A 1,153,433-nucleotide genomic window follows, 5' to 3' on the forward strand; every position below is an offset into this window, starting at 1 on the left:
TGAAACTGTACCTGCTCCATCAAAAAACCTCACTAGTTGCTATCATGTTTAAACACAGTCAGTAAAGTCCTTAAAGGGAAATTGAAATTATTCTGATCATATAGAAATAATTTTGATTTCCAAGGATCTAGCTCAACTATTTAACATTTTGCTTTCTATGTTATCACTCAAGAGAAAATGACCATTATTCAAAAAACCACAGTAGATTGATGACAAATTGTTACCTGTTAATAACATTGTCATTGACAAAATGAAGTATTTAGCAGTATAAGTAGGAAATCATTTTTCCCTTTTCATATTCATCACCTATACTGTACCTCTATTTTTGGAACATGCTGATAAGAGTGGCATTCAGTTTTACTATGAGCAAATTTACAGTCATGTTGTGTACATACATTTTTATTTAAGCTATATTTTGTTGTGCATGTACAAATGTTAAATTATTGTACCAGTTCTTTAACAGCTTAATGGCATAAAAACAGAAGCAATGAATTGACTTTTTACTTCTGAGCCATGTTCATCAATGTGTCAGTGAAATTTGCACAAATATGTGGTTTGATGTAAAATCCTACATCAAAAGCTATCCTCCAAGGATGAATGTACGTCAGATGTCTTCCTTGTTTCATATTGCATTTATCAGATATAGTATTTTATCTGATGGTAGAAAAGAGTAAAATGGTGTAATGTATTTTTGTTAGTCACAAAAAATAAAGCATCAGTTTGTTTCTTAAATTTTATAACTGTGTCAACTATATTAAGACCCAAATCCCATGAAAGTACAACATTTTACATTTAATTATTGCATCATACTTAGTTAGTAATCATCACTTTATTTGAAAAAAAAAGAGTAATGAAATAACAAAATAACTGAGGCATTAAACAGAGATTTTTTTATGTGGAATATATAAATAATCATGAAATACATCATGCCTCAGTAATAATGAACCAAGCAGCCAGTTCTTTCTTATCAAAATATATATTTAACAGCTTTACAGCCAGAAAACACACATATAACATCAAAATCCCCCTTAATATATTGAAAGGAATATATTGAAAGAAATATATTGACAATAAATTGCACTGATGCTGTGAAACTGAAAAAGGAAGTGATTCATCTTTTTATACCTTTCAGTTACCACAGAGCAGCTAGGATGAAGTCCTCACTTACTGCTATAAAATGTTTAAGCAGAGTAAACTAATTCTTTAGTATGCACAGCCACCCACTGTTAAATTCTCACATGCCTGCTACAGTATTAATGTGCAGCTTTTGTATAAAAGGCATCACAAGATTGAAATTCAATAAGTTTTACTTGTTAGACTTTTCTATTTTCTGCTATCGGCTTCCATAAAGTAAGGAAAAACCACAAAACAAAGCAAATGTTGTGTAAAGTAAGAATTTTTCACAAACATTCTTTCATTCTGTATTAGGATCTGTGCTGTTTTGAAACTGGAAGATCAAAAGTCAATCTCAGAAGCTTGGCTTTTATAGGCAATTCTCTTACTAATCTGTGTGATCCAGGTATGACTCACAACCTGGCATCGCAGTTTCCGTCATCACTACCCAGAGAGAGAGAGAGAGAGAGAGAGAGAGAGAGAGAGAGAGAGAGAGAGAGAGGAGGGGGGGGTGGACAAAAGTATGAAAACACCAAAAGCAACACATTACCACACCCAGTACAGTGTAGGAAACCGATTGGCGCTCAAAACAGTTTAAAGTCATCTCAGAATGGATAAATGCAGCTCAAGGGAATCTTACACCATTCTTCCAGCAAAATGACACATAATACATGTAGCAATAATGGAGGCAGATAGCAATCACAAACTCTTATTCAAAGTATATCACAGTGGGTCCATAGTATTAAGATTTGGTGACTATGGTGGACAGGGGACACGAGACACATCATTCTTGTGCCCATGGAACAAGTTCTGGATGTTAACAAGCTGTTTGAACGGGGGGCCCTGTCATCTTGGAACACAGCATCACCACTTGAGAAAAAATACTGTACCACAGGATGGAACTGATTAGCCAAAATGGTCGCAAAATTCTCGGCTGTAATGCTACTTTTCAGAGTATGCGTGGGGCCCGTGGAATACTACAATATAGTTGCCAAAATCATCACCAAACCCCTGTTGCTCTTGGAATGTAAAATCAGGCAGAAGTTGGAAAAAGTGTCAAATATGACTTATCTGACCAAATTGCATTCTTCCATTGCTCCATAGCACAGGTTTTGTGACCTCAGCATCACGTTTTTCTGTTATGAACATTAGCATCACCGATAAGTGGTTCTGGTATTCCAGCTCGCTGTGCAGTTCCAAGCTTAGAGCTCCATTCAGTTCTGAATCTGTCATTTCCTTATTTTTCCTTGCACTCCGTTCAGTGACCACCTGTCAATCATTCAACACACACTTTCATCTGCATTCTGATTTAGCCAATGATGTTTTTCTGCTTTCCCTGTATGTGGTACAAACCTTTGTATGGTGGTTCAAGAGGCAACATATCAGTTAGGCTATCTTGATTATGGAAACATGTACCGTATGAGCACCGACAATTTACCCATGTAAGAATGCACATAGCAACCACCTAATGCACTCCCAACTACGCAGAACACTTGCAATGTACTGACATCATTGCACAGATTCTGCTTGCAGTCAAATACAACAATCAAACATGCAGGCTTGGCTAGAATTTGCATTTATGTTCATGGTATTTTCATAGTTTTGGCCAACACCCATAATTCTGATTCCAAGCCCTGGTCAGGCTCAGGCTTTTAAACTATCAGCTAATGTCAAAACAGCACACACTGTTCCAAAATGAAGCATTAATTCTACAAACAATCTTTAGGTTTGGTTACACCACTTCCCTGCAATATTCTTTTCCCAGAGGTGCTTGTGCAGTTAGGTGTGCAGGACAGTTCTGTGAAGGTTAAATAGTATGAGATCTGTTTAGGATGTCGATCAGGAAACAGCACACATTTCATACATGAGAGTGGGATGGTAGAGAAAACAGTGGGATAACCAATTTTATTGAATGCCTCTTAAGGTGTAATTTACCAGATGAATCCCAATGGAAGATCATTGGCAAAAATTTATGGAAATACAATGTTTTTTTTTTACTTTGACAATTTCTAACTATAATTTCAGTAAGCAGAAACTCCAATTATGCACATCACTCAATGACATTTGTTGTTCAAGTGTTTAGGCATCAGAGTGGTAACCACATCATCTCTTTACTGAAATAACAGGTAGGCACTTATTGTTGACTGTTGCACACAGAATTCATGAAAGCTGCACTATATGAGTGAGGTGACCAGCAATGGATTGCAGATCTTCAAGTGAGTAGTAGTCCAGCTTGGAAAGTCACAATGTCACCACATGAGCTGCTATTTCATGTTTCAGAGAATCACTCCACCTCCCCCTCACAATACCCCACACATACATAGAAATTACTTGTGGCTGTAATAGCTGTGGCTTGTGGCTGTTTCATACAACAGTTTCAGTCAGGTGAGATGATCTTGAGGACCTAGCGATGTTTCGGAGTGTGGCAATCTTGCATACAGACGTAAGACACAAGTGACACCCACATGACCTGACCATGTTCAAAGTCCTTGAGTTCAGTGGAGTACCCCATTCTGCTCTCTCACAATGTCTAATGACTACTGGGGTCGCTGACATGGAGTACCTGGCAGCACAGTGCACCTAATATAAAAATGTATGTTTTGGGGGGCATCCGGATACTTTTGATCAGATAGTGTAGATCCTGTAGAAATATGTTTTCCATTTACTTGAAAGTTGCATCAGTTCTGACAGAAGCCAACCAGTGGATCACTTTCTTTATTAAGAAACAAATTCCAGCACTAACTTAAATGAGACTCACTATGAGCCAATATCAAATTCAATGTTCTGGGCACATTGTTGTACTTTATATGGACATAACTTAGAGGTTTTTATATTTCTCACTGACTATATGCTGCACCAAGACTCAAACCAGGAGCTATTCCTTCAGATGCTATCCTTTCCCCTAGGGGTGGAACACAAAATGTCTATATATAAAGTCCAGCATACATTTTTAATCTGTTAAGAAGTTTTGTAACAGCATACACATTGCTGCTCACTGTTTTAACCTGATCCTCACTAAAGAAATACTTATTTACTAAAATCACCTTTATTATTTACATCACATAACATACTTATATTTTGAAAGTTTGTATTTCTACTCTCTCTAAGTATCAGATTTCACTCACAGCAGAAATACTAATTCTAGCACTACTCATACTTCAAAAACCAGAAAAATTACATGATGTAGTCAGAAACACTTATTGGAAGACACATATAGACTCACATGTTAAATCAGTCCAAATAAAGGTCAGCTGACTCGCTTTAAATGGTAGCATAGGGTCTAAAGTCCATAATGAAAGCCCTGCACTATTCACATCACCTACAATTCTGGCTCCTGGCAATTTCTGTCGATAATCTTCACAACTACTAAATACGAATACAGCTCAAAATCAATATGGAAAGACTGCCGCATGAACACCACATTCAAATGTCTGCAGAAATTGAATTTTTTGGCTTCAATTAAAATTTGCCAAATCCACCACTTTTATCAAACACCACCTCAAGCTGGCTAAGGATTCAAAGCCTCTTCATACCCAAACAGTCCATGCTCCCTAAAATACAACACTTGTTGAGATAAAGTGGAAAATGCCTTAGCAGAATTCCAAACACACAAACAGGAACAATTTTGAATGTTTGGTAGACTTTCCACACTGGTAATCAACTTGGGTGATCACAAGGTTCACTTCCTCCCCACTTGAAAAATACACTACGAAAATGCTATCTACGTTCCCAGAGGGGACACAACTACTGCACCCCACAATGGCTCCTAGCCAACTCCCCAGTTTCATGAGATCAATATCACTCCACAAAATTATATAACATTTAGGCCTTCCAGTCAACAATCGATTTTTGACAATAAAATTGGATAGATAAAAATCTACACACCAAGCAGCCCCAGGACAATACACACATAAAAAAAGGTTTTTTCCTTATGCCAGCTTTTGAAGCCAGTGGCTCCTTTTTCCAGCTGAAGGGTTGAAGGGGAAGGAAGAGGGGTGAAGGGAAAGGAACTGGATGAGACGAGAAGGAAAGACATCCAGTCTGGTAAGTCTCCCCTGACTTGGGGTTCTGGGAGACTTCTCTGAACTCTACCCTTTTCCCTAAACATATCCAGTTCCTTTCCCTTCACCCCTCTTCCTTTCCCTTCCACCATTCTCCCAGAAGAACAAGCCAGTGACTCTGAAAGTTTGCAAACTTTAACACCTTTATATGCATGTTCACCTGTCGTGGCTAGGTGAGTAGATATTTTATCTACCCAATTACATTATGTTTTCAAAAATTGATTATTGTTAAAAACAATAATGCATTCATCAACAAAAATTCTTATTGACTGTGATGTACTACAAGGATCAATAAATTATCCAACACATATAATCTCAGTGATGACGGTCATGCCAAACAGAAAGCTGATTTTTAATTTGGCAGAATAGTACTTCGGCCATCACCTGTGGCTTTGTTACTATACAGATTGAAAGCTCTTTCCACATAAAACTCACAAAGCTAATCTGACTTATTTGCCTTTATGAAGTCCTTGTATAGACATTGCCCCCACTATTCTAACTATTCTACCCTCTTTAATGCACCAATGGGCAATTTTCATACAACATTTAAACTACACAAGTGGCATTAAATCCAAATACACCAAAATTAGCATGGTGATGTGTCAATGAAAATGCTACAAATAATTTCTTATTATAGCAGGTATACCAGTAGATGTTGAAAGTTCCTCCTTAGCTTGATTTTAACAAGCTGATCCACTGACACCTTAGTGGTCACTGTAACAGACTTTATTAAATACCAGGTGATCAAAAAGTCAGTATAAATTTGAAAACTGAATAAATCACGGAATAATGTAGATAGAGAGGTACAAATTGACAAACATGCTTAGAATGACATGGGGTTGTATTATAACCAAAAATATTACAAACATTCAAAAAATGTCCGACAGATAGTGCTTCATCTGATCAGAATAGCAATAATTTGCATAACAAAGTAAGACAAAGCAAAGATGATGTTCTTTTCAGGAAATGCTCAATATGTCCACCATCATTCGTCAACAATAGCTGTAGTCATGGAATAATGTTGTGAACAGCACTGTAAAGCATGTCCGGTGTTACGGTGAGGCATTGGCATCGGATGTTGTCTTTCAGCATCCCTAGAGATGTCAGTCGATCACGATACACTTGCGACTTCGGGTAACCCCAAAGCCAATAATCACACGGACTGAGGTCTGGTGACCTGGGAGGCCGAGCATGATGAAAGTGGCAGCTGAGCACACGATCACCACCAAATGACGCGCACAAGAGATCTTTCACGCGTCTAGCAATATGGGGTGGTTCTAATAAAACCCCATGTCATTCCAAGCATGTGTGTCAATTTTTACCCCTCATCTACATTATTCCGTGGTTTATTAAATTTTCAAATTTATACTGACTTTTTGATCACCCGGTAGATACTAATCTAGCATATCACAAGTCTGTGTCACAAAAAAATGTGAAGTACCCAGAAGACACAGTCAGATGTCAACATAACTTCGTACATGTACACACCATTGGCGGGTTTGTAAACGACTAGACTCGTCTAGAGCATAAAGGATATGGACAGCATCAGCTGTTGAGTGACTACTGTAAACAACATGGAGAAGCCTTGTACCGTATTTACTCGAATCTAAGCCGCACTTTTTTTCCAGTTTTTGTAATCCAAAAACCCGCCTGCGGCTTAGAATCGAGTGCAAAGCAAGCGAAGTTCTGAAAAATATTGGTAGGTGCCGCCACAACTAACTTCTGCCATCGAATATATGTAGCACTACACAGGCATGCTTTGTAGGCACAAAGATAAATACTGGCGCCAAAACCTTTTTTTTTTCTCCGCCCCGAGTTTCGACCACTGCATTTTCATACATTGTCCAACAAAGTAAATACAAATTCCATATTGTTCATCTTCGAATGTAGCAGCATTTCAATGTACTACGAAAATCCGACTGGCGAGACTGTTGGGATGTTTGTCAATATGGCCAACTCTACATTCTGAATTTTTCCCTACCTGTGAGAAGAGATGGTTGCTAATAGGAACCTGATGAAATGTGAATCACATGCAGTATTCTCTTCACCATAAGAATAATACGAATATCAACATTTTGCCATGTATTCTTTCGTGTTTGCTGCTATCTCATTTAAATCCTGTCCGCCTAATAAACTACGAAACTAGAGTGAGACAACAGCAAACGCGGAAGAATATACATATCATGTCATGTTTATATTCGTATTATTCTTATGCCTAATAGTGATACAGTCATAAATGAAGCACGGCAACTGACTAAATTTTTAAATCTAAGATGATTCTAATTTCTGTACAGAATTTGATGTACTAAAGAAGCGGCCGCAAAGATTTTCAAACGGAGAAAAATTTTCGCCTAACTCTCGTTCAGAACATGTTCTGTCATACGCAGTCTATTATTTGGTTCTTGGTGATCATTATCAAAGAAAGCAGCAGTGTAAGTAACAACAAATAGCAGTCTCTTGCCATTGTTTCGCTAATGAGACGATTCCTCTTTTTTTTTAAATTGTAAGCGGCGGTAGCGCGCACAAAAGCAATCCATGCCACGAGCGGCAACAGGTCGTAAACACGCACTATCAGAATGCGACAAACAATGCATGACACAGTACAGTAATGCATTTTCAGCTTAGAGTGACGTAAACATCTATAACAAAGAAAACGGCACTTATCAGATCAAAGCAAAATAAGCAATTGATTCAAACCAGACGAAGCACGTGAAAAAGGAAGGGTACCCGTATAAATACGGACGGAGCGCCTGATCCATGGCAATGGCTACCTGGTAAAGCTTAACTGCTAAGCTTACGACTCGAACCAAACTACTATAGCTGTATCGTCTTTCATTCGACCTAAATTGTGTCTCATATTACAATGGACCAACTTTGTTTCGATTTGGAGGTGCGGCCTAAAACTTTTCTCTCCCCTTGAATTTCGAGTCTCAAATTTCACGTGCGGCTTAGATTCGGAAATCTTTTTTTTTTTTCCTTTATTTTGAGTCTCATTTTTCAGGTGCGGCTTAGAATCGAGTGCGGCTTAGATTCGAGTAAATACGGTATTCCTATGAGAGAGCATTGGAAAGGAATCACACTGCAGGTCTCCAATTGACCGACTGGTCAAATCGTACATTATCCTGAAATGTGGGGCATTCAGATGTGAGATTGGCCTGATGTTGGACTACATGGGAACATGAGCGCAGGCACACTCACTGTCAGGATTCCAGTCGGCCATGTCTGACCACCACAAGGGAGGACCACTGTATTGTGCACTAGGCACATCGTAACCCACTCACACCTGTCTCTTCTATCTAGGAACAACTCATGGACTGCCTGCAACATTCTGTCATCTCAACCACTGATCAGGGACAAGCAGAGAATTTCTGTCCCAACCACAAGCTATGATTAACACCACTGCATTTGGAGTAGTGCCGTGCTAGGAAGCATGGCCTGCTGACGAATAGTGTCACATTGTATTTAGTAACGAATAACAATTCTACACTATGTCGGATGACCATAATCGTCAAGTACAGCAACGAGGTGACTTTCTTCCAAAGTTTTGGACAAACACAGCAATGATACTCCTGACATCTTCAGAGTGTGAAGCCATCAGGTATGTCTTCAGGTCTCAGCTGGTACTGACAGAGAGAAGTGTGGCTGCACAATGGTACAACACCAACATCCTGCATCCTGCATCCTCATGTGCGACAGTATTAGAGTGCCATTTTTTCAACAGCACAACGTTTGTCCACATGTGGCACACATCTATATGAACACACTGCTGATGTTGATGTGTTCTTGTGGCCAGCAGAATTCCAGATCTGTTCCCAACAAAGTGCGTCAGACTAGCTCTCGTGTCTATTCGCCCAACTGCCAGCATCCAGAACCACCTTGCCTCGGAAGAGGATACAGTGACTCTGACACTGTTCTCAACTGAATCAGTGCACGTATCCAGGCCAGAGCAGGTCCAACATCATATTGATAAGGGGGCTCACACTGGCAAGTTCCTCATAAATTTGTGTCTATTGTAATCACTGAAATAACATCAAATATCCTCTCAACCCATGAAATTAATTTGCATTTCATTTCGTCCTGCCATTCCATGTGCTTCACTTTTTGTCAGGCTGTGAATTTTACAGCCAGAATGGCTACTAAAGTTTTCATCTAATTGCTTAGCTCTTTATACCAGAAACTCTTGTTTGAAATCATACATACTCCGCAATCCACCATACAGTGCGTGGCGGAGGGTACCTCATACCACAACTAGCATCTTCTCTCCCTGTCCCACTCCCAAACAGAAAAATGACTGCCTATATGCCTCTGTACGAGCCCTAAACTCTCTTATCTTATCTTTGTGGTCTTTCCGCGAAATGTAAGTTGGCGGCAGTAAAACTGTACTGCAGTCAGCCTCAAATGCTGGTTCTCTAACATTCCTCAGTAGCGATTCACAAAAAAAAAATGCCTCCTTCCTCTAGAGCCTCCCACCCGAGTTCCGTAACACTCTCGTGATGATCAAACCTACCAGCAACAAATCTAGCAGCCCGCCTCTAAATTGCTTCTATGTCCTCCCTCAATCCAACCTGATAGGGATCCCAAACGTTCCAGCAGTACTCAAGAATAGGTCGTATTAGTGTTTTATAAGCGGTCTCCTTTACAGATAAACCATTTCTTCGCAAAATTCTACCAATGAACTGAAGACGACTATCTACCTTCCCCACAACTGCCATTACATGCTTGTCCCACTTCATATCGCTCTGCAATGTTACGCCCAAATATTTAATCCATGTGACTGTGTCGAGCGCTACACTACTAATGGAGTATTCAAACATTATAGGATTCTTTTTCCTATTCATCTGTATTAGTTTACATTTATCTATATTTAGAGTTAGCTGCCATTCTTTACACCAATCACAAATCCTGTCCAAGTCATCTTGTATCCTCCTACAGTCACTCAACAACGACACCTTGCCGTACACCACAGCATCGTCAGCAAACAGTCGCACATTGCTATCCACCCTATCCAAAAGATCATTTATGTAGATAGAAAACAACAGCGGACCTACCACACTTCCCTGGGGCACTCCAGATGATACCCCCACCTCCGATAAACACTCACCATCGAGGACAACGTACTTTCCAATGGTGTACATGGCTTTATTGCAGCTCATTTAGTACTGGTAGTGATTATTCATACAAATGACAGCCGAGACACTGCAAGGTCACTGGTTACTTTCTGATGAGAAAACCAACTGTGTGTTCACAGAGGCCCTATACGCAGCAATCTGTAATGACTGGGCAAGCACACAACCTACAATAATTCTGCCTTGACTTCATCTTCAAGTCAGTTACGTATTGCTGCCTTTTGGCCCAAATAATTAAGCACATATGTGGCTTACCATAACAGTGAAATTGTAGAGAATTAAGAAATTTTTCAAGTATATGAAATCAGAATTTTTAACAAATAAAATGGGGTACAGTATCCTGAAGGACAATGATGTATCCTAGCAAGTTGGTTTAAATTCAACTTGTAAATTTACTTAGAAGCAAAGAATCAAACAAAGAAAACATTTACAAATGGCAGCCAAACATTTATAAATAAGCTTGCAGAAAGATACTTAAATGGATCAGTCTACAGAGGACAGAAAAGCAAGCATGGCATCAGTTAAAAAGTTCTGAACACTAATGAATCTCAGAGTTATTAGCACATGTAACTTAGTTTCAACACTTTGCATTGTTTTCACAGTTCCACTAAAACTCATTAAAAATCAAATTAACTCTGACACTGTTATCAGTCCTGCTACTCACTTTTTAATACTTTCATGTCCCAATGCAGTCAACTATAATCACAAGTAGTCTGTAAAACCACTGTCCTGAACCACTTTATCAAAAGCAGCTCGTCGACTGCCCAATCTTACCGAAAAAGATTCTTCTCTACCAATGAGAATGACCAAAAGATCATCTTCATTTCACCAATGACAGTGGCATAAGACCACAAGGCTCTTCTGCTACACATGAGCGCCTACAGCACTCAAATCTGTTACTTTCCCTGCGCAACCTTCCCATACACTGTTTCGTATACCTTATGAAACTTCAATGAATACATTCTTAAATCTACATATATTTACATCTTATTCCACAACTAAATGTCTATGCTTCATCCTTTTATTTATTTATTTATTTTTGTTCAGAAAATAAATCACAGAAGCTAGTCATCAAATACATGTCTGCATTCTATGAGTCATTGCAGCAGTATGAGATTCAAGCCATATTTCTTAACTTTTTATGAACAGAACAAATCATATTTAAGTAAATTATTACATCACAGTCCCTACTGCAATGTGAACATGTCAAAGCTAAATAACAGTGTCCATGTGCAGAATTATCTGTTGCATCACACTTTAATTAAAAATTATAAATACTTTGTTCTTTGTTAAACAATTTGTTTCATGCATACTGCACAACAGGTTTGCTCATCATAAAACTTAGGTCATGACCTAATCATTAGTGTGTCCTACATGTTAATAACATTTCTGCTGATAGTTATTATGTGTTATAAATAAATAAACATTTAAACTTTAGTGACTTCAAAATAAGATGAATGTAACTATGGTAATAATTGTATTCTATGGCTTCTGCTGATTCCAAAAATTTTCTTATATTTTCTATAGCTCAACTGTAGGCAGTTTTGGCTACTTCGGTAAACACAAAATACTTTTAACGTAACACATTCAGTTGTCAGGCCATCTTGGTGTTCATCTCCTCTGTCGCCAGATGCGTTGGCCTTAGCCTTTCCACAGTGCCGTGCCTTGCTCTGTATGCAGACAAACCATGCTTCACTCATGCTGTGCCTTTGTCTAACTTTTCTGATTCACCTAGGCTGGCCATACACAACAACAAACTTGCTCTCTATTGCTCGCCTCTGCACAGTGCTCAACAGATCAGCCAAGCCGACTAGTTGATGACTAGTTTACAACTAGTTACATGGTTCAAATGGCTCTAAGCACTATGGGACTTAACATCTGAGGTCATCAGTCCCCTAGACTTAAAGCTACTTAAACCTAACTAACCTAAGAACATCACACACATCCATGCCCGAGGCAGGATTTGAACCTCCAACCGTAGCAGCCGGGCGGTTCCGGACTGAAGCGCCTAGAACCGCTCGGCCGCAGCGACAGGCAGTTACATGCGCCATGCTGTGTTTGACATGGCATACCATGTCATATGCTAAGTAATATCAAATGGAACATTCATGTACAAGTTCTTACAGCTAACTTGTAAACTATGTATCTGCTATATGCTACGTGTATTGGACACAGTACTGTAAGTACATCATGCATATGCAACTGAAGGTTGAAAAGGTGATTCTCTACTTTATCTACCCCCCTACATCACAAGAAACAACCACAGGCTATTTCACAATGTTAACAGGCCCTCTACACAGTGCCTGATGAATGACAGGTAACACAGTGTGCACATGTGCCATGGGTGTGTTATTTTGCGCAAAATGCATTAACGCAACATGAAGTGCAGATATGAATTACTAATAAAAGTAACTCAGGTAACCATGTGGACAGAATCTACATATGTGTCTGCACACTGTTCTATACTGCTAGATGAGAAATTGATCCTTAGTCATCCTGTGTGACAGCTTCTGGGAAAGGCAAATTCCCCAGCATGAGCACTGCTCACTTTTCAGTTTACAGATGCGCTATACCTTCCCAGAAATTCCTTTCCAGATCTTTTATGCATGTAGACAAACTATCTTCACTGAGCTCATGTTTATAAAGTGATGTTATTTTCAGTTCACTGAATACTTATTTGCAGTTGTTAGTGAACTACTATGTCTGGCACCATGTACAGAAAAAATTTTCTGGCATAATGCCCCTTGAAGCCAAACTGTGTTCAAAATAAAATAAAAAAAAAAAAACACTAGCATTATCTGCAACACAGAGGGACAAAAGCCACGTCAGTCTTTAATTGTTTCATTAAAAATCCTAAAACTACTGTACTTATAAATATACAAATGGGCAATTTATGTAACATGATAACATGGAACCTCCCACATTTGTCCATGAAACAGCTCTGAGCACAGCTCTTCATCAGTCAAGAAGTAAAAATCTTGGGGCACCTGGCACATGGTGATGAAGTTCATCCTGGTTCGAGGAAAATAAGAGCAGACACAGATTTTCTGACTCCTCTGCAACCTTATGATGTGAAAAGTTTTCTCAGAATGTGCTTCTACTACCAATGATTCATAAAGGATCTCTGTACCAATGCACGTCCCTTGCAAGAACTACTGCAGGAATACACCAGATTTTCCTTGAATGACACATACAAAAGATATTTCCTTGTTCTTAAAGAGGCACTAACATCTTAGCATATTCTCCTGTCCTAACAATGTACAATGAGAATGCCAAGATAGAACTTCACAGTCATGTTAGCCATTTTGGGATACAGACAGTTATAGTACAAATTCAGAAAGGTGGTATAAAAGTGATAGCTTATGCTTTGAGAGTACTATCCAAGTGCGAGGCGAACTGCTCTACAATTGAGAAAGAGTGCCTTGCAGTTGTTTTGAATGTCAACAAGTTCCAGCCACATTTGTTTGGCAAACCAATCACCACTGCCCAGGCTGGCTGACTAGCCTGATGCATCCATCTGGTCAGCTGGTGAGTGGGGCACTGAGGCTTCAGGAGTATGATGTCAAGATGGTATACAAAATCGGATACAAACACAGGGGCGTTGATTGCAGTTCAAGGAATCCTTCGGTGTAACGCAACAGTGTGGACAAAATATTAGTCATGGCTGCATTAAATGATACTGCTGCTGAACAGAGGGAAGATCTAGTATAGCTGAAAACTATGGAAGTCTTGAAGAATGAGGAACTGACCAAAGGAAGGTTCCAGATAATAAACAGAACAATATATAAGAGAAACTACAGTCCAATGGGGCAGAAATGGTTGCTCGTCATCCCAATTCATAAGTAGCCAGTAATCCTGAAATATTTCTACAACACTCCAGTATCTGATCTTGTTGCATTTGTGAAGACTAGACTAGGGGTTGTCAAAGCTTATGAGCCACCACACCTTTTCTAAATGCTACAATGAGCTACCAAAAGAAAATAGGACAGAAATAATAACTTTTTTAAAAAAATTTACAGTTGTTTGTTGCCTATAAACTTACTTTTATAGTAAATATGACATGAATTTTCATTAATTTGATAATGAATCTGTAGCTTCTAAAAATGCAATTTTGATTAATTCACTGTCTTCATTTGGTTTGTTATTATGAACAATAATTTGTGAAACTCTGAACGAAATCTCAGCTGCTCCTTTATTCTTTTTTCGTGGTATTAAAAAAGCTGATTGTTGATCATTAAGTTTGGATTTTAGCTGCCTTGCCTCTTGTTTCCTTAGAGCACAATCTAGTGGGAAATTCTTTTCAATACCCGAGTGAACAATTCTGAAGTAACTTTCAACATTCCCTTTCTCCTTAACTGATAAGCCTGCATAGCACAGTAAACACATACATTTTTCTTTTATCTGTGTAAGGAAGTAATCAGTTTCCGAATAAAGGTAGTAAGTTTTTTTTGCTTCATATCAACACGCAAATCAAACTATTGATGTTAGCAAATGTCTGACATACACGCGAAAGACGTAACATGTGCAACCTCACACGTATACAATCAACTACAAGGTGGATAATGTAGTTTTCTTGACTAACAATGGCATCTGCTCAGGAGAAAGAAAAGCAGTTGTTTCTGTGGGCACAGCCTGAGCTCAGTGGAGCAATCCATTTTGACAAACATGAGCATTACCATGATCTACAGAAAGTGTCCCCATGAGCTACTAGTAGCTCACAATTGACAGTTTGCCAATCTCTGATCTAGATCAATCAATATAGGTCTCTACAGATCTGTTACGACACTATGTGAGCCCTGTAGGAAATGCAGGCAATGGAAGCACATGTCGCAATTACCTCCAGACCATCTGGCATCAATCCCACCTGCAGCAGCACCATCCACCAAACTGGAATAAATTTCTTGGGGAGACCATCAAAATCAACAAATGGGAATTGATGGATAAAGCTGTTCTGACTGTTGAAGCTCTAGATATTGCAAATTTCCTCATAAAAGATGTCACTCTGAAGCATGGAGCACCCAGTGTGATAATCAAAAGTTTTGTGGTCAGGAGTAGTACCAGGATAATTCCACATTGCAGTATCACACACAGGCTGACTGTCTAGCAACCACAGTAGAGTAACCTCAGAGGATGCTTTAATAAGATGTTGGCAGATATGCTCTCAGTCCACATTTATGTCTAACAAGGAGAGCGGGATAGAATACAAGACGTAATATTTGCATACAACACAATGAAGCAAGACATTAAATGTTTCACTCCATTCTTCTTGCTGCGCTGCCACAAGACTGAAATGACAATGGACACACTATTCCCATTTCAACCAGGTGATACTCAGCTTGACTATTTGAAACACCTCATCACCAGGACCAGGGAAACAAGGCAGCTGGCTCACACCCTGGACCCTGGGCACCCACGGGAAAGACCAGGAGCACTGTAAAAGCAAACACCAGTCAGTGAGATACAGTCTAGGAGTCTAAGTAGGGAATTTTATGCCTGTGCAGAAAGTGGGGCTATCCAAAAAGTTACTAACACACTACTCTGAGCCATGTTGTATCTTTTGTCACTTGTCAGATGTTGCACAAGAAGACAAAAGTGTGGACACATTGTCCATGTCTTCCACATGAAGCCCTCCTACAGTCATGAGGTGCAAATCAATAATGAAGCTCAGACAGGAAGGGCTACTTCTGATTCTCATCATAGTGACGAGGCTGTAACAACATGACCAGAACACGAGGAGCGTTCGCATCACCGTACAGAGGATCATTGACGAGTCCTAAATCCAGGGTGCTGTAGTCAGCTCTAATGATAAATTCGGAAACAGAAGGTCACTTTTTTTTTTAAGGAGAGAGAGCAATGCCACGAGCTGCAGTGTAGTGTTGGTGGCTGGTGTGCTGGTCAACAGTTCAAACCTGACCACCAGCAACTATTTGTTACTTAGTATCTACCATTTCTGGAAGGTTCTTGAAATATCTTGTGTGTGTAAAGTCTGTATATTCCACAATATTTGATGTGTGTGTAAGTAGCAACATTCTACAATATTCAATGTTTCACAAATAGCAGCATTCTCTTTTCAGGAGTTAATATAGTTTAGTTCTGGCTGTACGTTGGCATCTGCAATAAATGTGCCTTCAGTTCTGCATGTTGTAATTCATTGACAACCCTGCTTTCAGATTTGGACTTGAGTTTGATTACAATGTGACAATATGAGTCACAAACATGAGAACTTAAATGGAAAGATGAAAACCCATGAATGTGGCACAGAGATGAAAATATACATTCCATAATATTTTTAAACTCCACAATCTACACCCTGATCACAGGCATTTTATGGGTAATATTCATAAACATAACAGCTACCTCCAAATGATACTGCTGCAGATCACTCAGTTGGTGCGAAGCTATTACAACTCAAACATATTGCTCAATTTCTGCAAATATATGTCACTGGTGAGAATGAAAGAGAAGCAAATTTCAGAAAATACAACTTAACATATATGAAACCACATTTAGCCAAATGAGTATAAAAAATTTTACACAACATTAGTCCCTACACAGAGAGCTTGAGGAGTATCATTCCCACAGTGACTGGGGTAGCCCACTTAACGAAGACAAAAAGACAGTCGCTTGGGGGAAAAATAGTGTAGTTGTAAATTTTTGCGCAGTGCTAGGAGGGAGTGTCCTGAAAACATACCAAAAATCCTGACCAGTGGGGTTCAAACATCACTTTTTATGTTTTTCTCAAATCACTCTAAAACCACGAGCACTAGTGAAGTAGTATGATTGATCTACTTTAAATTTCCTACAAAAAAGGTTCTATTCATTTTTTTCTCTAGGACTAATAGCTGCATTCAGACGATGGAAAAATTGCAGAATGTTAGAAATATTTTTCTAACAGTATAAAATTAGAGTTTATCTTTAAATGAAGTTGATTAAAACCAAATATCAAATGTATGTTCTGGGGGTGTAACATTGTGGAGAGAGGAGATGTATGGGGTAAGCGCAAGGGTAGGTACATCCCCAGATGGTATTCATACACTTCCCTTCTTCATAGCTCTGCAAACTGAAGGTCGAAAAGGTGATTCTCTACTTTATCTACCTCCCTACATCACAAGAAACAACTACACGCTATTTCACAATGTTATCGGACCCTCCACACCGTGCCTGATGAATGACAGGCAACAGTGTGCATATATGCCGCCGGTGTGTTACTTTGTGCAAAATGCATTAACGCAACATGAAATGCAGATATGAATTACTAATAAAAGTAACACAGGTAACACATGTGGACAGAATCTACATGTGTCTCTGCACACTATTCTATACTGCTAGATGAGAAATTGATCCTTAGTTATCCTGTACGACAGCTTCTGGGAAAGGCAAATTCCCCCAGCATGAGTACTGCTCACTTTTCAGTTTACAGACGCGCTATACCTTCCCAGAAATTCCTTTCCAGATCTTTTACAGATGTAGACAAACTATCTTCACGTTTATAAAGTGATGTTATTTTCAGTTCACTTAGTACTTATTTGCAGTTGTTAGTGAACTACTATGTAAAATACATTCCTGTGAGTTCGATTTGTAAGTGTGATGTTGTCAGTGACCTGTGTAGTATTGGTGGTCAAGGAGGACAACTGATTCCCTGCGAGAGGACCGCATTCATACTCTCCTTAATGACACACAGTTTGTTGTGTGTACTGTTATGCAATTTCTTCTCCCAAAGCTGAAAAACCCTGTGACGTAAGACAGAATGCAAGTCAGTTTCGGAGATGCCCATCTGCAGAAGCAGTTTCCGCTTAGCCTGTTTGGCCAGCTTGTCGGGAAATTCATTGCCTGGGATTCCGACATGTCCTGGGGTCCACACAAACACCACTGAACAATGTGACCATTCCAGGGCATAGATGGACTCCTGAATGGACACTACCAAAGAATGGTGAGGGTAGCACTGGTTGATAGCTTGTAGGCTGCTCAAGGAGTCGGTACACAGGAGAAATGACTCGTCAGAGCATGAGCGGATGTACTCAAGAGAACGAGATATGGCTGCGAGCTCTGCAGTGGAAACACTGCAGCCATCTGGCAAGGAATGCTGTTCAATATGTCCTCCATGAACATACGCAAAGCCTATGTGACCATCAGCCATCAAGCCGTCGGTGTAAACCACTTCATGGCCTCGGTTCATGTCGAGAATTGAGAGGAACTGATAGCAGAGAGCCCCAGGGTTAACAGAGTCCTAAGGTCTAGAAGAATCTGCGGCCTAGGAGTACACCACGGAGGTGTACGTGAATGGACCTCGAGGACAGGTGGTAATGGAAAGGACTGCAGTTCAGACAGAAGGGACCGGTCAAAAACTGCAATCGTAAGCCCCGACCCGAGCCACCGATGCGGGAGATGAACCGTCGTGGTTGGGAAAAAGAGAATGTAATTCGGATGTGCAGGAGAACTTGGAATGTGTGCAATGTAACTGGTGAGCAGTTGTGAATGCCTAACCTTCAATGGTGGGACTCCAGTCTCCACAAGGACACTGATCATCGAACTCATTCTAAAAGCTCCCGTCACTTGGCGAATGCCACAGTGGTGCACTGTGTTGAGTAAATGCAACGCTGAGGGCGTTGCCGAACCATAAACCAGGCTCCCATAGTCATGGCGGGATTGAACAAGGGCTCTGTAGAACTGCAGCAGCATAGAGTGATCTGCACCCCAGTTGGTGTTGCTGAGGCAGCGGAGGGCTGGAACTGGCCTTGGCTTATAGCAACACAGTCAATGTTGCTAAATACTGGACACAACTAGTGTAAATGTGTTTATTATGTAAAAACTGATTCCTTACTCCTGTGTGTATTATGTAAAAATTGATTTCTTACTCCTGTGTTTATTATGTAAGTATTGATTTCTTACTCTTTTTTCCCTGTGTGTTTATTTTATTACGTTTATATGTCTCTGAATTACTCATGTATACAAATACGTATATTTTTAAATCAGCACAATCTGTGTCCTGGTACTTCTGACACAAATAAATAAATAGCAGATGGCATTGAGGTGCTGCCAGAGCTTCTGCTTAAGCTGATGAAGGTGAGGTATGCAAGTGAACCGGGCATTGAAAACCAGTCCTAAGAATCGATAAATCTCCACTACAGTGAGTGGATCGTCATTAAGGTAAAATTCTGGTTCTGGATGAACGGTGCCGACAGAAATGCATGACACAGGACTTTGTGGCTGAAAACAGGAAGCCGTGGGCTAGTGGAGCCAATGACTGTGCCTTCCGAATGGCTCCCTGCGGGCGCCACTCAACAACACCAGTATTGGAGGAGCAGTACAAAATGTAGAAGTCATCCACATACAGAGAATGTGTAACCGACAGCCCTACGGCCATTGCTAGACTGTTAATAGCCAATAGAGAGACACTTAATACAGAGCCCTGTGGAAGGCCATTCTCCTGAATATGGGGGAACTATGGGAGGCACCCCCATAGTGGATAAAAATCGGGAGCAGGCCCCAGAGATGCCACTCATAGAGTGTGGCAAGGATATGATGTTGTCAGGTTGTGTTGTATGCTTTACTTAAGTCAAAAAAGATGGCAACCAGATGTTGGCATCTGGAAAAGGCTGTTCGGATGGCAGACTCGAGGGACACAAGATCATCAGTGGTAGAGCAATCCTGGTGGAAGCTGCCCTGACATGGAGCCATTAGGCCACGTGACTCCAGGACCCAACCCAACTGCTGACACACCATATGTTCCAGCAGCTTATAAAGAAAGTTGGTGAGGCTGATGGGCCAGTAACTATCCACATCAAGCAGGGTTTGACCGAGTTTGAGCACCGGAATGATGGTGCTCTCCCACCATTGCGATGGAAAGACGCCATCGCACCAGGTCCGGTTGAAGATGACAAGGAGATGTCACTTTAGTCAGACAAGAGTCGTTTAATCATCTGACCATGGATCCAGTCCAGCCCAGGACCTGTGTCGGGGCAGTGTGCAAGGGCGCTAAGGAGCTCCCACTCTGTAAATGGAGTATTATAGGGTTCACTGTGGTGTGTAGTGAATGAGTCGACTTTCCTTTCCGTCTTCCGTTTGAGGGTGCAAAAGGCTGGGGGGTAGTTCTCCAACACAGAGGCTCGAGCATAGTGCTCAGCAAAGTGCCATGCAATCAAGTTTCCGTTGGTAGATAACGCGTCATTGAAGTTAATGCCTGGGACTCCTGTTGGGGTCTGGTACCGAAAAAGATGCCTGATCTTCGTCCAAAATTGGGAAGGTGATGTATAGCACCCAATGGTCGTTTTATAAGCTGGCAAACACGGGCACAGAGGCACTTAAAGGCTATTAGGTGCTATAGGGAAGGGTGCCGCTTATGTTGCAGAGCTCACCGACGCTCTTTAATTGTCTCAGCGACTTGCGGTGACCACCAAGGGACTTTCTTTCACCGGGGTCATCCTAAAGAACGAGGGATCGCACTTTCTGCTGCAGAAACAATCATTGTAGTGACCTGCTCAACAACATCATCCATGACACCATGTGGGGGAGATACAATGGTGACAGCAGAGGTGAAGGCTTCCCAGTCTGCCTTGTTTAAAGCCCACCTGGGTAGGTATCCATGGGCATGATGCCAGGGGAGTGACAGGAAGATGGGGAAGTGGTCACTACCACATAGGTCGTCATCGCTCTCCAGTGAATAGATGGGAGAAGGCCAGGACTGCAAACCGACAGATCAATGGCCAAATATGTGCAATGTGCCACAGTGAAATGTTTTGGGGCACCTGTATTTAAGAAGCACAAGTCGAGTTGTGAAAGTAAATTTTCAACCTCCCTACCTCGGCCAGTAAACATGGTGTCACCCCACAAGAGGTTATGTGCATTAAACTGTTCCAAAAGTAGGAAAGGTTTAGGGAGTTGATCAATCAGTGCACTCAATATATGCACCATCTGGAGGAAGATATACATTGCAGACAGTTATTTCCTGCATCTTCCTTATCCTGATGGCCACAGCTTCAAGACGGGTTTGAAGGCGCGCAGGTTCACTGCATACTGAGTTCACGACATAGACACAAACTCCACCTGACACTCGATTACAGTCGCTACGGTTCCCGTAATATATCACCTACGGCAGCAAAGGGCAGGGGTCCACATTGCCGGGAACCAGGTTTCCTGGAGGGCAATGCAAAATGCAGGTTCATAGCTTAATAGTTGCCGTAACTCAGCCAGGTGGTGGAAAAAACCACCACAATTCCACTGGAGGATTACGTGATTGTGAGACTGGGAAGGCACAAAACACTCAATGAGTCAGTTTACGCCTCAGGGTCACCTGCTGCCACCAGATGAGTACCTGTGCAATTGATACCCATTGTGTCCGAGGGCCCAGCAAGATCTAGGTCCTCAACGGACACCAGAATCTCCAGCTCATCCTCAGACACAGAGCTTGTAGACAGTGGTGGTGTGGGTGCCACCACAGTGCCTTGGTTCTTGGAGGTCTTTTTCTTTTTAGGTTTCTCTCTCTGCTCCTCAGCTACCTGTGGTTGCTTCAGCCACTGGCAGGTGTCAGCTTTGCCACTGGTAGCAACCTGGGAAGGGAGTGACCCAAGGGATCCCTTCCTGGCGAGAGGATCTGAAGAAGACTTACACTTCTCCAGCTGTGAAGTGGGGACTGACATCCCCGATGGTTGGGGGTGTGTGACTCTTGAAGTAGGCTGTGCAGGAGCAACAGGGAGGGAAGTGCCCCCCACCATCAAGGGGGCAGGTGGAGTCTGACGGCTCTGTAAGTGGTGGTACGGAACAACTGTTGTCATAGTGGCAGTGTAGGTTGACATCATATGCAGAGCATGTAGCCTCTCATATTTTCTCTTAGCCTCTGTGTAGTTCAGTCGGCCCAGGGTCTCGTATTACATTATTTTTCTTTCTTTCTGGAGAATCCTGCAGTCTGGCGAGCAAGGGGAATGGTGCTCTCCGCAGTTGAAACAGATGGGAGGCAGGGCACAGGAAGTATTAGGATGTATAGGACATCCACAATCCCGACAGGTGACGCTGGAAGTACAGCGGGAAGACGTATGGCCGAACTTCCGGCACCACATTGGGGGAAGGATATAGGGCTTTATGTCACAGCGGTGGACCATCACTTTGACCTTCTCGGGTAATGTGTCACCCTCAACGGCCGAGATGAAGGCATCGGTGACAACCTGATTATCCGTTGGACCTCGGTGGACACACCGGACAAAATGGTCACTTTGCCACTCTAAATTAACGCACGGCTCATTATCAAACTGCAAAAAAGGGTCCGTGTGAAATATGATACCGTGGACCATATTTAAGTTCTTATGGGGCATGATGGAAACAGAAACATCCCCCAGCTTGTCACAGCCAAGTAGTGCCCCTGACTGAGCAGAGGATGCTGTTTTGATCAAGACCGACCCTGACCGCATTTTGGACAAGCACTCCAACTCCCCAAACTTGTCCTCTAAATGCTCCACAAGCTGGAATTCTGTACAAATGCATTACCTGTGTTAGTGTTATCAGTAACTCATATCTGCATTCCAGGTGGTATTAATGCATTTTGTGCAAAATAAGCTCTCCCTGATCATGTATGTGCATTATGTTGCAAGTGACTCATAAGTCACACTGTGGAGGGTCCGTATAACTCTGTGAAACATCTTGTAGTCTCTTCTTGTGACTTAGAGGGGTGGACTGGGGACCTGTCTTCACTCGTGCTTCTGCCCCACACATGTCCCTGTTACAACATTGGAACACAATTTATCCCTTAACACCCTGCACTTAAATTTGGTACACACATTTAATATTTGTTTTTAATCCACTTCACTGAAAGATAAAGATTAGTTTTACGCCATTAGAGCAATATTTTTAATAATCTGTGAAGTTTCCATCCCTAAAAATGAAAACTATTAGCCATAGAGAAAAAATGAGGTCCCTATTTGTAGGAAGTTTAATGTAGTTTAATATTGTACTGAGAAACATTTTCACTAGAAGCCACAGTTTTCAAGTTATTCATGAAAAACACAAAAAGTGACCTTTAAACCCAACGCTACACCCCACCAGTCCAGAGTTGTATGCAGTTCATGGCGGACCGTCCTAGCACTGTGCAAAAATATGAGATTCATATGACATCCCCCATTTTTGTTCATTGACTAAACTAGAAGTGAAGACTGTACAAACAAGTCACAGGAGTGACAACATGCATAGGGCACTCTTCAAATTCCAGGTGAAGTATGAATATTCAGTAAGCCATCTCAAAAATATTAACAAAATAATATACAGAAGAAATGAAAGACAACTGGAGACAAAGGTCAATTTGGCTACAAGGTAGGCAAAGCTAGCAGGAAAGTGTTTCTGACTGTTCTGTTCATAATGGGAGGAGTAAATAAAAGGATATCTTCACATCCTTTGTAGATACAGGGAAAAGATTTGACAAAGTAAAGTGGAACAAGATGTACAACATTCTGAGACAAATGAGAATACTGTATATTAATCTACAGTATACGCATACAACAAGTAATGAAAATGTACAATCAAGACATAAAGGTTCATGTTAAATGCTGTGAATGAATTTTGTTTGAGATTTATATAAAAAAAAATAAACAAGGAAGAAAAAGGGGACCAGGTAAGTCTGTGATGTTGACAGATGATGTATGCATGTTGGATCAGAGAAAACTAAGGACAGTATATTAATAATTTTTACTTATGGACCGTCTGACAGCAACTGAATAAAACACAATTTTAGTGCCATACGCGTTTCGCCTTAATATACCGTAATATTACACGCAACTAAGGAAGACAGGACTATAAAAGTTGAAGATGTCAAAACTAAGGACGTTTGAATGGAATAGACAGGCAACAGAATTCAGTGACATGAGAGAAAGCAAGTGATTATTTCCTAATGTTCATCCTCTTCCTGTTCTATCAACAGCTGTTACTGGAAAATTCATAGTATCTTTGTCAGTAACACACCACAAAAAGGAATAAACAAAATGACTGCAGCCTCCTGAGGTTCCTCTCCTGTTTCTGTCGGTTATACACTGTGTGTAGGGCATAGCGCTCTTCGAATTTGCCTTGTAGCCATTCTTCCAGAACGACCTATCGTCCTCGGATATTATTTTTCTTGGATGACAGTTCCATTCAGAGAAGGTGTGAGCCACATGTACCAATGTTTTGAGCACCCCATTCCTCTGTGCTGGTCGGTGGTACCTGCCTGCGTGTAGATACGGCTCAGTGTGCGTCATCTTCTGGAAGATCCTGCAGCACAACGCGCTCTTCTTTCCTCTAGGACTTCCAGAAAGGGGAGCACTCTATCCTCTTCAACTTCCTTGGTAAAACTGATATTCTGTTGTATGGAACTGAGCTGTATGAGGAAGTCATCTGCTTCTTTTGCATGTGGCCATATGATGAAGTGTTGTCTATATACCCAAGAAAACAGGTAGGTTTCCACTGGGTTGATTCCAGGGTTCCTACTCAAAATGTTCCATATACATGTCAGTGAAGAAGAAAATATATCAACATCAAGATATGCCTGAACAGGGTGGTCATCTCTATGTCAAATTTCTGGCCAGTAAGTTCTAAGGATTTCCATAAAGGTATTCCGATAAAAAGAGAGAACTTCAGAGCTGACAAGGATGTCAGTATCCTAAGGCTTAAAGTCATTATGGTATCCAACAAAATCCATGAAGTTGTGATGTGATGTGAACACTTCCTGATGTTAGGGTTTAGTAAATTCATTGGGTATTTAGTGAGTGAGCACACAGAGTCACCTGTGTTGCAAACAATAGGACATAAATGCAAGCTATCTTCGTGAACTTCTGGCAGTCCATTAAGTCTCAGTGGAACCAGTGCTATATGTCATAGCTTTGTAACAACTTTGACTGGCAAATCAGAGAAGCACCATAGTCCTCCTTTCCAGCCTCTTGGTACAATCAGTCTCAGTTTTCCAGTATGCACTTTCTTCAGTTGGCCCCACATTTTCAATATGTTCCTGGTGAGATAGGACAACAGCTGCAACGTCGGCTGGTGTGATCACAGTATCTGGATCTTCTCTCAGTTCACGAATGGCTGCCCTCTCCTTGCTAGAGATGTTTGGTGTCAAAGGTCTCGTTCGCACGAGAGCACGACAGGTTTCACAACGTACTTCTTCAGCTGCTTCAGGAGGAAGTCGTACAGCTGTTCTAATAAACTTATGATATCCGTGACAGGTGTGGATTTAGGAGTGGGCACAAAACTGAGTCCTTACTTAAGACATGAAAGTGCATCCTCATCCAGCTGCGTTCTCATCTAGCTGCACACCGTAAGATTGATGATAGTCTTGCAGGGAGCATCAGACTGTTATCACTTGTGCCATCTCCTGGCATATTTCTCCCTGTGAATATACTTGAAAAAAAAACTTAATTTTTTCTATAATACGTGAAAAACTTTTACAGTTTTTAATGTGAAGTGCATCAAGTGAAAATGGATAAAGACAATAATGTACGATTTATTATCTGTGTAGACAAATGATTAAAGAAGGCAATATATACTCTGTTAATTTTAATTTGTCTGATAAAAGAGAAGACATCTTACCTTTCCGAGTAGTACCACTGACCTAGCACAACACACTCTTCTTACGGTCCATGTTAATAGATATGTAATAAGAGTAATAACTGTTAAGTTATCTAAATCATTTTTAGAATACAAAATGTTATTTATTACCATTGAAACTGTCTTATTTATAGAAGAATTGTGTCCTTTCCTGCAGTTATTAGAAGTTTTATTAGTTATGATCTTACCCTATTGTTGTCCAGCATTACAGTCAGTACAACTATTTTTGGTAATTATGCCTCCTATAGCCCCGATATTATTGAGATTACTTTTTCAGTTTATGCATTTATGGAGGTCTTAAAGTATCTCAGTCATTACTTTCATTTTCTGAAGGGAATTTTGCTGTACTGGGCCACTAATGTCGAGTACATTATTTTTTCACTTAGGCGCCATTGCAGACAAAGCTACAGCTAAACATGCTTCACACAATTAAAATTAACAAACCAGTAATATTAATAAACCATTAACAAATAAATAAACATACATAAGCACCCTAAACTTTCAACCCACGAGACCAAAAGAGGTCATGTTCATATATTGTTTTTGCTTTGGTGTGCAATAATGTATCTGCATGATAACATAAGTTCAATAAAAGGAAATAATTATAATCAATTATTTAGCACACCTAAGTGTTGGGTGTAACAAAGTCTGTGTTAACATTTTTACAGTTTGAAAGATTGTAATATCTGTAAATAATTTACCATTATCTGTTTAAAAGACAATTTCACACAACATGTTCATAGCTAGGACACGTTTCTCGATTCCTCTAGCTGTCATTGAGTTGATATGAGGCATTACCTTGGCAGAGTTTACCATTACACATTCTTCACAGAATCTCATATGGAATGCAAATGGACTCAGAAAAATCTCTTCCAGCAGCCCAGCATGTCACGTCTTTTCATGTTGTTACACATACATCTGAAGAATCACATCACATAAAGCTACAGGAAAGATGTGACCACTGGATTTATTCCTTTTTGTGGTGCATTATCCAGAAAGACATGACAAATTTTCCATAAACACCAACAGCAGACAGTCTTCCACTCACCTGCTAAAATATGAGTCCTGCTTGATAGCGTCAAAGACGACCTCGGTCTATGTAAATCTGGGGTTGATCAAGTACACTGTCTATGTAGCAAGGCACAGATAGCTCAGATGGCGTGCACTGTCCAAGATCGTTGCCAAGAACACCAATGCCACATCAGATTCCAGCAGCCTAATAAATCGCCAGTTACAGAACATTGCCTATTGGAATTACATGGGATCGATTAAGACCATACTAAGGTTCTGACACATACATCTAACACCTGAGACTGCATTAAATAGTCTACCACAATTCAAATAAAGAAACTGCTGACTGGGAGGGGACTTTGAAATCTTCAGTGGGAACCCCCTTATTATTATTGCACGTTGCGTTTTGTCTGAAGCATGCTTTTCATTTCACCGCAGATGGTGCTGTAATTGGAGGAAAAGAAATGGTCACTCAATTGTAATTTACAACATGCTACTAAATGGCCCATTAATTTCCAATGGTGCGAGGGACCCCACCTCCATGCTGTGAGAGTAGGACCATACACAGGACAGAAGCATATCTGCGGGAATATGAACACAGGCATTTCTAATGCGGTCGACCATGTATTCACAGCTTGATGGCTTTGCTATACACCTTATCCTTTGAATACCCTCACAGAAAGAAATCCAGCAAAGTCAAATCTGGCAACCTAGCAGACCAATTAATAGGGCCACCTCTGCTGATCCACCGAGCAGTGCAAACACAGTCTAATAACTCTTGTGCTTCAACTGCTTAATGTGCTGGGCAACTGTCTTGCTTGAACTACATACATTGTCAAACATTCAGAGCAACAACCTGCAGTAGTATCAGTAGTTCCTGTTCCAAAAATGTTCGATATTTGTGTCCATCCAATGTGCTTTCCATAAAATATGGACCAATTAGTTTGTTTCCCATGATGCTACACCATATGTTAACCAACCAAGTATGTTGATGTCAACACGCCACAATCATTGAAGATTGTCTGCACTCCAGTAATATATGTTGTGCCAGTTAATGCCTACATGTGAATGTAGGTAGGCTCATCTGAAATAGTACCTCGGCACAAAACATGGGGGTCTTCTGTGTTTCTGGACATGCCCATTCACCCATTCACAAAACACTACCAGGTTATGGAAATCAGTGCCATAAAGTTCTTGATGCAGTGACACATGGTAGGGATGATACTTATGATGATGCAGTATTGTGACAATACTACCTACAGACGCTATAACGATATGTTTACGTAATGTGTATACATAAACATACAGTTATAAATGTCCACGTTCGTAGTCTCTAATTATAACAATATGTTACTTTTGTGCTGTAACATATAGCTATAATCAGCGGTGGAAACATATTTGCGAACGCCGACCGTGTGCGGCTGTTTCTTGTTGGATCGTCTGATCAGTCGGAAGTTGCATTGCAGAGGAGAGTAAATGCCTATTCAAAATATAATTATTTTGGATAGCTCAACATGAATTTCCTAAGGGACCATAGTTTATCATGCATTTACCAGTAGAATATGGCGCGGAGAAAATATTTCGCCGCATGCAACTTCCGTCCGAACTCGACGAAAGAATTCGTGACTGTGAACTCTCTATTTGGCAGAAACATATAGAAAATTAAATAATTTCATGAAGAAGTGCGACATAGATTCTATAGTAAATGAATAGTCCATACACCAGTTCCATTTAACTCTGAATTTATGGCAAGTAATAGACAAACTTACACTGCAATGACGGATTTAACATGGATGCCGTTTTGACTGGCACTTCTCTTAATGAAAACAATTCCTCTGACGTTTTCACATACACGTCGCACAATAAATCTACTGCTAGGCACTTTTAGTATTACACATTTACTTTACACTAGAACAATGTTAATTTTAACAATAATAATACGGCGGCAAGACATGCGCGTCCGACACAAGTTACAGGAGACAAGAGAAGAATGAGTAACTGTTCATCGAGAATATCTCGTACCTCCAAAAAAAAAAAAATGTGTAAAAGTGTTCTTCTTCTGTCCATTTTTCGCGCCGCAGTTTTCAAAGTCAATAACTCACTGCATCTCTGATGGCGCTTCGACAATAAACAAGTTACGTCACAGGTCGTTCACCTTTTACATTCTCGCAACATTATTTGCTAACTATAGCTGTTGCCGAGCGACTGCTCGATTAGTGAATGATTTAAAATGATAAGACAATCACATAATGTTACATTGCCTTCCATGGGAATCTTGGAAATCAAGGAGATTACCAAGATTCACATGTCGCCGTTAACATTATGGGATTGAGTACTTTACAGATTTACATTGATCAAACACAGTATTCCTGTCATTTGATTATTAGGATTACACAAATATGGTGATCTCTCATTCATAGACAAAGACAGTTCTTAAGGTAAAGATACACAAAAAAAATTTAAAAACTAAGACAGTAAATCTACGAAGTTTACAATGGACATTATACATTATACTCATTACAGTCTTTTTTTTTTTTACAGAGTTCATACCGACCATCTTTGTGGCCTCAAGTTATTGTCCAGAGCTCATAGGCTCTTTGCTCCTGAAAGAAAACACATAGGATTCATCTTTTTATACGCACATAATTCTCACACATGGAATTTCTCACACGTGTCCATTTTTATACACATATAATTCTCACACATGGAATTTCTCACACGTGTCCATTTTTCATTGCTCACTAGTTGTCATGATTTTTACACTTTCACTGTTTGTGTATTGACAGGTAAGTTAAAATTTGATTCTTCTCCAGGTGAAGCTTATGCCTTGAGAAGTTGGATCGCTACTTTGCGGTCTCCGAGTAGAAAACTTTTCATCAGCTCTGGCGGGCGAGTCTCACTCGCACGTTACGTACACACGTTACATGTAACAAAAGAAATATAAATACACATTAGTCTAAAAACTAAGCTTAAATCTATTTTAGGACTTGGGATTCATAGGAATTTGACTTTGTCACTATTCGCGTGTGGTTTGGCTGTTCACATTTCATCCACGCGATATAACATTAGCATAGTATGTGATATGTTGTGAACTCATATAAAAGTCTTTTATTTTGGGAGCGGCTTTCATGGAAAGTCCGTTTCGTCGAACTGCAGCAGGAGTGCTGTGCTAGTACATCACTTTAAATTTAACGCGTTTGTTGCGTCGATGTGCGTTGACACAGGCTGATTGTTAGAGCTGAATCGCAACTCGAGGCGCTCACTAGCCTCCACGCGGTACTTCAGCTTTTCCGCGCACGGTTCAGTGAACACGTTGCGTCGATGGTGTTGTGGTATTTTGTGGTTTGCTGAGGCTGGTGAGGAGGGACGAGGATTACCAGGGACAGAGGCTCCATTGAAACCATCCCTGTCTCCACCTTTTCCAGCCGATTTGGAAGATTTTAAGGTAGGCTAGTGCTCGCACTTTGCAAAGCAGCTAACACACTTGGTTTCCGATGCACTGCACGTAATCACATCACCGCCTTCGGTTACACAACCGGACTATCATTGTCCGTCGGCCTATCTGCACGTTTAACACTTTTTTCTTCATCGTGTCTGTGGCAGACTTCCACACCATTTTAAGCCTTCACTTATAACACACCAGAATCACGGTGTACTTCCTGGGTGCTTATCCATGGGTTGTGATGCACTGCGGCTATATAGCTGTTTCATTGGCTTTTCCTGTAACATGTTTGCTTCGTCTCCTTTTGCCGGTCTGTACACTGTCATCAGACATATGGTGTTCAAAGCCACATAAAAATACAAACAAGAGTGAGCTTCCTCTGGAAAATGCTCAGCATACAAGACAACAGCAGCCTCCATATTTCTCCTATGTTCTCCATAAAACAGGATAATTTAAATTTTTTGCTTCTGTGGTTGCAACATTCATCGCCCACTTCCACGACTGTTCTCCAAATGATAGGCAGGTGCACAGGCAATAAACACTGCACAAGTATTGTAATGTTTGAAGCCGCTATCTGTTCTCATGTGCACAATATATGAGCTCTGGTCGCAGTGTGCTGCCTGTTATGGTATGTCATAGTTCGCTACATAGCCATGGTGACCCATCAAGTAGTGCCTGTTCATTATGTCAGAGGGATACAATGTTGTGAATGGGGTTTCCAATTACCAGTTACAAAATACTGGCCTGTCCTACACTCCAGCATAGAGGTGGGGTCCCCACGTGCCGTGGGATATTCACGGGCCATTGAGTAGCATGACACAAATTACGGTTGTGTACCCATTCCTATCCCTTTAATTACAGGGCCATCTGTAGTGAAACAAAGAAAATGCTTAAGACAAAATGTATGTAGATTTTGTTGTAGAATTGTAATCTACTATAAAAAATGGGGGTTCCGATTAAACATTTCAAAGTTGCCACGCATGGGATGGGGTGGCGAGTCACATGTGGTATCGTTGGATGTCCCATCTGAGACAAACAATTTGGAATTATAACTTTTTTTGGTCCAATGTAGAGTTTTCAAATATTTCAATGTCTTCAGTTAAAATGAACACCTGGTACATACCAAGTACAATGTACTTTGCTTTTTGCTCTTATTGACTCTTGCACAATGTTTTGTCAGTAATCTCTGTCTTGTTTATCACTGTATCTTCCACCTTTAAGTTCTCGGGTTTTCAAATATCATCCAGTGCAGATACCAATTATAGTCCTTCCTCCTCATCCTATCCAGTAAGTTCTGGGCAAATTTTCCGTAGCTGCATCCAGTTCGTAACCCTCACCATCCATTTCTTCTACACCTCTTCCTTTCTCTTACACCCTTCTGCCAGAAAAAGGATCCACTGGCTCTGAGAGCTTGTGCATTTCCAAATCTTTTATATATGTTTTCTCCTGCCACAATTTGGTGTACAGATTTTTTATCTGTCCAATCTATAACACTATAATACAGAAAACAATGAAAATAATCAATAATTAATAATATAGTGTAATGAGTCTTTCCTTCTCATCCCGTCTGGTAAGTCTCCCCTGACCAGGGGTTCTGCGTAATTTTCCTGAACTGTACCCCTTTCCGTAAACCAATCCAGTCCTTTTCCTTCACCCCTCTTCCTTCCCTGTCAACTTTGCTATCAGAAGAAAGAGCTACTGGCTCAGAAAGCTTGTAAAACTTAAATCCTTTTGTGTATATGTGTTACACTGTTGCCACTTTGTGAGTAGATTTTTTTTATCTATCCATTTATATTATTAATGATATGGTTATAATAGAAGGAAACATTCCACGAAGGAAAAATATACCTAAAAACAAAGATGATGTGACTTACCAAATGAAAGTGCTGGCAGGTCGACAGACACACAAACGAACACAAACATACACACAAAATTCAAGCTTTCGCAACAAACTGTTGCCTCATCAGGAAAGAGGGAAGGAGAGGGAAAGACGAAAGGATGTGGGTTTTACGGGAGAGGGTAAGGAGTCATTCCAGTCCCGGGAGCAGAAAGACTTACCTTAGGGGGAAAAAAGGACGGGTATACACTCGCACACACACACATATCCATCCACACATATACAGACACTGCTCGTAAGGTAAGTCTTTCTGCTCCCGGGACTGGAATGACTCCTTACCCTCTCCCGTAAAACCCACATCCTTTCGTCTTTCCCTCTCCTTCCCTCTTTCCTGATGAGGCAACAGTTTGTTGCGAAAGCTTGAATTTTGTGTGTATGTTTGTGTTCATTTGTGTGTCTGTCGACCTGCCAGCACTTTCATTTGGTAAGTCACATCATCTTTGTTTTTAGGTACATTTATATTATTATAAAGACAAGATGTTTTTCAACATTGTTGTCAAAATTCTCGAAATGATCTACACCAATTTAACTCAAATTTTCACACAATACTTCAATAAACATTTGGACAGACATAGGCTATATATTTTTAATACATAAATATATGTAATATACAAAATGGAAATGTTTCCAAAAATCTAAAACATTTCTTGACCAACTGACTTAAAAATTTTACAGTGAACACATGGTGTGTCGTGGGGCGATCACTCTGTTTTTAAAATAATTGAAAATCCACGATCGCTTCAGTTGTTTATTAGATGACCAGTTTCAGGACTCTGAAGGTGCCATCATCAGATCTGTGAAGGTATAACAGATGGTCTGCCTCATATGCCATGATGCCCATATGGTTTTATAAATGTCAATCCACATTTCAGGTATGTGGTTCCGTAATAATTGTAATGTATAAAGTTAACTCATGTAAGCATTCCCTCAAACCTGTTATGTTATACCTTCCAGATCTGATGATGGCAACTTCAGAGAGCTGAAACCGGTCATCTAATAAACAACTGAAGCGATCGTGGCTTTTCAATTATTTTAAAAATTTTACTTGTTACTCTAACAACAACAACCCCCCCCCCCCCCCCCCCCCGAACCATGGACCTTGCCGTTGGTGGGGAGGCCTTCGTGTCTCAGCGATACAGATAGCCGTACCGTAGGTGCAACCACAACGGAGGGGTATCTGTTGAGAGGCCAGACAAGCACGTGGTTCCTGAAGAGGGGCAGCAGCCTTTTCAGTAGTTGCACGGCCAACAGTCTGGATGATTGACTGATCTGGCCTTGTAACACTAACCAAAACGGCCTTGCTGTGCTGATACTGCGATTGGCTGAAAGCAAGGGGAAACTACAGCTGTAATTTTTCCCGAGGGCATGCAGCTTTACTGTATGGTAAAATGATGATGGCGTCCTCTTGGGTAAAATATTCCGGAGGTAAAATAGTCCCCTATTCGGATCTCCGGGCGGGGACTACTCAAGAGGACGTCGTTATCAGGAGAAAGAAAACTGGCGCTCTACGGATCGGAGCGTGGAATGTCAGATCACTTAATCGGGCACGTAGGTTAGAGAATTTCAAAAGGGAAATGAATAGGTTAAAGTTAGATATAGTGGGAATTAGTGAAGTTTGGTGGCAGGAGGAACAAGACTTTTGGTTAGGCGAATACAGGATCATAAATACAAAATCAAATAGGGGTAATGCAGGAGTAGCTTTAATAATGAATAGGAAAATAGGAGTGCGGGTAAGCTGCTACAAACAGCATACTGAACACATTATTGTGGCCAAGATAGACACGAAGCCCACGTCTACTACAGTAGTACAAGTTTATATGCCAACTAGCTCTGCAGATGACGAAGAAATTGAAGAAATGTACGATGAGATAAAAGAAATTATTCAGATAGTGAAGGGAGACGAAAATTTAATAGTCAGGGGTGACTGGAATTCGGTAGTAGGAAACGGGGGAGAAGAAATCGTAGTAGGTGAATATGGATTGGGGCTAAGAAATGAAAGAGGAAGTTGCTTGGTAGAATTTTGCACAGAGCACAACTTAATCATAGCTAACACTTGGTTCAAGAATCATGAAAGAAGGTTGTATACATGGAAGAACCCTGGAGATACTGACAGGTTTCAGATATATTATATAATGGTAAGATAGAGATTTAGGAACCAGATTTTAAATTGTAAGACATTTCCACGGGCAGATGTGGACTATGACCACAATCTATTGGTTATGAACTGTAGATTAAAACTGAAGAAACTGCAAAAAGGTGGGAATTTTAGGAGATGGTGTAGGGAAGCAGCCTACTCACGCTGTAGTAAATTCACATCAGCTTCCATTGTGTGCCAGCCAGTCTGCTGTAACTAGCTCTGACGTCATAAATGTTGCGCAATACCTTAAAAATCAAGCAAATGACCTAAAACTTTTCTAGCATGTCAGGAATAATACTAAATTAATGTGTGTTAAATATCAGTTCGATAACTTCAGCCATTTTCGAAATTTGGACATTTTTCTAAAAAAATCATTGGCGCAACAGAAAAGAGCTAGAGACTTCAAAATTTATATTTAGATTCATCTTTCATAATGATTTAATAAAAACAGTATTTTGGATTTCACAAATTAAGACTTTAGTGGAAATTCATGATTTTCTGGTTTTCATCTCAAAACTGAAGGAAGCAAGATAGATTAAGTAGGCTAATAAATAAGGCTAGGATGTTTAGATTTAAATAGGTTGGAGGTCCGCTATGACTGTGAAAATGTGAAAAGTTTCTTTTGAATACCTATAAAATTATAGCGATAGCGGATCTCAAAAGGGCCAGTTCAGAGCTCATCTACTGCGTGCAGTGTAATTTAATACATTCTCTCGCCCAAAATATTTAACTTAGCCACGTCAAAATTTTATTATCAATACTTATCTGCGTGCTGAATGCACGTTTAAATTAAGAGCTTCATCGGCCATCAGCAAAAGAAGCTATAAATTATTATGTAACTTGAAGTGGTGCGTTACTAGCCCAGCGGCTAGTCGGGAGAGCCGATTTGATCAGGCGTTCCCTTAGCCGTCCGCACCGCGGCTATATATATAAGAACGCTGCGTGAGGAAGGAAGGTACCGACCCATCAGTCTGCTGTGCTCGCTCAGCAAGATTGTCGAGAAGGTAATACTAAAACGTATCACTAGCACTGCATCGCCAACGACACCCTAAGACCGGAGCAATTCGGCTTTAAGAATCACCACTCGACAACACAACAACTCCTCCGCGTAGTCGAACATATAACACACGGCTACAACATGAACAAAGCCACAGGGGCCGTGTTCCTAGACATCGAAAAGGCTTTCGGTCGTCTCTGGCACAACGGACTCATACGCAAACTAAGCGAAGCTGGTTTCTCAGACGGACTCGTACGTCTCATACACTCATATCTCACGAACAGATGTTTCAACACTAACGTGCAGGATAAACAATCAACACAACACGGTATCCAATCTGGAGTACCCCAAGGAAGCATCCTGGGGCCCATCTTGTTTAACCTGTACATTAATGACTTCCCAGCGACACGAAACACGACGTGAGCCATCTACGCGGATGACACAGCCATCCTCGCGCAAGACTGGAAACCGTCGAACATCAACTCACGAATACAGACAGCACTCAGAACAGCTGAGCCTTGGCTGGAGCGATGGCGTATTAAAGTAAACGTCGACAAGTGCGAAGCAGTTCTGTTCACACGCAGACCGAAACTACTGCGCATACACCAACACTGTAAACCGATAACACTACATACACGCCCAATACGTTTCCGAGAGAAAGTCAGATACCTACGTGTCTGGCTGGACCGGAAACTTACATGGGGGGACCACATCGAATACGTTGCCAACCGAGCGCACGCGAGGCTCAAACAGCTCTACCCAATGCTCAACAGGGAAAGCACACTGAATAGGAGGGTGTTGAGGTCCTTATACATGACACTGATTAGACCTCTGATGACGTACGCAGCTCCCATCTGGGGATATGCAGCTCCCACACGACTGCGCCGCCTGCAGATCATACAGAACAAAGTGCTACGAATCATTAGCAATGCTCCACGCTACACACGCACCGTGGATCTTCACCATGAATACCGCCTTGATACCCTCAAGGAAGTATTCAAGAAACACGCCACACGACTATACAGAAACTCGAGAAACTCGAACAATCCTTTCATCCTCACTCTGGGAAACTACGATCACAACCACAGGTGGAAACACAAGCGACCAAAGACACTGCTATCTAGGGCATAACCACCTATGGTAAACTAACATACGCAAACAGCGACAAACGTCGGTAAGCCCCTGCATATCAGCAACACTGACTGGCAACTACCAGCTGCTATTAGAGCCGACCAACAGGCCACAGCAGGGACACCGACGAGCTCGCCCACAGATGCACGAACAATCTCCCAACACTCCCTCACACTGTGCATCCGGTATATGACCTACCGGACACAAGACCGATAACAAACATAACTGTTGCAGGTTGCAGGACGCTGAACGAGGACTCTGTACCAGCACCCAGCGCCAGCCGCCGAGCAGCACAAACGCACAACGTCAAGGTATCGACATGCATGATACCCACTACTAACAAAGCCCATCCTTGCACAACCTATCGCAGGCAGCAAGACAACCGCTACTGCTCTTGCCGCCCGACCTAACTTTCGCAGAGGTTTTTTTCCCTTGGCTCTTGCCTTGGCACTTTTTTCCCTCTGCCCTTCAAACCGCTACCCTTCGTCAGATTTCGACCAATCTATCTCCAGATGAGCGCGTATTAATGGTTAATCCTAACCAGACGTACGCAAACATCGCAGTACCCACGTCCTGCGACACCTCACTTTAGTGAATACTAACCCTTATGCAGAGATGGCAGTAGACCTTTTGTGTTGGCCATCATGCCGGTGTGGGCATGGAGGGGCTCCACCTCTATTTAAAAAAAAAAAAAGGAAGGAAGGCCCCAGTTCTCTCCAGACACTGAATAGCACGTCAGCTGTGTCGGGAGTCGCATCGCTTTGGTAGCACTGCTACAAACAGCCTCGGGTGCCGTATTAAGTTACTAGAGATATGCGGAACCGTGAAAGCATTTCAAGTGAAGGGTTAATTCTGGGATGATTTTCATTATCTAGCTTCAGTTTGCGTATTGTCGTATTTTCACGTGCCGTCGCGGGACAGACATTCTACCAATTATTTTAGCTTTGATGAAATATTCTCATCAAATTTTGGCGAGCATTCTTTTTAACATTTAATTCGGACATTTATAGTTGCATCAGCACATTAGACTCTGAACTGCTCTGTTAGTTAGGTTGTAGGGATACTTGTGTTTTTTATCAGTGAATTTCAGAATATACTCAACTATCTTGGAAAATCGTTTTTGATTAAAAATCCCGGACAATCTCCTAATTCCTCAGAGCTATAAGCTGCAGCTATAATGGTATTCTCAGATGAAGTGGGCACTAGGATCTCTAATTACCGGTTTCACGTTTGGTTAAATCACTTTCTGGGAGCTAAAAAAAGTAAATAGAGAGCCAGTGTTGAGAACGGCGAAAGACAGCATTAACAACATTCTAAAAGCCTGAAACTGATTCAACATTCAAACATTTTGAATTGCAAACATTTATACAGCAATTATTTTAATTTTCATGAGTTACTCGCCGCCCCACATATGGTGCATCGGCCCGGGAAACTCAACTAAGTGAAAGTGATTTTTAACTATTCGGATTCGCGAGTGGAATGCGACACGCAGCTGAGTAATAGAACAGTGAAAGTGTTACGTGGGCATGTGGACAACGCAGTTGGATTAACAACGCATCTGGATTGACGGAGCTGGCACTGAGTCTAGCGGTGCTGCCGGCATCGCGAAAAGCCAGTTTCGCCATACCGCAGTCGTCCGCCGCAGCAGCCGGAGCCGCGCCTGCAGTTACGGGCCACGCAAACACACAACAGCCGTCGGAGTGCCGTCTGCAGTTCAACGTGCCACGTCGCATCAGTAATCCTGGTACGCCGCACCGACAACGTCTTGCAGAAGGAAATAAGTTAAGTGAAAAACTGTTAAAAATTTTACTAACCTGCACTAAAAGACTGTCTGCGATGGAACCGCCAAAAGAAACTGAGGTTAAACTTAAATCAGAACCTATGTCTGTTGAAGGAACTGTAAATCCAGACAGCGGTTCAAGTGTAAATATGCATGAAAGTAGTGATGTTAAAGTGAAAAATGAAGTATTGTCTCCTGACAGTAGTGTGGGAAGGGGTAATGATTCAATAGTAGAGACCCCTGTAGTAAAGCAGAAAGTAGAAATTGTAAATTTATTGGATGATAGTTTCTCTGATGAATTAAAAATGAAACAGTCTTCAGAGATGGTAGAGTTTAAGAAGGAGAAGTTAAATATGACTAATCAATCAGAAGTGTCATTTAGTTTTAATGATGCTGGCGTTGGAGCTAGTTTTTCGTCACCAGAGTGTGATAAAAAGCCAGCTAGTGAGCAACCCAAGGATACTGGGGCTATTGATTTAAATGTTATATTACAAGCAATAGCTGCCGGTAATGCAAAAATAGCTGCCAGTAATGCTGAATTAAAATCTGATATAATTGAGGTAAATAACAGGATTGTGGCCAGTCAAACTAATTTTAATAAACGATTGGAGGTAATGGACGATTCCTTCAAGGCTGGTTGCAATAAGTTGAAAGAGGATCTAGACAGTTTGAATTATAAAATTGACTACAACCATGAGTATATTAAGAAAAAGGTTGCTCAACAGTTTTCTGAAATGTATAAAACAGTTAAATCCGAAGTTGCTGAGGTTCGCAAAGACTTCCAAATGGAAGATGCGAAGCTGGAGCACAAGTTAACAGAAAAGATCGAGGCGGAATCTGAACTGTGCTCAGATAGATTTAAAGATGTTAATATTAAAGTAAACATATGTCAAGCAGACGTAGATGCAATTAAAACTGATACTACTCATATTGTACAAAGAGTAGATAATGTTGAAATTAAAGTAGAAAATATCAGTACTAACATTGCTAACATTGAAAGTAAAGTAGCTTCAGTAACTTCTGGTAATGGTAATATACAACAAGTTGTAGCTGCAAACGCCGCTTTTATCGGGTGTCGGCAGTTCTTGCGGTTCGATCCAGATAAAAATATCCACCCGTTAGATTTCTGGAACGATTTTGAAGATGTGATTCCACCAACTTGGTCTGAACGAGAGAAAATCTCATTTATTAGAAGCCATTTAGCAGGTGACACCATGCGTTGGTCAGCTGATGTTATGTTAAAGTGTAAAACATTAGCGGAGTTTAAAACAGCTTTCATTAATGAGTATTGGTCTAGCAATAAGCAAAATGAAGTGTTGAGAGAATTTTGGAGTGGAAAACGCTTCAATGCAGGCAAGGAATCAATTAAAGAGTTTGCTAGGTCATGGATCTCACGTTTGTCACATTTGGCGGAAAAGCTAAAGCCAGAAATGATTATACTAGGTCTTGAAGCCAAACTGCCATGGTATTGGCAAACTAGAATTATATCTGCCCCTAGAGACAATCTTGATCGTTTTATTGAATATTTGGAACGTGTTGCTGCCAATGAGGAGCAGGCACGAAATAACAGAAATGCTAATAATAATAGTAGTAATTTTAGGAACGAGCAAAATGGCAATGTAAACATCAGAACAGTAGGTGTTCGCCATCCTAAAAGAGGTAGGAATTGGGGAAATAATTATCAGAACCAACAATGGCATCCAAATGACAGTAATGTTGTTCCAAACAGAATTATGCAGGTAAACAACCGCGCGGAAAGCAATGCTATGCCAGCTAACTATAATGAAACTAAAGGAAACAGTAGTAGGCCGAGGCAGGAAAACTTGTTCCCGTCTATGAGGACACTGGCGCTCACCAGGCGGTTACTTTTCCTAAGCCAGTAGTTAAGGAAATTGGTAAGACAGATCAGAATACTCAGACTGAACATGTGGATGAAGAGTCGGTAGCATCTAAGGATACAACAGAAATATTAGATCACTCACAGTATTTGATAGATACCGTGTTAGAGACGCTTTCTAAGTGGGAAGAGAAAGAGAAGGCGCAGCGGTGTAACGATAGGGAAGAGCTACAAAATACTGAATTGACAGGTGAAGAAGCAGAAGAAATTCATGCTTATATTTACGATGAAGATGATGTGCTCTTATCTAAAGTGCCTGTGCAGGATGTTGATAATGTACTAATAGATTTAGGACAGGAGATAAGTGAGAATGTAGAGGGTAGGCTGTTGAGGGTCGATGAACCCAGTGGCTGTGACCAGTTGTCACTTGAAAAGGAAACCGACGATAATGGTAAAAGTGGTTTAGCTGTAACTAGTGTTATGCCCGGTCTGGAGACGCAGAATCGCTCAGACTACAGTAATTTGGGTTATGTTCAGCAAACTAAATGTAATGAAGTCATGCGGTGTTTCGATTTAAAATTAATAGACCGACTGGAAAAGGCAGCTGAAAATGTAATTCAGGAAACCCCTACACACTGTGACCTAAATGTAATGAAGACAGATGTCGATCACTTTAGTTGGAGACAAATCCAAAAGGAACTACTAGATGAATTTGAGGAACCACCTGTACAACCTAGAATAAGCCACCCTATAATAATAGTGAATATGTTGGGTATCAATGTACGTTGTCTCTTAGACAGTGGAAGTGAGGTGAGTGCAATATCTCAGTCCTTCTTTGATGCATTACCTGGTAAAGACAAGCTTACAGTAATGAGGGTATCAGGACTAAGAATAATTGGTGCTACTGGCAAGGTTTCAAAAACTGTAAAGCAAGAAGCTTTACTACCCTTTAACATTAATGGTAATTTAATTGATCATCCATGTTTAATTGTAAACAATCTCAGTATTGAGGTTTTAATTGGCATAGATTTCTTGTCAAAATATCAGAGTGTTGTTGACTTTGAAAGAAGCCAGTTAAAAATGGTCTTGCCAATAACCAGAGTAATTAGAGTACCTTTTAGTGATAAACATGTAGTAACTGATCATGAAACTTGGGAGCTGCCTATACGAGTTCTGAAAAATAGGAGGTATTGGGACGAAGGTGTTAATCTTAGTAACAGTAAGCTGAACACAGAGAAAGAAGAAGAAGCAATTATTGTGGACAAAACAGAAGCTAAATTGCAGGAAATCGATAAGATTTCAGACAATCAAAAGGAAGAACTGAGACAGGTTCTAAAAAGGCATCATAAGGTATTTTCAGATCGACGTGGCGTGGTCAAAGGCCATGAATGAATGCTGTAGGGAGGAGGTTGTTCTGTAACCTCTACACAGTGTGGCAGCTGTGCAGTCCCAGCTGTGTGAGATCTTCTTTCCCTTTCAGGTCTCACTCATTCTTCATCTTTCCTATCCACAAAAATTTCGACCTTTTCCTTCCAAATACTAAAATTTTCCGTCACGTCTATCAAGACAGCATTAAGCCAATGAATGCTGTAGGGAGGAGGTTGTTCTGTAACCTCTACACAGGTTGGCAGCTGTGCAGTCCCAGCTGTGTGAGATCTTCTTTCCCTTTCAGGTCTCACTCATTCTTCCTCTTTCCTGTCCTCAAAAATTTCGACCTCTTCTTTCCAGACATAAAATTTTTCTGTCATGTCTATCAAGCCATGAGTTCTGTAACCATTCTATCCACTGATTAGTGAAGAAAAATACCTAATGTGACAAACCTAATAGTGACAAACAATAGAGAAGTATGATGTAATTAAGATACAATGTATTTGAGTAACAAGTATGTATAGAACCCTGGTAATATGGTAAGTACAAAGTGTTGTTTTATTGGAAATGGTCCACCAACAGTAATTTAAAAAAGATGTACAAATTCGTGTTCAAGCAGGATCTGAAGTGGTAGTGAAACCTAGTGTATGCATTAGAGCTAACTAAGGAATAGTAAAAGAGATTGCTTAGTGTTAGAAAAAAATATGCAGATAAGTTGTAAGATTATACTCACCTGGTGTAGCAAGGAAAGGCAGAGTAATAGAATTGAGCAGTGTTTGTGGTTGAGACGTGAAGGACATGTCCCTGAAGTATTTATAAGGTTGGAGCTGGCCATTATTTTAGTGTAGTGTGTGACAGGATACACCTACACGTATTGAGGTTATGAGTTGGAGGCGTGAATGCGACCATAGGTACCCTTATGTTAGATAAGACAGAGCAGCTCATGGTGTCCTATAGGTTTAAGGAATTTAGCATTACGCTCGTCCATAATTACTTGATGCATTTTAGTGGTAGGTCTGATAGAGACTACCTGAGGTTTCAGCGTCCGATCGAGTGGAAATGGATTGCCACGTGAGCAAACTAATCAGCTGCAATACACTATGAATATGAAATAAATGTGCTATCCTATGCTTTAAATATTAATAGAGTGAGTGTTAAATAAGTACACACACTAGCAAAATAAATAACATAATGGCAGACGTGAAACATTAATTTTAGCTCAGCATAAATACACTTCAAAGTAAGTAAGTACCTAATTGCAGATGTGGAACTAACACAACAGCAGAGGACCAATAAGTGGATTTTGTAGTCAACTAAACGTAGTGTGTTTTGAACACTCAGAACTGTACTATTACCAAAAGTTACTCACATGTACAAAGAAGCTGAGAAAACAACCACTAATCAAATATACTCATACTATCTCTAAGAATAAGGTAATCAAAGATGAGTCAGTTAAGTAAATAAAACGCATTTTTGTCAGGAATGTACCGAGCATTGGTTCAGTGTTCCGGCCCAGAAATAATAAATTGAAATTAAATAGGATTCATGACTGTATGCCTTGAGCATAAATTTTCTCTAGTAAGTGACTAACGGCGTTCTGAGCCATTTGTTTACCGATTTTGTGAAATTTAAGTAACCGCGAGAGTAATGTTGAAAAAGTTCTGTTAACTTTGTTCCAGCAATATATTGAAGGATAAAATGTATATATACCCATTTCATTGTGACCCACCCTTAGATATTAAGTGAACAGAGTCTGAGGCACTCTTTTTGTTTGTTCTACAGGACAAACCAGATAATGGCAGCCCGGTAGCTGTGTGAAAGCGTGGAGTGACTTGGACACAACTCACAGTGACCCCTCCCCTTTCCCCCATGTAATTTAGAGAGAACGTGAAGGACGCACACCATAGCAACTTCCCCTCCTCTACCCTTGTGAATGGAAGTGTAGGACACCAGCCAAAGCGGCTACAACCACGTGTGTAAAAATTATTTGTGAACTTTTCTTTCAGGTTTAGAAAAGACTGCTAAGAGATAACCATCTGTTTATGTATCATGTTATTTTCTTTGAATTTGTATATGTAAAAATGTATTTAATGGATCTAAGATTTTCATAATTTTTCAATTCGTATGTGTTTGTTTGTCTAAGGCAATATGTATGCCAAAATATTTCATTGACTTGGCTTAAAATTTTGAGTAATGACATTGTTTAAAAGGCAGTGAACATGCCCACAATTTAAATAATTAATGTAGGTAATCAGTTTTCTTTAATGTTTCTACATGTTTATATTTCAATTTTGATTTTTTATAGGGAGTTAAACTGTACTCTTGCTTCCCTTTTTGTAATTAAATTTTTTTTATTCATTAACATTCATAAACAAAAAATTTAAGTAGAGGGTGATGTAGGGAAGCAGCCTACTCACGCTGTAGTAAATTCACATCAGTTTCCATTGTGTGCCAGCCAGTCTGCTGTAACTAGCTCTGACGTCATAAATGTTGCGCAATACCTTAAAAATCAAGCAAATGACCTAAAACTTTTCTAGCATGTCAGGAATAATACTAAATTAATGTGTGTTAAATATCAGTTCGATAACTTCAGCCATTTTCGAAATTTGGACATTTTTCTAAAAAAATCATTGGCGCAACAGAAAAGAGCTAGAGACTTCAAAATTTATATTTAGATTCATCTTTCATAATGATTTAATAAAAACAGTATTTTGGATTTCACAAATTAAGACTTTAGTGGAAATTCATGATTTTCTGGTTTTCATCTCAAAACTGAAGGAAGCAAGATAGATTAAGTAGGCTAATAAATAAGGCTAGGATGTTTAGATTTAAATAGGTTGGAGGTCCGCTATGACTGTGAAAATGTGAAAAGTTTCTTTTGAATACCTATAAAATTATAGCGATAGCGGATCTCAAAAGGGCCAGTTCAGAGCTCATCTACTGCGTGCTGTGTAATTTAATACATTCTCTCGCCCAAAATATTTAACTTAGCCACGTCAAAATTTTATTATCAATACTTATCTGCGTGCTGAATGCACGTTTAAATTAAGAGCTTCATCGGCCATCAGCAAAAGAAGCTATAAATTATTATGTAACTTGAAGTGGTGCGTTACTAGCCCAGCGGCTAGTCGGGAGAGCCGATTTGATCAGGCGTTCCCTTAGCCGTCCGCACCGCGGCTATATATATAAGAACGCTGTGCGAGGAAGGAAGGCCCCAGTTCTCTCCAGACGCTGAATAGCACGTCAGCTGTGTCGGGAGTCGCGTCGCTTCGGTAGCACTGCTACAAACAGCCTCGGGTGCCGTATTAAGTTACTAGAGATACGCGGAACCGTGAAAGCATTTCAAGTGAAGGGTTAATTCTGGGATGATTTTCATTATCTAGCTTCAGTTTGCGTATTGTCGTATTTTCACGTGCCGTCGCGGGACAGACATTCTACCAATTATTTTAGCTTTGATGAAATATTCTCATCAAATTTTGGCGAGCATTCTTTTTAACATTTAATTCGGACATTTATAGTTGCATCAGCGCATTAGACTCTGAACTGCTCTGTTAGTTAGGTTGTAGGGATACTTGTGTTTTTTATCAGTGAATTTCAGAATATACTCAACTATCTTGGAAAATCGTTTTTGATTAAAAATCCCGGACAATCTCCTAATTCCTCAGAGCTATAAGCTGCAGCTATAATGGTATTCTCAGATGAAGTGGGCACTAGGATCTCTAATTACCGGTTTCACGTTTGGTTAAATCACTTTCTGGGAGCTAAAAAAAGTAAATAGAGAGCCAGTGTTGAGAACGGCGAAAGACAGCATTAACAACATTCTAAAAGCCTGAAACTGATTCAACATTCAAACATTTTGAATTGCAAACATTTATACAGCAATTGTTTTAATTTTCATGAGTTACTCGCCGCCCCACAATGGGTCCTGGATAAACTGACTAAACCAGAGGTTAGACAGAGTTTCAGGGAGAGCATAACGGAACAATTGACAGGAATGGGGGAAAGAAATACAGTAGAAGAAGAATGGGTAGCTTTGAGGGATGAAGTAGTGAAGGCAGCAGAGGATCAAGTAGGTAAAAAGACAAGGGCTAGTAGAACCAGAAGAAATATTGAATTTAATTGATGAAAGGAGAAAATGTAAAAATGCAGTAAATGAAACAGGCAAAAAGGAATACAAACGTCTCAAAAATGAGATCGACAGGAAGTGCAAAATGGCTAAGCAGGGATGGCTAGAGGGCAAATGTAAGGATGTAGAGGCTTATCTCACTAGGGGTAAGATAGATACTGCCTACAGGAAAATTACAGAGACCTTTGGAGAAAAGAGAACCACTTGTATGAATATCAACAGCTCAGATGGAAACCCAGTTCTAAGCAAAGAAGGGAAAGCAGAAAGGTGGAAGGAGTATATAGAGGGCCTATACAAGGGCAATGTACTTGAGGACAATATTATGGAAATGGAAGAGGATGTAGATGGAGATGAAATGGGAGATATGATACTGCGTGAAGAGTTTGACAGAGCACTGAAAGATCTGAGTTGAAACAAGGCCCCGGGAGTAGACAACATTCCATTTGAACTACTGACAGCCTTGGGAGAGCCAGTCCTGACAATACTCTACCATCTGGTGAGCAAGACGTATGAGACAGACAAAATACCCTCAGACTTCAAGAAGAATATAATAATTCCAATCCCAAAGAAAGCAGGTGTTGAAAGGTGTGAAAATTACCGAACAATCAGTTTAATAAGCCACAGCTGCAAAACCCTAACGCAAATTCTTTACAGACGAATGGAAAAACTAGTAGAAGCCGACCTCGGCGAAGATCAGTTTGGATTCTGTAGAAATATTGGAACACGTGAGGCAATACTGACCCTATGACTTATCTTAGAAGCTAGATTAAGGAAAGGCAAACCTACGTTTCTAGCATTTGTAGACGTAGAGAAGGCGTTTGACAATGTTGACTGGAATACTCTCTTTCAAATTCTGAAGCTGGCAGGGGTAAAATACAGGGAGCGAAAGGCTATATACAATTTGTACAGAAACCAGATGGCCGTTACAAGAGTCGAGGGACATGAAAGGGAAGCAGTGGTTGGGAAGGGAGTGAGACAGGGTTGTAGCCTATCCCCGATGTTATTCAATCTTTATATTGAGCAAGCAGTGAAGGAAACAAAAGAAAAATTCGGAGTAGGTATTAAAATCCATGGAGAAGAAATAAAAACTTTGAAGTTTGCCGATGACATTGTAATTCTGTCAGAGACAGCAAAGGACTTGGTAGAGCAGTTGAACGGAATGGACAGTGTCATGAAAGGAGGGTATAAGATGAACATCAACAAAAGCAAAACGAGGATAATGGAATGTAGTCGGATTAAGTCGGGTGATGCTGAGGGAATTAGATTAGGAAATGAGACACCTAAAGTAGTAAAGGAGTTTTGCTATTTGGGGAGCAAAATAACTGATGATGGTCAAAGTAGAGAGAATATAAAATGTAGACTGGCAATGGCAAGGAAAGTGTTTCTGAAAAAGAGAAATTTGTTAACATCGGATATAGATTTAAGTGTCAGGAAGTCATATCTGAAAGTATTTGTATGGAGTGTGGCCATGTATGGAAGTGAAACATGGATGATAAATAGTTTGGACAAGAAGAGAATAGAAGCTTTCGAAATGTGGTGCTACAGAAGAATGCTGAAGATTAGATGGGTAGATCACATAACTAATGAGGAAGTATTGAACAGGATTGGGGAGAAGAGAAGTTTGTGGCACAACCTGACTAGAAGAAGGGATCGGTTGGTAGGACATGTTCTGAGGCATCAAGGGATCACCAATTTAGTATTGGAGGGCAGCGTGGAGGGTAAAAATCGTAGAGGGAGACCAAGAGATGAATACACTAAGCAGATTCAAAAGGATGTAGGTTGCAGTAGGTACTGGGAGATGATAAAGTTTGCACAGGATAGAGTAGCATGGAGAGCTGCATCAAACCAGTCTCAGGACTGAAGACCACAACAACAACTCTAACAAACATTTCAACAGACATAGGCTATATTTTTCTTGAGCAACAATGTACAAGTTTTCCATTGAAACTGACTGAGGGAAAGAAAATGCTGTGTATGCTGTGCTGTGAAACTGTGCAGTTTTGTTTTCTTTTTCGGCATCAGTTTTAACTACAATCACAGGGTATTTAAACATTACACAAATTGTTTCTCACATATATATTCTTTATGTATACATATAATTTTAAACAATTATTGTCCACACAAAAATTTGGTATTTTGTTTTCTTTCTCAGCCGCAGTGTCAAAAGAACACAGGAAATTTTGACATTTGGTTTATCGCCTTATGATTAGAATCCAAATACAGAATCTTAATATCTGCAACTCTATAATCCTCACCTCCCACCTCTGCAGATTAAAATTATGCGAAATACTGTCACTGAAGCTCCTATCCTCACAGAACCAGCAGTTGGAGAGGTCTCTCCATACCTTGCATACCAATGATCTCAAAACATTCACTGATTCATTTTAAATGACTTTAATTCTAGATGAAGATTTTCTCTGCATTAACAAGAACAAAAGCTTAAAATGGGAGAGAGGGGGGAAGAGGTAACGGTCGGGGGTGGGGGGGGAGGTAATGACAGAGGAAGGGGGAAGGAGGAGATGGACAGAGAGAGAGGGGGAAAGAGGAAATGGACAGAGAGACAGGGGGAAGGACGAGATGGGCAGAGAGAGGGGAAAGGACAAGATGGACAGAGAGAGGGGAAAGGACGAGATGGAGAGAGAGAGAGAGAGAGAAGGAGAGGAGGTTGTAATACTGCCTGCCAGGCACTATTACAAAATTCCGACAACCATGGGAGTAGCAAATGCTACTTACAGTATATTTTCAAACACTGATTATTTTTGTTGTCTTCAGTTATTTTAAAATGTCTCTATTCTTTATATATTTGTCCTCCTCCTCTGCAAATAAAAATAGGTTTTTCCATTTACACTGAGTAGTCACCTTACTCCCCACTCTCTCAGACTATCACAAAAGGGTGAAAAGCTGCTCCCTTGTCAAACACACTCTTCCAACTGGATGAGGATCAGGAAGAATGTACTGTAGCACTGACGTTCCTACTATGTGCCTTGAACAATTTAGGACAACGGAAATAAACACCAAACTACATGGTAAATAAAATGTATATCACTGAAACATGTTCTGATTAAAAATTTGTTACCAACTACTTGATAGGGCATACTATAGGTAGAATTATTCTCAATCCACACTTCAAGAGAAAGAATCTAAATATTTGGAGTTACAAACTGTTATCTGTTCCTCAGTTCTCTGTTTTTATTTGCCATTTCAGTGTCAGTGATCTCATCTGTAAGATACAATCTTTCTGGTTACTCACCAATTTTTTTCCTTGACTTACTCTGCATTAATTTCTTGAAGCAGCAGAAATTTAACACATTCAATAGAAACTGAAATCTTTATTTCAGTTACTGTTGCTAAATTCTGTTAAACAAAATAATTCATTCATACAGAACACCTAAAAATACAAAAACGGACGGAAGATTAGCATTTCACTGTCACGTAAATGACAATGTCATTACACACAAGCTCATTCTGAGAAAAGGCAGAGATGAGAAAGAACATTAGCTGCATTCTTTTTAAAAAGAGTCATTCTGGAATTCACCATAACCAATTCAGGACAAGAACAAGAAACCTAAATCTGCGTGCCTGGACAGGGATTTGAACACTTCATTAACCAGCATGTCATTTTGCTCAGGGCAAATAATATGGTATACAACTTGCCACAGGGACAAACTACTTCAATTGTAAGGAAAAAGCCTAAATACCTCATTACATAGCCACAGATAAAGAGGTTTAACTATCTTCCAATTTTTTTATTGTGTTAAGCAATGAAACAGAATAGTAATGAAATTTTATCTTTGGTTACAATGTGTAATAAAACAAAATGTAGAGCAAAGAAGGTAGATTCAATATTGTTGCTTTGTTGATCTACTACAAACTGTAATGTCACAAAAAACAGGCATAGCATATAATATTCAAAATAGTAAGAGCAGCACTCTGAGAATAAGCAATAAAACAGCAAAAATTTGGACCACTGTAACTTTACTCCCATCTAACATTGTTTCTTAAATATAATGGTAGAGTGCTCTATTTACTAGTCATATGTCAACATACTGTACACACACATGATGATGTTTATTGGTGTCATGTGATCGTTAAAATGATTCGGTCCCTTTCTTCACAAACCATGTTGACCTTAAAATTTTCAGACTAATACAGATATTTTACATTGATGGACAGATTTTACAGCAGAGCAAATAAGAATATCTAGCATAATGACTATTACAGAAGTCTTACAGACAAAGTACAAATATAAATTATTTACCTATTGTATAAAGTATTGCTGCATCCATAAAATTGGATATAGACTTAAATATACTTTACAAAAATGCCAGTTGCATTTTCTGCCCTATTTAGAATAAATATAACTTAAGTTCACCAGACAAAGGTTAGTCATCATGTGTATCAAACTTAACAATTCTGTCAAGGAACTGCTCATAGCATGGTGTGTAGGGTAAACTACTGGCGAATGTGGCTAGTGTTTACTGTGTGTATGAAGCAGTCCACTGAATTATTTCTGTCATTAGTCAGATATAACAAAGAGGTGCAAGACACAATGTGATGGAGAGTAAAAACTGTGAGACAGCCTTTAGGTGTACCAAAAGTCATGCTGTGAAAGATGTGGTGGATTACACTGACTATGTCTCAGCAGATAGCACTGTTTGGATTCACCGAGTCAGAATTGTGACCAAATGCTGATCAACACAGACTGAGACTGATAGCATGACTCTCAGCTCATAGCTAATGACAACTTCATTCCTGCATGTCTCAAAATGAATACTGCCAGGAATTCAGTCACCTGTAAATTTATAACACAGGTGCATGCAAGAAACACACACTTGTGCTCACAGAACTGCCTGCATACAGTAGGTTGAAAGATTTGGATGCAGTAGAGCACAGTAAACATGTTCTTCAGTCAAACTAACCCCCTTTCAATCTTTGTAAATCATATGTAGCCTCATGTTCATTGGGCAGCACAGAAAGTCTTCTGGGACAATGGCCTGAAAGAGAGTTGTGCAGGCTAGGGATGGATATCTGTTGTTCTGTTTTAATTTTAAGGAAACAGATCATTCACTTCAGTTGACAGGTACTGTGAAGAGCAACAGCGACAACATGCATGACAACCATGTTTTGTCATTCACCTGTCTGAAATTGCAGCTTAAGCAGCACTGTCTTCAAAGGTTGCACTGTAAAATGAATGTCCAGAGCCAATTATGCATCTGGGAAAGATTGAAAAGTCCCCTAATAGAGACCACATTAAATATATCTATTGCTATTTGGAACAGTGCTTAAAGTATTAGGGATAAAAGTTTTTTAATCTGACTGCCATGTGGTGTTTAATGGGTGTAGTGATTGGACAATGGTGTTACCTACATCCACAGCCTTGTCCAATCAACATCACAGCAAACTGCACTTGTTACAAAGGAACAGGAACATGGCATATCCTAACTCGATGAAAGAGACTAATATGTTTGACCAGTGAAGTTATCTTATCTGCTAGATTTTGATATCAAGACTAGAGTTGTTTCAAAATGACAATTCAGGTGCAATGCACTCTAAAACAATAAAAAGCAGTGAATATAGGTAGTAACATGTTAAATTTTCTCTGTTTAAATTTCAGTTACAGTAGAATTTAAATACTGAATTAACTGAGCTCTTTAATGAAGCAAGAATTATTAAACGAATTTAATTGTGTTACAACTCAAAAATAGGGAATTCATTTGTCAGAGAAAAAAAGAGGGCTAATGACATGTTTAAAATATCACAGCTGCTATGTGAAATACACTTTCTAAACAAACAAATAGTAACAGAAACACTTACTTCTGTAATGAACCACACAAAAAGGATCTGAGTAAAATCAAGGTACGACAAAAAGCAACGACTGCAAACTTTTTTAGACTACACTACAGCACAGTCCATTCAAACATTTCAAATACTGTTTTAGGGGCTCACATTGTAAAAATATTTTCAAGCAATGTCTTTACCAGAATATGGGCACATTTAACATTTTACAAAACCCAATTAGATTTCAGTCAATTTCTTAATGACTCATCCATCCAAAAACTAATATTTTTCATTATATTCTTCTCACAATAATAAGGGGTTCACTTACATAAAAAGACACTTAAGTAATACACTCAAAAAGAAAATATTCATCTTTGGTATTTATATAATATGTGTAGTTCACTTTGTGATTATCCAATTCCACATCAAATACTTTCCACTTAAGAAACTATGGACAAAGCACAGTACACATATTGCTTAGGAATGTTCAGTACCAAACATCAGGATCTCAAGCATATGCATCACAAGCATCATTGTGAATAAAATATACCATCCATTCAGCAGCATCTCTCATAGGTATAACTTCTGTTGATGGCAGAAATGTTCTGCAAGCACAACAACTGGAAGAAATAAAAACAATGAAAGTGGAAGTTTAATTATTTCAATTACATCACATAAACAGAACAGTAAAATGTCAGAGAAAACCAAACCTGTAGACACTATCTTGGCATTTCTTTACCTGCTAATAACTGTCTTCAGAAGTGGTACAGCATAATTTTAGTCTGCATAACAGACAGGGATCTCATTTATATAACATTGTTGCAAAGAAGTTAATTATATCTACACTCTGTACATGAATACTAATTTGGTTATAAATAAGGCGGATCACATAAAACTTGCACTACAAATATTGCAGAAATGTAGAGTGCTACTGGTGTGCGGTTTTCACAGAATGCTACTGGTGTCCAGTTTTCACAGAATGATTTGGTAGTCAGGGACTCATATTGAAGCCCATCAACACATTGTAGTAATACTTAGAAAGTGTATTTTATGAGCAAACTTACACTTTTTAAGTGGAACAATGCCTATTGATATTAACAAAGTAAAAGTAGAGTAAATTAAAATGTCAGTTGCGTTTGTTGGAGGATTCTAGTGTGACTTATTTACGAGATATTGTGTTGTGCAACATCTCCACGGGTGATATGATTTACCAGCGCACAAAAAGCTGACATGCTCATGGCATATGGAGAGTGCAGGAAGAATGCAGTTCGTTCTTGTATGATGTACGAGGCAAGATATCCCAACAGACATCAAACATCTTGGCAATTATTTATCAACCTCTTCAACCAGTCACGTGAAAGTGGTAGTGTAACACCTAGACAATGTAACAGAAGGAAATAAGTGACCACAGAAGAGGGGGAAATAAAATGTCCTTTCTGCTGGGCACGGTAGCTCGTGCACAATCACACAAGGAAGTGGCATGGGTCAGGCAAGTATCTTTCACGTTCTCCAGTGACATAGGTTCCATCCCTATCACACCTCTCTCCATCAACAGCAGCATGGAAACAATTACAACAATTGTGTTAAATTGTGTACATGAGCTTTAAGACATGATACTTATGTATCATCTACTTGTTTAATGATGAAGCCACATTTACCAATCATGGCCAGATAAACAGCCGATACACGCACTATTGGTCTGTTGACAATCCCTGTTGGCTTTGTCACATGGAATGTCAGCATCCATGGAGTGTACACATTTGGTGTGGAATACTGAACCATCAGTTCATAGGCTCATTTTTCATAGACACAACACTGAACACGAACAAGCATCGCAGCCTTCTAACAGACCATCTTCCACGGATGCCAGTAAATGTTTTTCTGAAGACTAGGAGCAGCCTCTGGTACCAAAATTATAGCTGTCCAGCCCATAGTGGACAAATCTTCACGAATTGTTCCCAAATCATTTGACTCGACACAAGGGACCTATATCTTGGCTGGCCCCTTCCCAGGATTTGATGCATGCACACTTTTTTCTGTGGAGAAAGCCAAAAGACACTGTTTACAAGGACATACCAACTGCATTCGATGATATGAACAATGTATTACCGCAGCCTGCTCAAACATCTCTGCTGAAATGCTAGCACATGTGCAGCTGATGTTCCATACCAGACAAAATCATGTATTGCTGATACCGGTGATCATTTTCAACACAACCTGTGATGGTCAGTTGTCTTGTCACTGGTCAGAACCCACATGACCCATGTATGCAGTTGTGTTGTTCTTTAGTGTGTGCTACCACAGCTATTGTACAAGTGTCGCTGTGGGGTCTCTTCAAAATACAATATCTCGGAAATGACTCGCACCAGAATCCTACAACAAACACCACTGACATTCTAATTTACCCTACTTTTAACAGTGGAAAATCCAGGATGGACTGTAACAATATTATGAAAAGAATAGTTGCTACTCACCATATAGCAGAGATGCTGAGTGGCAGATAGGGACAATGAAAAGGGCTGTCGGAAAGTGAGCTTTCAGCAACAAGGCCTTTGTTGAACATCGACAAAACACACACACACACACACACACACACACACACACACACACACACACACGTAAACGCAATTCACACACACTTGACCACAGTCTCTGGCAGCTGGAGCCACAGTTTGTGTGTGTGTGTGTGTGTGTGTGTGTGTGTGTGTGTGTGTGTGTGTGAGTGCGAGCGAGCGCGCATGTTGGATAAAAGCCTTTTCGGCTGATCGCTCACTTTCCGACAGTCTTTTTGTTGTGCCTATCTGCGACACAGCATCCCTGCTATACAGTGAATAGAACTATCATTTTCATAATATTGTTAATTCCATCCTAATCCTTGATTTTCCATTGTTTGCTTACCGCTACAAAGTTTGCTTTGAATAAATGGTACAACATTTTAGGCACCTTAATAGATTAAACACAGAATGCACCAAAATTATTCCATAAAATTTTATTCCTGTTACCACCACATCATAGAAGTCACACACTAAAATACTGCAAAGGTTACATGAAAACACTTCACACAGCATTTGAGAACCCTGACAACAGCATTATTATATTAGTTTCTATACTGGAATGTACTGGGATGACTTTAAGAACTGACTTCTGCACACCACTTCAATAAATTAAGCGCACTGTTTCGCCCCTCAGCAGCATTTCAGCTTATGTAGATGATACGGCAGCAGTGGCGCAGGAATTTATTCACGCTGTTGCAGACACCACAAAAACTCACCTTTACTAACAAATTAATTATAGCATCAAATTAATGATATGGATATAATAGAGGGAAACATTCCACGTTGGGAAAAATATATCTAAAAACAAAGATGATATGACTTATCAAACGAAAGCGCTGGCAGGTCGATAGACACACAAACATACACACAAAATTCAAGCTTTCGCATCCAATGGTTGCTTCATCAGGAAAGAGGGAAGGAGAGGGAAAGATGAAAGGATGTGGGTTTTAAGGGAGAGGGTAAGGAGTCATTCCAATCCCGGGAGCGGAAAGACTTACCTTAGGGAGAAAAAAGGACAGGTATACACTCGCACACACACCCATATCCAACCACACATACACAGACACAAGCAGACATTTCAAATGTCTGCTTGTGTCTGTGTATGTGTGGTTAAAACAGGAGGTTAAAACAAAATGATGAAATTTCCACAGAGATTAAAACTGTATGTTAATCCCTTGTCCTTTACTGGCTGTGGTCGTACCAGATATATCAGACAACTCACACGAAAGCCTGAATATACTAATGTTCTTTTCTACTTTCAAAATTCCACAGAGGTTTTCATTAATCCATTGCTGAAGTAGTACTCAATGAAAAGAGAAACTGAGAGGAATAATTAACCACAGCATATATCTTCCTCTTCACAGTGAAATGTACACTGTTATGAAACTTGCTGACAGATTAAAACTGTATAATCAACCCAGACTCCAAACTTGGACACTTGTCTTTCACACACAGCACTCTTTCCAAAACAGCTTTCCAGAAAGGAGGGCAGGTGTACTGACAGAATGATGGAGTGAACTAGGTCTTGCACTATGCTCAGATACTTCAGTAACAGTCTGTAAAGCCCAAAGGGTCTAGTCAGTCTGAGACATAGTTTGATAATCAGGCTGTTAACAAGTTGTAAAAATAATTCCTCACCTTCATTCTTACGGAACATATTTGGCAAGAAACTCAAACACTCTGACAGTACACAGAATGTGCAACATTTCCTGTGGCCATGCAATTCCCAATAAAAAGACAAATTACATTTTCCAACCTCCTATATCTAACAAAACACTTTCTTGCCAGTTTTTGTACATCTATACCACGTACACAAATGGGTAAAATGGTAATACATAAAATCACACAACATAATAATGCATCCCCCCCCCCCCCTCAAACACTGCCTTCACTATGTGTCCTCTTTAGAAGCTCCTTATATTACACATTGCACTACACTTCAGAGTTAACTCAGTCTAAATCTTGTTCAGTGTCATGAATGAACAGAAAATTGATTAAGAAAATGGTTTCCTGAAATTAATACTTACCATATTAGTGAGTACACAGTGGGGTTTGAAGAAACATCACTCACAGGACATGGCACCAGTCACTGGCAGCGGTCATTTTTAATGGCAGGACTGAGATCACTGAAGTAAAGATGCGCCATTGCATCATCAGCTGCCATCCGCAGTGCTGGATTGCACACCAGAAGACGCTGTAAAGAAGCAGAAAAATAGGATACTCAGATGCTGAGGAGAAAGAATGGATAAGTTGTGGAGTTATGTTGATATTACAACAAAGTGTAGGAAAATGCATGGACATTGGATTTACCATCAGATTAACTGAGCAAACCCCACAATATTTTATTGAGACAGTTACTCAACTTACACACTGTAAACTGTTGGCAAATCTAGAGACTAAATCTGTGAGAAGACACAGGAGGAGAAAAAAAAGGTGTATGCTACGCTTAGTCTAAATCTATCAGAAGACACAGGAGGGGGAAAAAAGTTGTTTGCTATGCTAAGTCAAGCTATATGTGATGTCTTAACAAGATCAATACTACCTCCTACTAAGCAATTTTTTCTTTAAATTTGGTTTAGTGGCCATAAATGCCATGGTACAGAGCTGTTACGTTTGGTAAACAGATGATTGATGTCATATTTTTGTTATTATTAAAGTAGAACTGGCATTTATTGAGGATGATCTTGCTCCCTTCTTCGATAGTAAGCTCAACTAATTGCTCTGTGTTTTGGAGATATGATTTTATCCATTCATAGTCCGGGCCCCTAATACCTACACATTCAAGTTTCTGAAGCAAGATGTTGTGATTGCTGACATCAAATGCTTTAGAGAGGTCTACAAATATGGCTGAGATATGTTCTTTATTGTCTATTGCATTTAAGGCTTCATTTAGGAATGCAAATATAGCTGTCTCAGTAGATTTAGATTTTCGGAATCCATGTTGAGTATTTGAGAAATAATAATTTTTTTCTATTAGTGAATTAGTGATTAGTCTTTTATAATAGATTTTTTCAACTATTTTGGAAAAACCAGATAAGAGTGAGATAGGCCTGTAGTTTGATACTTCTTTTTTTATCCCTTTCTTGAACAGGGGTTTCACTCTCGCTATCTTCAATTTTTCTGGGAACACCCCTTCTGATAGAGAGCAGTTACAGATGTTGACAAGTGGCCTGGCTATGAGGGGAGCACATTTCTTCAAGATATAGTCAGGGATACTGTCCGTACCAACAGAGAATTTGGGCTTCAGTTCTTTGATTATATTAAGTATTTCCTTTTCATTGGTGGGGTATAGAAAAATAGATTTGTTATTTATAGTACATCTGGATTGATCTATAGGAGTACAGTGTAAATTTTGATTTATAAGATTTTCGGCTATCTGCGTAAAGTAGGAATTAAATTTATTTGCAGTTTTTGTGGGTTCAGTTATCACAATTGAGTTCTCCATTAGGCAATTAATGTTATGGAAGTCTATCTGTTCTGCTGCAGTTTCTTTCCTGGCAATATTCCATATGGCTTTCATCTTATTGGTGGAATTTTTTTATGTATGTGTCATTTGCCATTATTTTTGCTTGTTTGACTACATTTTTGAATATCTTTTTTAGGTTTTGTAATAAAAGTCAAATTCTGGTGATGTGAGTTGTTTGGACAATCTGTGCAGTAATCTTTTTTTGTTTGAAGATACTAGAATCCCAGGAGTAATCCATTTATTTTTTGTTTTCCTTGTGTATGTTTTCCTCTGGGTTGAAGGGAAGCACAGTTCAAAATAGTAGGAAAAATTGTTAATAAAGTTATTATATTTTCCATCTGTGTGTTCACAGTTATAAATCTCTTCCCAGCTTTCTTTCCTCAAGTAATGGAGAAAATGATTTATATTTTCATTACTGTAGTTTCTACTGGTGGTTGTTATGCAGTGTTTAAGCTGTAGCTCAGTTTCTATACTCAGTTTTTGAGCTGTGTGATCCTCAAAGCCTGTGTTTAGGGTTTCTATTGTATAGTTCACCTGAAGCTATTAATAGGGATGATTGTGATAAAGGCAAATTCTTAGACTTTTACAATGCTTTTGACACTGTTGGCTATAAAATAGTATTGAGCAAGCTAGAAGTGCTAGGTATAAGAGTAACACTGAATGAGTGGTTTCAGTCTTACTTAAAAAACAGGGTGCAAAAGGCGGAGATCTTTCACAAGTCTGCTGATGATAAATTTTTAGCAAAGCAATTGTCAGACAAGAAATATATAAACACAGTTGGTCCTCAGGATATTGTACTGGGTCTAATTTTGTTCTTAATATAGATCAATGACTTTTCAGACAGTGTAAGACAGGGACAAAAAGTTCTCTTTGCCTATTACAGCAACATCATAGCTACAGGTAAAACATCAGAACTCCTAAAAGGGAAAGCAAATGAAACCCTCAAGGATGTTCCCAATTGGACAGTATGCAATAAATTAAAGTTGAACATTAAGAAAACTAACAGTATGCACTTTAAGCATAGATGATAAATCCATAGATTGTCTAGAAAACACAAAGTTTTTAGGGCTGAACACTGATTGTCATTTAATGTGGAGTGAACATACAAAGGTACTGGCAAAAAGAATGTCACCAGCATGCTATGATCGTAGGGTGTTAGCCTCAGTGCGTAACAGTCAATGTCTTGTGGTGTCATACTAAACCTATGTACACTAAATTCTTAGGTATGGGATTCTTTTCTGGGGACTGAAGGCACTAAACATGTACAAAGTTTTTAAACTGTAGAAAAGGATCATAAGGATAATAACTGGAAGTAGTAACCAGGCTCATTTTAAAGGGTTGTTTAAAAATAAAAAAAGGGAATCTTTACTGTACCAAGTGACCACATTACCAATATACGGGGCACACGAGGGAAAATATTAATAAATACTCCACTAATAATTCTGTACATAATCATTAAACAAGAGCCAGTTTGGAGTTACATTCAGCCAGGAAAACAAACGAAAGAACTCAAAACAGTACGAGGTGCATTCAAGTTCTAAGGCCTCCGATTTTTTTTCTCCGGACTGGAAAGAGATAGAAACATGCGCATTGTTTTAAAATGAGGCCGCGTTCATTGTCAATACGTCCCAGAGATGGCAGCACCGTACAGCAGATGGAATCTTGCCGCCAGCGGCGAGAATGAGAACTGTTTTAAATACTTAAAATGGCGACGTTTTCCTTACTTGAACAGCGTGCAATCATACGTTTTCTGAATTTGCGTGGTGTGAAACCAATTGAAATTCATCGACAGTTGAAGGATGAAGCACACATGTGGTGATGGAGTTATGGATGTGTCAAAAGTGCGTTCGTGGGTGTGACAGTTTAATGAAGGCAGAACATCGTGTGACAACAAACCGAAACAACCTCGGGCTCGCACAAGCTGGTCTGACGACACGATCGAGAAAGTGGAGAGAATTGTTTTGGGGGATCGCCGAATGACTGTTGAACAGATTGCTTCCAGAGTTGGCATTTCTGTGGGTTGTGTGCACACAGTCCTGCATGACGACCTGAAAATGCGAAAAGTGTCATCCAGGTGGGTGCCACGAATGCTGACGGACGACCACATGGCTGCCCGTATGGCATGTTGCCAAGCAATGTTGACGCGCAACGACAGCATGAATGGGACTTTCTTTTCGTCGGTTGTGACCATGGATGAGATGTGGATGCCATTTTTCAATCCAGAAACAAAGCGCCAGTCAGCTCAATGGAAGCACACAGATTCACCGCCATTTCGGGTAACCGCCAGTGCTGAAAAAATGATGGTGTCCATGTTCTGGGACAGCGAGGGCGTAATCCTTACCCATTGCATTCCAAAGGGCACTACAGTAACAGGTGCATCCTACGAAAATGTTTTGAAGAACAAATTCCTTCCTGCACTGCAACAAAAACGTCTGGGAAGGGCTGCGCGTGTGCTGTTTCACCAAGACAACGCACCCGCACATCGAGCTAATGTTACGCAACAGTTTCTTAATGATAACAACTTTGAAGTGATTCCTCATGCTCCCTACTCACCTGACCTGGCTCCTAGTGACTTTTGGCTTTTTCCAACAATGAAAGACACTCTCCGTGGCCGCACATTCACCAGCCGTGCTGCTATTGCCTCAACGATTTTCCAGTGGTCAAAACAGACTCCTAAAGAAGCCTTCGCCGCTGCCATGAAATCATGGCATCAGCGTTGTGAAAAATGTGTACGTCTGCAGGGCGATTACGTCGAGAAGTAACGCCAGTTTCATCGATTTCGGGTGAGTAGTTAATTACAAAAAAAATCGGAGGCCTTAGAAATTGAATGCACCTCGTATTTTATATTACGGGATAAAACTGTGTAATAAAGCGCGAAAGGAAGAGAAGACGATTACTGAAACACATTTGTTTAAAAAAGCCAGCTAAAATGTACTTCAGAAATAATGCATATCACACAATTAAAGATTACTTCAAGGAACAAGAGTAGCATATAGTAATCATGGTTTATTGTTTTCACAAGGATCATGCGTCGGGACGTATAATGCACAATAGTACAGTACACAGAGTTAGTTTTTCAAGTAGACAGTAGCAAAGGGACACATCTGCATCTTCTCAGTCAATGTGTCATCTGTAGGTGGCTTAGTGTAAGCAAAAGTGAAGAGTACAACTATGTTTTACATAGCAAGTGACCGGAAACGTCCAGGAGTTATCACCACATGTCTTCAGTGCATGGACAGTGAAGAAGAAATTAAGTTTTATATCACAAGTTACCCGAAACAATCTGTGGTAAATGAAGATACATTAGTCAGTAGAGAACTACTGTGTGAAACAGTGCAGCTGTTAGAACACTGACATTGTAATCAGGAGGATGGAGCTGCTCTGTCCAGTCATCCTGATTTTGGTCTTCCGTGGTTTTTCTGGAATGTTACGGCAAAAGCCAGAATGGTTCCTTAATGAAGGCCACAGCCAACCAACTGTTCTATCCCTGTAGAATACCTGTCCTATTCTCTTAAAGCGTGTTATTTATGCTGTGTTATATTTTGGCCCATTCACTGGAATTTTATTACCTTGACATATCCTGTATCACTGCAAAATGATCCCTGGATGAATAAATAAATAATAAATAAATGTCTGGGATATAAATGGTCTGCAACTTTTTCGTCGTAGTTTCCCAGCATCAACTGTTAATGGCTTGTGGTTTCCCATATAACCTGTGTGTCAGGAATGCCAAGGAGACAATGTGATGGTGGGAGGGAGGGGGGGGGAGGGAAGAGAGAGAGGAGAGAGAGAGGGGGGGGGGAGGATTCCCAAAAGTATATTCACGCATTATATGATTTCATGTTACTATGTTTAGGGGCTCCAAATGTGATATGTGAGGGTTTTATACTATACTGAATTCTCAAAGTTGGACATAATGTACAGATCTGCACTTCTAATGGTCTATATATTGGCACATTCCAAATCTGTGGAATAAAGATCATTTGAGTTGTATGTACATTTCTTCATATTCCAATGTTCAAAAACATTTGTGTATTTTATTTTTCAACTTCCAATCCTCCTCGTATTTTTTCAATGCTCATGTGAGCCATTATGGACTAACCTTACACACTTCTCAAAAATTTATTTTCTGCATTTTATATTTCCCTTAATATTATTTCATTAGCAACCAGCTTTTTCAATAAACCAAAAGTATTGGAAGAGCCAGTGTACATGATGAAACACATCACACAGTAATAATATAGGCAAGGGAAAAAGGCACTAGTTACTAAAACTGAATTCTCCCCCCCCCCCCCCCCCCCCCGTTCTCATTTGGCATTAAGGGAATTATCTGAAGAAAGAATAAAGGTTCCAGAAATTACTGTTATTATTTTCAGAATAGTGAAGTCATAATTTGGTAAACTGAAAGGGTATAACATTACTTTAGAAAAAGATTAACTATTTTATGCTTCCAGAATGAGATTTTCACTCTGCAGCGGAGTGTGCGCTGATACGAAACTTCCGGGCAGATTAAAACTGTGTGCCCGACCGAGACTCGAACTCGGCACCTTTGCCTTTCACAGGCAAGTGCTCTACCATCTGAGCTACCGAAGCACAACTCACGCCCGGTACTCACAGCTTTACTTCTGCCAGTTATTATGCTTATTTTAAATAAAACATGGATTTTTCCTTTGTTTGAAAAACTACTACACTATTTCCTGACTAGGGCAAAATTAGTACTACATTATATGAATGATCACATGCTGAAGTGAAATCTGATAACTGCTTACCTGTAAAAGGTCCCGACCTTTGGCGTTTAGCTTCGGCACTACTTGACTAAATGCCATGCTTGGATGATAAATTGGAAATGGTTTATAATCTGGTAGTTGTGTCAGACCACTCCATGTCTCTTCAGTTGGAGTACCTAACAACTTAAAGATTCGTTTCAACTGATCTTCGACATCTGAACCAGGAAAGAGTGGTCTCCCTGCATTCGCCAACTCTGGAAAACACATTGGTGTATCAACAAATAACGTTAAAAAATTCTGCTGAGCTGCAAAATGTGCACTGAATAAAATTAGTGCAGATAAAATCAAAGTGTCTGTAGCAATGCGCAGAAAAAAATATTTCATCATTCAGTTTCACCTTAGACCGTTACAAAGATGACTCCAGGAGCTAACAAATTCAAAAATCCAACAAACATATTAAAAAATGACACTGAAATGCTCGTTTCTAAATGAGATTAACAGTAGGCCACCGAAATTCATGTGGACTTTTACAGAAATTATTTCCTATCATGCTAAGCAAACTACATAAAATCTAGATAATTATGGGTTTCTCATGGTTTTCTTAAATTGAGTATCCTTCAAAAAAGAAAAAGAGTGATTTCCCTCGCCATCTTTGCTTGATCCAAACTTTTGCTCCACCTCTAACAACCTCTCTGTTGATGGGGCGTCACAGCCCAGACCCTTCGTCCTCTATCAAAGCAACAAATACAGCAGTTCAGAATATGATTTGCATGTGCACAAATTTTGTTATCTGAGATATTCCCAATATCACCAAAACAAGAACAGTTTTTATTGATCATGTACACAATTGTCAAGATTCCTTGTGTCCTACTAATGTAATTTGGCTAGAAACCACAATAAAAAATAATAATAATTTGATGTTAAATTTAAGTGATGGTCATTTCTGTAACACACAAAATACACTAGCAGGCAGCAAATTTTTGGTCATGTTGATGGTTGCACAAGACAATAAGCCATAGATCACATATGACTGAACAGGAGAGAGAAATAAATAAATATATAAGAAACTGCACAGAACCACTCCTTGGGCCTGAAATTTCGTGAAAGAGAAGAGGAAGAAGAAGATTTCTTGAAAGAGAAGAAGAAGATGAAAAAGATGTTGCAGTCAAATCTATTCCAGCTCAGTCTCCTATTTCAGATTTTCTAAGTTTTCTTCAGACAATATGTGAGTAGTAAAATTTCATTCATGCTGCCACAGCATTAACTGCTTCCCCATTATAGGTTCACACCTTAAAATTCTCCACTTCTATTGAACCTGCTATTGACAAAACTTGGAAACCAATTACAAAACAAGGGAGTAATGAAGAAAGATTAGGGTTTAATATTCTGTGGACAAAGAAGTGATTAGAGGTAGAGCACAAACTCAAAAACTGAACAAGAGCTGAGAAAGAAACTGAGTGTCTTTTTCAAAGGAAACATCCAAGTATTCACCGTAACTGATTCACGGCGGGACTAAGTCTAGATGGTCAGACAAGATTTTGGAACACTGCACCTTCTGAAAGCAAATCCAGTATGCCAGATGTTGAACCATCTTGTTCGGTAGAGGTAAAATGGGTAGATTTACATTATCTTTGCTCTGACCATGAAGGTCAAATGTTAACAATAAAAAACATGCTGTCCAGTTAGCTTTAGGCAATAAAGCTAACAGAAAAAATTACTGCATCACAGAATAATCTACAATGACTCAATCATAATGTTTAGAAAGAAATTACAGAAAGAATCCTGGGAAAAATTTATACAGCAGACAGTGTAGATCAAAAGTTTAAGTATTTCTTAAATAGATTCCTACATCATTTCTTGCTATCTTGTTTTCCACAGAAATAAATTTGTGTAAAACTTAACAAAAGCAAGCCAGGTTAATGCAGCAGACAAATGCACTCTGTTCAAAACATAAAACATTCTAAGAATAGAGAAGACATTAGCAAACAAGAAACAAACAAAAACTGTGCTACAAATGAAACCAAGACCCACACAGGAGCTACGGCAGAAACAATGATACTTTCAAATCCTTGGCCACTAAATTCAATAATTTCTTCCTCACAGTGACAGAAAATGTCACTGTGCATCGACTAATAAACAACTGCTTACAGATGCATTAGATGTACAGGGCTATTACAAATGATTGAAGCGATTTCATAAATTCACTGTAGCTCCATTCATTGACATATGGTTATGACACACTACAGATACGTAGAAAAACTCATAAAGTTTTGTTCGGCTGAAGCCGCACTTCAGGTTTCTGCCGCCAGAGCGATCGAGAGCGCAGTGAGACAAAATGGCGACAGGAGCCGAGAAAGCGTATGTCGTGCTTGAAATGCACTCACATCAGTCAGTCATAACAGTGCAACGACACTTCAGGACGAAGTTCAACTAAGATCCACCAACTACTAACTCCATTCGGCGATGGTATGCGCAGTTTAAAGCTTCTGGATGCCTCTGTAAGGGGAAATCAATGGGTCGGCCTGCAGTGAGCGAGGAAACGGTTGAACGCGTGCGGGCAAGTTTCACGCGTGTATCTGGACATGCTGGAAAATTGGCTCATGCCACAACTGGAGACCGACAGCGCCGACTTCATCTTTCAACAGGATGGTGCTCCACCGCACTTCCATCATGACGTTCGGCATTTCTTAAACAGGAGATTGGAAAACCGATGGATCGGTCGTGGTGGAGATCATGATCAGCAATTCATGTCATGGCCTCCACGCTCTCCCAACTTAACCCCATGCGATTTCTTTCTGTGGGGTTATGTGAAAGATTCAGTGTTTAAACTTCCTCTACCAAGAAACGTGCCAGAACTGCGAGCTCGCATCAACGATGCTTTTGAACTCATTGATGGGGACATGCTGCGCCGAGTGTGGGAGGAACTTGATTATCGGCTTGATGTCTGCCGAATCACTAAAGGGGCACATATCGAACATTTGTGAATGCCTAAAAAACCTTTTTGAGTTTTTGTATGTGTGTGCAAAGCATTGTGAAAATATCTCAAATAATAAAGTTATTGTGGAGCTGTGAAATCGCTTCAATCATTTGTAATAACCCTGTATATGTGAAGACACTGCATGTACCATCAGCTGACAGTAATTTCGAAAACACAATTCCTTAGGAGATAACAGGATTCACCAGGTCACTAAAAAGTAGCAATTCTGCTGTCTATGATTGTTTTCTTGCAGAGTATTAAAATCTTGAGCCCACCTGAAGGGACTATTTTTATGCTGTCTTTGTAATCATTACATATACTATGAATGCAAAAGTTCTGTATATGTTTGTTACTCCTCTATGCTGAAATGGCAGGACAGATTTGGAAGAAATTTGGAATGAATTTAGCTTATAGCACGAATTAGCACAATGCTACTTTTAAATGTGTTTAGTGCAAGATATTTATTGATTTGAAGCATTCAATGTGAAATTTAGAACAATAATTACTCTTACAAAGGCTATTTACTTTTTGTCCTTTGAACTGTATCATATATGGGAAAATACCTTTATTGTTTAATATGTCATACGTAATATGATTCAATGTAATGAATATAATAGAGGGAAACATTCCACGTGGGAAAAATATATCTAAAAACAAAGATGATGAGACTTACCAAACAAAAGCGCTGGCAGGTCAATAGACACACAAACAAACACAAACATACACACAAAATTCAAGCTTTCGCAACAAACGGTTGCTTCATCAGGAAAGAGGGAAGGAGAGGGAAAGACGAAAGGATGTGGGTTTTAAGGGAGAGGGTAAGGAGTCATTCCAATCCCGGGAGTGGAAAGACTTACCTTAGGGGGAAAAAAGGACAGGTATACACTCGCACACACACACATATCCATTCGTGCCTGTGTATGTGCGGATGGATATGTGTGTGTGTGTGTGTGTGTGCGCGCGCGAGTGTATACCTGTCCTTTTTTCCCCCTAAGGTAAGTCTTTCCGCTCCCGGGATTGGAATGACTCCTTACCCTCTCCCTTAAAACCCACATCCTTTCGTCTTTCCCTCTCCTTCCCTCTTTCCTGATGAAGCAACCGTTTGTTGCGAAAGTTTGAATTTTGTGTCAATGTTTGTGTTTGTTTGTGTGTCTATCGACCTGCCAGCGCTTTTGTTTGGTATGTCTCATCATCTTTGTTTTTAGATATATGATTCAATGTAATGAATACAATGCTTAAACAACCCTCAAAGTGTTTAATCCATACTTTCATATAATCCTATTGCATTTTAGCCACTGAGCATCAGGCTATCTTATAGTTTCTAGACACTTGAAGTCTCATGACCATGGTGTCATTTAAATGCTGTATGACAGATGATGTGCCTTTACATCTAGAATGTGGTAGACTTTTAGTTAGGCAGGATTTGATTGTGATATGCAAGCCTATCCACTGGTAACAGGCACACACATGAGGGCATATGACATTGTTACACAAACAAATATAAAATTTGTGCTGCATCAAACTATAAATTGCTTATTTTCTTTCTTCGACGAGTTAGTATGTTTGTTCCTCATTTATGGTGAAATGTCTGAATGGATTTGGATATACTTTGGAATGGAAATAGTCTATGCCCTGAATTAACACATATGTCATCTTTTATTCCAGAAAGAGTCACTGTACCCCTAGGATGGTCAACATGACTACTGTTCCCATGGAATGGGTAACATAACTAAAAGTCTTCCATGAAAGTTAACTATCAAATGAATGCATTAAGTTTAGTGTACAGATAACAGCACCCAAAGAACGAATCAATGGGAAACACCAATAAAAAATTACTGATCATATATTTGGTGGGGTTACAACCTGCCTGTCAATGGATACAGTTATGAAAACAGACAACACTACTACAGACCCTGTAGAGTTTCTAAATTCATTAGAGCTGTCGGGGACGCCATCGCACTAGTTGGAGCTGAAGGTGTGTGTGCCTGTCACACTGATGCATAACCTGGATCCACCAAGACTGTGCAATGGCACCAGGTTACTATCATGGAGCTGAGAAGGTATATCGTGCAGGCCACCATAATCACTGGCAGAGCCACAGGAAAGACAGTACTGATACCATGAATTCCTATCAAGCCATCAAACTTGCCTTTCCAGTTCAAATGCTTACAGATCCCTTTGAAAGTGGCCTTCTTGATCATTATAAATATGAGTCTAGGAAAAACATTAAAAGTGTCAGGTATTCATCCGGGCACATCACGTTTTTCACATTGACAACTCTACACTGGCTGCTCACATGTATCAAGAGCCAGAAATCTATACATATTCACAGAGAACAAGAAGTCTTGGAATGTTGTTTACAGAGACATATTACAGTATTTTTCTGGCTCTCCATAAACACCAATACAATTATGTTTTCCATGCTAGGCATCTCGCAAACAATCTTGAAATTATTTACTCTCTTTCCTGGTACATTTTGTAATTCACTACTTGAACACGTAAAAATTTTTACCTTAAGTAAACATGAGTAATGCATACTCTGCCAGCTCATCTCATTGTCTCACAATTTGCCACCCCCCTCTCCCCCTTATGATGCCACACTTTGCTGGGCTGCAAGTGGATAACTGTTGTGATAGTGCATACATGTGAATTGTGAGTTTCAGCATTAACATTTCTTTATAAATAATTGTTTAACTGCAGGTAACACCATGGGGTGCAACTAATCAGTCCTGACAGACTTAAATGTGCTGCAGTAGCACCCAGCTATAAAACTGGAGATAAGCAAACCACTTCTAATTACAGACTCAGTTCACCTCTTTAGATATCATCATCATCATCATCATCATCATCATCATCATCATTTAAGACTGATTATGCCTTTCAGCGTTCAGTCTGGAGCATAGCCCCCCTTATACAGTTCCTCCATGATCCCCTATTCAGTGCTAACATTGGTGCCTCTTCTGATGTTAAACCTATTACTTCAAAATCATTCTTAACCAAATCCAGGTACCTTCTCCTCGGTCTGCCCCGACTCCTCCTACCCTCTACTGCTGAATCCATGAGTCTCTTGGGTAACCTTGCTTCTCCCATGCGTGTAACATGACCCCACCATCTGAGCCTGTTCGCCCTGACTGCTACATCTATAGAGTTCATTCCCAGTTTTTCTTTGATTTCCTCATTGTGGACACCCTCCTGCCATTGTTCCCATCTACTAGTACCTGCAATCATCCTAGCTACTTTCATATCCATAACCTCAACCTTGTTGATAAGGTAGCCTGAATCCACCCAGCTTTCGCTCCCATACAACAAAGTTGGTCGAAAGATTGAACGGTGCACAGATAACTTAGTCTTGGTACTGACTTCCTTCTTGCAGAAGAGAGTAGATCGTAGCTGAGCGCTCACTGCATTAGCTTTGCTACACCTCACTTCCAGTTCTTTCACTATGTTGCCATCCTGTGAGAATATGCATCCTAAGTACTTGAAACCGTCCACCTGTTCTAACTTTGTTCCTCCTATTTGGCACTCAATCCGTTTATATTTCTTTCCCACTGACATTACTTTCGTTTTGGAGATGCTAATCTTCATACCATAGTCCTTACATTTCTGATCTAGCTCTGAAATATTACTTTGCAAACTTTCAATCGAATCTGCCATCACAACTAAGTCATCTGAATATGCAAGACTTCTTATTTTGTGTTCACATATCTTAATCTCACCCAGCCAGTCTATTGTTTTCAACATATGATCCATAAATAATATGAACAACAGTGGAGACAGGTTGCAGCCTTGTCTTACCCCTGAAACTACTCTGAACCATGAACTCAATTTACTGTCAACTCTAACTGCTGCCTGACTATCCATGTAAAGACCTTTAATTGCTTGCAAAAGTTTGCCTCCTATTCCATAATCTTGTAGAACAGACAATAACTTCCTCCTAGGGACCCGGTCATATGCCTTTTCTAGATCTATAAAGCATAGACCTAAAAACAAAGATGATGTGACTTACCAAATGAAAGTGCTGGCAGGTCGACAGACACACAAACGAACACAAACATACACACAAAATTCAAGCTTTCGCAACAAACTGTTGCCTCATCAGGAAAGAGGCAACAGTTTGTTGCGAAAGCTTGAATTTTGTGTGTATGTTTGTGTTCGTTTGTGTGTCTGTCGACCTGCCAGCACTTTCATTTGGTAAGTCACATCATCTTTGTTTTTAGGTATATTTTTCCTTCATGGAATGTTTCCTTCTATTATATCTATAAAGCATAGATACAATTCCCTGTTCCACTCATAACACTTCTCCATTATTTGCCGTAAGCTAAAGATCTGGTCCTGACAACCTCTAAGAGGCCTAAACCCACACTGATTTTCATCCAATTGGTCCTCAACTAATACTCGCACTTTCCTTTCAACAATACCTGAGAAGATTTTACCCACAACGCTGATTAAAGAGATACCTCTGTAGTTGTTACAATCTTTTCTGTTTCCATGTTTAAAGATTGGTGTGATTACTGCTTTTGTCCAGTCTGATGGAACCTGTGCCGACTCCCAGGCCATTTCAATTATCCTGTGTAGCCATTTAAGACTTGACTTTCCACTGTATTTGATGAGTTCCGACTTAATTTCATCCACCCCAGCCGCTTTATTGCACTGCAATCTGTTGACCATTTTTTCCACTTCCTCAAATGTGATCCTATTTCCATCATCATTCCTATCCCATTCTACCTCAAAATCTGAAACATTACTGATCGCATTTTCACGTACATTGAGCAACTCTTCAAAATATTCCCTCCATCTGCCCAAGGCATCCACAGGATTCACCAGCAGTTTTCCTGACCTGTCCAAAATACTTGTCATTTCCTTCTTACCTCCCTTTCGAAGACTGCTAATTACACTCCAGAATGGTTTTCCAGCAGCTTGACCCATAGTCTCCAACCTGTTTCCAAAGTCTTCCCACGATTTCTTCTTGGATGCTGCAATTATCTGTTTGGCTTTGTTTCTTTCTTCAACATAACTTTCTCTGTCTACCTGGGTTCTGGTATGTAGCCATTTTTGATACGCCTTCTTTTTCCTTTTACAGGCTGCCTTGACTGTATCATTCCACCAAGCTGTTTGCTTCATCCTACTTTTACACACTACTGTTCCAAGACATTCTTTAGCCACTTCTAGTACTGTGTCCCTGTACCTTGTCCATTCCTTTTCCAATGACTGTAATTGACTACATTCAACTAACTGGTACCTTTCTGAGATCGCTGTTATGTACTTGTGCCTGATTTCCTTATCCTGAAGTTTCTCCACTCTTCTCCTCCTACATATGGACCTGACCTCCTGCACTTTCGGCCTCACAACTCCAATTTCACTGCAGATTAAGTGATGATCAGTGTCATCAAAGAATCCCCTGAATACACGTGTGTCCCTCACGGCCTTCCTGAATTCCTGATCTGTTATTATATAGTCAATGACAGATCTGGTTCCCCTGCCTTCCCAAGTATACCGGTGAATGTTCTTATGTTTAAAAAAGGAGTTTGTGATTACTAATCCCATACTGGCACAGAAATCCAAGAGTTGTTTCCCGTTCCTGTTGGCCTCCATATCCTCTCCAAATTTACCCATAACCTTTTCATACCCTTCTGTTCGATTTCCAATCCTGGCGTTAAAATCACCCATGAGCAGAACACTGTCCTTGTCCTTTACTCTAACAACTACATCACAGAGTGCCTCATAAAAACTATCCATCTTATCTTGATCTGTCCCTTCACAATGCGAATATACTGACACAATCCTAATTTTCTTGCTAGACACTGTCAAATCTATCCACATCAGTCGTTCGTTTACATACCTTATTGCAACTACGCTGGGTTCCATTTCTTTCCTGATGTAAAGCCCTACACCCCATTGTGCTATTCCTGCTTTGACTCCTGACAGGTAGACCTTGTATTCTCCCACTTCCTCTTCTTTCTCACCCCTTACCCGAATGTCACTAACAGCTAAAACGTCCAGCCCCATCTTACTTGCAGCCTCTGCCAGCTCTACCTTCTTCCCAGAGTAGCCCCCATTGATATTAATAGCTCCCCATCTCATTACCATTTGTTTGCCAAGTCGTATCTTAGGAGTCCCTGGTTTGTCAGTTAGAGGTGGGACTCCGTCACCTCCAAAGGTCCAGGCATTTTGCTCTGATTGTTGCCAGCATCATATTTAAAGTACCAGGGAAGCAGGTTGCTAGCCTTACTTGCCCCGAGTCCCATTGGGTTTTACCCCTAACGGCTGAGGGACTAACCGGTGGATTTGGTAGTCTTTGCCGTATGAGCACAAAGGTGACCACGACTCAGAATATGTCCGAGATGCCCAGCCTTATTTCGAAGTAACTGGTATCCCGACTGTCGGGACCACTTACTTGGCCACTCATACGTTCCCCTTGGTTCATGAACTAGGACATGACTACAGGAACCCACACCATGAACCACCTCTTTAGATATTTTAAAACATTTTTTGTAAAGTGGCAGAAAACTGACATATTTCTGAGTAGAACTTTTTAAGTACTATAAGTTCGGGATTTGTCAAGGATTCTTCACAGAGACCATGATACAAGACAAAAAAATGAAGACCTAGCAGACCAAAACAAGAAAATTTATCCTATTGGTATATTCTGTGATCTTGCCAATGTCTTCTATTGTGTGAACCAGTTACAAAACAATATTTTAAATTGTTGTGAACGATGAAAAACAAATGCCATACGAGCAAATTTTAAGATGTAAAAATCAATTAAAGACACCATAGTCAATCATAAAATATATATTTTGGAACTTCCAGAAATTCAGCTCGAAAAGGACACCATTGTAATTCCTGCATGAATATCAGAGTGTTCCAATGAATTTATCACAAATATAGTGACATCAGATGTCATATAGCAGGCTACCAGAAAAAAAATAAACTACTTTAAGTTTGAGCATCTCAAAATTCTGAAATGTTTTAATAATGGACACAGACGTTATTATTTTATCATTAAAAAACAAAATTCTACCAGTTGGAATAGGATATATTAAAGTGTGTAAAATAATATGTCCACACCAGCTGTATTAATAAATCAGTCTTTTGAACAAGGTTGTATTCCAGCTGCGTTCAAAGTCTCTCCTCTCTTCTTCAGATTTTATCAACAGAGTCTGAGAAAGTAGCTACAATTGAGATACAAAATTTTACTAGAAAACATTATATTTTTAAAAAAATGCATATGGCTTCCATTAAGCAGAAAATACTGTAGACACCAAATAAAGCATTTCCAAGATTAGCAATTCACTGGACAAAAGTAATAAACTGGTAGGAAATTTCAGAGACGTTCAATAGGCCTTCAACTCACTAAACCACACACTGCAAGCACACAAACTAGATGAGCATTAGACTGTGAGAGTGCAGAACAGTTGTCCAAGTCATATCCATGTGAAACTAAAGTGTAACTGTCTGCTCAACTACAGAAAATTAGAATTCAAATGGAGAACAGTGACAAGATGTCCCTTAAGGCTATTCTCTTCTGCTCTGTGTTGACTTACCCACAAATGCTAATCATTTCTGTTAGCAAATGATACAGCTGTTTTAACAGAAAATCATTAAGTGAAAAATGTTCCTGATTATGTCATTAATATACTTGAGGGCTCAGATGCAAAGATCCAACTGAATGTTTTGACTCAGGACTTCTCAAAAATGCATATGGCATAAATCAAAACCTGACACTTAACCTGTTAGGAAATTAAAATAACCCTTAAAAATAGGGGCATTGGGTCAGGCGGGAAATTGGAAACAATTTTGAGAAGTTTTGACTTTGATTTCAAGTAATTAGTAGCTTGCCAACCTTCTTAGGAGACACCGCCCTATAGTAGGCACCTTCAGTGGCGGGTGGGAGGGTTTGCGAGTTGTGCCGGCGGTAGCATAGCTACTAGCAGAGTCACCCAAGCCAGATTGGTCATGACTGAGGAGTGTGAAGCCAGCTTCCCTAGTGGAGTAAACCTAATACAAATTCTGGTCCTCCAGGTTGGGGATTGGGTGTGGGGCTAATAACCCCATACTGTAAAAAAAAAGAATATTACAGAAATTCAACAAAGGATATAATTAAAGAACAGTTCTACAAAGACTTGGCAAAAGTATGCTGTGCAGTACCTAAATATGACCTGACGCTAGCAGTAGGAGATTTTAATGCAAAAATAGGGAGGAATGAACAACCATATAACCATATGGAGTTTCTGTAGAACATTCACTACACGAAGAATACGACAAGAATGGATACTTACTATGTCAATTCAAAGCAAGAAATAATATGATTATTAAAAGTACCTGCTTCCCACACAAAAGGATCCATCTGGGTACTTGGAAGTCTGTAGTCAACGAAGTAGCCAATCAGATTGATCATATTTTAGTGACTGACATGTCAGTTATGGGTGTACAGAGCTGCAGAGGAGCAAACTGTGACTCAGACCACTCTGTGATAAAATCAGTCTTGAGAGAGAAACTGTCACTAACAAATGGCAACGACAACAGAATAGGCAAAAATGATGAAATGGGTTACTGACAAACTGAAAATCCCTGATGAAGTAAAAAAATACCAAGTAACACTAAGCAGAAAGTTGAGCAATGAAGAGACCACAGCAGGAATAGACGAAAGCTGGAACAGGATTGAAAAACCCATTAAACATGCTGCAGAAGAAATAATAGGCATAAGAAGGAACAGAAGAACCCAGGAATAGTTTGACAAAGATTGCACGTCATCAATAGAGAAAAAGAACAGAGCAAGAACAAAAGTGCTACAGAGAGAAACCAGGAACAATGTGGAACAATACAGGGTGGACAAAAATTGTGTCACGAAATTTTAACCCTGGATATTCGATACCAGTAGGAACTGAAATTACTAATGTTATATATGTCGACAATGCACAATTTTTAAACTACGGAAACTTGGCACTATGCACTCCGATTGGCTGTGGGATTGCCCTGTTGCCAGGTGCTCTGGACAATGTATGACCGCAAATGCTTTGCCTGTTGGAGATTGCAATGTATATGTGAACCGACAACAACGCTACCCGTCAACCGACAAATGGCAACAAGACAATCCCACGGCCAATCGGAGCATGTGGCGGTAAGTCAGATTAAAGGAAGACACCAAAGCAATTCAAAAGCGGGCTGCTAGTTTTGTTATCAGTAGGTTCGATTAACATGTAAGTATTATGGAGATGCTTTGGGGACTCAAATGGGAATCTCTGGAGGGTAGGTGATGTTCTTTTCGAGGAACACTACTGAGAAAATTTAGAGAACCGATATTTGAAATTGACTGCAGAAGGGCCCCACTGCTGCCATCGTACATTTCGCATAAGGAGCACAGATATAAGATAAGAGAAATTAGGGCTCATATGGAGGCATACAGTCATTTTTCCCTCGCTTTATTTGTGAGCAGAACACAAAGATAAATGATTAGCAATGGTACAATGTACCCTTAGCAATGCACTGTACAGTGGCTTGTAAAGTATGTATGTATTTAGATTTGGATCAATGGCGGCAAGCAAGTGTCATCTGCAGCAACTCAGGCCAAAGCAGTTGTCTACTCCCTACCTGACCCAGTAGAGACCCTAGTTGGGTCACTATCAAACACAGACATCACAATTGTAGACAAAGTATAATTTATCATCATCTTTCAGCCGACATACTTAATACAAATTATTTAGTCCATTGTAGAAGGTATAAACTACAAATAGACCTCCAGCACTCTTTTTGGACTTCTGAAGGTGCTCAGGTTTCTACAAAGAAAAACAGGAACTGTTTTTCATAATGACCTGATACCAATCCTAACGAGTCTAACAAGCTGCGACATGGTCGCGAATAAAACAGTGACCCAAATATGGAACATATTTCCTTTACAGCTGCTGACAAGATGACTCTTGCATACGCTGTTATTTGTATATATTTGACAATGCTGGTGTTAATGTTGTGTTTAACATTTGACGATGCCACTATGGCTGCAGTACATTAGGACATGTTCTTATAGAACAGATCTGAAGATGATCATACAGACTGAAACCAGTAGTCTGATGACGAAAAAAATTTGTGATCATAGATGTAACATAAAGGGAATTAAATCCTCACGAGGATGACCATCCTCAAGTGGAGTTTTCAATGAATTCTGCTTAACATACTGCAGTACCAATAACTTAAGTTCCTATCTGTCACATGGATACTCCGTTTCTGTATGAGCAATTAAACAACGGGCCACTGCAGTTTCAATACATGGAGTAAGAGCTTGCAGATGCCCAAGGCCTAATTTATCCAATGATACCCTCCAACCAAAGAAGAAATTAGAATAAAATTATGCAAATCCCGTATCAAGGCTCAGATTTAATTTCTTCTTTTTATTCCATAGTTCCAGACTCTCAGAAAAATACAATTTCCACCCTTTAATTTGGTGGTGTATGACTGATTTTAGCACACCATCAGCTGCTTCTGGTTCCCTAAGTATTTTAAGTTTTTTTATGCACAACTCTTGAAACATCATTTACAGCATAACTGCAATCTGGAAACTTTGCAATGTAGGTTGTTGACATTTTTTCAAAACCTGATATGGAATAATATCGTACTGTTTTGCAATCTCCACTCAGTATCTGTATCCAGTTACCCTGCTTTGTAATTTTCTTTAGGGTAAATGTAAACATATAATGGTTCTTATTCGACATGAAAGTAAGTAATTTCATTGTTATAGCCTCGTTTGGAAATGATAAAATAACTTAATAAACCATATATGTGTTTAACTTACCAATTGATAAAAGGAAAAAAAAAACACAATTTTCCCTCTTCCAAAATATGGAGCTAACAAACATCAACATAAAAGATCAACAATTAATAAAGTTCAACAATAGAAAACAGAGGGAAGCAATGTCACAATATGAAACAATGGCTGAAAACAATACTGCCTCCAACTACAGCAAATGTCTCTCCAGCAAAATTTGATACCTGCTGTTTCCCATTGCCTTTAGCTGACAAACAGTCCTCCCGATCCTAGTAGAATTGACCCTGTCAAAGTTTTGGGCCCAAATCTAGATAAGAATTTAAACTTAGATGTGCATATTGGATATTTGCAAGTACATCATGTATCTTTGCATTTACTATGCATATATTATCCAGTGCCTCTGACATGGACACACATAAAATTGCATACCACAGTTATTTTGGATCTGTTATAAGGTATAATATTGCTTTTTAAGGAAGTTTTCGTAATATAACACATATACTGAAGCTCGATAAAAAAAGTTATCACAAAATGTATGTTGCCCACCCAAGTTAATCATGTCATCCTTTATTTAAAGCCTGCACCCTCTAAGGTGATATAATCATCTTTTTATACAGTGAAGCCGAATTATTCGTGGAAAATCATTCAATCAATTGTATAGTACAAAAAATAAGTTAGTTTCACAATTCCTGTCCACTGATACAAATTATTTTCTGAGAATCCTCAACATATGGGAGTGAAACTCTTGAACAGACAAAGACAAGAATGTTATTAACGTGAACCTCTACTGAAAAAGAAGCTACACGATACTCCACTACAGAAATCTTATCACTCGGTGAATTAGTTTATGAAGGATGGATCGATAATTTAAGCAGGATGTCACTGATACTTAACATCTTATTATGGAAATACAACTCCTCATTCCCAGGATAAAATCTTAATTTTAGAATGCTGTTCTGCCTCACTTTATACAAATCAATTATATTATCAATTTTTGGTGTCTCCTGTACCCTAACAAGATGTTTAATAAGCATCTATTATGTGATGCATAAACAGTTACTCACAATTCAAATGATTGTATGTGGTAAACGAAAATCTTACGGCATTAATAACATTCCTCTTGGATGGATGTAGCCTTACTTTCCTAATGGAAAGCAGAGGGTCACAGACTCTTGCACAGGAATAAGGCTGACCTCAGAATAAGGGACCATAATATAAGTAGTCCCCCAAGGATCAATACTGGGTCTGGTCTTATTCTTAAACTACAGAAATGATCTTCCAATGACTTTAAAAAGCAGATCAAAAATGTCGTGACTGCTAATGACACGGCCATACTAACATAGGTTTAAACTCAGTTTCACCAGACAGTCCTAAGGTTATCCAAGCAGGCTACATTTTTTATGGAGATTTTGCCTTCTTTTACAAGTTTCAGAGTGGAATCGTGTATCTTGTGCAAACATATTCAATAAGCTCCCCTTTCACACAAAGCATTAAATTGGGAATTTCAAATTATTCTGAGTAAAGTGCTTACCAGCAAAGATGCAGCCTGCAGACCACATGTCAATAGATGTAGTGTAAAGTTTGGCACCAAACAGGACATCAGGAGGTCTATACCACAATGTCACAACCTCTGCTGAGTAGCATTTGACAGGGATACCAAAAGCTCGAGCAAGACCAAAATCTGCCAACTTTAATTCACCATTCTGGGGAAGGAATACAAGACAGTAAAACATTCTTGCACAGTTAATTCAAAACATTTGAATTACATCACATCACATATTTTACCAATGGCATATGGAACAAATCATTCCTTTATCAATTCTCACCTTACATAAAATTCTAGCCTTGTGTGGCAGGATACAGACCACATTTGCCTAATGCATGCCCTAAATTAACTGAACATTAGTGAACAGCCAAAAAATCAGTAAGGCAGATCAAATTGAATGTTCCCTTCAGCATTTTGTCTCCTACACCCTGACTGACTGCAAAAATAAATCCAACATGATTTACGTCCAGTGAAAGACCGTAATCAGAAAGCTAGCAGGAACACAAGGGTAATGAATGCTGATGTAGTACAAGGTTTGAAATTTCTTAAAATTTTGGAGCTCTTTCTTTGTCTTTGCATTATGTAGGCCACAGGTTGTTCCAAGTATCTTTACCTGTTTAAATATGCAAGTCACTTGTTAATCTAACAGAACATGAAGAATGACTATGTATTACACACTTCTTAAGTCAAATTCCGTAACTGATGCTACACAAATTATACAACATAATGAAATGTATCACAATTTTAGTTACTTAACATTAAAGTGACAACAAGCCAAAAGCAGATAAGTTACCAGTCTTGTTGATTAGTTGTTACATACTCCCAGTTTCAATACTGACCCAGTATTTCTCCATATTGCATTTCAGAGTATCCTTTTACCTTTTATGTTGTAATCTGTGCTTATGGTGTCCAGCCATAAGTACAGCAGGCATGATTTACAGAATGAGATTTTCACTCTGCAGCGGAGTGTGCGCTGACATGAAACTTCCTGGCAGATTAAAACTGTGTGCCCGACCGAGACTCGAACTCGGGACCTTTGCCTTTCGCGGGCAAGTGCTCTACCAACTGAGCTACCGATACGCGACTCACGCCCGGTACTCACAGCTTTACCTCTGCCAGTACCTCGTCTCCTACCTTCCAAACTTTACAGAAGCTCTCCTGCGAACCTTGCAGAACTAGCACTCCTGAAAGAAAGGATATTGCGGAGACATGGCTTAGCCACAGCCTGGGGGATGTTTCCAGAATGAGATTTTCACTCTGCAGCGGAGTGTGCGCTGACATGAAACTTCCTGGCAGATTAAAACTGTGTGCCTGACCGAGACTCGAACTCGGGACCTTTGCCTTTCGCGGGCAAGTGCTCTACCAACTGAGCTACCGAAGCACGACTCACGCCCGGTACTCACAGCTTTACCTCTGCCAGTACCTCGTCTCCTACCTTCCAAACTTTACAGAAGCTCTCCTGCGAACCTTGCAGAACTAGCACTCCTGAAAGAAAGGATATTGCGGAGACATGGCTTAGCCACAGCCTGGGGGATGTTTCCAGAATGAGATTTTCACTCTGCAGCGGAGTGTGCGCTGACATGAAACTTCCTGGCAGATTAAAACTGTGTGCCCGACCGAGACTCGAACTCGGGACCTTTGCCTTTCGCGGGCAAGTGCTCTACCAACTGAGCTACCATAAAGTTTGGAAGGTAGGAGACGAGGTACTGGCAGAGGTAAAGCTGTGAGTACCGGGCGTGAGTCGTGCTTCGGTAGCTCAGTTGGTAGAGCACTTGCCCGCGAAAGGCAAAGGTCCCGAGTTCGAGTCTCGGTCGGGCACACAGTTTTAATCTGCCAGGAAGTTTCATGTCAGCGCACACTCCGCTGCAGAGTGAAAATCTCATTCTGGAAACATCCCCCAGGCTGTGGCTAAGCCATGTCTCCGCAATATCCTTTCTTTCAGGAGTGCTAGTTCTGCAAGGTTCGCAGGAGAGCTTCTGTAAAGTTTGGAAGGTAGGAGACGAGGTACTGGCAGAGGTAAAGCTGTGAGTACCGGGCGTGAGTCGTGCTTCGGTAGCTCAGTTGGTAGAGCACTTGCCCGCGAAAGGCAAAGGTCCCGAGTTCGAGTCTCGGTCGGGCACACAGTTTTAATCTGCCAGGAAGTATCAGGCATGATTTACTTGGGAAGATGTTACTTCATCAAAACTGATATTCAATTATTGTCACCTCAAATCCTGTAGCATTGGCTTCTTCAAGGGCACTGGTTTGGGCAAGCCAGTATTGTCATTTTATTCTCAGGTTTCTGCTCAGACAGCTATTTCTCGAAGCTAATTACATGCATCCAGTCACCCAAGTTTTACAGATATAAGTTAAAGTTCATATTAACACAGACTGTTACACATTCAGAGTGCTGATGTTACAATTACTAAAAACCCTTTGCTGTAAGTGAGCGAAGGTTGTGAAAGTATACATATGGCAATGGACTTCCGTATCACTTTGCACTTGTCCACATGTGAATGGCGATATAGGTAAAATGTTTTATGTCCTGCAGAAAACTGCCACTGTTTGTTCGAAATAATAAACTGATTAGACAGTATACAAATGTTGATACAGTACGTGTGTCTGTATGCTGTTGAAATAAAGTTCAATGGTTTTATAAGCTCTGTCATGAGGAGTGGGAGGTCTGCTTATCAAATACCAAGCAAGTGAAAATGATACCGTCTTTGCTTACAGGAGCTGTACAATGATTGTCAAAGATACGGTTTTCCTTGCCCTTAATCTTTTGAGGTTTAAGTAACCCTCCATCTGTCCTGTGCTCCATTTCTTACTCCAAGTGGCTATTCTGCTTTGAGCAGATTAATGGCTGCAGGCAATTACATATCCATGTGTAACTCCTGTAACTATTCCAAATTGTTCTACTTGTCCGCTACTAGAGCTAATAGGGAGAATAATGCCTTCCTTGTCGGCAAGCAGCAATTAAAAGTCTCTTGACATATTTTTTTCTATGGACAGTATCTTCCTAAACTGAGTCAAAGGCCTTGACCAGATCTATAAAAGGCCACGTGCAATGGGCAGTTTTATTCTCTGGACTTCTCTTGCAACTGAGAGCAGAAAAATTTCAAAATACTACCTACAATCAGGGCCTATTTTCCTTTTTGAAGATGATGCTTACTGTATCTTTGAAGTTCTGATGCTCATACCTTAGTAGTGAGCAAATCTGTATGCACACACAAGGTGGGTGCACTTTTTAAAAAAATATCTGTTGTTGTTCTTGTTGTGGTCTTCAGTCCAGAAACTGGTTTTATGCAACCCTCCATGCTACTCTATCCTGCGCAAGCTTCTACTGCAACCTACATCCTTCTGAATCTGCTTAGTGTATTAATCTCTTGGTCTCCCTCTACAATTTTTATCCTCCACGCTTCCCTCCAATACTAAATTGGTGATCCCTTGATGCCTCAGAACATGTCCTACCAACCGATTCCTTCTTCTAGTCAAGTTGTGCAACAAATTTCTCTTCTCTCCAATTCTATTCTATACCTCCTCATTAGTTATGTGATCTGCCCACCTAATCTTCAGCATTCTTCTGTAGCACCACATTTCAAAAGCTTCTATTCTCTTCTTGTCTAAACTATTTATCGTCCATGTTTCACTTCCATACACGGCTACACTTCATACAAATACTTACTGAAAAGACTTCCTGACACTTAAATCTATACTCGATGTTAGCAAATTTGTCTTCTTCAGAAACGCTTTCCTTGTCATTGCCAGTCTAAATTTTATATCCTCTCTACTTTGACCATCATCAGTTATTTTGTTCCTCAAATAGCAAAATTCATTTACTACTTTAAGTGTCTCATTTCCTAATCTAATTCCCTCAGCGTCACCCGACTTAATTCGACTACATTCCATTATCCTCGTTTTGCTTTTGTTGATGTTCATCTTACGCCCTCCTTTCAAGACACTGTCCATTCCGTTCAACTGCTCTTCCAGGTCCTTTGCTGTCACTGACAGAATTACAATGTCATCAGTGAACATCAGAGTTTTTATTTCTTCTCCATGGATTTTAATTTCTACTCCGAATTTTTCTTTTGTTTCCTTTACTGTTTGCTCAATATACGGATTGAATAACATCGAGGATAGGCTACAACCCTGTTTCAGTCCCTCCCCAACCATAGCTTCCATTTCACAACCCTCGATTGTTATAACTGCCATCTGGTTTCTGTACAAATTGTAAATAGCCTTTTGCTCCTTGTATTTTACCCATGCCACCTTTAGAATTTGAAAGAGAGTATTCCAGTCAACATTGTCAAAAGCTTTCTCTAAGTCTACAAATGCTAGAAATGTAGGTTTGCTTTCCTTAATCTATCTCCTAAGATAAGTCGTAGGGTCAGTATTGCCTCACGTGTTCCAACATTTCTATGGGATCCAAACCGATCTTCCACTTCCCCGAGATTAGCTTCTACCAGTTTTTTCATTCGTCTATGAAGAATTCGTGTTAGAATTTTGCAGCCGTGACTTATTGAACTGACAGTTCAGTAATTTTCACATCTGTCAACACCTGCTTTCTTTGGGATTGGAATTATTAGTTTCTTTTTGAAGTCTGAGGGTATTTCGCCTGTCTCATACATCTTCTCACCAGATGGTAGAGTTTTGTCATGGCTGGCTTTCCCAAGGCTATCATTAGTTCTAATGGAATGTTGTCTACTACTGGGGCCTTGTTTCGACTTAGGTCTTTCAGTGCTCTGTCAAAATCTTCAAGCAGTATCATATCTCCCATTTCATCTTCATCCTCTTCCATTTTAATTATATTGTCCTCAAGCACATCGCCCTTGTATAGACCCTCTATATACTCCTTCCACCTTTCTGCTTTCCCTTCTATCCTTAGAACTGGGTTTCCAGCTGAGCTCTTGATTTCATACAAGTGGTTCTCTCTTCTCCAAAGGTCTCTCTTAATTTTCCTGTAGGCAGTATTTACCTTACCCCCTAGTGATACATGCCTCTACATCCTTACATTTGTCCTCTAGCCATCCCTGCTTAGCCATTTTGCACTTCCTGTCGATCTCATTTTTGAGACATTTATATTCCTTTTTGCCTTCTTCATTTATTTCATTTTTATATTTTCTCCTTTCATCAATTAAATTCAATGTCTCTTCTGTTACCCAAAGATTTCGACTAGCCCTTGTCTTTTTACCTACTTGATCCTCTGCTGCCTTCACTATTTCGTATCTAAAAGCTACCCATTCTTTTACTGTATTTCTTTCCCCTGTATTTGTCAAACAATCTCTAATGCTCTCTCTAAAACTCTCTACAGCCTCTGGTTCTTTCAGTTCATCCACGTCCCATCTCCTTAAATTACTATGTTTTTACAGTTTCTTCAGTTTCAGTCTACAGTTCATAGCCAATAAATTGTGGTCAGAGTCCACATCTGCCTCTGGAAATGTCTTACAATTTAAAACCATTATATAATCTATCTGGAACCTTCCAGACTCTCCAGGCCACTTCCATGTATACAACCTTCTTTCATGATTCTTAAACTGAGTGTTAGCTCCGATTAAGTTATGCTCTGTGCAAAATTCTACCAGACAGGTTCCTCTTTCATTCCTTACCCCCAGTCTATATTCACCTAATACTTTTCCTTCTCTTCCTTTCCCTACTATTGAATCCATGTCCCCATGACTTAAATTTTTGTCTCCTTTAACTATTTGAATAATTTCTTTTATCGCATCATACATTTCTTCAATCTCTTCATCATCTGCGAAGCTATTTGACATATAAACTTGTACTACTGTGGTAGACGGGGGCTTTGCGTCTATCTTGGCTAGAATAATGCATTCACTATGTTGTTTGTATTAGCTTATCCATGCTCCGATTTTCTTTATTCATTATTAAAGCTACTCTTGCATTATTCCTATTTGATTTTGAATTTATAACCCTGTATTCACCTTGCGAGAAGTCTTGTTCCTCCTGCCACCGAACTTCACTAATTCCCACTATATCTAACTTTAACCTATCCATTTCCCTTTTGAAATTCTCTAACCTACGTGCCCGATTAAGTGATCTGACATTCCACGCTCAGATCCGTAGAGCGCCAGTTTTCTTTCTCCTGATAACGACATCCTCTTGAGTAGTCCCCGCCCGGAGATCCGAATGGGGGACTATTTTACCTCCGGAATATTTTACCCTAGAGGACGCCATCATCATTTAAGCATACAGTAAAGCTGCATGCCCTTGGGAAAAATTACGGCTGTGGTTTCCCCTTGATTTCAGCCGTTTGCAGTACCAGCACAGCAAGGCCATTTTGGTTAGTGTTACAAGGCCAGATCAGTCAATCATCCAGACTGTTGCCCCTGCAACTACTGAAAAGGCTGCTGACCTCTTCAGGAACCACACATTTGTCTGGCCTGTCTAAAGATACCCCTCCGTTGTGGTTGCACCTACGATACTGCTATCTGTATCACTGAGGCACGCAAGCCTCCCTACCAATGGCGAGGTCAATGGTTCATGGGGAGGGGGGGGGGAGGGGAGGGGGGAGGAAGATATCTGTAGGAATTCCATTCTTGGAAATGTTTCTTCCAATCACCTTTTACAGAACAGCTGCCTTTCAGAAAAGTACCACCGTCCATAGATCTTATGGGGTTGAGGCTTGTGAGTACATGAGCTGTACTCTGTCTTGGTAGCACCGAAGGAAGTTTGTATGGTTTTGGTTTTTCAACCGGATGTTCCTTTTCTCAGGATTTAAGCACCCATCAGTGACTCTTCAGTTCTGAAGTTCACCTGTGTTCTGATACGGTTTCCTGATAATGTAGTTCCTTGGAAGCAGACTATGGTTGTTTTGCCACACAGCAAATGCTGCCCTCTCACTGTCCATGAGACTCAAAATTTCATGGCCATTTTCACTGAATTAATCAGGTATGATTATTCTTCACGTATGTGTAACGCAATCTATATGAATGCTTTAGCCTCAATTTCAGTGCTGGATACCAATTAATAAGGCAGTATACAAGGAAAGAGGGAAAAGCAATCACTCTTCTTAGCAGTTTAAAATGGTATTAATCTGAGGTTAAAACTGAAGTACAACTCAGTAGAAACTGCTAGTCACAGTTTCCTTTTTTTTTCAGGAATGCAATACGAGGTCTGTCTATAAAGAATCCGACTTTTGATTTTTCCATGCAAAATAGAGACGACAGCACAGCACCATTGTACACAGGTAAAGGAAGAGACCTATATGCGCACGCGTGAATTTTGTCCCTGCCTTCCAGTGTGTCAGTCGCTGCCCGTCAGTCACTGAGTGAGGTGCTAAGAGATGATAGAACGGCACCATTGTACACAGTAAAGGAAGAGACCTATATGCGCACGCATGAATTTTGCCCCTGCCTTCCAGTGTGTCAGTCGCTGCCCTTCGGTCACTGAGTGAGGTGGTACACAACGTGTTCACAAGATGACTAAATGTGTTGAGCAAAGATACTGCATCAAATTTTGTCAAAAGCTTGGTGATTCTCGAAACGAAACATTTCATAAGATACAGCAGGTGTTTGGAGAAGATGCGACAGGTGTAACACAAATGAAGGAGTGGTTCAACAGATTCAAAAAAGGCCGCACGTCAGCAGAGAGTGACCAGCGTTCTGACAGGCTCCAAACAGCTCGGAGAGCAACTGTTGTTGAGAGGGTGCAAAATTTGGTGATGGCAGATCATTGTTTGACCGTGCAGGAGATTGCCCAAGAAGGTGGAGTGAGTAAAGATTCCGCACATGCAATTTTGAACATGCACAAAGTGGCTGCGAAATTCATGCCCAAGTTGGTGTCGCGAGATCAAAAAGGCCTCCGTCTTGAAGTTGCACAGGACCTTCTGGTCACCACCAACACTGATCCTCGGTGTCTGAACACCGTGATAAAAGGAGCTGAGTCATGGGTGTATGTGTACGGCCCAGAAACAAAAAGACACTCATCGCAATGGAAGCATCCCGAGCCTCAAAGGCTGAAGAAAGTGTGGCAGGTGCAAAGCAAAATCAAGGTGATGCTGACTGTCTCCTCTGATGTCCGTGGAATTGTGCATCATGAATACACACTGATACACACTGTAAGGGCAAAGAGTGACAAGATGATCTCCGGAAACTCCGTGACGCAGTTCGGCACAAAAGACCAGACATGTGGACAGCAAAAAACTGGCAACTGAATCACAAGAATGCCCCCGCACATTCACCCCACTTGATCCAAAATTTCTTGGCCAAACATGGAATTACAGCCGTTCCCCAACCTCCCTACTCTCCAGAGATGGCTCCTTGCACCACCTGGTTGTTTCTGAAATTGAAAATGCCACTGAAAGGATCCCGTTTTGAGAGTAGAGAAGAGATCATGCAGAACACGACGACATAGCTGAACACCATTTCAAAAACAGACTTCCAGATGTGTTACTGGCAGTGGAAGGATCAGTCGGCTAAGTGTGTGCAAGTACAAGGAGCCTACTTTGAAGGGGATTAGCGTCACAAGCCAAAGTTCGGATACTTTTAAGACAGGCTTCGTACATTCATTGCACCACAGCACATACTGTGCCTTCTTGTTGGTCTAAAGCTGCGAGCTGCATCAAATGTTGAGCAGTTTGCCCCCTAAAACTGTGAAAGCAGTGTTCTACCACTGCGACAAATCTAACCTTTTTAAAAAAAAAAAAAAAAAAAAAAAAAAAAAAAAAAAAAAAAAAAAAAAAAAAACCAGATTTACAAACATTCACAGCCACTGTACAGTGCATGGCATCACACATTATATTATATTACATCTCTCAGCACAGAAATATGAAGGATGATTTCTGTACAGAAGTATCTAGCAATAGTATTGCACATATTATTTCCAGTATATACTGTGTTAAATTATTTCTGTGTTTCTTTTTTATTCTTACTATCTTCTTTTTTAATTTTTAAAATTTCTTCCAGTCCTCTGAATTATGTAGGGTCTCATCTTACAATCAAATAGCTTTGCTCACACAGTTATGATGATCAATTGAACTGAACATAAGTTAAGCTCAACAATTAGAAGCATTCAAAACTACCTTTCTGAACAAAAGTTTGATGTAACATGTTTGTGATTATGGTTACATGCAACAATCATAGTGTTAAAATTAATTTAAGGCAAAAGTTTTCAACGTTGATTCACCAATTTCCTGATCTGCCATAATAAAACAGACTTGAACAAACTTTATTAGTGAAACATTCCTAGTAATTTAGGATTGTGCCACGTGGGTGCCAATTGCTGTACTTCAGATTTGTTTCTACGTGATGCCTTCAAAGGAGAAGTAATTGTGAGTGAGGATACAATTAGTCATGGCGACCAGGAAGGAGGTTATACACCTGGAGTCAGTCAGGTATTATAATGACGGGCAGAGTGCCGTGTTGTACAGGAACAGGAACTCTTTTCTGTAGGGGGTAAGTCTAGCCTCCTCTGCAGCCAGAGATAGTGGTCTTCCGTATGTGGGGGAGGGAGGGGGGGGGGTTTCTACTTCAGAAGAAGGTGTTTTGGCCAAAAGCTTAAATATATAGTAATCTTTTTGTTGAGCTTGTCTTTGACTCAGTGACTCCTCTATATGGTTAGAAGCAATCTATCCTTTTCATAATACTGTCATTATTCCATCCTGGATTTTCCATTATTTAGCTTATAGAATCAGTACACAACATTGCTATCCTGAGTGAAAGTGAAGAAGAATTACATGATCTGCTGAATGAGATGAACAGTCTAATGAGTACAGAATATGGATTGAGAGTAAATCAAAGAAAGACAAAAGTAATGAGAAGTAGCCGAAATGAGAACAGCGAGAATCTTAACATCTGGATCGATGGTCACGAAGTAGATTAAGTTAAGGAATTCTGCTACCTAGGCAGCAAAATAACCAATGACTGACAGAGCAAGGAGAATGTCAAAGGCAGACTAGCACTGCCACAAGGGGCATTCCTGACCAAGAGAAGTCTACTAGTATCAAACGCGGGCCTTAATTTGAGGAAGACATTCCTGAAAATGTATGTTTGGAGCAACTCATTGTATGGTAGCTCAACGTGGACTGTCGGAAAACTGGAACAAAAGAGAATCGAAGCATTTGATATGTGGTGCTACAGACAAATGTTGAAAATTAGGTGGACTGATAAGGTAAGTAATGAGGTGGTTCTGTGCAGAAACGGAGAGGAAAGGAATATGTGGAAAAGGCTGACAAGGAGAAGGGACAGGATGACAGGACATCTGTTAAGACATCACGGAGTAACTTCCATGGTACTAGAGGGAGCTGTAGAGGGTAAAAACTGAACAGGAAGTCAGAGATTTGAATACATCCAGCAAATAATTGAGGATGTATGTTGCAAGTGCTACTCTGCTCTGAGACGAAGAGTTTGGCACAGGTGAGGAATTCATGGCAGGCTGTATCAAACCATCATGTTAAAAATGAGTGGTAAGGAGAGTACAAAATAATTACAAGCATTTTAACCCAGTTGCTGCAAGAATTAATCAGGCATGTTAAGAACATCTGAAACACAATTTCTATGAAAAACATCTCCATGTGTAACCAAAGTTACTATTTATTATCTGGCTAACTCATTCCACACATGGCTTGCACTTCTGTCATCACGTCTTTATTATACAGTATTATATAATCAATATGAATCAATATCTTATATTCATCTAAAGTTTTACTTAAAAAAAGCCTTCTGTAACCATTATCATCTACAATATTAAGTAAATACACTACATTGATGAAGTTGAGTCATTCACACAAAGCATGTGCTATTTCACAAGAGTTGGTTTTTTTGGGGGAAGAGATCAAACAGCGAGGTCATCAGTCTCATCGGATTAGGGAGGGATGGGGAAGGAAGTCGGCCATGCCCTTTCAAAGGAGTCATCCCAGCATTTGAACGCATCATGAGGAAATTGAAACAAGAGTCACAAAAATTTACTATAATGAAACTATTCCATAATATGAGGTTAGTGGAGCAGCAAGCAAAATATGACAGGACACATCAAACCCATATAACATTGCAACATACATTATTTTCATTTTTTCAGACAAGTGTAAACTGTTTGATGTTGGAATTGAATTAAAACCTCATTTTCATGACATGAATGCTTCACATTGATAAGTATTCAACAGTGCTTGCGACAAAAACTATACGAACCTTGTTAATAAGTAAATTTTGTGGCTTGAGATCTCTGTGGAGAACGTTATGGCTGTGACAAAAGGCGAGGCCTCGCAGCAGTTGATACCTACATAAGAAAATTAAAATGTTGTTACATTTAGTCAAAAGCCACAGTCATTTACTGGCACAATATAAACCATGATTTACTGGTATTATATAGCCTCACAAAATGTAGAGGTCATTTATCAACAGTTAGGTAAAGCCATAAGGCGCAAATCTCATAAATCTTTGTAAGTGAAGCAATTGCGTGTACTTACATGAAAGATTTCACTACATCTGGATCTATTTCCCCATTTAAGCTATCAAAATATTTCTTTAAATCTTGATCACAATGTTCAAACACCAACGTTAGTTTTTTATCGCTGTGGAGCACATCATACAACCGTACAATATTCTTGTGTTTTAGTTCTTTTAAGAGGCATATCTCACGTAACGCCGATGACGGTACACCCTAATCAATGACAACAACATTAATATTCATAACTGCATAGCACTATACTGGCTTGATACAGTTCCGACGTTCTCTCAGCAGAAAACAATTCAACAAAATACTTGCCTCATCATCATCGTCTAAACGCACTCTCTTTAAAGCGACAATTTCATGCGTTTCGCGATTTTTTGCTTTAAATACAGTTCCGTAAGTACCTGTAACAAAAGATTAAATCTCAAGAGTGTAAACAAAAACACTGTATGACGATGTCAATGCCGATAATCACGTTTTTCGACAAGGAGGTTTTCCAGTTTAACAGAATCTCCCGAACACTATCTACTAGAAAAAATTATGCTCTTGCCTTCGCCAATTTTCTCTAATTTCTCATATTTTTGCATATTCAACACTGACAGCTATCAACACCTCACAGTGCTACCAACCTTCTTGTACATAAACAAAACAAACCTTGAGTTTAACAACGCCATCTGCTCAGATATTACCAACCACTGAAACAAAATCAAGAGCTGAACTGCCAGTCAAAGTGTGTTTCGTTTCGATAAGTATAAAATTGTGCAGATAATATTTTTCCTGATCGCAGATCATATTACAGTTAGAAGGAACTACTGTAAAGTGTACAAGCAGATTTAAGAATTGATGGAAAGTAATTTCTTCTGAAGCCAAGATCATAAATATAGCTTATTTTACGACGATCCTTTTGAACAGGAGCTTGGTATCATCACTTCATGTACGAGCGTAACGGAGTATAAACGACATTACTATTAGATTTCAAACCTTCGGAAACTTAAAGTGCAAAGATATCAATCACATTGCGGGAACATAATCTACTCGTAATACAGCGTAAGAACATTTGTTTATCAATGACAAAAGATGAAAATATAACATACACATAATGCCAAATGTGCTCCCTGAAATGAAATGGCAAGCCGTAAAATGTAACGACGGAAACATCAAGGTACAAATTGAACAGACATGCAGTTCAGGATAGAGCGTGCACTCGGAAAAACTGTCAACAAGTGCCCTCTTATATCAATACATCGTTTAATTTACACACAACAAATTAACACATAACATATTCTGCGAATCGTGAATTCACAGAAGGAATTTTTGTGTCACAATAAGAATTTTACAGGCATCAGCATGGAATACTATCGACAGCAACTGCAGTATCGGTTGTATGGTACTTTGAAACAAAACAATGTTATTAACGAACATGGCAGATGCTCTATCCGATTTTTCCTTTTTTTTGTTCGTTGAATTTGCTCAGGGCGGACGTTCGATGACACCCATTCAGGTTGTTCGTTGTTCCGTTCACTCAGTTTTTTACTACAGAGGGTAGCTAGCCCTCTGGCCGAACACACTGAACTGCCGTGCCGGATGACTAAGCCAACGAGGACACAGAAGATAATGCGACTAAGAGACTTATCTCCGGCATGCTCCCTGTGAGACCCACATTTCCAACTTGCTTTTTTTTTGTCTTTATTGTAATTTCATTCCCCTGCCCCACACGGGCAGGGGAGGACTGACAGTGGCACAGTCCACTGCTCTTCAGCCAAACGGCTTTATAAAATACAGAAAGGGGGGTTCTTACACAAAAAGGGGGGCATAAAAAAACACTGGAAATGGAGATGAAGAGGGTTAAAATACACACTAATATTTGGACATGCACTGGGGGACAGTTAAAAGTCGGCATAAAGTTAAAAGAACACAGCTGGTAATTTGAAGTGCACTTAAAAAAAACACTCAAGGCAAAAACAATGTAAAAGGCGGCCACAGTATAACAAGCACACAAACAATAATGGACTATATACAGGTCGAGCATACAATTAAAACCACATCACTAGATGACACTGAATAACAGCACAGAACATAACACTAACGCAGCACACTTGATAATGAATAAAAACCTAGGAGGATCTGCTGGAGGGGGGGGGGGGGCAGGGAAGAAGAGAAAAGGAGACGAGAAGGAGGGGAGAGAAAGGGGGGCGGCGCGCTGAAGGAGGGCTGGGGAAGGAAGGGACGGGAAACAGCCAAGGAGGGGGTACAGGGACTCAGGGAGGGAAGGAGGAAAATCCGTTCTGGGAGGAGGGGAGAGGGAAAAGGGGGCCCTGCCGGGGGGGGGGGGGGATAAGGCCAGGTTACAGTTGGAAGGAAGGGTAGATGTCGTGGCGAAGTTCAGCATCTGGGAGGGGTAGGTGCTGGGAATTGCCCTGATGAAGGAGATGGAAGCTGTGGAGGTTGAAAGAGGGAGGGATACAGCGATAGAAGCGCGGCAGCAGGCGGGGGTGGACAGGAATGAGGAAACCAGAGGATGGGGGAGATCAAACCTGCAGACAGTGTAAAGAATGCAGAGATGTTGGAGGAAAAGTAGGAGGTGGAGGAAGGGGATGAGGTCATACTGGAGTTGTGTGGGGGAAGGAAAGCAGCTACTGAAAGCAAGGCATGAGGATTTGGAGGGCCTTGTAAAAGCTGGGGGGGGGGGGGCAGATATCCAGGCAACACTGGCATAACAGAGGAATCCAACTTGCTGTCTACACACTTCATTTGTAGTGCCATTGCCCATTATACTCATTACTTGCGGCAGTCAATCTACTGATTCCTGTAAGAGTTTGAGCTATGTGAGTACATCGGCACTGAAGAAGATCATTGGCCAATAAGCGTTACCTATATGAAGATAGTATCTGTTCTTTCAGACCTGTCCGAAAGAACAGATACCGTCTTCATATATCTTAGCATAATGTCCTAACTACACTGATTTATTGGTATACCACCACCACCTGTTGATAGTTATTGCAAGAGTATGCTCTGCTGTGGTCTGCTAGTCCGTTTAGTTCCTACCTTGATTTTGTCGGTTTACGACATTACATTTCACTTCAATGAACACATTTGGACCTATATACGATCATACATTAGCCCGAAACTACATCACACTGGCGGCAGTTGAACTGACGTATATTTCTTGCCAAAGGAATCAGAGTCAAGGTGTGCTGGACATGCCCTCATCAAGGGCATAACGCTGAACCCTGAGGCTCTAAATGATCTGCACTCCAATTACACACATGTTATACTTCACATGAAAGAAGCAATGCAGAACAATGAACCAAGCAGAATGCTGAACTATAGGGGCGCGAATTGGGCTTTGTTCAAGGAAAAGCTTGATGGTTTTTTCCTTAAATGCACGACATTAGGCAACCAGAATAAACTGATGAAGCGGTTGAAGCTCTCATCACTGCAGTCCAGATAGCAATGATTGACGCCATTCCACTTAATTCACCACAACACCACTCAGCGGCTCTGTGTCATCTCAAGAGATACTGGCGGAATACCAGGCGCCCGCTGTATAAACTGCACATTAACAAGCTCCAGGGCGTCACACGGAACAAAATACGAACATTTAAAACCACACAATGGGACCAAAAACTCGCTGGGCTGGATACCACGCATCCTGGAGTGTGGCATCTATCCTGACACTTCACCAAGGAAAAACGCTACGCATCAATTCTACAGGGTCTGGACGGCCCAGCATACCAGATTGAGGAGAAAACAGAACTTATGGCCAGCACACCAGAAGCATCTTTCACATTTCACAACGAATCTGGTACCTTCTGACACAGCGTTTGCGCTTGAAACTGACCGAGCGGTTACACGTCTTGTAGCCCAGGCAGTGTGCACTAAAACCAGACACACGAGTACATATGAAATCACCTGGACAACTGAGCATTCCCCACCTAGGAAATCCCCTGGTCATGATGGCATTCAGAACTGCGTCCTCCAGGAGTTCAAAGCTAAAGTTATCGAAAACTTTACACACATCACGAATGCCACCCTACAACAACAACACTTCCCTGCCTATTAGAAGGCAGCCACAGTACTGAAATTCAGATATCCAGGGAAAGACCACTCCCTTCCACAAGATTACCTCCCTTTCAGCCAGTTGAGCACGTGCAGAAAGGTTGTTGAGAAGGTAATACTAAAACGCTTCACTCGGTATTTTATCGACAATAGCACCCTGTGTGCGGAGCAGTTCAGCTTCAAGAATCACCCCTCCGCAACACAACAATTCCTAAGAGTGGTAGAGTACATAACGCATGGCCACAACATGAACATAGCAACTGGGGCTGTGTTTCTGGACATCAAAAAAGTCTTTGATCCTCTCTGGCACTGTGGTATTATATGCACACTCATAGATGCTGGGTTCCCTAATGGGCTCGTTTGTCTTGCAACTCATACATCACAAACAGATGTTTCAACATGGACATTCAGGGAAAACAATCAGTACAACACGTAATCCAAGCAGTGGTATCCTAATGTAGTATCCTTAGCCCCATCTTGTTTAACCTCTACATCAATGATATCCCAATGACACACAACACAATGGTAGCCATCTACATGGATGACTTCACCATCCTTGCACAAGACTCGAACAGACACCACTCAGAACTATTGAGTCTTGGCTGAAGCGATGGCATATTCAAATAAACGTTGACAAATGTGAGTCACTTCTGTTTACTCGCAGACAAAAACTGTTGCACAAATACCAAGACTATAGACAGATAATACCACATAAATGCCCAATAAGCTGCTTCTTTAAAGTCAGGTACTTTGGCATCTGGTTGCACCGGATCTTACCTGGGATGGGGGGATCACATACAACACGTGACCAACAGAGCTAATGCAAGGCTCAAACAACTATACCCAATGCTCAACAGGAATAGTACAATGTGTAGGTGGGTGTCTAGGTCCGTATAGGCAACACTGATTGCACCATTGATGATGTATGCTGCTCCTGTCTGGGGATAAGCAGCAGCTAAATACCTTAACTTCCTTCAGGAAATACAGAACAAGGCTCTATGCGTCATAAACAGTACTCCAAGATATACTCATACAGCGGATCTTCAAAACAAATACCGCCTGGAATCTCTACCAGAGGTATTCAAAAACCATACCACATGGCTAAACAGAAAATCTAGTCTCTCGATCAATCCTCACATACCACATCTGGAGAAGCGCAATATATGGAAACATAAGACCCAAAGACATTGTTCCTTAGGGACTAACCATCTATGGTATTTATACAATAATGCAAACAACACAATAAGACAAGACCCTGCATATCAGATACTGACTAGCACTGCTAGCTGAGCCTCAGACAAAAGAATGGCCAGTTGCAGGGAAGTCGAACACAATACGCAAATCAACTCCCAATACCATCTACACCTGTCAGTTCTTTCAAGGACCATCGAATTGACTGACATTTGACGACACTGCTATGTTACAGGAACAGCTGAAGCAGCTGGCCTAGGAGACATTGTCGGTGACCAGCAGCAGTGGCGTCTCCCTCCTTGACAGGTCTGATGCACTATATGACAAACGTAGCTATGACATATGGTACTGACACGTGATACCCAACCACTGATACAACCTGTCCCTTGCGTGATCTGTCACAGATAGCAAGAGAGTGCTACTGCCCTTACTCCCTAACCTGACTCTCACAAAGGTTTTTTTTTCCATTGTCACTTGCCTTGGGACTTTTTCCCTGTGCCCCTCCAAAGCACTACTCTTTGTTTACTTTTGACCAACTCTATCTCCCCATGGGTCCATATTAATGAGTAATCCTACCTAGATGTACGAATAATATCACAGACCGCATCCTGTAAACTCCTCGATTTAACACTAACAAACGCAGAGGTGACAGTAGAACATTGGTGATGGTCGCCCTGCCAACCGCGCCAGTGCAAGTGTGAAGGGACTCCACACCCATTGCAAAAAAGAAGAAAGTTTCTAATTTGCACCCGCATCCCCTACCAACTAAAACTCCCCAGCCTACTCTTTCATCTTGGACACCGCCGAATATCTTTCATTACCCATAAACTCAACACTACCCACCTCCTAGCTTCCTCCATGCTCACTGATCATTCTACTCTGTCGTGCCTCTACCACCACATTCCCTCAACATCACACATCTACATTCTCTCCTGATGAAGCTTTAATTACCTTCCCTTATCAGACTACAAAATCCACCATGATATATACCCTCCTACCGGATCTAGGAGATCCCTACCGCACTCCTCTTGTCAGGACTCCTTCACACTGCAGTCCTTTCCAACCACTTTCTAAGTCTTGGTTTGGAACTGCATTCCTCTCCACTATTCCCTCATACACCCTCCAAACATCCAACCTCCAAACATCCATCCACACAAACGCCATCCTACGCAATACCTTTAAAAGCTACATTCCAATGATACCCTTATCCCAGGCAGTTTACATCCACTCATCTCTTCACTCATGTGTATATCTATTTTAATCAGTCAGCAAATCAGCCTTTCTACTTCATCTTATGCAAGTATCTGTCTTTTTCTATATATTTGTGTGTGAGGCTCATTCTCCAGTCATCCATTTTATATTTTAATTTATCACCACATCAACTTCTTATATTTTGACTTATGCAACTGACGATCTGTCCTTTTATTGCATAAAACGTTCATTTTTCCAACTGCCATCTCCAGTTTTTGTACAAGGTGAATCACCTAAAACATGCATCGCAAATATTGCGGAAAGGGAAAGTGCTATTGGTGTGCAGCTTACACATACTAGGTTAGGAGTCAGGGGTTCGTATTGTTAGCCACTCAACAGATTGCAATGATACTTAGAAAGTGTATTTTTTACGCAAACATACACTTTTTTAAATGGAGCAATGCCTATCGATATTAACAAACCAAAAGTAGGATAAATTAGAATGTTAGTGGCGTTTATTGTGGGATTCTAGTGCTAGTCGTTTACAATACATCGTTTTCTGAAAAGCTTCCACATTGGAACTTCTCTGTGTCATTCAATCTGCATGCCACGCATTCACATAATTGAAATGCCTAGCTGGGCAATTAATCCGCCTTCTTCAGTGCATATGCACAAATACACTCCTGGAAATTGAAATAAGAACACCGTGAATTCATTGTCCCAGGAATGACACATTCCTGGGGTCAGATACATCACATGATCACACTGACAGAACCACAGGCACATAGACACAGCCAACAGAGCATGCACAATGTCGGCACTAGTACAGTGTATATCCACCTTTCGCAGCAATGCAGGCTGCTATTCTCCCATGGAGACGATCGTAGAGATGCTGGATGTAGTCCTGTGGAACGGCTTGCCATGCCATTTCCACCTGGCGCCTCAGTTGGACCAGCGTTCGTGCTGGACGTGCAGACCGCGTGAGACGACGCTTCATCCAGTCCCAAACATGCTCAATGGGGGACAGATCCGGAGATCTTGCTGGCCAGGGTAGTTGACTTACACCTTCTAGAGCACGTTGGGTGGCACGGGATACATGCGGACGTGCATTGTCCTGTTGGAACAGCAAGTTCCCTTGCCGGTCTAGGAATGGTAGAACGATGGGTTCGATGACGGTTTGGATGTACCGTGCACTATTCAGTGTCCCCTCGACGACCACCAGTGGTGTACGGCCAGTGTAGGAGATCGCTCCCCACACCATGATGCCGGGTGTTGGCCCTGTGTGCCTCGGTCGTATGCAGTCCTGATTGTGGCGCTCACCTGCACGGCGCCAAACACGCATACGACCATCATTGGCACCAAGGCAGAAGCGACTCTCATGGCTGAAGACGACACGTCTCCATTCGTCCCTCCATTCACGCCTGTCGCGACACCACTGGAGGCGGGCTGCACGATGTTGGGGCGTGAGCGGAAGACGGCCTAACGGTGTGCGGGACCGTAGCCCAGCTTCATGGAGACGGTTGCGAATGGTCCTCGCCGATACCCCAGGAGCAACAGTGTCCCTAATTTGCTGGGAAGTGGCGGTGCGGTCCCCTACGGCACTGCGTAGGATCCTACGGTCTTGGCGTGCATCCGTGCGTCGCTGCGGTCCGGTCCCAGGTCGACGGGCACGTGCACCTTCCGCCGACCACTGGCGACAACATCGATGTACTGTGGAGACCTCACGCCCCACGTGTTGAGCAATTCGGCGGTACGTCCACCCGGCCTCCCGCATGCCCACTATACGCCCTCGCTCAAAGTCCGTCAACTGCACATACGGTTCACGTCCACGCTGTCGCGGCATGCTACCAGTGTTAAAGACTGCGATGGAGCTCCGTATGCCACGGCAAACTGGCTGACACTGACGGCGGCGGTGCACAAATGCTGCGCAGCTAGCGCCATTCGACGGCCAACACCGCGGTTCCTGGTGTGTCTGCTGTGCCGTGCGTGTGATCATTGCTTGTACAGCCCTCTCGCAGTGTCTGGAGCAAGTATGGTGGGTCTGACACACCGGTGTCAATGTGTTCTTTTTTCCATTTCCTGGAGTGTATGTCTGACCTCCTGTGGGAATCTCAGAGTAGCAAATATGGTGGAAATGGACAGGGACTACAGATAGGTGGCACTTGATGGGAATGTGGATCAGTCTTGAGGCATGGCGAGACAGTCCACGCATTTTCGATAATGTTGTGTCCCGGTTGGCGCAGTGGTTAACGCACCTTCCTACTAAGCAGGAGATGCCGGGTTCGAATCCCGATCTGGTACACATTTTCGCTGGTCGCTTCTGATTCCTCGTAATGTCCCAATGCAGCAGGCAGCAGTGATCCCCTCCCTTTCCTTTCATTTCTCCCCCTCTCCACCTTCAGTTTAAGCATAATCAACCTAGGTTCAATGTTATGTTTGCTTATAGTGGGCTTGTATGTTCCTTAAGTACAATGCGAGTTGCTAGTCAGTTAGTGTGTGGCAGTCCAAGCGTTAGTTCGTGAGTGGATAATGTGATTTACCAATGCACAAAAAGCCGTCATGCTCATGGTGTATGGAGAGTGCAGGAAGAATGCAGTTTGTTCTTGTGCAAGAATGCAGGAAGATATTGCGATTGACGTCAGCCATCTCGGCAGTAATTTATCACCCTCTTCAAGCAGTTATATGAAAGTGCTAGTGTAACACCTAGACAGTGTAACAGAAGGAAACAAGTGACGACAGAAGATGGAGAAACTGATGTTCTTGATGCCGTTGCAGTTGATCTGCACATTAGATCCCACACAATCGCACAAGGAAATGGCATAAGACAGGCAAGTGTTCTGTGCATTCTCCATCAACATAGGTTCCAACCCTGTCACATCTCTTTCCATCAAGAGCTTCATGGAAACGATTATGAGAATGAAGTTAACTTCTGTACATGGGCATCAATACAGGACACTCCAGATGTGTCATGTATGTATCATGTATCTTCTTTAGTGCTTCGTTTGGCGCTGGCCACACTGTACACGGTTGGTAGAGCTACGAGATGTTCGCTTTTCCACCGAGTTTTCAAAACAGCAGACAGCATTTCTACTAGAAGGCATAATGCTATCAGCAACTCGTGTGTGCCTGTAGACTCAAGACCATTTTTTATGCAGGGTGACGGTAACATTGTCGCTACGATAAATGTTTTTAATAGTGCGGTCCTTACGTGAAACGTATGGTGTGGGCTGTAGAATTTCTCTGCGGTCAGCATCAAATGTCGGTTCTCCGTAGTGTTCCTCGAAAAGAAAATTGTTTTCCCTCCACAGATTCCCATTTGGCCTACCTGGTGACTGTAATCCGACTACTGAAAAAAAAAATTTCTCGCCATGCAAACTGACTCTCACGATCAATTTAATTTCTTAGCCAATGAAACTGATATCAAATACGTGCCTTGTTGGTGGAGGAGATGGCTAGGACAGCATGGAATGATTCTTGACAGGTGTTTCTTTTTTCTTTTTTTCGTTTCGGCGATATCTCTTAAGGACATTTCAACCTCCCACATACACAGGGCGAGACAGGCTCTCACAATTTGTTTCGTAAAAGCTAGTATGATATAGCATCACATTTATAAAACAGGACCTGCCACAGTGTGTAAAACAGCTACGTCCTCTTGAATTATAGCTTGTTGTTGTCGAAAGTAAATTGAATGTGCTTTTTCTGACATGTAAGCCAATAGCGTTAAAGATTGTATTCTCTAATGTTATTTCACGTGACTGAAATGTTTGCAATACACACATTCATTACAGTTTATTTACAGACGCTGCACGCGAGAGGCCTCTCAGGTCATCTAATTTGTCCATTAAGCTGAAAGAAATTGCTGAATATACAGGGTGGTCCATTGATCGTAACCGGGCCAAATATCTCACGAAATAAGCGTCAAATAAAAAAAACTACAAAGAACGAAACTTGTCTAGCTTGAAGGGGGAAACCAGATGGCGCTATGGTTGGGCCGCTAGATGGCGCTGCCATAGGTCAAACGGATATCAACTACGTTTTTTTTTTAAATAGGGACCCCCATTTTTTATTACATTATCGTGTAGTAAGTAAAGAAATATGAATGTTTTAGTTGGACCACTTTTTTCGCTTTGTGATAGATGGCGCTGTAATAGTCACAAACACGTGGCTCACAATTTTAGACGAACAGTTGGTAGCAGGTAGGTTCTTTAAAATACAGAACGTAAGTACGTTTGAACATTTTATTTCGATTGTTCCAATGTGATACATGTACCTTTGTGAACTTATCATTTCTGAGAACGCATGCTGTTACAGCGCGATTACCTGTAAATACCACACTAATGCAATAAATGCTCAAAATGATGTCCGTCAACCCCAATGCATTTGGCAATACGTGTAACGACATTCCTCTCAACAGCGAGTAGTTCGCCTTCCGTAATGTTCGCACAAGCATTGACAATGCGCTGACGCATGTTGTCAGGCGTTGTCGGTGGATCACGGTAGCAAATATCCTTCAACTTTCCCCATAGAAAGAAATCCGGGGACGTCAGATCCGGTGAACGTGCGGGCCATGGTATGGTGCTTCGAAGACCAATCCAACTGTCATGAAATATCCTATTCAATACCGCTTCAACAGCACACGAGATATGTGCTGGACATCCATCTTGTTGGAAGTACATCGCCATTCTGTCATGCAGTGAAACATCTTGTAGTGACATCGGTAGAAGAGTACGTAGGAAATCAGCATACATTGCACCATTAAGATTGCCAGCGATAAAATGGGGGCCAATTATCCTTCCTCCCATAATACCGCACCATACATTAACCGGCCAAGAGAGCTGATGTTCCACTTGTCGCAGCCATCGTGGATTTTCCGTTGCCCAATAGTGCATATTATGCAGGTTTACGTTACCACTGTTGGTGAATGACGCTTCATCGCTAAATAGAACGCGTGCAAAAAACTTGTCATCGTACCGTAATTTCTCTTGTGCCCAGTGACAGAACTGTACACGACGTTCAAAGTCGTCGTCATGCAATTCCCGGTGCATAGAAATATGGTACGGGTGCAACCGATGTTGATGTAGCATTCTCAACACCGACGTTTTGAGACTCCCGATTCTCGCGCAATTTGTCTGCTACTGACTTGCGGATTAGCCGCGACAGCAGTTATAACACCTACTTGGGCATCATCATTTGTTGCAGGTCGTGGTTGACGTTTCACATGTGGCTGAACACTTCCAGTTTCCTTAAATAACGTAACTATCCGGCGAACAGTCCGGATACTTGGATGATGTCGTCCAGGATACCGAGCAGCATACATAGCACACGCCCGTTGGGCATTTTGATCACAATAGCCATACATCAACACGATATCGACCTTTTCCGCAATTGGTAAATGGTCCATTTTAACACGGGTAATGTATCACGAAGCAAATACCGTCCGCACTGGCGGAATGTTACGTGATACCACGTACTTATACGTTTGTGACTATTACAGCGCCATCTATCACAAAGCGATAAAAGTGGTCCAACTAAAACAGTAATATTTCTTTACGTACTACACGAACATGTAATAAAAAATGGGGGTTCCTATTTTTAAAAAACGCAGTTGATATCCGTTTGAACTATGGCAGCGCCATCTAGCGGGCCAACCATAGCTCCATCTGGTTTCCCCCTTCAAGCTAGATAAGTTTCGTTCTTTGTAGTTTTTTCGTTTGAAGCTTATTTCGTGAGATATTTTTCTTTGGAGTTTAAATTCTCGCTTTTTCTTTAATCCGATGATGGTTTCGAGATAAAGAGGACATTCTGCGGGGATCGGTAATTTTTGCAGCAAAATAGTCCTGATTTTACGCAGAGTGGACATGTCTTTGCTGATCATTTGTGATGACACTGTACCAAACAAGTGGTTCGTAGTGAAATTGCGTGTTTATCGAATATCGTCTGGATTTGTGATTTCCTGTCAGAGAAATCATAGTAATTGACGGAAAGTCATCGAGTAAAACAGAAGTGATTTCTGGCGTTCCCCAAGGTAGTGTTATAGGCCCTTTGCTGTTCCTTATCTATATAAACGATTTGGGAGACGATCTGAGCAGTCGTCTTGGGTTGTTTGCAGATGACGCTGTCGTTTATCGACTAATGAAGTCGTCAGAAGACCAAAACAAACTGCAAAACGATTTAGAAGAACTATCTGAATGGTGCGAAAAGTGGCAGTTGACCCTAAAAACCGAAAAGTGTGAGGTCATCCACATGAGTGCTGAACGGAACTCGATAAACTTCGGTTACACGATAAATGAGTCTAATCTAAAAGCTGTAAATTTAAGTAAATACCTAGGTATTACAATTACGAACAACTTAAATTGGAAGGAACACACAGAAAATGTTGTGGGGAAGGCTAACCAAAGACTGCGTTTTACTGGCAGGACCCTTAGAAAATGTAATAGACCTACAAAGGAGACTGCCTACATTACGCTTGTCTGTCCTCTTTTAGAATACTGCTGCGCGGTGTGGGATCCTTACCAGATAGGACTGACGGAGTACATCGAAAAAGTTCAAAGAAAGGCAGCACGTTTTGTATTATCGCAAAATATGGGAGAGTGTGTCACGGAAATGATACAGGATTTGGGCAGGCGTTTTTCGTTGCGACGGAATCTTATCACGAAATTCCGATCACCAACTTTCTCCTCCGAATGAGAAAATATTTTGGTAACACCGACCTACATAAGGCGGAACAATCACCACGATAAAATAAGGCAAATCAGAGCTCGTACCGAAAGATATAGGTGTTCATTCTTTCCGCGCGCTATACGAGATTGGAATAAAAAAGTGAAGGTGGTTCGATGAACCCCCTGCCAGGCATTTAGCCGGCCAGTGTGGCTGAACGGTTCTCGGCGCTTCAGTGTGGAACCGCGCGACTGCTACGGTGGCAGGTTCGAATCCTGCCTCGGGCATGGATGTGTGTGATATCCTTAGGTTAGTTAGGTTTAAGTAGTTCTAGGGGACTGATGACCTCAGATGTTAAGTCCCATAGTGCTTAGAGCCATTTGAACAATTTGCCAGGCATTTAAATGTGATTTGCAGAGTATCCATGTAGATGTATATGTAGGGGCGGTGCACTTCGTTGGACGTCACAAAGTAATGAGATGCGAATTGTATCCTGCAGTCGAACGTAAAAAACTATACCGATTTTGCTGATAAAACTGAAAGAAAATGGACTGAACCTGTTTTTGTGAAAAGAGGACATTTATTATTGTAGCAATTGTGTTCTCCTTTTTAAATAGATGCTCGACTGTAAGAGATGCGTTGATGTTAAGTACAGTTGTTCTCCATCTGAGAATGGCGGGTGCGGGCGGGCCAGCCTATTGCGAGTGGTCGCCGGACACAGCCGCACTCCGACTAGGGGCGTGGCGGTGCCGCTAAACTTCCCCTTTGGGTTGGCGAATGGCCGTCGCCTGAAGGCAGGTCATATACCGCGAGGGGCCGCAGATGGTAGCGGAAGTCCTGGTGAGACCACTGACCACAGAGGGGTGGCAGTGAGCCGCAGGGAAAGCTCTCGGCGGAGCAGCTAGCCGTTTGAAAAGCGATCTGGAGAGTTCACGACCGGGCGAGGTGGCGCAGTGGTTAGCACACTGGACTCACATTCGGAAGAAAGACGGTTCAATCCCGCGTCCGGCCATCCTGTTTGAGGTTTTCCGTGATTTCCCTAAATCGCTCCAGGCAAATGCCGGGATGGTTCCCTCGAAAGGGCGCGGCCGACTTCCTTCCCCGTCCTTCCCTAATCCGCTGAGACCAATGACCTCGCATTTTGGTCTCTTTCCCCCAAACAACTCAACCCCCCCAACCCCTGGAGTGTTCTCCTGAATTCCGTTGTTGTTCCAGAGGGGTACAGTCTTTCCGAGAAATATGTTTAACAGACTGCGAGAAAGGGTTGCGTTGACAATAAATACGATTGTTCTGCACCGAAGAACAGCGGGCTGCTGTGGGTGGTCGCCAGACACAGCCGCGGAATGTGGTGGCAGTGTCACTATATTCATGTATTATTATTATTTAGTTGTATATATGGTTCTCGCGCGAGACGTCAGACGTCATAGTGAAAACTCCACAATATTTCATCAGCGCATCTGGCCGACATCTTCAGGTGCGACGAACACACTGCTAAGGGACTTTTTTTTTTTTTTTTAAGTAGAGATGGGGCCGCTCCACGCCCGCACCAACGTGGTGACCAAACCAAAAGTTCTACTGTCACCTCCGTCAACATGTTAGTTATCTAGTAAGTGGATCACAAGATGCTGGGCTGCGATGTTACCCGTGCGTCTGGGTAAGACAATGCAGCATTAACACGGTCCATCAGGTGATAGATAGTGGACGAAACGCGAGTCAGGGTAGCGATTTGAAGAGCAGAGGGAAAAAAGTGCCAAGGCTCGTGCTGTGGGAAAAAACCTCTGCGACAGTGGGATGGGTAGTAAGAGCAGTAGTGGCTTACTAGCTGCGATAGTTCATGCAAGGTTGGATTTGTTAGTATGGGTGTCATGCATCATTACCGTGGCAAGCGATGGCGATGTATCCCAGTTGCTGCAGCCGCTACCTTCCTGGAACAATCAAGATCGTTATACACTAGTTGGAGATCGGTCATAGATCATTTCACTGTGTGGGGGATGCGTGGAGCTTGTCTGCATGCAGTGTACGGTACGGCTTCCCTGCGTGGTGCCAGCTATTTGGCAGTGTATTCCAGTTGGATATCCAGTCATGGCGTCTGATTAACAGGGGCTCGCCTGTCCCGTTATGTTTGCGTATGCTTGGCCATAGATGTTAGGTCCTTACAAGTATGTCTTTTGGTCTTTTATGTTTCCATCTATGGTTGTGGTCGTAGTTCCCCAGATTCAGAATAAACGGGTTCTGCGAATGTCTGAAGTTTCTGTATAGTCTTGTGGTGAGTTTGTGGATTACCTCCGTGACAGTCTCAAGTCGGTATTCCCGGTGAAGGTCCGCGATGCGTGTGTATCGTGGAGCATTGCTTATGATTTTGAGTACTTTGTTTTGTATGAGCTGCAGACGGCGCAGGCGTGTAGGCGCAGCGTATCCCCAGACAGGAGCTGCGTACGTCATCAGGGGTCGGATAAGTGTCATGTACATGGACCTCGACACCCTTCTGTTCAGTGTGCTACCCCTGTTGAGCATAGGACAGAGCTGTTTGAGCCTCGCGCTAGCTCGGTTGGTCATGTGTTGAATGTGGTCCCCCCAGAGTAATTTCCGGTCCAGCCAAACACCGAGGTATTTGACTTTCTCACGGAAACGTATTGGGCGTGCATGTAGAGTTATCGGTCTACAGTAGCGGTGTTTGCGCAGTTGCTTCGGTCTTATATTGAACAGAACGGCTTCGCACTTGTCGACGTTTACTCTAACACGCCATTTCTCCAACCGAGGCTCAGCCACTCTGAGTGCAGTCTGTAGGCGTGACGTAATGTTTGATGGTTTCCAATCTTGCACAAGGATGGCTGTGTCATCCGCGTAGATTGCCATCGTTGTATTGTGTGTGGTTGCGAGATCGTTCATGTAGAGGTTAAACAGTAGGGGCCCTAGGATGCTTCCCTGGGGTACTCCCGCGTGTATACCGTGTCGTGTTGATTGTTTTCCCTGCACGTCAGTGTTGAAACTCCTGTCTGTGAGGTATGAGTGTATTAGATGCACCAGCCCGTCGGGGAATCCCGCGTCGCTGAGTTTGCGGATGAGGCCGTTGTGCCATAGACGGTCGAAATCCTTTTCGATGTCCAGGAACACCGCCCCTGTAGCTTTGTTTATGTTGAAGCCATATTTTATATGTTCAACCACCCGTAGGAGTTGTTGTGTTGTGGAGTGGTGATTCCTGAAGCCGAATTGCTCCGGTCTCAGGATGTCATTTGTTATGCAGTGCCTAGTGATGCGTTTGAGAATCCCCTTCTCAACAATCTTACTGAGCGAGCGCAGAAGGCTGATGGGTCGGTAATTTTGTGGGAGGCTGTGGTCTTTCCCCGGCTTCCTGAACATCAGGACCTTGGCCGTCTTCCAAAAGGCGGGGAAGTGTTGGTGTTTTAGTATGGCATTCGTTATGTGTGTTAGGTACTCAGTTGCTTTATCCGTGAACTCCTGGAAGACACGGTTTTGAATGCCATCATGACCAGGGGCTTTCCTAGCAGCGGAATGCATTATAGCCCAGGAGACTTCGGCTGTGCTAGCATGTCTAATGTCGTCCCGCGATGGTTGGGCAAAAATGCGTGTAACCTCCTGGTCAGTAGCCAGTGTGCATACAGGATCTGATGGTACCAGGTCCGGTGTGAATGACGCTGCGAGTGTGCGGGCCATTAGTTCTGCTTTCTCTTCTGCTGAGTATGCAGGTCCGTCAGGCCCTTAAAGTGTTGGGGTGTATATTTTCTCCCTGGTGATGTGTCGGGCTAGTTGCCACACGCCAGGTCGTGCGGTGTCCAGCCCTTCGAGTTTTTGGTTCCACTGTTGTGTTCTATGTGTTTGTATTTTATCGTGTATGATGCCCTGTAGCCTGTTAATGTGCCGTTTGAAGTACGGACGCCTGGTGCGATGCCATTGTCTCCTGAGGCGATTCCTCATTGAGATTAGGCCCAGGATTTCCTGGGGCAGGGCCGCTCTGTGTTGTTGTGAGGTGCGATCAGGTATGGTGCCTGCCATTGCGTCCTGGACGGCGTTAGTGAGGGTTTCTACTGCCTCGTCAATTTGTGCGGTTTCATTAATTTCGTGTATGGGTGGGATGTGGCTATCGAGCGTTTGCTTGAACAATGTCCAATTCGCACGTCCGTAGTCCAACATCTTGCGTTGTTCCATGTGCTGCAGTGTTTCCTCAGTGTATAGTATTACAGATGAGATTCCTTGGACCATATGTGGCGCTGGTGGAAAACTGAGGGTCTTCTCATGTGGCCCAGCTGACTGGGCCCCACATGACATTATGAACGGATGCTGGATCGTTTCTGACATGGATGGACTGTAAAATCACGTGTGCTGTTGTCATGCAGACATGAATTAGGTGGCGGAATATCGTCCTTTTGGCGTGAGAGAAGATGGGCCTCTTCACCACAGTCGCCAAGGAGGTGGAAAGGCATTACACAATGTTTGTGCTCACGTTCGCCATTGTTGTTGCCAATGGTATTTCGCATAAATCGTAAACTGATCAGGGTGGAAGGAAACATTATGTCCAGATTATTCGAAAAGACGACAGTCGTCCAACGACTCCACTGTCAAATCCGAAAGAAGTCTGATAAAATACATGTGTTACGTTGAAACAGACGCTGCTATTCGTTGCGAAGTCACCACTGTAGTGATTCCTGTGGGAAATGGTCGCAGAATGCTAGATGAGCCCAAGAGAGCTCTGAGTTTTGCCGACGGACGAAGGACACATTTACTTTATGTCGCTTCAATAATCTTCCTATTTTTGAGGAGACACCGCCGATGTATAGCAAGATGACCATTCCCCTATGTTCTTCGCCTTCTTCCACTTCCTCACGTTGGGTAACCCGCTTCGGGTGTAAGGCACGGCGAATCTACAGTTCGGAGTTTCCATTTTGTTGGAAAGTGGTACGCAGGTGGAGAAGCTCACTGGATAAGCTGTCTGAGTCTGATATGGCTCGTGCTCTGTGAACCAACGTCCTAAGTGCGCCACTTCGTTGCGAAGGATGGTGACAGCTGGTGGATTGCAAGTATAAGTCCGTGTGTGTTGGTTTACGGTACACTGCGTGACCTAATGTGCCATCTTTTTTCTCCGTACCAACACGTCCAGGAATGGAAGTTCGCCGTTCCATCTCCATAGTGAACTTGATGTTGGGATGAAGCGAGTTAAGATGCTCAAGAAATACATTCAGCGATGCAGTGCCGTGAGGCCAGATAACAAAGGTGTCGTCCACATATCGCCAAAACACGTAAGTTTCAAATCCGACGACTGGAGTGCTCTCTCCTCCAAGTTGACTATACATGCTATTATGTTGGCGAAGGAACATCGCCTCAAGGCGGTTAGCGACCACGCAAAGCACGGCGGAGCAGCTGGCCGTTTGAAAAACCCTATGTCCTTCCCGTAGGTGGACGGGTGGAGGGAGGGAAGGTAAGAGGACCTCGATTTTAGGCAGTTTGTGAGCACCTGTCGATGAGAACGCACATTCAACTACCGCCCCCCTCTGCACTCTTTTAACGGCGATTTTCCCTAGTACATGTGATGCATTATGACCTGTTCATTACGAGTGCTGTTTTTTTTCTTTCAGGACAATTTCGAAGTGTAAATAGAACTGTGATGCATTTTTCTGTCAGTAGTGGTAGCATGTATTGGCTTCGGTTACCTGGGCTGCACGGTGGTTTTTGAGCAGGCGTCTGTAGCGAAATCTGACGTCAAACAACGATAGACACTGTATGCTTGCAGGTAATACACTTTTTAAATTCCTCTCTGCCCAACACCAGCATCTTATCACTTGACTATATTTCCAGCCAAAAAGAATAAAGATAGTGCCTTACACCCCTGCCTTTTTCCCACCAGCTTGTGGATGAAGGGTAGAGTTTGAGTGTGTCTGTCACTAGTTTGGAGTCATATTGTGAAATTTTTTCCCAGCAGGATAACACCAGTTGTATGGTATCGTCAGCTTTTGAGTTGTATTGTGAATTTAGGTCGTCCTTGTGTAGTGCTACACATATAGTTGTGTAATTAAGCCAAATCTTTATGATTAAATACATAATTAGGACCTATCTTTACTTCATTTCCCCAACCAAAATAAATAAAGTACACTGACCTAACCTTCCTCTCCTGCATCTGGGCAGTTTCCATGTGTTGGAGGGTGCACTTGAGTTTTCTGTCCAGAAGGACCAGGGTAGAGTCCTGGAAAGGGTACCGTTATTTTTAATTTCCCACCAATTCCTGGGTGGGGGGTGGGGTGGGACGTCAGCACAGCAAAGAAATTCCCTCCTAAATTCGAAACTCTCGCCGAAATTCGAAATTCCCACCAAAATTCGAAATTCTAGACAATAGGGTACATGGGGAGGGGAGAGGGAGGGTGTTAGGGGACCACGTGCAGTCTTAGAAAAAGACTTGACGTCATCTTGGGGGTGGAAGTGGGCGAGGTGAGGGGTGGGGGTGCGCATGGTCGGGGGGAATTAATTGATCAATTTCGTTAATTTGCGTATCAATTTGATATCAAAATTGGAGTGATGCTCCCCATTACCCTACTACCGAAGTCTGAATCTGAGATAGTATGGGAACTCTAGACAAAAACTTCTACGTGACTTAAAACGTTGCTTCAGGAGTAACCATAAAACATTCAACTAGTTTTTGGAAGAAGTAGAGAATGAAGATCATTGGCACGAAACTCACGAATTACGGAATTTTAGACAGGTGAATGTGTCGATAGCGGTGTGTGGAATGGACCACAAATTACACTCCTGGAAATGGAAAAAAGAACACATTGACACCGGTGTGTCAGACCCACCATACTTGCTCCGGACACTGCGAGAGGGCTGTACAAGCAATGATCACACGCACGGCACAGCGGACACACCAGGAACCGCGGTGTTGGCCGTCGAATGGCGCTAGCTGCGCAGCATTTGTGCACCGCCGCCGTCAGTGTCAGCCAGTTTGCCGTGGCATACGGAGCTCCATCGCAGTCTTTAACACATATCATTGCGCTCTCTTCGAGTCGGTACTATGTTTTGCTGCCAGCACGTGGGCCCATAGACTCAGCCTATCCACTAACAGAACCGCCGTACGGCGGGGGCAAAGAAGCATTCTGCTTCGACTAACAGGGGCCTTCAACACAACCTCAGTCGACGCACTTTGCGTCGTGATGGGAATCTTCCCAATAGACGTAACCATAAGATACCGTGCGGCAAGGTACTGGCTAAAGATGGGGAAACTAGACCAGGTTCGGCAGATCACTGGTGTACCATATGCTACATCACGTCAACTCAAATCATGGCGAGTGGATACCTGGCAGAGCGAGTGGGCTAACAGCGATAAGGGCCGACGAGTCTATAGCTTTTTCCCTGACATCAAAGAACGATTAAGACTGAAGCATATCGATCCTAGCCGCGGTATGGTACATTTTCTGACAGGCCACGGCCCTTATCCCACGCACCTGAGCCGCATGAGTCTGCAGCAGACTACCAGATGCACATGTGGGGAAGAAGGCTCCCCAGAACACACTTTCCTATTCTGCGGGCAACGCACAAACATTAGACACACACTACACATTACCCGGCAGAACACCCAAGATGAAATATACACCATTCTACGAAACCCAGACCTATGTGACAAACTTAATACACTAACTGACGAAATATCCAGGTCCCTGTATACCGAATATCTAAACAATAGACCATTCAGAAGGCAAGGCCGGGGACGCAGACCACAGAGTGCCCATGAGATGGATAGCAGTACAAACACCTCGGGCGAAGACACAGATGTTGAGATAAGCCATGTCGACGACCCATTGTGGCAACCTGCGTATGAGTAGTCTAGGTACCTGAACAACATCCAACACTAAAGAACACACACATGCACACAAAATCACAAATGAGTAATAGTCAAAAGCCAGGCACTTACCCCAGGGACCTACGCATCCTGGCGAGAAGCAACACCCAGCCTGGATGGAAGGATCTTAATTGTGGTTCCCCTTAGCTGGGCCCAACCCGACGGATACTTAACGTAGATCGGGGAAAACCACCGTCCAGGCTGAGTTGCTGCGTAACCAGGAGGCGGGAACTGGTCTTACATGCACATGTACACGCATACACACACACGCACATAGCACATACATACAAGAACACACACAAGAGGATATGCAGTCAAAGGTGACATGACACCTGTAAACAAGGGTTAACTCCAAGATAGGCACCTACCATACGAACCTACGCCTCCCGACGAGAGGCAACGCTGGGCCTGGATGGAAGGATCTTAATTGTGGTTCCCCTTAGCTGGGCCCAACCCGACGGATACACAATGTAGATCGGGGAAAACCACCGTCCAGGCTGAGTTGCCATATAGCCGGGAGGTGCCAATCATTCATCAAGCGAGAACTTGTCTGACAAGCACACATACACACCCACAACCACACATAATGACACACACACAGACCTAAACAAATTCAATAAAATCACTCGATCACATCTAGACTAGTTAATATTTAATTTTGCACTATGTAAGTAGTAATAAGCTAATTAAGTATACAAGTACATATGTGAACTGTGAGTGGCGGCCAGCGTCTTGAAGGTCATTCCAAGACCCTGACCGCAACACACACATAGGTGGTGGTAATCTCTCTATCCTTTTCTTTCCTATCTTTCTGTTTACTCCTTCTTAAATTCAAAATGAAATTGTTTTCCATTTCCGTATTATTTATATTATTTGTAATGTATCTAAAAGCTGCACAACGAACAAAAACGAACAAATAACGTAAAAGCCCGCCTCCACGAGGCAAGACTTGGGCAACAGTGTGAGTGGGATCGGGAACAGGGGAGGTAACTCACATAACCACTCCTGGGCCCGAGCCCAGTCACAGTGGCTAAGAGGCTTAATACGACCCACCATAAGCAATTAGAAGGTGGGTCAATAAATAAAGAGCAGCAAGTGAAAAAAAAAGTCTTTAACACTAGTAGCATGCCGCGACAGCGTGGACGTGAACTGTATGTGCAGTTGACGGACTTTGAGCGAGGGCGTATAGTGGGCATGCGGGAGGCCAGGTGGACGTACCGCCGAATTGCTCAACACGTGGGGCGTGAGGTCTCCACAGTACATCGATGTTGTCGCCAGTGGTCGGCGGAAGGTGCACGTGCCCGTCGACCTGGGACCGGACCGCAGCGACGCACGGATGCACGCCAAGACCGTAGGATCCTACGCAGTGCCGTAGGGGACCGCACCGCCACTTCCCAGCAAATTAGGGACACTGTTGCTCCTGGGGTATCGGCGAGGACCATTCGCAACCGTCTCCATGCAGCTGGGCTACGGTCCCGCACACCGTTAGGCCGTCTTCCGCTCACGCCCCAACATCGTGCAGCCCGCCTCCAGTGGTGTCGCGACAGGCGTGAATGGAGGGACGAATGGAGACGTGTCGTCTTCAGCGATGAGAGTCGCTTCTGCCTTGGTGCCAATGATGGTCGTATGCGTGTTTGGCGCCGTGCAGGTGAGCGCCACAATCAGGACTGCATACGACCGAGGCACACAGGGCCAACACCCGGCATCATGGTGTGGGGAGCGATCTCCTACACTGGCCGTACACCACTGGTGATCGTCGAGGGGACACTGAATAGTGCACGGTACATCCAAACCGTCATCGAACCCATCGTTCTACCATTCCTAGACCGGCAAGGGAACTTGCTGTTCCAACAGGACAATGCACGTCCGCATGTATCCCGTGCCACCCAACGTGCTCTAGAAGGTGTAAGTCAACTACCCTGGCCAGCAAGATCTCCGGATCTGTCCCCCATTGAGCATGTTTGGGACTGGATGAAGCGTCGTCTCACGCGGTCTGCACGTCCAGCACGAACGCTGGTCCAACTGAGGCGCCAGGTGGAAATGGCATGGCAAGCCGTTCCACAGGACTACATCCAGCATCTCTACGATCGTCTCCATGGGAGAATAGCAGCCTGCATTGCTGCGAAAGGTGGATATACACTGTACTAGTGCCGACATTGTGCATGCTCTGTTGCCTGTGTCTATGTGCCTGTGGTTCTGTCAGTGTGATCATGTGATGTATCTGACCCCAGGAATGTGTCAATAAAGTTTCCCCTTCCTGGGACAATGAATTCACGGTGTTCTTATTTCAATTTCCAGGAGTGTAATATGATGACAGGACGTGTCGGAGGCACTTTGCCAATCAGTGTAGGAGTAACTTCCATTATAACAGAACACACGATGATGAGGAAAACTAGTTTCTGCACACAGTTTGAAGGACTGGTGTCTGCAGATGAAAGTGCTTGGCCCAAAGACAACAGAAAACATAAGTGTGTCCGATATGAGGTTAGGGGGAGGAGGAAAAGCGTTGTCATAATGTAAAATGGTTTCAAAAGAGGACCTATAATCAGAATACAATAGAAGTGCAAACATGGGTGTAAACACAGAACTGGAAGAACAAGGACCAGTTCAGTGAAAGAGCTATCACTTGGAACTTGAGGCAAATGGCGATAAGCGAATTGAAGTAAGGGATCTGTGTGAGGGTTAGTTGGAAGCACCAAGAGAAAGGCAGTCTGTCGTTTTGCATGACAACTGTACACAATTGGTTGAGGTATAAGGAGAGGAGGTATTTGTGAAGAAACTCATTCAAATGTACAGGATGTTTCAAGATAAGAAAATGAAGGAAGTAGTGACCCGAAGGAGGTTCTACCAACATTGAAGGAAATTCGGGAAGAAAAGGGGCATAACACAAACATGTTTACCAAAGACATTGTAGATGAAGTAACCCCATTCGCAGATTATGTGGAAAGACTCAATTCATATAAAACGATAACTTTCGAAGCAGATGAACACATTTTAAACAATTATTAGTGGAAATCCATGGTGATTAAGATGTTTATGAAGCAAAGGTAGAATTTTATGTTAATGAGGAAGATCCACTTGGTAGCAGTGATGACAAATTTGCATTCCTTCAGCAATATAGGTCTATTGAATCTGACAACAGCAAAAGCGATTCAGAGGGTAGCGAAAGTGAAGAATACGAAGTACTTGTCGATGGAATAAGGATTTTGCCTCAGCATAGGTATGTGGATGTTAACGAGATACAGGAAGATATATTAACCATGTGTGTGGATGGCAGTGAAGTAGTTTGCTATTCTGATGGTTTCGTAATAGAAGAGAGTGAGTTTGAGAAAGAGGTGTATAGAATCACAGGAGATCTAGTGTTACCACACTGAAATACTAATAAGGAAGCCAACTTTAATGAGGCTTGTGAAGATGAAGGGGAAACATGCTTAATAAAAAGCAATTTTAGAGAGGTAAAAGAGTTACCATTGCTCATGAAGAGCTAGTAGTAATAAATGACGAAACTGAAAATTAGGAAGAGACAATGTTCAACACACGGTAAGGTAATGACAGATGTAAACGAGAGGAGGAGGGAGGAGAAACCTCTGGACAAACGTCAAACCGTGAAAGTCAGATGGATTTCATGGAAAGACCTTGCAGTAAAAAAGGATTTCTTGTGAGATAATCGACAGTAATGGCGTGACTTAGGAAGGCTATATTGCAGATATCGTCACAACAATTACCAATAATGGGGAAAATATGAATTGGAATTTGAAAAGATTATGAATGCTTTGAAAAGAGAGAGAACAGGATTCTTTCCTGAAGAGATGTTGCAAAAAAGAAAATCCAGATATTTAGTAGGGGAGTTAAAAAAATTCCATCCATGTGCTGCTGAGATAAAAATGTCTTTTTTTATATACAGAAGTGTCTCATTAAGAGATCATTTTAAGCTGAATTCTTGAAAAGCGTATAAAGAATGGTCCTAAAATTGTGGCTATTCCTAGATCTGAATTTGTCTCGAAACCAGTATATAAATACTAATGCTTTATTCACTATCGAACAAATTTGTATGCAGTTGCAGTCGTCAAAAGTTTACAAGTCTCTAGGTTGCATTTAGATCACTTTACAGAGAAGTGAATAAAATGTACATTGGCAAACGCGCATTGACAAAAAATGCGCAGGGGATTCACTAGTGCACACCATCCTTGACTTGCAACGTGAATAAGCATTTACGCTGGAGCTAAGGTAAGAGGATGCGAGGGATCAAACAGCAAAGCATACACTGTGAATTGGTTTATTGCACTAAAATCGTTGCTGTAAAGTTGTTTAACATATATTCTGTACAGTGCATTATAGTCTCAATGAAGAACAGAAACATAGAACTTGGTGAAGGAAAGGAAGAACTTAGATTTCTCAATTTGCACTAAACGTGAGGTGCGTGGAGGCAGCGCAATTAAATTGTAACTCCAGATATTCTGGTGTCCTTTCACGGGATGTGAAAATGTAATGGACGTGGAGCCTGTGACGTCACAGTGTGAAATTCCACTTCCCCTACACTGCAAAAAGTGAAAGGAAGAACTTGCCACATCTGTTTTTTGCTTCGTGGAGAGTAGCCAATAAAGTGCAGCATCGGTTCTACATCACAAGCAGAATTTAGGAGACGCCATATTCTAATACGTCAAATGGATTTGAACTCTTTATACGGTGGTTTTTATATTGTAGTGTGCGAGGTATGCTGCCTCAGAGCGCCAGCAGATTGAGGAGCTCTCGAAAACTCAATGTTTTTGGTACGATGTTTTATATAAAATGATGGGCAATTGCATATCAGTAGTTGAAGGCTCCTAGTATTTGATGCTTTCTGTATCATAACTTGCATGCTATGACAGTACGCCATTTCCGTGCTATGGTACATTAATGATTTAGCAGAAGCACATTGTTCTTGGTGCAGTATTTGGTACAATAACTGGGGGGATCTCACAGTCGACGACAAAGAAATTATACACAAACAAGACTCTTTGGTTGCGATTAAAGTTCAGCCCTTTCACGCTCTAGCCTGCTCAGTTCGCTGTGCACGTACATTGTGCTGTACGTCCGTTGAGAGTAATAAAGTGTGTATTAACTGCATTTGCTAGCATTCTGCGACCATTTCCCACAGGAATCACTACAGTGGTGACTTCGCAACGAACAGCAGTGTCTATTTCAACGTAACACATGTATTTTATCAGACTTCTTTCGGATTTGACAGTGGAGTCGTTGGACGACTGTCGTCTTTTCGAATAATCTGGACATAATGTTTTCTTCCACCCTGATCAGTTTACGATTTATGCGAAATACCATTGGCAACAACAATGGCGAACGTGAGCACAAACATTGTGTAATGCCTTTCCACCTCCTTGGCGACTGTGGTGAAGAGGCCCATCTTCTCTCACGCCAAAAGGACGATATTCCGCCACCTAATTCATGTCTGCATGACAACAGCACGCGTGATTTTACAGTCCATCCATGTCAGAAACGATCCAGCATCCGTTCATAATGTCATGTGGGGCCCAGTCAGCTGGGCCACATGAGAAGACCCTCAGTTTTCCACCAGCGCCACATATGGTCCAAGGAATCTCATCTGCCATCATCCTCAGACCACATGTTCAAGCACATCAACAAGAGGACTTCTGTAGAGCACATATATGACCGACTTTCCACCCTAAACTGCCAACCTTTCAACCAGAACACGGTTCATAATCATTGAATTCATACTATACAGTTACAGCATCTTCGATGATATTTCCGAGTACGTGGGCCTACTAAGCAACATAGGGAAACACACACACATCATTAGTGATATCATACAATCACCTTGGGCGAAGGCCAAGTCGACTCTGCAAAGCCTGCATTTGCCCCACTGACTTGCCAAGAAACCATGTAATATTCTTCCTTATTTTGACTTGCGTGCGTTATTTACTATCCTAATATGTAAAACCAGATGTTATACTTGCGTGTATTTTGTATTCTCTGAATTGGTTTACAGAACATACTGTCATGCAAAGCCAACTGTAATATTCTTATACTATACTGTTAATAATAAGTAATGTAACAAACAAAAATACAGTTACCTATACGGACAGCAAAACCACAAAAACAAGTGTAACAACCGTGTGTGTTAACCTAAGGAATAATTATCAGACTTTAACTCGTTTCTTCAAATAAGTCATTAGTTCAGAGGTATGGCAAATAACAGTAGTTAGACTACTATTCTGCATCGATAACAATATATGTTGTTGGTGGTACACTATTATTCGCTAATCTAATTAGGTACACGTAGTGAAGCTGAGTAGGACAGCAGAAAAGACTGCAACTCCCTACTTACCTAACAGACTTCACTTTACATTTAGATTAAAGATGGCTCAGCAATACAAGAAAAGTTTAGCCGCTCGAAACAAAACTACAGCACCCAATTGCTTAATCAAACAGACTGATTTCATGTAAACTAAAGTGATTCTGGACAGGGGGGGGGGGGTTTCTACATCAACATTTTTGGTACACAACATTTCATTGATTCACTATAAACTATTTAACGTTACTATTTATCACCATTAATCATCAACTTAGAATTTCCTTTCATTAATACATAATGTGAAAGCAGCAAACAATTTATCTAATGTGGTCTCTGAATCTGGCAATATCTTATGTAATCATTTTAACACAGAAAATAATAGCAATGTTAATTATGAAATTCTCTATTATACTTTCCATCAATTGTTTCACTGATTAATCACTGATTTGTCAAAAATATATTAAAGATTTCACAGTCTTGGCTGAATACACGTCACTCGGAATTTTCATTTACCAGGTAAGGATCCTGCTTGGTTTATGAGCGGGATAAATTACCAGGTGGATACAATTGTTAATTTGGATGATGGTTATTATTCTTAAAGCACATTTCAACTTCCTGGCACACACTATAATACAAGCTAAAATATCGTACCCTGTATGCTGTGATCAGCGACGGTGGCGTTGGTGGCAACAACTGCATTAATATCAGAACGGCCAAGAGCAGTTATCCACATCGGACTTATTTCCTCTTCATAGCGATGATCCAAAAAAAAAAAAAGGTTCAAATGGCTCTGAGCACTATGGGAATTAACTTCTGAGGTCATCAGTCCCCTAGAACTTAGAACTACTCAAACTTAACTAACCTAAGGACATCACACACATCCATGCCCGAGGCAGGATTCGAACCTGCGACCGTATCGGTCACGCGGTTCCAGACTGTAGCGCCTAGAACCGCTCGTCCACCAAGGCCGGCATAGCGATGATCCATCTTATAATCAACAGCCCGTTTTTCTCCCCAACCAGGCCGTAATAAACTGCAGATTCCAACCGAGGCAAGGTGCAACAATACGGCGCACTCCGCACTATGCTGGCGCTGTACGTGCTGCCTCTACGATCACTGGCCACCGACTGACTGTTCGCGCCCGCCAAAGCGCGCCAAACGTTTCCGCTCCCACCTTTTCCTACGCTTACACAGCTTTCCGTTCCTGCCGGAACTACTCCATCTTTAATACTACACATATCTCATACAGCCCTAAGTGAGTGCCAGTAGCTATTACATTATAGCACCTTTTTACATTTAATAATTATAACAAATAGATATCTTTACAATATTTAAAAGTAAATATTACACCCTTTTTCTTAATATGTACATTCATTTTAATCTTATCAAAGACTTTCAGTATCAATTTCGCTTCAAACAAGATTTCTCTACTTCTGCTTTAACAGTTTCAATAATTTTTTTTTAATATGAACAATAATGTGACAACCAGAGCAACAGCTGCAACAAGTAATTTACAGCCGGCCAGAGTGGCCGTGCGGTTCTGGGCGCTACAGTCTGGAGCCGAGCGACCGCTACGACCGCAGGTTCGAATCCTGCCTCGGGCATGGATGTGTGTGATGTCCTTAGGTTAGTTAGGTTTAATTAGTTCTAAGTTCTAGGCGATTAATGACCTCAAAAGTTAAGTCGCATAGTGCTCAGAGCCATTTGAACCATTTGAAAGTAATTACAAGGAAAAATTGGGCAGCAGGAACCCTTCTCAGCTTTGGAGATATATCTGTGCTTCTATCAACCTGACTCTCATGCCAGACGGCGCACTCTGGATTCTCCGATTAATTAAATTAGAGTCTCAGACATAATAGCCGATGATTTCGCACGGAAACGACACGAGGGAACTCAAATTATTCCTGGCTCACAGACCTTTTGCAATCTGTAAGACACCTTTTCTATAAATTTTTGTGTAAAATTTTGATACATCGATTGAGGATCAAAGAGCCCATCTGGCAATATTTATACTGTCTGTACAAGTAAACTTGGGCACAACCTTAAATTTTTTCTTCGAGGGTAGCTAGGAGATGTCTGGCTGTTTGCTTTTGTCTTTTACCATCCTGATCTTGTCATTTAAGCATCACTGTCTGCAGCTCTAAATAATTTCTAATATAATAAGCGGCTATTGAGAATGTGTTCGAATACCAGTCCACATATTTACGTTAATAATCTACATCTTCATCTTCATCTACACGGATATTCTGCAAATCACACTTAAGTGCCTGGCAGAGGGTTCATCGAATCACCTTCATGCTAATTCTCTACTGCTCCATTCCCGAAGACTGCGCGGAAAAACGAATATCTATATCTTTCCGTGCGAGCTCTGATTTCCCTTATTTTATTGTGATGACTTTTCTCCCTATGTAGGTCGGCGTCAACAAAATATTATCGCATTCGGAGGAAAAAGATGCTAACTGAAATTTCGTGAGAAGATTCTGCCGCAACCAAAAACCCCTTTGTTTTAATGTTGTCCATCCCAAATCCTGTATCATTTCCGTGACACTCTCTCCCCTATTTCGGGTTTAATAAAAAAAGTGCTGCTCTTCTTTGAACTTTCTCGATGTAAACTGTTAATCCTATCCGGTAGGGATCCCAAACTGCGCAGCAGTACTCCAAAAGAAGACAGACAAGTGTAGTGTAGGCAGTCTCCTTAGTAGATCTGTTACATTTTCTAAGTGTTCAGCCAATAAAACTCAGTCATTGGTTTGCCTTCCTCACAACATTTTCTACGTGTTCTTTTCAATTTAAGATGTTCGTAATTGTAATTCCTTGTTATTTAGTTGAAGTTGCGGCTGACTGATTTATCGTGTAACAGAGGTTTAACGGATTCTTTTTAGCACTCATGTGGATCCATGTGCTACTCTTGCGATTTTTCAGCCTTTTTGTGGGAGAAACGTAGCACTTCGCCGTGGTACAGGACCGTCTTTGACATGGCTTTGTTACTAATTTTCAGTTTCTTTTTCTCTTACCGTATAACCTGAAATTGCAGTCATGCGAAGAAGAAGTCCGACAATTTTCACTCATCACACAACATAGAACGGTTATCCGATCGCGTTAAGAAATTTGCAATTTCAAAAATTCCGTCGGTCCACATCTTTAGTTGCATTGCTCCCAACACCAATCTGGGACAATTAAAATCTGCATTATTAAGCTGCTTCGGAATTCATTTAGCGAGCGGAGGTGGAAGGTAACTCAGAAATCCTACAGGAATGACAGTACTCATTTGTGATCGACAACAGTGACCGCCAGCAGCACATTCCTGACACGACACATCATTCACAGGACGAGACCTGAGTAATTACATACCCTCTCGAGAGTGAAGTCACTAGACCCCACTGCGAGGACAGTGACCTTCACCCAGTCGTGACTGACAAACCCGCAGCCAACAACAACATTCCTCGCAGCAGCGAGGGGTGTAGCTACTGTTGTGTTGGTTTGACGCCTGCTTTTGCTATGTAGTACACAACCGCTCCATGCCCTGCAACCACCCAAATACACTCCTGGAAATGGAAAAAAGAACACATTGACACCGGTGTGTCAGACCCACCATACTTGCTCCGGACACTGCGAGAGGGCTGTACAAGCAATGATCACACGCACGGCACAGCGGACACACCAGGAACCGCGGTGTTGGCCGTCGAATGGCGCTAGCTGCGCAGCATTTGTGCACCGCCGCCGTCAGTGTCAGCCAGTTTGCCGTGGCATACGGAGCTCCATCGCAGTCTTTAACACTGGTAGCATGCCGCGACAGCGTGGACGTGAACCGTATGTGCAGTTGACGGACTTTGAGCGAGAGCGTATAGTGGGCATGCGGGAGGCCGGGTGGACGTACCGCCGAATTGCTCAACACGTGGGGCGTGAGGTCTCCACAGTACATCGATGTTGTCGCCAGTGGTCGGCGGAAGGTGCACATGCCCGTCGACCTGGGACCGGACCGCAGCGACGCACGGATGCACGCCAGGACCGTAGGATCCTACGCAGTGCCGTAGGGGACCGCACCGCCACTTCCCAGCAAATTAGGGACACTGTTGCTCCTGGGGTATCGGCGAGGACCATTCGCAACCGTCTCCATGAAGCTGGGCTACGGTCCCGCACACCGTTAGGCCGTCTTCCGCTCACGCCCCAACATCGTGCAGCCCGCCTCCAGTGGTGTCGCGACAGGCGTGAATGGAGGGACGAATGGAGACGTGTCGTCTTCAGCGATGAGAGTCGCTTCTGCATTGGTGCCAATGATAGTCGTATGCGTGTTTGGCGCCGTGCAGGTGAGCGCCACAATCAGGACTGCATACGACCGAGGCACACAGGGCCAACACCCGGCATCATGGTGTGGGGAGCGATCTCCTACACTGGCCGTACACCACTGGTGATCGTCGAGGGGACACTGAATAGTGCACGGTACATCCAAACCGTCATCGAACCCATCGTTCTACCATTCCTAGACCGGCAAGGGAACTTGCTGTTCCAACAGGACAATGCACGTCCGCATGTATCCCGTGCCACCCAACGTGCTCTAGAAGGTGTAAGTCAACTACCCTGGCCAGCAAGATCTCCGGATCTGTCCCCCATTGAGCATGTTTGGGACTGGATGAAGCGTCGTCTCACGCGGTCTGCACGTCCAGCACGAACGCTGGTCCAACTGAGGCGCCAGGTGGAAATGGCATGGCAAGCCGTTCTACAGGACTACATCCAGCATCTCTACGATCGTCTCCATGGGAGAATAGCAGCCTGCATTGCTGCGAAAGGTGGATATACACTGTACTAGTGCCGACATTGTGCATGCTCTGTTGCCTGTGTCTATGTGCCTGTGGTTCTGTCAGTGTGATCATGTGATGTATCTGACCCCAGGAATGTGTCAATAAAGTTTCCCCTTCCTGGGACAATGAATTCACGGTGTTCTTATTTCAATTTCCAGGAGTGTACAAGACGTGCTCAGCAGTAGGCACTGAGGATCGCTACACTCAACAAAGGCACCTACTACTAAAGTACATGAGCCATCAGGTTTTGCCCCGTTTACAAGCGACAATAGTAGACTCCACGTTAGAGATCTCTAAAAATCAATACTTCCATATCGACACTGGGTCTGGAGCGAGCACCGTTCTTGGAGAACAACCGCAACTGGAACTTACAATGTCAGTAGTCCGACTGCATGCCACATACGATACTCACATCAGGCTATCTGGAACCACCATGCACAAAATGAACCTCAAGTTGGACGATAAATTTCCATTGCAGTTTATGGTTGCAGATGCTCATGAATTTATATTGGGCACAGATTTTCTCCACCAATTTCATCTCTCTCTGACCTAACAACAGTCATCCTCCGACAAACCAGTAGTGGAGAGTCCGTATGCAGTATCAGTGGCAGTCTGTCAGCGCATTGACATGCAACCTTGGAAGGGACCAGTCTGGTACAACGCCCTTCAGTCTCCATATATATCATCTGCCTCCAATTACTTAATGACCATTGGACTTTAGCATCTGAGCATCTGAATTACAAATTGTGATGATGAGCTTAAAGAAATAAGAAAGGAGAGGCTCAGGCTACACAACGAGAATTTAGAATTGAAAACTCGAGTTCTTTCGTTAGGAAGGGGACTGGTTGCCATGCAACCTCACCTATGGCAGTTACAGCGAGAAATGCACCACTGTCTGCAAATATCCTGCTTGAATGAGACAGCGCCTGGTGCAATGTCGATGGATGACACACATGGACAGTCGGGGCTTACTGCACTGCATAACTCACCACAGATATATGTCAGTAATATAAATTTTTCTAATAGTGTGCGTGCATCCCCTACGTGTGTCCCTGTGTTCTCTATGCGACTTCGGCGACATATAAACGTAGAGGCATTAATTGCAACACTGTGCACAAAATGAACAACACACCAGGTCCACCAGTCTATCAAAAAGTATGCATACTGTCAACTGACAGAATATGAGCAGCTAAAACTGCTGTCGACGAATTACTGCAAACAGGCACAGTCAGGCCATAGAACCCATGGGGTTCGCCCATAGACTTGGTTCCTAAGAAAGATGGAATTTACAGATTACATGGTGATTATTGGGCCCTGAACAGCCACACATTACCCGACCGTTACCCAATGCTGAACATACAACGTAGCAGGTGCTTCTGTGCTTAGTTTCTAGATGGTAAAAAAGCTTACCTGCAAATTCCCATGGTTACCGTTGACATACCAAAAACTGTGATGGTAACACCATTTGGGATCTACACATTCTTGTTCATGCCTCACGATTTGAGAAAAGCAGCCCAAATGTGGTAACGCGTCACCAATAAAATTACTTCCCAAGTTCCATTCTGTTTCTCGTACTTAGATGGTCGTTAAGTTTTGTGCATCACTACAAGACAATGAGTACCAACTTATACTTATTTTTGAGAGCCTTGAACATTTCAGGGTAGTGACGAATGACAGCAAGTACCAACTTTGGCAATCTGAAGTAACATTGCTAGGACACTTTGTCAGGTGAGTTGGAGTTTAACCTTACGATCCAACATACAGAGCTTGTCTGTCATCTTGCATGGTCCAAAAGCTATCAGGAGTTATAGCGATTTCTCAGCATAATTAAATTCTACAGACATGACATGACATGCCACATGAAGCAGCCATACAGGCACCATTGACGGCTGCATTGGCTGGAAAAAAAATACATTCGTCAGCAGGCTCTCACTTGGACTCCAAAAATGCAACAGGCCCACAACTGTTTTAAGCTCAGCTTGCTACGTGCTACAACATTAGCTCATCTGGTAGAAAAATCTCCCAGGTCAATTACCTCTGATGTGAACGAAATTGCAATCAGTGCAGTTCTTCAGCAGACTGTTACAGGCGAGCAACAACTGTTACATGTCTTCTCACAGAAGCTAGCCGGGTCTCATTGTAAGTGGTCAGCTTAAGACTGAGAACTGCTAGCCATGTACCTGGCAGTGCGACACTTGCAGGATGATATTGAGGGTACATGACTCACAACTTACACAGACCACTAACTGCTATCAGACTCCCTCTACTGTCTGGAAAGTACAGTTATCCACGATGTTACCGTGAGCTCGAGTAGACTGCGCAATTCACCACAGACGTTCAGCACCTGAAATGCACAGACATCATCGTGGTGGATTACCTACCTTGAATAAATGCACTGACAGTTGACATGAGCTAAGATAACCTTGGCAAGGCTCAACAAAAGAATCGGTTAATCTGCAATCTTCTACAAGATATTACAACCGATTTTAATCAAGAATATTATCCCACCCTTGATTCGCCCACACAGATATGGTGTGATGTATTACACCACCATTTCCACCCACTTGTCCACGAAATATGAGGAAGACTATCTTTCATAACGTGCACCGATTGCCACATCCGGCGTATGCCCTACTACTAAGCTTATTACAGATCTGTTTGTCTGGCCTGATGTGAGGTGAGATTGCAGTCTAAGGACTTAAACCTATATGGCTTACTAGCACTGTAAGATTGGTCGACGAGCACATCCAGGGCGCAAGCAATACAAAATATCTAAAGACCAGTTACAACATGCTGACCTTTATCTGGTCAGTACCCTACCACAATGAGAAAGTTGCAGGTATAATCTTTCTGCAATTGATCACGTCACTTGCTGGATTGAGGTGACACCCTCGCTGGATATATTGATGGAAATGAGGCCTAGGGCGTTTCTAAAATTGTAGGTATCACGTTTCGGCTTCCCAGCATCCATCACTACTGACCAGGGCTGCCAATCTGAGTTTGTACTGTTCTCCAATCTCCATAACATTACTGGTATTCAGTGTTACTGCACCACAGCCTACCATCCACAAAGCAATGGACTGGTGGAACAGTGGCATTGAATACTCAAGGCAGCTCCAATGTGTCATGAGGGCCAGTGGGTAGAGTTCTTACCGTTCGGTCATACTGGGCGTTCATTTCAAATTCAAACAAGACCTCTGAGCCTCTTTGGCAGGAATTTTATATGGTGAGCTGCTCAACTGACCAGCAGATTTCACTTCCCCAGTACAACCACAAGTCACTGTGGAGTTACCAGCCCTAGTCCAGAAAGTGAAAGAACAAATTACATGAATAGGAATGCCACTGCTCCAGTCCCATGGCTACGCAAAATCTTTGTCAGGATGTATACGTGGATGAGGAAAAAAAATTCCCGGATTTTTCCCGGACTTCCCGGTTAAAAATACACTTTCTCCCGGATGAAAATACACTTTCCGTGTTAAGTAACAGTATACTTTTCCTCGGAACTGTAAAACTTATCGCTGGCCGCGGTGGTCTAGCAGTTCTAGGCGCGCAGTCCGGAACCGCGCATCTGCTACAGTCGCAGGTTTGAATCCTGCCTCGGGCATGGATGTGTGTGATGTCCTTAGGTTAGTTAGGTTTAAGTAGTTCTAAGTTCTAGTGGACTGATGACCACAGATGTTAAGTCCCATAGTGCTCAGAGCCATTTGAGCCATTTGTAAAACTTATCAATCCTTTCAATGGTTGTGATTTTATACACCGGCGTAGAATTTCCTGGCACTTTCGAAAACGAAACTCAGGAGAAAAAACACGTTTTGTAAAGATGTCTGATGTGCAGCAACATGTACACTGAATATCTTCGTATTACGAAAGTATAAATTCGAAATCCACCAAACACCGCATGTTACTTTCATTGTTACTTTCTGAAGGATTGAAATCGAGATTGCAATGCGCTTTTGTACGCCAATCGCAATTCATGTCAAGTGATCTCGCCAGCCGATGACAGCGGATATTCAGAGCATAGGACACGTGATGTAGTCAGCCAAAAGCAACATCACTGTTAAGTAGCGCGAATAAATAAATAGGAAAAGGTAGCGGTTTAAATTAATATACATAGTGTTGCTACAAGAAAAGAAAAGCTTTCACGTATAATGTTGGTCTCTAAGATTAATAAGCTGTAAGAGAAGCTAAGCTTTCACACATAACGTTGATCTTTTTTGCGCGTGTTACGCTTTAAAATACATCACACAAATGTGCCAGTAAAATTTTTAACAACAACGTTAATGTCTGATCGTTTGGGCTCGAAAATATTCTAACTGGTCGTTCTCAAAGATTTGATTTTTGAATGAGAGTCAGACGCTTTGTAATTTAAGTAATTCATCGGATATTCGCGCACAGAGTTTATCTTGCGTAAAAGGAAATTTACTTTGAAAGTAACGCTTTTCAGGCAATCATTCGGAATATTTTCCCGCGATTCATTTCAGCAGTTGCAGAGAGCGCCAGATAAACAGGCGTCGCCGCGCTTGCGCAGCTACGACAGTGCAGGAAGCCCGTATGTTCGTACATGTAAAAAATTAGAAGATCTAATGTCATAAAAGAAACAAGACATTAGAGGATTCCAAGGGCATGGGAATTTTGTGGACCATACTAAAATGCATAATTCGGCTTAAAGTGCACATTCGTATGTCCAGATTCAGATGTACATTTTCTTGGAGTACCAGTACTGTATTATCTCATGTTTGGTTCTTTATTACGGCATAATTCCATACTTGCTAGAAGATGAAAACGTGAACTTGAAATACAGCGAACAGTTGAAACTAGCCAACAGTGTGGAATTAAACACTTCGTTTCAAATAAACTGACTGCCTCAGTAGAAAAGATTAATGAAAGTCAAATTTCTTTAAAAACACTGACAAAAATAACTTCATTGTTCTGCAAGGCGATTAACGCTTGACTGTCAGAAAGGTGGAAGCAAAATAAAATCTGAAACTAATAGCGTATTTTGATGATGATGAGGTCCCATACTCCGAGAAGCGTAGGGGCCGATGTGGGAGACCATTCCATAATTATGCGAATGTATTTTAATTCACTTGATACCTCCCGGCCACAGAAATCCGTTATGTTTTCATTTGACGTCAGAGCAACAAATGCAGAGGAAACACCAAAATCACTTAACGTAGACACGGGTCACGTGGAGGCTACTACCTCCCCACAACAACTCAGACTGCTCTGTGCATCAGGTCCGGGTCTACAAAATTTCCGAACCGCGGCAATATTAGATAATGGCGCTCCCCCTCCCTCGAGAATTTGAGGTAGGACGCCAAAAATTTAAAAAAATAGACATTTCAAAAATATCTTCATTTTGTAGCGCATATCTTTCTGAAGAGTCTGATACACAAAACATATATGTTCGAGGAAACGTAAGACATGTTATTTGCTCTTAAGTGTGGCGAAGTCCAGTGCCACGCGTCCTTTGCAACTTAAGTTTTATTTTCGTTTTTTTTTTCTCTCGTTCGTGTTTTATTGCTGCAGTATTATTCTGCAGTAGCGAGATATAGTAATATTCTTTGTTAGAGTATTGGTTCTTACCAGTCAAAGTTACAAAAATTTAACTGAAAACTAAAACAATGAAAAATTCCCCGGTTTTTCACGGTTTTCTCCAGGATGAAAAAATTTCCGGGTTTTTCCCGGATCTCCCGGTTGTCCCGGGTCGTATACACCCTGTTTGTGCACGAGGATCTAGCAGACTGCGAGTATGTCATGTAACAGGATGATACAATCAGACCAGCATTGCAGCCAGCATATTCTGGACCACATCGGGTACTCAGACTGGAAGACAATACATTCGACAAACCACTATGGGAAAGCTGGTTACCGCCTACATGCATCACCTCAAACCCTCCTGGATTTTGCGACATACAGCCAGCACAGGCGAAGCATGGGCTGCTCACTTAGAAGACAACACTCATGGTGGAACATCAAACATTTGGAATACTAACAATGATTTCAAGGTGAGCCTTGATGTGCGACAATTCCAGCCAAATTAAGTAAGTGTAAAACTGTTGGACGATTTTATTGCTGAAGGACAGCGTGAGGAATGACAGGCTGAGAACGGTTTTATTTCCAGACAGTTCACTTGTTGCTACATGCTAACCAATAGTGATGTACCAGAGGCGATATGATCATGCCTTTCAGCTGACGATTTCCTAACCATCACAGCTGCTAGGAAACAATTACCTCCAGCAAGCACACATGAAGAGAAGGACATCACTGTACCACGTCTTTCGCCTCCTTAATCAAAGGTCAGCAATACCACAATGGCGATACTCAACAACTTCCCTCATACTTCAGCCATTGACATCTGTAGTGAAGAAAGGAGGCACCATCACTGCACTTCTTGTCGAGAAACGGTCCAGTCGTGTCCTGTCTCGCAGTCGCAAATGTGCGAAGAACATGCCAGCAGCTGGAACCTTCACCAACTTCCTTCTGCCAGTGGTATGCACTGCGGGTTTGGGGAGGGGGGCTCTGTAAGGGAACCTCATTTCGATTACATAAAATATTACTTAAATAAATCTGTGGCAGTGATGTGAATTCAGCCCTTCACTGGGAGGAAAACCATTGCCACTCTAGCCTGCTGCGTACACTATGAACAATTGTACTGTGCGCACGCGTTTCTAGTGTACGTCCGTTAGCGGTAATACAGTCTGTTAACTTCTTTTACTAGTATTCTGCAAGTATACCCCTCCGGAATCACCATGTATCAAAAATTGACAACTTTGGTTGCAGCCCTTAGACATTTGTAAAAATTGTATACCGTATAACACAGACGATACTATCATCATCACGCCGTAGTGCAACAGATGGCGTCATGAACTTTGAAGGGAGCTGTATCAGATTCGCATCTGCCTACCAGCAAACATTTTCCCCTTCTGTTTTCGGAAAAACTCGTTATAAATAATATATTTGCTGCAATTACTGTTGCATAGGCCTACAACTGGAACGTTTCTTCAGCAGCCAGAAATCTTAACGTGTATGCCAATCTATATCAGAAATGAAAAACGAATTACACATTTAAAAATTTTATTTTTGTGGGGATCCAAAGCCTTAACGAGTTTTGTGACTGAAAGTATGATCCAAGTAGGTTGTATTCTTTTTATTATCCGTGCATTTGGCCAGTTTCAACCGTGGATCATTTTTAGCCACTTATTTTAAGCTTCCACTCTCATTGCACATTGTAATACATCGCTCGTACATGCGGACAGGTATACATTGTATTTCAGTGCATGTGAGACACAAAAGCAATACAACATTGTGCATGATTACGACCATTAGTCGACACAAACAGAAAACTGCTATATTACAGTATAGACACAGCTGTGCCTATAGTACGATAGGGCAGCTTTATCCAGATGCACCAATTGCAGCTGGAGGGCGCTACAGTGGCAAATCATAATAAAGAGCTCGTTCTGTGGGTGAAACCTGAAATTGATGGCAGTAGGATTTTTGGGGAAAATATAAGTGTATATCGAAATTACAGGCAAATGAGAAATGTACATGTTGTATTTGTCACAGTAGACAAGAAACTCAAATCCACTGAGACAGAAATTGAAGCTTCTTGTGAGATTCTTTGGGCAAGGCTCAGTATCAGGGGTGGACAGAAAATAATTATTGGATCCTTCTATCACCCACCAAAATCATCTTCTGATGTAACTGAAAACTGTAGAGAAAATCTCAGTTCACTTGTACTTAAGCTCCCCAATCATACTGTAATCATCAGTGGATCATTCAACAGTCAATTACGAAAATTACAGTTTTGTTAGTGGTGGATGTGATAAAACATCCTGAAACATTCATAAATGCCCTGTCTGAAAGCTACGTAGAACAGATAGTTTGGAACCCCATTCATATGGAAATATGTTCGATCTATTGGCAACAAACAGACCTAACCTCTTTGAGAATGTCCACATCAAAACTGGTTTTAGTGACCATCACATGGTTGTGGCGACAATGATTACCAATGCACAAAGGACACCTAAAACAAACACAAAGAATATATGTTCAATAAACTGTATAAAAAATCTTGAGTGTCATATCTCAATGAAGAACATGAAACTTGAAGCACAGGGTGGACGAACTATCGCTGAAGATTAAAAGAATAATTGATCACACACTGGACGGATAGGTACTCAGCAGAACACTTCATAATGGTAGGGTCCCCCCATTGTATGCAGTCACTGTAAAGGAATTTCTAAAGAAACAGAGATTATTGCATAATATGTGTAAACCAAAGCATAGGACTATAGACAGAGGTGATGAATGAAGTGCAGTTGGCTGTCAAGAGAGCAATGCATGAAGCCTTCAAAGACTGCCACAGCAGAATGTTATCAAATGATCTTCCACAAAACCCAAAGAAATTCTGGTGATATGTAAAGGCTGTTAGTAGCACTAGTGTCCAGTCCCCACCGAATTAGACAAGAACAAAACTGAAGGTAGCAAAGCAAAAGCTGAAATGCCGAATTCCAACCCAAAGAAATTCTGGTCTTAGGTAAAGGCTATTAGTGGCACTAAAATTAGTGTCTCGTTCCTAGAGAATGAGAGAAGAATTGAAATTAAGGGTAGCAAAGCAAAAGCTGAAGCGCCTGACTTCATTTTAAAAATGTTCCTTTACAAAGGGAAACCAAGGAGAACTAACCCAATTTAATTCTTGTACCACTGGAAAGATGAGCGAAATAAGTATTAGTGTTAGTGTTGTTGAGAAATAGCTGAAATCGTTAAAATTTAACAACGGTCAAGAGCCTGATGGAATCCATATCATATTCTGTACAGAATTTGGGGCTGAGTTAGGTCCTTTCCCAACTACAATCTATCGCACATCTGTCGAACATAACTTGGAAAAAGGACAAGTCACATCTGTCTACAAGAAGAGTAGTTGAAGTGATCCAGAAAACTAAGCGTCCAATATCTTTGACATCGATTTATTGTAGAATCTTATAACATATTCTGTGATCAAACATAATGCGTTATCTCGAACAGAATGACATCCTCTATGGCGACCAGCAAGGATTCTGAAAACATCGACTGTATAAAAGCCAACTTGCAGTTTTGTCATATGACATGCTGAAAGGTTTGGATCAAGGCACTCAGATAGATGCAGCATTTCTCGATTTCTGAAAAGCACATCTCAGTAACACACCTATGCTTGTTGTCAAGAGTATGATTGTACGGGGTGTCAGTGAAATTTGTGACTGGACTGAGCTCTTTTTGGCTGGGAGTACACTGTACATTATCTTGAATGGAGAGTCGTCGTCAGATGTAGAAGCAACTTCAGGTGTGCCCCAGAGAAATGTATTGAGACCATTGCTGTTCATGTCATATATTAATGACCTTACTAGTAAAATCAGGCTTTTGCAGATGAAGCAGTTATCTGTAATGAAGTATTATCTGAAAGAAGCTGCATAAATATTCAGTCAGAGCTTGATAAGATTTCAAAGTGATGCAAAGATTGGGAACTTGCGTTAAATGTTCAAAAATGTAAAATTGTGCACTTCAAAATACGAAAAAACATAATGTTTTATGACTATAATATCAACATTTCACTGATGGAATTGGCCAACTCAAACAAACCCCTGGGGTGCAACACTTCTTAGGGATATGAAATGGAATGTTCAAATAGGGTCAGTCGCAGGTAAAGCAGGTGATACACTCCAGTTTATTGGTAGAATACTGGGGAAGTGTAATCAGTCTACAAAGGAGATTGCTTACAAATCACTCGTGTGACCAGTTCTAGAACATTGCTTAAGTGTATGGGACCAATACCAAATAGGACTAATAGGGGATATTTAACGTACACAGGGAAGGGCAGTAGGACTGGTCAGAAGTTTGTTTGTTCTGTGGGAGAGTGTTACAAAGATAGACGTAAACTATTCCGAGAAAATCTACTAACAAAGTTTCAAGAACTGGCTTTAAATTATGTCTCTAGGTATATACTACAAGAGTCTACGTATTGGTCATATAGGGATCGTGATGATAACATTAGAATAATTACAAAACGCACAGAGGCGTTTAAACAATCATTCTTCTCGCGTTCCGCACATGAATGGAACAGGGAGAAACGCTAATAACTGGTACAATGTGACGTACCCTCTGCCATGCACTTCACGGTGGTTTGCAGAGTATAGAGGAAGATGCAGATATATAGATGTAGCAGCTCGTTTCGGAGCGTGCAGCAACCATCACGGATAGCATGTTTGGCGCGCTACGCCATGGGAAACGTCACGTGTGGGGGACGGCTTAGTCCGAAACTTTGCACATATTGTATATCGGTTAACGCTTCTCGCTGGCTTCGCGCATTTCAGTTAACTGTTTTATACAAGATTTACGATGTTTGCAGTGACATATGCGAAGCAATGCAAGACTATGGAAGATAATGTCAAAAAATGGCTCTGAGCACTATGGGACTTAACTTCTGAGGTCATCAGTCCCCTAGAACTTAGAACCCCTAGGACGCCCAAGCCATTTTTTCTAACTTAGATGCCTAAGGGGAGGGGGGGGGGGGAGGGTTCGGCGAGCCCACAGCTAAAAATAAGTTTACTGGCGCATAATTACAACTTTCAAAATGGTTTATGTATTTTAACTAAGGCATCGGTTTATAAATGTTGTTAATTGTTATAAATATTGGATTGAGTCAATAAAAAATTGACATATTACAATACAAAATTTAGATGTGTTCATATACAATAGACTACTCTGAGTCCTCAACTTCAAGGCAAGAGACACACTTCACAATTTTTTCTGAATGTGTGTTACACACATGTTTATGACACTGTCCACAATACTGTTTTGGTTTACTTAGATTGTTGTACTTCTGCTTCTTTGTTTTAGCTTTTCTTACACAAACATGGCACCGACCTTTCCCTGCAGGAGGCTGCCGTGCTTCTGTTGTCACCTCTTTGATTTTCTTTTGTAGAATAGTCTCCATTGATTGAACAATTTGGTTAGATAACCCTCTTGCATTGGCACTTCTTTCTTCTACCTGCAATTTCACTAGTTCTATCCCAGCTTGCAGAAGATAAAGTTTCCGTTTGTTGTGTTTCTCTTCATTCCATTTTGGATGTTGCTGGATGATTATGGTGGTTGCATTGATAGCACAAATGTCGATGAGAGAGTAAAATACAGATATAGGCCATTTCTTTGTTCCCCTCTTGCAGGTGTACATAAGCGCCATTTGATCAATGGTATCAATTCCACCTTTAGTGGAAATGCATTCATCTCGGTTTTATTCTTCTCTCCTCCAACAGTGCCTTTATCTTGGTGCATTGTTGACAACATCAGTAAGTTCTTACTTGGTTTCGTTTTTGCTGTGTAGGACACCAAAGTTACTGGAGGCCTACGTGTTCAGAACTGCACTAACTCACTGCAAATTTACAAGATAAATAACAGCTGACTGACATCAACAATCACTTCCTCTGAAAGTAAACCGATTGTTGTGAATATCAAGAATACCAACCAACAAGAAACTAACTTGCATTGTTGTGAAGATGAGAAATATGAAATCCTACTAAGGGAAATTTTCTATAGCATGGAAGCCTAAGGGGGGGGGGGGGTTGTTGGACCCATAATAAGTTTATTTATTTTTTCTTTCAAAGGAGGAATTTTCTATAAAATATATTGATACTAATGTTTCATAAAATAGCCAACAAACAATAACTCAAAGGGAATATGAAGTATGAACGTTACTTGGGCAAAAGCAGGGGACATAAAAAAATTGAGGGTTCAACGAACCCCCCCCCAGCCGTCCTAGGGTTAAACCTAACAAACCTAAGGACATCACACACATCCCTGCCCAAGGCAGGATTCGAACCTGCGACCGTAGCGGTCTCGCGGTTCCAGACTGTAGCGCCTAGAACCGCGCGGCCGCCCCAGCTGGCAAGATAATGTCAGTAAAATATGATTAATAAAGTGTATACACGATTTGTCACTCAGGCTACTTGATAAAATCAGCTATACAATTTGTTATAGTATACGAGTTGCATTCAAGTTCTAAGGCCTCCGATTTTTTTTTCTAATTACCTACTCACCCGAAATCGATGAAACTGGCGTTACTTCTCGACGTAATCGCCCTGCAGACGTACACATTTTTCACAACGCTGACGCCATGATTCCATAGGAGTCTGTTTTGACCACTGGAAAATCGCTGAGGCAATAGCAGCACGGCTGGTGAATGTGCGGCCACGGAGAGTGTCTTTCATTGTTGGAAAAAGCCAAAAGTCACTAGGAGCCAGGTCAGGTGAGTAGGGAGCATGAGGAATCTCTTCAAAGTTGTTATCACGAAGAAACTGTTGCGTTACGTTAGCCAGGTGTGCGGGTGCGTTGTCTTGGTGAAACAGCTCACGTGCAGCCCTTCCTGGACGTTTTCGTTGCAGTGCAGGAAGGAATTTGTTCTTCAAAACATTTTCGTAGGATGCACCTGTTACCGTAGTGCCCTTTGGAACGCAATGGGTAAGGATTACGCCCTCGCTGTCCCAGAACATGGACACCATAATTTTTTCAGCACTGGCGGTTACCCGAAATTTTTTTGGTGGCGGTGAATCTGTGTGCTTCCATTGAGCTGACTGGCGCTTTGTTTCTGGATTGAAAAATGGCATCCACGTCTCATCCATGGTCACAACCGAGGAAAGAAAGTCCCATTCATGCTGTCGTTGCGCGTCAACATTGCTTGGGAGCATGCCATACGGGCAGCCATGTGGTCGTCCGTCAGCATTCGTGGCACCCACCTGGATGACACTTTTCGCATTTTCAGGTCGTCATGCAGGATTGTGTGCACAGAACCCACAGAAATGCCAACTCTGGAGGCAATCTGTTCAACAGTCATTCGGCGATCCCCCAAAACAATTCTCTCCACTTTCTCGATCATGTCGTCAGACCGGCTTGTGCGAGCCTGAGGTTGTTTCGGTTTGTTGTCACATGATGTTCTGCCTTCATTAAACTATCACACCCACGAACGCACTTTCGACACATCCATAACTCCATCACCACATGTCTCCTTCAACTGTCAATGAATTTCAATTGGTTTCACGCCACGCAAATTCAGAAAACGAATGATTGCACGCTGTTCAAGTAAAGAAAACGTCGCCATTTTAAGTATTTAAAACAGTTCTCATTCTCGCCGCTGGCGGTAAAATTCCATCTGCCGTACGGTGCTGCCATCTCTGGGACGTATTGACAATGAACGCGGCCTAATTTTAAAACAATGCGCATGTTTCTATCTCTTTCCAGTCCGGAGAAAAAAAATTGGAGGCCTTAGAACTTGAATGCACCTCATAGATACCGTGATCCTGGTTAAACCATTTTATTTATCATCAAAAATCTGTGTGATATATCAGCCATATAATTACAGATATACTACCATGAATGTAAGCAAAAGAATGATCAGACCTCTCACATATTTTAAATTTTAATTGGCATAAGAGTTAGATATTTGCACTTGCTTACTTTCAAAGTAATTTATCATACTTGTCCTTTATAATAAAAGGAATTACGAAGCTTGTGCTTATTCACTCCATTCCCGTCTGACACAAGCATCTAATAAATTTGTGAGTTTTAAGTGGCGTTGAACTGTAATAACACACTTTTAGGATCGAAACGACATTTATTTCGTCATTGAATAGAGCGAATACGGAAAGATGGAAGTCGAACATAGTTCTAGAACACAGAGACAAGAAGACAAAACCAAAGAGCATAGTCAAAGAACTGTCTCCTCGCGTCAGAGACGCCACAGAGCGCTCCCCACCCCCCCTCACCCCACCACCGCCTCGACAGTGTGGAGCACGGTTGGGCGCAGGTAAGGCCAGTATTACACTATCAAATTTCTTTGTCAAAAATCTTTGTCAAAGATATTTGATGGTGTAATAGGGAACTTTTTCAAATGTCGTCCAATATTTGATCAAATCTGGGGCCTCGCTGTAGATTTGATCAAAGAAGTCGCTTGTCGCAATGTGAATGTTACCACATGTAGCGCTAACCTAACCTAACCTAACCTAACCTAACCCAACCCAACCCTCTCCTGTAGCAAGGAATCGGTGTGTTACAGTGAGCTTGTCTTCTGCAGATGTAGCAGTTCTTAAGTGAATATTATGCTTTGTGATATGAGGATACACTCCACTGATCACATACAGAAATGTATGCTCATCTATTCTTAAGTAATTGATGTCGACTTGATGTCCTCCACTATAAGCTCACGTAACACGTTTTGTCGAATGCTTTTATCGTGTCGTCATAAAACCCACGACTTCACCCAGGTACGTTTCCTTTTTTTCCCCCACTTCTCTTCCGCATGTGCACACACTGCAATTGTGGTACATGCAACTGCTGCGGTTAATAACAAGTTGTTGTTGTCAGCCATCTTGAACGTTGAAGAGAAATATGACGACAGTGTAATACCCCTTCTAGCGCTATGTCAAAGATCTTTGTCAAATATATTTGACGGAATATCTGATCACATCTTTGATCAAATATTTGACAAAGAAATTTGATAGTGTAATACCAGCCTAACACATGTCCACAAAAAAAACTTCGTGCCAGCGTGGCGGGAGGAGGCGGCGTCCGGCGAGTGAAGTATGCGGCTCGGGCGCGTCTTCGTCAGGGTCCCGCACCTCAGACAACTGTGCAGGCAGTGGAGGGTCGAAGGGGACCGTGGCGGCGACGGCGAGGCGTCGGCAAAGGCGGGTCGGCAGGGAGTGGCGAGGACTGCCTCCGGGAGGGACCACTCAGGCCTTAAAAGGTGTACCGAAACTGTTAATCGGGTGGCCATTGAGCAGAATCACGAATGTATTGACCCCGTGGCGTAATACACGGTGTGGACCGGAGTACAGAGGTTGCAAAGCTGTACAAACAGAGTCATCTCGTAACATGATGAAATCGCGTGATTTCAAGTCGTTATGAACAAACACCTGTGGCATGGTGTAAGCGCAAGGTAGAGGCAGGCGAAGGCGGGCCACACGAGCACGCACCCATTCGACAAGGGCCAACAGGTCGGTACCGTCTGTCGGAGAATTGTCCTCGAAGAATTCAGCAGGCAGGACCTCTGCCAATGAAGCATTGAGGTCCTCCTCGTGCGCAGAGCGAATTCCCAGCAATACCCACGGCAGAGCCCAGACCAAAGGTCGCCGTGGCACATGAATGCGACTTTTAGCATTCTGTGTCATTACTGCATTAGTCCATTGGCCTGCAGATGATATGCGGTGGTGTGAAATTTCGTCACCCCACGCAACTCACACAGGCGAACGAAAAGCGACGACTCGGCAACTAAATCTACATCTACATTTATACTCCGCAAGCCACCCAACGGTGTGTGTCGGAGGGCACTTTACGTGCCGCTGTCATTACCTCCCTTTCCTGTTCCAGTCGCATATTGTTCACGGGAAGAACGACTGCTGGAAAGCCTCCGTGCACGCTCGAATCTCTCTAATTTTACATTCGTGATCTCCTTGGGAGGTATAAGTGGGGGGAAGCAATATATTCGATACCTCATCCAGAAACGCACCCTCTCGAAACCTGGACAGCAAGCTACACCGCGATGCAGAACACCTCTCTTGCAGAGTCTGTCACTTGAGTTTGCTAAACATCTCCGTAACGCTATCATGCATACCAAATAACCCTGTCACGAAACGCGCTGCTCTTCTTTGGATCTTCTCTATCTCCTCTGTCAACTTGACCTGGTACGGATCCCACAATACTCAAGTATAGGTCGAACGAGTGTTTTGTAAGCCACCTCCTTTATTGATGGACTACATTTTCTAAGGACTCTCCCAATGAATCTCAACCTGGCACCCGCCCTATCAACAATTATTTTTATATGATCATTCCACTTCAGATTGTTCCGTACGCATACTCCCAGATATTTTACAGAAGTAACTGCTACCAGTGCTTGTTCCGCTATCATATAATCATACAATAAAGGATCCTTCTTTCTATGTATTCGCAATACATTACATTTGTCTATGTTAAGGGTCAGTTGCCACTCCCTGCACCAAGTGCCTATCTGCTGCAGATCTTCCTGCATTTCGCTACAATTTTCTAATGCTGCAACTTCTCTGTATACTACAGCATAATCTGCGAAAAGCCGCATGGAACTTCCGACACTATCTCAGTTGTAATGTACCCCCCTCAGCCCAACGGGTGATGCGGTCGATTATGGAAAGGATGTATTTGTATCCCTCGGATAGGGTAAGAGGACCAACTACATGAATGTGCACATGGTGCAGGTGTCACCTGGGGATGTCGAACTGTCCTACAGGCGGTTGTGCGTGTCTGCTCATCTTGCTTTGTTGAGAAGGAATGCACGCGTGTGAGCATGAGCAGCAATCGTGCCACACGCCCGGCCAGACGAAATGTTCAGTTATGAGTCATGTTGTTGCCCACGTTCCAGGGTGGGTAAGATTATGTAATGCATCGAAACTCCCGCGCCAAAGGGGGGGAGGCACCAAGGGGCGGTGGCAAACCAGTAGAAAAGTCACAGATGATAGGAGTTGATGACCCATGCAGGGAAATAGGTCTGATGACGAGCGAAGATCCGTCGTCCGAGAGCAAATGTTGTGTGTCTGCATCTTCAGCTTGAAGCCATGCCAGTTCCTCTAAGATCAATGGGGCGGAGAATGTCGAAATGCAGGAGAGGTAGTTGGCAACTACGTTTTCCACACTGCAGATGTAATAAGTGTCCAAAGAATGTTGGCAAAAAAGTCCATGTGCCGGAAGCGGCGCAGTGGGAGATCTTTCGCCGGGTTGCGTCAACAAGAGGTTTATGGTCCAAATAGATGGTGAAAGCGCTTCCTTCGACATCATTCCTGAAATGTTTGACTGCCTCATAAACCATGAGGAGTTCGCACTTGAAGGCCGACCATTTACACTGACTCCTTGTTAGCTTTTTTGAGAAGAAACAGAACGGCTGCGTTGAGTCTGCAGTGTGCTCTTGGAGTACAGCACCTACCGCCGACTCGCTAGCGTCGGTAGTGATAGAAAACTGCGCCTCGGGGTCGAGGTGCATGGCCGATTTCAAATTGTCGAAAGTGTCCAGCATGGGCCTAGTCCAGTCTAGTTTACACTTTCCCGTTGTATTTTTAACATAGAGGGCGTTGGTTAGAGCCAACTAGACAGAGGCAGCCTGAAGTATATGTTGCTGATAAAAGTTCACCATCCCAAGGAAAAGGCGCAGTTGTCCGTAATCCTCAGGGAGAGGCAGAGCGAGAATGTTCGCGATTTAGCTGAGACCGAATGGCCAAGGAAAGTAACAGATATGGAACAGAGTTGTGAACAGTCTAAGACTTCAAGCGATACAGTAGCTGCGTGAAATCCTGGATATGAGGAATTGGATAGCTGCGTATAATAGTCCTAGTATTAAGGGACCCTTAGTCGCTGCACATGTGGAGCAAAGCGCCTTTCTTAGGCACTAGGTGGATGGGAGAGGACCAGTTGCTGTCCAATGGTCGGAGCACGCCCGAAGCCAGTAAATCCTGAACTACCTCTTCCGCTCGCAACAATTTCGAAGCATTAAGACATCGAGATTTGTGACGTACAGGAGGGCCACCCGTGGTGCAGATTCGGTGGCAGGTGACATTGCTGATAGCCGAGACCCACAAATGGAGGCACGTGTGGTGGGACGAGAGGGGGGGGGCATGAGCGATGGTGGTTGACTGACCTTGCTGTGCCGGGATGGCATGTATTAGGCGTCGGCAGTAGGCGACGGCTGAGCACGTGGCGCAGTAGCCATGGAAAGCGAGTGATCCCACGAAGTGGGAACACGAGCATCCAAGATGGGCCCGAGTGAGGTGGGCGTGGCCTCATCAGGAGACAACGATGATGGGTATGGCGCAACAGCCATACAATGTGAAGGATCCCACGAAGCGGGGACAGGAGCGTCCTGCAGGTCCAACTGCATCCCTGTGGAACCGGCAGCAGGAAAGGTGCAGCTCGACACAGGAAGGAAACAGAGTGAAGACACAGTAGGAGAGGGAGGTTGCGTTGACAAGACTGGCTCTTCAGAGAGGCAGCATAAGGTAACTCGAGCCTGAGCCAATACAGCGGAGGTGGTAGCAATGTGGGAGTGTAACTCCGCATTATGAGTGCGTAGTCCGTCGATCTGCTTGCAGACATCTGAGAAATCAGAGACGTGAGCTGTAATATCTTCAAGCAGAGAAGCACATGTGGAAAGTGTGGCCAAGGACGTGGAAACATGCTGCACTCATTCGAGCATGGAACAGTAGGACGAGATGCGTGGTGGAGCGTAGCAGCCTGTAGGTCCAGCGAAAGCTTGTAATGGTGTAGAAAGTCCAACCCAATCACAGGTTCGACCACATCGCCGACATGGAAGGTCCGAGGAAGTGTCGTGCCAAGAGACAGACGAAGCAACTTCTTGATGGAGCTGAGGACCGCGATATCAGAGTGATTCATGGTGATCAGTGTGAGGTTAGCAGGAGAAAGTGTGTTTACCACGTGCCTGGCTGGGATAATACTGACATCGGTGCTGGTATCATAGAGAATGCACCTGCTGAACGACAAGTCCATGATATAGAGGCATCGCGGCGTAGGTGCAAATAATGTGGCATCGGAATGTAGGCATCGTGCGGGACATGGCGCCTAAACGTGCCCGTCGAAGTTGTTTGGGTACTCACAAGGCTCGCAGCATCCCCGTAGGCTGCATGGTATCATCGAAGCAGGTAAGCTTGGAGGTGGGGGATGCAGCTGGCTGCATTGTAGCTCGAGAACGCTTGGGCTGCTGCTCGGGCGAGGTTGGCTGCTGTCGGGAGGGTGCAGGTAGTACCTCATGTAGGCTGCCAGGAGGCAGCTCCTGGCTGGTCACTGGGCTGCTGAGCCACACGCGCTGGCCTCTACTGGTGGCACGTGGAACCGGCAAAGCAGGTGTGCCAACTGAAGGCAAAGGTGATGTCATCAGTAACTGGCGGTGTCAATGACGAATGACTGCATAGGCACGATCAGCCATGTGTAGGCAGACCTCAAGAGGGTCGGCAATGTGCGATAGCAGGTGAAACTGCATGTCGGACAGAGTCCACATCGCGCTGGGTAGTGCTTCATCATCAGTCAATGTACGAAGGTGCCGCCAGAGCTGCGAAGGTGTGCGGTCGTTGAGGTGCTCGTCATGGATGATATGACGGATGGCCTCAGCCGGAGGTTGAGAAAGGCATTCGATAATCAAAGTTTTTGCCATCACATACTTGGGCGAAGTGGGCAGCGAGAGTAGGAGATCACTGATTTGGTCAGGATGGTCGTGGAGGTGGCTCACCAAGCAGATGAAATGTGCATAACCATCTGAGATCCCGTGGATATCCAGTAGATGGTCCACCAGGGCGAACCAAGTCTTAGGGTTGTCCTTTTGCAATGCAGGCAGCTTAGGAAATTTGCTAGGAAACACGTGTTGACATAGCACAGGCAGCTGGAGATCCATGCCGCTGGTTGAGGGAGCCCCCAACGCCGGGAGTGCAGTAGTGGTGGGCGCTGCGTCACCCGAGGTCTGAGAGGGGGGGGGGCGGGGGGCGGCCACAAGCAGTACATGAAAAGGAGGGCTGTTGCAACTGATGGCACAATGTGTCCCAGCTGCAGGCCTGGAGGCAGACACGGTACAGGTGTAATTGACAGTGCCATTGTAACAGTGGGTGGAAGGCAGTCACGATACAGCCAAGGGGGCTGATCACGAAACCAGTGTAGAAGAAACGGTTGGTGCCGTTACAGGAGTGAGCAGAAAGCGATATTGATGTGATCATGAAGCGATGGTCGCAGCAACCGGTGTGGCTGAGGCGACCAGTGTCACCAAGACTGCGTGTGGGGGGGGGGGGGGGGGGTGAGGTGTGGGGCAATGACATCAGGCAAGTAAGAATGTGCGACCCCAGATGTGTGAGCGTTCAGAGTACAGTTCTCGAACTGCATCTGCACATCGAACCAACTGAAAGGCAACTGCTTAACCGGAAGGTGAAACAAAACGTCCTTCACACACTTATCATTCACAGTGTCGGTGAGTTGTATGCACTGTCTAGGCAGGAGGCCTTGCTGCGTAGTAGCATTTGATGGTGGCCATGTTGGGCCGGCAATGGTTAAGTAACCGCTGACGTGACAGGGGCCAGTTAATTCTTCACTTTTAACCAACTGTACATTAGAAACACTATTAAAAACGCAAGCACAATTGCTAGGGTGTGAAGCACTTGCACATAACGACACTGGTAGAGCCATTGTTCTGAAGACAATGTGGACTGGCAGACGGAGTCCGTTACTGGTGAAAATATGCACAAAATAATACACGAATGCACAATGTTGAAGTCGGGGTCATCACTGTGGCTTTTACGTGGCGCAGAACCATAATAACACACTTTTAGGATCGAAACCACATTTATTTCGTCACTTAATAGATAGAATACAGAAAGATGGCTGTCGAACATAGCGCTAGAATACAGACAAGAAGACAAAACCAAAGATCCTAGTCAAAGAACTGTCGCTTCGCGTCAGAGACGCCACGAATTTATAGTCTTGTCACGTACCAATGCTTTGGCAATTTTCCACCAGTCATATTTCTTTCCGTTCGACATTTGTGATGTGGATTGCTTTAACCTCAGAAACACATTTGATATCTACATTCTCTTTGTACCACTCCATAGCTCACACAACTCATATCAAAATGTCAACCAGAACGAAGCATAGCATACGAAATCTTTGCTGTAATGCTAGCGCCAAAGCAGAGAGAACGCGAACTTTCTTTAATTGTGCGCTGAAAAACCGACAACCAGCGAAACACAAAAGAATAACTGCAAATGCGAACCGCGCATTACCGAATGCCGTTTGCGCCCATCAAGTAGAAATATGTCTGATGTGAGCATTCGGATGTGTAGAACAGATTTTATGTTGTCAACATGCATAGCCACTCTGATCACGTGATCTCGGGACGCCATAGGTTTGTGCGTAAAGCGTCTTGTACATTTGGAATGTCAATACACCGCTAGTACAAACATATTCTCTTCGTAGATGCCGTGGATTTGGTATATACACTTCGTAAACATCGTAACAAATTACATTTGCTACCTGGAATAAACCGGAAATGTGTGACAGCCACCATTGTCTTTTGGTTATTGCGAAACTTTATTGTATTTCCGACTGTGTTGTGGTAAAATTTTGCTATCACAAGTATTTTAAAACGGTTTAATAAGCAAGCGAGTGTCTTTAAAAGTGCCCCAAAAAATACTGAGTTTGCCGCACATTAGATTATACCATCTGGTTCTTCGTCGATTCTCTGTAGTTCCTGTATATTTATTTTCCTCTTCTGTGTAGGCTGGAGCACGATTTTGCTGAATGGTAACACTTTGATATATTTATTTAGTGCATTTAATGTACATACTTCCACTATATTACAGACTAAATAGAAAGGAAAAAAATCCAGTCGCTTGTTAACTGCACTACAAAGGCAAAATGTATCCCCAATATTTAAAAAAATATATATGATATATTTCGCTGTCATCTCGGCGAACCCCCCACCCCCAACACACTGAACATTGCAGAACTTACAATACTAGTAGTCTCCTCGACATTAATTTTAGCTCTTCAGTTGTCATCTGTTGAGCCATACACCATGTAACAGCATGAACGGGAATGAACAATGATACACATGAACGAGTTTTGTGGCATTATTTTATGCCTGTTAATCAAATGTTAAAGACAATAACCGGAAGGTAATTTCAAAAAGGCAGCTGAATTTTTACTTTGATTACAGTGTGTGTGTGTGTGTGAGAGAGAGAGAGAAGAGAGAGAGAGAGAGAAAGGTTTGTTCCCCAGTACTACGTTCACATTCAGTCTGCAAAGTAGAATATACGGCCCAGATGTGTGGACGCCAGTGTTGTGATAAAGATAAATAAAGGAAGTGTTCTGTACGAGATTTTTTGCAGAAAATGTGTTTAGATAAATGCTGAAATTTCACTCAGTACAGCATGTCATATTTTCCTGTTTTCAGGTACTTCGCAGATCTTCTTTTCACATTGCTATTAGTATATATCGAACTTCCTTTTTACTTTTTATTCTCGGTCTCTCTGTTCACACACACACACACACACTCACTGCCAATTCTGCGAAATACACTATCCAACAAAGAGTGGAATATTTCACTAACATTTTGACTTTGAATAACGCACGAAACTGTTTTTTCATGTTACGTTGTACCATATTGGAAGAATATTTCAGTTTAAAACAAACGAACTGACCATAAATTACGCAGGTATCAGAAAAGTATGAAAAGGGAAAAAGTCTTCATTAACCACACTGCTGCGGTTTACAAAACGCTTTTCTCAAAACAATCCTACACATTTTGCACACATAATAATAGATTTAAAACATTTATTTAAAATGCAGCCAAAACAGCATGGTACGATATCGGGTACATCAAGTATTCATACAATATCAACTTTTTCTCCTTTCGCGCATTTCTCTTTGCACCTGTAGCAATTACAGTAATTCTTCATTGCTGTTACGAATAAATAAACGATGAAAAAGCAACACATACGTGTAATAGTAGATGTTTCAAACTTCGTCGCAGACACAAAGAGCGTCGTCCTGAGCTCGCATGTCATTCGTTGTTTAATGTGACGATACTTGCGGAACGCAGACTCACTCCACAGACTTTTTTTAGTCTGTGCGAGCGCCCAGCAGATTCCCGAGAGAGAATTCTCATTCGATGTTGCACCTTCGTGTGTGTTCGCTTCGGTGTAAACAGAACTTAATCACAGTCTATTGCATAGTCAGGACTGAGGACACATTCTGGTGCGAAAGTTGTTCCCTTTGACAGCCAGCTGCAGCGACACTAGCGGTGAGTTGTCAGAGAGCAGACGTTGACATGCCTCGCAGGGATATTGTTTACTATTAATTATTTTCTACTTAATAAACGAAATAGGTGCTGTAAATTATCCAAATGCGTATATTATCGTGAAATACGTGCAAAAACAGCCGAATCACTCTGATTCAATGACGTGAGGTACAGCTTATTCATGAAGAAATACTTTCGAATATTTGCAACTTATTCCGCTGAAAGCAGAAGGAGATAAGACACATATTTGATGCATGAGAAGCATATATTTCTATTGTCTCTTATTATCATAGACTCTTTCTTTGACAATTAAAATATTTTTAAGGAGTCTAATGATTCGCCAATTCTTACGCTTAACTCACCTTTCTAATATAGGAATATTTTTGTAAATGTAATTAATTTTGCATCAAAAGGGAATACGTCGAAGATTATTGCCATTTGTGGCTCGAGATTTAGCAACAATTGTGGAATTGTTGGGAAAGTTTTACTGATTTTGACGATTTACTAGGATGTCTGTGTGGTTTTCCATTAAGCTATGATTGTGGTGTCTTATTTGGTGCGTTAAATAATGCAAATATAACATCCCATGCTGGTTTCTTCCGTTCCACATTCATTGATTTGGCAGAAAGTGTAGCGAAAAACTGCGCTCTGTTGGGTAGATATACAACGTCTTTCAGCCAAACGTCACATCTTATAGTGTTTACCAGCAAGTTTTTGTTCATGAAGAAAAACAACGTTATTCAGTAAATGTCTGTGCGTTACAAGGGAATGGCAAATAAACGGTACTATAACGTACCGTTCCGTACCTGCCAGGGTCTTTAGGAGACTAATGACAAACATGGTGTCATTTTTTTTATTTATTGTCGATTTTTATGGCACTGTATACCCTTCCTATCTTAAAAACCATGTTACAAACCAATATAAACTTAGTATTCGCACTCATCGTTTTCAGAAGTGTAGCCTGCTGGCCGCTGCTATCGTTGCGGTTAACAATGAGTTGGAGTGACGCGACTGTTCTGTTAAGACTGTGGCATGACATCATGGAGCAGGAGAATGAACCAGCTTTCTCTTTGAGTATGCGCATACTCTTTAAGAAAAGGCTACTTTGCAGTAGAAACACTATGAAAGAAACAAGTGTACCGTAATGGTCATATTTTGCCGTGAAAGTATATTGCTTTCAATATTTGTCACTTAAGCGCCATTCAAAAACAAGATTGGTGCTGTTCTGCACTACTGCTACATAGCTCAATGCGATTTCTGCAGTTAGTTCTACGAAATTGGGCTACTTTCTTTTTTTTCTTGTTCTGTTCTTTTTAGTACCGGTAAATGACGGCATGAAGTATGGGAGGCAGTGCTTATTTCTCCGCAGTGCTAATTTTTCCATTGAAATTTTACCACTGAAGTCCCACGAAATATCTGATTCTATCAAACAAAAAGGTTGTATCTAAATTTAATAAGAATAATAAATTAAATAAGAAGTTGGTATTCTAACCAAAATCTCAAAAAGTTCAAAATAACTGTCAAAATTAACATAGCGATGCATTTCGCGCTGGTAAAGCCGTTGCTATGTATACAAACTGTAAACAAATGAGTCACAGCATATTTTTTTGCTAGACAGAAGGAACCATGTGACAAACAGCCAAAATATTCAATGACTTGATAAACAAATATACCCCTCCAGAAAATGTTATCCACCGTTTCACCTTTCTGGAATATTGTGTTAATAATGCTTAATGGAATTGTGTTTTGGACTGTGGTAAGTCCCGGAATGTTTGCAATTATATATGCATGCGTTCTGTTATTGAAGCACCTGCATTATAATTGTTTACATTGCAGCTCTGTTTGGTTCTTAAAGAAAGATGGACTTTGATTGCAAGTATACGACACCTGCGAAGAGCAGTGAGTAATTATGTAATACCAAACTTTATCATTACAGTTTCTTTGTATATACCCACACGATATTGTTGAACATTGAAAGCTTAAACAAATTTTCCTCGTTTCAGATCTTCCGCGTGAAATCGTTGATGGAGAGAATGGAAGATGAACTAGATGACTGCATTGAAGAGGTTGGCAACTAAGTTTATCTATAAATTAGATGAGACGTGGAGAAAATGTTATGTTCTTGTTGTATTTGACAATCGAGCAGAAAGTGAGAATGCATATGTTCTGCACCATTGGGTTCCTTAATTGGACAAAAACGGAAATAGTCGATGAAATGCCTTATGCAATTGAGACAGCAGCACTATATTTTACACGTCCTGTGGTAACGTCTGATTTACACTTGTGACGTGATGAAGCATCGTGCCTATATCGCCCAACCTGGAGGAGGAATATTCGATGCCAATCGTTGTTTTCGATCAGTGACGTACATTGCAAATAACTTGGTGACTAAAACGTGATACCTGTGGCGATTTTTTCATTCAGACCATGCAATTTTTGGTAAAAGTTATTTTTTGGACCCTCCTTGCATTTTTCAGTATGGCCCCACTACTGGTCAGTTTGTTGCCACAGTCAGATTTTCTGCTTTAACATCTGTAGGCATCACCAACTCACAACCATGTTGTCACCTTTCGACTTAAGCTAGACGTTGAGCTGCTGTCAGCACAACCAAGACGGGGGTATCCAGTAACATGCATTTTGCATTCATGAGCATTGGCTTTGTCAACAATCAGCGGAATAGTCATCTTCCAAGTCAAGTTAAGACTTTAGGCTAAGCTACAGCTCAGTGTCACCGCAGCCTGGTGTTTTACTTACACATTTGTCGGTTTCACCAAATAACAGCTAAACTGTGAAAACATGTGCCGAAAGGTGACATCACAGTAACCAATAACATTATGTCACAGTTCAGAGCCAATAACTAGTATTGAATATCCCTGAACCCCCAATCTATTTGAAAACCATGCTGCTGCCATGCTTTGTTATTCTGTTTAAGTTGCCATCTGCTAGGCTTCTCCTTTTATTGTCGTTAATGAGGTAAATTAATGTACAGGGGCTGTCTGATTTTTGCCCTTTAATGTTAGGATGTTTTCTCTCACTGTCTCCAAAGTGAGTGTCGGATGTAAGCAGCAATAATGAATTAAACAAATGAATTAAAGGTAGCAGCCTTATTGCTGCTTTGAAATAAAAGTAGAGGGAGGACTTTGACAGATCATGTGCACCTGCGTGTGTAACTGCAGCACTGTGATGCGGATTTATACATTTGCCAAAACTAAACACCACATCATCATCACAGTCCTACATTAAATGTAACATGCGGTGTACCAAATGAACTTTGAATACGATGGTGGTGCTCGATGTCACCTGACTAGGTTTCAGTGTCAAATGTTTTCTGCTAGAAGCAGCAATTCTAATAGTAACTACTTGGAGACAACTGTATAAATTGATAGATTGCTATGCCAGTGGCATTGAGAAAAGCTGAAATTACTAAAACTGATGCTGCCTTGGTAGGGAAGAAGTGGCATATAATCTTGGACAGAGAGTCATTGACAGATGAAGAACAAACCTCAGGCATGCTTCAGGGAAGCATACAGGCAACATTGCTGTTAATGTTGTATATTTCTGATCTGATGGACAATATTAACTCAGACTTTTTAATATGATTCATTTATGAAGTATTTTCTAAAAACAATGCTGCACAAATATTCACATAAATCTTGATAATATTTTAATGTGGTGCAGACATTGAAACTTACTTTAAATGTTAAGAAATTAAAAATTTTGCACTTCACAGACTGCAAAAACATAATATCTTACGACTGCAGTATCAGTGGGTCCCAGCTGGTATAAATCAACCTGTACAATTATCAGGATGTAATAATCTTTAGGGATTTGAAATGGAATGGTTAAATAGGCCCAACTGCAAGTAAGGGCGGTGATTGACTTCGATTCAGTAGGAAGATGCTTGAAAAATGCAATGAGTCCGCATAGGAGATTACTTAAATACATGTGTGTGGTCCTTTCTAATGTATTGCTCCAGTTTGCAGGACCAATGCCAAACAGGACTAACCGGGTACATTGAATGCATACAGAGAACAGTAGAATAAATGGTCACAGCTTTTTTAACTCACAGGAGGGTGTCAACAGAGACACTAATGAACTTGAATTGGCAGACACTAAAGAGGGTCACCTATTATCCCATGAAAGCCTACTTACAGAGTTTAAAGAACCAGTAGTAAGTGAGAAATCTAAGGTGTGTATACTGCAACCTCTCACCTACCATTCGTGTAGGGACTGTGAAAATGGGATTAGACTAATTACAGCATAAACACAGGCATTTAATGTACTATTCTACATATGCTCCACATACAAATGTAAGGGAAAGAAATCTTAATATATGGTACAATGGGAAGCACTGCCTGCCACACACTTGCAGTAGTTTGCGGAGTGCTGATCTCTCAATTTAGGTTGATACCTGAATAGTCATTGTTTTGAGATTTTTATAAACAACTTCCTTGTGAAAAGACATTCTGCAGCTGCTTACATACTACTTACTAGGTATAATTGTGCCAAATGAAAATTCACTTGAGAGAATTGTTGCCTAGCATAAAAGATTAATTAAAGTGTGTACCGAGATGTGTAAGGCTCCACTTCTGTGAGTCAGTGTATATTTATGGTTTGAAAGGAATATTTGATAGTATTAAGAGAGTAAAAGTTGTGATATGGTATCCTCATCTTTATGAGATGTAGGGTGCATGTGCAGTTTAAGCAACAAATATGCAGTCACTCATTCCCAGTTTTTACGAGTATCCTTTACTGCTGGCTGGTTAAGAAATTACTGAATCCTGCATAAAAAATAATAATCATTGTTGACCAAAAATGATCATGTATTTAAGGCGTGCTGCTGTGAAAGACGGAGGACACATGATCATGAAGTAATTTTACTGGTCGTCTTGTATCGTTTTCAAACAAGGTGTAGTTGGACGCGGAACAAGTCATTTGTGAAATGATATTGTGGCTATTTTACACCTGCATAATACACAACAGTTTCCATTTTCTGCAAACCACTACGAAGTACATTGCAGAGCGTACATCCCAATGTACCAGTTTTTAAGGTTTCGGTAAAATTTTACTTATGGCAGCAGCGCACAGTATGCAGATGTTGACAACAACCAGCCATGAGGTAAATAATTAATGCTATTCCTGCTCTATGGTTGTCAAGTTCTTGAATGTACCCTTATTCACACAGTAAATCAATTATCTTTGTTGCTGTTGTTGTTGTTGTTGTTGTTGTCTTCAGTCCTGAGACTGGTTTGATGCAACTCTCCATGCTACTCTATTCTGCTGCAACATACATCCTTCTGAATCTGCTTAGTGTATCCATCTCTTGGTCTCCCTCTATGATTTTTACCCTCCACGCTGCCTTCCAATACTGAATTGGTGATCCGTTGATGCCTCAGAACATGTCCTGATCCGTTGATGCCTCAGAACATGTCCTACCAACTGATCCCTTCTTCTAGTCAAGTTATGCCACAAACATCTCTTCTCCCCAACCCAGTTCAATACCTCCTCACTAGTTACATGATCTACCCATCTAATCTTCAGCATTCTTCTGTAGCACCACATTTCGAAAGCTTCTATTCGCTTCTTGTCCAAACTAGTTATCATCCACATTTCACTTCCATACATGGCTACGCTCCATACAAATACTTTCAGAAACAACTTCCTGACACTTAAATCTATAGTCGATGTTAACAAATTTCTCTTCTTCAGAAACGCTTTCCTTGCCATTGCCAGTCTACATTTTATATCCTCTCTACTTTGACCATCATCAGTTATTTTGCTACCCCAAATAGCAGAACTCCTTTACTACTTTAAGTGTCTCATTTCCTAATCTAATTCCCTCAGCATCACCTGACTTAATTCGACTACATTCCATTATCCTCGTTTTGCTTTTGTTGATGTTCATCTTATATTCTCCTTTCAAGACAGTGTCCATTCCGTTCAACTGCTATTCCAGGTCCTTTGCTGTCACTGACAGAATTACAATGTCATCGGCGAACCTCAAAGTTTTTATTTCTTCTCCATGGATTTTAATACCTACTCCAAAATTTTCTTTTGTTTCCTTTATTGCTTGCTCAATATACAGATTGAATAACATCGGGGATAGGCTACAACCCTGTCTCACTCCCTTCCCAACTACTGCTTTCCTTTCATACCCCTCGACTCGTATGACTGCCATCTGCTTTCTGTACAAATTGTAAATAGCCTTTCACTCCCTGTATTTTACCCCTGCCACCTGAAGAATTTGAAACAGAGTATTCCAATGAACATTGTCAAAAGCTTTCTCTAAGTCTACAAATGCTAGAAACATAGGTTTGCCTTTCCTTAATCTTTCTTCTAAGATAGGTCGTAGGGTCAGTATTGCCTCACATGTTCCAACAATTCTACGGAATCAAAACTGATCGTCCCCAAGGTCGGCTTCTATCAGTTTTTCCATTCGTCTGTAAAGAATTCGTGTTAGAATTTTGCAGCTGTGACTTATTACACTGATAGTTCGGTAATTTTCACATCTGTCAACCCCTGCTTTCTTTGGGATTGGAATTATTATATTCTTCTTGAAGTCTGAGGGTATTTCGCTTGTCTCACACATCTTGCTCACCAGATGGTAGAGTTTTGTCAGGACTGGCTCTCCCAAGGCTGTCAGTAGTTCTAATGGAATGTTGTCTACTCTGGGGGCCTTGTTTCGACTCAGGTCTTTCAGTGCTCTGTCAAACTCTTCATGCAGTATCATATCTCCCATTTCATCTTCATCTACATCCTCTTCCATTTCCATAATATTGTCCTCAAATACATCACCCTTGTATAGACCCTTTATATACTCCTTCCACCTTTCTGCTTTCCCTTCTTTGATTAGAACTAGGTTTCCATCAAAGCTCTTGATATTCATGCAAGTGGTTCTCCTTTCTCCAAAGGTCTCTTTAATTTTCCTGTAGGCAGTATTTATCTTACCCCTAGTGAGATAAGCCTCTACATCCTTACATTTGTCCTCTAGCCATCCCTGCTTAGCCATTTTGCATTTCCTGTCAATCTCATTTTTGAGACGTTTGTATTCCTTTTTGCCTGCTTCATTGACTGCATTTTTATATTTTCTCCTTTCATCAATTAAATTAAATATTTCTTCTGTTACCCAAGGGTTTCTGCTAGCCCTCGTCTTTTTATCTCCTCGATCCTCTGCTGCCTTCACTATTTCATCTCTCAAAGCTACCTACTCTTCTTCTACTGTATTTGTTTCCCCCATTCTTGTTAATCATTACCTAATACTCTCTCTGAAACTCTCTACAACCTCTGGTTCTTTCAGTTTATCCAAGTCCCATCATCTTAAATTTCCACCTTTCTGCAGTTTCTTCGGTTTTAATCTACAGTTCGTAACCAATAGATTATGGTCAGAGTCCACATCTGCCCCTGGAAATGTCTTAAAATTTGAAACCATGGTTCCTAAATCTCTGTCTTACCATTATATAATCTACCTTGAATCTTCCGGTGTCTCCAGGCCTCTTCCATGTATACAACCTTCTTTCATGATTCTTGAACCAAGTGTTAGCTATGATTAAGTTATGCTCTGTACAAATTTCTACCAGGCGGCATCCTCTTTCATTTCTTAGCCTCAATCCATATTCACCTACTATGTTTCCTTCTCTCCCTTTTCCTACACTCGAATTCCAGTCACTCATGACTATTAAATTTTCGTCTCCCTTCACTACCTGAATAATTTCTTTTATCTCATCATACATTTTTTCAATTTCTTGGTCACCTGCAGAGCTAGTTGGCATATAAACTTGTACTACTGTAGTAGGCGTGGGCTTCATGTCTATCTTGGCCACAATAATGCATTCACTATGCTGTTTGTAGTAGCTTACAAATACTCCTATTTTTTTTTTTATTCATTATGAAACCTACTCCTGCATTACCTCTATTTGATTTTGTATTTATAATCCTGTATTGACCTGACCAGAAGTCTTGTTCCTCCTGCCAGCGAACTTCACTAATTCCCACTATATCTAACTTTAACCTATCCATTTCCCTTTTTAAATTTTCTAACCTACCTGCCCGATTGAGGAATCTGGCATTTCACGCTCCGATCCGTAGAACGCCAGTTTTCTTTCTCCTGATAACGACGTCCTCTTGAGTGGTCCCTGCCCAGAGATCCGAATGGGGGACTATTTTACCTCCAGAATATTTTACCCAAGAGGACGCCATCATCATTTAATCATACAGTAAAGCTGCATGCCCTCGGGAAAAATTACGGCTGTAGTTTCCCCTTGCTTTCAGCTGTTCGCAGTACCAGAACAGCAAGGCCATTTTGGTTAGTGTTACAAGGCCAGATCAGTCAATCATCCAGACTGTTGCCCCTGCAACTACTGAAAAGGCTACTACCCCTATTCAGGAACCACACGTTTGTCTGGCCCCTCAACAGATACCCCTCCGTTGTGGTTGCATCTACGTACCGGCCATCTGGATCATTGAGGCACGCAAGCCTCCCCACCAACGGCAAGGTCCATGGTTCATGGGGAGCATTATCTTCCTAAAGCGAACATTTTGTAATAAAACGTTTGTGATAGTATGAATGTCACGTAATTCTGAGTATTCAACCATCATTGCCAGGACACTATGCCACCTCTGCTGCCATAAGTAAAATTTAGTTCTAGAGTTTCTTCCCATTCCGTTCACATAGGGAGCACAGGAACAATGTCTGTTTGAATGTTTCTGTGCATGCTGTAAGTATTCCAATCTTATCCTCACAGTCCCTATGTTTATATTCCTAGAGTCATCATTTAATGCTGGTTCTCGAAATTTTTTGAAGAGACTTTCTCAGGATAGTTTACATGTAGCTTCAAGAGTGTTCCTGTTCAGTTCCTTCAGTATCTCTGTGAGACTCTCCCACAGATGAAACAAACCTGTGACCGTTCACACTGTCCTTCTCTGTATATGTTTAGTATCCCCCGTTAGCCCTGTTTGGTACAGGTTCCACGCACTCGAGCAATATTCTTTAATCAGTTGCACGAGTGATTTGTAGGCAATCTCCTTTGTAGACTGATTACATTTCCTCAGTATTCTATCAATAAACTGAAGTACAGGTCAGACAATTGGCTTTAAGTTTTTATGTACACACAAGTTCTTATCCACATTTGTTTATTTTAATAAGTGTCAGGGCACCGATAACCTCGCTGTTGGGTGCCCCATTAAATCCCAAAACGCACACACACACACACACACACACACACACAAAGTTCCCAAGGGATTAGTAGCTCCTTTAACAATAAATAATTTATTTAGTATTGTCTTAATTTCATAGTTATTGCATAGCTTGTGTCTGGAACATTCTTAAGGTTACAGAGAATATTATGCAGTTTATAGAGTCCTTTTCTATCTGTAAGTGTTGCTTGCTGAGGATTTTCTGTATACTGTAGAAGCTGTAGTCAGTAAATGTTTTCAATCTGACTTTGAAAGTTGGCAAAGAATTTAAATGTTATTGTAAATTATTTTTCCATAATGCAACATTTCTTTCTGACAGAGGCTAGAATTTACTTGTTAAGTGTGAAAATGTGTTTTTTTTGTGTTTGTTATGATAATGGAAGTCTTCGTATCAGAGGAACCGACACAGATTTTAGTGGCATATTTCTTAATGAATGTAACTGCCTCAAATATATATGCATTGCATCCAAAAAAGCATCACCCTAGATGTTGTATTGCCTCAAAACGTAACACCATCTACAGTTTTACAGGACTCGCATTAGGTAATAAGTAAAGCTTAATTTCTTTTAGGCATCTACACTGTGTGTCTCCCACCTACAATTATCCTGTAGCCAGATTCCTAGACTTTTGTGTTATTTATGAATTGAATAGCTCTGTCATATTGCTGTGTATTAATATCTCGTTCATCCACATTTGTTAAATTGTGGAAGTGTAGTGCTACTGTTTTGTTTTCATTAATGATCAGTTTATTTTTGTTGAACCATTTTCAGATACTGGTTAAAGTTTCTGTTATATACCTCTCAAGTCAACACTCTTTCCAAGTCACTTGTGTCACTTGCAATAATATTTATTTGATTTCAGATCAGTTATATGCATCAAGAATAAAAATATACAATAGGAAAAACAGGTGTGACATGATCCTTTTGTTGGGTGTCCTTCTGATGCCTATTATTGTGAAGCTTGTAAATTAATTTGTTGCAGTCAGTCATATAAAAGCTGTGTCAAGTGAAGGCAAATACCGGTGATATGTCCCTCATTGCCTAACCTGTTGAGCACTAAACTTAAAATTTCAAAAACAGCTTTGTCAGTTGATCGGCTTTTCCTGAAACTTTGTTGTTCTGTGGAAGGGATTCGATGTTTATACTGGAAATCTGAAAGGTCCTTCCAGAAAACTTTTTGTGAAGCCATATAATAGTGCCACTGGCCTATAATTTGGTACATCTTCTTTCTTTCCTTTCTTGCAGAGTGATTTGAACTTTACTGTCTTTAATCAGCTAGGGAATGTTCCAGTTGATAGAGAATGGTTTTGTAATTAAGGTCACCACAGTTCTTGATAGTATAGTTTGGCATACCATCTACGATGTAGAAAATTTGAACTTTAAAGTTTTAATTGTTGTTAAGATCTCTTCCTCATTTCTTGGAAGAAGAGAGAAGCGGGGTGATTGTCTGAGGTTTCTTGCACTATATCCTGTTAGTCCTGTAATTTGAGTCCACTGACCAGCTTTTCACTTATGTTTGAGAAGTGTTTGTTGAATGTGTCCACAATTTCCTCTGGGTTAGTTATTTTTTACACTGTTTGATCTATTGAAAATTGTGATTTTATGGGCTGTCACTGTCTTTGTGCTGTTTTACTAGTTTTCACGTAGTTTTCATCATCTTTTTAGTGGTTCTGATGTAATTATCATTTGGCATTTTCTTTGTGTCTTTTATAACTTTCTTAAACAACGTTTTGAACTTTTCAGCATAAGGGTGGAATTCATCATTTACATTACGAGTTTTTGAGATTTCATAATCTTTGTTTTCCTTTACAATATTTCTTAATGCCAGTGGCGAGCCACAAGAGAATTCTGGCTTGACTGCTAAGTTTTTGTTTCTTGATTAGGACTGATATGGGAATTTGACTATACTGTACTTAACTGATTGAACGTTTCATTGTTCCTGATTTATTCTGAGCATGGCTAATATACACTACCAGCTAAAAAAGTGAAGCACACAGAAGACAAAGTCAGATGTCACTGTAACTTTGTAAAAGTACTCACCATCAGCAGATGTGTAAATGATTAGAATTGAAATTCTCTGTGACAGGTAGAATTGCTACCAGAGTGCATTAGTGTTGTATGTGTTTAGTAGGCCTAGTAGAGTACATAGGGACATGAACAATGCCAGACGTTGAGTGAATTTGAAGAACATGCAGATACTGCATACTGGTGTCAGACAGAGTTATCAGCTTTTGGCTGAGTTTGAAATGAGCCTCATTGTGTGTGTACATTTGGTCAGCTGATTGAATTGTGCAATATATAGATTTGTGTGGCATTTGGATGCGCCAGTGGCCCGATGTTGGTTGCCCATCATAAAGGACGATTGCCGTGTTGTGCACGAAACACATCATAACTCCTCCACATGTCATTCACCATCTGAGAATAAATAATGTACTCACTTTAACATCCTTTGTCATCCTGCACCATTGGACAGAGACTAGCAGTAACTGAACTTGGATATTATCATCATATGCTGCTGCTAACACAGATGGCTGCATTCAGAGTGGTGTTATGACTGTGAAGCATGGAGTGCTGGCACTAATGTTGCACATTCTGTTCAGCTATAAATTACGGTTGTGTGCTTCCCCAAGAAGTATTGCGGGGACCTCAGGAGAGGTCCCGTACTTCCAATGTCTTGGAGAGAGACAGCAGTGTTACTCTTGGTGTCACAGTGTGGGGAGCCATTGGGTATGACTTCAGGTCATGGCTGGTAGTGATTGAGGGAATTCTGATAAAGCAGAATATTATGGACACCCTGCATCCTCATGTGTTACCTTGTGTGCCACAGGACTGTGACGCCATTTTTCAACACGACAGTGCCTGTCCACCCATGAGACTCGTCTCTATGAAGTGTCTGCTTAATGTTGAGGTACCCTCGTTGCCAGCAAGATCCCCAGACCTGCCCCTGATGTGGGACCAGCTCAGACTCTACTCTGTCCCAGTGCCGGTGTTCAGTAAATCGAGGACCTGTTACAACATATGTGGGCTAACTCTCCTCTGGAGAGGATAAAATTGCTTCATGAAACGCTTCCCAAATGAAGCAGTGCTTGCATTCAGACCAGAGGGGATGTAGTGTTATACTGATAAGTGGGCCCATGATGGTTCTTTCTAAATTTTATTCTGTTTTGTAATCACTGAATTAATGTCAGATACAGAGGCGCCGACTTGAAAATATTTTTGGGGGGGCAAGAATAATTTTATTAGGTACTACATTTGACAGATAACTTTGCGTTTCCATCTTCATGTTCGACACTCCAAACCAGTCCTATTTGCAGATGACACCAGTGTATTGATTGAAGGTGGAAATAGAAAGGCTCTTAGGCTGTATGCTGAAGTCATAAATGAAAAGATTTCAGAGTGGTTTGTGAGGAATAAGCTACTGATTAACTCTTTTTTTTTTAATAATAAAAAAAAAAGAAAAGAAAAGAAAAAAAAACGCCACTATACAATTCCACACATAGCAAAATTAAAAATCCATTAAAACCAAATATTTCTTTGGAAAACCAAAATATTAAGTGGCACTGAAACAAAATTGCTTTGTTTACTTACCAAGACAATCTGAAATGGAATTCCCACATCACATTCTTAAATTCTAAGCTATCTAAAATGACCTATGCAATGAGAATTATATGGAACAACACAAGTGCTGAAGAAGAGAGGTGTATTATGCACGCATGCTTTCCCTTTTGAGTTATGACATCATATTCTTGGGAAATTCCCCTCACAGCATAACAACTTTCAAGAAACATAAAAAGATTGTGAGGATAATGAAAAATGCAAACAGCTGAAAATCATGCAAACTATGATTGGCTGGCAACTAGCCTCTACCCCTCGACTCGCTGAACCATCAGTCGCAACGTCATTTCGGTTGAAGTATAGGTCAGTAGTGGTACAAAACAAATACATAAATAAAGTTGAAGAAACATACCTTAATTTTTGATGGCAAATGTACTCCTCCTCAGATCATTCCTGCATATTAACTCGTCACATATGGCATCAAGGTCGAGTTTCATCGATTCATCTCTATGGGCGTTGAGAAGGGTGACGGCATTAAGACGATCCTGCCTCATTATAGAACGAAGATACGTTTTCACCCTCTGCAGAGAAGAAAACGATCACTCAGCGGTGCAGGACGTTACCGGAATCGTCAGCACTACACGTATGAATTTCATTAGTTCAGGCAGTAGGTCAAACAGGTGGCTTTCCAACGAACTAATATTCGCAGAATCACTGCTTTGGATAATCTCGTGAAACATGCTTCGGTGGAGAAGTAATCGTTCTTTGTCTGTATCTGATTCGTAGAAAGATAAAATATCGAATGAGTGTTTGTTATCACCAAGAAGAAATTGTTCAATTGGATTTACAAACATGAATTATTGAGTTTTGAACCGTGATTCCAAGAAGGTGATGGATGTATACATCGTTTCATAATACAATCTTCTATGTTTGTCACATACTTCAGTGAATGTTTCTATAGATGAATTGCTGGAGTCATCATATTTCTTAGGGACTTTTCTTCTACGGGGTAATTTTGGGGAATCAACATCTGTATCTTGACATTTTGAAGTTATTTCACCCCAGAATGATTCAAAATTGTTTCTCATACATTTAATAGAAGTTACAAGAGTGGAAATCAAGTTATTGACCTCCTCTAAGTGTAGGGATTTCCTCTGTAGTGCTGTGTTTATGGTATCAATGTGACCAAACAGTTTTACCAAAACTGAAAAGAAATCATATGTCTGCATATGAATGAAAAAGCTGTTTGCTTTGGCCCCAGTGTCTGAATTGTTATTTCTTGAAACATTTAGAAAAAATTCCTAAAGTTCTGTATAGTTGGAGAAAACTGAAGACATGCCAAGCATCTTACGGCCCACCTTGTAGAACAGAGTCGTTTCAAATTTGTAGAGACATCTGCCTTCAGGTGAGCAAAAAGATCTAATCTTTTAGGTGAATCTCCCACAAAATGTATTAAGTCCTTCATAACATTTCGACATTCTGGAACTGCTTTCACAGTGTCTTGTAGATTTAAACAGTGTGCAAGGCAGTGCACAAACATAGCTCTCTTATCCATTTCCATAATCTTTGCCTGGACACCATTATATAATCCGGCCATGTTAGCTGAACCGTCAGAGCATTGGCCCCTACAATTAGATGTAGGCAATTCAAATCGTCTTAAAATGTCGATAATAATATCAAACAAAGCCTTAGCTGTGGTACTTTGTATTGAGTATAGCCCATAAAAATATTCTTCTATCTCTAGCGAAGCATCAACAAATCTTATATAGATACTAAATTGCTCGTTGGCCGTTGTTTTGTCTGCTATTATTGCAAAATACTCTGTACTCTTGATATCCTCCAATAATCTTCTAAGAAGCGTATGACTTAAAATGGCCAAAATTGCGTTTTGCACATCATGGGATGTCCATTTGTAAGTTTCGTGCTGTTGTCATATTAAAAGTAGTTGGTTATCTTCACATCGAAGGGGTAATAAGTTGTCAAAGTTTTTTGTTTCATCAGTATGCCCACGTATTGCAAGCCCCTGCACTGCTAAATAATGGAGGGAAGATATGATTTTTAGTAAACAAGCTCGGTTTTCCTTCATTTGTGTCAGTTTTTCTTTGGAAATCTGGCTAAATACATTGACATTCAATATTAAGGATTTGAATTTCAGTACAGCTTGTCTGTGGCAGCCTGATGCTTCATGCGCTTTCAACTTCTCTACTCCTTTCTTGCAGTTCGAAAAACCAGTTTCCATGAAAGTTTTTTTTTCCATTTTGTGAGAAAACTGAAAACGATTTTCTTCAAACATGTGTCTGCAAATTTTGCAAAAAATAACATATTTTACCTTATTGTACCCCCCATGAACCATGGACCTTGCCGTTGGTGGGGAGGCTTGCGTGCCTCAGCGATACAGATGGCCGTACCGTAGGTACAACCACAACGGAGGGGTATCTGTTGAGAGGCCAGACAAACGTGTGGTTCCTGAAGAGGGGCAGCAGCCTTTTCAGTAGTTGCAAGGGCAACAGTCTGGATGATTGACTGGTCTGGCCTTGTAACAATAACCAAAACGGCATTGCTGTGCTGGTACTGCGAACAGCTGAAAGCAAGGGGAAACTACAGCCGTAATTTTTCCCGAGGGCATGCAGCTTTACTGTATGATTAAATGATGATGGCGTCCTCTTGGGTAAAATATTCCGGAGGTAAAATAGTCCCCCATTCGGATCTCCGGGCGGGGACTACTCAAGAGGATGTCGTTATCAGGAGAAAGAAAACTGGCGTCCTACGGATCGGAGCGTGGAATGTCAGATCCCTTAATCGGGCAGGTAGGTTAGAAAATTTAAAAAGGGAAATGGATAGGTTAAAGTTAGATATAGTGGGAATTAGTGAAGTTCGGTGGCAGGAGGAACAAGACTTCTGGTCAGGTGACTACAGGGTTATAAACACAAAGTCAAATAGGGGCAATGCAGGAGTAGGTTTAATAATGAATAGGAAAATAGGAATGCGGATAAGCTACTACAAACAGCATAGTGAACGCATTATTGTGGCGAAGATAGACACGAAGCCCACGCCTACTACAGTAGTACAAGTTTATATGCCAACTAGTTCTGCAGATGACGAAGAAATTGAAGAAATGTATGATGATATAAAAGAAATTATTCAGATAGTGAAGGGAGACGAAAATTTAATAGTCATGGGTGACTGGAATTCGAGTGTAGGGAAAGGGAGAGAAGGAAACATAGTAGGTGAATATGGATTGGGGCTAAGAAATGAAAGAGGAAGCCGCCTGGTAGAATTTTGCACAGAGCACAACTTAATTATAGCTAACACTTGGTTTAAGACTCATGATAGAGGGTTGTATACATGGAAGAACCCTGGAGATACTAAAAGGTATCAGATAGATTATATAATGGTAAGACAGAGATTTAGGAACCAGGTTTTAAATTGTAAGACATTTCCAGGGGCAGATGTGGACTCTGACCACAATCTATTGGTTATGGCCTGTAGATTAAAACTGAAGAAACTGCAAAAAGGTGGGAATTTAAGGAGATGGGACCTGGATAAACTGAAAGAACCAGAGGTTGTACAGAGTTTTAGGGAGAGCATAAGGGAACAATTGACAGGAATGGGGGAAAGAAATACAGTAGAAGAAGAATGGGTAGCTTTGAGGGATGAAGAAGTGAAGGCAGCAGAGGATCAAGTAGGTAAAAAGACCAGGGCTCTTAGAAATCCTTGGGTAACAGAAGAAATATTGAATTTAATTGATGAAAGGAGAAAATATAAAAATGCAGTTAATGAAGCAGGCAAAAAGGAATACAAATGTCTCAAAAATGAGATTGACAGGAAGTGCAAAATGGCTAAGCAGGGATGGCTAGAGGACAAATGTAAGGATGTAGAGGCTTATTTCACTAGTGGTAAGATAGATACTGCCTACAGGAAAATTAAAGAGACCTTTGGAGATAAGAGAATCACTTGTATGAACATCAAGAGCTCAGATGGAAACCCAGTTCTAAGCAAAGAAGGGAAAGCAGAAAGGTGGAAGGAGTATATAGAGGGTCTATACAAGGGCAATGTACTTGAGGACAATATTATGGAAATGGAAGAATGGAAGAGGATGTAGATGAAGATGAAATGGGAGATACGATACTGCGTGAAGAGTTTGACAGAGCACTGAAAGACCTGAGTCGAAACAAGGCCCCCGGAGTAGACAACATTCCATTGGAACTACTGACAGCCTTGGGAGAGCCAGTCCTGACAAAACTCTACCATCTGGTGAGCAATATGTATGAAACAGGCGAAATACCCTCAGACTTCAAGAAGAATATAATAATTCCAATCCCAAAGAAAGCAGGTGTTGACAGATGTGAAAATTACCGAACAATCAGTTTAATAAGTCACAGCTGCAAAATACTAACACGAATTCTTTACAGACGAATGGAAAAATTAGTAGAAGCCGACCTCGGGGAAGATCAGTTTGGATTCCGTAGAAATACTGGAACACGTGAGGCAATACTGACCTTACGACTTATCTTAGAAGAAAGATTAAGGAAAGGCAAACCTACATTTCTAGCATTTGTAGACTTAGAGAAAGCTTTTGACAATGTTGACTGGAATACTCTCTTTCAAATTCTAAAGGTGGCAGGGGTAAAATACAGGGAGCGAAAGGCTATTTACAATTTGTACAGAAACCAGATGGCAGTTATAAGAGTCGAGGGACATGAAAGGGAAGCAGTGGTTGGGAAGGGAGTAAGACAGGGTTGTAGCCTCTCCCCGATGTTATTCAATCTGTATATCGAGCAAGCAGTAAAGGAAACAAAAGAAAAATTCGGAGTAGGTATAAAAACCTTGAGGATTGCCGATGACATTGTAATTCTGTCAGAGACAGCAAAGGACCTGGAAGTGCAGTTGAACGGAATGGACAGTGTCTTGAAAGAAGGATATAAGATGAACATCAACAAAAGCAAAACGAGGATAATGGAATGTAGTCGAATTAAGTCGGGTGATGCTGAGGGAATTAGATTAGGAAATGAGACACTTAAAGTAGTAAAGGAGTTTTGCTATTTGGGGAGCAAAATAACTGATGATGGTCGAAGTAGAGAGGATATAAAATGTAGACTGGCAATGGCAAGGAAAGCGTTTCTGAAGAAGAGAAATTTGTTAACATCGAGTATAGATTTAAATGTCAGGAAGTCGTTTCTGAAAGTATTTGTATGGAGCGTAGCCATGTATGGAAGTGAAACGTGGACGATAACTAGTTTGGACAAGAAGCGAATAGAAGCTTTCGAAATGTGGTGCTACAGAAGAATGCTGAAGATTAGATGGATAGATCACATAACTAATGAGGAAGTATTGAATAGGATTGGGGAGAAGAGAAGTTTGTGGCACAACTTGACCAGAAGAAGGGATCGGTTAGTAGGACATGTTCTGAGGCATCAAGGGATCACCAATTTAGTATTGGAGGGCAGCGTGGAGGGTAAAAATCGTAGGGGGAGACCAAGAGATGAATACACTAAGCAGATTCAGAAGGATGTAGGTTGCAGTAGGTACTGGGAGATGAAAAAGCTTGCACAGGATAGAGTAGCATGGAGAGCTGCATCAAACCAGTCTCAGGACTGAAGACCACAACAACAACACCTTATTGTAGTCGATCCATGCAAATTGCTGTTTCCAAGAGGGCTGATAAGAGTGTTGTTTTTTTCTGGGAACAGTGTTTTTTGTCACTGCCACAGTTCCGTCACTATCTGTGTCTTTGTTGTCACACACAGCACCACTAACACTGGGTCTAGCTTCACCATAGCTAACACTTGCCACATTGTCACATTTCTTCCTAATTATAAACTTGTCCATTTTAAACTGGACAGTAAGAGACGAAACATTAACAACTGAACCGAGTCACAGTAAGACTAACTGACCACTGGCGATGCCCAGCTCCAGAATACTTACGTTCGCTGCCAACATTAGCTGCGGCCTGTGCGGCCTGCGTATCAGTACTGTGCGCCTAACAAGAAGTATCCATGTAACAATAGTGTTGATTGATGTCAGGGCCGGCTCTAGGGTGGGAGAGAGGTGGGGGGGGGGAGGGGGGGGCGAACCGTGCCATCACCCAGGGCGGCAGATTTTTGGGGGTGGCAAATCTATCTTGCGTAAATGAAGGAATGTGAGAATAAATTGGAAATACAAATTATTCATAAAATCAAGGATCTTATTGAGAATTATCTATGGTACAGAAACAGTGTGCTCCGATTTACGAAAGAAATGTTTCCTCCAACAAAAATGGCTTATAATGTATTGCACTGTAAACATATCACTGACTGCTGCTTTGATCTTAAAGACATATTCACAACAAAGAGACGAATGAGTGTGATCTGTGAAAATAAGATGTCATGTATGAAATATATTGTGGGAAAAGTTGAATATGTCAAAAAAGGGGGGGTTGCGGGAGGCGTTTGACATGTTCGCGCGGGGCAGCAAAATCCCTGGAGCCGGTGCTGATTTGTGTGGTGTTGTACCTAGTGATTGTCAATAGAATTTACAAAAATGAATGAATAGTCTTTAATGTTACCTAGTCCTTCTAGCAATCGCCATCAAATTCAGTGTCACTATTGCTCATTAGTTTATTTTACAAGCTGCAGCAGGCTGCTGTGGGAGGAAGTGGAGCTTGTCCTAGCAGCCAAAGCGCTGCGAGCTCATGGTGAGCTTTCGTTCTCCGCATACCTCCGTACAGTAAAAGTGTGCGAATAGTACAGATGCAGGGGACAAACCCTGTCACGACAGTTCGTCATATGCAGAGGTTGGAGGAGTAGCAGAAAGGAATACGCAATAGCTTGTAAAATTGGTATTTTTTTCCTACATAATCATTACACACCATTATGCAAAAATGTATGTGCAAGTTTTAACAAATTTCCCAGTAAAGGATGGGGAAAGGGGGGGGGGGGGGGCGCAAAGTACCTTGGCCCCCCTAAGTCGGCCACTGGCCATATACCCTTTCAAACTTTGAAGTTTCGTTCCATTTCATTTCCTTACCCTCTTTCCTGGTGCTTAATGTTTTTATTGTTTACTGAATGAGCCCCACACATGTTCAGCAGGGCCACATGCAGAATGAATTGGAAGACCAAGGGAGGAACAGCAAATCTCATGCAGATAAGAAGCCTTGGGTACTTCTTATAACATTGACAGAATAAGCAAGGAAATCACTGAATGGACATTGTCACTTCATTCTCAATAATCTGCCATAACTGTCATTGTTGAAAAGATTCAGGACATGAAGCAACCAGGATTGTTCATGATATCCTAGACCAGAGCTGGCCAGAAAGTCTGCACACTTGTGGAGCTGCTGCCTGTGTGCAATTTCCTGGTCACAGTGTACACACTTACCAGGCACACAAACCGGGAACGGAACAGTCTCTATGCACAGATGTCATCCACTTTGCTTAACTCACCAAATGGGATAAATTGTACCTAGAGCACTCTTGTGCTCTTCTCACATTGTGCAATGGGATCATGGGAAGGTACATCTTATTCCATCCCCCTATCAAGAAACATCACGGTTCTAAAACAAAACATAAAAACAAATGGTGTGTAATATGCTGGATTGGTTTTATGCCCATGGTACCTAAATACTCTACGAAGTACAGTACTCAGGATAGTATTAAGTGTAACAACAACTAACAGGTTGTACAAATATTTTACTGTCCTACAAGGTACAAAGCATGTTGTCACAAACATCAATCTGAGTGAACTAACTGCAGATCCAGAGAGGTTAGTTGAGTGGCTCAGGGCAGCAATATTGTTTCAGGCGACTCCACATAGTTATATCCCCATAGAGGACCTCCGCCCCTCCCTTGTAATGTGAAGCATATGGGAGAAAGCTGTGTGCACTGGTGGGATGTTGGTGCGGTGGCATGTTAATCGCTGAAATATCGTAATTGCTGAGTCGCACCAGCGTGTACAGTGTGCAGCCCGTCGTCACTGATGGAGTAGGGGCAGCATCCCCAGCGTGTTGATTAGAGGCTGGTGAGGCAGCTGTAGAGGCAGCGTCATCCCCAGCATTGGCAGTGGGAGTGGCATATACAGGGGCAGTGATGATGGGAGCTGTATTGTTCGTGAAGCAAGGTGTTAAACCTGCTGTATCAACAAAGGAGGGCAGGGAGACTACACTGGGGCCTGCCTATTTGCAAAACTGGTGGAGATGACTAACAGTGAGTCATGTAGGGTGACATCAATATCGTCCAGCAGTAAGTGACTCACATTGAGTTGTACTTTGAAATGAGTGTTTGTTGGTTGCGGAGGCACTGATGCAGGGCATGCCACCAGGGTGTCGGCGTAAGTCCGTGCAGGCTTCAGTCTGTTTAAGGACACAGTAGTGGTCTTTCCTGACATGATAATGTCAAATGTACTGGTGTACCACTTGACTATGTGGTATGGGCCGCTGTTGGGGAAGGGGGGGGGGGGGTTCAAAGCGGGCTGGACAGGATCTGTGTGCAGCATGACGTGGGAACAGGTGAAAAAATATTGTAAGCTATGTGTGATGGGTAGTTGGTGGCAACGGATGTTGCATATATGCTCATGCACTCGCTGCACTGTTTCGGGCAGGTAATGGTCCAGTGTAGCTAAGCCGTGGCAGCTTTAATTTTGGTAAGCATGGCGCTCTGCTGGTGCCACTAACTACGTGGGCTGTCGCTATCGATCCCGCTTATGTGTCAGGAGATAGGGTCTTTGGTCGCGGCGTATGTTATTGGTTTTGGTGGGCCCTGGTACTGACAGTTAGCTGGAGGGCACGTGGCAGGTAAGTTGCTGCTTTTGGGGGACTCCTGCTGTCCAGTATGGGCCTCGAGAAGCCGTGAGTGATTAAATCAGCTGAATTACGGATTGATAGCAGCGAGTTGTGGGAAGAGCAGTGGATGCCTCGTGCAACCTGGTCAGCAAGTTCTAGGCCAACTCTGCAAGCTTAAATTTTACAACACCTTGAGGGCCACTTTTACTCATTGGAGGCAATAATACACCTGCTTGGAATCCTGGAAGTCACAGCTCCTTCACATTTAGGGTGGAGTTAAGTGTTGTTTTTTATCAGTTCTTGTTATCATAAGGCCACGTGTGTGTTAATGTGGAATTGAACCAGTCACATTAACTGGTGATGATTTGTTGTTCCAGGCCATATTCCATGCAAGTGTACGAGCATTCTCTGTTAAAAGAGAAGTTGATGAAATTGAAAGTGTAACATAGCCTGTCTCGAAGGCAAGATACCCTTTTAGAGATGAGTATACCCTAGTAATTGGATTTGCAAACACTGATATTTCACTTTGTTAATTTTCAAGTAATTTAAGGAGTGTTAAGCTTGTAACTTGTATGTTTAGTCACTTCCGGAATAAGTCACTATTGCGTACATCCTAGACATTCTCATCTGTGGCCTTATTTGGACAGATTACTGTTCCCTTCTGATGTGTGTTGGTGGGGTAGTTTCAGCAGCGGATGATTCATTTTAGTTTCCTGGGCCTGGAGCAAAGACGTGCGTTCTTTCTGTTGCGGTGACACTTCCGTCATCGCACAACATCTAGGTTGGCCTGCAATTTGGCACCTGTACCAGCCGCCTTACATTGGCCTGAGTTAAGTAAATTTGATTGCTGGATAACACGGCAGAGCATCACCAATTAATTAGGAACTCTGGATCTATTCAAATGTTTGCTACTTATATAAACACTATTTTACACTCATTGTACATATCATATAGTATTGATGATACATATTAAAACAAAATGACAGTCAGACTATAATGTATATAAGCAACGATAATGGCATGTCAGCAAATGAATAGAATAAGTTTATTTTTGTAGTTGTATTTTTATTTTATTATTTTATTTTATTAATTTATTTTTTGTTATGTGTGCAAAGGACACTACAGAAATTTTGTGTAATGCAACGGTATAAAAGGCACTCAAAAACATACGAAACCTGCCTGCGTGTGAGATGTGTGTGTGATGATGATGTTTGGTTTGTTTTGTGGGGCGCTCAATGGCGTGGTTATCAGCGCCCGTACAATTACCCAATCTTTGCTCAGTCCAATTTCGCCACTTTCCTGGATGATGATGAAATGATGAGGACAACACAAACACCCAGTCATCTCGAGGCAGGTGAAAATCCCTGACCCCGCCGGGAATCGAACCCGGGACCCCGTGCTTGGGAAGCGAGAACGCTACCGCGAGACCACGAGCGGCGGACAAGAGAGATGTGTGTGTGTGCGCATGATGAACTAAAGATGACAATACTTCGTGTAACAAAATTTTCTGTGCTTGACAATGTCGTAGAAGCGGCTAAAAACTTACCTTGTCGGTGGATGTCGGATGTACGGTTGGTGTCCCCACTGAATAAGTATGAGCGACGAGGTGAAATACATTCCTCGGGTTGCTGATATGGAAACCAGTTGTCATCGCATTGAAGATCTCACAAAGGATCACGCCGCTGAACATGAGCTTCATGAATTTGTGCAGTGAAGGCTATGTGAACGCACTACACGGGCGCTCTGACTTTGTATTAAACATGTGAAAGTGAGCTGGGACGGTAACGGTCATTGAGCTGCGTGTACATGCTTCGCAAGCTATGTATGTGTTAAGGGAAGCTGACATGCCTATATAAATTGATAACCATATAGGATAAAAAAATAAGCTCAGACACTGTGCACCTCCATATGATGTCAGTGCACAGTGGGGAGCAATTGTAAAGAATAATTTTTTTCTCCTCTTGTTCTTTTCTGTATATAAAATAATAATTTTGTACTGTAGACAATATTGGCATACAAACAAAGCAAGGGAGAGGTATGCTCTTCAATTTATTAATCTTCATCTGTTTGTCTCTATAAGTGATAGAAGGCAGACTTATTACATTAAGGAAGTGGTACAGAAAGTTTTTACATTCATATTCTATTCATCATTTCGCCCATACCGAGAATCCTGCATCAATAGGATCGAAACAAACAAGAAGAATTTGTGCGAGAAGAGGATGGGCGATCCAGAACCAGTATTATTATACCAATCTCCATGCACAGTAGCAGTAACAAGTAAAGGATGTATGTAAATTTACAAAGGTTAATCTAATAATGTATTGAATATTGAAGCTCTGTTAATATTAATGCCAGCTAAAGTTCACTCAGAATATGAGTCCTTTCCGATTTCTTTCAATTATTTTTTCAAAATTTCGTTTTTAATTATTTAAGCAGCAATTTTTGATAAGTTTCCATTATATATCGTATTTTATGCATGCCCCCCTAAACTCCCTCAGCAACTATTCACTTGTCGACAAGGAACGCAAACCCTGGTCCATGCATGCAATCACATTTGACGTTGAGCCTCATGAAGCATTGTGTGTCTAATTTGAGTGAGATGTACGCCAAGATGTGCAAGTTTGTGCAGCAAGTCAAACACTGTCTTACTATAGGATCGTGGGATGACTGGTTGTATCCTCTCGTGCAGCACATCACACCATCACACTCATGGTAGTGTGCGCTGTTGTAGTTGTAGCTCAGTGTCTTGTCTAGTGAGTAGTAGTTGTCGGTCAGGATCTGTGGCCTGTGCGTCAGTGCACATATCCAAGTCTAGTTGAGTATACGTGGGCACTAAGTGAGACAAGTAGTCTATGAGTATTTTCTGCATCTCGACATGTCCGACGTTGGAAAATTGTGAGACCATGTCGAGGTGGGAAAAGCGCCTTGGCTTAGTATTACACAGGGGGGGGGGGGGGGGACTCTGAGCAGTATGCGACTTAACTTCTGAGGTCATCAGTCGCCTAGAACTTAGAACTACTTAAACCTAACTAACCTAACGACATCACACACATCCATGCCTGAGGCAGGATTCGAACCTGCGACCGTAGCGGACGCTCGGCTCCAGACTGTAGCGCCTAGAACCGCATGGCCACTCCGGCTGGCTATTAACACAAGCATTTTTATTATGCAAAAGGTTTGTGGTCAGTGTAAATTGTTAAAAAGCATCCTTCACGTCATCCTGGAAATAACGGACCACAAAAGATGGCCAAGAGCTCTTTATTAAAGGCTGACCACTTCTTCTGAGTAGTATCAGTCAATTTTTGAGAGAAGAAACACAGCTGTGTTAAGCCGCTGATCTCTTGTTGCAGTACCGCGTCATTCATGTGGTCGCTGGTGTGTGGAGTGATTATGAGGTGTGCATCCAGTGATGAAAGGGCAAGGGCGACAGCCTGTGTGACGTTGGATTTAATCTTACCAAAGGCCATTTGCATTTCAAGCGTTGTATGCCAGTGGTGTTCTTGCCACAAGGCACCTCAGTCAGAGGCAAGAGTGTTTCACCAGCATGAGGGAGATGGTGCCTGTAAAAATTGACGACTTCGAGGAAACATAGTTCTTTATAGTCCCAAGGGGGGAGGGAGGAGGCAAATTTGTTCCCTTTTCTCCCGCGTGGGGCATATCCTCAAAGCATCAACCAGATGTCCAATGAAGGTGACACACAACTGCCATAGTTGGCATTTATCATTATCAGTTATGATGCTGTGTGTCACTGACTTGTTCAACGTGGTGTGTAAATGAATCTCATGTTCATCGGGAGACTGCAAGAAAATTATCACATCATCTAGGTAAGCATAGCAGAAGGACATGTTAAATAGGAGGCCGTCACTAAATATCTGCCAGGTCTGTGCCATGTTTTTTAATCTGTATGGCATAAATAAAAACTCGAGCAGACCAAATGGCGTGATGCAGTTTTTGGTATATCCTCATCAGCCATAGGTATCTGTACATAGGCTCTTTTACAGTCAACAACCGTGAATGTAGTGGCACCAGCAAGTTCATGTGTGGAGTCTTGTAAGTTTGGTACGAAGTAGCTGTCTATTGTAGTCTGGGTGTTGAGGTACTGATAATCACCATACAACCACCAAGTATTATTCTTTTTGAGGACGAGCTTGGTAGGAAGCGCAGGCACTGATGGACGGCTGTACAATACCAGCACTCAAGGGTTCGTCCATAGCATCCACTTTGAGTTTCTGGCAGGTAGGCGATGGGGGTGACGGCAGACCAGTGGGTTGGAAGTGGTGTTGATGCAATTGACTTTCCCATCACGGATGGTACAAATCATCTGTGGCTGGATGGGCTGGTGTGAAGTGGGGGCCCAAGTGCATAGTGGTAGGTGTTATTGTAAAGTATTGTCAACGGACAACCCGGTCGAGGAGGCACTGTCACGAACACTGGGTGTAGTCGGGTGAGCACAGTTAGGATATAGCACTTGACTGATTTTTTGTGAAGTTGACAGTGTGTTAATCATTGGGTAGTGGGTGTAAATGTTGCAGAATGGTGAGTTGCTATTGAGCCGCGTGAAGCTCACTAGACGTCTCGGCGATGCTTGAGGGAAGAAGGTTGTTGGTTGCTTGCATATCCAAGTTGGAATGCCAGAGTTTGAAGTGCACAGCTGATATCATGCTGAGCTCATCCAGAAACATTAGATATTTCAAGATATGATCGAGAGGCATCTCTGACTGCAAAATAGGAGACAGCGGCGTAATCATTGACAGTCACTGATCTTGCTGCCGATTGGTTGTTGGTCATTGTGGTGCAGGAGCAGAGCACGGCATTAGGTCTTGCAGTAAACGGTAATGCCTGAGGGAAGTCGGCTCCTAAGACGGATTCCACCATTTCAGCCACCAAGTACATCCAGAGCATAGGTGCATGGTTGCTAAGATAAAGAGTGACGGAGGCGGTGCCAACCACTGGTATCATGCAATTGCATGGGCAGAGGTGAAAGTGTAGCTGGAGTGAGAGACAGTGGAATAGTGTTGACATCTGCTCCGATGTTGACTAGAAAGTGAGAATCCATTTTGTGCATCGTAAATGAAGAGGTGAGAGCCATTTATTCGTAGTTGAGACCTGCGGACAATATCATGAAGTAGTGATTTGAAGTGACTTGAAGAGAACAAGCAACATGATGTGCCAGTTATCAGGCCATGACATCAGTTTGGCTATGAGCAAGGCTGTCTTCAGTGTAGTGGGTTGGCGCGAAAGTGAGTGTGGAACCAGCAGAGGCAGTGTGCTCCAGCAGGTGTAGTGCCCGAATGGCTCACTTTGTTTTGTGTGCCAGGCACACGTCGGTGACCGGGTGGAGGGGCACCAGTGGTGTTATGCACTGTAGGCATTTTGTTTATGTTCAGCACCCAAGAGACCACATGGAGCAGTAGTGGGTGCCGGATCAGCAAGGTTTGGCAAGTCCCTGAAGACTTCGTGAGGCTGCCATGTGCACATTACAAGGTGTGCAGTAGTGGCCAGGAGTGCAAGTGAGGCATTGGCTAGCCTTGGCCATGGTTTTATGTTGTCGGCGCTGTAAGTGGGGACGCTGACAGTCATAGCATGGTCACAATGAGAATTAATCAACGAGCCGTGTTGTGCGAGCAGTAGCATTCTGTGAGACAGGCATAGCTTGAAATCTAGTGCAGCATCCTCGTGTGTAAGCATTGCTGTTTGACTACTGTGCGGCAGTTTTAATACCCACAAAGTCTGCAGGAGTAGACTTGTATCGATTTGCAGGTGAAGCTTGCACCACAGTGCGGAAGGCGTACGGTGACTGAGTGAGGTTTCACTTATCACTAGATGAAGTTGTTGCTCTTGTGAGCAAGATAGGCATTGAAGCAGAAGTGCTTTGACAGTCTCTTACTAATTTGTTTGTGTGTGCACATCAAGCCGAAAGTTACTAATGAGATCGGCATTATCACCAAGGTTATTGAGAAGTACTGCAAATTTGTCATTGACCTCAGTGATGCCTGTGGACTGCATTATGCACTCCCTAAGTGTGAACCATATTGTAGGCGAGTCCACAATCAGTGGAGGGAGTCTTGGCTGAAGACCTGGGGAATGATAAGGGCCATGGTTATGTGAGGCTGACACCATCATGGAGGAGTTGCAGTGTGTGTGCATTGTGCGTAGTGGTGGCAACAGCAAGTGAACACGGAGCGGGTGGCAGAAATATGATGCCACTCAGGTGACGTGGTGGCAGTCGCAATGCGGACGACATGGACAGATGCTGCTTGATGACATAGTATGTGTTGGGTAGTTCGCTTTTATGTCCAGGAAGATCACTTGAACCCATGTTAATTTGTCCAGGAAGTGGTAAATAATTGGAAATGGTTGAGGGGCTATTGTTGGCCAACTATTGTGGCACTCTGGTGGGTGTCTGTATAGTTTTGCAAAACACTGGAAATTTTAATGCACATAGATTCACTGGCGCTAAAGGAGTGTCCATGGGAATAAGTGTCATTATTTCCCATGTGGAAGCTCAGAGCACTATGTGCACTGACGAATGAGGCAGCAGGAAGCCATTGTTTGCCCATAATCACATCTATTGTCGTAGCAGAATTGCTAGGCAAATAGTCACCTGGCATCATTAGAATGCTGTCACTGGTAAGGTCACACTGAGAAGTCAACACACATTGTTGGCAAGTTTGGTGTGAAATGGCATGAGTCTGGTATAGTAGATGAGGAAACAATGGAAGCATTGTTGTCGGTTCACTACTCACTGCCGAATCAGTGCCTTTTACCGGGTTTTGGCAAAATTGTACCAAACTGAGGCATGGAAAGTTTATGGAATTCACAGGCATTGGCAAAGAAGTGAGTTTGACGTCCCTCGATGCCAGGAAACAGTTGAGCTGTCGATAGCTGCAACATTGTAGGAGAATGGCCCGGCATGGGAGATTATGCATTTTAAATGTGGTGAAGTTGAAATTTCGCGGTCACCACTGCAGGAAGTACAGTACCCAGGATAGTAGGTTGGTTGATTTGGAAGAGGGGATGAAGTCACCAGTCCCATTGGATTAGGGAAGGATGGGGAAGGAAGCCAGCCATGCCCTTTCAAAGGAACCATCTAGGCATTTGCCTGAAGGGATGTAGGAAAATCACAGAAAACCTAAATCACTATGGCCGCATGTGAGTTGGACTGTCATCCTCCAAAATGTGAGACCAGTGTGCTAACTAATGCACTGCATTGCTTGGTTCAGGGTAGTAGTTACATATAACAATAACTTAACAAGTTGTACGATTCCATACAAATATATTTTATTGTCCTACAAGGTCCCAAGTATGTTGTCACAAACATATATCTGAGTGAACTAACTGCAGGTCCAGAGAGATTAGTTGAGCTACCTCAGGGCAGCTTATTGTTGCAGGCTACTCCACAGAGCTACATCCGTACAACACCCTTCACGGCAAGGGTATCAATCATGTCTCTGTAATTAAAGGATAATTTTTAAGTGTCCTGTTTAATACCAAATTTTTCAGATAACAATGTTCGCCTGTGTAACATGGAGCAGGATGAGGCAGTTAGTAAACAACAATACTAAATTATAAAAAGAAAGAAATCTGAAACATGTTTATCATTGGTTATGAGAAACAAAGTTAATGTCAGATCAGAATCTTGATTTATTAATTTTCGTTACAGAAAAAAACCTTTCATACATATAAATAGATCTGAACATGGGCGTAACTCTCGCAGCTTTATGATGCAGGTGTGGAAATTCTTGCTGTGGAAAGCTTTTGTAGAATTCTTTTGTACTTTGTACTGCAAAGAACTTGTTCTTCGGCCATGTATTGCAAAGCAGTGAATGATATGAGACACACTCGTAATATCTACAAATAGTGCTCGAAATTGCTCATTGGTTTTTTACAGTTACTGACATGCATTCTAGAAATCTAGCACTTATTTGGACCAAACCATGGGTAGAGAAATGTGCAGTGTTTTCAGACAATATTTGGCTCTTCCCATATGTCAGAAGTTTAATTATTTTCACCTTGCAAACTGATGTTCAGGATGTTCATGCAAGATGTAGAGCCCGAGAAAAACACAAGGTCTGCTATCCAGCAAGGGTCTTCTAATTTCTGCCCACTCTTTCCCTTCCTGCGTAAGAAATGTACCAGAGTCAAACATAAGTCAAATAATCTTTTCGGCATTTTATACCTTGACTGAGTCATCATACTTCTGTAAAGTACTCCCCATACTCCTCTCCTGATTCCTCCAAGAACTGCTGAAACTGGTGTTTCGTAAGCCCATGTGTTTTCAGATGGTTTACAGTACACACAACAATTTGCATGACATTTTCTAATGTTACCGATTTTTCACAAAGTGCATCTCAATGTGGAATGCAGTGAATTTCATACAATGTCTCTTCTGTGCATCAGCGCTATGATTTCTCACTGATGGCCTCGTATTGGTAGTGCTCCATCTGTGGTCACTGAGAGTAACAAATTCTAGTCCATGCCGACACCATCAATCGTTTGTTCAACAGCTTGGAGTAAGTCTACACCTGTTGTAGTTCCTTTCAGAAAAGTTCAAAACGTCCTCTGTTACATGCAGACTGTTATCGACACCGCTTATGTATCCAGAATGAGATTTTCACTCTGCAGCGGAGTGTGCAGCTGATATTAAACTTCCCAGCTGATTAAAACTGTGTGCTGGACCAAGACTCGAACTCGGGACCTTTGCCTTTCGCGGGCAAGTGCTCTACCATCTGAGCTACCCAAGCATGACTCACGACCCATCCTGACAGCTTCACTTCTGCCAGTACGTTGTCTCCTACAATCCAAACTTCACAGAAGCTGTCCTGTGAACCTTGTAGAACTGGCACATCCGGAAGAAAGAATATTGCGGAGACATGACTTTGCCACAGCCTGAGGGATGTTTCCAGAATTAGAATCTTCACTCTGCAGCGGAGTGTGCGCTGATATGAAACTTCCTGGCAGATTAAAACTGTGTGCCAGACAGGGACTCGAACTCGGGACCTTTGCCTTTCGCGGGCAAGTGCTCTATCAGCTGAGCTGCAAGGTTTGCAGGAGAGCTTCTGTGAAGGAGACAGTCTTTTACAAACTAATCTTTGGGAAATGGTTTCCCCTATTTTAATGCAGTTTTGAAACTTGCTTTGAGTGCAGAGATACCATAATTGTAATTCTGGAAAACTGAAAACGCACATTGTAGAGTAAAATGGATACAAATGTAACTCAAGAAATGAAGAGTTCAAGAGGTGCAAATTATTATGATTTACATTAAAAACCTGTTGATGTTACTCATCCTTTTTTCTTAAGTCTACTTAATTTGTCTTGCCATTCATCATTGTTCAGTACACAACACTTGTCTTTATGAAATGACTTGTAATATCTTTCAATCATGAACTTGCACTGGCTCCTTATTATTCAGAGCACAGGAAACACTGAGTTTTCACCTACTGCTGTAGATAAGATTTGCAGTTCCCAGTAGTATTTAAATAACTGTGAACACAGATCTCCCTGTTCTTTGCTTGTTTGCAATACTTGTATTTCACAGTTTGTCTCGCATAAGGCTCCAGTTGTCAGAGGGAGGCAAGGCTGGGTGTGCTTCGGTGCTCCTAGTGTCACATAAACAAGGAAGCGGAACCATCGCTGCTCATTTGGTATGCGTATCTAGTCACAGATGCTGCCGTTCTACTTCACCCGCTGGCTGAGATATGAGCACGTGTGCTACACTTCTACATTTTTACACAGTGTGCAGCATTTGGCTGGCCTTGTCGTAGACCATCGCATTAAGCATTCATTTGGTATGATGATGGAATATGTACTCAGAGAGATGGAATTCACTGGTATAGCACTTCATGCAAGGGAGGTTCCAGGGTGGAATCAAGGGAAGGCAACAGCTGCCACCCACCCCCCTTCGCTCCCGTGAAAAAATCTTCCAGAAATCAAGCTCAAATCCTGCCCCACCAAACAGACTGACATATGAATTCAGTACGACTTTGAAAACAACTAGAACATAAACTGGATACAACTTAGTAGTAAGTGTACCCAGAGGCATTTGTCATCTAAAAACCATTCCATCAGTCACAGCAAAAATAACGTGCATTGCCTTGCCTCCTCCCCCCCCCCCTTCTAACTCAGATCCTGGGCACATTCTAGGGCTCATGCATATTTAATTGAGACTATTGGAAAGATTCACCACAAAATTCTGTGAAGAGTCCAATTATTTGTGATTTGAGGCTTTCCAAATGTACAAAAATAAATAAAAAATTGATTTTTTTCCAGTGTTCTGTCATATGTAAATATAAAATTCTTACAATGTTTTGAAACTGTCAACACCACTATCGTTAGTTGTAAATGACCCACTGAACATGAAATCCACAAGATATCTCCCCCACCTTTCTCCTCTAATGTAACTGAGGATACGGCACTGTCAAGGAAAGTGCGAGACTCAATAATTTTTCCATAGTTCAGGGCCAAGCAGCCACAGTGCAGTTACTGCCAAATTGTCATTCACCATTTTCATTCAATAAATTATCTATGTACAGAGGCAACATTTGAAAACACGTAACTGAAAAAGACAATTGAAACAACTAAGCAAATTATCTTTTGCCTGGGATGAATATATGCAAGCTTCAAGTTCCTGGGATATTGTTATTAAGGAATATATCAAATTTAGAAAGTCACAGAACCTTACAAAGAAGAACAGATCAAGACCACATTTCTAGCATTTTTTAAATTATGATGTGTAAGAAATGTTTCTTTCATGGAACTGTGGCACTGGAGCAGGAAACAAATGCATATCAAAAAAATGCACACTAACTGGCACCGGAAGTCGAACTGTGCTGTTAGTCATCAAAATGTTTGCAAAATGGAACTATCAACTGAGCTAGACACAGAAACATAATATCTGTCTCTACAGAACTGGTTGCCTCCGATTCTCTATTGTTGTGATCTCAGGAGATATCAACTGTGTGAGTAGCTTTCCGCAGTGCTGATCTACTTATATATTCACACTGTTGAACCTTTGGGGTTGTAAAAACATATTGAGGCACTGCTGTTATCAGAAAATTGTTTAGCCCCCCCCCCCCCCCCCCCCACACACACACACACACCTAACTAAACTGGGAACAACCAGACCTACTTCAACCAGAATGGCATAGTGATTACTGCTGCATATGGTGCTCTAAAGTAGAGTCTTCACTAGGGATAATGAGGTTTGAATAGTTTTGATAGAATCCCAACATTACTGCCTGCAGCCGGAAATAGGAAAATGAGTTTACCCAATAAATACATCACAGAACAAACACTCTACAAAAATTGCTGAGATACAAAATGATGGGATCAACAACATGTCTGCCATACCTGCAGATTTATTAGGTCTCATGTCTCAAATTGGACCATTTAATTTTGACATGATCATACAAAATTACTTAACACATATATCCCCTTTTCGCCACAAAATGTTTGTAGTTCATCATAATTGTCTCACTTTTTACATTAAATTTTTATCCACGACTTAAGTATATGGTTGTCTTTTATCCCCTAAGACTAAAACTTATTCTTTCTCCACTTGTAAGTTCCCCCTTTTCAAGCTAATGTAAAAAGGCCTTCAATTGTAAGTTTACATAGTTTGAGCAGAGCATAGCCAGTAATTTTTAAATGCCCAAACCATACGAACCAAATTTATTAGAATCCTCTCTAACTGAAAATTTAAAGAACAGCGGGCACATTTTTCCTATATAGTATATTGGCTCACAAAAACTAATCTAGAATTGCATTATGTTTTTTGAGATATTTTATGTATGATCTTGATAATATGCTTATATTTTGACAGTCTGCTGTTTTTTACAGATTAAGACAAATGCAGTTGAAAGGAGTGAGAAGGTAGGAGAGAAGGTAAGAAATTTCTGACATATGAACTAAGTAAACAAATTGCACTACCTTTGATTGAAAAACTTAAAATACATAAAATGTTGAAGGTTCAGATTGAAAACAAGGAAACTTAATTATCACAGAGGCCTTTACAGGCGGAACATTAGTGCATATTGACACGAACAGAAAGAAAAAAAAAAATATATGCAGCCATATTGAAGAAACCATCTGAACATTCATCTCATATTATTTAAGAAACAATGAAAAACCTTAGTCAGCAACCTATTTATTTAAGTTATTTTCACAATTATGGGGAGTTATTTTGACAGCCAAAATAGGTCGTATAACTCCACACATTTTTGGGTAAAAATTATGTGTATAATAATTGTTACTATTTGTATCAGATCATAAAAACAAAAATTACGATTATCACAAGTCTACAATTGACCGATCACTCAATTACTGTGGTACTAGTATATCTACTAATCTATATCTACATCCATATTCCGCAAGCCCCTTGACAGTATGTGGCAGAGGGTACCTTGAGTACCTCTATCGGTTCTCGCTTCCATTCCAGTCAGTCTTGTATTGTTCGTGGAAAGAAGGATTGTCGGTATGCCTCTGTGTGGGCTCTAATCTCTCTGATTTTATCTTCATGGTCTCTTCGCGAGATATAAGTAGGAGGGAGCAATATACTGCTTGACTCCTCGGTGAAGGTATGTTCTCAAAACTTCAACAAAAGCCTGTACTGAGCATCTCTCTTGCAGACTCTTCCACTAGAGTTTATCTATCTTCTCCGTAACGCTTTCGTGATTACTAAATGATCCTGTAATGAAGTGTGCTGCTCTCCGTTGGATCTTCTCTATCTCTTCTATCAACCCTATCTGGTACGGATCCCACACCGGTGAGCGCTATTCAAGTAGTGGGCGAACAAGTATACTGTAACCTACTTCATTTGTTTTCGGACAGCATTTCCTTAGGATTCTTCCAATGAATCTCAGTCTGGCATCTGCTTTACCAACGATTAATTTTATATGGTCATTCCATTTTAAGTCACTCCTAATGCCTACTCTCAGATAATTTATGGAATTAACTGCTTCCAGTTGCTGACCAGCTATATTGCAGCTAAATGATAAAGGATTTTTCTTTCTATGTATTTGCAGCACATTACACTTGTCTACATTGAGATTCAGTTGCCATTCCCTGCACCTTGCATCAATTCGTTGCAGACTCTCCTGCATTTCAGTACAATTTTCTATTGTTACCTCTCGATATACTACAGCATCACCCCAAAAAGCCTCAGTTAACTTCCGATGTTATACACAAGGTCATTTATATATATTGTGAATAGCAACGGTCCTACGACACTCCCCTGCGGCACACCTGAAATCACTCTTACTTCGGAAGACTTCTCTCCATTGAGAATGACATGCTGCATTCTGTTATCTAGGAACTCTTCAATCCAATCACACAATTGGTCTGATAGTCCATATGCTCTTACTTTGTTCATTAAACGACTGTGGGGAACTGTATCGAACGCCTTGCGGAAGTCAAGAAACACGGCATCTACCTGTGAACCCGTGTCTATGGCCCTCTGAGTCTCGTGGACAAATGGCCTGAGCTGGGTTTCACATGATCTTCCTTTTCGAAACCCATGCTGATTCCTACAGAGTAGATTTCTAGTCTCCAGAAAAGTCATTATACTCGAACATAATGCGTGTTCCAAAATTCTACAACTGATCGACGTTAGAGATATAGGTCTATAGTTCTGCACATCTGTTAGACTTCCCTTCTTGAAAACGGGAATGACCTGTGCCCTTTTCCAATCTTTTGGAATGCTACACACTTCTAGAGACCTACAGTACACTGCTGCAAGAAGGGGGGCAAGTTCCATCATGTACTCTGTGTAAAATCGAACTGGTATTTCCTTTTTTGAGTGATTTTAATTGTTTTTCTGTCCCTCTGTCATCTATTTCGATATCTACCATTTTGTTATCTGTGCAACAATCTAGAGAAGGAACTACAGTGCAGTCCTCCTTTGTGAAGCAGCTTTGGAAAAAGACATTTAGTATTTCGACCTTTAGTCTGTCATCCTCTTGTTCAAGTACCATTTTGGTCACAGAGTGTCTGAACATTTTGTTTTGATCCACCTACCGCTTTGACATAAGACCAAAATTTCTTAGGATTTTCTGCCAAGTCAGTACACAGAACTTTACTTTTGAATTCGTTGAATGCCTCTCACATAGTTCGTTGAACGCCTCTCGCATAGCCCTCCTCACACTACATTTCTTTTCGTGTAATTTTTGTTTGTCTGCAAGGCTTTGGCTATGTTTATCTTTGCTGTGAAGTTCCCTTTGCTTCCGTAGCAGTTTTCTAACTCGGTTGTTGTACCACGGTGGCTCTTTTCCATCTCTTACAATCTTGCTTGGCACATACTCATCTAATGCATATTGTACGATGCTTTTGAACTTTGTCCGCTGATCCTCAACACTATCTGTACTTGAGATGAAACTTTTGTGTTGAGTTGTCAACTACTATGAAATCAGCTAAACAGAAAAATCTTCTTACCTTTTTTAATATTTCTACTTACGGCTGAAATCACCAATGCTGTAACAGTCTGCCTGCCATGCTCGAGCCTATTCTACAGACCACAACATCTGCTGTTGCTGCTACACACCTGACAATCCTGTCCCATGCCTTCACCAGATCTCAGCCACTGCCAGTACGTGAGCTGCTCCCTGGGCTTCACCATAGTGGCCACAATAACACATTGTTACAGAAGGACATTTAAGTTGTATTCATGTGTGGACCTCCATCCTCTAGAGCTGTACAGAGTTTAGTTTATGGTGAATAAAAAATAGTTGTTATTTTAGTGTGTGCATATCGATGAAACTTTGGCACACCAGTCAGTCAGCGATACTTCAGGATCCTCCAACCTATTGTTTAGCCCTATAGTCAACATTTTGGCGATAGGTTCATTTTGAAAGATGATTCTGTATAAGTGCACCACAGCCACATCACGAACACCTTCCTCCAGGCTGGCTGTGGCTGCGGGCCGTAGGCTCCTGGCAGAAGGTGCAAGTGGCATCAGGTGCAGCCACGGGAGGGCAGCTGCTGGGTAAGCAGGGAGGCAGATGAGGTGAGGACTAGACTAGGAAAAATGAGTCATGCAGGGCTGTCATCAAGAAAGGACAACCAGGATGGTGAGACCAGGTGCAGACAGGTCTTGTGACGAAACTGCCAAGATTGTGCATAGGTGGTGCAGGGAAGTCTGTGAGGCTGCATGAGATGACTGCAATGAAAGACATCTGGGGGTGGTGACTAGGACAGGATGAAGTTGGGTAGCATTCCACAAGAGGCCAAATGCTTGTCATGAAAGTTCCTGTCGGAGAAGAAGGAAAGACCACGAGAAGGGAGGAGACCCGGGAATCGACCAGGCTGGCTGCGGAGAGGCCGATTATGCTGGAGATGGCAGTGCCGGAGCTGGAGCAGGAGCAGGAGGTGCCGGAATTAGAGGCACCAGAGATGGCACAGCATGTGGCGCTGAAGCTGACTGGGCCCATAGTGCAAGACTCTGCAGCACTGGGACAGGGTCAGGGAATGCAGCACTGGAGGCGAGTGGGTGAGAGGCAGAGGTGTCGGGGACTGGGACCAGAGGTAGCCAGGAGGGAAACATCAGGAAGAGTAGAAACGTGAAGGAGGCAGCCAAGGCATTTTCGAACTCTTGACACGAGTCCTCGGCAGGGGGGGCGTCTGAGGTGCAGTCAAAGAAGCTCAGTGGTGCACAGGAATTTCTGTGCATGACGCAAAATCTGTGCTGTCCTGTCCTTAGCACATGGTGGAGTTGCCACTGAACGTTACGGAGTCAAGCGAGCAGTGTTCTGGGTCCAACACAGCAACTGCTTATACCGTTACTGGGAAAACTGCAGCAGTGATAATTCTGGCATGGAAAGAACTATGGTAAATGGGCAAGCGAGACCAATGATGAACACATGAAAAATGACCCAAGATTGACAGCTAGAAATGCAGATGGGCACAAGCAAAAATGCTGCAGTGAGGAATGAGGGTTCACCAGCACGAGACAGAAGCAAGGCAAAACTAGGAGGAAGAATGCAAAGAATAACGGAACATGAGAGAGCAGAAAACAGGGTGTACACAGAGCAGAAAGGGTGCCACGTAAACATACAACAGCTGGTGGAAACAGAGTGAGAGGTAGAACCATGAAAATGCCATGTGGATATGTGGATAGTACACGAATGCAGAGAGTAAACTACCTGGTGGAACACAAAACATTGGGGATAATATGCCAGAACCAAACCAGTCATCATCAAGATGAGTGTGGTACAGAAGAAAGAAACATTTACCGTGTCACCAACTGAAGTACCCTTGACCAAGTGGTGTGCCAAGGTTGTGATTGATATGCACGCATTGAAATAAAAACTATTTGTTAATGCATCATGAGCCCACCCAGTTAGCCATGCGATCTAACGCACTGCTTTCCAGGGGGGAAGGTGTGCCGGTCCCCAGTAAGAATACATCCGGCGGATTAGTGTCGAGGTCCGGTGTGCCGGCCAGTCTGGATTGTTTTTAAGGTGGCTTTCCATCTGCCTCGGCGAATACAGGCTGGTTCCCCTTATTCCGCCTCACTATGTCGGCGATTGCTGCACAAATGGCTCTGAGCACTATGGGACTCAACTGCTGTGGTCATAAGTCCTCTAGAACTTAGAACTACTTAAACCTAACTAACCTAAGGACAGCACACAACACCCAGCCATCACGAGGCAGAGAAAATCCCTGACCCCGCCGGGAATCGAACCCGGGAACCCGGGCGTGGGAAGCGAGAACGCTACCGCACGGCCACGAGATGCGGGCGCACAAACACTGTCTCCATGTACACATACACCATAATTACTATACCATGCAAACATTTGTGGTTACACTTGTCTGGTGTGAGACATTCCTGGGGGGAGGGGGGGGGGGGGCGTCCACTGGGGGCCGAACCGAACCACACAATAACCCTGGGTTCGGAGTTGGGTGAATGGACTGCTGTAGCCTGTTGTTGGGTTCTGAACCACGGGGGGGACAAAGCCTCTCCATCATTTCTAGGTCCCCATTTCAATACAATACAATGCACCATGAACTAAACTCAGCACTTGTTTAGAAGATGAAGGTCCACACATCACTGCAGCTTAAATGTTCTCCTATAATGATGCTTAGTGGTGGCCATTATGATGAAGCCCATGATTGTCAGTAGTGGCGATGAGCTGAGCCAAATGGGGCCTTCTGGAGTGGCTGACATACTGACAATGGCTGCGACCTCGGTGAAGGCATGGCACAGCACTGTCAGATGAGTGGCAGCAGTGGCAGATGTCTTGGTCCTTACCGTAGGTTGAGTGCTGTAGGTGATGTCTAGTGCCCAGAGCTGAGCTTGCTGTCGAGGTGGTGAGTGGCGACTTAATTATACATCTGTAGTGTAATACCAGCACAGTGCCGTTTACCACGACCTGTATGCCACATATTGGCATGGCTCGTGGCCCTGGACAGTGTTGCAGCTGCAGGAGGCTTGGCAGTAAATAACTCAGTGACTCTTCTATTAACAGACAACTTGCAAGACACTGTGCCTGGCTCACAAAGCGTATCTGCGAGTGTGGTGACAAATACACAGGTGACCAGCTCTGCGTGTACTATAGATCATATCTCAACTGTGAAGATGTCTTAAAATACCCATGACAGTGAAGGGAGATGTCCAATATCTTTACATGATACTGACCCAAAACATGAGTGACCTACCTCCTTGCTGAAGACAAGCTTGACATATACACTGGTATCTGGCCACCTCCAAACTTTGTACTACTGTTATTACGTGTTGGCCAAATATAGCACTTGGTGGTGAAGAGAACCTGGTGCTTATGAGCTGTACTCTCTGGGTGAATTTTTGTGCTCCATACCCCACAATAGACATTAACGTGTTGACTGCCACACAAATAGTGATGGATGTTTCACTGCCAGGTCACACTGAGGGAAGTGAGGCTCTGCTTTGGGTGCCAATGGTTACACGGCGTCTGCTGTGGCTTCTGGCAGCCTACTGGCAATCAATGTTTTAAAATAGGTTGGTGGTACGTTCCGATTCTTTTTGAGTAGAGCCAAAATTTTCTGTTTGGAGTGTTGATAATTTTGTGCATTATTACACTTCTTGTAACTGTTACATCATTTAATTACATTTCAAGATTTGTTGTTTTTCAGCAAGGGTGCACAGGATTTATCAAGTACAACTGTCAGTGTCACTACTTTGATATCATCTTTGTGGTCATCAAGAAAAGCATTAAATCTCATAAAGTTCTCGAGTTAACAATTACAGTGAATTCCATGTATTTGCAAATGGCACAACTCCATTTACATTACCATTATAGTGTAACTTCTGTGGTTATAAACACTCTAGAGCACTCGTAGACTGATGGAAAAGAGCCTTTCAAGATTACATCTGCTACTTCCCATCCTGGACATATCAGTGATACTTTTCTATCATAGCAGAAGTCTCTTAGATAGTTAGGAAATGTATTCACAAATTGTGAATACGATAGCACAACATCTATACAGTTTACTTGAAACGTGAAGATTTGTGCCAGGACTCAAGCCTGCATTTCCAGCTGGTAACAAGCAGTCACCTTAACCACCTACGCTATCTGAGCATGCTTCCAGGACCGACCTAAATTGCCATGTGTGCCAGTGTTTGATGCCCATAATGCTTGCACAGTGAGTGATTTCTGCACAGGGACAGACTTCTTATTTTTCTCGTCAGGTTGTCTTGGCTTTGGCATCAAATATGTTATTCAATGCAATGTTCCTTCAGAACAGACTCTGCACTGCACTGATGTCTTACAAGGAATCCCTTGAGCGCTAGGGTCACAAATTCAGTCTATAGGCAGGCTCATTCGAAAGTATTCAATTATGACAGGCAATTGTTAGCTGCCCTTAGATGACCCAAGGATGTCACTTGTGAAGAGCGAAATGAGAGGTCAGGATGACAGTAGATTTGTTTAATTAACTTCTTTATTCTGGCCTTTAATTGCAGTACATCAGGACAACTTGGTGGTGGTGTCCAGTTGCCTCTCATGTGAAACAATAGATTCTGGCATTGCTAATGGCAGAGAGCGGGACCGAGCATGACAGCACTCGAATGCCACTGTCAGTGACATCTCTGGCTGAGACTGTGATGACAGCACGGCAGTGCAGCTGGCAATACCATGGAGCTAAGCGGGCGGGCAGCTCTCTGCTCCACTGGCGGCTGCTCTTGTGACTCGGGGCAGGCAGCCCCGTCCTATGGTCGAACAGCTGCCCCGTTCTGCATTCTGGGATGTCGCTCTGGGTGTCACAGTCTTGTGGTGCAAGCTGTGATATTGAGAGAGAAATATTTTAGTACACAAATGGCTGAGTACTTATATGCTCCAGACTATGTTCATTTAGGCTTTAGGCACATACTCTGAACACTTCCTCGATGGCAAGTGAGAAAAGGCTTCTGTCCTTCCACTAGCGTATCGCAGCGTCAGCTGTTGCTGGACCGTGCCAGATGGCTCTGCTTCGTAATGCTGCCAGCCGTGTTTTGCTTCGCAACACATTGACACTAAGCAACGCATAACACTCTTGCCTGCTTGCAGCTGACTCTGTTGCAACTCACTTCTGCTCTGGCATACTTCTTGACCGAATACGGATGATACACTACATTGGTAATGAGTCACCATGAGCGTCAGGTGGGCGACAGAAAGTGAGTGTTAGGGAGGTGTAGAGATCAACCTTCTATGAGCTGTAAGTATTACACTTCACAGTATGGATATGATTGACATTTGAGAAATATTCAAAACAAAGCATTAACTTGCACAATAAACACCGAATGAAAAATGGCGCACTACAGCGATCATAGAGTTTCGCACCATCAAGATCGAAGGCGAACTGCTCGGGTGTTACAAACCATGTAGGACTTTCAGTTAGCTAGATATTGTTTAAAAATGCGTATAGAATGGTATTGGTGTAATGGAGTGATGAGAACTGATGGGATGTGACGGCATGCAAGTAAAAATGAAACAGTCTGTCATGGAGCTTATTGTGAAACTGGCTATCCTGTAAGGCATAGCTGCAGATAGTGCAGCTATGTGTTTTATAGGCACATAAAAAACGAACGTTCAGAGGCTGAATTTGTCCAGTGGTTCCAGGTGGTATGAACTGATATCGCACAGTTTTCAGGGAGGATAGTTAACTCTAAAGGAGTATGATTTTTATACACAGACCAGGAATCAAGCAAAAGCAAGTTATTTTGACAAGCTTTTGGCCAAAAGCAGTGCTCATATCATGGTTGTAGTCCTCTTACACCCATTTTCCAATTCTTGCTTGCTGTAACGGGGACGACAACAATGCAATCACAAAGTACAAGCATTTAATTGCCCCACTGTTGACAACAGGTTGCAAGATGGAACTGATACACATGTCAGTCTTGTTATTCAGGTAGTATTAGACAATGTTACATGCAAGATAATTACATTATTTTGTGAAATATTAGACAACTGTCATTTTGGAGAGTACCGTGATTGCTGTAATAATTCTTTTTTGTTTTATTTTATCATATAAGAGTCACAGGTTTTATACCTACAAGTACTGGTTTCATTTGCAATTGTCTTCAGATCCAGTACTGCAGCATAAATTAAAGCTGAGACTGGTAATTGCGTGAGTAAAAACCTGTGATTCTTACCTGGTTAAATAATATAAAAGAAGAATTACGTTTCCCAATCTCACCACCAACTCTCATTTTGGTTCCTTGTGTAGAACTTATCATTATTTTCAAAGTCCTGTTATCTGTCCAAATGTATTTTACATGTTTTGAAACCACCAACATCTATTTATGAAATTAAACTTATTATTTTTTAACTGTTTTCCAGATTGACGAGTTAAATGCAGAGATGACTCAGTTGGTACAAAGATTTTTTTGTTTAGAGTCCTCAATTGATGAGGTAAGAAAGATAGCTAAAGTGTTCATTTGGTGTGTGTGTGTGTGTGTGTGTGTGTGTGTGTGTACAGGATTAACAGCAACCTTAGACTTTTCACAGATGGACAAAGTACTGTCTCAAAATGGCTGCACAAGTATTCAGTCAAATCATGATACAATTTTCATGTGGCACAAAGACTGGCAACTTGCTTTTAATGTTGATAAATGTAAAATTGTGCACTTCACAGCCCGCAGCCCATTGTCTTGCAGTAGCGTTCTCGCTTCCTGCACACGGGGTCCCGGGTTCGATTCCCGGCAGGGTCAGGGATTTTCTCTGCCTCATGATGACTGGGTGTTGTGTGTTCATCATCATTTCATCTTCATTGACTCGCAAGTCGCCAAAGTGGCGTCAACTAAAAAGGACTTGCAATACGGCGGCCGAACTTCCCCGCATGGGGCCTCCCGGCCAACAATGCCATACTATCATTTCATTTTTGTGCACTTCACAGAATAAAACTTAATATGTTGCATCTTATGACAACAATATCAGTGAGTCACAACTGGAATCTGTAACTCATGCAAATAAGTGGATTAACTCTTTGTAGGAATATGAAATGTAATGTTCATTTCCACGAAACCTTCTTTAAAAAATTCTAGAATCAGCTTTAAATGATGGATCTTGATGGGTCTAGCAGTAAATACAACTTCTGATCTGTCACTCCTGTGGGAATCATGAAGACAAGGTTACACTAGTTACAGCATGCACAGAGGCATGTAAGTTACCATTCTTCCTGCACTCCATATATGAGTGGAACAGAATGAAGTGCTAAACTGGTACACTGGGAAGTATCCTCTGCCATGCATTTCACATTGGTTTGCAGAGTATAGATGTAGACTTCACCAAACTCACAATCATATAATTTGTCACCAAAGTCATCTGAATCATGCTCATTCTTACTAGTGATGAGTGTGATCATTCTGTGTGTTGCCACAATACCAGGAATTTCATTAGTAGCACACCATGTTACAACTGCTCCAGTGAAATATTCCTATTAAAAGTGTGCAATCTTCTTCCAGCTCCAGTATATGTAAGGAATATTCAAAAAGTTATCTCCACCATTTTAAATTTATCGTTTACTTCAACACGTCTATGCTGAAACCCATAAGTTCTCCTTTTGCTTTGCCACGGTAGGCATCATGTCGACAACAACAGAATGGTTGTGTTATCGAGAACAATTGTTGACGATGCAGGTAATTAATAGGCAACAGTTTCTCTTGACTGACCTCGTAAGGCAATCCCCTAGCCAAGGGTGTGACGTTGAACATTTCCACCGTATAACATTTAATGAACTTGCTTCAACATTGTACAGTATCAAATAGCAAATAATAGTAAAAACAAATAACATTAACTCTGCAACTATAACTAATGAAAACAAAATCTCAGTGCGTAAACTGCAACATAGTGCCAGTGGCTGTGTGTTACAGAGGTGAGGTATGGGTAGGCGAAGCTCTAGCTACCACAGGTGGGTGCTGTGGCCACAGGTCTAATAGGATTGGCTGAATGTGGCTGCGCCTCCCGCATAAGCCTGACTCCACTGCTTCCTTCGTAGTTATCAATCTTAAAGTAATTTTGAACAGATTATCATTTACCCTTGATACTATGAAGATAGTAAGACCGAGCTTTTGGATGAGATGAGTATATAGAGGAGAATTATTATTATTATTTTATTATTATTATTATTATTATTATTATTATGGTCTCCATTGTTACTCTTCATCTTACATTACAGCCCTAACAAGTTTTCGAAACTTTGTTATATTATTAAAGTTTATGATAGTGGATGAATATAAAACATATGTTGACAATTAGAACAAGTAAAACGAGATGAAATATTATTGTACGAGAAGGTGGGTGTTCTGTATTTCACCAGCTTATACTCATGTACAACTCATTGTCTTCCTAGTGAAGTTGCGGATAAGATGTGAGTGTGGACACTAGTCTTCTCCGCTATTGGGACTGGGACCAATCGTTGTGGAAGGTCTAGATTCACAGAGGGAAGAATTGCCAATGAATGTGAGTTCCTTCAGTAAAATAATAATCAAGCAGAAACAAAGTCCATCACTCATATAGCATGTTTTTGTGGCAGGGAGAGGGGGGGGATAGCTCATAAGATAAAGAAACAGCTCTGACAGCATCTTTGGTATTGTTTTCGTCTTTTCAGCTCTGGTATCAGCCTAATTCAAAATTCTTTAATGTTGTAGGTATCTTTATTTAACTTGCTTACTCGAAATTATAGAAATGTGATCAGTGTAAATGCTACAAAAAATCTGTTACTTTCCTTATGATTTGGAGCACAAGAACACAGTACTGCAAGTTGTTCATTATTCACATGAGCCACAGAATAAGGGAACATTTGCATGTGTGAATCCTAATTGCTACTCTTTTTTCTGTTTAGGTACATGGCATAAAAAAAGATGAACTGCAAACAACAGAAAATGAGGAAAGTGAAGAGCCTTTAGTAGGAGAAACTACAGAGCCAAAAGGCATAAAAGTGTTGTGAAGTGAGAATGTATGTTAAATAAAAACATGTCTGTGTGTTGTCAAACAAAATTTGTGAAAGAGAGTGGTAATAAAAATCAATATTAAGCATATTGCATAATACTAATGCACATATTGCAGGGAAAGCTAACTACTTGGTTGTGAAAACTTCAGAGTTCTGCCGAAGTTTGGAGGAGGAGGAGGAGGGGGGGGGGGGGGGGGGGATTTTGCTTTAAAAGAAGACTGAAGCACACATCCAGCATTATATATTTTGCGGATTGCCTATCAATGTTGAATACGCTGCTTCACTTTCACTAATGCCCAACGAAATTACAGTAGTATGTCTTGTTTTTCTTCATTTTTAATTTTCTTATGATTTTAATGTAAAACTGCCTTAAATGATGAAAAACTAGTTTGGGTCAGATTGGTCTAATTAGTCCAAAGAAATCATTTTAAGCATTCACTGAATTTAATGTAGATGGAAGAAGGTTAAAGTAGAAAAAGCCAGCAAGTAAATAACTTATTACAAAAACAATAGCTTGAAACCAATAAAATTAATTTGAGAAACTATTTTTTTTTCTAGTCATCACCTATGTTTAAACACTTCACATTCTGTGTGTCTCCTGCTGAGTCCATTGACAGCTTCTTTCATTTCCCATTAGACTGCTCATAAGAATTACTGGAAATTAGTAAAAAGGATTCTCTCCCTTAAGTGATTTTCCTATGTTCCAATTTCCCTTTTTCCATGATAAAAATTATTTTTAAAGTTCCAAAACCTAGAAGTTATTGTATTTTTTAATTTGTTTGTGTGCATCTGAAGTCTGTTTTAGTTACTCTTTCTATTAATTGAGAATTACTGTTTCCTCTTTTTTTCTCCGATTTCATTGAAGTTTACGAGGAATAAAACAAAATGTCATTTAGTCACTGCCACAAATTTTTTTTGTTTCAGTAGACACTTTGAACTTCATACTTAACAAAGAAAGGTGCCAGTGCTTTCTCATTGCTTGAGACACTGAGCTGATGGGAGATCAACAGGGTGACATAAGTAGTGAGTCATATAATGTCTCATTTCGGTGTCTATAAAAATTTTCCGTGTTGAATCTTTCCATGCCCTGACTTTGGACCTGATACATACCAGAGAATGGAACACTCTCCAAAGGCATAAAATCCTGCACTCGCCTTTGGAATATCAGCTATAGCTATAGCTGTTTACCATAGGCAATGTTGTTTCAGTTTTCAGAACTGGTAACCTGATACACCGTGGAACTGAAGCTAAAATGCAAATGTAACATTAATACATTGAAGGTAAGAGAGTGGAAAAATTATGCTGCTGATATACATGAAAATCACGGGTAAAAAAGTGTTCATTTGTGAGTTAGCAAAAATTTCTAAATGCTTTAATGATGCAAGATGAGCAAGAAGATTTTGATAGCCTCTGCGACTAAGGTACATCACAGGACACTCCATGACATCTTACAAAAAGACAAAGGAAAATGACTAATGCTCTGGATGCCAGTAGTATTAATAATGGATCACAGTGTTTCAGTGAGTATGATAAGATCTTTGACAGATGACATGTTAGCAATGTTACTTTACTTGAAGCTTTTATGTATAGGGAAGGACGATAGGTTTTTATGATGTATCGTTCAGGAATATCTCTTCACCCGTCCACACTTTACTTTTTCATGTCTGGAAAACATCTTTTAAAGTATTTTAGCCCAATATCGAGTCACATCCAGTGCTTCTTTCTCATCATGCCATAGATCAAGGGTATCTCTTGTGGGGCTGGTGGGACATTGTCAATGTTCCATGTCCTGGACTTAACATTTGCTGTTTGCTTCATCTTTAAAGCCCCATTTAATTACTTTTATTATGACTGGTGCTATACCTGTTCTGATGTGATTCAGTATTTTCTAACAGATCTAGCAGCTTGATGGAATGCCACTTGGACATCTTTTGTGAGGCAGTGTAGTTCTTTGGGGGCTCATTTAGCACAGTAGTAGTGAATCTTTTATCAGAGTTAAGTCTCCCACATCCGCATGAAGCACCATGCAGAGGGTGGCTTTCATCAAAGACATTTTTAAACATTTCTGTGTATGCTTACATGCAATTCTTTGGGATTCAGGACATGAGAATCTGGCCACTTTATACAGCTGCCCAAATGACATCGGTTTTGTGCATACTGTTGTTAGGCTGAATGTGTCATTTAAGCTTTTTTTTTTTTTTTTTTTAAGGGGGTACAGATCTGAACCATAGGGGCACACATACTCTGCTGGAGAAAAGCAAAGTGCTTGGGCAGTTGTTCTTAATAAATTTGGTCTGGATCTTCATTTACTATTCACTGGTTTCCTCAGTACGATGTTCCTGGTGGGAGTCTTTTGGTGGGTCTTCTTGCAGTGACATTTGTATGTTGCTAATCTGTCCAGCACGACACCCAGATCTGTTGGTTTGTCTGTGTGTTTCAGGTTGCTGCCATTTCAGGTGATGTTCAGCTTCCTGTTTGCCGATTTTCAGTGCAGGTGGGAAGTGCCAACTTTTGTCTTTGTGGAGTGTTTGGTGTGAGGAAGTTCTGTTGGTAATATTCAGATATTATGTTTAACAAGTTTTCCAGTTTCCCTTCTACTTCCTCAAAGGTTTTTCCTTGTGCAGTAACAGCTAGATCATCAGCACATAAGAAAGGGATACTATGATCTGTTGTTAGTTGATCATTTGTTTATGGGTTAGATGGGGGGGGGGGGGGGGGGGGTCAGGACACTGCCCTGAGCGAGACCTTTCTTTTGTCGACACCCTCAACTTTTCTTACCCTCCAGCATTACATAAAACTGTATTTCTTGTAATTATGGGTTCACAGCTTCAGAAAATTTTTAAAATGAATCTTTCTCTCAGCTGTTAGTGTTTTATTTTATGATTGCAACTTCAGTTTTATTGATTTATAGGTATATGTAAAAATCTTATGCTTGTAAACTGCACAAAGCCAAAATAGCAGTCGTAAAATAAAACACTAAGATGACTTCATTTAAAGAAGAAAACTGTCTGTTTTGTAATAAAGATTCAGTAACTTTCGTTAGCTGATGGTCCTGATATTTTGTAGTTTTTTCATAAAGACTCTATGGCTGACAGTGTCATATGCAGAACATAGGTCTATCAGAGCTACACCTGTTTGTTTGTTTTCAAACCCATCCTCCATGTGTTCTGTGTGGGGCAGGATTTGATTAGTACACCTGCCTGTTCGGGAATGAGCATCTGGTTTGCAATATTTGCTATGTGGTTTAAGATCATTCATTTGTACAACTCAATAAAGATGGCATAGGAGCACTATAGGATGGTAGTTCTTTGGTTGGCCTGCAAGTTACACTGAATTAGATTTGGTATGGTGTGAACACCAATAAGATAAAACTTCCAGAACCCTTAAGATGTTCACACCATGTATACTTTCTTAAAACAAAATAAAATGGACAATATGATGACTACCCAGCATTTACTGATGATTTTATCATATTAACCTGCAGCATCTCAGCACACAACGTGAACATGACTTAGAGAAAGGTAGGGACTGAGACAAAAACATAAACAGCAAAGGGCCCGAATGTATAGCACATGACAGGAAGACAGAAGAGGCCATACAGTGTGACTAACATGCCCAAAAATGGATATCAAAATGAAAATAATGACAATGGCAGTTCGCATTGTAGTGCAACTGAGCAATAAACCTCCACCAAAATATTCACATTTGAGAAAATTCCACAATGCCATAACATTTTGGAATTAAACTCAAGTATTCACCTGCCTCTTTAACATATAATTATGTAGTAGTTTATTTTAAGTGCCCTGCCAGTGTCCATAGTCATGACTGAAACTAATACACGACTTAAACTGTGTGTGAAATCTGGTTGTGAACCCTTGAAATACCTTGTTTCAGCTGCTGAGTTTGGTTACCCGGGGGGTGGAGGCAGCGTAAAGTGGAGCAGGATAGGATACTCCTATTCTGAGCATTGGAGCTAAGCTCCAGCGTGTCTCTTCCAAAGCAACTACTTCCCTCCTGCTGTTGATCCTCACTCTTCTTCACGACACATAAAGAGAAACTAATTAATATTTACACTATTCCATAACCTGTACAATATCTACAATTTCAATGGTCCCGGCATGTAATTATACTTCTGAAAATGAAACAGCAACAGAGCCTAGTTAGCAGTTCTGTGCAGAAGTTCTCTCTCATTTGCAATTGAGTTATCAATACTGTAACTAGCTTTCACTGTATGGTGCACAGAAAGATTCAGTCTGCAGTTCTGAGTGTGAAGATACGAGTTCTTAGTTGTGCACTGTCTTGAGAAACTAATTTCTGTTCTCTGTTGCTTGAAGATAAGCATCGAGGACATATGGAGACTGATACCAGAAACTAAATTTCTTAAGAAAACTAAAAATGAAAACAAAGACATTTTAAGAACATTTAGGCCAGAAATTTATGAGAAAATAAACTAAACATGTAGTTGTGATACTACACACAAATTGTACTGTACTGTTCTTCATGTTTTTTGTTTGCAAAAGAGTGCTTTGGGACATTAATATGTGTTGCCTATCTTGAACTCTTCATCACAAATGATTAAGGAATGTGAGTGGTCCATATCGCCTACTACCGCATAGCTAGAGCGCAATGTTCTGAAAAACACAATATGACAACTGGATAGGGCCCATAAACAGGCAATTAAAAGACGTAGTGATCAGGTTCACAAAAATTACAGAATCATGCTTTAAAAATCTGAACTGTTTACTTTTTTTATTTTTTTAAGAATTACATATTTTAACACATCAAGATGCTTTTTAATTTATTTTTTTACCTTCAATTGTACAACCAGTTTGGGTAGGTACAATTTCCCAGTACAAATTCTTGTTAATAGCAGCACAGGGAAGGAAATACAGTACTAACCTGACTACAACAGATGTTGAAAGTGAGCACCATTCATCTCTTGGCACTTTCGGGCCCCTGGTCAGCAAGTTGCTGAAGGCGGATCAAAGATGGACTGCTGGAATTGCTGCAGTCTCATCCGAAATGTTCTGCTGCTATTCTTGAAGACTATGAGAGTAGTTGTGATACACCTTAGACTTGAGGGCTCCCACACAAAATAATTGCACACTGGCAGATCAAGTGACCTAGGCTGCCAGCTAGGGCCACAACCAAACTGACCTCTGCTAACAACTCTGTCAGGTGTGGAGAGTGTGTAAAGTGGTCCAAGTTTCAGTCGGCTGTTTGGTCAGTTGCTCCATCCTGTTAGAAGTAACTGGAGGTCTTTTCCTTCTCCATTATTGCTACCACAAATGGTTTCAAAATGTTGGCAATATAAAGCGTCAAAGTCAGCATCTCATGAAAAGAAGATGGGACCAATAATGCGGTGTGCAGACACTGCACACCAAACTCCAGCCTTCTGATCATGTAGTGGTGTTTCGCGGAAGTTACGCCGCTGCCAAGAACCTGCATATCTGTGAGCTGACATAACCATTCAGGTGAACCCAGGCTTCATGAGACAGAGAACAGGTCCATGTCCGAGCCATTCTTGTTATGTTAGTGAACAGGCGCCCACAAAACTGGAGGTGCTGAGGAGCATCTGCTGGTTTTAATGCATGAACCAAAGACATTTGGCTTGGATGTATGTGCAGGTACAGGTACAGGTGGAGTGTTCGTCCACAGGATCGACGTGATATGGCAGTGTCTTGCAATGGGTATCGGGTTAATTTGGACTGAGGAATTTTCTGGTGAACAAGCTACAGTTTCTGCTGTGTGGGCAGGTTTCAAAATGTTTTTTTTATTTGTTCAGAACTGGTCCTGTTTGATGCCATTTTTGGACTAAGTGTTGCATGGCACTCTTTGCTGGCACCTTGACACCCTTAAACTTCTCAATAAACAACTTACCTGACCGCTTCTATGACTTTGTTGTCACATAAATTTCCACACTGATACAGCCCACACTATTTTTTGAACCTGTGTGGATCACACAGTAGGCATACACATGGTGTGTGCATCATGGGGTGTTGTTATATGCATATATTCACATCCATTCATATCCAATCTGGGCCACTTTGATTTGCCCCACCTGTATATTTCTTACCTTGTAGCTGTTATCAATACTGAGAGAACTGACATTTCCATATAATGTCCCTGTATGTTATGTTTAATGAATATGTTATGTTTACTGTTTATTATAAATAGGCCTGTAGGAAGGTCCTGAGGTTTCATCACTCCATGGTGCGAAAATTTAAGCAGAATTACTTAAACAAACTGTTGTCTATAACCCAGATAAAAGTTATTTCTGAGATCTAAAGTGGCATTGCACCTATCATGAGTGGTCGTGATTCAGGTGTACGTGTAAGAAAACAGCAGGGAGTCACTTGTATAGAATGGTTAGAGAAAATTGAGCTGACATCTCCACACATCGCTGGAGGGGTCGAAACAAAATGGCACTGCCAGTTGATAAAGCAGAGTGCCATGTGGTGATATGCTGAGACGGTGAAGTTACGACAACAACAACACACTGTCACACTATACTGTGGTTATGTGGCACACACTCTTCCAGTGTGGTCAAACAGGTCCAAATGACGAAGAACACAGTGGCAGACCATCTCTCAGTGAGGAACTGGGAATTGAAAGAGATGTGGAGGTGCTAGTGCTCGAAGACCAGTGTATCACAATCAAGGTGAAAGTTAAAAAAAAAGTGTAAATCAGTCACGGACCAGTTTCGAACGTCCTTCACGACATTTTGAACACAACAAATGTCAACACCTGCTGGGACCCGCAACTGCTCACACCCATTTAAAAAGTGGAAATGTTTCAGCTGTGTCAGATCAGTGTGCATTACTTCTTTAGCTGATAGGTTTATCATTATATCCCCAAGATGAAGTAGCAAAGCAAGCAATGGAAGCATGGTTTCACCACAACCATAAAAGGCAAAAGACTGAACCATTGAACCACAAGGTGATTAAACAGTTTTTTGGCATTATCATGGTGTAGTGCTCACATATTATGATATAAGGGGCAACATGTAACCCCTGTTCTCATGACGGGAGGCTGTTAAGACAGTCTCATAAGAAGCTTTCCAAGGGAGTGTTTTTGTAGCACGACAATGCTCCAACTCATTCGGCACAGGGCAGCCACATTTCCTAATATGGCGTTCAGTGATGTATTACACTTTTCTAGGAATAAGAAACCACTGTGTCGCAGTCTTCACCAAGTCTTCCAGTGCTAAGAGAAATGCAGCACATTAAAGGATGAACATGATGAGGAGAACTAACACCATGGTTGCAGCTTGATTATTTTCCTGGGCTGATAATTAAGACTTTATGACTAGTACTGTCAGTCACAAAATTGAGTGGTTGCCCCACTGACAGTACAGCAGAGGGTACAACATTTCAAAGGTGCTGCATAAGGAATCCATGATAGCATCACAAACACAATTTGCAAGTGCAGCATGCTGTTGCATGGAGTGTAAAGACGGGAAAATGAAATTCCAGACTCTGTTACTGCATAAGGAGTGTGCGACACAATTATAACTCCGTTGCAAGTCAGATCCTTCACACATTGCTGCAGATGTCTTACAAAATATATCTTTTGAATGCAGTAGTCCAACAGCAGAGCTCCAGATAATCTACATAAGGAAAGAGTTTGAAATTCTCACAAGTGTTATTTCATTTATGGAATTCGTGATCAAAAAAAATTTGTCAGAGTCTGTTAGTAAAACAAACTTCTGAAAGTGGTAGTTATTATAAAAGTAGTAATGTTTCATGTGGAGTCTTCTCTCTCAACCCAACAAAGTGCTATGAGCCAAGAGTGAATATTAGAACAACCAGTGCTCTGCATCAAGAAAAACTTTTATTACCATCATGTTGTTGTCTTCAGTCCTGAGACTGGTTTGATGCAGCTCTCCATGCTACTGATCCTGTGCAAGCTTCTTCATCTCCCAGTACTTACTTCAACCTACATCCTTCTGAATCTGCTTAATGTATTCATCTCTTGGTCTCCCTCTATGATATTTACCCTCCACGCTGCCCTCCAATGCTAAATTTGTGATCCCTTGATGCCTCAGAACATGTCCTACCAACCGATCGCTTCTTCTAGTCAAGTTGTGCCACAAACTTCTCCCCAATCCTATTCAATACCTCCTCATTAGTTATGTGATCTACCCATCTAATCTTCAGCATTCTTCTGTCGCACCACATTTCAAAACTATTCGCTTCTTGTCCATTCTTCTGTAGCACCACATTTCAAAACTATTCACTTCTTGTCCAAACTGTTTATCGTCCATGTTTCACTTCCATACATGGCTACACTCCATACAAATACTTTCGGAAACGACTTCCTGACACTTAAATCTATACTCGATGTTAACAAATTTCTCTTCTTCAGAAACGCTTTCCTTGCCATTGCCAGTCTACATTTTATATCCTCTCTACTTTCACCATCATGTTATTTTGCTCCCCAAATAGCCAAACTCCTTTACTACTTTAAGCATCTCATTTCCTAATCTAATTCCCTCAGCATCACCCGACTTAATTCGACTACATTTCATTATCCTCATTTTGCTTTTGTTGATGTTCATCTTATATCCTCCTTTCAAGACACTGTCCATTCCGTTCAACTGCTCTTCTAAGTACTTTGCTGTCTCTGACAGAATTACAATATCATCGGCGAACCTCAAAGTTTTTATTTCTTCTCCATGGATTTCAATACCTACTCTTAATATTTTTTTTTTTTCCTTCACTGCTTGCTCAATATACATATTGAATAACATCGGCGAGAGGCTACAACCCTGTCTCACTCCCTTCCCAATCACTGCTTCCCTTTCATGCCCTTCGACTCTTATAATTGCCACCTGGTTTCTGTACAAATTGTAAATAGCCTTTCGCTCCCTGTATTTTACCCCTGCCTCCTTCAGAATTTGAAAAAGAGTGTTCCAGTCAACATTGTCGAAAGCTTTCTCTAAGTCTACAAATGCTAGAAACATAGGTTTGCCTTTTCTTAATCTAGCTTCTAAGGTAAGTCGTAGGGTCAGTATTGCCTCACGTGTTCCAACATTTCTACGAAATCCAAACTGATCTTCCCCGAGGAAGGCTTCTAGCAGTTTTTCCATTTGTCTGTAAAGAATTCGCATTAGTATTTTGCAGTTGTGACTTATTAAACTGATAGTTCGGTAATTTTCACATCTGTCAACACCTGCTTTCTTTGGGATTGGAAAAATTATATTCTTCTGGAAGTCTGAGGGTATTTCGCCTGTCTCATACATCTTGCTCACGAGATGGTAGAGTTTTGTCAGGACTGGCTCTCCCAAGGCCGTCAGTAGTTCTAATGGAATGTTGTCTACTCCTGGGGCCTTGTTTCGACTCAGGTCTTTCAGTGCTCTGTCAAACTCTTCACGCAGTATCATATCTCCCATTTCATCTTCATCTACATCCTCGTCCATTTCCATAATACTGTCCTGAAGTATAGACCCTCTATATGCTCCTTCCACCTTTCTGCTTTCCCTTCTTTGCTTAGAACTAGGTGTCCATCTGAGCTCTTGATATTCACACAAGTGGTTCTCTTTTCTCTAAAGGTCTCTTTAATTTTCCTGTAGGCTGTATCTATCTTACCCCTAGTGAGATAAGCCTCTACATCCTTACATTTGTCCTCTAACCATGTTGCACTTCCTGTCAATCTCATTTTTAAGACGTTTGTATTCCTTTTTGCCTGCTTCATTTACTGCATTTTTATATTTTCTCCTTTCATCAGTTAAATTCGATATTTCTTCTGTTACCCAAGGATTTCTACTAGCCCTTGTCTTTTTACCTACTTGATCCTCTGCTGCCTTCACTACTTCATCCCTCAGAGCTACCCATTCTTCTTCTTCTGTATTTCTTTCCCCCATTTGTGTCAATTGTTCCCTTATGCTCTCCCTGAAACTCTGTACAACCTCTGGTTTAGTCAGTTGATCCATGTCCCATCTCCTAAAATGTCCACCTTTTTGCAGTTTCTTCAGTTTTAATCTACAGTTCATAACCAATAGATTGTGGTCAGAGTACACATCTGCCCCTGGAAATGTCTTAAAATTTAAAACCTGGTTCCTAAATCTCTGTCTTACCATTATATAATCTATCTGGAAACTTCCAGTGTCTCCAAGCTTCTTCCATGTATACAACCTTCTTTCATAATTCTTAAACCAAGTGTTAGCTATGATTAAGGTATGCCTGTGCAAAATTCTACCAGGCGGCTTCCTCTTTCATTTCTTTCCCTACTATCAAATTCCAGTCCCCCATGACTGTTAATTTTTTGTCTCCCTTAACTATCGGAATAATTTTTCTTTTATCATAACAGATTTCTTCAATCTCTTCATCATCTGCAGAGCTAGTTGGCATATAAACTGGTACTACTGTGGTAGGCGTGGGCTTCGTGTTTTTTTTGGCCACAATAATGCGTCCACTATGCTGTTTGTAACAACTGACCCGCCCTCCTATTTTTTATTCATTATTAAACCTATTCCTGAATTACCCCTATGACTGTCATCATTTGAATTCAATAAATGCATTGCTGATAGGTGCTTCGCTCTTGATGAGAAGTGGGTGGTTGTTTAGTACTAGCATTCAGGATAAGGTAAATGTATTTCCAAATAGCATTCATTACTAATGAAATCTTCTCAGGTTATCAGCAGAGTTAAGATGATGTGTTCACACACCATTCCGATAAATTTCCTACTACTCAGAAGGTTTTGACAACACGATGCCACGACTCTGCCTATAACCCAAGAAGATATAATGAATGAAATTAACAGAGAAAGCCTGCTTTCCCATATAGCATGCATTACTTGCCCATCTTTAGCCATTTTATGCAAGGTGAGTTACTTGCAACTTTGTAGTCTAGCTTCCAGCGAATTCCGTATAAAAAAAAACTGTTTGTATCGCCATTGGTGGCGAGTAGATAGGAAGAGGAAAGGAATATTGGGTTTAACTTACCATCAATGCCATGGTAATTAGGGACAAAACACAACTGCAGATAGGGCAAGAGTGCAGAAGGGAATTGCCCAAAATTTGCCTTAAGATATTTAGGGAAACAAAAGAAAACCGAAATCTGAACGAGTGATTGATAACTGAATCCAGTTCCCTTTTATGCAAGACCAGTGCTCTAACCACTGTATTACCTCGTTCAGCTTAATGCAGTTTATAAGAAACATTCTCATAGACAAATGTGACTAAAGGGAAATAACACCATTGTGTTTCATCTACGGCTACAATGTAGCATGTAATATATAAGTGACAATTTCATCACACAATAGAATTGATATGCATTTATCACAAATTTTTCATGTTTAATGAGAACTATTCTTTTGTTTTTGACAAAGAATGATTCAGTGCTTGCATAGAACTATTGTCAATTTCGATAGAGATATGGCCTTACAACCTCCCTTGTGGTTATTTGGGCTACATGAATTTTCTGAGTAGTAAGGACCAACCACAGAAACAAAATATATAAATAAAAATGAAATAGTGAATATGAAGGTGGTTTCATGAACAGTTGCCCAACAGCTGAACAGATCCAAAACTCAAAGAGAGTCTTGAGCTATGCTTAGGTCTAAAAGGTACATGTCATTTTGGTACATTTTAAGAAATTGTACGACTTGATAGACCATGAGGTCTTGTTGACCCACGAGCGGGCATGCTGTTTTTCATAACACGAGGTGGCACATGGCGCACTTTGTAAATGTGTAAAGAATAGCTCTCTCTTAGTTACCCAGATAAAATGTATGAGCAAAATCACAGTCTAATTATAGTTTAACTCAGTAACGATAAAATAAAATTACTTTATATAAGCTAAAGCACTGTTTAACCAAATAAGCTGATGCAATAATGAAGGGATAGGTATCGGCTCAAAAACTGTGAAACATCAATGGTACAGTACAAGACAATGTTATATGTGGTTGGTGCATTTTATACATAGGTGCGCCAGCTCGAGGGTTTAACATCTTGACGAATTTGTGGATTACCTGAAACTGATATCCATAATTAGAGTAATATCCATAATTAGAGCGATCCTTACAATCACAAAATATAAGGTAAACTTGTATGGCATGTCTTGCATTCCTTTAACATCAAAACAAGAGTGCAACAAGGCAATGTTTTTTTCTGTCAATTACTTTTCAACTACATCTCTAAAAGATCATACCAAGCTTGTGGGGAAAAAAGGCTTACGTTCCATTGAGAATGGGATCCAAATGTAAAGGGATCATAGTAAACAATGTAGCTTTAGCCGATGACTTCACCATCCTCCATCCTGTCAAACAACATGGAAATCACTCCGATCCATTATTAATCTACTAATGGAAGTCCCCAATCAAACTGGCAGGAAGACATCCTTCAAGAAAACAGATGTATGGACCAACTTCAAAGACGTCCTACCAAACCTACCACAGATGACCAAAAACCCACTCTTCAGGCAACACAAAAAACATTCCAGGCCTTAATATTACACTGAAGTTCCATTTTTCATCTCATTTTTCATTAAAATGAATGCAGAGGGAAGAATGCCAATGCACTGTCAAAAATCTTGATGTTAAAGTTAAAATTTCCTTAGTGAACATGTGGGTTTTCTCAATAGTTTGTAATGATTAACCATAAATCATCACTTAACTCAAACTTCACTGCTGGATAAAAGCAAAAAACAAAAAATATGTATGTTTTCCATTCTCTTTGGCGTTATACTCCACACACAGTTCATTACACAGTGGAAAATCCAGGGTGAAATAACAAAAATATTATGAAAGGCATGTAGAGAGGTTGAGTTGTAGCACACACACACACACACACACACACACACACACACACAGTCTGTGGCCACCAAGTCGACTGTGAGGAGGAATCGCACCTGATGGGAGAAGCCATCTGGGTGGTGGGGCAAGGAGACTGGGGCAGGGAGGGGTGGTGGAAGGGTGTAGCATCGATCATGAGAGAATGCAGGGACATGGTGAGGATAGCGTTCAGCTGCTAGGTGCAGTTGGAATGTTGCGGAGGGCGGGGGTGTAGTGGAGGGGAAAAAAGGAGAGAGTTGGCAGAATAGAAGGTTGCACAGTGCTGAAGTCGAACACAGTGCTGAAGTCGAGCACAGTGCTGAAGTCGAGCACAGTGCTAAAGTGGAAGCAGTGAAAGGGATAAGTGAGTGAAGGACAGGGTCTAGCAAAGGTTCTGGCCAGGGGTGGTAAGGGAATGTAGGATATACCGCAGGGATAATTCCCATCTGTGCAGTTCAGGAAAGCTGGTGTTGGAAGACAGGATCCAGATGGCATTGGGTGTAAAGCAGTCATTCAAGTGAAGCATGTTGTGTCAGCCAGCATGTTCAGCCACTGGATATTCCAGATGTCTCTTGGCCACAGTTTTTCAGTGGCAATTCATGCGGACAGACAGCTTGTTGGTTGTCATGCCCATGCAGGATGCTGCACAGTGGTTGCAGCTTAGTTCGTAGATCACTTGACTGCTTTCAGAGATAGCCCTCCCTTTGATGGGCTAAATAACGCTTGTGGCCTAACTCTAATAGGTGGTGGTGAGAGGATGTATGGGACAGAACTTGCATGCAGGCCTTATTACAGGGATATGAGCCATGAGGCAAGGGGTTGGGAGTAGGGATAGACAAAGATAATGTATAGTTTCAGTGAGCAGTGGAATACCACTGTGGGAGAGGTGGGAAGGATAGGGGGTACGATATTTCTCATTCCAGAACATGACGAGAGGTAGTTGCAACCCTGATGGAGACTGTGATGCAGTTGCTTCAGTCCTGGGTGGTGCTTTCTGGCTGGATGGTGCAAATGTGGTAGGCAGTAGGTGACTGGAGAGACAAAGCATGTAATATCTGTTTCTGTACTAGCATGAGAGGGTAATTTTGGTCTGTGAAAGCCTCAGCGAGACCCCTGGTATATTTTGAGAGGGACTACTTGTCACTACAGACACTGGCCATTGGTGATTAGGCTGTACGGAAGCGACTTCCCGGTATGTAATGGGTCACAGCTGTCGAAGCTGGTGGTTGGTAGGTTTGATGTGGACGGAGGAATTAATGGAGCCATCTTTGAGGTGGAAGTCAGAAACTAGGAGGGTGGCTTGTTGGGCTGAGGATGACCAAAGCAACAAACACCGCTTATTTTATAGTTACATGATTTTGTTAAGCCTAACTTATAGTGCTATGTGGAATTACAGCTGGATCAGCCAGCTGCAATGAGTGCTGTTCTGCTCCATCAACGAATGGCCCAACTTTAACACCACAAAGACTTTCATGTGAATAGCAGAACTGATGTATTGTAAGTGTCGTTTGTTGTTTCTTTGTTTAGCCTTTCCCGTAGTTCCAATGGAAATGGCATTCTTTTGGTAGAACTTTGGCCGCCGTACCTCAAAATTTAGCACCTCATGCATTTTTGGCATTTTCACTTCAAAATTAATCTTTGTGTTGGCCTCTCATTGATTATGTATATTCTTTCAGCAAATATATCTTATCCACCCTTCTAATATTCCTTTTTACCATGCTGAAATCTCTATCACAGAGTAACACGTGATGAACTGAAAACTTTCCTGTGCCATAAGCATAAAACAAAATCACACAATTGCATGGTTTTTATTTTGCCTTTCACAAGAGTCAGAGAACAAGTTTAACATGTTTCCCAACATTTTCATTTGTATAATCAAAAAGAAATGAACAGATTTCATTAGGGCTTTTTTGTGATATTCCCTCATTCCTGGGTTTTCTGCCCCATAATTCAGGCACATTGAAAACATTGGCTGAAAACTGATGCAAATAAAATGTGTCTTGTATTGGTATATGATAGCAAGTTCGGCATAAAATGAAATGAGAAGCCTGCAATGCTAGAATCTGTTTCTGTGTTTTCTTTAACTACATGTGATTTCTTGAAGAATTTATCAGCACCCTTCTTGTGCACTATTGACTTAGCTGTTGCTGCCATTTAAGCAGCATCATTCAAAGGTGGACTTCTCATGTTTACATCAAGCTCTTCACATGTGTAACACTTGTCCACTTGCGGCTGCCTAGATTTTAAATTAAGATCGGCACAGAAAATTTTCAAATAAAATTGATAATCAAATTGAATAGTGGGTTACATGTTTTTGAACATCTGACACAATCTTCACGTTAAGTTCAGGATCGAGATAATTCCATTCTTTGTTGATATAATGTGCTTTCTTGACTGGAAATGAGTTGATGTGATTTTTTATTTCCACTGTTAAATCCACTAGCTTGCATTTCCAGGAGGGCATTTTCCCCTCTATCTTGTGGAGATTTTCCTTCTTTCAACAAATTGCACAGGCACCTTATTCACTTACTGCTCGACGGCAGTTTTACGAATCTATATCGTACAGCCAGACGCTAATCACTAATAAACATATGACAGTCCTTTTGGTTTCTTCCTCCCAACCTCCTTATCGATACTCAATGTCTGTCTTGCTAATGTTTTACTTCTATGAGGCTTTGATCCTGTTCATTTTTTGTTTGAAAGTCAATAAATTTAGTGTATTAATTCTACCTTGCTGCCCTCCATTATCTTAGTTGCCATGTATTTCACCCAGCAACTGGAAATAGAATTATACATTCAATTGACTAGGTTCACTTTGATACAATAGAACCTAATTACTCCATCCCCTAGAGCGCTGAGAGCATGGTCAGAATGCAAAAAAGGTTAGATTATCAGAAGAACACTTTCATTGATCCATACCATAAAAAGACAGTATCTTGTGACTGTCATTGGCATTACTACAGAGAGCAACAGTTATGCTATCTTTGGCATGTTTTGTACCTGATACAGACTTATTTTATGCTGCAAAAGTTCTTGTAAGGAGCATTTTGTAGTTTAAGCCTCACTCACAAATGTTATACACTTTTCAAGAGTCAGATTAAGCTCTTTTAACTAGTTTTCCAAATTCTGGAACAAATTCATTGATAGCTGTTTCATCAGCAGACATCTCACTGGAAATAACTACATTGTGATTGCTGTAGACTTTTCATTTTCATTGTTTCCATCTGATTTTGCCAGTGCCTTTTTTATCATCAGACAACATTTCCAGACAACAGATTTCCATTTCTTCTTTCCTGCTCAAATCACATCCATTGAGAATTGTCTAGAATTTCACTTTTAGGTCTGTTAAAAATCTTGTGCACCTTTCTCATCATGAATTGTCGTTGTATGACTTTTAAAAGTTTTCCATTTTTTCTCCAGATTTTAACAGTTGTTATGCCAACACCTACCTCACTTGGAATGTTTTGAAGGGACTCACCTTTATCTAATCTTTCAAGCATTTTCAGTTTCTCCTTTAAAAAGAGTGTCATATGTTCAGTTTATGTGATCCCGTAATTTATTTTTACACACTTAAATATGAAAGAACATTTGTCACTAATTTATAAAACAAATTCATGTACAATAACATTTGCTGATCACATTAGAAATGAGCTGTTTCATAATAAAACTGAATGAACTATCCCATCTATCAATGGTCAACTGTCCACTGATCCATTTTGGAGACCAGACACCGGAAATGGAATAGTCGGACTAAGCGGGGACTAAGAACATCAGACGTCAGATTAGCGAGGTTCTACTGTAATTAACTCTCAGTTTTGAAGCAACACTTAAGTTTCAGGTCGGAACTCACCTGCAGACATAACGATGATGTTTTGGTTCATCTCTAGCCCCTTTCCAATTTATATATGCTTCTTTCTTCACCCTTTCTCATTTTATGGCTGTATGTTTCGGAAACTCCACTGCATTCTTCCTTCTTTCTTCATTATTTCCAGACATTTGTCACTAGCATCACCACCGTCTAATTTTTCAGCACAAATAACAAAATAAATCAATTAAAGCAAAGAGTAAGAGACAATATCATTTATTCTCTCTGTTTATAACAGTGCTGAAAATTTAAAATTTCATCATCATCATCATTTAAGACTGATTATGCCTTTCAGCGTTCAGTCTGGAGCATAGTCCCCCTTATACAGGTTCTCCATGATCCTCTATTCAGTGCTAACATTGGTGCCTCTTCTGATGTTAAACCTATTACTTCAAAATCATTCTTAACTGAATCCAGGCACCTTCTCCTCGGTCTGCCCCGACTCCTCCTACCCTCTACTGCTGAATTCATGAGTCTCTTGGGTAACCTTGCTTCTCCCATGTGTGTAACATGACCCCACCATCTAAGCCTGTTCGCCCTGACTGCTACATCTATAGAGTTCATTCCCAGTTTTTCTTTGATTTCCTCATTGTGGACACCCTCCTGCCATTGTTCCCATCTACTAGTACCTGCAATCATCCTAGCTACTTTCATATCCGTAACCTCAACCTTCTTGATAAGGTAACCTGAATCCACCCAGCTTTCGCTCCCATACAACAAAGTTGGTCGAAAGATTGAATGGTGCACAGATAACTTAAGTCTTGGTACTGACTTCCTTCTTGCAGAAGAGAGTAGATCGTAGCTGAGCGCTCACTGCATTAGCTTTGCTACACCTCGCTTCCAGTTCTTTCACTATGTTGCCATCCTGTGAGAATATGTATCCTAAGTACTTGAAACCGTCCACCTGTTCTAACTTTGTTCCTCCTATTTGGCACTCAATCCGTTTATATTTCTTTCCCACTGACATTACTTTCGTTTTGGAGATGCTAATCTTCATACCATAGTCCTTACATTTCTGATCTAGCTCTGAAATATTACTTTGCAAACTTTCAATCGAATCTGCCATCACAACTAAGTCATCCGCATATGCAAGACTGCTTATTTTGTGTTCACATATCTTAATCTCACCCAGCCAGTCTATTGTTTTCAACATATGGTCCATAAATAATATGAACAACAGTGGAGACAGGTTGCAGCCTTGTCTTACCCCTGAACCATGAACTCAATTTACCGTCAACTCTAACTGCTGCCTGACTATCCATGTAAAGACCTTTAATTGCTTGCAAAAGTTTGCCTCCTATTCCATAATCTTGTAGAACAGACAATAACTTCCTCCTAGGAACCCGGTCATATGCCTTTTCTAGATCTATAAAGCATAGATACAATTCCCTGTTCCACTCATAACACTTCTCCATTATTTGCCGTAAGCTAAAGATCTGGTCCTGACAACCTCTAAGAGGCCTAAACACACACTGATTTTCATCCAATTGGTCCTCAACTAATACTCGCACTTTCCTTTCAACAATACCTGAGAAGATTTTACCCACAACGCTGATTAAAGAGATACCTCTGTAGTTGTTACAATCTTTTCTGTTTCCATGTTTAAATATTGGTGTGATTACTGCTTTTGTCCAGTCTGATGGAACCTGTCCCAACTCCCAGGCCATTTCAATTATCCTGTGTAGCCATTTAAGACTTGACATTCCACTGTATTTGATGATTTCCGACTTAATTTCATCCACCCCAGCCGCTTTATTGCACTGCAATCTATTGACCATTTTTTCCACTTCCTCAAATGTGATCCTATTTCCATCATCATTCCTATCCCATTCTACCTCGAAATATGAAACATTACTGATCGCATTTTCACCTACATTGAGCAACTCTTCAAGAAGTTCAAATCTTTCATAAGTGTAGGGTTTCTCTTCAGTGAAGGTGATACAATGGCTGCATAACAATGCAAAAAATGCTAGAATGTGTGTGACTTCTCTATATCATGATTGGCCTATGCGTTTAAAGCACAAACTCAAAAGAACAGTCCTGTCACAAAATGGACATTTGGAGTTTCTTGGTATTCCCATTCAATAAGGAGGTATGAATGAAGTAGAAATACCTAGGCAAGATCACCATGAATAAAAGTTTGGACAAAGAACGACTTCCAGAAAGACTACAGAACCTTGAACAATCTACTAAAACATTCCTTTTTCAGAACATCAGCATATGTTATTTTACAACAGCTCCAAAACCAGTAGTTTGCTATGCATCTGAACCCTGTTTGTTCCTGAGTGATGGTTATTCAAACAAATGGATGAAAAAAGTTTGAGTAAGAATATATTTGGTTTTTTCAACACGAAATCCTAAACCGCAATGACCTGGCTTACGAGCACAAGGAAACGAGCTTCAAACATCAGAAATTACGTGTAAAGATAAACTGAGATGAACTACCAAGACAAAAAAGCTGCATTCCCTCAATAGGAGAGTGCAGACATACACACTCAAAATGAAAGATGGGAATTTCAAGTACAGGCGAAAGCAAAGCTCGCTGCCAAATGCAAGAAACTGACATCAACAAATAATCAGTTTGCATGGACGATACATAGCAGGTCAAGGTACCAGAAAGAGCTTCTCTTTCTTCCTCCTTACAGGTCAGTACGGGCTAAGTAGGAACTATCAGACTACAAAGAGAAGGCATTATATTACATTGTGAGCCTAAAGGCATTATATTACATTGTGAGCCTAACAGTATAGAATTCTGCATCACATTCCTTCTACTTCATAGAAGGATTTCTGAATGTGTAACAGTGTGTGTGTGTGTGTGTGTGTGTGTGTGTGTGTGTGTGTGTGTTTTCAGGTATGGACATTTTTCCTTCTGTAATATTAGAAATTTATTTTGGGTCTCTCAGATGTGAGCACCAAATAAAATTACACAGTTATTGTAACTAAACAATTAGGAAGGTAGTGTGAGTTTCTTAGCAGATAATAATTACAGACAACATTAAAAATGTTAAATTTTTATTGTGTAACAAACTGTAATTTATGCAATGAGGAATCTCAGTGATGTAACAGTTTTATGTCAAATAATACATTTTGTTTCTGGATTGTTCACTGAAAAAGTCTATTAAACAAAAAGGTATGCAGAAATATACAATGAACTGCCAACATTATTTTTTTGTTTCAAAACATGAGATTAAATAAGAGTCATCTCGAGATGATAGTTCATTTAAATTTTAAATACTGCAATAACTTACATCTTAGTCTTAAATCTAGTAACTTTGGATAAATGCTTTAAAATAGATTTTAAAAAAATTAATTATAATACACTGTGTACATGGAAAATGTAATAAGTGATTTTATCAACATCTCACTTTCATATACAGATATTTAATTGGCTTCAGTTAACCAGTTTTGGTAACACTTTTCAAGTTCCTTGTTAACTCTGTAACACTTCATCATGTTTGTCATTTTGTGCAGTACTTCTATTGTGCAACAAAAATACAGAAGAAAGCATTAAGATCTGAGGGAGTAGTATTCACAAAGTAAAGAATCAAATCAAGTTTGATAATATTAAGACATTCACAGAAAAGCAATTATGTGAAAATACTTCATAATATGTTTTGTAGCCGATAGCTACGTTAATGTTTACTGCAGAGATTGTACCAAATGTAACTGTGAACTTTTAACTAAAGCCGTACGAATGAAATAATGCTTTTCATCTAAAAAAATCATTTTCAATCAACTTTGTACTTTCTTTATTATAGGTACATATCAGAAGAAGAAGAAACTTTAGAGGCTCGACAGAAAATAGTTTGTGCATATACATTCAGTGTGCCGCCATGTATGATTCTGACAAGAAATGTGCAGTAACAGATAAATATTAGAAAAACATGAAAAGGTTTAGATGATGGTATGAAGGCAGAATGAGAACAAACTGTCTATGTATAGGTGTTGCCTAATGTTTTTCAGTTCAAGTGGATCTCATGCCTCTACCACAAAACCAAACTTCCATTAGCAATTCATAATTATACGTGCCTCAAAAAGCAGAGTAATTCTGAAGGGGCAGTGTACACATCAGCTGTCACTGAAGATGAGCTTTTATTATCACAGATGGTAAATAAAACAGAATTTTTAAGCTACACAATACGATGAAATTTTCATCTGCACCGTCACTGTGTACACCCACTATTTACCAGTGAAGTACACATCGGAAAGTGTTTTACAGAACCTAATCAAAGTGACACCCTTGGAAATGTGGTATATAAACATTTCTAAATAACAAGTTTACTAATTAATAATTTGGTGAAGGAAAGACAGACGAGGAACTACCCTCCCGCTTTTGCAACCTCCTCCACGCATGTATTCAGTCTTAAGATTAAAGCAAAATTCTGTAGCATCATGACAAACAAAGGAAAAAGGGGGAACATGTACAAGAGTGATCATGAGAGCCAGCAGTAGCTCAGGAGCCACTTTGTAGCATTAATTTGGCCCACAAGTAAGCAAGTTTCTGAAAACTATAACTGACAACAATTCAAACATCTCAGTCATATACAATAACCTAGAAATGTTAGCGTTCTTTGAAACTGTTGAGCAGTCCAGTATAAAAACCACAAAAGGCAGCGAATAAGAGATCTTTATCCATTATATGGGAAGGGAGGGAGGATTGTGGTCCACTGCATTACACTGAACTGCCATCTACACAAATAAGGAACCAAATGACTTTAAGCACTGAACGTTTTTCTAATTCAGTTCAACAGTGACTTACATGTCATCAAAAACATTTATCAGCAGATACTGCTGGATAAGTAATAACATTCCTGCTATCTATTTACATATGTGCAACATCAAAAGTATTACACATATCATCACAAATGCACAGCAAAAGCGTAAACCATTACCTCTGTTCTGACACCAGAGCATCTTCATAATTAATGTCAGTTCTCAGAGAGAGAAATTTCACTTTTATTTTTTACAGGTACCCAGAATTAGTAAGGACAACCGAAGTTCTTAAGTATAACAAAAACATCTCAGTTGGCTTTCGCTATAATTAACATGACCAGGTGGAGGCCTGAACCCAAGGGGGCATGACAGCTCTTACACCTCAATTCTTAAGAAGACAACCAGGTCGTAAGAGCCCTCTGGTCCTGCCATTCATATACTTACATACCAGCAAAGGTATGTGATAAACATGCTCAAATTCACATAACATGAAACTTCTCAGTGTACTGTCACAGTTTCATTTCCCAGATTACAATATGTGCATCATTACTGTTTGGTTCTGGACCTCCTTTGCCCTGTTGCCTCCAGTTGACATAGCCACGCCCACCCATCAGTGTGACGACTGTGCGCCGAGGAACGGCACCTGGATCGTGGGGCGGTGGAGGCTGGCGTGGTTCGGGATCGGGTGGCAATGGAATTGGAGTTGGAGGACACTGAACGAGATTGTCAACTGGTCGGCTGGCATCTTCAGATCCCGACGATGTCGACGCTCGTGAGTCAACAGACCACGAGGACAAGTCCAAAGATCTGGGTCGACCTGCTGCCAAAAGAAGCCTGCGATCTAGAGTGCTCACACGACCTGGCACGGCTGCCAACTCAGGGTCGCTGCGCCGGAGTGAACCGTAACCGGCATCTGTTGCCGTACCACCTACGCCACCATCTGTAACACCTCCTGTGCCAGCTCGTCCTTCACCCTCATAGTCCCGCACATACATCAGTTCTCCATACAGTCCGTACACATCACATCCATCGCCAGAAGCAGATGACGCAGCTGAGCCACCTCCTAGTCCCCGAGGAAGTGTCTTCGAACCACGAGCGAGTGGGTCGATATCCCTTGGTCTTCGACGCCTTAGTACCACAGGGCTCCCGAGATGCACATCATTTCGTAATGCAGATGATGACGATGATGTCTCTGATGATAAGTCACCTCCACCTGTGGGATAATATGCACAACTTTAATTTTTGTGACATTAGTTCTAATTGTTATGAAAGAAGAGGAAGAGGAGGAAGAAGAAGAAGAAGAAGAAGAAGGAGAAGAAAGAAACACATTTTGGAAAGACCTTTTATATGCAACAACATGTACGCTGCATATTTTTGTATTAAAGCTAATTTCACCAAACACAACATGTTAATTTCCGAAGCACTGAAATACGAATTCCAATGTACTTTTGTAAGCCAATCACAGCTCGTCACATGATCTCGCCAGCCAATGTCATCAGATATTCAGAGCATAGGACACGTGATGTAGTCAGCCAATAGTAATATCACTGCTAAGCAGTGTAAACACACAAATAGGAAAAGTTAATCATTTAAATTACTGTACATAGTGTAGCTACATGAAAAGCTAAGCTTTCACATACATTACTGGTCTTTCTTAGGATATGTTAAGCGTATGTTACACTAAAATACATCACACAAATGTGCCAGTAAAATTTTAAACAATGACAATACGTCTGGTCTTCTGGGCTCGAAATTATTCCAAGTGGTTGGTACTTTCAAAGAATCATTTGCAATATTTTCCCCGGACCTCTTCAACGTGGGTTCATTTCAGCAGGTGCATGGGCAGCTACGATGACATAGGAACCCCGTATGTTCCTATACATACAGCATTAAGAGTTCTTACATGTCATCATAAAAGAAATGGGACATCAGGGGACACTCCAAGATCATAGGAATTTCGTAAACCATACTAAAATGCACAATTCGGCTTAAAGGACACATTCATACGTCCAGATTTACAATTAAATAGGCCCCAAGCTGATATTAGGCATTTCAGTGCACTTTTCAGTATGCAGATTTTCTTGGATTACCAGTACTGTATTGTCTCCCATGTCTGGTTCTTTATTATGGTATAATGCAGTACATGCCAGAAGATGAAAATGTGCACTTGAAATTCAGCGAGCAGTTGAAACTAGCCAATGAAACATTTCGTTTCTTATAAATTGATTGCATCTGCAGAAAAGATTAATAAAAGGCTGTTTATTTAGCAAACCAACAAAAATAACTTCATTGATGCGCAAGGCGATTAATGCTAGGCTGCCAAAAATGAAACTACTAAAAAACTGAAACTACTAACAATTTTAGCCTTCCATAAATATGTGAATGTATTTTAATTCACTTGATAGCTGCCAGCCACAGAAATCAGTTTTATTTTCATTTGATGTGTGAACTGCGAACAAAGAGAAAGCAGCAAAATCATCAAACATAAACATGGGTCACTATCCCCCTCCCCACTACAACCCAGACTGCTCTGCACATGTACAAATCTGGCAGCTTAGATGCGCCATAAAAAAATTTCTGGGTAGCATGACTGCTTCTTGATACTGCTACAGCCACACTTCAAGTAGCCAGAAGCGGAACTTACTGTTCATACGCAACTCAATTGTGCATGCGCAGGAACCCACTGGCAACTGCTCAAAACAAACTTAATGTAAACAGTTATGACGTCACACTCATCGGAAGTAGTTTGCTATTATAAAATATTCCATTATCTTTGTCCTAAAAACTTTTACAAATTTTGCTTTAGGCAGGCACTTGTATGTGCATTGTATGTTGTTGTAAATGGTCCTTTGAAACTTAAATTTTATTATGGTTTTATTCTGTCGTTTACATTTTATTGCTGCAGTATTATTCTACAGCAGCGGGATACAGTAAAATTCTTTGTTAGACTATCACTTCTTACCAGTCAAAATTAAAAAAAAAATTAACTCAAGACTAAAACAACGAAAAATTCCCAGAATTCTAAAAGATTCACATCTGCAGATGTACGTGCTAGTTGCGTTTGCGTGAGTGTGTGTGTGCGTGGTGTATGTGTGTCTACTGCTGACAACAAAGGCCTTATTGGCCAAACGCTATATTTGTGTGAATCTTTTTATTGTGCCTATTGTGGCTCAGTATCTCTGTTATATGGTGAGTAGCAACTTTCCTTCTCTCGTATTGTTACATTCCATCCTGAATTTTCCATTGTTTGTCACTTGAAATGTGAGCAAATGTCCAACTGTTGATAAGCTTCAGTGTGGTGCTTGTTATCACAGTCATTACACCTTTCAGTTTCCTTTATTTGACTTATCAAAAACAGCTTTCCATTTTGGATGCTATCAATCCGATCTGAACTACTGTACCACCTTTTTAATTTTAATGTAACCTGTAGTCCTCACTTTTATAATATAATAGGGAAAGGAATGACCAGAATCTTTTATTGTCTCAATGGTATCTTCTAAACAATAGGCACCAATTTAATCAATTGAACCAAAATATTCTACTGCCATCAATTACCATTAGCCTCAGATTTTAGTCATATTGCATATGTATCATAACATCAAAAATTTTCTTACCAACAGAAGCAGGTGACTGCTGATTCTGGGGCTCTTGATGTGTAAATTCTTTGTTGCTGCGAGGCTGCAGTGCCAGTAGGAATGAAATAGGACCAAAATGGGCATGATATGAAATGTTAACACGCCCCGAGATGATGGGTACACCTTCAAGTCGAGGCAGAGGCACTGTCAGACAGACACCAGCATCTGTGCCAACCCAAAGTAAACCTTTGCAAGCCATAAGGGCTGTTACCGTTACAGGTCCTCCATTCCCACTGCCTCGAGGGAGGCATGCAATATTTGAAGCAATGTTGATGTCCTGAAATCAAATGTATCTATTGTATTATGATACTAAGGATTTATACGCACAAACAGACAGATCTGGTAGATCAGTAACTGATTGAAAATATAAAATGTAAATTCTAAGTGTAAAACATAGAAACTAATAACAACAATGTAAGCATATACAGGAGATCCACGACAAGCCCAACTTACTGAAAATTAGTATCTTCTTTTTGAACTGATAGCCCCCTTCTTAGGGGAACACGCAAGCTATACAAAAAGAAGCATCAACTTTCTTCTGTATATCTTTCACATTCCAACAGAAGGCAGAGATCAGGTAGTATAACTTATGTTTCAGATATGCTACATGTGTTCTTGGCTTCATGACTAGTAGGTAGACACTCCTGCACTGCCATATTATTGTTTTAACTATTGCAAATATCTTGCGTACCTGGAGATGCTTGAAGGTCTCTGTGTGGTACAGGCATATCGTGCTGGAATTTTTTAAAGATATCCACAATCCAATACCAGAATGTGCCATCAGATTCACACTGCCAACATGTTCGTGTTGCACACTGAAGTTTTTCTGTACAGATGAAAGATTTTGAAGATGTTAAAATGAGTGTAACATACACATTATCGTTAAATATAAATCACATACATCTCTAAAGACTTTCTTTTGTTTCACAATGTCTAAGCATTTTCTCAAGTCTTGTTCTTTTGTATTTGCCCTATGAAATCTATACAACACACTAAGATATTGAGTTAATAAATTTAATACATCAGTTGCAGGGGAAAAGAAATATGAATGGCCTAGAACTTCACTACACAGTTTGATATTATGTCACCTTTTTAATCTTTTCAAAGCCCATTTGCAAAATGTATGAATTTACTAATAGAATACAATGCTGACGTGTATTTGTAACAGTTGTGTCATATATGCTGCAATAGGAAATTAAATGCTCACAAATAGTGAAATAAGATAACTCATCCAATTTCACGAGTGTGTTTGTGACCTATATAGAGAGAAGTGTCATTAGCCTTTAAATAACCAACAGAATTTCTATGAGTATTGCTGATATACATCACTCACAAATGTAGAAAAGGAGGGGATTTCTATAAAACTCAACAAAATGCATTTTTTCAAATATAGCAGTCACTGTGAATCATATCAAAGCAAAATTTAAATGCAACTCGAGTCCTTAAAATATATTTGAAATGTAAGATTTCACATGGTAGCTCAGTACAGCACATACTCTGCTCTACGAAACTCAAGGATGAGAGAGATAAATTACTGTAACATATTAACTGCTTGGTGGATAGGATATGCAGGAGCATTTTGCCAAAGGTATCCCCATCATGCACACAAAGTTGGACGTCAAATCGCATGTGATCAGTGTGACAATGGTGCCACAAGATGAGACTATTTTAGGAGTGGGGAAAGGCAGTGCATCTGTCAAGCAGCAAGCGGTGATGTTCTTCAATACAACATTGTCCAAACACAGCGACTTCACGTGGGGAACGGTCATCAGGAAGCTGTGAAGACGACAAAGTGTGATACGTCTAATCCAGCAGTTTGGTACTGTTCACAGCATTGTTTCACCTGAATGGGAAGCATTCCAAACCACTGGCACTGCTGCTTGAAAGGTAGGTGGTGGCCAACCATGGTCAATTAGAGCTGCAGGACCACTACATTGTGCAATAGGCAAGAGGGTGATCTCTTTGCCTGACGACCAGTGAGTTGTGTTCTGTTGACACATTGGCAGCACCATTTGCTGTGGTGTCAAGAGCACAGGGATTGGTCCAGTGAGGAATGGGACCGTGCTCTTCTCGGGTGAGAGCAGATTCAGTCTGAGTAGCAATAATGGACTTACCCTCATATGGGAAGAGGTGGAAGATGTAATGCACGCAGGAACATTGTCAAACATGATTGTTTTGGTGGTCCTGGTGTTATTGTGTGGGGGAGGCATAATGTTGCATGGGCTTACTAATCTACAAGTCTTTGAATCCTGTACACTCACTGGTCAATGCTATTGTGACACGGTACTCCTTACACACATACATCTTCTCAGGGGTGCATTTGGCCATGACTCCATTTTTTATGATGACAGTGCATGACAACATTGAACAGTGCAGCTGGAGCAGCCCTTGGAATAAGAGGATATTTGGCAAATGGACTGGCTTGGCTGATCCTGATTTAAATCCCAAAAAATGGTTCAAATGGCTCTGAGTACTATGGGACTTAACTTCTGAGGTCATCAGTCCCCTAGAGCTTAGAACTACTTAAACCTAACTAACCTACAGACATCACACATATCCACACCCGAGGCGGGATTCGAACCTGCGACCGTAGTGATCGCGCGGTTCCAGACTGTAGCGCGTAGAAGCGCTCGGCCACCCCGGCCGGCATTTAAATCCCACCGAGCACACGTGGAATGCACTGGGGAGACATACTGCAGCATGTACACATGCACCAACAGTCATTTGGTGTTAGTCAACCGTGGTTGTGAAGTAATGGAATGCCTTACCACAAGAACTTGTTATCAACCTTGTGGGCAGCACAGAAGTACATTGCAGAATACAGAACATACAGTGATATTCGCAGTGATCACACACCCTATCAAAAATCATGAACTGGTATCACTGTGACTCCAGAGTAAGTATTGTACTTAATTAAAGTGTCATTTCTGTTCGTCTCATTGTGTATTTCTTTCAGTTACCTACTGTACTATACTGTAGCAGTTATTTCTATGTTTGCTCCAACTTTCATCGAGCTATTATACCTGTCAGTAACACATCATGCTAAAGTTACTTTCATTCTTAAGTTTTGCACACCAGTTTATACTGACAGTTTTATATAACCTGAGGAAACAAAATCATCATTGTCCAGTGAGAATGAACTGCTGCTCCAGCCCGTTACGGATTCTGCAGTGGAAGTGCAAGCACTGGAGAAATATTCACTGACTAGCTCACAAATATACACCATTGTCACTGTCTGAAGTTCTCAGGCAGTATCCAGACGTGTCTGTGATGCTGAGTGTCACAGACTATACAAGCCCTTAACTTCGCCCCATTAGCTGTTAGTGTCTGCTCAAGTTGGACTTTGTATGGAGACAACTCAACATCGTCGCACCACTCACTCGCCTACTAGGCGGCTTTCCTCCTGTTGACGACTACCTCCCCGGTGGGTCACGTGTCGAGCCTGGGCTAGGGCTTGCCCACCTACACTGTTGCTGTTTACAGGTCCTTCTGGGCTCTCGTTACTGCATATCACCATCCAGTGTGGGCATACGGCTTTGTCTTAGAACATGCTGGGTACTGGAGTTTAACACTGTCTGTTTCACTATGTTGTCACTGTGATCACTGTCTTCCCTTACCAATGGGATGACACTTGCAACAGCATTTCATTTAAGTGTGGACATCAGCAGCTGTGGCTTCCCACACGTTGACACCAATATCATGCACACTCGCGACCCCGTGCCTCCCTTAAGCCAATAACCTACCCGCTGGCTACAACTCTGTCCTTGTAATTGGCACGAGCAAACCAGTATTTAATCAGGGTTGTTTTAGTGACAGTTCACTATTAGAGTACAGTTACCATTGCACCTATAGCCCACATTCAGGCGAGAAGACGGCGCTTCATTCTGGACTGCCATCAGCCGTTCCACATGTCACCTTACAGGTCACGACCCAATCCATACAGACCCTCATTAATTTTATTATTTCTTTGGGACTCCATTTTGCTCATTAAAGCTGACATCACCAATCTTTCTATGTTCACCACTGCATCACACTTTATTCTTGAAATAATCATCATTAACATCCCGAAAGCAACTATGCATAAAGTAACAGCTCATAAGCCAACAATTTTCATAGTTTCTGACTTTATGTCCCATTTATTGAAACACCAAGTAATCTAAAAAACAAGCAACTGACAGTTTCGTGTTGTAAAAATTAGAAGACCTCAAAACCTGAATAGTTTCACCAACAATTTTTTGCCATAGTACATCATGCAATGCAGATGCTGGCAGCATAATTTTAAAACTTAGTTTCGCAGTGTTGTGCACAAGTGTAAATTAGCCCTCAGATTTCCACACTGATCTCCATTCTTCCCACTTGTCTACTTTGTACCCATATTCTTCAGTCTTCTGAACAGCTGATACTTCACTTTTATCCTATATCATCCTTCTCAGAAACTTCTTTCTCCTTTTTATCCCTCTTTCAGGTATTACTGCTACATACCCAGTTTCAACAAAAATGATCAGTTCCCATTCTCCTTATCCCTCTTCAATCCCCTTCAACCCTTCTGCCAGAAAAAAGAGCCACTGGCTCTGAAAGTTTGCATACGTAATGCTTTTTATATGTGTATATTCAGTTTTAAGTTCTTCTCACTGCTGTAGCCAATTTTAATCTATCTCAACAATATTAGTTTTGACTTTATAATCTATCATAATCCTTTCCAAAAAGACGTCATAGAAACTGACAAACTGTCACATAAAGTAATGACTGAGATCTGTTAAATGCAAATACATAAAACTTTTGCAATATTACATATGAACGCACATCAAAATTACTTAACACTGTATCAATAGAAAATATATTCTTCAATAATAATAATTATTATAATAATATTGTCTACTGACTGGCACTCACCTGCACATCACCTGATGGACCCAGAACCCAGACTTTCTTCCCACATGCAGCATATAGACAAGAATTTATGGGTAAAAGACTTGACACAGGATCCATTCCTAACGAAAGTGTTTGCGGTTCACGAAGCAGCCAGGTGTCATCTGAAGCCTTGCGGAACCTCTGTAAGCTTCCATCTGCCAGTGCCACAAACACTGACTCTCCATGTGCTCTGATCTGAACTACTACTGCTGGTACTACCACACTTCCAACTTCCTCCTGACGTTCTGGTTCTGAGGCTTTGTACAACACCAACCTGTTTTCGTGGAAAACATCAGGAACAACTGCATGATTAATAATTTTAAAACTGAATATCTACTAGCACTAGTCGACTAATTATTATATGACTGCTTTCAAATTATTTTTCTCTTTTCAGAAATAATTTATCACCACAGAGATTTGGTTCGAGTATAGGAAAATATGAAACTGAAATGTGGTTGTGACAGATGTCTCAGGATAATATTATATAGGAGGAGGAGGAGGAAAGAGCAGTCTTATAGAAATACATCATAATAATAATATTGTGCACTCCAGTAAAAATATTGTTTCCAAATAGACACTTTATGTGTATAATTTTCTGATTATCATATTCCGATCATGTAGCAGTAGTGTAGATAGAAAAGGGAAGAAAAATCAAATGAAGAACATAACTGCAACATCGCTGGAAGAGGTTGGCAAAATCTCAAGATATTCTGCAGAACAGTAGAACAGTTGGTTTCATTTTATTTATATAGGGTGCGGCAGAACCAATTCAGCTGCTTTGAAGAGAAATCGTGGTATATAGATAAAAAATGTTCTTATTTTCAAAGCTAGAATTTAATACCATTTTATATTGATTCAGTGCCGAAAATAGTGTCCTGAAGGCAGCAGCTGTTAGCAGCAATACTCTTTTGGGGAAGATCTCTGAAGTTCTGAACAGCTCAATTACACATATTGTGGAGTACGGCATTCACTTCTTCGGTAATCCACTCCCTTAGCTCTGGTGAGTGCGAGGGCAATCTTTTCCTTACGATATCCTCAAAGAAAGAAGTCACAAATGCTCAAATCTGGTGACCACACAGGCCACCCCATATCATCCCTCTCAAGGAGACCCAATGTCGCAAAAACATGTCTCTCAAAGCATTAAATGAATTTCGGGCTGTGTGAGCTGTAGCCCATCCTGTTGGCACCACAAGTCCCTGATCCTCCTCCTGCAACAATCTCTTTCCATTTTGGGCTGCAGAAAATTTTACAACACTGAAACATAACCTCCTGAATTCATGGCTGGACCTTCCTCCTCAAGTTACATGCAAACCTATCACGCTAAATTGTTAAACAGAACACCTAACTGCTAGTTCATGGAAATTTAGTGTCTCTTTTCTCTCTCTCTCTTTCTTTTTTCTTTTTTCTTTTTTGCAAATGATCTCAGCCCAGTACCAAAAATTTTGTTTACTCACAACCCACTGTAGTGAAAATGTGCCTTGCTGCTACTGAAGTGAATGCCTCCAGAGGGATCTCTGCAACCATCTGCTCCACAAATTTCGACAGTTGGCGTGGTCTGCTGGGTTCAGTTCTTGAACCGTCATTATTTTGAAGGGATGGAAATTCAAATCAAAAGACAGAAAACTCATCAAACTGCACTCTGAAAGCTCCAGTCAAACAACATGCCTTTGAGCAGAACATCTTGATGTTGCTCAACTGCTGTTCTCTTCAGCTGCACATTTTCTTGTTTGTGACGGACGTGTGTCGGCCATGTGCATCTCTGTGGTATCAAATTCCTCCGATTGCCAATCGTCGACTGTGTCGGGTTAGCATTAGAAATGGCACTGTTTCAAGGAATGTTGAATCTTTGCCAAAAGCCAAAAGCTCTGTCGCGGTCATGCAACTGCTGTTTTCAAAGTGTGTACACACACAAACGCACGCACACACACGGCAAACTGCAAACTTCTGATGTGCTCTAGTCCAAACCATGCTGGCTACCGAAATGGGGTCATCGACGAAACAAAGGGCGACCACACGTAACTGCCTCCTTCCATCACTGCTTGAGCAGTTATCCCTCGTGAGGCGTAGCGCCGTATACCAATCCTGCCTCGGAGGCGGTTAAGTGGGAGATGTGTCTCAGAGCTGGATAGTGACAGATGGTGACGCGACACTGGACGCACACGTAGTTTATGTATCAGCCGATAGAGGACAATATTGGATAGGGGGACTGTGATTTTAGTTTCGATTGTGCCCACTAGAGTGCACTAAAGTAATAGAATGTTTGCACAAACTGTTCTAGTATTTTCATAAAGTGTTATTATGTCTTTTTATATATATAAAACGTTATAAATGTGTGTTAGCAGTATGAATGATGCGTGAGTGTGGTTTAAGGTTAATATGAAGGTAATTGTTTAATGAGTTATGTAGTGGGATTTAGTGTGGGAACATTTCGAAGAAGTATGGATATGGACAAAGGGGATTTTAGTAGAATAGATTTGTAAAGTAAGTTTACGATAAAGGGAATATTGATTCAGGTATAAATAACAATAGTAAATAACTTTATGCATAACCAAAACTTAAACATATTAGATAATAATATCAGTAAAAAGTGCAGTCATTAGGTTTACTATTTTGCGATTGGTTATTGATGATAAGTGCGGATTAACGCAGGAGAATGTTGTTTTGCTATTGGCTGTTGAATAAACTGACCAATGGTAAAGCAATATTCTTCGCGTGCCTTTCTCTGCTGGTAAAGAAGACTTAAGAGTATTCTAGAGAGGAGTCGGAGCCTAGCCATGAAACAGTTCGGACGTGTGTAGTAGTAGTAGTAGTAGTGCCAATGGAAATAATAAGTTGGCCGATCTAGCAGTGTTTCGTACAAAAAAGTGTGGTAAAGTGACGGCATAATTATTCCGGTGGGCGTGTAGAACTTAAGAAATTTTTAAGTGAATTTTGTGACGAGAAAAGACATATATTCCGCATGGCGTATTGAGCAGGTTGGTGGCTAAAAACTGTGACTGCATTAGGTACCGACAGACTTAATATTTGGTGAGCATTATCAATCAAAAACAATCAGTATTTTTGTAGCTATTATGTTTTCAGGAAATGCAACACCATAAACTTGCTAACGTGAGGGGAAGGGATTGTAAGTGACTGTGTTAAGACTAGCATGGGCTTGGCAGTGATACTTGTTCACCTAAGCTTCAGAATATATTAATTGAGGACAAAATTTCCAACCTTTCATTTGAGTGAAAACTTTCTCCCGAAACGTAAATTAGTGACTTAAATTGCAGCCTGGTTAACGTTGAAGTACAGTAAGTTTCACTCGGCTTTCCTACTGATGATCTGTTGAGACAATGTTGACAGGTAGATGCAGGTTCATCGCAAAAGGGACGGAAGGAACCGCGCCGCCACCCTTGAAACAGTTTAGCGAGTTCTGCTGAACCCTGTACTAACTCTCAGGAGCTACAGGAAAAACTTAGATCCCTTCAATACAGACAGTATCTTCAAAGGTGTGCATCTGGCATGGAGATACATAGCCAATTGTCATAAAATGAACTAAATAAAGACAATTTTAACACTCTTTTATAGTCTTACCTCCTGCTGTCTGTTCCCATCCAAACAGCATCTGGGGAACCACGAACAAATTCAACTGCTGTAACCCTCGTTTCAACCAAGTCGAAGGCAGTCACTTCACGCAGCTGTGCTGCTTGTTGTTGTGGCTGTGCCAGTACAGCTACATGACTGCTAGCACCGTCTGTGGTGCACACCCACAAGTACGACGCAGGCCGCCTCCCTCTCCTACTACTCCTATGGTCCCGTGTTGCAGCCAAGGACCCAGCCGAGTAGAAACAACCGCAGCGCACCTGCGTAATGCAATTTGTAGGAATGTGAATGAAGTGAATTAAATAATTAGGTAAGAAAACTAGAACTAAAGGACAATTCTATTTTTAAAAACTTGTACTCTCAATGTTGTTTTGTTGTGGTCTTCAGTCCTGAGACTGGTTTGATGCAGCTCTCCATGCTAATCTATCCTGTGCAAGCTTCTTCATCTCCCAGTACCTACTGCAACCTACATCCTTCTGAATCTGCTTAGTGTATTCATCTCTTGGTCTCCCTCTACGATTTTTACCCTCCACGCTGCCCTCCAATGCTAAATTTGTGATCCCTTGATGCCTCATGACACGTCCTACCAACCAATCCCTTCTTCTAGTCAAGTTGTGCCACAAACTTATCTTCTCCCCAATCCTATTCAATATCTCCTCATTAGTTACGTGATCTACCCATCTAATCTTCAACATTCTTCTGTAGAACCACATTTCGAAAGCTTCTATTCTCTTCTTGTCTAAACTATTTGCCGTCCATGTTTCACTTCCATACATGGCTACACACCATACAAATACTTTCAGAAACTACTTCCTGACACTTCAATCTATACTCAATGTTAACAAATTTCTCTTCTTCAGAAAGGCTTTCCTTGCCATTGCCAGTCTACATTTTCTATCCCCTCTACTTCAACCATCATCATCAGTTATTTTGCTCCCCAAATAGCAAAACTCCTTTACTACTTTAAGTGTCTCATTTCCTAATCTAATACCCTCAGCATCACCAGACTTAATTCAACTACATTCCATTATCCTCGTTTTGCTTTTGTTGATGTTCATCTTATATCCTCCTTTCAAGACACCATCCATTCCGTTCACCTGCTCTTCCAAGTCCTTTGCTGTCTCTGACAGAATTACAATTTCATCGGCGAACCTCAAAGTTTTTATGTCTTCTCCCTGGATTTTAATACCTACTCCAAATTTTTCTTTTGTTTCCGTTACTGCTTGCTCAATATAAAGATTGAATAACAACGGGGATAGGCTACAACCCTGTCTTACTCCCTTCCCAACCACTGCTTCCCTTTCATGTCCCTCGACTCTTATAACTGCCATCTGGTTTCTGTACAAATTGTAAATAGCATTTCGCTCCCTGTATTTTACCCCTGCCAGCCACAGAATTTGAAAGAGAGTATTCCACTCAACATTGTCAAACGCCTTCTCTAAGGCTACAAATGCTAGAAACGTAGGTTTGCCTTTCCTTAATCTACCTTCTAAGATAAGTCGTAGGGTCAGTATTGCCTCACGTGTTCCAATATTTCTACGAAATCCAAACTGATCTTCCCCGAGGTCGGCTTCTACCAGTGTTTCCATTTGTCTGTAAATAATTCGTATTAGTATTTTGCAGCTGTGACTTATTAAACTGATAGTTCGGTAGTTTTCACATCTGTCAACACCTGCTTTCTTTAGAATTGGAATTATTATATTCTTCTTGAAGTCTGAGGGTATTTCACCTGTCTTGTACATCTTGCTCACCAGATAGTAGAGTTTTGTCAGGACTGGCTCTCCCAAGGCCGTCAGTAGTTCTAATGGAATGTTGTCTACTCTGGGGGCCTTGTTTCGACTCAGGTCTTTCAGTGCTCTGTCAAACTCTTCACGCAGTATCGGATCTCCCATTTCATCTTCATCTACATCCTCTTCCATTTCCATAATATTGTCCTCAAGTACATCGCCCTTGTATAGACCCTCTATATACTTCTTCCACCTTTCTGCTTTCCCTTCTTTGCTTAGAACTGAGTTTCCATCTGAGCTGTTGATATTCATACAAGTGGTTCTCTTTTCTTCAAAGGTCTCTTTAATTTTCCTGTAGGCTGTATCTATCTTACCCCTAGTGAGATAAGTCTCTACATCCTTACATTTGTCCTCTAGCCATGCCTGTTTAGCCATTTTACACTTCCTGTCGATCTCATTTTTGAGATGTTTGTATTCCTTTTTGTCTGCTTCATTGACTGCATTTTTTATATTTTCTCCTTTCATCAATTAAATTCAATATTTCTTCTGTTACCCAAGGATTTCTACTAGCCCTCATCTTTTTACCTACTTGATCCTCTGCTGCCTTCACTACTTCATCCCTCAGAGCTACCCATTCGTCTTCTACTGTATTTCTTTCCCCCATTCCTGTCAATTGTTCCCTTATGCTGTCCCCGAAACTCTGTACAACCTCTGGTTTAGTCAGTTTATCCAGGTCCCATCTCCTTAAATTCCCACCTATTTGCAGTTTCTTCAGTTTTAATCTACAGTTCATAACCAATAGATTGTGGTCTGAGTCCACATCTGCCCCTGGAAATGTCCTACAATTTAAAACCTGGTTCCTAAATCTCTGTCTTACCATTATATAATCTATCTGATACCTTTTAGTATCTCCAGGATTCTTCCATGTATACAACCTTCTTTTATGATTCTAGAACCAAGTGTTAGCTATGATTAAGTTATGCTCTGTGCAAAATTCTAACAGACAGCTTCCTCTTTCATTTCTTAGCCCCAATCCATATTCACCTACTATGTTTCCTTCTCTCCCTTTTCCTACTACCGAATTCCAGTCACCCATGACTATTAAATTTTCGTCTCCCTTCACTACCTGAATAATTTCTTTTATCTCATCATACATTTCTTCAATTTCTTCATCATCTGCAGAGCTTGTTGGCATATAAACTTGTACTACTGTAGTAGGCATGGGCTTAGTGTCTATCTTGGCCAATATAATGACACAATTAATAGTTTTCAGACAAACAAACTTACATAAACTAAGTTAACATTTCCATGCTACATTCAATACACATGATACATTACTGCACCTCTGTTTCATGCTGCGATCTGTATACTGGCTGGGCACGTACAAATAGTGGCATTTTTGTCGAAGGTCGTCTTTCTTGCTCTGGCACTTCCCATGCAGGCGAGTTGTTTGGATCCAATGCCAACTGAGCGAGTCTTAGTTCTGCAGAAAGGAAAATGAAAGCGTTGTCTCAGTCAGATGTATATCCCACATGATTTCATTTTACAAATGACTGATAGTATTCACCCTGACATCTCATAAAAATAATACCCCCTCTACGGGGAAAAATTACTGATTGCAGAAAGAACTGAGGCAATAGTTTAAACTGACCTGTTATCCATTCTTTCTTAACAGATGGATTATCAGTCTGAAAGGTAAAAGTCTCTTCCTTTCCTTTAGTTTTCACAGCCAGCTGCAAACAGCAGGAATCAACCCAAGCCATTTCTTCATCCTTCTGCTGAATTGATCCTTGTATTTCGGAAAGAATACGTCTTATTCCTGGCACATTCAAATCCTGCAGCAGAAAGTATGTATAGTTGCTTAGATTATTCCATGTGTTAAGATAGTATTGTAATGTATGGAAGCCACATTACAATTGCTTTGTATAAAAGCTGCATTTTTGGAGTAAATATATCTTTAAAGTAAAATAAAATACAAAAACAATATTACAACTATTTTACTTTTACAAGGAAGCCTGGACTTTGGTCTACTTTCCAACATAATTTCCATAGTATTATGGCACTAGCACTATGTGATCAAAAGTATCCGGACACCTGGCTGAAAATGACATACAAATTCTTGGCACCCTCCATTGGTAATGCTATAATTCAAAATGGTGTTGGCCCACCCTTAGCCTTGATGACAACTTCCACTCTCACAGGCACACTTTCATTCAGAAGCTGGAAGGTTTCTTTTGGAATGTCTGCCCATTCTTCACTCAGTGCAGCACTGAGGAGAGGTATCGATGTCGGTCGGTGAGACCTGGCACGCAGTCGGCATTCCGAAACATCCCAAAGGTGTTCTATAGGATTCAGGTCAGGACTCTGTGCATGCCAGTCCATTACAGGGATGTTATTGTCGTGTAACCACTTCGGCACAGGGCGTGCATTATGAACAGGTGCTCGATCGTGTTGAAAAATACAATCACCATCCCTGAATTGCTCTTCAACAGTGGGAAACAAGAAGATGCTTAAAACATCAATGTAGGACTGTGCTCTGATAGTGCCATGCAAAACAACAAGGGGTGTAAGCCCCCACCATGAAAAACACGACCGCACCGTAACACAACTGCCTCCAAATTTTAATGTTGGCACTCCACACACTGGCAGATGATGTTCACCAATCATTCGCCATACCCACACCCAGCCATCAGATCACCACATTGTGTACTGTGATTCGTCACTCCACACAACACTTTTCCACTGTTTAATAGTCCAATGTTTACATTCCTTAAACCAAGCGAGGCGTCATCTGGCATTTACTGGCGTGATGTGTGGCTTATGAACAGCGGCTCGGCCATGAAATCCAAGTTTTCTCATCTCTCACCTAACTGTCATAGTATTTGCAGTGGATCCTGATGCAGTTTGGAATTCCTGTGTGACGGTCTGGGTAGATGTCTGCCTGTTATACAATTACAACCCTCTTCATCTGTAGGCGGTGTTTGTCAGTCAACAGACAGCGTCAGCCTGTACGCTTTTGTGCTGTAAGTGTCCTTTCACGTTTCCACTTCACTATCACATCAGAAACAGTGGACCTAGGGATGTTTAGGAGTGTGGAAATCTCATGTACAGACGTATGACACAAGTTACACCAAATCACCTGACCACTTTCAAAGTCTGTGAGTTCCGCGGAGCACCCCATTCTGCTCTCTCACTATGTCTAATGACTACTGAGGTCACTGATATGGAGTACCTGGCAGTAGCTGCCAGCACAATGCACCTAATATGAAAAACATATTTTTTTGTGGGTGTCCGAATACTTGTGTTCATGTAGTGTATAACATACAACCAGCTTCTGAAATCCATTTTCAAAAAAACATGTCACCTGATTTTGCAACCAGTCTTGTACTGATGTTCTGACATTGTCATCTTCTTCATAGCAGTGACAGGCGAGGCGCTTCATTAAATTCAAGAACAAATTATAGTAACTCTGTGCTTGGTCACAGCTATATGGAGGTAACCATTTAGTTCCCAACCAAATGATGTGATCAGCCTGCTAAAAGTTTTGTTCAGGATTGCAGATCTCACAATAGATGTCTGCAATGACTATGCTACCCCAAGGCGAAAAGCAGACAAGCTAAACATGCTACCCATCCCAAAAGCATAGAGTACATTTTTTTTGTTTTGGGCTGAAATTGTTTGCTGCAACTTCAGGTTCTTGGGAGAAATTACGTGCCACCGTTCCACGAACTGTCATTTTGATTCTGGGGCTATGTGGGCAACCGACGTTTCATCAACCCTGACAATTTGTTTTAAAAATGTATTCCATTTGGCACCAAAGTCTGAAGGAAAGTTACAGGACTGGCTAAGCAATTCATTTTGTGGAACTCAGTGTTTTTGAAATCCAGCATGCACCTACTTCTGACACTGTAACTGTTCTGTCACAGTTTCGCATGGAACACTTCTCAAAACATGAGGAAAGGCATAAAATAGTGATGAGCATGTAGCATCAGTCATCTCAAATCTTTTTATCTACTTTCTGCACTAGGTCATCAGTAATGACATACGGTTGTCCTGTTTTTCATTGTCCGCATTTTGAGTGGCCATCTAACCATTCCTGCACTCTTAGCACTTTTTACTTAAAGTTAGCTAATCTGATGATGAAGTTACTTAAAGTTAGCTAATCTGATGATGAAGTCCAGGATAGCTTCCAAATCTCTTGCATTTCACAAATGAGTAACAGCATAGATTTCACAGCAGGCAGCATTTTCAGTCAGTTGTGCCAGTTTGAAAGTATATAAACAAACACTGATTCAAGCAAAAGCTACCTTAACAGTGTTTGTAGTTAGCCAGCTGATGAAGGTACTTAGTGAGCATGTACAGTACAGTGACCCCAAAGCTCCAATACCGTATTTACTCGAATCTAAGCCGCACTCGAATCTAAGCCGCACCTGAAAAATGGGACTCGAAATAAGGGGAAAAAAAATTTCCCGAATCTAAGCCGCACCTGAAATTTGAGACTCGAAATTCAAGGGGAGAGAAAAGTTTTAGGCCGCACCTCCAAATCGAAACAAAGTTGGTCCATTGTAATATGAGACACAATTTAGGTAGAATGAATGACGATACTGCTACAGTAGTTTGGTTCGAGTCGTAAGCTTAGCAGTTAAGCTTTACTACGTAGCCATTGCTATGCGTCAGGCGCTCCGTCCGTATTTATACGGGTGCCCTTCCTTTTTCACGTGCTTCGTCTGGTTTGAATCGATTGCTTATTTTGCTTTGAGCTGACAAGTGCCGCTTCCTTTGTTATAGGTGTTTGCGTCACTCTTAAGCTGAAAATGCATTACTGCACTGTGTCGTGCATTGTTTGTCGCATTCTGATAGTGCGTGTTTATGGCCTGTCGCGGCTCACAGCTTTTGTGCGCGCTACCGCCGCGTACAATTAAAAAAAAAGTGAGGAATCGTCTCATTAGCGAAACAATGGCAAGAGACTGCTATTTGTTGTTACTTACACTGCTGCTTTCTTTGATAATGATCAACAAGAATCAAATAATAGACTGCGTATGATAGAACATGTTCTGAACGAGAGTTAGGCGAAAATTTTTCTCCGTTTGAAAATCTTTGCGGCCGCTTCTTTATTACATCAAATTCTGCACAGAAATTAGAGTCATCTTAGATTTAAAAATCTAGTCACTTGCCATGCTTCATTTCTGACTGTATCGCTGTTAGGCATAAGAATAATACGAATATAAACATGACACGATACGTATATTCTTCCGCGTTTGCTGTTGTCTCACTCTAGTTTCGTAGTTTATTAGGCAGACAGGATTTAAATGAGAGAGCAGCAAACACGAAAGAATACATGGCAAAATGTTTATATCCGTATTATTCTTATGGTGAAGAGAATACTGTATGTGATTCAAATTTCATCAGGTTCCTATTAGCAACCATCTCTTCTCACAGATAGGAAAAAATTCTGAGAACGTAGAGTTGGCCATATTGACAAACATCCCAAACAGTCTTGCCAGTCAGATTTTCGTAGTACACTGAAATTGTGCTACATTCGAAGATGAACAATACGGAATTTGTATTTACTTCGTTGGATAATGTATGAAAATGCAGTGGTCGAAACTCGCGGCGGAGAAAAAAAAACTCGTCTTCCACTTTTTTTTTAAATTTATTTACTGACGCAGAGGTTTTGGCGCCAGTATTTATCGTTGTGTCTACAGAGCATGCGTGCGTAGCGCTACATATATTCGACGGCAGAAGTTAGTTGTGGCGGCACGTACCAACATTTTTCATAACTTCCGCTTGCTTTGCACTCGATTCTAAGCCGCAGGCGGTTTTTTGGATTACGAAAACCGGAAAAAAAGTGCGGCTTAGATTCGAGTAAATACGGTAGTCATAATTTTAAAACAGTACTTACTTTAAGAACATATCTCCTAAATCATCTTCCTCCATACATCCAAGAAACAAAAATAACTGTCTTTGCTGACAATACAAGTTGTTATAATCTAGCCTAAAGGGGTAACTTCCAACACTTGAAAATGTAAATATATTTTCTCGAAAATTAACAACTGGTTCTCTGCAAATGGAGTGTCACTGAATTTAGATAAAAGCAATACATGCAATTCAGTACTGCACAAAGCCTGACACACCATTAGAAATATTGCACAAGGCAAATCAATGAGTGAAACACAATGTTATCAATTCTTTGGTTTTCTCACCTTATAGTTGCCTTTCAAAGTTGAAACAAGATCAGCTATTCGACTTACGACCTCATAATCGTGCATGAGGTCATTCATCTCTGCACACAGATTATCTGCAGCTCCACTGCCACTCATATTTGAATCGAGTGATGTGGAACTGCGGTCTGACTTAAGACTTCCACCACGATTTAAGCCAGCTGCCAGCAAACGACTCAAAGTAGGTGATGTACTTGTATCCACAACCTATTGAAAAAAAAAGTAGTTTTAGTAGGGCTTAAAATCTATACTTGTGGCCACACTAATGATTTTCAATTCCTCGCCTCACACATATACACAAAATAACAGAACTAACTTGACACTAAACAACTGCACTGTTTTGAATTTGCATTGACTCAACAAAGATCATGAAATTTTTCACAAACGAAAGATGAAAGAAGACAGCATGCCTTAGTGAGCATTGTGTTTTATCTACATGAGGAAAGTCAGTGCAGCTGTATCTATAACACAATAACCAATAATAATGATCTCCAGCACAATAAAAATTTTCCTCATGAGATGGTATATTCATCTAGAAAAATCCTGGGGCATTAGACGTGCTGGTAGAGATAAATTCACTAATTCTACATGATTTTATGGCACCAACACTATCATTAGCAATATCAAGACATTAGGAAAAGGATGGACTGCTGCTTACGGTAAGAGGACACGCCGAGTTGCAGACAGGCACAACAAAAAGAATGTTAGACATATAGCTTTCAGCCAAAACCTTCTTCAGAAAAGAAGACACACACACACACACACACACACACACACACACACACACACACACAAACAAACAAACAAACAAAAATCAAGCACACCTCATGCACACGACTGCCATCTCTGGCAGCTCAGACTGGAGCATTCCTAAATATTCCAGCAAGCTGCCAGAGATGGCAGTCATGTGTGCATGAAGTGTGCTTGCTTAAGTCCATACTGTTTGCTTAACAGCCAGTTTTGACCCACATACCATCGTCAGTTTCATAAAATCATTCACAACATATTAGGCGATATAAAATCAATAGTGTCAGATAATAAAATCCATGTATTCATCACTGCTGTCACAAAGTAATATAAATTACAGTCTGGCATAGTTTATGATTCATGGATTTTGTTATCTGATGCCAATGATTTTATATTACCTAATATGCACAGGCAGCAGGCCACATGTGGCCCGCCCCTCACTATTTGTTCTTTTTCCTTTTCCTTTTTCATTCCCTCTCAAAAAAGGGAGAGTGTGGGTTCTTGCATAACTTAGAACTTTCGAGCCGAGTCCTGCTGGCATTGGGGCAGGGGGAATCCCCATTTGGAATAACAACTCACCTCATGGCACATTGATTTCAAACTTATGGCCCTTATGTACCCATGATTGGGGGGAGGGGGGGGGGGGGGGTGCAGCCCACAGTACTGTACATCCCTTTTGTAAATAAATTTATGAACATGACTATAGTCTGTGGATTAAAACTTGATAGTTAAATTAAGAAATTTTATCAGCAGCTCTTGGTAGTACTCATGACTTTCGTCAGTTTTCATTAACTCCTCAGTGTATGAAAAACAGTGATTCTGTAACGAAGGAAAGTAAGTTAATTTAGGGCTTAATGTCCTGTTGACAACGATGCCATTAGAGATGGAGAAAAAGGCCGAACTGAAAAACAATGAAAGGAAATTATACATACCTCAAAGACACCATCCCAACAATCACATAATTAATTTAGAAATGCAATGGAAAAATTAAAATCTGGACAAAGAGATAGGAAATTTAACTTCTGTTCTGTCGCATGTGAGTACAATGCAACTTCGCTCAGTGATATAGTGATAAAATAAATCACTATATGTCAATGGATACATGAAGCAGCCAATTCAAAAAATTGTATCACTACCTACACAGTTCCACACAATTTTACCACTGCTATGCTAAAAACAAAGTGCAAGCTACATCTCAGGAATCAAACTGCAGCAACAGTTTTGTGATCAACTCCAACAGATAATGGATACGACTTAGTGAACACCTTTTTCAGAAAAAATCTTTATCTGATAATGGAATTCAGAATGTTTTTGTTTTATTCTGACTGGCCTTCACAAATATTTACTTTACGACAATACAGCCTACAGGTTCAAGGATGGATGGTTAGCGATAGTGCTCAATGAGTGATTTAACTGACTGTCAAAGTTCAGGTAACAATTCACTCAAGGAATAAGAAAATAAAGTTAATGTGTTGCTTATGCAACATACCTCAATGTCCGTTACAGGATACGACCATTTGAGACTCAGTCTCTCACTGCCGCTGAAGTCATCTGTTGTTTTTGGTGTCACCGACACACACACCACCATATCATTAAGCAAAAGCAGCCTTCGACTCTTTGACTTTGTAATCATTCCAGCTTGGTTAAACTCCTGTAAAAAGAAAAATAAAACCCACTTTTAGTTAGGTGCACCATTCACATGAGTATTTCTTAATTTCAAGTCTTTCAATAAAAGTAAGTACTATAAAAAGCAAATGTCTGGAAAAAAAAGCAGTCTTATCTTGACAGATTAAGGAAAACATTGTCTTTTAGTTGTTACAAAATACTGAAATTTCACATAAAAAACCACATATTAAAACTTGGAATAGGCTACAAAGGAAATGAAAATATAAAATCACCAATATGAGGACAAATACAAGACTCATAAAATATGTAATTTAAAACTAAAAATATTTTAATAATTCTGACAGGAACCAACCAATTGTGTGACATTATCCTCACGTAGCAAGTACCGATGACCATCAGGCCTAGAGCGAGCTGCAAATCTTCCGCTAATGTGACGCATCATTTCTTTAAAGGCCTGGAACTGTTCGGCTTCACGTTTCCGCTCATTGAGCATTTCTGCCAATGATTCAAGCTGTGTTAGAGCCAGCTGCAGTGACATGCGATCATGGTGGCCCTGAGGTGTATGCTTCAGCAGGTCCTGTGTTGACAGAAAAACAAATGTGGATATTAACTATAGTTATTGTTTGCTTTACCAGTGGATGACTGTGATGCACTATACACTCCTGGAAATTGAAATAAGAACACCGTGAATTCATTGTCCCAGGAAGGGGAAACTTTATTGACACATTCCTGGGGTCAGATACATCACATGATCACACTGACAGAACCACAGGCAACAGAGCATGCACAATGTCGGCACTAGTACAGTGTATATCCACCTTTCGCAGCAATGCAGGCTGCTATTCTCCCATGGAGACGATCGTAGAGATGCTGGATGTAGTCCTGTGGAACGGCCTGCCATGCCATTTCCACCTGGCGCCTCAGTTGGACCAGCGTTCGTGCTGGACGTGCAGACCGCGTGAGACGACGCTTCATCCAGTCCCAAACATGCTCAATGGGGGACAGATCCGGAGATCTTGCTGGCCAGGGTAGTTGACTTACACCTTCTAGAGCACGTTGGGTGGCACGGGATACATGCGGACGTGCATTGTCCTGTGGGAACAGCAAGTTCCCTTGCCGGTCTAGGAATGGTAGAACGATGGGTTCGATGACGGTTTGGATGTACCGTGCACTATTCAGTGTCCCCTCGACATTCACCAGTGGTGTACGGCCAGTGTAGGAGATCGCTCTCCACACCATGATGCCGGGTGTTTGCCCTGCGTGCCTCGGTCGTATGCAGTCCTGATTGTGGCGCTCACCTGCACGGCGCCAAACACGCATACGACCATCATTGGCACCAAGGCAGAAGCGACTCTCATCGCTGAAGACGACACGTCTCCATTCGTCCCTCCATTCACGCCTGTCGCGACACCACTGGAGGCGGGCTGCACATGTTGGGGCGTGAGCGGAAGACGGCCTAACGGTGTGCGGGACCGTAGCCCAGCTTCATGGAGACGGTTGCGAATGGTCCTCGCCGATACCCTAGGAGCAACAGTGTCCCTAATTTGCTGGGAAGTGGCGGTGCGGTCCCCTACGGCACTGCGTAGGATCCTACGGTCTTGGCGTGCATCCGTGCGGCGCTGCGGTCCGGTCCCAGGTCGACGGGCACGTGCACCTTCCGCCGACCACTGGCGACAACATCGATGTACTGTGGAGACCTCACGCCCCACGTGTTGAGCAATTCGACGGTACATCCACCCGGCCTCCCGCATGCCCACTATACGCCCTCGCTCAAAGTCCGTCAACTGCACATACGGTTCACGTCCACGCTGTCGCGGTATGCTACCAGTGTTAAAGACTGCGATGGAGCTCCGTATGCCACGGCAAACTGGCTGACACTGACGGCGGCGGTGCACAAATGCTGCGCAGCTAGCACCATTCGACGGCCAACACCGCGGTTCCTGGTGTGTCCGCTGTGCCGTGCGTGTGATCATTGCTTGTACAGCCCTCTCGCAGTGTCCAGAGCAAGTATGGTGGGTCTGACACACCGGTGTCCATTTCCAGGAGTGTATTTAAGTAATGAATGTGAATTTTACTAAATGCTTTCAAATTTGATTCCACATACACTGAAGGTAGTGCAATTCAAAATGAAAATTGCAGCTACAAACAGCAATACCGATTCCAGAATGAGATTTTCACTCTGCAGCGGAGTGTGCACTGATATGAAACTTCCTGGCAGATTAAAACTGTGTGCCCGACCGAGACTCGAACTCAGGACCTTTGCCTTTCGTGGGCAAGTGCTCTACCATCTGAGCTACCGAAGCACGACTCACGCCCGTTATTTACAGCTTTACTTCTGCCAGTATCTCGTTTCCTACCTTCCAAATTTTACAGAAGCTCTCCTGCGAACCTAGCAGAACTAGCACTCCTGAAAGATAGGATACTGCGGAGACATGGCTTAGCCACAGCCTGGGGGATGTTTCAGAATGAGATTTTCACTCTGCAGTGGAGTGTGCACTGTGGCTAAGCCATGTCTCCGCAGTATCCTTTCTTTCAGGAGTGCTAGTTCTGCTAGGTTCGCAGGAGAGCTTCTGTAAAGTTTGGAAGGTAGGAGACGAGATACTGGCAGAAGTAAAGCTGTGAGTACTGGGCGTGAGAAGTGCTTCGGTAGCTCACATTGCAGAGCACTTGCCCGCGAAAGGCAAAGGTCCGGAGTTCGAGTATCGGTCGAGCACACAGTTTTAATCTGCCAGGAAGTTTCAGCAATACTGATTTATTGCACTACGATACATTGACAAGAATTACCATGAATGGGGAGGGGGATGTAGAAATGTATTTTATAGTTCTAACTGACTCCCTTTGGTTATACAGATAACATATCAGCAATAATTCATTTCTTGCTCTACATTATGAAAAACCCCCAGAGGCACTGAAACGAGTGCATTTTAAATGCACCTTTTGAGTTGTGGAACTGTTTTCATCAAAGGAAGTCTGTGCAAAAGGTCCTTCACATAACCTCACAACAAAATAAATAAATATCCACAGGTGTCATGTCTGGTGATCTAGGCAGCCAAAGCAGAACACAGCATCCCCATATCCTGTATGACCAATCTCACTGTTCAGATGATGTCAATTTAAAAATGTGCGAACCTCCACACCAGGTACAAATTCACTGCACTTGTGTAGTGATTACTTTTTTTACATTCTGTGTAGTATTTATTGGTGTTTTGCTGTGCATTAAATAGTTATAACTGTGCCTGTAACTACTATATTCATTTTGAATTCCCTTTCCACAAAAGTCAATAAAATTAAAATTCAGAATCCATGTGTCCTCCATTTTATACAGTTCATGTATTTTATCAACACACACAATTGGTTTCACGCATGCAACTGCATTAAAGTTCTACAGCTAGGACATCACAGGCATCACTTCCACATTTATAACAATCTTCTTCTTCATTGAAATTAGTTAAAAGTACCAAGATGCTCCTTGATGATGTGTGATATGTATCTGAAGCGACATATGCCTATTGCCTGAATTCCTGAAAATGTTATCTGCTTTCAACTTGAAAGTGTTAATACGCGTTTTTTAACATTACTCCAAGTAACCAATTATGAAATATCTCGATTCACAGGAGGGGATTAGGGTGTAATGTCCCGTCGACAATTAGGTCATTAGAGACAGAGCACAAGCCCAGAATGTTTCACTGACGGGGAAGGAAATTTAGCAACTTCTGGAAGCACTTGCTCAGGCGTCTACATTACAACAAAAAATTGTCAAGTTTACTTCTGGAAATCACTTTGACAAGAACTTGCTGCAAGTACTTAGAAGTATTTTCACTGGAGTCACATCTTGAGATCAGCAAGTGGAAGTTAACAGTGTCATGCTTCAAAACCAGAGCAGCTCCCACCAATTATTATTATTATTATTATTATTATTATTGAAGAAAAATTGTACCAAAAAACAAAGTTAAGAAAAAAACTGTTTGTCCGAAAAAATGGATGCAGAGGTGTACATATTTATATTTGTCTGAAGAAATGGATGCAGTGGTGTACATATTTATATTATCAAGATACACAACTGAGTGAACTAAAATCAGAGGACTTTGCTCAGATTAAAAACTTCCTGAGAAAATCTTGTGTAGTTTTCTGAAGTCGCTTTTTTTTTTTGTTTTACACTAAACTATTTGAAATCAGGGCACAAAAATACCACAAGCTGTATCACTAAGACATCATTTTTTAATTACTCTTCAATTTTTGCAAACAGTGTTTACTACAAATGTAATTCACTTATGCTTATGCTAAGATTTAAAAAAATCAGGTAAAATTTAAAGATGTGTCTGCTGCCATTACACACACACACACACACACACACACACACACACACACACACACACACACACACACACGCGCGCGCGCGCACACACACACATTCTACGAGAGAGAGAGAGAGAGAGAGAGAGAGAGAGAGAGAGAGAGAGAGAGAGTGAAATTTTCAACAAACTTGGCAAAAACCTTGCTTAGGATGATGAACTGCAAGCAGTGCTACAAGTGGTTTAAGCCTTTTCAACAGGGCAGAATGTCAGTTGGTGACGATTCCAAGCATGGATAACCTTCCCCATCTACAGATTATAACCATGTCGACCTTGGATGTTGCATCGTGACAATGTGCCAGCTCACATGTCACTCCTCCTCCACAGCTACCTAGCAAAATATCACATTCGCATTATGTCCCGCCCACCATATTCTCCACACCTAGCCCCAATACACTTTTTCCTGTTTCCCAAACTTAAATCTACCTTGAAAGGGCATCGTTTCCAAACTGCAGAGGAGATCAGAACAACGCAACAAGAGACCTGCATGTCGTCCCAGAAAATGCATTTCAGGAGGCTTCCCAAAAGTGGAAAAAATTATGGGTGTGGTGTATTGCCAGTAGAAGGGACTATCTGAATTGGTACAATGCTCAAAATGCTGTACAGTAAGCGGTGCTTCGCTTATTTTTTCAGGCAGTGTATGTACATTGTACCCTATTATCTGCTATTCTACAGTAGCCTAGATTTTCTGTCTATAATTATATTTCTACTCTGACGTCAAGAAAAATAATTTTGAATAATTTTGACTCCACGATTAAAAATATTGGCAAAATTATTATTACACTTACTATCAACATACTACTCCTAATACTACCACCGTCACCACAGGTCTCACATCAAAATTTTGATATCTTTTCGAACACACCTCGTACAGAGATATCGGTTCCAATAATGCTAGCAGAAAACCTTTAAGTGTGCTAACTTCGTCTGCTGTTGTGCTTTGGACACACTATATTTTGGTGTAAACAGCCAATTGTATGAATTTTTATATTATTAGATAGCATATTTTCATTGGAATGTATAATATTTAGAATCGATTGCTTCCTTCCCTCAGCATTAAAAGTAGTAATATGATGACAAATATTTGAAGTCAGTCTTACGAAAGCGCTCTGACTAATCTTAGTTGCTGAAAGTATGGTCCTCTTTCAGCACCTCCAATCCTATTCTGTGTCCACAAAGTTTTTATGAGTACACAGTTAAACATTAATGCAACAACAAAGCTCTCACCTGCAGAAACAATATGAACTGGGGAAACCTCTGGACAGGTTTTACCATCAGACCGAAGAATGAAAGCCGGTCGTGTGCACTGATCTGCTTCACCTGAAACACATTCCAGAAATGTGGATCTTAACAATGTATAACAGTGCTCTGCTTACATTTGTGGAAGAGTATTTCAGAATTTTTACGTATTTCACAAAATTCAGAGTAATTACGATACCTTAAAGAAATCCGCAAGTGCTGACTTCCTCTTGGCCTCCATTTTTGCTAAATCCATGGCAGATGAAAAGTTGTTGATGAAATCACTATATATTTCAAGCACCACAGCCTTGGAAAAAGATGCAACAAACACATCACCAATACGTTCATCCCTATCCCAGCTACGAACGCACTCCGCCAGAGCTATGCGAAATAAAGTGTGACACTGCAGTATCTCTGGCAGGCGCAGGAACAACGTCTGTATTTTTGCTGGACTGAGAATTGGTGGCGTGCTCTCTTCCAGAGGTTTCTTATAATCCTGAAGAAAAAAAAAAAAAAATCCAAGATGTCACTTAAAACAGATATTTCACAAAATGGTTCAAATGGCTCTGAGCACTGTGGGACTTAACATTTGAGGTCATCAGTCCCCTAGACTTAGAATTACTTAAACCTAACTAACCTAAGGACATCACACACATCCATGCCCAAGGCAGGATTCGAACCTGCGCCCGTAGCAGCAGCGCGGTTCCGGGCTGAGGTGCCTAGAACCGCTCGGCCACAACGGCCAGCAATTTTTTACATTAAGTCTTGCTATGAGCTGTTATTCTTAACAAGTACAATAATTTGTTTAACTTGCTTAATATTTAATTTCACTATTGTACATATAAAGTACAGTTGACTTTGTACCCATCCACACAACGACAGTTTTATTTCCATAGTTTCTGAATAGCTTTTAGAACATGTAAGTAGAGAGGAGAGACAGATGGAGAGAGAGAGAGAGACAGACAGAGGGGGGAGGGAGATGGAGCAAGAGGAATGGACTGTAAAATCTGGTTATTAAACACAAACATTTGTAAGTATTCTTCAATCACAAGGTAACAAACACAAAATCAGAGGATCTGTGTTTTATTTGGTTATTACCAACTTACATTGACTAGCCTATGCAATGTGGCGACATAGGAGTTCTCACTATGTACAATAGCAGCAACAATGTGTCGCCTTTTCAGCTGCTCTGGAGTGAGTCCGTGAGGAGGTGGCGGTAATGTGGGAGGCATCTGGCGCCGCCCAAATGCAGCAAAGGTAGTGCCGTTTTCCTCTTCCACCTGAAAAATTGTTCCCGTAACAGGAGAAGATATAATACACTGACCTGTAAACAATTTTCCTATGCCTACCATAACAACTGCTTTCTTAGAATTCTTTGAAATGTTCACTCGGTTTACATTACACATCATTTCTTTCAAATCTCAGTTCATAACAGAAATCTATAATTCCATTCAAAGCAGTACTATCAAACAGAAACTCAAGATCACCTCTGGCAGAAGAGGCATTTTGTTGGGTGTCGGCACGCGGTCACAGCTGCCACCGCCACCCCCTCCAGTGTCGACATCGTACTGGTGGGTCGAGCCGCGCCGGATGGAGAACCAGCGCGACAGGCGGCCTCCGGGCACCGCCACCGCCTCCGGTGCTGCCTCTGACACGAGTGGTCCAGAGCTCCCTCCTGCTGCCGGCAGAGTGGCACTCGGCCGCCCTCGCCACTTGTCGCACAGTGTTCGTGCCTTGCTACCCAGAGTCGCCCTCGCTTGACCGTTACTTCTGCAGACATTTTTGTAGATTAGAACTCTCTTATTGCAAGCCACCTCATTGCAATGTACTTACGAGTATTCAAGATTGTCCTTAGAAGATAGTAAAAATATTTATTGAAATTTCAAAAAGGTGTGTTAACAATTTGTGTGCAAGAAGGTGGGAAATGAGTGATGCCAATCTGTTGAAATGTTCAAACGTGAACGTGTTAATGTATATCTTGAATATTGTTTCAAGAAGCAGAACAGTGAACAGTTTTCAGCATTTATGATACTTCAGCCTGTAGATATTTGTCTCAGTATTTTGAATTATCCCGTATTTCGAATTACCCCAACACATAATGTCTAGATATCACGAAGGATATCCTCAACAAGGGATTTCCTAGACATAACAACTTTTTTGATAGCAAGTCAAAATTGTGTTACAATGAAAAACTTTTAAATTTACACTCATAATCAGTCCACAATCTTGAAATGATTTTTCTCTAAGAGTTTTTCCTTAAGTCTCTGTCCTACCATAGGAAATTCAAAAGCATAACAATGTCTTATTTTTGTTGAAATGTCATTGGTTTTTCATGATCATTTTATTTCCATCACAATTTAAACATTATGTATGCTTATTTCGGTAATTAGAAGTGGCATGTAAGCTAGATGCCAAAAAAAATTCTGGTGTAAATTTACACAAATATTTAGTGTTTTTAAAAGTAAAATAATACAAATGCTGCAATACTTCTTTTGCTAACTTAGAAAAATGACTGACTATGAAATGTGACAGCAAATAACAAATGTGATGTTTTGAATAAAAAGGTAGGGCAATTATATGTCAATCAAATCTGCCCTCTTAGTTATGAAATGATACTGATGAATGGAGAGGCTATAATGTTCTGAGATAATTGATATCCATATATACATCCGAAAACAATTAGAAAGGAAAACATGCGCACTGAATTTTTTTTACTATATAAACACTGTAAGTTAGTTATGGGTAAGGCTGAATAAATCATCATCTTCTTCTCTTATTCTTTATCTTACTCTATCAGTGAAGTTGAACACTATGGCAAACATTCGTGCTACTTCCTTGAAGAGGCAGAAATTTTATCCAGATCACCTTAGTATCAATGTATATATCAGATATAATTCTCCAGTTCCACTTACTTACTGGTCTGAATACACACTGCTGGGGAAAGAAAAATTGGTACACCCTTTCAGTGGTTCCTAATTCACTATAAGATTTACTGTAGCAACAGTGCATATAGGATAGATGAAATGATTACATTTACAGATCATTAGCACGAATGGTTAGGGGCACCAGGTATCAATCCATGCCGAAACTCTCACATTAGTATGGCGATCATATAGATGGCAAATACTGCCCTGGAATATGTCATGCCATGCCCTCTTGACCTGCTCATGTAGTTGGTTGCAGTCGCACAAGTCACTTCTCAACCCATCATATCCCACACATGCTCAACCAGTCACTTCTCAACCCATCATATCCTACACATGCTCGACCACGTGCTGACGAGGATGTTGCTCCATGTCTTGCAGCGCACACCGAGTTTCATGGGCAGTTTGTGGGTAAGCAATATCCTGTTGCAAGAACAGCAAAAGAATAGGTCTAACACATTCTGCACTTATCAAGTGATGGGTAGTGTCACCTCCAGAAACAACAAAGGTGAACGACAGTTGTAGCTTATCGCACCCCAGACTGGAAGACCTGGGGTGGGGCCAGTATGTCTCGGACGAATGTACTTTACAAGACAGCGCTCACCATGTCTACCTCGTAAGCGCAAACGACCATCGGTTGCATGCAGGCAGTATCTGCTTTCATCGCTGAAGACCACAGTGCACCATTCCATCTTCCAAGTGATCCTTTGACGGCACTAGTCGAGCCGTACACATCCTTGCTCCGGCGAGAGTGGAAGAGAAGCCAGAGGTGTGCGTGCCCATAGTCCTCACTTCTTATGACCAGTTTGGAACAGTTTGTGTTGACACACCTAGATCCACAGACCCTCTTATCTGTGCTGTGGTAGCTGTATATCTGCCACTGCTGCCCTTACAATACAAAAATCATGGTGTCTTGAGCTTTGTGGTGTGCAGAACCTCACTTACGGATGTGAGAATGTCCACATGACCACTGGTACCAGCATCATTGCACAACTGATACGGTACATCAAACTTGTATGGCAATTCTCCATAAGAACTATCCTGCCATTCAGAAGGCCACAATAGTAGCTCAGGTGGCTGTAGGAAGGAAGAGTGCGTCTCTATGGCATGGCTGCCTACTTGCTTCACATTTTAGCACCACACTGAGGCTTCTGGCTGTGAGGATACCCTGCTGAAGCATAGACAAAGATGATATTTTGGTAACTATGCCACTATGGTATCAGTTGTTGGACAGCACTGAAACCATTACAGTGCATCTACTATCTCCCGAAGTGGCACATGATCAATGTCAACTTTCGATGTGTACAATTCACCCACCCTCCCTCCCAGCAGTGTATCTGTTATCGATGACTTGGCTGTTTACTTCACTCTGATGGCCTGAAATCTAACTGGATTCATCCTAAAACCTGCCCACCACCTTTCATGTAGCCCCTCTATGCAGGACACTGGTCTCCTCTTCCATGCCACACATTTGTTTTTGTGACACATTGTGTAACTGGAGATTATATATATATATATATATATATATATATATATATATATATATATATTTAAAAAGAAAGATGATGAGACTTACCCAACAAAAGCGCTGGCAGGTCGATAGACACACAAATAAACACAAACATACACACAAAACTCAAGCTTTCGCAACAAACTGTTGCCTCATCAGGAAAGAGGGAAGGAGAGGGAAAGACGAAAGGATATATATATAAAATAGAGGGAAACATTCCACATGGAAAAAAATTTATCTAAAAAGAAAGATGATGAGACTTACCAAACAAAAGCGCTGGCAGGTCGATAGACACACAAACAAACACACACATACACACAAAATTCAAGCTTTTGCAACAAACGGTTGCTTCGTCAGGAAAGAGGGAAGGAGAGGGAAAGACGAAAGGATGTGGGTTTTAAGGGAGAGGGTAAGGAGTCATTCCAATCCCGGGAGCGGAAAGACTTACCTTAGGGGGAAAAAAGTACAGGTGTACACACACGCACACACATCCATCCGCATATACACAGACACAAGCAGATATATATATATATGCCATGTGCAAACAATGTGTGCCATACAACAGAACCTGCTGCGATCAGACCTACTGTGATCTACTGAAACTAAGCCTCTACTTTCACACATCGCATATGTAGTTCATACTCAATCCAACATTGGACTAATGTTTTACTCCACTTCTTTTGACCTGAATTTACTTTGTTATCTATCTGTAGTCCCCCCAACAGCCAAGACACACTGATAGCCCACATCAACAGGTCAACTTTTTTGGGACACCATTTCTTTTACTTAATTCGCGTTCATTCATTCCGAGTACCTTTGTAGTTGCATCCTTTTCATTTCACTTCTAGTAATATTTTGTATGTGAGGAAAATGAGTCACATCATCATTTTCAGTACGAATTGCATCTCGCATTATATTACTTCTAACAGTACAAGTCTCAATAAAATATCGTTGTACACAGTCCACTATTTCAACAGCTCAGTGGTTCATTTGAAAAATAAATCAATTCAAATACATACTCAGGTCCTGGCTTCCAAGCGAAATAAAAGAAAATTATACATTTCTTATGTAACATTTGTGCTGCCTGGTAGCGTAGCAGGCACGTGACGGGATGAGCAGAGACCAACAAAAAATCTTTCTGTGACAGTACGGGTCGCAAATGGGGAAATCTACTGATGCAAGACACTTTGACAATGGGCAGACTGTTATTGCCCAGCTGGGAAACAAGCAGCTTGTAAATGTTTAGCTTGTCAGCTATTCATTGCTACTGTTGTGAGTGTTTATGACAAGTGGTTGAAGGATGGTTTAATTAGATCACAGGACAAGTTGTTAAGACTTCCACGTGTCATCACAGAATGTTGATGGTGGAGACTTGTCCACTATGAAAAGCAAGATAAGCAGCAACCTATGGCAGACATCGGGACTCAGTACAATGCTGGTGTCAAGTACAAGCCTTTCGGTGAACACTGTTCAATGCACAATGTTCAACACAGGGTCCACGAAAGACAAACACTGCGTGTTCCCATTCATGTGGGCTTCCAAGGACCCTGTGGTACTACTCAAAGGCTCTATTAACAGCTGTAGATTACGTGAACATTGTTGCAAACCTCCAGCATCACTACACGCTTGATGCTGCTATATCCTGTGACCATACCTACCCACAATATAGCGTCAACTGGCAGGTTGTCATACTATAGGCTGACCACTGGCTGCGGAACATTGGCACACAGGTACCCCCACTCTGTTTATAAGCGATCTTACGGTGTAGTCCTGGGAACCTGTGGCATCACAATCTGCAGCACTCGTATTACCACAGGAAGTGCTACATCTGTGGAACTACCACAGCTATGCAGGTCACGTCCCCACCAATTGCTGGACCATTACCTATCCTCCGAGACTGTACGTAAATGGTCACCCGATACCAGAACGGCCACTTCCAGTTGCAACACTCATCCCAGAGAATGAACTCTGGAGCACTGCGAATGAGCAACCCAGCAGTGGTCAGTAGCTACCACTCAGTCAGACATTCATGGACATACACTGGCAGTTGAATTTAGAATCACTGCTATTGGACAGCCGTTAATGGCTGTAACTAATGTCCTGTGGTACTTTGAATATTTTTATATTGCTCATCCTGGAAGCGAACTGCTTTACCGTTGACTAACTTTCCTTGTCAAAACTATTTTCAGTTCTTTGATTTGCACATCACTCAAACTACATGGACTTAAGTCGTCCTGTGGGCAATTACAATTCTTTTCTCGTTGGTGCTGTGTTTGAATAAGTACTGTAATACCTGGAAATCATTTAATGGATGTGCACGGTTTTTTTTATCAACACAAATGTCATTCTCCGACATCGCAGTCACAGTGGTTTGAGAACCATGACAGTGAACTCACATTGACATATCAGCTACCAAATTCGCCCAGTCTGAATCCAGTAGACAAATCTGGCATGCTGTTGGGGTGCCAGCATTGTGCCCACAAAGCACCAGCCAGTAATTTGAGAGAACTGAAAGACCTGTGCATAGATGTCTAGTGCCATATATCTCCAGAAACCTATCGAGCACTGGTCAAATCCAGGCTATTCAGAATTACTGATGTATTGTGCTCGGAAGGTGGACAAACATGGTATTAAGCAGATGGCCAATGAGTGTGTGCTGACATTCGAAGGTGGATTTAGGTCCAAAAGTAATTATGAAAAAATAAATAATTGATTTAAAGGAAAATGCGTCAGGCTGCAGTTCTTTTTTACCTGTTGTAAACGGAAGTGTGTCTTGCAGTGTAGTGTTGTGTCTACATCTGCTTTATTGACGATTAATTTTACATGGTCATTCCATTTTAAATCACTCCTAATGTCTACTCCCACATAATTTATGGAATTAACTGCTTCCAGTCGCTGACCTGATGTACTGTAGCTATATGATAAAGGATCTTTCTTTCTATGTATTCGCAGCACATTACACTTGTCTACATTGAGATTAAATTGCCACTCCCTCCACCATGCATCAATACGTTGCAGATCCTCTTGCATTTCAGTACAATTTTCCATTGTCTCTAACGTTATGGATGAGCAAGGAAGTAAAATAACCTGTTGTAGACACAAACCTATTTCCTTGTAACTGAAGCAACTTTATCAGTAAGTTTGATATCCTTATCCAGACGTACGGATTACCATCGACACTATCACATTAAAACGGCAGATACACCCTAGTGACAAGTAAATGCAGATAAGCGTGTTTCTTTCTTTAGCCAGCCAAACTTTTAGGTTATTAGAGGAATGTTGTATGCAGAAAAGAGAAGCTGCGGTACTGACTTGTTGCTGCTGCGCTCGCTCTCGTCGCCGGACGAGAGGTCCCCGTCGGAGGCGGAGAGCCAGCAGGAATCGTCGGGGCGCGGAACTGGCCCCGACCCGGGCGCCGCCCGCTCCTCCCACGAGCCCGAACCCACGCGGGGCTCGTCTGCAACACACACACCACACCTCCTCGTAAACCCTCTCCAGCGAACTACTGGCGTACAGGCTGCGACAGGAGGAGAGCTCGCTATTCAGGGACACGACAGGAACGACCATTCGAAGCAAAAAAGTCTAGCCCCTTAAAAAGATTTTTTCTTTCAAGTTATGTTCCACAAAGTAATACTTTGTTATTAATTAAAAATCCCATAATGAATGACATTACGTACAGAAATAGAGAGACAGGTTTTAAAGCTCAAAACAATGAGTTACAACATTCTGAAGAGCACCAGAAACACAATCCTAAGTACATTCGTCCACAATATAAGAGACAGGTTTTAAAGCTCAAAACAATGAGTTACAACATTCTGAAGAGCACCAGAAACACAATCCCAAGTACATTCGTCCACAATATATATATTCACTTATAAAATTTGTTATTAACAATCCGAACGAATTCAAAAGTAATAGCAGTGTACATGGCTACAACACTAGGAGAAATGATGATCTTCACTACTCAAGGTTGGCTCAGAAGGGAGTAAATTATGCTGCCACAAAAGTCTTTGGTCACTTACCTAACAGCACCAAAAGTCTGACAAATAGCCATAATAGCATTTAAAAGGAAATTAAAAGAATATCTTAATGGCAACTCCTTCTACTAATTAGATGATTTTTTGGATATAGTAAGTGGGTAATTTCCCCAACCCCCACAAAAAATATATAAAAATAAAAATATTAAGGGTCATGTAATATTTTGTGTAATGTAATATCTTGTATAGACACATTTTATTAACCTGACACGTTCCACATCATTACGAAGTGTCGTATTCATGATCTATGGAACAAGTACTAATCTAATCGAATTTGGACTTTGACTAAAATACCTGAAACTTCAAGCCATCTAACTATGTATTTCACGATGATTTCCTGTGAACATAAATCTTTGAGGGGCTTCCTGGAACACAGTAGATGTGTTTATCTCGTATCGCTGACGAGCACTTGTTACTCAATTGACTAACTGTCGCCACTTTCAGTCTTCAGTGTGTGTGTGTGTGTGTGTGTGTGTGAACAGTTTTGGATACTCGACAGCAAAACGCGAGTTTTCAAGACTCTCTCTTCTGTATTGTTGTTATCGGCGCCCCCCCCCCCCCCTCCCACACAGCGTTGCTTGTAACTTGCCCATAACAACAAAACAGGAGAGATACTCTGAAAGCTCGGGTTTTGATGTCGAGTAGCCAAAACTGCACGCAATAATGACGATATCTAGTGGCAACCACCTCAACCAAAGCACGACGGCGAGGCTACAAATGTTATATGGGCTCTAAAATACTATGAACACTTCATTTTTGATACTTCGAAATAAATCTCTTATACTGCAAGCTCTTTGCTATCTATATTTTGGGAGGGTACAGTATGGACTAAAAACAACAAAAAATTGTCTAACATGGGCTCTAAAAACACATACTTTACGAGCTAGAGATGTGTTTCACAATAGCGAAGATGAACAACGTGCTCATGCTCTTAATGTATGCACTTCAGAGTGCATGTTTACTGGACTTTTTTGCTTCGAATTATCGTTCCTGTTATATCCATCAATACTTAGCATTCCTCCAGGACATCCGCATATGAGCACGGGCGTCCGCAGAAATTCTTACAAGAGACGAAAAACTCACATTGCCATTTTTTGTTTATGTACGTGGTTCGGTGAGTTTGCAAACGTGTTTTGCGACAGGAACTAAAACTGACAAAAAACACACAAAACTTATTGCACCTCAGAGTTGTTAAATAAAACAGTTTTCAAAAATAAATTACTCTGGCATCTTAATGACAAACAATCAATTAATTATACATGCAAAGTACATCTTTTACGTTAGTAACATAAATATGAATGCCACCTTTTTGATTCAACGACCTAAAATCTTCATAAATTAAATATAGAGTTTCCAATGAGTTATGAAATGAAGCTTGAAAAAGTGTGCAAAATATTCATTTATAACTCCATAATGTGGTATGAAATGAAATTAACAAACCGAAGTCAGAACGATTGAGAAAAACCTGTTAAACGTCAACAAAAATAACCAACTTTAATACTCCTGGAAATGGAGGAACAGGCTATAAACTTTGCGAAAATGCTTATTATATTTGATGTCATCTACAGCATTGCATTAGCTTACAAAACACGTTATCATGTTCACTGATTTTATCTGAGCACTTTCATGCTTTGCATTATTTTCGTTATTCACTGGCATGACTAAAACTGAACAAAACGTGTTTTGAAAACTAAATTTTTCCTTGGTGACGTAAAATGTAGTCTAAGGTCTATACCGCACTAGATGAACGCGAGAAATTTTCGAACACAATCTTCAAATTGGCCAGGAGAATCGACTTTTAACAGCGTAGGTTAGAACCGATGCAGTCCTCGTCTCTCAAGGTTGCCACAGTACTGTGCTATCAGACAAACTGGAGAGTCAAATTCGTAGCTCTATGGTAGCATTCCGCACCGAGTTACACTCCCACAGATTTCAGATGGTTCCCATTCCTGGTGGGGATATCCTATCAATCTTGAAATTGTCCACTTTTTCCCTCTCTCTTTTAGAGCATACTATGGGATTTCCGTTTCTTTTGAAGGAGGACATTATTCCACTAGGCTATGTTTAAAATATTTTACTTGCACTACTAGTTTCGGACACGGCCAATTGTAAAGTGCGTCAATAGTAACGGATGTGTTACATCATTATCGTTTCGTTTATGCATATTTGTGCCAAGCACGGTCGCCAACGGTCATTATCTAAAATGTATGGTGCGTGACATGAAAGTATTTTCGAGGACAATATCATTAATACGTTATGCACTGTAGATGCCACGAGAACGCACAGTGCCCGAGACTAGTAGTGCAAATAAAATATTTTAAAGACAGCCTGGTGGAATATAGTCCTGCTCCTTCAGATTGTTGAGGCTGTGGGGCTCACCCAGAAGAAAATTTGCTGTTTCGACTCAAGCAGCTGCACTCATAGATTTAGTACAGGCTGCTGCGTTCTTCAGAGTCTACTGTACCTGCTGTGTCGTGTAAAGCTGAACGCAAAATTTGCATGTCATCACGGATCGTATGCTGTCAGGCAGTGTGGGATAGGGGGCGGTTTTGAGGAAGTTAAAGACGTATGACAGGCACGCATACAACTACCATGCTTATGTTATGTTATATGGAATTAGCGCTCCAGGGAATTACATGGATGTCTTTCTGCAGTTCTAAGAGAACTGCACCAGCAAGAGACAGAGAAAAGATTGGTGATACTATTACAGCACTGTTCTGTAAAGGTTCGTATCCATTCTGACTGCAGAATAGCGCCGAAACTTCCAGCGCGCCAAGGAATTAGCACAATTTCTCGTGACTAGCGTGAAGAGAATAATAATAATAATAATAATAATAATAATAAACACGACAGGTAGTAATTACTTCCCGTCGCGCCAGGCAACGGTAATCTGCTGTTCAAATGCGTCACAGGCAATCACGGCTAGAAATTCGAGAGAATTCTGTAATGATTAAAGAATTTTTAGTGAGATTTCAGGAAAGGGCAGTGCCCGCTCTTGCGGACGCCAATGTGAATGAGTAACACATAAAAGCTGCAAATTTTAGGCATCTGTATCTGAGTATATAACCTGCTCCACTCCGTCTGCAGAAGGCCCAAAAGCGGTTGCTGTGTGATTTGAGTCCCACTTTGGGGTGAAGTATAGGTCTCAAATGTGCTGTTGCTGAGTTATCATCTAATGTGGCAAAAAATAATTTCTGAAAGTATCCTAGATGCCGATGCGTCACAAAAATCTAAGAAACAAGTAAATACAACAAATGGGAAATTGTGATCGAACATTTGACGCTATGACCCTGTCGTCATCTGATAGTTTGTGTAGTGTACATTATGAAATAATGCTTGTAAAGCGTGTGCGGCGATTGGAAGTGGAAGTTGAATGTACAGTGTCAGATTAACGTCTTACATTATTAAGTACCTTCTTTGCAAAATAATATTGTACCCTGGGATAAACCGAATGAGGTAGCACTGTTTTAAACAGATTGGCCTTGTATTGGGGAGGATGGAGGTTCTACGCTTCATCTGGCCACCCAGATTTAGATTTTCCGTGGTTTATCTAAATTACTTCAGGTAAATGCTAGGATGTTTCCTTCTATGAGACCACGGCCGACTACGTGTTCCATCTTTGTCGCACTAGACCTGTATGTAAATGGGTGTTTGTTTGAACTTGAGACGAATACAGTCTCGAAAACAAAGCATTGCACGAAAAAAAAAAGTTACCTGCGTCAAAAGTTAATAATGGAATCCGTCTCTGCTACAACTGGCAGCCTTCTAACCATCTCCTCCGTGGGCGGAGTCAACTTTGAATTTTCAAATGGAATCCCCCGCCTCCCATTTTTATTGCATACTCGGATTCTAAGCCAAAAAATACGTACTATTTACTAAAGCCATTGTTTTCTACTCGTGGTAGATGACGCTGTAATCGACAAATATCAAATGTGGCTGTTTCAGCAGTTAAGAAATGACGCATTAATTCCACATCCAATATATGTTGTAAATGTAAACCTTTGTGCTACAAAGGTTGATATTTTTGTTAGTGTTGCAAATTTGATTATACAGTACAACATGGGTGGCCATCAAAATGTCTGGTTAGAAACTACATGTGCATGATACAGGAACAACGACGTGGATGTTATATTATTTTCTGCTCCCATTGGGGTGCTTGACAGCGGCTAGTACCCTACTTCACACCTTCGGCATGCTTGATTTCGGTGAGTACCCACTGCAGGTGCGCCTGGCACTACGCTTCATGCCCTTTTACTTTCAAAAAATGATTGTGATTTCTATTCTGCTGGTTGCCGCGTAGCGGCCAGCGCTGGAGTTAGGCGGCTGGACGGAAACACACCCTGATGGCGGGGTTCGAGGACGACCACCGTAATCAAACATTCGGATGGTTTGGGGGGGCATCACAATCAACCCCATAGCGAACACGAAACTACGTTACCACACAAGTAGCTTACTTGCCAGAAATGTCAATGTCTAGTCACATTATTTGTACTGTACAGTCACATTTGCAACCCTAAACTGAATTTCGAACATAAATATCAACCTTTAGAAGACAATGGTTTCAATTTACATCGTGAATGAAATGTAGAATCAAATGTGTCGTTTCTCAATTGCAAAAAACAGGTACACTTGATATTTGTCGATTACAGTGCCATCCACCACGAATGCCAGGTAAAATAAATGCATAAATAAATAAATAAATAAATAATGAGAAACAATGTCTTGAGTGCGTGTTTTTTGGCGAACAATCGGGATATACAATAAAAATGGTGGTTTCCATTTTAAAATACAAAGCTGACTCCAATCACGCATTAAGGGTCGTTAGAAAGTGGACGGTTGTAGCACACACAGATGTTCCCTTTAACAATACTAACTTTTCACATGGAACTTTTTTTCGTACGCTGCGTCGTTTTGTAGATTTTAATTGTCTCAAGTGAAAATAAACACCACTTGTGTTACTTGTACCATAACGTGCCCAAAATTCTTGTAAAAGTGATCTACAGATGAGTACTATCACTACTACTAATGTAGGTGATGAATACACGGGGCGTCCCCACACATCCCCATATACCTCTTGACTTTGTACAAATGGGGGGGGGGGGGGGAATAAATAATTGTTTTATTGGTATCCCAGATTTGTAACTGACTAAAAGCATTGTTGTCACATTGTATGAAAGTGTTTTGATAGATTTTTGTGAATGAATTATCAGATAATTACTTGGAGCAGCTACCTGCAGCACGCTGTCTTTTGTTGTCGCTATTTCTAAATACCACGTCCCCATTATGTGCACGGGCTGGAAAAGAACACGCCTCATGTTACGATATGAGCAGTGATGTCATCAAGGTACCTCTTAGGACGTTTTTTTTCTTTTATTTTTTCTACACGAATGGAAATTTTTATTTCGACAAACGTGTGTCCTTAAATCAAGGGCGAGCTCCAAAAACTGTATTATATGTTAACCGGAGGCCTTGAAACGACGGAGAGGCTCCGTCCCTGCCGCAGCCGCAGTGGCCCACAACCCCACGATGGCTACCGCAGTCCACTTCACTCCTCCGCCGCCCAACACCGATACACTCTTTCAGGTTCGGCCCCGGGTGCCCCCCCTCCCCTCCCCTCTGCACCACCAAGGGAAAGTCTCACACCAGACGAGTGTAAGCCCTACGTTTGGGTGCTAGAGTAACGGTGGTGAACGCGTACGTGGAGAACTTGTTTGCACAGCAATCGCCGACATAGTGTAGCTGAGGCCGAATAAGGGGAACCAGCCCGCATTCGCCGAGGCAGATGGAAAACCGCCTTAAAAGCATCCACAGACCGGCCGGCACACCGGACCTCGACACAAATCCGCCGGGCGGATTCGTGGCGGGGACCAGGCGCTCCTTCCCACTCCGGAAAGCCGTGCGTTAGACCGATCGGCTAACCGGGCGGGCTCTGCAGATACTTACTTCATCGATGATCAATTTAGAGACCACTGGGTTGAGCATACTTTAATAAAATCTGCCCCCCCCCCCCATTGGAACGGCCACGATGAAGCCCAGACCTTACCAAAACAGACAACTAATTATGGGGAAAAATCGAACCCCTTGTGGGTCAGGTCCATGCAAGATCAATGAAGAATGGCGCAAAGATGTTGCGGAAGCCTTTCGAAGCCATTATACGATGTTAAGCTGTCAAACAGGACCTGGAGACAAACAGATATCTGTGTAAGGTACGATTGTGCAAAAGCAAATTCGCTGGATGTATAGTTTTTATATGTAAGTACTCCAATTCACAACATAATGTTTTGACATAAGAGTACAGAGACTTTCCGGGCAAATACATATGAAATGGCAGGAATAGCAGAAACTGATGACTTGGCTGTACGGCAGCGTAGTCACATGGCAATAATAATAATAATAATAATAACAAATAAAGTATGCAGGTGAACTTCTTAAATACGAAGCGTATTTGGAAGTAAGAGTCGTTCGGTCATAAAAACAAAATATACGATAGCAATATTTTATTAGAAAAAGGTTATATGGGCGGTTTTAGTTTTTCTCATGCACCAACTTCACTTTTCCAGTTAAACGTTGTTCACTTCCAAATCTTTTTCGTAACTTAGCACTAATTACTACAACTCCCCTCCATAGAAATTTTTCGCCTGGGAACTGAACCACCTGATAAGTCGGTTTCGAGTTGCTCTCCATCCTCAAGCCACTGTCCATCGTGCCGTTCTTTCAAGTGCTGGAGGCAGTTACAGGTGGCGGATGCAAAGCTGTGACTATAGCGTGGCTGTTCGCGAAGTTCGCAAAGGGAAACGCTGAATCTTATGCTTGGTGCGGGCAGCAGCACTTGGACGCTCGTTGTCGTTGAAGACTATCCCAAGCAACTGTCATCCATTTTGGATCGCACGTCTCAATTACGTGATTGTTCATAGACCAAGTCAGACGAAATCGTTGAGCCAAGTTATGAAATCCCAAAACAGCGCCCCTTTCCTACCGGAAATCGGTAGCCAACTTTTTTCGATTCGAGTAAGGAGACTGAATTGTGGCTTTGACGAAGTTAATGGCGTCATTGCGTTCACTGCTCTCTTTTATATTGAATTGATGTAGGATTTCCACGTTTGCTCCCCCTAATAATGTGAGAAAACAAATCGTCTTCATTTCGTTGGTAGTGGTTCAAAACCATCATCGTGCACACATTTGCGATATCCTAGTTTCTCCGTGGGAAATCGTGTAAATACTAGTGCGACCGATACGACGAAATTCATCAGCCGTGCGCCAGTTGTCAATATTGTCGACCAGATCTTGGTGTGGTCTCCTTCACCCATGTACTCCGCAAGCCACCCAACGGTGTGTGGCGGAGGGCACTTTACGTGCCACTAACATTACCACTCTTTCCTGTTCCAGTCGCGTATGGTTCGCGGGAAGAACGACTGCCGGAAAACCTCCGTGTGCCCTCGAATCTCTCTGATTTTACATTCGTGATCTCCTCGGGAGGTATAAGTAGGGGGTAGCAATGTATTCGATACCTCATCCAGAAACGCAACCTCTCGGAACCTGGACAGCAAGCTACACCGCGATGCAGAGCGCCTCTCTTGCAGAGTCTGCCACTTGAGTTTGCTAAACATCTCCGTAACGCTATCACGGTTACCAAATAACCCTGTGACGAAACGCGCCGCCCTTCTTTGGATCTTCTCTATCTCCTCTGTCAACCCGACCTGGTACGGATCCCACACTGATGAGCAATACTCAAGTATAGGCCGAACGAGTGTTTTGTAAGCCACCTCCTTTGTTGATGGACTACATTTTCTAAGGACTTTACCAATTAATCTCAACCTGGTACCCGCCTTACCAACAATTAATTTTTTATGATCACTCCACTTTAAATCGTTCCGCACTCATACTCTCAGATATTTTACAGAAGTAACTGCTACCAGTATTTGTTCCGCTATCATATAATCATACAATAAAGGATCCTTCTATGTATTCGCGATAAATTACATTTGTCTATGTTAAGGGTCAGTTGCCACTCCCTGCACCAAGTGCCTATCCGCTGCAGATCTTCCTGCATTTCGCTCCAATTTTCTAATGCTGCAACGTCCGCCCCAGTAGCTGAGTGGTCAGCGTGACGGATTGCCGTCCTCCGGGCCCGGGTTCGATTCCCGGCTGGGTCGGACATTTTCTCCGCTCAGGGACTGGGTGTTGTGTTGTGTTCATCATCATTTCATCCCCATCCGGCGTGCAGGTCGCCCAATGTGGCGCCGAATGTAATAAGACCTGCGCCAAGGCGGCCGGACCTGCCCCGCGAGGGGCCTCCCGGCCAATGACGCCAAACGCTCATCATCATCATCAATGCTGCAACTTCTCTGTATACTACAGCATCATCCGCGAAAAGCCGCATGGAACTTCCGACACTATCTACCAGGTCATTTATATATATTGTGAAATGCAATGGTCCCCTAACACTCCCCTGTGGCACGCCAGAGGTTACTTTAACGTCTGTAGACGTCTCTCCATTGAGAACAACATGCTGTTTTCCGTTTGCTAAAAACTCTTCAATCCAGCCACACAGGTGGTCTGACATCCCGTAGGCTCTTACTCTGTTTATCAGGCGCCAGTGCGGAACTGTATCGAGCGCCTTCCGGAAGTCAAGGAAAATGGCATCTACCTGGGAGCCTGTATCTAATATTTTCTGGGTCTCATGAACAAATAATGCGAGTTGGGTTTCACACGATCGCTGTTTCCGGAATCCGTGTTGATTCCTAGAGAGTAGATTCTGGGTTTCCAGAAATGACATGATACGCGAGCAAAAAACATGTTCTAAAATTCTACAACAGATAGATGTCAGAGATATAGGCCTATAGTTTTGCGCTCGACTCGACGACCCTTCTTGAAGACGGAGGAGTACCTGTGCTCTTTTCCCATCATTTGGAACCTTCCGTTGCTCTATAGATACTTGCAGTACACGGCCCATACTGGTAGGCCCACAAACTAGGCACTATTTTTATGAATATGAGCAGGTGTAGGTCCTTTTGCACATAAAAGTCGAGTAACAGCAGCAGTTTTCGAAACCACTGATGTGTGGTTTTACTCACTACTAAAAACAACAGCTTCTGTGACTTTTTAAAACTCGCACGCAACTGCAATGACGAACAACCGTGTACTCTTACCGCCTATAGTGGATACTCGTCTGTAGTCGGACACAATACAAAACCAGCTTCGCTGCTACTTTTCAATAAATAAATGAATAATAGAAAAAAAATAGCGCTGCACTGGCAGACAGGGAAGCACGACACCTGGAGCAGTGAAGTGGTAGTTGTCGGGGATGAATTATGCAAAGAGGCGAGGAAGCCGGACAAGTGCGCCCGTGTTTACGTAAGACGCAGCGAGGTGCGGCGGCGGCGGCTGGACTTGGGAACCAGGCGGCGTCGACGCGGCGTGTTTCGACATCTGACTGGCTACTCTTTTCTCGCGCAAGACGCTCCTAAGCGCCGAGGTCGGGCCGCTCCTAGGCGAGGAGCATCCTTCAGCGAGAGGGATACGACAACCTGCTTGCCGATGTAATGACTGCTATCTACAGCGGATCTCACGTGGATTCCATACTTCTAGATTTCCAGAAGGCTTATGACACCGTTCCTCGACTGGTTTCTAATTAGATTTCTTGCCTATTGAGTAATTCTCAGTTGCGCGATTGGAATGGTGATTTCCTATCAGAGAGTTGTTCTTAATCTATTTAACCCATAATTTACGAGGTGACTTTTCTGTAACATATACAACGAGGTGGGGTCGCCGGATCGAATCCGCCCGGCGGATTAACGACGAGAGCCGGTGTGCCGGCCAGCCTGGATGTGGTTTTTAGGCGGTTTTCCACATCCCCTAGGTGAATACTGGGCTGGTCCCGACGTCCCGCCTCAGTTACACGGCTCGCAGACATCTGAACACTTTCGCACTACTCCATGGATTCCACTAGTCGCAGACAGTTGGGGTACACTTCTTCCGTCCTGGGGGGTACGGGGTGGCGGCAGGAAGGGTATCCGGCCACCCCTTCAACTAACATTGCCACATCCGATTAACCATGCCGATCCTGCGTATCCGCGGGAAAAAATGCACGAGCAAATAAGAAAGAAGTGGGGTCCCTGGGATTCCTAAGTTTAAACTGAGATTTAAGGCCGAAATCATTTCAAAATTTAAATCTAAATGATATAACACATTTTTTAAGTTATTTAAGTGCTGAGTAAATACTCCTTGTCGATTTTCATAAATGAACTCTGCAGTACTTTATCTCACAAAAGCACATACTTTTGTGCAATTATTTAAGCAGTTCTGTTACAAAACTGAATTTTACATTCTGAAAAATTACAGTATCTCTGCAGCAAGGCCATTTTCACACAAAACTAAATTCCAGGGTTTAAACTAGCACATACAAATTGCAGTCCATAGGTGCGAAAAGGAAGTTTGTAATATTGACATTCAATGCTGGGATCTACATTTCTCTTTACCAACACTCAGAACACATTTAATTTGTAACTAATGCTCCGTTGGAGAAATAGGAAGGTGCCGATCACCTCTGTCCTGAAGTTCTTTCCGTGAATGATCATCTTGTTTGATAGCAGAATTGTGCTCACTAGCTACTGCAAAATCGTCGTCTTTTTCTTAATCTTTATCTATGACATCTTCCTCCATCCACCGACTAAAAATTTCTTCAAACTTATGATCCTTAAAAATGACACAGTCCTGCGAACACATTTTCTCTTATACTGACGAAAACAGGTACGTAGTTCACGAGGAGTTGTCTACAAAACCACAGTGCATGTGAACAAACAAAGAGGGCGATAATGCAGTCGACAGTAAAATACTGATGTGTTGGCGATTTTAGGAGCCTAAGCGCGTATTGAAGCATTCCGCCAGAACTGACCTTGGAAAGTGAGTTCGTAAATCCTTGCACCGTCTGAGAGACCACTTCCGGTGAGCTAATGGTTAAACGATTTAGGTGACTAACTGCTTGAAGATGATGCTGTCGTTTACCGTGTAGTTCAAATGGCTCTGAGCACTATGGGGCTTCACTTCTGAGGTCATCAGTCCCCTAGAACTTAGAACTACTTAAACCTAACTAACCTAAGGACACCACACACGTCCATGCCCGAGGCAGGATTCGAACCTGCGACCGCAGCGGTCTCGCGGTTCCAGACTGTAGCGCCTAGAACCACATGGCCATTCCGGCCGGCGTTTACCGTGTAGAAAAGCCATCAGAGGAGTAAAAACAATCGCAAAGTGATTTACGCAAAATATCTGTACTACGCAAAACGTGGCAACTGACCAGAAACAATAGGCGAGTACTAAAAAAAAATTCCGTTAAATTTCTGTAGCACGATAAATTACACAAACTTAAAGGTAGCTGAATACTGGTATTAAACTTACTTTAACCGCGCAGTGGTCACGTGGATTACATATGCAATCCACTAGCGGAAATAAATCTAGTCTGATAGCGACAATGCTTCGAGCCTCATCATACTTAAAGGCGGATTATCGGTGGACCATCTCAGTTTTGTGTGATTGCCGGTCAAATGTGGATGTGTCACAGGAATCCGCAAAGTCTGCAATCTGCGATTGTAATCGACGAGACCTGTTACGCAAGTATTTTGGAAACAGTATTTTTTTAACTGATTTCTTTATTATTTATGAACGGATTAACATGTGAACAATCGTGCAATTCCATTAAATTTTTGAGACGATAATCATAGATAAGAGGCAAGAAGCTCGAATTTTAGCGTCGCTGGATGAGGTATTCCGAGTGCAAAGTCAGCCATCAATCTTGGGAATGACACAGAGGAGTTCTGAGGGTCGCCGCCATGACTGTAGAACAACATAAAATGTAAGTACTCGAAAACTGTTTAGTGTGTATCAAACCCATTTGAACACACATTCTGAGATCTCTCTGTATTGTTCCGAAAATCTTGAATAGAATTTCCTTCAATATTTAATTTTATAAGCTCGATGCAAGCCAACGTCATTTTAGTTGAAATTGTGACTTATTATTAAAATGTTGTTTTTTGCAATGAGGAAAACTTGTTTAATTTTTTATGTTAACTTTTAATAAACATTACTATGAGCAACACAACGAACACTCAAATTCTGTTTTTCCAAATTCAATGGCATACACAGATAATCCATGCGACCACTTACGTTTATTTTTAGTGTGCGGCGACTGCCGGGTTAGCCAAATACTTACAATTACAAACAATTGAACTGGAATCATCACACACGAAATGGCATGCGGCTCGCGAACCAAAGACTGTATTTTACTGACATAATTCTTAAGGCCCGTCCACACGCAACGATCTGTCTGCGCACATCACATCTGCGCAGACAGATCGTTGCGTGTGGACAGAAGATTTGTACCAACCTGAGGTGTGTGCAAACCTGGATGTTGGAGTTGGAGGTTTGAGCGAAACCTCTCAAATCTGTGGGTTCAAACCACATCTGCGCAGACAAGTTGGAACGTGTGGACAGCAGATCGCCGCAAATCTGGCGCGAAACAGCTGTTTGCTCAGTCTAGTGTTTGTATTTGTGCGCACAGGACATTAAAATGGCTGATACTCGTCAGTGTTCTCGAGAGTTTGTTAGTGAATGCATTGAAATATATAGAAAACACCATGTTTGTGGAAGATTAAAAGTAAAGAATATAGTGACTGAGACAACAAGACAGCACCATACAATGCTCTAATTGAAAAATTGCGGGCAGTTGACGCCTCGGCAAACAGAGAAACTAATAAATAAAAAAATTCGTTGCGAACTGTTTACCGAAAAGAGTTATCCAAAGTTCAGTAATCTAGAAGATCTGGTATAGGAGTGGATCAAGTATACCAGCCAACATTATGGTATTTTGTTCTGCTTGACTTTCTTAAGGTTCGCCCCGGAAATCTCGCAGTAAATTTATGTGAGAAAACTGCTTTCGCCTTAGCAGCCACTGTCTACACCATTTTGACCGCTTTCTCTGTTTCCTGCGGTTGGTCTGCATGTTTTTTGCAACACAAGAGAACTTCATCCATTTCTATATTTCAAAATAACTGAATTAAATTTTTGACGTTTACGGGGAGCGTAGTCGCTTGCCACTGATACTTCTTTTCTACACCGACAGATGGCGGGCGAGTAGTAGATTGGGGTTTGTGTCGTGTGAACACACCACATTTGCAGCGATCTTTTGCATGTACAGACATCTGCGCCGATGTATGCGCACACAGATCGTTGCGTGTGGACCGGGCTTTAGAAGATGCAATAAATCTACTAAAGTGACTGCCTTCAGCACTCTTGCCGTCCTATTCCATAGCTCTCCTGCAGGGTGTGTGTGTTTGTGTGTGTGTGTGTGTGTCTTACGGATATATCACAAGCAAGTTGGGGCTGTAATCATTAAAACAAATGCGTTTTTAACTGCGGCGAGATCTTTACATGGAATTTCAACCACCACTTCCTCCTCCGAATGCCAAAATATTTTGTCTCCCACTTTCATACAGAGAAATGACCACCGTAATAAAACAGAGATAGCAGGATACGTTTTGGTATTCAAGAGTGGAACAGTCGAAAAACAGACTTAAAGCACCTAAGTGTGAACTGCAGAGTTATCATGCAGATGTAGGTGAACAAGCGTTCATCATGGTACTGTTATTTCAAGGTGGTGTCAAATGACGTTCTCTGTAAATAGTAACCGTTGTTTCAGTACCTCGGAGGAGAAACAACAGTACTTACTTCGTCTCTTAGTTCTCGTCTTTGTTAATGTAAAAAAATACCGAGTTTCAGCATGGTTCAAAAAACTGTGCCTAGTAAAGTACAATGGTGTTCAAATCAACCTTTGGGTTGATGAAAGTCATACATACGAGGACGCAATTACCTTTGTTTCATGATCACGGGTAGAGCTTGTGGAAGATAATAAAGCAGGAAACGTGGCGCCTCATGGAAACAATACCGAAATCTCCAAGATTTACAGGGTATATTCGCCAAATTTAAAGTGCATCTCATATTAGACGAAAATAAGGAAATCTATAATTAGCGCTGAAACATTTTTAAAATCTGTCGGCCATTGTCAGCAAGCTGCCGCATTTTAGTGACCATATGAAACAACACACAGAGGCTCACGAGCACGCGAAATTTATTGCATGTTTATAGGATAAGGTTTAAGAGAATATGATATTTTTTTAAGTAATAAATAAGTCGTCAATAAGAAATTCGCGCACCAAATGCGTTCGGAATGACCATCTTAGAAAAAGACTAACTCAGTGTACCTAGAATGCTGTATTAAAATCTGAGCTACATGTTAATGGTGCCTTTAGTTTAATGAGAGCAGTATTGACATTTTCAATTAGAATAAATGGGAGATGTTACAGGCTTCCAGTTTCAGGGAAAATACTCCTCTTCATATCCCAGAAAAGTCTATGTTACTATTCCTAGGTATAATGCCTAAGAGCATCGATGATATCGGAGCAACGACAGAAACGTTAAAGTAGAATCTTACCGGTGAGTAAGTGCGGGTGATACAGGAAAAGGTTCAAATGATATGGCGAGCAGTAATACTCGCTGTGAAACAGTGTGGCTTGCGGAGTGTAAACAGAGAGGGCTACCCACATCTTGCACGCCAGACAGTTGCCGTAAAAAGCACTATAATAGTCGGCAATGAGCGCAGTATAATGAGGAAGAGAGACAAACGCAATGGTGGGCGAAATGCGTGGAGGAGGAACAGGCAATCGACTAGAAGGAAACGTGGGACGTGAGATAGCAGCGGCAGGAAATAAGAGGTTATAGTGAAATGGAAACGATAAAGGAACAAGTGGAGAAGCGAGGAGGAGGTCGAAACAGAGACGCGCCTTCGTCTTTTCTTGAGTGTACACTGTCGCTGCACTGGAAACTGAGAAATGGCAAATAAAAGGTGAAGAAATCGTCAGCCTACTCGGGAGCAGAAGCAATGTTTGCTAGGACCATTTGGAATGATTACAAGAACGTATGAGAAAGTGCCGCTGTGGTTTAAGATGGTCAACGATCGTATTTACAGCGTTGTCTCTCTTCGTCACTATACTGCGCTCATTGCCGACTATTATAGTGCTGTTTACGGTAACTGTCTGGTGTGCAAGATGTGGGTAGCCCTCTCTGTTCTAAAGTGGGGCAATTGTCAATACCTGCGATTTTTCATAACATTTCCTCTTTCTTAGTTAAATCATTTATGAGTTGTGACAAAAAATTGTCCTGGAAATTCCGAGCAACCATATTCTGATCAGCGCATAAACGAAGGGATAGACGAGCGACAGGAGGCGCACAAGATAATATATTTCACCCAGCACGTCTACAAAAATGGAAAATTAAAATTATTCAGGTACGTCTTTTCTGTGTTCACTGCTATACATACCCACATAGGGCGTCACATAGCAGGCACTCTCCAGCATAGCGACACATAGTTATGATCAGTCGCAACATAGATGTCGCACCTAACAGAAAGGACAATATGCTTCCGCAACACGACTTACAGATAGACGGACCCATTCATAGACAGTTAGAAGACGTTTATACCAGGACTACTTTATCTGCCAAATGCACTGAGGTAACAGAAGTCATGGGATTACTCCTAACATCGTGTCGGACCTCCTTTCGCCTGGTGTAGCACAACAACCTGACGTGACATGGACACAACAAGTAGACATATTAAGCCATGCCGCCTTTATAGCCGTCTATAATACCCCGATGTTATTCAATCTGTATACTGAGCAAGCAGTAAAGGAAACAAAAGAAAAGTTCAGAGTAGGTATCAAAATCCATGGAGAAGAAATAAAAACTTTGAGGTTCGCCGATGACATTGTAATTCTGTCAGAGACAGCAAAGGACTTGGAAGAGCAGTTGAACGCAATGGACAGTGTCTGAAAGGAGGATATAAGATGAACATCAACAAAAGCAAAACGAGGATAATGAAATGTAGTCGAATTAAGTCGGGTGATGCTGAGGGAATTAGATTAGGAAATGAGACGCTTAAAGTAGTAAAGGAGTTTTGCTATTTGGGGAGGAAAATAACTGATGATGGTCGAAGTAGAGAGGATATAAAATGTAGACTGGCAATGGCAAGGAAAGCGTTTCTGAAGAAGAGAAATTTGTGAACATCGAGTATAGATTTAAGTGTCAGGAAGTCGTTTCTGAAAGTATTTGTATGGAGTGTAGCCACGTATGGAATTGAAACATGGACGATAAACAGTTTAGACAAGAAGAGAATAGAAGCTTTCGAAATGTGGTGCTACAGAGGAATGTTGAAGATCAGATGGGTAGATCACATAACTAATAAGGAGGTATTGAATATAATTGGGGAGAAGAGGAGTTTGTGGCACAACTTGACAAGTAGAAGGGACCGGTTGGTAGGACATGTTCTGAGGCATGAAGGGATCACAAATTTAGCATTGGAGGGCAGTGTGGAGGGTAAAAATCGTAGAGGGAGACCAAGAGATGAATACACTAAACTGATTCAGAAGGATGTAGGTTGCAGTAGGTACTGGGAGATGAAGAAGCTTGCACAGGATAGAGTAGCATGGAGAGCTGCATCAAACCAGTCTCAGGACTAAAGACCACAACAACAACAAACAATAATTGCGAAAGTGTTGTCGATGCAGAATTTTGTGTACGAACTGACCTCTCCACTACGTCCCATGTAGGAGGACTGGCTGGCCAAATCATTCGCGCGAACTGTCCATATTGTTTTTTAAATCAATCACGAAAAACTGTGGCCCCAATCGTGAACATGGCTCGATGACATGGCATATTGTCGTCCATAAAAATTCCATCGTTGTTTAGTAACATGAAATTCATCAACGGCTGCAAAATGGTCTCCCGAGTAGCCGAACAAAAACATTTCCAGTCAATAATCGGTTCAGTTGGACCAGAGGGCCCTGTCCCTTCCATGTAAAAACATCCCACACCGTTATGGAGCCGCCACCAGTTTGCACAGTGCTTTGTTGCCAACTTGGGTCCACGGCTTTGTGGGCTTGCGCCAGACTTGAACCCTACCATCAGCTGAAATAAGGGACTTACCTGATCACGCCACGGTTTCCCAGTCGTGTCCATCCGATACGGTCACGAGCCCAGGAGAGGCTACGCCGTGCTGTTAGTAAAGGCACTAGAGTCGGTCGTCTGCTGACAGAGCCCATTAATCCCAAATTTCGCCGCACTGCCCTAACGGATACGTTTGTCGGATGTCCCACACAGATTTCTGCGGTTATTTCACGTAGTGTAGCTTGTCTGTTAGCACTGACAACTCCACGCAAACGCCATTGCTCACGCTCGTTAAGTGACGGCGCCGGCCGGTGTGGCCGAGCGGTTCTAGGCGCTTCAGTCTGGAACCGCGTGACCGCTACGATCGCAGGTTCGAATCTCGCCTCGGGCATGGATGTGTGTGATGTCCTTAGGTTAGTTAGGTTTAATGATGTCCTTAGGTTAGTTAGGTTTAAGTAGTTCTTAGTTCCAGGGGACTGATGACCACAGATGTTAAGTCCCATAGTGCTCAGAGCCATTTGAACCATTTTAAGTGACGGCCGTCGGCCACTGCCTTGAGAGAAGTAATACTTGAAGTTTGGTGCCCTCGGCACACTCTTTACATTGTGGATCTCGGAATTTTCCATGCGTCTAATTCCGCGTTCAATGTCCGTTAATTCCGGTCGTGCGGCCATAATCACGGCGGAAGCCGTTTCACATGAATCATCTGAGTACAAATGATAGCTCCGCCAATGCACTGTATAGTGTCCCTTTCCATGTATTTGACATGAACAATATAAATGACAAAAGAACTATACATGCGTAATGTTGTGTGAACTTTAATGCCTAATTGTGATACGGACAAAGTGACGAAATAACTTTTAAAGACGATTTATCGATTCTGATAATAGAAAAAAAGACATTATTCTCCGTGATATAAGATCATATGTGTAAACTAAAGAATTGAACACTATAACCTTTGTTATATTATAAAAGGCCTGGAAGACAATGAACTTAGTCGTCTTCTGATGTTTTCTTGTGTCTTAGCTATTGTTTGAGTGCAGAAGGTACGATTGTATTGCGATAGCTTTTGTCTTGCTCTCGTTCAATTGCTAGAACATAATAGATGTGTAAAAAATTAAGAAAATATAATAAGCTAATCTGGAGTGCAGAGTAATCATTTAAGGAATCCACGCCACATTTGTTATAACGCAAGAGTTTGTGTAGCATTTTTTGCAGCTGCTGCGGGGCTAGCTGCGATCATCTTTGACTGAGAAAGTTGGCCGCCATTACGCGGCGCATTTAAACTTTTTATTTACACAGGAAATATGCCGAAGCCGGAGCAGAAGAGCTCATTTAAAAATACTATCAAAATTAATTAGCATCAAATCACAAGATTTATTTTATCATAAAGTGACTATTTTCAGTGATACAATTCATCATAGGTCAGGTGCTTCTTTGCATAAAATAATATTACGCTAACGCATCTGATATTATTTGTAGGGAGCCTGGCGCTCGTTTTCAATCACTATTTAAAGTTTAATTTGGCAATCTGCAAATATAATATTGCTTATTTGTATTTGTTTCTTACAAGGTTTTATGAAAGATAGCTTTACGAAATTTAACTTCACGAACTTAACAGAATCCTCATATAACTTATAGCAGAAAAAGACATTACAACTGCCCTTTTATGCTTTGTGTACGCGATGCTACTGCCATCTGTACATCTTTTGTCACCACAGTGTACACAGGAACACGTTATGAATGATCGTTGACAGAAGTCAAAGAAATTTATCCTATCAGATTAGTTATCGTTGACAGAGTTAGGTTACACTTATGTTCAGAACTTTTACTTCTGTGCCACGCCTTATCGTCACAATAAAAGATGAGTATTTATTACGTACATTCGGTTAATAAATGATTGTTAATTGTTTCTCACTGTGTTGCCAACGTTGTATTTGTTGGAGTTATACTTTGTCTTGCGATAAGGCAATTGAGCGTGCAAGCACGCCACCTGAACTCATTTCTGTGGTAGGCGGTTCACTCCTGGTGAATACAACACTCTTGGAAGGCTGAAGTTGAATTGTTTCTCACACGGAACTGGAAATCCTTATTTTCAAATACGTGCAATGCGCCAACCGAGTTTTTGTCCCACGTGACTTTTTTTAAAGACTGCCATTTCCATACAACTGACCGCTAGTCTCGTATCCTGTATCTCGGACACCAGTAAGTTTCAGCTGGTTGTGTTCACCCTCAGTACAGAACGCTTGGCTATACTTAGAGAGTAGCGGCTGAGCTTTGCTCTGCAATTAGGGGGTCCGCCGTATGCAGCGTCCTCCATCAGGCGAGTGTTAACACAATTGGAGGCGGCCTAACCGTTTAAAGAGGCCACATCCGTCCATCCAAAGAGCCCACGCCCGCAGCGCCCTCTCTCCAGCGCAGCAACGCCGGCCATCACCGCCGCCGCCGAGTATAGCTTACGTGGCATTGACGCGTACCGCTACATAAGCCGTCCAAACAGAACATTAGCGCCCCCTCCCGAGACATTCGTCGGTTTGCAGCGCTGTAGAACTGGTAACGGAATCACGTCATCTTCCACGACTGACGTGTCATGACCGGCTGGAGAGGTGTGCATGCGCCAGTCGGTTTGTATGGAACAAACGCAATAAGATGGGTGACCTGCAGACGTGACAATGTCAGAAAGGAGCTACCGTGTTTCGATGTGCCCGTGACCACATCGTGAGCGAAGTTCTCTCATCGGACTGTCTAAAGTGTCTCCAAGGAATGGAGTACCACTCGCAGCCATGCAGGACAGCGTGGGAACATTGGTGCTAATAAGATCCTAATCGGCGGGGGTCTGTCGCAGAACAAGTGACAGGAATTATTTCTGTTGTAGATCCATCTGAATCAGTTTACGGGCGAACACTGTATGCAGTGGACATTTGGAGATGGGTACGTCGCGAAACGCCGGTACTCGTAAGCCTGCTCGTCTTCAGTGGACAAAAAACTGGGAAGTGGCGGACTGACGGCCTGTGGAGTGCTCCGTCAAGTATCCCGATGGCCTAATGAGGAGTTTAGCCTGTGATGTGTGGAGGGTGTAGTTCAGGCCGGACGTGGCTCATTTATATTTTCGGGGTGTTTTTGTACTATGGCATGGGTCCGCCCATTCACGTTAATCTGAACACGAAATAGGATGTTCGTTTCCATATTCTCAGTAATCCTTTCTTCTACATCTTCATGACGAGTATGATATGCACACTCTGTCATCTTGAATGACAACAGATATGTTCATAGACCCGTATCCCTGTATTCCTGGTTTGACAAGCATTCCGGCATTCGATTTGCCGACAAAGAAAACCGATCTTAATCCCACTGAAAATGTCTGCGGCTGTTTGGGACGGGACGTGAAACTTAGTAACGAACATCCTCACAGTCTGGCATCTCTATGGGACAGAACAATCCGTGAGTGGCTTCAAATGGATTATGGCATACCTGAAAAAGCTTGTTGACTTTCTTCCTTGTCGTATTTAGTCCTTTATCAAGGCTAGAGGCGGTCTTACCCGGTCTTAGCGTTATGTCTCCCAGTGGTGACTGTATTTTTGCCCAGTGTGATTAAGCACTGTGAAACCTGTGTGCATTTCAACCCATCGCTATTACTTACACCTCTCACGGTTACTGCACATTTCCGAGAACACACACCGCCACCGCAAATAACAGCCACCACCAACACCACCACCACCTTTCGGATCACATCGTCTCTGTGTTTCCCTCTGCCACATTACTCAGGTATAAATTCTGCTATTTGCTGGCATACTTTTTCAGAAGTTGGGAAACTGTACAGAATAGTGTTAATGGTAGAGAAGAACGCATACAAAGTTGAACTGACAAGTATTTTCTGATAACGAAGTCTGTCATCCTAGAGACGACCAACGCATCAACAAAAGTGAAGATGTTTCCCGTATTCGTTTAGAGTTAATACTGACACTTTTTCCAAAACGATGGATCAAATGGGAGACCGAAGACACCAACATTTTTGCGGAACACGTTTCTTACATGTATCCAAGGCAGGTATTAATGAAACATGGAAGCGAAAGAAGTAAGATATAGTGTTCCACATCCAGTCGACAACGAGGTCATTAGTGACGCAACACAAACTCGGACTGAGGAAGGAAATCTGTCGTACCCTTTTCAAAGGACATGTGTCTTAAACGATGTAGGGAAATCACGGAAACCTTAGATCTGGACAGCAGGACCGGGATTTGTACCGTCGACCTCCCAAATGCGAGTCCAAACTACATGGGGTGGAGAAAAATATGGAAACACCAAAACAAAACACACTACCATGCCTAATACGGTGTAGGAAAACCGTTGGCATTCAAAACACATTCCAACAGTCACAGAATGCATAAATATAGGTCCTGTGTGATTTTCAAAGGAATCTTATTCCATCATTCCCGAAAATAGTGGTAAATTTAGGTATCGATGATGGAGAGCGATCACGCACCCTTCTCTTCAAAGTAGGTTACGAAAGCTCAATAGTATTGAGATCTGATGACTGTGGTGCCCAGGGAAGATGAGACAATTTATCCTCGTACTCACAAAACCAGTTCTGGACGACGGAAGCTGTACGAACAGGGGTCCTGTGGTCTTGGAACACAGCATCAACTTTGGGGAACAAATTTGTACCATTGGATAAATCTGACCAGCCAAAATCCTTGCCAATAACGCCACTTGCAGAGTAACCATTGGGCCCATGGAATACCACGATATGGATGCCCAAATAATCACCGAACATCCGTCCTGTTTCATTCTCGGGGCATAAGCTCGGCCAGAAGCTGGAAACCGTGTGAAACAAAGACTTTCATCCGACCTAATGAAATCACTGGATTGTTCCATAGTTCATGTTTCATGGCTCCGGTTGGTTGGTTGGTTTAAAAAAATGGAGGGGGGGGGGGGGATCAAACTGCTAGGTTATCGGTTCCTCATGGCTCCGGCACCACGTTTTCCTTTCACGGGCATTTGCATCATTAATGAGTGGTTTTGGAATACCAGCTCGTCCCTAAATTCCCAGCTTGTCGAACTCCCTACGTTTTGTTTTGAATTCTGACAGGGTTCGCAAGTGCGTCGTCCAGTTCTGCAGTGATTTTTGCAGTTGTCGACGTCTTATTTTTCGTCGCAATGCTCTTAAATGTCCGTCTGCAGCGATCACGTGTGAATTAGCGTTGAGATTTAGCAGATGACGGTTTTTTCGCTTTCCCCGTATACGAAATACGTCTTCGATACGGTGCCTCTTGATACACCGAACACTACCGCTACGTTTGTTCCGGAAGCACCCACACACGTGCAAAAACAATTTGTCCGTGTCAGAAAGCACTGAGCTCCGACATGATGCACTCAGAACTACAAGACCACTCTTCTGACCACGACTGACTCTTGCGATGTTTTGAGGGCATTACACGGATGCCGTTCGTGGTCAAATACAACTGCGCCCTCTGCAAGCATGCATTTCTCGTGATGTTTCCATATTTGTGTCCAACCCTTACATCTCGGTCGGTGAATACGGAAGAACAAAGACATACATTTATAGCGAAGAATATCGGTTCACTGTTGTGGTCAATACGTTCTATCTTCACAACTGCCTGAGGGACGGTTGTCGGACCGCATGAAGGTTGGAAAGGAAAGAAGTTGAGTGTTTAATGCCCCGTTGACGATGAGGTTACCAGCGACACAGCACAAACTCTGACAGGGGAAGAAAACTGATTCAAAAGAACCATACCGGTGTCCGTCGTAAGCGATTTAGGGCAACCAAGAAAAAATAAATACAGAAATCGGGACTAGGATTTGAAATGCCACTCTCTCAAATACACGTCCAGTGTCTTAACACTGCGCCACCTCGCTCGTTGAGGGTTTGGACATGAAATTTGGAAAAGGAAATATGACGACATTTAGAAAGACCTTGGGTGCTTAAACTTTACGACAGTAATTTATAACGAAACATTACACATTCTGCGGAGAAAAAAGTATAAGAATATTACAAATGCATAGGAATAGGATCAGTTCGCTTTAAGGTTGTTATTCTAGCTTTGAATATCTGTGGTTGGTCATTGTCAGCTGTTAATTTATACAGGGACGTTCCGATGAACTAATGCTGCAAAATGGAAAAAAATGACTAATCACTGGAGAGAGCACAAGCTCCCAATAGTTGTGAATAGCAGAAGACATTCAGCCGTTTCGTCCACTCAAAGGAACAATCACGGCGTTCGCCTTGAGCTATATACAGGAGAGTCGCGAAAGGGCTAAGTCTGAATATCCAGATGGAGGTGTGAACCACGTATCTACCGAATACACCGTCAGCGTGTTAACCATAGCGTCACGTCGTTTGGAAAGATTTGAGTTTGAATGTTTCTCCACGTCGAACGGAGATCCGTCAGAGATCCGTGAGTTATTAGCACATGTTTTGACGGTTATTTTTCCATTCTTTTACAAAAAAATCGTTTTCGAGCTAAGTTAGGTCAAAATATCAGTGGCTTCGAGAAAGCAGCTTAACTGCAATAATTTACCCTCGAACAACACGTGACTGATGCTATTCTGACAGTTTTAAGTGTCTCCTCAAGGTGGATGTGGTTACTATTATACAGGGCGTTTGAAAAAGATTTATCAGATTTCACAAGACTTTCTTCTACACGAAGGAAGACAGAATCTTGGGGTAAATTTCGGCTTACGCAGGTAATAGCGGCGTTTTTTAATATTTTTTTTTTTCAAAAGAACGACCCGATTTTACAACAGAATAACTTCTACTTAGATGTACGTGCAATACCGTGGTAACCCATGACCCATCGCGCTCTACACGGTGCTGTTTATCACCGTCGTGAAGCGTACGTAGAAACTGAATCCTGTATGGATGACTAATTCTCGGCTGGCGTGGACTACGTGCAAAGCTGTGTGGAGTGCGCTGTACGTCTTCAGCGAGCTCGCAAGGGAATCTGTGGATTTCTCCTTACATGAACAACCTGCGTCTTGAAACAGCTGATGCCATCGACGAAAGCTGTAAGAGATGCGATGGCGTACTTTCGATTAAAATAATGTCGCACAGGTGTAAATGAACTGCATTAAAATTACGTCGCACAGTTGTGAACGAACTGCGACTATTGTAAAGGAGAACGTAAAGTTTTTGTTGCTGTAATACCGCACTCTCGACGCAATGCACGTTGGCTAGAAGAAGATCCCATATAATTTGCCAAACTTTACAAGGTTTGCCAAATATCGTACCATGTTAGGTGCTGTGTGACATTTGTCAAACGTAGAGCGTGTTTGAGACAAATTTGGCAGAATATTTGACAAGATGGCGGACGATTTTTGTGTTGATGTCTCGCCTCATGTGTTTAGCGAGAAAGGGTTTTGTCTCAGTTTACCACACAACATCCTCAGTTTCCACAACGATGGAAACGCCCATCAAGGATAAAAACAAAACAGCACTGGCATTTACCAAACTGGTAGAGATGTCACCTCTCCCAGCCATTCGTTACGCAGAAGAGGTTAAAAATTGAAGCTCAGTTCTAACACGACATAGCAGATGGAGTGAAATGAAATAAAAAAGCACTAAGTTCTCCGGTTCTTCCACGGACAATGCAGAGGTAGACCATTATCTTCCCGCGTTGTGCAATTTTAATGAACTATCATTAGAGGACTAAGTAAAAGGGAACGAATTTTCGCACTTGGGTCTTCTTTTTCAATGCCAGTGTAAAGTAACTGTTAACAAGTTATTAAAAGTTTCACTGTCTGTTCGAGTAAGTTGATGTATCATCAGGTTTCGAGAGTAATACTTCCTGTAACAGGTTTTCATATTTGTCTCTCTCCCATTTTAAACCGTTTCCTGGACCAGTGTGTTGTTTTCTTCTACATAAGACTCTGTGTCAGAGTCAAGGTTAGAAATGCTTTATCTGCCAAAATACAGCACACACGAGCAGCGTCTACTTCAAAAGTGAGGTTAAACTGACGAACTTGGTGGCTCATGTTCGGATTTGTCTGACAAATCCCTGAATAGGTAAGAGCGAATTTCATAAATAAGTCTGATCGTGTACGGTGGCCTTAGCTGTACCAAGGAGAAACCTGCCGGCAATTTCATGGACGGGCGTCAAGATAAACTTTTAGTGGCGATGCAGAAGTTAAAATTTACCTAATGTTTATTTATGTAGAACATATAGTCTTGAGAAATCATACGAACCTTTTGAAAATCTTGTATTATCGATAAACTGGATTCAGACAACGTTTGTGTATTGACTTGTGTCGTCCATTCTCTGTTTTATACGTTATGTAGACTGGTACGGAACGGCTTGTACGTATCCGCACAGATACTGTAATCGAAAAACTTATTGTGCCTGACGATGATTAGTAAAAATCGAAACCGCTAGCAATAATAAAGGTTCTCATAGCACATGACAGTGGCAGAGTATTAGTTTCGATAAATATCAGCAACCGGCGAAGCAGCATCTACTTAAAGTATTTCATAATATTTTATTTTAAATAACATTTCAAAACAGTTATCGTGGACTATTTGGTCAATAACCCCCTCCCATCTGTAACGTCCCCTGGCAAAATACGTATTACATGTGGTAAAAAAAAGAACAGAATAATTGAACTGGATGATTGTAATTGCGTGGACAATGACTGTGTGAAATTTATGTAATAAAGAGAAACCATTGTGTGTCATGTTTTATACTTGTATAGAATTATGTACCGATTTTTTTTAAAAAAGATAATATCTGTGGCGGTGAGTACTGAAACCACCACAGGCGATACTTATTAAATATCACACAAAGATGAGAATATGTCACAACGAGTATAAATAGTAGTGACCGAGCATTAAGGTCTCTGTCGTCTTCTTGGAGTTACGTGAGTAGGAAGAGCCTGTGACGCTATATTGTGTGCTTGTGTAGCATTAATTTGTCAAGATTGAGAAAAGGACGCCATTAGGTACTGATTTGTAAAGGTGTGTTATAATTTAATCTGTCTAAACGTTTTGAATAGAGTTACTTAGTGAAAACTTGCATTATGATTTGTAATAAGCTTGCCTGGTATTTTATCCCACCCTTTTAAGACATTTTGAGCTATTTAAATATTATTCGTGGTGCATAGCTGCGCTACGAACGAACGAGCCGCTGCCGCGGCGCATTCAAACTGCATTAAATGAAACCAATCATACCGCAAAGAAGCGGACAGGCAATAGTGAACTAAAATTATTTCTTTCAGCTTTCGGGATTGTAGGGCAGAGCAGCAGATTTTATGATGTGTTTTACAGGTGGACGCGGGCTGCGTATGATATATTATTAACCGTGCAAAAAGATAATTTACCTTCATGACTGCCGGCCGCGGTGGTCTAGCGGTTCTGGCGCTGCAGTCCGGAACCGCGGGACTGCTACGGTCGCAGGTTCGAATCCTGCCTCGGGCATGGATGTGTGTGATGTCCTTAGGTTAGTTAGGTTTAAGTAGTTCTAAGTTCTAGGGGACTTATGACCTAAGATGTTGAGTCCCATAGTGCTCAGAGCCATTTGAATCTTCATGACATAAAACAAATCTTGCTGTGCGTAGTTCTGGTCTGGCAAACATTATAGTAAAAACATCCTTTTCTCTGACGATAGTCTCATGTTCTCGCGTTAATCGGTAACATCAGTATTGATAACGAAATAATTTTCAGTGACCTTTTCAATAACAGTAAAGTAAGGAAGATACGTTGAACTTTATAGCGAGTTACAGTAACGAAACAATGTTCCTTTAATAGAAAGCCAGATCCAGAATAATAAGAACATAAAATATTTTGTTTTGTTGAAAATTAATGATCCAAAGAAAGTCACAGCACAGCATCCCCAAAAAGTATTTCAGGGCTCTTTTCGTGGCAACATATTTTATCTCATATATTAGTTGTTACGCGAGCAATAACAAAGCAGAGCGCCAGCGAAACAACAATAAACAGCGCGCTTTCAACTTTATTCAGGCGTCAAGATACCGATTTTGTTGAAAATAATTACATAGAGAAAACACCCATACAATTATGGCCAAACCAAGAAGAACAACGAAGGTCAGATTAACACAAACTATGCTACGGTGACGAAAATCATGGAATAGCGATTCGAACGTATACAAATGGCGGTAATATCACGTACACAAAGTATAAAAGGGCAGTACTCAGGATGTGCGGGTGCTTTTGGTCACATAGTGTATGTATCTACTGCACAATTTCGGTCTTAACTTCATTTTGAAGTACCATTTGTTGGATGTTTGGCCATCAGATTTGTATGATAAGTACTGCCATAATGGTCCGTTGTACGTGTTGTAAATGCAGCACGGCTCTTAGCCTAGTACTTAGAAGTGCAAGTATAATATGTGCGATTAAAACACTCTAGATAGAGGCTAGCTTATGCGTCGAATGTGACTGTATTTAGCATTATATGTGATTTAACCTAGTGCTATACCGACAGTGCTCATTGGGCACATGATGTTTGCACCAGAAGTACTAGACTAAGTGACGTGATTGAGTACACCACATACAACAGACCGGAATGGCAATATTTGCCATCTCAGAGTTTTCATGGCAAAAAAAAAAAAAAAAAAAAAAAAAAAAAAAAAAAAAAAAAAAAAAAAACCGACGAGTAGTACTTGAAAATGCTCTAAGGCCGAAATTAAATAGTGCTTAGAGGATCTTAGTCAACATTTATAGGCAGCGTGGAGTACTCAGGTGATTCATTTGAAGAGCTGTCCGGCGTGATTATGGCCGCACGACGGGGATAAACAAATTTTGAACGCGGAATGAGAGCTGGAGCTAGACGCATCTGACATTCCATTTCGGAAATCATTAGGGAATTCAATAGTATTCAATAGTATTCTAGTATTACAGGTGATTCAAAAATATTTCTGTTTGCTGATGACACCAGCTTGATAGTGAAGGATCTTGTGTGTAATATTGAAACAGTATCAAATAACGTAGTTCATGAAATAAGTTCGTGGCTTGTGGAAAATAATTTGATGCTAAATCACAGTAAGACTCAGTTTTTACAGATTCTAACACACAATTCAACAAGAACCGATATTTTGATCAGGCAGAATGGGCATATTATAAGCGAGACGGAACAGCTCAAGTTCCTAGGAGTTCGGATAGATAGTAAGCTGTTGTGGAAAGCCCATGTTCAGGATCTTGTTCAGAAACTAAATGCTGCTTTATTTACCATTAGAGCAGTATCTGAAATAAGTGACACTTCAACACGAAAAGTAGTCTACTTCGCATATTTCCATACGCTTATGTGGTCTGGTATTATTTTTTGGGGTAATTCTTCTGATTCAAAAGGGTATTTTTGGCTCAAAAACGGGCTGTTCGAGCTATATGTGGTGTAAGTTCGAGAACCTCTTGTCGACCCCTATTCAATAGTCTGGGAATTCTGACATTGCCCTCACAGTATATATTTTCTTTAATGTCGTTTGTTGTTAGCAATATTAGCCTATTCCCAAGAGTTAGCAGCTTTCACTCAGTTAATACTAGGCAGAAACGCAATCTGCATGTGGAATGCACTTCCTTGACTCTTGTGCAGAAAGGAGTGCAGTATTCTGCTGCATCCATTTTCAATAAGCTACCACAAGAACTCAAAAATCTTAGCAGTACCCCAAACACTTAAGTCTAAACTGAAGAGTTTCCTCATGGCTCACTCCTTCTATTCTGTCGAGGAGCTCCTGGAAGAGCTAAAAAATTAAGCAAATTCCAGTGTTACATTGTTGATTTTCTTTATTTAAATTTACGACTTGTCACCTGAATATGTTTTTTTTTTATATTTCGTTTTATCTGTTTCTAATATCGTGTTATAATTTCATGTATTGACTCGATCCATGACCATGGAGACTTCTCCTTAATTTGGTCCCACGGAACAATAAATAAATAAATAAATAAATAAATAGTCCGAGATCCACGGTGTCAAGAGTATGCCGAAAATACCCAATTTCTGGCGTTGCCTGTCATGTCGGGCAACCCTCGGCGTTATTGCGACATGGCAGCAAACGACAGACGCGAGTGCGTTTGTTAACAGCACGACACTGCTTACAGCGCCTCTCCTGGGCTCGTGACCATATTAGTTGGAGTCTAGACGACTGAAAACCACGGCGGGGTCAGATGGTAAGAGCTAATGGTAGGGTTCGCGTGTGGCGCAGATCCAACGTATCCATAGATCCAAGATGTCAACAAGGTACTGAGCAAGTTGGTGGTGGCTCCATAATGGTGTGGGCTGCGTTTCCTTGGAAGGGGCTGGGTCCTCTGGTCCAACTGAACCGATCATTGACTGCATTGGTCATGTTCAGCTACTTGGAGACCATTTGCAGCCATTCATGGAATTTATTATTCCAAACAACGATGGCATTTTTATGGATGATTGTGCTCCATACCACCGGGCCATAATTGTTCGCCGTTGGTTTGAAGAACACACTGCTGCACAATTTCAGGAAATGATTTGACCACCCAGATCGTCCGCCATGAATCCCACCGAACGTTTACGGAGTTGCTATACGGTATTAGGAGTTATCCCATGACTTTTGTCGCCTCAGTGTAATTGTGTTGCTCCGCAAGTGATGGACAAGTTACTGTCAACTCTCCGGATTCGGGTACAGTTCTCCGTTTCCTGGCGGGAACCAACAAATGTTCAAATGTGTGTGAAATCTTATGGGACTTAACTGCTAAGGTCATCAGTCCCTAAGCTTACACACTACTTAACCTAAGTTATCCTAAGCACAAACACACACACACACACACACACACACACACACACCCATGCCCGGGGGAGGACTCGAACCTCCCCCGGGACCAGCCGCACAGTCCATTACTGCAGCGCCTCAGACCGCTCGGCTAATCCCGCGCGGCCGGGAACCAACAGACGCTGTTTTATGAACGCATAAACAGGCGCAATCAGCGACTGCATCGAGGCGATGTTCCAGAAGCAGTGACAAAACTTTGGTCGAGAAGGAAGATCTTGGTGCATCCACAAAAGCACAGCTGGAACACACAACACCTACTCAGCAAATGTCGTGTATCGCACAGCCGGCGGTGTGGAACACAACTCTCCGTCATCTTCTACGCCACCCACTTCACGAGAACAATACGCACGCACATTATAGCATTCCGACGGAATCAGTGCGTGCACGTATTTCAGGAGCTGTGGAGTGTAACAACAAACGTTTCACAGTCTCGCTCCACAGAGGAGGAAATTTCAATTCGGGTTGCAAATTCAGCTAGCGAGCACACCTTCTTTTCCAACAACACTTCCGTTATCTGCTGAAAGAAGCTTCACAAATGTCCTATGGTTACATTTTATGAGTTCTAAATTGAACTATAGTTTTAACAGGCTGTGGGTATCATTTAACTAGAAAGCTACACATCACTTTGCACTGAAAGAAGTGTCTAACTTCACCTTCCAAATATCTGTTTTTCAATTAACCATAAATCGTCCACTTCCTCTATATTCGGCGAGGTATGAAGCACATAACATGCCGTAACTAGTTAGTGTAGCCTTTTAATAATTTGCAGACCGTACACCGACAACTGACAAGATATTACGATATACAAAGAAGCCATAAATCGAAGGTTGCTTTCAGCAATCCAGCGACTTCCTCGCTATGTTTTCTGTCGAAGCTGACCTTTTCCGTTATCCAACCCGAGTACAGGTCACTCAGTCCCAGCCAGAGAATCCTGTGTAAATGCGAGGCCGTACATACATAACGAGGGGCAACTGTCGAAACCCCTACTCCCTTTTTTCCTCCAAGAAAAAAATATTACATTAAAAAAGGAACTAGCTTCCTGCTTCGCACGCACACAAACGCGTAACACTTCGGTATCAGTTTCAAGAAAGCAAGAACGCGTAATGGGTAATGACTAGTAGTACTGAACTTTGAATTCGCGATCTTTTTCTACCCGCTAATTTTACTATGAATACTGAATGTATTCACATGTATCTTAACTGTCTGTAAAGTTCTCATACGAACTGCAGTCTCTGCGTTAAAATACATTATAGGTAGTAGAGACCTGTCAAAGAGGTAGGATTAGTATATTTGCTTATAAATAAACACAGTTTTCTCAGCAGGTAGTTCTCGAGCTCTACTTTGTACGAAATTGTGCTTCCTTTCTTCCACCATTTACCACAAACTTATCTGAGTTGCCCTTCACCCCAACCCGGCTCACATCCGGGGTACGCTTTTGTGCACACGTTAGCCGTTAAAACTGCACCGATTACCGAGCTACATGACAGCGAAAGTATCTGTCACTTTCACACAAACAATCCGTGACTAACCACAGTACGATGAGCTAAACGCGTACCTTTTCTCTATAAACCATATTTGTTGCAGCGTTTTGGACACAACGGTAACGGTTGTCTCGTAGCTACGATAGCACTAAGTTTTGCGTTGAACTAGCGAACGCTGCAGTTCCATAAACGACGCCATGCTGCCTGTAAATGTTGACTAAGATTCTCTACGCACTATTTAATTTCGGCCTTAAATCATTTTCAAGTACTACTCTCCAACAACTTTCGGCGTAAATTTCGCAGCGAGTACGCTAAAGAATCTCCAAGCAGGCCTACAATTTACTCTTGTATCAAGAACTTTGTTGAGATGGGTTGTTAGTGGCCTGCGTGTTGATGATTATGTCCAACTGGTTACTGGTATTGTGGATTGGATATGCTCGAAAACTTTTTAATTCGACAGATCGATGAAGATATCCGAGATGGGATGGTTTACTACCAGCAAGGCGGTGAACCACCTCATTTCCTCTCGGAAGTTCTTGGTTTCCTCAGTAATAGTTTCCCAGGAAGATGGATTGGCCGTGAAGCGCCAATGGAAAGACCACTTCGCTCCCCAGACTTGACACCGCTGAATTTCTTTCTCTGGCGTTTCATTAAAGACTGCGTGTGTGTTCCTCACCTACCACACAATTTAGCCGACCTGAAAAATCGAATCTATGCTGCAGTTGCACAAGTTAGGCCTACTTTCACGCAACGAGTGTAGGAAAAAACTGATTACCGGTCGCATGTTTGCCGCATCACAAATGGTAGTCACACAGAACCGAAGTGACACTTGACACTTACGTGAAACATGAGGCTGTTTGCTACAAATGGCAAATCTACGATTCTGCAAGTTGTCCCAATAAATTTTTTATATCATTCCAAAGTTGCTAAGTCCTTTTTGACTCACCCTGTAGTCTCTGGCAATCCAATGGATGGGTTTCAGTTTGGTGAATGCCTGGAGAACGTTACCTACCATCATGGGTAGTGCCAACTGTGAAGTATAGATGAGGTTGTGTTACGATATGGGGGTGCTTTTCATGATTACAGGGTGGTCCCCTCAGTGCGTTAAGAAAACGCTGATTGTGGGACAATACGATCACATCTTACAGCATTGTAAACCGCCTACTGTAGAGGAACAGTTAGTACACGATGACGGTAATCGCATGAAATGCACTCTGTCATGAAGCATCATCTGCCAGCCAATAATATTTCTGAAATGGACTTGTCTGCCCAAAGTTCCAACCTGAAGCCAATGGAACACCTTTGGGATGAGTTAGGACGTCGACTTCGCTCCATATCCCGGTATCAGGTGTTCTCTGGTTTCGGCTCTTGAACAAGAACCGGCTGCCATTCCTCCACCTTGTTAAAAGTGTTCCTAATAGATTTCAAGCTGTCTTCAAGGCTAAGTTGGACATACTCATTTACGATAATATTTGTCCGGACACTTTTGATCACATGGTGTACAGACTCAAAGTAAACGTCACCATCATGCAGTCATCCTTTGCCACACAGCGACATTCCGATGCGGTATGGGGCAGCGTGGGGTTAGTATACCGATCTTCCACCTGTTGTCCGCTATCAAATGGTTCAAATGGCTCTGAGCACTATGGGACTCAATATCTGTGGTCATCATTCCCCTAGAACTTAGAACTACTTAAACCTAAGTACATCACAACCATCAATGCCCAAGGCAGGATTCGAACCTGCGACCGTAGTGGTAGCGCGGTTCCGGACTCAAGCGCCTAGAACCGCTCGGCCACAACAGCTGGCCTGTACGCTTTTCAGACGTCAGAGTCGCTACTTTTCATTGAAGTAGCTGCCAAAATGACATCAGTTCATTCAAGTAGCTGTTGAAATGGCATCAATACGCCGAGTGTTTGGATCCTGTTCCAGTCCTCCCACCACGGATGGGTCCTTGGCAGCACCGGGAACCGAACACGCTGACGAGCGCTATAGTCCATATATAAACTAAACAGTTGAAGGACACGTGGAGTCATTTAACTCAAGGCAGCCGGCCTTTGTGGCCGAGCGGTTCTAGGCGCTTCAGTGCGGAACCGCGAGACCGCTACGGTCGCAGGTTCGAATCCTGCCTCGGGCATAGATGTGTGTGATGTTCTTAGGTTAGTTAGGTTTAAGTAGTTCTAAGTTCTAGGGGACTGATGACCCCAGATGGTAAGTCCCATAGTGCTTAGAGCGATTTAAGTCACGGCAACTGTGAGCCGTAAACTTTTATATATTTGCCATGTACGAGTCAACATTGTCTAATTGAAATTTGAAACTGTACCAATAATTCATAAAAACGTCACGATGATAAGCGGACCAAAGTGCTTGTTATTTCGCGTCAGAGAGAGAGAGAGAGAGAGAGAGAGAGAGAGAGAGAGAGAGAGGGAGGGAGGGAGGGAGGAGGGGGGAGCGCACTAAAATAGAAGTACTTACCAAGACTTGACAATGATCTATGGCGTAGCAGGCCGCGGCCTTGAGAGAAGAACCATCCCGGCATTTCTCAGCCGAGATTTAGTGGGGGAAAAGATGGTAAATTAAAATCAAGACACCATCAAATGTACTCCTCCAGGTAATGACATCACTTCTGTAACTGCTACACACAAACTGCCATTGCGTTGTGAAGTATTTATGATCCACAGTAAAAACAAGCAAAAAAACACCAATCAACTGCGATGGTGCAGTTCTTTTTCACAAGGCTATTGTCAGGTCACACTTTTCACTGCACTCGGAAAGACGTAATCATTTCTCTCGGAGCGATTCATCCTCGATTCTCACATATCGGAAGCTTACTACGAAGCTTTGTTGCGGGAAAACCTAATCAGAAAGCCAGATTTGGCACAAAAACGAATATTTCACTCGCTGTCGCTTTTCCAACAGCACGCAAAAAGAGCAATCACTGTTCGCGGAGCACCGACGTAGTGAGACGTACTGCTGGGGAGCAGTGGGGCACGCTCACGTACGTACTATTCGCACGCGACTCAGTTCCAGGACAGCAGGCGGTTTCGAAACGGCAGCAGCTGAGAGACAGGTGAATCACACGAAACTGCGGCGAATGGTTCGCGGCGGCAGCGCGAGACGCGAAGAAGGGTCTGCTGTGGCGGCTCGCAGGCGTGGCGACGTACTGGTGTGGTGTGTGGGGACCGTGCCGTGTGTAGCTGCCTCTGCCGCACCGCCAGCCACGGGCGGATGTGCTAAGCGGAGACTCACAACGCGGTACAGTCGCGGCGCCTACGCACTGGGCTCCGCCAAACAACCTGCTGCGCGCACCCTCCCCGCGTCACGAGTATTTCGCTGAGACCGTCTCTAATGAGATAACTACCAACAATGGTTGATGTGTGCGGTATGGCAGTAATAATTCCAATCCCAAAGAAAGCAGGTGTTGACAGATGTGAAAATTACCGAACTATCAGTTTAATAAGTCACAGCTGCAAAATACTGACGCGAATTCTTTACAGACGAATGGAAAAACCGGTAGAAGCCGACCTCGGGGAAGATCAGTTTGGATTCCGTAGAAATGTTCGAACTCGTGAGGCAATACTGACCTTACGACTTATCTTAGAAGAAAGATTAAGGAAAGGCAAACCTACGTTTCTAGCATTTGTAGACTTAGAGAAAGCTTTTGACAATGTTGACTGGAATACTCGATTTCAAATTCTAAAGGTGGCAGGGGTAAAATACAGGGAGCGAAAGGCTATTTACAATTTGTACAGAAACCAGATGGCAGTTATAAGAGTCGAGGGACATGAAAGGGAAGCAGTGGTTGGGAAAGGAGTAAGACAGGGTTGTAGCCTCTCCCCGATGTTATTCAATCTGTATATTGAGCAAGCAGTAAAGGAAACAAAAGAAAAATTTCGAGTAGGTATTAAAATCCAGGGAGAAGAAATAAAAACTTTGAGGTTCGCCGATGACATTGTAATTCTGTCAGACAGCAAAGAACCTGGAAGAGCAATTGAACGGAATGGACAGTGTCTTGAAAGGAGGATATAAGATGAACATCAACAAGAGAAAAACGAGGATAATGGAATGTAGTCGGGTGATGCTGAGGGTATTAGATTAGGAAATGAGACACTTAAAGAAGTAAAGGAGTTTTGCTATTTGGGGAGCAAAATAACCGATGATGGTCGAAGTAGAGAGGATATAAAATGTAGACTGGCAATGGCAAGGAAAGCGCTTCTGAAGAAGAGAAATTTGTTAACATCGAGTCTACAGTTAAGTGTCAGGAAGTCGTTTCTGAAAGTATTCGTATGGAGTGTAGCCATGTATGGAAGTGAAACGTGGACGATAAATAGTTTGGACAACAAGAGAATAGAAGCTTTCGAAATGTGGCGCTACAGAAGAATGCTGAAGAGTAGATGGGTAGATCACATAACTAATGAGGAGTTACTCAATAGGATTGGGGAGAAGAGAAGTTTGTGGCACAACTTGACTAGAAGAAGGGATCGGTTAATAGGAAATGTCCTGAGGCATCAAGGGATCACAAATTTAGCATTGGAGGGCAGTGTGGAGGGTAAAAATCGTAGGGGGAGACCAAGAGATGAATACACTAAGCAGATTCAGAAGGATGTAGGTTGCAGTAGGTACTGGGAGATGAAGGAGCTTGCACAGGATGGATTAGCATCAAGAGCTGCATCAAACCAGTCTCAGGACTGAAGACCACAACAACAACAACAACAAAAACAACAACACCAAAAACAACAATAACAACAGTGAGACGGGACTGCCAAGGGCGCTTCACACAAATGATTCTACTGCTGAAACTTCCTGGCAGAATTGAAACTATGTGCCGGACCGAGACTCGAACTCAGGACCTTTGCCTTTCGCGGGCAAGTGCTCTACCATCTGAGCTACCCAGGCACGACTCACGCCCCTTCCGCACAGCTTTAATTCCGCCAGTATCTCGTCTCCTACTTTCCAAACATCACAGAAACTCTTCTGCGAAACCTTGCAGAACTAGCACTCCTGAAAGAAAGGATATTGCGGAGACATGGCTTAGCCACAGCCTGGGGGATGTTTCCAGAATGAGATTTTCACTCTGCAGCGGAGTGTGCGCTGATATGAAACTTCCTGGCAGATTAAAACTGTGTGCCCGACCGAGACTCGAACTCGGGACCTTTGCCTTTCGCGGGCAAGTGCTCTACCATCTCAGCTACCGAAGCACGACGCACGCCCGGTAGTCACAGCTTTACTTCTGCCAGTACCTCGTCTCCTACCTTCCAAACTTTACAGAAGCTCTCCTGCGAACCTTGCAGAACTAGCACTCCTGAAAGAAAGGATATTGCGGAGACATGGCTTAGCCACAGCCTGGGGGATGTTTCCAGAATGAGATTTTCACTTTGCAGCGGAGTGTGCGGTGATATGAAACACCATGGCAAAGCTGTGAGGAAGGGGGCGTGAGTCGTGCCTGGGTAGCTCAGACGGTAGAGCACTTGCCCGCGAAAGGCAAAGGTCCCGAGTTCGAGTCTCGGTCCGGCACGCAGTTTTAATCTGCCAGGAAGTTTCGTTATCAGCGCACACTCCGCTGCAGAGTGAAAATTTCATTCTAGATTCTACTGCTGTTCTTATAGGATGACAAGTATTGAACTAAACGTAAATTAGTTACAAACTACGGCGTGCACGCACTTTATTCAACCTGTAAACGTCACTACAGATATTCGGATTTAGGTTACGACATTTTCGATATGTCTGCCATCATTGTCGATGATGCGGCGCAGACGAATAGCGAAATTCTGTGTGAGTCCCTTAAGTGTCAGAACATCGATCCTGTAGGTAACTTCCTAAATGGCTGTTTTCAGCTCAGCATTGGTTTTGGGATTATTGCTGTACACCTTGTCTTTAATGCAGCCCTACAAAAAGGAGTCGCGTGTTTTCAGACCCGGAGAATTTTGAGTCCAATAGAGATCCATGCTAGCGGACTCTGGGCACCCCACCAGCCAGAATGCAGTCTCCAGAATGCTCCTCCAGGACACCAAAAACTCTCCTGCTTCCAGGGGCTTGAGCTCCGTCTTGCATGAACCACGTCGAAATCAGGGTCACTTTGGATAATGGGGATAAAATTACCTTCCAGAACCTTCACGTACCGTTCGGTAGTCACCGTGCCATCAAGGAATTTCGCACCGATTATTCCGTGACAGGACGTTCCACACCACACAGTCACCCGTTGAGGGTGAAGAGCCTTCTAGGTCGGAAAATGCGGACTCTCAGTCCCCCAAATGCGCTAATTTTGCTTATTGACGAACCTATGAAAATCAAAGTGGGCTTCGTCGCTAAACCAAACCATACTAATTTCCATCATACCCCACGGCCAACCGTGCAGTGTGACCGTCCTAAAGCAAACCGTTCAGAAGTTAGGACGATTTTATTTCTTATACGAGGGTAAGTCAACTATTATCCGCAAAGTAGTTACAAAATTTTATTGCAATAAAATAGGAAACTTACAAGGACATCATTTTTCGACTAGTCTCCTTACGCTTCAACGCACTTGGTCCATCGTTGTACAAGCTTCCTGATGGCCTCATAAAAGAAGGTTCTCGGTTGAGCTGCGAGCCAGGAGTGCACCGCTTCTTTCACTGTTTCGTCCGAGGCAAATCGACGGGCCCTTAATGCCTGTCTGAGTGGCCCAATCAAGAGATAGTCATAAGGGGCAAGATCAGGACTACATGGAGGATGATACAGTACTTCAAATTTGAGTGTTTCTGGAGTGTTTCAGCAGTGTGGGCAGCAGTATGCGGACGGGCATAGTCGTGCAACAACACAACATCTTTCGACAGCAGTCCTCGGCGTTTGCTTCGAATTGCAAGCTTTAGCCTGGCCGGAAGCATCTCACTGTAACGTACACTGTTTATTGTTGTGCCCCTTTCCCCATAATGGTCCAGTACTGGACCTTGTGCGTCCGAAACAACCGTAAGCATCAGTTTTCCTGCGAACGGTTGGGTCTTTAACTCTTTTTTTGCACGGCGAATTTCGATGTTTCCATTCCATACTCTGCCGTTTACTCTCCGGCTCGTAATTATGGATCCATGTTTCGTCACCAGTAATGATCCTGTCTAATAAGTTGTCCTCTTCGTTACCATAGTGATCCAAACGTTTTTTGCAGATGTCCAAGCGCGTTTTTTTATGCAAACGTATGAGTTGTTTTGGGACCCATCTTGCACAAACTTTATGAAATCCAAGTCTGTTGTGGATGATATCGTAGGCAGAGCCGTGACTAATTTGCAGACGATGTGCCACTTCGTCTATAGTTAATCGTCTGTCTAAGAGAATCATTTCACGTGAACTCTCAGTGGTTTCTTCATTTGTGGCGGTAAATGGTCGTCCGGCTCCTTCATCGCGCGTAACACTTGTGCGGCCATTTCGTAATTTTTCAATCCATTCGTAGACACTCCGTTGTGGCAGAAAACTGTTCTTCGATGAATTTCGGCGCCTGATACGCCTTCCGACCACAAAAAACAGATCACTGAACGTTGCTCTTTGTTGCAAATAGACAGCGGAGCAGCCATGATTAACAACACGGCAGCGATAAAGAAACTAACCTAGCAGCTTGAAAATTGCAAAGATATAACAACAAATAAACAAAGCCTGCATCAGCCGGCCGGAGTGTCCGTGCGGTTCTAGGCGCTACAGTCTGGAACCGAGCGACCGCTACGGTCGCAGGTTCGAATCCTGCCTCGGGCATGGATGTGTGTGATGTCCTTAGATTAGTTAGGTTTAAGTTGTTCTAAGTTCTAGGGGACTGATGACCTCAGATGTTAAGTCCCATAGTGCTCAGAGCCATTTGAACCATTTTTTGAGACGTGTGTGCATGTGCGTGTGAGGTATGTTAAATTCGTATGAAATATTTGACACGTGCATAAGCCGAACGAAGACACGGGTAAAAAGCTCATCCTAAACCCCTGGAACAATTCCAACCAAATCTAGTACACACATTAGTAACGATCTGGCAAGAAATACTGACGGGGAAAGGAACACCACCCTCCCATTGGAGTGAGAGCGAGAGAGTGGACAAAGAAAGGGGGACGAGGAGATGAACGGAGAGAGTGGGAAGAAGAAATGGATAGAGAAAGGGAAGAGGATGAGATGGGCAGAGAGAGCGGGTGGAGAAGATGGACAGAGAGCGGGTGAAGGAGATGGCCAAAGAGGGGGTGAAATAAGAGAGAGACGGAGAGAGGAGGAAAGAGGACATGGACTCATAGAAGATTGGAATATATGTGTTACCAATCATCTTACTTTTACCGTAACATATACATACCTAGCGAAAGCCAGATACTAGGCTAGTAGAAAATAAAGTGACCAGTCGGAGTTTTTCAGTTATTTGAAGCAACAAACACTGCGCAACACCTACGCTCCATTTTTTGTTCTCTGTTGAGTGATGTGTGTCCCAAACACAAAAAAAAAACCATATGTGTCAATGAGAAGGGAACAAGTGTGCTGGTCACGAGAAGAGCTTAGCTGGAAGATGGGCGAGAGGCTTCGAAGCTCGATGTGATAGATTTTTTTAAAAAAGGTGAAATACTGTGGCTGATAAAAGTTCCTTCCCTCTCTTCGTTATCAGCCTTCTATAGCCACTTATATAACAGTGAGCTACGATCAGGAAAATAAACTCCAGCCAGACTCAGCTTGAGACAATGGAAGAGAGCAACTGCTGACGTTTATTGTCAGTGGCTGTATGAACTTAGCTGTAATTACTGGAGGGAAAGTGAAGAAAGAAGAATTTAGAGGCGGTGTTCAAATGTTCACAGCCAGGAGATAAGCGACATACTTAGCGTTTGCGCCAACGCGCTGAGCAGCTAAGAACGAAAGTATAATACGACAGCTGCTGTTCAATTCACAATCCTTCGACATCAGTTACAAAAATTTCATAGTCAACATTGTTCGTATTTCTTAAGAACTTGGTGTGGTCGCAAATCGTGGGCGCGATCGTTATACAAAATTGACACGTAAGACACTAGGACCAGAGGCCGATATATGCACACCTTTTACACATCCGCTAACATTAACATGGTGGTTTCTCACGGTGGTGATTAATCCAAATACGAATCCATGCAGAATTTATTGTTTCGGCGGAATTACGCAAATGAAGATCATCTATCACCGACTTTACACAATTCCAACCTGGAGCTGACGTCAAGACCTAATTCTGTACAATCTAGATATTTCAAACATTTTCACTACGCCGCCGCGACCGAACCCAGTTCCCTCTGAGCAGCCATAGCGTACGGATCTCCGTGCCGGCACGTTCACAGGAGCTCAGTCCGTCAGTTCACCTGATGATGGCGCCATGTATGATCGCCGAAATATTGTGCCCGTTGGACACTATAGACCGGCAGCACACCCGTGGATATTTTGATTATCAAATACGCCGGGAGAAACTCAAGAATCACACCGCTAATCTTTGTTTGTCAAAGTACGACTTCCATACCGACAGATCAAGCGAACAACAAAGACGCATACTAAGTTTTTAGTTAGCTTTCTTTCAAGCAACTATTATCAGCATCGATATACTTGGAAAAATGACTGATGAACACAGTGCTATCTTGTTAAGTTATTTATTCACTAACAGTTTCGGTAATAGTCCACAATGTTGTACATACGAACGAAACATGGCTTAGGGCTGCAACTCAGACGAATTTTGGAGATACACTGACTTCGGCTGCAAAAAGCCACGAACCAACAGACAGACACTCGGTTCCTAAATGGACTTAGTTAAATACCAGTTCGTATGTATAAAGGCACCAAAATGTACGAAATCATTCGGATACGAATCTCAGCTCGTTCCATTCTTTCCATACAGTCCGTAACGCAGCGTTACACCGAGTTTTGTATTCCGTTGCATAAAACGTCTGCAGAATAACTGTACAGAACTATTCTCCAGAAAATAATTGAGAAATGGAACAGACACTTTCGTAGGAACACATTCTGGAAGAACGTAGCTCCACGGTTGTGGGAAAATCGCATACTGAGCGCTTTCGTCAACTTGCGTTCTGATTAATGAGAGACGAGCTGGAACCGTGAAAGTCTCCAGTCTTGTTTGTGTGTTTTCTCAGCCGCGAATGATGGAGTTCAGAGGTATTTTACGCGATCTGTTCCAAATTCCACGCTGCGTAATCAACTGTCCAGCTATAGATTTGTGACGCGTGTGTAGCACACCAGCGTAATCCATGTATATTTAGATATTACAACACGGTACGCGGAAAGGTCAGTCCACTTCTGGTGTTTTCACTGGGCAGCTGCGACGTAAGCGTCAGCTGCTTAAACAGAGCAGTCACGCAGCGTCCATTTTCGACTGTACATAATAACAGAGTACATCTGTTATGCAAGAAAGTCATCGTGACATCCACGTGTTTGGTGCCCTGATTAGAGCAAAGCCAATGTATTATGTCTTCGCACTACGTCTCGAGTTAATTATTGTGTTTAATATTCTCGTTGTTCAATTGTAATAGTCTCAAAAGTTATTTGACAATAAAAATGAAGTACAAAAATAGTGACTAAGTGCGAGGCTGTTAATCCAATCGTCTGGCGTTTAATCCCTGGTCGGTTTAAATAGTTTTTTTGGTCCCTAATCCCTCCTTTCAGCTCTGGCAGTGATTTGTTAATGTGAAAATTATCAAGTTGCAACGTATCTCAGATTCTGTCAAACTTAATATCGCGCTTTCTCAGTTCAAAGGTCGGAGGAAGCTGAGAACACACCACCCAAATTGGATCATACCTAGTGAACCACTGCGATGTTGAAAACAACCTTCGCGTTGTGATCCGTTTTTTTTCCCTTTCCTTTTAACAAAATTGTATGTAAGCATTTTCCTTAATCTACCGGGTGATCAAAAGGTCAGTATAAATTTGAAAACTTAAGAAACCATGGAATAATGTAGATAGAGAGGTAAAAATTGACACACATGCTTGGAATGACATGGGATTTTATTAGAACCAGGCCCTCCACCACATATTGCTAGACGCGTGAAAGATCTCTTGCGCGCGTCGTTTGGTGATGATCGTGTGCTCAGCCGCCACTTTCGTCATGCTTGGCCTCCCAGGTCCCCAGACCTCAGTCCGTGCGATTATTGGCTTTGGGGTTACCTGAAGTCGCAAGTGTATCGTGATTGACCGACATCTCTACGGATGCTGAAAGACACCATCCGACGCCCATGCCTCACCGTAACTCCGGACATGCTTTACATGCTGATCACAACATTATTCCTCGACTACAGCTATTGTTGAGGAATGATGGTTGACATATTGAGCATTTCCTGTAAAGAACATGATCTTTGCTTTGTCTTACTTTGTTATTCTAATTATTGCTATTCTGATCAGATGAAGCGCTATCTGTCGGACATTTTTTGAACTTTTGTATTTTTTTGGTTCTAATAAAACCCCATGTCATTCCAAGCATGTGTGTCAATTTGTACCTCTCTATCTACATTATTCCGTGATTTATTCAGTTTTCAAATTTATACTGACTTTTTCATCACCCGGTACTCTGCAATTCACACTTACGTGCCTGGCAAATGGTTTATCTAATCACGTTCAGAACGTTTCTGTACTGTTACAGTGTCGAACAGCGCGCGAGGAAACAGTTCTTTCCGTGCAAGCTCATATTTCTCTCGTTTTATTGCGATGGTCATATTTCTCCCTATCTAGAATTATCTAAATTTATTCATAACATTGCTCCACTGCGATATTTGTTTAGGTCGAAATATAAGAAGTCTAGTTGGGCTGGAAGACAAGTAAACCCAAGTATCTCCGACGACGTCCTATTCCTCTGTTGTTGGCTCTTTAGTAAATTTTAATTTTATCCATATTTTGCAGCCTCGAACGTGACTGTATTCAACACACTGGGAGAGTGTGGCTTTATGAGAATTTTTTTTTTAAAAAAAAACGCCTTCAGTCACAAATTTTCGTGTTTTATTAAATACACGAAGCATTTAGGACCATGTGGCTCCATCGTCAGGTGTAACTTGTCTTAATACATGATTTATTTTTGCTCTTGAATGAGGCGAATTGCATATTCCACGTAATCCAATAACTTTTTAACACCATCACACATTCTTTTCTCCATCCTATTCATGCATATCACTCCACTCAAGAAGCATATTTGCATGCACATGTTTGTAAACACTTCACAAAGCAAAAATAAATCATGTATTAAGAGAAGTTACACCTGATGATGGACCCATAGGGTCCTAAATGCATCATGTATTTAATAAATCGAAAATTTGTGACTACTGGCTTTTTTTTTAATTCATACCCTCAGTGTCTTTAGTACATGCCTACACTCGAGTTTAATTTATTCCCTCTTGAGTTTCCTCTCCCTCCCCTTCACCCCGATAAGGAGCTACTGTACGTAAACACAGCCGTGAATACCCAAGTATCCCAAATGTACACGACAGAAAATATTAAGCGAAAAGGCATGTTGGCAAGAGAGCGAATCTAGCACAAGTTGCGAACGGGCTGTAAGCTGATAGAGCATTCCACTGCTGTGCTAACACAATGCCATTCGTTACGGCCATGAGACTGCGAGGTCGCCTACGTGAGCGACCATCAGCTGCACACTGACCCCACGTGCGCATCACAGGACGCACCTCACGCTTGACGAGCTATATCTGAACGTAGGCTAACCAGCTACTGACAGGTCAACAGTCTCTAAAGGCTTTCGGCTACCGGTAGGTTCACTAATAGCCTGTTACGAGGTAGGTTGCGACGTAGGGCGCACTTTTAGAATCTGAGATTTTGCCCCCGTTACTCGTTTCCCCTCGTACATATCTATTTACGACGCATTTTTATTTGAACATTCATAATATTATGAATGTTGACGTCAGACTGTCAAATTCCGCGGCTACGCATATACTGCCACGGTTGAGAGCAGTCATACCTTGGGAACTACACAGTCTAGAAGGCTTCAATTGCTTCGTTTTGTGCCTACTGCCACGTCTCAGAACTTGGCATTACGAATAAACAAATCAGTCCTATGTTTCTGATACTAGTTTTCGTTGAAAGTAGTGTGATTATCGGCTATTTTTGTAGGTAGCTAACTTCTATTGCTTTTTTATACGTAAATAAAATGAATAAGCGTAAAAGTAACTTCAAGCAACGCAAATTTGCGAGTAACAGATACGTGAGACTTGCATTTTCGTCTTAAGTGCTTTCTTTCATCGAATATCAACCGATGATAATCCATGTCACGCTTTGTGTCCACCTCCACCAAACACTTGGTGTAAATATAGGCAAGCTGGATTTTCTGGAACCCTGCATGAATCTACACACAAACATTCTCTTCCTTTGGCAGTAATGGAGGCAATCAAACCTATTTACAGAGATTTGGTAAACCCTGAGCTACTAAAGAACTGTTTACATGGGAAGACCCAGAATGTGGAGGAGTCCTTCAATAATGTTGTGTGGTGCCGTGTGGCTAAAAATGTATTTTTTGGCCTTATGACTGTAAAGTTAGCAGTGTATGATGCTGTAATAACTTTTAATGGTGGGAACTATGAAAGACTTAAGGTTCTGGAGAAGTTAGAGGTAAGATTTGGACAGAACACGGCTAAAGGACTGCGGGAACTGGATGAGCTTGGTGTACGTGAAGCAGAGTTAGCTGCTCAGCAAATGAAAAAAGACGCACGAAAGAAAAGTAGGAGGCAAACACTGGGCTGTTGTGACACTGAAGAAGACACAGACCATGGGCCAGGGCAAGACTAGTGCATAAAAGACGCAGAAATGTAAGCCCGTACAAGCAAAAACAGACCTCATGGGATACCGCAATCACTGGTTATACAATGTTACTTATAATCCGTCTTGATTGCAAAAATGTTTATTCAGATGACCGTTTAGGATTCCTCTAGAACCGTCTTCAGATCTGAAACGATAATGATACTAATTTACTATTTCACAAATGTGAAGAAAAGTTTTGCATATGTGAAATAGTAAGTTACTATGATTATCGTTTCAGATCTCAAGATGGTTCTAGAGGAACCGAAACCGGTCATGTTAATAAACATTTTTGCAATCAACACGGATTATAAGTAACATTGTAAGTCTGCATAAGAATTTGTAATAAAAAAAGTTTAAACCTCACTATCTCTGAACTGCATTTTTTGCAATAAATGACCCGTTTTCTAAAAAGAGTACCTGTGGTAGAGACAGGAAATTTTCACGGCATGCCAAGTGTGAGATCCTACACATATGAAAGTAAAATAAAATATCCTGTGTTGTTGTTTTGTTTTTATGTTCATTTGTTTACAAAATTCTGTCAAAAAATTGAGTGTTTGAAAACAAAAAAGATAACATGCCCCACAATATAATTTTAGTAATAATTCTAGTTCAGTGTATCTAGAAAGCTGCAGTCAATAATTATGGAAAATTGTAAGTTGGTGTCTTAAAAAGGTTCCAAGATAATGGGTCACAAAATTCGATAATTTAACACTGGCGGCACAGGACATACAATGTCCCCTTAACTTCTGCAAAAGTTTTTTATGTGTGGTCTAAGTTTCGTCTAAATATGTTACTTGGCAGCGACACGTCGCCTGAAAGCTACTTTCGTCCTTCAGTTTTTCCCCACCAGTGTACAATAACCTCTGCACTTAGACATTTCAAAGTTGTGCTAGCGAGTAACAGCATTAATTTCATTGATCATAAACGATGTTTTTCGACAGCCTGCAGCTTTGACAATACTGATTTAAATAAGAAAATGCTGCACTTCTTAAGCTTTTTCATACACAATACAATGAATTTCGGAAATGTATTCTCATTTTCAACCGCACCAGTTGGAAATGCGAATAAATTACTGAAATGAGTTCGTGCTGTGCATGAAAATAAGTAACTGGTGCAGTAGTTTATTATTTAAATCTCAATTAACAGAATTTCTCAGCAAATACTGCACAGTCTCCTTTATTCATTAAATTTCACAAAAGCCGTAATTTTAAATGCTGTATTAACCGTAGATTCTCATTTTTTGTTGCCGAGAAACTGCGACCATTGTCTGCAAACGTGTGTTGCCTGTGTGTGCTGTTGCCGTTGTTCGTGGAAACGACTGGGGAATGGACTCTAAACCATTTAGTTGCAGCTGGCAGCTCCAGTGCGCTGTACTGTACTGATGTCATTGCTTCTGAGGATTGGCACATTACGCGGCGGCGATTGGCTGTCAGCAGTGGAGCTGGCGCGGCGCCAAGATCGCAGGTCATGACTAAGGTCCGACTCCACTCACTGCCAGCTCTAGTGATGCCTTCTAACTGTACGAAACTGCACACCTGATTCCGATGTGGAGTTTCATCAATTGGGCACCTATCGACGTTATGGGCTACCGTTTCACACGAATACTGGACCAGTTTCTTCCAGTTTCACTAACAAGTGCCACAAGCTTTGAGACTAAAATAACAAAAGGAGTACTTCATTCTAATCACGATTTCATATAGCATTCCGTGTAGTATTAAACTTCAGAAGATTGTGGAACTGTTTATTTGTGATCCTGTAGTGTGTGAAGTTTCGTTCACACAACTTCTGTTACAATTAACTCTAACAGATAGTTTCGACGACATTGCAATGACATCTACCGTCACTTCTGTCTTGCTTTTAGGGAAAGCGAATGGAGGGTGGTCCACTGATAGTGACCGGGCCAAATATCTCACAAAGTAAGAGTCAAACGAAAAAACTACTAAGAACGAAACTTGTCTAGCTTGAAGGGGGAAACCAGATGGCGCTATGGTTGGCCCGCTAGATGGCGCTGCCATAGGTCAGACGGATATCAACTGCGTTTTTTAAATAGGAACCCCCATTTTTTATTACATATTCGTATGGTACGTAAAGAAATATGAATGTTTTAGTGGGACCACTTTTTTCGCTTTGTGACAGATGGCGCTGTAATAGTCACAAACATATGGCTCACAATTTTGGACGAACACTTGGTAACAGGTACGTTTTTTAAATTAAAATACAGAACGTAGGTACGTTTGAACATTTTATTTCGGTTGTTCCACTGGGATACATGTACCTTTGTGAACTTATTTCTGAGAACGCATGCTGTTACAGCGTGATTACCTATAAATACCACATTAATGCGGTAGATGTTCAAAATGATGTGCGTCAACCTCAATGCATTTGGCAATACGTGTAACGACATTCCTCTCAACAGCGAGTAGTTCGCCTTCCGTAATGTTCGCACATGCATTGACAATGCGCTGACGCATGTTGTCGGGCGTTGTCGGTGGATCACGATAGTAAATATCCTTCAACTTTCCCCAGATAAAGAAATCCGGGCACGTCAGATCCGGTGAACGTGCGGGCCATGGTATGGTGCTTCGACGACTAATCCATCTGTCATGAAACATGCTATTCAATACCGCTCCAACCGCAAGCGAGCTATGTGCCGGACATCCATCATGATGGAAGTACATCGCAATTCTGTCATGCAGTGAAACATCTTGTAGTAAAATCGGTAGAACAGTACGTAGGAAATCAGCATACATTGCACCATTTAGATTGCCATCGATAAAATGGGGGCCAATTATCCTTCCTCCCATATTGCCGCACCATACATTAACCCGCCAAGGTCGCTGATGTTCCACTTGTCGCAGCCATCGTGGATTTTCCGTTGCCCAATAGTGCATAGTATGCCGGTTTACGTTACCGCTGTTGCTGAATGACGCTTCGTCGCTAAACAGAACGCGTGCAAAAAATGTGTCATCGTCCCGGAATTTCTCTTGTGCCCAGTGGCAGAACTGTACACGCCGTTCAAAGTCGTCGCCATGCAATTCCTGGTGCATAGAAATATGGTACGGGTGCAATCTATGTTGATGTAGCACTCTCAACAGCGACGTTTTTGAGATTCCCGATTCTCGCGCAATTTGTCTGCTACTGATGTGCGAATTATCCGCGACAGCAGCTAAAACACCTACCTGGGCATCATCATTTGTTGCAGGTCGTGGTTGACGTTTCACATGTGGCTGAACACTTCCTGTTTCCTTAAATAACATAACTATCCGGCGGACGGTCCGGGCACTTGTATGATGTCGTCCAGGATACTGAGCAGCATACATACCACACGCCCGTTGGGCATTTTGATCACAATAGCCATACATCAACACGATATCGACCTTTTCCGCAATTGGTAAACGGTCCATTTTAACACTGGTGATGTATCACGAAGCAAATACCGTCCGCACAGGCGGAATGTTACGTGATACGACGTACTTTTACGTTTGTGACTATTACAGCGCCATCTATCACAAAGCGAAAAAAGTGGTCCAACTAAAACATTCATATTTCTTTACGTACTATACGAATATGTATTAACAAAATGGGGGTTCCTATTTAAAAAAAAAAAAAAACGCAGTTGATATCCGTTTGACCTATGGCAGCACCATCTAGCGGGCCAACCATAGCGCCATCTGCTTTCGCCCTTCAAGCTAGACGATTTTCGTTCTTTGTAGTTTTTTCGTTATTTCGAGAGATATTTGGCCCGGTCACTATCAATGGACCACCCTGTATATTACTTTGCGTAATGACAGATTTAAGTATTTATTGACACTGAATGATCGACAGGAGGCCTTTTCAGTTATTAGAAGTATGTACTCGTGTTTAAGAGTTATGACGAACTTTACATCTCGACACACACTGCCCAGTCAAATTAATGTGACCACCTGTCAAAAGCCTGAAGAATCAACTTTTCAGCGCGAACCGTTGCGAGATGTGCAGGAAGAGTGTCAATAAGGTACAGACATGCATGTGGAGCCATGATAACTCCAGTGTTTTGCCCAGTTGCGCTAAGTTTCGGTTGAGGATCCATAGTGCTAACTGCCCGATAGCGCCGATCCCACATATTCTCGATTAGCTTTAAATCCGGGAGTAGTTTGGTGGCCGGGGAAATACGGTATACTCATGCTGGTGCTCTTCGAACCACGCACGTTCACTGCGAGCTGTGTGGCATGATACATTGTAGGCCTATTGTTGGTACATGCCATCATGCCGACGAAAAACAAACTGCATGTAGTGGTGGATATGCTACCCAAGGACAGATAGATACTTGTGTTGATTCACTGTGGTTTTCTACAATGACGGGATCACTCAGGGAATACCAACAAAACATTCCCCAGACCATAATGATCCCTCCTCCGAGCTGGACCCTTCCGTTGCAGGGTACTTTGCGCCTTACATGCCAACGGCCATCTGCCCGATGGAGCATAAAACGTGATCCATCTGGAAAAGCCACCAGTCGCCACCCAGCGAACGTCCATTTCCGGTACTGAAGTGCAAATTGCAGCCTTCGACGCCGCAGAACGGCAGTCAGCATGGGTGCGTGAACCAGGCGCCTACTGCTGGGGTCCATACGCTGCAAAGTTCGCTGAACGGTCGCTGACGAGAGAACGCCCCTTGGTTCATGTGCGCCGTCAGTTGCTCAACAGTTGCAGGTCTACTCGCCCGTACACATTGTAACGCCGGAAATGCATATCCTCCTATTTCCACCTATTGTGCTATTATTTTCTTTCCTTGCTTTGTTACCTCAAGATATGACATTTCTGTCTCTTTGTATATTGTAATTGTTTTACTATTTGTATAGTTATGCATTTATGTCGATGTATAATTGGTTTGTTTCGTAAATATTATTTGTATTTTTACGCTGGGTCTTGCCTAGGGAAAACTGCTATCGAACGATTACGTCGATAGGTCGTGTGAAGAATCAAAGTGTGTAGGATCTTTGGTAGTGTTAACTCTGCCGCGTGGAGCGCGGGCTGAGCAGAAGGAGTGTGGCGGGAGTAGCGAGTGGAGCAGGTGTGTTGTGTGACGCTCCCGCGAGTTGCCGCGCTTTCGGGGTTTGGCAGCATGTAATTGCGCTCGACTTGCGATGATAGTTTCTGACATGGTGTCGCGGACGGGAAACATTAACTAGCGCACATCAAGAGCCCGTTTCGTCTGGTGACCGTGTCGAGAAGAAGGCGCGCCTACATCCAGCTTCTGCAACAGCGACGGCCGACAATGAGTGACTGTCGCCACCTCCTCGACCGACGGCTTCAAACCTTCAATCAACCGACAAGGAAGACTGGACGCAAGTAAAGTTTTAGAACTGTATGGCAGACCTCAGCTTTTCAAACTGTTCCATTTTCGTCACTATAATTACAGCAACTTAGCATGAACGTTTGTTGCTCATTGTCCCAATTGCATTACCAAGCAGAGTCCCTTCCTTTTCCGAAATGAACCCGAGTGTCGTTGAAATTCAAACGCCAGCATTAAAGTAATATAGCTAACTCGTTTTCACTGCTTTAATTTCAAAATTCGGTTAAAGTATTTATAGCTGGCTACTAGATTACCCAAGCACAAATTAAGAGTGCGAGTTTTGTTACCATATTTTAGCTTACCTGTGACTGCAGCTCAGCTTGGTACGTACTAAATTTTACTATTGTTAATTGTTCGGAATCATTTAATTCAAGTTCAAAGTTAAATCTCTTATTTTTAAATTGCGTAGATTCAAGTAGCTTTTGAAATGATTGTTGAGGTAGTCCAAGACTAACCGTATTTTACTGAATTTCGATGTGCTTGAGAAAGAAAGCTCACTATTAACTTCAGTCACTAAATTAACTTTCGATTTTCCGGTTTTATTAATTCTTTTGCTAAATTAAGTCAGGGTGTAGCGAAATTTATTACTGCTGACAAACTTTCAGTTTTCACACTACACGTGTCAACCTTCAGTTGCCACGCTTCTAGTGCTAATTATATGTGTAATAACCTTTCTTTTTCAGTTACTATAGTAATTGTCCTTAGGACTGGCGACCGTGATTTCCCCCAAATCTCAAATATCTAATTACCGCTAGTTAATTGTTAACGTAACGGCTGCACATTTACTTTCTTTATTAACTTTACCCCTTTTCAAAATTAATTTCCACCAGTTTCATTAGCAGATTTCCTTTCATTTTGATGTAGCCCTTTCCTCCCTCCTTACCGACAGGATAACTTCGGTGACGATTGCTTTTTCCAAAACTCCCATTAGGTACACGCGGTTTCATTTTTCACTGTCATTAAGGTCGGTAAGTGAGGGGGAGGTTACAACATCTCTACAGCCGTCGTCCATCCCTCTCACTTATGACCAGTGGTGCACCACAGTTCCCCATGCGCCGTTATTGGATAGCGCCATTTTGGCATGCGCGGTATACTTCAACCACAGGGGAAATGGAAATGAGCGTTTGGCGTCATTGGCCGGGAGGCCCCTCAGGCGGCAGGTTCGGCCGCCTTGGTGCAGGTCTTATTGCATTCGACGCCACATTGGGCGACCTGCGCGCCGGATGGGGATGAAATGACAACACAACACCCAGTCCCCGAGCGGAGAAAATCCCCGACCCAGCCGGCAAGCGAACCCGGGCCCCTCAGGACGGCAGTCCGTCACGCTGATCATTCAGCTATGGGGGCGGACGCATTAACCACAGTGACAAGCGAACTGTTACGAACTTTGCCGTTCCTGAAATGCTTCCACCTTCGGCCCGACAGCCGATGATCATGCCCCTTTTGGAGGTCTGATAAATCGTTCCGTTTCCGCATTACGACAACAACGGCAGCCATGCTTTCCGCGTCCCCCCTCCCCCTTTACACGCGTCTGTTAGTCCTTATCGCATGACGTCTAACACAGACAGTCGTCACACTGATGTGACTGGACCGTGTAGGTAAAATCTTAACCATGACGCCACGTCGTGCGTCGATCTTTGGACTTATCGACAAAGGAATATGTGGCACTGTAGTAGGGACATCGCTGCTTAACATGTCATTGATGTGTGAGGATTAACGGAAACAAACAGCACGTTAGGTTACAGGGTTACGCACCAACGGTACCTCAAGAATTGCAATGGATAACACCTGGCAAGTTCACGTAATAGTTGCGAAAGGAATATCATCTCAATTCAAGCCAGTTACAACCGAAGACATCTGTGCGTACCGGCCCGAGGACGGCCAGGAAGCATAGAACGAAGTTGCAAATTGAAAAATGTTTAACATGCCACTGAGAATGAGGTCATTAAAGAGGGAGCTAAGAATCAGATTTTGTTAGTACCTGGTAACAAAACTGAAGAAATTCTCGTTCCCTCCCATTGCCAAACACACGGCGGGCGTTCCCCGTAAGACGGGGATAAGGAAGCGGAAAGAAAGGACGGAGAGACGGAGGGAGGGAGGGAGACGTGGACAGAGAGAGGGATCGCACGTTCTGCTTGAGGACATTCGTCTTGTTGAATTTTGAAGCTCTTTATCTCGTTATTTCTTGACTGCATAATAAATATCGCTTCTGTAACACCGTCTTATACAAAAGATCGATATGTATGATTGTATTCTGTTATTGTTTCAGATCTAAAACACGTAGTTAGTAGTACTTGCACCTATTTTTAACGAGACTAACTCCGAAGTGCGTCGTCTATGATTTGCGTGTAACAAGATAGCGTGTTTATTATGGTCCCACAGCATTTAAATTCGTCGTTACTAATTAACTATATGTGATTACAGTGCAGTGCTCATATATGTAGTTCTAACTAGTTACATCAAACAAAACAGCAGAAAATCACAATATAAAAGAGGAAAAAAATCGAATTTTCAATATATCCATTTCTACAAATACCGGAAATAATCTCTGCAATACTCCTAATAACCCATCTATACCACTTTGTATATTACTCCTCTTACTCAAATGGCCCATTTTTTCCTTTACTTCAGTTACTGTAGTTTTACTTGCCCTGTTAAAATATTAGTCTTTATAATTACTGTTGTTTCATTTGCATGTTTGGTCTCACTTGTTATAGTGTATCAGATTGTAATATTGAAATTCTTAAGAACAAGAATAAGTTGTTCAATCACCCAACTGAAACACTTCACCAAATTTTACTATATATGTAGTGTTCAACTCATTTTGCCTTTCAGAACAAATATTGTAGTTGGTCGTGTAGGTCATTTAAAATATGCCACATATTTCATCTAATCTAAATAATTTTACACGGCGTTTTTACTTGCATAATCCGACTTGTTTTAGTCTTAAATTAATAACAAGCATAATCTTTGGAAACCACCAGAGATACTCTGTAGTTGCACTACTTTTAAATCTTTGAACCAACAGTTTTACAACCACACATATTTCTCTCTGCACCCGACGGTGATGTAACGGTCAAAAACCGCCAGAATATTACACTTGTGCCGCCTGTTTTTTTTACTCGTAACTCACAATTTGTTAGAATTATTCATCGTGTCTGCTGTTGGTTTGTATGAAATTGATGTTGGCTTTCATTATCACCGCCTGCGAGAAAATAGCCGTTAATTTCAGGACGATTCTGAAACAGTTGCTGCTTTCAGATTTACGTCACTTCAGCGCTAGTAGTTGGAATTTTTCAGAGCTGGCAAATTCCTTAAAGCTAAGTTAACAAGGGCTGAATAAAAAGCATAATTATGCGTCTTCGTCACAGAAATGGGCGGTCGCACACAATCCCCCTCCCCACTCAAAACCGCACACTCACACAGTAGGGCCACAGTTAAACTGACACAGACCGGCAGAGTCGGGCGCTATCAGCAGATCTTCGACGCGTGCCTGCACTTGGTCTGCTCTGCTAATGGGCAGTCCTTTAACAGCAGGCGCGACTGGTGGCGTCATCTTTACTGGGAGAATTGTGTTTACGGCCACAATATCGCGAAGCAACCGCGTCCACCCTGTTTGACACACTTTCTTAGAAAACTAAGGCGGAGACGGGTGAGTGCGGGGGGGGGGGGGGGAGGATAGGGGTGGGGGGTTTCAACACGGCTGTCGCATTGCATAACAGTAGGCACTGGGACACCAACTTCCAAAATGTATAACAGTAGTACAATATCGCTGTGACGAACAAATGTTTTGTGATCTTTTCCATTACTTGGGGAGGAGTATTTTACTGGTGGGTCAGTGGCTGATAAAAGTACTTCTTTTTATTTTATTTATTTCTGTTTCGCTCCTTGCGACTAGTTCCATGGCCGCAGAACCACACTCAAGCCAAATTCCTGCTATCAGGCAGCAACCCGGCATTGCCACTAGTCATAGCCTAACTGGGAAACCGGCATGGCACGATACGCTGTCGAAAGTCCGTTTTCCAATGGCCAACCGATCTGACTTTGCGCCCGAGAGATATTCAACCAGCATATCCGCCGCGAAAGCCTACGAACCCACATCCGTCCATTTGAACCAGATTACTGTATTCAAGCCTTGGTCACCCGTTCTGTAACCCCCCCCCCCCCACCCGGCCATTAACCTCCCTCAATTACCAAAATTACTATTCATTGATACCTCCCCTTCCCCCAAGTATAAACCTATCCCCCTTCTTTAAGGTAGTCTGTGCCATACAGCTCTGTTCTCCCCTTCTCGGACCTACATCTGCATTATTGCCCCTTTCTGAAGAAACATAGTTCGATGCAGTGGTACACGTGTGTGGTATATGATTTACTGAAAAAGAAAGAAATAACGTGGCTGCAACACAGTGCGGACATACTTCTATAGCAGATGTGTCCAGTCTTTGAGCTTTCTTAGAGTACATTGCAAGAAAGACTCAGTCTGTGTCGCCTGGCCACCAAGAGCTGTTTCAGGACGATTTGATTCACGGATCCAGTTACATGGCTCCTTCCGTATAGCGTAGCGATTGTACGACTATGACGAGTGGGGCCTAAAGATGGCATCAATGTAATGCCGAAACTGGTAGCAGCACATAAACTTCTACAAATCATACGGCTGTTGGTAAATTATTGCATCAAGAAGTTCATGCCAGCCGTCGTCCCACGATCCATAATGGATCAACGAAGACTACTGTAGTCATCTTCACACCAATGAGTAAGAACCACCTCCTGCTGGAGAATCACTGCGAGTAGTGATTCTCCAGCAGAAGGAGGTTCTTACTCATTGCTCTGAAAATGACCACAGTAGTGGTCGAAACCGGTCACCGTACTAAATAAATTGTGATCAAGACTGTTTTCGATAGTAAATATTTGTAACACATGGATCACTGTTCTCCCATAATGTATTCAAAAGTAATGCTAGTATTTACTTCTTCCCATTCGCCCCGTTTTCATTTGACTAGCCCTTATATATTCGACGTCAACAAATTCCTCTTTTTCAGAAACGCTTTGTTCGCTACTGCCAGTCTGTATTTTATATCCCTCTACTTCGGCCATCAATCAGTTATTTCCCTGCCCACGTATCAAAACTCAACCACTAACTTTAGTGTCTTATTTTCTAATTTTTCAGTACCGCCTGATTTAATCCAACTCCATTCTGCCACCCTTGTCTCATTTTCGTTGATATTCATCTTATGTTTTTTCAACCACTAGCCATTCCACATTCCAGAATGAGATTTTCACTCTGCAGCAGAGTGTGCGCTGATATGAAACTTCCTGGCAGAATAAAACTGTGTGCCGGACCGAGACTCGAATTCGAGACCTTTGCCTTTCGCGGGCAAGTGCTCTACCAACTTTACCAAGTAACCACGACTCACGCCCCCGTAGAGCACTTGCCCGCGACAGGCAAATGTCTCGAGTTCGAGTCTCGGTCCGGCACACAGTTTTAATCTGCCCGAAAGTTTCACTACCCATTCCGTTCAACTGATCTTTCAAGTCCTTTGCTGTCTCTGACACACCTTCTTAAAGCTTTCAACTTCTTCCTTGGTTTTTATTACTGATTACTCTATGTACAGACTGAAGAACATCGGGGATTCGCTACAGCCCTGCGTCACTCCCTTCTCAATCACCGCTTGTGCGAAACACCGTTTGGGTGGGTGTATGCTTCCCTTGTCGGTGTCAGTACGGATATCCCACCCTTCCCGGCAGTGGGCGACATTTTGCAGTGACTTCTTTTTTCTTTGTTTCTTTCAGCAGTCGTCCCGTCCACGTGGAGGTGCAGAAGCGCGCACAGCCGTGCAGTCCCACGGGAATGGCGTCGGCTTCGCCAGCACCGGGGTCATGTAGCCGCCGTTCCGATAAGCGCAGCTGCGCCCCCCCCCCCCCCGCCACACACACACACACACACACACACACACACACACACACACACACACAGAGTGTCGTCCGCACACCGCGCCACGGCAGCCTCACGTTGCGCGGGTCACACTTCACACTCTGAAGGACACTGCACGGTGTTTCGGGGATGTTACATTCTACCATCACTAGCCTTCATTGCTCCAATCGCAAAACGGAGCGAGGGAAAAAGTTACTGTCCTCTACCATTCCTGATCTCCTTTATTTTACCGTACGTCGACTCAAACCTAGCGAGAGCTTTCCATGCTAGGGCTCAGTCACTGGGGATAACACAGTAGTCTGACCGAATCACCAGATGGAAGTGTAAGCTGCGGCCAGATGTCTCTGCAAAGCAAGATCTAGTCCTAGGAAACGCTCTGGCGCACGCTCTCTGGAGATCACTCAACCGTCTGAGGTTGGGCGTCCCCCACTGCAAGACCAATGCACAAAACCGTGGCATCCTTCCAGCTGACAGACGTGTCCAGCTAGTCCAGAGCGACACAACATCCGCCCCTCCACTGGAACAACACTGCGCAACACTTGATCGCAAATAAAAAGGTCATTGGAGTTGCTGCGTTCTGGAAATGTTGACAGGTTACGGGATTGATTAAATGATTAGCGAATACTATCATCAACCGAAACACTATAACCACCTCCTTAACAGCTGGAACTAGCAGGCATTTGGAGTTAAGAAGTAAACTTTACCGAGAATGAGTGCTTATCAAGTTCCAAGAACCAGCATTAAATTATAAATCTAGAAACATAGTGCAATTTGCTATATATCGCTGTCATACAGATCGCGAGGACAAAATGGAACTAATACTACTACCTTTTTTCTTGTGAATTTGTCCTGCATCTGCGCAGGGTTGGCATGGCTATTAATGGATGTGCCATAGCTAATTTATTGGGTTGCCAGATGCCCTTATTGTCACTACCATGTTACCCTCCGGTTCAAATGGCTCTGAGCACTATGGGAGGTCATCAGTCCCCTAGAACTTAGAACTACTTAAACCTAACTAACCTAAGGACATCACACAGATGCATGTCCGAGGCAGGATTCGAACCTGCGACCGTAGCAGCAGCGCTGTTCCGGACGGAAGCGCCTAGAACCGCTCTGCCACAACGGCCGGCTTACCCTCCGGTACGGAATGTTTGTAAACTGTCTGCAGATAGTGTTATTCATGTGAAAGTAAGCGGAAGTTTTCAAAACGTATGCGAATCGAGCACGACTTGGGTACAAGCCTGCTATTAACCTAGTGGGGTGTGGGAAACAGTCTAGAAGCCGCGTCCACGCTGACCGTTACACCGACTGTCGTCTTAATCCGCCAGGCGGATTAGATCCGGGGTTGGCGCATCCCCATCCCGGAAGTGTCGCTTTAATAAGCACCCGTGTCTGGCCGGGTAAGTAAAAAATTGGGCTAATTAAGTAAAAAGCCCTTATGATTTGAACAAAGGGAGTACCCTCTGCCATGCAAGTCACCGTGATTTGCCGAGTATGGATGTAGATGGAGACTCGAGCAGCACGAAGACTCGTCAGCACTCCATAGAACGCACATTAAAAACAAGAGACCGTATACAACGACGAACAGTCAACAGCGAGTCACGAAGCCCCGCTGAATTCGCGAATTGTATTCTACAAGACATCTTCTAGGAGCAAACGGAATAACGTCACCAAAGTTAGGGGTAGTAGCAATGGGATAGGGTCGGTCGTCTTGATCTTTTGAGCCAGGGATGGTTGTGTCGTCTCGTCCCTTACGTGCAGGCCGGCCGCTGTGGTCGAACGGTTCTAGGTGCTTCAGTCTGGAACCACGCGGCTGCTACGGTCGCAGGTTCGAATCCTGCCTCGGGCATGGATGTGTGTGATGTCCTTAGGTTAGTTAGGTTTACGTAGTTATAAGTCTAGGGGACTGACGACCTCAGATGTTAAGTCCCATAGTGCTAAGAGCCATTTAGCCTTACGTACAGTATTTGTCCAGCCCATGCCACAATAAGACGTAATTCTTACCTAGACTACGATTCAGTGTTTTGTTATATTATTAATAACTTTAGTATTTTGTAATCCTGTTTGATAATAAAGCCATATGTTGATATAACCAGGTGTTACCATGACTGAATGTGAGTAGGGGTCGCAGTGGATGAGTTTTGACTGACGAGGACAATGTCAATAGTACCCCGTCTACCTCGCGGATATTGTGGACGAGTTGCCCGAATCTTGCAGCGTAAGCTTAAAGCAAACATGAACAAGCACGAAGGCGTGTCCAGACTGTATTTGCTCCCTCGACACGGAGCACGTTCGCGGCTGGCATCACGACCACCGAGCTTCTCGGGAGGAACGCAGTCTAGGTCGTGTTGCTTAGCGCTCTGGAGGGTATAGGCTACGCGTAGCAAAACTGAAACACGAAGTAGTACTTCGATTAAAAATGTCGGTGACTCTAGAAAAAGTCTAATTTACAAAAATGGCAGCTCTATCTAGATGTAGATAAATGTAAGGTAATGGTTATAAGAAACAGAAGGACTCCGACGGTGTAGACCATTACGATATTGCAGGGCCTGTGTATTCTGATTACGCCGCAAAGTTCCTTTGGACATACGTGCACGATGGTAGTCCTTACCCGCAACCGCGAATTCATTCGATGTCTTTAGAACATTAGTGCCCAACATCTTGAGCGCTTCACATCTCACAAGCGTGTAGTGGCGGTAAGGAACTATATGAGATGGGACGATCACGTAGTGAAATCTGTGTTAGGGAAACTGACTGGAGGACTCAGATTTGTTGGAAAGGCTCTGGGAAAATACAATCTATCTATAAAGGAAATGGCATACGAAACAGTAGTGTGAGAAATATGGAGTTCTGTTCCACTGTTTGGAGTCCTTACCAAGAGGGAACTTAAACGGTAATTATAAGGGCAAAGGCACTTTAGTTCTCGCGAAATCCTGTTGGGTAAATTTAGATAAATTATTAGAAGAAGTCTCTGCGACTACTATGCTTACAATGTCATACGGGGTGATTCCGTAACGATGTTACAAACTTTCAGAGACGATGCAGAATGGTAAACGTGTCAATTTGAGGTAAGAGACCCTGGCCTGGAAACGACTCAGTCTTTGATACCTCTGACTGCACCTCTTCTACCGTAATCTCTCTGCTTTCCATATATGGTAGGACGTAGTATGGATTCTGATTATCAAGTAAGCATGGGCTCTAAAATATATACCTCATGAGCTGTGAACGTAGTTCTTAAGGTATACACTTTAGAGCCCATTTTTACTGAACATATTTATCTAGTTTTGGTCCAGAGGAACACCCCACAAAGTATGGAAAGCAAAGAGTTTTACATAGAAAAGGTCCACTGTCAGAGATGTCACAACAATTTTCGGCTCTAACTTTCGACTCTCGACGTTTCCGGACCAGGGTTCTTTGCCTCAATTATTCGTTGAGTCGGTGTTTTAAAGGTTTTACATCGGCTATTTCGTATACGGCGTTGTTTGGCGAGAACATGTTAAATTTTGTAGCCACTCTTATGATTCTTTTTTCTGTGCTGCATAAAGTTTTCATTTGGTTTTGGTTAGCCATCCAGATAGGCGCAGCGTATTCGGAAACCTTTTAAAAAAAAAAAACGTTCGTTTGAACAGGAAAGAAGACGGCACAATATACTCAAGAGAGACGAGTTGGACAGAAAGGGAAGTAATTAGAGAGGCAGAAATAAGTAATGAATTCAATGAGTACGCTCTTAACGAGAACACTCATGGTATTTTTAGGCATAAGTTTAGCTTTATGCGTCCAATAATTACTTCTGAGAGTTCAATTCGTCGTCTTACTTTTGCTATGATGTTGTCTACGTGAGGCTTCCACAGTAATTCAGTATCTCCAGTCAGTTAGGGATCACTAGCTTTAGTTTTTGACGTTATTTCCGAGCCCCATAACTTTAATTTTACGTCTGCTGGTGTTCAGCATTTAATTCGTGTAAAGTTTTTTTTATCTATGGACGTCAGCACTATGTGGACGACAGCATTCTGCAGCGAGAGAGGCGCATTTCGCCGTAGATCTACATTTTCCCACTAGCTGTGCACTAGGTAAAGACTGCGTGGGTTGATAATTTTCAGTGACTAGACACTCGATATGGATTCTAAGGGTGATACCATCAAGAGAGTCGGAGAACGACGATGACAAGCTATGTTTTTCGGGCATTAAGTTCTGTGAGCCACATACTGTGCCATTTTTCTAGTTTGCTGATGTACTGAATCTTCATTAGTTGTCGTCCTTCTGCTCTGTCGTGGCCCTAATATACAGTGTCGTCCGCGTACAAAAGCTAAGCCATCGTTCCTGGGAGTTAGGCGAGGTATACCGGCAGTGTATAACCTACCCAAGAAAATCCTTACTCATAATGGTAAGAAAGAAGACTATGGTCGTAAAAATCGTAAGGGCAGAACAGGCAGATGCCTAAAGCCGTCGGCACACTGGGCCGTGCTGTCGAACGTTAACGCTGAGCGTGCCAAGTTCAACGTGCTGCTGAACGCTCAGGAACGACGCGACTTGTGCATACGGTACGTGGGCCCCAACGCGGTACACGTGATCGCAACGCAATCGAGCGGCAGTTGTGGGATGTTTCTAGTTCGTAAATCACACTGCTTACTCAACGGGCGCGCGTAAAATTCCCACGTTAGCTCTATTAAAACGCATATTTCCTCCATAGCCCACGAAAAGGAAAGTACTATGTCCAATCAATAAGAACACAGATTTTGTAAAAGTTCCATTACAAACAGTGCGGTACAAATTTGGAATACTTCTCCGCATATTTCACCATTCCCACATTTTGGTAAAAGCCCAAGGTCAGTCTTACTAGATCACTGTTCCTATCCAGTAGCAGAATCTTTGCAACATATTAATTACGTAGCGTAAAAGAAAAAGGAGCAAAATATCTTTATACGAGTACCGCAAGCTATCGTGTAGATTAATCCAATCCAACAAAGTCACCGCTCAAAAACAGGTGAACTTATGTAAATATAACATCAAATATTATAGCATACACTTATATTAAACTAATAATAAAGTAACAAAACCTAATAAAACGCGAATGTTACGAAAAAAGAAATTGGAAGTGTTAAGAGCGATCCACCGCCCCAACAAAAACTCATTATCGGACAGACTCTACTTTTTTTCTGCAATTTATTAGGCATAACATTTCACAGTAGTACATAATTTTCTACTGACATCTAAAAGTAGTAAAACAAACTAAAATTAATTACAGGTTCCTTGGCATTTTAGAAAAAATCCAAGTCTAAACTCATTACGCTAATCCAACAAGACACCACTTATACTTCATCATATTGCACTACTTTTGCTTAAAAACGTTAATCGTACATAATTATGTTACTAATTGAAATTTAATTATAACAAATTGTACCTAGAGGAATGCGTTTTGGGTGGATCTTCAGTGTGTTGCTGCCTTCAGCCTACTCTCATAATACGCAACTTACAATAATTCTTTTGCGACGAATATTATGTTTCTCAGTATTTTATTGGAACGAATCACGCAACAAACAACGGGTTTTCCAGTGATTCTCAATTTTCTGGTGCTCAGAAACGGCATATATACGTACAGGCTTGAAATGAATGCCAATATGGCGCCTGACAACTCTGTACTGAAGGGGGACGGCGTGCGTGTGACGTAGATGGCGTTGTGCCATCTCATTGGTCAACGATCAGACGCACGCTCAGGATATCTGACAAGCCAGATACTGCTCTGCACGTTCGGAAAGACTCCCGAACGTGCTATTCCACACTATGACGTCAGAAACTCGGCACGCTCAAAGTTCGGATGCACGGCCCGTGTGCCGACGGCTTAATTCTTGTAAACGTAAGACTAAGAGTCGAACTCAAAGTTGTTGGTAGCAACTGGACGGGTTATGTCCTTCGAACACACTACCTGCCCTTCTCATTTCCTAACCCGATACAGGGTTTCCCGACTTTGTCCTGATTCGTTTGCGAGTAAGAAGTTACAAAAGTTACGGCGGAGAGCGGATCGAACCGCAAAAGGAAACTTCCCGCAAATCCACTTTCACTCATAATGTACTGACGTGTAAATTTCTTATGAGGTGTGTGTGTGTGTGTGTGTGTGTGTGTGTGTGTGTGTGTGTGAGAGAGAGAGAGAGAGAGAGAGAGAGAGAGAGAGAGAGATAGATATTACGCACTCCCGCGGCTGATTGCGACAGATGTAGCGAATGGAGTGGACACAGCCATTGGAGGGGCGCCGTCGAGGTGCACATGATGCCTGCCTGGGCTAAGAGAACGGCGGGCACAGTACGTGGTATGACATAAGCGGGCCTGACACACCGCTCGCATCGCGATTTTCTCGGGGCCGGTCGCAGGAAGGGGCGCGGGCAGACGGAGAGACTACGAGGAACTGCCGAGGGAAGTGACTCATCCATACGCCGGCCGAGCGACGCAAGAGCTGTCCGCGGGGTCTTCATCCTTCCTCCACAGTCCCATTATACATCAGTTCCGTTTTTGCTTCAGGAAGTACTGGCTCCACTTTTGCGCAAGGCTACTACGTGACGCACTGTGACAGGCATATCACGCATAGAGGTAATTTCGCTGTTGTTGTTGTTGTTGTTGTTGTCGTCGTCGTCTTATCTCTGCAAGTAACTATTGCAACCTACGCCATTTCAACTCTCCTTCTGTAGTCAATCTGTGGTATCTCCTTACACAATTTTTTAACCCCCTGCCCCCCCCCCCTCCGCACCACACACACACACACACACACACACACACACACACACACTCTCTTCCCTCCAGTACTAAATTAATGATTCCTTTATGTCTCCTATCAACCCATACATCATTTTAGTCAAGTTGTGTCGCACATTTCTTTTTTCACCGATTCCAGTCAGTACCTCCACATCAGTTACGCGATCTACCCATCTAATCTGCTTCATTTTTCTGCAGCACTATACTCAAAAAGCTTATGTTTACTTCTTGAGAGAATTGTTTACTACCGAAGAGTCGCCACTTTCCAAGGCTACATGCCAGACAATATCGTCAGAAAAGATTTCCTAACTTTTAAATACATTCGTTGTTTACAAATTTCTCGTTTCCTTGTTGTCGGGAGTCTGCATTAAACCTCTCCATTTCAACTTCTTCGTTGCCAGTTCCCCTGCTCTATTGGGTAGACTTTGTTATACGGGTTTTGGAAATGTTAGCGAAGGCTGGTGACCGGATGCCCCCAGCAGACATCACCACGTCCCCCCCCCCCCCCCCCCGAAACTGTTATCCTGTCTGTCAGCGTTAAGGGGAGACGGAAGGCAAGTGGGCTTAAAAAATTCCATTTTTAGATTTTAGCATATCTGAAATGCCTGGTCTTTCCTGTGTGAAACAGCTTTTATTTTATATAAATACGACAATTTTTCCGTGAGATATGACGGTTTTCCTGACGCTCTGTGAAATCAGGGGGCAGTTCAGAATGGTTCAAATGGCTCTGAGCACTATGGGACTTCACATCTGAGATCATCAGTCCCCTAGAACTTAGAACTACTTAAACCTAACTAACCTAAGGACATCACACACATCCATGCCCGAGGCAGGATTCGAACCTGCGACCGTATCAGTCGGACGGTTCCGGACTGAAGTGCCTAGAACCGCTCGGCCACACCGGCCGGCTCAAATTTCGTGTTTATGATGTATTTTATGCTTCACTGACGGTGAAAATAGGAAACTGGATGTTTTGGAATTATTGGGCATAAAATCTAGTGGAAAAACTGCAAAATTCTTGGTGCAAATAGATAAAGAGAGAATCCGCAGAGCAGATATTGCTAATTTATAATGCACAAAAGAAGCCAACATTAAAGAAGAGGGACCAAGAGAAGAAAGGAATATCAATATGATTAAGATGATGCTCACTATGGTGCAGGAAAATATTAGTGGTAAGTAATTCTCATCAATAACTACACTATAATTGCAATATTGAACTTTAAATGGATTTTTCTCAAAACTACATTTTTTTTTTTACTTTCAGGTACCATTATTTGATAAACTAATGGGGTTAGAAACATTTGTACTGCAAATGGTAATAAACTATTACAAGTAAACTAAGAACCACCAAACAACCAGAAACTGTTTTATAATAATTAATGTACAAAAAAGTTCAATTTTGCTAGTGAAGGAATACGTTTTTTTCTTCAAAACCATAAGAGGTATAATGTTCATTTTACTTGTAAATAGAGGCATATATGTCATATATATGCTGCAAACATTTCATTGCTTTATCACTTACAGTTCTTTTGAAAAGTGTACCTATTCAAAGGGTAAAATAGCACTGGCAGAATAGGGATAAAAATTGCCTTCCTTCTCCCCTTTAAGAGTAAATCTCATATCCAAGTGTGAGAACACGTTCTAAATGTTCGCGTAGCAACTACCTGAGGCGGCATGCGAGTCCAAGCTCTGTTCTCGTCTAGTTGGATGTGGGAAACCACCTGAACACCACGTCCGGGCTGCCTGGCTCACCACCCCTCGTGGTTAATCCGCGAGGCGGATTTGTCCCGCGTCAGGATCGCCTTCCGAATCCCGGTAGCGGCACGTTAAAGCGCTCGGTTATCTGAACGGCTGTTCCCTCTACGAGGTGCATTCAAGTTCTAAGGCCTCCTATTTTTTTTCTCCGGACTGGAAAGAGATAGAAACATGCGCATTGTTTTAAAATGAGGCCGCGTTCGTTGTCAATACGTCCCAGAGATGGCAGCACCGTACGGCAGATGGAATTTTACCGCCAGCGGCGAGAATGAGAACTGTTTTAAATGCTTAATATGGCGACGTTTTCCTTACTTGAACTGCGTGCAGTCATTCGTTTTCTGAATTTGCGTGGTGTGAAACCAATTGAAATTCATCGACAGTTGAAGGAGACATGTGGTGATGGAGTTATGGATGTGTAGAAAGTGCGTTCGTGGGTGCGACAGTTTAATGAAGGCAGAACATTGTGTGACAACAAACCGAAACAACCTCGAGCTCGCACAAGCCGGTATGACGACACGATCGAGAAAGTGGAGAGAATTGTTTTGGGGGATCGCCGAATGACTGTTGAACAGATCGCCTCCAGAGTTGGCATTTCTGTGGGTTCTGTGCACACAATCCTGCATGACGACCTGAAAATGCGAAAAGTGTCATCCAGGTGGGTGCCACGAATGCTGACGGACGACCACCCAGCTGCCCGTGTGGCATGTTGCCGAGCAATGTTGACGCGCAACAACAGCATGAATGGGACTTTCTTTTCGTCGGTTGTGACAATGGATGAGACGTGGATGCCATTTTTCAATCCAGAAACAAAGCGCCAGTCAGCTCAATGGAAGCACACAGATTCACCGCCACCAAAAAAATTTCGGGTAACCGCCAGTGCTGAAAAAATGATGGTGTCCATGTTCTGGGACAGCGAGGGCGTAATCGTTACCCTATTGCGTTCCAAAGGGCACTACGGTAACAGGTGCATCCTACGAAAATGTTTTGAACAACAAATTCCTTCCTGCACTGCAACAAAAACGTCCGGGAAGGGCTGCGCGTGTGCTGTTTCACCAAGACAACGCACCCGCATCCGCACATCGAGCTAACGTTACGCAACAGTTTCTTCGTGATAACAACTTTGTAGTGATTCCTCATGCTCCCTACTCACCTGACCTGGCTCCTAGTGACTTTTGGCTTTTTCCAACAATGAAAGACACTCGTGGCCGCACATCCACCAGCCGTACTGCTACTGCCTCAGCTATTTTCCAGTGGTCAAAACAGACTCCTAAAGAAGCCTTCGCCGCTGCCATGGAATCATGGCGTCAGCGTTGTGAAAAATGTGTACGTCTGCAGGGCAATTACGTCGAGAAGTAACGCCAGTTTCATCGATTTCGGGTGAGTAGTTAATTAGAAAAAAAAAAGTCGGAGGCCTCAGAACTTGACTGCACCTCGTACTTCGACTATCGAGATTTATTTAGTTGCCCAAGCGGAAAAAACTCGTAGCGAAAGTGGCCTTTAGCATCTTATTTTCTAATCTAATTCCCTCACCATCGCCTGAGTTAATTCGACTACGTTTCATTACTCTTGCTTTACTTGTGTTGATATTGATTTTATAGCCTCTTTTAAAGACATTAACCATTCATTTCAACCGACCTTCCACGTCCCTTCCGGTCTCTGGCAGAATTACAATTTCATCGACAAACCGAAAAGTTTCCAATTCCAATCTTATCAACTGATGCGGCTGCACTGATGGTACGGCTACATACTATCTCGGACATCGCAAATCGTCTGCAATAGTCTTCCTGCACGACAACATGCGACCATATACTGTTGCCCGTAGCAAGGATATGATTCAGAATTGCCGCTGGGGACTTTTCCATCACCCAGCGTACAGTCCCGATCTCACACACAGGGACTTGCACTTTAAAAATGATTTAGAAGAGAACGGTTGGAAGACGGCGAAAAAAATCAATCCGCCGTTATCAGTCATTTCAAAAATGGTTCAAATGGCTCTGAGCACTATGGGACTCAACTGCTGAGGTCATTAGTCCCCTAGAACTTAGAACTACTTAAACCTAACTAACCTAAGGACATCACAAACATCCATGCCCGAGGCAGGATTCGAACCTGCGACCGTAGCGGTCTTGCGGTTCCAGACTGCAGCGCCTTTAACCGCACGGCCACTTCGGCCGGCTCAGTCATTTCAGATTCCAGGCGTATACCTGCTGTGCATAAGGGTTGTAGACGCTAATACAAAATTACGAAATAACGGTCATTACGGGAAAAAGTGAAGCAGGGTTGTAGGAAACTTAACGTCTGCAATAAAAGCTTTTTCTAACGAAATTTCTCTGGTTTTTTTAATGATCGAAAGGCCCTTACTTTTCGGACACGCTTCGTGTATCTCATGTTAAGGCAAGGAGCGGAAAAATTCTGACGTATTCAGAGTGGCAACGAAAAATCTTTCTTCAAGTTCAGCATCCACGAAGGCATTAGGAAGGAGGGGGGGGGGATTACACTACTGGCCATTAAAATTGTTACACCAAGAAGAAATGCAAATGATAAACGGGTATTCATTGGACAAATATATTATACTAGAACTGACATGTGATTACATTTTCACGCATTTTGGGTGCATAGATCCTGAGAAATCAGTATCCAAAACAACCAACTCTGGCAGTAATAACGGCCTTGATACGCATGGCCATTGAGTCAAACAGAGCTTGGATGGCGTGTATAGGTACAGCTACAAACGCAGCTTCAACACGATACCACAGTTCATCAAGAGTAGTGACTGGCGTATTGTGACGAGCCAGTTGCTCGGCCACCACTGACCAGACGTTTTCAATTGGTGAGAGATCTGGAGAATGTGCTGGCCAGGGCAGCAGTCGAACATTTTCTGTATCCAGAAAGGCCCGTACAGGACCTGCAACATGCGGTCGTTCATTATCCTGCTGAAACGTACGGTTTCGCAGGAATCGAATGAACGGTAGAGCCACGGGTCGTAACACATCTCAAATGTAACATCCACTGGTCAAAGTGCCGTAAATGCGGACAAGAGGTGACCGAGACGTGTAACCATACCATCACGCCGGGTGATACGCTTCCAATGTCCGTTCACCGCGATGTCGGCCATCATGATGCTGTAAACAGACCTGGATTCGTCGCAAACAATGACGTTTTTCCATTCGTGCACCCAGGTTCGTCGTTGAGTACACCATCGCAGGCGCTCCTGTCTGTGATGCAGCGTCAAGGGTAACCGCAGCCACGGTCTCCGAGCTGACAGTCCGTGCTGCTGCAAACGTCGTCCAACTGTTCGTGCAGATGGTTGTTGTCTTGCAGACGTCCCCATCTGTCGACTCAGGGATTGATACGTGGCTGCACGATCCGTTACAGCCACGGAGATAAGATGCTTGTCATCTCGAGTGCTAGTGATACGAGGCCATTGGGATCCAGCACGGCGTTCTGTATTACCCTCCTGAACCCACCGACTCCATATTCTGCTAACAGTCATCGGATCTCGACCAACGCGAGCAGCAATGTCGCGATACGATAAACCGCAATCGCGATAGGCAACAATCCGACATTTATCAAAGTCGGAAACGTGATGGTACGTATTTCTCCTCCTTACACGAGACATCACAACAACGTTTCACCAGGCAACGCCGGTCAACTGCTGTTTGTGTATGAGAAATCGGTTGGAAACTTTCCTCATGTCAGCACGTTGTAGGTGTTGCCACCGGCGCCAACCTTGTGTGAATGCTCTGAAAAGCTGATCATTTGCATATCAGAGCATCTTCTTCCTGTCTGTTAAATTTCGCGTCTCTAGCACGTCATATTCGTGGTGAAGCAATTTTAATGGCCAGTAGTGTATTCTGGTATTTCATGAAACCTCTCGGCGCACATCTTAGCATGTGGAGCAAGTTTTTCCCATACTGCACAACCTACTATTAATCAAAACAACACAAATAATTTGTGATCCTCTATTTAGTTTCCGAAGTAACATTTCATACGACTTTTCAGAAGAGTTTTGTGTCCTGTTGGTTCCATCCCAACTTAATCGCGCCTTCAGAGCCACACACAGAACTCGTGCCCTGTTACGCAAGTCGTAGTGCGGAATGTACAATCCACTTCTCGCCACTGCATATAACGTTTCACGACTCGCCACCTGGGCTTCCCTCTCGAATGACGCCCTCCTTAGCCCTTCCCGAGAGGATCGCAAAGTCACACTAGTGGCACCCATCGATTATGCTCCCCCTACCCTTCATCTTACACACACACACACACACACACACACACACACACACACACACACACACACACACACACCGCTCGGGACGTTATGAATCCGATATCCGATTACCTCACTACGAGGTGCATTCAAGTTGTAAGGCCTCCGATTTTTTTTCTAATTAACTACTCAACCGAAATCGATGAAACTGGCGTTACTTCACGACGTAATCGCCCTGCAGACGTACACACTTTTCACAACGCTGTCGCCATGATTCCATGGCAGCGGCGAAGGCTTCTTTAGGAATCTGTTTTGACCACTGGAAAATTGCTGAGGCAATAGCAGCACGGCTGGTGAATGTGCGGCCACGGAGAGTGTCTTTCATTGTTGGAAAAAGCCAAAAGTCACTAGGAGCCAGGTCAGGTGAGTAGGGAGCATGAGGAATCACTTCAAAGTTGCTATCACGAAGAAACTGTTGCGTAACGTTAGCTCGATGTGCGGATGCGGGTGCGTTGTCTTGGTGAAACAGCACACGCGCAGCCCTTCCCGGACGTTTTTGTTGCAGTGCAGGAAGGAATTTGTTGTTCAAAACATTTTCGTAGGATGCACCTGTTACCGTAGTGCCCTTTGGAACGCAATAGGGTAACGATTACGCCCTCGCTGTCCGAGAACATGGACACCATCATTTTTTCAGCACTGGCGGTTACCCGAAATTTTTTTGGTGGCGGTGAATCTGTGTGCTTCCATTGAGCTGACTGGCGCTTTGTTTCTGGATTGAAAAATGGCATCCACGTCTCATCCATTGTCACAACCGACGAAAAGAAAGTCCCATTCGTGCTGTGGTTACGCGTCAACATTGCTCGGCAACATGCCACACGGGCAGCCGGGTGGTCGTCCGTCAGCATTCGTGGCACCCACCTGGATGACACTTTTCGCATTTTCAGGTCGTCATGCAGGATTGTGTGCACAGAACCCACATAAATGCCAACTCTGGAGGCGATCTGTTCAACAGTCATTCGGCGATCCCCCAAAACATTTCTCTCCACTTTCCCGATCGTGTCGTCAGACCAGCTTGTGCGAGCCCGAGGTTGTTTCGGTTTGTTGTCACACGATGTTCTGCCTTCATTAAACTGTCGCACCCACGAACGCACTTTCGATACATCCATAGCTCCATCACCACATGTCTCCTTCAACTGTCGATGAATTTCAATTGGTTTCACACCACGCAAATTCAGAAAACGAATGATTGCACGCTGTTCGAGTAAGGAAAACGTCGCCATTTTAAGTATTTAAAACAGTTCACATTCTCGCCGCTGGCGGTAAAATTCCATCTGCCGTACAGTGCTGCCATCTCTGGGACTATTGACAATGAACGCGGCCTCATTTTAAAACAATGCGCATGTTTCTATCTCTTTCCAGTCCGGAGAAAAAAAAATATCGGAGGCCTTAGAACTCGAATGCACCTCGTACAATGGAATCATAGTAACTTCCGTACTCTCTACGTAAACAGTTTACAAGCCATGGAGGGCGCAGAAATGTATGTCGTAAACATTTCAAATTTACTTGCAAATAAGTCGTCAGTACATCCAGGTACAAAAAAATCAAATGGCTCTGAGCACTATGGGACTTAACATCTTAGGTCGTCAGTCCCCTAGACTTAGAACTACTTAAACCTAACTAACCTAAGGACATTACACACATGAATGTCTGAGGCAAGGTTCGAACCCGCGACCTTAGCAGCAGCGCGGTTCCGGATTGAAGCGCCTAGAACCGCTCGGCCACAGCGGCCGGCGCATCCAGGTACATCATGCATAGTAAATTCATAGGGTCTCCACAGGCAATGAGACAGCCATCGACACAGCGTGATGATTTTGAAACAAGCAGGAAAAAGTGACTAGCGGTATTACTAGACTATTCAAACACGTCTGCAAAATCGTGATGGGTCGGAGTGGGGAGAGAAGAGTCAGTTTCATTGAAAATAGATCGTCTCAGTCATCATACTGTCAAGCGCAGTGAAACAGTTAAGGACAACCGGAGGTTGTTGCAGCTGCCCCGTATGGTCACGCGATGTCATGAGGCGGCACTCGTGCAATAAGAACACGACACGACATCCACAGCAGCTGTGGAGTACTACACACCGAAGAACGACCAGCCAGTACATCGCCCTTTCACTGCGCTGACACGTTACCGCGGTCTCTTGCCGTGAAAATACGGAGGAGGTGGCACAATGGTAATGCACTGGACGCGGATTCGGCAGGACGGCGGTTCAGATCCCCGTCCGGCCATCCACATTTACATTTTCGGTGGTTTCCCTAGAGCTGTTAAGGCGAATGTCCACACAGTTCCTCTGAAATGGCACCGCCAGTTTTACTTCCCCAATCTGATCCTCTGCTCTACATCTACATCTACATGGATACTCTGCAAATGACATTTAAGTGCCTGGTAGAGGGTTTATCGAACCACCTTCACAATTCTCTATTATTCCAATCTCGTATAGCGTGCGGAAAGAATGAACAACTACATCTTTCCGTACCAGCTCTGATTTGCCTTAGTTTACCGTGGTGATCGTTCCTCCGTAAGTAAGTCGGTGTCAACAAAATATTTTCGCATTCGCAGGAGAAAGTTGGTGATTGCAATTTCGTAAGAAGATTCCATCGCAATGAAAAACGCCTTCCTTATAATGATTTCCATCCCAAATCCTGTATCATTTCTGTGACACTCTCTCCCATATTTCGCGATAATACAAAACGTGCTGCCTTTCTTTGAACTTTTTCGATGTACGCCGTCAGTCCTATCTGGTAAGGATCCCACACCGCGCAACAGTATTCCAAAAGAGGACGGACAAGCGTAGTGTAGGCAGTCTCCTTAGTAGGTCTGTTACATTTTCTAAGTGTCCTGCCAATAAAACGCAGTCTTTGGTTAGCCTTCCCCACAACATTTTATGTGTGTTCCTTCCAATTTAAGTTGTTCGTAATTGTAATACCTAGGTATTTAGTTGAATTTACGGCTTTTCGGTTGGACTGATTTATCGTGTAATCGAAGTTCAACGAGTTCCTTTTAGCACTCATGTGGGTGACCTCACACTTTTCGTTATTTAGGGTCAAACTGCCACTTTTCGCACCATTCAGTTATTTTTTCTAAATCGTTTTGCAGTCTGTTTTGATCTTCTGATGACTTTAGTAGTCGATAAATGACAGCATCATCTGCAAAAAACCGAAGACGGCTGCTCAGATTGTTTCCCAAAACGTGTCTCTAATGATCGCGACGTCGGCAGTGCGTTAAACATAATCTTCCTTCCTTCCCGTCGAAAATGACAAGCGGTTAATGTGAAATAATTGTTACCTATAGAAAGGAGGGGAAAAGGATACCGTATGGAAGTATTATGATTCTTCCAACTTTTAAAAGCAAGTAAGGATGCGTTTACGCTGGGCATACTTTTTTTTCCCATAAGCGCAATCCCATCCTGAATTTACGTGCACTGGTATAGCACCGACTATATTTCATAAAATCTTTCCAAAGTAAACAGTTACTATACTAACAACTAGAGAGATTTTCTACCTTGTTACGCAGTCGTCACCCGTCTTCGAGGACAATGTTAGCGAAACATTTGCGTCGACTTCACTGGCGTATACTAAGACAATGACTATATTATGCGAGCAATTAGCGAAAATGACACGAGCAATTAAGGTAGAACCCACGCCTCTTTAACATAGTACTAGCAGTAATCTACACTAAACCAAGGAGTACAAAATAGAGGAGATCCGAGGTACGAATCTAGTTCTCGAACAGAGAGTTCTAACACAAACACTATCATAAGCAAACGGTAGCCGCAAATGAAGAAAATAAAAGTTTATAAACGTGCGTACACATTTATATGCAATAAGAACAGAGACATTGCAGAACGAGCGCTCCTGTCACTACCAAGATACAACAGTTCGGCGTATTATGTGGCTGGGATCTCAACTAAACTTGTAATGGCATCTGACGTGACAGTCGCGCGCCAAGATGTGCAATAGCAGCGTTTTTCATAGCAGCAAACTCATCGTTAACCATCGTGCCAGGTATTGATACCGCGATTCAATGGAAACCGCCACTGCCAGAATCAGGAGCCAACTGTCACAATGTGTCGATTTTACTGTATCAAACTAGACGTCAAGTCAACGCTAAATGGCTTCGCTGGTGAATAGCCGTACCACCCATAAACTAAAGCCACAGCACGTTACAGGGCACACGGATTATCATGGGCTTAGGAATGCCGACTCTGAACGTTCCAATCACGTAAAAATATAGTCTGGTCTTGTAAGTCGCGGTACCAAGGTAGGGCGAGGCAAGAGCAAATCGAAAACCACGTGAGGCTATCATCCCAGTCGTCAATACGGCACAATTTGTAACAACAACGACGTTGTACTATTGTACATATAAATAATTTTTTTTTCCCACCTGATTTTTCGTTAAACTTGAGTATTGATGTTCTGATTTCATTTGTTTTCTTGTTTCATGCCATTGTGTTAAGAAACCTGTAAACAATTTTCAATGTGAATATTAATGTTTATGTCAAATGTCAAACAATATTGTAACAGAATTGAAATGTAAGAAACGTTGAAACTGTTGTAAGATGTTTAAAATTGTAACTGTGCGTCTGGTCCATACGTAAGCAATGTATTAGGATATGTAGAATGCAAAACCCCGGGTGAATACCCTGTCTGTCAGGGAGCGGTAGAAGGTGGATGGCAGGCGAGCGCGGGAAAATGCACACGGGCGCTGCACGGCACAACGGGCTCAGCAGTAGTAGTTGGAGTTTGGCACTGGTCTGAGCAACACGTCCTGGAGCGAGGAGGCTCTCCTCGAAGACGTAGTTTCACTGAGCCTCGGGTATGCCGTTCCAACGTCTATACAGCATGGCAAAATTCCACAGGCACTAAATGGAAAAGCATTGCGACGCTAAGAAGAAGTAAAGTGCCGATACATCAAGAGCCATAGCTGTGGTTGTATGTGTGCTCTGTGCTTTGCCATCTCGCGGCCCGCCAACCGCCGCATCGATACAAACAGGTTGAAACTTTTAGTACTGTATTCGTATGGACCAGTGTTACTTTTGTTCCATACTGTTCATTAACAACTTAAATTTTACCAGAACTGTCCTATCATTTAATTATCCTCACAACTAACCTAGATAGGGTCCTTTCCAAATGTTGTGCAATCCGAGTGTCCCGAAACGAAAAATTAAATTTTGTGTTAATAATAATTACTTGCAGACCTATGTAAGAATGGTGTTTAAAGAACTGTTTTGTTAATGAACCAGTAAATGAATAACGAAGGTCTGACAAAGTTGGAAGATAACTTTGATATTGATTTAGTAATTAAGTTTAATTATTTCGAGACAGATATAAAGGTATTTAAATGAGTAGGAAATAAGATAAAGAGAGTAGTAACTCATATATTGGAAATCTTGAACGCATAATGGTGTCAGTAATTAATTTTTTTTTAACACAGTGATCATAACAGTTTCAGGCCCCCCCCCCTTTTTTTTATTCATTTGAATTCTGAAGTGTTCTAAACTGATTTGACCAGCAAAGTTAAAGTAAATATAAAAGCAAAAATTTATCAGTGTTTTATCTTTATTAAAATTGACATTTTGTTTGTGGCTCGAAATTGCTATTTCTATGGTAACCTATGCCCGATTTTAATCAGATCAATAGACAGTACGAAATTTTGTAGTAAACATTATAGTGTAGTGCAAGGTATATGTGGATTATCCATATAAGTACGGAAAGTGAAATTATCAGTTCAATAGATTTTCTGGTTCTAAAATTCCGTATATTATGCAGTGTTACTACGTGTTGTTTTGCATGAATGTACATCAACTTGTACAGGAAAGAAACTCAGTTAATGCCTAATTAGGCTGGTCCGGCACACAGTTTTAATCTGCCAGGAAGTTTCATATCAGCGCACACTCCGCTGCAGAGTGAAAATCTCATTCTTATTCAGGGTTGTTTTCTTAGTATTTTGCTGTAAGGGACAAGAGGGTCTCCGGTTCTTCGTAAAGAAGTAATAATATAACCATGATTGTTCCGGGAGGGGGGAGGGGGTGGTTGGTGTCGCTGTCTTCGGTGCGGAAGGATATGGATGTTCAACTGCCGGTAACAGTTTAGATTTTTATCTGAGATAGATCGATCTCGAAAATGGTCCATTCACCCTACTCAGGCCAGATTAGGAGGTGCTTGAGTAAAGATCAGCGGCATTAGGAGTATTCATCTCCAGGCAATAACGACTAGAGGGACTTGCATCATTGTCGTACGATCATAGACGCTCCTCGACTGTCTTTTTGTCAACAGTCGACCAGTCTGAACACACCTGACTCCTGAGTGGTGTCTACGTTGGCTTTACCCCAATTATCTTAGCTTCGATGATAATTTATACCTTCATAACAGTGAAAAAGCCTGCAATACTTGTTTCCGGTCGCTGTGGGAACAACGCACCGTGGCGTCGTCGAGGCGCCCTTCCGTTACATTCAGTCACGCGAAACACGAGGTAGATATCGGCAAACTCTTCATGTGTAAACCTATCCATGATGCCACGAATCTCTGGTAACGTACAACTAACATTGCCGGAAAAAAACGAGCCCGAGACGGAGCCGGGCAGTACTGAATGCAAGTTTGACGGTGAAGAGTGAAGTTGGCACTACTACTGTCAACGGCAAGTACCATGAGTGAATCCAACAGGGGTGTTACCAAACCTGTAAATGCAAATGAGCGTATGGCGTCAGTGGGCGGGAGTGCCCAGTCGGGAAATTCGGCCGCCAAGTGCAAGTATTAATGAGTGCGACGCCACATTAGGCGACTTGCGCGTCGACAATGGGGATGAAATGAGAACAGGACAACACCCAGTCCCTGAGGGGAGAAAATCTCCCTGCCCAACCGGGAATCGAACCCGGGCCCCCGTGCGTGGTAATCGAGCGCGTTGACCATTCAGCTAATGGGGCGGACGTTACCAAACAAATACACACAGGTATTTTCAGTGCAGTTCATATACAAAGGTAAATGGGTGTAAGAAATTCACTTACTGTGTCACTAGTTACCAGATACCAAGGGATCCATGCCACGACAGTGCTGCCGGCCGGTGTGACCGAGCGGTTCTAGGCGCTTCCGTCTGGAACCGCGCGACCGCTTCGGTCGCAGGTTCGAATCCTGCCTAGGTTAGTTAGGTTTAATTAGTTCTAAGTTCTAGGGGACTGATGACCTCAGATATTAAGTCCCATAGTGCTCGGAGCCATTTGAACGACAGTTCTCCCTCGCCTTCAGGTCGAAAGGGGAGAAATACAAGCTAAATTGTATGTGTACAATTCTGTTTCTCATGAGTACATAGTGATCAAACAGAGCAACACGACAATCCCAGAAGTGGACAAATAGCGGCGACCGTTTGTACAGAAAAAAGCACTGGACTTGCATACGTCATCAGAGAGAAATAGATCAACAGTCTTGTCCCCCACTAAGAGATATCTGTGTGACAGATGAGAGCGGAGTTCAATAGTGAAGATTGCGAATGTATTCGGGGACGCCCCATTCACCGGATCTCTGCTACAAAAGCGGCCTTGTAACGAAAGAACAACAAGTGTGCAGTTAGTGATCCGACGGAACGGTCAGATACAAACTGCAGTGATACGGAAACGTCAGGACCAGACGACAGCACAGCGCAAACGAAAACGAAAACTGCGTGGTGAGATGAATCACGCTTCCCGTTACATCACGTCGATGTTTGTGTCACGATACGCTGACTTCCGGAGAGGCGCCTGTTCTGCGCTCGTGCCGCTGTGGTGGCAATGACCTGGGCCTCGCACTACCTGTGGTTTCGACAGAAGGCACCGTGGTTATGTCACTACAACTGATGACCATTTCATACCCCTCGAGGTCCCCAACAGACACACAGTTTTCAGCAGAACAATCGATCACGTCCAAAGGCCAAGAACGGTGTTGCAGCGGCTTGGAGAGTAGCATAATGAACCGAAGCTGATGCTCCTGCACCGTAATCCGATGTATACGAGGCCTGTCTAAAAAGTATCCGACCTTTGGCCACAAAAAAATATTTCGAATATCAGACGGGGTTGGGACCCTAATCCCCTTCAAAGCAGGCCCCTTATGCTTGCACACACTTAGCCCACCGATCCTTCCACTGCTGGAAACACCTCTGGAAGTCTTCTTGTGGTCTTCAGCTCCGTCGTCCTGTTCCGCATTCTCTCTTCTCCACTCTCACAACGGGACTCTTTCAGTGGCGTCTTCAATTTTGGAAACAACCAGAAGTCGCAAGGAGCCATGTGTGGAGATTTGGGACGTTGGCGAATAGCTTTAATTCCATGTTTGGCCAAGAAATTTTGGATCAAGTGGGATGAATGCGCGGGGGCGTTGCCGCGATGCAGTTGCCAGTTTTTCACCATCCACATGTCCGGTCTTTTGCGCCGAAGTGCGTCAGAGTCGCCGGAGAAAATGTTGATAGTACTCCTTAGTCACTGTTTGTCCTTCCGGAGCGTATTCGTGATGCACAGTTCCATGGACATCAAAAAAGACAGTCAGCATCACCTTGATTTTGTTTCGCATCTGCCGCACTTTCTTCAGCCTTGGAGACTCAGGATGCTTCCATTGCGAGTGTCTTTTTGTTTCTGGGTCGTACTCATACAACCACGTCTCATCTCCAGTTACGAAGATGTTCAGAAACCCAGGATCAGTGTTGGTGGTGTCCAGACGGTCCTGTGCAAAGTCAAAACGGAGGTCTTTTTGTTCCGGCGACAACAACGTGGACACGGACTTCGCAGCCACTCGGTGCATGTTCAAATCATCACGCAAAATTTGCATGTGTAGAATCTTTACTCACTCCAACCTCTTGGGCAATCTCCCGCACGGTCAAACGACGATCTGCCACCACCAAATTTTGCACCCACTCAACAACAGATGCACTCCGAGCAGTTTGGGGCCTGTCAGACCGCTGGTCACTCTCCGCTGATGTGTGATCATTTTTGAATCGGTTGAACCACTCCTTAATCTGTGTTACACCCATCGCATCTTCTCCAAACACCTGCTGAATCTTACGAATTGTTTCGTTTTGAGAATCACCAAGCTTTTGACAAAATTTGATGCAGTATCTTTGCTCAACACGTTCAGCCATCTTGAGAGAATCGGTAATCCGACGAACACGTCGTGTAGCATCTCACTCAGCGGCCGACAGGCAATGACTGATGTGCTGGACGGCGGGGACAAAATTCACGTATACGCGTAAAGATCTCTTCCTTTACTGTGTACAGTGACGCCGCACTATTGCGTCTATTTTGCGCGGGAAAATCGAAGGTCGGATAACTTTTTACCCTATCCATCACTTAAGGGCCCTTTACACGCTAAGATTTGAGCAGAACAGGTTCAATACGACCGTCCGTACATCTGGTCTGTAGTATTCAATTCGCATCTACACCATCCAACCACAATGCAGCTTTCGCACAGTCCTGAATCTGTTAAATGAGAGTGCAGGGTATTTTCTGACCATGGCCAAATTAAGTGAATTTGCTTACAGTACAATTATTCTGTCTGGTATTATTTCGCAAGTTATGAACAGAGAAATATCAGAACGGAGAAGATGGAAAAACAGTGGTATCTTAAACTTTTAACACTCTCACATGTTAATCTTCTGAAAGAGCTAAAAGTTGAAAAAGAATACGACTCAGTAACTACCTAGAACGAAGAGAGATCCTTTGAGTTATTGCAATACTTAACATCGTATACAAAATCTGTACAAAAAATTCCGGAGCGTTGCCCACAAATTTTTTTCTGCACTTACCCCTTTTACTTATTGTGCGTGGTCTCCTTCGAAATACTCTCCTCCACAACTGATACACCGCTCCTAATGCCGTATTCACTTCCGGAAGCAGTCTTGGTACTCCTCCTACTGGATCACCTGAAGCGCCGTCAGGAACAACAAGGTACAAATCCAAGGAGGGATTCGATGTTTTGAAGTGCCCAGGGTGCGGTGAAACCTAGAAGGAGCCTATCGCGCAAGATTCTATTGTGTGTGATAGTGGCTCCCTATGGAGGAGTGAAGAATGCACAGGTTTTCTGAAGGACGTGATGAATTTTTTCCAGATTTATGTTCGTGCGTACTCTTCGACTACATGTCGCTTAGTACTGCCGGACATGCGTCTAAGCATCGTCTCACATATCTTGACAATTAAGTTTTGTGCTCCAAAATGGGCAGCTGTAACTGACATATGTTGTTCCTAAATAAACCAGCAATGATATACGAGAGTGAGTCAAATGAAAACCTTAAATTTGTCATAACAAATCGAAATTTCGCGCCGTTATCCTGTAAGCTGGTAAGCGCGCTACAAACAGCGTGCAGAATGGCCTGTAGGTGGCAGCATAGTGCAGATGCACACATGCCGTCGCAGTATCAGTATAAAGATGGCCGCCCCACTTGCGACTTGCACCAGGGATGAAAAGCGCTCTGTCATTCGGTTTTTGCGTAGTGGAGGTGTGAAACCTATTGAAATTCGTCAACGAATGAAGGTTCAGTACGATGATGCATGTTTGTCACAGCAGCAAGTCTACGAATGTAGTAGGAAGTTCGCAAATAGTGTGACTTCAGTGGAAGATGCTCCTCGTCCAGGTCAGGCACAACGAGTTGTGACTCCACAGAACATTGCACCAGTTGAACCCATAGTGAAGGAAAACCACTGAATGGCACTGCAGCATGTTTACAGATTAGTCATGGGTCAGCACACCACATTGTGCACGATGTGCTCCAGTTTCACGAAGTGTCTGCAAGATGGGTGCCACGGCAGCTGACTCCTGAAATGAAAGAACGACGTGTTGATGCTTCTAAAAGAACTTCTTCGGCGCTTTGAACGAGAAGGTGATGGCTTCCTTGCAAGAACAGTTACTGGGGACGAAACCTGGGTTCACTTCCACCAACCAGAAACGAAGAGAGCGAGCAAGGAATGGCGCCGTTTCTGATCACCAAAACCAAAGAAGTTTCGAACAGAACCATCAGCAGGGAAGGTTATGCTGCCACTGTTTTGGGTCGAAAAAGGCGTCATTTTGGAGCATTACATTCCTATAGGGACCACTGTCACCAGTACATCATACACAGATTTCCTAAAAAATCATCTGCGGCCTGCAATCAAATCAAAGCGACGTGGATTGCTGTCAGCAGGTGGCCTTTTGCAACATGACAATGCAAGGCCCCACACTGCCCGTACAACAGTTGCAACAATTTAGAGTGTCTTCCTCATCCACCATACTCGCCAGACCTTGCCCCAAGTGATTTCCATATGTTTGGACCACTCAAAGACGCAATGGGAGGAAAGAAGTTCCGTTCTAATGAAGAGATACGCCACGCGGTGCATGAGTGGTTGCGTGGACTACCAAAAGAATTTTTTTCTAAAGGAATTTATGCACTTTGTAAGCGCTGGAGGACTTGCATCGAGTGTGGGCGGGATTATGTTGAAAAGTGATACACCTTTGTACCACTTCTGCACAATAAATAATATTTAAAAAATATTCAAGGTTTTCATTTGACTCACCATCGTACTATACGATATGTTTGTTTTTACCTTCTCATCTACTAGTTATGAGCGGTTAAATACTAAATGCGTACTCTTTCCCATCAGTAAAAATCGACATCAATCAATCGGCTCTAAATAGTTTACTCCTAACACAAAAAACCGGTCTTGCGATAGATATACCAAACGTACATTGCTGACAATGAGAAATCTCAGAAACTATAAAAATCAAAGTACCGAGGCCACTGACGACGACAAATCTAATGAAACGTAGAAACACATTTTAAGATAATTTCGCATTGGGTCTTTACAGTATTTCTGTTAATGTTTCGCTGTAACCACAGTCAGTAGACCGACGAAATACTACGAAACGCGCTGGAACTTATGAGGAAACTAGAGTGCTGAACTACGGCTTGCTGCGAGGTGATAAATAATTCTGTACTGCGTTGACCACATCGCTCGTAACTCCCGCCAATTGTGCTGTATCCAGTGACCACACCAACGTTGGAACGTTAAATGTGGGGCCAAGATGACAGATTTCACGAGCAGCTGCCGGTGGTAATTTCTGCTTCGGTAGCGTGTGTGTACCCACAACGGTTAGCTGTGTTGGCGGCTAAGTTACGGCACTGCACGACGAAAGGCGCTATCCGCTCCCTCTCCGCCCTATTCACGAACAGAAAGACGGAAGGACGCCCAAAGATTATACTCTATATGCCTTTTTCGACGTCTTAATGTCCTGTGACGCACTTGTATGTCCAGCTCTCTCTCAACAAAAGTAGAAGTAAGTACAAACGGACGATACTAACGTCGAACCCGCAGCTTTCGGAATCGCTACACTGACTAGTAACAGTCCAAGGGTAGGTGGTGGCGAACGAAAGAATGGCACGTATTGCGTAACTCTGGGATGCTTGCGGCAAATGCAGCCAAACTTGGTAAACATCTGATCATGTAAGAAACTGTACACTGCACTTATACTTGTAATAACTGAAAGCAAACTACGTTTATCTTTACCCTACAAAGAGATTTCGTTCCTTTTCCTGTGAAGGGTAATTTTGGGAAATATTAATAACCAGGCAATGCTAGGCAATGAGCCAGTACGAAATATACGTCCGAGGCAGAAAAATGTCTGAAAGCTGTTCCCCTGCGTTCGCGACAAATACGTATTTTTAATAGTTCGCTACTTTCGTAACGAAGCGTACAAAAATGACGCGTTTTGAAGAGATCTTGAGGTGTATAACTGAAACTGCATATTTCCGTAATGCGCCAAATACAAATACTAACAATCAAATACAGCATGTCAGCTTCGCATAACACTGAAATCAACATGGTGGCTCCTATATTTGCTTCTGGCAGCAAGTCACAGCATAGGACACGGTATCTCGTCAGCCAATCACAGCACAGGACACGTGACCGAAGCTGTGGTTAGGTAAGGACCTAATAGCACAGCTTAAACTGCTGGGAGTGAAACTAGGTTGGTTCAAATGGCTCTGAGCACTATGGGACTTAACTTCTGAGGTCATCCGTCCCCTAGAACTTAGAATTACTTAAACCTAACTAACATAAGGACATCACACACATCCATGCCCGAGGCAGGATTCGAACCTGCGACCGTAGCGGTCGCGCGGTTCCAGACTGTAGCGCGTAGAACCGCTCCGCCACACGGCCGGCAGTGAAACTAGGCCCATTCGTTGCGTTTACGCTAGTGTTTCTTGTGAATCAGATATTTGCAATGTTTTTCCTTCTGCTACGAATATTTCGATTCTCGAAAGCATAGTACATGGGCACACAGTTCTATGTAGCTGAAAAAATCAGCTTCTCTTCTTCCTCCACTTCGTAGCTTAATGTTTTGTGACTTCTGTTTTGACGAATTCTACCTTCATTCAGATCGCCGAAGATCCTCTTCAAGTGATTTACAATCCGACGCTAATTCGGAAACACTCGTCTTATGCAGGAGTTGAAAACAGTTGTTGCGTTCTCTTAACCTCTCTTAGACTGCCTCCATCAGAGGTCTGAAGCTGTTTTATTCATCGGAATTCATTTCTTTAATGAATCGGGGAAGGGTGTTTACTGGTACTCCTAAGCACAGGAAGAGAAAAAACTTTTGTCTTCAAGATCGAGCTGCAAAACGGATACTGAAATGAAATACAAAACAAGCAGAAAAACTAAAGCCAACGAACATGGGTGGAAAGTATTTTTACGGTATAGTATTTCGCTGTGTTGCGCATTATTGGTTGAATCATGGAAGTATGACACGTGCCTTTAGCATACATTGTAGTGGAACATCCTTCACACACAGTGGATCTTTCTTTTTTAAAGCTTAGTTCATCTCGATGCCCAAAAACAATGTTTTCGTATGATAACATTTACGGCCCTTCTTCGCGCGAGATAAAAAAGTAAGGCACGACTTTCTGGCTGCAACAGAACTCCACAGATAACATTGTGTGTATCTCTCTGAAACGCTGCTTCGGATGTAGAGCAACTGAACCTGTACACCTGAATCACTTTCACATTAAACAGCTGACCGGAAAGGATTAATAGGTTCAACTGGAAGAACAGATTTTTGTTTAGGAACGCCATCAATTATATCTTGCTTGCAGAAAACGTATGCAGTGTCATACGGTCGCCTGTGTTAATGTAAACGCGCGTGTCGATTTGGAAGCTAATATGTACTAACTGTATTTAGTGAAGTGTTATCAGTTGGCTGAAAGCTAAAAAACGTAAAAGTTTATGAAACTGCAACTAACAAGTTAAGAGCAGATGATACGACTCAACAAATCTTGTTATTTCATTCACAGCTGCACTTTTCATTCATCAGCGCTCCGTACAAATAGATCACCCTTTTAAAACATACATAACGAAAAAACCTGAAGTTAGAGAGAAGCATCGTGCGATATCTGAATACGCCACAGACGCGGGCAGGAAGATTAAGGTGTACTCGTTGCAGGAGAGTGCTGTCTAGCTTTCCACAAATGCCTTAGCATTCCAATCAACGGCGCGGAATGCTGCATGCCTAATGAATGCTCTTCTGTAAACACGCCGAGTGCAACCTTGACACCGACGTTAGCACATGTGCGCCTCTGCGTCACCAGGAAACGGCACCATCAGAGAACTTTTTATTGCTTTCACCAAAGTGAGCTGTAAATACTTAAAAATCTACGACCTGACGAGATACTTCCGATCAATTCGCTTTCACATTTTCCTGGTCAATTCGTCTGGACGTTGCAACAACTGTTTACGTTATGCTGTACTGGCAGTTATCGGTACCGATACGCAAAAAGTAATTACTTATTTTTATTTTAGCCGCACCCTTCCCATGAATAATCCAATTAGGTCTAAATACGTATATAGATAAAATAACAAGTAAGTGGCTCGCGCCGGCCGGAGTGGCTGTGCGGTTCTAGGGCGCTACCGTCTGGAGCCGAGCGACCGCTACGGTCGCAGGTTCGAATCCTGCCTCGGGCATGGATGTGTGTGGTGTCCTTAGGTTAGTTAGCTTTAATTAGTTCTAAGTTCTAGGCGACTGATGACCTCAGAAGTTAAGTCGCATAGTGCTCAGAGCCATTTTGTAAGTGTCTCGCATGAAACAGTAATGTTTTCCTTAAACCAAAAATAGCTACAAGACTTCTATGAAAATTGTGCGTGAGCCCTGACTCTTACACGCATCCTGTTTACGAAAATAACAAAACTTGAAAGGAACAACCAACTTTACCCTATACATAAAAACCAAATGCCCAGGAACAGTTTAGCATGATTTTTTAAAAAAAAAGCATTTGCGTGTAAGAGAACGGAAAAACATTATAAAAGAATTACGGCAAAAATGAAAGTTTTACAGATTCTTAAATTAGAATTATAATAATCAGCTCTGTACTTCTTTTTTGATGCGGTGACAAGTGTTGTTTGGCACGTCAGTTTTCTAGCACCCGGACAATAGTACAGACTAAAACAAAAATGGACATCAAAACTGACGACGAAGCAGTGAACCCTAATTCTGCAATTTTATGTTGTCTTTCACTGTTATCTTTACACACCACAATATAGTTAACTGATCAGTTGTGACGCTCAGCTTATTTCCCGCAAACTACCAGGCCGAATTGTTTCACAAAATTAAAAAAAGTTGCACCTATTGAATCGCTTTAGTGAAACGATTCCATCTTTGGCCAAGATCCTTTAAATGTTAATGACAGCACTCAAAAACGAAAGTTGTTTGAGTTGTTCTTAAACGCCCCCGACGACGGCGACGAAATTTCTGTCTCAGTTCACAAAAATGCAACAATATACGATTTACACGGAGGTGGGCACGGGTGTGCAGTGGACCGGAAGCTGTAAAGTGTGCTCTGCAGTCACGCACGGTAACTTCCAACACTGGGCTGCTTGCCCTGTCTTAACGCGCGCGCGAAAACAAACCAGAGGCGCAGGACCGCACCCACCGGGTTGCGTCTCTTCCGAGATGTGTCTCCCAGCAGGAAGACGCCGCGGCTGCCTCCTGCTGATGCTGACTGACCGTGTCTTACCTGTCGGCAACGGCGTGTATGGCCAGAACCGAGCGTCAAACCGAAACGAAAGGCGCGCCGCACACACGCACGACTTCCACCGCTAGCGTCGAGATCACGACTGCTCTCACCCGCGCTCCACGACCGTAGTTCAGCCTGCGCGCCGCGGGAGGGCAGCACCGCTCGTGACGTCAGGCTACGACAGTCGTCGTCAAGGCAACCGGCTTCGCTGGACCGCGCGTCATCCTCGAACAACGTTTCATGCTGAAAACTCTCTTTTTAAATCCTAGAGTGATGGAGGGGTAGCTATGCAGTCCCTTCTCACGTAGTCTGCTCAAAATACACCGACAAGGGGATGGGAAGAAATGACATTCAAAGATTAATGCCTCTTAGATGTGAACATCAGCTACGTCAGAGCTCTGGTCCAAGTGGAGAAGAATGGGGGGAAGGGACTATCCTAGGGTTTGCCTGAAGTAAATTTTGGAAAGCACGAAAAACTTCTCTCAGAATGCGAAGTGTCAATTCGAACCACCACCTTTCCGCATATCCACAGGTTTGGTTTGGTAAAAGGATTCTACACAAAAATTTTATGGGCGTCAATTAGCTTAAACATACTCCGAACGACGCAAGGACAGTAAAAACAGAAAAGTAGACAATTTTAAACGAAATATTGCTTCAAAACTTAAAATTATTTGTGTAAATGTACTGGTAATCTGTATGGAAATGGGAACATGTGTATATTGTGCCTTACAATCAGTCGAATCCGTTCTCTACGTACATTTATTCGAAAACGTCCTGCCAGTTGCTAGAATAACTTGCTCACAATATCATCTACTTACTTAGTTTTGATAATTTCTTTACCACAATTTGCCTGTTTATGTTGTACATTTTATATTACTAACAGTAGCTCAGCAGCTAGATGAGTAACCGCTGATAACGATGCGAGCTATTTTTAGAGTCTTACAATGTTGTCTGCGCAATGTGCGCAAGTCGAGAGAGAGAGAGAGAGAGAGAGAGAGAGAGAGAGAGAGAGAGAGAGAGAGAGAGAGAGATTGGGGGGGGGGGATGGATGGAGGTTGCAGAGAGTAAGGATCGCTCTAGTGTTCACTATCACAGTGATGTTAAGCTAATTAAAATCGATACAGGGTATTAATTAATCCAAGTATGGCTCGAGGCATTGTTTTGATGAAAGATGGATTTTTATTGAAGGTCGCCGCCCATTACATCGTCACGCCTAAACTACAACTGTTTTCACCATTCAAGTAGCAAGAACCAAGCGGTAATAGTAATCATTATGTTCTTTAAGCTTCAATTAACATTGGTCAGAATGGCCAGTATTAAAAAGGAAAGAAAGAAAGCTATACAATGGTGTAAACATGTAAGGAACGTACAAAAGTTTAGAAGGGGTTCGAGATCAGTTTTTCGGTACATTTAAAACCCTCAAATGATATTCACCTACGCAGTATGCAGTCATCTACAAATTAACATAAATAAGTCAGCAGTAATCAATCAAAAATGGCTCTGAGCACTATGGGACTTAACATCTATGGTCATCAGTCCCCAAGAACTTAAAACTACTTAAACCTAACTAACCTAAGGGCATCACACAACACCCGGTCATCACGAGGCAGAGAAAATCCCTGACCCCGCCGGGAATCGAACCCGGGAACCCGGGCGCGGGAAGCGAGAACGCTACCGCACGACCACGAGCTGCGGACGAGTAAGCAATCGCTAAGTTGGTGGTGCTTTATTAGAAAAATTCTGTTACGTATTCTTGCTTAGCCCACCCAGCTAATTAGTTACACGGGAACACACAGTCTAGTGTGGAATCCAAATATGTCTGCAAGCGGAATTTTTCGCATATACAAAGCACTGCCAGACAGGAAAGTCATTTACGCTGCCTGAAAAGTTCTTGGGCCAAATATAGACGAAACTACGGAACTTTCAACTTGTATTTGCCAACCACACACGTTAATGGGAACTTGGATGTCTTCAGCGCAACAGATATGAGAAGATCGACAGTGAACTCCCGGGTATCTACCCTTGACTCTCCGTGGGGCTACGAAAGTCTATGAACGTAGGGAAGCACAAAATATGGCTAGTTTCGTGCAACCTAAACTGCCCTAAACTACTAAAGAAAAGCCAGTGTTCACAGCAGAGGCAGCTACGGTATGCTAGTGCAGTTGACGTTCTAATCTGAGATACCTAGTTCGAATCGTGTTGGTGGAAGAAAACTTGGAGCTGCCGGCGTTAAGTTTTTATCACCAGACTTGACGCTAATGTCTCGGATTACATTCGAAATCTCTACGCAGTGTGTCTTGAAGTGAGAACACCCCACCAAAGCTGATTGTGATCCATACGACTAATAGGAACAACCCTTGGTGTTTTACGAGAGAATTGGGCTGTGAGTCAAGCACTGAGTTTAAACATCTTCCCTTTTCTTCCTCACCACCCACGACGACGACGACGACGACGACGACGACGACGACGACCAACAACAACAACAACAACAACAACTGGTTCAAATGACTCTGAGCACTATGGAACTTTAACATCTGAGGTCAGATGTGTGCACTTAGAAGACATTACACACATCCATACCCGAGGCAGGATTCGAACCTGCAACTTTAGCGGTCGCGTGGTTCCAGACTGAAGCGCCTAGAACTGCTCGGCCACAACAACAACAACAACAACAACACGGCACAACAAACGTACTCTTCAGCCACCTATACTGAAGGGTGAACTCCAGATGCTACAGACAAGCGGTGGGTTTCCGATGTGTATTAAAAACAAAATCTTTCCAACTAAGCCTGAGGCCATTATCATTGAGTGCAATCTGATATTACCTAATATCCCACTCTACTCCCCTTGCCATCAACATTATATGAGTAAACTTTAGAATGATCAAGAATTTTCTTTGAACGCCGTTATTTTTAAAACGACGAAAGATGGATGATTTTTGGTTTTTGGAGGTGTTTTACTGAACCACGAACTAATGAGCCAGTGAGACAATTGGTACTGATTATTTCTATCAACCTTTCTTTTCGCGTAATGATGAAGCCATTCTCAGTGCAATGCTAACGTCAGTTACAATTCCGCCTTAGAAAAGAAAGCTAACCTTCCATACTAAAGGCAGACACGTGATAGAAAAACAAGTTTCCTCTGCACCAATCCTTTTCCTAGCAATATCTGCTTCGCCCACACTCGGCGCCCAAATTTAAAATTATCCAAGTTACCATGTGTGCACTACTTAGTTTTTATAAATCACTTGACTGTTGGACTCATTACTTCTCGACTGGCATAAAGTAAGGTGCCGGTGTTTTGTGCCTCACCACTGCCACAAATAAAAATGATGATAATGCGTAGACCCTACAGCAACTTATTAGCCATGACATAGTGTTGTATTGTGTTGCCAAGTAGTTGGTTTATTTGTTAGGTGAACAATGAAGCGTTATCTACTCCATTGCGCTGACTATCAACAATTCAGAGAAAAAACATTTTAATAAGATATTGGAGCATAGGAATATCTCAGTTTAACTCTCACAGAAGCATGGTTCAAAGTATGTGTGTAATGGGTGGACTCTGTGAGGAAGATTTTCGAGGGAAAAAAAGGAAAAAGGAGAGAAAAAAGAAGAGTTCGCTTCACAAGCTATAACCTCCATTACATCGTGTTACGTGTTAATGCTAGTATTTGGAAAGACAGGTATTGTTATCAATATTGCGATGATAGTAAATAGTGATAGTCTTTTAAAAAGTAATTTAATTTCTTGACAAACACAATCCATCCCTTTTGTTTTTACCCTTTACAAAATACCGTTTTACTCAACAACAAAAATGTTCAAATGTGTGTGAAATCTTATGGGACTTAATTGCTAAGGTCATCAGTCCCTAAGCTTACACACTACTTGACCTAAATTATCCTAAGGACAAACACACACACCCATGTCCGAGGGAGGACTCGAACCTCCGCCGGCATCAGCCGCACAGTCCATGACTGCAGCGCCTGAGACCGCGCGGCTAATACCGCGAGGCCCGTTTTACTCCTCACGCAGTAAATACCCCAGATTTATAACCACTGTCCGAAGTCTATGGGGTAGCTCCAACAACAATGTCATGCGACATGAACGTTGAATGTAGCACTGGATGTTTGTTGTCAACACTTCGGCGCCCGCACGTCTCGTACAAACTGATTCGCTTGGCGCCGTCAGCGCTAACTTGGATTACTTGGCTTGTCGCCGGTCGTTCTTGACATTATCGGGAGATTGTAAATTGTTAAGTTTTACTAATCTCATCGTTATTTCTCATAAGTTTTCAACCCTGTTCATCTACTTTCATGAAATTTCTAAGATATTCATACATAAATACAAAATAAATCTTTCAAATATTTGTTTATTTAAACGTTTTGGAAAAACAATAAATTACTAATTGCACTTTGGAAAGCCGGTCGGCATTATCCGGTTTATTGTTGCTGTCGGAAAAATGTAAAAATGACAATATTTGTCTGAATCGGTTGCGGAACATCGTTTTGCGAAATATCCGTGTGTGTATCAACGGATTCGTTGACCAATAACCATCGATCCTTGCTTTTTTTTTTATTCCCGTAAGGATAGCAAGCCCAAACCTTTTTTCTACGTTCGGCTCCAGTAACGTCGATAAATGTGACATTTTTTTAATCCAGTTTACTTCTATTTCAATTTTGACTGTAGTACTTGTTGGTTTCGTTGCTAATATACTCAAATATATCGTTCCCAATATATAATTCTACGATATCCTCGACGCTCCGTGTTTCTTTGGGAAATATGTTTGGACCCGGAGATTCTTCAAATTTATTACTGGTCCTCGGTAAATCAAAGTATGACCACTGTGCAACGTCGTCTTCGTTTGATTCATCCGAATCAGTTGGCAACCGTAGCGTTCGCCGGATTCTTCTTGGACGTATTTCACTACCTTCAGACGACTCTGCTTCACTTTCATTTTTTTATATCCAATGTCTTCTTCCAAATCGGCCAAGTCGTCCGCAACGTCAGACAAGACGTCCGCGCATTCATCGTAAATAATCGTATCGTCTATTTCGTCTGCCATGATGAAAAGGCACAAGTAATTATAAAAACAAAAAACTTGACGTGTGTAACTTACTGTTACCTAAACAAAACAACAAAGTGCAAAAGATACTAAAGTGCTGTCGCCGGCCGTTGACCGCTATTTCGTGCACGACACCACTGTGGTGTCGCCGGACGGCAGAATGCTAATTTTAATGAATCAAAAAACATTCGTATTACGCAACAGTATAATAGTAATGAGTTCCACATTTTTACGTCGAGAAAAATTACTAGCAACCTGAAACATCAGCTGCAAATTAACCACTTCGCTTCGCTTAAAAGCAGCGCAACGTACACATGATTATATCGAAGGTATTATTCGTCACATAGGCCTTTGGTATTTCCCATCTATCATACAAAGAAAATAAATTCACTCCTATCGCCAACACACACACACACACACACACACACACACACACACACACAGAGAGAGAGAGAGAGAGAGAGAGAGAGAGAGAGAGAGAGAGAGAGAAGTACGAGGAGAAGAAGAATAGCTTCCACAACGGAGGATCACGTTCTACACCTCTGACTGCAGCTATAAACAAAACCCGACGCCCAGAGAGCGTTGGTTTCCAGCCGGTTATTTGTGCTGTCATGTTTGACATCTAGTAGTTACGTCGCGAGTTTCTGCAGCCTTGAACACAACTCTTCGAGGCAGCGCATGCAGCGTCGGCTATCAAAGCGTCAAGGGCATCATTATGGTGCCGAAGCACATTGAATTACCTCGGTGACTACTATCCCGCCAATGTCGCAATGCCATGGTGCAATTTTCTTCAGGTGTTTCGTGCATGTACGTTTCTTACACATCTCGTAGGATGCACTACACTTTCTGTCAAACTTTCTTGGACACAGCTGACACCGGCTGCTTTTTAAAGGTGTACGGGTGCAGGAGGTTCACTATCCTCTAGTCCCTTAGGCCCTGTTTACGTAACAAGGTTTTTCATCGCAGTTATCATCTTCGTAAGACCTATGGGTCTCTCAAGCTATCGTTGGACTTGCGGTATAATTCACTCCTTGCCAATATCCAGCAGAAAATTTCTGCTCCCAATTGTAGAACTACATGGAAGATGCTGATTTTTTTTTTGTGTTGCATTAACATATAAGCATTCAAACACCTTACGTCGGCGAAGTTGTGGAATAGGGCCTACGGCCATCATCTTGTGGTTGTTTTCACAGAATATTCTTTGACCATTTTTATCTGCACCCCCTTTAGCTGTGCAGCTTTCAGTATGACTACCTACATTCATGTCAGGATGCTCGGTGCTGAGCAAAATCAGAGCACTATTGTTCTTCGGGACATAGTGTACCAAGCAAACTTCGTTATCAAAAACGAAGACAGATGACATTAGCTTCTTTGTAGGGTTAGGCAACAAAGCGTTAGGTATTTCTTGCTTTTCTTCCTCACTGTTCCACAAAGGGTCACATTTCTCTTGCATAGTTCAGTTGCAAGTGGAAGAGAAGTAAAAGAAATTATCAGTGGCGATGCCACAACCTCCACTAAGATAGTTCGACCCAACACTACTCTTCCTGCTCTTTTTTCTAGAGCATTTCTTTCTTTTCCAGTAAATACTTTTAACTTCAGTGCATAATTTGATTCGGCATCAACCAAAGCCTATACTTTAACCCCATACTTAGCAGGTTGTGACATCATAAACAACAAGGGACAACTACTTCGGAAAGAAACAAGTTTTCATATACTGTGAGATGTGAATGAAGACCGCAATTACACCTGCATTGGTTGACAATGTGAAGACATCTCTGATGAATATAGGTAACTGCTGAAAACCACTTCGAAACACTGAAGCTAGGACAACGCCTATATGAGACGAGTGTCTGGCGCAGTTGTTGCAGTGGTCACTGTTGCTACAATTGCAGGTTATCAAGATTTAATTGAGTTTGAACTTGGTGTGATAGTCGGCGCACGAGCGATGGTACACAGCATCTCCGAGGTAGCGATGAAGTGGGGATTTTCCCGTACGACCATTTCACGAGTGTACCGTGAATATCACGAATGAGGTTAAATATCAACTCTCGGAAATAGCTGCGGCCGGAAAAACATCCTGCAGGAACGGGACCAACGACGATAGGAGAGAATCGTTCAGAGTGGCTGAAGTGCATCCCTCCTGCAAATTGTTGCAGATTTCAGTGCTGGGCCATCAACAAGTGTCAGCATGCGAATCATTCAACGAAACGTCATCGATATGGGCTTTCGGAGCCTAAGGTCCACTCGTGCATCCTTGATGAAGGCACGACACAAAGCTTTACGCCTTGCCTGGGCCCGTTATCACCGACATTTGACTGTTGATGACTGGAAACATGTTGCCTAGTCGGATGAGTCTTGTTTCAAATTGTATCGAGCGGATGGACGTGTACGGGAATGGAGACAACCTCATGAATCCATTGACCCTGCATATCAGCAGGGGACTGTTGAAGCTAGTGGAGGCTTTGTAATGGTGTGGAGCGTGTGCAGTTGGAGCGATATGGAACCCCTGATACGTATACATACGACTCTGACAGGTGACACGTACGTAAGCATCCTGTTTGATCACTGCGTCTGTTCATGTCCATTGGCATTTCGACGGACTTGAACAATTCCAGAGGTACAATGCGACACCCCACACAACCAGAATTGCTACAGAGTGGCTCCAGTAACACTCTCCTGAGTTTGGCCATCAAACTCTCCAGACATGAACATTAGTGAGACTTGCAGCGTGCTGTTCAGAAAAGATCTCCACCGCCTCGTACTCTTACGATTTATGGACAGCCCTGCAGGTTTCATCGTCTCAGCACTACGCCGGACATTAGTCGAGTCAATGCCACGTCGTATTGTGGCACTTCTGCGTGCTCGCGGGGACCCTTCACGATAATAGACAGGAGTACCAGTTTCTTTGGCTCTTCAGTGTACATCTACATCTACATCTATACTCCGCGAGCCACCTTACGGTGTGTGGCGGAGGGTACTTATTGTACCACTATCTGATCCCCCCTTCCCTGTTCCATTCACGAATTGTGCGTGGGAAGAACGACTGCTTGTAAGTCTCCGTATTTGCTCTAATTTCTCGGATCTTTTCGTTGTGATCATTACGCGAGATATATGTGGGCGGTAGTAATATGTTGCCCATCTCTTCCCGGAATGTGCTCTCTCGTAATTTCGATAATAAACCTCTCCGTATTGCGTAACGCCTTTCTTGAAGTGTCCGCCACTGGAGCTTGTTCAGCATCTCCGTAACGCTCTCGCGCTGACTAAATGTCCCCATGACGAATCGCGCTGCTTTTCGCTGGATCATGTCTATCTCTTCTATTAATCCAACTTGGTAAGGGTCCCATACTGATGAGCAATACTCAAGAATCGGACGAACAAGCGTTTTGTAAGCTACTTCTTTCGTCGATGAGTCACATTTTCTTAGAATTCTTCCTATGAATCTCAACCTGGCGCCTGCTTTTCCCACTATTTGTTTTATGTGATCATTCCACTTCAGATCGCTCCGGATAGTAACTCCTAAGTATTTTACGGTCGTTACCGCTTCCAATGATTTACCACCTATGGCATAATCGTACTGGAATGGATTTCTGCCCCTATGTATGCGCATTATATTACATTTATCTACGTTTAGGGAAAGCTGCCAGCTGTCGCACCATGCATTAATCCTCTGCAGGTCTTCCTGGAGTACGTACGAGTCTTCTGATGTTGCTACTTTCTTGTAGACAACCGTGTCATCTGCAAATAGCCTCACGGAGCTACCGATGTTGTCAACTAAGTCATTTATGTATATTGTAAACAATAAAGGTCCTATCACGCTTCCTTGCGGTACTCCCGAAATTACCTCTACATCTGCAGATTTTGAACCGTTAAGAATGACATGTTGTGTTCTTTCTTCTAGGAAATCCTGAATCCAATCACAAACCTGGTCCGATATTCCGTAAGCTCGTATTTTTTTCACTAAACGTAAGTGCGGAACCGTATCAAATGCCTTCCTGAAGTCCAGGAATACGGCATCAATCTGCTCGCCAGTGTCTACGGCACTGTGAATTTCTTGGGCAAATAGGGCGAGCTGAGTTTCACATGATCTCTGTTTGCGGAATCCATGTTGGTTATGATGAAGGAGATTTGTATTATCTAAGAACGTCATAATACGAGAACACAAAACATGTTCCATTATTCTACAACAGATTGACGTAAGCGAAATAGGCCTATAATTATTCGCATCTGATTTATGACCCTTCTTGAAAATGGGAACGACCTGCGCTTTCTTCCAGTCGCTAGGTACTTTACGTTCTTCCAGCGATCTACGATAAATTGCTGATAGAAAGGGGGCAAGTTCTTTAGCATAATCACTGTAGAATCTTAAGGGTATCTCGTCTGGTCCGGATGCTTTTCCGCTACTAAGTGATAGCAGTTGTTTTTCAATTCCGATATCGTTTATTTCAATATTTTCCATTTTGGCGTCCGTGCGACGGCTGAAGTCAGGGACCGTGTTACGATTTTCCGCAGTGAAACAGTTTCGGAACACTGAATTCAGTATTTCTGCCTTTCTTCGGTCGTCCTCTGTTTCGGTGCCATCGTGGTCAACGAGTGACTGAATAGGGGATTTAGATCCGCTTACCGATTTTACATATGACCAAAACTTTTTAGGGTTCTTGTTTAGATTGTTTGCCAATGTTTTATGTTCGAATTCGTTGAATGCTTCTCTCATTGCTCTCTTTACGCTCTTTTTCGCTTCGTTCAGCTTTTCCTTATCAGCTATGATTCGACTACTCTTAAACCTATGATGAAGCTTTCTTTGTTTCCGTAGTACCTTTCGTACATGATTGTTATACCACGGTGGATCTTTCCCCTCGCTTTGGACCTTAGTCGGTACGAACTTATCTAAGGCGTACTGGACGATGTTTCTGAATTTTTTCCATTTTTGTTCCACATCCTCTTCCTCAGAAATGAACGTTTGATGGTGGTCACTCAGATATTCTGCGATTTGTGCCCTATCACTCTTGTTAAGCAAATATATTTTCCTTCCTTTCTTGGCATTTCTTATTACACTTGTAGTCATTGATGCAACCACTGACTTATGATCACTGATACCCTCTTCTACATTCACGGAGTCGAAAAGTTCCGGTCTATTTGTTGCTATGAGGTCTAAAACGTTAGCTTCACGAGTTGGTTCTCTAACTATCTGCTCGAAGTAATTCTCGGATAAGGCAGTCAGGATAATGTCACAAGAGTCTCTGTCCCTGGCTCCAGTTCTGATTGTGTGACTATCCCATTCTATACCTGGTAGATTGAAGTCTCCCCCTATTACAATAGTATGATCACGAAACTTCTTCACGACGTTCTGCAGGTTCTCTCTGAGGCGCTCAACTACTACGGTTGCTGATGCAGGTGGTCTATAGAAGCATCCGACTATCATATCTGACCCACCCTTGATACTTAGCTTAACCCAGATTATTTCACATTCGCATTCGCTAATAACTTCACTGGATATTATTGAATTCTTTACTGCTATAAATACTCCTCCACCATTGGCGTTTATCCTATCCTTGCGGTATATATTCCATTCTGTGTCTAGGATTTCGTTACTGTTCACTTCCGGTTTTAACCAACTTTCCGTTCCTAATACTATATGCGCACTATTTCCTTCAATAAGAGATACTAATTCAGGAACCTTGCCCTGGATACTCCTGCAGTTTACCAACATTACGTTAACTTTTCCTGTTTTTGGTCTCTGAGGACGGACGTTCTTTATCAACGATGATAATGTCCTCTCTGGTAAGCCGTCAGGTATTTTATCGTTTCGCCCAAGGGGGGGTCCCTCTAACCTAAAAAACCCCCGTGTGCACGCCACACGTACTCTGCTACCCTAGTAGCTGCTTCCGGTGTGTAGTGCACGCCTGACCTGTCTAGGGGGGCCCTACAGTTCTCCACCCAATAACGGAGGTCGATGAATTTGCAACCATTATAGTCGCAGAGTCGTCTGAGCCTCTGGTTTAGACCCTCCACACGGCTCCAAACCAGAGGACCGCGATCGACTCTGGGCACTATGCTGCAGATATTAAGCTCAGCTTGCACTCCGCGTGCGATGCTGGTTGTCTTCACCAAATCAGCCAGCCGCCGGAAGGAACCAAGGATGGCCTCAGAACCCAAGCGGCAGGCGTCATTCGTTCCGACATGTGCTACTATCTGCAGCCGGTCACACCCAGTGCGTTCAATAGCTGCCGGAAGGGCCTCCTCCACATTACGGACGAGACCCCCCGGCAAGCACACCGAGTGCACACTGGCATTCTTCCCCGACCTACCCGCTATTTTCCTGAGGGGCTCCATAACCCGCCTAACGTTGGAGCTCCCTATAACTAATAGGCCCGCCCTCTGTGACTGTCGGGACCTTGCCGGAGAATCGGCCACTGGCATCAACACTATTTCCTGTTTCAGATGCTATTTCTTCTTCTACCTCTAAAAGATTATCATTTTATGATTATTGTGATTCATTGTCACTATTTAGTTCTTTACTATCATTATCATTCCATATCATGCAAATTACTTCACGAACATGCTCCAGGTTATTTAGTTCACAAGTGTCATTTCTGACATTTTTATTGCACTACCACAAACAGCATTTGTAACCCCTCACATCAGCGTCAAACAATGAACTAAACGAAGTCAGACCAAACAACTATTAATGTTCATGCTCCCAACAATGAAAATTCTTAAATATTTGTTAGCGGCATCATTATTTCCAACATAACGAAAGAGAAATCATGTCTTAAAAAAGATATTTTTGTATAACGCCGACTACCAAGTGGGATCAAAAGACACGTCACTCCACAAAAATAGGTACTAATTTCATCTTATTCACTTAGTTATGCAACCAACACCAGAGAAATGATGTAACGAGCGTATCTGACAATGGCAAAGTGTCATTAAATACAACCGCCGTTTTCACTTTAAAATAAGAAACAATATGGCTTTGCATCTCGGCTGACAAAGATTGGTAGTCTGAAAAGTCTGACTTTGTCGTCACTGTTGGGCTCAGGTTTGGATATTAGGGCTGTTTTGACAAAAATGATAAAACTGCGTTCTAGATCTAGCACCCTCATCTTCAGGTAAATCACTGCATTACGTTACATAAACTGCTTTGTGGATATGACCAATTTGTTTTGTGTTGTATTCCACGACAAATAAGATATTTCGCATTTTGTGTGCGATCTGAAGACGAAAACGTGTATTTATGACGCCCCTTACGGTTCTTTCTGCTGGACCATCTTGTAAGAACCTTTCTCATCGTTATAAATTTTTAATTCCAGTGCTACTATATTACATCAACAAGTGACAGTTATACCTCATCCGTAATGAAATGAAACGTGTACTGGTTACACCCATCAACTAATACTGTAACGCAATCGAGCGATGCACCTGAAGATGAGGGTGTAAGGCCTCGAAACGAATCGTGGGATATAATAAAAGTGATTGACATCGATAACTGTTTTTACGTCTCTTCGGTGTACATAAACGTGAGTTTTGTTTACTGCAAACGGTCATCCAACTCGTACGCAGCACGGCGGGTGGCACTCCACCGCAGACAAAGGGAACAGTTACAGCGTTAAGATTCGCGGCGACGTTTACGGCTTTCATTTGTCTGGGCTTCGCGCGTGACGGTTCGGTTTACGCCAGACGCGCGGCGCGCTTCCACAAAAACGACAATGCGGCGCCATGCTGTGCGGCGTTGCGTCACGCATGGCCACAGCTGCTCCTCCTTCCGGCGGCTGGAGAAGCCTGCCCTTGCGAGACACTCTCCAGGGACCGAGGAAGAGACTGTAAAGTACCCACACAACAGGCGTCGAGGAGGTGGTCCGTGGTCTGCACTTCTCTCCTGTTACTGGCGCTATATCCAAATCTACACGGTTACTCTGGAATTCACACTTAAGTGCCTGGCAGAGGGTTCATCGAACCATCTTTAAACTACTTCTCTCCCATTCCACTCTCAAATGGCGCTTGGGAAAAAGGAACCTAAATCTTTCCGTTCGAGCTCTGAATTCACTTATTTTATTATGATCATTTCTCCCTAGGTAGGTGGGAGTCAACAAAATATTTACGCATTCGGAAGAGAAAGTTAGTGATTGAAATTTCGTAAATAGATCTCTCTGCAAAGAAAACCGTTTTAAATTGTAAGACATTTCCAGGGGCAGATGTGGACTCTATCCACAATCTACTGGTTATGAACTGTAGATTGAAACTGAAAAAACTGCAACAAGGTGAGAATTTAAGGAGATGGGACCTGGATAAACTGACTAAACAAGAGGTTGTTTCAGGGAGAGCATAAGGGAATAATTGACACGAATGCGGGAAAGAAATACAGTAGAAGAAGAATGGGTAGCCCTGAGAGATGAAGTAGTGAAGGCAGCAGAGGATCAACTAGGTAAAAAGACGAGGGCTAGTAGAAATCCTTGGGTAACAGAAGAGATATTGAATTTAATTGATGAAATGAGGAAATACAATAATGCAGTAAATAAAGCAGGCAAAAAGGAATACAAACGTCTCAAAAATGAGATCGACAGGAAGTGCAAAATGGCTAAGCAGGCATGGCTAGAGGACAAATGTAAGGATGTAGAGGCTTATCTCACTAGGGGTAAGATAGATACTGCCTACAGGAAAATTACAGAGACCTTTGGAGAAAAGAGAACCACTTGCATGAATGTCAACAGCTCAGATGGAAACCCAGTTTTAAGAAAAGAAGGGAAAGCAGAACGGTGGAAGGAGTATATAGAGGGCCTATACAAGGGCCATGTACTTGAGGACAATATTATGGAAATGGAAGAGGATGTAGATGAAGATGAAATGGGAGATCCGATACTGCGTGAAGAGTTTGACAGAGCACTGAAAGATCTGAGTTGAAACAAGGCCCCGGGAGTAGATAACATTCCATTAGAACTACTGACGGCCTTGGGAGAGCCAGTCCTGACAATACTCTACCATCTGGTGAGCAAGATGTATGAGACAGACGAAATACCCTCAGACTTCAAGAAGAATATAATAATTCCAATCCCAAAGAAAGCAGGTGTTGACAGATGTGACAATTACCGAACTCTCAGTTTAGTAAGTCACGACTGCAAAATACTAATACGAATTATTTACAGACGAATGGAAAAACTGGTAGAGGCCGACCTCGGGGAAGATCAGTTTGGATTCCGTAGAAATGTTGGAACACGTGAGGCAATACTGACCTTACGACATATCTTAGAAGAAAGATTAAGGAAAGGCAAACCTACGTTTCTAGAATTTGTAGACTTAGAGAAAGCTTTTGACAATGTTGACTGGAATACTGTCTTTCAAATTCTGAAGGTGGCAGGGGTAAAATACAGGGACCGAAAGGCTATTTACAATTTATACAGAAACCACATGGCAGTTATAAGAGTCGAGGGCCACGAAAGGGAAGCAGTGGTTGGGAAGGGAGTGAGACAGGGTAAAAGCCTCTCCCCAATGTTCTTCAATCTGTATATTGAGCAAGCAGTAAAGGAAACAAAAGAAAAGTTCGGAGTAGGTATTAAAATCCATGGAGAAGAAACAAAAACTTTGAGGTTCGCCGATGACATTGTAATTCTGTCAGAGACAGCAAAGGACTTGGAAGAGCAGTTGAACGGAATGGACAGTGTCTTGAAAGGAGGATATAAGATGAACATCAACAAAAGCAAAACGAGGATAATGGAATGTAGTCGAATTAAGTCGGGTGATGTTGAGGGTATTAGATTAGGAAATGAGACACTTAAATTAGTAAAGGAGTTTTGCTATTTGGGGAGCAAAATAACTGATGATGGTCGAAGTAGAGAGGATATAAAATGTAGACTGGCAATGGCAAGGAAAGCGTTTCTCAAGAAGAGAAATTTGCTAACATCGAGTATAGATTTAAGTGTCAAGAAGTCGTTTCTGAGAGTATGTATAGAGTGTAGTGATGTATGGAAGTGAAACATTGACGATAAATAGTTTGGACAACAAGAGAATAGAAGCTTTCGAAACGTGGTGCTACAGAAGAATGCTGAAGATTAGGTGGGTATATCACATAAGTAATGAGAAGGTATTGAACAGAATTGGGGAGAAGAGGATTTGTGGCACGACTTGACTAGAGGAAGGGATCGGTTGGTAGAAGATGTTCTGAGGCATCAAGAGATCACCAATTTAGTATTGGAGGGCAGCGAGGAGGGTAAAAACCGCAGAGGGAGACCAAGAGATGAATACACCAAGCAGATTCAGAAGGATGTAGATTGCAGTAGGTACTGGGAGATGAAGTAGCTTGCACAGGATAGAGTAGCATGGAGAGCTGCATCAAACCAGTCTCAAGACTGAAAACAACAACAGCATTTTATGTTCCATGATTTTGACAATATTTCACCATCATGCTCGGACATGCGCTTAGGTGTCCCTTTACTTCATCATCTGATCGCGATATCACGGCGAATCGTACTGTAATATTTTTGGATAGGTCATCGCCAGGTTCAGAAATTTATTTCGTAACTCTCATGTACTCGACCATTCTTGAAGGTATTATACGCATTACTTTTCAGTTGCTAGCAGTGCTCTAAAGTCGGAACGTTCAGAGTCCCGCTTGAGGTTTACGTGACGCCGCTCATGACACCCCCTGCCGGCCGCGGTGGCCGAGCGGTTCTAGGCGCTTCGGTCCGGAACCGCGCTGCTGCTGCTGTGGTCGCAGGTTCGAATCGTGCTTCGGGCATAGATGTGTGTGATGTCCTTAGGTTAGTTAGGCTGAAGTAGTTCTAAATCCAGGGGACTGATGATCTCAGATGTTAAGTCTCATAGTGATCAGAGCCATTTGAACCATTTTTCATCCACCATAGTCACCAGACCTTTTTTCTTAACTTTATTTCCATATCATATTAATTATACAGTGTAGCCCACTGCCTTATTTAATTAGTGGGCCAGAGATCTCATACATTTATACAAGTGCAGCTTTTCTAAATTTAAGTTAGTAACTAGTTAGTAAGTAGCAAAGTACATGAAAACTACAATGGGCAATTAGTATGTTGATTAAAACTAAGTGGTGACCTAACTAACTATATACTAGTCACTAAGCCTGCAGCGTTACAAGGGTGTCAGCTACTAATATAAACCTACTATTAGGCCCTGCTCATTGAGCTAACCCCAATGAGCGTGCCCCTGACACTGGGCAGGCCATGGAGTTGGTCGCTGCAGGTTCCTAAAAGAAGTATCTATGTCTAGGTCCTACAACTAAACTTAACCTAATGTCACAATCGGGTGCATTGTCTAGATAGGTGGGGTTGCACCCCACTCCCCCTAATCCCGGGGCTCGGCGGATTCTAGACTGAAGAGTCGACCTTTCCGTACCCGGGCGGATTGGGAATAGGGTGCTGTCTTTATCAGTGTTTTAATAGGTCTCTAACCGTGAGCTAATTTGGTTCATTCAGGTAGTCCCTTAAGACTTTCTGTGATACCGCGTTAGCCAGTTTGTTAATGATCTGAAAGGTGTCTTGATGTCTTAGCAGTCTATATATATTGTGATGAGGTAGTTGTTCGCGTAACTCTGAGGCCACATCATTGAAGAGTGGGCACTCGTAGACCACATGGTCAGGAGTGCCTTCCGGAGCACCACAGTCACACGCAGGTGTTCCTTTTTCCCAAATCGACAGAGATATGTCGAATAGGGTCCATGTCCAGTGAGAAAATGGATGAGTCCCCTGGTTGGTTCGAAATATGTCATTTTTATTCTTTCCTTAACATCTGGTAGTAAGTCAAAAGTCCTGCGCCCTGTTTCTTCATTTCCCATGAAAGTTGCCATAGCTGTTCCCCTCTTAACCTGATCTCTACTTTGTTTTCAGTCCTACTCCCTAGAATTTCCTCTATTTTATCCAAGTTCCCCTTTTTTGCCCAATACCAGGCGGCCTGCTCCCGAATTTTGATATCCAGTGGGCAGAGTCCCATTATGACTAACAGGGCTCCTCCCGGTGTGGTCCTGTAAGCCCCCATTGATCTCATAATCATATTCCTCTGCACTCTTCTCACTGTCATGGCGGGCACCACCCTCGTGAGCCTGTGTGCCCAGACTCCTGAACCGTAACCCACTATGGAGGTGAGTATGCTGTTATGATGTAATTTGATAAGATGTGGTGGGAGGTGGAAGCGTTTGTGTCCAATGGAGATGAGGTTGTTGAGTACTTGTAAAGCTCTTTGTGTTACGGTTTCAATGTGTCTGCCAAATGACCACCTCTCATCAATGATGATGCCCAGGTATCGAGTCTCATGTCGCCTAAGAACAGGTGAGCCCTCTATCCTGACTGTTGGATTTCTGACTAGTTGTCCCTTTAGAAGGAGGTATGTTGATTTAGTTGGTGAAATTGTCATCTTAGTATTCCGGCACCAAAGTTGTAGTGTATCTATTGCTCGTTCTATTTTGGGCTCTATGTCTTCTCGGCTTCGGCCGCCAACCAGTAGAAGGAGGTCATCTGCGTAGGCTATCACCTCTAGCACTTCATCAGTTTGCTGTAATTTATCTAGTAAAGGTTCCATGTGGATGTCCCAGAATAGGGGACCTAGTACGGAGCCCTGGGGACATCCCTTGGTAATTATTTTTGTTACCCTTTTGCTAGGGGATGATAGCCAGACCTCCCGATCCTCACAATAGCTCCTCAGACACCCATATAGCAGCCCTGGACACTCCTTCTCCCGTAAGCAGGAGAAGAGCGAAGGCCACCACAGGTTGTCGAAGGCGCCACTTATGTCCACCATGATGCCGACAACATACTTGTACGGGGTAGAGCCACAGACCTCAGCCGCCAGGGCGATTGCATCAGATGCCGAACGCCCCGGCCTAAAGCCGAATTGCCTGCTGCTCATCCCGCACAGCACTCGGTGCGCCGCCAGTCTGTCAGCCAGCAGTCTCTCCAGAACCTTCCCAAGCAGATCAAGCAGGCAGATTGGCCGGTAAGATTTTGTTTCTGCTGGGCCTTTGTCAGCTCCTTTTTTGATGATAACTACATTTGCCCTCTTCCAAATTTGGGGGAACTTTTGCTGCCTCAGACATTCGTTATATAGTTGAGTTAGGGGAGCGACTATCTGGGGAGCCAGGAATTGCACCACCTCCGCCACAATGCCATCCGGCCCGGGAGCTTTCCCTATCTCCAGGGTTTTTGTGTGGGCAGCTACCTCCTCTTCAGAGAATGGGTAGACTGCCGTATCATTTCCGTATACATTGCTTCTGTAGTGCTCTCGCAGCTGCCGTTGTTCATTTGTCTCTCCATCCGCTGTATCATCAGGCAGCAGGGACTGGAGAAGAACCTCGGCAGTTTCCTGCCAGGACTCTGTCATCCCGTCCCCCCGCCTGACAGTTGAGAGCTCCATCGGAGAGCGGATTTTTTCCCGGACAAGCTTATAGGGAATTCCCCAAGGATCGAGAGCAAGTTGGTTTAGAACAAAGTGCTCCCAACTTTTGGATCGTACTTCACGTAAGTGTTCGTGGAAATTTTCTTTCGCTTCCCGGTACAATTGCAGCCATCTTTGTCTCTCATGCCAGACGACACTGCGCTGGTAGTGCCTCCTGAGCCTTCTGACAGACCGACGCATCTCCTCCAGTTCAGCTGACCATGGTGACGGAGAGGCCGCTATGGCCTTCCTCCTAGTAGGTACGGCAGCCTTCACCGCTCGAGTTATTGCCGTAGTCAGTTCTTCAGCTCTTTTGTCAATGTCGATGTCCAAAAGTCCGTCACCTTCTGGTAGTGCAGGAATGTCGCCAGACCTTGTCCCGAAGTGATTTCCATACGTTTGGACCACTCAAAGACGCAAAGGGAAGAAAGAAGTTCCGTTCTGATGAAGAGGTACGCCACGCGGTGTATGAATGGTTGCGCGGTCTACCAAAAGAATTTTATGCACTTTGTAAGCGCTGGAGGACTTGCACTGAGCGTGGGGGATATGATGTTGAAATGTTATACAGCTTTGTACTACTTCTGCACAATAAATATTTAAAAAATATTTTAGGTATTCATTTGACTCACCCTCGTATTATACGGTACCGATTACTTTTCAGTTGCTAGCAGTGCTCTATAGTCGGAACATTCGGAGTCCCGCTTGAGGCTTACGTGGCTCCACTCACAACACCCCCCAAAATCGGCCGTGACAATCGCGGTGTCTGGCATCGCTGGTCACTACGCCAACTGCTGCCGTTTCCGCGAAAGTGCCCCGCGGCGCCGCCGAAACGCGTAACCGCCGAGCGCTGGTGCGGCCTGCCCGCTCCGGCGCACATCTCCTCCACGGCTGACCGACCCCCGGAGCTTCGCTTCGCTTTCGCTGGCGGCGTTGCGTCACACACCTGACTCCTGACCCACTGCCTCATCGCAGCTCGTAGTTGCCGCACCGGCCCGCAGATGGCGCGATGGCCGCGTTCCGCGCACCTGAAGCCGGCATCGGAAGGTGGGGGACGTCCGACGGACGTGCCGACAGGATCCGGCCGAGCAACAAACAGCGCGCAGGGCTATCGTATACCGGTTACGGAGCGGTCACGGCGATTGCACTGCAACGCGACAGCAGTCCACGATGATGTTTAACACTTTCGCTGCGGCTGACGCTTGTAAGCGTCACAACAAGCCACGAGTCAGTGCGGCTGACGCATATAAGCGTCCGCGCTCACTATCGGATTACTCAGTCTAGTTGCAGCGTCTAAGCTAGCATCAAAGCGAGTAAAACTTTTGTTTCGTGTGGTCAGTTATCGAACGTATATTATTCGTAACGGCGGCTAATGTACCGATGCCTGGACCTTCCAATGTGAAAGAGAGCAGGAAAAGTTCAAAATGGTTCAAATGGCTCTGAGCACTACAGAACTCAACTGCTGTGGTCATCAGTCCCCTAGAACTTAGAACTACTTAAACCTAACTAACCTAAGGACATCACACACACCCATGTCCGAGGCAGGATTCGAACCTGCGACCGTAGCAGCAGCGCGGCTCCGGACTGGAGCGCCTAGAACCGCACGGCCACCGCGGCCGGCAGCGGGAAAAGTGTCAAACTGACAGAGGAAAAGTTACTTAGTGTACTAGACGATAGTGATTTTCCGTGTAGTGAGGACGAGGCATACCACGGAGACTGTCATTTAGAGGGCAGAGTGATGACAGCGTGGAAGCACAGCTTTAGAATCTGTTTCGTGACAGTTCCGAATCTGACGATACGGATCACGACGGTTGTGTGGAAATCGACGACGAAAAAGAGCCCGACCTGTCACACGGAGATAATCCAGGTGAGACCTGGCATAAAGAACCACATAATATGCAGTATCACCCATTTACCAAGGAAGAAGTTTTGCAAATTCATCCTGCTGGCAATTCTCCTATAGATTTCTTCAGATTATTGGTAACAGACGAAGTGCTCAACTTGTAGTTCACGAAACGAACAATAACACAGTCAACATATTTGCTGAGACAAAAAAAAAGAGGGATCTAGGATCTGTAAATGGAAACCTCGAAGTATAGGCGAATTACTAGTTTTCCTGGGTGTTTCGTTACATATGGGTAACGTTAAATATTCGCGATTACAAGACTACTCGACGAAAGAACCACTGTTTGAGCATATAGGAATAGCGATTAGTATAAGCCGAGACCGATATCTGATCATATTACGCTCTCTGCATTTTGCAAAAAATCCACTTCCAGGAAACCCGAAACCAGACGACCGTTTATATAAGGTACGTTTTAACACGAGAATATCTCAAGTGTATTACCCGGGAAGAGATTTATCGATAGATGAATCGATGATTCTTTGGAGGGGAAGATTGCCATTTAGACGATACATAAAAAGCAAACGTAATAAATATGGCATTAAGATATACATCGAATCCAAATGTTTCCTGAATGCAGTGGATTTGTTGCTGTTTGAATTGTATTTTTTGTCACATTATGAACAAATCACGAACATTTGAATGATGCCTGTGACCCCTATAGATGTCAGACAGTAAACAGACTTCAAAACATGCCCACAATCCAGTCGAAGCGTATTTGAAGTAATGCGTCTACGGTGTCATCATTAAGTCAGTATAGAACGTGATCCTACTGATCTTAAGAGGTCTTGACGTCAGCCTGTAGCTCAGGTGTGCTTAGGAGCGTCGGCTCCGAGCGGTGCCTGCCGTTTCGGAGTGTTACAGACGGGCCCGCACTCGCACGTTACCGGGCCGCACTGGAGAGTTGTGCGCCTGCACCGATACTGCAGCGAAAGTGTTAATCTGTGACGTACGAGGTGCATTCAAGTTCTAAGGCCTCTGATTTTTTTTTCTCCGGACTGGAAAGAGATAGAAACATGCGCATTGTTTTAAAATGAGGCCGCGTTCATTGTCAATAGTTCCAGAGATGGCAGCGCCGTACGGCAGATGGAATTTTACCGCCAGCGGCGAGAATGAGAACTGTTCTAAATACTTAAAATGGCGACGTTTTCCTTACTCGAACAGCGTGCAATCATTCGTTTTCTGAATTTGTTCGTGGGTGCGACAGTTTAATGAAGGCAGAACATCGTGTGACAACAAACCGAAACAACCTCGGGCTCGCACAAGCCGGTCTGACGACACGATCGAGAAAGTGGAGAGAATTGTTTTGGGGGATCGCCGAATGACTGTTGAACAGATCGCCTCCAGAGTTGGCATTCCTGTGGGTTCTGTGCACACAATCCTGCATGACGACCTGAAAATGCTAAAAGTGTCATCCAGGTGGGTGCCACGAATGCTGACGGACGACCACACGGCTGCCCGTGTGGCATGTTGCCGAGCAATGTTGACGCGTAACGACAGCACGAATGGGACTTTCTTTTCGTCGGTTGTGACAATGGATGAGACGTGGATGCCATTTTTCAATCCAGAAACAAAGCGCCAGTCAGCTCAATGGAAGCACACAGATTCACCGCCACCAAACAAATTTCGGGTAACCGCCAGTGCTGAAAAAATGATGGTGTCCATGTTCTGGGACATGGGACAGCGAGGGCGTAATCCTTACCCACTGCGTTCCAAAGGGCACTACGGTAACAGGTGCATCCTACGAAAATGTTTTGAACAACAAATTCCTTCCTGCACTGCAACAAAAACGTCCGGGAAGGGCTGCGCGTGTGCTGTTTCACCAAGACAACGCACCCGCACATCGAGCTAACGTTACGCAACAGTTTCTTTGTGATAACAACTTTGAAGTGATTCCTCATGCTCCCTCCTCACCTGACATGGCTCCTAGTGACTTTTGGCTTTTTCCAACAATGAAAGACACTCTCCGTGGCCGCACATTCACCAACCGTTCTGCTATTGCCTCAGCGATTTTCCAGTGGTCAAAACAGACTCCTAAAGAAGCCTTCGCCGCTGCCATGGATTCATGGCGTCAGCGTTGTGAAAAATGTGTACGTCTGCAGGGCGATTACGTCGAGAAGTAACGCCAGTTTCATCGATTTCGGGTGAGTAGTTAATTAGAAAAAAAATCGGAGGCCTTAGAACTTAAATGCACCTCGTACTACTGACTTGGTAACCGTGTCCGGTTTGTTGTCACGTGAAGGGCGCCTTCACTTCGCTGGAATGGTCTCTGCAGCCGGTCAAGCACAGGATCGTCCACGTACGCTAGCAACTCGAAAGTATCCTGCGTTCAACATACCCTGCAATTGTCTGTAATCTTCGCCATTTTAGAGACACGCTACTGCATTAGAGTTATGCTACTGTATTGAAAATGGATATGTGCAAAAATATAAACACTTTTAGTAACATGTTGTCTGGGAAGACAATATAATATAACTTGGCCCTTTTACGGGGGGGACTGGAACATGTTGGGAGCGTAAGCACGCTATCGCCTCCTAGCTTGTGGGCAGCTGCTCTGTGTGTGTGTGTGTGTGAGAGAGAGAGAGAGAGAGAGAGAGAGAGAGAGAGAGAGAGAGAGAGGGGGGGGGGGGGGAGAGAGAGAATTTATAGTGAAGACAAACGAGAATAATTATGGTAATTATGCAAGACAGCATATTACTTAGCTGTGCTTTGTGCATCAGCGACCTAAGCTTTACCAGAAGTAATCTTAGTAGAAGTTGGATATCGGTATTTGTTACACAAGATTTGGTAGCTGCTGCAATACAGTTACACAGTAATATAGGTAACAGTAGCTGTAGCTGTTGCTGTTGTTAATGGTTTTAACAGCAGCAGGTAACGAACACAATAGCAAAATTAGTTAAAACGGACTCAACATAACGAAAACATGTGGCTCTTGTTCTGTGACAAGAAAGATAAACTGATTTGCGAATAGAAAAATACAGCATAGGAAAATTACATGTACAGTAGCGTATAGGTGATAATCAAAACCAAAAATCCAGAGTGAGATTTTCACTCTGCAGCGGAGTGTGCGCTGATATGAAACTTCCTGGCAGATTAAAACTGTGTGCCCGACCGAGACTCGAACTTGCCTTTCGCGGGAAAGTGCTCTGCCGACTGAGCACGACTCACGACCCATCCTCACACGTCCCGCGTTCGAGTCTCGGTCCGGCACACAGTTTTAACCTGCCAGGGAGTTTCAAGACCAGAAATAAAAAAAGATTAACACTGTTAAACTCAGTTTAAGATTCAGTATTGGCAGGAAACCACTTTAAAATGATGTCATAAATATTTAGATAGTCTAATTTGATAAGCAATATTCAAATGTTGTCAAGCACTTGCACTAGTGTAACTAAATACATAAACAATACAATTCTTACGGCCAGATACGATTCCTGACAACTGAAGTGGGCATGGAGATGCTGCTCCGTACGTCAGCCACGTTAATTTGTTTACTTCTGTGTGTCGCCGCGTTTGTAGGCGTCTTTGGGTTCAGTCAGTACTGACGGCAGCATTTGAACTTCGCTGCTGAAAGCTGGTATGGCTTTTCTCTTGCCGAACTTTTCCCGAAAGTGGCTAGCTCACTGTCACTCAACTTTCTTCTGTCCAGGACTAACCTAAGTTCGGCTTAGCCTTTTCTGTAATAACAACAATTAAATAAAATTGCTCATAAACCGTCTAGGCCACAGTAGTCTGGTTAATTAAACCCTGCAGCGCAGTGACCTGACGACCTACAAGCATTCAGTTGTTGAGGGGGAGGGGGAGGGGGGAAGTGGGGTGGAGCGTGCGTAACCGGGAAGACTGCTCCGGCCCCGCCTCGGCCAGAGTTCACCTGCAGATCGTTAGGGTGGCTGCAGGACGCACGCCGTGACGTCCGCCGGCGGTGCCGGCTGCTGGTTGCCTGGCAACCGACCACGCCTCCGAGCGCGCCGCGGCGGCCCTACCCCAGGGGTGCAGGATCGATGCCGCGCCAAGACGTTGGGGCAATCACGTCTCGTCCCGTTACGGACATAAACGTTTATCAATGTCTAGAACAGTACATCTTATAGCAACAACACCCCTTTTAGTGCCAGTGATTCTAGATGGCTACGATATATCGGAAATACGGATCTTTGGACAAGAAAAACGATATATCTACACTACTGGCGATTAAAATTGCTACACCAAGAAGAAATGCAGACGATAAACGGGTATTCATTGGACAAATATATTATACTAGAACTAACATGTCATTACATTTTCACGCAATTTGGGTGCGTAGATCCTGAGAAATCAGTACCCAGAACAACCAACTCTAGACGTAATAACGGCCTTTATACACCAGAGCATTGAGTCAAACAGAGCTTGGATGGCGTGTACAGGTACAGCTGCCTATGCAGCTTCAACACCATACCACAGTTCATCAACAGTAGTGACTGGCGTATTATGACGAGCCAGTTGCTCGGCCACCATTAACCAGGCGTTTGCAGTTGGTGAGAAATTTGGAGAATGTGCTGACCAGGGCAGTAGTCGAACATTTTCTGTGTCCAGAAAGGCCCGTACAGGACCTGCAACATGCGGTCGTGCATTATCCTGCTGAAATGTAGCGTTTCGCAGGGATCGAATGAAGGCTAGGGCCACGGGTCGTAACACATCTGAAACGTAACGTCCACCGTTCAAAGTGCCGTCAATGCGAACAAGAGGTGACCGAGACGTGTAACCAATGGCACCCCATACCATCACGCAGGGCGATAAGCCAGTATGACGATGACGAATACACGCTTCCAATGTGCGTTCACTGCGATGTCGCCGAACACGGATGCGACCATCATGATGCTGTAAACAGAACCTGGATTCATCCGAAAAAATGACGTTTTGCCATTCGTGCACCCAGGTTTGTCGTTGAGTACACCATCGCAGGCGCTCCTGTCTTGTGATGCAGCGTCAAGGGTAACAGCAGCCACGGTCTCCCAGCTGATAGTCCATGCTGCTGCAAACGTCGTCGAACTTTCCGTGCAGGATAGTCCATGCTGCTGCAAACGTCGTCGAACTTTTCGTGCAGATGGTTGTTGTCTTGCAAACGTTCCTATGTGTTGACTCAGGGATCGAGACGTGGCTGCACGATCCGTTACAGCCATGCGGATAAGATGCCTGTCATCTCGACTGCTGGTGAAACGAGGCCGTTGGGATCGAGCACGGCGTTCCGTATTACCCTCCTGAAACCACCGATTCCATATTCTGCTAGCAGTCAGTGGATCTCGACCAACGCGAGCAGCAATGTCGTGATACGATGAACCGCAATCGCAAAAGGCTGGAATCCCACCTTTATCAAAGTAAGAAACATAGTGGGACGCATTTCTCCTCCTTACACGAGGCATCAGAACAACGTTCCTGTCGGTTAAATTTCGCGTCTGTAGCACGTCATCTTCATGGTGTAACAATTTTAATGGCCAGTAGTGTACATTGTTATTATACCGTCGATACATCGGGAAAATCGGCGTATTTCCTCGATGTATCGGGCCTTCGTAATTTACGTAGTGATCATCGATTTCGACACATTCTGTCAAATGATGCTGCAGACTTTAGTCCAACGAAAGTGAATTTCCTTGCAGCTGTATTATATTACTTTGATGTTTATCTCATATACACTGATCAGCCAGAACATTATGCCGTAATTGTCGGTATTGCCACATTTGACACGGATGTCAGCGGCGACTTGTCGTGGCATGGAAGCAATGAGGCTTTGGTAGGTCGCTGGAGGGAGTTGGTACCGACGTCTGCCCTCACAATTCCCATAAATTCCGTGGAGGGGGGCGGGCGATAAGCCTCAAACCACATCCCCGATGTGTTCGGTCTGGTTCAGACGTGGTAAGTTGGGCGGCCAGCTCATCAACTGGAACTCTCCACTGTGTTCCTCGAACTACTCCATCACACTCCTGGCCTTGTCACATGGCGCATTATCTTGTCGAAAAATGCCACTGCCGTCCTCAAACAGGACCTTCATGAAGGTGTGTACATGGTTTGCAACCAGTGTATTGTACTCTTTGGCCGTCGCGGTGCCTTGCACGAGTTACATTGGACCCATGCATGCCCACGTGAATGTTCCCCAGAGAATAATGGAGCCGCCACCAACCTGTCTCCGTCCCCCTGGAAGATTCGCATTCGGGAGGACGACGGTTCAATCCCGCGTCCGGCCATCCTGATCTAGGTTTTACGTGATTTCCCTAAATCGCTCCAGGCAAACACCGGGATGGTTCCTTTGAAAGGGCACGGCCGACTTCCTGCCCCGTCCTTCCCTAATCCGATGAGACCGATGGCCTCGCAGTTTGGTCTCTTCCCTTAAACAACCCCCCCCCCCCCCGTCCCGGGAGGACGACGAATTCCCATCCTCCCATGGGCTTCATGAAGAAGGTGTCGGGATTCATCGGACCATGCAACTCTCTGCCACTGCGCCAACGTGCAGTGCCGATAATGAAGTGCCAATTTCAATCGTAGTGTTAACACTGACACCTGCATGGGTCACCGGCTGCGGCTGTCAATCTTTAGGAGTGTTCGGTGCACTGTGTGTTCACACACACTTGTGCTCTGCCCAGCATTTAAGTCTGTCCTGTTTTACCAGTCTGCCCAGATAACAACATCCGACATTTGTCTTTGTTGATCTGTTATGGACTGTGAGACAACGGATGTCATCTACTTCTTGATACAATAATTTACCAACACCCGCGTGTACTGTAGAAATTTATTTTATGAACTTCTTGTATACTACCAGTTTCGGCATTACATTGATGCCATCTTCAGGCCCCACACGTCATAGTCGTAAAATCGCTATACACGGAAGGTGCCATATAACTGGATCCGTGAATCAAATCGCTATGCAACAGCTCTTGATGGCCTGGCCTGGCGATTTTACGACTATGACGTGTGGGGCCTGAAGATAGCATCAATGTAATGCCGAAACTGGTAGCATACAAGAAGTTCATAAAATAAATATCTACAATACATACAGCTGTTGGTAAATTATTGTATCAAGAAAAAGAATCCGACATTTGTGGCCGCCCAACCCCACGATGTCCGGCCGTGGTTTCATGTTTCTTCTTTGTTTCGTCATGTGTTGCAGACACTCACCACCACCCTCCTCGTACACCCGGTAAGTCATGAAATTTCCGAAATGCTCGTGCTGAGCCTTCGGACCATCAAAATGTGCCCTCGGTCGAACTCAGACCGATCGCGCGCCTTCCCCAATCTACACACGGACATTCACCATACGTGTGTCTGACTAACAGTCATTCCTCGCCAGGTGACGCTGTTATCGCCTGGACGGGTTTATATCGATAGTAGGTCGATCGTTATAACGTTCTTGCTGATCAGTGTATGTAGAACTGGGACGACCAAAGCAAGCGACGCTTTTTGAGGGGGAAGAGAGGGAAACTGTGAACGCGACGTATTAAGATGGCAACGCAATCGCCTAAGAGACACTGGACGTCTCGAACGTGGCTTGGTTTCATGTACTGACCGTTTTAAACGAATGCTAATAGTATTAGTGTGACTGTGTTTACTGTGTTTGAGGCGTCACTTCACCATTTTTCACTGGAAACGATATTGCAATCAAGCAGTGGGCAGCAGCCGGAGATTATGAACCACGTCGGGTGTAAACAACAACAACTACTACTTATTCATTATCCTGCAAAAGGGTAAAACAACTACCAATGAAGACTTACGTCATCATTCTACCTGGACAGAAAAAGGAAAGACATCTTTCGTGAGAATAATGCAGAAATATTTGACAGGGTCTCATGTATTTGAATGCCGGGGAGACGGTTTTTCATCTTGTCAGAATATACCTGTTTCCTCTACGCGCGTGCACCCACGCACACGCACACATACAGGAACTTCCATGGCCGAGCGGTTCTAGGCACTTCAGTCTGGAACCGCGCGACCGCTACAGTCACAGGTTCGAATCCTGCCTCGGGTATGGATGTGTGTGATATCCTTAGTTAGGTTTAAGTAGTTCTAGATGTTAAGTCCCATAGTGCTCAGAGCCATTTTTTTTAACTTTAATAGTGGCAGTACTGCCAGAGAGACGCAACGCAACGGTTAGCAAATAACGTCGCTCGTACCAGACGTTACTTACGTACAAATACCTTACCTCAGTGGACATGAACTCTCCCTTTCTACATCACAAGCATGTGCAGTTACAAGAACGGAGCCTAGTGTAGCGGTCGGTCTAATGTAGTGCTGTCACCATTCTTTCGAAGCAAGAATAACAGAGTTGAATAACAATTGTGCTACCGGACATACAGGATGAGAGCGTGATCACGGTCTTCAACAGGATTGCGGGAAATCTGCACATCTAACAGAACTGAGTAAAAGCTTTCAATGAGGGACGTCAAAATGTGGCTGACATTAGTCGGCCAGATCTTCCTGTGGCACTGAAGAAAAAGCGTCTAGCCGCGCGGGACTAGCCGAGCGGTCTCGGGCGCTGCAGTCATGGACTGTGCGGCTGGTCCCGGCGGAGGTTCGAGTCATCCCTCGGGCATGGGTGTGTGTGTGTGTTTGTCCTTGGGATAATTTAGGCTAAGTAGCGTTAAGCTTAGGGACTGATGACCTTAGCAGTTAAGTCCCGTAAGATTTCACACACGTTTGAAAAAAAAAAAAAAGCGTCTGCCCGTACCGCGTTACTGGACACTGATCGACACCAAACGATTCGTCAACTGGTCCGAGAGACAGCATTAGCGCATACGACTCTGCTTCAAATCCTGAAAGAACGCCTGGGAACGACAGAAAGAGCACAACGATGGGTTTCGCATGATTTGACGGAAATCTTGAAATGGCTACGATACGAAGCTATTGGTACCCACCGAGAACACTACGAGTGCAAAGGAGACGGTTTCTTACGCCGCGTCGTTATGCTGGGTAAGACATGGGACAAATCGTACGAGACACACTTGAAACGCCAATCAAACGGATGGCGTCATTGCGGGTCACCACGACGACCCAAAGATTGTCAGAACCCTAGCAACGTGAAAGTTGTGGTGATCGTAGCGTACGGCTGTGGTCGTGTTATGCTAAGGCATGGCGCTCTCCTACGACTGACCGTCAATGCGCTGTATTACTGTTCACTTTTTGGATTACAGCCTCCGCCCAGCATTACGAAAGAAACAGACGCACTTTCTGCAGAACATACCCGCAAATTTGCAGGAAAATGTTCGTGCGCATACTGCGCCTGATGAGACTTATTTCTTCGATCGATAGGGCTGAGAAATCCATCATATTCCCAGGACGTAAGCCTTTGTGATTTGACATGATTCCTAAAATGAAGGAAGCATTTCGTGAAATTTGCATCAGAACTGTTACCAAATTCGTCGGACAAAGGACAATTCCATTCGTACCATCAACGCAAGTGGCGCTGTTAAAGGTACCCTGCGACTTACACGTCGCTGGCAAAGGGTTTTACACACAAAGTATAAATATCTATGGAGGGAGGATAGCCTATTGCCCAAGTTCTCAACATCAAACCGGGCTAGTCACGTGGTAATGGGACGCCGCTGCTTGTCTGCGACACGTTAATATTACACGTATTCACCTGTTTTTACATACGTTTCTACACGTTTTGGTAGTAATACAGCCATGGTGCAGTGTTTTTGTTGCTACGGATGTAAAGAGAAGTACGTGAAATGAGGACCAGTTACTTTTCATAGGCACGCACAACAAATCCCTAATAGTGAATATCATATTGATATGAGGCGCGTTATATGTTCAAAAATATCGACACGCGGTATTATAATGTATTGCAGAGCAGATTTCTGCAATTTCCCCCCCCCCCCCTTTCTGTGATGCATCGACGCCCAATACACCGTGATTGTAACGTAATTAATTGGAACAAAGATTCGACAACATGAGTAAGTTCAATAGAAAACTTAAAAAGGTATAGTTGGCAGTCATTTCTTTTCCCGCACCCGAAAAAATGTAAGTGGAATTGAGCTACGATACTGAGGCGAAAAATCAAAATACTCTTCCTTTAAAAACTATTTCAGTTCCAGGTATAAAATTGTTAAGATGTCTATAAAACGCATATACAAAGTTTCAGGATACTTCTGAAGGTGATTTATCTGTTCCAGCGAAGTAATAACACTCAAAATACGCCAAGCGCTATATGGACTAACATGCGCCGTCCCAATACCACGTGACTTGAGCAGCAGGGGATGTTGCGGAAAGATTTCTCGTTCTGCGCATCTGAATGCTCACTCCATAGATATTTCAACTCTATGTTTGGACACAATGATGGTGACTGCACTGAAAAACAAATTTTCGAAGATGTATCTATTTTATATAAGTTGTAAATAAATCGTTTCTGCTGTTGAACTTACAGCTCTCGTACATGTGTTTTATTTGTACTTACACCTGTGAAGAAATGCAGTATTCCGATATCTCACTTATCTGGTTCAGCATCCGAGAGATCAGAGAGAGAGAGAGAGAGAGAGAGAGAGAGAGAGAGAGAGAGAGAGATATGCGACCATTTGATACTGTATATAGAACCTTCATTAACTCATTTTGTGCCAAACAATAGCGGAAGAGTTTTGTAACTGTCGAAAAGATATGTGCTTAACACTTGTAATACACTCCTGGAAATGGAAAAAAGAATACATTGACACCGGTGTGTCAGACCCACCATACTTGCTCCGGACACTGCGAGAGGGCTGTACAAGCAATGATCACACGCACGGCACAGCGGACACACCAGGAACCGCGGTGTTGGCCGTCGAATGGCGCTACCTGCGCAGCATTTGTGCACCGCCGCCGTCAGTGTCAGCCAGTTTGCCGTGGCGTACGGAGCTCCATCGCAGTCTTTAACACTGGTAGCATGCCGCGACAGCGTGGACGTGAACCGTATGTGCAGTTGACGGACTTTGAGCGAGGGCGTATAGTGGGCATGCGGGAGGCCGGGTGGACGTACCGCCGAATTGCTCAACACGTGGGGCGTGAGGTCTCCACAGTACATCGATGTTGTCGCCAGTGGTCGGCGGAAGGTGCACGTGCCCGTCGACCTGGGACCGGACCGGACCGCAGCGACGCACGGATGCACGCCAAGACCGTAGGATCCTACGCAGTGCCGTAGAGGACCGCACCGCCACTTCCCAGCAAATTAGGGACACTGTTGCTCCTGGGGTATCGGCGAGGACCATTCGCAACCGTCTCCATGAAGCTGGGCTACGGTCCCGCACACCGTTAGGCCGTCTTCCGCTCACGCCCCAACATCGTGCAGCCCGCCTCCAGTGGTGTCGCGACAGGCGTGAATGGAGGGACGAATGGAGACGTGTCGTCTTCAGCGATGAGAGTCGCTTCTGCCTTGGTGCCAATGATGGTCGTATGCGTCTTTGGCGCCGTGCAGGTGAGCGCCACAATCAGGACTGCATACGACCGAGGCACACAGGGCCAACACCCGGCGTCATGGTGTGGGGAGCGATCTCCTACACTGGCCGTACACCACTGGTGATCGTCGAGGGGACACTGAATAGTGCACGGTACATCCAAACCGTCATCGAGCCCATCGTTCTACCATTCCTAGACCGGCAAGCATGTTTGGGACTGGATGAAGCGTCGTCTCACGCGGTCTGCACGTCCAGCACGAACGCTGGTCCAACTGAGGCGCCAGGTGGAAATGGCATGGCAAGCCGTTCCACAGGACTACATCCAGCATCTCTACGATCGTCTCCATGGGAGAATAGCAGCCTGCATTGCTGCGAAAGGTGGATATACACTGTACTAGTGCCGACATTGTGCATGCTCTGTTGCCTGTGTCTATCTGCCTGTGGTTCTGTCAGTGTGATCATGTGATGTATCTGACCCCAGGAATGTGTCAATAAAGTTTCCCCTTCCTGGGACAATGAATTCACGGTGTTCTTATTTCAATTTCCAGGAGTGTATTACGCTGTCACTACTGCTACTATGTTCCATGTGCTGCTTTCCTTGCCGATTCTGCTGAGAACCTCATATCAATCCACTTAATTTTCAGTATGCTTCTGTAAAACCGCACGCCAGATTCTTCGATGCTCTCCCCCCCCCCCCCCCCCCCCAATCCACGACTCACTTTCGTACAACGCTGAGCTCCAGACGGACAGACTCCGGAATTTTTCTGTAACAAAGGCCTTTGGTCTATTTCGTGGATCGCAAATGTCAAGTTTGCCGCTAATATTTCCGCTACTATTCATTACTTTCGTCTTCCTTCGGTTTAGTCTCAGTGTGCTCGTTACACTGTTCACTCCGTTGTAGAGGTCCCGCAATTCTGCCTCACTTTCACTGCGAGTAGCGGTACATAAACGAGTTGGAAGCAGTTAGGTGGGAGGAAGATCGATGTCTGCCGACGCGCCATTCACCGGCACCAATTCAGGGAATTGAATGGCCGGAAGGCGCGAGGTTTAGTTCAGCGGCTCACTGGCGGCCAGCGGATGATTTGCGGAACTGCCACAGCTGATAAACCGCAATGTCCCGGAATCCGCGAGGGCAGTGGTTTCCCCTGGCGCTTAATAAGAACTTCGTTTCGTCACAGAAGACAGAATGACTCAGACAGCTATTCCGTACAATACGTCCAGCTCAAAGTTAGGGGAAAAAAAACAAAGCTTCACTCACCTCACCGGTTGGTTTGAGCGCCACAAAAAGCTTTGCTAGGCATGGTTCTACAACAAATGGTGCGCTCTTTGCTCTCATCAGACCTATCAAATGTAATAACGGGACCTACGGTTCGTCTGCGAGCCACTATGCAACTCGACTTTTTTCACATTAACAAATCATTGCCAGAAGCGAAAGAAGCTTTTGCAGATGATGCTGTGGTGCATCGAGAGGTTGTAACAATGGAAAATTGTACTGAAATGTAGGAGGATTTGCAGCGAATTGACACATGGTGCAGGGAATGGCAATCGAATCTCAATGTAGACAAGTGTAATGTGCTGCGAATACATAGAAAGATAGATCCCTTATCATTTAGCTACAAAATAGCAGGTCAGCAACTGGGAGCAGTTAATTCCATAAATTATCTGGGAGTACGCATTAGGAGTGATTTAAAATGGAATGATCATATAAAGTTGATCGTCGGTAAAGCAGATGCCAGACTGAGATTCATTGGAAGAATCCTAAGGAAATGCAATCCGAAAACAAAGGAAGTAGGTTACAGTACACTCGTTCGCCCACTGCTTGAATACTGCTCAGCGGTGTGGGATCCGTACCAGATAGGGTTGATAGAAGAGATAGAGAAGATCCAACGGAGAGCAGCGCGCTTCGTTACAGGATCATTTAGTAATCCCGAAAGCGTTACGGAGATGATAGATAAACTCCAGTGGAAGACTCTACAGGAGAGACGCTCAGTAGCTCGGTACGGGCTTTTGTTAAAGTTTCGAGAACATACCTTCACCGAAGAGTCCAGCAGTATATTGCTCCCTCCTACGTATATCTCGCGAAGAGAACATGAGGATAAAATCAGAGAGATCAGAGCCCACACAGAAGCATACAGACAATCCTTCTTTCCACGAACAATACGAGACTGGAATAGAAGGGAGAACCGATAGAGGTACTCAAGGTACCCCTCCGCCACACACCGTCAGGTGGCTTGCGGAGTATGGATGTAGATGTAGAAGCTTAAACTTACAGAAAAAAATGTCCGGGGTACACTGAAGATCGACCCACATAATTTTGATCCTGTTATATGGCACGTACCGCCGAGCCACTTATTGCTAGATTCTAACAAATGCCGACCAATGTTTTGACATTCGAAGCCACTAATGTACTTAAGTTACAAAGAGTAAGGAAATAAACATATTTTTGTATATGTAGTTTGTAGTGTATAGAAACAGATCGCTCTGTGCCTGTAACGACCGCGTCGTCGGCATGACAAGTCTCACCTGCCTTCTCTCACTCCCTTCTTCCTTCCTTCCTTCCTGCGATTAGCCGTGATCGAGTTCCTCTACTGCTTTACAGTTGAACGCAGAGCTACAGAGCTGGAGAAAGTGAACTGCAGAATCATTTACAATGAGGTACGTGATGTCTCGGAGATATCTGGTTAGAAAAAGTTTCTATGACACGACCTGACACACTACCTTCGTCAGCATTGCCGTGCCAACATTGGTTCCACAGTATTTATCCGAATCTCGGAACAAGGTAGATGAGTGCAATCAGCTTAGCGCACGCCTTATCACTATAAAAGCTAGAGACACGACATCAGGTACGTAAAATTCGAGCCGCTTGTCATAATACAGGAGGCAACGTGCTGTCTAGTGACTTAATTCTAGAGAAGCTTATTTATTTCTTAACAAATTGGTACGACCGCAATGTTGGCTCCATAAAGGACCTGAAAACCGTTAATGCGCAGGTTGAGTACTATTTCCGGGACACTTCAAGTATGCAGAATTAAAGTTCTCGAGGAGTGCTAATACGCAGACACTAATATTTGTCTTCTAATCTCAAAGCTCGTAATTTTCAAAATACTGTGTACTCATTTATCAGCGGTTGAAAGCTCTTGAAAAGAGCAGAATGCTCATACGAAGCTTGCTGTAATCTGAAGAGAAATTTGTCAAAAATCAGTCAGAAAATTTGCTGAAACATGGAACTCAGACTGCAATCAGTTCGGTGAAGCTAACAAGGAAATTCAAGTATATTAGTATCGTGCTGAAGCACCCAGCCAATTTGTTTGTTTGATTTCTCGACAACACATCTAATGAGGGACAGAATGCTCCCGACATTGAATAAAACCGCATTCCGACTTCTCTAACGAGTAGCTCTCAAGATGAGAATTACTTCCCGGAAAGCGGTAGCAAAGCACGCCGGATTCACTTTGGCGGAACAAATGAGAGCCCCTTCTGCAGCAGTCGACTGGGTGACGTAAATGTGAGTCTCTACACAGGCACTTCGCCCACAGTAACACCAGATTCTATTCCCTTATTTTACGCCCCTTTCGATACCAGTTCACATCATGCAGGTAGTATTTAAGAATACTTGCAAAACAATACAAATTAAATATATTTGTTAGAGTGACCATCCCCCACAGCAGTTGTTGTATAGTAATTAGTTATTAGCCTTTCCTATCTTAAGCATACTGCAAATTAATAAACTGTTATCACAAGACTTCATTTCGCTTTACTCCTCAAGTACTCTCACTGATGATGCTGTGAAGAATTTGCGTACACATTGTTAAGAGCTCACTAGATCATAAATATGTGTGTGTGTGTGTGTGTGTGTGTGTGTGTGTGTGTGTGTGTGTGTGTTGGGGGGGGGGGGGGGGAGACACAAAATAAACGAAACTGAAGTGCAAAGAAAACAAATGAAATTAATCGAAAAATGGGCTCTGTAGCCAAAAAAAAGAGCCGACTAGTTCGATTGCAACCTACAGTAACAACGAAAGTCAGTTACCTTCACTACAAGTGACAAAAGAGCAATAAACGTTCTAATTTACGTTTACTTTTAAATGTGACGTTTCTTAACTTTATAGTAGTGGAAATGTAAGAACTATTACGCACACAAGATGTTTACACAATTACAACTAATGATGCTTTAGCAGTTAAGCGAAACGCATAGAGTGCGAAAGCTTCCCACTTTTCTGTACGCTTTATGCAGAACACAGGCTACATGCTAATTTTATTTAATTTTTTCTAGCTACGGAAATAAAGTAAACTAGATGTGCTTGATTATGGCATACTTTTTAGTAATTTTGGACTAGAATGGATTTAAACTATCCAATAATTTACTTACATATCCTACACTGTCGAATAAGTGATTGCGTATTTCAACGACAATATATGCACATATATTTTTCGAAATAGCGTAGCAGCTACATTCGGCACCGATCTACGCTTTCACACTCCACTGGTACTGTTTTCATAATTTTTGTGTGTGTAATATGGAGTTTTCTGAGTACTGGACGTATACCAGTTATTTTATAACGTAAATAGTATTCACTGTGAACATGTTCTGAAATGTTGATGAATCACACCAAAATATAAACTTTTCATTCATAAAATTTAAGCTCAGGACTGAGGAGGTTATGACAGGAAAAGGAAACTATAAGGAGATTTTCACTCTGCAGCGGAATGTGCGCTGATATGAAGCTTCCTGGCAGATTAAAACTGTGTGCCGGACTTTGCCTTTCGTGGGCAAGTGCTCTCCGCTGCAGAGCGAAAATCTCATTTTGGAAACATCCCCCAGGCTGTGGCTAAGCCATGTCTCTGCAATATCCTTTCTTCTAGTAGTGCTAGTTCTGCAAGGTTCGCAGGAGAGCTTCTGTGAAGTTTGGAAGGTAAGAGATGGCATATTGGCAGAATTGAAGCTGTGAGGACGGGTCGTGAGTCGTGCTTGGGTAGCTCAGATGGTAGAGCACTTGCCGCGAAAGGCAAAGGTTCCTAGATCGAGTCTCGGTCCGGCAGACAGTTTTAATCTTCCAGAAAGTTTCAAGGAAACTATAGTTGTAACATTAAATATACGATCTTCACAGCATGAACCTGATCACTGTTCAACCACTTTTCTTTTTCCCGTCTTGTAACGTGCAGCACAGCTGTAAGAGAACTGCAGTGCTTTTACAGTCTATGGCTGTTGCAGAGACCCAGTTTTCAAAATGTGCAATATACAGCAGTGGGGTTATCAGGATTCAACAATTTCTGTTTTTTTCCCCTCATTAGCAAACCTATATTCCGTTTTGAGCTTGATATAGACCACGTATGGACTAGAATCGATACCAATAGTCATGAGAGGGTCGCTAATCACGTTTTGTGGACTTTGATAAGAATGGGCTCGGTAGAAATAGCTTACTTGACTGAACTTGGGAGTTTGGTTTTGGTATCCTCTACGCCTACTTGGCTTTTTTTTTTTCTCCTGTGGGCTTCACTTAGTTGGCATTTAGAGATCAGTAGCGAGAAGCAGCCCCGACCAAGGGAACTATCGAGCGTTCCATCCCACTGTTTCCCATGTTCACCTGAAAGCGAGGTTGCGAACTGCGCAAAAATTCAGGGCTTTCTTCGAAAAATGCCTCGGATGATCAGAACGCGCCCGTCTCGGTGCATCACTCGCGAGCGATCCATGGTAACGTTCACTGACTTAGCGTGCCACTGGCATTCGTTACTGGGAAGAACTCCGAGTGTCTCCACTGTAATTTAAACTCGTGTCCCTCCGTGGTAACGATCCTGAGTAGGTCTCTGTTCAGATCGGGAAAATCCATGAGTAAATACGTCCAATCCATTAACACTTGTGATATTTTTTTCTTAACAGTTGTCCTCCTCCACCCATGAGGCCGTTGTCTATGTCATCTAGGTTAATACATTGTGTACCATCTGATTTGGGCAAGGATATTCTCCGTCTCACATGTACGGAATCAACATCAAGGCAGCGTCATCTGAATTGGGACAATGAGTCGCCCAGAGATTTGAATCATCAATTGGAGCAATTACGAATGTGAGGGAAAACTATATGCAACTGTTGAGTTGGAGCTAACAAATTACGAACATGTTGACTGTTACGATTCATCCGCTGTTCTGATCTCTCCCACACGTTTTACATGCGTTGATACACGACGAATTTGAGCGACTTAATCCACGATTTGAGCGACTTAATCCACGGTGTGGTCACGGGCACGTCCAAATACCTTTCTGTCAGTCTGTGAAGTGTCCACGTCGACCCATCTTACTGCACTTGGCTGCCATCACTTACGTCAGAGGCGGAAAGCCACTTGATGACGTGGTGCCACTTTTACACCATTTACAGCGCTCCTAAGCGACTAGTCTGCTCTTTTTTTTTAAGGAGATGAGCAATACTTTGTCCGGTGACCTTATGGTACGCGGTGTAGTTCAGGGCGCGCGAGAGCAATGCTGAGAAAACGGCTGTGCTACCACGAGCTGCGGTGGAAACGCGACGCCTCGGCCTGTGGTCTTGCTGCGGCTGGCCTAGCATTCACTCTCACGTGGCTCTGGCAGCCGTCATAATTACCAGGCCACGGACGCTACTGACCTGACTCATTAACGCACTCGTCTGCACTTGTGCTGATACCAGCTTCCATGTCTCCACTCCACACCTACATACGTACTCCGGACCACGGTGTCCTACGGACGCTGTGCCACGTACAGTGATCATCATCTGTCCTCGAGCCAAGTAGATAGGCATCACGGTTTTAAAGTGGTGTATGCTGGTGGCCCGCAAGATGGGGACTCCCTGGAGTGTTCAGTCGCAGCGGCAGGGGAAGGTGGTGCCATTCTGCTACGTACCAGGGAACGTGGGAATTTGGGGAAGTGAATAGGCTGACAAAGCCGGGATGGAGGCCTGCAGGGAACATAACGTTACACAATGTGGCATTCCTTTGCAGGCTGTCATCTCGCTGGTGAGTCGTAGATTCGTGCAACTGTGGGAGGACTGGCTGGTAATAACAGTGTACGTGTGGAATACAGGTAGCAGCTAAAAACAAGCGAGGCTGGGTCTAGGCACTGTTTATAAGTGTATTACTAGCAAAAAGTCAATAAACAAAGTAAAATGATCGGTATTATTATCTTTTCAAAGCAACATTTCTTCACTTACTTTTGAGGAACTTTAATATTCATATAGAAAACAGACATTTCCGTATTAGGCAACAAGGTGATTTTTTTTTTTTTTAGCAACTGAGGGTATTCTGTCCGTCAACCATCCCTTACTGGCCCGATAGCCGCACAATTAAACTACGAAAGGGAAATAGGGGAGGTTACAAGCTGTATTACCCGGTAAGGTGATGAGCGATCTGTGGGCTACGGCATAAACGTACTGTAATAATCAAACATTACTGTTCTCGACAAGGCACGATGTGCGTGAAGCGTGAAGGAGAATCCAATGCGGCAACAGCAAAGGCGGAAGAGTACACAGCGCAATTCTTTACTTCCGTCTAACGATGAACAGCTACTCTGCAGCAGTGACGCAGGGGCAGCGGGCCAGGTGCAGTGTGTTGCCCTCCTGCGATGTTTCCACCGTAAACCAGTCTCCACTGTGGAACTGTTCGCGGTCGTAAAACGCACAGTGACGTCAAGGTCCAACCGGGCACCTCTCGATCACGGCCGCACTTGCAACGGGGCCTTGCCTTGCAGCTTCTGACGTCAGACGCCGCAGACAGGAATCGTGATTGGCAGCAGCAGGTAGCACTCACAGAAACCTACAAGCAATGTAGCACCGGAGCTATCACCAGAAAAGTTCTATGTGGGTATGTGGTCTAGCAGTCAACCAGCTCACACGAACTCAACAAATGGTTCAAATGGCTCTGAGCACTATGGGACTTAACAACTGAGGTCATCAGTCCACTAGAACTTAGAACTACTTAAACCTAATTAACCTAAGGACATCACACACATCCATGCCCGAGGCAGGATTCGAACCTGCGACCGTAGCGGTCGCGCGGTTCCAGACTGAAGCGCCTAGAACCGCTCGGCCACACCGGCCGGCCCGAACTCAACAACTTCTACCTGCTCAACACCAGAAATCCGCTACTTCCCGAAACTGCCATTAGTGCCAGTAAACGAACTCTAGCAACTAACAGCATACCTTTATCTTTCTCCTGGCCATTCGCCGGGACCAGTCAGTAAGCCAGATCGCTATAGTACAACAATATTAAGCTGAAGAGTATAACTGCACTTTTATGACAAAATATAAGAAAAGGTAAAATACCCCTAAATGTCATACATGAAAACGGAAAGAAAACATTTCTCTATGAGCTTCAGTTGCATGTACTTTTACTTAGAAAATACTTCTATTTAACCGATATTTCCGGTCACAGAAAGCCATCATAACGACCGGGAGAGCTGTGTGCTGACCACACGCCCCTCCTATCCGCATCCTCATCTGACGATGACACGGCGGTCGGATGGTCCCGGTGGGTTACTTGTGGCCTGAAGACGGAGTGCTTTAACCGATATTTATTTTCCATGGAAAACTAACGATAATATTAAAGTTTTGTGCGATATACACTTCAGTAAGTTGAATCTATTTCACCACTGCACAATTTTGTTCTGGACGAATACTTATCTTTTGTTTTCTAGTCAGTTTTTGGTACAGAACCAAAGCGAATGCTATTTGCACTCGTGTACTATTTTCAGCTTATTCATATAAATGTTAATGTTACAGTGAGGTGAATTAAACCATATTGTTAAACGGGAATGGAAACTCTCCGATACATCTGTCATTCTCCAAAGCGCAGAGACTCGTTTGCTCAAATAGAGGTGTTCAAAAAAAGAATTCCATATTTTGAGAAGGGTTAGTATGTAGCAAAAAAAGGCGGAGACAAAATGGTTCAAATGGCTCTGAGCACTATGGGACTTAACTTCTGAGGTCATCAGTCCCCTAGAACTTACAACTACTTAAACCTAACTAACCTAAGGACATCACACACACACCCATGCCCGAGGCAGGATTCGAACCTGCGAACGTAGCGGTCGCGCGGTTCCAGAGACAAAATGTCCGGGCTGTAAAACACATGCCTTAAGAGATATGACCATTTTATCATCTTCACTACTGCGAAACCCATCTATGCTACTGCAAGCTCTTTGCTATTGCGAACGGCCTACAGAACGCAGTAAACAAATGGCAACACGTTATTCTCTTACTGTGAAACAGCAGAGCTTCCAAAGGACTCTACCTGTTATTACATACTACCTGCAGTTGCGAGTGCTCGTTACAGGAATCATGGACACACTGAAAAACTCCACGTTTGTCACAGATGCGCTGGCAGGCAATGATGACGCGTTCCTGTAGTGTGTATACGTCATTAATGGAACTTACTTACACCAAAGTCTGGACAACGTACTGGACCCCCCCCCCCCCCCCACACCGAACAATCAATCGCCCATTTCACGTCTGTACTAGGTGTTGTCGGACATATCGGAGAAAATTGACTGGTGCTCCAGCATGCCCGAACCACTTCTCCAGCCGTTTTAAGATGTAACCTCTTCTAGCAAGACAGCAAGTCGTTTAATGTGTCCTCAGTTGTTCACTGCATTCTGCAGGTCTTTCGCAATAGCAAAGAGCTTGCCGAAGGAGAGAGGTGTTTCACAGTAGCGAAGATGATGAAGTGCGCGTAGCCCTTAAGATATGCATCTTAGAACCCATGTTTATTAGATATTTTCGTCGTATTTCGAACCACACTATCGCCGGCCGCGGTGGTCTCGCGGTTCTAAGGCGCGCAGTCCGGAACCGCGCGACCGATACGGTCGCAGGTTCGAATCCTGCCTCGGGCATGGATTTTTTTTTGTGGTTTTAGGGCGCACAACTTCAATGGTCATTAGCGCCCTGACTACTCTAAGAATGCACCGCGAGGCACAAGTGGACAACAACAACTAAAAGGGAAAACACGATAAAAGACAGACTGACAGGCATAGGATTAAAAAACAGCATCATCAAATGTCCTTAGCGAGGTTTGTCAAATTGATAAAACGAAGAACACGAGCAGCTGCTCGTGGGTCATCCGCTAAAATGGCATCGAAAGTATTTGGCAGGTTAAGATCGAGGCGCAGTGTGTTAAGATCTGGACAGGACATTAAAATGTGTCTAACCGTCAGCAAGTGCCCACATGGGCAGAACGGGGCCGGCGCAGCCGTCAGCAGATGGCGATGGCTGAACCGGCAGTGTCCAATTCTTAACCGGGCTAAAACGACCTCCTCCCGCCGAGAAGGGCGTGAGGAGGACGTCCAAGCCACGGGAAGAGGTTTTAAGGCCCGAAGCTTGTTGTCGGTAAGTGCAGCCCAATCGGCATGCCACAGCGATAAAATGCGCCGACAAATGACCCTGCTAAAATCGGACGAAGGGACACAACAAGAAGCTGTCCGAGGCTGGAGGACCGCAGCCTTGGCCGCGGCATCTGCAGCTTCGTTCCCAGGGATACCGACATGGCCAGGAACCCACATAAAGCTAACTGGAGAACCGACGTCCACCAGCTGCTGAAGAGAGCGTTGGATCCGGTGTACGAAAGGGTGAACCGGGTACGGATCACTGAGGCTCTGGATGGCGCTCAGGGAATCTGAGCAGATGACATAAGCAGAATGTCGGTGGCGGCAGATGTAAAGAACAGCCTGGTAGAGGGCAAAGAGCTCAGCTGTGAAGACCGAACAATGGCCATGGAGCCGGTATTTGAAACTTTGTGCCCCGACAATAAAGGAACACCCGACCCCGTCATTGGTCTTAGAGTCATCTGTATAAATGAAAGTCATGTTGATGAACTTCGAACGAAGTTCCAAAAAACGGGAGTGGTAGACCGAACCGGGGGTGACCTCTTTTGGGAGCGAGCTGAGGTCAAGGTGAACGCGGACCTGAGCCTGGAGCCAAGGTGGCGTGCGGCTCTCGCCCACTCGAAAGGTTGCAGGGAGTGAAAAATTAAGGTGTTGAAGGAGGCGACGAAAGCGAACTCCAGGGGGCATGGATGTGTGTGATGGCCTTAGGTTAGTAAGGTTTAAGTAGTTCTAAGTTCTAGGGGACTGATGAACACAGCTGTTAAGTCCCATAGTGCTCAGAGCCATTTGAACCATTTTTTTTAACCACACTATCACCTCTAAATATATGGATTTTTTTTTTAATGTTGTCGACAGTCCTCCGCGCTGTATACGTACGCGTTCTCATACCTGAAGGATGAACTGTGGAATTCGTGTAGGGGATAAACGCTTCCTCCACCTTTTCTAAACTGTGAAGTTGGAGTTTACCCGGTCAACGACCCTGCTTGGAGAACCTCTCTCGAGCCATCACGTAAAGTTTAGGAAATTTGTCTCGCCGTCATTCGGGCTTAAGGGTCGTGCTACGGTGAGTTCGACAACGGATAACTGATTATGCTAGAAGTTCGGAACAAAGCTGGAAAAACACAAGTTGGCAGAACTGTTTTTTTTCCGTACGCGATTGCTTCTTTTTATTCTTCTACTGTTGCGTAAAATTTAACTGTTTGGTTCGGTTGATGAAAGCTATTTGAAGCTATGTGTAGTGTTCAGATGTACAATTAGTTTTTAAATTGTGGTGCTTTCAACTCAGAAATGTATTTTTCTTGTTGAACATGGCGATTAATACACGGTTTTAGTGCAGGAGGAATTTGCTAAAATTTTTCCGGTAACAGCACTACCTTACCGTCATGCGTCAGGTCGACTTACTGATAAACTGATACAAGTCCCGAGTTAAATACCGAACGAACTGGAATACCAAGTAAACTACTTGAACAGAAGTTGTTGGATGTTTCTGACTTACCACTACCCAGCAAAATCACTGCACTAGTTGGGACAAGAGAAAGATATCCAGATTGCAACCTTGCATAAAGCGGTTACGCAAACAACAGAAATTGTTACCGAATAAAGTGACAGCAGTATAAGAACTGAAAGATGCTGATCATGAAAAGCGAATCCTTTACTGCAAATGGTTTACAACTTTCACTAAGAGGAATATCATTAATATTCCTGATTTCCGGTATACAGACAGGCCTTGTTCTACCTCTCTGGTCACGATAACGCCCAAACCACACGATTGTGGACGATGGAAAATCCTCGTCCTATGTTTGGAACGCAATTGCACGATCAAAAAATTAGAATGTGGGTAGCAATATCTATATAGCATATTATTGCTCCTTCATTTTTTGAAGAAATCGTAAACAATGAATGTTACTGTTTTAATGATCCGCGACTTCATTGGCCAGCCAAAGGAATACGCAGCTAACAACTGTATGCGTCTGTCTACTGGAAGAGTTTCTTGCGGAGCGTGTCATCTCAAAAATCCTATGACCCTCTTCGTTCGTCCGCCATTATTCCTCTAAATTTTCTTTTGGGGAGCTGCAAATCTGTAGCGTATCGCAATCGCCCACGCACACTATGACACTTAAAAACTGAGATCACTGCTCACATAAAATGCATATCAATTATATCTGTTTTCCAATAAAATTATGCGGTTTCAGACTTGCATAGTCGCCCGTCGACGCCATTTCCAATACCCGAGTACGTTGTTACAACACAACTACTTTCCCAACACACTGCATTGCGAAAAAGTTTTTGCCCCTAGTTTTTTTTAGCCCAATTACGACTGTTAATGCGAAGTCAACGTATCCATTCCCAGCGATGGAACTTTTTAGGCATCGGCTCGGCCGTATCCGCGGCATGGCGCTGCCGTCAGTTGCTGCGGCATGGCGCTGCCGTCAGTTGCTGAAGATGGCGGTTTTGCTTCTCACGTGCACGGCGTACGGGCAACGAAGCGTAATTTGTTTTCTAAGAAGGAAGGGACGTTGAACGCCCATCGAAATCCCAAGCAAATGCAGTCGACGCGAGGGGAAAAGTGAATCGCTTTGTGAAATGTGAGGTGGTGGTAGTGTAAGGTCGCAAATGGCCGTGAAGACTTTGCATGACAATGAGAATTTGCGGTGGCCGCGTTCGTCGCAGTCTGACAACATTTTACGCGTCGATGCAATGGTGAAAGCGGATCGGCGTATGCATCTCAAGGACGTTTCCCAGGAGCTTGGCATTTCACGGGTCGTTATGGTACCGGAAGGTTTCATGTCGCCGAGTGCCTCAGCAGTTGCATGACGTGATGAAGAACAAGCAAATGAGTGCTTCACTGAATCATTTGCAGCGGTATGCCAAGAAGGGTGATTTGCTTCCTGGTTCGCACTGTTACTGGTGATGAACGTGGACACTGCATTTCACGCCGGAATCGAAGCAGCAGACGATGGTGTGGAAACATCCGAGTTCGCTTGTGAGAAAGAAGTTCCGTTCAGTGCCATCTGGTGGGAATGTGACTTAAGCGGTATTCTGGCATCGCCGTGGACAGCTCCTGGTTCATGCCACTACTGCAACCCATCAATGCCGACAGTTACTGTTCCACACTGTTACGTCTGAGGACTGCCATCAGGAACAAGCGCCGACGGATTCTCGATGTGGACAACTCGACTATCCTCGACGACAACGCGTGGCCACATGTGGTAGCGTGTAAGGTGCCTCTTACGTGAGGAAGACATTTTTACCAGTTTTAGTAAATTATTGTCTCTTATTGCTGTATTCACGACAGTTAGGAAGTGCTGTAGTCCGTAGCCGGCCATGAATCGGAGAGCATTTCCCACGCTGGCTGGCTGGCTGGCTAGGTGACGAAGCGATCACATGTTGCGCGTAGTGGGGTGGGGCTCTGCGCTGGACCGTAGCAACAAGCGTCAGCCTGGGAAAGATACGTGACGGGAAGTACCGCCATCTTGGCGCCAAAGTCACCGATTTTGTTTATTTATATTTAATAATTGAAGTCATTTATGACAACATGAATACTAGGAGGAGCCTCTGGATGTTTGAAACTATTTATCGTAATTTTGCCTCGTTAAAATTCACACCCGTTCATTAACAAATGCATATCTTACTAAGTACGAACTTGATAGGAAATCCACGAACGGTGACGAAACTAGTAAGAGATACGGACTGCGCGCCAAAGTCGGCAGCCGGCGTTAAGAGCTCTTCCTGTCTTGTTCGATGGTAGCCATGTTCTCGGTTACAAGTAGTTTGTGACATGAGTGTTTCATTATTGACCTAATAGGAATAAAAGCGATATTACGGCATTCTGAATGTTAATTTCGAGTAAATAGATACCCCGAAGTTGATCGACAGCAATTTCAGATAATTAGCTTCCACCGACAGAGACATCCAATGCGCCAGTGAAGAATCTCCACGGGACGACATTTACGAGAGCTGCACCGCGCACAGGTAGGAGGAAATCCGACGACACGACCCACCGAGGCGGATCAAGGAAGGTCAGACTTACACTCGCAAATTCCTGGTGGAAATGCTGACCAGTCATACTGTACGTCACATATACCGCCCTCTACGGACTCGCGACTAAGCTGAGTAATAACAGTATCAGTTTAGAAGCGAGGGGATCTTGCAAGCGCGGCTCGCCGCCGTTGGAGGTTGGAGTCCTCCCTTGGGAATGTTGTCCTTAGAGTAAGTTGGTTTAAGTTAGATTAAGTAGTGCGTAAGCTTAGGGACCAATGACCTCAGCAGTTTGGTCCCGTAAGACCTTACCACCAATTTCCAAATTTTTTTCAACCTGTGCCAATCAGAACCGCAGACAAGCTCTTGTCATTTCACTGGCTGACTCAGGACCACCACACAGTTCGGACCTCGCCTCTCGTGATTTCCGCGTTTTATGTCCATTAAAGAAGTTCCTGTTAGAGCAACGATTCACGCACAACGTGAAGCCTAGACAGCAGTCCGATGGTGGTTCCACAATCAGCCGGACGAATTCTACCACAGGGGCACCTAAAAATTTGATGGTGAGATGGGACAAATGTTTCAGCTAGTGTGGGGACTCTGTGTAAACACAGTCTAAGCTACATACAATAGTAAGTATACTTGTAATTACCTGTAGGTACTGTATTTCGGCTACTAGACAAAGGCAAAGTGTTTCTTATTAACCGTCGTACTACTACACCTTCTCGCCTCGAAGTTAAGTGACGCAAGCCAACAGCCGGGGACAAGAGACTTGCGGACCAACGTGGGAGGTATCAGAACCGCCTGTGGGAGACGCAGCAGCAGCAGCAGCAGCAGCAGCAGCAGCTGGTCATCTGGAGTGCAGACAGCTGCGACCGCAGCTGAGTCAGACGGCAAACAGATCCGGTGTCGCACGCCTGCCCACTGTGGGGGCGGTGATGTCCGCCACTGCTGAAGCGACACAACTGGTAGCCGATGGCGCCGGTTCTCAATTACGCCTTTCTGTCTGACTAGGTGCTCACTACAGCATGCATCCAGACCACGTCCCACAGGAGTACGTGACTATATGGACCTTTGATATCCACGGTTGTCACGGAAACAGGCTCGATTTTGCGTTGTAGTTTGAAGTGTGGCTTATTGGTTAACTTTTCAAGACGGAAAATCCAAACACCCACGATTTAATATTCAACTAAAACTAAACACTAAACTCCGTCCGCGCAGGCCATGAAGGCCCAACGGTACCGACCGGCCGCCGTGTCATCCTCACATCACAGGTGTCACTGGATGCGGATACGGAGGAGCATGAGGTCAGCACACCGCTCTCCCGGCCGTATGTCAGTTTGCGAGACCGTAGCCGCTACTTCTCTGTCAAGTAGCTCCTCAGTTTGCCTCACAAGGGCAGAGTGCACCCCGCTTGCCAACAGCGCTCGGCAGACCGGATGGTCACCCATCCAAGTGCTAGCCCAGCCCAACGGCGCTAAACTTCGGTGATTTGACGGAAACCGGTGTTACCACTGCGGTAAGGCCGCTGGCTTAATATTCAACTGGTCCAACGATTTTTTTCTGTTAGTTATCGCTTCTTTCATCTGTAGTAAGAGCTGTCACCACCACCAAATAACGGTTATGCCATCTTGCGCTGTCCTCCTGTTTACTTGATAATTTTGACTTTTGTTATCTCCAACAGTTGTTATACTATTTTCTTTCTTGGTACCCCATTGTTTCATCCTTGAAATGTACAGGGTGGACACTATCTCCAACAAAATTTCGGAGACTGTTCCAAGATATCTTATCAGTATTTTGGCAAAAGGGGCTCGTTGTCTCCATTAGGTCTTCTAATATATCCATGATGCATCCAGTTTGTTAACACAATTACTTTTGTTTATGTGAAGAACACCTCCACAACTGTGAAGAAGCCGGTAATAAGCAAACACCGAAACGTACGGCACAAAAAAGTTGAGTAACGTCGCAGACGCACTGAGATTATGCCATACACCCTCAAAACCAAAATAAAAAAATAAAAAAAAATCAGAAAGAACAACAGACAAACTGAAAATTGTTCGTCCCATTTGCAAAAGAATGGGGTCCAAACAGAACATCCAAAACTACATCTGAAAACTACATAAACACTCTAATCAGTCCGCTCGCTCCTATCAGGAGAGATTAAGAAAAGGGACGCAAGGATAGAAGCAATAACATAACGCCGTAGGGCCGCACTTGCACTACATTCGGGGAACCCCTACACGAGGTACAAGCCGATCAATTCTTACTCAGATGTATCCACAGTGTGTCACTGTTAAAATTAACTAACAACGCCGGAAAAGCAAACCGAGGCAAAACAGAGCAGTACCAGACGCATATTCGAGAGTCAAGAATGAAGTTGGCATTGCTGTTGTCCACAGGAAATACCGTGTGTGAATTTAGTTAGTTTCCAAACAAAATGGTTCAAATGGCTCTAAGCACTATGGGACTTAACATCCTGAGGTCATCAGTCCCCTAGACTTAGAACTACTTAAACCTAACTAACCTAAGGACATCACACACATCCATGCCCGAGGCAGGATTCGAACCAGGTTTAAGTAGTTCTAAGTAGGGGACTGACGACCTCAGATGTTAAGTCCCACAGTGCTTAGAGCCATTTGAACCATTTGAACAGGAGAGTCGAATGATGGTGAAAATCGGTGATCGGCCCAAGTGTCCTCGTAAACGAAGCCCTTCTAGAAATTTCAAGTTGTAATGCATGTAATATTCACTTTTCATTTGTTGCGACAAGTTACACATCTCTTGGCACTGATGTTTTCCGTGGTTCCTGACGTCAACTAGGCTGTCTGCTACCTTAATTTCAAACCTAGGACAGTACTTATGGATGTAACGTGCTTCGCTAAGACTTTAAATTTCTCATCTAGCGGGTGCCGGGGTGAGAATGTACCCTCAGTACACGGAACGCCTGCACCCTATTTGTTCTCGAACGGCAGCCTTGTTTCGCTGACAACACGTTTTACTGTTGCCACGCTTTCCCTGATTTCCATCGTGTATTTGTCGTCTTCGGTTACTGAGACACCTGCATAACGAAGTATCAACTTTTTGTATCTTATTTCTTTCAATTTTGACGTCATTGTCCTCATTTTTTGTTTACTGATCATAATTTTGGTTTCCGACTACTAATTTTAAATTCAAACTTTTTCATATTTATAGCAAATTTACAAGGTACATCCTCCGCACGTTTTTCCTCTATCAGTTATCGTGGGGACGAGTCTGACGCACTGCTTACCCTCTGCCATACCCCGTACGCTGGGATACGGCGGGGAACACACGTAGATGTGTAAGTCTAAATGATTTTATCCTACAAAAAATCTATCCTGACTCGAAATTCGGAAGACTTTATTTTAAATCCCTTGTGATTTTCTCTTAACTCGTCAGTACATAGGTAGAAAGCGAGAAGATTTACTTATTCTATTTAGGTGGATTTCTCAGCATATTTGAGATGATACTCTTGCTAGCTGCCACAACAACTGGTCCATATGATTGAACTTTGTGGCAGACTACAGTGTGGGCTTTGTTCAGTGCCTCACTGATTTTTAAGTGTTGAGCGTTTCAGCACAGGCAGAGGACTGGTGTTCACTACAGATCTGAGCTGTTGATCTACAGCAGTCGTGGGAGCCAGAATGAGATTTTCACTCTGCAGCGGAGCGTGCGCTGATTTGAAACTTCCTGGCAGATTAAAACAGTGTGCCGGACCGAGACTCGAACTCGGGACCTTCGCCTTTCGCGGGCAAGTGCTCTACCAACTGAGCTACCCAAGCACGAATCACGCCCCGTCCTCACAGATTTACTTCTGCCAGTATCTCGTTTCCTACCTTCGTTTTACAGCAGTCGTGATTCGCAAGTGATGTAGTACTGAACAGAATTGACTTTTTTTTTTTTCATCGCCCGCGTATAAACGGTGCACGAGACTTTCGAAACTGTTGACGGCAACATGTAAAAGACGAGGGCGTCGGTCCCCGAAGACCGCAGAAGCGAGTCGACAGGTGTCTCGCGGGGCCCGCATTGCTGGGCGTTTCCGGTTCGACAGCCACGGCACCTCGCATACCTGGGAGGTCGCCTGAACGCGTTCGCTCGCCGAGCCACGTGAAGTATGTCGCCGTGTACAGGGAACAGTCTCCCTTTTCAGGTTATCACAGATCAGCTCTGAAATCAAATGGTTTCAATCTGTGTGGCGATGCCATGGAAATGATACGAGCAATGCACTACCTGGCAACCGCGCACCAGAACTTTGCCTTTTGTGTATAAAACTCTAGTTACTACGGCGCCCAAGTACTTCTCCTCACCCGAGACTCCTGAACCATCAGCTCAGTCACCCGAACTGACGATATTCGACCCCCTTTTACGTCGTTGTCAAAGTCAAACGTGGTGTACTGCAAATCATTCTGAATCATTGGCACTCAGGGCCACAGAGATACGTGGTATGACCAGTCTCCGTAACTAGGATAATTTACGCCCTCAGCCAGTTTCCACTGCCGACATCTTCCCCCTTTTTTGGCTACTCCTGATCGTCGCTCAGCCTTTCAGGTCGTTTCACTGTTTACATGGCGAACACTGCAAAGCAGTAAAAAAGGGCCAGGTGCTAAAGAACTTGTGCTGTGACTGTTTTGTGCAAACTTGCTTATGTATATAGCCAGTTCACCCATCCCTGCAGTCGAGAATCTGGACGATTTTTGACTTTTGTCGACAGTGATACTGGCAAAATACAGATCCCGGGAATTCCAAGACTTTCGAGGCTGTTTTAACTTTATGCTTCAAGTCACGTAACAAATGACAAAAGAAACATTTTTTCGTATGATACAATAACAAATTAATAATTTTTGGATTTTTTTCTTTGCCTGTGGTGTAAAACTTTGCTTCTTGGCAAATTTCGTGATGCTACATCAAAGAGAGGTACCCAGGAGGTATCGATGAGTGACTTTGCGACTGTCGAAATATGTGACAATAATGGCCCTATCTTTCGATTGTTTTGGCACAGAATCTTACATTTATTAAAACGTCAAGGGACTTAGCATGTGACCAATTTTAAATTGATACTTCTACTTGTTACTTGAGGGAAAGGCGTACTATCAGACAGATGGACAGGCATCCCGATACATCTTCCTCTACATGGTTACACTGCAATTCACACTTAAGTGCCTGGCACAGCGTTCATCGAACCATTTTCATACTACTACTCTGCCATTCCACTCTCGAAACGCGCGTGTGAAAAAGGAAAAACTAAATCTTTCCGTTCGAGCTCGGATTTCTCTTATTTTATTATGATGATCATTTATCCCTACGTAGGTGGGTGTTAACAAAATATTTTCGCCTTCGGAAGACGAAGTTGGTGACTGAAATTTCCTAAATAGATCTCACCGCAAAGAAGACTGCCTTTGTTTCATTGATTGCCACCCCAATTCGCGTATCATATCAGTGACACTCTCACCCCTGTTACGCGATAACACGAAACAAGCTGCCTTTCTTTGCACTTTTTCGACGTCCTCCGTCAATCCTACCTGGTAAGGATCCCACACCGTGCAGCAATATTCCAGCAGAGGACGGACAAGTGTAAAGTAGGCAGTCTCTTTAGTGGGTTTGTCGCATCTTCTAAGTGTTCTGCCAACAAAGCGCAGTGTTTGTTTCGCCTTCCCCACAATATTATCTATGTGGTCTTTCCAATTAAGTTGCTCGTAATTTTAATTCCTAGGTATTTAGTCGAATTGACAGGCCTTAGATTTGTGCGATTTATCGTTTACCCTAAATTTATCGGATTTCTTTTAGTACCTATGTGGATGACCTCGCACCATACAGAAATTATCTCGAGAACATTTGTAATTGTAATTGATCGTCTGATGATTTTACTAGACGGTAAATTACAGCGTCATCTGCAAACAATCTAAGGGGGCTGCTCAGATTATCACCTAGACGATTTACGTACATTAGGAACAGCAGAAGGGCCCATGACACTACCTTGCGAAACGCCAGATATCACTTCTGTTCATTTCGATGATTTACCGTCTATCACTACGAACTGTGACTTCTCTGACAGGAAATCACGAATCCAGTCACACAACTGAGACGATACTCCATATGCACGCAATTTGATAGTAGTCGCTTGTGAGGAACGATATCAAAAGCCTTTTGGAAATCTAGGAATATGGAATCGATCTGAGATGACAAACGCCAATTTTTTTCCATGTGATATAATCACAAATTAGTAATTTTCGAATTTTTTTCGTTTCCTTTTACTCTGAAACTTTGCTTCTTGTCAAATTTTTTGCTTGTAGGTAACGCGAAGTTCTTTGTTGATCAGTATCTATTTATCAGGAGCCCGATTTGTGTTCCAGAGGTGTCAAAGACTGGTCCGGTACAGAATGTAGGCAAGTATCAGAAGGTTAACAAGGAGAATTATGGCAACATAGAACTAAGACCGAAATTATGTCAGGGACGCGAAAGTTATAAAATTAAGAAGTAGAGACATTAACGTTAGAGGTGTCGTCCACAGTGAGGCCATTAAAGACGGAGCACAAGCTCAGATTCTACTAGGAAATCTGTCGTGTCTAACTGAAGACATATTGGAGTTATTCGACTTAAAGGGTGACAAACTTCATCACTATGTTTTAGGGACACATCTTCATTTTTTCGTGGCGACGACCAACTTTAATACTACTCCTTGTATGGACAAGTCATTTCTAACGTAAATTATTACTCACGCACATTAGCTTCATTTCTCATTAGTGCAGCAGCAGGATGCTTACCTAGAAAAGAAAAAAAAAAAAGTATTAATATGGAGTGGACATTCTTTTAATTACATTATAAATATTTTTAATTCCTAAATATCTGTTCTTCGGCCAAGAGTCACTGTGGCTCAGTGCAGTAAAACGGAAAAGAAACAAAAAAAAGCACCCATTTCTAATATGTATCGGAACTGGATATAAATCCTAATCTCCTACCCCCGTCTCTGCATCACGTCCTGCTCTTTCTCTGCCCATCTCCTTTGAGCTTTCGATGTCCATTTCCTCGAAGCCCTCTGTCCATCTCCTATTCCCACCTCTCTCTAACCTACAGTCTTATTTATTGTTATTGCAAACTCAGACTTTCTGGAAGTATTCTAACCGTAAGCCGAAAAACCATAAATAAAACTTTACTGTTTGGTAACATATTTTCACTATTCATTATATATATATTAAAAATATATAGCCTACGTGTGACCAAATGTATTACAGTAAGGTGTAAACTTCCCCCCATGAACCATGGACTTTGCCGTTGGTGGGGGAGGCTTGCGTGCCTCAGCGATACAGATAGCCGTACCGTAGGTACAACCACAACGGAGGGGCAGCAGCCTTTTCAGTAGTTGCAAGGGCAACAGTCTGGATAATTGACTGATCTGGCCTTGTAACAATAACCAAAACGGCCTTGCTGTGCTGTTACTGCGAACGGCTGAAAGCAAGGGGAAACTACGGCCGTAATTTTTCCCGAGGGCATGCAGCTTTACTGTATGATTAAATGATGATGGTGTCCTCTTGGGTAAAATATTCCGGAGGTAAAATAGTCCCCCATTCGGATCTCCGGGCGGGGACTACTCCAGAGGATGTCGTTATCAGGAGAAAGAAAACTGACGTTCTACGGATCGGAGCGTGGAATGTCAGATCCCTTAATCGGGCAGGTAGGTTAGAAAATTTGAAAAGGGAAATGGATAGGTTAAAGTTAGATATAGTGGGAATTAGTGAAGTTCGGTGGCAGGAGGAACAAGACTTCTGGTCAGGTGACTACAGGGTTATAAACACAAAGTCAAATAGGGGTAATGCAGGAGTAGGTTTAATAATGAATAGGAAAATAGGAACGCGGGTAAGCTACTACAAACAGTATAGTGAACGCATTATTGTGGCCAAGATAGATACGAAGCCCACACCTACTACAGTAGTACAAGTTTATATGCCAACTAGCTCTGCAGATGACGAAGAAATTGAAGAAATGTATGATGAAATAAAAGAAATTATTCAGATAGTGAAGGGAGACGAAAATTTAATAGTCATGGGTGACTGGAATTCGAGTGTAGGAAAAGGGAGAGAAGAAAACGTAGTAGGTGAATATGGATTTGGGCTAAGAAATGAAAGAGGAAGCCGCCTGGTAGAGTTATGCACAGAGCACAACTTAATCATAGCTAACACTTGGTTTAAGAATCATGATAGAAGGTTGTATACATGGAAGAACCCAGGAGATACTAAAAGGTATCAGATAGATTATATAATAGTAAGACAGAGATTTAGAAACCAGGTTTTAAATTGTAAGACATTTCCAGGGGCAGATGTGGACTCTGATCACAATCTGTTGGTTATGACCTGTAGATTAAAACTGAAGAAACTGCAAAAAGGTGTGAATTTAAGGAGATGGGACCTGGATAAACTGAAAGAACCAGAGGTTGTACAGAGTTTCAGGGAGAGCATCAGGGAACAATTGACAGGAATGGGGGAAAGAAATACAGTAGAAGATGAATGGGTACCTCTGAGAGATGAAGTAGTGAAGGCAGCAGAGGATCAAGTAGGTAAAAAGACGAGGGCTAGTAGAAATCCTTGGGTAGCAGAAGAGATATTGAATTTCATTGAGGAAATGAGGAAATACAATAATGCAGTAAATAAAGCAGGCAAAAAGGAATACAAACGTCTCAAAAATGAGATCGACAGGAAGTGCAAAATGGCTAAGCAGGGATGGCTAGAGGACAAATGTAAGGATGTAGAGGCTTATCTCACTAGGGGTAAGATAGATACTGCCTACAGGAAAATTAAAGAGACCTTTGGAGATAAGAGAACCACTTGCATGAACATCAAGAGCTCAGATGGAAACCCAGTTCTAAGCAAAGAAGGGAAAGCAGAAAGGTGGAAGGAGTATATAGAGGGTCTATACAAGGGCGATGTACTTGAGGACAATATTATGGAAATGGAAGAGGGTGTAGTGGAAGATGAAATGGGAGATGCGATACTGCGTGAAGAGTTTGACAGAGCACTGAAAGACCTGAGTCGAAACAAGGCCCCCGGAGTAGACAACATTCCATTGGAACTACTGACGGCCTTGGGAGAGCCAGTCCAGACAAAACTCTACCATCTGGTGAGCAAGATGTATGAAACAGGCGAAATACCCTCAGACTTCAAGAAGAATATAATAATCCCAATCCCAAAGAAAGCAGGTGTTGACAGATGTGAGAATTACCGAACAATCAGTTTAATAAGCCACAGCTGCAAAATACTAACACGAATTCTTTACAGACGAATGGAAAAACTAGTAGAAGCCGACCTCGGGGAAGATCAGTTTGGATTCCGTAGAAATACTGGAACACGTGAGGCAATACTGACCTTACGACTTATCTTAGAAGAAAGATTAAGGAAAGGCAAACCTACGTTTCTAGCATTTGTAGACTTAGAGAAAGCTTTTGACAATGTTGACTGGAATACTCTCTTTCGAATTCTAAAGGTGGCAGGGGTAAAATACAGGGAGCGAAAGGCTATTTACAATTTGTACAGAAACCAGATGGCAGTTATAAGAGTCGAGGGACATGAAAGGGAAGCAGTGGTTGGGAAGGGAGTGAGACAGGGTTGTAGCCTCTCCCCGATGTTATTCAATCTGTATATTGAGCAAGCAGTAAAGGAAACAAAAGATAAATTCGGAGTAGGTATTAAAATCCATGGAGAAGAAATGAAAACTTTAAGGTTCGCCGATTACATTGTAATTCTGTCGGAGACAGCAAAGGACTTGGAAGAGCAGTTGAACGGAATGGATGGTGTCTTGAAGGCAGGATATAAGATGAACATCAACAAAAGCAAAACGAGGATAATGGAATGTAGTCGAATTAAGTCGGGTGATGCTGAGGGAATTAGATTAGGAAATGAGACACTTAAATTAGTAAAGGAGTTTTGCTATTTGGGGAGCAAAATAACTGATGATGGTCGAAGTAGAGAGGATATAAAATGTAGACTGGCAATGGCAAGGAAAGCGTTTCTGAAGAAGAGAAATTTGTTAACATCGAATATAGATTTAAGTGTCAGGAAGTCATTTCTGAAAGTATTTGTATGGAGTGTAGCTATGTATGGAAGTGAAACATGGACGGTAAATAGTTTGGACAAGAAGAGAATAGAAGCTTTCAAAATGTGGTGCTACAGAAGAATGCTGAAGATTAGATGGGTAGATCACATAACTAATGAGGAGGTATTGAGTAGGATTGGGGAGAAGAGGAGTTTGTGGCACAACTTGACCAGAAGAAGGGATCGGTTGGTAGGACATATTCTGAGGCATCAAGGGGTCACCAATTTAGTATTGGAGGGCAGCGTGGAGGGTAAAAATCGTAGGGGGAGACCAAGAGATGAATATACTAAGCAGATTCAGAAGGATGTAGGTTGCAGTAGGTACTGGGAGATGAAGAAGCTTGCACAGGATAGAGTAGCATGGAGAGCTGCATCAAACCAGTCTCAGGACTGAAGACCACAACAACAACAACAACAAGGTGTAAAAACTTTGAAATAAATTGGTCGAGTACATTATGAGCTTTTTGGTAACGTTTCCCCTTTATATGTTACATATATATTATTTATCTTAAAATATGTAGCCAATGTCTGCCAAATGTTCTTTAGAATATTCTGTAAAAATCTGAAGGAAATCGGTCAAGAGATTTTCGAAATTTTTGGTAAGAAAGTTTGCTCTTATATATTACATATTTATTTATATACGACGCATATTTGAAAAACAGGTATATAAAAACACGCGCGTATTCTAATGGAACGTGTGTCTATATTTGAAAGCAATCTGTGACGCACTTTAGAAGATATATAATTTTGAACAAATGATCTTGGTATTATTCCGTAACGTTAAATGTTAAACTATTCGAGATATAAACGTTTCGTTGTTGTTTCAAGACTAATCCTCGCACTTTGGTGAGACAGTAAGAGCCTCGTGAAGAAACTTCAGCTAACTGAAGGAAAGGTAACGGTACTGGTTCATAAAGCCGACGTTATCGGTAGGGATAGTGCTCTGATGACCACATGCCCCGGCGAAACGGCTGTCTCTAATGACACTTTAGACACAAGATGAATAGGAATAAGCGATAAAATGATCAGGACGATAGTGTCAGCGAGTTTTTGCTTTCTTCAGTCAAGTAGTGAAATATACGCTATGAATAGTGAACTGAATAAATCAAATGAAAATTGTGGTACATATTGATTAACTGATTTGAATGATGCTAAAATGTAACGCTACATCTTCTTATAAGCGCTGAATGGGGCGGATCAAAAAGTTAATTCACTTGTATCGAACCAGTTGTAGTGTTCGTTTATTATAGTGAGGACTACCTACGTGTGTTATTATGACACGCCGGAATCGAAGCAGCAGATCATGGTGTGGAAACATCCGAGTTCGCCTGTGAGAAAGACGTTCCGTTCAGTGCCATCTGCTGGGAATGTGGCTTTAGCGGTATTCTGGGATCGCCGTGGACAAATGGTTCAGATGGCTCTGAGCACTATGGGACTTAACATCTGAGGTCATCAGTCCCCTAGAACTTCTTAAACCTAACTAACCTAAGGACATCACACACATGCATGCCCGAGGCAGGATTCGAAACTGCGACCGTAGCGGTCGCGCAGTTCCGGACTGAAGCGCCTAGAACCGCTCGGGCACCCCGGTCGGCTACTGAATGTCGCTCGTAGTTGAAACAAATTAGTTGTATCGACATGATCTACGCACGGGTATCGACTGTGATACCTCTGTTGGTTCAGAATACTTTTCAAGGAAACAACAAGTCGAAAGGCACTCTCACATCCGACTCTGCGCTATTAATTCATGGGCGCTATCCCACACAAAAATTGATGTATCATTGCGAATAATCGGTGGTTACGATTTCCTATAAATGTTAATAATTCTGGGCGTAGCTTATAAAACAGAAACCAAATGCGAAAAACGGAATCACATGAAGAAGGTTGGTAAGTAGCAGTCTATGACTACTACAACATCATCATCAAGTCACAACTGAAATCAAGTCAGCTCATATAAATACCCACATGTAACGATTTGTTTGGTATCAAATGAAACAATGACAAAGAGTCAATCGTAGTTAAAGTAGCTGGCAGACCTTACCTCATTGGAAGAATACTGGGGAAATGTGATCTGTCTATAAAGGAAACTGCTTGCTAAAGATTCGTACAACTCATCATAAGACTTATACTCAAGTATGTAATAACCGGGGATACTGAACGAATACAAAGAAAGGCGGCACATATACTAACAGGTTTCTTTAACTCACGGGACATGCTAATGAAAATGCTGAGAAACCTGAACTGGCAGACTTTTCCAGACGGATGTCAAGTGTGCTTATAAAGTCTGAAGACCCAGGATTAAGTCAGGAATTTCGGACAACGCTACAGACTCTTAGTACCGCTCCCGCGTAGCCGACCGAAGTGGCCGAGCGGTTCTAGGCGCTTCGGTTTGGAACCGCGTGACCGCTGCGGTCGCAGGTTCGAATCCTGCCTCGGCATGGATGTGTGTGATGCCCTTACGTTAGTTAGGTTTAAGTAGTTCTAAGTTCTAGGGGGCTGATGACCTCAGAAGTTAAGTCCCATAGTGCTCAGAGCCATTTGAACCATTTTTTACCGCTCCCGCAAAGAAAGCGATTAGAAGGTTAGGTTTAATTACAGCGCGCGGAGGCGCAGTCAATCAGTCGTGCCTTCCGCGTTACGTACGCTATTGGAACGATAAGTAACGCTAATATTTGGTACAACGAGAAGTGACCCCGCTGTGCACTTCACAGTAGTTCGCTGCGTATATATGTAGATGTAGGCAAAGTAAATTTAAAGAGTAATTATTAAAAGAAACCGATAATTACAAGTAATTTTAAGTCGTATCCGAAAATTTAGGTCATAATACAGCAATTTAGTAGGTCTAGTTCGATTGCAATTCATCTTTGTTTCAGAAAACAGCGCATTATTCACTAGAATTATATCTAACAATTCCACAGTCCACAAAAATTAATATAGTGCCAGTAACGGAGAACAGACGGTCTTGTAAATGTGGCGTACGTAGGAGAAGGAATCTGCAAGTTGCTCGCTGACTACTAGGGAAGTCCGTTACGGTCCGCCTTGCTGCGGCCGACACGCAACCCGCAACACAAAGCTGTGTGTGTGTGTGTGTGTGTGTGTGTGTAGGCACAGTCTGTTTGGCGGCCACCCTTGGCTACAACAGGAGATAGCTTTCATCCGCCGATTGTTTTCCTCGCATTCACGAGCCGCTGCGGGGGGCCCCATATCACAGGTTCCGCGTATGTCCGCGACCGATCCTTACAACCGGCAGCTACAGTTTCTGTAGACTGGTCACAGCACAAAGAGACCCGGCTGTTTCGAGGTGTCAAGACACAACGAGACGAAATGTTGGACCTGTGACAAACAACCTGGTCCTTTCTCTGGAAGCGACAGACAACTAACTGGCGAAGTCCACAACTCGGCCATAGTGTGCCTGCTTTTAGTCACGCAGATGGAACGAGGTCCTTCTCACTCAGCACAGCCCGATGGCGCATGGCTTCTTGCACCGCACCCTCCAATGGGTGGTGCTTGTGACGTGCATACCACTGTGCGCCACATTTTAGTAGATCGGTGTTTTATATGCAGACAAGAAGGCAGTAGCTCATTTGCAGCGACTTCCAATCCATTGTAAATGACTACGACACGAATCTGGTTCGTCTTTTTATGTTTTATGCAACGTCGGACCTGTTCACTAAAATTCTAGAGCGACAATTTTAATGTGTTTTCAGGGTGGCTGGACCACCCGTGTTTTTGTTAAGTGATCAGTCAGCCACATACTCCTCAGAATCTATTTTAGGTTTCCTCTCGTCTTGTGTTTTAATTTACAGTTTTAGAACGTACCACCATTTTTAACGCTGTCTTATCTCAGGTTGCTTTTATTTCTTTTATCGCATTTTCTACGTTTTAACCACATCCGTTTCTTCAACTGATCTTCGTATGGGCGCTGATAACGTGGTCGTTTGGGGACCTAACCCACAGACACAAACGCACATCTTTCTCGTCTGCATGTTTCCTGTACGTACAATTTGGCTTCATTCCCTACACCCCACACTCCAGCTCCTTTCCTTTGACATGAGCTGTATGGAGGTTATTTCTCTGTATAACTCCACCTCCCCAACTTTGAATGAACTGTTGAGTAATTTTGCAATTGCAATTTTATGTAAGCCTATAAGATTAATTTAAGCAAAATAAAACAAGGCTACTGGGATGCTATTAAGAGTAACGGGGAATTCTGCGAGAATAAGATTGCCAAATGAGAGATTAAAAAATATATGCGTTTTGGTATTCGGGCAGCAAAATAAGTGACAGTGACTGAAGTAGAGAAGATATAAAATTCAGAGTAGCAGTAGCAAGAGAAGCACTTCTGAGATAGATAAATTTGTCAGCATCGAATGTGAACTTAAGTGTTAGAAACTCTTTTCGGAAGATCGGAAGATATTTATCCGGAATGTAGCCTTGTACGGGAGTGAACAGTGGTTGACAAAACAGACCATAACAGAAGAAGATTTTGAAATGTGTTGCTACGGAAGAATAATGAAGATGAGATGGGCACATGGAAAAACTAATGAGGAGGGAATAAATCCAATTGGAAAAAAATTGATGGCACAATTTGACTAAAAGAATGGATCAGTTGATACGACATGCCATGAAGCATCAAGGAATTTAGTTACGAAGAGCAGAGAGAGAGAGAGAGAGAGAGAGAGAGAGAGAGAGTTGGAGGGGGGGGGGGTAAAAATTGCAGAGGGAGGCCAAAGCTTGACCATGATGAGCAGGTTCAAATGGATGCAGGTAGCAGAATTTATGCCGAGATGAGGGCGCACAGCATAGGATAGCGTGGAGCGCTGCATCAAACTAGTGCTCCTACTGAACACAACAACGAACGTAACTCAGAGATAGGTTAAGGATAAGCAAAACAAATGCGACGGTGTTAAGAAGTGTGGTAAAACCGAATAGCGACGTTGTCCACAATGGCTACAATTAGACTTTCGCTGCTTCAGCCAGCATAGACGGAAAAATAATTACCTTATGGATATCCAACTTTATAGGAACAAAGTTCACACTGTGCGCTATAAAATTTACGTTGTAAGTAGTGTCACGGTCATGACTTGTCTTTAGGCGCCTGTACTGTTAAGGCGGCGAGTGCATTACATTTTGCAGACAGCCAACATGGTTCTGGACAAGGTAAAAACGGCTTTACTCTTAAAAATGTTTTACCAAAAATACAGCAATAGCGTTGTTGCTCTTCGCAAGTATCGATGCATTACACCAAAACGGCGAGATTCTCTTTCCGCACTGGGATCGAAAAACTTCATTCCGAAGTTCGGATCTACTGGCGTCTTGGGAATTGCTCCTGGGAGAGGCCGACGGCTAATTGCGTCAAAACTGTTGAAGTTGCTGTTGCCATGGCTCAGAATGCTGGACGCAATATCCGATTTTCAAGCAGGGTGTATGCTGTGTTACGACAACTGAGGATTCCATGGTTCACAAAGTGCTGCAAAACGTTGTGAAATGGTATATAGTGCGGTTCCAGGCTATTGTAGAAGAAGGTCGTTACACTGAGCAACGTTTCTAGCCTAGAATGTAAATTTGGTAAGGAATTAACGAAATGTTACGCTCACATGTTGAAGTCACAATGCTACTTTCAATAGTTTATATCTTATTTCTTTTCCGTAAGTCCCTACAAATATCTCCGAGAAATTTCATTATCCTACGAGCAATCAGTCTTAATGGGGCCTCTCATTAGCAAAAGTTTAATTATAACAACGAGGTAAACGACAAAATGGAGCGAGGAGATGTTCTGTTTTAGTACGAAGGTAATACTACATAACGTGTCGTTGAGAAATCGGAGAGAAAGTCATTCGCAGTGTTCATAAATGTCGCTAAAAATTATGTAAAAATATTAAGCGAACGGATAAGCACGAAATGAGCCACTAGAAAGAATATTAGTACATGATTCTCATCGTTGTGAAATTTTTTTCAGTAATGCCATTTAGATCTTACTGGATCTCCATTTATTACGAAGTTTTAGCTATGAAACTTCCTGGCAGATTAAAACTGTGTGCCGGAGCGAGACTCCAACTCAGGACCTTTGCCTTTCTCGGGCAAGTGCTCTACCGACAGAGCTACCCAAGCACGACTCACGCCCCGTCCTCACAGCTTTAATTCCACCAGTACCTCGTCTCCTACCTTCCAAACTTCACAGAGGCTCGCAGAAGGTTGGCGACATCGCGGTGAACGCACATTGGAAGCGCGTATTCGTCATCGCCATACAGGCATATCACCCGCAGTGATGGTATGGGGTGCCACTGGTTACACGTCTCGGTCACCTCTTGTTCGCACTGACGGCACTTTGAACAGTGGACATTACATTTCAGATGTGTTACGACCCGTGGCTCTACCATTCATACTATCCCTGCGAAACCGTACATTTCAGCAGGATAATGCACGACCGCATGTTGGAGGTCCTGTACGGGCCTTTCTGGTCACAGAAAATGTTCGACTGCTGCCCTGGCCAGCACATTCTCCAGATCTCTCACCAATTGAAAAGGTGTGGTCAATGGTGGCCGAGCAACTGGCTCGTCACAATACGCCAGTCACTACTCTTGATGAACTGTGGTATCGTGTTGAAGCTGCATGGGCAGCTGTACCTGTACACGCCATCCGAGCTCTGTTTGACTCAACGCCCAGGCGTATCAAGGACGTTATTACGGCCACAGGTGGTTGTTCTGGGTACTGATTTCTCAGGATCTATGTACCCAAATTAGGTGAAAATGTAATTACATGTCAGTTGTAGTACAATATATTTGTCCCATGAATACCCGTTTATCATGTGCGTTTCTTCTTGGCGTAGCAATTTTAATGGCCAGTAGTGTACGTTTTTCTGTACGTTGTTCTAGCGTATCTCGGAATTATTTATGCATCTGCCGGCACGTCGTGTTGCTACTAATACCTCCGCGTTCGTGGCGGCTCTTGAAGCGCCCGGTCCGTAAATAGGCGCTGGTGACTTGCTGATGAGTCACGGGGTCACGGGCCATCGGAGTCCGCCGAGACGCCGGGGGAGCCGGCAGCCGGCGCGCCCTGCTGTCGGCCACAGGAAGCTGACGCCGATAACCCCGGGCGGGTCACAGCCGAGATACCGCCGGTCGGTGCCTGCGCCCTTGTCTGCACAGCGAGCGACCACCTCGTCCCTCCCCCGAGGAGCGCTGCGCTCACAGCCACCACAGCCGGCTGGAGCCTCAATCGAAGCCCCTTCTTACACGAGCAACTCTTCCTGTCTGCTCGTGGCTGGCGAGTCTGCCGCAGCGTGTTAATCCTGTACCGGCAATCGCCTGTCACGTTTCTGTTTACACGTTCGTGCCAAAATCCGGTGTGTTGTGAGTGGTGTCCACACCGCCGTTTGGCGCCAAAAAGGTGAAAGTAAAGTTACGAATCTACATATACATTTATACTCCGCAAGCCGCCAAACGGTGTGTGCCGGAGAGCACTTTACGTGCCACTGTCGTTACCTCCCTTTCCTGTTACAGTCGCGTATGGTTCGCGGGAAGAACGACCGCCGGAAAGCCTCCGTGCGCGCTCGAATCTCTCTAATTTTACATTCGTGATCTCCTCGGGAGGTATAAGTAGGGGGAAACAATATATTCGATACCTCATCCAGAAACGCACCCTCCCGAAACCTGGACACCGCGATGCAGAGCGCCTCTTGCAGAGTCTGCCACTTGAGTTTGCTAAACATCTCCGTAACGCTATCACGCTTACCAAATAATCCTGTGACGAAACGCGCCGCTCTTCTTTGGATCTTCACTATCTCCTCTGTCACCCCGACCTGGTACGTATCCCACACTGATGAGCAGTACTTAAGTATAGGTCGAAATAGTGTTTTGTAAGCCACCTCCTTTGTTGATGGACTACATTTTCTAAGGACTCTCCCAATGAATCTCAACCTGGCAACCACCTTACCAACAATTAATTTTATATGATCATTCCACTTCAAATCGTTCCGCACGCATACTCCCAGATATTTTACAGAAGTAACTGCTACCAGTGTTTGTTGCGCTATCATATAATCATACAATAAAGGATCCTTCTTTCTATGTACTCGCAATACATTACATTTGTCTATGTTAAGGGTCAGTTGCCACTCCCTGCACCAAGTGCCTATCCGCTGCAGATCTTTAGGCATTTCGCTACAATTTTCTAATACTGCAACTTCTCTGTATACTACAGCATCATCCGCGAAAAGCCGCATCGAACTTCCGACACTATCTACTAGGTCATTTATATATATTGTGAAAAGCAATGGTCCCATAACAGTCCCCCGTGGCACGCCAGAGGTTGCTTTAACGTCTGTAGACGTCTCTCCATTGAGAACAACATGCTGTGTTCTGTTTGCTAAAAACTCTTCAATCCAGCCACACAGATGGTCTGAAATTCCGTAGGCTCTTACTTTCTAAGGCGACAGTGCGGAACTGTATCGAACGCCTTCCGGAAGTCAAGGAAAATAGCATCTACCTGGGATAATGTATCTAATATTTTCTGGGTCTCATGAACAAATAAAGCGAGTTGGGTCTCACACGATCGCTGTTTCCGGAACCCATCTTACAAAAAATACTAATATAGTAACAGCATTAACAAACTACCAATGATGATGAAACTTCCTGGTACATTAAAACCGTGTGCCGGACGGAGACTCGAACTCGGGACCTTTGCCTTTCGCGGGCAAGTGCTCTACCAACTGAGCTACCCGAGCACGACTCACGCCCCGCCCTCACAGCTTTACTTCTGCCAGTACCTCGTCTCCTACTTTCCAAACTTCGCAGAAGCTCTTCTGCGAACCTTGCAGAACCAGTACTCCTGGAAGAAAGGATATTGCGGAGACATGGCTTAGCCACAGCCTGGCGGATGTTTCCAGAATGAGATTTTCACTCTGCAGCGGAGTGTGCACTGATACGAACTTCCTGGCAGATTGACGACAAACGCAAAATTCATTATGCATGTTTTTGATGAATGTTTATGGTACGTTATCCCAACAGCTGACAATTGAAAGAATAGGTAAAATGTCTTCGAAACATTTCAAAACATAAATATTTATTTTCTTGAGAAAATATATGAAGTACCAACAACTACATCACAAGATTTAGAGGGCAGTATATCATGTCTTTTTACTTTATGCTTGGTGCCCTGTATTGTTTTCAGGCCCTAAGTAACACCTCAAACTCTTTTCCCCTCAGTTATATATTCACTGCTGATGCAATTTTCATTAGAAAACTTTTACGTCTCGCTACGTTCACGTTTTTGCGTGATACTGGTTATTTCCTGCGACCAAGTACTGTAAAATCGGAAGAACTTATTGCTTTCAGATACTCCATTCGTAAGAGAAAAATAATGAAGTTATCATGCAACTCACGCGATGTGTCATAAAACCAAAGCAAATAATCAAATAAAGATTAAGAAGACACAAAAGCACACAATCCATAAAGAGACCTACTGCGCAAAATAAACAGCATAACAGTGAGGCGTAAATCCGACCGGGTGGGTAAACTCGTCCGCACTCTATTTGCGAGAAACGGCTAAGCGGAGCAATTTCACATTAGTGTTAACGTATACAGCATTCGAAATAACGAAAATGTCACCTTGACAGCTTTGCCGCATCTGACATTTAGACACTCAAAAGACAACAAGTGTGTTTTCGATTGTTTGAATTTACCTTATTAAATAAAACGATCGCAAAACAAACTGTAAGTGATTTTGTAGTGCATTTAGTGACCTATTCAGTGTATGTATCGTTTTGTTGGAAATTTCGTGCAAATTGTTACTATGTGTGTGAAATGAAAAATGGCTGATGGGGTAAATCCGACCGCATATTTTTTATCGTTTGTGTGTATGGAATTATTTATTTATGGAAACAAAAAGTGAATTTTGCTTTATTTTAAGGAAAATGGTACGAAATTACAAACGGAAAACGACAATACGCAATCAAAACGATATTCGCCGAACAGTTGCTGCAATGCAAATGGGAATGTCTTTACGAGCTGTCGCTCGTGATTTTAACATTCCGAGAGCGACATTGCTGTTGCATCGCCGTGCAATAAAATTACATTTTCTCAATGAAAATTTATATTCATTTAACTTTCAGTACATTTAGTACTCTAAACATTGTTATTTTTTGAATACCTTTCGCTCATTTTATAAGCATTTCCCAAAAAAGAAAACACCCTTTTGGAACTATTTCTGTGCAAAATCAACCAAACAAATAGGGGGTCGGATTTACCTCACCATTTTTGCAAATGGCAAAAATGGACGTTTCTTAAAATACGGGTCCTCAAAAACTATTGATGGTTGAACAAAAATATTTTGCAAACAGTTGCTCCTTTATATTACGTTAAGATCAGAACTCGGATAAGCGTTTTATAGCCACAAGAAATTACTAGGTCGGATTTACCCCACTTTACAATATATATATATATATATATATATATATATATATATATATATATATATATATATATATATATATATACTCCTGGAAATGGAAAAACGAACACATTGACACCGGTGTGTCAGACCCACCATACTTGCTCCGGACACTGCGAGAGGGCTGTACAAGCAATGATCACACGCACGGCACAGCGGACACACCAGGAACCGCGGTGTTGGCCGTCGAATGGCGCTAGCTGCGCAGCATTTGTGCACCGCCGCCGTCAGTGTCAGCCAGTTTGCCGTGGCATACGGAGCTCCATCGCAGTCTTTAACACTGGTAGCATGCCGCGACAGCGTGGACGTGAACCGTATGTGCAGTTGACGGACTTTGAGCGAGGGCGTATAGTGGACATGCGGGAGGCCGGGTGGACGTACCGCCGAATTGCTCAACACGTGGGGCGTGAGGTCTCCACAGTACATCGATGTTGTCGCCAGTGGTCGGCGGAAGGTGCACGTGCCCGTCGACCTGGGACCGGACCGCAGCGACGCACGGATGCACGCCAAGACCGTAGGATCCTACGCAGTGCCGTAGGGGACCGCACCGCCACTTCCCAGCAAATTAGGGCACTGTTGCTCCTGGGGTATCGGCGATGACCATTCGCAACCGTCTCCATGAAGCTGGGCTACGGTCCCGCACACCGTTAGGCCGTCTTCCGCTCACGCCCCAACATCGTGCAGCCCGCCTCCAGTGGTGTCGCGACAGGCGTGAATGGAGGGACGAATGGAGACGTGTCGTCTTCAGCGATGAGAGTCGCTTCTGCCTTGGTGCCAATGATGGTCGTATGCGTGTTTGGCGCCGTGCAGGTGAGCGCCACAATCAGGACTGCATACGACCGAGGCACACAGGGCCAACACCCGGCATCATGGTGTGGGGAGCGATCTCCTACACTGGCCGTACACCACTGGTGATCGTCGAGGGGACATTGAATAGTGCACGGTACATCCAAACCGTCATCGAACCCATCGTTCTACCATTCCTAGACCGGCAAGGGAACTTGCTGTTCCAACAGGACAATGCACGTCCGCATGTATCCCGTGCCACCCAACGTGCTCTAGAAGGTGTAAGTCAACTACCCTGGCCAGCAAGATCTCCGGATCTGTCCCCCCCTGAGCATGTTTGGGACTGGATGAAGCGTCGTCTCACTCGGTCTGCACGTCCAGCACGAACGCTGGTCCAACTGAGGCGCCAGGTGGAAATGGCATGGCAAGCCGTTCCACAGGACTACATCCAGCATCTCTACGATCGTCTCCATGGGACAATAGCAGCCTGCATTGCTACGAAAGGTGGATATACACTGTACTAGTGCCGACATCGTGCATGCTCTGTTGCCTGTGTCTATGTGCCTGTGGTTCTGTCAGTGTGATCATGTGATGTATCTGACCCCAGGAATGTGTCAATAAAGTTTCCCCTTCCTGGGAAAATGAATTCACGGTGTTCTTAATTCAATTACCAGGAGTATATATATATATATATATATATATATATATATATATATATATATATATATATACCCCCCACGAACCATGGACCTTGCCATTGGTGGGGAGGCTTGTGTGCCTCAACGATACAGATAGCTGTACCGTAGGTGCAACCACAACGGAGGGGTATCTGTTGAGAGGCCAGACAAACATGTGGTTCCTGAAGAGGGGCAGCAGCCTTTTCAGTAGTTGCAGGGGCAACAGTCTGGATGATTGACTGATCTGGCCTTGTAACATTAACCAAAACGGCCTTGCTGTGCTGGTACTGCGAACGGCTGAAAGCAAGGGGAAACTACAGCCGTAATTTTTTCCGAGGACATGCAGCTCTACTATATGATTAAACGATGATGGCGTCCTCTTGGGTAAAATATTCCGGAGGTAAAATAGTCCCCCATTCGGATCTCCGGGCGGGGACTACTCAGGAGGACGTCGTTATCAGGAGAAAGAAAACTGGCGTTCTACGGATCGGAGCGTGGAATGTCAGATCCCTTAATCGGGCAGGTAGGTTAGAAAATTTAAAAAGGGAAATGGATAGGTTAAAGTTAGATATAGTGGGAATTAGTGAAGTTCGGTGGCAGGAGGAACAAAACTTTTGGTCAGGTGATTACAGGGTTATAAATACAAAATCAAATAGGGGTAATGCAGGAGTAGGTTTAATAATGAATAAAAAAAATAGGAGTGCGGGTTAGCTACTACAAACAGCATAGTGAACGCATTATTGTGGCCAAGATAGACACAAAGCCCATGCCTACTACAGTAGTACAAGTTTATATGCCAACTACCTCTGCAGATGATGAAGAAATAGATGAAATGTATGACGAGATAAAAGAAATTATTCAGGTAGTGAAAGGAGACGAAAATTTAATAGTCATGGGTGACTGGAATTCGTCAGTAGGAAAAGGGAGAGAAGGAAACATAGTAGGTGAATATGGATTGGGGGGAAGGAATGAAAGAGGAAGCCGCCTTGTAGAATTTTGCACAGAGCATAACTTAATCATAGCCAACACTTGGTTCAAGAATCATAAAAGAAGGTTGTATACCTGGAAGAATCCTGGAGATACTAGTAGGTATCAGATAGATTATATAATGGTAAGACAGAGATTTAGGAACCAGGTTTTCAATTGTAAGACATTTCCTGGGGCAGATGTGGATTCTGACCACAATCTATTGGTTATGAACTGCAGATTGAAACTGAAAAAACTACAAAAAGGTGGGAATTTAAGGAGATGGGACCTGGATAAACTGAAAGAACCAGAGGTTGTAGAGAGTTTCAGGGAGAGCATAAGGGAACAATTGACAGGAATGGGGGAAAGAAATACAGTAGAAGAAGAATGGGTAGCTCTGAGGGATGAAGTAGTGAAGGCAGCAGAGGATCAAGTAGGTAAAAAGACGAGGGCTAATAGAAATCCTTGGGTAACAGAAGAAATATTGAATTTAATTGATGAAAGGAGAAAATACAAAAATGCAGTAAATGAAGCAGGCAAAAAGGAATACAAACGTCTCAAAAATGATATCGACAGGAAGTGCAAAATGGCTAAGCAGGGATGGCTAGAGGACAAATGTAAGGATGTAGAGGCGTATCTCACTAGGGGTAAGATAGATACTGCCTACAGGAAAATTAAAGAGACCTTTGGAGAGAAGAAAACCACTTGTATGAATATCAAGAGCTCAGATGGCAACCCAGTTCTAAGCAAAGAAGGGAAGGCAGAAAGGTGGAAGGAGTATATAGAGGGTTTATACAAGGGCGATGTACTTGAGGACAATATTATGGAAATGGAAGAGGATGTAGATGAAGACGAAATGGGAGATAAGATACTGCGTGAAAAGTTTGACACAGCACTGAAAGACCTGAGTCGAAACAAGGCCCCGGGAGTAGACAACATTCCATTTGAACTACTGATGGCCTCGGGAGAGCCAGTCATGACAAAACTCTACGATCTGGTGAGCACGATGTATGAGACAGGCGAAATACCCTCAGACTTCAAGAAGAATATAATAATTCCAATCCCAAAGAAAGCAGGTGTTGACAGATGTGAAAATTACCGAACTATCAGTTTAATAAGTCACAGCTGCAAAATACTAACGCGAATTCTTTACAGACGAATGGAAAAACTGGTAGAAGCCGACCTCGGGGAAGATCAGTTTGGATTCCGTAGAAATGTTGGAACACGTGAGGCAATACTGACCTTACGACTTATCTTAGAAGAAAGATTAAGAAAAGGCAAACCTACGTTTCTAGCATTTGTAGACTTAGAGAAAGCTTTTGACAATGTTAACTGGAATACTCTTTTTCTAATTCTAAAGGTGGCAGGGGTAAAATACAGGGAGCGAAAGGCTATTTACAGTTTGTACAGAAACCAGATGGCAGTTATAATAGTCGAGGGGCATGAAAGGGAAGCAGTGGTTGGGAAAGGAGTAAGACAGGGTTGTAGCCTCTCCCCAATGTTATTCAATCTGTATATTGAGCAAGCAGTAAAGGAAACAAAAGAAAAATTCGGAGTAGGTATTAAAATTCATGGAGAAGAAGTAAAAACTTTGAGGTTCGCCGATGACATTGTAATTCTGTCAGAGACAGCAAAGGACTTGGAAGAGCAGTTGAACGGAATGGATAGTGTCTTGAAAGGAGGATATAAGATGAACATCAACAAAAGCGAAACGAGGATAATGGAATGTAGTCGAATTAAGTCGGGTGATGCTGAGGGAATTAGATTAGGAAATGAGACGCTTAAAGTAGTAAAGGAGTTTTGCTATTTAGGGAGTAAAATAACCGATGATGGTCGAAGTAGAGAGGATATAAAATGTAGACTGGCAATGGCAAGGAAAGCGTTTCTCAAGAAGAGAAATTTGTTAACATCGAGTATAGAGTTAAGTGTCAGGAAGTCGTTTCTGAAAGTATTTGTATGGAGTGTAGCCATGTATGGAAGTCAAACATGGACAATAAATAGTTTAGACAAGAAGAGAATAGAAGCTTTCGAAATGTGGTGCTACAGAAGAATGCTGAAGATAAGGTGGGTAGATCACGTAACTAATGAGGAGGTATTGAATAGGATTGGGGAGAAGAGAAGTTTGTGGCACAACTTGACTAGAAGAAGGGATCGGTTGGTAGGACATGTTTTGAGGCATGAAGGGATCACAAATTTAGCATTGGAGGGCAGTGTGGAGGGTAAAAATCGTAGAGGGAGACCAAGAGATGAATACACTAAGCAGATTCAGAAGGATGTAGGTTGCAGTAGATACTGGGAGATGATGAAGCTTGCACAGGATAGAGTAGCATGGAGAGCTGCATCAAACCAGTCTCAGGACTGAAGACCACAACAACAACATATATATATATATAATGCAAGAAAACGGGTACAGCGGGTGGGGAAAAGGGTATAACGGTGAAGGAAGGATACAACAATGGAAGAAGGGTACATAAGTGGAAAAAAGTGCAGTAGTGAAACAAAATTACGACAGTGAAAATACTGGCAGCTGTTCAAAAAGGTAAAACAGTAAAAAAAAATGGGAGAGAGAGAGAGAGAGAGAGAGAGAGAGAGAGAGAGAGAGAGAGAGCTGTGAAAACACGTCCACTTTGGGTGTTTTAAAATTTCACATCGTCAGTCTTCTTACAATACCATCTAAAATTAATGGTTACAGCAGGCGTATCCATCAAGTGACAACGGCGATCGTCCCGAACGCCTCAGGAACTCGAATTGTTCAAATACAGGAGTGTAAAAGAACACAATTGCCGCTGGCAGATCATTAGTATATTTTTCAAGATTAACACACACACACTCGGGTAAAGTTGCAATTAATATAGCGTCCTTATTTTTTTTTTTTTTTTTTTTTTTTTTTTACTGGTTGCGTACTGAAGTTAGTTGTAAATGCCGCTAGCCGGTTGTACCTTGTGCGGCTGCTTCAATGGAGTGCTTTCTTAGGTGCTCCGAGGCCTAGAAGACAGTGACTCGCACTTGTGTTTCCAGCTTGCACTTTTCTTAGCCAAGATCAAGGACAGAAAACGTTATTCAGACCAAGTGGCGATTGCCATTCTCTTACACTACTGACCATTAAAATTGCTAGACCAAGAAGAAATGCAGGTGATAAACGGGTATTCATTGGACAAATATATAATACTAAATTGACATGTGATTACATTTTCACGCAGTTTGGGGGCATAGATCCTGAGAAATAAATACCGAGAACAACCACCTCTGGCCGTAATAACGGCCTTGATACGCCTGGGCGTTGAGTCAGACAGAGCTTGCATGGCGTGTACAGGTACAGCTGCCCATGCACCTTCAACACGATACCACAGTTCATCGAGAGTAGTGACTGGCGTATTGTGACGAGCCAGTTGCTCGGCCACCATTGACCAGACGTTTTCAATTTGTGAGAGATCTGGAGAATGTGCTGGCCAGGTCAGCAGTCGAACATTTTCTGTAACAAGACAGGCCCGTACAGGACCTGCAACATGCGGTCGTGCATTAACCTGCTGAAATGTAGGGTTTCGCAGGGATCGAATGAAGGGTAGAGCCATGCGTCGTAACACATCTGAAATGTAACGTCCACTGTTCAAAGTGCCTTCAATGCGAAAAAGAGCGCCGGGTGATACGCCAATATGGCGATGACGAATACACGCTTCCAAAGTGCGTTCACCGCGATGTTGCCAAAGACGGATGCGACAATCGTGATGCTGGAAACAGAACCTGGATTCATCCGAAAAAAAAAAAAAATGACCTTTTGCCATTCATGCACCCAAGTTCGTCGTTGAGTACACCATCGCAGGCGCTCCTGTCTGTGATGCAGCGTCAAGGGTAACCGCAGCCGTGGTCTCCGAGCTGGTAGTCCATGCTGCTGCAAACGTCGTCGAACTGTTCGTGCAGATGGTTGTCGTCTTGCAAACGTCCCTATCTGTTGACTCAGGGATCGAGACGTGGCAGCACGATCCGTTACAGCCATGCGGATAAGATGCCTGTCATCTCGACTGCTAGTGATACGAAGCCGTTGGGATCCAGCACGGCGTTCCGTATTACCCTCATGAACCTACCGATTCCGTATTCTGCTAACAGCCACTGGATCTCGACCAACGCGAGCAGCGATGTCACAATACGATAAACCGCAATCGCGATAGGCTACAATCCGTTCTTTATCAAAGTCGGAAACGTGATGGTACGCATTTCTCCTCTTTACACGACGCATCACAACAACGTTCCACCAGGCAACGCCGGTCAACTGCTGTTTGTGTATGAGAAATCTGGCGGAAACTTTCCTCATGTCAGCACTTTGTAGGTGTCGCCACCGGCGCCAACACTGTGTGAATGCTCTGAAAAGCTAATGATTTGCATATCACAGCATCTTCTTCCTGTCGGTTAAATTTCGCGTCTGTAGCACGTCATCTTCGTGGTGTAGCAATTTTAATGCCCAGTAGTGTATAATATTGGCTGGGTGTCTAAGTGTCAGACGAAAAACAGCAAGGGGTTCGACACCAATTTGTTTACGTCACACGATATAAGATTTCGGCTGTGTCCCTCAAAACTATCGGGAACGACGAAAAGGCATGAAAATGTTACAAAAATATTCCTGAATTACTTAACTTTTTTTCTACGTTTTGCACCAGCTTAAGAAGTATTCTTGACGATATATTAATTGAGAGTTGCAGGTATACTTAGCGGGGCTGTGAATTTTTTCAGTGACACTTTACATTTTCACTCATCCACGCTTCCATTCAAAAAAAAATCTCCTCGTAAGAAGTTAAAAGAAACGTATAAAAAGGCAGCTACACTGAATTAAAACAAGCGCTTGTTAGTTTGCGAATCTTTGATGTCATTACCGAAAAAATCTACTTAGAAAGCCGTAACCTTTGAGATTTTCCGTGGCTAACGAATTAAAATGTTGCACTGTCATGTCATAACTCAGTTTTAAGACTTCTTTTAGTCTCAGTCAGCCGGCTGGTTTGACGCGAACATACACGAATTCTCCACCTCGGAGTAGCACTTGCCCTGAATTACATGTTGGGTATGTTCCAATCTCTGTCTTCCCTTGCAGTTTTCACTCTCTGCAGCTTCCTCTAGTACCATGGAAACTGTTCCCTGATCATCCTGTCCTGAAGCTGCATGGGCAGCTCTGCCTGTACACGGCATCAAAGCTCTGTTTGTGTCAATGCCCAGGCGTATTAAGGCCGTTGTTACGGCCAGAGGTTGTTGTTCTGGGTACTGATTTCTCAGGATCTATGCACCAAAACTGCGTGAAAATGTAATCGCATGTCAGTTCTAGTATAATTTATTTATCCAATGAATACCCGTTTATCATATGCATGTCTTCTTGGTGTAGCAAATTTAATGGCCAGTAGCATATACGCGCCGCCCCTATGTCAAACCGGTCCACCTTCCCCCGGGTCGTCTCGCAGAGACGGTACAGCCGTTCGGGGTTAAGTACGGCGGCCCTTCGGTAGGAAGCACGGAAGCGGTGCGTGGGCGGCGTCGTGTGAGCTGCGGCGGCGGCTGCGTGCAGGAAGGCCGCGTCCATTGTGTGGACATCAAACGCGGCCGGGCGCCCAGGGCTGTCCAGCGCGCACCCACCCGGCCGGCGGGCGACCCTGATCGGCGTGAATCACGCGACCCGCCAGCTGCGCCACCAATTACTGCTGCCGCCAGCTGGCGCCGGACACTTGTAAACACCGCCGCCGACAGCGCCGCTCACGCTGCACGGCTTGGCGCGTCCGTACGGTCAAATAGTGTTGCTTTCCTTGGCGAGGTGAGACTCCGCGAGCAAACAGAGACCGCTCCCCCGCACCATAGAGTAAATATCTCTGGAGTGAGCATCGCGTTCTGCGCATGTTGTGAACATTAAACCAGGATTGTCACGTGTTTTCGGGACTTCGCTGTGCGTGTGTGCTTTCCGCAGCGTTTGAAGTTTATAATATTAAGAGTTTTTGTTGTGGCTCTGAGCACTATGGGACTTAACATCTATGGTCATCAGTCCCCTAGAACTTAGAACTACTTAAACCTGACTAACCTAAGGACATCACACACATCCATGCCCGAGGCAGGATTCGAACCTGCAAACGTAGCGGTCGCGCGCTTCCAGACTGAAGCGCCTAGAACCGCTCGGCCACTCCGGCCGGCGTTTTTGTTGTATTTCACCGTTTGTAGATAGTGTAATAGCGATGGTGATTTACTGTTGTTGCTACGGATTTAAAGAAAAATATGTATTAGGAGGGATAGTAACTTTTCATGGTACATACCATGTAGCTCTAATTATAGTTATCATATTACTAAGAGACACTGTATACGTTAAAAATTTCGAGACGCATTATAATTAAGGCTCGATTCTGTAGACCTATTTTTCAACGATTTTATGACTATATAATAGATATTACGGCTCGTACAAAAGTTTACAAACAACCGCTTCCTCTCGTAAAATTGCTAGTGGATCAGGAAAGGGAATGGTTAGTTGTTTCAACAATTACCATCCTCCATGCATTTTTCATTGACTTGTCGATTTTGTATATAGATTACTCAGTCCACTACTTCTTTAATAAACTGGGCGCAAGTACGTAAAATGCGTTAAATAAATACTTCAAAGTGTCACAAGCAAGAAAAATTGTGCTTTAGGTTGCAAAAACGAGTCAAGTCGTTTTGCAAGACTGTCACTGCAAAAATGTACGTCAGGCTCTTTAACACTATAAAGTGCCGTATCATATCGAAAACTACCAAAAATCGAGTGCATCTGAACTGTGACACATATCGCAAAGAAGCAGAATGCAATATCACTTGCCCTTAAAAGTTACGTAGCTGGTTTATTCCCGGTATCAAATGGATACTGTTAAAATGTCTGCGCAACATATATAAATAATCCACGACACGTACGAAAAGAATCCGTCTGTACTAGGGATGTAGTGACATTCTAAATATACAGGGCGCTATACGGACAAACACACGACGTCCCGAGAACACGTGACCAGGCAGGCAATGTTTGTTGACAACACAAAATCTGTTCTGCGCATGTGAATGCTCACTCCAGAGATATTTACTCTATGCCCCGCACTTAAGCGCCAGCCTGCTTTGCTACTGCCACTTCATTCCTGGTCCCCGTGGGCTCGTCTTCTTTAGACAGCCTGTATAGGACACCGTCAGGTGGCTTGCGGAGTATGGATGTAGATGTAGATGTAGAGTGGCCAACCGGAAGATAAGGCGGCCATTTTCCCGCCAAACTGCGGGCGGGACTTTTGAATGGCCAGTAGTGGAGTACACACTCACCGAATCAAAAGCACAAGACAATATGGCGAAATCATTCGTTAAATGCCTTTCTTTACAGCTATAATATACTCACAGTAGCCTACTACGTACAGCACAGGAAAATTTAATACAGTGGCTGTAAAAATTATTCGTTACTTGCATTTATCTCCTTTAAAGTTATTTTACTAGACATACTGCAATGAAAGTAACTCAAATAAAAAAAATATAGTGTATAGCATTTGTTTTGTATCGGAAGTGCATAACGCTAAAGATTTAACGTACCTATATTACGGCAGATGAATGAAAGTCGTAAGCAGTTGTATACTTGTGACATGCAAGAAGTGTGAGACGTATTAGTACTTCTTGTCACGTCTTCTAACTTTCTGCATGGCACAAGTAAACAACTGCTTACGACTTTCTTTCATATATATATATATATATATAACAAACGAAATTTTAATTTATTATTTAATATATAGTACTACACATTGATCTTGCCAAAAGCCGAGAAGCGATTCTTCTTGGTGTTTTAGCTCTCCGGGGCACTCTGGGATGCTCTCTGGGACTCTCAGGGATGCTCTCTGGGGCACTCTGTGATGCTTTGTCTTCAAGTCTTATATTATCTATATCGTATATAATCATCTTTCTTTTAGTTGTTTATAATTTAGTTCAATTTAAATTTACGAACCATCCTTATCTATCTCGTGAGATTTTTTTTAAGTATATAACTAGGTACAATTAAAAATCTTATCTTTTAGATCTATTTATTTATTAATCATTAATCATAACGTATTGATGGGTGCGGGAGTTCTGACTCCCGGGGAGGTGGATGGGTATTCATTCATGGCTGTGTTGGCAGCATCGCTACTGCTTACGCAACGCGTAAATTGAACAGTTTTTAATAGGCCTACTTACTGTGGGGTAGAAAGGATACGATAAAACTACCGTATCCCTTCTACCCCACAGTACGTAGGCCTATTAAAAACTGTCTTCAAGAGTACCTAAAATTATTTACTACGAATAATGTTTCAGCAACCAAGACAACTGCGGAAAACGTGCTTACAACTTGCCTGCGTCAACAGTCAGGCAATAATACTGAAACCAGAATAATGCCTAGTGTTCTGATTCGGAACGAAATAAAGTTTGACGCTACAAAGTCGAATGAGCATGGCACAACAATTACAGGAACTTTCCGTTTGCAGCAAGGACTGTCAGATATTGGCTTCAGAAAAGCTTGTGATGCTACCAGTATGCACGCAAACGCTAATTACGTACTAAAAACGATATACAACTAAATCGAACAAGCATGCACAACGCATAACAAGTCTCTCAATAATTCAAATACTTTTTAATCGTTTCCAAAAGTCCTCTCAACTTCAATTCAACTCTAAAGCACGGCGAACATAATAAACGCGAGAGACGTTTGGCGCCATTTTTCTGCCAAAGCTAATCAACCAATCACGGGCAACTTCACCTATGGCCACACTCTGCATACAGGCTCTCTAGTCTTCTCGAGGGGAGCCACTTTCCACGAACCAGAGGAAGAAGAGGGCTTTGTGGTGTGTCGGTCTCCCCGTTTTACTACCAAATGGGTTGTGGTCGGGGCCTGATTTGGTGTCATAAGGACTAGCGACTTTCCCTCGACGGCCGGTGTTTTCCAACACCTGTTGGATACAAACTTTTGAAAAAAGTCCTGGCAGCATACAGGTAACACCTTGCAGAGGTGTGTTGTTAGTGAGAGCTCTAAATGACCAGTGAAGTTGCCTGTATGCCGCTCCTGATGTTAACTCTCGGAACTGGATGGACGCTAAAACAACCGGGCGAGTGCTCACTTACTTAGGAATTGGTGAGTAGCCCTCCTCAACTCCCTGTCTTCTTTCCATTTTACTTCACTGACGCCCACCATATCTAAATTGAGACTTTGCATTTCCCCTTTTCAGATTTTCTAGCTTCTCTATCACGTTCAAGCTTCTGACTTTCCATACCGACTCGTAAAATGTTTCCACTTCCTTCTGCATCCTCGTGCCGTTGTTCATTATCATACATATACACCGGGTGACCAAAAAGTCAGTATAAATTTGAAAACTGAATAAATCACGGAATAATGTAGATAGAGAGCTACAAATTGACAAACATGCTTAGAATGACATGGGGTTGTATTATAACGAAAAAAATTAGAAACATTCAAAAAATGTCAGACAGATAGCGCTTCATCTGATCAGAATAGCAATAATTAGCATAACAAAGTAAGACAAAGCAAAAATGACGTTCTTTACAGGAAATGTTCAATATGTCCACCATCATTCCTCAGCAATAGCTGTAGTCGAGGAATAATGTTGTGATCAGCAGTGTAAAGCATGTCCGGAGTTACGGTGAGGCATTGGCGTCGGATGGTGTCTTTCAGCATCCGTAGAGATGTCGGTCAATCACGATACACTTGCGACTTCAGGTAACCCCAAAGCCAATAATCGCACGGACTGAGGTCTGGGGACATGGGAGGCCAAGCATGACGAAAGTGGTGGATGAGCACCAAACGACGCGCGCAAGAGATCTTTCACGCGTCTAGCAATATGGGGTGGAGTGTCATCCTGCATAAACATAGTACGTTCCAGCAGGTGTTTATCAGCCAGGCTGATTGCAGCTCCTTTTATACACGATTGTCATGCGCAGCACTGACGTTTTGCTGTCCAGCGCCATCTGTCGAACATTTTGTGAATTTATTTTTTGTTTGGTTCTAATAAAACCCCATGTCATTCCAAGCATGTGTGTCAATTTTTACCCCTCTATCTACATTATTCCGTGGTTTATTAAGTTTTCAAATTTATACTGACTTTTTGATCACCCGGTACTTATAAAGGGCTCTGATGTATCAAGTGAAGTTTCTGACTGGCCTGAGGATTGTTTGGTACGAGAGACATAGCACGTTCTTTGCTCAGAGAATGTAATTTGGGTGTACCCTTGGAAAGTGTGTTGGCACCATTGTCGTTCATGCTGCATTTTATAATTTTACACACAATATTATTATTAACTACAGACTTTTCGCAGAACATGCATTTATCTACAGTAAAGTACTACCTCGAAAAATACGCACAAATGTTCAGTCAGACCTTGTTAAGATTTCAAAGTGTTTCAAAGATTGGAAACTTGCTTTAAATTTTCAGGAATGTAAAATTTTGCACCTACCAAAACGAAAAAATGCATGTTTCGACTAAAATATCAACGAGTCACGGTGTGACGGCTCCACCCGTATAAATATCTGGGCGCAACAATTAGTAGGGATATGAAATGAAACAATCACATAGGTTCAAATGGCTCTAAGTACTATGGAACTTCACATCTGAGGTCATCAGTTCCCTAGAACTTAGAACTACTTAAACCTAACTAACCTAACGACCTCACACACATCCATGCCCGAGACAGAATTCGAACCTGCGACCGTAGCAGCAGCGCGGTTCCGGACTGATCCACCTAGAACCATTCGGCCACAGCGGCCGGCTAGTCACATAGGCAGTCGTAGGTAAAGCAAGTGTCAGACTTCAGTTGACTGGTAGGATACTGGGAAAATGCAGTCTACAACAATATTGCTTACAAAACACTCGTGCGACCCGTGCTAGAATATTGCTCAAGTTCCTTCGACCCGTACCAGACAGGACTAACAGGGGATATTTAACAAGTGCAAAGGGCAACACGATTGGACACATGTTTATTTGACCCACGGAGGAATGTCACGGAGATACGCTGAAGAAACTGAACTGGACGACTCTTTACGAGAGACGCAAATTTATTCCGAGAAAGACGATTCAGTAGTTTCGAAAATCAGCTTTAAATTATGAATCTAAGAATATAATGAAACTCGTCTTCATATAGCTACCGTAGGAATCACGAAGGGAAGATTAGAATACTTACACCACAGACTGAGGCGTTTTAAGAATTCATTCTTCCCGCGCGCTCCTTATGTGGACGGAATGGGAAAAAAGAGCGTAATAACTGCTATAATCTGTGATATTCTCTGCCATGGATTCCACAGTGGTCTGTTCAGCATGGATATGATGTATCAGGCAATACGTAGCTTACGTTAAACGTTGGCCGCGTCGCGCTATTAACAGGTCCACTCGCTTCACTCCGGTACTGTTAATCGCCTGACGCCCGTTTCTTGCGCTTGTCTGCGGCGAGCGCCGCCTTTCCCTAACGGAATACCACTTGACAATGCCCAGCACGGCAGACTGGAAAAAGCTGGACTGGCGCCAGAAACGAACCACCACAAAAACCGATACTGCTCGCCGGGCAGAGGATGCGAGGCAAGCATCTGGTGGCCGGAAGCCACTCGCCAGAAAACGATATCCTGCGAATTGGCTCCAATTTTCTTGGCACCGGCGGCAGTCCCGTGGGCCGGCGTGGTGCGTGGCCAGCCGGCGTTGTTATAAACAACGCATACCGCCACCAGCGGCCCGTGCGCTGGGTGCTTACACTGCGCCAGGAATATCCGTTCCTCCAGTACGCTGCAGCGCCACGGTCCGCGACCGACAACACGGCGCGAGCGTGGGGTAGGGTCCGGTCAGCGTAATTTCGTCTAGCTACTTGCAACAGACGTGTCCAGCTCTCTGCCTACACAGCTAGGAGAGCGAACTGTGCCGTGACGAAGTGGCCTGCGCAGAACCGCACGGTAGTGGTATAAGTGAATGGTTATTAATAGAGCCCGGATTTTATGTAATATGAAATTAAGAAACATGTACAAAATATGTAACGAAGCAATTATATGTTAATAATTGGCAAGCAATGCTGTTCAATTGCAATAATGTCGTGAGGTGTTCAACTGACTTTTATTAGAACATGTTACGCGTTTCGGGATTATACCCATCTTCAGACATCACAAACTTAATCTCCTTCCTAACCAAGCAGGCGTACAGCCTTGACAACTCAAAGAAACTGTCCAATAACATATGACTATAACTGCGACACAAGCAGTCTTGAAGCAGTCTTGTGTCGCAGTCGTATGTTATTGGACAGTTTCTTTGAGTTGTCAAGCCTGTACGCCTGCTTGGTTAGGAAGGCTTGGCAACACAGTCTCCCATCTGACAATATTTTTAAACAGAGAAAGTTCGCTCAACTTTGCCAGAACTCAATTGTGCACACTCCGGTTTCGGCACCCGTTCTTTTGCCGAGCAGTTCTAGGCGCTACAGTCTGGAACCGCGCGACCGCTACGGTTGCAGGTTCGAATCCTGCCTCGGGCATGGATGTGTGTGATGTCCTTAGGTTAGTTGGGTTTAAGTAATTCTATGTTCTAGGCGACTGATGACCTCAGAAGTCCCATAGTGCTCAGAGCCATTTGAACCAATTGTGGACATGTAGGCTATACAGAGGGGGTGTATTAGGGATAATATTTGAAGCCATTTTGACAATTATTCGACCGTAACTGTCTCTGCTAATGCTGGGGCTAGAGTCAAACGATTGTCATTTTATGTATCTTTTATTCTAGGAGTACTGTAGTGAAATTGGAAAAGAAATGTGAATTTTTGAAGTCCGTCATTTCATTCAAGATCTCGTTATTCCCCATGTGGCCATGGATGAATATTACTATTTCTTCCAAGATGTCCATTTTCCAGCTCTTTTCTAAATAACGTAGTACTTTGAAATCGTTGTCTATTGAAATACTGTCCTGTTTCATTTATATGTTTTGCTATAGCTCATTTTTTCGGTTTGCCAAGTCTGAAACAGTCAATGTGTTCTTTAAAGAGGATTTTAAAATTTCTTCCCGTTTGGCCAACGTAATATTTGTTGTATTAGCTTAGAAATATGTAAAATAAATAGTTCATATAATGCTGGGTTCAATAATATTGTAACAGGTACTCAATTTGTAATGTATTTTGTCAACTTACATCTGTAATACGATAACAAGACGTGCAGAAGACATGTAAATATCTGACACCACTTAGATCGAAAATCGACAGTCAAATCGAAACCAGCTGTATTTCGACCGCCATCTTGTCCACTGCGCTGCACAACTGTTTGTGGTCGTGTTTCCAAGTTACTGCTACGTTAGGGACAATTTGTGAACAGTGGCCAAGAGTGCCACAGAAATGGAAACACCTCAACGCATCACAACGAGACTGCCACGCCAGAACAACAAAGCGAGTGACCGTAACAAAACATTTTCGTGCAAACATCAGTCCAGCTTCCATAGTGACATCGCCTCTTACTAAGTTCTCTCTTCTTCCATAGGATGACCACAGCATTTACGAAGAGACTATGTAACATCAGTATGACCTTATTGTGAAGTTGTTTTTGTAATGCCATTTAACCTGAAGATGAGGTATAATCCTCGAAACACGTCGCTAAATAAGTAAGTAATGCAATAGTTGATAAAGTTTGTGAGTGGTAGCGGTAATTAAAAAAAAAGCCTTTACATAGGGATAATATTCTCTAAGAGTTTCTACAATTTCACCATCAAATAAACGAGGCAAAATCTCCAATGTTCTTATTCCGTACGATTGCAGTTCATTAGAGACTAAATCACCCGCTTCACCGGGTACAAAACCGACTTTCCGAACTGAATCTTCCATTGTTCCCACAGTCTCTTGGAGAAGTGTACTTGAAGCCTCCACTTTCGTGATACTGTCACGAAGTCGGCTGAAGTGACATGCGATGTATGAAACTGAAATGAGCACTTCAGAACTGTTGAATTCTAACAAGGATTCAATCACAGACACTGCAGGATCAGAAGAAATATTATCCATCAATTCATCACTGACTTTACAGCTTCAAACTGTTTACTGCAGAAGATGACAGTTTCAGTCCCTAGTTACCTGCAGCTTGTAGGGCATTTCAAGAGAACCTACTTCGTCGTTGATATCAGTGTATTTACTTTTGGGAATTCATGTCTGTTTCTGTCACTCGTTCCACAGCATGAACCGTACATGTAACAGGCACTGAGTTTGGATAAAATGCACTAAGCGCTTTTCCCCGCTTTCAACATGCAGCTCCTACACCAGTGTACATCAACAGGACCCCCTCTTCTTTTACGCCATCATTAATGAATCTAGCAATTGTTGAACTATTTGTTGCCTCCACAGGTTTGCATCAAATTAGACAGTATTTAGATGCAGCTTCTGAGTTCAACTTGCCCACAACTAGATTAGCGACGAAACGGGCTCCAGCATCCATCGTCACATCAGTAGAAATCCATATACGCAATTGCCAATATCAGCTCTGATTTTTTACAATATGTCAACATTATAAGAATCCAGATAATTCTTCCTGAGCGTGCACTCGTTGGAAATCTTGTGGTTGCAGTATTCCTGTAAGAAATATTCAAATTCCCTGAAGTTTATTCGAAAGTTATGGACCGCGCAACGAATGCAAAATACAGTACACTATTAGATGAACTAGGCTGCCCCAGTAACTGTGTAAATAGAACATGTTTCTTTGAAGAAATCCGTTGTTTATTCCTAATACTGCTTTGTAATTGAGGTTCAATTTGAGATCTCATACGACATCCTACACATTTATCGCAAGTTTGGCAGGGGACTGTTTCACCAACAGTGGTAAAAACCCAGGTCAATAGAAATCGATGTTTTCAGCTTTGATGACAACGAAAATGCAACTTTGTCAAGCACTATGAAAATGACATCTCTAAGACTACACTACTGGCCATTAAAATTGCTGCACCACGAAGATGCCGTGCTACAGGCGCGAAATTTAAGCGACAGGAAGAAGATGCTGTGACATGCAAATGATTAGCTTTTCAGAGCATTCACACCAGGTTGGCGCCGGTGGTGACACCCACAACGTGCTGACATGAGGAAAGTTTCCAACCGATTTCTCATACACAAACAGCAGTTGACCGGCATTGCCTGGTGAAACGTTGTTGTGATGCCTCGTGTAAGCAGGAGGAATGCGTACCATCACGTTTCCGACTTTGATAAAGGTCGGATTGTAGCATATCGCTATTGCGGTTGATCGTACCGCGACATTTCTGCTCGCATTGGTCGAGGTCCAATGACTGTTAGCAAAATATAGAATCGGTGGGTTCAGGAAGGTAATACGGAACGCCGTACTCGATCCCAACGGCCTCGTATCACTAGCTGTCAAGATGACAGGCATCTTATCCGCATGGCTGTAACGGATGGTGAAGCCACGTCTCTATCCCTGAGTCAACAGATGGGGACGTTTGCAAGACAACAACCATCTGCACGAACAGTTCGACGACGTTTGCAGCAGCATGGTCGCATCCGTGTTTGGCGACATCGCGGTGAACGCACATTGGAAGCGTGTATTCGTCATCGCCATACTGGCGTATCACCCGGCGTGATGGTATGAGGTACCATTGGTTACACGTCTCGGTCATCTCTTGTTCGCATTGACGGCACTTTGAACAGTGGACGTTACATTTCAGATGTGTTGCGACCTGTGGCTCCACCCTTCATTCGATCCCTGCGAAACCCTACATTTCAGCAGGATAATGCACGACCGCATGTTGCAGGTCCTGTACGGGCCTTTCTGGATACAGAAAATGTTCGACTGCCGCCCTGGTCAGCTCATTCTCCAGATCCATCACCAATTGAAAACGTCTGGTCAATGGTTGCCGAGCAACTAGCTCGTCACAATACGCCAGCCACTACTCTTGATGAACTGTGGTATCGTGTTGAAGCTGCATGGGCAGCTGTACCTGTACACGCCATGCAAGCTCTGTTTGACTCAATGCCCAGGCGTACCAAGCCCTTTATTACGGCCAGAAGTGGTTGTTCTGGGTAGTGATTTCTCAGGATGTATGCACCCAAATTGCGTGAAAATGAAATCACATGTCAGTTCTAGTATAATATGTTTGTCCAATGCATACCCTTTTATCATCTGCATTTCTTCTTGGTGTAGCAATTTTAATGACCAGTAATGTAGCTGCAATACGGTAATATATTTAATAATTTAGACGACAGACCATTTTCGGCTTAGTTTCCATTACGTATGATTTTATATAGCATTGGTCGTCTCTCCTAATCATGTATATAGTGTCCTACATGTCCGAAAGGGCAGGCACTATATACATAATTAAGGCGAAACGACCATTGATCTCTTCAGGCTCGAACTCTTACGGGGAATCGACGAAATGCCGCGAGTAACGATGCTAGTGGACAGGGGGCACTGCATATGTGACGTCTGGATACGACGAGAATTTGGGCCTGACGAGGTAGTCCGCACAGTCCCTATGACCGGCTCAGTAGTCAGCATATCTGCTCAGTAAGCAGAAGACCCGACTTCGGAATATGGTCTGGCACAAACTTCTAACTTTCCCCATTGATTTCAAGCAGCGGCCGCTCGCAGCCAATAACTGTAATTGCCGTTATGAAGTGACGTATGCTTGGAAGTGACGACCATGTCTGTAACTACAGGAAAATTTTTTCTGCCGAGTCTACATAAACAATACAGCATAGTAGTAAAGAAATGCCAAAATACTGAACTGTCAAAATATCTGTCAAAAACTATTTTTACGTTTTGTAACTACAAGAAAAAAAATTACTATAGACGAAATACGGTCGCCACTTCTTACTAAAGTCACCTGCTAATAGTAATTAACCCTAAACATGTCTGTCGAGTAAGATATTATATGTATTACCTTAATACATGAAGTAATTCACTTTCATTACGTCTTATATTGACGTGCATCATAATGCAGGGCCAACGGAATTGTCTAACATTGGGAAGCGTTTGAGGACAAGAGAGGAAAGCATTTAAAGCGAGTCATTGCTGTCTGCGTCGAATTTGTGCAGTTTAGCTTTGCGTGTAACGGGATTGACGACAGTATGAGAAACACAATTATTTTTTCATTTCTTGCTACGTAAGAAAACGTTATGGTTTTTAAACGAACATATCTCCATATAACTGCATCGTTGTTTATTTAATTATGACCCAGGTGTCGGTCTTCTATGCCATTTTCAAGGGATTGCTAAAAGCAAAAACTGCATACAGTAACAACACGTAAAATTTCGAAAGATGTAACATGTCTTAAACAATTAATGTAAATTAGTATATAATCACGAAAATATACGAGTCTTATGAAAATAACAATTCCGCAATAATTATGTAATATCATGTAGCATAGTGTGAAATACATACTGATGATGATGATGTCCCACACTCCGAGGAACATAAGGGAACGATGTGGGAGACCCGCACCGCCGACTAGGCAATGTCGTAGCGGAGGAGGTTTGCCATTGCCTTCCTCAGACCGTAATGGGGATGAATGATTATGATGACAACACCCAGCCATCTGGAGTCAAGGAAAATCCCTGATCCCGCCGGGAATCGAACCCAGGACCCCGTGCGCGGGAAGCGAGAACGCTATCTCAAGACCACGAGCAGCGAAAATACATAATACACATCAAAATATGTAAAAATACGCAATTTTAAAAGTTTGCCCGCCAGGGTAGCCGACAGCGCTAATGCGCGCCGGCCCCGGATCGAATCCGCCCGGCGGTTTAACAAAGAGGGTCGCTATCCCAGGCAGCCTGGATATGGTTTTTAGGCAGTTTTCCACATCCCGCTAGGTGAATACCCGGCTGGTCCCGACGTTTCGCTTTAGTTACACGACTCGCAGACATATGAAAACGTTCACACTGTTCACACTCGACGCAGACAGCTGGTGGTACACTAAATGGTTCAAATGGCTCTAAGCAGTATGGGACTTAACATCTGAGGTCATTAGTCCCCTAGACTTAGAACTACTTAAACCTAACTAACCTAAGGACATCACGTATATCCATTCCCGAGGCAGGATTCGAACCTGCGACCGTAACAGCAGCGGGGTTCCGGACTGTAGCGGCTAGAACCGCTCGGCCACAGCGGCCGGCGGGGTACACTAATTCCGTCCCGGGGTGTTCAGGGTGGCGGCAGAATGGGCATCCGGCCACCCTCTGCACCTAACACTGCCAAATCAATAGTAACACGGGCGACCTCGCGTGACGCGGGAAAAAAGGCCCCAATAAAGAAACGTAATTTAAAACTCAGTGAATGAAAGGTCCTGTCAGTGTATTACGTCGACAGTTTAGTTTTTCTTGTATCTACATATAAACCAATAGAATATGTAATCTCACACAATCACGGCTCTATTTACTTAGTATGACTTATTTGTGGACGATTTGATATGGCTATGCAGTACAACCTTCATTCACATAAAACAATATTATTTTAGTGAAGTGACAACTTCGAAGTACTTTAACCTCCTGAGGCCCTCGGTCCAGTATACTTGACTACGCACAAAAGCAATGCTTGAGACCTGAAGTTCAGTATACTGTGCCAGCAATTCTGAAAAAAGTAAAATTGCAAAAAAAACTCCTGTTTAAATACGTATTTAAAGGCATATCTGGCCCCAAAAAGAGTATGTTCTAAACGAAATTAACGCAAAACCCCTTTGGACCTCAGGAGGTTAAGAACTGAAACTTCCTGGCAGCTTAAAACTGTGTGCCGGACCGAGACTCGAACTCGGGACCTTTGCCTTTCGCGGGCAAGTGCTCCACCAAATGAGCTACCCAAGCACGACTCACGACACGTCCTCATAGCTTCAATTCTGCCAGTACCTCGTCTGAACTGAACTGAATTTTAGAAATCAGCTGTACTAATTGTTCTTTATTCTTTACCGTTTAGGTCATATAGACCATCATCGCAGGAAGAAAAAGCAGTACTTGGATGAAAAACCGTTTCATCTTTGTTCCAGATGAACTGAAAGTTACCAGATGTTTCCAAACCACTTGGAACACGCAGTGACTTTAAACAGCATCAAATTGGCCTCGCAGTAACAGGCGGCCGAGTATGAAAGAAACCGCGAGGACAGCCGACACGCTCAGCACACCAGCCGCGGTAGAACCCATCCGCCAAAGCCCTGCAAAAAGCGGCCGGCCGTTCCCAGACCAGAGACCGCAGGCGCCGCTGACTCGGCCCCGAAAAAGTGTGCAGCACTCTGCCAGGGGGGACTGCATCCGGCAAGTGTCTGGACGGTGCTGGCGTTGGTGAGCTCGGGGCCATCAAAATGGCTCTGAGCACTATGGGACTTAACATCTGAGGTCATCAGTTCCCCAGAACTCAGAACTACTTAAACCTAACTAACCTAAGGACATCACACACATCCATGCCCATGGCAGGATTCGAACCTGCGACCGTAGCGGTCGCGCGGTTCCAGACTGATGCGCATAGAACCGCTCGGCCACCAGCGGCCGGCTCGGGGCCATCAACACGGTTTCAATAAAGGGGGGCATTCCAAAAACATTTATACCGTTCCAAAAACATAAAACCTTGTGGGAGATATAACTTACGCATCTAAACTAAATGTTTACACGGTACTTTGACCATTCATATGGTTCCAGTAGAGGTTCCGTGGAGCAGCTCGTTCGTACGTTCATTAGCCAAAGCCCGTCGATGCCGACAGCATAGCAACGAAAGCCATTAAGGGGTTTTTGCTTTTCTGTTTCAACAGCTGCAATTCAGTTACGCCTGTGTGGCGTGACTTTCGACGTGCTGCCTGCAGTGTATGGCTAAGTGTGGAAGCGGGGGTGTACTGACAATCACTTTTGTACCTTTTTTGTTGAATAACTCGAAAACTACGGCCTCGGGAGAAAACGAATCCCAGTACATAATTTAACTACATTAAATTTCGTACAAACAGTTATGTTCATTTTTTTCCCTAGGACTAATAGTTCCCGCGTAGCAATCGAGAGAAAATTAAAAACTCGCGCGTGTTTTATGAAGGCCAAAAACATAATTGCGGGTTGCATAAAATGATATTTTTCCCGAGGGCATGCAGCTTTACTGTATGGTTCAATGATAAAGGCGTCCTCTTGAGTAAAATATTCCGGAGGTAAAATAGTCCCCCATTCGGATCTCCGGGCGGGGACTACTCCAGAGGCCGTCATTACCAGGAGAAAGAAAACTGGCGTTCTATGGATCGGAGCGTGGAATGTCAGATCCCTTGATCGGGCAGGTAGGTTAGAAAATTTAAAAAGGGAAATGGATAGGTTAAAGTTAGATATAGTGGGAATTAGTGAAGTTCGGTGGCATGCGGAACAAGACTTTTGGTCAGATGAATACAGGGTTATAAATACAAAATCAAATAGGGGTAATGCAGGAGTAGGCTTAATAATGAATAAAAAAATAGGAGTGCGGGTAAGCTACTACAAACAGCATAGTGAACGCATTATTGTGGCCAAGATAGATACGAAGCCCATGCCTACCACAGTAGTACAAGTTTATATGCCAACTAGCTCAGCAGATGACGAAGAAATTAAAGAAATGTATGATGAGATAAAAGAAATTATTCAGGTAGTGAGGGGAGCCGAAAATTTAATAGTCATGGGTGACGAATTCAAGAGTAGGAAAAGGGAGAGGCGGAAACAGTGGGTGAATGTGGATTGGGGGAGAGAAATGAAAGAGGAAGCCGTCTGGTAGAATTTCGCACAGAGCATAACTTAATCATAACTAACACTTGGTTCAAGAATCATAAAAGAAGGTTGTATACATGGAAGAATCCTGGAGATACTAGAAGGTATCAGATAGATTATATAATGGTAAGACAGAGATTTAGTAACCAGGTTTTAAATTGTAAGACATTTCCAGGGGCAGATGTGGACTCAGACCACAATCTATTGGTTATGAACTGTAGATTAAAACTGAAGAAATTGCAAAAAGGTGGGAATTTAAGGAGATGGGACCTGGATAAACTGACTAAACCAGAGGTTGTACAGTGTCAGGGAGAGCATAAGGGAACAATTGTCACAAATGGGGAAAGAAATACAGAAGAAGAAGAATGGGTAGCTCTGAGGGACGAAGTAGTGAAGGCAGTAGAGGATCAAGTAGGTAAAAAGACGAGGCCTAGTAGAAATCCTTGGGTAACAGAAGAAATATTGAATTTAATTGATGAAAAGAGAAAATATAAAAAAACAGTAAATGAAGCAGGCAAAAAGGAATAAAAACGTCTCAAAAACGAGATCGACAGGAAGTGCAAAATGGCTAAGCTGGGATGGCTATAGGACAAATGTAAGGATGTAGAGGCTTATCTCACTAGGGGTGAGATAGATACAGCATACAGGAAAGTGAAACAGACCTTTGGAGAAAAGAGAACCACTTGTATGAATATCAACAGCTCAGATGGAAGCCCAGTTCTAAGCAAAGAAGGGAAAGCAGAAAGGTGGAAGGAGTATATAGAGGGTCTATACAAGGGTTACGTACTTGAGGACAATGTTGTGGAAATGGAAGAGGATGTAGATGAAGATGAAATGGGAGATACGATATTGCGTGAAGAGTTTGAGACAGCACTGAAAGATCTGAGTCGAAACAAGGCTCCGGGAGTAGACAACATTCCATTGGAACTACTGACGGCCTTGGGAGAGCCAGTCCTGACAAAACTCTACCATCTGGTGAGAAAGATGTATGAGACAGGTGAAATACCTCAGACTTCAAGAAGAATATAATAATTCCAATCCCAAAGAAAGCGGGTGTTGACACATGTGAAAATTACCGAACTATCAGTTTAATAAGTCACAGCTGCAAAATACTAATTCTTTACAGACGAATGGAAAAACTGGTAGAAGCCGACCTCGGGGAAGATCAGTTTGGATTCCGTAGAAATACTGGAACACGTGAGGCACTACTGACCTTACGACTTATCTTAAAAGAAAGATTAAGGAACGGCAAACCTACGTTTCTAGCATTTGTAGACTTAGAGAAAGCTTTTGACAACGTTGACTGGAATACTCTCTTTCAAATTCTGAAGGTGGCAGGGGTAAAACACAGGGAGCGAAAGGCTATTTACAATTTGTACAGAAACCAGATGGCAGTTATAAGAGTCGAGGGTCATGAAAGGGAAGCGGTAGTTGGGAAGGGAGTGAGACAGGGTTGTAGCCTCTCCCCGATGTTATTCAATCTGTATATTGAGCAAGCAGTAAAGGAAACAAAAGAAAAGTTCGGAGTAGGTATTAAAATCCATGGAGAAGAAATAAAAACTTTGAGGTTCGCCGATGACATTGTAATTCTGTCAGAGACAGCAAAGGACTTGGAAGAGCAGTTGAACGGAATGGACATTGTCTTGAAAGGAGGATATAAGATGAACATCAACAAAAGCAAAACGAGGATAATGGAATGTGGTCAAATTAAGTCGGGTGATGCTGAGGGAATTAGATTAGGAAATGAGACACTTAAAGTAGTAAAGGAGTTTTACTATTTGGGGAGCAAAATAACTGATGATGGTCGAAGTAGAGAGGATATAAAATGTAGACTGGCAATGGCAAGGAAAGCGTTTCTGAAGAAAAATTTGTGATCATCGAGTATAGATTTCAGTGTCAGGAACTCGTTTCTGAAAATATTTGTATGGAGTGTAGCCATGTATGGAAGTGAAACGTGGACGATAAACAGTTTGGACAAGAAGTGAATAGTTTCGAAATGTGGTGCTACAGAAGAATGCTCAAGATTAGATGGGTAGATCACATAACTAATGAGGAGGTACTGAATAGGATTGGGGAGAAGAGGAGTTTGTGGCACAACTTGACAAGAAGAAGGGACCGGTTGGTAGGACATATTCTGAGGCATCAAGGGATCACAAATTTAGCATTGGAGGGCAGCGTGGAGGGTAAACATCGTAGAGGGAGACCAAGAGACGAATACACTAAGCCGATTCAGAAGGATGTAGATTGCAGTAAGTACTGGGAGATGAAGAAGCTTGCACAGGATAGAGTAGCATGGAGAGCTGCATCAAACCAGTCTCAGGACTGAAGACCACAACAACAACAGGGGCAGCCGAAAGAAACCGTAGAGGGAACTAGGTATCTAATACATAGCTAACCATAACAAAGACAATGCAACGTAAACATTTCAAAAGCTCCATCACATGATACACACCTGGCAAACGTTGCCACCAGGGTAGTAATCCCCTCGTAAGGAACGGACGCCACATTCTTGTCGTGCTTATACAGCCAGCATAACGTTCAGAACAAGACAAAAATTGTAAACGAAATAGAAATGGCAGGATAATTACAAGTTACACATGAAGAAAATTCTTCGATGACGGTACATTTTCAGAAAAAGGAATAATATCATCAGATATGTGGTAAGTTTCTATGGGACCAAACTGCTGAGGTCATCGGTCCCTAGGCTTACACACTACTTAAACTAAATAGGACAACACATACACCCATGCCCGAGGGATAACTCTAACCTCCGTCAGGGGAAGCCATGCGAACCGTGTCAAGGCGCCTAAGACGGCGCGGCTACCCCGCACGGCTTCATTAGATAGTTGGGGCTTATTGGATGGTCTGGTGGAGATACAGGCCGGAAGTGTCTTAGCTCGGCTACCCAACGTACACAGTGGCATAAATAAAGGAAACGAAGAAAAAGAGCAAAAGGAACGGAAAAATTTTGAGAGTCGTCGAAAGAAATATTATCAGAGACGAATTGTGATGATAGTACAAGGTGAAAGAAGAGCGTGTAGAGGGGAGCACTATCTACGAATATCTGCAGACCATCATCATTGATGGCAAACTCTTGCGAGTCGTTAGCCCCGTCAGATTCCTCTTTTTCCATATCTGCTCTCAGTAGTTACTCAATGACGACGGACCACCAATGGTAGTGTGAAGATTTTTAGCCAGTAAATGCACTTCTCCGAAAGAACACGGGGAAACAGCCTTTTGTAACTAAACGCGCCACTGTCTTTCGCCAGTGTTCACCCATCCAGAGACATCAGTGGAGTGCCATCAAGAGACATCAGTGGAGTCCTGAATAAAATCCCAGTACAGGGCACCAGAAACTTCGAGCACAGCAGCAGGTTGAAGAGGAATATGACGCGGCCTAGCGATTCAGATTTACCATCGGGAAGCACCATCTGCTTTCGCGAAGGATTCATCGACTATTTTGTGGTGTCACCGCCAGACACCACACTTGCTAGGTGGTAGCCTTTAAATCGGCCGCGGTCCGCTAGTATACGTCGGACCCGCGTGTCGCCACTGTCAGTGATTGCAGACCGAGCGCCGCCACACGGCAGGTCTAGAGACACTTCCTAGCACTCGCCCAGTTGTACAGCCGACTTTGCTAGAGATGGAACTGACAATTTACGCTCTCATTTGCCGAGACGATAGTTAGCATAGCCTTCAGCTACGTCATTTGCTACGACCTAGCAAGGCGCCAATATTATTTGATGTATCTTGTGAAGCATGTACCAACAGACCGATGTACACCAATTATGGATTAAAGTTAGGTATTCCAGCAGCAACGTACCTTATTGGCTATATTAATTACATTGTCCTGTTCCAGACCTCACACTAGCCTGCGTGAGCTTAAACGCGTGCCTTTCGGCATCCTCGCATAGTGACTTGGCTGTCTTGCCAAGTCACAACATATTTCCAGTAGCAACTACCATACACCATAGTGTGTTTCCCCCGTACAGTACATTCTGTCACAGCCGTGAAGCACAAAGAAGAAGGCGGCGCAAGGTGGCCGCTGACACGTGCCGAGGGAGGGAGGAGAGTCCAGGGCGTGAAGTGCACCGCTGCGCGTGTGGCAGACATAAACGCAGCCTTGCCTGTTCACGCGCCTGGAACAGGTCGATGACCCGCTCCGCTCCGAGGCACCACAGCCGCTCCGCACCGTATTACACCAAACACCTCACCTTACTACGCTCCCCTGCCACAAAAACCAACAACCACAACAACTACGGCAGCGTATTGGTGACAAGTTCTACATCTACATTTATACTCCGCAAGCCACCCAACGGTGTGGGGCGGAGGGCACTTTACGTGCCACTGTCATTACCTCCCTTTCCTGTTCCAGTCGCGTATGGTTCGCGGGAAGAACGACTGCCGGAAAGCCTCCGTGCGCGCTCGAATATCTCTTAATTTTACATTCGTGATCTCCTCGGGAGGTATAAGTAGAGGGAAGCAATATATTCGATACCTCATCCAGAAACGCACCATCTCTAAACCTGGACAGCAAGCTACACGGCGATGCAGAGCGCCTCTCTTGCAGAGTCTGCAACTTGAGTTTGCTAAACATCTCCGTAACGCTATCACGCTTACCAAATAACCCTGTGACGAAACGCGCCGCTCTTCTTTGGATCTACTCTATCTCCCCCGTCAACCCGACCTGGTACGGAACCCACACTGATGAGCAATACTGAAGTATAGGTCGAAATAGTGTTTTGTAAGCCAGTACAGAAGTAACTGCTACCAGTGTTTGTTCCGCTATCATATAGTCATACAATAAGGATCCTTCTTTCTATGTATTTGCAATACATTACATTTGTCTGTGATAAGGGTCAGTTGCCACTCCCTGCACCAAGTGCCTATCTGCTGCAGATCTTCCTGCATTTCGCTGCAATTTTCTAATACTGCAACTTCTCTGTATACTACAGCATCATCCGCGAAAACCCGCATGGTGCTTCCGACACTAAAAAATCTACTAGGTCATTTATATATATTGTGAAAAGCAATGGTCCCATAATACTCCCCTGTGGCACGCCAGAGGTTACTTTAACGTCTGTAGACGCCTCTCCATTAAGAAAAACATGCTGTATTCTGTTTGCTAAAAACTCTTCAATCCAGCCACACAGCTGGTCTGATATTCCGTTGGCTCTTACTTTGTTTATCAGGCGATAGTGCGGAACTGTGTCGAACGCCTTCCGGAAGTCAAGGAAAATCGCATCTATCTGGGAGCCTGCATCTAATATTTTCTGGGTCTCATGAACAAATAAAGCGAGTTGGATCTCACACGATCGCTGTTTCAGGAATCCATGTTGATTCCTATAGAGTAGATTCTGGGTTTCCAGAAATGACATGATACGCGAGCAAAAAAACATGTTCTAAAATTCTACAACAGATCTATGTCAGAGATATAGGCCTATAGTTTTGCGCGTCTACTCGACAACCCCTCTTGAAAACTGGAACTACATGTGCCCTTTTCCGATCATTTGGAACCTTCCGTTCCTCTACAGACTTGCGGTACACGGCTATTAGAAGGGCCAAGTTCTTTCGCGTATTCTGTGTAGAATCCAATTGGTATCCCGTCAGGTCCGGTGGACTTTCATCTGTTGAGTGATTTCCCCCGTACAGTACGTTACAACAGCTATTACGTTTGGGGCCTATCGAAATCATCTGTGACAGCTTCATTTTTTATCCCCAAGTCATTCTTCAAGGCCAAATATGGGGCTGAAGGTGGACAGGCTGGAAGCTTAGCGCGAAGTTCGAACAAAAAATTTCTTGCGTGCATCGTCGGCAATGAGACAACATCGGTGGCATACATACACAAAACCCTAATACCAACATCGCAGCCCTTACAATCGGAAAAATCCTAACCCTAACCACGCACAGTGACAGAAAAGGAAGTTACGAGACATGCATATCACGTGGTCATGCTGAATTCGCCATATCTAGGATAAGGCAACAATTCTGTGTGTATCTGAGACCAACCGGTGAACTAAAATCGTCTATAGAAGTACTTGGTCAAAACATTCCATTCCAGCAACAACCAAGTACACCTGTAACCTTTACATTAAGACACCGGCCACAAAAACAGACTTCTTCACCAAATCCTGCGTATTTTCGACTGGACAAACGCGAGATAGGGGCAGCGTCACTGCGAAACTTTCCTGAATATTTAAACAGGAAGGCAAAGGAGTCATTAACGCGAAGGTAGATTTGGGCATCACAGATCTTTAATAAGCATGGTCCAATTGGAGGTGATATGCTTTAGTCTTACACCGACCTTTGAACAGACCTTTTATACCAGCTAGAGAGACATCTACAGTGCCCACAGTGTAAATCGACTTTTTCACAACTGTCGGGTGAAAGAAGCGAAAGACAAAATTTATAGGACTGGCCGGGAATCAAGTGCAAGATCTGGATCTGTAGTTTTGCACTTAAGCAGTGAGCCACGAAGCCGCAGTTTCAGCATGTGTAGATGCGAGGCTCTCCACGAGAAGATGTACGGAACCACCACCGTACGGCCCAGACCATGACTGTGTTCAAAATGTAGTTTCTTATGCCAAACCGGATTCGTCTTTGGTTCTATACTTGCAGTATCAGGCAAAGGTAAAGACGCGTGAAGCATTTCTCAATGTGGCAAAGAATCCGCTGTCGGCGCTTGCGATCGATCACTTGTTGAGCCCGTTAGAGGAGTCTGTTATGCACAGCGGCGAATGCTCTGGGTATTTAACGGCGGCAGGTGACAGCAATATGGCTGTTGAGTAACATCGCTGGCCACGTGGCGTGTTTTCGCAGAACGGAGACCCTGCACAGCTGTTCCCGAGGCAATGTCCAGCGGATTACTCTCTGCCAAGGTCAGCGTTTCGCCATTGTGTCTGTTCCTGAAGCAGACTTACGAAGTTCACAACCCAGCTTTTCAGTATTGATGAGTCTAGTCTTCATGACGCTTAGGCAGTGCTCTACTATACTGACAATGAGGTGAAGGTAGGAGTTCTTAACAACTGTCCTTATAGAACGACGCCTAGTCAAAGTTTTAATTATCACCTTAAAAAAAAGTGCGATGTTGAAAGTTGGTGATGGTGCTGACCTCTATACAACTATAGGTTTGTTTATAAATAAATAAATAATCTGCTACCAGTCACGACTTTTATTTTACTATTCGCACGACACGTTTCGAGAAATAATTCCCATTTTCAAGTGCGTTTTTTGTGTGTATGTCTTTTGTTTATATAAGATATTTTCGATGTGTAAAGTGTAAACAAGTTGTGTGTGATTTTAAGTGTGTGTAAGACTCTACACAAATGGACCATTAGAAAACTTAAAAGTCAATAATATGAAGCAGACTCACACACACTGACAACTACAAAAGAAATGGCTTAATACAAACAAAAAAACGCACTTGAAAATGGGAATTATTTCTCGAAACGCGTCGTGCGAATAGTAAAATAAAAATCGTGACTGGTAACAGATGATTTATTTATTTATTTATAAACAAATCTATTGTATCTACAGTCGCAGGCTTTAAAAACCATTCATAATGGATCAAATCAGATTCTATACAACGCATTTTTCCCAACAACGTATGACTTGGGATAGACCTTGGTTGTAGTACAGTCGGCATTTCGGCTCTTGGGGAAACATTCCCGCTCGAAAATGACCGTCCTGTCATTCCGGAAATGCTGTCTATGCAATGGATTCTTCATCCGAGAAAATAGGAAGACGGCACTGGGTTCACGTAAAGAGAATATGATGGTGATAGCACACGTATTAGCATGTGAGACTGTGTCCCATGCTGGGTCGCTGGGGTGGACCAGAAACACGCCCCTGGGCAGCTCCCACGACGCTCCATCGTGGCAGCCTCCAGTGAATCTCACCAAGAGATTTTGGAGTTACATCCTGTGATGGTTTGCACGTACGAACCTAATCTGTCAGAAGCAGCCGACATAAAACCTAACGGTGCCAGGCCCCACCTATCAACTGATTATGTCTCACCCAATGGCCCAGCAATGTTGTCGTGCACGTTACTGGCTGGTCAGTCGTCCAATCCGCTACCTCCGTGTGTTTAGTTTCGCTTCGTTCCACGAACTCGATTACAGATTGGAGTGATACTGAACAGCAACGTTCTTTGCATAATGGGATGCTAGCCCACGTCTTCTTCTTGTATGCTGCCACCGAATGGACACTGCTCAACGAATTTTGTCTTCGTAACAACTTTGTCGCTTCAAGTTTCTGTATGGTTCACCAGAACACAATTCATCATCGACGATATTTCTTGTTACACAGTCGAAACAACTACACACCTCTTACTACGGTGTTTTATTTTTTGTCTCAAAATAGTTTTCACGATAAAATACGTATCACATTCAACTATAAACTCTGAGAATGTTCGCACACATTTTTCAGTCAACATAGGTTAGTACTAGTGGCTTATCCCACAGGTTGAAGTGAAAAAAGTTATTTTACTAAAATTCCTTGTAACAGAAGTTCTTATTTTTTCCGTAATGATAAGCAAGAATTTTGTTTTGGACAGCACTCATCACATTCTACTCTAAAAACAGAGATGTCTAAATTTATTCCGGAGCTTTTACTAAGTGTGAAATTATCGGTAACTGGGAATGCTGAGAGTAGCAGAGATGACCTCGACTCACGTACTTTCGTGAGACCATTACAGAACCACATAATGGCAGTCCCAAAAAATACCTAGCTTCAAATTGCCAGATGATCTTTATGTACAATGACTACTCTGCAAACAAACATTGAAGTGTTTGACAGAGGGTTCTTCGAACCACTTTATTTCTCTGCCGTCCCACTCCAGAATAGTATGTGGGGAAAAGGGAACACTTCTATCTTTCCCTGTTAGCTCTGATTTGTTTCTTTTTATTACGATGTCATTTGTCCTTATGTACTATTGTAAGTAAGAGCGTGGCCAGCATTACACACAGATGGTTAGAGATATCGCTTTAAAACTTCCTGACAGATTAAAAATGTGTGCCGAACTAGGGACCTCTGCATTTCCCGGGCAAGTTCTGTTCTGCAAGATTCGCCGAAGAGCTTCTATGAAGTTTGGAAGGTAGGAGACGAGGCACACAGTTTTAATCTGTCAGGAAGTTTCATATGGGCGCACACTCCGCTGCAGAGTGGAAATCTCATTCTGGATATGGCTTCAGTTATTTAAGTATATGGGGAACTCGATGTCATATGAACAAAAGTGGATATAACACGCTGTAATTGGTTGAAAATGTGGAGCACTTTGGCAATGAGTCTCTCCTTGTGCATCTCAGTCAGGAGTTCAATTGAACTAATGCTTTATGGACATCCCATGAAGGACAAATGGTACTCCTGTTGGGCTGTAAGAGGATATATTTTACCATTTGTATGTAATGCCAAACACGCTCTTTTGATAGACTAGTGGGAGCCAACAGAATGTTTTCACATTTTGTGAAATCTGCGGGTGACTGAAATTTCGTGGAAAGACATCGCTGCAAGGAAAAAAGTTTTTTTTTATGATTGGCTCCACGGCACGTGTATCGTATCTGTGAATGTCTCTTCCCTTTATCACGATAGTACAATTCGAGCTGCCCTACTCTGAACTTTTTCGATGTCCTCCGTCAGTCCTACATGGTACGGATCCCTTACCGCACAGCCGTACTCCAGAAGTGTAGGCAGTTCTCTTTAAGACATCTGTTGCATACTGACATATCAAAGTGCATTATATATTTTTTACTATTTCTTCTGCACAAGCACCCAACATCGCAACATAATGCTGCGAGAATTCGACGTTAAGCACACAGCTGTCGGTAAATTACTGCATCAAGAAGTTCATGCCAGCTGTCGTCCCACGATCCATAATGGACCAACGAAGGTTTCTGATATCGCTTTTTGCTGTAGGGCAGTACCACCTCAAGCCACTTTCGATACGGGAGGGGGAAAAGTACAGCGGACACCTAATGTGAACACCAACAAATGATATCTAAATGCCTACAGCCGTCTGAAGGTGAACCTGTCGGTTCGAAAAACGGTACAGTGTGGCTGCTGTTTTGTTCTATCGCGAGAATCAGCTAGTACGAGGTGCATTCAAGTTCTAAGGACTCCGATTTTCTTTCTCCGGACTGCAAAGAGATAGAAACATGAGCATTGTTTTGAAATGAGGCCGCGTTCATTGTCAATACGTCCCAGAGATGGCAGCACCGTACGGTAGATGGAAATTTACCGCCAGTGGCGAGAATGAAACTGTTTTAAATACTTAAAATGGCGACGTTTTCCTTACTCGAACAGCGTGCAATCATTCGTTTTCTGAATTAGCGTGGTGTGAAACCAACATCGACAGTTGAAGGAGACATGTGGTGATGGAGTTATGGATGTGTCGAAAGTGCGTTTGTGGGTGCGACAGTTTAACAAAGGCAGAACATCGTGTGACAACAAACCGAAACAACCTCGGGCTCGCACAAGCCGGTCTGACGACACGATCGAGAAAGTGGAGAGAATTGTTTTGGGGGATCGCCGAATGACTGTTGAACAGATCGCCTCCAGAGTTGGCATTTCTGTGGGTTCTGTGCACACAATCCTGCATGACGACCTGAAAATGAGAAAAGTGTCATCCAGGTGGGTGCCACGAATGCTGACGGACGACCACATGGCTGCCCGTGTGGCATGTTGCCGAGCAATGTTGACACGCAATGACAGCATGAATGGGACTTTCTTTTCGTCGGTTGTGACAATGGATGAGACGTTGATGCCGTTATTCAATCCACAAACAAAGCGCCAGTCAGCTCGATGGAAGCACACACATTCACCGCCACCAAAAAAATTTCGGGGAAGCGCCAGTGCTGAAAAAACGATGGTGTCCATGTTCTAGGACAGCGAGGGCGTAATCCTTACCCATTGCGTTCCAAAGGGCACTACGGTAACAGGTGCATCCTACGAAAATGTTTTGAAGAAGAAATTCCTTCCTGCACTGCAACAAAAACGTCCGGGGAAGGGCTGCGCGTGTGCTGTTTCACCGAGACAACGCATCCGCACATCGAGGTAACGTTACGCAACAGTTTCTTCGTGATAACAACTTTGAAGTGATTCCTCATGCTCCCTACTCACCTGACCTGGCTCCTAGTGACTTTTGGCTTTTTCCAACAATGAAAGACACTCTCCGTGGCCGCGCAATCACCAGCCGTGCTGCTATTGCCTGAGCAATTTTCCAGTGGTCAAAACAGACTCCTAAAGAAGCCTTCGCCGCTGCCATGGAATCATGGCGTCAGCGTTGTGAAAAATGTGTACGTCTGCAGGGCGATTACGTCGAGAAGTAACGCCAGTTTCATCGATTTCGGGTGAGTAGTTAATTAGAAAAAAAATCGGAGGCCTCAGAACTTGAATGCACCTCGTGCTTCCGTATCTGCCACAGGCCTACAGTGTTTCTGGATGGGTACGTGCAGTCGCGGAACCCAGTAGGCGGCGCCCTCTGTCGTGAGGGCCTAATACTCGGCGGCAGATGAGTGGGTAGCGGGCGCCGGTGCCTACAATCCCTGATGAGGCAGCCTCGTATTGCAGAGACGGCGCGTTGCGTGGGCGGCAGTCGTGAAGCGGAGCTGTGCTGTGGTGTGCTGTGCTGCGGACACACGGTTGGCCGCCGCCGGCGATGTTGCCCGGTCTGCCGGTACGCCACGACAACGCCGCCGCAGGTGGCCCTGTCGTGCCTCCAGCCGAGAGCTTCCTTCCAGCCAGCCTCGCCCCTGCGCGCTTTGTTAAGGAGCCGGCGTCGCCAGCCACGGCCATTCCACGTGCCTCTGCCTCTCCCACCTACCGTTACACCGCCGGCAGGCCACACTCCGTGTCGTCACTCACGTGGCCAACCATTACTGCCACAGTCGCACAATAAGAAGCACTACACGGGAACTGAAAAATGGGAGAGCAACACGAGTAACGCAAGGCTGTAGAAGCACGCGTGACCTTGGAAAAGATACAGGAAGAGTATAATTGTTGTTGTTGTGGTCTTCAGTCCTGAGACTGCTTTGATGCAGCTCTCCATGCTACTCTATCCTGTGCAAGCTTCTTCATCTCTCAGTACCTACTGCAACCTACATCCTTCTGAATCTGCTTAGTGTATTCATCTCTTGGTCTCCCCCTACGATTTTTACCCTCCACGCTGCCCTCCAATACTAAATTGGTGATCCCTTGATGCCTCAGAATATGTCCTACCAACCGATCCGTTCTTCTGGTCAAGTTGTGCCACGAACTTCTCTTCTCCCCAATCCTGTTCAATACTTCCTCATTAGTTATGTGATCTACCCATCTAATCTTGAGCATTCTTCTGTAGCACCACATTTCGAAAGCTTCTATTCTCTTCTTGTCCAAACTATTTATTGCCCATGTTTCACTTCCATACATGGCTACACTCCATACAAATACTTTCAGAAACGACTTCCTGACACTTAAATCTATACTCGATGTTAGCAAATTTCTCTTCTTCAGAAACGCTTTCCTTGCCATTGCCAGTCTACATTTTATATCCTCTCTATTTCGACCATCATCAGTTATTTTGCTCCCCAAATAGCAAAACTCCTTTACTACTTTAAGTGTCTCATTTCCTAATCTAATTCCCTCAGCATCACCCGACTTAACTCGACTACATTGCATTACCCTCGTTTTGCTTTTGTTGATGTTCATCTTATATCCTCCTTTCAAGACACTGTCCATTCCGTTCAACTGCTCTTCCAAGTCCTTTGCTGTCTCTGACAGAATTACAATGTCATCTGCGAACCTCAAAGTTTTAATTTCTTCTCCATGGATTTTAATGCCTACTGCGAACTTTTCTTTTGTTTCCTTCACTGCTTCTCAATATACGGATTGAATAGAATCGGGGAGAGGCTACAACCCTGTCTCACTCCCTTCCCAACCACTGCTTCCCTTTCATGTCCCTCGACTCTTATAGCTGCCGTCTGCCTTCTGTACAAGTATAAGGAAGAGTACAGAAAACTTAAGAGATCTTTGGACTAAAGAGAAGCATCTGTACGAATATTAAGACCTCAGAGAGCAGGCCCATACTAAGCAAAGAATATAACCATAGAAGGTGAAAGCAATCCTTTTCCCTGCACTCGTCATCTGAGGGTACGTAACGCACCCAGGAACATACGCCCAGCATGATCGTTTTCCTGGACCAGGTATTATGGTGTGGAGAGCATACTGTTGCATGGGCGTACTGACTTTCAAATCTTTGAACGTGCTACAAGCACCGGTCAACACTAGTGAAACTGCACCCCTTCCCCCCTCCGTGCATCTTTTCAGAGGTGCATTCGGCCCTGACTGTTTTATGGATGGCAATGCGCGACCGCATCAACAGCCCAGGTGGAGGACCTCTTGGGACGATGGAATATTCGACGTATGGACTGGCCTGCCAGTAGCAGGACCTTCAGTCCAATCGAGTACATCTGGGATACGGTGGGGAGACGTAACGCAGCACGTCCACATGCACAAAGACCACCCAGCAGTTGTCAAACGTACTAATGGGGAAACGGAACGTCCTACAGCAAGAATGCGTGGTCAGAGCTGTGGCCAGCATGTTGGCACGCTGCAGAGAATGCGCCGCTGTCCGTGGTGATCACACACACTATTGGCTCTGAGCACTATGCGACTTAACTTCTGAGGTCATCAGTCGCCTAGAACTTAGAACTACTTAAACCTAACTAACCTAAGGACATCACACACACCCATGCCCGAGGCAGGATTCGAACCTGCGACCGTAGCGGTCGCTCGGTTCCAGACTGTAGACCCTAGAACCGCACGGCCACGCCGGCCGGCACACACACTATTAAGATATACGTCCCCCCTTTTGAAAGGTCCAGAGGACCATCATAAATCGCGGTGACTTTTAGTTTGTCTTCCAATAGAAGTGTCGTTTCTGTTCGCTCATTGTGTACTTCTTACAGTTATCGTGTGTACTATACTGTATCAGTTCTAAGCATAGCCCAAATTTCCTCGAACTATGTGATTTGGCAGCTGCATACCGTGTGAGCGTTACTTTCGTCCTTACGTCTTGCACACCAATGTATTACAAAAAAAGATGGAAGTAGATGAGCTGAGATGGGAGACACGATGCTGCGAGAATTTTACAGAGCACTGAAACTCCCAAGTCGAACCAAGCCGCCTGGAGCATATGACATTTCATGACCAACACAGAGATCACTTAAAAACCCAGTGATGACTTCATTATTTCAGGACCTCAATCGATTTGAAATAAAGCCAATCAGCTGCAAAATACCAGTTTATAAAACGCTGACCTTGATTTCGACATTTTTAAAACCGTCTTCTTCAGAAGGTATCGTACGTAGAATCACATTATCGATAGCCAAAGTGTGTTATAATCGGCACACGAGCGATGGGACACAGCATCTTCGAGGCAGCAATGAAGTGGGGACTTTCACGTACGACCGTTTCACGAGAGTAGGGTGAATATCAGAAACCAAGTAAAACACCAAATATCCGACATCGCTGCAGCCTGAAAAAGATACTGCACGAACGGAACCAACGACGATTGAAGAGAATCGTTCAACACGACAGAAGTGCAACCCTTCCGCGCATTGCTGCAGATTTCAATGATGGGCCATCAACATGTGTCCGCGTGTGAACCATTCAACGAAACATCATCGATATGGGCTTTCGGAGCCGAAGGCCCACTCGTGTACCCTTGATGAATGCATGACAGAGCTTTACGGCTCGCCTGGGCCAGTCTACACCGACATTTGACTGTTTACGACTGGAAACGTGTTGCCTGGTCGGACGAGTCTCGTTTCCAGTTCTATCGAGCGGATGGACGTATACGGGCATGAATCCATGGACCCTGCATGTCAGCATGGCACTGTTCAAGCTGGTGGAGGCTCTGTAATGGAGTGGGGCGTGTGTGGTTGGAGTGATGTGGGACCCTTGATACGTCTGGATAAGACTGACAGGTGACACGTGCGTAAGCATCCTGTCTCATCACCTGCATCCATTCACGTCCATTGTGCATTCCGGTGGACTTGGGTGATTCCAGCAGGACAACACCCCACACGCCCAGATTTGCTGCAGTGTGGCGCCAGGAACACTCTTCTGACTTTAAACGCTTCCGCTGGCCACCAAAGTCCCCAGACATGAACATTACTGAACTTACCTGGGATGCCTTGCAACGTGCTGTTCAAAAGAGATCTCCAGCCTCTTGTATTCTTACGGATTTATGTGCAGCCCTGCAGGATTCATGTGTCAGTTCCCTCCAGTACTACTTCAGACATTAGTCGAGTCCATGCCACGTCGTGTTGAGGCACTTCTGCGTGCCGGCTGGGTCCCTACACGATATTAGGCAGGTTTACCATTTTTTCCCCTGAAGCTCTTCCATGCACGGCTGCTCAAGTGCAGCCACGTTCAGAATCTTAAAATGATTTCATCTGGTGTCTGGGGTATACGAGACAGGCGATATATCCTGACACTTCAGGAAGAATGATAATTCCTGTCCAAAGAATGCAGGTGCTGACAGACGCGAATATACCCAACAGTCAGTTTTGTAAGTCATGCTTGTGAAATACTGAGAAATTATACGCTGAAGAACGGGAAAACAGAAGCCGACCTTGGGGAAGTTCGGGTTCCGAAGAAACGTAGGAACATGCTTTTACAGGTAACAGACAGTAGTTGGAGTCGACGGGCATGAAACTGGAGGGGATACAGCGTTGTAGCCAATATCTGATATTATTTATACTATTTATTGAGCAACAGTAAATGAAATCATGCAGAAAGTTTGGAAGTGAATTATCGGTCAGAGAGAAGAATTCGAAACTATGCTGTCTGCCGACAACATTCTGATTTTGCCAGAAAAGCCAGAGGGCTTGCTAGAGCAGTTCAGTGGAAAAGGGTAGTGCCTTGAAAACAGGTTTGAAATGAACTTCAATAAACGTAAAGCAAGGGCGTTGGAATAGAGCTGAAATAAAACACGTGATGCTGATACAATTAGATTTGGAAAAGTAGTAGATGAGTTTTGCTATTTGGGCAGCAAAATAACTGATGATGACCAAAATATAGAGGATGTAAACTGTGTACCGGTAATAGTATTTTAAAAAAAGCATTTCTGATAAAGAGAAATTTGCTAACCTCTAACATGAATTTGTCAGATTTTTTTTCTGATGGTATTTGTATGGAAGTAATCTTGTGCGGAAGTGCAACGTGTTCGATAAGAAATTCAGACAAGAAGAGAATAGAACCTTTTTCCAATAGCAAATTTGATAAAATCTGCTACATAGTTTCTTAGAGGGCAGAAAGTGTGGCCGCTCGAATACGCTTTTTATTTACTCGATTATCGCATCGAAAACCTCTAAAATAACATGGATACATCAGCTATTTAATTACAGATTCCACGAACGTAAGCAATGAGAATGTTCAAGTCTTTCGTACATTTTTAATTTTAATCGGCATAAAGATAAACATTCATACTTGCTTACTTTCAAGGAAATTTATTGTGCTGTTTCTTCTTGATAAAAAAAGTAAAAGACAATATTCGTACTTATTCACTTCGTTCCCCGTCTGAAGGTAGCATCCAAAGAGTTTATCGTCTTTCTCACATCTACAACTGAACCTTTGAGTGCATCGGTACTTTCCTATAAATTATATCTATTTTTCTTCAGCAACTGTACTGTGAATCTCTCGGATCTCACAACCACCTATGACATCTAAATTGTTCAATCACTTATGCAACGCATGTCAACAACAAATATTATTATCCAAAATAGCCAGCGAATGTTCTCACTCTGCTGGAAGAGGCGAAGCGCTGAGGACGGGAATTTCCTGTGGTGCTTCACTGAAAGTTCAACAACCAGCTGATCACAGGTGAGCTCCACCGCAGGCGAGCCGAAACGACCAAATGCTGTTTGCTCGAGCTCGCTTAGCATTCACACCAGGGGCAATTCTCGTTCGCTGAATCACTTTCCCTTGTGTTCCTCCGGCGTAAGCCAAGCTTTAAACGGTCGGCCACTCTGGGGGTGGCCCTGACTGAAAACGGCGGCGCGAGCAACTGCGCGAATTCCTGTCCCACGTACCCTACGGTGCGGACTAGGCAGCTAAATATGAATTACGAATGCCCGCGCGTCCATTCACGAGCACAGAAATCGGCACCGTTACACAGTGGAGTCTGTGTCACCAAAGCTCAAAGCTTTTGCAGGTGGCTGAAGTCGATCACACCAAACTAAACTGAACGTTTCTGAAACTCTAAAAAGGAAACAACATATTTTTTCCCCCCCACAGCCTGTAACTTGCCTTTCGGTGTCCGAGCTGAATAATGTGCCTCCTTTCTTGCGCGCAACAATTACTGGCAACGAGACACCGGCCTTCATCCACTTTCCTTAAGCGGCGCCCCAGCAGGCTGTAGTCCGCGTGTCCTTACGTGTTTGCCGGCTTCCTGTGCCCGGAGCAGGGTCCTTCGCTGGCACGACGTTTGAATTATACATGCAGCAGCCTCGGAAACATTGCTCACTTTGAGTGTCTGCGCGTCCACATTCTGTGCAGAGAGCAATTGGCTTTTCAGAGGGGGGCAATTACACGGACCGCGCAACACGCTTGTGGACGAACAGTGACGTATGAAACAGCATGTTCCCTGCAGTTCTTCCGTCTTGTGAGTATGAAGTACGACACTTCTAGCCTTTGGAAACGACCGTGATTACTGCAGTTGTTAAAATGAGAGTCAATTTCACATAGAATCAGAAGAAGAAGAAGGTGGTGGTGGTGGTGGTGGTGGTGGTGGTGGTGGGTGTAGTAGTAGTAGTAGTAGTAGTAGTAGGAGGAGGAGGAGGAGGAGGAATATACTGGGGTTTAACGTCCCGTTAAGGACTCGTCATTAGAAACGGAGACGCAGCTTGCGTGAGAATCAGTACTGGGAAGCAACTCGGCAGAATCTCTTCGTTTTAGCCATCTGTGGTTCACGTTAATTCGGGCCAGCTTCGTTTCTTCTGGTCTTTATCCCTGTCCAATATTCTTCGATTCTCATATTTACGAGGGTACTCACAAAAGTAAGGTCTCCTATTTTTTTTTATAAGTACAAAGACCTGTTTATTTCTACGATGGTGTACATCAGTTTACCCCTTTAGTGACCAAATTATTTCCAGAAGTTGTAGACTTTTTATGAGAACTTTATTGAGCTAAGAAAAAATTCATAAAATCGTAGTTTAAATCTTGAAAGTGAGATTTTAGCCTACGAGTATAAAAAAAAATTAGTGGGAACTATTATTCCCACCGAACTCTGGAGTAATTTCACTTGCTAATTTTAAAAAAAAATGTATATCCTTTATTTTTAGTGCAAAAAGCATGTTAAACATTACATTTATATTTGTACTAGTTCATATTGTCCTTTGAGTTCACTAAGGTGACGTACTATGGAACTTCGAGAAGGTACACGACAGTTGCTACACATTATTTTTGTTCTCTTTTCTTTGTTCTTGTTGCTACAATGGCGGCATCTTCTATTTGTTGTACCTTTTGTAGGCAAATGAGTTCCAACTTTCTCCAGATGAACTTCATCTGGTACTCTAGACATGCCTCTTTTGGGTGTTTGGAAATGAACGGGCCTTCCTCTTCGCTTATCTTCTACATCTTCTGGTAAAGCATACAAAATTCTGAACACCTCATCTGGCGTCAGTCCACACATTCTAAACAATAAGAAACAAACAATAACTCCGATGCCGATTGCACAGCTATATGCATTGCACTTCACGCAAGTTCAGTGGGGAAAATAGTTGCCACTAACTTACCTTGTATTATTTACATAATTTTCAGTCAAATCAAGCAAATATACACGAATACTATCTCCCTCGTAAATATAAAAGTAGATAAATACAACCCAAGTCATTTCACACGCAAAAGGAAAGCACTCTGTACAAAAAACGCTGTAGCGCTCGAAACAGTGGCTCGTTTTCACGCGGAAACTGCACTTCTGCATTGATTGACTAACAAGGTAGAAATACAACCGCTTTCGCACACCCGTTGACAATCTACATTTATTTAGCATACTCTAATAGAGATGACAGCACAATTGACGCTGGCAGGTACTGTAAGGCTCTGAAAAAACTCAAACGGGCCATTCAGAACCGGAGAAGATGAATGGTGATGAAGGGTCTACACATTCTCCATGACAACGCTCGCCCACACAAACCGTTGGTCTCCTGCAACAGTTTCAGTGGAACATAATCACCCTCCCACCCTATAGTCCTGTTTCTTAGGTTAAAAGAACACTTGGCCGGAAACCGATTCAGCTCCGACGACGAGTTGAAAGAAGAGGTTCGTAACTTTCTGAACAGCATGGCGGCGAGCTGGTATGACATGGGCATACAAAAACTGCCACAGCGTCTACAAAAATGCATCGACAGAAATGGTGATTACGTCGAAAAATAGCTAAATGTTCAAGCTGTAAACTGATGTAAACCATTGTAGAAATAAACAGGTCTATGTACTTATTAAAAAAATAGGAGACCTTACCTTTGGGCGTACCCTCGTAGCAACCTTCTCCGCTCTTCTGTCCACGATGATTCTGCTTTGGGTCTTGGTCTGGGAATCTATGGCAGGCAGATTTTTTTTTATTTTAAAGTCGCTCTGTAGCAAATTTCTGTTTCCCGCATTACCATTTCTTCCACGTCCCTTTGTACCTACGGAACCAACTTACTCTCGTTCCGTTGTTTGAAAGATATTGCTTTATCTGATGTGTTCTGTAAATCCTTCGTTCCACAATCTTTAGCCTCTTACGTAATCTTATCCTTGCGAGGTTCAGATTTTTTGCTCCATATATGGTTTCAGGGCGGTTTACTGTCTGCTAATGTCGCAATTTTGTACTGATCGAAATATTTGTATTATTTTACATATTTGCAGTTAATTTATATGTTAAATTCATCTTAACTATTCATACTACCACTGCTTATTTTTCTGTTGGACCCGTTTATATCCATTCTACTAAGAAATTAAATCTCTCCGCCTTCAGAATTTTCCCTTCTATTTGCATCTATTTAGAAATTGTCTTGAGATACGTTGCGTACCGTGACTTCTCGATAGAAATCTGTAACCTGCTTTAGCCGCTTGTCTCTGTAGTTTGATTACCCATTTCTTCCAATAATTCCGACAATATCATAGTACTGCATGCAAATTCCAGACAGTCTACCCGTATTGCTTCCTTGTGTCATCCGGAAAGTATTTGAACAACTGCTTCCCTCTCACGTGACCGTTCACTTAACAGCTTATGAAAGTGTCTATTTCAAAGGAACTGCAGCAGCATTTACCTTATTGGTTTAGAGGCATGAAGGAAACACTCCAGTCTGGATAGACAGACAGGTATTGGAACTACAGTCCTCTAGTCCTTCCGAATGCGTTCCTACATCATATCACTGGGCCACCTAGTTCGGTAATCGTCCTCGTAATCAATTATAAACACACCCCTATTTTTCATGGATACTCTTCTCACCAACATTTTAAATCTAAATTCTTTGAGATCCGCACGCATAGCTTAACGCGATTGCTTGCGATATAGGGAGGTGGGTCACATACTGATGGAATCCGCGCAGCGGATTCTATATCTACATCTAGGTGGTTACTCTGCAATTCACACTTAACTGCCTGGCAGAGGGTTCATCGAACCATATTCATACTACTACTCTACCATTCCACTCTCGAATGGCGCGTGGGAAAAAGGGTCACCTAAATCTTTCCGTTCGAGCTCTGATTTCTCTTATTTTATTATGATGATCATTTCTCCCTACGTAGGTGGGTGTCAACAAAATATTTTCGTGTTCGGAAGAGAACGTTGGTGATTGAAATTTCGTAAATAGATCTCGCCGCAAAGAGAACCAACCGGCTTTGTTTCAGTGACTGCCACACCAAATAGCGTATCATATATGTGACACTTTCACTCCTACTGGGCAATAACACGAATGAGCTGCCCTTCTTTCCACTTTTTCGATGTCCTCCGTCAATCCTACCTGGTAAGGATCCCATACCGCGCAGCAATACTCCAGCAAAGGACGGGCAAGTGTAACGTAGGCTGTCTCTATAGTGGTTTGTCGCATCTTCTAAGTGTTCTGCCAACAAAGCGCAGTCTTTGTTTCGCCTTCCCCACAATATTATCTATGTCGTCTGCCCAATTTAAGTTGCTCGTAATTGTAATTCCTAGGTAATTAATCGAAATGACATCCCTTAGATTTGTGCGATTTTTCGTATACCCAAAATTTATAGGATCTCTTTTAGTACCCATGTGGATGACCTCGCACTTTTCTTTGTTTAGTGCCACTTTTCGCACCATAAAGAAATTCTCTCTAGATCTATTTCAATTGATCGCCTGATGATTTTACTAGACGGTAAATTACAGCGTCATCTGCAAACAATCTAATGGGGCTGCTCAGATTATCACCTAGGTCATTTATATATATCAAGGAACAGCAGAGGGCCTATGACACTACCTTGCGGAACGCCTGATATCATTTCTGTTCTGCTCGATGTTTTACCGTCTATCACTACGAACTGTGACCTCTCTGAGAGGAAATCACGAATCCAGTCACACAAGTGAGACGATACTCCATACGCACGCAATTTGATTAATAGTCGCTTGTGAAGAACGGTATCAAAAGCCTTCTGGAAATCTAGGAATATGGAACCGATCTGCGATCCCTTGTCGATTAACGACCGCTGGCCTGGTACCACAATGAGTGTGGGTTTAAGGCGGTTTTGTTGGCTCGTTTAAGTAAATGCTAGGCTGGTACTCAATCTCCATCTCAGCAAATACGATACTCTGCAAAAATCCGATTACACACAGCACAAAATTTACACAGTCCACAGACACATGCCAGACACAACTCCGTTATCCTACGTTATCTGCAGACATCTGTACGCAAGCCTTATGCTGTTTGAAACTTGGTGGCAGATTATAACTGCGTGCCGGACCGATACTCAAACTCGGGACCTTTGCGTATTGCGGGCAAGTGCTCTACCAACGGAGCTACCCAAGCACGAATCACGACCCGTCCTCACAGCTTCAATTCTGCCAGTCTCCTACCTTCCAAGCTTCACAGAAGCTCTTCTCATTCCTTATGCTATGGGAGGGTATGTCGAGCAGCACTGTCATTTCCCCCCCTTCTCTGTTACATTCTCGAATGTGTTTTGATTTCTCTGAGATTTTCGTAGCGGTCATTTCGCGACATACACCGGAGTAAGTAATGTGTTGATCGATTTTTCATTGAACGAACCATCTCGCAATTTCGACAGTGAGTTTCACTTTGAAAGCAACGCCACTCGTGCAGCGACTGCCACCGGAGTTTGTCAAGCACGCCGGTAACGCCCTCACGCTTACCACACGATCCTATGATGGAGCTTGCCGCTCTGTGTTGTATCTTCTCTATCTCTTCTGTTAATCCTGCTCAGTAACGCACATAGACTGGTAAGTAACACGGAAGAATCCGTCGAGCAAGTGTTTTTATGACACTTCTTACGTGAATGAATTATACTCCATTCAGATTTTTCCAACTAAACTCAACCTGACATCTAGTTTCCCTACAACTTGTTTCAATAATCGTTCAACTTTCAGTCGCTCCGGCCGGATACTCCTAGGTATTTTAGAGCTGGTACGAGCAGGAATGTTAAGGTAAGGAAGGATGTGGTTCACCGCAGAATCGTCGAAGAAAGGGGCATACGGAAAATCCTGGCAACGAGAATGGACAGGATTATAGGTTATCCATTAAGAGATCAGGAAATAACGCTTATGGTTCTAGAGGGCGCTGTGGAGTGTAACAACTGTAGCGAAAAATTGGAATACATCGTCAACTTCGGTTGTAAGTGCTACCCGCAGGTGGAGAGATTGGCACAACAGGTGTTCCTTGCGGACCGCATTGAGCCAGTCCGAAGATTGACGCGAAAAAAAGTAGAAAAATCGCTAAAAAGTACAAAAACCGCGAAAAAGGTTAAAAACCTGCGAAAAAGGTTAAAAACCTGCGAAAAAGGTTAAAAACCTGCGAAAAAGGTTAAAAACCTGCGAAAAAGGTTAAAAACTGCGAAAAAGGTTAAAAACTGCGAAAAAGGTTAAAAACTGCGAAAAAGGTTAAAAACTGCGAAAAAGGTTAAAAAACTGCGAAAAGGTTAAAAAACTGCGAAAAGGTTAAAAAACTGCGAAAAGGTTAAAAAACTGCGAAAAGGTTAAAAAACTGCGAAAAGGTTAAAAAACTGCGAAAAGGTTAAAAAACTGCGAAAAGGTTAAAAAAAACTGCGAAAAGGTTAAAAAACTGCGAAAAAGGTTAAAAAACTGCGAAAAAGGTTAAAAACTGCGAAAAAGGTTAAAAAAACTGCGAAAAAGGTTAAAAAAACTGCGAAAAAGGTTAAAAAAACTGCGAAAAAGGTCCAAAAACTGCGAAAAAGGTCCAAAAACTGCGAAAAAGGTCCAAAAACTGCGAAAAAGGTCCAAAAACTGCGAAAAAGGTTCAAAAACTGCGAAAAAGGTTCAAAAACTGCGAAAAAGTAGAAAACGAATGAAGTAAAACATTTTGAAAAAGTAGAAAAATTGCGAAAAAAGTAGAAAAATTGCGAAAAAAGTAGAAAAATTGCGAAAAAAGTAGAAAAATTGCGAAAAAAGTAGAAAAATTGCGAAAAAAGTAGAAAAATTGCGAAAAAAGTAGAAAAATTGCGAAAAAAGTAGAAAAATTGCGAAAAAAGTAGAAAAATTGCGAAAAAAGTAGAAAAATTGCGAAAAAAGTAGAAAAATTGGGAAAAAGGTAGAAAAACTATTGCGGAAAAGTAGATAAACTTTTGCAGAAAAGTAGAATAATTGTTGCCAAAAAGTAGAAATGTTGCGGAAAAGGTAGAAAAACTGCGAAAAAAGTAGAAGTTTTTTTTTCCATAGTGCAAACGAACAGTAAAGGAGCGCTTCGCCTATTTACGCACAATACGTGCATGTTTTTACATCTACATCTACATTTATATTCCACAAGCCACCCAACGGTGTGCGGCGGAGGGCATTTTACTCTCGCGACAGTAAGTGTCTTCGGTCACAGAGGTAAAATAAATTTGATGAACCGTGTAAACGGCAGCCCCGTAAGACGTGATAAATCCTGGAAAAGAGAGACGTTCGTAACTGCGTTGCATGGTCGCTGGAGCAAATTCTGTTTGTAAGAGACGGAATGATATCAGATTAGAGTAACGACCTTTGTCTTCCGTGCCTGCGAATACGCTTGTTAACAGACCCCTGACGAATCTGTTTGTAACCGAAACAAGTTTATAATTATTATATTATTATTATTATTATTATTATTATTATTATTATTATTACAATCAGGAGATCGTGCGTGTATGTGTTGAGACTTTTGCGAGTAACCAAACTTGGGCTACTGTAAAGGTGCGCGTCCACTTGCCATGTTATTCATAGGCTTTCGGTAAAGGCTCGGGCTTCAAAGAGCGGCGAGTTTCCCGGAAAGCGGCTCGAGTGTAGTTTTGGACGGCGATGTGACGCACTCCGTTGCTAGCCCGGAGCAGCGTCCTAAAATACCTCCAAAATCTACGGGCCCGCCGTCTCGCGTGCATCGAACGGCTGTAAATGTTTGCTACCTCGTTATCTCCTTCAACAATCTAATCCTTACGGTTCCCAAAGATACTGTTCCCAGTTGCACTGTTGCCTATTTAACAGCTTTCAGGGACAACAAAAATTTGATTTTCATTAGTTCATACAGTTATTGACCGAATTTAAAAATTCAATATGCTGTCACAATCGACACATCGAGAGAATACAGAATTACCCAGACTGAGGCCGGCCAGTGTGGCCGAGAGGTTCTAGGCGCTTCAGTCTGGAACCGCGCGACCGCTAGGTCGCAGGTTCGAATTCTGCCTCGGGCATGGATGTGTGTGATGTCCTTAGGTTAGTTAGGTTTAAGTAGTTTTAAGTTCTAGGGGTCTGATGACCTCAGCTGTTAAGTCCCATAGTGCTCAGAGCCATTTGAACCCAGACTGAACTCGTGCATTGTCTGACCGTGAGAGCACTTGCAACAAGCTTTAAACATAGTATCAGACCATTTCTAAACACGTTCTCGCTAACACGTTTAACGTCAAATATTTAACACATTAACTCGTTAGTAATGTAATCAGACTTTTGAAACAGTTTTATACTTGGGATTTCGAGTCTTTTAAGAGGCGGGGGAGTTTATAAGTTAAATTTTAAATCGCGCCATTCCGGCTACCGTGCCAGATTAACGGCGAGTCTATTCTGCGACATTCCTTTAGCAGCTCCTTGGCCGAAACAGACCTCCAACTGCCACTTACTTACGCTGGAAGTAGTGCCTCAAAGTCAAATTCCACTTGGGCATGGACAAGAGCGTTCGATGTAACGAAAGTTAAAGAAATCCGACATAAAGGTATCCTGTACAAAAAAAAGTTAAAACAAAGAAATGTAATTCCAATAATATTCGTGTTTCATTACAAATGGACGCAGAAAGTTCCAATAAATCAAAAGAAAATGTGTCTGACGTGTTTCAAACTAACGATAACTACAAATTTCCTAATCAAACTTCAGTTTACTTCTGCAAATAAATGAACAATCTTTTCCTCTTTCATTGGTCATCAGCGTTTTAGACCAATTAAATTTTCTAGCTGGTGGCCGAGCGGTTCTAGGCGCTTCAGTCTGGAACCGCGCGACCGCTACGGTCGCAGGTTCGAATCCTGCCTCGGGCATGGATGTGTGTGATGTCCTTAGGTTAGTTAGGTTTAAGTAGTTCTAAGTTATAGGGGCCTGATGACCTGAGATGTTAAGTCCCATAGTGCTCAGAGCCATTTGAACCATTTTTTGAAATTTTCTATTGCGACCAAAGCTAAGTATAAATCAACATGTACTACTACTGTTCTAAGGATGCTGATGCACATTATGAACAATGACAACTTTGCCAATTTTGTAGTCACAGATGGAATCGGCTCCACTACTTCTTCTGCTTCGTCATCGTATTCGTTCTTGTCACCTAGAAAAACGCGTATCTCAACGTCAGGCAGGGTAAATTCCACGCTATCATCACCATGTACGAAATGGGGACATGTCAAATTTTCTCCTAAATCAGGAAGATGGTCTTCCGGGGATTAAACACTTGTGCTTTTCTTTTTAAGTAATTTTTACAGCTGATTTTTATACTCCAGTATGTTATTCATTGTCGGGTAAACAACGGAGTGTCGAGAAGAGTTCAAAGTAGGAACAATATCCGAAATGTTCCAGTTCTGGAGTGTTAGATGGCTGTTAAGTTCTAATTATACACTGCCTGTAGGTGGTCTGTCATGACAAGCGCTCCTATTCATTGAGTGTGCCAAAGCACAAACAGTTTCTCTGATTTACGGAAGGCAACTAGTTCTATTTATCGAATATTTACTATCAAGAACTATCAAGAACAGTCTTTATCACAAATTATTTATCCGGTGAACCCTAATTCTGAAGTAATGGATGAATATAATCTGGGTAATTAGCGTGCCGTGAGTTTCGCTGCGACAGTTTCTGACCGCAACTGTTTTAATCTTCAGACCAATAAATAAGAACCTCCTTCTGGTGGTAAATCACTACTGGTGAGTAGTGATTTACCACCAGAAGGAGGTTCTTACTCATTGGTCCGAAGATGACCACATTTGTGGTTGAAACCGGTCACAGGAATAAATAATGTGATCAAGACTGTTTCTGATAGTAAATATTTGTAATAACATCGATCACTGCATACTCCCACAATGTACTCAAAAGTAATCTATTTATCGAGGTTCGAATTACAATTATCAGGAGTAAACTGTACATGCTTGACTGTGCAAATGATTAGCTCTAAAGGGGAAACGCACCAAGTAGACAGATTACGCAGCGGGTATATCACCGACAAAAAACATCTGAATACTGTTTGTGAGAAGATCGTGTCATATCTTGTGTAAGAGAGATAATCGTCTAACAAAACGTGTCAGAACTCGACAGCGCCCGGAGCGTCCCTTACAGAGTCTGCAGTTTACAGTTCCGAATTATTGCTGCTAATATTCGCATGAACTGCCGACTCATTTTCAAAATTTCCTGAATTTTGCACCATATTTTCTCCGACTTCAACCTTAATGTAAAAAAATAACACAAGAGCATAACAAACGTCATCACTGTGAGCCCCTTGGTGTTTACGCATTTTGCAAACATTGTGGATCGAGATACGTACTGAAGTGTGTTGACTAGCATGTTAACACTGAGCTCCAGAACGCGCATTTACTACTTTACCAGTGTTGCACTTCGATCTGGCTAGGTCTTGACATGTTCCAGATCAGAGAGGCGACTGACACATGGGGGCTTCCCTAGCCAATCCTAACAGCAGCCGCGGACGTATCACCGCTAATACGCCACTGTTTTGCTCAGGGAATACATGTATAATTCAGATTTTTAAACACATTATGCTTATTATCTTAATACTATTTCGGTATCGAAACGTTACCCATACGTAGCATCTTGTAGCTCTCAAACCTTGAAGAAATACATTCTTAAATTTTAACACAAACGCTGCTATTACTTACTTGCTGACTAATTTTGAGATCTGCCCACTTTCACAAGCCACGTACAGGGCTATTACAAATGATTGAAGCGATTTCATAAATTCACTGTAGCTCCATTCATTGACATATGGTCACGACACTCTACAGATATGTAGAAAAACTCAAAGTTTTGTTCGGCTGAAGCCGCACTTCAGGTTTCTGCCGCCAGAGCGCTCGAGAGCGCAGTGAGACAAAATGGCGATAGGAGCCGAGAAAGCGTATGTCGTGCTTGAAATGCACTCACATCAGTCAGTCATAACAGTGCAACGACACTTCAGGACGAAGTTCAACAAAGATCCACCAACTGCTAACTCCATTCGGCGATTGTATGCGCAGTTTAAAGCTTCTGGATGCCTCTGTAAGGGGAAATCAACGGGTCGGCCTGCAGTGAGCGAAGAAACGGTTGAACACGTGTATCTGGACATGCTGGAAAATTGGCTCATGCCACAACTGGAGACCGACAGCGCCGACTTCATCTTTCAACAGGATGGTGCTCCACCGCACTTCCATCATGATGTTCCGCATTTCTTAAACAGGAGATTGGAAAACCGATGGATCGGTCGTGGTGGAGATCATGATCAGCAATTCATGTCATGGCCTCCACGCTCTCCCGACTTAACCCCATGCGATTTCTATCTGTGGGGTTGTGTGAAAGATTCAGTGTTTAAACCTCCTCTACCAAGAAACGTGCCAGAACTGCGAGCTCGCATCAACGATGCTTTCGAACTCATTGATGGGGACATGCTGCGCCGAGTGTGGGAGGAACTTGATTATCGGCTTGATGTCTGCCGAATCACTAAAGGGGCACATATCGAACATTTGTGAATGCCTAAAAAAACTTTTTGAGTTTTTGTTTATGTGTGCAAAGCATTGTGAAAATATCTCAATTAACAAAGTTATTGTTGAGCTGTGAAATCGCTTCAATCATTTGTAATAACCCTGTATTTGTATTTAGGATATGTTTGGAGTGGACAGTTCTATTTATATCATCATGGTGTGACAACGATATTTTATATACAATGGAGAATCTGTTTTTACTAGATTACACTTGGTATCCAAAAGTCGTACGGCAAATCCATTACTTTGCCTAAAAGCTATACATTATCATTAGATACGGTTCTAATTTCTTATAAATGTCTACAGTAAAATATTTCAAAAATGTTATTGAGGAATAGTCAAAAAACTACTTGCTGCCTCCCAAACTGACATGTCTCGTACTCCTATGGAAGTAGTGAACTAAATAAATACAGGAATTCACTGTGGAACTGTAATCCCATCGTCTGTATAAAGAAAATAACTGCCAATACAGTGTGTTTCAAAAAGGACTTTACAACTTTGAAAATTCATATAAATTAATTCGTACTACCTACAGAGGTGGTTGTAGTGAAAATTTGCAGGGAAATGCATCAAGTTTTTTCACGCGTAGTTCGCTAGTGCCGAATCGCGCCGTAAGGAGCTTTAGTGGCAGTTGCGTTAAAAATGGCTGCCTTCACTGGACCCAAGCGAGCTAGCTGTGTGTTTTGGTTTGAAGAATCTACATCTACATCTACATCCATACTCTGCAAGCCACCTGACGGTGTGTGGCGGAGGGTACTTTGAGTACCTCTATCGGTTCTCCCTTCTATTCCAGTGTCGTATTGTTCGTGGAAAGAAGGATTGTCGGTATGCCTCTGTGTGGGCTCTAATCTCTCTGATTTTATCCTCATGGTCTCTTCGCGAGATATACGTAGGAGGGAGCAATATACTGCTTGACTCTTCGGTGAAGGTATGTTCTCGAAACTTTGACAAAAGCCCGTACCGAGCTACTGAGCGTCTCTCCTGCAGAGTCTTCCACTGGAGTTTATCTATCATCTCCGTAACGCTTTCGCGATTACTAAATGATCCTGTAACGAAGCGCGCTGCTCTCCGTTGGATCTTCTCTCTGTCTTGGATCAACCCTATCTGGTAATCGAAGTCGGCGATAACAGTTCTGCGTAATTTCCGTACCAAGTTCGCTAAAGATCCTCTCCTAGTAGTCATACAATTCATGAGAGGCATAAATGTTTTGTAGAAACAGGGTGCTCCGTAAGATACGGGAAATCATCATCAGGTCGTCGAAGCACTTCTGACGACGTCGTTGAGCGAGTGAGACAACGTTTTGTCGCCTCGGGCATGGATGTGTGCCATGTCCTTACGTTAGTTCTAAGTTCTAGGGGACTGATGACCTCAGATGTTAAGTCCCATAGTGCTCAGAGCCATTTGAACCACTTGAACAACGTTTTGTCAACAGCACTACGAAATCGACCCTGCGTGCACCTCGCGAACTGGGAGACCCACATACGACTGTTTCGTATGTGTTGAGAAACCATTTGAATCTGAAACCGTACAGATTGATTTAAAACCGTACCGACTGACGACCGTAAAAGCAATAAAAGACACTGATAAAGTTGCTTGAAAGAACTTCTGTGCGGATGTATTAATCGATTACATGAGGATGAACATTTCTTGGATATAATCATCTTTTATGGCGAATTGACTGAAGTGGCAATGTTAAGACACACAAGTGTAGGATTTGTGGCAGTGAAAATCCACATCAAACAGTGCAACAAGTTCGTGATTGCCCTAAACTGGACGTTTTTTGTGTACTGAGCATGAAGAAAACGTACGGTCCATTTTTTTCGCCATGAGAGAACCATCAACGGGACAGTGTACCTGGATATGTTACAACAATTTTTGATACCACAGATCGACGAGGATGACCAAGATGGTGCACTATCCCACTATCTGGATGACGTCCGGGATTTTCTCAGTGACCGCGTTCAAGGTCAATGGATTGGCCGTGTAGCAATTGCATGGCACCCACGTTCCTCAGACTTGACACCACTCAATTTTTTTATGGGTATTCATCAAGGATATCGTGTTTGTACCTCCTGGGATGGCTTCTCTACCTGAACGTAGAGCAAGAATTTACGCCGTCTGAGCAAGTTACACCTGCAATGCTACTGCGCGTCTGGGAAGAAATTGACTTCCGACGGGATGTGTGCAGGGTAACCAACGGAAGCCACATACGACATCTTTAGTTAATGTTAAAAAAAACTTTATGTGTTTCCCTTCTTTCAATAAAGTTACATGAATTTTTGAAGTTGTAAAGTCCCTTTTGAAACACTCTGTACAGTGTTTCTAACACTGTTACCAATTAATACTGGGAAACTTCCGGGAAATTAGGTTAACCGTACTACTGCTACTACTACTACTACTACTACTACTACTACTACTACACGTGTTAGAATACAACACGCCATTAAATTGTGACTCTTCAAGCTTACCCGGCGGATATGTTGTAAATAGTCTTCACGAGTTTGCCGCCGGATCACGTTGTGCAAATTCCTCAATATTTCCTCGGAGCAACTGTCCGACATCTTCAGGTAGTTCAACTTTGCTGTTGGCTAGGTACGACTGACGCACCAGCAAGGTTGAACCACCTGAAGACGTCGGACAGTTGCTCCGAGGAAATATTGTGGAATTTGCAGAACGTGATCCGCCGGTAAACCCGTGAAGACTATTTACGTCATTAAATTGTTAAAATAAATGGTTCATTTTAGCTACACTCCTGGAAATGGAAAAAGAACACATTGACACCGGTGTGTCAGACCCACCATACTTGCTCCGGACACTGCGAGAGGGCTGTACAAGCAATGATCACACGCACGGCACAGCGGACACACCAGGAACCGCGGTGTTGGCCGTCGAATGGCGCTAGCTGCGCAGCATTTGTGCACCGCCGCCGTCAGTGTCAGCCAGTTTGCCGTGGCATACGGAGCTCCATCGCAGTCTTTAACACTGGTAGCATGCCGCGACAGCGTGGACGTGAACCGTATGTGCAGTTGACGGACTTTGAGCGAGGGCGTATAGTGGGCATGCGGGAGGCCGGGTGGACGTACCGCCGAATTGCTCAACACGTGGGGCGTGAGGTCTCCACAGTACATCGATGTTGTCGCCAGTGGTCGGCGGAAGGTGCACGTGCCCGTCGACCTGGGACCGGACCGCAGCGACGCACGGATGCACGCCAAGACCGTAGGATCCTACGCAGTGCCGTAGGGGACCGCACCGCCACTTCCCAGCAAATTAGGGACACTGTTGCTCCTGGGGTATCGGCGAGGACCATTCGCAACCGTCTCCATGAAGCTGGGCTACGGTCCCGCACACCGTTAGGCCGTCTTCCGCTCACGCCCCAACATCGTGCAGCCCGCCTCCAGTGGTGTCGCGACAGGCGTGAATGGAGGGACGAATGGAGACGTGTCGTCTTCAGCGATGAGAGTCGCTTCTGCCTTGGTGCCAATGATGGTCGTATGCGTGTTTGGCGCCGTGCAGGTGAGCGCCACAATCAGGACTGCATACGACCGAGGCACACAGGGCCAACACCCGGCATCATGGTGTGGGGAGCGATCTCCTACACTGGCCGTACACCACTGGTGATCGTCGAGGGGACACTGAATAGTGCACGGTACATCCAAACCGTCATCGAACCCATCGTTCTACCATTCCTAGACCGGCAAGGGAACTTGCTGTTCCAACAGGACAATGCACGTCCGCATGTATCCCGTGCCACCCAACGTGCTCTAGAAGGTGTAAGTCAACTACCCTGGCCAGCAAGATCTCCGGATCTGACCCCCTTTGAGCATGTTTGGGACTGGATGAAGCGTCGTCTCACGCGGTCTGCACGTCCAGCACGAACGCTGGTCCAACTGAGGCGCCAGGTGGAAATGGCATGGCAAGCCGTTCCACAGGACTACATCCAGCATCTCTACGATCGTCTCCATGGGAGAACAGCAGCCTGCATTGCTGCGAAAGGTGCATATACACTGCACTAGTGCCGACATTGTGCATGCTCTGTTGCCTGTGTCTATGTGCCTGTGGTTCTGTCAGTGTGATCATGTGATGTATCTGACCCCAGGAATGTGTCAATAAAGTTTCCCCTTCCTGGGACAATGAATTCACGGTGTTCTTATTTCAATTTCCAGGAGTGTATAAATGCGAAAAACTGTCAAAGTCGGCTCCAGTTCGCTTAGTGCGTAATGACAAGTTAGCGCTCTGATCACCGTTCACTCGACAGAGATGTTGGTTTGAAACATTAACGCGGCAGAGAGAGAGAGGTGGGGGAGAGAGGGGGGTGAGGGGGGAGGGGGAGGGGGAGGGGGAGAGAGAGAGAGAGAGAGAGAGAGAGAGAGAGAGAGAGAGAGAGAGAGAGAGAGCGGGGGAGGGGGACATGGGTGGTATGTGTGTGTCCGGGGTCTAAGACGCACCTACTTGGATCCGTTTCCAGAATCTAGGCAGCTGCGTCGGCCGGGCGACGGCAACCTTGCGCCGGAGAACCGGTACTGGTGCGTGCCATGAGACGTGCGTGGTGGTCCAGCTGATGCGGCGAGGAGCTCTATATATAGCGACCCACATCTGCTCACAAACCGGTACAGCGCGATCGCGGTTTCGCGGACAAGTGCTCGCATCCACTAACACCGACATTCCTTCTCACGATTTTCCATTTTGCTATCGACTGTACTCAAGTCTTTGCTATTCGACGTACCATTTGCACTGTTTCTCAACTGAATTACCTGCGCTTCGTTAATTACAGTAACGTCAACAGCGTGAGCATTGTGCCTGTGTTCCACACTCCGACGGTGTCGGAATGGTTATCGTCTGATTTGGCAAGGTTAGTTGAAGGGGTGGCCGGATGCCCCAGTGGATGAGATGATGATGAAGACAACACAACACGATGACCAGAACCAGGGCCGCCCGCAGGTTTTTGTCTCAGTAGGGGCGAAAAATTTTCACCACACACACATATTATATATATATATTCTCTTCCAGATTTTATGTTTCTGAACCGTATTCTGCCAATAAATTGTTTTCTTACCACTAATAATCGTTTAAGCGCTTAAAAACACTGCTCATGCAGTGAACACAGTTGTATTTAAATTAACAGTCCGGAAAAAAACGGTTCACTACACTCAGCTGTGTAAACCTGGTCAAATTTACTTACATTACTGTGAACGCTTCTGTTACGCACTTAACAATAGTGTTCTGCAGCTGCGTAGTGTACTAACTAAGAACGATTCTTTCATGTGATACAGCTCTATTTTGGAATAGGCCTACGTATTCTAATATGCTTACTGAATTACTATTGTTCTCTGAAGAGCATTTGTCGGTTCATGGTAAGCCGTATACTTTCTCCCCTTATATGAAATTTAGAAATACTGATGCACTTTTAGTACCATGCCAGAGCTATGAACATACCAAACTAACATTATAACTATAGTAAAACCTGTTTTTACATTAGCAGACTGTTCACTTTGCCGCCATTTTCGTTTGGTCCTGTCCTAAGCTTTTTCTCTCTGAACTACTTGTTTTCCTGCTATTAAAAATCGACATTCGGAAGTAACTGAAGGATATCTATCTTTAATTTTGTATTTTTCGTCATATAGATACTGTATCGTAGATTATTGTTCAAGGAAGATATTTTTTACGTTTGTGTTTAACGTCCCTTTATGACACGGCTGATTCTTTTAATATGTAAAGAACGAACAATGGGCGTGCCTTCAGGAAAAACGCTGAAATGATGCTCAAGAATGCATTTGTAAAAGTTAACAATAAACTGCTGGTTCATCTGATTATTCCCATTGTTGCCTCACTTGCTGTTGTTAATTTCTACCACGTGAGACTGTAGAAATAAAAATAAAGATACTTCGTAGGCAATAGCTGTCAGACGGATATATAACAATTTTGCACATATTCAAGGAACGAGATTTCTTAAAGAAAAACACAATTTTTAAATTTATCATCATTTTTTAATTTTAGTTCGATTCTCCTTTAAAGTTTTTAATTGCTCTACTTCATCCTGTAATTATGTTTACATATGTTTTATATCATTTTTACGTCATTTTATCGATATTTTCCGGTTATTGTAGTGGTAATTTTACAGGTATTTCACATCATACATAACTGAGAGCTAAAGTTACAGGTATTTTTTTATATTCGTAAACTGAATGAACGCTCACTAGGGGCAACTGCCCCCCCCCCCCCCTGCTGGCGCCCCTGACCAGAACAACACAACACCCTGTCCGTGAGCGGAGAAAAATCCCCGACCCAGCCGGAAATCGAACCCGGGCTCCTTGGCGCGGCATTCCGTCGCGCTGACCGCTCAGCTATCGGGGCGGACACAGAACAATTACACTGTGGTGACAAAAACCATTGGACCCCGACATGCACATATACAGATGGCGGTAGTATCGCGTACGCAAGGTATAAAAAGGGCAACACGGTGGTGGAGCTGTCCTTTGTGCTCCGGTGATAACGGGAACAGGTTTCCGACTTCATTAAGGCCGCACGACGGGAATTAAAAGACTTTGAAAGCGATTTGGTAGCTGAAGCCAGACGCAAGGGGAAATCGTTAGGGAATTCAATATTCCGAGATCCACAGTGTCAAGAGCGTGCCGAGAACACCGAGTTTCAGACATTACCTCTCACCACGGACAATGCAGTGGCCCACAGTTTTCACTTAGCGACCAAGATAAGTGGCGTTTGCTAAGAGTTGTCAATGCTGACAGACAAGCAACACTGCGTGAAATAGCCGCAGTAATCAATATGGGTCGTACGAAAAACGTATCCGTTAGGGCAGTGCGGCGAAATTTGGCTTTAGTGGGCTATGGCAGCAGACATCCGACGCGAATGCCTTTACTAACAGCACGAATCGCCTGCACCGTGACCATATCATTTGCACCCTAGACGACTGAAAAACCGTGGCCTTGGTCAGAGGAGCTGATGATAGGAGTTCGATTGGGCTGCAGACCCGACGAAGCCACGGACCCAAGATAGCACTGAGCAAGCTGATGGTGGCTGCATAATGGTGTGGGCTCTGTTTACACGGAGTGAACTGGGTCTTCTGGTCCAACTAAACAGATCGCTGACTGTAAATGATCATGTTCGGCTACCTGGAGACCATTTGCAGCCATTCGTGGACTTCATGTTTCCAAACAACGATGGAATTTTTATGGACGACATTGCGCCATGTCACTGGGTCACAATTGTTCGCGATTGGTTTGAAGAACATTCTGACCACCGACATCGCCCGACATGAATCCCATCGAACATTTATGAGACATAGTCGAGAGGTCAGTTAGTGCACAAAATCCAGCACCGGCAACTGTTTCGCAATTATGGACGTCTATAGAGACAGTATGGCTCAATGTTTATGCAGGGGACATCCAAAGACTTGAGTCCACGCCACGTCGAGTTTCTCCACTGCGCTGGGCAAAAGGAGGTCTGCCGCCGATACTAGGGGGTATCACCTCTGTGTAAACAAATCAAATGGCTCTAAGCACTATGAAGCTTAACATCTGAACTACTTAAACCTGACTAACCTAAGGACATCACACGCATCCATGCTCGAGGCAGGATTCCAACCTGCGACCGTAGCAGCAGCGTGGTTCCAGACTGAAGCGCCTAGAACCGCTCGGCCACATAGGCAGTCTCAGAGTAAACATTTCCTTGTAACTCGCTATACCTGAATAACTGATTTGATATTCATGACGCAGAAACAGAACTGACGACAGCGACGCTTTAACACGAAATGGGACACGCGAAGAGTCACGCAAACCGCAGCTGACGATTCATCTTCCGAGTGGCGCATATCCTGTGATCTCGCGGAGCCAGCGTGCCATGCGGCTTGGTTTGCGAACTGACACATTGGGTTATTCTGAAAATAGTGATAACGTCAGTGGAGACGTAGAGGTCGAGGCCAATCTGGATAAAGTTTATTTTAGAAGTTCTAGACAGCGAGTGTCATTTTCCTGACGTGTTTACCTTCCATCTAGAGGAATCTTATTCAAGTGGCAAGAGTACTCGATTACCAAAACGTCGGAATATTTGTCATATGATGTAATAGCGTCAGGTCAAGTACCTCCAGTTAGAGCTTGGAGTTTGTTCAAATGCTGATTTTAACTCTATACGTTTTCTTCCGTCCTTAGTCTTTCTTAGAACTGTGAGCTGTCACACTGTTTTATGTGCGGTACAAGAGGATAAGTTTCTAGTTGAAGGCGCACAACGGGGTACTGAAAGTATACAAAGAAAGGCAGTACGAATAGTGTCGCTTTTGTATGACCTATGTGAGACCGTCACGGATATTCCGAAAAAAAAAATAAAGAAAACTGTACTTGTAGACGACTGAAGATAGATGCAAACTACCCCGTGAAGCCTCCTTTGTTAATTCACCAAAGAAAATCACCCAACAGCCGTAAGTTATCAGAGTTTGTTATTTTATTTACACGAGTTTCCGCATCTTATTAATGCTGTCTTTCAAGTCCCTGTGCACTCCATACACAGATAATCACAAACATCGATGCATGCATAATCGTAGCCATCAATACTTGGATTCCGTGAATTTTTTTTTTTTTTTTTTTTTTTGAGGAGTAATTCCATAACTTGACAACAACTTAGTAAATGTTTAAAACCAGCTTTAACTTTGCAATGTAGTACAAACCGCACAGTGCTACTGACAAGGGACTTCAGATCGATTCCGTATTTCTGGATTTCCGGAAGGCTTTTGACACTGTACCACACACGCGGCTCGTAGTAACATTGCGTGCTTATGGAATATCGTATCTGTTATGTAACTGGATTTGTGATTTCCTGTCAGAGAGGTCATAGTTTGTAGTAACTGACGGGAAGTCATCGAGTAAAACAGAAGTGATTTCTGGCGTTCCCCAAGGTAGCGTTATAGGCTCTTTGCTGTTCCTTATCTATATAAACAATCTGAGCAGCCGTCTTCGGTTGTTTGCAGATGACGCTGTCGTTTTTCGACCAACAAAAGTCACCAAAAGATCAAAACAAACTGCAAAAAGATTTAGAAAATATATCTGAATGGTGCGAAAAGTGGTAGTTGACCATAAATAGCGAAAAGTGTGAGGTCATCCACATGAGTGCTACAAGGAACTCAAAGTTCGGTTACACGATAAATCAGTCTAATCTAAAAGCCGTAAATTCAACTAAATACGTAGGTATTACAATAACGAACAACTTAAATTGGAAGGGACACACACAAAATGTTGTGGGGAAAGCTAACCAAAGACAGCGTTTTAATGGCAGGACACTTGGAGAAAATATAACAGACCTACTAAGGAGAACGGCTACAGTACGCTTGTCCGTCCTCTTTTACAATACTGCAGCGGGGTGTGGGATCCTTACCAGATAGGACTGACGGAGTGCATCGAAAAAGGCAAAGAAAGGCAGCACGTTTTGTATTATCACGAAATATGGGAGAGAGTCACATAAATGATACAGGATTTGGGTTGGAAATCATTAAAAGAAAGGCGTTTTTCGTTGCAACGGAATCTTCTCACGAAATTCCAATCATCAACTTTCTTCTCCGAATGCGAAAATATTTTGTTGACACGGACCTACACAGGGAGGAACGATCACCACGATAAAATAAGGGAAATCAGAGCTCTTACGGAAAGATACGTGTGTTCATTCTTTCCGCGCGCTATATGAGATTGGAATAATAGAGAATTTTGGAAGTGGTTCGATGAACCCTCTGCCAAGCACTTGAATGTGATTTGCAGAGTATCCATGTAGATGCAGACGATTTGACCAGGATACGTTTAAGCAATCATTCTTACTGTGCGCCATACGCGAACGGAACGGGAAGAAGCCTACCTACTTGCACCGACTGGTGGGTATCCTCTGCCATGCACCGAGCGAGGTGGCGCAGTGGCTAGCACACTGGACTCGCATTCGGGAGGACGACGGTTCAATCCCGCGTCCGGCCATCCTAATTTAGGTTTTCCGTGATTTCCCTAAATCGCTCCAGGCAAATGCCGGGATGGTTCCTTTGAAAGGGCACGGCCGACTTCCTTCCCCGTCCTTCCCTAATCCGATTAGACCGATGACCTCGCTGTCTGGTCTCCTTCCCTAAAACAACCCAACCCAACCCTCTGCCATGCACTTTATAGTAGTTTGCGGAGTAAATATGTACACTCCTGGAAATTGAAATAAGAACACCGTGAATTCATTGTCCCAGGAAGGGGAAACTTTATTGACACATTCCTGGGGTCAGATACATCACATGATCACACTGACAGAACCACAGGCACATAGACACAGGCAACAGAGCATGCACAATGTCGGCACTAGTACAGTGTATATCCACCTTTCGCAGCAATGCAGGCTGCTATTCTCCCATGGAGACGATCGTAGAGATGCTGGATGTAGTCCTGTGGAACGGCTTGCCATGCCATTTCCACATGGCGCCTCGGTTGGACCAGCGTTCGTGCTGGACGTGCAGACCGCGTGAGACGACGCTTCATCCAGTCCCAAACATGCTCAATGGGGGACAGATGCGGAGATCTTGCTGGCCAGGGTAGTTGACTTACACCTTCTAGAGCACGTTGGGTGGCACGGGATACATGCGGACGTGCATTGTCCTGTTGGAACAGCAAGTTCCATTGCCGGTCTAGGAATGGTAGAACGATGGGTTCGAAGACGGTTTGGATGTACCGTGCACTATTCAGTGTCCCCTCGACGATCACCAGTGGTGTACGGCCAGTGTAGGAGATCGCTCCCCACACCATGATGCCGGGTGTTGGCCCTGTGTGCCTCGGTCGTATGCAGTCCTGATTGTGGCGCTCACCTGCACGGCGCCAAACACGCATACGACCATCATTGGCACCAAGGCAGAAGCGGCTCTCATCGCTGAAGACGACACGTCTCCATTCGTCCCTCCATTCACGCCTGTCGCGACACCACTGAAGGCGGGCTGCACGATGTTGGGGCGTGAGCGGAAGACGGCCTAACGGTGTGCGGGACCGTAGCCCAGCTTCATGGAGACGATTGCGAATGGTCTTCGCCGATACCCCAGGAGCAACAGTGTCCCTAATTTGCTGGGAAGTGGCGGTGCGGTCGCCTACGGCACTGCGTAGGATCCTACGGTCTTGGCGTGCATCCGTGCGTCGCTGCGGTCCGGTCCCAGGTCGACGGGCACGTGCACCTTCCGCCGACCACTGGCGACAACATCGATGTACTGTGGAGACCTCACGCCCCACGTGTTGAGCAATTCGGCGGTACGTCCACCCGGCCTCCCGCATGCCCACTATACGCCCTCGCCCAAAGTCCGTCAACTGCACATACAGTTCACGTCCACGCTTTCGCGGCATGCTACCAGTGTTAAAGACTGCGATGGAGCTCCGTATGCCACGGCAAACTGGCTGACACTGACGGCGGCGGTGCACAAATGCTGCGCAGCTAGCGCCATTCGACGGCCAACAACGCGGTTCCTGGTGTGTCCGCTGTGCCGTGCGTGTGATCATTGCTTGTACAGCCCTCTCGCAGTGTCCGGAGCAAGTATGGTGGGTCTGACACACCGGTGTCAATGTGTTCTTTTTTCCATTTCCAGGAGTGTAGATATATCGCTGCTTCCTCATATGCTCATCTTTTTTTTTCCATACGTTATTACCGATCTCGATCGACTCGTCTGAGCAAATACTGTCCCAAACGAACAGAGGTTTCAGCTTGTGTTCTGTTATCAAGAACCCCAATCAGAGGCCTGTGTGGCGAGCCACTCGCCGCGTGGGCGGTTTCAGGTCGATGCGCCGGTGGCACACACGCAGTGTCCTTCGAGCTGATGCAGGCGCGCAGGCTTTGCAGGTAAGCCCAGCGCGTGTGCCGTCCCGCACAGCTGCGCCACCACCTGCCAATAACTTCTGTCCCAGAGTATCGCCAGGGCGCCGTGATTCACCCTCTGCGATCGGCAATCTGACGCAAAGGCATGTCGCAGAAGCATCTCCCCTGCCGATACCACGAAGTGTAAGATTCTTCGCGACATATATCGTAATTCAAACACACTTTTGCAAAGGCTATTATGCTCTCTCTCTCTCTCTCTCTCTCTCTCTCTCTCTCTCTCTCTCTGTGTGTGTGTGTGTGTGTGTGTGTGTGTGTGTGTGTGTGAAGGGGTGGGGATGGAGGGATGGCGTTTTGTGGACATGTTTCGTCTGGGTCCTACTCTTCCAGAACTGTTGCATCTGCGCCTCTAATCGACGACATGCCCTCCCCACGAAGAGTCTAATTTTCGAGTTTTGGAGGCAGAGTAAGTAGCGACCCAGTCAATATACGCTTATGCTCATAAATTAAGGATAACTGCAGAGGCACATAGGGAACACACACGACGTAGATCTGTACGTCCACGGCATTGGTGATAAGTTGAGAAAACCGTACCGAAACACATGTGCTACAAAACGCCACTGTTTCCCGCGCATGTACCCCTACATCAATATGGGATATAATCACCATGCTCACGTACACAGGCCGCGCAACGGCTTGGCATACTCTGGATCAGGTGGTCGAGCAACTGCTGGGGTATAGCCTGCCATTCTTGCAACAGTTCCTGTCGGAGCTCCTGAAGTGTCCTAGGGGTCTGAAAACGTGCAGCGATACGTCGACCGAGAGCATCTCAGACGTGCTCAATGGAGTTTAGGTCTGGAGAAGAGGCAGGCCACTCCATTCGCCTGATATCTTCTATTTCAGGATACTTCATCACGACGGCAGCTCGGTGGGGTCGTGCGTTATCATCCATCAGGAGGAAGGTGGGACTCACTGCAGAGGAAGGTGGGACTCACTGCACCCCTGAAAAGGCGGACATACTGGTGCAAAATGACGTCCCGATACACCTCAACTGTTACGGTTCCTCTGTCAATGACATGCAGGGGTGTACATGGGCCAATCATAATCCCACCCCACACCATCAAACTACGACCTCCACACAGGTCCCTTTCAAGGACATTAAGGGGTTGGTATCTGGTTCCTGGTTCACGCCAGATGAAAACCCGACGAGAATCACTGTTCAGACTATATTTGCAGTCGTCCGTGAACATAACTTGGGACCACTGTTCCAATGACCATGTACTGTGTTCTTGACACCAGGCTTTACGGGCTCTCCTGTGACCAGGGGTCAGTGGAATGTACCTTGCAGGTCTCCGGGCGAATAAGCCATGACTGTTCAGTGGTCTGTAGCCACTGTGTCTGGAGACGACTGTTCCAGTGGCTGCGGTAAGGTCCTGAGCAAGGTTACCTATAGTACTCCGTGACCGTCTGCGGGCACACATGGTGAGATATCGGTCTTCTTGTGGTGTTGTACACTGTGGACGTCCCGTATTGTAGCGCCTGGACACGTTTCCTTTCTGCTGGAATCTTTGCATTAATCTTGAGATCACACTTTCTGCGACGACCGCAGGTCAAATGCAACGCACGGTCATACCCCGAGGTGATTTAAACCCGGAAACCGACCACCCCCCATGTATCAGCATTATACTTAATTTATGAGCATGAGTGTAGATCAAGAAACGTCAGTAACCAGACTGTGCTAAACAATGGGAATATGGCAGCTTGCGTAGAGGATAACAAAGGGAGTACAGTGAGGAACTACATGAAACATACGCAACCACAATTCAAGCATTAACTGGAATGCGACGAAACGGACCGTAGATCAAAGACAGGCGTGAATTGATGATCATTAACGACCTCAGAAAGAAGGAACGATTAGGGTATGATAAAATAGCATCCGACGCTCTAAAGGCCTAGGAGAGAACAGAAATATCCAGACTAACCAACCTGTCCAACAGAATGCACTATCTGATCTAAAGGACCCGGCACCTATTTGTGGACATTAACACGGGAAGTGTCCATCCTTCGTCTTTATAACTTCTTTAATTCTGCTCGGGACGCTTTCAGTGAGGTCTCTGGAGGAATGGCACCCCATTCTTCCCCGTCAACAGCCGAAACCGGGAAAGGTAGTGATGTTAGGTGCTGGGCTCTGGAGAAAGTCGACGATAAAATTATTTTCTAATTTCCGAAAAAAGTTATATTACAACTCAGAGTATCTCCCCAGGAAATCTTCAGAAAACGTTTATAACATTCTTTTTCTGCAGTTAATAGTTTATGGGATTCTTGCAGTAAAATGGGACGCATTTTTATCGTACGGCACTGCGGCACGGTAGAAAAACAACCGTCCACTAAAAACATGCAAATATGTGGTCTCTAATACATTTGAACTAGGTAACTATACCATCAAGGCAATAGGAGCGCCATTAAAAAAAACTTAGCCAAGCAGAGGAAATTTTGTAGCCGACTATCTCGGGTAATACCGGCAGCAGTTTAGTTTTAAATCGATATACGTCATTAGATAGATTAAAATATCGTAAACATACGAGGGACGTTTGAAAAGTCCGTGCAAAGTCCGAGAAATGGCACCACTAGCGCATATCGAGGCCATGTTTAGTTAGTAGTATCTTTGGAAAGAATGCACACCAGGTTTCAACAATATTGGCCTATTTCTTTGTGTTTGGCATTCGTTTGAATCAAGGAAGTCTAGTGATTGTCAAAAAATGGACGAAAAAGAATTTCGTGTGGTGATAAAACATTACTTTATGAAAGTCAAAACGCCTCTGGAGACTAAAGAGAAGTTTGATAAACATTACAGTGACTGTGCACCTTCGATTGGAACGGTTTACAAGTGGTTTCAAAATTTTCGGAGCGGCCATATGGGTACAAGTGATGCTGAACGTTCTGGACGCCCTGTGGAGGTTACGACTCCAGAAATCATTCAAAAATCCATGATATGGTGATGGATGACAAGAGTTAAGGTACGTGAGAATCCTAGTGCTGTGGGCATCTCGAATGAATACCGAGCTGCAAGAAAAACGCCGGCGACTGGACCGGAAAAAAAAGAAGGGGGGGGGGGAGAGAGAGAGAGAGAGAGAGAGAGAGAGAGAGAGAGAGAGAGAGAGAGAGAGAGAGAGAGTTTTCCATCACGACAATGCACCAGCACACACTTCAGCAGTTGTGGTCGCAAAATTATTGTTAATACGATTCCAACTCGTCTCACATCCCCCCCTATTCTCCAGACTTGGCTTGATCGCACTACTATTTGTTCCCCAATTTGAAGAAATGGCTGGCGGGACAACAAAGATTTTATTCAAACGAGGTGGTGAGTGCAGCAAATAATGGCTATTTTGCAGACTTGGACAATTCTTATTATTCGGAAGGGATCAACAAATTAGAACAGCGTTGGACGAAGTGTATAATTCTAAAAGGAGACTATGTCGAAAAATAAAAAAGACTTACCCCAAACACGTAAGTAGTTTTTATTTTTGCGCGGACTTTTAAAACGCCCCTCGTACATTCTGGAATGCTATCTATCTTGTTTTATCATGACAACTAGGCAGGATAGCTGTCACATATTAAACAGGCCAAACAACCAATATCTGAACAATGTGTCGTTGGCTGATTCTCTGTTTACCGTCGACTGCCACGGCACGTATCATATACACTTGACACATGAATGACACCGCAGCATTGCGCAAGTATGCACAACTGCAATCTGCACAATATTTCGCGGGATTCAAGTCGAAAAGAGCACTTTCTTTTTTGTGCAGGTTCTGAAGCGAGTCGGTCCACTGTGCGTCGGTACGTTCCAGGTGGTTCACGTAAAGCCCGAGACCGAGAGTTTGAAACCGCCGCCAAGAACTGCAACTCGGCCGAAGACTCATTTCAGTCAGCAGTCCGTTGGCGATAGAGTGACAGAACTCATTCAGTATTCCGCACTTATAGTCGCAAGGCGTACGGATTTCTTCACTTGCCGTTTCAGCCATTAGCTATATAGTAGGAGGCCGTTCGTTAGCGAGCAATGTGGGTCAGGGATGCCCCCGTCCTCCGGCCTAGCGCCTGCTGTTTATTCCACACGTAGCCTCCACCGAGATGCGTACACAGCTTCCCTTATGCTCTTGCTTGTGCTGATGCAGCAATTCGGCTCACTCTCAATGCACCTCTGTTCGCGGTCTTACTGAGTTCCTTCGCACACCCCGCGCCCTCTTCACCTCACATCTACATTCACAACCCACTAACAGCAGAATGTATGTGGCGGCAGGAACCTAGTGAACACAAATCCCATCCACCTTCATACTCTATTCCGTTCACTGGTTCTGAGCGGACAGAGACGGTCGGGACGCTTCTGTATGAGCCTGAATTTTTCTTACATTTCCATCATGGTTATGCAGAGTATAGTAGCGGCAAGGTACAATAAATACCGTCACTAGGTCAGTTTAATAAGCCACGGCTGCAAAATACTAACACGAATTCTTTACAGACGAATGGAAAAACTGGTGGAAGCCGACCAGTTTGGATTCCGTAGAAATGTTGGAGCACGTGAGGCAATACTGACCCTACGACTTATCTTAGAAGAAAGATTAAGGAAAGGCAAGCCTACGTTTCTAGCATTTGTAGAGAAAGCTTTTGACAGTGTTGATTGGAATACTCACTTTCATATTCTTAAGGTGGCAGGGGTAAAATACAGCGAGCGAAAGGCTGTTTACAATTTGTACAGAAACCAGATGGCAGTTATAAGAGTCGAGGGGCATGAAAGGGAAGCAGCGGTTCGGAAGGGAGTGAGACAGGGTTGTAGTCTCTCCCCGATGCTATTCAATCTGTATATTGAGCAAGCAGTAAAGGAAACAAAAGAAAAATGCGGGGTAGGCATTAAAATTCTTGGACAAGATATAAAAACTTTGAGGTTCGCCGATGACATTGCAATTCTGTGAGAGACAGCAAAGGACTTCGAAGAGCAGTTGAACGGAATGGACAGTGTCGTGAAAGGAGGATATAAGATGCACATCAACAAAAGCAAAACGAGGATAATGGAATGCAGTCGAATTAAATCGGGAGATGCTGCCGGAATTAGATTAGGAAATGAGACAAAGTAGTAAATGAGTTTGGCTATTTGGGGAGCAAAATAACTCACTATGGTCGAAGTGGAGAGGATATAAAATGTAGACTGGCAATGGCAAGGAAAGCGTTTCTCAAGAAGAGAAATTTATTAACATCGAGTATAAATTTAAGTGCCAGGAAAACGTTTCTGAAAGTATCTGTATGGAGCATAGCCATTTATGGACGTGAAACGTGGACGATAAATAGTTTGGACAATAAAAGAATAGAAGCTTTCGAAATGTGGTGCTACAGAAGAATGCTGAAGATTGGATGGGTAGATCACATAACTAACGAGGAGGTATTGAACGAAACTGCGGAGAAATTTGTGGCACAACTTGATTAGAAGAAGGGATCGGTTGGTAGGACATATTCTGAGGCATCAAGAGATGACCAGTTTAGTATTGAAGGGCGGCGCGGATGGTAAAAATCGTAGAGGGAGACCAAGAGATGAATACACTAAACAGATTCAGAAGGATGTAGGTTGCAGTAGGTACTGGGAGATGAAGAAGCTTGCACAGGATAGAGTAGCATGGAGAGCTGCAACAAACCAGTCTCTCGACTGAAGACCACAACAACAGGTCATGGCAAAAGTAATCTTACCGACGATAGTGCCACTAGAGAAAAAGAACCAAGTTTTCCCCAATTTCCTTCAATCAAAGAGGCCGCAGTAAATATTCCCGGATTAGAGACCGGAATAGCCGCCAACATGAGAAATTTAGGAGTAGGCGTCAGTGCGGCGAAGCAGCTCACCTTATTTGATAAAGGCAAATCTTTCGGTGCAGAAAGTACGCCAACCAGGCCTAGGTTCGTCCCAGAATTAACTCCAGTTTCAGCGGTCATACACAACCGCCCGGTAGATGAAAACCCCGTACCTAAAGTCTGGAAAGTTGCATAAGTCATACCAATATACAAGAAAGGAAACAAATAATCCGCTGAATTATATACCCACGCCACTGACATCGATTTGCAGCAGAGTTTTTGGAGCACCTGTAACAAAACGCTTTATTGACATACAGTCGGCACGGATTCAGAATATATAGTTCTTGTGAAAAAAAATTGGCCTTTTCTCATACGATGTAATGAGTGCTATCGGCAGGGGTGCTCAAGTTGATTCCAAATTTTTTTGATTTCCACAAGGCTTTTTACACCGTTGCTCACAAGCTCCTCATAATAAAATTACTTGCTTACGGAGTACTGCTCCAGTTGCGCAACTGGATTTGTGATTTGCTATCAGACAAGTTGCAGTGCGTAGTGATCGACGAGAAGTCAGAGTGAAATAGAAGTGATATTTAGGTGATGTATATGGTTCCCCGGGGAAGTTTTATCGCCCCACTGATGTTCTTAATCCGTATAAACTATTTACTACACAATATGGGCAATCTTCTTAAGATGTTTGCAGACGATGCTGTAGTTTACCATCTAGTTAACCCGACAGAACATCAATACGAATTATAAAACAATTTACGTAAGGTCTCTGCATGGCGCGAAGATTGGAAATTGACCCTGAACAATTGTTAGTCCTCCGCAAGAGCAGCAAAAATAAAAAAAAAAAAATCTATTAAGACATATGGCTGGAGTGCCGACACATTATCTGCGAAACCAGTAATGTTGGCAACTGATGTGTTATGCATGGGGATCACATGAACCTGTACAGCATCAAAAAACAGCCTGAAGAGACTCGAACTCGGGCCCTTTGCCTTTCGCGGGCAAGTGCTTGTTACACAAACTGGAAAAAATTGAACGTAACTATGTCACTACTGACAGAGATACGATTACCGCATTAAAAACCTGTTAATCTCGTCAGAAGTTGGACCAAGGCCTTCGAAACACCACTACCTGTTAACCAATATGCCGACAAAGATAACTCAAACAGTAAACTCAATGCATCACGTCCCAGAAGTCACTACGTGCCTACGGGGATCGAACACCGAGGTGGGTCGTGGTATGTAGTTTGGCACTCAGCTTTAAGAGCGGCGAACGTGTTAAGGCAAGGTTTGCCCTGTTTGCTAGGCCAAGTGGAGTGCGGCGAGAGTTAGGACAATGTACGTCTCCACGCCCCGCGAGCTAAAGCGGTCGTTTGGAGAGCGAGGGAGCCAGCCAGCCACTGCGCGAAACCAACACCGACTCAAAGGAAGGCCTCGCCGCTTGTTGGTGACGTCACGTCAGCTAGGCACGGCGAACGTTAGGTCTGTTGCCAGCAGAAACGCCTGGGCGTGCCTATCACTCTAAATCTCTTATTTTTGTACAAAATGTTTGGTTTTGTTCTGGATTCTGCAGTTTTATTTAGATGAAAGATTTTCTTACTATCGTAAAGCTACAAATGAAGATCATAGTTCTGTATTACTGAATCCTGTCGAAACAAACGTAGATCAATATGAGAAGATGCTTTGCCCCATTGCAAGCTTCGGAAATTTTACATTGAAGTAACTATACTTACTTGATCCATTCTGTTATCGAAACTTACCGCAACCCCCTTACAATTAACTCGATTCTTTTATTTATTTTCGTTTGACATCGTCACTGGAAATGTGAACTAATTTACATGTGTAAATGCCCAACTGTTGCCAGTCATTAGATTACAGTCGTTTTCAACGAAAGGAATTCTAAACAGGAAACAAAATAGCTTCATACATCGAAAATACTGCTGAGCTTAAACGTTTTTAAACATGCACATTAGAAAATATAAATATTCCCCTCTTGCAACTGAAAGGAGAATATAAGATAAAAAAATTTATTTGATAAAACAAATATCTCTCTTTTGACTCTTCTTCTGTCGCCCACCCTCTCCCCCAACGTGTACAATCGCAATATATTTCATTAACATTCAGTGCTCCTCACCCCACAGTCAACCAAGATACCTGAAGAAGAGCACCAATATGTTCACAGTTTCTTGTAAAAGCAACCCAGTACAAACGTAACTTCCTCAGATTTACAAATAAGGTAAAGAAGCACGAATTCTGTTGCTGCTGGACCATGAAGTTGTTTTTGTATGTCAATCCTTAAATCAGGTGGAAATTTAAGTTGAGGAGTATACTATTTGTTAAGATGTGTAACGAATTGCGCAATTAATTGATTGCAGAAATCTCTCAGAACAATGTGTGTTGGTCAACTACCGCCAATAGTTTCACATTTTCCTGTGTCAGAGAGGGAGACACCACCATTATGAGCATGCCTGCAACAGACCTGGCGTTCGCCGTGCCTAGCTGACGTGACGTCACGAACAAGCGCCGAGGCCTTCCTTTGAGTCGGTGTTGGCGAAAGGCACCTGTTGGCCGGAAGCGCAGGCGACGCCCGGTGGGTGTCATCGCAGAGGCCGATGGCAGCCCGTGTTGACGGGATGAGGCGGGGGGGGAGGAGGGGGGGGGGGAAGGGTTGGCTGGAACCGGTCGCGGAGGAGGCGCGGAATGCGGCCGCGGCGAACAGCTGCGCGCAGGCGCGGGCGAAACCAGTAGTACCAGCACGCGGGGTACTGCTCAGGCGCGCCCACGCGCACTGTCAACACATACCGCGCGCACTTTGTGGCGCAGGCGTTTCAGAGACGTCCAGGCCAAGTTTTTACATTCTACCTCTTGGGCTGATCCATTAGTGGTGTTCTAGACCCTCTGACTGCGTATTAATCGTAGAAAAAATACTTGTTTATTCACACACCTCAGTAGCGCTTGTACGCGGTCCAGTCACATTAATGTGACCAACACCCATGTTCGATGTCAACGTGCAACAACCGCTCACAGACAGCTGTTGTCAGCACTAACAGTGGAAGATACACACTGATGAGACAAAGAAACTGGTAAACCTCGCTAATGCCGTGTAGGGCCCACGACAGTGCGCAGAAGTCCCGCAGCACGACCTGGCAAGGACTCGACTTAAGTGTGAAGTAGTGCTGGAGGGTATTGACACCAAGAATCCCGCCGGTCAGTCTATAAATCCGTAACAGTACGAAGGGGTGGAGATCTGTTTTGAACAGCACGTTGCAAGGCATCCCAGATATGCTCATGTCTGCGGAGTTCGGTGGCAATCGAAATTGTTTAATCTCAGAAGAGTGTTCCTGAAGCCACTCTGTAGCAATTCTGAACGTGAGGGGAGTCGCGTTGTCCTGCTGGAATTGCCCACGTCCGTCGGAATGCATAAAGGGCATGGTCATACAGGATGCTTACGTACGTGTATCATCCTGTCATTGTCGTATATAGATGTGACAGGGGTCCCATATCACTCCAACTGCATATGCCCCACACCACTGCAGAGCCTCCCCTGCTGACATGCAGGGTTCATTGTTTCATCAGGTTGTCTCCATATCAGCACACGTCCATCCCCTCGATAGAATTTGAAATGAGACTCGTCCGACCAGGCAACATGTTTCCAGTCATCTGAAGTCCCAATGTCGGTGTCGACGGGCCCAGGCGAGGCGCAAAGCTTAGCGTCGTGCAGTCATTACGAATACACGAGTGGGCCTTCGGCTCCGAAAGCCCATATCAAAGAGGTTTCGTTTAATTGTTCGCACACTGACACTTGTTGATGGCCCAGCATTGAAATCTGCAACAACGTAGGAGTTGCACTTCCGTCTCTCTTTCAACGATTCTCTTCAGTAGTCGTTGGTCCCATTCTTGCAGGATCTTTTCTGGCCGCAGCGATGTCCGAGATTCGATGTTTCACCGATATTCACGGTACACTCCTGAAATGGTAGTACGGGAAAATCCCCACTTCATCGTTACCTCGGAGATACCGTGTCCATTTGCTCGTGCGCCGACTATAACACCACGTCCAAAGTCACTTAAATCTTGATAACCTGCCGTTGTAGCAGCAGTAACCGATCTAACAACCGCGCCAGACACTTATTGTCTTATATAGGCGTTGCCGAACGCAGCGCCATATTCTGCCTGTTTACATGCCTCTGACTTGAATACGCATACCTATACCAGTTTCTTTGACGCTTCAGTGTATAAAGTGTGTCGGGGAGAGCTAAGAAAATTGTGCAGTGGTTGTCGTAATACGGAAACGGAGCCATTTATCTGACGTCCATAAGGGCACGATCATTTGGCTGTCAGGACAAGGGTGTAAGCATTTCCGAAACGTCTCAAGTTTATAAATTGTTCGCGTGCCGTCATCGTTATAGTATAAAGTGCTCGGAAAAATGATGCTAACCGAAATAACCGCCGAGATGACTGTGGTGCACCTAGGGCCATAGTTGACTGAGGGTGGACCATGACTGCCGAGATGTGTGCGGGCGAACACACGTGCAACTGTTCACTGACCACTCAAATGAACCAAGCGCCAGCCAACAGCGTCTCCTCAACGACCATTCCAGTGAACGTTACTGTGTATGGACCGTCCTCTGCAGGAGACGCCTGGTTAACGCACCCATGCCGACTGCCGCTCATCAGAGACGAAGGCCGAAATTTCTACACCAGTATCACAACTGGACGTCCACTGTGGTGGCCTTTTCAGACGAATCACGTTTTACGCTCCACCGGACATACGACGCTTGGTGTGTACGGCACTGCAACAATCGTCGGAGGGGAGAATGGAGCGTTTTATTCTTGGGAATGCTTTCGCGGCGTACCCTGGGGTCGTCTCGTCATTCTGGAAGGGACAATCCATCAACCCAAGTATGCCTCTATCCTTGGGTACCACGTCCACCCCTACATGCAGACTGTTTTTCCTCAGCACGCTGTTATCTACCAACAGGGCAATCCAACGTGCCACGCAGGTGGTAGTGTATGTGCGTTGTTCGAAGAGCATCAGGACGACTTTATTGTGCTTCCCTGGCCACCAAGTCCCCCGGATTTAAACCCAGTTGAGAATCTGTGGCACCACCTCGATCGGGTTGTTCGCGCCTTGGATCGTCGACCATGAAGTCGGCATGGCTCCACCACCCTGTTGGTGCCTACCATAACTTCACTGACTCTCTTCCTACACGTCAGCGCTGCAAAAGGTGTTCATTCCGGCTTTTGACGGGTGGTCACATTAATGTGACTGGACCGTGTATTTTGTAGAAATTAAAATTAAGTAATGGAATCACCTCTGCCGGCTGTTACAATTTCCGTGTTAGGAGCTGAAAGAATCCCTAATTGTAAATCATCTTTTCCCGTTACAGGTAGTTTCGTTGCCAGGCTATATTAAAATGGAAGAGAGAGGAAGCCAGAAAACAAGTAACAAGGAATGAGTGCACACTGATTTTCTCTAACACATTAGATGCCAGGCAGCTTTGTTACACTACCGAATTACATCAACCCACAATATTGTGGACTATTTGTCGATAAGCTCTTCTTCTAGACGAAACGTTCGAAACATAGAAACACTGCACTAAAACAACGAATAATAGATGTATATTCAGTGAAACCAGGTGCAGTACTGGGAGTAGCTCAAGAGAGCGTTCCAGATCGGCCATAAGAAGTACAGTATACGGAACAGAGGGGAGTAAGCGAGTTAACTCGTAGCACGTAACATCGTTGAACGCGTGACACACATACTAGAGGCGCCAGCGGCGTACTACCGTAATAATGGGGGGGGGGGGGGCGGAGGAGGCGGCGCGAAGTAGGACCGACAAGACCTAGGCTGCTGCTGCTGCTGATCTGAATTTGCACATGACTGGTTCGAGGACGTCGCAAGCCAGTTCGCATCCAAAAATGAACGCGGCATCTTTAGCGCTACCGCCGTAAGATCTCTAAGACGTAGTAACGTCCATGGTCGGCAGTGAAAAATGGACCTCGGAGACTCTCTCTCCGTGGTTATTAGACTCTGACATAGCCTCCTGCTCCAAGACAATGTTGTTCATATAGCCAACTACACTGTGTGGTGAGGGGGGGGGGGAGGAGGGGGGACGGAAGAAGGCGTGTAAACCGTTCCTGTGGCTTTCGGCCGGCAAGGTCTCCTGGCGTTCATTCCATAGCCCTCGTTTTACTTTTGCTGATACTCATTTCATAATTCTTTTCAAGAGGCTATCCATTCCGCTCAAATGCTCTTCCAACTCCTCTGCAAATTTTTTGTACCTGAACCCAACATATATAGTAATAATTACTAAAGTCTCAAAAATACTATTACACACGTCATTTTAAACTTCTGAATCAACAAACAATAACTAGAGCCCTGTGATTGTCTCTGGATTCGGTTTCGTAGTAATGGCAGCAATCTCACATTTATTTCTGAATCTTTCTCCATATTCTCAATGTTTCATAGTACAAAAGAGGGTGTCACCAACTGCGACATAATCATGTATACAAACAGTGATCCAATACTGTCAATTTTTTTTTTTATTCCCGTCTTTGACCACAATATCAACTCTTTAGATGATGACCAGTTTCAGTCCGTAATGGACAACCTCAGATCTTTTATACACCATGTCCTAAAGTGCTAAGGCCATATTGGTATCGTCAAAACATATAAATAAAATCAGCACAGCATCGTCATACAGAAATAAAATAAGGTGTAGAATTGGCCACATCGCCCACACCATGCCAATATGGCCTTATCACTTTAGGACATGGTGTAAAAAAGATCTGAGGATGGTCATTACGGACCGAAATCGGTCATCGTCTAAAGAACTGAGATTGTAATCAAAGACTGGAATAAAAAACATTTAAAAGAGGGTATGTTTTGCGACAAAAAAAGAAAAATATAAAATGATACAGTTTGCACCAAGGATCAAATATGTATCATAAATGCACGAAGGCATGTGTAGTGATAATTCTCGTGCCCTGTTTTCAGTAAAAGTTATCTTATTTAATAAAAGGATATATACCAAGCCAGCTGTCTTTCTCTATCAAAAGAATAAAAAAAAATATTGAAAGAAGTGTAATTTGCACTCCGCGTAGTTGCCTCTAGTCTAAACGCAGACATTATACCATTTGGCTACGTCCCAAATAATCAACGTTTTTTCACCTTGAGTCTATCCGCAAAGGCTAGAAAATCCTTTACTTTCTCGGAAAACTATTAGATTGTGCGCCTGATATGTGTAAATAAATTTTCCTTCTCCGGTGCGCCAACGATATCGCCTGTTCTAAAACGGATCCTGCGTCATGACCGCTCTCCTGGAATTTCCGGAAACTTAAGTGTAGTGCTAGAAGTCTTCTCGCAGAAATTATTTTCGCGAGGCCCGCGACTCATTCGTCGAAAATGGTGAATCGCAGGATGTTGCCTCTCCATCTCGGCGTAAGAAAAGCGCTTTCACCATGCACACTGCTATTGGCATATCTTAGCGTCGCCATCAAATCAAAAAGAAACGAGAGAACTTGTGTTTCCGTCTGACGATGACTGTACGACTCCTGAAACGCATGTTCTGCTTTAAAGTAAGAATCCCGGACAGGAAGCTGCGACAGAATTGTTCAGTCCGTGGACTAGGCAAAGGGGTGAAATGTGCACTGCATTCGGTGAGAAGAAATGCGCCGACTACGCACCGAATGGTCTCTTCCCGTTAGAGCCATAAAACAGTCGCTGTTTTACGACACGTAACCTAAGGAAAGCTTTTCATTCGGATTCCGCACAGGAAGTTAGTCGGAGCGGTTGCGGCTCGCTTGTTGTGACGGACGAGGTCCCTCCACAGAAAGCTGTCCGACATATCAAAAGTGCCGCTCCGGAGAGAGAGGGTGGTTGTTCCCGTTCGCCAGAGCCCTCACGCTCGCGCGCGGCACCGTACATGGACAACTGCAGCGCCTCAGCAAACTACACTACTGGTCATTAAAATTGCTACACCACGAAGATGACGTGCTAAAGACGCGAAATTTAACCGACAGGAAGAAGATGCTGTGACATGGTAATGATAAGCTTTTCAGAGCATTCACACAAGGCTGGCGCCGGTGGCGACACCTACAACGTGCTGACATAAGTAAAGTGTCCAACCGATTTCTCATACACAAACTGCAGTTGACCGGCGTTGCCTGGTGAAACGTTATTGTGATGCCTCGTGTAAGGAGGAGAAATGCGTACCATCATGTTTCCGACTTTGATAAAGGTCGGATTGTAGCCTATCGCGATAGCGGTTTATCGTATCGTGACATTGCTGCTCGCGTTCGTCGAGATAAAAAAAAAAAATGGTTCAAATGGCTCTGAGCATTATGGGACTTAACATCTATGGTCATCAGTCCTTTAGAACTTAGAACTACTTAAACCTAACTAACCTAAGGACATCACACAACACCCAGTTAGCAGAATATGGAATCGGTGGGTTCAGGGGGGTAATACCGAACTCCGTGCTGGATCCCAACGGCCTCGTATCACTAGCAGACGAGATGACAGACATCTTATCGGCACGGCTGTAACGGATCGTGCAGCCACGTCTCGATCCTTGAGTCAACAGATGGGGACGTTTGCAAGACAACTACCATCTGAACGAACAGTTCGACAACGTTTGCAGCAGCATGGACTATCAGCTCGGAGACCGTGGCTGCGGTTACCCTTGACGCTGCATCACAGACAGGAGCGCCTGCGATGGTGTACTCAACGACGAACCTGGGTGCACGAATGGCAAAACGCAATTTCGGATGAGGAAGAGGAGGAGGAATTTAGTCTTTAACGTCCCGTCGACAACGAGGCCATTAGAGACGGAGCACAAGCTCGAATTTGGGAAGGACGGGGAAGGAAATCGGCCGTGCCCTTTCAAAGGAACCATCCTGGCTTTTTCCTGTAGTGATCTAGGGAAATCAGGGAAAACCTAACTCAGGAAGGCCGGACGCGGGATTGAACCGTCGTCCTCCCGAATGCGAGTCCAGAGTGCTAACCACTGCGCCACCTCGCTCGGTCAATTTCGGATGAATCCAGGTTCTGTTTACAGCATCATGATGGTCGCATCCGTGTTTGGCGGCATCGCGGTAAACGGACATCGAGAGCGTGTATACGTCATCGTCATACTGGCGTATAACCCGGCGTGATGGTATGGGGTGCCACTGGTTACACGTCTCGGTCACTTCTTGTTCGCATTGACGACAAATTGAACAGTGGTCGCTACATTTCAGATGTGTTACGATCCGTGGCTCTACCCTTCATTCGATCCCTGCGAAACCCTATATTTCAGCCGAATAATGCACGACCGCATGTAGCAGGTCCTGTACGGGCCTTTCTGGATACGGAAAATGTTCGACTGCTGACCTGGCCAGCACATTCTCCAGATCTCTCACCAATTGAAAACGCCTGGTCAATGGTGGCCGAGCAACTGGCTCGTCACAATACGCCAGTCACTACTCTTGATGAACTGTGGTATCGTGTAGAAGCTGCATGGGCAGCTGTACCTGCACACACCATCCAAGCTCTGTTTGACTCAATGCCCAGGCGTATCAAGGCCGTTGTTACGGCCAGAGGTGGCTGTTCTGGGTACTGATTTCTCAGGATCTATGCACCCAAAATGCGTGAAAATGTAATCACATGTCAGATCTAGTATAATATATTTGTCCCATGAATACCCATTTATCATCTGCATTTGTTCTTGGTGTAGCAATTTTAATGGCCAGTAGTGTACTAGGGTCGCCCAATAAATAATGCCCCGCAATGTCTTAGCACGGAACATAACTACAATTTGATGATAATATTGTACAACATTTCTTTTAGCTTTACTATTTTTCTGCAGTGTCTCTATCAACTCCAATGGGCTTACATCACCCTTGAATAACAGCACTTATTCCCTCTCGGTAAAGCTCTTCCCCTGTTCTCGCCGCCATGTGGCTACTGAATGAATTATGCTCATCATCACATCAATTTGTGTCCCACACGGAGGATCCTGTAGTGGCTCAAACAGACGGGAGTTCGATGGTGCCAAGTTGGGGCACACGGTGAACGAGGCAACGATGTGCTACCCAGCTTAGTGATGTGTTCCCAGTTTCTGACTTAAAAGTGTGGGCGTGTACTGCGTCGGAGCAAAATTTCTTTTGGATTCTTGTCGGCCCGGAAAGGTAGGTAACGGTTCTTGAGGTGTTAAAGAGTTTTCACATAAGCCCCTGAAATAGTAATTGATCTTTTGGGCACACATCCACGAGAATGACACAATCACTTTCCCGTAAGACATGTCTTCATGTCCTCGTCATTAGAGGGAACAAATTTAAATTTCTTCTTTTTCGCAGATTGCGGGAGGTGATACTCCAGACAGGGCCTTTTTTGTTTCCGACTGATAGTGGTGCGCCCAGGTTTCGTCACCTGTAACTATTCGTGTGTTCCACCACTTCAAATGAAATGGCTTTTCTTTGAACCTTTAGGTCTGATTTGAGCATTCGTGGAACTTTGAATGTCCAAGGCTCGATCACTGCAGGCACATTTCCAATGCTCACCGACAGCTGGGGAACAAAATGAGATGTGAGGCGCCGGTCTGCACCAACGCGATTCATCATTTGTCAGGAGGTCCCAAACGTTAAGTCCAGGAGGTCCCGAGCGTGGAGCCCTGTTTGTGCACGTCCTGGTGCTTCAACTCTCTCCACCCGTCGCCCAACAATACTGTCAACTGCCCCATCAATAACGTTTACGGACGTTCACCATAGTTTCTTTTTCCAAAATCAAGAATTCAATTACAGAACGTTGGCTGCAACAATTGTCTCGCGTAGATGCCATTCTGATGGTTCACTAAGGCTCTGCCTATGTGTTTTTAAAATCCAGTACCTAAAACGACGCCGGCCGGGTTGGCCGAGCGGTTCTAGGCGCTACAGTCTGGAATCGCGCGACCGCTACGGTCGCAGGTTCGAATCCTGCCTCGGGCATGGATGTGTGTGATGTCCTCAGGTTAGTTAGGTTTAAGTAGTTCTAAGTTCTACGGGACTGATGACCTCAGAAGTTAAGTCCCATAATGCTCAGAGCCATTTGAACCATTTTGAACCTAAAACGACTTTTCCTATACATACTAACGACCGTAAAAAAATTAGGGCATTATTTATTTAACGAATCAAGTACATACGTCTACGTTATAATACTCTCGCCTCCTTGCCCTGCACACCAGTATTCGATAGCCTGACGCAATCAGAAGCGGTAGTAACAGATTTAGTTGGAGACCGGCTATGTACCTTTAATCTACATATAGTATAGCTAGTATCAACCTGAAGTTGGTTTGATCACGACAAGGCTTTACCTGGCATGGTCTACTGGAAGGGGTATGCCTTTGCCTTCCTCTGACCTTGAAACTGAATTAACCAACCAGTTACATAATGGTACCTACAGTTTTACCTACAGTTTAACGAGGACTCCGGACACGGAGAAATACGGTACTGTTCACATTTTAAAACATTGCAGAAGTGACGGGAGTGTTAAATGAAAGAAAGGAAAATCATAGGACTAGGGTGGGTCGAACGCAAGACCTTTGGTACCTTATCCTGGCATTTTACCGATGAGCCACATTAAATAATTTATTGTGCTGAAGTACATTGTAGCGCACTATTTTATACAACTAGATACACAGCCTAACCATCACTAACACTTATTAACTGCAAAAGACAGATAAAGAATTTAACAGGTAACTCGTTTACATTTCTCTAGAGGATATTATATTTTAAATAACACAATATATTAATAAATTTCCATTATTGCTTCTTCAATGTACAGACTGAACGATAGGAGTGAAAGACTGCATTCCTGCCTTACATTTTTTATAAGCTTAGCAATTCCCTCTTGTAGCATTCTTTCTGCTCCCTCCCCGTTCTTGTACATATTGTGTATCATTCTTTTTTCCCTAAAGTTTATATCTACTTTTCTGATAATTTCGATGTTGCAACATTTTACGTTGTTGAAAGCTTTTTCTGGGGAGGAAAGTCCTATGAAAATGTGTGTATTAAAGGACTGCCTACATTTTTCAAGCGTAACCTCGGTTACCCGTGTCGTTCTTTTAAAATCGATGGTGATATTAACAGTTACACTATTTTCCCTACGTTTTTCTTCTTAGCAACTTGGCAGCATAATGTGTTACGCTCATTACACGACAGTTCCCTCACTTAGCTGACTGTGCTATTTGCGTCATTTTGAGGATATTCTTCTGGTACCCTAGTTGTATGTTTGCAGTATCATTGATTCTCCACACTAACTTCAAAAATCGTTCAGTTACTACTTCGCCCAACGATTTTTTGGGAAGACGCAGCATATTACCTTGGATGGAGAGTTACTGGCAGACGCAGAAGTAACATCGGGTGTGGCCCAGGGAAATGTGTTGGGGCCCTTGTATATTAATGACCCCACAGGTAATATTAACAGACGCCTAAGACACTTTGCAGATGAACGTATCTGTAATGTACTGTCTGAAAAAGGCTGCTAAAATACTCAGCCAGATCCTGATAATATTTCAGAATGGTACAAAGATTGCCAACTTGCTTTAAATGTTAAAAATGCAAAACTGTGAACTTCACAAAAGGAATAAACGTAGTATCGTATGACCTGGGTGTAACAGTAGGGACAGGAAATCGAACTATCGTAAAGGCTTAGTTCGTTGGTAAAGCATGAAGCAGACTTCGCTTTATTGGTAGAATACTAGGGATTGCTCACAAATCACTCTTGAGATCCATGCTAGAATACTGCTGAAGTGTGGGGTCCCCTCACCAAGTAGGACTAACGGAGGACATTGACCGTATACAGAGAGAAGGGCAGCACGAATGGTCACACGTTTGTCTGATACATGGGAGAGTGTCACACAGACGCTGAAGAAACTGAACTGGCAGACTTTTGAAGGGAGAGGGAGACTACTCTGAGAAAGTCTATTAAACACAGTTCCGATGCCCAGCTTTTACTGACGACGCGTAAAAAAAATAAAAATAAATAAATAAATAAATAAAATAAATAAATAAATAAAATACAGGGTTTCTCTTCAAAATGACGTGTACGGCATCTGTACAATGTTTGGTTCTTGTGAAATAAATAATTGAAAGTGTTCCTGGACTTTATGTACACACTGTATTACACCTTTTATGATATACGTCGAATTTATGATTTTTTTTTCTTCACTCATCTTGAGTTCGTTACGGAGCACTTAGCATACATTCCATTTTTTTCGAGATCGGAAACAGGCAGGGATATCGCACCAAGTTTAAAGAATCATTCAATATATTTTCTTCATTTAATACGCACCAATATGTAACGTAAACCAGCCGATGTGGTCGTGCGGTTCTAGGCGCTTCAGTCTGGAACCGCGTGACCGCTACGGTCGCAGGTTCGAATCCTACCTCGGGCATGGATGTGTGTGACGTCCTTAGCTTAGTTAGGTTTAATTAGTTCCAAGGTCTAGGCGACTGATGACCTCAGAAGTTAAGTCGCATAGTGCTGAGAGCCATTTGAACCGTTTTTGTAACGAAAGACGCGCCAAACACAAGTTCATAGCGACACCTATTTTATACTGCAAATTAAGAATTTCTAAAGCAGTTACCTGCTAACGAAATATCACAATAACTATGGCCATTAACGAACTGATACGAGTTTCATCTTTTAAGCTGACTAATTAAACTTTAAGGTGTGCGAGAATGAGAGTTTATCACCGACTGGTTTCTTTAAAAAGCGTTCGAGAATGATCGTAGCACGCACTCACGCGCGCCCGCCATTATAATGCGGTCAACTGCTGACGCGCCAAGCACTCGCTGGCAACCACACTGTGCGATCAAAAGTATCAAAAAATGGCTCTGAGCACTATGCGACTTAACTTCTGAGGTCATCAGTCCCCTAGAACTTAGAACTAATTAAACCTAACTAACCTAAGGACATCACACACATCCATGCCCGAGGCAGGATTCGAACCTGCGACCGTACCGGTCGCTCGGCTACAGACTGTAGCGCCTAGAACAGCACGGCCACTCCGGCCGGCTCAAAAGTATCCGGACGGCCCCCAAAAACATACGTTTTTCATATTAGGTGCATTGCGCTGCCAGGTACTACATATCAGCGACCTTAGTAGTCATTAGACATCATGAGAGAGCAGAATGGGGCGCTGCGCGGAACTGACTTCGAACGTCGTCAGGTGATCGCGCGTCACTTGTGTCATATGTCTGTACGCGAGATTTCCACACTCCTAAACATCGCTAGGTCCACTGTTTCCGATGTGATAGTGAAGTGGAAACGTGAAGGGACACGCACAGCACAAATGCGTACAGACCCACCTCGTCTGTTGATTGACAGAGACCGCCGACAGCTGTAATGTGTAATAGGCAGACATCTATCCAGACCATCACACTGGAATTCCAAACTGCATCAGGACCCACTGCAAGTACAATGACAGTTAGGCGAGAGTTGAGATAAGTAGGATTTCATTGTCGAGCGGCTGCTCATAAGCCACACATCACGCCGGTAAATGCCAAACGACACGTCGCATGATCTATGGAGCGTAAACATTGGACGACTGAACAGTGGAAAAAACGTTTTGTTGAGTGACGAATCACGTTACACGATGTGATGATCCAATGGCGTATGCCCGGTGAACGTCAACTACCAGCAGCTGGCCGGAGTGGTCGAGCGGTTCTAGGCGCTACAGTCTGGAACCGCGTGACCGCTACGGTCGCGGGTTCGAATCCTGCCTCGGGCATGGATGTTTGTGATGTCCTTAGGTTGGTTAGGTTTAAGTAGTTCTATGTTCTAGGGGACTAATGACCTCAGTTGTTACGTCCCATAGAGCTCAGAGCCATTTGATTTTTCATGTACCAGCAAGTGTAGTGCCAACAGTAAAATTCGGAGGTGGTGGTGTTATGGTGTGGTCGTGTTTACCACGGAGGGGGCTTGCACCCGTTGTCGTTTTGCGTGGCACTCTCACAGCAGAAGCCTACACTCATGTTTTAAGCACCTTCTTGCTTCCCACTGTTGAAGAGCAATTCGGGGGATGGCGATTACATCTTTCAACACGATCAAGCACCTGTTCATAATGCACGACACGTGGCGGAGTGGTTACACGACAGTAACATCCCTGTAATGGACTGGACTGCACAGAGTCCTGACTTGAATCCTACAGAACACCTTTGGGATGTTTTGGAACGCCGACTTCGTGCCAGGCCTCACCGACCGACATCGGCACCTCTCCTCAGTGCAGCATTCCGTGGAGAATAGACTGCCATTCTCCAAGAAGCCTTCCAGCACCTGACTGAACCTATGCCTGCGAGAGCAGAAGCTGTCATGAAGGCTGACGGTGGGCCACCACTCCGTCTTCAGGCCACAAGTGGCCCATCGGGACCATCCGACCGCCGTATCATCCTCAGCTGAGGATGCGGATATAGGAGGGGCGTGTCGTCAGCACACCACTCTCCCAATCGTTATGATGGTTTTCTTTGACGGGAGCCGCTACTATTCGGCCGAGTAGCTCCTCAATTGGCATCACGAGACTGAGTGCACCCCGAAAAATGGCAACAGCGCGTGGCGGCCCGGATGGTCACCCATCCAAGTGCCGGCTACGCCCGAAAGCGCTTAACTTCGGTTATCTGACGGGAACCGGTGTATCCACTGCGGCAAGGCCGTTGCCAATGGTGGGCCAACACCATATTAAATTCCTGCATTACCGATGGAGTGCGCGTCGAACTTGTTAAGTCATTTTCAGCCAGATGTCCGGATACTTTTGATCGTATGGTGTACCGTGCCCCCGCTCGCACTGCACTGAACTGTCAACGCACTATAGTAAAAAATGAAAAACTGAGACCAAAGAAATACCGCAAAATACCGGTTATCCAGAACTAAAATACCGGTTTGGGTTTTAACCGGTCTGTTTTTCCCATCCCTAGCGCAAACCGCGCTCCGCGGCTGGCTGCGAGTGGTAACGACGGGCCGCAGACGCGACGTCAATTCCAGCCTCTGGATAACGAGCGGCGGCCTCCAGGAAGCAGGCAGACGCAGAGGCAGAGGCAGTGGCGGCCGATTCAAGGACTGCCGCCGGCTGACTCACCCACCACTCCCTCATACGGCGTGCGGCTCCATCTCGCCAGCCGCAACAACAGGCCGACAAGTGCTGAACTGCTACAAGCGAAAGAAAACGATTTTAAAACATGCACATGTGTCCCCATCTACATACATACTCCGCAATACACCATACGGTGCGTGGCGGACGGTACCTCGTACCACAACTAGCAACATCTCTCCCTGTTCCACTCCCAAACAGAACGAGGGAAAAATGACTGCCTATATGCCTCTGTACGAGACTTAACCTCTCTCATCTTATCTTTGTGGTCTTTCCGCGAAACGTAAGTTGGCGGCAGTAAAATTGTACTGCATTCAGCCTCAAACGCCGGTTGTCTAAATTTTCTCACAAGGGAACCTCCCCATCGCACCCCCCTCAGATTTAGTTATAAATTGGCACAGTGGATAGGCCTTGAAAAACTGAACACAGATCAATCGAGAAAACAGGAAGAAGTTGTGTGGAACTATGAAAAAAATAATCAAAATATACAAACTAAGTAGTCCATGAGCAAGATAAGCAACATCTAGGATGATCTGAGCTCAGGAGCGCCGTGGTCCCGTGGGTAGCGTGAGCAGCTGCGGAACAGGAGGTCCTTGGTTCAAGTCTTCCTTCGAGTGAAAAATTTAATTTTTTATTTTCAGACAATTATCAAAGTTCAGGCACTGACACATAATCAACTTCGCTCTCCAAAATTCCAGGACATGTTCAGATTTGCTCGGACATAAACAGGATTTCGCGGTCTACACACGGAAAAATTTGAAAACGTTAAAAACATATGTTTTGACAGAGCACAGGGAAAACTGTGTGACAGTAAAACTGTTGCATTCATTTGTTGCAGTTTATGTGACAAACGCTTATGTTTTCGTCACTTTTTTGGGAGTGATTATCACATCCACAAGAAAACTTAAATCGGGCAAGGTAGAAGAATCTTTTTACCCATTCGCCAAGTGTACAAGTTAGGTGGGTCGACAACATATTCCTGTCATGCGACGCACATGCCGTCACCAGTGTCGTACGGAATATATCAGATGTGTTTTCCTGTGGAGGAATCGGTTGACCTATGACCTTGCTATCAAATGTTTTCGGTTCCCATTGGAGAGGCACGTCCTTTCGTCTACTAATCGCACGGTTTTGCGGTGCAGTCGCAAAACACAGACACTAACCTTATTACAGTGAACAGAGACGTCAATGAAGGAACGGACAGATCATAACTTCACGAAAATAAAGTAAGTAAAAATTTTCTCTCGAGGGAAGACTTGAACCAAGGTCCTCTGATTCCGCAGCTGCTCACCCTAACCACGAGACCACGGCGCTCCTGCGCATACAGTCTCCTTGATGTTGCCTATCTTGCAGATGGACTACTCAGTTTGTATATTTTACTTATTTTTTTCATAGTTCCACACAACTTCTTCCTGTTTTCTCGATTGATCTGTGTTCAGTTTTTCAAGGCCCATCCACTGTGCCAACTTATAACTAAATCTGAGGGGGGTGCGATGGGGAGGTTCCCTTGTCAGTAGCGATTCACGAAAAGAACGCCTCCTTTCCTCCAGAGACTCCCACCCGAGTTCCTGAAGCATTTCCGTAACACTCGCGTGATGATTAAACCTACCAGTAACAAATCTAGCAGCCCGCCTCTGAATTGCTTCTATGTCCTCCCTCAATCCGACCTGATTGGGATCCCAAACGCTCGAGCAGTACTCGAGAATAGGTCGTATTAGTGTTTTATAAGCTGTCTCCTTTACAGATGAACCACATCTTCCCAAAACTCTACCAATGAACCGAAGACGACTATCCGCCTTCCCCACAACTGCCATTACATGCTTGTCCCACTTCTGCAATGTTACGCCCAATTATTTAATCGACGTGACTGTGTCAAGCTAATGGAGTATTCAAACATTACGGGATTCTTTTTCCTATTCATAGGGATATTCTATGACCACCGAGGTCATTTAATTATAAAACTCTATATCATGTTTTAACGTTGATGACTCTAAGACGACAGAACAAGCGCCTCACACGAACTCCGAACGGCTCTAAGCACTATGGGACCTAACACCTGAGGTCATCAGTCCCCTAGACTTAGAACTACTTAAACCTAACTAACCTAAGGACACAACACACATCCATGCCCGAGGCAGGATTCGAACCTGCGACGTAGCAGCAGTGTGGTTCCGGACTGAGGCGCCTAGAACCGCTCGGCCACAGCGGACACGAACTCCGCATGTCACCCAAAACTCTACAACTAATAGCAGACCTGCGATTCTCTTTTGTTTGCTCCTCATAAAACGTCGGGAACACGTGTTGTAGGAGCGTAGCAATGCTAAGCTAATGACAGCTATCACATTCTATGACACTTTTTAGAAAAATAAATCATCCTCTCATACACAATAACTAACAGAAAAATGTTTAAAGAAAAGAATGTAAGATAACGAGCTTCAACTGAAAGTACACTTTCCGATCAAAATTATCCACTCATCCCTATGTAATACGATATAGGAAAGTGTAAAAGGAGGCGCTGAGTATTTTGTTGTCAGCCGAGTTGCAGTAGCAGCAGAATGGTGCGGTCCAGGTAGCTCAGTGCCTTCGAACGTGAACTCGTCGTTGGACGTGAGCTGATTAACAAATCTACCAGGGACATCTCATTTAAGCCCTTTTACAGCTGTCCAGCTCGACTGTTGGTGACGTAATTGTGAAGTGTAAACGCGAAGGAACAACCAAAGCTACGTCTCATGTACTGACGAAGAAGGAATGGGGAGTATGTCGGAGGGTGGTTGTAATAAATCGCATGACACCAGCGCAAAGAACCACCCACGAGTTCCAACGTAATCCCAGCAGTCCAGCTAACACAATGACTGCGTGTAGAGAGTACAAGAAAGAACGGGATACAGTGGTCATAAGCCACACATTTGTGAAGCCAATAGTGAGAGACGCTTGACGTGGTGTAAACAGCGAAATCTACTCCATACGAGTGATATGGAATGGTGAATCACGCTGCACCCTGTGACAATCAGATGGATATGTTTGGGTTTGGCAAATGCCTGAACTACGTTAGCTGCTATCATATGTGGTGCGAATAGTCAAATAGTCAAGTAGGGAGCTGGTATGGGGGTGTTTTTTCGTGCTTGGGGCAGTCCCCTTATCGCGCTTAAAAAAAGCCTAAATTTTAAGGATATGTACACAAAAAAAAAAAAAAAAAATACTGTGCAATGCGTACAGCAGAGGAGAGGTTCTGAGGCGATGATTCTATCATCATGACAATGCATCCTGATTTAAAGCAGCATCTGTGAAACAATGGTGTTCGGACAGTAACATTCCTGTAATGCATGCCCGGAGTCCACAGACGTGCATACACCTAATTTAATTTGTCCCCCCCCCCCCCCCCCCAGCAGAGTTCAAGCAGTCAAAGGCGAATAGTGGGAACACTCCATATTAATGTCCACTCATGTGTGCCTGTATACTGCTGATCACTTAGCGCACTTTTACTCAGAAGATACTTCTTTGTTGGAGAACACTTCTATTACTGCGATCTGTTCTTTTCACTATTTTGCCATTTACACAATTTTATTCCGGATGAATTCTTGTCCTTTACTTTACTTGTAAGTTTCTGGTACGGAAGCACACCCGACACTACGAGGTGTGATGGGAAAGTTTTAAGAATGGATCCGCTACTGTTTACTGGTTTGGCGGGTAGGTACACGGAGGGTGGGGAGTGAGTCATTACCTTGTCTTTGAACGGCCTCTGACGCAAAAACGGAGCAACGAGTTTGTGCGAAATTTTGTTTTAAAACCGGGAAATAAGCTTCTGAGGCTTACGAACTATTAAAAACGGTTTTCGGAGATAATTGTATGAGCCAGTCAAATGTTTCTGTCAGGTTCAACAGATTTAAAAATGGCTCCGACTCATTTAAAGATGAACCATGGTCCGGCTGTCCTTCCAACTCAAAAACGAATAAAATGTTGAAAAGTTAGCGACTTAGAGCGCTCTGATCGTAGACTTACAATTAGGGAGATGGCTGATGAACTTAATTTATGCTTCTATGCAGTTCAGGCAATTTTACCTGAAAATATGAACATGCGTCGAGTGTCCGCAAAATTCATTCCAAAAGTGTTGTCAAGTGACCAGAGACAACACCGATGTCCCGGCGGAGGTTCGAGTCCTCCCTCGGGCATGGGTGTGTGTGTGTGTGTTTGTCCTTAGGTTAATTTAGGTTAAGTAGTGTGTAAGCTTAGGGACTGATGACCTTAACTGCTAAGTCCCATAAGATTTCACACACATTTGAACATTTTGAACAATACCGGATTGAAGTGTGCCAAGAACTGACTAATCGGACTAAAAATTACCCAGATTTGTTAAATAGGGTAATTACAGGTGACTAATTTTGGGTATACGGATATGATCCTGAAACCAAAGTGCAGTCTTCGCAGGTTCACCACGACCGAAAAAAGCAGGGCAAAGTCGGTCAAAGGTGAAGACAATATTAGTGATTTTTTTCGATTTTACCGGTATTGCACATCATGGATTTACCTCTGGAGAACAGACAATTAACCACGAATACTGCAAATGTGTCCTTGAGCGTTTGCGCGAAAAGGTGCGGAGGAAAAGGCATTGTGGAAAGACATGAATTGGGTGCTACACCATGACAACGCTCCAGCTTATCGTGGCTTCTCCATCGTTGAATTTTTGACCAAATTCAAAATTCCTGTTCTTCCACAACCGCCATATTCCACTGATTTGGTCCCTGCGGACTTCTACCTGTTTCCTAAACTGAAATTTTCGCTAAAAGGGAAGCGATTTGACTCAATTGAAGACATCCAGGCAAATACGGAGAGTGTCCTTAACACAATTCGGGAAAAAATTTCCAGGAATGTTTCCAAACATTGAAACACCGTTGGAATCGGTGTGTTCAGTCAGAAGGGGGCTATTTTGAAGGAGATGCATCACACTAGCATGTAAGTACCACCATTGTACAATTACACGCCCATTCTTAAAACTTTCCAATCACACCTCATACTTAGCCACATGTAAGTGTGTGTGTGTGTGTGTGTGTGTGTGTGTGTGTGTGTGTGTGTGCTCTTATTAGATGGTTCAAATGGCTCTTGGCTCTGAGCACTATGGGACTTAACTTCTTAGGTGAACAGTCCCCCAGAGCTTTGAACTACTTAAACCTAACTAACCTAAGGACATCACACACATCCATGCCCCAGGCAGGATTCGAACCTGCGACCGTAGCGGTCGCGCGGTTCCAGACTGTAGATCCTAGAACCGCTCGGCCAACCCGGCCGGTTCTCTTATTAAATTTCTCACAAAAATGCATACATTAAGGCAGGCCGGCTGAAACAAGGAGTTAAAATAAAGATGAGAACTGTCGCAAGAATCTGCCGTTCTCCAAAGCACGAATGATTCGTTTGTCGAAATATAAGCATGCACTTTTCTCTCTTAAGGGTAATTTCTGGACGACAGGAACGGGAACTGCTGCAGGTTTGCTTTGAAAACGACGAGGTGGTCACGTGTGTAAATGCAGGTGGTTGTCGACGAGGGCACCTGGCTTTATTCCCGTAATTAATTTGAACTTTCCAACATCTCTTACATAAGTTCTTACATTTCTGACAGAAGGCTGTAACTTACCGAAGCGCGGTAAACGGGAGTACGAAATGATGGAAGAAATTTCCTACGTTTCTCCTCCTGAATTTGACTGCCTGGAAGGCGTGGAAGCAAAATAATTTTGTAGAGTGGTTTCTCGGTGAAATCGAGGAGACGGTGGCAATCCTCGTATGGTTGAGGGGTTAAATCGTAGGTCCTCTGGTCGAACTGTTTTAAAGTGGTTATTTCCGAAGGGTGGAGTCTGTAATCCTTCAAACCATTAACAAGGTTATTGTCTGGAACGGAAAGCCTACAAAATCTCCCGGCCAGTGTGGCGCATTAGTGAACGTAAACTTGTTTTATACAGAGCGGACCACGAAGCAGAGAGTGGAGCCGTTAAGTAATCGGAAGTGGTGCTGGATAATGGTGACGGACTTGGCTAGGGTTAATCATGCCAATGAATTTAATTTCTTGCCGCGCAGTTTTGAGAATGGTGGTTCCTTGTGGCTGTTTCTTTACCAATCGAGTCAGAGTATTTTGTTTTGATGTCATCGGTGAGAGTTGCTAGTGGACAGTTGCAGGAGGTGCATGGAGTGTTAGGGGTGTACATATCCAAGTCCAGTGGTCAGATCTCGGACTAGGTTGTTACACGTCTTCGAGTGTTGACGCTGTCTCGCGGGACGAAGCAAGACTGGCGACTGTTATTTAGACGGATCTGATGGTGTAGCAGGGCAGATAATGAATACGGGTCCGCTTACGAACGTTTCCAACTAAATCCATGAAGCAGTGCATCGAGTAATTAGTCTCGCGCGGCACACACCAACAAGAGCGCGTGGCGAAACCTGTATGTGTTCTAAGATCCGATGATGGCGGCTTTAGTTTCGCCGAAACCGGTAATCATGGAATAAAAAGGATTCCTGCGATCTTGGCTGCCAGTTTATTGTTTTCCTGACGAAAAAAAGATTTCAACCTGTTTTCAACTTCTTTAACATATCATCAACAGATGATATGAAAAGTTACTGGACACGCAGGGGTAGGTGCCCCCAATATGGAGCTGACTTGCTACCAAGTCGAAACTTGCAGTGAAACTTTGTGTGTGTGCCTCAGACGAAAAGTATGATGAAAGAATTTCGTTTACAGAACGGTCACTTTTTCTTCTGAAGTAAGAAGTTGCTGCCTTGTACGTTCTTTGTCCTGGAAGTACCAAATGGTTCAAATGGCTCCGAGCACTATTGGACTTAACTTCTGAGGTCATCAGTCCCCTAGAACGTAGAACTACTTAAACCTAACTAAGCTAAGGACATCACACACATCCGTGCCCGAGGCAGGATCCGAACCTGTGGCCGTAGCGGTCGCGCGGTTACAGACTGAAGGGCCTAGAACCGCTCGGCCATGGAAGTACCAGTTCGTAGTAAAGATCTGGATAATTTAATCACTATGCGTTTTGACACTGGACTGCTACTATGAGAATACATTGTAAATGATTCAGCATGTCCACATGTTGCTACCGTAAGTATGCATACTGTTCCAGTAACTTCCGAGATATGACACTTATCTACAGCATGTGATAACATATTCTTTCAAGCAAACATTTAGCTTTTGCGTGAACAGTACATCATTTATAACTCTCTTGAACAGGTTGTTGCACGATATTGTTTCTTCGCCGACTTGGGCGTCTATAGCTAAATTTTAAACTGCGGCAAAACGCAATCCCTACATTTTCTGAAGTTTAACTCCGGTATTCAAATAATGAAACAGACTGTTTTAATGTCTTAGGACTGAGAGTAAATGAGAAACTATATTGGAAGTAGCACGTTCAGAATCTTGGGCAGGAGCTTATTGCTATTGTTTTGGCATCCACTATCTCTCACACTGGCTCGCGAAGGCTCATTTTTAACTCTTATTACCTCATATGGCGCTATCTTGCGGCAACTCTCACCTACTCACCGAGAATGTTCCCAGCCCACAAAGAGGTGATTAGACAGATCGGCGTTGCCAGTTGGCGAATTCGACCAGGTCGTTGTTCGTGAGTGTGGTTCAATGGTTCTGAACACTATGCGACTTAACTTCTGAGGTCATCAGTCGCCTAGAACTTAGGAATAATTAAACCTAACTAACCGAAGGACATCACACACATCCATGTCCGAGGCAGGATTCGAACTTGCGACCGTATCGATCGCTCGGCTCCAAAATGTAGCGCCTAGAACCGCAAGGCCACTCCGGCCGGCTCGTGATTGAGTGAGTCTGTGTGTGTGTGTGTGTGTGTGTGTGTGTGTTTTCTAACTCTGCCTTTCCTGTACGTATATCGCAACATGTGATTTGTTGTTGACAATAGTGAATGAGTCAAATGAAACTACAACAATCGTAGAGTGAAGACAACATCTGACGGAATATGGCGTTTAGTTGACGCCCAGTTTGGATTTTCCTTAAGCCGCGATATAACAATACACGACAGTTCCCACGCCAGACACAATAAAAGAGCTCTGGATACTCGTTCGTCGCGGTGTCGATGTTAAGGTTGTACGGTGTGAAATCTATCACGGACAGAAGATCCCTCTGCGATCACGTGCATACTGCACGCTCTCCAGGACGCTTCCAGACCTGGCAGCCGCGCCGCCATGTGCTTCCTCCGGTCGTGCCCTGGAGTTTTTGTGGCGGCGATCCCGGCACCCTACACCGGCAACTTGTAACCCGCCTACGGGCTGCCGCACAAAAAAGAACACGGCAGGCACATCGGCCGAGGCGGCGCCGACCCCCGCCGAAGACGGCCGAACGCGCTTCGCTTCCCGACGACCACTTTCGCTTTCCGCAGCCACAATGGCTGCCGCCGGGTGCCCGACGAGTCCACAGCGATGCGTTGTAGTTCCGTCGCCAATGGCGTGCCAGCTATTTTATTAGTGGGGAGGTCTGGTTGGGAAGACCTCACTTTCTCACAGACTTCAACCACGAATACAACCAAAAATATATCTTATTACCTCCCTAGTGAAAAATGGAAAGTTATAAAAACAGATATCTTTCGTGGCAGACAACACACACTACCCCCATAGATGAATTTGGAGTATATATAACGTGTGTGGTTGGTTAACATTACCAAATATGTCTGAATTTAAGATTACCACGATAAAAATCAAATTATCAAGAGATATAACAATAAAGCCAGTTCCCATGCCAAGAGAAGAGGGCTCTGGTCACTGGTTAATTAGACAAGATGTACTTATTTGTAAAGCTATTAACGGGAGACGGACAGCAAACGGGCTCAAAAAACTATTTATAGATTTTTGTATATTTGAAATGCCCACTACTTTCTGCGTAAAACTGTTTGTTTCATATAAATATGACAATTTTTTCGTGAGTTACGATGCTTTCCCTGGCGCTCTGCCATTTAAATGCCACGCCTCTTTTTTTGCACCATGCAGCGATATTGCACAGGTTTCTTTTATTGCTGGTACATTATGTCCTGCTTCATGTCCGGAAGAGAATGAGGTCCAGGTTGAGAAGGCTTTTAAAAGGAAAGTCGAAAAGCAAAAGTAGAAGGTGGTAAGAAGATAGTTGGTAAAGAGCGCCTGACAAATGTTGGAATAGATAAAATACAGAATTATTATGGCTCGGCCATAAGGAGAAACGTTGGGAATTTAGAAAACACGAAAAAAGCTGTATGGCGTGTCTTTATCAGCTTTCCACAAATGAAAATGTCCGCCCCCTGGTAGCTGGGTGGTCAGCGCGACGAATGTCATACCTAACGGCCCGAGTTCTATTCCCGGCTGGGTGAGGGATTTTCTCCGCTCAGGGACTGGGTGTTGTGTTGTGTTGTCCTTATCATTATCATTTCATTCTCATCGACACGCAAGTCGCCGAAGTGGCGTCACCTCTAAAGACTTGCACCACGCGAACGGTCTACCCGACGGGAGGCCCTAGTCACACGGCATTTCCTATAAATGAAAATATTCAGCACAGTCTTTGACCAAATGATCATGGAACTAAGAACAAGTACAGGAGATGTGCAACATATGAACACATTCTTTGCCTGCAGCAGTAATGAATGAAATTAAACCTTTATTTAGAGATCTTTGTAACGATACTTTGTTGAAGAAATGTCTTTATGGGGAAAACGTAAAATTTAAATGAATGTGCGAGTTGTATCATTTGGACCCGGTTATTGAAAACTGTATTTGTTCAGATTACGACTCTCAAACTTGGTGTATGTGATGCTAATTTATGCTTCAACGATAGTGTAACAAGAAAATTGGATGTTCTGCAAGTATTGCGGATAAAGTCTAGTGAAAATACAGCAAAATCTTTGGTGCAAACAGCTAAAGAGAGAATCTGCAAAGTAGAAATTCCTAATTTAAAATGGACAAAACAAGGTAGACAGAAAAGAAGAGAAACCAAGAGCAGAAAGGGTAAGTACGATTCAGGTAATGCAGGGAAATATTAGTGATAAGTAATTCTTATCAACAGCTATACTAAAATTGCAATACTAAACTTTAAATTGATTTTCCTTTTTTAATTTTGAGGTACCATTATTTTCTGAACTAACTGGGCTAGAAATATTTACACTCAGGACCTAAATAAGATCTTAGAAGTAAATTGAGAACCACCAACCCAACAGAAACTGTTTTATAATAATTAACGTATTAAAAAGGTGAAATTTTATTAGTGAGAGAATAAAGAAAATTTTTCATATCCATAATGAGAGGTATTCTGTTCATCTTACTTGCAAATGCAGGCATATATGTTACATAAATTCTGTAAAAAATTCACTGTTTTGAACTTATAGGTCTTCTGAAACGTGCACCTATTCAAAGGGTGAGGTAGCGTTGGCAGAATACGGATAAAATTGCCTTCGTCTCCCCTTAAGACGTTTCACGTCATAACAATTGTAATCCATGGAACAAAATGGCTCTGAGCACTACGGGACTTAACTGCTTAGGTCATCAGTCCCCTAGAACTTAGAACTACTTAAACCTAACTAACCTAAGGACATCACACACATCCATGCCCGAGGCAGGATACGAACCTGCGACCGTAGCAGTCACGCGGTTCGGGACTGAAGTGCCTAGAACCGCACGGCCACCACGGCCGGCAATCCATGGAACAATCAAAGGAAAGTACACTGCTCTTATGGCGGCCGATACTCCGGAACGAGTTTTCGGATCCGATGCGCCTTAAACACATGAGATAATTCTCACAGGACAGACGCTTCCAGTGGTGACGAAATGGTGAGTGTAAATGTTGCGCCGCAGACTCTGGGAGGTAACCTGTTGCCTCAAAGGTCAACCGGCTGACTCCAATGCAATGGCCGACTGCGCGAAGTGTCACCACGGTGCCAGCTCCAACCAAGACATTTCAGTATGTTGCTACTGGGAAGACATCATCACTATTAGAAACGTCTACGTTCCACAAATGTCCTATGTGTATAAGCCCAATCAGAAGTGCCGAGAACTGATACTTTCTCCTTACCGAAATTGTTTTCAGCGAAAACGATAATTCCTAGTGCGTAAGTAATGACTGGGCGATTGAGAGCAAAAAAAGACTCACGGTGCGTCAGAGCTGTTACTCACATGTTACTTGGAATGTGAAATGCTGCGCAAACACGCCCAAGTTTTCGTACTTCGATTCCTCTGAACTGAAGCAGCATCATATGCCTACATACAACAGCAGTCGATGCAGTCTCCCCATTTCTGAACATTTCCGTGTAAACATCTCTTCTTAGAGAGGGAACGAACGACGGATAGGGTATTGTTACGCCGACAAGGTCATTAGCTCAGAATGAGCAAGTGTGGGGAAAAATCTGGATACACGAATGTCAGCCCTATGCCTTGCCCTGCTGGCTCAGCCTCTTGAAAAGGTGTCTGTGCATATTTACACCAGTGTGTGTGTGTGTGTGTGTGTGTGTGTGTGTGTGTGTGTGCGCGCGTGTGTGTGGTAGTGAATACATACACCGTTGGTGGGACACAGGGCGATGGGTAAACTGCTTTCACACTATACACTTCCGTTGTTATGGCGATCTGCTCCAACTGCTGCAGATGCTGTATTGAAGCTGAAAGTGTTAATCAAAAAATGGCTCTGAGCACTATGGGACTCAACTGCTGAGGTCATTAGTCCCCTAGAACTTAGAACTAGTTAAACCTAACTAGCCTAAGGACATCACAAACATCCATGCCCGAGGCAGGATTCGAACCTGCGACCGTAGCGGTCTTGCGGTTCCAGACTGCAGCGCCTTTAACCGCACGGCCACTTCGGCCGGCTGTTAATCAAAGTTGTGGAGAAATAGTCGTCGTGGCTCTGTGGCATAGCAATCAGATTTGCCTTCCGTTCTTAGAAACATTGGTGGAAAAAAAAAATCCCGTGAAATCACTTCTTTTCCGAAGAAAGCATCAAATTAGTTAATTACAACGGAACGCTCCCGTCGGAATTGTTCTGGAGTTGGTGTTCATTAATAGATCAGACTTTCAGTATACGTCGTTTGAAGTTTTATTGACCTTAGTGTCAATGAAATTATTCTCGCACATCAATTAGCGATTCTCCATGCTATATACAGATGTATATACAACTTTCCTTCAAACTCTCGCGATGGCGTCGATTTGTACTGCACAATAAAGAAGAGACTCCTCTCTCATGAAATTAAATCTTAACAAGAACAAAAGCTTACTATCTAAGAATAATTATCAAGCGCACTACGCCACAGAGCAATAAAAAATCTCTCTCTCTCTCTCTCTCTCTCTCTCTCTCTCTCTCTCGTACCGTCACGTTAATGCATAGCAATCTTATTACATGATACATCATAAGCCTCGATGCATTCGCATATATATGGTATCTTGCAATCCCTGGTGATAAAACATGAAGCTAGTGTACATCTACCACTGTACAAATGCTGTGCTTAAGACATCACGTGACCACTATGTAATGATAATGTGAAGCAAATGTTCAAATATAAGGTGAACTCAAAAAGTACAACTGAGAAGGCACTGTAGCAATATTAATGGTGACGAAGTAACACTTCACTCGATCGACTGATAATGATAAAAATACTTCTGGCATTTCATGAGATAGTGCTTGATATTTGCGTATAACGTGTCTGTTAACATTCTACAAGGTGATGGACGGGGAATCAAAATTTTAATCACTACCTCGAAAAAAGTACGTAATAAATTTTCGTTTTATTTGCAGGTACATGTCTGCAGTCCTGGTACAAATTGAAAGCAGCAAACCACAGTACCGAAACTCGCCGCTGTTAAGATCGAAAAAACTAAAAAATGCCGCAGCCCGTTGATACGGTGGTGGGTCGCGCGATAACTCGTTTCCTGCATTTGAAGGAGAACAACGCATGTGAGTTGTTGAAGCGTATGGCAACAATGTATCACCGTATGACATTTCTTATGTGCCGCGGACGTATCAAGTGTGGCCACACTGACCTCAGTAACGAAGAATTAAGCACCAGACGATTTCTCTGCAAAAAATCGAGACCCGCAATGGAAGTGGAGAACCTGGTGCTAACTAGGCGGCAGCGTAAAAAAATGATAATAACCCATCCACTTCTTTTTAACTTTTAACACCACATTTGGAACACTACAAAGTTTACCACCCGAATGTTTCCACGACCCATTCAAAAACCCCGCCGAACCGAGGAAGAAGAACAAATTTTGAATCTGTGACTGTTCAACCTGATGACTTCAACTGCCTGATCACCGTGGAGCAGTGTTGGGTGAATCACTGTAACCCCGGGTCAAAGGAGCATAGCAAGCAATGGAAGCCCGTAAAATCACCACGTCGAAGTGATGTCGTGTGTTCCTTGGGGGTACTACGGAGTGTTGCTAACGGATTATGTTCGTAAGGGCCAAATCATCACACGAGCTTATTAGTGAAATCTACTGGCGAGACTACAGGAGGCTGCCAACAGTAAACAATCATGGGAACGTACATTGGCTCCACAAAACCAGAGCTCATTCTGCAGAGGCTCCTTCTTTGGGATATCAAATTTTACCTCATCTCCCACATTCTCCTAACTTGCACCTACTGACTTCTTTCTCTTTTCTCATATGAAGAAACGTATGCTTGGCAGGCATTTCCAAATTGACGGCGAAGTGGTCCTTTGCCTAAATAGCCAAACTGTACACTTCTAGAATAGAAGTCTCTATCAAGCCATCTATACCTTTGCGAAAAATATGTCGCAGTGAGCGTTTAATACGACGAGGAGAACTAATCTGTACACCAGATTTCATGTATGCAGTTCGATCTTTTCGAGGCGATAATTGAACTTAATGAATACTCCTAATATGAACAACAGTTATTTGTAACTTGAATTACTACACTCACGCACAGGAGTTGCTGAACGGTTTGTCACACGTGCACCAGTAGGAAGCTTACCTGGAAAAGAAAAGAAACTGAGTTAACATTGTGTGGACAGTCTTAATTGCATTATTACTTTAATTTTATACTTTTAGTATTCTATTCAGTATTGTTGTCTTAAATGTTGGACAGTGTGACAGAGTAACAGCTTGGAAGCAATAAGAAGGAAATTAAATGCAGTACAATTTATGCAGGCGTCACAATTAAAATCTTGTGCATATGATTCAGTAAATACAATTCGTAGTTTTCCTTAGCCGTCGCTTCTAGAGTTCATAAATGGTTAATTCGTTGAAATGTGCCGAAAATAAAATACATGTTGACTCGAACATTCTAAGTAACACAACTCTCTGAAGTGAGCTAAAGAAAAGCATACAACTGTAGATGTTGGAGAAGGTTCTTAAATATTCATTTTGCTTGGGAGTTGAATACCTCTTCGACAAAATGGTTAGTAGACTTTTTGGACACACACACACACACACACACACACACACACACACACACACACACACACACACGAAAAAACAGTTGTGTTTTCGGTGTTTCCATATTTTTGTCGTCCTGTATCTAATTATATGTTGCGCAGTGGATGGGTGTTACTGACGAAGCTGTTGGAAGTGTTTAACAGCCCTTTCTCCACACTCCTAGGACTCCACCCAGCAATACTAAATAAGCGCATATCCGGTTATACCAATAGTTGATGCTTAGGAAAAAAAATCCCATTTACATATGATTCACCCTCGTACATCAGATAACACATTCCTCGATAAAACTGCTTAAATACTGACCCAGCTTATCTTTTACCCGTTCATTCCCCGCGACTCTATGCGCAGATGTTAACTCAGCCGACCTCAATTTCAATTCAAAACCGTTACTTATTTCGCGTGGTGTCTACTGCCGGTAGGCAGATTCCATATTTTTAGATTTCCAGAAGGCTTTCGACACCGTTCCTCACAAGCGTCTTCTAACCAAACTGCGTGCCTATGGAGTATCGCCTCAATTGTGCGACTGGATTCGTGATTTCCTGTCAGAAAGGCCACAGTTCGTAGTAACAGACGGAAAGTCATCAAGTAAAAGAGAAGTAATATGCGGCTTTACCCACGGAAGTCTTATAGGCCCTCTCTTGTTCCCGATCTACAGTAACGACATAGGAGAGAATCTGAGGAGCCGTCTTACGTCTTCAGATGATCAAAACGATTTGCAAAATGATTTAGATAAGATATTTGTATGGTGCGAAAAGTGGCAATTGACCCTGAGTAACGCAAAGTGTGAAGTTATTCACATGAGTATTAAAAGAAATCAGCTAAGTTTCTATTACGCGATAAGTCACACAAATCTGAAGGCTGTAAATTGAACTAAATACTTAGGGATTACAATTACAAATAACCTAAACTGGAACGATCACATAGATAATATTGTGGGTAGAGCAAACCAAAGACTACGATTCATTGGCACAACTCTTGCAAGGTGCAACAGGTCTACTAAAGACACTGCTTACACCACGCTTGTCCGCCCCATTCTGCAGTATTGCTGTGCGGTGTGGGATCAGCATCAGGTGGGACTGACGGATGACTTCGAAAAAGTACAAAGAAGGGCGGTTCGTTTTGTATTATCGCGAAATAGGGGAGATAGTGTCATAGACATGATACGTGAAATGGAGTGGCAATAATTAAAACAAAGGCGTTTTCCGTTGCGACGGCATCTTCTCATGAAATTTCAATCGCCAGTTTTCTCCTCTGATTGCAAAAACACTCTGTTGGCACCCACCTACATACGGAGAAATGATCATAACGATAAAACAAGAGAAATCAGGGCTCGCACAGAAAAATTTAAGTGCTCGTTTTTCCGCGTGCCGTTCGAGGGTGGAACGGCTGAGAGACAGCTTGAAGGTGATTCATTGAACCCTCTGCCAGGCACTTCACCAGGCGTACCGGTATTAAATGAGCGTTTTTTTTTGTGAAAATGAAACACTAATTTTGAATTGAAAAGTACAAACATTTTATTCAAAGTACTGACCATTGCTTTCTATACGTTTTGACCACCTTTCTGGCAATTTGTGGACACTACGCCAGTAGAAATGTTCGTCTTTTGAAGCAAACCAATCAGACACCCAATTTTCGACTTCTTCGTAGGAATCAAAGTGTTCCTCAGCCAATGCGTGCCCATTGATGAAAATAAATGGTAGTCGGAAGGGGCAAGTCTGGTGAATACGGCGGGTGGGGTAGCAGCTCCCAGCCAAGTGTTTTGATTGTATCTTGGACCAGTTTTGCTTTGTGTGCAGGTGCATTGTCGTGTAAAAAAATTACTTTGCCATGTCTTCTGACCCATTCTGGTTTTTTCTTTCGATCAATGCATAGTTTAAATTGATCATTTGTTGTCTCTAGCGATTAGTATTCACAGTTTCACCGGGTTTTAGAAGCTCATGATACACCACACCTTTCTGATCCCGCCAAACACAGAGCATTGTCTTCTTGCCGAATCGATCTGGTTTCGCAGTCGACGTTGATGGTTGTCCCGGATTAACCAATGATTTTTCGAGTTCAGGATTCTTAAAATGAATCCATTTTTCATCGCCAGTAACAATTCGATGCAAAACTGATTTTCTTTCATGTCTTTGAAGCAAAATTTGACAAATGGTTTTCGGTTTTCCATCTGTCTTTAATTCAATTCATGTGGCACCCATTTTCCACACTTTTGGACCTTTCCCATAGCTCTCAAACGGTCAGAAATTGTTTGTTGTGCAACATTTAGCATTGCTGCCATTTGCTTCTGACTCAAGTATCATCTTCATCCAATATTGCTTGCAATTCGGCGTCTTCTAACTTTTTTGGTGGTCTTCCAGGTTCTTCATTTCTTACATCAAAATCATTATTTCTGAATCGTTGAAACCATCTTTTGCATGTTGCTTCTGATAGAGCATGATCACCATATGTCTCGACAAGCATTCGATACGACTCTGCAGCACTTTTTTTCAAATGAAAAAAAAATTAATGCTTTCCGCAAATCATCACTTCATGGTACAAAATTCGACATTGTTAACACGATGAAAACATATGATGATGTTTTTTCCATGACTTGATCTCCACTAAATATCTTAAACAGATGTCATACCAACCAAAAAAAAAAAAAAAATTAAGGCTCTTTCACAACAAATGTTCTCTATCGACACATTTGTATCTTAACGCTCATTTCATACCGGTACACATGGTATTGTGAATAGCAGAGTAATCACGTAGATGTAGATGTCTGCTTGACAAGACCACGGCATAGCCGCAGACAAGACACGTAACACTGGAAGATTTACCGGTTAGGTCATGCTAAGCCTGTGAGTACTGCGGTCTTACAACTCGCATGACTTAAAGTCAGCAGTGGAGGCCTGGTAGCAGTTCTTAACACCGGTGACTCCGCATTAAGGTAACACGTAGCGCCATACTTTTAGTAAGCACTGTGATCATCGTTTAAGTCTCTTTTATGGGGAGGACTAATATTCTATGCAATGAACTCAGCTTTCTGATAGGTTATGTCTCTACAGCCCCCCCCCCCCCCCCCCCCAACAACGCTTACACAGCAATCGTCAATACAAGAATAACAAGGGAATCTCCCCATCGCACCCCCCTCAGATTTAGTTATAAGTTGGCACAGTGGATAAGCCTTGAAAAACTGAACACAGATCAATCGAGAAAACAGGAAGAAGTTGAGTGGAAGTACGAAAAAAACAAGCAAAATATACAAACTGAGTAGTCCACGCGCAAGATAAGCAACGTTAAGGACAATGTGAGCTAAGGAGCGCCGTGTCCCGTGGTTAGCGTGAGCAGCTTAGGAACGAGAGGTCCTTATTTCAAGCCTTCCATCGAATGAAAATTTTAGTTTATTTTATTTAATTTATGATAATCACAACCACAATAAAACCTAAATCGGGCAAGGTAGAGGAATCTTTTTACCCATTCGCCAAGTGTACAAGTTAGGTGGGTCAACAACATATTCCTGTCATGTGACACACATGCCGTCACCAGTGTCGTATAGAATATATCAGACGTGTGGAGGAATCGGTTGACCTATGACCTTGCGATCAAATGTTTTCGGTTCCCATTGGAGAGGCACGTCCTTTCGTCTACTAATCGCACGGTTTTGCTGTGCGGTCGCAAAACACAGACACTAAACTTATTACAGTGAACAGAGACGTCAATGAAGGAACGGACAGATCATAAATTTGCGAAAATAAAATTTTCATTGGAGGGATGGGTTGAACCAAGGACCTCTTGGTCGGCAGCTGCTCACACTAACCACGGGACCACTGCGCTCCCGAGCTTACGCTATCCTTGATGTTGCCTATCTTGCGCATGGACTACTCAGTTTGTATATTTTGCTTATTTTTTTCATACTTCCACACAACTTCCTCCTGTTTTCTCGATTGATCTGTGTTCAGTTTTTCAATGCATATCCACTGTGCCAACTTATAACTAAATCTGAGGGGGATGCGATGGGGAGGTTCCCTTGTTAAGTAACAATTCGCGCCGAGGTCAGAAGTAAACGGAATAGATGGAACCGGTGACACGGAGTGCTGTGCAGAGGTATCGCGAGGCTGGGAGCGACTGGTTGGGTTTTACGGGTGAGAGGAGGGAGAAGCGAACAGAGCGGGTGTCCGCCGCTGCATTGACGACTGGGCACCGCAGTTCCGGCCCGGCCCGACGGGAAATGCCCTCATCAGTCCGCTGTCCTCGCTAGCTGCCGCCTCTGGTTGCCGTGCTGCGGTTCTTCAGAAGCAGCGGTAGCCGTCTGCTGCTACTGACAGGGCTAACACGCACAAATCCTGCCCAGTCTTAGTTGCAATTGGTGCCAATTAACAGCCAAAAGTGATCATCCAACTGCAGATTACTTTCAATCGAGATTACTGTTTAAAGCCGTCGACGATAACGTTGTGAGGGGCAGAGCAAGAGCTCGGACTGGGCAACGATAGGGCAGCAGATCTGCCGCTACATTTTTTGATGGTATACGAGGGAGGGCCAAAAAATAACCGGAATATCTTTCTAGAAAGCATCTACTTTATTGTTTTCAAATACAACCTTAATTTCCTTCGAAGTACTCTCCATTAACATTAACACACTTGTCCGAACGTTCATTCCTGTGTTCGAAGCACATTTTAAATTCGTCCTCTTTCATACCTGACAGCAGTCTCATGACATTGCGTTTTACGCCTTCCACATCCGCAAATCGCTTCCTTCTCAAGTCTCTCTTCGTCCTCGGGAACAGGAAGAAGTCCGAGGGTGCTAAATCCGGCGAATACGGCGCGTGGGTCAAGGTAGTCGTCTTCGTCGAGGCCAAAAACTGGCGAACGCTGAGAGCCGTGTGCGCGGGAGCGTTGTCGTGATGCAGGAACCACGCGCCAGAATCCCACAAAGCCGGACGTTTTCGCGACAAACTTCTGCGAAGCCGTTTCATAACCTCCAAATAGATTTGTTGGTTTACTGTCTGGTTTTCAGGGACAAATTCAGAGTGTACGATCCCTTTGATGTCAAAAAACAGATCAACATCGTCTTCACATGCGATTTCACTTGTCGAGCTTTTTTTTTGGTCGAGGTGAGCCAGGTGACTTCCACTGTGGTGACTGTTGTTTACCTTCTGGATCGTACCCATAGCACCATGACTCATCACCTGTAATGATTTTGTTGAAAAAATGTGGATCATCTATGAACGCGTCCATCATTTAGAGACAGGCTTGAACGCGACGATCTCTTTGATCTCCGGTAAGAAGCTTCGGCACGAATTTTGTTGCCACTCTTCGCATCCCCAAATCGATGGTCAAGATGCGCTGAATTGAGCTCCAGGACAACCCGGACAAGTTCTCGAGTTGGTCGACTGTCCTGCGTCGATCTTCACTGATGAGACAACGGATTTTGTCGATGTTGTCTTCGCTTCGAGCAGTTGAAGGTCGACCGCAACGGAGCTGATCTTCAACCACCATTTCTCCCTTTTTAAAGCGAGAAGACCATTCGTACACTTGCGTTTTACTAAAAGCATGGTCTTTGTAGGCTGTCAGCTTCTGCTGCGTTCTTGCCGAGAAAGAAACGAAACTTCACTGCCGCACGTTGTTCGTGAGAACTAGCCATTTCCTCGTGTCACGTCTGAACTGCACGCACACTCAAAGAACTGCCAAAGAAACCACACTCGTCACTGTTGGGTGACGCCGCGTGGCAGAATGACTCAGCATAGTTCCTACTACAACCTTCTGGCGGCGCAACCTGCTACTACAAGTATACGATGTGCAGCATTACGATTCCGGTTACTTTTGGGTCTCCCCTCGTACGCCCGACAAAATGTAGCGAAAACGTGGAATATACAAATCAAAATGTTCTGATATGGGTTTGAACCCACTCCTCTAGAATGACATTCTTAACCATTGTGCCACCCACCTCGAGGATTGGTTGGTTGGTTATAACAATTTTTATTACAAGTATGACACTGCATGTTATCTTACTGCGGAATGACAGGCAGACATTAAACTGATATATGCGAATTGAAAAGATGTGTTCACTAATTCTACAATATCGACTGTCAACTATCCTTACAATACAGGCCCCCTAAGGGGTAAAATGAACATTTCTCTGAAATACACACAAAACGAGATCGATCAAGATTTAGTGATCACTCTAAATTAATTTACTAAAAACGTTATCTATGTGGCAGACTCTAATATACAGGGTGTAACAGATATAAGAGCTGATATTCTTGCTGGTAACGGAGGACGGTGTACTGAACATCACATCATTATTGACGTCATTTGCAGCCAAGTAATTGTAGGTGCTAGGAGTCGTATGTTTTTAGGTTGGTTAGTACCTCCCAGTACATGCGCCAAGACCATGGCATTAATGTTTATTTTTCCATGGGCAGCATGTTTAAGTGTGGACGCAAAACCGTTAGTCTACACTGTCAGGCATAGTCAACTTAGTGGTGCAGTTACGACTGTGGAGAAAACATCACATAGTAAATTATGTAACGTGTTTGCGTGAAGACTGTTACCTGCAGAGAAAAAACAGCCAACACACTGATGTGTTTACGTATTAAGGTACCACATATAAAAATATCTGTGCGTATACCCGTTACATCCTTTATAACATATCACTGTCATCAATCATTAGCCATTTGATACACACTGGGGGATAAAGGCCTCCTCCAGGTATATCCACGTACTTCACTCTTCAGCGATATGAGTCAATGTTGATCCTGCATGCCTTCTATAATGTCATCTAGCCACCTTCCATGAGTTTGTCTTTTCTTATTTCTTGAAATCCAGAAAATAACTTCATTTGGTCACCTGCCATGAATCTTGTTGGGTACTGTCCAGATCGCTTCCAATTTGTTTTTTTTTTTCATCACTATCATAGCTGTCTCTCCCACTCTAAACTGCTCCCGAATCCGTTTATTTGCTTCTCTGTCTCTCCCAGTAATATGCAACACGCGTCCATTAGTCGATGAGCCATCCTCAAATTTTGAATGGTCTTCTTATTGAAAGGTCACGCCTCACAATCAGCAAAATCTATTAACACGAACTGTTTATTATTGTTCAGTCTCATACACACTGAAAGCTTCATTTTGAAAAATTCTTTACTTTAGCAACAGCAATGAAGATCAGCTTCATTCTTCTATTTATTCCTTTTGCTATACACCCAGTGGTAATAATCACATGCCATCAGTAATAAATAGCAACATTTGTTTTTCAGATTTCAAAAACTTATCAGCATTCTAATACCTGTTTCAGTGGACGAAGAAATATTTTCAGATCGTGAAATTCACGTCAAAGTATAGTTTTTGGACCTTCCGAAGACAACAGCTATACACAGGTTTTCATACAACAGAACTAGCATTGTTTTAGCGGATATGTCGTTAGTTGGTATTACGACTAGAAGAACTGTTAAGAATACCGATTACACATGTCACGACTTACAGGTGTGAAAGTATACTTTTCGATTACGTTAGCAATGAAACGAACGTGAGGAATTGATTAACTTGGTACATGAATTCCTTTGTGCAAATGCGCACGCCAGACCAAGTTTTTAAAAAAAGTATTGTTACAAATAACCAGAACCAAACACCCGACTGACTCATTATTTTTTGAATTAGTGAAAAACGTACAACATGAGTGAGTTTCAGGTATCTGAAAATTAACTACTGTAAATAATGAGTCACTTTAAAAACAGGACTTTGTTTAGGGTTCTACTGGATGACGTATGGTTCACGAGTAATTAATTGTCTCATAAACGTTGGGAACCGGTGAAGTAATAGCTTATCGTGTACTCGAATGGGAATGGACTTTACAGAAGGAACGGGAGGTACGAAGGAAGATTAGGATTTGACGTCTTGTCGACAATGTCATCAGATATGGAACTCAATCTCAGAGTGGGGAAGGAAATAGGCCTTACCCTTTGAAACAACTATGTCGGCATTTGCCTGAAGTGACTTCGGTAAACCATCGAACACTCAAAATCTGGATGGGCTTTACGGAGCTCTTTAACCGCTGTCCTACCTATGACGAGTACAATGTCTTACCACCACGCCACCATGGTCGGCTACACAAAGGGAGGGAGGAAGGTTCAAATGGCTCTGACCACTATGGCACTTAACATCTGAGGTCATGAGTCCCCTAGAACTTTGAGCTACTTAAACCTGTCTGATCTAAGGACATCACACACATCCATGCCCAACACAGGATTCGAAGCTGCGACCGTAGCTGTGGCGCGGTTCCAGACTGAAGCGCCTAGAACCGCTCGGCCACAACGGCCGGCAATGGAGGGAGAGGGAGGGGAGAGAGAGAGAGAGAGAGAGAGAGAGAGAGAGAGAGAGAGAGAGAGAATTAACGTGTTCGCAAAGCCTGGCTCTCAACGGCGGGTTTAATTTTAGTGGCAAGGTCGGCCATTCGGAATAGCCGGCTGCCCACCTGCTGATCGTTCGCGCGTCACAAGGAGCATGGAGTCCCTTTCTTCGCCACTCATCCACGTCAGTCTCGCTGGTATTTCAAAAGAGCTTATTGAAGCTACCGGAGATTGAAGCTATCAGCTACGAAGAACAGCAGCAGTCGGTTACACATATTTATTCAATGATCCACATAACGCTGCACTGAAACTTACACAAGGTCAACCCATTGGCGACCGATAAAATCTAAGAACTGAAACATGACAAGAAACAAGATCTTTGTCAGGGTATGAAGTGGTATGAGAGTGATATAACGAAGCTGTAAAGTACTTTGGAGTACAGTTGTTGAGCTCACGTTACAGCAAGCACACGTTTTAAATCCGCGTGCAAATATACGAGTGCTTTGAGACTCATACGCCTCGATCGCCAGAGACAGTTTTTATTTTCGTTTCCTTTTGGATTATCCTGGAAATAGGGTAAGAATGCTTATACAATATTCCTGTAGCACAGTGATAACTAATACCAGTTGAACTGTGACGTATTTTAGAGTCCAACCTGATCTGGAGACTTGTCTTAAGAAATAACTTTTAATTTCGTTTACTAGCTCTTTGAAGGACAGAGTATTTCGATAAGCAGCAATCACACTACGGTCTCATTATCAACTCACTGAACCCAGAGGTAGCGGAAGAAGTACGGTAGCTTAACATTCAATGTTTTGCGTACTTTCAGGTCATTATGGACTTTAGCTCAGATAGGCTGGCTGTAAAATGCTGTCTTCGCCTCTTTAGACAGGGAGAGTTCTCGCTCTCGCAGTGCGACTTTCCGGTGCGCAAATTTCGAGACGTTATCGGGTTACATACAAAAATTAGATGAACAAGAGTCGTAACACAACCTCAATAATGTCGCAAATGGTGAAGCACCAACTCCGACTGGATAAGATTGAGAATAAAATCGACAGTGGCTTTCAAAGGAATAGATGCGACATTTGCGTTAAATGGATGGGTAAACTTCGAAAAGCACAAATCTAAAAGGCGCGACATTATTTTGAACATAGGACCTTTCCAATGTTAAGTCTACTACCTCAAGCCGCACCACATAGCCTAGTTAAAGCGATAAAAGTGATGTTATGTAGCAAGCCTTGTTCAGGGAGTAACTAGTACCGTGTATGTGTTGTTACTCTTAAGTAGCTGAATCGATAATCTGATCAGATCGCTGTGAACTAGCTGTTTCCCCTGACATTTACGAATCATTCTGCCAATGCCGTTGGGAGAGGATGGTGGCGGATACGTTTTAGGACCAGACTTGGGTAACCGAGTGCTCCATCAGTTCCTGTCCATCATATTAAAACTACAGGAGTAACTGCTAACAAATACAGGGTGTCGCAAAAAGAATGACCCGATTTTAACTTGTGATAATATGGAGACAAATGTCACTAGGTAACTGAAACAGCTCTAGATGTAATCCGAATGGTCTAGAGTTTCAGACAAAATCCGCTAGATGTTGCTACGAGTGCCGACCTGGAGCGTGCAGTCAGTCTCGCGCAATATGGCGTCCGCGCAACAGAAGGCGTATTGTGTTATTGAATTTAGTCGTACTCAGTCGGTGATCGTAGTTCATCAGGCTTTTCATATTCGATTTCGTGTTTATTTTCCTCCCTTACCTCTTGACATTGATGAACTAAAAAACCAGAATATCAGCTGCTGTAGCTTCAGTGACAGAAGACGCCATACGCTCAGTTTGGGATGAATTCGGCTATCAGCTAGATGTTGTCCGTGCAGCCAGTGGAGGACATATTGAATATAAATGATGGATTTTTATAAACTTAGGTCTTTTCTGAGTAATTTAATATGCAATTTGTTGGTGATAGGCTCTTCTTCCTAATAAATAATTATATTTAAAATCGGGTCATTCCTTTTGGGACACCCTGTATTACTGAGTCTGCAAACGAAACAGTACACAAGACGTTAGTGCGAGCAATTCTAGAGAAATGATCAACCATATCGCGTTGTTATGAAGGAGATACGCCAGCACACATCCAATATCTTTAAAATCTACATCAATACTCGGCAAGCCACTTGATGGTGTGTGGCGGAGGGAACTTATAGTAGCACTAACTGATCCTCCGTATCCTGTTCCAGTCGTGAACGATACGTGAGAAGAATGATTTTCGCTAAGCCTGTTTATTAGCTCGAATTTTTTCATCATCGTCATTTCGCGAGATGTATGTTCGAGGAAGTAATATGTTGTCTGACGCTTCCCGGTAAGTATTCTCTCGAAATTTTAGTAGTACACCTGTCCGTGATGCATAACCCTCCCGCACCAACTAAATCACGTCGTGACGAAATGTGTCGCTCCTCGTTAGGTCCCCTTTCCCTCCCCCCTCCACCACCCCCCCTCTCTCTCAATACCCCTGGTATGGGTCCCAGATCGATGAACAATACTCATAAACTCATCGAACAAACGTCTTATGTGCCACTTCCTTCGTGGGTATGTTACATTTCCTCAAGATTCTTCCTATGGATCTCAGTTTGGCATTTCTTTGTCCTACTATTTGTTCTACGAGGTCATTCCACTTAAGGTTGTTCTGAATAGTTACTCCCAGATATACTAGAAACAGTTTCCAGCACTTTGTCATCAATAGTGTAGTTTTTCAGCAGCAGCTATCTTTTCCTGTATAATCATTCGAACTGTACATTGTACATAGTAACGACTCCACCAAAGTTCCTTGGGGTACTGGAGGAATTACCTTTACATCTGTCGATATTGTGCCCTTCAAATGGCTCTGAGCACTATGGGACTGAACATCTGAGGCCATCAGATCCCTAGAACTTAGAACTGCTTAAACCTAACTAACCTAAGGACATCACACACATCCATGCCTGAGGCAGGATTCGAACCTGCGACCGTACCAGTGGCGCGGTTCCGGACTGAAGCGCCTATAACCGCTCGGCCACACTGGCCGGCCATCTACAAGTGTTGAGTTCTATTTGCAAGGAAGACCTGAATCCAGTCGCAAATGTGGCCAGACAATCGGAATGCTCTTCCTTTTTCCACCAGACAGCACTGCGGGACGGTGTCAAATGCCTTCCGGAAGTCAAGGAAAACAGCATCAACCTGAGTGCCGTTGTCTACAGCGCTGTGACTGTCATGGCGGCACAGAGCGAATTGAGATTCACAAGATCTCTGTTTGCGGAATCCACGTTGATTTTTACAGACGAGATTTTCGCTCCCCAAAAAGTCATCGTTCTTGTGTAAAACATATTCGCCACCAATGTAGACCTAAAATTATTTTTATCTGTCCTACGACCCTTTTTGAAAACGGGAATGACGAGCTCTTTTTTCCAGTCGCTAGGTACCCTACGTGGCTCCAGCGAACGACGACACACAGCTGCTGGAAGGGTAGCGACTTCAAAGCCACTATGCTAGGACGGCACGTTAGTATAGACCAGCGGTTTCCAGACTTTTTTCTGATTTAATCCTTTGCGAATCCTGAACTTACCGACTCGAAATGCGTTCCAAGGAACGTATAACCGCTTGATGGCGGAGAAAAGGTCTCTATGATTGGAAGGACATGACACACCAGGCAAGTGGGAGTAATGCTGCCGTACTAGTGTTTTAGCTCGGCACTCAATAGGGCACTAATGTTGTCCACAAAAACTGCCACTCTCCTTATCTCTGAGGACGCCTGTAGGCCAAGTCACCAAAATGGACTTGCCTCCGCGGCGACCGTGTTGCACAGACACTATGGATGTTCTCTCGAGTGTGGAGGTAAAGCACTAGTACAGACAGAACAGTCCCACTTGCCTGGTGTGGTCTCATGTGTGCTTTCAATCACTGAAGCCTGCCCCTTTGGAAAGCATTTCCAGCCAGGAAGTCCGTAGGACCTTTCTTATTGCTTATCCTCTAAGGTGTAGTTTCGTGCAGTTTATCCTCGTTTAGAAAATTCACGCAGTACACTCTGCAAGCCATCGTATGGTGTGTGGCGAAGGATACAATACGAGCGTCGACCATTTCCTGGTTCAAATGGCTCTGAGCACTATGGGACTTAACATCTATGGTCATCAGTCCCCTAGAACTTAGAACTACTTAAACCTAACTAACCTAAGGACATCACACACATCCATGCCCGAGGCAGGATTCGAACCTGCGACCGTAGCAGTCGCGCGGCTCCGGACTGAGCGCCTACAACCGCTAGACCACCGCGGCCGGCGTCGACCATTTCCTGTTGCAGTCGCGAATGGTGCGCGGGAAGAACGAATGTTGGTAAGCCTGCACGTGAGCTCTCGAGTTTCTAATTTTACCTTCATGGTCTTTTTGGCGAACTATACGCAGAAGGAAGCAAGACACTGCTTGACATGTCTAGGAAAAGACGCTAAGGGAATGTAACAGTAAACCACAACGAGATGCAATCCGCCACTCTCGTAACATCTGTCTTCTTGTTTACTGAACGAACCTGAGACGAAACGAGCTGCTCTTCCTTGGTTCTTCTTTACTTCCTCTATCAAACCTCCACCCTTCCGAAGTGCTGTCAGGTGAATTTAGTGAACCGGTATTAAAGGAGGACTGAGGGACAATTCTGTTGCCACTAACTTGTATGAGAGTTAAGGCGCTAGCCGGGACAGATAGGCAGTGGTGTTTTCGTCGTTTAGCATGCGAATGGAGTAAGATAGGAAATCGTTAATTCTGGTACGCCATACCCTTCGCCGTGCACCGCGCAAACCGGGGTATGTTGTTGTTGTTGTTGTTGTTGTGGTCTTCAGTCCTGAGACTGGTGTGATGCAGCTCTCCACGCTACTCTATCCTGTCCAAGCTTCTTCATCTCCCAGTACCTACTGCAGCCTACATCCTTCTGAATCTGCTTAGTGTTTCATCTCTTGGTCTCCCTCTGCGATTTTTACCCTTTACCCTGCCCTCCAGTACTAAATTCGTGATCCCTCGATGTCTCAGAACATGTCCTACCAACCGATCCCTTCTTCTAGTTAAGTTGTGCCACAAACTTCTCTTCTCCCCAATTCTGTTCAGTACCTCCTCATTAGTTATGCGATCTACCCATCTAATCTTCAGCATTCTTCTGTAGCACCACATTTCGAAAGCTTCTATTTTCTTCTTGTCCAAACTATTTATCGTCCACGTTTCACTTCAATACATGGCTACACTCTATACATACTCTCAGAAACGACTTCCTGACACTTAAATCTATACTCGATGTTAGCAAATTTCTCTTCTTCAGAAACGCTTTCCTTGCCATTGCCAGTCTACATTTTGTATCCTCTCTACTTCGACCATCATCAGTTATTTTGCTCCCCAAATAGCAAAACTCTTACTACTTTAAGTGTCTCATTTCCTAATCTAATTCCCTCAGCATCACCCGAGTTAATTCGACTACATTGCATTACCCTCGGTTTGCTTTTGTTGATGTTCATCTTATATCCTCCTTTCAAGACACTGTCCATTCCATTCAACTGCTCTCCCAGGTCCTTTGCTGTCTCTGACAGAATTACAATGTCATCGGCGAACCTCAAAGTTTTAATTTCTTCTCCATGGATTTTAATACCTACTCCGAACGGATTTTAATACCTACTCCGAACTTTTCTTTTGTTTCCTTTACTGCTTGCTCAATATACTGATTGAATAGCATCGGGGAGAGGCTACAGCCCTGTCTCACTCCCTTCCCCACCACTGCTTCCCTTTCATGTCCCACGACTCTTATAACTGCCATCTGCTTTCTGTACAAATTGTAAATAGCCTTTCGCTCCCTGTATTTTACCTCTGCCATCTTCAGAATTAGAAAGAGAGTATTCCAGTCCACATTGTCAAAAGCTTTCTCTAAGTCTACAAATGCTAGAAACGTAGGGGTATGTATGCAGAGTTAAATTTCGGAGCACACGGGCAGCAACATGGCTGGTCTTGGGTCGGGCAGCAGCGATCGTCTACTTCTAGGGCGGGGGACTCGTGCAGGGTCGAGATTAGGTCCTGCACGAGGAGATAAAGGGGCGTTGTTTGCTCTGCAGTATCCGCGTTCGCCGATACGGGCGTCGCGGCGGTGGCGCCGCCAGAACAAAGGCCCCTCCCACAATGGGGCGCTCTGTCCCCGGCAGCCAACACATGCGCGTCGCCTCCCTGCACTTATCTCCGAGCTTGCAAGAACCGGCCCAGAATTTCAGCAACGTCTCTTCAGCCGAAAACGCCAGGGACGGAAGGTAAAAGCAGCGGAGTTGTACAGGTAAATTATGTACGCGTTAGAAGATGAGAATAAACGCAGCTGCACGAGATACTGCTTTCTAGTAAACCAGTTAGTCTCCCGAAAAACGCCGGAAACTCATCTAGGCCGGCGCAACTGCAAGGAGCTAGTGTTAACCAGGGAGTACGACAGGGCTACTCATTCCCTCGTGTTGTTTCGTGGATATATTCACGTGGCAACAGGTGAAGCCCAAAACAAACCAGCAGCTTCGGCTCGACTTTAAAGTCCAAGGTACGAAAATACACATGTTGAGATTTTCTGCTGATAATGTCAGCGTTAAGCGACGACGGCGAACAATAATTATAAGCGATGGCCGTTCAGACAGAAACAACCCTCATCTCTTCCTATAGCATGAAAATTAATAAATCTACGACAAAAATCTTAGTGGTGAGTAGACAGAATACCATTGCTCAATGCTTACGCAACAGTGAGTGCCTGCAGACCGTCGAATCATTCGCTTACGTTGGGAGCAAAATTACATCAATGAAAGTTCACAGAAGGATACTGCAATCCGAATCTACCAGGCAAAAGTTTCTTTTAACAAGAGAAGAAACATTCTCATACACAGTTCCACAGGCGAACATATCGGGAAAGATCTCATAAATACCTTTGTTTGGAGTATGCTGCTGTAGGGAAGTGAAAACTGGGCATTCTCAGAAGCAGAAAATAATAATAGTAATAATAATAATAATAATAACCTTCGAAATGTGCTGCAACCATAGAATGCTAAAGACTGTCTGGGTAGGCGAGGTATAAAATGAGTTGCTTTACCGAATAGACGAAGCCGTGTCTTTGTTATCTTATCCAATACAGAAAGAAGGCAGGGATCGGCTACATGACGTGACATAATGGTCCATTAAAACCTGAAGGAATAGTGGGAAAAGAACATACGAGCCACGCGGAGTATGAAATACATCAATAAAGTTACGGAGGGTACCAGCTGCACCAGGTGTATCCGACGGTCACTCCAAAAGAAATGCACACTATTTTTGTAAAAATGCAATTTTCATTCTGCATGTGTGAAAGTTTTACAGTGTTAGATACATCCTTCCCGCTTGTTTTCAAACTTCAATCTGTTCCCGTGAGTGGAGCCGTCACAGCATGTCTTCAAGATGGCTGCTAAACTTGACGTTCGTCAGAAGCAACGTGCTGTCATAGAATTCCTGTGCTATAAAAACGAGACAGTGGCAAGCATCCACAAGAGGTTGAAAAAGGTGTTTGCAGATACTGCTGTTGATCGCAGTACAGTTAGTCTGCGTGCAAGCAGGTTACGTGATGAAAGCGGGCACGGCAGTATTGAGGATTGTCCTCGCAGCAACAGGCCTCGTACTGCACACACTCCAGACAATGTGCAGAGAGTTAACGAATGGGTGGCTGCTGACAGACGCATCACAGTGAACGAATTGTCACGCTACGTTGGGATAGTGGAAGCAAGTGTTTGCAGAATACTGAAAGTGTTGGCGTTAAAAAAGGTTTGTGCCAGGTGGGTTCCCAGGATGTTGACAGTGGCTCACAAAGAAACAAGAAAAACGGTATGCAGCGAACTTTCGGAACAGTACGAGAATGGTGGAGATGAATTTCTTAGAAGAATTGTGACAGGTTATGAAACATGGCTCCATCGTTTTTCACCAGGGACGAAGAGGCAATCAATGGAGTGGCATCATACACATTCACCCAAGGAAAAAAAATTCAAAATCACACCTTCTGCTGGAAAACTTATGGCTAAGGTGTTTTTCGATTCCGAAGAACTCTTGCTTGTGGGCATCATGCCAAGTGAAACCACCATAAATTCCGATGCATATGTGACGACACTGAAGAAACTTCAAGCTCGACTGAGTCGTGTTCGACCACATCGGCAAAAGCAAGATGTTTTGCTGTTGCACGACAATGCACGGCCACGTGTCAGTCAAAAAGCCGTGGAAGCGATCACGTAACTCGGATGGACAACATTGAAACACCCGCCTTACAGTCCTGACCTAGCTCCATGTGACTATCATCTCTTTGGGAAACTGCAAGACTCTCTTCGTGGAACAAGGTTTGTAGATGATGACTCCCTTGTGCACGCTGCCAAACAGTGGCTCCAACAGGTTGGTCCAGAATTTTTCCGTGCTAGTATACAGGCGCTGGTTGCAAGATGGCGTAAGGCAGTTGAGATGCATGTAAATTATGTGGAGAAAAGAAAATATTGTTCCTAAATGATGTACCTACACACTGTAAAAGTCTCAAACATGTAGAATAAAAGACGGATTAAAAAAAAAATAGTGTGCATTTCTTTTGGAGCGACCATCGTAACTCTCAAGAGGAAGGCCGAAGACAGAAGTATTGCGAGCAAGCAGCTAGCTGCCAACCTGAAAGTCCTAAAATAAATACAACTGTAACATGTAAGATGTCAGAATACACTCAGAGAAATCTCAGACGCTGACTGTTTCCTTGCAGGAGTGTAGGGCAAGTGCCCGCGAAAGGCAAAGGTCCCGAGTTCGAGTCTCGGTCGGGCACATAGTTTTAATCTGCCAGGAAGTTTCATATCAGCGCACACTCCGCTGCAGAGTGAAAATCTCATTCTAGAAACGTCCCCCATGGCTAAGCCATGTCTCCGCAATATCCTTTCTTTCAGGAGTGCTAGTTCTGCAAGGTTCGCAGGAGAGCTTCTGTAAAGTTTGGAAGGTAGGAGACGAGGTACTGGCAGAAGTAAAGCTCTGAGTACCGGGCGCGAGTCGTGCTTCGGTAGCTCGGTTAGAGCACTTGCCCCCGAAAGGCAAAGGTCCCGAGTTCGAGTCTCGGTCGGGCACACAGTTTTAATCTGCCAGGAAGTTTCATACTTGACAACTACTCTAAAAGCTGTAGTGATACTCTGGAATAGGTTGCAATACTGTATTGCAAGCGATTTCCGCTACAGTTGCATCGCGTATTTCCGAGAAACCTACTAACAAAATTAATTCTTCCACTTGCCTTCCCCACTTCCACTTTCACGTGTTTTTATGTCATTCCCTAGTATTAAGCTAAGATATTTAAAGAATGTAACTGGTTCCGAAAGCTTAACGTTGTCTTATTATAGAATTCTCTCTCTCTCTCTCTCTCTCTCTCTCTCTCTCTCTCTCTGTTCTGGCCACTGTCTTGCATTTACGCTGAGCTTATATCCTGCTGCAGTCAACTGTTCATTAGTAGCGGAACTGACAACTGAATGTTAGCGTCTTACTAGGGAAATACTGTACATGTCAGTACCACCAGTTTACGTTGGCTGATGACACCATCAAAATGTCGAACATAAAAGACAGATAGAAATCCAACACGTGTAAAATAGGTGCCATAACAAGAGTTATATTTTTTCTCATGACATCACGTTCGATGGTTCGGCCAACTCATAAAAAAATTTTCAGCTTTCAATCAAACCAAGACATCGGGGTAAGATCCGGAACAGTATGTCATCGCAATCTGCATTCCAAAAATTACATAAATGCAAAATAAACACGCTTAGCTGCCTTGCAATATAAATAGGCTTAGATGCTTTGCGTGTTCTGTTTACAAGTGTATGACGTCACGCGTAATATTATTACATCACGAGTCAGAGACGACGTCCGACATTGTTAGATTCAACCCATCCCTTATTAGTTGTAGCATGATGTGCATTCCTTTTCGAACATGGCAGGTAGATTTAGTTTTGGCAAAGCGAAGTGTTTTTCATCACGCTACTTTCCTACAGTGAATCCAATAGTCCTCCTATGGTCAGAGATGATGAGGGACAATAACACTCCGTGTATTACAGTTTATTTTTACTTTTGCTTCTCAACTTCAGCGCCAAGAAGGCGGAGTGCTTGACAGTTCAAAATGGCTCTGAGCACTATGGGACTTAACTTCTGAGGTCATCAGTCCCCTAGAACTTAGAACTACTTAAACCTAACTAACCTGAGGACATCACACACATCCATGCCCGAGGCAGGATTGGAACCGGGACCGTAGCGGTCCCGCGGTTCCAGAGTATAGCTCCTAGAACCGCTCGGCCGGCTAGTCGACGTATCGAATGAGTTGCTTTACCGAATGGATGAAGCCGTGTCTTTGTTAGCTTACCCAATACAGAAACAAGGCTGCTTGACAGTACGCTGTTACGCTGAAAATGTGTGACCCAACCGAGACTCGAACCCGGGGTCTCCTGCTTACATGGCAGGCGCTCTATCCATCTGAGCCACCGAGGACACAGAGGAATAGCGCGACTGCAGGGACTTATCCCTTGCACGCTTGCATTTTCAGCTGTCCCCATCGAGGTATATCGACAACACCTGTCGACAGCTGAGAGTTTCAACTAATCATCATTTATTCTAGAGAAGCTGCGCGGTCATCAATGGTATCTGTTCTTTCGAGAACAGTTACCATCTTCATATACAGGGTTTTCCATTTGTAGTGACCGGGCAAAATATCTCACGAAATAAGCATCAAACGAAAGAAACTACAAAGAACGAAACTCGTCTAGCTTGAAGGGGGAAACGACCAGATAGCGCTATGGTTGGCCCGCTAGATGACGCTGCCATAGGTCAAACGGATATCAACTGCGTTTTTTTTTTGTTTAAATAGGAACCCCCATTTTCTATTACATATTCGTGTAGTACGTAAAGAAATAGGAATGTTTTAGTTGGACCACTTTTATAGCTTTGTGATAGATGGCGCTGTGATAGTCACAAACATATGGCTCACAATTTTAGACGAACAGTTGGTAACAGGTAGGTTTCTTAAATTAAAATACAGATCGTAGGTACGTTTGAACATTTTATTTCGGTTGTTCAAATGTGATGCATGTACCTTTGTAAACTTATCATATCTGAGAACGCATGCTGTTACAGCGTGATTACCTGTAAATACCATATTAATGCATTAATGCTCAAAATGATGTCCGTCAACCTCAGTGCATCTGGCAATACGTGTAACGACATTCCTCTCAACAGCGAGTAGTTCGCCTTCCGTAATGTTGGCACTTGCATTGACAATGCGCTGACGCATGTTGTCAGAGATATTTGGCCCCGTCACGATCAATGGACCACGCCGTATAGTTACATGGCTACCCGGCCATTGACCTTCGTCCGTGCGAATGCTCACAGGTTGCCTGAAGTCTTATGGGAATCGTCACTTTAGTGTGCGCGAGTAATGAGTGGATGGGCAAATATCTGTTAGGAACATTACGTATATAGATTGTCGACAGTTGGGAATGTGTGTCTCACGGCATGCGTGCGAGGGATTAAGTCCCTGCAGTCGCGCTATTCATCTGTGTCCTCGGTGGCTCAGATGGATAGAGCGTCTTCCATGTAAGCAGGAGATCCCAGGTTCGAGTCTCGGTTGGGTCACACATTTTCAGCTGTCCCCATCGAGGTATATCAACACCACCTGTCAGCAGCTGAGGGTTTCAATTAATTATCATTTAATCTAGAGAAGCTGCACTATCATGAGTGGTATCTGTTCTTTCGAGGATCGTTACTATCTTCATATATATTCAAGAAGCACTGCTACCCTGCTGTTTATTTGGAAGTCTGACCACCCTAATATATATTAAGCGCGCATGTTTGGCTGTAAACTCTTTAGAAATGGCTACACACCAGACACTTTGCAGTGGAGAGAAATGCAAAAGGATATTATCTCAGTTACGACTGCCAGTGCGGCAGATTGTGTCATTCAAGACATATTTGCATCATTTGCACCTCGTAGCCCGGTCCGATGTCGAGACGACATCCCAGTAGCTGTTGACGCCGTTATTTATTACACTTGCCGTCGGTGCTACGCAAGCTGTTATGGACTGCGTGGAACATCATAAACATCCATGGTTCACAAGACGCAGATACTTACCTAACGGTAGAAAAGACAGTGAAGTCACGGACAGGGTCTTTAATGTTGGTTTACATGTGCAAGTCCAAGAGAGACTTCCGAATTTCTGACCGGTGTCTTTTCCCGTGACACTGTCTTCCAAACACCTTGAACACATGAAAAATCTGAGAGCAACCACGTCACGTTGTAAGCGTATTGTCATATCGCTGGCTTAGTTGAGTATCTTTGCGGGCAGCCGCGTCTGAAGAGTCTAACGCGGGACACGGAATTGTTATGTTGTGTTGCGTGTAGCTGTGCATGTGAGAGGCATTGTTAGTATGGAAGTTGTGTTGCTGCAAGTGCTATTACAGTAAAGTGATATAATATGCAAATGATTCAGAGGAAAGTGCGTCAAGATGCAATTAAAAATGAGCAGTGCTGCTGATAACGCATTTGTGTATCCTCTCGTTGCGTGTCGCACCGTACTGTATCACTGATCCGCGCCGTGTTCGGTCTCCCTGAATGAACTGATGTGAATCAGTAGAAATTAGTTACCATAAAAGAGAGCAGTCAAGTGCCAGTGTCTTGTAGCGAGCGCGAGGACGTGCGTTCGGCCATCGCGTTTCCGCATCATCAACAATCACCCGCGCCGCGACGGTTACGCGCACGCTCGTACAAGTGAGAACTGAAAAATTAACTTTACGAACAGTGTTATATGATTACTAGCGTCATGGAGGACAGGTACCAATAGAAATCTGTGTATGCTTGGCGAGCATAAGAACTTTCGTTCGATTACTCGGCTTTTGCATCATCAACAATCAGCCGCGCCGTGTCGGTTAGGCGTACGCTCGTCCGAGTGTTATTCTGGACAGATAATAATCAAGATTGTTAATTGGGATAAACATTTACGACTTAGAATGTAAACAGTGCAACCTGCGTTTTACTTTAATCGTCTTGGAATATAGTGGTTCATACCAAACGTAAGGCAGTGTTGTGTTTTGACGTTGAGTGGCTCCACGCGCTCGCATATTTCGACAGATAATTTCAGGCAAGCCAGCAGCAGTGTGGAGCAGAACAGTACGACCGCCGCTGGATTGTCAGGTACGTGGTGTGGGCAGGGCGCACGGTCAAGAAAAGCAGAAACGACAACAACAAAAAAGTACCCCCAACCATTGGTACTCCTGGGCGTGTTACTACGTTTGAGTCACTGTGCACTTTAACGTAGGGAGCAAATGGTACTCGTGCGTTGAAAATGTTTATTTTCGTCGATCTAGTGGAAACCGCGAGAGCACCCTTGGTATTTCCTTCGCATAGGACGCGCCTGGCTTAGGTCCAGCAGCAGTGGGGCTGGACAAAGAGTGTGGCCAGGCCCTCGGGCAGGTGCACGCCGCCATCTTGGCCCAGCGCACTGTCGTGTTTACGGGTCCTCGCCGGCACGCCTCCGTTTACAGTCGGCTCCGCCATTTGAATGCTCGTCTCCTCCGCTAATTAGTGGCCCTGAAGCGCACGGCCATTAACCGCTAATTCTGCTGGCGGACAAACAACGCAGCGCTCTGCACGGCCTCAAGAGTCGCCTGGGGTACCACACAGACTCAAATGGCGAGGCCCCCATGCACTGGTGTGTTCCAACACGGGACGTCCGGGCTCTATCCCCGGCTGTTGTGCGGAGTATTGACTCCAGCAGTGTACAAACTGGGACAGCAATTTCACATACAAGCGAATGTACAAACGTACATATAAAGTTTAGTTATCACCTCGTAAAAAGTGAAGGTGCGTAATTATTTTTTGTTTGTATGTTTGCGTGCAAGGGGAAAGCTTGTACCTGGAGAAGGAGGCAAGGAGCAATTACTTCAACTTCCTACATATATCATTGTTTCTTTCACTTAAAAGTAAGTTTCTGTTATTTCAAATATATAGTGCAATTAAAATTAAATGGTTAATAATTATGACAGACTTTTGTCTTAATAACAATGCTGTACTTTTCCCACAATTTTTTATTTATTTTACGCTATCTCAACTATTTAATGAAGTGGGAGAAATTTTGTACCTCGAGCCAGTTGGTGATATAAATAAACGTTCTACCCTTAATATCCGTGAGTAAAATCGCATTACCCACTCAAAATAAACACGAACTTTAAGTTTTCCTCTCCAGTTCAAATTTAAGACAAGAATGTGTTAAATCTTATGGGACGTAACTACTAAGGTCATCAGTCCCCTTTAGACAAGAGATCTGGTAGTTTTCTCACGCTGCAAACACTAGTTTCTTAAACAGAGTTTGTCTAACTCATCTGCCACCGACGGACCGACTTACTGCTTGAAAACGTCGCGGGAGACTGGCTTTACCACTGCGACTGAAATTCGAACGGTATCTAGCACACTGGACTCGCATTCGGGAGGACGACGGTTCAATCCCGTCTCCGGCCATCCTGATTTAGGTTTTCCGTGATTTCCCTAAATCGCTTCAGGCAAATGCCGGGATGGTTCCTGTGAAAGGGCACGGCCGATTTCCTTCCCCATCCATTCCTCACCCGAACTTGCGCTCCGTCTCTAATGACCTCGTTGTCGTCGGGACGTTAAACACTAATCTCCTCCTCGAACGGTATCTAATGGGCTAATACGACTACAGAAAACAAATATTTGCTTTTTCGTTTCAGGTATCTTATCTCCAATTACATAATACACATTACCTTACGCTGAGACAAGAGCTAGTTTAAAGCATGACACGAATACGCCTTACGCAGTTATCTGCAGTGCGGCAGAGATCGTGTGAACCGCAACAAGCATTAATTGAAATAAACACTGGAAGGACAAAATATTATTTTACCAACGTTGATGGAATGTGGAAGAAAGAGCGATGTGGCTAGCGTGTAACACAGCTACAGAAATGGTGTGTGTGTGTGTGTGTGTGTGTGTGTGTGTGTGTGTGTGTTTCACGTGTTTCAGCGGTGTTACAGGGAAGCTTTTGGTAGGATTTTCGAATCAGGGTTGATCACTGGTTTGTTTTTCGCGTGTCAGTATTGGAATTGCTTTGTGTACGACTAGAACACGAATCTCTCCTTCGTCTGTATTCCACGTCCAACTGTGGATTGCCCTCCGACTTGCTGGATGAAAGGTTACGGTCGCTAGTGAAAGGTTACGGCCGCTAACACAATGGCCAACAAGTGGAATGGCGTCAGCAGCACACACTCCGTATCCGTGTCATAACAACTTCAGACATTGGGAGAGGTACCTTCTACCTGTTTTAGAACACGCTGCCACCCCCCCCCCCCTTCTACCACGCGAGCCGGTTGTGCCCTCCGCATATGAGCCTTCAACATCACAAAGTGAGCCAACGCCCTGGGGTATTTAAAAACTTACACCTGCACTGCCTCACGTGTGGCACCTGCCGAGCAGAAGAACGGCCGCCCCACAGTCCATTCATCGCACAGTAGGCCACTTTCGGAAAGCAGACCGCACTGGAGTGTGTAGCGCCGTGACTCACCTCACGGCTGCGGTTTGCGGCCAGAGCCAGCGACGCACTCGCTCATTGGCTGCGTGCTCTCCTCAGCACAGTGATGCCGAAGGAGGATGCTAAGTTCACCGGACTTGGATACGATGCGACGTCATTATGACGTATACACGCTACATCGAAAACGATAGAAACCGCATATCGACTATTCGACTTTTGTGAACTTTCGAGAGGTTGTGACAGGGTAGCGCTGCGCTCTGCGCCATTCGTTTAAATGTGTTTTGCGTTCAAATCGTGTATTGTACTGTGTGTGTGTCCTGTGCGTTGTTTTTCGTTGCTCGTGTGTAATTATGTGTTCAGCATTCGAGAGACTAATGAGAGAAAAGCTGAAAAAGAGTTCAGCATCGATGACGACGGGCAATTGCGTGGTTATTGTGAATCTCAAGCAGAAATTGATGTACTTGTGACCCAGCTGAAGTGCGTCGGTTATTCGTACTCGGTGAGAAGAAGCACTCAGCAGCCAAAATCTTTAGATGCGTCAAGACACTAACCTTTGGTTAAGATTACATTGAGAAATCCACTTCCCCTCGTATTTCATCTCCGGTCGACGATTTTTCTTCAACAATGCCTAATTTTTCTTTTTAAGTTCGAAATTCAATCATTCTACACACCAGTCATTACTGGACACTAAGGTACCTGTCTCTGCGGTCCGAGTGTAAAATTACTTGGAATTATGGTTGATAAAAGACTATCTTGGGATGGACATATAAATTACTTAGCTAACAAACTTGCAAGAGTTCTCTTTCAGCTATATAAATTAAGAAAAAAAAGGTCAGCAAGAGTATGCTGCTACAATCTAATATGTACTGACAAGACCAATTCGATGAAACCATACTAAAATATTGATAGTAAATAAATATTATTTTCGGCGTAAGCATTCAATAGAACACAATCTAATCTGGTCGGGACATAAGAAGACTTCACTTTTTTACGAAACGTGTTGTCCGTGGTGTTTTCAAGGCCACGGTCAGGAATATTTCTATTAATATCCAGCTCTTTTACTTTGGCGAAATACATATACGCTGCCACACTGAGCTGTTATCAGAATCGAACGTGTCAAAACAAACCACTAGCTGACGACAGTTTAGAATCTCGAACGTTCGTAAAACTCGATAGAAGTGTTAATCGACTAAAGCGCATATACGTCATAATGACGTCACATCATATCCAGGTTGGGTGAGCTTAGCATCCTCCGATGCCGAACGCTGCGATATCAGTCTAACGACCTGTCCACGAGCTTATTACAGACAGGAGGCCATCTACGATTGAACAATGATAACAATGATGAGGACAATAAAGGAACTCGGCCGTGTACTCTACAAAGCAACTAACCTACTGATTTTGGAGGAACCAGAGAAAATCCACAAAAGGACGGCCAGTTGGAGGATTGAACCAAGATTCGTCCGAAGGCGAATACATGGGAAAAGGAAAGAGAGAGAGAGAGAGAGAGAGAGAGAGAGAGAGAGAGAGAGAGTTGCTAACCTACTCTGCTTATAGCTCGGTGACTTGGGGAAGGTGATTTTCTTGAGCCACCAGGTGAATGGACCGATCTTTTCCTAACCCTCTGAAATGTATTGTGGCCAGAGCCTGTATAGCTGGCTAAATAAAGCCTTAGGACTTCCCATGATGACGGAGGTTTACCAACACCTGCTGTAAGGAAATAACTTCTGAAAGTCATGCCTGGAAGCAGCGCCTTACAGCAAGTGAAATTAGTGTTAAAAGGGTATGGGCAACTTAAGGGGGGGTACGATGTCAAACAGGCAGACTTGGAGCAGGAGAGGCATCTCAGGACATTTTAATTTCCACTGTCTATACATTTACAAATACATTCATTAAACTTTGTCAGCATCACCAGGAAGGATTCAGGATTCATACCCACTGCAGGGGAAGTTCGAAAACATAACAAAATAAATTTTTTTACGTGCGAAATTTCATCATTTTTTCACTCACTAATGGCTGCATTTGTTGCTATAGGTACACTTTTCTTCGTAAGATAGAGAGATTCTTCGATGAATTTTGCACAGCATACACACCATACTTACAGGTGTATGAAACTCTAGAATTATTTAATTTATGAAAAAACGAATGAGCTTTTATATTTTAAACTTCATGTTTAGAAAAAACAATTTTTCTAGTTAATTACCTCAATTTTTACCACAGTTTTTAATAGATTTGCAAAAGTCTAGAGTTTCATACACCTTTGAGTATGGTTTGTATACTGTGCAAAATTCATCGAAGAATCTCTCTCTCTCACTTATGAAGAAAAGTGTACCTATAGCAACAAATGCTGCCATTAGTAAGTGAAAAAAATGATGAAATTTCACACGCAAAAAAATTATTTTGTTATGTTTTCGAACTAACACTGCTGTGAGTGTAAATTCTGAATCCTTCCTGGTCATGCTAACAAAGTTTTACGAATTTATTCGTAAAAATATGTTGTTGTTGTTGTTGTTGTTGTGGTCTTCAGTCCTGAGACTCGTTTGATGCAGGCAGCTCTCTATGCTACTCTATCCTGTGCAAGCTTCATCTCCCAGTACCTACTGTAGCCTACATCCTTCTGAATCTGCTTGGTGTATTCATCTCTTGGTCTCCCTCTACGATTTTTACCCTCCACGCTGCCCTTCAATGCTAAATTGGTGATCCCTTGATCCCTCAGAATATGCCCTACCAACCGATCCCTTCTTCTAGTCAAGTTCTGCCACACAAACTTCTCTTCTCCCCAATCCTATTCAATACTTTCTTCTGTAGCGCCACATTTCGAAAGCTTCTATACTACTTTAAGTAACTCCCTTTCCCTAACCCTCTGAAATGTGTTGTGGCCGGAGCCTGTACGGCTGGCTTAGAGCCTTAGGAATTTCCATGATGATAGGGGTTTACCAACACCTGCTGTAAGGAAGAAACTTCAGAAAGTCATGCATGGAAGCAGCGTCTTACAACTACAGCAAGTGAAATTAGTGTTAACAGTGTATGGCCAACTGAAGTGCCGAAGTTCTGCTCTGCAGTATAGTTCGCTGGAAGGTCTGAATATTAAAATAATTTCAAAGGCAGGTTACCGAGGTCGCGAAATCCGGAATCAGCACCATCTCTCGTGGGGTTAGGGTGAAAAACGTGGGCTCCTGGGCGGAATTTTATGTGTGTAACAGTGTTTCCATATTTTTTTTTCTACAGACGAATGGGAGAACTGTTAGAAGCCGACCTCGGGGAAGATCTGTTTGGATTCCGTAGAAATGTTGGAACACGTGAGGCAATACTGACCCTACGACTTACATTAGGAGATAGATTAAGGAAAGGTAAACCTACGTTTCTAGCATATGTATACTTAGAGAAAGCTTTTGTCAATGTTGACTGGAATACTCTCTTTCAAATTCTGAAGGTGGCAGCAATCAAACACAGGGAGCGAAAGGCTATTTACAATTTGTACAGAAACCAGATGTAGTTATAAGAGTCGAGGGGCACGAAACGGAAGCAGTGTTTGGGAAGGGAATCAGACAGGGTTGTAGTCCATCCCCGACGTTATTCAATCTGTATAATGAACAAGCAGTAAAGGAAACAAAAGAAAAGTTCGGAGTAGGTATTAAAATCCATGCAGAAGAAATAATAACTTTGAGGTTTGCCGATGACATCGTAATTCAGTCAGCGACAGCAAAGGATCTGGAAGAGCAGCTGAACGGAACGGGCAGTGTCTTGAAAGGAGGATATAGGATTAACATCAACAAAAGCAAAACGAGGATAATGGAATGCAGTTGAATTAAATCTGGTGATGCTGAGGCAATTAGGTTAGGGAATGAGACACTTAAAGTAGTACCTGAGTTTTGCTATTTGGGGAGCAAAATAATTGATGATGCTCGAAGTAGAGAGGATATAAAATGTAGACTGGCAATGGCAAGGAAAGCGTTTCTGAAGAAGAGATAGTTGTTAACATCGAGTATAGATTTGAGTGTCAGGAAGTCGTTTCTGAAAGTATTTGTATGGAGTGTAGCCATGTATGGAAGTGACACATGGATGGCTCTGAGCACTATGGGACTTAACATCTATGGTCATCAGTCCCCTAGAACTTAGAACTACTTAAACCTAACTAACCTAAGGACAGCACAGAACACCCAGCCATCACGAGGCAGTGACACATGGACGATAAACAGTTTAGGCAAGAAGAGAACAGAAGCTTTCGACATGTGGTGCTACAGAAGAATGCTGAAGATCAGATGGGTAGATCACATAAATAATGAGGAGGTACTGAACAGAACTGGAGATACGTTGTGCCACAAATTTCTCTTAACTAGAAGAAGGGATCGGTTGGTAAGACATGTTCTGAGGCACCAAGGTCTAACCAATTTAGTACTGGAGGGCAGAGTGGAGGGTAAAAATCGTTGAGGGAGACCAAGAGATGAATACACTAAGCAGATTCAGAAGGATGTAGGTTGCAGTAGGTACTGGGAGATGAAGAAGCTTGCACAGGATAGAGTAGCATGGAGAGCTGCATCAAACCAGTCTCTGGACTGAAGACCACCACCACAACAACAACATATTCTTCGTGATCAACGAAGTAACTCAACAAATACGGGAAGAGTACAAAAATCGGAAGAGCGTTCCCACGCATGGGCGTGAAATTCTGTCTCGCCGTTTTCCCTTTTTTTAGGCGACTATTGCTTTTAGTGAGTGTGCAAGAAGACAATGCGAACAGGTACCTTATATCACGGTGTGGCGCTATTAGCTAACTGGAGTTACTGGTTAGCGAACGAGACAGATGTTGGAAGGTTTAACTGAAGCCAATGAATTATATTTCTTACTGAGAAAATTTTAGTATGGTTTTTTCATGTGCTTTTTTCGTTACATACCTCGAACTGTTTTCGTGTTTTGTGGCGGTTGAGATTAACAGCACAAGTTGCCAGGAGCTAGCTGGAGGAAATATAACAACAGTTAGCGGTGTATATATTCCAGTCCAGTAGTCGGATCTCGAAATCTTCCTCAGAGTAGTAAAGGGCTCGTAATTATTGACTCTCGAGTCAAAGCGAGGCTGGCGAGCCTTCTTTAAACAGAGTGAATGGTCTAACACTGCACTGGATTAATCCGGGTCGGTCGATAAACGCTTTCGGTGAAATCTGCGGTGTATTATGTCGCGTAATCTGCCTCTCGCAGAGCTAATAGCCAAAACTAGGTCGATTCTGGTCGTGGGTGTGAATCTGGCTACAAAAGCTCCGAAGCACGGCCTATATGTGTAGAGTATTGCCTCTTGAAGCGAACACATAAATGGTGTGAAACTTTCAATACGAGCAAAACGAGATATCAGATGTAAGTGAAACAGGGGTCCAAGGCGAAAAATGTTGGGATCAAATCTACCGAAACCGTGCATTTTAGGGTAAACTGAATCGAACTCTACTGTCCCAACAATCTGAAGCCTCATTTACTAGTTCGCTTAACAATAACTGCGAGTATGTGTGTGTGTTGTGTCACCACTCTGTTATTGCAGCTGTACCCCCAACAGAGAAGTGGTCGCTCACATGTAGAATGTATGATTCAACATGATTTCTCCGCGCGCTTACTTCCTCGCACGTCCATTCACCACGCATGCCGCCCACGGAGTATGTGAGAGATATCCTCGCCCGGTGATTCACTCGCAACGGCAGTCCAACAGCTACGAAAGTTAACCTTCGCACTCGCGTACAACCTACCACGAACCCAGTCGGAAATACATTTCAAACCCTACATTAATAAAGGCAAAGCTGATACCTTGATATAGCGCGTTGCGGCTTCACTATTTATTATGTTGCTCTTATTGATCTAATCAGATGGTCTTTTCTGAATTACTATATGTCAAATATAGTATATATTTAATCCTTTACAGCTCAAAGATAAATAAGACAGTCCTGCTCGCAACTTTTCCCCCTCCCCATAGACACGTTTCAATAATCATCGCGTGTGTATTTGAAATTTTAGTTAAGACATTCGAAAAAAAAGAAAAAAACTCGTACAAGGCATATATGCCACAACAGCACTTCCATGCTATGGAAGATGGAGTTAAACAAGGCACATTCTGTATTCTTTTACATATAATGACACCATTAACTCCGCATTGTTTTACGCCTCCAACAACTTACATAACAAACCACTATGGTGTACACCTAAATTTCTGTGGTAATGAATTTTCTTTACAATGTCCACAGTTCATTGTAAAGTTACTTTTTTGACTTTTTCTGTACATACAGCTAATTGTGTCATATATTCTGCTTGGATTTTGATTAAGGTCCCTTTCGAAGTGAGTTTTGAGCTGTTGAGCTTTCTACAGTTGTTCATTTTTGTGGCTGTAAGTACTCAATTGTATATATTCATCTGTTAATTTCACGTTATCTTTAATTCATGGATGATTCACATCCTCTCCTTGTAAGACAGAAACCGCAAAATTCTTGCGACTGATCTTATCTAAGGAAAATAAAAGTAGTCACTAACACGTTCCTATTTATCACTTAGTGCTGAATAAGATACGTTACCGACCCCTTGAAAGAAATTTTTATTTTATAATTTTATCAAGTTTCATTTAAGGTATTGCGATGCCTACAAACTGCACAGGGTGGTTGTAAATAAACTTTCGCAATTTGAGTGGGCCCTCATGAGAAATGAGTGTTCGAAGGACAATGAAACTTTGAGGAAACATCTGTAAGGACAAGTGTAAGAGAAATAACGATTAATCCACTGATGGAAACACATTTTCATTTCCATACGAGAGGTTAACATTTGTTAATTGCGTACCGTGCCGGCCGTATGGTTCTAGGCGCTACAGTCTGGAACCGCGCGACCGCTACGGTCGCAGGTTCGAATCCTGCCTCGGTCATGGATGTGTGTGATGTCCTTAGGTTAGTTAGGTTTAAGTAGTTCTAAGTTCTAGGGGACTGATGACCACAGATGTTAAGTCCCATAGTGCTCAGAACCATTTGAACCATTTTTGCGTACCGTGATTACCTCCTAGGTTACAAACATTGCCCAATATGACGACCATCTACATCCGTGACAGCCTGGAACCACGCTAGAGAATTCTCTACTGCTGCCAGAAACACCTCATGTGGGATGTTAGCTACGTACCTCGCTATGCTCAGCTTCTGCCTCCACCGTATGTCAGTGTAGCCCCACAGCCAGAAATCACATGGGCTCAAATCTGGTGGTCACGCAGTTTGAAGCGATCGGCCAGTGATTCGGTTTTCTCCAAATCCAGAGTAACAGAGTGAATTCACGAACAGTGTGAGGTGTTCGGCGCTTGGGTCCGAGCTCCTCAAAGAAAAATGGACCAACCATAAACTCAGATCGATTCCACATTCCTAGATTTCCAGAAGGCTTTTCATACTCTTCCTCACAAGCGACTATTAGTCAAATTGCATGCATATAGAGTATCGTCTCAATTCTGTGACTGGATTCGTGATTTCCTCTCAGAGAGGTCACAGTTGGTAGTGATAGACGGCAAATCATCGAGTAGAACAGAAGTGATATCTGGAAACGCAAGGTAGTGTCATAGGCCCCTCTGCTGTTCCTGATTTACATAAATGATCTAGGTGATAATCTGAGCAGCCCCCTTAGATTGTTTGCAGATGACGCTGTAACTTACCGTCTAGTAAAATCATCAGACCATCAATTCCAATTACAAAATGATCTAGAGAGAATTTCTGTATGGTGCGAAAAGTGGCAATTGGCACTAAACAAAGAAAAGTGCGAGGTCATCCACATGAGTACTAAAAGAAGTCCGATAAATTTTTGGTATACGATAAATCGCACAAATCTAAGGGCTGTCAATTCGACTAAATACCTACGAATTACAATTACGAGCAACTTAAACTGAAGAGACTACAAAGATAATATTGTGAAGCAGGCGAAACAAAGACTGTGTTATGTTGGAAGAACACTTAGAAGATGCGACAAACCCACTAGAGAGACAGCCTACATTACACTTGTCCGTCTTCTGTTGGAATATTGCTGCGCGGTGTAGGGTCCTTACCAGGTAGGATTGACGGAGGACATCGAAAAAGTGCAAATAAGGGCAGCTCGTTTCATGTTATCGCGCAATAGGGGTGATAGTGTCACTGATATGATACGCGAGTTGGGGTGGCAGTCACTGAAACAAAGGCGATTTTCTTTGCGTCGAGATCTATTTACGACATTTCAATCAACTTTCTCTTCCGAATGCGTAAATATTTTGTTGACACCGACATACATAGGGAGAGGGTTGGGTTGTTTGGGGAAGGAGACCAGACAGCGAGGTCATCGGTCTCATCGGATTAGGGAAGGACGGGTAAGGAAGTCGGCCGTGCCATTTCAGAGGAACCATCCCGGCATTTGCCTGGAGCGATTTAGGGAAATCACGGAAAACGTAAATCAGGATGGCCGGATGCAGGATTGAACCGTCGTCCTCCCGAATGCGAGTCCAGTGCGCTAGCCACTGCGCACGTAGGGAGAAATGATCTTCAAAATAAAATAAGAGCTCGAACGGAAAGATTTAGATGTTCCTTTTTCCCCATGCGCCATTCGAGAGTGAAATGGTAGAGAAGTAGTATCAAAATGGTTCGATGAACCCTCTGCCAGGCACTCAAGTGTGAATTGCCGAGTAACCATGTAGTTGTAGATGAATTGTGATGTGAAGCCACACCACAGTGATGCATTCACTATGCTTGGGAACTTAATGATCTGTGGCAGTGACGATCCCCAAATGTGACAACTGCGAATATTCAATGCTCCATTTCTGCAAACCGTTCCAATGCCACTTCTGATGAACTTCAACTCTTGTAGTAAGGAACATAAGAGGAGTCTACTCGAATGTTTGCGTCAAGCGGCAGAAGTTTTCACGGATACCATTTCACAATTGTTTGCAGCACTTTCTGAGGTGGATCACAGAATGTTCAGCTGTCGTGACACAGCTGGTATATCGCACACTGCGTCCAGCATTCTCAGCCATGGCAACAGTAACTTCAACTATTGGTGGCGCAATTGACCATCGGCCTCTCCCAGGTACAATCCCCAAATCGCCAGTTAAATCGAACTATCACTTTCTTCAACGCTGGTGCGGAAAGAGGGCTTCTCCGTATTCCTGTAGTGCATCGATACTGACGAAGAGCAGTAGCGCTGTTGCTGTTATTTTGATAAAACAGCTTTACGAATAAAGCCCTGCTCACCTCGTCCAAACCCATGTTGACTGCCTGCAACTGAGATGTACACTGATGCTTGTGTTTGAACCCTACATCTCCGTGCCAGTACCGACACCTAACAGCAAGTCATGACACGAACACTGCCGACAAAGCAAATATCCTCCAGCGCACTGTCTGAACATCATTCCTATAAAGATGGGCACCCGTCTACTTCGGCTCAAGTTTACTCGAAACCAGGCTGTACACCTGCACTCCGCCAGCCACCACTGACACTTCCCCTCTTTCCTGTTCCAGTCGCGAATGGTCTGTGGAAAGAACGACTGCTGATACCCCCCGTGTGAACTCCAATATATCTGATTTACTTTCATGGGCTTTCCGCGATACATGCGTAGGAAGAAGCAACGCAATGATTGACTCTTCCAGGAATGCACACTCTACGAGTTTTTACAGTAAACCATACCGTGATGCGCAACGCCTCTCTTTTAGTGTTTGCCACTGGAGTTCGATGACCGTCGCCGCGACACTTTCGCGATTACTAAATGAACCTGCGACTTAACGCGCTGATGTTCTGTAAGTCTCCACTTTTCAGTCCGATCTGCCGGTCCCCGATTGACAAGCAATCGTCATTGAAACGAGTAACGGGAGTTTTGTGCACTACCTCATTTTTAGGTGGATTACATTCCCTGAGGATTCTTCCACTGCATCTCCGTTCTACCGCTCCTGCGATTTGCTTTATTTGTTCGTTCCACTTTAAAATCCCACCGTACTCATACTCCCAGATATGAGACGGCTAACGGCCATTGTTCTGCAATCGTTTAATCATACCATAACTGCATTTCCCCATAATTTTTACCACTGTGACTTCTCTGTATGCTGCATCATCCAGAAACTGCTTCATGAAGCAGCCGATGTCTTCCTCTAGGTATTGTATGTACGTGGAAACACTTTCAAGGGGCGGGACAATTAATGTTCTGCCAACACCGACGACATTTGACGCTACGTCCTAGCTCTTTTTGGAAAGAACAAAAGAAGGCATGGACAGTGCTCGCTGTTTGGGGTAAATTAGTGAAACCGTGGGAAGTACAACTCATGACATACCAGTTGGAGCCGGCCGCTGTGGACGAGCGATTCAGTCCGGAACCACGCGGCTGCTACGGTCGCAGGTTCGAATCCCGCCTCGGACATGGATGTGTGTGATGACCGTAGGTTAGTTGAGTTTAAGTAGTTCTAAGTCTAGGGGCCTGATGACCTCTGAAGTCCCATAGTTCTTAGAGTCATTTGAACCAATTTTTTTCCTGTTGGAATTTGAACCTCTAACTCTCCGGCTTATCAACTGCGCGCTCTCTCGGTATCGCGGAGAAACTGATGACTGGTCGAGGTAAGAGTTTATGGAACAGGGAACACAAAATAAATATCCTATCGAAACGACAGGTGAAACGCTGTCCCAGACGGAATGAAATTCCGACGAGTAAAATCCGGTGATGACAACTCTTACTTCTTCACCACAAAATGGTTTTCGCTGCAACTGCAGATTGAGCCTGACTGTCTCTGGTGAAAGTAATTTCGTTCAGACTGCCAGACTACTGAACTTTCCTACGAGGAAGACAGAAGGGGAGAGAGAATGGGTACTACAGCTATCGGGCAACAGGCAGCCACTTCCGCCAGCGTCAGCGAGCCGCGTCACGAACTTCCCAGTCCCACAGTCCGTGTCGTGATCTAGCGTCGCATTCCTCCTTCGGCCAACGAGCCGTGAACCGTTTTAACGGCTGTTACTTTCGGTTCTTTCACTTACTAAGGCATGTTACTCCAGGATAGCTACTACTTTCCACAATGAATTCATCGGTCAGCTGAGGAGTGAACGCCAATATGACGTTACATTTCCTGGCAGATCAAAATTGAGTGCCGGACGGGGACTCGAACCCTGGACCTTTGCCTTTCGAAGTGTTCTAACGACGCGTTTTCAAAGCTTTGCTGGCGGCAATAACTGATCTACCTTCTAATCTTCACAGGAGACCTGTGAATCTTGCTGAACTAGGAGTCCTGGAAGAATGGCTGCTCCGAAGAGATGGATTAGCCACAGCCTGGGGAATGTTTCCAGTATGGAGATGTACTGTTAGAAGTAAAGCTGAGAGGATGGCTCCAGAAACCTGTCCTTGCAGCTCAGTTCGTAGATCACTTTCCCGCAAATGGCAAAGGTTCTGGATTAGAGTCCCTACTGGCACACAGTTTTAATCTCACAGGAAGTTTCGTTTTACGCTCAAGAGCCAAAGAAACTGGTACACCTGCCCAATATCGTGTAGGGCCTCCGCGAGCACGCGGAAGTGCCGCAAGACGACTTGGCATGGACCCGACTAATGCCTGAAGTAGTTCTGAAGAGATCTGACATCATGAATCCTGCAGGGTTGTCCATAAATCCGTTAAGAGTGCGAGGGGACGGAAATCTCTTCTGAACAGCACGCTGCAAGGCATCCGAGACCTGCTCAATAGTGTGCATGTCTGGGGAATGTGGTGGCCAGCGGAAGTGTTTAAACTCAGAAGAATGTTCCTGGAGCCCCTCTGTACCAATTCTGCGCGTGTGAGTTGTAGCATTGTCCTGCTGGAATTGCCCAGTCCGTCAGAATGCACAATGGACACGAAGGGGTGCATCTAATCAGACAGGATGCTTACGTACGTGTCACGTGACGTATCACTCCAACTGCACACCATTACAGTGCCTCCACCATCTTGAGCAGTCGCCTGGTGACATGCAGGGTTCAAAGATACACGAGGTTGTCTTCCACACCCGTACGCGACCATCAGCTCGAAACAATTTGAAACGAGACTCGTCCGACGAGGCAACATGTTTCCAGTCAGCAACAGTCTAATGTCAGTGCTGATGAGCCCAGGCGAGGTGCAGAGCTTTGTGTCGTGCAGTCATCGAGGGTACACGAGTAGGCCTTCGGTTCCGAAAGCCGACACTGATGATGTCTCGTTTAATGGTTCGCAAGCTGACACTTGTTGATGGCCCAGCACTGAAATCTGAAACAGTTTGCGGAAGGGTTGCACCTCTGTAACGTTCAACGATTCTCTTCAGTCGTCGTTGGTCCTTTTCCCGGTCGCAGAAATGTTGGAGATTTGATGTTTTATCGGATTCCTGATATTCACGGTACGCTCGTGAAATGGTCGTACGGGAAAATCCCGACTTCAACGCTACCTCGGAGACTCTGTTTCCCATCGCTACTGCACCGACTATAATCAGAGCCACCGAAGGCCACTAGGTAAAGTCAACTGGGAGCAGTTTAGAGAGAGCCTGCAAGGTACCCTCAATGACATCCCAGACCCAGCTGACATAGGTACAGATGAGGCAATCAGAAGACTTGATGCAGCTACAATACAGGCTGTAGCAAATGCGTCCCCCAGAGGCCCACAAAAAATTAAAGACTTCTCACGCGAGCTCCCCCCAGAGCTAATAGACGCTATAGCCCGCAAAAATAGAGTCTTTCGGGAATGGCAAGTAACCAGAAGTCCTGTCACTAAGCGTCTCCTCAACAGGCTCAGGAGAGAGTTGAAAGTGGCGGTGGAAGGCCATCGTAATAGGGAATGGGAAGGGAAAATAGCCAGCTTGCAGATAAACGATGGGTCAGCCTGGAAAACGACAAAGTACTTTCTGAGGAAAGGTCAAAGCATCCCTCCCCTACAAGTCAGGGGTGAGGCGATATGCGAGCCTGACGCCAAGGCCAGTGCCTTGGCCGATGTCTTTGCGGAGAATTTCACTCCTGTAGAGGATCCCATTGATGAGGAGCACATTCGTCTAGTGCAGCAACGGCTCCCAGTCTTCCTCGAAAGTGGTGCAGGAACAGACATAGAAGACTTCTCAGAGGAGGAAGTACAGGCACAACTGAAGCAGTTAAACCCGAGGAAAGCGGGGGGGTGCGACCAGCTAGAAAATGCAATACTACTTCAGTTACCACAAGCAGCCATTCGCCCCATCACCACGATCTTCAATCGAATCATGCAGGCTGGCAACTTCCCCTCTGCATGGAAACATGCAGAGGTGGTTGCCATACCAAAACAGGGCAAAGACACCAGGCTTCCACAGAATTACAGGCCGATCAGCCTTTTACCAGCAATCTCTAAGGTATTTGAGCGCCTGTTCTCTGAAAGGCTAATGCTTCACGTAAATGCGGAGGAGCAGATGCCGCCGGAACAATTCGGCTTCCGACGTGGACATAGCACAGAGCAACAGCTGTTACGTCTTGTGGAGGATGCGATGGGTGCCCTGGAGAGTCGACAGTACGCAGGGGTAGTGCTGCTCGATGTCTCTAGGGCCTTCGATTGTGTGTGGCACAAGGGCCTCCTCTACAAACTGTTTGCATTGGGGGTACCTACGCCACACGTTCGACTCATCAAGTCTTACCTTAGTGGACGAACGCTCAATGTCCGTGCGGGAGCGGGTATATCCACAGCAAGGCCCATACAGGCGGGAGTGCCACAGGGTTCTGTCCTTGGCCCCCTGTTGTACTCCTTATACACCTCGGACACGCCAAAGGCTAACAGAGTCTCGCTCGCATTGTACGCCGACGACACCGCGTTGTATACCAGAAGCGCGAACGTGAACCTCATGCGCCGCCGCCAGCAGACGGCATGTGAAGCTCTAGGTACATGGGCCACAAAGTGGCGCCTGAAATACAATGCCAGCAAAAGCCAGGCAATCATCACTACGAGGAAAAGAATCCCCATCGACCTACAGGGCCTCCAGGGTAGAGTACTTAGGATGATAATGAAACTCCCGCGTGATTTTCCCACTAGGGAGTTGCATATCATCACTGGAGTGCAGCCAATAAAGGAAAGAATAAGACAGACCGCTCAATTTTTCTATGAGAAATCATAGCAGGCAGAGAACAGACTGGTCTCGAACCTCGGGAACCAGATACATAGAAGGGGCACCACAAGATGGCCCGACCTGCTACGGCAGTAAAAACCACCACAGTAACGATTATTAACTAACATAAAATGCTCATAACAAAATAGGACCAACACACACGATAGGCCCACTTAAAATACATATTAGGAAAGGCAGGAATAGTGCAAAGCACTTAACTTGCTTAACCTAGAGATAGTCAGGCACTATCCAACTAGGTAAAGAGCGGTGTTCCAACTTAAATCTTAATAATCTGCCATTGTAGCAGCGGTAACCGATCTAACAGCTGCGCCAGACACTTGTCAGCGCTGTATTCAGCCTGTTTACATACCTCTGTATTTGAATACGCATGCCTATACTAGGTTCTTTGACGCTTTAGTGTATTTCTTCCCATTCACACTCTGAAATTTATCTTGTAAAATAGCTATGATGTGTCCCTGCGGCTCATGTCGGTCCGTCGATCAGTAACTGACCGACGATCAGTAACTGACAATCTATATCACGAAGGTACACATCTTGTACACATTTATACTGGGCAAAACTGTTTTGTTAGGAAGTTACCTTTCTCCAGAAGACTACCGCAAAATATATTTTTTGGTTTAGTTAGTTTAACTTACAATATCATCTTAGAGTTTCTGTGAGAAAGCAATGTGCACTTACAATACTGTCAATAGTGTCATATGTACATACTGTTGGATCTGTACATTTATAGAATCTACTGTATATTCATAGGAAGATTAACACCATTTCATCTCAGAACAAATTATTCTATTGTACTCCTACTATTGCTAAGACTGGACGTTGTATGCTATACACAACAAACCCCAATAAATACATAAAAATTTCCTGGGTGTCCTCACTCTTTTCATATTCAAATCACTGGAGAATGCCGAGAAGTGCATGGTGAGCGGTGATATGATATGAGACTAGATCACATGTCCTCTCGTATGGAACGATATTTGCTAATTAAGTATTTTTCAGTAACACAATTTCATGTGCGAAGAAATCTAGGCAGATTTGGCTGAAATAATTAAACTAATAGAAATATGTTTATAAATACGCGTGTACTCATTTAAGTTATAAGTTATGAAACGTCACTGAAAAAGTGTCGTCTGCTGTTATTTTGGGCTCATATAGATATTATAAAGTCAGGACATCCCAGTAATTACCTAAAATTATCTCCGCCTTCCCATTTTGTCACAACGAGAGACTTCCTCGTAATAACATTATATACAGTTTGTAAAATATCGAAAAATTAACTTTGAGTATTTTCAACAACATTTGTTTACATACGCGTGTAATAAACACCACATGAAGAAAAAAAAACACGATCTAAACGTGTAGTAATGTATTTAGTACATAATGAGATTAGTGGCAGTCGGAAACAAACAATTCCTTCGTTAGTCACGGCATCAATACTTGGCCACAGCCAGCTTCACGACGACGACGAAGTTAATAAAGGCAAGAAGGTCGGGTGCTGTGAGGGAAGGAAATCAACAGTGTCAATTTCAGAGGGTAACGACATTCGTCTTTAGCGATTATCGGAGAGACAGGAAATTATAAATTTGATTCGGTCCTACTGAAGGGCATTCCAGTGTCTTAGCACAGCTCTACGACACTGAAGGCAACGCACAAGCGCTCGCGAAGTTCCTATCTTTTTTTTTAATTTTTTTTTATTGTGGGGTTAGAGTAACACTTCGCCCTTCACAAAAGAAGACGAAGTAAATATTCCAAAATTCGAATAGAGAACAGCTGCCAACACGAGTAACTTAGAAGTAAAGTAAATATCCTCGGAGTAGTGAAGCAACTTAAATAACTTAATAAAAGTAAGCCTTCTGGTCTAGACTGTATACCAATTAGGTTCCTTTCGGAGTATGCTGACGCATTAGCTCCATACTTAACAATCATGTACAACCGTTGGCTCGACGAAAGATCCGTACCCAAAGACTGGAAAGTTGCACAGGTCATACCAATATTCAAGAAAGGTAGTAGAAAACTGTTTATTGATTGCCTCGAAGAAAACTGTCTATTGACACACAGTCAACATGGGTCTAGAAAATATCGTTCCTGTGAAACACAACTAGCTCCTTATTCACATGAAGTGTTGAGTGCTATTGACAAGGGATTTCAGATCGATTCCGTATTTCTGGATTTCCGGAAGGCTTTTGACACTGTACCACACAAGCGGCTCGTAGTGAAATTGCGTGCTTATGGAATATCGTCTCAGTTATGTGAATGGATTTGCGATTTCCTGTCAGAGAGGTCACTGTTCGTAGTAATTGACGGAAAGTCATCGAGTAAAACAGATGTGATTTCTGGCGTTCCCCAAGGTAGTGTTATAGGCCCTTTGTTGTTCCTTATCTATATAAACGATTTTGGAGACAACCTGAGCAGCCGTCTTCGGTTGTTTGCAGATGACGCTGTCGTTTATCGACTAATAGTCATCAGAACATCAAAACAAACTGAAAAACGATTCAGAAAAAACATCTGAATGGTGCGAAAAGTGGCAGTTGACCCTAAATAACGGAAAGTGTGACGTCATCCACATGAGAGCTAAAAGGAACTCAAACTACGGTTACACGATAAATCAGTCTAATCTAAAAGCCGTAAATTCAACTAAATACCTAGGTATTACAATTACGAACAACTTTAATTGGAAGGAACACACAGAAAATGTTGTGGGGAAGGCTAACCAAAGACTGCGTTTTATTGGCAGGAGACTTAGAAAATGTAACAGACCTAATAAGGAGACTCCCTACACTACGCTTGTCCGTCCTCTTTTTAGAATACTGTTGCGCGGTGTGGGATCCTTACCAGATGGGACTGACTGAGTACATCGAAAAACTTCAAAGAAAGGCAGCATGTTTCGTATTGTCGCGAAATATGGGAGAGAGTGTCACAGAAATGATACAGGATTTGGGCTTGACATCATTAAGAGAAAGGCGTTTTTTGTTGCGACGTGATCTTTTCACGAAATTCCAATCACCAACTCTGTCGTCCTAATGCGAAAATATGTTGTTGACACCGAGCTACATAGGGAGGAACGATCACCAAGATAAAATAAGGGAAATCAGAACTCGTACGGAAAGATACAGGTGTTCATTTTTTTCCGCGCGCTATACGAGATTGGAAAAATAGAAAATTGTGAAAGTGGTTCGATGAACCCTCTGCCAGGCACTTAAAAGTGATTTGCAGAGTACCCATGTAGATGTAGATGATACGCAATGGAAATCACAATAAGAAAAGCTGCTTCTGGAAGAGTTCTACACCAACAGAAGAAGCTTAGCGTAGCGAAACTGTTACACAGCGGAGTCGCGGGAACTCAACGCACAAACAAAACCCGGTCCCATAATGCAGTGGCGACAACCTCGTCCGCTTCCCTGAGTGGAGGGCGGCGTGGGCGGCAGAGCTGCGTGGGAGTGCCAGGTGGTGGTGTAGCGGCTTGTGGCGCCCACTGTACGCCGCCCTCGACGCATTATTTCTCTTCCGGCCGCCGGCCTTCACCCAGTCCTCCCCCCTGCCTGCTTAATGTGGAAGTCTGGTTACGTAACGCCACACCGCGCTGCCGCTTCTGCAATCCGGCTCGGCTGGGGCGCGACAGCAACAGACTGTACCGACTTCGAACGGCAACAATAGTCTGCGGGCACCTCAGGAAAATGGCTTTATACACGACGCCGGAAACCAATCATTCCAATCTTTTAAAAGGTATCTGTTAAACCAGTAAAGTTTACAGCTAGAATATACTAGTGCCCGCCCCGGGTATGTTGGTTACAGTGCCACAGGCTGATCTACCGCGTAGCCACATGTCTAGGTTGGATTGTAAGGTAACATTCTGGTTGCCAGTACGTGGATGCAATAAATGTCAGTGTGAAATAATGGTTGTATTAAGAAATTTATCTGTAGCAAGGCCTAATGTCGGAGTATATTTAACGCACGTTTTCTTATGAAACTAAAAGATTGAGGTAAATTCAGGAAAACCAGCAGCAGACCATAGACATAACTTCTGAGAAGAACTTTGATGCATATTGATTCTGTTGACTATGTCACAGACTTTCAGGGATGATGGAGAACGGTAAATGTGTCTGGAAATGACCGGTTCGGAAGTTTATAAGCGAAAATCATTTCGATACCTCCGACAGGACCTCTTTTACGGCAAACTCTTTGCTTTCCATGTTTTGGGAGGATCAAAACAGAAACAATTGCCTAGTAAATGTTGGCTCTTAAATGCTTACCTTCAGAGCTACGACCGCTTCTTCAGTAGAAGAGATGTGTTTCACAGTAACGAAGATGAACAAGTGCTCATAGCTTCTACTGTATTCATTTTAAAGCCCATCTTTTACTAGACTTTTTGTTCTTGTTTAGGTCCATACTACTTCCTCCCAAAATATGGAACGCAAAGAGCTTACACCAGAAGGGGTCCACTGTCGGAGGTTGCCGCGCGACTGTTACGGTTGCAAGTTCGAATCCTGCCTCCGGCATGGATGTGTGTGATGTCCTTAGCATAGTCAGGTTTAGGTAGTTCTAGGGGACTGATGACCTCAGATGTTAAGTCCCATTGTGCTCAAAGCCATTTTTTTTGTAGGAGGTTATCTGAATGTTTTTCGTTTGTAACTTTCGACTGAGTCGTTTCCGGACCAGGGTCCCATGGCTCAAATTGATACATTAACCCTTCTCCAGCATTCCTGAAAGAATCACCCTACATATCATATATAAGCTACGAAACATACAACAGGAAGAGGATGGAGCGACGGTAGGAAAGGCGAGCAGAAACCCACCGTACTGCGACTCGCACCAGGCTGCCTACAACATAACTATTCTAAAAATCTGGAAAAGGTCTTAATTATGTGTGAAAGATGGAAATAGGGGGGGGGGGGGGGGCATATCGAAATCTTAACCCTGAATACACTGGAAACTACGCCAAGTACGGAATCCGACGCCCCAAACCAGAGGAAGTAAACTTATACACAGAGAGAATATTTCATAAAATTGCACTGTAAGAAACCAAACAAACGGTACGTCCAAACAAATTAGTCAAAACGTGAAGAAAGTCCGTACTGATTGTTACGCACAAAACAGCAAACAACAATACACAAATGCTTTCATTTACTGCCGTCACAACACAAACAATGAATTGTTTATTTGAGGAAATTTCAGAAAAGATTAGGGAGTACTAAAAGAAATGGGAGATTGGAGTCCAGTTTACACAACAAATGCGAAGCCAAATTGCTGCACTTCGTAGCAGGAAGGAAAAAATGTAGGCTATTTTTCCTCTTCTGCCTCATCATCGCAGCGCTTACGGAATATGGAGAAAGGGGGTAGGGAGGGAGGAGAAAGAGTACAAACGTGGAACTCATACAGGAGATAAATTGCAATAGTGAGTAACTAACCAAAACTAATGTTTTTATCCCAGATCGAAAGAGCTGAATTACAAATAACTGACAAGTACGAATTGTCAGCATCAAATACGACTATTCACAACATGTATTCAGGCAAATGAAACGTAAAAACACTGCAATGAAGAATTTCCCGAAGAAAGACCACAAAGCCTTTTTTTCGAGCGTTACTGATCGTAAAGCAGTAGATAGAGAGAGAGAGAGAGAGAGAGAGAGTGTGTGTGTGTGTGTGTGTGTGTGTGTGTGTGTGTGTGTGTGCGTGCGTGATAAAATCTTGGGCAAGGATAGAGTCCTGACAACACTGATTCTAGTGGCAAATGATAATGGTTCACAGATAACTCACCTGTAAACCAATTCAGCTATTACGATGACATCAATGAGTGGCCTAAGTAACATATCGCTGGAAATGCGGCGAAAAGGACAAATGATGCTACTGCTCAGAGTACACCCAGAGATCTCGGTACAACTACAAACGCTGAGAACTAATTAGCTACGTTCCGATACACATGCGAACGAATTTTTAACTGTATTTTAATTAGCTACGAAACTGTAGAACTACTGTCTTGACCCCGCGATGTGACTCAACTGTGCTATTTTCTTTCACAACAATGCGTTTCCATTGTTTCAAACAAAGCTCCGGGTTGACATGAGCTACATGGTTAGGCTTTACAGTGAATATTACGAAACTGAACTGACACTACAAGCTACCCACAATTTAGTTTTTATTTCCATTACGCATTTCGGAGAGTTAAACTGCCACCCTAAAGATCGTTCATGTCATTGGAAACAGCGCCAAAGGCTATCAAAAAGTCGTACATAAAATTAATACACGTCTTATAATAACATAGATCTACTTGATGATGATCTAATCTTCTTAAACGGATGGTGGAAATAAATTGTTACTGGATAGAACTTTTAGTTTCAATTGATGATGCACATTTCTACGGAAGGATTTCCAAGAAAGTCTATCGCTTAGCAACAACACTAAATTGTATTTGTTATTATAACGGGAAGGACGGAAGAAGGCGTCTACGCCAGACCTCAACAAGTAGTCTACTAAAACAGGTCTGAGCGTCATGCTTCCACCACACAACGCCGCAGCACCAACAGGTTGGCAAAGCCGTCCGCCCCCGCTCTCGAGCAATGCCTTTGCTGAGAGTTTCTGAAGGCGCGCCTGCTGTACTTTTTTTCCCCCTCACTCGGCGACCCTCACAGCCCATCTCCACGCCGACATCCTCCTAGGTTTCTGCGGCGATCCCCTCGCACTACTAACTGGACTGTACACACGGTTCCCGCAAGGAGAGAGCACGCACAACGCACACTCACATTTGATGAGCACGACGCCATTGTGCGGGTCATCCATGCTGGCTGCTTTCGCTCGCTCTGGATCGTCTCGTGCGCGCCGGCGACGTCGGGAACATGGCCTGCCAGAGCGGACGGTATGAAGCACTCGCGGACACTGCCACAACGAGACTGGCCCGCGCGCGCCGGAGACAGAAGACGCGCGCCGCCGCGCCGCGGAGCCAGCGCCTCTGGTGGCCACCCGGCGGGGTATTATACTAGCCGCGCAACAAACATGCGCTCCACAGACTCTGCAACTATGCTATGCTTCGCAATATCACAGGACCGAGAGCAATAGAGAACATCGATCACTGGACCGTATCATGTATCTACCCCGCATTTCATAGAGCTCCCGACTAATAGCTTCAACGGGGGCCATTGTATATGAGAAACACGCTCCCAAAAGAAGACAAAACACTCAAGACAAAACATTCGAAACAAAACATACGCCACCCGAAACGATACGTGCTCGGAACAAAACAAAGCAAAGCAAGGCACGCTCGAGACAACGTAACTAAACATGATAAAGTAGCAAAAACTTAACTAATCGAAACACGACAAAATGTGACAACAAAACATGCTACATACGAAATAAAACAAGAAACCGACGACAAAAGACATTTTTCGGCCAACAGACAAAAGTCGTCAATATCCACATATGACATATACGACCGACACAAGCATAAAAGTCGTAAGTTGGAAACGTTATTGCGTAAAAAAAGGCTGATGAAAAATACTATATCTTTAGCCATAGATTCATGTAAGTCGGCAACTCATAAAACATAGCAAGAAACTTTTTTATGATAAAGTCGCATGTTGTCAAAAAAACAAAGCATTAACGTTTCTTGCAAGCCTTGTATTGTTTAACACAACTTGCTGAATCTGTTTTCTGTAATGATCTATAATTTGTCATGTGTGTGTTTTTTATATCTATACGGTAAATATTTGTTTGTCCTTATATTTATGTTTTTAATCATACAAAGTATACTAGGGGTGTAAGAACGCTTAGCTCGGACACCTGCAGCAAAGAACTAATAATAGCAGGCGCGTAACGAAAGAATACAAGACGCGAGAAACAAAACAAAGCAATACATAAGTGCCACATAACAGACAAAGCAAGGCTATATAAATACGTATAAAGCAAGCAAATAAAGAACGCAAAAGAATCGGCTTTTTTAAAAATTGCAGTTTTACATTATCCAGCAATACAAAAAAATGGCTCTTAGCACTATGGGACTTAACATCTGAAGTCATCAGTCCCCTAGACTTAGAACTACTGAAACCTAACTAACCTAAGGACATTACACACATCCATGCCCGAGGCAGGGTTCGAACCTGCGACCGTAGCAGCAGCGCAGTTCTGGACTGAAGCGCCTAGAACCGCTCGGCCACAACGGCCGGCTTCCAACAATACACTACCACGATAATATAAGCTAAGGTAATTTATGACCATTGATCTTCCCCTTCTTTGCATACTTCAAAACTTTTCTCCTACGACTGATTGTAAGCTCTAAAAGAACCTTAGTGAAACTTTCCTACAACGTTCTAGAAGCAGCCTCTTAGTAAACTTCCTGCATTTTTTTATCAACCTACCAATAAAATGAGATCTGCTAATATGTGGACGTGACAGTATTATTTCTATTTAATGCAGCGTGGTCGTCGTTGTCGTCTTTGAAGCATCTCTCCAAGCTGGCCTCATCATCTCTCCGTAAATACTACAAGCTGCATTCATTTGATTCAGCTTCTTGGCGTCAAGCCTTGATCTCCCTCTGCAGTTTTTAACCTCCCGGCCTCCCCACCCACCCAACCAACTGAAGAAGTCTGAGACGAAGTAAGTTACCTCGATTAATGAATACGGCAACTACTCTTTTCACAAGGTACTAAAAATGGCAACCGTAGACATTACAGCTCTGTGCTGATTCATCAAATTATGGCAAGCGCAGCAGTTCTGCTTGGGAGATTTCAGCAATGGCGTTATGAACAAAATGGTGTATCTCTTCCAGTCTGATACAGCTAACTACAACGTGTGTCACAGGCAAAAATCACATGGAGGTAGAAAGATCAGGAGGCTTGGATGCCAGGAGATTTTATCGTTGGAGATTTTATCGTTTGACCCTCATCAAACAGCCGATGAACAATTATTGTGTTTGCATGCGCTGACTGCACAATTTCTCCCTCTAGATGGACATACTAGTGCAATCTTTATCAAAGTCAGTTGTTCCACGAGTGGATTAAACGGATTCCGGATAGGAAATTACGTAAGGGCGGTTTTTGTGCGTTCTTTAAAGTCACTAACACGATAATAGTTTCATCTACATCTACGTGATTACGCTGCTCTTCACAATGAAGTGCCTGGCAGAGGGCTGAACGAATCACCTGCATGCTGTCTCTCTACCGTTCCGCTCTCGAACGACACGCTGGAAAAACGAGCACTTCAATTTTTCTGTGCGAGCCCTGATTTCTGTTATTTTATCGCGATGATCATTTCTCCCTATGTAGGTGGGTGCCAACAGAATGTTTTCGCAATCGGAGGAGAAAACTGGTGATTGAAATTTCATGAGAAGATCCCGTCGCAACGAAAAACGCCTTTGCTTTAATGATTGCCACTCCAATTCACATATCATGTCCGTGACACTATCTCCCCTATTTCGCGATAATACAAAACGAGCTGTCCTCCTTTGTACTTTTTCGATGTCATAAGTCAGTCCTACCTGATGCGGATCCCACACCGCACAGCAATACTCCGGAATAGGGCGGACAAACGTAGAGTAAGCAGTCTCTTTGGTAGGCCTGTTGCACCTTCCAAGTGTTCTGCCAATGAACCGCAGTCTTTGGTTTGCTCTAGCTACAATATTGTCTATGTGATCGTTCCAATTTAGGTTATTTGTAATTGTAATCCCAAAGTATTTAATTTAACTTACAGCCTTCAGATTTGTGTGACTTATCGTGTAATCGAAATTTAGCTGATTTCTTTTAGTACTCGTGTGAATAACTTCACAAATTTCTTTATTCAGGGTGAATTGCCACTTTTCCCACCAGACAGGTATCTTAACTAAATCATTTTGCAAGTCGTTTTGATCATCTGATGACTTTACAAGACGGTGAATGACAACATCATCTGCAAACAATCTAAGACGGCTACTCTCCTACGTCGTTAATATAGATCAGGAACAATAGAGGGCCTACAACAGTTCTCTGTTTTACTCGATGACTTTCCCTCTATTACTATGAACTGTGACCTTTCTGACAGGAAATCACGAATCCAGTCGCACAACTGAGCCGATATTCCATAGGGACGCAGTTTGGTTAGAAGACGCTTGTGAGGAACGGTGTCGAAAGCCTTCTGGAAATCTAAAAATATGGAATCAATTTGACATCCCCTGTGGATAGCACTTGTTACTTCGTGAGTATAAAGAGCTAGTTGTGTTTCACAAGAACGATATTTTCTGAATCCGTGCTGACTATATGTCAATAAATATGTTTAGTTCGAATTCATTAATTTCAGCAGAAGTGCGAGTTATGCAAAATTCTGTGCTCAATCCGACATTAATGCAGTGTTGCCACCTCCTTTCTGCCTGAAGCAGGAGCTGCACACACGTTTCTGTTATTGGAGGTTAATCCACCGAAGCGTGTTATGGCTGGTCAGGCAAGGCAAGTTGACAGTAGGCAGAGAAAACTTGGCAGTCGAGAAACAAAGCGGGCAGCGACTGAGAAAGCGGGCGCCATGCGGAAAGGAGCACAAAGGCGGCGATGATCACACCCGACGAAACAGAAGAGCCAGGCAAATGCGGGTACGCTACTGGAAACACCACTACATACACCGCGTTCAAATAAAATCGTCGTTATACGTCGCCGACAAGCGTTGAGAAACACACGGAACATTAGAAGCTCACATGGGAAAACATTTGTCACGCCTTAAAAGAACACATTGGTTACGGCGAAGCGCTATACATAGTGCAGAACAGCTACCACGCAATCACGTGACGCTGTACCGCTGACCTAAGGCCAGTGTTACACTATCAAATTTCTTTGTCAAAGATTTGTTCAAAGATGTGATCAAATATTCGTCAAATAAATTTGACAAAGATCTTTGACGTGGCGCTAAAAAGGGGTATTACACTGTTATCATTTATTTCGTCAAAGTTCAACATGGCTGACAACAACTTCTTATAAACCGTAGCTGTTGCATGTACCACAATTGCACTGTGTGCACATGCGGAAGAGAAACGGAGAAAAAAAAGAAACGTACCTGGGTGAAGCCGCGGGTTTTAAGACGACACGATGAAAGCGTTCAACAAAACTTGTTACGTGTGCTTATAGTGGAAGACGTCAAGCCGTACATGAATTACTTAAGAATGGATGAGCATACATTTCTGTATGTGCTCAGTGAAGTGTATCCTCGTTATCAGGAAGCACAAAGCACAATACTCGCTTAAGAACTGCTATATCTGCATAAGTCAGTCTCACTGTAACATTCCGATCCCTTGCTGCAGGAGAGAGTCAGGTTAGGTTAGGTTAGGTTAGGTCTCCAATCTTCTTGATCTATTTTTGTATTCAGGGTGCCTCACGTTGTAAAGCACCCCATCAGCTTCATTCATCTCTGTTAATTTTGTAGTTGTCGGTACACACCAATTGTATTTACCGGCAATGTTTTTAAAAAAACACGACAAACGACAGAACGCTACAATGATGCTAGCGCTCCACGTGGTAACATGCCACTCTGAAGTGAACAGCAGACAAGCGACTTCATTGATCAAATCTACAGCGAGGCCCTAGAGTTGATCAAACATTTGACGACATTTGACAAAGTTCCCTATTACACCAGCAAATGTCTTTGAAAAAGATATTGTCAAAGAAATTTGATAGTGTAATACCGGCCTAAGTCATCTACATCTACATCCATACTCCGCAAGCCACCTGACGGTGTGTGGCGGTACCTTGAGTACCTCTATCGGTTCTCCCTTCTATTCCAGTCTCGCATTGTTCGTGGAAAGAAAGATTGTCGGTATGCCTCTGTGTGGGCTATAATCTCTCTGATTTTATTCTCATGGTCTCTTCGTGAGATATACGTAGGAGGGAGCGATATACGCTTGACTCCTCGGTGAAGGTATGTTCTCGAAACTTTGACAAAAGCCCGTACCGAGCTACTGAGCGTCTCTCCTGCAGAGTCTTCCAGTGGCGTTTATCATCTGCGTAACGATTTCGCGATTACTAAATAATCCTGTAACGAAGCGCGCTGCTCTCCGTTGGATCTTCTCTATCTCTTCTATCAACCCTATCTGGTACGGATCCCACACCGGTGAGCAGTATTCAAGCAGTGGGCGAACAAGTGTACTGTAACCTACTTCCTTTGTTTTCGGACTGCATTTTCTTAGGATTCTTCCAATGAATCTCAGTCTGGCATCTGCTTTACCGACGATTAATTTTATACGGTCATTCCATTTTAAATCTCTCCTTATGCCTATTCCCAGATAATTTATGGAATTAACTGCTTCCAGTTGCTGACCTGTTATATTGTAGCTAAATGATAAAGGATCTTTCTTTCTATGTATTCGCAGCACATTACACTTGTCTACATTGAGATTCAATTGCCAGTCCCTGCACCATCCGTCAATTCGTTGCAGATCTTCCCGCATTTCAGTACAATTTTCCATTGTTACAACCTTTCGATATAATACAGCATCATCCGCAAAACGCCTCAGTGAACTTCCGATGTTATCCACAAGGTCATTTATTATATACATTGTGAATAGCAACGGTCCTACGACACTCCCCTGCGGCACACCTGAAATCACTCTTACTTCGGAAGACTTCCCTCCATCGAGAATAGCATGCTGCGTTCATGAGTGTGGGTGTTATGTGCAAGTCGGTTTTATGTAGGAGATGTGACAGAATGGTAGTGTAGAACTTGTCTAAAAGAAATAGTGTATCGCTCGCCTGCCATGTAACACGGCGTAAGAAGAGATACTAAGCGACAGGAATCAGACACGAGGGCCATGCCTTGTCAATGACAGTATGTTTCAGATTCAACAAGAACTGCCGCTGTCAGTGAATTCTGGTCTATCTCCACCTGTTTCGCAGAGAACATTGCACAAGGAATTGAAAGGAATGTAAATTTGTAGTTTGCCAAGCACTCGTAACGGCACATAAAAATGCACGTTTTCGATGGCGCACTCAACACAAAAGTTGCCAATAGCTGACCGGAGGCGAGTAGTGTGGTCTGAAGACGCGCGATTTTGCCTCTTTTCAAATCATCATCGAGTGCGTCGTTGGTCCGACGAGGCGTTTAACCCTTAGTGTGTGCACGGTGCACTCCCGGCCGCAGGCGGTTCTGCGACGTTTTGAGTGTGTCTTTCGTACGATGACTGGGGCTCCTAATAATTCATGTCACCGACAACGTTTTCAGTTCAAAAAATGATTCAAATGGCTCTGAGCACATGGGACTTAACATCTGAGGTCATCAGTCCCCTAGAACTTACAACTACTTAAACCTAACTAACCTAAGGACATCACACATATCTATGCCGGAGGCAAGATTCGAACCTGCAACCGTAGAGGTCGCGCTGTTCCAGGTTGAAGCGCCTAGAACCGCTCGGCCACACTGGCCGGCAACGATCAATGGATTAACGGTTTTGTGCACAGCTATGTTGCGAAGGGTCTGAGAATGAATAACAACAATATCATGACCGTTTTTGTGCACTTAGGCCTTATCTGGGCTACGTCCAGTACATCCTTCCCACAATACAGTACTTCACGCTCCAAGAACCTCTTCAGGTTCTGACTTCTGATCTCGTTGGTATTTCGGTGTTCTGCTGTAATTTTTGTTTATTTCGTAAGTCTATATGAAAGCCTATTACTCTACTGTACATGCAGAGACACATGTTACACTGTATGGATTCGTAAGTCAACGCCCCCTGCGCGTGCGGACTGACTTGCGTGTGGCCTTTTGTTTCCATGGGAAGCCGAGGTGTCTATCTGGCGCATCTGCCCGGGTCGTTTCCGGTTTCCGGTACGATCACCATTCGATCAACAGCCAGCGCAAACACAGCCTTACTGTGCGAGCCACGCCAATCCTAAAGTAGGACATGAGATGCGCGAATCGTCCTAACAGGTTCCCTACGTCTGGTGTGGCACGCTACATTTAATACTTCATAAACGGTTTGACAGATGAAAAAAAAAAAAAAAAGTCGTCGCCGAGTGACGCTACGTGACGAGAAAAATATTTTACTTCACAACAACGCAACTTTTTTTCTGCTGATTGTGAAATTTTGAATCAATTACAACTTTTCTGAGTGTGTTCCAGAGGAATATGGGGAGAAAAATAGTTAATGTTTGCAGGTCAACGTTTCGGAGAAACTCTAATATGTGTTGCCTTTGCCAGCAAAGGCAGTTTCAGTCTAATTAGACATTTACTTAGCAACATTCGTAAAAATGTGTTGTGTCGGCAGATTTTATCTTCATGTTTAGTACATTTGCCAAGTAATTTCACAAAATGATTAACCATAGACATTAACGTGCGTCATTACGTCAATATTCATAATATTCATTTTTTACAGCTGTCAAACGGTGAGATCAAAAACACGTAGACCTATTTTTTAAAAAATAGCTGCTTAAATATCTCATTAGGCAGGGAATATTCGCGTGTAATTCCGCAGAAAAACACTCATTCTTATTTCTACTACCACTTGCTGAGAATTTAAGTTTCCGTATCTTGGTTTGTGGTATATTATGGGTTTCCGCGTTACTTGTACCGCACAGTTTTGAAGGTCAAACTGCAGCAAACAGTAGACAAAAGTGAAGGTATGTCTCAATGTGTAGAATCAGCACATGTCGTAATATGTGGTGTTTCAATGATACATGTTTCAATGATATGTCGGATATATCATCTCTGAAGGCTGTAAGACAGAAAATAGCTCTTCCGCGGTTAGAAAAATGGCTCTGAGCACTATGGGACTTAACATCTGCGGTCATCAGTCACCTAGAACTTAGAACTACTTAAACCTAACTAACCTAAGGACATCACACACATCTATGCCCGAGCCTGGATTCGAACCTGTAACCTTAGCAGTCGCGCGGTTCCGGACTGAAGTGCTTAGAACTGCTCGGCCACCGCGGCCGGTTCCACGGTTAGAATTTTTTCCTTATTTATTTAGTGTTGTCACGTACTCATGCTTCGTTGTAGCCAGACATAAGTTCTCATCGTCTCAGATGGCATAGACAGGTCACATGTAACATGCGTTTTCTCGCTGGTCAAGGCACAGAGAAAGATTATAGGCGCTGTGCATACAGGTTCAAGGAGTGTTCGGTGAGAGCAGTTGCATATCTCGTAATCGGAGAGTAAGCGTGTGCACTAATTTCTACTCTAAGGCATATTTTAGCTCTGTAACCATTCCAGCTTTGCTATTTGATCTATGTAATTGTCTAAATATTAAAAATATATTACTTGACTATCTAACGAAATGCACTGGAATTCTCAATCTATGATCGATATGACTTCACGGGCACCTGCACTACTTCGAAGTCTAGGGGACTGATGAACTCAGATGTTAAGTCCCATAGCGCTCAGAGCCAAATTTTTAAAGCAAACTGCTATTTGTTGCATTAAAAAACGCTATGTGTCACATTTGAAACCCAACTGTATTATTTGTGTATTACTCGCTGGAAACTGATAGCTTCCTTTGCAGAATTATACTTAAAACACACAGTATTTCATATCACCTGCTTTCAGTTCGCTTGCGGGAAATAAACGACCACTTTTTCTGTCGATGTACTTCATTACCAAACTTCATGTTTCGGGGGAGTCAAACATCACTCACACGCATAATGTAATCTACTAGATGGTTAACCCAGTGTACGGTGCACATTCGCAGTTGCAAGTGCGTATCGATTAGGCTTCCAGCGGATTTTTTTTTTATTTTCAGTATTTCATGTAATTATTGACCGAATTTAGAAAGCTATAAAACGCTCAATAAGAGAGGAATGATCCTTACGTCAATAAGACAGTTTAATACAGTAGGACAATAGTTAAAAGTTAGAAATTGCATAACGTCTTTATAGCACGCATATACCACGACTACATTAACTCAGTATTTGAGAAAGAGCACTTAGCAACTTCCAACAAACGTTAAACATATTTTCAGATCTTTTTCATATTTTTCTCGCTTACAGGCTTAACGTGAAATGTTTAACACATTATATCATTGCTAAAATAATCAGACGTTTGAAGCTGTTTTGCTCGTGGGAATTCGAGTCTTTCAGTAATACGGAGTGGGAAGTTTATTGATACATCGAAACTATTTAATAATATTTCTAAGTATAATAGAGCATTTGAGGGCCCGTTTGCTCTTTTTTTCTTGAAAAACTTTGAGTCTATGCACAGATGATCCATTAAGCGGGTTGCCTGCTGTTTTTGTTCCCAGTTGCCACAGAAATAATATTTTTCTTAACTACTGAGCTGAAAATATCGGACACGTTCTGACAATTTAAAAATTCTCCACACGTTTTTAGGATTATTTGGTAGTCAGGCGCTGTACTCTACTTGAACCACAAGCACATCGCCAAGGACAAAAAAGCGTTCCGCGCAGCCGCCTGCCTCTTACACGCCTCTAGTGCGCAGTGAATGGCGTGAGAACAGACAAGCGGGGTTCGAACCCCGGACGTGGACGGGGAGTGCCGGCTGGTCCCACTCCCAGCCAGCTGGTCTTTTGTCTGTTTTCCAGTGGGGGAGGGCTCACTGCCCTACCTTCTCCCCGTGTCACATTCACAGCAACCTATGGTTAAAACAATTTACTGCTGCATAGGTTCACTACGAATTTGAAATTTGTGTGTGTTTTAACGGTTGTTTTCGAATTAAAAGTTTAATATAAAAACGTTCTTTGTCCAAATGTGTTTTTAACGACCCGGCCCGCCAAAACTCTACATTTACTTTATTAATTTCTGAACTATGCTCAAATGTATCTATAACCGTTTCACCGGGTAAGAAGGGGGAATCTAATCACAGCTCGTTGCACCATTGGTAGTTGTGACACACTAAGGCAGAATGTTCACTACGTAACACTAGCTGCTCACAACTGACTGGTCGAATGCACACTTGTTAGTTCGAACGGCCACCGTAGTTACTAGACTTACGTCGCTTATAAGCCAGGGAAAAATCACTCTAAGAAGTATTTGGACGGACGGCTTATTACTGTACCACGCACCTTCGAAATGAATTACGGCGTGTTTCATAGTTCTGTCTCCATCCACGAGTGATTTTCATGTTGTGGACGCTATTTTTGTAGGTTTTATGCTGCAGTTGGCGCCAACATAAGCTCTACAGTAAAAAATTTTTTATGTGTGGTCCACAGGTTCGTAATCATTATTCTGTGTAGGTTTTTCCTTTAGTTTGAAATAAACACTTTATTCCAGTTTTTGGAAGTTATCTCATTTCAACCCCTTGGAGATTATGAAGTTGCATCACAATGAATATTGTTAAGCTTACAAAAAAATTCAGATGGCTCTGAGCACTATGGGACTTAACTGCTGAGGTCATCAGTCCCCTAGAACTTAGAACTACTTAAACCTAACTAACCTAAGGACATCACAAACAACCATGCCCGAGGCAGGATTCGAACCTGCGACCGTATCGGTCGCGCGGTTCCAGACTGTAGCGCCTAGAACCGTTCGGCCAGTCCGGTCGGCGTTAAGCTTACAGCATGTTGTGATCTACCCATCACCGTGGGGAAAAAAGAGAGACCTGGATTGAGTGCTTAATAAGAGTTTCGCACAATCACAGTAGGTACGAGAGTAACTAGCAGAGATTTGTTATCTTTGTTGGCACAATGCCAAAGGCAGCATAAAAGTTGTGTTTTTTCCACTATACATGTTGTTGTTGTGGTGGTCCTCAGTCCTTAGACTGGTTTGATGCATTCTCCATGCTACCCTATCCTGTACAAGCTTCATCATCTCTCAGTACTTACTGCAACCTACATCCTTCTGAATATGCTTAGTGTATTCATCTGTTGGTCTCCCTCTACGATTTTTACCTAAGGACGCCATCACAGTCGTAGATCGTAACATGCTGTAACGTAACTACACCTATTGTGAGGTTACTCGATAATGGCCAGGAGTGGCGAATTAGCTGGTTACTAAATTGTGAATTAAAGTGTTTATTCGTGCAATACTTACAGAGACACAGAGTCTAAAGGAAAATTTATGGAAGAACTCTCTCGGTCCTTAGAAATACACACAAGTGTACAGCATGACCTAGCCCCAATTCTTTTCAAAGGTGCTCTAGAAAAAAAAATGAGAATTTGGAGAGAAACACTGAATGAATATCAGATTTCACCCATAAGATGAGCAAGAGGGAAAGGAAACAAAAATATTTGAAAAAAATTACTTCGAATTTGCAAGTGACGGTGTAACACATGTGACATCTGCTGTAATACAAGCAGCCAGTAGGTCCGGCTTAACCATTTCTGCAGAAAAGAGTAGCAGAAGCAGTTGATGTCGTAGGCACGCCCGTGCCACAGAAACGACAGCAGAGTTTCGTGGTAAGAACTGTTTAGAACAAGACCTGAGACGAGTTTTCCATCCAGTTTGACTTTAACACTCCAAGTTCTCACTTCGATCTAAAAAATCCGCCATCGTGCAAAATCGCTTCCATGCTCAACAAAGGGCCGTTTGTGCGAAATGTGCACCACGCTGTTTCTCTGCCGTCTCTCTCGCTCGCTCCTCACGCCGCCGACAGCAGTAAAAATCAATCTAAACATACGTCACTTTCACACGTCCAGCTCTGTGGTACAGTTAACTCATATCACTACAACTCGCCGTCGCATCCATTAGATGTCTTGATGTATCCCTGAAGTATCGGCTTCGCAGCGTTCTGTTATACGGTCAATGAAGGTGTAACCTCCCCCCTTGCTAATCGGTTTTAATGCGATAATATGACCGTCATCGCGTATGCCTAATTAATTTGATTTTGGACAAGACTACCGACTCCGAAGAAATTTTTGACCCGTTAGCGGAGAGTAGCGTACAGGCCGTTCTAAAGAACAACATATTGTACTCTAGCGGTTTCTATTTATATGAATTTCCTTTAATGCTTAAAACAGTGCCATCCCTCACATAATACACGAAACGAAAAGAGTCCACCACAAAACTACAAGATGTCTCTCAAAAATAAAGTGAATGGTCTCAGAAATGAGAGATACAAGAGTTACAAGCAAAATATCCTTACTGGCCTCCAAAGTAATCACCACTGGTTGTAAATTTGATGGAAACTGTCAGCAAACGCTTCTTGTGGAATCACTATGGTCATGCATTGTTGGATATCTGCATCATTACAGGAAATGAGACCTAGTGCTACGAATACAATCCAAAGACCAAGTGACCGTGAATGGCATGGTGTTGATTGTCTTCCCCACCTCCAAAAAACGTTGGCTGACAAAATCCAAGATTAAGACGATGTTGACCGTCTTTTTTTTTTTTTTGCCAGCAAGGAAATGCTACGTGAGGGAGAAGGGTAACACGATGAACACCAGGCCACTGACTGCTGCTCGGTCTCAGTATTGTGCTGCTGGCACCAGCTCTCACCTCCAGTGACAATGCAGATATCCAGCAACGCGTAACCATGGTGATTCAAGTGATTTCACAAGGAACGTTAGCTCACAACTTCCGACAGCTTTACAACCAATGTCAGAAATATGTTGTAGGTAATGGTGATTACCTTGTAGGCCAGTAAAGGTATTTTGCTTGTAACTCTTGTTTCTTTTATTTTCTGATAGCATTTACTGAACTTTTCAGATGCAACTTGTAATTCAAATAATACAGAAACTGTTAAATAAGGTCGCCAGCCGAATTGTGCACTGCCTGTCAACAATCTGATCACTAATGCTGACAGCAATGAATACATAACCGTTTGGCTGCACGAGTACTTGTAGCAACAGAACGGTGACACACGTTACTGACAACGCAGTACATTACGAAATAATAACGAACAATATGTTTGTTTATAAATAATTCTTCTGCTACCAGTCACAATTTTCTTTATTTACTTTTCACACGTCGCGTTTCGGGAAATAATTCCCATTCTCAAGAACGTTTTTTTTGTGCGTACACCTGAAATTGGGAATCGTTTCCCGAAACGCGTCGTGTGGAAAGTAAATAAAGAAAATCGTGACTGGTAGAAGAAGAATTATTTATAAACAAACCTAATGTTTTCACAGTAGCAGGCTTTCAAAACCATTTAAAATTGATCAAATCAGAGTAATGAATAAAGAAAGTAGTTTCTGATATCGTTAAAATTCAGCTATGTTAATTCTGAAAACGGTATAAAAACTCGTTATTGAGAAGTAAATGACTAACTGAAGGTAGTTCTTTGTTACGACAATAATCTGCGTGGCTTCAGATTAGTATTTACTTACGTCCACTAGATCCTGGAAATGGCAAGCTATGTACTTTGAATAGATTGCAATTACTCTGAAAATTTTTCTGAATCAAATAAGCAACTGTTGGCTTTCAACAGATCCGAAATACGAACCAAGCCAGTAAACAACAGCATTCTCTCAACATGAACCGATATGAAGTATTCGACATTAATTGCCAGCCGGTGTGGCCGAGCGGTTCTAGGCGCTTCAGTGTGGAACCGCGCTGCTGCTACGGTCGCAGGTTCGAATCCTGCCTCGGGCATGGATGTGTGTGATGTCCTTAGGTTAGTTAGGTTTAAGTTGTTCTAAGTCTAGGAGACTGATGACCTCATATGTTAAGTCCCGTAGTGCTCAGAGCCATTTGAGCCATTTTTCGACAATTTAACTTTTCATTTGTTTGAGATTACCAGAATTACTTTAATTTTAAGTTCTTGATCTTTACTTCGTCTTCACTCAATTAGCACGAATGCCTTTGCCTCTAAATGTTATTGAATAACGCTGTTAACCTACTGAAGCTTCATAATTGATTACGTTGAGTTATCTTTTTAGCAAACAATCAAATCTGGCAATATAGTCTTTAGCACTTTTCTATTAACTATTTAAACGATGACACTCGGATATTTCGTAACTACGAAGGAATGGGACCCTAAATATGCGACAATGGCTCGCGATACTGACATGATCAGGTACCTACAGTTTTTACGTGCAACACTTACTACTGAACTAAAATTCTCTGATGTCATTGGGTAATGCCTTAAAAAGTAAAACGAAAATAAAACTGTCTTTTTCTAGTATTGACATGTTTCCACAAGACTGGTCTTGTCCTGTATTAATTTTTGTTATAAGTGATCAACTTCATTCCCAGACAGAAGTGAAACGCCAACTCCAAACAAGACGAAACTAACAGGACAGCAAAACATTTGAGTGTTATAGATTTCAGTTCATTGCAGATGTTACACTGTCGTCTTCGTTGTCGTCTCCCATTGCTGCATGTAATATTGAGGGCACACCTCGATTCGTAATGACCAATTATAAGGTAGGACCTTGATGTCATTGCAGCTTCTTATATCTGCCCATACTCGTCATGCTGTTGGTGCCTCGCCAGTAACAACTGCACCTCACATAGCCTCGACAGCGCACGCCACTTGCATGTGTATCTAACGATGTACAAAATAAAAGTAGTACATCATATTTGCAATAAACATAATGGGTAAAAAAAATTAGGTTACATATCTTTATTATAGTGTCACAAAGGCGCTCCATCCACAGCGGTTCGCTATCAAGAACTTGTAAACGCTGCCACAAATGACAATCTAATGGACTTAGGTCTTGAGTGTGGAGGCCAGGTTGTTGGTATTCTCTTCTTACCCGCTTGCCACGGAATGCGGTGGCCTTAAGTATTACTGTATTACTATGTAACCATGCGATGAAGCTTGATGAAAAAGAGCTTTCCATGAGGTATGCTTGTATGATCTGTTAGTGAGTTTTTCCCATGACTAACGTGCTATTAAGAGTTGCATTTATGGGATAGATATAAAGTATTTCCGGACTCACGCCGATGTAACATACAGGATTTTTCAAAAAGATTACCCGATGTCATAAGAAATTGAATGAAGATAGAAACTTTTAACTTGATCACATGAAATCATTGTTAGGAAAAGCGAAAGGAAGACATATTTGTTGGGCGGGTTCTGGGAAAATGCAGTGCATCTGTGAAGGAAATGGAGTACAAGACGCTAGTGCGACAAATTCTAGGATGTTGTTCCAGTGTTTGGAGTGTTTATCTTGTATGCAAGGCAACGGACAGCGAAAGAATTCAGAAACGCGCAGCTAGGATCGTTAAAAGTCGGTACGGTCTATACGAAAGCATAACAGAAATAAATTACGATATTACGATCCTTGGAAGAAAGATGGCGTGGTTCTCGCGCAACGTACGCATCATGTGAATGATACAAGGGGGATGGGCAAGTAGACAGTCATTTCTCCCTCTCTCAGTACACGAATGGAGTTGGAAAGTAAAATAGTTAACATTGGTACGAAATACACTCTGCCATTCACTATACAATGGCTCTGAAGAGTATATGTGTACCTGTATATCATTTACCCCTTTTTATGCGATAGTTGTTTAAGTCGTGCACGAATGTTTCAGTGCTTTAAAAGTTTCAAAGATGGACAGCGTCGCTCGAGGACAACAAGAGATCAAGGCATCCCACCTCAAATTAACCAGACGGAAACATCGTGAAATTTCGCGATCCTGTGAAAAACCTACTGTCATCTGTAATCTGAAGAACTGGCCATTACATCTACTGTTAAACGCATTCTCCAGAATGAGTTTAAAAACAAATACGTTTGGACTCCTGCTGCGAGTTGACTGAAATGAATAACGCGGACAGCTCTTTGTCGGAAAATATCACCACGGATGACGAGACTTGGTGTAATCAATACGAGCCTACCAGAAAACGACCAAATTCAGAGTGGATATCAGTCCGTGTTGGTTCAAGACGGAAGAAGGTGCGAATGAAAAAATCGAAAGTGAAGAAATGCTCATTTTTTTAATCCGCTGGGGATATGCTTCCACCGGCACCACTCTAAATCCCTGGCATTATATCTCTGCCATGGACCGGTTGTAAAGAGGATTCTGAGTGATCGTCCGCCTCAATGGAGGGATTTCTTCTCGTTACACGACAATGCACCTGCTGACGCGGCTACCGTTGCAGCGGAAGAAAAAAATAAAATAAAATAAAATAAGTGCCAGTTCTGAACCACCTTTACGTATTCACGAGGTCTGGGGCCGAATAACTTCTTTTATATCCAAAACTAAAAACTGATATGACGGGTAAATTCTTCGATGGCTTAAGAGACATTCCAGCCAATGTGATGCGCGAGTTTATCATCATCCCACAGAACGACTATTCTGACAGTTTCACATGATTGTATAGAAGTGCTGATCGTAGTAGTCAAGTGGGGGGATGATGATGATGATGTTTGGTTTGTGGGGCGCTCAACTGCGTGGTTATCAGCGCCCGTACAATTACCCAATCTTTGCTCAGTCCAATTTCGCCACATTCCTGGATGATGATGAAATGATGAGGACAACACAAACACCCAGTCATCTCGAGGCAGGTGAAAATCCCTGACCCCGCCGGGAATCGAACCCGGAACCCCGTGCTCGGGAAGCGAGAACGCTACCGCGAGACCACGAGCGGCGGACAAAAGTGGGGGGAGACTGCAGAACATATAAAGCATTAAAACCACCATCGCGACTTTTATCTCTCATTTTATGAATCAAGTCTCGAAAATTTTTGGACTGACCGGGGTCTCCTCCTTCATTGTGGCGGTTGGAAGTGGTACATTTGCGCTGGGACCCGTTAAGCCGCTACGCTCAGTAAACTGGAGCAGCGTTTTGATTAATTCCGTGGGAGGGTCGGCATGGTTCCGTTACACCGGACCGGTCGACCACTCCATCAGCTTCCTGCTACTCTGTGACGTGGTGGTTGGATCGCAGCCAAAACACTCGACGTTTGCGACTATTTAGCTACACACGGTACTGAAACCTCGAATCCGCGTCCCCGTAACCGTCCATTACTACGCCCTAAGGCACACCACAGAGAATCGACGTTTTTAACATTTTGGGGCCCTGGAACAGTCTTTTGACAATGTTGAGTGGAACACATATTTTGAAAGTCTGAAGGTAGCAGGTATTGTGCAACAGCCTCCCCCAAGATCATTATCAACTGTCCGACAACAGCTTTTTTATATGCATCCCTGTCTTTATCGCACGATTCAGTGCTTCCTAGGGCCTTTGACGTGTATTTTTACAGGTACCGTTCAGTTTGTCCAAAAACCTATTCTTCTTTTTAAATACATATAGAATATTCTGGAATGACGTACCTTCTCGTGATTGTTAAAAGATTGTTGTCATCAACAAAAATATGTACATATGCCAAATTAAATATCAGATCGCAGATGTGCCAACTCTCCTGATTTAAGCGGGAGACTCCCAATTTTCCCTTCTTCCTCCCGATCTCCCGACCGTGAAGACTGATCTCCCGATTTTCGGAGCAGTTTCAGTACTTTCCTTACTATTCGATATATTGGTGGATGACAAGATGTGGCTGCTACTTGTGTATGTTAACTTCGAAGATTCGTGTGGTGGCTGTCGGGAGCGGCAATAGGCGTATCTACAAGGAAGTAAGGAACTAATTTACATAAATCTTTATGCCTTTTCCTTTCAAGTTTTATGCCTATCTTTGAGAGCCCAAATGTAGCTGTTCAGTCAAGCGCCCCACATATCCACATATTGAGGTCAGTTTTGGAGGAACTATTTGAAGAACGTGATGGCAAGATTTGTGAGACCACTCATTATTAAAACCTCCAGCTCTCTTACTGATGTATATTATCACACTCCAGCGAATCAGAAGGATGATTGTGATCTGATGATAGGGAATTCTACATTTGCTTTGGCGACCACTTTCAGCTGGAAGAAACCAACTTGGCAGCAGAGGGAATTGATGTTCAGTGGGCATTGGTAGGTCAGATGAAATCGGCTGACGGGGTTGTTCAATACAATAAACTTGCAAAGGCGATGTCAATTCCACATAGTAATGCGGAATGTGAGAGAATTTTTAGCACAGTTACAAAGACCAAAACTCAGTTCAGGTCCATGCTTTCAGAAACGTCTTTGGAGAAATTTTTAATTTTAAAATCATTTCAAAAAGGCAAGTGCTTTGAGCAGAAATTTAGTTCGGAGTTTTCGAAGAAGGCTTAGTCAGCTATGGGTGTGCTGACTAAGTAACTACCGTAATCTGACAAATTCAGACTGATGAACTTTTTTTTTTTTTTTTCACTAGCTGCTTATATTTTATGACCCACCGTCTAATTTCTTATGGTGGGTCGTATATTGCCACTTAGCCGCTGTGACTGGGTCCGGGGTCCGCAGTGACTGAAAGTAACACCACACCGGCTCCCGTCCCCACTCACACCGTTGCCCGTGTCCCGCCACGAGGAGGCGGGCTCTGTTTAGATCCATTTGATATCTTTTTTTTTGTGCAGCATTACAAAAACGTATAACTAATACAAAATCAAGTACGATATTAATAAACAAAACGAAATTAAATATTTAGAAAGAAGGAAGGAAGAGAACTGAATAAAGAAGTTATAGGTATAATATTGCCCGTCACCTGGTTGTGGGCGGCGGCCCGGGTCTTGGAATGAACCTCAAGACGCTGGCCGTTGCTCACCATGCCTTTAACATCCACTATCCTAAAAACTACCTTAACTAGAAGAGATTAGGGTACGTTAAAGCTAGAAACTAAGACTAAGACCTCCATGTCCAGCCTACTAAACTATTTACGATATACAATAGAGAGGTAACTGATTTTGTGCTTGGCTCAAAGTTGCTAATGAAAGGGTACTCGTAGTAAAAGTAATAAGGTAATGACGCTAACGGTTTGTGTTGAGCCTACAAGGCTCCTAGTAGAGTACATCAGGCGCAAGCACCTCCCGGCCCCGCCGACAACACGACCTGAACGGTGGTTTTCCCCGATCTACCATAGGTATCCGTCGGGTTGGGCTCAAAAGAGAGGAACCACAATTAAGATCCTTCCATCCAGGACGTGCGCCGCCTCTTACCAGGGGGGCGTGGGTCCCTTGAAGAGGTGCCCAACTTTAAGCTTCACATGAGAAGTTCTTAGTATAGTGGAGGTTGAGGTATAGGCTGTGTAGGTTAGTTGTACAAACAGTTCACACTGAGCCAATGAGACTTACAATGATACGTGGTGTGGCAGTTAGCACCTTCCGGCCCCGCCAGCAACACAGCCTGAGCGGTGGTTTTCCCCGATCTACCATAGGTATCCGTCGGGTTGGGCTCAAAAGAGAGGGACCACAATTAAGATCCTTCCATACAGACTGTGCGCTGCCTCTTAACGGAAGGCGTAGGTCCCTTGAAGAGGTACCTAGCTTTAAGCTCTTATTGAACATGGAGATGCTGTTAACTGTTTATATATAAGGTGCAATCTGTTTTTAGGATTGTGTGTGATTTGTGCACCTCTTGTCGGTTGTTCCACTCTATTCTTTGAATTTAACTTGGTTGACACTATGGATCATCCGCGCTGGACGCTTCAATATCTGTGTTGGTGCCCTGGTCTGTATCTGTTTCTTCTTCATCACTCGTGGTGCTAATCATATCTGTGTCCCCCTGGGAATCGTGACGTCTGTTTGGACCGACTTGCCTTCGGTAGGGTCTGTTGCGCAAGTATTCTATTTGTTGGATCTTCGAGATTTCGTCCGTTAGTTTGTTGAGTTCAGTCCACCTTTCCGGGTCGCGAATTATGGCATGTAGTTCGTTCTGTGTGTTCAGGCGAATGTTCGTGCGTTGTCCGCAGAAGAAGACAGTATGTTCAGGGGAACCTTCTTCCCCGCATGTGCATCTATTAGTCTGCTGCAGACTCACGCGGTACAGGTGCGTGGGATAAGGGCCATGTCCTGTGATGAAATGTACCATACCGCGGCTGGAATCAATATGTTTTAGTTTTAGTCTTTCCCGGATGTCAGGGAAGAAGTTGTATACACGGCGGCCCTTATCGCTGTTGGCCCACTCGCTCTGCCAGGTATCCACTCGCCATGCTCTGAGTTGGCGTGTTGTCTCAATCGGTACACCAGTGATCTGCCGAACCTGGTCTATTCTCCCCATCCTAAGCCAGTACATTGCTGCGCGGTACCTGATGGTGATATCTATGGGGAAAATTCCCATGACGACACATAGTGCGTCATTTGATGTTGTGTTAAATGCCCCTGTTAGTCGAAGTAGAACACTTCTTTGGCCTCGACGTACAATGGTTCTGTTGGTTGAGAGATTTAACCTGTGGGCCCACGTACTGGCAGCAAAGCATAGTACTGACTCGAAGAGAGCGCAATGGTATGTTCGTGTCACTGACAGGGGTAGTCTGAATTGTTCCGAATTTAGCCTAGCCAGTTTGTGTAGTATCTTTTCTGCTTTGTTTGTGCATATTCGCATGTGTTCGTGGAAGTTCAATCGTTCATCAATGTATACTCCTAGATAGCGTGTGACTGCTAGTCTTCTTATGTTAGTGTCCCCGATTTTGACTATTGGGTTCCTGCGCAGGATACCCTTTAGCAATGTATAAGTTGTTTTGTTTCCTGCTATCTTTAATTTATTATCTGTGCACCATTGGGTTATTGTCCTAAGTGTTCCATTGGCTCTTTCTTCTAGCTGGGCACGGTTATTTGCTGAAACTACGACGGGTAGATCATCAGCATAAGCGACAGCTCCATCTGTCAAGATGTGCTCCTCTAGTAACAGTAGGAGCGGTTCTATAACTATGTCCCAGAAGATGGGGCCGCAGATCGACCCTTGTGGACAGCCTTTTGTAATTCGTTTAATCACTTTCTGGTTGTCCATTTGCCAAACGACCGTTCTGTCTCTGCAGTAGTCCATGAAACTATTATACAGAGACTCCGGTACCTGCAGGTGTCTGAGCCTCTTAAACAAGGCCGGCCACCAGAGGTTGTCGAAGGCACCTGAGATGTCTATCATAATTGCAAGTGTGTATTTGGAGGGTGTGTCGTGTACTATTTGGAGTGCTCTGTTAATTGCGTCGTCTATAGATTTCCCTTCCCTGAAGCCATATTGGTGTGGTGTCAGTCCCCGTAGTGTTCGATGTGCTTGTAGTCTTTTGCAGAGTAGTTTTTCTTGTACTTTACCGAGTGTATTGATAAGGCAAATTGGTCTGTATGACTTGGGGTCTGATGTGTCTTTGTCTGGAGCCTTTTTGATGATAACCGCCTTCGAGGTCTTCCACACTGCAGGCACACGGCCCAGCCTTAATGCATCGTTTAACAACGTTGTGAGAAACGGGATGATCTGCGGTGCAATTTGTTTCAGTACCTCAGAGTGGATACCATCCGGTCCAGGCGCCTTTTTGTTTTTGAGTTCTGAGATCGCTGTCGCCACTTCTTCCTGCGCAAATGGACAGGTGACGGTTGGTGTGGTGTATACTGCGTTTACTTCGCGTCTCACCGCTGCATGTTGTGGTGTGTCTGTGTCTGCGATGTCGTCGGGCAGGAGTTTGCTCAGCAGGAACTCCGCTGTGCGTCTCCAGCCCTTAGTCATCTCACCATCCTCCTGTCGCAGCGTTCCCAGAACCAGTGGGCTCTTAATTTTCTCTGTCACGATTTTGTATGGTTCCCCCCAAATGTTTAGTTGTGTTTGTGCTGCTACATGGCTGTTCCAATGGTCTTTCCTGGTCTTATTCAGCTCAAGTTTATATTTATCCTTGGCAAGCCGGTAGTCGTGCAGTCGTAATTGTCTTTCTCTATCTGAAATTGCTCGTTGGTAAAGTTTACGTTTACGTTTTGAGTCTTGTTTGAGTCGTGTTAATTGTGTAGTCCAGGGAATATTTTGGTGTTTTATCATTCTTTGTGTGGGTATGCAGGTGTTCTGTGCGTGTGTGATGATATCTGTCAGCATGTGTGCTCTGTAATCAACACTGCCGGTGATGTCTTGCGGTATGTGCTCATGTATTTTTTGTCTGACCCTGTCCCAGTCTGTTTTGTCAAATAATAGTCTTTTTGGTAGTGTTTCTGTGTTGACGTTAGGTGTGCCACTTAAGGTTAGTGTGATAATGTTGTGGTCGCTAGCAGTGATCTGGTCATGTACGGTCCAGTCTCGTACGTGGTTGATGGCGGCGTTATTAACGAGGGTGATGTCTATGTTTGATGAATGACCGTTGTGTCCGATGTGAGTCGGGTGATGTCCTTCCTTGTTGAGTACGTGTAGTCTGTTTTCTTGGATGATGTCATTTATAATTCTACCTCTGTCGTCAGTTCTGTCTGAATGCCACAGGGTTGATCTGGCATTTATGTCTGCACAGATGAGAAGTTTTTTGTTGCCAGCGTATTGCGCAACATCTCTGATGAGGTCTGCGTATGGTTTGATGCAATGACAGAATTGGGCGTAAAGCGACGCGATGATCCAAGTATCCCCCTTGTGTGTGACTTCAACTGTAACTAGGTGCTCGGAACAGAGTTCTGTAATTTTGACTGGATGTATTTCTTTGTTTAGGATTATGACAGATGCCATGCAGCCTGTCCCCTCCGCAACCGTTACCGCACTTGGAGGAAAGTTGGGGATATGCCCTTGTCTAGTGTAGGGCTCCTGTATGCACAGAATGTCACTTTTTAGTTCACGTAGGACCCGTGGGAGCTCCGAATTTACAAGTATACTCCGCATAGCATTAAGCTGTGCTATTAGCAGTTTGGGTGTTTAACTGTGGCGTAGCACTTGCTGCCAGTTTGACTGTAATCGAAGTATGTTCTCCCATGAGCCCTTACGTGATCCTTGTAAAGCTTGTCCATATCGAATGGTTCCTCCCTGCGGGCGCACACCTGCATGAGCAGGTCTAGTAGGCTGTCTGGATCTGTTGGAATATTCTCCGTTTTGAGAATCACTCTATCGGTTTGCTCTGATGTACGGAAACAAACAGATTGGCCGCACGGGTGTAGGGTGCGGATGAGCATCCGCTGTGCCGTCTCTAAGATGTCTCTTTTTTCTAGCCTACTTAATTTTACATTTATATCTAGCTTGTCGTAACTAAAACTATCGGTGTCGATGGCGTGTGTTGGCGTCTCTGCGGCCGTGACGTGTCGTGATGGTGTAGTGGCGTTGTTGTGCACCTCTGCCGGGGGCGCTGGATTGGCTTCCTCGTTGGTTGTTGTGGGGGTTTCCTTGGGCGTCGGCATTGAGGCTGTTGGTTGGGGGGTTGCGAAGGTGTTGGTATCATCAGGGGTATGCACTTTCGTATCACTAGGTTTTGAGGCAGCCTGCGATTGCCGAGATTGGTCGTCACACGCTTTCACTTTCGGGACTCTCTTAGGCTGTTTGGGTTTTCTATGCGGTTTTAGTTTCCTAAAGGCTGCGATGATTCGTTTGTTTTTTGTGTGTGTTTCGTTTGTGCAGTCTTGATGTGTATCAGATGTGTTGGTTGTTTGTGCCTCCATTCTGCATTGATTTGACGTGATTTGGTTCCCACTTGACTGCTCGTCTGCGCTACCTGTGACAGACATAACAGCTTTTGGTATGTTATGCCCACTGTCGCCTCTGTTGCCAGACCCTCCGCAAACTTTTGTTGCGGTTGTTGCTGCGGCTTTTTGTGTGGCATTCGTGGTGTCTGCCGGCGCTGTGGCCTGTTCAAGGTCGGTATTACGGTTTCGAATATCATTGTTATGAACACTACAATCTCTGGCGTAAGGGCAATAATAGACGTCGTCTTCTTCCTCTGTCAGTGAGTCAGAGAGAGTTATTTTGCGTTTGATATGATTGCAGTCTGAGGTGTCTGATTTGTCCATGTTTTCCGTTTGGATTCCAGTTGTGCTTGCTTGCTTTACGGTTGTGTTTAGCACCGTTGGGTTCAAGGTCTCACCTTGTATGAATTTGATTGGTTTGATGCGTCCTTCGCATTTTGTAGTGTCGTATGTGCGTCGTTGTGCTGGAGTGGATGGGTGGTCTTGAGTGGTTAGCAACGCTGTTTTGTGCAGTTGCTTTGGTTGGTCATGTGTGGTATAGTTTTCTGGTCTGTCGGTATCAGGATTTGGGGTTATCATGTCTATTCTCAGTAGTTCGTCTTCGAGTTCGTCTATCCTGTTCATAAGGGTCGTCTGGAATGTCATCCAGTACATTATTTGTCTTTTGATTAGTTTGGCGGCTTCTGGTGACATTTGTCCTGTGAGTGTTAGGTCATCTATGTATTCATTGATTGCATGATGGCTGTCCTCCAGGTTTGTATTGTGTATCAAGCCTGGAATGTGACCATTGTTGGGGTAGTCGTCAGGTAATAGTTTTTGCCTCTTACGCCAGAGTATTGCACGTAGATGGTTTCTGTGCCTGGTGGATGGTGACTTGTATGATCTTATTTTTACAGGGGTTGATTTATGGAGCATGTTGTTTGACTCAGGGGGGTGTTCAGTTGCCATAGTCAGTACTGTCAATTAGTCTATCAAGCAGCTGTTTGTAGGTCTGGCAGACGCCACCCCTGCTCTTATTGCAGATTCGGTTTCTGTTCCTGCACGGGATGCAATCGATGGGCTCTGATGCTCGACAGTCCGCGCGTTTGTGGCCCTTTTTGCCACACCTTGAACAGGTCGTACCTGTGTCTGCGCAGGCTTTGGTTGTATGGCCAAGGTCACAACAGTTGTAACACTGGCTCACTGACGTAAAGTCTTTGACAGATAGGGATTGGAAGTCTATGTACACCCTTCCTTTTTTGGTGAGGTACCAATAAATTCTTGGTGTGACTTCCAACACTTGGTGGTTGTATCTGATGAACTATTCAGATTGTTTGCTGAGCCTAACATGTACATCCGGTATAAAACTGATTTAAATTTTGGAAAGATGTCTTACGGATATAAGACGCCATGCAAATATGGGTTGCATTATGAATGAAAACGTGTGATCATTTAACAGTGATTTATTCATGCAAAAACTGTGCTAATGTCAAAACAGAAATCTAATAGACGGTAATTTGTTTCCTCGGATCGTAATTTTGAACTGTAGTTCTCTCAAGAGTGCTTCACTTGAATGTGTGTGAATCCAAAGAAACCTGCAGAGCTCATCATTCATGTTGTTCAGCATGTTGAATGATAAATTATGTACTCTGAAGGCTCAGGTATGTCCAGTACACATGTCCAGTACACCGCTAAATTCTCGTGATTTTTTCACTTTTCAAAGTTGGCATGTCTGAGAGATCGTGAAACTGAAGTAATAAATGTTTAACAGCACGTATTAAGAGGCTGTGGAAATGTTAGCATAAATAACTAACGCTTCTAACTACCATAATTGCAATTTGTAAATTCGCTAACACAAAAACCTCATTACGATTCAAATGAAAATAACAATCATTATCCAGTGATGTAATTTCATTCGTTATCCATTTTTATGTGATTATTGTATTTAATGATGCTCGTAAATTAAGTAGATATTTACCTCTTGTTAGTTACACCACCCAAATTTACGAAATTCCGGTATTTGAGAAAACGTGTGTATTTATGTAATCTGGTGAAACACGTTGTGTATACTTCGAACAAATGTTAGCAATAAAATCTATAAAGTCACTAACTACGAAATTAAAGTAAAAACAAAATAATTGTTGAAATCAGATTGTGAATATTAATCTTCACGCATAACACCAAGATGATGATAAAAATATTATGTTATTTGACATTAAATTTAAACCTGTTCAAATTTAACAGCAGTTAGTTTAGATGAAATTGTTTTTAATTGTGAGTTACATTTTGTAATAAATTAACAATGGTAGCAATTGTTAAAATGGTATTTAAAGCGACGCAGTGAGGCTGCGCGAGGAATCAGTCAAGTCTTGTTTACTCCGGGAGTCAGTGCAGTTCAGTTCGGTTTAGCTCAGTATCGTCAGTTGTTTTGCACTTACGTCAGTTCTGACGATCAGCTGATGTCTATAAATAATTTATCAAGCCTGAAATTTTCGTGATGTTCTTATTATTCGCAGTATCCACAACATCGACGAGGCACGGGCCAACGCAAGTTAAGTAGTAGCGTTTAAAAGATCGTTACCCAGGGATAAAACACACGCAGCGGACTTACACACAAACACGATTGCAATTGTAGGAATCGAAGGACGTGATAGGGAAACAGTAGTTGACAACAGAGTGCGACAGGGTTGTACGCTCTCCCCAGTGTTATTCAATCTGTACACTGAACAAGCAGTAAAGGAACCGAAGAAAGAATTTAGAAAGGGAATTAAAGGTCATGGACTAGGAATAAAAACTTTAAGGTTTTCCGACGACTGTTTAATTTTGTCAGAAACGGCAAAGGATTTTGAAGAGAAGTCTTGAAAAGAGGTCATAAGAGGAACATCGAAAAAGAGACAACTAAAGGTAATGGAGTGGAATTCAACCAGGCGAAGGTGGGGGAAATAGATTAGGAACTGAAAGACCTAAAGTACGAGTAGCAGATGAATTTTGCTATTTGGGCAACAGAATGATGACACCTGTTTTCATGATTTGACAAAGTTATTATATTTTAGATTTGTTGCTGTCTTTCCAGTTGTCACAGTCGTCAGTTAATCTTCGAAGGGGGGGGGGGGGAATTTGCATCATATCTCTTTCTGAACTCTATAAATTTCGTTCTGTGCTTTATTGTATTTAACTGTGTACATCCTATTATGTTAAGTGGATGTTGGGGACAAACCCAGCATTTGCCTAAGCGAGTGTTGAATACTGCATTCAGGCTGATCGGTGCGCCATACCAATTGTCGCTATCCCGTCGCGCGTTATGCTATACGAGCAGGTAGTCATTAAATAAGTAGCTCATTATGTCGTGCATGTTGGACCGTGGTTGGGTAACTGCGTCTTTTCATGACAATAAAAGGTAAATTAAAACAATTATTAGCGTCAGTCACTTTTTATTTTCTCCGTTGACGCGACACAGGTAACTGTTTTAATTTATGTTCTACAGACGGATTCCTACAAAACAGGTATCTGCAATGTTTGTAAGATGGGTTCGGTATACACAAATGGTCGCTTTGACGCACAGAATACACTACTGGCCATTAAAATTACTACACCAAGAAGAAATGCAGATGATAAACGGTATTCATTGGACAAATATATTGTACTAGAACTGACATGTGATTACATTTTCACGCAATTTGCGTGCATAGATCCTGAGAAATCAGTACCCAGAACAACCACCTCTGGCCGTAATAACGGCCTTAATACGCCTGGGCATTGAGTCAAACAGAGCTTGGATGGCGTGTACAGGTACAGCTGCCCATGCAGCTTCAACACGATACCACAGTTCATATACCACTGGCGTATTGTGATGAGCCAGTTGCTCGGCCATAACTGACCAGACGTTTTCAATTGATGAGAGATCTGAAGAATGCGCTGGGCAGGGCAGCAGTCGAACATTTTCTGTATCAAGAAAGGCCCGTACAGGACGTGCAACATGCGGTCGTGCATTATCCTGTTGCAATGTAGGGTTTCGCAGGGACCGAATGAAGGGTAGAGCCGCATGTTGTAACACATATGAAGTGTAACGTCCACTGTTCAAAGTGCCGTCAATGCGAACAAGAGGTGACCGAGACGTGTAACCAATGGCACCCCATACCATCGCGCCGGGTGATACGCCAGTATGGCGATGACGAATACACGCTTCCAATGTGCGTTCACCGCGATGTCGCCAAACACGGATACGACCATCATGATGCTGTAAACAGAACCTGGATTCATCCGAAAAAATGACGTTTTGCCATTCGTGCACCCATGTTCGTCGTTGAGTACACCATCGCAGATTCTCCTGTCTGTGATGCAGCGTCAAGGGTAATCGCAGCCACGGTCTCCGAGCTGATAGTCCATGCTGCTGCAAACGTCGTCGAACTGTTCGTGCAGATTGTTGTCGTCTTGCAAACGTCACCATCTGTTGACTCAGGGATCGAGACGTGGCTACACGATCCGTTACAGCCATGCGGATAAGATGCCTGTCATCTCGACTGCTAGTGATACGAGGCCGTTGGGATCCAGCACGAGTTCCGTATTGCTCTCCTGAACCCATCGATTCCATATTCTGCTAACAGTCATTGAATCTCGAGCAACGCGAGCAGCAATGTCGCGATACTATTAACCGCAATCGCGATAGGCTACATACAATCAGACCTTTATCAAAGTCGGAAATGTGATGGTACGCATTTCTCCTCCTTACACGAGGCATCACAATAACTTTTCACCAGGCAATGCCGGTCAACTGCTGTATGAGAAATCTGTTCGAAACTTTCCTCGTGTGAGCACGTTGCAGGTGTCGCCACCGGCGTCAACATTGTCTGAATGCTCTGAAAAGCTTATCATTTGCACATAACAGCATCTTCTTTCTGTGGGTTAAATTTCGCGTCTGTAGCGCGTCATCTTCGTGGTGTGTAGCAATTTTAATGGCCAGTAGTGTACACTACTTAATTGAAACAAGTATTCCACCGCAGATTTCCAGTGATACGCAGCCAGCGCTCTAGCATCTTTCTTAGACGCTGAAAAGTGACGTATCGGAAATTCGTGGTGATGCACGAGAGCGCAGGCAGCGGTTTTCTCCCAGGGCGTGTAGGTTATCAGCGTGTGCCCTTGGGACTGTCAGGTGACAGGTGGAGGGGGCGGCGTCGTGGGAACGCCAGGGGTCCAGGTAGAAGCTGCGGGCAGCCTTTGTCCGGACGTCCTCTCGTTGCCCGCCGGAGATGCGGCCGCCGCTGAGTAGGCAACCCGCAGCGCACCTCAGGTAAACAACGGACCGGCCTTCCCTTCCGCTTTCACTGCGATCCAAGAGTTCTACAGCCTTCACACGGGAGAAGCAGCTAACGTGGACACGGACGAAGAAATCCAACCTCACGAGACAATATCGCCCGCGTCACACGTGACGTGCTATAGTCCGATTAAAATTACTTGACAGTTGACACTTACCGCATTGGTGATGGTTTCCTCAAATGAGAGCACTCAACATCACGCCCAAACCGTTCACTGTTACCAAATCGCCACAATAATTGGTCAGTTCACTTCCAATTCCTTGTCCGGCATTCTTTATTGATGTGTCCGCATCCCGATTCTTCGGGCTGGCACTTTTTATTTCGTATTTCATAACACATCATAACCACACACGCACACACAAAATTATGCCAATGACATACACACGTTTCATACACAACTATGTCCGCCTCCGGTAGCTGACAAGGGATCCTCCACATCGCACCCCCCTCAGATTTAGTTATAAGTTGGCACAGTTGATGGGCCTTGAAAAACTGAACACAGATCAATCGAGAAAACAGGAAGAAGTTGTGTGGAACTACGAAAAAATAAGCAAAATATACAAACTGAGTAGTCCATGTGCCAGATAAGCAACATTAAGGACGATGTGAGCTCAGGAGCGCCGTGGTCACGTGGTTAGAGTGAGCAGCTGCGGAACGAGAGATCCTTGGTTCAAGTCTTCCCTCGAGTGGGAAGTTTATTTTCTTTATTTTCGCAAAGTTATGATCTGTCCCTTCGCTCATTGACGTCTCTGTTCACTGTAATAAGTTTAGAGTCTGTGTTTTGCGACCGCACCGCATAACCGTGCGATTAGTAGACGAAAGTACGTGCCTCTCCAATGGGAACCGAAAACATTTGATCGCAAGGTCATAGGTGAACCGATTCCTGCACAGGAAAATACGTCTGATATATTCTATACGACAGTGGTGACGGCATGTGCGTCACATGACAGGAATATGTTGTCGACCCACCTAACTTGTACACTTGTCGAATGGGTAAAAAGATTCTTCTACCTTGCCTGATTTTGGTTTTCTTGTGGATGTGATAATCACTCCCAAAAAAGTGATGAAAACATAAGAGTTTGTCACATAACCTGAAAATAAAAAATTAAGCTTTTCACTCTAAGGAAGACTTGAACCAAGGACCTCTCGTTCCGCACCTGCTCACGCTAACCACGAGACCACAGCGCTCCTGAGCTCACAATAACCTTGACGTTGCATATCTTATGCACGGACTACTCAGTTTGTATATTTTGCTTATTTTTTTCATTGTTCCACACAAATTCTTCCAGTTTTCTCGATTGATCTGTGTTCGGTTTTTCAAGGCCTATCCACTGTGCCAACTTATAACTAAATCTGAGAGGGGTGCGATGGGGAGGTTCATTTGTGAGTGGTCAGCGCCACAGAATGTCAATCCTAAGGGTCCGGGTTCGATTCCCGGCTGCGTCGTGGATTTTCTTCGTTCAGGGACTGAGTGTTGTGTTGTCCTAACCATCATCATTTCAACCCCATCGACGCGCAAGTCGCCGAAGTGGCGTCAAATCCGCACCCGGCGAACGGTCTATCCGACGGGAGGCCCTAGTCACACGACATTTTATACACAACAATAACCGAACACAACTGGATATTTCCGCACAAGACGCGATTCAGCGGCACGTATAGAGTTATCGTAATCACAGACATCGGCTTGCACAAGTAAGCTTCGCACGACATTGCATGAAGCCAAATTTTTGGAAGCTGCTATTTCAACGTTGCGACTGGGGCACCGCAATAACAAATCCAACTGTATATCCCACCGTTATGACGTGGGGTAACGGTTTAGGCTATTAACCTCACGTATAGAAGGCCATAGGTTCGAATCCTGTCAAAGGTTGAGCAATTGTTTTGTTTCCGTATATAATCAAAGGAGTTCGTTTACTTTTATTGAATCAATTGGTTTAAATTTTTTTTTAATTTCTAATTCTTTCCCGCGTCATTTTGACCATAGTATTGACTTTATTTGCTCTTCTTTTTCTTCGTAGAATTCCTATTTTGTTTGAAATCTGCCTGTTGCCCCTATAATATGCAACCAAGTGCAACGAGGACTGTTCATGTTAAGGCGGCAGCTCGTGTAGCTAGTGAGAGAATAGTTTGAGATAACCAATGAAAGCGAGAAATTACAGTTTGCTTTTAGAGCTGAAACTGAATTTTTTTGAGTTGGCTCGTAGAGGTTAGCTTTAATCGCTGTGAACAAAGTTCTGTCGCAGATTCTTGGTCGCAGTTTACTCAGATGAAAATTGCATATCATGAGGCTGTGGTTAGCTTAGGGCGTGAGTTTAAATTCAGTGTCACAAAACGTGTCATCTGCCGCAGTTCAGTTACTGGTCACTTAAAATCAATCATCGACAGAGTTGGGGGACTGATGACCTTAGCTGTTTAGTCCCCCTTAAATATCCTAACAACCACCACCATCGACAGAGTATCTCGCATTTCCAGCCCGACCCCGCGACGGCCACTTTCAACGTTGCTTCGTGTTATACATTAACAGCATTTGTATAAAGACCGTGTGTGTGTATCACCTATAAGCGACAAGTCGCCGGAAGCAGAAGTGGCGACCCTGTAGCGCTGACAGCCGTCAAATTTTTAGTTAACGTGATTTGCGACTGTTGCGCTCTCCAGCGGCAACTGTCGGCTGTATCTGGTTCCCAAACCACACAGTTTGTTTACGAAACGGGATGCGCGTAAAATTCCTACGTTCGCACTATTAAACCACACACTTCTTCCCTTGTCCCTACGCTTAGTCACGTTAACTTGTCTACCTAAATCAGAACTTCAGTATCCATAAACATGTTGTAACTCGAAAAGGAAAGTTCCATGTACAGTCGGTAAGCTTATAAGACTTCACCAAATCGGGCAAGCTCACTCCTAAAGGAGCGCACTTATATGTACTGTACATACCACCGAATGTGTCAGAAAATATTTCTATTAAGTTAATGATAAACGCCCTAAACCTTTTTCGAAAACACTAAGGTAAAAAAAAGAAGGCTTTTCAATACAGAATGACGCAAACCCGCCACCAGCTGTATCACAATGCGGCACACCTAGCAACTGCGCTAGGCTAAACTGTCGTAAATGACCTTCAATTTTATATTATTACTTTCAAAAGGCTTTTAATCCCCAATATGTTGGTAAGTTACATTTAATTGTAACTAACTGTACCAAGAGCGTCGCGTTTTTGATGGGTCTCAACGTGCCGTTGCTTCAAAACTGTGTACTTTCTTAGCATGAAAGTTGCTACTCGAAAATAACGGAAAACCACTAATACGACGTTTCGTATCATTTTATTACCACAAATCGTACCGATAATGACTTGTTTTCCAGAGATACTCAATATGCTGGTGCTCAGAAACAGCTTATACTTATAGCGTTTAAGTTATCAAGTAAAACTCACCAAATATGGGCTTCAAATGAATACGCCAACTCCCACAAGTTCTGCTTGTGTCGCAGAGGTTCTTATTGGTTCTCCTTTACTTGAAACTATGCGGAAATATCGCAGAATGTATTTTACGTTTCGCGCAATGAAATGCCTCGTGAACCTGAAATGACAGGAAGGGACTTCGAGCAAGGTCTCGAACACTGCGTCATACTGTCCATGTGTGCAGCTCGCGCTGTACGCCGATGACGCGGCAGTGCCTACGCACAGCACGAGCTTTCAGCTTACGCACCGCAGACTCCGGACTGCCTACCACGACCTGGTCTCGTGATCGGCGAAGTGATGCCTGATCTTCAATACGGTGAAGAGCCAGGTAATCGTCGTAGCAAGACGGTCTGTTCCGTGGACTTGATAGACACCCTGCGTGGAGCTGTGCAATGGGCTAGCACGACTAAGTAACTGGGTGTCAGCAACGACAGGAGTCGAACGTAGCAGGAACACGACGAAGAACTGAGGGGAAAAGCATTGGAGGGGCTGCACCAAGCTGTGCCCGCTGCTACACCATATGACCACACTCCTACAGATTTTTATGTTGTTCTGTACAAGACGCTGCTGTGCGCGGTTTTGAAGCACGCAGCTGTCGCAAGCTTACAGAGGGTGAAAAATCGAACTCTAAAACACCTATGTCGCGAGTTCCCGAGGTTTATGGGGTCGGCCGTGACTTCTACGATTAGTGTAGGTCACCAATGAACTGCCACATCCACAATTTCGCACCTCGGTACAACAGCACATCTGTTACAGTAGCTGAATAATACATTCTTTGTAACATACTAATGTAACTTTTATTCGTGCGTTTCACATCGGCAACAGAAATGGCATAAGAAGAAGAAGAAGAATAAAAGAAAATAGAAACGGATATTCAACGATTGGTGGAACAGTACATCGAAGACAGGGAGGAGTTTGGGAGTTTCTATGTAGAAATTCGAAAGGCAACTGGCGAATCGGTTCATTCGGAGGATGAAAATAAAACTTGCTTATGTCCATTATACTGCTGGTCGATTGCTGTTTATCACGTTTATTTCTTCCCCATATTCGTCGATCTTTCTTAGAAGGTACTAAAGTTGCGATTCAAATTAGCAACAGCCGTTGCAACAATGCAGTGCATAAATTTGTCGTTTCTTAAAATGTGGAAATTCACTTATTGATTTTCCTTAATACCAGTTCGGAAAACCTATTTAAAACCCGTGTTTCTCTGTTAAAGTTCTCTGTAACCCCTGCTTTCTCTGTCGAAAGTCCTATTTAGTCCCCTTTTAGGCCTGTAAGTATGAGATCTTTTTAGGTTCTATTACTTTAAATTTGGGTCCTATTTACAAAAGTCGAAATCAGTGAACTTTTGTCAAGTCCATCTAATGCGATCAAGATAACTGTGAATTGAAAACAAAAATGATATTTAGTTCTCAACAGCTCTTGGGGGTATGCAGATAGCTTTAGAATTTTTCTCTTAATTAAGAAAAATTTTACGCTGTTGTTGTTGGCGGGACGAAGTTTAAAAGCAGGTAGCCGGAAAAAATGACTGAAAACTTTTCCCGACAACATCGACTTGAATAATAAACCAACAGGCTATATGACTACCTTCAGTAGCAGACACACTAACTTTTAATTAACAACAGCGAAAGCTGAATCTGATTACAGCGCGCAATGAAATTAAAGTTGCTGCGGACAAGCAGGGACGCAGATGAAGTGAAACTCCAGCAATAAATTAGCGCTCGCCTTCGCGTAATAACACACTGGGCTCAGATGTTAATCACATACGCAGCTCCACGGTGGCGTGGCGGTGATTAAAATCTGACTTACTTAGCCAGAGCGCGACAGGACGGCGTGAAATCTTAATTGTAAACTATAGCCCTCTACGAAATCTCATTAATTTCAGCTCGTTTCCGTAATGACGAATTCTCTCTCTCTCTCTCTCACACACACACACACACACACACACACACACACACACACACACACACACAAAAGAGAGAGAGAGAGAGAGAGAGAGAGAGAGAGAGAGAGAGAGAGAGAGAGAGAGAGCGTGGTAACCCATTTTTCAAAGTCTTACTTCTGAACGGATCGAGAATTTTACCACTCGGTTGCTTATTCTGGTAAGGTTTTATCGAGGCTTTATCACGTGATGCACCTGGCCTTTCTCTTGCTAAGTACAATTGTTTGTACAGAGTATTGTTCTAGAGGCATAATGGCGTACATGTATGCGCTAGGCGAACCATCGGATACATGTAAGCTCTTCAAACGACTGATACAAGAGAAGAGTCCAGTGTTTATTTATTTATTTATTATCTTTGTCCTCCTTCGCTGTAACAGTTAAAGGTGGAATGAACAGCAAAGATAGTGACACAAATATGACTTCTGATCGATAGCAAAACTATAACGTAGACTAAAAGAATCACAGAAAAAGGGTAATACTTACCGGTGCATTAACTCTTAAACTAAATTGAAAGTCATGTCCTTGACGGACTACTGTCTGAAGCATTGCGGATGGGTAGTCACGTTTGGCGGAACCGACTGGAAGACGCGAAGCGGTCGTAAGTGTAAATATCGGAGGAAAAACTCAACACGAAAACTCCCAACATACGAAAAAAGCAAACGCGGAAGTATAGGCTGAAAAATAAGGGGCGTTACGATAAAAAGAAACAAAGGGCCGCATGCCACAGCTCTAAAATAACCAGTGCCTTGTTGATCCGGGAAGTGCTTTTTCAGTTACGTCTGGATAACGCAGTTTTTTTCTTTCTTTTTGCTTTGCTGGCGACTTGTTAAGTCACACACACACACACACACACACACACACACACACACACACTGTAAGTAGGCTGTTTAGGTTTTTATGTTGGTACGCCACGTAGTCCTCTGCTGTATGAAAATCGCTGGCTGCGCTGTGTGCAGTCTGTGGCTAGTTGGACTCATTGTTGGAATATTCGCTTGTGTAGTGTTGGGCAGTTGGATGTCAGCAGCGCGTAGCGTTGGGGAGTTGCGGGTGACCGGTGTCCGTCAGAAAAAGGAAATTTGTAAGACTGGATGTCATGAACTGACACACACACACACACACACACACACACACACACACACACATAAAATATATATATATATATATATATATATATATATATATATATATATTATTGTTAGTCAGGGCTATTCTTTTGTAGAGAGTATTAAAAGTCAGATTTCGTTGCGCTAAAATATTGTGCGTCTGTTTAGAAATGATCAGAATAAGTAAAGAGAAAACTGTGTGAGTACGTTCAGTTTCAACACACACACAGCGAGTAAACTGTTTCGATAAACGACACAGAAGGAACAATTGTAATAAAATTTTCTGGGTATAGTACTGTGTCATATAAAATAACTGTCACTGGGTAAACCGCCGATTCGCCCATGTTTGCAAAGTCCTTCGTCTAGGTCTCTAGTCCCAGAGTTATTTTAGAATGCGTCGCAGCACCATAGCCGGAGAGCTTTTATGTTGTGTGTCTAACCGCGGAAGCCTATGCAATTATATGACACGGAATGACATTATTATCGATACTAAGGTCATGCTCACTCTAATATAATAAGGACGACACAGAAACGAGTAAAAATGATGCAACTGGCCATGTGAAAAGACGGAAATCGGGAAACATGAAACAACGTTCTCACATGAATGAGGAGTTATTCGCATACTGTGTAAGATGTAAACCATGCATGACGGTGGTATCAGGGCCATATATCTGTGAACAGTTTGACTGTTTCGTAAAACAGTTCCAGCGTGTGGCGAAGACTCCTGTAGCTACAGCTGAATCTTGCAACAGTGCTCCGAGACGATCTCGGAGATGTCGGTTACGATCTCGGAACGCATGCTTTACTGACAATCTTTGTGCTCTTGTTAATTACATAATGTTGTTTATACTGCAGAAGGGCCAGCCGACGTCCGATCACGCACCATAACTGGCAGCTGTAGGGGATTGTGATCTCGAAGAAAATCTTGCTAGAAAACACGGTATGAGCTCTTATAGAATGGAAAGGGGAATGATCTAGATTTATCCTGCACTGTTCATTCCTCCCTTATCATACACCTGAGATGTTCGTGGTTACACATATGGCGGCCTTAAGGGGCTCCGGAAAGGCTCAAAATCATGAAAAGTTCAATTTTTACTTTTTTGCGTTTTCTGAATCTGCAGACTATTACCTTTCAATAGATATATAATTTATTCAATTCCGAAGACTACAACTATTTTTAAATTTTTTTTTGAAATGTGTTCTACATGGGCGTGACCCACTGTGGCGCTGTTAAACTGCTGTCAAATGGTGTTATTATTAACGTCCGTGTTCATCAGGTACATTTTAGTGATGTGAGATAAAGTATGTGTTGTGGCTAACCTATTTTCAGAGACTTAGCAGCACCTGAACTGTTGAAAAAGTGTATTCACGGAAAAACTCAAAACCCCAATGAAAGTGTAAATAGTGTTATATGGTCGAGAATCCCCAAGACTGTATTTGTTGGAATAGAAACACTTCACTTTGGTGTGTATGATGCTGTTGCGACTTTCAATGATGGCAACATTGTAAGGTGCAAGGTATTTAGAAATATGGGAATGAAGATAGGTTCTAACATGGTACGAGCGATGCTTGCTTTAGACAAGGAACGCCTTCGGGCTGCATACAGGGCTGTAAAGAGTCTAGAAATACAAGCAAGAGTAAACAGGAGGAAGCTGGAGGAGGAGTTTGCATAGGATGAAGATAATCCATCCTATGGACCTGGAATGCACTAAAAAGTTAATCCAATCTTTGTCGCTCGATTCCCAAAACTTTTATTTTCTCATACTAATTACATGTTTTCTAAGGATCTTCCAAACATATTTGTTTCAAACTTTCAGTAAATATTACACAGTACCTTCTGCATAATTTAACACAGCCTTTTTCCAAAAAACTGTATATTTTTGAATATATAAATAAAAAATTGCAAAAAAAATGTGAATTTTCATTACAATTGAAAAAAAAATCATCTTTAATAACTGAACTAAAATTTTGTAAAATCCCTGTGCTAAGTTGTAGCACATATTCCAATAAATAATCTGTAAAAAGTTCAACTTCCTACCTCAAATACTTTGTGAGGAAAGATGTAATTTATAAGCGTTATTTTAACATTGCAAGTATAGGGCGTTCCGGAGCCCCTTAAAACACGACGTTGGCACGTAGCTTCCCGACATAGTCCACCAGTTGCCGCTGTGCGATGCTGAACACGCTGAAAACTGTCATCAACGACAAAATAGGACTGAACGGTTTGCTGCTAAAAAACCTTTTCAATAAACACCTTACGGGCGTGTGAGCGTATCGTATGTACTACGAGGTGCATCGAAGTTACACCACCTCTGATTTTTTTTTAATCACACAGAAATTGTGAACTATTGTTTTTCGGCGTAATTTCCTTGCAGCCACGCACATTTTTTACGACCGATGCGAACGCTTCTTTAGGAGTTTGGTTTGACAAATGGAAAATCGCTGATAGCGGCGGCGCTAGTGACCGTGCGATAACGTAGTGTCTTCCATCACTGGAAACTGCCAGAACTCGCTACGAGCCGGGGCACGTGAGTTGAGTATAAGAAGTCACTTCAATGTCGTCGTCACGAAGGAACTGCTACGTCGCTTTCGCCCGATGCCCTGGTGCATTGTCTTTCTGAAAGAACACAACGTTAGCGCGGACTTCAATGCGACATACCCTAAACAGTTTCCACAACGAACCTTGTCTCAAAACCTGGCAGAAAATCCAAAGAGATTCTGGTCGCATGTGAAGTATGTTAGCGCCAAGAAACAATCAATGCCTTCTCTGCGCGATAGCAATGGATATACTATCGAAGACAGTGCTGCCAAAGCAGAGTTACTACACAGTCTTCCGAAATGCCTTCACAAAAGAAGATGAAGTAAATATTCGAGAATTCGAATCGAGAACAGCTGCCAACATGAGTAGTGAAGCAACTTAAATCACTTAATAAAATCAAGTCTTCTGGTCTAGACTGTATACCAATTAGGTTCCTTTCGGAGTATGCCGATGCATTAGCTCCATACTTAACAAGCATATACAACCGTTCGCTCGACGAAAGATACGTACCCAAAGACTGGAAAGTTGCACAGGTCACACCAATATTCAAGAAAGGTAGTAAGAGTAATCCACTAAATTACAGGCCCATATCGTTACATATACAGCAGGATTTTAGAACATATATTGTGTTCGAACACAATCAATTACCTCGAAGAAAACGGGCTATTGACACACAGTCAACATGGGTTTAGAAAACATCGTTCTTGTGAAACACAACTAGCTCTTTATTAACATGAAGTGCTGAGTGCTACTGACAAGGGATTCCAGATCGATTCCGTATTCCTGGATTTCCGGAAGGCTTTTGACACTGTACCACACAAGCGGCTCGTAGTGAAATTGCGTGCTTATGGAATATCGTCTCAGTTATGTGACTGGATTTGTGATTTCCTGTCAGAGAGGTCACAGTTCGTAGTAATCGACGGAAAGCCATCGAGTAAAACAGAAGTGACTTCTGGTGTTCCCCAAGGTAGTGTTATAGGCCCTTTGCTGTTACTTCGGTTGTTCGCAGATGACGCTGTCGTTTATCGAGTAATAAAGTCATCAGAAGATCAAAACAAACTGCAAAACGATTTAGAAAAAATATCTGAATGGTGCGAAAAGTGACAGTTGTCCCTAAATAACGAAAAGTGTGAGGTCATCCACATGAGTGCTAAAAGGAACCCGTTAATCTACGGCTACACGATAAATCAGTCTAATCTAAAAAAAGCCGTAAATTCAACTGAATACCTAGGTATTACAATTACGAACAACTTAAATTGGAAAGAACACATAGAAAATGTTGTGGGGAACGCTAAGAAAAGACTGCGTTTTATTGGCAGGACACTTAGAAAATGTAACAGACCTACTACGGACACTGCCTACACTACGATTGTCCGACTTCTTTTTAGAATACTGATGCGCGGTGTGGGATCCTTACCAGATAGGACTGACGGACTACATCGGAAAAGTTCAAAGAAAGGCAGCACGTTTTGTATTATCGCGAAATATGGGAGAGAGTGGCACAGAAATGATACAGGATTTGGGATGGACATCATTAAATGAAAGGCGTTTTTCGTTGCGACGGAATCTTCTCACGAAACTCCAATCACCAACTTTCTCATCCGAATGCGAAAATATGTTGTTGACACCGACCTACATAGGGAGGAACGATCACCATGATAAAATAAGGGAAATAAGAGCTCATACGGAAAGCTATAGGTGTTCATTCTTTCCGCGCGCTATACGAGATTGGAATAATAGAGAATTGTGAAGGTGTTACGATGAACCCTCTGGCAGACACTTAAATGTGATTTGCAGAGTATCCATGTAGATGTAGTTGTGCAGCCTTTCACGCCATGTTGTAAGGGAGGGTGCGCAGGTAACATAGCGCCCTTTGGAGCGCAATGAGTATGGACTACACCATCGCTGCCTCACCACCATTTTTCAGTATTCGCGATTATCCGAATTTTTTTCTTTTTTTTTCGCAGTGAGTGTGTGTGTGTGCTTCAATGAAGCTGACTGCTGCTTCGTCTCGGGATTGAAAAGCGGCATCCTTGTCGCATACATTGTCACTATCGATCAAAGTCCCAATCATGCCGTTACCGCGTGCCAACAGTCCCCTCCCCGGCAATAAGCCGTGAGCGCAGCCGTCAGCATTCGCGGCACACTTGTAGAGGTCACTTTTCGCGTTTTCATGTGTTCATGCAAGATTGTGTGCACAGATCCCACGAAAACACCGGCTTCGAGGGCGATCTGTTATACACTCATTCGGCGACCGTCGAAAACAACTTTCTCCAGTCGCTCAAGCATGTTGTCAGTGTGGCTGGTGTCAGACCTAGGTTGTCTTGGTTTGTTGCCACACCTAGTTCTGCCTCCTTTGAACTGCCATACCCATTCATGAGACCATCACCACATACGAGGGCAATTCAATAAGTAATGCAACACATTTTTTTTTCTGAAACAGGGGTTGTTTTATTCAGCATTGAAATACACCAGGTTATTCCCCAATCTTTTAGCTACACAACACTATTTTTCAACGTAATCTCCATTCAATGCTACGGCCTTACGCCACCTTGAAATGAGGGCCTGTATGCCTGCACGGTACCATTCCACTGGTCGATGTCGCAGCCAACGTCGTACTGCATCAATAACTTCTTCATCATCCGCGTAGTGCCTCCCACGGATTGCGTCCTTCATTGGGCCAAACATATGGAAATCCGACGGTGCGAGATCGGGGCTGTAGGGTGCATGAGGAAGAACAGTCCACTGAAGTTTTGTGAGCTCCTCTCGGGTGCGAAGACTTGTGTGAGATCTTGCGTTGTCACGAAGAAGGAGAAGTTCGTTCAGATTTTTGTGCCTACGAACACGCTGAAGTCGTTTCTTCAATTTCTGAAGAGTAGCACAATACACTTCAGAGTTGATCGTTTGACCATGGGGAAGGGCATCGAACAGAATAACCCCTTCAGCGTCCCAGAAGACTGTAACCACGACTTTACCGGCTGAGGGTATGGCTTTAAACTTTTTCTTGGTAGGGGAGTGGGTGTGGCGCCACTCCATTGATTGCCGTTTTGTTTCAGGTTCTAAGTGATGAACCCATGTTTCATCGCCTGTAACAATCTTTGACAAGAAATTGTCACCCTCAGCCACATGACGAGCAAGCAATTCCGCACAGATGGTTCTCCTTTGCTCTTTATGGTGTTCGGTTAGACAACGAGGGACCCAGCGGGAACAAACCTTTGAATATCCCAACTGGTGAACAATTGTGACAGCACTACCAACAGAGATGTCAAGTTGAGCGCCGAGTTGTTTGATGGCCGTCGATCATCTCGAACGAGTGTGTTCGCACGCTCCGCCATTGCAGGAGTCACAGCTGTGCACGGCCGGCCCGCACGCGGGAGATCAGACAGTCTTGCTTGACCTTGCGGCGATGATGACACACGCTTTGCCCAACGACTCACCGTGCTTTTGTCCACTGCCAGATCACCGTAGACATTCTGCAAGCGCCTATGAATATCTGAGATGCCCTGGTTTTCCGCCAAAAGAAACTCGATCACTGCCCGTTGTTTGCAACGCACATCCGTTACAGACGCCATTTTAACAGCTCCGTACAGCGCTGCCACCTGTCGGAAGTCAAAGAAACTATACGAGACGAAGCGGGAATGTTTGAAAATATTCCACAAGAAATTTCCGGTTTTTTCAACCAAAATTGGCAGAGAAAAAAAATGTGTTGCATTACTTTTTGAACTGCCCTCGTACATCATTCAACTGGCGATGAATTTCAGTCGGTACCACGTCATTTAAAGGTAGGAAAAAACATGGCTACACGCTGTTAAACGTCTACGTTTTTAAGTATCAGGAATGGTCCTCCTAACTATTGACGCTACCGCTAGAGTTCCGTACCCCGCACAGTGCTGCCATCTCTGTCATGCGTTCACAATGAGTGCACGCGTATTTTAAAACGAACGGCACCGCTCTACCTGTCTACAGTGCTGAGAAAATAAATCGGAGGTGTCCTAACTTGAATGCACCGCGTAGAACTACCAACGATCCGGCTGCTCTTGTTCATCTGGATGTGCATTTACTGTGTGCGATCTGCTTGTTGATGTTTGACTCCCATTCCGCTCTCCATTGTTCCCGCCTGTTACAATTTTCGTATCGCGGATTGATCCAAAAATTTCGCTCCAACGGTTCGTCATCATCATTCCTTTGTCACTGTCAATAAATTTAAAGACTTTATGAGCAAACATTTTTTGCGACAACTCTCCGCGCTTGCACTATGCGTGCGACAACAACGTGCACTACAGTAGCTAGTCATGTGACCAGTTAGTTTCCACTACATCCAGGACTGTAGCTCGCTTTCTCGAGTGATTATCGGCTTACACTTGACGGTTGAACAGAACTGGACGGAATAGCACGCGAAAGCATTCCACAACGCATTTCGAATGGCGGCATTCACACAGTCCGCCAACAGAACGGAACAGGAATTAATGTCAAGATGGCTCGAGAACAGAATTTTGAAGTTGACGTTGGTAGGGAGCCGGTGGTGTCCTTTAACGAAACGTTCTGGCAGATTAAAACTGCGTGCCGGACCGAGACTCGAACTCGGGACCTTTACTTTTCGCGGGTTAATGCTCTACCGACTGAGCTATCGAAGCACGATTTACGACTCGTCCACACAGCTTTAATCCGCGGATACCTCATCTCTTATCTTCCAAACTTCACAGAAGTTCTCCTGCGGGACCAGCACTGCTGGAAGAAAGGATATTGTGGAGGCGTGACTTACCCGCAGCCTGGGGGATGCTTTCCAGTTTGGAGGGTAGGAGGTACACTGTGGAGGTAGAGCTGTGCGGACGGGTGGCGAGTCGTGCTTGGGTAGTTCCGTCGGAAGAGCACTTGCCCGCCAAAGGTGATGGTCCCCTGTTCGTTACTGTTTCCTTTCTTTTCATTTCAGACTGCAAATGTTCCTCAATGATGTCGAAATCTTTCCCCCGTGTCCTCTTTTTAAAATAAGATCAAATATCGGAAAGCGAGGAATTAGTGTTTTAGAATACCTGATCAAAGAAGACACATATGCGGTGAAAAAAATAAGAATTTAAAAAGACGATACAATTTACATTAAATACACTTTTTTACCAATTAGACAGTCAGCTCTACTGATGGACGAAAGTAACATTTTTGTTGTTATTTGATTCTACAGCTACATCTACGTGGATGCTCTGCAAATCACATGTAAGTGCCTGGCAGAGGGTTCATCGAACACCTTCACAATTCTCTACTATTCCAATCTCATATAGCGCACGGAAAGAATGAACACCTGTATCTTTCCGTACGATGCTCTGATTTCCCTTAATTTATCGTGGTGATCGTTCCTCCCTTGTAGGTCGGTGTCAACAAAATATTTTCGCATTCGGAGGAGAAAGTTGGTGATTGCAATTTCGTAAGAAGATTCCATCGCAATGAAAAACGCCTTCCTTTTAATGATTTCCATCCCAAATCCTGTATCATTTCTGTGACACTCTCTCCCATATTTCGCGATATTGCAAAACGTGCTGCCTTTCTTCGAACTTTTTCGATGTATTCCGTCAGTCCTATCTGGTAAGGATCCCACACCGTGCAGCAGTATTCTAAAAGAGGATGGACAAGCGTAGTGTAGGCAGTCTCCTTAGTAGATCTGTTACATTTTCTAAGTGCCCTGCCAATAAAACGCAGTCTTTGGTTTTCCTTCCCCACACCATTTTCTATGTGTTCTTTCCAATTTAAGTTCTTCATAATTGTAATACCTAGCTATTTAGTTGCATTTACGGCTTTTAGATTACACTGATTTATCGTGTAACCAAGTTTATCGAGTTCCTTTTAGCACTCATGTGGATGACCTCACACTTTTCGTTATTCATGGAGGAAAGAAAACACAATAGACAATGATGATGATGATGATGTTTGGTTTGTGGGGCGCTCAACAGCGTGGTTATCAGCGCCCGTACAATTACCCAATCTTTGCTCAGTCCAATTGCGCCACTTTCCTGGATGATGATGAAATGATGAGGACAACACAAACACCCAGTCATCTCGAGGCAGGTGAAAATCCCTGACCCCGCCGGGAATCGAACCCGGGACCCCGTGCTCGGGAAGCGAGAACGCTACCGCGAGACCACGAGCGGCGGACGCACACACACACAATAGACAATGGGTAAGATATAAAGGTTATACGTTCATATCCCTGCAGTGCACACGACATCATTTGTAACCGTGCCATACTCCATAAAGTCGATACACATTGGACGTCAGCGGGACAGAACGTAAGGCGTCGTCGTTCCTTCCCACTGGACGGAAGGTCAACGAAAACGTCGCTTGTAACCCAGAACAGAAAGGTGAAAGTGAGGGTATAATATGCTATATGTGACACAACAATTCAGAATGTACTGTCAAAATTAAGGAACTAACGATGATAAATTTTATTAATTGGCACAGCAAACTTCATAAAGGATATGCTTAACGAAGTTTGTGTAGCCGGCTGCTGTGGCCAAGCGGTTTTAAGCGCTTCAGTCCGGAACCGCGCGACTGCTACGGTCGCAGGTTCGAATCCTGCCTCGGGCATGGATGTGTGTGATGTCCTTAGGTTAGTTACGTTTAAGTAGTTCTAAGTCTAGGGGAGGGATGACCTCAGATGTTGAGTCCCATAGTGGTTAGAGCCATTTGAAATTCGTGTGGTAAAGTGGTCAGGAACATTTCAAAACATCGACTGATGAGAAGTCAAAGAATAGCGTGTGTGTACTTTTCCTAGCAAATAAATGTCGATGTTTCGAACGCTTTCGTTATTCTTTGACTTCTCGTCAGTTTACTACACAAACTTCGTTAAGAACATCCTCTATGAAGTTTGCTGTGCCAATTAATAAAATTGATCGTCGTTAGTTCCTTAATTCTGACAATAAATTCTGCATTTTTGTATCACGTATGGCATCTCATATCCTCACTTTCACCGTTCTGTACTGGGCTAGAAGTGTCGTTTTGTTGACGTTCCGTCCAGTAGGAACTATCTACGTCGACTTACTTTCTGCTCCGTTGACCTTAACGAGTATGGCACGATTACAAATGATATCGTGTACACTGCAGGGATGAGCCAGAATGGAACCGTCCGCGAAAGGGGCGGCCGGTCGCGTGACTCGTGCAGTAGCGGCGGCGGCAGAATGCCTCGAGTAGGAGGGCGGAGGTGGGACGTCGCGCCCCCACGTCCAGTGACTCACCCGCACCTGGTGACGTCACCTACCTGCCGCGGAGGACCGACACCGCCGCCGCGCCCACCGCCTACGCACAGCGACTCGGCAAGCGAAACGGGTTGCAGCGTCCACGGTATGTGGCGGGCCCAACAGTAGCCGTTCCCACGCGTCCCACATATATTAAAAAGTCTGTGATCTTGTACCTCCACCTTCTTGTCAATCCGGCCACGAACTATTCCCTCCAAAGCGCCTGTTAGCACGCATTCTCGTCTCAACGAATGTCGCAGTCAGTTCTTCCTTTCTTTTATAACTTGCAGCGGTCTTCTCCGTCCGTCATCCCTTTCCAACACACTACCTTTGCTTACTATTTTCATTCAGGTTATTTTCTCCATTCTCCTCCACATCTAGCCTTTTCATCCTCCCATCTCACTATCCATGTTTCTGTCCCACAGAATGCCACAATCGAGACAAAACACTTGCCAAGCCTTTTCCTCAGATCATTATCTAATTTGCCACATAATAATCTCGTCTTTCTACTGAATGCCTCCTTCGCTATGGCAACGCAAGCTTTCCTGATGACATCTCGAGTCCTCGGTGTTCGTACTTCCAAGATATTTAAATGCTTCCAGAATTAGATTTTCACTCTGCAGCGGAGTGTGCGCTGATATATCAGCGCTATGTATCAGCGCACACTCCGCTGCAGAGTGAAAATCTCATTCTGGAAAAATGCCCCAGGCTGTGGCTAAGCCATGTCTGCGCAATATCCTTTCTTTCAGGAGTGCTAGTTCTGCAAGGTTCGCAGGAGAGTTTCTGTGTAGTTTGGAAGGTAGGAGACGAGGTACTGGCTGAAGTAAAAGCTGTGAGATGGGGCGTGAGTCGTGCTTGGGTAGCTCAGATGGTAGAGCACTTGCCCGCGAAAGGCAAAGGTCCCAAGTTCGAGTCTCGGTCTGGCACACAGTTTTAATCTGCCAGGAAGTTTCATATTTAAATGCTCTTAGTTGGCTATTAACAACTTCTCCTATCTTAAGATTTGCCAGTCTTTTTACTATGCTGATCACCATACTCCTTGTTTTTGCTGTATACCATATTCCAGGAAGCTCCATTGATATCTTTTAGAGTTTTATGTAAAGTTGGTTCGCCTTCTGCTAGTAATACCATGCCATCAACAAATCTTATACATTCTATTCTCTCCTTACCAATTGATACTCTTTTTCCATTTAACTTTTTCGCAGTAATCTCTTCCAGGTATATGCTGAACAATAAAGCGGGGGTGGGGGTAGGGGGGGGGGGGGCGGCCGCGGTGGTCTAGCGGTTCTGGCGCTGCAGTCCGGAACCGCGGGACTGCTACGGTCGCAGGTTCGAATCCTGCCTCGGGCATGGGTGTGTGTGATGTCCTTAGGTTAGTTAGGTTTAAGTAGTTCTAGGTTCTAGGGGACTTATGACCTAAGACGTTGAGTCCCATAGTGCTCAGAGCCATTTGAACCATTTTGGTAGGGGGGGGGGGGGGGCGAGGGTGGAGGAGGAATGACCTTGTCTAATGCCTCCTCCAATGCCGTTTCATTGCAATATTTCATTTCCAATCCTTATTCTTTATTTTCTGTTGTAAATATAGATCTTGTACTAGTGGTCTCTCCTTTCCTCGTAAAGTAGTAGTTTTAACCTGGGCGCAGGTTACTCTAGTTAGGCCGCCTCTTGTTTAGCAAGTATATCGAAGAAACGCACAAGGAAGCAAAAGAAAATTCCAGTCGTGGGACGAAAATGCGAGGTGATCAGCCAGAAGAGCTAAGGTTCGGTATAAAAATATTAATAAGGCAGCAGTTTTATATTTGTTTGAAGGAAAGGAAAGAAGGAATACTATGATTGAACGTCACAGCGACAACGAGGTCACTGGAACGGAGTACAAGGCCCAATGGGGAAGGATTGGGCAGGGTAACCGGCCGTACCCTTTCGAAGGGACCATTCTGTTATTTGTCTCAGCCGATTTAGGTAGAAAATCTGGATAGGCAGGCTTGGTTGAAGCACCTGCTCTCACACGTCGGTCAAAGGTGCTGCGCCGTGTCTCTCAACATATTAACTTGAGAGCCGTTAGAAGTCCTGGGTGATCGGCATGTAGAGGCTTGTGTCAGCCTCTTGCTGGCTGGAGGTGATGCTAAATGAAGAACCATTTGTTTGTTGTGGTCTTGAGTACGAAGACTGGCTTGATGCAGCTCTTCGCGCTAGCCTATGCAAGCCTCATTCTTCAGAATCTGCTTACTCTGTTCACCTCTTGGTTTCGCTCTACAATTTTTAGCCCCCACACTTCCAGCCAACACTAAATTCGTGATCCCTGGATGTCTCAAAATGTGTACTATCAATGAAACCTTTCTTTTACTCAAGACGTGTCACAAATTTGTTTCCCCAATTATACTAAGTAGCTCCCCAGTAACTACGTGATCAATCCATCTAATCTTCAGCATTCTTCTGTAGCACTAAATTTTAAAAGCTTCTATTCTCCTTTTGTCTAAACCGATTATCGTCCATGTTTCAGTTCCATACATGGCTACACCCCATGCAAAATCTTTTAGAAAAGACTTCCTAACACTTCAGTTTATACTCGATGTTAACAAACTTCTATTCTTCAGAAACGCTTTTCTTTCCATTGCCAGTCTACATTTTATATCCACACTACTACAGGTATTTTACCAGCCAAATAGCAAAGCTCATACTACTTTCAGTGGCTCGTTCCCTACTCGAATTCCTCAGCATCACCTCATTTAATTCGAATACATTCCATTATTCTTGTTATGCTTTTGCAGATGTTAATCTTATATCGTCCTTTCAAGACACCGTCCATTCCGTTCAAATGCTCTTCCAAGTCCTTGGCTGTCTCTGACAGTATTACAATGTCATCGGCAAACCTCAAAGTCTTTTTGTTCCATTTTCTTGAACTTTAATTCCTACTCCAAATTTTTCTTTGGTTCCGTTTACTGCTTGCTCAACGTACAGATTGAATAACATCGGGGATTGGCTACAACCTTGTTTGGATCTCTTCCCAACTACTGCTTTCCTCTCATGTCCCTCGACTCTTTATAACTGCCGCTTTACCCCTGCTCCCTGCAGAATTTCAAAAGGAGTATTCCAGTCAACATTGGCAAAAGCTTTCTCTAAGTCTACAAATGCTACAAACATAGTTTTGCCTTTCCTTAACCTATTTTCCTAATAAATCGTAGGGTCCGTACCGCCTCGCGTGTTCCTACATTTCTCTGGAATTCAAACTGATCTTCCTCGACGTCGGTTCTACTAGTTTTGCCAGTCTTCCGTAAAGAATTCGTGTTCTCATATTCATCTATATACTCACCCATTTCTATAATATTGCCTTCAAGTTCATCTCCCTCGTACTGGTCCTCCACATACCCCTTCCAGCTTTCAGTTTTCCCTTCTTTACTTACGACTGGTTTTCCATCTGAGCTCTTGATATCCATACTTTTGTTTCTCTTTTCCCCAGAGCCCTTTTTAATTTTCCTGTATGCGCTATGTAACTTTCCCCTATCGAAATATGCTTCTAAATCCTGCTTAGCCATTTTGCATTTCCTGCCAATCTTATTTTTTAGACGTTTGTATTCCCTTTCGCCCGCTTCATTTGATGTATTTTTATATTTTCCCGTCTCATCAATTAAATTGTACATCTCTCTTGTAGTCCAAAGATTTCTACTAGGCCTTGTCTTTGTACGTATTTGATCCTCTGATGCCTTCCCTATTTCATCTGTTAAAGCTGCCCACTCTCCTACTGTATTCCTTTGCTCTTTTCTAGTCATTCGGTAAAGGTGTCTGAAAAATGTTAATCTTCGTTTGGCTATTACTTCAGATATTTACTCTATATTGTTTTTGTAGATCTCCTCATTACTTCTTATTTTCCAACCATCTGCAGTTTTTATTGCACACATTATTTTTCTAGTAATCCTTCTTTCCAGTACCTCTAGTTTGTCCATCTTATAGTTCATCGTTAGGCATTCAGATCCATATAAACAGTCTGGTCTTACCGCTGTGCTGAAGTGTTTTAGTTTTGTCTTTCTAGACATACATTTCTTGTTGTAAATATTTTTGGTCAAACCCATTTCCATTTTGTTGCGGATTTGTCTAGTCCATTCTGTTGCATAGCTTCTCTAACATCTTTAGATTCATTTACTCGCTCTATTTTACCTGTGTTTCTATGAATTTTGGCGCATTTTTTTATATTTGTCATGAATTTTGTTTTTTCAGCTGCAATTTTGAGACCATTTCTGCTTGCTATTTTTTTCCAGAGGGTTTATTTGAATAATTGCTTTTGTCGGTTTTTCTGAAAGTATTGCAAAATCATCCGCAAAAGCCAAGCAGTTTACCTTAATTCCATTTGTTTTCTCTCCCAGAGGCACTGGTTCAATGTCGTGATTTTTTAGCTCCGAATATCAGGTCCTTCTAATTTTTTCTAGAACACAATTAAACAGTAAAGGTGATAAACCATCACCTTGTCTAACATCAGTTTTTATTTCAAATGGCTGAGATACTCCTCCCATAAATTTGACTTTAGATATTGAACCTGTTAGTGATTCACGAATTATAGCTGCTAATTTTGATTCAACACCAAATTCTCTAATGACCTTATCTATTGTTTCTCTGTCTATACAATCAAATGCTTTCTTGAAATCAATAAATGACACTATTACTGGTTTGCTGGTTAAGATTCTACGGCGAATCATTCACTTTTAAGTTAAAAATTTGTTCTGCGCAGGACCTTCCCTTTCGAAAACCACCCTGATACTCTCCCAGTTGTTTGTCTAAAGTATCTACCACTCTGTTCAGGAGAATTTTTCATGGCATTTTGTATGTCTGCCTTTTTATGTAACGGATGGATTAATGCTGTTCTCCATTCAACTGGAATCTTTTCAGTTTTCCCAATGTTCTCAACACGCAGCTGTAGATCCTTTATGGTTTTGGTTCTGACCACTTCAATAATTCTGCTGTAATGGAGTCTTCATCACTTGCTTTATTGTTTTTCAGTGTTTTGATTATTAACTATTGTTTTATTATTACATATTCTCTACGTCACCAAGATAGCACCCTGCCTATCCCCCTTCGAGCAAGAACTGAAAGGAAAACGACGCACGTTCACGTTTGATGATGATAAATTTGCTAACAATGGTAAATACATTTAAGCAGTACAATAAAAGGTGCCCGGTGGGTCCGTCATTTGGTTTCGTTACATATCGGATTTGTCCGGAGAACTGGTTGTCGGCTTTCCCGTTTTCCTTTCCGCCAACGCCAGCGACCTAACAGCTGTAGTGTCAAAACTGCGTGGTGAAGCAAAACATTGCAGTTTCTGTTGGTAGCGCCGAGCGCTGATTACGTCAGCATTTCCCCAACGCAAAAACCGGTCTCGTCATTCAGATTTTTGTTCATCGTTTTCAGCAACTATGTTTAATGAATACCGATGTGAAGAAATAGGACACTAGCTGCGTTAAGAATTGTTTTTTAACACAACTGGCGTGCTGTTTCTTCACATCGATAATATTGTTATTTCATTCACACCGTAACTCTCCCCGCCTCCCCCCCCCCCCCCCCCCTTGAGCAATCTGACTACTACTTTTGTACCACATATACATTTTTGACATACTCAAATGAAAGACGGACGTGATGAAGTAGTAAGACTCCTTCACATGGTGAAAATAAAATTATGTTCTACCAGAATTTCAAAAGAACAACTTCAAATGTTTACCGTAAATTGCGAAATAAAATCAATATAAAATGAAGGTATAGGTCTCGATATTCCCATTTTGATATCGGCAAATCGGAAAAAGACATCGCCTATATACCGGGTGATCAAAAAGTCAGTATAGTTTTGAAAACTTAATATACCACGGACTAACGCAGACAGAGGGGTAAAAATTGACGCACATGCTTGGAATGACATGGGGTTTTATTAGATGCAGGATAGCGCTCCGCCCCATATTGCTAGACGCGTGTAAGATCTCTTACGCGCTTCGTTTGGTGATGATCGTGTGCTCAGCCGCCACTTTCGTCATGCTCGGCCTTCCAGGTCCCCAGACCTCAGTCCGTGCGGTTATTGGCTTTGGGGTTACCTGAAGTCGCAAGTGCATCGCGCTCGAGCGACATCTCTAGGGATGCTGAAAGACAACATCCGACGCCAATGCGCCACCATAACTCCGGACATGCTTTACAGTGCTGTTCACAACATTATTCCTCGACTACAGCTATTGTTGAGGAATGATGGTGGAAATATTGAGCATTTCCTGTAAAGAACATCATCTTTGCTTTGTCTTACTTTGTTATGCTAATTATTGCTATTCTGATCAGATGAAGCGCCATCTGTCGGACATTTTTTGAACTTTTGTATTTCGTTGGTTCTACTAAGACCCCATGTCATTCCAAGCATGTGTGTCAATTTGTACCCTCTATCTACATTATTCCGTGATTTATTCAGTTTTCAAATTTATACTGACTTTTTGATCACCCGGTATATCGATATTTTTTTGGAAAAAATGCCGATGTACCGATGTATCGCTATTTTATCAACTGCCGTATTACATACCCGCCAATAGTGTGCACGTGTACAGAGTTGCATTCACGTATGACCATCTATTCTGCGTGTTTTTTCTTTGTCAGAGATTGTATACCGGACGCTTTGCGGGACTGTAGATGGACGCACCTCGCACTATTCAAGGTCGGCGGCGCAGCAACATTTCGCGCAGTGGCGCGGCCATCTTGGCGCGCAGCTTCGCCAGAAGACAGAGGGCAGTCACTGTCCTGGGTTACGTTACGGCTCTGATACTGCCTGAGCCTCCACATGTGGTCCACGGTGACGTCAGCTGCGTGGACCGCCTACGGAGACAGCGTCAAGGTCTTTAGCCTTGCAGACACACATCCCACATCATCTACCTACTCGCTGCTAACAATAGGTAAGTTCTGAAAACACCATGCCGCAGTGAATGAATCAGTACCGTTGCGTTATAATTTCTGGCAAACCTACATGACTCGTAGAAACGAGGGGTAAGGGGAGGGGGATTTACATTAAGTTTCCCGGAGCGTGTAAGATCACTCACCACGCAGTACACAGCTGGCGATCGTGGCTCCTCCCACCCCCATTTATGTTTATCGTGAATGTGGTGTAGGGGAACGGCGAGTACTATGAACCATTTAAGGAAAAATGCAAATTACAAAATATATTTGTAGCTTAACTCAGTTATGAGCGAAAAAATCATATTTTCAATTTATTTCCTATAAATAACAAAAATATATTTAGCAATAGGAGTATATGAAGGGAACATAACACAAAATGTAATTAGAATTAACCTTGCATTTTGGGCATTTTAACATTGGCGGGTAGTATGGGCCACACCAATATGATTATGTTTGTAAATTAAAACATTGTTTTGAATAAAAGTTTAATTGTTTAATACTACACACAACGTATAAAATATTATAGCCCCTTTACCCTATGATTTATTTAGCTTACAGAGATCACAAAAGTAGAAAATCGTCAATGTCAGGACAGAGCTCATGTGCCCAGTCTTCACACATGTTGCACTGAGTACAGTTTTCCTCATAGCTTTCTCCACACACAATACATTCTACGTCAACAACGTCTTCAGAAGTGCTTGGGGTAGGACTGTAATTGCGAAAAATTTTGATTTGTTCATTTGTCTTCTTCTTATTGATCATCGTTTGTTCTTGTTTTGAAAATTTCATTTCTCTCTTTTTCTGTTGTGCTTTTTCCCTTTGCTCTTTGAATGTTTCTTGTCTGACAGCACATTTTTTATAAGAGTTGATGTCAATATTTCGCTTCTCTCTTCCTTTCTTTTCCGCCATGTCAACCTCTTTTCGCTGCAGGAGGGCAAAGGCGACATCTCTTTTAAAACACTTGCAAAATCAGATTGTTCACTTGAGTTTAGTGCACTGGAGGAAGTGGTGATCTCTCCAGAAGTGATTGTAGATTCTACCTGGTAAGCAAGCTGAGGGGGTTCTCTCTTAAACGTTGGCATAGTATCCCAAAAAAACAAAAGGAAGTGAGTTCCGCGGTCCATAGCAACCGAATAACGAATGGCCCACACTACCCCACTCACACTGATATGAAAACATGGTTACAGCAAACGAAATGCAATTGCCACTGTGTTATGTTAATAGAGTAAACTAAATAACGGCTCTGGTTTCATAAGAATATTCTTGCCTGTAATGATGCAGAGTGATGTTGAAAAGTATTCGAGGCAACTACTTGTAGGAGCTCAAACAAACAATAATCACTCAGAGACGATATGACACTGAGAGTCAAACAAACTCTCTGCACATGGCGAAATGGCGCTGGTGGCAAAGATTACACTGCTTACCGTGCTGCTACCTATTAGTGAATAATTGAAAAACCAACTGGGCCCATACTACCCGCTGGCCCAAACTACTCACTGTTATCCTACTTGTTTTGCAAATTTTAAAATATTAAGTGTTAATTAGCAATGTAATACGTACTGAAACTTATATTAATTATTCTGTATTATGATGTAATTATTCTGTGTTAATGGCGTTACGAAATGTTGGGAAAAGCAATGTCGTTGGCAGAGACCAAAAACTTCGTGTAAGAGCGCTGTCTCTGGACGCGAGTGTGATGTCAGAGCAGAGCGCGCGCAGGAGACTGACTTGATTGTTGAGACGTGAGAGTGAATACACGCCAAGTGGCGTGTGCTGCAGAAAGTCCGGCCTACGTTAGCCGGAATGGTTACTAGCGAGCCACCAAGAGCATGAAGAGTGTGGGCAGATGTAATATCAAGATTTCGCTTCATAGATTGCCACTACTGATTAAGGTAGGCCCTCAATAGTACACGGAGCAACAGGGGCATTGTCGACGACAGCAAAGATGACGGCTCAACATCTTCATTTTCATTCTCGCTTGAAACTTTGTGAAGCATTACCCACCGGCATAATCTGAGTGACTTAAATTGAATAACAAGTAAGATTTGCAAAACTCTAGGTCCCTAATCTCGTCATTATCCTCAGTTATTGTCACTTATTATTGAATTTCCGAGTGTCATCGTCTAATAAAAGACTATCATTGCCAATTTTGTTCGCTTGTTGAAAGATGTAATTAATAAGAAAGCCACAATAAGGTAACTGTGTTGTTCAATAAAGTTCAGAGGTAAAATTATTCGTGTTATTTAAAAAAATGAATGTAAAGCAACTTAAAAGTAATTTTTGGAATTTCAAGTCTAAGAAATGAATGAGTTTATATGTTTCATCTCTCTTTCTATTATAATAATGCTGTTTTGTGCCGGCTTGATTCGTATTTTGGCGTTCCTAATCTATCGAAGCCAACAGTTGCTTATTCAAACCAGTAAATTTTCTTAGTAATTACAATCCATTCGAAGTACGTAGTCTGGAATATCCACAAATCTAGTGAACGAAAGTAAACGTTAATCTGAGGTTACGTAAATTAATGTCACAACAAAAAAGAGCTACCTCCAGTCAGTCATTTACTTGTCAATAATGAATTTAAATATCTTTTCCCAATTAACGTATCTGAGTATTGACCATACAAGGTAACTGCTTTCTTTTTTCATCATTATTTCGTAACGTATTGGGTTGTCAGAATCGTATTTCAACCTTCTATTGCCACACGCACAGGCAAATAGTTACATACTCATTGCTGTCCGAATTATTGCTTAGATATCGAACAGACTGTGCCCATGCGGTTAGGCGACAAAATTAATTAATTTCTGTATTATTTAAATTATATTTGTCACAGATTCTGAGTCACGTGGTATTTTTTTTTGTTTCTCCAGCCACTTTTCACTGTTCAACTGGGCTCATTTCGAAGCGGGACCCATCAGTTAAGATAATACTACAAATAGATTCCAGGCCAAAGACTGATTCTAAAGACTTAAAGCGCCAAATGGACAGAATTAGCCACGATCTCGCTCAGGAGGACATGCAATAACTCTATCAATCAGTGCCAAGCCGGTTAACTGATTGCGTAAAGGCCAGAGGTGGGCGAATGCGTTACTGATTTGCTCAATTTGTGAAGCTCTTTCTCTGTGACGAAGCACCCGATTTTTCTGAAATTGTAATCATTTGTTTGTCTGTACATATACATCAAATCAACTGATTTGCATTTCACTTCCTTTGTGGTGCGTCGTTCATGGTGTGGGTTCCTGTAGTCATGTCCTAGTTCATTAACCACGGGCAACGTATGAGTGGCCAAGTAAGTGGTCCCGACAGTCGGGATACCAGTTACTTTGGAATAAGGCTGGGCATCTCGGACATATTCTGAGTCGTGGTCACCTTTGTGCTCATACGGCAAAGACTACCAAATCCACCGGTTAGTCCCTCAGCCGTTAGGGGTAAAACTCAATGAGACTCGGGGCAAGTAAGGCTAGCAACCTGCTTCCCAGGTACTTTAAATATGATGCTGGCAACAATCAGAGCAAAATGCCCCGGACCTTTGGAGGTGACGGAGTCCCACCTCTAACTGACAAACCAGGGACTCCTAAGATACGACTTGGCAAACAAATGGTAATGAGATGGGGAGCTGTTAATATCAATGGGGGCTACTCTGGGAAGAAGGTAGAGCTGGCAGAGGCTGCAAGTAAGATGGGGCTGGACGTTTTAGCTGTTAGTGACATTCGGGTAAGGGGTGAGAAAGAAGAGGAAGTGGGAGAATACAAGGTCTAACTGTCAGGAGTCAAAGCAGGAATAGCACAATGGGGTGTAGGGCTTTACATCAGGAAAGAAATGGAACCCAGCGTAGTTGCAATAAGATATGTAAACGAACGACTGATGTGGATAGATTTGACAGTGTCTAGCAAGAAAATTACGATTGTGTCAGTATATTCGCATTGTGAAGGGACAGATCAAGATAAGATGGATAGTTTTTATGAGGCACTCAGTGATGTAGTTGTTAGAGTAAAGGACAGTGTTCTGCTCATGGGTGATTTTAATGCCAGGATTGGAAACCGAACAGAAGGGTATGAAAAGGTTATGGGCAAATTTGGAGAGGATATGGAGGCCAACAGGAACGGGAAACAACTATTGGATTTCTGTGCCAGTATGGGCTTAGTAATCACAAACTCCTTTTTTTAAACATAAGAACATTCACCGGTATACTTGGGAAGGCAGGGGAACCAGATCTGTCATTGACTATATAATAACAGATCAGGAATTCAGGAAGGCTGTGAGGGACACAGGTGTATTCAGGGGATTCTTTGATGACGCTGATCATTATTTAATCTGCAGTTAAATTGGGATTGTGAGGCCGAAAGTGCAGGAGGTCAGGTCCATATGTAGGAGGATAAGAGTGGAGAAACTTCAGGATAAGGAAATCAGGCACAAGTACATAACAGCGATCTCAGAAAGGTACCAGTTAGTTGAATGTAGTCAATTACAGTCATTGGAAAAGGAATGGACAAGGTACAGGGACACAGTACTAGAAGTGGCTAAAGAATGTCTTGGGACAGTAGTGTGTAAAAGTAGGATGAAGCAAACAGCTTGGTGGAATGACACAGTCAAGGCAGCCTGTAAAAGGAAAAAGAAGGCGTATCAAAAATGGCTACATACTAGAACTCAGGTAGACAGAAAAAGTTATGTTGAAGAAAGAAACAAAGCCAAACAGATAATTGCAGCATCCAAGAAGAAATCCTGGGAAGACTTTGGAAACAGATTGGAGACTATGGGTCACGCTGCTGGAAAACCATTCTGGAGTGTAATTAGCAGTCTTCGAAAGGGAGGTAAGAAGGAAATGACAAGTATTTTGGACAGGTCAGGAAAACTGCTGGTGAATCCTGTGGATGCCTTGGGCAGATGGAGGGAATATCTTGAAGAGTTGCTCAATGTAGGTGAAAATACGATCAGTAATGTTTCAGATTTTGAGGTAGAATGGGATAGGAATGATGATGGAAATAGGATCACATTTGAGGAAGTGGAGAAAATGGTCGATAGATTGCAGTGCAATAAAGCAGCTGGGGTGGATGAAATTAAGTCGGAACTTATCAAATACAGTGGAATGTCAGGTCTTAAATGGCTACACAGGATAATTGAAATGGCCTGGGAGTCGGGACAGGTTCCATCAGACTGGACGAAAGCAGTAATCACACCAATCTTTAAACATGGAAACAGAAAAGATTGTAACAACTACAGAGGTATCTCTTTAATCAGCGTTGTGGGTAAAATCTTCTCAGGTATTGTTGAAAGGAAAGTGCGAGTATCAGTTGAGGACAAATTGGATGAAAATCAGTGTGGGTTTAGGCCTCTTAGAGGTTGTCAGGACCAGATCTTTAGCTTACGGCAAATAATGGAGAAGTGTTATGAGTGGAACAGGGAATTCTATCTATGCTTTATAGATCTAGAAAAGGCATATGACCGGGTTCCTAGGAGGAAGTTATTGTCTGTTCTACAAGATTATGGAATAGGAGGCAATCTTTTGCAAGCAATTAAAGGTCTTTACATGGATAGTCAGGCAGCAGTTAGAGTTGACGGTAAATTGAGTTCATGGTTCAGAGTAGTTTCAGGGGTAAGACAAGGCTGCAACCTGTCTCCACTGTTGTTTATATTATTTATGGATCATATGTTGAAAACAATTGACTGGCTGGGTGAGATTAAGATATGTGAACACAAAATAAGCAGTCTTGCATATGCGGATGACTTAGTTGTGATGGCAGATTCGATTGAAAGTTTGCAAAGTAATATTTCAGAGCTAGATCAGAAATGTAAGGACTATGGTATGAAGATTAGCATCTCCAAAACGAAAGTGGGAAAGAGATATAAACGGATTGAGTGCCAAATAGGAGGAACAAAGTTAGAACAGGTGGACGGTTTCAAGTACTTAGGATGCATATTCTCACAGGATGGCAACATAGTGAAAGAACGGGAAGCGAGGTGTAGCAAAGCTAATGCAGTGAGCGCTCAGCTACGATCTACTCTCTTCTGCAAGAAGGAAGTCAGTACCAAGACTAAGCTATCTGTGCACCGTTCAATCTTTCAACCAACTTTGTTGTTTGGGAGCGAAAGCTGGGTGGATTCAGGTTACCTTATCAACAAGGTTGAGGTTACGGATATGAAAGTAGCTAGGATGATTGCAGGTACTAGTAGATGGGAACAATGGCAGGAGGGTGTCCACAATGAGGAAATCAAAGAAAAACTGGGAATGAACTCTATAGATGTAGCAGTCAGGGCGAACAGGCTTAGATGGTGGGGTCATGTTACACGCATGGGAGAAGCAAGGCTACCCAAGAGACTCATGGGTTCCGCAGTAGAGGGTAGGAGGAGTCGGGGCAGACCGAGGAGAAGGTACCTGGATTCGGTTAAGAATGATTTTGAAGTAATAGGTTTAACATCAGAAGAGGCACCAAAGTTAGCACTGAATAGGGGATCACGGAGGAATTTTATAAGGGGGGCTATGCTCCAGACTGAACGCTGAAAGGCATAATCAATCTTAAATGATGATGATGATGATGATGATGATGATGATGATTTGGTGCGTCGTTTTTTTCTGTTTTAGAGTGGATAAACCGTTCGCGGATGAACCGAAGAGATTCGGTATTTTTTTTTGTTTTTTACTTCAGTGCATTCGTGCTTCGAAGTCATGCGTAGAATATTGATATCCTCCTTAATCTGTTCCCGTGAGCCGGCAGCTGTGGCCGAGCGGTTCTAGGCGCTTCAGTCTGGAACCGCGCGACCGCTACGGTCGCAGGTTCGAATCCTGCCTCGGGCAAGGATGTATGTGACGTCATTAGGTTAGTTAGGTTTAAGTAGTTCTAAGTTCTATGGGACTGAAGTCCCACAGTGCTCAGAGCCATTTGTTCCCGCGAGATAAATGGCTGGGAATGACGCAAGACGTCTACCATTTTATTAAGTGACAGTGCTATTTAGTTTTTATCCGCGATCGCAGTTTCCACGGTTGTGGAAACTCACGATACAGCAAGACAAATTCTAATAAAACTCTCTTTCGCTAAACATCTACGCAAACAACGTCTTTCATTTTGTCAAATATGGCGCCAATCAAAATTTCTCTCACGTCAAACACGCGCACCAAAAAGTCGATCAGTGCCGCACACAGTCAAATATTTGCCAAACATAAGGAAGTTTGCTAAATAGTTGGAGTACGGCGGTTGGAAGTGTCGTAAAACGACGTAGTGCAAGCCGAATCTCTGCAAGTATCTTACGCAAACAAAGTTAAAAACGAAAATACTTGAAACTGCCACGATAAAGTGTCCGCATAATAGCAGGTAGGTAAGCGGCGCAGTGCTTTAGCACGCCTGGTATGTGATGAGAAAAGTTGGCAGCAGGAGCTCAGAGCGGTATACAATACGCGCTATGCTAGTCTCTTTACAGAGTAGCAATACAGACGAGGAGAGAGAGAGAGAGAGAGAGAGAGTGAGAGGGGGGGGGGCAGCGTTCTCTGCTGCGAAGCGATAGCGCATGCGAGGGGAAGGGAGTGGAATGCAATGGAACACGTGCGAAGTCTGCGCCGGCGACGTATCCCACTACACGTCAGAGCCCACGCCCCTACCGGCTGGCGAGCAAACCAGAACGCGGCAGTCTGAAGTAGCGCACGTGGGGCAGCCTGGCGCGCGCCTACAGCCACATTCAAGTCAGCTACCATTTGCGAGCTTGAACACTCTCGTCAGTTAACACACCAACAGGAGCTCTCTACTGGCACTGTCGGCTGCCAATGCTACCACCACTTCCGCTGCACTCTACTGTGTGGGTCAATGCTGCGAAAATTTCGGCTATTTAAAGCAAAAGCTTAGTACCGGCCCTAATTGAAATTAAGAACTGATTTTTTGAGCTATTTAGAGACACTAACGTATGTACGAGGGGGTGTAAAAAAACAACTGGAATTATTATTATTTTTTGTTTTGCATTTTAATGCGTTCGCGCTTGAGACGGGTGTTGGTAGTACCGAAGAGGTCTGACCTGGAGCGACGTACAATATACGCGTCATTCGCCTGGCGTATGCAGTTGGAGGGATGCAAGGAAAGTGTTATGGGCGTGTTCACTGTACCCAACATTGATCTCAAGTTGCAGCAGCGCGCGTCAGTTAAATATTGCGTCTTTCTTGACAAAACTCCATCACAAACATTGGAAATGTTGCAGCAACCCTACAAAGAGCAAGCCACGGAGAAAACATGTTTTTTGAATGGCATAAACTACACTACTGGCCATTAAAATTACTACACCAAGAAGAAATGCAGATTTCAACACGATACCACAGTTCATCAAGAGTAGTGAATGACGTATTGTGACGAGCCAGTTGCTCGGCCACCACTGACCAGACGTTTTCAGTTGGTGAGAGATCTGGAGAATGTGCTGGCCAGGACAGCAGTCAAACATTTTCTGTATCCAGAAAGGCCCGTACAGGACCTGCAACATTCGGTCCCGTCAATGCGAACAAGAGGTGACCGAGAGGTGTAACCAATGGCACCCCATACCATCACGCCGGGTGATACGCCAGTATGGCGATGACGAATACACGCTTCCAATGTGCGTTCACCGCGATGTCGCCAAACACGGATACGACCATCATGATGCTGTAAACAGAACCTGGAGTCATCCGAAAAAATGACGTTTTGCCATTCGTGCACCCAGGTTCGTCGTTGAGTACACCATCGCAGGCGCTCCTGTCTGTGATTCAGCGTCAAGGGTAACCGCAGCCATGGTCTCCGAGCTGATAGTCCATGCTGCTGCTAACGTCGTCGAACTTTTCGTGCAGATGGATGTTCTCTTGCAAGCGTCCCCATCTGTTGACCCAGGGATCGAGACGTGGGTGCATGATCCGTTGTTACAGCCATGCGGATAAGATGCCTGTCATCTCGACTGCTGGATAAGATACCTGTCATCTCGACTGCTAGTGATACGAGGCCGTTGTGATCGAGCGCTGCGTTCCGTATCACCCTCCTGAACTCACCGATTCCATATTCTGCTAACAGTCACTGGATCTCGACCAACGCGAGCAGCATTGTCGCAATACGATAAACCGCAATCGCGATAGGCTAGAATCCGACCTTTATCAAAGTCGGAAATGTGATGGTACGCATTTCTCCTCCCTTCACGAGACATCACAACAACGTTTCACCAGGCAACGCCGGTCAACTGCTGTTTGTGTATGAGAAATCTGTTGGAAACTTTCCTCATGTCGGCACGTTGTAGGTGTCGCAACCGTCGCCAACCTTGTGTGAATGCTCTGAAAAGCTAATCATTTGCATACCACAGCATTTTCTTCCTGTCGGTTAAATTTCGCGTCTGTAGCACGTCATCTTCGCTGTGTAGCAATTTTAATGACCAGTAGTGTATTTCGGGAGGGTAAAAATGACCCATCGGATACTGCACACCCCGGAAGGCATTCAACCAATGTCAACACAATTGATGTCATGTTGCAGGAAGACATAGCTAATCGTTAACATATATTGCAGAGATTATGAGTATACCCTACGAATCAGCCGAAGAGATTGTACGAACTGATCTAGGGTATAGAAAAGTTGCAGCAAGGTGGGTGCCTCGTGCGGTCAGTGAAGAACAGAAGGTTCACCGTCTGATGGCTTGACAACAGTGGAAGGCAATCCTAAAGTGAGAACCAGATTTTTTGGATACAGTCACCAGAACTTGATTTCAGTATTATGACCCAGAGGCAAAACAGGACAGTGACCAATGGAAACACCCTTCAGGTCCAAGACCCAAAAATGCCAGAGTTTAACCAAGCGCAGGAGAACTCATGAATATTGTCTCCTTTGATAAGCATTGGACTGCGTACGATGACGTGGTTGATGAGACCAACGTACCGATACTGCGAATTACTACGGTGACGTATTGAAGGGGCCATTGAGAAGGAAAATTGCAAGAAGAAGACCACATCTTACACAAATGGGATGGATCCTTCATCAGGATAATGCAATGGCTCAGCGCCATCAAGACTCAAGACACAATTAGACATTGAGATGATGTCAAATCCACCTTATTCGCCGGAACCAGCGCCGTGTGACGTCCACTAATTTCCTGCAGTGAAAAAAAAAGAGCTTCAGGGTCGTTATTTTCAGAATAATCTAGAGCTAAACGATCAAACTTCGGGTGTACTCAACAGACTATCAAAGAGGGGCTTTCGGGAGTGTTTTGAACCTTGAACTGACCGCTGGAATTGTTGTATTGTGTCCGAGGGACATTATTTTGAAGGTTTGTAATGAAATTTGAACAGAGGCGAGCAGTTTTTTAACCAAATAAATAATTCCGATTTTCTTTGCTTCCCATCATATAAAAACAAGTATCTGAAACTTTATGGCTCGTAGTTGTGCGATTCACCTGAAATGTGTATTTCTACTCATTTTCTTGTTGAGAGTTTCTCATGGCGTTTGTTTTGTTTTGTCTGATTGTCATGTGTTCCGTTTAAAGTAACTTCCATCGTAACATAACGATATATCCAGTGTCTGGCATGAAGGATACGCACTACATGTACGGCCTAGTACACACCACCAACGCTTGCGAGAGACTGACTAACATGAGATTAGAGTGGCAGATGGTCGGTGACCACTAGATGTACGATCGCCTGAGCTTTAAGAACGGGTTCTTCGCACTATGGATGAAACCTCTATGTACTAGAACAAGAAGAACCGCGAGAAGGGAAGGCGTTAATGACATGACGATTTGGAACACACTGCATGAAGATCTTCAGTGGACTAGTCACTGTACGTTATCTGAGTAGTAACACACATCAGGGACGTTTCAAGCCTTATTAAGCTGCCCACGTCGACTGTTGGTGATGTGATTGTGAAGCGGAAACGCGAAGGAGCACTGACAGCTAAACCAAGACCAGCAACACCTGACGTACTGAAGGGTCGAGCATATCTCCTCATAAGCCTCACATTTCTCTGGCCAGTTCTACGCGAAGTTTGAGACAGTGTAAAGAGCGACACCACCATATAGTTGATGACTTGAAACGAGTGATCTGGAGTGATGAATCACGCTATATCCTGTGGCACTCCGATGGAAGGGTTTGGTTTGGCGAGAACCTACAGAACGTTGATTTTATCCATACTGGATGAGAGGTCGTGGTTGTGAATGTCAATGTTAAAAAATATATCGGCTCAACCAATTGTTTATAGTGTAAAACACTAAGATTGACGCGTTTCGGAACTCAAGCGTCCATCATCAGAATAATAAAAAGTAAAAGAACCTGTTAAAACTCGCTAAAATGGAACATGCACCAGGCACAATAAAATTGATAATAAAATTAAAACATCGTGGCTACTTCCCTTGTAGCAGCCGTGTCTTCCAAGGTGCATCTCCACATAGTCGTCAAAATATAAAAAACTCTAAAATTGTGTCGCCTATGGTGTTCAACATCTAACCACATGGCTCTCTCCTCTATCGTCGTAAACCGCCCGTGCGTCTTCGTTGATACCACACACCACGTAGCCAAACACGACACTGAAACGCAAGTGAGCTCACGCGCAAGTAAACAAGGAAGTCACAGAGATGTCTATACAAACGGATAAAGTATACATGTTCCAAGGACCTAATGAAATGATGGTATCCTGCCAATTGCTAAAAATGTAGTTACAAAAAGAAACCTATGAAATGTTTGAAAAAGTTATTTGTATCACCAGTTAGCTGTTCATTCAGTGTGTTCTGATCATCCACGCTATGTATCGTAAATTCCAGCTGTTCTAGTAGATCCAGCTTTTTGCCTTTGTCCTGTCTATGTAAAATAACAAGATCCTGATCTATTCCCAAATATGTGTGGCTACTGCTGACTTTTCGAAATTATTAAGCCGGGAAGCATCGCTATGTTCTTTGTAACGTACTTTAGAAGACCTACCAGTTTGGCCTACATAGCTTGCCTTGCACGTGTTACACTGAATTTTATACACCCCAGCTCTCTCATATTTATCGCTTTCCTGCTGTAAATAATTTCTTAGTTTAAACCGCAGCGTATTATTGGTCTGAAAAGCGGTATCAACTTTAAAAGGTTTGGAACTGTTAGCCACTTTTTGCGAAATATCACCGAAGTATGGTTTATGACTCTCGTAATATTATTTGCGGTATTCTTCCTTGCATTCGCGCGCTGTTTCTGTTTAATTTATTGACAACGTTTTGGTGATATCCGTTAGCTCTGGCTAGTTGTTTCACGATGTTCAGCTCAGTCATTCTGTCTTCTTCATTCGTGGGGACTCTAAAGGCTCAATCTATCAAAGATCTAAAAGCAGGAAGTTTCTGGCTATTAGGATGGCAGGAATTATTTTGTATCAACACATCAGTTATGGTTGGTTTCCTAAATATTGTAAAAACATGCCTACCATTTTGTTTCCTAATACTTAGGTCGAGAAATTGCAGTTCACCATTTTTCTCTTCTTCCACAGTGAATTCAATTTTACCGTGTAACTCGTTAAATTTATTTACTATTTCTGCAACATCTACATCTACATCCATACTCCGCAAGCCACCTGACGGTGTGTGGCGGAGCGTACCTTGAGTACCTCTATCGGTTCTCCCTTCTATTTCAGTCGCGTATTGTTAGTGGAAAAAAGGATTGTCGGTATGCTTCTGTGTGGGCTCTAATCTCTCTGATTTTATCCTCATGGTCTCTTCGCGAGATATACGTAGGAGGGAGCAATATACTGCTTGACTCTTCGGTGAAGGTATGTTCTCGAAACTTCAACAAACGCCCGTACCGAGCTTCTGAGCGTCTCTCCTGCAGAGTCTTCCACTGGAGTTTATCTATCATCTCCGTAACGCTTTCGCGATTACTAAATGATCCTGTAACGAAGCGCGCTGCTCTCCGTTGGATCTTCTCTCTCTCTTCTATCAACCCTATCTGGTACGAATCCCACACCGGTGAGCAGTATTCAAGCAGTGGGCGAACAAGCGTACTGTAACCTACTTCCTTTGTTTTCGGATTGCATTTCCTTAGGATTCTTCCAGTGAATCTCAGTCTGGCATCTGCTTTACCGACGATCAACTTTGTATGATCATTCCATTTTAAATCACTCCTAATGCGTACTCCGAGATAATTTATGGAATTAACTGCTTCTAGTTGCTGACCTGATATATTGTAGCTAAATGATGAGGGATCTTTCTTTCTATGTATTCGCAGCACATTACACTTGTCTACATTGAGATTCAATTGCCATTCCCTGCACCATGCGTGAATTCGCTGCAGATTCTCCTGCATTTCAGTACAATTTTCCATTGTTACAACCTCTCGATACACCACAGCATCGTCCGCAAAAAGCCTCAGTGAACTTCCGATGTCATCCACAAGGTCATTTATGTATATTGTGAATAGCAACGGTTTTACGACACTCCCCTGCGGCACACTTGAAATGCTGCGTTCTGTTATCTAGGAACTCTTCAATCCAATCACACAATTGGTCTGATAGTCCATATGCTCTTACTTTGTTCATTAAACGACTGTGGGGAACTGTATCGAACGCCTTGCGGAAGTCAAGTAACACTGCATCTACCTGGGAACCAGTGTCTATGGCCCTCTGAGTCTCGTGGACGAATAGCGCGAGCTGGGTTTCACACGATCGTCTTTTTCGAAACCCTTGCTGATTCCTACAGAGTAGATTTCTAGTCTCCAGAAAAGTCATTATACTCGAACATAATACGCGTTTCAAAATTCTGCAACTGATCGACGTTAGAGATATAGGTCTATAGTTCTGGACATCTGTTCGACGTCCCTTCCTAAAAACGAGGATGACCTGTGCCCTTTTCCAATCCTTCGTAACGCTACGCTCTTCTAGAGACCTACGGTACACCGCTGCAAGAAGGGGGGCAAATTTCTTCGCGTACTCTTCTTTTTCTTGCCCAGCGTATCATCTACATAGCTTTTATAATACACAACTTTACCCACGGGATGTTGCGGGTTAACGAGGAGTGGTTGAGCCGATATATTTTTTATACATTGACTAGAGAACGTTGCCTGCCATTATGTGTTGTGCCAATGCGGCTTCGCTCAAAAACCCAAGCGTGCAACATGACTACCTCCGTATATGACTTCGGCTCCTGAGGAAGAATGGATTGGCATTCCTCCGCAAACGTTAAAACACCTCGCTCAAATTGTCTCCCATCGGCGTTCGTGCCGTCATAAAGGCGCAGTGTGGACACACCCGATAGTAATGACCACTAATAGGTGTCCGGATACTTTTGATCAGTCAGTGTATTTGCACAGAGGCCTCAGCGATGGCTCAGTGAGGGTAACGTGCGTGGCTCCGACGCTTCCGGAGCTACGCCACGTGCCCCGCCGGTCGCGGTCTATATTTAGGGCCCCCGAGCTGCGTGCCGGCGTGCCGCCCTCACAGGAGCGGCGGTGTGGCGGTCTGGAACTACCTGTTGTGGCGCCTTGTCGCCAGCAGAACCTAGAGAGCCTGTACAGGGAGAGAGTGGCCAACCGGACGATACGGCAGCCATTTTTCTGCAAAACTGCGGGCGGGACTTTTGAATGGCCTGTAGTGGAGTACACACGCAATCAGAAGCACAAGACAATATGGCGAAATCATTCGTTAAATGCCTTTCTTTACAGCTATAATATACTCATAGTAGCCTAGACTTCAAGAAGAATATAATACTTCCAATCCCAAAGAAAGCAGGTGTTGACAGATGTGAATATTACCGAACTATCAGTTTAATAAGTCACAGCTGCAAAATACTAACGCGAATTCTTTACAGACGAATGGAAAAACTGGTAGAAGCCGACCTCGGGGAAGATCAGTTTGGATTCCGTAGAAATGTTGGAACACGTGAGGCAATACTGACTTATCTTAGAAGAAAGATTAAGGAAAGGCAAACCTGCGTTTCTAGCATTTGTAGACTTAGAGAAAGCTTTTGACAATGTTGACTGGAATACTCTCTTTCAAATTCTGAAGGTGGCAGGGCTAAAATACAGGGAGCGAAACGCTATTTACAATTTGTACAGAAACCAGATGTCAGTTATAAGAGTGGAGGGGCATGAAAGGGAAGCAGTGGTTGGGAAGGGAGTGAGACAGGATTGTAGCCTCTCCCCGATTTTATTCAATCTGTATATTGAGCAAGCAGTAAAAGAAACAAAAGAAAAATTCGGTGTAGGTATTAAAATCCATGGAGAAGAAATAAAAACTTTGAGGTTCGCCGATGACATTGTAATTCTGTCAGAGACAGCATAGGACTTGCAAGAGCAGTTGAACGGAATGGATAGTGTCTTGAAAGGAGCATATACGATGAACATCAACAAAAGCAAAACGAGGATAATGGAATGTAGTCGAATTAAGTCGGGTGATGCTGAGGGATTAGATTAAGGGAATGAGACACTTAAAGTAGTGAAGGAGTTTTGCTATTTGGGGAGCAAAATAACTGATGATGGTCGAAGTAGAGAGGATATAAAATGTAGAATGGCAATGGCAAGGAAAGCGTTTCTGAAGAAGAAAAATTTGTTAACATCGAGTATAGATTTAAGTGTCAGGAAGTCGTTTCTGAAAGTATTTGTATAGAGTGTAGCCACGTATGGAAGTGAAACGTGGACGACAAATAGCTTAGACAAGAAGAGAATAGGAGCTCTCGGAATGTGGTGCTACAGAAGAATGCTGAAGATTAGATGGGTAGATCACATAACTGATGTGGAGCTATTGAATAGAATTGGAGAGAAGAGGAGTTTGTGGCCTAGCTTGACTGGAAGAAGGGATCGGTTGGTAGGACATGTTCTGAGGCATCAAGGGATCACCAATTTAGTATTGGAGGGCAGCATGGAGGGTAAAAAACGTAGAGGGAGACCAAGTGATGAATACACTAAGCAGATTCAGAAGGATGTAGGTCGCAGTAGGTACTGGGAGGTGAAGAAGCATGCACAGGATAGAGTAGCATGGAGGGATGCATCAAACCAGTCTCTGCACTGAAGACCACAACAACAACAACAACAACAACAGCCTTTTACGTACAGCACAGGAAAATTTGATACAGTGGCTGTAAAAATTATTCGTTACTTGCATTTATCTCCTTTAAAGTTCCTTTACTGGACATATTGCAATAAAAGTAATGTAAATAAAAAAATTGTGTATAGCATTTGTTTTGTATCGGAAGTGCATAAGATTTGACTTACCTGTATTACGTCAGATTACTGGAAGTCGTAAGCAGTTGTTTAGTTGTGACATGCAAGAAGTGTGAGACGTATTAGTAGTTCTTGTCACGTCTTCAAACTTTTTCCATGTCATAAGTAAACAACTGCTTACGACATTCTTTCATATATACACTGAATACCTCTCGTAGATAACAAACGAAAAAGATTACATAAATCAGGTAATGCTCAATGTAGGCTACTGTAATAATGACCAAATATAACTAGAAAACTACCGTATCACTTCTACCCCACAGTAAGTAGGCCTATTAAAAACTGTCTTCAAGACTACCTATAATTATTTACTACGAATAATGTTTCAGCAACCACGGCAACTGCCGAGAACGTGCTTACAACTTGCCAGCGTCGACAGTCAGGCAATAATACTGAAACCAAAATAATGCCTCTATTGGAACAACCAAATGCAGCACAACCTGGCATCGTTTACGAGCGTCTGCAGAACGAATTACAGATGTCAAAAACAATACTGTACAATTACTAACGTTTTTACTTCAAACATGTAGGCGTACCGACTTCATCACAAAACGCTTCATTATTTCAACTCGCATTTAAGATCTCAAACGCTAATTACGTACTAAAAACGATATACAAGTAAATAGAACATGCATGCACAACGCATAACAAGTCTCTCAATAATTCAAATACCTTTTAATCGTTTCCAAAAGTCCTCTGAACTTCAACTCAAAAGCACGGCGAATATAGGAAGCGCGAGAGACGTTTGGCAGAAAAATGGCGCCAAAGCTAATCAACCAATCACGGACTGCAGTTCGCACCTAGGGACTTCAGGAGAACACCGCCATTCACCAGTGCTGTTGGCGGACTGTTTAACACGATTGGAACAATTTTTATCGTCTCAAATTTTTGTCGTAGGTACCAGCTGGAAGGCTGGTTTGATGCAAGTCTTCAATCTAGTCCACCCTGTGCTCGTATACTCATCTTTAATAATTCTAAAGCCATACCGACCCTTAACTGAGCGTAACTGTAATAAAAATACGAAAAGGTTTTCGGATACCACTACCAGTCACAAAATTTGTTAAATACTAAATTATTTATTTAGCGACATGTTTCGAGGTGACACCTCATCATCAGGCTACACTGGTATTACAAAAACATATAATACAAGTGTGTACGTATATTTAAGTATCTTTGAATGACTTCAAATGGTTCAAATGGCTCTGAGCACTATGGGACTTAACATCTGAGGTAATCAGTCCCCTAGAACTTAGAACTACTTAAACCTAACTAACCTAAGGACATCACACGCGTCCATGCCCGAGGCAGTAATCGAACCTGCGACCGCAGCGGTCGCGCGGTTCCAGACTGAAGCGCCTACAACCGCTCGGTCACAACGGCCGGCTTTAAATGACTGTTGTAATAATCATGCTGTGCAGAGAGAGAGAGAGAGAGAGAGAGAGAGAGAGAGAGAGAGAGAGAGAGAAAGGGGGGGGGAGGATGATAACTTAGAATGAGGCGATGTCGCTTTTTGTATTCGTTTGCTGTTCACCTGAAAATTTTTATAAAACAATCTCTATGTTCATGTCGCTCTTAGATTTCTTCACCATTGTTCATAAACTTAACAAGGGTGGCTTTATAAAGCGATAACACAAAACAAATTATCAGTGCAGAAAACAAGATGGCGGGCAAAATAAGAGTAGTTTCGATTTCACTGTCGACATGTCGATCCTAGTGTTGTCAATAGTAATGTCTTCTGCTTGTCTTGCTGTCGTATTACTGATGTTGGTTGACACTAATATCCTATAAAATGGGCGACTGTCACAATTTTATAGTACAAATAGCGTAATAAAAAAATTTGTACCTGGCTGCACGTTGAGAGACCGTGAATAGTTAAATCGAAAGAAAACAGCTGCCGGTCACTATTTTTAACGAATTAACCGGGTTTCAACACTGCTAGGAGTGTCTTCCTCAGAATTTAAATCAAAGAATGGTCTATAACATGGTCACAGAATTATGACTAAACTTAATTATTTTGAGAATTACAAACATATTTCTGGGCTCTATACTGATATATAACCTTAATGCCATGCGCTTTCTATTTTAAGATTACTGAATTGAAATTCCTAAAGAAGTGTTAATTTCTGATCTCTGTCATTTCATTTAGGATCTAGTTTTACGACGTATCGCCATGAATCACTGTTTCCATTTCTTCCAAGATGTCCATTCGCGAGCTCTTTACCAAATAAGACGATACTTAAGAGGTCATTGTCTATTGCAACACTGTCTTCTGTTTCATTTATATATTTGCCATTGCCGACTTATTAGCTTTATCCAGTCTGGAACAGTCAATGTGTTCCTTAAAACGGGTTTTAAAATTTCTTCCCGTATGGCCAATGTAGCACTTGTTGCAATGATTACATGCAATTTATAAATTCCTGAATTGCTCAGTTTCTCTGCTGGTTCTGTGATGTCATGGACCAGTTAATCTCTTAAGTTGATATTGGTGGCAAAAGTGATCCTGACATCTGTGTTTTCAAGCAGCTTAGCTATTTTGTCTGAGATGACTCCTCAATATAGCATCGATTTAGTAAGTAAATGAAAAATGTTTTATTAAATCTTGCCTCCCTACAAATATAAACCGGAATCCTCTGCGCGCTTCAATTTGTATGTCCGGCCTAGTCTGAGGAACTACTGTAAAGATTCTGATACGCTCTTGGAATTCTCCGGAACAGTATCTTGCCAGTACTGATATCGGCAACAGGCAGAAATCGTTTACATTCTCGAGTCCCAGGATGGATGAACTATATACAAGATGACAACTATTGAACATAAAAAAGTAAATTAGTTACAAACTATGTCGTGCACACCCTTTATTCAACATGTAAACGTCACTAAAGATATTCGGATTTTGGTTATGAAATGTTCGATATGTCTGCCACCAATGGGGATGATGTGGCGCAGACGAATAGCGAAATTCTGCATGACCCGCTGGAGTGTCGGAACGTCGATGCTGTCGATGATCTCCTGAATGACTGTATTCAACTCAGCAATGGTTTTGGGGTTATTGTTGTACACCTTGCCTTTAATAAAGTCCCACAAAAAGGAGTCGCATACGTTCAGATCCGGAGAATACGGCGGCCAATCGAGACCCATTCTAGTGGCATTTGGGTACAGCACAGACAGAATGCAGTCCCCAGAGTGCTCCTCCAGGACATCAAACACTCTCCTGCTTCGATGGGGTCGACTTCCATGAATCACATCTTATCGAAATCAGAGTCACTTTGAATAATGAGGATGAAATCATTTTCCAAAACCTTCACGTAACGTTAGGTAGTCACCGTGCCGTCACGGAATATCGCATCGATTATTTAGTGAGTGGACAATGCACGGCTCACAGTCTCCCGTTGAGGGTGAAGAGACTTTTCAATCGCGGAATGCGGATTCTCTGTCCCCCAAAGACGCCAATTTTGATTACTGACGAACCCATCTAAATGAATGTGGGCTTTAATATAATCCATTATGGGGTCGAGGGAGCAGTTGTCGTTATACTGGTTATCACTGTTAGCATTCAACCGCAATTCTTATACATTTTAACAACGCGTTTCAAGAGACAATGCTCCCACATCAGCTTGTAAAATCTATGTCATGAAATTAAACGGACTAGAAAGACAAAATACCATGACAAATAGTTGGGAAGTCCATAGAATGAAACAGAATTAAAAGTATATTGGACTGTGGGTCCTCGTCTTACACTGAAGTTGTTGACACCAGTCGATGGCCGTCCCATAGCTACCAAATATGCTGTCGCACTGTGCCGGCTCGGGAGCTGTTGTGGACTGACGTGCCTAGGTGTTGCGTGGTTACAGCCGTGTGCTTGACGGTAACGCTATGCTATTGGGCGCCTGATTTCCTTATTGCATTGGTCTGCCATCGTTAGCCTCTCGCAACTCCGTCAGTGACATGCTACAAGTTTTAAGTCGCATACCTACTCTAAAATAATTCTAACAACCCGCTAAAAAATATCGTTTCTTTAAAATTATCTTGTGCATTTAGAATATTGCTTTGTTTCTTTTCATGGATAGCTATCTCGAATTCCTCTAGTAAATCAAGTTTCCTCCCTTTCTTTTCTACATGCAACATTTCTATGTTGTCTTCTATGCTATTAAGGGGATGGCCTGTTTCATATATATGGTTCGCAACAGCTGATTTGTCATAGTTTCCTAACCTGAACGCATCTTTATGTTCTTTATACCGGAAAGCGAATGTTCTTCCTGTCTGCCCTATATATTTTGCATCACAAGTTCTGCACTGAATCTTATAAACTCCCGATCTTTCAAACTTATTTCTCTTCTCGCCAATATCGTGCTTAAGGCTATACCTCACTAGGTTATTAGTCTGAAAAGCTAATTTAACATCGTATGGCTTAAAAATATTTGCTATCTTTTGTGAGACTGTTCTATAGTATGGCATCGTGATAATTTTCACTTTCTCTCCATCAGGTTTATTCTTTTTGCGCTTATTACTTTTCCGTAACAGTTTTTTAACCATATCTATTCTGTAGCCGTTATTCATCGCTATTCTCTTAACGGTATTAATTTCAGTCTCCCTATCTTTTTCGCTCATAGGTATACTGATTGCCCTATGCACGAGACTACGGAAAGTAGCTTCTTTATAAGCCTGCGGATGGCATGAATCATTCGGGATCACGGCATCAGTCGTAGTTTGTTTTCTATAAACGGAGAACGCATGTTTGTTGCCCTGCTTTTTTATATTTAGGTCCAGGAACTGTAAACAATTGTCAGTTTCATACTCCACGGTAAATTCTATTTTATTATGTGCGTCGTTGAACTTTTTTACTATTTCCTCAATGTCCTCACGGGAACCATGTGGGCTTGGTAGCTAAACCAAACCATGCATGCTCATACTAATTTCCTTAAAGTCCCGCGGCCAACCGTGCAGTTTAACCGTCCTAACGCAAACCGTTTACATAAGTTATGACGATTTTATTTCTTATAGTTCCATAACTGTCACCATGTATATACAGAGTTAAGTTTGCACGGAGTCCTCAGTACGCGAATCCTACTCGTACTAAGCCAATTTCTAATTACAGATTCTTATATATTCTGATGAAGTTTATTTGCTGGTTCTGCCAGTGAGGTTATGAACCCAAATTTATTCCTGTGAAGAAACAATTTATTTCAGGGTGTACCTAAATAGTTGTATCACTAAATTATATCTGACATGTTTACTTACATTTTAGTTGACTATGTATTTGCATGGTATGAAGAAGACAAGAATAAAGATACCACCATCATTTAACACTTTCTCATTCAATTGTTTTATATTCCAAAGATTCTGAATTGCTAAGATAAACCTTGTTTCAGTTGCTAAGATAACAAAAAAATAAAATCTTTTTTATATAAGCATACTTACGTAATGAAACATTATTTAGTATTTCCCGGTTATTTGTTATTGTTATGTTTCTTGTTTCATTAGTACCTTAGTTACTTTACATTACCAAAACAAATATTATACATTCCACAATGCAGTAATTTTTGAGCAATTTTACATTATTACTTAAAAAACAACTGAAACAGAATATTATTTTATTTAAGTTTTAATTATCACCCCAAAAAACTTAAGCTTCAGTTAGGTAATCTTGTTCATTTGTTTGTTTACTGGCACATATCTGCAGTCTAGGTACACACTGACACCCCCGCGCCGCAGTATCCTCACAGCCGCTAGAGGAGCCGAAATGTAATGTCTTAGCTCTTCTCTACTTTATGTATCGGCTGCACCATTTTGGTTTGGCTCCTCTAGCGACGTGCTATACGGTAAGGTGGCGTTGGGGGTGTGTACCAGGACTGCAGGCATGTACCTGCGAACAAACAAATGAAATTACGTATGTATTTAGGGGTAATGATTTAAAATACACAATCTAACAGGGGAAAAAAAGACGCAACTTGAAGGAATTTTGTGAATGGGACGAAAGTCTGTAGATGCGATATACATGTACACATAAACAAATTATTACAATTTTTAGTAAAACTGTTTTATTCAAGAAAAAGAGCTTCAGAAAAAAACTAGTCAATAATGCTTTGGTCCACATCTGGCCCTTATGCGTGGAGTTATTCAGTTTGGCATTGATTGATAGGGTTGTTGGAAGTCCGACTGAGGGATGTTGTGCACTTAACGGTTTCAAAACGTGTTATTAATTGCACTGTATGAACATACTCACATCATCGTAACTCCTAAGAAAATAAATTCTTTCAGATTGCGAAAAAAGATAAACAGTAGACCAAATAAACAAATCTGCTCTAAAGGGAAATTGCCGAACAATGATCCGATTACAAAATGCGTTCCGTTGGATAAATTTGAACAATATGTAAATACGGCACGATCGCCAGAGTTGTCAGCGGGTTTCTACGCAGAAAGGTGTTCTTTTTTTTTTTTTAAAGGACAGCGGTTCGCTGTAAGATAACCTGATTAAGTGCTTTCTTTCTGTTCCGCTTCCTTTTCCTTTCTTCTTGTGACTGCCACGGCTGCGTCCTCCGAAAGATTTTGTGTACTTTCCTTGCAGATTTCGTATTCTCAGGTAACTAGTATAATTTTCATTCTTTTCCTTGTGGAGTAATGAAAAGAGAACCACATAGAGCACTTTTTCGTAAGCAGTAACCTTCTAAATATTCCATTTTTGTTGATAGTATTATTATACCAACTGTGCAGGTGGCAACAACCTGGGGGCCGGCCGCTGTGACCGAGCGGGTTCTAGGCGCTTCAGTTCGGAACCGCGAGACCGCTACGGTCGCACGTTCGAATCCTGCCTCGGCCATGGATGTGTGTGATGTCCTTAGGTTAGTTATGTTTAAGTAGTTCTAAGTCTAGGGGTCTGATGACCTCAGATGTTAAGTCCCATAGAGCTTAGAACTATTTGGACAACCTGGATCTATGACGTACTTCTCCTTGCATTTGTCTTTTCATACATGCCTAATGGAAAAGGCAAGGTGGTTTTTACTAAAATTCTACGGAATATTTTAAATTAAGTTCCTAATGGAAGTCTGTAATCGGACAATAAATGAAATAGCGAAAACGTCGAAGATAACAACGGTGATCGACCTGTGTAGCATGTGGAAGATAATGTATGTGACTACAGTTTAAATGAAGAAACCTAATAAAATTCTGGCGTCGTCGTTTGTTGAAACTGGTCGCTCAACAAGGAGGTAACCAGCGCTCTTACGAAAACTGTCGGAGACTAATGTAGATACAGTACTGGAAAATTTAAGTTTCCTTTAATTTACGTCTATGGTCACAATCTTTTCTGTTTAACAGATTACCGGTAAATTAAAGGAAACTTATTACATATACGGGTCACTGTGTGTTTTTCGCGACGATGTCGCAGCTTGTGAAACTGGAAAATTTTTTGTAAGGCACAAGCTCAGTTAATTTTCCACTTACTCTTTCATCTGATTTCCAGTCAATCGCCCACTTCTAAGCATAAACTTTATGATGTGTTGGCAGAAGAGCCAACACCGTTTTGCTAGAGGCGGCCGAAATGCACGCGTTTAAGCTCACGCAAACTGGCGTGAGGTCTGGAACAGGACAATGTAATTAATATAGCCAATAAGGTACGTTGCTGCTGGAATACCTAACTTTAATCCATAATTGGTGTACATCGCTCTTGACGGTACATGTTTTACAATCTCAATATTAACTGATAATGGCGCCTTGCTAGGTCGTAGCAAATGACGTAGCTGAAGGCTATGCTAACTATCGTCTCGGCAAATGAGAGCGTAATTGTCAGTGATCCATCTCTGGCAAAGTCTGCTGTACAACTGGGGCGAGTGCTAGGAAGTGTCTCTAGACCTGCCGTGTGGCGGCGCTCGGTCTGCAATCACTGACAGTGGCGACACGCGGGTCCGACGTATACTAGCGGACCGCGGCCGATTTAAAGGCTACCACCTAGCAAGTGTGGTGTCCGGCGGTGACACCACACTTTATATGGTTAACAAGTTACTGTCATTTTCTTGTGTAAAGTTTTGTGCAGGAAACTGATGTCAATATCGCTGATGGTTCAGAAACGCAAAAGCAGTTTTGTTTTATTAACACTTAAGGAATTTCGGACAGAACTGTTTTCGGAAAACGATCGCTTTCCAAACAGGAAGTCAGAAATATGGTTCCATCCGTCGGTACGCAAACTGCAGGTCTAACAAGAACCAAGTGTGTGGATTTTCTAAAGAGAACAATGTATGTGGATTTCCTGGGCCTGTGACAAACGCACAAAAAACTAACTGCATTGAGTACTCCGTTCCAGAGTTTGAGCAGATAGTATACCTATCTCATTTCTTAGTTAAATTTATTCTCTTTGTGCTAACTGACACATGGGTGAAGATAATTATAAGCTATATATATGTTTCCAGCAGTAACATGTGCGTTCAGATTTATTATCAACAGGTCATAACATTTACTGCAAGACATGGTGGCGCCTTCATTGGACGATCGCAAAAAGGCAGCAACAACTTTCACAGAACATCAGTATTTGATATGGTTACAGAACCCACAATAAATACTTGCCTTATTTCCATGACTGGTCGACGCAAGGATTACGCAAAGAACTTTGATGTACTTAAGCTATGTCTGATTTCCAAGCTTGGTCGGCGAGATGAAATTCGTGTATTTAATAAAGTTCTACTGTGTAGGACAACAGTGCGTTTGTAAGCACTGTCTTATTAGGGCGGGAAAAACCACGCCTTCTTGATACGCGATAAAGTTTCCTTGGTGAGACTCGGGGATCATAGAGCGCTGAACAAAACACTGTTTCCGTTTTTCAGATACAATCACCTTTGTTAGATATGAAGGTCATGTAAGAAGCAACAACAAATATTGGAACAAACCCGAGATCGAACACTGAATCACATGCCGCTTAACCAGTGACTGTACTTTCCGAGAGAAGGCGCGAACCATTCCTAAGCTTTAGGTAGAAGAAAATGAGGAGGACGAAACAGACAATGTAAAACCACTGCCATATTTCAGTTTCTCGATTTGACAGTCTAGAACGCATGACGCTTGAAACGATATACAGGGTGGTCCATTGATAGTGACCGGGCCAAATATCTCACGAAATAAGCATCTAACGAAAAAACTACAAGGAACGAAACTCTTCTAGCTTGATCCGCACATCAGTAGACAAATTGTGCGAGAATCGAGAATCTCAAAAACGTCGGCGTTGAGAATGCTACATCAACATCGACTGCACCCGTACCATATTTCTATGCACCAGCAATTGCATGACGACGACTTTTAACGTCGTGTACAGTTCTACCACTGGGCAGAAGAGAAATTATGGGACGATGACAGAGATTTTGCACGCGTTCTATTTAGCGAAAAAGCGTCATTCACCGACAGCGGTAACGTAAACCGGCATAATATGCACTATTGGGCAACGGAAAATCCACGATGGCTGCGACAAGTGGAACATCAGCGACGTTGGCGGGTTAATGTATAGTGCGGCATTATGGGAGGAAGGATAATTGGCCCCATTTTATCGACGGCAATCTAATCGGTGCAGTGTATGCTGATTTCCTACGTAATGTTCTACCGATGTTAGTACAAGATGTTTCACTGCATGACAGAATGGCGATGTACTTCCAACATGATGGATGTCCGGCACATAGCTCGCGTGCTGTTGAAGCGGTATTGAATAGCATATTTAACGACAGGTGTATTGGTCGTCGAAGGACCATAGCATGGCCCGCACGTTCACCGGATCTGACGTCCCCGAATTTCTTTCTGTGCGGAAAGTTGAAGGATATTTGCTATCGTGATCCACCGACAACGCCTGACAACATGCGTCAGCGCATTGTCAGTGCATGTGCGAACATTACGGAAGGCGAACTACTCGCTGTTGAGAGGAATGTCGTTACACGTATTGCCAAATGCATCGAGGTTGACGGACATCATTTTGAGCATTTATTGCATTATTGTCGTATTTACAGGTAATCACGCTGTAACAACATGCGTTCTCAGAAATGATAAGTTCACAAAGGTACGTAAATGTACCACACTGGAACAACAGAAATAAAATGTTCAAACGTACCTATGTTCTGTATTTTAATTTAAAAAAAACCTACCTGTTGCCAAATGTTCGTCTAAAATTGTGAGCCATATGTTTGTGACTATTACAGCGCCATCTATCACAAAGTGAAAAAGTGGTCCAACTAAAACATTCATATTTCTTTACGTACTACACGAATATGTAATAAAAAATGAGGGTTCCTATTTAAGAAAAAAAACGCAGTTGATATCCGTTTGACCTATGGCAGCGCCATCTAGCGGACTAACTATAGCGCCATCTGGTGTCCCCCTTCAAGCTAGACAAGTTTCGTTCCTTGTAGATTTTTCGTTTGATGCTTATTTCGTGAAAATTTGGCCCGGTCACGATCAATGGATCACCCTGTATATTAGAGAGAGAGAGAGAGAGAGAGAGAGAGAGAGAGAGAGAGAGAGAGAGAGATAGATAGAGACAGGGAGGGGACGGGGGGGGGGGGAAAGGCATACAGACACAGTTTACGCCCCTTTGAAACAGACAGAAACCAAGAATAAAGGTACGGCATGAAGAGAACGGAATCCACTCACCTGCAGATGCGATGAAAACGCCAAAGAGACGCGATATGAGAGGCATGTCCAGCACCATAGCAGACACTCTATGGCGAATAAACCCCGCGTTAGCAAGAACGTACAAGTCTCATAAATTTGTTAGAACATAGTCAGCGATGGTAGCGTTGACAATCCGCACTTGGCTTTCACTTTCCTTAACTCTCCACACGAAACTGGAGAAGGTGTGCCAATAAACTGTCTGTCAGCGAAAGACAAGCTTTAGTGAGGTGGCCGGTTAACATGGCGCGATATTCTGAGCGAGCGGGCTTCAGACGGCCGCTCCAGTGCGAGTTTACGCGGCGTCTGTCCGGAAAACAGAGGCAGTCTAGCAGAGTCGGTGGCGCAACGCAACGGGGGCAACCGACCGTGACTCCCTAATGACTCAGCTTCGGTATCGACCATGAGAAAACCTCGTTCCCCGAGGTGCCAGTCGATATTTGGGTTAGACCACAAGCATCCCGTGCAACACCGATGTCCACGTGGCCGTTTCTCATGACACCTTCCCACCAAATAATTAATTTTAGTACAAGTGAGAACCCCTCAAAGTGGTTGAAAGTTTCACTTATTTAGGAAGTGGAATATCTAGGGATGGAAGAATAACTAACGAAATTAATAGGAGGTTACAGAAGGGAGGCAATTTCTATCAAACAATAAAACACCTGATTTGGAATAATGAAGTTTCAGAAAGAGCAAAACTCCGTACGTATAAGAATTATTACATCCCTACTGTCACCTATGGTGGAGAAACATGGACACTGACAGAAAGGGACTGGAGCAGACTGCAAGCAGGGGAAATGAAATTTCTCAGAGCAGTTAAGGGAAAAACAAGAATGGACAGAGTAAGGAATGTAGAGATTAGACAGGACCTTAAACAAGGAAGTATGAGAGAAGAAATTGAAAGGAAGAGATTAAGATGGTATGGGCATGTTAAGAGGATGCATGGGCAGAGACTCCCCAAAATTATGGAAGAACTAAAGATGGAAGGGAAAAGACATAGAGGGCGCCCAAGAACACGGTGGAAAATGGGATTGAGAATATCTGTAGAAAGGAGAGGTGTGACATGGCAGCAAGTGGATGAGGAAAAGTGGTGGGAGGACAGAGCCAAATGGAGAGGACTCATCAGCACCCAGACCTGGCAGTAGCTGGAGCGGGATTCGGATATAGATAAGTGTCTGTATTTTTACACGCAGTGTGGGTGAGAAGTCGCTCCCTAGTTTTTAAAAGTACATAAATTTTGTGATTGCAGATATTTATTAACGGAAGTGGTCATGTTTTTGTTACAAGGTTCCTGAAAATTCCTTGACCGTCCGTAGTGTCCTCTTACGGTGAACGACGAGATGGCAGGGAGAGTGCACCTAGGTCACTTCGCTGTTTGAAGTGTGGCGATCTGTGGTCCTTGTTAAGCAACAGTGGTGGGGTGTTCATGGGCCTCATGCCACATCTGGTGCTAAAGTCGCTAGACATTGTCACCCGAAGCTAACGACAACTGGGTCACTTGCGGATAAACCAAGAAGAGAGCGATCTTCGGTGGCGGGATCCCCAGAAAATGTCGGTGAGGGACATGTTCACGCGCAGTCCACACTCTGAAAACAGCATTATGTTCAGAGGTTATCGTTGGGGGATTATGACAGGCGGATAGAATATGGGCAAATTATTCTGTCATGGCATAACGATTGGCCGGGTTTGTTAAAGTATTTTATTTGGAGCGATGAGGCAGTGTTTCACGTTGGGGGATTCGTCAATCGACACAACTGCTATCATTGGGCAGAAACAAATCGAGGTATGGCAATCGAAAAATCACATAGTCGACGAAAACTGACAGTGTGGACCGGTAAGGGCGCTGATCGTCTGATTGGTCCATTCATATTCCGAGACGCCGTGAACAACAACCGGTATCGCCTAATGCTGAATGAATGTATGTGACCACCGATATCACAACGGGACAATATTGATCCTTTTTCATCAAGACGGAGCATCACCTCCGTTTTGCCTGCATCGCTCGCAACTGGCTGGACGAACGCTTTACAGGACGTTGGCTGGGACGGCGAGGACACCATGAATGGCCTGTGAGAAGTCCCTTGTGACCTCCTTGGGGGTTGGGCCACAGGACAAGTGTACCGAACAAACCAATTCACTCTGGACGAATTAAACGAGAGGACCACAGTTGTCCTCGGAAATGTACCTCTAACTTTGCTGCAAAAATCAATTTATGACATTCGTACACGATTACGTTGTTTGGTCGACAAAGCAGGAGAGTATGTGGAATTGTAGTGTAGTAAAAATATTCTCAGAGTCCTGAGAACTGAAGACAACTTCTTCTGTGTGCAAATATTCAACAATAAAAAAATTATGGGCCTTTAAAACTGGAGAGCGGCTTTTCACTCCTCCTGTGCATCAATTTTCAACTTTTACAGCTTACTTTAGGAAATTTGGAAATTTGTGGTAAGCTTCTAGGGGACCAAACTGCGGAGGTCATCGGTCTGTAGACTTACACACTACTTAACCTAACTTAAACTAACATGCTAAGGACAACACACACGGGGAGGACTCGAACCTCAAACTGGGGAAGCCCCACGAACCCTAGACCGCACGGCCTTACAGGTATTATGAATATTAAGAGTCTCGAAAATGGGAGGGAATTGAAACTACAAACAAGCCACAGTTAAAGCACCCTGCTTACCACACTCGAAGCTTGGTCTCCCTCTACAACTTTCATCCCCCATACTTCCCTCCATTACCAAACTCACGATTGCTTGATGCCTCAAGATGCGTCTTATCGGTCGATCCCTTCTTTAGATCATCTTGTGCCTCAAATTTCTTTTTCCCTCAATTCCATTCGGCACTTCTCCATTAGTTACTCGTTATATCCACCTAATTTTCACCACACTCCTGTAGCACCACATTTCAAAAGCTTCTCTTCTCTTCTTGTCCGATTTGTTTATCGTCCACGTTTTATTTCTGTACAAAGCTACACTTCAAACAAACGCCTAATAAAAGAATTTGTAATACAAATTCAAACTACACTAGTGACCCGCCCCGGATTCACAGTGGCAGCAATGACAGTATGTATCTACGACCGAACGACTTGTCTGACGCAGCGGTAATAAGTTCTACGAGGGTAAGTCAATTATTATCCGCAATTTAGCTATATTTTTGTAGTAGCGTCGTTTTACTTTGATGACGCATGCTTTGTTTATTTGTTGTTATATCTTTGCAATTTTCAAGCCGCTAGGTTAGTTCCGTTATCGCTGCCGTGCTTTTAATCATGGCTGCTCCGCTGTCTATTTGCACCAAAGAAGAGCAAAGTTCAGTGATCCGTTTTTTGTGGCCGGTAGGCGTATCAAGGGCCGAAATTCATCTAAGACTTTCGATACAATACGGGAACAGTGTTTTGCCACAACGGAGTGTCTACGAATGGACTGAAAAATTCCTAAATGGTCGCACAAGTGTCACGCAAGATGAAGGAGCCCCACGACTGCTTACCGCCACAAATGAAGAAACCATTGGGCGTTCAAGTGAAATGATTCTCTTAGACAGAAGATTAACTGTAGACGAAGTGGCACATCGTCTACAAATTAGTCACGGTTCTGCCCACGAAATCATCACAACAGATTTTGGTTTCATAAGGTTTGTGCAAGATGTGTCCCAAAGCAACTCTCACAGTTGCATAAACAAATGCGCTTCGAGATTGCAAAAAAACATTTGGATCGCTATGGTAACGATGGGGACAACTTCTTAGATACGATCATTAGGGACAACTTCTTAGATAGGATCATTACTGGTGACGAAACATGGATCCGTCATTACGAGCCGGAGAATAAACGGCGGAGTATGGAATGGAAACATCCAAATTCGCCGTGCAAGAAAAAGTTCAAGACCCAACCGTCTGCAGGAAAACTGATGCTTACGGTTTTTTGGCACGCACAAGGTCCAGTACTGGAACATTATGGTGAAGGGGACACGACAATAAACAGTGTACGTTACCGTGAGATGCTTACCGCCAGGCTAAAGCCTGCAATTCGAAGCAAACGCCGAGGATTTCTGTCGAAGGGGTTGTGTTGTTGCAATAGAATGCCCGTCCGCATACCGCTGCCCACACTGCTGAAACGCTCCAGAAACTCAAATTTGAAGTACTGGATCATCCTGCATATAGTCCCGATCTTGTCCCCTTCTGACTATCACTTGTTTGTTCCACTCAAACAGGCATTAAGGGGGAAGTCCATTTGCCTCGGACGAAGCAGTGAAAGAAGAGGTGCATTCCTGGCTCGCAGCTCAACCGAGAACCTTCTTTTACGAGGGCATCAGGAAGTTTGTACAACGATGGACCAAGTGCGTTGAATCGCAAGGAGACTATGTCGAAAAATAATACTCTTGTAAGTTTCCTATTTGATTACAGTAAAATTTTTAACTACTTCGCGGATAATAATTGACTTACCCTCGTATAAAAAAAACTTTCCGCGTAAATCACTGTACCTATAAGTGAAAACCTATAAAATCCCCATAGTAGTTCCTGAGATTAGCCTTCACATTCCTACAGAAAATCGTGGCGGTAGACCGTAATTTATGATAGGTATATACAGTGTGTTAAGAAATTTCTCCTTTTCAGAAGTGATTTTCTTGCTATAGCCAGTCTGCATTTAGCATTCCCTCTACTTCGACCATTAGTAGTTTTTTGTGGGCCTAAATAGCAATAGTCATTCCCTGCTTTCAGTATTTCATTTCCTAATCTAATACCTTTCGCATCGCCTGATTTAATTCGATTACGTTCCATCGGCCTTGTTTTTCTTTTGTTGATGCCCGTCTTATTAGGGGCATTCAACAGGTAATGTAACTTTTTTTTCTGAAAGCAACTTTGTTTTATTCACGATTCCAATACATCATATTATTCCCCACGCTTTTGGCTACAAAATCCTGTATTTCAACATAATCTCCGTTTCATGTGATGGCCTTGTGCCACCTAACTGAGACGACCTGTATGCCGCGTGACATCACTCTACTTGTCGACGTCGAAATCAACGTCTTGCTGCATCAAAAACCTTCGCATCATCCACGCACGGCTTTCCCTAGAATGCACCCTCCATTGGGCCAAAGAGATGGCAGTCGAAAGGTGTGAGATCCAGGCTGTAGGGTGGATGAGGAAGAACAGTTGAAGTTTTTCGGTGTGCGGACTCTTGTCACACCATGGCTTGTCAAGGAGAAGGAGAAGTTAGTTGCATTTTTGTGGCATCTCCGAGGAGAGTGTCTACACGTTCCGAGATTGTAGAAGTCACTGCTGTGTGGCGCCGGCAGGCACGCGGGACATCTGATGGCTTTGCGAGACACTGTTGCAATGACGACACACACCTCAACGTGCCTTCGTTCACTGCCAGGTCTCTGCAGACATTCTGCAAGGGCCTAAGAATATCTGCGATGCTCTCGTTTTCCGCCGAAACAAGCTCTCTGCTTGGAACGCACCTCATTTACAGAGGTCATTTTGAAGGCTACGTATAGCACTGGAACATCATGGAACTACAGGAGTTGAGGAGGGAATAATCCACAATGTCTCAAACAAATTCCACAATATTTCGACTGAAATTGGCCGAGAAAAATAAATGTTTTGCATTATTGATTGAACATCCCTTACAGTGTCTTTTCAAGGCACTATCTGCAACCTGAAACCAGACTGCATATGTATGAGTGGAAGGACTTGAAAGAGAGGCAGTGGATGAGAAGGGAGTGAGACATAGTTGTAGCCCATTCTCGATGTTTCAACCTGTAGACGGAGCAAGCAGCACAGGGACACCGAGGACAAATTTGGACAGGGAATTAACGTTAGGGAGAAGAAATAAAAACTGACGTTTACCGATGACACTGTAATTCTGTCAGAGCCAGCAAAGGACTGCAAGAGCAGTCGAATGGAATTGATACTGATGTGATAACCTTTCGCTCCCTGTATTCTATTCCCGCTAGCTTCAGAATTTGGAATAGTGTATTCCAGTCAACACTGCCAGAATCCTTCTCTGCATGTACAAAAGCTGTAAACGTACGTTTGCCTTTGTTTAACCTACACTATGTGATCAAAAGTATCCGGATACCTGGCTGAAAATGACGTATAAGTTCGTGGCGCCCTCCATCGGTAATTCTGGAATTCAGTATGGTGTTGGCTCACCCTCAGCCTTGGTGACAGCTTCCACTCTCGCAGGCATACGTTCAATCAGGTGCCGGTAAGTTTCTTGGGGAATGGCAGCCCATTCTTCACAGAGTGCTGCACTGAGGAGAGGTATTCATGTCGGTCGGTGAGGCCTGGCACGAAGTTGGCGTTCCAAAACATCCCAAAGGTGTATTATAGGATTCAGGTCAGGACTCTGCGCAGGCCAGTCCTTTACAGATGCAATCGCCATCCCCGAATTGCTCTTCAACAGTGGGAAGCAACAAGGTGCTGAAAACAATGTAGGCCTGTGCTGTGATAGTGCCACGTATAAGAAAAAGAGGTCAACCCCCTCCTTGAAAAACACGACCACACGATAACACCATCGACTCCGAATTTTACTGTCGGCACTACACACGCTGGCAGATGACGTTCACTAGGCATTCGCCATACTCACACCCTAACATCGGATCGCCACATTGTGTACCGTGATTCGTCACTCCACACAACGTTTTTCCACTCGTCAATGGTCCAATGTTTACGCTCCTTACACCAAGTGAGGCGTCGTTTGGCATTTACCGGCGTGATGTGTGGCTTACGAGCAGCCGCTCGACCATGAAATCCAAGTTTTCTCACCTCCCGCCTAACTGTCATAGTACTTTCAGTTTGGAATTCCTGTGTGATGGTATGGATAGATGTCTGCCTATTACACATTACGACCCTCTTCAACTGTCGGCGCTCTCTGTCAGTCAACAGAAAAGGTCGGCCTGTACGCTCTTCTGCTGCACGTGTCCCTTTACGTTTCCACTTGACTATCACATCCGAAACAGTGGACCTGGGGATGTTTAGGAGTGTGGAAATCTCGTGTACAGACGCATTACACAAATAACACCCAATTACCTGAATACGTTCGAAGTCCGTGAGTTCCCTGGAGTGCCCCATTCTGCTCTCTCACGATATCTAATGACTACTGAGGTCGCTGACATGGAGTACCTGGCAGAAGTTGGAACACAACGCACCGAATATGAAAAACGTATGTTTTTCGGGGTGTCCGGATACTTTTGATTACATAGTGTATATTCTAAGATGAAGTCGTAGAGTTAGTATTGTTTCGTGTGTTGCTACGTTTCTCTGGAATCCAAACTGATTTTGCCCGACGTCGGCTTCTTCCAGTTTCTCCATTTACCGTAAATAATAGGGGGTTATTATTTTGCAAGCATTACTTACTAAACTGATAGTTCGGTAGTATTTACACATGTCAGCACCTGTCTTCTTCGAAGTGAAATTATTCCATTTTTCTTGAAATCTGGTTGAGGAAGGAGTGAGACGAGCTGTCTCCTGCATCTTGCAAACAAGGTGGAATAGTTTTGTCGTGGCTGCATCTCCTAATAATCTCATTAATCCCGAGGAAATATCGTGTACTCCGGCAGTAATGGTGGCATTTTCCAACAATGACATACAGTTAAAAAAATGTTTCTTTTAAAAGCATTCCGCGGCAGTGCTTAATTTTCCCGTTTCGAAGAACATCGCAAATCTCCGTGTCGCGTACCACCGGAGAGTTTTATCGTCCCCGGATCCACTGCGCACGGGCTACTGAACAAAACACTTAAGGTCCCTCCCACAAAAACAACACAAGTACACCGGGTGAGTCACTTTCTCGCGAGTTGTGTCCTTCCCGTTTCTCTAGGGCCTACTCTTGTGCGACACTCTGTAGATACTGCTAATAACATCTTAATATTCTTCCCGTTCTTTCCAAATAAACCCATCACAAGTACTGCAGCCCATTCTGTCACACTCTTCAGAACGAGAGAAAAGAAGATTAGGGTTTAACGTCCCAACGACAACATCGACTTGTTCTCAGTTCTCTGGTCATTAGAGCCACAGCACAAACGTCGATTTTGTGAGGTTGGGAAGGAAACCGGCGGTGTCTTTTTTTCAAAGGAATCACTTCAGCATTAACGTACAGAAAACTCAAATCTAGATAAGCAGACAGGTAATCAACACGTCATTTTAAGTGCAAGTCCAGTGTTTTAACCATTTAGCTACCTCGATCAACCGAAGGAATGAGATACTGCAGCGACAGAGACTAGGAGTCGCACTCCAAAGGTAACGGTTCAAATTCCTGTCGTGTATTCTTGATTTTGGTTGTTTCGATTTTTTTCCCTCCAAAACCTAAACTATCAACAGTTAGTCGGTCAAATATGAATACACCAAAGCGAAGGAGAATAGCAACGACTGATTGAGAACAGACGATGGAAGAGACTGTCCTCCTTTTGCCGGGAACAGGGCGTCTAGTCCATATACCGTACCATGCTCTGAATAGTCCTTTTACATACGACACTGATCATCGGTTTACTTCTGATATGAATTTCTACGATGCTTTATTAAATGGACAGTCCATTAAGAATGCATGATGTACAAGCTCTGCTCATTTCCAACTTCGAACATTTTTAATGCGAGGGTTGGAACTTTTTATTCACAACCGTTACAAAAGAGTTACATGTTTGCACCTGTTAATGTCCTTCAAAGTAGTCACCAGCGCTGTGGAGAACCCGTTGCCAGCGATCTGGAAGGCGTAGTATACCTTTAGCAGAGCCTGTTCTGTTGATGGGGGCGACTGGAGCAGTCTACTGCCTGTCGACTCTCTGGAACAGTTCTGAAGCGAATGCCACGAAACTGAAACGCCAATCCAACGAATGGCGTCATTATGGGTCCCCGCGAAAGTCAAAAGTGCGTCACAGCCCCAGTATGGTGAAAGTTATGGTGATTCTCGTGTACGACTGTGATGCGGTTATCCTAACGCATTAAGTTCCTCCACGGTAGAGCGTCAGTGCACAGTATTACTGTTCGTTTTTGGAGAATCGCCTGCGACCAGCTTTGCTAAAGGAGCGGCGACACTTTCTGCGCAACCCACCCATCATTTTGCACGACAGTGCGAGGGCGCATACGGCGCAAGCTGTGGCTGCTCTGTTCGGTCGAGGGGATTGGGAAGTACTGTACCATCCACCATCTTCCCCGGACTTAAGTCCTTGTGACTGATTTGATTTCGAAGATGAGGAACCATTTCGTGTCATCCCCTTCAGTACTGTTCCAGAGATTCGACAGACAGCAGACCGCTCCATTCGCACCATCAACAGAATAGGCTCTGCTAACGGTATACTACGCCTTCCACATCGCTGGCAAGGGTTTCTACACAACGCTGGTGACTACTTTGAAGGAGAGTATCAGGTGCAAACATGTAACTCCTTTGTATCGGTTGTGAATAAGTAGTCGCCACTATTTAAGTTCCAACCCTCGTATATGAAAAGAATCTTTAAGACGATATTAAAGAAAGGGAAGAGGAAGTAAATGGAGACGAGATGAGAGATGTAAAACAAGAAGAATTTGACAGAGCACTGGAAGACCAAACTCGAAAAAAGACCCCAGGAGTAGCTGACACACTCTAAGAATTAGTGAGATCCACAGGTGAGAGAGCTATGAAAATATTCCACATGGTGTGCAAGATATACGAAACAGGCGAAATACCCTCATACTTCAAGAACAATGTAATAATCCCATTTCCAAAGAAGGCTGACAGGTGTGAATATTACCGAACAATCAATTTTAATATAACTTGGCTGCAAAATTCTGAGATGAGTTCATTACATAAGGCTGGAGAAACTGGTAGACGGAGACTTGAAATACGTATATCTGGGTTCTGCAGAAATGAATGACCGCCGCAGGCAATATTTACCTTATATCTCATCTAAGAAAATAGATCAAAGAGAGGTAAATCTACGTTTATAGCAATCGCAGATTTAAAGAATGCTTTTGACCATATTGATTGGAACACATCCAATTTCTGATGTTATTAGGAATAAAATACAGGAAGCGAAAGGTTATTTACAACTTACAAAAACTAGAATGCAGTTACAAGAGTCGAAGGACATAATGAAAGGTTCAAATGGCTCTGAGCACTATGGGACTTAACACCTAAGGTCAACAGTCCCCTAGACTTAGAACTACTTACACCTAACTAACCTAAAGACATCACACACAGACATTCCCGAGGCAGGATTCGAACCTGCGACCGTAACAGCAGCGCAGTTCCGGACTGAGGCGCCTAGAACCGCTCGGCCACAGCGGCTGGCCATAATGAAAGGGAATGAGTCTTGGGAAAGGAGTGAAACAAGTTTGTAGTCTATCCCCGATGTTTTCCAATCTCACACTGAGTACGCTGTAAAGAAAATCACAGATAAATTTGGAAAGGTAACTGAAGTTCAGGGAGAAGAAATGAGAACTTTGAGTGTTGCCGATGACACATTCTGTTGGAGAAAGCATAGAAGTTGGAAAATCAGTTGAATGGAATGGATACCAACTCGAAGAGAGATTATAATATGAACAACGAGAGAAGTAAAAGAAGAGTAATGGAATATGGTTGAATTAAATCAGGCGATGCTGAGGGATTAGGAAATGGACACTGAAAGTGATAGATGAATTTTGCTATATTGGGAGTAAAATGGCTGACGATGGCAGAAGTAAAAGGATATAAAATGCAGAGTGGCAGCAGTAAGGAAAATATTGCTGAAAAGCAGAAATGTGTTAATATCAAACATAAATTAAAGTGTCACGAAGTCTTTTCTGCAGGTATGTGGATGGAGAGCAGCCTTGTACGGAAGTGAAACGTCGACAACAAACACATCCAAGAAAAAGAGAACAGGTAAATGCTTAGGCTTAGACAGTTAGGGATTGGGAAGAAAGTATTTTTTGGCACTACTTAACTGACAGATGTATCAGCTGATGCTTCTTGAGGCATCGATAAGTCGTAAAATTGGTAATGAATGGAAGTGTGAAGGGTAAAAATTGTACAGTGAGACCCAGGGATGAACCACGTGCAAGTGGATATAGATTGCGGTAGCTATGCTGAGATTAAGGGAATTGCACATGATAGAGTATAGAGTTGCATCACAACAATCTTCGGACCGAAAACTTAAGAAAAAATTAGAACAGAAACTTCTTTAATTCCCCTGGTGAAACAAGTGTAATGTGGAGTGGTCTCCTGACCTTCATTTCTTACATATTCCGACCTCACCATTGTATTCTGCGTATCAAGACGTTTCATTCGGGCCCAAACTCGATAAGGTAGAGTCAATTGTAGATATTTCCATTTAATCGATATGCAAATCTAATAAATAAATCTCAAGTGCGCACCGAGATGAAAAAGTCGAGGCTGGCGTCCACAAACATTCAAGACATGATGGCCACAGGAGTTTTTGTTCGGCGGAGGCAACCATCCCGCTGGAAAGTCTGTAGGAGGGTGGGTTAGCACTCAGCTGCGCTGGCCGGCCAACCGCCCACGGACCAAAACAGTTTTTGCCAGATAAAAGGGATAATGGCCTGCGTATTCAACATAAAAGCAAAACCCGCTGTATTGTTTGGGAGAGCCGCAGCATACGAATCTTTTTGACGGACCTAGTGCGCAGTTTCAGAGTTCTCACAAGTGGACAGTTAACGCCTAACACAGATGCTATATATTTTCGGATTGGCCGGCTTAGCCATTCTCCTGTTTGTAAGAGTAACGCTGATTGGTGGACTACTTCTGACGCAATGGGCCGGAGGAGTGAGGGAACGATAGCGGATCATATGCCCTTTCCCTTTTTGTGTTGAGAGAAGTTGTGCTGGTGACGCTCTTGTAGCGGGAACATGTAGCAGGAGCGAGTGCGCTCGTGTGTGTACACACAGAGCGATGTCTCTACTCAGTACTGCACTGAGAGAGCACTTCTGTCACTAACGAATCATAGTGATACTCTATATTGAGTCACTGGCGATTAAGCGTTTGTTCACTGTGTTGGCCACGACACGACGTGCGGTGTGAACACATAGTATTAGTTAGCGCCTGTGAGCGAACATTGAGTGGCATCGTGGTGGACTGGTTATCTGACCAGTGTACCACGCCAACAGTTAGACTAGGGGCAGATAGGAGTCCTTGACTTCATCAAGGTGTAGTGAGAGTTCGACTGGCGAAGGTCAGTCCAGATAGAAAGAGATAGTTTTGTTATTTTTCAGTGGCGAACGACGGAGGCAGCAGTTCAAATGGCTCTGAGCACTATGGGACTTAACTTCTGAGGCCATCAGTCCCCTAGGACTTAGAACTACTTAAACCTAACTAACCTAAGGACATCACACACATCCATGCCTAAGGCAGGATTCGAACCTGCGACTGTAGCGGTCGCGCGGTTCCGGACTGTAGCGCCTAGAACCGCTCGGCCACCCCGGTCGGCCAGGCAGCAGTCGTCGCAGCTCACGGTATTGTGCGCTACAGCGTAGGAGAGCCCCATCTTTCCTCCATTAGAAATAACATACTTGACTCACGTCACTCCATTACATTTCTCACGCGACAGCCTCCATCGTACTTAGATAAATTCAATCGGATAATTATTCAAGGCGCGGATCTCAGACATTCTGCAGAGTAAATAACATTCTTAAAGAAAAGGGATAAAAAAAAGCTTTCCCACACTTTGTATATAAATGTCATTAACAGGATTCGTATCCATAAGACGTAGTAACCTCCTATTGCGAAAAGAACCCGGAAATTTGGATGTCAGTTTATAAATAAACGTTTCATTTGATTTTTCTTAAATTTTGCAATAAATAATATATTCCGTTCGTTTAATGTTTTTCTTACACTAACTAGCAATACTCCAGTACCCAAGTGTTCCACTAGTTACGTAAGAAAATAGAATATTTTTGTGTCTTTCTCTTACAGCGGACGATTCCAGAAGATATTTATTGCTGAAAGTTTTTCAGACATTTCTTTTTGGTAGGTTAAGAGCGTCTGTCTGACTTCTTTAGTAGTGTGGGGTGGAAATTGCTTCTTGCAGGAGCCAAACGGTATTTGTCAGATCAATCCTTTGCGCAACTCGTCAACATAACACCCGCACACTGAGACAAGGACTCGGCATTTGCAAAATATTCGTTGCTGATTTTCGCTGTGTGAGCTACTTGGGGGAGGGTTGCACAAAATAATACGCTTATTATGATACCCTGCGGGCACAGTTTCGCGTGACATTTTGACAACGCGAACGTCCTGCGTCCCGAAACGGGTTCCGCTCGACATAATGTGCCGCGCCAGTCCGCCGTGATGTGGCCGCTCTCGCGAATAATCCGCAAAAGAGATGCTAGCGGCTTTGGAGTTAACGCGGGTGGAAGCGAGGGGCCGGCCCTCAAAGGGCGGGGTGTGGGGGGGGGGGGTCGACGCGCCCTGCGCTAGGCAGGTGGTGAGGTGGTGTTGGGTTGCCGCCGAGCAGCGCTGAGGCAAGGTGAACGCGACACGACGACCGTCACGTCACGTCACGTCACGTCACGTCACGTCACGCTGGGTGCACGCACCGCCGCCGACTAAACACACACGCCTGCTCCTCCCAGCTACTCTGCATTCGCATAGCCTCCTCCTCTATTCGGGTGTCTGGTTATCTGCCTGTTACGTCCTCTTGTTCAGTGCGTGGTTTCCTCTTGTTCAGTGCCTTACTAGTTAAGAGCTATTATTTGATTTCTCCACCTCCATATTGCTCTAGCTATCTATCTTTTCCCTTCATCGCCGGCCTGTGTGGCCGAGCGGTTCTAGGCGCTTCAGTCTGGAACTGCGCGACCATTACGGTCGCAGGTTCGAATCCTGCCTCGGGCATGGACGTGTGTGATGTCCTTAGGTTACTTAGGATTAAGTAGTTCTAAGTTCTAGGGGACTGATGACCATAGATGTTAAGTCCTATAGTGCTCAGAGCCATTTGAACCATTTTTTTTTCCCTTCATCACATGTCGTCGTACTAAATCTGAGCGTCGTGACACCACGAAACAAGCGTCGCCAACGCGAACAGTTACCATGTCCTCTTACAAGGTTACTTGGTTCGTTTTGGGGTTTGGTGGGGGCTAAACATAGAGGTCATCAGTCCCCCGTTCCAAACAGACATACTTGTAAAAGGCCTGTACAAGGTGCATTCAAGTTCTAAGGCCTCCGATTTTTTTCTCCGGACTGGAAAGAGATAGAAACATGCGCATTGTTTTAAAATGAGGCCGCGTTCATTGTCAATACGTCCCAGAGATGGCAGCACCGTACGGCAGATGGAATTTTACCGCCAGTGGCGAGAATGAGAACTGTTTTAAATACTTCAAATGGCGACGTTTTCCTTACTTGAACAGCGTGCAATCATTCGTTTTCTGAATTTGCGTGGTGTGAAACCAATTGAAATTCATCGACAGTTGAAGGAGACATGTGGTGATGGAGTTATGGATGTGTCAAAAGTGCGTTTGTGGGTGCGACAGTTTAATGAAGGCAGAACATCGTGTGACAACAAACCGAAACAACCTCGGGCTCACACAAGCCGGTCTGACGACATGATCGAGAAAGTGGAGAGAATTGTTTTGGGGGATCGCCGAATGACTGTTGAACAGATCGCCTCCAGAGATGGCATTTCTGTGGGTTCTGTGCACACAATCCTGCATGACGACCTGAAAATGCGAAAAGTGTCATCCAGGTGGGTGCCACGAATGCTGACGGACGACCACATGGCTGCCCGTGTGGCATGTTGCCGAGCAATGTTGACGAACAACGACAGCATGAATGGGACTTTCTTTTCGTCGGTTGTGACAATGGATGAGACGTGGATGCCATTTTTCAATCCAGAAACAAAGCGCCAGTCAGCTCAATGGAAGCACACAGATTCACCGCCACCAAAAAAATTTCGGGTAACCGCCAGTGCTGAAAGAATGACGGGGTCCATGTTCTGGGACAGCGAGGACGTAGTCCTTACCCATTGCGTTCCAAAGGGCACTACGGTAACAGGTGCATCCTACGAAAATGTTTTGAAGAACAAATTCCTTCCTGCACTGCAACAAAAACGTCCGGGAAGGGCTGCGCGTGTGCTGTTTCACCAAGCCAACGCACCCGCACATCGAGCTAACGTTACGCAACAGTTTCTTCGTGATAACAACTTTGAAGTGATTCCTCATGCTCCCTACTCACCTGACCTGTCTCCTAGTGACTTTTGGCTTTTTCCAACAATGAAAGACACTCTCCGTGGCCGCACATTCACCAGCCGTGCTGCTATTGCGTCAGCGATTTTCCAGTGGTCAAAACAGACTCCTAAAGAAGCCTTCGCCGCTGCCATGGAATCATGGCGTCAGCGTTGTGAAAAATGTGTACGTCTGTAGGGCGATTACGTCGAGAAGTAACGCCAGTTTCATCGATTTCGGGTGAGTAGTTAATTAGAAAAAAATCGGAGGCCTTAGAACTTGAATGCACCTCGTACAGTAAAACCGTAACCTCTGCACAAAGAGGGAGGGAACACCAAGGGGCACAGAGCTAAAATGAACACCGCAATAATACAAAATAGAGGACACTTAAACGGAGCAGAGCGAATAGTTGACTAGAGTAAAACAGACTACAGTGGTTGATGGATCAGGTAAAAGGTCACTCAACTACAAACGAAGAACCTCCAGCTGGAAAGCGTTGACAGAGGGACCAACACAACTTGTTACCATAAAAGACACTATTTTGGTATCCACGTCACAATTAAAAAGTCGCTGGAGTGGGTGTAGCCTGAGAAATCATGCGAGAGCGCCCACACTAGAGTGAGTGATAAAACCCAGCTGCACGGATAAAACGTAAAACTGAGTCAGCTATAGAGGCATCGTCACCTAGAATTAAAGGTAGTGCAGCTGGTAAATTAAAGGACTGCCGCCAGGGGGCTAAAAGGGGGCAGTGCTTCAAAAGATGGACCACTGTCAGCCCTGCATCACAGCGACATTTGTGTTGGTTCTCACGGCGAAGTAGATAGCTGTGGGTCAACCGCTTATGTCCAATTCGGAGACGGCAGAGAACAACTGAGTCCATACGCGTGCTCCTCAGGGATGAGTTCCATACGGCCGTGGACGACTTTACCATGCGGAGCTTATTTGGCGTGTTCAAGACAGACCATTCAGAGCTCCAGACATCGCGGACCTTGCGAACCACACTCGGAGAGAGCAAAAACAGCACCTTGAATACCGCGCACCAAAGGGTCCCGAGAAAAACACTGGTCGAGTGCTTGCAATCCACTCAGGGAGTCAGTCACTGCATATGACAAATGACTCCCCACGGCAGGAGGAAAGGTGAGCGAGTGCACGATAAAGAGCAACCAGCTCCGCAGTGAAAACACTGCTCCCACAAGGCAGCGAATGCTGCTCAACGTAGTCGCCGTGGATGAAAGCAAACCCAGTGCGTCCATCGACCACAGAACCATCGGTATAGACTACATCTGCATCGCGAAACGAGGCAAGAAGAGCCATGAACTTTTGACGAAAACCTCTTACAAGGAACCCCTTGAGTGTGAGATTGCAAAACGCCAATGATGTCCACGGCATTCGATGCCCCACATATTGTCTACCAGACAACCGCAATACTGGCCACTAATGGCAACAGGGGATGGGACTGGAAGCATCCAATGGCGAGCACAGCGTCAGGCTATGGAGTGTCGATGAAATGCTTAGTCGACGAGTAACTCTCAAAACTGCTACAAAGCTGAGCAATGGCAGCGATAAACAAAACAAACATTGCATTTTCTGAAGTTGATATTTTTTCAGAAGGAACCCAAGGAACTTCGCACAGTAAGAAAGAAGCGGCAGATGAAATGTTAGCTTTTCTGCAAGATGAGTCAGTGGAATGTGTGATGGTCGCACACGCTCGACTCTGCAGACAATGTACATTAGGAGTACAATGATGATGATATGCGCTTAGCAACTGAAAGTGATACTGAAACAGGTGTTGAGCCATGAAGTTTATCATCCTTGTCGGACGTGAGCCACAGATCCCGTCTCCAGTGAAACACAGTAAAGAACATACAATGAAGGCTTTCACGACCGGATGTGTCAGCTGCCGAGAATTCTTCCGGGTTGTATGGCCGTGGTCCATGAAACTCTTCTACCCCTGACGTTTCGTCCTACGCTACGTTGGACATCTTCGAAGGTGCTTCTGGTTGTCTTGAGTCTTGCCGACTGACGAGTCGGACGTCGAAGAACGGCCTAATCACGGTGACCACGTAGTGAAATTGTCGGAAACTGAAGTTTTATGTATTATGACGAACTAATATCCACATCTTTATAGAGAAGCCATCGAAATATATAAACATGGAGATAATTTTAACAGAAAAAAAGAAGCTATGAAACTCAGCGATATATGGAAAGTGGCGCTACAGAATCGATGAGAAGTTTTTATCTTTGACGTACTATGATCGATAGTTATATTTTATCGTTGACAAGCTTTATCTCTGCTATCACATGGAATCCAGACCACGCCCACTTTCCTCGGTATTTACTCCGTTCATCGACGTCCGACTCGTCAGTCGGGAAGACTCGCCACAACCAGAAGCACCTCCGAAGATGTCCAACGTAGCTTTGGACGAAACGTCAGGGATAGAAGAGTTCCATGGACCACGACCATACAACCTGGAAGAATTCTCGGCAATAGTAAAGGGCAATCGTTGTCAAAGAAGCGGATACTAAACGTAACTACGCACAAGGAAAATCATCCACAGCTTAGTAAATAACCAATTATGAACAGATTTCAATTAAGTCCGCAGCAAAATGATCGTGTAGTGCATAAGAAACTCTATTCAAGGGAGGACAAGGCAGACTTGTTACAAAAAAAAAATGGTGTTTGCCCGTTTTAAGGACGCTCGATACAATTTACAGGACGCGTGCATGACACTGACTTACTAAGTTACGCACGTCAAACTGCGCGCGACAGAGATTACAGTGATTTCAAGAGAAATAGTGGATGGCTGCGTAACTTCAAACAGTACTATAGAATTGAGAGATGGAAGATAACGAAACCTGAAACAAAGCGTCAACTTGACGATACACAGCAAACTGCGGAATCGGTGGGAAAATTTGTACAAGAAATAACAAACGTATCCCATCGTTCAGTAAGGAATTTGTTTTCAACTCCGACCAATCGGGATTTAAAGAGGAAATACATGTGAAAGGAACCCTGCTGCAAACTAGTGGTACCAAGAGAGCTGTATCAAGATCAACTAACATCAGTGCCTTAACACACAGAAGTTGGAGGTGCTCTGTTCCCTACAGCTCTTTCTTCTGTGCGTGATCTTGCAAGAGCAGTAGGGCATATATAGGTCACAGCAAGCTTGAGGGGGAAACGGTATGAACACAGCTTTGGCCAATATCTGATCAAAATAACTTGCTTTTACTTGACTCCTGGTCAGGGTAAAAAATCATACTCCTTCACAGCACACTAGCCCTCCTGGAAAGTGTGTGATATTGCCGTTCATACCACCTGGAACCATTGGACAAATTCACTCTCCGGATGCTTGTTTCTTCCGTGCCTTCGTACTATCGCACTATTGCAGTTACACCTTAAAGGATAGCCAGTTTCACGGTAAGCTGTACGACAGAATATTTCTCATTCGGTTGCATGCCAACACATGCCACCAGTTCTCATCATTCCGTTACACCAATATGATTCTATATGCATTCTTTAAACGTGCATACCCAGCTGAATGTCCTGCACGGCTTGTAACTCCCAAGGACTTCGCCTTCGATGTTAATGGTGCGAATCTCTGTGATCACTGTGGCGCGCTATTTTTCATTCGGTGTTCATGGTTCAAGTTAATAGCTTGTTCTGAACATTTCTTGAATGTCGACGAAGTCTGTTTCGTGAAGTGTAATACATACTTCCCGTAGAAGACTGATCTCTGTACCTCCATGACACTGATTCTGTCGCCCTCCTGATTCACATGGTGAGAAATTAGCAGCCAATATTTTTTCTGTCATAACTGTTAACACAACACTTCCAAATGAGCCTTAGTAAAGATCGAATTTGCGACCTCGCACTCAAAGTGTTCCTTGTCAGAGCCTGCTCAAGAGGACGGCCGGAGATCACCTTCATTTGACCCATGCATTTGCTTACCCCATGCAATTGCTTACTGCACTCGCCCTCGGTCCTCTATTAGTTTTTCCTAGACTCTTCACTCCTCTCACAACAGGCCAATGAACTGGATAAATTTTTTTGGTTGACACGAGAAGAAAGGCGTGTGACACTATTAAGTTGTTTAATAATGGACAAATCGGTTCTACTTTCGGTGCATTTTATGCGCGACATCCTGTGCCAGCACCAAAGCTCGAACACATCAATACTCTGCTCGTCTCTGGCCTTAAGGGTCCAAGTTTTGCGACCGTAAAAGAAGAAAAACACAAGTGTTCCAATAAGCTGGACCTTCGTACTGTTCGTTATCTTTCTGTTCTGCCATATCTTGGTGTGTTTCTTCGCAGCTACTCGGCCTAGCGTCTTCTTATCTCATCTTCAAACCTTTCCGAGTAGTTGATGGTTGCTCCAACATGGGTGAAACAACGCACGAGTTCCAGTACCTTTAATCAATGTCTGAGCTGGACCTGACCTCCTCAATAAATTACTGTGAGTCTGGACTTGCCAAGACTGATGTGCAATTCTTATGATATACTTACGTCCTTTAGTTTTGTCAGTAGCTCAGGAAATTCCATCTTTGCTTTGGCTTAAAAGCTCTGTGTCATCGGCAAATCTGAGAATGTTAATAGTTCTTCCGGAATAGCCACATTTCCAAGCGTCGACAGGTTTTTTTTTTAATGACGTTTTCCGCATATATGTTGAACATCTGGGGGGATAGGGTACAACCCTGTATGACATATTTTGATACACTGAAGAAATCAGAGGTGCCAATAATTGCCTTCACAACTGCGAGGTCATTACTGTACACATTTCTAATCAGTGCCACCAAGTATGTAGTGGAACAAACTCGCTAATATCTTGGCACAAATATTCCCAAACACTGTCTAAGGCTTTCATGTGAAAACTGAGACGTACAACTCTTCCGATTTAGCGATTATTTGAAGGTTTCCATTACTGCTCGACAATTCGTTACTATTTTAGGCACTCTATTTTCATTCATTCTTATGACATCATCTACCCATTTATGCTCCTCCGTCTGTTCGTTATGTTTGTTAAGTCCTAGTTCTTGTCTGATTGTTGTGCTGCTAATAACATCAAAGCACAAAGCACTCCGTCTTCAGGTCATAAGTGGCCCATCGGGACCATCCGACCACCGTGTCATCCTCAATGAGGAGTGTGGTCAGCACACCGCTCTCCCGGTCGTTACGATGGTTCTCTTTGACCGAAGCCGCTACTATTGGGTCGAGTAGCTCCTCAATTGGCATCACGACGCTGAGTGCACCCCGCAAAATGGCAGCAGCGCATGGTCAGCCATCCAAGTGCCGGCCACACCCGACAGCGCTTAACTTCGGTGATCTGACGGGAACAGGTCTATCCACTGCGGCAAGGCCCAGCCAATAATACAAGGTAGTTTATAACTAGTAGATGCTACTGAAATCAGTCAACCGCAACGACTTTCTCACGCCCACTGCGATACCACGCGGCAACCAGTTTGCTGCAGTACTTAGTGCTTCGTGGACAACTTGCAAGCGGAACAAAGACACTACTTACAAAAAATTATTTTCCACTATACAAACACATATACACCAGCGTGCAAAAATTACGGACGAAAGCAGCTTCCACTGCCAAGTAACAACAGACACAGAAACAACTGCTACATTATGTACAGAAAGTGTTGTTGTTGTTGTTGTTGTCTTCAGTCCTGAGACTGGTTTGATGCACCTCTCCATGCTTATCTATCCTGTGCAAGCTCCTTCATCTCCCAGTACCTACTGCAACCTACATCCTTCTGCTTAGTGTATTCATCTCTTGGTCTCCCTCTACGAGTTTTACCCTCCACGCTGCCCTCCAATGCTAAATTTGTGATCCCTTGATGCCTCAGGACTTGTCCTACCAACCGATCCCTAATTCTAGTCAAGTTGTGCCACAAACTTCTCCCCAATGCTATTCAATAGCTTCTCATTACTTACGTGATCTACCCACCTAATCTTCAACATTCTTCTGTAGCACCACATTTCGAAAGCTTCTATTCTCTTCTTGTCCAAACTATTTATTGTCAATGTTTCACTTCCATAAATGGCTACACTCAATACAAATACTTTCAGAAACGACTTCCTGACACTTAAATCTATACTCGATGTTACAATTTTCTCTTCTTCAGAAACGCTTTCCTTACCATTGCCAGTCTACATTTTATTTCCTCTCGGCTTCGACCATCATCAGTTATTTTGCTTCCCAAATAGCAAAACTCCTTTACTATTTTAAGTGTCTCATTTCCTAATCTAAATCCCTCAGCATCACCCGACTTAATCCGACTACATTCCATTATCCTCGTTTTGTTTTTGTTGATGTTCATCTTATATCCTCCTTTCAAGACACTGTCCATTCCGTTCAACTGCTCTTCCAAGTCCTTTGCTGTCTCTGACAGAATTACAATGTCGTCGGCGAATCTCAAAGTTTTTATTTCTTCTCCATGGATTTTAATACCAACTCCGAATTTTTCTTTTGTTTCCTCTATTGCTTGCTCAATATACTGATTGAATAACATCGGGGAGAGGCTACAACCCCGTCTCACTCCCTTCCCAACCACTGCTTCCCTTTCGTGCCCCTCGGCTCTTATAACTGCCATCTGGTTTCTGTACAAATTGTAAATCGCTCCCTTTATTTTACCCCTGCCACCTTTAGAATTTGAAAGAGAGTATCCCAGTCAACATTGTCAAAAGCTTTCTCTAGGTCTACAAATGCTAGAAACGTAGGTTTGCCTTTCCTTAATCTTTCTTCTAAGGTAAGTCGTAAGGTCAGTATTGCCTCACGTGTTCCAACATTTCTACGGAATCCAAACTGATCTTCCCCGAGGTCGGCTTCTACCAGTTTTTCCATTTGTCTGTAAAGAATTCGCGTTAGTATTTTGCAGCTGTGACTTATTAAACTGCCGGCCGGAGTGGCCGAGCGGTTAAAGGTGCTACAGTCTGGAACCGCACGACCGCTACGGTCGCAGGTTCGAATCCTGCCTCGGGCATGGATGTGTGTGATGTCCTTAGGTTAGTTAGGTTTAAGTAGTTCTAAGTTCTCGGGGACTTATGACCACAGCAGTTGAGTCCCATAGTGCTCAGAGCCATTTGAACCATTTGAACTTATTAAACTGATAGTTCGGTAATTTTCACGTCTATCAACACCTGCTTTCTTTGGGATTGGAATTATTATATTCTTCTTGAAGTCTGAGGGTATCTCGCCTGTCTCGTACATCTTGCTCATCAGATGGTAGAGTTTTGTCAGCACTGGCTCTCCCAAGGCCGTCAGTAGTTCTAATGGAATGTTGTCTACTCCCGGGGCCTTGTTTCGGTTCAGGTCTTTCAGTGCTCTGTCAAAATCTTCACGCAGTATCGTATGTCCCATTTCACCTTAATCTACATCCTCTTCCATTTCCATAATATTGTCCTCAAGTACATCGCCCTTGTATAGACCCTCTATATACTCCTTCCACCTTTCTGCTTTCACCTCTTTGCTTAGAATTGGATTTCCATCTGAGCTCTTGATATTCATACAAGTGGTTCTCTTTTCTCCAAAGGTCTCTTTAATTTTCCTGTAGGCTGTATCTATCTTACCCCTAGCGAGATAAGCCTCTACATCCTTACATTTGTCCTCTAGCCATGCCTGCTTAGCCATTTTGCACTACCTGTCGATCTCTTTTTTGAGACGTTTGTATTCCTTTTTGCCTGCTTCATTTACTGCATTTTTATATTTTCTCCTTTCATCAATTAAATTCAATATTTCTTCTGTTACCCAAAGTTTTCTACTTGCCTTCGTCTTTTTACCTACTTGATCCTCTGCTGCCTTCACTACTTCATCCCTCAGAGCTACCCATTCGTCTTCTACTGTATTTCTTTCCCCCATTCCTGTCAATTGTTCCCTTATGCTCTCCCTGAAACACTGTACAACCTCTGGTTTAGTCAGTTTATCCAGGTCCCATCTCCTTAAATTCTCACCTTTTTGCAGTTTTTTCAGTTTTAATCTACAGTTCACAACCAATAGATCGTGGTCAGAGTCCACATCTGCCCCTGGAAATGTCCTACAATTTAAAACCTGGTTCCTAAATCTCTGTCTTACCATTATATAATCTGATACCTTTTAGTATCTGCAGGATTCTTCCATGTATACAACCTTCTTTTATGATTCTTGAACCAAGTGTTACTTATGATTAAGTTATGCTCTGTGCAAAATTCTAACAGACGGCTTCCTCTTTCATTTCTTAGCCCCAATCCATATTCACCTACTATGTTTCCTTCTCTCCCTTTTGCTACACTCGAATTCCAGTCACCCATGACTATTAAATTTTCGTCTCCCTTCACTACCTGAATAATTTCTTTTATCTCGTCATACATTTCCTCAATTTCTTCGTCATCTGCAGAGCTAATTGGCATATAAACTTGTACTACTGTAGTAGGCATGGGCTTCGTGTCTATCTTGGCCACTATAATACGTTCACTATGCTGTTTGTAGTAGCTTACCCGCACTCCTATTTTTTTAATTCATTATTAAACGTACTCCTGCATTACCCCTATTTGATTTTGTATTTATAATCCTGTATTCACCTGACCAGAAGTCTTGTTCCTCCTGCCACCGAATTTCACTAATTCCCACTATATCTAACTTTAACCTATCCATTTCCCTTTTTAAATTTTCTAACCTACCTGCCTGATTAAGTGATCTGACATTCAACGCTCCGATCCGTAGAACGCCAGTTTTCTTTCTCCTGATAACGACACCCTCTTGAGTAGTCCCCGCCCGGAGATCCGAATGGGGCACTATTTTACCTCCGGAATATTTTACCCAAGAGGACGCCATCATCATTTAACCATACAGTAAAGCTGCATGTCCTCGGGAAAAATTACGGCTGTAGTTTCCTCTTGCTTTCAGCCGTTCGCAGTACCACAACAGCAAGGCCGTTTCGGTTAATGTTACAAGGCCAGATCAGTCAATCATCCAGACTGTTGGCCCTTCATCCACTGAAAAGGCTGTTGCCCCTCTTCAAGAACCACACGTTTGTCTGGCCTCTCAGCAGATACCCCTCCGTTGTGGTTGCACCTACGGTACGGCTATCTATATCGTTGAGGCACGCAAGCCTCCCCACCAACGGCAAGGTCCATGGTTCATGGGGGGATAATGGAATTAAGTCAATTAAATCAGGTGATGCTGGGTACAGAAAGTAGCTGAAAGAAATACGCAATGAGATGAACAGGAATGACACTTTTATTCAGAGCCAGTAATTACTGTGACTCATTATGATTCCCTGGACATTACAAACAGCAGGATATGATTCTTAATGGGGTGTGTGATCACCATCGACAGCAATGCATGCTCTGTAACATGCCACAACACTGGTGAGGATTTCTTGTGGTACTTGTTTTCATTACTCCACCAGTGCGGTTGACAACTGGGGTTCATTACTGCTGGATGGTCGATGGTGCATGTAAACGTGCTGAAACACGTCTACTCAACGCAGTTCACACGTGCTCGATAGGATTTCAGTCGAGGGAACGAATAGGCCAATCCATTCGCCGAATATCCTCTCGTTCCAAGAGATCCTGCTCAGGCACTGCCATCGATAAAAATTAAGTCGATGCGAATGCACCCCTGAAAAGACTCACATGGGGAAGGAGTACAGCGTGACTGGTAAATGTTCCGTGTTCAAAGATCTGAAAGTCAGTACAGCCATGTCTCCCGATACCGTAACACCTGGACCACCAAAACTACCATATTGGACAATGTTCCTGGGTCCTTTACGTGTTCCCACCTCTCGCCATACGAGACTGCACTACCGAAAATGATCGTTTTGGTGGCGCAGATGTGTTGGTGTGGGGAGGCATAAATTTGCGAGGGCGTACAGACCTCCAAATCTTTGGACACGGTCAGTGTTACTGTGATATTGTACTCCTTCTCTGTGTGCGTCTTCTCAAGGCTGCATTCGGCCCTGGCTCCATTTTCCTCGGTGACAATGCGCGACCGCATCCAACTTCGCAGGTGGAGCAGCCCTCGGAGGGAGAGGATGTTCGGCGGATGAGCCGGCCTGCCCGTTCCCTGACTCAAGGCCCCCGGGGTGCGTCTGGCACGCGCCGCGGAGCAGTACTGAGAGGGCCGTCCAGCATTTGTCAACCGCACTGATGGAATAACGAAACGTCCGACCACAAGTAGCCCCTTACGGACCTTGTGGACAGCATGGGAGCGCGTTGTGGTGCATGCGTTGCCAACCGCGGTGATCCCTATTAAGAACTACGGCTAGTATTTTGTAATGTCTAGCGGACCATAGTCAAAATCCGCTGACTCCAGTGTAATTATTGTCTTTGACTGAAACTGTCTTTTCCGTTCGTTTCACTGCGTACTTATTTCAGTTGCCTTCTGTATAATACTCTCCCAGTTCTTTTTATGTATGATCCAAGTTTCATCGACTTATGTTACCTGGCAGTGACACACCATGCGAAGGTTACCTTCGTCCGTAAGTTTTGCACAACAGTGTGTAAATTTTTAGCGGCTGAAGACATTATGATATAATTATTAAGTTTACAACCTAATTTAAATAATCTGTCATATACTTGGAATGTGAATCGTTTATATTTGTACGCGCGCGCGCGCCTGTGTGTGTGTGTGTGTGTGTGTGTGTGTGTGTGTGTTTGAGAGAGATAGAGACTGAAAATGTTCGTCATTTACTAAAATAACTTGTGTTGGGCAGTGGATAAGTGCATCGCGTCTGAAAGCCATAAAAGACGATTTTGTCAGACTTCTTCCCACGGCCAATTCGGCTAAAAGCGATACGCCACCGACAGATCTCCTAGGAACGACTTGCAGCGTAAGGGATACACGAGCCTGCCACTCATGTCTTGGTTATTGTGCGATGCTCGACACAGTGCTGCGTTATTATTATTTCTTCTTTTTCTCAGACGTTATGTCTGGTTAAAAATGGAAAGTGACGCGGACCTTGATCAAGCGTGACTTTCTTTTAACTGTACGGTATATGTTACATTGCATTTACGAACTTTCGGGTAATTGAGCATGGTTCAATAATTACAGATTGCTGTAGTTTATATATATATATATATATATATATATATATATATATATATATATATATATATATATATATGTGTGTGTGTGTGTGTGTGTGTGTGTGTGTGTGTGTTTGGATGTAGTTATATTGCGTTGATGTACTGGTGGATATTGTGAGGTATGACTCCTGTAGTTGATAGTATAATTGGTATAATGTCAACTTTATCCTGATGCCACATGTCCTTGACTTCCTCAGCCAGTTGGATGTATTTTTCAATTTTTTTCTCCTGTTTTCTTCTGTATATTTGTTGTATTGGGTACGGATATTTCGATTAGTTGTGTTAATTTCTTCTTTTTATTGGTGAGTATGATGTCAGGTTTGTTATGTGGTGTTGTTTTATCTTTTATAATGGTTCTGTTCCAGTACAATTTGTATTCATCATTCTCCAGTACATTTTGTGGTGCATACTTATATGTAGGAACGTGTTGTTTTATAAGTTTATGTTGTAAGGCAAGCTGTTGATGTATTATTTTTGCTACATTGTCATGTCTTCTGGGGTATTCTGTATTTGCTAGTATTGTACATCCGCTTGTGATGTGATCTACTGTTTCTGTTTGTTGTTTCCAAAGTCTGCATTTATCTGTTGTGGTATTGGGATCTCTAATAATATGCTTGCTGTAATATCTGGTGTTTATTGTTTGATCCTGTATTGCAATCATGAATCCTCCCGTCTCACTGTATATATTGCCTTTTCTTAGCCATGTGTTGGATACGCCTTGATCGATGTGTGGCTGTGTTAGTTGATACGGGTGCTTGCCATGTAGTGTTTTCTTTTTCCAATTTACTTTCTTCGTATCTGTTGATGTGATGTGATGTGATCTAGAGGGTTGTAGAAGTGGTTATGAAATTGCAGTGGTGTAGCCGATGTATTTATATGAGTGATTGCTTTGTGTATTTTGCTAGTTTCTGCTCGTTCTAGAAAGAATTTTCTTAAATTCTCTACCTGTCCATAATGTAGGTTTTTTATGTCGATAAATCCCCTTCCTCCTTCCTTTCTGCTTTATTATTATTATTACGTTTATTATTATTAAATAGTGCATGTAACAGGCCAAACGGGGTTATCATTAGGCTATACTTTGCTCATAACATTAGTACATTCTATGTAATTATATGACAGATGACACCACCGAACAAGTAAGTCACACAAAAAGTGACGTTAAGGTGAATCTGAAATAATTTTAGGAAAACCATTTTCATATGATCGTCAGTCTCAACATAATATCAACATGCTTTAGAGCGCTCACAAACGTACACAAAAATGAATGGATTGTAGAAACAATCAACCAAAGTAAAACTTGCGAGCTTTAAATGACTTACCACCTGAAAAAAGATATCTGAAGTAAACAGTTATTAGTCAAAGCAAAAATTCGACACTCACTATAGTAGTAAAAAACCAAAAAGAATATATGCTCTCAATGGGTCAAAAAATAAAAAAGGAAAGATTTAGGGCAAAAAAATAATGCTGGGAGGCCATTAACAGCAGGGAAGAAATAAGTTCACGTCCAGGAAAAATGGATAAGAATAAAGAAAGTTGAAAGGCGACCGATAATACACAAAACTGGAAATTATGCTCTTATGGCAAGATAGTCAAACGAAATTTCTGTCATGGTCGCAAGTATCCAGCAATTGGTGACTCCAATGAGTGAAGTAAGACCTAACAGATGTGTTGTAACAAAATGCAGAAGAAAACTACATTTGGTAATTTGCTACAAAAAAGAAAGAGAAGGAAAATGAAGAGGAGCTAGAAATTGAGAAAGGAAGTGCAGAACAGACGAAATAAGTTAATGCACTAGGTTATTTTACTCACGCCCTAGTTGGCCTAAACGTAAAATTAGACATATATGAGTACACAATAGTCTAATTATGAACAATACCTCACTCCACGGAGTAAAATCCTCCGGACAACGGGCTGATTTGGAAGACACAAAGAGGCGTTAGATTTAAGACGGATATCAATCAGCTGTTTGGTGTTATCTTGCACTGTGCACGAGATCAATACAGCCAGCTGGAGCGGCGGTTTCCGGTCGAGTCCCTTTAACAGCCAGCCCTCTCTCTCTCTCTCTGTCTCAGCACATCTGCACCGCTACTGCAAAGTCCCTCGAAAACTGTACCTCGTGAACCACGCCACCTATTGTGTGCGCTTCAGTCGACTGACACGGCATCACGCTTCCCTGCCTCCCACACGTCACACCAGTACTGAATACGGCGCACTTGCGGGCGTACCCACGTGGTCCTGTCTAGGCCACACCCTCTAGTATCCCGCAACAAGCAACTGTCTACAAAGGACACAAATTTGTAATCAAATCTTTCGTGGTTCGTAAAACAACTGTGTAATAAAGAGGTTCTCTGCAGCAGGTTCTAGGGAATGTGCCAAGGTGTCGGTACAAGATGATCTCTCACGCTACGGCGATAATTTCCAAAGCATAAACCGGTTGAAGGAATACCGTAAATGTAAGTTGTGAGGAAGACAGTGGAATGGAAACGGAATACAAAAAAATATTTACATGAAAGAGCGCACCTCAAAAAATGCAAAAATATTGTCAACACTATTGCTAAATGAGAAACCCTCTTTGCAAGTCAATGCCTAGCACTAAATTATAAGTAAACTACAAATATTAGAGAGAAGAATAGTGAAGAAGATTTTAGGTCCAATAACCACAGAACGCTTGAAATTAAGAATCGTTTATGAAATGTACCAAACTGCAGGAAAAAAAACAGGAAAAAGACTGATATTTTTTTAGGGAAATTATACAGGATCAATGACAACAGGCTGATAAATCACATAGTATCTCTGGGAAAAGTCGTTAAAAAAATTTGAACAGGGAAGTTAGAGTGAGTCAGAAATAAACGTAAACACCTCGCGGATACAAATCAGGTCAGCTCCGAGTGGCCAAATGCTGCCTATAAAGAAGTACGAGGAGTGATCTATGGTCGAGGGAAATGTGAGGAGCATGTAGACGATCCCTGCAGTAGTTTTTACCAGCAGAAGAATCATGATGACGTAGCTGGTCCTTTAATCAAGCAGTTCATCATTTGGCTTCACAAGGGCGTAGTGGACCTCCCTACATCAGAAACAAAAACTGAGGATACTAAATATAAAACCAAAAGTCAGAGACATTTTCAGAAGGAAAGTGTTAAATTTAGTAAGATTCAAAGACAGAAGTTAAAGGACAGGTGTGAGGTTGTCTTAAGGAATGTAAAATTGACAAGATGAAAGAATGTTGTAGGAATAGAAGAAGAGCAAATGAGAAGGAAGTTAAAATTTCGCGTGGCCGCAAAGGAAGTCAGCAGAGTAAATAAGCAAATATCGAGCGCAGCGACTTAGACAGCGGGGAATCCCCAGTAAGTAGCTTGGCGATCGCATCAGCTATCAGTGACGTCTCTGATCGATGGTCGCGCCGCCTTCTGCAAACCACCACCGCCACCACGTGCACCGACACCCGACTGGACTCACCGAAAGGCAGCGGCGACGCCAGGTCTCGTGGGGCGTGTCCCGGCATGGTGCAGCGCCCGGCCGCTACTGGCGCGCAAGCCACGGCGCCGCTCCTGGGCGTCGAGTGCTCCGCATTCCCTGCCACACACCAAGAAGCAACCCTCAACGCTGGAGCTCACAGCTGCGGCCAAACCGGGATGCGAGCAGCCGGCGCCGCGCCGCTGCCGATCCCAGCACCATCTGTCGATCGTTCCCGCTACGAAGTCTGCGCCGGCGCCCCTCGCGGTGCGCCGTCGAACTACGAGAGCGCACCTCCTAACTAGAGTCTAATTAAAAGAATGATTTGCTTGCCATCGCGGTTCGTGGAACTGTGTAAGTCGGGCATAATCGTGGCTAACTGCCAGATGTCGAGTGCACAGACTAATATTCATTGTACTTTTGTTCGTGGGTGGCTGTAAAGGAAGAACGATATGTGTCTGTCATCTACAGCTTACAGCCTACACAAACAACGCGTGGTGATGAGCTTTTGCAGGGCTTCCCACGCAGTTACAGTATCACACCCTACGTCGTGTGATTAACAAGAACAAATGTGGCAGTAGAGGACTTTAATAATGAAGTCTATCTTTTCGTATTTTCATCTCCCACGGCATCATATTATTAATATCCCTTATATAAATACCCAAGCTTACGTGACCGCTGACAACTCTCATTAAGATTTTTCTCGGCATACTGCCGCGTCATCCTATACGCTAAAAATAATCAAGTAATCGACTTTTTCGCCTTGTTGCAGGAGCACACAATAATTTGTTAGCAGAGGGAATAGGTGCTCCACTATACTGAGTTTCTAACGGTGTTTCAGCAATTTGACGTCGCTGGCCTTACGACACCGACAGAAACAGATTAAGCACTAAACCCCTAGATAAATTAGTTTATGCCCTGGGGAATGCCGCAGCAACACGGCCGAAACATGTTATTTTAGTATTTTTACATCGTATTTAAAATAACTTAACCCAACTGCGTGCCTATGGAATATCGCCTTAGTTGTGCACCTGGATTCGTAATTTCCTGTCAGAAAGTTCACAGTTCGTAGTAATAGACGGAAAGTCATCGAGTAAAACAGAAGTAATATCCGGCGTTCCCCAACGAAGTGTTATAGGCTCTCTATTGTTCTTGATCTATATTAACGACGTAGGAGACAATCTGAGTAGCCGTCTTAGATTGTTTGCTGACATTTACCGTCTTGTAAAGTCATCTGATGACCAAAACTAATTGCGAAATGATTTAGATAAGATATCTGTATGGTGCAAAAAGTGGCAATTGACCCTGAAAAAAGAAAAGTGTGAAGTTATTGACATGGGTACTAAAAGAAATCCACTTAATTTCGATTACGCGATAAGTCACACAAATCTGAAGGCTGTAAATTCAACTACATACTTAGGGATTACAACTACAAATAACCTAAATTGGAACGTTCACACAGATAATGTTGTGGGCAGAGCAAATCAAAGACTGCGATTCATTGGCAGAAGACTTAGAAGGTGAAACAGGTCTACCAAAGAGACTGCTTACACTACGCTTGTCCGCCCTATTCTGAAGTATTGCTGTCCGGTGTGGGATGCATATCAGGTGGGACTGACGGATGACATCGAAAAAGTACAAAGAACGGCGGCTCGTTTTATATTATCGCGAAATAGGGGAGATAGTGTCACAGACACGATACGTGAATTGGCGTGGCAACCATTAAAACAAAGGGGTCTTTCGTTGCGACGGGATCTTCTCATGAAACTGCAATCACCAGTTTTCTCCTCCGATTGCAAAAACATTCTATTGGCACCGACCTATATAGGGAGAAATGATCATCACGATAAAATAAGAGAAATCAGGGGTCGCACAGAAAAATTTTAATTTTTCCCCGCGCGCCGTTCGAGAGTGGAACGGTAGAGAGACAGCTTGAATGTGGTACATTGAACCCTCTGCCAGGCACTTCATTGTGAATAGCAGAGTAATCAAGTAGATGTAGATGTAGATGTAGCCGGATAGCCGTTTGTGTTGCAGTGCAGATTCCAGATCGGGCATGTGTGCAGGCCTTGGATTGAATCCGTTGGGCCGATTAACAACGAGTGTTGGTGTGCAGGGCAGCCTGGCTGTGGTTTTTAGGCTGTTTCCCACATCCTGCTAGGTCAACACTGGGCTGGTGTCCAAATCCCGCCTGGCCGAGCGGTTAAAGGCGCTACAGTCTGGAACCGCACGACCGCTACGGTCGCAGGTTCGAATCCTGCCTCGGGCATGGATGTGTATGATGTCCTTAGGTTAGTTAGGTTTAAGTAGTTCTAAGTTCTAGGGGACTTATGACCACAGCAGTTGAGTCCCCATAGTGCTCAGAGCCATTTGAACCATTTTGAACCAAATCCCGCCTCAGTTGCAGATCCGCAAACATTTCGAAATCTCTCGCTCACTTTCACATGAATAATACTACACGCAAACAGTTGGGATGCAGATATTCCGTACTGGGGGGTAACGGGATGGCGACAGAAAGGACATCCGGCCACCCCTTAAACTAACCATGCCAAACGCGTTAATAACAACGCTGCGCTGCCCCTGCCCTTAGGAGTATAAAGACACAAGAAAAAGCTGAAGAGTATTTAAAATATTTTAAGTATTTTATAAGATGGTGCTGCAATATACCCAACAGGATTTTAATGCGATCATATAATATCCTTGTTTCTGAGTGTTCAGTGGCACAGTTCGGGTTATTGCAGTAGATAATTAAGAGTGTGTTCCAACAAAACGATCAACAGGAACAGTATAACGTGGATAGCCTCTGAAGTTTGTCACACAAGTGCGCAATACGAAGCCAAACACAATAAAAATTATTATTTATTCGTGGTTGCTATTCACAGGCACATAGAACATTCTGAAAGACATCATGGTCCCTTTTACTGTAAACACAAACTACTCATGTTTTAGTTTCGGACGTTTAGCCACATATTCCACTTGAAAATGGCTAAACGGCAGAACTTGCAATAAAGGTTTTAACAATCAATTTGTTTTAACACTCATAGGCGACGATAATACCTTTGAAAGAGATAATGAAAGTACGATATGGAACAGAAACAGCAAGTGTAACAAAATAAATGCAAAGGACCAAAGCCTGTATGACGTAAGGATTGTCGAGTAGCTGAGTTTCTTGTGAAGCTAAGGTTTTGTAACTTAATTCCAAGTCCCTGGTGGATATCAAAGTGAAGTAGATGTACGTTTACTGATGTTATCCGTTTGCAGTGTAGACACTTGGCAGCAAATGAAGGCGGGACGATGAGAAAAAAAAACGTAATCCATGAGGAACTCTAAAATAGAACCTTTTAATCATTGTTTTCAGTGATTATCGGAAGGCAAGTTGATATAAGAACTCCAACAGTTCCATACAAAACTGACCGAGAGGACTGGTGAATGTGAATATTTTTCAAAATCAAATTGGTTCAAATGGCTCTGAGAACTATAGGACTTAACATCTGAGGTCATCAGTCCCCTAGACGTAGAACTACTTAAACCTAACTAACCTAAGGACATCACACACATCAATGCCCGAGGCAGGATTCGAACCTGTGGCCGTAGCAGCAGCGCGGTTCCCGACTGAAGCGCCTAGAACCGCTCGGTAACAGCGGCCGGCGTGAAGAGTTCTATCCGCTTCAGCGTTCACGAAGTCTCCTATGACAGATTTGTACATAATTGCTTCCATCTGTTAATATGTTTAGAAATATTATGTTGCTGTCTTTTGTTCGGAGAAACTATCTAGAAACAATGGTATTTTAGTTGGAACGAAATGGTGGTGAAGTAGCGGCGACTACTCCACGAGAAAGCAACCATAAATTGGGGAAAACTCTTATTATTCTGACTAAAGCGACGTCCGGGAAATAAATGTTTCTCCACACGCCCAGTTTTCAAGTAACAGTTGCTAAGAACACAATGAAAGCGAGGAATGCCTTCGCGGGACGCTGTACCCAAACAATGGGGCAGAGCGAATTGATCGACGGGTCTGCCTGAGTGCGTAGACTACACGGGACAACGCGCGGGGCTCACGGGTTGCCTGCACTGCAGGCGCCACCTTCTGCTTCTACGTCGAGCAGGTATTACACTCTATTTTATTTTGTTTTAGTGAGTTTTTCACTTCGATAATAGTAAACTTGGAATACGTAATTCGAGCATTCAAACTCTTTATCCCAATCTGTCTGGACCACCTTCTCGATCTGTTACAAACGATTTGAGACAGTAATTCTGATATCTGGTGGTCTACTTTATCAAACAGAGAAGTGGAATGGCCACATATTACTGGACCATTGAAATTCTGCGGCACAATGCGACAGCGAAAGGATCCACACCTGATTCGCAAATGAAGACTGGACGACCGCTCTAAGTGATAGGCATCCCAGGAGTTGAAAAGCAGCTGAAAGGGTTGGCAATAAAGAAGTCCCTACGTCCGCACGACACGACAGTTCATGTTTACGAAGAGTACCCATCGCCATTGGTCCCATACTCAATTTGCGTTTATTGCGAATCTCTCACCTGGTGGAAAATCCCACACGAATTGAAAAAAAAAAAAAAGCACAACGTAAAATAACGGACACGCAAAATTACAGACCGCTATCCTCACCGATGATTTGCTGTTAACATGATGGAAGTGTGTGCGGTTGTCAGTTTGTGTCCTGTGCTGAAAACTGTTAATGGTACAGTTAGAACAAAAGCTCCACCGCAGTACAGCAAGAAGACATGTAGAAAAAAATCAACGCGCGCGCGAGCGAGCGCGCGCACACACACACACACACACACACACACACACACACACACACACACAAACCTTTTATGATACCCTAATAAATTGAGACGAAACGCATGTGGTGTAACAAATACTGCCTTCACTCAGCTGCAACAAACGATTTCAGCTTAAAATCATTAACACAATACTGAAGCAACTGAGAATTGGCAAATCAACATCTTTATCAGGTGTACCGGTATGAAATGAGCGTTAAGATACAATTGTGTCGACAGCGAACATTTGTTGTGAACGAGCCTTGATTTTCTTTTTTTTTTGTTTGGTTGGTATGACATCTGTCAAAGACATTTAGTATAGATCAAGTCACGGAAAAAACATCATCATACGTTTTCATCGTGTTAACAATGTCGAATTTTGTACCAGAAAGTGATGATTTGCGGAAAGCATTAATTTTCTGTTTTCATTTGAAAAAATGTGCTGCAGAGTCGCATCGAATGCTTGTCGAGGCATATGGTGGGGCTTGTCGAGGCATATGGTGATCATGCTCTATCAGAAGCAACATGCAAAAGATGGTTTCAACGGTTCAGAAATAATGATTTTGATGTAAGAAATGAAGAACGTGGAAGACCACCAAAAACGTTCGCAGACGCCGAATAGCAAGCAGTATTGGATGAAGATGATACTCGAGTCATAAGCAAATGGCAGCAATGCTAAATGTTGCACAACAAACAGTTTCTGACCGATTGAAAGCATGGGAAAGATCCAAAAGTGTGGAAAAAGGGTGTCACATGAACTGAATGAAAGACAGATGGAAAACTGAAAAACCATTTGTCAAACTGAACTTCAAAGACATGAAAGAAAATCAATTTTGCATCGAATTGTTAGTGGCGATGAAAAATGGATTCATTTTAAGAATACTAAACGGGAAAAATCACGGGTTAATCCGGGACAACCATCAACATCGACTGCAAAACCAGATCGATTCGGCAAGAATAACTTGCTCTGTGTGTGGTGGGATCAGAAAGGTGTGGTGTATCATAAACTTCTCAAACCCGGTGAAACTGGAATACTAATCGCTACGGACAACAAATGATCAATTTGAACTATGCATTGATCGAAAAAAGACCAGAATGGGCCAGAAGACACGGCAAAGTAATTTTTTTACACGACAATGCTCCTGCACAGAAAGTAAAACTGGTTCAGGATACAATCAAAACACTTGGCTGGGAGCTGCTACCCCACCCGCCGTGTTCACTTCCGACTACCATTTGTTATCATCAATGGGACACGCAATGGCTGAGAAAGAAGTCGAAAATTGGGTGTCTGATCGATTTGCTTCAAAAGACAAACATTTCTATTGGCGTGGTGTCCACAAATTGCCAGAAAGGTGGTCAAAATGTATAGAAAGCAATGGTCAATACTTTGACTAAAATGTTTTTACTTTTCAATTCAAAATTAGTGTTTCATTTTCACAAAAGAAAACGCTCATTTCATACCGGTACACCTGCTAATAATTTTTTAACCGCGTGCTTTGGGAAAATCCGACGATTTTATGAAAAAGGCTGTGCATTCGAAGGAGCAGGCGTGGGAATTACACGGCTTCGTGGGTGCCATTGACGATCAGTTCCACATCAATGCAGTGGCTAACAGCTCCAGTTATGAACTGGGTTTCCTCAATTCTGATGTGGAAGCTGAGGGATTAACAGGCGCCAGATGGCCTCAGTACAGTATTCGGTTATATCGAGAAATTTCGGCGATACACGTTTACGTTACACGTACCACACCTCCTATGTTTGCGGAACGTTTTCTCGTTCTCTTTCGTAGCTTTCGTTTTGCACCTCAACTTCTGTGAAGCATATTACAGAGTTTTAGCTACATAACTTCACTGTTACTACAATTTGTTTACATTACAATAGTTGTATACCTAACTCCCACGGATACTGAACTCCGGGACATCGAAATATGTCAAAGTTGTACATTTAAGTTCAGCGAAGAACACTGAGCCGACACACATCAATGTGTTACAGTGCTGATCCTAAGTATTAATTAACCATAGCCAAATTTAAGAATATCTGTGGAGATATTCTTCAGTGAAGTATAAAAAGTTGGCCAACTGTAAGTATTTTACTTTCACTACATTACTTACAGTTCATTTAATCAGCTGTTAGATTGTTGACTACATGTGTACCCAAGAATGACTTTTTCTGTAGTAATGTTATAACATCTTGAGGTCTTTGAACGTGTTTTTTTATGGTGAAAGCGTTATATTCATTCTTTTAACTATTTTTCGTGAGAAGAAATATTGGTAATGACAAAGGATATTAATGAATATACGTATTGTGAAGTAGCAGTCAAAATACCCAGAGTTTCTGTAGAGGGCTCTGCAGGGTGTACTAGAACTAACATCAGATAAAATCGTTATAACACGCTTCTGTATTCCGAAAATACTATCCCTGCAACTAGAATTACCCCATAAAATTATACCGTAACTCATTAGTGAATGAAAAAATGCAGAATAAACCAGTTTCTTCATCTTAAATCGCCGGTAGCAGTAAACGTGACTGCTGCAAACATAGCGCAAACAAGGAGTTTAATTAATTCTAGGCAGTGGCTTTATAACTGAGGTGGGTGACCTATATGTAATTCGGAAAACTAAACACTTTTAACTTGTATTTCATTGTTCGAGTAAACTATTTTTATACGCTGTGGAGTTCTGTGAGGAGTACTGAAGTGTCTGTACTGCGTCATTTCAAAATTGAGTGATAATGCATATACCTTGAACCAACAGGTGCCTTTGATTATTTCATTAGTTGCCTTCCTTGTAAACGAATTGGTGCCATTTATCATTCCTATTCCTGTACCATCTGTAAAACGTACAAAATTTGCATCTTGAGAAACTGCAAGTGGAAGATCATTTATGTATATCAGAAATAACAGAGAACCGAAAATCGAACCTTGTGGTACAACATAACCAATTCCTTCAAATTCTGAGTGCCTGTCGTAATGAAACTGATACAGATACAGGTAAGATGAAAACGCTGAACCTGCTGCGCCCATTATTCCACAATATTTTAGTTTGTCCTTAAGATATCGTGGTTCACTTATACAGGGTGGTCTATTGATAGTGACCGGGCCAAATATCTCACGAAATAAGCATCAAACGAAAAAACTACAAAGAACGAAACTCGTCCGTCTAGCTTGAAGGGGGAAACCAGACGGCGCTGCTATGGTTGGCCCGCTAGATGGCGCTGCCATAGGTCAAACGGATATCAACAGCGATTTTTTAAATAGGAACCCCCATTTTTATTACATATTCGTGTAGTACGTAAAGAAATATGAATGTTTTAGTTGGACCTCTTATTTTTAATTTTGTTTGTCGTTGATCATTGTGATTGTTCGTTGCGGACGTCACATGACATTCGTTAAAGTTCGTTTGTTGATCCACTCAATTTTTTTTTATTACAGCTGGTTTGCTTCCAAACTATCGTCTGAGAGTGAGGTTTTCGAAGATGTTAACGAGGTTTGTTTCCCCCACGGTAAAACCTCAAAAGACCTTGCGTATGCGGAAACACAACACTTATTCAATGCAGCTGGTGCCGTTTAACTTTATGTTTTCCATGTTTTTACGAAAAATACCATCCTGAAACTTGTAATGTCGAAAGCGGCGATTAATTGTACATCTTTCGAAAGCCGTGTCTGCCGCTCATAAACTTGGAGGTAACAAGTCGCTACGGGCTTCTTCCAGGTATGAGGGATTTCTCAAATCATGGACAAGCATACATTTTCAGTATCACTTTATGCGTTAGGTCGTTTACTAGTCGAAAGTTATGAATATAATATTATTTGTCATAATAAGAATTTGTAGACTGCCAAGTAACATTGTAAATTTAATAAAAGTTCATCCAATTACATGTATTTTTCCCATTATATCAATTATAACATAAATACAATACTGGCCATTAAAATTGGCACACCACGAAGATGGCGTGCTACCGACGCGAAATTTAACCGACAGGAAAAGGATGCTGTGATATACAAATGATTAGCTTTTCAGAGCATTCACACAAGGTTGGCGCCGGTGGCGACACCTACAACCTGCTGACATGAGGAAAGTTTCCAACCGATTTCTCATACACAAACAGCAGCTGACCGGCGTTGCCTGTTGAAACGTTGTTGTGATGCCTCGTGTAAGGAGGAGAAATACGTACCACCACGTTTCCGACTTTGATAAAGATCGGACTGTAGCCTATCGCGATTGCGGTTTATCGTATCGCGACATTGCTACTCGCGGTGGTCGAGATATAATGACTGTTAGCAGAATATGGAATCGGTGGCTTCAGAAGGGTAATACGGAACGCGTGCTGGATCCCAACCGCCTCGTATCATTAGCAGCCGAAATGACAGGCATCTTATCCGCGGTGACAACGCATTGGAAGCGTGTATTCGTCATCGCCATACTGGCGTATCACCTGGCTTGATGGCATGGGCTGCCATCGGTTACACGTCTCGGTCACCTCTTATTCGCATTGATGGCACTTTGAACAGTGGACGTCAGATTTGAGCTGTGTTACGACCCGTGGCTCTACCCTTCATTAGATCCTTGCGAAGCCCTGCATTTCAGCAGGATAATGCACGACCGCTTGTTGCAGGTCCTGTACGGGCCTTTCTGGATACAGAAAATGTTCGACTGCTGCCCTGGCCAGCACATTCTCCAGATCTCTCACCAACTGAAAACGTCTGGTCAATGGTGGCCGAGCAACTGGCTCGTCACAATACGCCAGTCACTACTCTCGATGAACTGTGGTAGCGTGTTGAAGTTGCACGGGCAGCTGTACCTGTACACGCCATCCAACCTCTGTTTCACTCAATGCCCAGGCGTATCAAGGCCGTTATTACGGCCAGAGGTGGTTGTTTTGGGTACTGATTTCTCAGGTTCGATGCACCCAAATTGCGTGAACATGTGATCTCATGTGAGTTCTAGCATAACATATTCGTCCAATGGATACCCGTTTATCATCTGCATTTCTTGTTGGTGTAACAATTTTAATGGCCAGTAGTGTAGAGAATCAAATGACTGTGTTGAATATAAAAAAAACTGACGAACGAGACTCGATCCAGCGACCCAACGATTACGGGTCTTGAACGATACCCACTCGGCTGCCGCCGCTTCATGATAAAAATGGCCACGCACAGGTATATATTGGACGACCGAAATTATCTTGAGATTTTCTCAGTAACGCTTGAGAAGTACGCGCTACTAATTACACATTTTGTTGAGCTAATGGAGTATTACGAGTGTACGAAGTGTGCAGTAAATCCGCGTTCCAAACATCGTGGCCTCCCCTTGTTAAGTCCGGCTGAGACAGACAGTGACCAAGAGACGTGTGAAGTTACAGCGCGTGTCACGTGCCGCTTGTAGTGGTACCTGAATTACGTAACCATTCGGGACCTCCCTGAACCTCTCGGTACCAGTAATATTCTACTGTGTTTCTGTTAACTACTTAACTTATTTCTGAGACAACATTCAGATTTCATATCATTTGTGATACATCGATATGTTTATGTTGCAATGATATTATTCTTACGTGTATTCTTTTTTTGTCACTATGATCTTTGACGTACTTGTAACTCTGATTTTTGGGCGCGTAAGCGATTATTAGTTCGTTGTTAGAGAGCCGGACCTTGAAAAAGTGAAGTCTTGGACATCATGTTGGAAAGACGCATATTGTAGTCAGCTTATAAAATGTGAACTTTAACAGTGAGGAAGATCTTTTCAAGTATGTTTTGTATTGTGAAGTGATGTTTCGTGTGTTACGTGATATTGCAGCAAAAGTAATAAAAAAGAAGTGTAACTTAAATTCGGAGTGCTGATTACTTTTTTATATCACCATTGTCCTGCAAAAATGTAATCTTCAAGAATGGTTTGTGAAGCGCATCTACAAAACTATTGAATATGTTGTTGTTGTAGTGGTCTTCAGTCCTGAGACTGGTTTGATGCAGCTCTCCATGCTACTCTATCCTGTGCAAGCTTCTTCATCTCCCAGTACCTACTGCAGCCTGCATCCTTCTGAATCTGCTTAGTGTATTCATCTCTTGGTCTCCCTCTACGATTTTTACCCTCCACGCTGCCCTCCAATACTAAATTGGTGACCCCTCGATGTCTCAGAACATGTCCTACCAACCGACCCCTTCTTCTAGTCAAGTTGTGCCACAAGCTCCTCTTCTCCCCAATTCTATTCAATACCTCCTCATTAGTTATGTGATCTACCCACCTAATCTTCAGCATTGTTCTGTAGCACCACATTTCGAAAGCTTCTATTCTCTTCTTGTCTAAACTATTTATCGTCCACGTTTCATTTCCATACATGGCTACACTCCATACAAATACTTTCAGAAACGACTTCCTGACGTTTAAATCTATACTCTATGTTAACAAATTTTTCTTCTTCAGAAACGCTTTCCTTGCCATTGCCAGTCTACATTTTATATCCTCTCTACTTCGACCATCATCAGTTATTTTGCTCCCCAAATAGCAAAAATCCTTTACTACTTTAAGTGTCATTTCCTAATCTAATTCCCTCAGCATCACCCGACTTAATTCGACTACATTCCATTATCCTTGTTTTGCTTTTGTTGATGATCATCTTATACCCTCTTTTCAAGACACTGTCCATTCCGTTCAACTGCTCTTCCAAGTCCTTTGCTGTCTCTGTCAGAATTACACTGTCATCGGCGAACCTCAAAGTTTTTATTTCTTCTCCATGGATTTTAATACCGAATCCGAACTTTTCTTTTGTTTCCTTTATTGCTTGCTCAATATACAGATTGAATAACATCGGGGAGAGGCTACAACCCTGTCTCACTCCCTTCCCAACCACTGCTTCCCTTTCATGCCCCTCGACTCTTCTAACTGCCATCTGCTTTCTGTACAAATTGTAAATAGCCTTTCGCTCTCTGTATTTTACCCTTGCCACCTTTAGAATTTGAAAGAGAGTATTCGAATCAACGTTGTCAAAAGCTTTCTTTGAGTCTACAAATGCTAGGAACGTAGGTTTGTCTTTCCTTAATCTTTCTTCTAAGATAAGTCGTAAGGTCAGTATTCCCTCACGTGTTCCAACATTTCTACGGAATACAAATTTATCTTCCCCGAGGTTGGCTTCTATCAGTTTTTCCATTCGTCTGTAAAGAATTCGCGTTAGTATTTTGCAGTTGTGACTTATTAAACTGATAGTTCGGTAATTTTCACATCTGTCAACACCTGCTTTCTTTGGGGTTGGAATTATTATATTCTTCTTGAAGTCTGAGGGTATTTCGCCTGTCTCGTACATCTTGCTCATCAGATGGCAGAGTTCTGTCAGCACTGGCTCTCCCAAGGCTATCAGTAGTTCTAATGGAATGTTGTCTACTCCCGGGGCCTTGTTTCGACTCAGATCTTTTAGTTCTCTGTCAAAGTCTTTACGAAGTATTGTATCTCCCATTTCGTCTTCACCTACGTTCTCTTCCATTTCCAGAATATTGTCCTCAAGTACATCGCCCTTGTATAGACCCTCTATATACTCCTTCCACCTTTCTGCTCTCCTTTCTTTGCTTAGAACTGGGTTTCCATATGAACTCTTGATATTCATGCAAGTGGTTCTCCTTTCTCCGAAGGTCTCTTTAATTTTCCTGTAAGCAGTATCTGTCTTACCCCTAGTGAGATAAGCCTCTACATCCTTACATTTGTCCTCTAGCCATGCCTGTTTAGCCATTTTGCACTTCCTGTTGATATCATTTTTGAGAAGTTTGTATTCCTTTTTGCCTGCTTCATTTACTGCATTTTTATATTTTCTCCTTTGATCAATTAAATTCAATATTTCTTCTGTTACCCAAGGGTTTCTACCAGACCTCGTCTTTTGAATATAGCAGAATAAAACCTAGGCCTGTTTGCATCCCAGCTTTGAATCATCACCACCTAGATTTTCCACGACTGAGCCATGATTTTAGAACGAGACCAGCGTGGGGAACACGAAAAGATGAGTGCCTAGTTTATTCATTATTACATGAACTGACTTTATTAAGTGTGCTCTAATGACACCTGCCACATAATAACTTTGTTGTTGCCAGAAAATACAGCATTTAGTAGCGTGAGCAACACCACCATCACTATTAAAGTTTGACCTTTGTTGTGGTAGGGCTGTTAGAAGCTGCAGCTGTTGTTGCGATACCTCGACGCGACGCTGCTGGGGCCAGCGGCCATCGCGCTCGCAGGTGCGTGCCGGCGGCGGTCAGGGTCTGCAGCTGCGCTGTGCTGTGCTGTGCTGAGCTCTCGCGGCCGTCCGCGCCCCGCGCCCTCGCGATCAGCGATTGCATTGTGCGGCGCCGCGTGTGGTCCTGCGGGGTCAGCCGCTTCCTTCTAATGGCGCACAGAGCGGCCCCCTAAACGCCTGGTGGCCCGCTAAACTCCACACTCACTGCGGCCGCTGTGTTTGCGAACGGCCCGGATCGCCCGCTTGCTCGACGGCGCTCGCCTGCCTGCACGGCGAGGACGTTCGCACGCGCCGCCAATTCTCACCACGCACTCTGTGCCGCGATTGTCTCGCCCGCAAAGCGAGCCATTGTCTCCGACCGGTCACGGTACATTCCTCTTAACACACGTATGACGTACTGTATGTCCCTGACGGTCGTTCACGACATCTAGACCTCAGATCTACTGTGTGGCTTGCATGTGCCCACACTTTCACCGTCGCCATCGCCACCTGGGGGCTTTCGAAAGGTAGAGCACGAGCGGTAATCACGAAGTGTTAATTACCGTGTTCAAACAACATAGGGGTATGCGGCTGGGTGACATCTACGGCCACCGCTGATATTTCAACAAAAATTGTTCAAATGGCTCCGAGCACTATGGGACTTAACATCTGAGGTCATCAGTCGCCTAGAACTTAGAACTACTCAAACCTAACTAACCTAAGGACATCACACACATCCATGCCCGAGGCAGGATTCGAATCTGCGACCTAAGCAGTAGCGCGGCTCCGGACTGAAGCGCCTAGAACCGCTCAGCCACAGCGGCCGTCTTTAGATGATGTATATTTCCTGATCAAAAGTACTTGCACGCCCCTACGTAGAGCGGAACTGACCACTAGATATCACAGGAGACGGGCACGTCATTATAAAAGGGAGCATGCACTACTGTGATGTGAGTAGAGAAGCAGCAACAGAGAATGGTTCTATCAGACAGCTCGGCGACTTCGCATGTGGACTGCACGTCACCTGAGCAATAAATCCAGCAGGGAAATTTCAACCCTTCAACAGCTGCCCAGGTCGACTGCTGGTATTGTAATTTTGCAGTTTGACGCGGAGGTACGACCACAGCTAAAACGAGGCCCGCCAGACCTCTCATGTACTGACGAACAGACACCATCGATATGGCGGAAGGTCGTCGTACAAAATAGAACGAAACAAGCGCAAGGAATAGCTCGTGAGTTTTTTAAGTGCTCCCAGTATTCCAGCTCGCACAAAGACTGTGCGTAGGTAGTTAAAAAGTGTGGTATACAACGGTCGGGCAGTTATTCATAAGCTACACATTTCTGTAGTGAACAACAAGCGACGACAGAGGTGGTCTAAAAGACAGACTGTGTGAGTCAACACTAGTGAGGTGGGAGAGAGTGAATGATTATTATTTTGTAGGTTTCCTCCTCAGTGTGGGACAATAATTTTAGCCTTTTTACCCACATTAGTTTCTGTTAATACGTGGTGTAAGGACACTGATAACCAACGTCGTCGTTGAGCGCCCGTAACCGCCAAACACGCAGGTGGCATATAAAGCGACGACACTGGACAGTGGATGACTCTAAATTAGCGGTTTGCAGTGATGAATAACGCTATACCTTGCAATATTATCATCTTGGAACTCTTCCATTTGGTCCGTGTTTGCGTAGAAAAATAGTAATATCACAAATTGAGTCCGCCTTGATGCAAACACCGTGTTATATGTTTATTTCTTTACTATCCCAAACTAATTTCGGCGACAAACATCACCATCATCAGTGGTTTTTTTTTTTTTTTAATCTAAAACATTCAGAAAATGGTATGGTTGTACAAACACAGTAAAACACAATTACATTTTTACAAATCGTCTTTTGAAATATAGTTTTATATTGATACTTTTATACTATCTTATTTATTGTACGCTACAGCATCTTTTAAGCTATTATTGGCACTGCTTGAGACATATTTTCTGTGCTCTCTTTCTGTTGCCGTCTTTCTATACTTAGCGAACATCATGTCATCTGCAACCATGTAAGCGGCTGTTAGTAAATAAATACTGAAAGGTGAACTTCGTATGTCAGCAGTATATACTTAGGGTTGTGGTACTGTTTGTGGAAACCTGTTACTTTGGTGTGTATTTAGCTGTTGCTTAGCTATTCGTGTACTCACGTTCGTTGAATGGCGTGTGGCTGCTTTTATACACATAAAAACAAAACTTTTGCACTTTGTTCCTGATCCATAATCTTACGCCATCTTGCTGTTCACGTGTGTCGCGAGAGGCGTATCGCAATTGGCGAGAAAGGCTATGAAAAACTGTTCATTATTTATGTCTCTGTGTGTGATGGGGAGGTGGTTCTTTTGCGTGTGTGCACTTTCTGTTCTGTGTCCTTGGTCAGTTCTCTCAGAGCGGTAAAGAGTGTGTTGTTGTAAAGTGTTGTGTTTTCATTTATTACATTTTTCCCTCCGACTATAGCGTTTTGTATGTGGTAACTTTTTTCTACTGTTAGTTGTCGGTATAGACTGTTGCTCTTTCTAAGAATGCGTAAACCGTTTTCAATATTAGTGGGGTTATGGTTTTTGTTCATTAGATGTTCTGCGAAAGTTGAATCTGTGCTGTCACTTCTTAGAGCTCTCATGTGCTCTGTGTACCTCGTTCGGAAGTTTCTGCTTGTTTGTCCTATGTAGTGGGCCTGACAAGAGTTACAAGTGAGTTGATATATTCCAGCGATGCTGAATTTGTCTGAGGTTTTTCTGACTGGTCTTAGTCTTTTCTGAACTGTATTGTTTGTTCTGAATGTTATTGGGATTCCTTGCTTTTTTAAGATGTTTCCTATTCTATGTGATATTTTGCTATTGTATGTTAGTGTGTACAATCTCCCTCTTTTTTTTGTGACGTGGTGTGGTCTGCTGTGTTGTCTGAGTGTGCTGCATGTTTCCGTTTGACCTTGTTGTTGAGTTTGTTTATGATGTATGTCTGTTTTGTAGTCGTTTTCAACAGCAATTTGTTTGATTATGTTTAGTTCCTGGGTGTATTTTCCTGGTTTAAGAGGTGTTCTGTTTATCCTGTGGGGCATGTGTGTGAAACTGGCATATTCATGCACTGTCGGGTGGCTGGATGAGCTGTGGATAACAGTGCTTGTGGATGTGGGTTTTCTGTAGATGGAAAATTCATGTTGGTGGTTGTTTCTTGTGATTGTAAGATCCCAGAAATTTAGTTTCTTGTTGTTTTCCATTTCCATTGTGAAGTGGATTTGTGGGTGTACTGTTTTGTTGTTAACTGTGGAGCTCTTCTATCCTGCAGTGTGTTTCATCTACAAAACAGATTATGTCAACCACATATCGGTACCAGTAGATTATTTTGTAACCTCCTTGTTTTACAATGTTATTGACTACTGTGTTCTCTATATGGTCCAAGAAAATGTTGGCCAAGTTTCCACTGATGGTGGACTCCATGGGAAGCCCCGCTTCTTGCAAGTAGAAGTTGTTGTTGAAAGTGAAGAAGTTTTGACTTGTGGCAATCCGTGGGAAGGGTTTGGCTTTGGTGACAGTACGGGTAATGTAACTGATGATGATAAACAGAAGGCCGAAATTCTAAACCTAGCTTTCAAAAACTCGTTTACGGTAGAGGACTGCAGCACCATTCCCCGTTCCAATTATCGAACAATCGCAAGAATGGCTGACAGTGTTTAGTGCATCTGGGATTGTAAAAAAGTGAAGATCCTTAGGCGCCAGGAAGGCATCTGGCCCAGACGGTATCCCCGTAAGATTTTATGTTGACTATGCTACAAATATAGCGCCATTCTTATCCGTCATCTATCAGAGATCATTGGAACAGCGGAAAGTTCCACGGGACTGGAAGAAGGCACAGGTCATAGCAATCTATAAAAATGGTAGAAAAGTGGATGCACAGAATTACCGGCCAATTTCACGGACATCGATTTTGTTGTAGAATCGTGGAACATATTTTGTGTTCAGACATAATGACCTTCTAGACTCTCAGAAGCTCATCTGCAGAAACCAGCGCGGTTTTAGGAAACAGCGGTCATGCGAGACACAGCTGGACCTCTTTGTGCGTGATATACAACAGGCTCTAGATACCGGCTCCCAGGTTGATGCCATATTTCTCGACTTTCGAAAAGCGTTCGACTCAGTTCGACACTGTCGCTTGCTCCAAAAAGTGCGCGCTTACGGTCTATCCAATGGCATATGCCGTTGGATAGAAAGTTTTCTAACAGACAGGGAGCAGTATGTCGTCCTGAATGGGGTGACTTCAACAGAAACAAGAGTAACTATAGGTGTACCCCAGGGCAGCGTAATAAGTCCACTACTTTCTACGATTTACATAAACGATCTAGTTGAACGTATTGACAGCGGCATTAGACTGTTTTGCCGATGATGCTGTAGTCTACAGAAAAGTAATATCACAGTGAACAAATCAATGAAGATTAGCAGAAAATAAATGCGTGGTGTAATGACTGACCGTTATCTCTCAATATTAGTAAGTGTAACCTACTGTGTATAACAAGGCGAAAATCCCCATTCAGTAGAGGTACAAAATAAATGTCCTTTCTTTGGAAGCGGTAACATCCGTCAAGTATTTGGGTGTGACTATTCGAAATGATGTCAAATGGAATGATCAGATTACACAAGTAACAGGCAAGGCGAAGTCTAGATTGCGGTTTATTGGTAGAATCCTGAAGCGATGCAGTCCTTCAACAAAGGAAATAGCTTACAATACGTTAGTTCGTCCGGTCTTGAGTGCTGTTCGTCTGTATGGGACCCTTACCATTTGGGTCTGATTCGATAGATTGAGAAGGTCCAAAGAAGAGCGGCAATATTCGTGACTGGTACATTTAACCATCGCGAGAGCGTCACAAATCTCATAGAAAGTTTGAAGTAGTACACACTTGCAGACAGACGGCGGGCTAAACGGAAGGGGCTGCTCACTGAATTCCGAAATCCGATCTTCACAGAGGATGTAGAGCATATACACTCCTGGAAATGGAAAAAAGAACACATTGACACCGGTGTGTCAGACCCACCATACTTGCTCCGGACACTGCGAGAGGGCTGTACAAGCAATGATCACACGCACGGCACAGCGGACACACCAGGAACCGCGGTGTTGGCCGTCGAATGGCGCTAGCTGCGCAGCATTTGTGCACCGCCGCCGTCAGTGTCAGCCAGTTTGCCGTGGCATACGGAGCTCCATCGCAGTCTTTAACACTGGCAGCATGCCGCGACAGCGTGGACGTGAACCGTATGTGCAGTTGACGGACTTTGAGCGAGGGCGTATAGTGGGCATGCGGGAGGCCGGGTGGACGTACCGCCGAATTGCTCAACACGTGGGGCGTGAGGTCTCCACAGTACATCGATGTTGTCGCCAGTGGTCGGCGGAAGGTGCACGTGCCCGTCGACCTGGGACCGGACCGCAGCGACGCACGGATGCACGCCAAGACCGTAGGATCCTACGCAGTGCCGTAGGGGACCGCACCGCCACTTCCCAGCAAATTAGGGACACTGTTGCTCCTGGGGTATCGGCGAGGACCATTCGCAACCGTCTCCATGAAGCTGGGCTACGGTCCCGCACACCGTTAGGCCGTCTTCCGCTCACGCCCCAACATCGTGCAGCCCGCCTCCAGTGGTTCGCGACAGGCGTGAATGGAGGGACGAATGGAGACTTGTCGTCTTCAGCGATGAGAGTCGCTTCTGCCTTGGTGCCAATGATGGTCGTATGCGTGTTTGGCGCCGTGCAGGTGAGCGCCACAATCAGGACTGCATACGACCGAGGCACACAGGGCCAACACCCGGCATCATGGTGTGGGGAGCGATCTCCTACACTGGCCGTACACCACTGGTGATCGTCGAGGGGACACTGAATAGTGCACGGTACATCCAAACCGTCATCGAACCCATCGTTCTACCATTCCTAGACCGGCAAGGGAACTTGCTGTTCCAACAGGACAATGCACGTCCGCATGTATCCCGTGCCACCCAACGTGCTCTAGAAGGTGTAAGTCAACTACCCTGGCCAGCAAGATCTCCGGATCTGTCCCCCATTGAGCATGTTTGGGACTGGATGAAGCGTCGTCTCACGCGGTCTGCACGTCCAGCACGAACGCTGGTCCAACTGAGGCGCCAGGTGGAAATGGCATGGCAAGCCGTTCCACAGGACTACATCCAGCATCTCTACGATCGTCTCCATGGGAGAATAGCAGCCTGCATTGCTGCGAAAGGTGGATATACACTGTACTAGTGCCGACATTGTGCATGCTCTGTTGCCTGTGTCTATGTGCCTGTGGTTCTGTCAGTGTGATCATGTGATGTATCTGACCCCAGGAATGTGTCAATAAAGTTTCCCCTTCCTGGGACAATGAATTCACGGTGTTCTTATTTCAATTTCCAGGAGTGTATTATTACCACCAACTTTCAAGTCGCGCAATGATCATCATTCAAAGATAACGGAAATTAGATCTCGTAATGAGGCGTTCAGACAGTCGTTTTTCCCTCGCGCGGTCCGCGAGTGGAACGGAGGGGGGAGGGGAGGGGAGGGAATATGACTTTGGCGCGAATTGTGCCCTCCGTCACACACCGCTTGGTGGCTAGCGGAGTATACATGTAGATGTAGAATGCCAATGCCAGGAGAACGTTACCTGCCATCACGTATCGTGCCAAAAGCGAAGTATGGAGGAGACGGTATAGAAGTCTTTTTGGTCGTTAGTGTGTGATCCCCTTACTGCTAAATGCCGAAGGTTTCACAAATTTCGCAGCAGTGTGTACCGTGTACTGCAGAGGGACAGGTCGGGGACGATGACTATTTTTATAAGTACGACATTGCACCCCATCGTTGAGCAAAATCTATGAGGCAATGGTTTGTAAACAATAACAACCTGAAATGGGCTAACCAATCCAGAGTCCCGACATGATCCATTAGGAATGAGTTACAACATCCACTTAGCTCCAAATCCCAGCGCCCAATATCACTAACTTATCTGAACCTATATTAAAGGAAGAGTTTGAACTAGCTCTGAAAAAACTGAAAAACAACAAAGTGCCTGGTATAACAATATCCCAGCCGAACTTCTGAAATCTGGAGGAGCAAAACTGAATCAGGAGTTGTATAATCTTGTTTTCAGCATGTACGAGCAGGGTAAAATTCCTACAGACTTTGAGAAAAACATTATGATCCCCGTTCCAAACAAGGCAAATGCTACAAGATGTGAAAATTATAGGACGCTCAGCCTAGTTACGCACGCCTCTAAAATATTAACCTCAATTATCCTAAAACGCATAGAACAAAAAGTCGAAGCTACGCTCTCCGAAGACCAGTTTGGATTCCGGAAAGATAGAGGAACCAGAGAAGCAATATTTGCTCTAAAACTAATAATAGAGAAACGACTAGATGAGAACCTGAAAACATACATAGCTTTCGTAGATGTAGAGAAAGCCTTTGATAATGTTAAATGGGATAAGATGTTTGAGGTACTCAAAAAAGTAGGAATAGACCATAAAGATAGAAAAATGATATGGAACCTGTACATAAACGAGACAGCAGTTATCCGTGGCCGGACAAAACAAGAAGAGGTGCAGATACGGAAAGGTGTCCGACAAGGTTGCGCACTATCCCCTGTTATCTTTAACGTATACATTGAAGAGGCGCTGAAAAAAGTAAGGGAAAATTCACAGACAGGTGTAGTAATTCATGGCCAACGAATAGATATGATAAGATATGCCGATGATATAGCTGTCCTGGCTGAAAGTGAAGAAGATCTTTTAGTCCTACTGAATAGAATGGATAAAGTTGTGTGTGAAAAATATGAGAATTAATAAAGCAAAAACAAAAGTAATGGCATGCGACAAAGAAGATCAAGTGAAAGTCCAAGTTCATGTAGGCAATGAACTGCTTGAACAAGTTGATAAATTTACTTATCTGGGCAGTAATATTACCAGGGATGGAAGGAGCAAGGCAGAAGTGAGAAGTAGAATAGCTCAAGCAAAGGCTGCTTTTAAGAAGAAAAACGTATTAACATCTAAGAGCATCAGCCTTGAAATCAGGAAAAGATTTTTGAAATCATATGTGTGGAGTGTGGCATGCTATGGGTGTGAAACATGGACTCTCGGGACAGAGGAAGACCAGAAGCTAAATTCTTTTGAAATGTGGTGCTATAGACGCATGCTCAAAATAAAATGTATCGACAAGGTCACAAACGAAGTGGTTCTGGAAAGAGCAGGTGAGAAGAGAAGCTTCTGGAGTTTCATTGTTAAAAGAAGAGTGCAATTTACAGGCCATCTATTAGACATAAAGGACTCCTGAACACAATCATAGAGGGATATGTCGAGGGAAAAAGACCAAGAGGAAGACCACGACTGAGGTACATGGATCAAATCGTGAAAGATGTGGGATGTAGAAATGAAGAGATAAAGAAATGAAGAGAAAAGCTGAAAGACGCACAGAATGGAGACAAGCTGCCATTGTAGCTGTTGCAAACCAATCCTTGGATTGACCACTACAGAAGAAGATCTGATTTCGGCTCTTGAGGAAGAATGGGCTGCCATTCCTTCACACACATTTACACACCTCTTTGAAAGCGTCCCCAGCAGAGATCAAATCGTCATACTGGCGAAATGTGAACACACACCATATTAATGTCTACTAATAGGTGTGCGGATATTTTTTATCAGATAGTGTGTATCTGCGTGGCAGGTACAGGCAGTTCACCGAAATTGGTTGAATGCCTGATTAAACATCGTGCTGGTTGTCTAGGGAACGAAAAAAATCAACAACTTCGATTTTACGATAACTTCTAATGATTGTTATAGACAATTTTTGTTAAAAATGAAACTCCTCCAGCTGTACTCAAGATTTTATATATACGAGTTACTGCCCGCCATCTATGTGGAGCACGTGTTGGTCTCACCGCGGACTTCTAGTACTGAACCACACACAATTTATTTCATCATAGTGTACAGGCCTGAAGATGGCGTTGACGCAACGTCGAAACTAGTATCCAAACAAATATAAAATCTTAAGTACAGCTGGAGGAGTTCCATTTTTAACAAAAATTGTACCAGCTGTGTCCCACCTTCATCCAGTTTAAATGTGGATGTACGAAGAATAAGTTTTGTTTCCTTACGATATTCTTCACCAAATGACGCGAGACTTCTAACACAGATGTTAACAATATACAATCAAAAAGCAATAAATATCAGAAGTAGTTGTGGTGAAGACGACACAGCACATGACAGATCCATAAACTACACTGTCTACGAATATTTAATACGTCTGAAAGGGTCTCGTTCCACCACAATCGCTGACCTCCACTGCTCCCTCCCCCCTCCACCCCCAGTGTCGGCATAGGTCGTCCAGTCAAACACATAGAACACCCACCCGTACACCAGAGGAGATGCGTACACAGCAAAGTGGCTTGTAACTACTTAAACTGACATCAGCGGAACGACTGCGACGGCGCGCACGGCATGACACAGCAGCTGCAGTGGCTCGGGACAATGGCCGCGTTCGTTTCGAGCACTTAATCACCTCCAGACCGCAGAGACTTGAGGGCTGATTAAATTGATGCAGTGGTACTGCGCTTAAAGCCCCCCACGCGGTCCGACTTGAAGATGCCAGTAGTAGTATCGACGCCGTCTTAAGGCATCGCGATTGCCCTTCTCAGTGTCAAACTGGTAATAGGTGGTTCCCAACCGGTTCCAATTTTTTTCCGTTTGACGTCGCGTCCGTAGCTGACTTCGACAAGTGGGGAATAATATGGGGTGTTCAAAAAGTCTCTCCGCAGTGCCGTATAATTGTTAGCCGCGCGTGCCGTATGCCGCAGTGAATATACCGAATTGAAAATCAGTGAAACACAAGTTATTAATTTATTTAATATTCATTTTTACTTTCAAATTTTCGCATTAAATTTTGGAAGTGTCCCGCCTGTTGTTGAATACACAATTCAGTTCGTCTAATCATGTTTCCAAACACAAGCTGTAACATTTCTTCTGTAACAGAAGCAGTGAAAGTGGATATTGCAGTTTTCAATTCATCGATGGATTCTGGACGGTTTTTTATAGACAGCTGCTTTCGCTGCACCCCAGAAGAAGTCAGGCCATGTTAGGTCAGGCGACCGTGGAGGCCAAAGTCCCTGTGAAATTATGCGATCACCAAAAACGTCAGCAAGCAGTGACATTGAAACGCGAGCTGTAAGCGCGGTTGTACCATCTTGTTGAAAATAACCGTTCAGTATTTCACTTAATACAAGTTCTCCTATGCATGGCTACAGAATATCACTGTAGTATCGTGTGCTTATTGTTTCGGTGAAAAATATGGCATCCACAATGGGACGTCTAGAAATTGCAATCCAAACTCCTGTTTTCACAGATGAAGTGGTTCCTCGTGAATACATAATGAATTTGCAGTACTCCACATACGAGAATTTTGCGAGTTCATGGACCCGGATAAATGAAACCACGTCTCACCAGTGAAAAACGTTTCATTTAGAATATCCCTTCCATTTTGTTGAACGAAATTTTTGAACCACTGACAATAATGCAGTCTCTTGCCATGATCAGTATTTTTCAGTTCTTGCATGACGACAGTATGGGAAAAGTTCTAATTTTTTTTTCTTACAGCTGTGTGGGCCGTTCCGACACTAACTTCGACTTCCTGGGCGAGTTTTGTTTCTGACTTGTTCGAACTCATGGACATTTTATCGGAAATATCGGGTAGTTTTTCCTCAGACAAAACGCTAGGGCGAGCACTTCTCGGTGCATCTGTCACTGAACCCGTACTTCGAAATTTGTTAGTCAAATCTCGCACAGTATCGCGATGTGGGTGTGTTGTCTCCGGGAAAACTAAATTAAATGTTTGACGAACTTAAACTGTGTATTTACCGCCAGCTTTGAACACTTGTTCGACTAAAACCACACGTTCTTCAATGGTTAGCATTTTAACAGTGACGAAAACGAAAAACTAAATTTAAACATTCACGTCAACAGGTAAACGACACACACCAACGATACTACTGACGCTGTCGGAGATAAACGAAACGGTGGGACATTGGGAGAGTCCACTTGAAGGGAAGTAACCCAGGCAGGCGAACAATCATACGGCACGCGCGGCTAACAATCATACGGCACTGCGGAGAGACTTTTTGAACACACCGTACAATGGGGGGCTTTCACGGCCACACTTTGATAGGCCGTGGTAGATGTACAAAATTATTTTTCATAATGTACAAATGGACCCGCATTCCGTAAGGAGGTAGAACGTGCACTACATCCAAAATGAGAGAATTCCAGATGTAACGAAGCTGTCGCTAACAGGGAGAGATCTCCTATGCCTTAACAAAGCTACCGATCGCGTCGGAGAAGTTTTGGCCGAGAATGTGGGTTCCAAAGATTTGTAGGCCCGCCGGGAAAATGAAAGAATGACTGAGACCTGCTTCAGACGCAAGTCATCAAATAGCGAAGGCTGGCGTGTATAAAATTCCGTGAGGCTGTGACACAGTATGCAGTATATTGATAACACAGTAATAAGTATAAACGCTCGCTTAAGCGAAGGTAGAAGGAACTCTCGCTTTCAACAAATCGATATGACGGTCGTAGCGGAACATGCTTTTCAAAATTGAGGACAAGGCATAAAATTCAGTGATACTAGCGTTTTGACCAACTCAACGTATAGTCATGCGTCCTTATATAGAGAGGCTACAGTAATTTATAAACACCGTGATACTTTTAACAGAAAAGAAGATGGCGATAAATGAAACAAAATATGATACAGACTTTACGCGACGTCGATCGATTACTTTAAGCGCCAGCCTGAGATAGCCACGAAAGTGTTATCACGCGACGAATGTTGATGCCCTCTACACAGCTCATAGATACGCCCATAAATTCTGGGTCCCTTTGAGCTTTTGACGAAACTATCGACTTTTCTCTGCAGGTGTCTCCAGCATATGAGAACAAAAGTTTGCGAACAGTTCATAAGAACACAGGTATCGACACGGTTCTTACGTATCGCATCTTGCCGTTACTCGCCCACAGGTGACGCGGGGATGTCCCAACGTCCTAGTATAGGCCAATTTGAGCTGTGGTAGTTGGTATGAGAAGGTCTGCAGAGTCGCAGACGAGCCTATGGTGCACCGTAACACATCAGAGTGCGAAAAGTACGCGCGAACATTGGTAATTTTTGATTCAGGTTATCTTTGTATGAATTGAGACGACACAATATTTCACGGCCACGGACTGAACCATGTAAGCAAATGGCTAACTCGACTGGAGTTGTGAAATAGTGAGACTGCCAATGTTCTGTGAACGAAGTTTAGATGTCGTAGGGACATTTTCTATGAACTTAAAGTATAACAATTACGGGTGTAGTACAAACTGTTCGGATTTCAAGAGACCATCCACATCATTTCCTTTTTAACATTCTGCTGCCGTTATTAGACTGTATCCTTAACTCAGGGGCCATAATTCTGCCTGATATGCGGAAGTTCTGTTCCCATTCCCGATACTGCCTGTTTCCGTGGTGGGATGACTGGAACAGGATGCACTCAGCTTCGTGATGCCAAATGATTCTGATTCAGTGATTAATAACACCAAACAGCTAAAGTCAACAGTATGTTCAAGCTACAGGACAGAAGGTAGTGTACACATTCTCTCTGTGCATAGAGTACATTTTGTGTACAAGTGTGAGAAAGTGTTCTAAATGTTTGCGTAGCGTACATCTAAGGCAGAACATGGGAACCAGCCCGGTGTACACCTAGTAGGATTATTTTGATCATGGCAGCGACAACAGCAGCCGTTACGAAATTGTCTCGAATGAAAAAAGCCCACAGTTGCACTAAATTCTGTTTATTTTAAACCTTGACCACGGTTTCTGCTATAATAATATAGCCTTCTTCAGGAGTGATACGCACTAATAAATGAAAAATGTCTTAAGCCATCGGCACACGGACCGTGCTGTCGAACGTTAACGTTGAGCGTGCCAAGTTCAACGTGCTGCAGAACGCTCAGGAACGATGCGACTTGTGCATACGGTACGTGGGCCCCAACGTGGTATACGCGATCGCAACGCACTCCAGCGGCAGTTGAGGGATGTTTCTCGTTCGTAAATCACACTATTTACTCAACGGGTGCGCGTAAAATTCCCACGTTAACTCTATTAAAATGCACATTTCCTGCATCGTCCACGAAAAGGAAAGTACCATGTCCAATCAATAAGGACACAGGCTTACAAAAGTTCCATTACAAACAGTACGGTACAAATTTGGAATACTTCTCTGCATAAGATAAACATTATTTCATCATTCCCACATTTTAGTAAAACCCCAAGGTCAGTCTTACTTGATCACTGTTCCTACCCAGTAGCAGAATCTTTGCAACGTGTGAATTACGAAGCGTAAAAGAACAAGGAGCAAAATATCTTTATACAAGTAGCGCAAGCTGTCCTGTAGATTAAGCCAACTGAACAAAGTCACCCCTCAGAAAAAGGTGAACTTATATTTACATAGCATCAAATATTATAGTATATACTTATATTAAACTAATAATAAAGTATCAGAAACTAATAAAAACGCTAATGTAAGGAAAAAATTTGGAAGAGTGAAGACTCGAACTATCTTTTCTAAATCGTTTTGCAGTTTGTTTTGATCTTTTGATGACTTTATTAGTCCATAAACGACAGCGTCATCTGCAAACAACCGACTACGGCTGCTCAGATTGTCTCGCAAATCGTTTATATAGATAAGGAACAGCAAACGGCCTAAAATACTACCTTGCGAAACGCCAGAAATCACTTCTGTTTTACTCGATGACTTTCCGTCGATTACTACGAACTGTGACCTCTCTGACAGGATATCACAAATCCAGTCACATAACTGAGACGATATTCCATAAACACGCAATTTCACTACGAGCCGCTTGTATGGTACCGTGTTTTGTAAACCCATGTTAACTGTGTGTCAATAGACCGTTTTCTTCGAGGTAATTCATAACGTTCGAATACAATATACGTTCAAAAATCGTGCTGCACATCGACGTTAACGATTGGACACCTGTCACTTATTTTGTTACAGCAAACGGTTAGTAATTTGGTTACTGTGATACATTACCTTTAAGACTAAAGCTACCCGCCAATGCTGTGAAAAGCAACAGTCTGATGCTAAACTAATACGGCAGCAAACTAATTAATCCAATATTCAAGAAGTAGCCCTTACGTAAAACTCGCGCGGAGCTTTACAAGCTTCATACATCGACCGAGGCCTCTCTGTGCACAAATTCTGACGTTTGCACTACTGGGAAGGTTGTCAAAATGTCGTGGAACGAAAATGAAACAGAAAGGCTATTGCAAAAACAGACATTTGTAGCACCAGTTTCGCCAAGCAAACTACACTACTGGCAATTAAAATTGCTACATCAAGAAGAAATGCAGATGATAAACGGGTGTTCATTGGTCAAATATATTGTACTAGAACTGACATGTGATTACATTTTCACGCAATTTGGGTGCATAGATCCTGAGAAATCAGTATCCAGAACAACTACCTCTGGCCGTAATAACGGCCTTGATACGCCTGGGCATTGAGTCAAACAGAGATTGGATGGCGTGTACAGGTACAGCTGCCCATGCAGCTTCGACACGATACCACAGTTCATCAAGAGTAGTGACTGGCGTATTGTGACGAACCAGTTGCTCGGCCACCATTGACCAGACGTTTTCAATTGGTGAGAGATCTGGAGAATGTGCTGGCCAGGGCAGCAGTCGAACATTTTCTGTATCCATAAAGGCCCGTACAGGACCCGCAACATGCGGTCGTGCATTATCCTGCTGAAATGTAGGGTTTTGCAGGGATCGAATGAAGGGTAGAGCCACGGGTCGTAACACAACTGAAATGTAACGTCCACTGTTCAAGTCCCGTCAATGCGAACAAGAGGTGACCGACACGTGTAACCAATAGCACCCAATGCCATCACGCCGGGTGATACGCCAGTATGGCTATGACAAATACACGCTTCCAATGTGCGTTCACCGCGATGTCGCCAAACACAGATGCGACCATCATGATGATGTAAACAGAACCTAGATTTATCCGAAAAAATGGCGTTTTGCCATTCGTGCACCCAGGTTCGTCGTTGAGTACACCATCGCAGGTGCTTCTGCCTGTGATGCAGCGTCAAGGGTAACGGCAGCCATGGTTTCCGAGCTGATAGTCCATGTTGCTGCAAACGTCGTTGAACTGTTCGTGGAGATGGTTGTTGTCTTGCAAACGTCCCCATCTGTTGACTCAGGGATCGAGACGTGGCTGCACGATCCGTTACTGCCACGCGGATAAGATGCCTGTCATCTCGACTGTTAGTGGTACGAGGTCGCTGGGATCCAGCAATGCGTTCCGTATTACCCTCCTGAACCCACCGATTCCATATTCTGCTTACAGTCATTGGATCTCGACTAACGCGAGCAGCAATGCCGCGATACGATAAACCGGAACCGTGATAGGCTACAGTCCGACCTTTACCAAAGTCGGAATAGTGGTGGTACGCATTTCTCCTCCTTACAAGAGGCATCACAACAACGTTTCACCAGGCAACGCCGGTCAACTGCCGTTTGTGTACGAGAAATCGGTTGAAAACTTTCCTCATGTCAGCACGTTGTAGGTGTTGCCAGCGGCGCCAACCTTGTGCGAATGCTCTGAAAAGCTAATCATCTGCATATCACAGCATCTTCTTCCTGTCGGTTAAATTTCGCGTCTGTAGCACGTCATCTTCGTGGTGCAGCAATTTTAATGGCCAGTAGTGTATGAAGTATGAGAGATGGGAGTGAAGGTTGTATTGACCAGTAGTGGCGGTTGGGGGGTGACAATGTGCAAGTGGCGATGGCAGGCATCATACAAACATACAAATATAGCAACTGGAGGTTTTAAGAGCTCCTTTGTATAGACACTGTGTAACTGTGACAACTGATGCACACACTTGACATCTGAGAGGCTGTGCGAGTTACGGTTGTTTCATGCATGAGAACTGACTGCGAGCACACGGAGGCTCCGGCTCGGAACGGTATGAATTAATCACTGGGAAATCGGCAGCGACGGCAGCCATCATATGCAAAGGAGATGCAGCGGACTCCCAATAAAGCCGCAGAGGTGGCCTTATAAATCATTTAGGGGAATTACCATAGCCGACGATACCTGTTCCTAAATCAGAAAAACGAGAGGCGATCGTACCGACCGACTACTGCTGCTGCTGCTGCTGCAGTGACCGGCTAATAAATGAGCGAGCTGATCAGGCTGGCTGCACGCTGGATGTAACTCGCTCCTCTGCCGTCATAAGCACTGACGTAACCGCGCCAAGCAAAGGCGTCTGTCGCAGGATACATCCGTCTCGGTATTAGTTCGGGCTATTCTGAATTTTAAATGTTGCGCGAGTTTCACGAACCACTCTACATAAAATCTTTGAGTGTCTTTGAATGATACCACCGCCGTTTCTTTTACCTGCTACTGGCGATGATCGGTCTTCAAAACCTGACAAAGAAAAACGACAATGTCTTTGGAGATGATCATGCTAACATGGTAGAATCTGACAGAATCTGAAAAGGTCTGGGCGCTACAGTTTGGAACCGCGCGACCGCTACGGTCGCAGGTTCGAATCCTGCCTCGGGCATGGATGTGTGTGATGTCCTTAGGTTAGTTAGGTTGAAGTAGTTCTAAGTTCTAGGGGACTGATGACCCAAATAAGTTAAGTCCCATAGTGCCCAGAGCCATCTGGTGAGAGTGGGTGGATTTCATGGTTTAGGCATCATTTAAGCAGAAGGATGTGGGACTGGGTTTTAGCCATCGAACTGGTGCACGAAGATGGAGCGGTACTCCATTGTGGCAGGGATGGCACTGGGGAAATGCGAAATGACATACACTCCTGGAAATGGAAAAAAGAACACATTGACACCGGTGTATCAGGCCCACCATACTTGCTCCGGACACTGCGAGAGGGCTGTACAAGCAATGGTCACACGCACGGCACAGCGGACACACCAGGAACCGCGGTGTTGGCCGTCGAATGGCGCTAGCTGCGCAGCATTTGTGCACCGCCGCCGTCAGTGTCAGCCAGTTTGCCGTGGCATACGGAGCTCCATCGCAGTCTTTAACACTGGTAGCATGCCGCGACAGCGTGGACGTGAACCGTATGTGCAGTTGACGGACTTTGAGCGAGGGCGTATAGTGGGCATGCGGGAGGCCGAGTGGACGTACCGCCGAATTGCTCAACACGTGGGGCGTGAGGTCTCCACAGTACATCGATGTTGTCGCCAGTGGTCGGCGGAAGGTGCACGTGCCCGTCGACCTGGGACCGGACCGCAGCGACGCACGGATGCACGCCAAGACCGTAGTATCCTACGCAGTGCCGTAGGGGACCGCACCGCCACTTCCCAGCAAATTAGGGACACTGTTGCTCTTGGGGTATCGGCGAGGACCATTCGCAACCGTCTCCATGAAGCTGGGCTACGGTCCCGCACACCGTTAGGCCGTCTTCCGCTCACGCCCCAACATCGTGCAGCCCGCCTCCAGTGGTGTCGCGACAGGCGTGAATGGAGGGACGAATGGAGCCGTGTCGTCTTCAGCGATGAGAGTCGCTTCTGCCTTGGTGCCAATGATGGTCGTATGCGTGTTTGGCGCCGTGCAGGTGAGCGCCACAATCAGGACTGCATACGACCGAGGCACACAGGGCCAACACCCGGCATCATGGTGTGGGGAGCGATCTCCTACACTGGCCGTACACCACTGGTGATCGTCGAGGGGACACTGAATAGTGCACGGTACATCCAAACCGTCATCGAACCCATCGTTCTACCATTCCTAGACCGGCAAGGGAACGTGCTGTTCCAACAGGACAATGCACGTCCGCATGTATCCCGTGCCACCCAACGTGCTCTAGAAGGTGTAAGTCAACTACCCTGGCCAGCAAGATCTCCGGATCTGTCCCCCATTGAGCATGTTTGGGACTGGATGGAGCGTCGTCTCACGCGGTCTGCACGTCCAGCACGAACGCTGGTCCAACTGAGGCGCCAGGTGGAAATGGCATGGCAAGCCGTTCCACAGGACTACATCCAACATCTCTACGATCGTCTCCATGGGAGAATAGCAGCCTGCATTGCTGCGAAAGGTGGATGTACACTGTACTAGTGCCGACATTGTGCATGCTCTGTTGCCTGTGTCTATGTGCCTGTGGTTCTGTCAGTGTGATCATGTGATGTATCTGACCCCAGGAATGTGTCAATAAAGTTTCCCCTTCCTGGGACAATGAATTCACGGTGTTCTTATTTCAATTTCCAGGAGTGTAGAACTTGGGCAAATGAAGGTACTGAATGATCGTGAGGAGAGCTGCATAACAGAAAAAGAGGCATGAAAATACACACAGGCACGCATAAAACGCGCACAGCTATGCAAGAACACGTAGAAATGCGTCAAAATATGCACAAATACTTGAAAATACGTAAAAATATGATCAAACACGCAGAAATACTAATAAACACACAAAAAGATGGGAAAAGGGAATAGATGAGGTATGAGAGTTTGTGTGGGACAGGTAGGTGTGGAAAATAAAACGTAAAAATACGCGAGGATGAGGGAGGAAATAAGGTCAATATGAAAAAATTATAGCTATCAGCGAGAAGAATTTGGGGTGTGAGATGCTGCACCAACAATCTGCGCAGTCACATAGCGATGTGTTTTTCATGAGAGAGATCACTGGTACAGTGGGGCTCAGAAGTCACAGTGTGGTTTCAAAGGTGGTGAAAAAACCCTTGGATGTAGAAAAAGAACTGACAATGAGAAGAGTAATTCTTCAGAGGTAGTAACAAAGGAAAATAATACATGGTTGTAGGTTGGGAGAAAAGCCAGTAGGCAAAATCAAACACTGGGTCTCAAAGTTTGAATATCAACCATATTGTTAAGACGACATGGATTGCACTATGAAAGACTGCTACACATTACAGCTTTTAGCCAAAGCCTTTTTGAGCGGAGAAAACACACATACATTTACACAAGCTTTGCTTCCATTTAAGGAATGTTAGGGTACATCACTTATCGGCGAGAAATGGGCTACTGTCAACCGTTATAGATGATTATTATAGAAAACTGTTGATGATCAGAATAAAAACTTAAGTTGGCAAATCCACATCGGTTCTAGTACCTGACGGTATTTGTGATTCCTCTTATAAAACGCTTTATCTGACACTATTGGCGAATTTAGAGCCAATGGTTTTTATCAGTTTTTCAGGTATATATCTTCACATAGTGTTCTTACTGCTTGTGACGTTGTGCTTCAGAGTATGTTAATACACGCCACCAACCCCTCCAGCCCGATTCTCTAATCCCGCTACCTTTCTTAACAAAGCTTTACACATATGCTCTTTCGGGTCACAATGACAAGGTATGGTATTTAAAGGGCGTGATGATTATAAACTGTTAAAATTTATTATAATTTTAACGCTTAGTTTCCCAGGTCATTTTTTTTTTGTCACACTCTGTCCCAGGTGCGGTCTCTCAGACTGCTATGTTTAAATTGTCATAAAAATCACACTCAGCAATGTCAGTCTGACAGTTGAGCTTTTTACGTAAATGTTACGTTAATACCACACAGAAAGTATGTTCAAATAAACTTTAAAGTTGATTTTTACGAAAAAACGTATATAAGTAGAGAACTGCACAAAATGAAAGTAACACTTCATGTTAATGTTAGAGCTATAAAAACTGAAATACCTAGCACTCCAAATTTTACTTTTTGCAATACTTTTATTGTTTATTATACACATAATAATATACGAGGGCTGTCCAGAAAGTAAGTTACGATCGGTCGCGAAATGGAAACGACTATGAAAATCCGATAAAGCTTTGCAAAGATTTGTTGGGCAGTGTCTATAGTATGACTCTAGGTAGAATTATGTCGCTCTTTTCATTCCTGAGCTCGTAGTGAGCGCGTAAAGATGTTATAGATAATAGTGTCTCCCGCCAAGTAAGAGGGCCTGGTGAGAATTTTCCCCTGAAGCTATGCAACCAACATTACATAACTGTCGTGCGGTTTCTTCTTCAAGACAATTCTCAGCCTCATTCTGCAGGGGCAATGAAGATGTTCCTGCATCGTTTCAATTGGAAATGTTTGGTTACCCACAACACAGCCCGTAATTGTCTCCCACTGAGTTTCATCTCTGCTCAAACGAACCGCTGTCTATGAAGACAACATTTTGGCACAGACAACGAACTTTAGGCCAGCGTAGAGAATTGGCGGAAAGCACTGGCGGCTGCCTTCTATGATGAGGGTATTGGAAAGTTGGTACAACGCTACGACGAATGTCTGAGTCAGAACGGCGACTACGTAGAGAAGTAGCTGAAAGGTGTAGCTAGCTAACTGTTACAAATGAAACATTTCTGATTTTCACTGTGATTTTCATTTCGCGATCAATCGTAACTTACTTTCTGGACAGCCCTCGTAACTCCCATACATCATTTAAAAAATAAAAATTACATTAGTACTTTTTTGGTTTTTAGTTTCCTTGTTTTAAGTTTTCTTTGGACGCTCTGCAATTTTTCGTAGAGCATCCAAGGCAGATTGGATTCTTGCAACAATGGTAAACATAAGAAGTCTTCCTCTTTTTCTTGGGTGACAAGTGGAGCATGTTTTGCGTTTTTTCTACAGTTCTACAACGACTTCTGCCTTGGTTCTGCTACACCGAAAAGACAGCGAACGGATGCACGAAGTTCAAGACGTGCGTGAGAGTTGTTGACTCGCTTTTCCATTTGTGGTGTCACCAAAGTGTATGCAAGCTTCTTCAAAAAGTTAAAGCGGATGATTTGAGGAGTGTCTTTGTAGTTGTGAAGGACAAAAGCATTCGCCCCACTTATGTCCAACATGCGGAAAAACAACGCCACTGCTCATGGTTGGGTACGTCGTGCAGTTGGATACTTAGCACATGGCATCAGAACCGCCTTTAGCGTGATTATAGTACGAAGTTCTTTCTGATTTACCTGTACCGCCATCTTAACATTCATCACGGTACGTAGACGATATTAGAATCACTAACCTACCCTTTTTAGGCATAAAAGAAACTAGAGTTAGATCATGCGCGAGTGTATACATTGCAGAATCGACTTCCCTGCTCCTCATAGGTAAGAATTCCTCTGGTATTTCTCTTCTTTCTTCTCGATGTTCCCCCCTTCGTTAGTTCTCTTGATTCGAGACATTGTCGTAACTCCATTGAGGTAAACCGACTGTCTGCAGTTATATTGAGGTTAGTCTGTTCAAATGCTTTAGCTAGTCTAATCACAATCTCAGTTGCTTTATGGAACGTTTTTTCTACTGTGCTCAGATTCTGTCCATCTGAATCCCTTCCTGTATAACCAAACGCATTAAACAGATGACCATTGCATCAGTAAAGGACATGACTTCCAATCCATACTTGCATGATCTGTGTCGGAATGTACATTTTGAATCTACATTTGCTACGAAATGATGCCAGCATTTCATCGTTACAAGCACTTTCTCGATTGTTGGAACACACAACATTGTCAATAAATTTTGTAAAAATTTCTGACAGTCGAGACAAAGGAAAAGTTTTGCTTGTGTTCAAAACGGGTTGCAGGATCAGCGAATTTCGAGCACCAAACCTGTTTTTGGATATAACGCATCTAAATATATCATGTCCAGCACCATCTGCGGCATAAAATAATTTGTAGTTTTCTCTGCTGGATTTGAAAATAGTTGAATAAAATAGTAAACCCCAAAATGCTTTTAGTTCACGTAAATCAGCTTCATACCAAACATTTGGATCATTTTTCGGCCTTTCTTTGTTTATTTTTGTATTAGTCAATTTCAATATGATAAAATATCTACAGTCATAAGCAAATTCCAAATCGTAAGAGGATCAGGATTATTAACTGCTTGAGCATGTGGTCGGCAAACGAACGATTATGTGCTGCCGAACACGAGAGCGCTTGACAAGAAGCTTTGACGACCAACGTTATTTATTTCTACTAAATACATTTTTCTACCAGAATGTTTGGCTAAAAGTTCAGTCTCTGCGCTTCTGTCCTCATCACTCTGACCACTTGTTTCGTTCAAGCAATTTGCAGGTGACAAAACAAATTCGTCTTTGCTTTCACACCATTCCGATTGAGAATTATGTTCACTTACAATTTCTTAGTCACTATGTGTCCAACATCACTTCCTAAACTGTACACTCGAAGTCAGGGTTTGTAGACAAAGACCTAGCTATTGAATCCATAACGCAAAGTCCCAGGTAGCACGAAAGATGCAGTAGCTATCGATCGCCGTGACGTTCAACTGGCTACTGACAAAGGAAACTACGGCAGCTTCGGGAAAGAACAACCAGACAAGGCTGCAATCACCTACCTCACCTCTATCCCGTACGAACAGAGTAACGTTATGTGCTAGAGGTCTGTGAGACCGCACCTGGGACGTTAAGGGTTAAAAGTAGATTTATTTGTTACAATATAAACAAATTTCACAGTATTACATGCCATCAATCTCAACAATTGTATAAGCTCTGGTCCTCAATGAGCCGCGGCGCAATAGAGCTTTCACTTAGAGCATACACTTTCATTCGCGTGAAAAATCGGAATAGAGCTTTACTCAGAATTTCACAATTTAGGCAGTGATATCTAACGTGAGAGCCGAAACAAAGTACAATCGTCTGAAATGCCGTTCTCAGATCAATGAAAGGATCTTTTCAAAAAAGAAACACAAATACGAGATGAAGAGATAAGGTAACAAATTTATTCTTCTTGAAATTACAGAATTTCCGAAAGCAAGCGAAATTGGGAATGGAATGGACGACAACAGAGTTCTCGGATGGTCGACCGATGAAGAGAAGGCAAGAAATCTATATCGAGAGAGACTAACAGCCAAATACTTAAAGGGGAAGTATGTATGGGAGAGAGAGAGAGAGAGAGAGAGAGAGAGAGAGAGAGAGAGAGAGAGAGAGAGAGAGAGAGCGAGAGACAGAGAGAGAGAGAGAGAGAGAATTTTTTAGGACAGCTGAATATCTGGAAAAATATGCATCACACCGAAAAAATATTCCTTACGAAATGTTAATATTTTCAAAAGAGGCATCTGTCTGTGCTGAAATTAGCCACCCATTCCCCCACGTCACTCCCAACTTTTTCTCACATGGAAACCCTGAGAAATGATGTTTGGTTTGTGGGGCGCTCAACAGCGTGGTTATCAGCGCCCGTACAATTACCCAATCTTTGCTCAGTCCAATTGCGCCACTTGCCTGGATGATGATGAAATGATGAGGACAACACAAACACCCAGTCATCTCGAGGCAGGTGAAAATCCCTGACCCCGCCGGGAATCGAACCCGGGACCCCGTGCTCGGGAAGCGAGAACGCTACCGCGAGACCACGAGCGGCGGACACATGGAAACCCTCTCCCATGTGTAATGCACGGTCAGATTCTATGCCAAAAAATACCAGTGTTTACCCGAAACTTTGTTTTTCATTCCAGGTGGATGGCGCCGTAATCGGAATAATTAATTTTTTCAGGTTTTGCAATTAATACCGTCATACTTGTTTGTACATTTGCGATAAAAATGTAAATTGTTCTAAACAGTTGATATTTCCATTAAAACTTAAATTTAGTTTTGTAGATTTGATAGTGCAGTGAAACTGTTATGGCTGGACATTTGAATGTCTGGCACATAAGCTACATTTAATGGAACGCAGTTTTCTGTTCCCATCGGGATACTTGATTTCGGCGAGTCCCCTCGAATCTCATAAACAGGGTGGCTGGTTGGGGTGTGTTCTTCCGACCAAACTGCTGTAGCTCTCGCACCGGCCACTGTGCAGCTACCGGCGAAACACAATCGACAACCATTGTAAGGAAAATTGTTCATAATAATAGTGACAGGTTCACCTTCCACGAATACACACACAGCATACCGAGTGAGCACTTGGACGCACACCCAATCACTTAGCGTCCCACCACGAGTCACGCTTAACCGCAGTCTTTTTAATCTGGAACACCACGTGACACAGCACCTATCCATTCCGGACCCTTTTCTGGTCTACCCACAGCCTTAATTCCGCCAGTACCCCGTGAGTCGTGCTTGGGTAGCTCAGATGCGCACTTGCCTTCGAAAGGCAAAGGTCCCGAGTTCGAGTCTCGGTCCGGAACACAGTTTTAATCCGCCAGGAAGTTTCGTATGAGTGCACACTCCGCTGCAGAATGAAAATTTCATTCTGAAATTTGTCTACTGCAATGCCATCTATCACGAATGGAAAAAACTAAGATCGGCAACCCTAGGCACTGCTTGTCGTAGAATCCGAATACGCAAGAAGAATGGGGATCCCCATTTGAAAAGATGACAAATATCCCACTTGAAAACATTAACTTTACATCTGGATCGTTTTTTTCGTATGATGTGTATTTCTGGAGACATTTAGCTGTTCAGAGTAGAAACAAACTTCCTGTTTTTACTGTGGCTTCGCCCACATATGCATTACACAAATATATTGCACACGCCTCCTCCTGCCGCCTCTCTTTATCCACCTTATCTTCCCACCTCTGCCTATCTCCTCCTCCTCCTCCATCTTCTTCTCTCCTTTCTTTAATACCCCCTTCCTCTTTCTTTAATTCTGTTTTTTGCTCCCTTCCTCTATCCAATACCCTCTTTCTGTCCACAACGTTCTATCTCCTCTCTGTGCCCACCACTACCACCACCTCCTCCTCCTCCTCGCCCCTCCCCCTAACCATTCCATCCTCCTCCTCTGCTTATTCATCTGCATCTGGCCCCTTTCTCTCTCTATCCATCTCATCCTGCCTGCTCCATCACTCTCTGCTCACCCACTGCTACCCCCTTCTACCGGTCCATCCCCTGCTGTCCCCCTCTCCCTGGCTGGCCCCTTTTGCTCTCTCTCTCTCTCTCTCTCTCTCTCTCTCTCTCTCTCTCTCTCTCTCTCTGTCCATTCCCTCCTGCTCCCCATGCATCCTTTCCTATCCCACCCTCTTTCCATCCCCTTTTCTGTCCATCCCAAACTTCCCCAAGCCATGCCAATGCGCACTGGCAGCCCCTGCAAAACAGGTCGATGCAGCAGCCAGATACTACTCACACAACATGCCTGTCATGCAGGATGGCCTATATATCAGGGGCTTGCAAACCGTTAATGTCGCTGATATAAAAGCTGCAATGCAATGCAGATAGGTCATGCTGGCTGATACTATTTCAACACAACATACCTGTTGTGCAGGGCAATTTGCATGTAGGGGACAGGGAAAGTTTCCTACCCCTGACATGTAGAAAGTCCTGCAAAGCAGATCGATAGGGCAGCCCAATACTATTCCCACATGGCACACTTGTGCAGCCAATCGAAGATACTGCAAAAGCACATTTTTGCCTCTATGTCTGCTCCTATAGGAACTAGGAGGTTACAAACACAACAGTTTTGATACTTGTGAAGGCTGCTGTTTGTGTGCCAAATTTTGTAGAAATCGATCCAGATGTATGATCCATTATATATATATATATATATATATATATATATATATATATATATGTGTGTGTGTGTGTGTGTGTGTGTGTGTGTGTGTGTGTGTGTGTGTGTGTGTGTGTGTGCGTGCGTGCTCTTCCACTTGTAAAACAGTTTGGGTCGCCTTTGGGAAGCCTTTTAATCAAGGAAATGAATGCTATTTTCCCCCTGAAGACTGCCTCTCGTTCTCTGGCAGTATTCCGATACATTTAATTAAATTACCTCAGTGCGGTCAGCATAACTAAGGAAGTTAGGGCTGTAACTGCGGTAATGGCGATTTGGCGGCGAGAGAGCCGTTCTGCCTCTAGACGGGCGCCCGGTTTCGTCGTGGAGAATTACGAGGGAGAGAGCGAGCGAGCGAGTGAAGCAAGCGCAGTGAATATGTATGGCAGAGCGGAGCGGGAGCTGCGTGTGGTCGCGGCCACATGTTTACGAGCCCTAATGGGGTAAATTGCCGGGAATGCGACCTCACTCTGCCGTCTCGTTGAGGGCACCGAGCTCCTAAATAAAGAGCTGCTCCCATACAAAGTACTTGTCATGAATCGAGTTCATTCTGAAGAGCGGCCGGTAGAGGCAGCATGCCGCTCCGCGCAGGGGCGAAGCCGCGGGGCGTAGAATGCGCGCGGCGCCACTCGTGCAAGCAGTAGTTTACCAGTTGCACGCGATTTAGCAATACTGTCAGACAGTATAGAGATAACCAGAAAAAGAGATAACACTTGAGTAAACCGCATGGAAAGTAGGATTGCAAACCTCCTTCGGAAGAAAAGGGTAATGACAAACAGCGCGAGTGCACCATCAAAATTAAGCAAGAAAGTACGGAAACATCAAAAGAACAGACAAATTAAGTATCTACGAGAAGTCATCCACCGTAACAGAGAGAAAAAAGAAGCCATTAGACCAAGATTACAAAAGGTTAACTTACCACTTCTCTTGACAAAAGTCATTTATAACAAAAAATCATTCTCTCGAACTAATAAAGAAACATAGTCACAACAGTAGTTCGGCTTGAATTGCACATACGCATTAGAAATACTATTTTTGGGATCAATAAAGGAAAATGGAAATTATGTTGTTGTGGTCTTCAGTTCTGAGACTGGTTTGATGCAGCTCTCCATGCTACTCTATTCTGTGCAAGCCTCTTCATGTCCCAGTATCTAATGCAGACATGTCCTACCAACCGATCCCTTCTTCTTGTCGAGTTGTGCCACAAACTCCTCTTCTCCCCAATTCTATTCAATACCTCCTCATTAGTTACATGATCTACCCATCTAATCTTCAGCATTCTTCTGTAGCACATTTCGAAAGCTTCTATTCTCTTCTTGTCCAAACTATTTATCGTCCAGGTTTCACTCCCATACAAGGCTACACTCCATACAAATACTTTCAGAAACGACTCCTGACACTTAAATCTATACTCGATGTTAACAAATTTCTCTTCTTCAGAAACGCTTTCCTTGTCATTGCCAGTCTACATTTTACATCCTCTCTACTTCGACCATCATCAGTTATTTTGCTCCCGAAATAGCAAAACTCCTTTACTACTTTAAGTGTCTCATTTCCTAATCTAATTCCCTCAGCGTCACCCGAGTTAATTAGACTACATTCCATTATCCTCGTTTTGCTTTTGTTGATGTTCATCTTATATCCTCCTTTCAAGACACTGTCCATTGCATTCAACTGCTCTTCCAAGTCCTTTCCTGTCTCTGATATAATTACAATGTCATCGGCGAACCTCAATGTTTTTATTTCTCCTCCATGGATTTTAATTCCTACTCCGAATTTTTCTTTTGTTTCCTTTACTGCTTCTCAATATACAGATTGAATAGCATCGGGGAGAGGCTACAACCCTGTCTCACTCCCTTCTCAACGATAACCATTGCAGGAAAAAAAGAGATTCTGAGGAAGATTTAACGAAACACAGGGGGTTGGACAAAAATATGGAAACACCACAAACACAATATATTACCTTGCCTAATACACTGTACGAGACCCGTTGGCATTTAAACCAGCTTCCAGTCATCTCGGAATGGATAAATATAGACCCTGTATGGTTTTCAAGGGAGATTTGAACCATTCTTCCCCAAAAACAATGGCAAATTCATGAACGCCGATGGAGGTGGACAGCATTCACGCACCCTTCTCTGCAAAGTAGACCACAAAGGGTCAGTAACATTAACATTTGGTGACTGTGGTGGCCAGGGGAAATGCGACAATTCATCCTCAATGGTGATGATGATAATGATGATTGATTTGTGGGGCGCTCAAATGCGCGGTCATCAGCGCCCATACAATTTTCCAATCTGCACACAGTCCAATCCAGTCACTTTCACGAATGACGATGGAATGATGAGGACAACACAAACACGCGGTCCCCGGGCACAGAAAATCCGCCACCCGGCCGGGAACCGAACCCGGGACCCCGTGATCCAGAGGTAGAGACGCTAGCCACTAGACCACGAGCTGCGGACAGTTCATCCTCGAGCTCACGTAAACAATGCTGGACGCTTCGGTCTTTGTGAACAGGGGCGCTGTCGTCTCGGAAGACATCATCGTCACTGGGGAGCGAACATAGTACAATAGAATGGGATGTTTTTTTCGTTTTCCCTCGAAGTGCTGTGAATCATCGATACAGTGCCTCTGGAAACACCAAACATTTTGTGTATCTTCTTTACTGATGATGGTCGAAGTAAAAAGGATATAAAATGTAGACTGGCAATGGCAAGGAAAGCGTTTCTGAAGAAGAGAAATTTGTTAACATCGAGTGTAGATTTAAGTATCAGGAAGTCGTTTCTGAAAGTATTTGTATGGAGTGTAGCCATGTATGGAAGTGAAACATGGACGGTAAATAGTTTGGACAAGAAGAGAATAGAAGCTTTCGAAATGTGGTGCTACAGAAGAATGCTGAAGATTAGATGGGTAGATCACATAACTAATGAGGAGGTATTGAATAGAATTGGGGAGAAGTTTGTGGCACAACTTGACCAGAAGAAGGGACCGGTTGGTGTGACATATTCTGAGGCATCAAGGGATCACAAATTTAGTATTGGAGGGCAGCATGGAGGGTAAAAATCGCAGAGGGAGACCAAGAGATGAATACACTAAAGAGATTCAGAAGGAGATGTAGGTTGCAGTAGGTACTGGGAGATGAAGAAGCTTGCACAGGATAGAGTAGCATGGAGAGCTGCATCAAACCAGTCTCAGGACTTAAGACCACAACGACAACTGTTACTGAAGCATCAGGAATTTTCCTGTGTTCGAATTCTCTTAACCGCGACAACACTGTCCTGGTGACGGCTGACGCTTTCAACGTATTACACAGGTTCCGTTCGTGGTCTAAAAGCACAACCTGCAGGCTTGGCTAGCATTTATGTTCAAGCATATTTTACTCATGTGTTTTTCACATTTTTGTCCAACCCCTATAGGACTGAACCAGGAAAATTTAAATTTAGAAGTAACACACAAGTGTAAAATTGCATAGGAAGAATTACAGATGAAATCTGGAAAAAGAAGACTAAAATGCGACAAGCAGTTTTTTTATGTGGAATAATTATATACTGCTGCAGTCACCTTTTACTGATATTTTATTAACACAATGCATTTCGGCAGCGTGCTGCTATCATCAGGTGCATTATGCAGTTACTTATACACCAGCTCATGGGTTACGTACATTAGCTGTGTGTACCAGTGATGTTAAGAATCGAAAAATAAGAATTTTTGATGGCCATTCTTAACCCCACTGGGACACATAGCTAATAATACGTAACATATCAGCTGATGTATAAGTAACTGTATACTGCACCTGATGATGTCTGTCAGCATGCTCCCGAAACGCATTATGCTAATAAAATATTAGTAAAAAGTGACTGCAGCAGTATATTATTATTCCACATAATCTTATAATACAGTCGCAGACCTCAAACAACGTCCATATCACACGGATAAATTTAAGCAGTTTTTGTTGTGAAATATTTAAACGTTCCTCTGGGCTTCCGCAGCATCGTGTAAAACCACACTCGTGGCCACCAACAGTTCCACGTGCTCTTGGCGATGTTTCGTCACGCAAGACGAATTACGCGTCGTACTGCCCCACAGATTTAATTGGAAACTTTTACTGGCGGACCTACATTACTTCTCTGCTCTGCCACACTATCCAATCAGTCTAAAATGGGTCACCAGGCTTGCTTTGACAAGCGAGACAGGGTAATAATTGTAGTTACTTTAAAGTCAATAATCAAAAGCGTGTAAAAAACTAACTACTTTCAGAAAGATCCCGAGATTCGACCGCTGCACTGGAGTATGTACGCCCTTTGCTGCTCAAACACCGCCTGCTAAGAAGTTCCACAGATAAAAAGAATAAACTTCAGCACCACTACGGGAAAAGGACACACAAAAATATCACTCTCAAATCTCTACGGTACCAAAATATTTTATTGGCTTCTACTAACCCTAACACAATGTGCATCGTTCATTAACACTTTGCCGTTCGATTCCATATTCTGGTAACAGTCATTGGATCTCGACCAACGCGAGTAGCAATGTCGCGATACGATAAACCGCAATCGCGATAGGCTACAATCCGACCTTTTATCAAAGTCGGAAACGTGATGGTACTCATTTCTCCTTACACGAGGCAAGACAACAACGTTCCACCAGGCAACGCCGGTCAACTGCTGTTTGTGTATGAGAAATCGGTTGGGAACTTTCCTCATGTCAGCACGTTGTAGGTGTCGCCACCGGCGCCAGCCTTGTGCGAATGCTCTGAAAAGCTAATCATTTGCATATCACAGTAACTTCTTCCTGTCGGTTAAATTTCGCGCCGGTAGCACCTCACCTTTATGGTGTAGCAATTTTAATGGCCATTAGAGTATATATTTGCGATCATTTCGGGTCTCTAAATATTCTGTCCTGAATCCTCCGTCGCGTACACGACTGTAGGCGCACCCTGCAGACGCAAAGCGCCACGGATACATCAGGATGTTTGTGGTATGCCAGTCGCTTGTTCTGATTCACGTTTATTCCGTTGCCCGGAAAGCCAGTCTGCTACTGTTTATGTATTCTGGTGCACTATTCGGCGACTCACTCCAGTCGTGCCGCAAGTGATTTCCGTGATCCATGGGCTCGTCCGACAAAGCGGGAGACGGACGTTGCGGTTTTTTGCGACACGGGGAACGCCGCCGAAGAGCCGAGCCCAAGACACGAGCCGTGACTCAGCGCCTGCAGTCACGCGTGCGCAATGCCGGCTCCTGGACTCGTGCCACGGCGTCTCACCAACAAGGCACGCCAGCTGGAACACCGCATCCCGGAACTTCTTATCCGGATGTTTACAATTGGACTCCGCTTTACAATGTGTGACGAAAGGTACTTCTGTGCTTGTTGTTACTGTTGTTGCAGTCTTCTTCAGCCGAACACTGGCTTGATTACAATACTGGCCATTGAAATTACTACACCACGAAGCTGACGTGCTACAGACGCGAAATTTAACAGACAGGAAGAAGATGCTGTGATATGCAAATGATTAGCTTTTCAGAGCATTCACACAAGGTTGGCGCCGCTGGCGACACCTACAACGTGCTGACATGAGAAAACTTTCCAACCGATTTCTCATATACAAAACAGCCGTTGACCGGCGTTGCCTGGTGAAACGTTGTTGTGATGCCTCGTGTAAGGTGGAGAAATGCGTACCATCACGTTTCCGACTTTGACAAAAGGTCGGATTGTAGCCTATCGTGATTGCGGGTTATCGTATCGCGACATTGCTGCTCGCGTTGGTCGAGATCCAGTGACTGTTAGCGGAATATGGAATCGGTGGGTTCAGGAGGACAATAATGAACGGCGTGCTGGATCCGAACGGCCTCTTATCACTAGCAGTCGAGATGACAGGCATCTTATCCGCATGGCTGTAACGGATCGTGCAGCCACCTCTCGATCCCTGAGTCAACAGATGGGGACGTTTGTAAGACGACAACCATCTGCACGAACATTCGACGACGTTTGCAGCAGCACGGACTATGAGCTCGGAGACCGTGCCTGCGGTTACCCTTGAAGCTGCATCACAGACAGGAGCGTCTACGATGGTGTACTCAACGACGAACCTGGGTGCACGAATGGCAAGACGTCATTTTTTCGGATGAATCCAGGTTCTGTTTACAGCATCATGATGATCGCATCCGCGTTTGGCGACATTGCGATGAACGCACATTGGAAGCGTGTATTCGTCATCGCCAGTATGGTCACCTCTTGTTCGCATTGACGGCACTTTGAACAGTGGACGTTACATTTCAGATGTGTTGCGACCCGTGGCTCTACCCTTCATTCGATGCCTGAGATACCCTACATTTCAGCAGGATAATGCACGACCGCATGTCGCAAGGTCCTGTACAGGCCTTCCTGCATATAGAAAATGCTCTACTGCTGTCCTGGCCATCACATTCTCCAGATCTCTAACGAATTGAAAACGTCTGGTCAATGGTGGCCGAGCAGCTGGCTCGTCACAATACGCCAGTCACTACTCTTGATGAACTGTGGTATCATGTTGAAGCCGCATGGGAAGCTTAATCTGTACACGCCATCCAAGCTCTGTTTGACTCAATGCCCAGGCATGTCAAGGCCGTTATTACGGCCAGACGTGGTTGTTCTGGGTATTGAATTCTCATGTTCTATGCACCAAAATTGCGTGAAAATGTAGTCACGTGTCAGTTTAACTCATACGAAAGTGTACTACGCATGGTCAGGCAACTCAATGGAAATCTTTGGAAGAAAGACGACGTTGCTCTAGCGAAAATTCCTTGCAAATTTTTAGGCTCTGTATTCCAGGAAGACAGTGCGACAATTCTGCCTCTTGTGTCGTGTATCTTGCGAACGACTTATGTATGTGTATGTAATTCGATCCTCGCAGAATATGTGAATGAAATGAGAGTGAAAATTTTTAAGAAGTACTCTCCCACCGTGAACTGTCTCATCGTCTTTGCGATCCAGAGAGGCGGTGCAAATCCTTCGCCGGAGAGCGAAATGGGAATGAAACATCAGTGGCCTGTGTAAGGAATCATCGCACTATCTGATTTACGGAGACTACCGAAACTCAAATTAAGGGTGTCCGAACCCCCAGCTATCGCTGAATTTGTGTGCTGTGTACTGACAATTGTGTTTTCTGGCTACGTACTCAGCGTTAGAACACCGAATTGTATGAGAGGTGGTTGACTTTAGGAACTAATTTTTTTTCTTATTGCGGAAATGCACTTTACCCCTCCGGATACCGCAGGTTTTTCCTGCAATACATTTTCCCCCCACGTTCTTCCGAATCTTGCCACTTAGTCGTTAGTTTGGGTCCATACGATTTAACTTATTTTCATGGTTGTTCGTACTCCTTCCTTCCCCGACCGTAACGTATCACGTGTGAGCTTCCGTGGTCATGGCGCAGCACTGCGGCGTTCAGTATCTCCATCTGACCAACAGACTGCTGCACCATTTCATCTCCTCACTCTATCAGACTTACCGATTCAATCTAGAAAAGACTTACGGATTCAACCTAGAAATTTCCATGATGGGTGATGAGAAAAACGTGTTGGAGAACACCTTTGGCCGGCCGCTGTGACCGAGCGGTTCTAGGCGCTTCAGTCCTGAACCGCGCTGCTGCTACGGTCACAGGTTAGAATGCTCCCTCGGGCATGGATGTGTGTGATGTCCTTAGGTTACTTAGGTTTAAGTAGCTGTAAGTCTAGGGGACTGATGACCTCAGATGTTGAGTCACACAGTGATTGGAGCCATTTGAACCATTTTTGAACACATTTCCTCCCCTTACTAAGCAAATGCCGGTGACGAAAATTTCTTTAACCACCAGTAGTCGAGTCTGGCTATCCCACGTCGAACGGCACTGAACTTTCGTACATTAGCGACCTCGGTTGCGGGAGAGTAGTCACATCATCCATGCGGTAGAAACATAGTAGTAGTAGTAGTAGTAGTAGAAGGGTTTTGTGGGCGCACGACAGCAAGGTCTTCAGCGCCCGTACAGTACCATAGTGAGACGGGTGTCAAGAAAAAAACTCAGAACATTTACATCAAACGGAACAAAAAACACGGGGAACAATCATTGAAAAATATGTGCCCACCCACACCGAAGCGTGGGATGAAGCAGGGCGTCAGCAGGAAAACATGGACAACACAGGAAGAAAAAGGTAGAGGGAGCTAAAACAATGGAGCAGATGGAAGTGGCTGGCTGACCGCAAGGAAAAAAGGGAGGAGTCAGCCACTCTGCAAGACACTAAAACCGCCAGCCTAAAAGTTTAGGCGAGAGTCCAGACACATCACAAAACTTAAAAACCCCTAGACACACAAGTCTCATCGTTAGCTAAAACACAAGGCAGATCCCCATCAACTTGTGCTTCTGCCCTTGCATCGCGGTATAAAACGCAGTCTGTTAAAATGTGCCGGACAGAAATGTGCACACCACAAACATCACAAAACGGAGGATCCTCCCGCCGTAATAAATAGCTATGTGTCAGAGGACAGTGCCCGATCCGAAGACGTGTGAGGGCCACCTCTTCCCGCCTGAGCAGCCGGCAGGAGGAACGCCACGGCCGAGTGGTTGACTTTACCGACCGCAGTTTATTGGCCGTCACCGCCAGCCATTCGTCCTCCCACAACTCCATGCACTTCCTGTGGAGTGCAGCGATGACGGACTGCAAGGAGATAGGACACTGGACCACATAGGGCTCTCTGCAGGCCTCCTTGGCAGCCCGATCAGCCTGTTCATTGCCCCATATGCCGACATGACCAGGCACCCAGCAGAAGGATACCTCTTTACCCCGCCGTTGGAGCAAGTACAGTTGGTCATGTATCAGCTGGACCATCTCTTCTGTCGTGTATAGGTTCTGCAGTGATTGTAAGGCACTAAGAGAATCGGAGCAGAGAAGAAATCGACCGCCCCGAACACGATGCATCTGCTCCAGTGCCGTCAGGATCGCGTAGAGCTCCGCTGCGAAAACGGTATATTCAGCAGGGAGGCGAATCCGGGTAACATGATCAGGGAACACCACAGAACAGCCAAGGAAAGTCTCCTGTTTGGAGCCATCAGTATAAACGACAGTGAAACCGTGATGCACATCTAAAATGTTACAAAACAGAGATTGGAACGTAACATCTGGTGTGCCAGCTTTCTTAAAATTAGTCAAATCTAAAATAAGTTTGGGTCTCCGGAGGAGCCAAGGTGGAGATCTGCTCCAACATAAACCATAAAATTAATCCAGCAGCTTTCTCGGTGTTCTTATTCCTATCGACTGCTTTTACAGTCAGTTCTCTGCGTTAAATCATTTGTGTACAGTCTTTCAACATACTCACGACCGAGAGAACGTGTATAGGCAACAGCTCGTAGCAACTAATTGGTTTCACTTGTGTAAGAACCTTTGCAAGGCCAAACGGACTCTCACAACAAGGAGGGACTACTCGCTACGCTGTGGCGTCGCCTCGTGGACACACATCGTCACAAGATCGTACACTGCGACGCGTAACAGAGACAATAGAGTAACAGTTTTGATTTGGGTGTCTGTGGTAAGGGGTTAAAGAAACCAGTCCCGCCTCCTCCTAGCACGTTGAAACCAACAGCGCGTTCCCAATGCAACGGACAGAAATACGGTAGAACTGTGACAAAGAAATAAATCTGTGTCCGTTTCTAAAAACAGGCTTTTAAATTAACACTCTGCCGTCCGTACGTCTCGTACAAATTTATCCGCTTGTCGCCGGCAGCGCTAGTTCGCATTGCTTGGCTTGTCGCCGGCCGCTTTTCACCTCTCCGTTGATGACAAGCTTCGAACACTTTGACTTTTGCGCGCTTTAATTTTCCTGAAATCCTCTATTTTGCCGTATCGTTCCTCAAACTCTAATTTTCTTTTCAAGTATCTTCTCTGCAAGTTCTACACTGTTATAATAATCATGCGTGCAGAGGTGATGGCACTTTCCAGCACCAGGTGTCAATAGTTCCCTCACTGTTTTTGTTAAAGACTGTCCTGCGCCGGAATATACCTCGAATGAGGACATTTTTCCCGTACTCGAATAACACAGTAACCGAATGAGTACGCCATATTTCTTAATTTTCGACGGATTGTAAACTTTAAAATTTAACCGTCGAGTTCAAATGGCTCTGAGCACTATGGGACTTAACATCTATGGTCATCAGTCCCCTACAACTTAGAACTACTTATACCTAACTAACCTAAGGACATCACACAACACCCAGTCATCACGAGGCAGAGAAAATCCCAGACCCCGCCGGGAATCGAACCCGGGAACTCGGGCGTAGGAAGCGAGAACGCTACCGCACGACCACGAGCTGCGGACATTTAACCGTCGACTCCACGGTATCATTGCTTCAATTTGAGATGTTTTGACTTAGATTAAACGTTAATTTAAACTTTTTGGAAAAGTAATCAGTTACGAATTGCACTTTGAAAAGCTGGTCGGCATTATCCGGTTTATTGTTGTTGCCGCAAAAATGTAAAAATGGTAATATTTGTCTGAATCGGTTGCGGGACATCGTTTTGCGAAATATCGGTGTGTCTATCAACGGCTTCGTTGACCAAAATCATCGATCCTTGCTTTTCATACAGTTCCCGTAAGGACAGCATGCCCAAACCATTTTCTAAGTTCGGGCCCCGTAACGTCGACAAATTTGGCGTTTTTTGAATCCTGTTTCCTTCTTTTGCAATTTTGACTGTCGTTCTTGTTGGTTTCGTTGCTAATATATTCAATTAGATCGCTGCCACTATATAATTCTACGATATCCTCGACGCTCTGTGTATCTTTGGGAAATGCACTATTGGCCATTAAAATAGCTACACTAAGCAGAAATGCACATGATAAACGGGTACTTATTGGACAAATATATTACACTAGAACTGACATGTGATTACATTTTCACGCAATTTGGGTGCATAGATCCTGAGAAGTCAGTACCGAGAACAACCACCTTTGGCCGTAATAACGGCCTTTATACGCCTGGGCGTTGAGTCAAACAGAGCTTGGATGGCGTGTACAGGTACAGCTGCCCATGCGGCTTCGACACGATACCACAGTTCATCAAGAGTAGTGACTGGCGTATTGTCACGAGCCAGTTGCTGGGCCACCATTTACTAGACGTTTTCAATTCGTTAGAGATCTGGAGAATGTGCTGGCCAGGGCAGCAGTCGAACATTTTCTGTATCCAGAAAGGCCCGTACAGGACCTGCAACATGCGGTCGTGCATTATCGTGCTGAAATGTAGGGTTTCGTAGAAATCAAATGAAGGGTAGAGCCACAGGTCATAACACATTTGAAATGTAACGTCCATTGTTCAAAGTGCCGTCAATGCGAACAAGAGGTGACCGAGAGGTGTAAACAGTGGCACCCCATACCATCTCGCAAACGTCCCCATCTGTTGACTCAGGGACCGAGACGTGGCTGCACGATCCGTTACAGCCATGCGGATACAATGCCTGTCATCTCGACTGCTAGTGATACGAGGCCGTTGGGATCCAGCACGGCGTTGCGTATTACCCTCCTGAACCCACCGAGTCCAGATTCTGCTAACAGTCATAGGATCTCGACCAACGAGAGCAGAAATGTCGCTATACGATAAACCGCAATCGCGATAGGCTACAATCGGACGTTTATCAAAGTCGGAAACGTGACGGTACGCATTTCTCCTCGTTACACGAGGCATCACAACAACGTTTCACCAGGCAACGCCGGTTAACTGCTGTGTGTGTATGAGAATTCGGTTGGAAACTTTCATCATGTCAGCACGTTGTAGGTGTCGCCACCGGCGCCAGTCTTGTGTGAATGCTCTGAAAAGCGAATCATTTGCATATCACAGTATCTTCTTACTGTTGGTTAAATTTCGCTTCTGTAGCACGTCATCTTCGTGGTGTAGCAATTTTAATGGCCATTACTGTATGTTTGGAGCCGGGGATCCTTCAAATGGTCCCTCGGTAAATCAAAGTCTGACCACTGTGCACTGTCTTCTTCGTCTGATTCATCCGAATCAGTTGGCAACCATAGCGTTCGCCGAATTCTTCTTGGTTGTATTTCACTATCTTCCTATGATTCTGCTTCACTTTTTTTTTATATCCAATGCTTTCTTCCACTCGTCCAAGTCGTCCGGAACATCAAATGAGACGTCCGCGCAATCATCGTAAATAATCTTACTGTCTCTTTCGTCCGCCATTATGAAAGAGAGACAGACACACACACACACACACACACACACACACACACACACACACACACACACACACACACACACACACACACAGAGAGAGAGAGAGAGAGAGAGAGAGAGAGAGAGAGAGAGAGAGAGAGAGAGAGAGAGAGAGAGAGAGGGGGGGGGGGGTTTCTCCAGTACACAAGCCCTCGTTCGACGCTAGTCAAGTAGTGGACTCTGTCATCAGCGTCGGGGGAGGTTGAGAGATCAACAGGCGGCGGTCAAAGCCTTGTACACAAATAAGGCAGCCCGGCTCTTCACTCGGCGTCCACTTGTTTGTACACCGCGCCGGCCGCGCCGACGGAATAGGCTTGCAACGCCTGGCCTGACGCGGAGCTATGTCAAGGTCGAAGAGTTCGACTGGTTTGTTCGAGGCGAGAATAGAAGCAACGTCGGTCATGCCAATTGGTGTCTACGAAGACAGTTAGGAACATACGACTCTGCAAACACATGTTAATCGAGGGTTAGCTACAGTAATAATGTCTACATCTACATTTCTGCAATTCACATTTAAGTGCCTGGCAGAGGGTACATCGAACCATTTTCATACTACTTACCATTCCATTCTCGAATGGCGCGTGGGAAAAAGGAGCACCTAAATCTTTCCGTTCGAGCTCTGATTTCTCTTATTTTATTATGATGATCATTTCTCCCTATGTAGGTGGGTGTCAACAAAATATTTTAGAATTCGGAAGAGAAAGTTGGTCATTGAAATTTCGTAAATAGATCTCGCCGCAAATAAAACAGCCTTTGTTTCAGTGAATGCCACCCCAACTCGAGTAACGTATCAGTGACACTCTCACCCCTATTGCGCGATAACACGAAACGAACTGCCCTTCTTTGCACTTTTCCGATGTCGCCCGCCAATCCTACCTCGTAAGGATCTCGCACCGCGCAGCAATATTCCAGCAGAGGAAGGACAAGTTTAATGTAGGCTGTCTCTTTAGAGGGTTTGTCGCGCCTTCTAAGTGTTCTGCCAACAAAGCGCAGTCTTTGTTTCGCCTTCCCCACAATATTATCTATGTCGTCTTTCCAATTTAAGTTGCTCCTAATTGTAATCCCTAGGTATTGAGTCGAATTGACAGCCATTAGATTTGTGCGGTTTATCGTATACTTAAAATTTATCAGATTTCTTTCATTACCCATGTGGATGACCTCGCACTTTTCTTTCTTTAGTGCCAACTGCCAGTTTTCGCACCATACAGAAATTCTTTCTAGATCATTTTGTAATTGGAATTGATCGTCTGATGATTTTACTAGACGGTAAATTGCATCGCCATCTGCAAACAATCTAAGGGGGCTGCTCAGATTATCACGTAGATCATTTATGTAAATCAGGAACAGCACAGGGCCTATGACACTACCTTGCGGAACGCCAGATATCACTTCCGTCCTAATCGATTATTTACCGTTCATCACTACGAACTGTGAACTCTGTGATTCATAATGTTCGAATACAGTATATGCTCCAAAATCCTACTGCAAATTGAGGTCAGTGATATGGGTCTGTAATTCAATGGGTTACTCCTATTTCCTTTCTTGAATATTGGTGTGACCTGCGCTAGTTTCCAGTCTTTAGGAACAGACCTTTCGTCAAGTGAGCGGTTGTATATGATTTTTGGTAAGCAAGGCGCTATTTGTCTGCATACTCTGGGAGGAACCTGATTGGTATACCATCTGGACCGGAAGACTTGCCTTTCTCACGTGATTCGAGTTGTTTCGCAACACCTAAGATGTCGACATGGAGTTTAACTTCCTATATTGGGTGCAACAGAAAATGTCACTTTTTTTCCCGAGTACTGATACTGCTGAAACCCAACTTCTTTTCAGTAACGCTGAGCGAGAAACAATTATCGCTTTATCGTAGGCAAATTCATATTGTGCATAATCCATCACTAAGATGAATGTATATGTATTTTGCAGCAACTTTTGCAATAACTATTTGGTACATCACACTGTCGTAGGTGACCAACAAAAGCCATATAAGAAAGGGGGAGGAGGGTTGGGAGGTCGGTTGTGTAGATGGAAAATTCCTCAGTGGGTGTTACTGACTGTTTTATAGTATGAACGGATAGTCAGAGGCCGGCCGGTGTGGCCGAGCGGTTCTAGACGCTTCAGTCTGGAACCGCGTGGTTGCTACGGTCGCAGGTTCGAATCCTGCCTCATGCATGGATGTGTGTGATGTCCTTAGGTTAGTTTGGTTTAAGTAGTTCTAAGTTCTAGGGGACTGATGACCACAGCAGTTGAGTCCCATAGTGCTCAGAGCCATTTGAACCATTTGATAGTCAGAGAGGATGCTATTAGACGGTTCTAATTTATTGAACCTGTGCAGTTTGAGCACCAGTCCAGAATGTCACACACGACCTGTCGACATACCTTATGAGCGAGTCTCAATTTTTCTTCAATCCTGCTTCAACTATCAACCGCAACGTCAGAACTACCTTTCTGGTCCCCTTACCTCTCCTAAAATCAAATTGATCGTTATGTGACAGATCCTCAGTTTACTTTTACATTTTTCCGTACATTATCCTTGCCAGCAATTTGGATGCACGAGTTGTTGGCTGTGTGATAATTCTCTCGCACTTGTCGGCTCTTACAATCTTCGGAATTGTATGGATGATGGGTCTCTCTTTTTCCGAAAGTCTGATGGGATATCGGTAGCATCATCCATTCAACACATCAAAATGAATAGTCGTTTTTTTGCAATTTACCCCAATGATTTTAGAAATGTTATCTATCCCTTCGATCGTATTTGTTCGTAAGTCTTATGAAGTTCTTTTAAATTCTGATTCTAATACTGGATCCCGTGTCGCTTCCCTATCGACTACTGTTTCTTCTTTTATCGCACCTACCATTGAACCACTTGCATGAATATCAAGAGCTTCTAAGCAAAGAAGGGAAAGCAGAAAGGTGGAAGGAGTGTATAGAGGGTCCATACAAGGGCGATTGTTCTTAAGGATAATATTATAGAAATGGAAGAGAATGTAGATGAAGGTGAAATGGGAGATATGATGCTGCGTGAAGAGTTTGACAGAGCACTGAAACAGCTAAGTCGAAACAAGGCCCCGGAAGTACACAACATTCCACTTGAACTACTGACAAAACTGTACTATCTACTGAGCAAGATGTATGAGACCGGCGAAATACCCTCACACTTCAAGAAGAATATCAGAATTCCAGTCCCAAAGAAAGGAGGTGTTAACAGATGTGAAAATTACCGATTTATCAGTTTAATAAGTCACAGCTGCAAAATACTAACGCGAATTCTTTACAGACGAATGGAAAAACTCGTAAAAGCCGACCTCGGGGAAGGTCAGTTTGGATTTCGTACAAATGCTGGAACACGTGAGGCAATACTGACCCTAGGACTTATCTTAGAAAATAGATTAAGGAAAGGCAAACCTGCATTTCTAGCATTTGTAGACTTAGAGAAACCTTTTGACAATGCTGACTGGAATACTCTCTTTCAAATTCTGAAGGTGGCAGGGGTAAAATACAGGGAGCGAAAGGCTATTTACAATTTGTACAGAAACCAGATGGCAGTTACAAGAGTCGAGTGGCATGAAAGGGAAGCAGTGGTTGGGAAGGGAGTGAGACAGGGTTGTAGCCTATCCCCGATGTTATTCAATCTGTATATTGAACAAGCAATAAAGGAAACAAAAGGAAAATTCGGAGTAGGTATTAAAATCCAGGGAGAAGAAATAAAAACTTTGAGGTTCGCCGTGACATTGTAATTCTATCAGAGACAGCAAAGGACTTGGAAGAGCAGTTGAACGGAATGGACAGTGTCTTGAAAGGAGGATAACAGATGAACATCGACAAAAGGAGAACGAGGATAAAGGAATGTAGTCGAATTAAATCTGGTGATGCTGCGGGAATTAGATTAGGAAATGAGACGCTTAAAGTAGTAAATGAGTATTTCTATTTGCGGAGAAAAAACTGATGATGGTCTAAGTAGAGAGGATATAAAATGTAGACGGCAATGGCAAGGAAAGCATTTCTGAAGAAGAGAAATTTGTTAACATCGAGTATAGATTTAAGTGTCAGGAAGTCGTTTCTGAAAGTATTTGTATGGAGTGTAGCCATGTATGAAGTGAAACATGGACGATAAATAGTTTGGACAAGAAGAGAATTGAAGCTTTCGAAATGTGGTGCTACAGAAGAATGCTGAAGATTAGATGGGTAGATCACATAACTAATGAGGAGGTACTAAATAGAATTGGGAAGAAGAGAAGTTTGTGGCACAACTTGACTAGAAGAAAGGACCGGTTGGTAGGACATGTTCAGAGGCATCAAGGGATCACCAATTTAGTACTGGAGGGCAGCGTGGAGGGTAAAAATCGTAGAGGGAGAGCAAGAGATCAATACACTAAGCAGATTCAGAAGGATGTAGGCTGCAGTAGGTACTGAGAGATGAAGAGGCTTGCACAGGATAGAGTAGCATGGAGAGCTGCATCAAACCTGTCTCTGGACTGAAGACAACAACCATCTTAAAATAGCTACACAATTCAAATTATTACGCTGAAACCTTTCTTTTCTGCAGTGTTTATGGTAATTCCAGCATTTTACTATTGCTCTGAAGCTCTGTATCTTGGTATGTATCTCGCGTAAAACGGCGTTCAACTCGCGGAACTTTAAGAGTTAACGGTCTGCAAGGGCTCTCGATGTCGAAGAGTGTATTCTGTACTACAGACCCCCTCGACAGAACATTCGGGCCTTCCGCTGCCGCCTCTACTGGTTCGCCGCGTGCAGCGCCTGGTTAGCAGCCGGTCCACCAGCTGGTGCCGGCCTTGGCAGACACTGACCGCCCGGACCGCCGGCCTTGCCGCCGACCGCTGCCCCCATCCCCCGCCCCCACCTGCCGTACTCCGGCCTCCGGGACCTCGTGCCCGCTACACCGTGAAGCCCCTTCTGCAAGAGCTGCTTCTTACTCGTCTCGGTCCACTGCCCGTGCCAAGTGAGTCCGGCATCGCCCCTCGGGTATTATTTCTCGGCTAAGACTCCTTTCTCATTTGTGTTTATACGCTGGCGCCAAACTCAACGCGTTCTCAGTGCCTGTCGGCTGTGAAAGTGAGGTTTCGTTGGACCGTTCTTCGTACGAAAAAGTTAGAATAAAGTATAATCATTAACAAAGTTTTAAACATGGCTGCTTGGTTCAGTGGCGGTTTCTAAAATAAAATTGAAACAAATGAGCCCTCGGTCACAATTTTTTTAGTCTTATTAACCAAGTTTCAACACTTCCAACAGTGCCTTCATCAGAATTAAAACAATTAAAATGACCTATAGTTACAACTACACTCCTGGAAATTGAAATAAGAACACCGTGAATTCATTGTCCCAGGAAGGGGAAACTTTATTGACACATTCCTGGGGTCAGATACATCACACTGACAAAACCACAGGCACATAGACACAGGCAACAGAGCATGCACAATGTCGGCACTAGTACAGTGTATATCCACCTTTCGCAGCAATGCAGGCTGCTATTCTCCCATAGAGACGATCGTAGAGATGCTGGATGTAGTCCTGTGGAACGGCTTGCCATGCCATTTCCACCTGGCGCCTCAGTTGGACCAGCGTTCGTGCTGGACGTGCAGACCGCGTGAGACGACGCTTCATCCAGTCCCAAACATGCTCAATGGGGGACAGATCCGGAGATCTTGCTGGCCAGGGTAGTTGACTTACACCTTCTAGAGCACGTTGGGTGGCACGGGATACATGCGGACGTGCATTGTCCTGTTGGAACAGCAAGTTCCCTTGCCGGTCTAGGAATGGTAGAACGATGGGTTCGATGACGGTTTGGATGTACCGTGCACTATTCAGTGTCCCCTCGACGATCACCAGTGGTGTACGGCCAGTGTAGGAGATCGCTCCCCACACCATGATGCCGGGTGTTGGCCCTGTGTGCCTCGGTCGTATGCAGTCCTCATTGTGGCGCTCACCTGCACGGCGCCAAACATACGACCATCATTGGCACCAAGGCAGAAGCGACTCTCATCGCTGAAGACGACACGTCTCCATTCGTCCCTCCATTCACGCCTGTCGCGACACCACTGGAGGCGGGCTGCACGATGTTGGGGCGTGAGCGGAAGACGGCCTAACGGTGTGCGGGACCATAGCCCAGCTTCATGGAGACGGTTGCGAATGGTCCTCGCCGATACCCCAGGAGCAACAGTGTCCCTAATTTGCTGGGAAGTGGCGGTGCGGTCCCCTACGGCACTGCGTAGGATCCTACGGTCTTGGCGTGCATCCGTGCGTCGCTGCGGTCCGGTCCCAGGTCGACGGGCACGTGCACCTTCCGCCGACCACTGGCGACAACATCGATGTACTGTGGAGACCTCACGCCCCACGTGTTGAGCAATTCGGCGGTACGTCCACCCGGCCTCCCGCATGCCCACTATACGCCCTCGCTCAAAGTCCGTCAACTGCACATACGGTTCACGTCCACGCTGTCGCGGCATGCTGCCAGTGTTAAAGACTGCGATGGAGCTCCGTATGCCACGGCAAACTGGCTGACACTGACGGCGGCGGTGCACAAATGCTGCGCAGCTAGCGCCATTCGACGGCCAACACCGCGGTTCCTGGTGTGTCCGCTGTGCCGTGCGTGTGATCATTGCTTGTACAGCCCTCTCGCAGTGTCCGGAGCAAGTATGGTGGGTCTGACACACCGGTGTCAATGTGTTCTTTTTTCCATTTCCAGGTGTGTATGTATGAAAAGACATTTTTATGGAAAAAGTCTAAATACTGACTAACAATAAAAGACAGAGATAGCACTTACATATCACAAATACACTACAGGCCATTAAAATTGCTACACCACGAAGACGACGTGCTACAGACGCCAAATTTAACCGACAGGAAGAAGATGCTGTGATATGCAAATGATTAGCTTTTCAGAGCATTCACACAAGGTAGGCGCCGGTGGCTACACCTACAACGTGCTGGCATGAGAAAACTTTACAACCGATTTCTCATACACTAACAGCAGTTGACCGGCGTTCCCTGGTGAAACGTTGTTGTGATGCCTCGTGCGAGGAGGAGAAATGGGTACCATCACGTTTCCGACTTTGATAAAGATTGGATTTTAGCCTATCACGATTTCGGTTTATTGTATCGCGACAATGCTGCTCGCGTTGGTCGAGATCTAATTACTCTTAGCAGAATATGGAATCGGTGGGTTCAGGAGGATAATACGGAACGCCGTGCTGGATCCCAACGGCCTCGTATCACTAGCAGTCGAGATGACGGGCATCTTATCCGCATGGCTGTAACGGATCGTGCAGCCACGTCTCGATCCCTGAGGCAACAGATGGGGACGTTTGCGAGACAACAACCATCAGCACGAACAGTCAGAAGACGTTTGCAGCAGCACGGACTGTCAGCTCGGAGATCACGTCTGCTGTTACCCTTGACGCTGCATCACAGACAGGAGCGCCTGCGATGCTGTACCCAACGACGAACCCGGGTGCACGAATGGCAAAACGTCATTTTTTCGGATGAAACCAGGTTCTCACCTTGTATGTCCACACACTACATTCGTAGTGTCCCACCCCCAACACACGACTAATGAGTATGTTGGGGTGGGTCACTACGAATGTAGTGTGTGGACATACAAGGTGAGAATGTGGGTCCCGCGGAAGGCGTGCGCGAGATAGTCCCTGCAGTCGCACTATCCTCTCTGCCCTCGGTGGCTCAGAGGGATAGAGCGTCTGCCATGTAAGCAGGAGAGCCTGGGTTTGAGTCCCGGTGGGGGCACACATTTTCACCTGTCCTCGTTGATATATATCAGCGCCCGTCAACAGCTGACGGTATTAATATAATTCTGATAATCCCATCCGTTTTTAAGGGGGTAGGATGCCAAACCGGCCGACTGGGAGCAGGAGAGGCACCACAGGACATTTTAAACTGTCCTCAACATAGGTTTTATGGCTTCCACTGCAAAGTAGAGGAGGGGGAGATAGTGTTTAACGTCCCTTCACCAATAATGTCGATAGAAACGGAGCACAAGCTCGGATTAGAGAAGGTTTGGGAAGGAAATCGGCCGTGCCCTTTCAAAGGAACCATCCCAGCATTTTCCTGAAATGAGTTAGGGAAATCACGGAAAACCTAAATCAGGATGGCCGGAGACGCGTTTTGCAAAGTCACGTTTGAATTCCATAGATGAAATACGGTGACGTGCGACAGAAGAGTGCTGTGTGAATAGGCGTGGGACTGCACTTTGGCACGCTTAAGACCAAATGACATGTCTTACAGTTCCTCGAACATATACGTTTTGTACATCAAACTCTTCACAAAGATGTGCGCTACAAAATGAACATATCTCTGAAAAATAGATTTTTTAAACATTTCTGACGTCTTATCTCAAACAATCTAGGGGGAGAGCGCGGATCGCCACCAACAACTTTTTGTACCGTTTCGGAAGTGTCGTAGAGTCGGGGATGCGCATTTGCTTCACAATCACACCACCAAAATTCGACTATGGCATCTTTACAAGGATTGAAATGTCCTCACTGATTTGTTATGCAGGTGATGGTTCAAATGGCTCTGAGTACTATGGGACTTAACTTCTGAGGTCATCAATCCCCTGGAACTTAGAACTACTTAAACCTAACTAACCTTAGGACATCACACACACCCATGCCCGAGGCAGGATTCGAAGCTGCGACGGTAGCGGTCGCACGGTTCGAGACTGTAGCGCCTAGAACCGCTTGGCCACCCCGGGCCGGCTATTCAGGTGACATCCGGTGATTACTCCACATTCGAAGTCGCCGGGCTCTTACGACTGGCTTGTTCTGGTCTTACTGCTTCTCCACGGACATCACCATCCTCCGCGCCTCGTTCTATACTGGCGGACGCGCCTCTCCTGACACCTTGCGGTCAATTCCGCGTTAAATAGGGGTCTCCGAATGGTTTTGGGCGGATAGTGTTCTCTTCCTTTCACTTATTACCAAAATACCTCATTCAGCAATGGGGAGGCTGGTATCGTCATATTGTGCAATAGCACACTGTAAATGCGAGCCGGAAATCTAACTAAAAATACACCATTTCCCTTCGAATGCGCGCCGGTATGCAAATAAAGCGAACGAAAACAAGTTTTGTAGCGCTCTCTCCGCGATTAACTGGAAACCAGAGTCGAAGGCAGCTGCTTGTTGCGACAGCGCACGCTCCGGTGTGACGTCACCCCTTCCGGCACTACGAGTGCTAAGTTTCTCACAGCATCAGGTCAGCATTTTTTGTTTGAAAGTGTGTGCAAAGTATTGTGCAAGCGTAGAGTATTAGAGATTTTTAAGGAGAACTTGATATAACGGCGCCATGGACTAGTGATCATGTGCAATCACTAGCAGTTTGCCGGTTTGGGTTCGATTCCCGCTGCTACAATTTTTATTTTCTTTTATTCCTCATAGTTACAAAATTTTGATACATTTGAACAGTTATATGTATACATTCAATTTAGTTACGATTACTCCTCGGTCAAAAGGCTACAGGCCACTACGTTGTAACACATTGAATAAATTTTGCATGAGCCACCACTGCGTATCAAATTACAGCTATAGGCTTCAATAAAATGTCACTTTATCGCAATATTTTGAAATTCACATATGGTGTTGATGTCTTTAAAGCTCCTACGTTACGTTTTAGTTTGGTTGTGACCAGTGCTGATGCCGGGTTTGACTGCTTGAGAACCATTAAACTATCTGCAATGAATGAAACAATTATTTCATCAGTTACGTATCTGTCATTAAATTTATCCTTCAGAGGCAATGGTGACATCTTGATTTCTGGAAGTGTATGAATAAAAGGAATAAAAAGCCCATACTCCAGATGGCATTCGAAAACAAGGGGGAAGAGTTTCCAGAATGGAATTTGCACTCTGCAGCGGAATGTGCGCCGATTTTGAAACTTCCTGGCAGATCAAAACTGTGTGCCGGACCGAGATTCGAACACGGGACCTTGCCTTTCGCGCGCAAGAGCTCTACCAACTGAGTTACCCAAGCACGACTCTCGACCCGTCCTCACAATTTTACTTCCGCCAGTACCTCGTCTGCTATCTTCAAAATTTCACAGAAGTTCTCCTGCGAAACATACAGGACTAGAACTAATGGAAGAAAGGAGACATGGCTTAGCCACAGCCTGGGGGGGGATGTTTCCAGAATGGAATTTGCGCTCTGCAGCGGAGTGTGCGCTGGTTTTGAAACTTCCTGGCAGACTGAAACTATGAGGACGGGTCGTGAGTCGTGCTTGGGTACCTCAGTTGGTAGAGCAATTGCCAGCGAAAGGTAAAGATCCCGAGTTCGAGTCTCGGTCCGGCACACAGTTTTAATCTGCCAGGAAGTTTGAATGGGGGAGAGTGACAGGCGGGAGGGCGACGGTGCAACGGAGGTGTCCATCTTTGTGGGCACCCTTACCACACGTGACAGCGGCATGTGCGACGGTTCATGCACCGAAATGCAGACGATGTGCGAGCGTAGGCTTCCGCGGACGTTGTCGTCGCTGCTGCAACTTTCCCGGGCATCTAACCGCGTCGTCAGGTTGTGTTATAGACCTACGTTCCGCCTACTGGCACAATTGGCCGCAGTTTGGCAGTGGGCGAGTGGCGGAGACTGGCAGGTTGGCGCCAGCTGTGGCGCGGCGCGCAGGCTGGTGACGTCAGAGGGCGAGCCGCCGGCAGAGAGCGGCACGTGGCCGGCTGGCGCCCGCAAGGGCCCTGCCCTGCCCTGCCGCTGCCCTGCCCCCGCCGCTGCAGCCAGCGACATGCCACAGCTGTGGCCACCAACCGGTCCCCTCTGGAATTCAACGCCCGGCCGAAGCCGCGCTGCACGCGGCGCTGCCGTGGAACTCTCTCAGCAGGAGCTTCCTGACTAATTCGCGAAGGTCGCCATACAGACAGACAGACGGAAACACCAAGCGTTAACACCATGAACATCACTACCGAACTTATACTCCACGATGTAGGGTAAGCTTATTACATTTTCATCCTTACGCGATTTTATATTCAGTACAGAAAAAAAGCCACGCTAGCACATGAACTGGTATAATTTTGGAACACGTATTATGTTCGAGTATACTGACTTTTCTGGACACAAGAAATCTACTCTGTAGGGATCAGCATGGGCTTCGAAAAAGACGATCGTGTGAAACACAGCTCGCGCTATTCGTCCACGAGACTCTGAGGGCCATCGACACGGGTTCCCAGGTAGATGCCGTGTTTCTTAACTTCCGCAGCGGCGTTCGATACAGTTCCCCACAGTCGTTTAATGAACAAAAAAGAGCATATGGACTATCAGACCAATTGTGTGATTGGATAGAAGAGTTCCTAGATAACAGAACGCAGCGTGTCATTCCCAATGGAGAGAAGTCTTCCGAAGTAAGAGTGATTTCAGGTGTGCCGCAGGGGAGTGTCGTAGGACCCTTGCTATTCACAATATACATAAATGACCTTGTGGATGACATCGGAAGTTCACTGAGGCTTTTTACGGATGATGCTGTGGTATATTGAGAGGTTGTAACAATGGAAAATTGTATTGAAATGCAGGAGGATCTGCAACGGATTGACGCACGGTGCAGGGAATGGCAATTGAATCTCAATGTAGACAAGTGTAATGTGCTGCGAATACATAGAAAGAAAGATCCCATATCATTTAGCTACAATATAGCAGGTCAGCAACTAGAAGCAGTTAATTCTATAAATTGTCTGGGAGTAGGCATTAGGAGTGATTTAAAATGGAATGATCATATGAAGTCCAACGTCGGTAAAGCAGATGCTAGACTGAGATTCGTTGGAAGAATCCTAAGGAAATGCAATCCGAAAACGAAGGAAGCAGGTTACAGTACACTTCTTCGTCCACTGCTTGAATATTGCTCACCGGTGTGAGATTCGTACCAGATAGGGTTAATAGAACAGAGAGGGAAGATCCAACGGAGAACAGCGCGCTTCGTTACAGGATCATTTATTAATCGCGAAAGCGCTATGGAGATGACAGACATCTCCAGTGGAAGACTCTGCAAGAGAGACGCTCAGTAGGTCGATTCGGACTTTTGTTGAAGTTTCGAGAACATACCTTCACCGAGGAGTCTAGCAGTATTTTGCTCCCTCCTAGGTGTATCTCGCGAAGAGACCATGAGGATAAAATCAGAGAGATTAGAGCCCACACAGAGTGATACCGACAATCTTTCTTTCCACGAACAATAACGAGACTGGAATAGAAGGGAGAACCGATAGAGGTACTCAAAGTACCCTCCACCACACACCGTCAGGTGGCTTGCGGAGTGTGGATGTAGATGTAAGAACACAGGACGCCAGATTGAGATATCGAGCTGCGATGCGTGTTTTGCCACTGACACCAAACCTCACAGATTTTCATGGTGTAGAGTCAAGGGTCAACTGCGATACCTAATGGCATTCTACGCTCTTCAGCTATGACGCGGTCAGATCAATTCCAATGTTTCCGTTCACGGCCTGATGAAAGGTCACAATAAATCCACCTGTCCAACTCCTGAAATCGTGATGTGAGGATTTATCGCAGGACTTATTTGTAATCTGAATCCTTGTCAGTATGTGCTAATAACGGTAAACCCTAGTCGGTCTCTCGATTTGTCACCTCTGTAACATGTTTGGAATGCTGGAGTATTTGGGATCCGCACCAGGTCTGAGTAATGGAAGACATCGAAGCAATTCAGAGGCAGGTTGCGTGGTTTGTTACCGGTAGATTCAAACAACATGCAGATATGCAGAACTCATATGGGAATCCCTGGAGGATGGTGACTTTTTAATTCCAATTAACACTGAGAAAATTTAGGTAACCGGTATTTGAAGCTTACTGCAGAACGATTTTACTGCAGCCAACATACATTTCGCTCAAGGGACCAAGAAGCTAACAGAAATTAGGTCTCGTACGGAGGCATACAATCGTTTTTTTCTCGTTCTATTTGCGGGAGGGATAAGGAATGAAAATGACTAGTAATGGTATGGGATACTTGGGGTGCTATCCGCGACGCACCTTACGGTGGCTTCCGGATTATGGATGCTGATGTAGATGCTGTAGGAGGACGTATATTTTCGCCGGCCGCTGTAGCCGAGCGGTTCTAGGCGCTTCAGTCTGGAACCGCAAGACCGATACGGTCGCAGGTTCGAATCCTGCCTCGGGCATGGATGTGTGTGATGTCCTTAGGTTAGTTAGGTTTAAGTAGTTCTAAGTTCTAGGGGGCTGATGACCTCAGATGTTGAGTCCCATAGTGCTCAGAGCCATTTGAACAATTTTTGAACGTACATTTTCGTTGTGCAGTCATTAGAATACAACCAACTGTCCGTGTGGTTCTACACGCCAATCATTCGACCTTTCTCAAAGTCCGAAAGATGGCGATCAGCTGCGTGTATTATCTCTGGGCGTCCTGTGTTGCGGCAATCTGCCCTGAAAGGTTCCAGTAACGTTCGACACACTCAACAATGATATTGTCTTCACATCTGTAGGAACTGAATTTTTTCCTGTATTGAAAATAAGTTCGCATAAGGCTGAAATTTCAATCAACACATCCCACTGGTATGAAAATACTGAAGTATCAGTTTAATAGCGTTCGGTCAAGGTGTTCACTGTGTAAAACCTTCCATTTCCGTTACTGTAAATTAGCTTTGTGACTGAACCGTAGTTGGAGCCGTTGTTTTTACCCCGTATAACAATGCCTCCACTAACAGTTAATTACTTAAAAAATTATCACGTCGCGCACTCAAAGTTGTGCAACTAAAAGGTCTTTAATGTGGCAGGTATTGCTACATCAATTGATTACAGTCACTGAAGAAAATTAACAATAATATCATTTATTTGGAATCCAACGAGGATCTCGCTCTGGCTTTGGCTCGTAATTCAAAATTGTTGTCTAGGTAGCATGACTATCGCTGTTGGTGCGAAAGGCACTCGGATGTTAATGATGCCGACTTGAACTTACGAAGACAATCTTTCAGGATTAATTTGATGATTTATGTCTTTCATTGCATTGTGCTTCATACTTTTTTAAACAATGGTCACTTGAAAATAATTCTTGACACTCACTGTGACGATGCGTCATATAAATATGGACCTTTTTAGCTGTTGTAAATCGTAGTTTACGTATTTTATGAATATAATTAGTGCAAAAGATGTAGTTAATGTTCTTGATACAACTGATATGCAGCGATCATTAAAGAGTAGCATCTTTATTTAATGTCTATGAAAATAAAAAAGGATCGAAAGAGACGCGATTGTACGGCAGAGGAGGAAGGACGTATTTTGTGACAGACACACTGTTTTGTTTCGCTATACGGAAGGCAGCCATTGAGCGGCTACACACATATGTTATGTAAGTTATTCGTATTTCTGCTAAAATAAAATTATTATTATTACAAAATGAATTTCTTTGTGATAGTTGTCACCCCAAATGCTCGCAGTGGCTAATTATTTTTAATAAGCATTTTTTCAGTAATTGCGCTGCGAGAAGCTCATCTTCCGATGCAGGCGCTGGGCGGCCATTACGCGCCGAACTATTAATTTATTTATCAAAGTGTTAACAGTAAATGTAAATGCGAGAGATTTCGTTCTACGAACCTTTTAAAATTGCAATAGATAATTAATTTACGTTAAAGTTAATATTTTTAAATTATACAGATTCCATGAGTTCAGTAAGTTTTATCTTGGCCGCTCCACGACAACAATCGAAAATTCTCTCAAGCCTTGCTTTGCAATCAATAAATAGAAATTAACAAAATTACATTCAATTCAGTTAACGGCAACTATATTTTAGTCATCATGTTCAAAATCTAAAGTTGGTACATGAATAACTGAGGCCCTTCAAGAACCCGTTTCATATTTACTTATGCACGTAAGTAAAAGTGATAAAAAAAGACAATATCCCTGAGAGAAAGAAGCATGCTGATAAATTAAAAATAAAAATATATAAAATATATATGTAATAATTTTTTTGTATGTGACGTAAAGAATCCGAAACGGACGTCACATCACTTTTCACAAAAATTCACATTTATTAAACTTTTTGTACTTTCGCATGTTCAAAACATTACTTCTTCATACAATTTCGCAGCCGTTACTGCTCTTAATAAAACTCACAACATTTTTCATTGTACACAACTCAGTCTCATCTTTTCATTTCCAACACAAAGTCAAGACTGTTCATATTCAACACAAATACTTTACTACCCTGTACGCTTCCGCGCCAAAAGTCCCAAGCAAGCATCAAAGATAACCGTAAGTACAAAGATATTCACACCAGATATTATATAGATTTCAACATCTCAAAATATTTCAATATCTCAAAATATCGACGTACATCCATATAAAAATGAAACCAAATTCGAATAGAGTGAAAAATGTGAGACATTACGTAGAAAAATATTCATTAATCTACGGTATCCAAAAATAGGGTTGGCGGGTGGTAAGGGTTTCGCAAATAAAGAACCATTACATCCCTCAGAAAAATTCGTTCAACCCCCAGGGTGTGGAACCACAGTAGTTGTGTAATATCCGTATGAGATGACAGAGCTGAGAGGAAGACAGCGCCGGAGCTGCCCCTGTGCGCTTGTCTTGTCTTGTCTTGTCTTGCTCGCCTCTTCCACCTCATCTCTCCCTCGTTGGCTCAGCTGCAGCTTGCACGGAGCTACTCGCCTTACCCGCCTCTTTTTGTACGTGCACGGGTCGTATCTGGCGCTTCCATCACCATTTTAACTCCGCTACCCACTTCTCTCGCTGGTAACAGCAGTGTTGCCCGGCGCATTTTACGTTCCTGCTTCATCCTATTTCCGCCCGGCACGTGACATTGACTTGCCTTAAAGTTAGATTTGTACTACGAAGTTCCAACATCTGACGGCTGCAAACTCACAGGTGTTGGCAGAGTGGGAGTTCTGCGTTCGCCGGCCGACGTGGCCGAGCGGTTCTAGGCGCTACAGTCTGGAACCGCGCGACCGCTACGGTCGCAGGTTCGAATCCTGCCTCGGGCATGGATGTGTGTGATGTCATTAGGTTAGTTAGGTTTAAGTAGTAAGTAGTAAGTTCTAGGGGACTGATGACAGATGGTAAGTCCTATAGTGCTCAGAGCCATTTTTTTGAAGTTCTGCGTTCCAGTGTCCAAGCATTGGTAAAAAGGAACTCATTTCGATTCCAGTGAGAGTTCTAGTTTTTCTGCCGAAGAACTTGCATCTTACATTATGCACAGTAAAAAAGATAATTTGATTTTAACGGTTTGTAGACGCTTGCTCCAAGATATGCATATCTCAGGCCTTTCTAGAGCAAAACCAATCCACTAATATAAGCCATCGCGGAGAACTAAAACCTCGGACAGAATGTAAATTTTATGTGGATTAAGGGACATGCTGACATTACATATACTGAATACTCGAGACTTTAAGAAATATCGCCGTTTCAAATGGCTCACTTAAACAGGTGTGACGTGTATATTATATACAGGAACAAGGCACAAGTGAGAATACAAATATCAACCATCGATAGGCAGTAAACGGAAATATTATAAACAAATACAGCCAAACATTCCCTCTAAACTGTTGTTTCGCATAGTTGAGGCAAATAAAAATAATGTGCAAGTTTCATAGCGCTAAAGGACGAACCAGGCAGGATCTCTTCAAAAATGAGGGCATTAGAAACGAGTAACAAGTTGGTTCAATGCGCAAGAAGATATATCTAAACACAAATAGATGCGGACGGTATTGACCGTAACAGGCGAAATCGCTTGATCTATAATGGGAGAAAAAGAAAATTCCTAAAACATTAGTGTAAGGCTGTCTGGCCTAAAAGCCCAAAGTACAATGCACTGTATGCCGACCCTGTCGGTATTCCTCCACGCCCTCTATATTAGGTAGCAGTCTCTCCTTATTTTTCCAACAAACTTTCCGTACAGTTAGTCGCATTAAATGATTCCACCACGGATACTATGCTGACTGTTTCAGGTGAGAACATCGATTGTTTAGGGGTCACGAATTATAATTTATTCAAACACTCAGTAAACATTAGTATTTTTGGTAACTTTCAGCGTTTCAGTCTACTTTCCACAATGTACTGCCGATCGCTTCCACACTGTAACTTGAGCAACGACCGATCGCAGCACGGACACTATCAAAGCATTAAGAGAGCTATCCCGCTCTCAATGGAGAACTTCATCGTTCACTATATAAAAATTGACATATGGCAAACACATCACGTGTGGACACTACATCCTCACAACTCACAACTGTATGAGCCGCGCGGGGTAGCCGTGAGATCTAAGGCAACTTGCCACGGTTCGCGCTGCTCCCCCCGTCGGAGGTTCGAGACCTCCATCGGGCATGGAAGCGCGCGCGCGCGCGCGTGTGTGTGTGTGTGTGTGTGTGTGGTTCTTTGCGCAAGTTAGTTCAAGTTAGATTAAATAATGTGTAAGCCTAGGGACCGATGACCTCAGCAGTTTGGTCTAATAGGAACTTACCACCACCACCACCACCACCACCACGTCACAATTGTATGTTTATCGTGAGCGATTACATAATTCTATAGACCAAAACCGTTTGCAGCTGCACCCGTCCTGTTAACGCCGCAGTACTTGAACAGAACTCAGTCAGTACTCTGTCAGTTGCCAGCTTACTGAACTTGCTCCCAGTATTCATTTAACCTACTTATATTAAACTCACGATGTTCAAGAAGTGACACAATCCTATGAAAGTAAATTTCTTTTTTGTTGTAGAGATGATCCTTACTTAACTGAGGAAGAAATGGTTTGCTGAACAACTGAGAATATTCGTCGCCACCCAGTACATTTGATGTGTTAGATATACCGTGACTCAGAATGTCTTCACAGGAAAGGTAAGTCTGAACTAAAAAAGCCGACCACGTATAGCAAGGATACACCACACAAGCCCACCTTCCAGCGACTGTACAAGTTCAGAAAGTCAGCAAATACGATAAGTGCACTCAAAGGTGGACAACCGCTGGTGCTAACCCTCAAAGAAGTTGACTGATGTGCAAGCTGCACACACTTTCAGTCCCACAATGTCTGTGCGACGCCTTTCCAGTCAGTCTGGTTTCTGCACTTGTAGTGCACACACGGCACTGCGCGAATGTTTATGAAGATCCCTACAGTACGTGTGTTTTTCACAATTTGTTGCTTCAAGACAACGGAAAAATGTAGCTTTCTGTTGGTGGTCCATGTCAGCAGTAACGCCACATGGGAAAAAATTCTGTGACTGGTTTTAGTCTGATGAGCATGGTTTCACCTTCATGGATGCGCCACTGTACAAAATTTGGGCTACGGAAAATCCACGGCAGCTGTAAAATCCCTCTCCAAATACACTACTGGCTATTAAAAGTGCTACACCAAGAAGAAATGCAGATTATAAACGGGTATTCACTGGACAAATATATTATACTAGAACTGACATGTGATTACATTTTCACGCAATTTGGGTGCATAGATCCTGAGAAATCAGTACCCAGAACAACCACTTCTAGCCGTAATAACGGCCTTGATACGCCTGGGCGTGGGTCAAACAGAGCTTGGATGGCGTGTACAGGTACAGCTGTCCATGCAGCTTCAACACGACACTACAGTTCATCAAGAGTAGTGACTGGCGTATTGTGACGAGCCAGTTCCTCGGCCACCATTGACCAGACGTTTTCAAGTAGTGAGAGATCTGGAGAATGTGCTGGCCAGGGCGGCAGTCGAACATTTTCTGTATCCAGGAAGGCCCGTACAGGACCTGCAACACGCAGTCGTGCATTATCCTGCTGAAATGTAGGGTTTCGCAGCGATCGAATGAAGGGTAGAGCAACGGGTCGTAACACATCTGAAATGTAACGTCCACAGTTCAAAGTGCCGCGTCAATGCGAACAAGAGGTGACCGAGACGTGTAACCAATGGCACCCCATACCATCACGCCGGGTGATACGCCAGTATGGCGATGACGAATACACGCTTCCAATGTGCGTTGACCGCGATGTCGACAAACACGGATGCGACCATCATGATGCTGTAAACAGAGCCTGGATTCATCCGAAAAAATGACGTTTTGCCATTCGTGCACCCAGGTTCGTCGTCGAGTACACAATTTCAGACGCTGCTGTCTGTGATGCAGCGTCAAGGGTAACCGCAGCCACTGTCTCCGAGATGCTGCTAACGTCGTCGCACTGTTCGTGCAGATGGTTGTTGTCTTCCAAACGTCCCCATCGGTTGACTCAGGGATCGAGACGTGGCTGCATGATCCGTTAGAGCCATGCGGATAAGATGCCTGTCATCTCGACTGCTAGTGATACGAGGCCGTTGGGATCCATCACGGCGTTCCGTATTACCCTCCTGAACCCAGCGATTCCATATTCTGCTAACAGTCATTGGATCTCGACCAATGCTGCGAACAGCAACGTCGCGATACGATAAACCGCAATCGCGATAGGCTACAATCCGACCTTTATCAAAGTCGGAAACGTGATGGTACGCATTTCTCCTCCTTACACGAGGCGTCACAACAACGTTTCACCAGGCAACGCCGGTCAACTGCTGTTTGTGTATGAGAAATCGGTTGGAAACATTCCTCATGTCAGCACGTTGTAGGTGTCACCACCGACGCCAGCCTTGTGTGAATGCTCTGAAAAGCTAATCATTTGCATATCACAGCATCTTCTTCCTGTTGGTTAAATTTCGTGTCTGTAGCCACGTCATCTTCGTGGTGTAGCAATTTTAATGGCCAGTAGTGTACAAATCTGGAATGAACAGTTTACTTCCCTACAGGCTCCGAAAGAATATCTTGCAATATATAGGAGTATCTATGACATTTGTTAGCACGAGATGCCTGACACACTTCCTTTTTGTCGCACTTCACTTGTTCCATATTTACTTCCATTCAGTCCACAACCAGGTGTTTAATTAGCTTCTGGTGGTCGTCAATACTTTGAAAATTTGTAGAATCATTGCAATTCCCTTTCTGCACGTATGCTTACCACTACTTTAGGTTGACTCGCAGCAGTAGGTAGTGGGCAGCCACTCACCAAATAAGCAGTACCACATCCACACGTCTTCGTAGTTTACCGCGTCACATTACCAAACCGTCACATTGCAAAACGTCAAATACCGGGCAGTAACCCAATGAACCCAGTCACCCACACAGCTGGTCAGTTCTGACCTTGGCAGCAGCAACGACACGCTGCCTGAAGTGTGACGAGAGCGCTCTAGGCCAATTTGTGTTTCCGGTGACAGACAAAAGAGATGGCACTTCCCACAGAGAGCAGGGGCGACGACAGGAGATAAACAGCGTCCGCGGTAAAAGCGGCAGAGCGGCGTTCCCACGGCCAACCAGAGCACGTGTCTTCTGCTCGGGCCGCCGCTGTAGCGGCGCACGAGCCGGAGGCCAAGGAATCCAACACCAGAGGCATGGGAGGACGAAGGTCCAGCGTCTCTCAATGGTCTTCGTGGCGTCAAACATACAATACCAGGTTAAAACTCTAACAATGTGCCCTGACATCTAGCGACAACTACCAGTACTGCCACCACAAGCATCGATAAAGAACTTTCTAAAGCACCTTAAAGAGTATAATATTAACAGAGTCCTCCCACACACGTGTCCGGTGCCTTACCACTACGTCACCTCGCTCCGTAGGTCGATTATCGTGTTACTAGTGATGATTATAATGGTAAGACAGGAGAGAGTTAAATCTTCTGCGGTGCACAGCCTATTCGCTGATAATTTCATCCTATCAATTGCCTTCACTCCAAGAGCTACTGCACAGAAATTTGGAATTTTGAATAATGATAACAAAACCATCATATGTATTGGAATCCAACGTCGTTCACACTTTGTAACGCATGCTACCAGTTTCGACGCCAAATGGTGTCATCTTCAGGTCCCAAGCGTAGCCTGCTATCCATAACCGCAATGACAAAGACCAACGAAGTCTTCAAATGAGAAGATCAAGCCCTTACGCCAGCATGTGCAACGAACAAAGGCGTAGTCAGCCTGCATGCTGTGCTTGTTACTGCTGCGAAGGCACGGAATCCAGCTAATTTCGGCCCCGCTGCATACGACTCTGTTCGTTGCACATGGTGGCGTACGTACTTGATTTTTCCATGTGAAGACTTCGTTGGACTTTGTCATTGCGGTTGTAGATGGCAGGTCCTCAAGATAACATCATTTGGTGTCGAAACTGGTACACCGAATTAAAAAAATTAATTAATTAATAAACGACATTACATTCCAATACAGCTGTTGGTTTTGTTACCATTATTCAAGTATATCACGTCCGGCTGTTTTCCTGCTTGATGGATTACCAGAGATTTTCAATTCAATCCATGACATCTATGTGCAGTCTGCTGATCAGTAACTGTACTGTCCTTCGTTGCCACATGTTGGAGCTGAACATAACAGTACCAGGGAAGTAGAGAATTTAGGCAGAATAAATTTTAAGTCAAACTCTTTGGTTACCTATTTCGAAAAGAAGTCACCGGACATTCAAACTCCAAATAAACAAAACCGTCTGAACTTTTAGGATGTTGTAGAGCAGTAATAAGCCAAAGTTTTGGTTAAAGTGTCGCAAATCATTAATTAGTTATTGCGACCTTTGGTAACAGGAAACATTAAAATTAAACTTAAGTTCCTACAAAGAGCAAACAAAGTAAAATTCAGTTTTCAAAACTGACCTTTATAAAATTTAATACAAAGAACAAAGTGTAAACCCAAACTTTTCCACATTTCTTTTCCGGTGCATGATCAATGTACAAACGTAGGGTCTCGCTACGTCTGATCTATATCCCTTGACTATACAGAGATAAAATTTAAAACTGTAATTACTTTTTTATGAAACGACAAAAAGTAATAGTCTTATTTTTCATAACTCAAAAGCTCTTCAGATCGCTGTTTCCTCAAAAAACTGATATATCATAATAAACACTGATCGCGACTTTTTCGCAAAGAGTAGTTGATTATGTATTTTTTAACAAAAATATAAATTATGAAAACTGTGACCAATTTCCTACTCACAGATGACTTTACCGGCAAGGGCATCGTGTCTAATCGTCAGCACCGATTTTGTACAAATTTACGAAGCATGCACAGCTTGACAAGAACTGAAACTGACAGATGACCAAGCGTTTTGGGAAAAAAATACCACTTTCGGCGAGGATCGGGACACACACTAGCCATTTACATTATCGTAATTACCAGACAGCAGCGGAAATAATACAGGAACGTAATTCGCGGGTCGTGGGGTTGACTCCCTATGCAGCAACCTTTTTTGTTTCCAATTTTTACGTTATTTGAACTGCAAATAAAACATAGTAATGTTCAGTACATTGTATTTATTAATATTTTCCTAAAAGGCATGAAGAGGAAAACTTCCATTGTAAGTAAATTTCCAGGAACTGATTGTACGGCGTATATGAGAACTTCGTCTAAAAAATAGATACTTTTATCATTTTACGTTTGATGATGATGAATCTTTCTAAAAACTTAGGAAGCATTAATTGTCTCGACATCTTGGATAAGTTACAATCGCCGTATTATTACAATTACAGGTTTCTCTCGAAAACTTTGCTTCCATACATGAAATGTTCTCTCTCACCGCACTGAATGTTCTCTCCCACAGCGAGGATAGCCGGTGATGTACAGTGAAATATATTTTGATGTAATCATCTCGGGATGTCATTTGTGGTTTCTTTCTCTCTCTCTCTCTCTCTCTCTCTCTCTCTCTCTCTCTCTCGATAGGCCGATGTCACCTGTACCGGGAAGCCTTCGTGCGCGTGTACCTGCCGAGGGCTGCTCGAAGGTCAAAATGAAACTAACACAAGTCTTGTACGGTTTGATCACAATCGCCCTAGGAAAGTTCTTTGCGGAACACTAAGTAGATTCTTTTCTTAAAAATTAATCAGCAAACCCAAATCTTTCTTATCAGTTTACTTGCAGTGTAACATAAAAATTGAAAATAAAAAAATAAACAGTTTCTGCATGGAGTCGCCCTCAAGACCTTTGGATTACCGTTCTGTACTCTTTCTGCTGCGCCAGCCACTACATAGTTACTGTCCTAACATAAATGGCTCATGCCTCGCTCGTTCCGTGCCAAAACATTTTTTCTAAAGGCTTGGAGATTCCATTTCTCTCAGTTACACTTCTGGACGGAATCTGTGGCGAGTAGATGCGGTAGCCTTGTTAATAAAAAAAACTTACTTTTCATACTTTTGCTACTGCAAAACTGCCCAACCACTAAGTCAATTTTACGTTTTTGCCTCTGACGCCTTTCCGTATTAAGCTGAGCAAGTTCATTGAACATACTTTGCATAGTTTCTCTGAGACAAAGTGCGAACCTGAGCCTCCTAAAGTATCTCTCGCAGCTAACGATGGTGACAGTCACTGTCAGAATAATTTCTGCTGGTACACTCAAAGTGACTGGAATACTCTCTCTCAAGGGGTAAAATACAGGGAGCGAAAGGCTATTTACAATTTGTACAGAAACCAGATGGCAGTTATAAGAGTCGAGGGGTGTGAAAGGGAAGCAGTGGTTGGGAAGGGAGTGAGACAGGGTGGTAGCCTCTCCCCGACGTTATTCAATCTGTATATTGAGCAAGCAGTAAAGGAAACAAAAGGAAAATTTGGAGTAGGAATTAAAATCCATGCAGAAGAAATAAAAACTTCGAGGTTCGTCGATGACATTGTAATTCTGTCAGAGACAGCAAAGGACTTGCAAGAGCAGTTGAACGGAATGGACAGTGTCTTGAAAGGAGGATAACAGATGAACATCGACAAAAGCAAAACGAGCGTAATGGAATGTAGTCGAATTAAGTCGGGTGATGCTGAGGGAATTAGATTAGGAAATGAGACGCTTAAAATAGTAAAGGAGTTTTGCTATTTGGGGAGCAAAATAAATGATGATGGTCGAAGTAGAGAGGATATAAAATGTAGACTGGCAACGGCAAGGAAAGCGTTTCCAAAGAAGAGAAATTTGTTACCATCGAGTATAGATTTAAGTGTCAGGAAGTCGATTCTGAAAGTAGTGTAGCCATGTATGGAAGCGAATCGTGGACGATAAATAGTTTGGACAAGAAGAGAATAGAAGCTTTTGGAATGCGGTTCTACAGAAGAATGATGAAGATTAGATGGGTAGATCACATAACTAATGAGGAGGTATTGAATAGAATTGGGGAGAGGAGAAGTTTGTGGCACAACTTGACTAGAAGAAGGGACCGGTTGGTAGGACATATTCTCAGGCATCAAGGGGTCACAAATTTAGCATTGTAGTGCAGCGTGGAGGGTAAAAATCGTAGAAGGAGACAAAGAGATAAATACACTAAGCAGATTCAGAAGGATGTAGGTTGCAGTAGGTACTGGGAGATGATGAAGCTTGCACAGGATAGAGTAGCATGGAGAGCTGCATCAAATCAGTCTCTGGACTGAAGACCACAACAACAACAATAACAACAACAACAACACACTAAAGTCGGGGACACACAATTTAACGATTTACTGCAAGAATTATTCTGGTCTTCAGAGTTAGATGGAATCGCCGCTTAGTAGTGTCAGAACCGATCACGGTGTCCCCCCACCACCCTCCCCCTTTCAGACTTACTTTCTCCTGCAGCTTCTCATGTCTTCCAAAGTAAAACTCCTTGAAGAAAGGATATCGTGAAGACATGGTTTAGTCACAGCCTAGGCCCTGTTTCGAGAATGAATTTTTCCTCTGTAGGAGAGTGTGCGCTGATTTAAAACTACCTGACTGATTAAAACTACGTGCTCGACCGTGGGCTTTGGTCGGGGTCCACTTTGCTGTCGTAAGAACTAAAGACTTTTCTTCGATAGCAGGTGTTTTCGACCATCTGTTGGAAACTGTACTACCTGAGCTCGACTCGTCTTCGCAAATTATCATCGCCAGTACGTCTCCTACCTTCCGAACTTCACAGAAGTTCTCCTCTATTTTATTTATTTTTCCTGTGTCACATTAACATTGTTTCAGTACTAAAATAGTGGCACAGATAACTTTACGGGTGTACGTGCACCTCTAAATGTTAACGAGGCCCTCTTTGGAGAAAACAAATAGAATTCTGCAGTCTGTCTTTCTTCTTCTTCTTCTTCTTCTTCTTCTTCTTCTTCTTCTTACCCACTGGGTGTCATGTCTGCCTGAACGCTGAGTGTATTTCTCGAGTGACAAATATAGTTCTGAGCTAATACGGAGTGTGTTCAGTTTAGCCGCGCGGGATTAGCCAAGCGGTCTGAGGCGCTGCAGTGATGGACTGTGCGGCTGGTCCCGGCAGAGGTTCGAGTCCTCCCTCGGGCACGTGTGTGTGTGTGTGTGTGTGTGTGTGTGTGTGTGTGTGTGTGTGTGTGTGTGTGTGTCCTTAGGATAATTTAGGTTAAGTAGTGTGTAAGCTTAGGGACTGATGACCTTAGCAGTTAAGTCCCATAAGATTTCACACACATTTGAACATTTTCTGTGTTCAGTTTATTTATTCACTGATCTATTACCGCCACCAGGAATTTAAGTAAAGCACGCGCTGTTGAAAATAAATACGACAAGTAATACGAAGCATCCGGGCGGCTACCAGTGATCCATCAATCGTGGTATAAAAACCTAAATGTTTTTCTTAAATGGCCTGCTCTCCCGGAAATGGTAGGTAATTGTTATTTCAATGAATAATGTTAATGAACCTGTATTTTCTAGTGTAATTTCACGAATGGAAATACAGTCCACATACTTGACAGAATTCAAATTCCTTTCAATCACACATTTTCTCCAATAAAAAATATTTCCTTTTAAAAAATTACATTATAGTATACATTTTAGAGTCCGTGTTTATTGGCTGTCTTTTCTTGTTTAGTGATTACTATCACCTCTCAAGATATCATATACTTTGTTAATGACCCGTATACAGCCTTTTTCCCTCGCTCGAAATGCGAATGACATAGGAACGAAAATCGCTTATATTGGTACGATATGCCCTCCGCCATGCACTATACATTGGCGTGCGCAGCATTTGGTAAATGTAGATGTAGAATCATTTTTGTATGATTTTATTTTTCTTCCGATCTGAAATGACACTGTCCAACGACGGTACCTGTATCTTCGTTGCTTCAGCCAGGGACAGCTATTAATTTCGCTTTTATTCGGAACAGATCTGCGGTTTTGGACGAGCAATCTAACAACCTAAGACTGTTACGAGCAGACGGGCGGACACAAGAGCACCAAAACCTGCAATCTGGCGAATACGGCTTCGTAGAGTCACATTTTTCTCGTATGATACGTTGTTTCGCTATTATCAAGAGATTACGCGGCGGAGAGCGGCTTGTTTGCGTCCGTATTTGGAGCAGGCGGGCATTTACTGCGCCACACAAACACGGCCCTCTGTCCCCTCCCCCCCCCCCCTTCCCACATGAAAGGCACCGCCGGGTCACGCTTGTCCAAGGAGGCGGCCGCTTTCTGCCTGGCCCGCCTGTGCGTCGAGCACCGACTGCTCATTTTACGTTCACTGCCGGGTTGTCACACTGCCTGTCTGGATAATGGTGGCTGTAGAGGAACACCAGGTCCAAAGCCGTCGTCCCAGCTGAGCACTCGGTTACACGCAGTGGCCCAGTTGCGATATGACATTCGCAACGCAATGGATGCAGTTATCCGACGGACGAAGGAAAGAAAGGGGGCAAAGAACGGTGGCGAAGGAGGAGGGAGGTAAGAAGAAGAAATGTCGAAAGAAACGGGAGTTTCTCCTCACTGGCTGCAACGAACAAAAAGTTTGGATTTATTCTCGAGGCAAGAGGGCTGCGCTACGATGCTGCCACGAAGATTCTGAAGAGCAAAAGAGAAAGTCTTGTCGAAATTTACAACCGTGACGCGGGTGGTAAATCTTGATGCAATAGTTTACCAACAGCCGTATGTATCGCAGAAATTTATTTCATGAGCTTCTTATTTGCTACCAGTTTCGGCATTACATTGATGCCATCTTCAGGCCCCACACGTCATAGTCGTAAAATCGACTATGCTATACGGAAGGAGCCATACAATTGGATCTGTGAATCAAATCGCTATGCAACAGCTCTTGGTGCTCAGGGGACACAGTCTGGGGCGATTTGCGAACATCCAGTTATATGGCTCCATCCATGTATAGCGATTTTACGACTATGACGTGTGGGGCCTGAAGATGGCATCAATGTATTGCCGAAACTGGTTGTGGTGTCACCGCCAGACACCACACTTGCTAGGTGGTAGCCTTTAAATCGGCCGCGGTACGTTAGTATACGTCGGACCCGCGTGTCGCCACTATCAGTGATTGCAGACCGAGCGCCGCCACACGGCAGGTCTAGAGAGACTTCCTAGGACTCGCCCCAGTTGTACAGCCGACTTTGCTAGCGATGGTTCACTGACAAATTACGCTCTCATTTGCCGAGACGATAGTTAGCATAGCCTTCAGCTACGTCATTTGCTACGACCTAGCAAGGCGCCATTACCAGTCACTATTGATGCTGTAAAACATGTACCGTCAAGAGCGATGTTCACCAATTATGGATTAAAGTTAAGTATTCCACAGCTACGTCCTTTTTTGCTAGTCTAATTTCCTTGACCTGTTCCAGACCTCACGCCAGCCTGCGTGAGCTAAAACGCGTGCCTTTCGGCTTCCTCTCATAGTGGGTTGGCTCTCTTGCCAATCCACAACACTGGTAGCATATAAGAAGTTCATAAAATAAATTTCTACAGTACATAAGGCTATTGGTAAATCATTGCATCAAGAAATACATGCCAGCCGTTGTCCCACAGTCCATAACGGATCGACAAAGATGGGTGGTAAATAGCTGCATGCAGAAGTTTTGGACAGTGGAATGCCACTCTGTAGCTCGTCTGAAACTTCCTGACATTAAAATTGTGTGTCGGACCGTGACTCGAACCTGTAAGCTTGCCGTTTGTGGGCAAGTGCTCTTAATGACTGAAGTACCCTAGCAACTTCGAGGCAGATTAAAACTGAGCACCAGACCGAGACTCGAACTCCTGGGCTTTGCCTTTCGAGCGTCAAGTGCTCTGCCGACTGAGCTACCCAAACGGGACTCACGACACATCCTTTCACAGCTATATTTCCGCCAGTACCTCATTTCGTACTTTCCGAACTGGAAACATCTCCCACGCTGTGGCCAAGCCGTATCTCCGCAATATCGTATCTTCAAGCATTGCTAGTCCCTTGTTCATCTTCGATACTGTGAAACACATGTCTTCTACTGCAAGCAAGTTCTTTGCTTTCCATACTTTGGGAAGAAGTAGTATGGACGGAAACAAGAAAAAGATGTCCATTAAAAGTGGGCTCTAAAATGCATACCTCAAAAGCTATGAGCATTTGTTCGATAGTTGCGGTGTGTTACACACCAGCGAAGATGACCACGTGCTCAGAGCTTCTATTGGTATGCATTTTAGAGTCCATGTTTGCTGGACTTTTTTACTTTGTTAAAACTGCCTCTCAAAATATTCGACGCTTTTTTAACACGCCGCATACGCCCTGATATCACTCATCTCATTCTAGTGATCCCTGTAAGCTAGCAGTCATTAAACTGTCATCACGATCAGACTGTTTAACTACTATTATACCTCGCATTAGTCAGTCGTATTGATATTTTTTATCGTGAAACGTGTATCCTAAAGAATACGACGTCGCGCCTGGTGTTCTAGTGGTGTAGCGCGTGCACGGAAACGGAAACGTCTGAGGATCGAATCCGGGTCGGACCACGGAAATTTTCAGTCCGCGTTTAATCCAGCCTTCATCTACCAACGAGACGAGGGCAGTCGCCAGGAACCACATTTGGTTCAAATTCCAAGTTAAACGGAAGGTCCTCTTTCTCTGGTTGGATAGCCGACGATAGATTAGGGACGCCCTAATCGCTGAAGTGGCGTCCAATTGAAAGGTTTTTTGTAAGTACTATTACTGAATGGGAAAATACTGAGTAATAACTGTGTTTTCAAGTTTCACTATGCTTTTGGAATCTATTTTGAAACAGAGGGGTACTCAAAAACACCTGAATTATTTTTTAAAAGCTATATACGAGGGCTGTGTTCAAGTAACGTGACTTTTCAAATTGCGCGGGCTACGTACATTCGATTATCGCTTTTGTTTGTAATGTTGGTACACATGTCCCGAACATATGTTCACAGTTGCAAATGTACTACTTCGTATGTTTCTGACAGACAGAAAGGTTAGACGTGTTTTAGTCTGCTCGGCGATTTTCGATTATTATAAAAAACGAAGCAATGAATTTACATAAAATTTTGCGTGAAAAATGGAATGAAGTGCTCTAAGACACTTGCAATCTTGGCATTGGCATAGGGTGAGTCTGGTCTAAGAAAAAAAAATGTTTATAAGTGGTACAAGCTCTTCCAAGATGGCCGAGAAGATGACAATGACGATCCTCGCTCTGGACGCCCCACAGCAGATGATAACGTCGAAGTTGCAAAGAAAATTATTTTTGGAAAATCGTCGAATTACCGCAAGAGAAGTTGCTGAGGATGTTGGCATATAGGTCGACTCGTGTCATTTGGGCATGTTCCAAAACAACTCAATTTTGATGACAAGAACCACCGCATGAGCATCGTTCTGGAGCTCTTAAATAACGTCAATGATCATCCTGATTTGCTCAAAAGGGTCATAACTGGTGACAAAACACGGGTTTACGGTTATGACGTCGAAACCAAAGCCCAATCTTCATAATGGAAGCATCCCGGAGAGACAAGACCGAAAAAAACACGCCAAGTTCGATCAAATGCTAAAGTATTGCTCACCTTTTTTTTTAATTACCGTGGCGAAGTACATCATGAATTTTTGCCTCAGGGTCGTACGGTCAATAAGGAGTATTACCTTGACTTTATAAGCCGTTTGCGAGAAGCAATACGCAAAAAACGTCCGGGATTGTGGAAAAACAATTCATACCTTTTGCATCACGACAATGCACCTGCTCATTCATCGCTGTTTGTGAGAGATTTTTTGGCCAAAAACTACACGACAATCATGCCTCAGCTTAATACGCACTGTTGCGACTGACTGCCGCTTCCTCTACAGTGGACTCTTTATGGCAGAGCTTTTCTCCGTGCCACTCAAAGAATCGTTTCGACATCTAGGTTTGGTTCAACGAAGGCACAAAGCTGAGAGCCGAGTAATCTACTGCGCTGCTAAAAGAACGCACTGTATGTAAACACAAGCGAAGATGCAGGAAAAGTTTTTCTGAAAGCGTTTTACTTTTAGCATAAAGGATGAAACACCACGTATTTTGGATTCGCATGTTTCTGCGCTATGCATTTTGTCTCAACTGACCGCAGGGAAACTACTGGTTAAAAATAATTAAACATTTCAAATTGTAAGTCTGACATCACAGCTTGTTGATGAGGTGGTTATCTTTTCGTTATTGGTCGTATTTATTACGATACTTCAAAACTGAGTTACTCACCACCCACTGTTTGAAAAATCTGCAATACATTAAGAGTGCAAATTGCGATCGTTAATCTGAGGAACAAGAGACGGGCAGTCTGACATTGTTGCCATTGCTTCTACATGCGTATCTCCGTATCACTGAGCGGTTAAACGGCAGAGTGATGGAAAGTGACCCATCCAGTATTCAACCTCTCAACCTTTCCGTTTCCAGCCACATACTCTACCGCTAGACTACCACAACAGCCGCGAATTACATTTCGCCTGCTGCGTTCTCGAAGCACTGCAGCTCTCTCGAGTTTTGGCGGCTGTTTGCCAGATGGCAATGGCACCATTTCCACGCCTCAGTTTTAATTCAGCGCAATTCAGACAATATATACGAATTTTGTAAATTGTATACAAAATCCTGCCTCGTCCATCAGTGTATCTATTACCCAAAACGGACCAAAATTCCTACAACACTTCCTGAGATTAGCCTGCATATACAGATGGGTGAGAGAATTTGGTAGAGGAGCTGTGAAAGTTGGACCCATGGGGAAAAAGATACAAGAGAACAGACGGTACGTACACTTACAGAGAAAAGGGGAAGAGTATATCGGAAACAGAGTTGAAGATATAAAGTTTGAAGGAGCGAGAAGAAACCGAAGATGAGGTGGAAGGATAAGATATCCGGGGACCTAACGGAGAAAGGATGGAAGAAGGAAGAGGCAACGGATAGAGTACTATAGAGGAGAAGGATCCAGAACCGTAACGCCGACCGTGCGTGACGCGGGACAAGACGACGATAAAGAAGAAGAAAAGAAAGATAGAGATGGGTGAGAGAGGTGACTTTAATTTATATATACACTCATGCTCATAAATTAAGGTTAATTGCAGAATGTGGTGCCACACATCGTGGCATTACACAAAACTGGCGCTAATAGCATAGGCACACAGGGAACACACACGACACAGGTCTGTAATCCCGCGGTACTGGTGTTAAGTTAAGAAAACCGTCCCGAAACACATGTGCTACAAAACGCCACTGTTTCCTGCGCATGCACCCCAACATCAACATGGGATATGATCAACACGCACACGTACACAGGCCGCACAACGGGTCGGCATACTCTGGATCACGTGGTCGAGCAGCTGCTGGGGTATAACCTCCCATTCTTGCACCAGTGCCTGTTGGAGCTCCTGAAGTGTCCTAGGGGTTTGAAAACGTGCAGCGATACGTCGACCTTGAGCATCCCAGACATGCTCGATGGTGTTTAGGTCTGGAGAACAGGCAGGCCACTCCATTCGCCTGATATCCTCTGTTTCAAGGTACTCCTCCATGATCGCAGCTCGGTGGGGCCGTGCGTTATCATCCATCAGGAGGAAGGTGGGGAACACTGCACCCCTGAAAAGGCGGACATACTGGTGCAAAATGACGTCCCGATACACCTGACCTGTTACGGTTTCTCTGTCAAAGATATGCAGGGGTGTACGTGGACCAATCATAATCCCACCCCACACCATCAAACCACGACCTCCATACAGGTCCCTTTCAAGGATATTAAGGAGTTGGTATCTGGCTCCTGGTTCACGCCAGATCAAAACCCCGCGAGAATCACTGTTCAGACTATACCTGGACTCGTCCATGAACATAACCTGGGACCACTGTTCCAATAACCATGTACTGCATTCTTGACATCAGGTTTTACGGGCTCTCCTGTGACCAGGGCTCAGTGGAATGCACCTTGCAGGTCTCTGGGCGAATAGACCATGTCTGTTCAGTCGTCTGTAGACACTGTGTCTGGAGACCACTGTTCCAGTGGTTGCGGTAAGGTCCGAGCAAGGCTACCTGCAGTACTCCGTGGCCATCTGCGGGCACTGATGGTGCGATATCAGCCTTCTTGTGGTGTTGTACACTGTGGACGTCCCGTACTGTAGCGCCTGGACACGTTTCCTGTCTGCTGGAATCGTTGCCATAGTTTTGAGATCACACTTTGTGGTACACGGTGGGCCCGAGGTACGACCTGCTGTGTTTGACCAGCCTCCAATTACCCTAGTATTCTATCCCTCCTAACGTCATCAATATGTGTTCTTTCAGCCATTTTCAACACACAGTCACCATTAGCACGTCTGAAAACGTCTGCACACTTACTCGCTGCACCGTACTCTGACATGCAGAAACACACATCAATGTATGTGGACTGCTGCCAACGCCACCGTGCGACCACTGCAGGTCAAACGCACCGCGTGGTCATACCCCGAGGTGATTTAAACCCGCAAACCGCCCACCAGACCATTATTTCACCGTGTATCAGCGTTATCCTTAATTTATGAGCATGAGTGTAGAAGAGAAGAAGGAGGAGGAGGAGGAGGAGGAGGAGGAGGAGAAAGCGCAGGAGAAGGAGAAGAAAAGAAAGACAAGATTAAAGATGTAACATTTGGCAGAAACGCATGCACTCCGTGACAAAAGCATGTGTCTGTCCACATGCAGGGCCATTCGTTGTCCACCTGTCCCTGTACTGCATCTCTACTATCTCTACCTCTCTAGTTGTTACCCGTACTTTATGCATATTTCTTCTTCGTTTCCTCTGAATCTTCAGGTCTATGAGGCATATTCCCACGACGACTGGTAGGGATTCTACTGCCACTGCCCTTTATGCGCCTCTCGACTTGGTACACCCGTGACGGAGGAGGGCGCAGCTGTGGAACAAGTGAGGCTCCAGCGGCACCGAAGGAAACCTTCCGCTGGTGGGTGCTGACAGCCAACGCACGCACTCACGCACAGCGCCTGGCACGCAGAGGTCTCCGTCACTGCCACGCCTCCGCGCTGGCGAGATTCCAAGGGATGCGCGCACCACGAAAGCGCCGAAATGGAAGACACACCGCCTTCTTGCACTGGAGGCTTACAAGTATCACACAGAGCTGTCGAGGCCAGAATTTCGAACTCGGGCTACCAATACAAGTACCGTCGAGATGAGATTGCATATGCCTTTCACATGCTACAGTAAGAAAAACTAAACTCACCTATGCCTGTAGGGTGGCGTATCTGAACGTGATCAATACGACTGGTACCATCTACGGCGACGCCCAGCAATACTTGCGGTGGCAGTGTGATTGGCGAGTACGGATCTGGCACTTGGCAGGTGTCAGCGATTTTTAACCATGTGTAAACAGGCAGAAGATGTGTTTTTATCAAGAATGTAACCTTATATACAACCATGCCGCAACGAACACCGAAGGCGACAAGGTACTATGCGACGCTGGCTTCTGCAACATTCACCAATGATGCGTCTCTCTTTCGACACCACAGTTTTGGTGCTTCGCGCCTCTCCAGTGTGGATGAAATACAGTAAAGTAGAATTTAAGTTTCTGAGAGTTCAGATAATATTATACTGTAAACTGTACTCAGCAAAGAAACGACATGCAACGATACTAAATTATCTTTTGCAGGGATAAAATACAGTGAGCGAAAGGTTATCTGCAACTGGTACAGAAGGTGGACAACAGTTATAACTAGAAGAGAAATTTGCAGAGGGAATTGAAGTTCGGGAAGAATGAACAAAACACTGGCGTTCGCCGATGACACTGCAATTCCGTCAGAGACGAAGGAAGAAAGGAAGGAAGACTGAGTTTAAAGGCCCGTCGACAGCGAGGTCACTAGAGGAGGAGCGCAAGCTTGGATTGTGTCACGGATGGGGAAGGAAGCCGGCCGTGACCTCTCAAGGGAACCATCCCGGCATTTGCCTATTCCGATTACAGGAAGTTATACGGAACACCTAAATCTGGTGGCGGATCTGATTAGCTTTCCTCGACTTCTTATTACTGCGTTCAGTTTGTTACAATGCGTTCAGTTCAACCGCGGTATTTTTCCTGCCTGCTGGCTGCTAACGCCCCAGTTACCTACCCTGGGCGTTGGTGTATGTAACGACAGTGTACGTTTCTTCGCTTTGCCGCTGCTGTCCGGTAAACCGTGTAGTTTTCACAGCTTCCTTGGTTTTAGGCCGGTTGGTGATTTTTCCTACTCTGGTGGTAGTGGTTCCTTTCTCATTCCGGGCACTCTAAACACAGTATTCTGGGGATGTAGTGCAGACAGCTGGTTCCGGCTTTGGCGTATTGTTCCATCGTTGCATTGGTTTGTCGGACGTTACGTAGCTTCAGCAAGTTATCATTAGTCATTCGTTAGACTGCCACTAGTCTGAGTTACCATCTTGTGAAGTGAATGCAACTCTTGGCTGCCTATCTGATCGCTCGCGAAAGTGTTTGTTCTCAGAGGTCGATTCCCGGAGCACCGTCTGTGACTGGTCCCTGTGTTTTATTATTCAATTATTTATTATAATATCTTTTAATGCGTACATTAAAGGTTATGTATGTCTAGTTAATAGTTCTGGTCGCCTTCTGGAATAAATCTAGCAGTGTAAGAGTTGTGTTACAACGTTTACCATCATTTTATTTCACCCATTTGGTGATCCGTTGCTTGGTTTTTAAAATTAACCTTTGCTATTGTGTTTGTTATTTTGCGGCAGGTTTCTAATTTTTTTTTATATAATTACCATTCCTGGCGTGTAAGGCCTTCAGGCGTAATTGTGGTTATTTGCCTTAAAAATTTAATTTGCGAGTGGTATTTTTAGCAGTAAGCCTTAAAACCTTATTTACTGCCATGTCTGGCGTCTGATGCCTTCTGCTGTGTTTGTGGCTACTCACCTGTAATATTTTAAAATTCGTAAGTTGTAAACTGCAGCGAGTTCTTAAACATTCTTAATTTATTGCCGTTCTTGGCGTATAAGGCCTTCAGCCGTGATCACAGTGGCTTGTTTTTAAAACATTATCTGTTGTATCTGTATTTTATGATGATTTGCTAAATTGTAACGCACTGAGAACACTATTATTTTACACAGTTGTTCATTCCTTCATTAATAACTTGTGGTTTTTTTATCTATTGTTGCGTCTGGAATTACTGGTTTAAAATAAATTGTGTATAACTGTAAAAGGCAACCGACAGCAGCTGTCTACGGCCCCGGCCACAATCGTAACCAAACCCTGACTACCAGGTCTCAGTATCTGTTGATTCGCGTCTGCTGTTTCCGTCCGGCATGACATGCCGACTGATTTTATTTTATTTTTAGTTTCCTCGTCCGCAACAGCATCTCTCCACCACTAGTCAGCACACATGCGATCTGAGGCCTCCAGTGTTCTCGGGTGTACTGCCGGATGACCCGAGAACCTCGGAAGAGTCATCAAACACTTTTTTTGACGTGACACACGGCCATCCTCCCCCTCTGGTACGGCTGCACAGCTGTCGCCGCATCCCACATATCTGTCGCCATCCCTTTCTATCTTACAATGCCGCCTCTCTTTTTCTCATGGCCTAATTCACCCCACCTAACAAGGCAGTCTCCGGTCTTCCTCTTCTCTTTCTTCCCTGACGATGGTACATCAAGATGATATTTGGCTGTATCATTCACATTGTACATCCATGCCGGCCGAGCTTCCGTTCCTCTTGTAACGCCGGAAATGCATATCCTCCTGTTTCCATCTGCTGCACTATAAATTTTTTTCCTTATTTTGTTACCTGAAGATATGACATTTCTGTGTCTTTATATATTGTCACTGTTTTACTGTTTGTATATATATATATTTATGCATTTATGTTGATTTGTTTTGAGAATATTATTTGTATTTATACGCTGGGTCTGGCCTAGGAAAAACTATGCTATCGAACGAATACATCGATAGGTCGTGTCGAGAACCAAAGTGTTTAGGATCTTTGGTAGCTTGGAGCGCGGGCAGAGGGAGTCTAGCTGGAGTAGGGCGGTGGAGCAGGTGTGTTGTGTGACGCTCCCGCGAGTTGCCGCGCTTTCGGGGTTGGGCAGCATGTAATTGCGCTCGACTTGCTATGATGGTTTCTGACACGGTGTCGCGGACGGGAAGCATTAGCTGGCGCACATCAAGAGCCCGTTTCGCCTGGTGACCGTGTCGAGAAGAAGGCGCGCCAACATCCAGCTTCTGCAACAGCGACGGCCGACAATGAGTGACTGTCGCCACCTCCTCGATCGACGGCTTCAAATCTTCAATCCACCAACAAGGAAGACTGGACGCACGTAAAGTTTTAGAACTGTATGGCAGACCTCATCTTTTCAAACTGTTGCACCACAAAATTACAGAAACTTAGCATGAACCTTTGTTGCTCATTGTCCCAATTGCATTACCAAGCAGGGTCCCTTCCTTTTCCGAAATGAACCCGAGTGTCGTTGAAATTCAAACGGCAGCATCATTCGATTTCACTGCTTTAATTTCAAAGTTCAGTTAAGGTATTCATAGCTGGCTACAATATTGCGATTACACAAGCACAAATTAAGAATGCGAGTTTTGTTACCGTATTTTAGCTTACCTGTGACTGCAGCTCAGCTTGGTACGTACTAAATTTTACTATTGTTAATTGTTCAGAATCATTTAATTCAAGTTCAAAGTTAAATCTCTTATTTCTAAATTGCGTAGATTCAAGTAGCTTTTGAAATTATTGTTGAGGTAGTCCAAGACTAACCGTATTTTACTGAATTTCGATGTGCTTCAGAAAGAAAGCTCACTAAACTTTAGTCACTAAATTAACTTTCGATTTTCCGGTTTTATTAATTCTGTTGCTAAATTAAGTCAGAGTGTAGCGAAATTTATTACTTCTGACAAACTTTCAGTTTTCACACTACACGTGTCAACCTTCAGTTGCCACGCTTCTAGTGCTAATTATATGTGTAATAACCTTTCTTTTTCAGTTACTATAGTAATTGTCCTTAGGACTGGCGACCGTAATTTTCCCCAAATCTCAAATATCTAATTACCGCTAGTTAATTGTTCACGTAACGGCCGCACATTTACTTTCTTTATTAACTTTACCCCTTTTCAAAATTAATTTCCACCAGTTTCATTTGCATTTTTCCTTGCATTTAGATGTAGCCCTTTCCTCCCTCTTTACCGACAGATTAACTTCGGTGACGATTGCTTTTCCCAGATTTCCATTAGGTACACGCGGTTTAATTTTTCACTGTCATTAAGGTCGATAAGTGAGGGGGAGGTTACAGGCTGTTTTATCTCTGATGCTTTCGTCAGTGTGCGTCTTTCCCGTATGTATAACTCTACAACTCTCAATACGTTTATTTTTTTTCCAGCAGGCTCGCAGCACTCCCATCCTTAAGTTATTATAGACTAGAGAATACTTCTATATAGCTCCTTGTTTAGTTTCGAACTTGACTTAGAACACCGTAACAGAGAGTTCAACTTTCATGTCTTCTAATACTAAAACAGTAAATTGTGATAAAACAATAGCGAATACGAACTAACCGTGAGGTTTAGTGGCTAGCGTTCTTGGCTAGGGTCGATAAGATACTGGAGACCATTTCAAATTTTTGTGGTTCGTTGGTTAATCGACTGACTGGTTGATTTGGGAGAGGGGACCAAACAGGGAGGTCATCGGTCCCACCGGATTAGGGAAGGAAATCGGCCGTGGCCTTGCAAAGGAACCAATTTGCCTGAGGCGATTTAGAGAATCCACGGAAAAGCTAAATCAGGATGGCCGCACGCGGGTTGGAACCGTCGAATGCAAGTCCAGTGTGCTAACCACTGCGTCACCTCGCTCGTTTTTTTTTTTTTTTTTTTTATGTCTGGAAGGGGGGTCTACTCAGCCTTATGAGTGCAACTGAAAAGCTACTCGAATATAAAATATCACGCGCAAGTCACCGAAGTAGCACTACGTCCAAAGACTATCACCAGTCATCATGATGACACCTGTCGTGTATTCATTAGTAGCAAAAGTACCAGCCGTTACTTTTTCTGGTTTTCGAGTGCGAGATGCTTGACTTACTACGACTGTGAATCTTATTCTCTGCAAAATTCCAGACCAGTTGTACGGGATTTAGTTCTAATGGTATCGCAGCAGTAGGTAGGGAACCACTTTCTTTCAAAATTTTGTCAGTGGAATAAACAGAAGAAGGTTGGTGCTCCTTAATTAATGCCAAAAGTCCGTTGAACCGTTCTGTGTCCTCTGAACGCCTGACACATACCACCGGATATAGTTTTTAAAATTAAAAAAGTACAACAGTTACTGGTATTTTATTCTAATTCTCAAATACTCTACTGCTTACGAAGAACCCCTCGAGTGCGAGGTCGCAAAAGGCAGTGATGTTTACGCCATTCGACGCCCCACATATTGGCTACCACGCAACCCAATACTGGCTGCTAATGACAACAGGGGGCGGGACTGCATGTATCCAACGGTGAGCACGGCACGAGGCTACGGAGCGTCGTGGAAATGCTCAGTGGCGAGCAACTCTCAACAGTGCCAAAGCAGAGCAATGGCAAATATCTCCTACAACAGTTGCCGAAATTTATATTTCGTCAAAAGGAACAAGGAATTTGACAGAGTGTGAAAGACGTGGCAAACGAAATATTAACGTTTCTGCAAGATGAGTCGGTGGTATGTATGATGTGTACGCCCGACTATGCAGACAATGTACATGAAGATTATAATAATGACGATACGTGCTTAACAAGTGAAAGTGATACTGAAGCAAGTGCCGAACCACGTAGTTCACCATCCTTGTCGGACAGGGACGAGGAGCCACAAATCCCACGTCCAGTGAAACACAGTAAAGAACAATCGTTGTCCACAGAGCGGGTACTAAAAATAATTACGTAAACGGAAGATTATCCACAGCATAGTAAAAGAAAAAGGCGCACCCGTTACAAAAACTGGTGTTTGCACTTTTCAAGGATGCTTGATACAATTTACAGGATATGGATGATAATGACCTAATACGTTATGCACATCAAACTGCGCGCGACACGCATTATAGTGATGTCAAGGGAAGCAGCTGCGTAACCTCGAACAGAGCTACAGGATTGGAAGACATAAAATAACGAAATTTCAAAGCGTCAACTTGAAGATGCACAGCAAGCTGCGGAATCAACGAGAAAATCTCTAAACGAGATAAACAACCTTATCTCATAGTTCAGTAAGGAATTTGTTATGAACTACGACTAAACCGGATTTGGAGAGAAATGCATGTGAAAGAAACACTGGAAATCTGAGATACCAAGAGAGTTGTATCATGATCAACTAACACCAATGCCTTAAAGCATTCGTGTACAATTTTGCCTACTGTTGATCTGCCTGGTTAATTGGCACAAAGTTATTTATTATGCTGCCCCCCATCCCACCCTATGATACTTTCTCGTGTGCGTGATCTTACAAGAGCAGCAGACCATTTTACGTCACAGCAAACAAGAGGGGAAACTGGCGGTTTAGTGGATTGCAACTATGGCAAGAGCACTGCTTTTGGCCAACTGCTGGTAAAAAATAACTTGTTGATGGTAAAAATAACTTGCTTTTGCATGATTCCTGGTCTGCGTATAAAAAATCAAGAGCAAACTGTCCCTCCTGAAAAATGTGTGACGTTGTAATTCATACCATCTGAAACCACTGAACAAATTCAGCCTCTGAATGTTTTTTTTTCCGTACCTATGAAACACATTATCGCTTGCCGATAAAATCCAGGACAGACTACACGATTGCATAAGGAGCGCACTCCTCTACGTCGCATCGTAAGCACCATCGCCGACGTAGACTAGCTGAACATCTGGCCAGCCTCCTTAGTACGCAGGTCGGTCATTGTGAGCACCACATCAAGAATACGACCGACTTCATCTGTCGAATTAAGGGGAGCCGGAACGATCAATCTCCTCCATGTTAATTTTAGCAAATAGAAGGAACATTTTCTCTAAAACCAATAAACGTATTGCTCTGAAATTTGGACTACATGTTCAGTGAATATTTCTATGCAAAGTTGTAATGCCATGTTAAGAAATATTTATTAGTTTTTGTTTTACAATTTTTTTAAACAGATGTTTATTTTTTCTCTCTAAAATGTTGCAGTTTTTTCTTCAATAACTCTTGAACTATACAATATTTTTTTTACAATTTGTTAAAAAATGAAGTAAAAGAAGTAACCAACATTGTGTATAAATTTCATTGATATACCGTTAGCAGTTTTTGAGGAAATATTCCTCAAAGGTGAAAATTGTAAAGTTACGGGAAACGGTTTCCAAAGTTTTTTAATACGTTCCCGCACCATATGATGTATTATCAGCATACTCTTCTTTTTCCAGTGTTAGTTTCCTTTTCACTGGTCTTTTCTTCCCTTTTGCTGCATGTTGTAGGCTTTTGTCTCTTCTCCCTGCACCTCTTTGTCTTTCTTCATCAATTAGGTGCATTGTGGAAATGGTGTTGTCTCCTGGTTGGAGACCTAAACGTTTCAGCACATCACATTTGATCATGTTTCCTTCATTGTATGTTGCCACTACATCATACACTCCAAAACGCAATGTTTTTATATGTACAAATACTCTTTTGGGAATCCTAATCCAAATTAAATTATTTACACTCTCATTTGGATTTTGTGTTTTCCCACGTAAACACTTTTCCAATAAACTTGGCTGTGAGGACTCTCTGAATATGGGCTTAATTACATCAATTACAGCATTTGACAAACTGTTTTTATGGGCATATTCCTTTCCTGATCGGTACTTATATCATGAGTCATACCTGTGGGGCACAGTGCATGTTGTGGGTGATCATTTGTTGATGCAGTATGAAAAAATAAAGCCCATACTGCTCTCCTCATGCCGGCCGGTGTGGCCGAGCGGTTCTAGGCGCTACAGTCTGGAACCGCGCGACCGCTACGGTTGCAGGTTCGAATCCTGCCTCGGGTATGGATGTGTGTGATGTCCTTAGGCTGGTTGGGTTTAAGTAGTTCTACATTCTAAGGGACTGATGACCTCAGAAGTTAAGTCCCATAGTGCTCAGAGCCTTTTTTTTCTCTCTCTCCCCTCATATACTCAATGCTTCTTGTATTTTGCCTAATTGCACACCCATAATACCTCTGCAATCCATCAATTGCTTCATCTGTCAATATTCCTCTTCCTACAAGGGTCTTACCATCACTAAGCTTCTGAGATCCTAATGTCTGCTTTAGTTTGCGCAAGCGAGACCCCATGCGCTTCTGCACATGTCCAATGCACTCCTGTTTTTTAATGTGTATTTCATTGTCATAAGGTTTGAGTTCCTCTACAGCTTTATATCCCTTAGAATAACCATCTCCTAGATAGTTAGTGTATCGTACGTTGTGCCACTCCTGTGATCTGGAACAACTTGCTTTCACTCCCTATACTTCCATCGGTCCACTCGGGCCGTGAAAATTTGCTTCACAACTTTCACCATGTTCGTCCTTGGTATTGCCCTTACAGCTACAATGTTTTGAGAGAATAGCAACACGAATTACTTTGCAACTGTCTCCACTGGTAGCTGTCACAGCTCCATTTATAGATTTATGACCTCTACGTTGCCATGATCAATCTCAAGCAACAGTTAAATCTCTACAATTCCCATTATCTGTCACAGCTTCTTCAACTGCTTTCTTCATTGCTTGAGCGATATCTTCAGCAGAACATCTCACCAATTCATTATAAAATGCAAACTTGGTTGGTGGTTTTGCCAAGTTCATAATTCCACATACCGTTGTCCCTGCAGAACTGCTCTTGCCAATGCAACGCAAGCCATACACTAGTCGAACATTTATATCATAGACCTTCTTTCCATTATTACCACTACGAGGAATACTGTTAGAATTAGAAAACGAAACTTCTGCAGCATAATACGTTATGTCTCAAAATATTACAGAGCAAGGAAATGTTAATTACTTCATTCACATCATTGCTGTCACTTTCATAGTTTTCAAATTTTTATTTGCTGTCACAAAGTTTCTGGCTGGAAGAAGTTCTATCACATTCATTTGGAGTTGTTGGTGAAGCAGTCTGATCATCATCTCCCTTCGAAACAACAAAAGATTTCTTCATCCACTCATTGTGCCTTTTCTTAAACACTCGACTGCTGAAACGGGGCATATTGATATCCACAAACCAAATACGTAAAACAGGTACAAGCAAAATTCGTCAAATGCGCAAAACTGAACAGCTAAACAACACAGAGCAAACTCCACAAGTCAACACATACGGTATAGCGTTTATGTTTACCGCTATGAACAGTCACTTGTCACAGAGATAAAGACAGACAACGTTGGAAAACAAAACACTAATTCCGCAAAGATACCCTGCTTGCAGCCAGGGAGCGGCGCCGTCAGAGGTGACACACCAAGTCGCTACAAACGTTTATGCGGCGCGTTAGAATTCACTTGCAAGGGTGAAACTTGTTTTGTTTTATTCAGAAAACTCCAAATAATTTTGTAATGGAAAACCAAAAAAAGTTAATTTTGTCATTTTCATCGTTCGAGCTCCCCTTAAATGCTTGCGTGTTCAATCATTAAATTGACTTTGAACAAAAGGCAAAGCGGCCTTCACATATATTACTTGTAATTGAAAGTATCTTGCAGTAATATTTGTGCAAGTTATGCTGGGAATGACTTGATCATCGGTTTCCAATCAATGACGTAGTCGATTTTCAGTATCGGCCAGACGCCGGTTCCACGGTACTATTTTCACTCGTGTGGTAGAAAAAAGGACTAATATTCTCATACAGCACTCTCTATAGCACATATGTATTTTTTTTTTCGAAGCATGAATCCCATGCAGTAACAGATTCAGTTTCCACCATAAAATGAAGCGAAATTACAAGTAAATCAATACCATTAGCTGCTGACGAGCGTTGATATACATCAACGGGGACAGTTGAAAATGTGTGCCCCGACTGGGATTCGAGCCCGGGATCTCCAGCTTACATGGCAGACGCTCCATCCATTTTTTTTTAATCTCATTTTGTTCGTTTTCGTGCGTTTCATCTGCTCGGTGCGGCCGTCGAAAGACACCCGTTTCAGTTCGTTGTTGATCCTTTAACTCAGTTTTTTTAATCACAGAGGGCAGCTAACCTTCTGACCGAACACGCTGAGTTACCGTGCCGGCACCCCATTCGAGCCACCGAGGTCACAGAGGATAGTGCGACTGCAGGGACTTATCGCCGGCACGCTCCCCGTGAGACCCACATTCTCAACTTACAGTCCACACACTACATTCATAGTGCCCCTGCCATTATACCCATTACTCGCGGCAGACAATCCAACGAGTCCCGTAAGAGTTCAGGCAAATCGTGTGCATCCGCACTGAAGAACGTCATCAAGCCGGTTAGCCTTAACGATATGTCCGAAAGAACCGATGCCATCTTCATACAAAATGAAATTGTCCTTTCCTGACGACTGCTGTCTACATCTGTTTCATTCCTGTCACTTAAATTAGTTAGTTCAACTGAATCGCGTCTCCGAAAACTTTCGTTACTTCAGACAAAGCGGAGGGAGGAAACGCTTAAAGCCGTGCATGAGACTGCGCTCGGTCAACAGGTACTGAAGTTTCCCTTATGGGGGCTGATGGCCAGCTTCTGAAACAATAGCCTCGCCGCTTGGCAGTTGGCCGGTTCGTTTGTCCGCCGCATAACGGCGCCTGGCGCCGCGAAATTGCCGAGCGCGTACAGGCGGTTACCGCCTCGCGCATACAGACGAAGTGTTCCCACGCCGAGCTGCGACCGACGGCAAGGCAACGCCTGCACCTTCATGTACAGCCATGGCGACACCCACTCCTTTTTTTCCTCTGAGAATGCTAACGGGACTTTTAATCAAAAATTGTCCTTATGGCTTTCCGAAGGCTCCTTAAATCGAGTAAAATGAATAACAGGACGATTCCCTAGACTCTAGAGCATCGCTCGCGCGAAACTCGCATGATACGGAGCCGTACGTGGCTCACGCTCGTGCCATCTCTTATTTTACATCCCGTTTTTTCGTGTTGCCACCTCGTTATGTTACACACTGGCCATTAAAATTGCTACACCACGAAGATGACGTGATACAGATGCGAAATTTAACCGACAGGAAGAAGATGCTGTGATATGCAAATGACTAGCTTTTCAGAGCATTCTCACAAGGTTGGCGCCGGTGGCGACACCCACAACGTGCTGACATCAGGAAAGTTTCCAGCCGATTTCTCATACACGAACAGCAGTTGACCGCCGTTGCACAGGTGAAACGTTGTTGTGTTGCCTCGAGTAAGGAGGAGAAATGCGTACCATCACGTATCCGACTTTGATAAAGGTCGGATTGTAGCCTATCGCGATTGCGGTTTATCGTATCGCGACATTGCTGCTCGCGTTGGTCGAGATCCAGTGACTGTTAGCAGAATATGGAATCGCTGGGTTCAAGAGGGTAATACGGAGCGCCGTGATGGATCCCAACGGCCTCGTATCACTAGCAGTCGAGATGACAGGCATCTTATCCGCATGGCTACAGTAAGCCACCCATTACCTTGTGCAAATGTATCATTATTGTCTACACTGAAGTTGATTTTGCAACCATGAAATATACATGGACCATACACAAGTGCTGTTGAAGCAATGTTTTTTATGGCATTTTTCTTCTTGTCAGCGGCAGAAGTCGTTAACTCAATGTTCTCATCGCCGCTACGATGACGTACAGACGCTACCGCCGCCGCGCGCGAAGAACAGTTTACAAAACAATTGAGAACATTGAGTTAACGACTTCTGCCGCTGACAAGAAGAAAAATGCTATAAAAAACATTGCTTCAACAGCACTTGTGGATGGTCCATGTATATTTCATGGTTGCAAAATGAACTTCAGTATATGTTGCACAAGGTACTGGGTGGCTTACTGTAGCCATTGTGCGTGGTGGTACTGGTGTCCCCAATGTTCCTGGCCTCGAAAGTTTCATCGACAGAGACATCATCGCCTACCGGACTTATCATATTGTAGAAATAGCTGACTCTACAGATGGGTACGTTTACAAGATGATAACCATCTGCACGAACAGTTCGACGTCGTTTGCAGCAGCATGGACTATCAGCTCGGAGACCGTGTCTGCGGCTACCCTTGACGCTGCATCACAGACAGGAGCGCCTGCAACGGTGTATTCCACTTCAAATTGTTCCGTACGCATACTCCCAGATATTTCTTCTATGTATTTGCAATACATTACATTTGTCTATGTTAAGGGTCAGTTGCCACTCCCTGCACCAAGTGCCTATCCGCTGCAGATCTTCCTGCGTTTCGCTGCGATTTTCTAATCTTGCAACTTCTCTGTATACTACAGCATCATCCGCGAAAAGCCGCATCGAACTTCCGACACTATCTACTAGGTCATTTATATATATTGTGAAAAGCAATGGTCCCATAACATTCCCCTGTGGCACGCCAGAGGTTACTTTAACGTCTGTAGACGTCTCTCCATTGAGAACAACGTGCTGTATTCTGTTTGCTGAGTCTCATGCACAAATAAAGCGAGTTGGGTCTCACACGATCGCTGTTTCCAGAATCCATGTTGATCCCTACAGAGTAGATTCTGGGTTTCCCGAAATGGCATGATACGCGAGCAGAAACATGTTCTAAAATGCTACAACACATCGATGTCAGAGATATAGGCCTATAGTTTTCCGCATCTACTCGGCTAACCTTCTTGAAAACTGGAACTACCGTATGTTTCGCATTGCAGACTTTGCTGTAGGTTTTGCCAAACCATTCTGTTTTAAAGTCTTGCAGGAACAGTTCTGCACACATTTTACATTAAGTGTGTTTCGTTTATCACTCAACAATGAACACGGGCAGTTTTATCGTGCCTGCAGCACACCAATTCAGAGTTTCTTGCAGTACTCGCCCGCAGCTTTTCCGCAACGAAATGGTTCGCACAGGCGGGCAGGCAGAGGTGAGACACATCGCCCGTTTTCGCAAGACACTCACTCCGTCCGCGCCACGAGCCCTTTACTTCCGCTGTCGCAACTCAGACGGCGTAGGAAGGTGCGGGCAGAGGGGGGCGTGTGACGGGCAAGGCGAAGCAATGGTGTTGCTGGCAGGAGTGTTAGTTCTGCAAGGTTCGCAGGACAGCTTCTGTTAAGTTTGGAAGGTAGGAGACGAAGTACTGACAGATGTAAGGCTGTGAGGACGGGACGTGAGTCGTGCCTGGGTAGCTTAGATGGTAGAGCACTTGCCCGCGGAAGGCATAGGTCACGAGTTCGAGTCTCGGTCCGGCACACAGTTTTAATCTGCCAGGAAGTTTCATATCAGCGCACACTCTGCTGCAGAGTGAAAATCTCATTCTGGAAACATTGGGGTTGCAGGTAGTCGGCGAAAACGAGTTACAGATGTTGGCCACACGTGCTTCGTGTACACGGATAGTGTTAACTCCCTCGGCATCAACTAAGCCCTGAAGATTGTGCTCTGAAGCACCGAAAGTGGTAGCCTTACAGTTAATGAAATCATAAGGACGGCTCTCTCTTTCTGTACTCAATAACACAGGCAAACCCACACAACCCATACACCACTGACGCCAAATACAAATCAAACCCGCGCGCCTCACCCGGCAAAACATGCTACGAAACAAATGAACACCACACAGCCGCAACAACGCGTAATGGCAGCGAAAACTCCGCCTATGTTTGGAGAAATCTAAGAAAGTGCAGTGCCAAGCCACCATAGGTTAAGAATTAAGCCTATTTACTTCGCCAACAACACAGGAGAACGCACCACAACTTCAAAACTGTAAGTTGCACACAGAAAACGTGACAGACATTTCCGTTGGTAAATGCATAACAAACAGAAAAATCAATTATGTTTTGCTGTTTGTAGATGGCAAGTTGTATATTGTGTAGCAGAATAGCTACCAAAATAAATCAACAGTAACAACTACATCCATATTCCGCGGAGGGTACCTTGAGTACCTCTATCGGTTCTCCCTTCTATTCCAGTCTCGTATTGTACGTGGAAAGAAAGATTCTCGGTATGCCACTGTGTGGGCTCTAATCTCTCTGATTTTATCCTCATGGTCTCTTCGCGAGATACACATAGGAGGGAGCAACATACTGCATGAATCCTCGGTGAAGGTATGTTCGCGAAACTTGAACGAAAGCCCGTACCGAGCTACTGAGCGTGTCTCCTGCAGAGTCTTCCACTGGAGTTTATCTATCGTCTCCGTAACGCTTTCGCGATTACTAAATGATCCCGTAACGAAGCGCGCTGCTCTCCGTTGGATCTTCTCTATCTCTTCTATCAACCCTGTCTGGTACGGATCCCACACTGGTGAGCAATATAAAAGCAGTGGGCGAACAAGTGTACTGCAAACTACTTTCTTTTTTTTGGACTGCATTTCCTTAGGATTCTTCCAATGGCTCTCAGTCTGGGACCTGCTTCACCGATGATCAACTTTATATCATCATTCCATTTTAAATCACTCCTAATGCCTACTCCCAGTAAATTTATGGAATTAACTGCTTCCAGTTGCTGACCTGCTATATTGTAACTAAATGATAAGGGATCTTTCTTTCTACGTATTCACAGCACATTACACTTGTCTACATTGAGATTCAATTGCCATTCCCTGCACCATGCGTCAATTCGTTGCGGATCCTCATGCATTTCAGTACAATTTTCCATTGTTACAACCTCTCGATGTACCACAGCATCTTCCGCAAAAAGCCTCAGTGCACTTCCGATGTTATCCACCAGGTCATTTATGTATATTGTGAATAGCAACGGTCCTATGACACTTGGCACACCTGAAATCACTCTTGCTTCGGAAGACTTCTCTCCATTGAGAATGACATGCTGCGTTCTCATGTAAGGTATGTTAACTGGTGGTAACACCCACTTTTCGCCAATTAAGCTAGAAATGGAACTTTGACATAATGCAATTTTACAGTTAAAAATTAAACCCACTGACGATAGCACAAAAGTGCTGAAACATGTATGGGTGAAACAAAAAGATGTGTCTTACAGAAGGCGGAACTTCTCATCCTATTTTCGTAGCAAGCACGGACACAACACGAACTACACCACAAGATGTATGTGTTTCATTTTCTTACACAAGTGAATGGCCCAAGTCCCCCTGGTCTCCAACCACAAGGACGGACATACGAAAAGTATGGGAACCGAAAACATTTGATCGCAAGGTCATAGGTCAACCGATTCCTCCACAGGAAAACACGTCTCATATATTCTATACGACACTGGTGACGGCATGTGCGTCACATGGCAGGAATATGTTGTCGACCCACCTAACTTGTACACTTGGTGAATGGGTAAAAAGATTCTTCTACCTTGTCCGACTTAGGTTTTCTTGTGGATGTGATAAACACTCCCAAAAAAGTCATGAAAACGTAAGAGTTTGTCACATAAACTGCAAAAAATGAATGCAACAGTTTCACAGTCGCACAGTTTTCCCTGTGCTCTGTCAAAACATATGTTTTTAACGTTTTCAAATTTTTCCGTGTGTAGATCGTCAAATCCTGCATATGTCCAAGCAAATCTGAACATGTCCTGGAATTTTGGAGAGGTAAGTTGATTATGTGTGAGTGGCTGGACTTTGATAATTGTCTGCAAATGAAAAATTAAACTTTTTACTCGAGGGCAGACTTGAACCATGGACCTCTCGTACCGCAGCTGCTCACACTAACCAAAGGACCACGGCGCTCTTGACCTCACACGATCCTTGATGTTGCTTATCTTGCGCGTGGACTCCTCAGTTTCTATATTTTGCTTATTTTTTATAGTTCCACACCACTTGTTCCTGTTCTCTCGATTGATCTGTGTTCAGTTTTTCAAGGCCTATCCACTGTGCCAACTTATAACTAAATCTGAGGGGGGTGCGATGGGGAGGTTTCCTTGTAAGAAAAGGTTTTGAAAGTAAATTGACGGTTCACCCCCTGTAATACAGGGTGTTACACATCGTGCATGAACCACATGTTGTGTCGTACTTGTAAAGGCACATGTTCTAGCAGCACAGGTAGAGTATCCCGTATGAAATCATGGCGGCGACTCGAGAAAGTACAGTACATACTGACGAAACTAAAATGAGCTCTAACATGGAAATTAAGCGTTTCCGGACACATGTCCACATAACATGTTTTCTTTATTTGTGTGTGAGGAATGTTTCCTGAAAGTTTGGTCGTACCTTTTTGTAACACCCTTTATAGAGGGTGCTTTCTGATTATAATTTTAAATCTGTTTAGAAAAAAAGCTTTTAGGAATAAAATTTCCATTTATTGAAACTAATTTGTTTTCATCAGTTGCCCACTGGCAACTACTTCCACGCTTACATAGTGTGATTGAATGTGTTAATGTTCTTGTTGAATCGCTAGTAAATGAAGTAAATTCTTAAGAAAAGGTTGTGAAAGTAAATTCGCGGTTCAGCGCCTGTAATATAGACAGACCGGCGGTACTCACTCTTTCCGGCGGCGAGCCCTGCGATGCGCTTCCAGCCGCGACGCTTCCAGAAGCCGCCCTGCTGCTGCTGCTGCTGCTGCGGGGGCGGGCGGGGGAAGGAGGCGGAGGAGCGCGACGAGGAGGCGCCGCTGTAGTAGGAGCCGAGCCCCGAGTCGGCCTCGTGCGCCTGCGAGTGCGAGTGCGTGGGCGAGGCGGGCGTCAGCAGGTCGTCGGTGGGCCCGACGGCCAGCAGCTCGTCCAGCAGGTCGGCCGGCGGCGCCACCGACGGCGGCATCAGCATCGCCTCCACGGACAGGTTCAGCTCGCCCAGCACCCGCTTGTGGCCGTGCTCCACGCGCCGCACCTGCCAAGCGACACACACAGCAGTCAGCCAGTCAGACAGCCACCTAGAGCGCGGGGCAGCGGCCGCACCGTAGGACAGCCGACTTGGCCAGGTCAGGGTCACCAGCAGAGCACGGCATCCGCGTGGCGAACTGAGCGAGAGCCAGTCGTTGGTTCGGGGTACAAGGTCCAAAGATCGTGCTCATCTAATACGACAGCGTACGCCACGTTTTGTTTTGTCAGCAGTCTTCTGACTAGTTTGATGCCTCCTGTGCCAACCTCTTCATCTAAGAGTAACACTTATTTGCTGGATGTACTCCAATCCCTGTCTTCCTCTACAACTTCCGCCCTCTACAGCTCCCTCTAGAACCGTGGAAGTCATTCCCTCATGTCTTAACATACGTCCTATCATATTGTCCCTTCTGCTTGTCAGTGCCGACCGCGGTGGTCGAGCGGTTCTAGGCGCTTCCGTCCGGAACCGCGCGACTGCTACGGTCGCAGGTTCGAATCCTGCCTCGGCATGGATGTGTGTGATGTCCTTAGGTTAGTTAGGTTTAAGTAGTTCTAAGTTCTACGGGACTCATGACCTCGGCAGTTAAGTCCCATAGTGCTGAGAGCCATTTGTTTTTTGCTTCTCAGTGTTCGATTCTCTTCTGTTCCGATTTTTCCGCAGTCCATGTTTCACTACAGTACAATGCGGCGCTCCAAATGTACGTTCTCAGAAATGTCTAACTCAAATTAAGGCCTATGTTAGCCCGCCCGGTTAGCCGATCGGTCTACGCGCCGCTTTCCGGAGCGGGCAGCAGCGCCTGGTCGCCGACACGAATCCGCCCGGTGAGCAGACCAATCTGTGGGTGGTTTTTAGGCGGTTTTCCATCTGCCTCGGCGAATACGGGCTGGTTCTCCTTATTCCGCGTCAGCTACACTGTGTTGGCGATTGCTGCGAAAACAAGTTAGATTAGATTAGAGTTGTACTTGTCCCATAGATCATGAATACGACACTTCGTAATGATGTGGAACGTGTCAGGTGTTTTCCACGTACGCGCACACCAGCATTACTCTACCATGCAAACATAGGGCTTACACTCGTGTGGTGTGAGACGTTGCCTGGGGGCGTCCACCGGGGGCCGAAACGCACAATAACCCTGGGTTCAGTGTGGGGCGGCAGAGGGGTGAAGTGGAATGCGGTAGTCGTCGTGGGGTTGTGCACCACTGCGGCTGCGGCGGGGACGGAGCCTCTCCGTCGTTTGTTAACTGGGGTTCTATGTTTGACACTATAAGACTTGTCTTGCCCAAGAATGCCATTTTGCTAGTGCTGGTCTGCTTTTGATGTCCTCCTTGCTCCGTCCGTCAATCGTTATTTTGCTGCCTAGGTAGCAGAAGTTCTTAACTTCATCTACTATGTGACAATCAATCTTGATGATAAGTTTCTCCCTGTTCTTATTTCTGCTACTTCTCATTACTTTCGTCTTTCTTCGATTTACCTAATAGGTTCTAAAACGCCGATCGTAAAAACGGGATTTTCCAGTGCTCATACCTTCTGTTCTATTGGCGATAAAAAGGTATGGTCAAGTGTTCTGGATAGCCCTTGGTCTAGGGACTATTTGTGTGTTCCACAGGAGCATCGCTTCGGAATCACTATTGTACAGTACAGGGTCGAAGTATGAATATTACACACTTCATGCTGCTTCGGCAAAAGCAGCAAATCGGATGCTTCGTTTTGCATTTGTTGTAGAGATGGGCGATCCGCTCTTGAACTAATTCATAGAGTTCAATCTTTCAAAGGAGTGAACAATCAGTGATTCAGAAAAAAAGAACGGTAGCTCCAAACGTTTCCCACGGCAGAGAGAGAGAGAGAGAGAGAGAGAGAGAGAGAGAGAGACGGAGCATACCAGCAGCGCCTCTGCTGGTCACAGCACAGTGCACGCCACACAACACAGCCAGCGCCGGCCTCTGCCCTGCTTCTACCTTGGCTGCCTGCATTGTGCAGTGCCCCATTGGATTTTGTGTTTGACATATGCCGTGGCGTCTCTGTGCGTCGTCTGCCGCGCAGTAGCGTAACTTCGCATCGCACTCTGTCGGCGATCGTTTCAGTCGCACGTCCTGCCCTCTGGGCAGTTGATGCGAGCAACAGGACAGAGAGCCACCTAGCGGATAACATAGCAACTACTTGCAAAAACCCGCTCGCAAGGGCACGAACTATTTGTCTCGGAGCGGGTGAGTTCACCGCTACCCCCTCCCTCGGAACTCGCCCGCTCAACGCTCGCCCCACCGTCTCGACTCTAGCCAGAGCGTCGAGCAAAGCGACTCAGGTGTCACTGTGGTCTCTGCGGTCTCAGCTCACGCAGTAATACAGCTCGCGGCTCGACCTGCTCGACTCAGCGCCTCTGCATCGGAGTTCGTCCCCACTGGATATTGTTCTTCGTAGTAATGCCGCTATGTATATTACATTATTATGTTATGTATACATCAATTGTTTTTATTTTATTTTTATTTGTTTAAACTGATTAGATTAGGTTCCTGATGACTCCTCTTACTATAGGATTTTTATTATAGACACTCGAATTTACGCTTTAATTACGAGCGAACCGATAAACGTATCGCAAAATGTGATACACCAATATTTTCCTTGTTTTATTCTGCGTAAGGCTATATGCAGCACTTTCGTTTTACAGTCAAATTTATACTTTTTTTTCTTATTCTGGTACGGATTTTGCGATTTTAGGCGTCTTCGAAAGGAAACGTTCACTTTAAAAATATATGACTTGCGATGTATTTGTATGAGGTTAATGAAATTTTAATACGTTATAGCCAAATATATTGTTAATGTAAATCTCAAGTTACAACATTTTCCGATCACCCAAAAAACCACGATAGTGCAAAATAAATCAATAATCAAAAACTTTGTCATATAGTGGAAATTTCAATAAACAATACAAAATTCTTACTCATTATCTGTGTTACTTCAAAATAGGATCAAATAAGATCAAAATACAGGTATAGTACTGGAATAAACCAAGTTTAAAGGGCAATGTGCCTTCCATTTATTTTATATTGTAAATGAGTGGTGAGTCATGAAAAAGAGCTAATTCATTTCAGGGAGTGAACAGTTCTGATCCAATCTCTGAAAAGAACAGTTTTGCCCATCTCTAATTTGTTGTGCTCTATGGTGACCTTGATGGGACTTAACGGTGGTACCATTAATCAGTGTCACTTTGGATAATGTGAATGAAGTCATCTTCCAAAACCTTCACGTACCGTTTGGTAGTCACCGTCCCATCAGGTAGTATCACACCGATTATTCCGTGACTGGACGTTGCACGGCACACAGTCACCCACTGAGGGTGACCTCTCGATCGCGAAATGCGGATTCTCAGTCCCCTACATGCGCCAGTTTTGCTTATTGACGAACTCATTCAAATGAATGTGGGCTTCGTCGCTAAATCAAACCATACAGCGAATACTAACTCCCATCATGCCCCGCGGCTAACCGTGCTACTTGGACGTCCCGGCGCAAACAGTTCAGAAGTTACGACGATTTCATTTCATATAATTCAATAATTCTCACGCTGCAGCTCACAGTGTCACAACAGTGACAGAGAAAGAGTGAAGGAGAACAGTGCCAGGAGGGTGGTTGGAGAGGTGGGAGGGAAATAAAGCGGAGAAAATGAAAGTTGGTCAGAACCAGTAATGATGATAGACAGAATATATGACAATGACAGCTACAAAGAGAAATACAGAGACAGAGCCAGAGACAGTGAGAAGAGAGAGCAGCAGTAGGAATGAATGAATGAAATATTAGCAGTAAGACACACAGCAACAGGGAGAGAACGACAACGAGAGGAGACTGTAGTAGTACGATAGAACGAAGGAGACTGTGGCTGTGAAACAGGAGACAATGGGAGTGAGACACAAAGAAATACCGACAGCTGACAGTGGGCTGGGCTGAATGGGTCAGTGCGAAAGGGCAACTCAAACACCCGCCTTACAGTCCTGACTTGGTTCCATGTGACTATCATCTCTTTGGGAAACTGAAAGACTCTCTTCGAGGAACAAGATCGTCCTAACCGTCGTCTGCTTCACGTCTGCTGTGCAGCTAGCTACCTTAATTTAGGTATTAACTGTATTTTTCTTACTTGTCACTTCTTCTTCCGTGAGTTTTTGCTTTTAGGAAGCTTTAATTGTCGAGTGCTATTAATAGTGTTCCATAGATATCGTGTTTGTTTTGAATACAGTCAGAGAGAGTCCCTTTAGTCAACCATAGTGCCAGTAGTGCTAGTGTTTGTTTTCAATACAGTCCAGAGACAGGTAGTGCTATTTTCATTGTTTTCTACAAGAAGTGGCTAGCAATCACAGTTTAGTCAACAATCAGCAGCCTTTAGTGAATTAGCAGTCTAGTTAAAAGTTGATTAACTCTCTTTAGTAAAATGATTCCTTAGGATGGATAGGATGTGTGACTGCTGTGTACGGACGCAGGAGGAGCTGGCCACTGTTCGCGAACAGCTGAGCGTGTTGATGGCGCGGTCAGCCGTCTTCAGGCTCCTGCCTCTGAGTGTAGCGGCAGTGGGGAGACTGGTGCGTCGCATGGTGCACCCCACGTGTTACATGCTTCACCCACAGTCCCTGCTGTCGAGACATCTTCGCGGGTACCGGGCGCGGTTGGGCCACCCTCTCCCCAAGGGGAGTGGCGGGTTCAGCGGCGTTCGCGGCGCACGAGGCGGAGGGTCAATGTGGAGGCTGGCCGTGTGGCATCGCCCGCTCTGCCTGTGAGTGGACATGTCGCTGCTCCTTCAGCAAGGTCCGAGCAGGCACACGGGGGGAGGCGTTTATTAGTTATTGGGAGCTCCAACGTTAGGTGGGTGATGGAGCCCCTTAGGGAAATAGCGGAAAGGTCGGGGAAGAAGGCCAGTGTTCACTCTGTCTTGCTTGCCGGGGGTCTCATCCGAGATGTGGAGGAGGCCCTACCGGCGGCGATAGAGAGCACTGGGTGCACCCGACTGCAAATTGTTGCTCATGTCGGCACCAATGACTCCTGCCGTCTGGGTTCAGAGGCATCCTCAGTTCGTACAGGCGGTTGGCGGAATTGATGAAGGCGAAAAGCCTCGCTCGCGGGGTGGAATCAGAGCTAACTATTTGTAGTATCGTTCCCAGAACCGATCGCGGTCCTCTGGTTTGGAGCCGAGTAGAAGGCTAAAGCAGAGGCTCAGACGATTCTGCGGAGATCTGGGGTGCAAATTTCTCGACCTCCGCTATCGGGTGGAGAAATGTAGGGTCCCCCTGAATAGGTCAGGCGTGCACTACACGCCGGAAGCGGCTACAAGGGTAGCCGAGTACGTGTGGAGTGCACATGGGGTTTTTTTAGGTTAGAGAATTCCCTCCCTAGGCCCGACAAGACGCCTCCTGAGACGCGACAAGGTAGGAGTAGGCAAAATGCAACAGGGAATAACAGTATTAATGTGCTAATAGTAAACTGCAGGAGCGTCTATAGAAAGGTCCCAGAACTGCTCCCATTAATAAACGGTCACAACGCCCATATAGTACTAGGGACAGAAAGTTGGCTGAAACCAGACGTAAACAGTAATGAAATCCTAAACTCAGATTGGAATGTATACCGCAGAGACAGGCTGGACAGTGAAGGGGGAGGCGTGTTTATAGCGATAAGAAGTGCAATAATATCGAAGGAAATTGACGGAGATCCGAAATGTGAAATGATTTGGGTGAAGGTCACCGTTAAAGCAGGTTCAGACATGGTAATTGGATGTCTCTATAGGCCCCCTGGCTCAGCAGCTGTTGTGGCCGAGCACCTGAAGGACAATTTGGAAAATATTTCCAGTAGATTTCCCCACCATGTTATAGTTCTGGGTGGAGATTTTAATTTGCCGGATACAGACTGGGAGACGCAAACGTTCATAACGGGTGGCAGGGACAAAGAATCCAGTGAAATTTTTTAAAGTGCTTTATGTAAAAACTACCTTGAACAGTTAAACAGAGAACCGGCTCGTGGCGATAACATATTAGACCTTCTGGTGACAAACAGACCCGAACTATTTGAAACAGTTAACGCAGAACAGGGAATCAGCGATCATAAAGCGGTTACGGCCTCGATTATTTCAGCCGTAAATAGAAATATTAAAAAAGGTAGGAAGATTTTTCTGTTTAGCAAAAGTGACAAAAAGCCGATTACAGAATACCTGACGGCTCAACACAAAAGTTTTGTCTCAAGTACAGATAGTGTTGAGGATCAGTGGACAAAGTTCAAAACCATCGTACAATATGCGTTAGATGAGTATGTGCCAAGCAAGATCGTAAGAGATGGAAAAGAGCCACCGTGGTACAACAAACGAGTTAGAAAACTGCTGCGGAAGCAAAAGGAGCTTCACAGCAAACAAACATAGCCAAAGCCTTACAGACAAACAAAAATTACACGAAGCTAAATGTAATGTGAGGAGGGCTATGCGAGAGGCGCTCAACGAATTCCAAAGTAAAGTTCTATGTACTGACTTGGCAGAAAATCCTCATTAGTTTTGGTCTTATGTCAAAACAGTAGGTGGATCAAAACAAAATGTCCAGACACTCTGTGACCAAAATGGTACTGAGACAGAGGATGACAGACTAAAGGCCAAAATACTAAATGTCTTTTTCCAAAGCTGTTTCACAGAGGAAGACTGCACTGTAGTTCCTTCTCTAGATTGTCGCACAGATGACAAAATGGTAGATATAGAAATAGACGACAGAGGGACAGAGAAACAATTAAAATCGCTCAAAAGAGAAAAGGCCGCTGGACCCGATGGGATACCAGTTCAATTTTACAGTGAGTACGCGAAGGAACTTGCCCCCCTTCTTGCAGCGGTGTACCGTAGGTCTCTAGAAGAGCGTAGCGTTCCAAAGGATTGGAAAAGGGCACAGGGCATCCCCGTTTTCAAGAAGGGACATCGAACAGATGTACAGAACTATAGACCTATATCTCTAACGTCAATCAGTTGTAGAATTTTGGAACACGTATTATGTTCGAGTATAATGACTTTTCTGGACACAAGAAATCTACTCTGTAGGAATCAGCATGGGCTTCGAAAAAGACGATCGTGTGAAACCCAGCTCGCGCTATTCGTCCACGAGACTCTGAGGGCCATAGACACGGGTTCCCAGGTAGATGCCGTGTTTCTTGACTTCCGCAAAGCGTTCGATACAGTTCCCCACAGTCGTTTAATGAACAAAGTAAGAGCATATGGACTATCAGACCAATTGTGTGATTGGATTGAGGAGTTCCTAGATAACAGAACGCAGCATATCATTCTCAATGGAGAGAAGTCTTCCGAAGCAAGAGTGATTTCAGGTGTGCCGCAGGGGAGTGTCATAGGACCGTTGCTATTCACAATATACATAAATGACCTGGTGGATGACATCGGAAGTTCACTGACGCTTTTTGCAGATGATGCTGTGGTGTATCGAGAGGTTGTAACAATGGAAAATTGTACTGAAATGCAGGAAGATCTGCAGCGAATTGACGCATGGTGCAGGGAATGGCAATTGAATCTCAATGTAGACAAGTGTAATGTGCTGCGAATACCCAGAAAGATAGATCCTTTGTCATTTAGCTACAAAATAGCAGGTCAGCAACTGGAAGCAGTTAATTCCATAAATTATCTGGGAGTACGCATTAGGAGTGATTTAAAATGGAATGATCATATAAAGTTGATCGTCGGTGAAGCAGATGCCAGACTGAGATCCATTGGAAGAATCCTAAGGAAATGCAATCCGAAAACAAAGGAAGTAGGTTACAGTACGCTTGTTCGCCCACTGCTTGAATACTGCTCAGCAGTGTGGGATCCGTACCAGATAGGGTTGATAGAAGAGATAGAGAAGATCCAACGGAGAGCAGCGCGCTTCGTTACAGGATCATTTAGTAATCGCGAAAGCGTTACGCAGATGATAGATAAACTCCAGTGGAAGACTCTGCAGGAGAGACGCTCAGTAGCTCGGTACGGGCTTTTGTTAAAAGTTTCGAGAAGATACCTTCACCGAAGAGTCAAGCAGTATATTGCTCCCTCCTACGTATATCTCGCGAAGAGACCAGAGGATAAAATCAGAGAGATTAGAGCCCACACAGAGGCATACCGATAATCCTTCTTTCCACGAACAATACGAGACTGGAATAGAAGGGAGAACCGATAGAGGTACTCAAGGTACCCTCCGGCACACACCGTCAGGTGGCTTGCGGAGTATGGATGTAGATGTCTAAGATGATAACTCCCTTGTGCACGCTGCCAAATAGTGGCTCCAACAGGTTGGTCCAGAATTTTACCGTGCTGGTTCAAGATGGCGTAAGGCAGTTGAGAGGGATGGAAATTATGTGGAGAAATGAAAATATTGTACCTGAAGGATGTATCTACACACTGTAAAACTTTCAAACATATAGAATAATAGGCGTATTTTAAAGAAAGTTGTGTGCATTTGTTTTGGAGTGACCCTCGTATTTTTAAACTAAATTGTTCCAACTTTTCCAGCTCGTGCAATCCAGAAATTATGATTATATTTTGTTGGGCAGGTAGTATATATCCTTGACAAGATGTCAGTTTTAAAAAAAATGAAGCTAGTTTCAAATATTATTACCTCGCAAACAATTCCCAAGAGAGCATATTTCTGTATGAATCTCTGCATAAATATCACAGCTCTACGTAAAACGTGTCTGTGTTTCCTCCTAAGATACCACCCCCCCCCCCTCTCTTTCTCTCTCTCTCTCTCTCTCTCTCTCTCTCTCTCTCTCTCTCTCTCTCTCCGCGTGCGTGCGTGCGTTTTCTTTGTAAAGGATGGAGAGTAGATGAGTGATGCACTACGCAGTGGGTGAAACGCGAGCGGTGAATCGTGAGGGGCATATCGCGCCAAGCCTATCGCAGCGCTGTCACGGACAAGAACTGTTTCGAAGCCACTAGTATTCCGCGCAGTTCCTCGTTTTATGATGCGTCCCGCTGTTCTGCGAAGTGCGGACTCGACTCGAACCTAACCTTATACTGCTCTGATTTTGAGTGCGTTGGGTGCACGGTCCGGACTTTATAGTGAATGCATTTACGACCAAGTGGCGCCGTATACTTTAATGTTTACCAAGCCGGCAGGCATTAAACGCAGCAGAGATCGAGCGAACGATCTTCAGCGCATGAGTTTACCGTTTAATAAGCAGAAGGGGGGAGAGGGAGAGGGTGAGGGTGAGGGTGAGAAACTGAGGGGAGATGATATTCCATCCCTACAGTCATATCATGTGTGAGTTTAGTAAGACAAATATTATTTACTGGTGCTGAGAAACCAATTACGTTTCGGTTGTTCGAGAAACCAATTGCAAGAATGATTACGAAACATTTTTACTTCATCTAAGCCAGGGATGTGCAATCACGCGATCGGTAAAAAGAAAAGAAATCCGTAACATACCGTTTACATAAAGTTACGATAAACTGGATACTTTCAATTTGAAACTCCCGCCACGCGATGCTTTCTCTCATTGGTCCATCCCGTGGTTTATTAATTTATTTACTTATTTTTAGGGATTTACTGTTAGTGTTACGTATATTATGTGCCGCCCAAAACTAATTGTCTTCTTCCAGTATGACCCAGTAGGCTAAAACGTTGCACATCCTTGATTGAAGCCAATGACGACAGTGACGAAAACATTTAAATATTAACCCTAAATTAATATTTGTTAGCAACCGACATGTCACCCATTCTTATCACTGCCTAATTACCGGTGTATACTCGTAAATTTTAAGAAACAAAGCAATTATCTTTCTGTGGTAGGAATGACTGTAATTCAGCTCAAAATTACAGTAGATTGTGCTATGACAGCACATTTCTAGTTTTTATACACATTGCCTTCTTTGTTTTACGGCTTTTCTTTTTCACAGTCGCAGTTACACAAGTCGACAAGTCGCAGTTACACAAGTCGCAGTTACACAAGTCGCAGTTACACAAGTCGCAGTTACACAAGTCGCAGTTACACAAGTCGCAGTTACACAAGTCGCAGTTACACAAGTCGCAGTTACACAAGTCGCAGTTACACAAGTCGCAGTTACACAAGTCGCAGTTACACAAGTCGCAGTTACACAAGTCGCAGTTACACAAGTCGCAGTTACACAAGTCGCAGTTACACAAGTCGCAGTTACACAAGTCGCAGTTACACAAGTCGCAGTTACACAAGTCGCAGTTACACAAGTCGCAGTTACACAAGTCGCAGTTACACAAGTCGCAGTTACACAAGTCGCAGTTACACAAGTCGCAGTTACACAAGTCGCAGTTACACAAGTCGCAGTTACACAAGTCGCAGTTACACAAGTCGCAGTTACACAAGTCGCAGTTACACAAGTCGCAGTTACACAAGTCGCAGTTACACAAGTCGCAGTTACACAAGTCGCAGTTACACAAGTCGCAGTTACACAAGTCGCAGTTACACAAGTCGCAGTTACACAAGTCGCAGTTACACAAGTCGCAGTTACACAAGTCGCAGTTACACAAGTCGCAGTTACACAAGTCGCAGTTACACAAGTCGCAGTTACACAAGTCGCAGTTACACAAGTCGCAGTTACACAAGTCGCAGTTACACAAGTCGCAGTTACACAAGTCGCAGTTACACAAGTCGCAGTTACACAAGTCGCAGTTACACAAGTCGCAGTTACACAAGTCGCAGTTACACAAGTCGCAGTTACACAAGTCGCAGTTACACAAGTCGCAGTTACACAAGTCGCAGTTACACAAGTCGCAGTTACACAAGTCGCAGTTACACAAGTCGCAGTTACACAAGTCGCAGTTACACAAGTCGCAGTTACACAAGTCGCAGTTACACAAGTCGCAGTTACACAAGTCGCAGTTACACAAGTCGCAGTTACACAAGTCGCAGTTACACAAGTCGCAGTTACACAAGTCGCAGTTACACAAGTCGCAGTTACACAAGTCGCAGTTACACAAGTCGCAGTTACACAAGTCGCAGTTACACAAGTCGCAGTTACACAAGTCGCAGTTACACAAGTCGCAGTTACACAAGTCGCAGTTACACAAGTCGCAGTTACACAAGTCGCAGTTACACAAGTCGCAGTTACACAAGTCGCAGTTACACAAGTCGCAGTTACACAAGTCGCAGTTACACAAGTCGCAGTTACACAAGTCGCAGTTACACAAGTCGCAGTTACACAAGTCGCAGTTACACAAGTCGCAGTTACACAAGTCGCAGTTACACAAGTCGCAGTTACACAAGTCGCAGTTACACAAGTCGCAGTTACACAAGTCGCAGTTACACAAGTCGCAGTTACACAAGTCGCAGTTACACAAGTCGCAGTTACACAAGTCGCAGTTACACAAGTCGCAGTTACACAAGTCGCAGTTACACAAGTCGCAGTTACACAAGTCGCAGTTACACAAGTCGCAGTTACACAAGTCGCAGTTACACAAGTCGCAGTTACACAAGTCGCAGTTACACAAGTCGCAGTTACACAAGTCGCAGTTACACAAGTCGCAGTTACACAAGTCGCAGTTACACAAGTCGCAGTTACACAAGTCGCAGTTACACAAGTCGCAGTTACACAAGTCGCAGTTACACAAGTCGCAGTTACACAAGTCGCAGTTACACAAGTCGCAGTTACACAAGTCGCAGTTACACAAGTCGCAGTTACACAAGTCGCAGTTACACAAGTCACAAAAGACTGTATTAATCCGTATAACTACCTACTTTTTCTTTATAATTTGTACACTAATTTTGCATTTGTTAATAAAAAGGTTCTTACAGCTGAAAGATAGCACATTTGGTCACTTAGCCCAGCCAGGCTAACACAACAACGGTATCACCCCTGTCATCGAGAAGCCAGATAATCTATCAAACGGTTGGCCGTGCGGTCTAACGCATTATGAAGAAAAAGATTTTAGAAATTACCGTGATTCTTGAAGCAGACAAGAGATGATTGGCTATCTCGCCGCTTGGGTCACTAGTATCCCTTCAGCTGTCAGACGGTAACAATTTTCATGGTACTGAATAAACCGGCGATGACCAGAAAGTGACATCCGAGAAGTCCTGAAGGACCATATCGATCGGCTACTGAATGGATCAGCCGAAGAACATAACACATAACCAGATAATCTAACCAAGACCGAGGATCCTCCTATCGCTGGGACAGAAACAAAGGCAGTCGTAAAATGAATGCGTGAAGGAAAAATTCCTGGTGCAGATGAATTAAATGTGTACATGATGAAGGCAGCAAGCGTTCAGGGATTACAACGGCTGCACAAAACTCTCAAACTGGAGCAATGTTATTTTAATTCCTAAGCTTAAGAAAGGCTTTACATGGAAGTCTATTAATTATAGAGGAATAACCCTGAAGAGCATGTGTTGAAATTTTTTAAATAAGATCACAGAGCGAAGATTGAGAGCCATCATAGAACCACAGCTGGAAGAGGAACAGTACGGCTTCAGAAGTGACAGATCAACAGCGGATCTAATTTTCTGCATCCACATCCCTATGGACAAATACTGGGAGAAAAGCAAAAACTAGTAAGTGTATTCCTAGGCGTAGAAAAGGTATATGATATTTTTGAAACAGAGAAGAGGGGGGGGGGGGTGCACTTGAGGAAAAGGAATGTTCCTGAATGAGTGGTAAGGAAAATTCACCTGCTTTAGCCATCCACAAGTTGAAGAGGGGCGATGCTGATGGCTTCAGTCCAAGAGTGGAGCTCAGCAAAGCTTTGCCCTGTCCCCGCTACTGTTCAGTACTGTTGAGGATGACATAATAAAGAACACCAAGAAAAGTTTTGGTGAAATTAATGCAGTTACCTTTGCTTTTGATGTCATTATCTGGGGTGAAACAGAAAAGCTGAGACCAGACTCAACATGTGGGATTCCAATTCCAGGACAGCAACCTCCACTCCAGGGAGGGCAAGGCAGTGGTGACGACATTCAGCAGAGCTAGGCACCCCGCAAATGTGGAACTCCTAGACCACAAGATTGTGTACCTCGGATATACTATCTCCAGGGATAATCTGATTAGATAGGAGATTTTCTACAGAGTGCAGAAGGATTCTGAATTCTACCACCAAATGAGAACCCTGTTATGAGACAACATGATTCCAAAAAAAGTAAAATCGGTGATGTTCAAAATGGCTCTGAGCACTATGGGACTTAACTGCTGTGGTCATCAGTCCCCTAGAACTTAGAACTACTTAAACCTAACTAACCTAAGGACATCACACACATCAATGCCCGAGGCAGGATTCGAACCTGCGACCGTAGCGGACGCGCGGCTCCAGACTGGAGCGCCTAGAACCGCTCGGCCACTCCGGCCGGCAATCGGTAGCACATCTACATTACGGTGATGAGGGCGTGTCATGAGGTCGGAATCTACAATAACGAGTTTCTCGCCAGGCCGTGAAAGCTCGAGGGATGTCTACCGGCCGCCGTGTCATCCTCTGGCTTGCGGTGTCATTCGGATGTGGTGTGGAGGGGCACGTGCTAATCACACCTCTCTCCTAGCGGTTCAGCAGATCTCCCAGATCGTGGTCAATTGAATCTCAATGTAGGCAAGTGTGAGGTGCTACGAAAACATAGAAAGAAAGATCCCTCATCATTTAGCTACAATATAGGAGGCCAGCAACTGGCAGCAGTTAATTACATAAATTACCTGGGAGTAGGCATTAGGAGTGATTTAAAATGGAATGACGATATAAAATTGATCGTCGGTAAAGCAGATGCCAGACTGAGATTCATTGGAAGAATCCTAATGAAATGCAGTCCGAAAACAAAGGAAGTAGGTTACAGTACACTTGTTCGCCCACTGCTTGAATACTGCTCGCCAGTATGGGATCTGTAACAGATGGGGTAGATAGAGGAGATAAAGAAGATCCAACGGAGACCAGCGCGTTTCGTTACAGCATCATTTGGTAATCGCGAAAGCGTTAGGGAGATGATAGATAAACTCCAGTGGAAGACTTTGCAGGAGAGACGCTCAGTAGCTCAGTACGGACTTTTGTTGAAGTTTCGAGAACATACCTTCAGCGAGGAGTCAAGGAGTATATTGCTCCCTCCTACGTATATATCGCGAAGAGACCATAAGGATAAAATCAGAGAGATTAGATCCCACACAGAGGCGTACTGACAATCTTTCTTTCCACGAACAATACGAGACTGGAATAGAAGGGAGAACCGATAGAGGTACTGAAGGTAGCCTCCGCCACACACCGTCAAATGGCTTACGGAGTATGGATGTAGATGTAGAAGTAGCTCCACAATTGGCATGACGAGGCTGGGTACAACCAGTACCAGTCCTCCCACCGAGGAGAAATACTTGGTAGTAATGGGAATCGAACATGGATCCTTGACGCGGCTGTCATCTACAACGACATCTCTGCTACAGAGGCGGACATTTGCGAGAACAGCCGGAAAAAATTTGGAAAGCAAGTAGCAAGAAATCTGTGTCTAGGAAGACCCAGAATGCGTTCACTGGGCTTGATTAAGGATGACCTCAGTGCGAGAGGAAGAACAGTGGATGATGCTCTCCGTGACAGGGTATACGTGGACGGAAGGAAGTGGAAGAGGCTGATGTAAACTGGAACTGCCTGACGATGACTTCGGTAGGTGGGACTGCTCACCTCCTCCTCGACGACGGACTGCGCGATGGAGGCGAGCGACCTGCTGGCGCCGCTGCTGCTGCGGCAGCCGCCGCCCCGGCCGTGGCCGTGGCAATGGTCGTGGTCGTGCGCGCGTGGCCTCTGCTGGTGGTGGTGGCGGTGCTGGCGCGGGTGCAGCTGGAGGCTGGCGCTGGGCGAGCCCAGCGGCGGCGGCGACGAAGACGAGGACGCAGAAGCGGAGGCGGAGGCAGAGGCAGAGGCGGAGGCAGAGGCCGCCGCCGCGGCCGCCATCTTGGCCGCCACCTCGCTGATCTCCTCGTAGATGTTCTCTTCCGTGCCGTAGCGCGTCGTGAAGGAGTGCCGGTCCTGCAACCCGAGCACTCTGAAAGTAACTGCAGCATCTAAGGCAAAACTACGAGGGAACTGCGGCGGATCTGACTGAAGGCCCAACACCTGGCAACCAGTCGTCAAACCGCGCAACTAGTGCGACGTGTGTGACAAGTTCTGTGAAATTAGGGATTGGGTGGGAGAGGGAGAGGAGAAGAGAGGGATTGGGAGGGAGAGGAGAAGCGAGGGATTTGGAGGGAGAGGGAGAGGAGAAGAGAGGGAGAGGGAGAGGGAGAGGAGAAGAGAGGGAGAGGGAGAGGGAGAGGAGAAGAGAGGGAGAGGGAGAGGGAGAGGGAGAGGGAGAGGGAGAGGGAGAGGAAGAGGAGAAGAGAGGGAGAGGGAGAGGAAGAGGAGAAGAGAGGGAGAGGGAGAGGAAGAGGAGAAGAGAGGGAGAGGAGAAGAGGGGGAGAGGGAGAGGAGAAGAGGGGGAGAGGGGGAGGAGAAGAGGGGGAGAGGGAGAGAGGGAGAGGAGAAGAGAGGGAGAGGAGAAGAGAGGGAGAGGAGAAGAGAGGGAGAGGAGAAGGGATAGAGAGAAGGAGGGAGGCAGAGGAGGAGGGAGGCAGAGGAGAAGGGAGGCAGAGGAGAAGGGAGGCAGAGGAGAAGGGAGGCAGAGGAGAAGGGAGGCAGAGGAGAAGGGAGGCAGAGGAGAAGGGAGGCAGAGGAGAAGGGAGGCAGAGGAGAAGGGAGGCAGAGGAGAAGGGAGGCAGAGGAGAAGGGAGGCAGAGGAGAAGGGAGGCAGAGGAGAAGGGAGGCAGAGGAGAAGGGAGGCAGAGGAGAAGGGAGGGAGAGGAGAAGGGAGGGAGAGGAGAAGGGAGGGAGGGAGGGACACTCGTAACTAGTAATGCAGGGGTGAGCCCCATATCGGGTCACCATACTAGCTTCTGAATTAGAATTACAGCAAAATTATCACTGTCCCGACTTAACTTCATACTTGTGTCTCATTTACATGCGCCAGAATGAGTTTCATTCACTAAATACCCCCCGCCAGACCTAAACAAGAAAATGCTGCTGACAGATGCTAATGTCTGGAGTGTTACGCGGTACAGTGCTCTTTGGTACAGCACGTAACCCCACCAACTGCTTCCTTATGTACACACCACTCTACCAATGACAGAAGGCAGCCAATCGACCTAATTCAGTGACGCAAGAAATTTTCGTCCACAGTATTTGGTTGTTGACAGGTAATACACTGGAGATGTAAAGTTTCTAATCACCAGACTATTCGCTTATGTTTTGTATACGCTTAGCGCCATAAACATGACAATGCATTGTACATACAGTGACGTCAGACATCTACATGACACAGACTCACGTGTCTAACGTGGAGAGCGTTTAACATATGTGATTTGAGCTGGTGGTGCAACTAGAAAGGCTTTAAGACTGTAAGCCACACGAGTTGAGTAACTGAACCAAAGTTTTGAGAATTAATAGTTCTCTTTTCTATTGCTAGTTAATACCTGTATCATACAATTTGCAAATAAGTTGACAAATGGAAAGAGAGATTATCATTACTATCTTCTATTTTCATATAAATAACTAAATCAGTTACAGCAGCAACGAAAAATAACATAAAAATCACAGGCTTTAGTGTCAGATAAATGACAAAAAATACATTTGAAATTTAAGAACAAGAGACATGATTGGTTATTACACTACATCAGCACTGAAAAGATGGTTATAGTTGGAACTGTAGTTTTGTGAGCAGGTGGATGATGACAATGAGGATGCACATAATGATCAAGAGCATCAAAAAGACTAGGGTGGAGAGAGTATTGAGAGGGTGGGCAGAGCAGAAAAGGGCGGGGACAGCGGTAAGTGGGTGGGGACAGCGGTAAGTGGGCAGGGAGGGCAATTAGAGGGGGGGGGGGGGGGAGGGCAGGGCAAAAACTAAGAGGGGATACCAGTAACAGTGTGGGGGAAATGGTAAAAGGGGGGGGGGGCAGAATACGACGGTGGCGGGCAGAATAGTGCGAGTGCATGAGACTGGGGAGAAAGAGGATGAGAAGAAAAATAAGAGGTTGGGGAGAAAAATAAGAGGTTGGGGAGAAAAATAAGAGGGAGAAAAATAAGAGGTTGGGGAGAAAGATAAAAGGGTGGGAATGGAGACAATACGTGGGAAGAATGGTAAGAGGTGAGAAGAAAGAATGAGAAACAATGAAGGTGGTAGGAAAAGGAGGGGAGTGGGGGTGCGAGAGGAAATAGGAGGAGGAGGAGGAGGAGGAGGAAACGAAGCATGGTGGGGAAGGTGCACGACAAGGAATAACTGAGCAAAGGAATAGAAGGTGGAGGGTGGGATTTGCGAGTCGCCGTTACCTGTGGCGTATGCAGAACGCGTGCGTTGCAGTCTGGCTCGTAGTAGGCGTAGGAGTACTCCTCGGGGGTGGGTGACGGCGTCCTGGGAGGCGGCGGCGGCGGCTGCGAGTGCCGGGGGCCGGGCGTGGGCGCCGACGTGGGGGTGGGGGCGGCGTCGTCACGAGGGGGCGGCGGGTAGGGCGGCGGTGGGGGGAACTGCAGGAACGGGCGGCGTGCGGGCGGCCGCGGGGGCGGCGGGGACCCGTAGCGCGCAGGCGCGAGGGCGGGCAGCAGCGGCGGCGGCGGCGGGGGCGGCTGGCCTCGCCGCGGGCGGCGCGCGGCCGCCTCCAGCTCCGGCGACGTCTCCATGCCGCATCGCACTGCAACAGCGCAGACCACAATCTGCTGGAATGCCTGCTAACTGGGAAAGCAGCTGGCGCACACTGTCTCACTGACAGGATACTCGGAAAATGCTGTCAGTCAACAAACGACTCGTGCAATCAACCCCGGGATATTGCTAAAGCGTAGCAAAACAGCAGATACTGAACGTATACAAACAAGACGTGCACAAACGCTTACACGGTTTTTCAATTAAAACTTCCATGCTGAGAGGACTCGATCGATGGCTAAAACTACTCCCAGACGTTACGTCTCCGACTACGTGAGTCATCTTCAGAGACGCAGTTGCCACTTGGCTTCAGAATACACATCCCGTATTTGAAGACTAAACGTCAGAGAAAAATTTTACGTATAGATCATGGCCTTCCAAACCGGAAGTTTTAAGTGAAACCAACAGTGCGGTTCAGAGGTTTGTATGAACCACGAGACAGTGTGAAGGAGATAAGCGAGAAATACACTACAACTCTTACATATCACCCCTGTAGGGATCGCGAAGACAAGATTATACTAATTACAGAACTCCATACGCGAACAGTACGAGAAAGAGAACAAAGAGGTGCAGCGGAAAGTAGGCTCCGCCATGTACTTTCCAATGGTTTCCAGAGTATAGATTGAAGACTAACATAACGAGAAACACAGGTTGTAGCATACTGTAATTTATCACGTGCAGACATTGAGCTTCTTACATTGCTGGGTTTTGTGTACTGTTGACTGCAATGCCAGAATAATAAAACATTTAAAAAATCGTAATACATTTTAAATGCCGAAATTTGTGAAATATATCATCATTTTGGACGAGGCTATGTGTTGGTACTGAGTAGCTCAGGTCGCGGGAGGCCCAGGGCGTCATTCCGCTGGAGCAGTGTTGGCGTCACAGTCACGAATGGAAGAAAGTTAACTACATTTTGAAACGGTGACTTTTCTTGATCCCACCACCCGTATACGTTTTACTAAACCATAATTTACCGCAAAAAACTAGCAGTAACTGAACACCTGCACTACCCCATACAGAGAAAAAAGTAAACAGTAACTTATATGAGAGTTACATTATCCCCTAAAAAGCCCTAAAGTAAACAGTAGCTTGTATGTGAAGATTTTGAAGTCAGCAGTGTCGGTCAGCGTTATAAACGGGTTTCTGGAAGGTGGTTTGAGATCTGAGTTGCCACGCATTTTTTACTGCTGACCGCGTGTTGCACAACGTAAAGCCAGGGGTGAACTGAGGCGTCTGGTGGCATTCAATGGTGTTCAGCGATGAGTTTCACTTCCGTTTATGGCGGTCAAGAAATGGTTCAAATGGCTCTGAGCAGTATGGGACTTAACATCTGAGGTCATCAGTCCTCTAGAACTTAGAACTACTTAAACCTAACTAACCTAACGATATCACACACATCCGTGCCCGAGGCAGGATTCGAACCTGTGACCGTAGCGGTCGTGCGGTTCCAGACTGAAGCGCCTAGAACCGCTCTGTCACATAGGCCGGCTATGGAGATCAGACCGACGCCAGGGTGTGCGTAGACGACCTGGCGGGAGTTAACAAAGCAGCGATTTTCGAGACGTATACACCTTAAACTAGTGGCGTCATTGTGTAGGGAAGGATTGGCAATTGCTGAAGGGAGGCTCAATGATCGCTAGCGTGGCAAGAATGGTAAACCCTGTTGTCAGACTTTCACGACCCATGTGCCATATGATATAATGCAGCAGCATAATGCCAGAGATCAACACTACTGTTCGCACCATAGACACATACATCTACATCTACATTACTCTGCAATTCACAATTAACTTTCTGACAGAGGGTTCATCGAACCACCTTCAAGCTGTTCCTCTACTGAAACGTCCTGGCACATTAAAACTGTGTGCCGGACCGAGACTCCAACTCGGTCCCGAGTTCGAGTCTCGGTCCGGCACACAGTTTTAATCTGCCAGAAAGTTTCATATCAGCGCACACTTCGCTGCAGAGTGAAAATCCCATTCTGTTCCTCTACTGTTCCAATTCGGACGGTGAGAGCTCCCATTCCTCTTGCTTTATCATGATAATCATTTCTCCCTATGTTGGTGGGCACGAACAGAATATTGCCGCAATCGGACGAGGATGTTGGTGATTGAAATTTCATGAGAAGATCCTGCCACAATGAAAAACGCATTCGTTTCAAAACGAGCTGCTCTGATTTGAACTTTTTCGATGTCCACCATCACTCCCATCTGACGCGGATCCAATACCGCAATGTAATACTCCAAAAGAGAACGTACAAGCTTAGTGTAAGCGGTCTGTTTAGTAGGCCTGTCGCACTTTCTAAATATTCTACCAATAAAATGCAGTCTTTCCTTTGCTTTACCTAAAACATTACATACGTGGCCGTTCTAATTTAAGTTATTCGTAATAGTAAACGCTAAGTATTTAGTTGAATTTACAGACTTCAGATTCGTGTGATTTGCCGTGTAACCAACTGATGTCTTTTAGTACTCATGTGGATGAATTCACACTTTTCATTCTTTAGAGTCAAATGCCACATTTCGCATCTTACAGACATCTTGTTTAAATCATTTTTCAAGTGGTTTTGATCATCTGTGATTTTACCAGACGTTGAATCACTGCATCATCCGCAAACAATCTAAGAGGGCTGCTGAGATTGACATTTATGTCGTTTATATAAGTAGATTAGGAACAGCAGAGGGCCTATAACACTTCCTTGGGGAATGCCAGGTATTACTTCTGTTTCACTCAATGACTTTCCGTGCATTACTACAAACTGTGACATTCCTGACAGGTAATCACGAATCCAGTCGCAAAACCGAGGCGATACTCCATAAGCATGCTATTTGATTGGACGACACTTGTGAAGAACGGCGTAGAAAGCATTCTGCAAACCTAAAAACATGGAATCGATTTTAAGTCCCCTGTCGGTAGTACCCATGCTTTCGTGAGAATAAAGGGCTAGTTGTGTTTCACGAGAACGATTTTTCTGAAACCAAGCAGACTATTTGTCAATAAATCATTTCCTTCGAGACAATGTATAATGTTCAAACACAGTATATGTTTCAAAATCCTACTGCAAATCGACGTTTGTGATTCGGGCATGTAATTCAGTGGATTACTCCTATTTCCTTTCTTCGGTATCGATGTAACTTCTGCAACTTTCCAGTTTTTAGGTACGGATCTTCCGAGGAGCGAGGGGCTGTATATGATTGCTAAGAATGAAGCTTTTGCATCAGCATACTCTGAAAGGAACCTGACTGGTGTGTCATCTGGACCGGAAGTCTTGCCCTTATTAAGTGATTTAAGCTGCTTCGCTACACCGAGGATACCTACATCCAAGTTACTCACGTGAACTCTTGAATGGTGTACCTGGTCTCTTCATCTGTCACCCTTAGAGCATGTCTTCTACGTGATGGGTATAATTACATTCTGTGATGGCTACAATTTAATACCAGTCTCCCGCCTGCAAGCTACATAGACTGACACGTCATGTGTTTGAGGTAAGGCAAGAAATTTCTCAAAATGACGTTTGGAGACTTTGTTTCCATGTTATAGTGAATTCAAGAATGCAGAGATTAATCTGCGGATAACGCAGCACGCTTGTTGTCGATGAATTACGGAGCTGGTTATTTCTTCACTGATATACCTTCAATGTAATCCGCTGCAATATGAATCACGTACAAATTTGACTTGCAGGCCGACTGCTTTCACATCCGTCTTGTTTTCAAAAGCTGAATCTATTTACCTATTTTACTGTATCGTTATTATATTTAAAAAGGTTTATTCGTACTGGTCCGACTATTCCACTCTCGGCTGCAAGCGCCCCTCCTGTTCTTCCAGTGTGTCTTGAGCACTCAAAGTGACAAAACACAACTCCTGTTGTGTAACTGTCATAATTTGTTGTCACGTATTTCACTTACAAGGGATTTTATATATATTTTAGTTTGACGAGTGTGACGGTCCAGTTTACATACTTTTTCTTTATTAATTTCAAATACAAAACTAGGAAAACATTAATTTTAAACCGTTGCCCGAGTGATGGGAGAAACGTGACAAGTGGGAGAAAATCCTGTTATTAATAATTTTAGAAAACAATCTGTTTCATGTTAAGAACGTCAGAGCAGCCATCTATTTTATGGGAGATTTAGTAGCCGGGTAACTGACGTAAAAGCGGTGGAGTCGCAGAACAACTATCTTAAGAGGCACACCAGACGTTGGCACTGCAGATACAAGAAAATTTAATATTACTCAGTCACTGCTTTCGTTCTGGACTGACCAATATATATATAGGGTGGTCCACTGATCGTGACCGGGCCAAATATCTCACGAAATAAGCGTCAAACGAAAAAACTGCAACGAATGAAACTCGTCTAGCTTGAAGGGGGAAACCAGATGGCGCTATGGTTGGCCCGCTAGATGGCGCTGCCATAGGTCAAACGGATATCAACTGCATTTATTAAAATAGGAACCCCCATTTTTTATTACCTATACGTGTAGTACGTAAAGAAATATGAATGTTTTAGTTGGACCACTTCTTTCGCTTTGTGATAGATGGCGCTGTTATAGTCACAAACACATGGCTCACAATTTTAGACGAACAGTTGGCAACAGGTAGGTTTTTTAAATTAAAATACAGAACATAGGTACGTTTGAACATTTTATTTCGGTTGTTCCAATGTCATACATGCACCTTTGTGAACTTATAATTGCTGAGAACGCATGCTGTTACAGCGTGATTACCTGTAAATAACACATTAATGCATTAAATGCTCAAAATGATGTCCGTCAACCTAAATGCATTTGGCAATACGTGTAACGACATTCCTCTCAACAGCCAGTAGTTGACCTTCCGTAATGTTCGCACATGCATTGACAATGCGCTGACACATGTTGTCAGACGTTGTTGGTGGATCACGATAGCAAATATCCTTCAAGTTTCCCCACAGAAAGAAATCCGGGGACATCAGATCCGGTGAAAGTGCGGGCCATGGTATGGTGCTTCGACGACCAATCCATCTGTCATGAAACATGCTATTCAATACCGCTTCAACCGCACGCGAGCTATGTGCCGGACATCCATCATGTTGAAGTACGTCGCCATTCTGCCATGCAGTAAAACATCTTGTAGTAACATCGGTAGAACATTACGTAGGAAATCAGCATACATTGCATCATTTAGATTACCATCGATAAAATGGGGACCAATTATCCTTCCTCCCATAATGCCGCACTATACATTAACTACTTGTCGCAGCCATCGTGGATTTTCCGTTGCCCAATAGTGCATATTATGCCAGTTTACGTCACCGCTGTTGGTGAATGACGCTTCGTCGCTAAATAGAACGTGTGCAAAAAATCTGTCACCGTCCCGTAATTTCTCTTGTGCCCAGTGGCAGAAGTGTACACGACGTTCAAAGTCGTCGGCACGCAATTCCTGGTGCATAGAAATATGGTACGGGTGCAATCGATGTTGATGTAGCATTCTCAACGCCGACGTTTTAGAGATTCCTGATTTTCGCGCAATTTGTCTGCTACTGATGTGCGGATTAGCCGCTACAGCAGCCAAAACAACTACTTGGGCATCATCATTTGTTGCAGGTCGTGGTTGGCGTTTCATATGTGGCTGAACGCTTCCCGTTTCCTTAAATAACGTAACTATCCGGCGAACGGTCCGGACACTTGGATGATGTCGTCCAGGATACCGAGCAGCATACACAGCACACGCCCGATGGGCATTTTGATCACAATAGCCGTACATCAACACAATATCAACCTTTTCCGCAACTGGTAAACGGTACGTTTTAGCACGGGTAATGTATCACGAAGCAAATACCGTCCGCACTGGCGGAATGTTACGTGATACCACGTACTTCTGCGTTTGTGACTATTACAGCGCCATCTGTCACACAGCGAAAAAAGTGTTCCAACTAAAACATTCATATTTCTTTACGTACTAGACGAATATGTAATAAAAATGGGGAGACATATTTAAAAAAAAACGCAGTTGATATCCGTTTGACCTATGGCAGCGCCATCTAGCGGGCCAACCATAGCGCCATCTGGTTTCCCCCTTCAAGCTAGACCAGTTTCATTCGTTGCAGTTTTTTCGTTTGACGCTTATTTCGTGATATATTTGGCCGGTCTCGATCAGTGGACCACCCTATATATGCGTCACACCTACGTCAATTATAACTGTTTTCCTTTTAAAGGCTGTTAGGGAGTTATTAAAACTGACGCAATGTTTTGTTCTCAGTAGTCAATCGTTACATTTACAAAATGAACTAAGCTGAAAGACTATATTTTCAGTCCGTTTGAGCAGTGTGCAGTTTTAAGCCTGCCTCATGAAGCTAAGACCATTATACTGTATACACTACGTCATATCATTTACGTGCATTTTGCTAAAACGAAATGTCTCCGAATTTATATGAAAACTCAAATCTTTCCAAATAAATTAAATGTTACTAAAATTATATTTTGTTTGTTGATACCGTCACTGTCAAATGCTTGACTATGAAGACGGAGGAACCAGAACCTCACCTATTCTTGCACCGTTTCATCGCAACCAAGTGAAGCCTTCGAAGGTGTATTCAAGTTTTGAAAACATGAAAATCGGATGGACCAGCTATGGGCGATGATCAGTGACACAGGACCCAAGGAGTCGGGTTGTTGCAGATGTCGCAGCCCTCCTGCGTGGTCTGGCCTGTCAGTCTGATGGAAAGGGTGCACCACGTGTGGACGAACATTATGAATTCGAAAGTCTATCGCAGCGCGCCGTTTCTCATGCACCGACATAGTTACGTTATACAGCGTCACATTACACGCTACAACTGGGAATCCTCTAGCGGCAGGGAGTTGCAAATATTTAAGACATTAAGAATAAAGATATAGAAAGTTGTAAGATTTGTTTTATATAAAAAGCTTTAAGAGTTTTCACATAAAAATTCAGACGCATTACTTTTCAGCACCCCCTCATAGTGTTGTGTTATTTGGTTATCGGTTACCAGGGCGGAGTAACAGTGCTGAGCACAGTCAGACGCTAAGAATTCTAGTGCCCCAGTTAAGCTTCTTATAATGGCAGCTTAAATGTTTCAGGGAATTCTTTATTTAAGGACTCTCACAGCTGTGGTGCACCCGAGCAAAATTGCTGTTGAACTTTAGCGTCCGGGGTCTGAGTACATTAATTAACTTTTAATTAAATTCAGACCTCATTCTATTTTAATAAAGGGAGGCGCCATAAGAATTTTTATGCAACATTATTAGTAATATACTGTGTATGCCTATTAGTGTCCTTATTTCAGATACTTGCTCTCTGCCTTTTACAGACAGTTCTGAAGGCTGTAGAGTGCCATTAGAGGCGAAAGAGGTCGTAAAAAGTAGTGCGATTGTAGATGCCACTCAATAAAACGAGTAAAACGAATGTAAGACGATATTCGTCTTATATCTGCATCTACATACATATTCTGCAAGCCACCATACGGTATACGGCGGAGGGTACTTTGTACTAGGGTAATCTCAAAAGTAAGGTCTCATATTTTTTTCTAAGGACATAGACCTGTTTATTTCTACAATGGTTTACATCAGTTCGCAGCTTGAACATTTAACTATTTTTCGACATAATCACCATTTCTGTCGATGCTTTTTTGTAGATGCTTGTAACCTCCCCCTCACTTATCGACCTTAATGACAGTGAAAAATTAAACCGCGTGCACCTAATGGAAATTTGGGAAAAGCAATCGTCACCGAAGTTAATCTGTCGGTAAAAAGGGAGGAAAGGGTTACATCTAAATGAAAGGAAAAATGCAAATTAAATTGCTGAAAATTAACTTTGAGGAAAGGGTAAAATTAATAAAGAAAGTAAATGTGCGGTCGTTATGTTAACAATTAATTGGCGTTAATTAGATATTTGAGATTTGGGGAAAATTACGGTCGCCAGTTCTATGGACAACTACTATAATAAATGAAAATGAAAGATTAATGCACTTATAATTAGCACTAAAAGCGTAGCAACTGAAGGTTGACACGTGTTGTGTGAAAACTGAAAGTTTGTCAGAAGTAATAAATTTCACTACACTCTGACTTAATTTAGCAAAAGAATTAATAACACCAGAAAATTGAAAGTTAATTTAGTGACTGAAATTAATAGTGAACTTTGTTTCTGATGCACTACGAAATTAAATAAAATAAAGTTAGTCTTGGGCTACCTCAACAATCATTTCAAAAGCTACTTGAATCTACGCAATTTAGAAATAAGATTTAACTTTGAACTTGAATTAAATGATTCTGAACAATGAACAATAGTAAAATTTAGTACGTACCAAGCTGAGCTGTAGTCACAGGTAAGCTAAAATACGGTAACAAAACTCGCACTCTTAATTTGTGCTTGTGTAATCTAAATATTGTAGCCAGCTATGAATACCTTAACTGAACTTTGAAATTAAAGCAGTGAAATGGAATGATATTACTTTAATGCTGGCATCTGAATTTCAACGACACTTGGGTTCACTTCGGAAAAGGAAGGGACCCTGCTTGATAATGCAATTGGGACAATGAGCAACAAAGGTTCATGCTACGTTGCTGTAATTAAGTTATGAAAATGGAACAGTTTGAAAAGCCGAGGTCTGCCATACAGTTCTAAAACTTTACGTGCTTCCAGTCTTCCTTGTTGGTCGATTGAAGGTCTGAAGTCGTCGGTCGAGGAGGTGGCGACAGTCACTCATTGTCGGCCGTCGCTGTTGCAGAAGCTGGATGTTGGCGCGCCTTCTTCTCGACACGGTCACCAGGCGAAACGGGCTCTTAATGTGCGCCAGCTAATGCTACCCATCCGCGACACCGAGTCAGAAACTATCATAGCAAGTCGAGCGCAATTACATGCTGCCAAACCCTGAAAGCGCGGCAACTCGCGGGAGCTTCACACAACACACCTGCTCCACTGCACCACCCCAGCCAGACTCTCCTCTGACCGCGCTCCATGCGGCTGAGTAAACACTACTAAATATCCTAAACACTTTGGTTCTCCACACGACCTATCGATGCAATCGTTCGATAGCATTGTTTTCCGTAGGCAGGACCCAGCATAAAAATGCAAATAGTATTTACAAAACAAACCAATTATACGAGGTGCAATCAAGTTCTAAGTCCCCCATTTTTTTTCTATTAAACTACTCACCCAAAATCGATGAAACTGGCGTTACTTCTCGACGTAATCGCCCTGCAGACGTACACATTTTTCACAACGCTGACGCCATGATTCCATGGCAGCGGCGAAGGCTTCTTTAGGAGTCTCTTTTGACCACTGGAAAATTGCTGAGGCAATAGCAGCACAGCTGGTGATGTGCGGCCACAGAGTGTGTCTTTCATTGTTGGAAAAAGCCAAAAGTCACTAGGAGCCAGGTCAGGTGAGTAGGGAGCATGATGAATCACTTCAAAGTTACCATGAAGAAACTGTTGCGTAACGTTAGCTCGATGTGCGGGTGCGTTTTCTTGGTGAAACAGCACACGCGCAGCCCTTCCCGGACGTTTTTGTTGCAGTGCAGGAAGGAATTTGTTCTTCAAAACATTTTCGTAGGATGCACCTGTTACCGTAGTGCCCTTTGGAACGCAATGGGTAAGGATTACGCCCTCGCTGTCCCAGACCATGGACACCATCATTTTTTCAGCACTGGCGGTTACCCGAAATTTTTTTGGTGGCGGTGAATCTGTATGCTTCCATTGAGCTGACTGGAGCTTTGTTTCTGGATTGAAAAATGGCATCCACGTCTCATCCATTGTCACAACCAACGAAAAGAAAGTCCCATTCGTGCTGTCATTGCGTGTCAACATTGCTTGGCAACATGCCACATGGGCAGCCGTGTGGTCGTCCGTCAGCATTCATGGCACCCACCTGGATGACACTTTTCGCATTTTCAGGTCGTCATGCAGGATTGTGTGCACAGAACCCACAGAAATGCCAACTCTGGAGGCGATCTGTTCAACAGTCAGTCGGCAATCCCCCAAAACAATTCTCTCCACTTTCTCGATCATGTCGTCAGACCGGCTTGTGCGAGGCCGAGGTTGTTTCGGTTTGTTGTCACGCGATGTTCTGCCTTCATTAAACTGTCGCACCCACGAACGCACTTCCGACACACCCATAACTCCATCACCACATGTCTCCTTTAACTGTCGATGAATTTCAATTGGTTTCACACCACGCAAATTCAGAAAACGAATTATTGCACACTGTTCAAGTAAGGAAAACGTCGCAATTTTAAGTATTTAAAACAGTTCTCATTCTCGCCGCTGGCGGTAAAATTCCATCTACCGTACGGTGCTGCCACAGGGTGTATACAGGGACAAGGAAAAAAAATTCCCGGATTATTCCCGGATTTCTCCCGGATATCCCGTTTAAAAAATATGCTTTTTCCCGGGCGACCTACTGTCACTTAGCACAGAAAAAGTTCCCTCGGAACTGTAAAACTTATCAATCCTTTGAATGGTTAACGTTTTATATAATCGCGTAGAACTTCCCGGACAAAAAAGAAAAGCTGGAGCAGAGAAGTTTTGGAAAGACCTTTGATTTGCAGCAACATATACGCTGCATATTTTCGTATTACGAAAGTATAAATTCGAATTGCACCAAACACAGCTTGTTAGTTTCCGGAGCGTTGCAACCGAGGTTGTGATGTCCTTTTGTAAGCGAGTCATATCTCAAGCCACGAGATCTCGCCAGCCGATGACAGCAGCTATTCAGAGCATAGGACACGTGTTATAGTCAGCCACTAGCAAGATTACTGGTTACATAGCGCGAACACGCAAGAGGAAAAGTTAACGGTTTACATTAATGTACACAGTACCGTATATCTACAAGAAAAGCTAAGATTTCACGTGTAATATTGGTCTTTTTTTGATGTGATATACTTTAAGATACATCACACAAATGTGCCAGTAAATTTAAAATTGTGACATAAATGCCTCGGCTCGAAATTCTTGAAGTGGCTGGTCCTCAAACTGTTCAGTTTCGAACGCTCTGCGATTTAGATATCCATCCCACTTTCACACACGTAACATAATTCATCTTGCGTAAAAAGAAATTTACTTTGAAAGTAACGCTTTTCTAACCACCGTTCGCAATACTGTTAGTTATAGGTTCGATTTACCAGTTGCCAGAGAGCGCCAAAAACGAATTATTGTGCGTGTGCAACTGCAGTGGTGTAGGAAGCCCGCATGTTCGTGTGTATAAAGCACTAAGAGAGCTTACACTACACCATAAAAGAAACAGGACATCAGAGGATACTCCAAAAGGCATCAAAATTTCGTGAATCATACTAAAATGCATAATTCGGCTTGAAGTGCACATTGGTTTTTTCCAGATTCACAATGAAGTAGGTCCCATCTGATATTAAGCTTTTCAGTGTGGTTTTTGGGATGTAAATTTTCTTGGAGTACCAGTACTCTACGATCTCATGTTTGGTTCTTTATTATGGCATAATGCCATACATGGCAGAAGATGATAACGTGCACTTGAAATTCACCGAACAGCTGGAAGTACCCAAAATTGTTAAATGAAACACTTCGTTTCAAATAAAATGATTGCCTCAGCGGAATTTCTTTAGCAAACTTGCAAAAATAACTTCATTCTTCTGCAAGGCGATTAATGCTTGACAGCTACTAACTTGGAAAGAAAATAAAATCAGAAACTGAAATTAATAATATATTTTTGCCCTCTGTAATTATGTGAATGCATTTTAATTCACTTGATAGCTCCCGGCCACAGAAATCCGTTTCGTTTTCATTTGACGTGGGAGCTGTACACGAAGAGAAGCAGCGAAATCACTTAACGTAAACACGGGTCACGTGGAGACTAACCCCCTCCCCACTACAACTCGGACAACTCTGTGCAAGCGCGAATCTGGCAGCTAGGGCGCGCGAGAAAAATTTTTCTCGTTTGCATCTGGCTGCTTGCTGCTACTACCGATGCAGCTAACAGCCAAACTTCAAGAAGCGGGAAGCGAGAGAAGGTACTGCTTATACGCGAGTCAAATGCGCATGCGCAACAGACCGCTGGCAACTGGTCAAACGAACCTAATGTGAACAGTTGTGACGTCATGCTCATAGCAAGCAGTTTATTGTTACGAAGAATTACAGTCTGCGCCCTACGGCCTTTAACATATTTTTGCTATCTGTAGACGCTTGTGCGTGCACGGTGTTTTGTTGTCGTAAAATGCACATTTCCTTTGCCACTACAGTTTTATATTTTTCCCTCTCGTTTATATTTTATTGCTGCAGTATCATTCTCCAGTAGCAGGATACAATAACATTCTTTGCTAGAGAATCAATTCTGCAGTCAAAACTACAAAAATGTAACTGAAAGCTAAAACAATGACAAATTCCCGGAATTCCGAAAAATTCCCGGGTTTTTCCCAGTTTTCTCCCGGATGAAAAAATTCCCGGGTTTTTCCCGGAATTCCCGGTTGTCCCGGGTCGTATACACCCTGTGCCATCTCTGGGACGTATTGACAATGAACGCGGCCTCATTTTAAGACAATGCGCATGTTTCTACCTGTTTCCAGTCCGGAGGAAAAAAATCGGAGGCCTTAGAACTTGAATGCACCTCGTACATCGACATAAATGCATGTATATACAAATAGTAAAACGGCGTTGCAAGTTCATGTCGGCTTCTGAAACAGAAGGGGGGTCACTTTGTCATTCGAGAAGAGACTCAGCTGTACTCAGTAGGGACCATTCCGCAGTTCCCCATCCTAGTAAAAAAAAGGCACCGAGCAGTGAGCCCGGGACCTCCTCGTCGTTGTTGGGTCAGAGACGGAAGCAAGAGGTGGTGCCTTATGCATAAGGTAGGGGCTAGGCTGGCAGGCTGTGGCGTTTCGCACGGTATGGGAGCCCGCCTTATTTCTGGGGAACCGTGTGTGCTGCGCCGCCACGGCGCCTCGTAAAGCCGTCGCCACAGCCCCACGCCCGCGACGCTCGTCAGCCTGTCAGCGCCGTTTGTTCCGTGCCACACACATCTGGCGCCTGCCGACCCGGCACCCAACCGCAGGGGGCTGTTCCCGCCGTCACAGGTCCCTGTATCACCGGCTGGAAATACTCGGGAAGAGCAGGAAAGGCCAGCGTTAAGCACGCAGTCGAGCCACAACTCGGCATAGTTGTTTCTTTCAAGAAGCGAGGGATTCGTCTGTTCCGGTAACAGAGGAACTTGCGGCCGACGCTTTCTTGGCATTACAGCCGGGATGGGCGTGGCACAGTTCGATGTAACCTGAATTTAACAGTGGCTCCGCCGAGTGAGGCAACTGGGCGATACAGAGGGTGGTTCCACACTCCCAGCAAACTGACTACACCTATAAAATTAACGAGGAAGGTTTATGACAGTCGCATCCTGCCAGTAGCAACATATGGGCTCGAAACAGTGACACAAGAAACAGCGCATATCGTCTCCGGGGCTGCCAAAGGGCACTGGAGACACCAATGAGGGTCTTGAGAGAAAGGATTAAGAGGTGTATTCTATCAAAGCTAAAGTTTGGAACAATGCTCATCATTCGTTTCTCTGCTAGGAACTCTACTTCAGCTGGATCCATAATTTCTGAAGCGTTATTTAGATATGTCATTTAAGTTACCTCCAAACAATTCATAACTAAGACGTTCAGAAGGAAGTACATAAATACGAGGGGCGTTTGTAAAGTCCGTGCAAAGTCTTGAGAGATGGCACCACCGGCGCGTATCAAGGTCGTGTTTAATTAGTAGCATCTTTGGAAAGAACGCACACCAAGTTTCAGCCATATTGAACTATTTCTTTGTGTTTGGCATTCGTGTGAATTAAGGAAGTCGAGTGCTTGTCAAAAAATGGACAAAGAAGAATCTCGTGTGGTGATCAAACATTACTTCACGAAAGGCAAAACGCCTCAGGAGACTAAATAGAACCTTGATAAACATTACGGTGACTCTGGACCTTCGATTAGAATAGTTTGTAAGTGGTTTCAAAATTTTCGGAGTGGCCATTTGGGCACAAGTGATGCTGAACGTTCAGGACGCCCTGAGGAGGTTACGACTCCAGAAACCACTGATAAAATCCATGATATGGTGATGGATAACACAAGAGTTAAGGTGTGCGAGATTGCCAGTACTGTGGGCATCTCGAATGAACGGGTACATAATATTTTGCATAAACATTTCGACATGAGAAAGCTATCCGCAAGATGGGTTCCACGATTGCTCACGCTTGACCAAAAACGGAATCGTGTGAAGTGTTGCAAGGATTGTTTGCAGCTGTTCAGGAAGAAACCGCACGACTTTAAGCGTTGTTTCGTCACTGTGGATGAAACATGGATACGTTACTATACTCCTGAGACCAAAGAACAATTTAAACAATAGGTTACCAAGGGAGAATCTGCACCAAAAAAGGCGAAGACCAGTCCTTCCGACGGAAAGGTTACAGCGACTGTCTTTTGGGATTGACAAAAGATAATCCTCATCGACTACCTGGAAAAGGGTAAAACAATTACAGGTGCATATTGTTCATCGTTATTGGACACTTTGAAAACCGAGCTGCAAGAAAAACTCCTGCGATTGCACCGCAAAAAGTAGTTTTCCATCACGAAAATGCACCAGCACACACTTCAGCAGTTGTGGTCGCAAAATTAATGGAAACAGGACTCCAACTCGTTTCACAACTCCCCTGTTCTCCAGACTTGGTTCCCTTGGACTACTATTTGTTCCCCCAATTTGAAGAAATGGCTGGCAGGACAAAGATTTTATTCAAACGAGCAGGTGATTGCAGTAACTAATAGCTATTTTGCAGACTTTGTCAATTCCTATTATTCGGAAGGGATGAACAAATTAGAACAGCGTTGGTAGTAAGTAGTTTTTATTTTTGTACGGACTTTCCAAACGCCCTCGTAAGTAGAAGAATGGAGTGTATGATGTTGTCGAGCGGATAGGAAGACTTGTGTTGGGCAGTACACGTAGGCAGGAACAACTTCAAATGGACAGAAACTCTGTCGCAGTGGCGTCCGACAGAGTCGAAGATGAGTGTTGGACGTCCTCTGGCGGGACAGAGAGACAACATTCAACGACACGCGAGAAAAAACTGTATCCAGATCGCCCAGCAAAGATGGCTAAGGGAATCTTTGGGAGAGTCCTTTGTGAATGTGTGGGTGCCTAGAGGCTAAAGACAACGGAGGAGGAGAAGAAGGAGAAGAAGAAGAAAAAGAAGAAGGAGTACTTCTTGCCTTTGCCGAGGCGGGCGAGTACGAAGAAGGAGGAGGAAGAAGAAGAGGAAGAAGAGGAAGAAGAGGAGGAGGAGGAGGAGGAGGAGGAGGAGGAGGAGGAGGACGAGAAAAAGTTCTCGCCTTGGCCGAGATGGACGGGTATGCACCACGCCTGACAAGTCTTCGTCGGGAGTTCCAATGGACAGCAACCAGCAGCCCCACGTGCCTCTTAGCCCAGACGATACAGCCCGCGTAACGAGCATCTCGTTCAGCCGCCTAGGGGTGGAATCCATTTGCAGGGAACTTCTGAGATACTGTTCAGTTTATCTTAACACTCTGCCGTCCACCCCGTGCGCGAAATAGCGGTCAACGGCCGGCGACACCACAGTGTTGTCGTCTGCATAGTATCGCGGAATGGCCGTCGACAGCGCTTCAGTATCTTTTGCATTCTGTTGGTGTTTTGTTCAGGTAACAATAAGTTACACACGACAACAAGTTTTTTTGTTTTGTAAGTACTTGTGCCCTTTCATCATAGCGGACGAGAGAGACAATAGGATTATTTACGATGAATGCGCGGACGTCTTGTCTGATGTTCCGGACGAGTTGGCCGATTGGGAAGAAGACATTGGATATCAAAAAAATGAAAGTGAAGCAGAATCGTAGGAAGGTAGAGAAATACGTCCAAGAAGAATTCGGCGAACGCTACGGTTGCCAACTGATTCGGCTGAATCAGACGAAGAAGACAGTGCACAGTGGTCAGACTTTGATTTACCGAGGACCAATAATAATTTTGAAGGATCCCCGGGTCCAAACATATTTCCCAAAGATACACAGAGCGTCGAAATTGCAATAGAAGGAAACTGGATTTAAAAAATTCCAAATTTGTCGACATTACGCGAGCCGAACTTAGAAAATGGTTTGGGCTTGCTGCCCTTATGGTAATTGTAAGAAAAGCAAGGATCAATGATTATTGATTCAGACAAATATTATCATTTTTACATTTTTCCGACAGGAAGAATAAACTGGATAGTGCCGACCTGCTTGTCAAAGTGCAACTCGTAATCGATTATTTTTCCAGAAAGTTTAAAGAAACGTTTAATCTAAGTCAAACGTCTCAATTGATGAAGGAATGATACCGAGGCGTGGACGGTTAAATTTTAACGTTTGCAATCCGTGGAAAATTACGAAATACGGCATACTCATTTGGATACTGTGTGATTCGAGTACAGGATACATTTCCTCATTCAAGATATATTTCGGCGCTGGACAGCCTTTAGCAAAAACAGTGATGGAACTATTGACACCTTCTTATGGAAAGTGGTATCACTTCTGCACGGATGATTATTATAACAGTGTAGAACTTGCAGAGAAGATACTTGCAAAGAAAATTACAGTTTGTGGAACGATGCGACAAAATAGAGGATTTCAGGAAAATTAAAGCGCCCAAAAGTCAATGTGTTTGAAGCTTGTCATCAACGGAAAGGTGACAAGCGGCCGGCGACAAGCCAAGCAATGCGAACTAGCGCTGCCGGCGCCAAGCGAAAAAATTTGTACGAGACATACGGACGGCAAAGTGTTCATTTTAGTAGTTTCCGTGAAGATTTCTTTATTACAAAGATAAAATTCTGAGAAAAGTCGGACTGAACTGAAAGATCTGTGAAAGGTAATAATATTTTATCCCACACAGGACGCGATTGTGTTGGCGCGAGTGGGCACTGACTGAGTTGAAAAGGTGGACTTCCATGTGTCGGCGGTGGAGGAGAAGGACGTTCTTGCCGTGAGCGTTACACGTCTTTCATGTCGGCTGCTGTTCGAAGTAATCGTATTGACTACGTCACCAGATACCGTGCAGCCTGAAGGAGCGTTTGCTTGCTTTAATATTCGGTTGGTCAAATCTTGTTTACATCGTTGATCTTGTACAGATTTTTTGCTGTCATGGACGAGTATTAATTAAGAGTCGCTAGTTAGTGATCATTTTCAAGGAATTGAAAAAAAATGGAAGTAACTTATGTCAGCGTTACATAGTTAAAATGGTTCAAATGGCTCTGAGCACTATGGGACTTAACATCTGAGTTCATCACTCTCCTAGAACTTAGGACTACTTAAACCTAACTAACCTAAGGACATTTGCACACATCCATGCCCGAGGCAGGATTCGAACCTGCGACTGTACCAGTCGCGCGGTTCCGAACTGAAGCGCCTAGAACCGCTCGGCCACCGCGGCCGGCCCTGTTATACAATTTAGTTTGTTTAAAGGATGAACTCCCAGTTTTGAGTAAACACACCCGGCCAGCATAAATATTTTAACGATCTTCTGTGATGTTTGAAGTTTAATAAATCGGTTGCGAATTATTTTTTTGAAAACGTAGACAGCCAAATCACTTCTCCCACTCTCCTCCATCTCGGTATAAATTTTACCACTCGGCAGATACGCTCGTACAACTCCCTTTGGCGTCTTGCTTCTCGCATTCTGTTCAAGTGTCACAGCTATCGTTCGTTCATTCGTTGATGTAATCTATTTAATAAGCAGTCCCAATCGCGTTTATTTAATATCAATGTTGTTAGCACTTTCGGCAAGTAAACCATTATCAGGAAAAATTTTGGAAATTTGTGGTAACGTCTTATGGGAGCAAACTGCTGAGGTCATCGGTCCCTAAGCTTTCACACTACTTAAACTAACTTACGCTAAGGACGACACACACACACCCATGCCCGAGGGAGGACTAGAACCTCCGAGGGGGGGTGGGGGTGGGGGGAGAGAGCCGACGGCAGGACGAAATTGTTCACGGGTGGATGACTGGACGTCAGTGTCCAACGGGAACAATAGCCAGGGAAAACAACAGGCCAGCCCATTGGCCGAATATTCACTCGTCCCGAGAGCTGCTCCAACTTTGACGATAGATGTGGTCGCGCATTGTCATCCATAAAAATGAAGGCCGAATGCACCCTTGAAAAAACGCACATGGGAAACGAGAACAGCACAATGATAACGTAAACAGTGAGTATACCGCGTTCAAAGATCTGGAGTTCAGTATGCCGACGTAACACTATGCGTCCCAACACAACATCATCTGGACCACCAAAAGGATCATGTTCTAGGAAGTTCCTCGGTTTCCCCATCTCAACATACGAAGGTATGTCCAGCGTTTCCGAACAATATAGTTTTGGTGGTCCATGTATTACCATGTGGGGAGGCATAATGTTAAATGGGCGTATTGACCTTCAGATCCTTGAAGACGATACACTGACCGTCAACGTTATTCCACACGTGCGTGTTTTCAGGGGAGACAATTTGCAAACGCATCGAACAACGCAGGTGGAGTGGCTCTTGGAAAGGGAGGATATTCGGCGAATAGGCTAGCCTGTCCCAACTTGAAACCCATCAAGCACGTGTGGGATGCTTTGTGAAGACGTACCACAGCTCGTCCACGCGAACCAGCGATCATCCAGTAGCTGTCAACAGTTCTGGTGGACGGATGTAACGTCCCACAACGAAAATTCCTTACCAACCTAGTGGTCAACATGGGAGTACATAACAGAGCAAGCACTGCCGTCCCCGGTGTTGACACATCCTGTTAACAACCGTATCCCACCGTTCGTAACGTCCAGGGGACCACCACGAATCGTAGTTACTTCGGAGAAATTGTTGCCTTTCAATAGAACTGTCATTTCCGTTCGTCTCATCGCGTGCTTCTTTCAGTTACCTCTTTCTACATACGGTCCAAGTTTCTTCGAGCTGTATTACTTGACAGCGACACATCATGTGAATCTTACTATCGTTCGTAGGTTTTGAATACCAAATGATTCAAATGGCTGTGAGCACTATGGGACTTAACATCTGAGGTCATCAGTCCCCTAGAACTTAGAACTGCATGCCCGAGGTAGGATTCGAACCTGCGACCGTAGCGGTCGCGGAGTTCCAGACTGTAGCGCCTAGTTTGAATACCAGCGTAATATATTTGCTCTGCGTGATCTAATCATCAATACGTGATTTCAGCTGGATATACACTCAAGAGCCAAAGAAACTGGTACATCTGCCTAATAGCGTTTAGGGCCCCCATGAGCACGCAGAAGTGGCGCAATACGACGTGGCATGGACTCTACTAATGTCTGAAGTAGTGCTGGAGGAAACTGACGCCATGAATCCTGCAGGACTGTCCATAAATCCGTAACAGTACGAAGGGGTGGAGATCTCTTCTGAACAGCACGTTGCAACGCATTCCAGATATGCTCAATAATGTTCACGTCTGGTGAGTTTGGTGACCAACAAAATTGCTTCAACTCGGGAGAGTGTTCCTGGAGCCATTCACTACCAATTCTGGACGTGTAGAGTGTCGCATTGTCCTGCTGGAATTGCCCATTAGAATGCACAATGGACATGAATGAATGCAGGTGATCAGACAGGAAGCTTATGTACGTGTCACCTGTCAGAGTCGTATCTAGACATATCAGGGCGCCCATACCACTCCAACTGCACACGCCCCGCACCATTACCAAACCTTCACCAGCTTCAACAGTCCCCTGCCGACGTGCGGAGTTCATGGATTCACGAGGTTGTCTCCATACCCATACACGTCTGGCTCGATACAATCTGAAACGGGACTCGTCCGACCAGGCAACATGTTTCCTGTCACAAGCAGTCCACTGTCGGTGTTGACGCGCCCAGGCGAGGCGTGAAGCTTCGTGTCGTGCTGTCATAAAGGGTACACGAGTGAGCCTTCGTCTCGGAAAGCCCATATCGATGATGTTTCGTAGAATGGTTCGCACGCTGACACTCGTTGATGGCCCAGCATTGAAATTTGCAACAATGGAGGGTTTGGACTTCTGTCCCGTTGAACGATTCTCTTCAGTAGTCCTTGGTCCCGCTTCGCACGATCTTTTCCGACCGCAAGGATGTCGAGATTTGATCTTTCACCAGATTCCTGATATTCACGGTACACTCGTGAAATGGTCATTCGGGAAAATCCCCACTTCATCGGTACCTCGAAGATGCTGTGTCCCATCTCTCGTGCTCCGACTAGAACACCACGTTCAAATCTTGATAACCTGCCATTGTAACAGCAGTAACCGATCTAACAACTGTGCCAGACACTTGTTGTCTTATATAGGCGTTGCCGACCGCAGCGCCGTATTCTGCCTGTTTAAGTATCTCTGTTTATGAAGCAACCATATTCAAATACAAAGTAAGAGCCTACGGAATATCAGACCAGCTGTGTGGCTGGATTGAAGACTTTTTAGCAAACGGAACAAGCATGTTGTTCTCAATGGAGAGACGTCTACAGACGTTAAAGTAACCTCTGGCGTGCCACAGAGGAGTGTTTTGGGACCATTGCTTTTCACACTATATATAAATGACCTAGTAGATAGTGTCGGAAGTTCCATGCGGCTTTTCGCGGTTGATGCTTTAGTATGCAGAGAAGTTGCAGCATTAGAAGATTGCAGCGAAATGCAGGAAGATCTGCAGCGGATAGGCACTTGGTGCAGGGAGTGGCAACTGACCATTAACATAGACAAATGTAATGTATTGCGAGTACATAGAAAGAAGGATCCTTTATTGTATGATTATATGATAGCGGAACAAACACATGTAGCAGTTACTTCTGTAAAATATCTGGGAGTATGCGTACGGAACGATTTGAAGTGAATTGTTGGTAAGGCGGGTGCCAGGTTGAGATTCATTGGGAGAGTCCTTAGAAAATGTAGTCCATCAACAAAGGAGGTGGCTTACAAAACACTCGTTCGACCTATACTTGAGTATTGCTCATCAGTGTGGGATCCGTACCAGGTGGGGTTGACGGAGGAGATAGAGAAGATCCAAAGAAGAGCGGCGCGTTTCGTCACAGGGTTATTTGGTAAGCGTGATAGCGTTACGGAGATGTTTAGCAAACTCAAGTGGCAGACTTTGCAAGAGAGGCGCTCTGCATCGCGGTGCAGCTTGCTGTCCAGGTTTCGAGAGGGTGCGTTTCTGGATGAGGTATCGAATACATTGCTTCCCCCTACTTACACCTCCCGAGGAGATCACGAATGTAAAACTAGAGAGATTCGAGCGCGCACGGAGGCTTTCCGGCAGTCGTTCTTCCCGCGAACCATATGCGACTGGAACAGGAAAGGGAGGTAATGACAGTGGCATGTGAAGTGCCCTCAACCAGACATCATTGGGTGGCTTACGGAGTATAATTGGAGAAGTGGTAGTTTCTTTGGCGCTTCAGAGTACCTTATATGTTGCTACTGGTGTACTCTTCGAATTGACACCATTACCAATGCTAGACACCGTGTTATACCCTGTACTAGCGCAATGCCTCTTGGGAGTGACGAAATTTCCACCCGGTGTGCTTACGGAAGATTCTGTCACTCATGCCGCTATTTTCCGGAACACCCAGGAAGCGCCGAGTGACAGCAAGCCATAGAGCACTAACGTGCGTGAGTGATGATTGCCGAGGGCGGGCAGACTCTGCTCCTACAGAGAGACGGGGCCTCCCGAGGGACGGTGCCGTTCCTCGCAGCCAGCCAGTGGCCGACAAAGCGGCCTAATTACCGCACAGATAACGAGCGACGCGGTAAACACGCCGCTTTCATCTGCCCGAACGAGGCGTGGCTCGCTTCGTCTCGGCAGAGATGCCGGCGACGCGAGTCCGCTAATGAAATGGCGGCACTGCTTCCCAACTGTCACACAGCGGAGGAAATTAAAACGTTGCGCCAAATTATTGTGTGGGGCAGGGTCGCCATCTCTTCGGCAGCAAGGATACTACACTACTGGCCATTAAAATTGCTACACCACGATGATGACGTGCTACAGACGCGAAACTTAACCGACAGCAAGAAGATGCTGTGATATCCAAATGATCTAGCTTTTCAGAGCATTCACACAAGGTTGGCGCCGGTGGCGACATCTACAACGTGCTGACGTGAGGAAAGTTTCCGACCGATTTCTCATCCACAAACAGCACTTGACCGGCGTTGCCTGGTGAAACGTTGTTGTGATGCCTCGTGTAAGGAGGAGAAATGCGTACCATCACGTTTCCGACTTTGATAGAGGTCGGATAGTAGCCTACCGCGATTGCGGTTTATCGTATCGCGACATTGCTGTTCGCGTTGGTCGAGATCCAATGACTGCTAGCAGAATATGGAATCAGTGGGTTCAGGAGGGTAATACGGAACGCCGTGCTGGATCCCAACGGCCTCGTATCACTAGCAGTCGAGATGACAGACATCTTATCCGCATAGCTGGAACGGATCGTGCAGCAACGTCTCGATACCTGAGTCAACAGATTGGGACGTTTGCAAGACAACAACCATCTGCACGAACAGTTGGACGACGTTTGCAGCAGCACGGACTATCAGCTCGGAGACCACGGCTGCGGTTACCCTTGACGGTGCATCACAGAAAGGAGCGCCTGCGATGGTGTACTCGACGACGAACCTGGGTGCACGAATGGCAAAACGTCTTTTTTCGGATGAATCCAGGTTCTGTTTACAGTCATCATGATGGTCGCATCCGTGTTTGGCGACATAGCGGTGAACGCACATTGGAAGCGTGTATTCGTCGTCGCCATACTGGCGTATCACCCGGCGTGATGGTATGGGGTGCCGTTGCTTAAACGTCTCGGTCACCTCTTGTTCGCATTGACGGCACTTTGAACAGTGGACGTTACATTTCAGATGTGTTCCGACCCGTGGCTCTACCCTTCATTCAATCCCTGCGAAACCCTACATTTCAGCAGGATAATGCACGACCGCACGTTGCAGGTCCTGTAATGGCCTTTCTCGATACAGAAAATGTTCGACTGCTGCCCTGGCCAGCACATTCTCCAGATCTCTTACCAATTGAAAACGTCTGGCCAATGGTGCCGAGCATCTGGCTCGCCACAAAGCGCCAGTCACTACTCTTGATGACCCGTGGTATCGAGTTGAAGCTGGATCGGCAGCTGTACCTGTACACGCCATCCAAGCTCTGTTTGACTCAATGCCCAGCCGTATCAAGGCCAGAGGTGGCTGTTCTGGGTAATGATTTCTCATGATCTATGCACCCAAATTGCGTGAAAATGTAATCACATGTCAGTTCTAGTATAATATATTTGTCCAACGAATACCCGTTTATCATCTACATTTCTGCTTGGTGTAGCAATATTAATCAAATTAGTTAAAATGTGTTTGGAAGAAACCATATGCAAAGTTAAGACACCTGCAGGATAGACTGAAAATTTTAAGGTGTACACTGGACTGAGACAAGGGGATGCCATCTCACCTATTCTATTTAATATTATCTTAGAGAAGATTGATAGAGAATTCACCAAAACTAATCCACAAGGGATCCAACTGCAGGGACAGAACATTACTAGACTTGCTTATGCAGATGATGTAGCCTTAATAAGCACTTCAAAAGCTGAATTAATCAGGATGATGCAAAATTATTACAAAATAGCTGAGAAAGCTGGACTTCATGTGAATGAAGAAAAGACAGAATATCTAGTCATAAGTAAAAAACTCCAAAAGAATACACCACTGACCGTAAATGGTCTCACTTTCAAGGCAGTTCACCACTTCAAGTACTTAGGGAGTCTTTTTAGCAGAGACAATAGAGCAGAAATAGAAATAGACGCCCGTCTAGCAGCAGCTAATAGAACTTTTTACAGCTGTATCAAAATTTTAAGGATGAGATCACTTAGTACTGAATTCAAAATCCGTTTTTATCAGTCAACTATTGTACCAGTAGCATTATATGGATGTGAAGCTATTACATTCAGGAAAAAAGATGAAGAAAAACTGTTGATATTTGAAAGAAAAATATTTGGACCAATCTTCGATGAAAATGTCATGGAGTGGAGGATAAGGAAAAATGAAGAACTACGGGAGCTGTACAAACATAGTACCATTGTGGAAATGTTAAAGAAGAGAAGACTGAACTGGGCTGGTCATGTAGCAAGGATGCCGGAGAACAGACTATCCAAAATAGCATCCACTAAGAAATTAGAAGGAAAGAGAAGAAGAGGAAGACCTCGAATTAGGTGGATGGAGAATATCCGGGAAGATGCAGCTAGGATGGGCATCAACTCTGATTGGACAACAATTTCCCTGGATAGAAATAATTGGAAGAGGCTCGTAGAGCAGGTGTATGGTCGATAAGGCCTTAGCCACGTGTAAAGTAAAGTAAGTAGCAATTTTAATGACTGGTGGTTTATATGCGGAACGCTTGCTCTCGGTCTGAGAAGATTGGGGGGAACAAACGCATTCTCCTTGTAACAAAGAAGAAGAGAGGGGCAGGATAAACCTCCTGTCGACCTCGAGATTATAGACGTAGCATTAGCTCTATTTAGCCCTGGAATTGTACCCTTCGTCGATGCGACGAACACGCAAGGATGTTTACTGTACTGAGCCACAGTACCACTGCCTAACGTCGTGCGCTCTCAGCTATGCTTCGAGTGACTAGTAGTCTACGTAGCCTTGGCACTTTATTTATTAGCCTTCAATTCACGAACATGCATGGTGAGGAGCCCCTGAAGAATAGGTACTTCTTTTTGTTTCTAAATCTCTGTACAGTGATGTGTTACTTTTATTCTTACAGTATCACTCTCATTGTTACAGGGGAATCTTGCAGCGGTGTACCGCACGTCTCTAGAAGACCGTAGCGTTCCAAAGGATTGGAAAAGGGCACAGGTCATCCCCGTTTTCAAGAAGGGACGTCGAACAGATGTACCGAACTATAGACCAGTATCTCTAACGTCGATCAGTTGTAGAATTTTTAAACATGTATTATGTTAGAGTATAATGACTTTTCTGGAGACTAGAAATCTACTCTGTAGGAATCAAAAAATGGTTCAAATGGCTCTGAGCACTATGGGACTCAACTGCTGTGGTCGTAAGTCCCCTAGAACTTAGAACTACTTAAACCTAACTAACCCAAGGACATCACACACATCCATGACCGAGGCAGGATTCGAACCTGCGACCGTAGCGGTCGTGTGGTTCCAGACTGTAGCGCCTTTAACTGCTCGGCCACTCCGGCCGGCTGTAGGAATCAGCATGGGTTTCGAAAAAGACGGTCGTGTTAAAACCCAGCTCGCGCTATTCGACCACGAGACTCAGAGGGCCATAGACACGGGTTCCCAGGTAGATGCCGTGTTTCTTGACTTCCGCAAGGCGTTCGATACAGTTCCCCACAGTCGTTTAATGAACAAAGTAAGAGCATATGGACTATCAGACCAATTGTGTGATTGGATTGAGGAGTTCCTAGATAACAGAACGCAGCGTGTCATTCTCAATGGAGACAAGTCTTCCGAAGCAAGAGTGATTTCAGGTGTGCCGCAGGGGAGTGTCGTAGGACCGTTGCTATTCACAATATATATAAATGACCTTGTGGATGACATCGGAAGTTCACTGAGGCTTTTTGCGGATGATGCTGTGGTATATCGAGAGGTTGTAACATTGGAAAATTGTATTGAAATGCAGGAGAATCTGCAGCGAATTGACGCAAGGTGCAGGGAATGGCAACTGAATCTCAATGTAGACAAGTGTAATGTGCTGCCAATACACAGAAAGATAGATCCCTTATCATTTAGCTACAATATAGCAGGTCAGCAACTGGAAGCAGTTAATTCCATAAATTACCTGGGAGTGCGCATTAGGAGTGATTTAAAATGGAATGATCATATAACGTTGATCGTTGGTAAAGCCGATGCCAGACTGAGATTCATTGGAAGAATCCTAAGTAAATGCAGTCCGAAAACAAAGGAAGTAGGTTACAGTACGCTTGTTCGCCCACTGCTTGAATACTGCTCAGCAGTGTGGGATCCGTACCACACAGGGTTGATAGAAGAGATAGGGAAGATCCAACGGAGAGCAGCGCGCTTCGTTATAGGATCATTTAGTAATCGCGAAAGCGTTACGGAGATGATAGATAAATTCCAGTGGAAGACTGCAGGAGAGACGCTCAGTAACTCGGTACGGGCTTTTGTTGATGTTTCGAGGACATACCTTCACCGGGGAGTCAAGCAGTATATTGCTCCCTCCTACGTATATCTCGCGAAGAGACCATGAGGATAAAATCAGAGAGATTAGAGCCCACACTGAGACATACCGACAATCCTCCTTTCCACGAACAATACGAGACTGGAATAGAGGGGAGAACCGATAGAGGCACTCAAGGTACCCTCCGCCACACACCGTCAGGTGGCTTGCGGAGTATGGATGTAGATGTAGAATCTATTGTAATTATTGTTACATAGTTATATTGTTCTTTTCCTACAGATTTTCAAGCGATTGTTGCCCAAGAGACAGAAGAAATTTAATTGTTCGCTCTTACATTAATAAACATCGAACCAAACCTACTTCAGAAATAGTTCTTTACCTATATCCCCATACTAGCCCTCGTTTGAACCATACTCATTTTGAAATTTTGGTATGTTATTGATTGTAAACGAGTATTACACACATTCTAATGCTCAAATCTACGTAAACTGCTGTTACTGTTGATTATACACGTGAAAAGTGGTGGTGTTCGTCGAATCGACGAATGGGTAGCAGTGATCGTCAAAAATTCTTGGGTAGCATTCCAGGGTTAAAGAAGGCTCAACTTTATGAATAGACCATACCAGCATTTTCCTAGACAGATTTATGACTTCGAGAAAAACCCGAATCAGAAAAGTACGTCGAGAACTTTGATCCCACTTTTCGCGAATACCAGTTCAGCTCGTCTTGGTAACGTGGAAAACCGAAATTGGGTTCTCTGGGCCAAGATGTCCTCGCTCAAGTCGCTGTTGTCGCGGTTCGGAAAATTGCAGATAATGGCACGCAGCACACATTGTCATGCCCTGCGCGGCGGCTTGTGAAATGTACAAGACGTAGGTGTAGTTGTGTGCGCCCTAGAATACGGAAAGCGTGAAGGACACAAAGATACAGAAATGCATCCTCTATCACGGAGACGGAGGTATTCGGCCGGCAGTTGCGTTATAGTATGTCATTATAAATGTCAGTCACTGTGAAATGGAATATGCGGTGGAACTGGTGTGATTGTCTGTGCTCATACGAACCCACTCTTCCTTCCTCTACTTTGAAATTTTGGAAATTCGTGGTAAATTCTATGGGACCAAACTGCTGAGGTCATCGGTCCCTAAGATTTGTCCTTACCGTAAGTTAGTTTAAGTTACATTAAATAGTAAGTGATGTAACTGAATGTAACTTAAACTATCATACGGTACGGACAAGATACACACCCATGCATGCCCGAGGGAGGACTCGAACCTCCGACGGGGGGAGCCGCGCGAACCGTGACAAAGCGCCCCAGACTGCGCGGCCTTTAACTTTGAATTCAACGTTCACTTTCCATTTAAACTATAAACTCCCTCCGTACTACTCCATCTCACATATCTAAAGTAATACGTATGGACGTAGGCAAAACGACATAGTAAACAGACGGCAGCAATCAGACAAAAAGTTTTTTTTTTTTTTTAGATCCAGTGAAAACTAGCAGATAATCCGCGAACGAACACACACACACACACACACACACACACACACACACACACACACACACACAAGCACGCGCGCGCGCGCGCGTGCGTGCGTACGTACGCACGTTTAGCCAGGAAAAAATTTATGGTGTGTCACGTCAGGAAACTGTCTGATGCTACATTCCAGCGTGAAATTAGGTTAAAAACATCGCTGCCAAACCCTGAAAATGGGAAAGCAGACGACATTTCCAATGGTGACGGTCTTATCACACAGAAATAGTCCAAGTACAGATCACACACCGCCGGCCGCGGTTGCTGAGCGGTTCTAGGCGCTCCAGTCTGGAACCGCGCGACCGCTACGGTCGCAGGTTCGAATCCTGCCTCGGGCATGGATGTACACTCCTGGAAATTGAAATAAGAACACCGTGAATTCATTGTCCCAGGAAGCGGAAACTTCATTGACACATTCCTGGGGTCAGATACATCACATGAGCACACTGACAGAACCACAGGCACATAGACACAGGCAACAGAGCATGCACAATGTCGGCACTAGTACAGTGTATATCCACCTTTCGCAGCAATGCAGGCTGCTATTCGCCCATGGAGACGATCGTAGAGATGCTGGATGTAGTCCTGTGGAACGGCTTGCCATGCCATTTCCACCTGGCGCCTCAGTTGGACCAGCGTTCGTGCTGGACGTGCAGACCGCGTGAGACGACGCTTCATCCAGTCACAAACATGCTCAATGGGGGACAGATCCGGAGATCTTGCTGGCCAGGGTAGTTGACTTACACCTTCTAGAGCACGTTGGGTGGCACGGGATACATGCGGACGTGCATTGTCCTGTTGGAACAGCAAGTTCCCTTGCCGGTCTAGGAATGGTAGAACGATGGGTTCAATGACGGTTTGGATGTACCGTGCACTATTCAGTGTCCCCTCGACGATCACCAGTGGTGTACGGCCAGTGTAGGAGATCGCTCCCCTCACCATGATGCCGGGTGTTGGCCCTGTGTGCCTCGGTCGTATGCAGTCCTGATTGTGGCGCTCACCTGCACGGCGCCAAACACGCATACGACCATCATTGGCACCAAGACAGAAGCGACTCTCATCGCTGAAGACGACACATCTCCATTCGTCCCTCCATTCACGCCTGTCGCGACACCACTGGAGGCGGGCTGCACGATGTTGGGGCGTGAGCGGAAGACGGCCTAACGGTGTGCGGGACCGTAGCCCAGCTTCATGGAGACGGTTGCGAATGGTCCTCGCCGATACCCCAGGAGCAACAGTGTCCCTAATTTGCTGGGAAGTGGCGGTGCGGTCCCCTACGGCACTGCGTAGGATCCTACGGTCTTGGCGTGCATCCGTGCGTCGCTGCGGTCCGGTACCAGGTCGACGGGCACGTGCACCTTCCGCCGACCACTGGCGACAACATCGATGTACTGTGGAGACCTCACGCCCCACGTGTTGAGCAATTCGGCGGTACGTCCACCCGGCCTCCCGCATGCCCACTATACGCCCTCGCTCAAAGTCCGCCAACTGCACATACGGTTCACGTCCACGCTGTCGCGGCATGCTACCAGTGTTAAAGACTGCGATGGAGCTCCGTATGCCACGGCAAACTGGCTGACACTGACGGCGGCGGTGCACAAATGCTGCGCAGCTAGCGCCATTCGACGGCCAACACCGCGGTTCCTGGCGTATCCGCTGTGCCGTGCGTGTGATCATTGCTTGTACAGCCCTCTCGCAGTGTCCTGAGCAAGTATGGTGGGTCTGACACACCGGTGTCAATGTGTTCTTTTTTCCATTTCCAGTAGTGTATGTGATGTCCTTAGATTAGTTAGGTTTAAATAGTTCTACGTTCTAGGGGACTGATGACCTGAGATGTTAAGTCCCATAGTGCTCAGAGCCATTTGAACCATTTGATCACACACCTATATATGTTTTGCATCGAACTATTATTTGACTTACAAGCAAACAAGAATTATACGTATTTTTCACTCTAAACGAATGACGATGTTTTAAAGAGTGAAACGAAACATATATAGAAATGCAAATACACTTTTTAACTCCACACGCGAATTTCAAATACCTTTAATAGTTGGAATGGTTTTCTTTTAAAAGAGGCTGCCTGCTTTTTCTTCAAGTCGGTTATAACACTACGATAGTATACTTAATTTCTGACAAGCATCACCCTCTAACACCTTGAAGACCGAAATATATTACTTGGTCAATTCAGTTGTCTCCATTGAACGTTCAGAAATTGTAGTCGAGATTGTATTCATGTTCACCACATTATGGAGAATTTACCTCTGTGGGTGGACAAAATAACTATATTTTATTTGGAACAACTGAATTTGGCATTTAAGAATATCTTAGAGTTATAGAGCGTGCGAAACTGGTGTATTTACTGTAATTTTGAAGGAGACTACTTCTTTTCGATATTGTAACTCTGACGCAGGCGAAGCGTATTTGGGAAGGACTAGATACGTGCTATTAGGGGTCTTCCCGCTGGGAGCAGTCCTGGAGTACAGTCATGATAAAAGTAAAGAGAAGTATTTGTTTTAATTGTGTTTTTCTTCTTCCCCAAATTAGCTGCACGGACATTACACAGGGCTGAAGTATCGCGATAAGTGGCACAGAAGGAAGATCATTTCTGAGGCCACATGATTTGAGGCAGAGATAAGTGACATCTCTTCTTTTACGTAAACACACACATCGAGTGCCAGGGATCATTATGATTGAACACAACTCCATAAATACGATATTCAGTACGCTGTGACGCGGAATACAGGCACATAACGTACAAGTTTACAGTGAATTTCGAGGCTTCTAACTTCGGTAGTCGTTACAGATACTGCCTTGTATTGTTCATAATTTTTTTATGTGGGTTGGGTTTATACAACCTTACGGCCAACATTTTGATAAAAACGTAAGTCCACGTAAGAGAGATCACAATATAAGCACTCTTAACATTGAGATTAGTATTCTAATATTTTTACCGTAGTCTCCAGCGTGCCTTATTGAACTGATAGTTCGGTATTTTTCACATCTGTCAACCCTGCTTTCTTTGGGACTGGCAGTCATCGGATCAAAATCGATACAGTTTTTTCACATGTTGTAATTTTTTCTGGCAGTGTATATCTTGAAAGGTACTTTCCTCTGCCCTTTCCTCCGTAACTCTGCCGGAGGATGGAAGACTGACTCCATTACAGGGCCAGAAACACTGGCCCTTCCAACTGAACGCTCACACAGCCTCAAGATGACTGCGAATTTCAAGGCGACCCGCGTCCAGCTGGTGTCCCGCCGCACACGCGATTCGATACGTGGAGGCGAGCGCAGTAAGTCAGCTGGTGGCAGGTGCGTCGGTCTAAGGTAACGAAATTACAGAGTATTACGTGGCGCTGTCTAGCCGGCAAGTAATGGAATTAAAGTGGCGGGGCGCCTTAAATCACGGCGGTCCGCTGCTAATGGGAAGCGTAAATCACTGTACCCGGCCGGAATACCAAGCCGAGGACCGATTATGGTGTCGACGAGTCCGGAGGTGCGTACACCTAGGCAGCGCAGCTGAGGAAGGCACGGCTCACGTCCCGTAGGAACCTTGCACAGTTGCAGGCGCCAAGAGTGCGCCAGTACAAATAAAAGGATATACGAGGTGCATTCAAGTTCTAAGGCCTCCGATTTTTTTTCTCATTAACTACTCACCCGAAATCGATGAAACTGGCGTTCCTTCTCGACGTAATCGCCCTGCAGACGTACACATTTTCCACAACGCTGACGCCATGATTCCATGACAGCGGCGACGGCTTCTTTAGGAGTCTGTTTTGACCATTGGAAAATCGCTGAGGCAATCGCAGCACGGCTGGAGAAATGGAGAGTGTCTTTCATTGTTGGAAAAAGCCAAAAGTCACTAGGAGCCAGGTCAGGTGAGTAGGGAGCATGAGGAATCACTTCAAAGTTGTTATCACGAAGAAACTGTTGCGTAACGTTAGCTCGATGTGCGGGTGCGTTGTCTTGGTGAAACAGCACACGCGCAGCCCTTCCCGGACGTTTTTGTTGCAGTGCAGGAATGAATTTGTTCTTCAAAACATTTTCGTAGGATGCACCTGTTACCGTAGTGCCCTTTGGAACGCAATGGGTAAGGATTACGCCCTCGCTGTCCCAGACCATGGACACCATTTTTTCAGCACTGGCGGTTACCCGAAATTTTTTTGCTGGCGGTGAATCTGTGTGCTTCCATTGAGCTGACTGGCGCTTTGTTTCTGGATTGAAAAATGGCATCCACGTCTCATCCATTGTCACAACCGACGAAAAGAAAGTCCCATTCGTGCTGTCGTTGCGCGTCAACATTGCTCGGCAACGTGCCACACGGGCAGCCGTCTGGTCGTCTATCAGCATTCGTGGCACCCACCTGGGTGACACTTTTCGCATTTTCAGGTCGCCATGCAGGATTGTGTGCACAGAACCCACAGAAATGCCAACTCTGGAGGCGATCTGTTCAACAGTCATTTGGCGATTCCCCAAAACAATTCTCTCCACTTTCTCGATCATGTCGTCAGACCGGCTTGTGCGAGCCCGAGGTTGTTTCGGTTTGTTCATTGAACTGTCGCACCCACGAACGCACTTTCGACACATCCATAACTCCATCACCTCATGTCTCCTTCAACTGTTGATGAATTTCAGTTGGTTTCACACCACACAAATTCAGAAAACGAATGATTGCACGCTGTTCAAGTAAGGAAAACGTAGTCATTTTAAGTATTTAAAACAGTTCTCATTCTCGCCGCTGGCGGTAAAATTCCATCTGCCGTACGGTGCTGCTATCTCTGGGACGTATTGACAATGAACGCGGCCTCATTTTAAAACAATGCGCATGTTTCTATCTCTTTCCAGACCGGAGAAAAAAAAGAAATCTGAGGCCTTAGAACTTGAATGCACCTCGTACAGTAAAACGGCATATACAGAAAGTTACTGTAGCTGTAAATCTGTTTATAGTCACCGACAATAATGTTTGTTTTATTGATATAAGAATCTATGGGAGCAAAATTAATAAACTAGGAGGGGATGTTGCAGTACCAGCGAAGGCAGTCAAATTAATAGATACAAACAGCAGTAGAGAGAAAAATGTACAGGAAATGGGTAATATGGTCTTTCGACTAGATGAGATGAATTGCGAAAAGCTGTGTGTGTCTTACCAGCACTTATGTTAAATGCGAGTATTTTACTTCTTCGCATTAGCTTGAAAAGAAATTGAGTAACGATGCTATTGGGTGAGAGTAAAATTAGCTTCCTTTATAGTGGGAGGAGCGGAGAAGTTGAATGTTCTACACACATTGTTAGTTGTCATCTCTACAGGCCTAATTACTTTGAGTTATCTTTATTAAAGATACCTGCGTTACTTTATGGAAATCGGGTTAAGAGATAGGAGATTGATGAAGCTACAGAGGAAACTGAAAAAACTGGACTTTAAGACGTTCTTGAGACATAACACGCATCCGACCCTGAGGGGGACCAAGCGGTGAAGCACTGATGAAAATATAGCGTTGACTGGTGGGGCTAAATATGTAAAGTAACTGAAGCAGGTGCGATGCTCAGCTCCGCCACACAAACAACGACGTCAATGCACGTGTAGAACAATTCTAAAGGACAAGTACGCCGAAGTAAGTCGTCTATGAACTTTTCAAAGACACGCCGGTATCGCAGAAAACCTAAAGCTGAATGGCTGGAAGGGGATTTGATCGTCGTTCCACCCAAATGCGATCCCACAGCCTCAACCGTTAACAATAACCACCACCACTACACACTCACAGACACGAACTACGGCAGAACAAAGAAAAGCTATGTAAAAGACATCACAGTCGTCATCGACTGTAAACTTCATTTATATGCAGAAGTGTAATTTCGGACTTACGGCCATTATCAAATATTTCTGCTATCCGCTATGTTATATGTGGCCTTCATAAACCACTGGCTAGATTTTCATATTCTCTACTCTAAAAATATCGGCTGCACATTGTAAATATGCTGCCCGTCTTAGAGCTGTATATTTGACTATTGATTTATTATTATACATTCTGTAAATCAACAAGACAGCAGCTTGCCTATCCTCCTTAGAGCAAGAATTGAAAGAAAACCGAAGTACGTTCACGCTTTGCAATAACCACTTTGCTAACAATGGTCACTGCAGGTAAGTGGCTCAATAAAAGGTGTCCGATGGGTCCGTCGTTCGGTTTCGTCACACATCGGATTTGTCTTAAAAACTTCATACCAACTTCTCTATTTTATTTTATTTTTTCTTCATTTCTGCCAACGCCAGCAACCTAGAAGTTTTAGTGTCAAATTCGCGTGGTGAAACTAAACGCTGAAGTTTCTGTTGGCAGCGCCAAGCGCCGATTACGTCAGCTTATTCCCTCGCACGTCTTCCACCGCAAAGACTAAGCTTGTCATTCAGGTTTCTGTTCATCATTTTCAGCAACTGTTGATGGATGCCGATATGAAGAAATAGCACACTAGCTTTTTTTTTAACGCAATTGGTGTGCTATTTCTTCACATCGAGAACTTGTTACTCCATTCTCACCCGCCTCCCCTCCCCCACTTCCCGGTGCAACCGGACTCCTACTTTCGTGCCACATATACGTGCTTCACACAGTCAAAGAGAAAGCCCGGACGCGATGAAAGCTCAAAAAGCAGTAAGACTCCTGCACACAGTGAAAGTAAAATGATGATGTTCTTCAATTTCAAAAGAACAACTTCAAATATTTACAGAAAATTGTGAAAAAATATAATAGAAAATAGAAATATCAGCATTCAGTATTGCCATTTTGATACTAATACATCGATATTTCAGGGAAAAAATATCGCCGTTAGATTCGATATATTCTGCCAGAAATATGGATATCTGACAGCCCTAATCGTGACCACTGCTTTTGTGAAATAGACGTAAGTGTGTGGCTAAGCTGGAGATTTTTGAAATATCGTAAACCGACGAAGATCTCAAACAGTTCCACAGCAATATAGATAAATTTAAATAAACATAACCTTCCGAATTCCAGTCGATTATGTCCTGTGATACTGTTATCACAAGTGGTAACAGTATGAAAGACTAAGCAAAAGAAAAGAAGTAAGAGGAAAAGTACGACTCACAAGAAACAAACCTTTTGTCATTGTGATGAACATTCTAACCGAACCGCAAACTACCGCCGAAAAATTTTAAAGTGTATCTAATCGGTATGGTAATGCAAGTTCACTAAGTCTCCGCAGCTCTTAAGCTGTCTCGGTGACCCGTTTTTCGAAATATACTGATGACACGTGGCATTCGCAATTCAGAGGTCATTCAAAATTACTGTACCTTTCCTTACGTCAAGTGCCGTCGTAATTCGCATGTAACTGAATTGCGTAAAGTACTGCTTAATTATGTTATAATTATGTGGAAGTGTTAGGTAGCGGTGGCCGTAATGACTGAAGCACATCTTTCGGAACGCAAGAATAATGCCAGTGTAAACTGCAAAGATATTACGTATCCCATCTACTACGCATCTTAGGGGTTGTACTAAAAGTTTGTGAGTAATCACGAAGTCTTCATTTTATCTCCACATTTGTTTTAAAAAGTAACTATCTTTTTTCTCCAAGTAATTATTTGCCATGGAGAGGTTTATAACTTCCCCTTTGTTGTCTGATGTCTCTACAAACCCAAAGCTCCAATCCGACACGCAATCCCCGTTTTTTTCTTTCTTTTTGTTTATTACTGTTATTCGAACGTCGTTTCCACGGGCAAAGGCGCAATTGTCACGCATTTAAACTTTGACTACTTTCACTATTTTCCTCCTTTACGACACGTGGAAAGTTTACAATTAGCGTTTTTGTGGTTATCATCTTAGCGTTACTCTGAACAAACGCCTAATCCAACTACGACTCCATCCTTTTGTCCTGTAGGTGTTTCATTTTCTAGCACAGAAAAAGAACCATCTGTGAAGATTTTGATCACACATACTCAGGTCGTATAGTCGGCTAGTGCGTAAGACTACGAAAATGGTTCGTTACAGGTGCAGCCGGAAATCAGCCAATATGTTAACGCCTGTCGGTAACTTCCATTGCCTACACATGGTGCGGACAGACATGAACCTAGTCGGTTAGGTTGACGATTATTGAGCATATTCTAAGTTCGGATGTAATACAATTCCTTCAGAGAGAGAGAGAAAAGTTTCTCACCACAAGTCATGACGGATTAAGAAAGTACCGCTACTGAGAAACTGTTCTTGCCCTCTTTCTAGCACGACATTCTGCGAAACATGCATGAAGGGTCGCAGGTAAATTCCTTACTCCTAGATTTCCGGAAAGCTTTTGAAACAGTCTCTCACTGCATGCTACCAACGAACGTCCAAGCATACTGAATAGGCTCTCAGACATGCGATATGCCCGAATGCTTTTTACGTAATAGATTCCAGTACGTTGCCCCGCACAGCGAGTGTTCATATAAGAAAATGCCAATGTACGGAGTGCCACAGAGAAGTGTGATAGGGCCGTTCATGTCTTCTATGTAGATACACGCTCGGCAAACCGTTGCTCTCCTGCAACGGTTTCAGTGGATCATAATCACCCTCCCACCCTATAGTCCTGACTTGGCGCCCAGGGACTATCACCTGGTCCCTAGGTTAAAAGAACATTTGCCCGGAAAGCGATTCAGCTCCGACGACGAGGTTAAAGAACAGCGTCATAACGTTCTGAACAGCATGGCGGCGAGCTGGTATGACATGGGCATACGAAAACTGCCACAGCGTCTACAAAAATGCATCGACAGAAATGGTGATTATGTCGAAAAATATCTAAATTTTCAAGCTGTAAACTGATGTAAACCACTGTAGAAATAAAGAGGTCTATGTACTTATAGAGAAATAGGAGACCTTACTTTCGAAATTACCCTCGTACGATTTGTTTGAACGTTTGTCTAGCGAACGCAGTAAGGAGGCTTCCTAGACAGTACAATTTGAAAACTGACTCGGTCCATTTCTTGGCGGGAAGTCACAGTTATGATCCAAATAATTAAGTTTCTGAATTTTAGTACCTTGCAGTGTCTGCCACTGGAATTGGATAGCACTTTCGTAACGCTTTCGGGTTTAATTGGATAGCATTTTCGCAGCGGTTTCGCGCTTAGTAAATGAACTTCGAGATGAAGAGAGGGACAGAGGGTGTTCGAACATCTCGCAAGTGAGGGGCACGGATAACAAGAAGGGACAGTAACCTGATTCTCGTGTTTCTCACGGAGATAGACGGAGACGGAGAGGGAGACGGAGAGGGAGACGGAGAGGGAGACGGAGAGGGAGACGGAGAGGGAGACGGAGACGGAGAGGGAGACGGAGAGGGAGACGGAGAGGGAGACGGAGAGGGAGACGGAGAGGGAGACGGAGAGGGAGACGGAGAGGGAGACGGAGAGGGAGACGGAGAGAGGGGGTATGGAAATATGGGCGGCATACGTGTTGAGCTGATAACGAACTATTCGTCCGCTTCGCTAATAGGGAGGTTAGTTGGGATATAACGGAGGCCCTGGGAATGAAGAGCGCGCGTTGAGGCTGCGACGGCGGCGCTCCCCGCCGGTGGTCTGCGGCCGTCATAAAGCCCGCCGTAAAAAGCCCTCCCAATGCAGCCGCGCCGACGCCCCAGCTGCCGTTCCTCCCACAGCACCTCACCACGCAGGGACACCGGCGGCCGCTTGTCCCCGGCTATCGAGAGCTGCCAGACACGGACGTTTAACTGCCCCCCGAGCGTGTAGTTACGAGTAAACACGACAGCTGCTATAAAAATCCGCGTCTCTCTCGCACACAATGGCCCCGTGCTGTCACGGTTGACTTCTCCTGATCGTCTGCGAGGCTCTTTCTCTCCGCTCAGGTATTGTTTGAACACCGGAAATGAGCATGCCGGGCAAAAAATTAAGTCACCTCTGGCAATACCATGCAAAATTAATTTATTTTGCATCATCATTACGCGTTTTTCCCTTTAAAACGGTGCTCAACTTGAATGTTATACGGTTATTTTATTTTACCCGTCTAGTTCCGCAGGAACAAATTGAGGAGCAAATCTCCAAGGTCATCGAATGTGTCAGTATATGAAATTACAACATAGAAGTACTCCGACTTCAGGGCACGAGTGGCCTACCGGGACCATCCGACCGCCGTGTCATCCTCGGTGGCGGATAAGAGGGGCGTGGGGTCAGCACACCTCTCTCCGGGTCGTTATGATGGTATTCTTGAACGACGCCGCTACTATTTGGTTCCTCAATTGGCATCACGAGGCTGAGTGCACCCCGAAAAATGGCAACAGCGCATGGCGGCCTGGATGGTCACCCATCCAATTGCCGACCATGCCCGACAGCGCTTAACTTCGGTGATCTCACGGGAACCCGTGTATCCATTGCGGCAAGGCCGTTGACAACATAAAAGTAATAAAATAAAATGTTTTTGAACCCAAAAAAAGACAAGCATAAGTTTAAGTAAACGCAACCAACAATGCGAGGTGCGACAATAAAGTAATGAGACATTTTCTTTGCGAGATGTGGCAACCCTGTAGGCTTGCGTAGGCACAATATTTTTGACCTTCGTCTATGAGCTGCTTCTAGACCAAGCGGCATATCGATGCAAATGCTCAATCGTGAGTTGGGCTGTAATAAGTTAACACGTGTTTGTGTCTCTCGTCACGGAAATGGAACCGCGTAATACTGCGCAACGGTATGCATTGCTTTTTCCACTAAATTGGGCGATAACGCGACGACAACTTACGATAATCTTCAGAATGCTTTTGGAGAGGTGGTTATGTCGAGAGCTCGGCGCCCTTACACATTCCCAATCTATACAGAGTCCAGTGTAGCCACTTTCATGAATGATGATGGAATGAAGAGGACAACACAAACACCCAGTCCCTACAGATTGGACTTTGCGAGTTGAAGTTACTCGAGAATGTCACAAAGTGACGAAGACGCCATGATCAACACCTCACTGGGTATGGACAAGGTCTTGTAATAGATCTACATAGAGGTAATGTTCATTACGCGAAATTGCAGAAATACTTTGCAGGAATGTAGCCACTTTACATGATTCCTGTCAGAGGTGGTCACAAGTATAATGACTTTTCTGGAGACTAGAAATCTACTCTGTAGGAATCAGCATGGGTCTCGAAAAAGACGATCGTGTGAAACTCAGGTCGCGCTATTCGTCCACGAGACTCAGAGGGCCGTAGACACGGGTTCCCAGGTAGATGCCGTGTTTCTTGACTTCCGCAAGGCGTTTGATACACTTCCCCACAGTCGTTTAATGAACAAAGTAAGAGCATATGGACTTGGCTTTGAGCACTATGGGACTTAACTTCTCAGGTCATCAGTCCCCTAGAACTGAGAACTAGTTAAACCTAATTAATCTAAGGACATCACACACATCCATGCCCAAGGCAGGATGCGAACCTGCGACCGTAGCAGTCGCGCGGTTCCAGACTGTAGCGCCTAGAACCTCTCAGCGACCATGGCCAGCAGAGCATATGGACTATCAGAACAATTGTGTGATTGGATTGAAGAGTTCCTAGATACCAGAAAGCAGCATGTAATTCTCAATGGAGAGAAGTCTTCCGACGTAAGAATGATTTCAGGTGTGCCGCAGAGGAGTGTCGTAGGACCGTTGCTATTCACAATATACATAAACGACCTTGTGGATGACATCGGAAGTTCTGTGAGGCTTTTTGCGGATCATGCTGTAGTATAACGAGAGGCTGTAACAATGGAAAATTGTACTGAAATGCAGGGGGATCTGCAACGAATTGACGCATGGTGCAAGGAATGTCAACTGAATCTGAATGAAGACAAGTGTAATGTGCTGCTAATGCATAGGAAGAAAGATCCTTTATCATTTAGCTACAATATAGCAGGTCAGCAACTGCAAGCAGCTAATTCCATAAATTATCTGGGAGTACGCATTAGGAGTGATTTAAAATGGAATGGTCATATGAAATTAATCGTCGGTAAAGCAGATGCCAGACTGAAATTCATTGGAAGAATCCTAAGGAAATGCAGTCCGAAAACTAAGGAAGTAAGTTACAGTACACTTGTTCGCCCACTGATCGAATACGGCTCACCAGTGTGGGATCCGTACCAGGTAGGGTTGATAGAAGAGATAGAGAAGATCCAACGGAGAGCAGCGCGCTTCGTTACAGGACCATTTAGTAATCGCAAAAGCGTTACGGAGATGACAAACTACAGTGGAAGACTCTGCAAGAGAGAAGCTGGGTAGCTCGGTACGGGCTTTTGTTGAAGTTTCGAGAACATACCTTCACCGAAGAGTCAAGCAGTATATTGCTCCCTCCTACGTATACCTCGCGAAGAAACCATGAGGATAAAATCAGAGAGATTAGAGCCCACACAGAGGCATACCGACAATCTATCTTTCCACGAACAATACGAGACTGGAATAGAAGAGAGAACCGATAGAGGTACTCAAGGTACCGTCCGCCACACACCGTCAGGTGGCTTGCGGAGTATGGATGTAGATGTAGTAGAAATTACAATCGCAAGAAGACCAGGCTTCAGTCGGCCACGTGGTACTGCTGAGAGGGCCACGTGAGAGGGAAGACCATGGTGCTCGGCGTATGGCTCTAGAACATCGTACTGCATCTGAAACAGCGATTTGAGCGGCAGTTGGCACACAGTGGCACAACGGACTGCTATAGATCAGGTGCTTGAAGGGGAGCTCCGAGTTAGAAGCCCTGTAGCGTGCATTCCACTTACCCCAAACCACCGCCATACGCGACTTCACTGGCGTCAAGCGAGAGCTCATTGGAGCGCAGTTGGAGGTCTGCTATGTTTTCTGTGAAAGCTGGTTCAGCCTCGGCGCCATTGATGGCCGTATCTTGGTTACAAAGAAACCGCTTGAGGGCCTGCAAGCAATCTGTCTGTGTGGTAGACACACTGGACCTTTCCCTGGAGTTGTGATCTGCGATGTGATTTCGTATGACAGCATGAGCACTCTCGTCGTTACCCCATGCACCTTGACTGCAAACTTGTACGTCTGTCAGGCGATTCGACCTGTTGCGCTGCCATTCGTGAAAAGCAGTCCAACGGGTGTTTTCCAACAGGATAACGCTTCCCCACATACCGCTGTTGCAACCCGACGTGCTCTACGGAGTGTCGACATGTTGCCTCGACCTGCTCGACCACAAAATCTGTCTCCAATCGACCACATGTGAGACATCGGAAGAAGACTCCATTGTCATCCACAAACAGCAATAACCGCTCCTGTGTAGACCGGTAAAGTGGAACAGGCGCTGAACTCCACGCCACACAAGCTGACAACCGGCACCTGTACGAGGTGCATTCAAGTTCTAAGGCCTCCGATTTTTTTTCTAATTATCTACTCACCCGAAATCGATGAAACTGGCGTTACTTCTCGACGTAATCGCCCTGCAGACGTACACATTTTTCACAGCGCTGACGCCATGATTCCATGGCAGCGGCGAAGGCTTCTTTAGGAGTATCTTTTGACCACTGGAAAATCGCTGAGGCAATAGCAGCACGGCTGGCCAATGTGCGGCCACGGAGAGTTGTCTTTCATTGTTGGAAAAAGCCAAAAGTCACTAGGAGCCAGGTCAGGTGAGTAGGGAGCATGAGGAATCACTTCAAAGTTATCACGAAGAAACTGTTGCGTAACGTTAGCTCGATGTGTGGGTGCGTTGTCTCGGTGAAACAGCACACGCGCAGCCCTTCCCGGACGTTTTTGTTGCAGTGCAGGAAGGAATTTGTTCTTCAAAACACTTTCGTAGGGTGCACCTGTTACCGTAGTGCCCTTTGGAACGCAATGGGTAAGGATTACGCCCTCGCTGTCCCAGAAAATGGACACCATCATTTTTTCAGCACTGGCGGTTCCCTGAAATTTTTTTGGTGGCGGTGAATCTGTGTGCTTCCATTGACCTGACTAGCGCCTTGTTTCTGGCTTGAAAATGGCATCCACGTCTCATCCATTGTCACAACCGACGAAAAGAAAGTCCCATTCGTCCTGTCGTTGCGCGTCAACATTGCTCGGCAACATGCCACACGGGCAGCTGTGTGGTCGTCCGTCAGCATTCGTGGCACCCACCTGGATGACACTTTTTGCATTTTCAGGTCGTCGTGCACGATTGTGTGCACAGAACCCACAGAAATGCCATCTCTGGAGGCGATCTGTTCGACAGTCATTCGGCAATCCCCCAAAACAATTCTCGTCACTTTCTCGACCGTGTCTTCAGACCGGCTTGTGCGAGCCCGAGGTTGTTTCGGTTTGTTGTCACACGATGTTCTGCCTTCATTAAACTGTCGCACCCACGAACGCACTTTCGACACATCCATAACTCCATCACCACATGTTTCCTTCAACTGTCGATGAATTTCAATTGGTTTCACACCACGCAAATTCAGAAAACGAATGATTGCACGCTGTTCAAGCAAGGAAAAGGTCGCCATTTTAAGTATTTCAAACAGTTCTCATTCTCGCCACTGGCGGTAAAATTCCATCTGCCGTACGGTGCTGCCATCTCTGGGACGTATTGACAATGAACGCGGCCTCATTTTAAAACAATGCGCATATATCTATCTCTTTCCAGTCCGGAGAAAAAAAATCGGAGGCCTTAGAACTTGAATGCACCTCGTACAACACAATGCATGCACGATTGGACGCTTGCATACGACATTCTGGTGGTTACATCGGTTATTAATGTGCCAGCATTTCTTATTTGCAATGGCTTATCGCGTGCTTACGTTAACCTGTCATCTTGCAATGTTAATAACTTAAATTTTGCCTAGATACATGTATTCCTGAAAATTCGTTACTTTACATTAATAATTTTTATGTTGTATTTTTTTTTTCCAATAGTTTGTGTGACCACAGAATGTTAGTCCTCGTTTTCTTACCGTGTCCGTGTCTGTCTGTGTGTTCGTGTAATTCTTTGGATGGCCTCTTCAGTCAAGTATCGTCATGTATATGGCTCGAAAACGTTTGCTGAGTATTTTACGTTCTATTTTTTCTATCTCTGTAATACCTGATTCTCAAATCGTGGTCGTTTGTAACGCGTAGAGTGCTACTAGCAACGCAACTCTATTGTAGTGCCAGAGTGATATGATACTTTTATTGTAGTGAATCCATGTAAGTTTGTGCAATTTATTTATTTATTTATTTATTTAACTTGCCAAGATTAGGGGCATCAGGTCGCCTCTTACATCTAACCACGAATCCGATATATTTTACATTTATATTCATTATGACAAGTCTATATTACGTCTAGTATAAAACATTGTGTAATTATCAACGTCCAGGAAGGGAAGAAAAACCAGGCACAGTTTACATTCGTCCATGTGTCCAATAGAGAGAGCCTACAGGAGGGTAGTTTTAAACTATGTAGGCTACTAGCAAATTGACGTGAGGCAAGGGTTCGAAGGAAGAGGAGCGTAATAAAACACAATATTATGGAGATGGGAGAAAATAAAACGACGTGACCGACTGAGAAATGAAAACAGCAAGAATCATAAATGAGAGAAGGTGGGAACATTTGCTTTATTGTTTGACAGAAGGAAAGCTAGCCACACGCTATAATTTTTGAGGAACTGTTGCGGGGATGGCAGGAGGATGTGTTTCAGCTGCTGCTTAAAAGCAGCAGGGCAATACAGGGTGTTACAAAAAGGTACGGCCAAACTTTCAGGAAACATTCCCCACACAAATAAAGAAAAGATGTTATGTGGACATGAGTCCGGAAACGCTTAATTTCCATGTTAGAGCTCATTTTAGTTTCGTCAGTATGTACTGTACTTCCTCGATTCACCGCCAGTTGGCCCAATTGAAGGAAGGTAATGTTGACTTCGGTGCTTGTGTTGACATGCGACTCATTGCTCTACAGTACTAGCATCAAGCACATCAGTACGTAGCATCAACAGGTTAGTGTTCATCACGAACGTGCGTTTGCAGTCAGTGCAATGTTTACAAATGCGGAGTTGGCAGATGCCCATTTGATGTATGTATTAGCACGGGGCAATAGCCGTGGGGCGGTACGTTTGTATCGAGACAGATTTCCAGAACGAAGGTGTCCCGACAGGAAGACGTTCGAAGCAATTGATCGGCGTCTTAGGGAGCACGGAACATTCCAGACTATGACTATGACTCGCGACTGGGGAAGATGTAGAACGACGAGGACACCTGCAATGGACGAGGCAATTCTTCGTGCAGTTGACGATAACCCTAATGTCAGCGTCAGAGAAGTTGCTGCTGTACAAAGTAACGTTGACCACGTCACTGTAAGGAGAGTGCTACGGGAGAAAAAGTTGTTTCCGTACAGCGTGTGCAGGCGCTATCAGCAGCTGATTGGCCTCCACGGGTACACTTCTGCGAATGGTTCGTCCAACAATGTGTCAATCCTCATTTCAGTGCAAATGTTCTCTTTACGGATGAGGCTTCATTCCAACGTGATCAAATTGTAAATTATCACAATCAACATGTGTGGGCTGACGAGAATCCGCACGCAATTGTGCAATCACCTCATCAACACAGATTTTCTGTGAACGTTTGGGCAGGCATTGTTAGTGATGTCTCGATTGGGCCCCACGTTCTTCCACCTACGCTCAATGGAGCACGTTATCATGATTTCATACGGGATACTCCACCTGTGCTGCTACAGCATGTGCCTTTACAAGTACGACACAACATGTGGTTCATGCACGATGGAGCTCCTGCACATTTCAGTCGAAGTGTTCGTACGCTTCTCAACAACAGATTCGGTGACCGATGGATTGGTAGAGGCGGACCAATTCCGTGGCCTCCACGCTCTCCTGACCTCAACCCTCTTGACTTTCATTTATGGGGGCATTTGAAAGCTCTTGTCTACGCAACCCCGGTACCAAATGTAGAGACTCTTCGTGCTCGTATTGTGGACGGCTGTGATACAATACGCCATTCTCCAGGGCTGCATCAGCGCATCAGGGATTCCATGCGATGGAGGGTGGATGCAGGTATCCTCGCTAACGGAGGACATTATGAACATTTCCTGTAACGAAGTGTTTGAAGTCACGCTGGTACGTTCTGTTGCTGTGTGTTTCCATTCCATGATTAATGTGATTTGAAGAGAAGTAATAAAATGAGCTCTAACATGGAAAGTAAGCGTTTCCGGACACATGTCCACATAATATCTTTTCTTTGTTTGCGTGTGAGGAATGTTTCCTGAACGTTTGGCCGTATCTTTTTGTAACACCCTGTATATTGTGCGAGAAGTGCAGGGTGCCTCGTCCTGAGGCGGGCGCCAGCAACAGAGGAGTTGTTTGGTGCTACACTGGGCAACGGACTTGAAGGATCACTTTTCCCACCCGTTGCGACGATTAAGTTCGAAATTTGGACCAAAGGTGCGTACAACCTCCCCCTGTGACGGCGCAGAAGCGTGGCGCCCCCTGATCTCGCCCTGCAGCTCGACGATGCTTCGAACAGTAAGGTGTCGGCAACTGCGAAACAACAGACCACAGCTCAGAAGTCCGTGTGACGTGTAGGGTGGAGTACTGATGTCACATCGACAACACATTTCGACATAATTCTGACCAATGCCACCGTGGACGTCTCACACAGTCGGAAGGCCGTCACATCCTCTCTTACCCACATTTCACCCCTTCTTGTGTTGCCTCTGCGATGGATGTTAGAACCGTGACGCCTAGCGTTGACATCAAGCATGTTTCTTATTAGTGGCCGTGGAAAACATTCCAGACACACCAGCGCTCGGAACAGACTTTTAAAGGTGCATGGCGTGGTGTAGTGGGGCGCTGATTGCCACACATTTTGCGGTCTAAAACGACAGCTCGCAGTGCGAAGGCAACAGGAAGGCGTCACAACCTTTGACACTGCTGACAGCCCTGGACATTTCAACACTTCTCTAAGACCACTGAGGGGTCGCAACCTAACTGCACGTGATCGCACCCCTTTGGAGTGCAGTACAACCGTGTACAGGCTGGAACCGCTAGGGTCGTTCAAAACCGTTCGATGAAATTTGAACGTGATCTGAAGCAGCCAAAGATGCTTACGCACTTTCATCCTTTCTGTGGCACGATCACGAAGGGTGCTACATTGACACATGCGTGAATAAAACGGCAAGGAGTCCCTTTAAGACCATCCCCCCTTCTCATGTTCTGCAAAACCCTCTGTAGACCCGTCTATCTTTATATTTTAAAAACTTACCTTTGCAGACAGAACCCGTGACAAGACTACCACGCGCCTGTAGGTAGCCTACGCTGCTGCTCTTTCGCCGGAACAACTTCGCTCTTGCGCCTGATAGTAGGCTATCTTCCCAATCATCCAAGACGTCCTGCGGCGCGGCACGTTTCTTTTTACCGCCCTGCCAATGTCCAGCAATGTTCATTTGTCTAGCTAAAAGCTGTAGCAGAAAATACTGGACTACTACTGTCTATTGCAGGTCGCAACATACATAGAATTGTCCGGTAAACGGGATGTGGCTAGTACTGAAACAAAAGTTTTAACTTGGCAATGTAAATTTTTAGGTGTATTTTTACTATAAAGATCACAGTTAAGTACTAAGTGGCTACACAATGTAAAGTTCCCACGCACATCACAAACACGCACGTAGCCAGTTTATGGTATTTACACCCGTTACCGAAGTTAAAAAGAGTTCACTGGATCGTTTAGTTATGAAAATGCTCGCTCAAATGATGTGCACTCCGCTCTACACGTAATACCTGTTCCAGTCTCAGATCGCACAACACGCCACGCGGTTTTAACTGACAGTCAAAAGCAATAATTTTGATATTCCGTCCGAAATTCCACACGACTTTCACTATACCGTTCACTTAAATACACTTTGTACTACTTCGCGAACTCGTAATTATCATTTTTCGGCGATTTTACAGTACTTTCGTCGGAGCTGCTTTCAATGAGGTGTTACTTGTTCGAACCCTCAGCCCTGACTTTTACCTAGATCACACCAAAGGCTTTGTTCCCAGCATAGATTGGCGCGAGCCTGCATTTTTCTGATTGGCTGATATCACAAACAGCAAATCAGGTTGCGGTATTGTCCCGCGCTAACCCGCGCTTTACTTCAATGACCAATCATAGTAAACCATTTCTTTCTATGGCAATGGCTAAATAAATAAATTTAGGAAAGTATCAAATATAAAATTACTCCTTCCGAAATTACCGATTAATTTGTGTTCTACTCACGATTTACTAGTACCATAATCTGACTGCACATTTAATTACAGTAAATCCCCTTGTATAGTTTAACTGGTACTTCGTGAATAAACAAAACAATTTTCATTTACTTCTGTTCTTCTTCACTCATACAACACTCACACTGCTAATTACTACACATATGAAACAATTATTATTGTGCAAATACATTAAATATTAATCAAACATAACTTTACAACATTGTTTTGATTACGACTGCTAGCACTGTCCGTCAACTGCTGACCTCTGCCGCCTACTAGTGCAACTACGTGCAACTCTGTAACTCGGGTCCATGTCAGCTGGTGACATCTATCGATGACTCATGCCTATAACGATATCGTCCTAACAAGTGACAGGAGCGATGCGAAGGCGCTACGCCTCAGTCCGCACATTCATCGTAAATAATCTTATCGTCTCTTTCGTCTGCCATGATGAAAGGGCACAAGTACTTATAAAAACAAAAACTTTGTTGACGTGTGTAACTTATTGTTACCTAAACGAAACACCAACAGAATGCAAAAGATACTGAAGTGCTGTCGCCGGCCACTACGCGATACTATGTTCACAACGTCACTGTGGTGTGGCCGGACGGCATAGTGTTAATTGTGATTAATGCCAAATAACGCCCATGACATGGAAAAAACAGATAATATCCGATAACAAGATTGGTGGTGGGCATCTGGAAAATTTTTGGAAGACTTGTGGGTAAGTGCACGCACTTTTACACAAAATCGTACACAAGACGCTAGTACGACCAACCCTACGACATCTGGATCCGGTGCAGACTAGGTGGATTCGGAGAGGCGCTGGTAGGATCGTAAAAAGTCGAGAGAGCCCACGTGAAAGAGTAACAAGAGATGCAGAGCCAGCTTCCATGGGAATATCTAGAAGCAAGCGGCTGTAGTTCTCCCGAAACACTGTTGGGTAGATTTACAGAACTGTATTCGAGGAAAACGCCTGTGTCACGATATGGTCAGCGTGTTTTCTGCCATGCGCAGAACCCGGCTTCGGCGAACAGTATTGCCGGGCATTTTTCCTTGCTGCGAAGACCGGAACGGATTACTATCAGCTTCATGAAGCAAAATGGCGAACGACTGGAATGAGAACCAGCGACTCCAAGGTCAAGAAAGCCGAAAACGACCGGGAAAGTGGTGTGCTGACAGAACGCCTCTCCATGCTGCATCCAGTGATGACACAGAGAGGATGACATGGCGGTCGGTCTGTCCCGATTAGCCCACCATGGCCATATTCGAAGAAAACAAAGAGCCATTTCTACTGCCGCCATAGCATACTTTGCACAGGTATTATGAGAATAAGATAAGACAGATGGGGACACGTACGTTTTTCACATGCACAATACTCAATGAAATAGGACTGAAAATCACTGATACTGGTACGAAGCACCTTCTGCTACACACGGTGTAGTGTCTCGCGCAGCGCGAATGCAGATGTAGTTTAGACATTTCCTTTATGCCCTCCAGAAATCTGCCAACACCAGCGTATTTTTTATTTTATTTTTATTATTTCTATTTCGCCGCTATTGCAGAGGAATAGTACGTCCGGTAAGCACTGCGTATTACACTCTTCTTCAAAAATGTTTGTGATCAGAAAGTTCTGACTTTTAGACATTCCTACCACCGAGCAGCCATTTTTTCTCCGACACATGTTGTGGAACTGTTCTCACGGCTTTTTATTGCCAGGTGACGCCGAACATACGGCAAGACTACTTTTTGTTAGCCTGTCAGGGCCACCCAGTATCTTAAGCAACGCAGAGAATAAGGAACATTAAAATTTAACGTCCAGTCGAGACTCAAGTCATTAAAAACACAGGGCTACCTCAGGAAAACACATAGGAAAGGAAATTCAACGTTATTAATACAAGAAAATGTCACGACTGTAAACCACTTTTATTAATATATATATATATATATATATATATATATATATATAGAGAGAGAGAGAGAGAGAGAGAGAGAGAGAGAGAGAGATCAAATAGATGGAGGGCGAGCAGCCCAATGTGAAAGTGAAAAATATGTCATATTTTGACACGGAATTGAAAATTGGAAGAATATACATCATATTGCCTGCATAAAAATCATGGTTACCAATAGCACGTCACTGTGAACGACAATATATCATAAGCAGCTGACAAAAGACGGCGACAGCCTCGCGACATCAGGACAGTTCAAACAAACGCCGAGAGATGTCGCGTACGTTCTCGGAGTTATAAATTGGATACCAAAGAGTGAGGTTTGAAGTGAGTCTTACATGACAGGTACTTATGTACTAAGAATCTAATGCTCTATATTTTATGTAACACCAGTACTTATGAGCTACAAGCACTGCTTTTAAGCAACTAGACAAAAAGTGACAAAATTTCGAGGCATTTTCAAGATGGCGGCGGAGGCTCCGAAGCACCACTCGGAAATCATTTCGAAATCTTATTAATTATAAAAGAGGCATGCTTGTGTGATTGAAAAAGCTTCCAGAACTCCCCAATTTTTTCGAATGCATCTCTTTTTTCCTGGCTAATTTTACTGGCCTAATAACTGTAGGCAAACAACTGCTTTTGCCTTCGACGCATGACATTTTATTTGCGGACAGCATAAATTGATTTTAGTCACACCTTAGATGGTTTCTTAAGTACAGCACAGACAACTGTTTTTACGTGTGTGTGAAGTGGACAGTTTAAGTTACCGTTGCAAAAGTGTTGAACATCCTGTTCGCTTCGAGACAAAATATTTCCACATAATGAGACCGCCCCCTCCCCCTCCGCTTTTACCGTTGCCTTTCAGCGGAAACTTTTCAAGTCTGACGTCACCCAGCCGTGCAGCGAGCACAAAAGGCGACTTTTCACAAAGAAAAAGCCGTTAATGCTGACGTAGGGAACGAGAAAATGAGAAGTGGAATCCACCCAACTCCATTGTGGACCTAATTCAGTTTCCCTTTCTGTAACAATTATTTATGCGGTAAATTTCAAACAGAGTCTGAGTTTAAATTGCGGATCGGATTCTCATTACCATCCAACTGCCGACGTCTATCGGCGGAATGCAATCAGTTCACATCGTCTCAGAAAGTCAAGAAGCCTGGCGAAGGGATACCGTCTCATTATAGCGAATTGAGCTTGGGGGCCACCCACCACTCTGTCCCATAATAATGCCAGCGTTCTTTTTCTGTGGGAACTGATCTAATACGGAGCCATTTGCAGCAGAATAGATTGCAGTTTGAGGTTGGTTGTAAAGAAGAGCCATAAGTACAGGGGAGAGCGCGTTGTCCTGGTATGGCAGCAAGAAACTGTGAAGACACGTATCGTGATATCACGACCGTCAGGTTACAAGGATCCTCTGATTTACGATCAACGTTATCTGCGAGTAACAAATATTCACTAGGGACGCAGTTAATTTGAAACTTCAGTGGCGTGACTACGTAGCAGCTGCATTCTTCCACTTTCAACGGAAAAAAAACTGAAGAAAAGCACATATGATCACAATTTCCGAAGAGAAAACCTTATTCCCGCGTAGGTACGGGAATTGGGCACAATGTTATGAGCACCTGCGAAGGGAGATAAATTATGTTTTAACTGAGTGTCGACCTCTCTTTTATTTTGCCCGCATCTCGTGGTCGTGCGGTAGCGTTCTCGCTTCCCACGCCCGGGTTCCCGGGTTCGATTCCCGGCGGGGTCAGGGATTTTCTCTGCCTCGTGATGGCTGGGTGTTGTGTGCTGTCCTTAGGTTAGTTAGGTTTAAGTAGTTCTAAGTTCTAGGGGACTGATGACCGTAGCAGTTGAGTCCCATAGTACTCAGAGCCATTTGAACCATCTTTTATTTAAGCTACAGATTGTCTCCGTCGCGGTATGGACGAAAGTAAACCAGAAGAATACGTAATCAACCCTGGTAAAATGTCGCCAGTTCAGAACGTGTTCTTGAGGAAGAAACCGACTTTGCAGCTCGTTCTCCAATACATCCCACGAACGCTAATGTACATCATGTCAGGAGACGGAGAGGATCACCCGAGGCCTCACTACTCATCATCGTCGTCATTGGATCAGTCTCAGACAATTCCAGAAGCGTAAATGGGAGAAAAATAACAAAGGATTTTAGTCTCTCGTCGACGACTAGCCCATAGGACGATGCACAAGGTCGCATGTCTAACAAGGTCGCATGTGTAACAACTGGATTCGCTTCCGAGAGAACAGTCCTGGAATTTTCGTAGAGTGATTTAGGGATACCACGATAAACGTTTCGACTACAGTAATATTATTTTATTTCAGACCGGCTTCGCATTTGATGTTATCAGAATTCTTAGAGTTTTTCTGGATTTTACCCGTGTTCCTTACAGATCTGAAACACTCTGCAGCGGAGTGCGCGCTGATATGAAACTTCCTGGCAGATTAAAACTGTGTGCCCGACCGAGACTCGAACTCGGGACCTTTGCCTGTAAAGCTGTGAGTACCGGGCGTGAGTCGTGCTTCGGTAGCTCAGTTGGTAGAGCACTTGCCCGCGAAAGGCAAAGGTCCCGAGTTCGAGTCTCGGTCGGGCACACAGTTTTAATCTGCCAGGAAGTTTCAGATCTGAAACAGTTCATGTCCTAATATTCAAATACGTAAAATGTTAGTTACAATTACTTTTGGCTGTACTGATAATTTCAACTTTTCCTCTTACGTAGACACAGGTGCAGAGACTGACCATCACGTCGCTCGAGAAAATTCGATAAATACTTTGTTTTGTTTGTTTTACATGATGTGAAGCAATTGCGGTTTAGCTTGAGAACGGTGATACTTTTTGCTTTTTTGCTTCAAGGAGTGCTGAGGTGATAGCATGTTTATTAGAGTGGTAGAGGACTATTAACATTATGGTAAAGGAGTAAGAAAGTAGTCTTAGGGGTATTGGGAGATTAGGGTTTGGGGGGGGGGGGGGTGAGTTAACAGAACAGTTGCCCTCGCATAGTGCTATTGCAAACCGGTGCATGCATTTTCTTGGCAAGTGCCACGATGGACCAGATGATCTTGAACAGCTGTTTCCCAGCCCGTAAATACAGCGACTTAACCCAAACTCCACCTCGTTCGGACATAATGCGAGTTCTGTTGTCTTTGCACACGTGTCGTCCACCTTGGAACACATTTTTAATTGGTTTGATCGCCCAGAGCACAGACGCAAATCCTGTCTGTAATATTATTGGGATTTCCGTAGTATGAAAGCTGTGAGTACCCTTGGAAAGGCATTCACCTATCTGTATATTAAATGATCAACCTATGAGATGAGACCTATTCTTCGAAAGACATTTGTTTTATATAATTTACGTAACTGTAAAGATGCTCATCTAGCGCGGACGCTAATAAATCGATTGCGTAGTCAAAGAAACATTTTAACAGAAGCTGAACTGACGTTCCGCTTCGATCTAAATAAAATATGACAGTAAAAAAACTTTGGTAGATCTTCAGATTTTAATGTACTACTTCTGCTTGTAATGTGAAAACGTAAAGAAGGTCGACTTTAAGCTAGAAAAGTGAGCGGTCTTGCCAGCGTGCAGACAACATTATTAATTAATAAAATTCAAGTAATTTATGTTCGAAACTGTAAATCGGCAATTTATTGTAATGAAGGTGTTGAACAGTGCAAGAATTGTCTTTAACGAAGGAGAAAAGTAATGACTGTAATTTTTCACAAAAACGTAAACCAAGGAGACAGCACAGGGCAGGCAGAAATCTGATCGCACCATAGAGTTAAAAAAGTTCTTATGTAAGTTACGTTGTCTATAAATAAGCCCTAATTGCTTGTGAGAATTGTTTGAATATATTTAGTGTTTACCAGATTTCTTATTATATTCTTTTCCTTTATACTTTTTTAACCTCTATGCCATATTATTTTTATAAATGTCAAACAGCCTTTACTACAGCAGAGAATACTGCGGCATCCTGGTCGTGTACAGAAGGCCGCCCCTTGTCTTCTATACAACTCATAGCTGCCCCATTTATGAATGATTTCATTTGCAAATGCATTTTTTTTTACTATTCATTGTTAAATGTCCCTTAGGTAATTATAAAATTCATACTGATTACGTAAAGAAATCCGGGTTGTTCTTTTCCAAATAATAGAAGTCTTTGCGTATTCAAAAAGTAGCCTCCTTCTGACAACGATCAGGAGCCGACCAGAAGACGGACGTCTTCGATCGCTTTCGTGTCTCCTGTGGCAAAGCTGTGCCAAACTGGGAACACGACATTCTAGTATGAAACACAGATTTAAATTGAAAGAATTGAAATATATTTAACCAATTGAATTTTTTTATTATACTAGATGTCCTGTATTCCGCCTACTCAGGACAAATGGACCAAAGCTTACGGTGTGACATCGCTCCCCATAGCATCGCCGAGCCCTCGTCATATTTGATAGTAGGACGGAGACGATCACCGTGACAGGTTTCCTAATACTGTTCTCAAGACGTAAACGGTTGGGTGTAACGTCAACAAGGATGCGTCCGAGCAGATGACATTACTCGTGATTGTTGTATCCGATTAGTACGCTCGTGATACTACTACCGTCGTTATAGGGCATCGCATGTTCTGCCAAATGGTTTTGAAATAGTCCATCCACCAGGAATATTTACCGCATGCAGTTCACACCGCACTATTTGTGAAAAAACAGTTTCCGATACAGGTGTTTTAACTTCAGATGTATGCAATGTCTTGCGTGTTATGGTCAAAAATGGCTCTAAGCACTATGGGACTTAACATCTGAGATCATCAGTCCCCTAGACTTAGAACTACTTAAACCTAACCAACCTAAGGACAGCACACACGCCCATGCCCGAGGAAAGATTCCGGACTAAAGCGCCTAGAACCGCTCGGCCACAACGGCCGATCGTAAAAGGCAAGTGTAGAAAAATTTTGTGGGCAAAGTTCCGGAATTTTTTGTACAGACCTCGTACATTGTTGTGAGTCGTTCCTAACCTGATATTAATGAGAAGTCAAGGGATGTAAGTGACATCCTTGGCGTCAGAGGTGTGTAAGTGCTAACTAGATGATTTGTCAAAACAATACTGATAACAAAATCAATACTCATAACAAAATCAGTTTAATTCACTAATATTGTATGGATAATTCTATGAACAACTGTTGAATATGATGGTTACTGCAGACAAAATAACAAATGAACACAGAGTTTTAAATATGATAAGAGACTTTGTAGCACATTTTCTCAAAATCGTAATTTTGCCACTTACGAGTACATCCTTTTGCTTTTATCGGTCTCAATTATATGCACCACATGCAAGTTTCAGAATTAGCGTGGTACCTCAAACGCAGTTCCGTACATTTCCACAATTCACAGCCTTTTATACTGAAATAAAGTCCTATGTTGCTATCGTATCGCCAAACTGCAATAAAACCATTAAAAGCCACAATACTTGCAATAATCACTGGAGCTTGCATATGAATAACCATAAAAAATTTCAATCTTAACATTCGTCACTAAATAAAACTAGTTGTCATGGCAAAGGTTAGCTCGGTCTCTGCCCATCTTTGGTGTAATATATTTCCCGCATTAAAGTTCTGGAAACTTTTTAGCTGTTAGACGTCTAACAAACCGGGAGAAGGAAGTAAGCGGCGTGCTTCATGGCCAGTGGGGATTCTGCCGATGTCTGACATCAATCATAATTCCAACCCTAACTAGTGTGCCCGTTGAGAAGAATTTTAACGAAGCGTAATGTCGAAAGGCGGTAGATCAAATGTTTATAACGCAGCTGGAACATGTCGTGCAGTCGATGTGAACGGCGCAGTTCCGTGTCCGCCCCTAAACGTCTCGTACGCACGCAAATGTTTCCAATATTCACACAATTCTGTTAAAATAAATTTTCAGGTAATCGTCGTTTGGCTTCTACCGCAAATTCTCAATGTCGATTTTCCTTGACGAAAAGAGAGCTAAGCACTCTCGCGAAACAAAGAGCTGTTAATTCCACTTCCCCACTTGGTCTGAAGGACGTGGCAAGTGACTAAAGTATCGCACGTGAATGAGGGTATTAGTCGCAAAAATGTTAAGATGCCTGACGTTTTCCATCTGAACGTTTCTATACGCCTCAACGTACGTGTGAAAAGTGGTCTCATACTCGAGTGCCTATTAAGCAGACTCGTTAGGATTCAAGGAACGGCTTTCTGAATGTCCTCTGATGCAAAGCAGTCGACCACAACGCCAGGCTGGGTCCACCACAAGAGGCCCACCTTTTCAGCTGCTACTAATCAATAAATCTGAGTCTTCGTGTTTTCCTCGCTTACAACAGATTTTCTGTGTTCGCCACGCTGTTACAACTTATGGACAGTACGCATAAATATTTAGACAGACGAGAGGTATACCACAAACACTACATTCACAAACTGCCTGGAAAGGGTCGTCTCGACCAAGAACTTAGGTAGAGAGTGGTTATACACTACTGGCCATTAAAATGGCTACACCACGAAGATGACGTGCTACAGACGCGAAATATAACCGTCAGGAAGAAGATGCCGTGATCTGCAAATGATAAGCTTTTCAGAGCATTCACACACGGCTGACGCCGGTAGCGACACCTACAACGTGCTGACATGAGGAAAGTATCCAACCGATTTCTCATACACAAACAGCAGTTGACTGGCGTTGCCTGGTAAAACGCTATTGTGATGTCTCCTGTAAGGAGGAGGAATGCGTACCATCACGTTTCCGACTTTGATTAAGGTCGAATTGTAGCCTATCGCGATTGCGGTTTATCGTATCGCGACACTGCTGCTCGCGTTGGTCGAGATCCAATGACTGTTAGCAGAATATGGAATCGGTGGGTTCAGGAGGGTAGTACGGAACGTCGTGCTGGATCCCAACGGCCTCTTATCACTAGCAGTCGACATGACTGTAACGGATCGTGCAGCCAAGTCTCGATCCCTGAGTCAACAGATGGGGACGTTTGCAAGACAGCAACCATCTGCAAGAACAGTTCGACGACGTTTGCAGCAGCATGGACTATCAGCTCGGAAACCATGGCTGCCGTTACCCTTGACGCTGCATCACAGACAGGGGCGCCTGCGATGGTGTACTCAACGACGAACCTGGGTGCACGAATGGCAAAACGTCATTTTTTCGGATGAATCCAGGATATGTTTACAGCATCGTGATGGTCGCATCCGTGTTTGGCGACATCGCGGTGAACGCACATTGGAAGCGTGTATTCGTCATCGCCATATTGGCGTATCACCCGGCGTGATGGTATGGGGTGCTATTGGTTACACGTCTCGGTCACCACTTGTTCGCACTGACGGCACTTTGAAAAGTGGACGTTACATTTCGGATGTGTTGCGACCCGTGGCGCTACCCTTCATTCGATCCCTGCGAAACCCTACATTTCAGCAGGATAATGCACGACCGCATGATGCAGGTCCTGTACGGGCCTTTCCGGATACAGAAAATGTTCGACTGCTGCCCTGGCCAGCACATTCTCCAGAACTCTCACCAATTGAAGACGTCTGGTCAATGGTGGTCGAGCAACTGGCTCTTCGCAATACGCCAGTCACTACTCTTGATGAAGTTTGGTATCGTGTTGAAGCTGCATGGGCACCTGCACCTGTACACGCCATCCAAGCTCTGTCTGACTCAATGCCTAGGCGTATCAAGGCCGTTATTACGGCCAGAGGTGGTTGTTCTGCGTACTTATTTCTCAGGATCTAGATACCCAGATTGCGTGAAAATGTAATCACATGGCAGTTCTAGTATAATATATTTGTCCAATGAATACCCGTTTATCATCTGCATTTGTTCTTGGTGTAACAATTTTAATGGCCAGTAGTGTAATTAAGCTTTTGCTACCTGAGCCAGTGTAGACAGGAAACTATTTGCCGTATGGGCTCGAAGATTTATAGGAATAGTGTTCCGACTGCGCGCTGCAACATTTTCGTTGTTATAGTCCGGTTAAAATTACTTGAGAGTTCAAATGGATCTGAGCACTATGAGACTTAACATCTGAGGTCATCAGTCCCTTAGACTTAGAACTACGTAAACCTAAATAACCTGAAGACAGCACACACACCCATGCCCGAGGCAGGTTGAACCTGCGACTATAGCGGTCGCGCGGTTCCAGACGGAAGCGCGTAGAACCACTCGGCCACAACGGCCAGTGTCTGTCACTTGGTCGCTGCACTGTTATCACATGCGCTGCCGGCTACCAATCGGTAATATGCGTCATATAGACACGATGATTTACTTTACAAATACTGTTAATGTGTGGCGCGGAGCAATGTTGGAAGCGGCCGCCGCGATATACAACTGAAATGGGAGGAGTTCTGTCGACAGGTGATTTTTAGTGACCAGTGACAACTGGGGAGTGACATGCGTTTAGTAGCCCTGTATTTAAACTCCCGTCGTAAGGTAACCACAGCCTCGCGGTGTGCAATGTACTCGAGAAAACGGCGATCAATACTCTGCGGTAGAATTAAAATCCCGATCGCTTAGTTCATGCTGTTTAAGACTAAACTCTACGAGCAATCTCAAGACATAAAAATTTCATAATGCGTGTGTTTGCATAGCCATCTTCCGCTACAAAATTTCAGTCTTAGCGGTAAAAGAAAACCGTAATTTCTCGCTGTCACTGGTTGCCTGAAACTGTCCTCGCACTGGCTACACGGCACGAGCAGTCCAGGTTGGCACTTGGTTGGAGATTATAGGCGACACAAGGAAATTCCAAACGTATAAAGAATCATAGGAAGCAAAATAACAGCAAAATGGTTCAAATGACTGAGCGCTATGGGACTTAACATCTGAGGTCATCAGTCACCTAGAACTTAGAACTACATAAACCTGACTAACCTAAGGACATCACACACATCCATGCCCGAGGCTGGATTCGAACCTGCGACCGTAGCGATCGCGCGGTTCCCGACTGTAGTGCCTAGAACCGCTCTGCCACTCCGGCCGGCCAAAATAAGAGCAAATAAAGTCAATACAACGCACGTGACGTTGCAAAGTATTACAAATAAAAAGTTACATTTAAACCAATTAATTGAATAAAATGGTAAAATCTTTTGATCAGATTTAGAAAAATAAAAATTCGCTGCATTTGACGGGATTCGAAGATTTGACATCCTACACGTCAGTTTTAAGTGCCAATCACTACATTACACCTTTACACCACAAAATCCTGCCATATTTATGACTCTGATGTCCCAGTCGCAAGATTAATAGAGAGCCTTCACAAATTCAGTTTCACGCAATGTCTCGCGAAGCTTATCTAATGTAAGCCGACCTCTGTAGCGAGCGAGGTGGCGCAGTGGTTAGCACACTGGACTCGCATTTGGGAGGACTACGGTTCAATCCCGCGTCCGGCCATCCTGATTTAGGTTTTCCGTGATTTCCCTAAATCGTTGCAGGTAAATGCCGGGATGGTTCCTTTGAAAGGGCACGGCCGACTTCTTTCCCCGTCCTTCCCTAATCCGATGAGACCGATGACCTCGCTGTTTCGTCTCTTCGCTCAAAACAACCAACCAACCGACCAATCTCTGTGATTATAATGACTCTGTGAACGACACTGTACCGCGTCTTGTGCGGAAAGATCCAGTAGTGTTTGGTAAGTGGCGTTTATGAAACGTGTGCATTTCTTTAGCGCGCGCGCGCGCGCGCACGTGTGTGTGTGTGTGTGTGTGTGTGTGTGTGTGTGTGTGTGTGTTTTTGTCGTTATGTTGTGTGATGAAACACAGAATAAAAGGGCCAACGCAGGATTTAGGATGCAAACACATCAAGAAAGAAACCCGGACAAGGAACTGGAAATGAACTGATTCTTGTGGGAGTTTGGCAAAGACGAAGGTTCGGACGTGACGTTGAGCATCGACTGGAGTAAACCAGCTACAAGGCACAAACTGTGAGCTATCAAGTAATTTTTAATCGGACTGTACTAATGTTAGTGTCATGACTTGCCATTAGGCGTCAGTACTCTTACAGCGAGGTAGGTGTGAAACAACTGTCAGTGTGCATTACATTTTCAGACAGTCAGTATGGGTCTGTACAAGAGAAGGGGTTCAATCGTAACGCTGTCTTATCAATACAACAGCAAGAGTGCTGCTACTCTTCGCGAGTATCGGCGCATTAAAGGAATACGGAGAGGTCTACTCTTTCTGCACCGAGGTTGAAGAACGGGATTCGTAAGTTGCAATTAACTTGCGATTTGGGGCATTGTTCCTAGTATAGGCCGACAGCCAACTGCGCAAAAAAAAAATAAAAAATAAAAAAAAAAATAAAAATAAATTGTGAAATGGTAACTCTAGTGCGGTTCCGGGCTGTCGTGGATGCACAATGGTCATCGCAATGAGCAACGTTTGTATACCGGAACGTAAACGTGGTACGCCAATTAACAAAAATTACACTCTCACACGCAATGGTCTATTCGTTAGTTCTCTATTGCATGAAATGAAGAACACGAGCAGCTGCTCGAGCGTCATCAGCTAAAATATCCTGTAAAGTAGATGGCAGAGACAGGACAACACGAGATTGACTAAAACGGGGACACGACAATAAACATGGCGCACTGTTAATGCATGACCACAAGGGCACTGCGGGGCTGGGTCACCGGAGAGCAGGTAGCGGCGGTTAAACCGGCAATGCCGAATCCGCAACCTGGTCAGAAGGACCTCTTCTCGCCGAGATGGTCGGGAGGAGGTTGTTGGGAACGGTTTTACTGCCCGGAGCTTGTTTCCTTGAAGTGAGGACCTCATTGGATTGAGCACCTACGTTTCAACTACCATGTGGGCAGAAATCCAAGGAGGATCCCCGCTTGTTACCGTGGATTAACATCCAGCAGCTAATTCTGAGTTCACCCAATTCGTCATTTTGATAATTATGTCTTTTTCTATTTCGCAGTACAGCACATTTTTCGATTCGGTGGATTATTATTTCGTTGCTTGTTCACCTCGAATCCGAGCACAGAAACATTCGCAGATGAGCATGTTTTATAAACCATTATTGGGCAATTTATGGTAAGTGTCATGCTGAGTCGAGCCTCGTTCCTATACAGCGCAACACTCTGATCCGGAAACTACCGACTGGGAGTGTGTGTTTACAATCGTGGACGGGCTGCCGCTTCCTCGGCGTCGTCCCGCTGCTGGAGCAGTCCCCTGAGGACGCCTGGGAGCCACTCCAGTGGGAGGGTGGGGACGAGGAGAGGAGAGGAGAGTGTGTCGCGTGGGCGGGCGCGGCCGCCGCTAACAATAGGCGCACGGCCAGTGACACGCAGAGGCCGCGTGGCGGCGACCCCGGGCTGCGGGCTGAGTGCAGCGTGCGCTCCAGAGGCCGAGGCAGGTGGCGGCCCGGCCCTGCCCTGCGACACGCGCCGGTGCAGATGCCAGCGGGCAAGCGCGACCGCGACACTACCTGTTAACTCTGGACAACAAGATCGCTGACCACCGCCCACTTCGATTCGGGCACGTGTCGCGGCGAGGAAAGGACGGGTATATATGCGAAGCGCAGACAGGTGTGGAACAGGTCGAAAGCCATCCTCTTGCCTATCGCCATCCTGACACCATCCACGCCTCGTCCTTCCTTCAGAAGGTAATTACTGACGCCGGGGAGGCCCGTGTTCCTACTAAAACCATCCGCGGGCTGTCCCCCTCCTCCTCCTCCTCCTCCTCCTCCGTGAATCCCGCCGCCTCTATCGCTCCTTCCCTTCCTGCGCACTCGTGACAGGGATACACTCCAACGCCACCGGCAAATACAGCAATGAAACGCCGAGACTGGCGCCACACCTGCACACGACTCAACGCCACCGTCGCTGTTAACTCCTCCCAGTACTGGTCCGCCTCCCATCGCCTTACTGGTTCCCTTTCCGCTCCCCACTACCCCCTTCTCCATAACGATCGCCCCCTTCCTGACAACCTCAGTAAGGCCAACCACTTCGCTTCCCACCTTTCCGAGGTCTTCTCCATCGCAGATGATCCCCACTTTCATTATTCTCTTTTCGCCACCGTCATCGAACGTGCCGATACCTCGGTCGCTCCACTTGCTCCTACTCTCCAGTACTTGGGGCAGTTGCCCCCCTCCGACATAAACACTCCCATCACAGCAGAAGACAAACTTATCCTCCGGTCCAAACGCAACACGGCACCTGGTCACGACTGTGTCACCTACCACCACCTTCGAGAAAGCCCCTATTCCTTCCTGACTGTCCTCGCCCATCTCTATAATGTCATCCTCTCTACTGGCTTCTACCCTGACCTGTGGAAGACGTCCCGCGTCCTCTTATTCCTCAAACCCAACCAACCCCATTCTGTTGCCTCTTCCTATCGTCCCATCTGCCTCACCTCCGTCTTCAGTAAGGTCTTCGAATCCATCCTCTCCCGCCGTATCCATCAGCACCTTACTCGACACCACCTCCTCCCCCTTACACAGTGTCGGTTCCGACCCCCCTCCTCCGCTGAAGACTCCTTAACCTCGTTCACCTTCTCCCCCTCCAGCTCGACTCCCGTCGCTCCGCCATTTTTGTTTCCCTCGACCTCCAAAATGCCTATGACCGTGTATGGCATACCGGTCTCCTCTTTAAACTCCATACCTACGCCCTGCCTATCAACTTTGTCCGTCTGGTCGCTTCCTTCCTCTCGCGCCGTCCTTCCCATGTCACCCTCCACAACACCAACTCCCGTACCTTTTATCCCACTCCTGGCGTCCCCCAGGGCTCTGTCCTCTCCCCTCTCCTTCATTTCTTGTATACGGCTGATATGCCCAAGCCACCCCACCTGTCCACTTTCTCCAGTATGCTGATGACATTACGAAACCAACTTCACAATGTCATACTGATGTTACATTGTCTTTTTATAAATGCTATGGTCATTGACAGCATTTATAAAAAGACTATGTAAAATCAGTATGACCTTACTGTAAAGTTGGTTTTGTAATGCCATTTAGCCTGAAGATGAGGTATTACCTCGAAACATGTCGCTAAATAAATAATTAATACAACACTTGACGAAGTTTGTGACTGGTAGCGGTAATTTAAAAAACCTTCAGAGTTTACGTTATGTAGCACGTTGGTTATTAATTTCACTATCGATAACTTCTGACGTTGGTCATCTTTGCTTTGTGATGGCGCTAGTGTGTGTGTGTGTGTGTGTGTGTGTGTGTGTGTGTGTGTGTGTGTGTGTGTGTCGCATGTAATTCTGTTATTTGATCATGATATACATTTACTAAGTGTTATCACGGAATCCATCCGAGATAAAAACTATGTCTGTATGAGAGTATTTGCTTCAAATGATTATTTCTGCCATCTTTCAGAACAGGAATGACCTCTCCTCCCGAGACACGCTGTTTACAGTACACACTGCCTGGCCGCATCAACTCACCGCTTCATCAACGCTGCGGTCCCTCTCTTGACGCCTCCTTCAGCAATATCGTGAACAAGCCCCTTGCGAGACACTGGTGAGTGTATCGTTAGGAGCCTCTACTGACTTCAGTATCAAATACTGTCCAATTTGATAAAAATGTATTTGGCACGTTACTGTCCTATTTGATAAATACGAGGTGCATTCAAGTTCTAAGGCCTCCGATTTTTTTTCTCCGGACTGGAAAGAGATAGAAACCTGCGCATTGTTTTAAAATGAGGCCGCATTCATTGTCAATACGTCCCAGAGATGGCACACCGTACGGCAGATGGAATTTTACCGCCAGCGGCGAGAATGAGAACTGATTTCAATACATAAAATGGCGACCTTTTCCTTACTTGAACAGCGTGCAATCATTCGTTTTCTGGATTTGCGTGGTGTGAAACCAATTGAAATTCATCGACAGTTGAAGGAGACACGTGGTGATGGAGTTATGGATGTGTCGAAAGTGTGTTCGTGGGTGCGACAGTTTAATGAAGGCAGAACATCGTGTGACAACAAACCGAAACAACCTCGGGCTCGCACAAGCCGGTCTCACAATTGTTTTGGGGGATCGCCGAATGACTGTTGAACAGATCGCCTCCAGAGTTGGCATTTCTGTGGGTTCTGTGCACACAATCCTGCATGACGACCTGAAGATGCGAAAAGTGTCATCCAGGTGGGTGCCACGAATGCTGACGGACGACCACACGGCTGCCCGTGTGGCATGTTGCCAAGCAATGTTGACGCGCAACGGCAGCACGAATGGGACTTTCTTTTCGTCGGTTGTGACAATGGATGAGAGGTGGATGCCATTTTTCAATCCAGAAACAAAGCGCCAGTCAGCTCAATGGAAGCACACAGATTCACCGCCACCAAAAAAATTTAGGGTAACCGCCAGTGCTGAAAAAATGGTGTCCATGTTCTGGGACAGCGGGGGCGTAATCCTTACCCATTGCGTTCCAAAGGGCACTACGGTAACAGCTGCATCGTACGAAAATGTTTTGAAGAACAAATTCCTTCCTGCACTGCAACAAAAACGTCCGGGAAGGGCTGCGGGTGTGCTGTTTCACCGAGACAACGCACCCGCACATCGAGCTAACGTTACGCAAGTTTCTTCGTGATAACAACTTTGAAGTGATTCCTCATGCTCCCTACTCACCTGACCTGGCTCCTAGTGACTTTTGGCTTTTTCCAACAATGAAAGACACTCTCCGTGGCCGGACATTCACCAGCCGTGCTGCTATTGCCTCAGCGATTTTCCAGTGGTCAAAACAGACTCCTAAAGAAGCCTTCGCCGCTGCATTGGAATCATGGCGTCAGCGTTGTGAAAAATGTGTACGTCTGCAGGGCGATTACGTCGAGAAGTAACGCCAGTTTCATCGATTTCGGGTGAGTAGTTAATTAGAAAAAAAAATCGCAGGCCTTAGAACTTGAATGCACCTCGTACTTGAAACGTTAACTTTTCGATTAAGAATTCATCTACTTGGACTCAAATTGCACCAATGGCCTACCTTATAAGAAATGCAATTATACTTCAGCACTTTACCTGTTACAACTTTCTGTACACCCTCATCTGCTAAAGGATGCGTTCCATGTGTCTCCATCGCATTTAGATGCAGTAGTGTACTATTCTCTGCAGTAACAGTTTCTTTCAAACATCTCCAGATGATCTCATAAAGCTTGACGGGACAATACAGTTCGCTGCTCCAGTCCTTCAATCGTATCAACGGAATGGCTTCACTTATGGTATGACCTCAGACATAAAAATCCAGTGGATTGAGATCAGCCAATCTTGGACGCTAAGATACAGACGCTGGTCGATCTATCCATGTTGGGCCGTATTAGTGCGTTAGATATGTCACATCAGCAGAAAAAAAGTGTGCCGATGCCGCATTCCCCGACTCTGTCCAAAGGGAGCATCCTCAAGCGTAGCTGAAAAACACCGCGGCGGGAATCTAAGAAACCCTCATCCACCAAGTTTCCTCGGAAGAATTGTGTGGTCCAATAATATGATTACCTAGTAACCATAACCACACATTCGATGAGACGCATTGCTGATTAATGAGCAGCATGTGGGGTTTACGCCAGCTTTGATTCCAATCAGAAGAGGACTTCATCGAAAAGTTTACATTTCAAATACATCTGAACCAACTATGTGAATATTTCATATTGAAGTCAGCGGTGGTTCGCAATCACACATTCTCAGTGTTCTCATAAACGGTTCGTTCGCGGACGCCATGTTTAGTAGTACGTTTTTGCTTCTACAATTGTATCTTTCATCCGTGTAGACTTTGCTATTAATTATGACACCCTATTTGCACTAAGTGACGGAGGTTGCGAAAACAAGAACGTAACGTGCTGTTCACGATTTTTGAGAAAGGAGGAAAGTGTTTTGTGGATCGTCACTAATTCAGATATCTATATATCGTATCAATAGATAAAACGCAGTTCCGTGAACGAAAAACTTAAGTGGGAATATCAAAAGGAACAGTACACTCCGCACGCGATGGATAAGTATGCGCTAGCTATCGACCGACACGGTCAAGCTTCCACTCAATAGGCGACCTGGCCTTGGCTTACCGACACAGCAGCTGGGCATTGCGTCACCAGCTATAGCGTCCAGCAATAAAACAGACTGACGAGGAATGCTAATCAGGCGTGACAGTGTCGCTGTCGCCGATCGCCTCTGCGAAGCGTCTCCACATCGTACAGTTTGTCCACATCTGCTACATCCTTGCCCGAGGCACAATTCAGAGAATCTTCTGTTTCGGCAAGCGACCAGACAGCAAAGGTGACAACGATTTGTCAGCATAACGTGCACTGTATCTTAACTCGTTCTCGACGGAAGATGGTGGGCATGGCGCGATTGTGGGGAATCAGAAAGCCGATCGGAAAAAAAAAAAATACAAGAGAGGGGGAACTGTTGCTGTTGTCGGAGGCATGGACAGAAGCGCACGGGACAAGAAGTGTGAGACCGAAGATCTACACAAGGTCACCTAGCATAGACTAAGCCACGCAAATGTACCGAAGGCACAACGGAAGGCTGAGAAGCTAGTATGAAACGTACGTCCACGGGCAAAGGGTACAAAAGGCGATTCGTAATGGCCAATGGTAAATTGGAATTCAACCACGACTGCTACCGACAAGCCCTTTATAGAATTCACGTCGTACTAGCACTATATTGCGACTGCTGAGGAATCTAGAACATCGAACACACACACTCTGACTGCTCTAAACACAGAAAGGAATCAGATTGGTCATTTCCGGAATTCAACTGAAGCAAGAAGTTCCCTCAAATGTGTTCATACTCTTAACAACAACGAACATAAACATTTCTTGTTAAAGGTCAACACTAAATAATGTATGTTAGTGTGTGTGTGTGTGTGTGTGTGTGTGTGTGTGTGTGTGTACGTGCGCGCGCGCGTCTTTTTAGAAACTAGTTTGTTAACATAGCAAGCAGGGACATTTTATCCATTGTACTTATGTGTTACCGTTGATGTCAATGGAATTGGAGTTTTAAATTACTCAGCAATTTGTAGAAAAGTTAGACTGATGCCTTTTATGGAATGCGAGCCCTGCAAATATGGACTGGCTGTGTTGGTGAACGCAGAGGGAGGTAAAATGAAATAGTAAAATCTTTGATTATCGATACGAGTGAATTGCGGCGATAAAAATGTCCAACAACAAAGATGCCGGGTATTTTGTTTCAGTTATGCGGGCAGAATTTTGTGAAGGATTTATCCCAGTTAATATGGTAAACCACGGGTTTCAACGGAAAAGAAACCTCTGCCGAAAGGCGCAGAACGGAAAATGCAGGAAGCGACTGATGTCATGAAGGGTGCGCGCTTCTTCTTCCCACACGTTTACTTAGTTTTTAACGGAATAATAGTAGGAATTGTAATTATGGTTTATTCGTACTATTACTTTCAACAAAAAGTTTCTGTACCAATAATTCGACGATGATCAATACAAATGATATATACTTCCGAAAATGAATTCATGGAGACTAAATCTCTGTAAGAAAGTAAACGTATTCATGGTAAGGACGCACAGGACACCATTTGTCTTCTCCCGTGATGTTACAACAGCTCACCACTCACTCAGAACACTGCCCAGTCGTCTCTCTCTCTCTCTCTCTCTCTCTCTCTCTCTCTCTCTCTCTCTCCGGCGTACAGAGGACAACGTCCGATTGGCGTTGCGGCGTTATAAAATTTTTCTTGGACGATTTACTTCTATGAGGTTTTCCAGACGTTTTTTTCTGGTTGGGGCTTATATTTGAATTGCTGACTGCTGAAAGGCAACTAACTTGAAATTGATAAATTTCAGTTTTCTCTCAATTATGGTTCAGAGTGGTTCAGTGCATTGTTTACCGCAAAAAGGAACCCTGTTTACACAATAATACGGGTCTGGCAACGCAGTCAATTTTCCGTTTACTGCATGCAGGGAACTAGTGAGGTGTATCTTGGCAGAAAGAGGAAAGATACTACAGTGGGTAACATTGTTGAGCTCATACCATTCCACACAAACGATAACAAGTTTTCCATAGCTCAACTCAAGGTGAATGCTTTTATCGACTACAGTTCCTGGTGGCCTAGAGTCTATAAAAGAAACTTTCTGAGCGATGATTTGTATGGTACAGTTGGTAAATTCGTTCCTAGACATCTGAAAGCGCTTCTCAATGTTTCAAAATACCATGAGGTGACCTTTCCAGCTGAAAATCCGCAGCATTACGTGCAACATGAATATTACTGGCTTGACGATGGACACTTCTGGACTAAAAAAAAGCCATACAATCTTTGCAACTCCCTTCAAAGAAAGCATGCATATCTGTACTGCCTACAGAGAACACAAAATGGATGACACAAAGAAATCATTGGTCTATATCCCTCAAGACAAGATACGGTTTTAAAATTCAATCACATCATGGCTGACAACAACGGTATGTCGTGATATATATGAAGATAACTGGGTAATGGATCCATGCAAAACGTCAAATATTATTCAGAAATATGTAACCAACAATGTTATTGTAAGAAAAGACGGTTATATGTACAACTCTATTTTAAAACAAGTAACTTATCCGAAAATTAATTCGAAAATTTAGTGTACTACAGAAAGGGAACATGCCCAACACCAACAAAGTCGCCCTCCTCCCCTTCTTTTCCCTTACGTCATGTATTCAGCAAGTGTAACTACTTCAAGAAACCAGAAATACTTGTCAGGAGATAAACTGCATTTAACCGGCTTTATTCAGATTTCTGTCTCTAGTGGAAAATAAGGAAATGTGGACATGTTGCCTTTCTACAGTAAGTGGTTGATTTGATTTTAACTATCAATATTTGCCGGCTTTGCAACGTGAAGTTTTCACTTTGTTCTTTGCCTTGGCGTCTTAGCGCTACCATTTCTAGAAGTCAATTTCTTTTTCTTCTGCATCCGAAGAACTGTTCTTGTATGAAGATTTTAGTACCTTAACACCGTGAGCAGTGCAGAACACAAGATGGCGGTGAAAACAAGCCTAGTTTCGATTTGACTATAGATATGTCTATTCTGGTATTGCCGGTAGCAATGTCTTCTGCGTGTATTGCTGTCGTATCACTGATTTTGCTTGGCGTGGCGTTATACATTGCAAAATGGGCGACTGTGACAATAAATTAGAGAGAGAGAGAGCCTGATGATGAGGTATCACTAAAATTATGTTGCTAAATAATTTTGTGATTAGTAGCAGTATTTGAAAATCTTTCCATATAGAATGAACGTAATTAAACACACGCCGATCATTCCTTGTCAGAATAAAATGATCAAGGAATTCCACTACGGCAGAAACGAAACCCAAGATTGGGGATCGGGAAGCAGTTTAGAGAAGTCAGTGTGAATAAAATTCTGTCAAGTTTATAATCTGCCCTAGGAATACATACCACAGCATGTTACGTCCATATGAGTATAAAATTCCAAATCTGTTATTGTGGAAACATAATAGGCCTGTCATAACAAAAACAGTTCGAAATCACAAAGTTTTACTGGCGACCTTTTGACGGGGTATACTTTTGTTCTCGAAACTGTTTTCAGAATTTGGTCAAAATGCGTGGTAAAGAACTATTTATAAAGACGCACAACTGGATGGAATCCATATGTTTTCTCTGTCTTATGTTATCTATATCGATAAAACTATTCACATACGATGCGGCCGAGGAAAATCGCACGGTAGACGAAGTTCGCAGACTTTTCGCAGCACTTCTGCTAAACGTTAAGAACTTGGGCAAGTTTATGTGATCGGACGAGGAAGGGAGTAAATGGTGCGAAAAATGAAGTAGATTATTCCGCAACTTCACGGAGAAGGAAAATTTCTTTTGGAGATAGGTGAATTTGTAGGAGGGTACGGAGCATCCGTTCCAAGCATCGTCGACGGACGGAGAGGTTTTCTCCCCTCTTGAGTGGAAAATACGAAGTTCCAATTAAAGAGAACAGACAGGAAAGATGAACTTTGTTATGAAGTACCTACACAATGCGTCTTCTGGAATTACTGTGCAACGCAGATGTGTCTTCTAGCCTCTAATGTGTTCAACTGCAATGTCTCTAGAAGCAGTATCGAGCGAGGTATCGCAGTGGTCAGCATTTACAGGATACTAATTTTTAAACAGAAATTGGTACCTGCAATAGAGGGTTTTGTCCAGGAGGAATGATTTTACGTTAGATACAAAACCTTCTTTGGTACCTGTCAGACTTTTTTGGGTATTGGATCAATGATAAAAAAATTGTTACTGCACATCGAACTCCTTTCTGAGTCACTGACAGCGTCAATAACGGGTAAGAAACGTCATTTTTTTCCTCTAGTGCTGTTGTATGGATATCACTATTGTTCTCAAATTGTGATGTATTATTTATGACGTAGTTCATTAGCGGGATACAGTGTGATGTAACCGATAAAATGGTTCGTTCGTTTGTTTGTTTCAGATACTAGCAATCACAGGAAGAACGAAAGTAGCTTAACTTACCTAATTGTTTGAGAAGCTCAGTAATCTGCTTCTTCCACTTCAGTTTTTCCATCAATATTTACACCTAAAATTTTGCACCATTTTGCCTTATTTACTGACTCCTGGTTATGTGGTGCATCAACTGCGGGTATGACTATCTGTTGTCCAGAACTGAATCTTTTATCAAAATTTGAAGGTGGTCCATTATCAGAGAAACATTTAATAGTTCTTTGTAAAACATGATTAACAATCTCTTCTGTTGGCTGCTCTCTAACGGTATTTATTGTAAATAACACTAGTATCGTCTGCAGAAAGTACCAATTCTGCTTGTTGAATGTTAAGTGGAAAATCATTCACATATATACGGAACAGGAATGCACTCAACATTGAACCCTGCGGGACTCCCTTTGGTATTTCTCCCCGCTCACTAAAATTCTCTACGTTCCTCCATTGTTTGAAATACCCTGCACAACTTTCTGCAGTCTCTTTGTTATGTATGATTTAAACCAACTGGGTGTAAAGTCATCAATTCCATAAAACTTTAGTTTTTCTAAGAGTGTTAACACGATCTACAGAGTCAAACGCCTTGATAAGAACACAGAAAATACCAAATGGCGATATTTTAGTATTTAAGGCTTGTAATATTTGGTGGGTGAATGTGTAAATAGCATTATCAGTCGAGCAACATATCTGGGATCCGAACTGTGATATGATAAGTCAATTTTTTCCACTTAAACGTGAGACCTCTTGAGTACAACACTTTTTCGAATATTTTGGAAAAAGATGGGCGTAAGTTTTTCTTCACACTTGCTATAAAAAGTCTTAACAATTGCCTATCTTTTATCTCTCTGAAAAATTTCCGTGCTGCTCACTGATGGAGGGACACTGATGTAGAGAACCCCCAATACTTCGTACTGTGAAAGCGGAAAGAACGTACAAATTACAGAGAAGCAAGGTGGTGGTGATGGTGTGTGTGTGTGTGTGTGTGTGTGTGTGTGTGTGTGTGTGTGTGTGTGTGTGTGTGTGTGTTTGTGTTTTTTATTGTTGCCAGTACCCTTCTCAACATCGAATTCAGTGCAGTTCTGATTTTGTGAACAGTACTTTCTTATTGTGACCATGGGATTTTGAAGAACAGCGAATGAGGTTTTTCTGAAAATTGGAACTCGAACTTGGAAAATGCTAAAATAATGAAACGTTTTTATGAAGAGGAATTTTGAAACAGATATTTAAGGAAAAATACCCATCAACAAAAAATGCTAGAATATCAAAATGAAAGAAACGAAAGCCTTGTTACGTTGTTTGTTTTGCTTGACTACTCGGAGAAGGTATGTTCTCGAAACTTCAACAAAAGCCCGTACCGAGCTACTGAGCGTCTCTTGCAGAGTCTTCCACTAGAGTGTATCATCATCTCCGTAACGCTTTCGCGATTACTAAATGATCCTGTAACGAAGCGTGCTGCTCTCCCTTGGATCTTCTCTATGTCTTGTATCTACCCTATCTGGTATGGATCCCACACTGCTTAGGAGGTAGGTTACAGTACACGTGTTCGCCCACTGCTTGAATACTGCTATGTTTTCGGATTGCATTTCCTTAGGATTCTTCCAATGAATCTCAGTCTGGCATCTGCTTTACCGACGATGAACTTTGTATGATCATTCCATTTTAAATCACTCCTAATGCGCACTCCCAGATAATTTATGGAATTAACTGCTTCCACTTGCTGACCTGCTATTTTGTAGCTAAATGATAAGGGATCTATCTTTCTATGTATTCGCAGCACATTACACTTGTCTACATTGAGATTCAATTGCCATTCCCTGCACCATGCGTCAATTCGCTGCAGATCCTCCTGCATTGCAGTAAAATTTTCCATTGTTACAACCTCTCGATATACTACAGCATCATCTGCAAAAAGCCTCAGTGAACTTACGATGTTATCCACAAGGTCACTTACATATATAATGAATAGCAACGGTCCTACGACACTCCCCTGAGGCGCTCCTGAAATCACTCTTACTTCGGAAGACTTCTCTCCACTGAGAATGACATGCTGCGTTCTGTGTGATTTGAGGAGCAGGACAGTGAACTTACGTTGATGTGTTGCCAACAAATTTGCATAATTTTAATCCTATAAGATATATGAGATGCTAGTTTCGCGCACCCAAGTCACCGGTCCAAAATATACGGGAATTGCGTGACCTGTGTTTATACATCTGGTGCCACAGACACCCTTGTAAATCTACCAAGGACTCGCCGAATCCCATCTCACGCAGAATCACCGCCGCATTGCGTTCCGAACCAACACGATATTCAGCTGGTGGTCAATGTTTTGGCTCCACAGAAGTATACGAGGGCTTTGTTGCAGAAATTCGGATGGAGAGTACTGTCGAGCACGTGGCGCCTCTTCTTCAGTACTCCTTTCTCAGTCTGACGTGGCGGCGCCGCACTTTCGGGTGCTGCAGCTAACGGCGAGACGAGATACTGACCAGAGGAGCGTTCGGCTGGCGCCCGGCAATGAAAGCGCTCGCACATTAATCTACGTCTCGAACGGCACTCTGGCCGCTTTTACAAGCGACCGGACTCAATTTATTGCGGCGATAATGCTGGACAACGGCGGCCCAGTGAGCGGCTGACAGGTGTACATACGGGGCGCGGGAGCCCCGGTCCAACCTTTAATTACGCGCCGCGTCGCGCGGGACGGACGGCGAACGAGATGGCGGCTGACAGCGCCACTTGGCCTCGCTGCTGCCTGCCCCTGCTGGTCGGGAAGGGGCGTGGGCGGAGGCGACTCAGACAATGGCCCGCCAGCCAGGCAGACAGACGAGCGTCGCCGCGGCAACGGCAGCAGCGGCGGCCCACGAGCGAGGTCTGGCCGCCCGCCACAGGTGGGGGAGGGGGGGGGGGGGGAAGGTAAGCCGGCCCATCTGGTAACGGGAAGGTCTCGGTAGAGTGCTGGCGTCATTTACTGAGAAACAATGATTTCACACTATTGGCCATTAAAATTGCTACAGCAAGAAGAAATACAGATGATAAACGGGTATTCATTGGACAAATATATTATACTAGAACTGACATGTGATTACATTTTCAACAGTTTGGGTGCATAAATCCTGAGAAATCGGTACCCAGAACAACCACCTCTGGCCGTAGTAACGGCCTTGATACGCCTGGGCATTGAGTCAAACAGAGCTTGGATGGCGTGTACAGGTACAGCTGCCCATGCAGCTTCAACACGATACCACAGTTCATCAAGAGTAGTGACTGGCGTATTGTGATGAGCCAGTTGCTCGGCCACCATTGACCAGACGGTTTCAGTTGGTGAGTGATCTGGAGAATGTTTTTGACTAGGGCAGCAGTCGAACATTTTCTGTATCAAAAAAGGCCCGTACAGGAGCTGCGCATGCGGTCGTGCATTATCCTGCTGAAATGTAGGGTTTCGCAGGGATCGAATGACGGGTAGATCCACGGGTCGTAACACATCTGAAATGTGACGTCCACTGTTCAAAATGCCGTCAATGCGAACAAAAGGTGACCGGGACGTATAACCAATGGACATGTCCGAAAGAACAGATACCATCTTAATAAATATATAGTTAAGGCTCACAGGCCCCTTGACCATCTTCTTCTTCTGTGCGAATGCACAAACAGTGCCCGAACTCTTACGGGAATCGGCAACGCGCCGCGAGTAATGAGTATATTGGGCGGGGGCACTACGAATGTCGTGCGGGACAATACATTGATAATGTGGATTTCGCGCGAGGCGTGCCAGCGTTAAGTCCCTGCAGTCGCGCTGTCCTCTGTGTCCTCGGTGGCTCAGACGGATAGAGCGTCTGCCATGTAAGCAGGACTTCCCGGGTTCGAGTCCCGGTCGGCGCAGACATTTTCATCTGTCCCCGTTGACGTGTGTCAACGCCTACAAGCAGTTAAGGGTGTTCATTTCATTGTAACCTACTTGTTTACTGACGACACAAAGGAATTACAGACGTTAACTGTGAGAGGGTATTGGGTAATAGCAACTGCCCGGAACACCCTAGCAGGCTTCTTTCACACCCAAATTCTCACCTTATCCATGCGCTACTGATGTGGTGCCCCTTGCCCTTTTCTTCTCATTACTTGCGGCATTTCGCTGCGTCCCGCACGAGTTCGAGCCCGGACATGCTGTAGTGCCTCGAGAATTCCGGAGAAAATTCTAGAGACACTCGTATCTTCACCGTCTCGAACACAGGTTATTTTAGAGGTAAGGGTGGTAAAGTGTGAGCAGGCTGCTTAGGTTTTTATGTTGGTAACGCCACGTAGCGCTTTGTATGAAAATCACTAACTGTGCTGCGTGCAGTCTGTGGCTGGTTTGCCTTGTTGGAATATTTGTTATTGTAGTGTTGGGCAGTTGGATGTGGTTGGATGTGAACAGCGCGTAGCGTTGCGCAGTTGGAGGATGTGGGGAGAGAAATGGCAGAATTTTGAGAGCGGACGATTTGTACGTGTATCCGCCAGAAAAAGGAAATTTGCAAGACTGGATGTTATGAACTGATTATATATATATATATATATATATATATAGCGACTTTTGAACATTATTAAGGTAAATACATTGTTTGTTCTCCATAAAAATCTCATTTCCTAACTGTGCCTATCAGTAGTTAGTGCCTTCCGTAGTTAGAACCTTTCATTTAGCTGACATTATTGGCGCTCGCTGTATTACAGTAGTTCGAGTAACGAAGATTTTTGTGAGGCAAGTGATTCATGAAAGGTATAGGTTATTGTTAGTCAGGGCCATTCTTTTGTAGGGATTATTGAAAGTCAGACTGAGTTACGCTAAAAATATTGTGTATCAGTTTATTGATGATCAGAATAAGCAAAGAGAGAAATGTGTGAGCACGTTCAGTTTTGCTCAGCTGTTTGAAAATCAAATAACATAAGAGATTTACCAACACAGTAATTTATAATTTTCCAAAGGGGATGTTTCAAAAGTAGAACTATGTCTACTGCCCCACAATTATGTGTGTACAGTACGGACGTGTATTGGGCGGGCGTTCGGCGCGAGCAGATAGTCAACGAGCTCGCCTGAGAAATTACACGTACCGCCCATGGAGTAAACGCATCGTACTCGGTGAAATTAAAAAACACTGTTGGTATAAACATTTGAAGGTTGTTGAAAGAAGATACTTTTATTCATTCCCTCACTTACAGCCGTAAAGTCGGGACTGTTGTCCTGTTAAGCTTGGAGAGATTTATAAACTGTATGTATTGAAAGATGATTGTAATAGACTCTCGGTCCGGAAGGTGTCGATCTTACGAGAAATGTTACGTGTATGATACTGCCACGTGTTGTGAAAATACAGAAGCTTTCGAAATGTGGTGCTACAGAAGAATGCTGAAGATTAGATGGGTAGATCACATTACTAATGAGGAGGTACTGAATAGAATTGGGGAGAAGAGGAGTTTGTGGCACAACTTGACAAGTAGAAGGGATCGGTTGGTAGGACATGTTCTGAGGCATCAAGGGATCACCAATTTAGTATTGGAGGGCAGAGTGGAGGGTAAAAATCGTAGAGGGAGACCAAGAGATGAATACACTAAGCAGATTCAGAAGGATGTAGGTTGCAGTAGGTACTGGGAGATGATGAAGCTTGCACAGGATAGAGTAGCATGGAGAGCTGCATCAAACCAGTCTCAGAACTGAAGACCACAACAACAACAACAACAACAACAACAGCGCGACACGAAAGTCACCAAACTAACGTCCAATTCGAAGACTTTCATCAGGTCGTTGAGACACAACAAATTATTATTATTATTATTATTATTATTATTATTATGGATAGCGCAACACACATGTTCAAACCTGACCAGTTGTGTTTCGAAATCTTTATTTGCATTAAGTCTCAATGTGACACTCGAAACAGCTGAGTGATGGTATTGACTCTGCCATCATGTGATGATAAAGTCAAATAATGTCAACAATAACAACAAAACTACTACTACTACTACTACTAATAATAATAATAATAATAATAATAATAATAATAATAATAATAATAATAATAAGACGTGTAAAACGCAGCAACAACTGAAGCAATACTCACTAGAGCGGGAGATGTTCACTTCTGCCGACTGCAATGGACCGCGCACTGCAGCGAATAAGCCAGAGAGACCTGCGAAGCAAAGAGACAGTTGCAGTCAGGAGAAAGAACGTGGAAAGCGTACACAAATCGCGTCTGTCGGGAAGCAGACGTTCTCGTAACTTTTTAGTTACTTTAACCCTCCCACTATAAGGATTTTCTTTTTGTCTTATTGACTTCGGTCAAATAGACCACCAAGTAATTTACACCTGTATATTGGCAGTATCTCAATAAACTAACATAGAAACATTCATTACAATTGTTGAACGTAACATCAACGTTTCTGTTTTAATGAATATTACGTTCTATAAACGTAAAGAAATGTAGATTGGTGTCGTATTGACCCCATAGATACTCAGTGTAAAAAACACGAATAAATTGTAATGCACTGTAAATATAGAACTGAACAAACCATCACTGTACTCAAATGAATCAGAGAGAGAGAGAGAGAGAGAGAGAGAGAGAGAGAGAGAGAGCGCCTTTTTAATAAAAACAGCTTTGAAACCAAAGATTTTCCAATTTGCTTGTGGCGTACACTGACCCCAATGGTACTAAGAAGGGAACGACAACAGCTGATGCTTGAAACCCTAATAATGGCTACAAAAATAAGCGAGAAATAGTATTTCATTATTGAAGGTTTTTCGTAAAGCAACTGTTCAGCATAATATTCATTATTCTATTTCCATAAATTTTACGATTAAGAAACAATTTACGTTGGGATCGTATTGATCTTGGTTGTACTCAGTGCAAAAACAATTATTAAATTTTAGTATGATGTAAATATAAAATTGAATGAAATTTCGTTGGATACAAGTAACTCTGAGGGATAAAGAAATTTTGACAATAAGAGTTTTGAAAACAAGTGAGACTGATTTTCCTATGTGCTTATGGGGACATAATTACCCCAACGGTATGTGCTTATGGGGACATAATGATCCCAATGGTATCTCTCAGTCAACGAATACATTCCTGTGGAACAAGAAGAGATAATCATCCACCGACGATGGAAAAAAAAAATTCAAACACGATGCAAATGAAATAGCGAGCTAACTGGCAGAATCGCCTGTTTGTGATCTCCAGCGTAATAAACGTGTCTACGATTACCTGTGGAAGCGTGGACCTCGCATATACGAGGGGCGTTTTAAAAGTCCGTGCAAAGTCCGAGAGATGGCAGCATTGGCGCGTATCAATGTCATGTTTAGTTAGTAGCATCTTTGGAAAGAACGCACACCAAGTTTCAGCCATATTGGTCTATTTCTTTGTGTTTGACATTCGAGTGAATCGAAGTTAAGTGATTGTCAAAAAATGGACGAAGAAGAATTTCGTGTGGTGAGTAAACTTTACTTTATGACAAGTAAAACACGTCAGGAGACTAAAGGGAAGTTTGATAAACATTATGGTGACTCTGCACCTTCGATTAGAACAGTTTGTAAGTGGTTTCAAAATTTTCGGAGTGGCCATGCGGGCACAAGTGATGCTGAACGTTCTGGATGCCCTGTGGAGGTTACGACTCCAGAAATCATTCATAAAATCCATGCATAAAATCCATGATATGGTGATGGATGACAGAACAGTTAAGGTGCGTGAGATTGCTAGTGCTGTGGGCATCTCGAATCAACGGGTACATAATATTTTGCATAAACATTTCGACATGAGAAAGCTATCTGCAAGATCGCTTCCGCGATTGCTCACGCTTGGCCAAAAACGAAATCGTGTGAAGTGTTGCAAGAATGGTTTGCATCTCTTCAGGAAGAATCCGCAGGACTAAGCGTCGTTTCGTCACTGTGGATGAAATACGGATACGTTACTATACTCCTGAGACCAAACAACTACCTAAACAATAGGTTACCATGGGAGAATCTGCACCAAAAAAGGCGAAGAGCATTACTTTCGGCCGGAAAGGTTATGGCGACTGTTTTTGGGATTCGCAATGGATAATCGCCTGTCTGGAAAAGGGTAAAACTATTACAGGTGAATATTATTCATCATTATTGGTCCATTTGAAAACCGACCTCAAGAAAACCGCCGGAAATTGGACCGGAAGAAAGACCTTTTCCAATCACGACAATGCACCAGCACACACCTCAGCAGTTGTAGTTGCAAAATTAATGGAAATAGGATTCAAACTCGTCTCCCCCCCTTCTCCAGGTTTGGCTGCCTCTGACTACCATTTGTTCCCCAATTTGAAGAAATGGCTGGCGGAACAAAGATTTTATTCAAATGAGGAGGTAATTGCAGCAACTAATAACTATTTTGCAGACTTGGAAAATTCCTATTATTCGGAGGGGATCAACAAATTAGAACAGCGTTGGACGAAGTGTATAAGTCTAAAAGGAGACTATGTCGAAAAATAGAAAAGGTTTATTCCAAACACGTAAGTAGTTTATATTTTTGCACGGACTTTCAAACGCCCCTCGTACAGTTCGCTGTGGCCGATTGTCTCTCAGACTAGACAGCACACCCATGCTGAACTATATTTGTCTTTTTCAAAATCAACTGTTTCTAACTAAAGGATTGTTATTAACGTAGTATGTTCGGAATTGCGAAATGCGTTCGGAGAGCAGTGATGGAAATCATGAAAGAGACCAGTATAAAAGACGTTGAAGTATAATGGCTATTATACTAATTTTTAAACGGATTCTTTATCATCTTTAAATAGATGTTGCTAAACATCGTGCAAATTTGTGTATTTACATTAAGTATATTGGTTCAGGATAAAAATTTGTACATCCTTTTAGAGGTTTCCAATCCATTCTAAATTTATTGTTGGAACAGTGCATATGGAGCATATGAAATTACTTTTACTGATCAACAGCCCAAGTATCGACCCATACTGAAACCCCCATATTACTGCGTGATGTAGCCTCCACGGGCGCCAGTTCAGTCGCTGATTCTGGCACATAGTCGATCGCACAGATGGCGCATACTGTCCTGTCCTGGGACACGTTGCTCCGACCCTTCTCCATCTGTTCTCGTAGTTCTGTAAGAGATTTTGGTTGCAAGTAACACTAGTCCCTTCTCTTCCTATCATATCCCACACGTGCCCGGTTGGAGCCATTGCGGAAGATCGTGCTGGCCAGGAAAATTGCTACACGACTTGCAGAGCACGCCGAGTTTTACGTGCAGTGTGTGGACGAGCAGTATCCTGTTGGAACATCACATCACCTCCCTGTTAGAAGAATGGCAAAAGAACGGGTCTAAGAACATTCTGCACATACCGAGCACTGGTTAGCGTCACCTCCAAAAACAGCAATAGTGAATGAGAGTTATAGCTTATAGGACCCCAAACCGTAAGGCCTGGGTGAGGCCAGTATGTCTTGGAAGAACGCACTCTACGAGAAAGCGCTCACCAGGTCTACGTCGTACATGCGAACGACCATCACTTGCGTGCAGGCAGAATCTGCTTTCATCGCTGAAGGCCACGGCGCGCCGTTCTGTTTCCAAGTGATCCTCTGGGGGCACCAGTCAAGCCGTGCATGTCGATGCTGTGGCGTGAGAGAAAGACGGGCTAAGGGTGTGCGTGCACGTAGTTCCGCTGCTAATAAACGGTTCGCAACAGTTAGTGCTGAGACGTCTTGGCTCACAAGCTTTCTCATCTGTGCTGTAGTAGCTGTTCGGTCTGCCATTCCTGCCCTTACAATACGCCGATCCTGGCGGACTTCTGTGCTGCGTGGGCGTCTAGAACGTTCACGTGACTACTGACAACAGCATCGCTGTGCAACTGACGCAGTACATCCAACTTGTGTGTGGCAGTTCTTCGAAAGGACCATCCCGCCACACGGGAGACCACAATTTTACCCCTTTCAGTTGGCTGTAGGAAACACGACTGCGTCTCCGTGGCATGATTGCCTGCTTACTTCACACGTTTGCACCACACTGAGCCTTCGTGTTGTGAGAATTATCTATTGAAGTCTAGATCCACATGGCGGTCTGGCACTACGCTATCTGGTGGCGGACGACGTTGAAACCAATATCAGTACATCTACTATCCCCGCCGGTGACATAAACCGTCATCGGATCAAAATCGACGTTTTTTTACGGCAGTGTATACACGGGGTGTTCAAAAAGTTTCTCCGTAGTGTCTCATGATTGTTAGCCGCGCGTGCCGTATGATTGTTCGCCTGCCTGGGTTACTTCGCTTCAAATGGACTCTCCCAACATTCCACTGTTTCGTTTATCTCAGCCAGCATCAGTAGTATCTTTGGTGTGTGTCGTTACGTATTGACGTGAACGTTTCAGTTAAGTTCCTTTGTTCGTTTGTTTCGTTTTTGTCAGTGTTAAAATGCTAACCATTGAAGAACGTGTGTTTTTAGTCGAACATGTGTTCAAAGCTGGCGGTAAATACACAGTTTCAGTTCGTCAAATATTTAATTCAGATTCAAATGGTTCAAATGGCTCTGAGCACTATGGGACTTAACATCTAGAACTACGTAAACCTAACTAACCTAAGGACATCACTCATATCCACCCCGCGACCGTAGTGGTCGCGCGGTTCCAGACTGAAGCGCCTAGAACCGCTCGGCCACACAGGCTGGCTTCCCCGGAGACAACATTCCCACATCGCGATACTGTGCGACATTTGATAAATTTCTAAGTACGGGTTCTGTGACAGATGCACCGAAAAGTGGTCGTCCCAGCGTTTTGTCTGAGGATAAACTGCTCGATATTTCCGATAAAATGTCCATGTGTCCGAACAAGTCAGTAAGAAAACTCGCCCAGGAAGTCGATGTTAGTGTCGGAACGGCCCACACGGCTGTAAGGAAAAAATTAGAACTTCTCCGCATGCAAAGCGACAGTCGTGCAAGAACTGAAAAATACTGATCATGGCAAGAGACTGCATTATTGTCAATGGTTCAAAAATTTCCTTCAACAAAATGGAAGGGATCTTCTTAATGGTTTTATTTTCCAGGTACATGAACTCGCCAAATTCTCGTATGTCGAATACTGAGTATTCATGAGGAACCACTTCATTCTGTGAAAATATAAGTTTTGATTGCAATTTCTAGACGTCGGATTGTGGGTGCCATATTTTTCAACGAAACAATAAACGCACGACGATACTGCAGAGAGTTTCATTTCGTTATATGCACTGCGGCATACGACACGCGCAGCTAACAATCATACGGCAGTGCGGAGAGAGTTTTTGAACACCCCGTACATGACATAAACGGTAACTGTCCACGACGGACCGCGGTGGTGTAGGGAAAGTCGAGACGAACAATTTGGTGCATGACACTTGTGGTTTACCAAGCCTGGTATACAAACGCCTCATAAGCTGCAGCGTATGTGCACCGTGACAGATTTTGAGAATGCTCCCGTCCTCCCACTGGTTTGGTCCGCTTTAGCTATTAGAAACTCATTTCTAGTTCTCGCTAAAACCGCCCCAAAATATTAGAAAACACCTCGTTTTTGCATTTACAAAATGTAAAACTGACGTTTGTGTAAATGTTGCTACAAAATTTTGTGAATTTTAACAGTGTAGCGTTAAAAATTATTTCTTTTCATTTCTCTCAGCTTCTTAATACGATACTGTATTTATAATTATTAAGTTTAGATCGGATTGCAAAAGCAATTGTTAATTGCATAAAGTTTACGAAACTCTCTTCTTTTAAGGACATTGTGTGTACATTAAGCCAAAACGCTGCTATGTGTAGCAGTTGTTGTTGTGACTTTATTTTCAAGCACTTTCCATATTACGCCTTTGACGCTCTTGCTGTCAGATATCTTACTTGGTGCGTTTTTAAGTGAAGTACAGGCGAAATTATAAATTACTCGCTAAGTAATGTCTCAGCAGTGGATTTTTTCTTTGTTGGCCAGTATCGTTAAGACCTTGTTAATATTTTGTAAGTTTCACAGCTTCGAGTTATGTCAGCGATGTTACATGCTAACAGGTTTTTTTTTAAATCTATGGAGTTGTGTGATAGTAACATCTCTGCAGCTGTATACTGGTGTTCGTTTTATGAAATTATCCGTGGTCAAACTTACGAAATGTTAACAAGATGTTAACGATACTGGCCAACAAATAAAAATTCCACTGCTGAGACATTACTTAGCGAGTAATTTATAATTTCGCCTGTGCCTTGCTTAAAAACGCACCAAGTAAGATATCTGGCAGCAAGAGCGTCAACGATGTAATATGGAAGGTGCTTAAAAATAGCCTTTGAGTCGAAACAGGCCTATAGCCAATGGAAATATATTAACAATAACAACAATTGCTACACAAAGCAGCGTTTTGGCTTAATGTGCACATAATGTCCTCACAAGACATATACAACGCTGCAGGCCCAGGAAAATTTAGAATCTTTTTTCTTTCATTATTCTCACTGGAAAGTTCGAGTTAATTACTAACGTTAAAGAAGTAAGTTAAAAAATCGGACCGACTAAGCCTATGGCATAAGACGGCGAACTGACATTCAAAATCTCGCGCGGTTTGTTTGCGGTGCAGCTTATGTGGTTTCGTAGCCAATTTGAGGTTATTTACCAGACTGATAAGAGTCCGTTATCAAATTATCCCTCGCGACTTACGCGACACCATCAAAACAGTTTGACTTTGAAGAAAAAGGTAGTGGAATGTAGAATATGGCCAGAGGACATACCGCCATATTCACATCAGAGTGGCCTTTCTGTACGCGAATGTCGCAGAACTAGTCAAGCTGTGTGCGACGTGTAATCATTTAACTTTCTTATACATGACTGGGAATAATTTCCAGCACCATCGATTAATAACATATACGCCACTCTTCTCCAAAAGCCCATTACGAGTTGTACCATCGCAGAAAGCCCGGGAACTGGCAAACACTCTCCATTCCTCGTAGCGACGCGGCTGACGATGTGGAGTAAAATATCGCCGCTACGGCGATGGTGTAATTTATCACGGCTAAGGACAGAAGGCTACGTTGCGGAAAAATGCAGGATCTGGAAGTGGCCTGCACTTTTACCGCAGCATCAATTCGTTCTGTTACTCACAAACCATTTTTTTTCATTTCCTGGATCGCTACACAATGCTTTTTTTACAGTCGATAGCACATTCCGCAGAACAGATGGGATTTTTTTAGCGGTCTCCGACTGCAGAATATTAAAAAGCTTCTGCGTGATCATTCCGCGCGTGATCATTCCGCGGCGTCAGAGTGCTATTGCTTCACATAGCGCGTTTGTTGATTTGATCAATACGTAGCAGTCACACAGCAGGCAGGAACGAGAAGCAAAACATGGGTGCGTGCGTTTTACGAGGAAGCTAAAAGTTTACTTTTCAATCTAATTACACGATGTTGTGTGTCTTACGTTCACGAAACTTAGTGTGAGTGGTACAGTACCAGTTGATTATGTAATCCCTCCTCAAGCCTCCAGCATTTAAGTTGAGCCTGCATAATCAAGAACCGTATAGTGATGTCTATGGATGGTTTATATACGTATAATTACTTATAAAATCATCTAGATATCTACTAAATACACTCCTGGAAATGGAAAAAAGAACACATTGACACCGGAGTGTCAGACCCACCATACTTGCTCCGGACACTGCGAGAGGGCTGTACAAGCAATGATCACACGCACGGCACAGCGGACACACCAGGAACCGCGTTGTTGGCCGTCGAATGGCGCTAGCTGCGCAGCATTTGTGCACCGCCGCCGTCAGTGTCAGCAAGTTTGCCGTGGCATACGGAGCTCCATCGCAGTCTTTAACACTGGTAGCATGCCGCGACAGCGTGGACGTGAACCGTATGTGCAGTTGACGGACTTTGAGCGAGGGCGTATAGTGGGCATGCGGGAGGCCGGGTGGACGTACCGCCGAATTGCTCAACACGTGGGGCGTGAGGTCTCCACAGTACATCGATGTTGTCGCCAGTGGTCGGCGGAAGGTGCACGTGCCCGTCGACCTGGGACCGGACCGCAGCGACGCACGGATGCACGCCAAGACCGTAGGATCCTACGCAGTGCCGTAGGGGACCGCACCGCCACTTCCCAGCAAATTAGGGACACTGTTGCTCCTGGGGTATCGGCGAGGACCATTCGCAACCGTCTCCATGAAGCTGGGCTACGGTCCCGCACACCGTTAGGCCGTCTTCCGCTCACGCCCCAACATCGTGCAGCCCGCCTCCAGTGGTGTCGCGACAGGCGTGAATGGAGGGACGAATGGAGACGTGCCGTCTTCAGCGATCAGAGTCGCTTCTGCCTTGGTGCCAATGATGGTCGTATGCGTGTTTGGCGCCGTGCAGGTGAGCGCCACAATAAGGACTGCATACGACCGAGGCACACAGGGCCAACACCCGGCATCATGGTGTGGGGAGCGATCTCCTACACTGGCCGTACACCACTGGTGATCGTCGAGGGGACACTGAATAGTGCACGGTACATCCAAACCGTCATCGAACCCATCGTTCTACCATTCCTAGACCGGCAAGGGAACTTGCTGTTCCAACAGGACAATGCACGTCCGCATGTATCCCGTGCCACCCAACGTGCTCTAGAAGGTGTAAGTCAACTACCCTGGCCAGCAAGATCTCCGGATCTGTCCCCCATTGAGCATGTTTGGGACTGGATGAAGCGTCGTCTCACGCGGTCTGCACGTCCAGCGCGAACGCTGGTCCAACTGAGGCGCCAGGTGGAAATGGCATGGCAAGCCGTTCCACAGGACTACATCCAGCATCTCTACGATCGTCTCCATGGGAGAATAGCAGCCTGCATTGCTGCGAAAGGTGGATATACACTGTACTAGTGCCGACATGGTGCATGCTCTGTTGCCTGTGTCTATGTGCCTGTGGTTCTGTCAGTGTGATCATGTGATGTATCTGACCCCAGGAATGTGTCAATAAAGTTTCCCCTTCCTGGGACAATGAATTCACGGTGTTCTTATTTCAATTTCCAGGAGTGTAGCTTAACAATTACTTATTGCGCTCATACATATATTTACAGTACGTAAGATTGTCTCTACAAGATGCATCTAATCATTTTGGTGAGTGAGAAGGGGGAGGGGAGGGGGAGGAAATAGCAACAAAATAGTTTTATTGCCCTTCAAAATATCCACAGCACACATTCATAAATGTTTATAAGGTTGAAACTTACGAACAGGTAGAACTACGTGCCGGACCTGGACTCAAAGCCGAAACATTGCTTTCGTGGGCTTTGTAAATTCGTTAGTGTGTAAGATGTATGTAATTATACAGGGTGTTCCATTGATCGTGACCGGGCCAAATATCTCGCGAAATAAGCGTCAAACGAAAAAACTACAAAGAACGAAACTCGTCTAGCTTGAAGGGGGAAACCAGATGGCGCTATGGTTGGCCCGCTAGATGGCACTTCCATAGGTCAAACGGATATCAAATGAGTTATTTAAAATAGGAACCCCCATTTTTTATTACATATTCGTGTAGTAGTCACAAACACATGGCTCACAATTTTAGACGAACAGTTGGTAACAGGTAGGTTTTTTAAGGTACGTTTGAACATTTTATTTCGGTTGTTCCAATGTGATACATGTACCTTTGTGAACTTACTATTTCTGAGAACTCATGCTGTTACAGCGTGATTACCTGTAAATACCACATTAACGCAATAAATGCTCAGAACGATGTCCGTCAACCTCAATGCATTTGGCAATACGTGTAACGACATTCCTCTCAACAGCGCGTAGTTTGCCTTCCGTAATGTTCGCACATGCATTGACAATGCGCTGACGCATGTTGTCTGGCGTAGTCGGTGGATCACGATAGCAAGTATTCTTAAACTTTCCCCACAGAAAGAAATTCGGGGACGTCAGATCCGGTGAACGTGCGGGTCATGGTATGGTGCTTCGACGACCAATCCACCTGTCATGAAATATGCTATTCAATACCGCTTCAACCGCACGCGAGCTATGTGCCGGACATCCATCATGTTGGAAGTACATCGCCATTCTGTCATGCAGTGAAACATCTTGTAGTAACATCGGTAGGACATTACGTAGGAAATCAGCATACATTGCACCATTTAGATTGCCATCGATAAAATGGGGACCAATTATCCTTCCTCCCATAATGCCGCACTATACACTAACCCGCCAAGAGAGCTGATGTTCCACTTGTCGCAGCCAGCGTGGATTTTCCGTTGCCTAATAGTGCATATTATGCCGGTTTACGTTACCGCTGTTGGTGAATAACGCTTCGTCGCTAAATAGAACGCGTGCAAAAAATCTGTCATCGTCCCGTAATTTCTCTTGTGCCCAGTGGCAGAACTGTACACGACGTTCAAAGTCGTCTCCATACAATTCCTGGTGCATAGAAATATGGTACGGGTCAATCGATGTTGATGTAGCATTCTCAACACCGACGTTTTTGAGATTCCCGATTCTCGCGCCATTTGTCTGCTACTGATGTGCGGATTAGCCGCGACAGCAGATAAAACACCTACTTGGGCATCATCATTTGTTGCACGTCGTGGTTGACGTTTCACATGTGGCTGAACACGTCCTGTTTCCTTAAATAACTTAACAATCCGGCGAACGGTCCGGACACTTGGATGATGTCGTCCAGGATACCGAGCAGCATACACAGCACAGCCCGTTGGGCATTTTGATCACAATAGCCATACATCAACACGATATCGACCTTTTCCGCAATTGGTAAACGGTACGTTTTAGCACGGGTAATGTATCACGAAGCAAATACCGTCCGCACTGGCGGAATGTTACGTGATACCACAAACTTATACGTTTGTGACTATTGCAGTGCCATCTGTCATAAAGCGAAAAAAGTGGTCGAACTGAAACATTCATTCATATATCTTTACGTACTATACGAATATGTAATAAAAAATGGGTGTTCCCATTTTAAAAATAACGCAGTTGATATCCGTTTGACCTATGGCAGCGCCATCTAGCGAACCAACCATAGCGCCATCTGGTTTCCCCCTTCAAGCTAGACGAGTTTCGTTCTTTGTAGTTTTTTTTCTTTTGATGCATATTTCGTGAGCTATTTGGCCCGGTCATTATCAATGGACGGCTCTGTATATTGCTGTCACAGTAAATTTCTTAATACTCGCCCAGTACACACAAAGTAAGATTATGGAACAACTGAATGTATCGCGAACAATGATACAGTGCGTGCACACGAATACACGAAGTCATGGCTACTTGGAGACGACAAAAGTAGAGTAAAAACAAATTGCATACAGTACATTCCCACACTCACGAATTTACATTAGGAATAACATGTCTTCTCAACCTAGAGACTGGGACAGTTTCGAAAAAAGAAAAAAAAATGAAAATAACCGAGTTAACAAACGATAAAAAATAACGAAGCGGCCGTGACCGCAGAACTAAAGATTCACTAGGAGTAAGGTGACATTAACAAAGTGCAAAAATCAGACAGGCCAATAATTTCATTTTAGGTCTAAGTCTTTCGCAGCAATGTACTCACATAGAAAGAGGAAGAAAATTGTGTTTGCAAGGCAGAATCTTTACTGAAACATACTCTGAAAGTAAACATGTACCCAAAAAGTGAGGTTTGCTCTCAAGAGAGTAGGATAAAGTGGAGTGCTATGTATATGCAATTACATGGAACACACAAAAACCATGCACAGGAACCATTATGGCTGACAGTGAGAGAAAGACAATGCTGTCTTTAGTGGGAGCCGCTAGTGCGTTATTCAGCGAGCGCTCTGTCATTTTAATACTAGGCGCAGCGAACCGTGCATACCTGAGTCTTCGGTCGTCTCCGATGTTTCAAACTCTGAGAACGCCGGAGACGGGGCGCTGAAGTTTTCGTATCTCAGGGAAACGAATTATTAAGCAAGCTGCAACGACGCTGCCGCAGAAAGCCTCTCCATCCTAGCACGCACGCTCGCAAAGTTCTCCCGTACGGGAAGCCAGCTGTAGGAAGCAGGGAACGCGAGCACGTTTCAAATACGCAAGGTTGCTCTTTGCGAGAGTCGTGCCTTTCTGCTGCCGTGAAAATGATTGTACGCCTCTGTCAGCTCGGTACGTTTAGACATGGTGTCTCAGACTTGACTGCCAAAACTAAACATATAGCAGAGGATCCTGAGCTACTTTATTGTGAAGAACTTCTTTCTTTTCTTCTGGTGTTCAACCCTGAGGTTGGTTTGCAGCAGAGCCACATTCCTCTCTTCTGTCTGCCTTCCTCTTCATTTCCACGTATGCGTTACATCCAACGTCATTCATGATCTGTTGCATGTATGATATCCTTGGTCGCCCCCGCCGATTCCTTCCCTATATAGCTCCTCCTGCTATTGTTCCAATGACGTTGTTATGTCGTAGGATGTGCCCTACAAGTTTGTCTCTTCTTGTTTGGATGTACCTCCACAGAACTCTGCTTTCCTGTACTCTTCTAAGCACCTCTTCATTTGTTACTTTGTCTCTCCTGCTGATGTTCATCATCCTTCTATAACATCACATCTCCAGGACCTCTAGCCGTCTTCTCTCTTCTCTTCCTATTGTCAAAGTTTCAGATCCGTATAGCGCCACACTCCAAACTAAAGACCGGAAATGTATATTTAGTTTCATGACATAAACAAGTTACGCCTTATAACAACAACGTAAGCTCACAAGGAGTGTTAAGAGTCACGACGGAGGTGTCAATGAATGCTTTACAACGGCGCATGAAATTTTGCCGCATTCACTCATCCACTGAGGCGACAGAAGTATGGGATAGCGCTATGCACATATGCAGATGGCGTTAGTATAGCTAAAACGAGGTATAAAAGGGAAACGCATTGGAGGAGCTGTCATTTGTAATCACGTGACTCGTGTCATTTCCGACGTGATTATGGCCGCTCGACTGGAATTAACGAACCCTGAACTGTAGTTAGAGCTAGACACATGGGACATTCTGCTACGGAAACCGCTAGGAAATTCAATATTGCGAGATCCACGTTGTCAAAGTGTGTGCCATGATTAACAAATTTCAGGCATCACCTCTCGCCACTGACAACGCAGTGCGCGGCTTTTACTTAACGACTGAAAGCAGAGGCGTTTGAGTAGAGTTGACAGTGCTAACAGACGAGCAATTCTGCACGAAATCACCGCAGACGTCAGTGTGGGACATACGAGCAACATATCGGTAAGACAGTGCTGCGAAATTTGGTGTTAAAGGGCTACAGCAGCCGACGACCGACGCGAGTGCCTTTGCCAACAGAAGCACATCGCCCGTAGCGCCTTTCCTGCGTTCGTAACCCTATCGGTTGGACCCCACACGACTGGAAAAACGTGATCTGATGTGTGTGTGTGTGTGTGTGTGTGTGTGTGTGTGTGTGTGTGTGTGTGTAATCTTATGGGACTTAAGGACACACACACAAACCCATGCTCGAGGGAGGACTCGAATCTCCGCCTGGACCAGCCGCACAGTCCCTGACTGCAGCGCCCTAGACCGCTCAGCTAATCCCGCGCGGCGTGATCTGGTCAGGTAAGTCCCAATTTCATTGGTAAGAGCTGATAGTAGGGTTCGAGTGTGGCGCAGACCCTTCTAGCCATGGACTCATGTTGTCAACAAGGCACTGTGCAAGCTGGTGGTGTGGACTGTGTTTACATGGAACGGACTGCGTCCTCTGGGCCAATGGAATTGATCATCGACTGGAAACGGTTATGTACGGCTACTTGGAGAACATTTTCCGCTATTCATGGAATTCATATTCTCAAACAACAATGGAATTTTTATGGGTGAGAGTGCCATGCAACCGGGCCACATTTGTTCGAGATTGGTTTAAAGAACATCCTGGACAACTGGGCAGCTGTATCAGTTTCTTTGGCTCTTCAGTGTAAGAAGATTACTCGCACAAGCAAAGAGGTATTTCCTCGCTTGAAGGACTAGAATCGAACAACAGCCATAATTTTAGCAACAAATCTCTGAGAACATACATTCGTAGGACTGGTACATCTACATCGATACTCTGCAAATCACAGTTGAGTGCCTGGCGGAGGGTTCAGTGCCTGGCACAGGGTTCATCGAACCACCTTGATGATAAACCAGGAAGCTGAGGATCTCCGCATATTTGGCGAGGAGAGTATATGCGGAAACAATGACTACAAGATGGGACATGATGATATAGGATGCGTGTTAAGGCGTCGAGAAATAATTACTTTGGAAATTGTGATAGCTGTAGCGGGTAAAAACTGCAGGGGAAGACAAGAGATTGGAATACGAGGGGCGTTTGAAGAGTCCGTGCAAAAATAAAAACTACTTACGTGTTTGGGGTAAATCTTTTTTATCTTTCGACATGGTCTCCTTTTAGACTTATACACTTCGTCCAACGCTGTTCTACTTTGTTGATCCCTTCCGAATAATAGGAATTGTCCAAGTCTGCAAAATAGTTATTAGTTGCTGCAATCACCACCTCGTTCGAATAAATTCTTTGTCCCCCAGCCATTTCTTCAAATTGGGGAACAAATAGTAGTCTGAGGGAGCCAAGTCTGGAACATGTAGGGGGTGTGCACGAGTTGGAATCCTGTTTCCAATATTTTTGTGACCACAACTGCTGAGGTGTGTGCTGGTGCATTGTCGTGATGGAAAACCACTTTTTTGGGGTCCAGTCGCTGGCGTTTTTCTTGCAGCTCGGTTTTCAAACGGTCCAATAACGATGAATAATATGCACCTGTAATAATTTTACCCTTTTCCAGATAGTCGATGAGGATTATCCGTTGCGAATCCCAAAAGACAGTCGCCGTAACCTTTCCGTCCGAAGGAATGGTCGTCGCCTTTTTTGGTGCAGATTCTCCCTTGGTAACCCATTGTTTAGATAGTTGTTTGGTCTCAGGGGTATAGCAATGTATCCATGTTTCATCCACAGTGACGAAACGTCGCTGAAAGTCCTGCGGATTCTTCCTGAACAGCTGCGAAACCATCCTTGCAACACTTCACACCATTCCGTTTCTGGTCAAGCGTGAGCAATCGCGGAACCCATCTTGCGGACAGCTTTCTCATGTCCAAATGTTTATGCAAAATATTACTTACCCGTTGATTCGAGATACCCACAGCACTAGCAATCTCACGCACCTGAACTCTTCTGTCATCCATCTCCATATCATAAATTTTGAAACCACTTATGAACTGTTCTGATTGAAGGTGCAGAGTCACCGTAATGTTTATCAAGCTTCTCTTTAGTCTCCTGAGGCGTTTTGCCTTTCGTGAAGTAATGTTTAATCACCACACGAAATTCTTTTTCGTCCATTCTTTGACAATCAGTCGACTTCCTTGATTCACACGAATGCCAAACACAAAGAAATAGACCAATATGGCTGAAACTGGGTGTGCGTTCTTTCCAAAGATGCTACTAAATAAAGATGACCTCGATACGCGCCGGTGGTGCCATCTCTCGGACTTTGCACGGACTTTTCAAATGCCCCTCGTATATCCAAGAAGTAAATGGGGAGGTTGGGTACAAGTGCTCGTCGCAAATGAAAAGATTGGTATAGGTGAGGAATCAGCGGAAGGCCACAGCAAACCAGTCAGCAGGCTGATGATCCAACAGATGACGTAGCAGCTGACTGACGCGGAGCTGGTTCGGTGTGAGTGGAGCGGTGGCCACCGTGTGGGCGTCGTTGGGCACTGTCGCATGAAAAGGGCGGGTGTCGGGTTGTGCGGCTGACCGATAACCACTTGCCGCCGGACAGTGTCTCCGATTACCGCGGCGGTAACCCGGTACAGCGGCCGCTGCCTGCTGCACTTCCTGTCCGGGGGCGGGTCTGTCCTCCAACTGGCGGCCGCAGAGATAACAGCGCGCGTCCCGCCAACACAGCAGAACCTCTCGGTCGCAGCGAACAAGTAGGACAGCTGACACTGATTTTATTTGTTATTATGTCTACATCAGTTCGAGTCTGTTATTATTTAATTAATTAATTCATGACTATAAACGAAATGTCACGAGGAGATGCCTTACCTCCGAGCAGCGTTCTGCTCCCCACACAGGCACACCAATGACGAAATAGTAAATAGTGATACCACGCGATTAATATACACTGATGACCGAGCAGTGACCACATAGGACAGTACGTTTGAGATGGACGAAGCGGGACTGACTACAGGCTCTGGTCGATGTCACTAGAGAAGGGAGGAACATATGGTAGACCAACGAACAGTCTGCGTACGGGGTGACTCAGGAGGTGATTCTACATGTGAAAAAAGCCCGTTAAAGTCCGATGAACATGTGTCCCGTTTTCGATCGTTACGGAACTGGAGTAGGTTAAAGACTGCACACATTCATGAATAAATATGATGACAAGTGTGAATATCTCTTACCTAAATGCTGCGTAGGCGCTGTAGTGGATACTGAATAATTCTGGGATGGATGACTGATACATCCTACAAGAGGTGTGGGGGTTCTCTAATAGATGGCAGCGCTGTGACGTCACACCGAGGCAACGGGCGTACCCTGTGTGCAATCTTTCCTCACACGGACCAGTGGTATTTCGGGGCGTACAGAACCTAAGAAATTTTTACGTAAGAAGTTAGAAATGCAGTATACTGCAACACCTAACGCCAGCTACTGTAGTATATGCCCTGAGGAAGGCCACTGCCGCACAGTGAAGTATCTATTCGTTCAATTGACCTTCCGTTTCATTGGCATCTGTCCGAATTACAGTGTCATCAGTAACTTGAATTCATCTTCCAAATTTCTAATTTCCTTTACTGATTGCTCCATGTACAGATTGGACAACACGGAGAACAGGTTGTAACTATGTCTCACTCCCTTGTGAAATATTGCTGCCCACTTATGTCCTTCGACTAACTGCTGTTTGGTGTGATACGACAGGTTTTCCCATGTTGTTGATTAACGGAGTACCTCCAGATGTTCAACAGAAAGGTTGTTTCCATTATTCTGCCAGATATTCCGACGACCAACCCAGTCGTCGTCTTCACGTGCTGCGAGCTGCGCTGTTATGCGTACTCGCTGACTGGGCTCGAACCATACCGTGAAATACTGTTGCTGTCTGGCCGTTACTTATTACACAGTTCCATTCCGGTAACGGCTACGTCTTTTGATGCCCATTTGTTTTTCGGGGTTCGCACGGTTATTCTTCGAAACGTAGATTCTCTCAACGTTTTCCAGCTCTAATGGATGAGCTAACCGGTAAGATCTTAATAAATTTAGGGTCTGATACCGAACACTACAATCTGCAACCAGCATGTTTCTACCGATGCGTGAGTGGTGGAGGGATGGTAGTCATGTGACCAGGGCCTGCCGTTGGGTAGACCGTTCGCCGGATGAAAGTCTTTCGATTTGACGACACTTCGGCGACTTGCCCGTCGACGGGGATGAAATGATGATTAGGACAACACAATACCCCGTCTCTGAGCGGAGAAAATCTCCGACCCAGCCGGGACTCGAACCCGGGCCCTTAGGATTGACATCCTATCGCACTGACCACTCAGCTACCGGGGGTGGACGATGCGTGAGTGACACGTCTGTGGTGTGGAATCATGATAAATTCCTGGAAATGTAAACTCTATCCACGTTAGCGTAAAATACACGGTATAACTTGAAAAAGAGCGCCTTCTACCTTTCCGCGACGTATTAGTTAAGAGAACAACGGGCGAATATCGTATCTCTGCGCCTCCAGCAGTCACCATCCGCCGTAAAGAAATTCCGACTCTGATCCACAGAGCTCGAACACTGTCAGAGGTGTACAGCCTCGCCGAAGTATTACACCTCTTTCGAGAAGTGTTCCGAAATAACGCTTACACAGATCGACAAAATCGGCCAGACGTTGTTCAAAACCATCAAGGTCTGAGAAAACAGTTTTTGAGAGCGAGCAACAGGAAGGGAAGCCAAGAATTGCTGGCACAATCTACGGGAGGACCGGTAGAATTCTACGGAAAGATAGCATATGATGTATTTTGGTCCCTTCAACAGAGGTAAAACTTTTTCTTTGTACTGTTAAGGACAATGAAAATATGCGAAAGCAAGTCGAGTGGCGCATTCTATGCGAATGTGAAATGTTGTAATGTTCCTTTCGTCCGTTCGTCGGGTCTCCGTGGCTTAGCGCGAAATCACACTGGCGCCCACGACCATAACAGACGCCCTCTTAGCGGCGTGCAGCACGCGACACGTAATCAAGGGAGTTACTGTTCCACACACGTAATAGGGAACGCTTATGGGCGGACACAGATTAATTTCCTATATTACTACACACGTGAAATGGGCCTACCTAAGGGTCAGTAGCCTCCCTATGACCCGCGAGACACGGTTAAGCTCCACAACTCCACAGTCAATAACAGTCAGTCCTGCAGTTATGTAACTACGAGGACTGGAACTTTAATAGTGGCAACTATTTATTTACAGCTCGTGCAAAATAGATAGATGTTTCAAAGTTTTACTGACCTTTAAAGTAGTCACCAGGATTGTGTATAACCCGTTGCCAGCGACGTGGAAGTCATACGATAGGCTTAGCAGTGCCAGTTGTGTTGACAGTTCGAGCGGCGCGGTCTATTGCCTGACGAATTTGTAGGAGTTCTGAAGCGAATGCCGCGAATTGTTTCCATCAGTTTAGAAATCGAGCTGAACTCACGAAGGCTTATGTCACGAGAGTTCAGTAAGTGGTAAAGCATTTAGAAGCCCCACCAGTCAAACAAATCAGTAACAGCTTGCACTGTACGTGCTTGAGCAATGGCCTGCAAAATGATGGTCAGGTCCTGCAGAAAGTGTCATCACTTCTCTCTCTAAGCTGGTCGTAGGTTGTGTTCCAAAAATGAACAGCATAGAGACAGAAGTGATGACACTTTCTGCAGGACCTGACCACCATTTTGCAGGCCATTGCTCAAGCACGTACGGTGCAAGCTGTTACTGATTTGTTTGACTGATGGGGCTGCAGAGTGCTATACCACCTGCTACACTCCCCTGACTTAAGCCCTCGTGAGTTCAACTCGATTTGTAAACTGAAGGAAACACTTCACGGCATTCGCTTCAGAACTGCTACAAATTCGTCAGGCAATAGACCGCGCCGCTCGAACTGTCAATACAACTGGCACTGCTAAGAGTATCCTACGACTTCCACATCGCTGGCAGCGGGTTATACACAATGCTGGTGACTACTTTGAAGGTCAGCAGAACTTTTAAACACGTATCTATTTTGTACGAGCTGTAAATAAATAGTTGTCGCTATTAAGTTCCAAAGCTAGTATTTTCAGGAAAGATTCCGAGAACCGGCCACTGAACTGGGAAGAGTGACCTCTAACAGCAGTTCAATACACCGCCTTCGAATGATTACTAGTAACTGCTGTTGCTAAGCACCATAGCAACTAAACAGGAACACAGTTCACTAACAGTAGCGAAAATGTAAATAAAAAACACGACACACAACTCTGGACGCGAAAAAATATTAAATTTATCTGTATCAGTTAACATTAGCGAAGTGCGTCTCTTTTATCCAACACCACTCCCAGATAGCTAATGTCTTCACACACTTTTCTGAAGCCTTCTTTTACCGAACAATTGAAGACTCTATTGGTTAAAAACAGTCTTGGTTGCAATTTTAGTTTTTTATTTTTCAACTACGCGTTTCGCCTTATTTAGGCATCTTCAGGTTATCTTAATTTGGTATTTCTTAGAAGGATCCTTTAGTCAGTCTAGCCAAAAGGCATCGTCGAATATATCAGGCCAACATCGCCTTCGTTAAACTCAGTAAAAACTTTTCTAGATGGGGCTACCACTGTTACTCGCTCCTTTTAACGGGAATGCGTTATGCATGACTTGGTGTCACTCGCGTCCATCCAGAAAAGTTTTTACTGAAGGCGAAGGTAGAATTGCAACAAAGACTTTTTAACCAATACTGTTAAGCAATGGTTTGCTGTATGCCACATATGGATTGGAAGAAAGTCAAAACTCATTAAACTGCAACACTGGCGCACGGGAACGCACTTGTGTATAATTTGCAGGCTATCCGTGCCAGAAAAGTCAACTCCGTCGATCGCGAAGTATCTCTAACTCCAGACTTTCGAAATGATAAGCACCTCAAAAGGGCTAACTCCTCTTCAGAGGGTTCACGACTAATTATATCATTGACGTCGGTTTGCAGTAGGATTTTGGAGCATATACTGTATTCAAACATTATGAATCACCTCGAAAGGAACGATCTATTGATACGCACTCAGCATGGTTTCAGAAAACATCGTTCTTGTGCAACGCAGCATGCTCTCTATTCGCACGAAGTAATGGCCGCTATCGACAGGGGATCTCAAGTTGATTCCGTATTTCTAGATTTCCGGAAAGCTTTTGACACCGTTCCTCACAAGCGACTGCTAATCAAGCTGCGGGCCTATGGGGTATCGTCTCAGTTGTGCGACTGGATTCGTGATTTCCTGTCAGGAAGGTCGCAGTTCGTAGTAATAGACGGCAAATCGTCGAGTAAAACTGAAGTGATATCAGGTGTTCCCCAGGGAAGCGTCCTGGGACCTCTGCTGTTCCTTATCTATATGAATGACATGGGTGACAATCTGAGCAGTTCTCTTAGGTTGTTCGCAGACGATGCTGTAATTTACCGTCTAGTAAGGTGGTCCGAAGACCAGTATCAGTTGCAAAGCGATTTGGAAAAGATTGCTGTATGGTGTGGCAGGTGGCAGTTGACGCTAAATAACGATAAGTGTGAGGTGATCCACACGAGTTCAAAAAGAAATCCGTTGGAATTCGATTACTCGATAAATAGTACAATTCTCAATGCTGTCAATTCAACTAAGTACCTGGGTGTTAAAATTGCGAACAACTTCAGTTGGAAAGACCACATAGAAAATACTGTGGGGAAGGCGAGCCAAAGGTTGCGTTTCATTGGCAGGACACTTAGAAGATGCAACAAGTCCACTAAAGAGACAGCTTACACTACACTCGTTCGTCCTCTGTTAGAATATTGCTGCGCGGTGTGGGATCCTTACCAGGTGGGATTGACGGAGGACATCGAAAGGGTGCAAAAAAAAGGGCAGCTCGTTTTGTATTATCACGTAATAGGGGACAGAGTGTGGCAGATATGATACGCGAGTTGGGATGGAAGTCATTAAAGCAAAGACGTTTTTCGTCGCGGCGAGATCTATTTACGAAATTTCAGTCACCAACTTTCTCTTCCGAATGCGAAAATATTTTGTTGAGCCCAACCTACATAGGTAGGAATGATCATCAAAATAAAATAAGAGAAATCAGAGCTCGAACAGAAAGGTTTAGGTGTTAGTTTTTCCCGCGCGCTGTTCGGGAGTGGAATGGTAGAGAGATAGTATGATTGTGGTTAGATGTACCCTCTGCCAAGCACTTAAATGTGAATTGCAGAGTAGTCTTGTAGATGTAGGCTTGCCACCTCAATTCCACGAGGGTTCTCGATCGAAACTGTGATACTCGTGGAACTACGGCAGGTAGAAAGGAAGCGAGTACGGAGCACTGGCGTGAAGAGCGGCGCCTTGATTTGCTGTGAACGCAACCCTCAACACTGGACTCTCACTTTGTTTACGATCTCTATACCGCGGAAAAGTGTAGGAGGGTATTTGCGGAGGATCGGAGAGAGAGAGAGGAGGCGGAGTTGGGTCGGCGTTCACACGGCCAGACCAGCCAGCGCTCGTGCCTGCTGGGTCTTGCCTGCTCAGGCCGCTGCCTCAGCTCAGATGCTATCGGCGCCGTGACTGAGCGCACCAGCTGCGAACAAACGCCGCTCCCTCCGGCCGCTGCTTAAATTAACTGTGCAACGCGCGGCGCGGCGCCCCGGGCATCGCATCGGACTCGCGTTTCTGCAGACCACCTCTTCCGCAGGCCTCGCGATTAATTGGACCGCGCTCGGCTTGCATTTCTCACGGCCGTGTTCCGCCGCCTGGTGCACACCAAAGGTAGCATTCCTCTCCTGTGTCCGCCTCCGAGCTCTCGAGCCATAGTTCCGAAATTAGTCGCCAGCACCCTGCTTCTTCGATGTTGGAATTAAAAAAAAATAAATTTAAGAAGCAATACGAGTTACATCCAGGTAGTAAGATCCATTTGTCTACCTTTCGCGGTGGCGATAATTGCACAATCGCAGTTCGGCACATCCGCGATAGTTGGTTGGTTGGCTGGTTTGGGGGTTTGATGGGGGCTAAACGTCGAGGTCATCAGTCCCCCGTTCCAAACATACTTGTAAAAGGCCTATACAGTAAAACCGTAACCTCTGCACCCAGAGGGAGGGAACACCAAGGGGTACAGAGCTGAAATGAACACCGCAATAACACAAAATAGAGGACACTTAAAAGGAGCAGAGCGTATAGTTGACTAGAGTAAAACAGAGTACAGTGGCTGATGGATCAGGTAAAAGGTCAACCACTCAACTACAGACTAAGATCCTCCAGCCGGAAAGCGTTGATAGAGGTACCAACACAACTTGTAACCATAGAAGACACTATTTTGGTATCCACGTCACAATTAAAAGTCGCTGGAGTGGGTGTAGCCTGAGAAATCATGCGCGAGCGCCCACACTAGAGTGAGTGGTAAAACCCAGCTGCACGGATAAAATGTAAAACAGTCATCTATAGAGGCATCGTCATCTAGAATTAAAGGAAGTGCAGCTGGTAAATTAGACTGCCGCAAGGGGGCTAAAAGGGGGCAGTCCATCAGAAGATGGACCACTGTCAGCCCTGCATCACAGCGACACTTGGGAGGGTTCTCACGGCTGTGGGTCAACCGCGTATGTCCAATTCGGAGACGGCAGAGAACAACTGAGTTCCTACGCGTGCTCCACAAGGATGAGTTCCACACGGCCGTGGACGATTTTACCATGCTGAGCTTATTTGGCGTGTTCAAGACAGACCATTCAGAGCTCCAGACATCGCGGACCTTGCGAACCACACTCTGCGAGAGAAAAAACAGCATCTCGAATACCGCGCACCAAAGGGTCCCGAGAAAAACACTGGTCGAGTGCTTGCAATCCACTCAGGGCGTCACTGCATATGAAAAATGACTCCCCAGGGTAGAAGGAAAGGTGAGTGAGTGCACGATAAAGAGCAACCAGCTCCGCCGTGGAAACACTGCTCCCACAAGGCAGGGAATGCTGCTCAACGTAGTCGCCGTGGATGAAAGCAAACCCAGTGCGCCCATCGACCACAGAACCATCGGTATAGATTATATCTGCATCGCGAAACGAGGCAAGAAGAGCCATGAATTGTTGAAGACTGGCAGGTGGAACGGAGGACTTGGAGCCGAGTAGTTGCATGGTGTCAATGAGACCTGCTGCTCTGCATAAGACCCACCACCTAATTTCTCACGGTGAACCGTTTTCGGCGTCTTAACCGCTCCGTCTGTCCGCCGACCTCAGAGGCAGCCGAGCTGGCCACCGCCAGCCTCTGCGTACACGCGGCCCGTTGCCCGTACACGCCACGTGGAGGCAGTCAGTCTTTTTACTCTCTCTCTCTCTCTCTCTCTCTCTCTCTCTCTCTCTCTCTCTCTCTTTCTTTTGTTGAAGCAGCTTATTATTTGAAACTTCCTTGCAGATTAAAACTGTGAGCCGGACCGAGACTCGAACTCGGGACCTTTTGCCTTTCGCGGGCAAGTTCAAATGGTTCAAATAACTCTGAGCACTATGGGACTTAACATCTGACGTCATCAGTCCCCTAGAACTTAGGTTAGTTAGGTTTAAGTAGTTCTAAGGACATCACACACATGCATGCCCGAGGCAGGATTCGAACCTGCGACCGTAGCAGTCGCCCGGTTCCAGACTGAAGCGCCGAGAACCGCTTAACCACAGCGGCCGGCCCGTGGGCAAGTGCTCTACCATCTGAGCTACCCAAGCACGACTCACGCCCTGTCCCCACAGCTTTACTTCTGCCAGTACCTCGTCTCCTACCTTCCAAACTTCACAGAAGCTCTTTTGCGGGAACCTTGCAGAACTAGCACTCGGCCGGCCGGAGTGGCCGTGCGGTTCTAGGCGCTACAGTCTGGAACCGGGCGACCGCTATGGTCGCAGGTACGAATCCTGCCTCGGGCATGGATGTGTGTGATGTCCTTAGGTTAGTTAGGTTTAATTAGTTCTAAGGTCTAGGCGACTGATGACCTCAGAAGTTGTCGCATAGTTCTCAGAGCTATTTGAACCATTTGAACTAGCACTCCTGGAAGAACGGATATTGCGGAGACATGGCGTAGCCACAGCCGCAGAAGAGCTTCTATGAAGTTTGGGAGGTAGGAGACAAGGTACTGACAGAAGTAAAGCTGTAAGGACGGGTCGTGAGTCGTGCTTGGGTAGCTCAGTTGGTAGAGCACTTGCCCGCGAAAGGCAGAGGTCCCGAGTTCTAGTCTCGGTCCGGCACACAGTTTTAATCTGCCAGGAAGTTTCATATCAGCGCACACTCCGCTGCAGAGTGAAAGTCTCATTCTGAGTATCTATGTATTTGCCATCGAGCCGTTGACCCCCCCGGAGAGGACGCAGGTTTACAATGCCTTAGGTGAGTTACAATACCTTAGGCGACAATACAATTGCACTAATCGAAATACTACCTTATGCTTGCGTACAATTTTAAAGTGGTTTTTCGGTACCAATACCCGATCACTATTTAGCCTAATGTATGGAGTTCATAGTCAGTTAATATTTAACCGTTTTCTTCTCCTCTGTCTTTTTCTTCTTCTTCTTCTTCTTCTTCTTCGTCGTCGTCGTCTCCTCCTCCTTCTTCCACACTATGGATTTGCTTCTTTTGCTGCACATCAATTTCCCCACTGCATGCTCTAGTGCCTAGGTATTTTTTGTAAGCAGCTTTAGAGATTTAGTCTGCAAGTTTATTCAAATACATTCATTGATCAACAAGAGGAAAGGCCTCTGGACCTGATGGGATACCAGTTCAATTTTACACAGAGTACGCGAAGGAACTTGCCCCCCTTCTTGCAGCGGAGCTCTCTAGAAGAGCGTAGCTCTAGAAGAGCGTAGCGTTCCAAAGGATTGGAAAAGGGCACAGGTCATCCCCGTTTTCAAGAAGGGACGTCGAACAGATGTGCAGAACTATAGAACTATATCTCTAACGTCGATCAGTTGTAGAATATTGGAACACGTATTGTGTTCGAGTATAATGACTTTTCTGGAGACTAGAAATCTACTCAGTAGGAATCAGCATGGGTTTCGAAAAAGACGGTCATGTGAAACCCAGCTCGCGCTATTCGTCCACGAGACTCAGAGGGCCATAGACACGGGTTCACAGGTAGATGCCGTGTTTCTTGACTTCGGCAAGGCGTTCGATACAGTTCCTCACAGTCGTTTAATGAACAGAGTAAGAGCATATGGACTATCATACCAACTGTGTGATTGGATTGAGGAGTTCCTAGATAACAGGACGCAGCATGTTATTCTCAATGGAGAGAAGTCTTCCGAAGTAAGAGTGATTTCAGGTGTACCGCAGGGGAGTGTCATAGGACCGTTGCTATTCACAATATACATAAATTACCTGGTGGATGACATCGGAAGTTCACTGAGGCTTTTTGCAGATCATGCAGTGGTGTATCGAGAGGTTGTTCAAAATGGTTCAAATGGCTCTGAGCACTATGCGACTCAACTTCTGAGGTCATCAGTCGCCTAGAACTTAGAACTAATTAAACCTAACTAACCTAAGGACATCACACACATCCATGCCCGAGGCAGGATTCGAACCTGCGACCGTAGCGGTCACGCGGTTCCAGACTGAAGCGCCTTTAACCGCACGGCCACACCGGCCGGCCGAGAGGTTGTAACAATAGAAAATTGTACTGAAATGCAGAAGGATCTGCAGCGAATTGACGCATGGTGCAGGGAATGGCAATTGAATCTCAATGTAGACAAGTGTAATGTGCTGCGAATACACAGAAAGATAGATCCTTTATCATTTAGCTACAAAATAGCAGGTCAGCAACTGGAAGCAGTTAATACCATAAATTATCTGGGAGTACGCATTAGGTGTGATTTAAAATGGAATGATCATATAATGTTGATCGTCAGTAAAGCAGATACCAGACTGAGATTCATTGGAAGAATCCTAAGGAAATGCAATCCGAAAACAAAGGAAGTAGGTTACAGTACGCTTGTTCGCCCACTGCTTGAATACTGCTCAGCAGTGTGGGATCCGTACCAGATAGGGTTGTTACAAGACATAGAGAAGATCCAACGGAGAGCAGCGCGCTTCGTTACAGGATCATTTAGTAATCGCGGAAGCGTTACGGAGATGATAGAGAAACTCCAGTGGGAGACTTTGCAGGAGAGACGATCAGTAGCTCGGTACGGGCTTTTGGCAAAGTTTCGAGAACATACCTTCACCGAGGAGTCAAGCAGTATATTGCTCCCTCCTACGTATATCTCGCGAAGAGACCATGAGGACAAAATCAGAGAGATTAGAGCCCACACAGAGGCATACCGACAATCCTTCTTTCCACGAACAATACGAGACTGGAATAGAAAGGAGAACCGATAGAGGTACTCAAGGTACCCTCCGCCACACACCGTCAGGTGGCTTGCGGAGTATGGATGTAGATGTAGATTATTAATGGATTCTCCTTCGAAGACAAGGAGATGACAACCATTATGAGTTCTTTGTTTTTATCCTGAACAGTGCCTGTTGAGAATGGAGAAAACTATTAACAATCCCGCCACTACTGAGATTAGATTCCTTAATCCGTTTACTGAACGCGGAGAACACCAGTGGCATACATCGACATATTTGCGAGATTTACTGAGAAGTAAAGAAAGGGGTAAGGAGATTGGCTCCATAGTTGAATGACGTGATCAAGCGCAAGATAACGAACGAAGTGGGTGTCCATGTGTGGTTAATGAGGAATTGGTTTGTGAAGTTGAATTCGAAAAGGAAATCAGTACATTTACAGTACTCCATCTGTTTGGACTCTGCTACTCACTGCAACTGCCATCTAGTGGCAACTTCAAACTGGGCAGGTCAGACTGTCCAGTATAGTCTGCTGCCAGTCGGGGGACTTTGCAACCTACGTGCAGAAATGGATCTCCCAGGTCCTTTTTGCGCGCAGGTACGATTAGGAGTTGTAACGGCCGAGCGGTGAGCAGGTAGCTGCGAGACCCCGTAGCGGACGGGCGTGTATGTCTTCCAGCTAAGCCAGGAGCCGCAGTTGGCGCGCTGCCTGTGCAAGTTGTAAAGTGTAATGTAATAAACACTTCAGACAACTTGTTCCGTGGAAACAAGGGAGGACAGTGAGCCCTCTCGCTCTATACACTCACACTCCAATATGCCACCACGGGAGGATGAGCCACTGCGCGCACACCATCTTTCTAAGAACATTCCGCGAATCTGAAGAAAACTGGATATTCTTCCCTGCCAAACTGGGGCTACTATTACGACTGGAGGTGGTGGTGGACGGTATTAGTGTGATTTTTCCTGGCAGTGACTGTTTTGTTGTACTGTGTGCTTATCACACACCTCTCAACGCGTAACGAACATGAGCAGGAATAGTACATCGCTGATTGCTGGCTAAGATGACACTGCGTCTGTCACGGGATGTCTGGAAAAAGACAGGTCTGCTTCCCGTGCTCTTCGTGAATGGCTCCCGCAGGGCAGGAACCCTACAAAGTGAGAGCGGCCTGGGCAATTTGCGGTTGTCGCTGAGATGCTGTGGCAGCCACTTGCCGGCACTGGCGCTCCTAACTGGGGTCAACTGGCCGTCTCCACGCAAACAAGGAGGCGCCCTGCGCCCACCACCGCGGCCTTTGTTACTGGCGACAGCCCTCGCGCATCACCGAGCTGCGCTCCCAGTTATGAGGCAGGATCAGTTCAACGGCTCGATCTCCAGGATAATTCCACTCGTATAGATGCCACCGACCATTGTATCGTCAGTGACACAACGCACATATTCCGGCTCGGTAGATAAATCGTACGAAAGGGTGGTCATAAAGTTTTGATCATCACATCGAAAATATGAGAGTTACATTTGTTTTTGCAGGTAGATTTCTGCACTCCTTGAACGTACTGAAACTCTCGCACCGCAGTGGCAACGTTCTCCGCTGCTGCCGAAAACGAATTACCACACGATACTCCACTATATCGTTCGGCAGTGCCTTTTTGTTTTGTCTGCTCTAGCTCATCGCCAACACTTGGTTTACGAATCATGAAAGAATGGTTCGTATTAGGAGATTTCAAAAGCACTGCGGTTCTGCTGCGTTTGCAAGGGAGTTGCACGAACTGTTTCTACTACCTGTGTAAGTGACTCAGTTGTGCCGAGACAAACACGAACAGCTCTGGTGCCTGGGACAAAAAAAAAAAAAAAATGCCGAAAAACCTTTAGTGAATCCCAATAATATTGTTCTCCCAGCATTAAACATTAACTTGGGGCACATAATATGTTTTTTAAGGCTGTGTACGTGAATGAAGTAGCATTTCGTTATGTGTGTATAACGTTTCCACGACTCAGCCCAGAGAAGATCACAAATGGGATATTCATTGGTCCACAGATATCCCGGCTGTTGGGGGCACACACTTTAGTGAACTCTAACCTCTGTAGCACTGTTTTCGTAACGTGACAACATCGCTCTTGGGAAACAGAAGAGCCGAAAATTGCCAGGACCTTGTGGATGAACTCGCTCATGGTTTTAAGGTACTGGCTACAGTATGATCCTGAAGATCCACTTCCTTTACTCCCAACCTCTATGTGTTTCCAGAGAACTGTGGTGCATTCAGTGACGAGCACAGGAAGCGTTTTCACCAGGACATTGCTCTCACGAAACAGCGGTACTCGGGACGGTGGACTACCGCTATGTTGGGTGATTTCTGCTGGATGCTACAAATAGATTCTCCATGCACCACTCACGAAACTAACGCAAAGAAACGACGCCAATAAACAAGTGGATTTCAATTAATGTATATATCCTATTGACTGCGGTAGCAATATACGCGAAAGTCCCAACTTACTTGTAATCTTGAGCTACGAAACAATTTTAATCGTTATATTAGTGTTCAGCGCATCGAAATCTAGAAAGACCGTCTACTATGGTTTCCGCAAAAATTCCACTGTTATTTACGTGTAACGTACAATCATTTTGATAACAGACAGCACTCCATCAGTAAGTACTGCACATTAATTCCTGCGATGACTTCCAACACATTTCGATGTTTACCCTTGCGAAGAGAGGCGCTGCAACTCCAGAGTTGGCATTTCTGTGGGTTCTGTGCACACAATCCTGCATGACGACCTGAAAATGCGAAAAGTGTCATCCAGGTGGGTGCCACAAATGCTGACGGACGACTACACGGCTGCCTGTGTGGCATGTTGCCGAACAATGTTGACGCGCAACGACAGCATGAATGGGACTTTCTTTTCGTCGTTTGTGACAATGGATGAGACGTGGATGCCATTTTTCAATCCAGAAACAAAGCGCCAGTCAGCTCAATGGAAGCACACAGATTCACCGCCACCAAAAGGAATTCGGGTAAGCGCCAGTGCTGAAAAAATGATGGTGTCCATGTTCTGGAACAGCGAGGGCGTAATCCTTACCCATTGCGTTCCAAAGGGCACTACGGTAACAGGTGCATCCTACGAAAATGTTTGGAATAACAAATTCCTTCCTGCACTGCAACAAAAACGCCCGGGAAGGGATGCGCGTGTGCTGTTTCACCAAGCCAACGCACCCGCACATCGAGCTAACGTTACGCAACAGTTTCTTCGTGATAACAACTTTGAAGTGATTCCTCATGCTCCCTACTCACCTGACCTGGCTCCTAGTGATTTTTTGGCTTTTTCCAACAATGAATGACACTCTCCGTGGCCGCACATTCATCAGCCGTGCTGCTATGGCCTCAGCGATTTTCCAGTGGTCAAAACCAGACTCCTAAAGAAGCCTTCGCCGCTGCCATGGAATCATGGCGTCAGCGTTGTGAAAAATGTGTACGTCTGGAGGGCGATTACGTCGAGAAGTAACGCCAGTTTCATCGATTTCGGGGGAGTAGTTAATTAGAAAAAAAAATCGGAGGCCTTAGAACTTGAATGCACCTCGTACTATTACGCAGAGCCTGTGAACGAGAATCTTTACAAAGCGGTCGAATGTTCACGTGCTACTGTCGTGAGGATCTACAGAGAGTGGCAGAAGGGCAGTGTAACTACCACTAGGCGCTAAAAGGTTGGAAGTCCACGACTCTGCACAGAACGTGGGGTTCGCAGGCTTGTCTGCTCTGTAAAGTAGGAGAGTTGGCGATCTGTGGCACCTCTGCGAAAGAGCACAGTGTCGGTGGACGCACGTGTGTTTCGGAACTCACCATTCAACGCACATTGTTGAACTAGGGGCTTCACAGCAGACGACCCGTGCGTTTTCACATGTTGGCCCAGTGAAATCTTCAATTACAATAGCAGTGGGCTCGGAATCATCGAGATGGGAGCGTGTATCACTGGAAAAGGGTCGCCTCGTGGGATGTTCATATGTGTGTGAAATCTTATGGGACTTAACTGGTAAGGTCATCAGTCCCTAAGCTTACACACTACCTAACCTAAATTATCGTAAGGACAAACACACACACCCATGCCCGAGGGAGGACTCGAACCTCCGCCGGGACCAGCCGCACCTCGTGGGATGAAGTACGTTTTTGCTACACCAGCTCGACGGTCGTCTCCACAAACGCCGTCGGCCAAACGGCTGCTCGAAACGTGCACCGCGGCACGAACGCAACGCAGTGAGAGCAGTTATATGCTACGGGACGAATTCTCCTGCGTTTTCATGGGATCTAAGGTGAGGCAATACTGACCTTACGACTTATCTTAGAAGAAATATTAAGGAAAGGCAAACCTACGTTTCTAGCATTTGTAGACTTAGAGAAAGCTTTTGACAATGTTGACTGGAATACTCTCTTTCAAACTCTAAAGGTGGCAGGGGTAAAATACAGGGAGCGAAAGGCTATTTACAATTTGTACAGACACCAAATGCCAGTTATAAGAGTCGAGGGATATGAAAGGGAAGCAGCGGTTGGGAAGGGAGTGAGACAGGGTTGTAGCCTCTCCCCAATGTTATTCAATCTGTATATTGAGCAAGCAGTAAAGGAAACAAAAGGAAAATTTGGAGTAGGAATTAAAATCCATGGAGAAGAAATAAAAATTTTGAGGTTCGCCGATGACATTGTAATTCTGTCAGAGACAGCAAAGGTCCTGCAAGAGCAGTTGAACGGAATGGACAGTGTCTTGAAAGGAGGATATAAGATGAACATCAACAAAAGCAAAACGAGGATAATGGAATGTGGTCGAATTAAGTCAGGTCATGCTGAGGGAATTAAATTAGGAAATGAGACACTTAAAATAGTAAAGGAGTTTTGATATTTGGGGAGCAAGATAACTGATGATGGTCGAAGTAGAGAGGATATAAAATGTAGACTGGCAATGGCAAGGCAAGAGTTTCTGAAGAAGAGAAATTTGTTAATATCGAGTATAGATTTAAGTGTCAGGAAGTCGTTTCTGAAAGTATTTGTATGGAGTGTAGCCATGTATGGAAGTGAAACATGGACGATAAATAGTATGGACAAGAAGAGCATAGAAGCTTTCGAAATGTGGTGCTACAGAAGAATGCTGAAGATTAGATGGGTAGATCACATAACTAATGATGACGTATTGAATAGAATTGGGGAGAAGAGGAGTTTGTGGCACAACTTGACAAAAAGAAGAGACCGGTTAGTAGCACATGTTCTGAGGCATCAAGGGGTCACCAATTTAGTATTGGAGGGCAGCGTGGAGTGTAAAAACCGTAGAGGGAGACCAAGAGATGAATACACTAAGCAGATTCAGAAGGATGTAGGCTGCAGTAGGTACTGGGAGATGAAGAAGCTTGCACAGGATAGGGTAGCATCGACAGCTGCATCAAACCAGTCTCAGGACTGAAGACCACAACAACAACAACAACAACAACAACATGGTAGTAATTGAAGACACCGGGTCAGTTGCGGACCACTTGCATCCCTTCATGCTTGATATCTTCCGTGACAACGATATCATCTTTCAGCAGTAGAATTGCCCTGTCTCTATGCCAGAATCGTGCTACAGTGGTTCCGAGTCGCACGACAGTGAAATCGCATTCATATCTTGACCATCAATTTCGCCTGAAGTGTATCCGAAGGTTCCCATCTGGGTCGCTATCGAGCGGCATCACCGCGTACACAAATCAGCGGCCAGATATTTATGGGAATTACGAGGGTCACTCCAAAAGAAATGCACACTATTTTGTAAAAATACAGATTTCATTCTGCGTGTTTGAAAGTTTTACAGTGTGTAGATACATCCTTCCCGCTCGTTTTCAAACTTAGGTCAACCTGTTCCCGTGAGTGGCGCCGTCACAGCATGTCTTCAAGATGGCTGCTACACTTCACGTTCGTCAGAAGCAACGTGCTGTCACGGAATTCCTGTGCTGTGAAAACGAGACAGTGGAAAACATCCACGAGAGGTTGAAAAAGGTGTACGGAGATACTGCTGTCGATCGCAGTACAGTTAGTCGGTGGGCAAGCAGGTTACGTGATGAAAGCGGGCACGGCAGTATTGAGGATTGTCCTCGCAGCAACAGGCCTCGTACTGCACACACTCCAGACAATGTGCAGAGTGTTAACGAATTGGTGACTGCTGACACACGCATCACAGTGAACGAATTGTCACGCTACGTTGGGATAGTGGAAGGAAGTGTTTGCAGAATACTGAAAGTGTTGGCGTTAAAAAAGGTTTGTGCCAGGTGGGTTCCCAGGATGCTGACAGTGGCTCACAAAGAAACAAGAAAAACGGTATGCAGCAAACGTTTGGAACAGTACGAGAATGGTGGAGATGAATTTCTTGGAAGAATTCTGAAGGGTGATGAAACATGGCTCCATCATTTTTCACCAGAGACGAAGAGGCAATGAATGGAGTGGCTTCACGCAAATTCACACAAGAAAAAGAAATTCAGAACTACACCTTCTGCTGAAAAGTTATGGCTACGGTGTTTTTCGATTCAGAACGACTCTTGTTTGTGGACATCATGCCAAGTCGAACCACCATACATTCTGATGCATGTGTGGCGACACTGAAGAAACTTCAAGCTCGACTGAGTCGTGTTCGACCACATCGGAAAAAGCAGGATGTTTTGCTGTTGCACGACAATGCACGGCCACATGTCAGTCAAAAAAACCATGGAAGTGATCACAAAACTAGGATGGACAACACTGAAACAGCAGCCTTACAGTCCTGACCTGGCTCGATGCGACTATCGTCTCTTTGGGAAACTGAAAGACTCTCTTCGTGGAACAAGGTTTGAAGATGGTGACTCCTTCGTGCACGCTGCCAAACAGTGGCTCCAACAGGTTGGTCCAGAATTTTACCGTGCGGGTATACAGGCGCTGGTTCCAAGATGGCGTAAGGCAGTTGAGAGGGATGTAATGGCTCTGAGCACTATGCGACTTCACTTCTAAGGTCATCAGTCGCCTAGAACTTAGAACTAATTAAACCTAACTAACCTAAGGACATCACACACATCCATGCCCGAGGCAGGATTCGAACCTGCGACCATTGCGGTCGCTCGGCTCCAGACTGTAGCGCCCAGAACCGCACGGCCACTCCGGCTGGCTGAGAGGGATGTAAATTATGTGCAGTAATGAAAATATTGTTCATAAAGGATGTATCTACACACTGTAAAACTTTCAAACATGTGGAATCCAAGATGGATTTGTTTAAAAAAAAATAGTGTGCATTTCTTTTGGAGTGACCCTCGTACATGACTTGTATTTAGACACCTGGTGCCACATACCTCCACAAGTCTATCAATGAACTGTAGATTCGATAATACGCAGAATCGGTGATATATTGCTTTACAAAGCTGGCCCAACAAGCTACCAAGCAGGTAGTCACAATGTTTTGGCTGGTCAGTGTATACGAAATGCTGAATGCTGAATTTAGAGGAATTTTTAATATGGCGGTCATCGAAATGATAGCTGTTACTTTTACGAACAGGGTAAAAAAAAGTCAATTGTATTTTTCACCGACCGCTGTGGCCGAGCGGTTCTAGGCGCTTCAGTCCGGAACCGCACTGCTGCTACGGTCGCAGGTTCGAATCCTGCCTCAGGCATGTATGTGTGTGATGTCCTTAGGTTAAGTTAGGTTTAAGTAATTCTAAGTCTAGGGGACTCATGACCACAGAAGTCCCATAGTGCTTAGAGCCATTTCAACCATTTTTTGTATTGTATCACCGTACATATATTAGGACAGAGGTCGACAAAAACCATTATCATAAAAGGAGGATGTTAATGGGACATCTGCTAAAGCATAGCGGAAGTTAATTTGGCACCAGAAGTAACTGTAGAGCGGAAAATTATAGGGGCGGAAGATGTAAAACAGCTTGCTGATTGTGATGGCTGATAAGGTCTGAAAGCGGTCCTATGAAACCAAGAGAATGAGTGATTACTGTTAAATAATTGGATTAGCTGTCAGAGATAATTCAAATAGTTCATTTCTTTTAAACGTTTATATGTAAATTATCTACGGGATGCAAACAGCTGCACTATGTTTTTACATCTACCTGTGGCAACTTATTCAGGACCTGTAATGTTATGCTTTGTCGATTTCATGAGTTAATATTAATTTAAATTCTAGAAGTTGCGGTAGTACAGTGCTGGGATGGATGGGGGAGGAAGTTGGGAAGATTTTATGCTGTGCGATGAGATGATGTGCGTGTTGGAAAGGTGTTCGTGTTTACCGAACTTAAGTAAATCTGCAGGCTTCTGTGGTGTTGCGACTGAAGGTAAAACATTGCGTATGATGAAATAAATTCTGATAGGGGCCGTAGTTGGGCATTCAAATAAATTCAATGGCAGCAAGTGAAAATGTGTACCGCACCGGGACTCGAAGCTTGAACCTCTGTATTTCCCGGGCAATTGCCCTACAGACTAAGCTTCCCAAGCACGATTCGCATTCCGCTCTCACAGCTCTGCTTACACCAGTATCTCTTCTCCTGCATCGAAACTTGAAGTTTGGAAGGTTGGAGATGAGGTACAGGCGGATGTAGAACAGTGAAGGCAAGTCTTGAGTCGTGCTTGCTTAGCTCAGTCTATCGGTTGCCCGCAATGGCGGAAGTTCAGATTAGAGTTTCGGGCCGGGATACAGTTTTAATCTCGCACAAAATTTCACATCACCGCAAACTCCGCTGCAGAATGAAGATTCGTTCTGGAAATTTACAGACCTGTTGAATCGATAGGGTACCTCACTGTTCGTCAAACAAGGAACGTAAGCGCGAAGGCGTGTGAACAGTGCTGTTGTCAGCTTGGAAGTAGGGAGTTTTCAGAGCATATTCACCATGAAGATGTGGAAGAAAGGACAACACTTATTCACCGAGACTGATGGAATGAACATCCCGTTCACGATAACCTGAATGTGTCGACTCTAGTCACGGTACGGAACACAACAGCAAAACATCACAGAACCACGTCCGGCCTGAATTACGCCCTGTAAGTACTGCGGGTTGAACACCTCATTTGGCCCGTCGTTGTACTGGACGACTAGCGTAACGTGAAAAAAGGTAAAATCGCGACTCGTCGGACCACACTACACCACTGCGCAATTTGTGTGTTGTTTTGCCTAATGACGAGCAACTTTGTGTACTGCTGGCCTTCTGCGAACTACCCGGTTGTGAATGTCCATTGTATGCAGTCCCCTTCGCAATGTTCGCTCGGAAATAAACTTACAATGAGTAACAGCAGAATTTCCTGTCCGGTTTGAAACCGACTGACACTGACAAAGTCTCTGTCGATTAAATTCTTTTTTTTTATGAGCATAGTTCTTATGCCGTCTCACATAACTGTGAGGGGTACACTGTCCATTGTAGATACGCTGGACTGTCCGCGTTGATACACAAACAAACTTGGCACTTTTATTCATGGTGTGCTCACATCGAAACACGATAGCTCCATTCTATCATTCCTTCACGCATCTACATCGACGCATATTACTATGCCGATGCCATAAAACCGACTGGAACGCACTCACCACTTCACTACCATGCTCGTCACATACGTCAGCGGTGGATGGTCACGTGACTGCCGGGCACCAGTGCTTAATCATCTACAGTGCTCGAGACTGGAGTGAATAATATTTTGTCCATTGATCTTAACGAGTTATCTACTTTTGACCGACTGCTTGTACTGCATACAGTAAGTCACCATACACTTACCACTTTGCTAGTAAGGTAACTCTGAAACCTAAAAGGGACAAATAAGGCAATGCACACATCACTGTCACCCAACTGGGCCACCCATTTTTATTAAATTCCAAACATGTTGCAGGAGTATCAGGTGGGGGTACTACAAGTTATTTACGTGGTTCACGTTGACAACCAAAATGTCGCGTTTCTTGTTAATAAGACTGCGGTGGCCTGGCACAAGATATCGCTTTCTCTATTTCTTCTACTCAAATTCCGAAAGGTAGTTACATTCCAAGTCGTGAACTCAAAAACTTAAAAAAAACCGACGTCGCTAGTAAAGCATTGATTTTAATAACCGTTTTTTATAAGACTACGTCACCGTCATCGAGTCTTACATTCTGCAAGTTCACATAACCTCGTATGTATCGTGTCACATCACGAACATGCAAGCGAAGATCATGAAAATCACTGGATACAGGCACGTCAAATTTAAAATAAACAGTATACAGAAACTTAAAGATAGGGCGTCGAATACAAGTGCTCATGCACAGAGAACGACCATTCCGTAAGGCCACTAGGTGGCACTAATGTAATACAATTTGGAATCGTTTTGTGTAAAGCAAAGGCATGAATATACAGTACCATGTAATCGTTAATATGGCAACTGAATAAAAAAAGCTTTCAAAATGCCACTACTTATATAAAAATCCTAATCCAAATCAGAAACCAACGTAACCTTAGAGCTACAAACATTTATAAAACGTTTTAGGAAATTCTTAAGGGACTCCATTCGATGAACATGTAAAATTGGTTTGCACAGTCAATTAATGAAGTAATCCACTTAGTAATTTCAAGCCAAATATTCTTCATACTATATACGATAAATCGATAAAACAGTCTCCCAAGTTCTCAAATTTGTCTTTGGAACAACAAACTCAAAACCTGAAGTTACTAAACATTCAAATTCTATACCAAGAAATGGCAATATATACTCTTATTATGGTATCGTATATACGAATCAATTACACGACTATCAATAGAGTATGATGTCCAGATAGATCTAGAATGTGTCGCTCGATGTCGGCGTACCTACACATCGAGCAACAAATATTACACGTAATGAAATTAATTTGTATAGTACATGTTTTTAATGAAGTGATCTTATTAATATACTATGAACTTACACTGTTTCTATGACGTAATTAAAATTTTTAACGCCCCCATTCGCTGTCTAGCCATAACAAATTCATGTAGACGTCGAGCGACACATCACGATCTACCTAGATATCGTACTCTATTGATAGTAGTGTAATATATACGATACCATAATATTATATATTGCAATTTCTTGGTATGGAATTTGAATATTTGGTAAATTTACTTTCTGAGCTTGTTGCTCCGATGACAAATTTGACAATTTGGAGCCTGTTTTCTCAATGCATGTTAAAGAATACGAAGTACGCTTGGCTTGAATTTACTTATTGGATTATTTCACATATTGATTACATAAACCAGTTTTACATTTTAACAGAATAGAGTCTCAATAATTACCTAAAAAGTTTTATAAGTATTGTTGTTTTAACATCACTATGGTTTCTGATTTGAATTAGGCATTATATATGAACAATGTGTTTTTGGAAGCTCTTTTTCAGTTAGCATATTAACAATTACGTGATTTAGTACATTCATGCCTTCGCTTTACACGAAACGATTCCAAATTGTACTACTACAGAGCCACCTAGCGGGCTTATGGAATAGCTGTTGTGTTTTAGTCTGCATCTCAATTTGTAGTCAGCTACTGTGTGAGCATGACAACCTGTATTCGGTGCACTATCCTTATGTTTGTACACCTTCCTTATTTTAATTTTCACATGCCGATATCGAGTGATTTTCATCATCTTCATCTGCATATTCGTGATGCGACACAATACGTAGTACAGATGGAGGAGATTATGTGCATTTGTAGAGCGTAAGATCCGAAGGTCGATCTTGGCTTTTTGGAGTTTTTCTTCTTAGTTTATTACCCTGCATATCGCCTCCACTCTAGCACAATGTTAGGAATACATAATTCCAAGGCGTATCTGCGTGCCACTTTCCAGTGTATAGTCATATGAAGCTGCCATCGTAAAACCGGTAGTTTAGCAAGCGAGGGCTGCTTCTACAGCGAAAATGTGTTTTCAACAATACCACTGGACAATATTCTGAACGTCCTATGGCAACACTTTTTCCCGGAAGGTATTTTAGTGACCGCGTAACACATGATGCAACGCACCGAAGTGGATAAGACTAAGTCATCTCTGTCAGAACTCCGGAGAAGAAAATGTTGTATGTTTTTCCCCCTATTCTCCTAAACGCTGACATCATTTTAACCTTCAACCCAGTAAAATGATATGAATTATCTCGTCTTCTGGCAGTTACAACGCAAGCTTTATGTTATCGGCCAATTAAGTTACAGTTTTATTTACAGTCATCGTTTTGTGAGGCGTCTCTCTCTCTCTCTCTCTCTCTCTCTCTCTCTCTCTCTCTCTCTCTCTTGTCTCGTTACATATTGAGAGGTCTATGTCACGGACCTCACAAAGAAGTGAACGATTCTTTGTCCCTTGCTCGTCGTTGTTGGAATGAAACCGAGAACGGGAAAGCTATTGTACTACAGAAATTAGGAAAAGGACGAGAACCTCTCACATGTTTGAAATATAAAGATTTGTTCAGCTGTTTGCAATTTTCTTCTAAATCCACTTCAAAATTGCATCACACACATGTCATTACAGTCAGCCTATATGCCTATTGCTCACTGAGTATCACTTATACTCAGAGAAAAGAAGGAAACGTTAATTACTTGTATAAAGAAATAGATAATAGTGCATTAAAATTAGTGATGTAACAAGGGATATATGAGCCTATAGTACAATTGTCTTACGCCTGGAAGACTTTATGGCTGAATCTCATGTTCATTCCATATTTCTAGATTTCCAGAAAGCTCTTGATACACTTCCTCGTAAATGGTTTCTAATCAAACAGCGTTTCTAACAAATATCGTCTCAACTGTGCAACTAGATGTGTGATGTCCTGTCAGAAAGGTCACAATTATGCTTCACATGAAGACTTGCCCTGAGATACTACGAAGTTATATGTGGGTTTTCGAGGAAAGTGTTATAGGCTCTCTGGTATTATAGATCTATTTAAACGATATAGGAGATTAAAATAAACATTATGGAAGACTATCTGAGCAGTCATCTTACACAATTTTAAAGGTTGTCGGCAAAACTAAATACCTAGGGATTACAATTAGAGTAATAGCCTGTAAGTGGTTTTATAGACCCTTTGTCAGACACGTAAGTCTGGATTGCAGAGTAATCATATCGATGTTGAAAATTAGTCTACGGCTGCTGTAACTGGGACTCAATATCCTCGACACCGACACTGGGACAGACTTCACGTCCCAGCTCCTCATTTTGTTAAGGCAGAAATGGAGGAATGGAGGAGCTGCCACATTGCTCACTAACTGCCGTAAATTTAATAACATAGACATTCATATTGCCTGGATCAGCATATGGAAGAATGTACAACATAAGTAGAATTTAATAATAATTCATTCACTATAGTAAGTGTATACTGCGTACTAGCATGTAATTTTAATCTGTTCATGAATCACTTTGAAGCTCTGTCATATTTTCTTGAAAATTATTCCACAAAGAATTTACTGCGATCAGTAGTATTGTCATTCAACTTAATTCATACTGTTAACTTTCCAACTAGAATCGCTAAGGGCTCAAAGATGGCCATTAATAATATATTTATAGAAATATCTAATGAACCAAATTACATTTTCAAACAGATAATATGTAGCCAGATCATGACATGCAGTTCCTCTAGCTAAATGTTAATACACATCAGAATATAAAATCTGCTAAATCTAAATTCAAGAAGTAGTCAGTAAAACAAAACCTAATTATTTTAGGAAACTTCTCACAGACATGAATTGGAGTGATGGGTACAATGCTCGTAGCATGAATGATAAATATAACACTTTTATTAATGCGGCCCTTAACTTATTTGAAAACTGTTTTCCCCCAAAACTAACACAAATTAGACCGAGGTCAGCTATATTCATATTTTCAATAACATACCAGTAACCATACTAGTAATAAACTTTGAGAAGAATCTCAAGCGCTTATGTGTGGCCAACTCCTTTTACTCCATCGATGAATTTCTTAGCAGAACCGGCTGATGCGTGAATGTTGCTAATAATATCACATAATGTGAATATTACGTAAAACCTGACCTCTGTATAAATTTTGTACAGTAACGCGATCATTGCAAATAGGTTTGTTCTATTTTTTTTATTTGACTATACGTTGCTACAATAGCCTAAGAATTACCATACGCACCTAAGTGTACTGAACATTTAACATTTATTTACATGTTTTATATCCTTTTAAACGTGAATATGGTTAAGTTCTTTTTTTTTTTTTTTGATCTGTGGAACATACGTTAGGACATTTGTCCTTATTTTGTAAATATTTTTTGAGTATTGTTGTCTTTTGACATGTTCCATATGCCGGAGGATCTCCTCACTATCGATCAATAGGAAGAAAAAGTACATCTGATCCAATCACACATGTTCTATCGGGGACACCTCTGGGGGATCTTCCGTGTACACGGGAGTAGCTCAGCACCACGCAGACAGTTCACAGAGGCACAGAGACACTTTTCACATCTGGACGAGTGTTGTCTTGTTGGAAAATGGCATCACCACACTGTCGCATGAGAGGTAACACATGAAAACGCATCATGTCCGCGACGTACTGTTGTGACGTCAATTTCCTCACTCACTGCTAGCTGTGATAAGTGATACCCGGGGGCACCCCGCCCCCCGCCCCCACTCACCCAGCATGACACCCCACAACGCACACCATGACGACAGGAGCAGCATCACTGTGCCTCTCCAAAATACTGGTATATTGAGACCTCTCCACAGGTCGCCGCCATACGCGCCGAGGATGGTCATCCGCTGTAGTGCAGAAACGCGATTGATCGCTGATCACAATGCGACGCCATTAATCAGCAGTCTTTGCTTCCTGCTTGCGGCGCCTTTCGAAACTCGGCCTTTGCGTTGTGGTGTTAGGTGCAGTCTACGCATGAGACTCTGATCCATCAGTCCGGCTGCTGTTAGCCTCCGACTAATGGTGTGGGATGATGGAGAATGGTGCGGGAGTCCATCACTTGTTTCTGGATTGCAGGTGCAGATGTGAAGGGGGTGACGATGTGCTTTGTGCACAACAACGCGATACCCCCTTATGTTTGTCACATGTGGTCGATCGGAAACTTCACGACGAATCTGCCAGCCCCAAAATCCCAAGCAGTCTAACATTGGGCAACTGTCACATGCGAACGCCACCCAAATCCAGACATTGTACGATTCGACCGGCCGACCAAGTTGAGATCCATATTGAGGAGGCCTCTTTCAAGCACTAATAGGTGCTAATAACGCTCTCGTGGCATCTTCGTGTCCTTCACAGGGGGCATTCAATATCTGACGCTGCTCACGACTCATGTATTGTACGTAGCAGGCCTGACAAAAACACTAGCCATGACAAAAACACTAGCCAGCCACTGTGGCCGAGAGGTTCTAGGCGCTTCATTCCGGAACCGCGCTGCTGCTACGGTCGCAGGTTCGAATCCTGCTTCGGGCATGGATGTGTGTGATGTCCTTAGGTTAGTTAGGTATAAGTAGTTCTAGTCCCATAGTGCCATTTGAGCCATTTTGAAAAAAAAAAAAAAATCTAAACACTAATGCATGACGGCCGTTCTACTTGTCACAGAGAATTGCAACTCTTATCATTTACGTACCAGCCAATGGTGTGCACGTGTACGAAGTTACACTGACGTCCCATCATGCCTTCGGGGTGCGTCACTTTTTTTTTTTTTTTCTTCAGGCAGTACAGTTTCGACTAGTTCGACATTGGACAGACTTTACAGCTTACAATGACAAGCAATACGGGTGGTGTGCACTACTGTAGAACATATTCCATTGTATGCTACGAAGGAAGGGGACTGGCGTATTGCACATCATCCAGGCTACAAAAAACACAACTTTGTTGAGAATTTGAACACGTTTAGTACGCCGTACCATGGAAAAACGCCCTTAGGACAAGCGCTCTCACAGCACGTGACATCCGATACCGTAGGAAGGTTCCTACTATTTGCAGGCAACCTCAAGAACATGATTGCGCAGCGCAGAGAGGTTGAGTGACGGTACGTCACATACAATATTGACATTTTTATCGGTTGTAAACCGTAGTTAACGTATTTTATGAATATAATTAGTATAAAAGATACAGTTAATGTTTTTGGAACAACTGATATGCAGCGATAATTTAGAAATATCATCTTCATTTAAAACATATCTATGAAAATAAATAAAGGATCGCTGAGATACGCGATTGTACGGCCGAGGAGGAAGGACGTACTTTATGGCACACACACTGTTTTGTTTCGCGATACATAGGCAGCCATTGAGCGGTTACACATTTTATGTAAGTTATTCGGTATTGTGCTAAAATAAACTAATTATTGTCATCACAAAATGAATTTCTTTGTAATAGTTGTCACCTCAAATGGTCGTAGCGGCTAATTACTTTTAATAAGCATTTTTTCAGTAATTTGCGCTGCGGGAAGCTCATCTTCCGATGCAGCCTCTGGTCGGCCATTAAACGCCAAAGTATAACTTATTTTTCAAAGAGTTAACAGTAACTGTGAATGCGAGAGTTTTCGCTGTAAGAGTCTTTCTAAATTGCAACAGAGAATTAATTTACGTTAAAGTTCATTTTTACATTCAATTCAGTTAACGGCAACTATATTTTAGTCGTAGTTGTTGCTGTCGTCTTCAGTCCCGAGACTAGTTTGATGCAGCTCTCCATGCTACTCTATCCTGTGAAAGTTTCTTCATCTCCCAGTACCTATTGCAACGTACATCCTTCTGAAGCTGCTTGGTGTATTCATCTCTTGGTCTCCCTCTACGATTTTGCCCTCCACGCTGCCCTCCAATACTAAATTGATGATCCCTTGGTGCCTCAGAACATGTCCTACCAACCGGTCCCTTCTTCTAGTCAAGTTGTGCCACAAACTTCTCCTCTCCCCAAATCTATTCAATATCTCCTCATTAGTTATGTGATCTACCCATCTAATCTTCAGCATTCTTCTGTAGCACCACATTTCGAAAGCTTCTATTCTTGTCTAAGCTACTTATCATCCACGTTTCACTTCCATACATGGCTACACTCCATACAAATACATTCAGAAACGACTTCCTGACACTTAAATCTATTCCTTGCCATTGCCAGTCTACATTTTATATCCTCTCTACTTCGATCATCATCAGTTATTTTGCTCCCCAAATAGCAAAACTCCTTTACTACTTTAAGTGTCTCATTTCCTAATCTAATTCCCTCAGCATCACCCGACTTAATTCGACTACATTCCATTACTCTCGTTTTGCTTTTGTTGATGTTCATCTTATATCCTCCTTTCAAGACACTGTCCATTCCATTCAACTGCTTTTCCAAGTCGTTTTCTGTCTCTGACAGAATTACAATGTCATCGGCGAACCTCAAAGTTTTTATTTCTTCTCCATGGATTTTAATACCTACTCCGAATTTATCTTTTGTTTCCTGTACTGCTTGCTCAATATACAGATTGAATAACATTGGGGAGAGGCTACAACCCTGTCTCACTCCCTTCCCAACCACTGCTTCCCTTTCATGTCCCTCGACTCTTGTAACTGCCATCTGCTTTCTGTACAAATTGTAAATAGCCTTTCGCTCCCTGTATTTTACCCCTGCCACTTTCAGAATTCGAAAGAGAGTATTCCAGTAAACATTGTCTAAAGCTTTCTCTAAGTCTACAAATGCTAGAAACGTAGGTTTGCCTTTCCTTAATCTAGCTTCCAACATAAGTCGTAGGGTCAGTATTGCCTCACGTGTTCCAATTCTCCTGATAACGACGTCCTCTTGAGTAGTCCCCGCCCGGAGATCCGAATGGGGGACTATTTTACCTCCGGAATATTTTACCCAAGAGAACGCCATCATCATTATCCATATAGTAAAGCTAGTCACCATGTTCAATATCTAAAGTTGGAATAACTGCGGCCCGTCTCATATTTACTTATGCACGTAATAAGAGAAGATAATATGCCTGAGAGAAAGAATCATGCTCTAACAGAAGAAAAATTCATGCTGATAAATTCAAAATAATATATATATAAATTAAAAATAATATTATATATATAACCGACGTAACAAGGTTTATATTCATACAAAATCAAAGGGTGCACTAAACGTGCGCGCAACACGGTTCTCCCAGTGCCCACCGGAGTGAAGTGCGTGCTGTGGGACGGGGTGCCCCTGGGGGCAGTCCGTGTGTGGTCCGATCCGCAGCTCTCGTTGCAACAATAGGCAGACGGGAGGCGGCGTTATGGCGGAGGCGCACGCACGGCCGCGACGCCGCCTTCGCAGTAACGCCCCGCTCCTGCCCCCAACCACGCATCGGCCCGTCTCCAGCAAACAGGCAGCGTTTATTCCAACGGAAGCACGGAACCTCAAGCGCGTCCATTCTACGTTTATACTCATCAGAACTGAAATTCTGGAAGTTTCTTTTTGGGTCGCTAGTCTTCTCACTGGTTTGATGCAGCTCGCCACGAATTCGTTTCTTGCGCCAACCTCTTCGTCTCAGTAGCAGTTGCATCTTACATCCTCAATTACTCGGTGCACGTATTCCCACGCAGTTTTTACTCCCTATAGCTCCTCCTTATAACATGGAAGTTATTATCTGATGTCTTAACATATGTCCTATTATTCTGTCTTTCTACTTCTGAAGGTGGCAGGGGTAAAATACAGGGAGCGAAAAGCTATTTACAGTTTGTACAGAAACCAGATGGCAGTTATAAGAGTCGAGGGACATGAAAGGGAAGCAGTGGTTGGGAAGGGAGTGAGACAGGGTTGTAGCCTATCCCTGAAGTTATTCCATTTGTATATTGAGTAAGCAGTAAAGGAAACAAAAGAAAAACTCGGAGTAGGTATTAAAATCCATGGAGAAGAAATAAAAACTTCGAGGTTCGCCGATGACATTGTAATTCTATCAGAGACAGCAAAGGACTTGGAAGAGCAGTTGAACGGAATGGACAGTGTCTTGAAAGTAGGATATAAGATGAACATCAACAAAAGCAAACGAGGATAATGGAATGTAGTCGAATTAAGTCAGGTGATGCTGAAGGGATTAGATTAGGAAATGAGACACTTAAAGTAGTAAAGGAGTTTTGCTATTTGGGGAGCAAGATAACTGATGATGGTCGTAGTAGAGAAGATATAAAATGTAGACTGGCAATGGCAAGGGAAGCATTTCTGGAATAAGAGAAATTTGTGAACATCGAGTTTTGATTTAAGTTTTAGGAAGTCGTTTCTGAAAGTATTTGTATGGAGTGTAGGCATGTATAGAAGTGAAACATGGACGATAAATAGTTTGGACGAGAAGAGAATAGAAGGTTTCGAAATGTGGTGCTACAGAAGAATGCTGAAGATTAGATGGGTAGATCACATAACTAATGATGAAGTATTGAATAGAATAGGGGAGGAGAGGAGGTTGTGGCACAACTTGACAAAAAGAAGAGATCGGTTAGTAGCACATGTTCTGAGGCATCAAGGGATCACAAATTTAACATTTGAGGGCAGCGTGGGGGGTAAAAATCGTAGACGGAGACCAAGAGATGAATACACTAAGCAGATTCAGAAGGATGTAGGTTGCAGTAAGTACTGGGAGATGAAAAAGCTTGCACAGGATAGGGTAGCATGGAGAGCTGCATCAAACCAGTCTCAGGACTGAAGACCACAACAACAACAACATTCTCTTATGTCTTAACATATGTCCTATTATTGTGTCTCTTCTTCTGGTTAGTGTTCTTATTCTAACTGAGCGTTTAAGGAGAACAAACAGCTAAGGTCGTCAGACCTATTCAATCCCCCAACGGAAACAGTGTACCCATTATGTGTGAGTATAGAATAAATTCTGTGTGTATGTGTGAGAAAGTGTTCTAAATGTTTGCGTACCGTGTATATTGTGACGTAATAAATTATTGCGAGTTCTCATCTTGCATCGAAAGCGCAGCCTGTCGTGAAGTCGGGAGGAAAGCAGATTTTGGCTCTCATGTTCGCACAGCGCAGGGCCAGGCCATCGGTGTACTTGACCATTGCTGCCCGCAATACGATACACAAACTCTCTAAGAATCTCAAGAAGTACTGCTAAATATTAATCCATCTTTTTCATGCTTAGTGTACCAAATTCTATGGAGAACACAACCACACTGCTACAATTTCAAATCAATAACTTCAATATTTTTGGAGAAATAAATTATTACCTAAAACATATAACAACAGTGCTGGTATTGTGATACAGATTTAGGGACCTTAATGTATTCATCTACAGCATCAATTGAAACTATACCCAAGACTACAGGGTTACATAATCTAATTTTCTGGACTTTTCTTTACTTTCATTACCACAGGTTTCTGACGTAATTAAAAATACTTTGAAAAACTATTATTTCATTGTGTTTTGGTTGTGTGAGTGTTTTGATGAGACAGAGAGCGAATGGAGGGCATACGTAAAGTGAGTAATTTATTTTGTGGAAAGGAATCGTATTTTGTTTTCATTAAATTTTAATTAGTTTCGGAATTACAAAATTTCTAGTGTTAATTACTTGCGGCATTTCTAAATGTCAGCCAATCAGATTACCGCGAATGTAGAAGTGCTCGAAATGGACTGATTGGCTGCATAACTTACTATCGAATAGGAGTTACGCATTTCTCGCGCGTCTCAGTAGGGCGCTGTGCCTCAGTAGAGATGCTCTGTGCTCTACCAGTAGAGATGGTCGCACGAGAGCCGTCTTCTCGTAAACATCTATGTTAGACCGCGCTGATCGAATTTGTACCAAAATGAAGAAATTCGAGCGTTTGATCGGCTCTCGTATCGTTGACGAAGAGCGACTACAGTTTTGAGTATTTTGTGAAATTTTGAGCCTTGTGAGAGGTTAAAGAGATTTGCGTGTAAACATTTCATGTCGCCCATAAACTCGGCGTGGCGTGTGTTTCGTGCAGATAACGAGACCTTACGGCGAGCACTTCATTACAAGACGCCTACTGAACGACTGAATGTGTTAACTCGCAAGTAGACGTGGGTCAGTGACTGTTTAGGACGTTCAAAATAACGGCTCAGACTAAATATTTTCTGGCTTCTTTCGGGTGTGAATCTGTAACAGAGACAGTCAGCAACATGGCGTAATTGATGTCGTGATATTAAATACGGACTTGATAGCCATTTTCTGTGTTTTGCTGAAAATTAACCAACTTAAAGGAAATTTTTGACGAGTTTCAAACGACTCCTGCAAGAATCCCGGATGCCCTATAGTGCAACAAACTTTCAGCTGCTGCCCATGGACTGGGGTTATGTGGCCTATCCGTGGTAGGTATTTAATTTTCGTCAACGCTGCTTTTATCGGATAAACGAGTATTTACCATCGCAGAGTGAAGGGGCAGACAACCTGAAAGCTATCCAGGTGGGTGGACTGATTGTTAAATGGATACTGAGATATTCCCGGGTTCGATTCCCGGCGGGGTCAGGGATTTTCTCTGCCTCGTGATGGCTGGGTGTTGTGTGCTGTCCTTAGGTTAGTTAGTTTTAAGTAGTTCTAAGTTCTAGGGGGACTGATGACCATCGATGTTAAGTCCCATAGTGCTCAGAGCCATTTGAACCATTTTTTGATACTGAGATAGCAACCCGCCCCGCCGCAATCTGAGGTGGAACATGGGAACCAGCCCAGTACACAACTAGTGGGATGTGGAAAACCGCCTGAAAACCACATCCAGACTGGCCGGCACAGCTATCACTCGTCGTTCCTCCGCCAGGCGAATTCGATCCGGTGCCTGCGTATCTCTCCGTCCCAGAAGATGCATAGCTAACAGAGCGTGTCTTTTCAGTGTTTTCCAAATGTTCCTTTCTTCGCCGGTTCTGCGGAGCACCCCCTCATTTCTTATCAGTGCACGTAATTTTCAACAAGTTTCTATAGTAAAACACGCCAAACGCTTTTTCTTCTTTTCAGGTTTTCCCACACTCCACGATTCACTAACACAGAACGCTACGCTCCCAGCGTATATTCTCAGAAATTGCTTCCTCACATTAAGGACTATGTTTGGTACTAGCAGACTTTTTTTGGCCAGGAATGTCCTCTTTGTCTGTGCTTGTCTGCTTTTTACGCTCTCCTTGCTACGTCTGCCATAGGTTGTTTTACTTCCAAGGTAGCGTAAGTCCTTACATTCTTCTTTCATAATCACAAATTTTGATATTAAGCTTCTCGCTATTTTCATTTCTGCTACTTCTCACTAATTTCACGTTTTTTGCACTATCAAATTCCCTTTTCATTATCTGTCGATGACTCTTAAAACATTACAGTACTACTTTGAGAAAGTATAGCTTCTGCCGTATCGCCCGAACGGGGGTCTAAATCGGAATCTCTTCTCAACGGAGGCAGCTTACCATAACGAATTTCAATTACTGGCCCCATGTCCTGTAGAGTCACGTTGTGTGTGAATACTGCAGTGATTTCCATTGCCTTCATCATCCTCATGCCGCTGACCATTACCGATTCTTCCGTCTTTTAGGAGCAGTTTCCCACCTGAAGGACAAGAGGTTTCCCTGAAACTCTGTCCGCTGCTGCGCCCACTTTCACAAAGTCACTGGCAGAAACACGGCGGCTCCTTATACTGTGAGTCCTCGGGCGCAATTGCTGCTGATTTTCATTCGAAATTTAAGCACGGCTGGGTTCGAACCTGGGACCAAGAATGTTTTAATAACTAGTGAAAGATGCTACCTCGAGGTCATCAGAGGTAAAGTACAGAGAGTGAAGGGTTATCTACATCTTGCACAGAAACCAGACTGCAATTACAGGAGTCCATCCACAGGGTATAGGTAGTTGATAAGGGACTACGACAGGATTGTAACGTATCCCCAATGTTATTCAATCTATACAATGGGCAAGAAGTGAATGACGGAGAAATTTGTAAAAAGAATTGAAGCTCAAGGAGACTTGCGGTGGTACTGTAAGTGTGTCGGGGACGGCAAGGGGCTTGGAAGTTTAGTTGAGTAGAATGGACAGCTTGTTCGCCCACTGCTTGAATACTGCTCAGCAGTGTGGGATCCGTACCAAATAGGGTTGATAGAAGAGTGAGAGAACATCCAACGGAGATCAGCACGCTTCGTTACAGGATCATTTAGTAATCGCGAAAGCGTTACGGAGATTATAGATAAACTCCAGTGGAAGACTCTGCAGGAGAGACGCTCAGTAGCTCGGTACGGGCTTTTGTTGAAGTTTCGAGAACATACTTTCACCGAAGAGTCAAGCAGTATATTGCTCCCTCCTACGTACATCTCGCGAAGAGACCATGAGGATAAAATCAGAGATTAGAGCCCACACAGAAGCATACCGACAATCCTCCTTCCCACGGACAATACAAAACTGGAATAGAAGGGAGAACCGATAGAGGTACTCAGGGTATCCTCGGCCACACACCGCCAGGTGTCTTGCGGAGTATGGATGTAGATGTAGATGTCTTTTAAAAAAGATAAGATGAACATCAGAAAAAGTAAAACAAAGGTAATGGATTGAAACCCAAAAAAATCAGGTTATATTGTGGGAATAATATTAGGAAATGAGACACTAAAAGTAATAAAATGAGTTTTTTCTATTTGGGCAGTAAAATGTCTGACGAGGAGGATATAACTGACGGAATGACATGAAATGCAGAATGGCAAAAGTAAGGAAAGAGGCTGTGAAAAACGTAAATATTTTACCATCTAACAAATTTTAATGAACTAGGAAGTCTTCGAAGTCTTATCTGAAGATAATTGTCTGTAGTGTTCTCAGGCATGAGAGTGAAATGTGGATGATAAAGCAATTCAGATAAGAAGAACGGATGCTACAGAAGAATTCAAGATTAGATGAATAGGTCGGATTACTAATAATGAGGTATGAAATCGAACACAACTTAATTAAAAGAAGGGATCAGTTGATAGCACACATTCTGAGGAAAGCAAGTTTTTATGGTTTATGGAGCAGAGTGAGAGAGTTGTAGAGTAAGCAGATCTAGGATACAGTAATTTTGTAGAGATGAAAAAGCTTGCACAGGATAGGCTACTGTGGATGGCAGCACCAAACCAATGTCTGGACTGAAGAAAATACAACCACAACAACAAACAGTGCTACTACAGTGAATCATGGGTAACATGACATCTTCAACGTCTCGGTTAACCTAATCCGATTTGTGTGCGTGAAGCTCTTCCAGGACCTTACTTGGCTTGAACATGCTGTCCCTTAGTAGGCGTATGTCAAATGGAGATAGTAGGATCTTGTCTTCCTTCCACCATGAGCTAAATTACCGAGGCAGCTGTACAGGAACCTACAGTTTAACGCGGACCTGCCTCAAGGTGCAACATGGCATGTTTCACGTATAGAAAATATTGCAGGAGTTCAAAGGAAAGGTAAGGTACAGAAAGAAGTCCTACGTCCAACTAAGGACTCTACCCCAACTGTTGATTTGCGTAGTCTGGCATTTCATCTTATAAGCCTCACTTAACGTTTGATACCCCACGAAAAGATTACAAGAAAAGATCGAGAAGCTAATTATTTCACTAAAGAAGCTAATTATTTCACCAAAGCAGTCGCAGTACCCGAGATTCTAGAGCACTCGCACAACACACACGTTTAAATCGTCGCAATGTCTTATGCACCACGGGTGCTCTTGAAGACTTACTCTGCTACTAGATACGATATTCTGCATAAGAAACTTCTAAGTCTATGTTATGTAATAACATCAGAGTAACACTACGCTACATATCACACTCACAGCGTCACCTCTTAGCCAACAACGGGTGTGTGGTGGGAGGAGGGGGCGGGGGATGGACGATGCCGTTACTGAAGAGACTAGAAGAGTGAGCACGCGGTCGTAACCCATTGTAGTCGAAACAAAGAGTAGCCGTCGTTTATTTTTGTTTGGACTACAATGGGTTGGGGCTGCGTGCTCTCTCCTACGAGTCAGAGCTATGAGTATGATAAATTATACGGTTGCGACGTCACAGCTACTGATGTGTAAAATAATATACGACACTTGTTGTCATTTACTCGTATTTATCTTTTGACAAATAATGTATCTATTATGTAATTTTATTTTCGGTTGTATTATAGGTGCTGTTTCATGACAAAAAAACCGAAAATAGTTGCGAAATAAAGAATTTTCAACAGCAGTTGTGGTGGATAAACTTATATTTACACATTACGTAACAACTGGCGAGCGTGACATACATTGTATACTTACATCATCACTTAATTCATCTGCTTACTACGAGTAATACAAAGTATGAACTGACACAGACGAAACTGTGGACTCCCCTGTTCTTCAGTACCGTAGACATTTCATGTAAAATGTCAGCAGGTAACAACTCGCCAAGAATGCTTACACTAGCAGCATCCTCGTTTTCCTGTTTCCTCGTCTTACTCTCTGCACCTAACGCTTATTAGATCAGTGTAGATTTAGCAGGTGTGTACGTTACCGACTATTTACCGCCATTCGACTCGAAGCTAAGAACGTCGCTTACGCCATCTGTTTGTTAACCATGTGATCTATTTTTACTGTCTTGTGTAATTGTGTGTGTGGGGGGGGAGAGGCGACTAGTAGGTGAGTCGATCTAAAAATCGTTACTTTGCTGAATTATCACGAAAAACTGGTCACTTCTAACTGTTCCACGAAATGCAGTCAGTATGGGTGAAGAATAACGGAAGTCACATCCACGGAAATCAGAGCTCACACCCATGTTCCTCGACGGTCGCTCTCCAACCACGCCAATCACAAATGTAGAGAAGGGAAAGTGGTAGTACCCTTCACAACACGACACGTGGCTTACGGACTGAAGATGTTCTGCCAGTTTGAAATTCCAACTCTCCCGCAACCTATTTCTGTAAGTTAAACAAGTTTCACATTTTTGTTTTCACGTCAGCAATTTTATAATGATTTTTTTTATTGGTGACATTGGGAGTTCAGCTAAGATTTACCGTTTTCTCAACAATTATTTAAATCATAAAATTTCGCCGTACTTGTACATTCCTCCGTCGCCGATCCGTATCACGGTGTGACCACCTCAGTCACGTACATGACCAATCGTCGTCGGAACGCGCTTCTTCGAACTACTGACACTGCCATTTAATATCAGCGAACTTTGATAATTACGCATCGCGTTTCAACGCAGACGCTTTTCACACTACACGTCATTGCTAATTTGCGTATGACGCTGCGAGGAAGTCGTCGAAGTACTACTTTGCACTGAAATTCGTGAAAAACACACACACACACACACACACACACACACACACACACACACACACACATTACACTCCGTCGCACTCAAAATTATTGCAAAGCTGCACGGACATGGAGCCTGAAAACTCAACGAACGATAACAAATAGTCCCGAGGTCAACGAACGCTCACAGGTAACCGCGATCAAGCACGAAACGTTACAACAACCTTTCCAAGGGAGCTGCTACAGTTAATTGGGCTCAAAAATGCAATTTTTTTCATGTACGTGAGGATTTCAACTCAAACTCTTTATCCGTTGCAGAGTTGTGGAGAAATATGTACACTGGTGCGCATGTGACATTTGAGTATTTCACGCGCGCTTCATCCATTAATTTCCGACTGTTTATTTTATGACTGTCGGCTTTACTTTGACATCTGTTTTTCATACTTCTATGACGCAAAACGGTTCTGTAAACTTCTCATACTTACTAGGTATAGTTCAGTCTTTCAGTTCTTCGTATGTTAACCTTTTGTCGCTTTAATTGTGTTGTGGGTTCTAGGCGCTACAGTCTGGAACCGCGCGACCGCTACGGTCGCAGGTTCGAATCCTGCCTCGGGCATGGATGTGTGTGATAACCTTAGGTTAGTTAGGTTTAAGTAGTTCTAAGTTCTAGGGGACTGATGACCTCAGAAGTTAAGTTCCATAGTGCTCAGAGCCATTTGAACAATTTTTTTGTGTTGTGTTACTGAGTGTGTTTACTACTTTCTGTAGCTGTTTTATTGCGATTTCTGATAGCATTGTTAGATTTAGAAATGAGAAAGTTCGAAGAATTCTGTAAAACGGGAAAGGTTTGCTTCCATGGAAACAGGCATGGTAACGTGCACGGGAATGCTAACAACAACAACAATAGCAGCAATAATAGTAGTAATAATAATAATAATAATAATAATAATAATAATAATAATAATAATGACACTACGTATGAATATGGAAACCTATTTCACGCGTACAGAATCTGCAGCAAATAGTAGGGATGTGATTTGTAATATAGATTTAATTTTTAAGGAGATAAAATATCCCCAATGACTGGCTTGTGTGCAAGAAGAATTGTCAGTTACGGGTTTGTGATAATGAAATTACGTTTGGTGACGGATTGAGTGGCAGATTTAAAGTTAATAAGAGTTACAATATCTGTGGCACGAGATGTGATAGAATGTTTGGAGAATGATGACATATGGACAACGACTTCTTCCCAAAAGAAGACAATTATCCACAAATGAGGCACGGGAAGAAATAAAAAAAGGGCATCAACTACAAAACGAAGCAAGCAAGGAAGAAGGGCAAAGAGTGTACTACTCACCTGCGCAGTTTTGGTTTACAAAAGTCATCATAAAGTATAGTAAAGCATTTCTAAAACTGCGGTGGTGATTTTTCTCAGTTCGCGTACTTAAAAATGGTTTCCCTATTTACTTTTTATTTAATGCATGAATAATCTTATGTACAATACTCTGCTTATGGAGGTCTGCAGCATACACTAGAATTTCTGTCTAAGACTAAAAACTTTTTAGGTTATGAATTTTCAATTGAGGCAAATACGGTACAAAAATTGGTTAAGTAACTCAATTTATAATACAAGTACAATAATTTCCACGAAGAATTACTTGATTGTCCTAGTGAATGTTCCACCTACGTGTTCTAGCTGTAGAACACAATGGAATAAATGCAAAATGTTTATTTCTCGTTGAGTTATCAAGAAAAGCATGGAAATCAACGTTGTTTAAATGTTAAACTTTAATTGTTAATTAAGACTTTTGCAAACTAGTTATTTATCCGTCTGTCTGTCTTTCTCCTTAAATGTATGCATATTTCATCATACAATAAACTGCATGTAGATATCTTTTATATCTTTTGGGGAATACAAGTTGTAATGAACCCTAACCTTACTGTGCAGTAAGTATGTCTACCCTCTTAGGCTGCGGTCACAAAGGCGCGGACTACCGACAACGGAATTTATTGACTGAAATAGCGGGTTAATAGGCAAAATCGTTATCGGAAATTTTAGGCGTAATTTATAGCATCACAAAATAATTTGTTCATGTTTTAAGGGAGGCTTCTCTTATGCTTAAAGTTACTGTAGTGGATCTTTTTTTCGGTTGTGATCGATGGGCATTAGGAGTGTTCGAATTATTATTACTGCTTACTGACGTTTTTACAACAGTAGGGTGGTGACTGTCACATGAGGTGGTTTGCAAATGTGGTGCATGTGTCTCCACTTTTCAGTGCTTTAGGTGTTCACGGCAATTTATTGTAAAATTTATGTTTGTCTTTCACGGATTCTGACTGACAGACACTGAAGGTTAAATGACATATCTCTGTTTTGCTGAATTTATTTGAAGCTGCGCAGAGTGTCTGTAATCTTGCTTTTCAATGTAACCTCGAATCATCTGGAGTATGTGACAGCAAATTTCTCTTTCATCTCATATATTCGTAAAACTTCTCTGGTTATTTCAATAACTGAAAAAAAAGCGTACAGTACTCGCCACGTTGTTTACGATAAAGATATGACTCATTCTCATACATTCGGCGTCGTGACGTCCATCCCCCCATACGGAGGTTAAAATAGTTTCTAACCGCCTTGAGACCGTCAAAAGACTGACGTAGGAGGTCGGACGCACTGCGACCAAACTGTCGGCCGATGTTATCGGGCGACCTCTGGCGACGGCGCTTGGAGATCGTCGTCGCCGCCACCGTGAACGTAGTGCGTCAGTAACGCCACAATGAATCGTTTCCGTAGTAGAATCTCCACGTGATTCGTTACAAAATTATTCAGACATTTTCTGTACGTCAATGAAGAGTTCATCTCCCGCCAGTCTCTCTCGGAATTACTAGAGAGATGCTGAATTCTTATCGCTCTGATTCATGATTCTGTTTTGGAATGAATTCCCGATCAAATATATTTTCCATACAGCTCGCCACTCCAATGCAGGGCAGATCTCGGGTCCAAATGTCGACGAATGGGGACTATTCCACGCCCCTTTTGGAGAGCGTACAGGGAAGCGCTGTTAAGTGGCTAAGGAACACCGTGGTGAGGCATCGAGCTGCGCTGTACGTGCTCGAAGCAGCGCCCTGGAGGCGGAGATAGGAGAGAGGAGGGTAGGGGAGGGGACAAAACCCGGAGGCGGCGGTTCGGTTGCCCCTGGCCCGACCGAGTGTCGTTCTCGGAAGAGAAGCGAGCCGGCAGTCAGCACTCAGCAGACCACGTGCGTTCGGCCGGCTTCTGGCACGTATCTGTCCTCACAAAACGCGCTCCCACGCGCATCCGTCTCGCTTTGTCTGCCCGCTGCAAGAAGATCCACCCCCGCGTTTCCGGAACTGTCGGGGGGGCCGACCAGTTCTCGACGGCGAGGAATCCGACCGCCAGACTTGCAGGTGCGTACATTACGAAGCAGCAGAAAGCCGCGAAACAGCAGAAAGCCGCGAAACAGCAGAAAGCCGCGAAACAGCAGAAAGCCGCGAAACAGCAGAAAGCCGCGAAACAGCAGAAAGCAATACGTCCGCACTCCGAACTCTGGCACACTAGAACCGCTGAGTGCGGCGATAAGAGTCCTGCGATTCCGTGGAAGAATCCATTACGTCCACAACTTTGCTTCCGCTGTTTTGCAATAGATGGCAGCAGCACCAAGTGGTGGGTCGTGAGTGTGATACAGAAAGCTTAGCCATTCGTGAACGTAACGCAATTGGAAAAGGGCACAGGTCATCCCCGTTTTTAAGAAGGGAAGTCGAACATATGTGCACAACTATAGACCTAGATCTCTAACGTCGATCAGTTGTAGAACTTTGCAACACGTATTATGTTCGAGTATGGCTGAGCACTATGGGACTTAACTGCTGAGGTCATCGGTCCCCTAGAACTTAGAACTACTTAAACCTAACTAACCGAAGGACATCACACACATCCACGCCCGAGGCAGGATTCGAACCTGCGACGTAGCGGTCGAGCGGTTCCAGACTGTAGCGCCTAGAACTAGAACCGCTCGGCCACCTCGGCCGGCCGTTCGAGTATAATGACTTTTCTGGAGACTAGAAATCTACTCTGTAGGAATCAGCATGGGTTTCGAAAAAGACGATCGTGTGAAAGCTCGCGCGACTCGTCCACGAGACTCAAAGATAGCCATAGACGCGGGTTCCCACGTAGATGCCGTGTTTCTTGGCTTCCGCAAGGCGTTTGATACAGTTCCCCACAGTCGTTTAATGAACAAAGTAAGAGCATATGGACTATCAGACCAATTGTGTGATTACATTGAAGAGTTCCTAGATAACAGAACGCAGCATGTCATTCTCACGGGTGAAGTCTTTCGAAGTAAGAGTGATTTCAGGTGTGCCGAAGGGGACTGTCGTAGGATTGTTGCTATTCATAATATACATAAATGGCCTTGTGGATAACATTGGATGTTCAATGAGGCTTTTTGGGGATGATACTGTAGTATATCCAGTGGTTGTAACAATGGAAAATTGTACTGAAATGCAGGAGGATATGCAACGACGCATGGGGCAGGGAATGACAATTGAATCTCAATGTAGACAAGTGTAATGTTCTCCCAATACGTAGAAAGAAAGATCCATTATTATTTAGCTACAATATAGGTCAGCAACTGGAAGCAGTTAATTCCATAAATTATCTGGGAGTAGGCATTAGGCGTGATCTAAAATGGAATGACCATTTAAAAGTAATCGCCGGTAAAGCAGATGCCAGACAGATTAAGAAGAATCCTAAGGAAATGCAGTCCGAAAACCAAGTAGGTTACAGTACACTTCTTCGCCCGCTGCTTGAATACGGCTCACCGGTGTGGGATCCTTAGCAGATGGGGTTGATAGAAGAGATAGAGAAGATCCAACGCAGAGCAGCGCCCTTCGTTACGGGATCATTTAGTAATCGCGAAAGCGTTACGGAGATGATAAACTCCAGTGGAAGACTCTGCAAGAGAGACGCTCAGTAGCTCGGTACGGGCTTTTGTTTAAGTTTCGATAACATACCTTCACCGAGGAGTCAAGCAGTAATTGCTCCCTCCTACGAGCTGCCCGCATTCACCTCATCTCAGTTGTATAATTATTCATAACAACACACCGTAACACCGTCCGTCGCTCTTCCCAGTCAACACGACATATGCACAGATGAACAGTATCCGGCAATAAGAAAGCAGACGGTATCTGAGCATTTCGTAACAGCCCACGGAAACAAATGAAACAGGCCAGACAAAACAATGTCTTCGTATATATTTGCGCACTATGAATACGATTTTGTAATTGAGTAGTATCTCATTAACTCATTTTCATACAAAATTAAATCAAGGACAGTATTTTTCTTGTATTTCACATACATCCACACTTTCATCTACGTGCAACTGATTCGTATCTTTTGAATAAAATGTCTCACTTTCGAGCTGTTTAACAATAGAAAGCAACAATTAGTTGGAGCAAACTCCATGCACAGTTAATTGCCGCGTTCTCCGTTACGTTTAGTTAGAATTTCTCCAGGCACTATCTTTTTTTTCTTATCGTCCTCGTTCCTACCGCTTAAGAGTGTGTACAGACTGAGAAACTGGGATGTTATTAACGAAGCGAACAGAATCACTTCTTACAAGTCGTGGTGGTGTTACAGGCGAGCTACTGCTTCCTCGTGCGAAACTTTCTGAAACTGCACTTACATTTTGCGAGATTTCAACATTCAGACAAGATTAAAGGCAGGCAAAACACAGAGCTATGTAACTCCTAAAAATTCCGCATGCAACTGTCACGTTATGGTTTATTTTATGTACTATAGTACAATTTCGGCCTTTGGACAGTTTCAAGTAGCTAAATAATTTGTTGACAGCGTGTCATTAACATTAGGTACTTGAAAATTATCTACAGTTGTAATTGTACGATAGTACATAAAATAAACCAAAACCTGCAAGCTGAGTCGAATCATTTTTTTAACGTTCTGCGAACAATTGTACATAATAGATCACGAAAAACTGTAGAGCAATTTAAGCACAGCTATGGCAATTACTTTACTGAAGGCACCAAAGTAAAATATGTAACTAATATCAAGCAAACAATTACCTTAGCTACCGAATATAGTTGATTACGCGGGTAAATGCAGGCTATGCATTCAGGAAATATAAGTGTTTTAAGTACATCTGCTGATACCGATCTACTACTTGTCGTCGCGTTTCAGAAAGAGGGAAGGAAGATTTAGAATTTAACGACATGTCGACAACGAGCTCACTAGAGACGGAGCGCAAGCTCGATCGGGATAGGAAGGGGAAGGAAATTGGCCGTGTCCTTTCAAAGGAACCATCCCAGCATTTGCCTTCAGCGATTTATGGCAACCACGGAAAAGCTAAACCTGGATGGCCGGACGGGGATTTGAGCCGTCGTCCTCCCGAAAGCGATTCTAGAGGGCTCTGCATTCGGCTTTTGTACACCAATGTTCAGTAATGGAAAGGTGGAAGAAAGGAACAAATGCAGTGGTATCAGGAATCTACCATCGTGCGCCCTGCGCCAGCTTCGAAAGCTTATACATATAGGTAAATTACGCACTATTTCACAATAAACAGGTCAACAGTCACTTTTATAACTTGCTATTAACAGACTTGTTTCAAGAAACTCTTCATATTCACTGGAGATTATCTGGGATTTTAAAACACGATGTTCCTGCTTTGGGGGTTAACTATTACTACAATCAGGCGAAATGAAATGTTTTTTAATGGTGTACGCATTAGAAAAATAGCACATTTGGTTACGTTTTTCATGAAGTCTTTATAGAGAAACAGCGCGTGTTATTGTAATGGCAGGCTGGCGTGCAATGATAACCACCTTTCTGAAAGATAAATTGCCGACATTATTATTCGGCATAACGATATACAATGAAAATAAGGAAAAATATGATAATTTACTTATGTTATCGCGGCCATGATGGATCTCTTTTCCTTGCTGAGCATTAAGTACTTGTTGAGTAGCCTGTAACAATGAAGTCGTTTTAAAAAGAAAAATACTGTTCACAGTTGCAACAGCCGAGACGGCGCAGTGGTTGGGATTAACTGAGTCTCATTTAGAGGGAGCTAGTTTGAAATCGGCGTCAACTTATCCACGTGAAGACTTCCATGGTTCTCCTGTACCGTTCTGGAGAACGATGAGGTCACAAGCTGATCTTTCCATTTTTACCAAACCGAACTACAGGGTCATCTGAAATGCCTGAAATGATCTCGTTATCGACTGGACGTCATAAATCTTAAATACCATCTTCTGCACAATGCAGTGCAATGGTTTGCGTTCTCTCTCTCTCTCTCTCTCTCTCTCTCTCTCTCTCTCTCTCTCTCTCTCTGTGTGTGTGTGTGTGTGTGTGTGTGTGTGTGTGTGTGTGTGTGTGTGTGTCGTACGCGCGCTTATATACTTTGTCTAGCACGCCGTAATATACGCAGCTCATTTACATTTATCAAGAACATGTGACACATCCCGAGAGACCGCATACGGACAGTCCAGATGACTCAATCGTCGTCTATTAGTTTTTGGTATGTTGGGAGCGAGATAATCAGTATCTATGGAATGAAAGTACAAATTAATACCCACAATCCTACGGTTTAAAATATTCGTTGGACGTAGCTAAAGCCTTGAGCTGGACCTTCGCATCACTATTACTCACTTGTAACACGTTTCGTTCACCACGGTTATATTCTTTTTCGCTTTAGCTTCAGCCTAATATTGCCCGGAGACGACGTTTTGGTAATCTCGTCTGGGGCCAAACAAGACTCAGCTACAGCCCGTTTTACACGAGCGACAAATTATCCACATCGTTGACAACGAAAGAAATAGGAATAAGTATCGCAGGAAGATTTCAAAATCAATTTTCCCAAGAAAATATGTATTTACTGCTGTGGCGACAAGAGCAGCAGGCGCCACATAACAAACATCACAGCATCTGTACTAAAGTCGGAGCGAGGGGCGGAAATTTAAACCGACCAGCTCTCTAGCAGATCGACAGAGGACGACCAGCAGCAGATCCAAGGCGCGACCGCAACACCGACCAGCGCGTGCACGCCGAAATACTTCCTACTTCCCCCGTAACTTTGAGCCAATCAACTTGATGTGTATATAGTTAATTGTGTTTCTCATATTGTGTTGACTGAAGTATTCAAGCCTTGATCTCACTCTGCAGAGATATTAGTTTCTGTTGAGCCAGATTTGAATTTCATATTACAATAATCAATAGGTACCACTTTCATTCTTATAACTTGTGTGTAGTATACTACGCAAACTATACTGGATTCAAGTATAATATATCCCATCTGAGCTAAATAGTATAAGGAAGTGAATGCTTGTTGAGAATAAAAATCGTAATCAGTACAAATGGCAAAACTACGTGCCAGTAGTTTCCAATAATTAAACTGATAAAAGAACCCCATATCCAAATTAGTAGTGCTCCAGCATTAGCGATCATTTACCTATAATCATCATTAGCTATCTACTGTAATGTACAGATAGTAAGTGCTACTGTGCACCAGTTGTTGCCAAAACGTATTAAATACTCCTCCTGGTACATTGAAAAAATGCGCTATTGCCTTGTACCTTAACAGCAAAACAGTATTTTAGTCTAAAGTAAAGTCAATCTCAATAGTTAACTTACTTGGTACAACTTTGCCTAATTAGGCTGGAGACTCTTTTCTTTTACATAATTAAAGTTTAATTTATTACTAATAGAACCTTGGTTCTATTGCCGTTTGTCCTGCTACTGCTTCGCTCCAATGAAAATCTTTAGAGAAACAAAACCAGTTCGACACCTTCCCATTGCGCACAGTCACAGTCAAATAAATACACTCCTGGAAATTGAAATAAGAACACCGTGAATTCATTGTCCCAGGAAGGGGAAACTTTATTGACACATTCCTGGGGTCAGATACATCACATGATCACACTGACAGAACCACAGGCACATAGACACAGGCAACAGAGCATGCACAATGTCGGCACTAGTACAGTGTATATCCACCTTTCGCAGCAATGCAGGCTGCTATTCTCCCATGGAGACGATCGTAGAGATGCTGGATGTAGTCCTGTGGAACGGCTTGCCATGCCATTTCCACCTGGCGCCTCAGTTGGACCAGCGTTCGTGCTGAACGTGCAGACCGCGTGAGACGACGCTTCATCCAGTCCCAAACATGCTCAATGGGGGACAGATCCGGAGATCTTGCTGGCCAGGGTAGTTGACTTACACCTTCTAGAGCACGTTGGATGGCACGGGATACATGCGGACGTGCATTGTCCTGTTGGAACAGCAAGTTCCCTTGCCGGTCTAGGAATGGTAGAACGATGGGTTCGATGACGGTTTGGATGTACCGTGCACTATTCAGTGTCCCCTCGACGATCACCAGTGGTGTACGGCCAGTGTAGGAGATCGCTCCCCACACCATGATGCCGGATGTTGGCCCTGTGTGCCTCGGTCGTATGCAGTCCTGATTGTGGCGCTCACCTGCACGGCGCCAAACACGCGTACGACCATCATTCGCACCAAGGCAGAAGCGACTCTCATCGCTGAAGACGACACGTCTCCATTCGTCCCTCCATTCACGCCTGTCGCGACACCACTGGAGGCGGGCTGCACGATGTTGGGGCGTGAGCGGAAGACGGCCTAACGGTGTGCGGGACCGTAGCCCAGCTTCATGGAGACGGTTGCGAATGGTCCTCGCCGATACCCCAGGAGCAACAGTGTCCCTAATTTGCTGGGAAGTGGCGGTGCGGTCCCCTACGGCACTGCGTAGGATCCTACGGTCTTGGCGTGCATCCGTGCGTCGCTGCGGTCCGGTCCCAGGTCGACGGGCACGTGCACCTTCCGCCGACCACTGGCGACAACATCGATGTACTGTGGAGACCTCACGCCCCACGTGTTGAGCAATTCGGCGGTACGTCCACCCGGCCTCCCGCATGCCCACTATACGCCCTCGCTCAAAGTCCGTCAACTGCACATACGGTTCACGTCCACGCTGTCTCGGCATGCTACCAGTGTTAAAGACTACGATGGAGCTCCGTATGCCACGGCAAACTGGCTGACACTGACGGCGGCGGTGCACAAATGCTGCGCAGCTAGCGCCATTCGACGGCCAACACCGCGGTTCCTGGTGTGTCCGCTGTGCCGTGCGTGTGATCATTGCTTGTACAGCCCTCTCGCAGTGTCCGGAGCAAGTATGGTGGGTCTGACACACCGGTGTCAATGTGTTCTTTTTTCCATTTCCAGGAGTGTAGTATATGGAAGTGAATGCTTGTTGAGAATAAAAATCGTAATCAGTACAAATGGCAAAACTACGTGCCAGTAGTTTCCAATAATTAAATTGATAAAAGAACCCCATATCCAAATTAGTAGTGCTCCAGCATTAGCGATCATTTACCTATAATCATCATTAGCTATCTACTGTAATGTACAGATAGTAAGTGCTACTGTGCACCAGTTGTTGCCAAAACGTATTAAATACTCCTCCTGGTACATTGAAAAAATGCGCTATTGCCTTGCACCTTAACAGCAAAACAGTATTTTAGTCTAAAGTAAAGTCAATCTCAATAGTTAACTTACTTGGTACAACTTTGCCTAATTAGGCTGGAGACTCTTTTCTTTTACATAATTAAAGTTTAATTTATTACTAATAGAACCTTGGTTCTATTGCCATCTGTCCTGCTACTGCTTCGCTCCAATGAAAATCTTTAGAGAAACAAAACCAGTTCGACACCTTCCCATTGCGCACAGTCACGGTCAAATAAATATCCTTTTACCGGAGTAACATTAGCGGTGTATCGTCAAATACGTAGCAGTCGGTAGCGTTATAACCTCAACCCGAAAGTGTTCCATTGGGTTCAGGTGTGGACTGTGGTCGGGCCAGTGCATTTCAGGAATTTTATTGTCAACAAAACATTGCCCGACAGGGGCAGCACTCTCAGGCTGGTACAAACAAAGGTTTCCAAACTGTTCCTCTTACTGCACGCAATACACAGAACCATCAAATATGTTAATATTCTTTCGTACTTGCCTTTTCTTAAGCGCAATAATCGGACCAAAACCTAACCACGAAAGACACCCCGATACTGTACCACCAACTCCATCGTAATTCACTGTTCGCGCACCACATGTGGAATGAACGGTTGTACAGCGATTCAGATTCACCAAACCTAAATACAGGGCTATTACAAATGATTGAAGCGATTTCATAAACTCACTGTAGCTCCATTCATTGACATATGGTCACGACACACTACAGATACGTAGAAAAACTCGAAGTTTTGTTCAGCTGAAGCCGCACTTCAGGTTGCTGCCGTCAGAGCGCTCGAGAGCGCAGTGAGACAAAATGGCGACAGGAGCCGAGAAAGTGTATGTCGTGCTTGAAATGCACTCATATCAGTCAGTCATAACAGTGCAACGACACTTCAGGACGAGGTTCAACAAAGATCCACCAACTGCTAACTTCATTCGGCGATGGTAATGCGCAGTTTAAAGCTTCTGGATGCCTCTGTAAGGGGAAATCAACGGGTCGGCCTGCAGTGAGCGAAGAAACGGTTGAACGCGTGCGGGCAAGTTTCACTCGTAGCCCGCGGAAGTCGACGAATAAAGCAAGCAGGGAGCTAAACGTACCACAGCCGACGGTTTGGAAAATCTTACAGAAAAGGCTGAAGCAGAAGCCTTACCGTTTACAATTGCTACAAGCCCTGACACCCGATGACAAAGTCAAACGCTTTGAATTTTCGGCGCGGTTGCAACAGCTCATGGAAGAGGATGCGTTCAGTGCGAAACTTGTTTTCAGTGATGAAGCAACATTTTTTCTTAATGGTCAAGTGAACAGACACAATGTGCGAATCTGGGCGGTAGAGAATCCTCACGCATTCGTGCAGCAAATTCGCAATCCACCAAAAGTTAACGTGTTTTGTGCAATCTCACGGTTTAAAGTTTACGGCCCCTTTTTCTTCTGCGAAAAAAAAACGTTACAGGACACGTGTATCTGGACATGCTGGAAAATTGGCTCATGCCACAACTGGAGACCGACAGCTCCGACTTCATCTTTCAACAGGATGGTGCTCCACCGCACTTCCATCATGATGTTCGGCATTTCTTAAACAGGAGATTGGCAAACCAATGGATCGGTCGTGGTGGAGATCATGATCAGCGATTCATGTCACGGCCTCCACGCTCTCCCGACTTAAGCCCATGCGATTTCTTTCTGTGGGGTTATGTGAAAGATTCAGTGTTTGAACCTCCTCTACCAAGAAACGTGCCAGAACTGCGAGCTCTCATCAACGATGCTTTCGAACTCATTGATGGGGACATGCTGCGCCGAGTGTGGGAGGAACTTGATTATTGGCTTGATGTCTGCCGAATCACTAAAGGGGCACATATCGAACATTTGTGAATGCCTAAAAAAACTTTTTGAGTTTTTGTATGTGTGTGCAAAGCATTGTGAAAATATCTCAAATAATAAAGTTATTGTAGAGCTGTGAAATCACTTCAATCATTTGTAATAACCCTGTACTTCCGTCGAAATGCACAGGGTACAGCATGATTCTCCACTGCCAAGTCACTCGTTTCCAGACGTCCACTTCCTAGCGGTGTCGCTGTTTACGTCACCTAGCTACTCAACCATTCTTCTTACGCACCGTACTAGCTGGTAAGACATTGGAACTCACAAAAGAAATTGCTTCCCATTATGTCATGTGATTTTTTTTTTACAACCACGCTCTGCTTGTGAAGTCAAAATGCGAACGAACAGTCACAACAACTGCAGTCGATTTGGGTATGTTGGATGGTTTAAACGCCCAGATGGATTTGTCACTCACGTGACATCCAATGGCTACTTCACGTCCGAAGTTACTAAACCGTCCTGACCGACACATTCTGCTGTTGCACAGGGGTGTGCTTACCCGCTGGTACGTGACGCGCACCCACAACGAGTAGTCGTTCTTGTCGGGAGTCACCAGTTTAAAACATACCTTAACAGAGCACAAGGTAAGTTAACCTGTTGAGTTCGGCGCGGTCGTGAAAACGAGTAGTGGTTGTTTATTCTGATTTCTAAAATGGAATTTACAAGCGGGAGCGTTCATAGCGCAATAAATTGCAGCAACAGCAGGAAGAAGACACCACAACTGTCTTTTTTTAGGTTTCCTAAGGATCCTGAGAGGTATATACCATCATGTTACTAAACTGTATCGTCAGGATTCACCAGCAAACTACATGTGTATTAATGATTAATGTTTCGTTTTAGGAGCGGAAAATGGATAGTTATTAGCAGAGAAGAAGACCTTATGAAAAGAAGTTACCTGTATAATAGTATTAGGTTTTGTTCGCTACATTCCGAGCAAAACCAGTTTATGAACACAGACAATAAACTCGTGTGGAATGCAGTACCGCCACTGTTTGACATCCCAAGTAAGCCACCTCAACTGACGATGAAGAGGAAACTGCCAGAAATATTCGACAATCCACCTAAAGCTTTAAAACAGTCCTTTGACACAGAGGCAGCTAGTTCAACTCTCCAGCGCCAGATTCGTGTGAATCGTCAACACAGACCTGCTTTGACGATGAAGTGGCTACATTCAGTGCAATTATTCGTCTCTTACAAAAGCGTAATGTTTGGTATGTATTTCATTCATTCACTTCTGTTGTGAAGTCGCTTAATTTTCCTTGCTTCCTTCGTGTAATGACAATATTTTGTTATCACCTTGTTCGCTGACAGATCGTTTTAAAATGATTCAAATATTTGGTTTTGCGTGAAATGCAATGTAATCAGCTCATTATAATGTTTTCAACATATTTCTCCCACTATTTGGCAGTCGCTTGTCCCACTTGGAATAATATAAAGATGAACGTCGTACTTGTGGCAACAGGAGACACTGACAAACACAGTAGACCTACAGAACGATAAATGAGCTGACGATCGCTTTTGCATGCAGAGGTACGTGTCTGTGCTTCTTACGTGTGAATCTGTGTGTTTATATTCATTTGATATCAACGAGGTAAGCTGCAGTTCTATCCAACGTCACAAGTGTTTCTCCGCGAATGTGTTGTAGGTTGCCACTCGATTCATGGTTTTTGTCCACACTTGCGCTTATTTTAGAATCATTTTTAGAAACATATATGCCTTCCGATATTACCTTGGAGGCAAAAAAAATAACTCAAATATTTCGTAAATTGCGTAGGAAATGGTTGCAAAACAAACATTATGCTTAAGACGCGTCTGACGTTCACCTTACTCGCCGCTCGGAGCGCCAGTGTCGCTCCATCTGTCAATCGGTAACAACTTTTGCAGCGGTGAGTGTCGCGACTGTTATGTTAGACTGTGGCACGAGTGTTGTCGGCAGGGGCAGAGGAGGAGTGGATGCAGGCGGCGAGCTTAGCGGGACTGCGGCAGACATTCCGGCAGGCGGCGCGGCGGTATCTCCGGACCCATCGGCTTGCAGGGACCGCCAGCCGTGTGAAGCGCGCCGACACACCGCGCCGCAGGTAGAAGCCCTGGCTGGCTGCCGGCGGCGACTCCCCAGGCCCTCCAGCCGGCACGCCTCCTTCCCACTCAACTAATCCGGAGGCAACGCCCTGCAGCCATCTAACAGTGCCATCTACACGGGTGACACAGCAATGCTGGCGCACGACTAGAAACCAGCTAACACCGACTCGCGCCTATAGACAGCACTCGGGAAAATGACTATAGTCCGATTAAACTTACTTGATGGATTGTTGACGTTTGTCACTTTGCGCTACAGCGTTGCCACGTCCGCTGCCTGCTACCGTTCGGTTACAGGAGGGTTACTTCACAAATGCTGTTAATTTGTAAAGCGGAGCACTGTTGGAAGCAGCCTCCGCGAGGTACGACTGAAATGGGAGATGGCGCAACTGATTTAAGTGACTAATGGCTGAACGGCGGCAGACGACGTGTTTTGTACCACTAGATTTAAACTCATGCCCTAAGCTGACCACAATCTCTGTTGGTCACGATCATCAGTTTTCTGCTATATTAACAGGTCCTTCGCCTCTCCATTTTCTGCGACCCATTGCTTCCTTCTTAAGGCTGCTGTATGTTGTACCGTCCATCATGTCATCCAGTATCTGGAGTCTCTTCCTTTCTCGCTTCCTTTTCCCTTCTACAAAACCTTCTAAAACTGTTTTTATCAGTCCGTCATTCTTTCTTAATATATGCCCAATCCAATTTCTTTTTCTTCTCTTTATTACATCTAGTAAATGTCTTTTCTCTCCCACTCTTCTCAGTACCTCTTCATTTTTTACTCTGTCCATCTTTCCATCCTCCGCCATGTCCAGATCTCAAAAGCCTCCAGCCTTTCTCTGTCTTTCTTCCTCATAGTCCATGTTTCAGCGCCATATAGAAGAACACTCCATATAAGTCATTTTATGAGTTTCTTCCGGAGTTCTCTGTCCAGACCGCTGCAGAAAATTCTCCTTTTTTTATAAAACGCCTTTTGCCGTTGCTATCCTTGTTTTAATTTCTGTGGTGCACTTCCAGTAGGTGTTTATCCTGCTTCCAAGGTACTTAAAATTTTGCACCTGTTCTAGTATTTCTCCATTCACCATAATCTTTATTTCCTAATTTCCTCCTAATGGCAATACTTTTGTTTTATTTGTGTTAATTTTCATTCCATATTTTTTTCCGTTAGTTTCAATGGTGTCCACCAAATCCTGTAATTCTTTTTCCCCCTGTGGCTAGAAGGATCATGTCATCAGCAAACCTCAAACACCCTACTCTTCTTCCTCCAATTTCTACGCCTTTGTCATCTAATGAGCATTGGTCAATCTTTCCAAGTAGAGGTTGAAAAGAGTAGGTGATAGACAGCATCCTTGTCTTACTCCTTTTCCCTAGTCCGATTCAGTTTGTACTTTCTCCTCTCACTGTAATTGAAACTTTTTGATTAACATATAATGAGTTTACGTCTTCTGGTTTTCCACTGGCTGTTAAGTAACTTTCAATGTCAATAAACCTCACCAACATCCGTATACTTTAAGATATTGTATTTTATTCTGAAAGAAACCAGTTTCGGCATTTTATTTTGCCATCTTCAGGCCCCCACACGCTTTTCTCCGAATAAACGAACTTGTCATATAGCGCCATAAATCACTGAATATCGTGAATTCCAATCGTTATACAATTGCTTCATACGAAGACGTGACGGCAACGTGGGAGTTCCTGTCACGTCTTCGTGACAGGCGCTATATGACAAGTTTGTTTATTTGGATAACAGGGTGTGGGGGCCTTAAGATGGTAACATGAAATGCCGAAACTGGTAGCTTTCAAAATAAAATATCTTTAAGTATACGGATGTTGGTGAGATTTACTGACATTGAAAAACAGCCACAATCTTGTCACGTGCAATGTATCCCAAGAAACGGCACTCAACACTCTGCGGCAGAACTAAAATCACGATCGCTCTATACGCGGCGTTCAAGACTAACCTCCACGATCAAACTCGACACAAAAATTTCAGTTTCGGAGCTAAAAGCAAACTAATTTTCCGCTGTTATTTACTACCTGGAACTATCCTCACATTGGCTACACGAGCCGCCGCGTCACCAACCGATGAGCAGTCACGGTTGGCCCTTGGTTGCAGAATACTGGCGACGCAGGCAGATTCCAAATGAGGAAAGAATGACAGGAAGAAAAATAAGAGCAAATGAGAAAGTCAATACGATGATGAAAATAACGCGGCAAAATATTAGAAATAAAAAAAATACATTCAAATCAAATGACTGCGCCTTTTCATTAGATTTAGAAATCACAAAATTTCGTTGTATTTGACAAGATTCGAACCTACGCGATCTTCCACACCTCAAGTTTGTATGCTAACCACTACGCTATGCCATTACACTGTGAAAGGTTGCTACACAGGGTGTTTCAGACGTGATGGTCAGCATTCAGGGATATGGCAGGAATGATCGAACGAAACAAGAAAATCAAGTAAACGGGGGGCTCTAAAACGTATACCTTAAGAGCCATGAGTATTTCTTTATCTTCGATACTGTGAAACAAACCTCTTCTACTGCAAGCTCTTTTGTTTTCCACATTTTGGGAAATTGTAGTATGGAGCAACACAAGAAAAAAAGTCCAGTAAAAGTGTGCTCTACAATTCTAGAAGCGCTTCGCTATTTTGTAACACAACTCTTCTAATGAACAACTGCTCAAGGTATGAATTTAGAGCACATGTTTACTCGGCAGCCGGCCGGTGTGGCCGTGCGGTCTAGGCGCTTCAGTCTGGAACCGCGTGACCGCTCCGGTCGCAGGTTCGAATATTGCCTCGGGCATGGATGTGTGTGATGTCCTTAGGTTAGTTAGGTTTAAGTAGTTCTAAGTTCTAGGGGACTGATGACCACAGATGTTAAGTCCCATAGTGCTCAGAGTCATTTGAACCATTTTACTCGGCAATTTTTTTCTTGTTTTGGTCTATACTACCGTCTCCCAAACTACGGAAAGCAAAGAGTTTGCAGTAGAACATATTTGTTTCACTGTATCAAAGATCAAGAATTGCTCATAGCTCTTAACGTATGCGTTTTAGGGCCCCTGTTTACTTGATTTTCTTGTTTCGAATGATCATTCCTGTCATATTCCTGAATATTGACTATCACTTATGAAGCACCCTGTATTTATGACTCACATGCACCAGGTGCAACGGTTAATTGCAGCCTTTAAATTTCGGCTTATCTAACGTGGGACGATCTCTGTGATTTTAATAACTGTATTAGTGACATTGAGTCGCGTCTTGTGAGGAAGGATCCAGTATTGTTTGGTTACTGCTGTGTATGAAAGTATGTATTTTGTTAGCATTGTGTGTCCGCGCACGTGTTTTTAACAGCTATAAAAAGAGCGTGCATTCCGAAAGCTAGCAAAGCTCCGTACCTTTTGTTTGTGTGCTTATCGACGACGCAGCGCTTCTGCCTGTCTGTAACTCGTCTCATATATTCCTAAATAATTCGTAAATTAAAACAACAAAGTTATACATTACCGTTCGTGGACGCTGAACGGCGTACGCAAAGAACAAGAAGCTGAGATTTCAAGGTTGGTTTGAACTGTAACAAGAAAGGGCGAACGCAATGAACCAAAAGAACTGCAGCTATCTACTGAATGAGTGACCACTCGAAAAGGAAGAGACCGACCTAATAGGAATGCTGAACTGCCGATCCTTAGAAGTCGTTCTTCGCTTCTTCTGTTCAATTTAGCGCACTGTTCCTTTGCGAACGACTTGTCCCTATTCAGAACTATCGAGCCTTGCTTGGAAGAATGTCGACTTAAAACAAAACGGAAGCAAAGGCGAGATAGTCCCGCTTGTACGCGCACAACACGATAGCTGCGCATACAACCAACATTGTAGGCAAATCCCTCTACGTACACAACCAACACTTTTCCATAAGGCGAAATACCTAAGTGTATGTGGCTGGATCGGAAGCTCACTTTGGAGGAGGAGGAGGAGGAGGAGGAGGAGGAGGAGGAGGAAAGAGGGGGAATGAAATGCAACAAATGGCAAACAGAGCACACACGAGGTTCAAACAACTTTACCCAGTTTTCATCAAATTATTCTTGGTAAAGACTAATGCTGTAAGCTGCACAAACAATGTTTCGCGGCCATGTTTGCAAGTGGGCTTCATGAGGGTGTGGATTTTAAACAATACAGCGTTTACTTGCACCTACCCCAAAAGACTTTCTAGCGCAGAAGATTTAAAAACGTATGGTGATATACTGAACATGGCAAAAGGTTATCAAAAGGAACGTAACGCAATTGGTAACGTTACAAGTTCGCACAGTGAAAAAAGTGGCATTTCGCTCCTACGCACATCTTCTCCACCAAAACGTGACACCACATACATCGAGCTTGTTCCTTCCTTCGCTCCGATACGGTTTCCTTTACTGTAACTAAGTTGAGGATAACTTTCATTGAGAAGTCCATATATGTTTCTTTTAACTGTATGACATCGTATTTAAATACCCTACTGGTTGATGTGAAATTAGATTTAATATATAGAATATACCAGATAGTACGGTGGTTTTACATTTTAGCTAATACGCAGACCTCACGTATTTTTCCTCTGCGACTACAGCTCCTAATCTGATGCGATTCAGTTAAGGAATACGACTATCTTAAGTTGTTATTGTTTTCAGTCCTGAGACTGGTTTGATGCAGCTCTCCATGCTACCCTATCCTGTGCAAGCTTTTTCATCTCCCAGTACTCACTACAACCTACATCCTTCTGAATCTGCTTAGTGTATTCATCTCTTGGTCTCCCTCTAAGATTTTTACCCTCCACGCTTCCCTCCAATGCTAAATTTGTGATCCTTTGATGCCTCAGAACATGTCCTACCAACCAGTCCCTTCTTCTAGTCAAGTTGTGCCACAAACTCCTCTTCTCCCCAATTCTATTCAATACCTCCTCATTAGTTATGTGATCTACCCATCTAATCTTCAGCATTCTTCTGTAGCACCACATTTCGAAACCTTCTATTCTCTTCTTGTCCAAACTATTTATCGTCCACTTTTCACTTCCATACATGGCCACACTCCATACAAACACTTTCAGAAACGACTTCCTAAAACTTAAATCAATACTCGATGTTAACAAATTTATCTTCTTCAGAAACGCTTTCCTTGCCATTACCAGTCTACATTTTATATCCTCTCTTCTTCGACCATCATCAGTTATTTTGCTCCCCAAATAGCAAAACTCCTTTACTACATTAAGTGTCTCATTTCCTAATCTAATTCCCTCAGCATCACCCGACTTAATTCGACTACATTCCATTATCCTCGTTTTGCTTTTGTTGATGTTCATCTTATATCCTCCTTTCAAGACACTATCCATTCCGTTCAACTGCTCTTCCAAGTCCTTTGCCGTCTCTGACAGAATTACAATGTCATCCGCGAACCTCAAAGTTTTTATTTCTTCTCCGTGGATTTTAATACGTACTCCGAACTTTTGTTTCCTTTACTGCTTGCTCAATATACAGATTGAATAACATCGGGGAGGGGCTACAACCCTGTGTCACTCCCTTCCCAACCACTGCTTCCCTTTCATACCCCTCGACTCTTATAACTGCCATATGGTTTCTGTACAAATTGTACTATCTTAAGTATGGAAGATCAATTTAGTAGGGGAATAACAACGTGTGAGAACTAAAAAAGTTGGAAGTGATAACATAGGAGGTGTGTAGATGGGTTCGGAGGGAGGGGTCAAAAGTCTGTGGCCTAGAGCGCCGACGTCGCCAACAGGTCCCCGTCACCAGACGAAACGTCGATATAACGTCAGGTCGCTGAACGGCGACAATCAGGTGTGAGATGCCGTTCGTCTTGTTCAGCGACAATCAAGTATGAGATAGCGTTCGTCTTACAAAAATTTGGAATACACAGAGGCACAGATATCACGCGCTCTGTGACAGTAGAGTTGATTAGTAGCCGCAGTAAAATTGAAGGGGTCGTGCTACGCCGTAGTTTAATACGGATTAGTCTGACCACGTGATCTGCTGCGCTTTCAAATGCACCGTATGCTGGTAATAAGCTAGAAAATGCTATCTACTATGTAAATTGCTTTTTCTTATTGCTTTTTGTCCTTATATTTGAATTTAGCCGTACATGTAAACATGTGTTAACGCGAAAGACACACTTGCAACTTACCATTCCGCCGTCCTTTCATGACGGATGTTCAATTCAAAGGTTGCGTGGTAAATTTTACACACTGCTCAAACGTGAAATATTAGGTTCAAATGGCTCCAAGCATCTGAGGTTATCAGTCCCCTAGACTTAGAACTAGTTAAACCTAACTAACCTAAGGACATCACACACATCCATGACCGAGGCAGGATTCGAACCTGTGACTGTAGGAGCAGCGCGGTTCCGGACTGAAGCGCCTAGAACCGCTCGGCCACTCCGGCCGGCTCAACATTTATACAACGGAATAAATATGTACATATAAACACATCATGCCGGAGGTTCGACTCCTCCCTCGGGCATGGATGTGAGTGTTGTCTTTAGCGTTAAGTTAGTTTAAGCAGTGTGTAGGTCTAGGGACCGATGACCTCAGCAGTTTGGTCCTTTAGGAATTCACACACATTTGAACATAAACACATCAAACAAATTCGGAGTCCAATACACAGCGCCTTTTTACTTCATCCACTAACTTTTCTTTCCGGGCTACCATAAATCTACAGTAATTATGGTTGTATCACAGTTATACGGATTAGGAGAAGGAAGTTTACCTCCATTTTATCTACAAAGCAACCGTGACTGTCTCACATAAGCCGGTGATCAGTAAATGCCGCAGCATGGGTAGCAGCATGATACCAAAACTGCTTTCAATTCAAGTTCCACTAGAGGAAGACAGAAATATTAGGGTTTCATATCGCTGCCAGCGAGATCGTCAGAGACGGAGGTTTCGTGATAAAGCCCTTGCCTGTTAACCGAGGGGTGCTGGGATCGAATCTAGGTCGGACCGAGGAAATTTTCAGTTTGCCTGTAATCTAGCCTTCACCTTACAACGACGCGAGGAGTCGCCAGAATCGACACGTTGTTCGAGTTCCACGAAAACTGTAGGTCCCGTTCCCCCAGCTGATAACTGGGGTTGATTAGGGATACGCAAGTTGCAGACGTGGCGTCTAACTGAAAGACTTGCAGCCGGCCACTGAACCACGCGAAATTATTACCTCAGACGTACTACTCACCAGTTTCACAGTCTCGCCACGAAAACTTCACGGCACTGCAGTTTCTCGTCCGGAAACTGATAGCAGCAGAGAATCGTGCCGTGTGTGCGCTACCGACTGAATGCGCGAGCGTACAGCGCAGGGGGCGGGAGCAGAGAGTCCTCTGCTGTGAAGCGTGCGTGCGTGCGTGCGCGCGGCAGCTTTTTGCTTTGCGGCGCCACGGCTGGGCTCGCCTCATTCGTCACACACACGTGCCACTGTGGACGCGACCCGCGCGCCGGGGCAAGTCGCCGCCCGGGGGTCTCTGAGGTCGGCTGCGCCTCGAGTGTCACATCCGCATCAATGGAACCGAGTCCCACATTTTCACGTCGTCAGCGCGCAGACGCGATACGATACGTACCTTACGGCTCGTAAGATGGGATGATTGGCATGCGTGGTGGCTGCCAGCCTCATTTGTCCTGTTTACTCTTACTTCAAAAGGCTTATTGTCATGTTTATAAAACACGGCACTGCTTCTCTAATATGACAATTCACACAGAAATTCAGTGAAAAATGTTCAACACAGAAAATGGGGTCATCACGGAAGGTCTGTCATCATAAAAGACTACTTCAATCACGACAAAATACTTCGTAATTTCTTAATTTTTTTTACAATACAGAAGAGATATCCTGCATCTTAGGGTACTGCCGTTGTCAAAACATTTTCATTAGTAATATTTTAAGATGGCAATCGCAAATTTTCAATGATTATGAAAAATCATGGGGCAACGGCCTTGCCGCAGTGGATACAATATTCATTCATACATATTTGTCATTGTCCTTTGCCTCCTAGATGTAAGCCTTAGCCAGTAAGACAACTCTAATAATAGTTACATGCCACATAATGGCACCAGACCAATAACTCTACCTAAAGTCTAGAACTTAGAAGTATTTGAATCAAACCCATAAAATCAACAAAAATGCAAAATAAACAGGAAAAAATGAAATATTTTTGCTCCACTGACTTACAAATCAGTGCAACAGTGTAAATCAACCTGCAAATGCACAAAATATAACGAAACAGACAATTGCAACAAAGTTACATATCAGAAAAGAAAAGAAAAAGACTCGATAACTAACAGAAATTGAAATTGAAAATACCTTGGCATCTCATGACTGTATTTGTTATTTTGTAAATAAAAGTTTATTACGTTTAAAAAAAAAAGTTCCCGTGAAATCACTGAAGTTAAGCGCTGTTTGGCGTGGCTGGCGCTTGGATGGGTGACCATCCAGCCGCCATGCGCTGTTGCCATTTTTTCGGGGTGCACTCAGCCTCGTGATGCCAATTGAGGAGCTACTCGACCGAATAGTAGCGGCTTCGGTCAAGAATACCATCATAACGACCGGTAAAGCGGTGTGCTGACCCCACGCCCCTCCTATCCGCATCCTCCACTGAGGATGAAGCGGCGGTCGGATTGTCCCGGTAGGCCACTCGTGGCCTGAAGACGGAGTGCTTTTATGAAAAATCGTGATTGGCAATAATTGTGTTACTTGAATTAACTGGCCAAGTTCGGTAAAACACCATCCTTACGGATAGAAAACGTCATTAATTATAAGTTATACGCCCAATCACAATTATTCGTATCTAGACAACGTTATACAGCCAGTCCACATACACAACAAAGCGCCGTGGTCAGTCCCTGTTGTAATGATGACATCAGATATACTACAACAAAAGCTGCGAGAACTGGTACGTTCGCAACTAACAGGGTTTTTGACTATGGTGTTCACAGGGTGCACAGTAATCTAGACTTTGTAGAGGACGTCCTTCGTCACGTAGGCTTAGTGCCAGGCACTTACGTGTGAATTGCAGAATAGCCAGGTAGACGTGGATGTAGACAGTAACACACAGAGCACACGGGTCACTGTCTCCAGTATGTGCATACCGTGAACAGGTAAATTTGAAACTACTGCAATATTCCAATTTATTTTGTATCCAAACGGTACCTTTCAAGACATGGGCTCCTCGTCACAACTGTACCTACTAAATCCCATCTACAACTCCTGGAAGTACAAGTAGTTGCAGGGCGATTCAGAAAGAAAGAACACATTTCAACTGTTTATTATAGAAAAACTATGAAAGACAGAAACATATTGCGCAAGTGACTGCAAAGAAGAAGGTTCAAAGTTTTATATTAGCACAATCGCTGTACCGTACACTCAACATGAGCATTACGCGTTGCCCGAGATACATCGAAACCGTAGTCTATTTCATTCCACACACGAATCAATAAGTACCTGTTTACTGAATCGACAGCTTCAACAATTCGATTTCTCAGCTCTTGAGGAGTAACTGCCATAGGTGGGACGGAGACACTGTCTTTTATGTGCCCACACAAAAGCGACGAGGGAATGTCCTTTGCACTTCAACAATGAATTGACTTCGGGCAGCATAGCTGCACTATGTGAAAAACTAACAACAGTACAGCTGTGTCAAAATATTGAGCCTTCGTCTAAACCATCCTCTATACAGTGACATGCTATCCAGTAACGAACGCAATGTGTTTCTGTCTTTTACACTTGTAACAAACAACTGAAATGTGTTTCTTTGTATTTGAATCACCAGGTATAGGAACAGTGAAACACGGTGTCCAACTCTTGCTGTTAAAAGAACCAAAATTTGTAGTGTTATTTGCATTTTTACTACAATTTCGAATATCCTTTCCATTTGAAATCTTCCTGTATCCATGATATGTGTGTAACAGGTGCTGAATAACGGTCTTCGAGCGAAACCAGTCGCACGTTAAAAAATAAATAATCCAACGGCTTAATGTGTTACATGGAGGTATCTCTACAACGTACGAGGGTCACTCCAAAAGCAATGCACACTATTTTTGTATAAATACAGTTTTCATTCAGCATGTGTGAAAGTTTTATAGTGTTTACATACATCCTTCCCGCTTGTTTTCAAACTTAGTTCGACCTGTTCCCACGAGTGGCGCCGTCACAGCATGTCTTCAAGATGCTGTGCTGGGAATACGAGACAGTGGGAAACATCCACAGTCCACAAGAGGTTGAAAAAGGTGTATGGAGATGCTGCTGTCGATCGCAGTACAGTTAGTCGGTGGGCAAGCAGGTTACGTGATGAAAGAGGGCACGGCAATATTGAGGATTGTCCTCGCAGCGGCCGGCCGTGTACTGCACACACTCCAGACAATGTGCAGAGAGTTAACGAATTGGTGACTGCTGACAGACGCATCACAGTGAACGAATTGTCACGCTACTTTGGGATAGGGGGAAGGAAGTGTTTGCAGAACACTGAAAGCGTTGGCGTTAAAAAAGGTTTGTGCCAGGTGGGTTCCCAGGATGGTACGAGAATGGTGGAGATGAATTTCCAGGAAGAATTGTGACAGGTGATGAAACATGGCTTCATTTTTCATCAGAGACGAGAGGCAATCAATGGAGTGGCATCATGCAAATTCAACAACAAAAAAATTCAAAACCATACCTTGTGCTGGAAAAGTTATGGCTACGGTGTGTCTCGATTCCGAGGGCTCTTGCTTGTGGACATCATGCCAAGTGGAACCACCATAAATTCTGATGCATATGTGACGACACTCAAGAAACTTCAAGCTCGACTGAGTCGTGTTCGACGACATCGGGAAAAGCAGAATGTTTTGCTGTTGCATGACAATGCACGGCCACATGTCAGTCAAAAAAACCATGGAAGCGATCACAAAACTCGGATGGACAACACTGAAACACCCGCCTTACAGTCCTGACCTGGCTCCGTGTGACTATCATCTGTTTGGGAAACTAAGACTCTCTTTGGGAAACTAAGACTCTCTCTCCGTAGAACAAGGTTTGAAGATGTTGACTCCCTTGTGCACGCTGCTCAACAGTGGCTCCAGCAGGTTGGTGCAGAATTTTACCGTGGGGGTATACATGCGCTGGTTCCAAGATGGCGTAAGGCAGTTGAGAGGGATGGAAATTACGTGGAGAAATGAAAATATTGTTCCTAAAGGATGTATGTACACACTGTAAAACTTTCAAACCTGTAGAATAAAAGATGGACTAAAAAAAAAAAAAGGTGTGTGCATTTCTTTTGGAGTGACCCTCGTATCAAAGCTGTGGATCAACAAAAAATATTTTAAAATAAAATATTTTAATTCTCGTATTTTGATACGAGACATGTAGTGTTTTCAGATAGGACATTTGAATTAAGTTATCGCTTTGTGATTTATCACTTGTTTTTCCTATTCTTTAGGCGTGTCTATGGGCTTTTTTGAAGGCAGTAGAACACACAGTTTTCTAAGTAACGTAGCACTGATATATGCTTAGCGCTGTACATAACGTTTTCTGTTCGTGACCATGTTCAGTTGCTGTAGGGTCGACTGAGTGATCGTGGGAGCTGTGGAGTGTGAGAATGGAGCGAGGCGGTGGGGTGGGGTGGAAGGGAAGATAGGTTGCACAGTAGCTCAACAGTGTCTCCACTGCCTTCGGGTGAGGTTGGGCCGAGTCGGGTCTCAACTCTATTTTTCGATGCCGGCGTGGAAGGAGAGCGCGCCCGCAGAGGCGGTGCCCAAATTTAAATGGCGTGACGGCGGCGCAGGTAGCGGCCGCTTCCCACCCACATCGCGGGGGCCACTTAGCACGCGGCAGCAGCTGGAGGACGGACGGGCAGAGGGACCGGTTCCAGCGGCTCAATGAGGCGCGCCGCCCGTCCACGGCCGCGTCGTCGCCGCCACCGCCGCCACTGCAGCCAGGAACCGGCCACCCGACGCGGAGCTTCTTCAATGAGCCGCCGGAAGCGCGGCAGCTGCTCGCCGCAACCGCATTCCAGTTTACAATCTACATTTGTACTCCGAAAGCCACCCAACGGTGTGTGGCCGAGGGCACTTTACGTGTCACTGTCGTTACCTTCCTTTCCTGTTCCAGTCGCGTATGGTTCGCGGGAGGAACGACTGCCGGAAAGCCTCCGTGCGCGCTCGAATCTCTCTAATTTTACATACGTGATCTCCTCGGGAGGTATAAGTAGGGGGAAGCAATATATTCGATACCTCATCCAGAAACGCACCCGCTCGAAACCTGGACAGCAAGCTACACCGCGATGCAGAGCGCCTCTCTTGCAGAGTCTGCCATTTGAGTTTGCTAAACATCTGCGTAATGCTATCACGCTTACCAAATAACCCTGTGACGAAACGCGCCGCTCTTCTTTGGATCTTCTCTATCTCCTCTGTCAACCTGACCTGGTACGGATCCCACACTGATGAGCAATACTCAAGTATAGGTCGAACGAGTGTTTTGTAAGCCACCTCCTTTGTTGATGGCCTACATTTTTTAAGGACTCTCCCAATGAATCTCAACCTGGCACCCGCCTTATCAACAATTAATTTTATATGATCATTCCACTTCAAATCGTTCCGTACGCATACTCCCAGATATTTTACAGAAGTAACTGCTACTAGTGTTAGTACTGCTATCATATAAACATACAATAAAGGATCCTTCTTTCTATGTATTCGCAATACATTACATTTGTCTATGTTAAGGGTCAGTTGCCACTCCCTGCACCAAGTGCCAATCCGCTGCAGATCTTCCTGCATTTCGATGCAATTTTCTAATGCTGCAACTTCTCTGTATACTACAGCACCATCCGCGAAAAGCCGCATGGAACTTCCGACACTCTCTACTAGGTCATTTATATACCGGGTGATCAAAAAGTCAGTATAAATTTGAAAACTGAATAAATCACGGAATAATGTAGATAGAGAGGTACAAATTGACACACATGCTTGAAATGACATGGGGTTTTATTAGAACCAAAAAAATACAAACGTTCAATAAATATCCGACAGATGGCGGTTCATCTGATCATAATAGCAATAATTAGCATAACAAACTAAGACAAAGCAAAGATGATGTTCTTTACTGGAAATGCTCAATATGTCCACCATCATTTCTCAACAACAGCTGTAGTCGATGAATAATGTTGTGAACAGCACTGTAAAGCATGTGCGGAGTTATGCTGAGGCATTGGCGTCGGATGTTGTCTTTCAGCATGCCTAGAGATGTCGGTCGATCACGATACACTTGCGACTTCAGGTAACCCCAAAGCCAATAATCGCACGAACTGAGATCTGGGGACCTGGGAGGCCAAGCATGACGAAAGTGGCGGCTGAGCACACGATCATCACCAAACGACGCGCGCAAGAGATCTTTCACGCGTCTACCAATTCTTTTTTTTTGTTCTAATGAAACCTCATGTCATTCCAAACGTGTGTCAATTTTTACCTTTCTATCAACATTATTCCGTGGTTTATTAAGTTTTCAAATTTATACTGACTTTTTGATCACGCGGTATATTGTGAAAAGCAATGGTCCCATAACACTCCCCCGTGGCACGCCAGAGGTTACTTTAACGTCTGTAGACTTCTCTCCATTGAGAACAACATGCTGTGTTCTGTTTGCTAAAAACTCTTCAATCCAGCCACACAGCTGGTCTGATATTCCGTTGGCTCTTACTTTGTTTATCAGGCGACAGTGCGGAACTGTATCGAATGCCTTCCGGAAGTCAAGGAGAATGGCGTCTACCTGGGAGCCTGTATCTAATATTTTCTGGGTCTCATGAACAAATAAATCGAGTTGGGTCTCACACGATAGCTGTTTCCGGAATTCATGTTGAGTCCTACAGAGCAGACTCTGGGTTTCCGCGCTCTTCGGACGTTCTACCAATGCTGCACGTGTGTGGAGGTATGATGGACACTGCGCAGCAATCTGACGCGTTTTTGACGCCCGTAATGTGATCCAGTTCCTAAGTAGGAACGTGCTGACAGGTGTCAGTTTAACCACGTCGTGGTTGCAGAATACTAACAGCAACCATCAACAGAATAATCGAATAACTGGTAAAAGGGTCCTTCGAGAAACATCAGTTTGGGATGCGAGACATGTAGGAACACGAGAGACAATATTGACTTTACGACTTTGTAACCCAACAACACAATGTAAATAATACAGCGGCTTAATTTGTTACATGGAGGTATCTCTACATTGTATCAAAGCTGTGGATCAACAAAAAATATTTTAAAATAAAATATTTTAACTGTGCGTATTTTGATACGAGACAGGTAGTGTTTTCTGATAAGCTTTGTGATTTATCACTTTATGTGCTTCATATGTACCTTTTATTATTTTATTAATACTGTCATACTTAACTGTCAAAAAATTAATTCAAACGAACTAATAACAAAATAATATTGTAATTATGATGTAGTAAAAACGTTGGCCTAGTCAGGGCAGTCTGCTAGAGGCAAAGAATACATTCGAAGTAAAGAGTATTCTCGCTGGGCGCGTAACCGCAGAGTCTGGCAGAAGTGCTCGGCCAAGAGGAGTTGCTAGCGACAAGCGATAAAGTGCAGACGCAGTGCGCGGTAATTTAAGTAATAAACTGCGAGGTTTTTAATATATGGCCAGGCACACTATATGGTTGTAAAAGTGTACAGTATATTGTCAGCAATAGGAGTTAAAATTCAAGGAGAGTACTGTGGGCCCAAACTTCTTAATGGAGCGACAATAAAGAAGAGCCTGTCGTCACACATTGTCGAAGAATAATGCCTCATACCGCACCAGTAGCAACTCACCGAAATAACATCCCACCAGTTCCATCTTTAGATTTCACAAGTAGTGCAGTAGTTTTTCTTAATTGAATAACAGTGTTGAACGCAGCAACTTCTGTAGCTTCGGTGAACTTTACCTCAATCATTTACTTAGCAGGGTCCTATCTTATCACCATTATTCATTCCGAGAATACTACCGGCAAAAGACTAGTAGAATATTGAAAGTGATGAGCTTATTTAATTTCGGTAACAAAGATAAATAAGTGCAATTTACAAACTGAGAACTATCCAAAACTGTCATTCAACAGCAGTAAACTTCGTTGCTTCGTAGAACAACTACTTAAAGAATAATGCCTAACAGTAAAAGAGTAAAAGCATAATTTAAATGAATACTGACAAAATATTACTTCAGAATAATACATTTCATGCTTTTTCCGTGCACTGCAAAACCTGTTCACGTTTGCAAATTACGGAACAGTGTAGTGTAAAATTATTCTTCACTATATAAACATTGAACTTTCCACGAATTACTTACTACAACAGAAAACCAGTATTTAAAAACATCTGCATTTCTAAAAATCAGTAAAAATTTGCGTTACAAAGAGTGACACAAATATTCATTATTTTGATTTTCAGCTCCTTGTGTTAGCCGTGTCTGCAGTTAAAATTGTTGTATGTGAGGTCCGCCAGTTATGCAAAACACCGTTTTTTCTCAGTACCCAAACATTTTTCGGAATCACTGTGCCATCATCAGTGGGTTTTCGTTTTTATTTATTCTGTAATGTGAACGTTTTTGTTAAATGATTATAAAATTAAGTGGATGTTTAGTTCAAACAATAGATCGCTTCTTTTTGTAATTACCTTGGTTTGTATGAATTTTCCGGATCACTTGTGTGTTATTTACTACAGGTAGCTTGTCATCTGCAACCAAACGATGTTGATGAGAAAGTTTTTTGCTGGGAGTTAACCTATCTTCTAGAATGTAATTTAGTTTGTCGCGATGTTTTCGCGTCTATATTCGTTTTTACTTATGTTTTCGTGTGACACAAAGCTGTATTCAAGAAACAATTTTTACGTGCACGTGTTCAGCACAAATTACTATGTTGCTTTTCTGATTGACTTTAATTCATGGTATTAAGCGTATTTTTCCATCTGAGCTCGAGTCAGTACCTTCCCTTCCTTCAATGATTAGTTTGTAATTACAGTTTATTAACCATTAAGAATCACATTTTTACTCACACAGTGAGTTGGCGACCGTTCTTAATTTGCTACCTAAAATTATAACAGATCCAGTTTATTTATGCCAAATTTCACTAACTATTTCTTATTTTTACCTTTTTTGTCAAAATTCCTTTCCATCGTTACCGTGTGATAGAAGTTGTGCGACATCGATTCGGTTATAACTGTGTCTGCACGTATCCGAATTTTCGTTATCCTTCGGAGACAGATGTCTTTCCCAAACAAAAGGGGATATTAGATGCATGCGTCATTTAAAAATTCTAATTAACCGGAAGTGTAGGTCTCTCATAAATTTTTAACCGAATGTGTAGGTCTCTTACAAAGTAATAAAATATATTGGAGGACAGCAAACGTACGTTTATAGCATTTGTAGATTTAGAGAAAGCTTTTTATAATGTTGACTGGAACATTCGGTTTTATCATTCTGAATGTAGCAGGGAAAAATACAGGCGGCGAAAGTTTATCTACAACTTGCACAGAAACCAGACTGCAGTTACAAGTAGTACGGCAAGGAAACAGTACTTGAGAAGGGACTGAGGCCTAGCCCCGACGTTATTCAATCCACACATTGAGCAAGCTGTGACGGAAATCAAGGAGAAATCTGAAATCAAATCTCACGGAGAAGGAATAAAAGTTTTGAGGTCTGCCGATGACATTTTAATTCTACTGAGGACGGCATAAGACTCTGAAGATAACTGGAATGGAACTGACAGCGTCTCGGATAACAGGTCATGAGATGAATATGAACACGAGTAAAAAAAGGGGTAACAGAATGCAGTCGACGAAAAATCAGGCGACGCTGATGGATTTAGATTAGGAAGTGAAACACTGAAAATTTCGCTATTTGAACAGCAAAATAGGTGATGACTGCCGCAGCAGAGAGGATGTAAAATTCAGGAAGTGTTTCTGGAAATGTGAAATTTGTAAACATCCAATATGAATCTAAGTGTTAAGATGTCTTTTTTTAACGTTTCTGTCTAAGTGAAACGTGGACGGCACAGAGATGCGTCAAACCAAGTCGTTGTACTGAAGGCCACAACAACACATCGGCATAACAGTTTTTATTATCAACAGCAAAAACCGAGTTCCGCTATATTGTTCTACGAGGGTCAAGAAAGCATGTAAATAATTTTGATTTAGATACTTCTCTGCCATTTTGCAATGTAGTCTATTTCTTTGCACAATTTTTTCACCGTTCTGTACTAAAAATTCCCTTGGGCTCCTAACTTCTTTCAGCGACTCAAAAATATTGGAATGGAATATCAGGGTTTAGAGTTCAGTCGAGACAAGGTCACTAGTGAAGAAGCACAAGTTCGGGATGGGGGAACGAAATTGGCAGTGTCCTTTGAAAGTATCTTGGCGTTTGTCTTAGGCGATTTAAGGAAACTGTGGAAAACGCTAAATCTAGAGGCACAGATTGTGATTCAATCCGAACGCGAATCCAGTGTGCTAACCACAGCGCCACATCGCTCGGCGTAGCAGGAGGGTGCAGAAGACTTTCGCGACCAAACATGTGATTTTATAGACACGAACTATCGTGCAACAGAGTAATCTTCCCAGGTCGTTTATCGCGCAGCGCACGACGGAGCTTCGAAACAGTGGGTATGGCAGATAGCATCGTTGGTCTGCCCAGGTTCAAGAAAATCCACCACCAAACGATTTATGTTAGGCTCGATCGTCATGACCATCAGCCGAAACTACAATTTTCTTTAACCAAACTATTTATTATTCTTTCCACTGCCCGTTTCGAAGAATTGTAAAGTTGTCCCATAAAATGAACGCAGTTTTTGGATGCATAATGACATACAAATTTATTGATGAAAGAAAGCAATTTATTAATGCAGTGTATCCTACCTGTGATTACGTATGGAATATTTCACTGAAGTGTCCTCCACTACACTGCAAGCAAATTCTTTCTCTCGATGAAATTTTCAGTAACTGTTCAGAATACTTGCACCTTAAGTTCTAAATTATATCCTGAATTGAGCTCTTAAAGTTGGTTTGCGTACACAAGAGGTTTCAAATACCCTGGCGTAAAGAAATCGTATGATGTCAGATGATCACAAGATCTGGATGGCCAGGTGATCTCTCTCGTATCAAGTGCATTGTTGCAACATATGTGTACGGGTTGCGCCACCTTGTTCAAATCAAACCTCTTCAGCATTCACTCCATCCAACTGGGACGGCAAAAACTCTCTTTACGTACTGCGGTAGCGATCATCGTACACTGCTAATGCGTTTCTTGCTCCACCTTCGAAGAACTACGGCCCACATACGCTCTCGGCCCAAATGCCACACCAAGTATACATTCATAGTGCATGTAATTTTTTTTTTCCATAATTACTAGAGGATTTTCTGTGCCTCGAATCCTATAATTTTGCTTGTTCGTGAAGACGTTCAACACAAAATGCACCTCATCCAGTGAACATTATTTTCTTGACGAAGTAGTTGTCCACTCTTTGTTTCGCAAGCAGCAAATGGGCAAATGGTTGCCGCCTTTCGTGATGATTTGGCTCCAGCTCTAGTGTCAGCTGAATTTTATTTGCGCAAAGAATTCGTTGTAAGCTGATTCTGGAAATATCCTATTACTGTGTATGTCGCGACTAGATTTCATGAGAGTTACAGCAACATCACTCACGATGCCGATGTTTTCCGGAGAACGATCAATACGAGGACGTCCCGGAGGTTTTATGTCCACAACCGAACCGGTGTTCACAAACATAACGATCACAACGTCCACCAGATATGCTTATCGGATGAAGAAAACGCCGGGATGGTTCCTCTGAGCCAGACACCTGCCCTAACAACCAGAACCGCACCATGGATCCACATTACGAATACGTAACAGCTTTTAAGCTTTCAGTTGTTACATGAACTTAACAACTTATTTTTATTGCCTACATAGGCAGCGGTCGTACATAAACGGGTCATTTCTTGTTGGCCTTTAGAAGCCCAGTTCCTCGTGAATTGCTTGTGTTTTCTTTTACCATTTCACTTTTTTATTTATTGTAATACCTCACATCACTTGTAACATACACACACTGAAGCGCCAAAGAAACAGGTACAGGCAAGTGTATTCAAATACAGAGATATGTAAATACGCAGAACACGGAGTTGCGGTCGGCAACGCCTATATAAGACAACCAGTGTGTGGCGCAGATCGGTTACTGCTGCTACAATGGCAGGTTATCAAGCTTTAGGTGAGTTTGAACGAAGTGTTATAGTCGGCGCACGAGCAATGGAACACAACATCTCCGGGGCAGCGATGAAGTGGGGATTTTCCCATACGATCATTTCACAGCTGTACCATCAATATCAGGAATCCGGTAAAACATCAAATCTCCGACATCGCTGCGGCCGGAAAAAGATCCTGGAAGAACAGGACCTACGACGACTGAAGAGTATCGTTCAACATGACAGAAGCACGTGACAGAAGCGCAACCATTCCGCAAATTGCTGCAGATTTGGGGAGAAATGATCACCACGATAAAATAAGAGAAGTCAGGGCTCGCACAGAAAAATTTAAGTGGAAGGGTAGAGACACAGCTTGAAGGTGGTCCATTGAACCCTCTGCCAGGCACTTAATTGTGAATAGCAGGGTAATCACTTAGATGTAAATTTGCAGCTGGGCATCAGCAAATGTCTACATGCGAAACATTCAACGTAACATCATCGATATGGGCTTTCGGAGCCGAAGGCCCATTCCTGTACCCTTGATGACTGAACGACACAAAGCTTTACGCCTCGCCTGGGCCCGTCGACAACGAAATTGGACTGTTGATGACTGGAAACATGTTGCCTGGTCGGTCGAGTCGCGTTTCAAATTGTATAGAGCGGATGGACGTGCACGAGTATGGAGAAAACCTCATGAATCCATGGAGCCTGCATGTCAGCAGGGGACTGTTCAAGCTGGTGGAGGCTCTGTAATGGTGTGAGACGCGTGCAGTTGGGTTATATGAGACATCTGATACATCTAAATACGACTCTCAGAGGTGACACGTACATAAGCATTCTGTGTGATCAACTGCGTCCATTCATGACCACTGTGCATTCCGAAGGACTTGGGCAATTCCAGCAGGACAAAGCGACACCCACTCATGCAGCGTTACTACAGAGGGCTGCAGGAACACTTTTCTGAGTTTGAACACTTCGGGTGGCCATCAAACGACCCCGACAAGAACATTATTGAGCATATCTGGGATGCCTTGCGAAGTGCTAATCAGAAGAGGTCTCCACCCACTCTTAGTCTTACAGCTTATGGACAGCCTTACAGGATTCACGGTGCCAATGCCTAGTTTAGGCATTAGACGATTCCATGCCACGTCATGTTGAGGCATTTCTGCGGGGACCCTACAGGATATTAGGCAAGTGTACCAGTTTCTTTGGCTCTTCAGTGTTGTTTCCCAGATGATGTTCGTGTTTTGTCTTTGATGCTATATTGTGCCTGCATGACGTTTGTGGGTAATAGCTACTCCGTGTATGCATTGCATTCCTATGAGCACTGTTAGACGAAAATAAAAAGTAACTGAAGCAGTATATGTTATTCGATAATGGTCAGAGTAATTTTCTATTCTCTGAACAATCTCTTACTTGGCACATTTAAAACACATTTCTGCGCCTCGGTGGCTCATTTATTAAGTGCCACACTACAAAATAATCCGAAAGTCACGGGTAAGATCCCCGATAAATCCTAGGACTTTTAACTGCCATTATCTCTAGCAATGTTTGTTGTGAATAATGCTGAGTTGCACTGTGATTCGGAATCCACGTTACACTGTAGGTTGGATAAGTCAGTTCTAAGATTGGAGGTCGGCAATGGCGTACCACTACCTACATGGCCATGTCTAGTACTGCAGTGTGCTGTTCGAAAAAGCCTTCGGCTTAGACAGCTTTACCTACTACATAGATATTTTTAATATACTTCTGCGTCTGTGATCTTTGAAGCTTACCCCGCGAAACTGCGTATTTTATAGTTGGCAGCTGCCTCTTTCGAGGGTGTGGCGAGTACCTCACGGTTTCTTTTTGCCGTGATTACACACACCCAATCTGCTTAGAGACCACACATGAAGTAACCGAGACGTGCGCTCGCAACACCTGAAGAAGGCAGACACGGAAGCTGCCGAAACATCGTGTAAAAAGACACCATTGCCTCGGCTGTAAATTCCCAAATCTAGAGATAATTTACTTTGTACCTGTTAAAGATTCAATTTCACGTACCTAACTTCGATGATGCGGCCGCGTACCGCCTTCTCAAACAAACCTGCTACACAGGACGTGGTCGTAATCTGCAATTTGTTACGGGTGTGTGGCCTTCGTAGCCGGTTCCTGTCGGTCTGATCACTCCGTAATTTTCGAATGATGGCCCATGTTTCTTCGAAAACTGCTTCCACTTCTCGTTCATATACGTCACATTTGGCAACAAGCTGGAATGATGCGTTTTTGATGATAGTGTTCGGATGCAGGATTGCCAGTATCGTCTGTCATTCCATTCACGTCAGTACTACCAATTTGTTACTGTCCAGCTTAGCATATCTTAAGTTTGTAGCAGTATGCTCTCTCTGCCTTTAACTTATCTCATTCTCTTTTTACCTCCCAACCAAAGACCTACCTTGTACACGGTAATGTTCTGCAACGGTAAGCTAAGTTGTAGGGCTTCACATCCAGTTAATGACCCATACAAGCCTCTGAATTTGTATCTTGCAAGGCATTTTAAGCTTACTGATTTACGAGAACTGTCAAATTACGACTAAATTTCTTATGTTACTCCGATAATTAGGCACTAAATACTTAGCAAAATTAGTTGTTGTATTTGTGGCACCAAACGACCAATAAATCGACATTACAGCTAAAAGTCACTAGTTTCAGTGACGGGTTGGCTCTCAACCAATAGCAGCAGGTTTGAATCCAGCCAGTAGAACCCATTCGTTCACCAGAATTTGTCAGCCAAGTTTGGGAGACGCACTCCGTCTTCAGGCCGTATGTGGCCCATCGGGACCATCCGACCGCCGTGTCATCCTCAGTGGAGGATGCGGATAGGAGGGGCGTGTGGTCAGCAAACCGCTCTCCCGGTCGTTATGATGGTTTTCTGTGACCGAAGCCACCACTAATCGGTCGAGTAGCTCCTCAGTTGGCATCACGAGGCTGAGTGCACCCCGAAAAAATGGCAACAGTGCGTGGCGGCCCGGATGGTCACCCATCCTAGTGACGGCCAAGCCCGACAGCGCTTAACTTCGGTGATCTCACGGGAACCGGTGTATCCACTGCGGCAAGGCCTGCCTATTGTATATATAAGGGGCGTTCAAAAAGACTCGAACCAGAGGCATAATTACAGAAACCAGTACCAGTATTGACCCTGGCTGTTGAGACACTTGTCCCACTGTGACACAAGGTGGTAAATGGCTGTCTAATAAAATTCCCAGGGCTGCGATGTTAACCAGTTCCGCACGTACAGCTGGACGTCGTAGTCCGAGGTGAATCGTTTGCCCCTCAGAGCCTTTATGAGGGGACCAAAAATGGCGTAATCACAGGGCTCTAGAGGTCCGAACTGTATGGAGGGTGATCGAGAAACTCCCATTTGAATTTCTGCAGGAGTGACGTTACCGTGTTGGCCGTATGAGGCTTTGCATTGTAGTGGAGCAGAATGACCCCACAGGTGAGATTGCCTGGTCGTTCTGATTTGATGGCGAAGGGCGGTCAAGGTCTGCAAGTAACGCTGGCCATTCGCTGTTGTCCCGCGCTGCAGGAAGTGAATCAGAAGGGGGCCATCTTGGTCAAAGAAGAACGTCAGCATAACCTATCCTGCACTCGTGTGGACGACGACGTCCAGCTGTACGTGCGGAACTGGTTAACATCGCAGCCCCGGGAATGTTATGGGAGAGCCATTCACCGCCTTGTGTGAAAGTGGGACAAGTGTCTCAATAGTGAGGGCCAATATTTCTAACGTACAGGTACTGGTTTCTGTAATTATGAGCGAATAATCCTTAACGGTCCTATTGCGACATATGGCAACCCCTGAACCTCTGACTGTGGCGTCATTCTAAATTACTTTTCGTAGCTCTCTCTGCTGATCGAAGATAAAAGAATTTTTTCCTTCGTGTTCTTCATGCACATTATTTTCACCGAGCGATGTAAGATTATATAAGATTCAAGATTCACGCATGTTATGAGAAAAAAAATTATGTTGCTCTATTTTTTGTGTAGTCTCATCTGTCATATAGATCTACATACCAATGAGATGTAACATATTCATTGTGAAGGGAATATAGCGCCAGTGTTTAAATTCTACAGATGTAAGTTTTATATACTATCTAATCAGAGTGTTTTTGTATGTAGGGTTGTTGAAGACAACAGTGTTATAGTTGACAAAATACAGTGACGGAGAATTAAAAAAGGAGTTGCCTGGAGTACTTCTAAGCTAAATAGGGGCAGTAAACGAAGACGTGAAGGAGGACACGATAACACAACTTGATATTTCAGCAGAAAAAAAAAATTAGGCAGAAAATTTACAACTGGGCAGTTGAGCCTGGCAGGAAGACCCAAGAAAAGCTGAACAGCTTGGTCTGACGAGGAGAAAGAGAGCTCATTCTGAGAGAATAAAAGTAATATGAGAACAAAGAAGAGCTAAAACAAAACTCTGAAAACACATTTTTTTAACATCGAGTAGGATCGAAACGTGAATAATAATAAACAGGCTTTTCATAAAAAATTTTCTTTTTACTATCAGTGTTGACATATGGCAACAAGAACTGGAATTTAATGCGAAAACTATACAACCAAGCAATGTGAACATGCATGTTGGGAATTCCTACGAGAGGGAGAAATAAAAAAGGATCAGGAAACAGTTTGGAGCGGAATACAGAATTAAGATTGCAACGAAAATTTAAGAATCATAATAGAAGGTTGTATACATGAAAGAACCCTGGAGATACTAAAAGGTATCAGATAGATTATATAATGGTAAGACAGAGATTTAGGAACCAGGTTTTAAATTGTAAGACATTTCCAGGGGCAGATGTGGACTCTGACCACAATCTATTGGTTATGACCTGTAGATTAAAACTGAAGAAACTGCAAAAAGGTGGGAATTTAAGGAGATGGGACCTGGATAAACTGAAAGAACCAGAGGTTGTACAGAGTTTCAGGGAAGGCATAAGGGAACAATTGACAGGAATGGGGGAAAGAAATACAGTAGAAGAAGAATGGGTAGCTTTGAGGGATGAAGTAGTGAAGGCAGCAGAGGATCAAGTAGGTAAAAAGACGAGGGCTAGTAGAAATCCTTGGGTAACAGAAGAAATATTGAATTTAATTGATGAAAGGAGAAAATATAAAAATGCAGTAAATGAAGCAGGCAAAAAGGAATACAAACGTCTCAAAAATGAGAACGACAGGAAGTGCAAAATGGCTAAGCAGGGATAGCTAGAGGACAAATGTAAGGATGTAGAGGCTTATCTCACTAGGGGTAAGATAGATACTGCCTACAGGAAAATTAAAGAGACCTTTGGAGAGAAGAGAACCACTTGTATGAATATCAAGAGCTCCGATGGCAACCCAGTTCTAAGCAAAGAAGGGAAGGCAGAAAGGTGGAAGGAGTATATAGAGGGTCTATACAAGGGCGATGTACTTGAGGACAATGTTATGGAAATGGAAGAGGATGTAGATGAAGATGAAATGGGAGATACGATACTGCGTGAAGAGTTTGACAGAGCACTGAAAGACCTGAGTCAAAACAAGGCCCCCGGAGTAGACAACATTCCATTGGAATTACTGACGGCCTTGGGAGAGCCAGTCCTGACAAAACTCTACCATCTGGTGAGCAAGATGTATGAAACAGGCGAAATACCCTCGGACTTCAAGAAGAATATAATAATTCCAATCCCAAAGAAAGCAGGTGTTGACAGATGTGAAAATTACCGAACAATCAGTTTAATAAGCCACAGCTGCAAAGTACTAACACGAATTCTTTACAGACGAATGGAAATACTAGTAGAAGCCGACCTCGGGGAAGATCAGTTTGGATTCCGTAGAAATACTGGAACACGTGAGGCAATACTGACCTTACGACTTATCTTAGAAGAAAGATTTAGGAAAGGCAAACCTACGTTTCTAGCATTTGTAGACTTAGAGAAAGCTTTTGACAATGTTGACTGGAACACTCTCTTTCAAATTCTAAAGGTGGCAGGGGTAAAATACAGGGAGCGAAAGGCTATTTACAATTTTTACAGAAACCAGATGGCAGTTATAAGAGTCGAGGGACATGAAAGGGAAGCAGTGGTTGGGAAGGGAGTAAGACAGGGTTGTAGCCTCTCCGCGATGTTATTCAATCTCTATATTGAGTAAGCAGTAAAGGAAACAAAAGAAAAATTTGGAGTAGGTATTAAAATCCATGGAGAAGAAATAAAAACTTTGAGGTTCACCGATGACATTGTAATTCTGTCAGAGACAGCAAAGGACTTGCAAGAGCAGTTGGACGGAATGGATGGTGTCTTGAAGGGAGGATATAATATGAACATCAACAAAAGCAAAATGAGGATAATGGGATGTAGTCGAATTAAGTCGGGTGATGCTGAGGAATTAGATTAGAAAATGAGACACTTAAAGTAGTAAAGGAGTTTTGCTATTTGGGGAGCAAAATAACTGATGATGGTCGAAGTAGAGAGGATATAAAATGTAGACTGGCAATGGCAAGGAAAGCGTTTGTGAAGAAGAGAAATTTGTTAACATCGAGTATAGATTTAAGTGTCAGGAAGTCATTTCTGAAAGTATTTGTATGGAGTGTAGCCATGTACGGAAGTGAAACATGGACGGTAAATAGTTTGGACAAGAAGAGAATAGAAGCTTTTGAAATGTGGTGCTACAGAAGAATGCTGAAGATTAGATCACGTAACTAATGAGGAAGTATTGAATAGAATTGGGGAGAAGAGGAGCTTGTGGCACAACTTGACTAGAAGAAGGGATCGGTTGGTAGGACATGTTCTGAGGCATAAAAGGATCACCAATTTAGTATTGGAGGGCAGCGTGGAGGGTAAAAATCATAGGGGGAGACCAAGAGATGAATACACTAAGCAGATTCAGAAGGATGTAGGTTGCAGTAGGTACTGGGAGATGATGAAGCTTGCACAGGATAGAGTAGCATGGAGAGCTGCATCAAACCAGTTTCAGGACTGAAGACAACAACAACAACAACAACAACAACGACGACGACGAAAATTAAGTGGAAATGTGCGGGAAATGTGGCCAAGTTAATCCATTGAATTTGGACCAAAAAACTTCTTTAAAGAAGACACGACGAACGGTACTGAATACAATACTCTAATATCACCTCACAAAACACTGGAGCTGTGCACTGTTCTATAAATGTCGTTCATTTTACAGTTGCAATTTGTCGAGCAGGACATTGAGAGACTGTTTGATTCTGACACCATAAACGTGTAATCTGTAGTGACTACCGTAGTCTACAAATTTTGGAAAATTGTACAATAATAAACCTCCAAGGGCTTTCGTGTCTTAATTTTTACGGCCTAGGACGCTTAGTTTCTGCTCTTGATCTTCTGATGAAAATGAGTATGTATACTTCCTGAAATTGTTCCGTAAGTCCTTTACATTCTGATAATGTGTATTACACAAGTCTGTTTACTTGTATTATAATTCCATCGATTTTTTCGTGCGCGCAAAGAGAAAATTATTGTCAACACTTCTCAGGATGCTCCCTAGTCTCTTATATAACGCTCGTAGTTCCAACGCTAGATGTCCAATGCACGGCACAGAAGTGCTGCAAGCAGATTTTTCTTCGAATACTGCTTCACCATTGTCCCGCAGTGAAATGAAGTCAGTTTAATGGTTCCATAACTCTAGTTTGAAACTCACATTTTTCTGCTCTTATGCCTTTTTCTGCTTCATACAGCAGAATGTTGGTCTGACCACTCCACTTCTCAACTATGCGTAATCTTAATGGGGTAGTATACTCTTGCCTTCCTTCGACCAGCGACCACCCCTATTTCTCAATTAGTGAGTTCCTTACACTTCAACGTGGCATCTGTAACAACGTGCGATTTGGCACCTTTCATTTAAACGTTACAATGACGGAAGACTGATACAGTAAGTTGTACAGAAAACGTGTGGAAAGTTCAATAAGCTTTCCCCGTTGAACGACCAAGATCTTTTGGGAGTATTCTCTTTGTTCAGCCTTAAACACTTCGTCTCTAACTTGTAATCTACATTGTACCCCTCTTTAATTTTGGTACTCAGTAAGGCCAAACAAAAGGTTCCTTGTGTCCTGGTGTCTGGTCCTGCACAGTAACATTAGCGTTTCCGACGTACTAGTTCTCCTGCTGACTTACCACTGGTAACACGTTGCAACTGCTCTACAGTTTGCGACATTACTTAACCATTGGGAGTCCACTCTTCTCGCATCGACCGCTGCGCTCGAAATAACAACCAGTGAATTCTTTACGTGCGGTTTCCCACGCTTCTATCTCATGTGGGTCACGTCAATACGACGAAATCGTTAAGTACTCCATGCCGTTTCGTTCGCTAAGGCCAGCTCTGGGCTCTCCTGAAATGGAACAACTGAAGGTGGAAGTTGTTGCAAGTGTAATCACAAAGTAAACTCTTTAGTCGAACAGTAAGAGCGCAGTAATCATGTATAAAACCAACAGCTGTGTTTTTTCACCCTCCCCCCCCTCCCCCTTAAACGATGTGTTCCCGAGGACAGCTACACACACACACACACACACACACACACACACACACACACACACACACGTGGAGGTGGAGGACGAAATTACTGTTAACGTCCCGTCCTTATTAGAGACAGAGCACAAAATCAGATTGTTTATAAGGATGGGAAAGGAAATCGGCCGTGCCATTAAAAGGAACCAGCCCAGCACTCACCCTAACAGATGTAACGAAACCATGGAAAACCTAAATCAGAATGGTCGGACGCGAATTTCAACAGTCGTCCTCTCGAATGCCAGCCCAGTGCGCTAACCACTACGCTGCCTCGCTCGATGCCAAGTGTGGAAAAAAAAGCTGTAAGCTTTGAAAATATTCATAGAAAAACTTACGGTCAACATATATTCATACTTGAATACACATTTAAAACATGTTACAGCAAAAGATGAGCCGACAGGTGGTAGTACTTCAGTATGGAGCATGTTTCAAAGCAAAAAGAACAATAATAAACTGGAACAATAATTTTCCTTATAACAGAAAAGCATAAATCAATAAATAGTTCCATGGCGAACCACCAGGTGGTATTTTCCGGATCAACGACAAATTCCGCTTTGCTTTCCTGTAAAAGAGAGACCTGTGATATGGAATAGCAAAGTTTGTAACAATGCTAGAAGCATGAAACAGCGAAACCATATATATATATATTCAGATTAAGAGACGTTGGAGCTATCGTTTATATGTTCTGCCTGCATCTTTTCTTCAACGGAGGATTTTTTAAACTATTTTGTCTACAAAAATTGCTAAATAAACAGTTAATTAAACGACGAAAAGGAGGGAATCACATGTTTTCTTCTACGGAGAATGTTTTTTAATTATTATGTCTACAGAAACAGCTAATTAGACGATGGCACTTTTGAGCTTTTAGCGGCATTTGAGTTCCTTTAAAACAAGGAGAATAGTGATGTAACGCTATTTAAAGCACACAATGGAACATGCCTATAGTATCCGAAATGTGAGGCCGATGCTCGCCAGCACAGAGAAGGCTGACGTCCACTGTGATGTAAACTCCGATGACAGACCTAAGACTGCGCTGAGTGAGCAGAAGCGAGTGTCACATTTATCTCATATACAGGCCGTTACGAAAAGTTTCAGCGAAGATGGCGTCACTTACGGTTTTCGCTTTTCACGAGATGACAAATACTGTTAAAAAGGCACATTGATACGATAAAGTATTGTATAAAATCGGACACTGTATTCGAGATACAGGTGAACTGTAAATGAATAACAACACTGTTTCAGCCACATTTTCGAGAAGACACAAATAATCATGACCGATTTTTTCCTTTATAGATCATCCTGAGATCTTGGTTTCTTGGATACAGTGAAACGGGCTAGATTCCTCGAAGCCAATGGTGTGTCGATGTGTTATATACTGACAAGGGAACATCCCCATCGCACCCACCTCAGATTTAGTTATAGGTTGGCACATTCGATAGGCCTTGAAAAACTAAACACAGATCAATCGAGAAAACAGGAAGAAGTTGTGTGGAACTATGAAAAAGTAAGCAAAATATACAAACTGAGTAGTCCATGTGCATGATAAGCAACATCAAGCGTAGTGCGAGCTCAGGAGCGCCGTGGTCTCGTGGTTAGCGTGAGCAGCTGCGGAATGAGAGGTCCTTGGTTCAAGTCTACCCTCGGATGAAAATTTTTACTTTATTTTCGCAAAGTTATCTGTCCGTACGTTCATTGACGTCTCTGTTCACTGTAATAAGTTTAGTGTCTGTGTTTTGCGACTGCACCGCAAAACCGTGCGATTAGTAGACGAAAGGACCTGCCTCTCCAATGGGAACCGAAAACATTTGATCGCAAGGTCATAGGTCAACCGATTCCTCCACAGGAAAGCACGTCTGATATATTCTATACGTCATGTGCGTCATATGACAGGAGTATGTTGGCGACTCCCCTAACTTGTACACTTGGCGAATGGGTAAAAAGATTCTTCTACCTTGCCCGATTTAGGTTTTCTTGTGGCTGTGATAATCACTCCCAAAAAAGTGATGAAAACATAAGCGTTTGTCACATGATGAAAACATAAGCATTTGTCACAAACTGAAAATTAAAAAGTTAATCTTTTCACCCGAGGGAAGGCTTGAACCAAGGACCTCTCGTACCGCAGCTGCTCACGCTAACCACGATTTTTTTTTATTAGTCATAACATTCCACAGTAGTACATAATTTTCAACTGACATTTAAAAGTAATAAAACAAAAGGTTCCTTGACATTTTAGAAAAGAAATCCAAGTCTAAACCAGATAGTGATGTTCGTCACTTGATCGTATTTGTTTTTCAAAGATCAAATTGTCTCCCGTTTCTTCATGTTCTGAATCGCATCATCGAAAATGGAGTTCACATGACTGTTCTTCTGAGGAAGTTGGCGTATGTATCATAATAATTATTCATGCGTAGTACCACGGGACCACGGCACCCACGAGCTTGCTTTTTACTTGTAGTTGCCTATGTTGCGGATGGACTATTCAGTTTGTATATTTTGCAAATTTTTTCATAGTTCCGCACAACTTCTTCCTGTTTTCTCGATTGGTCCGTGTTCAGTTTTTCAAGGCCTATCCACTGTGCCAACTTATAAATCTGAGGGGGGTGCGATTGGGAGGTTCCCTTGTGAGAACCAATAACAACGCAGAAAAAAGTGGCTCAACCACTCATTATATAATATGGAAAAGCGCTTTGGATATGAACTCGCTAGCGAGGGCGATTATGTACCACGTACAACCACACCCTGCGACGTGCCTGAGGTAAAAGGGTTATTGATCTACTGCGGTATTCTTCTTCTACTATTTCTACCACCACCACCACCACCACGACCATCATCACGAGACAGCCTGTTTCTTCATCCCAGTCGCCACTGTTCTAGTTTCTCGAGAAATTAAAGGGAGTTTTACTATCTTTTGGTTAAAAAATTCGATTTTTTTAAATTGCATTTTTGGATCCATAGAAGTGTTTAGAATCCACCCCTGAAACGGTTTTTCCGAATACGGAACCGAAATGTTTTTTCTTCGCGGTTGCACAAAAACATGCACCTGCCTGAAATCGGTTTGTTTGTTTCTTTCGGACGACGAGTTATTCTACCAGCGTTTGGGAGGAAACACACAAAATTCAAATAAAAATTTTAACGCGTGTGTTTGGAAGTCGCCCCCAAGCATTTGCATTCTGGTGCGAAGACTGTGGAGACTGCAACTTTCCTGGCAGTGAGCAGCATTAACGAAAGGTATTCAGCAATTCTGGAGACCTTGACAACGATGGACGTCACCCTGGGACTCTATTCGACGCAGTTCGCCAAGCATTCGGACGACCACAGGATTCTGGCGGCCGAAAACCGCTTGTCACCGGCCGTACAAGCGGCTCTGGAGCAGCGCAGGATGGCCCAGCAGAACGCTCTCTATGAGGAAGGACTACTTTATGGACCCGGAATAGCAGAATGAACATAAGTTGCATAATATTGCATTTATATGTAGTCAAAACTTGAAATGCGTTTTTCTCGAAATGACCTTTTTTGTATCGCGGGATACGGTAACTTCAAATCTACTGAACCGATTGGCATGATTCTTTGTTTCCGACGAAGCTAACTAAATTGTCTAGGAGTTTTACCACTTTTATTACGATCCATCAACTATAAATATTTTTACTTGGCCGACGAAGTCGAAAAATCCATGAAAAAACCTATTTTTTTTCAAATGGCCGCGATTTTGTTTCCTGTGGTTCAAGTAACTTAAGCGAGGTATAACTCCTAAAGAATGTTATATACTTCGCTAACGTCAACTCAATTTTGATTCCAGACGAGTCGGCTGACCTGTGACATATCGCGCGTGGTGGTCTACATCGAAATTTTGATTCGTTCCGACGGCACCTACGCCTTTGCTCTTCGACATTTCCGGCCGAAAAAAATCCAGTTTGTAGAGGAAATGTCAATAAACATTTTGACCAAATTTGACACTGATAGCTATAAAATATCCAGAGAAAAAAAACTCAACGAACATGCTTTTTCGGGCCAAAGATGGTAAACCTCCCCTTAAAAACAACATACTAACAGCTTGTGGGGCTTGTAACGTAACGGACTACTGAAACTACCGATACCACCGCCTGGCGAGGTGTGCGGTGCCGTCAACCAACTTGAAGGAGCAAGTGAACTTTAACCAAGTAAACATAAACTGAAATACCACTATTTTGTTACAAAACGGTTAATATGAGAACAATCATGAGGTATATTGCCACAGAACTACATTATAAACAATTTTCATTTTTCATACTATGTTTTTCATATATGTATGTCCGCAGCTCGTGGTCGTGTGGTAGCGTACTCGCTTCCCGCGCCCGGTTCAAATGGCTCTGAGCACTATGGGACTTAACATCTATGGTCCCCTAGAACTTAGAACTACTTAAACCTAACTAACCTAAGGACAGCACACAACACCCAGTCATCACGAGGCAGAGAAAATCCCTGACCCCTCCCGCGCCCGGGTTCGATTCCCGGCGGGGTCATGGATTTTCTCTGCCTCGTGATGACTGGGTGTTGTGTGCTGTCCTTAGGTTAGTTAGGTTAAAGTAGTTTTAAGTTCTAGGGGACTGATGACCATAGATGTTAAGTTCCATTGTGCTCAGAGCCATGTTCATATATGTATACGTGCGATGTGTAAAATATCGATATACAACCAAGAATGGCAGTACTACACAGTTTGTAAGCCCTGAATAGGAGCCGGTGGTTGGCGGGTGTAGAGACAATGGGCAGTTGGTGTTGAGACGTTTTTCAATACGCTTGCTTTGATAAGGCCAAGGATAGAGGGAACGAAATGATGTATTGGAAAAGTTGTTACATTGAAAATTATCGAATATCGTCACGATCAGCATTTATAAAATAAAAGTTTGAAGTTTAAATATGTGTCAGTTCTTACGCAGCAGAATACACATCCTGGACCTCAAATTGATTTAACAAACAGCGGATGGCGAGATTCATCACTGGACCACGAACGTGCAACAACGATCAATAAAGGTAAGAAAGTTATATTACTCTGAATTCAAATTGTGATGATACCTTTCTTTCTCCGTGTCTTCAACCCTGTATGTACTCTGTTCTTAGAGTGAACAGCGTGACGGGGACTTGTGGTCGATTAGGCACACCAGGGAGACCACACAGGTTTAAAATGATGATTTGCAGCTTAATATACTACTACAGATAATAATCAATATTTGTCCCCCGGAGAAAGAAGTGCATTACAGGCTGACAACAGAATAACGTAAAATATGAGAAGTTCTGACTTAAAAACATGTATCTGAGATCGGAGAAACATGCGTTCTTTCTAGATTTCACACGATTCTCGATAACGCCCATTGAAGGACGCTTGAAGACAGACCCATATTATTCCGCGTAAGCCTCCTTACGAAGTTTCAACAACCAGTATTAAGTGAAGAATTTAGAAATGAACTTCAGCACCGATGCCGAAGGGTTCACGGAGACAAGATCAATTACAGTGCGTACGGAGACTTTTAGTTATTCTTAACCACGTTCACTAAGCTATTGGGACGTTAAGAAGCCCCAAACATGGGGTTCACGGCGGCTAAGTACCACAGTGGTATGCAGTGGCGTAGCGTGATTGTAAAGGTTGGGGAGACTCTACAGTTATTATAGAGAGACAACTTAGTACAACGAACAATAATTTAAACAAATGAAACAAAATGCATCAAATAAAACAACAGCAACTACTACTACTACTACTACTACTACTACCACTACCACTACCACTACCACTACCACTACCACTACCACTAATAATAATAATAATAATAACTAACTTGTTCAAGAAAGGATGACAAATTCGTAGAACTCCAGCAGCAAGAGAAGAAGCACTTGTATTTTCTTGTACACAAGTGCAATGCGCCTGTCTTTTCTTTACACGGATAAGTCTATAAATCGGTCTACAAAGATCTGATCACTGGATAGTTCTCCAAGTAGTGTCTTTTCTATTGCTAACGTGCACAAACATGACAGCTGGGTGTTGGACATTGAACTCCTTAAATAATTCTTCACTCGTTTAAGAGTACTCATGCTTCGTTCTATGCTTGCTATAATTGCGTGTAGGGTCAAACCCAAAAGCAGGAGCTTCGTTGGTTCTTCATAAATAGAGTTTAAATGATTGTTGAAAATGTACTTTAAGAGGATTCTTGGAGATAAGTGTTTTTTCTCATAAGTGTATATGTTACACAGTTCATGCTCAAGTTGTTCTTGTTCGTAAAAAGGGTACTGTTCTAATAACTGAAGCAGTTTCAACTTTGGGAATTCTTTTCGATAGTTTGGGGAAAACTTTTCGTTCAGAAGTTCAACAAACTGAATTTGGGATAAAGTCTTTAAATCTTCTTTCCGTCTGAACCATTTGCAAAACCATTTTCTCGTAAGTTAATGCCCTGAGGGGTGTCTTTCGACTGTCACAGGATGATAAGTTGCCATTCAAACACAAGCTGCATTTAACGCATTCGTCAACGAATGTTTCCGTTCTGAATTGTCCTAGTTTCTCAAAACAGTTCTTATTTCGTTGTGGCAAGCAGATTTTGACTGAAGAATATTAAAGAGATGATCGACATAAACAAAGCACCCTCGGTAGATGCAAAGCAAGTAGACAAACGTAGGATCATCCATTCGTCGTTTCATTCCCGCAGCACATCTGAAAGATTCTGGAGCCCATTGACTGTCTGTATCATCAATTATATAATTAAAAGCACCAATAACTCTGAGAAACGACGATATTGTTGAAACTGCCCTGGAACGAAAGTTTCAGCGAGTGTTGCTCGCATTTGTCAGTTTAAATCCTTTCTCAGATAGCAATACAGTTCGCTTTGATGAATTGCTGAAAAACTAATGGAATTTAGTACTATCACTTACAAACATGCGTACTTGTCATATGATTTTGGAGACATGTAACAATACCAAATTCAGGTGGTGTGTGTAACAATGAATAAACAGCGCACGGAGACAGAACTGCTTCACCAATTGTTGTAGTCCTCTTTCTCTGCCCTCCATTACTGAAGCGCCGTCATCTGTTTGATTAACCACTTTTCCTTCCACATTCCATTCCTTCAATACTGCATGAATAATGTTTGACAAACCTTCAGCAGTTTTATCTCCAGAAACATCGTAAAATCCAACGAATCTTTCCTCAATGTTGTCTGCAATACAGTACCTGAATATTATAATCATTTGACTCTCGCATGACGTGTCTAATGTTTCATCAGCCTGAATCGAAATGAAATTGCAGTTCTGAATTTCAGATTTTATTTTCTCATTAACTGCCGAAGTTATCGTTTCTATTACATCATTTTGTATATCTGGAGAAGTTCCTTTAAAGGTTGAAGATGGTGACAGATGGTCTCGGATTAACTGCTCTCCTTGAGCTAGTAAATCCAACAATTCCAGATAGTTACCGCAGTTGCTAGAGGATTCGTCTTGTTGATGGCCTCAAAAGGCTAGTTCTTGTTTACAAATAAATACAATTGCCTGAATAAGACGATCCAATACTCTCCTGTAGGATGCAACTTGTTCATTTTATTTTCTTGCCGTCAGACGAGCGGCTTCAGAAAGAGCGTGCTCAATTTTACTTTTGCCCAATAACTGAAATGATTCTTTGTTCTGCAGGTGACGTTTTGATATCTGATGCTTTTGTGCAATCCTGGCAAAGTTCTTTATTGTACAAATGCCATCACTGCACCATTCCTTTGCACCACCGAACAGAAGACATATATAACAAGATAATCTGTTATTAACTGCATTCGCAGGCAGCCAAGTACACTTTTCGTACCAGGCTGCCCGAAAAGTGCGTTTTTGTTTGGATTCACTTAAAACTACACTGACTATAGGAATAGGTCGTTTGTCCTTCAACTCTGACTTTTTTCGTTCGTTAATGTAGAAAAAGGCGTTTTTAATAAAAATTGTATAAGGTGTTCAGTTGGTGGCTCACTCATGTTGGTGACACGACGAAAATATGCGCTAAAATCACACAAGAATGACTACTACGAGCACAAACCGCGCGACTGTTCACTTCCGTGTTAAAAGCCAGCACAGAAGCGGCAGAGACTACACTCGATACCTGTTAGCAAGTGCAGCGCATCAGCCTTCGTGGAAGAGGGAAAGTGGAGGGGAGCCGAGAAAGCCACTAAAGCGCGCAGTCGCACTAGAAGAAGACTTACAAACAGTATTAGATCTCCACCCCAGAATTCTCCTAGGGGGAGATCTAAACGCAAAACATCCCTTTTGGAACTCGCGGATAGTGAACCCGAAGGGAAATAAGCTGCAGTCACTGGAAGAAACGCTCCAGTTTATCGTCCAAGGGCCAGACGACCCCACACGAACACCACTCCTACCCCAACAGAGACCAGATGTCCTTGACATTATATTAACCAAGGGCCCAATAGGCAATGTGACAATGACAGTCTGCAACAACCTGACATCTGACCATCACCCAGTACTCGTCAACGTCCGTAAGATAAGACCACCATCTCAACCACAAACGAAAACCGTTAACATAAACTGGGACCAATATAGAACAACATTAACAGCCTCCTCTCGACCAACCACCGACCTCACCACAGTCAACAAAGTAGATAAAGCAATACAGAAACTAACAAAAGACATCCAAATAGCCGCCAAAAACGCCACCACAACAACAACAGTCGAAAAACAGCAAGAAAACCTTCCCCCACTACTGCAAGACCTCCGACACCTGAAAAAACATGGCACGCAAGCGATGGCAACGAACACGCGACCCTAGGGACCGCACAGAAATGAATAAACTAACAAGAGAACTACAGAAACGTCTCACAGAATGGCGCGCCGAAAGCTGGAACGACCTCATGGAAACATTCAGGCTCCAATCACAGGACGAATGGAGATTAGTCAAGAACCTAAAAAGCCAGCCGTCAGGGAAGAGAGCCCTATCAGGCCAACAAGGCACCGTATTCGATGCCCTGGCAAGAGCCGAACTTCTAGCTGACACTTTCGAAGACCAAAACTCCCTACCCCAGTACGACGTTCGCACGCGGGAAGACCACGAAAAAGACAACATAATGCGCCTTGAAACCGAAGCACTCAGAAACACAGTACCAACCGTACCACCAGAACTAGCCACACCCAGCGAAATACGGAAAGAAATACGAAAACGAAGCGGAAAAACAGCACCCGGTCTCGACAGAATAACTCACATGCATCTCAAAAACCTCCCCAGAAAACCCCTTGTCCTCCTGACCAGAATAATAAACCGATGCCTACTACTGAATTACTTCCCCACAACATGGAAGAAAGCAAAACTGATAACAATACCAAAAGCAGGAAAAAACCCCAGCCTACCAGCCAATAACAGACCCATAAGCCTCCTTCAAACCATGGGGAAAATTCTAGAAAGGGTTATCCTAAACCGCATCCAAAAAGCCCTCACTGAAGACAATACCATCCGGGCAGAACAATTTGGCTTCCAAAGGAAAGTTTCCGCTGAACTCCAAGTACTCCGATTAACCGAACATATTGCCCAAAACATGAACTACGAAAATTCAACAGCCGCCATCTTCCTTGACTGGGAAAAAGCATTCGATAAAGTATGGCATCAGAACCTCATATGGAAACTCCTCAGACAAACAACCATCCCGGCCACCTACGTCAAAATTATAGACAGCTTCCTGACCGACAGACACTTCGTAGTCGAAATTGACGGAAAACACTCATCCATACGACCGCTGACTGCAGGAATTCCGCAAGGATCAGTTCTCTCGCCGACCCTGTTTAACATTTACGCAAACGACATCCCACTAGAGCCAGGAGTAAATATCGCCCAGTTCGCTGACGACACAGCCTTTTTCACTAGCGGCAAACGTCACCTCACCAATATCAAAAGGCTGCAGCGGCAAGTGTCCCTAGTGGAAGCATGGTGTCGCCAAAATAAAATGCAACTAAACGCAGGGAAATCAGCCGCAGTCTACTTCACGAGGAAAAGACCAATCCTTGAAGAAAACCTGAGACTAAATGCGCAAGAACTTCCGTGGAGGGACAAAAAATTGCTCTACCACCGGCACATTAAGGAAAAGAAACAAAAAGCCCAAAACCTAGCAAAGGCCCTCTTCCCCATTTTCAAAAGCAAAAATCTAAAGCAGGAAACCAAACGAACATTATACAAAACCGCAATCCTTCCGACGATGACGTATGGCTGCACCTCGTGGGGCACTGCAAGCAGAACCACCAGACACCAACTACAAATCGTCCAGAACAAAGTGCTGCGCTGGATCCTAGGCGCCCCACCATGGGCACGCACCAGACACCTCCACGAGATCATGGAGATGGACATGTTAGGCGAAACAGTCAAGAAATTAGCAACACGGGTTCACAACAAACTAGATATTATAAGAGACAACTGTAGGCATCTGACTAACGTAGGCACCAGCAAACCCAAACATTGGCACAAGCAACGTGTGCCACGTAGCATAATCGACGAACCAGCAGACCAAACTGACGACTAGTACAACAGAGCAGACACAAACGCTGCAAATAGTCCAAAATCATCAGCCACCCCTAGTAGATTAGAATTAGCATATAATGAGTAATTAGATTAAAATATCAACCATCTCTCAATATAAATGTGTAACCAGTAACTAGAAAAATCCGTAGCACATAAGGTTAGGTAGGATTAGAAATTAAATGTGTGGAAATTCACAGTGTATAAGAATAGGTAGGATTAGCATTATAAAGAACTAAGCAACTAGGACTCACATCCATAACCAAAGTACGACAACCCAACGGCAAAACACTAAGAGGAAACAAGAAGACAACGAGAACCACACAACTCCTGAAGAGGAAGAGCGGACCACCACCCAAGGAGGCGGATTGGCGGACGCAGTCCGGAAAAAATAACATTCCTGTCCCCCAAAGTCAAATAAATAGTGCCACCACAGCACAACCACCCAAACATACACAAAAATACACGGCGAATCGGCAAAGCCGATGGGCCTTTCTTCAACAAAAAAAAAAAACAGCCAGGTAATGGAAGGGAGGCAGAGACTGGGAGCTGTAGAGTCTCAAGCAGGCAAATACACCAATACTCAGGGTGCGGCGCGGGCTACAAAACTGATGTCTTCTCACATTTAGAGCTCTTAGTAGAAAGTTATTAATATTTTGGTTATGAATTACTATTGCATCTTTTTTAAGCAGGAATACAGGGGAGACTAAGTCTCAAAGTCTCCCCTCACGCTACGCTACTGGTGCGATGCAGCTGAGAACGTGGACGTCACACGGACGATCGAACCGGTGCTGGGCGGGATGCCGGATCGTAGCGATGAGCAGGGGCAGCGCTCCTCTCTGGAATTCCCGAAGGCCGCAGCTGACGCCGCGCTCAACAAAGGCCTGACAGGACCGCCGGAAGTGGCCCCATTACCGGCTGTTTCCGGCCGGCGGCCGTCTCGCGACCTTCGTCTTCCAGAAAAGACGCCCGGAACAGGTAGAGGGAACTGCAGCGGACAAGCGTCACAGAAACGCACATGATGGGCCGCAGTCGTACTACCGTCATCAGGTGCAGAAACAGTAGTTCCAACTCTTCCTGAAGATGCTGAAACTTGCAACAGCAATGTTTTCGGAGCACAGTGGAACACGGAGTACTGGAAAAGATGTAATCGCTCGGTAAAGTTGCAATATTGTACACGGTACTTGTCATTATAACACCGTACTTTGACCGTCAGCTTTGTATGCATCAGAATGTTTAAACATGACGAAGAAAGGAAGACTACGAGAACTTGAAATAAAAGACCGGAAAATTTTGAGAAAAATCCGTGCCCCTATCAAAGAAAACAGAATTTCGCCGAAGACACAACTGTGAATTATACGAACATACAGAAGACATTGTTACCAGCATGAGGAAGCGGAGAATGATGTTCTCGTAAGTCGTAACAACATTGTTCAAGTCGCTGCTCCAGTTTTTCAAACGTATCAACTGAAGTACTGTACACTTCACTTTTTGATATGAGTCCATAGAGAAAAATTTAGAGAATTTACTTCAGATGACCTCGGAGGCCAAGCTACGGGCATTCTCGACAATCCTCCTTGTACCATATTGGGGTGCCTCATCACGCTTTTACCACGTACCCAAAACATTGGCTATGTGTGAAATTTTACCCCAATTAGAAAGTAGCGGTTGAAAAAACCGCTTCAGTTTTAACTTACTTTTATTATCATACGACCGGTTTCGGGCTGTTATAAGCCCATCTTCAGGTGTCGTAGCTCGGCTTATAACAGCCCTGCTATAAATGCTCAATTGCGGATATTCTTCCAACAGGATTGTTTCCAATTAGAAAGGGACAAACATCAAACACGCTCCGCCTCATATTGAAATACAAGAGAAAATCAAGCAGTCGAAGAAATTTAAATATCTTGGAGAAATAATTACACCTAACACTTCAGAAAATGCAGCTGTTGAAAGTAGGTGTTCTAAACTAGAAGGTGCTTTTCATCTCTGCAAAGACTTATACAAAAGCAAAAGCATATCTTTAAACTTAAAACTTTGTCATTATAACACCGTAATTAGACCGTCAGCTTTGTATGCATCAGAATGTTTAAACATGACGAAGAAAGGAAGACTACGAGAACTTGAAATAAAAGACCGGAAAATTTTGAGAAAAATCCGTGCCCCTATCAAAGAAAACAGAATTTCGCCGAAGACACAACTGTGAATTATACGAACATACAGAAGACATTGTTACCAGCATGAGGAAGCGGAGAATGATGTTCTCGTAAGTCGTAACAACATTGTTCAAGTCGCTGCTCCAGTTTTTCAAACGTATCAACTGAAGTACTGTACACTTCACTTTTTGATATGAGTCCATAGAGAAAAATTTAGAGAATTTACTTCAGATGACCTCGGAGGCCAAGCTACGGGCATTCTCGACAATCCTCCTTGTACCATATTGGGGTGCCTCATCACGCTTTTACCACGTACCCAAAACATTGGCTATGTGTGAAATTTTACCCCAATTAGAAAGTAGCGGTTGAAAAAACCGCTTCAGTTTTAACTTACTTTTATTATCATACGACCGGTTTCGGGCTGTTATAAGCCCATCTTCAGGTGTCGTAGCTCGGCTTATAACAGCCCTGCTATAAATGCTCAATTGCGGATATTCTTCCAACAGGATTGTTTCCAATTAGAAAGGGACAAACATCAAACACGCTCCGCCTCATATTGAAATACAAGAGAAAATCAAGCAGTCGAAGAAATTTAAATATCTTGGAGAAATAATTACACCTAACACTTCAGAAAATGCAGCTGTTGAAAGTAGGTGTTCTAAACTAGAAGGTGCTTTTCATCTCTGCAAAGACTTATACAAAAGCAAAAGCATATCTTTAAACTTAAAACTTTGTCATTATAACACCGTAATTAGACCGTCAGCTTTGTATGCATCAGAATATTTAAACATGACGAAGAAAGGACCACTACGAGATCTTGAAATAAAAGATCGGAAAATTTTGAGGAAAATCCTTGGCCCTATCAATTTCAAAAACGAAATCGTATTCAAAATGGGCAAGCCAAATTAAAAAGGATTTACAGGAAGGTGAAATTTCATTTGATGACATTCAGGATCTAGAAGTTTTAAGAGAAAAACTTAAAATTACTAAAAACCTTATTTCGCTTACTACGCCAGTCCCACGTCCTGCCTGCAGATGGTCAAAATAGAGAAAAGAAGCACAGTTAGCCAAAATGAAAATCTACTGGCAAAAGAGGAAAACACGATCAGGGGAAGAGAAAAAAATCTTCGTGGTCCATAGCAGGCCGAAACGATAGGGAAAAAACACACTGTACAAATAACGGGTGTCTTGTATTAATATAAAAGCAATCGCCGTTCATGAATCGTTTACTTTGTAATGAAGGCAGAAGTTCCACGCACAAACAACTTGCGGATGCCTCAGAGTACAGATTAAGTTCATTCACACGTTATTTAATATGTGAATCAATGCATTACGACGCTTGGGACTTCAACATAAGATGTGAGCGTGTACATGTTCGTTAGTTCCTCAAAATTAATTTCGCACCTAGCTTTAACAAACATGAAATTTCGCCAGCCGGCAGCATTAGAAGCGCACTGTGCTCAGTAAACATAACGTACAGGATAGTTTTGCTAAATGAGTACAAACCGCAAGAGAACGAACCTTGAGAGATTAAGGAGGATGTGAATAGATGGTAGGAAATGCTTTTCAAGGCTTGTACAACCACTTGAAGATGGAAGTAAAAGACCTTTGATAGTACGTGTTCCAATGACAAAGCACCAGGCAAGTGAGAATGTCTTGTTCGTACGTGTTTTAGCTCCACATTGAAGAGGGCAGCACCGTCGTACAGTAGCCATGCAACATTACCTTTCGTACAGCACGGGAGGCAGGGACACCTGTAGGAAGTGAAGATATGCCTTCCTGTGAGGTGTTGCGAAAGGATGACTGGTCCCACGAGACGGTCGCCAATAATACCCGCCCATATATTGAGGCTGCTGGTTCACTGTCACTATACCATGGGGACACTCCGTAGTCCGTAACTGGGTGTTGTGGAGGTTGACATTAACGCCCTTCGTCCAGGTTAGTCTCATCCGTGAAAACGGTGAATGACAGAAATCCAGAACCGTGGTGGCCTGTGCGAAGAATCATCGACAAAACAGTCTCTGTGAAGACAGAGGGTACTAAGGCCTGCGCACACAATACCGATAGATGCGATTACCGTCCTAATGTTTCACACTGTCACCTGGCTTATCCAATGACTCCGGGCCATCTGCCTGGTGCTGACACCGGGGTCGACGCCAAACATGTTTTATCTACACCTTCAAGTGCGTGTACCTCCCTTGAAACACATTTCTGGGTATTTGTCCACAAGAGCTTTTTCGCTCCTCATCCTCCCAGGCATCGTTTCTTACAGCTTCTCCCATGTAGCAAAATCATGCCTGTATAAATTTGACTTTGAGCGCATTTATTATTAATCTCGTCTTGTAATCCACACTCACAAATGGTGTCCCAATACTGAAAGAACTGCACTCTCTTCAGCCAGGTATGTCTGTTAAAATTACGACGAAGTCGACTGCAATTTGTTTTTCATCCCACAGGGACCTGACACAGAAGGGTGTAGTATTATGAGAATACAATTCGTAAAGGCCAAGATGAATTAAAGACACATTTGGCAAATGCGTTTACAATGTGCTGCGTACAACAGGGAATATGTGAAACTGGACACGGATGCCTAAAATACATTTGTTTGCTGCTACGTAGCATGGCCCTTGTACCTCAGCGCATGTCTGTTTCCTTAGAACACCGAGTGCAAGTTGAAGATACGAGCAATATTCACAAATACGGTACAACTACTTATACCATCTGTATCACAGTTTCTTAGCTTCATGTCGAGGAGGAAATTATTCTGGCTGCGTAGCGGCCAAATCCTTGCAATTGTGTGTTAATCTCGCAGCTCCCTGCTTCGGTTACTGTTACATTTAACGAGATAGCGTTTATAACTAAAAATACAGTTATAAACCTCGAGCCACCTTACTGTGTGAGGAGGTTAGTAATCCGTGTATCACCGTCAGCCCCCCCCCCTCCCCATTCATTCATTCATGTTCACTGCGCGGGAAAATTCATAAGCTTCTGTGTGACCTGCATCGTCTCTCTGCGAGATACACGTAGGAGGTAGCAACAAAATGGTTGACTCTTCCCAGAAACGTACGCTCTCGCAAGTAAACAGTAAACCACATCGTGATGCAGAACCTGTTTCTTGTAGCGTGTCCCATTGGAGTTGAATGATCATCTCCTTGACACTTTCGCTTTTACTAAACAAATCTGTAACGAAACGTGCTTTCTTCTTTGGATCTTTTATATTTCCTTTACAAATCCTACCTGATATAGTTCCTAGACTAAGGAGTAGTACTGAAGTACAGCTCGAACGAGAGGTCGATAAGCCACCTCCATCGCAGGTGGACTACCTTTCCTGGGGATTCATCCGATGAATACCTGTATGGCATCTGCCTTTCCTATTATTGTACGGCCGTTCCACTTTAAACCACTCCATAAGCATACCGCCAGATATTGGATGTGGGTGCTTGCAGTGAGTTTTCGGCAGTCTTGTAATCATACAATAACGGATCTGTCAGCCAGTTTATGTGCATTAAGTTACATTTATTTTTGTTTAGAGTCAACTGCAAATTCCAGCAAAAGCGTCGATTCTCTTAGGTTTTCTTCCATTTCGTTGGCATTTTCTAGCGTTGTCACTTTCTATACACAAGTGGCGCAAGAAAACGGGAAGTAACGTTAACTTGCAAGAAGGAAAAACATTTTCATTGAGGAAAGTGCATCACACAATATGTCATTTACGCTTTTAATACAAATTATCTCTTTGCTGCCAGCCCGTGTGGCCGAGCGGTTCTAGGCGCTACAGTCTGGAACCGCGCGAACGCTACGGTCGCAGGTTCGAATGCCGCCTCGGGCATGGATGTCTGTGATGTCCTTAGGTTAGTTAGGTTTAAGTAGTTGTAAGTTCTAGGGGACTGATGACCTCAGAAGTTAAGTCCCATAGTGCTCAGAGCCATTTGAACCACCTCTTTGCTTCTTGAAGATGACACTGGAAAGAAGTGCTCCCTTCGATGTTAATCATCTAAAAACATGTTATGAAAACTCCGTCATTCTCGGTGTAGTTTGTCTCGGGGAAATGCAGAAATTTCGTCTTGTTCGTGTATAGTTGTAGGACTTGAGCAATAGACAATGGTTTTAATATGTTCCCGCATGAAGAAATCGAGCACACTAAGATCAGGGAGATCTCACACGTCACGGGATGTCACCTTTACGTGAGATGACGCACCTTTCAAAAATTTGGCGAATAGCGAACGGGTTACATCGAGGCTCCATCCTAATAATGTTTCAGGCATATCAAAATACCGAGTGGGTGTCATAGTTGCTGCAGCGCCATCCTGATCATCAAAATCGTAAGGGCCAATGGCACCACGACAGGACGGAGCACAACATACTGTAACCTCGTCGCTATGTAATGGACGCTCTTTAAACTCTAGACGCTTTTCCTGTGTTCAGTAACTGAGTGTGCGCCGATATGAAACTTCCTGGCAGATTAAAACTGCCGGACCGAGACTCGAACTCGGGGCCTTTGTCTTTTGCGGACAAGTGCTCTACCAACTGAGCTACCCAAGCACGACACACGCCCCATCCTCGCAGCTTTAGTTCTGCCAATACCTCGTCTCCTACCTACCAAACTTTACAGAAGCTCTCCTGCGAACGTTGCAGAACTAGCACTCCTGAAAGAAAGGCAAAGGTCCCGAGTTCGAGTCTCGGTCCGGCATACAGTTTTAATCTGCCACGGAGTGTCAACGGAAGTTCTGTTTGTTAACGTATCAGATAAGGTGAAAGCGTGCTTCATATGACATCAGTTGAAGGATATTGGCATCCTCGTTGATTTTAATCCTTCGCTCCTTACGTGATGAAGGGCGTCGTGGATTTAACTGCTGCACAATCTGTAACTTATACGGGTGGAACTTTAATTCTTGTAGTATTCTTTGTAAGCTTAATCCCTCAGTCTTTGACGGAGATCGATGTTGTCGAACGGAACATCTAGGAGCATTTAGGGCTCTTCTCGAAGGAAACTTGTAACCTCCCCCTCACTTATCGACCTTAATGACAGTGAAAAATTAAACCGCGTGTACCTAATGGAAATTTGGGAAAATCAATCGTTACCGAAGTTAATCTGTCGGTAAAGAGGGAGGAAAGGGTTACATCTAAATGAAAGTAAAAATGCTAATGAAACAGGTGGAAATTAATTTTGAAAAGGGGTAAAGTTAATAAAGAAAGTAAATGTGCGACCGTTACGTTAACAATTAACTAGCGGTAATTAGATATTTGAGATTTGGGGGAAATTACGGTCACCAGTCCTAAGGACAATTACTATAGTAACTCAAAAAGAAAGGTTATTACACACATAATTAGCACTAGAAGCGTGGCAACTGAAGGTTGACACGTGCAGTGTGAAAACTGAAAGTTTGTCAGAAGTAATAAATTTCGCTACACTCTGACGTAATTTAGCAAAAGAATTAATAAAACAGGAAAATCGAAAGTTAATTTAGTGACTGAAGTTAATAGTGAGCTTTCTTTCTGAAGCACATCGAAATTCAGTAAAATACGGTTAGTCTCGGACTACCTCAACAATCATTTCAAAAGCTACTTGAATCTACGCAATTTAGAAATAAGGGATTTAACTTTGAACTTGAATTAAATGATTCTGAACAATTAACAGTAGTAAAATTTAGTACGTACCAAGCTGAGCTGCAGTCACAGGTAAGCTAAAATACGATAACAAAACTCGCACTCTTAATTTCTGCTTGTGTAATCTGAATATTGTATGAATACTTTAACTGAACTTTGAAATTAAAGTAGTGAAATGGAATGATATTACTTTAATGCTGGCGTCTGAATTTCAACGGCACTCGGGTTCATTTTGGAAAAGGAAGGGACCCTGCTTGGTAATGCAATTGGGACAATGAGCAACAAAGGTTCATGCTAAGTTTCTGTAATTTTGTGATGCAACAGTTTGAAAAGCTGAGGTCTGCCATACAGTTCTAAAACTTTATGTGCTTCCAGTCTTCCTTGTTGGTTGATTGAAGGTTTGGAGCCGTCGATCGAGGAGGTGGCGACAGTCACTCATTGTCGGCCGTCGCTGTTGCAGAAGCTGGATGTTGGCGCGCCTTCTTCTCGACACGGTCACCAGACGAAACGGGCTCTTGATGTGCGCCAGCTAATGCTTCCCGTCCGCGACACCATGTCAGAAACTATCATCGCAAGTCGAGCGCAATTACATGCTGCCAAACCCCGAAAGCGCAGCAACTCGCGGGAGCTTCACACAACACACCTGCTCCACTCACTACTCCAGCCAGACTCCCTCTGCCCGCGCTCCACGCGGCAGAGTTAACACTACCAAAGATCCTACATACTTTGATTCTTCACACGACCTATCGATGTAATCGTTCGATAGCAGTCTTCCCTAGGCAAGACCCAGCGTAATAATACAAATAATATTTACGAAACAAACCAATTATACATCGACATAAATGCATAAATATATATATACAAATAGTAAAACAATTACAATATGCAAAGACACAGAAATGTCATATATTCAGGTAACAAAAATAAGGAAAACAAATTTATAGTACAATAGATGGAAATAGGAGGATATGCATTTCCGGCGTTACAAACTCTAACAGCTGCAATTTTCTGTTGAGTACGTACCGTACGAACACCACCTGGAGGTTTCAAGGGTGAACTAGTTTCTTCAAAATTAAGCACCCACTACACATCGTCTCCGATCGACTTCCGGCAATACAGTACCGGTACTGACATCACTAACGTTCAAAATTTCCCACGTCTTTGAGCCATCCTGTGCAAGAACAGCCCCGTGGAGCATGCGACGGTATCCACTAGGTATCCTTGATCACGCGAAGACCCTTCGTTAAGTTTCGTGTAACTGGAATATGGTGGACAATACGGACGACAGGAATCCGTTGGCGCACCGCAGTTCTGTCTCCAAAACCAGAGTTCCACATCAAGGTAGTACACACATCACTGTCCACGACGCTCTCTCAACAGATACATACGTGGTTACCGGGAAATTACTTCCACAGCTGGACCCTGCGGTGCCGCAGCGAGGGCGGTTTCGAGCGCCCTGCCTTTTGTAGCGGAGACTCGCCCCACAGATGGAGCACCAGATACGTCCACCGTCCGTTCTGCCCTGACAAGCTGCTGCGCGCGGCTACCAACAGGACCTAACTGCGCCTTATCACGCGAGCGACCGCACTCACAGCGCCCACCACGCTCACAGTTCCTTCCTCCACTCTAAAAAAAAAAGAGCTCCGAATTATCGGTTCACTAATGCTTGGCACAGGACAGCAAGAAAGTGTAAACAGCTTACCGTACATACGACAGGACTTAAAAAAGTACACTACTGGCCATTAAAATTGCTACACCAAGAAGAAATGCAGATGATAAACGGGTATTCATTGGACAAATATATTATAATACAACTGACATGTGATTACATTTTCACGCAATTTGGGTGCATAGATCCTGAGAAATCAGTACCCAGAACAATCACCTCTGGCTGTAATAACAGCCTTGATATGCCTCGGCATTGAGTCAAACAGAGCTCGGATGGCGTGTACAGGTACAGCTGCCCATGCAGCTTCAACACAATTCCACAGTTCATCAAGAGTAGTGACTGGCGTAATGTGACGAGCCAGTTGCACGGCCACCATTGACCAGACGTTTTCAATTGGTGAGAGATCTGCAAAATGCGCTGGCTAGGGCAGCAGTCGAACATTTTCTGTGTCCAGAAAGGCCCGTACAGGACCTGCAACATGCCGTCGTGCATTATCCTGCTGAAATGTAGGGTAGCGCAGGGATCGAATGAAGGGTAGAGCCACGGGTTCTAACACATCTGAAATGTAACGTCCACTGTTCAAAGTTCCGTCAATGCGAACAAGAGGTGACCGAGACGTGTAACCGATGGCACCCCATACCAGCACGCCGGGTGATACACCAGTATGGCGATGACGAATACACGCTTCCAATGTGCGGTCACCGCGATGTCGCTAAACACGGATGCGACCATCATGATGCTGTAAACTGAACCTGGATTCATCCGAAAAAAATGACGTTTTGCCATTCGTGCACCCAGGTTTGTCGTTGAGTACACCATCGCAGGCGCTCCTGTCTGTGACGCAGCTTCAAGGGTAACCGCAGCCATTGTCTCCGAGCTGCTAGTCCATGCTGCTGCAAACGTCGTCGAACTGTTCGTGCAGATGGTTGTTGTCTTGCAAACGTCTCCATCTGTTGACTCAGGGATCGAGACGTGGCTGCACGATCCGTTACAGCCATGCGGATAAGATGCCTGTCATCTCGACTGCTACTCATACGAGGCCGTTGGGATCCAGCACGGCGTGCCGTATTACACTCCTGAACCCACCGATTCCATATTCTGCTAACAGTCAGTCATTGGATCTCGACCAAGGCGAGCAGCAATGTCGCGATACGATAAACCGCAATCGCGATAGGCCACAATCCGACCTTTATCAAATTCGGAAACGTGATGGTACGCATTTCTCTTCCTTACACGAGGCATCACAACGACGTTTCACCAGGCAACGCCGGTCAACTGCTGTTTGTGTATGAGAAATCGGTTGGAAACTTTCCTCATGTCAGCACGTTGTAGGTGTCGCCACTGACGCCAACCTTGTGTGAATGCTCTGAAAAGCTAATGATTTGCATATCACAGCATCTTCTTCCTGTCGGTTAAATTTCGCGTCTGTAGCACGTCATCTTCGTGGTGTAGCAATTTGAATGGCCAGCAGTGTAAGTTACACATGTTGTCCCACGCTAACGCCATTGCGTAACATGAATGGTGCATAGAAGAGGGCGCTCGCTATAGGTTTGCTACACAGACAGTTCTGGTGCGATGTGGATAACGGGTGCGTCACAGTCCGAGAGTGAAATGGCACGTTAACTGCAAACGCATTAGAAAGCTGAAAAACGCGGGACAGAATGGTTCTTGTGGGCAAACAAAATGTTTAAATTGCACACAGATTCACCGTGAAATACTGGCGGTATATGCACCAAATACATTGCCATCGCTAGCCGCAGTGAAGTGGTGGCAACAATTTGACCAAGGCCCGCACACACGTGGACAATGGCCATCGACATCCGCCAAAGTCGACAGAGTCGACAGAGCACCGACAATCGAGGAAACGATTCGCAGCAACTGCAGTTATAGCCACTAAGAGGGCGTTTCTCGATTTGCTCCGTGACCAAGGAGTGGATTTTTACTGAAAGAAATTGAACTGGTAGAAAGATTAGACCGTTGTTTACAGAGATTGGTGACTTCGTTCAAAAATAGTGTCGTGTATGTGTGCAACTTTAAAGCGTAGTGGAGTATTCCACAAAATTACTTAGCTTTCCATAGTAATGTGTAACTTAATTTTTGAGGTCCATTCGTACGTCTTTCCGAGGTTGGAAGCTCCCGCTGCCGTTTCCTATGTATGTGAATTTGTTTACTTCCGCCCTCTGCATTTTTTAAAATACTTTACACAAACAGGTTTTGCCACCTATGTGTAATATTCAGGGTATCACGTTTTATTTCTGTAAAATATTATATATGCTTTTCAGTGGCGCAATACTTTAGGCTAATAAAGCCATCAGAAGATCAAAACAAACTGCTAAACGATTTAGAGAAGATATATGAATAGTGCGAAAAGTGGCAGTTGACCCTAAATAACGAAAAGTGTGAAGTCATCCACATGAGTGCTAAAAGGAACTCAAACTACGGCTACACGATGAAGCAGTCTAATCTAAAAGCCGCAAACTCGCACAACTACCTAGTTATTACAATTAGGAGCAAGGTAAATTGGAAGGAACACATAGAAAATGTTGTGGGGAAGCCTAACCAAAGACTTCGTTTTATTGGCAGGACACTTAGAAAGTGTGACAGATCTGCTAAGGAGACCTACACTACGTTTGTCCGTCCTCAGAATACTGCTGTGCGGTCTGGGATCCTTACCAGATAGGACTGACGGAGTACATCGAAAAAAGTTGAAAGAAGGGCAGCACTTTTTCTATTATCGCGAAATATGGGAGAGAGTGTCACAGAAATGATACAGGATTTGGGATGGACATCATTAAATGAAAGGCGTTTTTCGTTGCGACGAAATCTTCTCACGAAGTTCCAATCTCCATCTTTCTCCTCTGAATGCAAAAGTATTTTGTTGACACCGACCTACATAGGGAGAAACGATCACCACGATAAAATAAGCGAAATCAGAGCTCGTACGGAAAGACATAGGCGTTAGTTCTTTCCGCGCGCTATACGAGATTTCAATAATCGAGAATTGTGAAGGTGGTTCGATGAACCCTCTGTCAGGCACTTAAATGTGATTTGCAGAGTATCAATGTAGATGTAGTCCTAAAAGCTGTAACATGTCCCTTTTAACTTGTTGCGACTGCTCATCTACAATTGCATTAATTATGCACATCAGATTGTATGGCTTGCCCTGCTTTTATGCATTTTACGACTGACTGACAAATGTAATCTGCAAAGTAATCGGAATATTTTTTTCAAGCAAATGTTGACTTCTGAGTATGTTTTGGATAGAACATGTGCTGACCTGGCAGCCGATATTAATAGTCAACTCAGGGCTTCTGCATATGACGCAGTTATCTGTATTTCAGTACAACTGAAGGAATCTGCACAAATATCCACGCTGATGCTAATGAGAAATGAAAGTGATGCGAAGATTGGCAACATGCTTTAAGTGATAAAAAATGTAAAATTAAGCATTTCACAAAACGAAAAACATCAATCACAAACTGCAATCAGTCAACTCAAATACTTGCGTGCAATAATTTATAGGTATACAAACAGATTATCTACAAAGGAGATTGCTTACAAAATATTTCTGTAAACTATCCTAGAATACAGCTCAAATTTGAGGCACCCACCCAGATAGGACTCTTTTGGGATACTGAACTTGTATAAACAATGACAGCACGAATGGCCACGTGCTTAGCCAACTTACGTGAGACAACCAGTTGCTGTATAGCTGGAACGGATAACGATTGGAAGGTAGACGCGAACCATGCCGGGAAAACTTACTTATAAATGTATCAAAAACCAGTATCAAGAGAAGCATCTACAACTACTCTCCAAGATCCTATGCATCGCTCCCGTAGGATCACGAAGGCTAGGAGTACACTAACAACAGCGCGCACATATACGCATTTAGGCAATCGTTCTTTCCGCATTGCGTATCCGAATGTAACGGTGGAGGAAAGCAAAAAACGTGGTACAATATCAAGTTCCCTCTGCCGCGTACTGTACTTCATAGAAGTTTGCAAAGGAGGTAAGTAGATGTGGACACTGCTTGATTAGTTGAAGCCCAGTGGTTTTGGAGCGTTACAGCGTACATTCTTTAGATGCGCTGGAAACCATGCAGAGGTGAGAGAAAAATTTTGTTACGACGGTACCCTTGGCGCTTTGGTTTGTCGCCTTCTGAAGCACGGGGCGGATTAGCAGCTCTTTCTTCTCCATTATCTTCTTACATTCCTGTGTGGTAGCATCTAGCGCAATGGTTATTATATCCCATACAACGTAGACAATGCAAAGAGAGTCATAGAGACGCAGTGTGCCATATGACGTCTAAAACACCATTTCATGGGATATTTTTCATTTTGGAACGCCTCACTGTTATTTTCCTCAAGTTTCCGTATATTCAGTGCGTTGGTCGTCAGCCTGACGGTCGTAAACGTACAGCGTGTTAGCACACTTCGCATTTGTAAATTCTAGTGTCACAACTGCACAAAACGCGAACTAGTCTTGATAACTCCAACCTTACGCGCTAGCTGTTGTGCAAAATTTTCTACGCGATCGAGTAGCCAAAACGGGAAAACGGCAAGTTTAGAAGGAGCTGAAACCGCTGACCATACAATGTCTGTCCAAAAGATTTCGAATTTTATTTTATTCCAGGCGTACAAGCGACGTTAGCGCAGTAATAACGGTGACAGCTTTCACTAGCAACTTAAACGACAGATGTGCACTCCATCAGTCACAGGCATTGTTAAGTAGTGGACGTGTGGCAACGTTGCTGTGCCATCGCAACGTAGCAACATCTCTTAAGAGACAGTTCAAGACGTTCTCCACAATGTTCTGAAGAAGACAAAACTGTGCGCAAAGTTTATCCCGAACACACTGACTTCAAAACAAAAACATCAGCTTGGCGCCTGTCTCGATCTGATTGACATGCAAAATGCGGACCGTTCTTTTCTAGAATATGATTATCGCGGGTGACGAAACTTTGCGTCACCAATACGAACCTACCACAAAACAACAAAATTTAGGAGGTACCGTGAAGGGTCAACGCTTTAACAACGTAACAGACGTTCAAGTCAATGTAACACGCAAGTTGAACAATATCCTAAAGTAGTAACCTTTGGCAATGAGCGTTTCAACCGGGACGGGGGGGGGGGGGCATTAGAACCATCATCTTAACTTTACCCCGTTTCTTATTAATCCAGTCTCTAAACTTTTTGAACTGACAGGGTAGATCACATGATTTTACGAAACTGGCTCTTCCGAGAATAACAAAAATCCACAGCCATACACTTTCTATATAAATAATCTTTAGGTAGTGTTTACCAATGTAGCGTCGTGGGGGTTCGTTTGCAAGTAATAGAAATCTGCATTCAATGCCTGATTACCAGAACGGCATCATACAAGTGTGATTAATTCGTGCAGCGACCGTCAGACAGAAAATTTGAAAACTTGCATAAGCAATGAATGTTGTACTTTATATGGAATCAAATCTCAACTTAAGCTATGCACTATCAGAGCTCAGGGTACAACAGCTCCCCACATTTCTCCATTAAAAGTCGTGGGTACTTTCCCAGGACCCCCGTAAATGACTGCACAGACCGCGCCGAGAAGAATTACCTGCGCAATACAATTACATGGATCTGAATCTATGAACGCTTTTTAAAGACTTTTTCCGTGCGACGTGGGTCAACAATGAGCCAGACACGCGTAACCTGTTATAAGGGTAGTAACACAACTTCCTGGAAGGAAGACAATGTAATTGACTACAACTTTATTAAACCAACAACCGGATGGAGGACGTTAACTGTGATCAACGACCGGAAAATTCAACTACAGCTTACAGGAAAAAACTTCTGATTAAACGATCTGAATCCTGCTCTACCTGCTACTTAAAAGTGTATAGTCGCTCAACAAGTGCTGCAGATATTCTCACGGTTTGTGCATATGCCCAATTATTTGTTAGCCTCTACTGTATCCTAGGAAAATGACAGCTTGTTACATTACTGGAGATTGCTGCTTCTGGTTTCTGTTCCCATGGTCTAGTCACGGTAGTAGTTTGTCGAATGTCTGACATGGGTGATAGATTACACCTACGACAAACCTCAATTACCGAAGTCAATAGATTTTTCAGTGTTTACACGGAAACGGCAAACCACGTAAATTAAACTTCAACAAAATGAAGACTGATACAACACACAAACGATAGAACATAAATATTATTAGCAGCCCTGTCTTATCCTGTACACTGTACTGTTAGCAACAAACTTTCAAGAAAGTATATACAATACTGGCCATTAAAATTGCTACACCAAGAAGAAATGCAGATGATAAACGGGTATTCATTGGACAAATATATTATACTACAACTGACATGTGATTACATTTTCACGCAATTTGGGTGCATAGATCCTGAGAAATCAGTACCCAGAACAACCACCTCTGGCCGTAATAACGGCCTTGATACGCCTGGACATTGAGTCAAACAGAGCTTGGATGGCGTGTACAGGTACAGATGCCCATGCAGCTTTAACACGATACCACAGTTCATCAAGAGTAGTGACTGGCGTATTGTGACGAGCCAGTTGTTCGGCCACCATTGATCAGACATTTTCAATTGGTGAGAGATCTGGAGAATGTGCTAGCCAGGGCAGAGGTTGAACATTTTCTGTATCCAGAAAGGCCCGAACGGGACCTGCAACATGCCGTCGTGGATTATCCTGCTGAAATGTAGGATCTCACATGAAGGGTAGAGCCACGGGTTGTAACACATCTGAAATGTAACGTCCACTGTTCAAAGTGCCGTCAATGCAAACAAGAGGTGACCGAGACGTGTAACCAATGGCACCCCATACCATTACGCAGGGTGATACGCCAGTATGACGATGACGAATACATGCTTCCAATGTGCGTTCACCGCGATGTCGCCAAACACGGATGCGACCATCATGATGCTGTAAACCGAACCTGGATTCATCCGACAAATGACGTTTTGCCATTCGTGCACCCAGGTTCGTCGTTGAGTACAACACCGCAGGTGCTCCTGTCTGTGATGCAGCTTGAAGGGTATCCGCAGCCACGGTGTCCGAGCTGATAGTCCATGCTGCTGCAAACTTTGTCGAACTGCTCGTGCAGATGGTTGTTGTCTTGCAAACGTCCCCATCTGTTGACTCAGGGATCGAGACGTGACTGCACGATCCGTTACAGCCATGCGGGTAAGATGCTTGTCATCTCGACTGTTAGTGATACGAGGCCGTTGGGATGCAGCAAGGCATTCCGTATTACCCTCCTGAACGCACGGATTCCATATTCTGCTAACAGTCATTGGATCTCGACCAACGTGAGCAGCAATGTCGCGATACGGTAAACCGCAATCGCGATAGGCCACAATCCGACCTTTATCAAAGTCGGAAACGTGATGGTACACATTTGTCCTTACACGAGGCATCACAACAAAGTTTCACCAGGCAACGCCGGTCAACTGCTGTTTGTGTATGAGAAATCGCTTGGAAACTTTCCTCGTGTCAGCACGTTGTAGGTGTCTCCACCGGCGCCAGCCTTGTGTGAATGCTCTGAAAAGCTTATCATTTGCATATCACAGCACGTTCTTCCTGTCGGTTAAATTTCGCGTCTGTAGCACGTCATCTTCGTAGTGTAGCAATTTTAATGGCCAGTAGCGTATAAATTGATATAATGTATCTTAACACGTTCACGTAACTTCTACAATACGTAGACAGTGAAACGTTGACGTTTACTCGCCAGAAAGCAATGCAAACTGTCTTACAGAATCAAAGATCTTTGACAAGTTTACGAAATTACTGCTTGTAAATATGTGTACGTGTGCGTTGTCATTATCAGTGTGTGTGTGTGTGTGTGTGTGTGTGTGTGTGTGTGTGTGTGTGTTTTTTGTATTGTTAGTGTCTTACTACGGTTTCAACTATTTTGTTCTCACTGTGATTAAGACAGCTGTTTCCTAGAGTTCACTGACTAGTGATCTCACTGAAAGCCTGTCTTTTTGTGAGTAGAGCTGGTCGTCAAATGAGAAAACTTTTGCTCTGTGCTTTTCTTTTATGTGGTGTTTGGAAACGTTTTCCTGTGGTTCTAATTCTTTCTTGATGATGCAACGGTTTCTGTGAGTGTGTGCGTGGGGGGGGGGGGGAAGGGGGGGGGGGTTATATTGACATACTTGGATATGACGTCATTACCACCTCGTATCGGATTTACATCTTCTACAATACTCGAAGCGACCCATGTTTCCTTTTAAGGGGTGAGGGGTACGTAATATTTTATCTAGTAAGCTTATTTAAATATAATTTTACAGGAAGATTTACAATGTATAGGTAGCAGTGTGTGTGATATAAAGGGACTTGAAACTTTTGGAAGTCCTTATATGGTTAAGGGTAAAGTTGGGGCACATGTAATTTGGGTCGACGAATAGGCTGTATAGTATGGAGGAGGGACAGCTGTGGTGGCAAACAGGAAGACTGGAATAGGCAGGTTTCGATTATTGACGACGGTTAAGTGGCAAGAATACAGAGATGGAATAAACTGATGGAAGACTGAAGAAACTACGGGACGTTTCCTAACCAGCCGATGCAAGAAGTAGAAGGCGGGGGGGGAGGCAGAGGGCGGAGGGAAAGAGAGAGGGGGAGGGGGAGAGAGAGGGAGAGAGAAAGAGAGGGGGGATGAACGATGGGGGGGAAAAGTGAAGAACAGGCGATTCGCCAACCTTAACGAGGTGACAAGGTGTTGCGCCCACATGTGTGAACTGGTGCGGGGTCTGCGGAAGCGGGCGGTGGCACACATGTGGCACAACACGTGCTATCCCAGCCCCGCCCACCCACAGCTCGTTTCGCTCCCGCTAGAAGTTTCCGCCGTCACAACGGCTCCGTTCACTCGCCGCACACCGCCTGGGTGGGACGCGCTTGCCAGCCCGCGAAGCTCACAACTGGAGCACGTCCAGACCTGTCATTTGCCGCAACTCGCAGCGCTAAGCAGTCGGTCGGTCTGGTGCGATCATTCTTTTAGTCCTGGCAGAGTATACTCACGGTTGGTGATTCGGGAGAAATTCGACAGTGTCCTAGGCCGGGACTCGATTCCGGATATCATCCTGTGGCGGGCGCCACTCTACTCTCCGCTGTCTTCATTCGCCCGAGTACACTGGAGCCTCAATGATGTGAAGTTCTGCGTAGGAAAGTTATGTCAAGAGTGCTGGTCGCTGCGATTTAGGCCCACTGCGCTGCCGCTGACACGCTATTACTAAACGGGTTGCCCCTTTTGACCTCCGCAAACTAACTTTTTGTCCAGAAGTAACGTAAAATATGTATCAAGCACAATTTAGCTACCAGGAACACATTGCTTCCATTATTGCCTTTCTCGTATCTTAGTTCGTAACGAAGTTATGAACAGCAATACGTCTTGTATAAATGACACCCTATATTCCTTACTCGGTAATCCACTTCCTCTCTCTCAAGACCAGTTCAAAAACAAGCCACAGCGTACTATTAACGTAAACAAGGCGTTATGAAAAACATATCACAAAACTGACTGACACTTTGTACTACCACACAGTCCAGGCACCACGATAACCGATAACCTATGTATGTATGTATGCATGTGTATATGTATGTACACTACTGACCATTAAAATTGCTACACCAAGAAGAAATGCAGATGATAAACGGGTATTCATTGGACAAATATATTTATACTACAACTGACATGTGATTACATTTTCACGCAATTTGGGTGCACAGATCCTGAGAAATCAGTACCCAGAACAACCACCTCTGGCCGTAATAACGGCCTTGATACGCCTGGGCATTGAGTCAAACAGAGCTTCGATGGCGTGTACAGATACAGCTGTCCATGCAGCTTCAACACGATACCACAGTTCATCAAGAGTAGTGACTGGCGTATTGTGACGACCCAGTTGCTCGTCCACCATTGATCAGACGTTTTCAACTGGTGAGAGATCTGGAGAATGTGCTGGCCAGGGCAGCAGTCGAACATTTTCTGTATCCAGAAAGGCCCGTACGGGACCTGCAACACGCAGTCGTGCATTATCCTGCTGAAATGTAGGGTTTCGCAGCGATCGAATGAACGGTAGAGCAACGGGTCGTAACACATCTGAAATGTAACGTCCACTGTTCAAAGTGCCGTCAATGCGAACAAGAGGTGACAGAAACGTGTAACCAATGGCATCCCATACCATCACGCCGGGTGATACGCCAGTATGGCGATGACGAATACACGCTTCCAATGTGCGTTCACCGCGATGTCGCCAAACACGGATTCAACCATAATGATGCTGTAAACAGAACGTGGATTCATCCGAAAAAAAAAATGACGTTTTGCCATTCGTGCACCCAGGTTCGTCGTTGAGTACACCATCACAGGCGCTCCTGTCTGTGATGCAGCGTCAAGGGTAACCGCAGCCGTGGTTTCCGAGCTGATAGTCCATGCTGCTGCAAACGTCGTCGAACTGTTCGTGCAAATGATTGTTGTCTTGCAAACGTCCCCATCTGTTGACTCAGGGATCGAGACGTGGCTGCATGATCCGTTACAGCCATGCGGAAGAGATGCCTTGTGTGGATCCTCTGAAAAGCTAACCATTTGCATATCACAGCATCTTCTTCCTGTCGGTTAAATTTCGCATCTGTAACACGTCATCTTCGTGGTGTAGCAATTTTAATGGCCAGTAGTGTATTAAACTGGGGACCTAGAAACAACGCAGAGGACTGGACCCGCCGTAGTCCCCATTGGTTCACAACCCCACAACAGGCCACAGCAGTCCACCCACCCCACCGCCGCCCCTCACCGAACCCAGGGTTATTGTGCGGTTCGGCCCTCAGTGGACCCCCTTGGGAAAGTCTCATACCAGACAAGCGTAACCCCAAATGTCTGTGTGGTAGAGTAATTATGGTGTACGCTTACGTGGAAAAGGTGTTTGCGCAGCACTCACCAACACAGTGTAACTGAGGGGGAACAAGGGGAACCAGCCCACAGTCGCGAAGTTAGATCTGAAAAACCATCCACAGGCTGGCCGGCACACCGGACCTCGACGCTAATCTGCCGGGCAGATTCGTGCCGGGGACCGGAACGCCTTCCCGCTCGGGAAGCAGCTCGTTGAGACCGCCCGGCTAGCCGGGCGAGCTACGAAAACCTAACTCACCACATGCTGGAGTTGACAGTAAACATAAGTCCAATGAAAATCCACACCGGTCATTCAGTCAATGTGCATTTTCTTTGTGTTCCCACTGTTGTGAACTCCAAGAGTTATGTTAACTCAGGCACCTGCACTGTTTGCTAGCTACTACAGGAGGGTTAAGGTCACTTTTGTGTTACGTTTTTAATGACATCATATTTACGTGAATAGGATTGCCACAACAACGGTATGTAACATGTAATACGTAATTTCCCCAAATATAGTCCGATTAAAATTATTCGATAGTTGATGCCTGTAATTTCCAGCAACAGTGTTGCTACATCCGCTGCCGACTACCGTTCGGTTATAGGCTACACACAAACATGGCGGGGCACTGCACTTTACTAATGCTGTCAACATGTAACGTTGAACACTGCTGGAAGCAGCCGCCGGAAATGGAAGATCCTCTATCCACAGATAATTTTAAGTGACCAATGACTAAACTGCGAAAGACAACGCGTTTTGCTGTCCTGGATATAAACTTATGTCCTAAGGTGCCCACGACCTCGTGATGTGCAATGCATCCGACAAAACTGCGGTCAAAAGTCTGCGGCAGAACTAAAATCACGATCGCTTTATTCACGGCGATTAAACCTTGCCTCTATGAGCAAACTCAAGACAGAAAAAAAAAAATCCTTTTGCAGCGTTAAAAGCAAACTGTAATTTCTCGCTATCATTGATTACCTGCGACTATCCTCACACTAGCTACACGAGCTGCCACGTTACCAGTCGATGAGAGTCTTCGTTGGCACTTGGCAGCAAATTGTAGGTGACAGGCAGATTACAGACGTAAAAAGAACGATAGGAAGTAAAACAAGATCAAACAAAGTGAATACGATGCTGAAAATGATGTATCAAAGCATTCTAATTAAAAATTACATTTAAACCAATTAAATAAATGAAATTAACAACCAAACTCTTTTGACTGGATTTATAAATTTAAAAAAAAGTTTACTACACTTGACGAGGTCCCAGCCAACAACCTTTTGCACACTAGGTCTATACGCTAAACCATTGCGCTATACCATAACTCTGGAGTAAGTAGTTATATTTGCAACTGTGGCCACCCAGTCGCAACGATGAATTACAGGCTTCAAAAATTCGGCTTCACACAGTGTTATACGAAGCTTATCTAACGTAAGGTAAACAAAAGAAAAATTCGGAGTTGGAATTAAAATCCATGGAGAACAAATAAAAACTTCGAGGTGCGCCGATGACATTGTAATTCTGTCTGAGACAGCAAAGGACCTGGAAGAGCAGCTGAACGGAATGGACAGTGGATTTTTGCTTTTTGGGGAGCAAAATAACTGATGATGGTCCAAGTAGAGAGGATATAAAATGTAGACTGGCAATGGCAAGGAAAGCGTTTCTGAAGAAGAGAAATTTGTTAACATCGAGTGTAGATTTAAGTGTCAGGAAGTCGTTTCTGAAAGTATTTGTATGGAGTGTAGCCATGTATGGAAGTGAAACATGGACGATAAATAGTTTAGATAAAAAGAGAATAGAAGCTTTCGAAATGTGGTGCTACAGAAGAATGCTGAAGGTTTGATGGGTAGATCACATAAATAATGAGGAGGTATTGAGCAGAATTGGGGAGAAGAGAAATTTGTGGCGTAACTTGACTAGAAGAATGGATCGGATGGTAGGGCATATTGTGAGGCATCAAGGGATCACCAATTTAGTATTGGAGGGCAGCGTGGAGGGTAAAAATCGTAGGAGGAGACCAAGAGATAAATACACTAAACAGATTCAGAAGGATGTAGGTTGCAGTAGGTACTGGGAGATGAAGAAGCTTGCACAGGACAGAGTAGCATGGAGAGCTGCATCAAATCAGTCTCTGGACAGAAGACCACAACAACAACAACAACTAACGTAAGCCGGTCTCTGTGATTGTGATAACCGTATGACGCTGAATGGCGTCTTGTGCGGAAGTATTCAGTACTGTTTGGTTTGTTCTGCATAAGGAACTGTGTGAATTTCAAAAAATCGTTCAAATGGCTCTAGGCACTATGGGACTTAACTTCTGAGGTCATCTGTCACCTAGACTAAGAACTACTTAAACCTAAGGACATCACACACATCCATGCCGAGGCGGGATTCGAACCTGCGACCGTAGCAGCAGCGCGGTTCCGGACTGAAGCGCCTAGAACCGCTCGGCCACTCCGGCCGGCTGTATGAATTTCATCAGCACTGTTGTGTGTGTGTTTTGTTTTTGGTGAAGTTATCACGTGTGATGATATGCGAATGAAATGCCAGACCCATCCACATAGATCAAGGAAGGATGCTGAACAAGGAATTGGAAGTGACCTGAATATCCGTTGTGGCAGTTCGGCAACGCTTCGGGCGTGACACTGAGCGCTCTGATTGGAGGAAACCAGCTCCAACGCGCGAAGTGTCGATTATTGAGTAATTTTAATCGGGCGATAGTTTATACGAGATCCTTTGAGCCCTAGGAAGAAGAACAGGAGAAGACTGCAGACGCGTCTTCAACTTTTGAACGACAATACAGACGTAAGTCAGTGGAAGAGCTCGTGTGGTGGGGGGGATTGCGCGCTGGCGTTCTCCGTCTCAGCCAGAAAGCGAGTAAACCGCGCGCCAGGCGTCGAGATTATTTTTGTCAGCGAGGGTTCTTCCCCTATCCCTGCTGTGGATATAAGAGATCCTCTCTGGGAATGCAACACACGTGAGAGACTAAGTTTATTTACTGTCACAAACGAGTGGGAGATTTAGTCTTTCCCGGGGCAAAGTGATTGACGTGGAACAGTCTCCGTACCCCGTATTTCGAGAATTGTACGATTCAAACCAAACGAATGTCACGCCGACAGTATTAACCTCAATACTGTAGACTTTACATTCATTTACGTTGCAATAAAAATAAGATTCCTCACATACCCAAAAAAACACACAACTGTCAAGGGTACCAAATGTAAATTGGTGCTGTACATCTAGACATGAGAATGATTTAACATTTAACTACTTAGCTGTTTGCTGTATTTCTTCAAATAACGTAGTTCGTAACTACGGAGCTCAACCATTATTATCACGGATAAATTAATGTCACCATTAAAATGGTTCAAATGGCTCTGAGCACTATGGGACTTAACAGCGGAGGTCACCAGTCCCCTAGAACTTAGAACTACTTAAACCTAACTAACCTAAGGACATCACACACATCCATGCCCGAGGCAGGATTCGAACCTGCGACCGTAGCGATCGTGCGGTTCCAGACTGAAGCCTCTAGAACCGCTCGGCCACTCTCGCCAGCCACCATTAGAAGACGTAAGTAATTAAAAATCTAAAAAGATTCAAAATAATACGGGAGTTATTCTATCTTTTGCGACTGTAGTGAATCTTATTTGGATCAGACGCGTTCCGCTTTTATTTAAAGCATCTTCAGTGCTCAAGTTTTTGACTCCTACATTATTTCCTTGCGTTGTTCTACACGCAAGTGTTCGAGTTTTATCACACTGCACTGCCACACAATGAGTTATTCCTTTGCGTGTTTTTATAAACCCTCATTCATTCACCTCCTGCTCTTTGTTTTGACCCGCACGGTCGAAGGCCTGTGTGTAGAAGAACGGATGGAAATAGTGTACGAGCTAAAAAACTGTACCCTGACGACTAAACAAAGCGCAACGCAACTGATCGAAGTAAGGCTTCATTACACTCACAAAAGACGGAGTAACTCCCATATTACTTCTAAAGAGAGGTCTCAAAAACAAAGAGACCATGTGTTAACAGCTGTTGTTCGTAGGCCCTGTGCCCACGTAATCCACACAGCCCTCTTTGAAAGTTCCGGTATTTTGTCATTCCCCTCCAATCCGAAAATTCTTCATTAGCTGACAAGCTTTAGACCCTCTGTCTCGATGAATGTTGATAATCTGCCCCTCTCCCAAATTGTTAAAAAGTGCTGCAACCCGACGACTGTAGTCACGTGTGAGTTTTGTACCTCCGATCCCCTGAACCTGATGCATTTCTCCATATCATCTCTCTGATAACGCGTTGTTTCCACGGCAAGATTGCGATCATCCATGCGACGACCTTTTGCGCAGTTTCTTTCCGTTAACTGACAGAATTTCTAATCCCGTACACTGTTCGAACGGTGACACAGTCGGTGCGATTCGGGACGAGTGTGCTACGTGCTGGCAAGCCATCTCACCGTACCTATTTTTCCATCTCCATTACCATACGGAACAACACAAATTCAACGCCGTACAGCTTAAGCACTAATCAGACATCCGCGCGGTACAATATTACGCCTAACACTTCAATTATTGCTGAAGGACGAGGAGGTGAAGCGGCGCCGAGTGGCCACGCGGTTTGAGGCGCCATGTCACGGATTGCGCGGCCCCTTCCGCCGGGGGTTCGAGTCCTCGCTCGGGTATGTTTAAGTAGTGTGTAAGTCTAGGCACCGATGACCTAAGCAGTTTCATCCCTTAGGAATTCACACACATTTGAACATTATTTGAGGAGGACAAAATTAGTGTTTAACGTCTCGTCAACAACGAGGTTATTAGAGACGGAGCACAAGCTCGGGTTAGGTAAGGATGGCGAAGGAAAGCGGCCGCGTCCTTTCGAAGGAACCATCCAGGCATTTGCCTTAAGCGATTAGGGGAAATAGGGAAATCACGGAAAAACTAAATCAGGATGGTCGGACGCGGATTTGAACCGCCGTCCTCCCCAAAATTACTGGTCGAAGGAAGGAAGTAGCAACTGACCTACTCGAATATTTGGCCAACAGGACAACGTATGTTGTCCTATATACAGTATCGCGCATAAGGTTTCAGTCTGTCATAGATTAAACAACCTGCTCATTTTCTTCGGTCAGATACCGCAGTTGTAAAAAGCTTCTGAAATGAGCCCATTTCCGACTTCAACTGTAATTATTTCCATTATTGGCTGATTTCGGCTATTAAGCGCTTTTCAAGCAGTAGTTTACGTCCATAACGACATGCCACCAAACTATAAACTGAGAAGACAATAGTCAGGGGTTAGCGAGATGCACGCGTACAGACGGCGGGAGTATTGCGTACACAACGTATAAAAAGGGTGTGCACTGGTGGAGCTCCGCACGACGGGAATCACAGAGTTTGAACGCCGAATGGTAGTTGGAGCTAACCCATGGGACAATCACATTTCGGAAATCGTTAGGGAATTCAGTATTCCGAGAATACCGAACGTCAGGCATTACCCCTCACCACAGAAGCTGACAGCGCGGAAATGAATGTGGGGCGTACGACGAACGTATCCGTTAGGCCAGTATTACACTATCAAATTTCTTTTTCAAAAATCTTTGTCAAAGATATTTGATGGTGTAATAGGGAACTTTGTCAAATGTCGTCCAATATTTGATCAAATCTAGGGCCTCGCTGTATATTTGATCAAAGAAGTCGCTTGTCTTCTGTTCACTGTAATGTGATATGTTACCACATGGAGCGCTACATCGCTGCAGTGTTCTGTCGTCTGTAGTGTTTTTATGAACATCACGGGTAAACACAATTGGTGTGTGCCAACAACTACAAAATTAATAGAGATGTATGAAGCTGATGAGGCGCTTTACAACGTGAGGCACGCTGAATACAAAAATAGATTACGAAGATTGGGGACCTGACCTAACCAAACCCTCTCCTGTAACAAGGAATCTGAGTGTTACAGTGAGCCTGTCTTCTGCAGATGTAGCAGTTCTTAAGTACATATTGTACTTTGTGATTTGAGGATACACTTCATTGAGCACATACAGAAATGTATGCTCATCCATTCTCAAGTAATTTATGTACGACTTGACGTCCTTCACTATAAGCTCAAGTAACAAGTTTTGTCGAATGCGTTTATCGTGTCGTCGTAAAACCCACGGCTTCACCCAGGTATGTTTCCTTCCCCCGCTTCTCTTCCGCATATGCACACAGTGCAACTGTGGTACATGCAACTTCTGCGGTTAATAACAAGTTGTTGTTGTCAGCCATCTTGAACTTTGGCGAAAAATATGATGACAGTGTAATACCCCTTCCAGCGCTTTGTAAAATACACTCCTGGAAATGGAAAAAGAACACATTGACAGCGGTGTGTCAGACCCACCAAACTTGCTCCGGACACTGCGAGAGGGCTGTACAAGCAATGATCACACGCACGGCACAGCGGACACACCAGGAGCCGCGGTGTTGGCCGTCGAATGGCGCTAGCTGCGCAGCATTTGTGCACCGCCGCCGTCAGTGTCAGCCAGTTTGCCGTGGCATACGGAGCTCCATCGCAGTCTTTAACACTGGTAGCATGCCGCGACAGCGTGGACGTGAACCGTATGTGCAGTTGACGGACTTTGAGCGAGGGCGTATAGTGGGCATGCGGGAGGCCGGGTGGACGTACCGCCGAATTGCTCAACACATGGGGCGTGAGGTCTCCACAGTACATCGATGTTGTCGCCAGTGGTCGGCGGAAGGTGCACGTGCCCGTCGACCTGGGACCGGACCGCAGCGACGCACGGATGCACGCCAAGACCGTAGGATCCTACGCAGTGCCGTAGGGGACCGCACCGCCACTTCCCAGCAAATTAAGGACACTGTTGCTCCTGGGATATCGGCGAGGACCATTCGCAACCGTCTCCGTGAAGCTGGGCTACGGTCCCGCACACCGTTAGGCCGTCTTCCGCTCACGCCCCAACATCGTGCAGCCCGCCTCCAGTGGTGTCGCGACAGGCGTGAATGGAGGGACGAATGGAGACGTGTCGTCTTCAGCGATGAGAGTCGCTTCTGCCTTGGTGCCAATGATGGTCGTATGCGTGTTTGGCGCCGTGCAGGTGAGCGCCACAATCAGGACTGCATACGACCGAGGCACACAGGGCCAACACCCGGCATCATGGTGTGGGGAGCGATCTCCTACACTGGCCGTACACCACTGGTGATCGTCGAGGGGACACTGAATAGTGCACGGTACATCCAAACCGTCATCGAACCCATCGTTCTACCATTCCTAGACCGGCAAGGGAACTTGCTGTTCCAACAGGACAATGCACGTCCGCATGTATCCCGCGCCACCCAACGTGGTCTAGAAGGTGTAAGTCAACTACCCTGGCCAGCAAGATCTCCGGATCTGTCCCCCATTGAGCATGTTTGGGACTGGATGAAGCGTCGTCTCACGCGGTCTGCACGTCCAGCACGAACGCTGGTCCAACTGAGGCGCCAGGTGGAAATGGCATGGCAAGCCGTTCCACAGGACTACATCCAGCATCTCTACGATCGTCTCCATGGGAGAATAGCAGCCTGAATTGCTGCGAAAGGTGGATATACACTGTACTAGTGCCGACATTGTGCATGCTCTGTTGCCTGTGTCTATGTGCCTGTCGTTCTGTCAGTGTGATCATGTGATGTATCTGACCCCAGGAATGTCTCAATGAAGTTTCCCCTTCCTGGGACAATGAATTCACGGTGTTCTTCTTTCAATTTCCAGGAGTGTATATTTGACGGAATATTTGATCAAATCTTTGACAAAGAAATTTGATAGTGTAATAATACCGGCCTTAGGACAGTGCGGCGAAATCTGGCCTTGATGGGCTACGGCTGCAGACGACCGACGCGAGTGTCTTTGTGAACAGCACGACATCGCCTGCAGCGCCTCTCCAGGCTCTTGGCCGTATCGGTTGGACCCTAAACAGCTGGAAAAACCATGGCCGGCCACATCAGTCCTGATTTCAGCTGATGCTGGGCTTCAAGTGTGGGGCGGATCCAAGGAGTCAGCAAGGTTCTGTGCAAGCCGGTGGTGGTTGCGCAGCGGTGTGGGCTGTTTTTACATCGACTCGACTGGGTCCTATAGTCCAACTGAACCGATCGTTGACCGGGAGTGGTTATGTGCGGCTAGTTGAAGACCATTTGTAGCCTTTCATGGACTTGATGTTCCCCAAACAACGATGTCATGTCACCGGACCATAATTGTTCGCGACTGGTTTGAAGAACATTCTGAACAATTCGAGCGAATGATTTAGATACCCGGACCGCTCGACATGAACCCCATTGAAAATTTATGGGACAATAGAGAGATCAGTTCGTGCTGAAAATCCTGCACCGGCAACCCTTTCGCAATAATGGACGCTATAGTGGCAGCATGGCTCAATGTTTCTGCGTCGTCCGACACGATATGGGATACCTCCTAACGACTTTTGTTACCCTGGAGAACAACCACTAGTAAATGCCAGGACACATGAAACTTACAAGTAGTAAGGCGCGCATAGGTACAAACGATCACAATAAAATAATCGAAAACAGAGCTCGTACGGAAAGATGTAAGCGTTCGTTTTTTCCGTACGATGTTCTAGAGCACAATAACACAATTATTGTCAAGGTGGTTCGATAACACTCTGCCAGCCACTTAAGTGTGATTTGCAGAGTATCAATGTAGATGTAAATGATGTCGAAACACAATTGGTATAAAATACCTACTGCACACATAATTTATTAGTTTTTTTGTTTGCACGCCGCATGCCGGGGCCTTGATAGTTTCATAGCTTATACTCGTGGACGTCAAGCACCGCTTGAAAATGGTGCTAATAGCCCAGACTGACCAATAGTGGAATTAAATAATTACGCCATTTCCAAAATTAAGTAACCTGTGATAATGAGTGCCAAATATGGGCTGATCCATGTATATGAATCATTATATCTACATGTCGTACCACACCTTCGGTAGCAGAACTGCAGAGCACAGTAATCAAAACTGATTTCGCAGTTTGAAGCAAATCTGCATAGAAGGAGGCGAATTTCTAAATGAGATTGTGGTGTCACCGCCAGACACCACACTTGCTAGGTGGTAGCTTTAAATCGGCCGCGGTCCATTAGTACATGTCGGACCCGCGTGTCGCCAGTGTCAGTAATTGCAGACCGAGCGCCACCACACGGCTGGTCTAGAGAGACGTACTAGCACTCGTCCCCAGTTGTACGACGACTTTGCTAGCGACTACACTGACGAAGCCTCTCTCTCATTTGCCGAGAGACAGTTAGAATAGCCTTCAGCTAAGTCCATGGCTACGACCTAGCAAGGCGCCATTAACCATATCTGAGAGTCTCACTTGTATAATCAAGAATGCTGTATACAAATGATGGATTAAAGTTAAGTATAACCGCAGCTACGTACTTTTCTTTATAGCATTCATTACGTATCCTGTTCCAGACTTCACGTCAGTCGGCGTGAGTTGACGCGTGCCCTTTCGGTTTCCTCGCCTTGTGTCTAGACTGTCTTGTCTAGACACAACAGAGATATCGAACTTCAGTAAATGTAATCAGTTGTAGAGGCAGTTAATGTGCATAATCAATTCTTTATAAAGCTAAGTCTTTGTCAATCCGATGTTTGATTTGGACGTCAACGTGAGTTGGGATGATAAGCGCTTGTATTCCAGACATTAATTTTTTTTTCTTTGTGTGTGTGTGTGTGTGTGTGTGTGTGTGTGTGTGTGTGTGTGTGCGTTCGTTTTATCGAGCGCACTTGTCTACGTAGGCATTCCCTTCTCTGAGAAGCCTCCCTAAAAGAGAAACAGGAGTGCCAGAGTTAAGCTCCCTGGTCATAAAACGTGCGTCGTGGTCAGTGGCGCGCGGTGGTCGGTCAATGGCTCCTCGGAGCCCCCTGGCGAGATACGTGGGCAGCTGACGCCACTCAACACGCACCGGAAACAGACAGGCTGAGCGGCGCGTCGCAACCACTGCCCCAAGTCACTGTACAGTATTTGTTTCCCGCTGCGTCACGTGTGCTACCTGCCCTGAGGAAATTACGTCACTGGATTTTCTCTCTTCCGCTTTGGGACGTAAAATGACGAAGTGCGTCGCGCGGGTTGAATTGACACATGATAAAGAATGGTGGCATTTGTTTCTCTAATGACAAGCCTAAACTTCGGAAAAAAAATCATGAGACGTGAAGACATGAACCACCTCAAGATGAAACGCAGTTGTTAACACATACTGAAACATTTAAATAACTGAACATCGTTACAAAGAACATATCGAGAGATGAACTAATCAAATCCAAAGTAGATATTAGAGATAGAGTATCAAAGGAGAAGGTGGATGCAAATAACGGCTGAGGTGTGATCAGACGTCAGGAATGAATGCCGTGATGTGATGCGCAAATGGCAATGTCCACTACGAGTAAATGCGTGAATGTAAGCTCGCAGGTGGTGTAAAACGCTGTGACACCAGTAAAGTTTTGTGTCTGCTGCATAGCATAATGCTGTCTCCCAGACGTACGTTCTCAGCTCAGAGACTCTTTCCTAAGTTCAAGCCAATGTTTGATAGAATTGGACTTCTTTCGGTAACGAGTACCCTCTTTGCCTGTGCTAGTCTGCTTTTTATGTCTCCCTTACTTCATCCGCAAGGTGATAGTTTGGGCCGGCCGCTGTGGCCGAGCGGTTGTAGGCGCTAAACTTCGCAACCGCGCTGCTGCTACGGTCGCAGGTTTAAAACCTGCCTCGGGCATGGATGTGTGTGATGTCCTTAGGTTAGTTAGGTTTACGTAGTTCTAAGTTCTAGGGGACTCATGACCTCATATGTTAAGTACCATAGTGCTCAGAGCCATTTCAACAATTAGTTAGTTTGGTTCCAAGGTAGCAGAATTTGTTCAATTCGTTTTCCTCGTGGTCACCAATTTTTGTGTTAATTTTTATACTAATATTTCTGGTACTAATCATTACTTTCGTCTTTGTTCGGTTTATTCTGCACTCATTAGATTGATCATGCTGTTCAAAAGGTCGTTCTTCACATTCACTCAGGTTAGTAATGTTGTCAGGAATATTACCAATGAGGTCATTCGCTGTCTTGTTATCTCGGCCTCGAACCTTTATGTTGTTTTCGTTACTGGTTCTTCGGTGTGAAGACTGAACAGTAATGGTCGAAAGACTGCATCCCTGCCTTACGCCATTTTTAAGCCTAGCACAAGTTTTTGGTCTTCCATTCTTTTGTTTCCTCTTGGTTCTTGCCTATATGTTGAATATCACCCGTCTTTCTCTTTAGCTTTCTTCCATTTTTCTCATCATTTTGAACATATCGCAAATTTTACACTGTCGAATGCTTGTTCTAGGTCTAAAAATCCTATGAAGGCGTCAGTGTCCTGACTTTTCTCAAGTCATTCTTTCTTTATCAATTGCAACATCATAACCGCATTTCCGATGTGTAAGCCTTTCCCAAAGCCAAACTGATCGCTATCTACCAGATCTCCAATGTTCCTTTACATTTTTCTGTGTATTAGGATGGGGAAGCAATGAAGTAGGCTGTGTCCATTTTCGAAAGAACCGTCTCGCACTCTCACTGAATGATTTGGGGAAATCGCGATAAACGTATATATGGCCCAGACAAAAACGGACAAACGAAAGAAAAATACTCGGTCCCAGAAAAGTTGTGACTACGTGGAAGAAGTGATGATGAAATCTACACCATAACCGAAAATCCATCTGATGATGCTTTCAGGGAAAGGAGGATTTCGATAGCTGGGCCGGTATTTGAACTCCATTCCCCCAAAACACGAGTGCAGCGTATCAACCATTGCGTCACCTCGATCACAGACACACACACACACACACACACACACACACACACACACACACACACACACACGACAGACAGAGAGAGAGAGAGAGAGAGAGAGAGAGAGAGAGAGAGAGTCGGTGAAGGGCGCCACACACAGGTGTGGGAAGTGCAGGCGGGCGGAGCAGCCCTCAGCGACGCCTGCCGAGGCAATATAAAAGTCCCCCGTGCCGGCGCGATTACAGAGCGCGCGCCGATAAGCGCCGGCCTCACGCGAACTGCCGCACCGCCGACACGGCAGCCACCACACGCTCAGTAGCTCTCACGGCCCGACCTTCACGTGCAACTGCACAGTCACAGGGCCACCACCAGAAACGATCAGACCTGTCGAAACGATCAGACCTGTCGAAACGATCAGACCTGTCGAAACGATCAGACCTGTCGAAACGATCAGACCTGTCGAAACGATCAGACCTGTCGAAACGATCAGACCTGTCGAAACGATCAGACCTGTCAAACCGGCAAAACCTATCGAACCGGCAAAACCTATCGAACCGGCAAAACCTATCGAACCGGCAAAACCTATCGAACCGGCAAAACCTATCGAACCGGCAAAACCTATCGAACCGGCAAAACCTATCGAACCGGCAAAACCTATCGAACCGGCAAAACCTATCGAACCGGCAAAACCTATCGAACCGGCAAAACCTATCGAACCGGCAAAACCTATCGAACCGGCAAAACCTATCGAACCGGCAAAACCTATCGAATCGGTTCTAGGCGCTACAGAGTGGAGCTGTGCGACCGCTACGGTCGCACGTTCGAATCCTGCCTCGGGCATGGATGTGTGTGAATTGACCAAAACTACTGAATCGACCAAAACTATGAACTGACAAGGCGCACAGAAACGACAATGCGTACAGAATCGACAATGCGTACAGAATCGACAATGCGTACAGAATCGACAATGCGTACAGAATCGACAATGCGTACAGAATCGACAATGCGTACAGAATCGACAATGCGTACAGAATCGACAATGCGTACAGAATCGACAATGCGTACAGAATCGACAATGCGTACAGAATCGACAAAACCTATCGACTTAACAAAAACTACCGAATGGAAAAAACCTATCGACAGTTGATCAACTGTCATATAAAAGCCTTTCACAATATTTTCGTAACACATAACTGATGCAAATCTATTTACATCCTATACAAGCTGTAATAGACATAGTCAACAACAAAGAAGAAAACCAGCAGAAGACATCACTGATTTCGATTTCTACATATACACTGCCCCCTCCTTCCCCCACAAATGCCACATCATCAGCTACAGTAAAAACAGTAGACAAAGTCTTCTAGACTAATCTAGTTTAAGACTGGTTATTTTTAAGTAACATTTCTCTATGTATGTATGTATGTATGTATGTATGTATGTATGAACGCTTGAAAATGAACATGTTCGAAACGCGTTGAATTATGTTAGATTAAGCATAAAATAAAATAAATAGTGACTGGTAGCAGAAACTTGAAATAAATAATTATGCCACACAGTCACGGTCCACAAACATAGCCATTATGGCTGAAAATAATACTCTGATGTTTGGAAAGGGATGTACAGAGTAATTCGTACCTCTCCAACAACTGCGCCTTGTGTATCTGCTAACGACTTTTTCTATGACGTACTCACTAGAACGTCCAAGAAAGAAACTCACAACTGACTATGCAGGGTGAGTCAGCTGCCTCCGGCGCTGCCGTTTTGTGCAACCCGCATCATAAACCACATGCGAGATTTTCATATTCTCTCGCTCGCGACGCGCAGACTATTAGGCCTACAGAAAAAAAAAATATTTTCGCTGGTGGCCACGGTTTTCGAGGTATTGAAGAAAAACGCACGAAAGTGACCTTCAAACGCACGACCACTCCGACGCTCAGCTCCCACTAGTCAGGTTTTCTAGCACGTTATTCGTGGCACTTCCTCCTACCATAGCATAAAAATTTCCTACTGCACGAACTATTTCCTGTATTCGACCTTTCTTGGTCTCTACTGATTGGGCTATTACGCCACCAGCATAGTCGTCTACTTCGTTAACATCGTTTACTTAAACGTGCCCCTGAGGGCAATGAACGGAAAACGAATTTTGCAAACACTACGCTAAAAACCGAGCGAGGTGGCGCAGTGGCTAGCACACTGGACTCGCATTCGGGAGGACGACGGTTCAATCCCGCGTCCGGCCATCCTGATATAGGTATTCCGTGATTTCCCTAAATCGCTCCAGGCAAATGCCGGGATGGTTCCTTTGAAAGGGCACGGCCGACTTCCTTCCCCATCCTTCCCTAATCCGATGAGACCGATGACCTCGCTGTCTGGTCTCCGTCCCCAAAACCAACCAACCAGCTACGCTGAAACTAATTACGTTGACAATTCGATCCAAACGTAACCCTTGCAAGCACAACAGTTTCGTAGTCAGAAGACGTGACGAACACAACGATGTAACTGTTTGTTAGTGCTGGACTACGCTCGTGGCGCAGTAAGACCACTCACGAAGACAAAAAAAATGTCTATTGTGGGATATAATTCCGGTCGTCGCAAATATTTCTACAGTGGAAGAAAGGAGTGCCATAGTAGACACAAGAAATTCTGATGGTAGGGGGCTGATTGTGGGAGAAGGTGTGCATTTGAAGGAGACCTTCGTACGTTTTTATTACGTAACACACACACACACACACACACACACACACACACACACACACACGGAGAGAGAGAGAGAGAGAGAGAGAGAGAGAGAGAGATTAGAACTTTATTGTGATATCTGTCTGGAACACCCCATTTCGTGCCAAATTCGTTACTCTAATGACAGGATCCTGGACTAGAACAGGGAATGCCCGCAATGTTAAGGCTCCCATAAACAAAAATAATGGCAGAGAGAAATCCACAGAACTTACCCGTCGGAAGTATGTGTATGAGGTTGAAAGCGGTAGTAAGGGGAAAGCCAAATAAATACTGGACGGCAATATATGCAATGGACACTTCAGGATACGACGACTGCAAATCCGCGTACTTCTTACAGCACCGTGACGGGGATCGCGGGCAGACACAGCCGCAGCACCTGCGCGTAGCGGCGGAATGCCATGACGGGACCGACCGTTGAAGGGCTTCGCGGTCCACACCTGCTGTGTCCGGAAGAAGGGAGCCAGGCAGCTAGCTACCAGCTCCCAGCCGGCTGCGCCCGTGCGCATGCGCAACTAGAGCGACAAAGACGGGGCAGTCTCCACGTAGCACGCACGAACTTCATTGGCTCATGTACGCACCCAACTTCATGGACTCCTCCCTGATCAAATATCTCTGGTGTTTGTTGGTAATAGTTACATTACTATCAAAAATTAACATTTGGAACTATACGTTACCATAGAAATTTTTACTTATGCTGTACATGGGGTTCGTAAGATCAGATGAGTGAAAGCTCGCTATCTTGCGCGATGGTTGATAGTAAGCCTACTTGGAGGCTCTGAAGTTTCACTCTCAACAGACGACTGTTGCGGCTTCCTTTGACGCAGCAGCAGAGATAGTCGCACCAAATTTCAACACGGGAGGTTTTTTTTATTATAATGCTTTAGGTTTGGAATAGAAGTTATCCTAACACTTTCAAGATATATAAGAAGGTATAAAATCATAAAAGTACGATGGAAAACACAGGTTTTCACTCTCTTTTCGTGTTTTTGGTACACATTTCCATCTCTTCCCCTTCTGTTTTCCCTTTACCACAATATTAGTTTAAGGCAGCTGCCATATGATTTCCTACCTACCCGTATCCTATGCTATTGGTTTCTTTAATTAAATCTGTTACAATGTATGCGGTGTTTTTTCAAGGGCCGAATTTGCGCTTTCTATTATGTACGTTACTGTGTGACCCAATGTCGATATTACCGCTGTTACTGTGTGACCCAATGTCGATATTACCGCTGCATTCTTCGCTTTTGGGTGTGTCGGTTTTCCAGCTGCAATAAACTAACGTTTATAGCGTCGCACGCTGTGGTTTAGTTAACCCTGTGGCGCATGAGTTTTACTGAAATGGACAACTTATAACGGTCACTTTTCTGGCGTTTACAATGAGTCGTGAGGCTGCAAATGCATGCAGGACACAACACCAGTAGGGAGTGTCGACTGCATTGAACTGTGTGCATTTGCAGCCTCAAGACTGAAAATGCCAAAGACGCGACCATTAACAGGTGTCCACTGTAGTGGACGCTATGCGCCACAGGGTTAAAGGACTCGTATCGCAGACGAGTGCCGTTACAAATCTGTCTCCAGTCAGCTTCATTTATGTTTCCCGAGAAGTTCCGAAGCCACTCTACGCGAACGCCGGGATGGTTCCTCCATAGGGACAGCATCCAGCACCTGGCTGTCGTCTTCCCTAAAGGAAACCGCTGTTGCGTTGCTAATGTACTCGCTGTCGAAGGATGCTAAATTCTGACTGTATTCTTTCTTCCGTGAGTTACCAGTCCAGGCGTAAGATATCTACGCTTACTGCTGCCTCAAGAGTGGAGAAACGTGTTCAGCACAGAATTTTTATTTTCTTGGAACTAAGACGTCGAGGCCCTAACGCCGAACGAGTACTAACGTTTAAAAAAAAATCAAGGGAGATGTTAACTTGCTGATAAAATTCATATTTACATGTCAGTGCAGGACACCACACAGCCGTTCCTGCAAAATCGTATAATGTAAAATCAACGTAAAATAAAAACAAACAAGAACTGCCTTTAGGCCTCATTTTGTTCTTTTTTTTGCAGTTTATCAATAAACAAAATCCACTGATGATGGGACATTGGTGCCGAAACATGTTTGGGTTAAAAAAAACACAGTGTTTTGCATAAAAGGCGGAATCTACATCCAATAATTATTTGTAATATTTGCCATGTTTGATGTAAGTAGTTCATTTTGAGATATGACAATATAACATATACCGTCGGTCCCGGAAGTTACGACCTAATTTATTCCGGAAGTTCCGACCTAATTTTATTCGTGGTGTAGAAGCGACGTGACAGCAGTTTAGCTAAGGAGGCAGTTTGAAGTAACAAATGTAAACAACTGACGTGCTTTCGACCAATCAGTTGTAAGTAGAAACAAACCAGCAGTTCTATTATAAAAATGGATATATTAAAAATGGTTCCATCTGTCGAAAATATTAAGAAACACTGCTCTATTAGTTTCTTTGGAAAGGTCACGTTTCTTGCCCTCGTCCAATCCGCCAAAGTGGCCAGTATCCAATGACCTACAGCCGTCAAAGGGCTGTTTAACTCTGACCTTCCTCCACCCTCTTCCAAAATCGCAGACGAGTTCCAGTTTCTCCTTTGGGCTCCAGACCAAACTCCGTCCTTTGTGTATCTCAAAAATATGTCCGGGCCGGCAGTGTTACGACTGCAGCTCCTGCTTTGGCGAGGGAGCTTTTCACTTGGAAGCACTCCACGAGGAGGAGGAAGGGCGCCGCGGGGCGCGTATTGCGACGATTGGCGACCGACAGACGCCAGGGGGTCGGCCCCGCCGCCCCGCTCTCAACAAGCAGACCCCCAGGGGCGGTGCTTCCTCCAGCGGCCCTCGTCTCGCTGGCCGTACAGCTTTCGGCAGGTGTCTCAAGACCGCGGCAGCTGCGCGCACACACACACACACACACACACACACACACACACACACACACACACACACGTTGTTCTGACATCGCGCTCACCCGGTTCCCGTCTCGCCTGCTTCGGAACGCCTTCACACGATATGATACGCTTTTAGCATTTGGTGTTCATTTTCCGAAACGAAGCTGTCCGCAATGAACTGAACACGTCTTTCGTGCATTCGACACGGCGTCAGATGAAGACGATATGGTGCGTCCTGATGACTCCCAACATCGACACACACACACAACGAACCATGATTAATGCCAAAAATATACAGGAGTGTAAATTATGCTATAACAAAAGAAAAATATCAGTACACTTGGATGTATAACGGATCTTTTACGTTGGGATAAATTTATTTTATTTTTTGCTAGATGTTTTCGTTAAATAGCTGAATAAATTGTAACAATTTAATTAAGCAGAGAAGAGAAGATAAAGTCAAAGAGATGTTCATTGGGCGGACATTGTCGTAATAACGTCATTGCGTTGTTCAGTTGTTAAAACAAGTCGTTTGTGTTCCGTTCTGCTGTTCGGTCGTGCGCGTATCTTAAACGAATTAATTCGGGGACTAGAATAAACTTTCACAGGATTGTTACGATTCGATGTTCCTACAAAAGGGGTTAATGTCAGCGTTAATTTGAATTGTGGGCGACAGGATTAGTTTTGACAGATACGTGAAAACCGACGTAACGAAATTTGTTCGCTTATCATCCTTGAACGTGACTTTTTATTTAATTAATGATTGCGGGCTCATTAAAAGCTATTATCTCATGATTAGGATCAATCCCTCTTTCCTCCTGGATAGTCATCATACATTAACATTTACGTCATAAGAAAAAGGATTATTAATAAAAGTGATGTTAAATGACAATTACGTGTTATTCCGTTATGGTGGAACCGATGTAATATCTCTGAAATGACATTGATATATAATTTGTGTTAAATACTGAACTGAGATAGGAAGTAAATTGAAATTAGTGAACATTTGATACTGAGACTATAGAAGCAGAAGCGCTTAAGGTTTCTCTTCTCTCAAATGGCAAAATAGGTACGAACTTCAAATCAATACTCGACATTATGTATTGCAAAGACATTAGCATTTCATACTTATTTTGACGACGCGCTGTTAAGCAAAGGAACGTTGAGTCTCTGTACGAGTAATAAAATTAAATCTAAAAACATAATTAATAACGGCGAACTCCGCTTTAACACATTGTATTGCGTGTCGTCATCGGGCAATCACTCCTCAACCCTGGAGACTTGGGTGGTGAAATTAGAAGTCGGGCATATAAAACAAACTTAAAAAATCCATTCAAGCTACAGTGGAGTCGGCACAACACGACGTGGGCAGTTATTGATACCAACCGAGCTGTTTGCGAGGTAACTGATAATGTGCGGTCAAGAGCCGCCACCGACTTCAGTATAAAATATTGTCCCACGTAGTACAAATCAATTTAAAATGTAAGCTTTCCTTTCTTTTTTTTTGCTATCGTTTCGGGCTGCTATGGACTACGAAGATGTTTGTCACTTCCCTGATTGTGTTTTCCTCTTTTGCCAGTAGATTTTCATTTTGGCTGACTGTGTTTCTTTTCTCTGTTTTGACCATTTGAAGGCAGGACGTGTAACTGGCGTAGTAAGCGAAATAATGTTTTTAGTAATTTTGGCTTTTTCTCTTAAAACTTCTCGAGCCTGAGTGTCATCAAATGAAATTTCAGCTTCCTGTAAATCCTTTTTAACTTGGCTTGCCCATTTTGAATACGCTTTTGTTTTTGAAATTGATGAATGTATGCGATGGGTAAGTCTATGCGGGTTTATTCTTTCCAGATGACCAAGAAACATCATTCTCCGCTTCCTCATGCTGGTAACAATGTCTTCTGTATGTTCGTATAATTCACAATTATGTCTTCGGCGGAATTCTGAGTTTTCTTTGATAGGGCCAAAGATTTTCCTCAAAATTTTCCGGTCTTTTATTTCAAGTTTTCGTAGTGGTCCTATCTTCGTCATGTTTAAACATTCTGACGCATACAAAGCTGACGGTCTAATTACAGTGTTATAATGACGAAGTTTTAGGTTTTAAGACAGGCTTTTGCTTTTGTATAAGTCTTTGCACAGATGAAAAGCACCTTCTAGTTTAGAACACCTACTTTCTACAGCTGCATTTTCTGAACCGTCAGGTGTAATTATTTCTCCAAGATACTTAAATTTCAACTGCTTGATTTTTTCTTGTTGTATTTCAATATGAGGAGGAGCGTGCTAGATGTTTGTCCCTTTCTAATTGGAAACAATTCTGTTGGAAGAACATCCGCAACTGAGCATTCTACCAGAGGTTGAAAAAACAGCTTCAGTTGTAAGTTTCTTTTATCATCATCATACGACCGGTTTCGGGCAACGTAAGCCCATCTTCAGGTGTCGTAGCTGGACTGGGGTCCCAGAACGCAGCGATGGACGGCGCAGTGTCCACTGCGGCGCTCATGGTACTAGGGAGACGTAGTGGGTAAAAGCTGTAAGGTAAGACAGAGGTAGGAATATACTCGTGGAGGACGTAGGTTGGAGGTGCTGCTGTGAGATGAAGAAGTCGATACAAGTGAGGAATTCACGGCAGGCCGCATCACACCAGTCAAAGGACTGATGACGCAATAGATAACGTAGTTGCTGAGCGTGTACGAATGGGTGATGCGCAGCTGGCTCGATGTCGGGCTAGCGGTGGCTCCTGTGTGGGCGTAGTTCGACACTGTTGCATGAAAAGGGCGGATTATTAGCGCTTCTATTTGATAATGAATATAGCGTTCAAATAAAAGTAAAAAAAGTTGTAAGTAGCAATAATCGAAAATGTGACCTCGCGATTTAAAGATTATAGCGCTACGCATTCAGCTACGGAAGTTTCGTTACGAAAACGTGGAAATGTTTTATACGGGGTGTTCAAAAAGTCTCTCCGCAGTGCCATATGATTGATAGCCGCGCGTGCCGTATGATTGTTCGCCTGCCTGGGTTACTTCATTTCAAGTGGACTCTCCCAACATTCCACTGTTTCGTTTATCTCAGCCAGCGTCAGTAGTATCGTTGGTGTGTGTCGTTTCGTGTTGACGTGAACGTTCAAGTTTAGTTCCTTTGTTCGTTTGTTTCGTTTTTGTCAGTGTTAAAATGCTAACAACTGAAGAACGTGAGTTTTTAGTCGAACGAGTGTTCAAAGCTGGCGGTAAATACACAGTTTCAGTTCGTCAAATATTTAATTTAGTTTTCCCCGAGACAACACTCCCACATCGCGATACTGTGCGATATTTGATTAACAAATTTCAAAGTACGGGTTCAGTGACGATGCACCGAGAAGTGGTCGTCCTAGCGTTTAGTCTGATGATAATCTACTCGATATTTCCAATAAAATGTCTGTGAGTCCGAACAAGTTAGTAAGAAAAGTCGCCCAGGAAATTATGTTAGTGTCGGAACGGCCCACACAACTGTAGGGAAAAAATTGGAACTTTTCTCATGCAAAGTGACAGTCGTGCAAGAACTGAAAAATACTGATTAAGGTAAGAGACTGCATTATTGTCTATGGTTCAAAAATTTCGTTCAACAAAATAGTAGGGATATTCTTATTGAAACGTTTTACACTGGTGAGTCGTGGTTTCATTTATCAGGGTACATGAACTCGCACAATTCTCGTATGTGGAGTACTGTAAGTCCATTGTTTATTCATGAGGAACCACTCCATTCTGTAAAAATAGGAGTTTGGATTGCAATTTCTAGACCTCGGATTGTGGTTCCCATATTTTTCAACGAAACAATAAACGCACAACGCTACTGCAGTGAGTTTCATTTTGGTTTATTCACTGCGACATTCGCCACGCGCGGCTAACAATCGTACGCGGCTAACAATCGTACGGCACTGCGGAGAGACTTTTCGAACACCCCGTAGTTTATACACTACACGCTCGCAAACTTCCAAGTGTTTTCACATGTTTCTAGGTGGCTTGTTGTGCTGCTACAGACAACTGATGCCTAGGCACCGGTTAAGTAAGAAGAAAATCGATAAGCACTAGTCGGTGAAGTCCCTTTCTTAGACGGTGCATCTATAAATTAAACAATTTCCCCTCAGCAGTTTATACACAGGAGGGAAAAAAATAAAACTGTCCCATAAAATACAACACTGAGGGCGAATTGACTCTTGTTAATGAACCGTAGAACTGCCAGTCACATAAAATGCTGGTATAATACGAGGGCAGTTCAATAAGTAATGCAACACATTCTTTTTCTGAAACAGGGGTTGTTTTATTCAGCATTGAAATACACCAGGTTATTCCCCAATCTTTTAGCTACACAACACTATTTTTCAACGTAATCTCCATTCAATGCTACGGCCTTACGCCACCTTGAAATGAGGGCCTGTATGCCTGCACGGTACCATTCCACTGGTCGATGTCGGAGCCAACGTCGTACTGCATCAATAACTTCTTCATCATCCGCGTAGTGCCTCCCACGGATTGCGTCCTTCATTGGGCCAAACGTATGGAAATCCGACGGTGCGAGATCGGGGCTGTAAGGTGCATGAGGAAGAACAGTCCACTTAAGTTTTTTGAGCTCCTCTCGGGTGCGAAGACTTGTGTGAGGTCTTGCGTTGTCATGAAGAAGGAGAAGTTCGTTCAGATTTTTGTGCCTACGAACACGCTGAAGTCGTTTCTTCAATTTCTGAAGAGTAGCACAATACACTTCAGAGTTGATCGTTTGACCATGGGGAAGGACATCGAACAGAATAACCCATTCAGCGTCCCAGAAGACTGTAACCATGACTTTACCGGCTGAGGGTATGGCTTTAAACTTTTTCTTGGTAGGGGAGTGGGTGTGGCGCCACTCCATTGATTGCCGTTTTGTTTCAGGTTCGAAGTGATGAACCCATGTTTCATCGCCTGTAACAATCTTTGACAAGAAATTGTCACCCTCAGCCACATGACGAGCAAGCAATTCCGCACAGATGGTTCTCCTTTGCTCTTTATGGTGTTCGGTTAGACAACGAGGGACCCAGCGGGAGCAAACCTTTGAATATCCCAACTGGTGAACAATTGTGACAGCACTACCAACAGAGATGTCAAGTTGAGCACTGAGTTGTTTGATGGTGATACGTCGATCATCTCGAACGAGTGTGTTCGCACGCTCCGCCATTGCAGGAGTCACAGCTGTGCACGGCCGGCCCGCACGCGGGAGATCAGACAGTCTTGCTTGACCTTGCGGTGATGATGACACACGCTTTGCCCAACGACTCACCGTGCTTTTGTCCACTGCCAGATCACCGTAGACATTCTGCAAGCGCCTATGAATATCTGAGATGCCCTGGTTTTCCGCCAAAAGAAACTCGATCACTGCCCGTTGTTTGCAACGCACACCCGTTACAGACGCCATTTTAACAGCTCCGTACAGCGCTGCCACCTGTCGGAAGTCAATGAAACTATACGAGACGAAGCGGGAATGTTTGAAAATATTCCACAAGAAATTTCCGGTTTTTTCAACCAAAATTGGCCGAGAAAAAAAATGTGTTGCATTACTTATTGAACTGCCCTCGTACAAAGAGATTGCTCTCACCTGCCCACCTCGATTGCCCCCTCCTGCCCCCCCCCCTTCCCCCCCCCCCCCTCTCTCTCTCTCTCTCTCTCTCTCTCTCTCTCTCTCTCTCTCTCTCTCTCTCCCCTACTACTACTACTACTACTACTACTCTAATAACCCTCACATACTGGAAGAGCTACAGGAGAATAGTGAAAACGCTATTGCTCAGACACAACCACTACCTGTGTCTCACAGTTTGATAATTCTTGTCAGATGTTCATTACCTACCATGTCGTGTTCAACAAGTGTCATTTCTGAGTCAATCTTATTGTAAATATTTTCCGGGAAAGTTTTATTCTGCTAATGCCACAGTCCAACAGCCATTTTCAGATAATTTAATCACTTACATTCCATTGCCTGCTTTTCATGTCCTCGACGTTTCCTATCATCTAAAGGCCGCCTCCGTAGTTCTGCACATTTGCACATGCTGCAGCATAATAGCGAACGCGAGAGCCGGATAGCAGAGTCGCAAACGCCTCAGATGAGTCCATTCTGCGCAAGAGACATGGCTACGGACAAGCAGAAACTGCTGGTAACGACCCGGCGCTGCACCTCGCAAGTGGACGAGTATCTGTATTAGCCGGCGGTAACGGGCGGTGGCGCCGTATGTAACAATTACGGCGCCCTGCGGCAAAAACCGAACAACAAAAGGAAACTTACTCATCGCGGGTATGATGGCGCTGCAGTTAAAGAGGCGCGGGTTGCACGAGGTCAGTTACCGCGCACAGACCAGCCGACGCTCCCTCCACAAGGCGCCTCCTTTCCTTCTCCGCCCCAGGGGAAGGCGTGGTGCAACTCGTGAGCCGTTCTTTCCAACAAGGGCTCCTTGCTGTAAATTTCCGCCATTTTGCCGATCGGTTCGGTACGCGAGCGCACCGAACGGTATTGTTTTCGAAACAGGGCCCCAACATTATTCAGTACGCATTTCGAAAGTGATGCCGTCCACACACAGCATGTGAAGGTTGCTGCGTGTGGACGGGTTACTCCTGTAACCGAAATTGCAGATCTGAAGATGGTTCTAGAGGAACCGAAACCGGTCATGTGAATAAACATTTTTGCAATCAAGACGGATTATAAGTAACATTGTATAACCAGTGATTGGGGTATCCCGTCAGACATTATGTCTGTTTTTGCATAATAAGTGCCGTGTGAACAACGCAGAGTCAGCTCGCCGCCAATGTCCGAGAGTGCGGCAACATGTCAAATAGTCGCGCTCTGCGAATCTACATCTCTTGTATAGGCAGCAGCTTCTTTCTCTCAAGAGGTGGTCGCCGTAGATGTCAGACAAGAACTATACCAGCATTCAGCAGCCATATTGCGTCTAATATTTATGCCGTATTTCAGTTTGTACAGTACCACATCTTGTTGTTGTCATCAGTCCTGAGACTGGTTTGATGCAGCTCTCCATGCTACTCTATCCTGTGCAAGCTTCTCCATCTCCCAATACTTACTGCAACCTACATCCCTCTGAATCTGCTTATTGTATACAATTTTTACCGTCTACGCTGCCCTCCAATACTAAATTGATAATCCCTTGATGCCTCAGAACATGTCCTACCAACCGGTCCCTTCTTCTTGTCAAGTTGTGCCACAAACTCCTCCCAATTCTATTCAATACCTCCTCATTAGTTATGTGATCTACCCATCTAATCTTCAGCACTCTGCTGTAGCACCACATTGCGAAAGCTTCTATTCTCTTCTTGTCTAAACTATTCATCGTCCATGTTTCACTTCCATAGATGGCTACACTCCATACAAATACTTTCAGAAACGACTTCCTGACAGTTAAATCTATACTCAATGTTAACAAATTTCTCTTCTTCAGAAACGCTTTCCTTGCCATTGCCAGTCTACATTTTATATCCTCTCTATTTCGACCATCATCAGTTATTTTGCGCCACATTTTGGCAATGTATTTTACCGTACTCATGCACACATTAAATAAAAGTAATCAGTAAACTGCGCGTTCTGAGCCGTAATATATGGCCGTGGCATGTATCTCAGCTAAGAAATCGTCCGTTTTACCTCCCAAACGAACGGCAAAGTTCTAGACTCGTAATAGCCACATAGAATTTTATATGTAATTAACAAACGAAACTAAAAAAAAACTGGCACTGAAGAGACTCTGTTACATGTTAGTATGAAAATACGAATGAAAGACTAGTGCGCACCCACTACACCAAATCAACACGGCAACGAGCCACTCTTTAAACGCGTCGGAACAGCTGCGACTATTGTAGCGTTAGATGCACACTGTGAGTAAATGTCAGCACTGTGTCAGCAAAAAGGTAACGAAGAAAGCCGCCGTGAAGTGGACTCGGGACTAAATAAATTGTGCATTTAATTAGTTTGTACGAGGTAAGGCCAGCATTATGGAACGTACTGTTACTGGACTACAGGAACTGAGAGAAGTTTATAGGCTGAAATGGCTATAGGTTTTAAGACATCCACAGGAGGAATTTACAAGAATATCCACAGTTCAAGGAATCAGGCAAAGTAGTTTTGCACAGACTAATTGCCATAGAGAAACTATTCAAGTTATTTTTTAAAGTAATCGTTTTGGAACTGGGAAAAGTTGCCGTATCGCTTCAAGTAATACAGCTGTATCTATAATTTTATATTACGAGGTACTTATTGATTATATTACATTAGGTGTTGAAGAACAGACCTTCGGGAATTTACGAGTGTGTCCGTAAGTCAATACAACTAAAAACTTTCAAACTTCCTGGCAGATTGAAACTGTGAGCCGGACCGAGACTCGAACTCGGGACCTTTGCCTTTCGCGGGCAAGTGCTGTACCAACTGAGCTACCCAAGTACGACTCACCCGTCCTCACAGCTCCTCACTCCGCCAGTACCTCGTCATAACACTGCACACTCCGCGGCAGAGTGAAAATTTCGTTCTAAAAACTTTCAAATAAATTTATCTCCAGAAATGCTTTATTTATCAGATGTGCTTCCTGCTCGGCTTTTGAACGTCTATGGGCAACTAGACGACACTGAAGACAATAACCGCAGCTGATGCCAGAAATATTAGTGCCATACAGAGTCTTTCTTTAACAGCAATAGCTTTACGTATTATAGTATCTAGACTGGCAATTTTGGAGGAGGAGGAGATTAGTGCTTAACGTCCCGTCGACAACTAGGTCATTAGAGACGGAGAGCAAGCTCGGGTGAGGGAAGGATGGGGAAGGAAATCGGCCGTGCCCTTTCAAAGGAACCATCCCGGCATTTGCCTGAAGCGATTTCGGGAAATCACGGAAAACCTAAATCAGGATGGCCGGAGACGGGATTGAACCGTCGACCTCCCGAATGCGAGTCCAGTGTGCTAACCACCGCGCCACCTCGCTCGGTGGGAGTTTTGGGTCAAATTATAAAGAGAATTTCTTCCACCTCTATCACTCTCATTCTCGTAAAATTTCATTACTGTTGAGCATTTTCCATCACACGCTGTGTAATGGGATTCTTTCATGCTCCAAAACCATCCCGCTCCCTAATGCGCTCTCTTATCAAAAAACATGAACACAGTGGTTTACGATTTTTCTTCGCCAGTAAAAGCAGTAGAGGCAGCCCATCGTCCTTTCGTCGAAATGTCTCCTTCAAGGGCAGAAAAATCTCGCGGAAAGTGATCTCTCAGCTCTCTGAACTCTCTCCCTTTGCTATCTACATTTATACTCCGCAAGCCACCCAACGGTGTGTGGCGGAGGGCACTTTACGTGCCACTGTCGTTACCTCCCTTTCCTGTTCCAGTCGCGTATGGTTCGCGGGAAGAATGACTGCCGGAAAGCCTCCGTGCGCGCTCGAATCTCTCTAATTTTACGTACGTGATCTCCTCGGGAGGTATAAGTAGGGGGAAGCAATATTTTCGATACCTCATCCAGAAACGCACCCTCTCGAAACCTGGACAGCAAGCTACACCGCGATGCAGAGCGCCTCTCTTGCAGAGTCTGCCACTTGAGTTTGCTAAACATCTCCGTAACGCTACCACGCTTACCAAATAACCCTGAGACGAAACGCGCCGCTCTTCTTTGGATCTTCTCTATCTCCTTCGTCAATCCGACCAGGTACGGATCCCACACTGATGAGCAATACTCAAGTATAGGTCGAACGAGTGTTTTGTAAACCACCTCCTTTGTTGATGGACTACATTTTCTAAGGACTCTCCCAATGAATCTCAACCTGGTACCTGCCTTACAAACAATTAATTTTATATGATCATTCCACTTCAAATCGTTCCGTACGCATACTCCCAGATATTTTACAGAAGTAACTGCTACGAGTGTTTGTTCCGCTATCATATAATCGTACAATAAAGGATCCTCCTTTTTATGTATTCGGAATACATTACATTTGTCTATGTTAAGGGTCAGTTGCCACTCCCTGCGCCAAGTGCCTATCCGCTGCAGATCTTCCTGCATTTCGCTACAATTTTCTAATGCTGCAACTTCTCTGTATACTACAGCATCATCCGCGAAAAGCGGCATCGAACTTCCCACACTAGCTACTAGGTCATTAAAACATATTGTGAAAAGCAATGGTCCCATAACACTCCCCTGTGGCTCGCCAGAGGTTACTTTAACGTCTGTAGACGTCTCTCCATTGAGAACAACATGCTGTTTTCCGTTTGCTAAAAACTCTTCAATCCAGCCACACAGCTGGTCTGATATTCCGTAGGCTCTTACTTTATCAGGCGACAGTGCGGAGCGGAACTGTATCGAACGCCTTGCGGAAGTCAAGGAAAATAGCATCCACCTGGGAGCCCGTATCTAATATTTTCTGGGTCTCATGAACAAATCAAGCGAGTTGGGTCTCTCACGATCGCTGTTTCCGGAATCCATGTTGATTCCTACAGAGTAGAATCTGGGTTTCCAGAAACGACATGATACGCGAGCAAAAAACACGTTCTAAAATTCTACAACAGATCGACGTCAGAGATATAGGTCTATAGTTTTCCGCATCTGCTCGACGGCCCTTCTTGAAGACTGGGACTACCTGTGCTCTTTTCGAATCATTTGGAACCTTCCGTTCCTCTAGAGACTTGCGGTGCATGGCTGTTAGAAGGGGGGGCAAGTTCTTTCGCGTACTCTGTGTAGAATCGAATTTGTATCCCGTCAGGTCCAGGACTTTCCTCTGTTGAGTGATTTCAGCTGCTTTTCTATTCCTTGCACACTTATTTCGATGTCAGCCATTTTTTCGTTTGTGCGAGGATTTAGAGAAGGAACTGCAGTGCGGTCTTCCTCTGTGAAACAGCTTTGGAAAAAGGTGTTTAGTATTTCAGCTTTACGCGTGTCATCCTCTGTTTCAATGCCATTAGCATCCCCGAGGGTCTGGATATGCTGTTTCGATCCACTTACTGATTTAACGTAAGACCAGAACTACTTAGGATTTTCCGTCAAGTCGGTACATAGAATTTTACTTTCGAATTCACTGAACGGTTCACGCATAGCCCTCCTCACGCTAACTTTGACATCGTTTAGATTCTGTTTGTTTGAGAGGTTTTGGCTGCGTTTAAACTTGCAGTGAAGCTCTCTTTGCTTTCGCAGTAGTTTCCTAACTTTGTTGTTGAACCACGGTGGGTTTTTCCCCTCCCTCACAGTTTTACTCGGCACGTACCTGTCTAAAACGCATTTTAAGATTGCCTTGAACTTTTTCCATAAACACTCAACATTGTCAGTGTCGGAACAGAAATTTTCGTTTTGATCTGTTAGGTAGTCTGAAATCTGCCTTCTATTACTCTTGCTAAACAGATAAACCTTCCTTTTTTTATATTCCTGTCGACGCAGTTACTGCGCTGACGTCGCTAATACGCCATGAGTAAAATCATCGTGGTCTTGACTGTGCTGTCGTCCCCCTTCCTTCCTTCCTGACCAACTAGGCCACGTCACGGCAGAGGCTGCAGCCAGAGAGCAGTGTAGTGGGGCGCGTCGTGTCTCAGACAACAGCCTGCCCGCTACGCCCCCCCCCCCCCCCCCCCCCCGGGTCATGCACACACGCACAATGGGCGGCCGCTCTCTACCTGCCCTGCACAATGCTGGCGGCGTGCGGCGTGCAACGCTCTCGTGTGTAGCCGCCGCATGTGCTCCACTACTCTGCTCCACTCCTGATGCGCGTTTCAGTCACTAGGGCAGCGGAGATGGATCGTTTCGACAAATCCGAGAGTAGGGGAAGAAGGAGGCAACCGCGGAAAAAGATGCCCTGGCGAAACACATCAGATTGTTAGTTTAACAGACATAGATGCACTGCGGAAAAAGAATTTCGCGGATTTCTATGTAGTCAGTCTGAAAACAGATGAGCGAGCAGTCCCTCCCCACGGATTTTTTTCTGCCTCGTGATGACTGGGTGTTGTGTGTCTTTCATCATCATTGACTCGCAAGTCGCCGAAGTGGCGTCAGCTAAAAAGGACTTGCAAGTTCGGGGGCCGAACAATGCCGTACGATCATTTCATTTCAATACTACAGATCACGACCGGATTTGGTAGACTAACAATATGGAGGTTTCCATCTGTATATACGAGGTGCGACAATAGAGTAATGACACTGATTTTCTTTGCAGGATGTGGCAACTCTGCAGGCTTGCGTAGGCACAATATCTTTGACCTTGGTCTATAAGCTGCTTCTAGTCCAAGCGGCACATCGATGCAACTGCTCAGTTGTGCTGTAATTAAGGTAACACGTGTTTTTGTCTCTCGTCACGGAAATGGAACCGCATAATATTGCGCAACGGTATGCCATTTATTTTTGCGTTAAATTGGGTGAAAACGCGACGACAACTTACAGTAAGCTTCAGATGGCTTTTGGAGAGGAGGTTATGTCAAGAGCTCAAGTTTTTCAGTGGCATAAAATGTTTTAGTGAAGGCAGAACGAATATTGAAGACCGCAGTGGACGACCATCAACCTCACAGGCGGGTGTCAACTTGGCCAGGGTGCGTGAACTCGTACGATCTGATCGAAGATTATCGGTGAAAATGATTGCAGAAGAACTGAACATCAGTCGAGAAACAGTTAGGCTAATAATAACCGATGATCTTGGTATGAGAATGATTTGTGCAGAAATGGTCCCCAAAAATCTCACACCACAACAGCGAGCAACACGGAAACCGACACTTTTTTCAATATCTGCGGCAGCACATAGTACAGAACAACGCAAATGCATACATTAATTATGTGGATTGTGACTCGTAACGAGAGAATTGAGCAAACCGACCACCGGCAGCGGCAATACACGCTCGCAGTCTGATAAGGAACAACTGCTGCACACGTGCTAGCATTTCAGCGATGTCCGAGCAGACAGCAGTATTATGTCGTTGCATATCATCGGGTGTAGTCGGTATGTCCTTAGGGACACCGTCTTTCAGCTTTCCCCACTGAAAAAAGTCTAGCGCGTCAAATCCGAGGAACGGGCCGGCCAAGGTGCAGGCCCTCCGCCCCCAAGCCAACGATTTGGACACAATTCGTGAAGACAAGCTGTAGTACTTGGTGCACTATGGGCCAGACAGCGATGGTGCTGGTACAACAGGTTCCTCCTGGTCTGCAGAGGAATGTCTTCTACCATATGTGGAAGATGGTCTGCTAGGAGGCTGCGATACTTGTGCGCCTCCAGTGGGCCGTCTGTAAAAAAGAGCCCTATGAGCTGATGGTTCACTATTCCAAATCCCCGTTCACAATTCATGGACGCTGACGTTCCACCTGACGAAACAACTGGGACTGTCTAAGACCAATAGTGCATGTTTCGACGGTTAACCTGACCATGATTGTTAATTGGAAATTTGTGGTAAGGTCTTATGGGACCACGCTACCGAGGTCATCGGTCCCTAAGCTTACACACCACTTAATCTAACTTATACTCTAAAGACAAAACACACACACACACACACACACACACACACACACACACACACACACAGAGCCATGCCCGAGGGAGTACTCGAACCTCCGACGGACACACACACACACACACACACACACACACACACACACACACACACACACACAGCCATGCCCGAGGGAGGACTCGAACCTCCGACGGGAGGAGCCGCGCGGACCGTGACAAGACGCCCTAGACCGCGCGGCACCACGATTGGTAAATGTGGCTTCATCATTAAACAAGATACATGATACATCTGTAGTATCCTGTTCAAATGTGTGTGAATTCCTAAGGGACCAAACTGCTGAGGTCATCGGTCCCTAGGCTTACACACTAATTAAACTAACTTATGCTAAGAACACACATACCCATGCCCGAGGGAGGACTCGAACCTCCGGCGGGAGGGGTCGCGCAACCCGTCACATAGCGCCTCAAACCGCGCGGCCACTCCTCGCGGAGAGTATCTTGTCTTAATGACCATATGCGGAAGTTTCCATGCAGCTCTTGATCGAGAGAGATGAGAAAGGGATGGAACCTATGTCGATGAACGATGCGTTGGTCACTTGCCTGACTCATGCCACTTCCTCGAGCGGATGCGTGAGATCTAACGTACGGATCAACTCCAAAAGCAGCAAGAACATTAATTACCCCCTATTCTGTCGTGACGTGTTTCCTTCTGACACGTTGTCTACCACTGTCACGTAACTGGATGAAGAACCTGATAACTGCCGAGATGGTTGGCATCTATTGGGATACCTTGCAGCGTGCACCGTACAAAAACTAACTTCATATTTCCTACACTTTCCATATAGTATGTCGGATTCTTCTGCACTGCTAAATCCCATCGCTCGCTCACGACCTACTGCTTGGACCGTCACACACTAACTGAAATGCAAGTCGCAGTGTACTTAAGGAACATACAAGCACACACAGGAAGAGGTTGACAGTCTTAAATTCCTGGGATTACAACTTGATAATAAATTCAGTGGGGAGGAACACACCACAGAACTGCAGAAACGCCTTAACAAATCTGTATTTGCAATTCGAGTGTTAGCTGACATAGGCGACATAAAAATGAAAAAGCTTGCATATGTTGCCTACTTTCATTCCATAATGTCACATGGTATAATATTTTGGGGTAACTCTTCTTCAAGTCAAACAAAAGTTTTCATAGTCCAAAAGCGTGTAATACGTATTATTTGTGGAGTAAATTCACGACGTCCTGTAGAAACCTCTTCAAAGAACTGGGTATACTAACTACTGCCTCTCAGTATATTTACTCCTTAATGAAATTTTTCCTAAATAATATATCTCTTTTTCCAACAAACAGCTGAGTTCATACATACAATACCAGGAACAAAAATGATCTGCACAAGGACTTAAAAGCACTTACTTTAGCTCAAAAAGGGGTCCACTACTCAGGAACACTCATCTTCAATAATTTGCCAGCAAACATAAAAAATTTATGTTACAAATAAAGATCAGTTTAAAAGGAGCCTGAAAGACTTACTAGTGGCCAACTCTTTCTACTCCATTGACGAAATTTTTTAATAGAAATAAATGATGTTTTATATATATTCATAGTATTAGTATTGTTATTTCAGCTTTAAAAAAAATTGACATGTTCCAAATCCACGAGAATCTCCTCAGCACGGATCTATGGAACGAAAAACTAATCCAATACAATCACTTAAGCAAACTTAACAACATCTTACCTAGCAACTACGTAGGTTGAATGCCACAAACAAGTGTCGGTGTGGAAACTTTTCAAGACACGGTATCTTGTAAAGGACTCGCACTACTTTAAATGGAACAAAACCTACTGACATTAAAAAACTAAAAGTAGGATGTACTAGAATGTTAGTGGCGTTCGTTAACACCACTAACATATACATCCTACTTTTAGTTTTTTAATGTCATTAGGTATTGTTCCATTTAAAGAAGTGTATGTTTGCACAATACATACAGTTTCTAAATATTATTAAAATCTTTTTATTGGCTAACAATACGAGCCCCTGATTACCAATCCCTTCTGTGAAAACCGCACATCAATAATACTTTCCGTTTCCGTAACATTTGCGGTGCACGTTCTAGGTGATTCGCCCTGTATATATTTTCCGCCACTCTCGGTGCAGTGCATGGTGGATGGTACTCCGGACCAACAGCATCAAATCCCTGACCTATTCCATTCGCGTATTGATCGACGAAGCAATGGCTGTCTATTTGTCACTGTCAGCGCCTTAATCTCTCTTATCTCATTACCATGATCCCTACGCGAGATACCCATGTTGACAGCATCGTGGCCGCGCAGTCTTCGTCTAGAACACTTAATTTACTCAGTGAGTTTCGGGAGAACTACTTCCTCTCTCTTCCAGTTATTACCATTTACGTTCCCAAAGCATTTCTGTTACGCTTTCGCATGGACTATACCGTCCTGTTATGACACTAGCAGCGCGTCTTTATATTCGTTCGATGTCTATTGTGTATATTTCATAACGACTGGAAAAACACTACAGAATTGGTCGTACTACTGTCTTCTCTACAGAAACACTTTTTCCGAACCCTTTCCATAATAAATTTAAAATTTTCAAATTGCCTTCCATGATACTCACTTTGCACGTTCGTCTCATTTCGTGCTACCTCCATGTATTACCTCTACCTGTTTACACGATATGATGTGCTCAAGATGCACACCAATGTTCTTCTAATCAGATGCCGGCCGATGTGGCCGAGCGGTTCTAGACGCTTCAGTCTGGAAACCCGCGACCGCTAGGGTCGCTGGTTCGAATCCTGCCTCGGGCATGGATGTGCGTGATGTCCTTAGGTTCTAAGTTCTAAGTCCTAGGGGGGTGATTACCTCAGATGTTAAGTCCCATACAGCTCAGAGCCATTTGAAACATTTTTTGTAATCAGATAATATGTTCTCTCTGTTTCACGCAATACCTTGCATTTATCCACATTTAAGGATACTTGCTGCTTATTAGAGTGGGCGAAAATTTTGTCCTAGTCTTTCTGCATTTCATCACCACCATAGAGCGACAAGTATGACTAGGACACGCCGCTTAAGACTCGATTTATCTATCCACGGAACATTAAAATCACAGAAAGTGATTAACTCGGTTACCGCGATTTCAGTCATTTACTGGGGCAATTGTAAATTTGACGAACGCTGGGATTCGAACCCGGATATTCCATTTATCGTGAACAGGTGCCATACCCATTCAAACCATTAGAACATCTCTGCGTCAGTGGTACTACCTGGTTCCTCTACCAAATCAGTTCCCCTTTTAGTGCTACGACCGCATATTCCGTAGGAGAACGTTTGGTTGCGTTGCTCGGGAGTAACAGGTTTGGGTGCCCTAATTAGTTCTGAAGTCCGTTCGTGATTAAAAGGACGTCCTGAGTCGAATCTCAGGCTGTCGCAAATTATCAACTGCCACGATGTGTAAATCATGTAAAGAATTAATGAGCTGTTATATTTTCCGTCACGCTAAAAACGGGACCGTAAGGATCTCCTCTCACCGCTTCGATTCGTACTGACAAGGTGCGTAGGGCACGACTAGGACTTCAACATGCGTAAGCAGGAAGCCTCAGCACTCAATTGTTTTCGAGAAAATAGCGTTTGAAAATTTTAGGGGTGAGTATATACTTTGTATGGTCGCTAAGGTGCAAAGAGTCCGCAGCCGACCGAGTAAGCGCTTACTTTTACAAGCTCCAGGTCTGTGGATCGGATCTCACTTCCGGATTACTTCTTTTTGCGAGTTACCTGCACTAAATATTCGGTACTACGCTTCGATGTATGTGGTACGCCGAGAAATTTTGTGACGGCGGAGAGCTATTTATGAATGTAAATGAGATTTGTTTTGCAATACACACACTGAAAAAAGACCGCGGACATGAAAAAATTCGGCGTTCGTTGCATCTGATGCAACGCGATAATTACTGTTTTCCATATTTTTACGATCTACATCTACATCCATACTCCGCAAGCCACCTGAAGGTGTGTGGCGGAGGGTACCTTGAGTACCTCTATCGGTTCTCCCTTCTATTCCAGTCTCGTATTGATCGTGGAAAGAAGGATTGTCGGTATGCCTCTGTGTGGATCTAATCTCTCTGATTTTATCCTCATGGTCTCTTCGCGAGATATACGTAGGAGGGAGCAATATACTGCTTGACTCCTAGGTGAAGGTATGTTCTCTAAACTTCAACAAAAGCCCGTACCGAGCTACTGAGCGTCTCTCCTGCAGAGTCTTCCACTGGAGTTTATCATCTCCGTAACGCTTTCGCGATTACTAAATGATCCTGTAACGAAGCGTGCTGCTCTCCGTTGGATCTTCCCTATCTCTTCTATCAACCCTATCTGGTACGGATCCCACACTGCTGAGCAGTATTCAAGCAGTGGGCGAACAAGCGTACTGTAACCTACTTCCTTTGTTTTCGGATTGCATTTCCTTAGGATTCTTCCAATGAATCTCAGTCTGGCATCTGCTTTACCGACGATCAACTTTATATGATCATTCCATTTTAAATCACTCCTAATGCGTACTCTCAGATAATTTATGGTATTAACTGCTTCCAGTTGCTGACCTGCTATTTTGTAGCTAAATGATAAAGGATCTATCTTTCTGTGTATTCGCAGCACATTACACTTGTCTACGTTGAGATTCAATTGCTATTCCCTGCACCATGCGTCAATTCGCTGCAGATCCTCCTGCATTTCAGTACAATTTTCCAATGTTACAACCTCTCGATATACCACAGCATCATCCGCAAAAAGCCTCAGTGAACTTCCGGTGTCATCCACAAGGTCATTTATGTATATTGTGTATAGCAACGGTCCTACGACACTCCCCTGCGGCACACCTGAAATCACACTTACTTCGGAAGACTTCTCTCCATTGAGAATGACATGCTGCGTTCTGTTATCTAGGAACACTTAAATCCAATCACACAACTGGTCTGATAGTCCATATGCTCTTACTTTGTTCATTAAACGACTGTGGGGAACTGTATCGAACGCCTTGCGGAAGTCAAGAAACACGGCATCTACCTGGGAACCCATGTCTATGGCCCTCTGAGTCTCGTGGACGAATAGCGCGAGGTGGGTTCACACGATCAGTATCATTCTGACTCGTGCAGTGCTGCATAGGTTGTACATCATACTTGTCACAAATGTAGATAAATAACATAAATAAAATAACTAGACTGATTTGATTGAAAGCTCTCGTGTACTCATTTTTATTTTAAATATCCTTAAGGGAAAACTGTTTCTCCTCTTATGTTAAAGATCGGTAAAAAAGTAAATTAATGATAAGATTTTGTAACTTTTCACGGTTATAATAAATCTGTAGCTAGAATCATGTGGGTTTGGAAAATTAACTACCGACAGCGAGATTCGATGTAGAGATATGGCGCATATGAAAGTTAAGTGCTTACGCGCTGGGCTGATGACTCCGTGAACACGAGCGGTCCTACAAAGCCTACAGCATAAGCGCGGCTATAATTCCAGAATGTTTGGAAGTTAGGAGACGAGGTACTGGCAGAAGTAAAGCAGTGAGGACGGGGCGTGAGTCGTGCTTGGGTAGCTTAGTTGGTAGGGCACTTGCCCGGGAAAGGCAAAGGTCCCGAGTTAGAGTCTCGGTCCGGCACACAGTTTTAATCTACCAGGAAGTTTCACGTCTACAATTTTCAAACTCGACCTGTTTACGTATGAGGAACTCCTTGACGTGCCCTACACACCCTGTCAGTATGAAACAAATCGGTGAGGGAAGGTTCGTACTGCCTCCTCTCAAGTTGCTCGCTAGACTTCCGACACAAGGAGGTGCGCCACATCCCGATCGAATCTGCCCTGTGTAATTTTTACGCTGTTTCCCACGCTCGTTTCGGCAAATACTGGGCTGGTTCCTAAAATTCGTTTCACAGAATGCGATTCAGAAAGAGTTAAAATACGTTGATAGACATAAGTTTACACTGAGCCGTGGCGGGGTTGCTGGCGTCGCCTTTCGAATTGCTGGCGCCACTAACTCGATCTGTCGTGTGATGTCCCTCTTGTTTGAGGCCACTAAGATGTTTGCTCGAGGTGGTTGATGGAGAGTTGGGCGAGTGGTAACGGAGCGAGGAGGAAAGCCTCGGAGGTCCGCCAGGCGAGTAAAGCGAGCACTTGAGCAAGCGTTTTGGACACGGAGTCCGGTGAATGGTTGCTGCGCGTATTTGTGGGACGATTTGAATCCTTGGCTGACTTGGAGCGCCGCCTTTGCGCGTAGCGTGGCCAGCCACCTCTGGGGGGAGGCACGATGAGAGAGTGAAGCCAGTTTCGCTGTGCTGAATTCTGGGCCCCCTTTGGAATCGGGAAGCTTCGGCTCCGATTCGTGAACTTCACTGAAGCTTTGGATTTTGAAGTCTTTACTGTTATTTTCTTATTGATACCCATAGGTCTGTTGCAATCGTATCATTGAAAGTCTGCCTATGTTCTACTTCTCAAGGGGGGAGGACGTGAAACGGGCGGACTTGGAACAGGAGAGGCACCACAGGACATTTTAATTTCCACTGTCTATACTTTTACAAATAAATTCATAAAACTTTGTCAGCATGACCAGGAAGGATTCAGAATTCACACTCATAGCAGTGGAAGTTCGAAAACATAACGAAGTAATTTTTTTTTACATGTGAAATTATCTTTTTTTCACTTACTAATCGCAGCATTTGTTGCTATAGGTACACTTTTTTTCATAAGTAAGAGAGATGGTTCGATGAATTTTGCACAGCATACAAACCATACTTAAAGGTGTATGAAACACTAGAATTTTCCAAATCTATTAAAAACTGTGGTTAAAATTGAGATAATTAACTACACAATTTGTGTTTTTTCCAAACATGAAGTTTAAAATACAACAGATCATTCGTTTTTTCATAAATTAAATAAATTCTAGAGTTTCATACACCTGTAAGTATGGCATATATGCTGTGCAAAATTCATCGAAGAATCTCTCTTACTTAGGAAGAAAAGTGTACCTATAGCAACAAATGCAGCCATTAGTAAGTGAAAAAACCGATGAAATTTCACACGTAAAAAAAATTATTTTGTTATGTTTTCGAACTTCCACTGCAATGAGTGTGAATCGTGAATCCTTCTTGGCGATGCTGACAAAGTTTTATGAATTTATTTGTAAAAGTATAGACACTGGAAATTAAAATGTCCTGTGATGCCTTTCCTGCTCCAAGTCGGCCTGTTTGACGTCCTACCCCCCTTAATTCTACTTAACTGAAGCTGTCATTATTTGTTATTATTGAAGGCCTGTCTGTTCCCTTTTAATTAAATTAAGAGCTATTTCACTATTTGCGTTAGCTGAAACACTTTTTAATCAAGGCCTATCTGTTTTTATTACCCTGTTATTGAGGTCAGATATCTTACTCTCTGTTGTAACTAACTGAAATTGTGATTGCCAAAGGCCAATCTGTTTCAGAAGTATTAACGCCAATAGGATAGTAACTGGAAATGATACATGGTGGTACATGAAATGACACACTTAAACCAGTAAGGGAGTTTTGCTATTTGGGGAGCAAAATAATTGATGATGGTCGAAGTATAAAAGATATAAAATGTAGAGTGGCAATAGCAAGGAAAGCGTTTCTGAAGAAGAGAAATTTGTTAACATCGAGTATAGATTTAAGTGTCAGGAAGTCGTTTCTGAAAGTATTTGTATGGAGTGTAGCCTTGTATGGAAGTGAAACATGGACGATAAATAGTTTGGAAAAGAAGAGAATAGAAGCTTTCTAAATGTGGTGCTACAGAAGAATGCTGAAGTTCAGATGGGTAGATCACGTAACTAATGAGGAGGTATGGAATAAAATTGGGGAGGAGTTTGTGGCACAGCTTGACGAGAAGAACGCACCGGTTGGTAGGGCATGTTCTGAGGCATCAAGGGATCACAAATTTAGCACTGGACGGCAGCGTGGAGAGTAAAAATCGTAGAGGGAGACCAAGAGATGAATACACTAAGCAGATTCAGAAGGATGTAGGCTGCAGTATGTACTGGGAGATGAAGCAGCTTGCACAGGATAGGGTAGCATGGAGAGCTGCATCAAACCAGTCTCAGGACTGAAGACCACAACATGGGCCCTAACCTTTCGTCTTGCATATCTTTATCCATAGCTGCAGGTTTTACACAAAATTCACAGATGCGGCAGGCAACTTCTTTCCTAAAGGTTACCTTGACGGCTTTGGTGTCCGAAATACCTTTCATATCTTCACCCAGAATGTAATAATCGCTAGTCTGAAGATGATCTCCTGAATGGCTTTTTTTTTTTTAGCTCAGCAATGGTTTCGAGGTTATTCCTGTACACCTTGTCTTTAATACAGCCAGAAAATTAGGCAACAAAATAAAATTTGCCAAATCCTGAAAGGCTGATCCCGCACTTGACGGGATAAAAGGTAAGGAAAAGAAAGAAATCGTCTGCCGACGTCAAGTTCCCCCTTTAATGCTAATCCAGTGAGTGTTGGCTTTTGGTGTCATGACGCTTCTGTCCAACATTCCTCGTCAATGCGTGCAGTGACGCACCTTACGTTTTATCGGAAACCACAATTGGGAGGGCCGGTCCATCAGGCGCGCACCTGAGTCACGGCGCGGGAGAAAGCTCCTTCCGGGGGCCGCGTGGCGACCCCCTGACTCACGTGCCGGCCATCCGAGTGCCACGCAAAGTGCGTGGCCGGCCGTAAGGAGCTCCCCGCGGCGGTAGATCTGGCTGTCTGCGTGAATGACGCTCGTCTCCCACGTCCACATCCGGGTGCGTCAAGTGAGGGTTTCCATGCAGACCCGCAGTTCAACACTGCCACCCGTTTGGAATACATCCAGCTGGTACTGTGCAATCTCTGTGCGAATACGACCAAACCAACAGTTTGTTAAGTTTCGGCTGATCAATACTGACAAATTATTTGCGTAAGGATGGAAAAACTGGCAGAAATCGGTCTCGTGTTAGATCAGTTTGGGTTCCAGGTTAGAAACACAGGAGGTAATACTGACCCTGCAACATATTTTAGAATACAGACGAAAGTAAGACCAGCCTGCGTTTAGAGCTACTGTCAATTTAGAGTAAACTTTAGACAGCCTTCACTGAACCTCTCTGACATAGTAAATCTGCCATAAAGAAAATTCCTTTGTGAAGATCAAGATAACGGAATGGACAGTGTCTTGAAAAAAAAAAAAAAAACTCTTAAGCAAGTTAATGTTTATGGAATGTCGTCGTATTAAGTGAGGTGATGCTGAATGAACTAGAATGGCAAAGGAGACACTGAAAGAAAAAAGAAAAAAAAAGGAGTTTATTTGGAAATCAAAATAACAGTGGACGGCAGAAAGAAGGGCGACAAAACTGCTGACTTGCTTCAGACAAGCATTCTCGAAAGAGAGAAATATGTTAATAGGGACGATACACTAAAAATATAAGAAGAAATGGAAATATTCATCCATGGCCACATGGGAATAACAAGATCGTGAATGAAATGACAGACATCAAAAATTTACATTTCTTTTCCAATTTCACTACAGTACTGCTAGAATAAACGATACATAACCTGACAGTCGTTTGACACTAGCCCCAGCAACAGCTTAGGAATATGTAAAATAAATTAGTTTATATAATGATGTTTTCAATGATATTGTAAGAGGTGGTCAATCTGTAATGTATTTCATCAACCTACATCTTTAATACGATAACAAGACTTGCGGAAGACATGTAACTATCTGACACCACATAGATCGACAAATCGATAGTCCAGCTGTATTTCGAGCGCCATCTTGTCCACTGCACTAGAGAACTGTTTGTGATCGCGTTTCCAAGTTACTGCTGTGTTAGTGACAATTTGTGAACAGTGACCAGGAGAGACACGGAAATGGAGGCACCCCAGCCCATCGCTACGAGATTACCACACCAGAAGGAAAAAGACGACCACAGTATTCACGAAAAGACTATGTAACGTCTGTATGGCCTTATTTTAAAGTTGTTTTTGTAATGCCATTTAGCCTGAAGATGAGGTTTACCTGGAAACATGTCGCTAAATACGACGAAGTTTGTGACTGGTAACGGTAATTTAAAAAACCTTTACATATTTCTTGAGACAGTCACGGTAGAAAAATAGTCAAAATGGCTTCAAAAACCAGCACGACTCATACAAGTTTTCAGTCAAGCGGTATTAATATATACGCTTATTCCCTACCATATAATCTCCGTTTCTTCTCGGTTTCCACGAGGAATTCTTTGTTCTTACTTTAATATGAACGTGGCGCGGCGAGATTAACGCCAAATAGCGAAATTACCCTTTCACTTTTCTTTTTTAAGAATTTATTCGTGTTTGTCTGGATACGTCGACCAACCTATGGCTGCAGGAGCGATTAAGGCTATGGGAAACAGAGTGTTTTCTGGAGATAAGACACAAATGGAGTATTTCATACATGAGAAAAAAGGAGATCATGTGCAGAAGCCACGAATGTATGTGCACACTGTATCAAACTGACAGACTCCCCGCCGTCGGTTTTTTCCTGCATGTAGGATTTCCACTGTCGTCAACTTTGTACTCCTTGGGAAACTGCACACATTCCTCAGGGGGCGTTTCACAGAAACTAGGAACAGTGTCCTCCTAGTAGTCCAGTCTGAAGGATGAAGCGCTTCCCTGTATAAAGTTTGGACGAATTCCAGAACACCTGTGTTTCTTTTTAGTCCGAGGAACTTCAAAGCGGCACCGAAAATGAGACGGTGTATTATTAACGGGGCATTTGTGGGAAGCTTTATCTTGCCAGATATTAAGATTTTAGTGCGCTACAGATAAATATACTCTTACTCTAGTCGATTTATGGGTGTTACGAAGATATGCATTAAGTAAATAACAGCGTGGCTATGAGCTTCTGCAAAGAGAGTTCAAAAGATGGAGGACTCTGAATAATTACTCGCGCATTCATTTCGCAAAGTTACTATAATTGCGAATGCATCAAGTTGCTTGCTTTTCTTCGACTGTGTTCTGTTCTGCTACTTTTCCCACGTCTCTTTCCTTTTTGTACAACGTACATATTTTTAACACTTTGACTGCCAGTCCAGTCAACTGACGGGATGCGAAAATTAACACTGCCGATCCCGTCAATTGACGGCGTACGATTTCTCTCTCTTTTTAAATATAGTGCACATTGAATAGCTCAATCGGTCTTCAATGTGTTGCGAGAGACATGTAGTTTCTAAAACAGCCATAAAAAAGGCCAGCATTCTAAGAAGTAGTAAGGTTTACGCGGCCGGCAGTCGGTGGTTTAAAAGAGGTCTTTCATTAGTTATGCACAAAAGGGTCTTTTGAGGCAAATACTGCACGTCACAAAAGCGCACATTGTAAAAAAGAAGCAACTACTAATGAACAAAAATACAAGGCTTTTTTTTACCTTCAAGGTCCGATCGGTCGCGAATTTAAAACCGTATAGTGTCCGTTTCAAAATATTCAAGCGATATATTTGAAGTAAATAATAAAAAGACTCTGACTAATATTATAGGGACATAAACGACAAATTAGTTATGAAAATGTATTAAATTAGCTTCAAAGAAAGACTATATCGATTGCAATGTAATAAAGAGACATTATTTATATTACATGAGATCGTAGTGCATAACGTTCTCGAAACTAATATTATTATCTTTGTCATTATATATAATAGAAAAAAAGATATTTAAATTCACTTCGAGTCAGATCATCTCTTCTGCTGTATGTAAGGTACACTTCCTATTGTAAAGCGGTAGCTCTTGTTCGATTTGTTCTCGTACGTAGCGAATAATTCTTGTGTGTATTCTCTGCTTAGTGGAAATATATTTACAAAAAGTGAGTGCGTTGTGTTACTTAAAGAGCCCATGCAAACCGTTCTTGCTGAATTAATAATTTCAAGAAGTTATTTAGCATTTTTTCAGTCTCTGCGAAGCGAGCAGCGGTGATCTTTGACTGGCAACAATTGGCCGCCATTACGCGGCGCATTTAAATTTTTTTTGTGTGTATCACCACAGCCGGAGTAGAAAGAATCATTTCAAGTTATTCAATTGACTAAAGTGCAAAGCTTCAGTAATTTTATTTCGTCAAAAAAATGCATACTTACAAAGATACGATTTATTGTAGGTCAGTCAACTTAACCTGCATTTCATTTCGCCGAAAGCATTTGAAATAATTTATAGTGAACCTGGCGTTCGTTTCAAACAAACAAGAATCGCTTTCTTGTGTTTCACTTAATAATAATAATAATAATAATAATAATAATAATAATAATAACCACCGAAAGGAAGGGATAATGTAACCGCAGTGAAAATCGGATGAAGCTTTGCACAGATACGTTGTGCAATGCCTTTAGTCACGTCGCACTTTTCAGTTCTGAGCCACAGTGAGCACTGGAAGACGCCCGGAACAATAGCTCCTCCCGGCATGTGTGCGGTGCGGTGCATGCTGTCATTCGATTTCTTCACGCTGAGGGGATCCGCCTGATTTCATGCAACCCGCGTAACATAAATATCATGCGGGACAGCAAAGTGCGGTAATGGTGCAGGAACTTTGAAGCAGGACGTACAGACGTTCATGACGCAAGCGGTCAAGGACGAGTGTGTTAACCGTCGATCTTATTCAGCGAGTGGCTCAGTCGATTCAAGACAACCATCTACGTGGGACAATTCAGAAAAAGCGAAGTGGCATTTGTCATTATTGTTCTTCATGACGATGCTCGGTCACACAATGCCGCTGCAGCGTTTTCGATGGAAGTGTTTTGTCACCCGCCATACAGCCTGAACCCGGCTCTCTCTGATTTCCATACCTTGCTCAGATGAACAGCTGGCTATGAGGACAGCATTTTGGAACACACAAGAAGCTGCAGATCAGCACAGGGAATTGGCAGAGAGTATAGGTTGCTGCCTTCTATGACGAGGGTATTGGAAAGCTGGTACAAATCTACGGCAAATGTCCAAGCACGAGCAGCGACTATGTACAGAAGTGGCTGGAAGGTGTAGCTAAATGTCGCAAGTAAAACATTTCTGATTTTCACTATGATTTGCATTTTGCGACCGATCGTATGTTGGGATAAAAACGTCGACACCAGAAAAAGATTTTTGAAAAGGTATATGTAGAGCACAGGTCTATATGGATACCAAAGATGAAAAACGTGGGAAACATGGATGCCAAAGATGAAAAACGTGGGAAACAGAGATGAAACTATTAAAAGATTTTGAAATATTGATTTACAGGGGCGTTTTGGAGATCAGATGGACTGATCGAGTATGGAATGAAGGCGTCTTGCAGTGAGTCAGCTAGGAAAAATGAATGAATCGAAGATACAGAATAGTTGGCCACACGTTTCGACACGAGTCATTGCTAAAAAGTGGAAATGATGGAGTGGTGGAAGGAAAAACCGCAAGATCAGGCGCATATATATAAAAACTCATTGCATGCATGTATGTATGTATATTATGTTCATCTCTTCCTAAACCACTGAATGCCGCGGAGTGGCCGCGCGGTTTGAGGCGTCATGTCACGGCACTCGCGGCCCCTCCCGCCGGAGGTTCGAGTCCTCCCTCGGGTATGGGTGTGTGTGGGGTTCTTAGCATAAGTTAGTTTAAGCAGTGTGTAAGTCTAGGGACCTATGACCTAAGCAGTTTGATCCCTTAGGAACTCACACACATGTAACATTTGAAACCACTACACAGATTTCAACCAAACTTGGTACACACATCACTTAACTGTCCGAAAAGAAACTGTGTATGGTAAGAATCACCTACCTCGAAGGGATGAATGTAAGGGTGAAAAGGGGGTCCCACAGAATTATTATTTGGGAACGTCTGGAGCCATTTCACCCAAATTTATGTAAATACCAAACTCATTATTTGTATTATTCGTATAAAATTACTGCGAGTGTATTATACCCTACCACCCCAAGGGGGGGGGGGGGGGTGTTTGACAAGCCGTGCCATGAAAAAAATATTCGATAACGACCCAGATTGGTAGGCCTATCGTATCCATAGTTCTCGCGGTCGCTACGCTCACTGGTGACTGCTCAGACGACGTTTTAGCATTAGGGGTGGGGACAAAAATAGTGACGTATCACTGTATTTCTGTAAGGCTTGAAGTTCAAATGGTTCAAATGGCTCTGAGCACAATGGGACTTAACTTCTAAGGTCATCAGTCCCCTAGAACTTAGAACTACTTAAACCTAACTAACCTAAGGACATCACACATACCCATGCCCGAGGCAGGATTCGAACCTGCGACCGCAGCGATCACGCGGTTCCAGACTGTGGCACCTAGAACAGCTCGGCCACCCCAGCCGGCGTTTGCTAACGACTCGAAAACCCTGAAATCAGTACGTGCACAACACGAAATCTTGGAAGAGACATCTGAAGCCACTTTTTCAGAGTGAATGAATGAAGTAATAATAATAATAATAATAATAATAATAATAATTATAATTATTATTATTATTATTATTGTTATTATAATTATAATAATAACCAGCCGATAGCTTCCTTGGGGAGTTTTCCCTTACGTTCCGGTACATTTCTCCATGTTATTTCCATCCACCCCTCAATAAGTACAGCCATAGTTCTTGAGACAATCTGCGCTATCAAACACGTAAATCATCCCAGAAAAACTCAAGTGGTTTGGAATCGGCGTTCCATACCTGCAGTTCCAGTTGGTTAAGTCCTATTATGATTTATGACGTTGGAAACGTTAAGTTTTAGTTCCAGATTAGTGCAATGGCGCAGATGGTAGAGAAATGTTTAATAGATCCCATTTGATTTGACATTCACATTTCAAAGTGCTAGAGTCAATGGGACATGACCAAACAGTGAAAAACTGATTGAAAAACAGTCCCTTTATCACGTGTGGTGAAACCCACATACGAATCGCTACGTCTGTACTAGTTTGCCGAAAGGAAGGGGGGAAATTTAAAGAGTGGATAAGGTTAAACGAAGGAATCGGCTATGGCCTATGTAATGTGTTTGGGTGAACTAGTTTTCAGGCCTGAGAAGGGCAGAACTACACCAAGTGCTATAAAATCCTACCTAGCAAAGTATTTTGTTTAGACCAATCTCTGGATTGATTCCTGTTTTAATTTTAGTCAGCACGATAAAGAAAGCTTACAATCGTGACATGCGGAAAGCGCATAATACTATCACTTTAGCATCCTCTCGAGGATTTCTGTGTTAACGGCACACGAATATAGAATGAAGTTCCCCGTCTTACGCCATCTTCAGCAATATACGTGAGACAAATAGTACAACCGACTGTGTCACCTGCCACAGCGCCCTCGTAATAGACTTTATTTTCCTCTTTTTCGGTCCTTGTCAAAAGAAGTCTGTTCTTCAGCTGCACACGTGCAGACTAGTGGGAACACTTTAACCGAGTGAAGAGCAGCGAAGCTTAAGCGCGACGCTACGCGCTGTTATGCAGTGGCTGCGTACGGCGTCATTCGCTGAGCAGTGGTAAAGAGAAGAAGCGAACAGCATTCCACAAGTTTACCGTTCCGTTAAATATCCGTTCAGCACTCTTGCCATCACTGAAAGATCTCCAATGACGAGACCTCAAAACAGCGTGAAGCGAAGCAAACACACAGCTTTTACTGCAGACAAACAAGAGGGCTCGCTTACTTCGCGTTCTCAGACAACTGGAAGACGGTAGCTGGTGGGGGAGTGACGCACGATTCCTCCGTAAGTGCTGCTTCAGTCCTCAAAGGACCAGAGAGTTAATGGAGGAGAATACCGGAGCATCTGGTTAACGTCCAAACGAATGTAGCCAACGCATCAACTATGGCTCGGAGACGCAATGTTAATGGACATCAAAAGGGCTGTATCTCTTAGGTGAAACACTAGCCCAAATATGTGGCATTTTTTCAGCATCTCGAATAAAATAATCGCCTACGCTCAAATCTTCGCAAGTCATCTAGCCGTATTCCGACGCGCGAATCAGATAAGCATACCTCTGTCTTTGTTATTGTAACAGCTTAAAAGTTATGTAAACACGAACTACTCCATTTATTATTATTATTATTATTATTATTATTATTATTGTCCGCCCCGATAGCTGAGTGCTCAGCGTGGCGGATTGCCGTCCTACGGGCCCGGGTTCGATTCCCGGCTGGGTCGGGGATTTTCTCCGCTCAGGGACTGGGTGTTGTGCTGTATTCATCATCATTTCATCCCCATCCGGCGCTCAGGTCGGCCAATGTGGCGTCGAATGTAATAAGGCCTGCACCAAGGCGGCCGGACCTGCTCCGCAAGGGGCCTCCCGGCCAATGACGCCAAACGCTCATTTCTATTTCCATTTCCATTATTATTACTCGTGTAAATACCTACAGGAACAATGAACTGTTTCAAAAAGCTACATTTCAAGAACATCAGATAAAAATAAATCAATCATCTTTTCCTTATCTCGAGAAAGCGAAGTCTTCCAAGTTGCGACGTTAGTTAGCTCTGATAACCATACCATATACAGAGGGGCCCAAAAATGTATCCACTGTTTAGAAGTACAAACTTGCAAACTAATTGAAGGAATCGCCTCATTTTTGGTGAAAGTGTAGCTTAAAGTCCAACTTAATGCTATCACTGTAGGTGTACGAAATGGTCACCATTAACATCCACAAACAAACGATACCGACGAACTGCAGCACGAACTACTGACTGCAACGTGTTCAGTTGGATATTTGCACATGAATGTACGATGGATTCTCCAAGTTCATCTCCAATGTGCGTGGCTTTTGTCGATAAACGACGTCCTTTAGTGTTCCCCACAGGTAAAAGTCCAGAGGAGTTAGGTCTGCGGAACGTAGTGGATACTCCACAGCACCTCTACGGCCTATCCATCTTCCTGGTAGATTTCCGTCGAGATACACCCTAACACGATTTTGGTAGTGGGCTGGGGCACTATCTTGTTCAAAGTAAACTCTTCCGTCTCCATAGAAGTCTCGGATGGCAGGTAAAATGGTTGTCTGAAGCTTCTGAAGGTACACCTCACCGGTAACTGTGGCGTCAAAGAAGAATGGCCCAATCAAGCCCCGGTAAGGCAACCCACACCACACATTTACTCCTGGCAAATTCACAGCTTTTTCTACATTGACATTCGGATTTTCGGCGGCCCAGTAGATTCAATTGTGGCGATTTACTGTACCATTGAGTTTGAACTGTGCCTCATTAGACCACACACTCATCTCTACAAACTCTTCATCGTTGCGCACCATGTTAGTAAACCACTCGCAGCACTCCATTGTACGATCTGGGTCGTCCTCGTTCATTGCGTGGAGCAATCGTGGGATGTAGCACTTCCACTTTGCTGTCTTCAAAATTCGCCCAACACTTGAGCGACTCACTCCAATTTCACGGGCACACTGTCTCACAGACTTCTGTGGTGAGCGAGTCAATTATTGTAACACACGACGGGAGTTAACTCTACTTGTTACTGTTACAGGTCGTCCAAATCGTTTGTGTACAAGCCTTCGGCTTCAAATTTGTCTCGAATGCGATGAATCGTTAAACGTGTCGGTGGCTCTGTTTGATACTCATTTCGCCATTGCCGTTGAACCTCATTAATGTTTTCGTACTTCAAATACCACTTCAAAACTGACTTCCTTTCATCGAATGTAAGCCTTGCGCCAGCCTGTTTATTTGAGTAGCTAGGTGCAACCAAGAACAAAACACTATCTGGCGACTGTCATCTGACAAAACAAAACAACGCAATACAACGCTTGTGTGGCGATTGCCGGAGCTACAAACTATTACACTACCAAAGATGAGAAAACTCCGTCAATTAGTTTGCCAGTTATGGACTTTTAAACAGTGGATACAATTTTTTTTACCCCTCTGTATATGACGAAAGGAAAGCCATAACAACTGCCAGCGCTGTTGCCACTTTTCCACTGCGAAGCACAAAAAGCTATTAGCAGTAAAGAAGGTAACAATAAGCGACTGGGCTTGAGTATTAGTCTGGACCGAAAGAAAGTTGGCAACGCTACCTGGGGGCTGCAGAAGGGTCTCTTGTGGAGAATGTACGACCTAGTGTTACGCGTTCGTTGTAATGCCTTACGACACAAGCAGTTACATATATACACTGAAGAGCCAAAGAAAGCTGATAGACCTGCGTAATATCGTGTAGGACCTCCGCGAGCAACCAGAAGCGCCGCAACACGATGTGGCATGGACTCGACTAATGTCTGAAGTGGTGTTGGAGGGAACTGACTTCATGAATCCTGCCGGGCTGTCCCCAAATCCGTGAGAGTACGAGGGGTGGAGATCTCTGACGAATAGCACGTTCCAAGGAATCCCACATATGGTCAATAATGTTCATGTCTGGGGAGTTCGATGGCCAGCGGAAATGTTTACACTCAGATGAGTGTTCCTGAAGCCACTCTGAAGCAATTCTGGACGTGTGGGGTGTGGCATTGTCCTGCTGGAATTGCCCGAGTCCGTTGGAATGCGCAACGGACATGAATGGATGCAGATAATCAGACAGGATGTTTACGTACATGTCATCTGTCAGAGTCGTATCTAGACATATCAGAAGCCCCATATCACACCAACTGCACACGCCACACGCCATTGCAGAGCCTCCACCAGCTTCAACAGTCCCCTGTTGACATGCAGGGTCCATGGATTCACGAAGTTGTCTCCATACCCGTACTAGTCCACCTGTTAGATACAATTTGAAACGAGACTCGTCCGACCAGGCAACATGTTTCCAGTCATCAACAGTCCAGTTTCGGTGTTGAAGGAACCAGGCGAGCTTTCTGTGGTGCACACGAGTGGGTTTTCGGCTCCGAAAGCCTATATCGATGATGTTTCGGTGAATGGTTCGCACGCTGTGGCTTACTGATGGCCCAGCATTGAAATCTGCAGGAATTGGCGGAAGGATTGCCCTTCTGTCACGTTGAACGATTCACTTCAGACGTCGTCGATCCCGTTCATGCAGGGGCCGCAGCGATGTCTGAGATTTGATGTTTTGCGCGCTTCCTGATATTCACGGTACATTAGTAAAATTGTCGCACAGGAAAATCCCCTTCAACCCTAAATCGGAGCCGCGTAGTCTAGGGCGTCTTGTCACGGTTCGCGCCGTTCCCCCGTCGGAGATTCGAGTCCTCCCTCGGGCATAGGTGTGTGTGTCGCCGTTAGTTTAAGTTAGATTTAATAGTGTGTAACCTTAGGGACCAATGACCTCAGCAGTTTGGTCCCATAAGACCTTACCACAAATTAACATTCCTACCTCGGAGATGCTATGTCCCATCGCTCGTGCGCCGACTATAACACCACGTTCAAAATTCACTCAAATCTTGATAACCTGCGATTGTAGCAGCAGTAACCGATCTAACAACTGCGCGAGACACTTGTTGTCTTATACGGGCGTTGCCGAGTGTAGCGCCGTATTCTGCCTGTTTTTACATATCTCTATTTGAATACGCACGTCAATACCAGTTACTTTGGTGCTTCAGTGTGCGTGGTGTCTATTCTGGCAGTCATGTCCGACAGAACAGACGCCAGTGTTGGTACAGAGGCCGCAAGAAAACTACTGTATATTATGTGAAATCAGGACTTCATCCGCCAACAGGCATTGAAATAAGTCAATGGCCGCATATGTGCATAAGCAGGGACGGCTCTAGGTCCTTTCAGTGTGGATGCACCATATCTTCCTACGGAACTTAGCGAATGCTGCGGGCAGTGTCGCTAATGGAAGGAGGCGCTACTTGCGTGTGACAGGTTGGGAATTTGGGTCTCACGCAGAGTGTGTCCGGATGGCCGAGGCGGTTAAGGCAACCTAGAGAAGCGGAGCATCCAGATTAGAGTTCCGTTCCGGCACAAATTTTCAACCTTTGCCACTGATTTATTTCACTGCCTGTAGCGGCTGATGCCTTGATTTCACGCAATGCAGACTATTATGCTAAATCAGCAATAGCCACCCATATTAAAGTCACTGGCCAGTCACTCCAGGATATCGCGAATGATTTTGTATTACATAAAATGGACAAGGAACACAGAAGAACTAGAACTTTTCATTGATATGAAACTTCCTGGCACATTAAAACTGTGTGCCCGACCGAGACCCGAACTCGGGACCTTTGCCTTTCGCGGGCAAGTGCTCTACCATCTGAGCTACCGAAGCACGACTCACGCCCGGTCCTCACAGCTTTACTTCTGCCAGTATCTCGTCTCCTACCTTCTTTTCATTGATGTCACAGTACGTGGTAACACTTTGTTAAATGATAACCTAAAAACTAATAACGTGAAAGTCTTCAAACATTTCTCCACTGGGTAATGGAATGAAATACCAATGGCCTTGCCGCACCGGTAACACCGGTTCCCGTCAAATTACTGAAGAGCGCTGCCGGGCTGGGCTAGCACTTGGATGGGTGACCATCCGGTCTGCCGAGCAATGTTGGCAAGCAGGGTGCACTCAGCCCTTGTGAGGTAAACTCAGGATCTACTTGATTGAGAAGTAGCGGCTCCGGTCTCTTATGCTGACATACGGCCGGGAGAGCGGTGAGCTGACCACATGCCCCTCCGTAAGCGCATCCTTTGACGCCTGTGGGCTGAGGAAGACACGGCGTCCGGCCGGTACCGTTGGGACTTAATGACATCGGGCGGATTTCAGTTTTTAGAATGGAATGAAATCATTGTGTGACATTATTGGCCGACGGACCCCGTCTGGGGTTGTTCGGCCCCTACTAAAAGTCTTTCTGTTTGGCGGCACTTCGGCGACATGGGCGTCGATGAAGATGAGATGAAACGATTAGGAAAATTAAATGAAACAATAAGTTTACTGTTACCAGTCACTGTTTATTTATCTCCACGACGTGTCTGAAAGGTGGTTTAAACCCCAATCATCATCATCAAGTTGATTTACATTTGTAATATGACATTTATGTGTGTGTGTTTTTGTGTTACGATTTTTTGGAGGAACTTGTGGCACTGTCTAGTGGAAAAACTAAATACTATTTCAGAACATGGTTATGGGTTTCTTTTGACAAAAAATTAATTTGTATCTAACGGTAAACATAAAATAAGGAAAATAAAGTACCTCCAGTGGTCACAGGTTCGTTTAACTGAGGTAACATCACATGTATACTGTCATTCGACACCTCAAACAACACCTCCACATCCTTTAAAAACATTATTCTGTAATAATGCTGTTAGGACTTATATTCTTTGTACTTTGCGACAGTGTTTTCTCGTCTGCTATACGATCCATGCACCCAATAGGTTACGACGCCATATTTGTTTACAAAAATACGACAGTGAAAGGAACCTGTGACAACCGGAGGTACTTTATTTTGCTTATTTTATGTTTACCGTTAGATACACGTTTAACTTTTTGTCAGAATAAACCCATAACCATGTTATGAAATAGTGTTTTGTTTCTCCACTAAACAGTGCCACAAGTTCCTCCAAAAAATCCTAACACAAAACACACAGAAATATCGTATTAACAAATGTAAATCCACCTGATGATGGAGGATTAAACCTTTGAAATGCGTATTGGAGGTATATAAAAAGTGACTGGTAACAGTAAACTCGTTGTTTCATTTTATGTCAATAACAGTTATGGTAAAGCCTAACCTAAAATGATTAGGAAAACACAAACACCTAGCCTCGAGCGAAAAAAATCTCCGGTCCGGGCGGAAACCGAACCCGGGATCCACGATTTAGAGGCACCGGCTACTAAACGTTAGTAAAATTTAAGATTGAAATTGATACAAATATGCGGTTCCCGACAATATGGTATTGTTTGTACAGGATGTAGAACAGGGCATTTTGTCCTTATTTTGTGTGTGGTGGATCACCGCATACCTTACAACTGTAATGAACTACTGCATAAACTATATAATACGACTTCCTTTGAATAAAATATTGAGTAGTACAATTTACGAGGTTTAGTGACAACGTAACATTTTCTCCCCTTTAGTGTTCTAGGCTTAATGCTTGTTTTATTAATATAGAGTGACTCTTGTAAAAAAGAAAAAACTACGTTACCAAGAAAAAGTAAACAATCAAAGAAAAAAGAAAAAACTGCGTGACCAAGAAATAGTAAACAACCATACTGAAACTTCCTGGCAGATTAAAACTGTGTGCCGGACCGAGACAAACTCGGGACTTTTGCCTTTCGCGGGCAAGTGCTGTACTATCTTGTTTGCTTTTTTTCATTTTGTTCGATATACACTCCTGGAAATTGAAATAAGAACACCGTGAATTCATTGTCCCAGGAAGGGGAAACTTTATTGACACATTCCTGGGGTCAGATACATCACATGATCACACTGACAGAACCACAGGCACATAGACACAGGCAACAGAGCGTGCACAATGTCGGCACTAGTACAGTGTATATCCACCTTTCGCAGCAATGCAGGCTGCTATTCTCCCATGGAGACGATCGTGGAGATGCTGGATGTAGTCCTGTGGAACGGCTTGCCATGCCATTTCCACCTGGCGCCTCAGTTGGACCAGCGTTCGTGCTGGACGTGCAGACCGCGTGAGACGACGCTTCATCCAGTCCCAAACATGCTCAATGGGGGACAGATCCGGAGATCTTGCTGGCCAGGGTAGTTGACTTACACCTTCTAGAGCACGTTGGGTGGCACGGGATACATGCGGACGTGCATTGTCCTGTTGGAACAGCAAGTTCCCTTGCCGGTCTAGGAATGGTAGAACGATGGGTTCGATGACGGTTTGGATGTACCGTGCACTATTCAGTGTCCCCTCGACGATCACCAGTGGTGTACGGCCAGTGTAGGAGATCGCTCCCCACACCATGATGCCGGGTGTTGGCCCTGTGTGCCTCGGTCGTATGCAGTCCTGATTGTGGCGCTCACCTGCACGGCGCCAAACACGCATACGACCATCATTGGCACCAAGGCAGAAGCGACTCTCATCGCTGAAGACGACACGTCTCCATTCGTCCCTCCATTCACGCCTGTCGCGACACCACTGGAGGCGGGCTGCACGATATTGGGGCGTGAGCGGAAGACGGCCTAACGGTGTGCGGGACCGTAGCCCAGCTTCATGGAGACGGTTGCGAATGGTCCTCGCCGATACCCCAGGAGCAACAGTGTCCCTAATTTGCTGGGAAGTGGCGGTGCGGTCCCCTACGGCACTGCGTAGGATCCTACGGTCTTGGCGTGCATCCGTGCGTCGCTGCGGTCCGGTCCCAGGTCGACGGGCACGTGCACCTTCCGCCGACCACTGGCGACAACATCGATGTACTGTGGAGACCTCACGCCCCACGTGTTGAGCAATTCGGCGGTACGTCCACCCGGCCTCCCGCATGCCCACTATACGCCCTCGCTCAAAGTCCGTCAACTGCACATACGGTTCACGTCCACGCTGTCGCGGCATGCTACCAGTGTTAAAGACTGCGATGGAGCTCCGTATGCCACGGCAAACTGGCTGACACTGACGGCGGCGGTGCACAAACGCTGCGCAGCTAACGCCATTCGACGGCCAACACCGCGGTTCCTGGTGTGTCCGCTGTGCCGTGCGTGTGATCATTGCTTGTACAGCCCTCTCGCAGTGTCCGGAGCAAGTATGATGGGTCTGACACACCGGTGTCAATGTGTTCTTTTTTCCATTTCCAGGAGTGTAGTTCGTTGCGTTTGGTCTGGGAGGACGTTACAAGACATCCGTTCAAGTTGATAGTTGATTCCTTGACTCAGTTTTTTTATTACAGAGAGCACGCAACCCTCTGATCGAACACACTGAGCTATCGTGCCGGCACCATCTGAGCTACGCAAGCACGACCTCACTGCTTTACTTCTGCCAGTACATCGTCACCTACCTTCCAAACTTTACAGAATCTCTTCTGCGAACCTTGCCAAACTAGCACTTGTGAAAGAAAGGATATTGCGGAGACATGGCTTAGCGACAGCATGGGGGATGTTTCCAGAATGAGATTTTCACTCTGCAGCGGAGTGTGCGCTGATATGAAACTTCCTGGCAGATTAAAACTGTGTGCCTGACCGAGACTCGAACTCGGGACCTTTGTCTGAGCTACCCAAGCACGACCCACGACCTGCCCTCGCAGCTTCAATTCTGACAGTACTGTGTCTCCTACCTTGCCCGCGAAAGGCAAGGGTCCCGAGTTCGAGTCTCGGTCCGGCACATAGTTTTAATCTGCCAGGAAATTTCATATCAGCGCACACTCCGCTGCAGAGTGAAAATCTCATTCTGGAAACAATCATACTGTTGCCGTGACATACATATGCTTATGTAAAAAAGACTTTTTTTGTTGTTTGTACTATCCCTTCAACAGAATTAAGTTTTATTGTAGCAACTAAGAACCTTTGGAATGTGACTTTGAACTGGACAGCTATGATATGGTTTGAACATACAAGCTCACTGGCACACCCAGCAAACAGACCTCACACGCTCAGAAAGATTCTATAGTTAAAAGACTGATGTATACGTGACTGTAAAGCACCTGATGGTGGTACCATAAAATGCAGTCGTAATGTCAACAAATTCCATACAACGTGGATAAATTTAGAAATAGATGTTCTATTTACTAGGATGCCCCGACCCGGTCAGGAGTTCGGCCAACTACGTCATCAAGCCGTGTGCGTCGTAGTTCTCGCCACTGCATTAATGGTTTCCAGTAAAGGAAAAAAAAAGTAGATGCGCAGCCGTGTGAGAGAACGCTGGCGACCGCAGCACGGGAGGCGCGTGGCGCGACCGCAGACACCGGAGAACACGAGCGCACAACACAGGCTGCCGCTGCCGCTGCCGCCCCAGACCGCGAGCCAGCCGGGCGCGCGCCAGCCCGCGGTCCGAGCTGACCTTAGACATAAAGATGTATGTTACTCTGTGCTTTAAGGGGCTCCGGAAAGGCCCAAAATCATGAAAAGTTCAATTTTTACTTTTTTGCGTTTTCTGAATCTGCAGACTATTACCTTTTAATAGATATATAATTTATTCAATTCCGAAGACTACAACTATTTTTAAATTTTTTTTGAAATGTGTTCTACATGGGCGTGACCCACTGTGGCGCTGTTAAACTGCTGTCAAATGGTGTTATTATTAACGTCCGTGTTCATCAGGTACATTTTAGTGATGTGAGATAAAGTATGTGTTGTGGCTAACCTATTTTCAGAGACTTAGCAGCACCTGAACTGTTGAAAAAGTGTATTCACGGAAAAACTCAAAACCCCAATGAAAGTGTAAATAGTGTTATATCGTCGAGAATCCCCAAGGCTCTATTTGTTGGAATAGAAACACTTCACTTTGGTGTGTATGATGCTGTTGCGACTTTCAATGATTGCAACATTGTGAAGTGCAAGGTATTTAGAAATATGGGAATGGAGATAGGTTCTAACATGGTACGAGCGATGCTTGCTTTAGACAAGGAACGCCTTCGGGCTGCAGACAGGGCTGTAAAGAGTCTAGAAATACAAGCAAGAGTAAACAGGAGGAGGAACAAGAGGAAGCTGGAGGAGGAGTTTGCAGAGGATGAAGATAATCCATTCTATGGACCTGGAATGCACTAAAAAGTTAATCCAATCTTTGTCGCTCGATTCCCAAAACTTTTATTTTCTCATACTACTTACATGTTTTCTAAGGATCTTCCAAACATATTTGTTTCAAACTTTCAGTAAATGTTACACAGTACCTTCTGCATAATTTAACACAGCCTTTTTCCAAAAAACTGTATATTTTTGAATATATAAATAAAAAATTGCAAAAAATGTTGTGAATTTTCATTACAATTGAAAAAAATCATCGTTAATAACTGAACTAAAATTTTGTAAAATCCCTGTGTTAAGTTGTAGCCCATATTCCAATAAATAATCTGTAAAAAGTTCAACTTCCTACCTCAAATACCTTGTGAGGAAAGATGTAATTTATAAGCGTTATTTTAACATTGCAAGTATAGGGCGTTCCGGAGCCCCTTAAGCCGTCGGCACACGGACCGTGCATCCGAACGTTGAGCGTGCCGAGTTTCTGACGTCATAGCGTGGAACATAACGTCCGGGAGTCTTTCCGAACGTGCAGAGCAATATCTGGCATGTCAGATATTCTGAGCGTGCATCTGAGCGTTGACCAATGAGATTGCACAACGTGACCTACGTCACACGTGCGCCGTCTCCCTTCAGTACAGAGTTGTGAGGCGCCATATTGGCTTTCATTTCAAGCCTATACGTATACAGGGTGTTACAAAAAGGTACGGCCAAACTTTCAGGAAACATTCCTCACACACAAAGAAAGAAAATATGTTATGTGGACATGTGTCTGAAAACGCTTACTTTCCACGTTAGAGCTCATTTTATTACTTCTCTACAAATCACATTAATCATGGAATGGAAACACACAGCAACAGAACGTACCAGCGTGACTTCAAACACTTTGTTACAGGAAATGTTCAAAATGTCCTCCGTTAGCGAGGATACATGCATCCACCCTCCGTCGCATGGAATCCGTGATACGCTGATGCAGCCCTGGAGAATGGCGTATTGTATCACAGCCGTCCACAATACGAGCACGAAGAGTCTCTACATTTGGTACCGGGGTTGCGTAGACAGGAGCTTTCAAATGCCCCCATAAATGAAAGTCAAGAGGGTTGAGGTCACGAGAGCGTGGAGGCCACGGAATTGGTCCGCCTCTACCAATCCATCGGTCACCGAATCTGTTGTTGAGAAGCGTACGAACACTTCGACTGAAATGTGCAGGAGCTCCATCGTACATTAACCACATGTTGTGTCGTACTTGTAAAGGCACATGTTGTAGCAGCACAGGTAGAGTATCCCGTATGAAATCATGATAACGTGCTCGATTGAGCGTAGGTGGAAGAACATGGGGCCCAATCAAGACATCACCAACAATGCCTGCCCAAACGCTCACAGAAAATCTATGTTGATGACGTGATTTCACAATTGCGTGCGGATTCTCGTCAGCCCACACATGTTGATTGTGAAAATTTGCAATTTGATCACGTTGGAATAAAGCCTCACCCGTAAAGAGAACATTTGCACTGAAATGAGGATTGACACATTGTTGGATGAACCATTCGCAGAAGTGTACCCGTGGAGGCCAATCAGCTGCTGATAGTGCCTGCACACGCTGTACATGGTACGGAAACAACTGGTTCTCCCGTAGCTTTCTCCATACAGTGACGTGGTCAACGTTACCTTGTACAGCAGAAACTTCTCTGACGCTGACATTAGGGTTATCGTCAACTGCACGAAGAATTGCCTCGCCCATTGCAGGTGTCCTCATCGTTCTAGGTCTTCCCCAGTCGCGAGTCATGGGCTGGAATATTCCGTGCTCCGTAAGACGCCGATCAATTGCTTCGAACGTCTTCCTGTCGGGACACCTTCGTTCTGGAAATCTGTCTCGATACAAACGTACCGCACCACGGCTATTGCCCCGTGCTAATCCATACATCAAGTGGGCATCTGCCAACTCCGCATTTGTAAACATTGCACTGACTGCAAAACCACGTTCGTGATGAACACTAACCTGTTGATGCTACGTACTGATGTGCTTGATGCTAGTACTGTAGAGCAATGAGTCGCATGTCAACACAAGCACCGAAGTCAACATTACCTTCCTTCAATTGGGCCAACTGGCGGTGAATCGAGGAAGTACAGTACATACTGACGAAACTAAAATGAGCTCTAACATGGAAAGTAAGCGTTTCCGGACACATGTCCACATAACATCTTTTCTTCATTTGTGTGTGAGGTATGTTTCCTGAAAGTTTGGCCGTACCTTTTGTAACACCCTGTATACTTCAGTTTCGTCGTTTTGTGGGCTCCTGAGTCGTGTTTGAAATGAAAGTTTTGGCAGCTGCACGTCGCACGAGTTGTGATGGAGTTAAAGCTTGTTGCGTGGAATCGCCGCATAAATAAGAAATTTGTTTCGATTCGTGACTGAATGAATAAAGAAAATACGTCAGCTCGGTTGCTCAGCATCTTTGATGACATAATTTGTAATGAAAAATCCAGTAAGTTCTTTCAATTATCTTATAATGTCAACAGAACTGTTAGCGTTTCTTCTAAGTAGAATTAATTACGTGATAAGGAATAAAGATATTGTAATGCATGAAGCACTGTCATCAGAACTGAAGTTACATATCACATTTCATGCATTACAATCGGGAACACTCGGCATGTCATAAGATGCGGTTTCAGTTGGTGATGACGCTTTTTCATTAACAGTAATAATTATTAACATTAACAGCAGTAAATATTGGAAGCAGGCTGCATTTAAGGAGAGAATTGTTTGCAAACTACTCTCTTGAAGACGGCAATGTTTCAAAATTCAAACATATGTGAATGGGAGCACTGCCGCGACGTTTCAAATAGATGAATATTGAACAAAGAATGCAGCTTTTTGTTTTGCGTAGCCTTCCCTCCTGTCAACAATATTCTTCAAAAAGAGTGCGCCAACTCGAACGATGGGTTTTAGTCTTGTAGACAAGAGCATTTCTACAGCTAGAATTACATTTTCATATATTTTTCTTAATTCAGTCGTATATGTGCTGCTAATTAAATAAATCTTGCTCTGCAGCTCAGATATTATCTAACTATGTTCTGATCGCAGATGACGGTCTCAGGAGCAGCAACATGTTGCTTATTTTTGTAACCAGCATTACTGAAATCCCACAAACACCTACCCAAAGCATGTATGTACAAAAAGCGAACATTATTCTCCGTTCCCCACTTCATATTTCACTCTGTCTACACTCTACGAACACACATGACCTCAAAAGTCATGCAACTAGTGTCGCCAAAGTTGGAACACGCCGAAACTGTTTAGTTTCGCCGACGAGTTGCGCAAACGCGCGGCACGCATGAGCAGTGGCCGGTAGCGCAGTTGCCTAACCTAGTGTCGTCGTGTAAACTAGGCTTCAGTTAAGAACTTCAGCGAGTGCCTTTTCATCGGCTATTGATTATCCGTGGACCCTGTACGGAACCGTGCGTTCGCGAAGTTCGGGGCGGACAAGCCGACTAGCGTGACGTCCTAAGGTCGTTGCTGGGGCTCCTATTCCCCATGGGTCACGTACAGACCACGATCGATGACGTCACACTGAAACCAATACCTAGACCATCTGACTTGAGGTGCTAGCCACTTTTAGGCATCTTCTGGAATACTGTTCAGCTCATCTTAACTGTAGTATTTTCAGTGAAGGTTTCTCTAATTATAAAGGCGAAATCTTCTGCAGCCTTGCGCAGAAAGACACGTGAAATGTAGTATTGTAGCGTTGCACAGCGAAAGTCATTTTAAAAACACAAACCATTTATATCTGAATATTACGAACTGAATGCTAATAATCACTGCATATCTATAACTTAAATATATGTTGGTCCTCACTTTAGATCTAAAACTCTATGAGTGACTAAGATTGGTTCAAATGGCTCTGAGCACTATGGGACGTAACAGCTGTGGTCATCAGTCCGCTATAACTTAGAACTACTTAAACCTAACTAACCTAAGGACGTCACACACATCCATGCCCGAGGCAGGATTCGAACCTGCGACCGTAGCAGCCGCGCGGTGCCGGACTGAGCGCCTAGAACCGCTCGGCCTTCGCGGCCGGCTGACGAAGAGACGACGAAATGTTAATATTTAACTATTTCTCTTTAATCAACGTTTTCTAATATATTATGCTTCTTATCTTCACATGGTTTCGGTATCTTACTGGATTAAGCAAAATTCGTCAAATATGAACACTATTTTGTACAAAAACCGGGCATTAAATGGTTCTAAGCACTATGGGACTTAACATTTGATGTTATCAGTCCCCTAGACTACTTAAACATAACTAACCTAAGGACAACACACACAACCATGCCCGAGGCAGGATTCGAACCTGTGACCGCAGCATCAGCGCGGTTCCGGACTGAAGCGCCTAGAACCGCTCGGTCACAGCGGCCCGCCCGGACATTAGGAATAAAAACTAATGTCTTTTCTTACAAAAACATAGGAAAATGTTTAATACCTATTGTCGAAGAATGGCTCATACCAAACTGATATTTTGCCTTCTTTTCCTATGGGAGCGAGCAGTGAAGTAAATGACTCGCTGCGAAACACATATAAGAATTCGATGAGGAATAATTCTGCCGCTTGTAAAATGAAAGAACTGTCAATGCAAATGTCTGAAACTGTTTGTTACCTTTTCATGTGGCCAAATGTGGAAAGGATAAACACAGCATTAATACTGGGAATTTCAGAGGGGTTAGGTTAACTGTAGTGTTAATACAAGTCGTTCAGCTTTTGAAATACGTGATTTCAGCTATGAATGAGACAAATAACTGATACTCGGCGTGGTGGTTGATGGGAGCGACAATAAAGGGCTCTGCCACCGCGCCAAGTGGCAAGATAGACTGCGTGAATCGCTTTGCAAGGAAGTTATGCAGGGTCATTCAAAATGATGGGTCAATTTTCAAAAATTCGCATGTATTAAAGCACAAATCGAAAATGAACAATCTTTATACCAATGAAAAGAGGAAGTTTCAAAGTTTCTGGCCGGTGGCGGCAGGCGGGTGGTGTTGGTTTCAGAAGCAGCCGGTAGAGCAAGCGCGACAATAGGGCCGTCATTCTGTTTCACTTTCAGTTCGGCGGAACCGGGTCACTGCTGCCGCGCACTCGCTAAAAGCAGATACGCTTTCGAGTGTGTGGGACGAGTTTGGCTACCTCGTCGATGTTTTCCGTGGAGCCAACGGTGGGCACATTGAACATTTATAAAATTATCACGTTATTAATTACTAAAAACAAATTTTTTTACAAATTATTAAATTTATTTAATTGACATCAAACATTATGCAAAAGCTTTGAAACTTCCTCTTTTCCATGATAATAACAGCTTGTTCGTTTTGGATTTGTACTTGAATTAATACGAAGTTCTGAAAATGGGTCTGTCATTTAGAATAACCCTGCATATTGAAAATATGCTACGTGTTTCGGCTTTTTACTAGACACTCATTAGTTTTTGAAAAAATCGTGGTCGAAGGTGACGACGAAAAATCGTATTTTACATCGTATTTATACATCGAAATTGCGTCTAAAAACAAGCTTTTTTTTATTAATATGACATGGAGACCGAAGTCAATAATGTTAAAGTTATTTTCATGTTGTAGCTTGGGTTCTTGTGATTCTACGTGTTTATCAGAGCGAGGTCAGCTGCCGAACAGTGAAGGCATTAGACTACCGAACTGCTGTTCTGTGGCTTTTTTCATTCGATATTTTTTCAGCTGTCTGGTAATTCTGTGATACGGCGGCCGCCTTGGTCGAGCGGTTCTAGGCGCTTCAGTCCGGGACCGCGCTGCTGCTTCGGCCGCAAGTTCGAATCCTGCCTCGGGCGTGGATGTGTGTGATGTCCTTAGGTTAGTTATGTTTAAGTTGTTCTAAGTATAGGGGACTGATGACCTCAGATGTTAAGTCCCATAGTGCTTAGGGACATTTGAACCATTTTAATAGTGTGATAATTGGAATACCTTTCCATTTTTAAGTAAAACATGGTAAGCTGTTATTTATAATCAGATAAGTATATATAATACATTGTTATTTTCATCGTGACACGTGACGCGCTACGATAGGAATTTGGTAGGTGATGACGCTCAGCCAACCTGAACCGTGGAAGTGCTACCATCTAAATTTATCTGTCTTTGTCAAAGATGTGATGTTTTCTTTTTCTGACAGGTAAGAAATTTCGTCGCACGGCTTCAAAGTCATGCGGCATTACAGGAGAGCAGAGAATTACAAGGTAAGAGAGATGCTATCAACATTCATGCGTTGGTCCACAACGAGTTGCTCCACGGCTGTCTTTCAAAATACACACCAAAAATTATATCTGACAGATCTGATTTTAGCAACGTGAATCAGTTTTTTTTCCTACTAAAATGTCAATGCGCCGAGATTTCGTTCTTGCATTGCGCATGGTGCCAAAACTATTTATGTTATACCTGTTACATGCATGCATGTCCAAAGAAGCTTTGCATCGTAATCAGAATAACACAGGCACTGCACTATCTTAAGTTTTATCCAGCTGTGTATTTATTGGTATGGAAGCGTTAAAATGAGCGGCGTGCTACGTTTGTGTTAAGCCGTCGGCACACGGACCGTGCATCCGTGGCGCGTTTCTGACGTCATAGCGTGGAATAGCACGTTCGTGAGTCTTTCCGAACGAGCAGAGCGATATCTGGCATGTCAGATATTCTGAGCGTGCGTCTGAGCGTTGACCAATGAGATGGCACAACACCACTTACGTCACACGCACGCCGTCTCCCTTCAGTACAGATTTGTGAGGCGCCATATTGGCATTCATTTCAAGCCTATACGTGTATATGCCGTTTCTAAGCACCAGCAAATTGAGAATGACTGGAAAACCCGTTGTTAACTGTGTGGTTCGTTCCAATAAAATAATGAGAAACGTAATACTCGTGGCAAAGGAATTACTGTACCTTGCGTATTATGAGAGTAGGTTTGCATAGTATGGATGTAGATGTATTTGAAGGCAGCAACACACTGAAGATCCACCCAAAACAATTTGTTATAATTAAATTACAATTATAGGACTAAGGTTAATCAGCAAGGAATAACATAATATGATTAGATGCAAGGGCTGTGTTGTTGGTTTAGCGTAATATGTAACGTGACTGACCGGTATTGGCCGGCCGTGGTGGCCAAAGCGGTTAAAGGCGCTACAGTCTGGAACCGCGCGGCCGCAACGGTCGCAGGTTCGAATCCTGCCTCGGGCATGGATGTGTGTGATGTCCTTAGGTTAGTTAGGTTTGAGTAGTTCTAAGTTCTATGGGACTGATGACCTTAGAAGTTAAGTCCCATAGTGCTCAGAGCCATTTGAACCATTTTTGACCGGTATTGAGTTGTTTGTTGGGGCGATTGTTCGCGTTTTGACACCTTCAAATTTTTTCCCTAACGTTTTTTATTAGGTTCTGATACTTTATTATTAGTTTAATACAAGTGTATACTATAATACTTGATGTTATGTAAATATAAGTTCACCTTTTTTGAGGGGTGACTTTGTTCGATTGGCTTAATCTACAGGACAGCTTGCTCTAGTTGTATAAAGATATTTTGCTCCTTTTTCTTTTACGTTTCGTAATTCACACGTTGCAAAGATTCTGCCACTGGGTAGGAACAGTGATCAAGCAAGACTGACCTTGGGGTGTTACTAAAATGTGGGAATGATGAAATAATGTTTATCTTATGTGGAGAAGTATTGCAAATTTGTATCGCACTGTTTGCAGTGGAACTTATATAACCTTGTGTCCTTATTGATTCGACATGGTACTTTCCTTTTCGTGGACGATGGAGGAAATGTGCGTTTTAATAGAGCTAACGTGGGAATTTTACGCGCGCCCGTTGAGTAAACAGCGTGATTTACGAACTAGAAACATCTCTCAACTGCCGCTGGAGTGCGTTGCGATCGCGTATACCACGTTGGGGCCAACGTACCGTATGCACAAGTCGCATCGTTCCTGAGAGTTCAGCAGCACGTTGAACTTTGCACGCTCATCGTTAACGTTCGACAGCACGGCCCGTGTGCCGACGGCTTTAGGAAGGGGATTTCCGTACTGGAAAGAGACGAAACATCACGCTACTTCATTTTTTCGAAGTGATAGTTGCAACTGTCAACAAATGCGCAGTGGGAACACGAAGAAATACATTCTAACAGGAATGCTGGACAGGTAACACCACAAACTGGAACACTGCGGCTCCGATTTAGAGGCCGGTTCGACAGTTTTAGTCTCTCTTTTGTTGATGGATTACGCAAGAATATTCTTTTATGGCCTCAGACGCCTGTGTACGACACGCTCTAAGACTCGCTACCCGTGAAATATCCCGGCTGCTCACCAGTGAATGAACCCAGGACTCGGCCATCAGTAGCACAGCCTCTACTACGGCGAACCTGTCCACTGTCAGTGTTGGGAGCGGAGCACCTCGGCTATGGTGCCCCGCCACAGGGTCAGTGGCACTGCAGAGAGCGAGCGCTTGAGATTTGGCAGGGCGAGAGACCTGGCCCTGGGCGGGCTGCCCAATTACCAGCGGCGCCATTAAAAATATAATGAAAACGGCTCGGCAGGCAACCACCCAGCCGGGCCGCTGCCGCCGGCTGCACTGCACGACCGGTCGGTCGATGGGCAAGTACGTACCGGCACTGCTCACTGCAGGTACACCAAACACCTGCCTAGTTGCGAGATCTGCCTCACTGCTCATCTCCCGGCGCGCTTAAAGGCTACGGCAAAAGATCTACGACTCACCCCTCGCTTACGGCTATTAAAATACTTACCATATGAACACACACTGGCCGGCCGAAGTGGCCTAGCGGTTCTAGGTGCTACAGTCTGGAGTCGCACGACCGCTACGGTCGCAGGTTCGAATCCTGCCTCGGACATGGATGTGTGTGATGTCCTTAGGTTAGTCAGGTTTAAGTAGTTATAAGTTCTAGGGGACTGATCACCTCAGCAGTTAAGTCCCATAGTGCTCTGAGCCATATGAACCAATTTGAACACACACTGTTGCGGAAAAGGAAACTCCGTTTTCATCTAGCAAAGGGATCCTCCATACTGTAAATCACGTATTTTGATGCGCTTCAGGTATGTTATAGAGGCACTTATCCTGAGTACCTGGCTATCCGGTTTTTTTAGGGACGGGCCTTCGTTTTTCAGAAAATCGATTTTGTCTACCCGTAACGTTACACGCACTGTTGGCCATTAAAAATGCTACAGCAAGAAGAAATGCAGATGATAAACGGGTACTCAGTGGACAAATATATTATACTAGAACTGACATGTGATTACATTTTCACGCAATTTGGGTGCACAGATCCTGAGAAATCAGTACCCAGAACAACCACCTCTGGCCGTAATAACGGCCTTGATACGCCTGGGCATTGAGTCAAACAGAGCTTGGATGGCGTGTACAGGTACAGCTGCCCATGCAGCTTCGACACGATACCACAGTTCATCAAGAGTAGTGACTGGCGTATTGTGACGAGCCAGTTCCTCGGCCACCATTGACCAGACGTTTTCAATTGGTGAGAGATCTGGAGAATGTGCTGGCCAGGACAGCAGTCGAACATTTTCTGTATCCAGAAACGCCCGTACAGGACCTGCAACGTGCGGTCGTGCATAATCCTGCAGAAATGTAGGGTTTCGCAGGGATCGAATGAAGGTTAGAGCCACGGGTCGTAACACATCTGCAATGTAACGTCCACTGTTCAAAGTGCCGTCAATGCGAACAAGAGGTGACCGAGACGTGTAATCAATGGCACCCCATACAATCACGCCGCGTGATACGTCAGTATGGCGATGACGAATACACGCTTCCAATGTGCGTTCACCGCGATGTCGCCAAACACGGATGCGACCATCATGATGCTGTAAACAGAACCTGGATTCATCCGAAAAAATGACGTTTTGCTACTCGTGCACCCACGTTCGTCGTTGAGTACACCATCGCAGGCGCTCCTGTCCGTGATGCAGCGTCAAGGGTAACCGCAGCCACGGTCTCCGCGCTGATAGTCCGTGCTGCTGCAAACGTCGTCGAACTGTTCGTGCAGATGGTTGTTGTCTTGCAAACGTCCCCATCTGTTGACTCAGGGATCGAAACGTGGCTGCACGATCTGTTACAGCCATGCGGATAAGATGCCTGTTATCTCGACTGCTAGTGATACGACGCCGTTGGGATCCAGCACGGCGCTCCTAAACCCACCGATTCCATATTCTATTAACAGTTACTGGATCTCGACCAAAGCGAGCAGCAGTATCGCGATACGATAAACCGTAGTCGCGATAGGCTACAATCCGGCCTTTATCAAAGTCGGAAACGTGATGGTACGGATTTCTCCTCCTTACACGAGGCACCAAAACAACGTTTCACCAGGCAATGCCGGTCAACTACTGTTTGTGTATGAGAAATCGGTTGGAAACTTTCCTCGTGTCAGCACGTTGTAGGTGTCGTCACCGGCGTCAACAGTGTGTGAATGCTCTGAAAAGCTAATCATTTGCATATCACAGCATCTTCTTCCTGTCGGTTAAATTTCGCGCCTGTAACACGTCATCGTCGTGGTGTAGCAATTTTAATGGCCAGTAGTGTATATATGTATGTTCATATGTGTGTGAAATCTTATGGGACTTAACTGCTAAGGTCATCAGTACCTAAGCTTACACACTGCTTAACCTAACTTATCCTAAGGACAAGCACACACACCCATGCCCGAGGGAGGACTCTAACCTCCGCCGGGACCAGCCGCACAGCCTATGACTGCAGCGCCACACACCGCTCGGCTAATCCCGCGCGGCGGTAGTGTATATTGAGAGGAAGTCAGCGTAGCGCAGCGGTAAAAAATGCCATCGGTTTAGGTGACACTAACCTCTGCAGCAAATGCAACCTCGTCCATAGTGTGCCTCATCGTTACACATGTGGAGATCGGATTATCAACTGGACGTGGACCAGGGAGATAACTGCTCAAATAACAAGAACTTCAGCAAACAATGTACCTACTAACATTTTCTTCGGACCAGAGGAAAGTTATTACCCTCAGGCAAAAAATAACGCAGTGATTAGATTAATGGGCAAATATACATCTTACATTTTTAACAATATTGTGAGCGATGAACATATTGAATAGAAGATGAATTCGATAAAACACTTAAGTATCAGAATCGCAGAAAGAACTACGGTAACATGCTCCGAAGTGTTCAAATGGTTCAAATGGCTCTGAACACTATGCGACTTAACTTCTGAGGTCATCAGTCGGTTAGAACTTAGAACTACTTAAACCTAACTAACCTAAGGACATCACACACATCCATGCCCGAGGCAGGATTCGAACCTGCGACCGTAGCGGTCGCTCGGTTCCAGACTGTAGCGCGCAGAACCGCACGGCAACTCCGGCCGGCACTCCGAAGTGTCTTCAACAGAATGGGTATAAGTTAGGAACTGGATTCCTCGTGGAGAGGGGATAGGTTGTGTCACATTCCCGACCCTAACCTCACCTGCAAGTCACACATGAAAAATAAATCAATAGTACAGCAGAATGCAAGAATATGACGGCAAACATCAGGGGCCTGTTACAAAGGTTGAACTGACAAAAATAACAAGGCAGTGAAGGACTTTGCGATTTCGCTGTTTAGGACTGCTCTTCTGCCCATGGGCCGGCCGGAGTGGCCGAGCGGTTAAAGGCGCTACAGTCTGGAACCGCACGACCGCTACGGTCGCAGGTTCGAATCCTGCCTCGGGCATGGATGTGTGTGATGTCCTTAGGTTAGTTAGGTTTAAGTAGTTCTAAGTTCTAGGGGACTTATGAACACAGCAGTTGAGTCCCATAGTGCTCAGAGCCATTTGAACCATTTTTTCTTCTGTCCATATAGTTTACCCTGGAAGGAACACACATCAAGGATCTACTGACTGATTAATTAATTTGGGTCTGGGAAATGATGATGAGGAACCTCAGGCTGCAGAAGAAGAAAATGTTCATGATGAACAGCCACCAGTTGAAGGTGACAGTGGAGGTGCTAAATGTGTGCTACTGCTAAAGACTGAATATCATTCCTCATTCTCTGAATTTTGTAATTTATGACTGCAATTATCTGTCACCTTATCTATGTCATTTCATTGTAAGCTTACTGTTTTTGTGGAATAATAATAATAAAAAAAAGAAGGTTCACGGCTACCGCGCTGGAGGTACCGTGTTCGAATCCTGCTCGTGAATTTTTTGTTTCAAAATCAACGGAATTTTTCAATTTTATTTCAAAGAATACAGTGTAAGGTGTGCGAAAGATATCAGTTATTAATTTTTCCTGTCATACAATATTGCAAAATCTTATTTTTCATCGTCCACATTGCTTGATGTACCAAAACAATATTGTGGGTAACACTTATCATAGAAACAACCGAAGCACAAATTTTCGCAACATCACGCGCGTTGTATGAAAGCAACCGTCTTGCAGGCGCATAGTTTCTTCATGAGTGATACCGGGAAACACAATTCTTTTGAATTCAAAAAGATTTCTCTTTCATCCGCTAATTTCGATGCGAACCGTGGGTATCTGATCATCCTTTCAAACTTAGGTGCGCTGAATTCATGTAGGATTAGCGAACGTAATGTTATCGAATCTTCCCTACAAGCGATCTCTCCATTGTCTTTCATCAAGTGGGGAGCATTCTGAATAATTTTCGTGAAGATTTTCACCTGTCGGTAAAAATAAACATCGGAGGGCTGGCAATAAGGAGTGCACTTTGGTGGACCACTTTTAGGGTGCAGGTGCTCGCTTTCCTTTCATCAGTGAATATCGTATAAATTTGAATCGGTTTGCCCTCCCCACGAATCGACAAAAATCACTCTCCCACGTACGGAAGAATTACAGCACGCAAAAATTCTTCGTACACCATTTTCGTGAACTTCCCGGATTTCATGCAGGACACGACTACATTTCTGTATTTCCCAGTTAATTCGTCTACTCGTTTATGGACGTTAGGACAACATTTTCCGGACGGTTCTTGCATACATAAAAAAACATATGGGAGCAGGATTCGAACACGGTACCTCCAGCGTAGTAGCCCTGAACCTTTACCGCTGTGCTACGCTGACTTGCTCTGAATATATGTATTGTTACGGGTATACAAAGCGCGCCGTAATTAACTTCAAAATCGATTTTCTCAAAAACTAAACCGGATAGCCAGGTACTCAGAGTAGGTGCCTCCACAACATATCTGAAACGCATAAAAATCCGTGATTTACAGTATGGAGGGTCCCTTGTAAGCTATGCATTTACACAACAAAATAGCCAAATTATACAGGGTGTTTCAAAAAGATTCATCAGATTTCACAAGGTAGGTCTATCACATATATGTGAATACTACGAGGGGCTTTCAATAAATATTGAAACACGTCTGTTTACTCGGCCAGTTTCAATTGAAAAAATGTGGAATTTGTCGTGGGACATGATGAAATAGTCCCGTTTCAGCCCCTACAGTTCATGAACTTCCGCTAGATGGGGACGCTATATGTGGCCTTCAAAATGGTGTTTGGAACGAAGGTGAGTTCCAAGCACAGAGCTGTCATTAAGTTTCTTTAGGCGGAAAACCAGAGCATCGCAGATATTCACAGGCGCTTGCAGAATGTCTACAGTGACCTGGCAATGAACAAAAGCGCGGTGAGTCGTTGGGCGAGGCGCCTGTCATCATCGCAACAAGGTCCTGCAAACCTGTGTGTTCTCCCGACTGCCGGGTGGCCGCGTACTGTTGTGACTCCTCAGAAATTGAAGAAACGACTAGCGTGTACGTCGCCACAAAAATGCAAATGAATTTCTGATTCTGCATGACAACGCAAATCCTCACACAAGCTTGTGCACCCGAGAGAAGCTCACAAAACTTGACTGGACTGTTCTTGCCGGCCGCTGTGACCGAGCGGTTCTGGGCGCTTCAGTCCGGAACCGCGCTGCTGTTACGGTCGCAGGTTCGAATCATACCTCGGTGATGGATGTGTGTGAGGGGACTGATGGCCTCAGATGTTAAGTCCCATAGTGATCAGAGCCATTTGAACCATTTGGACTGTTCTTCCCCATTCATCCTACAACCCGGATCTCGCACCTTCTGATTTATAGCTGTCTGTTCCAACGAAGGATGCACTCGCGGCAAGCAGTAAGTAGATGATGAGGAGTTTATTGATGCATCAAGAGGTTGGCTCCAACGTCGAGCACTAGGGTGATACCGTGTAGCCATACGGGCCCTCCCAGTAAAGTGGCGTAAGCGATCGCTTACAATGGAGATTATCTTGAAAAACGTCCGCCTCGGTAGCTAACTGGTCAGCGCGACGGAATGCCATGTTAAGGGGCCCGGGTTCGATTCCTAGCTGGGTCTGATATTTTCTCCGCTCAGGGGCTGGATGGTATCATCATCATCATCATCATCATCGACACGCAAGTCGCCGAAGTGGCGTCAACACAAAAGACTTGCACCAGGCGACCAGTCCACCCGACTGAGGGCCCTAGCCACACAACATTTCATTTCATCTTGAAAAATAGGAATTTGTAGCCACGAAGAGTGGGGAATAATATGGTGTATTGGAATCCCGAATAAAAACAATCTGGTATCAGAAAAAAAATGTTGCACTACTTACTGAACGCCCTCATATGTTGCGTACTTTCCTTTGCGGATGAAAACGCGCTCCGAACACGGCGGGACGAGTTCTTCGCCTCAGAAACCACGTGACTCCTACAGTCATGGAATCGAAAAATTACCCCAGAGTTGGTAGACTATTGTAAACAGTGAAGAAGAATATATTATTGAAGACTAAAGCGTGTGTCTGTTGTGTTTATTAAACTTGTGGGAAAACGTTACCAACTTATAGACCAACCTAATATTTTATTCTCCATTACTGCCTACTTTTATCATGACGACCAAACACACATTACCGTCTGTTTGAACATAAATCAAAAATAGATGTAAAATGCTGAGGCATGGTCCAAACACATAGTCGATCTATTTTTGACTTACACGATCTGAAAAGAGCATACGTGCGATCAGATGTACATGCTCTATTGAAAGTAAGTGTTAGGTTGAAACTGGACAACAACAGTGAATAAAGTATGTTGATAAAATAATATCCAGCAGCAGTGGAATCATGTCTTTTTTAATCGCTGTCTGATGAATCTGAACCCAAGCCGAAGGCCGTCGGCACACGGACCGTGCTGTCGAACGTTAACGTTGAGCGTGCCAAGTTCAACGTGCTGCTGAACACACTCAGGAACGATGCGACTTGTGCATACGTACGGTACGTGGGCCCCAACGTGGTATACACGATCGCAACGCACTCCAGCGCACTCAACGGGCGCGCGTGAAATTCCCACGTTAGCTCTATTAAAACGCACATTTCCTCCATCGTCCACGAAAAGAAAAGTACCATGTCCAATCAATAAGGACACAAGGTTATATAAGTTCCACTGCAAACAGTGCGATACAAATTTGCAATACTTCTCCACATGAGATAAACATTATTTCATCATTCCCACATTTTAGTAACACCCCAAGGTCAGTCTTGCTTGATCACTGTTCCTACCCAGTGGCAGAATCTTTGCAACGTATGAATTACGAAACGTAAAAGAAAAAGGAGCAAAATATCTTTATACAAGTAGAGCAAGCTGTCCTGTAGATTAAGCCAATCGAACAAAGTCACCTCTCGAAAAAGGTGAACTTACATAACATCAAATATTAGAGCATATACTTGTATTAAACTAATAAGAAAGTATCAGAATCTAATAAAAACGGAAATGTTAGGAAAAAAATCCGAAAGGTCCGGGGCGCGAACCGCCGCCCTAGATTTTATTCTTTATACAAATCCCTGACACTACTCACTACGCTAAACCAACAACACACTGCTGATAAACGATCATAAGATATTAACAGTTGCTGAAAACTTTAATCGTAGATACGTTACCGACTGCAATTTAATTACAACAAATTGTAACAAGAACAATGGGTTTTGGGTGGATCTTCAGAGTGTCACTGCCTTCAAATAGCAAACTCTAATAATAAGCAAGTTACAATAATTTTTTGCCACGAATCTGATGTTTCTCATTATTTTATTTGAACGAATCACACCGTTAACAACGGGTTTTCCAGTGATTCTCAATTTGCTCGTGCTTAGAAACGGCATACATACGTATAGGCTTGAAATGAATGCGAATAGGTCGCCTCACAACTCTGTAATGAAGGGAGATGGCATGCGTGTGACGCAGGTGGCTTTGTGCAATCTCATTGGTCAACGCTCGGACGCACGCTCAGAATATCTGTCAAGCCAGAAATTGTTCTGCACGTTCGGTAAGACTTTCGAACGAGCTATTCCACGCTACGACGTCAGAAACTCGGCATGCTCAATGTTCTGATGCACGGTCCTTGTGCCGACGGCTTAAGGGAAACTATCGCCGACAGACGATTCTACGCACTCGCAGCAGTATTAACATTGCTCTGCCCCTACTTTTTCAGAGGTTTAAAGGAGCCGGTCGTTTGAGAGACGGGTCCCGTTGGAAGAGACTCCTCCGCTACTCCACGGGGCAGGCGTGAGTCAGCTCAATCGGCGCCCGGCTAGGGGGGGGGGGGGGGGGGGGGGGGACCGCAGCCGCCCCTCCGCGCACGAAGAAAAAGTCACCCAGGCGGCAGGGCAGCTCGCCTCGGCTCATTCCCATCGACCACAAAGAATTCCGATGGCTCCCCTCTTATCACCACGCGGAGCCGCCTCCAAAGAGCGGGACCATCAACGGCGGTCAGCCGGCACTCAGGTGCCAATTCATTTCTTCCATTGTACCCTCTCAGGGAACCGCTCCCCCACCCTGTCGGGAAAGAGTCGTCCCAAAACACTTATACCACATTCTGAGCCACCGTTAAGGGCTCTTCACAAGGGACGGGCGCCTTCGTCGTCGACGAAGAGGAGATCACGAATGTAAAATTAGAGAGATTAGAGCGCGCACGGAGGCTTTCAGACACTCGTTCGTCCCGCGAACCATACGCGACTGGAACAGGAAAGGGAGGTAATGACAGTGGCACGTAAAGTGCCCTCCGCCACACACCGTTGGGTGGCTTGCGCAGTATAAATGTAGATGTAGATGTACGCTCAGAAATTACCTGAAAGATCATCACCAGCAGTTTTCGGCAAAACATGACACGCAAAGCACACCGAATTTAAGTTCTCTGCGTTAATTTTGTTACGTATGTGACGTAAGACAACTCAATTTGAACAATTTACCGAAATACCATTCCACAGACCGGTCTTGAACACTACTGGCCATTAAAATTGCTACACCGCGAAGATGACGTGCTACAGACGCGAAATTTAACCGACAGGAAGAAGATGCTGTGACATGCAAATGATTGGCTTTTCAGGGCATTCACACAAGGTTGGCGCCGGTGGCGACACCTACAACGTGCTGACATCAGGAGAGTTTCCAACCGATTTCTCATACACAAACAGCAGTTGACCGGAGTTGCCTGGTGAAACGTCGTTGTGATGCCTCGTGTAAGGAGGAGAAATGCGTACCATTACGTTTCAGAATTTGATAAAGATCGGATTGTAGCCTAATCGCGATTGCGGTTTATCGTATCGCGACATTGCTGCTCGCGTTAGTCGAGATGCAATGACTGTTAGCAGAGTATGGAATCTGTGGCTTCAGGAGGGTAATACGGAACGCCGTGTTGGATCCCAACGGTCTCGTATCACTAGCAGTCGAGATGACAGGCATCTTATCTGCATGGCTGTAACGGATCGTGCAGCCACATCTCGATCCCTGAGTCAACAGATAGGGACGTTTGCGAGACAAAAACCATCTGCACGAACAGTTCGACGACGTTTGCAGCATCATGGACTATCAGCTCGGAGACCATGGCTGCGGTTACCTTTGACGCTGCATCACAGACAGGAGCGCCTGCGATGGTGTACTCAACGACGAACCTGGGTGCATGAATGGCAAAACATTTTTTCGGATGAATCCAGGTTCTGTTTCCAACATCATGATGGTCGCATCCGTGTTTGGTGACATCGCGGTGAACGCACATTGCAAGCGTGTATTCGTCATCGCCATACTGGCGTATCACCCAGCGTGAGGGTATGGGGTGCCATTGGTTACACGTCTCGGTCACCTCTTGTTCGCATTAACGGCACTTTGAACAGTGGACGTTACATTTCAGATGTGTTACGACCCGTGGCTGTACCCTTCATTCGATCCCTGCGAAACCCTACATTTCAGCAGGATAAAGCACGACCGCATGTTGCAGGTCCTGTGCGGTCCTTTCCGGATACAGAAAATGTTCGACTGCTGCCCTGGCCAGTACATTCTGCAGACCTCTCACCAATTGAAAACGTATGGTCAATGGTAGCCGAGCAACTGGCTCGACACAATACGCCAGTCACTACTCCTGATGAACTGTGGTATCGTGTTGAATCTGCATGCGCAGCTGTACCTCTACACGACATCCAAGCTCTGTTTGACTCAATGCCCAGGCGTACCAAGGCGGTTATTACGGCCAGCGGTGGTAGTTCTGGGTACTGATTTCTCAGGCTCTATGGACCCAAATTGCTTGAAAATGTAGCCACATGTCAGTAGTAGTATAATATATTTGTCCAATGAATACCCGATAATCATCTGCATTTCGTCTTGGTGTAGCAATTATAATGGCCAGTAGCGTAATAGCACTGAAGCTGTCACCAACTTGAGGGTTGGCGTGGCCACAACAGGGCTTCATTGGGCTCTGTCCTACAGGAGGCGGTATACTTCCGCGTTTCTCAGACGTCCAGCCGGAGGATCCTACAATTTAAAACGGACTCACAAATACCGTGTGACTCCCATCTTGCACCTTGGGGTGAATAACAAAGCTCGAAAACATTGGAAAGGTAAGTGGATCTACTCTAGTGCAATCTAAGGCACGTGGTGTACCACTATCCAACAGAGAATTCCTGCACAACCTTTGTTTTCCATCGACACTGTTTTTGGAATCACAATTCGTGTTTGGGCCACTTCCGCGCACAGCCGATGAGCCTTCAGTAGTGTTCTGAGCACGCTGCCGAGCACTAAAAGTGATCGTAGTGAGTTGTTTACAGAATTTTTATTCTGTTTGTTTCGGGTTGTCGTGGCTGATAGGGGTGGTACGCGACAAATTCCACACAAGCAAGTGAGAGGGATAATTTGCAGAATACATGCTTACATCACGCATACAGCATGTGTACGGGCAGGAATTGTCGCTTGGAACCTGCAACAATGCAACCCAGGCCGTTTCTCGACCTGCGTGAACCGCCATCTTTCTTGGATCGGACTATAGTCAGACGTCAGGAGCATCACAGCAATGAGATTCACAGATCGTATGTGGAAAATCGGTGTTGCGAAAAAACCTCAAGGCCACTTCGGCAGTGAATCTGTCGGAGACATAAACCATATACAAGTATTATTTGCGTGCCACAAATGTGAAGAACAAAGAACTACTCCGTCAACTGAGGAAATCAGGAGCCATATTTCCTTGTGATGTGATTTGTCCACGTTATTAAACACATACAAGACATAATGCAGCACATATTTATTATAGTGAATAAACGTACCTTGTAGAGGTGTTTGTACGCTGAATAAACAGTTCAATTTACTACAAACGCAATAAGGAATTAGAAATGCATGAAACTGAAATGGGAAATGTTTAGAGAATTTTGTGATATTTAATTGTGTGTAGTGCAATATTTCATGTACTACTTTTAGTGCTGACCAACTAGGATCACGTAACAACCTCATTCCTGTCTTTTTCTTTTAGTTTTTTGTTTTTCCAGTACTAAATCTTCTGCCCATGTTGTCTCTTCCTTTCTTCTGTCCAGGTTGTTCCCGGTTTCTTATTTCTTCTGCATTGAAAACCTTCTCAAATTAATATTTTATTCTTAAACAGATTTGTGATGTTGTTTCTTTACATGTCTTTCCTCATTCTGTAATCCATGCTATTGTCAGTTTCTTCTTCCAGGGATACGGGAATATTTGTTTCGGTAGAGGCGTTCAAAAAAGATTTATCGTCTCTTAGCCATTACTCCTGATATTTTCTCTATTCTTTTATGGGCCATCTCATTACTTCTGATTCTTCAACCACCTGTAGTTTGTATTGCGCCTATCAGTTTTCTAACCATCCGTCCTTCAAGTACCTCCATTATATGCAGAGTATAGTTCATTGTTGGGCATTCACATTTATATAAACATTCTCGACGTTCCACTGTGGTACAGTGTTTTAGTTTTGTTTTTCTTGATATGCATTTTTGTTGTACATATTCTCTCTCCATTTTGTTAACTCTTACATACGCTGCAAATTCTTCTAGTCCATTCTCTTGCATAGTTTTTCCAAGATATTTTAATTTAATTACTCGCTCTATTGCAGCTACTTGTGTTTCTATGAGTTTTTGTGCACTTTTTATGTTTGACAATAATTTTGTTTTTACCCAAAATTTTGAAACCAGTTCTATTTGCTATTTCTTTCAGAAGATCTATTTCAATAATTTCATCTAACACATTTTCTGAAAGTATTCTAAAATCGTCTGCAAAGGCCACGCAGTTCACCTTAATTTTTTGCTTTTTCCTCCCTACAAGTATTGAGTCAATTTCATGATTCTTTAGCTCCAAATTTCAGATTCCTTAGAATTTTTTCTAGGGCGCAGTTAAATCGTAAAGGTGATAAACCATCACCTTGTCTAACACCAGTTTTTATTTCAAATGGTTGAATTCCTTCTCTCCCAGAAATTAACTTTTGATATCTTATTTGTAAGAGTTCACGAATTATGTTCGCTAATTTTGCTTTAACATCAAATTCTCTAATGATTTTATCTATTCTTTCTCTGTCTACCGAATTAATATTTTTTTAAATCAATATATGATAGTATTGTAGGTTTGCTGGTTAACATTCTACCGCGAATTACTGTTTTTAAGTTAAAAATCCGTTGTGTGTAATACGTTGTTCAGTGACTTTTTTTTTTTTTTTAAAAAAGGAAAACGGCTACAATAGGCTCAAATAATGAAAGCTTTCCTTTTGTGTAATACTTGGTAATACATACCGCCACTGGTTGGCAAACTTCCCAAGTTTATATTCCTATCAGTTACTTTACGCACAAAGGTATGCCACCTCTACTGCAGACACGGTATTTCCCCCATTTTATTACCAGAAAATACTGAGAAAATTGACGCGCTTTATGATAGATGCTTATGTTCAGGTGCCCTGAAATGGCGTATGTCTGTAGAACTTAAGTTGCACGACAAAAACCGCCAAATATGACTCTTTACCTTCAAAATGAACTACTCAAATACTGCACCCGCTTCCATCTTCACTGTGATATAAACAGTCACATGGTCCACATTCAGATTATCTTAGAAGCGCGTGTATTCTACATTGAAAAAACGGCAAATCGTCAAGTTATGCACCCAAGATCGGCGCGAACACACCTTAAAACACAATAATAAGCGATGGGATGCGACAGTTCGGTGTAATGATCGCGCTACCCAAAATTTATCCATACGAGAATCGTACAAGCACTGGAGCGGTACAATAGGCGATAACAGGTGGCCTATCATCTAGACACAAACACTGAAGTGTAAATGAGGGGGACGGAGCCCGCTTTAGCGGATGTCGAAATCCACGAGAAATAGCTGTAACACTGACGCGAATTACAACAACGGGCGCTAATCTGGAGAGCGGGGACCATCCGCGTCTAGCCGAACTCATAGCCGCTTGATCTCCCTACAAGTATCACCAGTTGTAGCTTTTTGTTTACAGATTTAGGCGACATCAGGTCACGTAAACGCTGTTTCTGAGAAGTTTCGCGTCGTCCGGCATTCTTTGTCCCTGCGGTGAAAGCGATATTGTTGGTGAAGTGACCATGCGCCGCCATACGGCCACGCAGAGACGTAACCCGACCGCCACGCGGCGCTGCACTCACCACACACTGCATCTGTTCGCCGATGACTGTTCCCGAGCAGCAGCAGCAGTATAGGCCAGGAGGGGCTCACAACGCGCCCTTTGTCCGCTGCGTAAACATTCTCCCTGCGCCGTCCACAGCACGCGCATTGCATTCCGCGCCTGAACGCCATCTCCGGGAAGACACACAAGAAGCTAGGCGCAAAGAATGTCCAAACACCACTCGGGATTCCTACGATAGCGCCCGCAGCTTCAGTGCGCTGGAATATAAACTGGGAGGCGTGACTATACACAGTCTGTGAAGCTTGACTTGAACTGCTAAACAGTTGCCTGTCGGACGCGTTCGTAATGGACAATCATTTGTTCCGTTCTCGAGGCGCCGACATTTATTTAAAATCTTTGCTACGTCCAACAGTCGTAGGCCACTGGTCAGGGACAAGGTATCGCACGAGAAGTGTATTTGAGAGTAGTATTCAAGAGTAGTGTATTCAATAGTATCAAGAAAAAGCATGGTTTTCTTCAGGTATCGATATTTATCTCTGATAATGATATTGGAGATATATCAGAGATAAATATCGGTACCTGAAGAAAACCATGCTTTTTCTTGATACTATGATATTGGCCTCTTCCCCATGAACCATGGAACTTGCCGTTGGTGGGGAGGCTTGCGTGCCTCAGCGATACAGATAGCCGTACCGTAGGTACAACCACAACGGAGGGGTATCTGTTGAGAGGGCAGACAAACGTGTGGTTCCTGAAGAGGGGCAGCAGCCTTTTCAGTAGTTGCAGGGGCAACAGTCTGGATGATTGATTGATCTGGCCTTGTAACACTAACCAAAACGGCCTTGCTGTGCTGGTACTGCGAACGGCTGAAAGCAAGGGGAATCTACGGCCGTAATTTTTCCCGAGGGCATGCAGCTTTACTGTATGATTAAATGATGATGGCGTCCTCTTGGGTAAAATATTCCGGAGGTAAAATAGTCCCCCATTCGGATCTCCGGGCGGGGACTACTCAAGAGGATGTCGTTATCAGGAGAAAGAAAACTGGCGTTCTACGGATCGGAGCATGGAATGTCAGATCCCTTAATCGGGCAGGTAGGTTAGAAAATTTAAAAAGGGAAATGGATAGGTTAAAGTTAGATATAGTGGGAATTAGTGAAATTCGGTGGCAGGAGGAACAAGACTTCTGGTCAGGTGACTACAGGGTTATAAACACAAAGTCAAATAGGGGTAATGCAGGAGTAGGTTTAATAATGAATAGGAAAATAGGAATGCGGGTAAGCTACTACAAACAGCATAGTGAACGCATTATTGTGGCCAAGATAGATACGAAGCCCACACCTACTACAGTAGTAGAAGTTTATATGCCAACTAGCTCTGCAGATGACGAAGAAATTGAAGAAATGTATGATGAAATAAAAGAAATTATTCAGATAGTGAAGGGATACGAAAATTTAATAGTCATGGGTGACTGGAATTCGAATGTAGGAAAAGGGAGAGAAGGAAACGTAGTAGGTGAATATGGATTGGGGCTAAGAAATGAAAGAGGACGCCGCCTGGTAGAATTTTGCACAGAGCACAACTTAATCATAGCTAAAACTTGGTTCAAGAATCATGATAGAAGGTTGTATACGTGGAAGAACCCTGGAGATACTAAAAGGTATCAGATAGATTATATAATGGTAAGACAAAGATTTAGGAGCCAGGTTTTACATTGTAAGACTTTCCAGGGGCAGATATGGACTCTGACCACAATCTATTGGTTATGACCTGTAGATTAAAACTGAAGAAACTGCAAAAAGGTACAACCTCTGGTTCTTTCAGTTTATCCAGGACCCATCTCCTTAAGAATTTTAGGGAGAGCATAAGAGAACAATTGACAGGAATGGGGGAAAGAAATACACTAGAAGAAGAATGGGTAGCTTTGAGGGATGAAGTAGTGAAGGCAGCAGAGGATCAAGTAGGTAAAAAGACGAGGGCTAGTAGAAATCCTTGGGTAACAGAAGAAATATTGAATTTAATTGATGAAAGGAGAAAATATAAAAATGCAGTAAATGAAGCAGGTAAAAATGAATACAAACTTCTCAAAAATGAGATCGACAGGAAGTGCAAAATGGCTAAGCAGGGATGGCTAGAGGACAAATGTAAGGATGTAGAGGCTTATCTCACTAGGGGTAAGATAGATACTGCCGACAGGAAAATTAAAGAGACCTTTGGAGAAAAGAGAACCACTTGTATGAATATCAGGAGCCCAGGTGGAAACCCAGTTCTAAGCAAAGAAGGGAAAGCAGGAAGGTGAAGGGAGTATATAGAGGGTCTATACAAGGGCAATGTACTTGAGGACAATATTATGGAAATGGAAGAGGATGTAGATGAAGATGAAATGGGAGATACGATACTGTGTGAAGAGTTTGACAGAGCACTGAAAGACCTGAGTCGAAACAAGGCCCCCGGAGTAGACAACATTCCATTGGAACTACTGACGGCCTTGGGAGAGCCAGTCCTGACAAAACTCTACCATCTGGTAAGCAAGATGTATGAGACAGGTGAAATACCTAAGACTTCAAGAAGAATATAATAATTCCAATCCCAAAGAAAGCAGGTGTTGACAGATGTGAAAATTACCGAACTATCAGTTTAATAAGTCACAGCTGCAAAATACTAACACGAATTCTTTACAGGCGAATGGAAAAACTAGTAGAAGCTGACCTCGGGAAAGATCAGTTTGGATTCCGTAGAAATACTGGAACACGTGAGGCAATACTGACCTTACGACTTATCTTAGAAGAAAGATTAAGGAAAGGCAAACCTACGTTTCTAGCATTTGTAGACTTAGAGAAAGCTTTTGACAATGTTGACTGGAATACTCTCTTTCAAATTCTGAAGGTGGCAGGGCTAATATACAGGGAGCGAAAGGCTATTTACAATTTGTACAGAAACCAGATGGCAGTTATAAGAGTCGAGGGACATGAAAGGGAAGCAGTGGTTGGGAAGGGAGTAAGACAGGGTTGTAGCCTCTCCCCGATGTTATTCAATCTGTATGTTGAGCAAGCAGTAAAGGAAACAAAAGAAAAATTCGGAGTAGGTATTAAAATCCATGGAGAAGAAATAAAAACTTTGAGGTTTGCCGATGACATTGTAATTCTGTCAGAGACAGCAACGGACTTGGAAGAACAGTTGTACGGAATGGACAGTGTCTTGAAAGAAGGATATAAGATGAACATCAACAAAAGCAAAACGAGGATAATGGAATGTAGTCGAATTAAGTAGGGTGATGTTGAGGGTATTAGATTAGGAAATGAGACACTTAAAGTAGTAAAGGAGTTTTGCTATTTGGGGAGCAAAATAACTGATGATGGTCGAAGTAGAGAGGATATAAAATGTAGACTGGCAATGGCAAGGAAAGCGTTTCTGAAGAAGTAAACATAGAGTATAGATTTAAGTGTCAGGAAGTCATTTCCGAAAGTATTGTATGGAGTGTAGCTATGTACGGAAGTGAAACATGGACGATAAATAGTTTGGACAAGAAGAGAAGAGAAGCTTTCGAAATGTGGTGCTACAGAAGAATGCTGAAGATTAGATGGGTACATCACATAACTAAGGAGCAAGTATTGGATAGGATTGGGGAGAAGAGAAGTTTGTGGCACAACTTGACCAGGAGAAAGGATCGGTTGGTACGACACGTTCTGAGGCATGAAGGTATCACCAATTTAATACTGGAGGGCAGCGTGGAGGGTAAAAATCGTACGGGGAGACCAAGAGACGAATACACCAAGCAGATTCAGAAGGATGTAGGTTGCAGTAGGTACTGGGAGATGAAGAAGCTTGCACAGGATAGAGTAGCATGGAGAGCTGCATCAAACCAGTCTCGGGACTGAAGACCACAACAACAATGATATTGGAACAGGTATTCTCAATCGGCTCTTATGAAATCATCTTATAACGCAGAAAGACAGTAGAGTTTAAGAAATTCTATATAGAAAAACACAAGCCACGTTTTCTAAAAAAGCTGTTTTGTATTTTAAGTATTTCCAAAAAATTCAAATTTCTGTAACATGTTTTGCAACTCACTTCATTGTTACCAGTTCATCAAAATACTGCCAAGTTTTAATTATGTATAAGTCATTCCGACTGCTGATTCAGTAATGTAGCGCTTAAACTGTTTTAAATAACAACAATGCAAAAATAGAGAGGTCGAATCGTAGAAACAAGGGGATTGCATCGAAACGAAACGTCGCAAAAGTCGGTTATGCGTCGCCAATGCTTTCGTACATTTACTGTATCTCTCGCATGCACAGACCACTCGTTCAACTGATGGCGTGTTAGAGCTCGCGCTTTTAACTGTCGAAAATGTTGGAACTGGGTCATAAGGGCAATTAATAAAAATGCAATAAAACATTACTAGGATCATTTGATAGGATACCTACTGATCACAAGTATCAACTGAAAAGTATGGAATAAAAATTATTGACACCGCAAGGAAAATATGCGCTATCAAGAAGTAAGGTGGATAGGGAGAAGACAAGGAAGAGGTGGAGAGTGAGGGAGAGGTGGAGAGTGAGGGAGAGGTGGAGAGTGAGGGAGAGGTGGAGAGTGAGGGAGAGGTGGAGAGTGAGGGAGAGGTGGAGAGGGAGGGAGAGGTGGAGAGGGAGGGAGAGGTGGAGAGGGAGGGAGAGGTGGAGAGGGAGGGAGAGGTGGAGAGGGGTGGAGAGGGAGGGAGAGGTGGAGAGGGAGGGAGAGGTGGAGAGGGAGGGAGAGGTGGAGAGGGAGGGAGAGGTGGAGAGGGAGGGAGAGGTGGAGAGGGAGGGAGAGGTGGAGAGGGAGGGAGAGGTGGAGAGGGAGGGAGAGGTGGAGGAGATTCGAGTCTGCATGCACTCGTACATAAACGCAGCTCCAGCCTGCTGCGAAGAAACTGCGTTTTCTTATTATCCAACCGAAAACGGAAACGACCTCGCGAGGGCCAGACAGTGACCGGTGAGGAGCCGTCTGCCGGCTGCTGGAGGAGGCTGGCCGTTGACCCGAGATCGATCCCAGACGGCGAGCTGGGGCTGTGCCGCAGTGCACGAACTGCTGGGGCTGGGCACTCCACGGCGCGGCACGATCCCACGACGAGCTCCAGAAGCGCCTTCCAGGCTTCCCAAGCGGCGGGGCGACTACTCGCCGCCGTCAGCGGTCTTCACAACGAAGCGGACAGACAGCACTCACAGCCAATGCTACGCGCCGTATCTCCGGTCAACAGCGATGGGTGAGACCGAGCACGCGAATTTCACTGTCGAACTGTTACATACTTCACGTACCGAAAATATTTTATTTTCTGTATTTACTGACATTTGGCTTGTCGTACACTGCCAGCTCCTTCATAGTGAAAACATTCAAATTTGATTTGTTTATAACATTTTAATATTGTAGCATCTTTTTTCCAAGATGGTATCAGGTGAGGATCTCTGGCCCTGTGTTGCTACTAGTGTACGTCGTCGAACGGGTTGGCAGCGGATGACGATCTGTGCAGATTCGTTTAAGGGGTCTGCGTACTTCTCATTAGAAGAACAGGCAGGAGTCTAGAGACGAACTGTAGTCCGTGCAAATGACGAAAACGCCCGTGGTTAGAGTCTAGGTTTCGCAACAGGGATATTCCAAATACAACGTAACCCGACATAATTTCTGGGCATTCTGTACATCTGAAAGGGGCTTACTGAAATGTAATTGGTGTAGAATGGCTGCTTACCGTTCGGGTCAGAGAAAAAAAGTTGCTAACAAACGGTCAGAGAGTAAGTTTGCGGTTTTGAATATTTACGATATGGTTTCATCATTCACTGATTTATTTCAAAACACCTTAATTATGTTTTCTTTCCGTCCAAAGCATTCTTCCCCAATGCCACATTTTCATCGCTTTTTGAACAGATGTGTACCGTAGTGAGATTTTAAACCACGGAACCACTGTTACTGAGCAAACACGAGAAAGCGTAAGCGTTTACCATCCACAATTAAGATGTTAATAAATAAAATTTGTCTTTGTTTTTTCTATTTTACTTTTTGAGTTTTTAAGTCAGATGCCTTCCTAGTCATTAACATTTTGGTTACTATCAAATGGCTCTGAGCACTATGGGACTTAACATCTGAGGTCATCAGTCCCCTACAACTTAGAACTACTTAAACCTTACTAACCTAAGGACATCACACACATCCATGCCCGGGGCAGGATTCGAACCTGCGACCGCAGCGGTCGCGCGGTTCCGGACTGAAGTGCCTAGAACCGCTCGGCCACGCCGGCCGGCTTGCTTACTATCGCCATGTATTAATACAAAAAATAAGTGGCTTGTTTCCTAACCTTGTAATCCTTTAAAAAGTCGTTATCAACGAAACACCACGCAGTTCCATCAGCTGCGTATTCGTACATAAAAATGCGCTACGTGGGTACGTCGCCAAGATACTTCTCAAAGACGCGAGAGCGGTCTGCTACACGCTCGACTGAGCTTCGGTGGCACTATGGCTGTCCCACACTCGGCGATCTGTCTGCACAGACAGCACGCAATGAATCGCGTCCAAACGACGCGATTTCAGTCTACTGCTGGTCCGCCACCTGAGGATCAGCATTATGCCTCTACGCTTCCTCAAAGTACATTTCAGTTCCGTTCAGATTAGATTATGATACTAACTGGTAATGGAGAAAATTGTTCGCAAATTGTTTCGCGAAAAGCAAAAAATTGCAAAATAAGTACTAGAGACTGAATGAACTATCTAAGTAGTGAAGACAGTGGCTCAAGCGCCCATGTTTGACTTTTTAATTGCCCTCTCCCTGTTTCCTGAAGGGCCAACCCACCCTTTATTAAAGAATTAAAAGCAGTTGTTTTCTTATCCCGATCGCTATATTCCTTGCTCTTAACTTTCCACAACCATAAGCGACTCCTATATATTTGAATAAATCCAGCAATGAACTCTCCAGAGCACGGACGTGTGGAGCAAATGGTCTACATTTGGGCTACGATGTACTTTTTAAGCCAGAACTCATGTTGTCTTGACAGTAAATTGAAGACCGTTACCGTACACAGTACTTCGAAATGTTCTACCTTTAACCATTAAGCCCTGTAAAGGTGAAGACATTTGTTGCGCCATGACTGGCGTAGCGAATAAATCGTGTGAACGGTTACCTTGTATACCATCCGGTGGCGTGCAATCGCATTACTAGTAAATGGCATGCAATCGAATGAAGCTATATTCCACGCCGTATGGCTGCCATTTGAGTGCTTAGATCTTTTTGGTTTTCTCATCGGTATTAGAATGGAGTGGCCTATGGAAGCTATAGAAATCCTTGTTAAAGCATACAGACACGAAACATGTCTTTATATCACAAAATCACCCACATATCATAACAAACACGACAGGATATATTCGAGAAAATAGTCGATTCACTGAAGGAGGTTCGGTTTTCGCCTCATGCCGAAAGTCTAGCGAAGATGAAAAATTTATGAACGACGTTTGTGTCTGAACTTAACAACGTAAAAGCGTCGACGATGAGTGGTATGAGATCTGCGGACGTGTAAGAACCCACGGAGCGGTGTTTTAAGAAACTTTTGTTTTTGTGAGACCACGTTCAGGGAAAGAATGGGACTTGCAGCGTAGAATTCGCAGAAGTAGGGTTGGACTGCACTAAAACCAATAACGTCAAAGTACGTGAATTTTTAGTCTTCAGTTTCCCGTGCAGTCAGTACAAAGCTGATACCCAGTTTTTCTTGGCGGACCGTACGAGACACATTATACGATATGACATGGCAGTGTGTGTCAAAATAGCTCATCTGTTTGGTGCGTCTTGATTTTTGATTCGAAGAATGTGGGCTCGAATCCAGCGAATATCGTTTTTCTTCACCTTTGTAACTTACAATAAAATTCTATGTGAAGCTGAGGTCGTGATCCATTTTCTTGCACGGTGTATGGTATTGGCTATAAATATCCAGTCACAAAAAATATAAAGCGCACACTGTAAGCTGTATACGAGTGGTATCATCTTTCAGGATGACTGTTTTGTTAGTGAGGTCCAAACTCTCTCGTTGATGTTAATGAGGATTTCATACTTCTAGAAGAATGTGATATTGCACAAGATGGCCAATCATTAAACAGCATCATTATCATCATACGGCAGTCCACGTGGGAGTGGTGTGATCAAAGGGACAAAAAGGAAGAGTGCTTACCACGAAGAAGAAAATGGTATTTTGAAAAGAGTTGACAATATACCGATGAGCATAAACAAACCAAAAACTGCTCCAACTGATGTTGAAGTATTTTCTTCGTATGTAACTGCTACCCTACAGCAAATAAAAATTAAAGCCCTGGTGATGACAGTTATAAGAGAGATACTTTTTAATGTACAAGAGGACGATTTGGACAATAATGTGTAACAAGACTGTTTACTTGTTTATTTATTTTAAGTAATAAGGCTGTTTATATGTTTATTTTCATTAAAATGTTTCTTAATATCTATGGAATACAAGTTGAATGCAGTACATTATCTTGAATGTGAAATATAATTACAGCAAGTTCAAATTACAAAATTTATTGCTAATACCAACTGAGTTATTTTATGAATAACATGCTTCAATACCCTGTGTGCCCTACATCCTGCACGAAGATCTCCTGCAAGACACCCCAAGTGCTTGGAGGTTGCAAAGTACTGGGCGTGTGTGTGTGTGTGTGTGTGTGTGTGTGTGTGTGTGTGTGTGTGTGTGTGTCTGCTGTAAAGTTTCTGACTCGAGAATATAGTATAACAGACGAGTTATAGTAAGGGCGCAATAAGCTGGCCGCCATCCCTGAAGTACCGATCATTAAAAGTGGGCACCATTCGCAACACTTCGTGTCCACCGCTCCAACTGCAGATCGCTGCCACCCTCGGCGACATCAAAGCTGTGGCACTGTAACTGGCTGAGGAAGTGGTGCTGTGTTGTCTGTCACAAATGTTGACTAAATGTTATTTTTCTTCTATTCATTCCGTAATTCTAAAACAGCCTTATTTAATTTCATATTAATTAGTACAAATGTGTACCGCATTTGAAAACAACTGTTTCTGTAGTGCACATTCACAAGTCCATATTCCTTCCGTTGACATTTATGTCATAGCAGGTGATCGGCACCAGGTGCACACGCCCTTACGTTGCCAGCAGTTGAGGGAAGGCAATAAAACATTTCAGCACTCACATCCTCAGGCCACGCTACTTACTTCTCTGCCCCTGCGGTAAGCGACCAGTTTCACTTAGCTCATGCGCAAACTCATCAACGTCAATTAAAATTAAGCGCGTCATAAAATTTTATTGTCTCGGTAGGTGTTTTTCTTTGTTACTCAGTGGGAAAGTACATTGTTACGAAGCTCCTAACGTTGGTTGATGATGATTTTGGATTCGACTGTTGGTTACTAGATGAGTACTATTATAAAATAAGGCGGAAAACTGCTGGCCTCTCAATTGCCAACTGTACTCGGAAAGTTACGTTGAAGTCGAAACTTCAGCAACTTCGTCAAACAGTTACAATTAAATAAAAGTATATTAGACAGCCAACGGAAGGCAGGCTGTCCAGAGCAGCGAGAGCTCAGTCTTGTAACCTACTCCGACCGAAAGGCGAGAGCCGACTCCCTCAGGAGCACCCGTACAAGCCGAACAAAGAACATTCCCGCCCCCACGACAGTCGCCGTGGTTAAACGTGCCCAATCAGCAACACGAAAACCGGTGGAAAAATTCACTCTATTGCCGAAGCACCACTATTCCACCAATGGAGATACTTGGCGCCAATTTCTGCGTCGATTTTGCTATGTCACGGAGCTATCGTCTGGGCAAGCCAACCACAGTTATGATTTTTGCAGAAAACGCGGGAATTTGCCTGCCAAGACTGCCTGGGAACACAAGTCATTCCCGCGCCTCGCTGGTAGCCTGTCAGAAAAGTCTTTTCACTAAGTTTCTGCGAAGTAACTAAATCGCAAACCCCAGCCGCTCCTTCAGGCCCCTGTGGGCGTGTCGCCCCCGCTCTTATGACAATGTCTGCGTCTGGACAGCATCCAGTCGACTCCCTCACACCCGTCGGCTTAACCCTTTCGAGATCAGCAGACCCCGCTTGTCACCGGACCACCCGGCTGATGAGAGACGCTGCGTGGGAAGTCCGCGTGTGAAGGAATAGCAACTTTTCACCGCATGCAGTTACAGAGGAAAATATTCATATCTTCTGAGTTCTCAATACTAGCCTTGTAATGACCATACTCGGTTACACTTCCCCAAATCGAATTACTCAGAGTAAGATATAGATATGAGAGGGGGCAAGTCACTGTGTGCATCGTAAAGGCATGCCACCTCTCATGCCTCGTACTCTTACGGATTTATGACAGCCCTGCAGGATTCATAGTGTCAGTTCCCTCCAGCACTACTTCAGACATTAGAGCAGACTTTGCAAAAACAGACATAATGTCTTATGGGATAACAGCAATCAGTGATTTTACAATTTTACTTAAAATCCGTCTTGATTGCAATTTTTTTTTTATTATTCATATGACCGGTTTCGGTTCATTCAGAACCATCTTCAGATCTGTAAAAATAATTATACTAATTTACTATTTCACGGAAGCAAATCTTCTTCCGTGAAATAGTAAATTAGTATAATTATTTTTACAGATCTGAAGATGGTTCTGAATGAACCGAAACTGGTCATATGAATAATAAAAAAAATTTGCAATCAAGACGGATTTTAAGTAAAATAATAAAAAAAATATTAGTGCAGTCCATGCCACCTCGTATAGCGGCACTTCTGCGTGCTCGCGGGGGTCTTACACAATATTAGGCAGGTGAACCAGTTTCTTTTGTTCTTCATTGTAGCTGCGAATGGAGTGTACCAACCTATCGAAAGATTGATGATGAAGAAAACTTACTTCTCGTAGGCTCACATAAAAGTGAACACGGGCGCAAGCTGCCGCTACGGCGACAGAAACCTACGCGGTGCTATCGCGGAGTAGCGCGCACCCTGCCAAGTGTTACGAGGCAGCCACGGGCAGGTCCTTGGTCCTGCTGACCCGCGGCGGCGGTCACGCATTCCGGCGACACGGCGCGGACAATGGCGCCACGTCACGTCACGCTCCCGAGGCAGCGTCGCCCGCCAAACTGGTGGCTGGACCGGCGCCGCCCCCACTCTCCGCTCTGAAGCGCCGCTTTAAACGTCTCGAGAAGCCCGTAAACGTGCCTGCGCGAAGACGGTCCACACTCTCTCGTCTGCCCGTGCACGTCTCTGCGCGTATGTGAGAGGTGCGCGGACCTGCAAATTGGAGTTGAAGGTTTCACAAATATTCCTCGAATCTGTGGGCACAACCCGCTTCTGCGCAGACGTATAGCTGCTTGTGGACTAGAAATCGCCGCAAAGTCAGCGAATGAAACGTGTCTGACAAAACTGTTAAGGCTTTCGTGGCCACTTGTTGACAGACTGCCTGTTGGCTTCTGTCTCGGGTCCTTTGGCCGACGTTCGTTTGATGGTTTTTCTGACGTTTCGCCAGCGGGAATGCCTGGCATTGTCAAGGCCTCACCTTCAATTGCTGGTGATGGACTGGAGTCGAGCTCGCGGCCGCTGTTTATATGTAGCTGCCGCGCCAGCGTCCAAGATGTTTTCCGTGGTCATTTCAGGTCCGGTTCTCCCCTTGCTACCTGCGATGGTCGCTCGCTGCAGCACGGGAATCCACAGGATCCGTTCACTTTGCGGCTTTCTTCGTTCTTGTTCAAGCCATTTTTGTGTATGAGCAAGAGGGTATGACAGCTCTTCCTTCCGTGTCGGCGAAGTTTACTATGTGGTCTGTCTCACACAGAGCGTGCTCTGCCATGGTCGATTTCTCCACCTGCCCCAACCTGTTCTTGTCCACAATCACAGGATGTATCCGTTATGAATCCCCATCTCGTCAGGTTGTTTCTGGATCGTCCAACTCCTGATCGTAATCTGTTTACAGATTTCCACACCAGTCAGCTTTCATTGTGTCCAGGTGGTAGTTCTTCAGCTTGCGGCATCATCCGTGCAGGTGAGGGGTCGACTTGTTCCTGAACTCCAGTCTTGCCTTCCCTGGTGAAATGGTGAGCTTCTCTGACGTCCTCGCCTACATCTACATACATACTCCGCAATCCACCATACGGTGCGTGGCGGAGGGTACCTCGTACCACAACTGGCATCTTCTCTCCGTGTTCCGCTCCAAAACAGAACGAGGGAAAAATGACTGCCTATATGCCTCTGTACGAGCCCTAATCTCTCTTATCTTTGTGCTCTTTCCGCGAAATATAAGTTGGCGGCAGTAAAATTGTACTTCAGTCAGCCTCAAGTGCTGGTTCTCTAAATTTCCTCAGTAGCGATTCACGAAAAGAACACTTCCTTTCCTCTAGAGACTCCCACCCGAGTTCCTGAAGCTCTTTCGCGAGCTCAGCCGTTGCTGTGGTGGATTATGTCCGTGCAGTGAATGGGCACTGTTCTGTTCCACTTTCAGTCTCTCTCTGTTTGCAGCAACTGCTCTGCGTACCCATGGTGGCGCTATTCCAGTCATGTAGTGGAGCTTATCGGTTGGGGTAGGTCTTAAGCAACCTGTGATCAACATGCAGGTTTCGTTGACAGCAGTGTCTACTTGTCTGGCATGAGATGATCTGCAGCAGATTGGGGAAGCATATTCGGCAGTAGAAAAGCACAGCGCCATTTCAGAACAGCGAATAGTTTGTGGATGTGACCCCTACTGCGTCCCCGCTAGTTTGCGAATTAGGTCATTTCGAGTGGAGATTTTCATTTTGGTGTTCTTGCACTGAGTTTTGGGTGTCAGAGTTCTATCGAGAATGGCTCCCAAGTATTTAGGGACGTGATGATGCTGGAGTTGGATGCCTGACCATTCAATATGTAGCTCACGATTAGCTTCCCTGTTCCTTAAATGAAAGACACATATTTGTGTTTTCGAAGGGTTTGGTGTGAGATGGTTCCGATTGTAGTAGCTAGTATGTTGCGAGAGCTCGTAAACAAACTACACTCATGCTCATAAATTAAGGATAATGCTCATACATGTCGAAACAACGTTCTGGTGGGCGGTTTGCGGGTTTAAATCACCTCGTGGTATGACCATGCGGTGCATCTGACCTGTGGTCGTCGCACGGTGGCGCTGGCAGCAGTCCACATACGCAGAGGTGTGTTGGTGCATGTCAGAGTACGGTGCAGCGAGTAAGTGTGCAGAAGTTTTCAGACGTGCTGATAGTGACCCTGTGTTGAAAATGGCTCAAAGATCACATATGGGTGACGTTGTGAGGGGTAGAATACTAGGGCGACTGGAGGCTGGTCAAACACAGCAGGTCGTAGCACGGGCCCTCCGTGTGCCACAAACTGTGAACTCAAGATTATGGCAACGATTCCAGCAGACAGGAAACGAGTCCAGGCGCTACAGAATGAGTCGTCCATAATGTACAACACCACAAGAAGACCGATATTTCACCATCAGTATCCGCAGACGGCCACGGAGTACTGCAGGTAGCCTTGCTCCGGACCTTCCGCAGCCATTGGAACAGCTGTCTCCAGACGACTGAACAGACATGGTTTATTCGCCCGGTGACCTGCAAGATGCATTCCACTGACCCATGGTCACAGGAGAGTGTCCCAAGGTGCCATCATCTTCACGCCGTACGACACGTACTATCGAGGAGAGACGCACAGAGCACCGCAGGTGTTTACAAAATAAATCTGCGGTGGCCGAGCACTGTACTGACACTGGGCACTCTACGTTGCACGATAACGTCGAAATTTTAACCTCGACTTCATCCTTCTGGGACTCAGTAGTGAAGGAAGCAACTGAAATTCGCTTGGCGACGAATTTAATTAATAGAGACAGCGGCTTCAGCTTGGACAAATCTCTGGAATCCGGCAATTTCTGTAATAAAATCGCAAAGACGTCGCGACTGCGCAGCCGCAGATCTATTTCCATGCATATGCCATACGTCTTTGCCGCCGGTTAACGTCTCTGGCGCGTTGTGTATCTGTGGCCGCATACGCAGTGGTGCAGTCCACGGCTTTAAAAGGACGGAGCAAGTGCTGGAGCGTCGGCTCACTCTGAAGATAGCTGGCCGATATTCAGCCGAAATATTAGAAGAAGTAAAATTTACGCGGCTGCACGCCCGAAATTTTATGGATCAGTATTTGCGCCGCGAAAATATGCAGATGTACACCGTTAGAACGTTTAACAGGGAAAAAATGTTCAAATGTGTGTCAGATCTTATGGGACTTGACTGCTAAGGTCATCAGTCACTAAGTTTACACACTACGTAACGTAAATTATCCTAAGGAGAAACACGTACACCCATGCCCGAGGGAGGACTCTAACCTCCGCCGGGACCAGCCGCACAGTCCATGACTGCAGTGCCTTAGACCGCTCGGCTAATCCCACGCGGCTGTTCAACAGGGAAATTGTGGTTCATCACCATACATTATTTTCAATAAAACGTTTCTGGGTAAGTGCCCGCATTGTTATATTTTGCAGACTAATATTTCGGCAACTTATCTTCATCGTGGCGGATTAAATGCAGCACCCACACGAACACCACGGCAGGTTTCAATCCTCTCTCTCCGACATTACGACATCTGGGTGATCATTTCCGGCCGAGTAACGAACGCCTCGGTTCGTTTCGTTTCCCCTGGAATGCTGGAACCGGAATCCTGGAGGACGCGGGGCGGAGGGCGTCGACGGTTCAGGGGGAGTCAGTCGTGCAGCGAAGCGTGTCGGCGCGCGGCAGGAAGCGGCCGTAATAACGACGGCCGGGGGAAGTTATTTAGGGTGCCCCGCGGAAGTCCGTGTCCACCGTTCTGGCGCGGCGCAAAGAAACGTAACAAATGCCAATGTCGCCACACCCACATCCTCTTAAGGCGACCCATCGCGACAGGCCCTAACTCTGGTGATGGTGATCTACACGGGCTGCAGACCGAAATAGAAAAATAATAGCATAGACTTCCATACCCAACGACGGAAAATAAAATCCCAACACCGAGAAGGTGGTGTGCGAAATGAGAGACAGTTGATAGGCGTATTTGTACATCTGGAAGATGATGTCTATTCAAATTTCCCTCCAATCGGATTAGACTCGTCCTAGCAGCGCCACTATCAAGATGCAAAGCAGGTTTGCTTTGAATAGGCGCTGTAACGGTCGTGAGCGTTAGTTACCTTCCAGACTGGACTTATTGAGTTCATGTCAGTCAAGGACGCTGTAAGACGTCGTGGTCTCCTGACCTTCATTGCTTACATATTCCGCCCTCACAATCATATTCCGCACATCAAGACGCTTCATTCGAACCCAAACCCGATAAGATAAAGTCAATGTTGTATGAATTCATGTAAACGATATGCAAATAACAAGTAAGCGCATCGTGGTTGAAATACTCGAGGCTGGCGTACACACCTACATTCCAGACACGATGGTCACAGGAGCCTTTAGCTAGAGGGCCGGTCCCTTCAGAGGACGACCCAGCCTATCTATGTCGGCCGGTGACCGCCCATAGAGCAGACAGCGTTGGCCCAAGTGAAAAGGGGGAACGACCCCGTGTTTGGCTTAAAAGCAAATTCAACTACATTGTGTGGGAGCGGCCAGCCTACGCATTCTTTACAAATAGCACGCAGTTTCAGAGATTTTCACAGGGAGACAGAAAACTCCCAACGCAGATGCTACAGATTTCCGGATTGGTCGCCGTAAACGAAATGTCATTCTCCCATTTTAGAAGAGCAATGCTGATTGGCAGACGATATTTCTGGCGCCTTGAGCTGAAGGAGTAATGGAAGAGACTAAAAGATACACCCCTTCACGTCTGGCGTGGAGAGGGCCTGTTCCGTTGCCACTCTTGGAGTGAGAACACGTAACGAGAGTGTGCGCGCTCGTACATGTACTCAAAGAGTGAGGAACAAGTCTCTCCTCAGTACTTCACTGGGAGAGCACCTCTGTCGAGAGCGAATCGGAGTGCGACTCTATATTGAGTCCTTGCGATTAAGCGTTGTTCACTGTGTTTGCCAACACACTTATTGTGCGGTGTGAATGGACAGAGTTATAGTTAAACGCCTGCGAGCAAATTTTTGAGTGGCCTCCTGGTGGACTGGTTATCTGACCAGTGTACCACGCCAATAGTTAGACTAGGGGCGAATAGGAGCCCTTGACTTCATCAAGGCGTAGGGAGAGTTTGATTGGCGAAGGTGAATCCAGATAGAACGAGAGTTATCTTATTTGTCAGCAGCAAGCGGCGCAGACAGCAGTCATCGCAGCTTACAGTATTGCGCGCTACAGCTATTGCGAGCTCCGTATTTTCTACACAACAGTACACTTCACTGCATTTCACACGCGGCAGCTTCGACCGTACCTAGCAACATTCTATCGGATAATTATTCAAGTTGAGTAGGCGCGGCTCTCAGCCATACTGCCAAGTCAATAACAATCTGCCATTCTGCCAAGTCAATAACAATCAAACTCTGTATAGAAATTTCATTAGCGAATCTTATCCTTGAGAGGTAACTTCACATTTCGAAAAGAACCCAGAAATAACTTGTTCAGTTCATAACTAAAAGTGCCATTGTGATTACTCAAAAGTTTTGCAAAATAAATAATAATTTTGTTAGTTTCATGTTTTCTTACACTCACTAGCACTACTCCAGTACCCTAGTATCCCACTAGTTACGTAAGAAATTTTGTGAATTTTTGTGTCATTTCCTTACAGCGGACGACTCCAGAAGATATTTATTGCTGAAAGTTTTTCAGGCATTTCTATTTAGAACGTTAGGAGCGTCTGTCTGACTTCTGTAGTAGTGTGGGGGTGTAAATTGCATCTTGCAGGAGCCACAGGGTAAAGGGTACATCTCAGATTAATCCGTTGCGTAGAATAACAGAACAGATCAATCCCACAATCACAACGCCTATAAAAGGGGACGTGATGGAAAAACACACAGTACTTCAAAAATGCACCAAATTTACAGTTTTGGAGATATAGCAATTAAATTTTGTACCACGCTTTACATGAAAGTAGCACATTTACATATAAAATCCTTTGATTATATATATTCAACATTTTTTAATGAAATTTGAAGTTTTATTTTCAAAAAATAATGTATGTTCCTTTTTCTCAGAAAGTATTCAAGAGATTTCTACAAAAATTTCTCTGTTTCATCTCTTTATATGTTGTAAGTTTCTCTCATGAGGTTTTTGGAATAGGTCAAGAAGGAGAATTTTCATAATTTTTTAATTATAATTCCACAAGTACAATTTTAAATTCATGCAAAAATCCAAGCACTTTCCTCCATATCTCAAGTTGCAATCAGAATGTCAAAATTTGCTCTTGAGACAACGTTTATTAGGTTTACAGAAATATATGTACAAAATTTCGTAATTGTAGCACTCGTAGAATCTGAGGAAAAGGTACATAAACTTCAAAAAACAAATTTTTGAGGAAATGCAATTTGAAGTTGAACCTAATTTTTTTCCTTATGTCACTTCTTCAGAAGGCATCACATTTGTACTCTGGGAGGTCTTTCCCTTGTCCGCAGCTCGTGGTCGTGCGGTAGCGTTCTCGCTTCCCGCGGCCGGGTTCCCGGGTTCGATTCCCGGCGGGGTCAGGGATTTTCTCTGCCTCGTGATGACTGGGTGTTGTGTGATGTCCTTAGGTTAGTTAGGTTTAAGTAGTTCTAAGTTCTAGGAGACTGATGACCATAGATGTTTAGTCCCATAGTGTTCAGAGCCATTTTGAACGTCTTTCCCTTCACGGCTTCTCTGCTTGTCTCTTTTTGTCTATCTTCTTTCCTTCGCCAGGTCTTCAACTGACTTTTCAGCTGCAGTGACGCGCTGTAAATCTATTTTTCTCAGGATGACTAAAATTTCCTATCTGGAAGCAGATTCTTTCTAATACCTTCATCCTCCCGACGTTCCCATCATTAAATACAATAACTGCATCATGATTTGCAATTCTGACAGCTGTAGGAGATGCAAATGTGTTTTTAGGGCATTGTTTCCATATCAGTGAATTTACTCATTTGGATTTTGGGTTTTGGCTTGAACACACGTTTTGAGAAGAAGGAGCGGTCACAAACCTGTAATTTGGAAGCCTCTCACTGAGCTAGTATTGAAGTGCTGCTTCAAAACGTGGGCGTGGCAGGGAGGCCGCTTCAAACTTTTAATCAGGTTTCAGACACTTCGGATGCGATTTCAACATTGAAACTTTGGGAACTTATTGGCCATTAAAATTGCTACACCAAGAAGAAATGCAGATGATAAACGGGTATTGATTGGACAAATATATTATACTAGAACTGACATGTGATTACATTTTCACGCAATTTGGGTGCATAGATCCTGGGAAATCAGTACCCAGAACAACCACCTCTGGCCGTAATAACGGCCTTGATACGCCTGGGCATTGGGTCAAACAGAGCTTGGATGGCGTGTACAGATACAGCTGCCCATACAGCTTCAACACGATACCACAGTTCATCAAGAGTAGTGACTGGCGTATTCTGACGAGCCAGTTGCTCGGCCGCCATTACCAGACGTTTTCAATCGGAGAGAGATCTGGAGAATGTGCTGGCAAGGGCAGCAGTCGAACATTTTCTGTATCCAGAAAGGCCCGCACAGGACCTGCAACATGCGGTCGTGTATTATCCTGCTGAAATGTAGGGTTTCGCAGGGCTCGAATGAAGGGTAGAGCCACGGGTCGTAACACATCTGAAATGTAACGTCCACTGTTAAAAGTGCCGTTAATGCGAACAAGAGGTGACCGAGACGTGTAACCAATGGCACCCCATACCCTCACGCTGGGTGATACGCCAGTATGGCGATGACGAATACACGCTTCCAATGTGCGTTCACCGCGATGTCACCAAACACGGATGCGACCATCATGATGCTGAAAACAGGACCCGGATTCATCCGAAAAAAGACGTTTTGCCATTCGTGCACCCAGGTTCGTTGTTGCGTAAACCATCGCAGGGGCTCCTTTCTGTGATGCAGCGTCAAGGGTAACCGCAGCCACGGTCTCGGAGCTGATAATCGATGCTGCTGCAAACATCGTCGAACTGTTCGTGCAGATGGTTGTTGTCTTGCAAACGTCCCCATCTGTTGACTCAGGGATCGAAACGTGGCTGCACGATCCGTTACAGCCATGCGGATAAGATGCCTGTCATCGGGACTGCTAGTGATACGAGGCCGTTGGGATCCAGCACGGCGTTCCGTATTACCCTCCTGAACCCGCCGATTCCATATTCTGCTAACAGTCATTGGATGTCGACCGACGCGAGCAGCGATGTCGCGGTACGATAAACCGCAATCGCGATAGGTTACAATCCGACCTTTATCAAAGTCGGAAACGTGGTGGTACGCATTTCTCCTCCTTACACGAAGCATCACAACAACGTTTCACCAGGCAACGCTGGTCAACTGCTTTTTGTGTATGAGAAATCGATTGGAAACTTTCCTTATGTCAGCACGTTGTAGGTGTTGCAACCAGCGCCAACCTTGTGTGAATGCTCTGAAAAGGTAATTATTTGCATACCACAGCATCTTCTTCCTGTCGGTTAAATTTCGCGTCTGTAGCACGTCATCTTCGTGGTGTAGCAATTTTAATGGCCAGTAGTGTACTTGGCAGGAATGTAAGCCACTGTACATGACTGCTGGCAGTGATAGTCATGGGAATGTACGGTCGCAGGAAGACCTGAATCCGGACGGCTAAGTGGCACTACCGAAAGGAAAGACCATCGTGTTCTGCGTTTGGTTGCGGCGCATCATACAACGTCTGCAGCAGCAATTCGAGCAGCAGATATACAACGAACCTTTATAAATCGATAATCATCGAATCAGACGAAATGAATTAAAATTTGTCCTGCGGCCAGGACTCGAATCCGGCTCTTCTTGCTTGCTAAGCAGAAATGCTAACCATTACTGCACCGCAGTGGTTGTGGTGGGGAGGTCACTCAGCTTAGGTCGTTCGTGCAGCAATATTGACCATAGTACTGCGGTGGTGTAATGGTTAGCATTTCTGCCTCGCAAGCAAGAAGACCCGGGTTCGAATCCCGGCCGTAACACAAATTTTAATTCATTTCGTCTGCTTCGAATATCATCGTAGATAATAAAGGATCTTAAATTTGTCAGGGAAACATTTACTTATAAGCTTCTGTTATAAATCGGTTACTTCAAGGACAGCTTGGAGCCACACGCCCTGTAGCGTGGATTTCGCTGACCCCCAACCATCGCCGTTTCCGACTTCAGTAATGTCAAACGGGAGCTCGTCGGAGGGCGGAATGGAGATGTGTTGTGTTTTCTGTTGAAATTTGGTTCTGCTTCGGTGCCAGTGAACGTCGTTTATTGGTCTGGAGGAGGCGTGGTGAGCGCCCAAAACCAACTTGTTTGCGGCCTTGACACACTGGACCTACACCAGGAGTCATGGTCTGGGGTGAGATTTCGTATGACGGTAGGAGCGCTCCCGTGGTCATCCCACGCACAATGACTGCAAATTCGTACGTCAGTTTGGTGTTTTTACCTGTTGTGCTGTCATTCATGAACAGCACGCTAGGGTGAGTTTTCCAACAGGAAACAGTTGCCTCGTACCGTTGTTGTGACCCAACATCCTCTACTAAGTGTCCACATGTTGTCTTGGTCTGCTCGACCACCAGATCTGTCTCTAGTCGAGCACGTATGGGTCATCACTGGACGACAAACTCCAGAGCCATCCATGTATTGACTGACCAACTGCACTGGGCATGGAACTCTATCCCACAAACTGACATCCGGCACCTGTATGGAGCGATGCATGCAAGGTCGCATGCCTGCATTCAATATTCTGGCGATTACACCGGTTATTGATGTACCAACACTTCAGATTTGCAATGGCTTTTCTCGGGCTTACATTAACTTGTGAACTCGCAACATGAATCAATTATATTACTTGGACAAATGTATTCCCAAAATTTCGTTATCCTACATTAGTTATTTCTTGGTATTTAGGTTTCTTTGCCCATGAGTGTATATTCATTCCTACGGTCACAGACGCATGTGAAATTCATAATCTTGTATAAAGTAGGACTGACGTAGACGTTCTTTGGCTTATTCGAAATAAGCTAAAATAGTATGCATTATCATCGAAAAGGTAAATGTCGCATACAGCAAAATTAAGAAACCTTTGTAGAAGACAGGAGCAGCTGTATGAATATCAACTGCTAAGAGGCAAGCCATCATAAGCAAAGAGGGGAAGGAGATAACGTGGAAATATGTAGAAGGCCTACGGAAACGAAACAAACTCTGCGACAACGTTATGGAAACTGAAGAAGAAACAGAGGAAAAGGATATATACTGCTGCGGTAAGACTGACAGAGGCCTAACTGGAAACAAAGCACATAGAGTACAAGTCATTCACTCAAAATTATTGAGGGAGTTAGGAGAACGAAGCATGACAAAACTATTCCACGTCATAGCTAAGACATATGAGGCAGATGAAATATCCTCACAATTCAATATTTTTAGGTTTTCGCGGCGTATTTAATAATGCATTAAACTTCGATCATACACCCGTGAAAATCTGTTGTATTGATAATTCCACAGCGTATCCTCAGAGCATGGCTCTCTCCGAGAATGGCAGAAGATACGCGGCCAAAATATCAATGGAACGGAAGAAGAAATTCTCACCGCTGGCGAACCGCAAACTAATGAAGTATTCAAGAAGAGTGAAGTAAGTCCAGTCCCAAAGAAGTCAGGTCCTGATATGTGTGAACACTACCGAACCATCAGTTTAATGTATCATGGATGCAAAACTAATACGAATTATCTACAGACAATGAAACGGCTGACAGAAACTGGCCTCGGAGGGAGTCAATTTGGATTCCGAAGAACTGTAGGAGCGCGGGAGGTAACAGTGACTCTACGAAGAAATGCGGATCTGTATTTATAGCTTTTGTAGTTTGGATGAGTTTTTAGAATGCTGACTGAAACACAGGCTTAGAATGTACTTCCTGTTGGCTTTTGCCTGCGTCACACCCGAACCTTACCATCAGCCCTTACCAACAGAAAACCGGACTCATCTGATCAGGCCACGGTTTTCCAGTCGTCTAGGGTCCAACGAGCGCAGAAGACACACTGAAGGCGATCTCGTGCTGTCAGCAAACGCATTTCCACTGGTCGTCCGCTGCCATAGCGCTTAATGTCAAATTTCGTCGCATTGCCCCAAAAGATACATTCGGTGTACGTCCCACACTGATTTCTGTTGTTATTTCACTCAGTGTTGCTGGTGCTGTGATATGCAAATGATTAACTTTTCACAGCATTCACACAAGGTTATAGCCGGTGGCGACACCTACAACGTGCTCACATGAGGAAGTTTTCAACCGATTTCTCAGACACAAACAGCAGTTCACCGGCGTTGCCTGGTGAAGCGTTGTTGTGACGTCTCGTGTAAGGAAGAAAAATGCGTACCATCACGTTTCCCACTTTGATAAAGGTCCGATTGTAGCCTATCGCGATTGCGGTTTATCGTATCGCGACATTCCTGCTCGCGTTGGTCGAGATCCAATGACTGTTAGCAGAATATCGAATCGGTGGGTTCAGGAGGGTAATACGGAACGCCGTGCTGGATCCCAACGGCCTCGTATCACTAGCAGTCGAGATGACAGGCATCTTATCGTGTGTGATGTCCTTAGGTTAGTTAGGTTTAAGTTCTAGGGGACTGATGACCACAGCTGTTAAGTCCCATAGTACTCAGAGCCATTTGAACCATTTTTTTGTTTGTAAGACAACAACCATCTGCACGAACAGTTCGGCGACGTTTGCAGCAGCATGGACTATCAGCTCGGAGACCGTGGCTGCGGTTACCCTTGACGCTGCATCACAGACAGGAGCGCCTGCGATGGTGTACTCAACGACGAACCTGGGTGCACGAATGGCAAAACGTCATTTTTGCGGATGAATCCAGGTTCTGTTTACAGCATCATGATGGTCGCATCCGTGTTTGGCAACATCGCGGTCAACGCACATTGGAAGCGTGTATTCGTCATCGCCATACTGGCGTATCACCCGGCGTGATGGTATGGGGTGCCATTGGTTACACGTCTCGGTCACCTCTTGTTCGCATTGACGTGGCACTTTGAACTGTGGACGTTAAATTTCAGATGTGTTACGAACCATGGCTGTACCCTTCATTCGATTCCTGCGAAACCGTACATTTCAGACGGATAATGCACGACCGCATATTGTACGTGCTGTACGGGCCTATCTGGATACAGAAAATGTTCGACTGCTGCCCTGGCCAGCACATTCTCCAGAACTCTCACCAATTAAAAACGTCTGATCAATGGCGGCCGAGCAACTGGCTCGTCACAATACGCCAGTCACTACTCTTGATGAACTGTGGTATCGTGTTGAAGCTGTATGGGCAGCTGTATCTGTACACGCCATCCAAGCTCTGTTTGACTCAATGACCAGGCGTATCAAGACCGTTTTTACGGCCAGAGGTGGTTGTTCTGGTTACTGATTTCTCAGGATCTATGCACCCAAATTGTGTGAAAATGTAATCACATGTTAGTTCTAGTATAATATATGTGTCCAATGAATACCCGTTTATCATCTGCATTTCTTCTTGGTGTAGCAATTTTAATGGCCAGTAGTGTAATAGCCACTGCTCCCGGTCGTTAAGTGAAAGCTGTCGGCTACTGCGTTGTCCGTGGTGAGAGGTGATACCTGAAATTTGGTATTCTCGACACACTCTTGACACTGTGGATTTCGGAATATCGAAATCCCTAACAATTTCCAAAATGGAACGTCCCGTGCATCTAGCTCCAGCTATCGTTCCGCTTTTAATTTCTGTTAAGTCTCGTCGTGAGGCGACAATCACGTCGAAAACCTTTTCACACGAATCAAAATTGGCTCTGAGCACTATGGGACTTAACATCTATGGTCATCTGTCCCCTACAACTTAGAACTACTTAAACCTAACTAACCTAAGGACATCACACAACACCCAGTCACACGAATCACTTGGTTAAAAAATGACAGCTCTGCCTAGCCCTTTTTATACCTTCTGTACCCGACACTGCCGCAATCGGTATACGTGCATATCGCTATCCGATGAGTTTTGTCACCCCAGTGTATACTGGAACATAAAAACACAGCAAGTCTATTCGGTATGCGTACCATTTCCGAACGCATCTCTGATACGAATTTATGTGCCAAGTGGCTCGCAAGAACACAGTAGCGAGACGCAAGTAACTTGTCACGCTCTAACTGAGACCACTGCAACGGCGAGAGGATGCGCGGCTTCGGCGATAAATGAAAATGAAACACGTTTGCTTCTGCCAGGTACGTACACGTAGCTGCCGGCGCCTATTAACACTAATGTTCCTTTCACTCACGCAACTAACGACGGGCCTTCCCCAAAACGAAGACACTAAGCCCAATCGTAAAGAGCAAGATTACGGTCTTGTACATTGTGTGCTTACTGGGAAGAGAACGTCAGCACCAATGTAACGTTCTTCGACGACAGCAGTATGCGAGAACGACGACATTAACTGGGTAAAAATAAATAACATTCAAATTTGCCAAATAACCACGTCCAAGCAAGACAACAAATAATACTCCATGGAGTGTGCAGTTGGAGAAACGCACGCGGAATTGGGATTATTACGTACGTTAAACAACTGCCATGAAATGAACGCAGACTCTTGAGTAATGAAGATAGTTTACACATTTTAGAGTTGGAGCTGTCATTTACCGATGTACGATGGACTCGGGGAAAGGAAAAAAGGAAGATTAGAGCTTAACATCCCGTCAATCAAAAAGGTTTAAGAGATGTAGGACGAGTTTGGATTGGGAAAGAAAACTGGCTACGTCCTTTTCAAAGGAATTATCCCAGCATTTGCCTAAAGCTGTAACTCCGATTTGGGTAAGGATGTGGTAGAAAATCAGCCGTGAACTCATTAAAAGGAATCATACTAGCATTTGCCTTAGCGACTTAGGTAATCACGGAAAATTTAAAATTGGATGGTCGGATGGGAACTGAAAATTAGTCCTAAAGAATGCATTTCCAGAGACGATCTCAAACCGTAGAACTGGACAAACAGGAGTCTAGAACACTCTGCGATGGTGGAACGTTGGAATATCAGTGATAACGACCGTCAACCGAAGAACTTGAGAAGCAAATGCATAATAGTGCACCACAAAAGAATTAGGAGAAACGTGGTGAACAGTTTGCAAGAAAAAGTTCGGAATACAAAATTGTGGTTATGTTTCGGAAATGAAGTGGTAGGCGACATCCAGACCAGATGAGAGGAAACCCAGATGCCAGTGAACTACCCTGCTGAAGATGCCTTGAGAGTAAGAAAAAGGCGACACGCTTCTGGGAAAAATAAATTAAGTTGCACCATTAAATGCGGATTTATTTACCAATCAAGAAGAACTTAAAACTCACGCGAAAGGTCACAATGCCGAAGTGAAGGCTTTCCATATTTTTTTTTATTCAACTCATCCCTGAATGTTTTTTGAATTGTCTAGGATCTAAGCAGTCATATTTTTCTTGGATGTATTCTGATGTTCGTCTTCCCCAACAACGTTTGCCCTCTACTACCATGGGAGTTATTCCCCCATGGTAATAAGACAACTATCAACATGTTCAATGTTTTCCTCAAAACCCTTTCCTTGCACATTTCTTGCCTTATCGGATCACTGAATATTTAGCACCCTTCTGTAACCGTGTCTATAAAAAGTTTCGATTCTCTTCTTTTCCAGTTTTTCCTCAGTCCACGAGTCATTTTTATAGGTTGCTCGGCTCCAATTGTAGATTCACCGATATATCTTCCTGAAATTAAGTTCTATGTTTTAGACTAGTAGCCTCTTTTTACCGCGGAATGCCACAGTTTGCCTGTTCCAGTCTGATTCTCAAATCATCTTTGCCTCATTCTTCATGAGCATTTCCAACGTAGCAGAATTCCTTCTCTTCGTCTACTAGGTGGTCCCCTAATTTGAGACTAAGTTTCGATACATCAACTGTACCTACAGTTGATTTTGTGGTAGCATCAAATGCCAAAAAGCTGGGATATTGATCATATAGAAATTATGTGACCACAGTCAGTAAACTTTTGCAAAAACTAATAATTTGATAGGATGAGTGTGCTCTTGTCTTTCGAATGGCCCTTTTCTGATGAGTGTTAATCTGCAGCCCCTACTTACTGCTCATTCAATGTAAATATTCAAGGGGGGAAAATGCCTCCCTCCCTCTCCCATCTCTCTCTCTCTCTCTCTCTCTCTCTCTCGCTCGCTCACTCACTCCCCCGTGAGAGACAGAGACAGGCAGGCTCACGCGTCACGGCAACCACTTTGATGCCCCACGGCACAAAGTGATGCCAACTTTTCCAGCAAATAGCGATGTTATCCAGAGATGCGCTGACACGTTTACTTACTAGGCCGTAGCTTCTACCGAGCACAGTCTCTCTCCTTAAAGGGCGATAGGAGATATATCTTTTGGAGTGTGGTCCATTTTCAAGACCACTTACGGAAGTTGATTTGATGTGTTTAATTGCGTTGTCCGTTGCAAAGTTTAGAGAACTAATTTTCTTACCTCCGTGGGAAAAGGGAAAGGAGAATAGTGCGAGAATTCCTACACCTCTGTAACGTTTAGTTACACCATTTCGTTTTCTGAAAACCAGTTTACATACGTGAGCACTTCCTAAACGCATTAGTTATTAGCACATGTCACAAAGTTTGCTCCTACACTTCATCTACTCCAGATCCACTGTGTAACAACGTTTATTACTTAATTGTTCTTTTATTATTGTACTTTGTTGATACTCCCGTTATTTCAGTTGCGTCTTTGAAATACGCTATTGAGATGCCACGCTACGGACGTCGTCTACGATTTTCAAGCTAATCAGGAGCATTGATTTGGCATCAGTCTCTATGAGAATAAATAATAAAGCAGTGGAAGGAACCTTTATGGCCCTTGTGCATTTGTAGGTGGTAAGTTTTGTTTTGGTGTCTTTCATACAAGTGCTGTCGGACGTGGTAATGGATGGCTTACTGTTGCTGTTATATTATGTACCACTGCATCGCTGTCTGGATTTGAGAGTTTTAGTGCGAGAGATCTGATTGTGTACAAGACCTTTCATATCACTGTGTTTGCCAACAAGGACTGTGGGGAATCTACCTGCCAGCCCGATGGTCCTCTGATGATTAATAAAAGGAATTGGATGAAAGTTGGTTCACATGAATGTTTCTTTCTTGAAGTAAAAAGCATCGTTATAACAACAATAAAGAGTCTGACCACTTACTACAGGTGTACATGGTCAGCGTGGATAAAATAAAAATAACCTGGAAAATATTTACAGTAAGATTGACGTGGGACTGACACTTGTTAATTATATCACAGACGTTACTACAAACGACCACCGCCGAAGTCGATGCAGCGATGTGCTCGGTTTATCAAAATGCGAGACACGTGTAGCTGCTCTGCCTGAGGGACAGCAGCAACAGGGTTTACATTGTTTTGCTGTAGCTCTTCGCACATGCGGGGACTGTGACTATGCACTAACCTTCAACTTGTCACAAAGGTAAAAATCAAAAGGTAGATGGATGAAATGAGCGAAATCTCGCTGAAAATGTCTGTACAGTCTTTCATCTTGTGTGAGTTGATCCACGTATGAGTTAAATAGCAGCATTGAAAGTTTGGTGAAAGAATGCTGTTACGATTCGGGCACCAGACATACGAGAGGCGTTTGAAAAGTCCGTGAATACATAAAAACTACTTACGTGTTTGGGGTTAACCTTTTATTTCGACAGTCTCCTGTTAGACTTATACACTTCGTCCAACGCTGTTCTAATTTGTTGATCCCTTCCGAATAATAGGAATTGTCCAAGTCTGCAAAATAGCTATTAGTTGCTGCAATCACCTCCTCGTTTGAATAAAATCTTTGTCCCGCCAGCCATTTATTCAAACTGGGAAACAAATAGTAGTCCGAGGGAGCCAAGTCTGGAGAATGAGGAGGATGTGAAAAGAGGTGGAATCCTATTTCCATTAACTTTGCGATCACAAATGCTGAAGTGTGTGCTGGTGGTGCATTGTCGTGATGGAAAAGGACTGTTTTACAGTACAATCGTCGGCGTTTTCCTTGCAGCTCGGTTTTCAAACGGTCCATAAACGATGAATAATACGCACCTGTAATAATTTTACCCTTTTTCAGATATTCGATAAGGATTGTCCCTTGCGAATCCCAAAAGACAGTCGCCATAACCTTTCCGGCCGAAGGAATGGTCTTCGCCTTTTTTGGTGCAGATTCTTCCTTGGTAACCCATTGTTTAGATTGTTGTTTGGTCTCAGGAGTAGAGCAATGTATCCATGTTTCATCCACAGTGACGAAACGACTCTCAAAGCCTGCGGATTCTTCCTGAACAGCTGCAAACAATCCTAGCAACACTTCACACGTTTCAGTTTTTGGTCAAGCGTGAACAATCGCGGAACCCACTTTGCGGATAGTTTTCTCATGTCCAAATGTTTATGCAAATTATTATGTACCCGTTCATTCAAGATGCCCACAGTACTGGCAATCTCGCACACATTAACCCTTCTGTCATCCATCACCATATCATGGATTTTATCAATGGTTTCTGGAGTCGCAACCTCCACAGGGCGTCCAGAACGTTCAGCATCACTTGTGCCCATACGGCCACTCCGAAATTTTTGAAACCACTTATAAACTGTTGTCCGCAGCTCGTGGTCGTGCGGTAGCGTTCTCGCTTCCCGCGCCCGAGTTCCCGGGTTCGATTCCCGGCGGGGTCAGGGATTTTCTCTGCCTCGTGATGACTGGGTGTTGTGTGCTGTCCTTAGGTAAGTTAGGTTTAAGTAGTTCTAAGTTCTAGGAGACTGATGACCATAGATGTTAAGTCCCATAGTGCTCAGAGCCATCTGAACCATTTATAAACTGTTCTAATCGAAGGTGCAGAGTCAACGTAATGTTTATCAAGCTTCTCTTTAGTCTCCTGAGGCGTTTTGCCTTTCATAAAGTAATGTTTAATCACCACACGAAATTCATTTTAGTCCATTTTTTGGCAATCACTCGACTTCCTTGATTCACACGAATGCAAAGACAAAGAAATAGACCAATATGGCTGAAACCTGGTGTGCGTTCTTTCCAAAGATGCTACTAACTAAACATGACCTCGATACGCGGCGGTGGTGCAATCTCTCAGAATTTGCACAGACTTTTCAAACGCCCCTTGTAGTGCAGCAAACACCAATCTTGAGATTATTGGACGACTCTTCGAACTACTGATGGAGACTTTCTGATGCATAAAGGCGCGTGTTCTGCGAGTTTACATATCCTGACAATCTTAACCTCGTGTGATCTCAAGAAACGAAAAACTGACGATCCGGAAGTCCCGAGTCCACTCAGAAACCACTGGAATAAAACTGGAAAGTTTATATTGACGCTCCAACTCCAAAATTCCATCGTTAATGAAACAGACGCAGTATCTTTTCAACGATTCGACAAGACGAGCTTATTTGCCACTTGTACAGATAAACTGCGTTCAGATAACGGGAACCTATGACCTTTCTGTCTGAACAGAGCCTGGTTTGTAAGTCGCGTGCTTGCCAACGCCGGTTTGTTCGGCACTAGAGGCGTGGAAAAGGAACCCAGCACTACTTTCAGCCAGGAAGCTGTTAGGAGCGTTCCGGGACGTGCCTAATCTGTAATGTGCTCGCAGCGTGCGCGTGTTTGCAAATGCTTTCCTGTTAAACTCTGTGAAACACCTAACTACAAAACACACACACACACACACACACACACACACACACACACACACTGCGAGGATTTCAGGAGGCTGTGAGGACACAGAAAGAGGAAGACAGAAATTGTACCCAGTCATCAGTGGAGCCGAAATTGATAGAGAGAAGCATGAGCCAGCGTGATTACACCTCTGCTATTCACAATATACAGGTTGAGCACGAAGTCTTGCCCTGATTATAACAATTTATTACAGAATAACCGTTTGACATAATAATGCCGTTACATAGATTAGTGTTACTAGTTTTTTAAGACCACTTGTGTTAGCCGGACGGAGTGGCCGAGCGGTTCTAGGCGCTACAGTCTGGAACCGCACGACCGCTACGGTCGCAGGTCCGAATCCTGCCTCGGGCATGGATGTGTGTGATGTTCTTAGGTTAGTTAGGTTCAAGTAGTTCTAAGTTCGCCGCGCGGGATTAACCGAGCGTTCTAAGGCGCTGCAGTCATGGACTGTGCGGCTGGTCCCGACGGAGGTTCGAGTCCTCCCTCGGACATGGGTGTGTGTCTTTGTCCTTAGGATAATTTAGGTTAAGTAGCGTGTACGCTTAGGGACTGATGACCTTAGAACTTTAAAAATGTTCAAATGTGTGTGAAATCTTACGGGACTTAACTGCTAAGTTCTAGGGGACTGATGACTACAAAAGTCAAGTCCCATAGTGTTCAGAGCCATTTGAACCATTTCAAAATTTCAAAATTTGCTCTTTATACAACGTTTATTATGTTTACAGAAATACGTGTACAGAATTTCGTAACTCTAGCATTCATAGAATCTGAGGAAAAAGTACATAAACTTTGTTTTTTAAACTTTTCAGGAAACTCAGTTTAAAGTTCAACCTAACTTTTTTCCTTATGTCACTTCTTCAGAAGGCACCACATTTGTACTCTGGGCCGAATTTCCCTTCACGGCTTCTCTTCTGGTTTCTTGTTGTCTGTTTTCTTTCCTTTACCAGGTCTTCAACTGGCTTTTCAAGTGCAGAGAAGCGCTGTAAATCGATTTTTCTCAGGATGTCTTGAGTAAAATTTCCTATCTTGCAGCCCATTCTTTCTAATACCTTCATCCTCCCGACGTCCCCATCATTAAATACAATAACTGCATCGTAAGTTGCAATTCTGACAGCTGTAGGAGATGCAAATGTGTTTTTAGGGGATCGTTTCCATATCAGTGAATTTAGAGACTCATTTGGATTTTGGGTTTTGCCATGAACACAGTTTTTGAGAAGTGCAGGATCGGTCAGTACCCACAGCAGCTTGTATCGTAGCCTCCAGTTCGCCGACGCCACCAACTGGTGTGACGAAGACTGTCCTTGATATAGCCCCAGATAAAAAAGGTCAAGGGGCGAGCAGGGTGGCGAAGGTGTTGGACCGTTCCTTCCGATCCACCGATCCGGACACTACACCCCTCTCCAGACATTACCCCCCCCCCCTTGACTTTTTTTTTCTGGGGTTATATCAAGGACAGAGTCTTCGTCACAACAGTTGCTGACGTCGACGAACTGAAGGCTAGGATACAAGCTGCTATGGGTACTGCGACAGAACACGTTACGAAACACCTGGCGGGAAGTGCGATACCGCCTCGACGTTCTTCGAGCTACCAAGGGAGCACAAGTTGGGGTTTACTAACGTAAGTGGCCTTTAAAAAAAACTAATAACACTAACCCATATAACGGCATCAAATGGGTCTTACTATGTCAAACGGTTATTCTGTTATAAATTTTTATTATCAGGGCAAGACTTCGTGCTCACCCTGTACTTCAACACGAGGAAGTGCTTCAACATCCCAAGCCTTTGGGCAGTGGCTTGCCGGCTGAGGTCACGTGACACTGTTGATGGCAATCTGACCTTCGTGTGCGGACCTTGAGCTGGAGGGACTCTTTTGTGCCTTGCGGGAGGCGACGGCCATTTACTGGAGTCGAATTTCACCCTCCCTCTTCTTCCAACTCCGTCAACAACAAGACGAACGCAACAGAGAAAAACACAGTCACCAATCATCCGCGCGACAAACTTACATTTAAAACTCTCCCACCCTCTTAATCACGCAGAAACTCAAGGGCAACATTCACGAAAAGTTCACACACTTATCTGTATTAATTACTTAATATCATCCAACACAAATGTTGTTTTTGAAAGCCTGCAAATGTTTCAACAATGATTTAAATAATAAACTACAGAACTATTTAAAGTTTTTCGTGGGTAGCACGACACGATTCAGAAATTCATTCAAATTTTGGAGCGCCGTGGTAGAGTACGTTAATACTGTACGTTTGTTGCTTTGCTCCTATATGTGTTACTGCAAATGGAAACTATAAATTTTGGAATTTGTTGATGCTACTGTAAGAAAACCATTTTTTGTTTATACACTCACAGGTATTGTTTTGAGCTTCTTTCATTACACAGAAATTCAACCACACGCAAACCATTAGTCACACGGACTGCTTTACGTTAACTCATAGTACGGTACAGATACAAAGTAACGGTATTGCATCCAAAAGAGTTAGGAAACAGTCAGAGGCACTCTATTTTAGTATACTACATTTGTATTTACATTAAGTCGTAGCTTATGACGACTGTTAGTGATAGCTGTTATAAGTGAATGATGGTTTGCGTGAATTTCTGTGTAAGTTGTTGTTGTTGTTGTTGTTGTTGTGGTCTTCAGTCCTGAGACTGGTTTGATGCAGCTCTCCATGCTACTCTATCCTGTGCAAGCTGCTTCATCTCCCAGTACCTACTGCAACCTACATCCTTCTGAATCTCCTTAGTGTATTCATCTCTTGGTCTCCTTCTACGATTTTTACCCCCCCCCCCCCCCCACGCTGCCCTCCAATACTAAATTGGTGATCTTTTGATGCCTAAGAACATGTCCTACCAACCGATCCCTTCTTCTAGTCAAGTTGTGCCACAAACTTCTCCTCTCCCCAATCCTATTCAATACCTCCTCATTAATTATATGATCTACCCATCTAATCTTCAGCATTCTTCTGTAGCACCACATTTCGAAAGCTTCTATTCTTTCTTGTCCAAACTATTTATCGTCCATGTTTCACTTCCATACATGGCTACGCTCCATACAAATACTTTCAGAAATGACTTCCTGACATTTAAATCTATACTCGATGTTCACAAGTTTCTCTTCTTCAGAAACGCTTTCTTTGCCATTGCCAGTCTACATTTTACATCCTCTCTTCTTCGACCATCATCAGTTAGTTTGCTCCCCAAATAGCAAAACTCTTTTACTACTTTAAGTGTCTCATTTCCTAATTTAATTCCCTCAGCATCACCCAAGTTAACTCGACTACATTCCATTACCATAGTTTTGCTTTTGTTGATGTTCATCTTATATCCTCCTTCCAAGAAACTGTCCATTCCGTTCAGCTGCTCTTCCAAGTCCTTTGCTGTCTCTGACAGAATTACAATGTCATCGGCGAACCTCATAGTTTTTATTCTTCTCCATGGATTTTAATACCTACTCCGAATTTTTCTTTTGTTTCCTTTACTGCTTGCTCAATATACAGATTGAATAACATCGGGGACAGGCTACAACCCTGCCTCACTCCCTTCCCAACCGCTGCTTCCCTTTCATGCCCCTAGACTATTATAACTGCCATCTGGTTTCTGTACAAATTGTAAATAACCTTTCGCTCCCTGTATTTTACCCCTGCCACCTTCAGAATTTGAAAGAGAGTATTCGTCTACATTGCCAAAAGTTTTCTCTAAGTCTACAAATGCTAGAAACGTAGGTTTGCCTTTCCTTAATCTAGCTTCTAAGATAAGTGGTAGGGTCAGTATTGCCTCACGTGTTCCAATATTTCTATGGAATCGAAACTGATCTTCGCCGAGGTCAGGTTCTACCAGTTTTTCCATTCGTCTGTAGAGAATACGCGTTAGTATTTTGCATCCGTGACTTATTAATATAAGTATGTACACAAAAATACTGTTTCCTGATATTAGTGTCTATACATTAAAACACAAATATTTACCGTTTTCAGGGCGAGTAATATGCACGCATACATCACATACAGTACTAATGTACACTCCCAACAACACTCGATAAATAATAAAACTCCCGGAACATTCGAGTTAGGTATGAAAAATGGAACAGGGGTACTAGTTTATTATTTAAATCATATCTGAATTAATTGTTCTAAGATTTCATTGTCAATTATCAAATATACTGTTTAATCTAGTGTACGCTAAAACTATCTGATTCAAGATTTTCTTAGTGATATATGCTCTTTACACGAGAGCAGGTTGCTTACTGATGAATCCGAGTAACGATTAACATACAAGTAATAGAAGCGAGTATTGTAGTCCATGTTCGTGTTGATAATTCCAATACGAACGTATCACTCATATTTTACTAATAGACTGCAAAGGTGTATATTATTTTCGATTATTGTTATACACAACGAAGATTACATCCACTCTACGAAACTTGCATTTTGAACTACCCTTTCCGTTCAGGCTGAAAGCGACGGTAAGAGCAGCAGCAAATGGTGTTAAAACGCGGACAGCACAGTAGTTCATCGTACAATATAAAAATACGGGGTGAAGTTCGATTCTTTCCGTATCCAGGAGAACAACGGTGGACAAATAAGAACACTAAAATTTTACCTGTCAGATAGAAAAAGAAGAGAGATCTCCGCTGTATCACTGAGAACAGCATTCTATGTCTTAACACACTCAGAAAGAATAAATTAATATATGCTTTCGGTCATGAACTAAACAAACAGGTCATTTCGTAAGTGGTGGCAAATGACAGCACGCAGAGGGGTTCTTTAAACGTTTGCATCTACTGAGATTTGAAAGAAATCATTTTTTTAAACTGGTGAGTGCACCATCGGGAAGGCTTTCGAAAAACTCGTGTAGTGTACACTGAAAACGGCAACAATCATTTTTTTCTTTCTTTGCTGCTTTCACCTTGTGCAAGGCCACAGCGACACGAAATCGTCAAGTTGAATTTACATCCCACTGCCAGTAATAGGAAGTAAAAGCGCTACTTCTTTAGGTAGTCGCCGCTCCGTCTTGGACGTATGTCGTAGCGTGGTACCAACTTTCCAATACCCTCGTCGTAGAAGGCAAGTCGCCTGCGCTTTCCGCCAGTTCTCTACACTGGTCTGCAGCTCGCTGTCTGTGCCAAAATGATAGCTAGCGTTTTCAGCGAGCAAGGAGATGCAAATCGGAAACAGCCAATTACGGGCTGTATGGTGTGGCTGATGATACACTTCCCATCGAAAACGCTGCTTGGAACCTACCGCACCACTGCCACGCATCATAGTTACGTTGTGTGGGCTGCATGCAAGCAGGCGGAACCCCTCAGCATGAACAATCTGAACGACAGAAATCACTCCACACTTGAGGGTGGCGATTGTTCTAGCACCGTTATGTGATCACAGTGCGCTCACAACTGGAAAGTTTAACGAGACGCGATCGATGGTCATACTACAGATAATGCGCAAAGCATGTTTGCACAACTTCAGAATTTTCAATTTTGCGACCGACTGGACCTTGGAAAAACATTGCCGTTGTACATCAAATAATTGGGTCTGCTTGCAATCTCATTTTCAGGAAGAAATTACATGTAACATTAAACAACAGAGCAACACGGCGTCAAATATCCGTGGACAACGCGAACACCTCGTCGGCGCTTCATTGCTATCTCCTTGAGAAAACATCGACACGGCTCTTGAAACCTCAGAAGCTCTGTTCGCAAACACAAGAAGGTTTGCAAGATGGAGTTGTACGCGGAAGAAAGTAACGGTAGCTACTTACGTAATGATTACACTGGAGATTGGTGTTTACAAGGAACGAGGAGTGGCTTCACACGTTTCGCAGCCATCCAACTGTACTGACCTGTAACAGAAGGAAAAAGACAATGGCTTGATTGGTTTTTCAATAAATACACTGCTACAGTGTTGAACAATTAGGGCTACCAGAGGTAACTAATAACATGAACGATGGTAACATTGACAATTCAGCACATATTTAACAACATATTACGATGTAATAAGTGTCGTACTCTTCGGATCTTGTGGGACTAGCCTATTCAAAAGGCTGCATTTTGACGACGTCATGGACTCATGTCAGAGAGTCTTATATTCTGACAGAATGTAACTTTTGCAGTGTTACTTGAAAATGGCCCTACGGCCGAAATTGCAATCTAATAATAAATATTTCATACAGTCAACGGCGACTATGATGTCTTAAGAAATATTATACGACTGTGAATCCCAACCATGAGAAGTTAATCAAATAAGATGTTTGTTTGCTGTTTTTGTTTCTGCAGTGGAATCACGATATGGAGACCGTTAATTATTGCAGACTCCGCCACCATTTCAAATCATTTTTACGAGTCATTCTAATTTCAGGTGGTAGTGGTATGTTCGTGATATAATTAACTGTAAGGAGATAAGAATCGATAGTTTTCATCATCTTGCTCATGATCACGAACAAGATAAAAAGAAGCATAACTCAGCCGTGGCAGTTCGTTTCGTGTCGATTCGTCGCTGATTGCGTATCCTTAAAAAAGTTCAAATGCCTCTGAGCACTATGGGACTCAACATCTGAGGTCATCAGTCCCCTAGAACTTAGAACTACTTAAACCTAAGAACATCACACACATCCATGCCCGAGGCAGGATTCGAACCTGCGACCGTAGCGGTCGCGCGGTTCCAGAGAGAAGCGCCTAGAACCGCTTTTTTTTTTTTTTAGTCATAACATTCCACAGTGGTACATAATTTTGAACTGACATTTAAAAGTAATAAAACAAATTAAAATTAATTACAAGTTCCTTGGCATTTTAGAAAAAAATCCAAGTCTAAACCAGATAGTGATGTTCGTCACTTGATCGTATTTGTTTTTCAAAGATCAAATTGTCTCCCGTTTCTTCATGTTCTGAATCGCATAATCGAAAATGGAGTTCACATGACTGTTCTTCTGAGGAAGTTGGCGTATGTATCATAATAATTATTCATGCGTAGTAGCTTGTGATGCTGGTCGGAAATGTACGTCCAAAAATCTCCTTCGCTCCTTTCTTTACTGGACAGCAGGTAAAATACCGCGTGTCCCTTCAACCAGCTGACGGCATTTTTCTTCCATGTGGGGTATAGATCTTCTTTCGGGTATAAAAGGCACGCTGGCGTTATCAAATACGGCGGTTTTCTCTGCATAGTTGCTAATTTTTTTCTAATTGACAACCATATATTATTCGCATTTCCACAGACAAATTGATGTTCATCTGTATCAATCAGGTTGCAAGTGGTACACAAAGGGGAATCAGCCAGGTGAATGGAATGTAGTCCGGAGTTCGTTGGAAATTTCCTATTCACAAAGTAGTACCACAATGACCGCACTTTTGTTGCTAAATACGGGTGGTGTATGTTCCTCCAGATATCATGCCAAGAGTGACCGACGTATTTTTGTTCTATGATGTTCTTGGTCTGAAAGTTCATTAAGTTTTGGTATATTTTCTTGACTTTGATGACATCTTTCTCGGGTGTTCCCAGTCCAATGTAGCTATATTCTACGAAGAAATGTTTTAGGTGGTGAAGTTCATTTGGGATGTGGTGAACGTCTATTGGGGCGTCCTGGCTGGCCGGCGCTATTTCATTTAACAAGAATGCCGGCCCTTGTGGCGAGGTAGCACTCCGCGGCCGGGAGGTCAGCTAAGAGAGGGAGGGTTGGATTAGTGGCACTGTGGCGGGAGCATCAAGCTTGGCAAGACCGCTTACCGTTGGTAGCTCTGCGGGCTATGGGGGCCTGGCAGGATTTTGCAGTGCTCACTATCTTGGTAGCTGAACCGTACTTTGGTTGTACGTTGGCCGACGGGTAGAACTGATTTTTGCCGCCTTCCGTTTGTCCATTAAAACCATATCTGCGGAGAAAGAAGCCTATCTTCTGTACGCCAATTTATTACTGTTCCGAACTCTGGATCCAAGCACTTCATTTGCTTCCTTCTGCATTTGTATTGCCAGCGTGGATGAGAGCTGGCTTCAAATTGTGTGTCAAACGACTGGCTTCAGCTGCTTTGGTTCCGGCTATGTGTAATGTGGCATTGTTTAAGTTTGCATGTGAGCGATTTGTTTTAAATTCACGTATTTATTTGTACTGAATACTGATGGAAATATTGGTGTCTTCTACTATTGCCCACGTGAACTGCTAAGAAATATTTAAGCTATGGTTAGATCACTGTATGGCTCTTCTGCTGGGTGTGTATGATCTGCTGTGTACCTGAGGCCTCACTGCTGGAACTGTGGTAAACTTTAAGCTTCCGAAGCTTAATCTGCCTTGCTTTAAGTTCTAGAATTTTACACGCATTGAGTTCTTGGTGATCTAAATCAGTGACCTAGCTAATATTTTACTGCAGATTATTTGATGTACCGTTAAAGTTACAAATATATGTCGGTGGTGTCTAACACACACACACACACTTAAGAACTTGAAACGTCTTTATTATGACATTTTATAAGACGTGAATCGGCCTGTTGCTTAGGCAACGATACATTTACAACTCTCAAAAACAATACAATCTTCTTTTGTATTTTGAGTTATCACAGAACATATAGCTCTGAAGCCAACCTTATCAATGTCAAAACACTCACTAACACACCAAAACACTATATGGAAGAGCAACTTGCTCCCACATTATAATGAGCAGTATAAGAGAAAAAAAAAAAAAAAACACATAGGAAAGTGACGAGCGGTTCCCACAAAGCGGCTGACAGAAGTAAATGAGAAAAATGAGTTTCCCAATATTCTTGATGTAAACAGCAAACGCTCACTAAACAGTAAAAAACAGTGCAAGAAAACGAGCAAAGCAACATCAACTCCTGGAGTTTGTTTTTCGGTACAGGTTCTTCTTTTCCTTCAAAAAATCAGAAACTGTTTCGCAGTTGCGAGTTTTTTCCGCTACTGTATCGAGTTTGAGGAAATTAATTGGTGCACAAAATCGATTTCTTTGTATCTTATAGGTTCACTTGTGCTTTGTTTCGATGTTGAGCACAGACGCTGTGGTAACTTCCTAGTACCCTGTAGCACAAAATTTGAAGGGTTTGTAGGGAAAATGTCGTCGCTGGCAACTTCCGCGTGATATGTTGCTATGTAGCACTTATCTAAATTTTTTTTGAAGTTGAAAGTAAGGTCACATCACACTACAATATGGAGAAAATAGAAAATTTTACGCGAATGCGCAAAGTGCACACAACTTACAGCTCAGACGTTAACAGTTCGGGCAAGTAGACACATGTTTCCCATATTAGTGATTTATGGTTGAACTTACTGCAGGAAGAAAATGACGACGAATAAATTCCACACTATCTGTTGCATAATGAGTACCAGAAAAGAAAAATTTCGAAGTAAAACATAACTGCTGCAAGGAAACTACCGATATTTACAAAACAAAGTAACTTCTTTGTTATCTGAAGCTAAAAACTGTGGCTGTTCACGGCTTGCACGTGTGAAGAGTAATGAACTTAAAAAAGCTTCTGTGATAATCTGTTGACTACCGATTTATCAGAACTTGAAACATCCTGGCAGCTTAAAACTGTGTGCCGGACAGAGACTCGAACTCGGGACCTTTGGCTTTTGCGGGCAAGTGCTCTACCATCTGAGCTACCCAAGCACGACTCACGACCCGTCCTCACAGCTTAAATTCTGCCAGTACCTCGACTCATACTTTCCAAACTTCACAGAAGCTCTTGTGCGAACTTGTTTTATTACAGTTTCCTTTCTTAAAAGTTTTCATTTGGCCTGTGACATTATTATTCATCATTTGGATTTGCAGCTCCTTGTGTTGACCGTGTTTGCAGTTATTGTTGGATGTGAGGTCCGCCAGTTATGCAAAATACCTTTTTTTTTCTCAGTACCCAAACATGTTTCAGCACCACTGTGCCATCATCAGTGGGTTTCCGTTTTATGTATTCTTTAGACTTGGTGTGCATGAATTTTCCGGGTCACTAGTGTATTATTTACTACAGGTAGCTTGTCATGTCTTCGTGTGACGAACCCTTTTATTCACCGCATCATGGTGAAGTGCCATGATGCACACGTAAATATAACACGTATTTTCCACAAATAAGGTAGTAAAACACTTTTCAGATCACTTTACGTGTGCATCACGACACCTCACCATGATGCAGAGAGTAAAAGGGCTTGCCACTCGAAAACATGACAAGCTACCTGTACTAAATAATACACAAGTGATCCGGAAAATCCATGCACACCACATGTAAAGAATAAATAAAACGGAAACCCACTGATGATAGCACAGTGGTGGTGAAACATGTTTGGGTACTGAAAAAAAAAACTGTGTTCTGCATAACTACACTATTTGCGTTTCGTAAGAATGTCCATTTCGGGTCGTAATAGTAAGCGGCTATCGTTTCGCGCTTACTCGGTACCAATATGGCGACGAACCCAAGACTTGACTTCACACGAATCAAAGGAGTCACCCTCTGCTTTCCTCTCCGCACGCTGTCTATTGTCTGGTATGGCTGCGGGAGCAACAGTTGGGCGTTTCCGTTCAGTATGCGCTCACACGCTGCCCGCTACCGTGTAGTAGTGGGTGTGCTTCAAAGGATGATAATTGTCTAATTACTTTTCTGAGCACTTTGGAAACCAGTACAGTCACGTAAAACGAACACGCCGCGCAAGAGAAACAATACATTGTTGTTGTTGTTGTTGTCTTCAGTCCCGAAACCGGTTTGATGCAGCTCTCCATGCTACTCTATCCTGTGCAAGCTGCTTCATTTCCAAGTAACTACTTCACCCTACATCCTTCTGAATCTGCTTGCTGTATTTATCTCTTGGTCTCCCTCTACGATTTTTACCCTTCACGCTGCCGTTCAATGCTAAATTTGTGATCCCCTGATGCCTCAGAACATGTCCTACCAACCGGTCCCTTCTTATCAAGTTGTACCACAAACTTCTCCCCAATACCTCCTCATTAGTTATGTGATCTACCCATCTAATCTTCAGCATTCTTCTGTATCACCACATTTCGAAAGCTTCTATTCTCTTTTTGTCGAAACTATTTATCGTCCATGTTTCACTTCCATACATGGCTACACTCCATACAAATGCTTTCAGAATCGACTTCCAGACACTTAAATCTGTACTCGATGTTAACAAAAACCGCTTTCCTTGCCATTGCCAGTCTACATTTTACATCCTCTCTACTTCGACCATCATGAGTTATTTTGCTCCCCAAATAGCAAAACTCCTTTATTACTGTAAGTGTCTCATATGGCTCAAATGGCTCTGAGCACTATGGGACTTAACATCTGTGGTCATCAGTCCCCTAGAACTCAGAACTAATTAAACCTAACTAACCTAAGGACATCACACACATCCATGCCCGAGGCAGGATTCGAACCTGCGACCGTAGCGGTCACGCGGTTCCAGACTGAAGCGCCTAGAACCGCACGGCCACAACGGCTGGCTAAGTCTCTCATTTCCTAATCTAATACCCTCAACATCACCCGACTTAATTCGACTACATTCCATTATCTTCGTTTTTGCTTTTGTTGATGTTCATCTTATATCCTCCTTTCAAGACACTGTCCATTCCGTTCAAGTGCTCTTCCAAGTCGTTTGCTGTCTCTGACAGAATTACAATGCCATCGCCGAACCTCAAAAAATTTCCGAATTTTTCTTTTGTTTCCTTACGTTACTGGCCTGCAAGCGTCATCTGCAACTGACGGTGGCAGCTGATACCAGAGATGGTAGACCAATTGACAACGGTGAACAGAATACAAAACCTGGCCATCATTATTCTGTTATTCGGGGTTGTCACGGTTGCTCTCTTGTGAACAACTATCTGTCAATCATTTTGTTGCCGGCCGGTGTGGCCGTGCGGTTAAAGGCGCTTCAGTCTGGAACCGCGTGGCCGCTACGGTCGCAAGTTCGAATCCTGCCTCGCGCATGGATGTGTGTGATGTCCTTAGGTTAGTTAGGTTTAATTAGTTCTAAGTTCTAGGCGACTGATGACCTCAGAAGTTAAGTCGCATAGTGCTCAGAGCCATTTGAACCATTTGAATCATTTAGTTATTCTGCTTCAGGAACACTTCCGTAACTGTATTCTTGCAGGTGATAATTGAAATTTTGTAACTACCCCTCACAGTTGGACAGACACGGCATCTAGCGCGCACCTACAGAGAGAGTTATTTTATTCTTGCAAGTGATAATAGAAATTTTTTGACTACCCCTCACAGTTGGACAGACTCCTGCGGTAAGAGCGTGAACCCGCAGAGAGGTAAATTCGGCTAAGCAGGAGCGCGGCGTCAGCTGCGCCTGTAGCGGACAGGCGCCGGCGCAGCCAGCAGGAAGCGAGCAGCCGGCCCGGCCCTTCTACCTGCTGGCTGCTGGCTGTCGCAGCTGCTCCTCGGCGCGCGCCCAAGGACGACTCGCCGGCCCGGGGTCCAGGACCGGCGCCCCGCACAATACCGCCAACCACTTCTGCTTATAGTCTCTCGGTAAACTGAAGAGCGAGAGAGCGAGCGAGTCCCCACTCTGCCAACCGAGCTACGTCACGAGGAGCTTCTACAGGCTGTTTCACAACGTAGTACCGGCCCTGCCGAGGCGCGCGCTTTAAATCTGTGGCGACTCCGCGTACAGATATGACCAAGCTGCGTTTATTTTTAGACAAATGCATTAAGACCATAAAGAATACAAAAAACGATAGCTTCTTTCGAAACATTATAGAGTAAATAATATTAACAAAGAACGGAAGTCAGGATCCTACAACAAACATAGAACCGAATGCCAGTTTATGTCAATGTATGTTCCTCTATTGACATTCGTAAAACGAACCCCATCTAATGCAATCAGTCTGTAGAATTTAAGGCTTGTTCTTACTTTGTGTTTCTACTGAAAGGTAGAAGTTTTCTTTGAAATAGTACGCAGAAATTTATAATTTGTTGTAGTAGTCCGATTTGCACTACTTTTCTGTCACTGTCTTCGTAAACATGTCTCAAAAGTATGTGTATAATGTTATGCATATTGAGGTATTCACTCTGTTGTGACCTGTCAAAAAGGTTACATGTGTTTTGCTAGCATCAACGACTATTTTTTTGTATAAAAATAGATTAGAGAATCTGTATAAAATTTTGTTGCAAGAAAGGAATAACGTGTATGAAATTTTTAAAATTGTCAACTACAGCTTTTGGTGAGCCTGTTATGAGTAATCCAAGATCATGCAAGTGGTATAAACATTTTAAAGCAGGTCTTAAAGGGCAGCAGTTTTACAAGTATGGATGAGATTAAAAATGCACAGTTAATAGACCTATAAACTACCCCGAAGAAACAGTTCCTAGTTTCGGGAACTGGAAAAAGCACTGGCGTAAGTGTATAGTATGTAAAGCGGAATATTTTGAAGAGTATAACACTGCTGTAAATTAACAAATAAAGTTCTTACCAAAAAAATAGAAATTAATGTGTAAACGCACCTCGTATGTCAAGCTTTCTGCTTAGAAGTACAGAATCGGGGTACGTGTTTCGAAAGAAATTTAAGCAGTGTTTAGAATAGCTATTGCGCACATGTTTTAAGCAATAAGTCTTAGAATCAGGTGAATAGTGGCCGAGACAGAGAATTAGTGTTCCATAACCATCAAAGGTTTTACGTGATTTTGAAACTGTCTACAACGATGGGTTTCCTCTCAAAATTATTGGATCTCCTTCGTGGCGATACCAGTCAAACATGCGGCTTATTTTCGCGTTCCTTCCTTATGCATCCTATTGGGCGAGGCTGACGTTTCAAAAATTGCAATCCTTGGATTGGGACTGGCAATATTAGCCAACAGTTCTTTTTGTGTTGCCTCTTTACTGCACGCTGTAACAACATTAGAGAACGATCAAACGCTCGTTACTCCGCAAATACCTCCTCTTCTTCGTAGTACGCACATTTTCTTGCAATGCTAGACGATTATCCATATCGATCAGAAAGTATACAAAGTTAACTGACATTGACGACGTATATGACTGCACGCCGATCTACACAGCTATACAAGTAACGGGCAACAGATTTTGGGTGCCCCTGTAGTCCGGTGACAGCGTTCTTCGGGGAAAGGCCACTTACCCCACCAAAAGCGCTGCTTGCTCTTGAGTTTACAGGCAGACTATAGCGGGTGTGCGGACATTTGCCACGTTAAAAGCGTGTATTTGTCATCGCCATACCGGCGTATCACCCGGCGTGATGGTATGGGGTGACACTGGTTACACGTCTCTGTCACCTCTTGTTCGCGTTGACGGCACTTTGAACAGTGGACGTTACATTTAAGATGTGTTACGACCCGTGGAAACCCTACATTTCAGCAGGATAATGCACGACCGCATGTTGCAGGTCCTGTAAGGGCGTTTCTGGATACAGAAAATGTTCGACTGCTGCCCTGGCCAGCACATTCTCCAGATCTCTCACCAATTGAAAATGTCTGGTCAATGGTGGCCGAGCAACTGGCTCGTCACAATCCGCAAGTCACTACTCTTGATGAACTGTGGTATCGTGTTGAAGCTGCATAGGCAGCTGTACCGTACACGCCATCCAAGCTCTGACTCAATGCCCAGGCGTATCAAGGCCACGGCCAGAGGTGGTTGTTCTGGGTACTGATTTCTCAGAATCTATGCATCCAAACTGCGTGAAAATGTAATCACATGTCAGTTCTAGTATAATATATTTGTCCAATGTGTACCCGTTTATCATCTGCATTTGTTCTTGTTGTAGCAATTTTAGTGGCCAGTAGTGTAGGAAGTACTAAAAAAACAGGCAGCCAATGAAACCAAAGAAAAATTTGGACTAGGAACTGAAATCGAGGAAGAAGAAATAAAAACCTCCAGGTTTGCTGGTGACACTGTACATCTGTGACCGACAACAAATGACTTGGAAGGACAGCTGAACTGAATTGTCAGTGTCTTTGAAAGGACGATACAAAATTACCATCTACAAAAGCAAAACGAGGATACTGGAATGTAGTCGAATTAATTAAGGTGAAGCTGAGGGAATTCGAGTAGGAAATAGTCAAAGTAGTGGGTGAGTTCTGCTATTTGTGCAGCAAAATAGCTGGTAAAGGTCGAAGTACAGAGGACATAAAAAGTAAACCGGCGATGGCAAAGAAAGCGTTTCTGAGGAAGAGAAATTTGTTAACACCGAGTACAGATTTAAGTGTCAGGAAGTCGTTTCTGAAAGTATTTGTACGGAGTGTAGTCATGTATGGAAGTGAAACATGCACGATAAATGATATAGGCAAGAGGAGAATAGCTTTTGAAATGTAGTGCTACGAAAGGATGCTGAAGGTCAGGTGAGTCGACCACGTAACTAAGGAGGAGGTACCGAATAGAACTAGGGACAAGTGGAGTTTGTGGTGCAGTCTGACTAAAAGAACGTCGATTGGTTGCACACATTCTGAGGCATCAAGCGCTCACCAACTTAGTACTGGAGGGAAGCGTGGAGGGAGGGAGGGGGAGGGGTAAAAATAGTACAGGGAGGCCGAGGGATGAATACAGTAAACCGATTCAGAGGGATGTAGGATGCAGTAGTTATTCGGAGATCATTGGGGCTTCCACAGGATAGAATAGCGTGGAGAGCAGCCTCAAACCGATCTTCGGACTGACGACCACAACTACACAACAAAGAAAGGCTACAAAAACTAAACTTTTTCTTAAATGTTTAGTAATGCTTTTTAAAAGCATCAAAATGAAACCTTAAATCTCCTTCTATATATATTTTAAGATTGATCGTAGTGAGTCACATTACATGCACGTATTACACAGGGCCGGCCGTTATGGCCGAGCGGTTCTAGGCGCTTCAGTCCGGAACCGCACTGCTGCTACGGTCGCAGGTTCGAATCCTGCCTTGGGCATGGATGTGTGCGATGTCCTTAGGTTAGTTAGGTTTAAGTAGTTCTACGTCTAGGCAACTGATGACCTCAGATGTTAAGTCCCATAGTGCTTAGAACCACTTGAACCATTTTTGAATTGCACAGGGATTTAGAACCAGTCACGCAATAGGCAGCTTCCACACAAGGCAAACGTGTACAGTCATCATCACTAGTTACCGTAAAACTCTTTGCCACTGCCTGAAAACTCATTTGTCTTTATAGCTGCTTAATTCATCGTTCAACCATTGCTCTAATATGTCATATCGACTTCCAGAAAAACTATTTAGATTTTCCATTAGAAACACCTAAAATAAAATAACAAAACTGATAAATAACAAAAAGAAATATATCACATGTGTTTAGTCAATATATCACATGTGAAACCGATACTAACCTTAGGGACAGCGAGCGAAACGTATCTGTCACGGCGTGGTCTTCGGCCTACTGCCGAAAAGTAATTGCGAGTGGAGGTAACTGTGACTCCCGCTACGTTGTTTAAACATAATTAATGATTGAACATGGATCCTATGGACCGAGGACTACGGTTAAGGGTTAAAGCTTAAAACTGCGTCTCCTCCGAGTACACTATTAAATCTGGACACGGTTTATAAATTTTTAGCTACAGCGAGCTTCACTACACAGCATTTTCCTCGTTTACATTAGTTGTTACGTATTGTAGGATTTAAAATAGACTTTCAAGGTCGACTGAATGGTCGCCGTGAATTCTGTCCACAGATCCATACTCTCGGTTGCAAGCCCTATGTGACAAGCTAGTCGAGTTTGCCGTGTAACAATGGAAGCGCAGCAGCGAGCACATTTCGTTTAACAATAAACTTTATTTTGAAGTGTGCTATGAAATTAAAACCGCGTACCGAGCCAAAATCGAACGGAGAACCTTTTTGCCTCTGAGCTTTCCAGGTACTGTTATTGGCGGGAGTAAAGCTGTGTAGGCTGGTGATTGCGAGACTTCAGGGCTCTTTAACCGCGGCCTACCGTAAACTGGCAACTTGTTATGAAAGACTACCATTTTGCGAAGTTATGCTGCACATTGGCTTACTGACCGTTACCGGAACACTTCACTGCTACTTCTTACCTGCATAATGGCTACTTCACACATTTCGTGTGCTCATTGCGGAACACGTAAAATTACAGTACCACTTGGTAGATTTGTCGATTTGGGAGGAGAGGACCAAACAGCAAGGTCATCGGCCCCACCAGCCATGCCCTTTCAAAGGAACCATCTCGGAATTTGCCTCAAGTGATGTAGGAAAATCACGGAAGCCTAAATCAGGATGGCCGAGGGTGGGTTTGAACCGTCGTCCTCCCGAATGCGATTCGAATGTGCTAACCGCTGCACCACCTCGCTCAGTAGTACTACTTGTCTTGTGAAGCTTACAAATGGTGAGGTAAATTTGGAAAAACAAATGCAGCGTAAGATAAAGCAGCTAAAAAAAGTACAGGAGGATGTGGAACCAAGTTTGTTCCGGCCTCGGCAAAGAAGGAAAAAGCAGTAGACTTCAGAATACATAAACAACAGGTAAAATCAGCATTGACCACAGAAGGTGCTTCGTAAATAAATGCCAAATGCGTCTAGTGAAAATTACTCTAACCGCAATAAGCCGAAGACGGTGAAACCAATAATAATTTATATCTAACAGTTTCTGCGGAGGATGGCTATGCAAACAAACATTATTTACTCATAGACATTACTGCACTTGTAAATTTTGAAACGACAAAAACCAGTACAACAAACACACAACAATCTCAAATATATTCCAAGAATATCAATTATACGAAGGTCACTCGAAAAGAAATGCACACTATTTCTTTAAAAATCCATCTTTTATTCTACATGTTTGAAAGTTTTACAGTGCGTAGATACAGCCTTTAGGAACAATACTCTCATTCCTCCACATTATTTCCATCCCTCTGAACTGCCTTACGCCACTTGGAACCAGCGCCTGTATACCCGCACGGTAAAATTCTGGACCAACCTGTTGGAGCCACTGTTTGGTAGCGTGCACAAGGGAGTCATCATCTTCAAACCTTGCTCCACTAACAGTGTCTTTCAGTTTCCCAAAGAGATGATAGTCACATGGAGCCAGGTCAGGACTGTAAGGCTGCTGTTTCAGTGTTGTCCATCCTAGTTTTGTGATCGCTTCCATGGTTTTTTGACTGAATGTGGCTGTGCATTGTCGTGCAACAGCAGAACATCCTGCTTTTGCCAATGTGGTCGAACACGACTCAGTCGAGCTTTAAGTTTCTTCAGTGTCGTCACATATGCATCAGAATTTATGGTGGTCCCACTTGGCATGATGTCCACAAGCAAGAGTCCTTCGGAATCGAAAAACATCGTAGCCGTAACTTTTCCAGCAGAACGTGTGGTTTTGAATTTTTTTTTCTTGGGTGAATTTGGAGGATGCCACTCCACTGATCGCCTCTTCGTCTCTGGTAAAAAGTGAAGGAGCCATGTTTCATGACCTGTCACAATTCTTCCAAGAAATTCATCTCCACCATTCTCGTACTGCTCCAAAAGTTCGCTGCATACCGTTTTTCTTGTTTCTTTGTGAGCCACTGTCAACATCCTGGGAACCCACCTGGCACAAACCTTTTTTAACGCCAACACTTTCATTATTCTGCAAACACTTCCTTCTCGTATCCCAACGTAGTGTGACAATTCGTTCACTGTGATGCGTCTGTCAGCAGTCACCAATTCGTTAACTCTCTGCACATTGTCTGGAGTGTGTGCAGTACGAGGCCTGCCGCTGCCAGTACAATCCTCAATATTGCCGTGCCCGCTTTCATCACGTAACCTGCTTGCCCACCGACTAACTGTACTGCGATCGACAGCAGTATCTCCGTACACATTTTTGAACCTTTTGTGGATGTTTACCACTGTCTCGTTTTCACAACACAGGAATTCTATGACAGCACGTTGCTTCTGACGAACGTGAAGTGTAGCAGCCATCTTGAAGACATGCTGTGACGGCGCCACTCACGGGAACAGGTTGAACTAAGTTTGAAAACAAGCGGAAAGGATGTATCCACACACTGTAAAACTTTCACACATGCAGAATGAAAACTGTATTTTTACAAAAATAGTGTGCATTTCTTTTGGAGTGACCCTCGTAAGATCAAATGTGCGGATGGTACAACCATAAACGTAAATGTGGTACGTGTGTGTGTGTGTCACAGTGTGATTACTTTACTGCAGTTTCAGAATGACTACCATGTGATTTTCGAGGTGGAATGTTTCATTCACAGTCAAAACGAAGACTTCTACAATGAAGCTGTCCGACGAATAATACATAGATGGGCAAAAAGTGTTGCATTGTAAGGCAAATATGTAGGGAAGGGCTAAGACCATCACCAAGGTCCATGGTGACAGCTTTTCTTTTTGTTTTTTTAGGTGATAATTAAAACTTCATCACCGGCTCAGGCATGTGGCATATCGTCCTCGGAGACACCGCATAGCTCAACGAGAAGAAACTTAAAATGGTCACAGTTCGTAAGTTATGCAAAGCGCTACGAGCAAATTTTCTACGTCTCTAATGCAAGCAAAGTTTTACATTTAAAGCGAGGTATAAAAAGAATATGGTAACATCTTTATAACATACACAGACATGTCCCGAAGTTCTTCGGAACAAAGAGAGAGACAAAAGGATTCAGCTACGCCTTAAGGACATCGGGTAGGAGGTCCCTTTCCGCACGAACGTTGGGGTTCCTTCGATTGGTCTAGCACGCGAAGTGCATCGCAATCCCGGCGGTACCCCTATCTTCCCGCCTGATCTTGGAAAGTGGCGGGGGAGCTAGTGTAGGTGTCGCGGGTCTAGCCGATGAAATAATGCAGTTGGGGGAACTCGGAAAATTGGATCCGTACAGGCTCGGATTGGCTACGAGGGTAACGTGGAGGGCTTAGTCGGAAATTGGAACAGCGGTCCTCTGCTAACACACTGCCCTAGGGGCGCTGGCGCGCACTGAAACACGTTTAGCTCTTGAAGAAAAGGACTGCAAAATACAACTCAGGGATTTCATTTGTAAGATTGAATTCCCCACAAAACTTAATCAACCGTTTATCTCGGTGTATACTATGTCTGCAGTTAAAGCACATTTTCTATTCTTTCTTCGCCGTGTGGCATTTCATTGTCGATGTTGGACCAGTGTTTGTGAGACGCAAACGAAAGGACATCGTGCTACAAACAGCCGTAAATACGCATACATGAGAGGTGTTAACAACAACAAAAAACGGTAACCAACTGTAATGGATTATAACTAGAAATCATCTCCGGATAACCTCCGAAATTTTGTCTCTGAGGTTCTGGTTCAACATGTGTAAGCAACACAAGTAAGGTGCCCAAACTATGCTCAAATTACGTGCCAAACCCCCACGAAAATTCGTTTAATAATTTTAGAGATTTACGTGACCGAAGATAGACAGATACGACGATTTTACAGATTTATTATTAGTACAGATATTCTGCGAAATTTTGACTGGTGAGTACGCATTCACCCCGTGTTTCTCTACGATACAAACATTATCGTCTGAGAGCATTGATAAACACCTTCGGTAGTTTATGTCAACTTTCGGCACATCTACACTTCGCAGGCTATCTAACGTTGTTCGGTTGAGGGTGCTTCCGGCATCATTCGTAAATGCTGCGCTGGAAAACGACTGACACTAAGCATTCGTAGGAGCTCTTATTTCTCTGTTTATTTCGTCAAGATCTTTTCGCCAGATTTGTGCGCATGGAAATAATATATTATCTGACTCTTCCTCGAACGCGCGACCCCTTAATTTTAAGAGCAAAATTCTCCGGAATGCACAATGCCTCTTGGAGCATATCCCTAAAACACTCGCGCTAACTAAACACGTGACGAAACGTGCTGCTCTTCTTTTGATTTTCTCCGTGACTTTTATTAATCGAACCTGGTTAAAGGCCCAAAGCGCAATATAAAAGTATCGATAGAACGAATAATTTGAACACACACACACACACACACACACACACACACACACACACACACACACACACACACACACACACAGAGAGAGAGAGAGAGAGAGAGAGAGAGAGAGAGAGAGAGAGAGAATTCAAAACTCCCATCCAGAACACGTTCAACTGTTCGCCATCTTGTTAACAGTGAGACAGTACGAGTACTGAAGTGCAGTTTCACAGTGAATATGACATCCCAAATGATAAATTTTAGATGTAAATAAGTTTTCTATATTTTACTCTGTACGATTGCAGTTGACAAACTGTAAGAAAAAACTTTTACAACTAAAGTACACAAGGCCACAGAAACCACAGTATGTGTTAAAAGGGGGACAATTTTTTTCTATTTTCGTATTTGTGACTACTTTTGTTGGAAACAAATTCTGTATTCAAGGACTGTAAAAATCAATATTTGCCGTTACTTAACGGAAAGAAAATAAATATCCCTTTGACGATGCTGTAACTTCAGCGAATCACGTCTGGGTAGAAAAGAAGAAAAAAATTGTTTGCTCAAGGTGGAAGCTATCCAAAAACAAAGTTACTTGTCAGCGAATACGGAAATAAGAATGGACTTCCAACTCTAGATGAGGAAAGCCACTCTTCACGGATACATTACATTTCTTCAGAATGGTTCCAAAGAACCTCAGTCAAAGATCTGCTTTTCTGTGAACTAGTTTTCTGTGGCCATTCCATCTCACATCGCTCCGGATAGTTACTCGCAACAGGTATTTTACAGTTGTCACTCCTTCCAGTAAGAAGATCAGATGGGTAGATCATGTAACTAATGAGGAGGTACTGAATAGAATTGGGGAGAACAGGACTTTGTGGCACAACTTGTCTAGAAGGAGGGATCGGGTGGTAAACATGTTCTGAGGCATAAAGGGATCACCAATTTAGTACTGCAGGGCAGCGTGGAGGGTAAAAATCGTAGAGGGAGACCAAGAGATGAATACAGCAAGCAGATTCAGAAGGATGTAGGGTGAAGTAGTTACATGGAAATGAAGCAGCTTGCACAGGATAGAGTAGCACGGACAGCTGCATCAAACCAGTCTCTGGACTGAAGACCGCAACAACAACACTGTGATCTCACAGTAAAACAATGTGTTGCTCTGACCTTCGACTTAGTACATCTGAACTGCGAATAATGGAGGGTGATTAAGAGTGACACAGAAGACCAAAACGTCGAATGAAAAGAAGAGACATATGATCAAGAAAAGCACACCTCTTGTACATTCGAAGTACGACAGACATCAGTCTTCACAGAAAGCCACATTCGTGTGTGAATTTTAAAATTTTTCCCCGGCGAATTGACTGTTCAAACAAATTTCGGGCTTGCAGCCTTGTGTGAAGTATTGAACGACGACCGGCTGCAAGCCCGAAATTTATTTGAACAGCCACATTCTTATTTTATATAGACGTCACTGTTCCACTAGTGCGTGGACGCCTACAATGCGGAGAGAATAAATGGCGCCCTGAGAGACTGTTGTCGCCGTTCTGTGGGGTCAGTCACGAAGCTTATCGAACCTGGGGGCTGCACATCTTATCAGCGGCTCAAAGGATTACTTTTGGGAACGCTTCCGCCTACAGCTGCAGCTTGTATTGCTATCGAGCTACGAACAGAGAAGTCATGGAATATACACCTGGCTAAACATCCTGCAGCGGTAAATTGAGTCTCCTTTCCTTTCCTTTCCTTTCACTTTGGTGCAGCACAATAACTTGCAGATCTCCTTTTCTATCCCGTTCTAACTTCGTCTCTGTATCTGTTACACCGAGATTCGCCAGTTATCTTAGTCTGTCAAAATCTACTACCCTCACTTTGGCTGGCAACTTCTTCCTTCCTCTAATAAGGGCTTTTCTTATTTCCTGTTTCGAAACGATCACATTTCACTCAATGCTGCGCTTCACAAACACCTTTTCCGGCCCGTCCGAGTGTAAAAAGCCATTTTTCACAGGGGCCTCACTGGCTTTCAGCTTTCATCGAAAACACAACATATATATCTCTGAAGACTCTCTTCGTGGAACAAGGTTTGAAGATGATGACTCCTCCAACAGGTTGGCCCAGAATTTTACCATGCGGGTATACAGGCCCTGGTTCCAAGATGGCGTAGGGCAGTTGAGAGGGATGGAAATTACGTGGAGAAATGAAAATATTGTTCCGAAAGGATGTATCTACACACTGTAAAACTTTCAAACATGCAGAATAAAAGATGGATAAAAAAAAGTACTGTGCATTTCTTTTGGAGTGACCCTCGTACATTCCTGGCAAGTTTTTCTGCAGTATCGCTGAACGAACGTCCAGCTTCTCTTAGCCGTATTGCACGACCTCGTTCAAACTCGCACCGAGTCGTTGATGATGGCGTCTTCATCGCCTTAAAGGCATTCTTGGCTAAAATCAACTCACCACGTTCAATCTCGAAAATAACAAACACTCACGACCGTTAGATCGTGTATTTAAAGAAAACATTATTTGCATCCTTTCAAATGATAGAGCACGGCATTCAGTCGTCCTTTTCTTGCAGATCTGCCGAATAAAATCTGCAAGGAAAGGACGACCGATTGTTGTGCTTTATCATTTGATAGTCGTATCACAGTCGTTGAGTGCACCCAGGTCCCTAATGAGAGGTAACCTTGTAAGCGTGTTGTCATATCGCTGGCTTAGTTATGGAGTATCTTTGCGGGCAGCCGCGTCTGTCGAGTCGAACGCGGGACACGGAACTGTGATGTTGTGTAGTGTGTAGCTCTGCATGCGAGAGGCTTTGTTAGTATGGAGGTTGAAGTGTTGCTTCAAGTGCTATTACAGTAAAGTGATGAAATAATGAAGAAGTAATTTAAAAATGAGCAGTGCCGCCGATAACGTATTTGTGTATCCTTTCGTTGCGTGTCGTGCGTACAGTGTCAATCATCCGCGCCGTGTTCGGTCTCCCAGAATGAACTGATGTAATAAAAAAAAAACCATAAGAGAGTGCAGTCAAGTGCCAGTGTCTTGTAGCGAGCGTGAGAACGCGCGTTCGATCATCGCGTTTCCGCATTATCAACAATCAGCCGCGCTGCGACGGTTACGCGAACGGTCGTACAAGTGAGAACTGTGAACTCAAAAATTAACTTTACGGACAGTGTTATATCATTACTAGTGTGAAGGAAGGCTGGTACCAAAAGAAATCTGTGTATGCGTGGCGAGCGTAAGAACTTTCGTTCGATTATTCGGCCTTCGCATCATCAACAATCATCCGCGCCGTGTTCGGTTAAGCGTACGCTCGTTGAAGTGATTTCGTGGACAGATAATGATCTAGAAGTTGGCATCAAAACTTATGACTTAGTATGTCAGCAGCGCAAAATGTGATTTCTTGTCGTCTCAGACCAGACGCGGGACAGTGTTGTGCTTGACTTGAGTGGCTTCCCTAAACCCGCTTGCATATTTCGACAGATAATTTCAGGTTGGTTGGTTGGTCGTTTGGGGGAAGAGACCAAACAGCGAGGCAGCGAGGTCATCGATCTCATCGGATTACGGAAGGACAGGGAAGGAAGTCGGCCGTGCCCTTCCACAGAAACCATCACGGCATTTGCCTGGAGCGATTTAGGGAAATCACGGAAAACCTAAATCAGGATGGACGGACGCGGGATTGAACCGTCGTCCTCCCGAATGCGAGTCCAGTGTGCTAACCACTGCGCCACCTCGCTCGGTGATAATTTCAGGCAAGCCAGCAGCAGTGTGGAGAAGAAAAATACGGCCGCCGCGGGATTATCCGGTACGTGGTGTGGACAGGGCGCACTTTCAAGAAAAGCAGGAACGACAACCAGTATAAAGTATCGCACCCATTTGTACTCCCGGGCGTATTACAAGTTGATGATTTGCAATCCTCATAATGACGCTGCTACCGCCACTCATATGCGACTGGGGCGAAATATGAGCAAACACGATCTTTCAGATGTAGAAACACGTCCACCAACTTTCGTTTACGTCGCACACCTTCTTCTTGGTGCTGCGATTTTTTTTCTTCGTCAGTTTATTTCATTGTGACTATTGTTTAAAATCCTAGATATCCTTGATGTTTTAAATGTGGGCGTGACGACAAATTATATTTTGTGGAAGGGAGACAGTGAAACTTCATCCCTCCTCCCGCGCCGAACGCTGCATACGAGCCTTTGGGAGTCTACAATGGTAATACCGAAAGTAAGGTCTATTTTTTGTAAGTACATAGACCTGTTTATTTTTACAATGGTTTACATCAGTTTACAGCTTGAACATTTAGCTATTTTTCGGCATAATCACAATTTCTGTAGATGCATTTTTGTAGACGCTGTGGCAGTTTTTGCATGCCCATGTCACACCAGCTCGCCGCCATGCTGTTCAGAAAGTTATGAATCTCTTCTTTCACCTCTTCGTCGGAGCTGTGTGTGTGAAATCTTATGGGACTTAACAGCTAAGGTCATCAGTCCCTAAGCTTACACACTACTTAACCTAAATTAGCCTAAGGACAAACACACACACACACACACACACACACACACACACACACACACACACACACACACACACTCTCGAGGGAGGACTCTAACCTCTGCCGGGACAAGCCGCACAGTCCATGGCTACAGCGCCAAGACCGCTCGGCTAATCCGGTGCGCTTTGTCGGAGCTGAATCGCTTTCCGGTCAAATGTTCTTTTAACCTAGGGAACAGGTGATAGTCACTGGGCGCCAAGTCAGGACTATAGCGTGGGTGGGTGGGTGATTATGTTACACTGAAATTTTGCAGGAGAGCAACGCTTTGCCGAGCGATGCGTGGACGAGCGTTGTGATGGAGAATGCGTACGGCCTTGTTCAACATTCCTCTTCTCCAGTTCTGAATTGCCCGTTTGAGTTTTTCCAGGGTCTCACAGTACCTGCCAGGGTTAATTGTGGTCCCAGCGATTCAGCTCCGACGAAGAGGTGAAAGAAGAGGTTCATAACTTTCTGAACAGCACAGCAGCGAGCTGGTATGGCATGGGTGAAACAACGTATCACCAATCACGTAACTTCTAATAAACTGCGATGCCTGGCGAAGACCTGGCGCGGCGCAGCACCCCCAACGCTCTCCCGAACCGTCCGCTTCCAGCCACTTCAACGGACGCAGGAAGGCGCGCCGGTCTCCCGTCTCACGGCGTCGCAGCTCGCGCCGGCCAGACCGAAGTCGTGGGTTGACTAATGTTGCTCTCGTATCGGCCGCGAAGCCACTACACCTCGCTACACGGCGCGGCCCACTGGACTCACGTGGCGACCTCACATTAGCCGACGCTCAAGGCACACAAGTCATCTTGTGTCTCAGTGCGCAACCGACCAACCGATCGATCGATCGATTCAACCGCCAATGACCGTTGCCTGAGCAACTCGAGCAGACTGGCGGCCTAACGCGCAGACTCAGACGCAGGAAGTAAGCCCCCGACCGGGCGACCACTCGCTGAGTCCTCTCACGGCGCCACAAATTCGGACGTGAGACAGACTAGCAAGCTGGGGACGTAGTCCGCCGCTCGTGGTCTCGCGGTAGCGTTCTCGCTTCCCGAGCACGGGGTCCCGGGTTCGATTCCCGGCGGGGTCAGGGATTTTCACCTGCCTCGAGATGACTGGGTGTTTGTGTTGTCCTCATCATTTCATCATCATCCAAGAAAGTGGCGAAATTGGACTGAGCAAAGGTTGGGAAATTGTACGGGCGCTGATAACCACGCAGTTGAGCGTCCCACAAACCAAACATCATCATCATCAAGCTGGGGACGAGACACTGACTCCAGACTCACCCAGACTGACCAACTGGCGAGCTCATAGCACCCCTTAAATGCACGCGAACAGGCAACCTTTCCCCTTTCCCACCAGAGGGAGACACCAACGCTGCGACTGCCACAGCGGCGCCACCGCCAGAAACGGAGGGCGACTGCCTCACACATCGCGCTGCGGCGCGCTCTTAAAAAACGCAATTTTTACCACGGCTCAATGGGCACACAAAGACTGCCACAGCGTCTACAAAAATGCATCGATAGAAATGTTGATTACGTCGAAGAATAGCTAAATGTTCAAGCTGTAAACTGATGTAAACCGTTGTAGAAATAAACAGGTCTATGTACTTACAAAAAAAAGGAGACCTTACTTTTGAGATTACCCTCGTATTCGTGAACGAAGTAGGAAAGAGGGTGGCTGGGGGCGGCGTTGAGACAAACACTACGCACTTTCCGCCGTACACCGTACAGAGGAATGAACAGTACAGATGCAGATACCGACGAGCACTAAACTTAATGCTGCGACTCGCCTTCTGTCGTGCCTCCGCGCTGCTTACCTGCGTCACGGCCACGAGAGACCGGAGCCGGGGCGTACGCCGAGGAGGGCCGCAGCTCTGCGGAGCAGCGACGCCTCCAAGGCGGCGGAGGCAGCGGGTCCGGATGGGAGGCGCGCCGCGCCAGCATCGCGTCCTACCTGCAGACTGCAGACTACCGCCGGGTATTCTGCGGCGAGCGCCGGCTGGCCGGATAACGAAAAGCGACGCAGATAAGGCCGCTCCGCAAACACACACCGCCCTCCCCGGCCGGTCACGTACCTCTCGCGCTATCTCCCAGCATTGGCACACCCGGTACGCGCTAGCCACCGGTCGCGTCCGTCAAGTCACTAAACTAGAGATGGGTAGTTCGCGAACGAACGAGTGCAAAGGAACGGTTCACCAAGATGAACGAGGAACAAATTCCAAGGAACGATAGGTTCATAATTCACTTCGGTCGTGGCGGTCTACTTATAGTTCCCAGGAACGACGAACGATCGGTTCATAGTTCACTTCGGTCGCGGCGGTCACTTCGGCAGTTCTCGTTCCCGCCTCGGTCGCGTGCTCGTCTCAGTCTCGGTCTCCCTCAGCCGCACTCGTCGTTCTTCGCATGCCCACCTGTCTCAGTTCCACTGCCGACTGCTCCTAGTCAGTTCAGTATCCAGTTGTTCGTTTCGTTCACTGCGCTCGCCCATTTTACATGTGTTCCAAACTGTTCTTGCACTTGGTTCTGCCTATTCAGCGTCCACGACCGGTAATCAAAAAGTATTTTCCCCATGAACCATGGACCTTGCCGTTGGTGGGGAGGCTTGCGTGCCTCAGCGATACAGATAGCCGTACCGTAGGTACAACCACAACGGAGGGGTATCTGTTGAGGGGCCAGACAAACGTGTGGTTCCTGAAGAGGGGCAGCAGCCTTTTCAGTAGTTACAAGGGCAACAGTCTGGATGATTGACTGATATGGCCTTGTAACAATAACCAAAACGGCCTTGCTGTGCTGGTACTGCGAACGGCTGAAAGCAAGGGGAAACTACGGCCGTAATTTTTCCCGAGGGCATGCAGCTTTACTGTATGATTAAATGATGATGGCGTCCTCTTGGGTAAAATATTCCGGAGGTAAAATAGTCCCCCATTCGGATCTCCGGGCGGGGACTACTCAAGAGGATGTCGTTATCAGCAGAAAGAAAACTGGCGTTCTACGGATCGGAGCGTGGAATGTCAGATCCCTTAATCGGGCAGGTAGGTTAGAAAATTTAAAAAGGGAAATGGATAGATTAAAGTTAGATATAGTGGGAATTAGTGAAGCTCGGTGGCAGGAGGAACAAGACTTCTGGTCAGGTGAATACAGGGTTATAAACACAAAGTCAAATAGGGGTAATGCAGGAGTAGGTTTAATAATGATTAGGAAAATAGGAATGCGGATAAGCTACTACAAACAGCATAGTGAACGCATTATTGTGGCCAAGATAGATACGAAGCCCACACCTACTACAGTAGTACAAGTTTATATGCCAACTAGCTCTGCAGATGACGAAGAAATTGAAGAAATGTGTGATGAAATAAAAGAAATTATTCAGATAGTGAAGGGAGACGAAAATTTAATAGTCATGGGTGACTGGAATTCGAGTGTAGGAAAAGGGAGAGAAGGAAACGTAGTAGGTGAATATGGATTGGGGCTAAGAAATGAAAGAGGAAGCCGCCTGGTAGAATTTTGCACAGAGCACAACTTAATCATAGCTAACACTTGGTTTAAGAATCACGATAGAAGGTTGTATACATGGAAGAAACCTGGAGACACTAAAAGGTATCAGATAGATTATATAATGGTAAGACGGAGATTTAGGAACCAGGTTTTAAATTGTAAGACATTTCCAGGGGCAGATGTGGACTCTGACCACAATCTATTGGTTATGACCTGTAGATTAAAACTGAAGAAACTGCAAAAAGGTGGGATCTTAAGGAGATGGGACCTGGATAAACTGAAAGAACCAGAGGTTGTACAGAGTTTCAGGGAGAGCATAAGGGAACAATTGACAGAAATGGGGGAAAGAAATACAGTAGAAGAAGAATGGGTAGCTTTGAGGGATGAAGTAGTGAAGGCAGCAGAGGATCAAGTAGGTAAAAAGACGAGGGCTAGTAGAAATCCTTGGGTAACAGAAGAAATATTGAATTTAATTGATGAAAGGAGAAAATATAAAAATGCAGTAAATGAAGCAGGCAAAAAGGAATACAAACGTCTCAAAAATGAGATCGACAGGAAGTGCAAAATGGCTAAGCGGGGATGGCTAGAGGACAAATGTAAGGATGTAGAGGCGTATCTCACTAGGGGTAAGATAGATACTGCCTACAGGAAAATTAAAGAGACTTTTGGAGATAAGAGAATCACTTGTATGAACATCAAGAGCTCAGATGGAAACCCAGTTCTAAGCAAAGAAGGAAAAGGAGAAAGGTGGAAGGAGTATATAGAGGGTCTATACAAGGGCGATGCACTTGAGGACAATATTATGGAAATGGAAGAGGATGTAGATGAAAATGAAATGGGAGATACGATACTGCGTGAAGAGTTTGACAGAGCACTGAAAGACCTGAGTCGAAACAAGGCCCCCGGAGTAGACAACATTCCATTGGAACTACTGACGGCCTTGGGAGAGCCAGTCCTGACAAAACTCTACCATCTGGTGAGCAAGATGTATGAAACAGGCGAAATACCCTCAGACTTCAAGAAGAATATAATAATTCCAATCCCAAAGAAAGCAGGTGTTGACAGATGTGAAAATTACCGAACAATCAGTTTAATAAGCCACAGCTGCAAAATACTAACACGAATTCTTTACAGACGAATGGAAAATCTAGTAGAAGCCGACCTCGGGGAAGATCAGTTTGGATTCCGTAGAAATACTGGAACACGTGAGGCAATACTGACCTTACGACTTATCTTAGAAGAAAGATTAAGGAAAGGCAAACCTACGTTTCTAGCATTTGTAGACTTAGAGAAAGCTTTTGACAATGTTGACTGGAATACTCTCTTTCAAATTCTAAAGGTGGCAGGGGTAAAATACAGGGAGCGAAAGGCTATTTACAATTTGTACAGAAACCAGATGGCAGTTATAAGAGTCGAGGGACATGAAAGGGAAGCAGTGGTTGGGAAGGGAGTGAGACAGGGTTGTAGCCTCTCCCCGATGTTATTCAATCTGTATATTGAGCAAGCAGTAAAGGAAACAAAAGAAAAATTCGGGTAGGTATTAAAATCCATGGAGAAGAAATAAAAACTTTGAGGTTCGCCGATGACATTTTAATTCTTTCAGAGACAGCAAAGGACTTGGAAGAGCAGTTGAACGGAATGGATGGTGTCTTGAAGGGAGGATATAAGATGAACATCAACAAAAACAAAACGAGAATAATGGAATGTAGTCGAATTAAGTCGGGTGATGTTGAGGGTATTAGATTAGGAAATGAGACACTTAAAGTAGTAAAGGAGTTTTGCTATTTGAGGAGCAAAATAACTGATGATGGTCGACGTAGAGAGGATATAAAATGTAGACTGGCAATGGCAAGGAAAGCGTTTCTGAAGAAGAGTATAGATTTAAGTGTCAGGAAGTCATTTCTGAAAGTATTTGTATGGAGTGTAGCCATGTATGGAAGTGAAACATGGACGATAAATAGTTTGGACAAGAAGAGAATAGAAGCTTTCGAAATGTGGTGCTACAGAAGAATGCTGAAGATTACATGGGTAGATCACATAACTAATGAGGAAGTATTGAATTGGATTGGGGAGAAGAGAAGTTTGTGGCACAACTTGACCAGAAGAAGGGATCGGTTGGTAGGACATGTTCTGAGGCATCAAGGGATCACCAATTCAGTATTGGAGGGCAGCGTGGAGGGTAAAAATCGTAGGGGAAGACCAAGAGATGAATACACTAAGCAGATTCAGAAGGATGTAGGTTGCAGTAGGTACTGGAAGATGAAGAAGCTTGCACAGGATAGAGTAGCATGGAGAGCTGCATCAAACCAGTCTCAGGACTGAAGACCACAACAACAACATTTTATAGTTACGTAAATTACAAAAAAATTACGTTTTATGTAATGCGTACGTCTTTTCAGGTAACAAAAGGGCATATCAGCTCACTTCATTATATCGATGAACAGCAGAAGACACCTATAACAAGGCAAGTTTTTTTTGTTATTCGTATATTTTTTGGTTTCATCGACTTGATTTAGCAGCTAGCTTTCAATATTTTGCTTAATTTTTAGGGTAAGAAAATTCATATAAAACGATTTTCGTCTATCTTTCATATATAAAACATTACATTTAGGAAGGCTCTAATTATTTTTAAGTTTGGTTGTTTCCAATTTGCATTACCCGATAGTTTGGTTTCTTTGAAAAAAAAAAAATCGGTTGTGGGTCATTTTGGCTCAGTAGGAAAAGCGGTGCCTCTCCATTTGAGAAGAAATAGAATGCCATAAAAATGCCATAAAATCGTATTAACTTATTATCTCAAAAACATTTGTTCAGAAGGAGCTTTCAAACCAAAAACTTTATTACTGCGAACTTAATTATTATTATTATTATTATTATTATTGCTGCATTAACTTTAATAATGCAAAATAAAAGCCTAAGTTTTACTAAGCGTGTGACGCAAGCATGAGAAAACCACATTTTATTTCATGCTTCCATAAAGTCTCTACTTCGCCTACGAACTCAGAAACAACGTGAAGTATATATAGTATGTAAACGACTATTGTTTACAAAGTAGCATAGGTATGTAGTGGAAGTCGAAACGAAGAATTTTATACAAGACATCGGTCTATTAAGTTGGGAAACAGCCACCAACAGGTTTACAAGACTACATGAGCTATAGCCCATGCGCGTCGCGTGAGATTTTCATGTTCTCTTCTCCAGCTCTCTACACATCATCATCGATTGTTTCGCAATTGTTGTTTGCATTAGCTTGTTATTTATTCACTGCCTAATTATTACATGATTGTCTGTCTGTTGTATCTGCTCGTAACGGGCAACACATCTTCCGTAATTGGCGAGCAGTCTGTACTCGGGTCGGTTTTCCGTGCGCCACCCTATATTACTTCCCTGCGACCAGCCACACAAGACTACGGTTGGTTAAACGAGAGGTTCTGCAGAAACACAGAAATTACTTCTAAAAGTGTGTAAGAATTCTGTAAAGAATAAAAACTCTATACTCCAGGGGGGGAGGCAAGTGCTCGCTCTTGGTGCCCTCCATCCTTCCAGTCACCTAAACTACTAGTTTTCAGTTTTTCATAAGAACCGTATACCAAGCACAAATGAACGGTGAACGAGTAAAAATGAACCGTTCCCAAAAAAGAACGATCAGCAGTGAACTAGTTCCCAAGGATGAACGAGTTTGCCCAACTCTACACTAAACCTCTAACTTCTACTGATTCCACTAAAAGAGCTGAAAACTACTACAGAAGATTCCTCCGCGTGGCGCTGTGGTCTCGTAAACAAAACATCTGGTTGAAACCTCTTGGCAGATAAAAACTGTGTGCCGCACCGAGACTCGAACTCGAGACCTTTGCCTTTCGCGGGCAAGTGCTCTACCACTGAGCTACGTAAGCACGACTCGCGGCCCGTCCCCATAGCTTTCATTCCGCCAGTACATCGTCTCCTACCTTCCAAACTTCACAGAAGCTCTTCTGCGAACCTAGCAGAACTAGCACTCCCGGAAGAACGGATATAAGAGACATGGTTTAGCCACAGACTGGGGGATGCTTCCAGAATGAGATTTTCACTCTGCAGCGGAGTGTGCGCTGATATGAAACTTCCTGGCAGATTAAAACTATGCGCCGCACCGAGGCCCGAACTCGGGACGTTGCCTTTCTCGGGCAAGTGCTCTACCAGGAGTACCTTTCTTCCAGGAGTGCTGTTTCTGCAAGTTTCGCAGGAGAGCTTCTGTGAAGTTTGGAAGGTAGGAGACGAGGAACTGGCGGAATTAAAGCTGTGGAGACGGGTCGCGAGTCGTTCTTGGATAGCTCAGCGGCAGAGCAAAGGTCCCCAGTTTGAGTCTCGATCCAGCACACAGTTTTAATATGACAGGAAGTTTCGTATCAGCGCACACTCCGCTGCAGAGTGAAAATCTCATTCTGAAAACATCTCGTTACCGAACATCGGTACAGGAATTCCATTTCCACAATGGATCTTTTTCTCTGCTGTGGTGCGACAGCTATTCTGAAACCTAGTGGCAGATTAGAACTGTGTGTTGCACCGGGAGCTGAACCGTGCCTCTGCGGACAATGCTCTTACCGACTGAGCTATACGGGCACGATTCTCGATCTGTATTACTGGAAATGGGTAAGGGACATTACGTTTCAAAACTCAGTCGACTAAGATGTTATTAGAGACGTAGCACAATCCAGAATAAGGAAAGAAGTGGGTCGTATCGTTTACAAAGAAACCATCTAGACGTTTGCTTTAGGCGATTTACGGACGCCAAGGAAAATATGTATCTTGGTAGCAGGACGGCGATATGAACCACCGCCTACCGATTTCGCGTCTTATCGCTGCGGCACCTACACTGACGGAAAAAAAAAAAAAAAAAAAAAAAATCGGAACATCAAGAAGTTGTGCGACGTAAACGAAGTTCGGTAGGCGTGCTTCTGCATACGAGAGATTACGTCTCTTAAAATTTCACGCCAGTCGCATATGAGGGTGCAAATCAGGTTTGCTTTAAGCACACGCTGTAACCTTCGTGAGAGTTACTTACCTTCGAGATTGGACGTGGTAAGCTGATGCTATTGGAGAATGCCTTTAAGGCGACAAAGACGCCGATAACGACGCCTCGGTACGAGTTTGAACGAGGTCGTGCAATACGGCTACGAGAAGCTGGATGTTCATTTTGTGATACTGCAGGAAGACTTGGCAGGAAAGTAGCCACCGAACACGATTGCTGGCAGCGGTGGTCACCCGAATGTACGGTCGCAAAATGATCGGGTTCCGAAAGGCCTCGTGGCACTTCCGAGAGGGAAGGTCATCGCGTTCGGCGTATCACTGGCGCATCGTACAGCAGCAATCTGGGCAGCGGTTGGCACCACAGTGGCATAACAGACTGTTACGAATCGGTTACTTCAAAACGCCCTGTAGCGTGCGATCCACTGACCCCAAACTACCGCCATCGCGACTTCAATGGTGTCAAGCGAGAGCTCACTGGAGGGCTTGGTGGAGATGGTAGTTGGTTCTGATCCGGTGCCAGTGATGCCCGTGTGTACAAGGAGCAGGCTAGTTGAGGGCTTGCAACCAACCTGTCTGTGTGCTGGAGACACTGCACTTGCACCAGTGCTTCGTATTACAACACCACCAGTCACGGTGTTATCCCACGCACGCTGACTGCAAATTTGGCGTAAATATGGTGGTTCGACCTGTTGTGCCGCCATTCATGAACAGTATACCGTGGGGTGTTTTCCAACAGGATAACGATCGCCCATATATCGCTATTGTAAGCCAACAAGCTCTAAAAATGTCGACATGTTGCGTTGGCCATCACCTGTCTCCAATCGAGCACATATGGGGCATCGTCGGGCGACAGTTCTAGCGACAGCCACAAACAGAATTAACCGTCCCTGTATTGACCAACCATGTGCAACAGAAATGGGCTTCCAACCCACAAAATGACACCCGGCCCCTGTAGAACACAATTCATTATTTGCATGTTTGCATCTCACATTCTGGCGATTACACCTGTTATTAATGTACCAGCATTCCATATTTGCAATGGCTTATCTCGCGCTTACATTAACCTGCGATTTTCGAATGTTCATTACTTCAATATGTTAGCTACCTAAATACATTCCCGAAATTTCTTTACTCTACTGTAATTATTTTTTAGAGCTGCGATTTTTTTCCGTCAATGTAGTTCGGTACATCCGACTGGCCTGAAAACTTCCTACCTGATAGGAAGCCGTACGTCTCTTTTCCCAAAAAACTAAAATAAATTGACATATTTCGGTACCACATAAGATCTTCAACCAACTATATTACAACAAGGGCTCGAATCCTGATGAAGAACGCGACTGATAACCTCTTCTTCCATTAGTTGAGGGTCGCGTATTGGAATGCCGTCTTTACATGTGCATCTTTCACACGCGGCAAACGAGAACGTCCATAGTTCACTGCTGGCTCTCGAATACAGTTTCGTTGTTCCGTGTCCTGTAAACACAGCTGTAGTATTAAATTTCGAATGAATGTGGAACCTTCTTTTCAGCAACGTAAATACATATCCTTGTCCCTATACATTCGATAAATCCCTTTTTGTTTTTTGTACTGTAAGAACAGTCATAACGGCCACAGTCGTGTGAGCGAAACTACACTCCTGGAAATTGAAATAAGAACACCGTGAATTCATTGTACCAGGAAGGGGAAACTTTATTGACACATTCCTGGGGTCAGATACATCACATGATCACACTGACAGAACCACAGGCACATAGACACAGGCAACAGAGCATGCACAATGTCGGCACTAGTACAGTGTATATCCACCTTTCGCAGCAATGCAGGCTGGTATTCTCCCATGGAGACGATCGTAGAGATGCTGGATGTAGTCCTGTGGAACGGCTTGCCATGCCATTTCCACCTGGCGCCTCAGTTGGACCAGCGTTCGTGCTGGACGTGCAGACCGCGTGAGACGACGCTTCATCCAGTCCCAAACATGCTCAATGGGGGACAGATCCGGAGATCTTGCTGGCCAGGGTAGTTGACTTACACCTTCTAGAGCACGTTGGGTGGCACGGGATACATGCGGACGTGCATTGTCCTGTTGGAACAGCAAGTTCCCTTGCCGGTCTAGGAATGGTAGAACGATGGGTTCGATGACGGTTTGGATGTACCGTGCACTATTCAGTGTCCCCTCGACGATCACCAGTGGTGTACGGCCAGTGTAGGAGATCGCTCCCCACACCATGATGCCGGGTGTTGGCCCTGTGTGCCTCGGTCGTATGCAGTCCTGATTGTGGCGCTCACCTGCACGGCGCCAAACACGCATACGACCATCATTGGCACCAAGGCAGAAGCGACTCTCATCGCTGAAGACGACACGTCTCCATTCGTCCCTACATTCACGCCTGTCGCGACACCACTGGAGGCGGGCTGCACGATGTTGGGGCGTGAGCGGAAGACGGCCTAACGGTGTGCGGGACCGTAGCCCAGCTTCACGGAGACGGTTGCGAATGGTCCTCGCCGATACCCCAGGAGCAACAGTGTCCCTAATTTGCTGGGAAGTGGCGGTGCGGTCCCCTACGGCACTGCGTAGGATCCTACGGTCTTGGCGTGCATCCGTGCGTCGCTGCGGTCCGGTCCCAGGTCGACGGGCACGTGCACCTTCCGCCGACCACTGGCGACAACATCGATGTACTGTGGAGACCTCACGCCCCACGTGTTGAGCAATTCGGCGGTACGTCCACCCGGCCTCCCGCATGCCCACTATACGCCCTCGCTCAAAGTCCGTCAACTGCACATACGGTTCACGTCCACGCTGTCGCGGCATGCTACCAGTGTTAAAGACTGCGATGGAGCTCCGTATGCCACGGCAAACTGGCTGACACTGACGGCGGCGGTGCACAAATGCTGCGCAGCTAGCGCCATTCGACGGCCAACACCGCGGTTCCTGGTGTGTCCGCTGTGCCGTGCGTGTGATCATTGCTTGTACAGCCCTCTCGCAGTGTCCGGAGCAAGTATGGTGGGTCTGACACACCGGTGTCAATGTGTTCTTTTTTCCATTTCCAGGAGTGTATTACCATTAATGGCAGTTCAAAGACGAAAAGGTTGAAATACGCACTCGGAACAGCATTATTATGAACGGTAGCTCCTTTATTAATATGGCACAGCGTCAATCACATACCAGCGTCTTTTCGCTGCTGATGACCAGATTCTACAGCTCCATGTACGCTCCACAAGCGACCTTATGTTGCGTAGCGGATAGTACACAGTATACAATTGTTGCTTCCAGATTTTAGCACATCTATTTGTTGGACACAGTTGTCCAGATTTACGCTACGGCCCGTGTTCATTTCTCGCTACTTACAATAGCAAACATCTCAGAAAACTTCCAGTCTCACGAGAAAAATATTAATTTATACACACAACACATATCTGTTTATTGACCGTTTACAGGTCTGCGAAATCGAAGTTGGTACTTGTTGCTGTTCAGCATCGATACAGTGTGTAACAGCTTAAACTGCGCTCGGAGTAAGTCCCAGATATTAGATGCTCCTTAAAATACAACAGTTACCTTGTGGCTTGGTCGTTTATTCCTCCAAATGGAACGATACATATCTGACACAGAAAGGTAAATTAACAAATGGTTTGGCGCTGCGCCCCCCCCCCCCCCCTCTCCTCCACACATACAGTTCTAAGAATTATTTCGGCGATCCTGACTACAGTGGCTAACTGATTGACTAGAAATGGAAGAGTCAGTACATAATAGGGACCACTAATACCATCTATTTCATTACGCAAAAGTCATTCTCGAAATGATAAGATACATGAGGGAGTGGCTAGTTATTGTTACGCCAATGTGCATTCAGAAGTGTCAGATCCGATGCGTTAAACTGCCATTTCTTCGTACAGCAAAATGGTTTCCTCCGATTGATAGATGGAGCACGAAATATCTTCATTTTATTCCAAGAAACAAGAAAAGAAGATAATCAAATGGGTAGAAGTCATTACAAAATACGCAGGAGCAAAATAAATAGCTGAAGACCGTAACACAAAGGAAAACTCAAGATGTGAAATGGCCGACGCCACCGACGACCACAATGGTGTTGGTGACGAAGACGACTATGAACAGAAGTCATATCCGCTACAATAAGCTTCAGAACCCATTGGGAGCGCAACAGAGTGTTGATACTCTTGGCCCGTATCAAAACCCTTCGTATAATGCAGCAGTAACTGCGTCTTAGATTTACTAGGTACTATAGAATACTACCAAATTATGTGGTTAACAAGACCACTGCTACAAACTGACATCGATGCAATGGCGTGGAGCAGCGTTAAGACCCAGTCCGGCCACCCATATTTAGACTTTCGTAAATCGCCCAAGGCCAATAACAGGCTGTTTTCTTTGAAAAGGACACGGCCGATTTCCTTCCTTAACAGTTTCTACAATGGCCTCGTCTTCAAACCCAAATCATCTTTTCCATGCGTACTGTCTCAGAATTCACGGAGAATAAACAATTCGTTTGAGCTAGGGAACGGTGATTGCAATAAGTCTGCGACAAATGGCTCTGAGAACTATGGGAACATCGATGGTCATCAGTGCCCTAGAACTTAGAACTACTTAAACCTAACTAACCTAAGGACAGCACACAACACCCAGTCATCGCGAGGCAGAGAAAATCCCTGACCCCGCCGGATTCGAACCCGGTAAGCGCGGGCGTGGGAAGCGAGAACGCTACCGCACGACCACGAGCTGCGGACAAGTCTGCGACAACTTCGAAACAAGCGGGGGAGTTTCCCCAGACCCCCTCCCAGTCGTTCTCCGGAGTAGGATGAAGCTATGAAAATAACACACTAGCTGTCACTTCACGACTGGACAACTTTACAAGTAAGAGACAGGCAACAAACGTCGGTGTGCTACTAAATGGGTCTCCTAAGCATCCGGCGACGAACTGTGGGGACGAAACTCGACGAATATAGACAATGCTCGGTGAAATAAAGCTACCAAGTGCTCAGTATTAGGCTTAAAGCTGAACTCGTATCCTTTCCCCTGGTGTTTGTCCCGTCTAGTATGGGTTCGCCTTTTTCGGAATATGGCAATTTTTGAAACTACCTGGCAGATTAAAACTGTGTGCCGGACCGAGACTCGAACTCGGGACCTTTGCCTTTCGCGGGCAAATGCTCTACCATTTGCCCCGCGGAAGGCAAAGGTCCCGAGTTCGAATCTCGGTCCGGCACACAGTTTTAATCTGCCAGGAAGTTTCATATCAGCGCACACTCCGCTGCAGAGTGAAAATCTTATTCTGGATGGCAATTTTTATTTTATTATGTAACTTTATGACCGCGTGCCCTACCTGACGTCACAGTAGCCGAGGTAAGAGAGGGAGAAAATGTGCGCCATTTGTCTGAGTCGTGTAATCTTTGCTCGTGGGTGATCATATTTTAACTACTTGAGTGTCGTGGTCTGTTAGGCGGAAGTTTGGGATCAGCCCAGTATTTGCCGAAACGGGAGTGGGAAAATGCCTGAAAATCACATCCAGGCTGGTCGGTATACAGCACGGATCCGATCCAGGTCTTTCCTACCTTCCTGTGTCGCAACGCCACTAGTAAGCTGGCCGAGCGGTTCTAGGCGCTACAGTCTGGAACCGCGCGACCGCTACGGTCGCAGGTTCGAATCCTGCTTACGTGTGTGTGTGTGTGTGTGTGTGTGTGTGTGTGTGTGTGTGTGTGTGTGTGTGTGTGTGTGTGTGTGACCTTGACCTTAGGTTACTTAGGTTTAAATAGTTCGAAGTTCTAGGGGAGTGATGACCTCAGAAGTTAAGTCCCGTAGTGCTTGGAGCCATTTGAACCACTAGTAAGAGCGCGGCGTGTTACGCTATACGAGCACAACTGAATCATAAACAGAAAATATCACATCGATGTAAATTCAGTTTTTTAAATTGCAGAAAGTACGAAATGGTTCATACGGCTCTGAGCACTATGGCACTTAAGTTCTCAGGTCATCAGTCCCCTAGAACTTACAACTACGTAAACCTAACTAACCTAAGGACATCACACACATCCATGCCCAAGGCAGGATTCGAACCTGCGACCATAGCGGTCGCGCGGTTCCAGACTGTAGCGCCTAGAACCGCTCGGCCACCCTGGCCGGCAGAAAGTACGAGAAATGGACGTAACTATAGGACTGCTTGTTCTCTCCCCCCCCCCCCCCCCCCCCACACACACACACACACACACACCAGCCTTCATCGTGCTGTCAAAAGACAAGAGTGAAAATATTTCTTAATGCAACCGTTGTGACGGTTTTAGTTGATGTTTATTTTCCCAATTCAGCTGGAAAAGTAAATTCTTGTGCAGATTGAATTTGATGGATTTTGGTACAAACGAAGACAGGTAACAAATGTCTGTGTGCTACTAACGAACTTTCAATCGGTTAATACTCGGCAGAAATCAAACATGCAATTGGACCGGACTTCCTTAACTCTTGTGCAAAAAGGTGTGCAGTACACTGCTACATCCATTTTCAATAAGCTATCATTCTAATTCAAAAATCTTAGCAGTAATCCACTCGTTTTCAAATCGAAATTGAAGAGTTTCCTCATGGCTCACTCGTTCTATTCTGTCTGGGAGTTCCTTGAAAAATTAAGCTGATTCTTGTTGTACTGTTGATTGCGTTTACTTAAACTTATGTACTGACTTTTTTTCGGGTTCATAAATATTTATTTTTATCTGTTATTAGTTTTATGTTGTAATTTCATGCGCTGACACGTTCCATGACCTTTGAGATTTGCTCCTCAATTTGGTCCTACGGAACTCGACGTGTAAATAAATCTGTAACACATTGTAAAATACTGGGTGATCAAAAAGTCAGTAGAAATTTGAAAAATGAATAAATCACGGAATAATGTAGATAGAGAAGTACAAAGTGACACACGTGCTTGGGATGACATGGGGTTTTATTAGAACCAAGTAAATACAAACTGTCAAAAAATGTCCGACGGATGGCGCTTCATCTGATCAGAATAGCAATAATTAGCATAACAAAGTAAGACAAAGCAAAGATGATGTTCTTTACAGGAAATGCTCAAAATGTCCACCATCATTCCTCAACAATAGCTGTAGTCGAGGAATAATGTAAACAGCACTGTAAAGCATGTCCGGAGTTATGGTGAGGCATTGGCGTCGGATGTTGTCTTTCAGCATCCCTACAGATGTCGGTCGATCACGATACACTTGCGACTTCAGGCAACCCCAAAGCCAATAATCGCACGGACTGAGGTCTGGGGATGTGGGAGGCCAAGCATGACGAAAGTGGCGGCTGAGCACACGATCGTCACCAAACGACGCGCGCAAGAGATCTTTCAAGCGTCTAGCAATACTTTGTTTCTTTTCTTTTGTTTCTAATAAAACCCCATGTCATTCCAAGCACGTGTGCCAATTTTTACCTCTCTCTCTCTACATTATTCCGGGGTTTATTAATTTTTCAAATTTATACTGACTTTTTGGTCACCCGGTAAATTATGGGAAGGTAAATAAAATGAAAACAAGAAAAGGGGCTGCCCATTGCTTGAGGTTATGTTTGTAGTAAGGTGATACATGAGAAAAAGTAGAGAAATGGCAACGTCAGACGTTTCGCAAATCCAAGGCGTAATTGTTACGATAACACAGCGAGTATCTCCGACTTGCCGGCCTTGCAGTGGAAACGAATGCATGGGAAACACGGATAGCGTGCTCTGACTTAACAACTCCTGCATAAGCAGGCTCGCGCAGCGTGCGATGTGACTCATGCCCGTCGTGCCGACCACCGCCCCCCTCCTCCTCCTCCTCCCCCTCCTTCCCCCTACTCTCACGGTTTCTTCAGCGTGCCATAAAAAAGTCTACGCCACAAACATAAAACACAGTTACGAGAAAACGCCTAATTAGCGTGAAAGGATGTGGGCAAGACGCTCTTGCGCAGCACAAACGAACCGCTCAACAGCAGTCTAATAGCTGAAGACGAAGTCACCCGTGATAAGTTTTAGTGTAAGATGTTATTGGTTCAGTCTGCGGAAGTCCTCCTCCGTGCCACAGACAATAATATGCGTTTCATACGAGGACTGAATTTGAACGCTCATCAACATTTATATTTCAAGAGACACCTTACGGTCTATGGCGGAGCACCAATGTCAGTTTCCCCCTTTCCTGTTCAGTCGCGAATGAATCGCGGAAAGAATGATTGCTCCTAACCCTCTGTGAGAGTTCGAATCTAATTTTACGTTCATGGGTTTTTAGCGAGAGGAAGCAATATATTGGTTGAGTCTTCAACGAACGTACGCTTTCGGAATTTCAACAGTAAATGACACCGTAATGCAGAACGCCTATCTTGCAGCGTGTATCACTGGCGTTGCAGACTGGACGTCTCCGTGACGCTTTCGGGCTTGCTAAACGAAACGCGCTGCTCTTCTTTGGATCTTCTCTAGTTCCTGTATGAATCGTGTCTGGTACAAGCAATAATCAAGGGCTGCTCGAACGAGAATTTTGCTTGCGCTTATATCTCCTGAAGATTCCTCCAAAGAATCTCAGTCTGGCATCTGCCTTAGGTTTACGTGCTTGTTTCACTTTAAATATTTCCGTATCCATAGTCCTAGATATTTTACACATATGGCTGCCTCCATAGATAGTTGTGCAATAGTTTAATCATACACTACTGGCCCTTAAAATTGCTACACCACGAAGATGACGCGCTACAGACGCTAAATTTAACCGACAGGACAAAGATGTCGTGATATGCAAATGATTAGCTTTTCACAGCATTCACACAAGCTTGGCGCCGGTGGAGACACCTATAACGTGCTGCCATGAGGAAAGTTTCCAACTGATTTCTCATACACAAACGGCAGTTGCCCGGCGTTGCCTGGTGAAACGTTGTTGTGATGTCTCGTGTACGAAATGCGTACCATCACGTTTCCGACTTTGATAAAGGTCGGATTGTAGCCTACCGCGATTGCGGTTTATCGTATCGCGACATTGCTGCTCGCGTTGGTCGAGATCCAATGACAGTTAGTAGAATATGGAATCGCTGGGTTCAGGATGGTTAATACGGAACGCCGTGCTGGATCCCAACGGCCTCTTATCAGTAGCAGTGGAGATGACAGGCATCTTATCCGCATGGCTGTAACGGATCGTGCACCCACGTCTCGATCCCTGAGTCAACAGATGGGGACGTTTGCAAGACAAAAACCATCTGTACGAACAGTTCGACGACGTTCGGAGCAGCATGGACTATCAGCTCGGAGACCACGGCTGCTGTTATCCTAGACGCTGCATCACAGACAGGAGCGCCTGCGATGGTGTACTCAACGACGAACCTGGGTGCACGATGGTAAAACTTAATTTTTTCGGATGAATCCAGGTTCTGTTTACAGCATCACGGTGGTTGAATCCGTGTTTAGCGACATCGCGGTAACGCACACTGGAAGCGTGTATTCGTCATCGCCATACTGGCGTATCACCCGGCGTGATGGTATGGGGTGCCATTGGTTACACGTCTCGGTCACCTCTTGTTCGCAATTACGGCACTTTGAACTGTGGACGTTAAATTTCAGATGTGTTACGAACCATGGTTGTACCCTTCATTCGATCCCTGCGAAACCGTACATTTCAGCAGGATAATGCACGACCGCACATTGTACGTGCTGTACGGGCCTATCTGGATACAGAAAATGTTCGACTGCTGCCCTGGCCAGCACATTCTCCAGATCTCTCACCAACTGAAAACGTTTGGTCAATGGTGGCCGAGCAACTGGCTCGTCACAATACGCCAGTCACTACTCTTGATGAATCTGTGGAATCGTGTTGAAGCTGCATGGGCAGCTGCACCTGTACACGCCACCCGAGCTCCGTTTGACACAATGTCCAGGCGTATCAAGGCCGTTATTACGGCCAGTGGTGGTTGTTCTGGGTACTGATTTCTCAGGATCTATGCACCCAAATTGCGTGAAAATGTGATCACATGTCAGCTCTAGTAAAATATATTTGTCCAACGAATACCAGTTTATCATCTTCATTTCTTCTTGGTGTAGCAATTTTAATGGCCAGTAGTGTATGAGGTCTACAACTTTGCTTCTGCCGTTTTGCAATAGACGGCAGTAGCGGGAAGTGGGGTTTAGGTGGTTGGTCATCGGTGTGATACAATAAGCTTAGGCATCTGCAAACATAATGCCATAAAAATATTAGTCGATTTGTTATTGCATCATAAGGTTATTCTCAATTAAGTACGTCAACTTACGTACCCATTTCTCTCCATTTGCGGAAAGTTTTAATTTTCTGCTTTAACATGAAGAAATCTGCGGCTGTGGCTCTTAATATGCTGGGTAAAACCAATATTGAGGGAACAATTAGTGGAAGAACGTGCACAGAATGTTTACAACGCCTTAAGAACGGTGATTTTGATGTCGAAGACCAGCAGGGCGGTGGAAGACAAAGTTTTCGAAACTACTTAAACAGACGAAGAAAGTCACAGGACATCATTATCGAAAGCAATTGATGCGTTCGAGCCCAGCACTGAAACACAAACGGCCACAATACAGCGATAGACGCGTAAAGGTGATTTTGCAGCAGGTCAGTGCTCTACCCCATGTCGCAAAACCCGTCAAAATATACATGGAAACGTTGAAATGAGGAGTCCTATCCCTCCCGCCGTATCCTCCATACGTTGCTCTCTCTCAACACCACCTTTGTCGATCAGTGGCATACAGTCTGTCTGACCAGCACTTCCTATCATATGAACAAGTGCAAAATTGAATCGACTCATGGATCCCCATAAAATACGCCCAGTTTTTCCTCCACGGGATTCGTATGATGTCCGAAAGGCCGGAGAATGTAGTGGCCAGTGATGGGTAATACTATGAATCATGATTTTTTTTGGTAAATTTTTCACAATAAAGCCCCGAACTTCGAGAAAAAACGGCGGAAGCAAAGTTGTAGACCTAGTACAATAACGAACTTTTCTGCCTATCTATGAGTAATTCTTCATATTTGTTTACGGTGAGGGTCAGTTACCATTTCTCACGTTACATTTGTTTATGCTGAAGGTTAATTACCGCTCCCTACATTGAGGGTCTGCAGGTTTTCCTGCGTTTCACTATAATTTCCTGGTATTGCGACTTCTCTGTTCACTATAGCATCATCCAGGAAAAGCGTCCTGGAACTGCCGGCGTTACTCATGTATTGTGAAAAGTATGGCCCTGTAACAAGTTATTTTCACGCCGGAAAATTTCTCTCAGTTCAGAATGACATGCTGTCTTCTGTTTTGCTAGAAACTCTTCAGTCCCGTCACATACGTGGTCTAATATTCCCGTACATTCGTGTTTTACTCGTTAGGTGGCAGTGCGGAACTATATCGAATGCGTTCCGGAAATCAAGGAACACGGCATAAACCCAGGCGCCGACGTGTGTTGCTTTCTGGGTCTCGTGGACGACCAGAGCGAGCTGAATTTCGCACGATCGTTGTTTTCGAAACCCATGCCGATTCCTACATAAGAGTTTTTCGGTCTCCACAAATTTCGTAATACGCAAGCATAAAACGTTCCAAAAATTCTCCACTTATCCACGTCTGAGATGTACGCCTATAATTTTGTGCGTCTGTTCCGACGACCCTTCTTCAAAACGGGAATTACTTCCTCTTTTTCAAATCACTAGGTACACTTCGCTCAGACAGGTTTACGTTAACGTATATACGGGGTGTTCTGAAAGTGTAAACAGTGCCGTATGATTGTTAGCCGTGCGTGCGTATGATTGTTCGCCTGCCTGGGTTACTCCCTTCAAGTGGACTCTCCCAACATTCCACTGTTTCGTTTATCTCAGCCAGCGTCAGTAGTATCGTTGGTGTGTGTCGTTTCGTGTTGACGTGAACGTTCAAGTTTAGTTCCTTTGTTCGTTTGTTTCGTTTTCGTCACAGTTAAAATGGTAACCATTGAAGAACGTGTGTTTTTAGTCGAACAAGTGTTCAAAGCTGGCTGTAAATAGACAGTTTCAAGTTCGTCAAATATTTAATTCAGTTTTCCCGGAGACAACATTCCCACATAGCGATACTGTGCGAGATTTGATTAACAAATTTCGAAATACGGGTTCAGTGAAGATGCACCGAGAAGTGGTCGTCCTAGCGTTTTGTCTGAGGATAAACTACTCGATATTTCCGATAAAATGTCAATGAGTCCGAACAAGTCAGTAAGAAAACTCGCCCAGGAAACCTGACTTTTTCTTCTGGGCTGTAGCGAAAGCAATTGTCTATATAAAATCCGTCCAAATTCCATCGATGAATTGGAAACTGCAATATCCACTTTCGCTGCTTCTGTTACGGAAGAAATGTTATACCTTGTGTTTGGAGAAATGATTAAACGAATTGAATTGTGTATTCAACAACAGGGGGGACACGTCCAACATTTAATGTGAAAAATTGTAAGTAAAAATGAATATGCTATAAATTAATAACATGTATTTCACTGAGTTTCATTTCGGTATATTCACTGCGGCATACGGCACGCGCGGCTAACAATCATACGACACTGCGGAGAGACTTTTTGAAGATCCCGTATAACATGATGGAACTATCGACGTTCGTATGCAGCTCATAAATACTTCTGCTTCGCGTACTGTGCCTGGGGTTGTGCGGGAACTAAGGCCCCACAGCAAGCAGGCTGCAATCACCGCATGATGCCCCGAGCCGTTGCTTGGGCATTGTGGCTGGCGGTGTGTCGATTGCAAGAGGAACTAACGCGTTAGGAACGGCGTTTTAGAAACATTAAAGAGGTGCACCATTTAGCACTTCAGACTCGTGTAGTTAGTACCATCTTCTACACGGACTGTACACAATCTCAAAACATTATAAAGCGAAGCATTACATCGACTGACCAATTCAGATACTGTTGCTCGAGGTTGGTACTTCAACCACGTATTGCAGTCGACATGGGACTTCTTAAAAATGGGAACGAGGTGTGTAATCTTCATCCACTAAACCTTAACTCTCGATAGTTAATGGATAATATACTGCAATCGTATTACAGAGAGCTAACAATTGACGAGAAGAGCTACGGTTTTATCATGCAGGACATACCGCCAATGCGTCTATAAACGATATCACGAATATGAGGCATTTATAATAATTGGTGGGGCGTTGCAAAGTCTTTCGTGAAGTAACTGTACGTCTTTTCGTTTGGAACTACCTTTACATCATTTTTACCTCCCCACACTTGCTTACTTCATCAAATTAACTATTCCTTGCTGCGTCAGGATGAGCACTATTAATAGAGCCGATCCAAGAAGGTATTTCAAGTATCATCGTGCGCATATATTCCCCAAACACTAGTTGCCTTTCCTTGGCCTCTTGGTGAGACCTTCAACAATAAACATAAATCAAGTGATGGGGTAAATGAGGGTTTTTTTCTTTTAAAGCAAGTACTACACAGACATTCCTTTGTAACAGAAATCAATTTCTCAATCTTATTCGATTGTTCAATATTAGACGATGATACATTCATTACCATTTAAGGTAATTCTTGAAATATTTTAAAAGTTTTTAGTGAAAAGGAAGAATTATACTTACTCTATTGTTCTTGCTACAAATATGCTATCCATTAGATGAATGGAAGAATGAAAATAAAAAAGTACTGTTATTTTATAATTTAATAAAGCAACTTACTATTTAACTGTAGAAATTGCCTGTAATTTATCTTTCCATGGGAAAAGTGAGACAGAAATACGAAAATATCATCTAATTTCGTATTAACGTGCGTGCAACATGCAAAGAATATTCACCAATAAGTAATTATATTTTAGAAAATCTGCCATGAGAGCAATTGAAAATTTAAAACATGGCCAACATTTTTATTTATGCAACTGAAAATAGGAAACCGAAATGTTCTATTAATAAAGTCACGTATAATTCCCAAATTTCTTCGGTATTCGAAGGTATAATTTTGTTTTGCCCCTTGACTTGAAACATATCGACTTTTTTTACTGCTTTTAACTTGGCAAAATCTTTCAAAATATGAATCTACTGAATTCAATAAACTGCTTTAAATGAGTAAAGCTGACAGTCAACACAGTCGTTCTTCAGAAAGTGTTAGCCTCATGTGTGTCTTGAGCTTTGAAAAACTCCTTTCACCGCTAGCTACAGTGTAAAGCTATAGTCAGGAGGATTTGCAAGCCTACAAATGTCTTGGGAAATATGTCAACCAAATTGCTTATTAATATAAGCAATGATAATGAGCTTTGCGGAGAACTTACAGCGAAAAGAACGGGAGCTAAGATAAAAACTTAATCGTTTGATCGGGGCTTCATCGAAAATTCACATTTCAAAATCACTTGTACAGGGCTATTACAAATGATTGAAGCGATTTCATAAATTCACTGTAGCTCCATTCATTGACATATGGTCACGACACATTACAGATACGTAGAAAAACTCAAAAGTTTTGTTCGGCTGAAGCCGCACTTCGGGTTTCTGCCGCCAGAGCGCTCGAGAGCGCAGTGAGGCAAAATGGCGACAGCAGCCGAGAAAGCGTATGTCGTGCTTGAAATGCACTCACATCAGTCAGTCATAACAGTGCAACGACACTTCAGGACGAAGTACAACAAAGATCCACCAACTGCTAACTCCATTCGGCGATGGTATGCGCAGTTTAAAGCTTCTGGGTGCCTCTGTAAGGGGAAATCAACGGGTCGGCCTGCAGTGAGCGAAGAAACGGTTGAACGCGTGCTGGCAAGTTTCACGCGTAGCCCGTGGAAGTCGACGAATAAAGCAAGCAGGGAGCTAAACGTTCCATAACCGACGGTTTGGAAAATCTTACGGAAAAGGCTAAAGCAGAAGCCTTACCGTTTACAATTGCTACAAGCCCTGACACCCGATGACAAAGTCAAACGCTTTGAATTTTCGGCGCGGTTGCAACAGCTCATGGAAGAGGATGCGTTCAGTGCGAAACTTGTTTTCAGTGATGAAGCAACATTTTTTCTTAATGGTGAAGTGAACAGACACAATGTGCGAATCTGGGAGGTAGAGAATCCTCACGCATTCGTGCGGCAAATTCGCAATTCACCAAAAGTTAACGTGTTTTGTGCAATCTCACGGTTTAAAGTTTACGGCCCCTTTTTCTTCTGCGAAAAAAACGTTACAGGACACGTGTATCTGGACATGCTGGAAAATTGGCTCATGCCACAACTGGAGACCGACAGCGCCGACTTCATCTTTCAACAGGATGGTGCTCCACCGCACTTCCATCACGATGTTCGGCATGTCTTAAACAGGAGATTGGAAAACCGATGGATCGGTCGTGGTGGAGATCATGATCAGCAATTCATGTAATGGCCTCCACGCTCTCCCGACTTAACCCCATGCAATTTCTTTCTGTGGGGTTATGTGAAAGATTCAGTGTTTCAACCTCCTCTACCGAGAAACGTGCCAGAACTGCGAGCTCGCATCAACGATGCTTTCGAACTCATTGATGGGGACATGCTGCGCCGAGTGTGGGAGGAACTTGATTATCGGCTTGATGTCTGCCGAATCACTAAATAGGCACATATCGAACATTTGTGAATGCCTAAAAAAACTTTTTGAGTTTTTGTATGTGTGTGCAAAGCATTGTGAAAATATCTCAAATAATAAAGTTATTGTAGGGCTGTGAAATCGCTTCAATCATTTGTAATAACCCTGTATTAACTAGGACAAATCTGATACTGGAGTCAGCTACGGTTCGTAACCACACATTCGCTAACATTTCGCAAAGGTTTGTTTGCAGACCGATATTTGTGGAACGTTTTAGCATAGGCTTTCAACCGTGTCAGTTTTCGCCACTAATTGTGATGTAGTCCGCATACTCTGGCGTCTCTGACACCCCTCTCAGCTTCGTGACTCAAGCGGTCTATTGACACACCGTCAACATGGGTTTCGAAAGCATCGTTGCTGTGAAACACAACTAGCTCTTTATTCACACGAAGTGTTGAGTGCTACTGACAAGGGATTTCAGATCGATTCCGTATTCCTGGATTTCCGGTAGGCTTTTGACACTGTACCACACAAGCAAATCTGAGCAGCTGTCTTCGGTTGTTTGCAGATGACGCTGTCGTTTATCGAATAATAGAGTCATCATCAGAAGATCAAAACAAACTGCAAAACGATTTAGAAAAGATATCTGAATGGCGCGAAAAGTGGCAATTGACCCTAAATAACGAAAAGTGTGAGGTCATCCACATGAGTGCTAAAAGGTTACACGATTAATCGATCGAAACTAAAAGCTGTAAATTCAACTAAATACCTAGGTATTACAATTACGAACAACTTAAATTGGAGGGAACACACACAAACTGTTGTAGAGAAGGCTAACCAAAGCCTGCGTTTTATCGGCAGGACACTTAGAAAATGTAACAGACCTACTAAGGCGACTGCCTACACTACGCTTGTCCGTCCTCTTTTAGGATACTGCTGCGCGGTGTGGGATCCTTACCAGATAGGTCTGAAGGGGTACATCGAAAGGTTCAAAGAAAGGCAGCACGTTTTGTATTATCGCGTAACATGGGTGAGAGTGTCACAGAAATGATACTGGATTTGGGTTGGAAATCATTAAAAGAAAGGCGTTTTTAGTTGCGACGGAATCTTCTCAGGAAATTCCAATCACCATACTTCTCCTCCGAATGCGAAAATATTTTGTTGACACCGACCTACATAGGGCATAACGATCACCACGATAAAATAAGGCCACCACGATAAAATATGGGAAGTCAGAGCTCGTACAGAAAGATATAGGTGTTCATTCTTTCCACGCGCTATACGAGATTGGAATAATAGAGAATTGTGAAGGTGGTTCGATGAACCCTCTGATAGGCACTTGAATGTGATTCGCAGAGTATCCATGTAGATGTAAATGTGTCGCTTGGGCCTCAAACCGGCCCTTCCTGTCAACCTAATGTAATTCTCGGAGCATCACCCGACCTAACTACTCCATTACCATTGCTTTATTTTTTTTATGTTCATTTTACAATCTCTTTCTGAATATAATATTGATTCCGCTAAACTTATCTTCCATATCCTTTGCCGTCTCTGGGCGAGTACTAAAAATTATGGCAACCATTAATAATTTAAAAAATCGAAAACTGACTCTGCTTTTAGTTGTATCGCTGCCTTCTGCAGGGAAATGTTAAGTGCCATGGATTTTTTATAACTCTCACTCAACTTTCTACACCACTGTGAACGGCCCTGCGAACGATTCCTATATTAATTTTGCACGTCTTCTTTACTTACAGCGGATATTATCTTGCCTGGAAACGTAACATCGGACATTCGCAAAAATGTCCCGACAATATCGGTGGATTGACGAATGGGAGAATTATCGTACATTTAGCTTCACAATTCAGACATCGAAATTAGTAATGACAATAATACGCAGAAGAATGGAATAGAAAATTGATGATCTATTAGTTGACGACTAGTTTGGTTTTATGAGAGGTTAAGGGGGCGCCCATTAATTACGTGAGGCGCTGACGGGGGGGGGGGGGGGGGGGGGAGGAGGAGGAGATCGAATTGAATCTCATCCAATCTCACGTGGGGGACAGGGGGTCTCGGCAAATATCACGTAATTTTTTTCCGGAAGAAACTGTAAAATCGCGAAAAAACTGGGTTAAATTAAGTACAAAATGTTTCTCCACTAAAATATGACTAAATCCTGCACAACAACATTTATCGTGGTTATGTGAACGCCGCAAAGTAGGACAGCAGCCCCCCGATTGTTTAGCCGCCACAGGCCAGTCGAATGCTCGACTCTAACACTGCGGCGTGCGAGCCGGATGGCAGCGACGAGCGAACAAGTCCCGACCTGCTGTATTCACGCCTGTACATGTTCCGCTACTCGACGGCTAAGCCAACACTGTCACTCATTCGTAATGAGTTATTACGATTATCATATTGCATACGTGAGATGACACATCTACAAGACGAACAAGTGCTGCCAGGAAGAAGTGACAAAGTTATGCAATGCAGCGAAGCAGAGTTTCCCGAAAAAGTAAGACTTGATGCAGCACGTTCAGCTTGAAACCGAAGAGCTCCTCAGAGAAACGGCGGAGAGAAAGGCCCAGGCTATTCAGGCATTCCGTAATAAGGCAGGCTAAACACACATCTTTCTTTCTTATATAGAGGACAACTCGAGATCGTGATACGGAGGAGGAAATACTGAAGCACGTTTTACACTATCACCACCGACAGTTCTGCTGTGAAAACAGGTTTGCGCAATACACACTGCCCACAAAAAACGTCGTCTATCACGGTTCCAATCCAACCACGGAATTCTGTATTAAGTCCCCATTCTTTTCGCTACTTCTGGTTTCTGTGTAGCGGTGTAATTATTTTATTGTACGATTTTCTCGCTGTGATTATAGACTACATTCTATCTTAAATATTAGTTTTAACTAGTCTTAGATGAAAATAAATTCGCAAATATTGTTTTTAAAAATAAATCCGACGCAATCAACCACAGATTAACGTATTTACACTAAAAATACCCAATTTGAAAATTGGTGGGGGTGAGTGGGTCGAACCAAATCTCACGTCATCTCAGAAAATCAAGAAGTCGAAAAAATGCCAAAACCGTTTCACGTAATTAACGGACGCGTCCTAAAGGCACCACAGAAGCGAATCTAACGTTCTGATAGTGGAAGGATGGAAGACTGTTTGGCTTGGAGTGAAAGGGACTAAAGTGCAAGGTCATCGGTCCCTTCATTCGTTAAGTGGCAAAGCAGGAGTGGTAGTGAAAGGAAGGGGGCGAAAGGCAGATCCTGGAAATCCTAAGTGTAATTAACACAACAAAAAGGACAGAAAAAAGACAGCACAGACGAGTCGTTGGAAGATCAATCAAGACAAAAAAACCATGAAATGATAAAGAATAGCGAGAATAAAAAGGTGGAAAGTGTAGACGCCAGGCTGCACCAACGAGCAAGGGCCGCCAAGGGACCTTTTTTTTTGGGGGGGGGGGGGGCGGAGAGGGGGCCCCACCTAGCCCTCAGGCGATCAATGAGGCCAAAATGCCCTACTTCACAGGGATGACCTGAAACCACCTTCGCGGGCAAAACGTAACACCAGGTCAACCGCTTTGACATTGACTGCTAGCACCACTAGCTTCTCTGGAAGAATAAGATCTCAAAGCACTCAAATCAGGGCGGTATAAGTAAGTGGGCCATCGCCAGGCGGGCTCGACAGCGGCAGTGATGGGCATCATCACGTCGGAGAATATGGTCACTGGTCAGTGTGTCCATTGAGGAGTTGACAGGTCGGTGGATTCTCTCCGAGAAGCACGCAGGGAAGACTGCCATATGATCGTGGTCTCCTTAGTTGTCATCAGTTTCTTTCGGGAGATCCAGACAGACCATTCTGAGCTCCAGCAATCGATGGCATGTAAATAACTGAAGGTCCGGTTCTGGGACCCCCATTCCCAGAATCGGTATCCTGGTGTCCGGCTTGCCCCACCGGTCAGCTCGTTCATTACTGCGACTGATGACCTCACTGTTTGGTCCATTCCCCCATCATTTGAGATTGATGCTGAAAAATATATTGGCTGATAACAATTGAAGATTCTTGGCAGAATCTGCGAGAAAAGGAATACGTGGAAAACACAGACAAAAAGGACAGCATGATATGTGTTAGAGCATCACAGGAGAGCAAAACTTTTGAGGCGGTAACAGAGAACGTGAAGCGAGGTCTACACTGACATGAAGAGGTTGACACAGCAGAGGAAGCCGTCCGTGATGTGTTGATATGAAACTAGTCAGAAGACTGATGATAAAAAAAAAGACCACAGAAACATTATGTAAATGAAGTGTTCCGTTCTTTCTAATCGTGTACATCGACATCCTCCAGTGACCACAGAGTAGCTCCCAAAATGTAAGCTGCGCATTTCCACTGGCAACAAGGCAAGTTAAACGTGTGCCCCCCGTTATGGCGACCTCTGGAAAACTGCTCCTGAAATAGTGGCTGTGCCTGGGCCGCTATTCCGGCGTAATAACAATACTCCCGCGGTCTGGAGCAGGCGACGCCGATCTCCAGCGAGGCGACGCCCTGCGAGGTCTTCATAAGTGCGGGCCGCGTGCTCCGGGAACCCGGCCCGCCGCTGCCGCCGTAATGATAGTTGGCCGGTCTGTTTATGCGGAACCCGTCCGCTAATGACGAGTGCGGAGCGAGCGAGCGCGTACGTCACACGCGCCAACGCACCCGAGCCGCCCGGAACACCTGTTCCGCCACGGCCGTGCCCACCCACCACGCGCGGCCTCACATTCAGGTGATTCCTCGCGTGCTGCCGGATCATTCGCTGGCAATTTTAGTCTTTATGTAAACTTACTACCGACAGGAACTAGCTTAGGATAAGATTCCACAAGGGCTCAGAAAGTAAGTGTTATGTAACCATGTTGGTGGCTAGAGCTAACACCCAAAACTTCCAGACGCCAGTCAGACAAATCTGTATCAAAGTTATATATTGACACATATCAACCAAAACTTCGATATACACAAATGGCCATTAAAATTACACCACGAAGGTGACGTGCTACAGCAGCGAAATTTAACCGACAGGAAGAAGATGCTGTCATATGCAAATGATTAGCTTTTCACAGCATTCACACAATGTTGGCGCCGGTGGCGACACCTACAACTTGCTGACGAGAGGAAAGTTTCCAAACTATTTTTCATACACAAACAGCAGTTGACCGGCGTTGCCTGGTGAAACGTCGCTGTGATGCCTCGTGTAAGGGGCAGAAATGCATACCATCACGTTTCCGACTTTGATAAAGGTCGACTGTAGCCTATCGCGATTGCGGTTTATCGTATCGTCACATTGCTGCTCCCATTGTTCCAGACCCAATGACTGTTAGCAGAATATGGAATTGGTGGGCTCAGGAGGGTATTACGGAACGCAGTGCTGGATCCAAACGGCCTCTTATCACTAGCAGTCGAGGTGACAGGCATCTTATCCGCATGGCTGTAAAGGATCGTGCAGCCACGTCTCGATCCCTGAGTCAACACAGGGGGACGTTTGCAAGACAACCACTATCTGCACGAACAGTTCGACGACGTTTGCAGCAGCATGGACTATCAGCTCGGAGACCCTGGCTGCGGTTACCCTTGACGCGGCATCAGAGACAGGAGCGCCTGCGACGGTGTGGTCAACGCCGAACCTGGGTGCACGAATGGCAAAACGTCATTTTTTCGGATTTATCCAGGTTCTGTTTACAGCATCGTGATGGTCGCAACCGTGTTTGGCAACATCGCGGTGAACGCACATTGGAAGCGTGTATTCGTCATCGCAATACTGGCGTATGATCCGGCGTGATGGCATGGGGTGCCACACGTCTCTATCACCTCTTGTTCGCACTGACGGCACTTTGAACAGTGGACTTTACATTTAAGATGTGTTACGACCCGTGGCTCTACTCTTCATTCGATTCCTCCGAAACCCTACATTTCAGCAGGATAATGCACGACAGCATGTTGCAGGTCCTGTACGGGCGTTTCTGGATACAGAAAATGTTCGACTGTGCCCTGGCCAGCACATTCTCCAGATCTCTCACCAATTGAAAACGTCTCGTCAATGGGGGCCGAGCAACTGGCTCGTCACAATACGTTAGTCACTACTCTTGATGAACTGTGGTATCGTGTTGAAGCTCCATGGGCAGCTGTACCTGTACACGCTATCGAAGCTCTGTTTGACTCAATGCCCAGGCATATCGCGGCCGTTATTACGGCCAGAGGTGGTTGTTCTGGGTACTGATTTCTCAGGATCTACGCACCCTAATTGCGTGAAAATGTAATCACATGTCAGTTCCAGTAAATATATTTGTCCAATGAATACCCGTTTATCATCTGCATTTCTTCTTGGTGTAACAATTTTAATGGCCAGTAGTGTAGTTTATGCCGTGTGCTGTCTTCCAGCAGATCGTGAGTGAGCAGTTGTAAGGGGTTCACCACCATGCTGGAGAAATGTAATCTCGATGTATTGTTCACTTGCCAGAACGACAATTCACAGGCGTTGGCTGAGACATAAATATCTTTGCCCCTGTGAAAAGAGAGCTGCAATAGAGTCGCAGGTCACAGCAGTCTCTGCCGCAGTTGCAGTCGCTCGCTGCTACCATAGAGTAAATAAATCTGTAGTGAGCATTCACATGCGCAGAATAGATTTTGTGTCGTCAACATACATTGCCGGCCTGGTCACGTGTTCTCGAGACGTCATGTGTTTGTCCGTATAGCGCCCTGTATATTTCGAACGTCAATACATCCCCTAGTACTGACGGATTCTTTTCGTATGTGTCGTGGATTATTTATATGTGTTGCACAGATATTTTAACAGTATCTATTTGATACCGGAAATAAACCAGCTATGTAAATTTTAAGGGCAAGTGATATTGCATTCTGCTTCTTTGCGATAAGTGTCTCAGTTGAGATGCACTCTATTTTTTGAAGTTTTCGGTGTGATACGGCACTTTATAGTATTACAGAGCTTGACGTACATTTTTGCAGTGATAGTCTTGCAAAACGACTTGACAGTACGCTAGTACTTTTGCAAGTGTCCGAAAAACACCGAATTTGCCTCACATTAGTGATTATATCCTTGCTAATTCGTCCTTTTTTTCCAGCTATTTCTGCGTATTTATTTTCTCGTTTTTGCGACCTAAAGCACAATTTTTCTTACTGGTGACACTTTGAACTGCTTATTTAACGCATTTCACGTACTTGCTCCCAGTTTATTAAATAAATAGTATACTGAGTAAGAAGGGGTGAAAAAGGTGATCGGAGAATAAATGTACTGTGAAGCCATATAACACCATTAAGGGAAGTGGAAAGTGACATAAATGAAAGAGTTTGGGGACGTGTTTACTAATATTTTACGCTTCTTAATCAAATTGTGAAGAAAATAAATTGAAGGCAAAATACACCAAAGAATATGAATGTGTACTTTGATTAGCTACACTATTGTATTTTTTATTTGATTTGTGCAGAAAATGTATTTAAGCTGAATGCAGAAATTGGTAGTAGGTGCTGTGGAAAATTAAAAATAGTTGGTAATAGCATCTACCTTCAGCCACACACGTCCAAATTTTTCTCTTTCTAAACATTTCTCTTCAGAGTGTTTTGAACATACTTTGGAATATTTTGTGGGACAAAATTACTACTCATTTTCTGGAGCCACTTCTTTACTCGTCGTTCATTCTTCGGGAAACTAAAATATAAATCACACGTAATCATTCTCCGCGTCCTAGACACACTTAACATGGTCTCCTACTGTAACTTCATAGTAAACAAAAGGTTTTGACACACATATTATACGAAGACAATTACGGACTCCCACTCTATTGAATTTATCTGTCTCCCGTCTTTCAAATCTACACTCCTGGAAATGGAAAAAAGAACACATTGACACCGGTGTGTCAGACCCACCATACTTGCTCCGGACACTGCGAGAGGGCTGTACAAGCAATGATCACACGCACGGCACAGCGGACACACCAGGAACCGCGGTGTTGGCCGTCGAATGGCGCTAGCTGCGCAGCATTTGTGCACCGCCGCCGTCAGTGTCAGCCAGTTTGCCGTGGCATACGGAGCTCCATCGCAGTCTTTAACACTGGTAGCATGCCGCGACAGCGTGGACGTGAATCGTATGTGCAGTTGACGGACTTTGAGCGAGAGCGTATAGTGGGCATGCGGGAGGCCGGGTGGACGTACCGCCGAATTGCTCAACACGTGGGGCGTGAGGTCTCCACAGTACATCGATGTTGTCGCCAGTGGTCGGCGGAAGGTGCACGTGCCCGTCGACCTGGGACCGGACCGCAGCGACGCACGGATGCACGCCAAGACCGTAGGATCCTACGCAGTGCCGTAGGGGACCGCACCGCCACTTCCCAGCAAATTAGGGACACTGTTGCTCCTGGGGTATCGGCGAGGACCATTCGCAACCGTCTCCATGAAGCTGGGCTACGGTCCCGCACACCGTTAGGCCGTCTTCCGCTCACGCCCCAACATCGTGCAGCCCGCCTCCAGTGGTGTCGCGACAGGCGTGAATGGAGGGACGAATGGAGACGTGTCGTCTTCAGCGATGAGAGTCGCTTCTGCCTTGGTGCCAATGATGGTCGTATGCGTGTTTGGCGCCGTGCAGGTGAGTGCCACAACCAGGACTGCATACGACCGAGGCACACAGGGCCAACACCCGGCATCATGGTGTGGGGAGCGATCTCCTACACTGGCCGTACACCACTGGTGATCGTCGAGGGGACACTGAATAGTGCACGGTACATCCAAACCGTCATCGAACCCATCGTTCTACCATTCCTAGACCGGCAAGGGAACTTGCTGTTCCAACAGGACAGTGAACGTCCGCATGTATCCCGTGCCACCCAACGTGCTCTAGAAGGCGTAAGTCAACTACCCTGGCCAGCAAGATCTCCGGATCTGTCCCCCATTGAGCATGTTTGGGACTGGATGAAGCGTCGTCTCACGCGGTCTGCACGTCCAGCACGAACGCTGGTCCAACTGAGGCGCCAGGTGGAAATGGCATGGCAAGTCGTTCCACAGGACTACATCCAGCATCTCTACGATCGTCTCCATGGGAGAATAGCAGCCTGCATTGCTGCGAAAGGTGGATATACACTGTACTAGTGCCGACATTGTGCATGCTCTGTTGCCTGTGTCTATGTGCCTGTGGTTCTGTCAGTGTGATCATGTGATGTATCTGACCCCAGGAATGTGTCAATAAAGTTTCCCCTTCCTGGGACAATGAATTCACGGTGTTCTTATTTCAATTTCCAGGAGTGTATATACATAATCGACAAGTCACTGATAAATGCATGGAGGATAGTATTTGCTGAAACAACTAACCATTCCCTTTCCTGTTCCACTAGCAAATTTACGAGAGGAAGCGATTGTTTGTAAGCTTTTGTACGAGCCGTAATATCTATTATATAGTCATGAAATCGTAGAAAAATAGGTCTACAGAATCAAACCTTAATTATAAGGCGTCTCGAAATTTATAAACACAGTACCCATGAAAAGTTACTGTCTCTCCTTTCGCAATTTTTCTTTGCATCCGTAGCAACAACAGTAATTCACCATCGTTATTACACTAGCAACAAACGGTGAAAACACAACAAAAACTCTTGATATTATAAACTTCAAACTCTGAGGAAAGCACAAACGCCCAGCGAAGTCCCGAAAACGCGTGACAATCCTGGTTTAATGTTGACAACATGCACAGAACGCAATGCTCACTCCAGAGATATTTAGTCTATGGCTGCTACAGTGTAGTTGTAGTCTGTCTCTGGTACAGCGCAGTTTATAGTTAGTTGTTAAAGTCACAGTGCAGAAAAAATTATAAAATTTTATTATATGGAACTGAATAAGAATTGTGATCAGCCAGAGGCAAATGATACCATGGAATGAGATGATGATGAACAAATGAATAATTGTTAATATAATGAAAAATCAACAGTGTAATTAAGTAAACCATCTATTGTAAGGTAAATTTTATAATTTTTATTCGCATGCGCGTAGTCAGTCACCTGTATGAGATGTTAATATGAATTTGTTTCGATCTTTTCTTTTGTGACTCGTCGGCACCAGCTGACCCAGATTTGTAATATATTCAATTTTCCCGTGTAATCGATTGTAGATCTTTAACAATAACATAAAAAATTTTCAGAATATAATTGTTTTTACCATTCAACTGTAGAGGTATAATTTCCTCTTAAGTCATTGCCAGGCCCGATACAGACTTATCTAAATTAAAATATTCCAGAATTTTTGTCAGATCATAGTCCTGCGTTCTCTTGTAATCAGACGACCAACTGTGTGCAGCCGTGTCACTAAGTAAAGTCAGTTTTTCTTGTTATTCAGATCTCATTCAAATGTTGTCCAGTATTAGTAGATAGGCCAGCATTGCATTAAGCTGTGCCATTTACGGGCAGATATACGAGGGCAGTTCAGTTCAATAAGTAATGCAACACATTTTTTTTTCTGAAACAGGGGTTGTTTTATTCAGCATTGAAATACACCAGGTTATTCCCCAATCTTTTAGCTACACAACACTATTTTTCAACGTAATCTCCATTCAATGCTACGGCCTTACGCCACCTTGAAATGAGGGCCTGTATGCCTGCACGGTACCATTCCACTGGTCGATGTCGGAGCCAACGTCGTACTGCATCAATAACTTCTTCATCATCCGCGTAGTGCCTCCCACGGATTGCGTCCTTCATTGGGCCAAACATATGGAAATCCGACGGTGCGAGATCGGGGCTGTAGGGTGCATGAGGAAGAACAGTCCACTGAAGTTTTGTGAGCTCCTCTCGGGTGCGAAGACTTGTGTGAGGTCTTGCGTTGTCATGAAGAAGGAGAAGTTCGTTCAGATTTTTGTGCCTACGAACACGCTGAAGTCGTTTCTTCAATTTCTGAAGAGTAGCACAATACACTTCAGAGTTGATCGTTTGACCATGGGGAAGGATATCGAACAGAATAACCCCTTCAGCGTCCCAGAAGACTGTAACCATGACTTTACTGGCTGAGGGTATGGCTTTAAACTTTTTCTTGGTAGGGGAGTGGGTGTGGCGCCACTCCATTGATTGCCGTTTTGTTTCAGGTTCGAAGTGATGAACCCATGTTTCATCGCCTGTAACAATCTTTGACAAGAAATTGTCACCCTCAGCCACATGATGAGCAAGCAATTCCGCACAGATGGTTCTCCTTTGCTCTTTATGGTGTTCGGTTAGACAACGAGGGACCCAGCGTGAACAAACCTTTGAATATCCCAACTGGTGAACAATTGTGACAGCACTACCAACAGAGATGTCAAGTTGAGCACAGAGTTGTTTGATGGTGATCCGTCGATCATGTCGAACGAGTGTGTTCGCACGCTCCGCCATTGCAGGAGTCACTGCTGTGCACGGCCGGCCCGCACGCGGGAGATCAGACAGTCTTGCTTGACCTTGCGGCGATGATGACACACGCTTTGCCCAACGACTCACCGTGCTTTTGTCCACTGCCAGATCACCGTAGACATTCGGCAAGCGCCTATGAATATCTGAGATGCCCTGGTTTTCCGCCAAAAGAAACTCGATCACTGCTCGTTGTTTGCAACGCAAATCCGTTACAGACGCCTTTTTAACAGCTCCGTACAGCGCTGCCACCTGTCGGAAGTCAATGAAACTATACGAGACGAAGCGGGAATGTTTGAAAATATTCCACAAGAAATTTCCGGTTTTTTTAACCAAAATTGGCCGAGAAAAAATGTGTTGCATTACTTATTGAACTGCCCTCGTATATAGGCAGCGTTAGCCGACGACACCATCACGAGGTAAGAATTTTTCAATTTATTTCTCACGGACAGATTCAGATTAATTTCACAGGGCTATGGCGTAGCGCTGCTTACGTCAAAGTTTATCAGTTTTTCAGAGTTAAGATTTATCAGTTTTCATACGCCAGGATTTAATTATCTAAATTTGATTATTTTTATTTTTATTTATACGGGGGAGTTACACCTGACCTACGGAGCAGATGAGAAGCTGGGAGCATCTGTCGTTTAGGGCTCTCGTCGAGAAGTCGGTAGAGCGTTGGTTTGTCGTAACTAGGGTCTTGGGTTCGAGCCCTGATTATGCCAGTTTTTGTACTGTAGTATGTGTGAAACTGTTTACGGGGCGACATGTTGTTGTTGTTGTTGTTGTTGTTGTTGTTGTCTTCAGCCTGGTTTGATGCAGCTCTCCGTGCTACTCTATCCTGTGCAAGCTGCTTCATCTCCCAGTACCTACTGCAACCTATATCCTTCTGAATCTACTTAGTGTATTCATCTCTTGGTCTCCCTCTACGATTTTTACCTTCCACGCTGCCCTCCAATGCTAAATTTGTGATCCATTGATGCCTCAGAACATGTCCTACCAACCGGTCCCTTCTTCTTGTGAAGTTGTGCCACAAACTCCTATTCTCTCCAATTCTATTCAATACCTCCTCATTAGTTATGTGATCTACCCATCTAATCTTCAGCATTCTTCTGTAGCACCACATTTCGAAAGCTTCTATTCTATTCTTGTCCAAACTATTTATCGTCCATGTTTCACTTCCATACATGTTACTGATGTGTAAAAGGACTGTTTGGAGTTTATAACAATGCTCTATGGTCAGTGCGCTTTTGCTTGATTCATTTAAAAGCAGCAAACTTTTAGAGTAAATCTGTACATTCACAGAATAAACAACTAAAACAGAAGAATGAAGAAACAATAGCTTCACGCGTGCCGAAGTATCAATAGTAGTAATTCTTTTTTTTTCTTTTTATCATTATTATACAGGGTGTCCCAAAAAGAATGATCCCATTTTAACATGTAATAATATTGAGACAAATGTCACTCGGGCGTTTCATATTCGATTACGTGCTAAACCACCATCACCAAAGAACATTCGATGGTGGTATAAACAGTTTGAAGGAACAGGGAGCCTCTATGAAGGCAAATGTCCTGGCCGGCCAGTTTGGGATGAATTCGGCTATCGGCTAGATGTCCGTACAGCCAATGGAGGACATGTTAACATTTTGATGGATTTTTATAAATGTTGTTGGTGTTAAGCCCTTGTTCCTAATAAGTAATTCTATTTAAAATAGGGTCATTCTTTTTGGGACACCCTGTATCATTACTATTAATACTTCTGCACGTGTGATGCAACTGTTTCTCTATTCTTCTGTTCCGATTGCTTATTTTTATTCTGTGAAACAACAAATGTACTCTATAGGCCTGGTACTTTTAAATAAGCGAAGCTTAAGCAGACTGCCAATAGAACATTGGTATAAACTTAGAACAGTCCTTTTACATGTCTGGAACAGGTTGTTGTATACAACAGTTTCACACGTACTTTGCAGTACAAAAACTGGCACGATCACAGCCCGGACTTTGGACACACAGGGCGATAAATAAACGCTCTACTGACTGCCCTACAGTCGTTCTACACGACAAACGCTTACAATTATGCCATTCCCGTGCTCCGTAGGTCCGATGTTACTGCTTGCTTACCGTTTACGCACGATCTTCTGGACGACGGCGCAGCTCTGTTTTGGTTGGTGCTCTGTCGATATACGACGTTTGGTACCGATCTAACTATATGAAACGTGGAGATTTGGCTGCAGGGGGTCAACGTACCTCCGATTCATTCCAAGACAAAACCTGTAGAGTTATCTGAACTGAGAGTGTGGGCTGCATTCAATTTTCCCCACGGTTACGTTCTCAGTTTTCTGTTTCTCTGCACTGTTAGTGACAAAAAAGGGTTTCTTGGACGAGTGAAATGAACATCTTAATTATTTTATTGAAATGCGACCTGGAAAAATAACATACATTACTTTTTGATGCCGTTTGCATCACATGTAAATGCGTGGTACCCACCGCTTCGGAACATGTATTTTCGTTATGGATGCAGCGACTCGTGCATCGCAGTTTCCATCTGTTCACAGCTTCTGAATACTTGACTCCCAGCGCTTCTTTCTGCCTTTCAAACACATGAAGTCACTCGTGGTGTGGCGTGGTGAATGTGGTGGGTGTTCGAGTCATTGAAATTTCGTATCCGATATTGTCGCTGCAGTTGAACGGGCAGTATCGATGTAACGTTTCTACTATATTTTGCGTAATAGCTTTTTTCCCCTGAAGTTATCAAATACAGACCAATAATCTCTGACAATATAAAGATGGATACCTGACGCCTTCGAATCTCATGCTGTGCCGCAAGCTTCACTACTGATGAGACAATAAGTCTGTTATTGGCGGAAAACCAGAGCAGCAAATTCAATCATTTTACGTTGTAACATAAATTCTTAAACCATTATATTTATTACTAATAAGACTGTAATGTTTACACAAAGAAAGTAACTACTACGTTTCTGTGCTATTCTGAACAAAGCAAGGATCTAAATTATTATTGTGAGAAAGTAGAGTGAAGGACGACGTATGAGAGCATCTCTTTGTGGCGGAAGCTGAGTTATGATCGAGAGACGTTCGTCATAGAATGAGCCAGAGGCCGAAGTCCACTCATCCCTGAGTCTGGGCGGGATACGAGGTGATGGTTGCAGCCAGCAGCGGGTTTCGTCGCGTTGTATCTACGACAGACGTGGTCCTCTGCTCCACTTGATGCTACCATCGTACGCAACGCATGCCCCCCCCCCCTCCCCCCGTTTTGGAGAAACCGAAAAACCGTCAAGAATTGCGGGTTAATTCAGCGCGTAGTTCCTAGGGTGTATGGTTTATATCGGCACTAGTCTCGAAAGTATAAATGGCTGCCATTCGCTGTGAAACAAAGGAAGGGAGCGCCACCATCTCGTAAAACGACGACTGTAGCTTCAAAAACATACTGGAAGGGCATTTTATCAGTTGATCTTAATGCTACAAAGAGGGATCAGAATTTCATTTACATAAGCTACCACGTTTTCCGAGAACAAATCAATCATAAAAGATATCTGAACCTGTGAGTTAATATCTAATTAAATCATTGTAAATTACTGACTTTGCCCCCACTGCAAACTTTCTTCCGGAAAATTTGGCAGGGAACGATATCAGAAAACACAGGGAACTTCATGGCACCATCTCACTGAACTCACTGCTATGAAGGCATCGCAAGTAAATGAACTTTTCTAGAACACAGATCTGTGACCAGTATAATTTTGAACAATATACTTGACCGTCTCAATTACCGTTTAACTCAGTGACTGTTCAAATGGCTCTGAGCACTATGGGACTTAACATCTATGGTCATCAGTCCCCGAGAACTCAGAACTACTTAAACCTAACTAACCTAAGAACATCACACAACACCCAGTCCAGTGACTGTTGTTACTTCTTATTTTTTCTCATGAAGGGAAGGTTTACTATCTATGGCTCGAAAAAAGCATGTTCTTTGAGAATTATTTTCTCGGGATGTGTTATACACTCCTGGAAATTGAAATAAGAACACCGTGAATTCATTGTCCCAGGAAGGGGAAACTTTATTGACACATTCCTGGGGTCAGATACATCACATGATCACACTGACAGAACCACAGGCACATAGACACAGACACAGGCAACAGAGCATACACTATGTCGGCACTAGTACAGTGTATATCCACCTTTCGCAGCAATGCAGGCTGCTATTCTCCCATGGAGACGATCGTAGAGATGCTGGATGTAGTCCTGTGGAACGGCTTGCCATGCCATTTCCACCTGGCGCCTCAGTTGGACCAGCGTTCGTGCTGGACGTGCAGACCGCGTGAGACGACGCTTCATCCAGTCCCAAACATGCTCAATGGGGGACAGATCCGGAGATCTTGCTGGCCAGGGTAGTTGACTTACACCTTCTAGAGCACGTTGGGTGGCACGGGATACATGCGGACGTGCATTGTCCTGTTGGAACAGCAAGTTCCCTTGCCGGTCTAGGAATGGTAGAACGATGGGTTCGATGACGGTTTGGATGTACCGTGCACTATTCAGTGTCCCCTCGACGATCACCAGTGGTGTACGGCCAGTGTAGGAGATCGCTCCCCACACCATGATGCTGGGTGTTGGCCCTGTGTGCCTCGGTCGTATGCAGTCCTGATTGTGGCGCTCACCTGCACGGCGCCAAACACGCATACGACCATCATTGGCACCAAGGCAGAAGCGACTCTCATTGCTGAAGACGACACGTCTCCATTCGTCCCTCCATTCACGCCTGTCGCGACACCACTGGAGGCGGGCTGCACGATGTTGGGGCGTGAGCGCAAGACGGCCTAACGGTGTGCGGGACCGTAGCCCAGCTTCATGGAGACGGTTGCGAATGGTCCTCGCCGATACCCCAGGAGCAACAGTGTCCCTAAGTTGCTGGGAAGTGGCGGTGCGGTCCCCTACGACACTGCGTAGGATCCTACGGTCTTGGCGTGCATCCGTGCGTCGCTGCAGTCCGGTCCCAGGTCGACGGGCACGTGCACCTTCCGCCGACCACTGGCGACAACATCGATGTACTGTGGAGACCTCACGCCCCACGTGTTGAGCAATTCAGCGGTACGTCCACCCGGCCTCCCGCATGCCCACTATACGCCCTCGCTCAAAGTCCGTCAACTGCACATACGGTTCACGTCCACGCTGTCGCGGCATGCTACCAGTGTTGAAGACTGCGATGGAGCTCCGTATGCCACGGCAAACTGGCTGACACTGACGGCGGCGGTGCACAAATGCTGCGCAGCTAGCGCCATTCGACGGCCAACACCGCGGTTCCTGGTGTGTCCGCTGTGCCGTGCGTGTGATCGTTGCTTGTACAGCCCTCTCGCAGTGTCCGGAGCAAGTATGGTGGGTCTGACACACCGGTGTCAATGTGTTCTTTTTTCCATTTCCAGGAGTGTAGATATCAATGTCAAGTTTGGTCAGAATGTTTACTGATATTTCTTCTACAAACCGGATTTATTTCGACCGGAAATGTCGAAGAGCAAAGGCGGAAGTGCCGTCGGAACGAAACAAAATTTCGATGTAGACCTCCACGCGCGGTTTGTCACAGGTCAGCCGGCTTGTCTAAAATCAAAATCGAATTGACGTTGGCGAAGTATATAAGATTCTTTAGGAGTTTTACTTCGGTTAAGGTATTTGGGACATAGGAAACAAAATAGCGGCCATTTGAAAAAAATAGGATTTTTTTCATCGATTTTTCGACTTCGTCGGCCAAGTAAAAGTATTTATAGTTGATGGATCGGAATAAAATAGGTACAGCTCCTAGACAATTTAGTTAGATTCGTCGGAAACAAAGAATCATGCCAATCGGTTCAGTAGATTTGAAATTACCATACGGCGCGATAAAAAGAAAATCATTTCGAGAAAAACGCGTTTGAAGTTTTGACTACATATAAATGCAATATTATGCGGGTCCATGCACTCACTAGTCCTTCCTCTTCCTCACAGAGGGCGTTCTGTTCGATCTGGGCCATCCTACGCTGCTCCAGAGCTGCTCGTACGGCCGGTGACAAGCGGTTTTCGGCCGCTTGAATCCGATGGTCGTCCGAATGCTTGGCGAACTGCGTCGAATAGAGTCCCAGGGTGACGTCCATCGTTGTCATGGTCTTCAGAATTGCGGAATGCCCTTCGTTGAAGCTGCTCACTGCCAGGAAAGTCGCAATCTCCACGGTCTTCGCACTAGAATGCAAATTCTTGGGCGCTAACTTCCAAACACACGCGTTCAAACTTTCATTTGAATTTTGTGTGTTTCCTCCCAAGCAACAGAACAATAACTCGTCCACCGAAAGAAAGAAACTGGTGCGTGAAAATGGCCAATTTCAGGCAGGTGCATTTTTTGTTCAACCGCGAATAAAAAACATTTCCGTTCCGTATTCGGAAAAACCGTTTCAGGAGTGGATTCTAAACATCTTTATGGATCCAAAAATGCAATTTTTAAAAAACCGATTTTCTGAACCAAAAGTTCGTAAACCTCCCCTTAATATCTATGTACAAAAATGATTAAGAAACTTATTTTTCATCTTGTTCGCGTATATGTCGGTCGACTTTTTCCACGAAGTTAAGTGTCACGTTGTTGCCCAAAACATTGTGTTCAGAGCTTAGATTAATATGAAGCAGTGGTGTATACGTGGTAAGTTTTACTTTGCGAAGAATCAGTTTCATGTGCCAAGGCCAAATGTGAAGAATAGTCGGGGAGGCTGTAGCGAGTTGCAAGTAATCGTCGTTGTGGCCGGGCGCGTCGCCAAAGCGGGACAGTGTCATTGTATGTACAGGGTGTTTCAAAAATGACCGGTATATTTGAAACGGCAATAAAAACTAAACGAGCAGCGATAGAAATACACCGTCTGTTGCAATATGCTTGGGGCAACAGTACATTTTCAGGCGGACAAACTTTCGAAATTACAGTAGTTACAATTTTCAACAACAGATGGCGCTGCAAGTGATGTGAAAGATATAGAAGACAACGCAGTCTGTGGGTGCGCCATTCTGTACGTCGTCTTTCTGCTGTAAGCGTGTGCTGTTCACAACGTGCAAGTGTGCTGTAGACAACATGGTTTATTCCTTAGAACAGAGGATTTTTCTGGTGTTTGAATTCCACCGCCTAGAAAACAGTGTTGTTGCAACAAGACGAAGTTTTCAACGGAGGTTTAATGTAACCAAAGGACCGAAAAGCGATACAATAAAGGATTTGTTTGAAAAATTTCAGCGGACTGGGAACGTGACGGATGAACGTGCTGGAAAGGTAGGGCGACCGCGTACGGCAACCACAGAGGGCAACGCGCAGCTAGTGCAGCAGGTGATCCAACAGCGGCCTCGGGTTTCCGTTCGCTGTGTTGCAGCTGCGGTCCAAATGACGCCAACGTCCACGTATCGTCTCATGCGCCAGAGTTTACACCTCTATCCATACAAAATTCAAACGCGGCAACCCCTCAGCGCCGCTACCATTGCTGCACGAGAGACATTCGCTAACGATATAGTGCACAGGATTGATGACGGCGATATGCATGTGGGCAGCATTTGGTTTACTGACGAAGCTTATTTTTACCTGGACGGCTTCGTCAATAAACAGAACTGGCGCATATGGGGAACCGAAAAGCCCCATGTTGCAGTCCCATCGTCCCTACATCCTCAAAAAGTACTGGTCTGGGCCGCCATTTCTTCCAAAGGAATCATTGGCCCATTTTTCAGATCCGAAACGATTACTGCATCACGCTATCTGGACATTCTTCGTGAATTTGTGGCGGTACAAACTGCCTTAGACGACACTGCGAACACCTCGTGGTTTATGCAAGATGGTGCCCGGCCACATCGCACGGTCGACGTCTTTAATTTCCTGAATGAATATTTCGATGATCGTGTGATTGCTTTGGGCTATCCGAAACATACAGGAGGCGGCGTGGATTGGCCTCCCTATTCGCCAGACATGAACCCCTGTGACTTCTTTCTGTGGGGACACTTGAAAGACCAGGTGTACCGCCAGAATCCAGAAACAACTGAACAGCTGAAGCAGTACATCTCATCTGCATGTGAAGCCATTCCGCCTGACACGTTGTCAAAGGTTTCGGGTAATTTCATTCAGAGACTACGCCATATTATTGCTACGCATGGTGGATATGTGGAAAATATCGTACTATAGTTTCCCAGACCGCAGCGCCATCTGTTGTTGAAAATTGTAACTACTGTAATTTCGAAAGTTTGTCTGCCTGAAAATGTACTGTTGTCCCAAGCATATTGCAACAAACGGTGTATTTCTATCGCTGCTCGTTTAGTTTTTATTGCCGTTTCAAATATACCGGTCATTTTTGAAACACCCTGTATGTATGTTTATGAACCATGGTAGCAGCGAAACAGAGCGCCAGCTGTCTACGTCGATGCGCATTTGTTTCGTCAATAGCTTTAGATTTTGACGAGGCAAATGCAACATGACTGAATATGACTCAATATCGTGACTAGACAATACCGTTGACCAAAACGAAGTCTGGTAGCAGAAGAACTGTTGCAACGCGAATAAAATATCGCAAGTAAGCTTACTTTACACAGAAACGAGCACTGACATGTTGCAACAAAAAACTTGCATTTAGAAATCTTTGTCATTTAGTCCTGACTGCAAGAAAAAAGTAGTTTCGTGGTAGATCTGAATACGAATTACTGGTCCGTGTTAATCCCCTTTCCAGGTAATGCTCCGAAGTTACCACTTTTGCACCCCAATGGAAAGTGGTTATCAGTTTGTCAGTCAATGGCTGCATGAGTAACGTTTTTGGTTTGGTGAAGAACTATGGCGTCATTCCATGTGCGATCTATTCTTTTCAGGTTGTTGATAGCCCACCCGGGTTTGATCTCCTGTAATAGTGATGTATAGAAATCCATTACCTTCGGCTCAGAAGCCATGAGAAAGTTCTTCATAGGCATAGATGCGGCGATCTCTCAATTGCCGGCCGGAGTGGCCGCGCGGTTCTAGGCGCTACAGTCTGAAGCCGAGCGACCGCTACAGCCGCAGGTTCGAATCCTGCCTCGGGCATGGATGTGTGTGATGTCCTTAGGTTACTTAGGTTTAATTAGTTCTAAGTTGTAGGCGACTGATGACCTCAGAAGTTAAGTCGCATAGTGCTCATAACCATTTGAACCATTTTTGATCTCTCAATTCAGCACTCAACTGACGTGGTCCCCATCTTATGGACACTTGATTGGATGGCAGCGTGTCACAGACAATGCTGTGTGCTGAGGCAACACTAATACACGAAACAGTGGCTAATTTGTATATAGTAACAAGTATGTTTTCCTTCATGAGCTCTTTTACTGGACCAGCCGCTGTGGCCAAGCGGTTCTAGGTGCTTCAGTCTAGAACCGCGCGACCGCTACGGTCGCAGGTTCGGATCCTGCCTCCAGCATGGATGTGTGTGATGTCCTTAGGTTAGTTAGGTTTAAGAAGTTCTAAGTTCTAGGGGAGTGATGACCTCAGATGTTAAGTCCCATAGTGCTGAGAGCCATTTGAACCGTTTGACTCTTTTACTGCGATAATATTCTCGTTTATCACTAAGCGGTGTGCTTGGCCCGGGCGCGTAGTGTCCTGCACCAAATTTATGCCTTTTTTGGTCTTTCCGCACTACTCCTAAATTTGCTTCAGGGACGCATAGGAATGTCCGTGCTGTGCGTTCATGCTGTGATGCACTTCCACAGTTGTTATAGCTTTACAATCCAAAAAACAAATCACAGATCGCCACTGCTATGCAGTACAAGTCGACAATGGGCGGCCGTCTTTGGACTGACACAGCGTCTTTTTCTGTGACGCAAAAAGAGGCGTCAAATTGTCGGAAATTTCATCGAAACAGAATGCTAACTCCTGCCAATAGTGAAATCTGTGGAAGGAGTTTTGTTGTACTTTTGCATTTGAATCACCTTGGTATAAATAGCTAGGTTGCTGCGGCAGGTGCATCACATTAAAATCCTTCTGTGTGTGTATTCCAGCGAGATCTCGCAGAATGCTAAAACATGTGACGTTTCCGCCACGTTGTGGTGGTCTTCCTCAGGGTATGGGCTAATTTAGCTAGGTTTGTGTGCTTCAATATATTGCTTTATCTAACTCTGTCGTAAGAACACAAAAGTCAAATTTCTTTGAATTTAAATGGCTCTAAAATATCACTGGCCAGTTCCGCCTCCTTTCTGATTAGTCGCCGCGTCTGCGTGCCATACAGCGGACCCGGGTTCAATTTACGGGCGGATTTATTTTCTCTGCTCGGGGACTGGGTGTTTTGTCGTCATCCATCATCATCATCATCATCATCATCATCATCATCATCATCATCATCATCCCCAGGTGGTGACTCCCGGCCATCAATGCCACACGATCATTTCACTTCACTGGCCGGCGTCAGGAGAAGAGAGGATTACGAATGGCTAAAGATTCCGGTAACCAACATCCGGTCGACATCACATCATTTTGAAACGAGGCGCAAGTTGAGTTTGTGGAATAACTGGTCTTTTTTTTCCCGAAGGAACGATCCCAGAATTTGCGTTAGGGGATTTAGAGAAGTCACGATAACCCTAGATCTCAATGACTGAACTAGTCTACCGTATCTTCATTCGCCGTCGGCGTTGTCGTTGTTACCGTGAGACACCGTTATACCAAGAGGAAAGGCGCGTCGATCTTAGAGCATGAGATATGATGACCTTAAGCCATTGACAACACACAACGGTTACGGTAGCACCTGATTCCAGAATAGCTGCAGTAGTTAAGATCTACGAACTATCCCTTGTTGACCAGGTCCCCAAAACTTATCTCGTAACGAGATCCCTTCAAAGCAAATTGACATAACGATCGTCTATAAAAGGCTTCGTACAACGAGAAGAAATGTTACGGTTGATGGAATAATAACAGATACGACCAAACTGTCTTGTCTCTTCTGCTTTATTTAATATAACTTCGTTCACAGTTTCATTTCGCATTCACCACTCATTCACCGAAACCATTTGATGAACAGTTTTGGTTGCTTAACACCAACAGTCAATGATAATGATACAGCTTTTCTCCTTTTTATAAATTGAAGCCCGCTCTCCGTGATATAATAAAAAAAAACGGTCTCAATACCGCGTCCCTCGTGAGATGCGAATAGACTATTCCCGGAATTGACCGCCCTGTAGGTGTACTCAATTTAATGACCACACTTCGCTGTCCGCTATTTCGCGTTACTGAATGTCCATTTGTTAGTCTGATTATACACTGTAGCTATTTAAAATTCGCCCCTATATTTTTCACAACGCACAATTAGCACTTCGTTACTTATTTGTTTTCTTTTCTAAGAGTAAACGAAAAAAAAGACGCCGTATAATCGGCTTAGTCGACATAAAGCAAAACACCTTAATATGCCCAATTTCACCTCTTCTTATAGGATCGGCTACCTTACTCATTAATTTACTACATATTATTTCCAATAACACTAAACAGGTATCGCCGTTATATTTTAATTGTATTCAAAAGCATGTTACTACTATTATGACCAACCAAATCGTCACAAATCGCGCGGCGTGCGTTTTTAAAGATAACTTTACGCTATTCAATTTCCGTTACAGCTATCTTGACTCGTAATGTTACACTAGGATTTGAACCGTCGTCCTGCCGAAGGGCGGCTCAGTGCGCTAACCACTGCGCCAACTCGCTCGGTCACGATGTGCACGCTCATTTCGCAGCCACAGGAATCTTCCAAAAACAGTGGCACCAAGTTTGGAAGGAAGTGCCTAAGCGTGAGTTCTGTAACGTAACACGTAAGACGACAAATTCAATTAACCGTTGTCGAACACGCTACGGCACACACTTGTAGACAAGCTACATACAAATTGTGTCTGAAGTCAGTCACGTGTGACGCTGATGTCAAGCGGGAAAGTATCTTCATCAGTGGCAGCACTAATGGAAGTAATTAGCGACGAGAAAATTCCAGTCGCTCGCGTAAGGCATTTGCAGCCACTAATAACTCGCCACTAACGTAATGTTCGCCATAATTTTGTATGAGCTACGGACTCAAGGTACTCAACGCACCCTCCGCCAAACACCGTCAGGTGGCATGCGGAGTAAGACGTAGATGTAGACGTAAAACGATGCATTCATCATGCGCTTGTCGTTGGACACCGTTCAACCGACTGAAGAATGCCTTGAACTTCATTCGCATTTTGTTGAGTTCCACGTTCGATAGCGATGTACCGGTTCCACGACATTGCTGAAAAGAAAAATAATAATAATAATAATAATTCTAGAACGCGTACGCTGCTGTTATGAAAATTCCAGTATTTTTGATACGTTGTTGTTGTTGTTGTTGTTGTTGTGGTCTTCAGTCCTGAGACTGGTTTGATGCAGCTCTCCATGCTACTCTATCCTGTGCAAGCTTCTTCATCTCCCAGTATCTACTGCAACCTACATCCTTCTGAATCTGCTTAGTGTATTCATCTCTTGGTCTCCCTCTACGATTTTTACCCTCCACACTGCCCTCCAATGCTACATTTGTGATCCCTTGATGCCTCAAAAAATGTCCTACCAACCGATCCCTTCTTCTAGTAAAGTTGTGCCACAAACTTCTCTTCTCCCCAATCCCATTCAATACCTCCTCATTAGTTACGTGATCTACCCACTTTCTCTTCAGCATTCTTCTGTAGCACCACATTTCGAAAGCTTCTATTCTCTTCTTGTCCAAACTAGTTATCGTCCATGTTTCACTTCCATACATGGCTACACTCCATACAAATACTTTCAGAAACGACTTCCTGACACTTAAATCTATACTCGATGTTAACAAATTCCTCTTCTTGAGAAACGCTTTCCTTGCCATTGCCAGTCTACATTTTATATCCTCTCTACTTCGACCATCATCAGTTATTTTGCTCCCCAAATAGCAACTCTCCATTACTACCTTAAGTGTCTCATTTCCTAATCTAATTCCCTCAGCATCACCCGACTTAATTTGACTACATTCCATTATCCTCGTTTTGCTTTTGTTGATGTTCATCTTATATCCTCCTTTCAAGACACTGTCCATTCCGTTCAACTGCTCTTCCAAGTCCTTTGCTGTCTCTGACAGAATTACAATGTCATCGGCGAACCTCAAAGTTTTTACTTCTTCTCCATGAATTTTAATACCTACTCCGAATTTTTCCTTTGTTTCCTTTACTGCTTGCTCAATATACAGATTGAATAACATCGGGGAGAGGCTACAACCCTGTCTTACTCCTTTCCCAACCACTGCTTCCCTTTCATGCCCCTCGACTCATAACTGCCATCTGGTTTCTGTACGAACTGTAAATAGCCTTTCGCTCCCTGTATTTTACCCCTGCCAACTTCAGAATTTGAAAGAGAGTATCCCAGTTAACATTGTCAAAAGCTTTCTCTAAGTCTACAAATGCTAGAAACGTAGGTTTGCCTTTTCTTAATCTTTCTTCTAAGATAAGTCGTAAGGTCAGTATTGCCTCACGCGTTCCAACATTTCTACGGAATCCAAACTGATCTTCCCCGAGGTCGGCTTCTACCAGTTTTTTCATTCGTCTGTAAAGAATTCGCGTTAGTATTTTGCAGCTGTGACTTATTAAACTGTTAGTTCGGTAATTTTCACATCTGTCAACACCTGCTTTCTTTGGGATTGGAATTATTATATTCTTCTTGAAGTCTGAGGGTATTTCGCCTGTCTCATACATCGTGCTCACCAGATGGTAGAGTTTTGTCATGACTGGCTCTCCCGAGACCATCAGTAGTTCAAATGGAATGTTGTCTACTCCCGGGGCCTTGTTTCGATTCAGGTCTTTCAGTGCTCTGTCAAACTCTTCACGCAGTAACTTATCTCCCATTTCGTCTTCATCTACATCCTCTTCCATTTCCATAATATTGTCCTCAAGTACATCGCCCTTGTATAAACCCTCTATATACTCCTTCCACCTTTTTGCCTTCCCTTCTTTGCTTAGAACTGGGTTGCCATCTGAGCTCTTGATATTCATACAAGTGGTTCTCTTCTCTCCAAAGGTCTCTTTAATTTTCCTGTAGGCAGTATCTATCTTACCCCTAGTGAGACAAGCCTCTACATCCTTACATTTGTCCTCTAGCCATCCCTGCTTAGCCATTTTGCACTTCCTGTCGATCTCATTTTTGAGACGTTTGTATTCCTTTTTGCCTTCTTCATTTACTGCATTTTTATATTTTCTCCTTTCATCAATTAAATTCAATATTTCTTCTGTTACCCAAGGATTTCTATTAGCCCTCGTCGTTTTACCTACTTGATCCTCTGCTGCCTTCACTACTTCATCCCTCAGAGCTACCCATTCGTCTTCTACTGTATTTCTTTCCCCCATTCCTGTCAATTGTTCCCTTATGCTCTCCCTGAAACTCTGTACAACCTCTGGTTCTTTCAGTTTATCCAGGTCCCATCTCCTTAAATTCCCACCTTTTTGCAGTTTCTTCAGTTTCAATCTGCAGTTCATAACCAATAGATTGTGGTCAGAATCCACATCTGCCCCAGGAAATGTCTTACAATTTAAAACCTGGTTCCTAAATCTCTGTCTTACCATTATGTAATCTATCTGATACATTTTAGTATCTCCAGGATTCTTCCATGTATACAACCTTCTTTCATGATTCTTGAACCAAGTGTTGGCTATGATTAAGTTATGCTCTGTGCAAAATTCTACAAGGCGGCTTC

General features: G+C 43.7%; 2 protein-coding genes, 1 long non-coding RNA gene, 1 other non-coding gene and 2 pseudogenes across 6 annotated transcripts in view; 1 reads left to right on the forward strand and 5 right to left on the reverse strand.

Moving 5' to 3' along the window:
- Positions 1–55,950: 55,950 nt before the first annotated feature.
- On the reverse strand, positions 55,951–89,411 carry LOC126177094 (cyclin-dependent-like kinase 5). The gene is made up of 7 exons (XM_049924348.1): positions 89,328–89,411; positions 89,093–89,181; positions 88,794–88,987; positions 88,516–88,603; positions 77,378–77,549; positions 62,153–62,364; positions 55,951–56,111 (listed from the first exon to the last, which is right to left on the reverse strand). Exons 1-7 carry the CDS (start codon positions 89,362–89,364, stop codon positions 56,004–56,006), a joined length of 900 nt encoding a protein of 299 aa, XP_049780305.1. The 5' UTR covers positions 89,365–89,411; the 3' UTR covers positions 55,951–56,003.
- A 118,792-nt stretch (positions 89,412–208,203) lies between these two features.
- On the reverse strand, positions 208,204–751,318 carry LOC126177093 (rho guanine nucleotide exchange factor 10). Of its 3 annotated transcripts, XM_049924346.1 has the most exons (17): positions 751,129–751,318; positions 650,740–650,856; positions 245,711–245,855; positions 239,452–239,734; positions 239,071–239,244; positions 238,164–238,460; positions 237,953–238,045; positions 232,726–232,950; positions 232,237–232,398; positions 229,983–230,207; positions 225,431–225,614; positions 225,123–225,262; positions 222,044–222,312; positions 218,450–218,741; positions 214,248–214,382; positions 213,536–213,833; positions 208,204–211,134 (listed from the first exon to the last, which is right to left on the reverse strand). In XM_049924346.1, the coding sequence occupies exons 2-17, from the start codon at positions 650,783–650,785 to the stop codon at positions 210,431–210,433; spliced, it is 3,672 nt and encodes a 1,223-aa protein (XP_049780303.1). In that variant the 5' UTR covers positions 650,786–650,856; positions 751,129–751,318; the 3' UTR covers positions 208,204–210,430. The 3 variants fall into 3 exon arrangements, with proteins under 3 accessions (XP_049780303.1, XP_049780302.1, XP_049780301.1); XM_049924345.1 differs by lacking the exons at positions 650,740–650,856; positions 751,129–751,318 and adding an exon at positions 542,403–542,535; XM_049924344.1 differs by lacking the exons at positions 650,740–650,856; positions 751,129–751,318 and adding an exon at positions 280,149–280,318.
- LOC126177599 (5S ribosomal RNA) lies at positions 378,898–379,015 on the reverse strand (annotated as a pseudogene).
- LOC126177832 (5S ribosomal RNA) lies at positions 482,748–482,865 on the reverse strand (annotated as a pseudogene).
- Positions 751,319–769,055: 17,737 nt separating the features above from the next.
- Positions 769,056–1,153,433, reverse strand: part of LOC126176045 (uncharacterized) — a 447,202-nt gene continuing 62,824 nt past the window's right edge. Inside the window, exons 2-4 of the long non-coding RNA XR_007535639.1 lie at positions 1,083,746–1,083,826; positions 844,351–844,419; positions 769,056–769,097 (exon numbers count right to left, since the gene is read on the reverse strand). This is a non-coding gene — a long non-coding RNA (uncharacterized LOC126176045). The remainder of the gene's footprint in view (positions 769,098–844,350; positions 844,420–1,083,745; positions 1,083,827–1,153,433) is intronic.
- Trnaa-cgc (transfer RNA alanine (anticodon CGC)) lies at positions 1,068,175–1,068,247 on the forward strand. The gene has a single exon. It is a non-coding gene; the product is annotated as a tRNA-Ala (tRNA).

The sequence above is a fragment of the Schistocerca cancellata genome, chromosome 3 (genome assembly GCF_023864275.1).
Source record: "Schistocerca cancellata isolate TAMUIC-IGC-003103 chromosome 3, iqSchCanc2.1, whole genome shotgun sequence".
Lineage (NCBI taxonomy): Eukaryota > Metazoa > Arthropoda > Insecta > Orthoptera > Acrididae > Schistocerca > Schistocerca cancellata.

Bases quoted from the DNA above. Each gene is read 5' to 3' on its own strand.
- LOC126177094 (XM_049924348.1), bottom strand. From the start codon at position 89,364: ATGCAAAAATATGAGAAATTAGAGAAAATTGGCGAAG. The intron at 88,604-88,793 runs GTAAGTACACGC...TTTCTTATGTAG, and splicing joins GATGTAGTGAAATCTTTCAT to GTATCAACTGCTGCGAGGCC. The intron at 77,550-88,515 runs GTTCGTATAGTT...TTCCTTCCCCAG, and splicing joins AAAATTTACTTATTAACAAG to AATGGTGAATTAAAGTTGGC.
- LOC126177093 (XM_049924344.1), bottom strand. From the start codon at position 280,212: ATGCCGGGATGGTTCTTCTCTCAAGGCCGCGGCCTGCTACGCCATAGA. The intron at 238,461-239,070 runs GTAAGTTGGTAA...TTTTTTCTTCAG, and splicing joins CATTGCATAGGCTAGTCAAT to GATTATAAGAAACCTCTGGA. The intron at 213,834-214,247 runs GTACGCAAGATA...ATTTGATTTCAG, and splicing joins AGACCTTCAAGCATCTCCAG to GACATCAACATTGCTTCAAA.